This window comes from Leuresthes tenuis, unplaced genomic scaffold (assembly GCF_036924035.1).
Source record: "Leuresthes tenuis unplaced genomic scaffold, fLeuTen1.0.hap1 SCAF_8, whole genome shotgun sequence".
Classification (NCBI taxonomy): domain Eukaryota; kingdom Metazoa; phylum Chordata; class Actinopteri; order Atheriniformes; family Atherinopsidae; genus Leuresthes; species Leuresthes tenuis.
In genome coordinates, this window is record NW_027325362.1 from 11149787 (window position 1) to 12303219 (window position 1153433).

Consider the following 1153433-nt stretch of genomic DNA (forward strand, 5'->3'; position numbering starts at 1 on the left):
TACACATTTTCTTTCGCAATCTTGTATATTTACTCATCTGCGCGCGCGTGTGTGTGTGTGTGTCTAAAGGGCATTTTCATATCTTCAGTACTACAGAGGAGTGTTATGCCAGACACCCCTCAATCCTTTTATTATAGGCCTCAAAACATCAAAAGCCATATAAGCAACCAAGGTGGAGAGAAATTACTTTGTGTGATTTCTCTGCCTCAGACTCTGTCAGCTCTCCCCTTTATGTTCGTAATTGTGGGTGATTATTTTAACTGTGAAAAGGGTAGCAGGTAATAGAGGCTGATTAAATCCAATGGACAGCAGCCCAGACAACCCTTAAGACACAGCCGTGTAATAACAGGGAGAGCCAGCGACACCTACACAGCCTGTCCACTCACCTTATTTTCAGTGACATGAGGCCAGATGCAATTTAATGCATTTATTGTGGTGTTAGTCCCTATATTGACAGCTGTAAACAGTTGTGGTTAAATTGAATCTTGAAGCAGCCCTGCCATGGCTGTCTGTAGAAAAGCTTATGTTACAGTGACAAAATGTGCTGGTATATTCCAAAATGAAAGGAATGTGCGCGCACACACACACACACACACACAAGGCACACACACATATATATCTACAGGGAGATGATATTCTATCATTTGGCAACCACAGGCTGACACAACAGGGATTAGTGTCAGTGCCCAGGTCTTTCTTTCAGAAAAAAAAGAAAAAATCTAATATAAAAACTATCACTGCCAAGAAGTATGAACTCCTCATTTTTCATTTCCAAACAACACACCTTGTAATCTCAACTCAAGATATCCAGTTAAAAGGCTTGTTGAAACAGGTGAAGTACAGTTATAATACATAAGCAAGTAACACCCTTATGTGTGAATAATGATGTGCTAATTTGTTTATCTTATGCAGGGGTAACATTTATATGAAATATGACACAATGAAAAAAAAATTCTCACTTATCGTCACACATTGTCCATGTATAAAGATATAACAAAAATTTGACCTTTGCACACCATTTGTGAAGTGATACAGGCTATGTGGAACTTTTTCACAATATAAATAATGATAATAATAATGATAAATAAATAAATGTTGAAGATCTACAAAGATTTAACAAACATATATTAAACCTATAGCATTATTTTTAAAATGCAGCAAAAATAAACTTCTGTCTTCAGGGAATTTTGAAATGGCTCATACTCCATATGAGTAGTCAGTATCTTACCTGCAGTAGACACCAGTCAGAGCACTCTCGATTTGTAAAATCAGTAAAAGATCCTGGCTGAGCCAAGCTAAAAGTTCTTCAGAATAGGGTCATGAGTTTTACATTTCCTCATTCTTAAGCAACTCAGGCCACATAAATGTCATAACGGTTAGAAACAGTCATTGTTGTAACATGGTCCACAGTCCATTGCAACATGTTCTCGAGTGCCACTTCTTCTTGTAACATGGATCATGTTATAATATTATTGTTACATTATCTGTCTGATGGAGGAGACTTAATGTACATTTCTACAATGCATTGTGTGCTCAAACTGCTGTGAAATTTTCAAGGTTTAAGCTATTGAAGATGGCAAAAAAGTTGTTATTCCTATGGCCCCGTTTGTAGGAGCATCTACTTTTTGCTTGCCCGCAAGGAAACTTTCTCCTCAAAGAGATCACTCTGCCCGGTGTCTACTGCTGATAACACACTGACTTCTCATAAGCACTTTTATAAAACATAAAAAAAAGAAAATAGAAAAAAATTATCCCTTTAAAAAATTATGATAACAAAAAACTTCATGCAAAAGTACACAGCAAGCTTAGTAATGATTTAACAATTACCCTAACCCTAAATAAAAGTCACAAATTAAACAGAAATACATGAACAAAAATACAGACATCTGTTTGCCTTTAAGGCTTTTTAAACTAAAATTGTACATAATAGATATGCCTTGTCCACAGCAAATAACAACATGCAACAAGATGATATCTGTTACACTGATATTTTACATTTTTATGGGGAGTCTTCGAGTGCATAAGTTTTACATTAGGAGCAGAAACAATCCAGTAATTTTGCCCAAAGATACATCCAAAGCATGACTTGAATGTTGTCATGTTTTGGGTGAGAACTTATTCAGAAAAACTCTCCAGAAATCAAATCACCATCTACTGAGTTTGGAGTGAATTCCAAATGTGATCTTTATTGATGAACAGGCCATGAGCACAATGAAGTCAGTCTGTTGTTGGTGGTGCCCAGGCTGATATAAATCACATCTCCTCCATGCTATTAACTTTTCGAGCTTTAGGGAGGTTAGGAGCTTGGTTACTGAAGGAACATCCCCTACAGTGACCCTTGGTGGATGGGGAGTTTACACCCAAGTAAACAACTCTCCCTGCCCAGAGGGCAGCACCAACAATATTCCCATCCATTACAGAGAGTTGAGAAAGAAAGAGGGTGAGAACCAAGGAAGGGAAAGAAACAACAAACATTTATTTACTGTCACTGTTGTCATTTTTGCTGCCATTTTTTTTTTCATGATTTACGAGTGACTCAGACAGAGGCTTGAGGTGAATTGATTGGGTCAGGTGAATTTATGGAAGCAGCCCAGAACCTGCTTTTACGAGTAACAAAAATAAGCAAATGCATGACAGAGAGATAACTTGAGTCATAATGACAAAAATGGGAAACCACTTTGTCAGATGCATGTAGCACTAGAATGCAGTAAGCAAAACAAAAATAGGATATCCATGTTAATATTGCAGGTATTACCTTAAAGATATAGACTGTATCATCCATTCCTAACTTAGCATGCATAGCTAACAGTAACTGTAATTACAGTGTGGAAAAGCTGTCTTAGATTAAATATAAACGTCTCATTATTTAGCAAACAATCCCCCAAAGAATTCCTGAACCAACAAAAGCATTCTCACTGATGAAAGAGACAGAAGTGACAACAGCTCTTGTGGTTTATGAATTATATCTCTAAGGCTCCTGTGGGTTGTGCAATAATGACAAGGCGATTATTCAACTGCTCTCGTCCACCAAACACCTAACCTGAGAAGGATAAACTCAAATTCCAGAGATGTCTTCATATGTGCTACATCTTCTCCGAATAGCTTGAAAACCACGGTGAGGTTAAAATAATTTATTTCTTGGCTGGAATGTGTCAAGTAAAACAGTCTTATACAACAAAAATATTCATTATAAGATTTTAAGACAGTTTCTTCACTGCTGAATTCAAATGACTGGCATGATTTGTTCACCTCCCTGACAAGTATGAATAAAAAGATTTTATAACATTGTGTCTAATAGAACAGTACAAAGCATGTCTGGGAAGGAAGACACAAGATAATCCAATCTTCTAGCTATGAACTCACCTGGATAAAGTGACCTGATACAGGATGTATCGTCTTTGCCTTCAAATGCCATAGAGATTTATTTTTTTAACGGTTAAAATTAAGTCTGAGATTTGGTGTGAACCTTTGGGTTAAGCAGCATTTTTACACTGAAGCAACAACGAATTGTAGAGATGGTTAAGTTTTACTAGACAAAAAGTTTCTTAGTATATCAACACATTTATGTCGGTCTCTGGCTTTAATCAAAATATGGGGAGAGACAGTTTAGATTATACTGTTGGAATGCAAATGGTTTCTATTCTACATATGATGTGAGAATCGACTTAGATGACTGAATTAATACATTTAATGCAATGGTCACTTAAAGAAAATTAATACATGAAATGACAAGCCTTTATTAACACACTATGTGGAGGTGGCATGTTACGTGCTGAAATTACAAGCCTAAACCTCAGAAAATAACTAGCTTCTCCTGTATTGTCCTTGTTTCAATGGTGATAAATAGTGGGACATTTTATATATTTATAATTCTTATGACCATAAAAATGTAGGGTTTTTTTTTTACCAAAGAAATTTTTTCTTTGGCCAAATTGTCATCTCTTCTGAAAGTTCACAAAACCCAACCAAGAATTTGGTTAGGTTTAGGAAAGGAATGATAGTACCAAAAGAAAAAGAGAAATACTGTACAACAAAGCAACAACGTCTAGAAATAATGGACCCACACAGCTCACTGAAACAAGTCTGTTGTGTTAAATAACTGTATGACGCCCTCAAACATCTCCTACTCTCTCCAAACGGGAAGTTATGATTGTCATTGCATGGCCTCACCTGAACCAGAGATTTGTTCGCCAACCTCCTCTTAGCTGCAAACTGACTTTGTATTGTATTGTATTCCTTGTAAAGGGATGCATGTCCAAGGTTGCATTGTTTAAAGATAATAGTGTTAAGATGACATTCTAGGCTTTACTTCAAATTTTCTCTCCTTTTTGCGAATCGAGGACAGTTGACCTATGAGCAAAAGTTGCAATAAGAATTGGATAAATAAAAGGAAGAATGGCAGTTTGGAGAGAAGAAATGGAAGGAAGAGGTATAGCAAGTGATTATTGAGAAGACAAAGACTCCGCTGTCTTGGGCCTGACAGCACCCTCTACATCAGGTGCCCTCATCCCTCCCCCCATCCCTGAGCTCGCAGTCCAATTCCATTGAGACAAGGGAATTTCCTTTTCTGCACCACCCTCCCATCATCTATTTTTTTCCACCATTCATCTCTCTTTTCACCTACAAATGGAAATAATAACACAAAACAACACAACAACCAATGGTTTGCTTTCCATTCTTTCTTCAACCTCACATCCAAATCTCAGCTTCTCAGGATGACGGGTCTTTTGATCAGACCTCTTAATTCAGTCCCAGTGGGAGAAAGAGATACGTCTGAATCATGCAAAGAATGTAACTGGCAGATTCTGGTGTGGTCTAGTCATCCTGTCTGCCAGGGAATACCATGCAGGACAGGCCAACAGTCGAGACGCCTGTGCTGAAGCACGTATTTGGTGTCGCAGACAAAGCTGGTTTTACATTACATTAGATTATTCAGACACTTTGAGACAACTGGCCAACTTACAATAGAATTACAGATGAAGCACTTGCTTATAGAGGTTTACATTCTTCAGATAAGCAAGGACAGGAGTTGTTGACTGGGTGCCTAAAGATAGTCTGGGTTGGTTCCAAGGGACACGAGCTAGATGCCTGACTACTCTTACCTGTGGATTTCCCCATACCTTCAATCACAGCTCAGGCAGTTGTTACTAAACAAGCTATATGTGAAGCCTGTTCTGTTAGAGTGATTTCTGACTTACAAACACCAAGTATGGTCCAGCTCTACAAGAAATCTGCATTACATTTGTCCACATGTCCAAAACATTGAAAAAACAGGAAAACAAACTGTGAAATCATGACATATTTCAGTGCTTGTTGAAATCAACAAGACATATAGACAGAAGTGTGCATGGGGCACAAACCTTGTTGCCTGCATACAGACAGATGTATGCACCAAATGGAGTCTGATTTCTTCTGTTCTGGTCAGTTGAAAGACTTTACTTTAAGGCAACACAGTTTCTGTTGCTTATGTTAGAGTGCCATTTATCTGCCATTTGCTGGAATATAGTACAATGCGTTTTTTATTCTATTTCGGTTTCTTCATTTCTTTGTTCGTTTTACTGAATTGCCTTGCCCCATAAATGCCTCCTGATAAGATGGCCTTTAATATGTCATGTGGTTTCTTATTGCTTTGATAACGGGTACTATGTTAAACCACTTAAACAACTTAATAGACAAAGATGACAATATTCCATCTTCTTAGTCATGTCAAAACACAACAAATACTTTTGATACTGAAGTACATGGATATATAAGACATCAATCTTTAAAATTGAATCATGTTGGTCCATTATTTTTAATTGTAGCATAATTTAGAATTCTGCCATAAATCTGGAACCCTAGTCAAGATGAGGATAAAGGGTCAATCTATGAGGAATTATAGTTCTGATGACCATTATTGACGGAACAAAGTACTCACTTAAAATACCTCATAGCTAGGCAAAAATGAAGGTATTCAACACAAAAACACAAGTTTTATCAAGCTTAGTTCACACAAAAATGTTTATAAATAGGAACAATCTATTGCTGACAATAGGGGAGACATTCAGTGCAGCCAGAATTACCCTCTAAAGTCATACATTCAAGTGTATTGTATCCCAGCTACAGGTGTTATCCGAGTAAAATAAAGAGTTAACAAAAAGTCACATTCCAATAGCTAGTGGATTGAGACCCTCAGGGTGCAGACATTGAACAAAAGAGTTTTACTTCACACTTGTGACCTAGTGAGCTATGTGCCCTATGGCTTGAAACACAAAGGGAGCAACACAGGTGATTCTACACATGCTCCTGTCCTGCTTTTTCAACACTTGTACTCTCACTCCCCGTCACCTTGTGCTACTTAGTGACATCAACCTTTGGCACTCTGACAGCCTTGTCCAGGTTTCAGTTTACTGACTGACAGTGAGTAACCACGAGATCCTCTTTCTGTAGTTTGTCATCCATAAATTGTGATTTACATTTACTGTAAGTATTTACTCCATGACATTGCCATATGTGGTGTAGGGATAAGTTATGAATGGAAAGATGTTTCATAACTACTTTTTCATTCTCTGAATTTAGTTTCTGTTGTACCGCTAGCCTATACAATGGTCTCTGGAGATTTGGTGATAAGAGGTCAGGACCTGAAACTGAAGCTATGTGCATAGAGTTTGAGACAGAGGTAATCTTCTTTTTAAAAATAATTTTCCTCCTCTACACCTGAACAAATTAATATTTTTCTTTTATAGTCATTGAATGCTGTTACCTTGATTTGATTGTCTAAAAAAGCTACCTAAAGGAAGAAAGAAAGGGTATTAATGAAAATTCAACTGACTGTTTAAATGGCATTGAGTAATGGCACATACTTTGTTCGTGCTGGGGATGTGTCATCACCTGCATGCTTGCCATTCAATCTGCACACCCTTTTCCTTGTTAATTTACACAATAGCTGAACATGAGCATGCATGGGTCTGCAGTTTTACCTGGAGCGAACAGTGCTGAGTTACAAGTGAACCTTGGATAGAGAGGTAAAGCTAAACTGGTATAGCCTGAGAAGAACTGGAGCTGAAGAAAGGAGATTTGGTCCTGCATATGGCAGTCTGTGTTTTAGAATACCTAAGGTATGTGGAATAATTATGTTGCAAATGAAAAGGTAGAGGGATGTTGCAGAAAATATTACACAGTTACACAGCAGTGACCAGAAATATGTATAATTGATCCACAATGCTTTATTATTATAATCTCATCATGTATGAAAGTTAACCGTATTATGGTACATGTTGTGAACACTGTGTTTTTTTTCCCCCTGCCTTTTGGCAGATTTTGGGAAAGACACCGTCTTAATTCAATCTGGGTTTGGGAATTCCCAGAGTATTTATGGCTATCATTACCGTCTGGGCTGCATTGTATGATGAGCTACCTGATGCAACCAGACAAACAGTATGCCTGCACTGACAGCATTAAGGGAAATGAATGAGGCACACACATGGGTGGGCTTTATGTGCATTTGCACACAAGCACACACAGACTTTGAAATTTTAGGCTCTATCACTTTTAGTCCACAGTCAACTGTGCAGTTTGGTCAAAAGCCATCCACTTCAACCAACACCTGCTCTGGAGCCTGACAAAAACCCCTCCATAAACATCTGTTTCCAGCAAGAGCCCCATTAGATGTGTAACGTGCTGTTTGGTGACATGCACCCTTCGGCTTAATCACCAGATTTGCAAAGTTACGACCTCAATCACCACTTGCAACTTTAAAATAGCTCTGCCTTCAGCCCGACTTGGCTAACAGGAAACCATTAAAGCACCAGCAATTACCATTCCCATCCATCCGCACGGTCCCTATTTTATTTTAATCTGTTTAAGAGCATTTTCTACGCAAGGTTAAAATATGAATCCCCACCACCCCCCTCTCTCCTCGATGAGGCAGGGTTTTTCTGGCTTACTTGAGAGCACAATTTACGACTGATTTAATTTAGCCTCCGCAAACATTTCTAATGACATTAGGCCCAGTGCATATACTGACTGCCTCTCCCTCTTATTCCATTAACTCCTAAATCAGGTTTAAAGACCATACTGATGCTGGATGCTATTATGGGTGATTATCAAAACAACAGACAATGGGGCAAAGTGTTTACTAACTGGTTTAGCCATAATTTTGCGTAACCAGGACAGATGGGAACACTACAAATTACAGATCAATCTTTTTAATAATGAAGGACCTTCCAGTGTGCTTGCTCAGTCGCGTCTGTTGTTACACACTGTAAAACAACACAATATGTACAGCTTTTACAAAACCATTTTTACCTGAAATCTTACCGACAAATGATACCCATCACAAAAAGAGAACTTGTTCCGAATTTGTATGGATAAGAACAAAATCACATACCCTGTGTGATGAAGATGCTCTCAAAACAAGCTAACTGCTGGGCCTTTCATGCAGAGCTTTTCTCAACAGTTATTCATGAGTAAAAACTGAAGTGCCCTCTTAGATCACGCTTATTCAGCTTGTTTGACAAGGACTAATGACGGCCGTCCATCTGCATACATGCTTACAGCTGTCTCCCATCCTTATCCAGGTAATGATTGTGTTATTAACCCCAAACCCTTTTTCAAATTGTTATTAAGTGCTGAGGGAGAGAATAGAACTCAAACTGTCTCCGCTCACCTGTCACCAAAGCACCACTGAGGATGGTTTGATCCCGACTGGCTATCAGTCACTGTCAAAGAAGGAGCTCAGATTTAGAGGGATTGCAACCCACAGATACTTATGAGTATGATAAAAATCATCATATAGCTGACTTATAAACAAATTTGGGACATCAAAAAATAATGTGGTAAAATCTGTGCAGTAAAGATCCATCTCCCTTCCTTCTCAATCTGATAAGATGACAACAATGGAGGCTTGTGAACCTCATTCAACAGCAAAAGAGATTAAACATTTAGTTTAATTAAATTAAGATAGTGAGAGCAGAATACAATGAAAATTCAATTTTAGAAATTGTAAACTGAGCCCATCACTGTTGCCTTGACAAGTTTTTTCAGATGCTTAAAAACTTTTGAAGGATTTACGTTAGTGACTCCCTCATTCCACCATTTTTGGTTTTCTTAAGAAAATGCTTCAAATTCTACTGTAGATTTATTTATGTTGACATAAAAAAAAGATCATAGACACAGGAAAATATGTTTAAAGTTTACGTTTGCATTTTGAGTCAAACAGCTTCCCTATTTGAATGACAAAGCATATTAACAGCTAGCACTGTTTCTTTAAGTAGAATAATAACAAAACCTAAATAAATAAGAGGCCGATTGGAATACTTGAACACAACACAAGTTCAACAAGCTAAAACATGTAGAGAAGCAATGTTTTTTACTGGTTCTATCCTCTACTGATACATTTAACAAATCCATAGCATAACTGTGAATGTAACATATACTGTTACTTTAACCTGACACCTTGAACCTCTGACAACTTTACTGTTTAACAGCCTTTAAAAGACTGATGAAGCCTTTAATGTTATTTATTCCTTGTCTGAAAAGTCAGCATCTCAGCGCAAAGCATTATGAGGACAGATTGAGACAAGGAGCTTTTACTATAAAATAGTTAATGAAATAAACAAAATAAAAAAACAGAAGTCCTATACGACATATCAAATCTTTCGATTGCTTCCTGGACCACTACTTGCAATTCCAATGACACCGAGTGCCAGGCATTAGTAAAAACTAAATGTGCATTTTTGTGCTTTTACCATAAGGCATCAGAGAAAGAGACAAAAAGAAAACACAAGCTGACAAAATGTTCTGTTGATCTGAGGGGTTAGAGGTGAGGTGTACAGCCGCAGGCAGGCCCCAGTGGCCTCTCCCAGTGATAGATATGCTAATACCCTCCATTCACTCCACTTCACTCCCTTTATTTCCCACAATTAAAGCAAATGTCAGTGAAACTGTAATTAAGCTGTGTCCAGGCAAAAGACGGCCTGCTGCTTTTAATGAAGCCCCATTGATTCTCCCTTTATTTGCTATTGGTCTCCCTATAACATCCACAGGCCTGAAATGAATGCAAGTTAAAAGTGCAGCTCTTCTCATCCAGGTTGTGTATTGTGCTGGACTGTTTAATTAAACTAAACGATTGCTCTAAGGACACACAGCGAAGGTAACAAGTGTGTAAGTTTGTGTCACTCATGCTCTTGTACGTAAGCATTTTGTTGCTTTGGATGTGTTTGGCTGCGATTGATGACCCAGCTGCTGTGCGTGCTAATGAGCAGAACTACTGTTTCCTCTCCATAAGTCTGAAAGGGTGAGAGCTTTACAAGTTTCCAAACAAAAGCAAAGTAGAGTCTCTTAGTTGTGAAACAGTGATGACCCCAAGTAATCAATAGCTCACAATTTAAAAAAGCACAGAAACCAATTAGCCAAATTGAGCTATTGCTAAAGGCAAAATTGGCCAGATTGGATGTCTAATGTGAGCACAATTAAAGATAAAAGGTTTGGTCAGGCAGAAGGGCAGAGTAAAACACTCAATTGGCGACAAATACAGCAAGAAGCATTCTGGGTTTTGTGGCATACTAACCGCATTACATACTTATATGTAAGTTCTGCAATTAGAATAAAAATTTGATTCCATGCAATTGCTATTGGGTATAGACTTCCTCCATCAAATATGACGTACTGAAGGACATCATATTTTCTTCTAGCCTTTGCACAGCAGGTATGTACTTGTGTCATCCTGACTTTAGAGTGAGACAGGTGTCAGAGTGAACTAGGGCTTAATTTTATTTTTGTACAAATTAAACAAGCTTTTCATGATATCATGTAATTGAATGTGTGGACCGATTTAAGGATTTTGCTCAAGTTCAGTTAAATCTGCAACCTTTTTAAAAGATATGACATTTTAAAACAAAAATGTGCACGATTGTTCATGTAAAGTACAGGGAAGATTAAAGCTTTCCAAACATTAAACATAAGTTGTCACTTGAAATTGGCAACAAAATGTGTTAAGCAGATGAAAGCCTGTTTATTAACTGTGAAACTCAGTGACGTTACAGTAATATTTACCTTTCTATAAGAAACAGCCCAAGCCCTGCTCTTTCAAACCTTTATCTCCTCCCTGCTTGCTTTGGCTGCAACTCTCTAAAGTGAAGCTGTATTCAGTGACTGACCGCACACAGCGCTCCAGCCAGTGATATGAATGAAATGTAGAAGTGCGAGCCATCATTCCCATTAAACACAAAATGATTCCAAATTGACCCTAAAAGTTGGTATGTATGGTTGTTTGTTTTGATTGTTATTGTGTTGGCCCTTAGATGGCATTTTGAAAAACTTCAAAATGCTTTTACTTATATTATGAGCCATCCATTCATTCATTTGTTTTCTGTACCTGCATAATCCACACAGACAAGTCTCCAGATGAGATTTGAACTAGAAATGCTCTTGCTGTGAGGCTACAGTGCTAACCACTACACCACCATGCAGTTCAGTTTGGTGAGCAGTTCTGTTTTCTTTCTGTGTAAATATTTGAATAGAGTACTTTGTTTGTATGCCATTCAAACTGTTCTTATCTGGTTTCATAATGGTAAAAACAGTTGTGCACTTTCAGTCGCTGTTACAATGTAAATATGCAAGCGCCACAACTGTATATAGCCTGTATATAACTCTCACTGGCAAAGCCTTCCTGCAGTTCACATTTGTATATTCAAACTGCTTGTCCCTATATGCAAATAGGAACCACATTTAGCTAGTTTTGTTTGATGAGTACATTTATATTACAGTGTTCATTTATTCATCTTATTCATGAGTGAGTACTGCTACAACCACTGTAAGACTGGACTTTATAGTTTCATGCCCCTGAAATTACACAGTTATATTCAAGTGACAATAATAATTGCTGTATATCAAAAGCAAAAGAGGAAGTAGTGTAATGCTGTCAAAGCCACAAATTTTGCAGAGGTAGTGTGCTTACTGTATGACTAAGATTTTTTTTCTCTTCTGTTATCGTTACCTTGCTGTTGTTATTGTAAATTACAGCCACACAAATCTGCACTCTGTTATGCTAATCAGTCTTGAGAGCATACAAACATATTTTGCTCCTTGATCTGGAAGACTTGTTGAAACGACCTAATTCTTTCACACCAAACGTGATTTAACTGCACAAATCTTCAGTGCAGAAAGACTCATTTGAAGCTTTCGTAATTACAGATCGTAGCAAAACCCCCTCTCAAATCAAAAGACCACCCTCGATTATTATTTCCTTTTCTCGGCTTGGACAAAAATAACAACATCTGAATATGAAAAGTACGCACATTCACATCCCACATCCAACATTTCCGTCTTCCCATTCAGTCAACTGGCATGTTAACAAGTCAAATATTAAAAACACATTTCCCAATATAACAACCTGTGTGCTGGATTGTAATGGGTATTACATCAGAATTGAAGGCCCATTAGTTTAAATGCAGTGCAAAAGCTTCTTGCTCATGTCTCCTATGGCTGCAATGAGCACTGAAATTACCCAAACGAATATCACCCTCTAATGGATTAAAATAGGGATTTGGTAAAAAAAAACCTTTTATAAAGAGTAAAGCAGGCACAAAGAAAGATCGGGGTGGTGAAAAAAATTAAACAGATTAGAACACGAGCTTTAATGGTTTTCCACCTGCTGGAACGAGTAATTCAAATACATATATTATGCTCTTGTTGTGAACATTTTGTGTCACTCAACAGAGAAAATGGCTCCAGAATTCTTGTTCTTTAAAGAAAGCACATAAAGGAACAGAAACATTTAAAAGCTCAGCTTCATGTCTACAAAACACATCATCGACCATTATAGAACAGTGCATTTCCCTTGCCCCTGGAGTCTGCTTTTAAAATTACAAGCACATGTAGTTAATGTATATGTTGACCCGTTATCTTTCTTTGCAAGAGTGAAAACCAGTTTGGGTGCTGGCCAATGTGATGAATGCCTCCGGTAAGTAAAATTAACAAGCTTAATCTAAAGGCAAACCTCTGGAGACGGATACGAATGCATCTTCCATAACAAGAGCCTTATTATGTACTTCTGTTTCTTTGCACCTCCCTCCTCTTCTTCCCCAGTTTTTCTTCTCCTAGCCCTTTTCACCCCCCCCAACAGATCTTCCGATAAATTAACTGCTTTTTAGTTTGCAGCTCCGGTCCCCATTAATCCATATGGGAAGAAGTGTAGTCAAGTTACACTAGAGAGAAGAGAACTGGTACATTTTAGCGATGCAATTAGGGCCCATTAGTCTTGGCTTTAATTAGAAGGCTGGAGCGTTGATATTTCAAGTGCTGGTTTGTGCTGGTGTTGTGTTTCTCTGCAGCATCGCTCGTCTCTGTCCTGGAGTGGGAGTCTGTCTGGCGCGAGTGCTGTTTTGTGCTTTTTTTTTTTAGTTCTGTGTCTTTTCTGAATCTGCTATATACTGTTAAGTTCTGATTTTTCAGCCGAGTGTTATTTTTAAAACATTGAGTGGTAACATGTCAAATAAAGGGGGAGAAGAAGAAAATGACTACAAGGGAAAGGCTGTTAAAGCACAGGGGCCATTTGAGGAAATTAGAAGTGTTAATGTGCCAAAGGGGAGAATAAAAAATGCAGTAGAGAGGAAAAGGGACAGAGAGTAATAGAGAAAAAAAACGAGTGGGATGAGTGAGGAGATAAAAGCTGAAGCCTCAAAGTCAAATTGATCTGCTTGAGGTGCCACATTTAATTGTTAGCCAACAGACAGACATGACATCTTAGCCCTGCCGCGCTCTCCCCAGCCACATTAGCCAACCGCACCGCTTCATGTTCACGGAGTGGAGGCAGACTGTCTGGAGGAGGAGCAACACTCACCATCCCTCCATCCTCCTTCCTGACTCATCACTTCTCCAACTCTCATCCCACAGCAGAGGGGACAGGAACAGGAAAGGTCACAGCAGACCGAAAAACAGTGAGAAGCTGACATTTTTGTCTTGATCAATAGGACAGATGGTCAGCGTCACATAAAAAAAAAGTCAATTTTTGGTTTTTTTTAAAGCAAAGCTTCCCTTCTACTAGAGGAAAGATCAGGCAGTGTTGAATGGAAACATTTTTACTGAGTCCTGTACCTCCCACCACTCCACTTCACTTTGCCAGGAATAGTTTATTAAAAACAACTGAGCTCATTACATCCAATTAAGTCATGATTCATCTGTTTAGATGGCATTAATATGGTAAGCAGTCTGTTTAGACCAAAACATGCATGAATATTAACTGAAACACACACACATACCAACATTTACATATTGTAGCTATGAATCACAAAAAAATATATATTCATGGGCATATTCTTTTAGCAATCAACATTTATACCTCTCATCATCATCATACTATTGGAATTTTAGTTGTAAAACAGTTTTCATAATCACTTTGAAATATGTTAAACTCTATGGGCCAAATATTCTCGAAATAATAAAGATAGTAAAGTTTGATCTTTTATCTGCAACTACAGACAAAATGAATATTCATATATTATAATATGGTTAGGCACATTACTTGTTCTAAGTGTAGCTCCTATAATTTACAAAAGAGGTGTCCTTAAATATAGTTAATTCAATAATTAATATTAATTAGGTTAATTAATATTAATTACCAGCAGCTAGCCTTCTTTTTTGTTACTAATTAACTGCAATATTAATCTCTTTTAAACTCTACTTATATGATGCTATTTTTTATCCTTGGGTTATTACTGGTAAATAATAAATTGAGCATACAAATCAGATCAAAACATGATGGAGTAATGCACAGCTTAATGTACTTAATGTAATAATTAAGCTCTTTTTTTTGACCATGTGATATATTTTATTATATTTCTGATAGATCATCATCAAAGCACCAAGCCACTTGCACAAAGTTTTAGTGTCTAAGTCATCTCATTCACACTGCAGAACCTGTTCGGTCCACATTGTCACAGCAAGTCTTTACTGTTTCCTTTTTGATTGGGCACTGACACTTCTTTATTGCCTCCTTGAAAGATAACAATTTTTTCCATAGTTGTTCTATATCTCATGTGTATAGGATGTCTGGATGTCATGATCGCATATTGACAAGTTAAGAAGATGCCCCAGGGCATGAGGGGACCCAAACAATAGTCTGAGCCTGTGTGTATGACTGTGAATATATCTTTTCAAAAGCAATGGTGTAAAACAACAGTCTTGTCCTCATGACTGAAAAGCTATCTGAACATTGCTGATAACTATAATACCCAACAGTTGGCTATGAATTTATTTCCTTCCTAACAATAAGTGTGCTAATAAAGTTTCCAATTACATCAACACTGTCCAAACTACTTCAATAGCCATCTTATATGGCAGTGAAGTGTAAAGAATGTGTCAGAGTCAGGAAGCTGACTGTGTCCATTTTTCAGGCAGTGAATCTTTGGCAGCTCGTAGCAAGGCTGAGACCAGAGCTCCTTCATGTCTCTGTCTGTTTACAGGGCAAGCAAATCAAAGATGCGTCTCATTTCAGAGGCTGTAAAAGTGCGCCTGGGGATGGATCAGGTGTCTCCAATACACCCAATCCTCCCTGAGCAGCCTCTACTTACAGGCTACCAATCCATGTATCCTCCAAATGAACACTGCGTACAAGCAGGGTAATTAAGTGTTCTCGGAATAAACCGTGTTATCTTTTCAAGCAATGTCAAAAATGCCTCCCCAGGCATTACAACTGGGTCTCTTCGTACTTGATAAAAGAATGCATTCTTGTCAAATTAAAATCAACTGAATCGACCTCACCATCAATCTTTATTGTGTCAACTTGCAATCCTGATTATCGCAAAATGATCTACAGCTGAACCAGGAAGATTTCCGGGTTTACCAGCTATGACATTTTAAACTTTCCACTGAAGCACAAACACAAACAGGGATATCAGTTTATCATACACAGCTCTATTAGTGCTTTTAGCTCATCTAGCTATGGGATTTTTTCATCTCAAAACAACAGGAAAAAAAAAAAATCAATGGAGGTTTTGTGTTGAGTTTTCTCTTGGAATATTTTGTTTCTTGCGGTGTATTTGTTTCCTGAGTGGTCACAAATAAAGCCCATCTCATTGAGACATCAATTTATTTTCAGAAAATGCTTTTCACCAAAAGAAAAAGGAACGGTTGAGAAAAGCACAACATTTTTACTGGACATTTCACAGATGATCATCATCTGTACGCTGCGTAAAACTGAAATGTGACTTTGTGTTTTTGATGCACTTTCAGTCATCAAAGTTGGTGTCTGTGGTGTTTGGTGAAAGACCTGTTGGCTTGTGTCTATGATTTAAAGTCGTACGTGTTGGCTGACTGGATGAGACAGACGCACTCCGGGCTGAGTGTCTGGGGCATTCATCTCCTGACATTTATCCCATCTCCCAAAGACAGCAGGGTGGGAAACAACAGCATACACGGGCCCATTACAGACAGCCAAACGGCTTCCATTTACAAATATTTTTTAGTAAATACTATATCATGTTCTTAACACAGCAGGTCCCCTGGGCCATGCAAAAAGCCCTGTGAGAGCATGGCTGGATGTCAGTCTTGGGGCCTGTATCGAACTGAGAGCATCTGGAGATAGGAGGTGTCTGTCCTATGTTCGTGAGTGGAGAGAGCCACCATGGATAACGTCCTGGGGGATCCTGCCTTCTGCTGCTCCAAGACATTAAGAGACACATGCAAGGCCTCATCGTTCAAGCATACACACCTGCTACCACATGGACGCATGCATATACACACATTGTACACACAACACGTGGTGGATCTCTTTCTCTCCATCCTTTCCTTCTCCTTCTCAATACACACACTCACACACACACATGTGCTCACTCCCCCTCCTGATTAGCTCATAATGGACGACTGATGTCCCCAAGACCCTCAGGACTTCCCTAGGGAACCCTCCAACTCTGACCCCTATCTCCACCCTTCACTCCACCTTCTTAAAACACACTAAATAATCCTTCATTTGACAGGAGCTTGAATGAAATTCAGCTTAGAGCCACATCATTTTCCCTGAACAATAGAATACTGATAAATGAGCCATGCTATTCTTTTTGTACATCTAGAGGGAAGGGCATGCAGGTTGTTCTGCACAGATCATGTTAACATTTCTGTCCACGATTTTGTTGCTGCAGCCTTGAGATTTAAGTCACATTTTGTCTGTTATTCTTATTATGTACTCACAAGTCATCAGCTGCTTACAACATGACCTGTCCATGCAAAAGAAAAAAAATAATACACATTTTCATTAAACTTGGTCAATGGAGCCTGTGCCACCATGGAGACAATATCCAGGAGATTCATCAGAGCCAGCAATTATTCACCACACTCTAAAATAAACAAAACAGGGATCCTAAACATGTACCTATTAAATCAGCAAGTGGGGCTGGATGGCTGCTTTTAGATGCAACATTTACATGTAATTATCTTCTTATATAATTAAGTGCAATCAGTTAACAAGCATCTTGCTAACGGACCACAATGCTTACCCAAACAGGCGGCAGGCAGCCGGAACGCTGAGTGAGTGAGTAATTAAAGCTCAGCATGCCAGCGTTAATGGAAGTGATCTAAAAAATCATCACTAAAGAGAGTGGGTGGAGGAGGAGGTGAAGGAGGAAGAGAAACAGTGAAGAAGGAGATCAGCATAGGTGATACAGAAAAGTAAACTTCAGGATTAAGGATATTGATTAAAAAGGGCAGAATGAAATGGTGAGTGAATGAATGGGTGTAGCCATTGGATTTTTAGCTTGACAACCCCAAATTTCAACACTGGAGAAATTGATATATATCAATGTGAAATGTCATTTGTGCAATTAAGCTGAGAAACTACGCTCCAACTACTTTAAAATGAGCAAAGAGACTGAACCTTAAAACTGAAAACTATACCAAATGTTTCCAACATATTCCGTTCCAACATGCAGTGGTGAAAATAAAGCAACTATAGATGAGGACACCACGTGATCATCTTCAGTTTGTTCTTGAATTGTAATATTGCTCAATAAAATAGTACATGGTGTTTTGAAAGTAGATTATTATTCACATAATCTGACATCTGTCACTCATGCTGTTTTTGCACCGCATGTTACAGCCTTACTTGAATAATCACTTTTTTAACTTTTTAACTTTTTTTTAATCACAAATGGCACTAAGGTGTGTGTGCTTTTTTTCTGTACAACCCCGATTGAGGTTCTAAGCAAACAAAGCCAAAACTTAAAGATGATGTGAAAACACTGTAGTCATGAACCGTTTTCTCCAGATGTGTCAATATATACTAAACTAAACTATCTATTCAATGACCAATTATTTTTTTCCAAGTGTCCTTGTTATCATTGTTCAAGTACTCTTTATTGCAGGATGACCTTTTGTGCTCTTTCTTATCTTCTGGTACATATATGACTATGTCAGATTATCATATCATACATGGCCACAGCTTCATATAATGAGGTAAAAGCACGTAGGTCAGACTTCAAATGAATCTGAAAACTCTTCACAGGGTCCTTACATGCACAACATGCCCATAACGTCAAACTTTGATTCTCTAGGTACATGTTTATGAAAACATTCTCACAAACCAGTCCAATTATAAATATAATAAAAATAATTAAAGTAAAAGTTATTATTGGAGATACCATGCAGTCACAAGACCAAAGTGACGTCATATTCTATTAAATGCATTACATTAAGTATTCTCTCGTAGAAGAAATTTTCCACTTCGGTCAGTATCCTAAAAAATATCCCACAGGCACACATATAGACCAAGTTATAGATAGAGACAATTCACTTCTCATGTATGGCTTGTTAATGAAAGACAAAATCAATTTGTGCCAAGATTATGCAGGGAAGGTGTTCAAGTTTTGCCAAACAGACACCTCCTGTTGTAATCTCTGATGCTGCAGATGTTCATGTTCTTAAATCTTATATACATATATATACAATCCCAGGATTGGATGGATGGATTATTTTCTGTGACTATAGAGGATTGCAAATGGACATGTATTGTAAATTTCTTCTTGGTAGCAAGCACAGCTTTTAATGTCACATATTTTAGTTAGAGGTCACTAGTGTTATTTCTCTAATCCTAATAAAAATCCTAAATTTTTATTTAGCTGAATTATATGCAAAATTAAATAAAGTGTATGAGAAAGTAGTCTTGATAAATACTGGTATCCCAGATCTCTCGCCACCCTTCCACCATCCTATTATGGATTTTGTAACTTCTTGAAAGTGGAAACACTCCTAGTGTAAATATACATAGAAAAAAAACAAAAAGGAAAAAAAAGTTATGTCCAAGAACACGAGCCACTAGATTACATTTCATGACAACTTTACAAACTACAGTGTGTATGTGTGTGTGTGTGTGTGTTGGGTTACTAGAATGTGTAAGGGATGTGTGAGAGAAAGGTGTGTTTTACATGACCTGCTACAGCGATACAGCCATTCAATAAACAATAGTGAGTGTGCTTCACTGATGTTAGCACTGACACAGTGACACCAAGGTCCACCCTTAGTTCAACCAAACACTTTCCTTTGATTCTGTACTGCACAGCCATGAGCTCATCCTGCCTGCGGCAGCAAGAGGACAACAGAGTGAACTTTGTCACACACTGCTCTGCAATATCACTTACTGTTCTGTCTGGGAGTCTAATAAACCACAATGTTTAATTCCAAGTGTATTCTTAAACAAAATCCTTACAATACCCACACATGCACAGTTAAGGAAATGACTAATTAACATGTCTTCCTGCCTTTTATTGTTTTTTAATTATAAAAGTAGCGTGTCCATTTATAAATGTGTGTATGTGTGTGTGTGGTTTTTTTTGGGGGGGGGTTCTTTGTTTTTCTTAACTTTTTTTTTCCCATTTGTTTGGTATTCAGATCTTTTAATTACATTACAGCACAAAAAGTGAAGAAAAACATCAGTTCTATTATATTCAAATATCAGTCCAGTGTAGACCACACTCAACTTGATTTTCTATAGACTCTCCTATTCTTAGCCTGCAGCTCCAAACTACAACAATAGTCAGCCTTCACATGTCATGTCAACCCACAATCCCTTCATTACTCACCCCACTCTGTCAACCTTGTCACAACTGCACCAGATAACCACCTAATTCTACACATGAAATCCCAAATACCCTCAAAGTCAACACCATTGTTTGGTTATTACTGGTCTTCAAGAGAACCCAGGTGAAACCCACAACAAAACTGGGCCAGCTCGGGTTCAAAGAGTCACACTGAATGGCTGCCAAAATTCTTCACAATGACTCGATCGCAACAGCTTGTGGTGAAATTATGATACAAACTATGCAGCAAGTGAGTAAGGAATATCAGGTCCCTTTGTCCCGACGCTTTCTATTGAGTTCAATAAACACTTATGCACTCTAAAGGACTCAAGCTCAAGAAGGGACAATGGCTCCCTTCAGAACTCGACACCAGACCTTTAACAATACAAAAATACTCTATCCTCCAAAGACTAATTGATGTTATTCGCCTTTTGATAAGTTGGAGGTAGGCAGACGTAATAGTAAAGAATATACACGGCGCTTTTGATGGCCTGTAACATAAGTAACTGGAGTACAATGAGAGAGAAACAACCAAAATACCATGTTTCTAGTTGCTTATTACCAAAGCCGTGATCATTTGTTTTCAGGGCAACAAGAGTGTAATTTGAATAGGGACAGACTTTAAAAAGAGGAAAATCGCTACTCTGTGCTTAAAGGACTTGGAATTGTCGGCCACTGGCCTATGAGCATATTGGTTATTGATATTCTCTCAGTGTGTCACACACTGCATCTGGCCCCTGAGCACAACGGCTGAAAAAGCCCTCGGAGCCAGGGTGAAACAAATACATCTGCACTTTTTTCTTTGGCAGCCGGATCTGGCAGGTGAAATTGGTGATTGTACAGCTGGACAATTTGGCTGCAGTGCCATCTACTGGTGACAGACACAGGGCTGAGAGAAGCGCACTTGGGAAGCATGAAGATTTTAAAGAAAGCAAAACTAGAAACAGCTAAAGAATAAATATGAAACAGAACAGGTTCAGACTCTGTAGCTTAATATACTTATCTGCTTTTCATCATGCATGCTTTTTCAACTTTAATAAAATGGTACCACTTGCTCATACATTTTCCACAGTTACATCTTAACTTTACTTTTTCTAAGTTGTACCATCTCTTACTCACACATCTATGTCCTGGATGTTTAATATTGCACATACCATTAGGGAGTACAAAAAAGGATTGTGGAGAAACAGGAGAATAACAAGTAGATATAAACTCTGAGTTGTTAGCTAAATCTCCAGGTAACCAGAAAAGTAAACTTCACCAGACCACAAGGCATGGAAACCTTCAACACAAAAGTAACACGTAAAATGGCCTTTCATCATAGATGACAAGTAAAGCTGAAGCATGTGATCCACCTGGGAATTAAAAAAAAAACAAAAAAAACACAGCCCTTTAGTCATTTCACAGCCTGTCAATCACAATTCATGTTCTGAGAATGCAAAATACAGCACATATTAACTAAGTAGCGCAGTGGACTTTTTTTTTTCAAGAAATTGATTCAAATACTTCTTAAAAAAATAGATTTTCACTTTAACTTGCTCACCATACTTTAGCATCTTTATCAGCATTCAGTGAAAAAGGCTCAAGTGTGTTTTACACAGTGTGCAAAGATCTGTAATACATCACCAGCCACCACAATGAAATGGGACATTAAGGCTGACATCATGACATCATGCAGCATGCCTCAAGGACAAATATAGATCATGTTTATCTTTAAGAGATGATTCATTTGTGACATAGTAAAGAGATCTCCACTGACTGTTGAATTCACTGATCTATTTAGATGACAGTCATTAGATCTACACCTCTGTTGCTGCTGTGGTAAGTTAAAAATCAAGTACAAAATTTACTTAAGTACACATTTAGTGGCAAGAACTATTTTATTTTCATCATCTGACTGAATATTTTAAATAGATGTTGGTCTAATGTTCTGTTCTGGGTTGTTGGCGTGCCAAAATGGCATATTGATTAACAATTAAAGAACCAAGCAGAGAAAAGACTATTATGAAACTTGAATAGACAAGGTACAGAAGCAAAAAGGGTATCATGCCATTTTTCTTACAGTTCAGTTTTTTTATTCCACATCTTGCCTTCCTCCTCATCCCCCGAACCCTTGGGAAGCAGCACTCCGAGCGCTTTCATTTGAGCTTGCATTATGCCCCTGTATCTCTGCTCATTTTTCATCCCCATTGCATTAAGTATTGATATTGATTTCTTGTAAATGGTGGCAAAATGGATGGCTCGCACTTTTTTGTGTTATTGTTCTGCAGCACTTGTACGTAATTTATTATGGCTGAGGGTCTGGTGAGGCCTCCCAGTTCTGTGTCCCTCTTGCTGATGGAACTTGCCTACCTGACTAAAATCAAACACGGCAAACTGAAAGGTCAGTCATGAGGAGAATGAGGCATGAAAAAAGTGTGCATGCACAGCAACACCAACATGCACATGCATGCGACACAGTGTCCCCCTCACTCTGAACATCACTGGATTTCATGAGCCAAGAATAAGGTCCCTTGGAAAACACAGTAATAAACTGGAAACGATAACTTTGCGGGCATTTCTCAATCTTATCACAAGAGTTTTGCAGTGCGCAACTAGTTTATTTCTCCTTTCCTCTTATTTTTGAATATTTTTCTTTTTAGTGCTGGCTGTAGAAGCACTTGTATTGAAATTCATTCCCAGTTTTGTGACAAAGCGTGGCCTTCTTGACAGACTGGAGTGGTTTACTTGCATTGTCATCCTGGCCAATTTCTTTTCCCTGCTGCTGCGGCCCCAGCAGTCTATTTGCATTTCAATAGCCTCTCTGTCTGCCTGTATATTGCTTGATATTATGTCTGCCTTGTATGAATTCAAATTCAATGTCTGCATCTGCTGTTGCACTCCCAAAGCAGTCCTCGTAAAAGGTGAACCATATGAAATAAGACTTGTAAATAAAACACATCGATGATGTGTGGTAATGTAAACCAGGACATTAAATGGAAGCTTGTGTAGGGATTTCCTTTTAAGAAAAAATATGTTCACATACATGTTTTCACATAAAACTGCAACAGAACAATCCTACTGAAAGTAATTGGAATTTTCAGCTATTATTACCCCTAGGCCTGACGATAATTTTTCACTATTTTAAGCTCTGTATTTGATAAAGTAGGCCCAATGCAAAGAATGTGCACACGATCTAGAGATCTGTTCTGATGTAACAAAAGGCGCTGTTGTAATACTGATATGTGTTGTTTACTGTCTTCATCACCACAGCACCAATACAGGGCCACAAAATCTGGATGGTGCCGCACTGTCGGACACTGTGGGTCACATGACCCACAGCAGCATCCCACAGAGGTCTCTCAGGTCTCCCAGAGTGCTGTCCTCCCTTGCTGACTCTCTCACTCACTTACAGGATGGAATATATGGGATTTCAGAAGGACACAGACAGTTACTATTAAGGCCAGGAGGATTTACTGGAATTTATGCTTTTAAAACATATAAACCATCAATAGCTGAATAAATTTTGTTCACTGGAAATTGGACAGAAGGTGCAAGAAGGTGCAGAAGGTGCCAGTTGAGCTTCACATAATGTGCTTCCTTTAACAGACTGAATTGCCAACAATACCACAAGATTGAGACTGCAAGACTTTGCTACTATTTTGATCAAACTTTTTATAAGACAAAAATGTTAAGTGCAAAAATGTGCCTGTGTTTCCCCTCTTTATACAAACATAAAGGCATGTTTCCACGCCTCCTCTTAATGTTAACCTCTGCCAAATGGAGCTTCTGTTCAGAAACAATTAATGCCAACCAGCGTTCGTGTGCGCAGGCAGGATAACAGCTGTGTTTGGGCCACTTGTTGTGCCTCCAGCACAGATAATTACAGCAATCCAAAAGCAGAGCAGCCGCTCTGGGAGTTTAATAATGTACAAGTAGTCGCTATCTCTTTATAGATCATGTTACTGCAGCACTCACTGACGTGTAATTCAGATCAATCAAAAAATATGGCAGGGCTATGAAACCAGTGCCTTTGATAATAGTTGGCAGGTAGTAGTCACCCCCTGTTGTCGAAGCATCTGATATAAAGGGCTTCATTCTGCCCTCCATCAAGGGGCCTGGTGCGCTAGGATGTGTAACCCAGGCAACAGATACATAAAGCATTATGGGACTTGATTTAATTTGAGTAAATGGGAGCTGGAGTATCTTGGTTCTCAGTTTGAATGTCCCTGTTAACCACCACTACAATGTAATGGGCCCCTCAACTTGGATTGTGTCCTGCTGGTGTAGAAGATTTTCAGCTATATGATGCATTCTGTTTTTGTTACTGCATGCATGTGTTGTACACATGCAGACAGCTTTGGTTACAAAAAGTCTTTACTTCAACAAATAACTGAACTTAAATCTCGGTCGAATCTTTAACTAGGGATCAGTAACCATAACAGTAGAGTGGAATAATGAATATGTCCTGAATGATATGTTAACAGTTCTTTGTTTCCTTGAAGTTCCCACCATCTACCTTTTAAATATTTTGGGGTCAGTAATTTAACTTCAGGCCAAAGCGTTATAAAGCATTATTTAGCTTTCAATGTACATAAAAGTTACGAAAGTCACCACAGGTCAAGCTTTGTTCAGAGGTATGAACTCCTTTGCTTGATTTGGCCCATTGTGTATTTTTATACATGAGATCCCTGTTTCAGCCCATTTGAAGAACTATATGAACCAAGACTATTTAGCCGATAATACCTGGGTATCATTTTCGGCCTTTCCATGGGACTCTCGTTGCCTCTGGCTTGTTTTAAACTATCGGAACAATTCAAGCAGCTTCCTCTACTTGTCCTACTTCTCACTTCCCTCCTTTTCTCTCATCCTGTGCTTTCAACCCATGGGTCTTTGTTTTAAATGGCAATTTATCCCATTCGTCCGCTCAGCCACGTTAAACATCAATTTCCTCACCGAGCACACATTACGACCCAATAGAAGAAATAAAATCTCAGCCATTTATTGTGCAACACCCCCTCCACCCATTTCGCGCACTGCTATCTACCACTGGAACCTTCATCAGAGCAGCACACATTCAACAACAAGAGAGCCGCTACACAACAATGCTGATGCCATTTGACTTCCTCTTAAGACGTTTTATACTTACTGCAAAACAGTAACGATTCCAAGGCCCTTTGAATTCCTCCAAGAGGCACTGGTTTTATAAAACATGCATGAGGTGTTCAGTAAACAATGCCCAATGGTCTTATTCCTTTTAAATAAAACTATTTCCATGAGATGTAAGAGAGGCTTTAATATTGCCTTAAATATTAAAAGAGAGAACTGAGCCTCATCAATTTTTCATTTATTGGGCCTGCGTGTAAGGAGTCATCAATCACAAAAGAAATTACTGACATTTTCATTTCAAATAAAAAAGGGTACACTTTATCCAGCGGTAATAGGGATTGCCACTCTAACACAGGGAGCATTAAATGGCTTCTGGAGTGCTGAAAATGAGAAAAATTTATTTTTTTGTTTCAGAACAGATTGTGGTTTTTAACCTTGTGATGCAAACATGCATGAAATTGTGAAATAAAATGCAACATATTACCCTGTTAAGACTCTAGCCTTTAAGGGAGATGAAAATCATTACAAATCAATAACAGTCTTAACTAAACAGGTGCATATTCCTTTCTCCAATGAGCCCCGACTCAAGGTGAGGTAATAACCACCTTGTTGTTTTGCTGGTCGTTGATATTGATATCCTGTGACTTAAATTCATTGTTTGAGTCCACTGCTGTTATGATATATTGTTATAAATGTCTCCATCATTACAGCACCTTGCCGCCTGTTTGCCTTTAGGCCTCAAGGTTTGTAATTACTGCACAATAAACAAATGGTTTGGGTAATGGGGAGAAAAGGTCTGGGGCCTACAGGCAGTGAGAGAGGATTACGGGGAAAGCAGCCCACTTTTCACACCCCCAAAACCTCTCAACCCTCACCACAGACCTGTCCCACATCACACCACAACTTCCCCTGTGGAATCACCCTCGCTGAATTATAAATCTCTGAGCTGTGTTGATATATCATCAACTGACTTCATACATCGCAGAGGTGGGGGGAATAAGGGTTACAGTAGGCCAGGATTTATAACAAAAGCTTGACATATGCTGCTAATTCACCTTGACAACACTGTCACTTCCTGCTCGATGAATAATTGCCCAACAGAAGAAGAGTTTGTATGCTGCCTCACTGCCAGACACTTCCCAGCACATGCAACTCCACTTATAATGGATGACTATTTGTTTATAATTTCTATACACAAGTCTAGCTGTCAGTCCCCCGCTCACCTCGTGTGTTGCTGTCTCATTTGCATAGGTAGATTGAGACGCCGCAAGCATAACGAGGTCAGCCTGCGTGTTAGTGATGGAGGACGCTGATTAATAAAGCTCTCTCCATATCATGGCACCTTTGTAAATGTTTGATTAGTTTTGAATGGATTACTGTTAGATTATCGGGTTTGGGGCCCAAACTGAGACATGGCTCTGCTGCTTGGAGACAGTCCCTTACGGGTGTCCTGTGACAAAATGGAGGCTGTGTGTTGACAAAGAGTGAGAGGGGAGGAAAGCAAAGGCCATGTTCATTTATGCTGAGTCGTCAAAACGCTTGGCAATGCCATCCTTCCCCAGTTTTCAAAATGTATTATTGTGAATAGCTGGGATTTAAAGATATTTTAAAAATTAGAGATATCTACTGAGATTTTAGTGGGCATTATAGAGACAGATAGTTCCAGAAAACCTGAAAGTTTTCATACAGAGATGTTCAGAAATAATTCTTACTTGGAATAAGCTTCAATAAACGTCTTCAGATTCCTGGAACCATGATTGTTCCATTGCTCTCATACCAGTTCGCCATTCTTTGGGTATTTAACGGTTTGGTGAGAATCTCATCCACACACAGTCATAAATTTCTTGGGATTGATGTGGGATGCTCTTATATTGCTCGTGTGGCAATCACACCGGTGATTATATGGGTAATGAAACATGTGCTTCCTCCTAGTGTCTGCCCCTTCCATTGCTTGTCTCTTTCTATTTCTTTCCCTAACTTTTCTCTCTCTGTGGTTAAAGGTGATAGATGGGGTGTAACTACAAGAGGAGCAGTAACCCATCAGTTCCGAGGCCTATTATGCATTGCTGGGTGCTGGGTAAAGGGGGTACGGCATCTTTAACAGCTACACAACAGCAGCCTGTTTCCCAGGTTAATGCTAACCCCACCGCCCACCCCTTATGCCCCCCGACTCCATCAGTTTGCTCGAAGAGCTGTCTTGCTTCTTGACAGCGCTGCCGCCTTTGTGCTCCCCCTCTTTCAATCTGTTTAGTTTCCTGTTGTGACCTTTCATACAGTCAAATATATTAGCGAGTGGTGCACTCTCATTAAAACAGTGCATTAACCAAAAGACTCTTTGAGTCTAAATGACAGCCGAAGGAACTGAAAGCTAATAGCCGTGGGCAGTTGGGGAAACTTAACTCATGAATCAGTGTGCTAATGCCAGAGCAGTGAGCCTGGAGCGCTGTAAGCGTACAGCACAATCTCCATCCCCCCATCACCCTCATCCTTTCTTTCTCCCTTTTCCTCCTTTGATCTCCAGTAACTCCTTTTTTTTCTCTCCCCTTTCTCCCCTCTTACTACTACTCTCACTATCACTGCTGTGTTCACCTTCCACTTCTCTCTGACACAATTATTCTTTTCTCTCACGCTTTCACCCAATCATCCTTCCTGTTATCTTACTTGTTCATTTCATTCTCTGTTCATCCCATTCTCTGTTCTCTAGCATTGCATTGTACTCGTCTGTCCCATCGTTTCTACTTTCTGCCTCTCTGCTCTTACATTTCTTTTCCTGCGCACTCTTTATCCACTCTTATTGTTTTCAAAAGGATTGAAAGGAAGAAGAGTATACAGCAAAAAGAAAGAGCCATAGAGTGATAAAGATGGAGAAAAAAGAAAGTGGAGACGAGTAAAAAAGAGGAGAGACTAAAAGCTCATTACTTTCCTCCTGATGGGAGAAAATGAGTGAGGGGGCAATAATAAAGCTTGAATTTTTCAATACTGTTAAAAATGGGGCTCTGACAGCTCACCGCCAGTGCAAGGGACAGGCGCCGACAACGCATGGTGAGCCACCGAATTAGCAATACCATACATCATAAAATCTAATTAAATCAAGGAGCAGAATCAAATTAGTTTTCTGTGACTCAAACTGGCCGCCAAAAGGGCTCTATTAAATGAACTGTAGAGAGAGGATTAAATAATTCACAGTGAGGGATTTTGCATTTATACAAAAATTGTGCACTTAATTGTCCGTGCTATATTACAGATTTGGCCTTATGTTAACAATGAGCCTAAAGCACACTTACTCGTGTGCACTGGGCACACATTAGGGCCTACATGGTCGACAAGGCTTCAAACTAAAGGGATATTAGACTAACCACAATCTCAATAGCAGTAGTATAGTGGAGCATAGCAGACTCAAGCAGGCAAACTAAAAGTACTCCGTCGAGCAACAGCATGCAGAATGAAAGGAAGCAATATTGGGGATAAGGTTAAAAAGTGATTTAGATGAGAACATTAGGAAAGGTATTACATTTGATGGCTCAGAAGTTCTATTTTGACGTGTAGTGTAATGTGGATTCTGGACTTATTGAGAAATCCACAGGTAGACCATCAAACCAAACATGTCTGATAAAGTTCTGTCATGAAAATGGAGCGCGTTTGTTACTGCATCGTGTGAGCATTCAACCATCTCAGCTATTCTCTTCATCTCTCACCCACATACACCCTTTCCCTCAATCTCTCCATCTCCCGAGCTTCCCTCCCTGGCATCAAAACAGCACAACTTTATTATAGTCGCTGTCAATACCATAATAATAAAAGAACGTGGAGGGGAGAGACTACCATATTACACTTTTAACGAGAATATAGCAGATGCACATTGAGTGAACATTGAGTTTTAAAACTTGTCGGCATGTGATTTGTGGCCTTGTCAGTACAAATATTTTTCAATGTCAGAGCAGCAAGCCGGGGCTGTCACTTCGGCGGTCAGCTGGGACGGGGGAAGGCAAAACACAATGATCTGGCCCTTAATGGAGAACCGCTGGGACTGGCATGGAGGTGATGAAGCACTGTTTAGTTTGCGGCTGCCATATTTCTGCTTGGGGACGCTATTATAAAACACAGTGTTATTTTGTCAGATTTCAATCACAAGCTAGGTTATTTGTCACCAGCTGTCACATTGTTGGGGCAAGTCTGGCTGACGGTGAAATATGACCTGTTCCAGTCCAACCCCCAGTTCTGGAGACAACCAGAGTTTTCTTTAGTCTACATGTACAACTAGAATCAACTGCATACATCTTTTGTTCCACTTTTTTGTCTGATCATACAAGTGTGGCTCTAAGAAGCTATCAAAGTCTAGTTTTAATTAATTCAATTCTAATTCATAACATGACGTTCATATTTCACCTCCCTTTATACTTGCGTATTTCACTGTCCAATCATGATTATCATTCATTTTCATGGCAGTTACACTGGTCAGTTACACTGGTGAGCTATCCTCTTAGGTAGTCACAGATCTCTGTATTTCTTTGTTTAGCAGGAATGACAGAATCAAGTACAGCCTTGGTGGAAGCAGCAGGAAGCTGCTCTTAGGTGGGATATATTCATATCTGCCCCTATTGTGCTTCCTTTTAGGTGAGGTATTACGATAATAATAGTGTCCTTTCATCGCATACACCACACACTGATAAGAAGAGGTTACAAATGGCCATTTGGACACAAGAACGTCCAGGTGGGATCAATTTCAAAAGCCTCTCCGTTCGTGAAACTTTACCTCAATTTTTGGGCGTGGAGAACATTCATTTTCTGCTAATCCTTTTGCAATATTAGATGATTCAATAACACCTTGCTAAAATTCTAAAGTAAAGATTTGAATGTTAGCTCAAGCAAGCAGTTCAGTGACATCTGATGGACAGTATATGCTCCTACACACTTACTTCTGACAGAAATCATGTAGAATATTTTGTATATTATTACTTAATTTTTAATTATTCCTTTTGAATGGTTACATCTACTATCATAATCTAGAGGAAAACAAGAACATGGCTCCTTCGTTTGCTTGCTGACATTGAAATCTACTTCTCGGTTCACTGTACATATCAGTGACCCAAACACCCCCGAACAACTTCATTTCCAGATAATTTCAGTTATATTTCCCTGTTGCCCTTTTGCTTGGGCGTCATTGGCATCTACACATATATTGAGAAGCTATACCCCCTTTTTTTAAAGCAGACATTTCCTTTTATTTATGCCAAAATAACTGTCTGCATGCACCATTACTTTAGACTGTTTATAGATGTTGCTGATACCAAGCTATAAGCCAGTGGAAAAAGTATGCAAATAGAATTTGATGACTTACAGAGCCTTCTGTTGGTTAAGTGACAGAGGTGACATTGTGTACCTTTGTCATCGTCCCAGGAACTGAATAAAAGCTGTGTTCTGAAAGCAGGTCTGCTCTCACTGAATGTTTCAGTACCAAACTGTTTTGTGAATCAACCAAAATATGTAAAGCAACACAAACTTTTTACTTGTTGCCTGCTTTTTATGTCTGCCTGTCCAGTCATTTCAATATCCATTCATTCATCGATGAGAGATTTGCGATCGAGTATATTCTGCTTTCACTGTCACATTCATGCAAAACAAACTATAAAAAACATCTACAACAGCTTGCACATGAGCAAAAACACACAACAACCATTAGCTTTGGCTGACATGATAACCATTAGCACACTGTTTCTAGTTGTGCACATTTCATTCCAAAAGAAGAATCATTTACATAATGTGTGTTTTCCCCAAACGGTGTGAACAACCGGTGCTCTGTGTAAATTTCCTGCTGGCAAATGTTTCAAACTGACCTCGGGAAACGGTCCAGCCACAAACGCTGCGCTGTTATATCCATAATGGGCCTTTTACTTGTTTTTGTGTATGCGTGTTTCTGCAAGCATCTGAAAGAGCATGTCTTTGCATATGCACACTTTTGCATGCATGTGTTTGTGTGTGTGTGTCCATCTGATGACTCTGTGCCAGTCAGACAGCTTTTACACATATTAATATTAATATGTGCCTGAGCTGTAGCTCATTGCATCCATGCCCCGTAGAGCAAAGTCTCCAAGGGGCCACCATTATCATCCTGTTCTGACTGTCAGTGAACCTGGAGAAAAAATAGGATAGACACGTTGACTATCGTTCTAGGGTCAAACAGTCTGGCTAATACAGCTCAAACCACCCGCAGTGGAGATCATTTTTCTAAAATATACTCTGATGACATGCATCTATTTGCACTGAAATTCCAATGAAATGCATCCCTTTATGGATGTGTGCTCAAAGCCTACATGACTCTCCTCAGCATACTACTAGATAAGAAGATATACAAAATGTATATGCGAATAACTGATAAAAATGCCTTCATACTGATGTTTATCAGGCTACTTTCCATGTACAGCATATACTGAGTACAGTTCTTATGTTGGTATCTTGGTTCTGAGGGTACTATTGACGATAATATGAACCACTACTCATAAAATCAATCAGTCAATGAGATATTAAATGTATATGTCTGCTATGCTGTCAGTGGGGTCCTCAAGGTAGAATCTCTAATAGAGTGTCTTTTATAGCCTGTTATGGGGAATGGACCAACATGCTGTTACTATGAAAATACTTCTGTACAGTATATCAAAGAGGCTGATAGACAAGAAGTGAATGCAACTAAACATTCTGCATCCTTTATTTTTTCCTCTCTCTTTCATGCACACAAGCAAAGCGACACACCACCCATGCACACCAAAATAGATGAATTTTGCTTCAACAAAGGCAGTATAGTAATTAAATGTAAGATAAGGCCTTTCAGAATGCTCAAGACTGTGCCAAGCAAATATCCTGATCAGCTTAAAATCAACCAAGTGGAGCAAAATAACAAAAATCCAAATTGGTTGGTCTAGATCAGATTGATAGGGCATTCAATATAATACACAACAATGGCCGAAATGAATAAGAATCAAATTACAAGAGCTGTGATATGGCACAAAACTGCATGTGGGAATTCAAGCACAATCACTTTTCAATGTGGCTTCCAATATTGCAGCCAATCCTCGCACGATTCATATCCGATCACAAATAATGTTTATCACCCTCATATCTCTCTCCCTAATGGAAAAGGCCTAGTGTTGGGGTTTAAGGAGTACATTCATTTTTAATGAGGTCTGGGCATTGGCCAGAATGAAATGAACAGGCAGAGTTTTGGGAAACAGACTAGGAGAGACTGGCAGTAAAAGGTCGATCCATTCTTTCTAATTTTACCAGGTTATCTTCCAGTTCTAGCCTGTTTATAACAACTGCTGTAATGTTACAGTATCTTTTAGAAATTAGATAGAGCACAGTTCCAAAAGCCATAAAAAAGGCAAAAAACCACAAGTACAAGTAAGTGGTGTTTTTGAGTGGTTTTAAATCCATATAAGCAGAGCCAACACCATTGGATGACCTTAGTGGTTGCTTGTTGTTTTACATTCATGGAGTCCTCCATGTCATATGTAATCTGCAATATAATCTGCAATTTAGATTCTGTAAATTCATCTGATATTGAACTGACTTAAAATTGTTGAAAATTATGAATTTATGGGCTAAAAAGGAAAGCAATATCCCTAGAACCGAGTAATTCTCTATAGTGTTTGTGAGTTCAGAAGTACCATCAACTTTTATGTAAAATAAGCTCTCATACTGGAGAAGACACCGATATTTTACATCTAATTCTGGAGGACAAGATGTATTTCCTGCCTCCCCAGGAAGCATGATTGGTGTGTGACTGTGTATGGTGATGAGATCACTTGCCGGGGCTGAGGATAAAATGTCGCTTAGGATAATGTGATTGCCCTTAAGGTACAAGGAGGTGAATTATATTCCCTGATTTATAATCTGAAAATTAAAGACTCACTCATTTTCTAATTTAATTCCACCTTCAATGGAACAATGTTCACTCTGAGCCAAATTGGCGAATAATGTTACTAATTCAGATGCAGATGTAATTTCTATTCGGGGGGCTGTGGCGCATGGTGATGAACGAGTCCCGGATGGATCGTTGCCACTCCTATCTTCCCGTCTCGACAATTCCGTAGCAGTTGTGATAATAACCTGAGCAATAAAGGAAGGATAGGCAGAGCTACCCCGTTCCACTGCTCACACCCCAAGTCATCTGATACTTCATCTAATAGTATTTCTGTCCTTTCCTGCTCCGTCGATATCTGGCATGGTGCTCTTTAGTACAAGAAAACAGAGCAGCGAATATTATAGATGTACAAAAGCATCAACATGAAGACTTCTAATAACCTGCATAATTACTGCTGCGTCCTGCAATACAAAAAAGTCATTGCAATAAATCTGCTGTTAAAAACTTGATTGAATGCAGGGTAAATGTCAAGGTAATTATGAAGCGGTGAGGGTTAAAAGCAACGTTAAATCCTCCCACAGAGTGGTGACATTCAAGCAAAAGAGGAAAAGACTGCAAGGAAGAATGGAGGAAAGGGACAGAGAGAGGGAAGAGTTTGTAAATGTATCAGGCAATACGTATCCACCAGCTTCTCAACCGTCACTGCCTTTTTATTTATGAATGTGAACCATTTGAGATATGACCTCTCTGTGACGGGTTTCTTCCTGCACACTAATGGTTCCATTAAGGACAGAATTCATCATTTGAAACATCATAATGACACAAACATGTTCAGCCTTCACATGTGAATTTTGAATTACTGCATCTTAAATTTGCCTTCTCCATTGTTAGTTCATTTGACCTGGCTGGGGAGGCTTCACCCTGAACATAAAACTCTTTCCAGTGTTGAAGAGGACAAAGTGGAGATGAAAAGTAATAGGTGCATCCACTTCTTCATCTTTTTCAGGGGTTTGGATAGGAAGTCTGCTGCATTGCTCTGTGCATCACAGCATCAAGTAGTCATATGGATGCTTGAATACTGGGACAGGCAGAAGCCCGTTCATTTACTCACTGTTAAGCCTTGGTGCAGAGTGGATGGGTCAGGTGGAAGGGTGGTGCCAAAGCTGAAAGGGTGCTGTGTCTCATGCTTCCTCTTCAATACCAAATGATCTGCAGAGCATAATGACCCAAGGATGACAGGGCCTCTACAGACCTTGACTAGGCCTCTCCTAGCTCCTACTCACACTCACTTCACTTGAGAAATAATGTCAAAGAAAAGATTTTTTTTCTTGCCGTTTTGTCCTCCCTGATCCCCCCCACCTTTCCCCGTGCTCCCCACCCCCCAAACACTGTACAAGCCCAGACTCGGTGACAAAAAGCCAATAGAGTTAGCTGCCAAGGCTTGGAGCTCTGAGAAGGATAACTAGCACAGAAGGTTAAAGCAACAATGTGCTCAGCCCATTGAGCCGCTCCTTCTGTGCTGATGGTGAATGTGAGTGCGAGTGTGTAAGTGTGTGTGCATATCTCAAAATAATCGTGTATGTAAAGGTGTCAAGGGTTGTTAAAATGTATATGCTGTGATATATCTAAAAGAACACCTGTTCACTTGTGTGCTCTACAGCTACCTAAATAAAGGGGGCCTCATTTGATTTCAATCAAACTGCTGTCATGACTTTTAGAGTTTCGAGCAAACTCAGTACAAGCACAAGCTTTGTAATTGCGTCAATAGAAATGCAAATAATTTGTTTCTTTTCTTTTAAAATGACGGTCATTTGACAGACTGAAGTAAAAACCAAATGTCTGAATTTTCAGATGACTTTCTCTCACTGAAATTTTACAATTTCAAGAACACTGTTTTTCTGCAGAAGAGATGCAGCTACAATGAAAGGTGTGATATCACCTCTCTGCAAACCATAATGGTGCCTTGTTGGAAAATGACAGGTGTACGAATGAGGCCCTCTCTTTTCCTAAGTACGGCAAACCGTGGTCATTCACTCTGCTTTGTTTTTTGCGTAATAGCCCCATTTACAAAATGTCGGCGAAATTAATATGGGACAAACGCGGCGGTAACTGAGCCAACTAATTTTTGCTCATTCAACTTGAATTATTAATAGGTGAGAAATATACCATATGCTTTCAGAAGAACGGCATACATTCATTTTATACAGAATTGCTGCTGTTTTGTGAAAAGTGTAAGTAGCTTAACTGCTCTTTTCAAAAGGGCTGACTTATATGGAGGCCTTAATGATGTATAAATCAGTCCATGTAATTACGCTTCCAGCTGCTGCTGTGGGCCTGGCTGAAACTACAGGCCCTCAACGCTGGAGCCTTCATCACCTGAATCCCTTTTAATCAGCCAGCATTAGTTTTTGCTTCTCAGATTACATTATTATGATTTATAGAGACGGGGCGAGGAAAAGACAGATGGGGGTGTGTTGTTACTCGCCTATATATTATTTTTAACATTATTGACACATAAGTAGTCAACTGCACTTTTTAGTTTTTTTTATGAAAATATAGAAAAGTAAATAAAATTATGAACAGCATCTACCAGTGTTGATAATGTGATATTTTGTCATCACTGCTGACAAGTACAGTTCTGCCATTATAGGTTTAGTGCATGATTTAGCATAAAAGTACTGGATTGTAGTTTTGTCTTGGTGAAGAGGTGGAGCACCACCTAGAGCATAGTCACTGCTACAACTTCTAACCACAATTTCTTAAATCAAACACTTTGTTAGTGATAAGATTTTTTACAGAACAATCCAAAGATCATCCTGTAGACCCAGGGCAGAATTTACAGTTTGGAACCAAATTTTTTTTTTTTTGTGAGCATTTGTCTTTCTGACAATTAAAGTTTTCCATGTCCCGGTTTCTGATAAAGCTGCTTAAGATTAGTGGGTGTAAATAATTGGATTTGTCACCAGTCCCCAAATTGACTCACATTCCCATCTGCCCCTCGAAAGAGAAAAAAAGTAAAAAGTAAAAGTTTCTTTAAAGACACGGGAGGGATGTCAGTTGTTTATGAAACTCTGTTCAAGAATCAGATTAGAAAAAAAAAATAGGTGCAGTGGAAGTGTTGAGGAACATCACTAGAGTCTCTGTCTCTGTCTTTGAAAAGCCATATGTTTTGCATATGCAAACATAATTTGTTTGACAGACCTAAGGATAATGCCAAGTACAGTGGACCTATTGATCTTGAAGGTTAATGGAAAACAATGAAGGACTTACTGTTGAAGTACAATAGCGTGTTTCAAAAGAATTTCTTTCCATAGAAAAGCAGTGGTTAGGTAAATTGTATTAAAATTCAAATGTGGATGATTATCAGCATCCTTTTGTTTTATCGTGTGCTCTAGCAGTTATCATTTACATGTGCACCTTATTATAAGGTGACTAATCTTTTTTTATGCAAATGAGTTTGCTATAACCTAACACACTGTATGAAGTCAATGTTTGAATAATTGAAAACAATTTTTATAGGTCTGTGAGTAAACATCAAGAACCTATGATCACCATACTTGTGCCGATCTAAGTAAAGGTATTCACATGATCATGCAGGCTGGTGTTTAAATTTTCCAATCTTGAGACAATAAAAGAAAAATGAATATTTTCAATGGTCATATGCTCAAAATATACCATAATGCAAACAAATAGTCTGTCCATTGGTTTTTCACTCGACAACATAACCTGGATATTTGAAACAAAGACAGGCATATTAATTGCGAGCAGAGTGAAACCACATTGGGATTAATGACCAAGCGACTCGTTGCTAATTGTCACATCAAACAAACAGGTCCTAATTGACCAAGGTTCTTGCTTGGTGCTAAGTGGACAGAGAGTGGGCGCTGCCTCTAGATTGGTCTCTTTGTCTGCTTTCATTAGTGGGTCGAGCCCCTACATTAAGAAGCCCACATTGGAGTTGTGTTTTCTTTGGTGGGTAATGAAACACACACCTGCTACTCTCAGGGAATGAATAGAAACTTGAATCTAATATCACTGTCATGTGGCTTCTATTAAGGTTTACTATGCCCATGTTTTGTGTTTGTGCTGCAGGGCGTAATGTTTGCGTATTGCATTTTTGCTGCAGTTTTGATACAAAGAGGACAGAAAAAATACTTTGAAAGAGAGAGAGAAAGGATCAGAATGAAAGAAGTGATGAAGGGAGAAAACTGAAATTCAAGCAGAGAAGTCAGTCCTGAATTTAACTTCTCTCATTTTGTGCAGTGCATCTATTCTGCCTGAGGGAGAGTACGGTAACATTTAAGATTTATTGACAGCTATGGGTTTTATTTTCAAGTCTTTTATATTTCATGACTGAAAACGATGCAATAATTTTTATGCAACAAAATATGTGGTCTGATCGTTGTATATAACTTGAGGGATGTGGCCCAGTGAAAACAAATTAAGAAAAAATAAACTTGCGTTGCCCTATGATTCTGTGAAATCGAGCGAAGTGGTGATAAAATTTGATTGTTTAAGTTTTCTTTGTCGGATTTATATACAAGCACACATATGCACACAAACAGGCTGCTCTATCTTGAAATGCTAATTTATGATTAGCATCATTATGCAGTAGTGTAATTTCACAAAAGCCTTCCCACAGTGGTGCACAAAAGGCTCATTCACCGCCAGAGCTGCTGTGTGGGGAAGAATTATGGCACGCCGATGAATCCATTCATGTGGGAGAGGATTTATTTGATAATTATAGACCTTCACAGTTTTAATGCCACTTAATGAGGAGCTCGCATAGTGCGATTCCTACTTGGCCTGAGGAATGGATGTTGGTTTTTATTCTGGGTTTTTTTTGTTTTGTGCCATACATCTGTTAGTCTTTCCATGCTGCAAACTAACTGGGGTAGTGCTTGTGGGTCCTCATTTTTCTCTCTATGTACTATAAGTAGGCTGTTAATTAATAGGCTGGTGGTCAGGTATGAATCAATGTTAATACAAATGCAAAATATCACTGCTAGCCTTATTTGAGCTGTAAACATAATAATGATCATTTCTGAGAAGACTGTTGACCTAATAAATGAGATCATTCAATAAAATGTAAAATATAACTGAATTTACTCTATAAAACATGCCTTGCTTACCTCTAAGCCTTTGACAGACATAGACTATTGCATCATCCAGTTGAAAGCTGTCATTCTCTGACAACAATGTTTACCATAATGTAAGTCTTAATGTCTCATACCCATGTTGCTGTGGAGAGGTAATTAAGTTGGCAAAGTTTAATTGCTCAATCATCAGCAGTTAACAAATAGGCGCCGCTGCTCCCCTATACTTTCAACGTACTATATTTATAATGGCTAACAATTACAGAGAGGGCCCTTTAGCTGGGATAGCACTACTTGCTGCCGGCACTAATGAAAAGCTGTAATCACTCTGCCCACACCAGTTATTAGTAGGAAATTATGGGTCAGTTGAAGGGCTAGCAGTTATATGCATTAGGATAAATAACACTACAGCTTGTGGCAAGAACAGCAAATGAATGAGAAGCATATGAACCTCTAATTCTACCCATAATCCACTATTAGGTTTATTCTAAAATTTTAAGTGTGACACTTTTCAACCAGATAAGCTTTTAATGCTCATGTGAGACATTTTGTTTAATGGTGTTACTAGTTCAACCTTAAGACAATCTTTTTGCGCACTTTGACTGATTTTAACAAAGAAATGCTGATCTATTTAAAAGCATATACCCTGTGAACACACATGCATGAATAAAGGATCAATATGCTCTCTACGTTCATCCATGCCCAGTTTTTAACAGTTTAAAATCAACTGATTGTCCATCTTACACTAAACCTTTTATTTAGCACTTTCCAATTCTTGTTGGCCTGGCTTCTAGATCACTGTAATCTTTTGCCATCTGAGGTATGCTTTGCACACTCTCTAACTGCAGTATCATTATGCTAAGTAGTGTATGATCCTTTTCTTCCCATCATCCCTGTTCCCTTTATATTCCTGTTTCTCCTCATATTTCTTTCAGTCCTTTTCTCCGTCCTGCTCCCTCATCTTGTCCGGTTGCTCAGCCAGGCCTTGTGGAATGCCATGTTTCTTTGATCAGGTATTCATTATCGGTGACTCTGTAATGCTTGACTGTTTGACGTTGAGGGGGCTCGCTAAGGGAAAAGCGTGGCTTCCATGTGGACGAGGCCTCTCCACACAAGACTGAACAATCGCCAGGCATCCTGCTTCCATTAATGAGAAGCATCACCATCCACTGCACTCCCGAAGCAGCCTCCACCAGGTGGAATGCTTGGCCCCTGTCACTCATAGCATTGCTGAGGGCAATTAGCAATTCATTAAGTTAGTGACTGTCTACCTAGCTGTATCAATTAGGGGATAGTTGATATGTCTGTTATTGTCAGCCTCAGAGATTGCACTGCTTTTTAATCAGACTGCTTTTGCTTTTGTGCTCAGGCAGAGCTGTAGCATTCATAGTTGGTGTGTTGGTGTGATCTTAACCTAAGGTTTACAATAACTCTCACATAATAAAGAGATAACCAATGATAACCCTAACCCTGCTAAAATATCAAAAACATACTGACAAACTTTCTGACCCTCTTGTTTTAGTCATATAAATACAAAATTCTTTCCTCAGACATACTTAAAAGGAAAACGGTTGCCATCTGGAGGTAAAATGAAGTACTGTTAGACTGTCATTTTATTTGTCATTCTCCTGCATGAAAGACTATTGAGTTAGTTTGTTGAGGTAAAAAGGTAAATTGGGCTTTCCAACTGACAGTCTTCTACCAGTAAAACAGTTAATTCATTTTTTCATAGGTTACAGGAACAAGAGGTAAACAGCACACATGCCCAAATCTAAAGTGATTACTGTTAATATTCTGAGTAGATGTAAGACAGAATACAACATTTGTTTAACAGCTAACATCCTTGTGGCCTTTCCTGGCTAATATGTAAAATACGCAAAAAGAGTTGACCATTGTTAAGAGCCAGCTGGGCAAATCTTAGGCAAATTTCTCTTGTTGTTCACAAACATGATTCCTCATCTCACTCTTTGGATTTAGATAACAGTGTACTTCTTTGCATGCATATCTGATCAGTGCCTTTGGAGATTCAAAGTGCATGGCATCCATCAACTTTGCTGCAAGGGGAGCTGATGAAAATTTTTTATAGAGTGTTGTTTGAAAGTAGCGCTGAACATTATTTAGTCACGTAGGCCTTATTTGCATTATGAACTGCAGTGACAGAGTCTAACTTAGAATTGGTGGTCACTTACTTTCTTTGTAACTGCCACTGCAAGCCCTCACTGCTGTTTCAATTTCACTGTCAAGCTGACAATGGCTTTGTCATTCTTAATTTCAGACAGTCTAAACAAATAAATGGGACAGTAAAAATTTTTATTTTCTTAACTAGGAAGATAGAAAATATCTCTTGTAATGTTTAGTAAGTATCCTTTAATGCATGGGGGCAAATGCTTTTGAAGTAATTATTTTTGGGTGTGATAATTATGTTTCTCAGTGTAAACATATAGTTTAGTTAACAACACTCAATTGTTTTGAATTGTTTTTTTAAGATGTTTTAAGATGCCATTCTTAAATGAATACAGACAAAACTTAAAACAGTCTACAGAGCGAAGATTCCCACAGTAAGTAGGTGACAGCAGGTCAAAACAAAAATAGAGGTCGACAGCACTCTGATTAAAATGATACATAAAAAAGCAACAAAAGGCCCACTGATAGTGATAATGCTAATTATCACATTTTGCTCAGGGGTCAGCAGCAAAACCATTAAACAAAGTCACCATTACCTGATAAATGGTTGAACAAAACTCTTTTCTCTCCTGCAAAATTATTTGCCGGCCATTAGCAATGCAGTGTAATGCCAATGATTGACGTTGTCGTCTACTTAGCAGTGACATGGGATGTCTGTGTAAGAGGAGGGGTCAGTACGCTGGGCAAGGGAATAGTGCATGGGGATTGATCGGGGTCTGCGTTGTTGCCAAACGGGGGAGAGGGTGTATTGGTGCGTAGACAATGAGCCCCGGCCAGTGCTGAAAGGCCCATTCTACGGATCCCTGTTCGCTGTCTATTATCCACGGTCTCCAGGGGGCTGCTAAATAGAGGGCATGTGTTAGGCAGACATTTATCATGTAATTACAGCACTAGGATCCGTTTCTGATGGTGTGTGATGATTACTAATAATTACTGTGCATTTCACGCCTCCAAAGGGCCCAGATGGGGTCCCAGGGCGTCAATACAAAGGACGGGAGGGAGGAGTTTACAAAAAAAGAAATGGGATGAGGGAGGAAAATGTGAGGAAATGGAAAGACAGATGACGAAAAAGAGAGTAGGGTTAGTGTCTTGCCTTAGATGCTTAGTAGCTAAATTGATTAAACATATATGTCTGATTCCTAATTTAGGAAAGGAAAGGAAAGGAAAGGAAAGGAAAGGAAAGGAAAGGAAAGGAAAGGAAAGGAAAGGAAAGGAAAGGAAAGGAAAGGAAAGGAAAGGAAAGGAAAGGAAAGGAAAGGAAAGGAAAGGAAAGGAAAAAATAACTGATGGAAAGACATAAGCGGTATTTCTGTATATGTATACATATTCACACTGCACAAAAACAATGCAAAGTTTCCTGTGGCTTGATTTGTATTGTCTTGACTGATATATAATCATGCTCAAAAGGTTTCATATCTGTAGTGAGCACAAAATGAACAGGCTGAGACAAGGTTTTAAATAAAAAAGAAAAACACCCTCTTGTGAGAGCAACCATCTTGCCTCTGTCAAAGTCTGGGAATGGGTCTGTGTGCTACTGAAACTATGACGGTGAAATACAGTGGTTCGCGGTTGTATTTCTGCCCTCTACAGGAATCAGGATAAATCAAAAAGGTCAAGCTGCTACTGATATAATGCAGGAAGGAAGCATAAGGATCGGTTGCACTGCAGCGTGCACAGTATGCGTGTGTGGATAAGGGTTGAACTGAAAGGGCAAATGTAGTAGTACAACTTTTGGCTGAATGCTGAAGTCAAGTTTTCATTCTCCCCCAGCTTTTAGTGTTCATTATACCTGAAGCCCCATGTGTCCCTATAAATTCTCACATTAACCCAAGCAACAAAACGACGGAGTCCTCTTTGCCCTTTTTAGGGGGCCCTAGTGAAGACTACAAAGTCCCCACCTGGTCAAGGTGAGCTCAAATGAAACCCTCTGACTGGCAGTGTTTTACCTGCAGCACAAAAAGCCATCTGAATCAATATAGGAGAGCAGGGAGGAGGGGGGTGTAGAATGGAGAAGATGAGGACTGTCCTGTTTAATAGAAACAAATTGCTCTCCACTTCCCAGTGACACAGATAGCAGACCATTTGTGCCTGCTGGCCTTTGTTGGGAACAACAGAAAGGAAATGTACTCATCCTGGCCAAGGATAAAGTTCGGGGCTTTCTGTTACACACCAGTTACCTTAGCCTCTGTGCCCACCCCCTTGAACAAGCACAGCGGTTAAGTAGTTCAGGTGCCTGCTACATTCTGTTAGATTAAAGGTCCCTGCTTTTGGCCCGAGTTGAATTGCCTCAGCTGCAGATGAAGGGAGCAGAAAGAGGGAGGAAGGGGGGGGAGTAGCAAAGTTGTAGGGCCATGGGGCATGAATGGACATCTTGTGCATGCTCACAGAGGCGAAACGCTCTGGGACTGCCGACCGGCCTCTCTCTACACCAAGAGTCTCAAAGAAAGTCTGCAGGGTTGGTTAGTGTGTAAGGGATGTGGGCAGAATAACCCAGCCCCTCCTTAAACTCTGTCTGCTGCTCACTTTATATCCTCACCCACATATTCCCCAGGTTGGTGAAAAGTTGCGTATGTTTGCAACAGGGACTAGGACAGGTGGGCAGAAGGAGGGAGGATCTTTTTGAAACATAGAGACACACATACTGTTGCCTCTATGGAACGTGGACCAAAAGAAAATGGAGACAATGCACACAGAACATGAGCGGACTGTGTAACTGTGCGCCAATGTGCACCTGTGCTACCCACCAGAGTGGCAGTAAATTCAGGGTCTGAGGAGGAGTGGCCCCTAAGGAAATAGAATAGCCTACATGACACATAGTAGGATAAATGTATGAATCCTTACTGACTGCCAGTTGTGGCTTGGATCCATAGCTATCTACACAGATTAATTAGGCTAAATCTCTTACTTTCAGGAAATGTTACATGCTTTCAGGGATTGAGTGTAGCACGTGTCTCAGTCACAAAATGTTCTCATTACTTTTTCCCTCTGACTGGGTTTCCCACATGATCCTGATTTTGGTCAAGCAATGATGCGCACAAAGTCTGAGCATGTCTGACTTCCACAAACTCATTGACAAGGTACGGGGTCAAGTACACAAGTCAAAGGTGAAATCAGCCACAGGATTGAATTCCGGTCCATGGGGAAATACTGAAAAAAAAATGTTTTGAATGTGCATGGGTAGGAAGGGTAGGGTCTTTTTGTGATCCCAGAAGTGACAGTTAGTGATTACTCCTAATTCCCTGTTTAGATGCTCTCAGCCATAATAGTATAAGAATAACTCATTGGATAATTATATCACATAAAAGGATCAAAAAGGTCAGGGTGCCGTATCACTTTATAGAACAAACCAAGGGAGTCAGTCTGTGTGACATGAAGTAAATGTTCAGTAATCCTCATCTTAATCTTGTGCCGCACTCAGTGCAGCTTAAAGAAACTGATACTCCTGTGACTTCTTTAACGGCTGATTGTGTTACCTTTACAATTCGGTTTCCCCTCCTTCCTGTTTTGTGCCCTTGGAATCCTCGATAAAAGTATCCCCACTGCGGATTTCCACCTGTGGAAGAGAGGATATGGCAGTGGTCTGGGGTCAGAAATAAGACTCAGCCCCATGGGCAAAAAAAGATGGGGTAGTTTCTGAAACAGGAGTTAAAAGGTTAGGACAATCAACTGATTAGTTTGCTTTGTTAGAAAGGCCAGATTTCTCTTTTGCTGCAGATGCACATATTTTAATTAAACATGTGCTCTCCTAACTGAAATTGTGCCTTTCAAAATAATATTTCTATGGCATAATTTTATATAAACATACCTGAAACAGAGGAGTTTTTAAACATATAATTTCTTTCTTAGACAGCATATTAGGTGGCTGCATTTCTGTTTTTTTTGTTTATAAAATCTACAATAAGGACGGCCATGAATGACAATCACAAAATATCTCATTTGAACATTCTAAATAGTTTCTAGTTTGTTTTGTATTGTTCAGGACTTTTTTCGCATCAAGAAAATTAAATCTAATTTGTCCATCTAATCTGTCATTCTTCTCCAGGCTTTTGTATACTGAGTGTATTTGTATGTTTCTATTTGTTATGCACCCAGATCAACTGGCATATCATATAAAACAAAAAATTTTCAAAAACATTTTTCAGTGCACCAAAAATCTATGTGAATAAATTGCACCAAGTCATATCATAGCCTACTTGATAAAGTCTTCCTACAAAAGAAGTAATGGTTGTTTTATTTTCAAATGTTTCATATAGAGAGACAGGAACAGTCAGAGAAAGGCAGACAATCTCAGGGAAGTTTACTGATCTTTTATCAGTGTTACGAAATAGGAAGCCCTTTCATATTTAGAATTGTAAAAATGTAAAGACAACAGTGTCAGTGTTGTGTAGATTTGTGTGTTTGGAGGTTCGGAGTCTGGAACCTCATGTTTGTTATAAGAAATACACTGTTCAGATTCTGTGGGAGAGGTGGAAGAGTCAGACTCAGAAAGAAAAAATGAGAACTCAAATGACAGCACAGGAGACAGCAGTACACTGAGAGATGATTAAAACTATTGAAGCAGCAGTATGCCCCCTCAACAACTGATCATGACGGTTTATTGTAGCTCCCAGCATTAAAATGGAATGTCTGTCCATAGTATGAGCTGCAGGTCTGTTCTTGTGATGATAGAGTTGAAAACCAGTACACACACACAGAGAAGTTAGAATGAAGGATGTGCTTTCGCTGAGTCCCCATGCTTTCCATAAACCCACACTGACTTTAACCAGCCTATGGGAGGGCTACACATTCCTGGGGCATAAATAGATATGATAAAACACTGGTCCATCAACAGGAGCAAGTGGCTCCTTCGGCAGCCTCAGTACAGGTTATTCCAAGACGGTTGTCCACCATCACCTGGGCCGCTTGTTTCCCGCCAATCTGCCAATAATGTGGCAATGAATGCAAAAAAATTTAACAAAGCCACTGTCAACACCAACCACTGGTTTGTGAACAGCTGTTACAATTTAAAGCAAACATATCTGATTATTACACTTGAAACTTTTGAACCTACATGTTCACAGACAATAGTCACAAAAAGATATGCCCTTAAAACTGAATGAATGTATCAACTAGTAAACATACCTGCATTTGTCTATGGTGATGAAGCAATCTTTACATCTCTCCTTCTATGGTTGTCATGAGAACATCCCCTTGTGTCACTGTTTACGTTCATGTGCACAGCACCATTGCAGCTTACATTTCAAGCCACTGACTCTGCACACTATTCAGCAAATTCTCACATGATGTAAGGCTGCTCAGTCACACAACCTTAACTTCCTTTCTTGTCTTTATTTGTTTCTTTTTGGATTAATTTCTTTCATATTAATTTTTCTTTCCAATTCGTGTACACATGTAATATCTGACCATCCATTAAAGTTCAGCTTCATTCTGAAACTATGAGCATTATTAGATTTATTTTTCATGGGAGCCAAAAGATCAGTTATCACAGATTGAAAGATGTGTTCACCTAAATTACAAAATGTCCTTTTAAAGTGTATTAAAAAAATCCTTATCCATTTTTGACACTACTAAATAATTTCAGATTACTTTGAAAATGATAGAAAAGTTCCAAAAAAAAGAATGAATTATTCATATAATTTTGAATGCTGCGATGCTTATTACACATTTTGTTTTATTGTCTAAAAAGAGCAAGACATTATATACAAAGAATATGTTTATGCTTGTCAGCAGACAGTAACATATTTCTTTTCTTCCTCTAAATTCTGTTTCATTTTGTGCAGGGGGAGGCAATTTATCTGTCATGGCTTCTAAAGAAGTAGCTCACTTTGCCCCCCTCCACCCCATTATACTGACAGCAGCCTTATTAGCCACAAGGGAAACCAGCCGCCACATGAATTTGGCCACTGTTCACCTATGGGGCCAGGGCAAGCCTCCTTTTTCAATAGCGCCAATGATGCTGAGATTTTCTTTTCAGTTATTATTTGATAAATATATTAATTATGACCTGGGGATGACAGTCCAATCAGATTATAAGGCACCCAGTCGTGGGCCCCCACCCCCCACTTTGGTGATAAGTTCTCTCAGGTTTCTAGAGCTGTCATCCAGAGGGCTTGGACTCCTTATCAGCACTGCACCCATTCTAGGGATAATTTCCTGTGTGTCGTAATTAAATGGTGGCTCTCTGATGGTGAGCGACTCCTCTTTTAATGCAGGAACCTATTGATGTTTGTTTCTGTGGGGATGAATTAAGGTGGTGCAGAGCCTTAATGAGGGTAAAGATGATGAAATTGTAAATGCGACCTCCTCAATGTTGGTATTTCTCTTAAAAAAGATGTTTCTTTGTTTTCCAGTTTAATACATACAGGCATGCGCAGGAAGGAACTTAGATTTTTGTTTTTAAACTTGATAAGATGATTAGATGAAAGCTTTTGCTACTTTTTCTGTTAGATATGATCTCAACTGTTTTTGAAAAATGCATAAAAAACAAGTCCTTTGCTGAGGGAAGCTGAGTGAGGTAGAGAAGACGTTTGAGTGGAGTGTTGCACAATCACACACACTGTTTTCCTCACACATCATGGAGCAGGGTTAAAGAGGCACAACATATTTTTGGCTACTGCTTAAAAGTGAACCCTACACACTGAAAGAGAGTGTTAGGATGCTCCAAAGAATCTCTAGTTAGAATATTGCAATAACTAATGATCGGTTTTGAAGGCAGCGGTCATGGATCCTGGAGTTAAGTTTGACAAGACAAAAGGGACATTTGCTCGTTCAGAGAGAAACTTAACATATCCAGATTTACTGAACACGGGCTGCATTCAGGTCCATTCAAAATACAGGCTTTGTGGGGTCTGTATTAAACCCAGTCATACTGTAACCACATCAGAAATAAGATATCAAAATCAAAAGTAGGCACAAACTAGTAAGGAAATTTGTCATTGTATTATAAGGGAAAATTTCTGGATGACTAAAGAGCGAATGATGCAATGTACTAAAAACACTTTCAAACTGCTGGAAAATAAACAAGAGGATGAGGTTGGAATACATGTCAGTCAAAATAAACATCAATAAGAAATATTTATTATACGAACTGGAAAAAAAAGGTGGTCATATATAACATTTAATCAACGGATACACCAGTTGGCATCATTGTTGTCCAAAAATCACATATGCTCAACGAGTATTCTGAAAAATTCAATCCAGTGTGAATTGTTCTTGATACCTAAGAGGTATTGAATGCAGTGCAGTTTTCATGGAAAAGTAGATGTGACACAGTGTATCCCCTGTAAAGTAGCCTGCCACTGCAAAACATCGAATCAGCCTCCATGGCCTTGTCTGACAGCCATCTGGACTTTAGAAACGAGTGATAACTTAATTTCTACTCATGTCAACACTACTGCAGGGGCCAAGAGGAAACTGTGGGTCTATTGTGTGTCTGTCATATCATCCTGCATTTTGTGGCCCCAAGAATGAAAAATATTTAAGTGGCTTTGATGTCCCGGATCTTGTTGAACTGCTCTGATGGTCTGAAAGCATTTGAGTTTCGATGCTCGTCATCGCTCATATCCATCCTTATTATCTTTAGCGTAAAAGCTATCAAATTTTGTTTGTGAGCCCATGTACTCCCTGGTTGTTGTATTTGAAGGTTTAGCTATGTGTAGGGTTACTTGCACACAGCCAGCAATAGTGCCACATACCCTATTTGAACCAGACACAAGTGCAAGGCTTACGCTGGAACAACCCTGAGTTGAGGGCGTTGACAGCAGCTTCTATCTGCCAATCTCCCTGTGGATATTGTTGCAGTACTGGCAGACAGACAGCCAGGGCTTGTGGGTCGACAGATCCTCTCTGTCAGCAGGTTATCATTTCCAATTAAACCCTTTCATCCTAACGTACAGTCAGCTCGTTGGCCAAGAAAAGAAAGACCTGAATAAGACATTATTAGTTGATTTCAACGGGTCCCCATTTTTTCCCTCAAACTCGGCCCTGTAAATGGAGGGGTTGGGCAATCTTTTAAAGCATTACAGTTCAAGATTCTTCAGGTATCTTGATCCATATAGCTCAGAACTTCAGCCGTCTACGGTGGTCACGTTCTGTTTGGAGATAAACTTTCAATATTGTATCAGATTGACACACCGGCATGTCCTCTCTAACATGTGTCCCAGCACAAGGGCCTTTTTGTTTTGCTATGTTCTGGCATGACCCACTGTGGACAGCACTGTTTCTATCCAGTATGCAGGAGACAAGAAGGAATGCGTGCAGAGCTCAGTAACTGTCTGTTGAAAAAGCCCTCGCAAGGTCTCATTTCCTTTAATAAGATGGCCTCAAAGGCATCCGGATGAACCAACTAAATACAGATTAACCCTCAGTATCATCAGCAACCACTCAATCATCATGACTCAACCACTCATGCGCAGGTGTGTGCAAGCGTACTTATACACACAATTTGCACTTATTGGTAATGAATACTGATGTTTTCAAGGGAAAACATTTGGTATTGAAATATAAATGTGTTGGACTTTTCCAAGTGATTGCTGAACACCACATTTTAAGAAATGAACAGCAAGTTGAAGTGCAAATAATCCTTTGAGGCTATATCATTCTTCATATAAAATCAACCGTTATCAACCACTTTAAAAGACAGGTAATCTGTATACAGTAGTTACCCTAATGGTTCGATTCAGGATGCAGCTGTTACAAAATTATGATTACAGTTTATAGAAACAAAATAAATGTCACGGTCTGTGATAGTAGATAATTAACTTCTAGCTTGAAAGCATTGCATGCCCTCCAAGTGCTGTCCAAAACCAACACTCACCATGGGTCAAACACAAGTGGATTTAGAATTTGCCAAAGAACTATATCTGGGTAACAGGCTAGGTGGATGGTAAAGAATTAGATATTACAGCTGTTCCAGCGCTAGTTCAGGGCAGGTGCTATGGTCAGTTCTAACTTGTTTAGGAACCAGCAAAAGAACTGACAGAAACCAGAGAGCCTTTATTTATTATCAAAGGCTCAATAAGGTCCAATATATGACTTTAGAAAACCTCCAGATGTCACTCTAGAGCAGCAGAATTTTAGTCCAAAAGAGAACCAAAACAGAAAGGGAAACCAGACTTTGGGTCTTTGAAGCAACTTGTAGAGCTTATTGTTTGGGAAAACAAAAGCAATGTGGACTAGTTTCCTTTCTTTTTTTTCATGAGAAGCATATTCTTAAGGAAGAACATTGTATTTCAAAACACTTGAATAGCCCTTTCTTGACCTTGCTTTCCAAAATTGTTTTTCTCATTTACCCATTCACACACACAAGCCCTATGATCATACATCATATGTTGCACTCTCTGTAAACATTGCACATTTCTCTTTACAGTCACACAGCAATGAGATATCGGGACAATGTGGGACTGAGTGAATTGCCTGTGTCTGAGTAATTTTGGCCAAAGCCTGTCAGAGACAGTAATAACTCAGAAATCATCAGCTTATGTAAAAAGGACATAAAAAGTCTCATTTAAATAACGTCAAACATAATTTTGTTACCAGCTAGAAATAAATTGAGAAAAAATCTCTATTTTCCTATCACTGACAAAATGAGCTAAAAGGTTAATTTTGGACCTTGCTATACAATACAATTCCATAACTAGCAAATTCATCACAATTTCATGAGATGCAATTTTGCAAAAGAACCCAACTGATTTTCTGTTGAATTAAGCAAGCTGAATCATGCTCCAACAGCTCAGCTTCTGGGCAAAACAAGCTGCAATGCAGCTTGGCAACAACCTTTAAACCTATCTGTAGCTCCTAGCCAACTGTTCTGGCATGTGAGTTTGCTGTGTGCTTCGTCTAGTTTTACAAAGAGGGGTTTTAAGTGCAATTCAATTCACAATTTCCTCTCTAAAGTAAGATACACTCTCTGAAATGTATCCGCTTTAACCCATACCTACTTCCCGCTCCAAAAGAAAAAATGCACACAAGGACAGCTGTCGAAAAAAAGTTAGGTGCAGTCTTAAACCCAATTTCAGATAGATTCTCTTTCCATCAACTTACTATGGCTTAATTGCACAGTAATGCTTAATTTTTTTCAAAGACGACAGACATGTTTAAATTCATGGGTTGGAAAGGCTTCAAAAAATGAACAGTTCACAGAACTGCAGAAGATGAAACTTGGGGAGAAAGATACAAAATGATTTGACATAGAGAGATATATAGAGAGAAACCCAAACAGGGAATGAGAAAGAAGTAGGAGGAGTGTTATTAGGGAACTGGCACGTGAGGTAAAGGTACACCGTCAGAAATACTAGGATAATCCTCTTGGTTTTAATGGTTTTTGAAATACTATGAAAGATTAAGTAAACAGTGCATTTGACTAATGGGAAAAGAAGTCAATTGGCCATGGAGCGTGAAGCAGCCCACAATGCTCCTTTCATATCCTGGTGCTGCTAAGAGCAGAGACTACCACAAGGATGTCCTGGCACAGAAAACACTTTGTACATACCACCACAGGAGAGAGTGCGGTCTCACACTTTTAAAGATTTTGAAACTTAAGTGAGCATGAAGAATTATGTGCACCTGTACAAACACACACACAGAAAAGTTCAAGTAAAAGCATGCAGGAAACTGAGATTTGGATGATATATTCCATTTCTGATGATCTGTTTTTATGCCAAGCTAAATGCTTCATTTACTCATCTCTTAAATTTTCCAAAACACTTCACAAAACAAATCTCTGTAACCACCCCTTCTTTTCCCTCTGCATATCCTCTCTTTAGGTAAAGGTCAGCTAGTCCAGGTGCTTGCCCTCCACTTGACTCCTTTCCAACAGACGGCGGCTAAAGCAGATTCTGCAGTGACCCATTCCAAGTCAATGTCATCTATGCACGATCAAATACCTCCAAAACAGCTTAGCTGAGTAAAGCCAAGAACTCAGCTCTATGGCATTAGTCATATGACAATTGAGGTAGGGGAGTACCTTATGAGACATGTGAAAGGTTTTCTTTATTTATGAGAAAAAAACGCCTTGTAAATGACACCTCAAAGAAGCCAATACAAGCCGCTAAAGCTCACTTTACTTAAAAAAAAAACAGGTAAACCTTCAGTCATGATTCATAGTATGAAATGTTATAAAGGTTAGAATCACATCATGTTTAGAATTAATAAGCATCCTGAGGTGTGAAAGAAAATCAAATGTGCCAGACACCCAACCATGACTCCAATCTTCCAACCCTGGGTCTGCACCTTGTAACGTGAAGGACAGATTACTAAACATTACTGGATTGTGGACGGTTACTCCCTATAGCTTCAGTACAACTCTATAGAGGTTCAAGACTGGCCATAGGCCTTCCATCTGCACCTGCACACCTCCGCATGTTTACAAGACATGTTTTACAATCACATACATTCCTTATTCCTGTCTAAACAACTCCTGACCAACAATTGGGTATTTCCCACCACCTCCACTGATGCATCAAGGCATTACTTTTCAATCTTTAATAGTCTATATTTGTCGGTACTTTACAACTGTATCTTATAATCGTGCAGGCTTAGTGTTTATTGAAAGATTAATGGAAGTTATAGTTATCACTTATATGTAAATGAATCCAAATGGTTTTAAGAAACAGAAAATGATTGTTAGTTTATTCAAAAAAATCATTTAAAAAATAGACATTTTTTATTATTACAAGATTATTGACTAATAAAAAAAATACTGAATAATCTATTATAAAACATAATCATTAGCTGCAGCCTTAACCCTGTCCTCTGTTTGCTCTTTGAAGTGTGTGCTGGCTTTCACTCTGGGCTGTTCTGCTTTTTGATGCATTCTCATCTCTGTAATCTGACTCATCCAGAAGTAGCAGCAACACCCGAAAGTTTTCAATTTTGTGGCACTTTGACGCACTTTAGGAAGCAGACTTTAGTGACCCTCAAGTAATTGCTGTTTTTGGCGTCATTGGCTATATTTCTTAGCCCTGGGGGTTACTGTTTGTTAATATGCACAAATTCATTCACTTCCTTAAGGTCACTTTTAGACATTTCAATGCCTGTTTGAGAATGTATTTGATTAGACAGGAGGTTAACTGCTGAACACAGTAAACAATACAGTAAACAGGATGATTTGTTTGGTTTGTTGGGACTCTTGACCTCAACCAACAGCACATTCTTGACTGACTCCACAGGATCTGAAGCATTTGTTAACCACCAGTGTTGAATAAACCACACCCTGAACTTGCCAGCAGATACTCAGGATTTTCCTAAAAATCACATAACCTCAAACAAGATAATATTACCAAACAACTTCTTTATTGCATATGTGTAAGAGGTAGGTTGATTTTTAAATATACATTTCAAAATACCAAAAATCAAACTAATATGATTCAACATGCTTCAGGATACTAGGGTCCATAGTGGCTGCTAATCCCCTATCCATAGCCAGAGGCAGCAGAAGGCAGCATAAGCTCTCCTGTCCGCTTTGCTATCACCTGCCTATTTACTGCCATGTCATCCCCACGGCGCTTTCAGCCACTCTCTCTCTCCTTCTTTCTCCCTCCTTCCATCCTTTAATCCTCTTTGAGGACATTACCTGCTAATATATCCAGTCAGAAGGCATAAAAGCCCAGCTATCTCTTTACTGCCATCGGCAGTACGCTAAATAGGCCAATAATGGAGGGAGGCAAATGGGGGGGTATCGTGGTTTTGACCCCAAATACCATTCAGATCTAGGTCTATCCAAGTGTATGTCTGAGGTTTTGCATATGTTGGGCCTCAAGGAGCTGATGGAGAGTAAGGAGAGGGCAGGTAAAGTGCTAAAATGTGGCTGGCCTCTATTTAAACTTTTTAAAAGATCAAATACTTTCAGAGTCATTTGCCATTTTCAGTTTGTCAGAACTCAGATGATGCCAAGTTTTAGAAAACAGGAAATTAAGAACTTATATTGGCTTAATGCTGATATGTAAAATTAATTATATACTTGATTTTTTTTTACATATCATCCTTGATAACAAATCAATATAAAGCAACTTCATACACTGGTGTCCCTGTGTGGCAGAAAAAAGCCTTTTTTTAAAGTAATTACATATAGAAAACACATAAGTGCATATGAATCAGCACCACATGGTGCCCAAGGCCCCACTGAAAAATAACTTGATTAACAAAATATCTATTTCAGAAGTGAGCTCGTCATACACTTTAGATCCCGTGTGCATATACTTGTAAGTATATAGCACATATTTAACTTGCAACATCATAATTAGAGACATCTTGAATCAAGGGTCAGTAGCTACAGTGTCTATGGGTTAAACAAACATGCAAGAGCATCACTTTGTCCAAATTGAACAAATTTCACTTTCATAAGATTTTTAACCGACATAAACCTGGGCTTTTTTGGTTCTAGTCCAAGATCATAGCATACAGTTTGACAAAAAAAAATTTGAATAAAAAACAGTGTAACGCACAGTTAGAGAAAATCAAAAACAAAAACCTGGTCATTCTCTGCTTCTACCTTGAACAGGTTAACCGGCGGGCCGCACTGACCAACAAAGTTCACTTGTTGACTTGGCCTCGAGGGAGGGCAGCTGTTCATTTTACTGCTAATGGAGTGCCACTGACATCACTTTAATGAGACAACTCTAATGAGTGCTGACAGCTCAGACAGCACTCCGCTAAAATCAGCTCACCTCCTCCAGATTCAGCATCCATGGTGTGTACAGAGAGCAGACAGTGCCCTCCTGTGGTTAAAATAGAGGTAGACCACTACTGCCAGTGGTGCTTCAGTAAATATTTCCCCCCTCAACTTTCTCTTCTCTGCTGCTTACTAATACAAAAAGTTAAAGGAAATAGTAATTAATTTTTTATTGTATAAAAATCACCCATTCACCCATTTTCTCCCACTTAACCAAGGTTGGGTCATGGAGGCAATAGATTCAGCAGGTAAATCCAGACATCCCTCTCCCAAGTGGCACTCTCCATATCCTCCTGGGGTATCCCAGAGAATTGAATATCCCTTCTAGCCTGTTGTGCACAAAAACCTTCAAAGGAAAACAACCAGGAGTCATCAGATGTCTGAACTACCTCAGCTGACTCATTTCAATGTGGAGGAGCCAAACACACATCCTTATCCACTAGAGGGAAGCACTGTATCACAGATGATATAACAGAAGTACTGAGTGCCTCACAATGCTTCATAACAGGTTGGGTGATTTCCTATAGAATTCCAGCATGTTTTACATGTGCTACTTCCAAAAACTTTGCAAACAAAATCTCTTGCTCCAAATTTTATTGTCATGGAAACTCCAAGCATAAGCAGGATGGTCAATAACTTTTTTTTTTAATCTTTCTCTCTCTCTTTTTCCTGTTTCATAGCAGATATTATTAGTTCTGCTGGAGACTACTTCCTGTTAACAGGGGGTTCTCTTCTCCACTATTGGCTGCTGGCCCATGCATGTTCAGAATGTGGGATTGAATTGAAGTGAAGATTTGATACCCTTTGTGGATTTTGATGATTTTGATTGAAAAGGATTACATTGCATGTAAATTAATTGGATTCTAATTTGATTTATTTGGACTTGTTCACAATCGGATCATCAAATTGATATTCAAAGTTAAAAGCTTTAATTTGAAGAGCTAAATCATTCTCCTTGCGTCACATTTTTTTAAAAACCCATCTACTCTTTTATACATAATTTTGTACATGGCTATTGGTATAATAAGCTATCCAATGAAGTTACAACATAAAGTGTGGAATATATTTTATACACACAACAAATAAGCCTTATCTTGCAGCTGAGTAGTAGTTTGGGATAATGTTTTGAAGATTCATGAATATCAGCAACACTCTCATCAGTAAGAATAACACCATTGTGAAAAAGTGCATTTGTGTCACTGAAGATCTAGAAAATATTTGATTATTGATGACTTATTCAAAGTCGCCATCTCACTAATTCTCAGAATCGCAAAGTCTGTATTGAGATTTTAGAAAGCTCTTGTCCCCTAATCCAATAGTTTGTAATCAGACAACTGTACTTGATTGTTGTGAATTGGGACAGCATCAGTCTTGACTGTCAGGGAGGGGAAGTGTACTAACTGATCAGCACATCCATCCACCCACACCTCAGATGGGGTGGGTGTAGTGATGCAGTGCCACTGCTCTGTAACAACAGAAGCTTTTTTATCACTGTGGTAGATGAAAAAAGAAACCAGTCTCACTATCCTCATCCCCCACTGAGGTGCACAGTTGCCTCCTAAACCCAACATCACTTTGAAGTGACTAACAGTGCTTTTAATTCTACTGTGAGAGTGAACCAGCAGCCTTGAACCATTTAAACTTCCCCTCACTGCTCTTTAGAAAAGCCTGTATAGCCACTGAGTTGTACAGGCAATCTGAACATTCAGCACCGAAACATCAATGTTTCCTGTTATTAATTTGTTAATCAATTCATCTCATAATTTATTAATTTTAGTTTTTTGTTCCGGACAACTGGTACATGTTTCTTCCATAGTACCAGTTGTCTGGATGAAGATGAGACAAAGGTGTTGGGGCACACCACTTAAATTTGTCACTTCTGATGCTGTGAACACCTGAAATTGTCCTCTCATCAGCAAAGTGCAAAAAAGTCATTAAAACTGTACACCAAAGCCACAAAAGAGCTAAAACACAGAATACTTTCACAAGATTCTGTGTTTTAGGTTATATAATGGAGAAAGAGTTTAAATATAGCAAACAGCTAATTTCTACAAGTCAAGTCTTTATCTCACAGCCTAGGGATTTTTCTGACAACTTAAAGTGAATGAATCATGTCAGCTGCAACACCTTTTAATCAGAGCTCTCACATCTTGTTAGGAGGGCAGCCAGCTTAACCGGGAGTGAAGAGGTTTTTTTCTGAATTTGAAAACCTTCATGCCGACAATGGTTCAAAGGTGTCAGAGTACACAGGATATTGCAGCTTGCTTTGTATTGGTCTTCAGTAAAAGCATCAATGTTGACCTGAAAGCAGGTTGCTTATTCTGATTAATCACGTTTTCTTTTACATCACTTACATGTGCTGTTTTGTACCTGAGGAAGAGATGACAGCAGGATGTAAATTGGAAAGAAAGGAAGCCAGTTGAGGCAAGTGTGACAATCTGGGTACAGCTCTGATGGAAAACCTTGGCTCTTGGCATATATGTGGATGTTATTTTTGCACACCACCTTCCTGATCATTTTTGCCATCTATGTACACCTCTCTATGGCAATGATAATCCCTGATGGCAGTGTGGCAGGCAGTGTGACAGGGTGCAAGATAATGCAACCTGTCACACTGCAAAATAGCTGAGGAACATTACAAATAGTTCAAGTCACAACTTATATCACTTGAAGAATCTGCTATATCTCGATGCCTGATAAAACAGGACCTATTCATAGGTTTATGGACTCCATGCCACCACTGGTCTGATCTGTTTCTATGGCATGAGGGGATTATACAGTTATAGGCAAGCATCTTTTAATAGTGGATGATTGGCGCACATTCTATAGTCATGACTAGAAAATGCTAGCCCTGGATTTAAATGTTTTAAAAAGGTCAAATAGAATTAATCTGACTAATCGATGCAGAGAAGTGTGTAGTGCTGCAAGTACTTGACCTTCTTGGGCTTTATATTTACAACAAAACACACCTCTGACTCACCTAAGCAATGTACCAAAGTATGAATCATAAGCAGTTCAGCTGTGGATTTAGACATGAAGCCTTTTCTACAGAAGTGAGACTTTAGTCCAAGCACAAATAGAAAAGACTAATGTGAAAAGACAGCCTCTGAAATTGTGCAGGAGCCAGTTGGGGCTTCAGCCAGGCATGTACTTATTGTGCTACAGGCATGAGCTATCTAGCTCTGCTCTTCGTCATGCATATACTTTCTAGTATTTGATCACCAAGTTCACAGACATTTCAGTATATATTCCATTCCTTATTAAAGTAGTCCGGTGTCTTCAAAATCTTTCTAAGATTTTTATCCTTGTAGAAACTTCTAATTTCTACAAGAATTCAGTTGGACGCACACATACAAACACACAACCAGCAGCTGCCAGATGATGAATTAAGTCAAACCACATGCACCCAGAGTATGAGGGTTCTGACATGCACCATCATGATCTCTCATTAGGAATCACACTCAGAGCTTCATTTAAAAAACTACTGGGAGCTGCATACGGTCACGGCTGTGTACAGCGATGCTACGCTCATTACCAGAGAAAGGACATCAAAGCAGATGGGCAAGCATAACAGAGCCTGGAATGGTGGCAACAAATTATGTGCAGCCAAGATAAAACCAGACAATTGAGGTTCTGCCAAAAGAAAAAACAGAGAGTAAATTCAAGATAAAAGCAGTGAGATATCTGTCAAAGGGAGCATACTAAGAAATGCATTAAGTTCTGTTTCACAGGTGTACAAAAGCAAGACTGTCAGAGGAAGGAAAAGCCAAGAGACAAAATAACCAATTGTAAGATCCTTATCCAAAAGCCCTGTGCGAAATTTACATTGACGATGACCGATGGGAACATTCTGTTTCAGTGCTAAAATACTTAGTATTGTCAAGTTTCTCTGCAGCCATAACATAATAAGTTTGATGAAGTAGTAATTTTGCAAATGGACAAAGGTAATATCCAGTTAAGCAGACAAATAAATGGCAATAAGTTTGACTACATGAAATAACTATGTCTGTAGAGATCCTGGAACTGACAACATTTGATAATGAGATCCGAATCATGAGATCTCTCATGTGGCAGTAAGCTTGTTGTTGCTGGATACTGACACTTTGTCAATCTAAAACCAATATTCTGAACATGAACCATTCTTTAATGTCATTAAGTCGAACATCTCTTCAAAGTACTGTTTTTTTTTCATTGCACAGCTGAAATGTGCAATGTCTATGTACACAAACACATGCTGATCTTCTATTTTCCTAAGGGATTAACTGGGATGCATGAGACAACAGAAAATCCCCAAAACAACTTCAAACTAATAAGGAGTGGAAGCGACAAAAACAAGTGAGTAAAAAAAAGAAAAAAGGAATGAATTATCATTTAATTTGATTAACCTAAAGCTGATTTAATTAAAACCATCATGTTTAATGAAGACATTGTCGTGTTTTATCATTTTGAGTGTTGCATTCATCATTCACAACACAAGGGCTACCATTTATCTTTTCAAAAAAGTACCCTAAACGATGGAAGTAACAAAAAGAACAACAATTTTACTAACAAAAGAAAAGATTAAATGTATGTGAAATAAAGAAATGGAGTCTGTTTTTTGCAATTGCTTTAAAAAACTTGATAGATTATATTTGAAACGTTGTACTGATGAACGGCTGAATGCAGAGTATGCAGAATTCCCTTCCTTCCCCATTCAAGAAGTAATTTTTGTTTTTAAAGAATTATAAGAATATGAGTTCATGGTCACGTTGGCAGAAAATGTCTGCACAGTAGGTGATTTGTCTGTCTCCTTGGTGATGGTGAGGATGTAGCTGACCTTTGAAACGGTCAGTTTCAGCCAACACCGCAATCAAGTCTCTAACCAAATTGTTTTGACAACTTAAGCCAACCAAGCCACAACTGAAAACGCAAAGGAAGAAAAAATAAATGCACTCAAATGGGGTCCCAGTGCCTTAGGTTAAATATGTCCAATCTGTCCACCACCCTGAAATGCAGATTCATGAGCAAAAGGTTTTATTTTGTTTTGTTTTACATTTTTCAAAATTATTTTTACTATGTACGCATTTATTGATTTATATTTTTACATAATCATCATTGCATCTCTAAAATTATTCTGAAATGAGTCTACCTATTGTTTGAAGGCCATTGTTTTATTTCAGTACTTCATTATAATCAAGTCTTTTGTTAAGCACACCCCTGAATGAGGCCAAAAAGATATTCAAAAATCATAAATGTATACGGTTGAAAGGGTCAGAGGGAGACACGGTCTGTTCTGAATAGGTGAACATATTACATTTTTAACCTACTGTCTGAGCCGTATGTACCATTTTGCAGCTGTTCCCTAAGCTGAAAACATACTTGCTCCATTTAGTATAAAATGATGTGCAATGTGCTTCAAATTTTTTTTTTTAAGAAGCATGATCAATAGGTTACACCAAACTATCACTGCACTTTCTAAACTGAAACTGGTAAATTACTGTTTATGCCCCAAACTACTCATGGTCCAAGTCTGTTATCTCATATATCAAAACATAGAAGCATATTTATTATATAGACCTATACAGTATATGACAATAATAATCTTATAAGGAGATATTTCTTACAGAATAAATGTATCTAATTAAATCACATTGACAACAAAAAGCCATGTATACTGTCACAGAATTTGGGACACACTTCTGATGTATGAAAAGAAGAAAACTAAGAGCATTACTTTAACTTTTCTGTCTCCTGCTTTAGATTTGCAGTTTTTCAGTCTGTAAGGTAGAGCACAATTTAAGAATATTTTTCCACAGGACATAATATTGTGGTTATTAACTTGTGCAGATATCCTTTGAATGGCGTTATGGTGTTTTTCCCCCCTCTTTTCCCTCTTTTCTGTCTTCTCAAACCCCAGCTGGTCGAGGCGGATGGCCACCCTTCCTGAGTCTGGTTCTGCCAGAGGTTTCTTCCTGTTAAAAGGGAGTCGTTCCTTTCCACAGTCGCCACAGGCACGCTCAGGATGGGAGATTGGACTGAAGACCAATTTCGGTGCAATCTGTTGGTTTCCTTAGCTAGGATATTAATTTTTTGAATTGGCTCTATATGAATTAATTGGTTTATGATTACAATGAATTGAATTCCAATTGGCTTGAATTGGACTATATTACTTAAGTGCCTTGAGATGACAATTGTTGTAATCTGGCGCTATATAAATAAAATTGAATTGAATTGAATAACAAAGGTCTAATTACCTCTGGTGTCTTCCAAGTGTCTGCAGAGACTTTGGGCAGAAATTTGAGGCCGTAACCCTTTCACCTCATTAACTCCAAGTCTGCAAGCAAATGACGTTGAACTTTAGGAGAATACCACAGAGAATTAACGTTGAGTTAAAGAAATATTTATTAATAGAATGTAGTTTCACCATCTGTTCCTTGACTTCATGGAAAAGGCAGAAGTAAGAAACATCTCTCAGTGGAACTAATTAAAAAAATCTCTGCAGCCACTATTGGCAATTTGTCATTACTTATAAGTAATAGGATGGCTAGACAGCTGCACATATGACCACACTTATAACAAATAGACCTGTTTCTTGAATCATGTAACCGGACATTGGGGAAATCTCTTTGAATTTAATGCCATAGATCACATCCCTGCCTTTAATTTTGGTCATGGAACTCATCTGAGTTAAATGAATTTTTGCAAATTAGTAATTTTAACTTCCACCCTCAGTGGAGAAATCTCAACGAAGAAATTAATTGAAATGTTCAAAGAGCTCACATGTATGGTGCTCTGTGACAGTGGTAAATGGGTCTATTCTATATTCAAAGAATGTGTGGAAATAGAAACTACTGTGTGACTAATACGGTCACATATCACAGTCATCACATGAGAAGGCTCATTAGGCAAGTTAATTGTGTAAGTTTGGTTTTGTGTACAAAAATAATGAACAAAACTGTTGTTTTTGTTACAGAAATTATATTAGGAACCATTAATGTCATGTCAGATCAGCACATTTGATTTGCTGCTTCCTTTGTTTCACACAAGATCCAAATTGGATTTAAGATTGTCTTAATCAACTGAAGAACTACATCTGTCAAAAAACATGACATGTGGCACAATACACAAAAATATAGAACAAAATGCTCACTTGCCAATGTCTGAACATGGGAGTAATTGTACACATTCAAAATAAAATATATAATTTTTTTGTCTTTTAAATATGTCTATTTCATATTTAATGTAAATACATTTGATTTTGAAGTATACTGTACATCAGATCTCCCTCCCAGGTCTTCACTGCTTTGTGTGTCACGTGTCGATGATGGAGGCGAGGAAGGAGGACCCAGGTGCTGACAAGACCGAGAGCCAGGAGGCAAAAATGACACAAGGAACTAAAAAGAGCACGAGAGGGGGTGATGGTGAGGATCTGGCAAATGCTGTGAAACAACAGGGAGACTAAATACTGTGGGAAGAGTGATTGGTGAATGAGTGCAGCTGAGGATAAATCAACACAGGTGAAGGGAGTGGAGCTGTTGACTGGCCTGGAGAGAGACTGAGGAAGTGAACAGAACTCATATTCAAAGACAACAGAACAGAAATACTCAACACTAAAAAAACACCAAAACACAGATCATGACATAGTGCACTTATTAGTGATCAATCCTAAAAAGTAGGCAAAATATAAATGAAAATTTTCTTCTTTAAATAAATTCAGGCTCTGAGAAGACAGTAAAGTGCGCTGATCTTGTTTCTGTTTGTTTCTTTACATTGTAGAGTTCTAACTTGCATTTGTGGTTGTGCCAGGTAACTTTGTCATGTTTTGGAACTATTCCTGATCTCATGCAATTGTTTCACGTCTACATTATTGCCACTCAGTGTGGGCTTTCTCCCTTATCGTACACATACCAATATGTCTAAAGTTTCTCTGAATCTTTTTAATGAAATCATGGACAGTAGATGATGAAATCCCCAAATTATTTATAGTTTCTACATTGTAAACCATTATCCTTCAGTTGTTTAACTTTTTATTAGTCTTTCATTTTGTTAACTTGCTGTTTACCCATTTTAAGTCTGAAAAAATAAGCCTCTCCTTTCATATTACTGAGTCATTGCAACTTAGCCTAAATTTTTATGAGATTGTCAACATGGTGTTATTATTTATTTTTAGCAATATGCAACTTTTCGAGTCTTTTGAGACCCCTGTCCTAACTTTTTGATTGTGTCAGGTGTCTCATTTTCAATGTTTGATATGCTACCTTTGTAACATTTTCAGTTCAACATAGGATTCAGACTCTAAGCAAATAATTCCATTGTGTTTTTATATTAATTTCATCCAGAGTCGCAGCTCAGTACATGTTTTGTTATCATCCGTGTTGGAATGTAACCAAATATGTGTATGGAGGATAATTTCGATTATTTTTTTCTTATTATTTCTAACTGACAACATTATTGAGGTTGTATTTAAAACAATTTAATGGCTATAGATACAAATTATCTTGACATAACTCCATAAACCACAGAGTAAAAGTTTTGGTTTTTATGTTGGTCTTACTTCCCAAGATGTATTTTAAAACATTAAAACGCTTCCAAGACAATAATGTAATAGTAGTAGTCAATGATTAATATGACATGTGATAAAAACATTCACATGGGCCATTCTTTTCTGCATAGGAACTTTAAATTCGAATCTTCATTGCTTACACTTTTCTTCATACAATTTTGAGAACATCCAAAACCTTCCAGTGATGGTTATTAGTATAGTCTCCTGATCTGTTGCGTGAAATGGTGGTGATTTTGTGTTTATGGTCAGTCCTTCCTCAGCTCACATTCCACTAAAACACAATCTCTGTGAATCTTGGTGAGGATGCTCATTAATATAATCAGTTCAAAGCTGTTTAACCTACCTCAAACTTAATCCCTACATTTAAAAATATAAAAATATAAATTTTTTGCGAAATTTCCCAACAATCATATTGACAATCCAAAGTTAGTTACGTGCTAACTGGTAAACGTGCACACACATACATAACGATAAACATGTATTTAGGTCATAGACCACTAAAAAACACCGCATTCCTTACAGTGGGATTTCCCTTGAAGAGCTGGAGGCTGCATGCACCCCGTTGAACACAGGAGGCGGGAATACTGCTGCACTGTCACTGATACAATGATGTGTGTAGTCCTGCTGCACTGCGTCCATTTAAAGTGTCACTTAAGATTCTGAACACCGCAATAAGAGTTATCCCTGTTTTTGCAATGATATGAGCTCTGGAGTAAAACTCAAACTTAAGTAAAACAGAAACTTAAAATGCGTATGTTTGCATCAAAATAGGGTTCAACGTGACGCTTATGACATCAGCCTAAACAGTCGCGTCATAGTGTGTCGTGGTTCTATTTTTACATGGAAAAGCTATTTTTGAGCAGGGGTACACCGACATGTGTTAGACTGACAGGGAACACACTCGCGTTTAAATAGTGAGACATACTGCACTCCAAATGTGGCTTGCTTTTATGCTTTTTCGAAGCTGTCCATCATTGTGCGCAATTGCGCAGCCCTGGGCTGTGAGACCAGTGTCATGACCGGGAAAAAAACTACCGCAGCGCCTCAAGAAAACAAGCCTTCTACTGTGGCCTCATTCCTTGGAAGCAGACTTCAAAATTCCCTCACATAATCAGACGAGCACCCTGTCAGTTTACAACGATTTTATCGTCAACGCTGTTGGAGGAATCGGTTCGTTTATTGTAAAGAGTCCTGGAGAGGGTAAGCATGATTTGGACTCATAACTCGTTGTGACTGCAACTCACGATGGCAGTTTGCAACAGGGCTGTGGATGCTGTCGCTACTTGTCTGGATATTTAAGAGGAGGCACCATGGACGCAGCGAACATAATCGCTTCGGTGTTGATTTTGGGGATTATTGTCGTTTCGCTGTTGTCCAACGTCGTGGTGCTGATCTGTTTTCTGTACAACCCGGAGATCCGCAAACAGGTACCCGGTCTTTTTATTCTCAACCTGACGTTTTGCAACCTGTTGCTAAGCGTTTCCAATATGCCACTAACTCTGGTCGGGCTCATCACTTCTGGGCACCCCGGAGGCAGCGGCCTCTGTCAAACTGTGGCTTTCCTCGACACTTTTCTCACCACAAACTCTATGCTCAGCATGGCAGCCCTCAGTATCGATAGATGGGTGGCTGTGGTGTTCCCGCTGAGCTACCACTCAAGAATAAGGCATCGGGATGCGGTTTTGTCGCTCGGATGCACGTGGATACACTCGCTTTGCTTCTCCACGGTGGCCACCTGCCGCTCCTGGGTCGGCTACCACCACCTTTACGCATCGTGTACCCTCTGCAACGGGAGGGCGGAGGCAGCTGGGACGCAGTTCATCATTTTCACCGTGGCTTTGCACTCTCTCACATTCCTGCTCACACTGATTGTGATGTGTGTAACGTATCTGAAAGTGCTAAAAGTTGCAAGATTTCACTGTAAACGCATCGACGTGATCACTATGCAGACGTTGGTGCTGCTGGTGGATATTCACCCCAGGTAAACAACCATCAGCCATTTGTCAGTCTAATTAATTTGTCCAGTTAGTTCTTGTGTCTATCAGTGAAATGGCTCCATCTGTTCTCTTTTAGTTTGTTCACCGTAAAACATTTTAGAGGGATCATTTTGTATCCTGTTGTGAAAACTACAACAAAAGCCTGTATACACTGTTTATAGATAATCAATAGGAGTTTCTCTTTTTCCCTTGCAAAGTGCACTGAATGTGTCCATCATTAGTTGGTGGACACAAAAAGGATCTTTGCAGGCATCAAGTTGCTCCTGCTTGAATAATTCTGGGTTACAAATGTTACAGATAATGCTCAAAAGATCAACATTTTCCTCATATTTATCAGTATCTTCAACATAAGCTACTTTGATGACACTTTGACAATTTGAATTTCTTTCAGTCTCTGCAGTGTGAGAGTTCTCCTTTGTAACTATCAGAGATTATAGCGCACAGTTCACTGCTTCCTTCGTGTATGTCCCACATGTTTTCTCTTTGGATTCCTTCATCACGTCTGCGTGTCTCTGATCATGCCTCTGGGAGGATAATGGTACCTGTGTGCTTTGGCAGTGTACGCCAGAAATGCTTAGATGAGCAGAAGCGGAGGAGGCAGAGGGCCACCAAGAAGATCAGTACGTTCATTGGCACATTTGTGGTGTGTTTCACGCCTTATGTCATTACAAGGTGAGCTGAGATCTATAATGTTGTATATGGGTTTTTGTGTGGGTGAGTGTGAAAATCTGTCTGCGTGGTGTTTGTCACATGCACAATATAATTTAAACGTAACAGTTTTCTTTCTTTTTCTTTATCTTTTGAAGCACAAGATTTTTTTAAAAATTCTTAAAACACAGCTTCAATGACAATTACGAATAAAATACAGTTAAAGAACATATAAAGAAAAAAGTGTATTTCAATATATTTCTCTTGTTCTGCCCTCAAGACTCTTATCATTTTAAAGGAATGATTCTCAGTTGTTATTTACCCTGTGGAATGTTGTCAGTGCTTTGTTGTTATCCGGTAACATTGTAAAAATTCAAAGTCATCATGTCATAGAAGATGATGATTACACATCTTTATTATCCTTTTTACAAAGATTTTATCAACAAAGCACTGCTTTTGTCGGGTTATACTTAGTCTTTGCCTTTACTTTGACTTAAAAGGACAGCTAATACTGCTGATTTTAATCAGCAAGACATCCAGAATCTGAAAAAAATTACATATATCAGTTTACATTCACACAATCACAGTGATGAAATTTCAATGGAGTGAAATGATGACATTTTCACAGTATTACAGCAATGAGGGAGGTTCCTCTCATGCTTTAAATATCTTCCACTCCAGTTACACTGATTCAAAAAATAGCCTCGTCTGCTATACTTTTCCTTTCACATTACGTGTGACTTTTCTTCCTATTTCTGCTTTATTTGAGGTAGAATCATCGAGCTTTTCTCTCCAGGGCCCATAAGCCCTCATTGGGGTGTCCTGTCCAAATGTTTGGCCTACAGCAAGGCAGCAAGTGACCCATTTGTCTACTCACTCCTGCGTCACCAGTACAGGAAGACCTGCAGCCTTCTGGCCAACAAAGTCCTCAAGAGAAGTCCACTCAACTCCTCCTCTCTCGGGAGAGAGAACAATGCAGGGAGGAGCGTGACCAGCTCCAACATAATCAACAACACCCAATCACCAACCAACAAACCGCTCAGCCAATGAGGGCCATCATGTTCAGAGACAATTAGTATATTTTAGATGTGTCACAGACTGACCACTCTGTGATGGTGTAGCTTATATGCATATATGAGTGGTCACTTAATTACCTTTTGAAGGATAAGGCTGACAAGATTCTGTCATTTTCATTGTCAGCAAAGTCCTTGAAAACGGGGGGTATAATTTTTGAAAACAGGTCACCAATAAACACTTAAATAGTCTCAAACAGCTGCATTTTGCACTTTTTGCAAATTGTTCTTAAATATAGAAATGCAGTCAAGACTGGCTAATTTCAGCAGCGAGACAGGGTTGAAATAAATGACAGAGATTGTGCTCATGGGAACAAAGGAGTGTGTCACCCAGTGCTGCATGTCATGTTTTTAATGCTTTTTTATTGATTGAAAAATACTGAATATTGATAGATTTGTCCTTGAAAGAAGAGTAAGCACTCCACCTTTGTTGGTTATATGTACATTTTTTAATGGCATTGAGATGGTTTTGTGGCATACTGGTAAATGTATGACAAATACAATGTGTAACTTGCAAAGCTATGGTTACTAATTTGTTCATTGTGTCATTAAATGTGCAAACTGAAGGACAGATTTGTGATCCTCTCTTAAAGAAAATCCCAATACATAGATCAACTGTGCAGTATTTTGATACCTCAAACTGTTATATTTATGGTTATATGGTCTAAAGAGAAGACACAGATTAGTCCTTTAAATGTGATAGGCATTATTTTGTACCCAAACTGAATGACTGCATTTCCTCATGAGCATATCTCTGATCTCAGTGACATTTATTAATCTGGGTAAAGTACTGTACATGTACGTAGAATTGTCTGAAATAAAATAATTTTGACACTGCAGTAGTAGTATTGTGCACCAAACTGACAATTATATTGAAATAATGGTACCGTATGTTGTAATTGTAATTCCTTACTTCTAAAGTGCCTTTTCAACTATGGAATCTAAGATTTAATGAAAACAAAACAGCGGAAACGGTTCATTTTTATGTATGCAGTATTGTGTGTGATGGTTAAGTGTGATGATAAAGCCAGTTTGTTTAGTAATATTTTTTATAAATTTCTGCCACCTCATTGTGTTATTGTGTCAGGCAATAGGTTGTAATGTTATTTGAATGTGGTAGCGACTTTTCTGTAATGTGTATGAACATTCCAGCTCACGTCACATGAGGGGTGGTGTGACATATGCTTTGTAAAATGAATCATTGTGACAAATCTGGCAAACAAGGATATTGTGATTTTATTTTACTGTGACAGTATGAAGCCTTTAAAAAGGCACAAAATCTATTTATTTTTGTCTAACTGTCTGTTTTTTGCTAAATACGATTGTGATAGTAATGCAATAAATGCTGTGCATTTTGACATTTTAAAACCTCACAGTGTTTCTTCTTGCACATTCACTAGTATCTGTATTCATTTCTGCATGACGTAAAATTATGCAGAGAAATTTTCTTATTAGAACAATGCTTCACTAATACACAAGTCTGACAAAACCTGTGATCTCCCACGCTGCTTTAGTTTTAGTGAGAAAAATAATGAAATAACAGCTGCTTTTAATGTGGAGGCAGAACAAAGACATTTTAAAAAAAGATTCAAAGTTAAAGGCTTTTTAATTGCAGAGCAGCAAAAGGGAGTGAGATAGGAATAAATGGAGCTGATAAAAAGAGACAAAAGTTCACATCAGTTCACACAGGTATGGAAATATTATATCAGTAACACTCATTCTCTTGATCCTCATCGTAAACCAAATTACATCAAATCAAACTGTGTGACAATCAGAATTTATGAAAAGTCATAGCTTCCTCCAATCTTTTTCGTCATTCACTAAAGAGAGTGAAATATTTGCTATTTCACTGTAACGCTCATGAACCAAGAGCAATTAGCAGAAGGTATACAGAAAGTTTGGAAGAATTCTCAGCCTGGGAATGCATATACCACATCTCCCCCTGAGACCCAGTGAGTGGGTGAGAGGTAGACACAAATCTGCCACACTCAAAACACTGTGCACAGACCTTGTGATTAAGCTAGGGTGCGTAGGAAGTACAAGAAAGCTGAGGAGGAAGGGAGCAATGATGAGTGCAGCAGTTGACTTCATGCCACCCCAATATACTGTCAATCTCCAAAAGTAAAAGCACAATGGCATCTAAGGCTCACTGTGAGATTTAAATACAGCAAATTATAGTAATTATTATTTCATTATGGGGATTCCATCAAACATTATAAACCATACACTCACCCAGTCAAAGTGTCTCTCCATCCTGATCTGACTTAAATGAGCAAGCTGTTACAATTAGTTAAATCAAATACAAAAAAACCCGACATACATTTTGTTTAAATGTGGCATGAAGGGCACAGCTGAGTGAAGCATGAAGCACAGCCTCAGTAAAACAACCCAGCTAAATTCTTAAATACCCCCCCAATAGACTCAAATTTCACACAGCTGCATTTCTGTCAGGAAAAATTAGGAAGTACAGTAGACAAATTAATACAAGACATAAAATAAATGGATGCTGGTTGATGTCTACTCTTATATGACTGTAGTAAAATAAATTGGCTGTCAAACCTCCCGAGTAATTGGGGTCACCCATTTGAAGCGACCTTCTTTAATCAGTGGCAGCAACACTGAATTGGATATGTTATGAAATTTCCAAAGCACACTGAGAAATTTAACAAGTTGATCTTTTACCATTTATTTCCTTTAACAAAAGAGCAAACAGCATGTTTCACTCAACACTCCCTCAGGTTTGCTCATTAATCACAGACATACAGTACATATCAGAGGCTACACATCAGTAGATGTTTGAACATCACAAATCACTTGATCATTGCAGACAAATATGTAGTCATCATTAATTCTGTATGCCTCTCTGTTATACAATATCTCACTTAGTCTACAGTTTTGGTTTGCCCCTCAACCTCTGAGTTTTCCTTCAATATCCACATATGTACCAGTGCAGTTAATGGGCCGAGTACTATCGTACTATCGTATTATAATTTGAACCATGGGAATGTTGAATTCAAATGTCATAGTTCTCCCCATGCCCTCAAGTAAACAGCCTGCACTGCTTACAGAACTAATAAAAAAAGACCATCTATTTCTGTCCAGGAATGCTGTATTTGTTTTTGCTGTTGGCAGTAATATGCTATTCTTTCTCTTGTCTGAAAGGCATTTGTAGAAATGTTCAAAGGCTATCAATGGCTAGAAGAGAAATCCTCACACACAGTAATCCTTATTCTATAGTGATTAAGATAACAAAAAAAAAGTAATGATTTTAGCCTTGTGGACAGACCCGTTTCTTGTATTTTTAAAATGCCTCATTATTATCCTGCTAATTCAAAGAGCTGGTGAGTGGCTCTGGTTTGTTGTTTTGATATCAAGTGTAATATAGCATAAGGACAAAGTCTCAACCACATATCAATGCCTGGAGCAAAAATGTCAAGCAAATATTACACTGAAATCATTACAAGCGTGTTACGCTCCAGCCATCTGCTCAGCTAGTAAACACTGCTTGTCAGCTTGTGTGAGCAACTGTTTGAGACTATTTGGCACAAACTGCAGTTGAACAAAGCATTATATCAACACTTTGTCTTATTTTATGAATTACATTTTTATGACTGGTTTGATTTCACACAAACTCCAATTGGGGTTTCTCTTGGCAGCACGCACAACAAGCACTACAGTCTTGTAAGATCTAAAGCAGTGATGCAGTTATTAACTTCACAGAGTTTGGGCTTTATGTGATTTCATTAGACAACTTTTCAGCTATAGTATGAGAACCACCTTTCCAGCAGAAGCTTTGGAAAAATCATCCTTTGCATATGGCTCTCACATCACTGCCTGCAGATATCAGGTTGTGTATATGTACGAGACATAAAGATCTTCCCATTGCTTCTGTTTTGACTGCATAGAATTTAGAGGAAATTGTGATTTAGCGTGGGAGAGCAAATTAGAAAATAATACACATGCAGGATAAAGAAAAGATTAGGCTATTTACAGACACAAAAAACAAACATCGAATCCCTTCTCCTGCAGCGTCTTTGTGTCTGAGTCACACCCACAACTGAGTAATGATACCCTGAATCACAAAGAAAACTCCCGATGAGGGAATTCAGAGGAAGCTCATGTCAAGCACTCTGATGAGGAAGAGCAGATCCTGTAAGTTGCGAAAAAGAGTTTATGTCAAGTTAATGTTAGTTTCTCAAAATAACTATAATATAATGACAAAATCTATTTTAAATGATTTAGTATCTTGAATTATACTAATCAGTCTCAAAATAATGAGAACCATTCCCAAAAGTATGGCCTAATATCTCAAAATTATGAGATTTGTCCTTTCTGGTCCACTAAGTTTAGGTTTATCTTATCCATTTGCTTTATTTTGATACTATTGAATAATTCATTGATAATGAACCATCTGCCGTTGCTTTGACATAGTAAGTCATTATTTTGAGACGATTTCTCATTATTTTGAGATACCAAGTCAGAATTATGAGATACAATCTTTTTTTAATGGTATTTTGGGACTCGAAGTTATTATTCTTGATAGTGTTATTTTTATCTATCTTTCTTTCTACAATGAAAGGACTTACGTAGAAAATCTCTACTCGTAATGCTTGAAACTACATTTAAAAAGTTGATTGTATTTTTTAAGCCTAATCAAAAAACAAGGCAACAAATAATGAGTGAATTTATTTGAATGCAGATATTGGTTGGACCACTTGTTGCAAATGCATGTCAATGGTATCATGAGTGTTTTTTAAAGAATACTCCCAGGTACTCAGTGATGTCTTGCATGGCCACTTTCTACAGACATGGGAAAATGGGAAAAATTTTAATGTTTTGGTGACTTTCACTGTGCCAGCTGCTCTGAGAGCTCTGCTGCTGACAGTTAACGAGGGGATGATGTGTGTGTGTCTTCACTCTCCAGAGTGAGTCATTTCCAACCATCTACTTAATGATCAGGAGATACAATAACTTGGGAAAGTTTGGGTGAGTATGTAATTTGGATGTATAACAGATGGTTTCTGGTGCAACTAAAACTAGTGACAAATTATTCAAACCTTATGAAACTTTTTTTACTTGTTTACTTGTTATTTCTCTTGAAATTTTAGAATATCTACAGAAATGAGTTACAATTTAATAAAGACTTAAACCACAGACTAAGATATAAATGACACAATATTTAATAAAAGTATTTGTGAAATAGATAGAAATAGATGTACATTTCATTTATCTAAGGCAGAGTATGTGTAGGCAGCAGAAAGAAAAAAAAGAAAAATGCAATATAGATTGTTATGCAGTTTTCTGAGATGATTTTCCACACTAAAACAAAATCACTTTGGACTATTTCAACAACTGGTGCATTAAATCTTAAATGGCTTAAATGCTGCAGCACATTACTTTTAAGATTGCTGCATGATGAAGCATGATTTGAACAAATGTATACCATGGTCACAGTGGCAAAGACTGTCTAGGCACTTTGCTTCTTCTCTGGCTTTCATGGCTTCAGTTAGCATGCTGTCCATGTTTACCAGTCCTGCCAAGTGTACAAGGCATATATTCAGGCTTCCTGCCTCCCACTGCACTCATGGTGCTCTGCATGCAGACACCAAACATGCTAAAACCCATTACTCAATAGACTGTTGAATTAAATGGTACCTACTGATTTGGTGACAAATTAATTGGACATTTCAAAGCCCTTGTTTCTCATATGCTATAAGTGAGGTGATTAGTCCCATGGTGGCACTTGAATGATGCAATTATTTTTAGCAAATATGTTGCTTTCACTCACAGATCCCTCTACAGCAACTTAAGTTCCATCCATCCATCCATTTTCTATACCCAGTTAATCCATTGTTTGGGTCATCGGACGAGAGGCGGGTTACACCAATGACAGATTAACAGACCTACTGCATCACTGCTTTTTTGTCATTTTGCTGTACAGCAAATCCCTCAGATAAACCTCAGGCCTCAAGTTGATGCTATAAAATGCATCTGACAGGAATTTCTTACTTTTTCATTACCTTGCTGTCAACTGCAGTGAAGATTGTATGTGATAATATTGTATCAGAGAGACCCCATCTGACATGAGGTACTATTAAAAAGCCTATCAAATAATAATTGAGACCAAGGGGAGGCACTTCCACAGTGACACAGGTAGAGCATATTGTACTTAAGGTAGTTTATGCTCACAGATAAGGGTTACAGCAGAAGTGGAAGATAACACACCTCTCATGGTTTTATTATATTTTCACAGATATGATTCATGCCCTGATAGAAAGAAAAAAAATATCACATCCTGAAGGAGAGAGTGACATTCACATGCAACAGGATATGACAGTAGCTCACAGACCATATATGTCCCTTTCCAGCCTTGTTTCACTCAGTCAATACTTTCACCCATCAATGAGAAATGTAAGGAGAATGCCATTAGAAGGAAGAGAATAAACCCTGTGGGGGGGATTGGGAATCTATCAGAAGCACAGAGAACAAAACCAATCTGTGCAATTATTGTTTCAGCCAGCTAAGAGCCCATGGCTTAGGGAAAATCCATCAAGTCATTTCATTAGGAGAGACCTTGGCAGTGAAAAGATGTGGAGACAATGGGGCCACTTTCTGGATAACTGTGGTTACACATGAATGAGCCTCTCTCTCAGGTCAAATGAACATGCAAGCAATGAAAAGGAGAATTTCTGTCAAGTGAAAATTCTTGATAACAATGACCGAGTGAGTCCTGAAATTGTTTTCAAGACCTTCTTGTTTTTTCCCTGGTACCAAAGCAACGGTGAAGACAAGAAAAATAAGGATGATCTCATGAGAAATGCAAAGGTATTCACAATCCTTGAATGGATGGTATTTGGGATGTTTTTCTTTTAATCACTGTTTCCAAGAAATCATGAAAGACAGGTGTGTCGTTCTATATTAGCTGAAGTCACTCCATGAATAGAAGATAGTAGTTTCATCCACTGGCCAGTAGGTTTTTCCTGTGTGCTCCACTTTACTCCAGTTTTCCAAACACATGCAGATGACGTGAACTGGAGACCATAGGTGTAACTTTTTGTCTGTCTCTTTGTGTAATCCTTTTGACAGACTTTTAACCTACCAAGGTATGCCTTTGGTAGTGGGCACTTTAAGGTTATGGAGCTTTAATAGACACATATGTGAGTATTGATCTATTTGATGCCAACTGCTTTGGCTCTCCTTAATTGCCTGTCGAGATCTTGTGCAAAGCAGCCACATTTTGAGACCTTTACTCAATTAAGCAATATTAACACAGGAACGAACATCCATTAGCATACATGTGAGAATGTGTATGCATTTATGTGTGAAAGTGTGAAGAGGGGGAACTGAAAAGAAAAGAGACTAACTGCTGGCATCACTTTAGTCTAACAGAGAGGAAACGTCAACATCTGAATTATGAAGGCTTCCTAACTTCTTCCACTGTTTTATTGGTCATATTTCCCAACGATAAGTCGAGAGAAGAATTATCGTGTGTGTTACATTTGTGTGTTGGGAGACTCAGCATGAAGTTTACCCACTGAGCGTGTGTGGAAGATTTTATTTCAAACGAGGGACGGGATCTTAGAGGCCGTTTACAGAGTTTTCACATATGCTCAGATTTGATTGTTCTTCATTTATTATCCTTGACATAAGATAATGTGTGTGTCTATTAAATGCAGTAATAACAAGGATTCTTAATTCACAGAAATCTGAAAAATGTACATTATGCATAACCGCATCTCGTAATTATCTGTGTCAAATTAGATGAGTGAGTCAGAGGTAAAGCAGCACAGCAGCTCAGATGGCAGCTGCAGATTGTGACAGGTACTGAGACGTCTTCTAACACAATTGAAACACTGTGATTTATGGCAGATCGAATCGTGAAAGTCACTGAATAAAACAAATGGAAAACCATGCTTGACTAAACAAAGACTCTCACTGGATGACTTTAAACATAAATGTGTTCTCTTTGCATATTTATCATTCTGAATGCTGTGTGTTGCATTTCTGTCACGTCGCTGTCACACATGTTGTATCTTCCTTGATTAAATCTTTCATCAGCTCACTGCAGCATCAGTGCAGATGTGTATCTGAAGAGAGAAATTTGACAAAAGAATGCAAATATAAGAAGAAATAAACATCAACTTGCACAGAGCACTGGAGTAAGCTCACAGCTGCCTGGAAAACTCATCACAAAACTGCCATCAGGGCTGTAAGAACAGCTAAAGTCCATGATCCAGGTAATCTCAAAATAACAATCTGGACACAGGGGACAGCTGTTTGGTTTATTGTTTCTAATCAAATGTAAGCAGTGTTTTTGAAAGCAATTATTCCACAATAAAGTCCTCTTAATCATAACAGAGCTGAATTTTAACCAAAACTCTTGTTCCGTAATGATCCTCCCCATGATCTCTTCTGTTGATAAAAATGGAGATTTTAAAGTCAAAACAAACAGCATGGCAAAAAAGCAAGCGCAATAATTTCCCCTTAATCATTCAATTTTAAGAGAAAAATTTTTAACCATTTACGTATAGAAAATAAACCTCAAGAGCTATGTACAAAACTCCTTTCCGGGTGCAAACACAACTTGTTATATGATGGAAACTATTTGTCAAATCTTTAAAGCCCTTTTATTCTCATTACAGTCCTGATATTGAAGTTTCATGATTTTCCTTTGGTTCAAAAGTAAAGCAGTAAAACAACATTATTTTTTACTTTTCATGCAATATAAACACTATGTAGTTTTAATGGAATTTAGAGGATGAAGAATACAAATGCAGTGATCTTAACTGAAGAAAGAGTCTCTTCCAACAAGTCCACTAACTTAAATTTTCTTATATGTTGTTTGCTCTTTCCGTTAGATACAACCCATGAAGGTGTCTTGTAAAGTCCCAGGAGGATATGACTCGTGAGCATTTTCACATCAGAGCAAATGTCGTTCTCAATGATTTAATTTAAGAAGGCCCATAATCTCCATAATGAGAAAAGAATGTGAGTTCATGCATTCATGACATGTTTTCAAGACTGACATTTTACAACATGGTTTTCATCTTGATTACCACCTTACACCTTACTGAAACACTCTTGTCCCTATCTGGTTGGGTTTGAATGATAACATTTGATGTTTAGGATTAGAAAATCATGATTAAGGCTAAATTATTTTCATTTTTCTTACATTTTTCTTACTAACTTAATGTGTGCTCTTCAGAAATAACATTGTTACCCAGCTGCATTTTGTTAAAGATCACGTGGACAAGACAGACTAAATTTTAAAAAAATTGAAGATATGACACCCAAACAGGCTGCACGGTGGTGTGGTGGTTAGCATTGTCGCCTCAGGTTCCAGGTTCAACTCCCGGCTGGGGCCTTTCTGTATGGAGTTTGCATGTTCTCCCTGTGTATGCGTGGGCTTTCTCCGGGTTCTCCGGCTTCCTACCACCGTCCAAAAAAACATGCATGTTAATTGGCAACTCTAAATTGTCCTTAGGAGTGAGTGTGAGCATCTGTGGTTTTTTGTCTCGTTTGTCTCTGTGTGGCCCTGCGATGGACTGGTGACCTGTCCAGGGTGTACCTCGCCTCTCGCCCGATGACTGCTGGGATAGGCTCCAGCCCACCCCCCGTGACCCGACCGACGGATTAAGCAGGTATAGAAAATGGATGGATGGAGACCCAAACATATTTAAAGCCTTAAGTTTGAAGTAACTAGAACCCCGCATTCTAGCATTAGAACCTCATCAGTTCTGTGAAACATGGAGGTGGTAGTATCATGGTTTGGATATGTTTTGCTGCATCTGAGCCAGAACATTTAGTTATCATAACAGTAAAGTCATCATTAAGAGAGCAGGACATCTGTTTCAATTCAGTTGTTTCTGCACAACTAGGACATAGTGTCTAATGAAATAAAATGTTCACATACTTTTTCCACTTCCGACAAATGTGTATGATATTGTTCATATGTATTCATCTGATTTATCTCTTCTGTTTTCTAGGACGTGTGTGTTAAAATTGGCACAAAATATTGAAAAATTCCAAAGGTTTCACAAACTTTCAGCCACCACATATTAGACACCATCTATTAGAATAAACATAAAGGGAGTTATCTGGATTACCTGTGCTTCCGTACACAAGACTCCATTTAAAAGAAAAATGTTGTGTTATTGTTTTTCTCCTCATGTTTGTTTGCTGCATTCAGTATAACCAGTAGCATATCTGTGTATATGTTTTGTCCATATTGTCATTCATACAGTGTAGTGTGTATATTCTTTCTGCAACATCGACAAGGGAAATCACTCAAACACTCAATCACAAAAACGTTGCATTTTCCATTTCACAAGAAAGGAAAAAGAGTCCTAGCAGAGGGCTTCTCTATTGTGCAATCAAATGAGATAGTGATGTGAATTTCCACTTGCTGAAATTGAAGTCATAGCGCAGTTCAACCATGACTCATTGCCTTTGCTCAGGACCTGTAGTACACAGAGATTTATCTCTATCATTCCTTTACTGTCTCTGCAAGCGGAAAATGAGACATACTACTGTTCAGTGAGGTCATCTCTTGTTACTGCTGATGGGCCTTCATGAGGAAACAGATCCAATACACACATAGGCAGGACAGACAGGGGCGTGATAAATGAAAAGGAATACCTGAACCCTTGACCTAATGTGTCAATAGATCCAGTGCCCTGGTGGTGTTTTCCTGGTCTACTTGTCCCCTTAGAGGGAAGATGTGCGCAAATCCATGCACAGTTGTTGGAGGGGATCACCTTGGTCCCATGATGAAAGAGTTCAATCTTGATGGGATTGATTTCTTCTAGGATTTCTTCATTCACTCGGTGGTCACTGAATGGTTTGATGAAAGTGATGTGAATCATAGGGCTTTCATAATCACCAGCTTTCAGACCACAGCTGCTAATCTATCAGGGATTTCTGTGGTAGAATCTGCATGTTAACAAACTTTTTTCATAAATTGAGTTTTATTTTGTAAACAGAAATCTATATGTATGTTTTTACAGTAGTGAACCAAAAATCATAAAATGAGAAACCCTGGTCTTGTTTAATGTGTGGATCAACACAGTCTAACTTCTACTCTGCATTAGCTTTTTTTAGCTTAGTAATTATGGTAAGTAATTATGTGTTTAAATTTAACATTTTTTCAAGACATTTTGACATATTTAAAATAGAAAATGAATAAACCTTTGAGTAGGCATTCATTTGTAATGACCCACTGAGTTAAACAAAAATTCTATGAACTAAACGCACCCTCTTTAATATCATATTAGCTTATGCCCAGTTCTTTAGAAAATTATCTTATATGATATCATCAAAGCAAATCAATGGATTAGTATGTATAAATGCTGTTTTGAAATGTCTTCTTCCACCTTTGTCCTGCTCAGTCCTATTTACAGGATGTTACTGGGTCAATGGTGGGGTTGTCTGAAAAACAAACTACTCAAGTGTAGAGATTTATAGAAGTGTCTCCTCACATCTTGTAATGGCTTCTAAGCAGTCATTTATTTTACTTTTTCAAAAGTAGTGGAACAACTTCAGATTACACCTTCTTTGCCATCAACTTCAGAATGTAGCTTCTCACGAAGTTTTAACAAGTGAGAGAAGTTTCCCCTTGTAGGTGTTTAGTTTATTCGCAGTCCTATGTATTTCGACACAAACACGTGAAACAAAGATGTCACATTTACATTTTTACTCATAAGGACACAGAAATGTTCATTTTAACACTTCTGTTACAGTTCATGGCCGGAGGAGAAAGTCAAGTTGGAACCTAACAGACGAGAGACGGGCAGGTACAGAAAAGTGAACAAAAAGCACTGCCAAGGCAAGAATAAGTAAGACCTAAAATCAAAACCAACAAGAAATGTCTGACTGACAGTTGGAGCAATGATGCGTAACGAGCACAGTTGGCAACACGATTAATTAACAAGGAAACTGAGGACATCTGGCCAGAAGGAGAACAAACAAAAATTTACAGAATACCCAAGAAATTAGACTTCACAAAATAAAACAAGAAACTAAAGTATAAACAAGATAAGACAAATTACACATAAGAACCAAATGACACAACAGAACCAGAGCTCCTATCGAAGCAAGAATCCAAGAAACCAAAATAAAAATCCTCTCCACAGTGTCTTTTAATCATTTTTATGTAATGACAGAGGACATCTTGTCTTAATACATCAGAATTAAAAAAGTCCACTCAAATCTCTGTATTATGTGAGTGATTCAGCATGTCTAATCAGGCTGATGAATAGTCAGATGCTTGGATTAATTGGTCTGAATTACTCATAGTACCACTTGTTTGCTGCGTTCAGAGCTGATGCTGATGACACAACTAAATCAAAGTCCCATGATACAGGAGATTAATGTGTTTACCTCAAACTACTTACAACTACTTATTATCATACTGCCATCACCAAGTTACCAGATACATAAGTGTTTAGCTAAGGACACATGACAAAATGACATAAACTCAAGTTGTAAAAGTAAGGTTCCTTTCATTTGGCAGCACTTAAAAGTTACTTGTTATCCCTCCACTCATATCCTTAATGCAGACTGCAGTTGCTACTGTAGTTTTTAAACCCACTGTCCACCATGAAAGTGGAATCCTTTTTAATAAGTTTTTTTTTATCATTATCTTTCTTTTTTATAGGTGTTTTATAGGTGTTCCTCAAAGTACAGATGGTTCAATGTACAGTCTTTGTGGACATTTCAGGGAAAAAAATGTAATACTATACTTTTGTCACTCAGTTGTAGTGAGGGGCCAAAAAGGAACCAAAAAAAATCCTAAAAAAGTAATAAGTGAGACAGTAACAGAGCAAGCCTTGGCACAGAGAACAACTACAACAATCTGCTAATGACTAAAGGACACCTCAAGGTACTTAAGGGAGGTGAGGACAAAGAGCGACTGTGTGGCAAACGGTAACTCAAGCCTGATGTGAAACAAGAGCAAAAAGAAGAACTACCTGGACTGAACAATAAAAGCAAGATCTGCTAAATGAAATAGGAAGTTTAGCAAACTAATACAATTAAGAAAAACAGTACTGACAATAAACAAGAAAAGGGACTAACTATAATATGGAAAACATTCTGTACTGCAATGCAAAGCACCTTTTTAATCTTGTTCATGCTTTAAAAAGTGCTTTACAATGTGTCTCTTATTTGCACATTTACACCAACTCTTGTGTAAAGCTTCTTAAATGTTATATGGATCAGTGGAAATCTAAATGACAAGGATTGCATTAAAACAGCAAAATAAAGAACAAAACAGTTGTGTAAGACATACTTTGACTGTAACAGTCAAAAGTTCTTATTTCTACAGTAATTTGTTGGTAGTTGAGGCACAAGATATGAATTGTTGGTCAACTTTCAGCCAAGACCACAATATTTCACAAATCTCAGCCATGCTTGAACACAAATGGGACACAAACTCTGGAGCAAAATAAGTTGTGTGTGGATATATATTGAGTATTGATTATCATTCCTTTAGAACTGTTGTTCAAACACTTTAACTGTTAGATAAGGTTTAGTAGTAACTGATGAAATAACATTTCAAAAATATTTCTATTACAGACATTTGTATTCAGGGTATTATTGTGGGTAACATTACTTGTTCTAAAAATATTCTTTGGCTGTTCATTCTATTCCCTTATTTCCATTTCACCTCTGTCTCCTTCAGCAGCTCTGAGCCTTGGTTTAAGTTAATGATCTTTATCTATTGCATTCTCAATTGATTCACTAATCAGTGAGCTGAGGATGCTTCAAAGTCTCGATTGCCTTTTTCCCTTCCAGCATGTTAATTTAGCTCAAGTCATTATAGACATGCTGTGTAGAAGCATCAAACAAATCGAGAGGAGAGCAGGAGTTCAGGTGTGTGGATCAGCATTAACTAGGAAATTGAAAGTGTTCGTTGCATGAATATCTTCTCACAACACTATCACTCTTGGCAAAAACAGTCTGAAAAAGTGCAGATATCATGGATTGCTAGACTGACAGATTTGTCACACATTACCATTGAATACATGAACAGAGTGAAAGATTGCTGAAAAATAATGAGCAGAATTGTAGAAAAATAACAGGACACTGAAACTGAAGCATCATTAATTCTGTTACTGTGTTTTTCTTACTGTCAAAATGTCACAATGCCTGTTGTGATAAAAGGATTCAAGGATTTACAGCACAGTATCTTATTTGACGATGCAATATAACACCAACAGGGTTTTTGTCACTGGACTGCATTGATTAAAACATTTGTAGCTTCAGCTGAAGGTTGTAAAGCATTTCTTTTTCATTTGATAGACATAGCTCAACATGTCCTTGAGCAAGGCAACTGTGCATCAAATTGCAGTGCAGAAAACCCTCAGTCATGGTGATGATGATGATGTCGCTCCAAACAGGTGTGAATGAGCAGAAAGTGTGAAAATGGGCATGGCGAGGAATGATGTAAAATAAATAAAATAAATTTACAGTTCGCTCTAACGTCATCCTGCCTCTTTAACTACAGCGACACGGTTTTGACAAAATGGAGGAACTTAAAAAATTACCCTTTCAGTTTTTCTGTGTATGGAAATCATGCAAGACGCATCATATGTTCAAAGGACTCAACAAATGTGGCCTTCCACAGGTTTTTATCAATGTCTGACCTGATGATTTTCTTTGCTCAATAATAGCATGTTGACAATGTCAGTAATAAAATGTCTTCCATAATTTAGGACCCATCGACTCAGACAAATTTAATTTAAACTATGATTGGTTCAAAACTGGTGGTTAGCACCGTCGCCTCACAGCAAGAGGGTCCCAGGTGCAACTCCCGGCTGTGGCCTTTCTGTGTGGAGTTTGCATGTTCTCCCTGTGTATGCGTGGGTTCTCTCCGGGTACTCTGGCTTCCTCCCACCGTCTAAAAATATGCATGTTAGGTTAATTGACAACTCTAAATTGTTCTTAGGAGTGAGTATGAACGTGTGTGTGGTCGTTTGTCTCGTTTGTCTCTGTGTGGCCCTGTGATGGACTGGTGACCTGTCCAGGGTGTACCCCGCCTCTCGCCCAATGACCACTGGGATAGGCTCCAGCCCCCCCACGACCCAACCCATGGATTAAGAGGGTATAGAAAATGGATGGATGGATGGATGGATGGATAATTCAACACAATAACTGAGAAGTGTTTGCAAGATTGTCACAAACATGAGTGCCATTTGTGTGAAAATTTGTCAATCCACTGGCAATTTACAATTTATATTTCACACATCCACAATGCTAAATAATGAGACAGTAATTGTACTATAACTGAAGGCATATTAGTCTTAAAGAAAACAAACATCGAAAACGTTTTGATGACGTCAAATGTCAGAAACATGAGTGTTGCTAAAAAGTTTTATATAATTTTCCTTTAACACAAAATGTAACAGTAAGCTATTTGAATTAAACTACATGCTGTCAAAAACATCGAATTATGAATAAATTAGACTTATGTTTATAGTTTCAAAATATTTAATCACACAAACTTTGTTCAATTCATTAAGACATTTCAACAAATTGTACGATTCTCTATTGTTCCTAAGTAGGAGGAGGCTGTTTTACAACTTGTCCACTTTCCTAAATATAACATGGAGACTTGTCACAGGAAGACCAGTTGGTTTATAATTTGTGTGTATGAGGAAGTTCCATCTGTATTTTAGTGACCTCTAGTGACCAATCACTGAAAGTGAAAAAGAAGTCTAACTGCCACCACTTAATTAAACATTTTGTATATTTCAACAACACACCCATGATTTATTTTCAATTTTAAACATAGGGAAATAATTCAGATTACTCCACACATTATTTTAAGCACATCAGAATCTAGCATGGCCTGAAAACTACATTTTTCAAATTATCAACTAATATTTGAGCCAAGTGAACCATGGTAAAATCTTTCCCAAGACCTGCATAAGCTAACCTAATTAAAAAAAACACATCAACATAACAAGCAAATGCATCCCCATTATTTCATTTGATGGAACAATATATAACATTATAATGACATCATAATCATCTTATAAACTTCAGCTTAGCAACCAAAAGCAATAATTAATTCTATATAAAAGCAGACAAGCAAAAGGTACAAAAGTTTCACTTTTGCAAACCTTTTCTGAGTTTAAATTTAGCTTTTTTAGCACATTACTAATATGTAACACTACAAATGTTACATGACACTGTTGTCCTTTATACAATGTATTTGAACTTACAAATATGAATACAAATGTTTAACCTCAAAACAGCTTTTACCGTGTACTTTGGTCTTTTTTTTTTTTTCCGAAACACACCACAATGTAACTGAGATATAAAAAGATTACAGTAAAACATTAAGAAAATTTCAGCATTAGGTGACACTAACCCAAAAAGAGAAACATTTTCACATTGTCATTCATTTAATATTTGGTTCCCCTTTAAACCATTCAGTTTGAGGTATGCAAAGAGTAAAGACAATAAAAAAAATCTGACATTTGAACAAAAATTCCCTACAGAGTGTTACTTTGTCTCATCTAAATTTCTCTGAACAAGCAAACTAAACTTTTCCATTATAGTAGGCTGTATTGGGACAGTGTTTTTCAAGACTTGGTAAAGGTTGGCTAAAATAATTACATTTAGCTCAATTAGAAAAAAAAACGAAAAAGAGAAAATCCCAACTATCCTAAATGACATTATAGGCTGCATCCCATTTCAGTGTACCTAAATAGTGGGCCTGCTCCCTGCTTGGAGATCTTCCTTAGCAAAATTCCCCTTTTCGTAACACTAATTCACAAAGACTCTCTGAAATCTATTAATAGTATTAATTAATATATATTATAAAGATTTCTTTAATATAATTTTAGCAACATGTAGGGGAAATGAACCATGAAAAAGTGATTTATGTTAAAGTCGAGTTCACATATTCACATGTTCACAATCTCATGATATTCTGTTTAATATTCAGAGTCTCAGAGTCAGAAACACAGATTGTTATGTATCATCTTAACTTGCTGCACCACTCAAAGTCTTTCAGAATCAAACAAATATCACAGTTTTTCCATTTTAGATCATTTTTTTATGACAGCACTTTAGCTGTAGCTGCTGCTCTGATCATTCACTTCTCTTCTAATTTCGTCTGTGCTCATTCCCCTTCAGCTGTTACTCCAGAGGAAGGCCTTGCTGTTTAACACTCTGGCCAGTTCATGGTTGAAGGGCTGGTAAAATTTGCTGAGGAGGTTTCTCGTGACTGGAAGCATTGGACCAAGTTTTGTGTCTTTAGTCCGCCGGGTATTAGACATGGATTGTTTGGTCAGCGCTGTCTCCAAATCCTTTGACAGAGGACCTGCAATGAAAGTAAGAAACGGTAGAGTCGAGTTCAATACACAAGCAAATAGGAGCAAGCTTTTCCCGAAAAATGCAATATGATATATTTTTGTAGCTTTTTGGATACATACCTACACTCAAAAAATCAAAAATTTTCTTCATTCCCACTTTAAGGTCGGTTCCATAATTCTCCAGTTGAACAACTAGAATCTGCTCCCTGTGGAAAACTGTTAGCCAGTCCCGAATGTAGACAAAGTACATACCCAGGTTTAGTCTTACCTGTGGGGAAAAAAATCAACATAAATAAACAAGATAAATATTTCATGATTAGCTGGTTCTGTCAAAGACAATAGAGAAAACACACACATCAATCAGCCAAAAGTGTGCGACATGAGTGTTCTTACTCATTTTGCGTTAGCCCCTCACTGGCCATCTTACTGCTGCATCTATTACATAAAAATGTAATTAAATAATATTTGCTAAAAAAAAAGCATTAATTCAAGAAATTATGAAGAAAGTATTTACTTTTGAATGTTTAAATGATACATTAAAAGAATGGGATTGAACCTAGATGCCAAAGAAGCATAAACTAATCAAACACATAGTTAATTTTTTGCGCTTTGTCATGAATTGTACTTTGAGTAAGTAAAATGTTCATTCTGAATTTGTCAACTATATTCCCCACTGAAACAAGTTGAGTTAAGTTCCAAAATTCATGATGACATGAAAAAACAATCAGGTGCTCAAAAGAGACGGCAAGTGTTGGTTACCTCAATCAACACAAAGAATGTTACCAACTCTTTTTTTGTTCAATGTGCTCTAATGAACAAATGCCAGGACCAAAATGAAAAGTGTCACCCTGAGTCCTCCAGAGGGCACCACAACGCAACACCAAGCAGTGGCACAAACTCACTCAAAGTCACTCATGACTCTCCCAAAATAAAAATAAAAAACTGTATAGATCAAAGTTTTAATCACCAGAGTCTATAATACATAAATGCTGGTACACAGAATTAAAGATGTTCAGATTTTAATATGGGATTTGTTTATTTTTCAAGGTTTACATTGCTTATTTTCTTTCAAACACTCATTCTACACATTTTCATTTTGTTTAACATTAGCAGACAATCTTAGATGCTACACGTGCTCATAAATATAACGTACAAAATAAGTTTCTTTTTATGGCAATTTTAGTGAAAAAATAATCTCTACTTAATGGTCAAATATTGTTGTACAGTTGTAACAGTAATAATGAAAATAAACTCGACTCTGACGACTCTGACAATGCATCTGCGCAATATGATAGCCCATGATTACCGAAAATATACTGATATCAGCACAAGAAGGCAATTAAACACAAAAGGCGTGTATCTGATTGATGCTGCTATTGTTGCAGGCGGGTGTGCCTTCAGTTATAAAACTAATACATGATTATTAGACAAAAATATTGAAGTATGTTTAATACGATATTAATGGCCTATAATATTGAAATATTACTGTTTTTAGATGATATGCCATGTTTGTAGTTGAGCTGTTAAATGCAAACTGTGTTTTGCAAATTTTGCGTTCAACTTTTTTCCCGCCGTTTATTTTGGTAAAATTCTGTCACACTGCTGATGTCTTTGATATGGACTTTACAGCCCTAGACTGTTAACAGTAAGTAACCGTAGTTACCCTGACGTCCTCCATTGATTTGTGAACAGCCATTTAAAAGCCTCAAATTAGGCTTTTAGTGATTGCCATTTTGGTGTGATTGATTTAAGTGTGAAGCTGTGATACTTGATGCTGAGTGATACTTGAAAACAACTGGACAAAAATGTGTACATCTAAGGACTGATTTCTATTTCATAATCTCATGACATTAAGGAGGATGTTTTGGAACTGACCCCTGGTGACTGATAGTAGAATTACACTTTAAAGTACTTCCTTATTGACTTTTCATTTCTAAACTTGATTACATTCCTCTTTTAAATACACCCCATGGTCAAATATGGTAGAGATGGACACACAGTGATACTAATAAACAAACAGAAACTTATAGAGTTTCTTAAGACTTAACAGAGTCTTTTGGACTGGACTGCATTATACTGCATTTGAGCATACCAATAGATATACCACCCAACCTCTGGTTAAGACAGATGGTTATTATGTAATGAAAATTCACCAAGCAAAGTCATTCATACGATTAATTGTAGACGGTTAAAAATTAGACAATACATTGCACTAACCGGCATGCTATTGATGAGGCTGGCACTGTAGACACAGAAACGGAGTGACCTCTCAGAGAGACAGGACTGAAACAACTGAACTGACTCTGTGACCTTCTGATGGAAGTCCTCTACTGACTTGTGGGCTGTGGTGAAGTACAAGTAGTCGGAGTAAAGCCTAGAAGCAGAGGAAGGCAGAGTTTCAATCCAGTTAAAAGTAAGAAACGACAACTTTCTGGATGTACAGCAAATACGGTATGCTCTGCAGCAACAGTAAGCTGCATGAAAGCCCTTAGAAGCAAATGAAACGGTGTAACCATGGAAGGTCAGAGCTCTGTCTACATAAGCAAAAGTAGGAATGGAGTCCTTTGTACCTTTCGACTGGATCCCTGAGCATGATGATGATTCTGGCATCAGGTTGGACCGCGTGGATAAAGTCCTGGACCAGGAAAGGAGGCTCAGTCTCCACCCTGTCTCTATGGATATAGCTCCAGGCTTGGTTGTCCCACATAGTAGATGGACTGGCTTCACCTGTGAATAACAACAGTCTCAGTATCAGATTGTTTGAAAAGTTTAGTTAAAAGTCATTCAAAATGCTTCAGCCAGAATACTGGCAAACAACAGGAAACGAGAATTACTTGAATTCTTAAACCCTAACAAGTGCTTACAGTTGAAAATATAATTTAATCTAAGGCCTTTCCAGCTGTCTATACGTGAACTGTCTGGGCCCAAAATATATCAGCAGTACTTTAAATTCGCACAAGCAGGGAAAGTTTCTCAAATCTGCTGGAGCTGGTTGGCAAGAAGTTCAACCCAAACAACGTAAAATGACTTTTAGCTATTATACTGCTGTCTGCTCGAACTAGCTCCTCTTGTAACTTAGGTTTTTCTCAAAACGTAGCCATTAAAAAAGAAAAGAAAAAGAAAGAAGTACAAGTAAGCTGCAGCCCACAGACTTATTTACAGTGCTTTTAATCAAGATGCCAGCTTCACTTAATTAATAAATTGTGCTTGCCCACTTGCCCACGCTTTTAGCAGACATACCGAAGCTTTTCTGTGTTTTTTTGGACACATTTTTCCTCTGCTCTTGCAATTTGATTTTAACATTGCTTTTATGGAAATCACTCTAACTCATTATGTATTGGTTTTATTTGTCTTAACTCATTTTTAGTTCTATGATTCTATGGTTCTATGGTATTTTTTCCCAGATCAAATACATGCTTTGAATTGCCTTAATGTAAAAACTTGCCATACTGTGTTTTACCTGACTGCAATTTAAATCATTGTCAGGACCCAGTGGTTCAAAGTCCTTCCCAACATACATTATAAAAACTATAAAACTAAAGAGATTTTTCCATATGACACACACAAATATACACACTTCCACATGGTTTCACCTGTTATGACATGCTGTGCACGGTGGTCTTCAGATGTATTTCTACTGACTGCTTCTTGGATGTTGTGGGCTGCCAAGTCAAACAGATCCAGGTAATGTTCCACGGGAATATTTCTCTTGAAGCCGTCTTTAAAACTGATGTAACCTGCACACCAAAGTTCATCAAAATAACACTTATATAACAATTATAAACTCATTTATGGACTGCTTTGACATATAATTAATTCAGAAATCAAACAATCTTCACTAAAATTGCCATTCACAACTCTTCTGGAGAGTAACCCGTAATGTTTTTGGTCACCAGTATGAACATAAAAATAATTAGACCCCAGTTCACACTGTAGTTGCTTAAACAAAATGAAGTTTTCTAAAGAATAATTCTATGGTTTTATGCATTAGGGCAAAGTAAAGAAAAAACATCTGTTGACCTCCAAACCATCAACCTCAGATGAACAACGACACATGCCTTATTACATCATGTGATTATTAAACAAAAGCTAAGGCAAAATGAAAAAGCAGTGTGTTAAATCCACCCTTACTGCTTCCATATGTTTAAGCAGCTGTGTGCTTATAATCAAATGCATTTTTTAAAATGATCGTCAGCAACTTTGAACACCTCTATAAAAGCATATGTTTGGTAATTTTCCTGGTCTGGAGCATTGAGGTGTGTGTTAGCACAATGCCAGGAAGATGTGACACAAGTGATTATCTTAGAGAATCGATCGTTGCTGCCCATCAATCAGGCAAGAGGCTATTTCCAAACTATTTTAGAATCCATCATTCAAAAGTGAGAACGATTATTCATCAGTAGAAAACATTCAAGACAGCTTACAATCTTCCCACAAGTGGACATCTCTGGAAGTTCATCAGGTCAAACTCTGCAGTGTTCAGAGAAAAAGCAAAATAATCAACAGCTACATCTCAGACTCCACAGGCCTCAGTTAGCATGTGAAACTTTTAAGTTCATAACAGTATAGTTAGAAAAAGACTGAACAAGAATGGCTTGTTTGGAAAGGTTGTCAGGAGAAAACGTCTTCTCCCAGAAAGGAACAAGGCAGCACAGCATAGGTTTGCAATAAAAAAGAACAACAAAAGACTTCTGGAACAATGTCCTTTAGACAGACAACACCAAAGCAGAGATGTTAACTCATAATGCACTGTGCCACATTGGAGAAAACACAGTAGAGCAGACACCTCAGACTAACTGTCAAGCACACTGGTTGAGAGGGGTGATGATTTGGGCCTGTGATCTCAAACACAAATTATCTCAAACACAGAAACAAATCTGAAACACAAAGACTGAAAAGCAAAGAATCAAGATGCTGCAGTGGTCCAGTCAAAGTCCAGACCTCAACCTGATGTTATGGTGGACTCCTAAGAGAGCTGTGCATAAACAAATGGTGTGAACCTAAACAAAATTGAAGTAACATTTTAAAACAGAGAAGGCCAAAATTCGCCCACCACAATATGAGAGTGAGTGAACTTAATTATTCTTATGGTGGTTCTTACACTGCTTCTGCATTTTGGTTACGTTTTTGTGGAATAAATTATGTCACGCTGTAATATGTCATGTGTTGTTGAGGTTATACTTAGCTAATTTCAAAAGCTGATAAGGACCAGATTATTATTCTTTTTTTATTGTTTGTTTTGTGTTCTGACATGTGAAACCTGAGAAAGGGTGAAGTCTCTTTTTCATATAACTGTACATGCAGTTAACAAACATAGATATTTCATATAAACACCCAGTACATTAGTTATAGCTAAATTTCATAAAACCATTAGAACACTGTAATGCATTTATTGTGTATAACTGACTGAAGTTACTCCAGTCATCTTTATATGCTGTTAATACACTGCATTTTCTGCCAGGGGCTCACTGTAAAAAGCTCTCCAGGGAAGAGGATTAATGAAGTCTTTAATTGGGAAACAGCTGCAGAAGGTCTTGTATTAAAGTCAGTGGTGGTTTTCCATTGCAATTCATTTTTAAACTTGAAACATTTCTCATACTGTTGCTGCCAGAATTAATTTCTTTAATTTCATCCATCCGTTTTCTAGATCCACTCAATCCAATTCAGGGTCGCAGAGGACGGGGGTTGAAATTTTCCCAACTCCCACCGAGCGAGAGGCAGGGTACGCCCTGGACGGGTTGCCTCTCCATCACAGGACCACACAGAGACAAACAACACCACACGCATGCGTACTTTTAATTTAGAATCACCAGTTAACCCAGTGTTTCTCAATTCCAGTCCTCATGACCCAATGCCCTGCAAGTTTTCGATGTTTCCCTCCTCCACCACACCTGATTCAAATGAGTGGCTCTTTATCAGGCCACTGCAGAGCTTGATGACGAGCTGATCATTTGAATCAGGTGTGGTGGAGGAAGGAAACATCGAAAACATTCAGAGCAGTGGGTCATGAGGACCAGAATTGAGAAACACTGATTTAACCTAGCATGCATGTTTTTGGACAGTGGGACAGAGCTGGACATTTCCTAAAATTTTGATCTTGAATTCTGAAATACAGTTTATGTTTGTTGTGTTTTCAATTTGTACAATGCTTAGTATGCTTGCAGCAGGTTTCTGGAAAAAATGACAATAGAATTATAAATCAAACAAAGAAAACAAACGGAATATCAATCTTAAAATGATTAAAAGTTCAAGTAGGATATGAACAGTTGGAATAATAAAACCTTGAAACAGAGTTCATCTCATAATATGCAATTAGCACATCTTTGCATCTGATTTGATCTCGCCCAACGAGAGCTGGGATAGGCTCCCCCATATGTAATAATTTTATTCCCTTTCCCGTTTGGAGTTCAGTGATTAGATTGATACCTCTAACACATCTAACAGGTGAAAACAGCTTGCAATTTATCTAATTTATCATTCACAAAACCAGTTTTCTGTTAATGTTTTGTTACCGTCAAATGTGACTTTTCTCATTCTTCTGACTTTAAATTAAAAGGCACATTAACACAGTTCAGCAACATTTTTATCATTTAAAACTTTTAATAAATACAGACAAAACCAAAGTCATGTTTTTTTTAAATGCTAAGGACAAAAAATAGAACCTGCCTTCAATTGTCACTTCCCAGGGTTCACAGATTGAATCTGTATCGTGTTATAGATATTTAGGTATTTTAGTTAATAAATCTTTCTTTTACCCCACATGTTCATCAGCTTGTAATTCAGCTGGTAATCAGCTACAGACATTGAAGCTGGATTTTTTATTTCGTTCATATTCTTTCATTCTTTCATATGAATGCAAAAAGAGGTTGGTTGCTGCAACCTTTCTGTCGATTTTGGATTATGGTGTTTTGTACATGTGTGCCTCAACTCAATGTCTACGTGTTCTTGATACTCTATATCACGAGGCTCTGAAGTTCCTCACTAATTTTACATCTCTCATCCATCACTGTTTATTATACCAACTTGTTGGATGGAGCTACTTGTCAATACATAGCCTAATACATTGGCATATTCTTGTTTACAAGGCTACTTACCTCTCGAACTTTCTCCATCTGAAGAGTTCAGGGCCTTATAGCCTTCGTTCACAGGATTTTTTATTATTTTCAGTTCCAAGGGTACGAACTGAGATGGGGAAAAAAAGCTTTTATGTATGCTCCTATCTTTGGCTGGAATGAACTGCAAAAAGACTTGAAACTTCATGTCATGGTCCAATTGGAGGTATTTTTAAAAAAAAGCTGGATGATGAGGCTGATACATCTGTTTGTAGATGTTCTGCCTGATTTCCGGATTCAAATTGTATACATCAGTCAGTTTGTATGTGTGTTGATATGTCTGTCTGTAAATGTTTATCTATGTGCTGCTGTCTTGGCTAGGACACTCTTGAAAAAAAGATTTTTTTTATCTCGGTGGGGCTTTTCCTGGTTAAATAAAGGTTGAATAAAATTTAAAAAAAACACTGTTACCATGGATATGTTTGTTGGATCAGTTCTTAGTCATAATCGGTGACTTCCTGCTGTTTCAGTTGGTTACCTAGCAACATCACAGTGACCTTATGGTTTCAGGAAGGTATTTTCCACAGCCAAGAAATTACCCAGAACACAACTCCTTATCAGATTATCATTTCCTCTCTGCAAGAAACCAAATAGGCTATTTCATATAGCCTCAACATATTTACATGCTCTATTCCTGGAAGTTTCCATTACAGTAAAAATTTTGATTTTTTTTTTTAAAACTAGTATATCACTTTCTGCCTTACCAAACCGTTTCCTTGTCCACCAGTGCGGCTCCTTCATCGTGTTAAATTTGACTTCTGGATGCAACAGCAGTCTGTTAAACAAGTCTGTGGTGCCACACTTTGGTTGACCAATGATGTAAAAGTATGGCAAGCAGCGTAGACGGTAGTGCTTGCCATCTCTTTGGGTTAGGTGCAGATGGAAATTGGCTCTCAGGTTGTGACACACGTTGCTGAATCTACTTGAGAACATGAAGTGATTCTTCATGTACGGGTCAGTGATACGTTTACCAGAGACTTTACCCGAGAACTCTTCATACCAGCATGGACTCTTGATGCCAGGCAAAAACTGTCGAGGCAATACTGAGAACAGCTGCAGAGAAAAAGTAAAAAAAGAAGATTAAGCAATGCAGACTGTATTCAAAATGTATTTACTGTGTCAAATCAAGTTGTGGAGAATGATGTTGTTGTCTGTTATAATTGTCAAGTACATCATTTGTAATTTTTAAGCCATCGACATGTGATGCTGTTTAAACTGCATCAAAACATCCATCATTTAGGCAACAAGATTTTTGCAGCTTTGCAACTGGTGCTTTGTTTGGCCTCTTCGTATGACTGTTATTCAGTTACATACATGTCTGGCACGCACCACTAATTGGTATTCAACTAAATGACTCCCTTATGTTGCAACATATGCCATTGTGATTAAGAGCATAAGTACCTCAGCTGCTGATGCTTTTTCCATACACACTGCAAAATTATGGAGTGTATGTGGAAAACTATGATGAGAACATATATTAAAGACAGTTGAAGTGTACTTGCAGATCAAATCAGTGGCTGGTAAGCTTTTTGCAACAGTTAACTGTTGTTAACAGTTAAAAAACTGGTCATTTTGAGCTTCGTCAAACAGGTATTTACTGCAGTCTCGGATATTAGGTGCTTTATCTGCGCAAACACTGCAGTCTACATCATTAACAATAACATCTTTTTTATTGTTTTAGTTGGCTAATGTATGGCAAAAAGTAGTTAGATAATAGTTCCACTGACTTACGTGAGTATCTGTGGCAATGACGTCTTTTTCATCAGGCACCTTCCTGGATGTGTACTCCTGAATGGAACTGATAATCTTCTCCAGCAGTTTCACATCAATTAAACTCCTTTCAAAAGAAACTCTAGTTGTGTTTATGCTGGCCAGGGTGCCCACAGGTCTGAGCTCATAGGGTATAGTTGTGAATAAAGGGACATTCTTGTCCAACATCAGGATATACGAAGCCATGACAATGAACGTCACTGCTGAACCCAGGAGGAAGCTAAGCACTTTGACTTTCGAGACACAGCTAAGGTTTTTTAAAAACAACTGGGGGATGCACTTAACGTCCAATTTTTTAGGCTCATTTGTATGACTGAAGTCAAAAAATGTTCTAACTGATTTTCTCCCATAGATTTCAAACAAAGGCAAGCTGTGAAGGCTGAGACTCTGGTCAGCTTGTGTGTTGCTTCTGCTGTTGCAGTCTGACGGTGACATTGTGATACAGAAGCAGAGCCAGCATGTAGAAAGCGAGAAGAGAGTATTCTTTAAAAGTCAGGTTTATCTTCAAGAACTTGTGATAATCTGATGGTTATCACTGGTCTTCATTTCATTTTGCACCCCACTCTTCAACAGGATCTCCTGTAAAACAGAAACAGGCGTTATAAAACAACATTTTCACCCAAAAAGCAGTAGTTAACTTTCCTTTGAGGTATTTCAATCACCTTCCCTAATGCCCAAAGAGGTGTGGTGAATATTTTTAATATCAAGGTATTTGAAGGAGCTTTATTCCCACTGTATGAATTCCAAACCATACATTTCTAAAACAGTAGTCCCCTCTAAAATGTTTGAGGTCAGCTGTAAGAGTGTGTGTGGTCTGCTGAATGATGATCACTTGCTATATGGAGAGGCCTATACAGCACATGCAAAGACTGGCTTTACTGAGAGACTTCCAAGGTTGGAATAATAGGTTCTCTATAATTCAAAACTAAAAACACACTGTAATTTTCAGTGAGCTAAAAGCCCACTGACAGCTTTATTTTGTTAACCTGGAAATGCTGTTTCCGTGATCAAGGTTTTTCACACAGAGGGCCAACGAGGTATTGATACAGGTGGCATTGGGCAAGTGCACATATTATGTTTTAATTTCTCACCACAAGAATAAAAACAGAGTAGACATTATTATTTCAGGGGTGGTATGCTAAGATATTCTTAACACTGAGTAGTAGAACGCTTTTAAAACAAGTTTCCCTACTCTTTTTTTCAGAGTTTTGGTCCAGGAAGTGAAGCCATGAACTTTTTGATTTTCTAACTGCACAGCAGCTATTTTGAAGTGCAGCCATTAAAACATGTTGCTTAACCATTTCACACTTACATCAGTTAAGTATATTGAAAGGTGCTTGAACATCAGTGTTTCGTTTGACATCATTCAAATAATTACACCACCAAAATAAAGGAAATAAAAAAACTATAGCATTCTATGTAAATGAGAAACTCGAACAAGCTTAGAACTATTTAATTATTGCACAACTTGGCAGTTCTGGCTGCAACCTGAAGGATTTTTTCATCCATCATCCAGCCTCTTCTTTAGCTTGCTTTATCTGTAAAAGATACAGAAATCCACAGGCCATGCTGTTAACTCATAGATTTATGCCTGAAAAGTTTATTTTAAAGGTAATGAGGCAAAACGGTCCAACTCAAATGTTATCAGTCTTTGTTATTTTGTTGATTATGCTCTTTTTATCGTGTATAGCTGGATATTGCCAGTGGAATCTCTTTTTATTTTTAGATTCAAGTGCCCTTATCAGATGCAAAACAAAAATGCATTGTTTAGTATTTGAATGGATGTCAGGGCAACGGAAGTTGTGTCACAGCAATGAATGATTTGCAGAGATGGATGTAGCATGACTCGTTGCTATTTTTCCCTAAAAAAATTGTTGAAACCAAAAATAATTTGACTTATGTATAGCTAAAATATTTGGAAGTATATGAAAAGCAATTTTTTTTGTAAATAGACTATGAGGATTGGAGGACTAGCTTGCTAACTGACTTTTACTTTTTGAACCAACTACAATAATGGACAGAGTGACAGTGTCATAACTTTGCTTGAACTAAGGATAAAGGATAAAGTAAATCAGAAATATTGCCTCTTTTCTGTCATGTCACATTTTGAGTTTTGTTTTTGTCTTGTCTTGTTTCCAGGTTTTAGGTTTATTTCTTGTCATGTTTTTCTACCTGTCACATTAGGTTCACTCAAGTCACCTGTTTTTGTTTCACAGCTGCACCCCATCACCAATCACCTCCCCACAGTATTTAGTTTCCAGGTTTCCCTCAGTGCTATGCAGAAACCTCACCTCTCATGATTCAAGTTCACAGTTGATCAGGTTTTGTCAGGTCAGGTTTTTGCCTTTTGTTCCACAGTCATAGTCTTGTCTTGTTTATCTAGTTTATAGTTTAAGAATTCTTGTTATCTGGCGCAGCCACACTTTTTGTTTGTGTTTGTTAAATAAATCACGTTTGCTCTAAGTTCTGCATCTGGGTCCTCCCTCCACACCACGTCTCTGACACTTTCATCTTTTCCTAAGATCCTCTCCTTGACCACATGGGAAAACATCATGAGGTTAAGTAAAGATGGCAGGAGAAATTTGAAAGGAAAAGACACCCATTCTGCAACAGCATGGATTTCAATTTGACACCTACCTAAACATTTCTCCAGACCAATCACCCTCCACAGCCTTGTACACTCCAGGACACCTTCAGGTGTTCTTTGACCACACATTGACTGGCCAGAGCACTTTTGGCAGGATGAGGATAGCACACTATATAAGGCAGGTGGTCATAAAGTTATGGCTGACTGGTGTACATATAAACATTACTTTATTAAATTAAAACAGGGGAAAGAAGATGGCACAAATGTGTGTAAAAATATAATCAAAAGTCGCTTTCAATGTTGCTGCTGCAAAGAATTGTGGGAGGGAAAAATCTATTTTCTTTCATAAACAATATTCCAGGGTTCCCAATGCTAAAGGAGATAATCAGGGATCCACTGAAGGTCTTTGCTGTTTTGTGAATTCAAATAGGTCTTTCTTTCCACTTCTAAGACTCTATCTTTTTTTTTTTATTATTAACAAACTTTATTGAATACAGTTAACAATGCAATATTCTTTAAGGGGAAGACTCAGTTGGTATTGAGTATATTTCTACTTTTAAAAATCCATTTGAATTAAAATAATTTAGACTTTTTGGAAGTGCAAAACTAAACAGCTGGAATACCTCTTCAAGACATGAGAAATCAAATTACTGATACTTGATTAATACACAGTGCTTTAGTATAATGTCTGTGAATGGAAACGTGTTAATTATTTCCTCCATTTAGCCATTTAATTGTGGAACAATGTATTAGATTGTAGGTTACTCAAGCAAGGTCTGCATCTGCAGAGATTTGATGAATAGGTCCACATATGGCCTCAGACGTCAAACAAAAAGCTCTTGCACACTTGCAGATTTAAAATGAGACAAATCTGAGCCATTGGAGACTTATCAAGAATGCATGCCGATATCCACAAGCCTGCATGGATATAGCTGATTTTGAGAGAAGTATTTATATTTAATCCATCCAGAAGTATTAAGGGCCTAATTTAAAGAAATATCTACAGTAAGTGAAATTCTCTTTAAAATGCCAGAGACAGCAACTCGCATAGTGGAACAGATGAAGTTATTAGTAAGAGGTGCAGCCTCTGAAGCTAATCTTATTTCATACAGTCATGTGTTTTCATATTCTGAAAAGCTTAACTCTTTTTAATGATGTGTAACATCACTAAATAGTATCATCTTGATGCCTAGTCTCATTTTCTTTTATGACTCTGTGTATCTTTATCTACAAACCCATGTAATTGTTATCCTCTCTGTTCCCTGTACCTATTAATATACTATCTCTGTTAAAGATTAATGTCTGGTTAGAGCAAAATTTCAAAGTGTAGGAGAAGAGAGAGATTTAGATATGTTATGGAGCATAAAGAGAACTTTGAGAGTCAAGGGTAAAGCACAGCAAAGTGGAGATAAGCAGTAGAGATGAGAAAAACAGGATTAGCAGGAAAGACAGTCTTTAGACATATATAGTTGAAGTAATGATATATTGCTGGAAGAAAAAACCAGATGAGGTGAAATCCCATCTTCAAAATCTGGGGTCAAAACAAAACTTTGCCTTCATCATTGCATTAGATTCTTTTGTAGTCCTAAGTGCAAACAATGTCAAGACTGATCTGGCGTCATGAATGGGATGTAACTAATATTCTGTGCACAAAATGTTATTATTCACACAGTAACTTTATCGGGTTCTATAAGTCTTAGAAGATCCAGAGCTAGTTTCCCCAAAATATAAAACATAAACTGAATTATAACAGTTTTGGCTGGCTTTGCATGACATGTAAGTGTCAATGACAACTTAAGTGGGTATAATTAATGGTAGAAGAAATTAGATTAAATGAAAAACTAATTAATTTATCCCAAAGGGAAATCATAACAGAGCAGGATTTTTTCTTTCATCAAATATTATAATCAGAATAAATTTATACACAATATAAAATGTAATACACAAGAAGAGATGGAAATACGAGTTTTCTGTAAATGCTATAGGTAAAATAATTTATCCTGAGTGATAAGCATTTATTTTTAGTGCTCCAACCATCCTGTCATCACTGAAGAGTAAGTGTTACAGCAATTTCCTGTGCCCATTCTGTAATGTAATTACCTATGGGTTCAAAATAATTAAATTTTGTCGTTCTACTAGAACAGGTTTATATGTTTTCATGTTTTACCTTCTGATAAAGTAAATATTCTTTAAGAGGAAGACTCAGACGGTATGGAGCATATGTTTACCATGTTCAACCTAGTTTAGTGAATTGGCCTGTTAATATTTTCTAATTAGAGTAACAGCAAGACAAATTAAGCCTATATCTGCTGCTGTAAGTAAACGCAAAATTAGACGTATTTAACTTCTGACACAATGGAGCTGAGTCAAGGCCAGTTTAACTGTATTACAGTTCATGTTTCGCTGAATGTAAATGTGTACACACAATCCTAATGTAATCCAGCTAATACTCGGTTCAAGGTATTTCAGTCTGAATCAACATGGTCAAACAGACCAACATTACCATTAATACTGTTCCATACAGGTATGCTTTTCCTTCCACATTCCAGTGACGACAAATCTTGGCACAGTAAATGTCCGCTCATTCTCTGGAGCAAGTCAGTATATTACCTAATCCGCTGGTTAGATTTCTGTGAGCAAACCCAAGAGCATCAAAGATGGTGTTTTCATTTAGTTCCTGACCTCTGGTAAGATTTTCCTGTTTTTTAAGAGAAGAATAAATGGATGGTTTGCCATGGAATGGCAATGGAATCCCAGAACAAAAAATGCTTACAAGAAGAGCTTTTTTCCAGTTTGGACACTATTCAACTATTCAGATTTGGACAAGATATCTCCTGATAAAAACTCAATGAGTCAACTAGAAAAAAAGCTGTTCCTGCGAAACAGCTGTGAGAATGCATTTTAAGTTGAATGGATTAGTTGAACATGCTCAAATAGCTGAATCTAGTGGAAATTTATCAGAAATCAAGTGAATAACAGTTAAAATGGCTTCAGTGTAATATACAGCAGGGAGTGGAAGAGTGATGTCATCAGTGATAGCAATGTTTGTCAACAGCTGCAGCTTAACGAGCTCTCTCCCTGTATAACCTGCAGAAATGGCATTTTTGGATACTATGACCTCCTGTGAGAAAACCGGAAGAGCAAGGAAAATAATTTGAAGACCGTAAGAAGCAGAAGGCTTGGAGGAACGCAGCAATGTAGATTTTATTTCAATGGAGTGAAAAAAATTTAAACGGCAGCAGGTTGAACACAGTTGAACCTGTCTCTGGCGTTCCACCAAATTTACATTGGAGTTAGTGAGAGAAATTGAAAGGTTTCTCTGGCTTCAAGGCTCATAGCTGAAATTCTGTAAATGTGAGCTATTTAGTAGTTACATCAGCTGAAAGAGGACAAGTGTACCCACATTTTAAGGTATAATTTGTTTGTCTGAGTTGAACAGTATGAAAGTTAGAGGAATTTGTTTGAATATGAGAAAAAGTTAAAATGATCAGTCTGCCACTCTAATCTTCTCATGCATAAAGATCAAGAAGGAGCAAAAATGTTCATGTTTTTTAAACTGTCATATTTCAGAATTGGCTTAATATTTGAAAAAGCTGAAACATTTGGTAATAGCTGAATGTCTTGTGAACATTTTAAAGTTTGAATGGTGTCTCTAGCTGAACGTATGCTCAACTAGTTAGGTTGGAAAGAGGAGGAACTTTTTGAAGAGTTGAAAGAAATTGCCATTCATTTGAATGAGGAGGAAATTTGAATAAAAGTTAAATAGTTTAAAAAGTATAAAAGTTATAAACACCAAAAGTCATAGCCAAAATCTCCTGAAGGAGCTGAACGTTTTGATACCAAAATGGTTGAAATCGGTTAAAGTATGCAGGAGTAGTTCAACGGCAAAAAACGTACGGAAAATATAATAACTAGAAAAAAGCTGTTCCTGCGAAACAGCTGTGAGAATGCATTTAAAGTTGAATGGGATTAGTTGAACATGCTCAAAAAGCTGAATCTAGTGGAAATTTATCAGAAATCAAGTGAATAATAGTAAAAATGGCTTCAGTGTAATATACAGCAGGGAGTGGAAGAGTGATGTCATCAGTGATAGCAATGTTTGTCAACAGCTGCAGCTCTCTCCCTGTATAACCTGCAGAACTTGCATTTTGGATACTATGACCTCCTGTGAGAAAACCGGAAGAGCGAGGAAAATTATTTGAAGACCGTGAGAAGCAGAAGGCTTGGAGGAACGCAGCAATGTAGTTTTTATTTCAATGGAGTGAAAAAATTTTAAACGGCAGCAGGTTGAACACAGTTGAACCTGTCTCTGGCGTTCAACCAAATTTCCATTGGAGTTAGTGAGAGAAATTAAAAGGTTTCTCTCGCTTCAAGGCTCATAGCTGAAATTCTGTAAATGTGAGCTATTTAGTAGTTACATCAGCTGAAAGAGGACAAGTGTACCTACATTTTAAGGTATAATTTGTTTGTCTGAGTTTGTTATTGTGAGAATGCCTTACAGCATTCTCACAATAATAAAGAGAAACAGGAAAACAATAGTGAGAATGCCATGCATTCTCACAATTATATTTCATTGACTCATTGCTTTTTTCTCCACCTAGCTCTTTCCACCATTACTGATATAAACATCCAAGGAGACTTGTGAGAGATTGATAACTGAAAGTTACATTATTTGTATAATTCATATAATTTAACTATAAAAAATGTTTAATTTATAAGCTCCACTGTCAAATCGTAACTATGACTTTTTGTTCTCCCAACACAAAAAAATCTGTCTGAACATCACATCTTGTGCTATATTCTATCTCTCCAGGAACCAACAGAGCCTTATTTATGTACTTTCATTGTTATATGTATTTTCACGTATGTATAAATGATCAATTTACAACATAAGTTAGTGTTACAGATGTATTATTTTCCGAATGCGTCTTAACAGCCTGTAAGTGGGCTCCAAATTATCTGTGAATTAAAAGATTTAAAAAACACAAAATGAACAATTAGTCAAGTTGTTATTACAAAACAAAGATACTTGGGTAAGGTTACAGAAATAATTATGGTTAGTGCTAAAAACATTTAATGTCCTTCATATGCAGTTTCTCTCACAACAACTAGAAGCTGCAGATTCTTTGAACGCAGTCTGTATCTGCCTGTATAAACAATGGTCAGGTGTATGTTTTGGGGAGGAATGCAGTCTCAATACACACACACAGCAAAAAGAAATACCTTTTATCTTCTTTCACTTTTGTGATGGATTCATGTAGCCAAGTATGCAATATTATCAATTGCTAGCTTTAGTTTTATCATGGGTAAAAGTTTTATCACAAAACAGATGGGGGGAAAAAATAGAGGGTATTTCTGCAACTGAAATTTTTTCTCCTGTAACAGTACTATATTATGCAATTTTTTCTGCAGTCTCATTAGTCTTTTCAATGTTTTCTCCACAGCTAAGCTAAACAAGTCGCAGCATTTACTGTCTCCAGGCAGATGATAATCTAAACCCACTATTGATGATGAAATTTGTTTCCGAATCTTAGAATATTAAACTCGTATCACTTCAGTTGGTTATTGCAGCCTGAGAATAAATCTCTTTTGGAACCATACGTGTTTGTGTGATCTTTTGTGCTAACCCCTGGAGTCATGACAGTGAAATTTGTTTGTTTACTTTAGAGATGATAGCCTTCTCAACCTCAGAAAGGCTGCAAACTAATACTTGTTTTCTTTTACTAATTAGTAATGGTAACATGCTCTGGTGGCCTACCTTATCTGGAGCTTGTGGCTTTAAAAAAGGACAGATGATTAAGCTCATCATTTTTAATCAGCACCAGCTGTACAGACTCTGCAGCTTTGTGTCAAATATGGAATTCAGCCACTTATGTTGGTTTTGAACAATTATAACTGACAAGCTATAAGCATATGCTGTTTTCCTTTTCTGCCCCTTCTAAGTACTACATATAAAATTAAAGGTGATGGTAGAAGCAAAGGGGACACTGATATTTCAGAGACCAGATAAGATTTTACCCACCTGCTTGATTTCTTCTCTAATTGTTTGTTGTAGTTTTTGTATGTGTGTGTGTTGAATTAAGTGCAGGTTACGACACTAAATTAAACGTACATGTTTACAACATGAACACGATAGCAACCTAAAAGGCTAAACTCACTGACTCTGACACTGACACTCTACCTTGCACCCAAGGCAGCATGATGCCAAACACATCTCTCTCTGTGATGCAAAAACACCAACTGAGCAGCAGCTGGTAATATGCATCCTAAAGAGCTCCTTCACAGACAAAAACACTGCATGTTAGATGCAGATGTACAGTTTAGTTTACTATCAGCATTGTGATTCTGTGGAATTAAGGTGCTCTGAATGCGAAGAATGCCTAAAGAGTTAAAGAGAGGAGACAGCACGCAGCACTCACATATTCTCACCTCTTTTGAAACATGTTTTAATCATGTCTTCATGTTTATAACTGTGTAAGCACACCCTGACCCTTAACAGCACACTCTGTGACTGCGACTTGGCTAAATCCCAGCACTGGAAAAAGGGGGGCACAAGAAAAATCTGATGCCGCAAAAGGAAATAAAACAGCCTCCCTGTTAACAGGGAAGACAAGTAAGGACAGATGGGATACCAAATTAAGGTAATAATAAAACCTCTACATGGACGAAAAGGAAATCAGAAGTCAAAGTAATATGTAGGACTGAAAATAACCATTCTTTTTGCTGGGAGGTACACAACATCACATTTCTTTCTTTCTGTTCTTTTCACAGTTTGATTGTGAAAGAAATCTTCACAGGAAGTCTAACAGTGCCCTGAGAGCACAAACAGCACAGAAAACTGACTTAATCTACATCATTGTCCCGGACTATTCATCCCTTTCCTTTTCACTTCCCACTGAAAGAAAAGATGGTTTTCTGTCAGGGGAAAATGACTATTGAACAAGCAGGCTATAGAAGCAAAAAGGTAGTCTAAACAAAAGAGACACAGGCTTTAAAAAACTCTATTCTGAGCCTCGTTTCACCGCAGTTCACACTCACATCTGGAGTGCAGATAGAGTCTTTAGTTAGATTTTGTGTTGATGCATATCAGTGTATACATCTTCATGCTTTCATTTTTCTGAATGGCACCAATAGTATGCTTGAGCAGAACTTTTAAACCAAAAAGTTATCAACAGAAACAGAAGATCTGAAATATTACCTGCTAAAATCATTGCAAGGAACCAAAGAGGAGTGGGAAGGGCTGAAGACACAAGGTGGATGTGGGGTCAACTTGGCTGGGTGGTGCACCCTGATGCACTTACGGGGTAATTCCTGTCTATTCAGTTCAGGTCACTGCACTTTAACAGATTTGCCACTTTATCTGAAGCATTTCTCATTGGAAATTGCTGTAGGTCAAAATACGGTAGAATCTGAATGTCAGCCTCTGAAGTACATGAACGTGGAATAATTTGGGCAATGTCTCACAGTCCAGTGATTTAAAAAAAAAAAAAATAGAGATGCTCACTAAAAAAGTACAGAAACAGAAGTTATATTCAGGATTTCACATCCTCCAGGTCATGGCACTGTATTATACCACCCACTTTGGACCAGTTATTTTTCCAATGACAATTACAGTATGTAAGAGGCCAGTTATCACTAGTAATTTCTCTGTTATCATTATTGTTAAACATGTCCTGGTAAACTGTAGAATTAAGTCTGTATCTGTGAGTTGTGCGGGTTGTTTTACTGATGAAAAGAATTCTAAAAAGCCTGCATTTGTAGCTGAACTATAATCTTTTCCTAAACTTAACTAAGCAGTTTGCCTGCCTAACATAGCAATAGTCGTGCCCCACGGCATACTTTGGTGCCTAAATCAAAGTAATCAGAAAGTGAGAACTAAGCATAAAAACATTCTCATTGGGGCTTACAGAGAACTGGAACAACACAAAACAAAGTGAAAAATGGAATGGACAAACATTAGTCTCTCGATGAAACTCCAGCAGCTCCCCATATTTCCTCACAACCCTGTGTACCACATAATGTCAGTTTTTGTGAGTTGCTCATCTGGAAATATTTGGTCTAAGGCACAAATAAAGAGGCAGGTGTAGAACAAAAGTCTAACAAAACTCTAATAACTTATGAACAGAGCAAAACTCAGACTGTTGCAGAACAGGTATTAAAAAAAAAAACAAGGACTCCAAAAAAGGAACCCGAAAATGACCACACAACAGCATAGGGTGGGAACAAAATGGGTGCTGAGACAAAGAAAACAAGGTTATCTCGTTTGTTCAAATCCAACAGCTTTTACAATTCTACAATTTGTCTTGAATAAAACAGTTGTCTCTTGTTGAACTGTGACCTTGTCTTTAGCAGCGTACTGTACTGAGGGCAGAACTTGTCCTTCTCTGATTGTCAGTGAAGACATTCTTTGATTATTGGTGCACGGAAAGGGTTTACAGAACTGAATGTTTAAAATGCTGCTAGTCTTCTAGCAGCATTCTTCTAGCAGCATTCCTGTGATTATTAGCTCACGTAACTCTCAAAGTATCTAAATCTTTATCATTAGACTGTGATTCGTATGTGCAGTGAACCTAATTAATGTTTAGAATGGCTACTGTTTCACAATTGTCACAATTGTCTGAGTTAGAGCCAGAGTGGGACTGATTTCCAGTGAGGGATTTTCATGTGCAAGACAAGGCCCATTATTTTTAATGTGGAGGATAAATTAAACAGTTCAGTTCATACTATTATCTTGTAGTTTTTATTTTGCATTTAGATAAGCTCTACTAATTCATAGCAGTGTCAAAGTTTCTGCAACATTTTTTATCATAGTTGCATTAAACTGACTGGACCTCCCAGGCCTGAAACTATCCTAGAGCAAAAAAAACAACCAAGACAAAAAACTAAATAAACCCAGAATGGCAGCTGCAGCGAAGACACCCAAGACAACGCTATTTAAGGAAGTGAGGAAAAATATAAAGTGTATGAGCAAGAGATTTATGCAGAATTAGCCTTGGTTCTCCTGAACTTGTGAGCTCTACAACTTTACTCACAGAGTGCCGGTTTGTAATCGTGAAAAGATAACAAATATTTCTCCCTCTGCTCTGCTTAGGTTGTGAATCAGAGAGGTGAAAGCTATGGTTGATTCTTATAATAAAACTATTGAAACATGTTTATAAGCTCCAGACATTTACAACAGCAGCGTGTTTGTCCCTGTATTGTTGTTTATCAGAGACCTCTGCCTCACAGATGAGGCCAAAGTCAGCCACCTCAGTTCCATTTCAGACTCGCTTGCAAATAAATTCTTCTCTGAAAAATGTTAGGTAATTTTTCACACGAAAGACTGAAAATGTCCTTGCTATCCGCAATACATGGCACTGTAATATATACAAATACGTTGTACGTCTATTAAAAATGTCTTTGCAGGCTCCCTCAGCATGACGATACATACATGGTATGGCTATGCATGTGCAAAACTCAGACAAGGATTTGTTTTTGCATAAGAGTTGTTACACCACATACCTGTAAGAGAAGCCAAGGAGCAGGAAATCGTCAGATTATCTACTGTTACTTTACTAAATGCTTTATTTTACTGATCATGCTCTTTTCTTTTTCTTCTTTGAATTATATTTTACATCATCTTTGACCACTTGATATAAAACAATAATTACCAATAATTATAATAATTCAAAAGACGTTGTAAAGCCAGCCCGTGTGCTTTCAGCCACCTTGAAAGGGGAGTTAGCATTCATCTGATCTAAGCAATTCTGACAGAGTGTAGTCATAAATTTAATAAATAAAATGTGTACAAGCTGAGCAGATTAAAAATGATAGTCAAAGTAGGGTTTTTATTATGAGCAGAGCACCTCGTCAGCTGTTAAGCAGCCCACAGGGAATGCTACCGATCTCAGGATTGGCCACTCTGGCGGCTATTGTCACAGTGCTCATATCATGCACTGGTATACAATGATCAGCTATGAAATTAAAACCAGGTCAAGTAAATTATTTTGATTATGTTATTTATATGCTGGGAAACCTTGGATCAAAATGTTACTTTGACTTTTGCATTAAATCTAAACACTGCCACAGACCAAGCAAACACCCACACGCCAGCAACAGGCCTGGACCTGAATTGCTCATCCACAGGATGCACTGGAACAAGACAGATCCAAAGAGGCCACATTAAATGACTAACAGAACCTAAGCCATCAACATCTAAACAGCGCTCTCGTGTTCTAGCGTACACCTGGGTAGGTCAGAGCTGCTTTGTTACATATGAGGGTCCTACACAAAATTAGGCAGGTGGTTTTATTGATATGGTTGACTGGCATACATATAGCCATATTCATTGATTGCATTGACATACATTTAATTCAGTAATAATATAATCTGTTCCAAATATTGCTGTGTTTAACATCCAAATCCAACCAAACAACTTCAATTTTAAAGAAAAAAAGGAATAACTGAGTACTTTTGAAAAATGACATGCACAAAAGTGAAAATTCTTTTGGTGCAACTGTGGAGAAGTGATGTTCAAAGATGTCATCAGATAAGAAAAAAAGCAAACAAAGAAAAGTCTAAGTGAAAAATATCCATCAGGAAAATGACTGAACAGCAAGAGCATAACAACAGCCCAATGACAGGTGAATCATAATTTCTAAAGCTGTTTTCATGTCAGAAAAATACAGAGCCAGTCTTGCATTACTGAATCTTGTTGTCATCTTGGGTTAAAAATGACCAACTCTTCAAATAGAAGCTCTGAGATGCTGTATGTCTGTATCTGTGAGTTGTGCGGGTTGTTTTACTGATGAAAAGAATTCTAAAAAGCCTGCATTTGTAGCTGAACTATAATCTTTTCCTAAACTTAACTAAGCAGTTTGCCTGCCTAACATAGCAATAGTCGTGCCCCACGGCATACTTTGGTGCCTAAATCAAAGTAATCAGAAAGTGAGAACTAAGCATAAAAACATTCTCATTGGGGCTTACAGAGAACTGGAACAACACAAAACAAAGTGAAAAATGGAATGGACAAACATTAGTCTCTCGATGAAACTCCAGCAGCTCCCCATATTTCCTCACAACCCTGTGTACCACATAATGTCAGTTTTTGTGAGTTGCTCATCTGGAAATATTTGGTCTAAGGCACAAATAAAGAGGCAGGTGTAGAACAAAAGTCTAACAAAACTCTAATAACTTATGAACAGAGCAAAACTCAGACTGTTGCAGAACAGGTATTCAAAAAAAAACAAGGACTCCAAAAAAGGAACCCGAAAATGACCACACAACAGCATAGGGTGGGAACAAAATGGGTGCTGAGACAAAGAAAACAAGGTTATCTCGTTTGTTCAAATCCAACAGCTTTTACAATTCTACAATTTGTCTTGAATAAAACAGTTGTCTCTTGTTGAACTGTGACCTTGTCTTTAGCAGCGTACTGTACTGAGGGCAGAACTTGTCCTTCTCTGATTGTCAGTGAAGACATTCTTTGATTATTGGTGCACGGAAAGGGTTTACAGAACTGAATGTTTAAAATGCTGCTAGTCTTCTAGCAGCATTCTTCTAGCAGCATTCCTGTGATTATTAGCTCACGTAACTCTCAAAGTATCTAAATCTTTATCATTAGACTGTGATTCGTATGTGCAGTGAACCTAATTAATGTTTAGAATGGCTACTGTTTCACAATTGTCACAATTGTCTGAGTTAGAGCCAGAGTGGGACTGATTTCCAGTGAGGGGTTTTCATGTGCAAGACAAGGCCCATTATTTTTAATGTGGAGGATAAATTAAACAGTTCAGTTCATACTATTATCTTGTAGTTTTTATTTTGCATTTAGATAAGCTCTACTAATTCATAGCAGTGTCAAAGTTTCTGCAACATTTTTTATCATAGTTGCATTAAACTGACTGGACCTCCCAGGCCTGAAACTATCCTAGAGCAAAAAAAACAACCAAGACAAAAAACTAAATAAACCCAGAATGGCAGCTGCAGCGAAGACACCCAAGACAACGCTATTTAAGGAAGTGAGGAAAAATATAAAGTGTATGAGCAAGAGATTTATGCAGAATTAGCCTTGGTTCTCCTGAACTTGTGAGCTCTACAACTTTACTCACAGAGTGCCGGTTTGTAATCGTGAAAAGATAACAAATATTTCTCCCTCTGCTCTGCTTAGGTTGTGAATCAGAGAGGTGAAAGCTATGGTTGATTCTTATAATAAAACTATTGAAACATGTTTATAAGCTCCAGACATTTACAACAGCAGCGTGTTTGTCCCTGTATTGTTGTTTATCAGAGACCTCTGCCTCACAGATGAGGCCAAAGTCAGCCACCTCAGTTCCATTTCAGACTCGCTTGCAAATAAATTCTTCTCTGAAAAATGTTAGGTAATTTTTCACACGAAAGACTGAAAATGTCCTTGCTATCCGCAATACATGGCACTGTAATATATACAAATACGTTGTACGTCTATTAAAAATGTCTTTGCAGGCTCCCTCAGCATGACGATACATACATGGTATGGCTATGCATGTGCAAAACTCAGACAAGGATTTGTTTTTGCATAAGAGTTGTTACACCACATACCTGTAAGAGAAGCCAAGGAGCAGGAAATCGTCAGATTATCTACTGTTACTTTACTAAATGCTTTATTTTACTGATCATGCTCTTTTCTTTTTCTTCTTTGAATTATATTTTACATCATCTTTGACCACTTGATATAAAACAATAATTACCAATAATTATAATAATTCAAAAGACGTTGTAAAGCCAGCCCGTGTGCTTTCAGCCACCTTGAAAGGGGAGTTAGCATTCATCTGATCTAAGCAATTCTGACAGAGTGTAGTCATAAATTTAATAAATAAAATGTGTACAAGCTGAGCAGATTAAAAATGATAGTCAAAGTAGGGTTTTTATTATGAGCAGAGCACCTCGTCAGCTGTTAAGCAGCCCACAGGGAATGCTACCGATCTCAGGATTGGCCACTCTGGCGGCTATTGTCACAGTGCTCATATCATGCACTGGTATACAATGATCAGCTATGAAATTAAAACCAGGTCAAGTAAATTATTTTGATTATGTTATTTATATGCTGGGAAACCTTGGATCAAAATGTTACTTTGACTTTTGCATTAAATCTAAACACTGCCACAGACCAAGCAAACACCCACACGCCAGCAACAGGCCTGGACCTGAATTGCTCATCCACAGGATGCACTGGAACAAGACAGATCCAAAGAGGCCACATTAAATGACTAACAGAACCTAAGCCATCAACATCTAAACAGCGCTCTCGTGTTCTAGCGTACACCTGGGTAGGTCAGAGCTGCTTTGTTACATATGAGGGTCCTACACAAAATTAGGCAGGTGGTTTTATTGATATGGTTGACTGGCATACATATAGCCATATTCATTGATTGCATTGACATACATTTAATTCAGTAATAATATAATCTGTTCCAAATATTGCTGTGTTTAACATCCAAATCCAACCAAACAACTTCAATTTTAAAGAAAAAAAGGAATAACTGAGTACTTTTGAAAAATGACATGCACAAAAGTGAAAATTCTTTTGGTGCAACTGTGGAGAAGTGATGTTCAAAGATGTCATCAGATAAGAAAAAAAGCAAACAAAGAAAAGTCTAAGTGAAAAATATCCATCAGGAAAATGACTGAACAGCAAGAGCATAACAACAGCCCAATGACAGGTGAATCATAATTTCTAAAGCTGTTTTCATGTCAGAAAAATACAGAGCCAGTCTTGCATTACTGAATCTTGTTGTCATCTTGGGTTAAAAATGACCAACTCTTCAAATAGAAGCTCTGAGATGCTGTATGTCTGTATCTGTGAGTTGTGCGGGTTGTTTTACTGATGAAAAGAATTCTAAAAAGCCTGCATTTGTAGCTGAACTATAATCTTTTCCTAAACTTAACTAAGCAGTTTGCCTGCCTAACATAGCAATAGTCGTGCCCCACGGCATACTTTGGTGCCTAAATCAAAGTAATCAGAAAGTGAGAACTAAGCATAAAAACATTCTCATTGGGGCTTACAGAGAACTGGAACAACACAAAACAAAGTGAAAAATGGAATGGACAAACATTAGTCTCTCGATGAAACTCCAGCAGCTCCCCATATTTCCTCACAACCCTGTGTACCACATAATGTCAGTTTTTGTGAGTTGCTCATCTGGAAATATTTGGTCTAAGGCACAAATAAAGAGGCAGGTGTAGAACAAAAGTCTAACAAAACTCTAATAACTTATGAACAGAGCAAAACTCAGACTGTTGCAGAACAGGTATTCAAAAAAAAACAAGGACTCCAAAAAAGGAACCCGAAAATGACCACACAACAGCATAGGGTGGGAACAAAATGGGTGCTGAGACAAAGAAAACAAGGTTATCTCGTTTGTTCAAATCCAACAGCTTTTACAATTCTACAATTTGTCTTGAATAAAACAGTTGTCTCTTGTTGAACTGTGACCTTGTCTTTAGCAGCGTACTGTACTGAGGGCAGAACTTGTCCTTCTCTGATTGTCAGTGAAGACATTCTTTGATTATTGGTGCACGGAAAGGGTTTACAGAACTGAATGTTTAAAATGCTGCTAGTCTTCTAGCAGCATTCTTCTAGCAGCATTCCTGTGATTATTAGCTCACGTAACTCTCAAAGTATCTAAATCTTTATCATTAGACTGTGATTCGTATGTGCAGTGAACCTAATTAATGTTTAGAATGGCTACTGTTTCACAATTGTCACAATTGTCTGAGTTAGAGCCAGAGTGGGACTGATTTCCAGTGAGGGGTTTTCATGTGCAAGACAAGGCCCATTATTTTTAATGTGGAGGATAAATTAAACAGTTCAGTTCATACTATTATCTTGTAGTTTTTATTTTGCATTTAGATAAGCTCTACTAATTCATAGCAGTGTCAAAGTTTCTGCAACATTTTTTATCATAGTTGCATTAAACTGACTGGACCTCCCAGGCCTGAAACTATCCTAGAGCAAAAAAAACAACCAAGACAAAAAACTAAATAAACCCAGAATGGCAGCTGCAGCGAAGACACCCAAGACAACGCTATTTAAGGAAGTGAGGAAAAATATAAAGTGTATGAGCAAGAGATTTATGCAGAATTAGCCTTGGTTCTCCTGAACTTGTGAGCTCTACAACTTTACTCACAGAGTGCCGGTTTGTAATCGTGAAAAGATAACAAATATTTCTCCCTCTGCTCTGCTTAGGTTGTGAATCAGAGAGGTGAAAGCTATGGTTGATTCTTATAATAAAACTATTGAAACATGTTTATAAGCTCCAGACATTTACAACAGCAGCGTGTTTGTCCCTGTATTGTTGTTTATCAGAGACCTCTGCCTCACAGATGAGGCCAAAGTCAGCCACCTCAGTTCCATTTCAGACTCGCTTGCAAATAAATTCTTCTCTGAAAAATGTTAGGTAATTTTTCACACGAAAGACTGAAAATGTCCTTGCTATCCGCAATACATGGCACTGTAATATATACAAATACGTTGTACGTCTATTAAAAATGTCTTTGCAGGCTCCCTCAGCATGACGATACATACATGGTATGGCTATGCATGTGCAAAACTCAGACAAGGATTTGTTTTTGCATAAGAGTTGTTACACCACATACCTGTAAGAGAAGCCAAGGAGCAGGAAATCGTCAGATTATCTACTGTTACTTTACTAAATGCTTTATTTTACTGATCATGCTCTTTTCTTTTTCTTCTTTGAATTATATTTTACATCATCTTTGACCACTTGATATAAAACAATAATTACCAATAATTATAATAATTCAAAAGACGTTGTAAAGCCAGCCCGTGTGCTTTCAGCCACCTTGAAAGGGGAGTTAGCATTCATCTGATCTAAGCAATTCTGACAGAGTGTAGTCATAAATTTAATAAATAAAATGTGTACAAGCTGAGCAGATTAAAAATGATAGTCAAAGTAGGGTTTTTATTATGAGCAGAGCACCTCGTCAGCTGTTAAGCAGCCCACAGGGAATGCTACCGATCTCAGGATTGGCCACTCTGGCGGCTATTGTCACAGTGCTCATATCATGCACTGGTATACAATGATCAGCTATGAAATTAAAACCAGGTCAAGTAAATTATTTTGATTATGTTATTTATATGCTGGGAAACCTTGGATCAAAATGTTACTTTGACTTTTGCATTAAATCTAAACACTGCCACAGACCAAGCAAACACCCACACGCCAGCAACAGGCCTGGACCTGAATTGCTCATCCACAGGATGCACTGGAACAAGACAGATCCAAAGAGGCCACATTAAATGACTAACAGAACCTAAGCCATCAACATCTAAACAGCGCTCTCGTGTTCTAGCGTACACCTGGGTAGGTCAGAGCTGCTTTGTTACATATGAGGGTCCTACACAAAATTAGGCAGGTGGTTTTATTGATATGGTTGACTGGCATACATATAGCCATATTCATTGATTGCATTGACATACATTTAATTCAGTAATAATATAACCTGTTCCAAATATTGCTGTGTTTAACATCCAAATCCAACCAAACAACTTCAATTTTAAAGAAAAAAAGGAATAACTGAGTACTTTTGAAAAATGACATGCACAAAAGTGAAAATTCTTTTGGTGCAACTGTGGAGAAGTGATGTTCAAAGATGTCATCAGATAAGAAAAAAAGCAAACAAAGAAAAGTCTAAGTGAAAAATATCCATCAGGAAAATGACTGAACAGCAAGAGCATAACAACAGCCCAATGACAGGTGAATCATAATTTCTAAAGCTGTTTTCATGTCAGAAAAATACAGAGCCAGTCTTGCATTACTGAATCTTGTTGTCATCTTGGGTTAAAAATGACCAACTCTTCAAATAGAAGCTCTGAGATGCTGCCAAAATATTTCAGTATTGTGCAGTCCTCCCACAAACCTACACTCTAAATCATCAAATCTTGTTCTTCCATTTGTGGTGGACTCTTAGAGACCAGTCTAAACATTCAGATGTTTTACAACTCAATCCCCCTCCCCTCTCATACTTCTGCCATTACTCAAGCCTACAAAAACTGGAAATCCTGAAATTTTTCCACAAATTCGGTGGTCAACCTAAAACCTCCCTGTCCAGTAGGCCAAACGGGCTGCACGGCTGGGTGCAGCAGCCGTAGTGAAGTTTAGCTAGGGTGTGTGCAGACTTATGAAGTGTGATGAGGTGTTGCAACTTTCAACATCACGTCTACCTCCTCTGTCTCTTTACACTAAGCTCAAACTACATCCTTTTCCAACTTACAATAAAAAAAATAAAAAAAACATAAGTGATTTAGAGGCTGCATTGAAAGTCCAGAGAGACAGGTTTGTCCAAAGGTCACCTGTCTACATGACAGGACCTTAGCACAGCTTTCTGCACAGAGCTGCAGACCATTTAACAAACTGGAAATGGGAGAAAACTGACACAAATATGAAGCAGAAATAGCACATTCACAAGACTGTCATGCAACAGATCCCTCTCCAGATTTCGTACCCCTGTGAAAAGGTGGTAAGAGATCAGACAAGATGGCTTGTTTGCTGGGATGTATGTCAAAAAAAGTATGATAAGAGGAATCTACAAAGACTCCAATAGTCAGATGTTAAAGTTACATTAACCTGGATAATAACTACAGGATAAGCACATGATTTTGGGAACATGCATGCAAGTGTCTACAAATGATCTTTGCCTCATATTAAAGTGCTGTTTCTTTATCATTCTCGGGTAAATCAGTTCTCCACAGTGATGTCACAGGGACATCCTGCAGCTGTTCAGTGCAGGAGAAAATTCAGCATTACATGGTCTCCTGAGGGACATTTATGTGCATTTTGGATAATAAAAGAATCAGATAATAATGTTTTGATGATGCGATTATCTTGGCTGAGGTTAGCTGCGACTTCATTGGAACTGTTATTCCATAGGGAAAATATTCTGCTGTCAAATTAATCCTTAACGAATCGCTCATTTAAAATGAATTAAGTTTCAAACGGTTAAAATGTTTATAATAAAAATGTAAAAATAATTTAAAAAACATTCTTAGTATCTGGATTGGGATCTTTAAGCCCGAAGAATTACCTAAAAGCACACAAACACAATCATTTTACATCACTCTTCGTAAAGAAATAAATAAATTGTTACTCACTCTGAAGTTGTGCCTATTTCACGCGCTCTTGTGCAGCTCGTCACGAACAAACAGCAATTGAGGGAATCAAACCCTTTTGGCAGGTCGTTTTAACCTAACTGTACATGCTTACAAATGCCGATAACGTTGGTCGTGGAGAGGTCCTTATCAGGCTCTAAGCGCTCCTGTGTGCTACAGAGAGGGGAGGAGGGAAAGGGGGTGGTGCGCGTGTTGAGTTGCGCAAAGAGCCACCAGCAGCAGAGACAACCTTAATTTACACTCTAGCTTCAAAATGCTTCAATTGAGTTGTTGTTGTTTTGCCGTTGTGATGAATGCTACCACTACAATCTCAAATGAATAGATTAGAGCTACTTCTGGCAACTTTAATTGACATTTTCTTCGCTATTTGGAGGGTGGCAACCTGAATGAAAAGGAGTTGACCTACCTTGGTAAAAAAAAAAAAAAACTTTGCTTTGTTAGGGACACACTTAATGGAACTCTAGAACAGAAAAAGTACAACAATGTCAACATCTGACAAAAATTACATTTTTGAAATCATTATATCATATGTATTTGTGAAGCCAGGACACTCATGAACATGCTTCAGACACCATATAGAACAATAATTGAAGGAGATCATTTCGTGGCTCATCTCCAAACGTCTGACATAGCTGCACCCCAGCCTTAATATCATCCATGTTATTATTTAATCTGTGTTTGGGCATTGTATAGATATTGAACCATAACAGCAGGCGATTTGATTTGGAGAACAGGTCTCTTTTAAGGTGAGCTTAAAAAATGTAACTTTCACAAGCTTTTATTATAGATCATGTTTTAAATCACATCTCAGACATCATTCATTACGAGAGTCTGTTCTGATAGGGGACTGACAAATACTGATGAATATTTTGCAATTGGTTCATAGTTGTGTAATATCGTTATGTTGTTGTAACTGAAACAGCTGTCATGCATGAAAAATGATTACCTCAGGTCTTTAAATAAGGACCTGTGGATCAGAGGGGCTGCTGTTCTTTTTACAAGGCATTTTTGTTTGTTTTGTTTTGTTTTCATTTTAGATACAGAACAAATTTTGTATATTTTCCAGGTCACACTTATACTGCCATCAGTAGAGTCTGTGGTATATATCACATTTTCACTTTTTGTCTCTCCACAGTATTTGTATAATTGTGTTGCTGTAACTCTCCCACAACCTGTTTACAGCTTCCCACTGTGTTTTGTATTTCCCAGAAATCAGAGTGTTTTAAGATGTAAGATGAACACATGTGCCATGTAAAGTTGCTGCAAGCCTGGCCACATTTGATGCCTCAAAAGAGACAACACAGAACAGTATTTTGTCCAAACACGCAAAGCTCCAGTTAGTTTTAACATCATGTGTTTTAGAATGTGGAAAAAACTCTCACGATAAAATGAAAACCTTTGAGTGCACATCATATGAGGCAGAGACCTTTCAAGTCACTGACTTCTTTCTTCTTCTTTACAGGAAGGAAATTAATTCTCTTGTCAAGACTCGAGTCCCTCACCATTCGTAATGACATCTGTTTCTTACAGGAAACATAAAGAGAGAGGTGAAATGAAATGTTGAGGGCTGCGATGATGTTCATCCTTGGAATGCTCACCGGTTGCAACTTGAAAGAGGCAAAATGGTTTATTTCTGACAAGTGAAAGCGCTTGCTCTGGGAAACTAACGCTGCTAAACGAAGATAAAGTCACATTTGAATAAACTGCCTCCCTTAGAGCACATCCATATGCATGAGAGCGCAACTTTTATGGTTGTTAATTTCTCTTAAATTGATTGTGATTGTTCATATCACATGGAGATGCACAAGCTGTGCTGATGAATGGTATTTGGCAGTAAGATTTCCTGCAGTCAGTTTTGATCAGTTTGAATGAATCACTGATGTTATGGGTCTTGACAAATATAGATAATCTGAAGTACTTTAAGCAACATTGTGCTGCAGTGGTCCAGAGTGCTTAGTTGTACTTTGAAAAACACACAAGTCAAAGTGGGCAAAGACTTGCTCTACAATGGAGTGGATCTAAGGGTTAACATACTTCAGATTATCTAGTGCAGCTGCTGTTTGTGTTTTTTCCTTCATTGCTTTGCTTTCTTACTCATAATTTTTGGCGCTTTGTCCTTTCTGTGATGAGCTCTGTTGTTGTTGGCCTGTCCTGGCTTGAGCTACAGAGCCTTGCAAAAGTAGGCAACAAAACTAAAAATGCCAAGGGAGGGGGCATTTTTAGTTTTGTTGCCTCACAACCTTGAATTGAAATTAATTGTTTGAGAGTTTGCACCATTTTATTTACAGAACATGCCTACAACATGCCTACAACTTTGAAGATGTATTCAAAAAACAAATAGGACAAAATAACAGAAAACTACAGTGTGCATAACTCTTCACCCCTCTAAAGTCAGTACCTACAGCTGCAAGTACCTTTGGATAAGTCTCTATGAGCTTGCCACATCTTGCCAGTGGGATTTTTGCCCATTCCTCAAGGCAAAACTGCTCCAGTTCCTTCATGTTGGATGATTTCGCTTGTGAACAGCAATCTTCAAGTCTAGCCACAGATTTTCAGTTGGATTGAGGTCTGGACTTTGACTAGGCCATTCCAACACATTTAAATGTTTCCCTTTAAACCACTCGGGTGTTGCTTTAGCAGTATGCTTCAGGTCATTGTCCTACTGGAAGGTGAACTTCCATCCCAGTCTCAAATCACAGGCAGACTGACACAGGTTTTGCTCAGGAATATCCCTGTATTTAGCACCATCTATCTTTCCCTCCACTCAGACCAGTCCCTGCAGCTGAAAAACATCCCCACAGCATGATGCTGCCACCACCATGTTTCACTTTGGGGGTGGTGTTCTTGGGGTGATGGGATGTGTTGGGTTTGCGGCAGACATGGCGTTTTCCTTAAACTAAGTTCAATTTCAGTCTCATCTGACCAGAACACCTTCCTCCATACATTTGGGGAGTCGCCCACGTGCTTTTTGGCAAACTCTAAATGTGCCTTCTTCTTTTTAACACTAAGTAATGGCTTTTTTTTTTTGGCCACTTTACCATAAAGCCCAGCTTTATGGAGCGTGCAGATTTATTGTGCACCTATGGACAGATACTCCAGTCTCTTCTGTAGCTCTCATCAACTCCTTTAGGGTTACCTTTAGTTTCTGTGCTACCTCTGAATAATGCCCTCCTTGCCCGGATGTGAGTTTTGGTAGGCGGCCCTCTCTTGGCAGGTTTGTTGTGGTACCATGTTCTTTCCATTGAAGATGATGGAATTGATTGCACTGTGGTGGATCATCAAAGATTTGGATATTTTTCTATAACCCAACCCTGACTTGTAATTCTCAACAACTTCATGCTTGACTTGTTTGGAGCGCTCCTTGGTCTTCATGGTGTGATACATCTTCTTTAGTGGTGTTGCAGCCTCTAGGGCCTTTCAGAGAAGGTGTGTTTATACTGACAGGTCATGTGACACTTAGACTGCACACAGGTGGACTTCATTTCACTAATTATGTGACTTTTGAAGGTAATTGGTTGCACCAGAACTTTTTAGGGGCTTCATAGCAAAGGCCTGATGCGCTGGATACATATCCATCCATCCATTTTCTATACCATCAATCTGTCGGTCGGGTCGCGGGGGGGCTGGAGTCTATCCCAGCAGTCATCGGGTGAAAGGCGGGGTACACCCTGGACAGGTCGCCAGTCCATCACAGGGCCACATAGAGACAAACAACCACACACACTCCTAAGGACAATTTAGAGTCACCAATTAACCTAACATGCATGTTTTTTTGGACGGTAGGAGGAAGCCGGAGTACCCACGGAGAGAACCCACGCATACACAGGGAGAATATGCAAACTCCACACAGAAAGGCCCCAGGTGGGGATCGAATCAGGAGCCCTCTCGCTGTGAGGCGACGGTGCTAACCACCACAGCCCGGGACACATATACACATGCCAATTTTCATTTTTTTCTTTTTTTAAAATCTTTTTTTGATATTTTTCTCATTTCATTTCACCAGCTTACACTATTTTGTGCAGATCCATCACATGATATAAGATTTAAAAACATTAAAATTACAGGTTGGAATGTAAGGAAATAGGTAAAAAGGGGAAGAATACTTTTGTAAGGCAGTGTATATCGCACCAACTTACCTCACATGAGACGGTAATATTTTAGAGTCATACACAATAGATCTTTAAAACTCAAAGCTGATAGCTTCTAGCTTGCACCTCTAACATAATGGCAGACTTGTTGCCACAGATAAATACCTGTATTTAAGTGTGAGAGGATTTGTTCGCTGAATGTGTTTCACAAACATGACTCCAAACATTGTCCAGAAAAGTTTGGTAACAAGTGGCTTTGTCCCACTTTACTTTTCTCAAAAAGCAGCCCCCAATAAGAATGTATTTATAGTTCTGTATTACTGATATGTGAAAGACTTTATGATTCTGTTTTACAAAGTCTATATTATTGACACTTACTTACTTTATATCCTTCTCTAATATTCAGATCTACCCTTAAACTGTTAAAAGAAGTGCACCTGATGATAGGTACTCAAATATTATGGAATTGACTAAACTACACTACAAACAGACCACACAGACCTGAAAGCTTTCTCTGTCATCTCTGCAAAGCTGACACTTTCTTGAAAGGACTTTAAAAGTACTCCACAAAGTAAGAAAGTGTTTTCGTACAGTTACAGGAGATCCTTGAAAGGAAGCAAAGCTCATTAAGCTGACTTTTTCATCTCTGCAGACAGCTTTCCTCCAGTATTTGGTTTATGCGGCAAATATATATGTAAGTTCACGTTTGAGGTTTTATTATCCAGCACATAGCCACTCAGATTTCATCAATAAACCAAGGATTCTGACTGAGAAATGGTGGTTTGTGTAATCTTTTTAGCAGACACGTATTTTCCAAATATACCAGCAGAATACCATGTGTTCACTAATTAGCTGATGCAGTGTATTGTCCTATAATGATGATGTTGGAGTTGTATGTGCTTGAGTATAATTGTGTTTGTTTGTGAGAGAGATGAGAGGCTCTCTTCTAGCAGGTCTCTGACTCTGAGACAGACTGTAATTAATAACACTCTTTCCTACTTGAATGCATCAGTTGGGTGAAACAGCACACCTGTTAAAGCTGCAGAGGAAGCAATGAGAATATTAAACAGAAGGAGTCAGTAAGAGGACTGCTGGGATAGGCTCCAGCCCCCCTGCAACCCGACCGACAGATTAAGTGGGTATAGAAAATGGATGGATGGTTGGAGTCAGTAAGAGGAAGTTCAGAGAATTATTGATAGAATAGTTGTTGCTCTCTCTTGACTAAAGGGTCAAGGGTCAGTATTAGTCTCCAACTTCCATTTTTCTCATTTCAGTCTCACTTAAAATCAATTTATATGTCGTTAAACAAAATTTATCGCGAAACTGCTTGGGTTCAATGGGGCTAAAAGTTCAAGTTGATTCCAGGATTCCCCATCGTCAATCTCTCCCATAAGCCGCTTCTTTAGAAAATCTGTTTTCGTTTGCTGCTAAGCACCCAGCCCAGTGGTCATGTAATCAGCAGTGTGTCTATGATGGCCAAAGATGCAAAGATTAGAATGCATGCAGTCAAAAGATTTGTGAGGAAAGCATAAAGATGGACCGGATGAGCTTAAACGCCACAGCCTGCCAGAGTTTAACCGAAGACATTATTTACATGCTGGGCAAGCATTTACCACACTGTCTTGAACAACATCTAAACTGGGAAGTTGTCCAAGTGTTTCCCCATGCAGTGTGATTGCTACACTACTCAAGTCTCATTCTAAATCATATGTGGTCCTGCTTTAGTCCACTGGGCCCCATTAATTGTTTTGCTAGTTTGAGTGTTGTGCCTCTTACAGGAACATTTTCATCTATTCACAAAAATAGCTTAATCAAAACCATGTTGTTCATCGTAAAACAAACAAATCAATAGATTAGGGGCAAAGCCAAAGTAAATAAGAGATAACATTACATTTCTCACACTCAACTCCCTCAAGACAAAAACAGTCAAAACAGAATTTGCTGCAACAACTGGAACACAGGAAAGATAGTTGATGATTTAATTTCAATAGCCTTTTTTTCCTAATGGTAACAACCGGAGAAGACATCTGAAATTATGACAGACAGAGCCTGATAAGGACCTTGCCATAGAAAGTAGAAGGGAGTATTTGGACTATCTCGTTTGGCAGTCTCTTAACTCTCATACATAGTAGCTGTGTGAAGTGTGGGATATTTGTGTTCGAGATTCAATGATTCAGAGCAAGTTAACCAGCTGGTATTTCACTTATAATGTAAATATTCTGTAGGCCATGGAAGAAAAAAATTGCAATGTTAAGCAATTTTTTATGTTTGTCACTGAACTGATCAGGAGATGATGTGGGCCAGTGTCACTCTCCAGTAGTACTATTTCATAACAGAGTTTGTGTTCTAACTGGTGTGTCTAAATTCTAGACTTGACACTTAAGTACTACACCTTCCTCCTGCAATCAAAAATCATACATGTTAGTTTAATAGGTGATTCTGAATTGATCCTACGAGTGAGTCTGAGTTTGCATGGTTGTTTGTCTTGTTTGTCTCTGTGTGGCCCTGTGATGGACTTGGGATCATGTACCCTGCATCTCTCCCAAAGGAAGTTGGAATGTGTCCCATACCCCCATGATAATCAATAGGATCAAATGCATATGAACATTGGATGGGTAGATGGATGTTCTAGTCTTGCAGGAGTTTTTAAAAGAAGAGATCATGCTCAACAGGGAAATATCCCTTTCCAACCTTTTTAAAAATATGCTGCTTGCAACAAATTCAAGATGAGCATAAACTGTTTCAGCATTTGTTTATCCCTATAAAATCAAATATGATGGCTCAATGATGATGTTTTTATGAGCTCAGTAGCTGCTCTAATCCACATAATTTCAGAAAGCACTTGTTAACAGGAAAAAAGATGTTAACTCTCTTTCAACACTTGGAGATTTCCTTTCATTATTTTCTGCTTATGTTACAAGTGATGCATTAGCAACATTATCAGGAAGTCTTTTTTTGTATCTCTGCCAAAAGCTTGCTGTGTCATAAATCGTAAATTATTAAGGAAAATCAAAAGGGGAATCAAAACCCATTGTTTTCCTCTGTGTTCTTCCCTTAAATCTGCACCATCTTCACCTCTAACCTGTAAACCTGGGCGGAGGGGATTCCAGTCCCTGCAGACCACCACAGCTGAAGATAGTGTGCACACAAACACATACCAGGAAATCCTCTGCTCCTTTTTATTTATTCAAGCCTCCCACTTATTTCTCTGCAAAGGATAAGTGCAGAGAGCAGTGCTGTAGATGGAATTTTCTTCCCATGCCACCATATGTGTGCACACAGACGCATACATGTACACAGAGGCATTATAGCACTATTACTGACCTTGTCCCAGCACAGTCTCCACAACATGAATTTTAAACAAGCGCCCTCTTTGCCCAGACCTAAATGACCCCCTCAAATGCCTTGCAAAATTATTCATCACATTGTAACAGTTGCCTGAAGCCAAAATATGGGATGGTTTCCTTGTGTTACATTTCCCAGTATGTTGATCAAAACTGTGAAATTCTTTAGGTGCATGCCAAGGATTGAGTGCATGAAAAAAGTCAGAACAAAGAAACATGAAGGAGAAATATTATTTTTTTTAATGTGGTTGTTGTGTGTGCATGTGGGAGGGAAAAAGAGAAAGAAAGAAATGCAGCTCAACTCTCACCAGTACCTCACTGGCAGGCTGATGTTGTCCATGTTTTGACAGAACTGAGAAGACTCCATCTAATTCAAGAGTGATTGTCGGCCTTCTAACCATCATGCTGGTGTCAGGAGAAAATTGCCAACCAGCCGTAGTTGTCTCTTCTCCCAGCAGCACACTCACCATCTGCAGATATGGACTGCAGCTCCTTACTCTACCACTGTATTGTGGATCAAAGAAGTGAAAATTCAACACACTCTTAAAAGATGACAGTTGATGACACTGGCTGACAGCAGGTTTGAAGCTCTTTGCCCTCTGCTGATGGACTGCACTGATCCTGGCTACCTAAAGCTGCTGTATCAAAGTTTTCTTTTGCTTTTATGGTCTGCTGGTTTCTCTCCAGTGAGTGGGTGATTCATTACACTAGTCGAGTGTGCATGTACAGAGAGAGAAACAGACTGATGGAGTGGTGTAATCTCAGTTATCAGTGTGCTTAATTAGCAAGAGGTCTAAAATCAACTCTCGAATTTCTCTTTGTAAAAGTGTTATAACATATGCCATAACATACTCTATATATTATGACTATTCTCAAGACTAGCACAGGAAGACATCCATATATTATCCTTTCTCCCTCATAAGCTGTGTTTTATTCATTTAGCGTTACCAATGCAGGAAGGAACTAATATCTCATATAGGACAGGAAATCACTGAGGTGAAATACACACAGATAAAGTAGAACTGATAACAACAAATAAGATATACAGTAACAGGAATGACAATTACAGGTATTTATTACAGGGAGATTATTCAGTTTGTAGGTCATCTAACAGATAAATGAATTGTAAAGCATAGATTTTTCTGCTCCTCATAAGCAGACTAAACGCTATGTTCCTGTAAGCGGAGTTGTTTCTGCAGTGTCTGCATACAAAAAAAATTATGGAAAATTCTAGCAAAGAAATGGCGACACTGAGTGGTTGTATGGTGTAAGTGAAAGTTAGAAATCACCACTGTTGAAGGACATTGATTGACTTGTTTTATTTTGTAAGTAATAGCAATAACAATAACTGTAATCAATGAGAAATATTTAGAATCAAGTGATGTTTGTGTTTTCTAATTCTGTTAAGTTCATCCATTCATAACCTCTGGATGAACCAAGAGGTTCTTCCACCTCCACTGTAACAAAAAGGAGAGACCACAACCATTTTAGATATAAATCAAACTTTTCATTATGCATTGAAACAAACCAATGACTCACATATATGAACCAGCTTTGCAGGTAATAATTATTTTGTTGGCAGATTAAAGACAGAGTCACGTGACTGCAGTAGTTGAGGATGTCTTCTTACACCTGTTTTTGTTGTCATGTGTAGCCCTTTTAGTGTTTATAGGAGGTTATGTTAATAGTGAAACTAGATTATGACATATTCATAAAGTGCTGCAAGATTTATCTACTTCAAGCTTGTGACCAACAGTGATGTCAACAGTCTCACCCCAGAAAGTATAATAGTTATGCCAGTACACAGCACACAGAGACGTGGCAGTTTTATGTTTTCAAGGCTCAGGAATTGTAAAATTACTACACTTTTCTGGGCTACAAAATCATTATATGCTTACATCTAAATTGAAACATACCTGAGTTCCTGAGCATTATGTGCATGTTCAAAAGTTGTGAAATCCTTTGCAAATTATAGTTTATATTTTACATTTTATGAAACTGTCAAAAATGTGATCTTGACTAATAATAACATGTCCAAAAATGCCTATCATAAGGTCAGAGGGAGTGGGCCTTGGTACTAAATCACAGATTGTACTATCCTTGCAAAAAGAAGGTTACACGGAGTGTCACACAGATTGTCATCCAAGAAAACCAAGTTCGAGTTCCATCCATTCCAATAATTTTCATAGATTTTTCACTTTTCAACTTTGCTGTCAATCGTGCTTGGATAGTTAGCTGGATAGGAGTTCAGCATAAGAAATGGTGCGATTTAGATACGCTATTCATTAAAACATAGCTGGATTGGGAATAAAAACCATACGGTTAAGTTTAAATATTACAGGTTGCAGGTTTGCATCATGTCTCTTAAATGTTCCTTTATAGAAGTAAAACAACTGCCAGTGAAGACCATTGTTATCTCACAATTTCTGTGCCTTTATTATAACCCTAATATGTTTTGGACATTTGGACAAAAACCTGTGGCATGTTCCCAGTAATAATAGAATAGATAACCTATTCTTAAACACACTTGGTATAAAATGTCACTTTTTTATTATTTGTTCCCACATCATTTGTAATGACAGAACACTCAGAAGTTAGACAATACCTACAGTCCAGTCCATGTGTAAAATTTCCAGACTATTCCCCCTTTGTTCCCTTTCCACCACATAGTGTTACCTCACTCCCACAAATAGCCATTTGATTACTGTATTAGCACACCTCTTATACTGCAAATTTGAATCATTTCCACAAAGCTGAAATAATAAGTGTTTCCAAGGTATTTAAGTACAGGTTTTGCAATAAAGTGTTTATGTTGAGTTCAAATTCATTATTGGCGCCGCATTAAGTGATTATATTCCATGCAAGTAATAAACGACCTCCAGGCTGTAAAATGATTTAAAGTGTATTTATTAATCTTCAGATCACTTACAAGCCGCTGATAAGGACAACTTCTGTGCTGCCAGGCTACGAACAATCCTCCTCAAGAACCTTTAATTAATATGTAATTTCTCACATTCATTTATTTATGAAAAGCTTCAGTTAAAACGTCACAAATATCCATTGTGAATATGTGAATCAAATCTAATTATTTACTAGAAGACTTGTTAAAGTTATTAGGTTATTATACAGTACTTTACTTTACTTTTTGCCCTGACCATCACGGCATTGTGTGATTTGCAGCGAGCCCTTTAACAAGGACAACTGCTTCACAAATCACTTGTGTCACTTCAGCAGAATTAAAGTTAGACATCCAGCAGTTGAGATGTTCTTACTTTGTAAAACACAAGACACGGGACACACACGTTTGACGTTGTTTTAATAAAGTTACACAGGTTATGTTTTTATGGCAACAGATGTAGGATGTGTGAGCCTGTCAGAGGTGGAGACAGGGCTGAGAAATGCCACAGTTTTAAGACAAAACACTGACACAGAAAACGAGACTGTATGAGCAATCAAATACACACTGATGTATGAAGTGTGCAGCACAAACAGCAACTGAGCTGAGGAAAGTTATTGCTTCCAATAGACTCATCTATATCTGACCTATAGTGTTATCGTGACGTACTGCAAAAAGAAAAATTAAATTCCTAGTATTAAAAACAGTCAAAAGTGTTCTTGGGCTTTAGTAATGTTTAAACTCATGCCATGGTAAACCATTTGGGCAATAATGTAACATGAAAAGTCAGTGAAATAAGAATAATTGTTCTGGGTTTTAAAAGCTAAGATGTAAATTTGTCCCAAAGTATAAAAGAATGCATCTAGTATTACTCTTGGCATATTCTATAGATGTGGATTAAAATATGTCGGTTGGACGAATCCACTGGCCATGAAGGGATGCAGGAGCCCTCCAGTGGAAGAAAGCGGAACACCACCAGCCGTGTGGAAAATCACACTGCCAGAGCTGTAGTTGGAGAAGGTTTGGTGGAAGCTGCCGGAGTTTGAGCCACAGGTTGCCTGGTTGGGACTGACGCTGACCAGGGAATTGGAGCCGGGTTGAAGTGTGCTGTCCGCCCCGGGGTTCTGCTTTTTCCACTTGGTCCTCCTGTTCTGAAACCAGATTTTCACCTGGGTTTCGGTCAGACTTAAGGACAGGGCCAGATTTAGTCTCTCGCACACGGACAAGTACCGTGTTGCGCGGAACTTGTTTTCAAGAGCCACTAGTTGTTCGTAGGTGAACGCTGTTCTGGCGCGCCGTGGTTTGGCGTAGGCCTGATCCGGACGCCGCCGCTTGTGCGGTGATGAATCCTGCGAGGGGGCCGCTGGCTCCCTGTCTCCGTGGTCCTCTTCGCCAGTGAGACTGGGCTCTGTTTGAGCCAGTGGGGAAAGGGGATCAGCCACAACTGGATTCCTGAAGAGTGCGCAGTCTTCATCTTCGGTTTCTTCTCCTGCAAACAAAAAGAAAAAGAGTCTCAACTTACATCCTGAAGTTCTGTTGCGAAATAACGGGCCACGCAATTACTCAGTTTGTGTTTTTTCGTTTTTTTCTTTGGTAAGTCAAAGTGAAACAGTCTGGTATTCATAACCAGGTAGTGTTGAATCGTCAAAATATTGGAATATATTTAACAGGCGCTTTTCCACCGGTGGTTCTCACTTAGATAAATGTTCTTATTTTCTAAAAAATATTTTTCTAAGAAGAAGACAAAAACATTGTTTTGGCCTGCAGCAAATAAAAAATATTTTTATTTTTTTAATAATGGGACGAACACCCAAGAAGCGTGCTAACTGTGCCGTGGTCCTGAAGGACAGCTCCTAACAAGACCGAGATGCCTCAAAGTTGCACACCTGATTGACCTGAAAGATATATCGCCATTATATAGTGATGTTGCTCATTGTTCACTTCACTTCATACTCAAGAACAACATAAACACTAAACTCACAGGGCCTAAAGTTGACTTATGTGAAGTGTTTGATTAGGACCCTGAGGTCGATGGAGAGGAAAGAAGCATTCAGACGAGGGGAGGACTTGGTCACTAATCCCTAAATAATTTATAAACCGCGCACCGCTTCAAATGTCATGTTGCGGAAAGAAATCCCGTCTAAATCCAGCCTCGCCACCTCAACCGTGACGTGCTAATGGAGTTTCATATTTGCGGGCGGATCGATAAATGTCATCTATTTAAAGGGAAGTTTTAATCGAATGATATTTAGGATCAGACATGGATGGGGTGTGAGGGTTGTACCTGCAAGGTGCTGGAGGGAGATATGCAGGAAGCAGTAATGGGATATCGATCAAAGCGCGCAGAAGCATCCTCAATGGGACGATTTAAACAATTATCTAGCCTGTCTGTCCCGGTGCCAATCACACGCTGGGGCTCTGGGAGCAAGCCTTTGTGGTTTCCTTCAAAGGAAACGCAGCCTTGGAAATTAAGGGAAGGTCATACGAAGATGACTTAAAATCTAATAGATAGCGCTTCAGTGGTATTTTGGGACCTTTGTCGTGGGGGTGGGATACTTCTTATTATGAATTCTAATTCGTATATTAATTCATTAGCCTTTGGTTGGTGTTTTTTTTCAAGTTTTTACATCCACGCACTTAGACATTTAGATATGAAAAACCTCGATGTTTTTTGTTGTTGTTTTTTTAAGTTAAAGCGTGAGGAACGAAGTAAAATTATGTATTACACAAACGTTTGAACTGGCTGTATATGTAATAATAAGCTAGCAAAATGATAAGCAATCTCTACCTGCATCTGCGCGCTCATCTCTGAAGTGTCCAGCCGCTGTGCTGTCCCACTCCAAACTTGTACCCTCTGCATTTTGTGCTTGAAACTTTTCCTGGACGGTGGAAAGTTCGTTTACCCTTCTGCTGTTGAATTTGTTCGGATCCAGTATGTCAATTATAGAAAAAGAAATCTTGTGACTGGACGTCATGATTACTCCTTAAGTTCCAGCATCCTCCAGCATGACCCGCGAAGACAGAAACGAGAGGGGTGTGCGTAATTACGCGTGCAGAGATGAATTTGTCATTGTTCAGCCTGCTTCGTGTCTTCAAGCTTCATCAGACTGGACTCGTGGTGATACTTCCTGGGAATTTGGACTTCGCCTCTCTGCCTCTGTCAGTGAGTCTCGCAGTGTAAATAAAATGACCGGAGCACAATCTTTAAAGCGTCTGCCCTCCCACCCACCCCCTATCTGAGTCAGCCACGTGACACAAACACTATTAGTGTTTCACACGACCGCCTAATGGTCTCAAAGCGTTCGCCGATAATCACCCATATCATTAAATTCAGTAATTGACGAGCTGAAAATAAATTGGACACAGATGGCACTTGATTCATCAGAGGTCCTCCCTTCTCTGCAAATTGGACTTTGGTAAAGGCTTCATTGTTGGAATGGGGATCTTTTAGTCCTTAGTGCAACAAAAAAAAAAATATATATATATATATTAATAGAAACCAATCAATTACCTGTTTATAAAATATGGCAGCATCTCAGCTGTATATTAACTGCCAATAAAGTGGAGCGTTTGTAAATGATAGGCACTGATGAAGAAGATGTGCAGCAACTTTATAAGAAAGTCACACCCTTTTGTAACTTATAGATACAAGGAATGTAGCCTAGACAATGTCATTTGTTAGACACCTCATGTTTCTTTCAGCTACATGACACGAAAAAGCTTCCTTCTTTCCTTTTCTCACATCTTTAATGGTTAAGCACAAACTTGTCTCTATCCTAGTTTGAAAACACTGTGACGCAGAGATTTGAACATTGTTGTACATATTCTGGGAGTGTATCGACCAAAATGGTTCGTTTTAGGGGAAAACCTTGCCCTGAGCATGGTATCATTCGTTAAACCAGGTTGCCTCTTTTTGATAGTTCTGAAGCAGAATTGTCCTGTAAAATCCTATTTCATCAATTCAAATTTTCTTTATGTGCAGCCATTTTTGCAGGATCCACACATTACAACACATTGAAAGTCTTTAATTTAACAGAAATGACTGGAAGAGATTTGTTCTTTTTTTTATTTTTAGAGGAATGAATATTCATATGCTTTCACTTCAATATCTACTATGCTATTAAAGTAAACTAAATAACTATGAGCGTTATGGGAAGACTAAAAGGATATATGAGCACTCATCAACTTATATGCTTCTTTTCAAAACCGAGAGTAGATGCAGCTGATTGTTTTCTTAACAAAAATAATCGATTTATATTCAAAATCAATCGGCTCCCGATGATTAATGTTAAGTATCCAATATAAAGTGGCATGGGGTTATTTAAAGCTTAATGCCTGGCATTGGTTAAAATTGTGAAACCAGTACAGGATCAATATTCTCAGCAGGTGTCCAATACAGATAAAGCCTGATGACTACCGACAGTCATTTTGGACACTGGGAGGCTAAACCAGTGACTGCAACACCACAGAAAGGCTTATTTGAAGCTTTCTTTAGACCTTGAATTATTTTCAGTTTATCCTTATTAGCGAAGGGATTGCTTTTAAATTAGGACTTTGCCTTTTTTGTAGAATTTGAAGGTTTGCTTTTGTAGCATCACATTTTATGTGGTCTGTGAGGTCTACATTTTGTATGAATGAGGAATAAGGCAGAAGAAACGTTCCTTTGATTGTAGTTCTGTAAAACAATGGTGACATGGGGGATCTAATTATGTTTACACATTGTTAAAGGCCTCCGACACAATTTCCTGTGTTACTTACACAGTTCAAGGTGATTACTCTGCTTGTGGTGGACTGGCATGGTCTGTGTTCACATAGTCAAACATTTGCTAAAGCCACCACTACAGGGTGTCTCCATGTAACCATTTGCATATGTATAACACTTGCCCAGACATTATTGTAGGTTTTCCGTAAGAATAGAGCCCACTGCACGCTGGAGGTTTACTACTTCCTACAAGAAAGCCCAGTGGCTGGACATCTGTTTGTGTGGGACAGTGGGACAAAAGGATAAGACCCGAGGACAAAGAGGGCTTCAGGTAGACTTCTGAGAGCAGGAACAGCAGCTGGCTCAGTTGAGTCTATTCAGACAAGAGCGAGACTTCAGAGAGGAGTCTTGGTTGTTCAACACCATAGGGGACCAAAGAGACACACTTCCATCCAAGACCTCCCTCCAAGGTCAATAAAGTCATCACTTCACAGGGAGGCTGCCCCAAGTCTGCCAAACATCTGATAATTTGTGTCATGCCTGGAGCTGCATTTTGAGTTGCAGTTCTACTTACAGATAGTAGCACCCATTGTTTCATTCTAAACTCCATCACTGTCTCTGCAACCCTTCTGTTAAAGTGTCCCAAGGAGGGACATGCATCCATAAAGTTGTACATGTGCATTCTAGTCCAGCTTGAATGTTTGTTTGTTTTCGGGGTTTTTTGTCATTGTTTTTAAGATTTAAGATTGAACAGCTCTGAGAAAACAGGAAATGAGTTGTAAAAAGCAGTAGACAATAACAGTTCCATGTAATGAAGCCTCCTGATTCTAGCGACTGTTCCTCTGAGTTTCCACTTTTGATTTAAATAGCACTTTGGTTTATAAATAAACATCTGCAACCCTAACAATAGTCCCATTGGCCTTATCTGTACCTTATGTTAAACTAATAAAGAAAAAAATGTTAGCATCCCGTTAGAGGGGAGAGTCTGCCACACAGAGAGTGATGAACAGAAAACTATTATGTTCAATTTGTCAATAATGATGATTGACACAACCAAAAAACACATCAAGCCAATGAGGTTGTTGCGCTCTCACATCAACTCAGCAAGCATTTTTCAGTTGAAGATGATTTGCTGTGCTCAGCCGATTAAAGATGTTCAGAACTGCTTCAAAAGTGAATATAGCTCATATTTGACCAGGACAGGCATTAAGGTAAATAACTGTTCAACTAAGATTCTGCTTACACTGCTAAGCGTGTCCGTGTCCGCTGATGCACAAGGTATGTGGAATGTAAATTTCTTCATCCTCACTTGTCTGTGAGACTCCCCCTAGACATTTTGCAGCTGTCCCTGTACTGCCCAAATATTTGTAACTGCACGCTGACTATGTCTGCACCTATGTCAATCTCCAAAATACCATTATCTTAATCTCAACAGGTAATCATTGACATACTCATGTACATGTAGCTTCGGCATAAAAAGGGGCCGATTTCTTTCCAGCTTGCTTCTTATAATCATGCAGTCTGTGCATGACAAAAAATACTGTTGCTAAAAAGAAAAAGGACAGTTGAAAAGACTGCAAACTAATGCTTAACCAAATGAAGTTAACTGGGCCCTGTAACACTCCATGGGAGAAGGCCAAGCTAAATCTGTTACCCAGTGTCACACAACTTAGTTTAGAATTTGTTGTTAAAATTCATCCACTTCTACTGCTGAAGATATATCAAGATCTGCATTTTCAGTTTATGCCAGTAATTCACACAGTTGTACAGTAGTTTATCTTTGCAATCTGACGACGGTTGCAGCATTGAGTTCTGCTACTAACTGCATCTCTGCTATGTCTTCATTCACACACAATTGGTACTGATGGGTGAGATTTAAGATAAATGCAGTACCTTCTTTAAAAGGCAGAATGCTTCACTCTTTTGGCCAGTTCTCCTGTCTGCACTGCATAACTATAGCCAGTCCTTCTTTCCGTGGGACCTCTGTGTTTGTTTGACTCTCTCTGACAACAAGGTCAGTGGCATTGCCCAGTAATTGTCCTAACGGCCTGTGTACCTGTTGGGTGGAGGCGAGTAATGAGAGTTTTTCATTACAGGCGGGACGGGTGAGTGCGCCTGGCAGATGCTGACAGGCAGCAGATGTGTAAAGTTGGGGGTGATTTGTAAAGGGGTCAACTGCATCATAGAGGAGATGGAGGGCAATGCGAGGTGGGTGGAAATTATGCTGAGGGACACTGTCAGTCATAGTGAACCCCTGTCACAGCAAGGTAAAGGTCAGTTCAAATACTGGTATTGTTCGCTAACATCCCGAGTAGTTCAGCAATGTGGGAAAAGTATGCAAACTCTTTCCACTTTTCCCATGGTCATAACTGCTTGTCTAATATATACATTAAATGCAAAAAGAAAGAAACTGGTGGTGCTTAGCATTGTCACCCCACTGCAATGTTCCTGGTTTTGAATCCCTGATTGGACCTTTCTGTGTTGAGAAAGAAGTGCATGCATGGGCTCTCTTCAGGTTCTGCAGTTTCCTCCCATCATTCAAAACCTTGCATGTTAGGTTGATTGGTGTTTCTAAACTCACCCTAGGAGTAAGTCTAAGTGTGCATGGTTATTTGTCTGTTTGTGGCCATGGTGCACCCTGCCTCTTGTCTAATAACAACTGGGATAGGCTCCAGCTCCCCGGGACCCTAAACTGGATTAGGTGGGCTATAAGTTCTATAAGTTCTATAAGTGGGTACAGAACTGGTTTCTGACTTTAATAGCAATGGTCCCAAAATGTCCGGAGAAAATTAAGTACAGATTTATAACAAAAAAAAAGCACTCATGATACCATAATATTCAATCATTAGTTCCATAAGGGGTTTTCTTTAATTCTGTAAAAGCCTAAATTAACAGAATCTTCTTTTCTCTTCACAAACCAAAATTATTTATCTGCTTTACTAACTAATGTACAGGAGCCCTTGTTGTTGTTTGCTAATGTCTAAGGTAAGATTAGGGTTAAAACCCTACTATTTGTTTTATATAGTTAAGGGCATTTGGGGGTTTCATAAGTTTGGCATTATGCTGAAGGTGCAAGAAAAAAAAGCAATGAAATAGCATGCTCTATTGTGAACTATTGTTTCATTAACACTTTTCTTTCTTTGCAGCAGAGCTATATAAAATAACTATAAGGTTTAGCCATATGAGCATACAGCAATGTACACCAAGCTCCAAAATATGCAAATATCATACATTTGTACTGGCACAGCACTTTCTTTACCTCCAGTTCTCTTAATTAAAGTTCTTTATAACCACAATCAGCACAACCCTTGTTTAATAATCCATTTTCTCCATCAATATTTACAAGAGACTTTTAGCAGTTAGGAGAAGTTGGCAGGTTCGTTGATACACAATATTAACACTTGAGGTTTATTTTTGCTTCATCTTACTGTAAAACAACCAGAGAACTGAAGCCGCTATAATTCTGCTTCTACTCTCTTCAAAGCAACCACACATGGGCAAAAACTGTTATAGTTTACATTCATTAAACTACAGCTGCCTTTATCACTTAGGTTCTTAGAGTCTTATTGTGTGACTTTAGTTAGTTTGGCTTTTAGATACAAACACAATTCTTTAAAGCACCAAAGTTGCAATCCAGAGAGCAAAGACTTCTGGGAGTATAATTATGTCTCCTCACATGGCCATTCTGGGTTCTTGAAACCCTTCTGAAAAGTTCATAAGCACTAGCCTAATGAACCTGCAACAAAGCAGCAAAACTTCATTGGAATGCATGTGATGACATTTATCTGTCTAACAGTGCAATCCATGGTGGTGACATGTGTTTAGTTACAGTGCTGGTGCATCAGGAGCAGTAAATTGGAGGTTTTGTTGCTGTAGATACAAATTCCTTCACTCAACTGAAAGACTATGAAAACCAACATAAATCCCCTTCTCAAGGCAGGATAGAAGAGCGGTGCAACAAATAAATATTTTGAACCAAATGTCCTTGAAGTTATTAGACCTCTATTTTGTTTTTATGGTACTAGGCATGTCTTTTTTATGCAATGCATATCAAATAATTTAGCCTCATGGCTATTTAAAGATATATGACTTTAGAGAGTCAGTGGGTGTAGCACTAGAACAACAGCTCATAGATTTCTATACCTAAGACTTTTTTGCTGATGAAGACTGGTTATTCAGCAGAGGGAAAGTCGAGGCTGTTCGAGTAGCTTTCAAATTTAAGCTTCTGAGCAGAGGTCACGCTCATCTAAAGTGTTTCTCTGAGACCAGCCTAAAACTAATCCATAAATTATTTGTACATTTCATTACACTATCACTGCTATTTGAGTTTGCATTGTGGATAACTTCAGCAAAGTTGAGGGCTCAGCGTGAGTTTAGTGTAAGAAAAAGAATAGTTACTTGTTTTTGGAAACAAGTTTTTTTAATCGTAAAAATATTGTTAAATGTTGCATGTCTTGAGATATTGGTAGTTGATAAACTCATAGAAAAACAGAAAGCAACCTTTCCAATAGTTATGCAATTGGAAAACACTGAGCTGAAGTGTTGTCTATTCATTGTCTTACTTACAGATATTAGCAGATATACTAAGACTCAGAAATCAATAAAAATCTTTACCTTCAGTTATGAGACAGCTAAGGGTGATGCACCAAAGATCAGTGTTCTTGATCAGATTTCCAATTCTTAAGCTCAGGCCCAGTTTAACCGCGTCCCATCCGAAAATAAGAATGTGACATAAAGATGAATCACTCGAACATTAACTTCGAATAGTAAGAATTACTCTTGAAAAATACTAAAATAATCAGAAAACAACAGCAGCAGTGCAGACAGACCGTGATCAGACCAGGGATACCTAGTATCTAACATCCTGGCAACACTGTAGAATATCTAGTCTGGAAATTAGGAAAGTGGTAGGCCAAATATTTTGGCCAATTCTTGTCCACATAAAAAGTGCAATTAGAGTCACAGGAAAGTGAGCGTTGGTGTGAGTGGAGGAGAGTGTGCACAATTAAAAACGACCAAAGCAGACAGTCATAAAGAGCTTCAGCTGAATGTTATCCACAGAGCTGAGGCTTGCTAGTAATGGCTCTGGCATCTGTACAGAGCACACTGTCACTCAACCTGAGCATTGATTAGCCATTGTTCTGAGAAGGTCACATCATAATTCATTTACAATAATTAGTCCTGCAGAGCCACCTGCACTCCTTCTCTCGTTTGCCCCATTAAATTACGAGAAACCATCACGGTTCACGCGTGGAACAATGAAGATGTATCCGCAACGTAAAGGCAAGAGCTATTAGTTACATTATTTAAATGGACCCGTTTAAACCTGGGGAGCTGTCTTTATGAAGGGCAATTAGGCACTAACCATAATTGATAATTCATGCTAATTACAATTAGGAAATATAAATAGTGGGTGTAGGATTAATCATCATTGTGGTTGAGCAGGCAGAAGCCATGGTGCAGGATGGGTAGCTGCAATGGAAGGCAATGGATTATGCTCCATTCATCTCCATCTAGTGCATAAACAGATTGTCTTTGTCCCTTTATATTTTTCCATTGACCGTTATCTCTGTTTTGTTTGTGTGCCCTTGCTTAATAGCCTTGGAGGTTGTGAAACTGTGAAGCTGTTAGTGAACTGTGTGAGCACAGTGTCCCCGCAAAGGTGGGTGTTACTGGGTGGTCTGATGTCTTTTCATTCATGCCCAGTTTAAAATCATAGCATTAAAACCCATCAAATGTGCAATAGAAAAGGTTATTTCAGAGGACAAAACAGTTGGAAGCTTCAATATATAACATGTAGGGAAATGTATTGGCAAAAATACATGTTATTCAGAGCTTTGTTCTTTTTGGATGTAGAGTTCTGTGAAAATATGTTTTCATCTCCTTAGAATGATCATTTTGTGTCCAAAGAAGTTGAAATACACTTATCCTATCTCTATGCCATTTTCCACCTCCATGTTTCTACAGTGGCCATCAAGGGACAATTCATATAATGGCCCAAATGCAGGCATTCCACATTTTATCTTTGCAATTTGGACTGATATCAATAGTACACTTTGACTGTATAAGGACAGATTTTGTGCTGTTGTTTTTTTAATAGATGCTTTTTCCTCACAGTTTTGTTTATTACAGTGAACCATTGATCTTCACAGTCTAAATTGTATTAGATGTTTTGCTGGGTGTCAAATAGTCAACATAGCCAAAAATAAATAACTATTTTTAACTTGCAATTGAGAAACCTGCATGATTAAATAACCAGTTGCTTATTTCATATTTGCGTTTAGTTCAGTATTTTTCTAATTATTCTTTGCATAACACTAAAATCTAGGTCATATATGAGGTGAAATTTTGATCCCTCACTGCTGAGTAGATGAAGGTTTCCCAACTCATCTGACCTTTGTCCTCTCAGTTGCAGAAATGAATACTGAAGCGGTAATTCAGCACATTCACTTGCTTTTCAGTGCTAAGTCATGTGACACAATTACATGTAACCTGTTTCCTCTCACAAAGACATTCAAGCTCTTTTATTGTTGACATGCAGCAATAACATTAAGAATTTGCCACAGAAGATGCTTCCGAGCCACCCATGGAAGTGTCTGTACTCTTAACAACTTCGCTTTGTCTTTGGTCTGAGAGGAGACAACTGTCAGATTTAAATAAAAATACCAAGCTGTCTTAGCTGAGCAAACAAGTGAACAACAACTGAGCTCTCTGGTGGGTATGTTTACTCAAATGCGGCCCTGTTAGAATTTATTGCTTCATTCACAGGGATTTGAATTAATCATTGGCACTTGTCTGTCTGAGAAGAGAAGAGAGTAAAAAAAGGGTTTATTTATGCACATTGATTGCAGATCCAAGCATGTTGTGATTCGTTCACATGGAACAAATAAGGATGGGGGTTAAAGAAATTAACAGAAAAAAAACAATTCACAACAATAGGGGACATTCTCTTGGTGGTAATTATTTGTTATCCTTATGCAACATGACGGGAAATAACACAATACTGTGTCCTTATTTTTGCTACTACTCTTTCTAAATTACTCCCAAATTATCAAAAAATAATGTGGTTGTGGTTCAGGTTGACAAAGGGTACTGTTTATGCTTCACTTTGTGGGGAAATTTAATTTGACATTTGGTGCAGGCCACAAAGGCTTCCTCAGTTTCTGTCTCGAACATCATGATTTTCAGAAGGGCCCCTGCATTGGGAGGCCCCAACTATTGCTGGCAGCCAGTCGTAATTGCTACAATGAGAGCTGGATCAGTGGAGTTGCTCTAATCAATAAAGTCTTCATCAACCATTTCCCTTGACAATTCTCCCTCATTTCTCCCTTAATTGTTCTTTTTCATCAAACAAGCTCTTTGCAGTGAGCATGTGTGTGTGTCTTTGTATGTTTGCGTGCTCCCAAGAGCTTGTGCTTCGGTCCTCCCTCTCAATGGACTACGGCTAACAGATTACTAATGGAAGTTGGGCCGCAGACAGCAGAAGAAACCTTTGCCTCTTATAACTAGAGTGTGACCTCAATGGGAGCAGGATTACTGTTGATCCAGGCTCACGCTTCCCCGGAGCAGTTTCAGTCCTGCATCCCTGCTGCCTTGAATAAAGATCTGAAAATTCTTATGAAGCAGGACAGCTGCGTTGTTCTTTAACCGTAAAAACTAAATGGGAGGCTGGTGTCAGACTTGATGAAAGAGATCCAACTTGTTCTATCTCTGTGCATGAATTGTCCCTCTAGAAAATCATATGTTTTTTTTTTGTTAATTTGTGAAAACAAAGAAGCAGTTTTAACAGGTGATAAGAGGAAAAATACGGACAAACATATGTATTAATGATAATGCCACTCATCTATCTTTTAAACAGCAAATTTGAATTTAATTTAATTCAAATTGAACTTAATTGTTTTGTGTCATTTTTCTGGTCCAAATATGTCCTAAAAGAGTTTTAACAAACGTGTCTGTGAATTAGTTTTTTAGTGTAACATCTCTTGAACACGTTCGGCAGCTTTTCATAGCGGTCCTGTAACCTTCATCTTCAGACCATTTTGGCCCCTGACACCCAAAGAATCGGAAATGATTGCGGTATAATTGTTCTCCTAAAGAGCTTATTGCCCTTCTGAGCTAGTAAAACGGTTTGGGTCCTCTCCTTCCCCCAGAGGGCGGGGTTGGTGGCTTTCATAAGACGTCCCCCCCTTCTTCGTCTGGCTCTGCAGGCACTACTGCCCATGTGGAGCATCCAACCATCAATGGACTGACAGTGATGCACGGACGGGGGAGGGGGTGTGATATTTAGATAAAATGGCACATGTAAGTGAGTAAAGTTCTGTGTATAGACAAATTGTTCATGTATATTAACTTAAAGATTCAAGCGTTCATTGATTTTCAGAAGTCACGGCCTATTATGAAGTCTTCCTTAAATACTCTAATTCTAATTCCTCACTAAAGCCATCTTGTGAATCACCAATAAATCTGAGAAGTTGAGCTGAGAATCATCTGCCTGAGGTTAGTCAGTTATTGCTGTAGATATGATTACACAGCTCCTGAAATAAATCAAGCTGCCATCACATTATTGATTGCATGCCTGCAACATAGAATAAGAATGAAGATACAAAACAATACACAGTAAACATCTCTTTTATGTTACTTCTCATGTTTTTGTGAGTATACATGATGTATGAGTGTCATCAGCATCATGTTTCTGTTTTTTTTACATGCTCACGCTGTACACGCGAGCCAACCACAGAGCGAGAGGGACGGTGTAATTATAATTGATGCTAGTGTGAAAATATATCCTTAAGTCATCAAGTTCACCAATGCTTTCCTCTTTTAGACATCAAAATCTAATTGTTTGCAGTACAGTTTTCAAACCGTGAAGCTTTAAGTAACAGCAGATCTGTGGCTGCTCATTTTGCATTCATGGTCTTTGAAGTGAAATGGCTAATTTTGCCATTAGAGCACACGTTGTGGTTGAATTAATGCTGCAGTGGTGGTCCACCATAGCAATAAATATGTTCTTGATGAATCTGTCCCATATTAAGATTTATGAAACCTTTAGGGTTGTTGACTTACAGGGCTTTATTGAGAAAATTAGATCTCTGCTGCCTAACAGCCGGGCCACTCATCTCCTCAGTAAACTGCCATAGATTGTGCCGCTGTGGATTTTATCGACATATCCCATTTCTGAAGTCTTCACCTTTTATGACCATTTCCATAAATTCTGTCTGGGACAATCTCCGCTCTCTGTGGGGCTTATGGGGAGATCATCTCGGGGTTGTAGTTTGATGCTTCAGCACCTTCCCTAAGCACATTCAAACACAAGCACGTAAACACACACACATCCATGCATGTATACTACGAGCTGTGTCACTCACTCTCTTCCCTCACGATCAGAGATGCCCCCTGCTCAGCGATGGAGATGATTCAGACTCTCCCAGATGTCAACAAAGAGGACGCAGAGTGTTGAATGAGTTCACAGATGATGAGAGTCTTACTTGAGGTCAGTCTGTATTTACAGCTCAATCACTTAACAGAGTAGGCCTCTCTATTAGACCTCGATCTATCTGGCTGGGTGGCAGTCAGCAGCAAATGGAGCAGTATAAGGGACAGTTAAGGTAACTGATAAGACCTCTGGGAATCAGAGAGCACTCTCAGGGGAAGTAACTCAATTTTCCTCCTATCTTCACTTCACTATTTATGGCAAAGATTAACATAAAATTACTCATTTAGTTTAGGCCACACTCTTAATTAAATCTAATAGTATAGTGAGGTTAAATTGTCTTCTAAAAAAAAAAAGTACCATATCTAACTCCTGCTTGGTGGAGTTTGTCTCAGTCACCAACACAGTAGAATGCTGAATCATAGACATCTGATGTTTAACAGATTTGAGCCCCATTAAAAACATAAGAATATAAAGAAATACACTCAAAATATGTTAAACATTTTCCAGAATTTTCGTGAAGAGAATAAATAAATAACATCACAAGTATGTTGTTAATACTGGGCACAGGAGAACCACAGGTTCTTTACATCTTGGGTGCCAAAGGGGTGAAAACAGCAAGATGGAAGCATTGTTTCATCCACAGCTGGCTACTTTCCACCTGCTTCCTCCTTTCTCGCTAACACACCTTTTTTAACTCATCTGTGTCCCTAAAAGCATTATTCCTCTCATCTTCTCCAACACAGCAGCAACTCTTTGTCATGGTGTTTTTCTCCTCTTTTTCTTTGCCCTGCCTGCTGAGTATTTTAATGTGGTTTGTTTTGTATTTCCATTTGAACTGTTTCTGGATTCCCTGCCCTGCAGTGTTTTTGGTTTGTTTCTTTTTAACAAATCCTTTGTTCATCAGCAACAAGGCTGCTTTTGGGTCGATCCGTAAAAATCAAGCCTGACACAAGGAGAATGATGTCTCATCCTCTCTGTTACAGCATCTGAAATGTACATTTTCAGACTATGTGATTGTTTTAACTCAATGGTTTTCCAGTTAATTCTGGTGTTTCTCCATATTTTGAAATATGTTAAGACGTTGACTTAATTAATTACTGATTGTTGTAAAAATTGCACAGAAATTCAAACTTCTCTCACAGAGGAGAGAGCTGCTCTTTGTGGTGTTTTCTGTCAGAAGAGGGAGCTGTGACCTTAATGATCTCACCAACACTTCTCACAATGTTAATTTATGGTTTTCTTTTCTGCAGAAGTTAAAACCAAAGATGCGACCAACAAAAATACTGTTGGTGTTGATTAATTAATAATTACAAAAAAAAGCCAAATAAATTAAGTCTGCCTCTCTACAATAATGAGCACTGCTGACATGATGTAAAAAAAACATTACAGACTGTTAAAAGGTGTTTCGACATTTCGAAGAACAATGACTGGGAAACATTATGAAACAAAAACAGGCTCTTGAGGATGGTATGAATGATAAAGCTTTCATAAGTGACATAAATCTGCATTTCTGCATTTGAAAATGTGGTTTATTTGAACAAGATCCATTTGATCTGCATTTGTGAGATGTCTGGTGCTTCTATTGAGACGTGCATGCATTTTTTCAAATTACTAAATGACATTATAGGTCATTGAGTAATAACAAAAGTAATCAATATAGACTAAGGCACTAAGCGTATCGTGTTTTTGATATTTCTCTAAGCTTAAATGACCTTTTTAAGTTAGGTTGCAGAAATTTCCAACAAATTTCTAACACTTAAAAGTGCAGCTTAAAAGTGTAGCAGAGTAGTTTGTGTGTAAATCTGGATTTTGAGCCTTGACAACAAATCCACCACTTTTGTATGTTCAAAAGTAAAATGGTGCCATCTACTGGCTCTATGCAGTAATGAGGTCCTGTAGACTTTGATGATATTATTTTCCTCTAAATTATACAATTTTCATGGTGGATTTTTTTTTTCACTTTGATCTCTAGATTTAATCTTTAAATGCTCAGTGTCAATAGCTGTAATAAAACTCTCAAAGTCCAAATATTGTTAAAACAGGTGGTGCCTTAAGTGCAAGGCTGTGAGAGTGAGTTTTGTGTAATCGTGTGGATGTGTGGGTGCTGGCTGTCTTAAGTATGAGCATCACTGGCAGCACAGTTTGTTCCTTGGAGAGAATGGAGGTGTTGTGCAACTGTCTGTGAAATGATTTGTGATCCTAACAAGAACCATTAGAAGATGAGCCGGGTCGGGATAAGGTTATCAAAAGCTATAAACACACACATACACACGTATATACTCTGTCACCTGTGTTTGTTAAACATTAGCAGTCTTATTCTGGGTCATTTCTATTGGCAGATGCACGAAGGTTAACTGCTATATTGTTGCCTTGGCTGTACACACACACACACACAGTCACAGTAACACTTATATAGCCAACGTTCTGAAGAATCAGCGTAGCTCTCCGCCCAACTTCAGCTATCTAAAGCCACTAAGACTCTGCTCAGGTTCAAAGCCATGGGGACTTTTTTGACTACATTTCCTTGACAGCTGTCTCTCGCTCAGGGTGTTGAATAATCATCACTGGCCTTATTGGTTTGGTTATGGCCTCTCAAATTTCCTGTCCTTCTGCCAGATTGGTATCTAGATGTTTTTTTCTATTTTCCTGGAACACAGTCAAACAGAATGTCATTTCAGGACAGGGATTACATTATCTTTAAATACATTGTGTTTCAGTTTAAATTAACTTTCCATGCAATTTGTGCATGTGCCTTTTGGTTAATGACCGGACGCAAGAGTTTACAAGCTGCCCACACTGCTATACATACATGCTAATACAGCATAAGGTCTAATTATTACACCAAGACATCACTTTTTATTCTTGTCCTCAATACATGTAGAAGTTATTCACCTTTATTCGCACTCTGAGAACCGTTTTCCATCCATCTGTTGGTATCTTGACAGTTTAGCTATTTTGGTCCATTCTGTATACATATATCAACATAAAAAAACGAATCCTTGCCAGACTGAAGAATCTCTGGTAGCCAGCTGATAATAGTAGCCAGATTTTGTCAGGTTTTTGGAGTTAGGATTTGAGACAGTTAGGGATAAGAATTTGTAAAATTGCAGCATTCTTAACTACTATGAAAACAGGTATGGTGACTCCAGTCTGGACAAAATATAGACCTGGTTCAGTCTTAGGACCTGGAGTTCACCCAGTTCAGGCATTCTTGGGGAAATTCTTAGGCATCATTCATATCATACTTTGGCTGAACTATTTATCCTATTCTGCCAGATTTGAGCATTTATAGGGCCAAACCAGGAGAGGGATTCCTCCTCTGTTTTTTCTCTCTGGATTACTTGTATTTTTCTCCCCATTGACAGTTTTTCACAGAGTTCAGTCTTATCTAATTTTTGGGTCTAAGGCAAAGTTGTAATTCATCATAATGTGAATAAGATGAGATGAAGGACTGGCTGGATTGCAGAAGGAACTGACATTCACCAGTTCGAAATCAAAAACTGAACCACATGGATCATGACTTGGCTTAAAGTCCAGATTTGCAACTCTGTGTCAATCTTTTATTGATTTAGATATTAAAAAAGTTGAACACAACAAAGCAGTTCAAAACTTTTTGGTTTATCCTATTTCAATCTCACAATTTTTTTAAATTTGGATGACGTTTGGATTTCTTTTTAGGTGCTGAAGAAGACATCCAGGTGGAATCAGGGTCACAACAGAAGAGGTTACTGAACAATCTCCTAAACTTTATCGCTAACACATGAAATAACATGCTGTCTACAGTGTGCAACAGTTAAGTCAACTTTCATGGCTAATACCTGTATGATTTATGGCCAAACTAATGATGATTGCTTAACTTTTGTTTTATTATTTTTTAGTGTAACCTGGAACCAACACAGTGATGAACAACAGAAAGGAGATACAAAATTATTAACTACCAAGCAGAATTAAGTTTCTGCTTTTACACATTGTTGAACCCTTGTCCCTGAGCCTTATCAGCTCTATCTATCAGAAAAAACTATCAACATTTTACAGGGAAATTTACAGGGAAGATTTCTTTTAAATCAGACGTTCATAATCTTTTCTCTGCTTCAGCAGTTGAGATCCATGGAAAGCACACAGATTGAGACCAAACTTGGTGTAAGAACCCCAATTCCAGCAAGGTAAATTACAAAACTGGTGGTTGTTTGGAGTATCTTTGCTGTCTGCTGTATATTTTTCATTTTCGTTATGTTGTCACAGTTCATGAGTTTTTGTCTTTTGGCTCCTTGGTCTTCCAGTGTTGTAGTTTTCCTTTTTGCCATCAGTTTACTTCTCGCTCTTTAGCTATCTTACCTCCTGTTTTATTTTCTCTCACATGTATTCTGGTATTTTGACTTCCTGTATGACACCTGGTTTTCAGTTACAGACTCCTTGTTTGAATTCACCTCCCTCGGTGTATATCTTCCAGGTTTTCCTTTGTTCAGTGTCAGTTTGTTGTCTACCATCCATGGATCATAACAAATGTGTCTCTGCAGGTGTTTTGCATTTCCTGGAGGTTGTTTTGACTCCTGTAAAAATTGTCTTAACTAGTAAAATTCTTCCAAAAAACAACTAATTGTCTCTTTACCAAATCTCACATTTATAAACTGTTCTATATTATCTCCTGTGATACATAATTAAGAAAATAATCAAATATTTATTCACTGAGCCTTCCCTGAAACTGCTCCCTCTCTGCTCTAGATGATACACATCAACAAAGCCCCATGCATGTCATCATCAGGAAAACAATGAAATCATTGAACAACAGTCAGTGTAAAGGCTAAAAATCCTCTAACTGTTACACCCCCACACTCACTGCTTTGTTCTCAGTTTCTCATGTGCTATCCTCTCCTCCACAAAATTCCTCCTGATTTATAGTTGACAAAAGATTCTCCTCAGTTCAGATACATTTCATGAGAAATTCTGTGTTCTTTTTGACTTGTTTTCTGTGTCCTCCTCTGCGTTCCTTCCAGATAAATGCTAGCTTCCTGTATTGTTGTGCCAGTATCCCAAGCAAGCAGCCGCAGGGTCCCTAACCGCTCTGCTCATTAGACTGCACACACGCAACCAAAAAAAGGGAATGTATGAACATTTCCTCCCTGTTTCTGTCACAGTGAACATCCTCACAAAAAGTTTTAAATTTACAAATTAGGCCCCAATGTAGGTACACAAACTATAACACAAAAAAGGGAAGTTCTGTGTACCTTCATTGAATGAACAAGTCAATATGTGTCAATTGAACTTGATGCTTTTTGTGGCTGCATATAGAATGAGTCATGTCTGAATCATTTTTTGTTTTTGTTGACAGTGTCATGTGCTGTTCACATCAGAAACCTTATGGCAATAAAAAGAACAACTTGGCCTATGCCTTCTGTCATCAGTTGAGTATTATGAACAGGGTGTATTGTTAGTTTTAATGACAGGCCCGTGGCTATAGTACACACAGACAGACAGACAGTGGCAAGACTAGATTCTGGAATAACGTTTTTTTATGTCAGTCCTGGGAGTCTGCCAAAAAAAAGGAGCATGTGTACACAACCTCCATGAAAAACAGTCATGGAGTCATACAAACTGTAAATGATAACAGGATCTTAGAAATTTTACTTCTTCTGTCACAACACAAGATATTCTCACAGCAAACATTCACAAAGACAGAAAGTTTCTCATGCACATGCAGGGATAGTTGTCTTCTGCACATAAATAAAAAAAAAGGAACACAGTGGTTCACATGCCACATGCCTCTTCTGTCAGTATTTGGTTTTGCACCAGGAGAAGCTGAGGTAACCCTGAGAGACACTGCCAGCACTTGAGTTCACTTTAAGTGTCTGCTGCTGTCAAAGCATTAAAAGGAGAATTTGCTTCTCTCACCAGTTTGCTTCAGTTAAAAGATTACATCAGTGCCAAGCTTGAATGTCTTCATTCCTTAAAACACTTAATCTTTGGTAGGGTTAAACAGAAGTGGCACCTATTGTATCATCTTGCTCTCATAGCGTAACTCATACCTTTGACCTCTCCTACTCTGAACCATAAACATCCATTTTCTCTTCCTGTGACCCCTCTTTCTGTGGCAGGCCTTGACTCATGCACTCCAGGAGCCACCAAATGTGAAAAAGCAGACACCCCACCCCTACGTCTACTTGCCCATGACCCCCCCAAAGACCACAACAGGAACCACATTCTTTCCTTTGTGGCCAGTCTTTCATCCTTCTTCACTGCCAGAGCACCAGAAATAACCTGCAAAGAGTATTGTGTGGCAAAATGGGGCCTTTTGTTCAGGCTGTGCCATGACGTGCTAATAAAGTAAGCACACCACCTTTCTCACTTATATCAAGACAATGTCATTTAAGTAATAATGTGCTGTGTTCATAGGCATGAGTAAGCTCAGGGAGTGTCAGTTAGTGCATCTTTCTGCTATGTGTACGATTCCCTAGAAACTGAGATAATTGCACTTATACCGAACACACCTAATATCATGTTCTTTTCTTCTTTATGTTCTTTACATTTGCGCTTAGATTTCCCTCTGAGAGTGCTGCAACAGATTTTATGCTTGTGATGCAATAGAATCTACGCCTTGCAGCAGTTTAAAAAGTCGGAATCATGCAGCTGCTGCTGGTTGACCCAGAGGCTGCAGCAGTCAGGCATAGTGAGACAGGATCTGACAGGACAAGACAGTGTGAGGTGTGGTGTGTTTATACTTCACGAAGGCTTCCTTCATTACACACGCACTTCCTGCATCACAGATAACCCTTTGGAAACGTGGTAAACATCACCCTATTTTTGTGTTGTGTACTCATCTGCATGGATAAGGATGTGCTCTTTTATATATGTGCCTGTTTGCATAGAAGGAAATAGTTGGCCATTTTGAAAATGTATTTCTGCCAGATGAGAAGTTTGTCTTCTTAAGTTTGTCTTTTACAGGCTAGCATTTTACAGGCTAGCATAATTTACCATAGTGACCAGAAACTGGGATGAGCACCTCACTAATCTCAGTTTTTCTATCGCCTCTAAAGGTAACCTGTTAACAAGTTATGTCTCATGTGCCTAATCTCTTGTAAAAAATAGACATTTCCCCCTTTTAGGAGGGCTATGGGAAAACAACAAAGTCTCCTCTGGTTGCCTACTAAGGTCCTTGTCGGGGAAATGTTTGACACTTAAAATGAACATGGGATTGAAAGCTAAAAGAGTTGTATTTGTGTCCATGAACAGGTGTTTTGTATGTTTGTCAAGCCGCCTATTTCAGTGGGATATCTGGTTCTGGTGTTCAACACTTTCTGTGTGTGAAGTGGGCTGGATTCAGCAGCCAGTAATGCAGAAAAAGGATATTTTGATGTGATATGTTATGACAGTGTTTTCCTCACCTTTACCTCTGAATTTTTAATGTGTAATAACAATTTTTTCAGTTGTCGGTGAAGCTCTGTCTTCCATCCCCTCAAGCCTGCAGATATGGACTTTTTGCCCCTTGAATGCGATATGCACCAGTCATTGTGTGACTAGCTCACAAACACTTACACTGTGTGTCTCGATGGAGTTATGAGTGCCTGTGGACACAAATCATCAGATTGATTTTTTTTTTTATTCTCTCATTTTGCTGTGAGAGTGAACCGGTTGTCCAGTGTTGCTCAAAGGTTGGCTGGTCCCTTGACTAAGAAATCACGATATTTTGAATTAAGTCACCAGAAACCCATGCTTCTGCTATAAATGCATCTAAATGTTTTCTGAAACTTCTGATCAGTTCAGCATAGAGGCTTGGAATAACTTTAATTCATTACTTCTGTGGGACAATTTCTCACTTCAACTTTCAAACTAGCCATGACAAAACATTAACTTTCTTCCTCTTCATTATTTGGTGCTCACATTCATCTTGCTGCATTTCTCTTTTTTGTTTGTTTTAGGATTCAGTTCGCAGATAAATGTCCTGGCATTTTCCCTTTTGCTTCACTGGTATAATTTTCCTTCAGTGATGGCATGCTTCTCTGGCCCAGATGCAGAAGATGGAAAACATTCTTCTCAAACTGGGATGCAGTGTTTTTTTCCCCTCAGAAGATAAAGATCCTCATTCAAACTAAAAAGTTTTATTTTTATCTCAACTGTCCTGAAAACTTCTGTCCAACAGCCTTCTTCGTGATAACGGAAAAAAAAATAGCGTAAGCTCCCTTGTCACCTCACAGACCATTACACACCTTGGTCTTGAAATAACTTCCATAGGTACACAGTGTCTATGTGTATTTGAAGGACATATGTGAGAGTGATATCAGTCTTTTCAACTTTCCCCTAGAAGCAGCTATGGGTATTTCCCCGTTAATGGAGAGGGATGGTGACTTTATTGAATTGAAGAAGCAACGCTGCACCGAGAAAAAGACCAAAAATGAACTGAAGTTACAAGACTTAGACATGGATGTCACATGATCACTATGTTTGTAAGCATTGTAAACAAATCATCATAACAGCATAATCCAAAATTAAACAAACCATTAAAAAACATTTGGAAAAAATAAATGGAGAATGAGGATGCCAAACGTTGGTAATACTCATCAGAGAAAGTCAGACATCTTAACTGTGTTTCTCATCATGAAGTATTAGTTTAACTGAGTTATTCTAACAGAGTTATAATGTTTGCTGTGTCAAACCAGGTTGTTTGGGTGTGTGACGTAGAAAGACCTCTCTGTGCTGGTTGATTTTTATTGAACCCAACCATTAGTGAAGAAAAAAAGCTTAGGAGGGTGGGGGAGACATGTAAGCGAGCAGATGGAAGGCAGAAACCTTACACCAGTCTGTGGTTGAGGAGGGCAGGACTGGTCTGAATCATTAACAGAAGAAGAACTAGTCCGGTAGAAAGCGGTTCAGCCTGTTTACATTCATGCCTTCATCATCAGCCCCGCAGAATGATAAATTCAGGATTGCCTTGATATGACAGTTTCCCTATTTGGTACGTCACCCTTCAGGATTTCACAAAAAAAAAGGAAGAGAGATGTTTGCTTTGCATCTCTGATCACTCCTACTCATAAACCCACAATTTCCATGTCAATGCTGAGTGCTTTTCCCACTTTGACATCCTCTGATGAACAGACACCTTAGGTAATCCAAAAGACTTCATGCCAGTAACAAGGCTGACATTCAGGTTATTGCAAGCAAAATGTGCAATGCTGTGTTTTTAGCAATAGAAACACTTGTGTATGTACAAAAACACACTGTGCCACTAACCTGGAGTCCATCCATTCCACAACAAATCACTGAATCTATCATTATTGCTATTCACCAACAGATTTACTGTAGAAAGATTTAATGCCACACAAATCTATATTTCTTACAATATCACTCAGATCATTATTCTCAATGTGAGAGACGACAGTTGTAATGACGAGTGCATTGAAGATCAGCCCTGGGTTCTGCCAATGGCCTGAACTCTATTAAACATATTTTATCCAGTTCAGGCTAACTCCTCTCATAAACCTTGTTTCCACATGTAACATGCAGATGTCATCGGTAAAAGAAAAGGAAGAGAAAATTAGGAGAAAATGTTTACACTACCTTCCTTGCCTAAAATAGAAGACAGAAAAAGTCAGTGCGATGTGTATGAACATAACGGAACTATATCAGCTAAAGAGGAAAATATTTCATGCTGATGTCACACTATGTCTGTTGGATGTGTAAATAGACGTCTAAATGTTCCCTGAACAATGTGAAAAGGTGATAATGTGTCAGAGCTGTGTTTACAGCTTCTTGGGCTGCCAGAAAATCAACTATTGCAAGTTTAAAGTTGCTTGCATTCCTTCCTTAAATTAGATACACATGAAGAGTCGAGACACATAATATCACCAGGAAGAGCTGTGGTTAGTCTCCATGCCTGTATATCAATGTAACATATATATGCAGATTAAAATCCTCACATCTTCATGGGATTACCTGCCATAACAGCCACCTCGATCATTGGCCTCCCTCCAAAACTTGATGTGTGGCAGGGATGTTCACCTCATATCCTGGACATCAAATCTTCTGAATTGGAGGAAGCTTTCAGTAAATATATATACATGTACATTTCAGATATGGAAAGATCCAAAGGAAGATCAAGATTGTTTATGTGTCAGTGTTTACACACTGTTGTCAAATATCTAGTGTGCTCTGCCTTCCTGACACCCTGGCCACAGTTTTTAAAGCGGTGAGGCCATGGGGAGAGCAAAGCAGAGACAGGATATATGACACAGATTTAAAAGCACTTTGTGGTTGGTTTTGGCAGCTGGAAACACCACTATAGCTTCTATGGTATGTACCAAGGGAGGATGAAATGGAGTGAAGAAAATGAAAGAAGGAAATTACTTTAAATGAAACTCCCTTCTCTTTAGCAGAGAACTTCTTTCAAAGTCTGTTCAGAGCTGTCAAAGGCTCACTGCCGAGTAGATTTCTGAATACGCTTGCTATCCTTCCCCAATGAATAATATTAGAGAAAATATGATATCACTCCACAGAGACCAATAACATGTGTAAATGTTGCATATTTGGTTAACATTCACAACTTCCTTGTGATGCTGACGTTGTACTTTTAAGGTATTTAGTAAGTGACCCATACATCACGAGAAATATGACATGTTTGTGAGAAACAGATAAGAGGTATAAGTGACTAATGCTGAAAAAGAAACTGGAGCTCAAAGCTCGTAAAGCTCCTTCCTCTTTTTCTCCTGACACCAAATCAATCTGTCCCAGCATCCTGTTCTCTGCTCAGTTCCACCCATGAACACGTATCTTAATATGGTACCATTTTCTTCTGCCCCGATTACATAACCCTTTGTTGTGACACCGGGCCCAGGTTTCAGAGGCTGACAGTAACTTTCATTGTTAACAGTGTACTGACGTCACTGTGATTTGAAGTTAGCATCGGTTCATTTTATAATTGCTCAGTAAGATTTATCTTTGCAGACATCCACAGTTGGCTCTGGTTATACATATTACTGCGCAAAAATCTTAAGCCACCCCCAATTTCTCTATATATTGCCAGGAAAATAGGAAATAGGTGCACTAATTTATTGCAAACAGAATTTGAAATACAGTATATAAGGCAAAAATAGAATTTGTACAAAGATTGAAAGTTAATATTTGGTATGAGCACCTTTATTATTCAACATAGCCTGAACACTCTAAAGACAAGCTTTCTTGTCATTTCTGTTAGTAGTCTTTAGGAATAGTTCTCCAGTCTTCTTGAAGGACATTTCAAAGCTCTTCTTTGAATGTTGGCCTCCTTTTGTTTCATTATCTATCAAGATGATCCATCCCACCCTGCTTCCATGGTGTTGAGGTCCAGGTTCTGGGGAAGATTCATCCCTCCAAAAGACCTGTTGCACTGATTTTCAGTCTAATTCTTGTGTGATTTGGCATACCTCAGCCTTTTCTCTCTGTTCCCCTGCCTTACGAATGGCTTCTTTAGAGCCACCCTTCCATGGAGACTATCTATGTGACGTCCTTTAATCCTCCTCTAATAACGTTATAAATGCGAACTTTCTTACATGTCAGACCAACGTCTGATGTATAATTTTCACTCTTGTTGATTATTTACCTCGGTAAGTTGTATCCATTTGTTTTACACCGAATTACCATGGATATAAAGGAAATGTAATATTTCTATAGTGTTAATAATACACAGATGATACTATTTGGTTATTAAAATCATTATTGAGTTGAGGGTTCTTGGTTGAAGGAGGGTGAGGTGTACAGTTTTTGCAGTTAAGATTACATAGATACAGTCTCAACCTCCAGCTTTAATTGGAATAAATCTACCAAAAGACACAGTCAAAATACTCAAAAAAAGCAAGAGGAATTTGTCTGACAGCAATTTTTTCAGTTGTTGATACTGTGATAATATTGCTATTGGGAATGCTTTCGCCTGCAAAAATCAAGTAGTTAAAATGTGATTTGGTGACAGCCTTAGTCATGGTTTTATTTCTGATTTTGTTTCCTGTTTAACTTTTTGCTTACCTTTTGTGTCACTATTATTGTAGCTTCCTCCTTTTGTGTGTGTTCCTTCCTTAATTATTACCTGTCCCACCCATGGTAGTTTAACTTGTGTACATTTAGTTTATTAGTCACTGTGTGTTTATAGTCCAATGCTGCCCCTTGTCAAGTTCATTTGTGTTCATCCCACATGTCCCTTGCTTTTCCTCGTCACGCCATGCGCATTTGCTAGATTTTTTCAACTCTTGTTGGTCTGCCTTATTCATGAATATGAATCTTTTCAATTAAGGTTCATGATTTATACTTTAAAGCTGCTCTCTGAAACCTACATTAAGAATAAGTACAAGAAAATAATCATGAACTGCTAAAATAAAAAAGAAGCAACATTGTATTTAACCATGAGAAGATAGCTATTATAACTATGTATAAATCTGTTCTTTTTAAAGCACTTCAAGGTAATCTTTGATTCTAGTTTAGGTTATATATGTGGGTGTAAACAAACAAATTCTTTAGTTTAAATTGATGTCTGTCATAGAAACTCCAGTCTGTGCCAGTATGTGTGGAGCTTTTGTTGCCTGCATGTGTTTTTTGTCTCAGTGTCTGGCAGTGGCACCATTAAATGAGCTGGTGACTTGTATCTCACGCATCTTGCCAAGACATGTTTTTCCTCTGGACTTTTTCATTTCTCCTGCTTTTGCCCCAACTAATTTTTTCAAAGCATTTTCTTTTCTTCTCTCTGTCCATGTTTTCTTCTTTCATGTCCTTGTTTGTTTACATTCACAAGGGATGGAAATCACAGACTCAGGAAGATACAGCCAGGAATGAGTCCATTCTCTCCTTCTCTTTGTCCCTTCCTTCCCCTTCTTTCCATGCTGAAATGCAGGCAGCGTGCTTGGGGTTTCCAAACTAGCATCTGTGTTGGGGGTCCCTGGAGAGCAACCCCGCCATAATAGTCGGGTGGAGTGGGCAGGCGAGCGCAGAGGAGGGAAAATGAATAGCATGCTATGGGGCTTTCCAAAGCCTAACTCCTTACAAGCCTTTTGTAGCCTACACTGAGCTGCTTTTTTGCCTGTATTTACCTCAGCAGACAAACCATCCTGCATGTGATGAGAGAAAAAGGTTGAAAAATGTTCTGTGGTCTGAGTGGCTTTCTCACACTCACGTGTGGTAAAAAAATAGCAATCCACTTGTAACAATGTAATTTTGTAGAGAAGAAGCTGTTTAAACTGTTTGGGTTATTGCTGCATTCTTGGTTCTGCATGCAACTCTGCCCTATATTTCACAACTCATTCTCTCCCTGTTTCCTCTTTTTTCTGAGAGAGACGTGCACTCAGAGTGTTCTCTTGGACAGTGAGTATATGCCGATCTGATGGGCTGGCTTTGGTATGCATGTCACTGCATGTGCATCTGGGATACAACTGTAAATCTTAATGGGAAGCTGATAAATTGGAGAACCAGTGACAGCTCCACTTCCTCCTCTGAGAATGGACTCTGCTTCCCTAACCTTGGGAAAGAACAGCCCCATGCTCCTGAGAAGTGGGATCACAGAACTCATTGATGGAGTGCAAAGAAGGAAAAAAAAGAAGAAAGACACCCTCCTATCACTTCTCTCTCCTTCAACTACCCCCATCCTTTCATCTCACTGATTATGAGTGTATGTCAAAGGGAGGAGCGAGTGAAAAGAGCTAAAACAAGAGGGAAACATCCAGATCTCAAATGGGCGTGAAGCACATCAACTGACTCCCTCCGCGCACTACACAAACAGCAACTGACTCCTACACAGGCGACCGCATTCTTTAATCACTAAGAGGCATACACAGGCTGTACACAAACAGTACAGAAGCAGGGCGCACACTTGGAAAGCACTCACTGTGCAAACATGGGAAGAGGCCTTTCTCTTTTGTCACGGACATGCAAACCTATAGAGAGGCAGAAAAAACAGACACCAGCCACATCTGTGGTTACCCATAGAGCTCCATTGTCCTTTCTCTCTTATAATTTACTCATGTCTCTACGATGGCACATGTGCATTTTAAAGACTCTGGCTGTTTGCACTCAGTTGCCTTGTAGTTTGAACATAATGGCCAATTTAGTTTGTGTTTGTCTGTATGACACTAGGATTGAAGATGTAAGGGGAAGTGAAAACATATCGTCTTTAAAAAGAAAGTTAAGGCCCAAAGAGAGGGTGCAGACAGATGATTCATAATGTAATCCTCCCTTTGTTACCTCCTGCGTCAGTTACTGGTATAACCATCTCCTCTCTACAAAGTGCAGCAAATTCTTTTTAATCTTTGCTCGGATGAGACTAAAAAAACTAAAGGTACAGTGAGTGCGACACACGATGTACTACCTCTGCTGGGATAATAGCAAGCTTCTGATGTTTTACCAAGGGTTTTCCAATCACTCTAATTTTCTCTACCCCAAGCTAGATCAAACATAACTATCTGTGTCTATATGTCTGACAGAGACCCACACCAAAGCAGCAACACTGGCTCACACAGATTAGTAATCTATCAGTGATTGGTGGGAACCTGAAACACTGAAGCCAGCAGCATCAAGAGTATCCTCTCCCACAGGGTACACTAGAGCATTCCATAATCCTGTTTTTTTGCCCCCTCCCCACGGCCCTCAGATAGTGAAACAAAATTAAAACATTCATAAAAATAATCCATTTATCATGCAGATGGAGCCACTAAATTAGTTCTTTGCTGAATAAGATATAGCTGCTGTAAAGTAAAATGAAAAGGGTGGATCTTGAAAAAGCTTATTTTCTGATTTTCTGATCATCCTTATTAGGATGTTGTTCTTAAGTCTTATAGTACAATGCTTTGTACCCTAACTTGTGTTTAAAAGTTTGCAATTTATTTTGAGGTCTTCAGAAATAGCTTTCCATGCTATAAAAACACACACACAGATACAAACACTATTTTTCTCATAGCGTACATTCCTGTGCAATCTTCATGTTAGTAACTGTCTCTTTAAGGTTCCTCTCCAAATTTCCAGTCTGTTTTGTTTGGCCAGCCTGTTGGTTAAAAATAGCAGGACAGTAGGGTACCTGATCACTCTTAGAGTCCGGCTGTATAGCCGAAAAAGTTATCTCCTTAAAAGAAATATTTTTAATTACTTAAGAAGTTAAATATCATGGGCTGCTCAAACACACCTTTCAATTCTTAATTATGAATTACATTTAGTACACCTGGATGAAAATCTTGAGCGTCGATATGAACGCTGCGATACATTGTACCCTAAAGGAAGCGTTACAACTCCTTTCCTTAGCATTTGGAGAATTCTAACAGGTCTGATCACTACTGCAACTTCTTCTGGATCATTACACTCAGTTAGGAAGGTTCCTGAGCAAAACATACGAGAGATTCTCTTTTCATGCCATATTTACCTACTTCGTTTTTTTTCCTTTGGACACTTAAGAATGCCACTTTACGACAAGGTCAAGTGTCAGATGGCCCTAAAATATCTGGTGTCTCCCTTCAGACTCAGTTTAAGTCCCGCATAAGTCTTGTCTTCTACTCTTGTCAAAGGTTAGGATTTAAAATGCTGACTCATGGTTAGGGATAACAACATGGTTTGACATTCATACACAACTTACATTTCCTCTGCTGTCCTCATAAACCATCATTATGTCAGATGGTGCCAGATGCACAAGGCTCTTTTTGCTGAGAGATGTACTTATTTAATTTTAGTTTCTAGAGATAGAAAATGGCATCTTCTTTTCTTGGCAACTGTTTTTTGTTTGAGGTAGGTTAAAACAGCTCAACTAATCAGTAAGATGAATGGATGGGAGGAGATAGGATGAGAGACTCCTGAACTTCTAACAAGATGTATCAGGCACTTGATAAGCAATGTCCTCTGTGGGACATCATGACTTTCTTTGGTGTGGACCAAACAGAATGCAGAATTTTACATGCACAAGCTGCTTGACATACTGAAAATAAGCGGAGGTCCAAAAAGCATAATATGAGCTCTGTATTTGGTACAGTACATAGACAAAACAAAAAACCATTTGCACACTAAAAGAATCCACCCCAACCTTGTCAGGCAAGCAAGGGGATACAAGTTTTACAGAATCACTGTGTCCAGATGTTAACATTTGCAATAAAAGGAAAATACAAGAACATTTCACTTTTAAGATAAGACGAACATCTATAGACTTGCTGAAAAATAATTCCTAATAAGATGTTGGATGAAACTATCAGTACAAATCATGACCCCAGGCTTACGTTGTTTCTACAGCAACAAAATCTGTCTGCAAACGTCCTGTGTTTGTTTTTGTTGATTAGCCAGAAACCCACCAATCAGTTTATCCAGGGACTTAATTTGAGCCTAATTAGCATTTTCATGTTCATTTGTTGTCTGCCCTCTAGTTAATGTCTTCAGTGATAACATCGCTGACTGCTGCCTTCTCGTCTGCTCATGTTTACAGATGTGAGAGCTTGGCAGGCGCCTTTCCTGGACGCACCCAAAGGACCCAGGGTGGTAGAGTAGATCTGATGGATATCAGACTTATTATTCCCACTCTGTATAATCTACACATAAGAATTAAACAAAGCCAAAATCCATAGTCCCTGATTTCAAGTCATGTAAACAAAATTCTGGTCAAGACCATGTAAAACAATAATTTGGTCAATTTTTTTTTTTTTACTTGATTCAGTCTCTGTGTTCCAAATGTGATCATGTGCTTTGTCACAAAATAGCATCTGATTCCAACATTTACATTAAACTGAAAAATTCTATTAATTCAAACCTTTGTCTCACCTCTAACATTCACAACAGTTTGCAAAGATTTTTAAGTTGCTTCTCATTTTTATTCAACAAATTTGAAAAGGCAGCCTGGTTGCAGATCTCCAAATTGCTGCCCACATGAATGATTTGTTCAGAAATTTGAGCAGGTTTCAATTCAACTCATGGAACTAGTTGGAGAAATAACTGAAATTTATAGGTTTTGTAGATGGGAGCGAAACTCGAGAACACTCATGAAGAATAACAGCAGATTTACACTGCTTGCTTCATCTCTTGTTGCAAAACAAACCAGTCATGAGCATATCTCAATGCTGATATTGGCAAGACAAGTATGTAACTTTCCTCTTACTAACCGTAGCAAAAATTTTAAAAGAGAGAAAAATATCTCTTATGAACACATTGACAAGTTGTATGACTGAGGAGACAAAAAGAAAATGCAGTGAGGAGACACTTGGAAATCCATTTGGCTGTTGTAGGAAATTGCATAACACTATCTACCGCCCTCCAGGTCAGCTTATCAGCTGAAGTAAGTATGCTGACATATCTGTGAGAGAAAAAGAGATTGATATGTGCTTGTAACAGTTGCCAGCATCCCTGTGTGGCACGCCAGGCATAAAAAGTAGTATCCAATTACAACCCCAATTCCAAAAGGGCTCCCAACGTATGCTCCCAATCCAGACAATAGCTTTTTCAGAGCAGGCCTTGCATATTTCAGGAAGATAACGTTGAACTGCATCTATTACACCAGCTTGGCCTGTTGTAGAAAAGTTCTGGTGCTGGACCTACCTGCCTGCAGTGAAGATCTTTCACCAACTGAAAACATTTTGTGTCTCATAAAACACAAAATACAACAAAGAAGACCCAGGTGTTGCTACCATCCAGTTAAGGGTGAACTCATATTTATCATCAAGAGGTAAAATATCACATTTTTAACATGTGCTTTCTACGTTCTGTTGTGAATAAAATCTTGGTTCATGATATTTGTAAATCATTGCATTTTGTTATTATTTACACACCATCCCAACCTTTTTGGAACCTACATATTCAGAAAAGTTTGTAGTTTTTTTTCTTGAAATGCAACAAAGACTGAAATCTGTATTTATTCATTTTTTTATTAGTTTGACCCTTTGTGTAAGACAAAACTATAAAAGAAGTGAATTCATGTAAATTGCCTCACACTCTTTCAAATAGCACCTTCAAAAAGGTACATTTTATGTCAATACAATATGATGTCTGTTGCTGTGGTTTAACAATTAATGTAAAACTGAATAATGTTGTTAAAGTTAATGTTATTTTACAGCCACTAGCATACTAAGTTGCAGTGCCACTCAACCTTACTCAACCGTAATCTAGCAATCAACACACACCAACCTCCCTTCATGCCAAAGGTCAAAGGTAAGCAGGCAGGCTGCAGCTGTGTTAGCTGTTTTCCCAACCCTGAGGCAATTTCTGGTTGTCACCCACAAATAATCGCTGATTTCAGTTTGATTACACCTCAAGTGTCCTGAGCCAACCTTCTCTGCTTTGGTCACTTGCATAGCAAGCTGGAGCCTGAAAACAAACAGCAACGAGTCAAACTGACAGGGCAGTGGCCTCTCAGGACTTAAAGCCAGATTATAAATCAAGACTGTTACACAGGAATTATATAAATCTGTTTACTCTGCTTTTGCATGATCCAGGGATTCAACTCTGTGCACACTGTGTGTTGCAGTTTCATGGAAAGGCTTACTTGAGTTGCCACATACAAACAGAACTGTTGTGTAAGGACAAAAAAACTATTTACTGTTGACAGACAAACCAATGCCATATATGTCACAGAGCAGCTTAGGTAATGTGTTTCATGTCATTTTTTTTTCTCTCTGGCACTGGTTATCATTTTCAGCAGATGTTCATAGACTTGAATTTCCATCACGCAGCTGATATTTTGTCTTGATTCATGAGCCATCCTGGGTTTAGACCAGAAGAGAGGCCATACAGGCAGCATTGGTTGACCCAGATGTAATTGGTGTGATGTATGGATGAGGAGCAGCCACTGCAAAAACATGTCTATTTCAGTCTTCCATTGTTTCTCATTCAGTCATCACTGTGTATGTAGCAAGTCAACAGCCAGTCTCCTGTGTATACTACCCTTTCGCTTAAAAAAAGGAGCATATGTTTCCTCTCTCTCAACACGCGTCCTTCTATTGAGTAAAAGGCCTTTCATCTTTTCCATATTCTATAAAGAATGCACAACGTTGCAGCACGCACAGAGTGAGAAAAGTTCGGACGGCATGGCAACACATTTCCAAAACGGAATAAGTGTTTGGCAGTGCATCTGTTGACTAAGTCTCTTGTCAGTCTGTGGCCCTTTGGCTTTCCTTTTTCTTGCAACAGAAGAGCTGGCAGCATTAGTCCTTAGAGAAACACTTGATTTGAATGAGTTGCTGTGAATACTACAGAACACATCAATACCCAACACTGTAACCATCTGCTTCCCATAGAGTCAGCAAGATTTATGAGTGGTGCTACAGAATCAAATATGGGTTTTCCAGGGTTTATCTCGGTCAAATACAGCACTGAGTACTGTTCAGGTTATGCTGTCTATCTGTATGCCTTTCACTTACCTTCTAATAAACCATTTAAAAGTGTAATAACAATTACAACTAATGAAAATAAAATATGTTCTTGTTTTTTTTTTAAATAAAACCAAGAAACATCTGTTGTTCTGTTGGTGTAGAGCGTACAGAAGCATGAGCACCAGTAATGCCAACAAAAAGGTAAATATACAGACCTGCACTACAGGGATTACCAATTGCACTAGGCATGCAACAAAACCAGTCATTACAGAGGATTATGGAGATGTAAACCACACAGGGATATAGAAATACAGGGGAAGGTATAGCTTTCAGAAGAACCATGGTGACAAAGTGTTTGAACTCTGTCACCTCAGAGAGGAGAACTAGTCAATCAGTGACATGTGACACTATCGGCCACCTGTCTAACTTGGTGTCTGCCAACGCATGTATGCACTCACAAGCCCACATCTGAACAAAGACAAACACACCTGTCCGGGCCTGGAAAAATCATTCGCCCCACCTTCAGAAGAAAATCTGCCATCTTAAACATAAACGAGTGGTTCTCAGCAGTTTTCTGCCATTGAAAACAGAGGGGCAATGCTTCCATGAGAATCACTTTCACATCATCCTTCATTTATTCAACATACAATTTAGCCAAGAGTACATATTCACCAAGATGACAATTGGCTGTTGGACATATGGAATTTTGGTGGACAGCCGTGTCTTTTGTAATTTTGGTGTACAAAGCACCGTGACAACCAATAAAGAAAGAACTCAGGGACAGTGTAAGGCAGTTAAAGAAAATAGATTTATTTACAATATTTAATTAAATCAGTAAACAACAAATGTAGGTTTGAAAAAGGTTGGGGGGGGTGAACTGTGTGGGTTGTGCCAAACAAAATGAGCAAAGTACAATAAAACAGGGCCTGGCTCAACACTGTGTGGAAAGGACAAAGAAAACAAAAGGCCAGACTATCTTATCTATAAAAGTGTCAAAAGGAAATAGAAATACATTGGTGGCAACAACCCATAACCTATTGGAGTAACAATCATCTGTGTGTGTGTAAATGTACAGGGTACCCCAGCCTTACCTCAGTACCACTTCACCACCACAAACCTTAATGGACAAAGTCAGAGAGAGAGCCAGAGCAAAAAGAGAGAGAGAGAGACTTTAAATAGCGTCCTCCATCTCTGATTGGCTGAAATGGCTGGAGTGTGAGCCAGTTCATAAGATGCCCTGGAGGCAGGGCCAGCCAATCCTCCACCTCTCACCTGCAGGACAAAGGGAGGAGACATCTAGAGAGAGAGACACACCTGCATACATCTCTCTACATGTAACAATGTCTTCTTGTGCAGGTGAGGATTGTAGTTCCCTGGTGGCACTTTAAAGTCGTGTTGACATATGTTCAGATGCAGCTTTGTGTGCCCGTACACTGGCAATACGACAAGACAGAGCAGAGTGGTCTACCATCTTTGCTGGTTGCTAATATCTGTTTGTTGCACATGAGCCCTAAAGTCTCAGTTATACTAGTTAGAGACCAGTCAATGATACATTGGTAAAATATCAGACAACCAGTTGCCAGGTGAAATCACACCTCTTTGCATTCAGTTTGGTTGCTAGCAGGTTGCAGGCTGTCCTGTAGTTTACTAGGAGGGTCTCACTTGTTTGCAAAAACTTACCAACAAATAAATTTGTCTCCAACTGGTTGTCTACCGCTTACCCATCTTTAGCAGAAGTGTGCCATTTCTTAACCAAGTCTAGTAACTACTTGCGAAAGCAGTCAGCAGCTTATAGTAGACTAATTGCTAACTTTATTCTGCATCTCTGCAACAAACACAAGGTGCCAGGTTGCAGATTCTTTTTTTATTCAAAGAGGTTGTAAAATCTGTCAACAAGTCCCAATCACCCGTTGAAAGAAAATTTACATTTCAGTCACTTCTTGATTGCTAAGGCTGGCTGGGGGTTGCCCATAGATTTGAGGGTCAGTGTGAGGCCTAACAGAGTACACTCATAGCCTAAAAGTCTCACATACACCACAGAATTTTATCCAATTCCAAACAGTGGTAAGGCCATTATTATTGATGTTAAAACAGGCACTAATGGGATTTTCCTGATGCACCATATTTAGATTTATTTAGAGAAGTGAATAGATTTTTAACATGCTACTTGTAAATACATTCATTACAGCCTAATTTGCAAACACTTTGATAGGCATTTCCTCACAATATCCTCTGAAAATTCTTTACTCTCGTGCAAATTAAAATGTAAATAGAATTGATGACTAAAATAAAATAATGAAAAAATATCAAACAAACAAGGAAGCAAGAATTATAATCAGTGAAACCAGAAATGATCTCAACTGTCTGGTTTGTATGCATTATTATGTTTTAATGCCTTTGTTTGTTCTGGTTTCCTGTTCACTCTGAGTTTCACAGTGTCTGACTTTCATGTTTGCTCAGTATTTGCTATTTTTAACAAGCCACATGTACCACAGTGTACCACAGAATTGAGTAAATCAAAGTTGCAGAATTTCTTAAAAATGGTTGAACATTTCAGCAACATTACAGGAACTGCAATACCTCAGAGTTATTCTGGATGGCAGAAAAGTTGTGTGTTTGTTTCTGATTACAGACACAATTCTCCGCAGTGGATGATGGACAGTCTAACAAAATTTTCAAAGAAAACTTTTGCTATCCTTCAAAAACAATGTCTTCAGATGCCCATTTTCTCCTTCACCTGTCTCCAAAAAAGTCTGATGGCATATTTGGAAAAGTCACAGTTTTCACTTCTTACTTTTCATAAACTCTTTTTGACACTGTGCTATGTATCATTAACATGCTGGAATATTTTCCCTCCGCCAAGCTGCTAGATACCCAAAGTAATCTTGTCAACCACTTTTAGTGTGGACCTTTATATTCACATTGCATCAATCAATGTGACCTTCCCAACATCCTTTGCTCTCATGCAGCCCCATACCGTCAGTGCTTTCCTGTTAGGACCAAGTGTTCACTGTGGTCTTTTCCAAGCCGTAAATGCAGCAGATATACTAGATGTGAACAGAGCTGAACAGAATTGATCTAAGTCTGTTTTTTTTCTTATGGAGAAACTGTGCAGACCTACACACTGTGAACTGTCACAGTAGTTTAGATTTGCACTGATAAACAATGAGCTAAGTCTGAAGGTCATCGGTTTTTCAGAGTTAGACTGTGCAAGCAGTGCACCATCAGTGGAAGGTGTGCTGCTGCAGCTGTGTTTCGACAGGATTTTAAGCTCGTCACAGATCTTTTTGCAGACATGTTGACAGTCACGGCTCATAGGTCCAAGGTTAACTTTATAACCATGTTTATGTAATTAGTCCAACTTGAAATCCCAAGTGCAAAAAGCTTTGTTTGATTGAAAACAGGTTTTCTAACTTAACTGTCCGTGATCATAGACATACTTACCTCAGTTGATTGCACTGACGTCCTCAACTGGGGTTGTCTTTTACAGTCTCTGGAGTATTTGTTTTCTGTCGTTCACAGGAGAAAATTGTATACTTCACTTTGAAGAAATATTGTGATCACTGAGAGGTGATCCAGATCCAATTATTTGACATTTAAGTGACATTGCATACTTCTGTTGTGTACTGCATGTCAGTTATCCCAGAACTACAAGGATTAGCTTCCACATAAAACAGACATACGCTGTCAAACGCACCACTGTTTTAAAAGAGGACAAGAAAACATTCTTCTCAAGCTAAGATGCAAGGATGATTTCCAGTCAGCTGGATGTAAACACGATTAGACGTTAAAAGGCTGATGAAAACGTCGTGTCATTATTCTAACCTCCTCTGATGTCGTCAAAACAGAATTTAAGCCATTTTGCTGACACAGCCAAGTTTTTTTTTTTCCCCTCAAAATGCAGCCAATGTTTTCTCACGTGTAATCGAGGTTGAGCAGTCCAGGGCGCTGTAAATTTGTCTAACGTGGCCTTTCCTGTCTCCCTCACTCCAGTGTCTACATCTGCCAGCTAAAACTACAATGCTCCCTATTTATAGTGCTTTTACCTCAGATATTAACTCCCCCGCTTTGCCTGCCACTTCCTGTGAGAGAGAGGAAATGTGTGTTTGAGTTTTTGTGTGGTATACTGACCTTTGGGAGCAGCAAGCAACGAGACTACTGTTGATAGCAACAGAATTTTATGCTTCCAGCCTCGTCTGTCAAGTTAAAGAAGTGGGGTATGAACTGATCTCTGAGCCTCTCATACATTACATGCCCATTTTCATTTTCCATCCTCTAAATTTCATCCTTCTTTGCTTCTTCTCATCAACTAATCCTTACTTTTGTAACATTTGTTATATGAAGTAGACAGGCAAACCAACTGAGAATGAAAAATAAGGATAAGTGAGTGCTAGAGCAGTTTTCTTGGGCAGGTTTTCTGTGTATGCAAGCATAGCACGCTCAGTATCCATTTCTGGGTCTTTAAAAGTGTTCGTGTTGTACGTGTTTGGGTGTGTGTTTGTGTAAGCCAAAACCCGAGTATCGAGATGTTGGAATTCACCTTCCTTCAAGGCCCTGATAGAAGGAAAAGCTGCAAGTGGCTGTAACATCCTGTTTTGAACATAAACACTGTTTTGCTGCCAGTACTTTACTCCCTCTGTTGGAAAAACAAGCTGTTCTATCACTTTATTTCAGCTGTCTGCCTCCCTGGTGGCCAATAATAACGATGAGATAACAACGTCTACTGCTGCTTGTGGAGATACAAATCTATGGAGGTAAGTCTTGTAAAGGTGGCAGGTGCTAAGCTTTGTCTCAGCAGCTTGGACAGACATCACAGACATGATAGGAAATCCCATGGAGGGACAACCTTGTCCAGTTGACGTGTCTGTCTGTCTGTCTGCCTGCTTTGCAGGTCCAGAGATATTTACTCCTGACATCATTTCCCGTGGTCACTGCAGGGTTACTGGCCAGGAATACTCAAAGGCTAGGCTTCCTGCCATTTTATTTAGGACTTGTGGACAACATGGGGGCAGAACACTGTTGATTTGCATTAAACATAGTCCAATCACCTGAGTAAAATGTTAGCACTTTACACTTTCAATCAAACTATCATCTCGAGGTATTTGAAACTATGACTCACTTCTGACTCATCACTCTCAGATATTACTATTTTTTGTGTGAGTGCATAATTACAGTGAAATAACTTAATAGTAGAGGCAGGCAGGGACCCACACATGTATAAAATATATACATATATAGGTTTAAATAAATAGTGACTGAATCAATGTTAGTTTAAGTGTGTCACTCTCGTGTTCTCCAAGGATGTCTTTTATTTGCATGTATGACATGCATAGATTAGATAGATAGCTGTATATTCCCCTCCAACAAGACGTCAGATAATGTGTGCAGATTTATGGGTGGAACGTGATGTCATTTTAGGTGAAAGAATACTGACACTGTCAGCAACATGCAGAGTTGCGATAGCCAAACCAGGATTTTTTACTAAGACTTTACTAAGCTCTTTTGGCACCTAAGCTCAACCACTTTTGGTGCCTGAACCAAATGATAAACGAGAGCCAACCTGGAGAATATATATATCTATCTATCTTACAGAGAACATTCTACAGGACAGTCCTGCAACTTTCTCCACCTCCACCATGTGGAGGATATCATGCCTGACCAGTTGATGTTGTTTGCACCACAGCACAGACGCTTAAAGAACTTCTTGTTTTTCTTCACGATGCTGACAAATGTAGAGATAACGGTTTCATGGTTTACAGTATAGAACAACGAAACGTTTCTCTAGCTGGGTTTATTGATAAAGAGCTACAAACAGCTGAGGTTGCCATTGTGAAGAGATTTATCTGTGTACTTAACAGATGACATAAATGCAACTATGCACATTTAGAATAGAGAAGAGTGACAGAATTCTGAAATGTGATGCAGGAAGTGACTGTGGGGGTGCAGGTGCAGCTTCTAAAGACCATCTGGAAACTTTGCTGCTCGTTCAGACTTTTGATCTGCCAAAGTGAAATCTGTTATCTACAGAAATGGAAAAAACAAAACAAAAATCAAGCAGAAAGTCTTGATAAACTGAAAGTAAACCAGACACAAGTGCAGGATGTGTATTTATTTCATGTCCATTCCGTTAAAAGAAAGGCCTTGTAATCTTGCTCCTTCACAAACAGCTTATAAAGAAACTGTTACGTAGAAAAATACATGCTGCTGTTAGAACTCAAAATTCAAAGATTCAGTGTTTAATTCAAATATATAATTTGCATATGAATGTCAGAAAAGGTGGCTTTGAGTGAGAAAAGTTTTTTGAAAAGAACTACAAGAGCAAGAATCCAAAAGAAGGCACTTCTTAGTTTCTGAACTCTTCATAAAGCTTATCGAGCCTACATTCAAAAAGATTTACATGTGTGCACAAAAGATGAAGATGAAAGGCAAAGGTAAGTCTCTGAGAAGATACTTCCTCCTTTTCTTTGTACCCCCCTCTTTCACCCCTTCCTCCAGTTTATTTGAAAAGCAAACTGAAGCTACATACGGAAGATCCCAGCTACTGCTACAGTACAACAAACCTAAGGTGAGCCCACTTTGGAAAGGTCACCGGGTTGCAAAGCCAGTGAGGGTAGGGAGATTTATTTAAGACTAACCCTCACTTTCCCACTCCTGAGTTAAACCAAATACCCAAACAAAAAATAGAAAGAACCACGGGCAATGCTTTTTGATTCAAACAGTAAGAATGTTCAAGGCAAATAAGTCATTGAGAAGCCAGAAATCAGAAACATACCAAATGCTTTTTCATCTATCACTTTCCAAGTTCTTCAAAAATGTTTCCCTTTCAAAATGGACCACAATTCATCTTGCAGAACATATTAACAGTCACTTCTTTGTATATCAAACAGAACTTTCTATTACAGTTCCAACACATTCTTTTGAAATCTTCAAAAAATGTTCAGTTTCTTTCAATCTGGTCAATGTCAAGCTCACCCCCAAGCTGGAAAATGTCCCTCTGAGTCCCACAATCACCCTTCCAGAGGGTGCGTTTACTGTCCACAATGTGCACAGGAGACCCGGATCGCGAGTCGACGCTACAAGCAGAGTCGCTATCCAGCTCCTCGTAGGATGAATCCTCTTCCTCGTCATCTATCACATCCTGGCGCGACTCTAGTCCCAGCTCAGATACAGCTGTGAAGTCTGACTCGGACTGGATGGCAGTCTCAAAGGAGGGTGGGGGCAGGCTTGATTGGCAGTTGTCGGAGGCTGAGAATCCAGGACAGCTTAAGCTCTGGAAGGTCTGAAGTTTCTGTAAAGAAAAGGCAAGAGAAAAATTAACGTTTGTGTGCATCTCCCTGTCGCACAAGTTCACATTCTGGCTTCACTCTGTTGAGAATGTAACAGTTCAAGGGTTTGACAGAGGGAATTCAAACTCAGGGTTTTCCAGAAAGTCGGGTTTAGAGTGGGTTTCAGTTTGGCCAGTCAAAAGCTGGCTTTCCCTTTCATCGAATGCATGTGAACATGTAAACATGAGTATACACACAAGCCACTGAAGAAAATACACAGAACTCGGGGTCGTGTGAGGAAAAACTGAGACAAATTGCAAACCACAGACAAAGTGTGCTCTGGGCTTATTCCTCACTGGAAGCCACTGAAATACATACCCAACGCAACCCTGTGTGATAAGGAACGTTTCTTATTTAAGCCATGGCTCTGATGTTTTTTTAGCACTTTACAGGGAGTTTCAGGTAGAATCTGTATGCAAACAACAGACCACGTTTTTACTCTGTCTTTAAAGAGATTACATTTTCTAAAAAGTTGTCTCCTGCTGTGGTTTCATGCCCTTTTTTCACCCCGACTTCCTCTCTGCAACAAAGAAAGGCAGCCATGCAGTGCAGTGAAGGGGTTAATGATCTCTGGAGTGCCCCCAGCAGCAGATGTTGGAGGCATGGAGGTGAATAGAGATGAGGTTTTCCTCTATAGAGCCTCGGCTTACATGACAGACACCTCTAATGTTCCCTAGCATTTGTTCAGACATTGCCTTTGCTGCTACAATGAGCTGGGAGTCTCCCTCTCTTAAGTCTCATTTTAGTGGGCTCACGCATGGTCTAAAGGAAAATCGTAATGCAGGATTTGGGCTGTCTGGGTTTTAGGCTTGCTCATTCTGGCTGGATTAACTTCACTTTTACGATGCTTCATCTGCAAACGCTTGAGGTGATCATGTGAAGAGTGGGAGGCCTCTGCTGTAGTTACCCCACTGGAGTGGAAAAGGGGATTTCTAAGCCCTGGATCTCTGTTCAACCTCTAGTATTACCCCACTACTAATTATCACAGCAGAGGAGGAGATGAAATCAAGAGAGAAAGGAGGGGGAGAGGCAGCTTCTATACAATATGCTTTCTATAAAGTCTGTGGTGGCTGACTGGGCTTTATGTGGGTGTGGTGGTGGGTTGGAGGAGCCGGGTAAAAATTCTATGACATAGCTTTACCAGATGAAGTACATCCATGCATACACTCTAATCAAAGCTACCTCACACATGGACTCTCGACCTTAATGCTGTCCCCGTCTAAAATAACACACCAGCTTTGCTTGAGACCATTTTTTGTGTTTTTTTTTTAATAGACATATTGTTATCTTAGGTTCCTTGTAATGAAACTAAACTAAGGAAACCTTGCTCCTTTTCAAAACTTCTCAAAGCTAGAAATAAAAAACATTGCACTGACCACTAGGGGCAGCAAGCACACAAGAAATTCAGATGAAGAAGAGCAACTCTTGTATCCGTTTATAGTATCGTCAAAAAAATTGTGAAATGAGAGGAATTGAAACGGCCCTTTAAAATTTCACAAAAAGGAAATTCAAATTGCAAACTGTCCAGTTTTCTGGTTTGGGGGGGGGGGGGATGATAAGCCGGTCTGTCTGATGTCATAAAATGGTGGCTCTACAAGCAACTTTCGCAAAGGCTGTAATAAGCAGAGTGAAAGGTACAACGTTGTAAACTGGAAACAAAACTGATTACAAGAAACTTAAACTGAAAAAAAAAATCTAAACTAAATCTAGTTTTTCTTAACAATATTTTCACTAGTGAAAATAATGACGTGTTTGCTGTTTGTTGAGAGGTCAGAGAGGAAAATTCATGCAAAACCTGACTTTGATCAAGTCGTTTTGCATTTTAGTCACTTGGAGCGACCAGAGTAGTTTCTCACACACTTTTGCAAGGAGACGGTGAGTCTGTGGGCAAACTTTGCAGCTACATGTCACTGCATCTTATGCACTGCTCCATCAAAGTCTGCAGAAAATCTAATTTGAAGTTTTGAAGTATCGTTCTAGGTACTATTTGTCGCCTATGCACCATTATCTGGCCCACCAATGACAAAAAGAGTTTTTGATTGCGCTCTTGCATAAATTTTACGTCCCCACTTACGCATCACATTCACTAAGTTGAGCTTGATTTCCAAGGAGACTTAGACTAATGAACTGAATCTTGACTGGGAAAAGAAAGGCTGCTAGTAACATGAAACTGATATTCTGATAGGCATTACTACAAAGCATGAGCTATACAACCACAACCTCCAATGTAAAGATGTTATCTGCAATATGGGATTAAGAGGCAGCTGCTGTGGTAAAAGTACATGCTAAGAGGTCAGGCAGACGTGTTCCTGATCATTTGGGCAAATAACTCCCTGCTTATGCGTGATAAAAAGGTCATGCTGTGAACCTGGCTGAGGCCATGCACACACAAATAATCAAACATATAGCATACTGGACAGGGCAGACACTTTGTGCGCAGCAGAAAAGCATATTGCTTTTTGCTTTAGCTCTGTGCTGAGATGAGATCAATCAGGTGACATCCAAAGAAAGACAAATAGTCCTCCAACTGAGAAACAAAAAAGAAAGCAGAGGAGCAAAGATTTAACTCATTCCTCACAGTTAAATTACATATCTGCACACCTCTGCTGTGTTGCTGTCTGTGAGAGTGTGTCGGCTTTGTTCTGAAAGTTTGCCTGGAACTCTTCAGCACAAAGACGATGAAAGAGAGATGTTAAGATGAAAACATAAATATCTTTTGTTTGGAGGTGCTGAAAAGGGCTTGATAGTATGTATGACTAACCACTGGTGGTTTATAATGCACGTTTACCGTATGACAAGTCACAACATGTCATTATACGTAGTGAGAAAATGCACCTCGAGACACCAGCCTAGGTGTTCCCACATGCCTGCAGACGCTCAGCTATGATCACCATGTCTGCCATCCCAGGAATGGACAGAGATGTAGTGAGAGGACGGAAAGAGAGGAGCAGCACAAACTCAGGCCAGCGAGTTGATATTAATAGAGCGGGTTGAGGAGGAGTTTATGTGCCAGTTTCCCTGTTGAAATAATACTCCCCTTCTTAATCCTGCTATTTCTCTCCTTAGTGCACAGGCATCCGCACACACACATTCAAGCACTTGCTCAACACGTTCCCCCTTTTATCACCTGCACTGCTAACACGGCCAAAGACAATTTCTAATTGTTTTTCAGAATGTACAATAACTCAGCTGAAGATATCGAACGACCGGGGCTGACCTCACACAAGCCGTTTCCTGAAAAGCAAAGCGTACGCTGCGTCAACAATCAGTCAGCGAGTGACCTACAATCAAGACAACATTCCCCATCTGACAGCTCACTACGCCCATGATTCTGAGGAAAAAACAATGCTGCGCCAACACGGAAGGACAGCCAGGGATAAAAATGAGATGGAGGACAGGGGAGTGAACTGAAATAAACTGCCGACAGAGGGGATACTCAAGGAATTTTGGGGGGTGGCAACAGGCAAATCCCTGCAGTAGTCGAGCTATAGCCAATTAGCATGTCATGCATCCCCAGAATTCACACCCATCTTCATTGACGTGGACAAGGAATCATGGGGGGGGCAAATTACACCGCGTTCCACTGACAAAACACACTTCACTTGTCACGATCCCCCAGCCCTTTAAGCGCTAAAGTGAAGTCAAACTCATTTCTAGTCTTTCTAGTACAAAGTGTGCTGCGCCAAATATGCATCTACTTTTGTTTTCTGTTCCTAGACTTTAGACTGGGTTTATTACCCACAACCATTAAGATTGAGCAAGTGTTAGATGTGAGAAAGAAAAAAAAAAAAAGAAGACTTTTAATAAACAGCCTGAGGCAGAGGCACGCAGAGCACCATTTCAGCACGACAGTTTGGTATGATACACGCCCATTCCTCACCCAAGAAATAGCAACTAATACTAATAGCTGCCATATAAACATTGTATTTGGGCTTTCACTGTAATGAAAACCAGGGTTTTCCTTTCAAATAGAAGTTTTTACATTCATGAAAACCTTTTACGAGTTCAACACGAGCAATGGATCCTTTTCTCTGATAAATATCTGCAACGCTGCTGAAAAGATGCTTTAACATTTCTTAGGCAACGGCAACACATTCAAAAACTTTAACATTACAACCCCAAACAACCTTGAATAACACAATACAAGACATTCAAAGAGAAACAGACATATGTCAATATCAATGTCAACAGAAAGTCTTTTAAACACCAAAGTTATACCGTAAAATACAAGAAATTCAGTGTGATCATCACATCTATAACTACAGGTCAAAACCCCTTAACAAGAAAATACAAACACTTCTATCAGTGGTAGTTCTCATCAGTTCCCAAACGCTGGCATCCATTTTTATGTTCTTTCATCACTAGAGGAAACTCACAGGTTCTAATCAGTCCTGCGTTTCCACATTAGCGCTTCCTTTTCCAAACTGCTTGCCAGCTTAAAGCTGGTCTTTTCGATCTTTAGCTCTTGTTGCGACTAAACACTTTGGTGACCTAACAAAATTATCAGAACTTCTAATGGGTGCTTCTAGGACTTCTGGATTCTCAGTTTTATAGTGACAAACTACAACCGAAACACAAACTAATTATGAAATGGACTAGTTATTGATAAACACCCTTCAAATGTCCATATGACCAGTACTGAATAAATAGAATTTAAAAGATACTTCTGGGTTACTTTCCTTTACTCCAGGCGGGTATGAGGGTGAGAAAGGAAACGCTGTTGCAACAGACATGAAATGACCCATCTAACCTGTGCTACCTGACTCCTTTCAACAATGCTGGCAGCAATCTTGCCAGTCGAGGACAATGATTGGGAAAAAAAAAGTTTTTAAAATAAAACAGTATAAAAGTATTTTTATATATATAAAAAAATAAAAAATCCGTCTCATAAAAAAATAGTTCCTCTACTATAACCTGCAGCTGACATAAGTAACGAAAGCAGAGGTAAAACTGACTCCGTGTGCATTTGTGTTTGTGCATACATGATTTTCCCCTCTTAGCAGCTGGCAGGACAAGAGGAAACATGCCTGCTGGGCTCCATTATCCAGGCCTAGTTGATCCAGCCCTGGCTAAGTCCTAAGGGTGACTGGCTGGGAACACAACTGTTTTTGGAAAAGGAAGGGAGGGTAGATGGATAAACTGATGATACTTTCTAATAAGGGAACAGGAAAAGGACATCTTCCCCTGACAGGAGATTTTAGAGGATCATAAACATTGTGTTAGGACAAAAAAAAATAAAAAATAACTTCAATCACATTCAGCCTCTGAGTCACTACAGCATGTCCAAATACAGTTTGGCTTTAATGCTACGGATTCTATGCAGAATTTAAGCTAAATAATAATCTGAATGCAATGGGCCAGACACAGTAAAAACATCAGAGCACTGCCAAGCATTAAAACGGTACATGTCATTAAAATACTTGTACTGTTCTATTTTGGGCTTGGGTTTGTCCAGAGGTCATTCATACTCTGGCTGTTCCACTGCTTCCTCCGACCTTACAAAATAACAAGCAAACTCTTGACATGGGGAAGGCAACGCAGAGTTTGGTGCATCCAAATATCCCCACAATTAATCATCTTTTACCACAAGAAAGAGACGAAGAACTGCAGCGAATGGAAGATGGATGGTGGGAGTTCCAGGGAGGACACAAATGAACACAAGAAGCCCAACCTTTGGATGGCTGTTTACCCAACAGAGTTAATGACATGATAAACCGGAGCCGGAGCTTGCTACAGCGATGAATAGTGTGACCGAACATGAGGAATGCTCTTTTGGTGAGCATCATTCCATGAGCTGAAGGGAAGGGAAGCCTGAGATCACTTAGCCCTGAAGCTTTGGACTGACGACCCAGAAAACTTCAATCAGTTTGATTTAATCCAGTCGTTAATCAGACTAAAAGAGAAGATGTCCTAGTTACTTTTGAGGATCTCTAGTGTAAGAACAAGGAGACATTTGTCTGTGAAGTAATTACATTTGATCAAGGACTCGCCTAAATGAAAAAAGAGAATATTTGGAAGCACTAAATCAAGATTGGAAATAAGTTAATGACGATTTACGTCTAATTATGAAAAAAAAACTCAGAAACTAGTCAAACGACCATCACATGCATTTAAAGGAATGTGCGCTTGTATCAGCCTGTGTGTGTTCCAACATTTCCAGCTAACCTGAGTCATCTTTGCCAGGTCCAGGGAGGGTCGCTGCTCCTGGGCATCCTCTGGCCTCCTACGCTTCATAGCAATCTTTTTGTCGTTCAGCACGCAGGGTTGGGACTTGCTACGAGACAGACACCCTTTCCCCCCACCTTTCTTTCCAGCTCGCCTCCCCAACTCAGGGGTGGAGTCTGGAGAGCTGCTTTCAGATGCCTCTTCTCTCTGGAGCTCTGTCAGGCTGATCTGCTCATGGGAAAGGGAGAGAGGCCTGAGGAAGATGTGATTGTGGGAGTGGTGGTGATGATGTGAGGAAGGAGAGGTAGGGGAGACTGGAGAGGCAGTGAACTGAGGGTGAAGAGGAAGTCGCTGGTTGAAGAATGGCAGGTCAAGGGTTCCATCTTTGGGGATGCTGGAGCGTGAGGGCAAGCTGAAGCTGGAGCTACGCTGCATGGTGGGAAAATGGCTCCCTCCTGCTCTGACACTTCCTCCACTGTGGCACCTGCGCTTCTCCACCGTTGTCCACACTCGTGAGCCTTGGGGCTTCCAAGACGAGCGGAAGCCACTGAATTCATCAGAGAACGACAGGGAGCGGCACTGACGTTTGCTCGGGGGTGCTGTAGGAGCTTGGCTGGTGGCTGTAGTAGTGTAATGTGCAGTGGTGGATGTCACATGGGTGCTGATCGTGCTACTATTGCCCAGACTCAGATCTCTAATCAGACTGGTGATAGCTGTGGCGTTGCCCGGTTCCTTGGCCCAGTGCCGGCTCCCAGACTCAGGCATCGTATCCCACAAGTTCTCCAGACTGGACTTGGTCTGACATGGAGCTTTCTGCTGGATGCCGCAGCTTCGCCCCAAGTCCAGCCATCTATCTGCCTCTGAAAAAGTCAAAACAGATAGGCTCAGAGAAACTAATCCAGGCAGGTGTGCATCTACACATGTAACAAGTAAGAAGACAAAAAAAAAAACATGCATTACAGTAATCGTAGCAGCAGTTCCCAACCTATTCTCCTGGAAGACCCCCCCCCAAAGGTATCATACACAGCTGAGGCATTCTGTGTCCTCCCAGCTGGAAATGTAAAAAAGTCATGACTCCTTATGATACCTTGGAAATGTGCACACCAGTACATGTAAAATGGGACTTTATTTCCACCCGAGGTATGTTCGTATGTTAAGTAAAATGGTGCGCAAATCAGCGTCCAGAGAACCATCAGACTACTTCACTTGCATTGCAAAACTTTTCACATGACGAACATCTTGCGCTGGATATTTGATTCAAGATCCTCCATCCACTCGATTTCATTGTAGAGGGGGAAAACCTTGTGCACCCTATGTAATCTCTGCATCTCTCTTAGGGGGTTGGGAACATTAGTTAGAGCCTTTTGTAGCTTATAGTATAGAATTATCTATATCTATCTAGATGGATAAAAGCTGAGGGCAAGAAGAAATGGTTGCTGTAAGAACAAGCTATTTGGAAGAATTACTGTTAACTGCAGAGGAAACTACAAAGAAACATGTAGCCATGCATAAAATTAATTGGAAATTCCTTTGAACTTTGGATTTGAAGTAAATAACATCAGTCATTTGTCTGAAGATGAATGACAGTAACATCTTCAGGGGAAATGACAATACAGCTGAACCGTTCAAACCAGTGTTGCTCACGTGTGACAGTACTGAAAAACAAGCCCAGCAAAAAACTGGCATTTAATTGTCAGCACATTTAAAGTAAGCTATGTTTAGTAAGTTTGCAAACAACTCTGGTCGTTGTAGCAACTTAAAGTAAGAATCACAAAGGTATGCCAAACACAGTGTGTCATGCTGGATTATTTTCCACATAAGAAGGTAGAATGATGCAGAGAAACCTCTGGAGCGAGTTGGAACGCAATCAAACTTTTTAGAACTAGAAACATGTTTCTGTCTCCATTGCTAATACCAGTGCTAATGATTAACGATTACATAGAAAATCCTAAAGTCGTCTATGTTATTATTCTTAATAATAACCCTTAATGGGTTGGTAAAACATTTGTGAGAAAACCAGCAGACAACAAAAGCAACATTCCTGATTATCTAAAACTTGGGCTCGTATGAATGCTCAAACTAAAACACAAAATAAACAAAAGGGCGAGCAAGTGTGTCAACTGACAGCAATATTCTCTGAAAAGCAGTAGGGCATGCCAGATATCTCACCATCAGCCCAAAGCTCTAGCATTCAGTTGGAGGAGATAATACACCGGCATTTATGTGCCAAAGTGGTTGAGAAGTTGAGAATCTACTCCCTCCCGATCAAGAGCCCATCCTCTTGGATGCCTATCTCTAAGTTTGGCATTCTGTCTCGCAGACTGGTGGACTGAGATTGCGGTTTGGGCGGACAAACAATGTACGGGGGCCGCAGTGACGACCTGCCAGGAATGTCAGGAAAACAACTTGACAAAAGGAGAATGGGATGAACTTCAAAAGGCCTCCCTTTGAAAGCACGAGACAAACTACTGGCTGAGCTAACAAGACGTGCTAAACAATGTTAATGTCGTGATTAACAGTGGAAAGAGTTTGCTATACTCCACCCGGTGACGTCACCACATGTCTCCGCAAAAGAAAAAGAGGACAGCGAGTGGTAATGGCATATTGTACTTACAGTAGCCCGTCTTTCAACACAGGGGGTAATTACTGCAACTCCAAAAGAGCTAAAGGGAAATTGTTGACATAGGCAACAGCATATTCAATTACAGTTTACTCCCGTGAGAATGCTGTGCAACGTTGTGTGGAGGCAGGTGCACCCTTATCATTAGAGGGGGATGAATGACAGATGGAGAAAGGGAGAAGTGAGAGAATGAACGAGTCAGTGGGGATAAACAACAAGACGGTTATAGCGCGGGGGGGTATCACTGACCTTGATGGATGAACTTATAAAGCAATTCATTATGAGAGGTCAGAATGATTGAAATTAAAATGTGGAACAGGAAGCAAAGATGGGAAAACGTAGAGAAGGTGATAAAGAGAATAACTCACCCACAGTTCCACAGGATAAGAGGGTGGTCCCTCTGCTCATGATGTGGAACTCAGTCTGTAGTGCAGAAGCAAACAGTCAGTCAGATTACAAAATAAATTCAAATGTAGCTCAGAAAATAAGAAGCTTGAACCCATGAATTATTTAGAACCCATGTAAATTAGTAAAAATACCCAGAGTATTATTCAACATCATGCTGACTTATTTTCAGTCACTGCTTTGGTTCACTGTTATTGTTTCCATCGTGTTTATTTTCAGAGGCAGGCAGATGTTTTCAGAGATCATGGTCTGAAAATCCCACCGTATGCCAACTGCTCAGAGCCAAAAAAGCATAAGAAGCTGAGTAGCAAACAGTCAGACCACTCGCTGGAGACCAGTGGCGTTTTTAACAGCTTGTAAGCCTTTAAGAACGTCCCTCTCATGAGTTAGAGGAGAAAAAAGCAGAATAAAAAAAAATTAAAAACTTCACAGAGTTAACTCAAACCAGGCAACACTTTAAAGTGACCCAGATGGCCAAAATAGTTTGGCTCCAATAACCCAAATCTGGCAAGTGTGAGGAAAAAGCTCAAGATACAGTATAAATGATGACCAAGAACTGACCAGAGAACAGTGGATGAGTCTGGCTAATGAAACTGAACAAGGCATCTTCACCAAACATGGTCCACTGCGTACCTGAATGCGGCTACGTGTCATTTATCAACTAAAGCAGGCTCAGAGTCCAAAATGAAGCCAAATTAGACAACAATTACTTAACCAAAGTCTTATGCACTTACACTTCCAATTTTGAGTGCGTTGTTGGGTTCACGCTGCTATGGATGACTATGGAAGGTGACACATGAGTTCTTACATTACTTTACTTGTAGTCACCATCTTAGCTATGTGGCAGCCAATTTCAGCCAATAGGAGGAGGACACGTCATCAGTATCAATAGTGATGCTAACACTAGCTAGCTAGCTAAAAAGAGCATTTTTTTCCTCTTTTTTTTTCTTCTAAAATTTACCAACATGTCTTCACACACTACTCAGAAAAAATTAAATAATAACAACAACTGTGCATGCTTCACATGAAAGTGTACTAACAATTCAATACAACAAAAGAGATATTGTAATGACGTATTCAAGTGTAGCTGAGAACTTGGAAATCCAAAATCTGTAAAAAGTCACAACCCACTCAATAACTTATTTTTCCCAGGGTTTTTGCTGCAGTCTTTTTTTCCCCCATCATTCCCCATTACAGCAACTAACACAACAAATACAAAATCGTTACTTTGCTTTTCTTATGCTATACATATTAGAGAAAGTACATTTAGCACATTTTTTGCTCTTTTCTGTTCCAAGTAAAGTGAACTACATCTATTTACAAGAATTTATCACTCACTGAAAAAAACAAACCTGGGGGCAGACAGTTTTCTCCACTTAGTCCATTTATAAATAAAAGGTTTAAAAGTGCATATTTTGGGGTTCTAAGGTATGCCAAATGCAGCATTATTCTCAATCAATAATCGAGTTATTTTTCTTGCTGGATTCTCAGGCCAGCTGCATGCTGGTTTTTAATTATTTGAACATTATGAATTCCAATTTCTATTCTAGTCACTGATTCCAATTTGAATGGATCCCAATTTTTGATTACAAAATGACTGTATATACAAAAAATAGCCGTCTAATGTTTACGAAACAAAACATCACCATTCTTAAAACATTCAAACTCAAAAGGAAATCACTGGATTTTTGTGTAGCTATTAACACTGATGTACAGCAAAATTGTGCAGGCAGGTCTAATGTAATAAATACACAGGTTCTGACAGAGAGGTGTCCATTAGCAAAATTACAGCCCAATCTCATAGGGCATCTAGAACTCACATAGTTCTATTACAGGGCCTTTGTGCTGGCATTGATAAGAAGAATAGATAATTATTACTTTCTGTGGGTATGGGTTACAAGTTATTTTCTTAATGATTCCTGTTTGCTTGAAAGCTTGACATTTCCTTAAAGGGATTAAAATGATCTGAGCTGCACAATAATATTCTTATACAGATTAATTCATTCACAAAATTCACACCAAACCTTTTACTTACCTTTATAGTCTATTTTCTATAATTACCAAAAGTTATTTGGATTGCATAAAACGTTTGTCCTGCCTTACTTATTCATCACTGTCACACCTATCCTCTCTCAGAGTTCACTTAAGAAAGGGTGGCGATGGCTCATTGCACAAAAGGGCAAAGTCAGATGCCACATTACAGTTCAATGCTTTGACCTACCTTCAGTTATTACATAACACACATAACGTGTTTTCTAAGATACAAGACAAGTTACCTAAAACAGGCTATTGTGTTGTAGAGGATGATTAAATGACAGACGGGCTTTTAACAAGTGGGAGGGACAAGGATGGTAGCCAAAACTACGTCAGTCCAACAGGCTTTTTAAATTCACAAGTTTGAGCTGTTGCAGAGATCAACAACAGTATATAATAGAGATTGTCACCTAAGTGGCTTGCAAAGGTAAAACAAATTAGAATAAATAGTCATGAGAACCCATAAACACAGTTTAAAGTCCTGGATGCATGAAAAAAAATTGGCTCAAGTTCCCGGATTTTTCACAACAAAGACACATTGATGTTAATCCAAAGAATGTTTGTGGTACAGGCCCATCTGGGTGTTTAGATTTTTGCAGATTGTTGAAGGTTCAAATTTTTACAGGGGCAGCAAGATCGCAGCAGGAGAAGTGAAAGCTACAGTTGTGTGCAACATGAATGGAGTAGTAAGATAAAAATAAAATGTAAATGCCCGGTACCTTCCTTTCAGAACTGAAACCAAACTGTTGGTTAAAAAAAAAAAAAAAAAAAAAAAAGCTTTAAAAAGTTCTCAGGAGTGGTCTCCCAAAAAATGCAGCACTCTACTATGTTGTTTCATGTCAGTAAAGGTTGTGCTTTGTTGCATGTAAGGGCATGGGGTCAAATAAAAAGCAACATTTTGATGGGGTTTTCAAAAATGTCATAACTCCTACTGAATCTATTTCAATTTCAATGTTTTTCGGCACATTCCTTTTATGTTTCTTGAAACAGTCTGTCGGCCTGGCGTATGCTTAGCCTGGATTAACACAAAAATGAGCTTAGAACATTTTGGCTAACATGCCTTCGAAGTGCTCCCGTTAAATGTTTAATATACTGTGTTTTTAAGACTGTCATAGCTGGAATCCGCACTGCACAAGATTCTGGTAAGGCATGCTCATTCTGGTAAGGCATGCATTGTGCGAGCATGTGACGATCTCTGCGACTGCGTATGTAACAACAGTTAATGACCAGTTTATGTTGTGTAAACCTGAAAAGGTAAAGTTTAACTCACCGGCCGTCTCTCAATGCTTTTGGACGTTACATCATTGACACCCTTCTTCTTTTCCAGTGTTTTTGAGAAAATGATCACCATGGTAACAAGCAGCTCTGCTCCAGGGTTTTAAGGTGCAGAAAAAGGCCACAGGCAGCCATCTCATATAAGGGCGGAAGGCAGACAGTGCATTTGGGTAAAGCAGATGAGCATTTGGTGATGTCCCATCTGAAGAGCAGGGCTGATGAAGGCGGAGGAGGTAGGAGGGTTTCTCTTAGAATTCAAGCTGATCCCTGTGTAGATGAAAAGAGATGTAGAAAGAGGAACATAAATACTAATTTAAATAATGAAAAAAGCCACACTGCTTCCAAAATTATCAAAGTTTGTGGTTTTTGTCTTGCTGACAGACTAAGTCTGGCCTGAACACAGTACTGTTGCTTCAAGCACCTGTAGGCAAATAAGAGACTTGTGAGCCAAATGCAGCTCTTTGGGCTGTTTGAGTAGTGTAGGAAAGAGGAATACGACCAGATAAATATTACATATGGATCTGAGAGGTGAAATGATAGATTGAGCATATATATATATATATATATATATTAATCTTTTTTGCTAAATAAGTACAAATAATCTGCCGTTAACTTACACTTACCTTGTGCTAAAATGAATCTCACAAATTCAGAACAAAACCAAACAGAATATATAAATTTAATTCCTTCATGAATACAGAGACAAACATAGAGAAAACCCACATGTCTGCTTTTGCAGAGCTGACCTGGAGTTTCATATGACTTCTAACCCCTGACCAAGAGAAACTATACCCAGAGGAATCATTTAAACGAAAAAGAGGGCTAACATATATATTTTTAGTTAACCATTTAACACTCTGACATTTAATGTAACTTAACAACCCAGCTATCAGTATAGCTACACTTCAATAAAGCTAATGTCTTGGTAAACAAGACATGCTGCAAATGTGCGTAATTGCCTAAATCATCCTTGTGAATAATGGAACACTTGGCTTGTTAACATAATGCCCTGAACATATGGAAAGCTAAGCATGGTGAAACAGAAGGCAAAGTTTAGCTAATCCAAGGAAAAACTTTACTCCCGTCACGTAACTACAGATGTGGCTCACAAACATGAACAAAAGAGGAACATGCATGGAGCTGCGGTTGCCTGCACCTGCATTTGGTAAAGCACAACTGTTATAAACATGTGAGGGAGTTACATGTTTGGCAGATGGTGCTCCGTTTTGCTTTTCTGCCATTGCTATATGAACGTGAGAAAATGATGGGGAAATGATGGGCAGGTTGAGTTTTGCTTTCTTTGTGGGAAGAGAAGCTTCACTGCCTCTGGAACTAAGCTTCTTTCCTTTATCGATGAGCCATTAAACACACTCACAGCATGCAAAAAGAGATTCAGATTCTCTAATCAACTGGTGGCCAATGACAGCTTTCTACTGTGGAGCAACACATGAGGCTAATGGATGCCACAGGCCTGCCATGTAACATGTGGTTTCAAGTTAAGTAAGGGTTGTTGCACTTGACATACAAGGGTGTGCGATGGGTATTAAATTAGCTTTGTGGAACAGTAACTTGTGCAGAGAAAAATCATAAAAGAAAACATACAGGGGGACTGTTCACACAAGACTTTGATAAAACAATTTTACCACTGTGGTCATGTCATGTAACTTCACAATGTCATCTCTGTCCCTTACCTCATCCTTAGCCTCATGACTACATTAAGAGCAGAAGTGTTTCATGTAAGCCTGCTCCAGACCAACTGCTAGCATATGACTCCCATTATCTCCATTTATCCCCGAGAATCAGTGGAGCACAACTGGGCCTCCGCAGGAAAGAGAAGCTGGTACTGGTGGTGGGAGCTGGAGGAGAAGGGAATGTTTTCCATGATCTGCAGACTGCTTTACTGATTAGGACTGACACCGAGGTTTGGGTGCGGCAACATAGCAGGGTTTGTGCATATGTGTGCATTAATCAGTATGGGGCCAGAGAAGCATGGTTGCTATGTGTTAAAGTTGTTACACTGTGCGGTTTAAACGCCTCAAGGAAGGGTAGCAAGTTTCATCTGGGCCGAAACAGCACCTTGTAATCGTGCATGTGTGTCTGTACATGTTGTCCGTTTATGCTAACCTGCACTGTGTGGTGACTGGCAAGTGGGGTCATGGGAGAGGGCAGAAAGAGTGTGAATTCAACCCTGGAGCCATGCTTACCTAATGAGCCGGACTTTTTAAGGAAATAAGAGCTTAATGGACAGAAAACAGTTGGGCACGGGGGCTCTGTAGGGCACTTCAGGTTTGATTAGTCACCCTTACACTTAACTGCTCTCATGTGAGATAAATATGGTTTCATAAAGGCAATCTAAATTTTACCACTTCAATTAGACATCATTTGCTGATAACAGGGAGAGGCTTAATTTATTTTTTGTCTGGCCGTTTACATTTACAATAGTACACAAGGTTTTGTAGATGGAAAATGATGCATGTTACTGCTCTCTCTCTTCAGATTAGTGTGACAGCATCGGGAGTCAGGGATCTGGGTGAAGTCAATTTGTCACTCATAATAAGCATCATTTGAGAATAAAAATACTTTGTTTTCTTGCATTTAAATTTGACCCTCTAGTGGGTTCAAATCTAATGGTACCTCTTGTCAGACTTGTGTATGCTGGGTTGCAGACAGCAGCTCTTGGCTCACAATAGTCAGTGACTCAGGAGGGCACAAGAAAGGGCAGCTAAAATAATATGGCCCTTTGCCCAGGCTGTGATTTGTAAAGGCAGATGAATAGAAGCCCATTTGAGCCCCCCTAAAGTTCTGTGACGGGGTGTTTGGTGTCCATTACCAATTGGCTCTGGTTACTGCATACTTGTGCGGAGTGCGTCTGGTGTCAAGACTTTGATCAGTGGCTATAGCTGGAAAAGTATTCATTTCACACAAATGAAATGATGAAGAGCAAACAAACAAACTGCTGCATGGGCGGCAAACCTTGTGCTTCTCAAATTCAAGTCCAATTAAAATCTCCCCAGTTTTTTTTTTTCCCCCAAAAAGACTGAGTGAGATTACACATTTCATGGAGCAAGTGGCTGGGTGCCGCATATTTCATAGTAGCATTCGTTTGTGAATGTCTGCAGTGTTACTTCAGGGTGAACACACAGCCACTCCTCTCTCAGATAATGCGCTTGAGGTTGTAAAAATGGTCCTAGGGAGGTCAAGACATACCACTGACTACTTTGGTCATCACCCTAGTACCCACTGGCCAAAAACAGCATACCAACACACCATTACATGCTCACCAGTGCATAAACAATGAAGTGTTCATTGAGTCAAACTTTCTGGATTGTCGGTAGCAAAGTTCTGGTCTCCTTTGCAGATTCCTTTACATGTTTCTATAACTACAGCCACCATTAACCTCTGCAGAAGTACAGATAGTGAAAGTGGTTAATCTGCGACAACAGATCTACAATAAATACCTAACGCAATCCTCATACACTCTTAAGAACCACCATGTCTGGAGAGTTGAACTACGAGTCCAGTTAACACTAATCTAAAGTTATTCATCTCACTGCTTAGTTTGCATGAAGACACACTAGCATAAGTTGCACACGTAGGCACACTTCCCTTTGCAGTGTATGGGTTCTACTTCCCTTGTGGTCTCATGCTGCTGCTGAACTGGGTGTGGAGCACGTTGACTTCATTACTAAATATATGAAAAGAAAATTAAAAGAAAACAAAACAAAAAAAAAACACCATGTGCTAGCCACACAGCATTGTGACAACTTAATTTCACATGATGCATGAGTAGCCACTTTAGCTTTTAAGAATTCAATAAACCAGTACAGTGAATATTACATCCCCGCTTTCAAATAACAAACATTTCTAATGTATGTGACTTGCCTCACCCTCACAGAGTGCGACAACAATAGATTTACATTCAGTGTGCAACATATCTAAAATTGTCCATCTACACTACAATGCATTAAAGAGATTATTGTGATGAAAAACAAGTACGATTTAAATAAATCTTTAAAAGAAATATATTCAAACCCGACAACAAGTGAAAGATGCTTCCTAAATTTAACTTTAATGCTGACCAACCTTTTTTAAAAGCTGGAACAGAGGCATGCTCACCAGACTGTTACATCACCTCAACTTTAGACTAAACTCTGTAAGAATTCAGGAACTCAGGAAACCAACTGCTGTAGTTTCAAAAGCCAAATGTTTTTCCATTCTTGCCTGATAAAGGATCAGAAACTACTCAACAGTTCCGGGCTTTTTCTATTGTATTTTCTAATAATTATGAGCAAACTAAATTAAGCGGCTTGAGGGTCTGTACAGCAGACGATTATACTGGCAGCATGTGGTTTGGCATTGTCTTGCCTAAATAAGCAATGTCTTTCTCTTAAAAGGCATCTTGGATGGCAGCATATGTTGCTGTCCAACCTTTCATCTTGCATCAGTAATAATTATTTTGCAGTAGTTAGTCGCTCCTACCATGTGCACTACTGAACCAACCACACTATAACATACACCAGTGCGTGTACCTTGTGCTGAAAAAAGATGGATCATCCCTCTAATATTCAACCCAGAAAAGGATTGGGGGAAAAAAAGCAACACATTGGGGTTTTTTTTTTTTTAAGACCACAGTATTGTCTTCCTCTTTGCTTCAACTATTGTTAAATTAGCTCATGCAGTTACAATGCCGATAAAATAGCATCAGTTTGTTAATCCAAAAGTTAATGAACTCAGTCTTGCCTTATTGTCTTGTTCCATTCAGAGATTTCTCCAAATTCTTTCAAATCTTTTTTGACAATTAAATCCCCAAATTCTGTGCTTTCTTATGAGAGTAATCTTATCAAACTATTTGCCCACACATTCTCATCTCCCTGATCCTGTATTAAAATATGCTTTCGAGATTCTTTGGGCACATAACCTTGCTGAACCTGACCAACTGCAGCAACCCCAGATCACCGGCTTGAACGGTAAGCCCTAGATACGATGGTGGTCTCTTCATCCGCCTCTCTTCTTCCCCTTATGCACCTCTCACTCTGGAACAGGGTAAATCTGGACTCATCACACCACATGACCTTCTCCCATTGTTTCAGAGTCCAATCTTTATGCTCCCTAGGAAATTGAAGCCTTTTTTTACAATTAGCCTCACTGATAAGGGAAGATAGTTTCTTTCCAACTGCTGTCAGAGCCACAAATGCCTCCTCACAGTGAAGTGCAATATACTGTTTTTCTGGTGACAAGTGCAATATATTGTTTTTAATACATAGTCATATTGTTCTATATTGATTTTTATTCAGTCATACTGTCCTTTATAGTTATATTGTTTAAGAACTGTTATATGTCTGCACTGAAAGGCCTGCACCTTACTTTTTGTTGTACTCGTTGCAATGACAATAAAGAAAATCTGAATTCTTAAGGATACACAGCTGATTAGTCCCAATCCCTTGAGTGTGGAAATGTTCACTGTTAAACATAGCTGTGAGTTCTACTGTTCTACTGTGACCATTCAAGAATCTTTTTCCAATCCACAGTTGTTCCTCCACGATGATGGGTCCCCACTATCCTTCCAGTTTTCAACAATGCATTGGACAGCTCTTAGCCCAATTTTAGTAGTTTCAGACATCTCCTTAGATTTTTTCTTTGCTTGATGCATGCCAATGATGTGACCCTTCTGAAACAGATTAACATCTGTTCCACAACCACAGGATGCGTCTTCCGACATGGTTGTTCAAGAAATGAGAAGCTACTCACTGCATCAGTTAGGGTTAAATGACTTGTTGCCAGATGAAACATAATCATTCATGCAGTAAGCATCCAATGGTAGGCTCTTTGCCATTTGCTTAGTTAAATCCAGGTGGTGACAGGCAGTGTAGACATATATAGATATAAAGAAGGAAAGAGAAAGAAAGAAAAAAGCAAAAAAAAATTGATCTCTCAGATAAAGATTTGACATGTTGTCATTGCATGCTTTTCGAAAATCCCATGCAATGACAACATGTCAAATGTTTATCTGAAAGTTCTATTTCTTTTGCTTTTCTCTAAATGATTGAGTTATTTGCAAATCATTGCACTCTTAATATAGTTAGGATCAGCCATGGTTGTTCTTCATCAAAGATTTGCTTAGTAGTACACAGTTTCCTGAGACTGAGTAGGAAGCCATAGCAACCAAGCACAAACAGTCAACAGTGACAACTGGTGATCTGAAAAAGGCAGACGTCACCAATCTAGTAAAGACTGATGTCTGGACAGCTCATCATTTCCTTATCTGCAAGTGTGTTTGTTGTAGGAAGCTGGACCATTGAGCAAGGCCAGTTTACTAAACTCAGGCTCAGTGACATGCAACATGCAAACATGGGCCAATTTTTCTTCTTGGAGGCAGTCTGAAATGCATCCAGGGTCGGCCCCTGTGTTTCAGGCCAGGAATTAGTTAAATTAAATCTTTAGAAGCTTGACAGGAGTAGGATCAGGTGTTTTAGTTTGAGCAAAGGAAAAGTAAGGGGCCTCTTGCCCCCTGCACTAACCCTCACATACCTCAACTCTCCATACATCAGGTAACTCAGTAATTACACTGCCCCACATTATTCAGAAGTGCCTGCTCTGTCTTTTGCACACTAACCAGAGGCCTAATCCACCAGGGATACATTACATGGGAGCCTCCCGAGCTGCTGGCAATCTCTTACAATAGCTCAGCTCAATATTTGGTGGCACCTCTCCATTGTTACACAAGAAAGTGATGTTACACAGTCACTAAAACCAACCAATCAACCAATAAATAATTATTTTGGCGTTCCATAACACCATGCTTGCATTGGGAGCTGTGGGTAAGTTGTGAGTGTGTAAGGATGGGAGAATGTCAGAATGAAAACTGTAGCATTCCATCTGTGCATTCATTCATTCATGACGGGTTTAGCTAACCATATTGGTTATTTGGTGAAATTAGCTAAAAATTACATGGGTGTGCCAGGTTGGGTGTTAAAAAAAGCTTAAAAATAGTGTAAAATGACTAATTCTAAGTTGCAAGTTCTCTATTCTTCAAAGCTAAATTTATCCTTAAATGTAAGCTTGGTTTATATTTATCACTGATAATTGAGTTTTTCTGCTGAGAGTGACTTAGAGTAAATTAATCAAGTAATACCAAATTAAATGATGGAGATGAAGTGGGATTTTGCTAAAAGACTTGAGCTGGTCGAACTATTTTCAGTTTTATATCCAGACTTTTATAAGGTCGAATGCATGGGCAACAAATAAAAGAAGCAATGTATTACTTTCCCATCTTGCAAGTTGAAATAGGTGTTTTTCCCCCCAACAGTAACACGGAGATTAACTTTAGCATCATTTCAATAGTTCTGATAGAGCTCCATCAGTACAGTTCTAAATGTGCTTCTTGACATTCTTCACTAAGTAAACTGATCTGCTGCCAGCAAGCCAATGGGCTGCAAATCTTGTTACTTGTCTGTGTTTTGCTGTTGTTTGGAAGGACCCACAGGTGCATGAAAAATGTGTTTGTAAAACTCTGCAGACTCAATATACTGCAGAGGCTCACAGATGGCAGTTCTTGCACATGTCGCCACGGAAATCGGTCCTCTTTCTGCAAGCAGGATTGTCAAGTCACACTGGCTCTGTTATCAAGCCCAAGCTTGCACATAAAAAGCTACTTTTGGAGAATGTATTGTCATGAACCCGTTGAACAAAAAAAAAAACAAGTTTAAGTAGTACACTTGAGGTTTAATTTCTGCATAGCTGAAGGTTACATAGAAACCCTTCAATTAGTCATGATTAAACTATAATTTGCATGCAGACTTAACCCATACAATAAGAGTTTGCTTGCTCTTATTGTATGTGTTGATTTTTAGTCACAATATCTGATGCGTTTAACCGTCTGACAAAAGAAACTGAAAAAATGTGAATGAGAATATTTGGTCATATACATTTAAGCTTTAATGTTTGTTGAAAAAGATGCAAAAAGAGGGATCTGTGGAGCATGTGCAGAGCACCTCGGCCTATTTGAGTCTAGTTAAGCATACATATGTAGGAGGATTAAATCTCCAACTGATTTATGTAAATGTGTTAGTTTGGAGAACTTTTGGATTTTGCACAATTTCAGTTAGACTATTATATTTACATGCATTTTAGTTTTGGTCAAAATAATACAATAATTCAGTGGTTTCTGGTGTCATGTAAAGTGCTTATTTAGGGAACTTATGGACACTTGAGATGCTATTTTTCAATGCAATGGATCCATTTTATCACTTCGCATGGCAGGTAAGAGCTAACTCTCTGTTCCTCTGTTATCAAAGGTTCTCTCTCAAAAATTCATACCCATCGGAAACAGTAGCCCAGTGCAGCTTGTTGGATAGCTAAATGCCATTCCACGCTGTTGAAGAAGTCTCTAGGATCGTTTAAGCGAGCCATAATTAGAATGTACAGTAACTGTGTGTAACAAAATGAGCGTAACCGCACAGTGTTTGGCAAGGCTTAGGGAGTCAATCACCTTCTTTTAGTCGCTGTACTCCTGTTTGAATGACACTCATATGTGCATATTATGCAGACATTCCAAAATATTCAAGGGGAACATTTTAAGGAAACCTTCAGAAACAGACTTGAGGATCTTTTTGAACAACAATGTTACTTGGGTGTATATAGAAAAGTATGTTTTGTCCAACAAGCCAAGAGATTCTATGAGAAAAAGACAGATTCTGTTAACTGTAAAAGTCTTTGGGTGCTTAGTTTTTGTCACAAGAGTGGAAAACACTCTAAAAATTGTCCTTACTAAGGCCGTCCGTGCGCCAAACACCAACCAAAAGTTTCAGTTCCTTTTTTTTTTTTTTTTATAAATAAAGGGATGCAATTAGGACACGGTCTCATCAGTATGAGTCGACAGGGTTCCACACTAAATGATTCTGACAGGAGTTATGCAAGGCAATGGCAAGATTTTTGAGGAAAAGCAAATCCAAAGCAGCTCAGGATGACAAACAAAAGAATGCAATGTCTGGTGATTCACAAGAGGGGTTTTATGAAAATACAAGAAAACAAAAGACAAAATATTAGCTCACCTGGACTATGGGGTTTTCCCCCATAGTCTCAGACAATGGATATGCAAACAACCTACAAAAAAAAATAAAAAATGAAGCCCAGAGGGTACAGTTATACTAATTTGAGAGTCAAACAAAGTATATATATATATATATATATATATATATATACACACACACACACACACACATATATTGTTTTGTTTCTTCACTCAACATGATTGTTCAGTATCACCACCTAGAAATACAATAGCTGGTTGTGTGGATGGGAGAATTTCTGTTGCATCCCTTCTGTGAGGAGGTCTTGGGGGGTGGGGGGGGGAGAATGCCTCTTTTCTTTTCAGCGGCAGGTCTATGGCTCTGTGGGCGACGAGACGCCAGACTTTCAAATTTATCATGTCAGTGAGGAAGCAATATACAAAATAATGATGGTACATTGAAACAGATATGCTGTTTACTTTTTAAAGCCAAGATGTACGAGTTTCAGTACGTCTGGAGCAGCAGCAGTTAGGACTGCTGGTCACAGAGAAGAAAGAGAAGCTTCTGAAATGAATAGAGTACCATGGAGGCACAGACAGCCATGGCTAACAATCCTGTTCTGGTAGCTTTGCATAATGCCACGGGCCAGAGGACTAGAGAGAGAAAGAGAACCACAGCATAATGGGAACAGGCAAATAAGAGTGTAAAACAGGCAAAAAAAAAGAAGACTGAAAGATACAGAAAGGCATAAAGAAAGAAACTGAGTGGGGTGAAAGTGGCAGCATGTGCGTCAGCGTGTGGACTGAGTGAGAGTTGTACACACAGACGCTGAATGGACCAGTGGCTTGCTCAGCACGCAGGCACACAGCTGCCCACTGACAGAATGGAGCTCTAATAGGGCCTTTTGCCTGCAACACAAAGGCATTGCAAATGTGTGCGTCTTAAGCACACACTGCAGCGCAGAGCGATCCCCTAAAACCCCAACAGCCTTAATTGCTCCCATAAATTAGGCCTCTAGCATGTCCAAAACAAGCCTACAGACTAATAGTGCCAGAACTGTTGTTGAGTACAAGTGCAGCACATCAAGTTGTACTTCATAAAAACAATTGCCAGCAACTGCAGACAGGGATACTGGGGGGTACTGAACCACTTTTGAGTGATGGCCTAATGCTTCCACAACACAGGATATATATATATATATATATATATATAAACATTTAATGGTTGAGTGCATTTTCCTCACTGAATAAGTAATCAGACATAAGATTTAAATACAAATGTGATAATTTTGGACTTTTACTTCGGCTAAAAACACCGGGTATGGAACACAAATGCTCGATTCTATCAAATCTTTCTATAAATGTATACCTTGCTTTTATAATCTCAGGTACTGGCAACAGTATAGAAACATTTTCAGCTGAGGTGTGGGGAGATGCAACCACTGGTGTAAGCAAACAACAGGTCTGTAGGTTCACATGACAGAATTTAATGGATCTATTATGCTTGTTCACACCAAGTTGTGGCATTCCTGCAGTGGTTTATTTTGGAAATCAAAGTGAGGTGCAGTCGTCATAATCTTCACAAAAGGGGAGCAGTACATATGAAATGCAAGTTTCCTTCAAAGCCAAACCAGTACTTGTGAGGCACCCCTATCGACACCTTCTATGTAATCAGACACATGTGATTAAATCTTTGCTCAACTCTAGGTTTCACATCCAACCTGAGCTTTTAGGAACGTTTTGTTTTTGTGGGAGTTTTCTCTAAGCTGGCTTCTTCAAACGTCAAGTGACATTTCCTGTTTTGTTGACCATATCAGCCAGTGTTCCTTGCAGGTCAAGGACATCCGCCGCTACGGTGGCATCAAGAAACATTTCCAGGTATTTTCACTTTGGGTAACGTGGTACAAAACCTGTTCTCTGTGGTATTGTGTTTGTGGTGTCAACACAGATCACCCAACTATTGTGTAATATTGAGCGAGCCAAAACACGAGCACTGACACTTACTTCCTAACATAAAAGAGAAAGGAAACACTGATAAATAAATAAGCAGTTTTTATGCTCCGTTGTCTTGTTGCTCTATATTCTGAGATCCTTAGGTTTGATTGTGAACTAAGACTGCAATAAAGAGGTTGCAAAATGAGGCTGGTGTGGACGGCCTCATCTGTATATCAGTAGAGAATCTACTGTACAAATGCTGTTGTCAATTTGTTTGTGGTTGCAGTTTTAGTTTCATGAGTAATAACATAAATGGATTTGACATGAGAACAGAGCAACACATTGTATATTTTGACTGGACTCCAAGAATGTAAAAAATATATATCTTTGCTGATAAAACTGAAAAATAACAGAAAGAACCAAGTGGCTAAGCCATGGCCAAAAATAACCCCTGCTCCAATTAATCATGTTCAAAAGTGTAACATAATTAGAAGTCATATCTATATCTGAAGAGAGAGCAAAAAGCCTAACTGATTGGTGCAGATTGGTGGGAGATATGAAACCGAATCTTTTGAATCAACGCACTCGAGACTCAGACAATCTCTTTTCACAAGCTGTGGTGAGGAGCTCTGTGTCAATACATGCTGCAAAGCAGCCACACTGCTCCTCCACATCCAGGTACCCTATCTGCCGCTGAGAGTTCATTACACTGGCTGTTAGATGAAAGGGAGCTTACTGCCTCAAAGAGCTTGTGTGCACCATTTCCACACTTCGTAAGCGAGTTATTTAGCAGGAACTTTTGAAACAACAACAGGTTGATCAAGCAGACAAGTCAATGAACTGGAGTCAATAATTAGACTTCTACTAGGACAGCTACACCCCATAAAGTGTCTTTGCTTTTCTTTTTTTTCTATCCCGAATTTATCATCAGAATTCAACAGAATGATAAACCTTTGTCGGACTTGTTCCCCAAATAGCCTTACATGGTTTTAAGGGGAAATCCAGCACGAACAACTTAGTAAGAGAAGAGAAGAAACATATTGATGCATGCCTGAGCAGGTTTAACAATCACGATACTTTACAAATACTACCTGGTAAGCTTTTTCCGAATTCAATTCATCTTCAGCAAAAGTAAAATTAAATTAAAAAAAAAAGGACTCACAAAAGTTTCTTGCAGTTGCAGTCGCCAGTTCGGCGTCCTCAGCGCAGGACTGAGAAGGACTGCGAGCAGCTGAGAGCAAAGCTGCTGGCTTGAGCTTTCAGCATTGATTGTAACAATATCCGTGTACACAAGAACCGGGACGACGGGGAGAGCCAAAGGACAACCGAGCGCCTAGCAAACTTATGCTATAAGGACTCTAACAAATTGAAGGACACTTAACTTTTAAATGTGTGTTTATTAATTAAAAATAACCAAATTCGTGTGTGTGTATTCACACAAAGGCCAAAATTGTATTTACAACAAGCCTATGCCCCCCATCCTTTTTTGAGTTGGTACGTTCCGCTTCGGTACTCCTCCCTCAGGCATTTACTCATGTGCCACTTTATTACTATGTATTTCATTGATGTTAAAGGGGCAAGTAAGCGCAACAAAGTGCAACAAACAGTACAACAAAAACGATAAAATACTTCCCAAACAGTTGTTTCTCCTCTCATCGACCCCCTTTCAGCCCCTTTCATATGTTTCTTAAAACAATGATGTGGACAAAGTGAATCGCTTAAAAAGTACAGTAAAGTAAAGTTTTTAGCAGTTAGTCAGAAGACAGTGTGAAAATGCCTTACCGCCTTCCACTTCCTGCCATGGAAAAGTTCACTGCTATACTGGGACAATTCGATTCAATACACAAAGATCTTATTAGGAGACCTTCAAACGTGTTTCCACGGAGAAAACACAAATATTTGCAGAATCACACTTGCGAGGTTAAAATGAAAGAATGGCATTCGAGCCGGGAGGCCAGCCAGTGGGCTGTGGCATCGAGTCGAAAACCTTATAGGTTAACATTACGAGTGGAATAAAAGTGTAGCTTCAAACATGTGCCAACCCCAAAAGCCATAAAAGTGCTGACGACGGTGAATGTAAAGTACAGCTCAGTTCAACCCAGCGAGAGCATCAGTTTTACTTTTAATTGTGAATCGGAGCAAAAACGATTCAGAAAAGAATTAATCAAATGGCCATAGCTTAGACAGCTTTAACTTTCTGACTGAGCTTAGATCACACGTGCGTATTTCAAACATGTCGTTTCAAAAATCAAATGGAGATGCATATGTTAGAATATTCACTAAGACGACACTGAAATGGTTCTTGCATATGTATATCTGCTGCATTACATCATTGGGACTTCCTAGGTTTCCTCACAACTTTCAACTTTCAACTTTCTTAGAAAAATAATTATGAGGTGATTACTGTTCATTATCCATTATAAAGACTGGCAAAACATTATGTGTTAAAGTCTTATAGCATAGTCAAAAACACCATGAGTTCCCTAATATAATGTGTACAATACAATGGGTCTGAATGTAGAGTGAGGCAAAGACCAGACAGAACATTCAACTGAGCAGAGGCTCAATAGAGGACAATTCCCTTCATGGGAAAATCACGTAGAGTTGTAAATGTGGGCATAGCATGCACATCCAGGCAGGATATCCAGAGCCTTGTAAATTTCCAGGCAGTAAGTCTTGTAAAGCTCACACGTGTTTACTCAACAGTGTGCCTCAACATGGACGGCTCCCATTGGGCCATGGGTCCATGCAGCTTGCAATTAGGATCCAGAGTTTGACAGTTATTAATGATGCCATTGAGAAAGGAAAAGGCAGACGAGCGTCTCTCCCACACAAGTCACGGCCTCCTGTTTATTCATTATGTCAGAAGTTCTTAATCATGGTCCTCGGGACCCTGAGCGCTGCTGGTTTCCAGTTTAGCCAATTATGCCGGAGCTATTCTTCGCATGGTCAAGAAGATGAATGTAATTTACTACCTTTCAAGGAAGAACACTGGTTTTCTGTGGGCTAGGGCTCTTAACAGGGTCATTGCAAAGTAATTTAGGGGCTACTTAATGATTTATGGAACGAGGAAAAATATTTAGGACAAATTACTGCATTGACAGGGTTTTTTAGTCTGAGAACTCTGATTACATTTCTGCCCACTGACCTTATGATCACAAATCAAATCAACAACAATTATTGTCTTACTGACTTACTGCTGCAGCCTCGGGAAAGATATACCACATCCATTTAAGGTTACAATGGGTACCCATATGGTTTAAGAGATCGCATATGAAGTGCTTTTGATACCAGAGGGTGTTGAACAAAAAGGGTTCATATTTATTCATTCAAATCCAAACTTACGCTGTATATTGGCAACAATGTTGAAACCTAACATAACTAATTACATTCCAATATGAAGTATGAAACTATGAAGCTGCAAATGAAAAGATTCACCTGCACTGAGAGCAATAAAAACTGATTTATTTCAAGAACATGCCCCACTCAGATGTTGTGTGTGTGTTTCCTTACACAGTTTTTAAAAACAAATGTTACATAATCAGACCTTGTGTAAATGTCTGAGAGCAAAAGAGAGCTGCAGAATATCCAAAATAATAATAATAATTAAAAAAAGGCAAAGACAAACACTGCTGGTAACACGTCCGTCAGTGTACTCTCGTGAAGATGAGTGCTGTCACACTGTTGCCCGTCTTGCCACCAAACTGAAAACTGGGTGTAGGCAACTCCTGTACAAACTCAAATCCTGTGAGGCAACACAGAGAAAATGTGCAGGTTAAGAAATGTGCAACCGAGCAAACTAGTCGAAAGTCAACGCAGATGCCAAGAATCTTTTTCACATGGACTGTGGCTCAGTAGCTAAAAAAAAACAAAAAACGTTTAGGAGCAGAGCTGTGAGTAAACGGCTATCCATCCACCATCTGTGCTGCTTCCTGGGGCCTTGTAAAGACAGGCTGTCAATGTGAAAGATGACATCTTAAGGCTCTTTGGCCCCCTGCAGGCTCTCCAGAGTGACTGCAGTGAGACGAGTGACGGCAAATGGAAGCCTGCCGAAATTCTGACTTTACAGGCTGTTGTTGCCTGCAGCTTAACAACCTGCCAGGTAACTGTTGCTGCTGTGGAACAATCTGTGTTTTGACAGAGGGTCAGACAGGCAAAACACTCAGATGAAGCTACAGACCTGCCGTTACATGCCCCCACCCCCAATAAAGGTCAACTGTGGAGTATTCTTTCCTTAAAAAAGTATTTTAAATCTAGCTCTTTAGATCCAAGTTTACTGGCTACTGATCTAATTGATCTAAAACATACCACCAGACATGCAATAATTGGTTTCCTCTCACCTTCATTGAATCTCTCCAGCAGCTGCTCTTTTGTCCAGTTACAAGAAGTAATAGCAAAGAAGCCCTTGTCTTTAAGAGCATCTTTTAGAGCCTGGACATACAGTTTTTTTCCCTGCTTTGTGTCATCAGGGTTTAGGCTAATTGCGTCAAATGTTCCTTTGTCGATGCAGACATCAAACTCCTTTAGCTCCCCTCCAACGTTTAAGAAATCCATCACCTAAAATAAAGAAAACGTCAGATATTACCATTTATTGATAAACCTTTTAGCAAATATGTCAGCTTATGTTCACCATAACTTCTTAAATGCAGGGTAAAGTCGAAAGCTTCTAGAGGAAATCATACGGCATCAACCAAGAGGAAATGTGTTATACTTCACTGGTTTAGTTTTAATTTTATGCATTAAATTCCAACGGCTGACATGACAGTAGCCAATTCTGTGGAAGTTTCTAACCTGCCATGTCACCAGTGAAAGGAACCCTTCATCTGGAGAGAGGGCAGAACACCAGACCTCCAGTGAATTCTCCGGCTACATACTCATAAATCATGGGTCACAATATTACGAGATACGTGCAGGAGAATCAAAAGTACTTCACTGCAGACATATTTTTGCAACTGACCTTAGTGTGAGCAGAAGTTTTCGATGCAGAGCATGACTAATGTAAATGAAAGGGCTTGACATAGGTTCAAAACTATAGATGACCTATGAAAGACAAGCACACTCAATAGTCTTTTGGCAGTTTCCTGCACTGTAAAAAATGACCATGTCAACATTCCTCTCTCTCTCTCTGTGCTCCCCGTCCAGCAAAGGTCAATATTGACTTTAATTGCAGCCCTTCTGCCCAAGCAAAGCACACCCCTTCATAGGTGTGTATGTATACCCGAAGAGGCAAACATACTCATCCCATGTGTTATAGACCAGCATTTATACATGTATATGTTAACCTCTGCCAGTTTATGGGTTCGAGGGGGCATCCAAGGCCCTTTCCTCCCATCCAGCTCTCCCTCGTGGTAAACACAGGAAAGTTTTCTCTAACCTTCCCAGGGCCCATTTCACTGCATAATGAAAGCTTTACTGTGTTAGTTGCATTTAATATTGAAGGAAATACATTTTGCATCGAGGCATGATGCACACATAATATTACACTGAAAACGTCAGTGGAAAAAGAAAGCTGCATATGCACTTCACATCTCCCGACACATATCCTTGAAGCAGCAATCAATTAAAAGATTAAAGGCCATTATCGTCTGTACAGCGCTATTCATTTTTGATCAGAGAACATTCCTACACACACAGTTGCTCCCGATCCTTCAGATTCCGAGGCCGACACTCGTAGACTCTCCTCTTCTGCTAATCCCACAGATCTTTTTAATAGGGTTTTGGTCTGGGGACTGTAATGACCTGGAAAGAGCCTGTGGCTGATGAATGATTTATGTGTTAAGTTTTGAGTTGAGCTTCTGACTTTTGTCCTCCTGGGAGGTCCAACCACACTGGTATGTGATGAAGTCTGTTATGTCATGCATCCCAACAGCTTTTGCAGAAAAAAAAACAGCCCCACAACATTAAAGATCAACCACTACACTTCACTGTGGGGCTTAGGTGATTTTCATGGATAGCTGTTTTGTTTTTTTTGCGTCTACCAAACACACCAAGGATGTTTGCTGCCAAAAAGCTCAATTTTGGTCTCATCTAAGCCATTGAAAGTCCCAGTAAAGTTATGCAAACCATAGGTGCTCAGAGTTATGAGAGGTTTATGCTTTTATGTATTCATTACACGCTCCATAATTTGGCCACCTGAGAGAGTTTTGTAATTCACGGTCTCAGTTTTATCAGGATTTTCCCACAAGAGTAAAATCTGCGTCATCTCATACGTAAAACCTAGAGAAACAGGACATCATGGCTGGCCACTTTAGAGTAACTCCGATAATTGTATGTAAATGTTGACTGGATACATACTTCATTCAGTCACTTCAATCACTGGATTTTCTCGGTGCAACAAGGATAGGGCAGACGATTTGGAGACGTTAGCATTATGCTCTCCTATCAGTAGGTTTTACTGAAAAGAAGGGGTCCAATTTTTGTGAATACTTTGAGAAAAAGGCCAGGATGAATATATATTGCATTTGCTGCAAAATCTCACTTGGAAAGTATGTCTAATTTCGCGGTAAAGTTTCACGGTCGTTTGTCAAACACGTGAACTTGAACACAACTTCATCCCTTAAGTGGCTCAGAGTTTATTTATACAAGTGCAGGTCTGTGGTTGGAAGACAAACACAAGCCCACCTTTACAGTGACATCAGTAAAGCCCTCTGCCTCCAGGACATTTCTTGCCAGTTTTACAGATGCAGGAGAATAATCTATCCCACTCAGATTCTTGTACCCGTGTTTAGCCTGGACATAAAAAAAAACAAAAAAAACACACAAAGCAAACAAAGAACAATGGTTATCAACAGCGACAGAAATGTTTGTGGAATGTCAGTTTTACTGCATTCTGCTGCGATTTTGTCGAACGTCCCTTTTAAGAGGACTCAAACGAAGTGCACTCAAAATAAACTTTGATTTTCACTTGCTTTCCCACCAGTTCGACTAAAAAGGCTCCATTTCCAGTGCCAATATCGAGAATGGCAGCGTTTTCAGGGATTCTAGCTTTGTCCATCCATCGCAGCACACGGCTCATGCTTTCCTCTCCAAACCTGACCAGAGGACAAAAAAAAGAAAGCAGATCTTAGCTGACAGAGCAAGCACACAAGCATGATTTCTGCTTGTCAGAAGCAAGCCAGCTCACACACATGCTTCAAAATTCATGCACCAATTCAGATACTAAGCTTCCACTAAAGTTTGGTGACATTGATCCAGTAAAAGGCAACAAAGTAACTCTGCAGTTGCTGAGTATACTAATCAGGTTACCTATTTTGGTGTTACCAGTTTTTTTCTGCCCTCACCATATCTCGCCAACATCTCCGATGTCCTTAAATGTCTCAAGTTCTCTCTGATATGCCTCCTCCCAGCTGCAGAGATGAACAACCATTGAAACCAGTGTCGTTAGTATTATTGCACGCAATACAAACTGCAGTTTGTGGAGCAAAACCGTACGCAGGGTAGTGCAAACAAATAAGCAAGGACATATGTGAAGTAGACATTGCACAATTACAATATGACGAATAAAGCCAGTGCTTTTTACACAAGCTCCCATGACAAGCTGCCTGTGGGAGGATGCAAACTTTCCTTCGGTTTCAATCACAATTAAAAAAGGCTAAATTCATTGCCACACGGTTTTCAACGCTAACAGCTAATGTCGACAGTTCAGCTTTCCTCTGGCTCTTAAAAACCACACGCTTTAACGGTCAAACATAAGCTGTGTGATTAATGTCTTACTGCAGAATATGCCTAAGTGTGAAGGCTCCCCAACAGGAATAAAATGGGTTTACAGAATAAAATGCGCTAGCTTTCGCACAGACCCTGGTGGCAACTTAGCCTGACACTGGTAAATTTCCATCATAAGTTAACATTATCAACACTTACTACTCTTTCGTTCCGAGTTTTGAAGTCCCAAAATCATTGTCTGAGCATCCGCTTTGCTCTGAGCCCGAGGTATTTTCACAACCATGTGAGCCCTCCGTGGCGTCTTCCATGCTGCAGTGTTGACTCTGTCAAGTAATGGCCTACATTTCCCACAAGATGTTGCGTCCGAGGAGACTACCTGCAACCGCAGGGGGCACTGGGATTGATAGGGATGTTTCCATCATGGCGGCATCCATTTCAGGTTATACTTTTAGTTCTGTGTGTTATCACAGCGCCAACAGCAACTCAGATCACGTAAGTGTGCAGAATTTTTTTTACTAGCTGCTATGGAGTGGTTGCTAAAGCATGTGCAGTCTGGTGATACATCTGATGGTTCATTATTTCCATTAGTCTATGTTGTTTTTTTTTTTAAGTGTCATCATCCTGTTGCTGGCTAGCTAGTATTGGTTCCGTCTATCTACTGGCATGTATGATCCAACCAGACTATGTAGTTGCAGAAATACAAAGATCGATCTTAATACGATCTCGTGTGTTACAATTGCAAGCGTTAGATAGCTATGTGTACTAGTTACTGCCAAGAGCTGCATATATTAACACATGAAACAGTTATACATGCAATGCCATTGAGAAAGTTGGAATTCCAGGAAATACCCCTAGTGTTGGCTACATAGCATCTTAGCAAAGCTAACAAGTCAAGTAACTTCCGTGTATTAGTGCAGTAAATATCTGCAGCCTCTTGAATCTGCAATATTTACGAATTTAGCGTGTTATCAAAAATAACCCAACATAGTTAAATGCCACATTATTTTATGAAATAATCGAATGTCAAACTACTTTAACTTTATTAGTTTCGTAATGCTACATTAGCTTGCTAGCCACCTTGCTAATGTTAGTTGCATCAAGTCTGTGTGATTTAGAAAGCAATGCCCTGCTTTCTTGTACCTTATAATTATATTAGGCTTGTTCCTTATTCAAACCCAATGGAGAAAAATCATTTTTGATTAGTTTTGAAGGAAACGTTGCGCATAAGCAGTATAGCATGGTCGGCTAACGCTGTTTGCATTCGTTTCCTTGTTGTGGAGACTTTTAAAAAGCCGGCCTGGGCGAGTGTTAGTACCTACTAGGCTTGGTACAAGTTTACCTGCATTCCTGGCAAAAGTACAAATAGATGGTCGCTTATACTGCTGTTATCTTTCAACCGTGGTGGAAGAAATGCTTGTGAATTGCCTAAGTTCAGGCAGCACAACCACGTTTTAAAAGACTCAGGAGATCTACTCTCCAAACATGACGTGATTTAGAATTTTAAAACGTTTTCCAGAAAATCCTAAAACGTAAAAGTCAGTCCATTCTTTACCCTCAAAAGGAGCTCTATCAATGTTTTTGTTTGAAATATTTCTGGGTCCCTGTTACAGATGCATCAGCCTGCAGGCAGCAAGTATCAAAGCCCCCTTTATTTGAAGTGATGTTCAATTTCCTTATTTTTATTCCATCAGGTGGTGTAATGAGCTGAATATAAGTAACTTGTATGTTTTCAGTATTCATTGGACAATGAGTAGAGCTGCCACTATCCTAAAAGCTGGATTGGCAATTCAGTTTCAGACAAATATTGCCGTTGTGTAATTTTACCTGCTACTATAAACTTAATATTGATGAAATTGTTAACAACTTATTTCAAAGCTGACCATGTATTAGGACCAAAAACAAGAACTATAGGTAAAAATTACATGGCTTTAAAAAAAAAAAGAAGAAACCAGTTGCTCATTGCATGTATAACATGAATAATAACTTGGAGCTGTAGCTGCGCCTATCTTTCCTGGTTTGATTAATTTGGATTAGTATTGTAATGGACTGCCATCTTGTCCCGTGAATCTGATGAATCAACTTTTCGGGTCAGCTGTGGCGGGATGTTTTGCTTTGCCTCTAAAGCCACGAATACAGTGTCATTAGATGCTCAACAAAATTCAAGACAAACAGTTTTGAGCACTTTTTTTTTTTGCTTTAAACTAATTCTTTATTAACAAATTGTCCCAGCTCAATGTTTGCGTGTTAATCCCAGGTTTGTCAAAATGTCTTTATGCAGGAGGGCTTCCTATTAGGAGACGTAAGGCAAGAAGAGACTGTCAGCATCAGTGACACACAGATCAGCAGTGCAGAATTGGTGCAGGTTTTAGGTAAGGACTGGAACAGGCAACACGCAGCGTTTTGTGACATAATTCTGAAAAGAGCAACATTGTATTACCCTTCAGTACTCTAAGAATGTGACTGATATTTTTTTGTTAATGACAGTAAAAGTCCAATGTAACTCCAACCTGCAACAGCAGTGGCCATTTAGCAGCTATTTGTTGGTCGACGCTTTGGTTTACGTTTGCCTTTGGAACGTCATATATGATCGTGTTTAAACCAAACATCTTTCACTGTTCTTTCATTGTTCACTGTCCAGAAATCCACAACCACGATCCTTGTGCACAGTTATTTAGGTAAGTTTTTTTGTTTGTTTTTTTACACTCTTACATGGCCATTGTTGTTGTCTGTGTGCACGGTGTTACGTGCCAGTTTCAGGAGATGGAAATCTCCTGAAAACTCCCACCGTTTTGCATGAAGAACAATACATGGCAGCTTGATTGGGAGCATTTCAAAGAAAAGGTTGTCATGTGTTACATGAGTTGTAATATTGTTCTATAGTTTAACTTCATTTCTAGATTTAGGTTACTGGAAATGTAAAGGCAAATTTAACGGCCATATCAGTTACGTTTTCCATTTTAACTCGGGCAGAAAAAAAATTGACATTGGACAGTAGATGGCTCCATCTGACAAGACTAGGGCAGGGCTATAGCTGAGGAGGAGTTGGATAATGGTGAATGGGTTTTAACTTACTTGCCCCCCCCCTCTCTTTCTCTCCAGCTTTTATGACTACGCTGGTAAAGTCAGTGAAGAAAATCTCAACAGCATTCTAAAAGAAAGGCGGAAAGTGAGTTGTACTTTTTATTTACAGTCAACAGACAGTGGACTCGTGTCCTGTTACACATCAGCTGACCTTTCTTCTTTGTACAAAGGCTATGCTGAAATAAAAAAAGACAATATTCTTTTTTTTTTTCAATGCGATTAATTTATGTTTTACTGTCAAGTAATTATTGATTACAAACTGAAGTGACAAAAAGGATTGCCGTTCCTCAAAATGTAGATAGCGTTGAGCTGTTTGTACAAAGGCTTGTTTCTTTGGCTTTGTAGAATGTCATTGGTTGGTACCGGTTCCGGAGGAACACGCAGCAGCAGATGTCGTTCAGGGAGCAGATCATCCACAAACAGCTGACTCAGCTGCTTGGCGTGCCGGACCTCGTCTTCCTTCTTTTCAGCTTCATCTCTACGGCCAACAGCTCCACACATGCACTGGAATATGTGCTCTTCAGACCTAACCGCAGGTAGTAACAGCGTGTTCCCCAGCACCGTTCACAGATGCACGCACGATCATTTTCAAATTGTTGTGATCGTTACATTCTTTATCCACACTTGAGCCATAATACATGTGTAGGTGTATAGTGCTGGCTTTAATCAGGAGCTAGTTTTCAGTTTGAGGACAGGATTCCTTGTTTACAAGCTCCAACACTGCGCTGGCCTCACTCTTAAGACCGTGCCTGCTCCAGTTCACCACTCACTGTCTCCCCTCTGATTTACTGCTGCTTACGTAAATGTCCTTTGCTCCACTTTGTTCTCCTTTCTCTGCACTCGACCTTCGTCACACTGGTCGCAAAACTTCTGCTATTCGAATTTAGCTTTTTTGCTTTTGTATTGATTTTCACACGGCCGTAGAATGAATGGTAGGATGTTGAACAGGGAGAGCCGCACTGCCTTCTTGCAGGTGAGCTCGTTTTACTTCACAGTGAGCACCCCCTCTGGATGATGAGCTTTTGATTAGTTCCAACATATTATGGTCTGGATCAGGAATTGGCTTGGCTGATCTTAGCTCGAATGGCGCATCCTTTCCTAAGACTGCTGAAGAAAATTTAGCCTGTCCTTCTCAAGCGGGAGCATTGATTGTTCACTAACTGGAAGTTTTGTTGTCTGATCCCAGGCACTGATTTCATCATTATGAAAAAAAAACCTGTAGAAGACATAAAGATTTAAGAAAAGAAGGTGCTAACTGGCTATCTCTACTCAGTAGGTACAACCAGAGGATTACGCTCAGTATTCCAAACCTCGGCAACACAAGCCAGCAGGAATACAAAGTCTCCTCAGTACCCAACACCTCACTCAACTACGCCAAGGTCATCAAAGAACACGGGTAAGTTTTGGGCTCCTGTTTTTGCACCGCAAACAAGGCAGTCACATGTACCTACTAGATGTGGCCTTGCAGCAGCCACCTGTTTTCATGTGGTGAAATAATACAGGTTCACCTTCAGGTCATAAGGCACACGTCTGCCACCCAGGACGCTCATGCCTCAACTTATCAGTGAGAGCTTTTCAACACGTTTCTGTTTGATCCTCTGTTGACTGGGGCTCTCTGGGTCTGGCTCTCTCTGGTATGTGCAAACCTAGTACTCGGAGTACTGTGTTTGTGTGTATGAGAGAGTTGTGGTTTATATTTGACACAGTGTAGGTAGTATCAGCAAACATTTGCTGGTGGCTGACTGCAATGGAAGGCCGGCATGTGACGGTCCATACATGCATTGGCTTGTATTTCTGTGTCTTTGTGTCTAAACTTAGACCCCTGTTTCTGCTGCAGAGAGCCAACTATACTGTAGGGGTTCTAGTGAGGCCTGTCCATCCAATATCACCCAGTTTTTAGCTCAACTCATTCAGTTGTTTTTTTTTATTTGTTTTGTTTTTATGACAGCCAGTGAAATATATTTGATTTAGTTTTAATATAGATAACAGCTACAATTTAACAACTATACACTCTTTAAATGTGTAAACTTGATTAAAAAACTGGTAAATATGTCTCCAGGGCTGAGTTCTTTGACAAAGATGGTGTGATGAAGGATATCCGGACAATATACCAAGTTTACAATGCACTACAAGAAAAGGTCCAGGTGAGTCAGTGGCGTATTTGGTGTTTTGTCTTTCCTAAAACCTGAAGTGAAATGCTTCTGCCACTAGATGTTTTTCACCTGCTTTTCTTCATTGTAGGCTGTGTGTGGGGAGGTAGAACAAAGTGAACGTGTGAAAGAGAAAATTCAAGAGGATGTCAACAAACTCAAACAGCAAATAGCTCTCAGGAAGCACAAGGCTGCAGAAGAGGAGCGAAGTACGTACACCTTGGATTCTATAAACTAAAACTTTAAGTTTCAAATATGTGCTGCTTTAGATATTTGAAGCATAAACTGGTTTAGGACCAACCGCAATAGGTAAACCAGGAAATGATAAGCTCAGATCTGTGATCACTTTCTCTCAGACCTCATCAGTCTTTAATTCTGTGCAAACACTTTCTCTTAACTTAAAAAAGGTTTTTCCCCCACAAAATGGATCTCACTTACTAGCAACACCTTTCCCTTTTTTTGGACAGGGCTCCGTGATGCTCAAAATGCAGACTCCCATTCCGCTCCAGAAGAGAACACAGAACCTTCTAAGGCATCCCTTCTGTCCAGGATAACCTTCCACACACCCTCTGCCCCAGAGCGGCCCAGTACCTCACCAAACCCACCATCTTACACTGACCTCTTGTCCCAAGATGACAATCTACTCTCCTCCTCTTCCCCACCCACCAGTGCTGCTCTGTTGCCCCGTCCTCAAGCTGTGGGCTCTCCAGGACACCCTACCCCTGTCCCACTAGGACCAGGCCTGGGTCTAGGCCTCGGGCTGGGCCTGGGCGCCAGTTCAAATCCTGTTAGCACTCCCAGCACCCCATACCTTGGAAATGGTGATGGATCAAGCTCTGACTCATTAGACAGACAAGCTGCAGGGCAGGAAGATGATGACGATGAAGATGAAGATGAGGAGGACGAGGACAGTAGTGAATATGAGAACTTAGTGAGCGAAGGTGCTCATCTGCCAATGGTCTCCACCAGCGTTTTAGCTCAAGGCCGACCAGCTGCCCTCAGCCCCGATGGAGACGCTCGTGGCTCACAGACCACATAGAAACAGGCCACAGGAAGTTTGAGGGACACAAATAAGTGACACACCGTGAAAGGTGGGCATCTTAAGCAATCAAAGATAAGCAAATGTAGACAAAAGAAGTGCCAGTCCTGAAAGTGAAAGGCATGCGCAAGTGGTGTCCCACTGTGAGTAAATCTTCTTGTCGTAGTCCGATCTCCATTTTAAGGGGAAACCTTGCTCGGGTCTGCAGGTGCATCTCAGTGTGGGAAAACTTGCCCGTTTTCCTATTTTCTTTGGAATGAGGTCGTTCAAGGTACATAAGTGTGGATCTGTCTGGTTTCTGGGTCAGAGATGGGTTCTATAATGTAATTTATTGCCAGCTGGTTGGCAAACTGGCTCCCTGAGACAGACTCACACTTTGCGTATGTTCTATGTCTGCATCATTTTGTCTTACATTTGCATCACCAACTTTAAGCACCCTTTCTTGCATTACCTCTTTGCACTATGTTATTTTTATTGTCTTTTTTTTCCCTTCTTCTTTTAAACTATCCCTCCCAGAAAGCAAAGAGAGAATATTATGCGATCCTCCAACAATTTTAAACAATATAGGCAAGTGGATGTTTCGTTTTTGATTTTTTTGATTTGAAGAGTTTTCATATAGAGTGTGTAATATGATTTCTTTATCATGCACACTTCTAATTTAATTTTGGACTCCCAAGTTCCACAGTCTTTAATTAATCTTCCAGTTGCCTGTTTAAATGATGGATAGATTACAAGCTAAATTTACTCTGCCACTTCTATGATGGGTGCTTTATATATACACATAATATATATTTTTCCTCAGATTACTAGTTAATTTAATTTGATTGACTATGGTGTCAATGTTATGTTCTTTTTGGGTAACACTGAAATTGTGTGTGCTTTGCTGCACTTAACAAAATTTCCTTATCCTTGTGCTATACCAATGCTGACTTGTTGTGCCACTTGACTAGCCCTCTTTGACCAGCCTGAGCCAAGCTCGGCTCAGCTTTTGTGCATTTTACAGGGTTCACAGGGCAAACACAGTGTACTGTAGCTTTACTAACCAGATGCTTAAAGTTCCCTTCTGCTGCTGCAACACAGAGAGCTACTATTAAAAACTGCATTTGTCTGTTCTTCTTTATATGAAAACCTGGCTGCTACTTCCATTTTACCACGCTGGTTGTCTCAGTACTACTGACCATGCTCATATAATCCCTCCAAGCGCACGTATCTCTGACTTGTTCCCAATTAAAGTCATAATGGAAGGCAGATTCCCTCTGTGGTGTGTGAATTCTAACCTTGGAAACAGAGACTCGCTGCTCGCCATTCTGTCTTTATTAAGTTGACTGCGGCAGTCGTGTATTCTTACCTGCTTGAGCGTTGCGTGGACGGACTCGGATAATGTGATGCAACCGTCATGACTCTGCTTCAGTATACAGTGCCTTCCACTCAGGGCAGTTTCTATCTGCACACAGGACACATTCACAGATACCTGTTAGGGGTTGAAATCTGAACAACCTGTTTTGTGATTGCAATAAGCAGCTTCCAGCTTTTTCAGAAATTTAATTTCTATTATTTATTTTTTTCATTTAAAGTCCTGCAGCTCTTTGCCTCCCTTTCCAAAAATGTTGTGCTTTTCGCTACCTGCAACAGTCCACACTGCTTCTGTAGCTCTTTTCCCTGTTACCCTCACTGGCTGCTTCAAAGTGTATCTCGTGGCTGCAATTGTGGCTTTGCTTTCTGATTTAAAAAAAAAAAAAAATGAAATGGCAGTTAAGTCTGGGTAACTGAACAGCCTGCAAGGGGAAGTTGGTGATGGGAATGACTGACACTGCTTTTAAACATCTGGTTCATTTGCAGACAACAAGCGGTGGGGATCGATTGCACGAACTGGTAAATTCTAGACACTGTTAAAACTTAGCATGGATAAATGTTTGCACTGCACACGATACATTGTGGTGGGAGACACTTTGCCTTGTGAACAAGCTCTGCTTTATTTCCACAGCCCGTTTGTATGTCATGTTTTTTGCCTTAGGGCCATTTCAGTTGCCCTCATGTGTAATGCCAATGCATCACTGACCAGGAACTGGCACTTAAAATGTTGCTTAATAATCACCCAGAATAACACAATCGCACTATGAAAAAAAAAAGAAAAAGAAATTACAGAATCATTTTGTTAGGAGTGTGGTTTTCTTTGAGTACTGGAATATAATGTGGAAATGAGTAATGAATGTATAGTAGACAATGGGGTTGGGGGTAGCATTTAAACAGCACTTACTGTACAAGCTTATCTCAGTTGAGTATTGTGGTGGTATAGAGCAGCAGTTCTCAATGCTAGTCCTCACTCTTTATCCTGGTCTTCAGCCCCTAAATAATGATGTCTTTCTTTGTGACCTTCTCTGGTGTAACCTCAAACTCACGGCCAGAAATAAAACCAAGCAGGCCCCGGCACAGAAGACCACTGGTATAAAGCACGAGAGGATTAAAATTGTTAGAATCTGATATCTTTTCAAGTTCCAACATAACGCAAATATACACTTATGTACTCTTACTGTATGAGGTGACCCTTTGCTTCTCTCATGGAGTGGGCCATTGTAACATTAACATCTCCTTAAAGCACAAAGTCAAGTGCACACATTAGATCTTCTTGGCTTTTATCTGGATTTGTGTACGATGAAAGTTGACCAAGGACTTGCTTGGATGAGCACCGCGGACAAGATGCTTAAACTGGGGGTTAATAAATGAGACATCCATATGTGATATAATGTTCCCTTGTTTTCTTATTACGTCAAATGAAGTACCATTTTAAATATGCAAGTTTCTTTGTTTTTATATCATTTCCTTTTTTCAAACGTCTTTTTCTGCATTTTAGCTGCATACATTTCTTAGCTACGGCCAAATACTTTTCCAAAAGCACAACTTAAAAACGTTTCTGCAATTTATTACTGTGTCCGTTATTTCTGCATGTTTATTTGTGTCCGTACCGATATGACCTCACTCTCTGGAGCGGGCTTTTACCTTTTTATTCTGTTATCTTTTAGGAAAAGACAAGGGGGGGGGGTCGCTAATGAACAATGATGCAAATTAGATTTCATCCTCACAGAATGTAGGTTCCCATTAATAATAACAATTCCGCGCTGTGAACTGTTGCACAAGCTGTCAAGCATTACTGCAGACTGCTTGCTGCAGTATTTTTACGATGACATCATCCCCTCATTTTTGAGGGGATACCACGTGGTTCTTGGCCGTGGACGCGGTACATTATAGTGCACAAATTGAAAACAAACAGATTTTGCGGTAACTAACGAAACCCATTCTTTAAAAGAAAAATAGTACTTTCAAGCTCTCTCGTCGCTATAGTTGTCACAGTTTGTTTTGCATCCGCTGAGCCTTTTAATAGTTGGAATGAGAGACGTAGAATCTGATTGGTTAGTTTTTGTGTATCCCTTGCATTGACCAATCAGCTAAGTTGGCAGATTCAGGTGCTAAATCCTGATCCAGCCTCTGACTGTAACACGGCTCCGAGTCCTCTGCTTTCCCCTGTAGTGTGTTTTTCAGCCCTGCTCTGGTTGCTTCCCTCCCCCTGTGCCGCCATTAAAGTCCGTGAGCCTGGTATTTGGGAAAAGGATTAAAAATGTTTTAAAGCATCGAGACCAACGGTCGAGGGACGGGTCTGGGGGGGGTTCTTGCTCGGTGGTATGTATGGATCTTCCACTGCCAGTAAAACGGCGCCCCAAAGTAGTAAATATGCGGCTGGTGTCGTCCAAGTGAGAGAAGCCTGAGTTCGGACTGGAGTGGGTTTCTCCTATCAGGGGGGAGCTCCATTTGTTTTGGCTGCGGCGGGGGACTGAGGAGTGTAAACACAGCAAAGCAAAGGTGAGGTTACACCACCTTCTTATACAGTTGGAAGGGGCCTCTCAGATGGCTATGAGTAAAACATAATCCCGTAATGTAGCGAGCAGCGTGCTAGCTTGGCTAAAATTTCTGTCTGACAACCGAACAAACGGTTGGTTGTCAGGTAATACAACTACCAGCTAGCTCCCTCCGTGGGTCTAGTAACAAATATTACGACGTCAGACCGTAGTTTGTTGGTTAACTATTGTTAGCTAAAAAAAAATACACCTGTCGACCACTCATTTAAATCAAACTTCCTTAATTGTTTATCGGAACCGAAGGGATTAACCAAATGTTAGTTGCTACTAAATTGGTTGAGCGTGACTCCTGCAGTCGCTGGAGTCACACGTTGATTTTTGTTAGCTTTGTTTACAGAACATTCAGCTCTGATTGCTATCTCAAATTTGTAGAATTTCACACAGGGTTAGTTCTATTTAGAGGCGTGGTGTAAACACAGCAGTGCTACTCCCCTCAGAGCTGCGAGCTAACTTTCTGTTAACGGCTTGTCTCTTATTGATAATGGTCAAGATTCTTCAGGTTCATATGTAGGTGATAATAGACTTTGGGAAGAATTCACTTTAGGTCATGGTTAGATTATTGAAAGGGCATGGTAGGCACGAGTGCAGGACCCCAAAGAGTCAGGGCCCTGTGCTTTACCAAGAAATTAGAAAGTTAGTTCTTGCTAAAAAGAGGGACTGGTAACTGGGGAAGGAAAAAAAAAGACTTGATAGAGATAAAGAAACTCAGAAAAGATGACTTAAAAGATGTAACACTAATGGAAAAAAAATAGCTGATAGTTGAAATATTCATTGGCTGCATAGAGACCAAAAATATCCTATAATGTAAACAACAAATTCATGATTACAAATAATACATCTAAATATAATAACAGCAAAGACATTAATTACACAGTTAAAGAGGGATGCAAATCAGCTACAAAATCAAAAAACAAGATCGGGGCAAAAGACAGATGCAATTTCTAATACAGGGATGTAACAATGCAGGCACAGAATTACTTCAGCGTTATTTAGCATCTGTTTTAGTCTGGGTATTTGGCTTTTCTGTGTAAGGATGTGGGGCATCTACCTGTCTGAGCTTGGGGCCTGATGTCTCATAATCCATCCATAATTTCAGTGCTTCAGCAGGTGTCTTAACCAGTCACACGCCTCCCTGCTGAGTGTCGGGTTTCATCCGTCCTTGTTTCCTGTAACCCAGCTCGGTTGTAGGGCACAGTTGCCTGCCATGTAAATATAACTTACTGTATGTGTTTAAAGTCAGTGTCAGATCTGAATTAATATGTTGAGGATCGGTGCTGCACTCGAGGCTTCAGCTCCACGCCTGCGCTCTGCTTTGTACCTTCTCAACAAGTTAGTGTCGGGTCAATAGCTGACAGCATTGAATTATTTGAGGAATTATTTGAGTGCTACATCATTTTTATCTCAATATTTTTTTATGTAGTCAATTCAAGTTTAATGTATTATTTGGTGTAGCATTGATGGATTTAGCTAAAATGTTTTTTTTTTTATCTCCCCCCAAGTGTACTGCTTACTGTGTGATCTCCGTGAGAGTGGACCTGCCGAGCTGACAGTCCCTCTGAACGGCAGGAATCCTCCCTCAGTGGTGGTGCGACGATGAGCGAGCTGGTTGCCAAGTGGGCCTGTGAATACTGCACATACGAGAACTGGCCGTCAGCCATCAAGTGCACCATGTGCCGCGCTCAGAGGCCCAGTGGCGGTGCCATCATTACTGAGGAGCCCTTTAAGAGCAGCCCTGCCCTGGATGCCAGTCTGCATCAGTGGGACCCCGCAGGCCTCAGCAACAGTCCAACTCAAGGGGGATCCAGCTTACTCATTTGTCCAGACTCCAGCGCCCGACCGCGCGTTCGTATATCCGACGTACCCGAGACTAGTAGCAAGTGGTCGTGCCACATGTGTACCTACTTGAACTGGCCTCGTGCTATCCGTTGCACCCAGTGCTTGTGCCAGAGGCAACAGGCTCAACAACAACAACAACAACAGCAGCACGGGCAGCATGTAACCCACCAAGGACATCATACCCAGCAGCCACGAAGCCCCATAGAATCACCGCAAACCTCAGGCTCTGGATGCCGCCCTGCTCCTCCGGTCACTACTACAGACCCTTGTGAGGAATATAATGATCGCAACAGGATCAACACTAATGCACAGCACTGGACTTGCACCGCTTGCACTTATGAGAACTGGGCCAAAGCAGTCAAGTGTGTTGTGTGTGATCATCCCAGGCCCACTAGTTTGCTAGCCGAATCCATCGAACTGGCATCAGAGCCAGAGAGCCAACAGCCATCCTCAAAACTTAACCAACAGGACAGGGACAACAGGAGAGGTGTGGGGGGTGTGGTAAGTGTTGTTGGGGGCTGTAGCAGCAGCCAGAGGAGGTCACCCCCAACTGCAAAGCGGGAGTCTGAGGTCAACATGGACTTTCAGAGGATTGAACTAGCATCAGGGGCTGGGATTGGGAGCAAAGAGGAGCTTGAGGTGGATTTCAAAAAACTGAAGCAGATTAAGAACAGAATGAGAAGGACAGATTGGCTGTTCCTCAATGCGTGCGTTGGTAAGTTTTGAAAATATATGATTTGTGCTGAAATTTAATCAACTTGCCCTTTCTCTCTATAATCTGCAAAATAATTAGTTAGAATCCAGATTATGTAGATATTTCCAGATGATTCTGATCAACATCCTAATGATGCCGACATTCTGTTTAGGATTAGAACTCCTCTACGTGTAGCCAGTAAAAACTTCCTCACTCGAACACATGTACTGTAGACTGGTTGGAGCAGTAAGATAAAGAGAAGGTGAGCAGTTTAAAAGCAACTAGTGTTTGCTTTATTTCCATAGTCACACCGCTGTCTCAGTCTGTCTCCTGCTTTTTGCACAAGGATATAAAGTTTTTAACTTCCCGGCCTTTTCCCCCTTTTCTCTCTTTGAAAAACAAGTTTAACGGCCACAAATGTATTTCATAACCCACAGGAGCTTAAGTTAAACATTTATTTAACCTAAACCAAAGACATCTTTAGGTCTAAATGTGAAAGAAAAACATCACTGCAGTAAGTTTGTAAGGTTGTTTCTGGTGCCATGCTGGGTCTCTTATGACGTGTTGTAGTCACTCGTGTTTGTTTGGCTCATTCCTGCCGAGTCTCGTCTGGTCAGAATATTTAATGACCGCGAGTGTCCAGTAAAGGAAATGAAATCCAAGTCCAGTCAAATATCACAATTTGCTGGTCGCCATGTGTCCAGAGATTGCAAATTTATTCATGGAGATGGGAGTTCCCACGCTCGGCATGCTGTTCTCATTGAATATCTCATTCTGTAATGCAAAATCTGTTTTCTCTCGTGAAATTACCCACTACTGATTACCCCAGAGCAAATAGATAAAAAAAGATAAGAATTTAATGTACAAAAGGCTTTAGAATGATGCACAGTGATGACACTTTTCTCTCTTCTTGTTCACACTGACACAGCTATCTTGTTTGTATAGATTTAGTCTTGGGACGTGGCTACATTCAGCAAGACAGATCAAAACATATTCAGTTAACAGACCAAGCAGGCTAACCCTGGCACCATGCTTTGATTTAAAAGGGAAAAAAAAAGAAAGAAGCCAATGCGCAGTCAGTTTGTTTCAGGTGCGCGGTGATGCAAACCCTGACGTCACTACATATTATGTGAAAGCAAAGAACAGCATTTGTCAAAAGAGGCCACTGCGAACACAAAGGAAAGGAAAACGCCAAACAAACCCATGTCCTCATTTTTTCTAAGGGGACATCACTAACCAGGGATGAGTTTTCAAAGTCCGAAAAAACTACACCTGAAATGTAATAATAGAATTGATAGAAATGAATCCAGGCAAGTTCAAAGCGACTCAGAAAGGGCAATAAACACGAACTTGAATAATATAGCTGTTTAAGAAAATGATATGCACGAGCCTCTGTAAGCACGTGTTTAGCTGCCATGAAATAAATGAATTCAACAATGAGCATTCGTCTCATCTCCCGGTGCCTTGACTGCAGAAATAAATAGAAGTACGAAATCTTTCAAGCGGCCAAGAATTACGGCCATTGACTTTGAATAACCTAAAAAATGCTTGGCACTTTGAGACAGTCACTCAGTTATCTCGCTCACATCTGTGAAATTGGCTGATATGTGTGTAACGGTATTAGAGTAGCAGATGTTAAAACTCTGACGGGTAATGGCTTTACTTTTGTTGTGAAACATTTTGCATTATGTTTTTGACCGACTGAAATCAGAATTCAGACTGAACCGATCGCAGTGTCTTACTTTACACCTGTTATTTATGATTATTTCGTCTTGGGAAAGCACACTTGTAATTGAGAGCATTATTATGAATCAACGCAAGTAGTGTTGAAACTTCCATTTATTTCAGTGTTATTACAGAAACTTCGAGATTGTTTTTTCTTTTCTTGACCCATTCATTTGGGTTTCCCTTCTGTTGAAGAATCCCTCAGAATTTGCACATATTTTTGTGTTAAAGTTCCCAGATAAATGTTGGTAATTTGCAGAGATTTTAACATCCATCTAAGCAGCTACTACTTTTTCAAACTTGGCCGTGTGCCCTTAATCTCTTCATGGGTCCTTGAGTTAGGCATTCGCGGCTATTTGACGCAGGTGTGCTTGTTTCAGCAAGTTGCTGCATACAAGTGTCCCACATTTAGATGCTGGTGAAGTGTACGGTGTTATTTGTTCATCATGTTGTTTGGTTTCAGGAACAAATGATTTGATGCGGTATGCAACGATGCACTCTGATGGACATGTTTGCTTTTATTCACTTGTTCTGCTACAGTATGCATGTGAGTAAATATGTATGTGAGCCATGGCGTTGCATCATCCTCAGGAAGTGGCTGGTTTAACAGGCTGAGCACACTTTAAAGGACCAACATTCGTGTCATCACTGTTGTTAATGTTTCTGTTAATGAATCGAACACTATTCCGATCATTTGGAAGTGTTCTGTGTGGAGGAGAAAGTCCAGAATCCCATAGTTTCATCCACTCTGGCTTATTAGTCTTCAATCTTTAAGTGTACATCTTTTTGTGTATGAGCGCCTTTTTTGTTCAGAATTGCTGACTTACAGTATTTACGGAGTATTTAGTGGAAAGTGGCTACGATCCTTCTCTATCACACTGCGCTGCTATTGTGTAGCTCCTCTCCTCGTCTATCTCTGCGCCAGCCAGCTCCACATGGCACAGCGGGTCTTTCCACCCACTCCATGTCTCTAGCTTTCACTCACACACACACACACACACACACACACACACACACACACACACAGATCATGCAGCTGAAACATTGTGTGTGGTCCTTTGACGTGAGAACAAAAGCGCAACAGTGTTTGATGCTGTCAAATGTACGAGAGGGTACCACATGGGCAAATACTGTATGTGCTGGAAATGAGAAGAGCATGTTTGTATAGCTGTGAGGTATTGAGAGTAGTTTCTGCTTTCATGTGCGATTTCTTTTGTCATGATGATGATGATAATAATAATACACTTCTCCAAGCAGTTTATTCTCCTGCAACTGTTGATAACTCACTCTGTCCCACTGTGGTCGCAGTTCTTGAGACTCGCATTGGGTCGAGACTTTACATTTTTCTGCTTGAGCTGATCACGCAGCAGTTGTTATTTAGCTGTAAGGCGAGTTTTAACAGTGTGTACTGCTGCTTTGTGTTAGGAGTTGGACTGAAAATGTCCCCATCATGCAGGCTCTCAGGATAATTCAGTATTGCGCATGCACTACATATAAACCGCCTACCTCTTTCTCTCTGTGTCTCACAATTACAGAACTGAGCAATAAACGCTGTGTGTGTTTATGCGGTTTATGTTTAGTGATTGTTCCATCACCCGTTTAAAAGCAGTTGGTGCGCCTTTGTGTACTTGAGTCGCTACAGGTAGTTTGTGTCTAAAGAAAGTACAGAAAAGCGAACACAACGCTCAGCCCTCATGCTAAGAAATGAGGGGCGAAAAACAACTGACAGATTACATTGTAGCCCCCTATTGTGCCCCCCCCCCCCGACTTCAAAGTCAAGTCTCAAAGCTGTTACAGCTGCTGCAGAGATAAAGAACATTCTGATCTCCGGTATTTCGTATATTTTGTGAGAGCACACGGTGTCCTCTACACAAGGTGTTCTCAAATCTTTTTTTATATCCACTGTGCAGTTCAGGAGGAGAATGTCCATCTATGCCCACAAGGTTCAGTCATGTAGGCTTCAGACAAATGGTTTTAAATAAAAGAAAAGGGATGTATGAACTGCTTTATGTAACGTATCAGCTCAGTTTTTAAGGGAAAACTTTTTTTAAGAGATTCTCAAAAATCTAACGGCTTAAATATGTGAATTTGATGCTTTAAGGTTAAATATCGTCTGTGTAACGATATCCACAAAGGAGCTTTCACTTTAAAATGATGTCCACGATGGCCCTTTATTAAAATGATGTGACCTTTTCCTTCCCCCTCTTTGTCTGAAAGGTGTTGTAGAAGGCGACCTGGCAGCGGTGGAAGCTTACAAGTCATCTGGAGGTGACATAGCGCGACAACTGACATCAGACGAGGTCCGCCTGTTAAATCGTTCCTCGGCCTTCGACGACGGCTTCACGTTGGTTCACTTGGCCATCCGCTTCCAGAGGCAGGACATGCTGGCGGTGTTGCTCACGGAGGTCAGCGGAGACAAACAAAACGTTTTTAACCCTTTGGGAAACCACCTGCCCTCGAGTTTTCTATGCCCCAGTTTCTTTCCCACTGGGGTCAGTGAGGGACCGTTGGATCATGTCCCTAAAATGTTTTAAAGCCGACAACTGCCTGACCACGTAACTCTTCTCGTTCTTGTGGTAATTTAGATTTGACAGATGAAAGAAAACATTAAATGGAAGAAGAACAATCAACTTGTATTGCTGAATTGCTGTTTTTCAATAGTCTGTCTGTAGAAACACACCCAGAAATTCTCCAGGTTCTTTTAGAACAGCAAAGCAAGTGTCTTTAGTCATAGTTTTGCATCATTCCTTTATAATTTCTCTTTAGGCTGAAAACCCCAGTATACTTTCTCTTTTAGAAACCTTTTCTAAGCTTCATAAATGCTTGTCTTGTCCAGCAAAAAACATTATTTTCTTCACAAGTATCCTTCCTGATCTCTTTTATCCTAAAACCTTTTGCTCTGACTTCAGTTGCTGACCTTTTCAAAGTCACACGCGACCGATTCCAGGCCGCCGAAGCTGATGATTGGGTTTTATTCCTCTTCTATCTCTTTTTGGATTTCGTTTGACTTCAGCTATAGCTTGAAATGTTTTTGCTGTGTCTTTTATACTCTTTCTGGATACTCTCTCCATCCCTTTGTCCTTTCGTCTCTGCAGGTGTCCCAGCAGGCAGCCAAATGTATTCCAGCTATGGTTTGTCCTGAGCTGACAGAGCAGATCCGTCGCGAGGTAGCGGCCTCTCTTCACCAGCGCAAAGGAGACTTCACCTGCTACTTCCTCACTGACCTGGTCACCTTCACCCTGCCTGCTGGTGAGCACCTCGTCGGCAAACATGTTTGAGTAAAAATATGAGCTCCTTCTACCAAACAACTGGATACTAACAATATGTGGTGTGGGCGCATTCATGAATATAATTACATGAATTCCAGAGGCTGACAAAATTTCCTGCCAGAACAGGGGGGGGGGGGTTATGACACTGTAGCAGAAGAAACACATTATATTGCCATTTTCTCTGGCTTTCAAAGTGTGTATTAGAATGCCTGTAGTGTTTACTTGTGGTGTAGGAGATTGCTTGTTGTGCATGCTTAAGGGACATAATGCCACGGCTTTCCATTTCCAACTACCAGAACATGGAGGCTACCTCTGGCTCAGTTTTGTTCTTCTATGCTGAATACACTAGCCTGCCAACTGTGCATTTTTCCTACTTACAACAAAGCCATATTTAGTATTATTGCCAGCGACTTTGAATGACATTGCTTTGGGTCGTTGTTATTTCTGGTGATGTGTTGTGTGGCTATTACGGCTCAGTTTGTTGGTATAGCTAAGTTATGGATGTTTGTTTGGCCGTATGTTCAGGACAGTGGACCATGGCGTCTTGCCACTGTTGAATCCCATTCTGCTCAGTTCCACAAAGTCAATGCATTCATTTATTTCAGCTAAAGAATAAGCTTCTGTGTTCATGAGAGCTCAGTGCTTGCAGTGAAAGCCGTGGACTGTTGTGGAGAGAACAAAACATGGTGGCTTGATTAGAAATGAGCCAAGACTGTCTGCCATTTCAGTTACATGTCTCAGGTTATTACAGATTAATTCACATAACAGATAATATCTAAATGATCTCAGCTCTCTTTCTCATTACTGTCTCTCCTCCTCTTTGTTTTTTTGTTTCAGATATTGAGGATTTGCCTCCAGCAGTTCAGGAAAAGTTGTTTGATGAGGTGCTGGACCGAGACGTACAAAAAGGTGAATTGTTTACTCCTTCAGCTTTATGCCTTATTGTTGCAGTATCCCCTATCTCCCTCTGAGCTTAAGTGTTAGTGCGGCAGCTCTCAGTCTGTGTGAGAGAAACCAGACCTCCCAACAGTTCGGCTGCTTGGCAAACAGAGGGAGCCCCTTCTCAACCAGTGTGCTGTTACAGAGAGGCTGCCCAGTGCTGGCAGTGTTGTATGACTTTTATTTCCCTTCTTGCCAACACAGTTTTTACTGTCCCACTTGTCAATCTGCCAGGCAGTCTCTCTTCATTGTGTGCACTAGTTGAATTATTGACCTCTATGCATCCCAGACACATAAATGTAAATGCACAGAAAAGGGCACAGGCTTCGTTATTCTTTAGTTTCCTATTTCTTTTTGTGTTATAAGTCGTCTTTGACATTCCCCTTACTGTCATTAAACATCATTGTACATCTCGCAGAAATAAAAAAATCCTCTGTACCACCTTCGCCACCAGTGCATTTCCTGCTACATTATATTCCCTTTGTGGTTAAATAATCAATACCACCATAGGTTTTGCTGGCGTACCGCACTTAACCTTTCCTTCCCTCTTGATCAGAGCTGGAAGAGGAGTCTCCGATCATCAACTGGTCCCTAGAGCTCGGGACAAGGTTGGACAGTCGACTGTATGCACTGTGGAACCGCACAGCTGGCGACTGCCTTCTCGACTCTGTGCTGCAGGCTACATGGGGCATCTATGACAAGGACTCTGTGCTCCGTAAGACCCTTCACGACAGTTTGCACGACTGCTCCCACTGGTGAGGCCTGCAGCCGGAGCACTAGTAGTACATATTAGTGCCCTTTAAAACACAAACTTTGGACTTGTGGGATTGATTTGCATCCAGTCTTGGGCATATTCAAATTGTGTTCTGCAGACTGAACGATATAATGTACCACGCTTCAGCTGTGGAGTGGTGCTTAGTCTGAAAAAAAAAAACCATTGTTATTTCTCTCGAAGTTGAAAATTGAAGCTTTAGATTCCATTGATGACGCATCCATACGTCATTCATATTTACGTTTCTTTTTTTTCAGGTTTTAGCTGATAATTTCTACCAGAAATTAACGTTCTCTCAACTCAACATTCCCATGTTCATGTCTCAAGTCGTTGTTCTTTAACATTGCAGAGACGTGGTTGAGAGGTGGGGTCCACACCCAATATTGGGGGGTGTAACAGTACTCAAAGGTTCACACTTCCTTATGTACATGAGTATAGGAGTCACCATTTGTTTCAGTTTTGGTGCAGGAAACTGCATATATAAATACAAAAACAACGTGTATATATATATATTTTTCATTTCCAACACAGAAAAAATAGAAAGTACGTAGTGCAAACGTACCCAAAGTCAGTCCATCGATATGGTGATTATCAGTGAAGTTAATCATTCCAGAACAACTCCTCTTTGCTTATTTGTACAGAGCAGGCACAGAAGACACATTAAATGAACAAGTGCAGACACCCTGTAACTTCATGTGTTGACAGTTGGGACAAACACACGTATCATTACACTCCCGAGTCCAAAGTTTGCTTCACTTGCTCGTACAGAGGCGTGAACGCCTGATGTAGAAATGTGAGGATTTTCTGAGGGTTTGAGACAACACATGAGACGCATGTTTGAGGAGAAAAATGCTATTTTTCTACATGGACATTTAATTATGTTGTCAAAATTACTCATTGAGAAGTCAAGAATACATTAAAAACACATGTTCCTTATTTTAAAATGATGTGCAGGGGAGGCTTTCATTTTCCACTTACATCAAATTTGCATACTGGAGCACCGTTGGCGTCAAGATTGTTGTGAAGGGCAGATGAATATTAAAACGACCCTTTCTAATGTCAAACTCTGCGATGGAGCTCAAAACTCCAACTGAGGGAAGAAGAAAAACCCGTGGAAGGGGAGACTGAGATTGATTCTACATGAATAAACCAGCCCAGTGTGACTCCTGCCTATTTGTAAGAAACTGTGTGGTTTTCAGAGAGAAAAAGACCAATTTGGATATGAGCTGTTACCATCCAACAGAGGAAGGAGGAATGTAGTCAATAGGAGTCGCACGCCTTTCTGCACCCAGGTCAGATAATGTCATGGGCTAAGCAGTGTGCGTGTGTGTTCCTGCAGGTTTTACACACGCTGGAAGGAGTGGGAGTCATGGTATTCCCAAAGCTTCGGCCTGCACTTCTCCCTCCGTGAGGAGCAGTGGCAGGAAGACTGGGCTTTTATCCTGTCCCTCGCCAGCCAGGTACACATGCATGAAAGCAGACACTCACATTAAGGCCACGGACAGGGATTCTGGTGGTTTAACGTCACGCGCTAACGATGCATAAATTATGCAGGAAGCTGCTTTTGTCATGGTATATGTGGCCTAATGCTCTGGGAAAGTGCATCCTGTCTGTCATCAGCACTTTTCTGTCCGACCTCACTTCCTAAGTATTTGGGCGGATTGTTCATAAATCTGGGTGGGAAAGCTCCATAATTGTGTGTTTCCCATGTTTTAACACTTAGGCGTGTGCTTGAGTAACCTGGCAGCTTTCAGGAATCCTCAGCAGCTCCAACCTCTGTAACATGTCTTTTCTGACACTTTTTGTCCCTTTTTGACTCTACAGCCGGGATCCAGCTTGGAGCAGACCCACATTTTCGTCCTTGCACACATACTTCGTCGGCCCATTATCGTCTACGGAGTGAAGTATTACAAAAGTTTCCGTGGCGAAACACTCGGGTACACCCGTTTTCAAGGTGAGCAATTATCCGAGCATTTGAGCCGACATTGTTTCGGACTAATATTGATCATGTTTGAGTGCTGCTCCGTTCAAGTGGGTGCAGAGGAACTAGACTTCCTTTGTGAGAAGGCTGCAGCCCACAAGTGTCTGCATAGCTTGCATAGCTCTCATAACTGTCCCTCTGATGCCTCACTTATTGCTATTCACAACTTTAACAAGTCTTGTGCATTTAAATGTATTTTTTCATTGTGAGAGTCAAAATAAATGAACATATCAAAGTGTTGCCGTCATAGGAGCACATTCAGAGTGGAATTGTAATGCTGGGAAATGTCCCACACATGCAAATACAACTGAGAACAGGTAAACAATCAAAATCACAAGGCAAACAGCCCTGTTAGTGTGCAGAGCGGGGTCCACCTTCATGTCTAGCAGTAAAAACAGTCTGGATTCAATTTGCCTGCTGAGTGATGCTGTGCAGGGGATGATGAAAGTGCTCTTTGAGGGCCAACTGCTTGTGGTAAAGCTTGCTTGATGGATCAGTGGTTTACTGTTGCCAGGACTCATTGGCCTATAGGAAAAGGGGGGTAAAGGGGGGGGTGTCCAGTTAAAGAGCTGACCAAATGAGCCCGGTAAAAACGCAGCGGTCACGAGATGAGTTGCTTTAAGTTGAGGTCATGTCAGCGCCTAAGCTGTGCTGCCATGTTCCTTTTTTAGAGGGAGGAGGCTTTCTCCTGCAGCCCTTCTAAACTGTGCCGTGATGAACTTGAACACTGCGGCCTGTGGAGTCTGAGGTGGAGCTTTTGCACGATCCGAGCTGTGAGAGCACTCCTGGGACTCCTGGCAGCTGTCTTTAATATGTTCTCATTGTTGAATGGTTGACTTTGAATAGTTTGGAAATGGTTAACACACCGATGAGCAGCAACAACAATCATTGCTGGTGTCCTTCCTTGTTGGCATTGTGTTGAAAAACACCAGAACCTCTGCTTTTATAGAGGTGCCCATACTTTACTGATGATCAGTTTAAAAAGTCTGTTTGATTAGCAGTTCCTGGTTGCTAATTACCATTTTAATTCCTATAGGAAATATTTTCCCCTTTAGCATTGCTCCAACATTTCAGCTGGAAACGTATGCACAGACTCACACACACCTACTGATAATGAAGCAGTTTCACCCGAGCCTGATAAGAGTTTCTCCTGGCGGCTGCATTATTCCTGCATGAAACTTCAGAGGGAGTCGCAAAGGGCTAAATGACTCCCGACACACAATTTCAACTATTGATTTATTTGTGTTTTCTGTCAGATTTAATCTTGTGGAACTATCCTTACATCTGTGACATAAAGTGTTCATGAAACCTCATGAATGTCCCATACTGCAGTTACTTCTTATTATGAGATCATTATAATTATTTTCAAAGCTTTTTGGACAAACTAAATACTCGGGTGAGATGTGAAAAGTCAGCAGCAGCTTGCTTTTTATTAAAACACAGCTGTGTGTGTGTTCCTCTCCCGCTGCAGGTGTGTACTTGCCCCTGTTGTGGGAGCAGAGTTTCTGCTGGAAGAGCCCCATCGCTCTGGGCTACACGCGGGGACACTTCTCAGCGCTGGTGGCCATGGAGAACGACGGCTTCGACAATCGCGGCGCGGGCGCCAACCTCAACACGGACGATGATGTCACGGTCACGTTCCTGCCACTGGTCGACAGCGATAGGAAGCTGCTTCACATACACTTCCTCTCTGCACAGGAGGTAAGAGGATCCCCTGCTGCAGCTGCAGCCGTCTTGTTTTTCGGCATTTTGCCGTGCAGCCACGAGGTTTCTCTTCTGCGTCAGCGCTGCTTTATGATATGGCGCATGATGCTTTCCCTCTTTGTTTCAGATGGGTAATGAAGAGCAACAGGAGAAGCTGCTGCGGGAGTGGCTGGACTGCTGCGTGACGGAGGGCGGCGTACTGGTGGCCCTACAGAAAAGTTCCCGTCGCCGCAACCACCCCCTTGTCACCCAGATGGTGGAGAAGTGGCTGGACGGCTACCGGCAGATCCGGCCCTGCGCCTCTTTGTCTGACGGCGAAGAGGAGGAAGACGATGACGACGAGTGACAAAACTGAAGCGGGGGGGAGGCAGTCTGCAGGGGGCAGGACTCCTCCCTCTTCGCTTTCTCAGTTTTTCATTGGTTTCTTTTTTCTTTTCTTTTTTTTTTTTGTTTATTTTCCTTTCCTGACACGGACAAACTGTGAAAGCCTTCAACAGAGGACAGGGAACCACAAGCCCCGCCCCCCCATCCACACACACAGACACACACACACACGTCTGCTCTTCTGGCACTCGGACGTACTCTTACAAAGACATTCAACACTTGACTCAGATCGACGGAGATTTAGGGAGAGAATAAAGGTTTACAAACGCAAACGACCCTTTGATTTGTTTTGAGTTTCAAGTGTAAAGGAAAAATCCGAATCTTTATCCGTAGATGTAAATGCATGTGGTTGTTCAAATAAGAGTTAAAGGAAATATACCAGCATTGATTCAGATCAACACTTTCTATCTGTCCAGTGTGAGCACTGACAAAAGCACACTTCCAAATTGATCTTTTTTTTGACGTTTCTCCGGCTGCGTAAGCGTTGGCTTGTTTTGTGTATTTTGTTTTTGAACAGGCAGGGACAAAGCCAATAAATATTATCTTCATAAAAACCAGAGATTGTGTAATAATAAAACAACTTTAATCCTTATTACTAAGCACTGCACATTTATTAAAACATTTATATACAAATACAGTACCATTGCTTGAATTAAGATCCTATATGAAGCTCTTTAAAAGGGAGATTTTGCCCTTCACAAAGTCACTAAGGTTTATCACACTAACATTCATGTTGGAGAGTTGGTTTACTTTTTCTTTTTTCTCCACACTGATTGAACTGAGAAGTTGTGTGTGTGTGTTGTGTTGGTTTTTTTTTTTCTCTGAACTTATTCTACATATTTATTGTTTGGAAACTTATTTGAGCTAATAAGAGCTTTTTCTGTATATTTTTCACCTTTTTGTGGGTTCTCTTAATTATCCTTTCAACCCTGTAATGAAGACACGTCACACAGTGTTGCTGGGAGGAAGGAACCAATCATAACCATCAGTGGAAAGTTTACTGAACTCGTTGCATGGGATTTTAGTACCTCATCTGGATGCTTACAAACCTGGTGCTTTTCTTTCTGGGCGGGGGACGAGTGCGGCAGTGAGACGCATTCAGCATAAAACCCACTTGTCAAATCTCCGTCTTCTATTTCGTGTCTGTCCTGACGTTCTTTGAAGCATTTGCTCTCGAGCTCATCCTCATGGTCAATTCAGCCTAAAGCCTGTTTGTTGTGTCAACCCATCTTTTTACCTAGAGTCATTGTGAGAGATTACAGCATATAAAACCAAAGCTGACAGGAAAAAAAAAACTAGTTGTTGCCCTTTTTTTTTTTTTTAAAGTCATTCTTTTTATTGCCGTGAATGTTTGCATTTTCTTTTTTCTTGCCATTGCGTACTGTAACCTCTCCTGTTTCATTCATGTCCTTCGTGTTTTAGGCGTCACCTGTATGTTGCTTTGTATTTATGCAATAGTTGCAGTTGTGACTATGATGGTTTGTGGATTTAGGCCTGACTTCACTAAGCAGAGTGTAATGCAAAGAGCAGGCAAAACATGGAAAAAAAAATAAAGGAAAACCTTTTTGAATGTCCAAATGAAACCGTTTCCTGGCTGTTCTTCAGTTCAGAAATCAACATGTGCTAATTCAAGCATCATGCCGTCGTCATGTCGACGGATATATTTCTATGTGGTTTTAACTTTCACGACAGGGGAATAATTCAGAATTCTTTGAAGCTCATTTGAGGCATGTTTCCGTGATTCTTTCCTCATAGTGTTTGGGTTGCAGCCCCCTCTAGTGGATTTAAAATGCATTACAACATAATGTCATATATATATATATATTTTTTTCTATGTCAATGACTTCTTCCACGAAGAATCTCTGACATATAAAAACAGTTGATTGACAAGCTAATATTTTCTGACAGGTGACTGAATATGTTTATAGGCATGTACAACTTATACACTGATTTTTTTTTTTAGATTTGTTTGAGATTCATTGTTAACTTACCTCTTGCTTTTAAAGAAGCAAGTAGATGATGATTTTCCCATTAATTGGTTCACAAATAATGAAAATGCCAGTCACATTTTCACAGAGGACAAGTCGGTGAGTTTGAAAATGCTTGTTATGTCAAACAAATCTAATCTAATTAGATTTTAGCACAATTTTCCACAAAACTGTCAAAATATTTCTGCTGTATCTACTTATTCCTTGAGCTCATCTTGGGTACATTTCTTTTGAGGCTGTGAAATTCATCTCACTTCAGCGGATGGAATAATCTGACTTGTCATGGAGAGGAGAGAGACTGTTCTTACAATAAATACCACATTAAATACATAGATATACATAAGTGTGCTATATATTTTGATTACTTGCTGGTTTTAGGCCATAGATGATAAAAACTGATAAATGCATGGATAAGCACATCTTGAAAACCTCTGTCAGATCACTAAGGGGCATATTTATATATTTATGGAGTTGAATTTCGTCGCATTTTTTGTACCACACAAAAAGGATGGTGTGCATAGAAAATGAAAAGACACTAATAAGTTATTTTAAGATCCTTATTAAAGATTTTTAATATGGATCTTCTTGGTAAATTCAATAAACGTAAGGATCACAGTAATGCAATAATAACAATATTGAGACTTAGGTTATAGACAGTCAAATGCTTAATTATATATTTAAGATTTAATAATCAATGTGCTTGCAAATCAGATTATGAAAATAAGCATAGTCTCATTAATATAGAACAATGTTAATGAGAACCTTATAAGAACCTAGAAGTACCTTATTAACTTTTGAATATTTGAAACTAAATATAAAGCATTGCTAATTTATGCTTCCTACAAATGCAAATGAGCGCTAAATAAAGCGAAATATAGATTCTATTAAACCTATTTTACTTTGTACAATATATAATGTCCTTATACCCTAATAATTCCTTTCATCTTACATATTCTTTTAATGTGTATACATGTGAAATTCCATGAGTTGAACACTTTAAACAGCCTTTGATTTTGGCTATTTTTGGTCTGAGTTTACTGCTGGTGTGGTGCAAAACCCAGTGATATTCTTATGCAGCCGAAATAGATCTGATTACCAAAACTGTGTCGAAGTTCTCGTTGATCTAAATCTGAATGCACAGACACACTCAGCGTGCCTAAAACATCGCAGGGACACCGTGATGTTCGACCTCCATCATGATTAAATCTGTAAACCTGCCTGTAACGTTACCTCTCAGGAACTTGCCTGACAGCCAGCACGCTTTTAAGTTCTCTCCACTTTTTAAAAAGCTAGAAAAAATAGGCTCACGGTGCATTTAACTGAAACAGGAAGGCGTTCTGGTTTCATTTGCATCTTGGGAAATGCAGTTTTCAAAGCTTGACCATGAACATCTGGACAATGGTGGCACAGTTATGGAGGTTAAAAAAGAGGATTTAAGTATCTTTTGAATTAATTTGGCCCAATTGAAAAAAAAAAAAAAAAAAAAAACCCACGGCATTTTACCAATCATCAATCAGAACAGTAAGTTTTATTTATTGGTTCCAGCTGCACTGTATGCTATATGTTCACCTTGTACAAGAAACAAATACAAATACTCACACTAAAAACCAAACAATCTGCAAGCAGCCGCCTCTTACCAACGTCACGGCGCTGACGGGATGGATATGGCTGCTGTTTGTTCACACAGCTGGCTCTCATTAGAGCTGAGAAACCAAGAAGAAACTATGAGAGGGAGAGGGCGGGGTGGGTCACGTAAGACTACGGTTATATGAACATTTAACAAGGCAATACAAATCTAACAGGAGTGAAAACCTTGAACATCAAAAAATGTACATTTGATATATAAAAAAATACCACAATGGAGAAAGACATGAAAAGCATTAATCCAGAACTGTCGATTTTTTTTTTCTTGTTTGTTTTCTGTCCAGATTTGATGTTCGTTTTTTTCCTGAGTCAGTAAGAGATTTCCTGTTTTTATGCATCCAGACACTTTCATACCCCGTGAGCGTTTTGCTGCCATGTAATCTAGGCCCTCTGAATGACAATGAATGACACAGAAAATATTCTGCTCATGACTGCAACCAGATATCACCTGTGCCTCGGTTAAGCAGAGCCGGAAATGTTACAACAGCTAACTGCAATCGAGGCGTCGCAACACAAACGTACAATGTCTGACCGTGAGGAGCAGTTGTTTCTTTTTGAAGGAGTCTAGATTTCTGAAGCTGCTGTTGTCGCCAGCTGACTTTTCTCGTCCGATAAACGGAACTGTAAATCCACTCATGTTCACACACCGAAGAACAGAATAACAGATATTCACTCAAACAGAAACACAGAATAAAGTTTAAACAGGAAAACGTCAAAAAGAAAAAAAAAAGAAAAGAAAAAAAAAACTAACACAAGACATGTTTGTGCAGAACAGGGCGAAACTGAGAGGAAAAGGAGGCTTGATGGGTTGTCATCTAATCCAGGGCGGGCGGGTCCGGTTTCCATCCTGCAAATGGTTCCTGACAAGATGCCTTAGAAGTCAGGAGGAATTTCCCTAACATATATGCACTAATATAGATAAAAAGAAAAGCATCACTTAGCTCAGTGAAGAACGAAAAAACGGAAATGGAGGGAGACATATTTCAGAGCTTTTGCGCATGAGTTTGACGGTCAGTCCCATCTCAGTGTGGCAGCTCAGGTGTGTACTTATGTTCACTGTCCTCACTTGGGCTTAGTGGTTTCATACAAAAAGAAAAAGTGTGAAACGTTGCCCGGCAGGCAGTCTGCTGGTAAGTCTGGATGGCTGAAGTCAAGCATACGGCTGGATGGGTTGACTTGGTAGGTTCTTTAGTTTACACTGATTTTACGCCCCTGCTCTGCCACAGCAGCAGTCCGACTACGGCTCAGTCATGTGCTCTCTCATGGGGTCGCCATGTTTGGAGGGTTGGTTTGGGGAGGTGGCCTGTGACGGATGGGTGCCTGGGGGCAGTGTGTGGGCGATGGGCACTCCCCCGGGCACCAACCCTTCCATAGGTCCGGGAATCCCACCGGGGGCGACACCCATCATGCCAGGAGGGAATCTGGAGAGGGACATGAGGTGAGCCAGTTCAGTGAGGAGAAAACCACAGCAAAGTTTGCAATGAAGCACATGTTGAAGAACATAGCTGCTGCTCAGTTAAAAGAAAATTCTGTCTAATGTGGCATTTTAAAACACAGCAATTGTAAATTAAATTACACAAAAAAAAAATCATAACAGTGGGTGAGCCTGTTTTCTGTCAAAGAGTGCTGGAAGGTCAAATGTGTGGAGGGAAACTAGAAGAACTTCCATATCTCAGGTGGTTTGCATGGAGTTACATTTGTTTCCTCATCGTACAATTAAAGAGAACAAATATGCACTCAAAAAACACATCTGAGAGTAAAACCACAGACACTGCACTAAGTGTAAGAATGGATGTAAAGCAAAAAAAGCTAGTAAGAAACGATGAAAGGGATTTGATTCATTTCAAGCTCATTTTAACTGAAGCAGTGACGATAAGATGAAAGCCCCATTTCATTTAATGCCCCGTTTCACAATTATTCATTACTCTGAATTCCCATTATCTTTCAGGGTGAAAATGTGTACAAAACTGAACAACGGCAGTAAAGAAATGTACGGGCTTCCAGTATCATGACAAAGCCTGGAAAAGGCTTTAGAAATAGTCATTTTCCAGACCCGTAAAAGTAATTCAATTAAGTAAAATTGTTGTATGTTTTTCATCAAATATTTTATTAGGTCCGTAAAAGCGCAAAATTAACCAATTTACAAAATATTTCTACAAATATTGTACAAAGATCTACATCCCACTCTCCACCTGGCGACTGTCTGTGTCAGTTTTTCTCTTCTCGTAGTGACACGACTCTAAGACCACACATGCCGAAGAAAGAAAGGATAAAGGCAACTTATTCTACCCTTGATGTCCAATGTGTCTTATCTGTCAACTAGTAATCCGTGACCATATCATTAAAAAATGTACAACTTTAGGCTGATCCTGTGCGCTGTGTTTCATTTACGGGGGGGGGGGGGGGGGGGGGGACGGGGGACTGATGAGATGCTGGGTAGAGTGGGTACAGTTAAGGGACGTGGAAGTTAGAGAGTGAAAAGGAAAAAGGCTACAGAACTCAGTGGGGTTTGGTTTTTATTAAGGATGTCATTAATTTACCCTGGCCTGCTGGCCAGCAGTGGTAGCATTCATTTACCTGGTTGAGAATTAGGTATATAATTTGTCCTGCATTCCCCCCGTTGCTATGGCCTGTACCATGGTTTGGTTCACTCGGCTGTGTGAGAGAAGCAGTTCAGTCTGGTTGAGACAATATGAAGACTGAGAAAGGAAGAACCTAAACTTAACATGGGATAAACTCATTTGGGCCAAGCTCTACGTTTAATTTCTCCCCCAAAAAAAACTAGATCCAAAATTACAAACATACATATAAACACATGAGATTACTCCTCCCCCGTGTGCTAAGTCTCACTACTGCAGGTGTTGAGATGACGCGAGATCCCTGCGCGATGCAGGGTCCAGATAATTCTCCTACCTGTAGGCGGCACCGTTGATTTCAGGGTGAATTTGAGGCTGCTGCTGCTCCATCATCCCCCAGGGTGCCGTGGTGACAAAGAACTCTTTATTGACGCAGTTTCGCAGGCTGTCAGGAATACGGCCTGTGTCGGGGGATATTTCGAACTTTAGTGCGTCAGGAAGTCAAAATGTGCCTGGGAAAAGTTTAAAGACGTGTCCATACCAGTGATGGCTCGGCGAATTTCCGTGGCCGCGGCCTCTCTCATCTCCAGCGACGCCTGCTCGCTGTACCAGGCAGTGTGGGGGGTGCAGATCAAGTTTGGGGCGTCTTTCAGGGGACCTTGGGAAAAACTGTTCAGCGGCAAATGAGAGAAGTAAAAAAAGAAAGGGGTTCAGAGCTGGAACGAAAAAAGCAGACACCGAGTTCGCCTGATGCTGTTGATTCTGGAAGCTGAGAGCACCTGAAAGGCTCTGACTCGTGGACATCCAGGGCGGCGCCGCGTATCCTGCCTTCCTTTAGGGCCTGAGCCAAGGCTTTCTCATCCACTAGACCTCCCCGTGCGGAGTTGACGAGGAAAGCACCTTGACGCATCTACAAAGATAGATAACAGAACAGCAAAGTGCTATTGTGAGCTCAATGCTGTAGAAAACAATGACAGCTTTTACAAATATTTAAAAAGATTAATACTTGAGGAACAAAAGGAAAAAATGAAAGACAAAAAAAACAATCAAGATCTGTATTATCTTTAACACTAATGGATCATATTTTCACAATCTGTGCATCCCTAATAAACTTTATTTTTCAACAGACCACACAGTTCTCAAGCAGCTGCCAATTTCCTAAAAGTCATCAACCATTGCAGTCCAGTTTATGTCCTCCAGGGGGCAGCAGCGACCAGGAAAGGACTGAGAAGACGTGCAATCACATTTCCAATCATAAAGATCAACATTTGTGTACACAGTTACATTAGGGGGAAATATCTGCTGTGTAGAGGAAAAAGTGGCATCAACAATCACATTTTGGGGTTAAAGTGCATGACATGGATAGCTTAGCAACTGTTTCGTTAGAGCTTGCACATCTGGCCTTGCAGCCCACTTGGCTGGCAGCTGTGACTTGGCTGGTCAGTAGCATTCCTCCGCTTGTAACTGACTGCTTGTTGGCAGCTTCCAGTAGGTGTGGCGCAGTTCTCAGAGTGTGTAAGTGAACAAACATGTTGACAAAGCGTTGTGTGGGATTACAGTGCAGGAAAATGTTCCTAAAAGCTGACAAAAGCATTTAATTCTCTTATGTCATAACATAAGAAAGTCAAATCACGTTAGACCCATAGTTTTGCAAATTAAGAATCTCTTTACTTGGATCATTTTCAGTGAGGAGCATGCAGGAGAACAATTTAACTGTATGATCCTACACCCACACTCTGGCAATGTCTGGGTCACACTGACCTGAAAGTTATAAAAGGACAGGAACAATGTACTATTATACACCCCCGCGTGTACTAAACACATGCCTTTTTTGCATTTGCTTGTTCCAAACATCCTACCGCTTATTAAAGGTTATTTAAAGAGCCTGTAATTGCAAGTTGCCAACAAAGGAGCACTGACGGCAAAGATGTTGCTAGATCACTCTGCTGCCAGCTTCATGGAATCATCAGTCACCCTCATGCCATGTGTTTCAAGTGAGATTGTCTTTATAGTCTGAGGCTCATGTGAGACAGATGATCTCTCCAGCTTCGTCTGCACTAAAGATGCCCCACCTGTTTGATGGTGAAGTCGTTGATGAGGTGGTGGTTGTGTTCGTTCAGGTTGCAGTGCAGGGAGACGCAGTCGCTCTGGTAGAGCAGGTCCTGCAATGTGTAGACCCTCTGAACTCCGAGGGAGCGCTCCAAGCCGTCCTGGAGGTAGGGGTCGTAGAAGATCACGTTGAAACCAAACGCCTTGGCCCGCATGGCCACCGCCTGGCCTGACCGGCCTGAGAGGCGAGGGTGGAAAGAGAGAGAGAGCACATCATGAAACGGCTGTTGTAAATGTATTGCTTTGTCTTTTCAACAAACATTCAAACTTTTGTTTTCATGTCATGTTTGGTAGTGCTACTTTTGAAATAACTTGGTTAAGTCTGCTGAACCTCATCGTGAGCTTGTACAGCTCTCCATTAGAGTGGCTGTAACTTGAAAACAGTAAGAATACAATAAAAGGAAAGGAAAAACAATCAGAACTTACATCTGGTGTCAAAAAAAAAACAGTTGCCTTGTTCAAGTACATTTTATTTTAAACATAAAAAGAAGCAAGTAGATTCATAATAATACACTGACATGGTTCTCTGGTTGATCTGGTTTTAAAGTCTAAGACAGACTCTCAGCCTCTCCGCTGATAAAGCTTGGAGAAAATGACACAACATTCCAGATTTCTGCTTAATTTAGCCAAATTCATGGATGCCAATTAAAACATGATTTTGTTATTCAGTCTCATACACACTATGCAAAGTGAGCCAAGATGAACACGCATCACTGATGGACACTATCAAGACAAGGCAAAATGAATTAACTGCCTGACCTAAGGTATCAGCTTCTATCTTTGGGAAAACAGTCCATCAGCACGAATGTGTCTGAGCTATTCAATGATATCATCATTATTTAAGTTATTCTTCTGATAACTAACTTGATGTGTTCTAATCTCCATGCACTGAGTCTGCCTTGCAAGTGTTTGGAGCCCTCCTGAGGACGCTGGCTTCATTCTCTGAAAATTTTTGCTTCAGTAAATAATTAATGAAAAATATTAATAAAAACCTTTGTTTATTTACACTGTGGCGCAGCAAAGTGTCAGCTCAATAATGCACGGTGACCGTGTTCAGTTAAAAAGGCGCCATTAAAACTATTCATTTTGTGTTTGTATCAATGAGTCCATGAATTCATTTTGTTTGACAGGAGTCAGAAAACGCCAGCGCTTACACTATTAAGAGACCAACAGGGGAACAAGCATTTTAATTCTTAAAGACGGGTATGCAGTATTTTTCTTCATGGCTTTGAAAGTTTCCTTGGATTTGGATACAATCAGAATGAATTAAAACAGTATTAGATTGAGGAAAGATAATTTTTAACATCCAGACCCATTTACAAACAATGAGATGTGTGTTCCCACTTCTCACGTTATGTTTCACAATATCATCGATCTGAGTTGTTGACAAAAGCTTGCTCAGCAATATTTCTATCTAACAGCAAAGTGGGGGATGTGTGTTCCCCTCAATATCCAGCACACACACGAAGATAAAAAACTGACTGCAGAGCAAAATTTGTCACCTGGTGTTGGAATTTTGTCTTGTTTCCTTTATTGGAACAAAAGCATTAACTTGGTGCAATACAATTTTCATCAAAATGAAGGAAATTAAATGTCTAAACTCAAATGTCTTGTTAAAAGGCATCCAGTACACACACACACACACAGAAGACGTAAACACGTTTATAGCAACTGGACGTTTTCTCCTCAGTGCATGAATGTAACTTCAACCCATTGTTCCTCTAAACCTTCTCTGGCACAGAAGCTGTCCTTACTGTAAGCGCTTTTCTGAGAGAACCTGCTAAGAGGTAGTTAGAGTAGAATTAAATCCATTTGGTCGTAGATACTGAACATCCTTGCTCTGAGCACCACTATCCTCAGTTGACATTCGCTGTTAAAATCCATCAAAAATATTCTCACCAAATCCTATGAGGCCGAGCGTCTCTCCTCGGATCCTGGCTGCCCCGGACGCAACCTCCCGGATCTGCTCCACGCTCTGAACTCTCGTGCCCTCCCGGAGAGCCTGGTAAAGCCAGGTGTTTCGCCGGTACAGGTTAAGGATGTGACAAAGGGTTGAATCTGCTGTTTCTTCCACAGCCGCTGAAGGAATATTACACACTGCAATGCCTGGAGAACAAAAGATTGAGGGGGGGTGGAGAAAATAAAGCAGCAGAAATTACAGTACAAACAACTACTTTTGTAAGAGCCTTTAGTTTTTTTTTCTACCATCATGTATGAAATCACATGAAATCCAGCTCTAATGCCAAACATATGTTGAAGGGGGCCAAATGGGATTCAGAAGGAGAATTTCATATAAGCTGGAGCATCTGCTCTGAATGTAATATCATTTCCATTACGGTTTACAGTTAATGAATAATTCCTGCTACATATGTTGTTTATGTTATGCCAATACAGAGAGCAGAGTTTGGTTTGGCCCTGAAGAAAAGATGCACTCTCCTTATCCATAATACACCATTTCTCTTCTTGTTTATTTATCATTTTTGTCTTCTCACAGTTGAGCCATATGGCAAAATACGACTCTTCCTTGTCATTATTCTTGGCAGTCTGTTTCTGAGCGACCTCCCTCTCTGTATCTATGATCCAACCCTATCGTCTGTGTTTGTCCCTCAGCCTCACCGAGATCCCCGGCAGCCTTGATGTCGATGTTGTCGTAGCCACTGCCGATGCGTATGATGATGCGCAGCGCCTTGAACTTCTCTAAATCCTCTCTGGTCAGGGTTATAGTGTGGTACATCATGGCCCCTACGGCTTCATTCAGCACCTGAGGGACATCAGAGAAGACTTCACTGTCAGTGTTTCCCCCGGCGGCCATTAGTTATGTCAGAGACAGACAGAAACATTTCGGTTTTAAAAACACATGATTGTTACATATTGTCACACCTATATTCAGCAGCACGTAGGAGCAACTTGTTGCAGCCACCACTGAATGCTTTCACCACCTTCCATCTTCCTGAAGCTAAGTTTGCGTTTGCTATTCTTCATCTAAATGCAAATGGATTGTTTATGTGTGCTCTAAAATACGAGTGACTGTCTTTGCATTTACTGTACAATGAGTGCTTGCTAGAGCTGTTTTTTGTCACAATCCATTAATTCACACTGTATGCAAACAGGGTTACAGGGGGTGCACGCAGGACAATAAAGCAGACTGACAGCTGCTGAGAAAGCCAGAGAGCATAAACAAGTGGTTGTTGTGAGCCAAGGCCGTTAAATAACCAGTTTGAATTCACAACCCGCCAAGAGAATTAACCTACCCGAGCCAGATTAGCATAGCCATGAATTTCCAGACAGCATTTTTATTGGAGTTAGATGCAGCGGGAGCTGGATGCTAAACTCAAGGTTAAAGCTCTCCGCGTGCATTAATGTCATTACTTGAACGAAGCAGGCCGGCTGCAGGCTTGGCTGCAGACGCTGCTGAAAAAAGAACAGCGAATCGCTGCACAGCAGGAATATACACTGAGAGCAAGTTTACAAGAAGTGAAAAAACTCAGCAAATAGATTTTGTGTTAATTAGCAGTGGTGTTAAAAGTCCTCTGCTGTAATTAGAGTTGGCATGCCGTGGTGCATCTGCTGCGTTGTTTTTACCTACGGTGGTGATTGCTGCAGAGGACATAGAGCAAGTCTGAGTTCAGATTAAACATACAATTTATTAATCAGTGAGTTTGAAAGGCACCATTTTTAAGCTCTCAAGTGGGGCCAGTTATCTGTATTTATGTACATTTAGTCCTACTGATGAGCTAAGCAAAGCAGATCATTTATCTGCTCGAGCTCAGAGATGCAGCTTGTTCATTTGTGAGCTTCCAGGGCTATTTTATTAGCCATCATCTGAGCCAGGCTATGCTCCATAATGCTAAGTTAATCACCTGCTGGTGCCAAACTCATGCAGACATGAGAGTAGCGTCACTATTTTCAAGGTTATGCTCAAATGCTGAAACAAAAGGCGGTTCGAGGAATTACTTGATCAGATGTTCATTTTGCACTTCTCATCATAAGTCCAGGTTGTTTTGGAGGAAATTTCTGAAGGTGGGAGTTGCGGTTTATAATAAATCTCTGGTCTCTGAATCACAGGTTTACTGTCTATCAGAAGTTTCTACGAAGGTTTAGGTGAAGAAGGCCAATTTCGGAAGCCTGCAATGGTTGAGGATTTGCATTAATGAACCCCAGTAATCATAATTTCATGCAAATGCAATTTTCATTACTCATACCTTTTAGGACTAATTGAAACAGGGCACATTTTAGTATAGTTAAGGTGCACACTGCATGATCACAAGTGGCAGGTGCTGTTCTCAAACGGTAGGCCAAGAAAGAGCTGCTTGATTGTTTGGCCAGTCATAACTATGACTTTGCTAGCTAAAGATTATGCAAATATAGGCCTCTGCAAGCACAAATGGAGAAGGTGTGAGTGAATGAAACAATTATGAAATTATTCGGCTACTTCATGTTAATTAGCTACTTGATTTTGAAAAGTCTGATTGTGAAGTATCTCCATATGTGCTTGTCAGTGGAGCAGGTGAACGTAGTTAAGTGAGCCTCACATAAGACAACCGCAGTGGAAAGTGGCTTCTCCTGTTGAAAACTGGTTACGGCTGTTAAGTGGTGTCAGGGAGCAGGACCTGACAGATGTGGAACAGGCATGTAACTTTGAACTAGAGCTGCAAGTTTAGCTGATCTATGGTGAATATCTATCCACATTTCCTTCTGTCTATGACCATGACTGATAACTATCAAACCAGAAATTACGAACCAGAAATGATAGAACAAATTAAAGCATTTGTTCTGTAATTCTCTTTTTTTCAACCAAAACTTTGCTAAGCACGAGTGCTTTCTCGTCATTTCTTTTTACTCAGCAGGAGCCACAAAAAACTCTTGAAGGCCACCTTGGGCTCTCGGACTATCTATTTATTGCCACAGGAGTGTGGAGCCAGGAATGACTAGTCAGACGCTGCACTTTCGATATCAAGAAGGCAACAAGAAAAAAACCTGACACATTGAATGAGATGGGCAACATTAGCATAATGAATCAGATAAGAGTAAGGGGAAAACAAATGGGGCAAAAATCAAAAGTAGAAATGATGATGATAATTCATCAATTTAACGATATAAGATATAATAAATAAAACAGTATAAGAAACAAATATTCAAATAAATATGTAATAAATTAATAGTGAAAATTAAATAGGAAAGTTAATGAATGTGGAGATTAAAACAAAACTGCCATGCAATCATTAAACACTGAATCTTTTAATACTATTTTTGGTCATATTGATGGATCTATTGTGTCATCTATTCATTCATTTTCTTTGTTTTGGTCTACTCCATGAAACAATGTGTGGTTTTACACAGATTCCTTTCAGAGATGACTCCTTCACCGCTGCGTCTGCTCACTTCCAGGAAGCTCACACAGAGAGACAGCAGCGAGATCGTGTTTTCTCACAGTGAGTTTCTGATGTTCTCGTGTGTGAACAGTACTTCACTACTGGGATTTGGAGTGAATGTGCGTCTGTGTGTGTGTGTGTGTGGCCCCTCTGTATCCTCTGCCGTGTGGTTACAGTTGTGGGATTGCTGCCAACATCTATGCTTCCAGATGGGCCCCCAGTTTGTGTGACATATTCACACTCAGAACATCCTACCAAAACAGAGACTACTCGTTTGTACATGGTGAGGGAAAAGCCCAAATAGCGACTATTTCTGTTTGGCATTTTCTCCATCTAACCTGTAAATTTGCATATCTAGGTTGGCATTAAAGTAAAACTGACTTCTTCTTAGCATTAAACCAACCACACATAAGATATGTTGGGGATTTGTAGAAGGCAGCATTTTCTCTGAAACTGATACAACTCCAATTGGAGGTCTTCCTTTTCTCTTTGAGTGTGAAACCACAAACCCTCCAGCTTGGATTGTAAAATTGCTGCTTCCTGCCTCCAGAGTATAGACAGTTAAATAAGACAAATGTTTCACCCACTCTGACTGAGAACAATTATACTGCATTTCTATTACCAGCCCCCTCCTCCTCCTCCTCCTTATTTAACAAAGCCGCACTTCAGCACCCAGTGGGATTAGCGTCAGTTATGAAACCATTATAGTCGTACTGGGAGAGTGGAACGAGCCAGTGGGCTGAAATATCATTTAAGCATTACAGAGGAGGAGGAACAGAAAGAGGATGGAGATGATTCCTCAGCACTGAGCAGAAAGCAAACAATAATTAAAAAAAAAACACTCATACTTTTCAAACTGTTTCCTGTCACATTTAAAAACTGGACACAGTTGTATACAGTAAGTACATGAGGAGGGGTGTTGCAGTGCATCAGTATTACATGAAAAGAGTGAAATATTTGTATGATGTAAATAATAATACACCTAAGACATCATCACGATTTCATCTCAGCCAACAAAAAGAAAACCTTACAGAGAGAAGATTGTTTTTTGTGCCATTAAAATTCAAAAAGACAAAGATGAAACAGAAATGTTTCAGTCCTCCACTGATATCACGATAATACTATCATCCCAAATTATTTTGGCCACGATAATCATGTAGTAAAAATCAGATATGGTGGCTGGAAATGAGGATCGCTATTTCTATCATTTCAATGTTTTATTTAATTCGGGAAAAAAGAAAAATGTGGTGCATGTGTATTTTGACACCTTTTTCTTGACTGAGTTGTGAGCAGTTTGAAATATATCTACGATGCAAAGCAATAATCATACTATGAGCAAAGGCTCCTTGAATAAGTCCAGAAATAAAAAGCCACCCTTTATGAGAGGTTAGACAGTGAGCTGTAAGAGAGAAACAAATCCATCTGCTTTTCTACGTGTAAGAGGCATAGCTGCTGAATTTACTAAGACTGACAGATACAAATACATTTCTGATATCTGACTCCATACCTTTTCGTGTATTTCCTGGGTTGACTGAGCATCGCAGAAAGCTACTGTGGCCAGATCCTTGAGGATGGGCATCTCAACGGTGCAGTCGCGCCCATCCAGTAGCGCCACCAGAGGGCGTGGGTGCATAGGCCCGTTCATAATCTGGGGCCGAATACCTGCAGAGATCCAGAAAAAAAGAGCCGCTCAATTATTTATATGAGGCAACACAGACAAGTGAGCGGCGGAAGGAGCAGGAAAACGTAGGAACTGCATTCCAGAGAGGGAAGTGTGTACTGCAGCTGTGTGGTTTTGGCTGTGTGGAAGTCAGTGTCATGCACACACCTGATCGATACCCCTCAGTCTGACTGAAGCACTCCCCTCTTTAAACTACTGTCATCATCTCCCTCACCTGACAACATGGGTCGATATAACACACACACACACACACACATGCAAACTCACAGTGCCAATGATATGACTACCCCCTTCACTTGCTGTTATCCACACTGTTACCAGGCAACAGGTCCTTTCACCCCATGAGGTCATCACCTCCATTATCCTATCACCACGCAGGAGCCGGCAGGCCTTTCGTTACTGTAATTGTGAGGGTGTGTGTCTGTGCCGTTTCTACACTGCAGATTCTTTGCACACTTGCTCTGACAGAACTCAAACAGCAATCAAATCAAACCTCGGGATTTTTCTGTTTAGGCACAGTAACCCAACAGGGACCAAAGTGGCAAAATTCCTCAAAAGCTGTGATGCCTTATGGTGTACTTTGAGTGTCATGTTAAACTTACCCCTTGCAAAATAAACTTTTCTATGATTGATGACAAAAAAAAAATAAAAAATCAGTCTGCTGTTGAGGAAAAACATTCAAACGGTGTGGTCCCAAATTCAGATAAAAAAGAGGGAAAAAGAAGAAAAATAAAACAGAGAAGGGAGGTGGGGGGTCCATGCACCACCAGTCTCTGGCTCCCTGCTGCCTGTTGTCATGGTGATTAGAGGATTTGGGCAGGATTATGAAATATTTTATTTAGTGGCATCTGCGCTGCTGGAGAGGACATGCAATTCTGCTCGCTCTGTGACTGTGTCTCTAACTCCTCCAGTTTCAGGAAGCGAGCACAGTGTCTGTGGCTGCCACAACTACAACATGCCAGCATAAGCGCAACAATCAGATAACGTTCAAAACACGACAAGAGGAGACTCTAAACTGTACATGTAGCAATGCTTCAAAATCTGCAGGAGTGGACTTGTTTTCTATTGTAGATGGTTATTCTCAACTCAAAAATCTGGTTATGGTTCTGACGAACAATTTAAAGGACATGATAACATATTTCCCCGGTCGCTGGTCACAATGCATCAAAGGATTCCTATATGAACACAAATAACGCTGCATTAGTTTAAGCATGTTGTACGTGACTCAGGAGTGGGCGGACTAATTTGGAAATAAAAGGACAGATCGCATTTCAGGCGGTTTTCTGAATCTAATTTCGAAACATGTATATAATAAGACATATTCATGATATTATATATATATATATATATATATATATATATATATATATATATATATATATATATATATATATATATATATAATGTATTATGAATATAAATTTAACACACAACATGGATTTCTTTGAAGTTGTAAAAAAGTGAAAAATAAGCCCAATCCAGGAAATCTCAGACATTTTTTCACTTTTTTCTGCACACATTATTGGCCCATCGTCACAAAGTATGCACTGGTAAGCCTGTACTTACAGCATTTGCCTGAGTTTGATGTCATTGAAAGGTAAAGCTGCAAATGGAAACACAGACAATGCACCACGAGGAGCAACAGTCCACCTGCTCTCAGCCCACAGAGAGAAACAGAATTAGGATGGAGGATTAATTTCTGAAAGAAGCTTTGCAGGTTGTCATTAATATCACTGATCTGACAAATGACCTGCAATATCATTGGGTTCATTCATTTAATGACAAGAGGGGAAGGTGAAACCAATCTATACAAGCAGAGGTGACAAGTAGGAAAGCAGTTCACCAGCAAGCTAATTAAAGATGAAAAATACAAAAGGAGTGAAGCTGTGAGAAATAGGAGGAAGCGGGAAGGCGGATGTTCTTGGTGATGGCTGAAAAAAACAAAGAAAAAACAAAGAGTGTGTTGATCAATTTACCTGTAACATGACAAATAGAATTGCCTGCTTTGAGGAATGATTTTAAACATGCTGATGATCACTTTTAAGACACTGGATGGGCCTTTAAAGGGGCTCTGTGCTAATTTCACACAACAGTTTTCTTGCCACGAGGAGGGACAACTCAGCCTGAGAAAACAGCTGCACAAAATCCTCTGACACTCTAAAGCGAGACAATGCATGACATCTGTCAGAGAAAGCCTGAGACACAAACTGTGGGAGTGACAAATGAAAGAAGCAGGCAGTTAGCAGGCAATAAAACAAGCCGCGGAGGAGCATAATGGGACATTAACTACTGTTGCCTTTGCTGCTATATTTTTGATAATTCTTTGCATCATCTGTCTCTTATGAGCAGTACAGTACACTAAAGCCTCCAGTGCAGGTCGTAAATGAGCAAACAGATTGTGATCTGTTCACAACTGCTTAAAACTCTGTTTGGTTTCAAATAAATGGAAATCTGCTCGTTATTACGGACCTTATTTTTCCTTGACTGCTTTCAGGTTCTGCTTGTGCTTCTCTTTGCTGATTTACTTAGATTTTTGCAACAGACACAAGAGCCATTTTTTTTGTGAAATCATTATCCAGAATAAAAGATGATATAGTTTGTATTCTATCATATGACAGCCACTAACAGCTATTGCTATGGTGGTGTCGTTTACAAATGTAGAAGAATGTTAGATTTGTTTGTTACAATCAAGGAGGCTTTCTGACCAAATCTGCAGAAACTCTTCAAAACGAGAAGATAACAAAAGGGAGAATACATTATTCAAAATAAGAGATAGATACCTGATAACAGCTTGTTATCAGGTATCGTTAGAAAATTTAATTTGCCAAGATTTTTTTTAAAATACATTTTCTAGCCTCAGAGACAACCAGGATATCTTGAAAGTGACCAGACAACAAACGAATACATTTCTCCTGTTTCAACGAAGATACTGTATCTAAGAATTATTTTCACTTTCGTCTGTCAAAGTTCATCAAAAAGCTTTTCAATGTTAGTGTTTCAAGCATTAAATTACTTCGGATCAAAGTGCAGAGTCCCTGATGCAAATGCTCACGAAAGAAGACATCCAGCAGAGGATGATCATTTCACACAAAAATCAAGCACGTATTGACTTGATGTATAAAAAAAGTCAATCTGACTTAGATTTCAGTATTTGGTTCTTGTTCTTGTGTGCGCACCGGTTCCATTTGGGGTCCTCAGAAACAATTGCCCTGTAATAAACCATTTCAGCCGTAGCACCAAATCCAGGTTGTGCATGCATTTTGCTTATCCATGTAGAGCTTATGAGCTTCTGCTGAAATGAAGCAGCTCTCCTTACTGACAGTAAAAGTTCATTTTCTTCAGATAATCCCTACAACCTACTTCTTCTCCATTGTGTTGGTGTTTGCCTTCACAGCTTTGATACACACCCACCAATGCAGCTGATGTTGCCATCATTCCCATCCTTTGATCGGGTTCTCACTGCGAATGCCAGAAACTTTTTCTGCCAATGAAAACCCCATCAGCTCAGCATATTCAGAGATCTGTCTATAGCTCAGAGTTTTCTCCCCTCGTCGTAGCTTTGCAGGCTCATACATTTCATCCTGCAGCACAGCTGAGCATCTATACAGCCTTCGATGTACCAAGTGGTCGAAGCACAAATTGATTGAAACTGTGACTTTGCTGGGCTATAGAGGCTGGATACACGGCTTCCATCTCAGCATGTGGAAACTAACTGGGACTCTGCTACACATGCAGTCCTATACTTACAACCTGTTAGATCAGCAGCGCCGTGTGGAATGCTTTTAAAGCAACACCAGTGAGGTTTGTGAATCTTAAAATTGTGTGCTTCTGATTCATTCTGAAGTGCTTTAAGCATTGTTGTGCACCTGCAGGCGGTGTGCCCAGGAGCTGAGATACAGCAGTTCATGACATTGGTTTTCAGCCCTACACGACACCGTTTTGCTTCATGCTTTTCAAACACGACAACAAATTCATGTGTATGGCTGCACATTTGTCTTTATGACAGCGTCACAACTACAGTTGTAGTGGGAACCCAAAGAGAAAAAACAAAATGTGTTTTTTTTTTACAGACATATTAGATATAAATGAAAGAATAGAAAAAATAATGCCTGTTAGGGGCAACTTACAGCATAGGCTAGGTGGCTGGAAGTGTTAAATACAACATGGTTGAAAATACCATCAGCAGCTGAGTCCCTTGCTTGATCCATGGACTTTTATTGTCTGTCATTCCTCTGCTTCTCCGTCCTCAAATTATTTTTTTACTCTCACTGCCTGTCACTTGCTAGTAAATATAAAAAAAACACTGTGGAAAAAAAGCCAGTAAAAAATCAGAGCTTTGTAACAGATGAAAAAATGTGGCAGAAGTAACCTTAGTCTCTCTAGTATAAGCTAAAAGAACACAGCATTCTTGCTGGGTAGGCTCATTTTGCCTGTCTGTGTGTGTGTGTGTGTGGTTGATGCATGTTTGTGAGGCAGCTGTGGAGGGAAGACTGCTCGCCAAACACACCTGTGGCTCCACATCTCCCCCTGCGTCTACTCATCATACCCCTGCAGAGTTCATTATCCGACTGGAAAATACTTCCATCATCTAACAGCGCCACACAAGGACACCCACAGTCACGCTCGCACACACCGAAGCGTTGCAAACACACACTTTATGAGCAACCCATTCAGTCTATTCATCTCAATGTCCTAACAACAAGCAGTCGGCGGAAAAAGCAGAGTCACTTGAAGGAAGTAGGTTAAAAAGCTGTTGACTAATTATTTCCTGTTGGCTAATTGCCTGCCTTCAACCTAATAAGGCAGAACGCAGCACTGAATTTAACACATGAGGGATCTGCAGATAATTAACACTCAAGGTTGTTAATGTGGGTCTTAATGACTCCAATACCTGACCGGTGATTAGAAGGAGATCTCAAGCAATGGACAAAAAGGACTGAGTCTTCCTTTGAGACAAGAAAATGACGGCGTATTCATGTTTCATAAACAACTGTGTATTTTGTAAACTGCAATTAAAAGATAGCTGAACCAGTGCTTAGCAAAGTTCACACTATAGTATATTTAATATTGGCAATATTAAATATATTGCAATTCTTCCTGCACATGCTCTCAATAGTCTGAGAGGACAATGTTTTAAAGTCAGAAGCCGTTTTTATGCATACTTTTAGAAAATAATAAATGACACAAAAAGCGTTCAGTGATATTGTTGGAGTCACTGTCTCAATGCTAAATAGTAAGAAGTGTTTTTTTTTTAACACATACACCATGGATACAGTATAAAGAACAAGATGCCCTCAGGCTTAGACTACTGTAGCAAGTTTATCGCTCTCATATCAGTTCTACTATCACGCCACTTCAATTCAATTAAAGAACCTTATCCTCATCTCTAACAATGATCGTCCTCCTGAGAATATCAGTGACCCCGTAATACCTCATGTGCTTGCCTCTCAGGTGTTCTTTGCAAAGCTTGTTCGTTGAACCTCTCTGAAGGCTGAGAGAAAGTGTTTTCATGCTTGAATTGTTGAGTACACTAGTCTGCTTTGTTATGTCACTCTATTTTAGAATTCTCTATCTTGACATTTTGAAATAAGCACGAGCAGTACAACTTATTCCCAGAAAAACGTCAATCAGCCAGCGCATGAAAAAATAAGTAGGAGAGAACAGAGTAAAAGAAAAACAAACCCTTAACGATACATTGCACGTTTTTTTTGTTTTTTTCAAGGAATCTTTAAAAATACTTGAAAGATTTCTGCGGTGCACTTATAACGTGCAGAGTTACCATCCGTTAATGCAGCACATTTTCTGGAAACCTATGCTTCAATTCGCTCCATTTCCAAGGAGGTGGCAGCGTGGATACTTTTGTGGAAGTGCGTCCATTATTACACCAAAAATATTCAACGTTAGCACACTGCAATGTGCAGAGCAGCACTGCACCCTCAGACACAGAGCTTCTCTTTGCGACGTCCTGAGCTGCTTTACATTACGGCACGTCTCTCGCTGTCTTGTTTTTTTTACCCACATTTTGCTTTTTATGCAGGCACATTGAAACAAAGGTTGTTTTATAAGTTAAATTTTCTTTTCGTGGGTTACTAATATGTTCTCCCACTGTCTTTTAACATTGTGTGCAACACTAAACCTCCAGTGACTCATTCTAGAATGTATAAAATTTGGGACGTTTTGCAAAGCGGGCTGATCTCATTGTGAGTTAATAAACTTTAATATTCAACTTTTTCCCAGTCATATCACATCCTGTAAAAGCCAGTCAGTAAAGAGGTCCAAATCCACTTTTTTAATGTATATATGTAGTATAGTAAGACATTTAACATCATCGTCCTGTTAACATAACATCAGTTCTGATGGCAATGTTCCTTTACTGTAAGCTCAGTTTGGTCCTTACACTTCTATGAGCCACCTGCTGATAACAAGGAAAAGGTTGAGTTTTTTATAAGAAAAACTTAATCAGCTTGTACGTAGTGTGTGGAGACAACTGTAGCATAATGTTTGCTTATTTAATTAGAGACATTTTTCTAATAATTACTAGCTGACAGCTGTTGTTATGTTGAGGTTATGAATCAATTATTTTGTAAGTATGAGGAAAAACACCCTTCGAAAATCCCATCTGCATGTAGAGGATATTTTGTCGGGAAAAAAGCCGAAAAGTGAGAGATAAAGGGAGCATAAACAAGTTTCATCTGAGTGGTTTCATATTAGTTAGCTCTTGATCTCAGTTCAGCTATTTCATTGTTTTTTTGCCTGGCTCATTGTTGGATGAACACTGAGACAGCAAGACTGAGAACTTGAACCTTTATAGGAAACACAGAAGTCTCTCTGTCCAAACATAAAGATTCACCCGATAACAGACTCACCCCTCAGCAGGAAAAAAAAAAAGCACCACAGAGCCATTATTCAAGTTCCTATTAGCTGTTACATAAACTTCTGTGAGCAGGAGAAACAACATGATTAAAGACGGTTTATGTTAGGCTGTAAGATATTTTGGCTGGTAGTCTGTGGGATAGAAAGGCTAACTACTTGTGCCAATGTCCTGTTATTGTACCCAAAGTATTTATCACAGCACAACAGCCAGCATTGTCTGTCAGTAATAAAGAAACCAGCAGAGATGCCAGCAGCTTGAGTAACTAAATCTAAACCATGCTCAGTGAGACAACAGATAGTCTAATCCAGTGGACGTCATGTGTTGATACATCCCTCGAGGATTGCTTGAATTGACTAAAGTTGTTATCATCCTAACGCTAACGCTAATCACAAACTGGATGATTTATCAGGAAGTATGAAAACCTTCGGCAGAGCTGGCAAGAGCGCACTCTCAACCATAAATGGATTACAGATGTCCCAAACGAAAAAGCCTTTTTGGATTCTGACAACAGAAATAGACGTTTTGAAAGTAAGGAAAAGAAAACCAGAACTCGCTCCTTTGTGAATACGATCTGGTGTCTAATTCTCTTGTTTGGACGGGCTGATCTTGGAAAAGCAGCTCAGGGAGCTCCACTGCCAGACGCTGTGACTCAGAGTTTTCAGAGGGAGGAGGATCATTTTCTAAATAGAGCACAAACAATCGATGAAAGAAAATAAACCCTTATTCAGACCTGTTTTCTCCCCCTGGGTTTAGAAACCAGTTTTAAAATTGGTATTTAATAACATGACACCACATCAGTAATCTTTATCTCTGGAGTTATATTTTCTGACAAATCGAGCACTCTGGTTTTGTGGTTTCATGGATCTCCAACAAGCCTCGATTGGTTTAAACAGGCGATTTTATTTGGAAGTTAATGTGCTCTCCACAGATTTATCTGTGGCTTGTTTTGAGAGGTTGACATACACTTCGAATGTAAATTTTCCACTTGAGAACAGCATAGTTGTATTGACTTACCTGCACTATTGTGGTTTCCTGAATAATTTCACTGTGTGCCTGCCATCTCAAATCTCTGTTAATAGCCCTCTGAGGCAGTTTATCATCCACACTTGCAGATGGTGTCACACACTCTCAGGCCTTCTCTTATATCCTCACATCAGTTTTTACTGTAAATCAGAGGTGACTTTTTTCCTTTTTTGAATCTAAGCCTCGCCACCCACTAGACCCATTCTTTTCACTTTCTTTCTGCCCTTCCTGGCTCTGCTTCCCATCCCCTTCCCTAACAGTTGAACGGTGATGAAACACTCCTAAAGTGCTCAGACCTGCGTGATAAATGCCAGGGATGCACTCACACCGGTCCCTGTATCAGTGGAACAATAAAACTGCAAAAACAAAAGGAAGTGAGGAAGATTTTCCATGGCACGATGATGTCAGTGACACAGCGGCGCTTGCAGAGTTCACAGCAAGCTTTCAGGGAAAAAAACACTCCGCTGTTGACGCAGAACCAGAACAGGCTTAGCGGGCTAAGGGACCAACAGCTGGTTCTGGTTACCTAGCAACTCCCAAGCTGGGGGGCCTCAGAGATGGGATAGTCCAAGAGCGAGTGAACGGAGGGGAGGGCTGATAACCCCATGGGCTTTCTTTGTGGCAAGTGTAATAGGAAGAAAGGTAAAAGCTTGATTTTAATGATATTAAATCATTCCCCTGCAGGCCTCCCAACTTGGCAACCCAAACACACAGAGTGAGCTTTAGAGAAAACGAGTGCCACAATCAATGTTTTCCTCTGCCGCATTTTCCAGGGAGCCATCGGGAACTCAAAGCCCTTCATTTGGCCGCACTAACTTTCATACATCCCCACAGATGACAGTGCTAATGATCAATGATTGTCAGGGAAGCCATGGATCTTAAGTGAAATAAACACCAATCACATTTCTTACTGCTCACTTCTCTTCCATTTCTTTTCATGTTTTCCCATCTGTCCACTTTCATGCTACACGAAGGAAAAAACAGCAGCGTTACACTCTCTGGTGTGCATACATGTTAGCAAAAATCCGGCGCCTGCATTCTTGGGAGTGTCTGCTTTCTTGAGTGTGTTTATGATCCCCTGGCATCTGTAGAAAAAATAGGGGAGGTGTAAGCTTTTCTTTGGCAGACTTGCCTGCTGCAGGCCCCCACCGGACCCTTTCAGAGCCCGGCTGTGCTGCCGCCACCCCAGCCTGTCTCTTGTTCCACTATGTAGCCACACAAAGACATTGTTTGTCCTTCCCTACAACCAGTGCCCCCACACCCACCACCCACCCTCTCCAAAGTTATCACCACCCAAAAGCTCAGCCAAAGAGGTGAGGGAGGGAAGAGACAGGGAAACAAGAGAGAATATAGAAGTGTAGGAAAGAGTAAAGGAAGGAAGGGGACAACATATGCCAACACAAAGATATCACAGCTGGTGTCAGTGCTCACTGACAGCAATGCAAAGTGAGAAAGTAGACGGGCCTCCATCCTCTTTAAAAGCGCTCAGCATGGCCGGGGTCCGAAACAAAGGCAGCTGTCGGTGCTGATGAACAGCAGACAGTGCACTCCAGCTTTACTTCACACGTACTCATAGAAACGAGTGTGTTCAGGTTGGGAGCATGTGCACACAAAGGCACACAAGTCTATGAGGGATAGGAAGGAATCAAAGATCTGTTACATCCAAAGAAGCAAAAAAGTCTGATTATTGAAGGGAATACTTTAACTTATTAAAATACAGAATAACCGTCCAAAAGGAAATTCACTGCAGCAACTTTTATCCCATGCAGTTAAGGGTTGTGTCAATTGCAATGTAAAAACACCTCAGCTGCAACATGGAAATTGACTTAAAAAAGGTGCTGTAAATCTTTCTTTTGATTGTTTTTATCTGAATAGCACAGATTGCTTCAATTCTCTTTACACCTATCTTTGAGCTCCAAAATAAGCAGCAAAAAATGATACGTCACGAATACCAAATAAACGTTTTTAAGATGGGGGGAAAAAAATGTGTGTCTGACACTATTAACCCTCACACAAGGAGAGCCACTCATATGCCCGATCCTCGGTGACCCGTGACCCTACATATGACAGGCCATCTAATCTTACCCTCCTCACGCTGCTGTGCAGAGCTCTGCGGCTGCAAACCCAGGAAATACTGACACACTCGCAGGGGTGCTTGCCCTCATGCACACACACTGTTTTCATGACACACTTCATTGCAAAAACATAAGAGGCTCATTAGCCTTAAAGCCAACTCCCTCCTCCCATCTCGCACCATTACCAGTGCGCACACACAAACACACCACAGATTTTTATTATTATGCCTGGTGAGTGCATGCACACACATACACAAACACATGCATGACGTGAAACATGCTCCTTGCCTGGGAAATGCTGTCTCCACATTCTCCAAATCAGGTGCTGCACATGGCAGGGGAAATGTTGAGGTCAGGGACAAAAAAAAAAAAAAGAAAAAGAAAAAGAAGAAGAAGAAGAAGTGGGCGTTGGTGTATTCTCACACTGTATGCCCTGGGGTTATCCTCTCCTCTTCCTCCAGCCTTCCTCCCCCTCCGTCTAACCTCCTTCACTGTCTTCTTTTGCTCTCCTGCTGCTTGTTTCCAAATCTGTCCTCCTTTGTCACCTCACCCCCAGAAGTTCCATTGCTCAGACGACTGTTAGTCTTGAAGGAAAAAAAAAATGGACGGTGGCACAGGAGGGCAGTGGGTGAGGGGGGAGGACAGGGGAGCGACGATGGTCACTCCTCCCACCCGTGCAGTTAAATCGGTGCCTTCAACTCCTTTAATCTCCAGAGAGGGGGAGGAAAAAAGAAGGGATCTCTTTTCCTCTCCAGCCAGCGATCGGCACTTGTCTGCGCTCTCCCCTTTCCGCCTCTTCAGCCGGATCACTTGTATCTTTTCTCCCCAGCCTCCTCTCTTACCCTGCTCCGGCTCCCTCTTCTCTCCCTTCACAGCAGGTTTGGGCTGTTCATTCAGACGTCAGGCTCACTCCGTCAGCCTTTTGTTGGAAGTCACAGAGAAACGAAGGGAGGGAGAGGAAGGGGTGGGGGAGAAAAATAAGGGGGGGGAAAAAACGACAGAGAAAACAATCCAACACCGCAGATATGCAGGAGAAGAGGGAAAAAAGGAGGTAAATAACAGAGACGAAAGAAAAGCACCAGTCACAGCGAGAGGTGCGGCACTCCTGGCACACGTACGACTCTCTCTTCCATTCTCCGACCTTCCCCTTCGCATAACATATTTTCCTTCGCTCTTTTTTCCTCCCCTCCCTCCCTCCCTCCTTCCTTCCCTCCCTCCCTCCCTCTCTGTTTTATTATTTGTGATCTGGGCTCCACAGTCCTTTAGGAGTGCCAGCCCTTTCCCCCCGTTCCCAAGTCTCACTCCCTCTTACCAACAAACTCTACTTCACAATCTGACACTGCATTTTTTTTTCATGTCACTCGCTCCACGCCGTTTGAAATGGGCACAACTGGTTTTGCATTTCAAAGAGCCATTAAGTGTCTTTTCTTTTGGCTTCAGCAAAAATATTTGTCATGCTTGCATGGACGTAAAGTTGAGTTTCATACAAAGGGCAAAGATGCAAACTTGTTTCCAAGAATGCTGGGAACCTGTTTGTAGTCAAAGTGCAAAAAGGAAGAAACTATTTGGAACGCATTTAAACTATATAAGATTGAAACTAGCATACAAACAATATATTAAGTCTGGAAATTTTCATTTTTCACCTCTTCTTTTAATAATACTGGAACGTTTGGGAGCTGAAAAGGAGAACTGCTGTGTGTTCATGCAGGCATATACAACCAACAATGGAGTTCAAATGAATTTGTGACCTCCAATAGTTGTGCGGAAAATTTCATATCAAAGACAGTACGGCGAGTACGAGTTGTACAAAGAACATTTCTAGCCTTAACCATGATTGTGTTCTGACCCAATCCAAGTAGTTTTGATTTCTTACTCTAACCAAGTGAAATAAAGTCTTTTGTAATCCTTCCCCACCAGGAGGTCTTTGTTACTTTTAAAGGAATGGAAAGAACTGCTTTGGAAGAAAGGTCATGGAGTCTGAGGTGACCACCGATATGTTTATGCTGAATACATGTGAGATGTGCTTAATTCACTTCATTCAGTACTCCACAAACATTCCCTTTAAAGACAAAAATCCGCCAGTTTAAAAATGAATTCTCACAGGTAAAAATATCTACACATCTGCAGCTGAGCTCTGAGGGTGAAGTCTGTTTCTCTTTCACATGCAGACTTACTGTTGGTAACGCTAACTGTATGAAAATCCTTCCTGGAGTCAAACTGATCCCACGATTTACAACTAAGCACAGGAGTAAAGATGAGTGTGTTTATTACTACACCTGTCTGAGAGGGCGGCCCGACACACAAAGCCACTTTTGCCTGGAGGGATTTCAGTGATGACAGTTAAGACCGTGCTCCCAGGTCACCAAACACTACTTTACAGAAGGAACACACATCACCCAAACAGCCCAGTTGTAAAATTATTTAAAAGCAAGAGCCTGTTATTTGATTTGTCAATCAATGGAAAACCTCTGAAGGTTCAATTTTGTTATATGCAAAGATGTGCTTTCAAATGAACTATTAATTAATCATGAAAACAATTCATCCATAGGTAGCAGTAGTTCTAAAATTTTAAAAGACCCAACGATAGATATATCATTGCTTTTATTATTATATAATACGGGATTATCATGGATACAGTTTGATGCTGTAAATCTGCTAAATTATTGTTTGATTGACGGCGATGGAAAACCTTTGGTAGAACACGTTACATGAAGCCTAATGGATTGGATGAGCTACATCCATCATTTCTTCCATCCCCTTTTACAAGCATTTCTGGCCAGTTCAACACTACAGACATGGAAAGTGAATGTCATCAAGTAGGAACACATATGGAGACATGCAAGCAACACACTTGCAACACAATCATTCCAATAAAATTCTGTTTGCACATGAAAAACTGCTGAAATTTGCACGAGTGATGAGGCAAAACGCATTTTGCGTTTTTGTTACATGTACGATGTTAAAACTTTTAAAATCGACGTGATTCAACGAGAGCTGAGAATGAGCTATAAGACATTTATATATAAAATACAGACGAAGTACATATATATATATGTACACATATATATATATATATATATATGTATATATATAAAAAACCTTAAAGTTAAAAAGTTATCTATTTTACTTGTAACGCATGTGTTCACACACTATTTATCATTAATTCAAAATAACCACAGTTATGAATATCCCACCGTTTTATCTGTTTTTCATATAGAACAAGTAGACCTGTGAGGGCGAGTCATGAAGCCAACATCAAAGTGACAAAAACTGCGGTTTTGAGAATGAAACTGGCTCCCAGAGCAAATCAATCCCCACAGACCACCACTATTTTAGATGCAGTTGCTTATTAATCTCGCCATGAGGTTAATTGTCACATGAATTAATAATATCACAACTTGAAATTGTGCATTCTTCGGTGTGGGTGAGTTTGAGTTTCCTCGTGTACACGCATAACGTGCTTGAGCTCCTGCTCAGTTATATCTTTTATGGCTGGAAAGAAAAAAGGCTCAATGCTGAACTTCGAGCCTTATGCCACCCTTTTTATTTTTTTATATAAAGCCAATAGAATATGGGCTTGTTTTCATTTTTTAAATCAGAATTTACCATCATAATATAAGTTACAACATACATGATATTATACCTGCTTTAATTCCTACGAAGCACTACTGTATATCCATTCCGTATGTGAACACACGGCTTCTTTCATAATTCATACATGAAGATGGTAATCACTCAGACGTAAGTTAGGCACGTGTTAGACGTGTGAGGATTTTCAATTTTACATCACAAAAAAAGTCCAAGTTTTGGACTGTGTGTTGACTTTTATATGAATAAATGAATGAATAAATGAATAAATCATGACGTAAACTGTATAGATTTCACACACTGTGGTGCACTGCATAAATCAGCAGTAGGGCTTCATAGAGGAGGTTTGGTTCAAACACGTAACCAGAGCTCATAAACCAGACCTGCGGTTTAAAGAGAAAAAAAAGGAGGCTTCATTCATAAAAAGAGAACTCCAGAGAAAGAGCCTTCTGTATAATTTGACCTCTAAAATTCACCATCCCATCTGCCTCCTGTGATCTACATGTGGATCTGCTGCCAAATGACTGAGGCACAAATGAGTTTCTGGGGAGAAGAGCAGGAGGAAAAGAGATGGCACAGCTGCAGGTGGACAACAGATGTTGAGGTTGTTTTTTTTATGTCCTCTCTTATTGAAACTATGTCTGTGCATTGCTTCAACTCTCCAACACCATCATTCTCTCTCTCAACCTTTTTCTTCTCTGTGACTTGAGCCAACTGGCCTGATTACAAGCAGAAAGATATGTGAGGATGATGGGAGCAAACAAGTGTGTGTAATGATGGAGGATGAATGGGGGACTGTGTTGCTTATTACATCCTTCAAGCAAGCTTAGACCAATGGAGAGTGAACAGGCAGCAATGAAAAATAAAACAGCGCATATACAGCAAATATGCTCAAATCTGACTTTACTGCAAGACACCAACTCATCCCTCCATCAGATGCCTTACTTTCCACATGTTAAATAATGTGTCCTCTTGCAAACATATCTCAAGCACACAATCTTTCAGGATCCAAAATGCATTGAAAACATACAAACAAACACATATCCTTGGGTCTGTGTAAAACTAGAAACACTGTGAAACACTACCCCATTTGCAGCCCACGGTGATTGTGAACGCGCCTGACATCCCTCCTGACAAATGCATAATATTTTCCTTGGGTGCAAATGAGATTCATCGGCACCTCTAAACATATCTCCCCTCTGCTTTTGTTAAAACACAGTCAAGCAAAGCGTCAAGTAGAGCAACGCTCGGTTGCACACGTATGCACGCACACGTGAGCATGGTCAGCTCTGCGTCCTCTTTACTTGGCCAATAAAGATTTCATTTTCTCAAAATTAATCATTCAGGGTGACTCCCTAGGAAAAGGGAGGAAAAAAACAGGAGGAAGAGATGAAAAAAGGGAGGAAATTAGAAGGACGAATAAGAAAGAACGAGGTGGGAGCGAAAGTATCAGGTTATTTAATGCAGAAAGTAGGAGTGAGAAGCTTTCAACTACTCATTTCATTGCTTTCTTTATTCATATTCTCTTTGAGCTGCATTTGTCTCACCTTCTCTGCCTGTCCTCACTTTGCTTCTGTACCCAACAGCCAGCTGTTAATGTCAATATAGAACAAAAAAAAAAAAAGGAAGAGAAAAAAAAAAGCCAAAAGGTCAGACTATGCCTTTCCAGATCCAATTTCTTTTGATGGCACCTGCTCTGTATATTATCTGCAAGCTCTTTGCTAATACATCTGCTACCAAGCAGACACCCAGCAGGTGTTATCCGCTCTCAGAGGATTTCAGATTTCTTTATGATGTTTATACAGTAAAGAGATAAGATGGCAGGATTGTATCTGACCTGTGCAGCTTTAGTTATAAAACAAGGCTCCAGATAATTTAGCAACTGTCACTAATCAAGAATAAATAATGAACATTTGCCATGTCAAGCATCTTCATATTCTGTCTGTTTGTCTATTTTTGAGAATTTTTGATTGTGAGCTTTAAGTTTGCTAAAACAATTACTTTGAAGATAACACATTAAGCTTTGGGAAGCAAATTGTGCTCTCCTATACACTCTATTATTCATCAGATCCTGAAATAAAAACAAACTGCTTCGATACAAAATAAAAATAATGCAGTGGTGGTTTGATTTATGTTAATGCATATCTACAAAAATAGAAACTAACCCTAACCCCATATTAGCACCGCGACCCCATGTGGATTAAGCGGTTAAGAAAATGGATGAATAGAGAAACAAAACAATTTATGATACACGTGGGTAATTAGCATCGGCCCAGAGTGTTGAATAAAGCCATGTCCTTATAATTAATTGAAAATTAACAACTGTTTTTCGCTTTGTTTTTCTTTCGACAAAATCTGTTGTGCATCTGTGAGGCTGAGAAGTCCTTAAGCCTTCCTCCCATCCTTTTTGCTCCGAGATAGCATGACAGAATTTTGATATATAGTATATGTATAAAACCTCCCACTTGCACTCCTCCAAAAATCTCAGAGACTATCACTGCCTCTCAAATCAAACCCTAGTCAGTATTTCTTTGACTAATTTACAGCCTCGTCTGCATTTTTGTTGCTCAGTCGTCTTCTCTGTCCTGCCACTTTTGCTTGGGTTCATTCACTTCCCAATAACAAATCACCAAATTCCCTCATTTTTTCCTATAGACAGGCTCTTTAAACCACAACCACAGTCATGAATGAATGTGCTGAGCTTAGAATGACGATCCTTTAGAAACATGTTTCTCCCATTATCTTGTCTAACTTTTTTTTTTTTTGCTAAATGGAAAAAAAAGAGAAATCGGGTTCATTGTAAACACAGATACAAAACAAATGGATAGAAGGCACAAAGACCAAAATGATAACTTGAGGTTTCTATTTAAATAATTCTGGAAATAAAAGAAAAAGACTCACTAAAACGAAAAAAGGAAAAGCCAAAACAAAGCCTCGCTGACATATATGTGATGTTTTTACTTTAAATTCAATTTGTGTGTATGGACGCATTATGTATTTAGAGAACAGTTTATAACTGTATTTACAACTTGACTTCTCTTGTCATTTACGCAACTACAAACATATAGTGACAGGTCACAAAGTGACAACAAATTCTCATTTTGTTTCGCTCTAAGCTGCTGTAGTTATAATATAAATCATCATCGCACATGAACAGTTGAGTTGTGATTTTACCCTCAGGCCTTGCAAATCGCTGGACGTGTTTGATGTGTATCCAGCTGTTCTACGTTATTTTAATTGCAGTTAGGAGTTGGATAATGAATTAAATTAATTAAATTGAATTTAAATGAAGAAATGTTTTATTTATCCCAAAAGAAAGATAATATTGCAGAGATCCCCCCCTTTTTTAAAATCAATCATTAAAAGCTGTCATTGTGTATGGTTCTCGCAACTGGCAGAAATGAACTCCTAAAAATGAAATAGGAGAGGGCAGATATTCAGAGGAACACAATAAATTGTCTTTATGCACTGAAATCTCTTTGATCCACTGAATCATCACTCAAGGTCATGGCACTAGGCTAAAAAAAAGAGAAATCATGATGTGAAAAGTACAGTGACCAGCAATACAACCTTTAACTGTCGATCCAGATTAGGGTTGGTGTTTGACCCTCTATGTAAATGTGAGACCTGCCAGCTGACCTCGTCTCCATGGAGACTCTAAAGTTGACTGACAGCTGTCACCACCCTTTTTCCCCTCCCCACCACACAGCCAGCAATCTGTCACTCCATTTCCTCCTTCCTTAATCCCTCACTCAGACCAACAACTGCCTGTGGCTTTAACCTGGACCCTGCATATGTATAATCTGCTATCTCCAGAACTAATATCCCATAACCTTACCATGCCATCACGCTAGGCCAAAGAAAGGAATAAAACTGTGGCTACTGTGTCACGTGGAGCAGGGCTGACCTTAAATCCCATGAGAGGAGTCGCTCAGCCCCACGCTCAGCCCCCTCAACTAAGAATGTCATTTGAATGAATGTCAGCTCGTGTGTATATGTGCACCTGTAACATCACTGGATATTAGATGTCAAGATAGGCACGATACATACATACAATTCAAACTATTTTCTATATAAAATTTCGTAGAAAAGTTAAACAAAAAATACTAAAGAGGAGACAGACTTGACAAACAAACACAACGGTAATGAACTGCTGTTTTCCAGTTGTCTATGTAGCATAAGAGACCAGACCCAGAGACATGAAGAGGTGCGTCCCTGCAGCCCTCTACAACTTCCTCCCTACTAAAACAGGACACTAAAAAAAGCTCTGCATCCCTGCTGTGAACCACAAAAGAGCCTCAAACCAAAGGAAAGGAGCAATAAAGGCAGTGTTTTTAATGAAAGAGACAGAGCCTTCCTGTTAAGTGTTTGCTGAAACCAAATCTAGAGCCTTAAATAGACAGAATAAAAAAAGTCTTCAGAGTAAAACTCACTATCATTCACTAAAACACTATCATTTATTTTTTAACTGTGAATTAAGCAACACTCCCGTACAGAAATCTCCGCAATTATTCTCAAGTGACTTATTATTTCCACATGATATATGCATTGCTTTTTTTTCCCCCCAGTATTACGCTGCCTTGTCCCACATTGTCATATTATGGTGGAGAGGGGAGGGGTGGTCTTAGTTAGTCCTGCTCAGGGGTACTACTCTGAGCATCATATACTAAGGTGGGTGGGGGCAGGCAATTTGTGTTTGCACATGGCTTATTAATTTAAAAGGGAAATGCTGTCCCTGATGAATTATATGAGATTATCTGAACATCAGGAGGCACCACCAGCTATTGTGATAAGATTTAACAAATGCAAAACATGTTACTGTTGCAGCTTATTCAACTGAGAACAAATCACATCAAAATAGACAGCAAAGTCCAAAATTTGTATATTGCATATGATGTGAATGAATATAATGAAGCCATACTTGTGAGCGTATAAACAAAAGACAAAAGTAAGGAGTACATCTAGTGTTTTCTGTTAATGGACAGATGCTTTAACCAGAAGCAAATCTGCCTACGATTACCACCAAAACTCACGTTGCCTAGCAACATACAATTTAGGAATATGCTCTCAGAACAGCTTTGCCGACATGTCCATTAAGAGATGAAATTACTAAAGCAACAAATGTCAGCCACATGCAAATGTGCTGACTGAGTGTGTGCTAACAATGTGATGTGGCAGAATTGAAGAAATATGTTTCCAAAGAGTGAGTCCATGTGTGCCAAGAACAACAGTGTGTTTTGACATTGCCAAGCAATGGGGATAGCAATGGGGCCTGAGGGTCTCAGAGATGATAGCCTAAGTAAAATCATTTTGTTCCCAACCTGCCATGGACATTACAAGTCTGTTTAAACCTGTTGGCTATCTATATTACAGCGGTTGAGTCTGGACTGAGCAGAATGAGAGTATCTATGGATTTGCGTAGCCATGAAATCAGAGGATCTGAAGGATTAAGCCTCCCTCTCTTTTCTCATTGCAACCTACACTGACAAAATGACACAATCACACATCAGCCATCGGGGAAGTTAATTCGATTTTTTCTGTCTGGTGACGCTTCCAGTGAGCTTCCAGTGTGCTGATGTTAATGGCAACATCAACAAAAAATGTCGGAAATCCACTTTTATCAGGATGTGGGACTGAAAAGAACATATTTTGGGTAGCAGCTTTTGAATTGAGTAGTGAATCCAAAAGAATCTGAGATACTACCCAAAAGGGATGCACTAATTGAATGCATTTGATTTTATCCAATTTCTTTTCTCCACTTAATTTACACAGCTCAAAGAAAATCAAGACAAGAGGAATATGGTCAAAAAGAAGAAATATAGTTGTTATTGTGCAGGGTGGTGGCACACCTTGACTGCAGGAGGACTGAGGTAAGGTTGTGTGGTCCGAGTGGCAATAAAGCTTTTTGATGGTACTCTGAGGCATTCTTATTATCATTATGAAATAAGACATTTGAGTTTAGTACAACAGGGGCTTGGGGGACTGAGCAGGAATGAATTTATCAAGAACAAGTGCAGTTACAATGACACCACAGCTGAAGGGCTACAGACAGCTAATGTTGCAATCACCATTACACAACCTTCCTGAATCCTAGGGAGGGGAAGCAAATACAATCTCACATACTGTACACAGATGACTGTTGCAACAGATGTATACCCCCTGTTCCCACACAGTTAACACATCTGCACACATTATCTGACTTTTACAGTTACTGAAGTCTTAATGTGAACATACATGAATGCAACTGAAAGCCTGTAACATGAACGTGGAGCACAGTTGTTGATATTTAAAATGTAGCAGAAAGGATGCGGACAGCTGTTTGTTAAAATCCTCTACACTGCACCCTATTTAGGCCACTGTGTTGTATTTTAATGTGGTGCTTATCATTCAGTTTCTCTTTCTGAATTGAGGGAAGTATAACATCACTGAAATAATAAAGGCTTCACGGAAAGGGGAAAAAAAATCAGATAAATCTGGCTCTCACAGAGATAAACTGATGAGAGAACATTTTAGGATCATGACAAATATGAAAAAAAGTAAGGCATGGGAAGGACTGTGTTTAAAGCAAAAGTTATGATTAACTTGTTTTAATCCTGACAAATGATATTGGAGAAGATACAAGCAGCAACATTAAGCTCTCCACTTGCCTAGAGAAGAGGAAAAGGCACATCCTCTCTAATGCTGATGAAGTCAGCGTCAACAGAGGACAACTGACTAGAAAGATTAAAGGATACAAAAAATCCTGTATTAACATTTTGATTGTGTTTGGATTTTAAGGTCAAGTGTCATGCATCATATACCAGTAACCATGCTTAGCTAAATACATTTCACACGCACATGTTCTGAAAGCAACATGCAAGAATACTTGGTGGACAGAAATGTATTCACTTAGAAATGATTCAAGTTGGTGAATGAAAATAGATTTAAACAAACGGCTGTGACCTAATACTCATTAGTTTTTGTCAGCGTACTGACTTGCTCCTAGGAAAGATTAACAATGCAGCAACACCGGAGATACTGCGCAATAAGATGAAAAATGCAAAAGCTCATGCACAAATAGGTTATTTTGTATTTTAAACCAGTGAAATAGCTAAATAAAGCAAAACCAAACCTATTAAAAATCAAACAAAGAAAGCCATGAAAAGGAGAATAAGAAGTATTTACTTGAGTCTGGAGATGCCATTGTGGAAACGATGACTGGCGGACCTGTGCGTCGACTTAGCTTCTGGTTGGCAACCAGGACACCTTGGCCTTGAACAGGTGCTCCCACAGGGACAAGGGCACTGTCTGATGGTCCCCCACCCTTGCGTATCAGCTGAGGACTAGGGTGAGGGCTGTGCATGGGTGATAACGGCACTAAATTCCTGTCCCTCTTCATCAGCTCCATGGGTACTGTGTAATTGGTAGAGTATGCTTTCGGCACCTGTTGTGGTGGCTGCTGTAAAGCTGGCAGAGATATGGGCATTTGCTGTGGCATACCTGGGATGGGATGAATAGATCCCGGTATAGCAGGCATTGATCCAGTGATCTGCTGTGGCATTATTTGCATACCCTGCATATGCATCCCGGAGGAGTAGGCCGACATCGGTCTTGATTGAACAGGCATAATGGTTCCAGCATATGGCCCCGGGGAACGAGGTTGTTGGCCTGGGTAGCCTGCGGAGGCTTCAAGGAGGTGTTGAGAGGGGGCACTGCTGGGCCTCCTACCTATTACTTCTCCCATTCTTGGGGAAATTGTTTGCATAGCCCCAGGAGTCTGTGAGGACATTAGCTGGGGATCCATGGCTAAAGCCTGTGGAGGGTGTTGTAAATGGTGGTGCTGCTGCTGCTGATAAACATCTGAGCGATGACTAAAGCTATTAGAGCGTCCTCGCATGGGTGTCTGAGGTCGTGAGGGTGCTGGAGTAGCCTCAACTGGCTTTTTGTAGTTGTGGACAAAGCGAGAGAGTACACGAGCCTGGCCAAGGTTGGGGGCGACTGTGCGGACATCATTCTCCTCCATAACAGCTAGCATGCTTGTGGAGTCAAACCCTTGCTGAATGAGTGAGGAGATGGTACTCTCTGAGAGACCCTCATTTCGCAGTAAAGAAAGGAATTCTGGATCAACTGTCTTCTTGGGGTCCACAGGCAAAGGTGACAGCGGGGCAGCTGGGGGAGGAGCAGGAAGTGGAGTGGCAGGGGGAGGAGGGGCCGGAACTAAGGCAGACTGCACAGGGGCAGGTGAAGATGGAAGAGCTGTTACAGTTTGCAGGGGAGCAGGTGGAGCAGGAAGAGGAGCTGGCATAGCAAGGTTTGGGTCAGATACTGGCATGGCAGGTGGAGGTGGAAGCGGCTGTTGCTGTTGCAGATGCTGCTGCAGATGCTGCTGCACCTGTTCTTGGTGAAGCTGTTGCTGTTGAATATGTTGCTGCTGTAACTGCTGCTGCTGAAGCTGCTGTTGTTGTATCTGTTGTTGCTGAAGTTGATGTTGCTGTAATTGCTGCTGTTGGAGTTGCTGTTGCTGTAACTGCTGCTGTTGTAATTGTTGCTGCTGGAGTTGCTGCTGTTGCAATTGTTGCTGTTGAAGTTGATGTTGATGGATTTGCTGCTGTTGTAATTGTTGTTGCTGTTGGACAGTATAAGGTGAAGCTGCCTCTTGCCTCATAACCATACCTTGACTAGCAGGATCTACCACCAGACAGGTAGCAGCCTGCTGCTGTGGATCCAGTGGGCGACCATCAACATCGGAATAGACTGACTGGCCAGACAGAGGTGGAGGCTCACTGGCATACCGAGGGGATGCATGCTCAAAACCATAGTGAGCAGGAGATGGCTCCCGGGAGGGTAAGCGCTGTTGGCCATCTTGTATCATCTTGGCAGCAGTTACAGCACCAGGTTCCCTATAAATTCGATTCAACTCATGGGCGGCTGGAGGAGGGGGAGGAGGAGGTAGAGGTGATGTAGGTGCTTGAGGTGGCCCTCTCCCTGACTGACCTTGATCCCACACAGCTCGAGTACCAGGTGCCATTCCAAAATGTGAGCCTGACCTGCTGAGTGGATGAGGATGAGGTGGCGGAGGCTGGTGCTCTGGCCGGTAAAGGCTCTCAGGTGGCCGTGGAGTCATAGCTGGGTCGTGAGAATAGTAATCCTGATGTGAAATGGATCCTCGGTGAGCCATGGGTGCCCGTTCGTAGTGGTTCAGATCCGGCACAGAGCCCTTCCTAAGCCCCCGTGGGTCGTGACGTTCTGCGTAAACCTGTCCGTAGGGAGTGTCTTGATAGGAACACGAAGCACGTTTCAAATCCAGGTCAGGAGGACGTACCCCTGGTGGAGCCTCGTACCACCCTCCTCCCTCCCCGTATGACAGGGAGTTACGTCGACCTGTTACTCTTGCTTGCTGCTCGTATGCACTGTCACACTGCTTCTCCCACTGACCCTCATTCCCCCCTAATGTATCCCAACTGTGGGAGCGTCCAAGACCTAACTGTTTGTTCGCGACGAGCATTGGCAAAAAAGGTAAAAGCTGAAAAAAAGTTAAAAGACACAAAAAATGCACAAAATCGAAGAAGTAGGCTTCTGGAAGTATGTTTGAAAGAGCAAGTCTTCATACACAGCTTAAGAGAATAAAACATAAGGAGGAGGTAGAGTAGGGAGAGCAAGTTAACAGAGAAGGCGCACCGTTTCACCTGATATGAGGTTGTAATATTGTAAGTCCGAGCTATCGGGTGACTCCCCCTTCAGCTGGCAGTCCTTGAATAATTAATCTCTGGTCATACTGGTTTGATGTGCGAGAGGAAAAAGGACACCGCACACAAAAATATCCCCATCACACGAAACAACACAAAATTCCGTGGAAGACCCAGTAACGGGGTGCAGGCTTGAGATAGTCACAAAACTGTTGCTAGTAGAACAAAATACAAAAGAGTATAGGTTGGGTTATAGGTTGGGATGGGTAGGGGCTTTTACTAATCCAGTACAGTTTATCTCTCCCCTCTCTGGGACATTTTACTCGCTCTGACGATTGCTATGAGGGATTACATCTAAATAAAGCCTGTTTAATTCCACTTCCTTCTGTGACGTCACGTGATCCAGATACCGGTGAATCTGGTGATGCCAATGATTTTGATTCCACCCCAAAAAACCCTCGCTCTCTTCTTAGAAGACACCTACCTGAAGCTGCTACTGATGTGCTGTCGTCAACAGGTTTCAGATCAGCTAGATTCACAGAGCGGGGAGGGGAAGCCAAGCAAGGTGCACTGCTTCATTGAAACAAATGAAATACAGTACTCTTAGCTAAGTCCTGTGTGCTGTCAGTAAACATCAAATCCACTGTGATTGGACACTAATCCCCGGGCCCCATGCCTGCAGCAGAGCCACCACGCAACTGCTGCCCAGCTTGCTCTGAAATGTCCTTGATGGATCTGTGGTGCTTACTGTTTGTGCCTAACCCTGCTTGATTTGGGATCAGTCGGACACAGTTTCTATGTTTAAAGTGCAGGACACCGAAAATGACAATGCACTGAGATTGCAGAAGGAATAATAAAATGCACCTTCGGAGCTTGTCCTGTTTGACTTCCACTGTCAATAGGACTGTCTGTTCTGTCAAGGAAAATGATAAATATCTGAAACCCATTAGTTGTATCTGATATTGTTTTATTTGGCCATTAATTAACATTTCTACATATATTAAAACAATATGCATCAAACTGTCTAGAAAATAGAGCACCTTCCCCCTCTTTCACAAATCTCCTCTGATCTTCACTTAGAGAGGATCTGTAATCTGTATTTGCCTCCTTGCAGCGAAAACTAAAACATGGGGTGGGGGGGTGGGGGGTGTATAGTGCGTGTGCATCATTGTGTGTGTTTCTGTGGTTTGTGGAGGGGGGAGGGTTATTTTGTAGCAGCAGTTAATCCACAACACCTAAAACCTTTGCCTTCAAAAGAAACATGGGTGGTGACAAGCGCAACGGAAAAGGAGCTTTCCCCCTTTCACTGAATTTTGCCACATTATGAACTGCTATTATTTCACATAATGTCCTTAGCCACAAGGTGCACGTCAAAATTATGTCAAAAGAGAAACATTTACTGCTTTGTTTAACCATGGTAATGGTACCTTATTTCCTGTCTGAAAGCAGATCCCTGGTGAAACCCTGTTTATTAATGCATGAAAACATATGTAAGGTGAGGAAGTGTCCATTTTCATCCATATCTAGTCACAGACGTAACCATAGCAAAGCAAAGTCACTGATACTTTAGATCAGGAAAATAGTCTCAGCATTATGAAGGAAATTTTCATTATACGTTGCAGAAGGCCTGTCGCAGATATCTTGTTTAGTCACAGTTGTGTAATCAGAGTGAGAAGCAGAGTTTTCAGCAGATTTTAACAAGACAAAAGGAAAAAGCTGATGGCACTTGCTTTAAAAACAACCACACAGACAACAGAGAACTTTCAAAGTTTCAAAAGTTGAAAGAGGGATTTAGAAAGGGACAAGCAGCAAGATTGAGCCATCACAGATATCTAAACAAACTGGAGTAGAGAGTAGTAATTCTCAAAAACAACTTTTAAACAGGTTGGATTTTATTGTCATTTTTCATGCAAAAGCCCAGTGTTTCCCAGGTTTCAAACTGATCTTTCTGCTGTCAAAATTGGAAATTTCTTATGAAAGTCCAAATTCATTCAATAACTTTGTGCTGAAAATGCTGTCTACAAATATATAACAGCACGATTAACAATTTGACTGACAATTAAACATAACAGACTGAAGTTAGGAGAAAAATGTTTCCAGCTGTCTGATACATCCACACATGCATACACATCTAAATCCGGGCCAAAAGCCCCCCCCCCCCCCCCCCCCCCAATTCTCTTCTACTCGTCTCATTACTTCATCTAGCGTGGTTCTCCAGAGACTCTCAGTACAGCAGAGTGGGTCACACATCCCCACGCAGACAACTTCGACATGGAGACGAGGACAGAGGTATGTTCTCTGGGTTTGCTGATCTATTCCTGACAGAGAAGTAAATCACTTGGTTGTGTTTGTCCCAGACGAGACAATGTTTCATATTCGAATTCTGATGTTTCTCAACTTGCTGTATACTGTACACGCAATGCCAGAGTCATTGTAACAGAAGGATTTAGGAATTTAGCTGGGGTATTTAGCGCAAATATACCACTGCCACAGCCAAGCTTATAAAGACTTTGGCTCGACTGCTGAAACGTATAGAAAACACAAGTGAAGGTGAAATTCAGGGTTCGTTTACAACCCCAATACCAAAAATGTTGGTACACAGTGTAAACTGTAAATGCCAAGAGAATGCAATGATTTGCAAATTTCAAAAACCAATATAGTCACAGTAAAACACTAAAAATGAATTAACACTCATTAAAAATATTAGCTCAACATGATCAACATGTTTCAAAAAGATTGGGACGAGGGCAACAAAAGGCTGAAAAAGTATTTGGTACCAAAAAGAAACAGATTAAAAATATTTGTATGAGCTCTGCAAATCACCACATTCTGTTTTTATTTTCCCTCGTGTCCCAAATTTTTTTTTTATTTTGGTTTTAACTGTTACAGTAACAGGAAAATACTGCTTTATTTCCACTTGTCTCACAGTTTAAAAAAAACTGCATTAAGCAGCAAGGGACAAGCCTCACATGATGCACAACATACACATCTTCAGCTTATCTCTCATACGATACATGCCGGACTCTACATCCTCCCATCACTCAAGCTAAACCAGCAGGAGAACCAGAGCTGGATCACTTTATGTGTGTGTGAGCATGAATGCCGGCCTGCAGCTTTTCACCAACTGAAAACATTTGGCCTATCATGAAATGAAAAATACAACAAAGAAGACCCAGGACTCTAGAGCAGCTAGAATCCTATATCGGAAAAGAAGGGGCCAAAATTCCCCTCCCGAAGGTCCAGCATGCGGGTAAATGCTTTTACCATGTATTATGTGTGCGTACTCTTATCAGATGTTGGAGTCTGGGGGTTAACATGCAATGAGCTGATTTAGAAATTTCCCATCACCACTCCAGCCACAGAGCCACACACTTGCTCTGCATCCTTTTGACCTCGCTCTGCTCGTTTGCTGACGTGAAAGAGACCGCAATGGCTGCGGCACTTCATTTATGTCCCTTTTTATTCACACGTGTAATCCCCCACCAAAGCCTTGGCCTTGGTCCGATGTGCATACATGAATAGGAATCACACACTAACTGAAAGGGAAAACTGCTTCCAAACAGAAATAAAAACAACTGTCTCCTATAGTGTGACACATCACGTACCAAAAGGCATGATTTGAATGTTAAACACACTGACTTATGCATGAGCGTGTGGCAGGAGGCACTAAGTGAAAATGAGATTACATTGCCAATACTGCTGCAAAGAGTAATTCTGTCAGATGAATTGCAATGCACATTTAACAGACAATATGTACATAGCTGCTGTGAATGTGATCCAGTTGGATTATTTGTCTCTAAAAGCATCTCCATATGGACTAAATAGACATGTAAATGCATGTCAGCAGCACTGAAGATAGTACTTATCTAAATGGCTATAATGTATGTGGTGCTGGTGTAATATTCTGAAGTGGTACACATTTTTTTTCCATTGTTCTAGCACACACACCCACACGCAAATGCGGTCGTCTACTAAATTTCCTCTATGTCAGCTATGTTACGCAGAGTTCCCTCCACCCATAATCCATCTCCTTTGGGCACATCCGAGCAAACCTTCATCCAGTCTGCTTTCTGATCCAAGGAAGCCACGGGTCATTTTAATACTTCACAGATGAGGAGTTCATTTTTAAATCACAGTGTTCCAGGAGCTCATTTCCAACTTTATACAACTGCTAAACTGTATGCCAGCTCAAACAAAGGCAAACAGACAGTAGACATAAGGAAATGAATATGAAAAGTCACACTCAAATTATAATAATAATAACACACTCGAATGTGCTGGATTTTTGCTTCCAAAAATAACACTTTTGCCATTTTTCAATCTGCACTCTGTTCCTACTGACTTTGTTCTCCTCCCTGCATCTCCTCAAAGCCTATAAAGGGGTCATGGTTTTGAGGAGGCGCATATAACAAGCCCGAAGGTAGGGTGAGTTGTGTCAAGAGCAGGGGGTGTAGTTGGACACTACTTCCATAACTTCATACCAGAGCCTTGGGGAAAAAAAAGAGAGGGAAAGAAGCAAAGAAATGCAATAAAGTCCTACTACAAAGCTCAGGATATGTACCCCACCCCACTACCCTTTAGAGGAGGATGACATCAGAACTCCTGGGTGCATTTTTCCCTCATTCACCACCAAGGTTAAACTGTTCAGCATGTAGCATTTGTCAGGTCTGTTAAATGTGATAATATGAATACGGACAAGTGAAACACTTTGAGTCATCATGACAAATTCCACTACCCCACCTTGTGGTGTTTGCATCCAATCACAGATGCACAACTTGTACGAGTAAATCAGCATTCAGGAATGAGCTGTCCCTAATACGGCGACCTACTTCACATCGCAGCACCTCTCACATCCCATCTCTGCCTGGATGAGTCAGTTAGCTCTGGCTAAACGGCTATGGCAACGACTTTGTGCTGCACACCGAGCCAATGCATGCTGGGAACACAGATGGAGCAGACAGAAGGAGAAACAGGCAGACAGAGAGTTAGAGAAAAAGGGGGAAGGATAGAGTATGGGAACTGATGCTCACAACAGATGTTTGTCACAGTTCCCTTATTGCGTTTACACTCTTCTTGGCAGTAAATTAAACCCACAACAGAAGGAACATTTGTACCGTATACATTTTGGATGCTGATATCTAAACTAAACATTGCTTTTGTAGGCTTATTAGAGAAATAACTGTAGTAATTTGGATAATTAAGAGGTAACTGATGAACGTTTTTTAACAGGGTTGTGCCACTTCTTCATATTGTCTTGTGAAGCCGCAACTAATTATAATTTTCATTTCTATTTAAGGGCGAAAAAATTCCGAATTTTTTTTTTTAAGAGCTGACAAAACTTCCTGTCGTCCTAATGAAATATCTGACATGTTTTGGTCAAAATAACACAGCGAGACACAACACCAGCTCCTTTTCTTCCATTAATTTCCACCTCTATTCATGCAGATCATTTTAGGAGGTGGAGTGACCCTCTCGACTCCACCCTGCCCCTCTCTCTTGCAGGGTCAGCCTCTTTTGAGATGTGTAGTGCTTAATATCCTTTAGGTAGAGTATTATTAGCTCGTTCATTTATTCACTTCAGTGACCTATATAACTAATTATAAAATTTAATGAAGAGTAAATGAAAAAGCAAGAGAAAAAGAGCTTCAACTTCCCACTCCAGATAATGCAGCATCACAAGGAGTCGAAGCAAAGGCGGAGATACAGAGGATGGAGGCTGTATGACCTCATAACTTTACCCTGCAAATGTGATGGACAGTCACATTTTCAGATACAGGGTGGCCAAAAAAAGAAGAAAGGGGTGCTAGGGTTGTGTTTTTTGAGTTGATAGTGATTTCTGGCACTCAAATATGATCTCTTAAGCACAAATATACCCACAAGATTTCCCCATAATATAGCCACTCCAATCTGCTGATATTTCATCAATTTTTTTCTACCAAAAGAAAACTTCCTGGAAATGTTCTGGTTTTTTTTTTTTCCTTAAAAAATAGCATAACAGTTGCCAATATATTATATAGCTCATATTTTTTATGAACTGAATCACTTTTTGGCTATAACAGCAGAGGTGCAGTTACGTGCAGCAATACGGATATCAAACAAACAGCTGTTGTCTGGCTGTCGTCTGCTCACTAAACTGATCCCAGTTTCATTGTTTCCTTGGTAAACCCCCAATTGAATTATTAATTGTCACTGACAAAAGTATTTTTCCAAGTCAAACACTCAGCTTGCAGCTTTCCAAATGTGAGCATTTGATGCTTGACTCTATTTCATATGATTGTAATCTGAGTAAGCCTTTTGGACTTGGCTGCATGAGACCAAAGTGAATTACAGATAAATGATAAATCATCCACTGTTCCAGTAAAATCTACATTCCAGCACCATGACTACTTTTCATGGTGGTAAACAGCCACACTCCATCAGCCATTTTGAATGCGATTTGGGCCACAGGCACGGCTCAGTTAGCCACTCCTCACAATGAGTAAAGATGTAATCAATGCACTCTGCTGTGAAACAAGTATTAGATTGACACAGTTATCCTCACAAGATAAATGGAGATTAGGGAGGCTGCTCTCGCTGTCTCTGCAAGTGCATCCCGTGACGGCATCACAATCGCTCCATCATGTTCTTATTTTCGTCAATACACGTGATATGAACTATGATTTCCATTTCACGCCTCTGTCCTAACACTCTGTTTATAGACAGTGGTGGGTGGCTTTAACATTACGATGCAGAACACCCCATGTCTCTGGTTTTAAAATACCCTTTTTTATATGGTTGAGTAGATTTAATACTACCGTGAAAATGGCGTGATTCAGTACCCGCTGATCTTTCAACTTCCCCGATGGGAATCAGCCTCCTCTACACACTTTTTAAGAGCAGCCATGGTGACTAAGATCCCCCTTCATCTCTAGCAGAGTGACTTCATCGTTGATAAGATATGGGGACGTTGCAGGAGATGTCAGATGCAGCTCAGAAAATAATTGTTGTTTGATTTTTTTTATTCCTCCTGTGTGAAAAGAAAATGAAAATAATGAAAAGCCTAAAATATTGGTGGAAATGTGTTTCCAATTGGAGAAGGGGTTGGTGGTTTGGAAAGTTTTGAGATGCCACATGTGGCTCTCATTCTGAGGGTGGAAACAGCAGCATCATTGCTGCATTTAGGAATCTATAAAATTGTGCTCCTGATTCTCTGCTGGATTTTCCTCAGAAATGAACAAAGGGGATCACTGTTTATTCGATTCGATGGCATGTCAATGTAAAGCGTGTGAATCTTTCCAGCAACAAAAAAACCTCTCGGTTTCTCTCAAGTCAAAATCATCTACCAAAATTGTGAAATTGAAAATCAGTACAAATTTTAATACAACATAACCTTGCTTTAATCAGTTTTATGGAAGGGAATCGCATGACTGACCAGCTGCGAAAAAAGCAGTCAAAAAGATGATGTATGAAAAACATCTGGGCACGTTCATACCATTAACAATGGAGAACACAATATAGGTGCAAGTCCACATAATATCCGTGATTACTTACTGTTAAGTTTCTTTTTTTTTTAGCTTCATCGTTGGAGATGCAAATTGGGTATCGTGTACAGACAAAAAATGGTAATTGGCCAGTATGTTCAAGCAGAAATCTGACTATAGTATAATGTTCAAAAGTCTGAGCTCTTACAAAGAGGTTCTCTGTTAAAGCACTTTGTAAATCAGAAAATATTGTCATCGATTTACAAATCAAGTATGATATAATTGGGCTCTGAATAAGTAACTGCAAATGAAGCTGATTTGTGACTCAAGATAATAAATAAATAAATAAATACCAACAATTTCAGAAAACAACTTTGAAAGATTTACATCATAAGCTTTAATGGGATACGCTATTCACGGTTCATTATTTAAACCAACGCATGTAACCCTTATCAAGATAGTTATTACAAATCTTAAGATTTGCTTGATGCACAAAAAGAGTCTTGCAAATTAAGCATGGTTTCTCTACAGTCAAAGTGTAAAATAAACAATGTCTTCATGTGTGTTTTGGACATGGTGGGGGAACCTCTTGGAGTGAAAAATCCTAGAAATGAAACCTCAAGGTCTGCAGTGGCTTACCGAAGAGTCGAGGCACGATGCAGGTGAAAGCCAATATGAATCAATTCTTCAAATAGCATCAAATCCTCACGTTTGCCAACAGATAAAATTAATGAAACTAACCATTTTGGTCCGAAATAAATAATATGGTTGTGTATTGAACAGTCGAGGGTTGAGATTAAGATGAGAAACCGTAAATGAGAGTGTGTAATAGATGTTTGAGCCACACTAAATGAACCCAGATTGCGAAAGGAAATCACGAAAAGAGGACAGCATGCGAGTTTGGACACATACAGACACTAAAAAATACACTCAGACGTTCAGTGGCTCCTGTCAATGGTTAAGTAAATTAACAAGTGAGGTAAAATGAAGGGACCGTGTCTTGCTTTGTGCTCCTCTCCATCTTAAACACACAGATATGTTCATGCACAAACGCACACAAATCAATCCCACAACCCTCTATAATCAATCCAAGGGCTCAGAGGAGTGCTTCACTTTATTACAAACTCCCGTCTTCATCTCTTGAGCAATCTGGAAACATCGAACTTAGTCTCATTCGGCCATCAGCCAGGCCTCCTGTACCCCTCACAGATACAGACGCACACACACACACACTCTTACCCTCTGCAAGACATCCTTCAAAGATTAAGTTTGAGGCCTCAGCTGGTCTAAAGGCTCAGCAGTGGAGAAAAATGGACTCAACATTACGTGTGCACACACAGAGAGATAAGCGTTTTTTGCCACTCACCCTCACAGATCTTGTCCAGTCGCTGTCGTTTCACTTTATGTTTGTCCACCAGGGCCATGCTGTCACAGCTCCAAATGTGTCCTCCTCTCTTGATTTTTGAGTCCCCCCCCCCGTCTCTGCTCGTTTCAGGCTCAATTCCTCAAGAAGTCAGTTTGTTGACGGTCTACACCTGAAATTCAAGAAAACAAAGGTTTCCTTTATATCAATTTTCTTTTACTCTTTTGGGAGGGAACAAACACGCTGCAATCTGTAGCAAAAGTGCTAACATTTGATGTTCTGTAGCAGTTTTATCCTAGAAGTAATTTACATCTGCTGTGCCCTCAGGAGGCCACAATCAAAATACACTGTACTCACAGCGACTTACAGCGACACATAATTTTGAATTATGCAAAGCAAAACATCACTTACTCTACATGAAAAATGTATGCTGTGCAGAATTAAAGACACAGGAATGTGCATGCAAAGCAAAAGTGAATGAAAATGCAGAGTCAGTGGTTACAGAGTTGAGTAAATTTTAGCAAAATCTTTTTATTTGGGTCACTTATTAGTAATGATTTCCAGGCTTCCTGGAAGTACATTACGAGAATTGGAAGCTAAGCAGTTTTGCGCAGTTGCTTCCATCTCCTAGGCTTGGCAGTATCACTAAACTGCATTTTAAAAAGAAAAGAAGAAATCTGATTTACTTTTCAGAGACTCTCCACTAGAGGGAGCCTCACCCCGGAGAGCACTATTTGTTGAAATTAGATTAAGAAATGTCACTTCGGCAACCAGAGCTCCTCGAGTGAAGTAGAACAGAGCTCAAGCTGACAAAAACAGACAGCGTAAAGGAGGAATTTAACAAATCACGATGCTCATTGCTGGTGCCACTCTGAAGAACTGGCTCCTAGTGAAGCCTGAGGGAAAGCTGCATCTTTATTTATTTATTTCTATTTTTTTGGGAGGAGGAGGGGAAAGCAGGCAAAGACGGACAGAGGTTGGCTCAAGAATGCACTTGCACACACACACAAAATTGAGAAGAAAAAAAAAAACAGCAAGCAGAAATGTGGGCTTACACACACACACACACACACACGAGCAAAGGGCAATGAGTTACACAGAGGAATGTGGGTCAGTTAGTCAGCAGACAGGAGGAGGTTGTATCAGCAGAATAAAGACATAAAAGGGGCCTGGTGGGAGGGAGAGGAAAGTACTAGAAAAACATCATCTAACAGGATGAGTACAGTGTGACACCATCCTCCTACGTTTTAACTCTACTGTAGGTCTGTCAGCACTTTCGTTCCATATTTGTCCTTGGGCACAATCCTAAAAGTGCTGCACTTTCACAAAGGCTCTCACTTGACTATTTATATGATGATACTTTTGATTGATATTTGTGCTCTAAATCACAGCTGTTATGTTTTAGTGGGGTGCATGGCAGGTGAAACAATGAGGCTGAATGATGAATTGATGTTTTATTTTTACATGTCCAGCTCGAGAGGCAAGAGGGTGAGGTGATGCACTGCAGCTAAAGTGACTTTTGAAAAGAAACACCAGTGTAGGTGCTAAACCCAAACACATTTCAGCCTGCAACGCCAGTCAAGCTGTGCCTCAGCTTCCCTCCTCCACAAGGTATGCCTTCGTGCCAAAGAGCCAAAGACCCGCATGTGGGAGTCAGAGGAGAAGTGATTGAGCAAGAGGGAAAGCAGGAAACAGTCACTCCGAGGCAGCTTGTCTATGAATAGACTGGAGGAGATATGAATGGGCATCTCTGACTCTCTGCTGCATGAGCTGCAACTCTAGAGGTCACAAGTGAATATGGCCGCATAGCTAAACTCTAATGGCTTCCTACCCTACCCGAACAGAGAAACAAAGACTGCTCGAATGATGTAGCAAATTATTTACAATAAGATGTGGTGGCAATGCAGTATGAGAGTGGGTACACCATACAAGCTCTTTTAAGTCATCACTTTTTGAAGAAACTGCAAGTAAGATGAGAGCATTAAGCGGAATCTGTGGCTATAAAAACTTTATTCTAAAGTTAAATTAATTGTATGTATATATATATATAAAGAATAGTGGAAAATATTGAGATTGCGAGGAGACAGATGGAGAGATAGTGTTTCATTTAGTTTCAGTGCAATGTTATACACAGGAATCTTTAATCTTGACAACCATAAATGTTACTTTGACACGTACCACCCACCGAAACATTTAAGCAGGAATCCAGACTCCCCAGAAGCCAATTCGATCCAGCCTCTGCAAGATGTGCCAAATTCACGGAGGCCCCACTTTGCAGACCACAACCCCCAATAGAACCACGAGCATTAACCCCCTACACTGTTTAAGATTGACCATTTTTATATTGTGAAACTGAGGACATACGTCCCTGAAACGTCAACCATCATAAACCCTTAAAAAGCCTTTCAAACATGAGAGTTCTGTCCTAGTGTCTCAAATGACAGGAGGGAAAACCACACAGGCTGTGAAGAATGGCCTGCTCAGCAGTGGTGGACATACTTGACTTCATTTCCATAAATTAATTCCAGAGATTTGACTCATCTAAGAACAAGATGCTCTCCAATTCCAGAGGAGAAATAGAAAGTCAACTCCTCTAAGTGGGTTGAAAAGTCAACAACAACTTTAAGCAGAGCTCTCAGTCAGAGCAGTGCCAGAGAGGAAGTACAGTTATCCTGCGGCCTTTAGCACCGTTGCTGCTCAATTGTTGCTTGACTAAGTGCCGTTATGTAACTTAACAATAAGGGGATTGACCTGAGAGAAAATATGTGCACAGAGTTAGAGGAGAGGAAGAGAAGGAATGGAGAAAGTCTCTCTCTCTCTCTCTCTCTCTCTGACACACACACACACACAAACGGCGGAAATACACAACTCCTGGGACTGTCTGGCTCAGTATGGGGAGGACTCACTCCGTTAGTTGTGGCTGGTTAGTCATATTCACAGGTTCCATGACAAGTCTGTGAATGATACCAAGTTAGATCGTGACAACAAGAACAGTTGGCTGATCTGAAGAGTGATGCAACACTCACTGTACTTTTGTGTTCATTTTTCTCCTTTTTTCTCCCCTTTGGCAAAGGATTTTAAAAAAAAGATGGCTGGGAAAGGCTATTTCTTTTTTTTCAACAATACATGGAAAACAGCTGTGTGTGTTCTATTTATGACACTGCTTTAATGACATCATAAAAATGACTAATGTGGTGAGCTGCATCTGTTGAGAAGAAGGCTTTTGCTGTCATAGCATCAACACCGAAACACTGAGAAAACAAGTCTCAATGAAACACTGCCGTAACAACTGTCCTTCCCTGCAGCAAATCAGCGTCAGCCAGCTGCAAACCAAAGCAGGGAGGAGTCAGAGATGATAATGAAATTCAACACTGCTTATAGTATAGCCAAAGGAAAGATGCCTCTTACTAAATTCAAGTATCCTCGGCCAATGCAGATGTCACAGGACAAACTGAAAAGGCCGGCTCATTTCTTCATGGAATTCATTGAATTAGTTCCACTTAACATTCTTTTTTTTTTTTTTTTTTTACTTGTAGACTTTAGTTCATTTATCTGTTTTGCCTGAAAATGACTTATCTTTGTGTATAGAAAGATCAGGAAATCAGTGAATGATGCTGTGAAAAGAAATCTAGGTGCAAACAATGCAAAACGTTTGTCTGGAACCCTGAATACTAGCACCTATACACACACCGTATGCTCCTTTCCATTACTCTGCTGTTCTGGCACCACATACAAAGTGCCAACGGGGTTCGTTACTTCTTGGATGAGCCAAATTTGGCACGAGTGTGTCGGAAACGATCGTTAAACCTTAACACACTTTTCCTTTGGAAGCTTCTAGTCGCTCTTGGTAGAAAACAATCAAGCTGAACAAGCTTGGGTTTGGAGTGTCAGTGCAGAGTAAGTGCCTTGCAGGGAGTTGCACCGCATTGTTGCAGCTGTTGCATCACTCCATGAGGTTACAATTTATAAAGTGCTTCCCAATCTGAAAGAAATTTCACAAGCGGCAGCGATAGTAAGAACCCTTCTTACATTAAAAACAAATCTTTTACAACAAAAAACATCTATTTTTATACTGCTTCTGAGAGGAAAAGCACAAAAAAGGAGATCGTATTGAGGTTTAGTTACAGCCCTGAAAACACAGCAGGAGGGGGGTGTCTTTCTGACTGAGGCCTTCTCTGAGGGAAACCCTTTCCCCAGATTAAAAGATATATGTGGTTACGGTTGCAGATGAAGAGACAGAGATTTAAGTGAAGCTGTTCTTCTTATCTTGAAAAACAAAAAAGAAAAAAAGAATAAACCCAAACCGACTCAGCTGTGAGTTTATAGTCAAACATTCATCTGAGCTCAAAGATAACCCAATGACCTTTGAGTACGTTTTTTAAAAAAGCCATTTCACCTTATAAAGAAAACAGATCACATCTGTCCTCGGGCAATATAAGAAAATGTCTTCTTTTCAATCTCTTTCTGTTTTAATGTCTTTTTCAAGCAGCCTCATCTGCACATGTACCAGCCAGATACTCTTCTAAAGGAAGTCAACGACTTTTGGGAAATACGCTTATGCAATTCCATCCCATTTGTAGTAGAATGGATGTGGTTTAGACAGCAGGACTAACAGAGATGCCATTTCTGGACACTGTTTCAACTTCAATAATGTAGCACCTTAATGGACAGTTAACATTTAGAGGAAGAGTGGTGTAAAAACTGCCTTAACTGACTACTTAGGTGTCTATGATTTATATCCCTAAAGGTGCAAGGTAGCAGAAAAAGATGAAGCAGAGAGGGGAGGGTGGTTAAGGTTTCTCTTCTCTCATTAATCCAATAGTTGGGGCTCTGAGGGGCACGTAAAGCTGTCACTCAGACCGCTGATTTACACCTTCCTCCTCCCTGTCAGCCTCTTTCTTTCACCCTGACTAAATACACCAGCCACTGACAATTACACGTTTTTATACCTCTCCATCACAATTTCAATCCCTTAAGTCTCTCCATCCATCTGGGCCTCCTCCGTTTACCTGATTTTGCATGTCCTGTCAGCTTATGGCAAACAGCGTTCATCTCATTCCCCATTTTTCCTTCACACTGCCTTTTTTTCTGAAGCATTTCTTCCTCCCCTCCTCCTCCCAGCTCTAAATAAAATGAGACTGCAGCAGTACTAACTGCTGACTTGAGCTAATGCACAATTTTGTTATAATGCCTATTCGTTTAAGTCACCCAGGAAATGTATAATGGTGACATTACTGTGCACGGTAGCCTGTTTGCCAAGCTCTGTGAGCCCCCTCCCCCTCTCTCCAGCTCCTTACATCTAATGAACTAAAACAAAGTCTCGCATAAAATCTCCACTGTCAGAATTAATTTATTTCTTACCTAAAAGGCTAGATACTGAAAACATATTTACAGAGGTAAATGCACCAACACAATTCATGTTAAAATATGCACACACACACACACACACACACACACAAGCACAAGCAATCACATCTAAACCTCTAGTACTTAAACTGACGTGTGAAAGGTTGTTTCTAAGATGCTTTGATTGTGACAGTAAATCTGTCTCTTCTACTTTCCTGTTGACACTCAACGTAATGACAGTGATCTCAGGCCTGCTTCTGGGAGGGACAAAGATCAATGCTCGGAGTTAAGCTACACATGAATACACAGGCACTATTCTTCAAGCTCATTCTGGATAAACCAAAGGTTCTGACTACTTATGACGCAGCGAGCAAACATGAGGCTGCACCCAACTGTCTTACCCTCCTGCGAATCTGACTGAATCTCCAAAATGTATTGGTCGATTGGTCATAAAGGGACTAAAGAATTGGACCAGCCCCAACTGAGTCCAAAGTCGATATAAAGTCCTTGATTGGGTTTGAGAACTGAATCAAAGATGAGATGGGTGATTTAAACAAACAATTCAAAAGGTTAACTACAATAATCGATTGGAAGTACTGTATACTTTAATGTGCTCTCTGAAGCTCCAAACCGACTCTACCGAGTCTCTGTTTGAATTACAGCACAAACACGCAGGCTAACACGTTTAAGCTCCGTCAACAGAACATTCACATAAAGTCGGCCGACAAGCTCCGAGGTGTGAGTGTGTTGGTTTATACCAACCACAGTGAAACAGTCGGGTAATTATGTTTTATTTCTCCTGTTTACTCAATCTCTCTTCAGTTGACTATAGTTCCCACTTACTCAAATTGAAAAAGCTTTACAATCTGAGCAGAACAAGGCAAGAGGCCATATTTACAACATAGAAACCATTTAATAAGCCTTTATATATTTATATTTATATATAATGAGGTCATATATATATATATATATACATATATATATATATATTTTTTTTTTTTACCTAAACTTATAGTCATTCAATAGCTCCACATGCCATCTACATGGTTTGAAATCATCCTAAACCATGAACTACTCTCACATAGAATCATCTGTTTAACACTGCACAAAGTCATTTACTTTGCAAATAATTGAATAAATAAACAGAAGTTTTTGCCCTCTATTTACAAGCGTCCCGATCGAGTCTCCTCATTTACACCAGATGATTTAAGATGTGGTTCATTTGGTTCATTATTACCCTCTCAGATTTTCTCTTTCAGCATAATAATTCACACTTTCACTTTTTGGGCTGTGGCTTCCACGACTAAAAATAAGCTTCAGCTTGACGAATGCTTCCGCCTTCTCCTGCACTTGCTCTGCTCCGGCTTTTCTGACATTACTGCAGCTGGAGCCAAAATGTTAGACTGATCCAACACAACAATGTCCACTTCAGGTTTTTTTTTCTGAAGAGAAGAAGAGAGTCTGTTCCGATAGATACGTTTTTGCTTTGTTTTTTTTTTCTCAATCTGATTACTAATTCTTGCTACATTTTTCAGTAGAATAAGTTTTTGGAAGGCTTCTATAAACATTCTGTGCAAATTTCAACCCAGCTATTGAGGGTGAGAAGTGACTAAAAGGATTAACTTTATCTCTGAGGGCCAAACGTAAGAGTTATAGGAGGAAATGTCCAAGAGTTTTCTAAGGTTTTGTAACTATTTCAAAAGAAGTCTAGAACTATCAGGCCTGGGTGAGTAGGCATAAATGACCTATATGCGACAAGATCTTAACTGATTTTAAAAAAAGCAGAGTCTCTGGGAACAGCAACACGACCTCCTCCAAACAGTACAAATCCATTTCTTTCAGGGGACAGTTTGTGCTCACTTTTGTGTCCAAGTTAAACTATAAATACTGATTACTGCAGTCCGCCTCCAACAACCAGTAAAGCTGAATTTGACATCGACGTTTCCAGTTTGCACGGTGATGGGAGTTGCTTTTCATTCGAGTCGAGGCTCTGCAGATGGCTCAGGGTGTTTCAGGGTGTAAAGACTTTTCCCTTCGGGGCTAACAGAGGGATAAAGACACTAAACTGATTTGGCTCGACTGAGTTCCTCCTTGTTGTTCTTGTTGTGCTGAATGTCTGCTGTTTCAGCGTGTGGTTTCAGTCAAATCTCCCTTGAATGTGTTTACAAGCTCGACCAAAAGGATGCACCAAAACAAATCTTGCCAGAGATGCATTGTAGTCAACAGACTGTGGGAAACCGTTATCAGATGGTGTCTTTGCCATCTCACCTTGTCCTTCTCAGCTGTTAAGCACATTTCCATTTCTCAGATAACACATCGTTAACACAAAGCCAGAGAAAAAGCATTTTTGTCATCACGCACAAGCTTTAACAATTCTGTTCCATAACACTGAAAATATCTAACCTTATACTCCCATTTCTTACACATATCTGAGTGAAATGGTAAAATCCTCCAGCTTTAACATGATAGAAACCCTGCAGACTGAACAAAGATGAGCAACACGAAGGCAATTATATTACAGTGCGATGAAATAATTGTTAATCAGGGAAATTGACCTTTAAACACTTCCTCTGAAAAAAAGGAAGAAATGAAAGAAAGGAATGATGAAACATGACCAATCGCTTCAACCAGAGGCCGATTGAGGAAAATAGAAGGCTGTGTCCCTTTCCGAAGGTCAATTCAGGACTATCAAGGAAACAACAAGCATGACTAATGAGGACAGACTCTAAAAACAACTGCTTCTGGGTCTTGAGAGCAAAGTAAGGATTCATGAAGGCAGTCACATGAGAACACTGACAGATAACCATGTGCTTTACTGTTACTGTGATTTCAACACTATTGGGAAAACATATTCTCTTTTTATCAATACATTACTTTAAATCCTATATTCCATCACAATACATATGTTTTTTTCGCCAATTTTAATCAGTGAACTCGGTAATCTGTCCCTTCGAATGAATTAAACACCGAGCACCTGATGCATATGCAGCAACTGTAAAAAGCAATTAAACTGCAAATGAACTGCAGAGATGAGCTCATAATGAGAGTTGTTTTCATTTACAAATCCCTATTTCAGGGGAAAGGAAGTCATGATACAGAAATGTAATCCTCATTGTAAGGTGACTTTCCTGATCCCTTTGTTCACGTGAAGAGCCTGTAATTAATCAAACTCTTGGAATAACACACTTCAAAACAAAAGAAAAAATCATTTTTAGATGTGTTTTACACAGCACTAAAGCTTTTTAGACTAATTCAATCATGTGAACTAAGTAATAGACATGGGTTGAATTTGTTTAATGGAATAAATGATTATTTAAACGATTTTGCAGTTAACATAATGACCCTCAGCTTTTTTGAAACAGTGGCTTACTTTTAAAGCGCAGCTAACCTCCAACATTAAATACCTCTGATGAAATGTTACATAATATGCACAAAGGGAAGACGGCTTTGAAGTGTCAACATTGCATTATCTATTTCATATTTGAATATTTGCAGATTCCTAAGTATAATGAAGGCTTCAAAAGAACAAAGTGCACCGGTTTACGTAACAATGAATGTCATATTTCCATTCCTGGGAGCACATCTGGGGAGGGAGGAGTCCTCGTATTTGTTGGAAAATTGATACAATAGTTTCCCTTCTGCTTTATGAAGTGGGTGACCTGAAACATTTATCTATTTCTGCCAACCTGGCACAATAAAATTGAACTTGACACAAACTGTTATTTCATTTTTGGAGCTGCAGATTCAGCGCTTGGAATCACGCTCCCGCTTAGAAGCAGGGACTGACACAGGCACCTTTTCCGAGATCTCTCTGGGCTTTTAACCCGCCGTCCCATCATTTTATTCATGCTTGAGATGTGCACTCATGCTTGTTCCTTATAAAAAATGAAACACCTAAAAACTGATTATGTCTCTATCCTCAAAAAAGCCTCAACCTCAGACTGTTGCAACCAGCACTGACGCTAAGGGTCAAGGTGCCACGATACTTTGATTTCACAGCAGTGATATGTTGATCGGTCCACAGTAAAGTCTTGTGGAGATTGATTCATTGATCAGCCAATTATCGGGATGGTCGTTTCTCAAACTGTCAAGCAGCCAGAATTTTGTTGACAAGCAGTAAATGTCCATGTAATTGGACTGGGTCTACATCCGTTGACAACAATCTAAAGGTGTCTTGTTTCATTACTGTTTTCATTTCCAAAAGTTTTTCAACATTTTTTCTACTTTGTACCACTTTATTTTTAGGGGCTTTCCAGTGATAGAGAGAGGCCTATAGCCTGGTGCAGTTTTGGAGGAAATCTAAAACTTATTAATGCTCTGTGTTGTTTTGATCGTTTAATGTAGCATTTTAGTTTGTTGGGAAAAAAAATGGAATCAGTACGAAATCTGAATCAGCAGGTCAGACCCTTTAAAAAACAAAATCTGAATTCACCACGGAAACTGCAGACTGTGAACCTCTAATGTTGTGAGATTAATTACAACGGTAAACTACATGCAAGGTATCTAGACTATAAATTGGAGTAAATAGGGTGTAAACGGGGTTAAGGAAAAGCCAAGTTTGCCCCAGAGGCCGACATGCCATGAGCTGAACACCACTGACCTAGATTAATACCAATCACAGCAGCACCAGGACTGTTAAACACACCCCGGTTTCCTGTATCCTGCTTTTCTGTCTGTGTGTGAAATGATTCCATCTGTCAGTCTCAGCTGGGCTGTGAGAACACCGCTGAATGCTACTGCCCACACACACACATTTATACAGACAGACACCAAAAAACACAGACGTGTTGACTGGGAACTGGGGCCAAGGTGGGTGTCTGGCTGCATCCTGCCTCCAGGGAGGCGAGAAGGGAGTCTGTTCAGCATGAAAGGCTTGAAGATGGGGAGCGAGACATGAGATAGTGACTTTACGAGGCTTTTATCATTTCTGTGATGACCACTAACTACAGAGAGCATGTGGTTTTGGAGCAACCTGAAAAAGATTTATTTTCAGTGACAATTTTGTCTCAGCAGGTTTAGTCTCTATTCATTTAACTTCTAAAAGTTTATGGTAATAAACTTTCAGTCAGCATGCTTAATTAATGGCTGCATGCATGCGTGTGTATGTTTTTGGTCTATCTTTGTCTGACTGTTTTCGCCTGCTGTTAGAGGTGCACATTTATCGGAAAGGCTTGACACAAGATCCAAGGACAGAAACTGGAATTTAATACATAACAAAACTGAAGAAATACAGTCAGTCAACAGGGAAGAGCCAGCACACCCCTCAGCTACCTGTGACTGAACGCATGGAAACAAAAAAAGATAAGTTAAGAGAGATGTGACTGATATTCATAGTAAAATAAGCAAAAAATAGTTTACCAGTGCAGAAAATTGAAGGATAAACTAGTAAACAGAGAATGGTCAGGGGTCAAGTTCAAGTCTGGGGAGAAAAGAGAGAGAAACAAACTGTTTCTTTGAGCTATTTGAAGTATTTCTGAAGTGTAAACTTCCCTTGAGACTGAGGGGATGTGAAATTAAGAATAAAGAATTCAGGTTCATCATCACTTAAGGTGTTGCTGTGTGCAGCGAAATGAAACACTTTTCTCATGGCGCCATCACCATGGAGAGAAAAATTGTTTGGAAAATGTAATAAAATTTGATATATCGACAACATTAGGATTAACAAATATCTGAAACTCTTTACTCTGTGCATTTCCCAGAGAACAACAAAGTAGGGTTTTCTATCACAGGGTTATGTCTCGGCCATTAGTTGAAAGTTTCTTTGAAACCCAAGCAGCAGCTATACTCAACCTCACCTAGAGTCCCCAGGAGAGCATCTCAGTGGGCTGAGGAGGAGGGCCAAAGATAACCCACACCAAATTCTTCTTGTTCCGGATCAAGAGTCTATAATCTCTAGATATGTGAAAATCAAACACCTCTTTGTGTGAACAAGCCGGTGAGTTGAAAAACCACCCATCCCACCGAGTTTCTCAGCAGCAGAGAATCAAAGAATTAGCCTCAGGCTAATATAGGAGAGATAGCAACGGTGATAAAACGCCATCATTCAGCTCAGACACGTTGTCAACACTTCCGCAACTGCAAGAAATTAGTTGATAATATGCTGCCTTTCACAACAGATGATTGATGAGAAGCAGGATGACGGCAATCCCGGTGTAGCTCACAATCCAGTAACAGTTAAATAGCTGCTTTTGTGTGCAACGGGTAAACATTTGCGAGTCTATTTTACTGATGATATACTGCAGTAGCAACCATGCTGACGTCCACTACTCATTTAAGTCGTGGAAAAGTGCAGCTACTCACTTAACAGTGTGGTTTGGGAGTCAAATGGTTTCATGGACATCTGCCAGATCTTTCCTTTTTGGACTTGTGCCAGTATTTATGCAAGCAAAGAGGCTGTTAGATGAATGAAAGTGTGGTATGTGAGCAGTTTTCAGTTTCTTCGGAGGGATAAGCTGACAGCATTAAAAGACTAAAAGTTGACTTATTCTATAGGCTTAAGAGCCCAATCACACCAGCATTAACAACAGCCATAATTTTATATCAAATTCAATTCATGGCAGCTGCCACCAGACGGTCCATTCTTTGAGTCAAGATGGTTGAAGTAAATACTACAAGCCAACACTTTGGCTTTTATTCAACTTTGCCAATTCTTCATTTACTAAAGGAGCCAAAAGGTGGAGAGTCCAAATAAAGGACAAAATGTCTAACGAAGAGACAGATGTCGATCACTTGTTTGACTGACAAATTCGGGTTTATTATACTCAATCTCTAGTGGCCGAGAGAGCAACTGCACGTTGAAGTAAGAATTTGGCCAACTTGTTGCTCTTTGACCGCCCGTGCAGTCGTGTGATGTGGCACACCACAGTCATAAAAACAAATCTCCGTGTAAGCCCTGCAGATGCACAGCCTTACACGTGAATTTGTTGTCATGTGACAGAGGTCGCAAGATGCCATCAAAAGCCCACGAAAATTTCAAGCAACTATGAAGCAAAAGGGCGAGGTGCTGGGCTGGGCTTGAAACCAAAGTTCTGAGGCGTACCTCAGCCCGCATTTACTGAAAGGTAGTCTCAGGCCCCAAAATGTGCGTAACAAAAGTTGGTGTCCTTCAAAAGGAGCCAAAAGCACATAGTTTTAAGGTTCACAAACTAATGTAATCATTTCTAATGGAAATGGCGTCCTTGAAGGCTTACTCAAGAACATATATTAGTATTAACCATGATTGTTTCCTAACCCTCACCAAGAAGTGTTTTAGTAAAGAAACCGAATGTAACTCAGAAGTGAAAAAGACGTCATCATATATTGGTCATGAACACCTCCCTCTAACCTCTTCAGGAGCATTTTGCGGCTTCTTAAGTGAAACACTTGAGAATGAAGTCTGTGGAGGAGTGGAAGTGTGCTCCTGCTGCTTGTAGGTGTGCTGCTTCCCAGCATGCTGTGGGAGTATTAATAAAACAACCTAAACGATGATCAGGTCGACCGAAAAACTCGTTGAAATCTCCAATCCCCTAAGGGAAATGACATTGCTGCTGTATAAATGAGAATTGTTAGAGGTTAATAGGAAAATACAATAAAACAAAAATCAGCTGACAAACATTTCGACAGATATTCCTTCTCAGTAACATGTCCAGAATTAAGCTACCTGTTGTTGCACTGTAATCCCTGCTCCTTCACTGCTACACCTCTGTCTGCAGTCTCTGTCTGCCCATATAGTCTTAAAGTTGACTGGAGATGTGTTAGGGTTCAGTGTTCAGAAACCAACATTTTTTTGCCAGGAGTCCTCTATCTTTTTTATTAACAGAACCTGCGTTTTTTTCTCTATGTCATTATTTTCTAAGCACTCTTCACACCTCACCATTCATACAACTTGCTCTTCTTATAAACGGAGTGCAGTAAATTGAGTATTTTATGTAGAAAAAACAGTAAAAACAGACTTGTCATGTGAGTGCGCACAGATTCTGAAAGGGAAGTCTAAGTTAGCAAAGAAACACCTTTATCATGGTCGTACTACCTGTCGTCTCTGAGTGGAGATTTAGCTTTTGTCGAGCTAACTAAGCCTGGCTGTGCTGAACTTTTTTCGCAGTACACCCCTTAGGTAAACCTATGGCACTAACATACAAAGAACCGGCTGCCTCAATACAGAGCGGCCAAGCCAGAACCCCAGGGGGCCCAGTCTTAGGACGAGTGCGAGCTATACGCAGCCGCACCAGCAAAGCAAGCTGTTCTGCATCATAACTGTCGTGATGATACACCACAGATGCATGATGTTCAGAAAAAGAGTTCCAAAAAAGGGCTTTTTGTAACAGGTATGAGCCTTTTCTGTGGACTTATGAATAAAGATAATCTCCTTGCTACAATGGAGAAATGTTGTGATCCACTACAGAAGAAGGGAAATAAAATGACTCCACATAATCAGTTAATAAAATGAGCTGATGCATCTTCCACCGCTATTAGAAGTAGCACTCAGACAGTTTGCATGCACGCTAAAAGTGTATACAGCACTACTCCAGATTGAAACATCCTATTAACAAACACATTCACAGTGCCATTAGCATTTAAATATGGAGGAGCTGTGCCCCTTTCAAAATGCCATTTTTACTCTGCTGCAAGGAGAGTTCTTCAGTTGTCATAAACAACTTTCTTCCTTTTTTTTTTCTTTTTATTCAAGGACCTTTTCAAATGTCAGGGCCAATCAAACACAACAAGACAGGTCTCTTGGTGGAAAAAAGAAATACAGCTCAGAGGGCAGAGAAGAAAAACAGACTTATCATGCATATTCATGTGGCTGGAAGGTTCAATGACTGCTGTCTTTGAAAATTATGGCCAGCGGCAAAACAGTTTGTGTGGTAAGAGACGGCTGAAAAAAAGGACGCTTTTAACTCTTTTCTCCCCCACCATCATGGCCAAATGTCAATGTCACTGAACCACAATGGCCACAGCTTTGTGTGCCCACGAGTGACTCCAAAATCCCCAACTCCATCTCTCTCTTTTTTTTCTTTTTTTTACCCATTTCTCTCCATCAGTAAATTTGGGCAAAAAAAGTTATCTCTGTGAAGTGGTGCTCAGCAGAATGGCAGACAAGAAGAGCCCTCTCGCCACTGTCCAGAGCCCACTTCAGCACTTTCGACATCTCTTTCAGTTTACAGCTTGCCTAACATCAGCAGGATGGATCCTCCTGACACAAGTCTATGTCAGCTGGACTGGAATAGGGTCTCTGCCGAGACACAAAGGAAGCCCCCCCCCCTCCTCCTACTCCTCTTCATGCCACCTCCCTCTTGAGACTGGAGCGAGCAACTATGAGTTAAGCAACAAAAAGAGGAAATAAAGCACAATGCACGTGTGTGTGTGTGTGTAATCATCTTCAGAGAACTTCACAAGCTCAAACGGAGAGACGGAGCTGCAACCGTCCCACTGGTATCCTCTCCTCTATCCGTTTCCATCTTCCTCTTCTCTCCCCTTCCTGCCTCTCTTCATTAGTCTCTGTCTTTTCTCTTTGGCTCCAGCAAGGCACAGCCATCCAGGAGGACATTATTAGCCGTCAGCATTAACGGCCAGTGAAACAGCAGCATCAGAGTCGGTTTCATAACAACGCTCAGAGGAAGCTTCCTCTCTGCCCCGGCGAGTGGAGTAAGCAGTCGGGACGGCCTGCTGTGTGCAGATGGTGCTTTGTGTCTGCGAGTTCCTGCAAAAGTGACACACAGTCACAAACACGAGCACCCGTGTAGTTGGAAGACGGTGCCACTATTCATCGCTAATCCTCTGTGGTTTGCATGAAAGTTAATGGCAGGTGTTTCAAGCTCGAGCTATGCCAAGTGAAGGAGAGGAGGTTAGTGCAAGAAGATCAACCCTTCTTTTTTCCTGCTGGCACACACATGCTTCTCCGTGTTGCAAAGACAATTAGATCTCCAAACTGCCCCCCCTTCATCCAACCTTATCCTCCCCCTGCTCGCGCTATCCATCTCTGGAAGAGTCCATGCATGCAGATGAGAGCAATTAGGACTTCTATGAAGGGAAATAGACAGTCATTAAGAAAGAGGAACCCACAGTGGGATGCTTCACACCAGGTGGAGGGAGCAAACTCCCATGATCATAAATATAGAGAACAGCAAACATCCTCAGCTGTTACCCCACAGCTTCCAGGGGCTTTCCTACAATCATATAATGAGTCATTTAGAGAAATGCTTATTTATGCACTCACAACACAATGAGCCCACGCTCACTTTGCTTTCCCCCTTCATTTTTCAATAGTTTCTACAAAAAAAAAAGGAACTGATAGATCAAAAATGAAAGTATCAACATACTGTCATGATGCAAAAATGGGAGTGAAAAATCAAACATTTGCTACACCAGCTGCACGATTCCTTTTAAAGAGCCCGGAGTCTCAGAGCTTACACACAGTAATGGCGATCCAATGAAAGTAAATATGCAACATGCCTATTAAATCATTTCAGAGTTTATATGCAATATCTGACAATGTGCGCAGATATGATTCTGCAGTTTTATGTTTGATTGTCTCAATTAAAAACCTTTCAGATACAGCAGAGTGCAATAACTTGTTTGTTCTCTGGCTGCTGCTGGAGCTCCACCGCGAGATAAATTCATCATTTAGAACTGGCAAAGCTTACAAACAAGCTCGTAGGATGCCAAAGTGGCAGGACGAAAACAGCCGGGAGAGGATGAAAAATGATTTGGCTGCACTTTGCAGCAAACAACTGAGGACCTATTTATTTCTCGTGACTGTATATATCATATCGGCGGCGGCAGACGAGAGTGAAAGCACCTCCGTACACAAACGCAGAGAATCCGAGCACCCGGTCTCTTTTCCAGCACGCTGGGCAAACAAGTCTTATCACCGGGAAGAATCAGACACCTGCTGCGGCCGTGTGTCGCAGCACACACTCACTCTCAGAAAAAATATCCCTGATAATCGCAAACAAAGATACTCGGGAGCATCTGAGACACAACAGAGCATGTTGCGACGTGGAACGGGTGCCGAACATTTAGGAGCGTGCATTAATTAAACTAGGATTTATTTACAAAATCTGTTCTTTGAGACAAAACTATCAACAGTTGTTTAAAGGCGAAACGAACGCGGCTCACCATTGTGCTGCTTCTGAAGCACGCATTCCTCAATTTGCAAGTGTACGACATCACAGCGCTATTTGTTTTCAAGATTGAAGGCCTAAGCGCCATCTGGGTATTAAGATGTCAAAAGATTCGGGTAACAGGAGGGTGCACATTCAGAATTTCTAGGAAATATGTGACTGTTCGTGGGCAGTGTTTCGAAGCAAAACTCAAGGCAAAGCAATAGCTCAGAATCACTCAATGAAAGACTGATGTCCGCGTGACATCAAGCCGTTTATTTTCAGCCACTCGCAGACTGCACAGTTCAATTTCACACCCATTACCTCCTCAGCACAATGCATAGCACAATCACATGACAATACAATCCTCTCAAACCAACCTATGGGAACTTTTAGAAGCCGTGGCCATTATGGGAATTCTCACAAGAGTTCACAAGAGCTATTTCAGTAGCATCCAAATGACTGTGTTAAATGGAGTATTAGGCTCTGAGAATATGATTAACCAATTGTAATTGCTTCTGTGACTTCAAAACAGGCAGCCAATGCATGATTCAGATTTTTTTTTTTCTCCTGTTGCCATGCTTCTCTTTCTTCCGTTTTTTTTTTTTTTTTTTTCACAAAGTTATCAACAGAAGGGACCATGGGCCCCAAATCAAGACAGCATCCTCTGTCCACAAAACCGAATGCCGAGCAGGCAAAAGTGAGGGGCAGCACGCTGATTATGAAATCCATCCACCTCTTCCTGGTTTGGGGCACTTGTTCTGAAGCTTACCTCTAAGCTACCCGGGATGCTTTAATACAGGAGCGAGGCACAAATGAGTCCCTACACAAGCATGCCGCGCTGCAGATCAGCCATGTACGACGGTGCTCGCTACAAGCACAAATCATGTTCATAATCACAGTACGCTGACTCCACCAGCCTCTAGGGAATATCTGTTGAGGCAAATGAGACTCCCGATTTCCAATACAAACACGGGCAGACAAACACACACAAGAATCTACTGTGATAGCTAACACCAAGCACAAGCTGTGTGTATATCATAAATATTAAAGCCCTGATTTTGCATTTCCCTCCTCGGCAATAAATCAAAAGGCCTGATAAGACCTGCTGTGTATGTTGCAATGCTGCCTCTGATTCTTTTGCCTTGACAGGCCATATATATATATATCTGAACACATGCGGGCCGTGAACACAGGAAAGAAAGTTCGACCCCGGCGGAGTTGAGGTGGATGAGGGGAGGGACAGGGAGAGGCGCACAGGTTGAGAGAAAAAGGACAACTCAATGTCTGTATCTGTTTCAAAATCAGCACATTTTATTATTTGAAGGGGGGTATATACACTCCTTAATCTCAAACTGAAAGCAGACCACTTGAGATGATTAAATGTTTTAATAATGTAGCATTTCAAATGCAAACACTGGGATCTGGAAGGGTGCAGGACAAGGCCTGCACATCATTAACAAAGGCCTTTTCTCTGCGGGCAGGCTCCACACCAAGTTCCCCTGCCTGTTGTGACAATGCCCAGGGGGGTAGAGCAGATGTCCGTTGCCAGCAGCACATCTGCATACAGCCTCTATCCCCACCCCTCCCCTCGCCAGACAATGGAGCCCCCCCCACACCCCTCCTTTCTTCCTCCACTTGAGGCTTTCTTCCGACTAGAGCCTCCAACTGCAGTAAGAAGAAAAAAAAAAAAGAGGAGTGGAAGAGGAGTGAGTTGCCTTTTGAGAAGCGGTGCCCCTCTCTGCCTGTCAAAACTGTTCAATAGAAGGGTGGTCATCCATCTTTAAAACATGCAGGTACTCCTGTGGACATCTGATTGGGTCACTAATTAATTAATATGCAGAAGATGACAAGAGGGGGTCCAAAGTGGGTTTATTTGGGTGCACACATGCTTGAAAGGACTGCTTCAAAACGCATTACTGACAAACTTTTCATCTAACTCTGATATACACGTCAGTATCCTTCATGTTCTCAGATTCATTTTTAAAGAGTCTATCAATATCTAAATTTATATTTAGATATATATGTATAATTGATCTGAATTGGATCTTTAATATATGTTCATCATTACTTTATGATAGTTCAGCTCATTAGGAACTTAATAAAGCCTCCTCTCACATCACTATGAAGTGGAGTATCGGCTAATGTCTACTCCCACCCTCCCTTGTACCTCCTTGCTGATGGCGCAGGGACACATGGACAAACGATGCGAGTATAGCTTTCAAAACTATACCCCGGTGGAGCACACACGGAAATATTTCACACCACCTTTGCAATAATCTTGAATCCTACCTCGACTGGATGTTTACTGAGAGTTCAAACGTCGGCTTTTGGGGCTCCAAAAATAGCATCGCAGGCTACGCATTTCAAATTCGCTTGTTATCTCGGATTTAGATAATGATCCACCTTTAGATGACATAAAAACTTAATCCTGCACCCGACGGGACAATCTCCGGCGCTTGGAAGCGGTGGCTGATGTCGGTTTTAACGTGGGCAAGTAGGCTCGGCTCACGGTGTGCCTGGTTATCCTGCTGTTTACTTATACGCTTCATAAACACTCCTATTCTTTTCCTCCTGCCAGAATTGAGAGGTGTGTATCAGTTTGCTTTTCCTTTTTTTCCTCTCGCTCTTAGAGTGAGGCGGAGCCTTTGCCCACTTCTCCCTCAGTCACACACACATACGCACACGCGCGAGCGCGCGCGCTCGCATACACACTCCGCAGATAACACGGTCTTCTGGCAGTTGATGGAGATGGGACAGTGGGAATTTTCAAAGGAAATTGAAATTGAGATATTAGTATATTTAAAACATGTACCCTGAACTTATTGACTTATAATCAACAATATGAGGCCTCTTTAGACCTTTCAAGTGATCTAGCTCAAAGGTGCACTTTTTAAACGTCACCAAAACAGCCCCCGTTTAAGCAACATAATATGCTAATATAACAGCTGAACTTAACTCTAAATGTTTTAAACATGTAGACATTTCTTTTGTTTTTGTTTATGTTCACCGTGAAACAAACACTCATGGGAGCAGTGTTGCTAGCTAGAATCACATTAGCTGTTAGCGGGCACTAGCTCGATTGCTAACATTACTTTGTTTTAAAACATTAGAATTAAAAGTTTAAAATTTTTTGACTCAAACATGCTTTTGGGTGTATCAACACATATAAGGCCAAGCTGACATCATGCCATGTTTGATGTTAGGTAGTGGTTTGTCTGTACATCATCTTGTAAGGATCCCGCTAACCTTGAAGTTTACTTTTGTAGGCTATGTAATTCCCTGCATACCAACCTCTTTCAGGATCATATTTTTTTGCATTCTACAGCTTCTAAGATTATCTCTTAGTTCATTTCTCTTTGACATAACAGATTTATAAACCCATTTGTTCATTGCATGTTAAAGAAAAATGCATTTTTAGATTGATTTGACATAAAAGCGAATCTTTAACAGTAGGCTATAACACCTATCATAAGATAATAGCTGAATGTATATGAATGTTATATCATTTATTTACTTTATTAAGTGGGTCAAAAAGAACAGGTTGGATTTAGCAAAAAACAAGATTTCAACACAACACTGGTTTTGCCAGCTTCCTATTTGTAAACCCAGACACAGTGCATCTGTTAAAAAAAAGAGAAGGTAGTGTATCAGCTCAGTAATTCACATATTTGTGAGTTGATTTCTCACTTTCACCGCCAAATTTAACCTTTTGTGACCGACTTTTTGCCAGTGTAAACCAAAGCTAATGATGCAAGAGTGACAGCAGGGGAAGTTAAAGGATAGCATGACTCATAAAACTCCAATATCACCATGCAATCAATCTTGACATACCTTCACATTGTATTTGAAAGTGTGACAGAAAAAGAAAAGGCAGACTAATTTTGCACATTAATATATGCTTTAGGTACATGGCACACAACTAAGCTTCTAGATTGCTGAAGACTGATACTAGCCGCACTGATGTTTTTCTATTTTACTTGTTCAAATAAATAAATAAATAAGAAAAATTAAATAATTCTAACAAGATAGATAGATAAACTATGACTCACTTTCCTGCATAGTTTTTAATCATAACCACCAAATTGTCATTTTTAACGGAGCATTGTGTAACAAAAAATACCTCAAGATTTGCATGCACATTCATAAGTGCAGTGCTCTCAGTTGATCCAACATGTCACTGAACCTCAAATCTGAAGGCATTATAAGGTTTTGTCCTCTTAATCAGGATATATGTGTATACAACAAATAGGCAACTATATAACAAAATGGTTATGTATACTCAAATGTAAGATAAGAGGAGCAGCTAATTGAAACATTTATCTTCAAAAACGTTGGATCTAAACTGGCTCAAACTTATGTCTTTTGGTACCAGTTCACCCAACAGGCCTTACAATCATAGATAGTTTGATAGTTTGTCAGTTTTTACTAAAGCAGAAACAAGTCTCCCTATTGCTGTCAAAAATATGCGTTGTCTCCCCTCAGTGTAAATCTCATGTTTGAAATGGCTTAATTAAAGATCGATAACATTACTTACTTATTATTAACTGTGCAATTCATTGTACTCTGTGATATGTGTCTTGCAGTGTTGTAGATTCTGTACCATGTACCTTGTGTGTTAGTGTGTGTGGTCCCTGGCCTGGGGGCTCTTGGCCCTGTTCTGACAGCATCTTTTCCTCTGGTCATTTTGTCCTCAGTACAGTGTAACTACTGGGCATAAGCCCAAACACTCCAAAGACCAACACCAGCCAACAAGGAACACCAATGGAAACATATGTTCTCAGAGGCACAAGAGGGGCTGGTGAGGAGGAGGAGGAACAGACAGACGACACAATTTGAGTCACAGCTGTGAGGCTGCATCTGTGACTCAAAATGTAATTTAGATTCTCAAAATAGATAGGACTACACAAAACCCATTAAAATATTATCAAACCAATCAAATTCTAATGAAGAGTGACCAGGATACTGATGGTAGACATTATTTCATGAAACCGAATGACATGCATAATAAAGTGTATAACTGTGGCAGCATTGTCTCTAGGTCATTTTCATATCAAAGTTTGATATATAAGTTGCTTTATTGTCATAGATTATATCCAAAAAAGATTGTGTTGTATTATATATAGGGTTATACTTTGTCGTCTTTACCGTAGGTCCCTTTATAAAATACATTATTGGAGAAACATTACAAGATTTAAAAACAACAGCCATGTAATAGGACTTAGAGTAAGTCCTATTTACAGAAAATCTATTTAAAAAATGCTGCTTTGAAGATTAGCTAAATATTCGCCTCATTCATGTTTGCTATTACGATTTACTTTTGTTAGTACACTAGTTGTTGCATGATGTCTGTTGAAACACACTCCTAATCTGTTCAATATAAATATTTCAGAGGATCAGCAGTCTGCAACTGCATATTTCTGCAAAGAGACATTTCTTTCCTCAGTTCCTCCTGGCAGAGATCTGAGTGTTTGACCTTTTTAAAATGCAAAGCGATTCTTCTACTCCAGAGAGTGAACGGGAGGCTCATGATTGTGCTACTAAAATTGAGGGACTTAATGCAGTAAATCACAGAGAGGGAGAGCTGTTCTGCACCTGCTAAAGTCTTGACTTGGTTATAGGGATACAATAACACCTCCAAGGGTTATGTTAATCTTTAAAGGTGGGTTATTCTTATGCTGCTCCACTCGTTACTTCATTTGAATGAATATTTCACTGCAACCTTGAATCAATTTCTTGTGCTCAAATTACCTTATTGCACAGCCTTCCTTTAACATGCAGCTGTGTGTGCACTATATACTTAGATCTTGATTTACAATCTTTTATGTGAAAATAAACTGATGAGTCATATTCACTCAGTCCACACATTTATCTATTCATCAAACAGTCTTTTACTATTCAAAATAACTTTGTATAAACCACCGTGGATAACCCAGTTATCTCCATAGTGACCTCGTGTATGATTTTGAATTAACATTTCACATCTTTGGCCCTTCATGAGCAAAGGAAGTGCAGCTAATTTAACTTCAGCTCCATGAGCAGATAACTTGTGATTCTCCTCAGCTAAAAAGTGCAGATCATGTTAAATCAAGAACTTAACAGCCAGCGCACATTCTGCATGGGATATTGTAATCAGCACTATATGGAAGAGTAATTCATGTTTGATGATTGATAGTTAATAGTGTGTCACTGTACGTATGTACCTCTTCCATTAAGTGTATATACTGAGCATCCGCAGAATGTCTTCTGCTTTTAAAATGGCACGGTATGTTTCAACAAAGCCTCCGTGACCACACTCACATCTAATTATATTCCACAACATTAAAGCTTCTATCACACTCTAAGCTGCCTTTAAGAGATATAGGGATGCCTTTATATTTGTGTCTCGAAGAGAATGCAAATGAGGCAGGTTTCCCCATCTGACTGGAACATAAGTGTGAAAGTAGTTTATTGGACTTGTTGTGATGTCTCTTGTTGTTTTTGCTTCCTCCTACAGCAGGAAACTAAATGCCATCAATGTTTATGTGAGATGTTCAATCAGTTTCCATAGCTGACTATTTAAACTGCAGATATGGTTTGCAATGGAGCTGAAAGCAGGAAGTTATACAGTCATATCCAAAAATAACAGCAGTCACCACACTGGGCTGTTTACTGCTGGCGCAAAATACCATCTGAAGGAAACAAAATTTAAGACAAATGTAATTTTGTTTCAGCTGCACTTGTCTCATACAATTAGAGGACTGTGTCAAAGGGGATTAGCTTCACTTGTTGACATATTTCTAATCAGATTTCCTGAATTAATGACCTTCTCTTGTTCGAGTATGAGAGAGAGCATAAAGAAGCTCTGAGGGCTGTGTGGTTTGGCTCCTGATTGGAACAGAGTTATGCGTGTTACCTAATGAGATTAAATTGCTGGGCTGTTGTGGTTATGATGGAGCAGTGTTGATGGAACAAAGAGGTGGAGCTTCTGAAGTACTGATGAAACACTTTGTAATAATGTACACATGTGGCAATCCAGACTAAGCTACAGATTTAGCTAAAAGAAATGTATCTCTGAGCAGAGGATATCTGTTGTTGGCCCTTTGTGTCACATTGTTTCGTCTTATTCTTATCCCATTAAGAACCAAGGCACCATTTAAAAACACTTTTTAAAACCTTAGCATTGTTTGGAAGCAGCCTCTATGTATTCCTGAAAGAGTTTGCAGAATTCCCAATGACCACTAAAACCTTTGTTTCCCAATCTCTCAGGAAGCTTTGAAAATTTGATAAAAACCCATTTGATGGGTTAAAGCTTAGGCTTTTACCATAGATTAGTGTCTTTGCCCCTTGTGTTTATCATTTGAACAAAAATTGTTTCAGCATGTTGAACATTATGACAAGACTTGACGGGTAGAAGCATGCAAACCTTTGAAAAAACAGCCTTAATTTATTATTAAGTAACAAAAAAAAAGATCAGAAAACTAAGAGAGGAATTATGTTGGAAATATAATCAGTTATTGAAGACTAAAGGCAAAGGGCTTACATGTAACTTACCATTTCTACTTTATATATTTAATCATCAGTAAAAGAGCAAACCATTTCATATAAATGATGGATAATCAATAAATCAGTCCTTGTGTAAACTATTATCTCTCTGGTGGGATACTTGAACAGTCTGTGCTTGCATGTCTTTGTTCACAACCAGCCTAATGTAATTGTTCTCACCACCTACACGCAAATTAGCATGCAAACTGCATCTAAGGTTTGAAAAATACAGGGAGGAACATTATTTTGTGCTAGTGTAGGTCTGATCTTCTGATGCAGCCTCGACAGCGGAGACAGGACAGCAGCTAACACACACCAAAGTACTTGTACAGTGAAAAGACTGAGATACACATGCACAGAGCCTCCTCGCTGGGCTTTAGCAGGGGAACTCTTATCTTCACTGAACAAACTCCTCGAGTGATGGGAATGTTCTCAGGATGTAATCTAGTCCTCTGTGGAAATGAGATAGCCAGCCACCTTTATCACTTCGCTCAGACTCTAGAGGGCCCCTGACCATTACTGCAACGAGGACCACTCGGCTGCCAGGGGACACCAACCGACAGGCTGCCAGAAATATAAGAGTCTGCCAGAGAATTGGAAGAACTACACGTGGAATGACTGACAGGAGATTGGAAAGAGTCCTATCGTTTGGGTATAGTTCAACCAGCCTCCGGAGTCAACTGGAAGACCATTTTGGACTGTATGAAATGTTAGACATAAATAAAAATTTCACTGAGCCCTCTACATCTTATTAAAAAATACATAAGAACAGAGGGAAATCAAGGAGGCTTGAAATTAGTTATACTTGGCAAAAAGATAGACAGAAAGAAAATTCTTTGAGATCTGTGATTTAACCACAGTATCTCCATAGCAACTCTCTTTGAAGTTATATCTTTAATAAATGGGTAATGGACAAAATGCAAAATGCACAACCTCATAATGTCGGAGCAGATGTCAAAGCTGACAAGAGAAGGAAAAAAAAAAGGATTTAATTCGACAAAAAGTGATTTTGCTCCACACAACAGAATATGTCATAACAGCACAGCAGCCTTTTTGAAAAGAAAACACGCACACAATGTACCATGGCAACACAAATCTTCCTTCTGTTGCTGTTATTTTGACTGTCTGGCAAATCCACCTCTTGTTTTCAAAGCATTTTTTTCCCCCCCTCCAACAGGTGCAAAACCTCTCAACTCAACACATCAAAGAGGCGCATGCACCTGCGAATAAATCACTGCAAATGGTAAGAATCCAGACTAGAAACCTCCAAACACCAAAGAGGTAGTATTCAAAGTGTCTGATTTAATATTCATGAGGTGCAAGGCTTTGGTGGATGAATGCTTGTTTACTGAGATGCGTCTTTTGTCCTTGGAAAAAGGTTTGATACTCCACCAGGCAACAGTATTTACATGTACTTGCGGTCTTGCCTCTACACAATATTACACAAACACATCTTGCTGAACATGTCACAGACTGAATATTATTGACACACTATTTCAGCACGCTCTCTCTCTCTCTCTAGAGAGCCCTTACTCCCCTGTGAAGTATTAAAAGCCTTGCTGCTATTCAGACAGGTCGAGAGAGTTTCTGATTCTGAAGTGTTGTTGGTTTCCGTGCGGTGCAGTTGTTCAAGTAATGGCAAATCCATAATGCTAAACTGAGGCGAATTTTGCCCCTGTTGTTAGCGCTGTTGTTGTTCTTTTGATCAATTTAGTGACCACTTAGGCTGTGTGGTGGTTAGCAGTGCCATCTCACAGCATAAGGTGGCCAGCTCAAATCCTGGCTTTGGTCCTCACTGTGTGGAGTTTGCATGTTTTTCTTTGTGCACGCGTTGGTTCTCTCTGGGAACTCCAGCTTCCTCCCACAGTCCAAACGCATGTTATGTTAATTGCCGATTCAAAATTGGTCTTATGAGTGAGTGTGACCGTCCATGGTTGTTTGTCTCTGTGTTGGCGCTGTGATTGACAAGGTACAAGTCAAGAATCTATCCTGCTTTTTGCAGTAGTAGCTGGGAATGAGCTCCAGTCCCCCCTGCCCCCCGCTCTTCGACCCTGAACTGACTAAAATGGCTGTAGAAAATTGTTGCATGGACGGATAGTTTACACTTGTTGACCAAAAATAGGCAAAACTAGGGTTAAAACAGAGCTGTGGATGGCCATTACAGTCCTCTCAGTCTGCAGCTCCTTTTTCAGCTGTGCACCTGCATCAAAGGATTAGTTTTTTTTTTGGCAGTGATAAGTGAGATAATCTCAAATCACAAAAGGCCCCAGTCCTTTGCAGATGCGAACAAAAGGAAGGAGGTTGTAAGATGTACTTCTTTTTTAAAAAAGTGAAACAAACTTGTACAAGGTCAATGCTGTATATGAATGAGCAAATTACAACAGCTGAAAGAAAGCTTGTGAGAAAAACACATCTCCCCGGTGAGTACTTAGAGATAGAAAGCAGCTGGTCAGAGCGTACTCTGGAGAAATCATCAGTTATTGGAGAGAGTGGTCTGGTATACTCTTCTCTTAAGTGTTTTTTTTTCTTTTTCTGAGCAGTCTTCTCTGTCACACGCTCCCACGCTTCCTTCTCTCATTTGGGCTCCACACACAAACATATCCTTGCCTTTCATCCCCAGGGTTTAAACAAACCCATCCATCCTGACAAAAATAAAGCTTATTTAATTTAACAAACTTAATTCCAGTGTTTTCGTTTTGATATACACTAATAAAAAATTACTGGATTCTTCTTAAAACTGTTTTCCACACATTAATATTGTTGAGCAAACACATAGCGCAGGAGTTTTTGGTTGGAGTTTTGGCTGCTATGACATCTCATGTAGTTGTTGGCCTTTTAACAACTCGTACAACAACTCGCAATGTAAGTCTGCTGCCCCCTGCTGGAAAAAAATGTGAACTACCAACAATCTACAGAGGGCCCATGCAGTAGTGACAATTCAATCTTCTTAGGTACCTGTATACGTGATTATTTTAACCATTATTATCAACATTATGCAATTTACCTTTTAGATAAATAAATTCTTAAAATCAAATTCAATTTAACCTTTCATGTCTCCCCCACACACTCAGATAAAATACTAAATACTTTGCTTTTTAATGCAATAAAACTGCTTAATGCAGTGTCTGCACAATTAGTAAAACTTCCTAACTTAAACTGCTAGAAATAAATAGCAAACAAGGCCAACTGATCGTGAGGCACCAATAATGGAAGGTGTTTGTGTGCCAAGGGAACATACTGCATGTGTGAAAACATCTTGGGAAGGATCTTAACAGCCCGATAACTGGCATGAATTTGAAAGAAGTGAGTCTAACAGACTCTTCATCTTTGCCCCAGGCTACAGTCACCAAACTGTGAGTAACAAAATTGCATTGTGGGTAACTCAGCCACCAGGTCAGCATGTGTGGAATAAAACAATGACTTAAATCAACAATATAATTTCATATACTGCTGTCAAGAGTCTGACAATGTTATAGATATAAAAGCTAAATTAGTGTACTTCCACATCCAACAGGTTTATGCCACCCAGATATTGCGTTTAATGATGGCACTTTGTTCGTCTGGCCCTTTTTGACAGGTATGAGTTACAAGGAAGCCAGTGCAGCTGCAAAAGCTGGCTCAAATATAAATCTAACAAACCAGGACCGGCCCTTCTGTAATCACACAGTGTAGTCAACCATTGCTGTATGTGCTAATACATCTTTGAAAATTAAAAATATCAGCAATATGTTCCATGAAGGAAACTATCGTCATAATGTACAAGAAATTCCGTTGCGGTACAATAAAGTTGATAAATTTTTGCATATGAGGGTATTTATAAATGGCATCTAACAAAAGTTTCTACTGTTTTGCATTATGGAAAATGTGGAATGCAGAGTTTTTTCAAGCTTTACCTAAACTAGCAAAGCAACAAGCAGATAATTTTGGTTTCTGCTCTTTTGTCACCGGAGGGCCTCGTCAAGTATGTTATGAAGATAACAGAAAAGTCATTTCACTGCAGTCACGTTAAATTTCAATCACATCTAAATGATGTGCTTCGAAGTACATTTAAATACCATTAAAGGAAACTTAGTGTTTATGAACAGCATCATAAAGTGCATTTATTGTGGTTAAGTATGCGATTAAATGCACAATTACACAATATTAGCACATTTAGTGGATTGTTCCTGCCCAACTTTCAGTTAATGATCCCTTCTTTGTCCTCCTTCTTTAGAGTACAGCTAAAATTCAAGAGTCCTGAAAATAAGGGAATCTTATCCTAATGTGTCTAATTTAGCCCTTTATTTGAGCCTCTCTGAACTGTCTCTGTTCTGTGTCCTCTCAACAATGCCCTGAATGTACTGATATCTTAGGGTTTGGAAGTTGGTGAGCAGTTGGCAGCTGCCAACACTTCCAGGTTCTCTGAGATGTCTGAGTTATCTCGTCCAAACCACATGAACTGCTCCCCTGCTCGTGCCGAAGCTGCCTCTGCAGACCTCAGCTTGTGGTTGTGGGGGAACAGCCTGGTTCTGTTTGGAACATTGATGCCCGCCATCACTGTGAAGTCAGTTTGGTAGGTGGTAAGGTTGCGCTTGGTCTCTTCGGTGCTGCTTTCGGCTTCAACCTGACACAGGCAGAAGTGGGAGCTGTTCTGTCTGCGATCATCAGGACATTTCCTCCGTCCCACACCCTGAGGTATACCAACATGAAAAAGATGCAGTTAATGTGTTGATGGATATATATATATATATATATAAGTTAGTGATGTCCTGAAATTTTTACACTACATACTCACTTGAGAGAAGACCGACATGTTGTCTTTTAAGGCAAACTTGTTGTCATGACAAGAGAGAGGATACTCTCTGGATTTCTAGAAGCAGAAAGGACAGAACCACAAAAAAATGAAAACCACTAAATACACTGAGATGATATAACTACAAGGAAATCTTTTAAGGCCTTTGGCAATGACTATAAAGTGAAAAGCAGCCAAGCCAAGCATTGTGTTGGGGACATACACACCTGCTGAGATTTCCATTTAGGATAGCGCTCAAAGTTCAAAGCCTGAGGCAACGCTGTTTTGACTTGAGTCCACATAGTCCCAGTGCTTGTACAAGTATCACGAGATCTTGTCTCACTTTCTGGCAGTACTGGATGAGCAAACTTAGAGCAAAATGACAGAGAAGCTAACTACGCATGCATTTTCTTAATGTTATGACTATTTTGGTGACAAAATGAAGAATCTCTTACCCATTTGCAATCATTGCTCTTCAAAGAATATCGTTTTCCACCTTTTACCATTCTGACACGGTTTGAGACGTTGAGCCGACCGATTGGTTTTACCAGCACACAACACACTTTCTGTCCAACTTGACAACTAATGAACTGGTGGCTATGGAAACATGCAGCAAACAAACATCCTGAAATCTGAGCCTAGATCACCATGGTGATGGGGATCTGGAATTCTGACAGAAACTGGGGGAAAAAAACTTTTTGAATATCTAGGATTTATTTTACAAATTAAACAGATACATTTATGGCAGCATGTGTACTGAACACTCAAATATCTGATATTCAAAATACACCACTTTAAATGTATCATGTTTGATTTTCAAATATTGAGAAACTATTTCCCCCACTGAGGGTTGAATCAAGTATTTTTCTATTCTATTTCTACTACCCAGAGAGTCATTGTTCAGTTCAGGGGGTAAGGAAGGGTAAAAAAAACAACAAATACGAGCTCATTTTGAACTCGATGCTGCTAACATGTTTCAAAGTTGGAGACAGGCGTGTTCACCATTCTGCTCCATCATTTCTTCTTCACTGTGGCAACTGAGCAGATCAAATGCTGTAGTTTATAAGTTCAATTGTTTTCCAGTTCTTGCTCGATAAAGGGTGAAGAACAGCTGAAGACTCCTGATCTTAGTTTCAGTCTGATAATAAAGCTAATGTTTTCATTGGGTGACAGGTCCGGACTGGAAGTTTACTCAGACTCTTGCTGTAGAGCTTCGCACATAATTTTCCCTCAAATAATCTTGACTTTGTACACTGATCCATTCTCATAGCAGTCATGGCTATGTGCTGATAACAAGACAGATGGTCCTTCTCAGGTTTCTAAAAAGAATTTTAAATGTTTATTGGCCAGACCACAGGACGATTCACTTAAACTCAAAACATCTCAAATGAGATTTGGCCCCGAGGAGGCGGAAATATTTCTGTTTTTTTCCCTCAGCAGAGTTGTTTTTTTTTTTAGAAATTAAATTGTTCAAGGTCAGCTTCAGTCAATAAATGTCTCTAGATAGAAGAACATGACAGAGAAAAGCCATATTGAACAGACGTATTTGGCACTTATGTTTCTTTATTTCTTTGAAAATTAAAAAAGAAAAACATTTAAATACAGAAGCAAACTTTATTCTGGGACTGGGCTCCATTTTTCTGTTTTAATAAGACATTTTGCATCAGCAGCTTTTTTAAAATATATTTAAAAATAATAATAATAATAAACACCCAGGTTATTCATTTATAAAACTGAAAATGATATGAGCCAGATGAGCAGAGGTTGCCCGACTGTAGAACTTTACAGAATTCTTTAAAAATCGGTGTCCTCAGGACAAAGTCCACATGTGTTGAGTTTACTGAAACTTCTCTGATGTCTCTTGGAGAAGGGTAACGTTGGTGATGTCGTGAAATTTAAGTACTCAGTTAAATTAAACCCAAAAAATTAGAAACTAGAGTGAATATTTACATAAATAAAAACAAAAGAAAAACATAGATAAACCATTTGTCCTTAAATTTACACTTACTGATTATCATTCTGTCATGATTTTTTTTTCCCGGTCTACACGAACATTGAGGAAGACGGGTAACGATGTTTGACTAAACTTTTGTTGCAGCTGAGGCCCGGCTGTAGTCCGAGTGTCCTTTGTACAGATCCATTTTATTATGGACTCCTGAGGATAAGATGTCAAAAGGTACAAATGACATAATCTGACTAAATACTAAGTTGAAACTATTGAAAGGAATCATAAAATGTTCAGTTAGCAAGAAAAACAGTAAAAAAAAGAAAAAAATAGAGAAATTGCACCACATAATCTGCATTTAGAAAATGACCAATGTCCAAACATGTTTAAAACCCTTAAACGTATGTATCCTGTTGGAAACCATGTCAAAAACTAAGCTCTTAATTTTTTTCCCCATTGACCCAAAATAATTCAAATCTTTGAATACCAAGACTGAAAATACTTGAATCAAATATAAAAAAAAGACCATGTGAGAAGGTTGGTTTTAATGAAAAGCCCTGCTGAAGCAGCACTGAGTTGAAGTAGTATCAAATTAGGAAGCACATTCGTTGTTTCAAATGCATCGTGTACTAATATTTGGGTGAGAATTCTTACTCTGAAAGACTGATGGAGTCGTTTCTTTTCCTCGAGTCGATGAGCTTGCTGTTGTGGGACCACACTCTTTTCCCCTCTCCCTCTGGAGGTGCCTCTTCAGCTGTTTGGCCAGATGTTGCCACCTGGTGAAGTGCAGCAATGCGAGACAAACTAAAATCTCCGAAATGTGACCATTGTCATTCCACTTGTCCAAATTGTTGTCTTTGAGTCTTGTTAGTGACACAGATCGAACACGCGTCCCCTTACCGTTCCTGTGTGTCATTGTATCGATTCAGCCTGTCTGCTTCCTCCCTCTTCTCTTCAATCCATCGCTGCAACAGTTGTTCTTTGTCTCTATGAGCCTGCGCCAGTGCCTCCTTCAGTCCTTTCTGCTCCAAACCCAGGACTGCTAACTGTTTGGCCTGACTTTCTATGGTGAACTCAAATTCTGAGAGGGTCGCCTTCATGTTGTTACTCCCTTTAGCCAGAGTAAGTGCCTCTTGACGGTATTGGGACACACTGAAAGCACAATTTTGATTTATTGATTGCTTCGTAGTACTATCATTTCACACTTCTAAGCTAGATTTTAGGTCATGAGTTCAGTGACCAATACAGAAAAACAACAAGCTGCTTGTGCTGTAGATTTATGCTTCTCAAGCTGGTTCAGCGGTTCCACCACTTTGCCACCAGAGCTGATTTGTGGTTAAGCTTTAGATTTTTCAACCTGCTTGTATGTGGAAACTGCTAGATTCTAGAGGAAGGCCGAGTCTTTCAAGCGATTTGAACCATTTTTGAAGGAGTAGCTGCAGATTAATAAATGCTCGTCATTTTCGACGCATGTTTATTTGTCTCTTTTGCAGACTTTAGACCTATACTACGTTGGCCATGTGAAATGACAGACTGCAAAATACCGTGACTGCCAGTATTGTAGCTCAGCCTCTTTCAGATACAGGACAGCTGTCAGGTCAGAGACGGTTTGAGACAGCTGGGGAGACAAACAAAGTATGCACTGATTAAGTAATGGGAGGACATCACCAGTTCAAAGGTCAATGTCTGCATATACCAGACAGAGACACAAATAATCTCCCTGTTCTGACCTGATTTTCTTGACAATAATCAATTTACTGGGCTAAAAGGCACCAAAACCTACCAAATATTTTTAGAATATCACATGCATACCTAATGCCCATTAGAAATATGAGCAAACTGATGATGCTTAATTTGTCAGAATGCTAAACCTATGGCGTTTATAACTGTATTAGTCATTTAACGCACCTTGTCTGCCAGGTGCTCACTCTCTCTCAGCTGAAGTTGAAGGAGTCTGGTGTTTCTCCCAACTTCAACTCCACCTCCACCTCGTTCAAAACTATAAATGAAATACAGCATCAAAAATACAAAAAATAAATAAATAAATAATGGTTTCAATAGTCAAAGCAGCTAAATGGTTTTCATTTATGCATTTCTAACCTCTTACACTGGACGTCATCCAAAATATGTTTGCGAATTTCAAAACGTTCCTCCAGCTGAGACACTGAAGGGAAACAGACAGATACACGTTGGCTAAGACAATGACCATCAGGAACAAAAAAGAAAAATAGAATACACGAAACTTACAGGTTGTGAAAACTCCAACAAATGGAAGTTTTTCTTTGTGATCTCTCTGCTGAATTCGCGCACGCACGTGATTTTTCCAGCTTCCCATCGTAGAAACAAAGCGACGGTTCACGTTTAGTCACAGTTCCTGAAGATGCCGAGGAGCAGATCACAGGTGAATTTGATTTCCGAGAAGTCGAAGACAGAGACGTCTACTCGAAGCCATCTGCCAAACAATTTACGTCTAGCAGCAAAGTTTCACAGCTCCTCCCTGTTTAGTCAGCAGCGTGACATTCCTCTGCTGGATACAATTCCTGGCCATATCCATAATATAATATAATATAATATAATATAATATAATATAATATAATATAATATAATATAATATAATATAATATAATATAATATAATATAATATAATATAATATAATATAATATAATATAATATAATATAATATAATATGTGGTGGTTTGCAAGATTTATTTAAAAAAATTGGAAACGCTTTAAGCATTTTGATTTTTATGTTAAACCTCAATAGCTTTATACATTTTTGAACCAATGTTATGAATGTGTTACCTATTTTACGCACGTATCCACTACATTTGTCACCGATAAGGCCCTCATATAATATAATATAATATAATATAATATAATATAATATAATATAATATAATATTATGCATTTTGTCACTTTTTCACATCTGAATATTTGTACGTTTTATACATTTCGTTGCAAATACAAAATATATGTTTGCCAGACTGTTAAAGATATATAAATAGCAAATATCCACATAACCAGAGCACTAAAAGAAAATGCAGAACTTTCTCAACTTTTCTAGAAGGTACTTCTAAAAGTACTTCCGGGTTAAACACTTTTTTTCCAATAAATCGTTCCATGTGAAATATTCACCTTGACGATGATTATTTTTTTTACGTTCAAACATCTTCATTGATTTTTTAAAAATTCTTATTTATAAGAAAAACTGAACGTATTTTCACAGTGAAAATGAGTTATAAGATGATTTTTGCAGGTCGTCTTACCCTGAAACAGGAAGTTGTTATTTGCCTACCGCTAACGTCTGATCCGTACGCAGGCTGGCTGATGATGTAGAGTAGAGAGACTGAGGAGGCATGCGAGACTTGTAGAAAATACTGGTGTGGGTCACAAAACAACAACAAACTGTCATATAAGTGTCTAGGTGTAGTTTCATAGCCGGGTTGTTTAACTGCGCTCATATTTTTACAACTGTATTTATTAGCATCGCTCTTTCTGTGAGCTAGCTTGAGAAGCTGTTGAACTTTCTCGCTAAAATTCACTTAACAGACACGTTACTGAACTAATGTATTGTTGTTTAATGGGTTAGACAAGCCATGGATATGCTGTCTGACTGTTAAGAAGTTGATTATCAGGAGTTTGCAGTCATTTGTCCGGTATGAGCTCATCGGTTGGGGACAGAGAGCCTGGGATCCCCTTGGATAATGTCAAGGAAGACATTGGTGGTCCTATCTGCACTGGGGATTATAACAAACATGTAAGTAACTTGGTGAGAGGAACAATACGGTAATACTGTTTGTTGCTGCATAATATGATTTATTTACCGTTTGAAAACATGCTTAAACTGTCTTTATTTAGACTCAACAAACTACAGGTACGACCTTTTATTCAACTACTGTCACTTGTAGTATCATACAGTACTCAGTTAGAAATAACAGGCATGGATAGCAAGAGCTAAATTACTCATCATTAAACAAGTACAACTCCAAACTTTTTGGTTATTCTCACAAACTAATTGTGTGATATGCAACTTTCTTATTTTATAGGAGTCTGCAATATGCTCAGGCAACAGCGAAGTAAAGAGCCGTGCTGTGGTCAAATACTCAGCTGCCCCACCTCCAGCCACTTACTCTCTCCTGCAGGAGAAGACAGACCTGAAGCTGCCACCCGCCAACTGGCTGAGAGAGAACCCCCAGCTGGGAAGTGCTGGCACGACTGTATTAGGCTCCAGCAGCAAAAGCAAGCCTTTTTCCAGGTAAAACCTGTCGTTAACACTGATTATTGTTGTTTTTTTTTTGTTGTTTTTTTTTTAAATCGCTTGAGCATTGGCTGGTCATGTTAATTACATAGGTCCTGGCAGACTAAGTTAGTTACAGATTAAATAACTACCTTTCCATTTTGGGGCTACATTAAGTGACATAAGGGGCAGTATGTGTGGTTACAGTTTGGAGACATTAAGATACAAGACAAGTTTTATTCAGAAGCTTCTCTATACTCTCTTTTTTCTTGTGAAATCGCTGCTCAGAAGGTTCCTACTGTTGATCTGAATTATTTATGAAGACTGATCAGAACTAGCTGGTGTGCCCACATTAGCACAGTGCGTACAAAGCTATAGCTTAAACCAGCGGAAACAAGAAGCACAGCATCACTGAAAGTTCAAATGACAGTCTTTCAGTGGGCAAATTGTTGACAGATTACTTAGCAGAAGCTTGTTGGCACCAATCAGTCAGTCAGCTTTTGATCAGTCTATTGACTTAGTTCCTTTTCATCTTGGCAGTTTTGGGATAGCCTACGACTTCATTGACTGCATCGGAGATGATGTGGATGTGGTGTCAGACTCGGAGGTTTGTGGAGCTGTTCCAAAGCTGTTTCTTTGCGTTTTTCATGTACAGACGCACGGCTGATGCTAACACTTGTTTTCCTTCATCTTCAGAACATCAAGAAGCTTTTGAAAATTCCCTACAGCAAGTCCCATGTTAGTATGGCAGTTCACCGCGTAGGGAGGACGTTGCTTTTGGACGAGCTGGACATTCAAGAGCTCTTCAGGAGATCATCTCAGGTACAGTTGGAACATTTTTCATTTTCTTTGATTTTGTAAAAGCAATTTCTACGACAGTAACTTTTGAGTATGATTTTTTTCGTTGTTGTTGCAGACAGGGGATTGGACGTGGCTAAAAGAATTTTACCAACGGCTGATAGATCAGAAATGGCAGAGGAAAAAGAAAAGCAAAGAGCACTGGTATCAGAAGGCCATCCTATCAAAGTTCCTCTACTACAGGTGAGTATTTTGCGTTGCTTGAATGAGCTTGGTTTAACAGTAAGGTTACACCTACTTTTAAGATGCATCGCCTTCAGTCTTCTACCATTACAACCTGTCTTTCCTGCAGTATAAACGGTGATGGGGCTGCAGAGCCTGTATCGCACGACACAAATGATGCCAGTGAGGAGATTGGAGCAGAGGAGTACAGCTCCTCATGGCCCACCACTTTCACCAGCTCAGCGTCTGATGCAGAAGAATCAGATACTCCTAAACAGGTGATGTAGCTATAACACCGTCAATTAGAATTCTTTGGTGGGAAAGTCAGATTTGAGATGGATCCCATGGTCTAAATTTTGTTAATCACATTCACAGGTTTTTGTCTTGAGTTCGATTTGTTGGAAAAAATAAAACATTGTTTCTTTTAAATGTGCAGGAAAGTGTTTCTATGGACAGCAAGTTTGCTCTAGATCAGGTGACATCAGTACCCAAGGAGCAAAACCTTCCTACTCTCTTCAACGAAGGGGAGAACAGTCAGGTAAGAGTTTACTTTTCATTTCTGCTGCGCTGCGACAGCTGGTGTCTCATGTGTAATATAGAAGTAAACACATTGTTACGTGCTTTTCTATGTCACTTGTTTTACAGGGTTTAAGGAACGATTTTGTGCGAAACATCATGTGGACGTTTGAGGATATCCACATGCTGGTTGGGTCCAACATGCCTATTTTTGGAGGCGGTCGTTATCCTGCTGTCAGTCTGAGACTCAGGTTGGACTTTTAATCTATTTGCTCCCATTAGATTAACATTAATTCAGCAGCAAAACAATAACCTATGTATGTGTTTTCATTGTTTTGCACTTTCTGATTCTGTGTCACACATGATTGAATAAAACATCGATAGGTGATGTATAATATTTCTGTGGAATACACACTGATTGCAGCAGGTAAAAATTCCTCTGCGTAGCTTAGTATTTTTTAATTTTCGTTTTGCCGACCGTATGTGGAGAACCAAAAATGTCACTTTCTATGCAACAGCCTCCTGAGAATCCCACAAACTGTTCCTGCTCAGTGTGATGTTTAACTCCGTGTCTGCTTTCAGGGACAACAATAAACCAATCAACATTTTGACAGGCATCGACTACTGGCTCGACAATCTGATGTGCAACGTCCCAGAACTCGTCATGTGTTTTCACGTCAATGGCATTGTTCAGGTAAATTATCGTTGACCCGAAAACCTTTTCAAACGTCATTTTTGTATTTGAACGAACAAGAGAGCCGACTTAAAGTCTTGAGGTCTGGTCATATGGTGTTTTTCCTAGAGAATGTATAGAATTATTTAGGTGATAGCCTTGATAACAGCTGGTCCAATACTCTTAAATGCTCTGTTAGCATCTGAAAAGTAATACCTGATATACATAATACTTCATGTACTTTTTGTAGAATATTTTCTTACAATGATCTTGTCAGATTTGTGTTGCAGTTGTAGTTTAAACTGTATTGAACAATCCAGCGACCCATTGCGTATTGTGGGTCAGATTTACCATTTTAACTTTCATAAAGGATGCTCCAGTGTTTCCTGCTCTTGAGAAGATGATCTATAGCATTTAGAGAATTTGACCGGCTCTTATTATGATTTCCACGTACATACTTTCAGCTAATTTTACTCTTAGCTAAGCAAAAAATAAAAAACAAAAGTCTGCCCTGCCCTGCTTTTCTGCTCCTTATTTTTAACCGAAGACCTATTAAAGATGCTTTCACATAGGATGCGATGTGTTGTGCGTTTAACAAGGGCACAGAGGAGGGGGGAAGGAGTTTGGTTTGGTGCCAGATGATCCAGGAAGTAGCTAGTTTTGTTATAGGATGCATCCACAAGATGTCAGAAGAAACCCCTGGCATTACTTTAACTGATGAGGACGAGGAGACGAGCAGCAGGACGCTTGAATTGAATTTCCCTCATTCTTTTTTGTCCTGATGCTTTTCCTTTCAGAAATATGAGATGATAAAAACAGAGGACATCCCTCATCTGGAGAACTCGACTTTCTCTACGAGAGTAGTGAAAGACATCGCCCAAAATATCCTCTCCTTCCTAAAGTCCAACTGCACTAAAGAGGGCCACACCTACTGGCTTTTCAAAGGTGGGAATAAATGTCTCTGTGTTGGTGCATGTTGAGCTGTGCGCTGTGTGGTTATCTCACATGTTTTATGGGCATCTCTTGAATTTACAGCGAGTGGCAGTGACATTGTGAAGCTTTATGATCTTACTACTCTGTGTGAAGAAGCTGAGGAAGAAAAATGCCAGAATCCGTTCACTCTGCCTGTAGCTGTGTTGCTATACAAGTGAGTATCTGTGGATCATTTTGATAAATTTGATTCAGGAGTTGACAAGTTTGTGGAAAAATTCTCCCTTAAAAAAACAACTTTTTTTATCATTCTTTTTTTTTCTGAGTTATGTGCACAAGATTGTTAAGGAATACTTCAAAGTCAAAATTTTAACAAGTTTCTGTCCTTCTTTGACTTTGGTGCAGAGTTGCCAGCAACTTGATGCTGAAGGCGATGCAAAACAGAAAGCACTATGGCACAGTCAGAACTTTGCTCCTAAACTGCGTCAAGCTTCTTGACCAGGAGAGGCATCCTCAGGTAGGTGTGGAGTTATGAAGATACTTCCACTGTCAAAGTTGGAATTAGAGGCAGGAAACAGGTAGTCAACCCACTTGTTATAGAGTCTTCATTGTATATTTTGATTCTTTTAAGCCTTTATTATTCGTCAGTTAATCGTTCAATCCATTCTTTTACTGTCAAAGGAAGCTCAAGGTGAAACAAGTGACCAACTGTTCAAATGCGATAGCTTTTGATGAGATTGAACGTGACTCCAGCGTTGTCTTTGTGCCCAGATCATTGCCTCGGCTCACTACATGCTGTCAGAGCTGTTCCAGCTTGATGAGCCTCCCGAAGAAGACGGAGGGGAGTCGCTGCGGGCCGGTGGCTCAGAAGACAGCTACAGTGATGAAGACCGGGAAGAGGAGGATGAGGATCTGACAGAAGACAGCGATGAGAGCGACTCCTACAGTAACTGCTGCAGGCCTCAGGATGACAGTAAAGCGGTGGCTGTTATCCGCTCTGTCGGGGAGCTGTCGGTCCCGGAGAAATACAAATCGACTCACCAAATCAGAGTAAGTGATTGGATGCATCCCAAGTTAAGGAGAGGGATTCACACAGAATAATAATCTATTATTTATTTTTTTTTATTTTCTGCAGCCAAGTTGTGCTTTCCCTGTTTCTCAAGACAAAGAGGAGCGATGCAGACACGTCCTGAGCTACGTAATGAAGGCAAGTTTCTGTGTAATAATGTTTAGGGCGAGAAGGGCCTCCCCAGGGAAAAGTCAAGGGAAGGCACTATGAACGGAGGTTTGGAAATATTATACCAGTTTTCAAGAGAATAACTTTATTGTTTGTGATGTCGTTGAGGAGTTTGGACACATTAGTCTATGGGGAGCTTGACTGTTTTTCATAGATGCCTTAGCACAAATTTATGCCATTTAGGCATGTTAAACAGCTACATGTTATCCTGGCTTGATGTGAATATGCATGGGATCAAACAACAGGATCATGGTCCGTCCAACATGCTTGAATTAAGCAAAGCTACGATAAAATGTGATGCGAGTGTGGTGCTCAGATGTCTCAGATTGGGAAATGCTCTACTTTAGAGTATATGCAAGGCTACAAATCTGTATAATAAATGGAAAATGTTCCATCTTCTTATCAAACCCTGCTTACATGTCAATTATTGTACTATATTTGTAAAAATGAAATTGTATAGTTTCTTGTTATTCTTTAAAGCTGCCTAGTGTCTGTTCTTTTGAAATGATAAAACTCAAGAATCCGCAATACGAGATCGCTTCAAGCACAACGCCTGAACTTTTAGTGAACTGCAGGCAGTGAAGATGCATTGTGACTGCATTGCTAAATCGGAGGAGTTCTCTTTGAATGAATGGCTGTAAATTTATCCACAGGGGTTGAAGGCAGTGGATGGCACCATCAAGAAGGAGAGCGACCTCCCTGCTGCAGATCCTAACACACCCATTCCCCTCAAATATGAGGATGGAGGCACCTCTGCTTCTGAGAAAGGCATATCGCTTCTAATTGAAAGAGGTCAGTCTACAGTCCTTTTTTCCTAAATGATGTAATAACAAGGAAGACCTAAAGTGAACCTTTTCTGATCTTTCCACATGTGTTTAAGCAGTGGGGCCTATGCAGGGGGACCAGAAGCATCCCACCCGCTCGGGGATGATCCCTGGCTCCTGGCAGCACCGTATGAAGCTGCAGCTTTTCCTCAAAGCCTCCAAGGCCTACTACGTCCTGTCGGACACAGCCACAAACCTGCTGAAGTATGGGCGAGCGTTACGTTACATCAAGTTATCTCTGCAGTGTTATGGTGAGGTCATTTGAATGTGTTTTGGTAATGTATTATTGTACAATTATTAATGCATATTGAAATCCTTTAAATTCACAATATATTTCTGTACAGACGAACCAAATCTTGATTGTGTTTACAAGAATGACTTTCATTCTTCTTTTTAAAGCAGTACAATGACTCAGTTCTTTTATGTCCTCTCCTCCGTTCACCGTTTCGGTTGTTTCTCCCAGATACTTACTGCTCAGTGAGTGGAATGCTGCACCCACAGGTGCTGCAGTTTCACAGCCAGTGCCTTTCTCTGTGTGGCGACATCCAGCTGATGTTGGCCCAGAATGCCAGCAACAGAGCAGCTTACCTGGAGGAATACAGCTATCAGACCAAAGAGGACCAGGAGATCCTGCACAGCCTGCACAGAGAGAGCAGCTGCCAGGGTCAGTCACTCAACAGAGATGAATGACCTCTAAGCTTTTTGAGATGTTTGTTTTTTTTTGTTTTTTTTTTAATCATTCCAAATGTAAATTATTGTATTTTCTACCAAATAGCCTTCAGTATGGCCACAGACCTGGCCATGGACCCTGAGTACCAGCTGTTTGTTAGCAGTAAATGCTACGAGGCAGCGTATGAGCTGCTCATCTCCGAGGCCTTGAAAGGTCATACTACAGATCAGCTGTCTCAGGTCCTCAAAAGGCTTGGAAACATCCGCAACGAGATGGGAGTGTTTTACATGAACCAGGCTGCAGCCATGCAGACAGAGAAAGAAGGTGTGTTGTCAGCCCTTTTTTTGTGTGCGTGTGTATTTGTTATTTGTTTCACACTCTCAGAATGTCTTATCTTGTCTCGGTTATTAAAAAAAAAATTTTTTCTTCCCCCCTAGTGAAAAAGTCGGTGTCCGCAGCAGAGCAGGAGCTGTGGAAAAAGAGTTTTGCCTTCTTCGAGAAAGGAATGAAGGACTTTGAAGCCATCAGGGACAGCACCAACACTGCCTTGCTGCTGTGTAATACAGGCAGGCTGATGAGAATCTGTGCTCAGGCCCACTGCTCCATTACTGCCAACGAGAGCAGAGGGGAGTTCTCACCTGAAGAGGCTCTTTACTACAACAAGGTACCACGCCAACACTCCTCTCAGTTGTTTTTGCCGATCTTACTACTTCAAAAGTCTTCCTCTAATGTTGTGAAATTTCAAACCCCAGGCCATAGACTATTACTTACGAGCTATGAAGTCCCTGGGAAGCAGAGAGAGCCACTCAGCTGTATGGGACAGCGTAAACTGGGAGTTGTCCACTACATATTTCACCCTGGCTACACTTCTGCAGGACTACGCCCCTTTATCCAGAAAGGCCCAGGAGCAGGTGGGTTTACACAGTACAGAGCTTTTCAACTCACTGGAATAGTTCTGCCTTTTTGCAGTTGACATGACCCTTGAAATCATCTGCTCTGGTTTGCGTCTTCCCAGATTGAGCGGGAGGTGACCGAGGCGATGATGAAGTCCCTCAAATACTGCGACCTGCAGACTGAGTCGGCTCGTCAGCCACTTTACCAGTACAGAGCTGCTACCATCCACCACCGCCTGGCCTCCATGTACCACAGCTGCTTTCGCAACCAGGTGGGAAACAGTCTTTTAGATTATATAAGATTTTTGTTTTTCTAAATAATCTTATATCCAAACAGCTTCATTCTCCTATAAATCCTATCTTGCCTCAATCTGGATTTTTTTTTCCATGCGTGCCATGAATTAAAGATACTTTTCTCTGGAATAACAATAAAACGGGATGTGTGTACCCCATCTATACAGCAGCAGGTTATTGCCGGGGAGACTTGTGATTTTCTGGCTGTAATTGTGTGACAGGTGGGAGACGAACACTTGAGGAAGCAGCATCGCAGCCTGGCAGAGCTCCACTACAGCAAGGCTGTCTCTTTATTCCTCAGCCTCAAAGATGCACCCTGTGAGCTGCTCCGCACATTGCTGGAGAGGGTGGCTTTTGCTGAGTTTACTATGGCAGGTGAGCACCTTTTCATCATGATGAATAGTATTGCGCTGGCATCAATGTTTGGTTCTTGTTGTGATGGAAAGGACTGAATCTGAGAACACAATAACATTGTTTTCCAAAGCTTCTTACAGTTATGTGGCGTATTGTGTTTCCAAAGGTCAGAGCAGCAGCGTTGCTAAGCTGAAGAGCTTGACGGGAGCATTGGATATCATGACAGAAACTCGCCATGCTTTCCAGCTCATCTGTAAAGAGCTTCTGGAAGAGCAGGAAGAAGTGAGTTTCAGAGGGGAATATATGTCATTTTCTTATTAGTTGCAAAGCTTTGCTCTTTTACTCATCCTTGATTGTCACTTACTTTTTTACTTCTTGTCCTGTAGTCAGGTGATCTACCTGCTGTTGAGTCAGCAGCCTCTCCCGATGTTACCAGTGGCTCCACATCTGGACTGGATCTCCATGAAGTGATGAAGTTAATTGGCGTATTTGAGCCAAGTTTTTCCTTCCTGCTGCTGCAAGTGATCAAACTGATGACGACAATGAAACGGAAAGCAAGGTGAGCAACAGTCTTCCATTTAGCTGAAATGCTTTCCACCTCCACAATCATCCCTCCTTACCAGCTCATCTGTGTTTATTCCAGCAATAAGGACGAGGAGATGCTAAAAATCTACAAGAACGTGTACTCGAAGCTGCTGCGCGCTGAGAAAAATGCACCTCTCCTCGGCCGTGTTGAGCTCTACTTTGAGCTTCTGCAGCAGCTGAGCACGGAAACAGGACGTGATGAGGCAGGAGCACATAGAGTGTGAAAAAGGAGAAACCACCTGTGTGTTTGGGTCAAGGCTTTGCTCTTTGACGTGGACTTCGTCAGAGGTGTGACGGATGACAAGAATGTACAGTGACTGGTTTTAACACACACAAACTCAGGCTTTCGAAGCAAATTCACCTCCTGCGCCTTTAAAATTCATTCAGCATTTGCTTCCCAGGTTTTCAAACTGTACAATTTTTGTGAAGAGTTCAAACTTCAGAAAATGAATTTTCTAACTGCTCGAACAGTAATGTGAGGTCACACGTGAGGATCCCATGTGAAGTTTTTTTAATCATACCAAATAAATATGACCGGGATTTTGTAATCGTTCTGCAAACAAAAGCATAGACCATGGAACATTTGAAGGCTTGTATTATCACTTGTAAATTCTATACATAGGGGTGTAAATGGAGATGCATAATTTAGGACAAGCCACGATTAAATAAACTACTATTGGTGTTTTTGATATTTGGTTAAACTGTGAATGTAATAAGTTGAAGTGTGACTGAAAGGTTAGGTTAACTGCATCATTTGCTTTCAGAACAACAGCGTGCAATATTTAAGCAGCATTCAATGCAAACTCACAACGCGAGGGTGTCCGCATTGCGGTGTCTATAAATGTGAATTCAGATCAGCTTGGTTTGCTGTGAGAAATTAAAGGATTTGAAAATCCTATACACTGAATTTCTGTTTTATCTCTGTGAAACAGCACAGGTGCTCCCTAGCAAATGGAGCACTTTCGATGAACCATGGTGGAGGGAGAGCTTTTTTCTAACAAATATGCAATATGATCACAAATATATCACAAGATTTTGTAACAGTTGGTGCTGTGGCCCGTCTTTTTTGGCAGTGGTCCTTGCACCGAAGGACATGGTGTTTTCGCTGTGGTGTCGGTGAACTGGGTCACCCAACTGCTAATGAAGTGGACGCACAGCAGATGGAACTGAAGGCATCCAAATGCACCTCATTAATCTGACGTAGCCCTCTGCACTGTGGGGAACTGATTGTTGGACAGTTATAATGCAACACACTCATTAAGATTCAATAGAAACCGACTAAACTGCAAACCTTATTAGAGAAGTACTCAAACTGATAAAAAGTGACATAAGAACTTTAATATATTATTTTACTTTACGTCGACACTCGAAGACAAAAGCAGAACAAGATATTGTGATTTAAAAAAAAAAGAGGGATGGAGGGCACAAATAAAGTGAAGCAACGCTCAAGCAATCTATTAAATTCTGTGATGACTACTGGGTTATCCAGATGGTGTGTTGCTGTACACTAAGTCCAGATTATTGAATCACCACTGAGAAGAGTGTGTCTGTCACTCATTGTATAACACAGCGTTCAGAAGTCTGATTCTCTTGGGGTTCCTCTTGCACTTTGTGTTTCTCCTTTCGATACTGAGAAGCTCTGTGGCTCAAGATGTTTTGGAGGATGTCTTTGCTCTCACTGGATGGTAAGTTGCAGAAAAAGTACTGCGGTGTCATCTGAATGAACCTACAAGTGGACAGAAAACCGGGTTAAGTGCATTACAAAAATGTTTCAGGTACATTTTTCTTTGTGCTGAACTGAACTGATTTATAATTCATTTCAAATTGAAAATATTATTGGTTAGATTATGAGTGACACCCATTTCTGTTAAGGATGGAAAAAAAACGTTAAAGGGACGGTGGCCACAGAGCATTCACTTTGTCTATTAAGCTGCAGCTCCATATTCCCACAGATCCGTGCAATCCATAATCCCCTCTCCAGCTAGCAGATACTAGAGAACAGGGTTGTAATTCCTCACTTCACAGCCAGCACAGCTAGTCTCTGCTGAACTGGGGCATTACATGGTTCAAAAGGAACGGGGAATGTGTCTGTCTGATTACGTTTAAGCCTCTTCAAAATGCTACAATACAAGGGTTTTCTAATCAGTACTTTTACAAGAGACTGCAGTCTGGTTAGTGAAACTGCTCAATATCCAGTTATAAAAATGCTAGGCTTACTCCTCTGGTGTTATCTGGGTAACAGTGCGGAGACAGTTGTCCTCTGAGAAGGTGTGCTCATGGAAGAGCACCCACTCCGGCAGGCCCAGCTTGGGGCCCTTGGCCCCGTAGCCAGACAGAGGATGGATCTGTGCCACATGCTTATGAGTCAGGATGAAGTAGTTCCCTGATCCATCCACATCCCGTGCCACCTGAGGGAAGATCAGAGCCAAAACAAAGGTCAAAAAGACGACAGCTTAGTTAACAAGAAATGGCTAAATCCTTTCCAATTATTACTAAAGGAGTGGCAGTCAAAGACACAAGACAACATCAGGCCCTGTAGCTAAAAACTGAGACTGAAGTTTTTGATTGAGTGAAAATCCTGAAATGAAATATTGCCGATATGTGGGAGGAGTTATTGGGGAATTTCCAAACAACTTGAAGTCCATCCATCTACGCTTTATTTTAGTAAAGTAATTCAAGATAGTTGACAATCTTTCAGTTCAATTCAGTTTTATTTATATAGCACTAAATGACAACAATTGTCATCTCAAGACACTTGAATAATAATTCCAAGAAATATACATCCAACAGTGTTCACCACCAGGTGATGCTCAGGGAATCTGCAAAAAACCTGAGTGCTGCATATCCAACTCTATGGACCTTAGCTAGCATTACGTTAGTGTTTGAATGTTAAAGCTCAGGACAGTAAAGTTAGAAAAAAAAAAAGGGCCAGATGATTTTTTTTACTGTTATATCCTGATGCATAAAGTCTTAGAATTGAAATAGGCTGTTCCTTCTCTTTCACATGACTTTAAGTGTGTACGGAAAGAGCGAAACTGTCCTCTGAAGAATTAGAAATGGAAGTGGTTGAAATGTTTGTTGGCTTTGACAGCAACTTTATGTCAGTTGAAGCAAGAGGTTTTAAAAGTACTTCAGTAATATTGAATGGGTGAATTTAAAGAGACTTAGTCAAATTCAGGATCCTGCTGCACTAAAAGTACAAGGCAGCAAGGCACTGCAATTACAATGAGAAGAATGTATGATTTTAACTGTGAATATTAGTTACCAAAATGGAAATGATTCAGTATCTCTTAATCACCTCCATTCTAAATGAGAAAAAACACATTCACATTGCCTATAATCTGTGAACATTGTTTGGGGACTTGCTTGGTGAGAGTTTTCTCGAATGATATCTAACCTGCATGAAGAAACCTGCGAGGAGGGCTCTCTTAATGTTGATGGTGTTGCTTCGGGAGCCGAAGGCGGGCACAGAGATGGGCAACTCGATCCTCTTCAGAGTGTCAGTGAGCTCGGCACAAAGCGCATCAACCATCTGCAGAGCGGTGTGGTTTAGGAAGAAATCCTGACACCACTTCTCCTCATTACAGTCTGACAGAGAAGGAGGAGAGAGCCAAAAAGTGAAGCCAGAATCAATGAGAACATTGTCTAACTGTTTACTGAAAATGGACCCATAGATAATGTTTTCTAAACTCACATGGATCCTGCTGGCACTGCTTGAAGGCCTTGTAGATGTTTATAAGGGTGAAGTGGTCTCCGTCCGGGTGCTGGAACTTCAGGTGACACTGGGTCGCCTCTGGTTTTAGCTCCACAGGAGGAACCATGAGGCATGTTGGTGCTAAAAAAAAAGAAATGTGATGATAACTGACTTTATGACAAATGTACACAGTCTTTTAGATTGTGTTGAAATGTTACCTGTTAGCATGGCAGCAATGATGACCACCTCGCTGACGCAGTCAAACTCACAGGAGGCCAGCAGAGTTTTGGCCATCTGTGGCTCCAGGGGGAACTCAGACATGATGATGCCCATCTCAGACAGGTTACCATCATTATCCAGAGCTGCCAGGTAGTCTAGTTCCTCCAAAGCCTGCATGAGACCTCCAGGGTCTGGGTAGGAGAGATTCTTGGATTATAAACCTTCAAATAAAACTGGTAAAAAGGTGAAACATGTGGTGTTCATTACAGTATTTACCAGTATTTAAACTGAGAAAATGATTAATTCTGTAAAATAAATAAATACTTTTGACTATCCAAAGTGGTGACCCAGTGGTACAATCCCCCACATTTACTGTCACCCTGGTAGATATGCTCGGAGTGAATGGACAGCAGCAGAGTAGGGATCTGTAATCCTAACCAACATCTATCTGCAATACACCACGATGTATAAAAGCAAAAAGTCTTTCTATGGATAAAGTTTTCCTGAAACAAACATGTTTTTCAGCAAACATCTTGGAGAAACTCTGACATGGATTGAGGGAACCAGGAAGAAAAATATTCTACCCGCTATCATCTGTTCTCCCATACACCAGCATGTCAGCGCTCTAATCAACTAATGGCAGGCTCAGTGTGTGTGTGTGTGTGTGTGTGCGTGCGCGGGTTTGCGTGAGTGGGGGTTTATAAATCTGCCAGAACAAGGGCACATGGAAGCAGGTCAGCTTTGAAAGGATGCTCACAGAACAGGAGCTGTCGGTTCAGCTGAAGCATGGCTCACTGCCTTCCAATAAAAAGAATTTAAAAAAAAGTCCCTGTCTGTTGGACCAAAAGGGAACAAACTAACTGAACCCCAAAAAATCATATCATCAGGGAACAACAGGGGCTTAGCTGATGCAACCCACCAAAAACTTATTTTCTTTTTGTTTTGTCATTCGATGTAACTCTCACCTGGCCTGTCGATGAAATCGCAGTGGCCCAATCCAGCGATCTCCATCCTCTTCAAGAAGAGCACAGTGGAGGTGATGTCAGACTCCACAATACGTGGGCAAATCCCCGTAGGAAGCTGTCTCTCCTTTGGGTACAGACAAAAACATTTCCCTACAGGACAGAAAGATTCTTTTCAGACTGGACAGCATACTACAGATTTAAATCAGAAGTGTTGGTAACAGGTTATATAACTCTCTCACCTGTTGGGCCTGCCAGCTGTTTACGGCACTCAGTTTGACCCGTGCTGATTGGCTGAATGATAACTGAGTTTGTTCTGATCCGGGGATTGTAGACCTGCAACAGAACCACAATGAGTTCATCTTGTTTATAAATAGGTCCAGTACATTAACTTAAGTTAACTAACTAATTAAGTAACTATATCATTAAGAGGCAAACATTCTTCTGCTCTACAGTACTTTTTTTTTACCACAAAAACAAGTCATCATGGAGGTGAAAAGGACAAACTTACATGTCTCCTCTCAAGTCCAGCATCAATAACAAAGCTTATTGAACTAACAGCCCAAAAGAAGTCCTCATTTGGGCTGGATGTGAGAAACACTCTGCGTGTCCGGCCTGTCTCCTCCTCTCTCAGGATTGGTAGGTTTGCATGCTGGCCAGGGTGCACAGTAACTGGCAGCAGCTCCCCCAGAGTAGCCGGTAAATTCTGCCCCTCATGACACAGGATGCCATGAGCTAGATCTATTTCCTGGTTGAGGATGAACAAAGAGGAAAATATGAGACAAATGGTTTTCAGACCTCAGATTTCATCAATGATGGACTGCTGCTTTTTACCTGCGTTGTCACTAGAAACACAACCACATCTCCCTGTGCCTCAGAGTGATGGATCTCCAGCACGAGACGGAGAGCAGAGCAGAAGTAGTTGTCACCCGTGCTGCTGTACACCACCTCCCCTGCGCCCAGGGTGTCCAGGTGGATCACCGGCACTGCTGATCCAGTGAAGTGGGCCAGCTGCTTGGGGTCGGGTTCAATGGCCGACAGGAAGACCACACGGAGCTCTGGCCTCTGTAGGGTGATGTCCTTCAGCAGACCCTGGAGCACATCGGTGGCTACAGTCCTCTGGTGGGCCTGGTCCACGACCACCACACCATAACGCTCAAGCAAAGGGTCTGACATCATCTCCCTCAGGAGCATATCGTCTGTGCAGTACCTGCGGTGTTTAATAAAATCGGTGGTTGATATCAGGAGGTAAATAACATAGATGTACTTCTGATTCATAATAGCCTGAAATGAATCATCAAGTTTCTGTGAGTGGACGCATGCACGCTGAAATAGTTGATTCAGTATACCTTAGGAGTGGCATCTTAATTAAAAGAATAATTACTGTCTACATTTCATTTTGCTTGTGTTATTTAATGAGATTTCAGAGTGGATCCCTTTTGTACTTTCCAGCTGCCTGTTTGTCTATCTTCCCTCTCTCAATGTGCTGAGTTTCTTTGTTCCCCAGCTAACTTATTATGGGACCCACATGGTGAGTGTGACATATGGGTCGACAGGGGGCTGGGCAGCTGTGGCGGAGCCCCTGAAAAGAGTCAGTCAACCCTTTTGTTCTCCCTTTCTCTTGAGAATAAGAAAAGGAAGGGTGATTTAGCAGTGTGTGTCATGACCAAGCATTACTGCGATAGGAGAGATTCAGACATAGAGATGCTGGATACATCTGTACGTGAGAGTAGAAAGCTTTTCCACACCTGAGGACTGTCTCATGGGTGCAGCATGTTTCCAAAGGAATGTTGTACCCAACTTCATGGCCGATATTAACATCCATCTCATCAGCCACTCTTAGGGAGAGATCTACAGCCTGTTGGGAATGAATCTGGGTACAAACCACCATGCCATGCTGGAACTGGACTGACAGGCAGAATTCTGCACACCACTGAGGAATCTGTTAAAACATATGAGCGTTTTAATTAAAGATGCTTCCCCACTGAGGAAGGGGTTGAATAGTTTCCTAAATATATTTACATGCATAAAAATCTCAAATATGCCACAGTACTCACTTGAGAGCTCCTTCCAGTTTTGGCAAAGCCACTGACAACAACAAACTGTCCTTTGGCTAACATGTCCATGAATTCACATTTTGATCTCCACACAGGAAGCTCCTTTCTCTCTTTCAGCAAAGAGTAAAACCTAGAGGAGTAAGGCAGTCCATCAAACTGATTAAGCTCCAAGATGTCATCATATTCTTTGTCTCCTTGACTCAAAGCTTCTGAGTCTAAACAACAGGGGGGGTTTCCCTCAAAATAGTCCTCTCCATTTAAACTGCAAACGTCGTGCGCCATCACAGCTGAGCTCCCAGTCGATTTGCTTTCGACTTCATTTACAGATCCACACAAATTAAGTTCGGAAATCTCCAGCTCTTAGTAAACTATCAGACAGCACAAAGACCGCCTCTGCGAGTGAAGCCAAATGAAAGGCTCGCTGGGCGCCCAGCCCAGTGTTGTCATGTGGCCACTAATCCCACAGAAGTAGTGCCGTTATCAACAGTGGAGACACACACACACGCACGCACACACACACACACACATACTGATGTGGGACAGAGCAGACTGGCAGAGACTTAGGGGTCTGGTGTTTATACTGAAAACAAGCTGACAAACAACCACAATCTGGACATAATGTAGAATGTTTTTCTTTATTAACTGTGGTGAAGTTTCAAAATTGCTTATCTCAGTGACTGCTGATAGATTCATGAAAATGAAGATATGTAGAGGTTCTAGCCTGCCTGAAAGACAAACTCTACAGTGTTTACCGCTGTACTAAAATAATGATTTCACTTGAGCTGGCGTCACTTCTATTTGTCTCATTTTGATTCCCATTCTCTCCCTGAATCCCTGATTTCTGTTAGTCTGCTGCTTGTGTTTAAAGAGGTATTGATGATGTAGGTATAAAATGGATGCACTTTCCACTGTGTCAACAAAAATGTTCCTTTATGATTTGCTCCTAATTTCCCTTTGCTACAAAAATAATTTAGACAAGAAGTCTCTTCCCTACACACACACAAGACAATTAAAAGATCCAAAATGACATTCATTTAGTTGCTTTCAAAGTTGCACGTGACTGTGAATTACAAGAGTATTGAGCTAAGTGGGAAGGTGTTTTTATCTACAAACTCTAGCCACAAAAGACTATTTTTTTACAAACCCTAACATTATTTATGCTATTCTTTGTAGTTTTTTGTCACTGGATGTCAAACAACACATAGCATAGAGATTATCTTGTTTTGCAATTTTTTTCTGTATATTGTGTGGTGGATCTGGTGGATATTAATTCACACTCAAAGGCTATTTCAGTTAGTACTTGGAGCACATCATGGCAGGAAAAACTGGCGTTTCACTTGTGGTACTGACCGCAGTCGCCCAACAGGTGGCAGTGTTGAATAAGTATGATCAGCTGCAGCAGTAAAGTTGGATTCAACTGCCTTTTCCCCATTACTCCAGCTCACACATGTGGATGAATCAGATAATTAAGGCACCATTTGTTATAGCAGGATCTATGAGATGAGTTTGAACGTTTCCAAACAATCAGTCTTCACTGAGGTGACTTTTCAGGAGTTTTGCTGTGGTGTGACGCAAAAATCAAAGTGAATTTAATTCAAACAGCTTCTTTCAAACAATCATAAAGGAACTTTTATTGGGCTCTGACTTCACTTGTTAATGAAGTAATTCAAAAACCTTTAAGTCTGGCCTTCAAGTTATACTGTTAGCTGGAAGTGTTAAAAATGATCTTTTCACTGACCAGCGTAAATTGGGCACAAACATAACAGTTCTTACATTTCTGTGCTTTTAAAAAAATAACAAAAAAAAATTAAAAATCACACATCACATTGACATTAGACGTGTTACACACACGCACACGCACAAAAAAACATCAAATGAACATAGTATAGATCTTACAAATGACACAGATGTGACAAATATTTTCCAGCGGAGAGTCATCACTTTTGACTGTTTAACACATCCGAGCACTTTCTGCACAAAAAGAAGTGTTACTGCTATGCTTTTCCACACAAACAGAATTCAGGGCAATACTGACTTTGATCATTCTGCAGTGCACTTTTGGATATGCTGCAACATCAAGGAAAGTGCCAAAGAGTGCAACACAAAGCTCTGAATGTAACGAACAATACTGTGAATGCTTGGACAAACAGCAAAGAAATACAAAATCAAAAAGGAATGTTTTGAAAAAAAAAAAGAAAAGAAATACAGGACAGACACAGCATAACATTTTGTTAGACATGGCAGAGGAAGATCTTGGAGACCTCACAGCGATGAGGTCATCCAGCTTGGCTCACTCATTCAAGGACAAAGTGAGCGTGAATGTTAAACAAACACCAGCGTTATACTGAATTATTTGGTGCTGGTGTAATTCTCTGGAACACAATCAGTCTGTCAAATCTGTTGACACTCTGCAGCACTCACAAGCATCAAGAGAACATGTCGAGCTTCCAACACATGCCCAGAGCCGTACGTCAGAGCCAGTCTGACGCGTGTGAAAGTGAACTTATAAGGAAACAAAGAGCCTCACAGACCGTAAAATGAGACAGCTGGATTAATCCGACTACATAAAGTAAAAATCAAAGGTAGGCGTTCTGCTTTCATAACCAGCTTTGATATGATTCATCTTGAAAATGTCTCTATTCTTCATGTGTAGATTTCCTGCACCATGTTAGGAAATGTAATGATATGGACAGTGTGTTTGGGATTGAAGACATAGTAAAACATGAAAAACTGAATAAATAACACTCCACAGTGAGCCAATAGTTACACACTGAGTTGTGCTCCATTTCCCTTTAGCCTCAAAAAAGTCCAACCTTTTTTATCTCTTTCATTCAAGCAACTTCATTGGTTATTACAAAAAAAGATCATGTATTTCAGCATTTAATTTGAGAAAAAAGTATAAAAATCACTGAATGTAAAAGAAATACTCAAAATGACACCACATTTCCTTCTTTTTCTTCATCTCCATGTGGAAAATCATTTGTCATCAGCGTGCTCTGTGCACAAACTGTTAATATTGATGTTAAATAGATAAATAGTTCATTGGTACCTGAGCGAGGTCAACAAAGCACCATTTAGAGGCGGAGCACTGAGGTGTGCTGTTAGCCCCTTTTTCACTTGAAACTCTGTCACACTCCCTGCTGTCCGAAAGGTCTAACAGAGTCTCAGCAATTAGTGCAAAACAAGAAAGTCTATTTTTCTTTTGAGGAAATCTGTACGAAGCCAAGAGCTCAGCAGTCCTTATGGGTCTTTGGTGGTCTGTAGGGCAACACCGGCAGAGGTCTGAAACAGAAATGCAAACATTCAATCAACGATACAATCATGGATTTTGTGCATGTTCACATTTAGAAAGATTCTTTGCCCACATGTGTGAGCTCCCCTTTACTTCTGACAGACTTCACCACAATGTTCTTTTCATGATCAGCAATTACTTTTGAGATGTTTCACCAAGCGTTTTGTTGCATTACACAACTCTCCCAGTCTTGTTGCCTCTGACCAAGTTTTTCTGAACAATGTTACTGGCATCAAATTCAAAATGAGAATTTCGCCCCGCCCCTCAAAAGATTCAACATTTAACATGTTGTCTTGTATTTCTTTTCAGTTATATATAGCATTTCAATTATTTGTAAATGTTTGCAATCTGTATGGTTGTTTTTACATGTCACACAGCCTCCAAGCATTACTGTAAAACAAAATCTCCCCCGGCAGACATGCACCTCATCATTTTAATCTGATGGCAGTTTAATATGTTGGTCACGTGTCGGACTAAGACCAAGTCACGTTCATTTTAACATCAAGTTGATAATCTTCCTAGGTCAGATGTACTGTGACAGCAGAATGATGTTAAATAGGGATATTAGGTGCGACTCATATTTACTTTATGAAGAGCAGATTAAAAAAATCCATCGGGTTATGCTTTGTGGTTGAATTAAAGGAAAAAAGCCCTGTTGATGAACAGATTGTTTTGCAGCCACAAACTGATTTAAAACGTAAAAAAAAAACAAAAAAAAACACAATCAAAAAATAAATAAATAAATCGCAGCCCAACACTGCCAATAAATGGCTGATATTAGGGACATCCAGAACACGGGGCTCCTGTTCTGCTTCACAGACCTGTTGGGTAAAGAGATGCTGGGTGGAGGCCTGGGTACTGTGGGGATTGGTACAGGAAGGGCTCCGTTCCCAGGGATGTGGACTCCTGCTGCTGTGGCGCTGTGACCCTTCCGAGTGAGCCTCCCCAGTGGATCTGCAGGAAGTGGCTTCTGTGGTGGACTGGGCTTCTCAAAGTCCTGAGGAGGAAGAAAATTTCCATCCATAATCAATATCTGAATATTTTGTTGGCATTTATCCTAAAGACAGATTAATCTTATGATCTAATTGAATAAGATGACATGTCAATACTTGTAGTATGGATTAACTGTGTAGCATCCACCTGTCTACGAAAGCTGGGGTTATGTTCCACTAGAGGGCACTGTGTTATCAGCATCACTGAAACCCACAGTAAACATGAAAGGAATCCCAAACCTCCTCTTTCTTTGCTTCACCACCTCCGTGGTGGTGCTATGTAAGTGTAGAATGTTCTGGATGAGGTGCCATCGTGTGTTACTAATCTACACAAGGAGGCGAGATGGTGCTAAACATCTGCTACAAGCTGCCTGGTGAATATCATACACATATGCACAAAATCTCTCAACACCTATGCTATAAAACAGACACACACACATAGGACTACATGAACACACCTGAAAAGATCTGCACAGAGAGAAAAAAATAATCCACATCATGCTGGGATAAGGATTACGAAAGGTTTTAAACATTCATGAACATGACTGCGTTTGCCATCAAAGAGAGTTAGAAACCTGTGGGTGACCCAGAAGACGCCATTACGGCCATGTTTCATGTCAGCAGAACTTTGCATTAAGTAGCTCACACATTCACAACTTACCCTCTAAGTGATTACTTAAATATATTTACTTTATATATGTAAGGTATTTTCAACACATATTATCAGGGTCTGTTACATATAACAGGACGGTGCCTCTGCCATGGCAGAAGCAAAGAGAAGGTCCATTTCTGTTTCAATTGGAAAATATCCCCAGTGGACACATGAGGTCCATGTAGAAATAACTTTCAGAGTTTTTCATAAAAGAAAAAAAAAAACACAGGCCCTCACCCCATCTGCCACCACTGTGATTTGATGGAAACTCAAGCAGCGAGCCAGACCTTATGAGTGAGCATTTGAGACCAAGTGGGTGGAGATTCCGTCAGGAACAATTTGGCCACGGAAGGTACGCCAGCTCAATTTTTTGCTTAGAAGACTCCTATACAAGAAAACAACATGAAGAACCACTGGTGTCTAGAGGATCCCTGCTGGGTCTCCTGTGTGTGTGAGTCTGTGTAGGTGGGCAAAAAAAACATTTGGACTAAAAATGGTCTAAATTTACAATTTACCCTGAGGTATTCATAGTCTGTTGAAATCACTGTTGAAATCATATCTAGTGCTTGCAGGCTGTGTTGTTGCTAAATTATGAAACAATCTTTATTTAAAACACTGAAATAAGTAAAATTTTGATACCCAGAATGTCGGAAAATAAGCCAAATTCTTCTTTTTCTTAAGACATGCACTTAGCTGTCACAGAGAATTAAAGACACCGTAAAATGTAGATATCTGAGGGACATGAACAACAAGTTATTGTTACATTTTGCTTTCTTAAAAACTTTTAGTAGCTGTAATTTGCTCAAACAAAGCAAATAATTTATTCATATAAACAAAAAAAAAGCACTGGCTCAGGTGCCACATGACAGCCTCTTAAACGAGAGCAAAAACCTTTTTACAAACTCAAAACGGGCTGATTCAGTTACAAACAAGAGCTGCAAGTCAGATTTGTTTTCCTCTAAATCTGCATCACAGTTGGAGTGTGGGGGTAAAAAAGGTAAACCCCGAGGCAATTCTGTAATCCCATTACAAAAATCTGTGTGACCATGAACTGAAACAAACACTCCGCACTGAGAGAACTTCCAGTCCTGACAAAACCATACAAATCTCTCAAAAAGACCTAACTCTTCCAGTAAAAAAAATAAAAATAAAATAAAATGATAATGCACAGATGCCTCCACTTAAATACAATAATAACCCTGGACTTGTGCTTTCTAACACCATACTTGAGAGAAAACCTCACAGTGTAACGGCAGTCTTGGTGTTGTTCACATATCTTAATTCAAAATGACATACATCTAAAATGTCTTCTAGATGTATGTGCCTGAGGCTTACAAGCACCTTTCAAAACCCACTGGAGGGCTGAAAAATGTGCGGTCGTCTGGCCAAAAACAATTTTTCTAAATTCTTGAAAAGATGACATTTTGCAAAGGCATGTTTGCACTCCTCAAGCTGCAGAGCATTTTTCTCAACAGTACAGGTATCTGATATTTCTTGTCCTTCAGCCAAATAACATGATAATAAACAGGTTTGCTTATGAAAATTCTCTGCCCCTTACAGACTTGCCCCTTTCCCACTATTTGTAAGACAAACTTTATTCCCCTCCATATTAATGGGGTTCACTCAGTGTGAAGACATTTAAAACAAGGCATTTTGGCACTGACAGCAGGGAGCTTCAAGTATTATAATGAGCTTCCAAATATAATTCCTCTTTAAGGATTGATGTCCTGTATGTCCTTGTTGGCCTTCTGTTAAATACCAGCAGAATCCCCTCTTGTGTTCCTGACCTACAAATGCTGTCTCCGCTCTCTGAGTCTGTTCCACTGCAGTGAAAAGGGCTAGTAGATATTAGCAGGTAGGAGGGTTTCATTGTTTTGGCAGGCAGTGAGCAGTCAATTTATAGAGCAAACAGTGGCCTTTCAGCTGAAGTACATCTTCAGTTGGCACACGTTCATTGCAGTCAGGAGAGATATGCTGCAATCCTCGATATAGACAACACAAAAACATCCAGAAGTGGATATGATGCTAGCTGTTTCTGCTTAGTAGTGTAGGGCTTACTCTGATCTTTTACTTGAACAATGACGCAATAATCTGAAAACATCTGTTGTGAATGTATCTGAATCTATATGTAGTTTAGGTATCATAACTAAAACTACAAAAAAAGTATTTTAGCTTTGGAAATGTTACAAATGAAATAATTAATGGTAGCATTGGTACATTTCAGAGACAAGACATGTGACAAGATTTTTGGAAAATCCTTGTACTAATTAAATGTATCACTATTTTTTCACTATACCTCGATTTATGAAAGTACAACGCCTACGGATCCATTAAAAAAAAAGAGCACTTCAAAACAATCAATTGTCATGTCATGTTTTCAGGTTTTAGGTTTATTTCTTGTCATGTTTTTCCCTGTCTTTGTTTCACAGCTGCACCCCATCACCAATCACCTCCCCACAGTATTTAGTTTCCAGGCTTCCCTCAGTTCATTGCAAAATCCTCACCTCACTTCATGCTACGAGTTCACTGTCTTCAGGTTTGGTCAGGTCAGGTTTGGCCTTAGTTTCCATAGTCTTGTTTTGTTTTGTTCCACGGTGTATTGTTATTGATATCAGGCTCAGCCATACTTTTTGTTCGTGTCTTTGTTTAAATAAATCAAGTTTTTGCTTTGAAGTTCTGCATCTGGGTCAATCATGTCAAAAAACACATTTTGCTGTTAGTTAAGAACATAGATACTTGTCAAACAAAAGAATTGGGACATGAGAAACAAAAGACTTAAAAACTTGTAAAATGCAAGTAAAATAAGTCAATTTTGTCCTTGCTTGAGATGTTTTTTTGTTAGTTTGTTCTTCAACCAGGAGCCAATGCATTTAATATTGACTGAGACAAAGAGGAAAACTGTCCTTAAGGTAGTTGAATAAAAACCTGAAAATCTCTGGAAACTGCAGACGTTATGTCCTCTGGGCTGAGGAGGAGAGAGTCCAACTGGCTTGGTATCAGCACAAAGTTCAAAAGCCAGTCTCCATGCAAGTATGGGGATATTTCACATCACATTTTTTGGAATTGGGACTGCAAAACATTAATCTGGTAATTAAGAAGAGTACTTGGTTGGTTGCCACTATAGTTACTGCTCATATGAATAATTATGCTTTGAGATACAATACAGACACCGAATCCCCTTAAGCTGGTCTCTCAGTGCCTCATGCTCTGGCTCCACATCTGCAATCACGTTTTGTGCTTCCTCAAACACAGAAATAGTGTCAAATCACAAAGCTTATGTCTTCCTCTTATTTCTTTTTGCTTTATAGCTGAACACAGTTTCCTGTGCACCCTGCTGTAGCTCAGCTGTGCTGACATCCAGTACAACTGTCCATGCTGTGTTGATACAGGAATGGGTCAGGATCTGGATCCACCACCAGAGCAGACAGATGAATTTATTATCTCCACTTCCTCCAATATCGATGGCTCAGCGGAAAGCAGAGCTTTACTTGGAAGTTGGGTCAGGAGGGGAGACAGATTGAATTTTGCTGTCGATATGTGGGAAAGCAAAACAGCTGCCATATAGAAATGCACTGAGCTCCGTGATCCAACACTTTGCTTTAAAAATGACCACACAGGTGGTATGTTTTAGATCATTAACTACATTATGCATACATTTTACATTACTGCCAACCACTTAAAAAGAGTGCCCAGGTTCTCAGATTGATTTCCACCTTCCAATCCAGTGATTTTGGTTCCTTTCAGGGTATGTGAGCCTTTTTATACTTTATCTAAAGTTAAAATTGATTTTCTGGCACGTGATGACTCTTAATTTGTGTGTTCAGAGAAACTGTGGCAACAGTTTATTGTTTTAGATGTTTATGAGTTTATTCTGCCTTGAATATTTCAAGCTTTGTTCTAGGATGCTGGGGTAGAATTAAGGATTTTAAGGACTTCTAGTCCAATCAGTGGTTGTTTCCATTGACATAAACGACATTTTAGTCTCCATTTTAAGCAGACAAGGACAAGGTTGGCTTTGAATATGTAGCTTTGAATAATGGGAATTGTGAACATCTATAACTCCATAAATAATAACCCAACTTCCTCTGCTGAGGATGATTACTTCTTTTTTTGCAGCTGAATCAAATCTGAGACGCCAAGGATCCACAGAGAATGCAACTTAATTGAAAAAAGGAACATACTCAGTGGGTCTTGTGTCAAGGCTTGAAATAAGATCCACTGAGCATGTTTCTTTATATATATATATATATATATATAAGTTATATAAGTTATATTCACACTTTAGAATGAAATGAAATTGATGGCTGCCATGATGGTCTCAGTCAAGGGTAACATGGTTATGTCATATGTAATCCATTATATAAGAAAACAAAAAAAAAAGATAATTTTAAACTCTCGTCTGCATCTGGAGTCAAGATGCAGATGAGCTCTAAGAAGTCATATCACTGTATGAACTGTAGCGTACATCAAAACTTTTTCTCAAACAAACCTGGTCCACTCTGTACGATGACTGTTGGCGTGGCAGACTGAGAAAAGATGGCACTGGAGGTGGTGAAGCAGACATGTGGGTGGGCAGGACCCGGTGGTGGTGAGAGGGCAGAGGAGGCAGGGTGGGCTGGCCCACGTTCAGGGACACGGGCATGGGCTGGCTGATGTGCAGAGGCTGGTAAAAGGGCATTCTGCGCAGGCTGTGAGAGTGGAAGTTGTGCGGAGGGAGAAGAGGCTCTGTGCTCAGGAGAGATGGCTAAAAAGAGGATGAGAGATGTTATTTTCAGAAATTGCATAAGTTATACTGAGTCACAAAAATAAAGATAGCATATGCACAAGTATGAAACTAAAACTGAAACTGATTTTCCACCTGGGTTTTGCTAATGTTGACACCCTCCACTCTCACCTCAGATAACTTACTGTTAAAAAAGTTTTGTAAAAAGCAAAGTTAGCTATTTCTTGGCCTCACATCTACTTTATATAACTGTTGATTAAATATGAGGCACCAATTTTACGTACTTCAGTGCAGGTGTTTTTGAAGCTGGCCACCAATCTAAGTCAATGTGTAGCTCTATCCCCAATTGGATCGACTAATGCCACTCTATTTTATCAAACACTGACATGTTTGAGTCATCCACGCTTTGGATCAGGTCCTGCCATTCTGTATTCTTTTCAGACTGATACTAGATCTCTTCTGGAACAGGCCTCTGTTAAATCATAATGTTTTGTCACCCTGAACTACAGAACATGAAAAAGTTAAGTTCGTCCAGTGTAGCAGTTTCACCAAAAATACTTCAATATGGTAGAACTACTGTGATTTTCTTTTCTTTGTTCCCTACATAGATGTAGCTTAAGCTGTAGAATTACCGGCACACTGCTGTTCAACTTGATGTCCTCTGCTGTCAATATCTCACTAGCGTTGATTTGGCTGCAAATGCTTATGAGGACGAAGGGCAGCATGTTGGAATGCACTAACTTCTGGAGCTTAATGCAAGAGATTGTTACTGTAAGACTCATCCTGTTTTCCACAGTCCTTTGCTATTTCTACTTCAATACCACTCCTGGTTCCTTACTTTTCACTGCACACTTACCCCTTAGGAGTCTTTATTGACTTTTCAGCAATTGAATGATGTATATAAATAATTTTTACATTAATTTACATAGTTATTTTATGTGTAAAAGACGTCTGTCATGTATGTGGTGGGTTTTGAGATTCACCAAACTTATAATCAGTCAGCAAAGGCAGCATGTACTGCCTCCTCGGACATTTATATCACAGACTCCTAAGGGTTACCTGCAGATGGTTAGGGTTAAAATGATTGTACATCATTAGATTTAAAAAAAAAAACACCTCAAGCTTAGGGATTACAACAATCAGTCATATTAAACTCCCCCCAGAGTGAAAAGGAGTAAAACTGATTATCTCATAACAATGAAATGCTCTTCTGGGAAATCCTGCATCCTAGTACTGTTGATGTCATTTAGGCACTTGCTTGCTACCTACCTGAACAGTCTTGCAAAACAAGCAACATCACACCCCTACAGCAACAGCCTTTCCTGACAGGACAATAGTGGTTTCTGCCACAACGTCTTAGGACCACCCAAAAAATGTCGAGGGAACAAACCAATTTACAAAGACCCCATCCCACAACAATATTAGCCATATGATTGTTATGTTATGGCTGATTGGTATGCACTATTTACACATCACAGGTTGAGGTTTCCGTCATGGTATGTGAAAGCTGCCCCACATAATACGACGGCCTAGGGATGTGTTACCTTCTTGCAATTTACAACCATGGATTGGAACACATCCAGGTTAAGGACATGTGTACAAATGTACCAGTTATTACTATAAGTATATTATCAAATAGTCTGCACATTAAATGGTTTTGATAAGAAAGTCACTGGTTTCAGCTCTACTGAAACGTATTAAGGTGCGACAGAGACATTAAAAGGAAAATTCGACTTTGGTCATGAAGTTCTTACGAGTGTGAAAATGCTGATGTCAGAGTTAGTCATAAAACTGGAGAGCAGCATTATTACATATGACGCTCTGAAATTGTAAAAGCCAGAGTAAGACCACATGTTCTGACCAGCTGTTACTCCCAAACAAACTAATAATACCTCAAATGGTCAGAAAGGATTTGGCTGCTGGACAAGAACAAACGCAAATGCACGCGCACGTGCACACGCACGCGCACAAACACACTCACTCGCACACACAATGCAGCAATGCAGATGGATTCAAAGAGCTCTGCTGACATCTGCGACTGCATGAAGAAGTCACAATAATGGGAACGAACAGGCTGTTTCACAGAGTCTCTGGTGGACAGAATGCTATAAAAGATAAAATGGATGAACTTCCACACTCAATTATGACATTAGATAAAACTTTTATACAAAGTTGTTGCTGTCAGAGCCGAGTGCAAACACACATCAGATCCACACTCAGTCATGCATAGAAATGTCTCCTTCTTTATTCTGTCACACAAACGCAACGAAAGGTAATCTTCTTCCATGCTTATCGCTTCCAACAAACAAATCAAAAGCTATTTTCCTCCTGTGCCTGAATCAATCAACTCCACACCCCCCCAGAAAAGAAAAGAAAAAAAATCACAAACATTAAAGGCACTCAAATAACAACATCCTGAATCTCATTTAAATGGCGCAATCTCTCAATTACACTTCTGCTGCGTCCCGTCAACATCAGCACTGTAATGAATATTTCCTCCTTAGTGAGATATAGTGAGACTGAATCAATCACCTGACTTGCCCTCATCTTAGTTTTGTCAACAATCCTAGAAGCGTGACGACTCTAAGATGAGGTTTGGCTGCAGGTTACTGAAGTGCTCACAGAAAAAGTCATTACAAAAGAAACAAATGGCCTGTAACGGAAATGAGCACTCTGATAGGCTAAATATATGGGTGTATGTGAACGTACAGAGTGAGTAACTCACCTTATAAATGTTGACTGGAGAGGGTTTGGGTGGAGGCTTGCGGCGTGGTGTGGGCTTGTACCTGGATTCAGTCCTGATGGGGCTGGTTGGCCTGTTTGCCTCCAAAGATCTATGAGCAAAACAAATGTACTTAAAGGTGCTCTTTGTAGAAGAAATATGTTTAAAGCATCAAAAATTCAACTACAACAATAAACAGAACTGGAGAGACAACAGTTATGTCTTCATATAAAAACGTTCAAACATTCAAGCGTATGTACCTTTATGCATTTTTCACTATGAGCAGACATAGACAGCTGAGATAATTTGAGAACGAGCCATGTTTTACTGCAATTGTACTTTGTATCACAAGATGGGGCATGAGTCACCGACAACTTTTATGCAATGAAGGACTGAAATCTGATGGAGATATTTTCTTCGAGTGGTTGGAAAAAGCTTGTATTGTTAATGTTGTGGAGCAAGCTTATGTTGTAGCTACAACTGTTGTCACAATAGTAAAGGTACTTGTGCAGGTGATTTGAGCTTCAGTTGCAGCAACAAGACACTCTGCTGCTTCCAACTTACTCTGTGGGAGATCATCAAACACATAAGTGTAGCCAAAGTCACTGCAAAGAAGTTGTCTTTAAGTCATTTGAACAGTGACTTTGTCAGATGATATTGTGGTTACAAAATCAAGATTTTATTAGAGCAGAGTGACTGTCTGAAAATGCTTTAAAAATGCTGCAAGTTGACAGGTAGTCTTAACAGTCACAATTTTAAAAGCATTTAACCCTCTCACAAACCCAACAAAAACATGCCTTAACATGATTTAATTTAACTTGTTGTTAACTTGTTTTTCCTATGTTCTGGTTTTTGTTTTCTCCTTGTCAGATCCATTGTATGTAGTTGTTTTTCCCTGTGGTTTTCTGTCAGTCTCTCAGCCAGTCAGTCAGTTGATTCGTTTGTCTATCTGTCAGTCAGTCTTACTTGTTTTTTCTTAGTTCTGTGGTTCGTTCTATTCAGTTGCTTTTGAGTTGTGCTTGTCCTGCCTCAGCAGTGCCTTGATATCTTTTATTAAAAAAAACCACCATCAACTCCAACATCTGCTGTTTTACTGTTTTTACAAAAAGACGCATGTTTTGCCTGTCGTTATTCTTTGTTATTGCCAGCTTATTTTTCTTCATGTGTGTACTGGACAGGAACTCTTAAGCATGTGTGAAAAACTCTTTTTATTTTGAATGATTTCAGTCAAAGTAACAAATTTAGATGCACTGCAACTGTCTAGCTTTGGTTGGATTAACACAATAATCAGTCAACAAGGACAGTCAACATCCAATTCATTACTGTTTCCCACTTCTTCCACCATATTTTGAAATCAAATTAAGTTGGAACTTAAAAACTACGGAAACATATTTTTAGTTTGCTTATTTATGTTAAACGGCAACTCTCAATAAAAAATGACTATACATTGCTAAAATATGTCATTTTCAAGCAGAGGAATAATTCCAATACCCAAATAATGTAACACCATTTTAACTTGAAATGTTGCTAATTCAAGCAGTTGTGATGCAATGATGAATTATTTGGAGTTTGTATCCACCTGCTGAATATCAGTCGTTATTGACTCTGCTTTTGGGCTCTACCAACTCTTGAAGAAAAACTACCTGGCTTCTTAACAGCTCAATATTCCACTATGTTTGCCAGCTTGTCACCAGTTTGGTGATGCATGCTTGCAGTTTGGTGATGAATGTATGCTGCTCCAAAAAAACAGTCATGTTTTATGCTCAAACTTGTTGGTCTCACATGCATTTAACATTGGGTTATTCACTGAGGGATGTAAGTTCTCACAGCAGGAAACATCACAGAGAGGTGTCTGGATAAAGCAAGTTTAGCAAATGTAAAGCAGCACACAGGTCAACAGCATAGACTAAGTAACTTCAACCAACGTGCTCGCATTTACAGTTAAATAATCCAGAACATAAACTCTTGCAATCACACATTGTCTCACTTTGATCTAATTGGGATATTACTGAGTAGCTGAAGAATCTCTGCAAGTCATTTAGTGTAAATGTTGTTTTTCACATGCCACTCCTCTAGAACAATTTCAGAGCTTCAGTTTGTGTATGAAAAGGGATTATAAGAGTTATGAGAGTGGACCAAAATGGTAAAGTTGTGGGCAAAGACATCAAAGCAATGAGTTGCAACTTGTCATAAAGCTCTAAATATGATGTTTAGTTATGTTTTTTTATGCTTAATTTTACACAGAAGTCTGAACCTGCAAGCCCACAATCATCTATGTTAAAGAGGCTATTTTTAGATCATAAAGTTTGTTGTCTTAGAACAGGTTAACAGGTTAATTTCTCTTACTGTCTCCAGAAACCTGCAAAACAGCTCTTTTTCACATTAAACAATTACAGCAAATTGTTGTCTGGATCATTTGGATCACATTTACTGTCAGCTTGCACGATTGCTGTCATGCCTGTTTGGGAGGATCCATATCTGAACATAAAGGAAGGCATAAATGAGAAGTTTTGTTGCCGCATTTGTGTTATTACAGCAGACAATATAATCTTTAATTAGGCAAAGATGAGCAGTTGATCAACTCCCACTTTTTTGCTTCAGTCAGCAGCTACACTATTATCACAATGAAATTAGCTTTGTTATCTTGAACAAATGTGATAATTAACTTGTGATCTCGTGGCAACATTTGATACACTAGATTTTGAAATATATTAATAATTTCCAAGGGCATTTTACCAGAGAGAACTATGCCATTTGGTACTAATTATAACAATTATTTACCAATTCATTGGGATTCATTGGAATGACTCACAGCACTTATATAACAAAAGAAAACCAATTTCAGATCAGTGAATTTACTTGTTTTTTCATGTTAGGATTAAGCGGATGTGGTTGTACTCTGAAGGGACACGCTACCTGAGTTTCTCCAACGTGCTCTTCTTATTGGTAAAGAGGAGGCGCAGCAGAGTCTTCCTCTTCAGAAAGATGATTACGGTGGCCACCAAAAGGCTGACCAGGGTGACCAGGATTGCCACAGTAATGAGCACACTGTCGGCTGATGCCATATACGACAACACGCACATTAATACACACGCACGCACATCTACAGCACAGAACAATGACAGGACATAAGACTGTTATAGCTAGGCCACAATCAGCATAACATTTCATTGGTCTTTTTCTTTTTTGAAAAAAAACAAAACAAAGAGAATTACAGTCTGTACAGTGTAATGTATCACTGGGTGTGAGGGGAGTCATGTTGTTCTAGGAAAGTCAGACTGCAGTCCAAACCGCACATCAATCCAGAACTGACTCTATTGCAGCTGGTGGAGCTTTATGTTGCTCTTTTTCTGAGTTAGTGTTGTTGTGTCTGTCTAGATGAGTGAGCATAGAGATTAAATTGTTCCAACTACCTGCCAGTCTCATTGGCCCGCTGTCAATACTCCCACCAAAACCCACTTTCTCACAGAATGGGGGGGCCCAGTGTGCTTCACAGTGGCAGTTCTTCTTGTTGTTGCACACCTATGAGCAAAGAAGATACCGTACATGTTAGATGGTGCACTGTTGTTTTTTCTCCTGCATCAAATAGGAAATTTGTTTCCACGAACTTCTCTCACTTAGTTTTGCTTTTCAGTAATGAGGCGAATGTACGCACGTGTACAATAAAACCTATAATAGATAAAACATGTGCAAAGAATAGTCCATTCAGCGAAGCCTCAGGTTTCCAGGAAAAATGTTCGATCCAGGAGGATTCCCCTGTGAGGTAGCAAAATCCAGTTGTCAGCTGGAAGAGGATGGAGCTGAGCAGCTGTCAGAGATTTATGTTTAGCACAGACACACAGCCTGAGTGCCTTCCCTGTCTCAGGGCCATTGACACTTTTTGCACTGAATGACAAGGTTAAGATGCATTAGGGGAAACTCAGAGGATGATATGATTTGATGTAGTTTTACTTTATGTTTGTGTGTGAAGGGGAAATGACACAAAATACAATGTGATCATGTAGAACCACCTTTAGAAAGAGGGTGTACTCCTTTTTCATATGACGGCAGAGTTTAGAATAATGTTTTAATTACTTATGTAATATCAACATACACACTCACAGCAGACATACAGGGACATTAAATCCACTGGAAGCTTATGTGTAAAAGCAATCAATTATTCACGCCGTTTAGGGACATCTCATATCTTTGATATGGCAATAAGATAGAGCCACTAATCAATCACTGAAAGCCGTAGTCTTGCACTTATAATAACCTGGCTCTATGCTCAGTATGTATCTAACGTATCAGAAAATGTCCTATTTCAAGTTGATTAAGTTGATTTAAATCAAAGACGTGTAATTGATCTGGATTTATAAGACACAGCAAAAATGTCCTTTTCACCTGAAACAAAATCTAATCCTTCTAAATGCCTTTCAAGATTAAAATGAGTTGATATGCAGGCAAACAGACTTCATAAGCTGTTGCAATAAAATCTAGAGAATCCCTTCTTTACTATTCAGGTCTCGCACTCTGTGAGGTGTTCGACAAAATTAAAAACAATTTGTTTTGGCAGCTACTTCTGCAGAAGGATAACGCTCGGCACAGATCGTGGGAATATTCCAGCGAAGCAATTTTCGACATGATAATTGTTTTGTTTCTGTGAGCCAATCAACAGGAATCTGTGTTCTTTTCTTTTTTTTAATTAATTGACAGTTGTATATATCTCAGGGTCAGGGAAGTTTAATTAAATCAATTGACATTGAAAAGCACTATTTACTGTAGGTCAATTTAGCCTCAGGTGAATGTCGGATTATTAAAGCTAAACAACATTAAATAAAACATAAAATCATTCTTTGTTTAATTATTTATAAAAGAAGCTATGAGAGAAAGGTGATTATTTTGGGCCAGGAAAGAAATATACTGCAACAGCATTACCATCCTGTTTTCCCTTTTATTTGACTCTCTGTGTAGTCAAAGGATGACGGACAAAATTTAAAGTAGACCCTAAACAAAGCTTAAATGGAATTAAATGGGATTGATTTAACCTCGGTGTAACAATGATGATTGATTGTACAGAGAAGGAGCACAAGCTATAACTCACAGGTTGCATTGTAAATACAATGTTGCACTGTTATTGCTTGCAATTACAGGGCAGACAGCTACTTGAGCATTTAACTGTCCTAAATGTGAGTGAATGGATAAATACAGAGTCATCACAGGCTTCTAACAGTGTTTCACAAGCTGCGGTGCATAATTCAACACTAAATACTGGGCTGAAATGTATTTTGCACTCACCCCACGTCCATTGCACTTCCCTGAGCACTCAAGCACGCCAAAGACACTGACGTTCTGGCACTGCCGGTTCAGGCACACCTATAAAGAGAAAAGCATCATTAAATATTTTCAGAGGCACTGAACTGGAAAGTGAATGGAGATAAACACGGAATCTGAGCCTGAAGAAGAAGAAATGTTTTCATTTCAGTGGCCCATTTCTGTCATAAGAGTGTACAGCATCAAAAAGTTGCATGACTGAGACTTATGCCTGTTGCTATTTTATTGTAAAAAAAAAAGAAAGGTCATTAACAATCTCCAATGGAAAGAAATGACACGAATGGTATAAATAATGGTATAAATATTTTGAATTCTATGCATAATTTTTAGGATTGACATAATGCTTGGATGACATATTTACCAAACTGTGTCTCACAGGTAGGACCACTCTAAAGAACCTAAATACAGTGCAGGAGGTGATGACACAAAAAGTTGCATGTGTATTGGCTGTGCATCCTTAAGAACTAACAGAAATGTCAGACTGGACAAAGGAATAGTTAGCTGCTTTTATGTCAATAATAACACCTGAGGTGAGCAGTTTGATGCTCTCATCATCCTGAAATTGCCACTGCTTTCTGGGCCATGTACTGCCCCTTTAAAGCCCTGATTGGGAAACGCAAAACATTTTTGAGACAAACCCATGACAAACACACTCCCCTGGACCATTACAAATCTCCAGATAATGAGTTGCAGAAACTTGTGACCTGGCAGACTGTAGCCATTAGACTTCAGTCATTTTGTGCACAAAGCTCAAAAATAGAACAGCTGCTCGTTCAATATAGAGTGCGATCATGAGGACTATGAAAATTGACTACAATATTGTCTGCTTGGAAGATAGCTGAACAGCTCTGTTTGTTAACCTTGTGATTACTGACACCTTAAATGCATCTAAACACATCCACATGTTCCAGTTTTCTGTCTGATAATATTATGTGACATCTTAATATCTAAACTGGCTTTCCTTACAAAGTCGTAATTTTCTATCATAACCTTGCACTCAAACTTTCATCCAAGTTTCAACCACAGAGAGGAAGGAAGTGTTAATATCTGTAGAGGATTCAGTGTGGACAGGTTTTACAGGTATGTGTAAAACATTCAATACAAAAAAAGTTTAGAATTCTCTGTGTCCTGCATGGTCTTGGTTGTCATGGTGAGCCAGAAGGTTTAGTTTAGTATTAACTGCTTTGCTGTAGACCAGGGATACCCACATCTGGTCTTCTAGGGCCACAAGTTTTAGATGTTTCCCTGCTTCAACACACCTGATTCAGATGAAATGAATCTCTTCAAAAGATTGTTAAGTTCTGCACAAGCCTGGTAATGATGCATCTGAATCAGGTGTGTTGAAGCAGGGAAACATCTAAAACCTCCAGAACAGCGGCCCCCGAGGACCGGATGTGGGTATCCCTGCTGTAGAGTCACCTAAACATTTCACCTTAAAATATTACAAGAGTAGAGTAAAGTTGACACTGAATATTAGGTTGAAATATCCATAAGTAGAGAGTCTTATGCACAAAGTCTGCAGTGGTATAACAGAGATGCTTTCAAAATTAAAGTTAGTGTCACTGCTGATATAATCACTGTATCATATGCTCTCATGGAGCCTGAGATCAGATCATGCAACATGTTCTGGAGTTGCAATTCAGAAAGAAAGTGATAGATCCCAAGGCCTGGGCACAAAAGAAGAAAAGCTGAGAGGCAGAGCTGATCAATCAAATGTTTTTTCTATGTTTCTCTTGACGTCTCTATGATTACAAATGAATCACTGGACTCACTCATCATTAAAGAAATGTTATTTTCTTCAGTAGGTAGATCTCTCTGCTTCATCTGCTCAGTGCCCAAAGGGATACAACAGCAGGATCATACAGTTGTCCGCCTTTTATAAGAGGCTTATACATTTCAGACGTTTCACTACAAACACTCCACTATTCATAAATGAGACATCACGATGAAGCGCAACATTAAGCCTTAAGGAATACAGTGATGACTCACCATGTTTTCTCCACATTTTGTTCCAGCGAGAACGAGTCCAGGGTCCGGCATGTCATCTCCCAGATAAACATGTGTCCCTCGACACAAGATTCGTCCTCCTTCTTGTAGTGGGATATTGGTTTCAATAGACACAGCATTTGTTCCAATTACTGGTCTGTTGGCTCCACCCTGGCACTGAATTTTACCGCACTTTGCATCCCTGCATGCAAGACACACACACATGCTTGCACATTTAAAATCACACAGCACAACTTCGGCTTGTCAATCATAGATGAAAATGAGTAACTGAAAAATTACATCAATAAACAGAGAACTTTATTACACAATTTCATCCAAAAGATTAGACAACAAGGCAGCATAACACAATTCATGAAAAGCCTCTCAGTGATTAGCTGCAATCTTTCTCAGATTACATTTTTCAAGCTTGAAAAGTTTCAAGCACATTTCAGCTTCCACAACACAATGACGGTGGCAGAAGATGCTACTTAAAGCTAATCAGTTGTGTTTCGCACAGGTATTTCGCTATACTTCCACTACATCAGTGCAGCAGCAGTGTTACCTTGCATCACATTTGGCAAAGGAGCCCTTGGAGTCCTTCCCACAGTTCCCATAGGGGTCACCTGCGGAGTTGACTCTCTCAAAGCAGATCCCAGGAGCAGGCTTGGCTCCTGCACACAAAGACAAACAAAGAAAATACAGTGATGAAAATGGAGAGAATGACTATTTTATAAAAGGGAAAATAACGGAAACATTTACCCGCTCCCCACAGGGTGATGCACTGTTGCTCATGAGTCTGGCAGATGCCGTTGTAGCAGTAGCCTTCAACATTGTGGCAGGCGTGTCCGTCATGTAGATAAACATTGGCTGGGCAGTGAGGGCTGGCTCCAGAACAAAACTCTGGCAGGTCACATGAGTTACTGGATTCTCGGCACAGAGTGCCAGCTGGTTTGAGCTGTAAACATGTACAGTTCAGTAAGCCACTGTACAGGTTCCCAATTACAAACACTGTTGACTTCATCTATCTCTACTTGGCTTAAGGGCTTTGAAAAGGGTTGTTCCATTATGTCTCCATTCAAACTTAACTGGAATGTAACAAACAGAGAAGCGCTGGTTGGGATGATGTTTAGCATCTACTATGTGAATGACAGTATGTCAGTGAATGTTGGTGCATAATTCTTCTCTACCACCTCTTATGATCCACTAGAAGTGTGTAATGATTTTGAGTCTCTCTTCTGACCAACTTCATTGAACTTAAAAGAAATCCTACATTTGAAACCAGAAACATAATAATGGAAAAGTTAACTGAAGTAAAGCTGTTCTGGACAATTCTACAATCAGCAGGTTAAGTGGTGACAGATGAGTCAAGACTGAGTACAAAAGAAGCATCCACCAAATGCTAGGTCGTGAGTCAAATTCGATCAGAGAATCATCAACAAGTCAAAAAAAAAAAAATTGTCCATTGCAAGATTGCAAAAAAAACTGATGGTCCAATGGTCTTCCAATATCTATTGTGCATAATATTGAGAAAATATTCAGGGAGTCTGGGGAAATCTCAGTGTGTAAAGGTCAAGGAGTGAAAGCACTGTTGGGTGAACGTGACTTTCGAGCTCTCAGGTGGCACTTCATGAAAAACTGTCATGCTGACACCATCAATATAGCCACATGGGTTTAGGAGTACTTTAGAAAACCAATTTCACTGAACACAGTCCACTGGTGAAACCCGAAACTGCATTATGCAGGGAGGAAGCGATGTATGAACTCTGTGCAGTCCATGTTGCAGTTGCTTTTTTAGAAAAAGGAAAGGTTGGATTCTACATGCCAAAAAACAAACAAACAACAGCAACAAAAAACAGTCCAAGCGCAAAATATGTGTGTTGCTGGCATCAAATTTCAAACTTGTTTATATCTTTTAAATATGCAAAAGTTAGTCAGAAGATGTTGGAAATCATTCCCTTTGTATTTATATCTGTTAAAAAAGATTAGAGTGCAATAGAGGAGTGGAGAGCAGCAACCAGCGAGATAGAAATCCTAATCCATAAAAAATAGAAAACAGAATATTGTCAAAAAAAATCATGCCTCCAGGAAAGCTGATCTCTTATTAAGATGAGTCATGCTCCCTTTGATGCACACCTTGACTCAAAGACTTTTTTTCTTAAAAAATGTATGAAGTCATTAAAAAAGACAGCACATAGTAACAAACTGTATCTTATTTGTACAAAATAGCATTGAATAAACTAATGGTAGTAATAGCAGTAAAAGGTAGATTTTTTTCTTTGTATGGCCTTTCCTGAGCTTCATAATACTATAATCAGAAGTATGTATGGATGCTAAAAATGTGAGATAATCTATGTGACTTTTTTTTCCGACCTCACACCACAGATCCATAAAAGCTCATTTCTAAAATTTGAACCTCCTTAAACATATACAACTAATTGACATATAGCATTTTGTGGGTCTTTAATTTTCTTTGTGCAAAAAAAAAAGGTGTTTACCATTTATTTTATACCTAATTGATAGAGTAAAACTTCTACCAGCACATGAGTCTGAATCTTGAACCTGAAAATTAAAACTTCAAGGACATTTTCATGAATAAAATAGTGTATTCCAATGGAAAAGAATGCCCACAATGTCCAGCTGCAGCTAAGGCAGAACACTGTGCAAAAGAGGTCAAACATGCTCTTTGTACTAGTAAAAAAAGAACATATGAAAGGGTTTAGTCATACTCTAGGTCAGTGGTCTTTTACAAAGCAAGGATACACATCAGGTATATTAAAATGGGATTTTATGTCAAATAATAAATTCTAATAATTAAATGGGAGAAAATCCAATCAGAGCTTGCCATCCATTGAAACCTGCCTATTGAGGTAAATACAGAGTTGAAGTTAACTCACCCGAGATATTAAATTATAGACGCTCACACACTATTATGAACCTCTTAACAACCTTCAGTGAATTAACTGAGTTTCAGAAAGTTTGAAAATACAATTTCAGAACTTTTTGAGCTATCAGGATGGGGTGAAATAAATACATTGTTGTGCAGAAGTCTCGTCACCCTTTGTATCGTAAAGATGCCAAACTGTCTCAAAATGTTTTAGAGAGGTCTTAGGCAATAGTTCTTCAGGCTTTCTGAAGGTCTTTTTAAAAGTTTATCTTGAAAGATGAGTAACTAATCCTCCCCACGGCCTGAACCACCACATTATTGAAGCAGTGCGGGATCATCTTGATAGAGAACAGAACAAAAAGCAGCCAACATCTAAAGAAGAGCTTTGGAATGTCCTTCAAGAATTCCTGTAGTTTACTTCAAGAAATTACAAGAAAGTTCGTCTAAGAGGGTTCAGACAGTATGAAGAATAAAAGTCCTCATATCAAAAATGAACTCTGCTTTTGTGTATTTTTTCTCTTTCTATTTGTATATGTTTCAATAAATTGCTGCATCTATTTCCCACTTTCCAGGCTATACTTTATGTAAAGACATGAGGGGTCTCTCAACACTGTAAGCACAGAGAGGATCCTGTGTGAGAGAGACTTTCGCCTGTATGAAAACTCTTACCTTGCAGTCTTCGCAGCACTGTCCATGAGCACACACAGCATCTCCCTTTAGGGAGCATGTGCTGGCGTTGCAGCAGGGGTTCATGCATTCCTGAAACACAGGAAAGAAAACAATGCAGGTTACAGCATGTGGACCTGATCACTACTCTGAAGATCCCCAGTCAGCTGGTCCCTCTCAGAAGAAGACCTTCAGGTCAGGGGAGCACACTTCCTGTCCGGAGATTCCTGCCCTGACCTGGGGACCTTTGAGGAGGCTGTAACTGAAGCTAATGTGTTTTAGATTTAGGAATTCTCAAGGAGTTTGGATTTGTAAAGAGGAGTGTGTTGATGCGATGACCCCAAAAATGAGGGTTGAAGAGTAAAAGATGAAAATCAGGTTTCCAGTGAGACTTGGTAGATGGATGTAATAGGAAGCAAAGTAAACTGCTGTTTATGTGTGGGGCTCCGAGCAGAGATGTGTTGAGGGCTGGAAACTGGATTGCTGGACATCTAATTTTCAGTTCTATGAGTCTGGTTGTTTTCATTTGGTTCTAATGTCAGCCCATTGTTTGAAGAAGAAAGAAAAGCCTGCTCTCATCCCTACATCTAAGAGAGCTGCCAGATCAAACAAGCTGTGTGGTGAAATCATAGATGTGTGGGCACATTGGCAGAGGTGGAGTTGGCAAATGTGAACTATACAGTTAGGTTGTTGATCACAAAGGCTCCACTAAAATACCACCTACTGCCATCTAAATGATTGAATGCTATGTTGTAACTCTGCCTACCTAAACACATACTCAGTCTCAGTTCAGACAAATTCCCACTAATTCAGTCTTCGAGGGAAATAAACATCCCTTTACAAAAGTAAGAAGATTGCTTGATGTTTTGTACTTCAATAAGACCAACAGAACAAATGTTCATCTCAAGATAAAGTGATCACATCATATTCTCAGGAAAATCTCTGTTATACTTTCAGACTTATATCAATATTTAAAAGCCTTTTTTCTTTTTAGCCCAACAGCAAAACATTAGAATCTGTATCTTAAATCTGTCAGATACACATTTAATCAGCACTTCATATCCTCTGAAAGGTTACAGCTACAAACGGTAAATAGAAATTAGACTGCTATAATCTCCAGTGTGTCTGCTTTCTCAGCCTACAAAAGACAAGGACTGCTCTCAATCTTTGAGCTGGACTCGTTTATGACTTCAGTTTCCTGAAAATGTCAAATCTCAAACTTACACAGATATTCAATAAGGAGTGAGAGGATCATAATCAAATATACGAATAGCAATGTGTATCGGAAGCAGTCGTTAATACTTTGACCACCTATTATTCTCCAGTAAGAGATTCCGAGTCATGTTTTCATCTTGTGACACATGCAGCTGTCTTGGCTGACGCTGAGCAATTGCTGCTTCCCACGCGTGAATCTAAGTCACATCCCTGGGTGTTCTGCGGAATGCATGAATGAGAAACAAAAAGAGGGAGCCCATTTGTTACAATCGCACAGCCAAGGAAAGCTCATTTTAGCTTTGACCCCATTACACTTTTTTTTGCTTACTTTGTCTCACAGTTGGACTGTGATTTGAATGGTGGGCCTTCAAGAAGAATATGACATCACTGAGGCAGGATGACGAAACAAGGTGTGATGTAAATAAATACAACTCTTATATTGGAAATCTCGAATGGCTGGCAGATTTTCCTTTTTTATTTTTTCTGGCACAGCATCTTTCAGTGCTTTTAAGTCACAATAACAATGTCACCGTTAAGAGAAGTTTGACTTGAAGTTTGTGTAGTTTGGTAGCGGGGTTCTTGGGGAGCTGTTGAGACTCATTTGTTCTGGTTGATTGCTTAAGGACAGAATCCAGTGTTTTGTCAGGGAAAAGGCACACAGAGAGGATTTTTTTCTGTGCCTCTTTCATTTCTACCCATTTGTGTCTCACTTTTTGGTAAAAACATAATTATTTTAGACGATGTTTTGCTGATAAAACGGGAGACTTGAGATCATCCTCTAAAATTTCTGAACTTCATTCAGTAAAAATTTCAAACGGATTTTTGTCAAGAAACAATTGAGAGATATATTCTTTTTTAAACACACAGTTGCACATTTAGTTGCACAGAGCTGCCTAGTATGATCACAATGGTAGAGACAGATCCACTCCACTGGAGCAAGTAAGGATGACAACCTCTGCTGCTGATTATACCTCCGGCTCCCCGCAGTCGCACTCTTCTCCCTCCTCCACGTAGCCATTGCCACACTTCTGTCCTCCATAGAGCACCTTGACCTCTGGCATGTTGTACAGACACATACCCACGCCTTTCTCCAGACTGGCAGCAAGGTCCTTCTTGCTGCATGTGCTAAACACTGTTGGGAATGGATATCTACAAGAAGAGAGGATCAACAAAATAGGAATAATGAAGAGAGATAACATCCCGAACCCAAAAGAATGAAAAAAAAACAACTTTTAGACACATCTTTCTCTGAAATCATTTTTTGATCTTTTCATTCAGGGGGTCTTTTCACACAAATTTAATGGTCTACCATTGCTGCACGAGCTCCAGTTCAGTGCATTTTCTTTCCTTTACAAAACATGAATGACCCCTCAAAAGTCCAAAGAAACATTTTTGGCAGCTACATTTTCAAGAGGCATATCCTGGCTGAAGATGGGCAATTTAAGCAACTGACTAGAGGTAAGAGTGTTATTTTGGATGAAGGTGACTTGAGTGTGAAGATGTGAATCCTTTCTAAAATAGCGATCCCAAAACCATGTAATTTCTACAGCTTTAATTTAATTCCTAGGTATCACTGATGTGAAGTGCTGACTAACGTCTAATTTGAGAGGAAATTGAATTTCTTCCTTTAAAAAAAAGTGTTGCTTTAAAGATGAAACTGTGCGAAATGTGGATAACAGCAGAGACGGTTGAGTGAATGACCCTCCTGTTTGAGAATAACCACAAATACGTGAGGATAAAAAGGATAGAGGGAAAAACAAAAGAACAATTTGCTGAAAAGTGGAAAGGACATAAAGTCTAAAGCATACAAAACATCTACGGAGATAGAAATTAAGGGCCGGAATCATGGACCTGACTGACTTTTCATACAAAACGTAGGCAAATAACCACCTCACTCTGGACTGGCAAGACCCCCGGGAAGCGAATGAACTGCTACAAGCATCTGATAAGCTGACCTGGTGTTACAGCATTCAAGCTCAGAGTAAAAAAAAAAAGCCAGACGATGAGAGTTTTACCACCTGAAACTACTGAAGCAATTCAAGGTCTCTCCAGAGAGTCTGAAATATTTCTGTGCTGGGAGCACAGGAAGCTCAGAGCATCTCTGTGAAGTTTGGTAGCTGTTCTGCTCAGGAATGAAAAGCTCCGCAAAATGGAGGGTGCTTAGCCAGAGCGGTTTTGCTTTGTTTCATTTCCTTGCAGTGTACACATGGCTGTGAATCTGGTATCAAATAAATTCATAATGAGTTTAATGACATACGTCTGCCTATTCCTGATATGGGAAAAATAATTAGATAACTAAAATAACTAAATTAATAGAAAGCAGCACACAAAATGACTACAAAAAGCCCACAAAATCACAAAATGACAATAACGGCAAACAGAAAAAAAAATATTCAGGAAAATTAAAAAGACAAAATGAGAAAAGCATCATTTCTAATGGTTTTGATCTCTTTCGGTCTATGTAAGGCAAGATGGGTGCACTATTAGTAGTATGTGGCTCATTATAGTACAGCATGTCAGCTAATTACTCATATAATATTTGGAAAATGCAGCTCATAGTGTACTTTTACATCTTTACTAGTTTAACAATATGCCCCCTGTAACACTGTGCTGCAGTTTGGGCACCCCATTTAAATTCTGATACAAAGAAACAAAACAAACAAAAAAAAAACACTGTCGGTATCAAACACATGCAACAAGACAACTGATACTACAACCCAGTGTATAATAGCTATGTAACCAATTCTAATCCTTCATACCAGCCAACATGAACAGCATCACAAAATGATAGAGAAAAGAGCGCTTGAAGTGTAAAATAGTCCTTGATGGACATGGTGTCACCTCAAAAAGAGGATGTGGAGGATGTGGGGTGGCAGGGAACAACAGCTAGCAGAGAGGACAGGCAGAAATGGCAGAGAGAGAGGGAGCTGGCACTGGATGCTTAAAAGACTTGACTTCAGACACAAACACATACTTATGCAGTGATAGACCGGCGGAAGTCTTCAAAGGCATCGGGGCGAGGAGACTGCAAAGCTTGAGGCTTGACAGGGCAGATTTGTGAAAATTCAAGATGATACAAAATATGTTTGTGGAGCATGCCATTGGATATAAGCAGGAGAAGCAATGTATGATGTTTTAGCCTTTGCCGTAGGGGGATTTGGCTCTGGATATTTCACTGCTGTTTGCTGACTATAGCGAGGCTCCTCCTGAGGGGTCTGGAGATTAGGATGGAGGCATTCAATGGAAAATGAAATCAGCTGATTTTTTTTTTCCCAAAAGGAAAACAAATTTCCAAAGAACAAAGAAAAACATCCTCTCCTAACAGCCACCCTTGGGTGAAAGGGCTGCCTCCATTTCGCTCACACCGTCCACCTTTGAATATCGGCTGCTTTCATCTTTCACTGACCAGACGTCAAACTACCTGTCTCTCTCCACTTGCATGATCCACTCAAAAAACACTGTTGGCTTGTTCAACAAAATCAAGGACAGCCTATGCAGAATAAGCTATTGCACAGACCAAGGCCATTGTAGATAGCACAGAACACAAACATGTTTTAGGAAAGTAGGTGGAATGTCCATGAAAGAGAACAGAGTCTGTTCTTAATAAAGTTGCACTAATGGTAAAAGCTAGACCATGGAGGAAAACCAGCTTACTTTGCATCATATTAGACTTATATGGAAAGAATTAATGAGATAAAATGCATAAAAGTAAAAGACAGCATGTGTCATGAGATTTAACTTTTGAAGACTACGGACTTATTTTCGACATAGTATGAATCAAGAACACGTTTTATCATGTGCTGCCTGTTCAGAGGGTGACCTTGTTAAAGCATGTGTTCACAATCATCACTACAATGTACCACACAGCACTCCCACATGTTCTTTCATAAGAGGACATTTAAAAAAAAAAAGACACACTGAAGTCTTACTGATAGTCAACTTATATTAAAGCCAGTTGAAAAACATCACTGAACAGGAACTTTTATGCTTGCACCTAATGTGGCCACGGTGATACCGAAGATATCGCCTTTGAACGATGTGCCTTCAACTGATGTCTGCTGTGGTCAGTGATTGTGTATCAGCAGGACTTTGATAATTGAGGTGCACCACTAATCTGCAGCTGACATTCATCCAGGTAACAGCTGCCCACACAATCCTGGTAACAGATGCAGTGTCAGCCTGACTGGGTGCCAAGGGAAGCTGTGGGGATATCTCTGTCACCCACTACCTACTGCAGCTCTTCATGACAATGAGGTGATATACTGAACGGAAATCCTGTCCAGACACAGATGAGCACAAATCAAGGAGTCCTGTGATGCTTTTCAAGTATTTTTGTGCCATCGACTGAATGTCAGCGACTGTTGGCAGGAGAGTACAAATTAATGTCAACAGAAGAAGACAAAATCAAATTATTGTTCAATATTATGAACGACCTGACTATAATTATAGTGAATGAGTGCAGCAGCCTTTTTGTGATCTAATAGAATGTATCCAAACTCAAAATTGTAGCTTTGAGTCCAGGTTATTTTCTCTCTCAATCAAAAGATTAAATAGGGAACAGGGTTAGGAGTTTAAAGCTAAAAACATCTTTTAGGATCCCTTTCCTTCAAGTAAGTAAACCGCACTCAGTCACCCAGTTTTCTATAAATCTACTGTCAGGAATAGCTCCAATGAGCAGATCTAAACGTTGTGTATTATCACAGCTGAAGCCACACAGCTGCTCTGCTGTCCAGGAAATTAGCCAAGCAAAAAGAGTAGGTTTCCCTGGATAATATTGGTTTAGTGCCCTACACCCTCTCCAGGTGTACACTGCTGAGGTGGAACTAATTTAGCTGTGCTCAACAGTTACACAAAATCTAATTACTGCTGCCTGTCATTACTATTTGAAAGGCAAATTTGTCAGTTGTACTGTGAATAACACACACTTTTACAGATCTTTTACCCTCTGACTGACGAGCTGTTGACTGAAGAAGTGTGGATGCCATATCACAAAGAGAAAAGATGAAAGACCGCTGTGAAGTTTTAATGGATATGTCTAGACCAACAAAGAATTTTATTGCCATTTTCACTCATTTATGTTAGGAATGGGGAAAAAAAAAAACATTACCACGATGACAATGTTGTAGGAGACTCATGGTTTGTTTAACTCTCCACCCATATATGCTAAACTTGGTTTAAACGAGTGTTGTCTGAGCAGCAGTCATAAGTAAACAAAGTAAACAAAACAATGCAATATTGTTATCATAAATGGTTTGTATTTTAACTCTTCAATTCAGTCATCCCTGCTTATCTAAGGAAAGGTATGGTATAACGTCACATCGACTGAAAAAAAGCATGTTTCAGGTAACTTTGTCACATCTACACACACTGTATATGTGGCAAAAATGAATACACCAGCATCCAGAGCAGAAGATTTTTAACTCTTCCCTCCAATGCTTGACAGTGATTAGTCAGTTGGTTATTAAATAACCTAATGATGTACATGATCCCTACATGATGTGCCATTTGAACAATGTGACAGACAGACCCACTCATCGGCTGAAACACTGGACTCAAATTCATAAGGTGAAGGTGTGACGCTATGATTTAGTATTGCGTTTCCATAACATTGGAGGATTAAGTATATAAGTATATAAGGATTAATCTTTACAATGTGAGTTTTTCAGTCATGACAGAAATATGTTCAAATCTGTGACTTTCAGCCCATAATAGCGATTTGATGACAAAGTACAGCAGGAAGTAGAATTCAAACAGGTCACACAAAACGACCTGAAATGAAAAGTTACATTCACTAACTAATAACAGACAAGGATAACCAGTACAGAAAAAAAATCATACCTGCTATGCTCTGAATGAAGTTTAAGGTAAAACGATGTCTTAAAACACAAAAAGGCGGAGAAATGAAAAAAGGAATATGTCGTGAAAATGTGGCTGTCAAAAAAAGTGTTAAATGACTCTAGCACAACAAATCTAACGAGCCTCAAACTGACAGTACAGTCTGTAAAGATCTTGACTAAGATTTTGTGAGACCATTATGATGTGACATGCCATAAACTTTAACAACTGGAACTGAGGCAGGGTCTAAGTGTGCTTTTTAAAGGGTCTAACTGTAGAAATGAATAAAAACTGAAGCAGCAATTTTTGTAACAAGTGATGTTCAAACTCCAAAAATGCTACATCCTCGATTGCCCTATGATGAAACTCAAAAACAACAAGATTGGCTTATTTGAGATGATGCAGTTGTGTGGGTACAAAGACGCATGTTTTACATTACGATGCATTAAGAATCGAGGTTAGAATTGAGATTGTCACAGATTCTTCATAAAGACTGTCTTAATATATTACTGACTCAGAATAAAGACCATCACTGTGCACAAGCTGAAAGATTGCCCTGATAATAATTGAATAAATCAGAATCAGCCATATGAGTGTTTTTGTGACTTCCAGTACAAACTGTGTAGACCCTCCCGATTGCTGCTTTTTGTCCCTGCCACTGCTGCAGCCTTTTCTTATCTAGTTCACAGGCAGCGAAATGATCAGTGAAATGGGAAAAAAAGGAAGTCACACCATTTAAATGGAAAGGGAAGACGAGGAAACTTTTTCATTTCATTTCACTTTTATGTACAGAGTCCAGACACCAATAATCTTATCTACTGTCACATATTCAGTGCAGGTCATCATTTTAGACCAGTGGGTTGAAAAGATGCGGAAATATCAGTCTGCATGAAGAATGAAAAAGGTCTGTGGACATTACAGACACTGGCTACACGAGGTCTGTAAAGAGCTCTTCTTTTTGAAGGCCCTCCAACCAACATCAGACTTGTCTCCGTTGCTCTCTGAGATGCTGCAGGGACTGACATGCATTTAGTCCAGACTAAGCAGGAGAGACATGTTTGACCTTTCAGCAAATGTCAGGCCGCAACACAGCCAGGCGCCTATAGTGATTAAACATAAGAAAAAAAAAAAACTGAAGCTAAATTTACTGCAAATATTTACCCACCAACCAGATACCCTTCTCTCCTCTGCTGACAATACAGATGATAACATTTTGCACCATCTCACCTCAATTGCACTCTGTCATTTTCACAAGAAAAAAGCTCCCTCATATCCTCTTGACAAAGTAGCCATAGAGTCCAGAGGCTGCCCTTCATCTTTCTACCCAGTTACACGAACATACACAGAAACAGACCGAGGAGAGTGCTTTTGTGTTTGCTTGCTTGTTTTTAATGATGCAACTCTTAGCTCAACTTGAAAACATCCATACAGACTGTTCTTCTCCACTGTCACTCAGATATTCACCTGTTGAGTCACAAATCTCACATGAGCAGTCTTTGTGGTTCAGACACCTGTCGGAATTTTCCAGAAATAATTCCACCATAGTCGCGTTTTGACTGTTTATCTTACTCTTTGTGTCTCTCTTCTTGTGCTACCACAAGGGGAAAAAAAGACTAGCAAAACCACTGCATCCACACTCTGCCTGTCTATCGAGGCATAAAGCACCTCTCTGCGGATCTCTCTCAATGGGCTCTGGCCTTGATTGCAGCTGGCAGCGTCACTGATAATCACATCATTTAGATGCAGCCTGTCCTCTCCTCCATTAGCAAGTCTAAGCTCAGAGTATCCAAGACACACAGTCAAACGAGCTACGCTGCTTTTCAACTATGTGTTTAACATTCTGAAAACATTTGGGGTTTGGGTCGAAGGAGGCTGCTGATTTCAAATAAATAAATAAACGTGTAAAAAAAGAAGCAAAAAAAGAAGACCGGATATGTGGTGGGTTGAATGAGTTCTAGATGGATTTGTAGAAATACTGGTTTTGTCAACAGGAAACTGTGAATTCAGGCTGATAGTTCAGGAAATTGAATTTGAGAGATAACCGGATAAATCAAGCTTGAACTTAGGTAAGTTCATACTTTTCATTTCTGATGCTGGTTCAGAAAAAATAACAAACGCCAGACTAAGAGCTCCGTGGCTTGAAGTCACAACGCTGCAAAACTGATAGGATCAAGACAAAAACACTGTCTAGACAACAGAGTGGAACTCTGTCAGCTTTGAGCTAAGTAATAATAAAAAAAATGAATAAAATCTTTGGAATAAAATGTCAACTCAACAGTGATAGTGAAAAAAGACAGAAATTTACCAGGAGTTGGGCTGGATGCATATTCAGTGTAATATTCATCAGGACTCTCTGCTTCCTGACATGTGCACATGCAACATCAGGCTTTTTGATGGTTAAAACATTCCATTGTCTTTGTGTTGCATGTTTAAAAACAGACTTAATGTGAATCTGCAGACCACAAACTCAAGACAGAAAGCTGAAACATAAGCACAAGGTGAAGGTAAGCGCTCAGCCAGATGATAATTCCTTGTAATGATCATTACACATCCTCTCTGTTATGATTATTTTACCCTTTTTAAATCAATAATCTCTCATATTGCATTTCCCTTTCTTTATTTTGATTCTAATTACACTTAATTAACAGTTATGTCTCATACAGGACTTAGCCTTGTTGGGATACAAACAGGCAGTTATGTGGGTTTGTCACTAAGAACAACTGCGTTTACATTACAAATTTGACTCCTTGCTAAGAGATATCTAATTATCTCTTAGCAACACTCATATCTAATTATGAAGCTGGAAGAAGTAGCTGAACGTACAGACTAGAAATATAATAGCCAAACTACTAGTTCATTACAAAAATACAGATGAGTGCAGCTTTAAACATTGCTTCATTGTGAATGAAGAGATGGGATCAGAGACAATAAATGTATTGGAGTGTGTGGTATTATACAGGTGCACATATACTCCTCATCATTTTTCTCTCCTTACTGCATGACTGAGCATCACCGAAAATCAATGATCATCTACAGTGTCTGCAAACATACAGGCTGGAGAAAACAATGTCTCAAATGAGATTAGAATGCTAATAAATAAACTATCGATATTTCGTGTCAGTGTATCAACACACAACTGCCACACAAAGTGTTGGTGCGTCATGGTGCACGCATTCATCTCAGGTCATTTACTAAGAAACAGTGGTCGTGGGTTCCACAAAAAAGAGCATCAAATTACCTCTCTCAACTACTGTCGTGGCAAATCTCATCATTTTGATGCAGAGACACGTTAAAAAGCAAAACTAAAACAACAAAGCCTCATCATCCTTTTCTGTTAGAAAGAATTCAATAACAGGGTGGCCAATTAAGAAAGAACTGTCAGTTTTCCACTCTCTCTTTTATTAGATTTGGATAGTTAAGAGCTAAAGCAAAGTCATCATGGCACAATGCTGTTCAACAACTACATCTCATGAATTCAGTGGTTCTAGTGTTCAAAATATTTTACTTAATATCTCTCTCTATTTTGCTTGAATTAAATTTTCTTCATGAGACAAACAGCAGCTGCACAACAGTCCCAAACCCTCCTTTCTATACATAGTTACAGTACATACTTGTATAAATTGTATGTCCATTAACTGATTTCAAAGCAGTTAAAGGACGCTCTCAAGAGATGGTCTTGGTTTGTCTCAGCTGATTCATGAGGGTAATTGAAAACAGCTTTTAGCTGCTTTTAGTATTAGTGTGTAATTAGTCTTCCATAGACAAACTGACCTCCACAGTGCTTTAAAGCTGGAAAATGCTTTGGCTGTAACCATTACCACTTCAGATATACAGCATATACAGCAAGTTGAAAAAAAAGGCATTATGTGCTTTTTTCTTTTCTTACCCTAGTATCTTTATATCAATCACATCTGTCTTTAGCTGCATTAAACCTAGGATATAACAGCAGAGTCCCTGAAAAACAACGCTGATGGGATTTGTTCTGAAAGAAACGGTGAGCAAACATGCAGGAACGTCTCTAAGAGACAGAACATGTTGTTATGATTTCTTTAAACAACGTTACAACCATTCACAGACAGAGCAATGCACACCTGTCTGAATGATCCAAACCTTTGGATTTCACATTTTTAGCGTGGGTTGCTTGTATGAAACATTAAAATAACCGCTGAGACTTCACTCACTGGTTTGTCTTTTGAAGAGTCAAGTTCAGCATTGCGGACCGCACCACCTTGGTGAGAAGTGTGGGTTAAATCTGAATTAGAGCAATTATTTTTTGTCATACTTGTCTGCAACCGGACCACTAACTGGAAGTCCCCCCCAAACCCGCTGATTAAAATACATAGACAACGACAGCCTTACACAAACAACCAACATCTGATGAGTCAGCCTCAGTTACTGCCAGTAAAATCACACAAGCACAATGACTCATCACGCATATTAATGTATCAACCAGCTGCTCTGAACTCACTTGTCACATGCTGGCATACAGTTGTTAATGTACTCTAAATATAGAATGCTGCACTGCAAACAAAACATTTCTCTTCATGAAGTCACCTGTTTATCATCCACATTTACACTTTCCTCTCTTTCATTATTGTGCCTTTAATTCTTCTTTCCAAAGCTGCTTTTTTCTTTAGTCATTCCCACTATTTGTGTTGGCCCTTAAAAGATCCTTTCCGAATGTGCGTTCAGTGAGTTATTTGGGACTAAATCTATATCCCCTTCTCGATATATAAAGCAGAGTTAAGCTTGATCTAATTTAAGGCTACAGCAGCATATGTGAAAAGAATAGGGTGGGGAAACCCTTCCTTCTATATTCTAAAACTGAACACTTCTCCAGTTGTGAGCATACTGTGTGGATGATTTAACTCGCACAGAGATGAGATTGATGTGTGGCACAAATGTCGGCTGGGGCTGCGTTTAACTGTGTCTTTCAGTTCTTTTGTCTTCTCACAGTGTTCTCACAGTGTTTTGTAATTCATCTTGACCACATTTATCAGTTTGTTCTCATTCATCAGCTTGCGGGACTCACCATCAGGCAAACACCAGACCAGGGGTGAAATCTGGTACTGCGCTTTGGGTTCTCCTTATCTGCTAGCTGTTTACAAACAGTCACAGAGTCCATCACTTGCAGCAGCTCTCTTATCTCAGCGAGCCAGGCGACACGAGTAGAATACGACAGCAGCTGCTTTAGTCTCAGGCCAAAGAGTGTCCTTCTGTGTATGAGTGTGTTTTTGAGATCTCTCTCATACGTCAATATATAAACAATGTAAAGATATCTATGATCCAACTGAAGCAACTAATACAGCTTGCTTTATCTTTTTTTTTATTTTCACCTTTACAGATGCAAAAGAAGACATCTGAAATTTCAGAGAACATTTCAGATTTTAAACCTTTGCTTGACCTACTGTTTTTATCAGCTTTGTTTGCATTTTTCTTTGGAATGGCCCATAAACTCAGAACTGATATAGAGAAAAAAATAGACAAATCTGCCTAAAACAACAATATAAATACAAACTCCCTTTACAGAAGAGTTGAGAAGTTTTAATAATTGAATTTAACAAAAGAATCTGGACTTTTGTTATTTTTAGTTAACACAAAGGAAATGATCTATATCAGACTCCAACTCCAACACCACCACAGAAGCTCGCCCTTGCACCTTTCTTTCACTTAAAACAGCCTGCATGGTCTTCCTCATCGTTCACACACAAAAACAGGTATCCATTTTCCAGAAAAGCAGTTGAATTTCGGATTCATCTGCCTGGAATGAGCTCATGCCCAGACAATTTGGCGACATTTCAGCACATATATGGCTTATTCCTTATTTAATGCAGGTTGAACTTACAGTTCTGGATGAAGCAGCTTACTGTTTTGAGTGAGAATGGTGATCGCAAGTCCATGTCGCCATTTGACCACGGTGAAGGTTTCTTATGTAGTGTTTCGAGAGGGTTCAAAGATCATGCAGTTAGTCAGTGAAAATAATTTCCTTTGCACTCTTCCCTAAAGGGTTGAAAATAACAAATTACAGTTTGAAGTTATTGTTGCTTTCGAAAAAAAAATGTCGACCAGTATTAATACTGAAGCATTGGACAGCAGTATATTCCCCAAAACCCTGAATTGCAGCACAAGTTAAATGCCAAAAACATCTAACAAAATCAACCAGTCCACATGTATAAACATTGGTATCACAATATTTTGAACATTTATGTTATGGCCATCATTCAGTGGATATAAGATGCAAAGCAAAGCAACAAAACCAAAAGAAAAAGCAACATTTTTAAAAACTTATAACACTGAAGGAAAATTCACCTTTTTTTTTTTATTTCTGTTGTTTGCGTTTTTTACATTGTGTTTTCTGAAAAGTCATGTTTCTGCTTTTGTTGTATTTTTTGTTTATGTCTTTGTGGCTTTAGAAATGTAATGATTTTTTTTGTCATTTTGTTGAATTTTCTGAACTCATGGGCCTTCTCTTTTAATCTTCTGTTGTAGATTATAAAACGTTGTTGTGTTTTCTGAAATATCGTGTTATCATCATCAGAATCTCACCCTGTGGAGGGGGTCATGATGCAACCTCCACGATCAACAGTCATCCTGCAGCCACATCCACGTTCAGGGGTGTCGTGATTCATGCCAAAGTTATGTCCCAACTCATGTGCTAAAGTCACGGCTGCACCCAATGGGTTCTCAGAGTGATCCTAGGATGGACAAAAAGGGTATCCAACATGTTAATTGGGCACAATCAAACACATGTACCTTGTGAATGTACCTTTAGAAATTAAATCAAATGCAAACATCAACTAATAACATTTCTAAGCAGTGGCTCAGTAACCTCCCCCATCTTTCTTCTATATTTCTCTTCGTGGAGGCCTGAATTCATCTGGCATTCCACCTTCCCCTGCAGACCCAATCATACTGACTGCCAGTGGAGACAGCTACTGCAGAAAGCTGCATAAACCTATCACTGTATGACAGCACTGATAAGCAAGACAACTGCCCTTCACCTGGCAGACAGAATAATGACGACAGAGGGGTGGGAAGCAGGGAGGCTCAGAAAACTCAGAAATTAAATCAGAGTTGTGCATGTGTGCCAAGGTGACACTGGAAATGAGGTAAAATCTGTAGAACCAGTTCAAGATGCTGACATCAGCTTTGACATTCTGATAGTTATCACTCTGACAAATATATAACCTTGATCATTACTTAAAGAAAGCATTAGATTAAAACAATTAGACAACTTTCATGTGTACATATCTCTTGTATGCAAGCATCTTACATATGAACTAATGAACATATGAACAAAAAACAACATTTTGTGGTGCTGGGCAGAGCGTTTCACAAGCTATTTGTATGATTTCACGTCTGCCACTGTTGAGGTTTGAAAGAAAATTTAGACTAAACAAAATGTCTTGTGCACCCAAGTGAAGCATGTTTCCACCTTGCTGATATATCCTACATATGACCTGATGGAGTGGCAACATGATTTGCATCAAAATTCTAATCCCGCAAACCACAAGAAAAAGACCACCTATATACTACTGTATATATTACTGTACTGTGGTTCTTTGCAAGGTTCATGAGAAAATCACATGCTTCCATTGAAAGCAAGGTCATCAGTCAAAGTTGAGGACAAGCTTATCCACTTCCTGCACTGATTAAAGAGCAGCGTCATGGGAGCTGCACCCTAGCTTTTAACAGGAAGGATGGGAAAAATCTTTGCTGCTTCTCCCATGTTTAGCGGAGTTGCTTCTGTGTGTAATTCTTAACGAATGTAGCTCTTGAAAGCCGCAGTCATTACTTCGAAGCAGCTACAAGCCACTGCTGTGATGGCGAGAAATTGATGTTTTGGTTACAAATGAGAAATGCTTTGAAAGTCTTCCTGATACCATTTACATCCATGTGAAAAAAAGTACCAAGTCAAGTCAAGAAATATTCACAAGCAGACCCACGTCGAAAGAATAAATAACCAAATACAAGATCTGTGGCAGAACACATGGTTGAATATGGTTTGAGAAATAGATCAGCCCCTCTGACCGCCCTCTGACTGTTTATGTGGCCCTTTAATCTTGATCCAAACCATCTGCTCTATGCAAGTAATGGAAAAGACAAACATCTGGAGAAGCCTCATCACAGCAATGGCTTGCAGAAAACACATGTATTAATGGAAGACACATCTGAGCTGAGGCATAATGGCATTGGGCTGATAGCCACTTTGTGATTTGGCATGGGTGTCAAGTGCTATAAAAGGCAGCTAATTTACGATGAGAAGTAATTCTGTACTGGGGATGATCCACAGTAGTGTATAAAAAGGCATTCTGCCTCAAATGTGTGCTCTGTAAGAGCCGGAATAAACAATTCATCACATCTCATAAAAATGTAAATGTGGTTGTGTTCAAAAGCCATGGCCTTTGATTTACCAAGTGTCCCATCAACCCTTCTGCACCACCCTCAGACAGCAGATCTGCATCCAGTGTAACACCAGCAATTTCTGCTTCTCACAGCAGGACTGCAAACTGTTTACATGGCCTTGGAACAGAGTGCATGTCTGTATATATTGTTTTGTACATGCGTGTGCATTTGGTAATGTTGAGAGAGTGCCAACACAAATATCATTATGTTATTATGCATGACTTCCTGGTAGACCTGTTCATAAGTGCCCTTCCAGCAAGCACCGAACACCTTCACTGCGTAAATCATGCCTGGATTGTGTTAGCCTGCTGAATCTGGACAATATCCACAATGATACAATCCGAGCTACACAGAGGAAAAGGAGGGTGGAGGCATGGTAGGAGCTGTGAGAGGGTTTCAAACTCACCATGACAATGCCTCCGGACTGCTCCACTGTGCACATGCTCATAATGGGCGCCATTCCAATGGTGGTGCCCTGGAAGTAAACCCCGCTGTACAGGACAGAAATATGGGAAAAAAATGCTAACAGAGAAAAGCGATGATCATAAATTTAAACTTTCTCTTTGCAATATATGTCTTCATCATCACTACGCCGTTGCAAAAACATCACAGCTTTAACTCCCAACCAGGTTAACACAACTGCCATGGTATCTTTTTTTCTGGAGTAGAGAAAATAGCAGCTGCTCCATGAAAACATGTAAATGATTTGAAAATAATTAGGCAACACAAAACAGGTGACGACTCTCCTGAGGTTGATATATAGAATAAACAGACTGTGTATCTTTCATCAAGCTCAAGGCTGTTTAGCTCAGTCATATAATCGAAGAGCTAATATTGACTGAATCAAAGGAAATGTTTTAGTTTGTGTCCACAGTTTCCTGTGTTTAAGTCCACCTTATGAGCTGAGCGTTGTCGTGGGGTTTCTGGGGCAGCAGTTTCACTTTCCTCCAGTCCAGGAACTCGTGCAGGGTGTTGAAAGGATCTTGAGTGATGGGACATTTATCAGAGTCACTCCACACCTCCAGACCCACCAGAGCCACCCGAATGTTAAGGGCCCTGTAGAACTGAAGGGGAGCATGTTGACAAGCAGACAGAGTAAGTGTGGAGAAAGATTTACAGATTTACAAATGAGCAGGACACTCCAACAGGAGTTTACCTTTAAATACGCAATTCCCTATTTTGTATCATCTTTCAATTTTCTAAATGATCAAGGCCTGTCTTTTCTTATTCATAACCATGCTTCCTTAAAGTGAATCCATCTGTCCACTCTCTTCAAGCTATAGATAAATGGCTTTGGGTAAGAGCTAATGTAGCTGTTTTAGAATAAAATGAATACATCCCACATCTATCCCATTAGTCTCTACTGCCAACAATATTTCTATTTTAAAAAGGTGATTTATCCCGCCTTTGCAGAGCAGAGAAGACATTTTACCTTGTCCACATAATTGGCTATTTCTGCCAGTCGCTGTTTCACTTTCTCCAAGTCCCTCCCCTGTTTCTGAAACTGAAAACAAAAAGGTATTACCAGTAGAAGAAATGGGAATTTATCTCAATGAGTACCAGGTGTGTCACGATGACACAAACATCATCTTCTGAGCTAAAAACTGTAAAACACCACAGCGCACACAGAGAGGCAGTATTTTTTATTTTTTATGAATGGCTGCTTAAACTGCTCATAGGCAATATGTTTTTTTTCTGCGTGTTAGGCAAGCTGTCAAGCTGTGGCCATCTGTATCAGGAAAAATCTCCCGGTGTTACAAAGACGAATGTCTGGCCTGCAGGGAGCAGGTGTATTGGTAGATACGGCATGCTGCAAAGCTTTGAATCCAAACTGTAGAGAAGGCAGACTGTGTACTTTCACCATGCTGTGTATCCTTTGGCATTGGTGCAGAACTTCAGATCTGAACCCAACCATATACTTAAGCCTTTACTCTTTTCTTTTTCTTAGTAATTTAATTCAATTTTGTCTTTTGCATTCAGGTCTGTGGCATAGCAGAGAGCTGTCAGGAAAAAGCCCCACAGTGAGCTTGTCAGAGCTTTCGGGAGACTCTTCTGTATCCACATGGTTTTTTCCTGTTTCCTGTCTGCTCCGCGGGGGAACTGAAAACAGAACTTCCTGTCAGAAAAAAGCTGCTGCCGCAGGACCACAGCGCTTTTTGCAAAAAACTCCCCTCATTCTGCAGCTCCATAGGTATCCACTTAACTCGGGATCTGCTGCTACTTTTCCCTGCTTTTTTTTTCTGTGTACACCATGACATGTTTATATATGTGGGGCTGCTGCTTTTTCAGTTCATTGTGTGTATTTTTAAAAATTGGAAAAAAAGAAGGTACATTACCTCTCTGTTGTCTGCAACAATGATCAGCTCAACATATTTGGTTGTCTTCTGAGTATGCCTTTTATGCTGAGGTTCAAAAAAGAAACACAAATGTTTCAAAGTTAGAAAAGGACAGAGGGCATCTAGACACTGAATCATCTTGCCAAGACGTAGCGGAGAAGACTGTTATATGTCTCATGTCTTTATAATAAATATAAAGTTAGGGAGCTGGTTACAGGAGCTGAGGATAAACACTAGAAATTGATGCTGGGTCCCAAATCATGTAATTCCACATGAACTGTTGCTATTTTGAGTACATATGAACGTTCGACTGAATACAGTGAACTGCGAGTACCCAGATAATGTGCTAATAATAGCCAAAAGCGCAGCAAACTGGATACTTCTCACCTCAACGTTCATCATCTTTAACGTTCAACCATAAATTGGTAATATCGTTGTCAAGTTTCACTTTGTCTGATCAGTTTACTGGTGGTCTTTTTAAACTTAATACGAAGTAAAAAAGGTATTAGGTCTTAAAAAATATCTATTTTTGGCCAAATATAGTCTGGCTCCATAAAGACAAACATGATGACTGGCGAATGTCAAACCTGTCATTTAAATCAAGGGTTGACATTACTCCAGCTATGTCCAACTCTTACATGACATTTATGGGAGGAACCACAAACTAATTATCAACAAGTGTGAAGAGGATACTTCATTAGCACAGATAACGATGCTAGCTCTCATCCAATTTTAAGTTTTCATGCTTAACTAATAAACAATTGGCCTTAGACTTTTATCAAAAGTGAAAATGAGAGGCAACATCTCATCTAACTCTTGGCAAGATAATGAAAAAGCATTTTTCTAAAATGTTTTTTTTTTCTCTTTAAATCAAAGGTGCCACTGAGCCACACATTTTACAAGAGGACAGTATCCAGGACATTACACAAAAGTATCCAAGTCTTTAAGTCATATTCAGTGCTTTAAGACCCAAAATATACTAAAATGGAACGAAGTCTCTTCTACACTACTAATGCCTTAATGCTCAGGTGGTCATTAAACCCTACATGTGAGCTTCCGGACTAAGATAGAGTTGTTAATGTTTTTGAAATAGGGGCAGATGGATTCTGCACCTGCTTCATTCAAATCATCAGCCAAATTCTCTGCATGGGCCCTCGACTCAGGGCTCTTAATACATATAAAATGAGTGTCAAACCTAAAGCAGCATCCCAAGGGAACCTTTCCAAATCTTGTGTTCTTGCCAATATCATTAGTTGAATGTTAGACTTTTTAGAAATATTTGGTGATGAATCACATGCTCAATTTGAATGTGACCATCAATGGCTGTTATGGAATAAAAACAACACTGTAATCTTACCCGTGTGTGGAAAGACTGGAAGGGGCTTTTGATGTGGCTTTCAGGGGCAATGGATGACAAGTTGAAGCCATGGCCACAGGCTCCAGGGGCCAGCCTGAGCTCTTCCACTCGGTAGATGAAGTGGGCCCCAGTGTCATGACCAGACACAGGCTCAATGATAAATGTCTTGCTCTCAACTGCGATGAAGCCTCTGCAGAGACAGCAGCTCAAGTAGGAAAACACAGCTTCAAAGCACGAGCAGTGCAGAGCTTGATTAAATGTAGCTCACTCTAATGGAATATAAGACAACTGAGGTAGCTCTTTAACACTAGCCCACTTTTTCTGAGGACTAATGACACTATGAAACATCTTTTCTATCATGCCTCAGATCATTGTGATTAAAGTTCCTCATGGCTTTATGGATAAAAGCTCTTCCATACTCATAAATCAGCAAATAGAAATCTTTCAGTTTAAGAATAGGTCCCACAGATAATTTAAATGTTCTGTCATAGGCAGGTGCTGTGTTGATGAAAGCTAAGTGCTTAGCACATGGGAAACTAAGTGCTATCTGCTTCCCTGCAGATTTATAAACAGGATATAAGATTGGAAAACGTTCAAGTTGGCTAAAGGCCACTTCAAGAAACTTAAATTGCAGTTGGGCATTAGCAACAGCCAGATGCCAATTACAGACAAAAATGAAAGCAGATTATCACATGAATCCTCTATGAATCCTCTTGTTCTTGTGAGCCACACTGACTAACTGACTAACTGACAGCACCCTTATGGGGCTAAAGAAACTATGGTTCATTGTGGTGAGTGACTTAAGTAAATACACAACTCTGCTGTGGTAAATAGCACTGAAAGGGCAGCTTTGAATGCTAAATGATTCTTGTGTTTCTCACCGAAGCCCCGAGCAGAGACTGACGGTAACGTCAGAGTTTGGATGCTCCTGCACTTCCCCGTGGTAGTAACAGTTATTCTAAAAAAGAACATGAGAAAATAAATAGAGTTTCAAAAAAGCCGTAACATGTTGGAAACGAAAACACTTTACAAAACGACAGCTTCATCCGGTGACCGTAAAAAATGCACTATATTAAAAAAGCAAAAGCTGCTTGTCAAATTTCCTGTGGCGGTACTGCAGCTCCAACCTGACTTCAAAACAGCAAAAAAGGACAAGACACACTGGAACTATGCTGATGCTGCCCAACGCATGTTCATTTTAATTAGCATGCTCCATAGAGCAGTTTCTCCTCCCTTTCCTCTCCTCACAAACAACCCGTTTGAAATTAATTCAGCCTGCACAGCTGAGGGGAGAAGCAGGAAAGCTAACATGCATCCAAGGTGACAGTAATATGGTAATGGTTTACCCTTCATCTTTCCATCAGAGCGGTGTGGTAGAGGAAAAAGAGGGCATATAAGGCTCCTCAGAAACAATATAAAGACTAATGTCTGAGCATAAGGACAGCAGAGGAAATTACCATCATGCAGGGGAAACACAGACCACCATTCACTGTCCACCAGCAGCTCTCCAGGCCTCTCAAATTAATTGCTGCTAGCAAGCATGCTGACCATTTCTCATCTGAAATACTGAGTGCCAGGAGGAAACACTTCCGTTTGACAACTTACGTGCAGGTTAGTGAGCCAGGTGGTAATGGAGCTCAGATTCATTATTATAAAAATAGAACAAGAACAAAGGCTCTGCTTAGTTTGACCTAGATTGGTTCATCTTTCTCAACAAAAATCCTCAAGCAATGGTGATGATTGTCTTTCAAGGAAAGGGAACTCGAATTCTGGCTTTAGAATATCAGGCCAATGACAAGAGTGTTATGCCAGTTCTAGGTCCTTTTTTGACTGGATCAGCTCAGTATGAAGAGCAACAAAGTCCCTGAGAGGGGCAGGATGTGGTGGATGAATGGGTTAGAATGCTTTCTAACATCCAAAGGAGCGTGGTTTAAATCCCACCAACAGCTGTCTATTTTTAGTGGATATGAAATAAATGCATGTCCCCATGCTTGTCTGCTGGGAGGGAGGGAAGAAAGAGTAGGAGAAGGCAGCAGCTGAAGGAGGAGGGCTGGATTATTTTTTCAAACTCCCTTTTCTGTCCTCAACTTTATAAAATTTCATCCTAGCTTTAAGAATTTTATTCATTTCATAATTGTTGAATACAGTTGATTTAGTTACAGTTTCTACTTTTCCACTGATCCCTGATTACCACACGGCAGATTGCCAAGCTCAGTGACAGCAGGTAATAAAAGTGAGCAGCTGCATGAGGCTTATCTAAGACAATACAGCCTGTCTGTTTGACAGCCTAATGTTTGCAACATCCTCTCACACAAAATTAAAGGTGAGAAAGACAGTGTATGGAGAGGTGTTTGCACAGCTTTGTGAGAAACTGATTTGTCAGTCACTGCCAAATTACAAACTGCTCCCCCAAGCTGTGAGGAACCTGTCAAATTGTCTGCACATCTGTTCAGTTAAACATCATGATTTCAGCCCACGTGAGCTGTAGAAGAGCACAAGACAATCAGCTGCTGTTAAAAAGGAAAACTTTTTTTAACCCTGACAACACCAGAGGAATGTTTGTCTGAGCGCTTTGCTGTTGGCGGCTTACAAACACAGAACAAAACAAGCACTAGGAGCTAAAAGGGATTTAATGACAAATCCTGATGGCAATGCTGGGCTAAAAAGGAAACAAGCAACTACAACAACAACTACAACAACTACAAAAAAAGAATAAAACACAGCTTATCTTCAAGTAGGCCACAGGATTGATGTCCTGTACAGCAACAGCCAGAGGCTTTCAAATGCACATTGGGTCACACAGAGGCAATCGCATGCTACTCTATTTTCAACGATAATTGATTTTAAACAGATGTCCAAAATACTGTCTATAGCTAAATTCAAAATCCAGATTCTCTCCAACAACAACATGCGTCTTCTTGAACATTTTTGTACAGTGTGACAGCAGAGCGCCACTGTATGTCAACTTGACGTGACCACTAGTATTCGAGTGGCACCGTACCGTGAAGTTGTGAGCACCAGTGACCGCACTTCCATCCTCCCTGTAATGTGTCTCAGTGTAGTGGCTTGCAAAGAGACCTCTGCGAAGAGAACAAAGAGAGCAGACACAATCAAAACCCCAACATTTTCTTTTTCACCACAGCAAATATGCATAAATTAGCAAAAAGAGCATTACTGTACTTTTCATGTAGCATTGCTGGTAAGCACTTGTGGGATAATGAGGATGAAACATTTGATTTCTGTAAATCTATTGGGTGATTTGTATGTGTCCTTTAATCCCCTGGCATTCAGGTTAAATTGAATCCCCGCTGAGGCAATAATCTTTAGCATATGAGTGTGTGTGGCTATATTTATATTAAACTGGGAACAGATGGACACTGAGAGTCCCACCCATTGCACTGGCAAAGGAGCAAGAGGAACACCCATCTTTTGCAGCTGCATAAGCTGACTGACATCAGGCAGGATGATCTCAGGATGAGAGGGAACGTCTTCCAAAACAGTGTGGACTTGTTTCCAAAGGTGATTATGATGCATAATGGTCACTTAAAGTTTGTCACCTGAGCCCTGAACAAAACCCATATAAAGAAAGAAGCTAGGATGCAGTGGGGGAACATAGGGAATCACACATAACGTTAGTTATATATGTAAAACAATCTCAGGCCCATCTCAGATGTCCTACGTATACCAAAACCTTGAACCAAAATCAGATGAAACTGGGTTATTCATCACATTCTCGTACTTCTGAAACATTTAATAGCTTCTCTGTGTATCTAAAGTTAATCTTTTATGACCTGTTTAAAAAAGGATCAGTTGTCTGTGCTCTGAGCTTTAACACATTTAGCTTAATTAAACATTTATTATCGCTTTAATGTGCCTTATCATACCATTAGCAACCTCTAAACCAATCTGATAAGCCAAGCGGCCAACAATCACTGTCGCTTGGTATGTCTCATTAAAAATGGATGACACATCAGATGGTGATATGCTTATTGGGAAAATCACAGAATATGTATACAATCATACTGAGGTTGCACAGGCAGTGTTTTGAAAGTGGCCCTGATGAACAGAGAAGATGCAGAAATAACAGTCTGATATTTTAGTTGAAATGAAATCTAATTCCAAATAGTTGGGATTTGTGTCATGTGAGTGGTAATTCCAAGCAAATGCTCTTGTGCCGCATTTTTGGGAACATGTTGGGAAAACCAGCTTTTGGCAGTCTGGCCACTGGCACCAAACTACATAGTGTAGAAAAGCTGCAGAATTAACATGTTGGAATCTCCCTGTAATCAACTCCTTGGCAAGAGCACACAGAGTTTATGAGGACATGGATGTTTACAGTGTGTTTGCAAAGAGTTTCCTCTGCCCCCATTGGTCATCTTTCATCTATTCAGTGTAGAACTGTAAATCTTAGTCATTTTTAAAATGACTCCACTGAGGATCAGATGCTTACTGTATCACCATCTAAAAGGAGATATTATATACACTTTTTATGTCTGTTGTCTGTTACATGCTTTGGTCAAAACAACACAGACTCCACACCAGCTCATTTTTTATCTGTTAATTTCCACCTCTATTCACGTGGATACTTTTAGGGAATGAAGTGACCCACTCCACTCCACTCCACCCTTCACTTCCTCCTGGGTCTGCCTCTTTTTAGATCTGTAGTACTTAAAGACTATAACATCGACAGTTAATAACACCACTGATAACTCACATTGTTATCCCTCCATCTCGTATTGGCTCCATAAACTCTGGACTTCACTTACACTAAAAACTGTTGGTAATATAGGCAACATTTAACCAATACATGTTTATGTAACAGCTATTACAGGTGATGCACTGATGGTTTATTCAATGGCAACAAGGAAATCAGATTTTCAAACATCCAGCTGGTAAAATAAATTAAAGAATGCCAAATAGAAGTCAAATTTCCTTGTTAGGATACAAGACAATAAATTGAATAATGGTAAAACATTATCTAATGTATTTCTTTAGTTTATTGGCCTATAGAACTAATGACGAGACTTTCAAGCAAGAGCATAAAGGTTTCAGCTTTCAAGTAAATTTGAACATATTACTCCACTCTGTCTGGCTTCCTGTTCGGGTGAGAGCAGACTGTTGGTCCTCACATACAAAATAGTAAATGGCATTGCAGCATCATATCTATCTGCCCTGGTAGAATCGTATATACCTGAAGGTACATTGCCCTCCCATGGTTCTGGTCTTTGTCTGTCCCAAAAGTCCATAAAAAGACAGTTGGTAAGAGGGCCTTTTCTTTTCGTGCACCGGTACTCTGGAACCGGTCTACTTCTTGGCATCAGGCAGGCATGTTCTGTTGACGTATTTAAAGCAAAACTAAAGATCCACCTGTTTACCATTACATATGAGCTTTGAGTTGTGTTGTTTAGTTTTATTATGCCACTGTTTTAACCAGTTCTATCTTGTTTTAATTGATTTTATTTTACAGCTTCTATTTTCTGCTGATTTGTTTAATGTGCGTTGTTTACTTTTTGTTTTACAGCACTTTGATTTAAAGCGCTTTATAAATTATTATTATTATTATTCCAAGGTACAGTGAATGCAGCATCATATGAAACTGAAATGTGACACTGCAAAGTTGAATGACTCACTAAATGACTTGTTTTCAGATGTGGTTTTTTTTGTTCGTGTTTACATCAGACACCCAAATATATAGAATATATCTGTATATATATATATATATATATATATATATAAAACTTAGATTTTGTTTTTTTGTTGTTGGCCAGATAATCCTTTAAAAACAGATAACCTTTCTTTCTTTTATGCAGATGTTGAAAAGAGTTAGATATTAAAAGAAAAGAAAATCTGAGTCATCCTCAATTTTCAACCATTTTCTCAATCTCTAAATCCCACCAAAATAGTACAAGGCAGAAAATAAGCAGGCTCCCTCAGAAAATGTGAACATTTCCATGGAAAAACATCTTATTTCGTTGTAATGACCTACGTCTGTTTTCTAATTTCTGTCGAGAGCAACACGCAGCACTTACTTACAACTCAGGCTGAGGTTATTGTATGAAAAGTGGTGAAAACCGACTGAACTTGCAGTGGAAACCTCGTGTGAACTCTCTAAATTGTGCTTTGCATTTTACAGAGACAGGTGATGGAATTTATTAACTGAACAAAAAGGCTGAGCTTGTGATGGATGTGCAAATGTTGTTTCTTTTTTTTAACATGTCTTCATTCCACGTGAAGAAAATTATAGTTTCAGCTTCAATCAATCAACTTACACCACAGCTGTAAATGTTAAATTGATTCTTTCATGTTTCATGAAGTGCCTCAAGACATAATAATATCTGTGCCAATGTAGCGTTTGTTCTTGTATAATCTGTGCATAAAGTACAACTCATCTGCAAACTAAATCTTTCCAGTTACTGTCCTATTTCATTGCACTACTTGTGAAAATGCAAATGTATATTGACACGACTTTCTTCTTTGACGGCTAACGTTGTTTGTCATATTGTTGCACAATGCAATGTAAGCAAATCAAAGCATTGTCTCGTTCCAGTGTTCAACATTTTTAAGGAGAGTTGAAAGAAAGAAATGGCTTAAAAAGAAATATATGTTTTGGAAACCTTAATCACATTTCAATAGCTTATGCTCAATAAATTTTAAACAATTTATTTATCAAGTTAATCATTCGATTCAGGATAGATTCGTTAGTTAGGATGAATCAATTTATTTACATTTGCAAACATTTCAGTAAATCATTGCACCAATTTCCTGTTCTCCCAGTAATATATAAATTAAGAGGGGAGCCTAAAGCCTTCTGCATGGTACTGTACATAATCCATACAGAAATATAACAACATAAGTTTCAACTTATCTGGTGAGCTTTGAAGCACTTTTTGTTGTTTTAGTACATTTAAAATATTTTTACCTTGTTAGCTAACAAAAATGCCCACAGCTGGCACACGCTTTTCTGCAGATCTTCCTCTTTTTCTCAAAAGTTCCACCACATTGCAAACATCAAGAGCTGCACGACCAGGTAAAAGATACAAAACCGCCTGCTGCTTCACATACTGTGATGGCACTTTTGGCTCATTCACAAGACTACTAACGGTAACCATAAACATAGCTTTATGACTGGTCTTCATGGTCAGTTGTTTACTTCCATGACTTCGAAAATATAATATACGTCTCCTTGAATTGCTTAGTTTAATGACTATGAATTTACTGCTTCTGAGCAAGTGTTGTGCTCATTAGACATAGTGTAATATCTAATTAACAGTGCACTAATAGTCGCCTAGGTTAACAGTGATAAATGGCAGGCTCATTAACAACACCTCTGGGAGGCAGTAAATACTATTATTCGCCTTAAATGAACAAAACAATCTCTTCTCTTTTAATCCACATCTTACAAACAGCTCCTCAGAGCTGACATTTTTTTAATTAATTTACTGCATGGCTTATTGATTGTTTCTAAAAAAAAAACAAAAAAACAGATTAATAACTTGTCCCACATGGTTTTTGAGCCTAGTATGCTGCTCATGCTTATATTCTTTGAATATAATTAGGAGTGTGGTTAAATATTTGGAAAGGGCCTACAAGTAAATTGAAATCAAATCTCCCACATGTTTTGCAGCAACACTTATTTAGTGGCTGCGAAAGCTGATGTAAAACCTTCAACCTGTGATCCTTGAGAGCTTATATCAACACCCTCTCTGTGTTCCCGTTCCCCTTCAGTCTGACACAAGTGGATTGCTAACATAAAGTGCATCCTGCACAAAAAGCAATGAATGTGTGCCAAATATATGACAATGCAAGGACCACACAGACAAGGAATCTATGATTCTATCTGCTGAGATTATAGCACATAGAACACGCTTTGATGAGTTTTATTAGAAAAAGAACAAATCTCGCTACAACACCATAATGAATCTTTTTGTCTCTTGCTTGTAACATGTGAATTTCCTCCATTGCGGTACAATAAAGGAAATCTAATCTAATCTAATCTAATCTGAATGAAGTTGAAACGAGACAGGCAACTTTCTATTTACACAAATCAATATTTATTTCATATCATCTCTGGTTTCCAGAGAGTTCAATGCCGTGTGCAAATGTAAAGTGTGAGACTTATTTACATATTTGCTACTCTATGCCTCATGTAGTAATTCGTCGTTCCACAAATCCCCTTGAGCATGAAACCATTTGAGAGGAATCCTCTTGCAGTCTCTCTGCTTCCTTTGAAGACTGCTAACTTCAGTGATTTCTTTTAATCCTCTCTCCCCCACAAATCTAACCCAAAGCCTCCCTATAGCTGCTACTTATGGTAGCCAAAAAAAGAAAGAAAGGAGCTCACTTCTACAGAAGGAGAGTGAGATGAAGAGGAGTATCTAAAGAGGTGTGGCTGACAAGACTAATTCTATTTCCACATATGGCTATGTTCCAAATTGATTTACATACAGCTCAGTGTCCCTTCAGCTTATGCTTGGCTAAGGTGGGTGCACTAGGGTGTACAAAGCTGGCAATACCATAGAAAAGTGAAGAGAAAAAGAAGTGATGGTGGGAAAAGTGAGGGAAGACAATCATGAAAAAATCCTCTGAACTACAAATTCTGTACGCTGGACCTAAACTATTTGTACCAACTTTGATGACCAATTACATTGACCTTTTAGTCTTGTTTTTTTTTTTTTTTTGCAAAAATATGACCTTGGACATCATCAAATTTTCACACAAGTTAAGTTATGAAAAATACAAATACTGAATGAAATATACTAATTCCTAGATTTACTTTGATGTTTATTTGATTGCTGTTTTGTTCATCACATTTCTGCATTTCAGGTTTTCAAGACATTTAAAATACATTTCAGCAATTTAAGGCAAACAATATGAATTTAAGGCTAGTAATGAGATAGAAAAGAAAATGTTATGCCATTTCAAATAGCTGAAGTCAAGAGTCGATGATTGTAATCATGATTTGATACAAAAGCAGTTTTAATGAAAGGCTGAGTCTGCTGAGGAGCAGAGATGAGATGGGGATCTACAATTTGACTTCAAATGTTTGAGAAAATCCATCCATCCATTTTCTATACCGACAGTCCGTTAATCGGGTAGCGGGTGGGCTGGAGCCTATCCCAGCAGACATTGGGCGAAAGGCAGGGTACACCCTGGACAGGTCGCCAGTCCATCGCAGGGCCACATAGAGACAAACGAGACAAACAACCATGCACGCTCACACTCACTCCTACGGACAATTTGGAGTCACCAATTAACCTGACATGCATGTTTTTTGGATGGTGGGAGGAAGCCAGAGTACCTGGAGAGAACCCACGCATACACGGGGAGAACATGCAAACTCCACACAGAAAGGCCCCAGGCAGGGATTGAACCTGGAACCCTCTTGCTGTGAGGTGACGGTGCTAACCACCACACCACCGTGCAGCCCGTTTGAGAAAATCATTTTTTTAAAATGCTATTTAAAGTAAGATTGGAAGGAATCTGCATGTTTCTCGAACCATCATTCATCAGTATCTGATATAACCACATGGGCAGAGGATGACTGCTAGAAGTCTTTCTCAAGCATGTCAATATGGTGTTACATTCAGAAAAGTCACTCAAAATCTTAATGTATAAAAAAAAGAAACCCTATGCTCATCTTTTCCAGTCAGCATCAGCTGCTTTGGGCTCTGATTCATCTGGAATGGACCATCACACAGAGAAAACATTTACTGTGCTCTCACACATCAGTATTCAAGATCTTTTTTGGAAGAAATGTACACCCTGTTTTTTTACAACATAGACAAAAAGGTGTCCAAAATCCAGGTTCTGTGATGGTATGGGATTGTATCGGTGCTCTTGACGAAGCTCATTTACACTTCTGTTATGGCAGCTTTAATGCAGAAAGATTTGGACTCCACCAATACACATTCAAGCAGGATGTGTACAAATGGATGAAATTGTAGTCTATTGCTACACTCCCAAGAACCGAGCAACAAATAATTGCAAGAGCAAGGTAAGTAAAAGTCCACAAGGCCACAAAGTAACCTAAAGAAACTCTCACAATGGATAATGTTCATGTTCATGTTCATGAGGCCGTCACCAGGAGAAGTCGAAACAATAGTGGTGTGCCTGGCAGGACTGCAGGGATGAAGCAAATGTTCTCCAAATATAACATTTCTTCAGCACCTGTATGCTATACACTAAAGGTCATCTCAAGAGTTATATTTCTAAGGTCAAATAAAGGTTAAATAATAATAAATAAGATGGACAAGAAGGCTGTTGGACATTCTGAGGACATATGAGAGTCAAAGAGAACTTCTTGGTTGAAATGAGAATTGTTTTCAGAGAAAAGAAAACAGTGCATTTAGCTTGAAGACCCTCATCTAAGAAATGGGGGGTTAATAATGGTTTGGCCTGTTTGGATTAATCTGGGTCAGAACGGCTTTTCATCATGACAAACTGTATCTCAGCTGAAAGAGTTTTGTGCAGCATTACAAAGACCCTTCACGAATCCTACGGTCAGGAGCAGCTCTAATCAGTAGTTACCAGAAACATTTAGTTGCAGTTACTGCTGGAAGTGAACATACAACATATTGAATTTTTTTTCTTCTTTTTCTTCCATCTATGTATAGGATCTGTAATAAAATCAGGATATTTAAAGTCGTATCTGTTCACAAATTCTAAAGGTTTCCAGCATCTATTCGCCTGGGGACCAAATTGCCTGCAGATCCATTCAATACATGCTAAAGCTCTGTTGAAAGTGTTGACCAGATTGGATGTCCAGCCGAACAAGTGAGCAAGTGCCTTCGTCCCACCATTGGCAAGGCTAAAATGTCACATTAATGAGGCAAAAAAAAAAGGCATTTTTAGTAAAATTCTAGTATTCCAGTACAAACCCACCGGCAGGCAACGATGAATATCCAACAAGCAGACTGTTGGGACGAGCCTATTTAAATACTAACCAAAGAAAAGTTTCTGTGGCTCCTTAATGAATCTAGATCTCTCTTTGCTTAGTTGAAAGTCACAGAGAAGGGAGCTCACAAAATTCCAGATCATGATGCTTGTCCTGAAATGACGTTCAGATAACAGGGAAAGAAAAAAAAAAATAAGAGAAAGAAACTCAGATCCAGACACATTCTACCAAGTTTGCTTTAAGAGATTGAATGACAAAGAAAGTCCCAACAGATAGAGATGTATCTGGTCAGCTACACAACATAAAAGGTGAATGACAAAAAGCAGAGTTCTAACTTGTCTTCACAATCCAAATGAAAGCCTCTCACAATCACTGTATGGTTACAGACTTCATCAAACATCTCTCTTTGTCTGCATCCCTCACCTCAGGCTTCACAGCTCTTCTGTGTGATGTTGTGCCTGAAGTGGGTGAAGTCAGTGCATCAGTAAAACAAACCGCAGAGGGAGTACGAATGTTAGAAAGTGAGTGATGAATCATGCTTCAGTGAAGCCATTAGTGGAGGCTGTCCAAGCTCAAAAACGCAAAAAAATAAGAACCTCAAAAAAGAAACATATATCTGATAATAAACTGCAGCTGTAAAAGATAATATGTATACTTTGACAGAAAGGACTAAAACAAAATAACAGATGACAGTGATGTGATAGGATTTTTCTTGTAGGGGGATTTGGGTTAGCGAGCGGGCAGGGACTGATGGAAGATGTACTGCAGATATCCTTACTCGACTGTACCTGTCACCAGATCTCTTTACAGCATGGATCCTCAAAGTGCAGCCAGTGACCTGCGTTCATGACATGAAATAAATGCACCTCTACATATCAAAATCCCCCACAGCTCATTTCAATCAACATACAACATTCATGTGGTGCAAAAAAACATTTTTGTCGGCATGAGGAAAAGATGCGTGCCACGCCCAAGTAAATGCCATGACTCAACACTGATCACTCGTCAAAAGTAACAAAAAAAAAAAAACTTGGCCTGGAAATAGTTAAGACAGAGCTGATATAAACCAGCCAACTCATTATGATTGCTTAAAAAAGTAATTTGAAGTTAAAGATTGCATAAACATGGTGGGTTTAGCATTAGCAAGGATTCAGCATTAGTTCTGTGGATTTTTGCACTCGATTAATCATTTAGATACTACTTTTACTTTTTCAGTTGTAGGTTGAACATGAAATGACACTGATCAGAGGAAAGATTTCTCCTGAGATATTTTAGTCCCGCAGGCCAAATGAGGCCTACATAAAGATTTAATTTGATTGCGATTAATGTTTCATACAACGTGTTATAAATGAAGATTTCTACAAGCTCTGTGCTTAAGCAAGAAGCTTCCAGGATATCTTCTGTGACGTCTGTGTGTAAGTAAAAAAAAACCTTCTGCCTTTCCAATAATAGCAGTGTATTTAGGAGTTTTCATAAAGTTACAAGCAGTCTCACATGAATCTTATTTTCTCCATCGATAAACTGGGGTAACTAGAACTGGGTTTGACAAAGGCTTTCAGGTTGCAGGGATTTTTTTGGAATGGTAACTTCTCATAGACGTAATAGGGAATTATACTCCAGACTCGACTGTCTACAACTGCGCCACCCAGACAAGTGACTGTGAGAACACAAATGATGATTTTCAAAAAGCTAATGGTTGCATAGCAACTACTGGTCTTGTGAGGGTTGTGGGGACTCAATTAATATTTGCTTTATTGGCATGAATGTCACAACAACGTGTCACACAAATGATGACCTGTCACTACTACAAAAGATCCGCAAGAGATGTAAAAGCCACAAAAATTGTTGGTTAAGTAGATAAAGACATTTTAGGAAAAATAGATAAAGTTCCCAGTCTATCAGATGTCGAGGGACAGATAAAGTGCCTTTTGTGCAAACAGATGAATCAACATCTTTATAGGAGTAAGAAATCCTAAAACATGTTCATGAGTAAAGAGCAAAAACTCACTTAACAAGACTATTTTTTTTTGCCAGCAGCATCACAGGAAAGCTATGTTATTGCTCATGTTATTGTCCGTGACGGAGGATTGTTTGATGAGTGCAGTTCCTGTACCATCAAATGCTGGTTCCCTAGATTGTCATCAACACTTTAAGAATTTCTGCTTTACACCCTCTGAATAAAAGATAATTGAATTACAGTGCAGTGTGAGAGAATTTTATGCAAATTACTGTAGTCAGTAAATTCCTCTGAATAAGCTTTCTCTGACTGACATACAACAATTAAACCATCCACATCGGATATGTCAAATGTATAGGTATTAAAGTTTCCCCAAGGCTGTCAGAACTTCTCCACATCAACTATACTCCCCTGTAAAAAAAAAGGTTAGAGGATGAGCTCACACACTGGTCCAACTTTCCACTCTCACTCATGGGTTGAATTGCTACAGTTAAAATGAAAACCCTGCCACGAAGCATCTATTTGATATAAAAGCCTCCAGTCATACCCAGAGAAAAATGGTTGAAATCACTTTATTTAGTAATTTCTCGAGTCTTTCTGAGAAATAAGACACAGAAGGTATCCTTTTTAAATCTCAGTTTGATCTAGAATCTCCAAACATTTAATACTATTTCAACTACAATATTCAGTCAAATGATACATTAGAATTACCATAATGACTCATGGATAGATGGAGAACAAAATCTAGGTAAAAATACTTCAATGTCAGTGGGGAGCAAACGTAATTATGTCAGTAATTAATCTAGGAAGTAAATTATTAAATCAATAACATCAATGTTAGTTTAACCCTCCAAAGACTTTGTTTTCTTTTATATCCCAGTGAAAGGAATCTTATCTTCATGCTACCAGATGCTTCTCGTTTCTATTCCCTATTATGTTTTGCTACCATAGAGTCCGAAAAAGTCTAAGTAGAAGTCTTAGGAACTGATAACAGAAATTTGATAAAAACAAAATGCAGTAGGTGCAACGCAAGGCTTACAAATGCTGTGGTGTCAGGCTCCTGACTTTTTTATGCTTCAAATAAAATCACACTGCAGTTTGGGCTGCAGCTACATCACTTTTATTAATTTCCTCGGTTCTGAACAGAACGGTAACCACCACAGCAGAGAGGCACAGCTGTTAAAGAATGAAATGTTTCATAGCTGCTGGCCTACATGTCCGGAATATTTAACATCATCAAATGATTCCCACACTAAACATATTTTTCCTCATAACTGTAAAAAGAGCATGATGTCATATTCCCCAGCTCCCTTTGAAGGGAGTACTTTGTCAAATCAGTGTGAGTGCCTTTGCACTCATATGAAGTGCAGTTAGAGTGAGCTCAGTGCATGTATTTGAGCCAGTCTTTGCATAATGTCAGCTGCGATAACGCTGGCTCAACCTGCCCATCTTGTGCAAAGTTAGCCTCAGGCGTTTGTGTTCTCTACACATACTACACCATTGAGGCTGCTTGTTCTAATTAATGATCCAAGCTTAACAGTGCAAAAAAAAAAAGTGAAGCGTGTGGCCAAGGAAGAGATGCACAAATTCTTTATTACCAAAACAACAGACTTTTGCTTTTCACCAAATAATAATGATGCAGACTCAATATGCCTGGATGCAACATCGCTTCCATTAACAAGCACTGAACCATAAAATTTGTAATACTGAAATCTGTTAGTGTAATATGGTGTTGATAGTAGTTATGAACACATGTTTGATCAATGCCTTACCCAACAGAAACACTATCTTAAATCCCTCAGTTACATCCATACATTTCATGAGGTGGGTCCCCTTCTGCAATTACAATAACTTAACTTGCTCAGCTTCCACAGATCATTTTAGGAACTTGACTTTAAAAGGCAGTTATTAATGAATCAGTTAATCAAAATGAAATTCCCTCATGCCCTAATATAACTTAGATGTCACTTTAAACATTCACCTATTTAAAACGTTTGGATACATGCTTTTATGCTTGAAATGAATCAAATTGTAAACGTAAACTGTTGAATCTGGTGAATGGCAGATATGTCATACACGGCTGACCCAGCAAAGGACAAACAACAACAGATACAGCAGTGCTATGGTGCTTCTGCCCGGCAACTTATTTTCTTCTTGCACCAGCCTCAAGATAAGCAGGTTTTCTGTTAGTTTGAGGTTGGGTCAGCATTCACATTGGGCCTGAGTTTGACAGCTATGAGTGCCAACATAACAAATCCTTGCAATTCTGTTTGGGGCCTCCTCGGTTTGAGAATATGTAATTCAGGGAGAGATTCAGATTTGTAACCAACTAAGACATCTCAGCCAGTGCTTAAGTTAGAATTCTTCAGCTTCCCCATCTTTATCCCCACACACAACTTATGATGCTACATTTGCAGAGAAATTTCCCAGTCTGCAAAGAAATTTCCCAGTTTGGGATGAATAAAGTACTCCTATTCTATTCTTTGGTAGTTGGAAGTCAGAGCTTGGAATCAAGTCATTTTCAACCTTTGTAGGTTAAATGTACATAGAAATATAGGTTTCTCCGGGGTTGCTATATTGCTCAGTTATCAATAACAGTTTATTGTTAGCAGTTATAGTTTACTTAAGAAAACAACAAATAAAGCACTAACAGTATGTTGTCCAATGTTTTATTAGATCTTGATGAACAAAAATCTCAATTTACTTGGCAAGCTATCTTTCTGTGGAATCAAATCAAATGTAAATGTAAGGTTTAAAACCCCAATTCTGGTAGACTTTGATTTTTAGAGTAATGTGCCAGTAATATTCCACCAATGATTCGCAAAATCCTGACAGCCAAAAAAGTTTTGGTTTGATTTTCGTAACAACCTGGGTCAATTCAAAGCATGACTTGCAATGCAATTGGGCCTAAAAGAAGAATCAGAACCATCTATCCATGGCCAAATACAAGTATTCAATACATATAATGACTAGTCAGGCATTTTTCAATCAATTTTCAATGTGGTAGTCAGCGCTTGGTTACATGTGTGTGCTAGTGTGAGGTTTTACTCTATGTACTGTATAAGTTCTCATATAACATACCATGCTTTAAGCTTAATTTGTCATTTTATTCCAATTCTTTGTTTTCATGCTGGCTTAAAGTTACTCAAAAGAGACTTTAAAACAGGCTGCTCTGAACAAGGCTGTAAAGACCGGGTGAAGACGGGTGTTGTGGTAATTATTCTGTGTTTTTTTTTACCAAAACATGTCACAGACAACTTCAAAAAAAGGCCCAATATGTCTAGTTTAAAGTCAGTCTGCAAGCTAAAAATATTGATACAACTTATGTGAAGAAGAACAAATGCTTTCTAAAATTTCTGAGAATACAATTATTCCTAGACACCTTGGGAAATTGTTTTTTATATGCCAGCACAGTAGTGAAATGATTTTTGCTTTTTCTGCTGTAATATTCCTATCCATAACAAGCCACACACCGGAACTAATGAGGGACTAGGGATCTTCAAGGGAGGTGGCCTATTATTATTCATTGAAAAAGAGTAAACAAATGCATAAATGTTAATGTCAGAGGGTTGCTATCTGTCCAATTAATCTATGGTGATTCCCTTGGGCAGCCTCATTGTTAAACCATAGTTTTTGTCTTCAGGGGAAATATGCAATTAAGAGCTGAGTAGAGAAGACATTAAACTCGTCTTTTATTTTTCTTCCCTTCGCTTTTATTTTTGTCTTCCTCTGTTACTGCTGTCTTTCTTAAGAAAGGAAAGGAAAACAAATTAACCAGTGCATATCGAACTGAATCAGCTTCCTCCTGCTCTCCCACAATCACATCCATTCATTTAACACTTTTTCTGTTTTGTTATTTTAAATACACACTGCTACAATATAGATTTGCAATTGCAATATAGTGGCACAGGCCATCATTTCTATACTTCCAGACAGCATGAGGCACTATAGCTGTCCTTTTAAAAAATGTCTCATGTCATTAAACACACTCTTTCATGGATGCTGCATTGATTCTCAGATAAGATAATAGCACACAATCTGTCATTCTGCAGCCCATTACCCTGCAAATATGCTAGAGATGGAATATTTCACTTTGCACTGATGTATCAGTTTAACATATGGATCAGGGTGAGCAATCTGTCACTGAAGCTGACACAGTGTAACTTAAGTCATGACTACTGGGTATCGAGCAGGAGATGCCAATTTTTGGACAGTCTACGGGGTGGAAAACAACAAAGTGCTTTTAACTTAATCAGGGCTTTGATTTTAGCTTTAATGTTTGACTGTCTGGAGCATATCATGCGCTACACTTATTCATTGCCTGACCAAAGGATACAAACGTGATAGAGCCAGCAGTCGCTCAGTTATGTCACTCATTCTCTGGAGTTCTGTAGCATCTCAAACCAGTGAAGGAGTGATAGGATATCTAAGGTTACCACAGTTGGTTCTATTTATCTAGGTTTATTACTCCTCTCTGTCAGTTATCAGAATTCTTAAGTGATGAGTTAATTGCTGAGACTGATGAAGCAGCATAATTCAGAAATTTAGCAGATCCAGCCACAAATATAAATTACCTTTATTAATTTCTAACTTTATAAAGTTAGATTCACTTTAATGTTGAGTCTTTATTGTTGAGCTTAGTTTATACAGAAACATGATCGGTATGTTAGAGGACTTCCCACCATGCTGTATTTGAGAAACTGAACTTTCTTTGAGTTATATAATATAATAGCCATATAAATTACACATAATGGAAAGTTGTTGTATGTTTTCTATACATGTTGTTTTTGTGATTCACAATATGTTTCATTCTGTGAATCTCTATTTTTCATGCAATAAGAATTTAGTTTAAATTAAAAGAATTTTATTCAACTTGTTCTTTCACTTAATTAGTTCAGAATTTTTTTAAAGAAATTATTCAGTGTGGCAACAGGGGAGCTTTTATTTATAAGAGGAGATTATCAAACATGTTCACGTAAGTTAAAACAACAAAATTCAAGGCCTGATTTGTAATTCATTGGAATAATCTGAAGGATCTTTTACTCTTTATTCATAGGTCATAAGTCACAGGTATGTCATTTGCAAATCTGCAGTGATTAAAGCTGCAGATTTGCAGTGATTAAAGCTGTCGCCTCAAACTTAAAATTCAACTTGCATCCCCTACAGAATGATACAGGTTGCTTCTCATGTGTGTAAACAGCTAGCTTGAAATCAAATTGAGTCCTGCAGTGAAGTGATGATTAAAATAAATTAAAATAAAGGATATTGTTAATTTTCTGACCTTCAAATGAAGATCAAATGGTTCTTACATGCATGTAAATACATGGAATGTCCTCACATGTAATAGACACACAAGCTAGCGAGTGTGTGTGTACGTGTGTGTGATATATGACTCCAGGCCCCATGTACTGACTACTGCTGGCCATCCATTCACTGACAGTTGTTTGTCATGTTGTGCTTAAATTGGCAGACGTGCATACGTGATTGTAGGAGATATGTGTGTTATGCTTAGTTGACACACACTGCTTGTAATTTTACAAAGGTAGACTATTACTGGAGAGGATCTGCAACATGCTTGATGACTCCAATCTAAAATGCTGCAGATCTTTAGCTTCAGATCAGCGGCATCAGCAGAAATGTTCATATTACCGATTATCCTGCATCTTATATCACCTGCGCAGAACGATAACATGGGGAGTGCTAAAGCTGGCATCGACAAAGCAGTCTGAGGCGGAGAAAATCCTTCTTCCTCATGGGTCCACAACAACTGACCTGGTCTTTGGTGGATCTGTGGTGGTTATGGATCACACACAGAGTGATTTCTTAAAGGATGTCTCATTAAAACCATTACCACATGGTTTTCACAACTAAAGATCCAAAGAGGTTACGTGTAAAACCTCAGGATGACTCACTGGTCGAGCAAGTGCAATCTGATGACAGACCATACACTAATGGCTGTATTTTGTCATAGCCAAATGTATGGAAGTATATCATAACATGCAGATCACACATGCTTTGTATTATCTTGAGGAAACGATCAATGTGCACCAAAGTAAGATAATTATTCTCACGCTCTCCAGGACATGCTTCCTGCTGATGCAGATAAATGATGACCAGAATGGATCCAGCTATTATGCATCATCAACATTTGTAGCTCCACTCCAACAAGTCAAAAACTCCAACACAAATAATAGATTTTCTATTCACCTATACCATGGCAATAGTTCATTTCACTGATGCCACACTGAGTATTTCAGAGGCGAATTTCAAAGAGCAGCAGTCTTTTTCAGGAATGTGTGAACAAGGCTGCAAATGCATCTCCTCTGTACACTCATTCAGAGGCTCTAACTCTCTGCAAAGTGCTCAAAAACAAAAAAAAAAGAAAGTCAATTGCTCATGCTCACAAGTTCCTAAGTGTTCTCTAAGCTTGGACCCATGACGGGTGAGCTAGAAAACAGTATATTTAGGTTAGAAGGTTAAAAACTAGATACAAAGCACAACCCAACCATACTGGTTAAGTGCTGTACTAGCACCCTTACCATCTGCTCTTATGCTGCAGATCCCTAAATTTAGCAGGGAACAAACAGATGATGCCATGTGTTGACGTACTGCATTAGTGTATCAGTTCATTTAACTGTTTTACTTACAGCAGTATTACAGCAAATAAGTGGAAGACATGCAATTTTGGCCATTTATTTCCCAACATATTCAACGTCAGTAATACTGTGACAAAAATAAAATAAAAACAAGTTTATTCAATGACGTAGTCACACTATGTATGTGCATGTTCAGTCAAAGATAAACAGTCTTCTTAACAGACTAATTGAAGACAACACTAATCTCCTCAAGCCACACCTGAGACAACTTGCCCTTTTTTTCTTATGCAGTCCTTCAGGGCTGCTGGGCAGCTTTCCCCAAGGGCACTCGGCATTATCCTCAAAACTCCTCAGGCAACAAATTAAAGATGGTAGAAGACAAAATGCGATTACCACTCAGCTTAACGAAACAACATCAACAGTAAAACAGGTGGCATTCACATTTTAATCAATAATCAGAGAAATGGGACATGTTTCTGGATTGTAGTCTCAGTACGCATAGTGTGAAAGGAGGGAATGTGACCGGCAAAGTATTCTGTTCCTCAGCCTGACATATTTCGAGAGAACCATGTGATGTGGTTTCCTGTCTCAAGTCTCTGTAATATAAGCTAAGTTAAATCATTTTCGAGTTACTGACCACAGTTTTCAGATACACACTCCTTTCCACTAATCTGACAGCAGGAGACATTGTCGCGTTTATGTTTGACCAGCACCCTGGTCGATCTTACATTTCAAGTCAAAAGAAGTAGTAATAATAACAATAATAACAACAACAATAATAATGATAATAATGGTGATGCAAACAGGCATTACAAACTCCCAGTAGGCCGTTATAATAATGCATGAATTGATTGTGACAGGCACAACAAAATATCTTGGCATCCCACAAAAAAAATCATGCTGAAACTTGGCACCAAAGTCCAAGTACACATGTGCTGGCACCAAATAGCAGCCTGAGATCCAACTTTCCTCCCGGGTGGCTTTGACAGGGTCTCTGATTGTGTGGTGACAAAAGAGCTGCAGAGTCCAAAAACAAGCCTCTGTGAGTAGAGCGGGGGAGGTGGTTCTAAGAAGGGAAATATAATAAGAGAAAGGGGGCAGAAAAGCTAAAGACACAGTGAGAAATGTGACATAAAGAAAGCATCCCAACAACATCTTAACAGATGTGTAGGAAGCTGTACAAAAACAGAGGAAGTGGGAGTGATGGAAGTGTCAGTGTGACAGAAAAAGAGGACTGACTGCTTTTAAAGTTTGCTGCTCGACAGCTGGCATCCACCTAGTTTCTGACCCCAATCAGGTTATCAGGCAAGCACATCTTTATGTAGACTGCATGGAAACCCATTAATATTGACGAGCTACTCATACAAACTTCTCTTTACACGCTTGATTTAGCATCAAAGATGACGTCCAAACAACGAGCAGCCAGTTCTTTTCGACTTGAACAATGCACCTGAGAGACAGAGCCACATCCTTTTGTAATTCTACTTGTCTCATGATTTTACAATATCCAATTAAAGTGCATCAGAAACCTAAGGTCATTCTTAGTATGGTTAAAGACTCCTCATTGAATAAACTGCTTAATGATATTCTCTGTGTAACACACACTGAGGAACATGTTGGAATTGTCAGCTTTGTTATTGAAATGGGGTGCATCTTTTTTTTCCATGGATCACACTGAGGATGTTGCTATGGGGATTTTCTTTTGTCAAAAACATAATGATGCTGTTTAGATGTGGCTGTGGGTTTCAAAAGGGCTCTTTCCTCTTTTCTTTCCTGCCACAAAAGAATGAAAGGAAATGTTCTCACTGGGAAATGCATGGTCATATGTAGAGGGCCAGCTAGAGCATGAACATATTAGCTTATTGTGTTCTAAGGAGAAAAGAGGTGTTTCACTTTATGCCTACCTCAATAGAGCTGAAATTAATCATAATAGTAGTAATACATACTGTATATTTCGAGTAAACTGCAGCAATATAGAGAAATTAAAAGATGCATATCATTAAGCATTTAAGTGCTTATTTTCACATAAACTGTGATACAGTGCACTTCAGAATATGTGACAATTTAATGTCACTGAATTTACTGGAAACCTGGATCGATTCAGAAAGTCAACCCTCAACACTTTCTGGTACTCACCAAAATGCAGCTAAAATGTGGAGTACTAAAGTGGTCAAGTACCTAAATACTCAACTTATTTTTCCTCCTGTTCTGAGTCCCAGACTTTAACCAGAATGATGGCACACAGTTTCTAAAAAGGTGCAACTGTAAGATTTTTGGCATTAAACTGTTTAAAACATTAATAGATTTATGACATTTATTAACATAATTACGTGACATAACTGCTATGCATCATACTGCAGTGAAATTTATTGAGATTGCTGTAAAATGTTTTGGTGAGCAGAGCAGATTATGTTTTTTTCAGGATTTTGTTATTTCTCCACAGAAACTGCCTCAGAATAAACATTTCAGATACTTTAAAAGCCTCACTTTCCCTATCTTTAGTCAACAAAATTATACCGGCTCAGGTCATTTCATGTTCTTTTACCCCTCTCTCATATCCTGTCTATTAGATCATAATGACTATTAGACTGCTAAATATGTATGTTGAGTTTTGCAAAAACATTTGCAAACCTTCTTTCTTGACTGTTGTGACTGTAGCTGACTGTATGTCACACAGTCTATGTGTACAACTGGTGGAGATGGACTTAAATACCAGGTGCAAACTGATAAACTTGGAGCTGTCCACTTGTGGTCATTATGCCCAAAATACAGCTTAAATGGTACATAAAATACTGCCAGATACAGTTACAACAAAGGAACGGTGCTGCTAACCATCTGCATGCTTTTTCAATCTCGGCTTAGTTCAAGGATCATGACTGATTTCCTTGGTGTTGTCGGATGCTGGTTGCCAGGGGACAGGATGTTATAAGTAGGCAAGGAAGTGGAAGCTTGGCAAGAAAGTGGTGGTTCATGCTACACTTGACTGCCAGCTCAACTCACGGCCTTCCGGCCTTCTGACAGTTCAACCATTTTTGTGTTTACTGTTTCATTCTTTAACTCTCTACCTTTCAGCACGACTGACGAGAAACTGAAATCATAGAAATGGCACTAAAAGGGGCTTCTCCACTTTCTAGGAAGTTCCACTGTTCTGTTCATCTCATGCTAGATTGAGATTGAAAATACTTCAAATAACATATTTTCCCAACAAATGACAAATTACAACAATAAGATATGGAACAAAAAGTTGTTCAATCCAATACACCAAATGTTATATCAATATAATAAAGGCTAAAGTATTTACGGTACGGCTTTTATTTCTTAACTTGTTAGGCTTATATATACACAAACAAAAAAATTCCAATACTTTAGCTTATGCATTTACTCAGTGCATAAAATATGCAATCTCTTTAAATAAAAAACGGACATCACATCAGCTCTAAACAATTTTAAATAATCCCAGGCCTTAGAAACCAGAAAGGATTATACTTACTGTACAATACTTCACTAAGTGGGTCCAGCTGTATATCCTTGCTACTTCTTTCTCTCTTTTTCCTCACACACACATAGACAAGCTTCTTGGTCCCCCAGACAACATTATTGAAGTCTTTAATCAAGACTAATGTGGAATGTCCCATACGACCACCATTAATCATTTGAACCTAGACAACTGTGCCATTGATCAATGCTATACTTCAAAGCTGCAGCTGCTGGCACAAGTCTGCATGTCTGTCCAGCTCCGTTTGCACTGTACAACACGTCAAGCCTTAAATATTAAATATGACATGGCCATTTCCATTGCTCTTATAAAACATTTTCTGCCACTTTTGAAAACAGGCCAGTTTTCAGCCAGAAAACACACGGGGGAAAAGGTTAATATGTAGTGGCATAAAGTATTTGCTGATCTAAGTATCTCCCTGGTATGCTGCTTGGAAACAGGGCTGGCAAAGGGCTAAATCAGAGCTAACAGAGTTAAAAGTACAAACATTTACTTTGAAATAACCTCTCTCGCTCCAACATTCACAAACCTGAGTGATGCAGAGCTCTTCTTTTGAAAGCTGTCATCAACGTTTAGCGGTGAAGAGATACAAACGCTCTAAAATTCAGAGGCAGCTTGCTAACCTAAAACACATTTATTTTACTCAGACAGTTTGCTCCCAGAAGCTGGCAGGAACACAGAAGAGATGGCCTCTACCATCGAGGGAAATCAGCTTCAGTTAAAGCTCAGCCGTATGTGCAATAAACCTAAATTTAAAAAGTCTGCAAAAACTGAAACCGTTTAGGTTGTGAGTATGCCACCAAACACACACACAGCAGACCCTGACTGATGGTTCTTCTCCACAGAAATGCACTTGCCTTATTTTGACCAAGTTTTCCTGTTACAGTGCTTTGGGGACTGACAAACAACAGTTTATTAATTGGCTCTGGTAGTGTGTTTATATTCGTGAGGAGCGAGATAATTTCACACTGGCCTTGGAACAGTTGTGCTCTGCAGCGGTGCCAAATGAACAAACTGAATGTGCTCAGCAGATTAAAACAAAACACAGGACAAAGAGGCATTGCTAGGTTATTCTCTGCATTCAGATGTATTCTCCTCTAGAACACCAACACGTACAGGGAAGGTTAGTTGTTTTGTCTCGTTTTTGTCCCCATGACTGAGCCACATTTGCAGCTGAAAGTCAGAGCCTTATCCTGTACAAACCAATTAATTCTCTTGAAGTATCCAATTAAAGTGAAGGAGAAATGTACAATATTTTTTAGTAGGGTTGAAGACTTCTCATGCCACAGACAGGTTGATCATTTTCTTTTCTGCATAACACACACTGAGAGACAGACCTTTAGTCATATGATAAAGTTAAGTCCGTGTTGCATGGAGTATTTTAAGAAAAACATTACATACACTGACTCAAATATTTTAACATTAGCTACTACTTTTTAATATCAAAGAAAAAGATTAGAGGTGCAATTGACATGATTTTTGATGATGGTCCATGGACATTTTTGATCAGAATTGTCATAATCAAGAAACAGAAATGTATAACGTTCCTTTAAAATTATTCAGACAAACCCTCGTCACTCCTAACATATTCTGTCATATACCCTCATCTTGCCCCAGACTAAACGGATGCACCCTCACCACAACAGACACGCAGAGGTCAGAGACCACCGGCTCTGTGTTGGCTGAACTGGTAAAGTATCAGAGGACACATCTGGCCTGACAGTGAACAGGCCGGATGGGAACGGCAGAATGCTCCCGGGCAGGTGACAGCCAGTGACTTATCACTCACAGCTGATGCTGCGATCACTGCAGGTCACATGGAGAACAAGGAGTGGAAGGGTTAGTCTGGACAGTGTTTTTCTAAGGAGAATATTTTGGTGTCTTTTGCAAGTACTTTGAAATGTTTGATTGAGTCTTTGGAAGAGTATGTTCAGTTGTTCATTCAAAAAATATTTCTAATAGGTTTTGATTCGTGACATTTCAGATTTGTCAGATGTCAGACTTAATGCAAATAGTATGTCTAGTGTCACCAGCGAGTCTGATCAGCTGTGGACCAAGTCCATCAATTCAAGGGTCAATATCTGCATGCCCGAGCAGCCAGGGAAAATATTATGTCTCCACTTCTTCTGAATTTGAAACACGGGCAAAAACGAGACCTGAATCAGTAATGCAATCATTCCTGTAAGACTAGACATTTTCCACAGACATTTGAGCTGCTTTTTGTCATTAATCTTTCTCATACACCGTACGTGCATGAGTATGTACGTTTTTGTACATATTTGTGAACTCCACATGATCCCCACTCCTTGTTTCAGAGTTCACTGGGTTATTTTCCATAGTATGGAAGTGAAAGAAGTAATGAGAGGCAAGGGAATGCAAAGAAGTCCTCAGAGCTCTCTTCAGCCTTTTTCTTTATCAGCTTTCATCTCTCGGCCCTTCAGAGAGAATGAACAATAAAAGATCCCAATCACTAGGGGACATATTATTTCTCCCTCCTTGAATATACTATATCATGTGCCAGACCCATACAACTCCTCCTTCATGTGCATACATAATTCACATCATTCATAATCAGGAGCGTAGGTCTATCTTTTGGCTCGGTGTGTGATTAACATAACAAATATCAAGTTTCTTCTGTCCCAGTGCTCATGATGAGTGTGGATAGAGAATTACAGTGATGCATAGGAGAACTCACTCATTTTTCTTCAGCAACAGGATCAGCTGTTCACCCTCCGCAAGTACCAACAGCTGGAGTGACGCAGGATAAATCTGTAACACAAAAAGGAATCACGAGTGATGAGGTGGTGTCCCGATCTCAGCCATCCTGCCTAAGATAAGCATTTGTGTGAAGCTTCACCTTTCTTTCAAACACAGACTGAGCACTAGGAAGGACGCAAGGCACAATCGTACAGGAGATAAAGACCTTCCACATACTACACATCCCTGTGCATGACTAAGAGGGTAAACTGAACCAAGCTTGTGTTTTTATCCACACTGTCATGAAAAGATAATCCCAAAGATGTTTGCAAAATCCTATCTCCTGGAATGAATTCTGTCTATATACTAGTCCCTGGAGGGATTTACATCAATATATATATATATATATATTTATTTTTTTAAATATTCATACATAGCTAAGCTCAAACTAATTCATACTACACATTATATTAAAATCAATTTAGAATCAATCTAGTAACATTTGTAAGAAATTTCATGCACAAGTGACAATTATTAGAATTGTTAATTATCAATGCATTATTTGAAATAAAATACAATGTCAAACCATTCATACCCTACTTCAGTAATCAATAGCAAAACAGCTCTTTAATTACAATCAAGCTTTCTGTGTCTCGATTGGAATTTTTGGAACATTCTTTTTTGCCATCACTCTGGTCTTTAGTTCCTCCAACAGATTCTCAGTGGACTCAGGTAGAGCTATGCCAGTTTTCTGGTTTGGCTTTTGAATAATTAGCTATGTGTACATGCACAGCAAAATTATAGTGACCTTCCTCTTACAGAGACAGTGTTCCAATGATGTGTTTATATGCGTTGTATGTAGGATATTCAATCTCTATTCCTCTTTTCACCTGCAGCCTCTCTGTTCTGCACTGACTGGGAGAGCCAAGGACCTGCCTTATATAGCAGCAGGATTTGTATCTCAGTGCTGAGGAAACACAAGTAGGATAGTAGTACTACAATAGTGTGATTAAGATCTGCAACCAAGATCAGCATATTCCACAAAGCTTCATTTCATTATTGCTTGCTCCAAATAACTTTACTTTACTTGAGATATTATTTGTGTTAAAATTATTAGAAAAAGCTGTTAACATGGCAGTGTTTTATCTAACTGGTTTTAATAGGTTTAAGATCGAAATAGTCGTGTTTGAAAACAAATTATAGTGAAGGGCCAACTACTTGAGATGTGTCATCTCGTTTTCAAAGGGCTCCTTGTTTGAAGGTCTGTGTTTTCCAAGGTCAACTTTTCCGGTCATTTTCCTCCAGAATCTTTATGTAATCTACTCCCAAGGATATTGTCACAAATTGAAGTAAGTCATGACAATAGCCTCCCAAGGCAGACTCCCCTGCATACACTCAACAAGGCTGGTCTCAACAGGGATGACTCAAATCTTCAATATACACACAACTGCTCTTCTGGACAAAGAAAAGAGCTTCTGGCGCTCAATTCTATGGTTTCTTCAATTTTGGGAAAGAAAGGATAAGCACTGGGCCCAGGAGCACCAGCCTTGAGTTCAAACATTTTGATGGTCATACCATGCTTTGGGAATGTATTTCAGCTAATGAGACAAACAACCTTGTCATAATAGAAAAACTATCATGAAAAAAGATTCCGACATTGTGATTCTCGAGTGCAGCAGCAGTAAACCTGCAGAAAAACCTGGCATTTGGCATCAATGCACCTTCTAATAAGAAAACCGTTCTGAAATATAAACCAAAGTGGTAAAGTTTCATCAAGAATATTAAGGGAACTAAAAACAAAAATGATGACTTTCAAACCTGAAATGGTTGGAAACAAGATGTGCAAAAAGCAGATACAAAAGCCATTTGATTGCTGTGAAGGCAGAAAAAGCCTTTTGCATGGCAGGTTAATTGGTGAATCTAAATTGTGGATGGTTGTTTTTCTTGTTTGTGTCTATGTGGCACTGTGATGGACTGATGACCTGTCCAGGGTATACCCTGCCTCATGCCCAGTGACAGCTGTGATAGGCCCTGAAGCCCTGAGTTGGATTAAGTGGGTTTAGAAAATGGATGGATGGATGTTACAACCTTAACACAACATGGCCTTTACTATGGAGATGCAATGGGAAAGGCAATGCATTTGCCAACACCATTAGCAGATGGTTCAAATATGATTTGCATGTTTATAAATTAGCATTTTTAATCATTGCAAATGGGTAATTGAAGAAGAAAGAACAGCCACAGTAAGCTCTTAGCTGAAGGGTGTCAAGAAGACAGATGCCACACCTGCATCTCCACTGCGAGTTGACCAAATTTACAGCCATGCTGTTATGGGAATAATTACTTGCTAATGGAATTTTGAAAAATCCACCAATTTCTTTGTCAAAAAATGTGTGATTATTTGGTCACACTGTGAACAGATGTACCAGTTGGTTTCTGTTCCCACAGTTACTACATTGTAAAATGACCAGAGACAAAAGCTTTAAAATTGCTTTTTTTTTGTTAAGAATAACTTGTGCACAGGAGGTTAATACCTGCAAAAATTACCCTTTATTCAGACCTAACATGGAAATTGAATTCAGCTTAAGCAGCATCTTTGGCAGAAAAACTGTATTTCAGTGCAGGAAGAACTGTGATGACAACAGGATGCACCCGATTTATGGCTCCATGAACTCAGGAAGTGACAGTGATTCAGGGGATTTTGCTCACAATGTCAAAATGTCATTTTGAGATCTTATCCTCTATCAAATTTCGAAACAGCCATTTCTCATCAAATAGACATAATATGGCTTCATGCTTTACAGAAAATAGTTTTTATCAGAGAGGCTAGAGTCCGTTTAGAAGGACAGAAGCAACATATACAGAGACCCAAGGATTCAAGAGACAAAAGAGAAACAGAAAAATCATGCCAGCAGAGAGACTGAAATAGTCATATTTGTGCGTAGGGGGAATGGATGTAGATTCACATACAATCCGTTGACATTTCAAATGCATCCTACTGTGTACTCTTTCACAGAGATATTTTTTTACACTCCTGACAAATGTTTTCAAGCCTCTGGACCGTCTGCAGCTCTTTCTGAGAGCTCTGTGTTTCTGAGCACAGGGGGCTGCAAGAGTGTATTTGTGTGTAAGTCTGGAGAGTCCAAATCATGTCACCCATCCAGCAAAGACAGCAAGTCATGATTCTATAATACTTTATGATTTCTTGATAACCTATGGCACAAGAACAGTATAAATCTTTTATCCAGGGAAGTTTACTTCAGTTTCCAGTAGGACAATCACCACCTGACCTTGTGGTCAGTTTAATTTAGGAGGGTCAATTTCTAGATCGTATACTATAAAACTTAACAAAAAAATACCTAATGTCAGCAGTAGCTGATAGGAAAGGTGTGGTGGAATGTGGTGGAAAACGGATGCATAATTAAATCCATAAAGCTCACTTATATTTCCATCTTGCCTACGTGACATGTTTGTGATGTTCATGTAATTAACACCACTGGTCTTCTTCTGACTGACTTTGAGAAAGAAGAATACGGCTGGAAACAAACAGCTCACTCAAATGGTGACTTCTCTCACCAGGAAAAATGATTGCGCTGGGAGTTCTTGACACCTACGCATTTCTATCCTCTGGAAAAGTTTTAGTGAGAGTTTCAAACATTTCCTTTATAAGCTACAGCAGGCAGGACCAATTCTTCACTGCCAGAGAACACAAATCCAGACATTCAGAGAGGGATGATTTAACTTCATGTATGCATCTTTTAATCTTATTTATATTGTGTTCCAGTATATAAATTATACAAACAGAAAGATGTTACAAAGAGGCCTCAAAACCTCAAATCTTTCTCAAAGACTTTGTTGTTTCAGGAATAATTTCAGAATGTGTTTCCCATCCAGGGTAAGCTCATATTGGACAAACAAAACGGGACAAAGGAGAGGGTGTGAGGGCGAAAAAAACCCACAAGAGGGAACATAACAAAAATGATAAACATAGCAAAAAAGAAGGGACTTTCTGAAGAACCCAAGCAAGAGGGTAAGTAGGCAACAGAGGAGGGAATCATACACTGTGTACAAAGCCAGGCATCTGTACTTGGCCGAGTTCTTGGAAGTACACTGATGTGAGCTTAGTCTCCATCTGAGCCAGCTTATTACCAATGAGCTATTGCTGCTAAGTGGTCTTGTGAGTATTTACCCCAGATGTTAGCAGGCTGAGAGGTCTGCGCTCTTTGCCCTTCAGCATCATAGGTACGGTGGTCTCATAACGTTGTGGTTTCGTTGCACCCCCTCGTTGCTCAGCCTCATCTGGACTACTTCCTGTGAAAAGACCATTAGATTAACATGGATGACGAAATTTAGCGTCTCATTGCAAATAGCATGCAGACAAAGTCTAGAGCAGTAATATGGGTCGGAGCTGCTCTGTGATATCCTCAATGATTAAAGGACACAATAAGTGCAACAAAGGCAGTCAAGTGTGACACATGGCACAGCACTATTAAAAATTATTTGTGGATAGTGCTTCTGGGAAAGAATGAAAGCTCACTTTTGTTCCTGTGAGTAGATGTGCTGCGCCCCAAAGGACCTCTGCCACAGGCAGGGCATCAATAATGGATGCTCACACACAGTTCATGACTTACTCAGCCTCTGCAATGTCTCCAGACAGAAATGCTGATAAAAAAAGCTAGCAAGATAAAGTTGACCTTCCCACTTCTTATACTTCTTATATTTGTTCTTCTTGAACTTCATATATAGTAGGTCAGAAAGGGATTCTGGCAGTAATCTCCATCTCTGTTTCTCACTTCCTTCCACTTTTCTTAAAACATAGAATTTTTCTTCTCTTCTGAACTTTTACTCTTAAATTTGGAAAAGTTATAAGTCAGTCATGATAATTAAGAGTGCTCACCTGGGAGGCAAACGGTAAAGATAGATGAGGTATAATAAACTGAATCAGAGCTTGGAGTAGAATGTGGGAATCACAGTCAGAATTCCCCCATCTCTCTCAGTGGTTCTCTTAACTTTTGTCTCCCACAGACAACTGAGGCTGCTCTTAATGCTCCCGTAGCCTCACTGAACATGTCTGTATTATAGTAGGCCCAGCAGGTTTGTGAAGCCCAATAAATGATACAAACCCCTAGATGAGCTGCAGAGACTGAGTTCAAATGGAGAGTAGAGCATGTGTTGAGAGTTGGGGGGGGGGGTTTACACTCCTGCTATGACCAAAGTTACACTGAAAGATTGTATTGCATCTCTATTTACTGTGCATCTCTTCATCTTTCGTACCAAATCCCAGGAGAAATGCAGATGCAGCATCTGTGTTTCTACATACATGTATGATGTCATTGATGGTAGAAGAAGAGTTCAGTAGTACACTGTGGAGCGCAAGTATGAGATATTTTATTATCTCCTCTCCAATCCTGGAGGTGTCTTTAAGTTTAACTCATTCAGGGACATGACTTTCTTTTTAATAAAACAGCTAAAACCTGAGGTTTTTATTTAGAACTTGAAAATGTCCATAATTTTTTTTTATTTCTCAGCCTTTAAAGAAGTAAGAAACATTATATAAAAACCATATGAGAGACTAAATCTTCACCTTTTATTGTAAGTCATTGATTCTTCACTTGTGTGTCTCGAAAGTGGTGATGTGATGCAGACTTGAAAGGTGGCAACGCACAAACAGTGTATCAGGTCTGAATGGGTTAAGGCAGTTTGTCTTGAAAGTTTGATGCTCCAGGTCTTTGATGATAAAATTATGTTGTAGCACAACTACATTTCTTACATAAAGTGGTCAAACAACGGCTGCTCTGTGCTCTCAGTTATTCACAAACTCCATTGATTCACTGTGGATAACGAGTTAACAAGGGCATAAAAGGACCTCCTGCATTTTAATGGGATATCTGAACATGTGCCGATGGTAGTTTGTTAGATTTAGCCTTGCATAAAAACCACGTTAGACAGACGGACCAGACCACAGGCAGTGGTTTGAGCTCCGTTAAAGAAAGAGCTATAAAAGGAAAGTCAGGCAGACGTCCAACAGAGTCTCTCACAATTTATACAAATTTCTCAGATGCTAAACAAGTTTAAGTTCATTAAACAATAGCGGTTCAGACAGGAGACTGGAAGCCGGGGTGGGATAAACAAACTAGTTTGTGGCATGTGCTTTCACACCACATCTAAGGATAAATGGGTTTATAGTTGTTCTGAAAATCTGCTGCCACAGAGAGCTCTTGTAAGTCTCGTCTCTGAAGGCATTCATCCCGCTACCGTAGTTTCAACACACAAAACATAAATTTGAGCGAACTATGTCTGGAAAAGTTTGACAGCAAAGTTGATATCAGGTCTGCTCTCTGTTCCCTGCACACCTGGCCAGCCACCGAGTGAGGTAAGTGTGCTTGTTCAATGTTTGACGCCATCTCAATAATTCTGGGGTTTCAAATGCTGTTTGGTGTTCTGGCAAGCACTTCGTGTGAAACACACAATTAATAAGCATACTGTGTGTTTGTTTTGTGTGCACTATAGGCCTGAATATGCAACATCTGTCACTGCCACCTAATAAAAAAAGTGCTCAATTCAAACAGCAAAGACGTCTAACATTCATGATCATTCATATGGGCTTCATCCACTTTGGGAAGCTTTTAAATTCAAACTAAAACTGGGTTAATACCCTATGGTTTCTGGGGAGTTTAGTGATTGCTAAGCCAACCACAGTTGTATCCCCATATTGGACACAAGGGAGACTCAGCTGAGGGTCATACATCTAAAAAACACAAGTTCTGCATGGCAGCCACAACATCTTTCCCCCATGTTCTTTCTTTAAAGAGCCTCACAAACTGAAAACTGATAATCCAACAAAGGTATGTGTCAGGTAAGTGATGCAGTCAGCAAATTAACAAAAAAAAAAAATAGCCAAATTTAACTTAGAAAATCCGTCTCACTATGCACTCATTATGTTTTACTTCAAGAATAATAGATTACTTCAAAACATACTGATCTTTATTTCTTTTTGATGCTTTTATTGTCGGGACGATTTAAGCAGAGCGGCTATCTATGCTACGATAACACGTTAAAAAAAATACGTACGCGTGATATTATCTGCATTCCCCTAAATCTAAAGTAGAAACAAAGTATGCTGCTTTTCATTCACACCTCATAATTCATGGGCTTTATCAGGAGTGTTATCACTGGATCCCTCTCTTGAGATGAACAAAAGAATTTATGCAAGGTCAAAGTATGTGGATGCAGGATGGAGTAATCTAAAGCAAATGTTTTCAGGGAGAAAAAGAAAGTATAAACGTCACAGTGGGACTTCAGAGACCTCCTGCAATCAGACCAGCCTTGAGCAACATTTGCATACTAACTATATAAAATGGAAAAGACAAATTATCACAATTAACGTCATAATGTGAAGTATATGAATTAAATTGGCACAGTGATTGAGCATTTGGCCTATATCATCATTAGAAAATAGTGGAAAAATATCCAGAGCTCACAGCCTAAGCTGATATTCAAACATTTTGATTTATTCCATTAACTGTTCACAATTTAAAGCCTAGTGAGTTTACTGTTAAAATGGGCCCAAAACCCCCCTTTAGAAATTCATGCATGAAAAAAATGGGAGCAGATTATTCCATTTGATCAAAACCTTTCATTACTTATCGATATGATGGTGATGACAATGCGAATATTGCGCCATATTTATTTTGGGTAAGACAAAATGCTTTCTCAATATTTGTCATCATTATATGAAGGGATGGAGAAAGATTAAGGCAAGAGAAGAAACGGTCAAGCTGGCTTAGTACTGTGAAGATAATCTATTCAGCAAAATGCCAAACAACCATTTTCTTAGCTGCTCTATACATTCTAATGCCCCACTGAGGAGATGGTAATGGGGAAAAACTCATTTTCATTCTTTTGGGCAATAACAATAGGAATCCAATGGTTGAGTCTCTTCATGGTGGACCAATCAGATTTACTAAAGGTCTACAATACTTTGAACAACTGTTCACAATAATTGTGAATCAAAATGTGCTCTTCCAAAACCCCACCTGATCTCAGCAGCTTTCGACTGAGGTCTAAACTAAAAGACATTAAGACCTGACTTTTGCTAATGCACCACAAAGAGAAAAGACCCTGGATACCAGAAGGTCAAAGGATAAAAACTCTGATTATGTCTGGGATAATGTTGATCAATGGTGGTCAATTAAGGGTCATGCACCCCTGTGATATATCTGTCATTGCCCTAAAAGAGCTGATTCTCAGCGAACTGCGAATCACTGAAAAGCCTCTTTGGGCAAAGAAATAAAAAAGGAAGGTAAAATGAAAATACACATGAGCACTGGACTTTAAAACCAGGCCTTGTGCCAAAACGCTGATAAGCACCACACAGCAGAGGTGTTCAGCTGTTGCAATTGGATTCACTGGAAGTCTGGATCGAACCCACAACTATCTCTGACAGTGCTTAACGTATTGATCATCTATATTGATCACAAAATGGCAACGTATTGAGCCAAGCTAAAACCCCTGCGTGGATGTAAGGGGAGGTGTTTTCATTGGAGTGGGCAGGTTTTTCTTTAAAAGTTCTCCTTGTTTGTTCAAAAAGCAAATGGAAAATAGATCCCAAGGATCTCTCTGCTACCAAAGATTCAGAAGAATTCTCAATTTTCAAAATCTAGTTTTAGTTATCTTCTAAAGAATCGGGAGGTTACTAAGACCTTTTGAACTAGGAAAATGTTTGACTGTTTGATGGAAGCTTTCCTAAAGAAATTATAATATTTGCCATACAGCTTAAAGGGGGAGTTAGGCAATTAGTCATCGGGGATTTTTAGATTTGAAATATCAATAAGAAAAATAACAGTAGCTGTAATTCCAAAAGAGTACCATTTATTCATCTCCACATATCACAAAGTCACAGGAGCTCCACATGGAATGAGCCCATGAAACAGAGTAGGAATTAGAGAAGAGTAAATAAGTATATGTGCTCAAGTGCTCGGATTCGAGGACGATCTTTGCAGTTCTCTTAATTCTGCCTCAGATGATCCAGGTTTAAATCTGAGGATTAAATGTGCTTAAATGCTTTCATAAAACTAATAACACCTTAGTCAATTTCTCATCCAATTGCTGATTCTGTGTGAAAACCACTGACGTAACTATGGCAGCAGACACACTTACATTGTGCTGGCATGAATTAAGAGCCGTTTACAAAGTGACTGCAAATGAGATCACTTTGACTAAGGTCAGCCTCTGAACTCAGAACTGTTACTCAAAGTAAAATCTAACATGAACTACACAGGGACATCAATTGGTAGGATGCCAGAGCTGCTCAAAGAAATGGTAATAGAAAGTTGGAATATAAAGATTATATTCCAACTGTCACCAATATTATAGGATGTAACAGTGAGTGAAACGCTGCACTACAGCTTGGTTTTTGTATCAGAACAAATACTTTTCCTGTCAGTACATCAAAAGGAGTATTTTACAGCTCCTCCTCTTGAGCGGATCCTGACGATTCCTTTCAATTTAAAAGTACAAAAAGCTCTGCTGCTGAGACAGTTTGTTCAGTATGACGTCCCTTGACTAATAAGACATTCAAAAGCAGTAATAGTTTAAAAAGGACTAGAGCTGTAGCCCTCGGAAGTTTTCACTACTCTGCAGCTTATGAATTAATGTTTGCTGCAAGAAATAACTTCAAAGTATTGACTTTCAACTGACAATAAGTCTACAGGTGAACATAAGTACAGGTTTTCCTCCTCATTGTGACTAAATGTATGAATGTATTTCTTAATTTAGAGCACACCTGCTTTCACAACCTATTCCTATTTACTGCTAGATTGATAAATACTGCTGTGCTGTTAAGGCCTGCGGTATCTATGAGTCAAGCCAGAGGTGACCTTTGACATCATCTATGCTAATTCTAATATCGCTGCATCGATATTAGAAGCAACAAACATTCTGAACAGGTGACTTATGGACAAGCAACCACAACAAGGTCTTGATAAGACAACTGGAGGCGAGGTGGAGAAATTTTTAAAACACTTAGAAACGATTCTTTTTTTAAATTTTTACCCTTTAATCCACTGTGTTTACTTTCAGTTTTACTCACTGTTTACACATGTTGTAAATGCTACTCAATGACAGCGTTCAGACACTCCAAATTACATCTTTAAACAGCTAAAAAATTAAATGAAAGGAAGAATGACCTGTAGTTGAAAATGTTGAAGTTAACTTTTCAGATGCTGGTCCTAGGATCAGCCAGAAAAAAAACCAATATACTGTATTAACAATAGATAACAATTTCAGCAAGAAACTGCCTTGGTTGAAAAGGGGGATAACGTGAAAAAGCATTTTCAACAAGACACTGACCCAAGCCGTAATTTTCCAGCACTTGAGGACACTGAAAGCACTCTTCAACAAATTTTTGAAGTCTAATAGAGTTATGCCTCACTCTGTGTTTGACAGACATTTTTGCTGTGCAGAGACATTTCTAAAGCTTTACAGCTTTCTAAGCTTCAAATCAGTTTTCTCATTGTGCAATGCATTGCTGGGGAACAGTGTTAGTGTACATCGCTCTCTAAATCAAACGTACTTTAAAAAATACTTTGTCATTTTAATCAGCACGCAGCGTGGATTTGAGACTCAGCATTTATAGCATTTGCATGCTAGTATTTGCTGTTTTCTAAGTACTATAAAGGAGACAAAATAAAAATTCTATCAGTGTTGCCTTTCTCTACTCCTGACTTTTCCTTTAACTCCTTAGCACATGTCACCAGGGGATACAAGCACAAGATCTTTTGGACAATCTATTTAGTCAATAGTTGTTGATGTAAATGTTGATTCATCAAGTAACTTAATTGGTAAAACCTTAATCTGTTAGTGGACCTGCAAGAAAAGTAATGGTTTTATTGATGTTGTTGGAATTCATGCTAAGCACAGTCTGGGCCACATGTCATGGTAATCAATTAAACTGCTTTACAGAATATTTGACATAAAACCAAAAATGTTAAGCTCATGGTGGCTTTGCAGAAAAAGTCAAAGTACCTCCTGAATTAGTACGATTTTGTTCACATTCATCGCATTTCAAACTTCACAGGCTCAAGGTTCATCAAATGGGAATAATTTTAATATGATAACATACTAGAAAAAAAACCCCACATACACAGAATCATTACAGAAAGCAGCTTTATGATGAATCATTGAGTCAGAAAATAACATTAAACATAAGCTTTCTTATAAAAAATACAAAATCACTCAACAAACATGTCAGCATTATTAGAAAGTAGTCTGTGTAAGCCTGCTTTATCTGTAGTTTGACCACATTCGTGGAGAATTGTGTTGCGTCAATGAGCTCTGAACAGAGACACCTTACATGCAGACGCACAAAGCATGTGTAAGAGAGCGGTTAATTGTGCATCCAACATGGAGCACTGGGAAAGTGTTCAAGACATTTGACCTTATTACAGAGGCGAAGGATATTATAACACTATTTTAAATCAGAAATTTTCAGACATTTGTCTTATTTGATAAAAAAAAAATCAAGACAACACTCTTCTTGGCCATATGTTTGATATCACGTTCTACACCGCGCAGGGGAAAAAACAATTGTAAGGTGCTGCTAGAGAAATCCCTCCTCAGATTAAAGACCATCTAGACAAATAGTACGTAACTTTTCCATAAGAGTAAACTCTATCCTGCCCGAACTTTCCACTTGACTTTTTCGATTTATCTTTTTAATTAAAAGAAACTGTTTTTTTTTCATCCCTGTCATGTATCTCCATCCATTGCTTAAAAAAACAGCAGGGCTGTTATTCAAAAATGAGAAAAAAAAACAAAAACATTAAAGCTTTTTATCCATAGTGAGAAAAAGGGGCTGAAAGACACAGAAAAACAAAAACAAAGAGCCCCTCTGCATTTCAAAGGTTTGAGAATTCAAGTACCCTTTTGTTGCTTCATTTTAGCCGTCCCTCCCTCCACCAGTTCCCACATCGCTCACTTTCCCTATGATGACACACTGCAGTAATTAGTGCGGAAGTTGAGAAGGTGATAATCCTGGATAAGAGACCTCCCAGATCTATTCCAAACAGAACAGCCCATTATTGACCTGACAGAGCAATCATCGGCTCACAAGTGAAATAATGGTAACACGAGACTTCTCAGGGTGAGCTGGTGAGATTTACTTGTGTGTCCTATACCCATCCTGTGGGAGCAACTGTGGAAAAGCCAATTCTAGTCTTGTCCGGCGCAGATTTGGGCATTATGTTTCAGAGCTATGGGGATTTGAGCTTGGAGGATTTGGGGATTAACAGGAACTTATCACACATGCCACCTAACTGAAATATGTGGGGGAGATGGGGTTCAATGAAATGGATATCAGACATGCTAGTAAAATAGTTTAATTCGATCAGCTGGTCAGTACTTCATTCAACCAGTTTGATCCTATCCCTAGTATTAATGGAAGGATTGTCATGACATTTTTGTACACACATGTAGGGCTCCCAGATGATGATTCTTACTGACTTTAAAGATCAACATTATTAATAGAGCTGCTGGCATACCTTTGCTTTATTCATAACATTTACTTACCCACAAGTCACCGTATCCTACTGCCACGACTGTTAGAATCTAATTTCCTAACTGTAATGTCAACAGGCAGCATATTTCACCATTTTCAATAATCCAGTTCAGGGTCACAGGGGGGCTGGAGTCTATCCGAGCTGCCACTGGGCAAGAGGCAGGGCACACCCTGGATGGGTCATCAGTCCATCAAAGGGCCACACAGACATAAAAGAGACAATGACAACTAATGACGTCCTCACTTACACCTGGGGTCAATTGTAGAATCACCAATTAACTTCACATGTTTTTGGATGGTGGCAGGAATCATGAATTGATCTAGTGGATAATTGTTACAGCACAAGTAGTGTCAGTAGCTGGGTTTCCACTCACGACAGAGGAAATTGGAAGCTGACTAGGCTGAAGCGAATAAACTAGGCTGTGTAGTGTAACAAGAGGGTGGCACTATAGATTACAGACTGCATTATTCCATAGAAGTAGGTAAATGGTAACTGCTAAATGGACTGCATTTATATAGCGCTTCTCTGTTCAAGCTGACCACTCAAAGTGCTCTTACACTACAAGCCATAAGCTGAGAAATGTGAGTGTAAGTGCTTCGTTTATTACTGAAAGTAATTAAATCCATAGCTATAAATTGACAGAAATTGTTTATATCTATATTGTGGGTTTGTGACTTTACTGATTTAGTTTGCCTAGTTAGTACATTTAATTTAAACTGGTTTGAGCTGTCATTCAGCAATGCTGAGCATTAAATACTGCTTTTTGTGTTATAATCTTAAAACCTAATTTCTAGTTGCATTTGGACACATTTTAATTGGTGTAGCCAACTCAGAGCATTAATATACACAATGATACTTTACATGGATAGTGTGAGAGCACTCCAACACTACAGGAGAGGATCGAGAGGTCAAACCTACTCTAGTTCACTCTTTCAAAGAATGTTCATCTTGTAAAATATCATTTCGAAACAGCCTCTATCTCCTCCATCCAGTTTCAACAATATAAGGCTGATGTTTGAAGAGCAGGGCTGGATCCAGTAAACAACATCTTGGAGTAAACACACAGACAAAGATGTGTGTGACCTTTCTGTTGAGAAATTACTGATGTTGTGCAACCTGGTGTTTCAGCCTGCTGTGAGACTGTGAGTCTCGCACCCAAATCATGATGTTGCATCTGCCCACTTTCGTGTTTTGTCCTCTCTCTCATCCAAACTAACCTAATATTTTTTTGAGAAGGAGGGTCTGTCGGAAGAAAAGAAACGAACAAGCAGCTGCTTACCTGAAGAATTCTTATGTTCTCCAGCATGGGAGTATATGAATGTAAGTGAAAGCACACGTTTTATTATGCTACACCTACAGCCACACATTCATTTAAAATGGGAGAATTGATAATTGCATGTTTGCTCTCCTCTCAAATCCACAATCTGCTGTCACTCTGTATTACAGAATAAACATCTACAGCTTGCCTTTAAAAGATAAGCTGTGACAGGAGTGAGTTTATGTTCTTTTCTGCTTGACATCTATTCATTATTCCTTTCTTCCTCCCTTTGCTTTAAAGTTTTTTTTTTCTTCTCATCGCACATGAAATTGTCCACCAAAGTACACACAATTCACAGGAGGTATGACACATTCAGTCACTGCGGTAAAGGTAGGGGGCTGCTCTCACATCTGGCTCTGTGTCAGCCTGATGCAGATTGAGAGGGAATGCATCCACCCTCATCCATCACACACGTGACTGACAGACTGCTGTTTATCAGGACTCTGCAGGTGGTGGACCTCAGCAGTTTTACCATACATCTCGAACAATTTCACTTTCTTGTCCACCTGTCCTTTTTCTTCACTTCCTCACTAATGACATGTGGAATTCCTCAGGGCACTATTCCGTGTGAGGCCGTTAGTTTTTATCATCCCGAGTTGCCGCTGGTTTTATATTGTGTTATGTTGCCATCTCATAACATCATCTAATCTGTTATATCTGCAATACTGTCATCCATAGGCGGAGCAAGAGAAAGCTAAATCATACTAATGGCTGTAATGACCAATGATGCTTATCAGAGGGAGGCGTTTCAAACTGTGCTCTTCCTTCCCTCATGGCCAACAAATCAATGCCGGCCTGTCCTCAAAATGCCAAGCAACAGCCACCCCAAGGCTTGGAAAGATAAACCAGGGAGAGGTTATTTTCTGAATGGATTGAGCAGAAAGTTTTTTTTTATCTCTTTTTTAAACTTATATGGCAGTCACATGTCAGCCTTCCACCACATACTGGACAATGGGTTTGAGTTACTTCTTAGGAAAGTGTGCTGAAAGCTGTGCAATACTCTTCAGAGACTGAAGGGAAAATGCTTGAATTTCTCTGTGTTTAAGGGCTCTCAGGGCAGGCTTTGTTTTCCGTTCCACCAGTTTGTTTAGACAACAAAGACATTCTAATCTTTCTAATTAATTCTGTGTGATGGTGCAGCCTGACCAGCTGATATCCTCAAATCTAATCCAGGTCATTTGGCTCTGTCTCTAATCATTTATTGAGTTTCCTACACCCAGAAAAAAAAAAAAAAGATCAAATCCCCAGAAAACCGGTTGATAGGCAAAGGAGAAACAAAGAATAGAGACTGAGAGCCATAGACAGACTTTTAAACATAGATGGCTTGATTCTTGTCCTTGTGGGATTCCATTTATAGTTGCAACTGAGTTCTAAAAAGTAAATAACTCTTCAGATACGAACACAAAAACATTTTTCTCAAAGGTGCTGAATTCTCATTAAGCAACTACTCTGAAAGCTATTGAGAAGGCAGCTGCCAAGATTACTAATCACATCACTTTTCATTTGTAGAATTTTTTCATTGACTGCTGTTCGAAAATTCAGGTACACCAATATATATAAAGAGATATTCTGTCAAGAAACAAAAATCACTTTGCGATTCATCCTGATGTTAAAATAACAGATGTTTAAACAAAACCGACCTTTGGGAAGATGAACAGCACAACCCAAATTTATCGAAACCATGTCTGAATACTACATTGGCATAAATCCTCAAAATATTCCCCTTTTCTCTGTGCTAGTAGACAACAACTGAGTCTAACCATTTCTGAGGCATTGTACTTTTTTAAAGCACTTTCAATTGCAGAATATTTTCTCTCAAAAATACGCTGTAGTGTACCATGGCTTCAAGGGCAGGACATACTTAAAAGGACATCTTCTAAATGCTTCCAGAGGAAGTCCTTTTTTTCTGATGCATCACTTAATTCAGTAACTGCTAACACAACAGTTTTTGAAGACTGGCCATGTAGCTGATTGCAGCTGAAGTGCTGGCACACACAGACATAATCTGGCACCAAAGGATTGAAAGCAAGTCAGCTTTGGTCCATCTAAGGCTGACAGTTTTGGCAGTAGAAGTAGCAGTGGCAGAGTTTTGGGTGATGCAGAGTTTGGATGAGAATCGATTTCAGTCAGCAGGACTCAGGCTAGCTCTGGGATGGAGTCAACTCATGGCTCCCGTCCAAGTCTGGCTCAATCTGGCAAGACACCCATCACAAATCTGGCTTAGGTTAAGTTACCATTTGCGTGGGATTTAGGTCACTGTTAAGCCAAACCATTATGGCTAAATATTTATTTATGGAAGGAGTATTCTGCTCAGCGAATGTGTAAAAACATCTTTCACCAAAACCTCTTCATTTGATATATTTTAGCTATGCAACACGGCACTCAAGATGTAAAATGAAGAATCCATTTTGAATTTCAAGAAAGGTCTTTTCAGACATGATTAAGCAGCTTTTCTTCCCTCTCATGTATCTCAGATGTTTTGAAGAAACTCTAGAGTAAGAAACTTTGGATAACTTTGTTATTCACAAACCAAATGCAATCTGTCCGATTCCTCTAAAAAACAGATTATAAACCAAATTAATCCACCTCTACCTGTGCATTCCTTCACAAAACCGCAGCGGACATAAGTCACATTAAGAGTGATATTTAGGTCATCCAAATAACATCAACAATTTTAACTAAAAAAACTAGTTATTCAATCTGATTATTTTGATTGTAGATACCCAAGTATATTTGTGTACGCCACAAGCTATTTTTAACGTACCACAGAGAATTTAATCAGAATTAAACTTTTCTGACATGCAAATAGTGGGTCTGCGGACTAAATTGCAGAGAAAATAAGAGGAAAAAATGCTGTTTTCCCAAATTTATTGATCACATTCTATTCATTCTGCAGATAAAAGATGGGCAAGAGGATGAGATTACATTAAATGCTTCCATGTAAATGCAAGGAGTGACAAAATAGAATTACAGCTCATATCCCTCTGGGCTGAGTAGACAGAGGTAGACAAGGAGTAAGTGAGAGGTAGGCTGAGGGGTCACCCCTTCTGCATGTGTTATTTTCATGTTATCCAGATGAAAATGAGAGGCGCTGACTAAAAATACAGCAGAAAATGTCCACTAAAAAACATCTGTGTTAGTGTGGAAATGACCTTGAAAATGGTCCATATAAACAAGGCTATTGTTTTCACGGAAGATTGATGAGGGTTCTTATTCAGACACACAGGCAGTCAGATTAACGGGAAGGAGTGCATGACTTAAGGAGGTTAGAGACACTGTAAATGTTTTCTGATCTGATCTAACTGTGGGATGATAACCAAAGCCACAACACCTCAGTGTTCAACGAATGAGTTTCCTCTCTGACACTGCTGAAGTTACAATTGAGTTAGGCCTTGATAAAAGAACAACAGACAAACAAAAATAACTAACTGGTTTAAAGCGAGGGAGTGACTGGTTTGGTTAAAATATGTCAATGTGATTGTCAGGCAGCAGTATTTCATGTCAAAGTACTACACTTTGTGAAGACCATGCAGTAACTCCAACCTTCTTCTCCTTCTGACTTTATCTGAAGACTATTTCGTCATTGACTATTTCATCATATTTCTGCTGTGTCTCACTAATCTCAGTAAGTGGACTACTGCTGGGAGTACTGTGCAAGCTAACAGCTCTGAGTCAGTTTGGCTGCTGGAGCTAGAAGCATCTGAAGTACCATTATAATACCATTATGATATTTCCATATGCATACGACCTTGTATAATTCCTTCAGCTTTCTTGAGAATCGCTCTTTGGTTAAAAGATGTGGGATTTTTTTCATGCTGTGCTTTCTTGGGCATAAATACAGAATGCATTGTATATGTAAATGTATGGCTAATTGCACCCAAATGAATTGATCACTGCTCAACAGAGGCAGGAGAGACAGGTGTCAGCTCAAAGTGGATGAAGTTGTGGGAGGGGCCAGATTAGCACATTCATGGTTTTGCATTCACTGAATGAGAAGGTAGAAGTAGAGTCATATCCCAAACACTTTTGAAGAGATGAGAGAAAATTTAAACATTTTAGATGGACAATTTGAGGGTTCACAGATTAATTATATAGGGTTCATAACTACCTCAGTGGCACTTTAAGATAATGGAGATAATGATGCCAGCTATGGAGAGAAGAACACAATGAGGTGCAACTAGTAACTGGAACAGTATTTACTATAAATTAAACTAAATTATACATAATTGAATTTTATATATATATATATAATAAAATCTCTCTGCATTAACTCACAGGCCATGGACGCTAGCTTACAGCACGTAGCATGATCTAGACATTGTAGGGTGGAGCAAAGCTGTAATAAACATTTCAGATAGAGACAGGAGTCAATATGATGCTGACATCAAAGAGACTGCCCTATTTCAACATTCACACTACCCCTTAAAACTATTTTGACTCCCTTTATGTATATATGCGCTAACCCTGAGAGAGAAAGCTTTAATGACCCCTACACTGAGCTGATGTGCACAGAAACATCTCCTGAGCTGCATCTGTGGGTAATTTGTAGGGATGATTGATCAGAATTTGCATATTATGATTAATCATATATCGACTGCATTGTTTTTATTAGTACCAAGTATGTAACAATAAACAGAATGTGCCTTTAGCAAAAAATAAGTAGCTGTAGGGCTTTGTTGTATTTGACATTTGCAGGGTGAAATTACACTACTTCAATTTTCTTACAATGAAATTAAGAGATATTTGGTAGGTGGTTGACCTTATCTGTCATCAAAGCTGCCTGTATTACCACTAAAGATTGAACATCATCTTGTCCTTTGCAAAGCCTATTTATCCAGCCTTTTCTTGTTTTATCTTTGACATTTTGCCTTGCTACAACAGCAACATAAAACATTGCATTGTTTGGCTGTCTCTTGCACACAGTTATTGCGGTCTTATCCACTTAGCAGATTAAATTTAGCAGCCGAATAAAAAACAAGATCCTGTTGTTGGTTCGTGTTTACAACCTAGAGATGAAGCTGTATCCTCCTGGATGTTAAACTCATCTGTACATCCGACAGCAGCCTCATTTCCTTTTATTGTTCTATCTGAGCAGAAAATCTAAAAAAAAACAAAAAAAACCCACAAACTCTTATTTCCCTTCTACCTATTTTTGGTGTGCACCGCACAGCATGACAATGAGCTTATGCACATTATAGCACCACATATATCCTAAAGAAACATATTTTAAATCAAGCATAAGCGCTCTACATATTACGCTCAGATGACCGGCTTGTGGCTCCCCATCTGCAGCACCACATGAAGATCAAGATGTCAAAGAAGAGACATTTTCACAGTTATGTTGCATACTCACCCTCGTCACCAGCGTGTTGTAAAGCTGTGGACAGGCACCATACGCGGAGAGTCAAGATCAGAAAGGCAAAGTTCCTCCGCCGCCTCCAGCTCATCTTGCCCGGGCTCGTTGGGGTGAAACGGGGCAAAACGCTCCGGTCAGACAGCGTTATTAATGCAGCGCCGCCAGATACTTCCCACGGGATGAAGACACGGGTCAAAGAGGTTCACGGAAAATTAAAGGGGGGGGGGGGGGACGAAAATAAAACGGCTTCACCACCCTGAATCGACAACGAAATGCAGCAGACTGTCACTCCCAAGAAAGAAGCTGTCAAAAAACTTTTCCTTCGACCAATCAACATATAGCAGCAATGTGTGTGGGGGGGGCATCCAGAGGCATGTATTAGCTCAGTGTTTTTTTTTTTTTTTTTTGTGCGTGTGTTTTTTTGTTGCGTGGATGTGTTGCTCATGTGAGGATTAAATTAGACAGCATCAGCAAAGGCTGAGCAGGAGGATGTTGGAGAGTGGAGTCAAACAGCGGACTTGCCACCCCTCAAGTAACAGAGCAGAAACACTTTGCCATGTGCGCTTTGGACTCTGCTGGGCCCTAAAGCCCGTATGAGTGGAAAAATCAGTATTTTAAATTTAAATTAAGCACAAGGGCGATAGAAACACAATACCAACCGAATTTACTATCAATATATAAACAGGATCTAGCTTTCAAAGATCTACGTTGCCTCACATTTATTGATTATGTGCAATGATGTGAGCACGTTCACATGACACTAGTCATGTTCACAGTCCAAACAGAACTGGACTTTATGTGAACATACTAGTCCCACCGAAACTGTACAAAATTGAGTTTGCGATTAGGGACTGAATCACTTCTTCTTCAGGTTTCCATCTTCTATTCTTTACAGCTAAACTTTAGTCTGAATCTGAGTTGCATGGAGCATGACAAAACAAGGATAAAGTAATTAGCATGATATGAATTTCTTACAGTATATTACGGCAGCATATCCACCAATATGGTTCTGCTTAATCACTGTGGATGGCGGTAAATCAGTGCAAAGACTTAAAGTAAAGACATAGTATGAAGACCTAAAGTAAGAGTTTAATTATTTTTTGTTCTAGATATAGCCTAACTATAATTTGTCATACCCATAATATCGTTAATAAACATTGGGCTAGTTTGTTTTGTCTCTGTCTTTCTTTCTGTGGTGTTTTTTTTAATTATTTTTTTATCAAATAGATCCACAGCGCATTAAGTACACTGACTCTTTCCTTAACTTACTCTTTCTGATATATCATGGATGCAACCTCAGGCATACAACAAAGTATAATACAAATGCAGCTTTGAAAAGGATAGGGCCCAAGGGGTGTCAGTAAGTTTAACCACGCCATTCCCATTGAATCCTGAGCTCCATTTTCCAATTTTGTTTGGGATTTTTTCTCACTAAGATTTCATTTAAAAAATACAATGCATTTACGTTGAACTTCACTGTAAAACCTGCATTTCTAATGAGGGAGGCCAAAAATAAGATATTGATTGAACTAAGAGGATTTGATTTTCATGAAAACTCCACGTTAAGTTTAAACATCCCTGGGATGAAATTGTCTCCTCTCTATCTTTGTGTACAGACACACACAAACTGTCATTACTTTGGTCCCATCTGTGTTTTGTGCTAGCTACCTGGTATGGTTTAGCCTAATCTGTTTAGTGTGTTTGCTGCAGGCAAAAACTCACAGATGTCTCTGTGCAGCCTTTATTTTACCCCACATTTCCACAGAGGCTACAAACTGTAAAAGGAAAATCTGCAGGGCTTTGGCTGAATTGACTTATGTCTGAACTGCATCCTTTAAATCCTACAGTTTGCCTTTAGGTTCAATTTCTTTCTGAAGAGATTTATTACACCATTTTCATTGTTGTTTAACTATATCTGTTGAGCTGAGTATCTTTTGTCTTTTTGAAAGACCACCTGGCCTTCTATGTTAATGAATTCAAGGCCTTAATACTTGTAAATATTGTAGATTTTAGTTAAGGAGACTGTTTTTATCTGTTACTGACAACACAATTGCACAGAGCCACAACAACAAAAAATGACGGAAGAGGCTCAATGTTCAGATATTTCTGACAGTAAAATGTCTAAGGACTTGCGATCACTGGCCCTACAAGGATGTACAAAAGTACATAGTCTTTTCCTTTCTAAGCCACTATATCAACATAACCTCAGGGCAGTTGAGTCAGTCTAGCCAGTGGAAGAGCCTCAGAGCACAAAGTCCATATAGCATATAGAGATAGCAATGTGACACGCAGACACATGATGTCTCAGAGAGAGGGAGGCTGACTTCAAGAGCCTGTCTCCTTCTATATAGCTCCTGTCAGTCAGCGCCGATCATCTGAAACCTGCCTGCACTGAATGAGAACAGGTTTCCCATGCTTAGTAACCTTTAGATCTTTGTTGGTAACACACACTTGATATCAACACTGTTTACTACACTCATGGGCCGAAATCTATTATTTACCTTCTGTTGCAACTGACAGATTGCTTTCATTACAGAGGAGAATGAAATACAGAGATGAGTACAATTAAGAGTTTTATAATCATTCAATCATTAAATGCTGTGTACATTTACACCAAAGCAACCCCCACACAAAAACTGTGCAACCAAAGTTTTGGATGCTCAGAGTGTGTCTTGCTGAGACCTTGCTGCTCATACCCTTCCCCTGCTCTCTCCTCATCCTAGCAGGCTCTGTTTGAATGCTATACTTGTCAGTCACCTTTACACGCTATATATGGACTGAGGTCCCAGTCTGTACTCAGGACGCTCTTTCTACAATGTCATTTATGGTTTGGAGCTCTGTGACAAAGGCCTCTTTCAGAGGCGCTATGTGTCTCCTGAGTTCGATTAGCTTGAAATTCCACTTTTCCAGATGGGAGGTTCCAGCTCGAGGCAGACATGAATCCACTGATGAAACGTAGTCTCACTCTTATATAGAATTTATATAATACTTTACCAATGACAGAGTCAAGGTGATCTGCTCAAAGCACCCAGGCTATTTTTCCAGGAAAATGACCGTGCTTCCACACATCATTTCCTTGGGATGCTTTTTTCTAACTGTACTTACACTTCACTCGAGATATTACATTGCTAATAAGAACCGAAATATTTGGAAATAAATTAGTTAAATGACATGGTTAATTGGTTTGCATTTAATCACTTGGAATTTATTTGAGCAAAGAAATAACATTCATACTTCTACTCACAAGCTCATCTGATTTTTTAATTATGAGCATGCTGGTGGTAAGTGATGAAAAGGGACTCCTCAGTTCCTTCATGCAACAACAATTATTAACATTCATTCTTCAAATCATATGCACAGAATAATTTTCCTGCAAGAATGTGATCCCCTAACTCGCTTTGTCATTGTGAGAAAAACAGGAATTTAAAGACATCTTTGGTACATAAATACAGATCACAGCTAAATTAACCCAAATGCATCCTAACAGAATAAAGACTTGGTGATGATGACAAACAGATCAAATATTTGTAAAGAGTTTCCATGTTTGTATGGATGAAAAGTGCAAAGATACAGCCATATATTCAACAGAAACCAACCCTCCAATCAATTGCTTACATATACATACATGGATTTTAGCAGGAGAATATAGGAGATTAATTGGATTAGATACACAGCCGTTTGTGCTTTTAAATATATGAAGAAAGCTGAAGAAACAGAAAAAAAATTAACCCTATTGGCTTGTCAGTGTCTTGTTTATCTTTGCAGGATCTGGTCTAGAAGCCGCTGCAAGAGAAGAAAAAACATCAATGATACTGATAAGTCCCCAAGAAAAATGGTCAATATTCAATATAATATACAGCACATCTATCAGCAATCAGATTTCCCTTTCTCCGGCCTGTAAGGATCACCTTAGCTAATCCTTAAATCCTTTCTAAATTGGCTTTCACACCTATCAACTTCACACCTGTGGTAGCCAAGCTCAGGTGAGGGGAAGAATCCTGGCTTGCTATGTAGCTGCTATGCAATCACCCTCTGTACTACCTGACAGCTGGGATCTAATTTCAGGCAGCATTCAACACCAGCCACCATCTACCTCGCATTATCAGACTCCCGCTGCGAGTCGTTGCTGGTCTCCCCCTTAGTGTTGCATAAAAATGAAACCCACAAACCACACAGTGCTTCCTTTTCTCCCTTTTCTCTCAATCTCTGGTTGGGCCCAGTTAATGGCTTAATTTGAGAGGTGGCAAGGTCACAATGGCTTTATAACCTCTCAATTTCATTAAAAAAATATTATATTTTCTTACAGCGCTATCAGTCGCTGAGTGAGCCAATAAACCACAACTCTGATTAGCTATATCCATTGTTCTTGAAAAAGAGAGCTCAGGTAAAATCCTTCCTGCATTACCTATGCAGCGACATCGGCCAATCATTTTCCATTATCTTGATTAAGATAATGGAAAGAAAGACATCTATACTTACTCACGCATGTTTTTTGAGCCTACAATGACTGTGTGGTTATCTGGAAGAGATTGGAGATATCTCTTCACATTTTTCGCATCTCACCTGACTGACAGCAAATTCATTGTTCTGGTGATGGTGTGATGGGAGAATAAGAGACGTTTCACCAACAGGTGAAAGCAAGTGGATCTATCTGACAATGCTTATTCTAAAGACTTCATTAATTTGCTATATTCCCTCACTGTTGATGAATATCGATATTGGTTATTAAAACAGTTCCTGTGGATCATGTTGCCTAATACTTCAGCACGATAACTAACAGGACCAGGTGGCATTAGCAGTCCAACAGTGGCCTCTGCTGGATAATGATCTAAACACGTTTGATTTCAAACTTTGGAGTACTGTATTTTTAATCAATTAAAAACATCAACACATTTATAGAGTGGGATTTGGAACTTTGGGAAAGTCCAGAGTATTGAAGCCTATTGACACGTTGAAAGTGTGTTCCTTCTTGAACGAACATTTCTTCAACAGTGGTACTTGAACATTTCCCGTGTTTATTCAGCCAACTTGCTGCATAGATGTGACCTAAAACATCATCAGATATCCACATGAGCCTAAAGTGCATGAAGAGCACCAGACTTAAGTAATGTTTAGGAACTATAAATACTTGTTAATTGCCAATTAAGGAAAATAGTCCAGAATTGCAAATGTGAGAAACCAATCCCCATCATAGAATTGAAGCTGTTCTCAGTTACCAGAAAACTTTCTGCTGTTATTGCTGCTCAAAAGGCTCATGTCAGATACTGAAATTAAAGGTTCATGGGTTTTGCCTCTTTCAGATATGAGACATTGGATAATTTTCATCCATTCATAAATCATGGAATATATTTTTTACTTATTTGTCAAGCTAGGTTTCAACTTTCACGACTTCTGTTATAAACTGATGATGATTTGGATCTTGTTCATGAGGGAACAGGGATGAAGAACAATATAGTTCAGTAGAAAGTAATGTAAATAATAAAGTAAAGTAAAAAGAGAAGTTAAAAAGTCTTTAAAGCACCACTGTATGTCCATAAGTACAACTTGTCAAATCCCATTAATATACTGTATTGACAGATAAGATGTGGATGTTACTATAAAATATTAATTTCTGACATTTATTTGAAAGCTTGCTACCTAGACAAGATATTTCTAAATGACTATCCTTCCCTTAATTTAGTACTGCTGAAAATGGGGAAGTAAAAAGAAAAACTGTCCACCTACTGGGCCATAAATGCTTTGCAAAAAGCCCTTTGAATTGAAAATGAGAACCTGCATGATGTGACAGTAAACAGCATGAGATATTGACTTGTTGGAGGCCTTGCTTTTATTTTCTTTCAGTTCAACTTTGCATTGTCTGTTCTATCCAATTCAAATTCCAATCTGAGAATTTACAGGAACCTGAGGTAATTTTTGTACCAGGCTCATTGAAACGCTACCTTTTTGAAAACCTCTGCTCGTAATCTGTTGGTTTGTGATACAGCCCTCTTTCTCTCCTCCTCCTTCTTCTTTGTCACCTCTGGCAGCTTGTTGTAAATCCTACAGACACAAAAATGGAAAATTCACACAGGGTAAGGGAATGTGGACTCCGGAGTCTGAGGGTGGCTGAGCCCTGCCAACAGATTGGCAAACTAGAGACAAGGTTTTATCAGGCGAGACCACAGCCTGGCAAAAACCTGGATCCACTGATAAACAGGTTGCACATGTACTCCTTTTTTCATTCGCTCAACTACAGCCAGTGTATTAAGAGATCCTCCAAGTCAGATAGTGCTGCTTTTGAAAAACAATTACAAAGGCCACCGTCATCTTATCAGGTGTGTCAGTCCCGATAAGAACAGAAAAAAAAGAGAAAAGCTACACAGAAGGTACCTCGTATCTTTTGCCCCGACATTTGGGCATCGCATACCTATTGTACCCACAAAGTATGTGGATCTGTTAATATGCATTGTGAGTATGTATGCTAGATATAAAAGGCAAGTCTGATGAGTTATGCTGCATGGAAAAACATGAAAAAAAAAGAAGAGTGAAAAAAACATCCTTTGACAGAGGGTTTGGTCTGGAGAACTCACCGTCTGGACCTCAGCTGCATCTCTTTGCCTGATATAGACCTCTCTCTCGGCTTGAAAAGGTTATCTAGGATACACACATTGACACATAGGCACAAACACATAGAAGTAACAAATATGAATTATTATGTAAATTAATCTTGTATATGTAAATGAACACTAAGGGCTGATCTTTTTTCATTCTACTACACCTTTCAGTATTGAGACAGGTCGCCACAAACAAACACACATAGTCAGACTTGAAAGCATGCGCACACACTATGTTTAGACATGTATTTGTATAAAGTCCATCTCTCACAGACTGAATTGATATGAATAGCATAATGACCCTTTGTTCATTATTGCTGTTCAAGTATCCCATTTTCATTACTTCTTCAGCATCTTTCCTTAACTAAACTGTACTTCTTCCATACTTTTATAATGTTTTACTGAAGGATAAAGTCAGGTGTTCAGCACTGTTAAAGAAGCAAGTTAAAGAAAAAAAATCTGATTTTTTCTAAAGCATAGAGGGGAGAATTACTCAGTTTCAGATGCTGAGAAAGACGTTTTCACTGAAAAGATTACACCACTTCCTGTCCAGAAATCCCCCTACACCTTTATCAACATTAAACAATACCACAACATTTGGACATTTCCTTTGTAGGGTGTTTTATTTTGATTAATAAGGCATGTCTTTGTCAATGAAAAATTAACTTAATTGAATTAAGAATTGTGGATTTCTATATTCTGCTGAAAAACATTTTCATATCTCATATTTTAAGCTGTGATAGATAGATAAAAATGTGTTTTTTGACCGCATGCCTCCATTTTAAATCACATCTTGGACACAATTCTGTTCTTTAGACATGTAACATTTTTTTTCTTTCTTTTTCTTTTTCTTTTTACACGCTCTCATTTTAGCAGTAGTTATTGACTGATATTTATGTTTCCTCTTTTTACTGTGCATCAACACTTTTACCAGTAAGTTTTAGCTTGTTTGGGCAAAATAAAGAAAGGAAAGGTTTTCAAAAGACCATTGTATCTCAGATGCTTTTGATTTGAACTTGTGTGTACAAACACAAATGGATGGTAAAATTTTGCAGCTAATCTACAATACTGCATAGTGGCCAGCAGAGAGCAAAGTTGGTTAAATGCTTCATACTGTGAGGGGAATAACATGTAAAATTCCCTTTGTTTCCCTTCCAGCCCATCAAAGACTATTAAACATAAAGGAATTATTTGTGAAACAGCCTATAGTTCCTTTAAATGCCCGAATAATTTAATATGACGTGGTCACAGGCTCCTTACTTATTCATATCCCACTATATATGAAGGCTACAGTATCTGCTTGTCTCCAGCAAACTGCACCCACTGGAGGAACTCTTGTCCTAGCAGTCCAGAAGTTTGATGAATGTGTATCTGTATCTGCAGAAGTGACATAACAAGCGATGGGGAAACATAGTAAAAGATGGATGTAGAGGATGAGAGACCATCTGCTCTGATTGTGCTAGTTAGAAAACTGTTCGCCACGGGTGATGCCACACTTGTATTTCCAAGTCCCAAGTTCGTTTGTCATAAAACCCAAAGCTGTTCGTATGCCATTGTCATCACTGAGGGTCTGTCAAGTAAAACTAAAACAATTAAATGTGTTGCCTAGGGACAGTGCTGTTGTAATTGAACTCTTCTTAATGGATTACTTCTGCTTTTTAGGCTGATTTACCCAGCTATACTTACTGCTAAGTGGATCCGGTGTGGTACAGTTCCTCTTTTGCTTGCCTCGATCTTCCCTTAGGCCCTGCACCAGGTCTGGATTTGAGTCCTGCAGTGCTTTTCTTCTCTTAGCTCTCTGCTCTAGTCTCCTCACCCGACCCTGAGATCGGCTGATGAAGTCTGGCCTAAAGAGCTCTAAAGCCTCCTGGTGTAGATATGAGGATACATACAGTAAGCTGCTTGTTTGTGGGAAGAATAGAGTACGACTCACAGACACTAATCCAGTGGAAAGAGAAAAAAAATCTTCATAGGATTATAATCTTTTTCTGAAAATATCCTTAATCTATTCCTCAACCTCAGAGAATCCCCTTCACAGCCTTGTAATAGTGATGAGGTGTGGGCAACATGGAAATACTGTGGTCAGCTTTTGTATGGATAAAAGCAGTGATGTGATGTGATTTAATAGGATTCCATCAAATCTAATACAATCTGATACAGTTCTTAACCTTTCTTTAACATAGTTTTTTTCCCCATTCTAAATGTCTATGAGTAATTTTCAATAGATAAGGCTTTGAATAGCAACCCTCAAAAAGATGTACTCAACTAAAGTACATCTTTGTGTGCTTCACTGTGTCATCCACCCCCTTTCTGACTTCTGAAACAAAAGACTTGAAAATTACATCTGTCTTCATCTGGAAACAATTGTATGTGTTGTATTTCCTTTCTGCCACTTGTAGGTGTTGTACTTAAATGGATGTATTCATGAGCAGTATTAAAGGGTATTTCAGTTGTCATTAGGTGTAAATATTTTAGGGAACTGGATACAGCACTGTTACTTAGTCTTGCTATCAATTTGTTCCTGTGGTCATTAATGTCCTGTGGACATTCTAAGTCAACAAATTCTGTCAAGTCACAATGCTATCATTAGCTAAACATATTACCTTTAGTCAATGTACTGATTGTTTTTATTCATTGTTAAAGTGGAAGGTACTCTATGTATTTCAACTTTAAAAAAACAATTCTTTCGAAAACATTAGGGAAATATGATTCATACTTTGAGGCTGAGAGTCTTGTGTGGGCCACCCACAGAATCCTTCTTCAGTCGCGAGTGGTAATGACAGGTCTCATCCAGATTGGCAAGAGTTTGAGGTGCTGTGGCTCTGCCACCTTTTTGCTCTCCATCTGTCTTCTTACTTCTTACTTCCTTGCACCATGTTTCCAATTCTACTTGATAGAGAAAGAAAAAAATTAAGTTCCATCATTTAAACTAAACTGGATTGCAAAAAAAAACAAGGATTTTCACAATGAAACACAAGCAGATTTAATTACAGGTCTGTATTTGTTTTGAAGTTTATTTCTTTATTTTTACTGTTTCTTCTCATGTTCTAGACTTCAGTCTAAGCTTTTATCATCTGGAGAAGGCTGAAAATGAACAGACCTCAAACTGAACCCAACACATCTCAATACATACACACACCATCCCAACAACTCATACAGAGGATAAAAAGAACCCAGAGGGAACATGAGTATGGCCGATGAATAATGTAAGAGATGGCAGAACATCCATTCTGCTCTTGTAACCCTACTCCTCTACTCTTTGTAGAAAATATATCTTCACTGTATAACCTGCAATAAACATGTGGCTTGTATTTAGTAGAGTATCACTTTCACCGTTCAATACAGGGGATTTTTGCCCTTTTGGTATCAGAATATTTTTCCAGTGAAAATGATTATGAAAGTGTACTGCTTCTCACTTAATGTAAGGCACAGAAGAGAAAGCTTATGATATCTGATATTGACTACAGCAATTTAGTTGGTTTGTTGAACTACAACAGTGTGAATCTGTTTGCTAAAATTAACACAAAGTTGGGAAGAAAGAAACAATCTATAGGAACACTTTCAGTCTTTCAGGGATATTATATTCTTTCAAAATTGTACACCTTTTATATCTCATAAAACCATTAGGTTGTGCAATTTTTGTATTTTCAGCTCATGCGAACTCTACACACAGAAAGGCCCCAGCCGAGACTTGAAAGTGAGAGCTCTCACTGTGGAGCAACATTTTACTATCAAACTAAAATGTGTACATCACAGAATATGTTAAACACAGCACAGTTACACTTCCCATCAAAAGTTTTGACACATCTGCATATTACACACACACCCATTCATTTTAGATGAGTGGGTGTGGCCAAAGATCTTCAGCAAAGACAGAGAACATCAAAAATATCAAATAAGTCCTATTTCACCTAATTTTATTTCCCAATAGAATAAAATCTTAATACCTGTCAGTTTTTAATTGAAAATGTTATTTCTAAGCTGTGTTTCACAGTCAAGATGCATTTCCTTAATACTGGCTGTTAATTAAATGTTTAGATGTTTCTACTTTTCTAGTGACACGTTTCATCTCTTTGCTTCTATCGTTAATTTGCTTTGGCTTCCAGATTTTAGATGTAACTTTTTCTCACTCAAGCTTTACATTTCTGTTTCCAAATTGTATACGTCTTAAAAATACTCAGCTTTTTTCAGCAATGTTTGGCAACAGAAAGCCTGTACACTGCATTTTCAGCATGAAATGCATTTCCCATTATTTCTTTATTTAGATTCCATATAACCTTGATCTTGGCAAAGAGATTGGAATAAAATGCTTTTAAAGTAATAACTATGAGTCTCTTCTTAAATGTCGCAACACATTTATGCTGTTGCCTTTTTTAACTTTATTTCTTATATGCAAGTGGTATTTAGTGGACAATAACGACTTTATTTCAATCAGCATTTGAACTAACAGTGTGTTTTTTTTTTATTTGGGAGCAAACAAGTTGGGAAAAAGTCTGGTGGGGTGTTTGTTTTCTTCAGCAATGCATGAACTATAACTCAAAAAGTGAGACGTAGAGTACAAAAAAAAGATTTTCCATACTCTAAGACCAGTTTTGCCCCACATTCAGTTTCCTTTTACACCTTTGAGTGTGATCTGATCTACAATAGCTTCTGAATATGCAAGCCAGTTAAATGAATATATAGATCAGTTGGCATGGGTATTTTAGATTTTCACTTCTGAATCAAAGTGATGAAATTCATACCTTGGCCAAGATTGAAAGTGTGCTGCCTGTGCCTGAAATTGCTCCGAGCAGAGAAGGCTGCCTCATCTGCATTCCCCTTCTGCCTGCCAGCCTTTACGTTTGAGGTGGTTGGCCCTTTGAATGACAATAATTCAAAAGAAGCTCTGTGGCGCTGAGTATGTGAGTCATCAGTCTTACTGTTAACACCATGAGTGGGTGGTGTTTGCACGTCCTTATGACCCTGATGCTTTGATAAAGGGCCTCTACCATGACCCAAACCATCTTCTTGGGCATTACGTTCAATGCTGGCCAACATGGGTACTCTGGCCCGCCTATAATCCTTACTTGTGTTGGTTGTTTTATTATGTGTAGTGGACGTGCAGTGGGATGAGACACCAAGGCAACATGACAGGACAGACTTATACAAAGTAGGTTGGCCTGCTCTTCTTTCCTCTAGTTCTACAAGAGAAATACAAAGTGACTTGTCCAAAAACATAACAGAGGTAATAGACCTCAGAGGCACCTCATGATGGATACATGATCTGTAGGAAGGCTTTGAGGACGACAGCTTTATAACTGAGCCACCTTCCTGCTTTCTGTCTTTTTGTGTGTGGCTCAGTTTACAATGGACAAGTTGTACTTTCCTCTTTTCTGGATCCCTTGCTGCCAGTTCATCAGCTGGTGAGTGGGCCTGTCTGAACTCATTTGACATGAAGATGGTAGGGTTCCGTTTGCACATGTCTGGTTGGGAGCTGGAGACTCTCATTGTGAGTATGGATAAGATTCAGCTATTACAGGTCTCATGTGGTTCTGTCGGAGATGTAACTTCACAGGCTATGTTTGATGCAAAGATTCCTGTAAAATGGAAAGTGACTGTAGGACCCTCCGAGCTGTGACAGAGATGTAAGAGAATGCTGTCAGTTGTGTCTGTCCTCCCACATCTGGCACACGTGCAGTCCTGAGGAGATGGGAAATGCCTCCAAAGAATCCACTATTTGAGAGTAGGCAGGTTATTGCCCTAAGAGACACATTTTACTTCGCCTCCTGCCCCCACCAGACATCGCAGGAGAGGACATTCCTGTGCAGTGAAGCAGTGATGTCCTTACTTGAGGGAAAGACAGAGAAAAGAAAAAGTTTAATATCAGAGCTGTGCTCCGAGTGAGCAGCAGATCTCTCTGCAAACTGAAATTTTGTCATACTTAAATTAAACTAAGACACACAAATAGAAAGCCATTTGTTGCTGTACAGTGATTGTGGAGATCTACCTGCTCTTGTGTTCAACCTTTTTCTTTATCTACTGGTGTTACAATAGAAATGGGCAGCAAGTGGGTACAAATTATCCAAGACATTTAAAATGAAAAATCTTGTCATATGAAAAGCAAAAAAACAGTATTTGCTCTATTCCTATTTCTCACTTCAGTTAACAACAATCGAACTCTGAACAGGTCCCTCACTTGGGTTATGCCCATTCTGTTGCTGCCTTTGTAATGCTATCTTGCCTTTCTTTCTCTGTGTGTTTGCAGGGTAAACAACAAAAACATCTTCTTCAAACAGCTTGTGCTAACTCAAATGTGAGCAGATATATGCAAATAAAATTGCCTTAATTAATAAGTTATCCTTTGCTTGAGCTGAGCAATGAAAATTTGAATATATTGTCTAACAAGATTAGAAATCCAATATTATGTTGTTACATAATAGAGACACAGATTTTTGTTGAATGTGTGTTTTTACTTGACAGACAATGCGTACGTTTACACATACATTTGTTGATTGTGTGAGTGTCCATGCAGTATTTGCAAAAATAATGTTTAAGAACTTTCTGTCATAAGAGCTTGAGTAAATAGATGAATTTGCCCTTACTGATAAAAGGTATCAGTAAGCTTGGGTATCATCAACTGTGGAAACCCACCAACATCCACCAGCTACCTTTTAAATTGTCATTTGTCAGTTCATAGTCCATAAATAAAAAAAAAGTGGTGCAGCTTCTGCTTTATAAAGGCTGCGCACACCACACATGACATAAAGAGGGGTCCACATCAAAGTGATGTTCCTCATGATAAAACACAATTTCAGATTTACCTACTCATCAAAAAACCCACTCCTTTCTTGCGACAAAAAGAACATTTCTGCCAACACTTTCTGATTATTCCCTCCACCTTATCATTCTGTCACTTAGTCCATGTTTGACTTCATTCCCACCAGCACTCAAAAGAAAAGGCTCCCTTTCTCAGGCTTTCTGCTGCTCAGCTCAGCCGATTACTCTCCTATCTGCCGGGCTTGCCTGGCACATTTTTTATAATTCCAGTGGCTTAAATGTTTAGGGCTATTGTTTCAGAAGGCAAAGAAATTGGTCAATTGACTAATTTTATTTAGCAATGAGAATAATAAACTGTTTTATTCATACATTAAGTACACTGCTCTCAATTATGCCTGTTCAAAGCCAATAGTAGTTATAAAAGACAATAAAACTGAGATTATAACAAATGCAAGCATAATTGTCTCTTTAAGTAAACTTGTCAAACATATAGCTCATTGATTTGAGGTTAGAGTCTTGCAGTGGATTACTGGACTGTTAAGATGTTTGCATAAAGGTTACAGTGCATATAATGTAATAAAAGAGGAATTATGTTTACCCCGCATGCTCAGCTTTAATGTAAATCAAATTGGACAGGACTGCAAGCTTGAACAACTCTGAAATAGAAATTTATGTATTCATAACTTCCACCAATTCTCACTTAGTATTTTTTAACCCTTCCTCTGCAGGCATCTAGCACAAGTTGCATCCATACATTAATAGTGGATGCAAGGTTGTCTTTCTGTGAGAAAGGCTGTGAGCAAATACACTGACCGACACTTGTCTTAAAATTATGAATGAATCAAACATCTGCCGTAAAACTAACACTGACGAATACAAGAATTCAGACTCTACTGATATGATTAACAGACATGTAAACATCTTTGGTTAAGACTATTTTCACCAAAGATTGACATGCCATCAAACAAGAAAAAATGAAGGAGGTGCACTGAATAAAAGAAGAACATTGCCATATGGTTTATGTATTGCATATACTGCATATACATTACATACAACATACTTCTGTAGCAGGAGCATTGTGCCTGGTGCATCCACAAATGTGAGATAGACATTCTCACTCTTAACTCTTAACATACTGATGCTTTGTCAGGATCCCGCTGGGTCTGTTTTAAATGCAGGTGGTTGAGAAGTCCCTTTTGGGTGCACTGAGTTTTCTGAGCTGTAGCGGGACGCATTGCCATAACTTTGTGGAAAATGTCGGTCAGGCTTCTTTGCAATAAAATTATTCTGTGTATTTCATGTCACAGTCCAATACGTGAGGAGGAGGACCCAAACACAGGACCAAACAGGTGTGAGTCAGATTGCTGTCAGAACTAAAAATCTTAATTTCGAACAAACCAAAAGTGCTGCCACGACAGGAAATCCAAGAAACTGTACACAAAACAATCAAGAAGCGGAGTTGAAAACAAAAGATCGGCTTATATAAGGGAGCTTTGACAAGGATTTGGTAAAGAACTATTAAAAAACCAAGAAGCTTCTACACTGACAGAAGTAACAACTAATACAGAGCATGTGAGGCAGTCAGTGACCAAGACCACATATGACACAAAAGTAGAAAGCAAAACTGACAGCACTGAACAAAAACAAAAAGCATGTACTAGAAACAGAAAGTAAAATGAACCACAATAAAGAACAGAGCAAAAACTAACTGAACACATAAGTAATACAAAAGCAATCAACATAATAAAACCAAACCTAATCCAGCTAGAGGATATTAAGACAACATTAGATGAAGAAAAATCTAAATAACAACTATACCAAAACACAACAAAACTCGCAGATACTGACTTGATGTTTTGATAACAAAGATTTTCATTGCTCAGCCTTAAAAATGTTCTTAAAATTTACATCCATGTCTTGCAGAGAAATATATTCTCATGACCAACTCTTCAGACACTGACAGCTGGTAAAGACCCTTTTGTGTCAGTTTTCAATGCAGAAAACACCTTACCATCACTTTCTGATGCACAAAGAAGTGTACTACAGCTGCATATTGACAATTATTCTTCTGAAAAGGTAAGTGATGCACCAGGTCTGGCAATAGTAAATGATGCTAGGAAATAATAGGAAAACAGCGTTTTATAATGCTAACTTGTTTACAAGTAACATGGATATCTTTAGGAGGTCAGAAGGGTGGAGGAAGCTAAACATCTGACTCCCAAGCAAGGGGTTAGTGATCAATTCCAACCTAAAGTCTACTTTTTTTCCCCCACTAATTATTTTTCTACTGATTGTCTTTATTTTGATTTCCTTTGCTCTACTGCACCACTTTGTCATACATTGAATGTAACTGGTTAAGTTTAAGCATAGAAAGTACTAACTATTTTGAAAACGCCCCTACTTAAAAAGTAAATTTAGTTAATACATTTGATTGATTATTAACATAACATAATTAAACAAACTATGAAATTATAGGTAGTTTCAGTCGATATGCACAAATGCTTCATGGGGTGGAATTTTGAGGGAGAAGAATCTCATGCTAGCAAATATCTGCAGGAGCTGGAAAGTGTGCTAACAGAATTGTTAGTCAGGTAACTTATTCTAGATTCAGCTCTAAATAGAAAAAAGTAGAATCTTATTGGATTAATTCTTAAACAATAGCGTTAATATCTGTCATGGACAATGACAGACATCACCCCATATAGCCAACATGTGCTTTGTTGATAAGGCCACAATGAGTCTCTGATATATGTACAGTAGTTTCAGTTCTCCTTGGCACAGATTCAGCAAAGCTGTAGAAGATGTTGCTTAATAATAGGGCATTATGATGACAAACACAGCATATGATTTCTATATTTGGTTGCAGATGCACACGCAGATGGAGTGATAGTTATCCCTATTATATTGTTCACACGGTGGACCATGTTCCAGGGAATTCAAGTATATCATGCACCAAATGTACAGTATAGACATGTTACCATACTCTCTGTTGTGAATGTCTTTCCTTTGCTGTTAATTTTTCATTTCCAGATGCTACATTAGGTTAGATGAAATATTGAGAAACAAATCATTTGTTCACATCAAAGGACTTGACATAAATCTTGAAGAGGTGGTGGAGACTGAAAAATAATATGCAATATTTGTTTGTGAGGCAAATAGAGCCTGAATGTGTGTACGTGAGAATCAGAGTGACGGCACAAACACAGCAAACAGTGTATGTACTTGGCAGATGTGACTACATGCTTATTGTCGCAGTCATGGAAACCAATGATTGAGCAAACCTTTGTGCTCCTGACAGTCACAAGAACTTTGAGGAAGCTGTAGGAAACAGACAGGCCATGCAGAGCTGCATAAACACATCAGCCAGCCAGTGTTGAAAAGGCTGCTGAGTGAGGGATCTCTTAGACAAAATACAAAAAAAGTGCTCAAATGTGTCATACAGTATGTGACAATGTTATTTTTGTCACAGATTGGTGTCATTGGTATCATTTCCTTTCCCTGTGCACCTTCTTATGAAAACTACTTAACAATTGGCCTTTGAAAGAGAAATATTTGCCCCTATGTTCTTTCTCAAATATGCTCTGAGGTTAAATAACTTAAATTCACTATTGATCGGTGAATGCTGGATTATAAGGGTGACCAGTGTACCACATAGGTGCACACTCCTTGTTATGAGCTGTGGCAATTACACAAGGGTTTTTCTATTATAGCAATTTGTCCAGCCCTGTCAGAAATGCTATATTGGTCCTGACTGTTGGTCACTGGAATGTGGTCACATGGACCATAATCTGTTTGAATTCACAGTAGAAATTCACAATTGGCTCATAAATTATTTTATTACTTCAAACACCTATCAACTAAAGTAGCAGCTATGACTTTTTACCACTTCGTAACACAATAAAGCCTGCTTAGTTTAAGTAGAAAATACCGGCATTGCTTGCAAACAAGACATTTTACAAATCATTTATTCCTCTTTATTGTTTTCTCCATTGAATAGTTAACATTGCTGTTAAAAACAGGTCTAATCATTGCATATAATAATAATAATCTGTCTGACCTCTATCATTTAGCCATTACTGTATATCCAGTGGAGCCTTCTTACCTGATAAAGTGGAGTATCAAAGCAAAGGCAGCAACTGTTGTTTTTCTCTTTGGAACCACTTGTATCAGCAGAGGCCACAGTGTGAGCTGTCCTGCTCTCAGCTAGGAGCATAACAGATCATCAGGCAGTGAGGCAGCTCTGTGGTCATTCCTCAAGCCCCTGTGGAAAGTCCTCATAGCTGACAGGGGCTCGATGAGGAAAGCAAAACGAATCAGCTAAGTCAATACATTTATTCGAATTACCCTGCGAGCTTAAGTCAGCTGCCTGGGAGTTAGGAGCTGAGTATACTCTACAAATTAAAGAGAAATCCTTGGTAGAAGTTTAACGGTGATGGCTCTTGTGGACACACTTCGGTGAATCTTGATATTTTTCAGTTAATTAATTCCCCACTCATGCCTCTGGTTAAGTTGTGCTGGTTAAAAAACACCCTTCAGGGATTTTTTCATGAGCTCGCAGCACTACCTCAAGCCTCCCCATACGAGTGGAGTCATCTAGACGGGCAGTTCGGTGCACCGAGGCTGTCCTTCCTCCTTCCCTTAGGGCCCAAGCTCAGGTAGCAGAACAGCTGACTAGCTCTCAAGTTTCAGGACATGCATAATATGTCCCCGCCGCACAAGTTATTAATGGAGTCTCAAAAACTCCTGTGGCTGCCTCTCTGATGTCTCAAAAAAAAAAATCTATATTTAAAGATAGAAAAAGTACAGTTGTTTGCACCCACTTTTACTCTTTCCAGTACTTACTCAAACCAATAGTTTCTGAAGGTGTTTTCTCAAAGCTTCTTTGAAACGTCACATACATCTTGTTGGAACAGGCGGACCTGGATTGTGGGGAAAAGCACAGAGAGCGTAAAGGCAAAACTATAAATAAATGTCAAGGTTTGGTACAACAAATAAAGTGCTGAACGTTCAGCTTATTGCTTGTGCCCTTCGACGAAACTCAGCCAAAGTAGGTTATGCTTAAAATCTGAAACAGTAAGTTTACACTTTTTCAATGATGAATTACCCCATTACTCAAGTAAAACAGCAAAAACATGAGATATATTTCACTCTAGTCATAACTCATGACCCAGTGGTTATGCTGACGTGACTGTTGAATGAAGCGAGGTGATGATCTATGGCTTTTATCTCCAGCGATTAATCTGAGGTGTACACTGCAACGCTATTAAATAGTGGTAAATATGGGTATGCACAATGACCATTTTCAAGCCAAGCAGCGTAGATAAGATAATTTTCTGTTGGATGTTATACCTGGCTCAAGACGGGCAACAAAAAAGAATTCAACAATGGATTCAAGTACAGAAAATCATTTATTAACCACAAAATAATTAGAAATGATAACACCTTACAACAAAGTACACAAGATTTTGCTCAGATATCAGGGAACAAATAAGAAACAACTGTGCTAACTGATTGTTAACTAATATTTAATAATTTTATATTTTTACTAGAAAAGTATGATCAGTTAATAGTTTGTAAATTGAGTAATCGAGTAATTTGGAGTAACTACATAGTTGAATACCTTTGTGATAATCAATAAATAGGGTTATACAGTAGAAATTGAGGAGTTACAGTCTGGAATAACAGTTACAAGTGAATCATTTGGTAATTATCAGTCAAATAATATATTTTACTTGATCATACTTAGTTACTTTCTTCACAAGAGTTAAGTATTAACTCTTAACCAGCTGCTGAACAACGACAACAAAAAATATATGCAACTGTATAACATGGGTAAGTACTGCAGGGAAAATGTAAATAAAGGATGATGGTACGGTGTATTTGTGTCTCCTGCAGACAAAGCAGGAAAGGTGGAGATGACCCAGAATACCAGGTTCTGTCCAGGTGCTGTAGGATGGAGTAACTAAGCCTCCTAACTATTTTATTTAATTCAGATCAGTGTTGACCTCTTTAGATTTGTAAAGGTAAAACATGCTTATTCAGCAATTCTTTCCTGTGAAAATTACTGGAAAGCCTCTTGCATCGTCATCCATCAGTTTGGAACATCGAGCTGAGCCAAGACTTTTAAGTCGTCAGTGTTCCCCTTCTGATCTCAACTTGTCAAATACCTTTTTTACTCACGCTCATGAAATTATCTCAGAAAGCTGCTGTTTCAGTCAAATATTCCAGGCTGCTACTTGGACTGCTGGTAGGAGACTGAGAAAAAAACTGTGCCCACATATGTGTCGGGGAGCGTTCTGAGCTAATCCTATTAAAATTCTCATGTTGCATAATATGTCCACACTAAGTCTTACAGCAAGGGCACATATCTTGTGATTGCCACAGTTTCACATCGCATGGGGTTTGTGCAATCAATCCTGGGTCTTAATGCCATTCTATGTTCATTAAACACAATCTGTGCAAGTTCTCCTTTCTGTTATCCTATTATACCCTACAGACACATAATAAGGAACAAAAGGTCTTCTCCATCCATGTCATTTGGGTTTTTCACAAAGGTAATGTGGAATTTGTATTTAAATAGTTGCTTAGGTTAAAGGCTCTTGCTTGGAAGAGGACCAATGCATATACAGATCATAAATTACATACAAAAAACACTCAGCTGTGTCAAATCATCAGCTTTCTAATAACTGTAATGTTGCCAATTTTCTTGACTTCAGTCTTCCGATTCAAAATGAACGCATCTCAGTTGCCAGAAGGAAATATTAGCATTTCATGTTCCAAACCTATGATATCATCTTGCTTTCAGAAACAAAAGAGCAAGGTCTCATCACTTTAAAGACAGTCATCCCATGTAAAACTAACAATGTACATGGCGACACTAAAATTAAATGGAAGAATAATTATCTCACGCTATACTAAAACCTGTGTATCAGTCCAACCAGTCAAGGTAGATGGCTTAATTGAAAATGACCACACTGCACACTTTACACACTTTTTTTTTTTTTTTACAGCTGAACTCTTACCTTCACAGGTGATGGTACATGCAATTGCAACAGCATGACCACTAGAGGCTGCAGAAAACTATTTTCTTTCCTCAAGGAGCCAAGGCTTTATTTACTACAACTGCTTTGGGTATCAGGCCTTTATTACAGGGAAGCCATTATCACTATCTTTCATTGTTAGGTGTTGACTCGAAACAAATTCTGGAACAGTGCACATACACGCTTCGTTTCGACATATTTTTGTGTAAATATGTGAGCTATCATTAAATCATTTCATTCTCTTACAGAAACTACTTTGAGTGTGCTGAAAAAGTTCAACTTTTGTGGTGGATTGTGGAGAAAGACTGCACCGTGTGCCAGACCATGAAAGAAATGAAGTCACAAAGAGGATAACAAAGTAGTAGCTTCACAAGCTATGGTCACACACTATTTGAATATAAATAGCCCTGTGCTTAACAGGAATTTTAAAGTAAAATATGGGCATCCATATCGTACTCAACATTCAACCAAAAGTATATGAAATGGTTTAAGATTAAGGAAATAAACTTTGACAAATGCATCCAGTAATAAATAAATCCACAGCAACATGTTTAAAACATCTACAAATAAGCACGGTCATTTCATATGGATGGGAATTTTTGGTCTTTGGTACGCACAGTACAATGACATGTATAGGTTACTTAATCTGTTGGCTTTTTTTTTCCTCTCTCTCTCCCTCCCTGCCCGCCCCAGCGGCCACTGTTTGTGTCAGCTCTATGCCACCATAAGAAGTCCGGTTTTTCATTGAATTCAAATCTATATTTGAGGAAATAATGTAATTATAGGTAATTATAGAAAATTAAGGATTCAGTTTGTACCCAAAGGTACAGATCATAGGAAAAGTACCCTGCAAAGAGTTATAAATACACATTTATCACCCTTCATGTACAGGCGAGTAGATGGGCTAAACTCTCCATAGACAAGAGAAGGCTGCATGGGGGTGTGGTGGTTTGCAATGTTCCTGGTTTAAATATTGTCTCTAGCCATAATTCGTAGCATACTTAAAATTCAAAGTGTGTCCTACATTTTCTGCTGTCATGTTTGAGTTCTATATTGTCTGGTAATATGAAAATAAAGAGGTACACGCAGTTTTACAATTATTATTGCAGGGCTGTCCTTCAGAGGTTTTCAAAGCATTTTCCTCTCGCAGAGGGCTGGAGCAGATGTAGCTTTCTCCAGTGTCTGTATCACTTCTAAACCCTACACAAATATGGCTCTTATTAAAAGTTGCCTCTGAACACAATCCAAGCGGAGATTATGTTTGCCAATGGCTTACCTTGGAAAATAACTTTGTGTAATTTCTAGTTGAATGAGATGTGACGACTGAGAAGGAAGTGACTTCAGTTTGCAAAACAAGTCCTCCAGAATGTCTCCATGTATTCAGATCATGTGGGAGTAATACACTAATGACTAATAAGAATATTTTGCCTAAAGTTGATAAATACCAATCAGCAGAAGGGAGGAAGAAGTTAACTGTCTCTCCTGGTCTTTTGAGTTGATTTTCTGATGAAACTGAAGAGGAAGCAGCTGGATTTTAAACTTGATTTCACAAATTTGCATAGCTACTGGCAGTAACTAAGAAGATGTTGGCGGAACCTGCTCGAATGAAGAGTCCTAGATCACAACTTTTTACAAAAGTTTTAGCATCTGCCGACATGATGAAAATAGTCTTTTCAATAATACTTGGATAGATGAAAAGAAAAAAGATGTGTTATGTTCCCAGAACCTTTTCTAAATTTGTCTCTTGTCACTAAAGTTTTACGTTAATATCCAACAAGTGGAATTTGAGTGGCTTTTTGTAGTTGTCACACTGCTTGTCAACCTGCTGTATGTCAGAAGCTAATAACAGTACCACAAATGTTATTCTATGAAGATGGACAACAGACAAAATGCAGCTTGTTTGCCAGCAGGAGATTTAGACATATTTCTTGTTCCATAACTAATCTGTTTCATAATTCATTTGTCACTACTTGGATAATCACCGTGGGAAGGTGTTGATGAGATAGGAGAGGAGCAGCTGAACTGAATTCCATATGAGGAGACCCGCTCCAGCTGGTCGTTTAGATTTGTTGATCAGCACGATCATTATCAAGATCCACAGCAGAGGTGCCACAAATCACATTACAAGTTTAATTTGGAACTTAAATACTTTAGCGCTTCTGTTGAAGTTTTGGAAGTTGCAGCCAAAGACAGCTTTCAAATGACAAAAGCTGTGTGACAAAAGCTGTTTAATTCAAATCCCTCGTTTGAATTTATTCGTTGCAACAAGCTGGTTTTCTTTTTTTGGGGGAAAATCTTAGCTATAAACACAAAAAATAGCAGCTGAAAATTACGTTTACATTACACTTCATCCACCGCAAATGAAAAAAAGACTATTTTTGAGAGCAACATATTATAGATAGGCCGCTTATGACATATTGGCTGGTTATATAGGCAGGCTATTTTCTGCTCCTTAATAAGACACTGTTTTCAATGTAACTATTTGTGTTAAAACGAGATCATCATCCATGGTATCAGGCTTGTCAGGAAGCACTGCTTTAACTGGTATTTCCTCTCAAAAGCATAAACATGTGACGTGGTGGGTTATAAGTACGCATGCAACAGAGTTCAGCCAAGGGTCAGAGGTTATAAATGCGTTCAATACTCCAACATACCAGTATAGCATCAGAGGCGCTAACTGCTGTTTTACCCTCTTTTAGTTTTTGAAGATTTCCTTGCTGACCAATTGAATAGACCTTTTTCTTTCTTGATTTTTTATTTTTATTTATGGTGGTAGTTTAGCCTGTTATTTATTTCTCTGTCACAGCCTCCATGTTAATGCAGATAGTCTCCCTTTGTTAGTTTGTTTTTGTGTGGTCCATGTCTTTGTTGGTCTAGTGACATAAAGAGCTCTAAACATATTTTAATGGAAATATTGCTCTCCTCCTCTTTGTGATAACCAGCATTTACACTACCAATTTTTCCTTTTAAATCATTTTATTCCATTGTTAAGAAAATGTATATTTTTTGAGTATAGTCGTATCTTGTTCCAGTTTATTGTGATTTTTCAACGTTTAATATAAAAAATGTGATTATTGTAAATTACAGTGAAATACTAACTGTTGTAAATCTACAATTCATTGCAGCATGACAAAAATGTAACTTGTCATGATGTGATCTAATGCTGTAGACAAGTCTAAATATTTTATAAATCAAATCATCATCAGGGAAAGATTAACATAAATGTCAAAGGAAAGTACTACACAGTACTTTTAAAATGTCATTGAGTGTGGAAGAGAGAAGCCTAAGATCAGCAGCAAACAATTCTTTGCTCTGAAGCTAATTAGCTTTGTCAGCAACATGGCTGGGGAAAGTGCTTACATAATAGACGAATTAACAAAAAATGGATAGAAATTGATTTAGAGTATTCTGCCTTTGTTTTTCATATTTTTTTTAGAATGAGATTTTCACCATTGTGCAAAAATATTCAATAGCTAATGGAAAGAAAGTGTGTTGAGCTCAATTAGAAGCTTTTAGAAGTTTATGCGGGATCAAGAGCCAATTAACTTGGCGCAGTAATTACACCTGATGATATCACGAGTTTGACATCCTTTTCATAAAGTGTAAACAGTCTTGACAGATACGTGTTATTAGGCATGTAAGAAACTGGATAGACACTGCATTATGAATGTGGTAATGTTGTAAAAAAAAAAAACGTCCCTAACAAAATGTGCTGGAAAGCCAGCGTAGACATGGTGTAACCACTTGCAGCCCAATGCACAGCTGTTTATGCCAGTGTTTACTTGCTGGCATGGTTCAAGATTTCAACATGCATTTCCCAACTTTAGCCTCCTGATGTTAGCGACATTGTTTCCTATGACCTGTAATTCTTTATAGTTGCAGTAGTTATTCTACAACTACTTAGCATTTGGTTATACGTCATATCATCAAATACTACGTACGCAATTCAAACTTTAGTCGCTAACCTTTCTTTTTTATTTCTTATTCTTAATTTGCAAAACTATTTCTTCCTGTCATGCGTGTCTGGCAATAGTAGTTCATGCGTGTGCAAACACACATTAATATGAAGGAGAGAGAAAACTATGGTCATGAGCAGCATTCACTTGCCAGTTTACACTGGATAATTGTTTGAATTCAATTACTTAAAATTGTGAAGACACCTTGGGGTAGTCAGTCAGATTATAGGGTGTCTTCTCCCCCTCCAGGCTATCCCTTTGTCCATGCCCTTGATTGGCACAAAGCATTATGTACCTGTGTTGGTCAAACCTCCGCTGACAATAAACTCTGCCACTTGAAGCACAATTTGCTTTAAACGTGCAGTTTTCCACGAGATAATATAAGGGCTCTTTATATATTGAACAACTTTTTTATAGAGTATTTAGTATTTGTAGTATTTTATAGAGAAACCACTATGTACAGTTATGTTTGACTAATTATCGTAGAGGAAACACCCTTCAACGCTGACAGGATTTGCTGCATGTGGCCCATTGTTATGGTCAGACACAATCAGAAATAAAGCTCTGAGCACAAAATAAAAATGTGACATAAAGAGCTCTTGATGGTTAGGGGAACATAATAAATGGTTGTCCCTGATAAAGTTCGGACAGATTATTTCATTTATGTACTGCAACACAATATTTAGCCGGTAATAAAGGTCATCGTCACACACAGCGCAGGGAGATTCAATTATGTAAAATGGCCTCTATGATGTATATATACTTTCCTCACAATATTATCACAACATTTGAAAGTCTGTACTGAAAGTCATTTAATATTTTAAAACGTCTTTGACATCGAATATAATCACTGCACACATAATTTGAAAATTATATTATTCTCAAACCCATGATTAGAACATTACCTTTTCAAATAAGTATCATTTAATCTTATGAACTTTTAGATACTTTAATCAGACCAAAGGGCTGTAATAGGACTTGCTTGGAGTGTTCACTTGATGCCCCAAACAAGTCTGTGATTCACAAATAAATGATAAAATGTTTACAGAATCCATGGCCATTCAGATAACCATTTATCCCTAATGAGGTATTTTAAAAATACCTCATTAGGGAAACTGTAGCAAAACATTTCATTGATTTGTGCTCAATAAAGTTGATAGCCCCCACTTATTTTCAAATGTAAGTGGACACAAAAACTGTTACATATGGGTGGACAGTTTCAATACTTCTTGTGAAATTGTCATGGAAAGAGTATTTACTACATTGAAAAGTTTATATTTAGAGTCTGAAGGCTGTAATGTTGGAGTAACACATAACTGTCATACAGTCAAGACCTGAGCTTTTCTTCTATTTGATCCAGTATTGTCTACAGAATAGAAGTGTGGCAACATTGCAAACTGCCCTTTTGTTTTCATTTCCCATTCATTTGCCATTACCGCCCTTACCCACTTACTTAGATTGAGACATTAAAAATTAATTGGTTAAGATTTGTGATTAGTCTTGGGGAACTTCAACCAAGAGACTATAGTTAATGTTTTGATTTGACAAAAACAAAACAAATGAACAAACAAAATAAAAAATTGCTTAACTTCAGAGATTAAATATGGGTTAGGAAAAAGCAATTCTTTTGTGCACCCTGATGTTACTTGGACAAAAAAATACTACATTTCTGCTTTCCTGCTGAATGAAAGAATTTTAAAGCTGGTACACTCACCAGTTTATAGGGAGGGGTTTTCACCCTGTCGACCAAGCAGGATGGTCTGACAGAAAATCTGACATAAGCACTTTATATGTCTTACTGGGGGAAGCTTGTTCTGCTCCTTCAATGATGGCATATAATTTTAGCATGGGTTTATTCTGAGACTTGATGCATTTTATAAATATTTCAGAAGTTCTTTTGGGTGCTAGTGGTCTTTATTTGAAGGTAGGTAGACAGGAAAGGGCACAGAGAGAATGGGGGCAGACATGCAGCAAAGGGCCTCAGGCCAGGACTTGAACCTATGCAGGCTGCTTTGGGGAACTGTACCTTCTATACATGAGGATATACACCAGCATATCCAGTTGAGCTACACAGAGCCCTGTCCTGATGCATTATAGAACGTACCTAGTACCTAGTTTGAAAGAAATTTGATACACCCAGTTTTTAAATCTGAACTATGGAAAAGACATAAGACATAAATGGTGCCGGTTGGTGAGAAAATTAAGTGCTGGTGCAATCGTTGACTGCAAGAGACAATAAAGCCTCAAAATTTTTTTTTTACAATTGCCGCAATATGTCTAAGGTCTCTGATATGGGTTGCAAAGGTTATGAAGAATACTTGCTACGAAGACGACATGCTAAGCTTACACATTCTCAAACTGTTCCCAGCTTTCATACAAAACTTGACGTGTGGAAACCATAGTAAATACGATTAATTTGCTCTCCATTGCATAACATTCTTGACAAAACAGAAGAAGTACTTAATGGCAGAGCACAGAGAAGTTGGCAAGATGCTACACTGACCTGACAATCATGATCACAGGGAAGCCAGCAGTAATGTAATTGCTCTTTGCTCTTGGCTCCTAGAAGAGTAAACATAATTGAAACACATTAAATCTCATTATCTATCTATCAATAATATATCTGCACTTATAACTGAAATTTCCTGTCTGTGCAGTTCAGCAGAGTTTGTGTTATATAAGTCCTCTGTTCTATTCTATTCTATTCGATTCTACTCTGTTCTGTTCTGTACAAGAAAAGATTTTCTTGTGATACACTAATTGCTTTAACTTTGCAGATTACACATGGCGCTCTTCCTATTCTCTACAGTAAAGTTGTGCATGTGTTGTTAACACAGATAAGAAGCATGACACTGTGAGCAGCTGACAGGACGTGCTGTCATGCCGGTTCAAATCACAGAGCATATGCAAGTATGCAAGTGTGCTTGTGCGTGTGCATGTGTGTGTCTGAGCTGGCTTGACGGGGGCTGCTTGTTACACTTCTCACCTGTGACGGTCGTGCCTACAGCATGTGGGAGTGAGACTAGAGTTATGCACTCAGACACATGCACATTAACTCACCTCAACACAATAACATTTTATAAACCATGGTCACCATCAGACTAAGGAAAAATACAATTAGCTTTTCAAGTACTGATATGTAGAATCTTAGTATTAAGAGAATTCCAACCTATGGTTTGGTTATAGTGTTATGAGATATTTAATGTTTCTCACATTTGTATTGATGGGAAAGATAGGAGGCAGTATAGATTGAGATTTTGAAACTTTAGGCTGAGTCCTACTTTCCATCCCTCCATTTTGGTTTTGTGACCAGCAGGGAATCTACAATTTTGAAATGCTAATTTATCATATCAACCCAAATTATTTAAATGAATGAGAATAGGTGCCTTATTTAAATTATTGAGTTGTTCTTCCTTTCACTGTCAACCAGTCACAGGTCTGAATACTGTGTGTCTGTAATACGCCTCTATAACACTTAGGCATGCTAATATGGTCTTCGGTTGTGATATTGTAATATGCAACTTTGAGGTGAAGTGGAAATGATGATCAAGTTTTGGTCAGTAAATATAGATCTCTATTGCAGGCAGCTTTTGCTTTAAGATAGTTTGTTTTGCTTTAAGATAGTTTATTGGTGACCTCTGACTTACAAGGTTTTTATGTGGACTCTGAGCTGTTGTAATTGATTTGAATGATCAATAGACTGCAGACATTATGCTTAACCAGCACTAAGCTGCAATACTTGCAATACAATAAGAGTAACTACTAGTGTTATGCACTGGGAAGCTCTCCAACACGAAGTCAAACAGCAAAGTGGGAACACTCAAAAGATTTGAAATAAATGAAATGTTGGAGATTCATTTCTTTTCTTTTTTTTTTACATTATGTGCAGCAGTCAGTGCCAGGCCACCAGCTCTCCCCAAAATATCCCAATACAAGAAAGCGAGTATGTGCATACCACAGCCAAAACCGCTTGGTGCTCGAGAGTTGTTTTTGTCACAACAAAAAGCCTGCAATGATTGATTCAAGCCGAAAATGGCCCAAAACGTCTGTGTCTGAGAATAATTTTCTGAAATTTACAGAAATTCACATCAAAACTAATCACCCATATTCTCAGGCGCCAAGACCAAGTAAATTTCATTGACATCTCATCCGACATATTTTTAATTCCCTGCCAAGTAGTGAAATGAGGAGCAATAGGGACGATAAACATAACCTCAATGGCAGAAGTAATTATACTGAAGGTATAAGGCAGGAAAGCTCACAATCAGTTCGTCAGCTTTAATAAGATCTTACTCCCACTGAGAGGAAGTAATCTACTGGAAATTGATGTGACTGATGAACCTCCAAATAAACCACCAAGCCAATGAAATCATGATATAAGACCGAGTACCATTTTTAAGATCACCAAGGTTACAGTTAGTGATAAAATGGCCAGTTTATTGAAGTGAAGACATTAAACTGCATGTTATGTATTACGTTGTATTATCCAGTGGTGAAATCTGTGGTCTGTTGCAGTTTAAACTTAATCCAACTAAATTAATTTAAATGCAACAAATGCAAGTCAGAATTTTTAATTAAAATCAAAATCCTTTTTTATTAAGTAATACTTGGTAATAATTGGCTGTAATACTTATCAAAAACTCACATCCTCCAAATGTCAGTTGAAAAAGACACTATATAATTCTTGTTCTTAATCTCTTGTTTTTTATAGCATATAACACCAACTAGGCCAGCCTTTACCGAAAAGGTCGAAGATGGACATTGGTGGGTCTAGACATTGTGAAATTCAGAACAGCATGACAGTAATGCCTCATCCGCTCTCCCCTTTATTACTTAAAGCATTGAAAAAGCACTCACTGTACATTGTGGCTTATGATGGGAATCTGCTAATCATGATTGCTTAAACGATAATGTAGAGCACACTGGGAGAGGTTTCACAAATTAAAAGATAGCTGAATGTGCAGTGTAACATGACAAACATGCAGTAAAGGGACCATCTGGCCATATGGCTTGCAATTACATTACAGCTGCAGCTCTAAAATGGTGATCGAGAGGTGGAGAGGAATAGAATGATATACTATTCATGGAAGGTAAATTTCCCCGGTGGTCAGTATGTTTTTATCAAATGGTCTTATAAACCGAAAGCTGTGCTTTTTTTTATGACAAAGACACAGGTTTTAAGTTCTGCGAGTCTTGTTTGTAAGTCGTCATATGAACAACAGTCTGTTGGTTGGCATGGAGAATGTAATGCTTTCTGTGCAAAAGTGTGGAAAACCTCCATAGTGTATGGACAACTCAGCAGACCTTTCTTCAGAAGGGCCTGTGTTCCGACTGAACGGGACTTGTTACAGTGAGCATGTCATGTGACAAATTGTGACAATAATTCACAGGGAACACTTGCCCCTGTTCTGGCACTGTTAGACAGAACAGCCATCTGCAGCCCACGAGTCAGAGAGCAGGAGCCAACACGGTGGCAGATAATGGGTGGAGGAAGAGGGCTGAAAAAAAGAGCTGCGGTTTAAACCTACTGAAATCAATTTGCAAGAGCTGGAACAACAAAGCAGTCTCATTTGTGTGCACACACCCACAAATGCAGAGTATGTGAGCAAAACATAATTTATACATCCTGCCATGTATTCTACAGCATAGGGGCGACCCTTTAGATTGAAGGTCTCTTGAGTTATTCATGACCTGGGGGGACTATCATTCTCATACATTTCACTGCAGCATCTGCTTTCATTAAACATCCGTCATATGATGAAAGAAGTCCTCATGTAGAAAGAAACATGGCACCTCTATAGCAGGCCTGTTCATTCACTCAGTCTTTACATTTTTAGCTAAACTCTGTATGCTTGCATTTGCATTCAAGTAATCATTTGCATCATAAATCATAAACCATTGATATGAATAAAAGACTACCTATGCTGTGTTAAAATGGACTCATGCCTTTTGCATATTAAAGTTTGAAGGAGTAATCAGTTTGCTGGTTGACATTTTTTAAACACGGCACATTTGTTTTGAGCAGTATTATTCCAAAGCATCCAGAAACAAACAGGTCCAGACAAATGGGACTATATACACCAGAAACTATGATAAACTGAATGACGGACTGTCTGTCAAAGCTTGCATATGTCTCATTTGTTTGGGAATTAAAACAAGGAGACAGATGAGAAATCTCAGGCAGCAATCTATTCCTCAGACAATATGCTTTCACCACTTGTACGAGCCAAATTATTATTTACAGCCTGCTGTCTGCGCAGAATGTATGAATAAATTCATGTGCTTTGGACTGCATGAGCTGCAACATTCCACTACAACATCGTCCTCGCATGATTTGAGTGTTGATTGACAGATGAGAATTGTGGTCTGTAATTACATCTTTCGCTGATCCAAAGGCAATTGAAAATTCAAATTGTATACTTATTATTTATGGTAGTTCTTTTATATTTAAAACTGGAAGTATTCATTTTTGTGTGAAAAAAAAGACAAATAACTGTAATTTTTTGCATTGAAAATGTATTAAAAAATTGTATTCTTTACAAAATCTTTACACTTGTACAAATTGTGCAGTTTTTTTCTTCACTTTCACTAACCACCAGTGTTGCTTAATGAAATCTCTTTGGCAGCGCTGGCATCCATATAATAAAAAGAAAGACAGGGTAAGGTCCAATGAATCCCTTGCAAGCATCTTGTCAGAGTTGTCAGCGCTCACTTCTGTTCCAGAGGGACTGAACAACAAGCTGTCATCATGGCACAGTTCAGGGCTGTTTCCTCAAAAGACAGACTAAACACCAGTGTGCACATTAAACAATGTCTACACGTCAATACTAAATAATACAATAATAAAAAAAACAATATCAAAACATGAATACTGAGTGTGCTGTTTATTTTCATTTTTTTCCCTATACACTTTAAACTGAACTACTTCCTACTGCATCTGAAAACACAATAAGAACCCTCCCTCCCTCCCGATAAATGCTGCTCATTGCTGACTTTGCAGTATGCCAAACAGGAAGCCTTTTAATCTTTGACTGAGATTAAGTCAACAGTGATTTTTACATTTTATGGCAAAGTTTTGTTTTATCTGTCAGGAGATAAACAGTGCAGTTCATTAGAAATTCATTAATTCTTTATTAAAGTCAAACCTTATATTAAGTCTGGGGATTACCGTGTGTGTCTAAATTTGGAAATACAAAAAACTGTAATCAGATATAATCCTTTGCTTTGCCAAACACTTCAGACCAAACTGCATGGCCAAAGTGTATTACAATGTGTGGAATTGTGTGGAATTATTCATTGTATATTTGGGTGCATTTTTCCTCCGTGCATGCTGGTGGTAGAATTTTGAAAAGCAGACAAAAATCTTGTTTTGTGATGTTTGCATTATAACAACTATCTGGAAAAGTTTAGAAACATGTGGAAAGAACAGAAAATTCATATTTTCTGAGACAACGATCAGCATAACAGTGAGTTCTGGGTGCAAATTAAGCTAAAATGTGTTCATAAACACCCTTGGCAAAGTTACAAAATTTCTGAATTTTGTAAAAAAAATATGTTAAATGTTATTGTACTTTCCGAATGTTGGACAAATTGACAAATTTTCTGTCACTGTGAAAAAAAAAAGAAAACTTCCTCCATTATTATATCTAGGTATGACGACTCATGCTGGACATATCACTTTCTGAGGAACCAATCCAGACAAACACTTAGATTTTACTAAAAATTGCAGGCTTTCCTTTCCAATCCAATTATAAAAGCTGAGGGTTCTTAGTCTAGTCACAGTCAAGTGGTGCTACAAGAAAGTTTCGTACTGATGAGGCAAAGGTCAATGGGTAAATGCTTTATGCAGCATAAGCATTCAAGGAAAAATGCACTAGCACTGCTAATGGGACTGTCGGGAGCAATGTATAGAATAACACACTTAACCTTTTCACTGGGTCCTACCTCAGTGCTTGCCTGAACAATGTTATGCCTATTATCCATTTAAAAATGTGTAGTTGTGAACCAAGATGGTGTAAATGAACAAAGATACGAGGAGGATTTATACAACATAAAGTTAGCCCCTTGAAATAGTTTCCTTTACTGAATGTTTTAGTCAGGAACATAAGGGATCATCTGTAGGCTACATGACTGAGTCCCTGATCCCATATGAGTCTGAGTGCAGTACAGAATTCTCCTGCGGGTCCTTGTTAACATTATCCGAGGTTGAAGCTAAGAAACAATGACCACTGGACTTTTGCAATGAAATTCTCCTCACTCTGGAATAAGACACTATAACATTTGTTGAACTTGAGAAATTGTATTATTATTATTTTTTAAATATGTGCTCCTTTTAAATCTAATACAAATAATACATTTCCAAAAAGCTGTGCCGGAGCAACAAAACAATGGAAACGCTGATCACCTGGTGATAATTCTCAAAATGAATTAGATTAATTGAAAGATTGTGTATAAAAAAAGAACACCGTCCAGTCTTTTAAAAATAAAGAAGGGTAGGTTTAGCACTGATAAAGACTGTGTAGGCAAATATAAATATATGTTATCATGGTATGAAAAAAATAATTTGGAATTCTTGTATTGTAATAGTAGTCTAGAAATATAGTTTAGAGCAGCATAGTGGCCATCAAGATGATATCTTCTCCAGGGAAAGCCTTATGATTTCAGCAAAACAATGCCAAACCACATCCTGTATGAATCACACACAAATTGGTCTCCTCAGTTCCTAAAGTTCCGTACACATCTTTTCAACAAACAATGAAAGGTTTTTTTTAACTTTTTATTTTTCTTATACATACTATTAGGAATTAAAGACGTGATTTAATTGATTTCCATCAAAATGTCACATTTAACAAATGATAAAGTGCTGTGTGGAATAGAATATATTCTACACAAAGTGAATGTGATAAGCAAGAAGCCAACAAATAAAGATTTGACAGTGTATTGAGCTGCAAATTCAACTGCAAACCTCCCCCAGAGATTCTCTGGTTTGCTATCACCCTTACAAGAATGATCAGGTATTCATTTCAAATCTCAGTTGTCAGTCCCTAATGTAATTGTACAGTCAGCAAGATATCTTTACGTCACAGTTTGATACCAGATCATGTGAGTCATTACTCAGTGGTTTCTTGCCATCCCAGTGTTGTGGAAGCAGCATGTCTCTGAAGCTGCTTTGAGTTGTGCCCTCAGCTCTGGGTTAGCTGACAGTTCAGTTGAAATATGGATAGAGCTCCAGAGGGACAAAAAAAAGGGGATGCATGCTCAGTCTATCCCAACATCAGGTCAGTACTAGCACAAGTACGAGACATAAGGGCATCCTGCTGTAGCTCTCCCAGTTCATGCTGTAGCACTGACTAATGACCCACCTCTTGCCTCATCTGTTTGGATGGCTGCAGCGTGTGGATGTGACAGTAACAGAGAGCCTGGTTTAGTGGGGGTTAAGTTTCCTTTTGCATGCAAGTATGTTGAAATGTGGACATCAAACTTACAAAGACAGATGACAAGAACTGCAGTTGGTCATGGATTTTATCTGTAATGCATAGTCTTTGTTTTTACTCTGCTGACATTTCCCATATGTTAGCAACATGGCCGGGAGAAGAATTAATTTTTCTGTCTCTTTTATATGACATCTTTTAGTGAGATATACCAGGCCCAGTGGATTAAAGGGAGACTGATAAATTGGCTGTCATAATTTTCCATGCCTCTCATTGTTTAAAAGATACATACTGTAGTTTTCAAAGCTCCTATTGCCTGATAACCTATGTATAATACTAGTATTTTAAAAGGTTATTTAACAAATAGCCTTGGCTGTGTGATTTTACAGTAATATATCTTAGTATATAATGAGTGTTGTGCCTTAAGTTTATACAACTGTGCAAAACATGGTGAGCATTAATCTGTGCATTTGTATCTTTATCACTTGAATGGGTTTGTTTCCTTTTGGTCTTTTTCTTCTTCCAGATTGCCTTCGCTCTTCTCTGTCAGATATTTGACCTTTTTCCCCCCTTGCATCCTGCTTAAAGTTAAGGCCCCTGAGCTATTTCTTGACTTCATCTTGTTTGTATAAGTTATCCTGCTCAAGGTTCAAACTGATGGAACCTAAAGTGATTACCTATCCTCAACTTTCTTTTTATTCCCTCTCAACTGTTAATGGCACTGTTGTGTGTCGTTAACTTTCTTATCTCCCCTGTAGTTAATGCTCTTCCACTCTATCCTTTTTGTTCTTGTATTTCTTTGCAGATATCTCTGGTTCTCCAGCTGTAGTTACTGATCTGACTAACTTTCTCAGAGATTATTGTTTGATGTTTTCTCACCACTCATCTTTTGTTTCCTGTCACAACAGGGTTGAGCAGATGGATATCCTTCCTGAGTTTAGTTCTGGTTCCATTGTTTTATTCATATTTGTTTTCCTTGTACAAAAAGGATGCTCTCCTGTCACCAAGCACTACTGCAAGGAAAATATCATAAGCTCTCCATGGAAACTGCCCTCAGATGAATCATCTTTTTGTTGCAACACAAACAGCTCTGAACTAAACTGAACCACTTGAATTGATAGCGCAACTAAAACAAAGATTTATTTAATTATAGACATAAAAGTGTCTTGAATTTAGTTAAACTGTGAAGTACTTTGTATGAACAAACCGGAACCCCTTATTTGATCCGGCTCTACTGAAATTAATTGTTCTTTACAGAAAAAAACTCCCAACACAGCTCTATGTTTTACTCAAAGTTCTCTTATGTTTTTTGCAATACAAAGCTCTTGAAGAATTTGTGGATTATTACAGAAAAAGCATTTTCAGTTTGACGTGTAACAGAAAAGCTAATATACTTAACAAAACATCATCCAGGATTTTGCAAATGAGTGCAGGGCAATATACACGCTAACATAGTTACAGCAAATGGAAGTAGCATAAGTGATTTTCTGCAAAATTGACTTATTATTGCAGCAGTGGCTGCTGAGTAATTAAAGTTCCCTTGAGGAAAGTACTGTCAGACTTCGACAAGCTTATGTTTGATACTTGGATTGTGCATCATCGCACACATTTTCTTGTTGAACATTAAAACATATTTCTTATCATATAACTTAATCCGTATAACTTCCATGGACCTGGTACAACTCAAGAGTGTTACTCAAAATGAATTACAAATAAGGCAATTTGCAAAACTTACTATACGAGATGACAAAGCCAATGACCTAGTAGATCTTTTTTTAAATTAACATGAAACAGAATTCTGTGCTTTACATTCTAAACAAATTGTTACTTTTATTGCATTGTTTAGAAGGTTTAGCTTTTGCTCAAAGCATTGGCTCAGTGTTTGATTTAAACAAAATGTTATTTAACAACTCTGTAAAGCCACTCAAAATATGCACAAATCACATTACAGGATGAGTCACAGACTCATATATTGCACGTGTGTATGTATGGTTGGGGATTTTTCCATGGTTGGGATATAAATACTTTCACCAAGTTGACAGTCTTGATAATACTCAAAAGAAAACGAAAGCATTTCTCTGAGTGATTTTCTTTCCATCAGTGGATGTGCCAGTTGGACACTGTTCTTTTGTCTTTCGACAATGTGGATGTGGGTGAGAAAAGAATACAACTGAGGAGTGTCAGTCACTGAGCAGAGTATAAGAAATGGAATACTGCTGCAAAAGGGATTTGTGACTCAAGTCTAGTTCAAATAGATAAACCGTCACTGTTCTTGATACCATCATTCTTCACACCAAGAAGTATAACATCACACAAATCCTGATTTCAAGCCCTTTTATGCAATTTATTCACTTCTTTCTCTGCCTAAGTAAATTTACTGTCCCTTTGTTCCTCCTTTGTCTGATGACTTGGTAAGTGGTTTTGAAATTAATTTGGGCACCGCACCTTTCATCCCTCCTGCTCTTTTTCCACACCTGCTGGTTTTCACAGCCGTTTTGGAGGGTTAAACGGTTTGAGAGATTGCTGGCAGTTGCAGTTAAGCATGCTGACAATGGGAGCCCGAAAGTGAGGGCTTGCATGCTATAGGAAGAGAATATTGCTCTGTCTGCAATGCAGTTGTGCAGCCATTTGACAAAGCAGCTTAGATATGGGTCTAAACTCCAGACCTGATCAAATCCCAGAGAAATTACCCAGCATACCCTGCTGACAGAAGACAATGTGACCTTCACAAGTAGTCAAATGCATGAAACTAGTTTATAAACAGGGGGAAGAAAAGAGGAAAAAGAAGAAGAAGAGAAGGTAGGTTTCAACTCATGTATCATGCATAATGGATTATGATATAATTCTAATCATGCCTTTTATCCACAGGTAAGATCAGACACACAGTATGCACAATATATACATATATATATATATATATATATATGATTATTAGCCTTAAATTAACCCATTCCACTCCTTAATCCAAAAATGGATAGATTATAGCAAATGAAATTGAGCTGACAAGAAAAGAAAATATGAAATATCCTGGATTCATAGATTCATGGATTTTTTTCAAGATTTGCATGCCATTCAAAATTTTCATTTGTAGTATTCTTGACCTTGAGTATCACATATTTGTCTGAGCGCATGTAATACGCACATTTTAAAATGTAACTGGGACTGATTTATAAGACCTACATCTAAAAAACTAAATATTGATTTCTCTACTTTCATTGATCGTAAACTTATGGCAGAAGTTAGGACGATTCTTTTATAAATGAGCTGCGGTGGATAATAATCAGATTATGGAAAAGCCAAAGTTTTTAAAGAAATTCTGCATATTCCCTCTTAGTATACATGAATGTTTCCAGTGCTACCCTGAGGAAGTCAGCGGAGTCAAGTGTGTGCTGTTTAGAATTTGATGCAAGCATTTCTTGAAAGTAAATCAAATCCCAACATAGTATCAAACTATGTAATTACAATAATATGTTTTTACTTAAATTATTGTATTTAAGTATGTAGCTTGCAAGCATCACTACATATAAAATCATTATAGCTTAGTGATATCAATCCCAATCAAATATTAACTTTTTTTAAGTTTATCTTTATTAGTATCACAGTTTATTGTATACGATGATGTATTAAGTGTTTCTTTTCTTTGCCTGACTCATGCTGTCGGCACCATACATTTGCATTCATGTAAGCTTTTTTGCCTTTTAACTTGGGATAAGACCTGACCTTGTTCGACACCCAAACTGTCAGCCTCTGTTGTGTCAGCTGTCAACCGTTCCAGCAGAGTAGCCATTTGTTATCTTAGAATGAGCTTTAAAATGTGGTTTAATTTCAGCATGATGGTAGAATGAAAATACTAATTTTAGAGCTGAACAAAACAGTCAGTACAGAGTCCAAAATTGTATTAAAGTGAACTGTATCCACTTTACAACTTTTGGCATTAAACATGAAGGATAGTTTTTTTTTCTTTTTATCTATCAGAAATAAAAGTTCAGTGCTTAAGCATAACAATGGTAAGGTGGCATAGTTTAGGACAATCGCCTCATAAAAAATGAAAAGCGTAACTCTAAACATCTGTTTTTGAGTAATAACTTGGTGGGAACTTATGAGGTATCATGATTGGCACACTGTGGCACAATCAGATTGATAGACATTATATTTTGTATCATGTTTAATTGGTGCTGCCAAAAATAGCATCCCATCAGTCCGTTCTGACTCGTTTTGCTTGGATTATGTCATCACCCATCTGTCTGGATGAACACTAGGAAGCGATGTATTCAAAACCCAACAAGAACCTCTGCCTGAATTCAACATTTTGGTTTATAAACCTACCCAAGTAGTTTTAGTTCCTAAATTAAAACTACTAAACCAAATAGCTGTGACGTCTCAACACAACCAAACAGGAAACATGACAGGATGAAATGGAAACAGTAAATGAATGAGAAAAAGGAAGTAAAAGAAGAACCATTCCAAAAAGTGGACACAAACTTCAGTGTTATGTTTCTAAGTTTAGTGACTTTCCCCCACCACTCCCTCCCCACCTAAGGTCCTTATACTTGTTCATAAGTTAACAGTCCAGAACAAATTTCTGGGTTTTATGGATGGATGTGACTTAACAGAACTAATTGGTAAATGGTCCACATTAGGACTATTTTTCTAAAAAAAAAATCAAGATTGACCAAATTTTAAACAAATTTGCAATTTCTTGAAAGTACTTGAATGGCAACCTCTCCACCCCACCCTATCCATATCCCATCCCCTTCAGACTCATTGTCATTGTAGAGTAAGTAACCTACTTTGAATAAAGTTGTCGACTCGTCTTATATTTATTTACTTCTGCTTCTTGTATTATTTGGTCTTTGCTCACTTTTCTCCATTTTCATTGCAATGCAACAAACATAACAGCATATTTAAAGAAAGGTTGCTAAGGCACGGATTAGGTCAAGCTGATACAAGAGCACCTTCTGCTGGATCCCAATGCAAACCACTACTAATGGTCTGACGCATATCCATGTATACAGCCTATGGACTGATGTACTTAAATATGGTATTTTTTTTTAATTCAAGTGTGATATTGTTGTTTAAATTTTCCCCAAGTAATGTTGAAGAAAAAAAAGTGACCTAGGGTTAGGGTTAGTCCACCCTAGTCCACATTTATAGAACATTTAACCCTATCTTGCTGCTACAAGGCACTTCTCATCCATTCACTATACTATACTTCTCTTTTTCTTATACAGAATTTGGACTATATTTATGCAATGTTCATAAATATGTTGTTAAATTTACTTAATTGTCTTTCCTAACCACTACCTGATTTCTTTTGTAATGACATCCTTCTGAGAGAATCATTCAACACCTTCATCCACAAAGACCCTTTTCTTTAATATTATATGACACATTTCAGGGTCAAACTACTTTTTCAATAATTGTTTGTTGGACTTAATACTGTGTGCCTGTAACTGACTGCAATGTGTGTATTATTAGGCAGTGGCGCATAAAGTGGGTATGCACTATATGCGGCGCATAGGGGCACCGCACTAGCAGGGGTGCCAGAGCGATAGCGGAAAAATGATTTTGAGTAGGCATTTTCTTTATTTAACACCTTTTCTGCATGTGTAACTGATATGATCAAGCCGATTACAGTAATCTGTGTAATCTGATTACTGTAATATAAGTAATCTGATTACTGTAATTTGATTACTGTAACCATATTACAGTAATTTGATTACTCTCACCTCATTACTGTAATCTGATTACCGTAACCTTATTTTTGAATTGTTATGAATGGGGGGCGCCAGTCATGTGTCTGCATACCCCTCAGAAAGTAGGTAGTTGTACCCCTGTTATTAGGTCTTATTATATGTCTCAATGACTCACCATCATGATTATTGCAAAGATTGGGTCATTTATACATGATTTTGTCATTCAATACTTTGCAGCTGGTGTTGTTTTCATTTTTTTGTTCATATGCTGCCACAAAATGGGAAGGTATTCTGAAAAAATTTACATAACAGGGAGGTTCTCCTTTGCTCAACTAACTCCTGACATTGCTGTTCAAGAAATCTGATTGGCTCTTTGCAGTTGAGAGTGCAATAAAAAGGGATGTGACAAAGGTAGTGGGGGAAAGCTCAGAACAAGTTTAACAATTGATATCTCTGAGTGAGACGGCACAGATTGATTTTTCTCTCAAAGCCAAGCTATCACAATGGAGTACAGAGTAGAGCATATGGAGACAAACTGCAGAGAAACACTACAGGCAGACTTTGATGCATTTGATATTTCTGAAGAGCTTGGATTTATCCTTGAAGAGCCACTGGTAGGTTTGGTGGTCATTCTTTTTTCATACAATAGATATTTTCCTGATTTCTGTGAATACCAATACTGACCACACTGCACAGGAAAGTGGTTTAGTTTACCCTCGAGCCTATTTTCTCTTATATTGCTTTTGCCTAAGTGTTTGGTCAGCAGCATCTGCAGTCCCTTTGGGCTGAAACAGATAAGTACGGCTGTTTTTGTGTAATGTTATAGAGGGTTATTGATCTTCTGGAAACCTGTCTCTTCAAGTTGAGTCTTTCACATGACTGGGTCTGCCCACTCTCCAGCATTGTGTATAAAAGAGTTCTGTAAATTCAAAATGCAAGAAAGGAATTGTAAAATAAAGGGTTCAAATTTAAGTAGCTAATGGGAAGTATATATTTTTAAGGGACTTAAAAAGTTAAAACAGGGGAACTAATTATATCACTCTTTTGGTCAAAGACTCAACATTTGGCATTTAGTACAGGCCACTTTTACGTTTATATAGTTCATATTCTCCATCTTCAACGTTTGTTTGATTGCCCCCAGTCATTAAAGTTTTTTTTGCCACTTATATTAACTTGCTTTGCATCTCTGATTGATAGCACCAATCATTCCCCGACATGTGGGTCAGGCACCATGGCAACCATGAGCTGATAATATCCCTGATTACACTACAGGAAAATATCTCAACACACACTCAAAAGAAAATCAATGAGAAAGTAATTGCATCCTTATTATCTTCCAGACTCGCCTCCCCGATTACTACCGGGTGTGGCTGGACCTGGCAAATAATCTCATGCATTTGATAGAGTCACGGAAACTACGGGATCTGGTTCATAAGGTAAGAGTAAGTAGAGTCCCCCTTGCTCAAATATCACATGTAATCAGAAATAGGACAGTTAAATTTACAATTTACAATTTTCTGGAAGCTTTAAATGTTGAAATATCGTCTCGATTCAGATGCCAGTCTTGAGCCCCCATCTTTTGAGTAGCCATCGTGAGTTCAGGCTGGCTCACCTGGCACTGGGATTCATCAGCATGGGATATGTGTGGCAGGAAGGACAGCACGCACCTGCTCAGGTAAAACACCACGGTAATAGAATGAAAGATAGAAAAATAAATATATTTCAGTCATTGATACCTTAGCAGTGTGAGTAACTTCCATATACTGTATTTACAGCCCTGTTGGCAGCTCTCGGTTGCTTTAAGATAAATGTTAAAATCAAAGTGTTTAATTGCTGAGGCTACATTATTGACCACATTCTATTCGAGTTATCAGATTACTAAGTTACCACTTAATGTTTTTAGAAACAGATAGCACACTGGAAGTTCCCATTTACATGAGCATATGATCAGCTCAGTGTTATTAACCAGCAAACAGGTTTGTATGTGAATGTTAGATGGGGGAAGTTGTAAAATCACACTGCCTTTGTCCTTAGAACTAAAACTATTCTTTGCCTTCAACATTGTGGTTTTAGTTTTTTGTGTGACCACTGTGGGTAAGTATGGGCTGCATGCTCATCATCTTAACTTAAATGATCTATATGCCAAGGTTAGTTAGTTTGCACAAATCTAAAGCCATGTTAACACATAAAGTAGCACACAGGGACTAAACTTTATTTTGATCTGATGATGGTTCCATAGAGGAGGTTAGAAAAATCAGGTAGAGTGAATACAATTCATGCTAAAGGAGCCGTGTCATGCACTCATTGGGGTAAACTATCTCAAAGTCAAAGTTTAAGACATGTTGAAGTGTAGTTGGTGTGATATTTCAAAGTTAGTTCATTCTTATCAAGGAAAAACAAGGGAGTCACGAGAGTCAGATTGGTCTGCTAGGAATGTGATTTCATGCTGTTGAGTCTGGATGATAATGGTAAACCAGCCAACAGGCTCTAATTGAGATCCTGAGAGATATGCAACTATTATTATTATTTTGAGACTTAAATTTTCCCATAATGGTTGTTTGACAGACTCTCCCAAAAGCCCTGGCCTGGCCTTACTGGCGGATATCTCGCAGGCTCGGCCTGCCACCCATCTTGACTTATGCAGATTCAGTTTTAGCCAACTGGAAGTTAAAGGATCCCACAGGGTGAGTATTAACTTTTCTTTCCATTATTTGCCTTTTTACAATACATTTGTAATTGTAATAGCACAGTGAATTATCATGGTAAATCCTTTTTTCACGTAAATAAACTCCTGCACTGTTTCTCATTTTTGATTTAGGGATATGGAAATTGGGTAAGTAAACAGAAATAAGTTCTTCTCTTTTTTCCCTCTGCAATATCATGGGGTAGGAGGAGTACAATTGTCTCATATGATTCTTTACTTGTACATTTTCAAAAAAATAGGAACATGGAGTTGATATTTTCCTTTCCTGGTGGTGAGAGTTGCAGGGGATTTTTTATGGTTTCATTGCTGGTGGAGATGGCTGCCAGTTCAGGCATAACGGTTAGTATTGTCAGCTGTTTGTCTTCCTCTTTCTTATATATGAACGCTGTATAAACTGCACTCTGCTACTGTCTATTCAACTTTCGCTTCTCTTTCTAGTGTCCCATTTACACGCTTTGTGTGTTTTTGCCCCTTTGTATCTTAACAATGGATTCTAAACTTTCAACTTTGACCAGGGGGCCTTGGAGGTGATGCACGCCATGAAAATCTCTGACCTCATCGGTATACAGAAAGGTCTAATCAAAGTAACCCAGTCTTTGAAGAAGATGAAGGAAACATTTCAACTCATGCACAGTAATTTTGAGTTAAAACTACTTCAACATCAATTTAATCAATTTACATGCTGTGCCTTTTATGAAGGCTGGGATATTCAAGGTAATTAAAATAACTGAATTTATCCTCTATCCAGATCATGTGGAGCCAACTGTATTTCATGGAACATTAAGAATTTTTGTCTCAGGGTAAGTTTTTTTTTTTTGATGTTCCAACGTCCCACATACTGAAGTTATTTATGCTTTTGATATTTTTCTCATCTGGTGCAGATTTATCACATGAGACATTAAAGTTTTCTCCTGCTTCTCCCCCCCAATTCTGTTAATCTCTAACAGAAGTGCATTAACAATTCTGTTAATGCACTGTATGTTTTACTGGATAACATCTATTTTTATTTGCTTGTTCATTTGTAAGATAAGAGATCAATAGAACTTGTCTAAATTGTTTCAGATGGCGGGATAACCCCATGCTTCCAAGGGGGCTGCTGTATGAAGGTGTGAGCAATGAGCCAATTTCACTGTCAGGTGGAAGCGCAGCCCAGAGTTCAGCCATTCAATGTTTTGATGCTTTGCTGTGCATTCAACATGAGGGCGAGACAGGTAAAGATACATTTCCTTTAACCTTTAACTCCCTTAAATGCTTTTCATGAATAAATCATGCTGTTTGTGCAGTCAGTTGATTGTTCTGACAGAAGATGTATCTTTTAAAGTATTTTCATTCTTAGTCTCCTCTTTGTTGTCTTCATTGATTCACCTTATCTAGGAGCCTTTCTGACACGCATGAGAGATTACATGCCTCCTGGCCACCGTCAGCTGATAGAAACTCTGACTGTCTGTCCTTCACTGCGAGACTTCATCATGACTTGCTCTAGCTCTGACCTCTGCCAGACCTACAACTCCTGCGTCTCTGCACTGGTGGATTTACGCAATTATCACCTCAACACCGTCACTAGATATGTCATTGTGCCTGGTAACCACGCCCGATCCATGGGTTGCCCTCTGAGGGGGGTGGGCACTGCTCTTAACTGCACTGGGACTGGCGGATCTAGCCTTATGGTTTTCCTCAAGAGCGCTCGTAACACCACCAAAAAAGCACTGATCTTAGAGAGACCAATAACGTCAAGAGAAAGTGAAATGTAGTTTTTAGTTTATAATGTCATATGGACACCATCAAAAATATCTTATGCACTATGCTCATAAGGTTGTATTTATGAAAGATTTACACAAATTAGTATTTACACTTGTTGCCATAATGACTGAAATCAACCACTGTACTTGGTATTGTTAGCCTTAGTAAATTACCATGCACTGCAATGCGTGACCTCAATATGTACTACACTGTAAATGTTATAGTGAGCATTAACAACAGTGTGAGGTTACAGAGAAAGAACCAAATAACAGCTTCTCGTATGGCTGCAGTGACACAGTAAGGATACATGAAGGGCCAGGTCATTGCACCATGACGTGACAGTTATTGTGGTTGGGGTTAGTAGTCAAACTCTGCTTAATATTTATGCTTTAACAGTAGCTATTGTCATACTTTACAAGCCTAATTTGTGTGTGTGTGTGTGTGTGTGTGGGGGGGGGTCTCATTGGAGAGTGTGAGTGATGTAGTAAAGTAACAGGGCTGTATATAACATTGTGAGGGATGGGTGTTGAACTAAGTGTACAGCAGGTTAGCACCTTTCCTCAGCTAACTTCCTCCTTATAAGAATTTATGGCCATATCAAAAGTATTGAAAACACATAGCTGAACATTGAAAGTTGACATGATGAAATACTTAGTAAGACGTGGAGTGTGAAGCTCATTATGTAGCTAGATGTATGAAGATGTTGAATGTCAAGGTGATGACCCATCAGGATTTAATCTGCATCCTTAGGAAACTGAGAAAAGACATACAATTTATATTATACAATTGTATAACTATTTATAGTTATGCAATTATAGTTATCTAATTAGTTATATAGTTATATAATTATAATTATAGTTTCTCAGTTTCTCAGCTTTTAATGTAAACCTGTCAAATTTAGCAAAATGGATCAAAGTAGTTATTACATGTTCTGTCATTATGTTTGGTTGATAAGTGAGAATATGAATAAGAAATCAGTATAAAGTTCTGAAACACTTTACTGATAATTGCTAATTGCTGTGATACTAAATGAAAAAGGCAACAAAGTAATTTTTGCTCACTATTCTGAACAAAAGTGCCTTCAATGGATCTCAATAATTTATCTGCACTTTACTTGGATTACTTAAAGGTATAACCATTTTGAATCTTAATATTATTGTTGAAATAAATTATTTCAATGACATCTTGAAAATCTATATTGTATATGTAATCTTTTTACAGTTTTTTTTTTCAATCTGGAAACTAGTACATTATACATTGAGTGTGCTGTACATAATGCAAAAAGATGGTGGAAATTCAAACAAAGATAGAAACGAATTGAAGAGGGAAAACTCTAGAATCAATTTCTCTTAAAATAAAAGGAAAAAACATCAACTGAGGGGAGTGAAAGAGACAGACAAAATAGCAGTGATAAGGATATGGGATCAGGTCACTAAGTTTGATGGACTGGAACTGCCCCCACCCCTCCATGACTTGAGGGTTGTCTCTCTTCTTTCTGTTGAAGACTAATCACATATGAAGAGAGCACACAGGGAGCACTGCTGAGCCTTCGTCATAATCCAACTCTGATTCTCTAAAGCACAGAAGGCTGAAAATGAGTTCACAGCCCTGGTTCCATTACTACACTCAAAAATGGTGCAGTGATCTGCTGTGGAGAGGGTATTCCTGTTTTTTATTTCAGTGAAATCCTCTATTCCACGGAAACACAGGACTCTTCCTAGTTATATGGTTTTGTGATACACAGTTCTGGCACATAGGCTCAGTACATTTGTATCTGAGCACCTCAACTGATATCATCCTGCGAACCCAGTTAAGGTTACAGTGCTCAAAGGCCAAAATTGACGAAGTGAGAGTAAATTGATTGTAAATTCTTTGCTTCTGAATGTCAGCAATGGCTCACAGAATTGTTAGATCAGCCTTTGGATTTTTGTTTTCTCTAAGCTGCACTGTGAGAGTCTGAGTTCATTTTTCCACAAAAGTTTTCATGCACACGAACTGCCACCTGCGGTTTTTCTAACTTGTTATCATAAGAGGTCAAATACTGCCATTTTGCGCCTCTAAGATATGCATAAAGTGTCCTTTGGTGTCAACACCATGACACACCTTCGGTGGCAATATGTGACACTCGGAGCAAATGCTGTCAAATGAACAATCGACCGAGTCTTTACAAGTAGGACAGGTGGTAGTGGAATACTGTAAGTCACGTGTCTTTTGTCCTTGAGGTAGTTTGACTTTCACACGAGGCTGTTTTCTTCTTTTAGTTTTGCCTTGCAGACTATGGTTTTAGTGTCTTGTGTGAGGCAGCAGTTTACCAGTATCAAAGACATCCCATGTTTGATTAGGATTTGGCACCAAAGTCGTTTTAATACTGATGAAAAGATCATGGTTTAGCTTTCTTAACACCAACAAATTACAACCAGAACACTGAACATGAGATGCAGAAGAGTACCAGATACATTAAAATGTAAAGCTGAAGGTGCCTGAAGCAGAGGCAGAATGTGGAAGGGAGACATTGCGTTTACAAAAGAAATCAACGATGAACAATTTTCAATGATCTTGTGAGCTGTGACAGAAGGAAGTGTTTTTAACCTTCCTCTGAAGAGGCTTCCTCTGTTTTAATGGACTGATGAGGGATTCCAGGTATTTAAGCTATTGTGGGGTTACTAGAACCTTGAAAGTAGTGATGCATCTTCTCATTGTGTGACTTGTTATGGTCACTGTCAATTGTAGATTATTTATGACATGAGGTGTTGGAATCAAATGAATTAATGTGTAGATGGTGAAATCGCTTGAAGGGGGAGTTCAAGACAACCTCATTAATCTGTTTACTGATGGTCAGGACAGTATAAGCCTTATTTTACTCCTTTTTTCCACAATGTGTAAAGGATTATCTTTAAAGTAGATTCCCTTGGCCTGGAGATGCAGCTGAAGTGCTGAGGATTTACCTGAGGATATGCCTTTATTGTGTTGTACTGTGTGTTTGTGGAGCACTCGGTTACTTTCTCCTATTCAAACATTTATGCACTTTTTGCTGCCGTGGACTGAATATACATTACCCAGCTTGTGTTTGGGTCTTTTCTCCTCAGGGGGGAACCTGTTTTTGTCTATGATCACTCTAAATCTCTGAAGATCCTCATCAGACAGCTATAACGGAGTAATAATCTTTTTTACCATGACTTGAATGACTGAGAATCTTCATCAACATACAATTTGGATAATTAAGAACCTACATGGACACTACATGTGAACTTTTCCCAAAATACCTTGTTGCACTTTGCAGCTCTATTATTCACCAGACATAGAAGCACACTGGATCAATTTCAATTGAAAATGATTTAATTGTGATATAGAAACAGTAGAAAAATGCATAATATTGCACATAATCACTAAATTGCACTTTCTCAAGGTACAGCTCTTTGCATGGGCATTGATGACCTGAATAATGCCATCTACTGTGATATCTAATGATGGGAGCCCGGTATTTGTTTTCCTGACATTTCTTGTACAATTAACAATAAATACTTAAGAGCTACAGTTATAAAATTACTGTAAGAATTCATTAAATATCTGCTTTGTATCAAGTTTCAAGTCATTGCTACATCATATGAGTTTCGCTCCTTTGTTTTTTTTTCCTACCTCACCAGAGCTGGTGGCTACAAGTCTTTTCTGCTGAGTGTTTACTGTCATCCTGCAACAGCTCTGTAGCTGTGTAGCCCTTCTGCTCTTCAGTTCAGCGCACATTTTTTTTCGTGTGGGTTTCATGCGCTCTGAAAAAAGAAAAAGTAGCTAAATAGAGTGTGCAGTGGAATGGTGAAATAAATCAATTATACAAAACACCTATGGAAGAGCACACTGGACATGAAACGTGGTACTAAGAAATAGATTTGTTTCAAAACTTCTGATCTTCACACTGTATGAAAGAAAGTCAAGACAAACTCTTAGTGGAGAAATGTCAGAATAGCCTTTACCCTTTGAGGAACATTCAAATAAAAAAAAAAAATAGGTTATTGTGGAAAATTTCACTGTAATCAAAACATTGTATATGTTTAAAACAATTTAATCAAACCAGGAATACTTGTTTAATATTTCTAAATATTGTATCTGCTTCAAGAGGAGGACCCTAACATGTAGGTTTTCTTAAAAGATAAATATATTCTAAGATGTAGATTCTGAACATTATTTGTTAGATTTTGGGAACAGTGAACAACAGGCTTAATGAGGCCAAGTTCACTGTCTAATTGACTGCTCAGTGAGTTAAAATAAAGAGATAAAGGGACAGAGTTTGATAGTCTTGAAAGTCGTAAAGGACAGCAGACATTCAGTCAGACAGACAAACAGCAGCATGTTAGCAAAAATGGAGGGCGAGGAGAGGATAGTACTTGTCTATGAGAACAGTGCTGGTATACTGTCACATAATGTACTGTGATTCAGTCTTTTACACATGTTCCTCTCAATGCTCAAATGTTTGTGCTTTGCTGGAGGTGTGGCTGATGTCCATTCAAAGATATAGCTTCAGTCATACAAGACCCTCCACAGGGTGCCTCCTCTTGTTGCCAAGCAATATGCTCTAAGGGGAAAAGACCAAAAGTGCATTGCATTCATTGGGATATGCAACAGAGATGCTTAAATATAAAGGTTACCCGGTTCATTAATAAGTCCATCTTTACACAGATTAAAAAAATAATATACAAAAATGTATGTCAGATCTCACCTAGTTTTTGCAGGTATGTGTTGATCCCGTCCAGCAAACATGCCAGAAAAAAAAAACTGAATTTAAAACGTTTTATGTCTCTGCTGACCCCCAGCTGACCTGACAGTCTCAGCTCGGAGCCCTAAATCAACTGGCTTCTGTCATTCATTCACATGGGTTGATTACCTCCATCTGAATAATCCTTCAACCACTTAGAGAATAACCGGGGTGTTAATGCGCCCAATACAATGGCCATTTCCCAGGCCTTCATGTTTTATTCAGAGAAACCAGAGTTTCCAACGAGCATGCTTCTTGGACTCTGTCTTGGATTTGCGTTTTGGGGTGGATGTGAACACTTCATTGGAGTAAGGCAGAGCAGGGCATTGTTGGCTGTCCGTGGGGCAAAGTCTCTTCATCAGGGGATGGAGTTTATCTTCTTGTTGTTTAAAGTCAAGCTCAACACTGCAAAACAAGTATAAGAGGTATGTCACAACATTTAGATTATTCAGTTCATAATTTTGCTTTTTCAAGACACTAATATCAGAAACATTCATTTGGTGGGTTAAAAAGTTACTTATTTGTCCATACGTTAACCCTAATATTCATGACAGAGTTATTTGACAATAATCCATTGATGTCCAGATGATGACTGGGATGGAGGCAAATGCACAGACAGACAGGCAACCTGACAACGCACATTAGTTTCAGCATGTATCCATATTTCAGAGACTACTCAAAGGACTAGAATTTCCTTGAATCCTGTCTGCCTTTTCCATGCCTGCTGTAAAAAGCTTTTTTTCTGTATAGATTATATTTGTCTTAAAAAAAAAAGAGCCTGAGTGTGGGTTGCTCCCAGCAATCAACCTCCACAGAGAGTAATCCCAGGCTGGTCATCTTGTGATTTTGTTCTGCCACCGTGGCTGATCTCCCTTTCCGATAAAATCGCTTAGGCCCGAGAGAAATGTGGGACTTAATCCCATCCAAATTAAACCATTGAGAGGCAGACCCAGATTAACTATCTGTATTCAAGCAAAGGATAATTGTATACTATCTCCTCTCACTTTACTGCTATTGATTTATAGTTCTCTGTTAGGGTTAGCAATGAAAGTGAACAACAAACAAACAAAATGAGACACAAACATGTCAATAGATTTGGTAATACACTTTTTCAAAGGAGTATGTTTTCAGATTTGTGGATGAGTGAGTCTCAGCATTTCATACCCAAATTGGGAGTTGGTCACACAGGTAAGGAGCCTTGCCCAAAAGCCTGTTTTATTCATTAATTTTCCAACTCACTTCATCCTACTCAGGGTCACAGGGGGGCTGAAGACTGTCCCAGCTGCCATCAGGTGATAGGCAGCTTCATCGTGGACAGGTCGCCAGCCCACCATAGAGCCAACACAGGAACCTTCTAGCTGCGAAGTGACCATTACACCACAGTGCAGCCCCCTCGTCCTTTAATCTTACAAACTCTGGGAAACACAAGCAGACCAGCAATCTTGAAAGGATGAGTTCTTGTGGGTTGATATGGAACTATAATATATTTACTGCAAAACAAAGCTTGTTCAATAGATAAATATTTTGACAAATACGTTTTTGCTCTTTGGTTTTGGGCATTTTGACTTATTGCCATTATCATTTTCTAATTTCTTTTTTCTATCTATACTGACGTAACTACTTTGACTTATGGAGCTCATTCCTGTCATTCAGAGGATTAAAAGAAGAACTAAAGCTGCAAAGAGAGATGACACCTGACGAGACAAGGTCAAACATGTAGTCCTCTCCATGTCTGCAGGCAGACAAATGGACATTAAGGTACTAAGCTTGCCTCAATAGGGTAACTGCTTTGATGGGCAGTGTAATTAGTTCACTAAAGGATATGCTCGAATCAAAGGAATATAATGAAACTGGAAACAGTCCTCACCCCTCTGGTCAGTGTCAGTTAAAAGCAGAGCTCTTTTAAAACCTTCTCCCCTGGAGGTGTGGACTGGGGTTTGGCAGGTTTAAGCTTCCAGTAAATCGGTGTGTTTAATAACAAAATAAAGAAAATCGGCTTTGTTGTTGCTCAAAATTCAGCACAATTCTTTTATACTAAGGAATTTTTTCTGTTCCAATGTTTCTTTATACCCGTATGTGGACTTTTCCTTATTCCCACTTCAAATGAAAGCTGATACCAGCAGGCCTTCTGAATATTGAATCCAGAACAATGAGAAACTCTGTTTTTAGACTAGAATGGAAGCCTTTTTTCAGAACGGCTGTTTGTCGCAGTATGCGCTGAACATTTCTTATTTATATTATCCATTGTTCCGTTTCATCTTGCTTCTATCACTGTTTGTATCTTTTGTTTTTTATATCTAAAACTTTATATATTTTACATCCTCTGTTCAAATCATGTTGACTTAACAGAAAGCGGAGAAGACTGACAGGAGCAGAGTGCAGCACGGAATAACAATTCTCAGCAATTATTAAACAATTAATCACTTGGCAGATCACCACGATTGCTGCATACTGTGGACAAATGCCTTGGTGGGAAGCTAGAGGCAGCACTTGATGATTCTGATAGCACAGGGGAGCAGGTGCTTCAACAAACAAAAGCCCTATATCTAAGATTATCTGTGTGCACAAACAGATTGAAACGGTTGGAAACAGGAATGCTATTCCAGGGCATTCAGTAAAGCAGATTAATCATCCCTTTAGCTATGCAGAGTGTATAGCTGTTGCTGTGATCATTGGCGAGCTGTTTGTTTGTCTGTGGTCGTGGTGTGCTAAGCACCATTCAATAATTGTTGCTCCTGGGAGGGATTTTGCTCCTGTGAGAAGTCTTTGTAGCACGGCAAGCTCTATTTATTCAGCCGCTCTTCTGTGCTTTTTTTGCTGCTGGCTTCTTTCATTGCCAAACCTTTTCCCCACCCATGATTTCCCCTTCGCCATTTACCTTTCAAATGCCACACTTGACAAAAACCGGTAGTTCAGGCCTAGTATAGTGTCATGTCTTCATAAATACATGAACGGGTATCATAGATTTAATCACTGGAGAATGACAGTCATTTCCTCCATTGACAGGCAACAGCTGAAGTAGAAACTTCCCTCTGCTTGTGTAAATTAGGTGCAGAATTTCTCCCCCTGTCATGCAGCGTGAATCCGATATGAAAGCCGCTGCTGTTGTCTGTTACATTGATTTCTACTTCACAGATACACAGAGAAAAACACAATCTCATTAATGAGAACACAATAGAATAGGCACTCTTGACAATTGTGCAACAAAACAACCACAGCTCTGGCATCCCAGCATGAGACAAAAGTGCTAATTAGATCCTTACATCTGATCATGTTGAAATGCACTTGCCTTTCCCTGAACTTTACTGTTTTTCAAAGTCATTGTTAGCTCCAAATTGGAAATGCTGCATTGTCTAGTTTGATTCAAATGCTGGCTCTTAGTCAACACAGCACGACAGGAATAGAAGCCCTTAATGCTTTGATCTGAGCATGGTTTTAATATGGGCTTCTGCTGTAGTCTAGGCTTGCTCAGAGGTAGTCCTTGTATCTTTTGAAACTGATGCGTTGGTAAATGCATGCAGATAGGGAAATCAAAGGAGTAGAATGTGGACACAACCCACATCTATGAATTGTGTGGTTCAGGCATTTCAGTTGCTTCATTTTGAATTATAAGGACACTAATAATAGCCTAGCAGTAATTTCCAATCTTTGCTTTAGTTGCATCTAGCCCTGCAGATTATTTTTAAGTCTACTGTGATATACAGTAAGCCAGCCAGCCAGCAGAACACTACCACTATAGTTACTTATTTCCCAGAACCTATTTATATTTGCTCTGTACTGTATCAGTTGTTCTCAGGATTATACATCACTGCCTTCACTGGGGGAAAAAAGCTATCTCGGCCAACAAACCTGCTAACTGCCAGTAGCTATAATACAACACAGCTAATAGGCTGCAACAGCGTCCTCCATTGTGGACCTTCTGGAAACATGCCATCACTGAGACACTTAATACTGTAATTAGCATAAATGAAAATAGAAAATGTAAAGATTGATATCTCTAAAAATGTTGACAGACAAACTCTCTGCATTGCACAATAAAATTAGGAGAGAAACTATATTTGTAACATGGGACATATTTTTTGAGGGACTCCTGTTTCCTCTGCAGTGATGGACAATGTAGTCATAGTTATTCCTGTAATTTATCGTCTATAAACTGCCAATCTATCCTTATTTTACTTGCCAAATGTATGCCCTATTTGTTGTGGTGATGTATGAGATACTGCAGAATACCAAGGGGTGGGAGGAGACTGTCAGGGGAGAGCCAAAGCCCGGATACGACTCACAGATCGACTACCGGAGCTCAGCAGCTGCTGGAGTTCTGAATTTATTTTAGCATTCTGGATATGCAGGATCTCTCTTAAATTGAGCGCCGATATTTCAGGGGCTGACAATCCTGGTTACAGTTACTGTCCAACTTAGGGGGGTAATACTGGGGTAATACTGTATGTTCCAACTTGCTGTTTTTGGCTAGTTTTAATTTACCTCACTGTACTCAGCCCCCCTTATCAATGTGTCCCAGAGTAGTTTGTCCAGCCATGTGATTGCTACCGCCCTATCAGCAGTTTAAGGCACTGGATAAACCTAACTTTAATAACAGGAAAGCTGGTGACAGGATCACACGGCAGTTTGAATAATGAGGTAGTATATGTGACAGAATAAAGTGAAGAAAAACTGCAGAGATAAACAATAGAGAAGTGTCTTTTTTTCCACTTAGAGCACCATTCAGTCTCAGAAAGTTTTTGCAGCTGGGTTGTTCTCAAGAATACTAAACAGCACTATTTGGAGAATTTTAAGATTCTTCTGACAAATGCTTTGGCAGAGATAGATAGGGCTGTGATATATTACCACCTGCTTGCCAAATGCAGTGTCTTTTCTTTCGGAGACTGTTGAAAATCAGTCGGATGAACTTAAATAAACAACTTTCTAACGATGAAGAGCACAGACAAAAAGATAATCCCCTATTTTATTCATACTCTGCAAAGTGCTTCCTCATTGTCATTTTATTACCATATGCCACATGCTTTAGTTTAATGACAATAGAGAGAGGGCTTTTTCTTTTTTGCCACCAAAAACTGTCCAGAGTTTGTTTAATTTAACTAAGTTGCTGACAGTCTTATCAGGATATGATCGGTGAAATGAAAAACAGAAACTCAGCCAGAAGCCTTACTGAAGATTGTTCTTCTATGTAGTGAGATTCAGTCTAACATAATACAATGTGTGCAGCTCTAATGTTTCACTCTTAGCTCCATGGAACCTACATGTCCCTGATTATTTAACTGTCTGTACCCGCAGGAAGAGACAATCAACATGTCTTAACGAAATCCTGTGACACAGATAATACATTTCACATGCTCATAATCAGGTTTGAATATTGTCCATTGTTCTTAAGAGCAACCAGAATCTTATAGTCACTCTACTTAAATCTCAGTTTTTGAAAGCTTCAATACTGGCTAAACCCCTCCAAAAAAAAAAAAAAATAATCAATCAATAAACAGGCCTGTCTGATCAGTAAATACACAAATTCCACAGACTGCAGTAAGGAAACAAACTGACACATGCTGATTCCGTGTCAGATTGCACATCTCAATGAAGTCGAATTCTGTAGAATTATTTGTACATGAATCATTTCTATATTCATTGCACAAGTCGTGTAAATAAATACATGACAAAGACTCTGACTTTTCAGACAATATGAATTATTCATCAGTCACTTTTGATGCCTGTGATACACTGCACTGGTTTTCAGGTTTTCAGGAAGGATTTATAAAGTCCCATGGCCTGAGGAGAGGAAGGACTTTGATTACTGTGCTACTAACAAGGAGGACATGCTCACTACTTTGTCAACAATATATCCTAATCCTTGCGGTGCCACTTAATCTTGCTTTCTAAAAAAAAGGGACATTCAAACAAGAGTAATCATTGCATGTTTACTTGGTATTACAGTAGGCAAGACAAGCCATAATAGTAGTGCATATATTGACATGACAAGAGAAATGATGACATTGGCTTTCTCATTCTGTGTGATGAAAGGAGACTTTTATAATGTTCATACAAATTAGGATCTTTTTACTTCGAGCTCAAGCCATTACCGATTCTATTTCCTCGTCTAACTTTAAATCATTTGAATTGAATCTTTGGGAGCATCACCAAAAATGCTGACTTTTGCCGATGTCGCCAAGGATATGTATTGACCTTGTGAGTCAAAAACTACATAAAAGCAATCACCCTGTGCTGTATAAAATGCAGCAATGACATGAAGAATAAAGAAATATAAAGAAAAGAACATAACAGATTTTGCTGATATAACAATCAATTCTGATGTTCTTTACAGCTTGAGGCAGAGCTGTCCATAAGGGGAGCTGTCTCAGTTTCTTCTCTTATTTTCTTGTTTGAGGGTTAAAGTGGAGTTTGAGTAGGAAGAGGAGGAGGGTTGACAAAGTGCTTGGGAGAACACAGACGCTCTTCACTTGTCACCCACCTTGACCTTGTTTACTTCGACTTTAGGAGAGGGGGTAAACAGCTGGATGGATGAGTGCCATACGCTAAAGGTGAACGGCTTAGTGTCGGATCTATTTGGGGGACATCCATCTGTTTAAAAGCTTTATCTCGTTCCACATGGACAATAGCCTATGAGCTGAGAAGGAGGATAAGGTTGAAATGTTCAATACTGGTCAGACACAAGGTTAACATGTCAGTGACAGGAGGATTAGATTTAGATGCAATAATTTGGTATTGCTATAAACTGGTAGCCTATGTTATGGTTTAGCAGAGACTCAGTCACAGGCGGAGAAAGGCCTGTCTTTTGCTTTATTGTCCATGGCTATTGAACTCATTCTTTGATGGTGACTTCTGTTGATGGTTCAGTCAGTTTCAAGTTTTATTGACCACAGTCCAGCTGTTTGTTTTGCACTGGTGTGAAGGAGTCTGAGTGGTTGTCACTCTGCAGCACTTTAACTGCACTATGCCCCTGAGACATCAGTGGGAGACAGCAATTTGTTCCTAGTTTTGCTCATACCTACCAACTTCATATTTGTTTTTCTGCACATGAGTAAAACATCAAATAGTTTTTAGTCTTTCTCCTAAGCGAGACTTTCTTCAATCTTCTAAGCGGTAATGTGATGACTACTAGCTGTTCAAGAATAAGTGCACTTTCATTGTGTGCATAAGCATAAGTCTGAAGATAATGAAATAACAAATTTTGTGACAATGTTCAGAGTGACTGGTATGTCATCGAAGTGGACTCACACAAACAGAAATCAAAAACAAACGTGTTAGCACCAGAGAATGTCTTCCATGTGATCGAGGAGTTTTCCCCTGTTCAGTAACCTTCATTAAATCCTGTAGCTGGGATGTGAGGCATTTTATGTTTTTACCGCTTCAGCTTTTATTTCATGTTTGTGCTGATTTAGGCATGTTGTAGTAATTATTATAGCCATGGAATAATCCTGAAATGTTTCTTATGCTTTTGAGTTACCGTAAATATTTTTATACAATTTTTTTTACAAATGAATTATTAATGTACAAATTAGTTACATCAAATCTTATTTAATTTTATATTTTTCCAAAATAATTCAAATGAGCAGCAGAGTAGAATTGGACAGCCAAAATATTTTGTTACCCAGAGCCTATTGTCTAAAGAAGGTAGCATAAAGCAGAAGTTGGAAAGCATGTTTCAGGTTTTGCATCTTTTAAGCTACTTTCACTTTGAGCTGTCCAACTGTACAAAGGATATTCTTATTCGCTGGGCTTGAGCGTATTTTCCAAACAGTTTCACATTTCCTGTTTCAGAGAGAAGCAAACGGGAAGGTTTAACAGTTGAGGCTTTTAGACAGAGAAAACCCAGTCACTACCTGAATGGATTTTCCGCCTGCCTCTGTGCTGTTCCTTTCCCTCAGTATATATCAGAAAACTCACACCATTATAATAACTATTGTGTGTTTTGCCCAAAAAAACGTATTCTAAAAATTAAAGGAATGAATGCAGTGCTGCAGTGGAACTCTGAAGAGCACACAAAGTTAAGTCTATGTGTAACTATTTTAAATGTTTTATGGGGTTTGACAAAATTGTCTTCTTCGTATACTTTGTGTTTGGGTCACAGCATTTCATACTTCACACCCAGCTCACTTTCCACTGCTTTGTATTATTACTTCTCCCATCACATTCAGGTCATACATTCCCCAGAAACCTTTGAAAATTATACTGGAGCCATTATTCATCCCATCATCTGCTGCAGTAAAACTTTGTTTGCCAGTGAAAGAGCTGATATGTGCTTCTTTGATTTATTCTTTCCATATCGCTACAGATGATTATTTTGGATTAAATTATGTGTTGCCATTGTTAAATAAATGTATGTAATCAGGCTTTTCTTCATCTGTCAGACTTACATTTACTTTAACACTTACTAACCCTACCAGTTGACATCATGGAAATATATTAAACTTCTATCAAATTCACACGATTTTTCAAAACACCAAAGCATCAAATTTTCAAATGTGGCCTTTTAAAGCCATATATATGTATTTGCTTTAATTTTTAAGCCTTACCAATCACTAATTGTTCACTGGACTGGGTTGAAAATTTCACTGATTTCTATTGGGCATCCATTCATCCATCCATCCATCCATCCTGCCAGCCAACTTTTCGACTGTCATTGGGTCAGAGGCAGTGTACACTCATTTCATGGATGCCTCAGACAGATACAACCAAATGGCCAATCTATCTTCATATATCAAACATACATGCTTTTGGACTGTGAGGGGAAACCCAAGTACCCACAGAAATCCCTCACAGATAATGGGAAAGCATTCAATTCAACACAGACAGGCCCCAGCAACACACAAGCTACCTCTGTCAGACAGCAATGAAAAACCCCTGCACCACTGTACAGCCCATATTAATAACAAAATATGACAATAGAAAGACATTTCTGACATATCATTTCTAAGGATTCAAATCTACACAATTCTATCATATTTCTAGGTAATTTAGTCATGTTTATGTCTGACACAGATATTGCTCACTATAACACAAGTTTTTTAGATGAAAGTTAAACCTAAATTTTTATTCAATTTGACCAAATCATTTAGTACCAAATCAAGTAGTATGCAAACGTCTTGGTCTACCGTTTATTTTTCAAAATTTTTCTGCCAAGGTTCCAGATTACTTTGTAATCTTTTAAAGTCGTCTTGAGCATTAGTTCTCTCGGCTGTCAGAGGGTCTGTGTCTTTCTTTGTACATTTTCACCCAATTTCCATGTTGTCCTTGTACCTGACCATTTTCCGAGGAACTTTTTTCATCAAGCCACTTCCACTTTAATACTGACCTATGAATCATCTAAGCATTAAAAAAGGTACCGACAAGGGGATTATCATAGAACTATCAGCTGGAAACTTGACAAAACTCAGCATGGTGTGCTGTATGTCCTTAAAATTGAGGAAACTGGACAAGTGGAGGGCAAAAGAAGAAGTGGCACGTCTAAAACACTATCTACAGCAGATGAACAGTATCTGAATGTGGCGTCCTAAAGAAATAGGAGAAAATCCAGCAAAGACCTGGCACAGGACCCGAGAGAAGCATCCCTTCAATTGAGCCATCTACTTTTCACTGAAGCCTGATCAGAAATGGTCTTTATAGAAGGGTGGCTGTCAAGAGGCTATTCTTAAGGAAGGGAAACAGGAAAAAAGAACTCAACTGAATTTCAGCGGCAACAGGACTTATGGAGGGATGAATCCTCCCCAGAACCTGGAGCATGGCATTTTTGAAGTAGGGTCGGATCATCTTAATAGAGAATGGAACAAAAGGCAGCCGGTATCCAAAGAAGAGCTTTGGAATGTCCTTCACTGAGCCTGGAGAACTATTCCTGAAGACTAGAAAAGAAAGGAAATTGTGGGATAGCTTTTCTGAGAGCGTTCAGGGTGTGTTGAAGATAAAGGTGCTCATAACCAATGCTGACTTGCTTCTTAACATGGTACAAACTCTGTTTTTGCCTTTTATAATGTATTTCCATGTTTCAATAAATTGCTGAACCTGCTGCACCCATCTGTCATTTTTGAGAGATGAATAAAGATCTTTGCACGGTACTGATCTAAAATTCCTTGAAACTTCTGTTATGAGAAGCTCTTACCATTCATTATGAAAATAGAAATAATATTTGAATCCATTTTTAACTTACTTACTACTTACATCATACTTTACACTTGTTGCTTTGCCTTAACACTGCAAGTACTTATGCTATCCTTCCTATCTCTGTGTGATACCTACACTTACCTGCCAACTTATCAGGCACTGCACGCTTCCAATGAAATCAAATACGACAAGTCTGTTATAAGTTGCACTTTACAACTGTTGTACTACTACATTTTCTACACCGTGATACCTTTTTGAACCTGTTTTTAATTGAGCTCAGGAAATTTCTGTACAGCTTGTGATGTCCTGGTTTGTTATATTGTAGGTAATGTTATCTTCCTCTGCATGTCTCAGCAAAATATTCAGCTTTGTACAGTGGCTCTAAACATATGCTGTTTTTCAAATTTAGACTTCTCTGTATGAATTTATGTCATTCTGAACAAGTAGAATTACAGAGAAGTTCAGCTAATCTAATACCAAATAAAGCAAATAGACACGAACATACCCAGAAATTTAAATCACAACTAATTTAATTATTCCACTGTCTGAAGTACTATTGAGATCATGGAGCTCTCCTATACATTAAAGAAGCCAACAGTCTACTCTAGTTATTGACTCTATGACTGTAATTAGTGTTATTTCATACAAATAACTTCCAGATATGGTAGAATTGCTATTATCCCAAACCCAAATTTTGCTGCAATACGATGAACATTAGTGGATGAAAGAGTTTTTGGAAATTGGATATATTTAATTTGAGTGGAAAAAATTATCTCATATTTCGTAGGGTCCGATTAACACAACAGTTCTAAGTACATCTGTGGTATGAAGAGTCAGGGAGGGTTAGCTGAGTTGGCATGAAAAATCCCAAAACATCCCTACACCAAATAGATCTTGTAAGAATCCCCTTTCTCACGTTGAAAACAGCATTTGATGTTGCATTAATCAAATGCAGAAGACCTACCTGTAAATAATGCAGGCGCTGTTTCGACATGTATCACAATTCTTTGTGTCTTGTCCCGTTCTGTAGGAAAGCCTGTGAAAGGAGAAGAGAAACGGAAAGATATACATGATCTGAAGTGACAGGATTTATCTTAAAATTTCAACACATGTGGGCTTCAGCTATCAGATTTATTTAGTGTTTTTTTCACCCAGCACAGATTCCAGCAGAAAAAAAAAACATCCTGTAGATCTCCTTGGTTGGGTAATTAAGTGTGTTGACTTACTGATTTTAATTAATGGGATTACCTTGCTTTGCCATCACAGAGTGTGATATCTCTTTTCTATCTTTATTCTACAGGCAAAGGCAAGTAGCAACCAACTGCTGCATGACTTGTGTAGTGAGAAATCAATTTAGTTTTTCTAGGCTACACTGTACATCTTCATGACATATCCAGCTCAGTTTGCTGCAGACAGCTATTCTCAAGAAAGTCATTAACATATCTTGCTTTTTCCTATGGGTCTTATGTCTATATATGGAAAATAACTTTAATGCTGAAAGTCCTTTGTTAAGCACCAAATGAAAGACAGGTGGCAGATGGTGCTAATATGTGCACAAGCTAAAATGGAAATACTAAATATCCAATGACTGTTATCACTCTAACTGCGTCTGTCTTTCATGTTGCAATTATACCTTATCCTTCCTTTATATAAGCAGGGGTGCATATTCTTAAGTGCACTATATGTCACTGCATGCACTGGTAGGCTGCGGATATATGGGGAAGATATGGGAGGAGCTGTGTTAGAGCCACACATGTAATTGCTTGCTGTCGTGGTAGCCCTTTATCCTGATGGATGGCATGTGGAGAGGTTGAACCTCAACTGTTCATAGTGATGACATGAGAGGTGACCTCACCACAGGAAAACAGAACGGCCTCTGCGTGGATCGAAAATGCTGATGAGAGCTCAAGGGCAACAAGTTCATCCATCCTGCCCACTTCTCACAAAGTCTCCTCAAACAGCTGTGAGCAAGGACAGTAACTCACCGCTCAGACAAGGTCTACTCTACTGCTGTGCGGCTGCCTGGATTTGCATGTAGATTCTTGTCATTTAAAGAGCTTCTCTCAAACAATTACAATACATTAGCCTAAATTCAAAATCACTGCATGTCCTCAGCGTAACTTTCTCTATTTAGGGTAAAATGTTCATGAGCCATTCTAGTGGCACTGTAATGAGGCACAGAAAGTCATTTTCAAAGATTCTTCATGGAAAAAAGAAGAGCACTTCTGAAAGACGTCCCTTAAAGCAAACTGTTAGAACAGACAAGTCAGCTGTCCCGGGATATGTCCTGCCCTCATCATTTCTCTTTTACTATCCACACCTCCTGCCTTGTGCCTGCTGCTCTGCCTCCCTGAGCAGTGCGTAATGTGTGAATAAAATGAATGGTCAGGTCACTGTTTCAGACGGCATTAAATGTTTTTATCCATGATAGGATGCATTGCACATTATCTTGCGTTTTAGATCCAGTTTTTTTTCTTTTGGAATAAACACACAGCAGCAAAATAATATTTACTGAATGAATGAGAAAAGAAGAAGACAATCTTTGATATGCACCAGACACCAAAAATATATAAAGGCATGGACTGTTATTGTTATGTAATATGATGCATTACTGATACACGTTAGTTGTGTACAACCAACATAAGATAAAAGCTTGAATATTGGTTTTGCTAATGCATGAAGACATGATAAAATATAACAACTGTAACAATTTAATTTAGAACAGGTAGCCATTTATAGGGACTTGATAAGATTCAGCACTATCATTGACGTTTGAAAAACCTTAAAAGTTAAACATATAATGATAAAAACAGATTGTTTCTTTCTCCTTTTTTCAGAATTCCATTAAAAAGTCACAAAGAAAAACAAAAAAATATTGACATCATCAAATATAAGGCAACCAGAATCAGAGAGTAAACAAATAAAACAATAAAAAGGGTTCCAGGTGGACTGTATACATTTTTTTCATGTTGTAACTGTCTCATAGATTGATGAGAGAAAATAAGTTAATTTCCCTAAAAGGGGAATCTGCAGTGTAAAGAGAGGGATACCTACATTTAACAAGCTAATGGTCAAACCAATACAAAGTTAAAAAAAAAAGGTGTTAGACCACAGTATGGTGTTAAACCAGTTTTCTACAAGTCTACAAACACTTCAAAAGATATCTCCTCAGTCCGTGTTTTGATGGTGGTGGTGGACTCTGTCTTGATTCTGATGACTGTGAAGGACAAAGCTTGTGATACACATAATTTCCATCCTCATCAGACCATTCGGTGACCTCACATGCCCAATGGATGGGAACACTGTCATCCTGAAAGAGACTGTTCCCATCATTATACCCCAAAGGTGAACACTCTGCTCAGCTTCACATTGTTTTTCAGTGACCCTTTCCTCTGAGGGGTCATATTGCCCCCTCCAGCATATCAGAGCTGATATGTTTTTTCACAGCGGGGTCAAGGGTTCAGGCCTGTGCCCTTTTCTTTGCGTACACCAAACAGGTGTTGAGATTATGGTGAAGCATGACTGATTTAATCATGTACATTTTTTCCACATCTCAGTGGACCAGGGCCACTTTTTTTTGCACCAGTGAATGTGCATTCATCTTTGTAATGAGGGATTTTAATTACTGTGACTTTACTATAGAATTTCTTCATATACATATATATATATATATGTACCATCAAACACATTAAGTCCAATGTTGTCTCCACCTCCCACATCTTTTCAACTTCCTTCTTTAGCTCTTGGTATTTGAGCCTCTTGTGTTATTTGCTACATCAGTCACAGTGGGGTAGGCCCTGGGTTGTATGACTCTTTTGCTCAGGGCCTGTTGAAGCCTCCATTCTGTCTCTCAGACCATTCTTCACTAGCCAATAATATCTTCTCTCGTGGCTGATCATATCTTCTCAATATTAGCCATTTCTTTAATCTGTGGGCGGTACATGCCATGCACAGACTTATCCTCCCATCATGGTTTCTTGTCTTGCTCTTCAGTTTCAGCTGTCTGGAATATTCACTTAGCATTTCATTACTGGGGTACTGGGGTCCCTGGTGTTTTCTGAGATCTTTGTTGTTTCGTCATGAATTGCAGGCCTGACGCTCATTTGTCCCCAGCTTCCCTGCTTCCTCTAATTGTACAGTCCATCCCCATATTGTTTAGTTTTTTTCTGGTATAATTTTGAGAACTTCAATGCATACATGCCTGATGCAAAGGTAATGATCAATCATGTAAAATAATCTTGATTTAGTTATTGACAAAAATATTTTTTTTGCCATAACCAAGTAGCAGTAGCTCCTGTCATCTGTACACCAGCTATGAATCGTCTTTCAAAGTAATTTATATCATTTATACTTTCCATTTTGATACAAAGTCAGAATCAGCTGCGTCAGCCACATGCAGAGCATAAATTACTTTCAATCATTTCTTTGTGCTTCTCTACGCATTTATGTCAGGTTTTTGTCTTTAAATTTCTACCTTGAGATAAATTATATCTGTAAAAACTCTTCCAAATGACATGTGTAGAAGTTATTCCATGCAATGACAATGATGATTAGCTCCGACCTCGATCGCTACTTCCCACCAAGAGCTCAAACATACCAGTTCACCTTTGACTTTCCTCAATCACTGTAAAACAACTCTACACTGCACAGTAACAGGATGTGATATTAAAGTTATTCAACCATGAATATTTACTGGCAACAGAATCTGAAAAATAAGAGGAAGAATCTGTATAGGGCCGTCTAGCCGTCAACGCATTAAAATAGTAACATATTTTTTATGCATTAGTCCCTGCAAGGAAAGACCAAATTGACAACATACTGCCCAGTCTCACTCCAGTGCTTTTAGTAGCTACATTTGTCCACTGTACAAAAACAGCAGTGTCAAAATGAAGGCTAAAATGGGAGATTGAAATGTTTTATGCTGTCTTTTGGGCAAAATTCACTTCACTTTATAGCAAACGCCAGCAATGTACTTTTTAATTTCTTACTCTAAGCATGTATTTTTAATAACTAAACCTTACCACTAGCAAGTGACAGCCAGGTAGAAATTGTAGCCTCTTCATAATTTTTATAATTTATCATGAAAAACCTTATTTTTTCTGCTACAGACCAATGCTGTGATTATTAATCTCCTCCAAAAAATCTTATTTCTGCGGGATAAATTGTTATGTTATGAAAGTTATATAAAATGTAATGAATAGTGTTATGAATAGATAGAAAAATTATTAAGATTGAAAGTCATTTGACAAACTTTTGGAAAGTTGAAGTGTAGCAAAGAGAGAGAAGTGGTTGAAATCTGCAGAGATAAACTATGAATAAATTGTGTGGTTGTTTTGTAGCTTGGCAACAACTTAGCTGATTATGTCACACACATCCAGTGGCAAATTACAAAGCACTGTGTCTTCACAGAAGTCCTCAAAAAATGTTTGCACTCCAGTTACTCCAGTTGCTGTGTTAAGTATATGAAAGGTCATAATTATGTAAAGCAACTATACAATTAGTCTGATCATCATAACACTAAACCTACCTTGCATCATCTTCTCAAAAATTGCAGTTATCCTCGCATTGAAGGCAAATAATGAATTCACAATATCTATAACCTGAGTGTATTAATAGCCCGCTGAAAATAGTTTCCCACATTTGACATGCCTTCTCTCTTTGGCATAAGCACAAAAACTGGACAGTGCTTTCTGTTCAGGAACATGCAGCATTATGTCAGGGTTTGCACAGTTACTGAGGAGCAGAGACATAAATGACAGGAGGCAAGGCGCACAGATCCATTTCTCTAAAGAGGGAAGCCCCCTGACAAATGCAGCTACTATACAGCATCTGGTAGGCTCAGCCTTGGCATGTATCTTTAACCAGTTACTTCAAAGAATAGCTTATGTTTCATTCCTATGTAACTCACTGTGAATGTATTTAATGGGCTAGTATTAATAATTACATTCTGTGAGTCCTGACCAGGAGGAGCTGACCAGTTTATCAGCCCTCAACAGTGGGAGTCGGGATACGGCGGGTCATTGCAGGTGCACACAATCAACTTCCATGGAGATGCAGGGTGCACTCTGATGGTCCCTTTCTTTGTCCTCATTTCTCTGGGTCTGCTTGAGTAGGATGTAATGATTGGGTCTCTCCTAGGTACCAGACTCCCTACTTTACCCTTTACAATTCATGACGATTATCATTACATTGTGTTACTGTGTTAAGCCTTTTTACTGTGTGTAAATTAGATTTTTTTACGTGTAAAACAAAATTGAAATAGAAGTCACCCTCCTTTCATGTGCATGAGCATCTGTGCATCTCTCTGTACTGGCTGCAATGCCTGCAAAGATGATATACTGTATCTCTTCAGTACTCTCTGCATGTTAGCTTACTGATCTGATACATAAACAGCATATGTTTTCTGGCTCCTGCCTCTGTAAACAGCACTTGTGCATGTGCAGTCAATTTCACATTCGCTGGGATTGATAAAGGAGATATGCATGGGATCAGGTATGAGCATAGTTTGGTAGATGGGAATTTTTCATGGCATACTTGAGACGATGCCTTCTTTTAGTGTAAAAGCTGTGCAGTCTTTCACACATAAGTCCCTGCTGTTCCCCACCCTCAGTGTTGACTGGACTGGTTCCAGCTTTTGGAATCTTTTCAGAATCACGGTTCAATTTTAATAAGGAAATACTTAGCCATGGCTGACTGATGCAATGAGCATGAGTTAGCCCAAAACACACAGACAAAACTATGAGTGGAACCTAAGGTGCAGCCTTTCAAAAAGCACATAAATCTCTCCAGCTTGGACAAAACTGTCCAATTTGGGATCAGAACATATCCTATTCTTTGTGTGAGTATTAGTAACCAAAGAAGGTATATTATATAGTGGAGTAAAAACCAAAACTTGATACAACTGAGATACAAGTGTATATTAACTCATGTGCCAGATTATAGAGTATAAATGGAGAAAAAAAATATCAGGAACATGGGGGGATAGAGTCTATATGCTCTGGTAAGAACATCAATACACCTTTATAACTGTATCTTCACATAGCAAGTAACTGTCTACTGCTGATAAAAAATTATGTCGATATTTGCAAATTGTAAATACTGATATTATGAAAAAACACGTAAAAAAAAAAAATTCTCTGACATTGGACTTTTTTGAATAAAAGTAAATCGATGGACATACTACTCTAAAAAAGAAAGTTGCTGCCAAGAATTTCTGAACAGTCAGCAATGCATCAGTGGAGGTTGTGTTGACAGAGTGTGGTCTCCAGGAGCAAAGACTCACTTAGAGTCCAGGTGAGAAGTAGAAGACAGGAAGAGACCTGCAGCCAGCAATGCTGCTTGATCGGGTGTGGCCAAGCAGCTAACAACCATTACTGATCCTCTGCCAGGTTCACATATAGGAAAAAAACCTGAAGAGAACCTAAAGAGTCTGATTCATATTGGCTTAAGCTGAACTTAGTTCGTCATAAGATGATGAAGAACAAATTTGGATGTTTGGATAGTGGCAAGAGAGCAAAGCTATGATGAGGAGTTGGATACTAGTTTTCTACCATAGAATACAATCTATTCTGTGTTTATTCTTTATTGATTCTTGCTGTTGATTGTTTTTTCTCACTTTACAGCAAGCCCAAATCAAAACTGAAAATGAAATAAAATTAAGCACCCAACCCCACATGATGTGCTCAAACATATTAAACCCCCCACATGGACATATTAACAAGGTTGAAAAGGGATTTTCATTGGAGGGACTCTGTAATTTGTCACTGATCCATTTTTGCTGTGGAAAAAATGTCTTCTGGCAATGTTGTGGATATTTTCTTAAAAATCAGATGACTTTTTACCCTTTTGGGATTGCATTGTTGCTAAAAGCATATATCTAATGCATGGCTTATAAACTAGTGGACATGATGTATGCTTACATAAGAGATGCTTCAAGTTACCTTTTGGCTCCACTCGTGGTATCATTTTAAAAAGGCCATTTTACTGCCCAGCAGTGATACAGGAAAGAGTATTTGGGAATGCACTATAGAAAGCAGCCTTTCTGTTCTAAAATTGCACTTCTCTAATAACACTGGCACACAATGCTGGAACACAGCATTGTGGAGGCACTACAGCAAGCACAGTTTTCTGGAGATGAAAGGCAAAGGGTTATGAGGCTGCACTAATTGGGCCTTTAAAACCAAGTTCCACAGAGCTACACTGAGGTGCTATGGGTTTTAGAGATGGAGTATGTTGATTCTTGGAATTGTGCTGCTGTGAGAGTCTGACTGAGGACATTGCTTAAGGATTTTTCTTTAAAGATTGCTGTATTTTCCATTCAAAAATTGCACTAAACTCACAGTACTAGCACACTGAATGGGGTGTATTTGAAAAGTCTCATTAAGACTCAATAGTTTAATATAATATAACACAAGTAATAAATGTATTTTTTCTTTTAAAAAGTTGTGATATACTGAGGCTGACTTTGGTGAGGAAATACATGGTCCTTGGGGGATGAAAGTCAAAAACACTGATCTGACCTGACTTTTCATCAATTTCATAACTTCACTAACACTTTTAGTACAATTTGTGCACAAGGTACTTATTTATCAAATATATACTTTGACAGGGTAAGTTTGTCATAAATTCTCAAAGGCAAATGAGGCACCTACAAAAATGCTGATCACAACAGCTGTGATTGTCAAGGTAATTGGTAACTGCAAATATTTACAACTTGTTAAACCTCTGACAACACATTTAGCAAGGCTGTTGTGGTGTATTGGGGATGGTCGCCTTCAAACAGCCTGTGTGTAGATGATGCAGGAAGAACTCTTCTGACACAGACTTGGTCGAACACAGAAATCTTTATTGTCAACCAGGTCCGTATCAGAATTACAGAATGATGCATCAAGTCTGGAGAGATGTGTCACGGCCGGATTCCCCAAAATCTCTCACTTACTGAGGGTGCGGTCTTCGTTAAGTAGAATCTGCCTGTTCCTAGTGACCTTGAAGATGTTGCATGTTCCCATCACTAAGCACAAAGCCCGGACATGGTGTGTGCGTAATTTTGAGCCTATTCTTGGACAAACTTACTGGGGAGTATGTTATTCTCAAAATGTCCTGATTTATACCAATAACTCCCTTACACAGATGGCAATTAACAGACTTCTTATCATTTTCCCAAGGTAACTTTGCACAGGTGGTAAACATCAGACACTACACTGTCTTCCTCAAAACATGCACATGAGGTGTTTGTTTATGCAGGCAGGCATGATCAATAATTACATTCAAAGAATATGTGACCTCTAGTGGTCATGACAGCAGCTGCATGTTAGGGGTAAAAATCCCTGTCCCTGATGATATTGTCATGTTGTCAAATCAATATTTACCCCAAATCCTGAATTTTTTAACCCAACCCAAGTTGTTTTGATTTCTAAGCCTTAACAAGTGATGCCATTTTCCAAAGCCAACCAGAGAGAAACAATGTCCCATCGTTAAGTGTTGTGTCTACATGAGGTCCAGCAGGGCAATGGTTGTGCTGTATTTTATATTTAATTTTGTTGTTATCGTTGTCCAATCCTAACCTGGTAATGTTGCTCCCTAAGCTCAACCAGAGGGTGACAAAAAGTGCTGAGTGAGTGTTGAGTAACTGAGAACATATGTTGGTTTCAATCACAAATCTCACAAAAACACCCATGATTAAAAGCACAGTGCTTTACCGATCTGTCCAATCTTCTCTCCTCATTAGAACTTGTGGTTTCTTAAACGAAAGACTTGACAATGACGTCTACTCAATGACGTGGAAATGCTCTTGTGATTTGTATTTCCCCTCTGCTGAATATAAGGGACAGTACTTTACAGGATGCTGGCTTGAGACAAATTAAGGGGTAAAAAACGTTATTTAAGGTTCACCCAGAGCTCCTCTACATATCCTGTACTGCAAACATAAATTAACCTTGCTGGTTACCACAGATGTCTCTAAACTAAACAATGATTTTTTTTGTTGACTATATTTCAGTAGTATATGATTCAGTAAGCTACACTTAGCAGACCACTTGTGTAGTAAAGTGTTTTTTTCTGTGCATACACAGCTCACATCAGGTGCTAACAGTATCTTACTTCTACTAGTTTAAAGTTGTTTGTGGTCCCTTGCATTTCTGTAAAGACCGTGCACATTATTATACCTGTTGGTCTGAACAAATAGTGGTCTTGTTCAAGAATAAATTCTTTCTTTCACAACTTATCATCATATCATCGTGATTACCCAAGTTAGTTTAAAAAAATCAGATTCCCTGCTTGAAATCAGTCTTTTTGTATTTGTGCACAGTGAGATGAGGTTTGCTGCTGTCACTGTTTCTTGTTCTCCAAACAGAGCAGTTTAAATAACCTGTCAAAACTGTAGACGTCTTACAACCAGTTAAACTGTCTGCTTGTGTGTCTTGCCTTGTCGAAGTGTTATTGTTGTGCTGATATTTCTGTATTTCCAGATAAAGTACTTTGGTGAGTGAATTTTCATGACCAGTAGACATCATGGCCAATGATATGAAAATGAGACTAAAGTTTAGATAAATTAGTATTTCCCTTCATTGTACCCTCTCTCTGGAATGAATATAAAATGTGCATGCACAGTGTGTATTGAGTCTGTTTGGCTGCATGTGTACAAATTAGCACTGTAAAATAAACTCTACTCACCCCTCTCTCTGTGCTTCACCTTTCTCTAGCTCCTGAATAACTCCAAGGAGGACCTTGATGGTCTCTTGGCTTGAGTTGATGAGGCTTTCCATGGCCTGCAGCTGTGCTTTGATATCCTTGTCTCCAGATAAGGGTATTATCTGCTGGCTGCTCCCAATGCCTGGGGCTCCTGTGTCTCCTGGTGGAAATCCCTCATCTCCCTCAACTGTTCGCTGGAGTTTAGAAGAGGCTGACACATGCCTTGTCCGACATTGCCCTTGTGACTGCACAGAACATTTAGCACTATGGGGAAATGTCTGCGACTGCTGTTCATTTAGCTGCGTACCCTTTTTCCGTTTACAGCTCACAGAGGGGCTTCCTATTGAATCCACCTGTGTCAAAGAATTCCATGCAACAGGACCTGTGCTCTTTCGCTTGTCCTGTGAAAACTCAGAGTCAGCCAGCTGGCGCTTTGAGGAAGTGATAGCGTCCATGTCTTCTTTGGATAATCCTTTGTGTTTGGTCCACTTCCCACAAACCTGGTACTCTGTTTCACTTTTAGAAGGACAACTACTTGGTTGGCCCTCTTCCGAAAAATGCGAGGAGTCGGGACATGAGGGTCCATCCAAACAGTTGGCACTGGAAAGCAAATCCTCTATGTCGCTGTTGTCATCAGTGTGGTGAAGCAGGGCTTTAGTTTGCCCCACAATCTTACCCTTGTATTTAGAAGATTCTCCAGTAGGTTGTCCATCCTCTCCACCTGTCTTTATATCACTCAAAAACCCATTTTTTTGTCCCCTGTAATCTTCCACCAAAGCAGTATGTTTAAATGTGTGTCCTTTTTTCCTCTCAAAAGGGAAAGTCTTGTATCGCTTAGTGAGGTCTGGAGAGGTCTGGACACCAGTGCTCTTGGTCACATTTGGAATAGAGCGTCTGGCAGGCATGGTCATGTACTTTCTGTGTGTTACTTTGCAGGATATGGACCTTGAGTGTCTTCCGCGATGGTCCTTCTGAGCCTCGCAGATATCCTTGAAACGTACTTGTAAGGCCTTGTTTCTTTTCTTCACCTGCTGCTTGCCTGATTCTGATCCGGACAGTGCAGTGTGTGATGGGGCTGTTTCTGAGTCTGATTCATCTGAATTTGAGAGAACAACACATTTGATGTCCTCTTTACTCACCATATTTCCTGAAAAAGACAAAAAAAAAATGATAATAATAAAAATAAAGATACAGCAAATAGAGTTTGAGTGTTACTCTGTTACCCCATTGGAAGAAATTTGATCTGTGATCACTTGGCCAAATTTTGTTCTACTGATAGGAAAACGTTTAAAGGGATCCAACTGCAAATATCCAAATATGAGATCCAAAACTTAAATCATTTATCAACACAGTGAAATGTTTAAAAAGCAAAGCATTAAAACACACAACACATCAAATATATATCCCAGGTCTGTTTTCTGATTTGAAATGGTTCTATTGAATAATAATTTTGATGGATAATAAGCATTTTGAATAATGCAAGTTTTCCAAAAGCATTTTTGTCTTTCAGAAATGTCACATATTGTCTTTTAGTTTAGTAATTACATTACCAAAGAGCCTTGCCACAGATACCATGGGAAATAGGCCAGTCACAAGGGAATGTAAACTACATTTATTTAAGCTGCCATATCATTTTTAGCATACACCTGCATTCAGTGGTACAAATAACCGAGATGAATGATTAAGACTTTCTTCTGGAATTTATTCATGTTATATCATTGCTTCCTCTGCCCAGCTCAACTCTCCAGGCACTTACAACTGTTGTTTATGAACAGTTGCATCTTGAAAGCCAGCTTTCCTGCCAGCTGTTTGTTGATTTGCTTCAGGACACCCTTTGTAGAATAATAATTGTGTTCACGCTGCCATCCTTGCTTCTTCTGCCATTATTCAAATACTGTACATTGACTCCTCCCGATATCAGTTGTCAGCCTCAAACACTTAACTGAATTTAGAAACAGTTTTCGTTTGAGTATTATTACCATATCATTTTGTAGGTTAGCTAACATGTAATGTGAGTATCTGTTGTTGTTGTGTTTGTAAGACCAGCTTGACAAAATCATTAGGATTGCTAAAAGTGGCTGACATTATGTTTCTCTTTGCTCATAAATGCAGTATGACGCTTTCTGTCTTTTAAATGATTTTTACAAGGGTGAAGAAGCAATACATGTATGTTTCAAGCACTACTGGCTTTGTGGCTTACATCCCCCTTGGTTGAAGTAACTTTTGTGGTTCCTGAGTCTATCCCAGCAAACTTGGACACTCTAGTGTAATAAAATACATTAGCTTTAGTGAATTAAAAACATGCTGGTCATTTGAAATACTTTTGTTGCACATAGAAATTACATTAGGGAATGCATTAGGGAAGCATTCTAACTCAAACAAATCGGCTTTTGAGATGTTTCACTTTGCTGTTCCTCATATCGTAATCACATCTAAACTACTTCTCACCTCTGCTCTGATATGCTCAGCTGCACCTATTGCTAACTTTATATCCATCCACATTCTTATCAATGCTATTAATCATTTGATAAGATATGTTAGATGCTGTGTTGAGATTGCTTGATATCCCCCACACGAAGTGGAGTTGTTCTATCAAGAAATGACCCCAGGGTGTTTGGTACTTAACTCTGCAACTAAAGGTGCTTACTATGTAATATATTCCCATTGTTGTCTGAGGTTCTCAGCAAAGACTACCAGCCTCACAGCAGCTGTGGCCCACACATGCTTGATTCTGCAGTACATAATAACTGATGTTAAGCCCCTCCATCTGTATCCACCTGTAGGCTCTGTAACACCCAGAGAAGAATTTATTATCATCACTCCTAGATCTCAGCTGTCTTGATTGAAGTGGCGAGGTCAAAAACTAGACAGCAATGATCTACTGTCAAGTTATAAATCTGTTCCAAGTGAGCTGGCTAAATAAGCTAACCCTAAATTAGAATATATATACATATATAAATGCAAAATAATATCAATAAATGATCAGAACTGATTTTATAAAGTTTAAGAATGTTTTAACATTGTGGGAGAATATTTGCAAAGGAGACATAATGAAGTGATACTGTTTCAAACTCCAAAAGTGCTATGTTTGTACAACAGTTTGACAACTGAAACTACATTCGAGCACTCAAACCATATGTCATGATCTTATCATAAGTTTATGACCAGAAAAACATTAACTGGTCTTCGGTAAAGTTAATACTGCAACTGTCTGTCATTGTAGCCCCATAATAAACTTGCATTTTTATCATTTTTATATACCATATGCAAATGACAGTTTCATTCACTATTCACTGATATAATTGATTAAGTCTTTCTTTGATTTTTTTTATATTTTCAAAGTTATCTCAACTGATGTTGATAAATCAGAAACAGATATAATCACACAAAGTATCAAAAACTGACTTTAAAACTACAAAAACTGACAGTGTCTTTGTAATTTTCCAATCAACATGCATATGATCAAATGATGGAGAAAATAAAATTACATTTGCTGTCACATCTGTGATGAAACGCATTTCATAGCAAGTGCATGAAATATATCAAGCAGCACAAGGAAATTAAATGATGTCTGATATGGTTGAAAGTAAACATCAAAAAGGGCTGGTTAATCATTTTCATATGACAAGATACCACGCGATAAATAAACTCCAATGAATCCTTTGTTACCACACAAAAGCAAGCTATTCACGGTGTTGCAGCTCCTCTGAAAGTAATTATGTTTTATCATTCAGAGACATTGTAAATCCATCAATGTGATTGTTCTGGTGGGAAATTTACACTGAAGAGACACTTCCTTACTGTAAGTTTTAGTGCCTCCTTTCACCACTTGGTGAAAGAACAAAATAAATGGAGGAGAATGACGTTAATTTCTGATGTGCACTTTATCTTCATCAACAGTACATGTAGAGTTACACTGACATAGCAGCTTAACAAGAGGTTACAAGAAATGATTAACTGAGGGAGATTGAACAGGATGCAGACTTACTAATGTTGTCAAAACGGTCTTTGTTCTTTGTGACTCTGCATTGTTTTCATGTGCATGCATTCACTTGGATACCTGCATATACAACTATATATGTGACGCTGTATAAGATGTAAATAAAAGTCTAATCAATCAACATTCTGTTCACAATAAAACATAGAAAATGGACGTTTGAAGTGAAATATTTATTATTACCTTCCTATATACATTACTATTTCATGAATAATATTAGCTCATGTTGTGGTCATGTTGTGGTTAATTGGTGCAACTAATTAGGTCAATTGGCAACAGGTCAGCAACAATGTTGTATTTAAAAAGAGCACCTTAAAGAGACAGAGTCTCACAGAAGTAAAGATGTATAGGGTCAGCAATCTGCATCTACAATTTGTCAAGCTATTTTAGACTAAAACTCGACAATGCAAAACTATGAATACTTTGACTATGCCATGATCTACGGTACATAATATCATCAAAAGATTCAGAGGATTCAGAGAAAAGATTCTAAAGACATCTCTGTGCACAAGGAACAGTACTGAAGATCAGTATTGAATGCCTGTGATCTTAAGAGGCCTCGGGTGTCACTGCATTGAAAACAGACATGATTCTGTCATGGAAATCACTGTATAGGCTCCGGAACACAATCAGAAACCATTCTCAAAAGAGAACAAGCCATATGTGAACATGATACAGAAATGCTGCTGTATTTTTTAAAAGTACCAAGACAAAGTGGAAAACGATTCTGTGGTAGGACAAATAAAATGTTTTTAGCTATTTACGGAAATCATGGACACTATGCCTCTGAACAAAAGGGTTGCTCAGTGCTCGGTTCAAAAGTCTGCTCTAATGGTATTGGGGGGTGCATTAGTGCCTATGGAACTCTCCACTTGTACATCCGGAAAGGGACCATCAATGCTGAAACAACTAAAATCCTAACTCAGAAAAAGATGGAGCAAGACTCCTCTTCCAAAGGTCTAGCAAATTGTGTCTATAGTTCACAGATGTATATGGACTGTTGCAAAAAATGTTCACAATGGTGAACAAAGCCGAATATTTATTTCTGAGCTTTGCAAATTACGGCATTTTATTTAAATTTTACACAGCTTCCTAATATGTTGAAATTGGGATTATGTCAGTTTGTATCTGTGTGTGTGTATGTTCCCTGGTATGTGATTGGTATAAGACAGAAAAAGAGTAGATTATTAAAAAAAGAGTATTAGGGTTTGTCAGCCTGTATTCACCTTTCCAACGAGACATATCTGCTTGTATATTACAGAGAGTATGCACATACAGACACAAAGAGACACAAAAGCAGAAAGAACAGATAACAATAGCACGTTATATTTTTCAGGATTCCTGCCATGTGTTTCACCTTGCAGTCTGTCCGTGGTAACCTACCCCTCAGCTCTTACTGTAGAGGAAATTACATATATTTAGATACAACTGTCAGTTTTGGAAAACAACTCGGGCCAAAAGCTGCTAGTGTCAATTCACTCACTGCAATGTTTCAGAGCCAGATGGTAAAGAAAGGCAAAAAGGCACAAAAAGGAGACAAGCACTATGTCATTATGCAAGAACAATATGGTATGCTGCGTCATGAATTTACACACAGTTGTTGTGGAATAGCAAGTGGATGAATTTTATTGGGATGCTGCTATGTGTTCTGGAACATAGCTTAGTATGCATTTTGATTTATCGAGTTGTTTGTTGAAGCAGTTCCACGGATAAAAGAATTTGTTCGAAGCTGATTCGCATGATATCATACTATTTCACACTCAGAAACACCAATCTCACACCAGTGAAAAGGTAATCACATCTGCAGGAAGTCTCCTTTAAAGCGCATGCAGTCATGTAACGCATGTAAAACAGCTAAATGGTAATTCACAAAAAAGGGAATCAAGAAAAGCTCCTCAATGACTTATTATTGTTGGAAGTTAGATGCACAAAGAGAGTGAGAGCTGACTGAGTGAGAGATTGTTGTGACACATAGATGTGTTCATGGATAGTCGAAAAAGATTCTCCTTTTTTCTCAATGTCTTTCTCCTCCTCCAAACCCTCCTCCTCACAGCATGCTATCTCTGCTAATGACCTGAGGTCCTTCCCTGATTTGGCCTCAGCTATCCAAAGGATTATGAATAATGCATTGACTCTAAAATTGCAAAAGTAATCCTCTTAAATCTCCTTATGTACCCTGGCAGACCACGTTGTCTGTACCAATTGCCCTTCAGTTCTTCAAACTGAAATGCTGCATGTGTGAAAAAGAAAAAAACATCTTTAGCAACAGTATCGTGATTGATTATCATCACCACAATGTTGTAGAAACATGACTGTTTATAAAGGATTTCAATGGGGGTTTGATTTTACTGTCCATGCAATAGTGGGTCTGCAACACTGCTGACTCATGATTTATTCCCTGTTGAAAAGCAGAGCAAAAGAGACAGCTTTGCTTGGATTGCTAAGTATCTATGTCAACTCGCATCATGACAATAATTACTGAATTGTATTTGTAGGATATTTACATAAGATAAAACAGTCTAGCCATTCTTGATTAATGGTTAGGTGACTGTCATGGCCCAAAACTCTTCAAAGATCAATAAACACTGAATATTTCAGAAACATGAGAAATTCTTCACTATTTCAGTTCACTGTGATAAAACATCTGTGCACTGAAATATAAATGCATCCTCAATATATACCATGTTGCTGCTGTGCTTATCCCTCCATGCATTCTACTGTGCACTGTATCCACTTTGTATGAATAATTTTTACTCACTATTTGCATTAATTACTGAGCGTGACATTGCACCAACTTTGCTCCCATAAGCACAATTAAAAGGATGCACAGTACATCCCACAGTACATTGTATGCCTATGTCCTGTCTATGAGACTGTGTCCTTGGCCCTATGTATTGCTACAGAACTGGACATGTGTAGAGGACAGGTTTTGTCTTTTTACTCTTCATATTGCAGCAATATCTTTGTCAATACTCCTCAATACCTGTATATTGAGAGCGATGCCAGGTGGTTTAAGAACTCCACAGTCAAAAAGACACACATGCCGTATGTATCCCAGCTGTCGCAGAGAACCATGTGTATCCTAGCTGCAGGCTACACCTGTGAAAGTTTGTTTCATGACTTTATTAGTTCTAAACATTTATCACTGAGCAGCAATTTCTGCCATAAAGGAGTGGTGGGAGTTTTAAAGAAACTTCCATCTCAGTATCTATTGGCCGAGAATGCTGGCTGTGAAATGGTTCCTCGGGAGTAGAAAGTTTGGAGAGGTTGATAGGAAAAAGGCCATTTTGTACGTGTTGTGTGGTGTGTGTGCGTGTGTTGTTTTTTTTTTTTCTCAAAAAGTCTCTTTCTATATAAAATACTGAATAAAGTAAACCTTTTATCACTGATACATCTGACATCTATAGTGCTTAACGCTAAGAAGCTTATTGATTAATAAGGGGTTGAGCTATTGGCATACGTGTGTACTCAGTTGATTAACTCATATGGCATGTCAATAAGAATTTAACAAGTGAAACAGATGCTTCAATGGAATATCCAACTATGTGAGTGGCACCTTAAAAGTACATGCCATCTTTGTTTCCCATAAAATTAGTAGGAAATGAATGCGTGGAAAAGAAAGTGTCAGAGAGAGACAGAGGGGGTTGGGGGTAGGGGCGTGTGTGTGTGGCTGTGACCAAATACAAGTGCAGCTCTGTATGTGATGCAGTACCCCAGAGCCCTCTTGATCAAACATGTCATTACTCATTATAAGACTGAATCCACCTTTAATCAAATTTGGCCTTGGGGAGCGCATGGCATCTTGCATATCATATAGTTTACAGTACTTAATACAATGGGTGTTTTCCTACTGAGGAAGAGCATTCTGGTAGTGTAAAACAGTGAAATATGTAATAGTCTATCAGTGAGCACTCATCAATATTCTTCTCTATCTAGCTCAGATAATTCTCAACAAGCAGTCTTGATAATAAGCCTCGGCCTCACTGGGTAAATATTGCATGTCTGTCAAAGGCAGCAAAGATGCACATCATGAAAGGAGATATTAATCAAAGTCAGATGACATCACCACTCATCTTCATTTTGCAAATGTGAAGAAAAATATTCAACTTGTTTTCCTGGTTACTCTTTACATCTTCAAATGGCTGGATGCAGATATGCTCCCTCCCTAATCTAACCATTACTAATGAATGCAGGGTTCATATACATGCATTCAACATAAAGACTTTGACACTAATTGCTCTATCAGAATCGATGCTTTTGATATTTACTTTCATTCAATTATCATTTTAGGAAGCTATTGTCAAATCAACCCCCCACTCTTCGTGCAATACCTGTGTGCAACTCCAAAAATGAATGAAAAGAAGTCCAAGTCTTACCTTGAGAAACAGATCAGAGGTGCAATGGACAAGAAAGCACAGATCCCCTGTCGATCCAGTGTTCATCCATGTATTCAGTGGGTGCCAGGGTACCGTCCAGTCTCTGGAGCAGCTCTCACAAGCTGCGGGAGTATTGAGAGACAGGCAGCCAGTGCAGTGACAGCTGGAGTAGTTGTGGTACATCCGGCAAAGATTCAGGTTATCAGGATAGGAGAGGAAAAAAGCAGACAGACATCGTCTCAAAACCTCATGAGGTCCTCACTGATATCCCTCTTCTTCCTCTCACTTCATTCTCTCCCCCACTTCTCCCTTATACATCTCATTCAAGCATCACTGACACTCATTCGCTCTTGTCCCTGCACTCACCGGGAACAGGCACTTACACACGCAGCGGAGATCTCCATCTCGCGGTGCTGCTGCTGTTGCTGCAATCCCTGTGCATTCGTGATTGAGTGTGCGTGCGTATATGTGTGTGAGAAAGGCAGGGAGAGTGTGGGCTGGTGGGTGGACGGAAGGAGGAGGAGGAGTGAGGGGTAGTACGCATCTGCTGGGGAAAGTCCAGAGTTGGTGAGCTGCATCGTCGGCAGAGACCCCCTTAACTTGCCCTCCACAGGCTTGCTCCCTTGACACTGAGCTGTTATATAATCTGAAGGGCTTCGGGAGACGGTAGAGAGGGGGAGCTGTGAAATAATAATGCATTGTGCTTTTAATTGGATGCCTCTTGCGCTCCTTTTACTTTCGTACATCTGACACATTGTTTATTAGAAGCAGTGAAGGGGTGGTGAATGGAGCAAAGAGAAAAAGAAGTGGCTCCATGGTTTCACCAAGGGGGAACAGGGGGAGACGAAAAGCCAACAGGGCAGCAGTGTTAATGACAACATGAGACAGGAGAAAAAAATTTGATGACGAGAGGGAGTAATTGAGACAGCGAAACAGAGAAAAATACACAGAGGTAAATGTTCTTCACCGGAAAAGGGGGAATATTGATTTAACAGGAGTCTTACATTTCTTATTTTTCTTCACATTTCTAAAAAGCTAGTGTGTCAATGGCTCAAATACTGCCAGATCAAAGACAAGGGACTCCAGGGTTTATGAGGGAGAATTCTGTGTATTTGCAGTGATGCAATAACAGGCTTCCTTGTAAAACACACACATACACACATGCACGCACAAAAATATCTACAATAATATAAAAGCTTAAGTTGTGGCTGGTTATTGTCCAATAAATAATTGTCTTGCAAAACCAGATTTGCCCTGCATCTGAGCTGAATTTCTACATTACTTTGCAAATGTTTCAGGTATGTAGACTGTGTGAGAGGGATTTTGCAGCCCAATAAGCCCAATATATTCGGTGGTTATAAAATCAGGTTCCAGTACCAAATGACCCTTTCCTGCAATCACCTGCAACACCCATCCCTAGCCCTACTCCTGGTCAACCATGTCTGACAGCTGTGAAATGCCCACTGACATATGCAGAGCCTTGACTTCAACATCATTGAAAAATTCTGGAAATACTTGACGAGACAACTCAATGTGGACAGAAATTTAACATGAAAAAAAGAGAAAAGTCATCATGGAGCACAGAGAGCTTGATGCTCAAGGGCAAGAAAAACAGTCCACAATTGATAGCTCCTCCCTCTAGCATGTGAGTTATGAAAATGGACCTTGACGCACTGAACAAAAAATAGTGTACGGTCCAATGAGTTCTGTTTTCTTTCAAAACACATGGAAAGCTGAGAATGTCGGTTCTATTTATTTGTTGAAGTGAAAGCATCATGCAGACTTCAGTGCAGGAGGAAGATAATCCGATGGAATGAACCTCAACTAATCTGATAAATAGCTGCTAGCAATGGTGCAAGTTGGTTTAGCTAAGTCTTCCTGAAGCGAGTCAGGACAAGAGCAAAAAATAAATAGATAAATAATATAAAGTAAATAGATCTTTTCAATTGACAAAACAGCTCTTGTTTTGACAAAGAAGAACTCTTCAATTTCTGAAATAACTAATGCTTTCATAAATGGGATGGGTGCACAGTGGATGCCTCATTAGACCATGCTCAGTATAGGATTCTACATATCTTCAAACATTCCTTCTAGCATTTTCACCCGTTAACTGTATGGTACCCGTTAACTTCCATCTATTTTATTTTAGGAATGGATGTCATAGCAGCAGACACATTGGTCATCTTTTGTCTGGGACAGCAAAAAAGGATTGCTTGAAGCCGGGCAAGATGGATTCAAAGGTGTTACCCTCGCTACCACATTTCCAAGATGTCAGTCTGATCGAGCGTCTGTGGCTTGTGCCAATCGCTGGTGGCTGCAGCTCATAAATATTAGCACTTAGACATCAGCTGCAAAGATCTTGAGCCAAATGCAGGACACCTTTTAGAGTGTAATAAGCAGTTTTTTGTCTGTTTTGTTATTATTCACAACTGCTGTGTAAATGGATTTCTTTAACTCGTCTTTGATTAACTTTCATTTATCAGAATTAGAGACAAACATGTAAGATAGAGATGTCATATGATGATTCCTACACAGAACCAAAGCTTTATCTCTTTGTCTGATGTACACAACCTGAGGCTGAAATGAAACAAATACTTTTTCTCTCCCTTCTAAAAGGGTTAGCAAGAGTGGCAGCCAGTGTGCTGATCTGCTGACTGCTGTCTTATTGATTTAATTGTTTGTATTCCTCCCACTTCCGCAGGTTCATAGACCTATGACGAGCTACTGACTGTGCCCACAGCATGCATGGAAATTCACCCTGCCCCAAACCACAACCCCCTTCAGCCCCAACACCAGGTTAATCTCACTGTGCTTAATGACTGGAACAACACAGAGTTGACAAGTACGAAAAGCCCTCTCTCAACCACTTTCCACAATCCCCTCTCTACTCCTATCTCTATTGACCTGCCGATGGCTGTAAGGGGAATGTCCAGATTTATGCAAAAGAGCCCTCACTACTTGGTGATGACTGTCAGCTTAGTCATTTATTACAGTCAGATCCATTACGACAACTTGAGCTTTTCGGCCACAGTAGAGATTCTAAAGTGGTTATAATCAATTGATGTGAACGGCATGGGGGAAGTGAAAATATGTGAATGGGAAAACAGAGAATGTTGCATAAAAGATTGAGGTTTAGACACAAACACTTTCCTATTTTTTCCTGATAATTTCCTGATCTTCAATCTCTACTGAATTCCTGTAAATCTCAAAGGTGATGAAAGTGTGCTCTGTCAAATGTTTTTCTCACAATCACAGAAGATCCCTTGGTGAAAGAAACATGATGTATTAGCATATAGAACAGTCAAAGTAGTAAATATAAATTTTATCTTTTATTTAAATTATTCATGAGGATTTTCCTACTGTATGCAGTAAACAAATGGGAATCAGAGCAAGTACTGTCTCTGGATATCGGCACAAATATAAATAGAAAGACTTTATCACATCCTCACAGTATCTCCTGAAAAAAAACTACTTTTTGGTGGAGTGTGTGCGGAGCCTGCAGAAAGCTGAAAAGCCTAAACAAATTTGCTTTAAAGATATGGTACAAATTGATTATATCTGATGACATTACAACAGATGGTATTCTTTTTAGTCATGCTAGTAGGGTGGCTGAAGGAATGGGGATATCTCACAGTTGGACCTCCATTTTGGTGTGTTGTTAAATATATGCAACTGTTGGGTGAATTGCCGTGACAGTGTGTAAAGACATGCCCTAAGGATAAGTCCTACAGACTCACAACACCAGCACCACAGGCTGCCTGACATTATCTTTAGTTTTGTCAAGTATTTCAGTTTGGTGATTTGGAACAGCTATCTACTGTTTCTTGATATTTCACAACATTATTATGCAAAATGTATCCACATCTACACCATGGAGAGGTACATGCATGGTTACCAGATCTTCAAAAGACTTGTGTTACCTACAACCACAAGATTACTTTGCAGTTTTCTAGTGAAATGTTTGCACCATTGTTGAATAGTTTCATATTTGGTACGGAAATATCAGTATTATAGTCTGATCCATTTTAGTAATAGAACTACTTTTCATCTCACTTAACTCTAAAGCGTCATCTGTACTTTGAATTAAGGGCTATTCAGGACATTTTAACCAAAAAAAAAAAGCTAAATTAGGAAGTTAAACAAGAAATAAAAGCTGCTTTAAAATAGGTAAAAATCAATAAAATTAATAAATTCAATTAATCTTTTACATATTACCAAATTCAACTTTATCAAGGATGATAGAGATACAGCGAATCTCCAATGCGCTCCACCATTCATCACATTAAATATATTTTTAACCCAATAATAGGTTTTCCTGAATGAAAGAATAAAATAAAGAATGATTAGATAAATAAACCAAAATATATCCATACCAAACTTGATTTCCTTTCACTGACATTTATCTATCTTTATGTAAATATGTAATAAAATCTCAAAAAAGCCTAACCAGGACCACAGAAACTTCTTTTGTCGTATTGGACTAAGATTCCCATGAGGAATACTGGTCCAGAGAAGGTTGATATTAATACCAGAAAAGCCGTAAAGAGGTGACAAAAGCGATTGCAAAGACACACACAGACACTCTCAAGAACTGCGTGCCTCGTTGAACACAGATGGTGGTCATTCTCCTGTCATGTTAAATGATAGTGTCCTTGTTATGGTGATAGTAGATCTTAATGTAGTGACTTCAGTTCTATTTTGAAACTCTTTTGACTAAACTGCCCTCAATTGCATCCCTACAAATAGTATTAATAACACAGCCCCATAAATCACTATTAATGTCTCTGGAAAATTGGCCTAACCATCTGTACAAACTCCCACAGAGAAGCCAACGTTTATGCTGTTTAATTTGTTTCCATTACACAACGCTGGTATGTAAACACAATCGATTAATATAGACTTTTTTTCATAATTCATTATTTCCTTGTTGGCTGCAGATAATTATTGGGAAACGATTCACCATTGTGTTTAAACACACTGACAAATCAGTGGTTTCAGTCTCTCCTAGCCCACTGCAGTGATTTGACTCAGTTGTAACTATAAAGGAAGAAGTGTCTGTGCCTGTGTTATTGTGCCTATTCTCCAATTTTTATGACAACCGTTCATTCTATCTTATTCACACTTGGCAGATGCATTGCGGGGAACCCAAAGACACACTGCGTTGAGTGTGAAGTTTTCTGTTTCGACAAAAAGCCTCCGAGGCATAATCGGCCCATTCCACACAAGCGCATAACCAAAAACTTTACAATAAATAAAAGCTCTTCCCACTGAAACTCAGACCTCCTTGTTCTCTGTATGTTCTCCATTGCTTGTGACAAATCTCTCCTTTTGTGGTCCCTATTTGTTTGAAGAGTTTGTAATTTAGTTGCAGTCGTATTCAAATGTATTTGCATCTGCACTCTGTCCAGCCCTTCTGAGACCACATTCAAATGCAGCACAGCTGGCTTGGGAACATACAACAACATGCTTTTGCTGGATCAAAAAACAACAGGCAATATAAATTAGAATGCATTTTCTAAAAAGAGGGACATTTTAAATATGTAAGCTTATACATAAGTTTTTTCTTTATAATTCCCTCAGAAGATGTTATTGTTGAGTTTGCATGTTCTCCCTGTGTGGGTTCTCCACCTTCCTCGCGCCATCCAAAAACATGCATGTGAGGTTAATTGGTGATAAATCGACCCTGGAGTGAATGTCAGCATGAATGGTTCTTTGTCTCTGTGTGGCCCTGTGAGGGACTGGCAATTCGTCCAGGTTGTACCCCGCCTCTCGCCCAATGACAACTGGGATAGGCTCCAGACCCCTGTAAACCTGAATTGGGTGAAGCATGTATAGAAAATGGATGGATTTATGTTATTGTCTGCACATCACTATAAATTTATATAATTCTAAGACGGATTTGTTGACATTTTTTTTCCTTGAAAACTTGATTTATTTATTTTTTGTAATATTTCTAATAAATAAACTTGCCAATCTGGTTAAATTTCTTGCATTACCACTTTGTCACTATAACTATAATAAAACACCGTTGTTTTTTTTCTTTTACATTTTTTAAATTACCATTATTTGAAACAAAGTGATGTGGAATATGTGGAATTTGCATATTTGCATATTTTCCACTTGTGGCAGAACTCCTTTCAACATAGTTCAGTCTCATCAGAAAATCTTTATAAGGGTTATTTATCCACATCTTCAAAATGTAGAATAGTCACATTGCATGGTTAAACGTTGTGAGATAGCAACATATCCCTAACCTGTTGCTTTGTGTAGGGTAGTGCACAAGTGAAATGACAGGAACTGTGCACCAAGAGAAGTAATTTGTTACGCATAGCAGACACATGCCTCCATCTAGCCCTCCCCCCTCTTTAGAGGCATTTCTTGCCAAACCAACTGTACTGAATGTGTACATTGTCATGTAATGAGACATCACCATTAAATTTGTGATGGATATAGCAAGACATCTAATTTCAAGATGTTTCATGTAGTGAAACATGAGCCGTATCTCTGTATTTTAAAAGGCAAAGAAGATAGGAAAACAATCATTGGGCACATTAAGCCTTTATCATAAAACTGCAGCATTTTGTGCTGTGAACAAGAGGAGCTATAACTAGTTATGTCAGGACTGGACTGCAACACATTACATGCATGCGGTTTGACAACTTTAAAATAGATAATTAAACAAAGCTTCAAGCTCAAGATATCAGTACGCAGAAAAAACTGGTCAGGAAGTATGCCTTCCTCTATACTTTAAACAAAATCCCATAAGCTCATCAGCACGTGCTTAACCCTCTCATTACAGTTTAACACAAGCTTGCTCAACAGTGTGATGAGCAACAGAATGTGGAGCTAAATTAACAACACTTGATTAACAGAAATGTAACCTGAAATTCACTGGAAAGACAGGAGTCAAAATAAGGTAATCACAGCAAGGTAGACTTAACAAAAAGGGATTGGCAAAGGAAGAAACCAGGAGCAAAGCAGTTGTCAAGGATACAGGAGCAAACAACACTCACGGAGGCTAGAGGCAAAAAGGCACAAGGCAAAAAGGAAATTCTTTGGTCATACACTTACTGTTGATAACACGAGGAAGCAAAGCTGGGAAGCTAATTACCAGAAACACAGACACTCCTGGGAGTTTATACACCAGGGTGGTAATGGCTGATTGCAAACAAGTGTGTGTATAGTGGAAGAGAGCAGTGTAGTCAGCCGAACACAAAACAGTAGTGAAAGCTAACACAGGCCAAAAGGAACAGAAAGGAGCAAGGTCAAAATATATTTTAAAAATGCATTAAAGCTGTCTAAAATGAGAGAAAATAGAAAAAAGTAGAACAAAATTGAAAACATGACAGGCTGACTTTTAAGACTTTTAAGGAGGGGATATTTTCTGATATCTCTTCTCTTTGACTGATTATTGCTGTCAAATTTAGTTTAACATCACTCTAAGCATCATCAATAAAAGTCTTTTCCGTCGACCATCAATTTAATTTAATTTAAAGGAGACTAATAACACTGACATCAGTTTTAATTACAGTAATTATATCATAGCAATATGATATAAGGTATGCTATAACTTATAGTTCTATGTATCAAAGGTTGTGTAGGTACTATTACCACAGTTTTGCCACTACACAGCATTTGGGACTGATCTCAAACCAACTACATGCAACCGTCATGTAATGCATTTCTGAAGAAGTTCTTGTTATTTCGCGCATTTATGTGAAATTAGGTTGCCTCTTAGATTATGAGTACTTACCCACAAATAATCTCAGTGATACAAATAACACAAAACCAAGAGAAAAGAAAAAAAGAAAAAGAAAATCCAAAGTGTTAAAGATTAATTAACCAGTCCCCAGCTTTACTAATAACAGTTATACTGCATTGCTGCGACTTAGGCCTGTGGTATTGTTAAATTACTTTTAAGTCTCTGCATTAGTGCTGACAGCCTGCTGTCCACATATCCTAGAGAGTAACAGTTGTGGTCTCTTGGGTACTTCCTCTTCCATCATTAAATACATAATGGCCCAGATTTTGTTTGCACCCAGTCTGTGTCAACACCAACTGCAGGCTGTGGTCGACAGCACACTTCAAAGTGAGAAATGATCTCTGTGCCTCAGTGATGCGGATGTGCTCGGTTTCTTGTCTCTTTGCATTCAAGACTTCAAACCGGAAGATGTTTGTTTCCGAGGCAGCCCATCTAGTTGCAATTGATAAGATATTTTGAGACATGCACTAGTTTTGCAGCAGTTTTATTTTATCAAAAAATGATGTCGCACAGAAGAACAGAATGTATTATGTGGAATTAGTGAGAGGAAATGTTCTGTGAAAGGGATGAGCATCTAACTAAATTTAATAGGCTAGATGAGAAAAATATTTATCATACTTGCAGTTGGAACTTTGATTTAGCTATGTTAATATATGAATTCCACAAAACGACACTGAACTGCCCATAGCTTGTGACTCATCAGATATGGCTTAGAAATGTTCTTATGTGTGAAAATGTCATCTATGCTCATCCAAATCATATCATTATTACTCATCAGCTCCTCCATCTAAACTCATTTGCTATATTTCCAGTGGTAACTATCTCCATTATCCATTTAGTAAACTAGGCATAATCACATGGCTGTAGATTGTTGGTACAATATGCCAAGGGCTTAACCTTTGGTAAAGTACAAGCTCAGAGAAGCTGTGTGAAAGAGAGCAATATCTAATTATCCTCACATAGCTTTCTGTGTCTTTAGCCTCCCAGGTCACATCATGGTTTTGAAACTATATTTCATATTATTCAAGACAACGCTTGCATTTTCCATTCACTGTTTGGAGAGCTGTACCTCATTTTAATGTAATATGTTTCAGAAATGAGGTGTTGACACCTCAAGTTCTACCTGATTTTCTTTTGAACAGCTCAGAAAAAAAGGTAAACCTTTCATAAAAAAAACTCTATTTGAATGTCTTCACAGACTTTTAAAATAGATTGGATGTTTTACAAATAAAGTGAATAAAATCACTTTATTTGTATTTGTAGCGTGACATGCTTCCAGCTGCACTTCATATATTTCAGCTGAAACAGCATTGACAACACGTCTTAATGATATGCTTATGTTTTATACTATTTATCGTGAACCTGCATGCTACTGAGACATTCTGTGGAGCTCTAGTAAATACGATGACGGTTTTAGAGACATTTCATTTGTTTTGTTTAAGAAGGGTAATTAGGGCCTTGTTATAAGTTATGAAATGGATAACAGCTAAATCCAGAAGTTAATTCAAGTTGTCGTTTCACCTGAATGCCAAAAATATGTATCTATTTAACACAGAGAATGTATAGGATATGTAAATACAATATGAAATATAATCCTAAATCAAGATCTCGTGTGACCACCTTTTGCCTCGAATACAGCACCATTTTTGTGAAGTTCACATTCACAAAACAGTTCAAGGAACTGTTCTGTGCATTTAGGCTGTCACAGTTTCATCCATCTCTTCATATTGTCCCAGGCTAACAAGATGAAGGAGCTATACCATCTGTTCTTGCTCTTGTTGTCACTGAGGATAGTTATTTATGACTGAAGGTTGCATGTGTATAATCCAGTTGTTGTATAGCAAAAAATAAATAAATAAAGGCACACAAAAGCATTTTTTAAATGCTTGAGTTGCTGTCATCTGGAATTAAATTGACGGAAAGTGTTGTGTGACATTTTGCCAACATTCTAATTTTTCTGTGAATGAAGAGAAGAAACTTGTGTCATGTCGCCATTGAAATAATGCAATATTCAAACACCATATGGCAGCTTGTTTCATGTAAATGCTTAATTTGATACGTGATTACCTGTAGCTAGCTAGATATTAAGACATGGTTAGCATCAGACACACACACTCACACCAATGCACACCTTCATGTTGTATTTTTTTTTTTTCTCAACAGTGGATAGGCCTAGAATGATGCAGAGGACACATCGGGAATATTGTTGGTGCAAAAGTATGTGTTTGACAAGGATATAGCTGCAGTGGCCTAACATAAGCCCAGACCTGAACCCGATTGAAATTTCATGTTAACAGCTAATTTTTCAATGCACTTGGTAGTTATTTCACCATTTAAAATACCTATTCCCCACTGGTTGTCAGGGACTAACCTACATCTCCTTCTACTTGTGAAGGGAACTACATCTGTATCAATGCGCCCCTTCTGCAGACAAACAGACGCATGGTGGTTAGTTTAATGGTACGAGAATGAGCTGAGCAAAAGCGTAGTCATGTGTGGAGCTTTTTAAATCTGAAAAAAAAAACGACACCACATGTGACGTAGGGTTAGAGTCCATCTCGACTTTCTACAGGTCAGTTGCCACAATTTAAAATTATATGCAGGATAATTTTGTTTTAATTTCTCCTATCATCATTTCTTATCTTTATTAAACTGAAAATGCTCTATAAATAAAGAATAAGAAAGATCACTTGAGTTTTGAAACACTCAATTTTTAGAATTCCCTTCTTTTAAGACATTAAGCTTTAGTAAAAAAAGTGTCGGTATCAATGTCAGTATCAACAAAATTACCTTTGGTTTTACTTGGTATTGGATAGGAATGAAATTAGTGGTATCACATCACTACCGTAGAGCTTTAAGAGAGCTCTGCAAAAAGAGAGTTACTGTATGATGTCATATCGAAAACAACTGCTTCAAGTTAGTTTTTCACAGACTGCTTTGGCGTTATGACTGCTGAACTGTTGCCTCCGAGTTTTCTGTCCATGTTGTTGACTAAGAGCGTTCAGCTGTGTTATCTGTCATCAACTCAGTTTTTATAAATCTACAAACAAAACATCTCAGTGCATTCATGGCAATCGCTGAAGATTCCAATCATGTCTCATTCTCTGCTGCACTTCCAACTTTTTATTAGTTTACCAACTCACTCATTCATTTTCCATATTTGCTTTATACAGTTTTGGGGCATGGAGGATTTGGAGCCTATCCCAGGTGCCATTGGGAAAAAGGCCAGGCACAGTCCAAACAGGTCCATTTCAGAGCCAATACAGAGACACACAGAAAACCACCGTTCATGTTCACACCTACTTCTGTGGTCCATTTAGAATTACCAATCGATCCCTCACCAAAATCATAAAGCTGTCATCTGTATATTCACATATTAGGCTTGTTCTTTTTCAGATGCATTTTTCTGTGGCTTTAAGTGTGCCAACTACCTGCTTGAGTTAATGCATAATTAGGAATATAAACTTATCATACAATATAACCTCAGCAGTTCTAAATGTCATACATTTTTTAACTGAATTAGACAATGAGTAACACTGAAGTCCTTTTTATGATCTATCTTTGGCTGTTGAACATGCAATATTAAAGCAAAGATTGATCAGCATATTCAAACATTTAGTGGAATAACTGAAAATTTGCCAAGGTTCAAATATCACCATATGAAGGTAGAGGGTATTACTGGATCTCTGGATTCTAGAGATGTCATGTGCATGCATATTTGCAATGATCAACTATTCTCTGTTTTGACTTGCAATGACCGATGATTATTTATTTAGATATTTTATATCTCTTTAGTTTTCAACTTTATAAAAATCTTTATTTAAAAAAAAATAAATCGTTTAGGTTTTTTGTGTGTCTATCTCGCTGTATGAACCCACACACTCGGCCGAGTTGAAAGTGGCCACTCTAAACAATAGTAATGTTTCCATCGGACACACTGGGGCATTCCAGATGTGTCCCAAAATCGGTTTAGAGCTCCACTCCTCTAAAATTAGCTGCTTTGTTTTTGATGAGAACTGCTTTAACAAGCACAGAGTTACAGCCAGGAATCTACTAATCTAATTAAAGATTTTAATCTCTGAAATCGTACCTTCTGAAATGCTAACATGAAAGATGAATTAACTCAATTTTCTTGGTTCTGGTTTAGGTTGTCTAACCTTGCAACTGACTTTTTAATTCCTGTTTTTTCATTGGCCTTGCCTTTGTCTCAACTAGTCAGTTTATTCATGATGGTTTAGATTGTCTTCACTTCAACACAAACACACCTATGGACACACTTACATCAACATTAATGCAAGCAGCTGTGTATACTATGTGTATCACACCCACACAGACTTCCAAACACAAATGACCTATAACTTTGTGTTTAGTCCAGCAGAAGCAGAAAATGAATGAGCATCATAGTAATTCATGAATTTATCAACTGCTTCAGGGTTGAACCCCTCGTCAGTCATGTCACACTTTCATTTTTGCTTAGAAATGGCATTTGGATGGCTGCATCTTCTGGAATACTTTGTCATAGAAACACTGATCAAGGAAGCCTCGTCCAATTGCAGCATATTGCATTGAGGACTTAATAATGGCAGTACGGAATCACTCCTCAAATAATCTGTCTCAATTCCAACACCCTTGAGATGAAGCTGCAGCTTTGTACTACTGGAGGGAAGCTGTCAGATCTGTCAGGTGCAATAGTGGAAGTGCTTACTCATCACTGGGTTTACACAATGTACTCTTGTGCAGCCACCAGTGATTTCTACAGACTGGACAAATACTGCTTGTTGAATGTTTCAGACTTTCATTGGATTCCGATAACTTATTTTTGCCAAAGCAGGGACATTTTGGGCAAGCCAAATGTATATACCAAATGTATATATCTAATTTTGTTTGTTGTTACAAACAAAATTAGATATATGTTTCAAATAAAGGTACATAAGAGAAGCTACTTGCTGTATCTTGAGACAAGATAAAATAAATAAACCCCTTTTTTTCTATTTTCCTTCAGCTACCATGACTCAGCAGAATCTTCAAATCTTTTTTTTTGGGAGGGGTAGGCAGGGACATTGATTTAATGGAAAGCTAAACCCTGAATCCAAAAGGGAATCATTTTTGTTAACATAGATTTAAAATACTGGCTGTAGGCTAAGCTAAAGACCTGTCTCTAATTGAATGGAGGTTATTGTAGCTGTGTGACACGTCGTCTGTAAATTAGGTATTCTGTGGCACAAGAGACCGGAGGTTCCCAAATTATATAAACACAAAAGCAGTATGTGTCCTAGTGTCTGACGTGTTACTTATACACATGGTGTATTCATAATCAAATACTGTTTTCATAGCATTAGATGATGTGTTAGAGAGTATGACTCAAACAAGAGAAAGAGCACAGTAAAGAGTCTTCGGAGGTTTAAGGTTTCCGAGACTTTCATGAGTTTAAAGAAGCGCTGACATTGTAGATCAGAGTATTGCTAAAAGAGGCTCACATAAACACAACACAGTAGAGATTTTAAAGAAGCTTGAGAAATGCATCTTCTACCTCCTAACATTACCTGAAGGTGTCAGAGAGGCCATTTCATCTGTTAAAGTGATACTTTAGCAATGATAGATTACTTAGAGAAAGTTCTATATTTGAACAGCAGACAATTCATGATTGTAAAATTTCAACCCCTCAGGTGTAAAACTGTATAAAACTGTCAGACTCTTTGACTCAAGGATGTGAGTCTGCAACAGGTGTGTGTAAGTATAGCTTTAAACTAAAGATAAATACTGATTTGCTTCCAGTTTAAACAGAACACTTTTAAATGTGCTTATTGCAGTTGGTAATGACACCACAAGGGATGATGGGAATTGAGGGGTTAAAAATAAACATTAATTAAAAATGTTTGCATCTCAATTGAAAACTGGTGTGGCATTCATCATATAGACTGACATATAGGCTATTGTCAAAAATGTTTCTTATCTGGAAGGATAAACTAATTCAAATTACAGATCCAGATCATTTTCCATGCACTGGAAATTCCATGCCTCTGCAAAATGCTGCTTTTGTCTTCGCTAAAAATCCATCCATCCATTTTTTATACCCACCTTATCTAACTCAGGTTCGAACAACCATCCACGTTCACACTCACTGATTAGGACAATTTAGTCACCAATTAATCTGAGATGCATATTTTTGGAGGAGAACTCACACATACAATATGCTAAATATATGTCAAGTTAAACAGCCATAAAACAAAACAGTCAATAACACCTGACAGATTATTAAAAATATGCACAATCACCATTTAAAAGAACAGCAACCATGCAGTCTTTTTTTGAAAGGCAGTGGATGAGGACTTCTGCGACCGTGCTTTATCTGTATCAGATATAGTACAGCAAACAATAGTGATTTGAATTAAAATATTTGCATGCATACAATAGATAATTTGATAAGGACCACGAAAAGCTGGTCATCAGAGAAGGGGGAGGGGCGGCGTAGAGTTTGAATATTGAGCACATTCTTAGTCTCTCCTGGCTGATACTCATAATGTTGTTCCTGGTTGTTTGAATTAAAAGGACTGTAACAGCTGTGTGCAACAAAGAATGGAGACAGAAGCTCTGACTCTGGCTGCTATACCCACAGCTGACAAATCACAACAGGAAGCAGAAGTGAATGTTTGTTTCACAATATTATAAAAATGTTTTATCACAGATCTTTCTTTTAATCCTTCTTTGAAATGTTGGTTCTGGGCTTTGAACTTATTTAATCATTAGACAGCAGTTCTGACAGAGTAAACTGGTTTATTTAGAGGCAAAGGTAGAAGTAAAACTTTGCTTAACGAAGACTAGCACATAGGCACAACAAGAATATTCTGAGCTGAAGCTAAAGTCAACGTGTATGTGTCACAATTGCTTTAATTGCATTGAAGTTCACCAGAGTGACCAATGAGTATATGGATATATGCATCAAAAACTGCACTTCAGCTGAAAAATTGAGTGATTGCACTTAAAACCCCAAATATCTCCTCTCAACATCCCTGAAGTAGCTAGTGTTACTATGTAGCTAGTACCCTTGGGATCTGAATTAACTAAATGTTGCGCCACAACTTCCAATAAATGTTAAACTAAACTGAAAATGTGAAAAACTGTCACTTGTTGTATGTGTTTGAGAAAATTTAAGAGGATCAGACAGTTAAGAGGATGCAGCCAACCCAACTAACCTACTTTTTACCCTCTGGACCACTATACTTTTCTCCAGACTGAAAAATGTCAGCCAAGTGGGTCAACCAACCAATAGACAGCTCCATGCCTAGATTTACATTTTCTGTTGCATGAAATTGTGTCCTCTGCATTTATTTTATAGCTAACTTTTCCTTCCCTTGCATTTCAAAGTGACAGGGTTAGTTGGAAAAATGACGGGCAGAAAATGCCATTGTCACCGGTGCCAAGAGCAGGCATTTATGTTTGTACATCAACTTTGTTGTCAAAGGAGATTCATTTCCCTGTGAGGGACAGAATTATACGGTGAAAGTATGGTATACTGCAATCCAGGGGAACTACTGAGGTCTCACTGTTGTATGCTCATAACATCATACCATCAATATTTAATTCATAACATGATGTTTAAGCCAAAAGTTTCCACATAAAGGCTCACTGATTAACACATTTGTTTAATATGTGTTCTATGGTGAACTATTTCTTGGCTTGGCACAATGACTTCTTGGCACTTTTGGTGGTTGCTTGCAATTTTATATGACAATAAGATTTTTTTTTTTCCTGCATGTAACTATTCTTCTGTGCTTCATACCACGTTGCTGACATTTTCTAAAGGTGTTTATTCAAACACGAGGGTGGCTGAAATATAATTTTCTGAGATCAGAAAAAAATTTAGAAAGGCAACTTGGGTCTTATCTTTCTTGTGGGATGAAATTAGACAGATTTTCAAGAAAAATCCGTCGAGGGCGGCAGTGATCAAAATCTTTGAGGGAACATGAGAGTGGGGAGATGGTGCTTTTGCAAAGCAGGTAATAATAGTCCACAATCCTGCAGCAGTAGGTAGGAGGGGGATTAAACAAAAACAGTTCGTTAAGACCTCGATCTCCTCTAGTCCTGTAAGACTAAAATGAATGCGTACACAGGCTCCCGATCAGTGCTTTCTACATACTTTGTAAGCAGAAGTTGTCTCAGTGATGATCAGTATGCTTCTCTTACAAGCTATTCAGCAAGCAAACACACAAACAGTACAGACATCTTTCTCTTCCCACTCTGATCAGTTGTCAACATATTTGTACTTTTTGGAGATCTATTAATTTATTCAGCAGATGTGAGGATGAGAGCTGCTGGAAAATCCCTTGTCGCAGCATTCGCATGTGACCCATCAGGCCAGCCCAGAAATGCTGCAGCTGCTCTAATTGCCTCTCACCATGATTTCCCGTTTGCAGAATTCCATATACCTACACCCACTCATAGGGAATTAAATGCTTACAGAATATAATAAATATATAAGAATATAATAAAAAGAATATAATAAGAAATATTTGATGTGAATATAGAATCATTTTGTAGCATGAATATCTGCCCATCTTTTTTTTCACTTTAAAGGCTGTATCATAACTCTTATTGGTTTACATTCATATATAAAGCCTATGTTTTTTTCTAAATGATAGGGTCTAGTCTTAGCCAAAAATGCTATCTTAAATCATAGAGAATATAAATGTAAATAGCTAATCTAACTTTAAACGGGCTCTTTACTTGGAAACACAGTGTCCATTTTCTGCTGCACTTCCTACTCCCACAGCTGCCCTGGAGTGAATGAAAGACAACATTTTCATTTTGTGTGTGTTGAGTAATAGCTGACTGAGCATGCCATCCTAATTGTTCCTGTCAGGCTTGTAAATCATTAAACTCTTCCCTCCTCTCCATCGCAGGCAACCTCTTCGTGCATAATTCTATTAGCTGCAACACTATCAAACAGAAAGGAGCAATAACACATTCAGGGGGCCGAACATATTTTCTCAGTTTGCAGAGAACCCTAAAGGATAGCCTGCTAAAATGTATCAATTGTGCTTGTATAAGTAACTTTGTATAAAATAAAACCGCTTTTATAAAAATTTCTAATCAAAATGACCCTATATTTTTGTTTGTACATACTCTCAAACGCTGTTCCATGGCAGGAACGAATTACAACTCACATGTTGTTTTCTATATCAGAACAGACATAGTTCTTTAGTGTTTCCTTTAACAAGCCACAAAATCCAACATGTGACAACTGTTTTTCACTTATGTTTTATAGTCTGTCGGCTACACAGTAACATTTTACTAAAACTTTTTTTTAATCTCTTCCTGGTTGGGTTCAGGAAATGATATCACTTCGTTGGGGTTTGAAAATGATCATAAGTAAAATTAAAACGTATTACTTTTAAAGCTTTACTGTTACCGCCATGGATGCCATTTATACTATTCACATGCAGTTACTCTTTGGACTGAAAGCCTGTAAGTATTTGTCAACTGTAATTATTGTTAGTTTTTGCATGTGAACTGAGCTATGAAGATCCCCAACCTATGGGGTAGAATTTAGGAGGTGGACAGTCTGTGTTTATTTGGCTCAAATATGTGCCTCTATCCCTTTACTTCTTACTTGTCCAGTTTTTTATGTTTTTACTGCAAAAAACACGATCGTGCAACTTTGATGAGTTATTGGATATCGAATATTCGACTGTGGAGGTGGATTCATGAATGAAGGAATGATAAAGTCAAGTGGTTGGAAGAGATTTTTTTTGTTTTGGCATGAAGACTACAGTGCCAGTAGTGAGTCCCATGCTGTTTTTTCAGTTTTACTCTTGATAGATTTCTTGCCAGGTTTAGGTACCAAAAATGGTTTGGTTATGAAGAGAAATCATTAGGTCTAAGCAACAAAACAACTTTTTAAATTGTGTCACCACTGTGCTTGATTAGGGTTATACAAATCTAATTGTTTAGCTTATTAAACCTTAAATCAAACCCTAATGTTAACCCTACTGAAGACCTACTCAGGCAACAATATATGAGCATGCGACTAAGAAACTTAACAAACTGAAGCAAAAAGCCTGGATTTGAGTGGGGGATTGCTCTTGTGTCTATAGATCGGTTCTCTCAGACTTGACACAATTATTACACTGCCTATAAAAAGATCTGAATATTTGAGTTTATGGGGGGGTTTCACAATGTCATGATCCTTCTCCGGCTCCAGATATTTGCTATTCTCAACCTACAATGTGATCAGTTGATGCAATCTCATTCTGATCAGCAGTCAGGAAATTAAGCTAAAGTCTGGGCTGCCTCAGACTGTTTAGGTCAGTTTTTCTCCTGTTAAGAGCTCTAAACACTTAAGCAATTAACTTTTTTTTTCATTTGGACAACCAGGATGGATGTTAATCTTCTCATTACAGCTTTCCTTTTCTAATTTTTTATAGTTGTGGCAAGACTGTATCTACTTTATAGCATTATACTGAATGGGAGACAGACTTAAAAAGCTCCTCTTGCCATCTCCTGGAGACAGACTTGTATAGCAAAAGAACAAAATGACTCAATTTCAAGTCCATTTGAAACAAATGTAGAGAAAGATATTGGATACTTGGGCTGATGTTCTTGAAATGGGTAAGTGTTGTAGTTGCTGGCCTAAAACTCATGGTGATCTTCAGACTTACAAGAAAGGTTACTGGCAAATACTACATAAGCTCAGAGTCTGAGTTGTTTGTTCCACATAGTTAAAGCATAAACACTTTTTTTTTTTGCATTAACATAGAGCCGAGGCCTCCTGAGAGGAATAGAGAAAGAATTATACTCCTTTCATAATCTACTAAATTGTTTTAACATACTTTTGACACAGATTAATACTAATATAATCTATTGTAGTTACAAAGGCCCTAGGTAACAACAGAATGAAATCCCATTTTTTAGATGACAAGCTAAACCGGAAACAACCACTTCCCTATCAACTAATATGAATAACTTCCCTCAAAAAGCAAAGCAATTCATAATGTTATGTATTGTTGGATTTGTCTCTATGCTACCTGCCCTAAAATGGCACTACATAAGTAAAATTAGACTATGTTGAATTTGAGAATTATGATCGTTATAAAATATGTCGCCTCTGCCAGAAAAATTGCTCACAGTATGTAGATTGATTTTGACTTTTGAAGGTAACGTCATTTTTTTTGTTGGTCTTTCAGTTTGTTTCAAACTCTTTGTTGCTGTCACAGTTCATGTTTTGACATTTATGTTTTCAGTTTCTTTGTTAGGTGTTCAGGTTCTTGTCACGTTAGGATCACTCACGTCACCTGTTTCATTGTTCACAGCTGCACCTCATTCACTAATCACTCCCTCCACAGCATTTAGTCTCCTGGTTTCCTTTCACTCATTGAAGATTCCTCACCAACCCTTCAAGTCTTGTTTCCTGCCTCATAGTAAATATTCATAGTCTTGTTCCTTTATTTGTTCATAGTTGTTCATAGTCTTGTCTCGTTCTTCATAGTCTTGTTTACTATTTAATTCACAGTTTAAGCATTTTTTGAATCTGGCTCTGCCGCGCCCTCTGTTTTGCCTTGCTCCCTGTTTTTGTGGTGGGGTTAGGGTTAGGGTTAGGGTTAGGGTTAACCCTAACCCCTTTTTGAAATAAACCCTTTTTGAACTGAAAGAACTGCATCTGGGTCCAACCTCCTCCATCGATCCTGACAGTTGCACATGTTTGAATACTTTAATATGACAGTGATCATTCTTGCATCTCATATTGCAGAATGATACAGCATTAGTTTGAGAACATTCCCTTTGCTACCTCATCATCACTTATATAAAGACAAGGCTACATCAGTCATTTAAAAATGTTAAATTCAAACACAATGTTATGTACAGTAATCATTTTTTTAAAGTTACTCGTGAGCAATTAGTCAAAATATTGAAGACATGTTAACTGAGTTCATAATCTTGGATGATTATTCCTTGATAATAGAAGCGATGTTCACTTTGCCTCTATCAGTTTCCACTAGGTTTATTTGCCTCATGTTATGCAAAACGCAATTATATTGGTCAATGAGTATGCTGATGAACTGACTGTTTGTATGTGGTTTGCAGTGTCTGCCGTGTAAGGCACCAGATGTTGCATTTTGCCATGAAAGAGAATGTAGCCACTCAAAAATGTTTCCTGGCATCAAAATGCTAATGCAGAATTGATGATTGCCATATTGTTTTAGACTGCACCCAAGCGTGCTTGCAAGGACAATGAATCTATAGGGACTTGAGCTAAACGTCTGCATGTGGGCAATGATGGATGAGAGTGTGTGGAAAAGGACTCCTTGAATAATAATTTATATCTGCTGCCATAAGAAAACATCACTCAGTTGATTGAACTACAACTAAAAAAACACATGTAAAAAGTGAGAAAAAACACAAATTCAGCAGTGTTCATCAATACCAAATGACTCCGTATTGTTTTTTGAGCAAACATACAGGCAATATAGGACATGTCAAGCTGTACTCATATGACAAAACTCCAATAAATCACTCACTGAGGATTTCTCTCTTGCTTAATTGGTCTTTTCCTGATGACTTTCTAGTCTACAGCGAGAAGGATTAATAACTAAGCAGTGGGAAAACATCTTCCTTGGTCTAATTCTCAATAACTCTATCATGAAGTGAGTTTTACAGTGAGGGTTAATTATGTTTGTGCCTATTCTTTTGTTTTGTTTATTTTTAATCCACTAATGAAATCTGGGTGTAACACTTTGGTGGAATCATCTTTTACTTGCACTGAAGGATAAGAAGCACATAACATGATTTTTGTAGTGACTGTTTTTTCTTCAGGTTTCAGATGGGATTTATTTTGTAGTGAGTTAAATAGGTTAATTTGGTCCACGACGATAGTTGGAATTTTAACCTCGCATCAAAGCTGAGGAAAAAAATAACAAATCTAGTTTGACCAGTTGTGATACAGTTGTCTTCACGTCCTTTCTACATCTCTACAGATATTCTCATTTAAAGTGATTAAACTATCTAAGCACCTGCAAATCATGTTTAGTCTTCCTTCCGATGCTATTTGAAACATCCCACAGATTTTATGTCCCTTTGAGTGTAGTAACTTCTCATAATAGGCCTTGCTTTCACAGGAGAGATTTTGGCAGTTGGAAATATGTGGACAGAAAAAAATTAATAAGCACTAAATATGTCCCAGTCTGAACTATATAGCATGAGAGATGAAGGTGAATAGCTAGAGAATTGATGTGGATGTAGTGGTTTCTCTGTCCAGAGCAAAGTGGGACCTGATTTTTGATTCGGTATGATCAGACAAATCTGAATGTTTCAAAGTATATCTTTATATGAGCAAATGCTTCCTCAATCTGATTAGGATCATCCTGATTAGACATTTCAACTTGCATGTTTCCATGAACACTAAAGAAAGAGATCTGAAAAGTTAAGTGTTTACTTGCTGCAAAGCATTCACTCAGAATTAAACTCTTATGTGTGAAAATGTGCCTGGCTGCTATTGTTCAGAAAACTAACAAAAGAAGAGAAATTTTCTCAACCTTATCTCTCAGCTTTATGTCATATAAGCTGATCTCCCCTACTGTCTTTAAACAAGCAGTGAGTAGAAATTGACCTTCACAGCCCAGTTCACTCTGTCCCTGTCTTACTGGATTCACTGCCCAGGAATGGTGCACTGTAAAAACATTTAGTCAAGATGTTTAACAAACCATAACTCTTCTAAGATCGCCAACAAAGAAAAATGTCCATGACAGACTAGTCCAACTTTACCACTACCAAATTTATTTCCATGTGGTTTGAACCTGCAGAAACAACATATCTGTTAAAAATCAGAGAGAAATGATCAAAGTAAGTGTTTACATGGTCAAATGTTACAGATGATCAGATAAAAGGTTTATAACACCCCTCTGGATCTGATTAAAAAAATTAATTCTGATTGAGTCTGATTGGATTAGTTTGATCTGCTTGAGGTGTTTACACAAGTCATTTTTATTCTGATTGGACAGTTAATCTGATTAAAAGTGGATTGTGTGAACACAGCTAATGTGGTTTGAGCGGGTACAGTTCTAATAATCTAATCTGTAAATCTGTTTTTCACACTTGAGTAGAGCACAAAGTCTTGAAATTGGTTCCAGGATTTACTTTGTAATCAGAAGTGAGAAATGTGAGAGTAGCAAAGGGCTGTGGTTGAAGAGTGAAAGGTGGCTCAGCCAGGCAGCAAGAACACCTGCAGGTTATCAGGTTGATTAGCAGCCTGATAAATAAGTTCTATCTCAGCTGAGACTGGAGGTGCACATATACAGCCACTGGCAGAAAGGACAAAATGAAGCTGAACACTTATGTTCATGTTGACTTCTTGTGTGAACAAAGTGAAGTCTGTTCTATACACCCTCTGTTTTTTATACTGTGGCAGCCCAGAATAAATGACTTTCCAAGCTGTTGCATGCCCAATAACAGAAAGAAGCACCCACGGGAAGGCAGGTTGAGCCAAACAGGCCTGCTTCCTGACAGATTCAGATGAATAGAAAACAAAGTAAAAAAACATTTGATTAATATTAAAAGCTGTATCAACAAAATTGTAGTAGTATATTGGGGTAAAAACTTCAAATATTGATTTTTATGTTTTTAATTTTGGTTTGTAATTTTTTGTCATGGTTTTTGGTTTGCATATTCATTAAAACTGGACTTGGTTTTTGGTTTTGAGGTGTTCTATATGTATTTACATCCTATTTCATCGTGACACGTTGTGCCTTTCAGCAGCTTTAGTTAGTTTTTACTTTATGCCTTTAGTTCTCACCTGTTGTATATTGCCTGATTACTCCACACTTGTGTTTCATCTCCTCATTATCCTTCTCCCTGGCCTCCTCCACTACAATGCAAAGGAATGGGTAGTTTTTTACACAGATGCTGATGACAGCAGCAGGCTTTAAACAAAGTTGTAGAAATTCAGTGAAGTTGACATGGTGACAGTCTTTTTTCCAACTTAAATTCAGGAAGTTTATAACCTTGCACACCTCATTTGCAGAACAAATTTCAAAGTTTAAGACTGTTGGAGAACTCTGAAGGTGAATAAATTATGTGCAAAATACATTTGAATATAATGTAATTTATAGTACAAATACATTCAACCAAAGCAATTTAGTAGCCAACAGTTGACTTGTGGTCGAAGGGAAGTTCCATAAGTTTATGCAGTTGCTTGATTATGCTGTAACTTTCTAACTGCAGCTACCTCTGGTCACATTTAGTGGTGTAATTATTGATCAGGCAATGTTTTAGCTTCTATATTAGTTGATATTAATAGTGTAGTGTTGTTTTTCTGAAAAGTCTACTCAGAAAGGACTTTTCTTTTGTACCGTAAAACGGAAACAAATGTTTCAACCAACTCTAATTTGCTTTGGTGTAAATGTCAGCTACATTCTATAATTGTTTTTTCACTTGCAAATTAATATTTTCTCACTCAAAGAGACTAGTTTCATCATGGGCAAATTATATTTTGAACAAAATTGGCAGCCTTTGAAGAGAATAATCTCTGTAAGACTTTCTTGTCTTCAGCCAGTGTCATTTTTTGTTTCCATAACACTGACACTACATTTTGTCTAACAGTCTGTTCTGCCTTTTCATGTTCCTTAAAGGGAAACAGAAAAGTTTTAAAGGGGCTTTGATAGGGAAACTAAAAACCAAACCAAAACCCTGAACCCTTCCTCACTCAACAGTTCCCTGTACAGTCTTTGTTGACCATAAGACAGTCAATCCTTCATCTTCTAAATGAGTTATTACATTGCAAAGTCAAAACATGAAGACAAAAAGAAACACAAATCCACGCTAAACCATTAAAGATAGTTTAGTGAGTGGTTTTGTAGGTGTAAACAATGTGAATTGATAGCGACTTTAATCTTTAAGATTCTTGGCTGTATCCCAGATGCATTCTCAAATGTCAAACAAAACACTTTCATTATTTTTGACAGAAGCTACAATGTTAACCGTAAAAGCCCATTTTTGGCATGTCCCACACTTGTTTCACTTGAAGGCAGACTTTACCAGGAACATCGGTTTTGTTTCTAGAAAAGTGTGTGACTGCAGCAGCAAGTCAGAAGCATGACCTCCAGTTATCACTTGAAATTGCATCTAATGAAGCATCCTGAGGTATGCACTACACCCCCAGGCAAAATGGTTAAAGCAGGCCCTGTCCATGAAAACATCTTAATGTAGTGCTGCTCTTCCCACCCATGAGGATTTTGATACTCAGTTATAATCATATGGAAGTGAAAGTGTTGTGAGCACATTTGTTATTTGCTTTGCTATCTCTGCTATAGATGACATTCTATCCACTTTGTCAAAATACTGGGGCAAAGAACCAGCCTCTGGGTTCAGGCAGTATCGTTGGACAGTTGAATGTCTTAAATTGAAAGTTGGCCTTGCTGGAACATTTGTTCTTACATTTAATCAAGCTCATCTTTTTAACTCCAGTGTGGAGTGGCACAATGACAAACATTGAAAAGTTGTCATTGCATTTTAAATTATTGCAGTTTTAGTTTTGCATAGCTCTGTGGAATGAGACCTTGCTTTGATATCAGAGGTCTGAATGAACAAAAGCAAAAGAGAGAGTAACAAGACTGATGCTGGTGTGAGTTATTATAGTCGATAGCTGTTGCATGTCCAGTGCTGTTTGGTATGTCTTAGAAAGTAGAGGACTCTTATCATTCAACGCAACCAGAGACATTTAATTTTCACAGACTAGATGAGAGAAGAAAAGCAAAGTGTCCTACTATTTTATGGTAACTGAAAAAGATTCAGTTTCTGAATCATTTACTCTAAACTACTCAGCGAGATCACACCACAGGACTCCGTGGTTGTGATAATCTGTGTTTTGAATTTGTAACAGAATATTTATTTCCTCTACTAGCTCTAACAAATCTGTGCTCCACTAGCTGATTGTTACAAGATATTCTTTTAAATGTAAATACTAATGTTCACTGCATTTATTTAATGTCCTCTGCATCCCTGGTTCACGTTTAGTTAATTTCTTTTCTTTTTTTGATTCAGTAGACTCAAAACTGAAACTTGGTGTTTTCTTCTACTTTTCTTGAACCGTCAGCCATGTTATTTGTCTTAAGGAAGACAATTCATAATTGGGATGGTTTTGAATTGGTCAGTTTGTTTGGTTTATTTTAAGTATGCACTGTTCTCAGTGTTTAGCTAATTGAAACTTCGCAAGAAGTTCAAAGTTTTGTTCACAAAGATTAAGATTGACCCAATTCATACATATAACTCACAATTTGAAATTCTGCACTCAGTTCACAAACCCAAAAAGAACCAATTCACATTAATTTCTCTTTTTTATGATCTTCTCTGAATTATATCTCTAACGCTTCATCTTCTTGCATCTTTTTGTAAAAACAGTAAAGCGTATGTTTATATTAATACAGCGAAATTCCAAAAAGAAAGTTGCTTTCATTCACATGTTTTTTGTTACGTCAGACAGCTAAATGCATCAGAAATTCTGATTCAAAACATGCTCATTGAGACTATGAGTCAACCTGTGGTAGACTGTAACTTGGCTCGAATGAATTCTGGTTTTTAGAACTGCAGTGTCATCTGACAAAATCAGGATGCAAGTGACTTACTTTGATCAATAACTCAATTCTTCTCGAGTGCATGCATACTGGGGCGAACTATAACCATGGCCCCGCTCAACTGTGCATTTTACAGAGAGCAACGAAATTACAGAGTAACAAAGAAGCAACTACACAGCTTCTGTTGACTGCAAAATGTCTCAATCCCTCATACAGCATGCAGCAGATGCACATGTACAAACATACACCCACACTCAGTGAACACTTAATCCGAGAAACTAATTGTCAGAAACTGACAGATTCTGTATTTGTCCTGATATCTGTCCAATATCTCAACATAGATAAAACATGTGGATTCAATGCCATAGAAGATTAATCAGACAGAAGATATAGAACATTTGTTAAAGTAAAACCTTCTGTATGATTTGTTGATTTGCTTATTTTCCTCCTTACAACAAGAGCTGTGCTGTGTACCCGATTGATAAGCACTGGGGATGGTTTTGTTTGTCACTTCTTCACTCTACAACATCGGTACTGTATGAAATATCTTAATACTCGAATAGTTTGCTATATTGTATGTGTAACTCTCATAACTGCATCCATTAATTTTGTCTGCTGCAGCCATTAAGTTGACCTTTGTAGTTTTATGTGAACCATTTGATAGATTCCAGTATACAATGAAAATGATATGTTACTCCTATGAACTGTAATAGCTTTTGTTATTCCTTTATGACATGTCATAAAGAGAATTTTCTTACTTCAACTGCTTAGGGTTCCAGGATTTTATCAGAAGCAGTCTCTAGTCTAGCTCGACTTTTATAAGCAAGACTTATCATAATTTGTTCATATTGCCTTATTTAGATGCCTTTGAATTGAATCTGGAACAGTGCACATATACACTTACCACATGGAATTAATTAATTCCAATGTGAATATATTTGAAAGTCCTGCCTTCCATGTATTCCCCTTATGGAATTTACTTAGAATAATTTATAATTTCTCTCTTTTGTGGTTGATCTTTCAGCCAGAAAATAGAATAAATACGATACTGAACAGGCAAACAAACTACAAGCTTGGCAAGCTCTTCCTATACACCTAAAGATTCCTGTAGAGTATCAAATTAAAACTCCCCTCTAAATCTAATTGGAGAGAACCCCGCCCCCCCCCCCCCCCCCCCCCCCCATTATAAACAGATTTTGATTGTGATACAAAGTAGTTCAGTGGGTCCACAAGCCATAGAGTAACTATATCAATGAGACAAATCTTAATCCAGCACAACAAAATGTTAAAAACAGCATGCTTGTTCACTACATCATACGATAAATGAGATAATGGTAAAATTATAAAGGTCTTATAAAGGCTCTGCTTTTAATTGAATCCTGATTTTGATTTGAGGAAATTAAGGTAAGTTAACATACCGATGCTACAGATGGAGTGATATCAGCATCTAATACATAAATGTCAAAAAGAGTTCCTCCGGACCTTCTGGGAACTGACCTCTATTGCCCCAGACCTTATTATTACTGCTCTTTCCGAGAACATTAGAAATAAACCAATTACATTCAAATGTAATGATTTCTTGAAGTTCAAATCAATTCCTATTCTGTTGAAACTCCAAAGAGAAGATAGGGGCTCTTCGTCAAGCACAAGCCTTGAAATATAATAGGGGTTGAACAAGATGTCATGATATATAAACTCCCTCACTTAGGGCAGCAACTTGCCATTGTCCCCAAAGGAATAATCAAGTTTCTAATCCCAGTTTATATTGTAAAATCTTTGATGCCTGACAAATCCCACCCAGACATAATTGAGCAAGGACAATAGAATAATGAGTTAATTAGTGAATGTTGTGATCAGGTAATTATGTCGTGAACATATTAATTAATTCTACTCCTCTTCCTTGTCACGCTTCCTTTGTTTTCTTATAGCTTGTATCGTGTTTCATAAGTTGATATGAAAAAATTATACTTGAAATGTGAAGGTAAGAGGGATGTCAAGAAAAAGGACAATTCCAAACTGACCGTGAAACAGAAAACGATCTGGGCCTCAGGTCAAACAGACCAAAGAGGTCCAGATGGCAGACTGTATGGAGGTTGCAAAAGTCAGAACCAGGAGTTTAAAAAGGTCCCTGAGCTCCTTCCCATCCTGAATCTATCAGTTCCCATTTAGACGGCACCTATGGTGTCTACACTTCTTGCTGCTATGAAGTGCAGCTTTCATCGCACCTTTTATCGATCTACGCTGACTCATACTTCCAGCAGTGGCTGCAAGGTCAAAGAGTAGAAGCTCAAGCAGAAGTCATAAAGAAACGATAAAAAGTGGCAGGGAGCTGCTGTTCGGTTTCAGCTGGTGAGAAATGTCCTTGAAATTACAGTCTAAAGTGGAGCAAAAGAGAACATCAAAGACAAAGATAGCACATTTAGAGGGGCATAGAATAATGATGTATGAAAACTAAATGTGAAGCAAAGGTTAGGTGTGTGTTTGCTTCTGTTGCAGTGTCATGTCCATCTAAGATCCTGTGAATATCATCTATTCTAATAGATGATGAATATGAAAACTTTTATCTTTAAATTTGAAAGTGAGATTAAAGGTAAACTTTAAAATTATTTATTTTTAAATAATAATTATTCAACTTAAGTTTAATAATGCATTTCTAAATGTTGGATATCTCTGACAGCAAATGACTTGCTCTGAAAGGGCAAGTGGCCTGTAACTATTCACAGCTGCAATGTTGAATGAATGAATGACTTTGGATGTTTCAAGTAGCAAACAAATCTTTCTATATCATTTAAGTGTGCTATTGACATTGGCTAGTATGATTCAAAAGAAGAAGAAAAGTGCGGAAGACGGGTTTGCAGCCACCTTTGATTCACTTAAAGAAAATGGGCAAGTAAATCATGGCGCATGCTGAGGGCTTTTCAGATACCTTGTGTACCTGGCTGTTCTTTTTTCCAAGATGATTAGTTATGCTTCAAAAATTTTCCTCAAGTTTAAAATGGAACCTCAGATGTAGCTTCTACTCTGGTGTCCAGTGAGGGTGGTTTACTTTAAACCATGGGGAATTTGGCCCACAATTGCTTGCAGTAAAAAAAACAAAGAAACAATATATAGTGGTTGAGAGTTTGTGGAACCTTGGAATTTTCTATATTTCTGGAAAAAATGACCAGAATTCACCACACTCAACCAAATTACTTTACATATAAAGGGATTCATATCAACTGACAGGACAAACAAACTTGGTCATATCCAGAACGTCTGGATGAAAATGATTAATTCATCATTATCTATCTTATTGTTTATGAGTGGCAAACGTTGAGCTAGAATTCTGAAGACAGAGCAGCACTCATTATTACTGACCCACAGATCCAGAAGAGAGCCCAGTGAACAGATTATTTTAGGGCAAAATTCCAGACACAATAAGCAAAATCCTGTGAGCATCAACCACATTTTATCGGTCTATTTTACCAACCCAGGCCAGTTGAAAGCATAACTTGCAACAAGGTAAGAATTTGAGTAATGATGCTTCTGGGAGGTTCTTTGGCCATTAGCAAATGTTAGCACTATAGCATGTTAGTTGAAAATGTAATTTGGTATACTTGTGTACTCAGTTTTATCTCTGCAGGGTCCCCCTACAGTGGTGGGATGTCACTCCACTGCTGTGAAAACAAACCTACTTCTGCACCCTGTACATGCACAACTATACACCTGAATTTGCTGCCATACTGAAGAGACTAACACCTTCAGAGGCCACCAACAATTTAACATGACATGGTGTAATGGCACCAAAGATAACAAAAATAAGACTTGTATACAGTAATAAATGTGATGAGCAAACATGCACACAAAAAGACAAAACAATAGAATAAAATGGGTCAGTATTATTTTACATACATACAGTTTAATTTTTGTGCTAGAAATTTTTTCAAGAATTTGAATGTACATTATGTGTGAAGTCAGTATTAATGAAATGTAAACTTACCAGTCATTTTATCATGTACTGTCACTCTTGAGTGTCTCCTGAGTCTTTCCTTGTGAGTTGCGAGTTTGTTGCTGATTTCATCCTTGGTTTTCAGCCTTTGTGCCTATTTGTTTTGATTCTGGATTTTTGTTCTCTTGGAGTGTTTTTTTTTAAATGGAGTTTCCTGTCTGGAAGCACTTTTCTTTTGTAATTAAAATAAAGACTTTGGTGAACATGAGTTCTGTTTCCGGCTGGCAAACCTCTTGTCTTCAACCATGGGCATCAACGTGGATTTCCTTTTCCATGCCACACTAACTGAGTATCAGTTTCAAATTCAGTTGAATTGGGCTTCTTCTTTAGTGTTACTGTCAGTGTCATTTCTATTTATTCATGGTTCAAATTATGCTATATATATTGCTGACCATGTCCATCCCTTTATGACCACAGTGTAGCCATCTTCTGATGGCTACTTCCAGCAGGATAATGCACCATTTCACAAAGCTCATATCATTTCGAACTGGTTTCTTGAACATGACAATGAGTTCACTGTTCTCCAATAACCTCCAGAGTCACCAGATATCAATCCAATAGAGCACCTTTGGGATGTTGTGGAATTCGCATCATAGATATGCAGCCGACACATCTGCAGCAACTGCGTGATGGTATCATGTCAATATGGACCAAAATCTCTGAGGAATGTTTCCAACACCTTGTTGAAATATGGTACAAAGAATTAAGGTAGTTCTGAAGGAAAAAGACGGTCCAACCTTTTACTTTTACTATACAAATATTTAGTAAGGGAAGTTTCTACAGCAATTCAGGTCAAAAGTTGGGAGTGAAATTAGGGCTTGTGCATACAGTTTCAAAATAATTGAGCTCTATAGAAGAGAAACAGAAGTATGCAGAACTGTTTAAATGTTATGGATCAGGCCCCTGGTCTTGGTCATGACTCTGTATGGGTGGGCTTAACGACAACATTACTGAGCAAAAGTTAACATACACTTGTCACTTATTGATAATTTTTTTATCCAATAACTTTAAATATTGCATAATATTTTTGACATCCATATAATAGGGTCCTCTTTATAAAAAAAATATTTTTCCTGTGTAAAAATATGATGTTTCAGGTCATAGTAATGTAAAAAAAAGTCTAAATAAAGGATATTCAAAGGGTTTCATGAACAATATAGCACCATACATTTAACACTTTAAAATATCAGCTTGATGCTAGGGCTGCTTCAGATATGAGACTCTGTAAGCCCTCTCACATCACAGCAAAAACATGCTGAAAAAAGATGCAAATGAAATTATGCAATATCGTTACAAAGCAGTGGTAATTTTCTCTCAGTAATCAAGTAAAGTGGGAAACACTGGAATGTTCATTCTGGTTTAATTAAACTTAAATTTACATTTGACAAGCACAGCCAAACAACGGTGTCAGGGGAGACTGCACAACCCATGCACTGCAAACTCTACATAACCACTGAAATCACTCATGACTTTCCCAGAATAATGATCAAATGTTGCATTTCTTGTTAACAACAAAACACCAGGAAAGCTTGATGTTGACTCCATTTAAAAAAACTGCTTTTTCTATCGTGTATTATAATATGATTTGAATATGAAAATGGCAGATGCAATCTTCCAAGTGTAAAGACTAAGCTACAAAAAAGATCTATTAGCAAATCAACAAAATTGTCTTTCCAAAGCAAACAATGCATGGATCACTGAAGAGTATGTTCTAAACATAAAGATTATTTTTCTAATTTGGATAAATAACTTGCTACATCCTATAAATTGATTCAACCAAGAATGACATGTTTCATGGTTAGTAAGGGGGGGAAAAAATACACAGAAATAGAACTCACTCAGGGGTGTAGAGACAAGCAATGCATGAGGTCAATACACAATACAGTCCCTGTGGAAATGCACAGTGCTAGATCTTTGCAGCTCATAGTCAGGCCTTATTAAAAACCAGGGCCAGACAAGTCTCTGTTGAATATCACAACCCTTTATCTTTTAATGTGCCAGCTGAGCGATATACTACATTTAGCCAGTCCAGCCAAAATGCTGTCACTTGGTGTATAATTTTAACGAGCTATTGCATTTATTTATTCTTTATTCAGGGAAGGCTTATCACTTTGAAACACAGGACTGCTGAATACTTGCATCAAAGCCGTTTCATTCGTTTAAACAATGTAGCTCATGATGAGAATTGTAACGGGCAAACAAACTAATATTCATATTCAGACATTTCCTGTGTTTTTGAAAGGATTTCCTGAGTGTAGAAGAGAAGTCAATTCATTGTAATAGCTGGATGTTATAATTAATACAATTTAATAGATCCAAAAATATGCTCAAACAACAACTGAAACTGAAACTGAAACAACTCTGAAACTTAGAAAATGTCGCAATTAACAACGGGGACATTGTGAACTGCAGATACAGTGAATTTTATATAAATAATCGTGACTGATCAGCATACAAGTTGAAACGAGCTACATCATCAATCAATAAGCAAATGTATTTTATTGTAGTGTAAGTACTTGAGTCTTACTTTTCTCCATAAAAGCAATGTTTCCACTATGAATATATATATATATATATATATATATATATATCCTCATAATTTCTAATTTGTATTCAGCTCCAATATTATCTTAAAAGAAAAACCAATAGGTTTTTTAACCCATTAGGCATCAAAGAGTGGAATTAATTGTCACCTACTTGATTCAAATGACACAAAACTCCTTTAAAGTGTCTCAGTGCTTTCAACTTTTAGAACGACTTAGAAAACCTTTTGGCACGCCTGTGTCATTAACGTCTTTAAACTGCCGTCAGAGAGCCCACTTCATTATAAACAACATCTCTCTCTAGCCTTTGTAACAAAGAGACCATTTGGAGAGCTGCCATGTGACAAACACCACATAAGCCTTTAGTGACTGTGGTGAATCTAATGTTAGTTATTTGAATTTCATAGATATGGAAATCACTTTTATCTACATTAATTATGAATTAGCAAAATCTGGGCTGAACTTCCACAAAGTCTCATTTACCGATTTACACATGCAACTTGAGGCAAAGGAAAGAAGAGAGAGAAAAAAAAGCTTTAAAAAGAGAATCCTCCACTCCCCCCTCTCACTACTGTATGTAAAATGTAATGCAGCATTTTGTGAACAAAAAAAACTTGATTCTCTCTAAGAAACCAATTTATAAGAGACCCAATGCTCTCTCAACTTAGTTTGCAACTTTTATATATTTTTTGTCAAATTATGTTTTGCTAAGGTTTTGGTATTAAAATGACTTGGCTAGGGTTACAAAAAAGTAATGGATTGCACCAGAAAAGACACTCTTATGGTTATGTTTATACTTTTGGCATACATTTTGTCCAAAGCAACTCTTTTCTGATTCTGTCTCCTTTTTCTGGCTTATTGGCTGATGAGCCTGGTTCACTCTGCAAAAAAAGAAAATGTGCTGGATGGATAATCTTCTCCCACTGAAGTACATTACCTTGGGAAACCAAACCAAAAATAAGCATATAACAAAAAATGTCTTCATCAAGATTAATGCAAAAATTTGAGTTTGATCACTATTTCATATTTTGTAGAGAGACTTAGTTATATATAGCTCAATTTGCATACTGTTACATTACAATATAAGCTTCTTTCTGACATTATTGTCCACTTCTAGAGCAGCTATCAGCTGTCATGAAAGCATCTGATTCTCCTAACTCAGCATCTAGTACATCAGGTAGACAACTCATAACTTCACACAACCACTATATCTTAAAGAAGAATCTCTCTCAGGCATATCAGATCTTATTGTCTACAGTTGTCTAAAGTTATATACATTGTTGCCCTCTCTTTGAAAACCTAAAATGTTCCATCTTCAAAGTTTTACTTTAATTTTGGTGCTAGATTGGCTTGAATTACTGTATAAACCAATCATCTCCTACAAAGAACCGATATAAATATTAAAATGGAGACACTGAACAGTGGGTTAAGTCTTTTAAGTCTCTTTTCTTTTTTCCATTAATTGTCAGTATGTACTTGATTACATCAAGACAAATTTCATTCAAGCATATTTGACTTAGTATCTCCCCAATTAAAAACATTTAAAGTTCCCAAATCTCATCAACTCATCAGTTACACTTTTCCATTTGTATCTTTTAGTGAACAACGCAACTTCACTTTCATGTTTGTCATCTTTTAGTTTCAAGCCAGTTTCATGTTTGGTATTGACAAGCCCACTCACCATTGTGGATTCTCTGGGCAGTTTCCTGATTTACTCCCTCATGAGCTCATTTGGATATTACATGAACTTTAGACCCAGGAGCTAACCATTTACTCTCCAGTTTGAGTGATATTAACATTTATGTTTTCACATACTGTTACTGTTATCTTTTGAAATGTTCAGGGCTGCAGGAAATATATGAAAAAGGCTTAACTTTTAACTGTTCTTTATAAATGTGCCATCCATCCTAACCCCCTTCTCATGAATTCCAGTAATACATAAATAGCTAACCTCCTGCTTTACCAAAGTTGCAGCAGATAATCATAATCCAGACTTATGTTTCCTCAAAAATATAATAAGAGAAATGAATTACCATAGAAACTATATCTTAGAGACGAGTGTGGTGTCCTACTTTAATGCCTGAAAATTACAACAATGAAACCCTTAACATTTACTATTAAATTGCATTAATGAACAGTGTTTCGCATCATTTCTTGCTGAGCAGAGATATTTGTTTGTCCTTTTTTTTTTTTTTTCTTGCACCAATTGCTCTGTATTTGTGATAGCCATTATTTTGCCAAATAAAAATATTGTTGAGGATAAAAATGACTAACCATGTGTGTATAATCTCTGAATTCTGAATAAGAACTTCAAAAGGAAATTCATTCATTACTGTCTTGGATACAGTGAATGCAAATAGTAAAGCCCTGTCAGCTGTACAGGGGTTGAAAGTCTCAATACCTGGCAAGACTCACTAATAGAGAATAATCCCTGTACAACTTCCTTAATCCCCTGTAAATACAAATATTTGAGTTTTTTTTTTGTTGTACTTAATTGAAAAGGAAAAAGCGTCTTTATTCTGTTTCTGATTGCACAGTGTGTGTCCGTGTATCTCTGTGTTTTTTCTGCTGCATGTCTGCTGGAAGAAGCTCATTTCCAGCTGTAATGCAAGTTAGCGTTGAACCAGGAAACTGTAGCTTTTACCATCACCCCAAATAACATAAAACACACGTGACATTCTCTCAGCTCTGCTGTTCTCTCTGTTGGAGGAAGTGTGTCTGACATTGTGGCTGCATTACTGCCCATTGATTCAAGCAGGTCCATGCAGGGTAGAGACAATTCATCTATATATAAATCAAAGGTAAAGCAGGCCACCCATTTTTTTTTAAATCACTATTTTGAGCTTCTTTTCATTTTGCCGGAATGTAAAATGTGCCTCCAGCAACATTTGAGGTAGAATATCATTTGTTCTGCCTTATCAGCTTTGTTGTAAAAGACATAGCTACCACAAAAAACAGTTGTCTTAAAGGAAATGCACTTTATGTATAATAAAGAGGCAATGTTGCACATGGACCAAACTAAAATTAATAAAAATGAATTCCATTACACAAGAATTTTTGTCAATGGAGCATAACTTTAATTTCAAAAGGAAAACACACTGTTGACGTAAGAATCAATGACTTTTCCTCCTTTTCATTCTCAGGCTGCACCCCTTTCCTCTGCGCCTCATGATGAAGAATGGAAACAGAGGGCATGTGTAATGGTGCTCTCCACTGTCATAGACAATCACTCATGGAGTATGAGAGTCCATTAACCGAAAGGTTTGTAGTGCATTTGAGACCCTCATTTTGTCTTATGATTCTCCTCACCATTTCACCGAAGTTACACTGATAACAAACAGAGGATTTAATCTTTTTTTTTTTATATTTGATAATAGATTTCTACCTTCTCCATTTTGGCATACTACGTGCCTTACTATATGGGGGGGTTGGGAGGGGGCTAAAGTCCGTTTATTTGACAAGTAGGTGGACATGAAATGGATGGGGCCACCCCTAACCCTATTACACCTCACCTGTTACAGTGAAATCTGGTCTAAAGATGTAACATCATAAAGATGAATGATAGATTTTTGCAATTACCCTTACTGTGTAAAAAATATTTCACCATAAAACAGATCCTTGTGATATAATACGATGAAATCTAATTATGACTTAGTGTGTTTTTAAAGTGTGTGTAGGCCTTGGGTATGTTGGTGCTTTCCATGTTAATCATGTGTTTTACCGTATAACGAAATAGTGTAACGTTTCATTGAGATTACAATAAATGCACTGCTTAAAGGTAGTTACAGAAACAAAGTATTACTTCTTAGAATCATACTTACACTTTACAGCCTTTACAATATGTGTTATCTCATTTCCAGCGTGAAAATATATCTGGCTGGGGAGCTGACTGTTCTGTCAGAGACAAGAGACTTGTAATAGCTTCAAGATTCAAGATTTTACTGTTTTATTTCCTTTAAACAAGAACCCCCGATATAAAATTAATGAGAAGAGAAAAGCAATAGTGCAACTGTGATAAAATTATTAATAAACATGATCAATGATGCATCCATTTCCTTTGAAAAAAAGAGTAACCTACGACTGCCATTGTTTATGTGACTGAACATTACAAATACTAAAATAATCTTAACTCACTGTTATTTACCTGATTTTATCAACCTTGTGCATGTGAAAGATAAATACAGATCCGGTTTAGCCTTAGCTCAGTAGCATAGAAGTTACACATCTTCTTCCATCTTTTTCAATTCCATTAACATTTTAGTACATTTCAAAAAAGTATTGCACAAATATTTGCACAATGAGAGATATCTGGCCCTTGGAGAAACTTTAGAAGAAACAATCATGGGCTGAACAATGGGGGATAATTGACCCCTGGGGGAATCGCTCAAACCCGTTAAAACCCCAGTAAAACACTTGTTTTGTTTCACCATGCAATCTGGACAATTAAGATTCCTCCCTTCCTTTCTGCTTTGTATCTACTTTCTTTCTTTTGAGAAGCTGGACTGATAGCAGTGCTAATACAACATTTTTGATATTCAGCATGGGTCCTGCGGTCATTCTCCTTTGATTAGTGCTGTAACTGTGATGCATGGACAACGGCAGCTGAGTTTAAAACAAAATAGTTGCGGTTGATTAAGCTGAGGAATTGATAGAAATGAGCCCAGTTTGCCTATAATAATACATACAGTGCAGCTCTTGTAGAAAGTCACACAAATGGGAGACAGGACCCTGGTTGCCCCTGTCAGTCATAATTTCAGCTGACCTCTGTGTGAGTGTCAGGGCTTTTTGCTCTTCCACTCCATTGTTGTGAGCTTGTGTGAGAAAGCTGTGAGGAAAACTAACTTGCTCGCTGACATTTTAACATGATGCACACAGCTATAATTCTTTTACATTTTGCACATCTTTGCACGTCTACAACTGCACATGAACATGCATAACATTGTGATGTGTGGTTATGATTTTGTTGGGTTTTTTTGGGCCGACAAAGAGGAGCGCTGCTGGTATTTGCAAAATAAGCCCTACACATTGTGATATCCCATTATGCAGGTAAAATGGCCACTTGTATTCAGAAACAAAAATGTTATGCATAATGTGATTACGGTCTCAGCAGAGATGGAATTGAAAACATATCTTATGTTATTATTAGACTAATCAAAACTCCAAGCCAGAATAGTTTTTTTCACTACATAACAAAGTGTTTTTTTTTTTTTCTTCTCAATACTTCCATGCTGCTGAAGAGCCCTCGTGGGAACAGCAGGTGGATCTTGATTCCAGCATTTCTACTACTGCTCCTCTTGGTGCTGCCTGTCAGAATGTCTTTTACCTCTGCACCTTGTTCTCTTTACTACAGTCTGTTTCCCTGACACCAAACTAATAAAGCATCCCCATTGTATTTTCACACCTGCTCATAGTATGCATTAAGCAGCTGTGCTTGAATTAGGACCGTGTATTTGCTCTGTGACATGTTCACAGATGAATAAAATGAATTGGCCTTGAGTCAAATTCATAAAATCACAATTCAGACATGTTCAATAAATCCTTCTCCTGAAGTTATAATAGAAAAAAATAACAAATGCATTCAAGGTGTCTTTTGTCAAACCTCTATCAAAACTTCCACGCACACTGACAGTGGCCATTTGGGTACTTAAGATACAGTCACTGGCCTGTTGCCAAAGTGGTCACCATCAGTACCTGAATTTGAAAGTGTAATTTAAGACAGCCAAAAAAAACAAACACTTGAATTAATCATTGACATTGAATCAGTTATTGGTTGGTTTCGCACTACTGGCTTCTGATAACCACTGATGGCCAGCTTTACATTTATCAAAGTCACATGAACTTTCCATTTAATAGTCATAAGCTTTGGAAAATGCATTCTTATATGGACAACAAATAATTTACCAACACTGTGAATAGTGAAAGACTGATTTTCTTTGTGAAAGCTTTAGAGTTTAATTTTCTTCCTTTAGGCTTTAGTTGCTGTTTGATTAGGCTTTAGCACACTGATTTCACTTTCAACACATAATGTGCCTCCACTATGTGAAGTGATCAAGTCATGCTGACTTCACAACAAAAGAAACACCACAACAGGCCAGACTTGTCTGATGTGCTGACTCTCTATGTGCTTTATATTTCATATGCACCAAAAAAAGAAAAATCATTAGAACAAATTGTATAATGCACAGCAGAAACCTGATGTGAAAATGCAATTCTGTCAACATCAAGGTTAAGTGTTAGTAATCTGTTAGCTCTCATGAATGAACACACTTATTTTCATGAGCTGACGACAGCTGCATCATGCAGACTGAAAAATATTTTTTATTTTTATTTTCTATTTCCCTTCTCGAGAGACTACTCTTACTTGAACTGTGGTAAAACGGCCCTGGAAATCCCTGCTATGCTGATGAGGGATAAGAGAGGAATAGCTCATATAATGGGGATGATCCTGGGTGACTTATCCAAATCCCTCAGTCATTTTCTTTTATTGCAGTTCACTTTGTCCCCATGGGCCAATCCACACATGGTGCAATGCTGGAGAGATCCTGAGTTCTGTCGTTTAATTTGATCTGTTGAGTTCAACTTTTGTAATGACCAAAATTTGATTAATCAAGATATCCTATAAAGTTATGTAAAAGCAAATAAAAGGCCTCCATTGATATTTAGACTCACTGTGTCAGTACGTGGTGCGAGAAGGGAGGACACAGATGCAGACTTTCAAAAATAAACAAATAAAATAACAAAAAAAGGCACAAGGCTGAACAAAAGACGCGACTGAGCCGGATTATCAAAAATACCAAATGTTAACAAAATGACTATCAAAACAAGACAATGATTAAACAAGACTATGAAACAAACAAAGCAAGACAAAAACAAGACAAGATTGTGAGAACGAAGACGATGATTTATAATTAATAAAACTGTGACCAACAAGACTAAGGAGGCAGAACCTGACCACAAACATTGTTGCAAACAGGGCCTGTGTGAACTAACAGACATTCTGACGATAGCAGTTCTGTCACATGTTTGTGGGTTTCTGTTCTTTAGTATTGCTTTGGTTTTTTATTCTGCCCATATTCTGTAGTCTAGCTTTATCTATTGTGTCATTTCTTGTTTTTGTTTCATCTGAGATCAGTTACTGATGTCACATCTGTCTCGTGTTAGTCATCACCTCCCTGATTATATATATTACCAGGTTTCCTTTGTTCATTTCCAGATTGTCATTGCTGTTTTCTAACTTGCCTTATGATGTGATTTTCCATTTTTGTTTGTACTCCCTGCAACTGCAGTGGCTTTTGTTTTGTTATTTAGAAGTAAAAGTTTATTCAAATCTCACTGACCTTCTGCCCACCTCTGAATTTTGCTTATATTGCTATTTCTAACTAACATTCACTTTTCATTACATTTCATGTAATTCACAAAAGTGCTTTCATTACTTGAAAGATTCACAAGATACTTTTCTGGAGGTGTAGGTCGTCAAATGGGTAAGAAACAATCTGTATACCTACAACCCTTGTAACATGATATATTCTTTCATTTCCTTACAAAAAAAGGTGCAACAACATTGAACTTTGGAGTATTTACATTACACCTGAGCCCTTTTGTCTTGTTGAGTGTATACATACAGGGTATATCGAGCTACAGCCACACTGTCTTAGTTGGTTAGTCCACTTTGAAAAAGCTGGAATTCAGATGACTTTGGTCGAACTAACCTGTTTACATGCATTTCAAAACAATGTTTTTGGACAAACTAAGATCATAATGTGATTCATTTTAGCGTCATGTAAACATGCTTACTCTGACGATGCAGTTCAGTTATTATATCTTCATTTGTAAGTTGCTTTGGATAAAAGCGTCTGCTAAATGCATAAACATAATTTCTGCTGCTTAACCGTCTTCGGTTTTGACAAATTACAGTAGAACTATCAGTAATGGCAAACGAACTGATTTCCTTCATTTCATTGTGTTGTTTTCTTTTTGGATGTCAGATCAGACAAAGTTATGAGCCTTCATTGTTATGTGTGTGTAATTACACTTTCAAAGACATTTATCTGGATAAGGCGGTGTCTCTGTACTTCATTATATGCTACAATAAATCATTTTTGGAAAATATCTGGCTGATCCAATTACTGTGTTGTTCACATTACCAACTTTACATTTGTCACAATGGCATATCTCTTACTTAACTTTTATATCAGGCTTTGGTAACGATTCCATGGCAAAGGATAAGGTGACTGCTTTCTCTCCATAGGATACATTTGATTTCTCTGACTACATCCTATTTAAACAAAAAGTGTTTCATTTTTTCAAATGAAACACAGAGAAGAAAAGATGGGGTTCAGTAAGTGTAAGAAACATTTGTTTTTCAAAGATGTTTCAATCAGTTTAGTCTCAAAGGGGTTTATAAAGGAGTTCAAATGGTCTGTGTGACAAAGTGACCATTTGGTAAACCCTAATCAGGATTTTTTAATCTGTTTGAAATAACAGTTTATTATCTTAAGATTTGGAGTAGATTTTTACTTATATGCAGCATTTGCAAGGTGGACTTTTGATTAGTTAATCAATTAATACACTTTTTATATATCTATTTCAGGGAAAGACTACATGGTGCTTTATTGATCCAGTTATTTGGCAGCCAGTTTGTATTGACTTCTGTTCTGCTCCTGTCATTGTATGCCACCAATCCATAAAGCATTGCGTTTCAGGTTGACCATGTTGACCTCAGAATGCAGCATTATAGGAATAGTAATCAAAGACGTTGTACATTATCTAAAGCAAGCTCTTTTCATTTCAGAAAAGTTAGAAAAACACTCAGACAAAGATGAGAAAATTTGGTTAATTTCCTCTGAATGGTTTGCATTCATTACAGCAGTGTTATGTCAGGTTTTAGCAGTTGGGGAAAATGGGGCCTTTCATCATTCTAATTCAATCCGAAATTTTAGAGTTGTGTAAGTCAAGTATCATCTTCATCAAACAACAAAAAGAGAAAACTTAAACAAAGAAATAACTAGAACTGAGAGCTGACCTTTCTGTTTGGAGGATTACATCAGACTATAGATACTGTTACTTAATGACCGCTCCACAACCTTGAATATATTCACTGGGGCTTGCATGTCGAACAACTTTATATCTAGCTCTGAATAAATGCAAATATTACCAACGTCTAGAGGGTTATATCCCTCAGAGGAAAATCTAACTTTGAACGTTAACCTTAACCAGTTAGTGTAATTAATTCATCTTTCCACCGCACTGTAAAGATATCAAAGGACTTTTTTGCCCTAGCATGCGTGTGTGTTTGTCTGTGTGTGAACTTTTGTGTATGTCTGGGCATTCAAATGGCAGCGCGTGTGTGTCGGAGCCGTTTGTCTGAATTTGTTGCCTCATAAAATTGGCCTTTATTTATCAGTGTGTTAACTGAGCTGCAGGGAAGATGACCATGCATGTCTACTGTGAGAGATGCTTGTGTGTAAATAAATCAATATAGGTCATAAACTTCTCCACTCCAGCATCACATTAGAGCCAGTCTTGAACTCCTGGGTCTCTTGAGTGCTGGGGTAGAGTGCGTCTGGCTCCAACTGCCACCTGTTTCCCACAGCTTAGTGGCAACAAACCAAGGAGGGAAAATCTAAGTGGAAGGCAGATTCAATGGAGTGATCTCATGCTGTTTACTGTTCCTCGTTCTGCACAATGGCCGGCCCAGAGTGATGCAAAGATACGCTGTGCTGTTAGGGCTCTGCTGACACAACCTGTGTATGTATGAACGATACATTGCCTCATGGTTACTTTGTGGAGCTGAGTGTGTGCTCTGCTGTTATTAGATGCGGAGTCTTTTTAATATTTAAAACCAGCTGACTGGGATTAGGCTGACAGATATGTTTGTGATGAATAATTTAAACTGACCAATTTAAAAAGACCAGCCACAACCGAGGTTGTGATGCTGTCTTTTTTTTTTCCTTTATGGCAGCCCAAATAAATTAAATAAGAGAAGAGGCAGGCTGTTGTGCACAACTTTCGAAATCTCTGGTTACATATGCTTCTGTGCAAGATGAACATCTTATATGGGGGGATGCATTGTAAAAGGCCTGAGGGTATTTGTTAGCTTGCCGCAAAGGCAATTTCATAATGTGCCTGTATTACACAACAGTGATATAGCGTTTTGCTTCTGAATACATATTAATGAAAGCTGAAAGCAAGATACTGCTTTGTTGTCCAGATACACGTTTCATTTCACTTTTTGCATTTTTAATGAACTGAAATTATAAGGCAGTGATGATGCAGCAAAACAATTTTCTTCTTGAAATGACTATTTTAAAGTGTTGTTTTTCAAACAGGAAGAAGCTCTGCCAGACCGACAGTGCAAACTGCTATAATCTACATTATATTTATCTCATCACTAGCCGAGATGTCTTGCTTGTAAAAGCTTACTGTAAAATTATTCTGAACGATGTTGGGAGTCATGAGCCAGTCGATTTTATTAGAGGCAGACAGAGATGAAGTGAGAGGGAGAGAAGAACAGGGTGGGGAAAAAATATCTCCTTCTATGCCATTGATTTATTCACACAAGGAAATGGGTGCAAAACAGTATTTCATTAGAGTGATTAAAACTCAATAGAATGATTGAGCCCTTGCATCTTTGCCTTTGCATATTCATTTTGCCTCACGTTTAAGAATAATTGCACATTGATTGATTCAAAGAATCAATCGTTACTTTGTGAGAGGTGAAACAGCATCTCTTAAAGCCCACCAAAGTCTACATACCCCATTTATGTCCTTATCAGAGGAACGATGGCTTGTGATGTATTACATGTTGAACGTAGAAATGATAATCAATAAATTTCCTCTTTGATAATTCTTATGCTCACATTCAAAGGGGCTTACTGTACTGTAGCATTTGTAAGTCATATGTAGGAAATAAAAGTGAATAAAACACAATTGTTTATGTAAAATCATAAAGCAGTTTTAGTATTTTTAATAGTCTGGACATGCATTTCATCATAGGTGAGGTGAGCCATGCTGCAATAGAAACAGTATACTGGTACAAAATGCAAAGTTCTGACACTGGTCACACTTCAGGCACTTGCAATTAAAAAGTTGTTTATCGCAGCTCCCAGTCATTGTATTGAAAGCAATGAGCTGCAGCACTGTAATCAGACTTAGACGTCCTAAGAATTAAACTACAACATTTGGGTGAAAGATGATAGCCACTGCTGCTTTTAACCATTAGCTTTACGACACACATTGAGCTCCACTGAATAAATTAAAGGTTTAGGAATTGTTGTGCATTTCATTCAACCTGCATGCAACAGATTTAACTGATTTTGTTATTCAGCTACCTGGCAAGGCAGATTGATTCTCGCTACCTTGGGAGAAAGGAAAAAATTACCACCATGTACTGGCAGCAACTGGCAGGTTGTAAATGGGACAACAGCCAACACGGGCTGGTCTTAAAGATGTGAGATATGAGCGACATGCCTGCAGCATCAGCAATCTCGACACTGATGTTTTAGCTCTTCTTTAGAAGAGTTTAATTTGCTAATTGGCTTCTCCCCATGGATCTGACTGATTGTGACTAGCCCTTTTTTTTCTCATTGCCTGTCCTTTTCCAAACACTTTCCAGAGAAGACTTCTCAGATTGTTCGGAGGAACTGTGTCTAACTATTTTTCAGGTTGAACTCATGTATTTATGTTTATTCCTTGGGACTCATATATAAAAGACTGCACAGCTTTCATACTGAAAAATCTAAAGGAAAATATATGCAAAAAAATATGCACATGTACTATAAAACCATACACATGCCTAGTTCCGTGCAGATTTGTTTAATAGTTCTCAATGAATATTCCAATTAATTGAAAACGCACACATTGTCCACATTGGCTCCTTCCAAAGATGACTATGCAAAGTACAATAGCAAACCCTACCTGTCAATGATTGTCCAATTTGCAAGTACATATCCTGCTGCAATGAATGAGTATGAGATTGAAAGACAGATCACAGAGGCAGTGCAGGAAAGCCAGGGTTAACGGCACACAAAGATAGGGTGGGTGTAATATTATGACTGAATCATGTGAAAAAAAATTGAATTTTGCACAGTAAACAGTTTGGACACAGTCACACAATTCAATAGAAATGATTGTCATAGACTATGAAGTTGGAACTAGGGAATGTGATTCTTAATTATCTGCTTCATATTCTAACAATGCTGTATAACAACTCCCTTGGTCAGGGAGATGTTTGTGTTTCTGGAGAAATGGATCTGTATGTCTCCTGTAATTGATGCTACTGTGCCTCACTGTACACTCCCTGTTTCGATATGTCTAAGAACAGAGAAAGCTGTCCAGTTTACTGGCTGTTGTGGTTGTGGAAAAGTGGGAAAGCATGTCAGCTGTGTGAAGATATTTTGAACTCAATAAGGCAAGTAATGGATTTGAATGAATGAAACAGCACTGGCCGTCAGTACTGGGGCATCTGTACTTTAGGAAAAGATTATGCCAGGTCAACATCCTTATAGATTATCAGTTCAACTGTGTTACTGCTTACATAGTTCTTTCTCATTTCTTTAAAAATTTTGAAATGAACTGAACTTTGAACTAGTTCGAAATTGAAATGGTGAACTTTGAATCTAAACTATTTATTATTAACCTGTAGAAACTGAACTTGAACTAGTTCATGAACTTTCACAACACTGGTGCACATTTATACACGAGGCCCCAGATCCTCTGACTTACTGCACACTCAGTTGCCCTCAGCTTTATCAAGGACACATATCCCATCTGATGTGTGTTTGTGTGTGCATATTAGAGGAAACAGCTTTTGGCTTCTTCCATTTGAGGATTCTTATCCTTTTATTTTTTTTATTCTTATTTTTAACCTCTTTGTCATGACACTCAGCAGGGTTTTCTCTCAGCCAGTATTTTTCATTTCTCCACCCCCCCCTGCTGCTTTCCCCTCCAGTTATATATTTGTCTTCTTACCTAGCTTGCCCTGTTTCCTTCACTCCATCCCACACAGACATCTCACTTGCACCCCTTTACGCCTCAACAGGATGACTTTATACATCAACAGAATGTATAAAGTCATTTGCAGCTTTCAAGTTGATGCAAACAAGACGTTATTGCATGACTCTCATTAAAGTTGAACAACATATTAGCCTGTAAAATTTTGGGCTTGAGTGGGTGTGTCATTAATGCAAAAGTGAAACTTTAGAGTTAATTGTTACTATGACTTGAGGTTTCCATTTCCAGTGTATCCCAGCAGCAAGAGTTTATGTATATGGTCGCATTTCATGCTTTTAAACATGTAATAAAAATGCTGTTGCACTTTTGTCATGTTAGCATGATAAGCTAGACAATTTCAGTGTTTGGTAAGCATGTTCAGCAAGTTATATTAATAACAGCAACCAGTAATGTGGCACACAACTGTTATTTGAAAATATCAAATAAATGCATTTTGCGTGAAGCAACAGGATACCTGTTTACTTTAGAAAGAAGTATACCCCAAAAATGTCTCCTCTGCTTTACATCTAGCAGAGTGTTTTACTCCCAAACTCAACATCGGCATGTTGAGGGGAGGAGGGACAGTCTCATTTAGAACGTAATGATCAGTTTCATTGTCAAGTTTGCAGTTTGGACTTCATGCCTGGAGGTTTGACAGTCTCTCTCTCAGAAGTTCAAAATGCCCAAAATGGGGTAAAGCCACAGGTAGACTTTGACACACCTGCGGATATAACAGGGTTCCCATTAGAATGAATAGATTCTCGCTTTATTTTCATTCAAACACAGTGGAATTTAGGTATAAAGACAAAACGCAACATTCTGACGGTGAGTAACAGTCACGCATTTTTAGAGTAAATTTCCAAACAGTTCCTGTGCACATTTGTAAAATCTCAGAAGCTGAAAGAACTTCCGTATGAACAAGTTTCTTCACACAGGCCCACTCACAGTGTTACTCGTGTAATGGGTTTAGACCATGTGGTGACAAGTTAGCTGATGGATGAGGTGATTATTTTCCCCTTTCGCTTCACTCGAGGACAGTGCCCAGCTCCTAATTGGTAAGAGAGCAGACGACGAGGGAAGGGACATCTTCCTCTTTTTCTTCTTTCCCCTTTACTACTTCCCCAGTTCCCAGCCATTTAACTAATCTTGTTTTATCCCCTTGTCGACAGGCGCAGGACTGTGGCGGTAAAAGTGAGTGCGGTGGAGATAACTTGCGTGGCAGGGCCACAGTAATTTAATGGGAACAGATGTTTCCCCTGCTAGAGTGACAGGAGATCCTTCTCCAGCTCCCTGAAGGGAGGAGTGGACACATTACAGATGGCTGTTGTGCCTTTGGTCATCATTACTCAGGTCCAGGTTTAGAATGGGCTCCAGTTCAGTTGAAGATATGATAACAGTGATGTACAGAAGAGTCCCTGGACAGAATGATGTAAAAGACCCTTGGCTTAGACCTTGAAGTTCAATCAGTTGTGTACACCTATGAAATCCAGAAGAAGCCAGATCAAGGTGTGTAAATGCAGTATGTGGTGTGGTGTGGGATTTTGGGTGTCCTTGTCTCCTCACAGACATTTTTTTCCATTTATACTGTATTGTATCTGTGGGTTGTCCTTTATGTATGTACAAGAGTACACGTGGGCATCGGAGAGACAGTCTACTACACTACAGATGGTCCTCATAGACAGTGAAGCAGCAGATGATGTTCAACCTGGGCTCTGCACGACAAAAAAAGGCAGCAATACAAAGCATTAACACTCCCACAAAAAGAGAAATAAGCATCTGAAATGTATTCCTCTGTGGATTTTTTTCTCTGCTATCTTCTCAAAAAGAATTATTCCTTCTTGTGTCATGATGAATGAGAAAACCACACATGAAGTCTTTGCTTTGATGTCATGCTTGTAATTTGACATGGCAGTGCATTATAGGACAACTTTACACTACTTTTTATCTGGCTATAATAAATGATAAGCTTTGAAAAACTATTTTTACAGAATTGGATGATTTTTACTTCCCCTGTGATGGGGATCCCTACACTAAAAATGCCAATAGAAGCAATCCATCATTTGGCAAGACTACAAGCTACAAGCTAAGACTACAAGCTTTGCTAATGCAAAATATGTATTCAGGAATTCTGAAGTAACATTCACAATATGGCTCTCACAGTGTTATCAATTTCAGAAAGGTTACAAAAGTAGACTTGCACTGGAGAACAGAGCTTATGGTAGCACAAATCCAACAACTTTTACTGGCAACTCTGTGGCTCCCATGGAAGCCATTTTCACAGCAAATATCTACTTCTTATTGAAACGTTGCATTTTGATAGCTCAGCCAGTTTATTCTGCACAGATATTTCTCTGTGATTGCACATCCGAGCAGTTCCACTGAAAGGTAATCCATTCAAGCAAACAATGATTTTGGCAATCACTCCCCGTCTTTCTATTCCCAACCCCTCAGCAGAAATGCATTTTACAATACAATCTAACCGCACTGCACAAACGGAGATTGGGGATTTTGTTGGTATGGACTGTAAAAGCTCTGTTGTGCCTTGAATCTCTCGTGTGTGTTTTGTCATCATTTCCTATATATATTACAATAAAGAATAAAGACAGCTATACATGAACAGTTTTGCTTTTCTTCATCTTGTTGCAATGACATATCATATATTAATGCAAAAAAACAACAACATATCTGCCATCCACTAAAGCAGTCTCACTTCAGAATGTGTAACGGTTATGTTGGTCAATAGCACAAAATGTAGCAGTTTCATAATAGAAGTTCATAACTTGTTACGTTACTATATTTCCAAGGCACCAAAACCATTTCATGCTTACGGTTACCTTTGCAAACAGTAACATGCATGCATTTTTAAATATGTGAAACTTTAACAAATGCACAATTATTGTAAGTTCAAGAATATTTGTACGGAGGCTAACCACAGAACTGAGTTTGAGCCCCATGTGATCCAATAATGTCCAACAACTTCCTACTTTCTTAATTTATTGTCAGTTGTGGTTAGCAAGGTTAAGGCATAGACAATACATGGTTGGCTTGAATGTTCATTGGCTTGAACTATTCCCTGTCTAAAACAGAAAATAATAGAAAAAAATATATATTAATATCTTTATCTATACTGTGAAACACTACTACCACATTTTGTATTTTAGTATTGTGGACAAATGTACCTAGAACTTATTGTGAGACTGGGCTGCATCCACAGAAACTTAAGCGTACATCCCTGTGCCATGTTCTATCTGTGCATGCATAGGTTCTCTCCGGGTCGTCCAGCCTCCTCTCACAGTCCGAAAGTATGCTTATTAGGTTAGTTGGTGATTCTAAGTTGAGCCTTTGGAGTGAGTGAGATGGTTGCTTGTCTCAGTGTTGGACCTGTGATGGACTGAAGATCGGTGCAGTGTGTATCCTGCCTCTCACCAGACGACTCCTGGGATAGGCTCTAGCAACCTGGTGACCCTGAATAGGATAGAGCAGGTATGGAAAATGAGGTAAGAACACAGAACACTTGTTTTTCTGACTTTAATGTATATTGACACTGTATCCCTGTGGATGATAGTTATAAATAGTATTTTTTATCTGAGCTCATATGAACCTTGAAAATCAATAGCAGAGGACTACCCTATATTTCCATTAATACTTAAGGATTCATATCACTGAAATTGTAAAAAAACTCAATCTCTATGTGCCTGGAACTGGGGAATGGAAGAGCCTCCACAGTATGAAACTCTGAAAACACATATTTCAGTGGGAAATAGAAAGTAGGCACAGACTGTAATGATGTAAGAAACTAAGCCAGTTTTAAAATGCATCAGACAGTTTTGGTTTTTGGAGGATTTTGTAAAATGAAAAGCAGTTTATTTCTGTATAAGACATTTCATACAAAAGGCAATCCAGAAATACTTTAATTAGTAGTTTAGACGCTAAACAGAAATTTGAAAATAAACAGAATGAAAAAGGAGAAAACATGCATAAAACCTTTTAAAAACAAATGAATAGTTTAAAGAGTTTAAAGAATAAAAATGCAAGAATGCAAGAGCTGCCCATGTAGTTACACCCACTGCCACTGAAATAAAGTCCATGGATACATTCAGGATTTGAAAATATCATGTCTTAGATAAAATCTTTGATACAAGATAATAAAAACTAAATCAATTTGAATCCTTAAAATTGTCATTGTAATCCAATAATGGCTCCCCACAGGGTAAAATCTATAACCAAGTAACTTACGTGAACTTTTTTGAGCTTTCAGAATTGGAATTTCATTACACTAGTCTTTCCCAGCTTGATCAGTTTTATTTGTTGTATGTTACTCTAATTTTGGTCCATGTCTAAAACTAACAAAAGTTCTGCTTTTCTTTCTCCACAGTACAAACTTAAAACCACTTCACAAGGAACTACTGTAAAATGTAATGCAATTTATCAACAGATCTGCCTTTAAACTCTACTTTAACAAATTGTCTATGATGATCTCCACTTACCTCAGGTAACTCCAATTATTGGGGTCATGGTGGGTGCTTTTAGGGATACGGGAATGCATCACATTTAAATGTGTTCATTGTATTTCCTCCAGCTAATGAAGGAAACAAAATACTAAACATCATATGTGGCACAACTGTTGAATTTATTCATGAGTTGACAATATGACCCTCTGTGTGAACACAGTAAGTGACTTCCATTTAATTCTAGTTAAGTGTTATTGCAACATTAATTAAAACAAATCCCACCAGGTATACTTGCAAAAAAGATATTCATTTTTTTAAGTTTAAAAATCTTTTGAAAAAAGAAAACTTGCATTTCAAGTATTTACCTTAAACATTATCAAAACCGGTGCAAAAGGGAGAGCTGGGGAGTCACTGGTAAACAGCTTTCAAATTTCCTTTCAGTCAGGTCGTGTAAAAAAGCTAAACATTGTTGTGCAGTATCAAAAGGTTTGATACTCCATGAAAGTGGTTTTGGTGGACGTTTTTCTTTTTTCCTTTTGTTATATTGTTTGTGCGTGGGTACTTAACTGAGAGATTTTTCTTCACACATAAATCGATTGATCTATGTTGAAAGAGGGACTTTGTCTTGTTAGCACAGCTCTTGTTTGAAAATACTGGGCACTTATAGAATTTCCTCACTAATTAATGGAGCATGCATACATACCTGCCTCAGCTCATTAGTAATTTCCTTTAAAGATGTCACAAGCCTCTACAGATGGTCATTTAGTCCACTTAAGACATCAGTATGATGAAGACAGCTTAACCTCAGGCAGGGCTGGGTTTGGACATTTAATTCTCTTTTTCATAGTGTATAGAGTTTTGTTTTCCCTTCACACCAATACATAACTGAATCCAATAAGACATACTATTCTATATGGAGCACACTTACTCTCTGAACAATCTTTCTGAAAGATCATGCTAATATTTATTGACAACACTGTACTTTACATTAATTCACATTTGAGCCCATGCAGACTTATCATGAAATCATTTGCAAGAAGAAATGTAGGATGGAGCAGAAAGGCAAGGACAATGAGACCACAACAGACACATCCAATGTACAGTATGTTCCAGTTCTTGGCTCCCCAATAGGTGAAAATGCAATTTATGTGCATAATAAATGTAGGATCACTCCAGGATTCACGAAAGAAAAGCTGTCATATTCGTAAGAGGATGTGCCAATTGGAAAGGTCACAACTGTCTATAGAGAACAAATGAGGCCGGTAATCGTTTTTCCTGCCAGCCTTCTACAGGCACATAAAAGACCAGGTGCTTGTCTGAATCTTGATGATCCCCCTCTAAGTGAAATCACTGACGCACATCCAGCTCAATTAAGCAGCTACGATAGCAAGCAAGGAATGATCACATTCTGTAGTAGACAGTGAAAAATCTCCCACTGATCGATGAGCATCATGAGGTTAAGTTAAATTACTGGTTATGATTGGTTGTAATATGACAGATGGCTCCGCAAGGGATTGTAGTATTAAGAAAATACTTTTATAACTCATTCACCTGAGTAACCTGATATTAACTATACGTCGTGAGCTTTTAAAATAGTGTGCACTGTTCCACCCCAAGGTCATGTGTGGCAGTGGGTGAGGAGAATTACTGGGCCTAATAGACAGTGCTCAAGTTTAATGAAGAGCCCTGATGAGGAGGCAGATTGGTCCCCACCGACAGATCAGCTGCTGCCATTTCCATTTCCATGGGCACTCAGATGCTTCACAAGGGGAATGTCACAGTTGGGTGCAGCTCCCTGTGGGCTAAATTTGCTTTTGTACATATAGCACATGTGTCTGTTTGTGTTTTACACCATGTCAGCCAAGACCGATCCATTTCAGATCCAGTGGTGAGTTCTTTGATCCTGAGCCAGGATTCACACTCTTACATGTCTGGAATTCATATCATGCGGCACATTCAGAAAACACAATGTACTGTAAATGGATTTCAGGCTGTGAGTCAGGCAGCTTTACACTCATACAGGGCTTGTTTAAAGAGTGATCAAAAAGCTCTTAGAGCTTCCATTTTGGGAGAAAAAAAAGCTTCAAATGCAACATTTATTTATTTTTTTTCAAAGCCTGCAGAGCAGCTGGGAACGTGAACTGGATCGAGCTTCAGTCCATGATACTTAATCATTTTCTTATCAGCGGTTGCTGTCAGAGCCCAGCAAAAGTATAACCCCAAAAGAAAAAGAGAAATGAAGGACAGAGGGCGCCTCATGTTAGCCTGTCATCTTCTTTGACACGCTTTCACCGACACACCTGTCTATTGACACTGCGGCTTTATTCCACCTGAACACCCGATGCCCACTCCATGAAGGTTAATGGGAGATAAAGCATTTTGTCATAAAGCTCACAGCAGCACCTTTCCTCTTGTGCTGGCAAGGGAGCCAACAGACAGGACAGAGTGAAAAAAATGACATCACTGCCAGCGGTCACTTGTGAACAACTTGTCATCATGACCTATTTCAGAACAATATACCCACTAGTGCCAATCTGTGGATGCTTTGAGTACAAGGGCACAGCTTAAGATGCGTAGTGTGGGACTGTTGTAGCTCTCTTCTGTTTTAAACATTGATGAATCAAATCAGTGTACAACAGATAAGCAACGTAAAAGAAAACCATGGAAACTGTGGTATCAAAGCAAACACATGATGTGAAGGATTCCCTCTCTATGTTGGAATGAAATGAGGTGATGAAGGTCAAATTGGGATGGATTTCAGGGCAGAAGTGTATTTGACTTGCAGGTGGCAAAACATTTTCTTCCCCAAAGGTCTCCAGAGCCTTGAAGAACTTAATGTACTTCCAACATATTGCCTCACTCTCCATCCATAACGTGACCTTCACTGAAAGGCACAGTGCTGTTTTACTTGCAAATGATAAAATAGTACAATAAAAAAGCAAACAAGAGCAAAACAAAGCCACCATCAAATACATTTATTACATTACACCAATGGATCTGGTCTAACTTGTGTTTCCTCTGTAAACTAATGTTAGATGAGCAACCCACATTATTCAGAGATGCAGTTTGGATAATTACAACCATGTATGACAATTGGATTGTTTTTGATATTAATATAGAGTGAAACTAAAATATTTCAATTACATGATAAAAACAATTAGACAAGTGATTGGGTCATTGCTGCATACACACATGCATCTTTATGCATCACTAAGCTGTGCTCAGTACTGGTAAAGGTTAATGGTGCATTTGTAGAGCAACACTGCCCCCACCTGATGTGTACTATCTGCTACTGGTAGCACAAGGTTAATGTATTTCATACAGAAAGTAGTGAACACAAAAGCAAATTTTTAACTTGTATCACACAGATATAATGCTCAAGTCAAAGGATTTTCAGCTCATTATACACAAACAACAAAGTCATAAATAAACAAATAAGTAAGGTAAAGAATAGGCAGCAAAACAACATTTTTGCTTTATGTTTGCAGCTTTTGAAGAGACATAAGATACCTTAAATATTGCATGTTCTAACTTATTCTATTTTGTTATCTATGACTCTTTAGTTTTAGATTTACTTCATTACATGGGAAACATCAGCTGACTCTGAATTGTGTGTTTAGGAACCACAAAATCCTCTGCTGTCTTTTACAAAACAATAGAAAGTAATCTGACATTAATATCAAATGACCTCTCTTCTTGCCATCTGGACTCATTCATACACGTGACATCAGTCATTTCCTTCAATGTACATGAAGTATGTTTGCAATCTATGATCTTAGTTCTGGAAAACATTTTGTGATGACTCGGACTTTGTTACTGTACAAACACAGTACCAAATGACAATTTGTGGTAATAGTTTACAACACTATTTCCACTTTGAGGAGTAGATGAATGCTCCAGAGCTAGATGGTTAGGTAAAGTCAATAAAATGCCTGGTTAGGATTAAGAAAAAAGAAAAAAACAAAGGTTTATAGCATAGTGTGCATAGTGAATCATGAGGTTTTTTGGCTGATGAATATACATATTAACTGTAGTGTCTCTAAACGTATAATGGTGACATAATTCTCAGGAGACTGGACTAATTGAATTCTTGTCTCTGATGGAATAGTTAAAAAGAACTACAGTATCTATCCCATCACTGGAGATCTGGTAGTTGATTGAGGAAATGAGCTGTTCACATTGTTTCAAAAATTCTAATGCGAGTTGTTTTTAATGGTACAGAAATGAAGCCTCTATTCAAAATGTCTTTGAGGACAAGTTGGATGCTTGCCCAATAATTGCTTTTAAATCAGTCTGGCTGCTTTTCAACCATAGCGAAAGCAACTGGGAATCTTGTTATGAAGAACATTTTTGATTAAAAAATAAATAGGTTTGGAGTCTAAAATCTTGTTTCTCAGAAGAATCCGGTTCCAGTCGGATCAGAAAAAGAAATCATGAACTTGTGTGTAAATGGTCCACACTTTGCATTTGGGCTCTACAACGTGCTAAATAATATGTTTCTGATTTATCCATTTACACAAACCAGACATCTCATTGTACATTTACACTTTACATGCGCTTTATTCTCTACTGTGACACAATAACAATCATACCACTCTTGTGGGAGCAGTGTGGGGGTTCAGTGTCTTGCCCAAGGACACAACATGTGAAGGGGGTGTTTGATCGCATACCGTTCTTCCAATTTGAAGCTGCACACTCTACTATCTGAGCTGTGGCTCCTCCACAAAGCTACAACCTCGGGTTTACTCAACCTGTGAATCAACCCACCTGACAGCAGTGTGGTTCTGGTGCTGCTGTTGAAATGGTTTGGTTTGCCTATGACTGGCCAGTTCTGTGGTTCCTGAGTAGAAGTGGTATGCATACTAGAACTTAACAGTTCTCAGCTGCTCAGATCGCAACTTCTGAAGCACCAATTTTCAGTTTAGACTTATTCACACATGAATCGCAGCAGCAAAGATTAACAAACAACATAATCCTTTATGAATTTGCCTCACTTTATATTTTTGGCAGTATTTGTTAGGCAACAGGGTAGGCTTTTCCCCCATTTCCACTGACAATTTCATTCATTTTGTTGCTTCCTAAAGTTTAAAAAAAATCAGTGTATTCATGCTACAATTATTTTCATAACAAATTATTGTGTTTTCATGTCATGAAGCCACATGGGATTATGCTGTATACTCTACAAAGAACACATTTGTCTGTCACTTACACTAACAAGTAGACACTATTCATCACCCTCTACAGACTTAAGATTGGCCCTGTGGCCCTAACGGCCACACACACCGCAAAGAGAGAAGCTTTTCCACAGATGCCCTTTAGCAAAATTGCCAAGGAGTTTTCCCTGGGAGCTCATATTTCAAACTGTGAATCACAGGCAAAAGTGCTGCAGTTGGTTAATGTGCTCAAAATATTATTGCAAACATCATCCGAGCAGCCGCAGAATGAGGACACACAGAAGCACACTGGGGTATGAAAATTCAGCAAGTGTGTTAATCCCATGGAAAACACACACACAGGGCTGCTAATGTTTTTTTTTTTTTGTCGTCAGTTTTTGGAAATAACATACAGGTTCATCACTACCAGTAGGGGGCTCAGTTTAAGCTCTACAAATAGTAAACTGGACCATTTGACTTTTTCCATTGAGTACCAGGAAATTGGTCACATTGATTGTGAAATACACAAAAATAAGCCACTAAACGTGAACATGTACTGCATCAAATAACACATCTTTTAAGGTCAATCAGTCCCCTGAGCAACACTACAGGAATGTTACAGCTTGAAGCCTTTCTTTGTATTGAACAAACATCATGCTAAAATACCAACTGTAAAAACTACCACAGGGAGGAAAACTAAGAACAGGCTGAACCCTTGTATGCCAGGCCTTTATCGTTCAGTGATGCAGGAATGCGAAGGATGCTGAGTGTCCACCTGATACGGCTGTGCGCCCGGGGGAGGGTCTCTCCAGTCTCCACTCTGCCGTAACACGGCCCAGCTCTGGCAAGCAGGCAGGCAGGCGGGCAGGAGGGGGAAGCGCATCCTCTGAGAGATCTGCTGGATATATGATCGTCGGGGGACTGTAGACGCATTCCTCAGCTCCGGTCAGACGATTCGACAGCTTCATGTGTTATTCTCGAAAGGAGATAAGAGAAGAGACAGGCGTCGGGTCCGTGCACGGACGATACAAGCCGACATCATCAGCCGCTGCGACGCGAGAGACTAGGTCTTCGCAGTGCTACGGTAAGATGTAGGAAAAAAATAAAGCGCTGAAATCAGCCAGGGCTACTTTTCCGTGTGTATTTATGTGCTATTTCCCCTCATGTATTCACCAGTGTAGATTTTTTTTTTAAACCGCTCCCCGGCGTCCAGTGAAGCTTTGATGCATCAGGCTTTTCGCATCTCTTTTAATTAAACCATCACTGCGTTATTTTAAAAGCAGAAATGCATTTGCAACGCCAATTCGCCACAGAGGGAGATACAGGTCATGGAGGCAGGACATATTTTCCCCTTTAAGCTGTCATTCCTGAACATGGTAAACGTGGACTATGGTAAATATGGGTTAGTGGAGCAAATCTACGCGCCCTGCGACTATCAGGATGCCATGTGTGATTTACATTTGACATTTAATAGGATGTACTCAGATATAACAATCTGATTGTGTGTGTGTGTGAGTGTGTCATGTTCAAATTCCAATTGCACTTGAACAGTGAAAAAAATCAGAACTGTTGTTGACAGAAAACGCAAAGGGGGCGAGTGCATAGTATATGGTAGTAGGCCTTTGGGCTCGTTTGTAGTGGATGCTGTAGCTTACTCACTATGGGCTATTTACTGATGATACAAGAGAGTGTAGTACTGCTTTAGTTCATGTGTTTTTATATGGTAAGATAGTTTGTGAAAACCTTACAAACGTTTTTTCCATAATTCTTGTAAATTGTATGGTGGCATAAGTAGTAAAGGCAAATTAGTCTGTTTCCACAGTAACACACATTTAACTGTCATAACTGTTACAGTACTCTAAATGGTCAAAATACCACATGATTGAACTTGAATTGTAAACGATCCTCATTCACCATAACCTCATTTACAATAACTTAACTTTCAGTTGCATCCTTGATGAAATGACCTAGTAAAAGCTGATGCTAATTTTGGAATTACCTCAGAATACTGGGCCAGTTAGCCCACATCTTTGACACCCTGGGAATTCACAAGCCATAGTTGGGCACTTGTTAATACAAAGATTAATTTCTTGATGATGACTTTTCAATATTCTGAGGTGAGAATTGTAAATGCATGCAGCAATAATCCAAACGTATTACATAGCGATGCACATAAGTAATAAAATAAATCAGATCTTTCAGGCAGTTCATGGGCATTGTCTTCTGTGAACGTTTATACCATCATTTTAAGTCATGTGTTTACATTCCAGCTGTCCCACTCAAGAACAGTGCCATTGTTGATGTAACACAGTTCATTGAGTATTGCTCAAGTTGCAAACACCGTAAAGTATTAGCATTTATTGTAGGGAATCAGGATATTGGACATTGTTATTGATGGGCTGACTGACATGCATTGGGGCTCACTCCAGTGGATGTGATATTGGCATTCAATAGACAGTGTTGGAACTGCAGTTGCATGTATACCCTTGTGCGGTAGATTTAGTTGTGCATGTTGTGTTTACTATTTTTGTACCATTGACTATAGCTGCATAAGCTATCCTCTAGTGGAGTCAGTTTTTTTTTTATCTTGTTGCTACAGTAGCTACTCTGACCTGACAACGATCCCGTCACAGCATTGCCTAAAATGACATAAGTTTACATAAGGCCGTTTAAATTAGTGTAACTTATTCTGAACTGACCCCTTGCACTGTGTATGTGGGTAATTCTCTAATCTGAGCGGTCTGACTTCTTTGTCTGTCTGCTGTCTGTCAACATCTGTATGATATAAGAGGATGATGAGGATTATGTGTATGGGCTGCATGTGGGCACTTACTTTAGCAGTGTGGGTTGTGTGTTGGGATAAATAGATGAGAGCAGCCTCATAACCTCATGAAACACTTAAATGGTCAGCACTTTGCAGTTTTGCAATTTTGATTATGGCAGATGTGTTAGCTGATGATATCAGCAATTCATTTTTTGGGAACATACGGTACAGGAAGCCACACATGTACATATACTTTCTGGATTTTATCAAGACCATATTTAGATACACGCTTTCTGAGTGTGCTTTTATTGGATTCCAAGCTATTTCCAGTTTATCATATCTCATATTCATACACAGGGTCAATTCCAAGCTTGGCTGCTTGTTATACTACATCAAAGTTTTGTATGTAGATTTACATTGATGTAGATTGACTTTGTATGACGAGGAAGTGCTTCTGTTATTGTCTATCAAGAAAATAAAGCAAGTATTCATTTTAGTGGGAGCTACTGAACTTAAATACTATGGGCTGTTTTAGGCAGCGCTCATTGCGAAAGACTCGGAGATTGTAGAAAGCAAAATTTGGCAGGGCTATTTTAGCTTGAACAGTACTTTTTTTGGGTCAGAATGATGTTAAGTAACTGTTTAAAATATTGCATCTAACAACATGTTCCTCAAGAAAAATGTTAATGTGAACTTAAGTGGCTGGTTTCATAGTTTTCACACTCTATGCCAGTGATCGTAGATCCCATTAAAAAAAAAAAAAGCTTACTTGTTAGCTGAGCTGCAGAATGAGTGGTGAAGCTGTAATTGCAATGATCATCATCTCGTGTCCCTGGTTTCATGTATTTTATGTTCCAGAAGTGTCATTTCCAGAGTCCTCAAACTGGAGGCCAGAGATTACTCAGCTCAACCTGCCATATATAAAAATAATATTTTTCAGCTATTTCCCATGGCAGCAGCTGCTCATTTTAGAGAACAGGCATTTGAGGCCTCAGTGGACCATTCAGTTAGGGTTAAGAATTTGTGTGGGCGGAAAGTTGTATGAAGTCTTATATTTTTGTAAGAGTCAATTGTTTCATCCGCTCGGTCTGAAATGTCTTTCTTTCATGCTGTAAAAAGCAGTCAGCAGTTTCTCAGCAGGGGGGCCTCACTTAGTGGGGGGCCATAATCTAAACCTGTATTCAAATGTGAAACATAATCTTTCAGTAGCACTGGTGAAATAAAATCTACATTTGCTCTTTACATTAAGCACCATCAGTCCAGGTTACTAAATGCATGTTCTCCCATGGATACATCAGGAAGCTACATGGCCTTAGTATTGGATTTTTGTGTTAGACTGGCAACATGAATTGAACTCATCGGATTTGTGCAGGAATTACTAATATTTTGGTCAAGCAAATCATTATTAGAATGATTAGAAAAAAAAGGAACAGACTGAGTATTTACATTATAGGTGCTGAGCTACAGTATTCAGTTTTGCCTGTTTTTGTATGAATTAATGATTGAACCACAGAGTGCTTGGTGATGACTGCACTCGCATAAAACTTTAATGAACTCCACGTTTCCCCCCCGTTAGTCAGTGGGCAGAGTGGCACAGAAAGGAAATCGTTGTGCCTGTAATAATTGAATGCTATGAGCAGGCCTCAGATTTCATTGGACCTGAGTTCAAAGAAGAGTAAGGTTTTATGCAGAACTGAAAGTACCAAGTCCAAGTGCCGTACGAGCCAATAAAAAACAAAATAAGACACAATAGAATAAGCAGGAAGTTACAAATACAAATCAGTAAAAAAGTTTTTTAACTGTAGTAAGTAGTGTGCATAATAAGAATCAGACAAATTAGAGCCACAAGCACCGATGTCATCATCAGCTTACTTGGAACTGGGTGGACTAAATGATCTAATGTGAGAATATTTTCTTTAGTACCTCTAAATCCAAAAGGTTAAGTTTTTTTAAAGTCTGGTATGTTTTCTAAGACTGCATTCTTGAGTCATTTTCATTTGGATCTACAGTTTGAAGAAATGGGTGTTAACCAGGCAGGAGCTCATTAATTACATCATAAAAAGTGCATCGAGTCAATTTTCTCCCATTACCTCATACCAGGATTTGAAAGGCTAGATAACTTTGCTTTCGCTTCATTTATTTGGAGGCTTGTATACTGGATAACATGTGTGTTTTTAGTGCAAGTTAAAGCCACTGCAATTATAACTTGAAATGAAACACCCATCTGGCAGTGCAGACTTTCTTCCATAATGCCTCTGCAGTTGTTAGTTTCAAATGCTTTCAAACATATCGTTTTTCTAAATGACAATGTTGAGAAAAAAAGGACAACCTGACACATTTTTAGTTTAATCCCTGTGAATGGATTATCCTATATAGGGGCCAAAACCTGTAAAAAAAGGGATAAAAGTTTAGTCTTTGGCGATGACTATATTATCCAAAAGAACAATTTCAGATACTCTGACCACAAATGGGATAATGTCCCATATTTGACCCCCATAATTGAAAAATGATGTGTTCGACAGTAAGCAGGATAGTCCCATTTTATGTTTGTGTTTAACCTTTGACCCAGCGTTTTTCCCCTCCTGTAAAATAAAGTTTTTTCGTGTGATAATTCCAATTTTGGAAGTTGCTCTGTCAGTGTTTTACTTTAGTCACATCACACTGAAATTTGATCCAATCTAAACATGAGAAGGCCTTTGAAACTTTAAAAAGCTGTTCTGTGTTAAGTGTCAGACTGACTCACAATGATGTCAGCGAAAGCTAAAAACCCACAACATAAAATGTTACCAAAAATTGTTTTTTGAAATGTGAGTAGAGGTAGTTAAATCCATCCCAAAGTTGAAAATACACCAATTAATTTGGGTAGGTTAGCGAGTTCATGAGCTGAAAATAGTGACAAACCTATCACCCTAAAATTGTAACTACAGACATAGACTATCTTTCCAGTTTAGTACGCTATGCATATTTTTGGTGCTTGACCAATATGTTTTTCCTCAGCAGCCAGTGACATGTTGTTGTTTGTTAAAATGTTCAGATGATAAATTGTGATAAAATGAGACACAAAAGTCCAAATTAATTTTTATCAAAGCAATAACATCTTCATTTTCTCTTCTGAAGTTCTGCTAATTCTATATTTATTATCTGTTTGTTGTTTATTTCTAAAAAGAAAAAAAAAGAAGCTTAACGCTTATAAATAAATGTCCAAACTGCCTGAAACTGCAGACTTACCAGCAAGTGAAATTTTAGGAATATCTATAAATGACTATCTCATTGATTTGTGTATAAGTAGGATCTTATCAACAAAGCCTTTGTTTTAAACAACAGAGAAAAGCTGGAACATGTGTCTTGAAATGTGCCAAAAGTTTAGAGGTTCAGTGTTAAACCTTAAGAGCTTATTCACAAAGAGTGACCCGAGCAGTTTTATAGTTCTCATGCTTTTAATGGAAATACTGTATTACTATGCCAGCAGCTTTGAAACATTTGGAAAAGTTGAGCTCAACTCAGAACTGGGCAAAAGAGGTGCTTTCCATACCTTGTTCAATCATTTTTCCTCAGTTCAGACTGTTGGGATCATCCAGCTGGATTTGGTGACTACTTCACCTCCTCTACTTTCTACAGCATGAATTTGTGTCTCATATCTGTCGGCGGAAAATCGGTAAAAGCGACAATGTTTTTTTTTCCTCAAACTCTGGCAAGACAATAGAATCCCAATGTCACTGCCCAAATAGAGACTAATTAGTTTCCGTTTACTCGTCACGCGGAGGTGTTTTTGTGTCGTGTAAGCGCATTAAAGGACAGATTCAGGATAGCGTGTGGTGAAAACTTTGATTAGACAAAACTGTTTGTGAACACTGCTGTCATGTTTAGTGCTTAGAATTGAGACAAATAGCTTATTAGTGCTTTTTTTCTGCAACATTTGATTTTATAAATTGCAACAGAGGTCGGTGCTGAGGAGAGCACTAAACTGAAAACAGATATTGGACATGCACGAAACACATCCACTCCCACTCACCCAGCTGATTAAATGCAGTGCAGTCAGAGTGACTCATAGCAAGCATGCATGCCCCTACTGATTCCACTTTGTCATGCATTTATGCATTTTAAGATTTTTCTTTTGCTTTAAAATCACCCTCAAATAGTGAGTTGAAAATAAACTGCCTGTGCTGTTGCTTAACAATATCATAGATATCATAGCATTTGTGTTTGATTGACACATTTCTGACAAACTGCTTGCTCTTGATTTTCTAGGCTTCTATGATCTTCTGTGCCTTTATGCCAATCTGAGGCCGTGACAAACCTCAATGAACCTGAGGCAGCACTTTCCACCCGTGTCACCTCTTCAAACAGTTCATACCTAATCTCGATGTCCCAGAGGATGTAAACAGGCGAAGGACAGAGGGTAGGAAACCCGGATAAATACAAACAAGAGAGGAACTGGAGTCTCACTGTTGGTATGGACTGACGGGTCAACTGATAGCAGATCACGGTGGCTTTGCTTGAAAGTGTAAGTCTTTTATAACAAGCTCATTCTCTTTCAGGGAATCAACTGAAATTCAGTCTATTAACTGGAAATAATCTAATCTAATAATGACAGTGTTTCCTTTCTTGATGCAACTAATTGGATTTCAGAGTAATCTAAACATGGTTAAAAGGGGGAGATAAAGGGGGAGATAAGGAAACATCATTCCCTTTGTTAGGTATCTTTTGTGTAAAAGATGTTGCAATATGATGTTTCCCTAATACTTTTATAGATGTTTTTTTGAAAGGCAGGCTTGATGCTTAGCCTCCTCTATAATACAAAAAAGATGCATTTGAGGAGACAGCTGTGCAGACAGACAGTGAAGCATCATTCTTTTCAGTACTATTGTGTACCAAGGATGTCTTCCATTAGGGTTGTTATCTCTGAACTGAGAATCTAGACATTGATCTCCTGCAGCTCCTCTCCTATCCCTTCTGTTGTCATCTCTTGTCTCATCTTTCCCCACACCACTCTGCTGCCACAATTCACTGACATGTATTTGTGCTCTCTTCCCATTCTTTTCCTTGGCACTTGACAGTGCAAGTGGTGGCTGTGTTGTCTGGTATTTCTTTTCTTTTTCTTTCCCACAATGCCTTTGTTCCTCTGTTCCCTGGAAGCAAAATAATCTTTTATCTTTTTGTGTACAAGACATGCCATATATTCACAAAGTGTGAGTCTTTGAAGCCGTAGCGAGCTGTGAGGAAACCGTAACTGTTTGAGAATATTCTTTACTTTTCCCATTACTGTCCGGAAGAACAAATGCTTTTCACTGATATTTAGAAAGTTCTTCAGCGCTGGTTCCGTTGCTTACAGAAGTGTTACTGATGGACCTTGCGTATATATTTTTTTAAACATGTGCAGTTTTCAGATATGCGGTGGTTTAATTTGCAGTAGAGGCTGGTCAGTGAAGATGCTATTTGTTTAAAAACCATAAATTATACAATGATGATTAATTAGTCTTCATATAATGGAAGTCTGTGGTGTGAATTAGTGTATATTTTGGTTAAATGTTCATAAGTTATTGCTGATATCCTTATTGATAAATATAATAAATACTGAAAATCTCTACTGGATTTGAATATAAATCTATTCATTGATTTTTTTCCCTTTTTTTCATGTCATCCAGTTAGTAAATCCACAGACTTTTCTATCTGGTGCCCCCCATGACATATTTATATTTTGGGTGACATCCTTAATTAACTATTGGTTAACTATTTGAACATGTCAAACATAACATGAAAATGAAGCATTAGCCCCTTAAATACTTTCTGATTTGCATGTTTGTTATACAAATGTCTTATGTGTGTATTTTAGACATTTTCTCTCCACTTTCTGAAAGAACACATATTATGGAATTTAAGTAGCCGATCAACTCAAATTGTGGGGAAAAAAGTGTTTAACCTGCACCGTTTTGCCTTACATCTAATTAAGTCACTTCTTTATTACCATTTTGGCTAAATTAATGACATTTCCTTACTTATTTTGTTTTAGTGTTAAACTGGTGGCTGATGTTATCAGGTTGATGTTAGTGCTTTAACTAGGACTAGTATTAAATCATCCATTATTGGCAGTTTTTTTTTCTGTTTTATATATATTCTCTTTTACATAATAATGCTAACAATAGAAGACATAATAAATGCCAGTTGGTTCCCGTTGGCACCTCGCTGCATGACTCTAGGGAGGTAACATTTAGATGCTGCTTTTTCCATGTTCGAAAGCCCTTCGAGGAAAAGATATGAGGGACTGCTGAGGGAGATGCATATTGACATTTCTAGTTGAAATTATCAACATGTATAAAACTACATTTCATTGTGTTGTACTGTATTAAACCATCACCTTGTATGTGGAAAAAGCTTGAATGTAAAATGTATTGGGAGACCCCTGAGAATGAAGAAACATAAAGATCCTGTATGACAGGTCCACTTTTACTTTGTTTTCAAATTCACTGCTTCAATAAGACGCTGAACTGTTTAACAAGGTGAATGTATTTGTCACATTTGTTACATTTATTAAAAAAAACAAGTTTTCCCAAAATGATGCAACAAATTACCAACCACTACAATAGTTTTAACATCCTTTCCCCTGTGAGATTATATCATATGACAGTTAAGCTATAAACTATGTAAAACTGCAGATTTTGCCTCAGTTTTGAGGTTAAAATGCAATGCCCAGTGTCATAATTCTTTGTAGTGGCTTCACATTGTGAAAACAGCATTGTAATCGTATCTGTGGAGGAGTTGACTAAAAGTCTGTATTGAGTCCTCGTGATATAAATTGCACTTTGGAGCAGGTCAGCAGAAATTAAATATGGTACAAATCATGTTGCAGTTACTCTAGTTGCCAGTAAGATTTAATAACTGAAATATTTTTAGATCTAAGAGCTCTGAAATTGATTTAAAGCTTCTGCACAATTGTTATTATTCAAAACACTATTTTTTTACTTCTAAGCTTTCAAAGAATTAATGAAAAACTATTCTATCACTTGCACATCACCATTTATAGTTCTCAGTAAAATGTGCACGTAATTGATTTTCTATGAGGTGTTTAGCCAAGGTCGAGGTATGATGGATGCTTTAGATTATTCTAACTTCAGCCAGCATTAGCTTTAACACTCACAGGGCTATGATTGCGTGGTCTGGTATGAGTAATACGTTATTGAAGAGGATGCTGTCAGGTCACATCTATTAATTTAAATTTAAAGAGACAGTCGTTTAAAGAACTGCATAGGAAACTACTCTCACCTGGGTTGGCCACATGTTTATGTTTATGTATGGAAGTGGTTGATACATTACTTTTTCCTGTGTAGCTTGAATTAATGATGAAGACGAGTGAACAGGCTGACTGCAGGTCTGCACAAGGAAAAAAAAAAACACATTTATGTGGTTGATGTTCCCATGCTTCATGTCAGATTGTTTCCAGCTTCGTGAGAGAAAAGAGATGATGGCGATGTTGAGGTTAGCCTAACAGACCTTTTAGGATGCAATGAGTCTTTTGATTTGACAGAGTTGCAGTATAGATAATGAGTTGGCTACAGCAGGATATGTTTCTGAGGCTGCAAACATTTGAAACTCTCACACAAGGTCTCATCTGTGTTCTCAGAGCAAACCGCATAAGTGTAAAATAATCTATAACCCTCCAGGTTCAGTGAGAAAGCTATGCATCCTGAATCTTGGCATTAAATCATACATGGATGGTTTATCTACAGCATCTAAACTGGTGTCTTTGTCAAGATGGTGATAGTTGAGGAAATCACAGAGTTGTAAGTATTCATTTTAGAGAAAATAAAGCAGGCTAGGAAAGAATGATGCACTACCTTCTTGGATCAGAAAGATTAGTTACTTGAAAATGGGTCTCTCCGGCAAATACTCTTTCATCTGAGTGTCAGAAGGCATCGTCTGCTAGTTAATATAAATGATCTCTGAAATAAACCCTGAACACAAGCCATGCCCTTCTCAGGTCCACTATAAGTTGCTGCCACCAAGAAGCTCTGACAGTTTAAAGTCCACTGAGGCTGAGCTGATGATGTAAAGATAGCTTTTAAAAATGAGTGCGACGTGATAACGACTTTGTTCCAGTGTACGAAAGGTTGCAGTTTCACAATAATGGCTCAAACATTTTCCAATATCTATATTATACAGAAAGTCGACGTTCCACAGCTTGCTTGTGTTTACTTGAGACTGTCCCCCACACAAATATGTCCCCTATGGGGTGCTTGCATGCCAAAAACGGATTAAAATGACTGTTTTTGCACTATGCAACCTCTAGTGGTTGTAATAGCAATTGCCTGTGTGGTGATTCAACGTTATGCATTTTAACCACAATCTTTCTCTAAACCTAACCAATCAATGTCATCATTTAAACCCAACCAGGAAATGACAGTGTTTGAAGTGAAAAACCTGTTTTCATTTGTTGTTTTGAACTTGTGTCATGAATACATAAATCATCCCTCTAAACGTCTTTAATGGTGTAAACAAAAAACCTTTATGATCACATTATTTTGAGGACTTGTTGGTTTACTTGGCCCTGAACATTATTATGGAGATTGGAGGGTGTTGTGACAGAATATGCTAATCCACAAATGTTAGTGATGCTCTGACCTAATTCATGAAAGAGATCACAACCCAGACAATATTTTAAACTGTCATTTTGCTTTTCTACTTCCCTTCCCATGCTGAAGCTTTCTATTGCGTTTGCACTGTTCAAGCATTAGGGTTAGTAGTTAAAAGTACATGGTTAGGATTTAAATTTATCTACATGGTTAGGGGTACATATTAGGTCTTGCTTTTGCTGTTGTAAAGCACTCTGGGTAACAATTGTGTTTCAAAGGCACTATATAAATAAAGCTGAGTTGAGTTCAGGTTCCAAAATTTATTTTGCGACAAAAATCTAGATGATTACAGTTTACAGTTTTTTATGTTTTTATTTTTTTAACATTTATCTGTTGTGGTTATAGTACAGTCTTCTTCCCTCAGTGCAAAAAATATATCTAATGTTACTTCCTCATCCGGTAAACACATTATCTGAGTCAAGAATTTCCTCTGTTGATCAGAGGCTTCACATTGCAGGATTGACACTTAAAACTCTTTTTATAGTTTTCACCACTTCCTCTGTCTCTTTAAATGCACAAATGGGCATTCAGGGTACATCTGACTGACCATTTAAAAAGTATTAAACATATTGTTGCTGTTAACTTCCCTTTACCCATTTCCTAGCTAACTTCTGTATATACATTAGCTGCCAGAAGATGACAGATATGCATTGGCCTGTGCAGTGACCCATATGTGCAGCATGCCCAGCAGCATTGAGCTGTACAGTGGGATGGGGGGTGTGCGTGGATATGACTTGCTCAGTGGGGGTGACTGGGAAACAGGTGCTGGCACTGTCAGCTTGTTAACACTGGAGAGAGAACTGGCTCCTCCAACAGAACGCGGCACATATGCAACACATAGCCTGTGGCTGTGTGACATACTGTATGTGCAAGAATGTGTACATGTGATGTGAGATAAGCAGTGTGCTCATTGTGTATTTGCAAGCAGTAATGATTATGCGATGCTGTTTTTGGTTGAAAAATGAGACTGGCTTTAGGCTGGCTTGTGTTTCTGGCCTCCTCTGATTACTCCTTGTGTGTAGATGTGTGCCTGCACGAGTGTCAGCATCCTCTGTGTTACCCTATGTTTTACTACAAACTGCATAATTTGAGAAACACTGAGCCCCTAATTTGTTGTCCAATAATGCTTTCTAAGTTTTTACATAAATTTTGTTTTGAGCACATTGTTAGAGCATTATCATGTAGCTCAGTTTTCTACAAATGCTTTGGGAGCTATTTTTATGTGAAACCCCTTAGGGTTGTGAGGAAGAAATTCTCTCAAACATCACAAATTAGGCCCCTAGATGACCCATTTCTAGAAGAAGTAAATTGACACAATGAATTATTCCATCCTTTCTTTTGGCCTCTATAACAAGAAGGGGACTTGGAGAAGCAGATAAATTGGGACACAGTTCTTGTGACTCACATTTATTCCATCAAAGCCATTTAGGCGGATTTGACCTGTTTGGCCAATTTATTCTGTGATTACTTATCCTCTTATTTGGAGGATGGGGAGGCAAAAAAAGGAAATGGATGTGAGTTTTGGAAAATTGTCTGCTTCACTTTGGAGACACAAAAAAACACCAGTATTATGTGTCAGAATCCATTTAATTTAGGCATAGTTGTAAAAAAAACAAACTTGTGGCTCTTTGCCCCAAATACATCACAAATAGCTTCTGGCAATACAGTACAAGGATGAAGGAGGGAAAAAAGCAGTTTAGAATAAATTATGGTTCAGAGTAAAAGGAGGGAAAGAGAAAATTAAAGAGGCTACAGCAAAAGAGGAAACTGCCCCCCTTCAAAAAGTCAACATATGATATCCTTTTTTATTTGCACAACATTCTCAGCCTGTTCATCGGCATCATAATTCCCTTTAAAAAAGGCCATTGGAATTAGTTTTTAAATATTTTAAAGTACTCACTATGTTGTCTTTGTGTAACCATACAGGTTGCTTTGGCATGCTGCACGGCGCTGCACATCAAAGACAACACAGCAAAATGAGATGGCTTCTAACAAATACTGCTTGAGCTAAACTCCACGGGGTCCACCGGGGATATGGTTACTGTCACCTGTGGGTTAAAGCCTCTTCTCTGGTTTGATGTCTGAATTTTAGGTTATTTGATGCTGCTCTTTCATGTCAGCCTGACAGGACACGGCTGCAAGCAGATTTCCCATAAGGACTTAAACTGCTCTGCAGAGAGTCTCGCAGACATCACTCTCAAACAACATCAAAGCGGAGCTTCCATCTCTGCCTTTTGTATACTGTACCCAGTTACAGATGGATTACCTAATGGTTTGGTGCCGTCTTGTGGAACTTATGTAGAATTACATGGTTTAAAATCTTTGCGTAAATGTGATTTTTTTATTTTTTTCCACAGTGACAATGGTGTTGTTTCTGATGGGAATCTCTGTGGCTGTGAATTATTCATCTCATGAGAACCAAACGGCAGGTAATTGCTGAAAATACTGAGAGTTTATGTTATAAAAAAATTGATTTTTTTTTTTTAACTGAGCCGAGTTAAACTGAAATAAATGTCCTAAAGTTCTGGAAATATATTGTAAATGTATTTCCTCACTAATTTGTTTGATATACAACCCCTTTCTTTAAAAAGTTTAGATAATGTGTGAAATTATAAAGCAATAATTTACAAATTATGCAAACCCTGTATTTAAAAAAGTTTAGATAATACATGTTTTGAAATTGAGAGGATTTATATTTGATGTCATAATGGTCTCTAAAAGGTTGTTACATGTTCAACAAAATGATTTTTTTACAATTGGAAGAAAGAAAGAAGGAAATAAACTACATGTTTCTTCCTATGTATGTATGTATGTATGTATGTATGTAACAGTTTTGTGTATTTAATCATTAAGGAACAAGACTGAAAAGCAGTATGAAATGACTATAATCTTTAGGCCCTTTGGCAGCATGGCAGTCTGATTCTGTATGAACAGATCTACAAGAAAAAGAAAAAAACAGGAATACAAGGAATGACTGAAGCCAAGTAGAAACAGTCCTTTGGTCTGACCAATCAAATTCTGAAATGACTTCATGGACTCTGCATCCTCCAGGCTACAGATGAGAGGAACCATCCGGCTTGTTAAATCAAAGAGTTGAATGATACTTATATAAAGGTTTGAAGCAAATTATGCTGTTATAAAGATGAGATTTTTCTAAATTAATTTCAGCAAGATACTGCTGAAAATCTTTGGTGCACTTTATTTTGAAACTGAAGTGGATGGTCTCCTCAGTTGCCAACAGTGTATCGAGTGTCTCTGTCAGACATGGATCATGCAACACAGTGGTATATATTGTTTACTGTAGTTTACTTTTTTTAAAACATAGTGCTTGCATGTCAAATAAATGTGGGGTTTAAATGATTTATAAGTAAATCCACTGTTATTATTCACACAGCATCCAGACTTGTTTAACAATGCATTTGCTTGTGTGGTTTCTATTTCTGTCAAAACTAATATGTTTTTTATGTAGATAACCCCACTCACCAGGGAGCTCATGTGCTTCCCTCAACACTGGTCTTATCCCTGCTTCTTATCATCGTTGTCCTGCTGACAATCTACTGTCTGAGGTGAGTATGCCTACACATACACACTTAGTCTTTAGCATGTGCTTGGGCATGGGAGTAATGTGTCGAGGCAACAGAGTGGGGGTGGTCTTTTCAACAGGCGGTGAGCAGGGGCTTATGGGTAAACAGCTGCACCCCAAGTAAGACACCAAAGAAAAACAGCTAGGTCAGATCAGGCCACAGACACTCCCTCGCTGACAGGCCGGCAAACACCAGGGCAGGATGAGACGGAACAGCTTCACCTCACTGAGATGGTTGATATTGGTTTTGGCATTTGTAATTTAACTAATTTAGTATAATTTAGTTTAATAGCTCTGTCTTTGTGATAGGGATCAGCTCATTTTGACTTCCTTTAATCAATGGTTTCGCTCTTTTCACTTTTGTCATTATCGTAGGTTCAAAAACCACAGGAAAGCTCTGGTTACATCTGTGGATAAAAAGATTCCAAATGGCTTCTTGGAGGAACAAGGTACTCTTGTGCTATACTCAAAACAATCACCAGAGCATGAAATTGTTAACCAGCCTTTTGCCATTTTTTATTTGATTTGTAAATTTACACTCTTCATGAACAAGGATCATAATTTGAATGCCAGCTGGAAAGGTTTAGGGAAGCCTCATAGATTTCATAGCACATATGGAGCTGCATTAACTTTTTCTTCCAGTGAAAAATAAATTAACGGAAAGGCCAAATTCTGAGCTGAGGTAATTTTGCGCAGGAACACCAAGTTTATGAGTCAAGAAATCATTAATGTCATGTACCCACAGAGGTACGAAATCTAAATTGTCACCAGACTTGTTTTTGCAGGTGCTGTGCAAACTTGTAATGCTCTCTATTGGGAGACGTTAACTGTCTGACCGCTATATATTCCTTTAAACACAGGAGAGCAGACAGTGGTCCTCCTTCCCAGATCTCCCTCGCCATCCAAGAGGTATTTCCCCATCCCTCTTGACTCGCTGGAGGAGGAGTACAGGATACGGTCTGCTGACGATGGCAAGCTCTTCAGAGAAGAGTTCAATGTAAGTATATGTGGTGTGATGAAGATGTTTGTCCAGCAAGTGCACAACAAGTATAGAAAACAGCAATAAAATGTTTTGTTTGTAGGCTTTGTACCTGTGGCTTTATTTTCATCTCATGAGGATTGGATTTTCTCTTTATAGTCACTGCCATGTTACTACCACCACGGGTCCTTTGAGGAGGCGAGCAGAGAGCACAACAGAGAGAAAAACCGATACCCAAACATTTTACCATGTGAGTGAGGATCTTCATTGTATTCTGCCACAGGTTCATTAGGAAAGGCTATACAGCCTGAAATAAAACACTGCTACTTTTACTTTTTACTTTTTTCCCTCTCTGTTCCAGATGATCATTCAAGGGTGGTGCTATGTCATCTTGATGGACATCTGTGCTCAGACTATATAAATGCATCTTACATAGATGTGAGTGTTCACCCCAGTTGAGCTTTTAACAAAGATGTTTTTTTTTTTTGAGCATTCACAAGACATGTATTTTTTTTGTCACAGGGATTTAAAGAAAAGAACAAATTCATTGCAGCTCAAGGTGAATACAGAAAGAACACAATTTCACACAAGCAAAGAAATTTAGCTCCACAGTTTTTAAGATATTTTTCTTGATTCCGTTTCAGGCCCCAAGCTTGAGACTGTGGCCGACTTCTGGCGGATGATTTGGGAACAGAAAACTGCAACCATAGTAATGCTGACAAATCTAAAAGAAAGGAAGGAGGTATTTTCCACTTGCACTGCATTCTTCTGATGCTTCAGACTAAACCTAGTGATTCTTTATGGCTCTAATGCACAATGGGTGAAAACGCTTTTGGATTCTTGTGACCCAATGTCATGTGCATAATTTATTTGACCCCCTTCCTAACTGAGAATCCATGCAAAGTGTAACCCAGCAGATTACTTAGCATTGCATTAAATTCAGCCGCAAAGGGATAATTGAGTGCTCAACAGCAGGTTTGATGGGGCAGAATAGAGGCAATGTGGATCAATGATGAAATAATTGTTGATAAGATCCTAAGAGGCTTCATGATAATTAGATAATCTAGTTAATGGGTTGAAATGTCACTGTGAAGACCTTATTGACTGTTGGAGTCGGAGAAAGTCACTGTGATTGCCTTTGAATTGGATTGTGAGATACACACGTCAAATATGAAATTGTCTATACACACACACAGAGAATAGATGCAGCTGTATAACCTCAATGGTATAAATAGAATTTGTACAATATAGAGGCAAGAAAGATAATCTCCTCATTGCTGCGATTTCCTCAACAGGAGAAATGTTTTCAGTACTGGCCAGAAAAAGGCTGCTGGATGTACGGAAATGTAAGAGTGGCACTGGAGGATATCACTGTACTGGTGGACTACACCATCAGAAAATTCTGTGTCCAATACGTAAGTGAAACCTAAGTGTTTGCATATTAAAATGATAAAATGTAGAAATGATATGTGTGTTTTTAAGCTCATTATGAGCAGTCAGTAAATGTTTAAAATGAGGGTATGAACACACATCCATACCTTCTTACTTACTTAGCCATCTTCACAGCAAAAAGACATGTAGAAATGTAATTATTTATCTGGAAAAAAGGTAACAACAATAAAAAACATTAAATAAATCTTAAATCTTTTAGTCAAACTTTCAATTAGGATATGAAATGGAAGCTCCTTTTTTTATGTTCCTCTTTGTTCGTAATTGTTTTCAGAAATAAAAATGTACCCTCAAAATAGATAGATACGATTTAGCAAATAAAAGACTAAATACATTTCCATTGAAATTGTGTAGATTTTAGTAAAATGAAATCTGATCAGATGAATGAATTAAAACCGGTCTGAAAACCCATTAGAAAATATTAAAGGATGCAGATAACAGACACAACATAATTTATCAGCAGGCAGGTGTAATGTAACTTATGATAAGCACCATGTAACGTTCTGAGTTTATTGTTATTTGATCCTTGGAAATTCATGCTCAGACAGTGTTGTTTCTTTCCCTGTCTTTTTGATTGCCAAGTTGGATGTCAGCTCAGTGTACTGCGAAGCCCTCAGATTTCAAAATTCACTTTGTTCCTTCTCCATCTGAAGCCAGACAAGCGCAGATATCCTCCCTGACTCAAAAACTGTGACTGCGCTGTAGCTTTTCTGTACAAACTGACAGACTGGCTGCTTTTACATGTAGCTCTCTGAACACGGAGCAACCAAGTGTTCAAGAGAGTGAAATTATGCTCTCTTGAGTACGAGGCAACAGCAACCCACTGTTTGATAATTACACTCTGTCCCGAAAAGCACAATGACTTAAAATAAAAAAAGACAATAATTCAAGGTTCCTTTCATTAGGTGACTATTCTTCACTGTATTATTTATGCTCTGCTGTAAACCTAATAGCAAGGCAGCGATGGACCCCGACCCCCTCGGCTGGTCACCCAGCTCCACTTCACCAGCTGGCCAGACTTCGGGGTGCCATTCACACCCATCGGCATGCTGAAATTCCTCAAGAAGGTCAAGGCTGTCAATCCATCCTATGCTGGATCGATTGTTGTGCACTGCAGGTAAAATGTATAGCATGAAGAAAGCTAGGCTAAGGCATCTAAGTACAGTCGTATAAGAGGCATCAACATTTATTCAAATCATTAATGAGGAGGAGAAAATACTTTTGGAAAGGTCATTACAAAAAAAACCATTTAGAACTAAATGTAAATATTGGTATAACGTATAAAGCCTTAAGTTAGGCTGAATCTAAATTCTCTAATAGAATATTTGTTTGACTAATGAGAGCAGCGCCTCACCAAAGAAATCTGCTGTTGCCTGTACCAACTGCTGCAACAGGTGCTCAGGGAGAGGGATTGTTGTTTTTGAGTGGGGCCCACAGATGAAGCTCAACACCCCACTGTGGAATCCAGGCTCTCTGCTCCCAAACGTGTAGTCTGCTGAAATGACCCTTGTAAATCTATTAGGGGCGTGTTTGGGCTTAAGAAGTGAAGCACTTTTACATATGCTCACAGCAGTTCACAATTGACTCCTTTGTTGGAAGTAGAGAATATTATGACTGTAGAAGAGCATTAAAAAAGTATGTCATTTAAACATGTCTCATTTTTGTTATATAACAAATAAAGATCGCACATTATAGTCCATCTACATTACTGTAAAAGCTTTAGCACTTACTGTATAAATATATGTGTGTGGGATTGTGTTGTACTGAGTTCTTTTGGTCATTGTGTTCAGTGGTCAGTGTTTCCTAGCTACATTTGGCTGTTTGTTACAGAGAAGGCGTTCCTGTTGTTTGTTTCCACAGTGCCGGAGTCGGGAGGACTGGGACATTCATTGTCATTGACAGCATGATCGACATGATGCACATGGAGCAGAGAGTGGATGTCTTTGGCTTTGTGAGCAGAATACGAGAACAGCGCTGTCAACTTATCCAGACAGATGTAAGAATTGACCCCTTCCGACCTGTTGTACCTTGAACTGACAGCTCAACTCGCTGCTCTCCTCACAACATAAACAAGCGAGAACTTGGAAACCATGTCTGTGATGCAAAAAAATTGAAGGAAATAGTTTGGCAAACTAAAGTACTACTTCTAAGTTTTCCCCACCTTGTCATCCCCTTTCTTCCTCCTCAGATGCAGTACTCCTTCATCTACCAGGCTCTGTTGGAGTATTATCTGTATGGAGACACAGAGCTAGATGTGTGCTCTCTGGAGGGCCATCTGCAGAGGCTTCACAACACCAGGGCTCCCCACGACAGGCTGGGCCTGGAGGAGGAGTTCAGGGTATGAAGGAAGAAGCTCCCTCTTAAACATTTTAGTCTAGAATGAATCGTCCCCATCACCCTGAGCCCTGCACCATTATCATGGAAAGCTAGCCCTGGGTGCTGCTCCTGGCTGTAGTTACATAACTAACAATTCCCTGGATCAATTACAACTTTATAAGGCACCACCATCTGCCACCTAGATTTTACTTATTGTGAAAATATACCATTTTTCCAATATGGTTTTTTCATGTTTCCAAACATACTGAATGGAATCTTCTTCCCTTCCTAAAGGAAATGCATTTGTCCAACCTCTATGTTTCTCCTTGTTAAGGTCACAAACAAAGATTTTGATCATATTAACACGCTCCTGTTTTCTATAATCAGAAGCTGACCAACGTCCGTATAATGAAGGAGAACATGAGAACCGGGAACCTGCCTGCCAACATGAAGAAGAACCGTGTGCTTCAGATCATTCCATGTAAGAACTACTCTGATATTCCGAACAGTTTCATAATACATCACATCCAAGTAACATCAAAGTATCACGCTGCTGGTGATTTTATAGACGCTGTACACTGTTTTATGTCTAATCAGTTCATGTCTGTGCGATCAGTGACATTTAAAAAGGGAATTCATTTTTATTTTAAGTTGTGAATAGGGTGGGAAGAGACAGGCTGTCTACAACTTTTACACTGAAATTCGATATAGACTGTGGTGTGTTTGGCTTCAGTAACTATGCATAAATTTTAATTGCCTGCTTTTTTTCCTATCAGCTCTTTCAAACTTTTATTTTATTAGGAATGACTTGCGGAAAGTTTCTTTTTCTTTTCTCTTTTTGCAGATGATTTCAACCGTGTAATACTCTCTGTGAAAAGAGGACAGGAGTTCACAGACTACATCAATGCCTCCTTTATTGATGTAAGCACACCCTCATGACCTTCTATATAGATTTTCCATAGAAGTATAAATAAAGCTCATTGTTTCCGTTACAAACAATGCAAAATATTATGTTTGCTGCACTCTAAAGTGTTGTTTACTGGATGATATGCCCTCCAGGGCTACAGGCAGAAGGACTATTTTATCGCAACCCAGGGCCCTTTGTCTCACACGGTGGAGGACTTCTGGAGGATGGTGTGGGAGTGGAGGTGTCATTCAATCGTTATGCTCACCGAACTTAAAGAGAGGGAGCAGGTACAGTATGGTGTTCATACATGAGTAGGGGCTAAGAAGCAAAGTAATTTCAGTGATCTTCTTTATTCTCTTCTTTTAGTCTCTTAACATTTCCGGACAGTTTGTGCATGCATTCCTTTGTTTGAATAGCTTTTCAGTCTGAAAAATTCTAAACAAAAATGGTATGAATTAGTCAAATGTAGCCTAAGTGTATTTCCATCTGACCTTTTCAACTAGGAAAAGTGTTTCCAGTATTGGCCATCAGAGGGCAGTGTAACATTTGGAGATTACACAGTGGAGCTCACTGGAGATACACAGTGTGAAACCTTCACTCGCAGAGACATGATTCTCACCTACAAACCAGTACGTAATTTCATGTTTTAATTAAATTATATCATTTTAGTGTAGCGGAGATTTCAAAGTGACACATTGCACGCCCTTTTTTTTTTTCTTTGAGGTGTCTTTATCTACATGAAGCAGTTTAAAGTTAAGACATTTTTATTATATCTGCTGCTCTAAGGTGAATGAAAAAACCTGTGCAATTTGCCCATCTCACCAGGAAAAGCAGTCACAACATGTCCGCCACTTCCACTTCCACGGATGGCCTGAGATTGGAATACCAGCCGAGGGAAGGGGGATGATTGACATTATCGCTGCTGTGCAGAGGCAGCAGCAGCAGTCTGGAAACCGTCCCATAATTGTACACTGCAGGTGAGGAACTTCAGTTTGACAATTCTACAGCATGATGAGCATCATCAGATGAAAATTTTGTCTATACTAAACTATATTATACGTCAGTCCACTCACATTTTTTTTAAAACGGACCCTTTCATTTTCTTTGAGCTTTTGTTAACCGATTAGTTGAATCTTTGAGGAATTCCAATTTTATGGATACATTTTTTTTCATTCTTACAAATGTCTGTTACAATAAATTGTACGTATTTCCTCAGAAGACCTGGTGTTCTATGCCTAAACCACTTATGTGATCCCTTATAAAGACTTAGCTGTGAAAGCTTTGATCAGAACCTAGCTTCAGGTGAAGTGATTCTAAAGAAGCATGCCCCGATGGGATTGATCCAATCCACTGATTCACAGTCAATTAAAACCTCTCAAAGTGAAATCTCCTCTGACTCCCACTATGATTAATCTGATAAGATGAGCTAACGACAGGAAATGGTGTCATCACTCTCTTCTATTCCTTCATCACCACTTGTCTAAGAGGGGCTTTTTAAAGCTTTTTCTCAGTCCCAGGGGAGTGGGGCTAACCCGCTGCAATCCCTAACGTCTCTCTACACTTTTCTCTTCCGAATCGCGCATCGCTCTCGCACTCACTCTCTGTTTCTCTCTCTCCCCATCCCACCATCATTGTAAACATTGACTCAGTCAAACACTGAGCTTCCAAACTGATTAGTGTTAGCGTTTGGATTAGCCTCTCTTTAAGTGAGGATAATTACTAGCACCATTACACAAAGGTCACCTTTTCTCTTGCAAACTTTTCAAGTTAAATAGAAAACAGATGTGCAGAGATTACAAGAGTTGCATTGCAATTTTGCCATTCAATTTAAATAAATGGAAATAGAAACGCAATCCTAACTGTTACCAGCTCATTCGCAGTTGTACTTCTTTAAGAGACCTCAGATTTATAATAACCAGTGTCTGAAATTTGTAATGTAGATGCTGATAATTCCGTACTTAATGTCCTCAGTGCTGGTGCGGGGCGGACAGGCACCTTCATTGCTCTCAGCAACATTCTAGAGAGAGTGAAAGCTGAAGGGCTCCTGGACGTTTTTCAGACGGTCAAGAGTTTACGTATGCAGAGGCCACACATGGTTCAGACCGTGGTGAGTGGGAATCAAGATCATTTCAAACCTGTGGTGCAGAATCTGACATCTTATTCACAGTTTTGTTGTTTGAAACAGTTCCTCTCTTGTATGCATGGTGACGCTTCTCCTGCTTGTCTTTCCTTTCAGGAGCAATACGACTTCTGCTACGGAGTAGTCCAGGATTTTATTGACATTTTCTCAGACTACGCCAATTTTAAATGATACAGAAATCCATGTGAAGTCATTTTCTGTAAGCATCTGTCAAAGTAACATTTGCAGTATTTTGCTGAATGTTGTTTTCTAAGGCTTTTTACATTTTGCACTCAGTAACAGAGCTATGAAAATGTTGTAACATACTGTAATATAACTGAACACGTCTCTTACACAGGAGAGCTTGTCTTTTTCACAAATGTTTGATCAGAAAGTACCCAAATGTAAATTTAAAAAAAATAAAGTGGTGACTCAATTGCTTATTTGTGTAAATTAGCAATGCATCGTTTGTATTGCAAAGTTTCTTTTATTTGTTGCACAGAGATACTTTCATTTTCTGCTTTATTTTTACCACAATGCCTTTTAGTTTAAATTAGTGTTGTATTTGATGTTGCCCAGGCAATACTGTCAGACTGCTGTAGAGAATTAATTGTGTTCGATAGATAGGATAAATTGTTCAAGACTTGTTAATGAAAGAATTTTTTGTTTAATTTGTACATATAAGGACCTATATTTAGCCCAAACAGAAACATAAAATTCCATTCACATTCATTTCTGTTAAATGCTGTAAATTACCTCAATTCTGTCTGGGAATAACTTAACAGCTGCTGCCTGTTGCAATTTTATTCAACCTCACCAACTTTCTTTTTTAGCCTGTGGCAATATCACTTAGTGGATTGCCTGACTTGGCAAAATGCAATTAGCCCACATTGGAAAAGGCAAAAAATAGCGTGTTATTTCATAAATTCAGATGTGTCATGACAGCCAAGCATCACATTCTGCTTGAAAAAAATCATTTTTATACACTTCAACAAGCCAACTTTACACTTACATGTTTGCATAAAGTAGTGCCATATTGATTAGACAGAGTTCTAATCAAGACAAACTTGTCACAACGTGACACAATTTTAATAACAAGCCAGACTTTTACGTATGTTTGATTTAGATATAGCAGATACATTTTTAAAAGTGAATTCTTTTCAAATAGTTGTTTCTTATGTAGATCATCAATTAACTGCTTGTACAAAGTGTTTTTTTAAGAATATAATATAGATACAAACTGCACCCTGAATGTAGTTATTGAAATGAAGAAAAAAGGCTGATAATTGATGCTGTTGAACTGTCCCCTATTATAGAAAATAGAGATGGAAAACATCAGGGACAATGAAAAGCACTGATTTCAAAATCCAGTGCTTGGCCAACTGATGAAACATGCACAGACAAGATATATAGCTACAGAATTAATTCATTATAAACCTCAATGTTGCAGCAAAAACACAAACATTTTTGCAAGGTTTCTGGTTATCTCATATATTAAGGACAGAAATTTAAAGCTTGAGTGAATAACTTTCTACTGTGTTTCTACCTCCATTACATTTGTAAGACTGGTTTATACGCATTGCTCATATTGTTCATTTTATCTACATAGATTTCCACTGTGGTCATTTATCATCACTAACTGCATTATTAACTTGGATATATTCTTATGTTGAAGGAATAACAAGGGTTATATCAGTAAGGCCTTCCAGTTGATGTTACAAATGCACAAGCATCTTGTTTCAATGATGTTTCTGCCTTTTGTATCTGTGCAGATGTGAACATCTATTTGTTTGCTGAAAGCAAAATCCAATAAATTATTGATGGAGATAAATGTCGGAGTTCATCCAAATATGGTCTTTTTTTTACTATTTATGCAAGAATGCATTCAGTATATAACAAAGATGTTTTAATTAAATATATCAAATGTTACTTGAACCCTCATGGTGATGTCAGCATATCTGAGCACTTAGCCAGCTCCATTAATAGTATTTTGTGTCCCATTAGTCAGTAAATGTGTCACACCTGCAGAGAGGGGATTATAATCCTGGCTGCAGCCTTGTACGACACCTATAAAATCCTTCTCTGGCTAATGCACCATATGCTAACAAGACAAATACAGAGGTGGGTTAGTCTTCACTCGATTTTATTCAGTGTTCATTAAGTTAGAATTACTCTTCTTGCTGTATCAATTACTGTTTAAAATGTTTATTAGCACTGGCTGATGCTTTACTGTGGAACCCCTGATCTGTTGGCTGTGGAGCTGTGGGCGGGGAGGCTGTGACATTATTGTTTTTATTACATATTTAGCTTCCCCTGCAGTTGTAATGGAGGCGAGCAGCAGAGTTATGGTGCAGGTGTTGTTGTTGGCGTTGGTGGTTCAGGTCAGTCTGTGCCAGCACTGGTCTTATGGATGGCTACCAGGTGGAAAGAGAAGTGTGGGAGAGCTCGAGGCAACCATCAGGGTGAGTGATTATTTTATGTGGAGTTACAGTTTCAGGAAATGTGGTAACTTTATTGAATTAAAGGCAAATTTGAACAAAAGTAGCTTCATGGAATTGGTCTATTAAGCTTTACTCCGGTGTCTTCTTTCCTTTTCTAAAGCTACAAATGTTAAGTTGAGGTCCAGGTTTCATCTTGTAACATCAGTTTTGTTGTACTCAGATGATGGGCACAGGAGGAGTGGTGTCTCTTCCTGAAGAGGCAAGTGCCCAAATCCAAGAGAGATTTAGGCCATACAGTGTAGTAAGTGCTTATTATACATAATTTATCACCAATTTCTTCTTCAGTTGTATTATATTAATGTACACCACACCGCTCCGTTCCAAAGTGGCAATGACAATTTACAAACTGCTCAGTGACTGCTTTCATTTTGTCACTTTTGCGTAACTCAATACATCCATGATTAATTCTTTTTTTTTTTTTTTTTTCTTTAGAGATGGCAGCTTTAATGCAGAGTTTTCTCAGACTTGTTATTCAAATATCTGATCTATATGTACCATACATAGAATAGAATTTGAATATCTGGTAGTTAAACTGATTTTCATCTCTTCAGATTAATGATGATTCCAGTCACTTCAGCAGAAAAAAGAAGGTCCTCCAATAAATGAGGAACAACAATAAACGGAAGACAAAGACTGACTGTATCGTAGTCAACACCAGTGATGGATCACCCAAGATGACTTGAAACTTTATCATTTACTACACATATAACAGTTAATGTCTTTAATGTTTGAATTCACTTGAAATTGGAATAAACTTTTGAATCCTTACCTGCTTGTGTTTTATTTAATTTGATTTGTAAAATATGCACCTTGTAGATTTGTTATTGCAACTGAAATTGTACGAAAAATGCTTTTTTTGCAGCCTTTGAATAGACTCAATTGCCTTTGTAAAGCAGCCACGACCGACAAGCATGACAAACTTGTGACACAACAATCTCAGCATGACAACAGCTGTTGATTAAGCCAATTTATTAGAAATCAATGACTTAATTGAATTTGTTACACTTCTGGTAATTCCATTTTCTACCACGCCACTCATATGCATTTGCAGTGACACAAGCTGATTTCTCTGCTCATTTACCTCACTGTTGGTTAGCTCCACTAACAAAATGCGCTCACCGACATATTTTCTGCTTGCGATGTCCGGAACAGCTTTTTCCTAATTTAGGGTAACTCCAGTCATCCAAAACAAGACGGAGTGCATAACTTTAATTTTTCTCCCTCTCTGTACAGGAAATTGGTGTTCATTATAAAAATTGGAATTTCATATCAGGAAAGGAAAAGAATCAGCAGGGGGCATATGTTTTAAAGAGAACTCATTTTCTGGCAAAGCCCCACAGACGGAGCACCATACTAATCGCCTGGTGCATAAGGGGCTAGGATTCATGAACTGTGCTGACACCGGGGAGGCCCTGCATTGTTAGAGCATGGTTGTAATGCACACCAATGAACCCAAACCCGCTGGCACAACTGGGAAAAGGTGAACATTATAAAAGCACATAGAATTACAGAGAAATTAAACCACATTCCATTGCACCTCCAGAACAATGCTTGTTCATTTGTGATACTTCACCTCATCGGTTTAATATTCATGCTAGTAATTTGCATAATACAATCATTTCCTTTGATGAGGAAAGACTTAGCATTTTTTTCAAAAGTGTTTTATTCTACTTTACCTTCTTTGACTAAGTTGGAGAGGAAATTGTTGTCCTGGGCATTTTCCCGAAAGTCACAATGAGTTTACACTTATCTTCATGGAGAACTCAATAATTTTATAACATCCTCATAAAAGATAATTATGCTTTTACAACATTTTGTAAAATATGGTTTTAATTCAATTTTGTATACTTTTGTGAGAATAATTAATGTTTACAGATAACGCATAAATTCCCTTTAAATAATCCCCAAGCATTTGGTGTTGAAGCCAACTTTCTCTCTCCCAATGTCCTCATCAAGGACCTGCCTAATTGCACGCATATCAGGACAACAAAACCTGCTGGTATCTATGTTTCCAAATTTGATTTAACCTCACTTTCTCCTTCTCAGACCCCCTGGTGGATATTCACTTTGTTTACCTCAAATTAAACTTCATATTGTTTACAGCCTCTCGGTCCCTGAACATTTTATAGCCTTTTAGAATTATTTCTTTATTTATTTTTTGTAATGATTGTAGAGTTGGGATTCATTTGAATGTTTCCCTCATCTGCATGAAAATTATATAATTAACTTTTGATTAACCAGCTCAGTTGAGTTGGTTCCCCCATGCACACTGGTGAATAGTACCAACCGCATTTTAATGACTGTTTTCCAATTGAGTGGCGACCTTTTCATCAAAGAGCCACAACTGGGGCTAAACAACGAATAGAAAATAATCACGGAGAAGACAATAGTAGAGACCGACAGGCTAGGATGTCACCCTTAAATATAACAACAAAGATGAAAGCAACCTCCCAGCATACATGTAGTGGCTGTGGAGAGAAGCCAAGTGCTTATGCTGGTTGGTGCCCCATTGTTAAAGCTGTAGAGGTCATGTCCATTGGCATAGAGAGGGAAAGGACAGGAAGCTGAGAATGGCCCATTGTTACATGTCCTTGCTCAGAGGGAATTCCATTATGAGGGGCAATGCATTTTTGATACTTTGATTTTTATGCCATTCATTTGCTTGAAAAACAGAACATATTTGGATAATGGCTTCAGGAAAAAGAGGTCTCAGAGCACCTCCATCCAAGGCTACAGCACAGCATTAACGCACCTGCCAATCAAGCACATCCGTGCAGATGTGCATCCTTACACAACCTAGTATCAAATAGGCACTCTATCACGTGAATAATATAGTTTTCATTTCATCACTGTTCCTTGCACTGTGTGTGTTTCCAGTGGGTCAGAGAAAACTTCATTGAGGCCTATGGTATAATAAAGTCATTTTTCCAGGTGCTTGTTGTGGCTCTTATTATGAACAGAATGATAATTTCCCCTAGAGGAAACTGGCACTGCATATCAATTGAAGTTTAGTGTGGGTCTTACTATGTTCCCGCAGGCAATAGTAGAAGGCAAAGTCATCTTCAGAGAGAGTCTAAATGTCAGGGAGGTCTTCAAACAGTTTCTTTCTCCCTGAGCCTTGCTGAAAGGGGTCTTTGGAAGTGCAGTGTCTTGGAATTTATATGGTAGACGTGCGCTAAAGAGAAAGGCTGAAGACTTTACATAGCACAGTTGACATTAAATTTAACTGATTAGAAAGTATATATATAAAAAGAATAAGTTAATGAGATGAAAATATTACCCCTCTTCTGGAGTTGTGTGTTTCTCAGGTAAAGCAGTTCTGCAGACAGCTAATCAGTTACACTTTTGTCATATCCACTCATCTCCACATGGTGACACTCTTGAGCTGTGTGTTTTGGATACTCTGGCTGTCGGTCTCACAGCAATTCCATCACTTAAGTTACTAAAACTGTTATTCCTTTAAGTCTAACAAAGACTTCAATCAATGTGATTGAAGCCTAAAAAATTGCTAATTCTTTTGCAGTGTGACTGACAGAATTTATGTTAATAACAAATTATTTTGCACAATTTTTCAGCAGAACTTTACACAGCCTGGAAGTAAGCTGACTGTAAAAAGTGAAAATTCGCATTTCATCTGCAGAAACTCATGAATTTCTCAAGCGCTCTTTGTTTTGCACTGGCAAGGCATCAATTTATTTCATTTTATTCAATTTTCTTTTAAGTGAAAGGTTGAAGTACAGCTAACTATATTGTAGCTTGTACAATAGTATATTGGCCTTCCTTCTTCTTCTTGGCTGGCAGGGAACCTTCCTGTTGTGATCCGACTTCTCTCCTTTGATCAAAGAACAGTGTTAAAGCACTGGGAGAAGGAGGCGGTATGAAATATGAATGAATACAGCTGTGTTTTGATGGATATGTCTCAAAGTATCCCAGTAAGAGACTGCTAAAGGCCAGGAAATCTGTTTGTGTTGTGGAAATAGGCTCTTCCTCACTTGTTTCTTTACCAGCTTCATCTTGGGTAGCTTTTCACTTCATATTTTAGAGATCCTTTGTTAGGAAAGAGATCAGCCCCTTATCCATGCATTTAAAGGAAACTGCTGTAAGAGGCCCTAGTTCATAATACATATCATTAATGACACCATTTCCTTTGTTTAGTCTTGAAAACACCTTTTGAAAAAATTGAGCGACTGCCACGAGAGGAGGATATTTATTATTTTTCTGGGGTAGACCCAAAGTTCTCACAGATGGAATGAGATCTTATATGAGGTGATGGAGGCTTTGTCACTAGTTATGTCTGTGATTCCATTTCCTTTTCTAAAACCCCACTGGGGAACTGTGACTCATGTTGAAGTTGGAAGTTGATACTGTGGTGTAAAACTAACATTCCCATCTGAATTAGAATACCATCAGAGCTCACACAAATTTCAAAATGTTCAGAGTTAGATTAACTCGTATTTCAATTTGCACTTCTTTAATAAACAATGTTAATCAAAAAAACGTTATAAAAGAGTAAATGATTAGGAAGGGCTGCAAAATGACACTAGCCAGCCTTATCATCACAGCTCAACCAGACTATTAGAAATCATTTAAAGGCTTTCTTTAGTCAGTCTAGACTATGTTAACTATGCTCCAGCGCTGGACCTGTGGCAGGACAATGTCTCTGGGCCACTGCAGGTTCAACACTTTCTGCTTGGGCTTTATTAGCCTCACTAATAGCTGGGTTCCCCAAATGCCAGGGTCCACCTCTGCTGGGAGCAAGGGCTCAGATCTTGTCAGAGAGGGGTCACACTAACCAACTGTAATCTTTAGGGTACTCCACTCCCGCTGACCTACATCTAAAGCCGGTTCCATCCCCCCCTGCTTACCCCCAGCCGCTATCTTTCCCTCCCCAATCTGCTCTACCCATCCCACGTCAGTTACGCCACCCTTTGCTCTCCCTCCCACATCTCACCACCCTTGTGTGATAGCATCCCTCCACCCAACCCACCCCATGCTTGTTCCAGCCTTGTCCGGCTGGCCACAGCGAGGAGCTCGCCTTATCCTGTGGTATCGGCAATTAGTAGAGTAAAGCAAGCTGTGGAGAAGACTGGATCCCTGTGCACATTTCAACCCCAGATCACGAGTCTCCAGCACGACTTCAAGGCAAACCATGCAATTAGCTACAATAATGATAATGTGTTGTAGGGGAACAAAGAGAGGGTAAAACAGACTGCTGGTGTGAGGGAAAGTGGGGTGCTAATAGTAGGGGGGTTATTTGAATGCCCTGGTGCAGATAGGAGACCAAATCAAACTGATTATCAAACGTATGATGAATTACATTTTTCCTCTAATTATCTGTGCCTTTTATGTGTAAACCAACTGAGTGAATTTTGCATTCTAGACATCTACGGTCAGTGGTCTTTGGGCATCACACTGGGGTTACATCTTTTATTTCCTCCAAGAAACATACAAGGAGTTCCTTGTGTGGCTGGGAAGAGGGGGGAGATGCACTGACAGTTTTCTTAGTTGACTTAATTAGATATTTTTAAAAATGCTTGGCAGCGATACAGAAATGGAAAGAGGGGAACAGTATGTAGTTTGATGTTTGACTATCGCAGATGTGTTGACACAGAGTCAAAACATGCTGGAAACAAACCACAAAACCCAGACCACAAATAACAACATTTCAAGTCAAAGTTGTGAGTAGATACAGTTGAGAAGCAGACTTGCTGCCTTGGTTGGAACACAAAAGTGCAGCGCCTATTCTCTCCGCTGTGAGCAGAGACCATTCCTACAGTCTTACATCCAGAGGTTTATAGAGGATATTTTGCTGGGTGTTGTGCAAAACGAACCGTGTCCCCAGAGCAGCAGCAACTTCACCTTGGCGGAGTAATGCTGTGATATTCTGTTTATTCTTCACTCACTTCATTTTACTCAGAGGAAATCCTCTGGAGATGGCTTATCTTGGAGCTGGAACAGGTGCACTCTAATTTACTCCTATTGCTTGGGGAGCCCAGGGGCCCCTGTAGAGAAGAAAGTAGCGATGTAGCACACTCCACTGTAAAGCACAAACAGCCAGAGAAAGAGCATTTAATCGAAAGAGAAGAAAACTGTGAGCTTTGACTGCAGCCATATCATTTGGATGCAGAAATTCTTTCCCCCTTTTTCTTAGTTTTATCGAGGAAAAAAAGAGTCTGTCATTTCATTTAACGTTCATTTCTTCAGCTCTGTTTACTTTGCTCGAAACTGTCATGTTGCACTTGGTAAAGCACCACATGACATGGGGGACCTGTTGTGTTACCCCCACATAATAAAACATCTCCTCACCAGCTATTCCTCCAACATCTGCCACACTAAAGGCTTAAAATGGTCTCTGATATGAGCCACTTAGGTTAAAGTATACTTAAATGTACATTCTATGGCCTATTTGCTTTAATAATGCCTCACATTCTCAGTCGGAAAAAAAGTTTGTTTCATCTTTCACCCCCATCCCTGCGTTCACTACGAAAGAGCTAAGCTTTCAACTTTGAATTTACTCTCCAATTCCTTTTCTTTAGAGAACTATGGTTTTGAAGAGTGGGGCTGGTATGTTATTTGTTCGGTATATTATAAGTCTGAATTCAGTCAGTATTTTTGTTTTGTGTTGTTCATCTCTTGGGAATTATGCAATCAAAGCAGATGCCTCAAGCAGTCTAGAAAGCGCCCCTTGTGAATAAGAGAAAATCTTGTACACAGCATTTTTTGTATGTGTGTATAGAGAGGGGGGGCATGACAACAAAGCAAATATATGGCATTGTTCTCAGTATACGATACTAGTATGCTGCACCTTTTTAAAAAAGACAATGACTACCGCACCTGTGTTCATTTTTTTTTTTTTCAGAAAATATCTGACCATTTGACTCTGCTCAAATGACAGCTACGCCACTGATGATGTGCATAACTACAGTGTATGCACCACTTGGAATGATGCAACGAAGATTCAACCATCAATGCACTGAATCTCTTCTGTATGACGGTTTGAAGACAGTGTTGCTAGTAGACTTTCACAGTGCATAAACAGACATTTCTCACTCAGGAAAACTGAAAACACACATGCACACTACATAGACAAAAGCTTTGGCAGAATAAAAGGGTAAACAAAAAGAAGAGAAAGAGCAATACAAGGACAACAAGAGAGATATTATATACACTTTTAATGAGTGTGTCTGCCCCAAGCTTCTGTTTTTAATCACCTTTCCATGTGACATAATTTGCTGCAAGATTGTATATGCTTGAGGGACTTTCAGTTCTTGTCAACTCAAGAGCATTTGAACCAATCAATACCTGTCTATCCTGTGGCACACTCATAGTTGGCCATTAGGAAAGAGCTGCTTAAAGTAAGCTCAGCCAATACCATTAGCCCTAGCCTAAGGGCAGTTCCATGCCTTAGTCAGGGTAGGCACCTGCCCCCGTCACCCCCACCTCACCCCCTTAACCCCCCTCCACCCCTCCCCCTACCATTAAGAACCTCCCCTGAGACATCATTTGGACACATCGGCCAAAGAGCACTTCTTTATTCCCTCTCTTTTCTTTCCCCGGCTGCTCCAAAAATCAATACATCTCCCCTTTTTCTTATTTTCACAATTTTGCCTCAATATTATTCTCCTTTCTGCCAGAAACCAATGGGCTCTCCTTTTTTCTGTCTTTTTATCTACAGTTTCCTGTGACTAACGTTTCTACACCTCATGTTTCAAGGGAACGAATTGGAAAATAATTAAATCATCTCGTCATGGTGATTTCAAACATTGGGCTCACGATGTGCTGAATCGTTCTAAAAAAACACTGTGGTCATTTAGTTGCTCCAATTCAGACCAGATGGATTTCTATTTTTCTGTATATCTTAATAAGGTTCCTTGGTTATTAGAGTTACTTTGCAAAATCAGGAATCGTGTAAATGCTTAACCTGAATCATTTTATTTCTGACACTCTGTAAGAGAGACATCAGAGCTCATATATCTTTGAAGTAATGAGGGAACTTCTTCTGTGTCAGTGTTTTTCTGCATCAACCACTAAACCCTAGAGAACAGAGCCACAAACACGGTAATGCTTCCTGACTGCCTCTAATTTTACACTAAGGCAATCACTCAGCACAGTGCAAAGTTTTAGAACAAGCGATCCCATATAATGTCCTTAGGAAGGCCTCGGCCACTCAGTTACTGCCCCTCCTCTATTTCAAGTTGAAACAGAAAAAGTAAGGTACTGCCCTAAATCTTGGCCAATGCTGTTTACAATAATAACTCTGAAGAGTGATAGCCAGTTCCGCTGCACTGGCGATTTCTGTGTCCGTCTATATCGATCGGGGGTCCTAATGAGCAGCAGCGGAGCTGTGGCTAATGGTGTTGTGTCTGGTGTCCGTGGTAAACGCCCACATTGAGATTATCATTCCCAGGGGGGACTGAGAAAGGTTTTGCCAGCCCAAGCCCTCAGGGTGTGAGCGACACACTTCAGAGGTCAAGGTAAACTATCAAATGAACAGCCAGGCCTTTCCTTTCTTTACTTTAAGGCCTATACCATACTATACTCCCACGGACACACTTCCAAATCCATATAAAGTGATGCCAAGTCACACACACTGATATTTCAGTGCATACACAAGAGGAGACCATAATCCCAACACCCTGTTGCAACCATACTTTATCACTTCAGTTCTTTGTCTCATTTCACTACAGCAGTTGTAAAAACCAATTACCGGTGCATTGATAGAGACCCCACCAAACTGCCTAACTGTTATTAAGAGACTTCAAATGAGACCTGGCTTGACAGACTGAAAATGGCTTATTTGACTTCAGAGATCGCCTTGGCGCAAACACTCCAGCCCCTTCACATGCCCATGGCGGTCATTGTCCTTTGCTATGCACAGCCATTCTGGCATTCTTGAGTGACATCCAACAAGTTCAGCAGATTCAGATCATAAGTGCACACCAGACAGTATGTAGTGTCTTCAAAGAAGGAGCTGAAACAATGTAATGAAGGGAGTTGTTGCTCCCTTCATAAACCCAGCGTGGAAATGAAACCTGCTGTCAACTCACATGTGGGAAGGGAAACTCTTTATATGTGGACAATGCTATGTGGGCAATTAAGTTTCGTTAAAAGCACAGCAAAAATGCATCTTTAGTACAGCAACCTGTTTCTCTGATTTAACAGGCAATTCCTCCACAAATTAGGTTTGATGGTATTCAGCTGAGAGTGCATGCTGAGCATTAGTAGGGTGCATTCTAATGAAGTCAAACCAATGCACAGCACCTCTCGGAGTCATGCCCTGTTTGGAGTCACACTTCCATGTCCTGGCAAATGCTGAGCATGTAAAACAGAACTGTCAATTATTCAACATGAACAGGAGGATGTATGGAGTGACATGGGGGGTGGACAGGGGCCGACTAAGCCTCGGGCAGATAGGGGATACCACTTTGATGTGAGTGTGTGGGCCTGCAGAGTTGCGCAAGGTGCATTGGGTAATCTGCTTGAGACACCCCCACCGCACATCGAACCTCTCTCATTTTTCCTTCCCCTCCCTTACTATGCTGATGCTTCTCAGCACCCTTTATGTCCTGCTCCATTTTCTTTCTGACACGCACTCCTTCACACACAACATCTCTGCTCTGAACATACCGAAGCAAACCCACACGCAGATGCACACATACTACAAGCAGTACACACACATGTGCATACACACACAAGTGACATGAGAGCAAGCTTCCTTTGTTCATTAACCAAACAAGAGCAGGCAGCACTTGTTACAGATAATAAAGTTGTGAATGGCTGATTTTGGTGAAATAGCATTGTTGCTGTGTCACAGGAATGGCATTACTCATTTATACGATGAATAGTAAAAGTTCCACTCTCTAGAGTCCTCTCTCGTAGTCATACAATAGCAAGCTTAATTACATTAAGTTCTGAGAAGAGAGAAGTTAATGGATGACATTTTGCTACACCATGAGTGCTCCTTCCAATAACAATAGAAACCCAAATAAGACCTAATTAATATGCATAGCAGAGCCAATGAACTTAATTGTCAAGTTGCTTTTATCAACCTGTCAAAGGATTGACAATTAAAACAGCCTCTGTTAAAACTTTAATGAGAAGCAAGTAGGATAGAGGGATGATGAGGGAACAAAAAGACGCAAGCTTCATCCGTCATGAAAGACGGTACAAGACAACGACCCATTATTATTTCCTATCAGGATAAAACTATGCAAATCATATTATGCATTTTTAAATAATGAGTCTATGAGTAATATTTAATTTATTACCTATACTCTTAGAATTAATATTTAATGTTGTTTTTAAGTTGATGAATTCATGAGATAATGTAGAGTTGAGCTGTTACAGGAAGTTCCTTTTTTTTCTATTTTTTTTTCTTTGCAAATCACAGTGCCCTTCAGTGTCTGTCCTGAAACCCAGAATAAGTATGTGTCCGTTTTCGAGTTCAACAAGTAAACTTCCAAAAGTCTCTTAAGGAGGCCATAGTGCCTCATCACTTTGGAAGGAGCCTGAGCAGAGTTACGGTCTGCACTTGGACCTGAACTGAGAGAAAGACAGCATTGACTTGGGTTTTTATCCCAACATTGACTCCAGCATGTCTATGTTCCAGAGGGGAGTGAAAATTGCTGACTCACTCCCAGTGTGCTGGTTGTTGTTCTCCCTTACAGATGTGACCGTTAATAGGCCTGCATCCATAATCATTAGTGTGTCTCAGTGCACAGGTACCCGATGGGCCCCGTGCGTCTGCCATTTGGTCTCGGTTCACTGTGCTTGCCTGCAGATGTGAGCGATTCACACACCTGCTCAGGGGCTCTCAAACAGACCGCCGCCATCCGTCACAGCTCACGCTACACTCGCTCTGTCGGAACAAGGCCTTGGTTCCGGTCCAATGGCCCTCAGACTGTAGGTCAGCGGCCGTCTCTCGTGATGGACCCACCCTACCATGAATCATATTCTCTTGTCCCTTTATACTCACTCCACTCCATCCAGCCCTCGTCCTCCCTGTCCATGGGTTGCTCTTTCATCAAACAAGCACTCAAGCACACCGAGTTAGCTCAGGTGAGCCAGGTAAAGACTGCATCTTAAAGAGAGACATAAACTAATGATCATGTTCCCCCACATCACATGCTCCATCCGCCTAAAAGCCACAATACACTCAATAAGAAAGAGAAAATGAAGAAAAAAACAAAACCTCCGTGTGGGTCTTTCACGGGCATCAGGCCATGCTTCACACTACATTTGTTGATGTGTGCATGCATGTGCACGTCTCATGCCAGCCCGCCTCCCATCAAGTCCTAATGAGGCCAGCTGGCTCTGCGCTCGGACCAAACCAAACTGGAGACGGCACAGTCCTGGCTCTCTCCGCCTAGTACACCCCTCCTCCCTGAAGCCTCCCGCCCACCCTCCCTCTCCTCCAGATATCTTGGAGAACCATGGACGGCTGAGCACACAAGGCAGATTTGGAAATGGTCTGGGTGTTTGTTAAAATCTTCGATGTCTCCCAGATCCCATGGCCAGGGCCTGAATTAGAAAGTCCACGGCTGCAACTCCAGACCTGTCTCCCTGGTTGCTCACTGCTACATTGTTTTCTGCATCTACAACAGGAGTGATGATGCTGAGGTCTGCTGTAGAACAGCGGAAAGGAGGAGATACCCTGAGGCACAGTCAAGGGAATATTGTACCTGACTGTGGAAACAGAAACACAGCCAGTGTTACTTACTGTATACCTACAGTAACTACAATAACAACTGAGACAGATAAAACAGATCCTATCCAACATGTCATAATGTATGAAATGAAAATAAGAATCAGAAGCTACAGACTTCATTTAAACTTTAGTGTCCATTGTCTCTGAGCAGCTGCCTTTTTAAATTTTGTTATTAGGAAGATAATTTCTTACTAGCCGGCAGTAGTTAATTTCACCCGCAGACTAATTAGAGCCATTTCACATTACTAACAAGCATTATTGTTGATAAGGGCCAAAGAGGTCTGTAGAGAGAGTTGTATTGTCCAGGCTGTTTCCTGGCATTCACTTATGTCCATGTGGGTGAGTAATTCCAGCTCCCTTGCAATGTCTCCTTGACAACTAACAATTATACACTGTTGCTGCTCTTAGAAGCACAAAAAGAAATCACACTACATTTGTACATGCACACTTAGAGAACATTCCCATCTGTATGCATTAGCACATACTTGCACACACACATACGGTTATGCTCACACATACATAATCTCTCCTTACATGCATAAGCATGTATCTGTATGCAACCATTTGAATACAAATATACATATACATGAAAATACACAAACACACTTCTTGTCCACTTTGTGTAATCAGTCAATGGATATTTTTCACTAAGTGAAAGTGAGGGGTTTTCTTTCTTTTTTTTCTTTTTTCTTTGCCCAGGAAGAGAGACCGGACCAGAGGGAACACCTTAACAGGTAGCCCTGGGGTGCTTGCCAGAGTTCGGTCAGCCGGGGGGAGAGAGTGGCTCTGGGAAGCCATACCACCACAATCCGCTCTGTCCACTGATTATGAAGCAGGTCCCAGACGGGTGCCTTTAGGACCCCCCCAGGCTACTCACAGCCTCCTTCTCCTCTGTTACAGGATCTGTCGCTGGGGGATTTGACTGAAGTGTGAAGAGGGGTGTATGTGGGAAACATGCTGAGAATTCTAAATAGGTACATGCCGATTTCATTTGTTGCCTCTCTGTTAAGTTCTGTTCTCCTTAATGATTTGTCAAAATAGATAAAATAAAATAAATAAATAAACTATTTATCATCTGTGTGGGATTATTTTAGATAATATCAGTTTAACTTCATTCTCCAGATAATTCAGCATGTCTCAGTTGTTGAAAATCTCAAAACCATAAATGTCCTGCTTTGTATGTGCTACAAGAGCTGAGAGGAAAAGGTCTCAACACTTGGGCCTAAGTATAACCCTGTCTTGAGTTATGATGACATCCCAAGTTTACAAAAGCCCTCTGGCTTCAACTATCTCTGACATGGTGTGCGTGTGTGCGTTTGCATGTACAAACTCTTTGCAAAGTCCAAAAAAAGAAAGAAAAAAATCATAACTAATGAGCCCATTTAGCGCCCAGCACCTGACTTTGGCCCGTGATCTCCGGGAGACATTAGAGGCAATTTGCCATCGACTTCAGGGCTCTTGTCCCAAACGTTATCAATGAGCTTGTCAGGTAGAGAACTAACCTCCCTTTGTTTCCTCCTGCACCCCCCTCTCTGCTCCAGTCCCCCAGCCTGCTCCCTGGGCCCCTGAAGAGGAACCAGCGGCATGATGTCACACACCTGTTTGGCTGGAGGCTGCGGCCCGGCGATGCTCACAGCCGTGGGTGTCGCGTTGGCACCCCTCGCTCCCCCCTTGTCGCTGCCTGCTACGCCCCGTGGATGTGTCAAAATGGCAGATGATGGTTGGGGTGTGTGCAGCTGCTTGGGAAGAGGAGTGCCAAGGGCGCTCATTTCCTGCGGTGAGTTTTAATTTGCTCTACCCGCATCTTCTGAAGAACCCTACCCCCAACACACACACACATGCACATTAATCTATTTCTTTAAACTTACCTCAGCATACACACACTTGCAATAAACACACATACTGTATACAAATCTGTCATCACCCTAGGGGGCAAAAGCCCCACATGCCCAAATGGAGGTGAATGCAGGGGAGGGGGGTAACAGGATGGTGTCAGATTTTAGTTTTGGAAGCACACTTTTCTTGAAACTTGCTCAGATGATCTAACTGGTGCATGTACAAATCACTTCTCAGAGGCATTCAGCTGGGTAAAAAGAGACAAGTCACAAAAACTGATGATAGAATATGCGGCTAGCATTGCTACATTATGTGAGGGGTCTATGTCTCTTGACATCTGCTATGCTGTTGTCACTGGCAACTTAAATCCCCATTGATCAGACAGCTAGAGTGAATTTGTGTTGATGTTTTTTTTCTAACTCCCACTTTGCGAACAAACCCATTTTCACACGGGGCACACGCATATACCTGACAGTTACACCCAAACAAGCCTTGCTGTTTACTCGAGAACAAACACATAGACGCCAACCAGCAAATCTATTCTCAATACACACATCACCCTAGACGTAAAGAGATTCAATTTTCGCCTACCGGGAGTGTTTCCATTTTTTTACGCAACATTTTTTTCTGTCTCTCCTGTGTCAAGACAGCTGCCTTTGATGTTAGCATCTAATATACAGGGCTAAAAAACTATAGTTTGCTGTGAGCTGACAGATAAAACAGTGCAAGACGCCATTACCCTGCAAAGCGGAATAATGAGGAGACCTGAACACACAGAAGACAGGAGCCCAGTTGAATTACCGTGGTCTCTCATCCAAGGTGGGAGCTTTTTGACAGCTTTCCAGGCAGCACAACACATTACCATACTGACGCTGCTCTGTAGTGCCAAAGAAAAGCTTTGATGAAAACATAACTGGGAAACTGGGAAATCTTTAAATGTGTGCAAGTGCATTTGTGTGTGTATGTGAAAGCGCATGCATGCTTGCATGTGTTTGCCACTATATGAGTTTGTGTGTGCGCATGCATGTTCTGTTGCGTGCATGTTTATGCATTGGTGTTACTGTCCTTACTGAATGCAGTTTTACATTTCTCTAAATGTGTGTGTGACAACAAAGACAATACAACAATGGGAAACCAAGCAGTGTCAAGCTGCAACTTTATGTTCTCTAATTACTAAGTGGATACTGTATTCTTGAATGTGCTCCTATTGGCTGAGATACAAGGGGTTCTTTTTTGATTTATATTCTTGTTGATGATTCAGTTGAATTATCAAAGTATCAAACCCATCTGACAATATGTCTAATAGAAATTCTTCAAGTGGAGAGTGATGCTGCCAGATTTATTCTGCAGTTTCATTAATGTGGTTTGCTAGTTAGTTATCCATATTCTAACAGAGTAGGCTTGATGTTAGATCTTTGGCAAGGACACCCTGTACTGAGTTTTGGCACGGTACTGTGCCGCAGTATGCTGCTGACTCTAGGTCTTAACGACAGGCTAAACGAAGCGGGCGTTACGGCCCCCTGGATAGGTCATTACTCGTCCGTGGCCAAGAGCTAAACTGGAGCAGGGCTTTTTAAAGAGGGGAGCAGGTGTGTTTCACCATAGGGGCTGGAGCCGGCCCAAGACCAAACAGCCTTAACGGTCTTTATCTCCTTCATAATGAGGCCACGCTCTCCACACACCCGAACTCTGCCCACATGGGCTAATGCTGGAGGTATGGAGACCCAGCCCTCCCCCTGGTTAAATGGTGACACTTTCAAAATGACCCATGCCCTAAGCAATGGAGGAACAGTGGCATGTCATGAATGTCTATAGACCCAAAATGATAGGGCACTACACCATTTAATGTGAGTTCCTGAAGAATTTAACCCAGTTAATTATCAAAAACTCCCTCCATAATGGAAGAAAATACCTTTGAGTATACAAGTGATGTATTAACCTTTTCTTATTTAAAAGTGAAACGTTTGAATAACTGTACACTGATGTATGTGGTTGTGTGTGTGTGTGTGGTTGGGGATCTGTTTTTATGTGTGAGTGGCTACGTATGCGAGTATGTCTGAGTGGTATTGTCCCTCTCCTCTTTCACCTGTCTGAGTAGGTTCTCTAGTATGGTCCCTGTGCTCCCCACAGTCTTCTCAGCGCTGTCAGCCGAGTTGAACTTGATCAACATCAAACAGCATAGCATTCAAAAGTATTAGTGTTCTCTGTTGATGGGCCCTCTTGCTATCACAAATCAGTCCCCGAGCTACTTCATTATTTATCTCTAATTCATCAGTGTTGTCTCCTCGCACATGGGCAGTAATGCACACACATATAGCAAGAGTGAGCACACACAGAGGACAAACAGTGCACATCCGCACATTAATCTCTGCTTACATTCAACAGCTTCTTTTTTTTTTATATTACCCTGTTATCGCAGTTTTGCTTGAAAACAAGGTTGTTTTTTTTGTTCTTATTGTTTTTCTTCTACCTTTTCCCCGGGTCAGTGCAAAGCAAAAATATTCCTGAGGAGTGATTAGGCTCATGCTTGTACTTTCAAAATGCTGATTATTGCATGGACCCGACAGGCCTTGTGTTTTTCTCCAAGCATTCTAGGGATGTGAGTCCGAAAGTAGCCCCATGGTGCTACGACCCCTGACCTAGCGTGGGCGATCCCACCAGATGTGGAGTGTGTGCTGGGACAGTGGCGAGGGGCAGCTCGGTCTCACGCGGGGAGGCCCTGTCTCCCCAAACTGCCACAGAGAGCATGGCCAGAGGGGTTCTGTCAGCACCGTTATCAATCATACTCTCTCCCTGTCTCTTTCTCTCTTTCTCTCCCACTTTTTCTTTCTCTCACTCACTCTTTTACACCATTTCCTTTTTGCACTGTCTCTCACTTTATCTCTTTCACTGTATTTCCCTGTTCTCCTCTCTGCTTTTGTTTTTCTCTCACTTTTTTCTTTTAGCTTGTCAGACAGTCCACTTTGGTTACCAGCTCTTTTTAGTCACATACGCACCTTCAGCCCCCCCCTCCCTCATGTATACACGCTTTAACCTTCCCAGTGTGTGACTTTTTTTCTTTTATCTGTTTCACCCCTGCCTTGTCTGATTCTTTGCACAAGCACTTTAAGTCTAAAAATGTTTTTACTTTTCCTTTAAATGGACAAAGCAGATGCCGTATAAGGATGTGATGTTTTCTTTCAACTCCAAAAGGAATACAGGGTCTGCAATTGATCAAACTCAATGAATCTGACTGAGATGAATAAGGAATAAGGAATGAAGAAGTGGGATAAAAGATGGGTAAAAATTAAAAATCAGCAAAAAAAAAAGATAGAGGACAATTTTCAAGATTAAGTTTGAAATTAACTTAATTTTTTAGAATAGGAATGCGGTGTAATGAGAAATGGAAGCAGGGTCGTGGTTTGAGGAATAGATGCCAGTTGTCCCTGCCATCCGGTGTGAGGTGTTTTCTGACACATGGCACTTTGAAGGCCCCCAGTTCCTCGTATCGCTGCAATCCTTTACATCTGCAATCAGGGCAAATGGGTTACAGCCAGCACAACACACAACAACTAAATAAACAACATACCTGGGGTGGATCCCCTCCAATTCCGGACTGCCAGTCTGGCTTTGGTGCATTTTTAAAACATCACTAGGTAATTGAACTCGAACGTTCACACTGACACATTTGCATGGAGTAAAAGGGGGGTTGTTGTAAGCAATGGAGCAGCTGGTACGCACCAGTACGACTCCGGCTCAACCAGTCCTTCTGACTTCATATGTAGCACTTAATTGGTTCCCAAGGCAAGAATGAAATATTTAGCTCGCACGTCCTTTAAAATGCGATTGATTTTGATCTGACAGCTGTGCCTGTCCCGCGCGAGGGAGTGAGAGAGAGAAAGAGAGGAGAGAGTGAGGGCTGTCTGGGCTCGTTGCCTGAGAGTAGCGCGACAACACCCACTCACCCGCACACAAACACCACTATATGGCCACAGAATGTAAAGGATCACTCATGGATGCCATATGCTTTCAACTAAAGCCTCTTTTTATACCTCCCTATTTAACCTCTAAGATAGAACAAGCTTTGAGCTTTGGACGATCATGAGTGAAAGCTGTTTTTTTTTTTTGTTTCTTTGTCAATCTGTTCAAGTTCAAAGCACAAATGCACAGAATATAGAATGCAGATAAATGCGGTCTCAGAAATCACTGAAAACATTTTTCTTGATAACATTTTTGAGACTGAATAGTTATGCATATAAGGGAAAATTGCTAGCTTAAAAAAAGCAAGAAAAGAAAATATATATATATATATTTACAAATAATTTTATTAGATATAAATTTTAAATAGCACTTCAACAGACTTGATCACCCCAGTAACCATATCTACACTGGTACACATTGTACTTAGAAGTAATACTCCAACCAAAGTGAGGCAGATACCCAATCAAATTGGATTATTGTCACTAATTATATGACAGAGCAGAGCGATGCAAGGCAGTGGTGTGGTCACGCCATAACATGATAGAAATGCATTAAAAGGAGACCTGTACGGGATCCATGGCTGGGAACCTCCCCCCTGTCAAATTGACTAAGCTGCAAATTACATACAAACGGATATATCCTTTATATAACAGCAGTGATTTTCTCCACTTTATCCTACCTGTCAAGCTCAGAACATCACAGGCTAATTCTTTATTAAGTGAAAGGGCATCAGGGACCAGATGATCCAATTTAAGTACATTGGGCAGAATAGAAGACTAATTAAAACCCATATTTTTACATTATTAATTTTGGAACTTCACTTTTAATGAATGTGAAATGACAGGCCTTCCATTTATACACACATACTCTTTGGGCTGCTCAACAAGGGAATAAGAGTTACGGGTATACTGCAGGGGCTAAGAGGAATTTTTAAGCATCCACGACAGACTTAATATCAAAGTTAGACAAAGGTGTGCACAGCTAACTTCTACATCATAAACACAGGTATGAATTTACAGTACAGGTTTAAAGTCTTTAATTTATTAGGAGCTGCTGTGAGGCTTGAGACAAAAAAGTAATCAGGACGTCTGTTGCCGGGGGTGCAACCTTGTCATTTAGCCCTCATTCTTCCACTCAGCACCTGGAGAAAGAAGGAGAATGAGGCACCTACATGTCGTTTAATGATGTGCCCCATTTCCAGTCACCTCTGCTCAAAAGCAATCCACTTTTTTAGCAAACTCACCCTTAATTGTCCATCATGCCCTCTAATCAGACCATGACCCCGTTTAATGCTAACTTTAATTATCTTAGTGACTAGCAATGAAAAATCTGCCTCCAACTGACGGGTACTTCCTGTAAATCATCATAAAAAAGATTTGCAAAGCATTTAGAAGTTGAAAAACTAAAACAAATGATAAACTACTGTTGAAAAAAATGTTTGAAAATATGGAACATGGGTCTTGTGTTTACCCTTTGCGAAAAGCGGTTCTTTCTATTCTCTTTTCATTCCCCAAAGGCTAGCACATCCTCACTTCCACAAATAGGCACAAGTCAAAGGGCAGTGAGTTTGTAAAATTGAGTCAAATATACAAAACAGCGATATTTAATGGCGTTTCTTTTTTCACATCAAGTGACCCCTGCATGGAAACCGATCTTTTCTTTTTTTTTTTCCTCCGGTTTCAGGAAACTCTTGGAAGGCAAAAGCAACATCCTGAGTTGGTGAGGAGACAGGAGAGGTGCTGACATGCCGACAGGCAGGGGATCCTGGGAAAAGCCACAGACAGGAAGAGCCTGACTGACTTTGACCCCTGAGGTCAAGGCTGGGGGCTCGGCAACTGAAAGATGTTTCCAAGCCACACTCTGACTATCACAGAGTTTTACAGGAAATAGCGTGGAAATACTGTATGCTGTGAAATGTGGGAGATCTTTTATTGCTCGCTCCTTTGTTTTGCTCTCTGTGACAAAAAATGCATTTTAGCCCTGAGCTATATTTGACTTATTTGTTTGAGGGTTACTGTATGTAATTGAGTTGAGCACAAGCCCATTTCTCATCTTTATAATGTTTAAAACAATATCTTTTTTTTTTTCCACTCCGCAGATATACCATGACTGGTAAAATTATAAATGATGCAAAATGTGGAGATTTGATTTGTGTGACAGACATTAGATTGTGATAAAATCACAGTGTTTCTACAGTGTACCAGTTCCTGACACGCGCTTTGAATAGAGAGAAGTTTCTCTACTTTTTAGACTTTGTGTGGTAGGTCTCCAAAGACCCTTTACAGTTAAATCAAATTGGGTGAGAGGAGATTGTCCTTTCCCCAGTCTTGCAGAAGGTCCCATAAATCAAGGCATTCATCGTTTGTCACATCTCTGTCTCCCAGCTCATGCTCAGGCCCGCTGCTTTCCAACTCTGAGTTTTTACGGCACAAATGTATCCATCAACCCCACCGAGTGGCTGCCGGCCGCCAAGCCGCCTCAGCGATCGATGGGTGCGATGTACCCTCCCTCTCGGCCTGTGCGCTGTTCTCTCTGCGTGGGAAGGAGTAAGAGGAACCTCATTTTAGCTGGTTTTAGCCTCGGGCCACTACTGTGATTTTACCCCATGCTCCTGGCCTGACGTCATTAAAGATGCATGATGATGGATACCATGAAGTCAACCTCTCCGAAGGGGGTTTTGAGGTGAAAAAAAAACCTTGCTTGTTTTTCAGATCACACTAAGAATAAATCAAGACTGTTTAAATGTAGAGGTTGCAACTGGATGCATGTGACTAATCTTTCAATGCACATCAGAGGGGAGAGAAGTCAGGTATTTAGTGGTGAGGCATGTTTTGACCAGTTGGTGGTGCTCCTGTCACAGTGAATTCACAAGCTCGGATCTCTCTATGATTCACATAAATACACTCTTTGCTGTTGCCAAACCAACCGAGCTGAAAACACAGAAGACAATGATGCAAATGTAAATTTCAGAGCAAGACGTGAAAAACTGTTTCTTTTTCTTTTCTTTTGCAATAGGAACTTGTCTTTTCTGTTACTAAATTTAAATACTTTTACTCCCACTATTCATAATCTGATCCTCATCTTCTCCTCCTTATACATGCACATGTTTATAAGATGATGGAACAGATTCAAAAGGCCCTGCTACACCAAATTCTGAAAATTTAAGAGAAAAATGAATAAATGCATTTGCATTTATTCTAATCTTTGAATGTCAGAACAAAATTCAAACATCATTTAAGTTTTTCATAGTTACCGCAAATGTTTTGAATTTGCAGTGGAGGTAAGTGAGCATCTTAGTTTAATGCAACAAATGTAGTGAGTGTGCATGTGTGTGTGTGCATTCGTTGTCACAGAGTGTGTTTGGGATTTCTTGTGAAGAATCAGTGAATCTCCAAAGGGAATGACAGTGGAGACGAGACATTTGACAGCTGTGCTCCACAGGTTCAAAGGTCATGTCAAGTCCTGGATGAGCTCAAGGTAAAATGCTTCACAGGGCCCGTACCGGTCAATGGGTATCGTTTGCCTTCGTAATAATCTGGGTTGGCGGTAATGGGACCTCAGTCATGTGTCAACGCCTGGAAGAAAAGTCAAATGCCATGAGGCCATGTTTATAGCATCCAAAAGCAAAAGAGAAAGTGAGAAGATGAAACTTTTAAACTCCCCAATTTATAGCTTAAAGGTGTTCTGTGTCTGTGGTAAGCTCTCCAAGTAGCATTGATTATCAATCAACACCTCTCTATTTCACTCACCCTGTCCTCTCAGTCTCTTCCTCTTTCACCTTTGTTTCAGTTAGTGTTTTGGTTCTAACTGCAGTTTCTAGCATCTGCTTAAACCAGCGCGGACCATGCTGTCCCTGCTGGGGAGTAGAATCCAGCCCCTCACTGGAAGACCCTGAAATAAGGCCTTTATCAGCCAACCCCACACAGTATCAGGGGGCCCCCTGTTCCTCCAGCAGCCTCTGATGTGAAGGGGAGATGGACAGAGCTCTGTGGTCCTCTGGTCGAGCACCAGAACAGGATTCAGCCCATTGTACCATTCAAATTAAGCAGGCATCAAAAGGGAAGAGGAAGCTGTTGTTGATGTATTGTCTCGTGTTATTTTAACCGGCTTAACTCAAGCCTCTTCATGGTGGAGTGTTGTGGCACTGGATGCCGATGATGATAAGTGGTGGATTCTCTGTTAAGACTGCTAAGCTGCTGTGCTGGCTGAACGGGAGGCTCTGGCTCCATTGGCTGTTGTAGCTGATTTTGGCTGTGGTTGAACCATTTCAATAGGTTACCATGGATTTATCCACTCAAAACCGCTGACTTGGCGGTTCATGTACAGCCTCTTCATGTTACCAGTGGGACCCCTCTTTATTTCATAATGCTGACATTTTTTGAGGAGATTTCATGAAAAAAAAATCAAAGTTTAAAACAAAACACAACGAGAAACTTTTTAGTTAGTTACACAGTTGTAAAGCTGTCCAGTTTATAAACATCTTGATCCTATAATTCCCTTTGTCTCTCTTTTAAATTTGTTTAAAGCTATTTAAGTATTTACTGTAAATGTCTATATGATTTATAAGCAACCATTTTTCCGGGCCTTCGATATCAGAACAAATACAGGCCTCTTTTTCATAATGACACCAATAACATCTAAATAAGTGCTATAAACATACACAAGCGAGAAAATATGTTTTCTGTTGACCTAAATTGCTGCATTTTATTTACTGGCCAGGTGAATAATCACCCTGTAAAGATAGTTCAGTCAGCTTTGAGTACTTGTGAATAGCACTCTCCATTCTCTGCTGAAAGCTGTCTATTTAATTTCTCTCTTCTGTCCTCAGAGTAGTAGCTATTAAGTGCCTTCATATGTCAAGCCAGTGACACCTCCTCCATTCTCTTCAGCTTGTTTAAGCGTGCCTCTGTATTGTTGCCCGCCGTGCTTGACGTGTTAATAGCTTAATAACGTAATCTGGCAAATAATGACGCCTCATCACAAAGACCAAGGCCAAATGTTTACAAGAGAAGCTATAATGTATGATGACAGTAATCTGAATAAAAATGAATTTACCGGCATCATCTCATTTGCAGTAAATTTTCACTTCTTCCATGCACAACTGATGCTCCGCGGACACCTTGCTTTGCTCTCTAGCTGTCTCATTACCCTGCCTTTCAAGTGGTGGGAGAGAGGGGGAGATGGGAGAAAGAGATAGACAAGGGGTGAGAGTATGTGAGAGAGAGTAAGAGGGAGGGGGGGAAAGGGGTAAAGAAAGAAAGGCAGAGAGGGCAAGGAGGAGAAAGCCACTGATAGAACCTGTTATTTTCAAAGCTATTTCACTCTTTATTGTTTACCGTGGAGCAGAGAAAAGAAAAAAGAAGAAGTTCACACTGATTTCAAAAAGTCTCACTTCCTTTTTGACAGATGTGGTGTCAGCTTTGCTGTTTAATTAAAAGGAAATGGAGGTGATGATTGCAACACAGACGTGATCTGATATGATAATGTATTTACAATCATCAAGATGATCGTCATTAAGGATGTGTCAAGGACGAATTCATTGTGGGATTTGGGGTCCTGAGCTGTCAAGTGTATTTTTCTGAGGCAGTTGCATGATTGTCAGGAGGATGCTGGGACTATGACAGTCACAATTAATAATTTGCTAAAAGAATGTGATTGAGTTTTATGCACAGTTTTGTCATGGCGATTTCTGAAGCCCAGAACATTTATGCCAGCAGCATGAGGGAGGGGGGGAACAAAAGCTCAGGCAGGACTGAGACGAGAGACAAAAATACCCATGATACATATGCTATATGGAATTCTATTATTAAATAACTTTGAATTATTTTATGCATGCCTGCTTGAATTTTTCACAAGAGGTGCATATGGAAGGTTCATCAAAACAAATTGTTTGATTTTGACAATTACTACAACAATCACACCCTTATTTCATTGCACCTGTTTGAAAATGAATAATTTGAACTCATTTTAATTGCTTATGTGACAGCTAATCATCAAGGCATTAATTTATTTATTGAGCTTCATTTGAACTTCCTCCTTAGTGATAACATATCCAGCCTGACTCTCTAGAGTAACAAGATACTGATTAAACTGTAGCAACCTCCTACAGTATTATGCAGATGCTGAGGATTGAGCCCAGAGTGTCTGTAATAATAAAATGCATGATCCACACTAAGTCAAGATTAACTATGTATTGGTCACAGGAATGTAATGCAGAAACTTGTTAAACCTCTCCTAATTTTTTTAACAAAATGTAACATTTTTTTTTAAGTTTAGAAAGGCTCTCTACATAATTGAAAATATCTCTGATACAAATGTTTCAAGTGTTCTTTTAATCAGGTTGCTTTTTTTATCAAGTGAGCAAGGGGACAGAATCTGTGAATGCAGGAATACACCCTGAATAAAAAGACAAACTTCAAAGTGTTGAGTGATGTGCTGAAACACAAAAAAGTGAGGAACATCTGCCCCAAACTCTCAGAGAAGCGGAGCATTAGCCTGAATGTTTCTAGCTGCTGGTGGCTCATCTGCAGTTGGTGGTGTGCCGGGATTGGTGCGATGGCAATAGGGAAATCAGCCACTGTTCTCTCTCTCTGGGTCCCAAGCATGGCCATTAACTGACTGCCAGCAGCTCTGGGAAGAAGAACAACAGATGCCAGCAACTGAAAAGCCTCCAGCTCTTCAGCTAAACCAATCCCAACTGAGTCGGGACGGGCCTCTGTAGATTTTTGGACATACAGCGAACAAATGTGGACATGAAAGGGGGAAGAGGAGGGCTGTTCTGGAGGTAAAGATTTGTTAACCCTCTTGAACTTGACAAGAGACGGCACCGAGGCACAGATTAGCCCTCTCAAAGCTGGCTTTTGCAAAAGGTTGCTCTGTGAATATGTGAATGCTGGTGTGAAGTGATGTGTGTGTGTGTGTGGATATGCACCTACAGTATGTTTGTGTGCTTACGTGCTCTTGTGTGTTTGTGTTTAAACAAGTTTGCCTGTTTGCACAGTCTATATGCGGACACATATAATCGCACTGACAGCAGCACATTAAACAGTATGTAATTACAGCAATGAAACCATTTAATTATGTTGTAATTACATTTTACTTCTCTGCCATTACCACATGTGTTCAACAGCAAAGATTTCATTGTAACCATTTGGCACAGCTACAACACAGCTTAACTTTTATTTCTTCCCTAAAAGAAGGAAACGGCATCAACCTAAAAAAAAAAAAAAGTCCACACATGTTTAAATAGTTCAAATACGTGCCAATGCTACCTTCATGTGCAGAGGTTGTGAGCTTTAACGCTATATTAGTCTTAAACAAAGATAAATGAGTTAAAATGATTTTGGCCCCGCAAAGCATCAGAGCAACGCGGGAATGAGGAAATGATGGGACAGTGATAGTAGGAAGAGGAGGTGGAGAGTGGGTTGGGGGTGCAAGAAAACACAAAGCCTGGGTAAACACAGCTAGGTCTGCATCTGGAACCAACTAAAAAGATGCTTAATAATGCAGAGCCGTGCAGGCGGGCCCTGTGCAGCTGTTGTGTGCGCAGGACCATGAAAGACTCTCCATCTGACAGCTGGCTCCATCTAGCTGGCTCCATCACCCTCTCCCTCTCTGTCTCCCTCTCTCCTCTGTGGTCCAGAATGGCAAGGAGACAGCAGATTAGGGATTAGCCAATCCCTGCCATCCTCATCTGTCCCATCTGCCTGCCAGAAAGCCAGGCTCCTGATTCCAGGGAGAGTTGGGACATTACAGGGAGAAGGGGGAGAAGGGGATGTGAGACAAAAGAGGAGACAACGCAGGACTGGCTAGTGGGAGAGAAATGGGGTAAAACACTGGAGGATGGAGCTGGAGTGGGAGCTGGGCACCAGGAATGAATGAATGGGCATCAGAAACAAGACAGAACAGCAAGGCTTGAGTGGGATAGACAGAGACACGTGCTGTACAGTTTGGGGAATAAAAGATTAGAGGCCGCACCCTTTCTATGAACTTCAGGCTACTTTAACAATTTAAGTCAATGCCATGATACATGCCACAATTCCATAATCTCATAAAATATTCAAAGAACCTGCCACTCTGAATATTCACCAACTTCTCAATGTATCACTGCTTCTTAATCTGTGACTTTTTCTTGCTGCAAGCAGCACACTAACACGCATTACTCTCTGTTTCTGAGATTTCACCTGAACAAAGCTGGCAACCCTCTACAGCTGTTAAAAATACACCCTTGTATTTTGTCTCAGTATCAAAGAGACCACTTGTCTTTTTAATAATCTGCCAGCTCACATTTGGCAGAGACCAGAAAGCGCACTCGGAGAAATAATTGCTGTTATCTGTTAGAGTCAATAAAATCTCTACAATTGCACTATTTGAGATAAGAGTGTGTTCCTCGCCATGTGTTCCCCCTAAACGAAATTCCGCTAAATGATTTAGATATACACTCTCTAAGTATCTACTTATACATTATGAGTGTAATAAGCTCCAGGCCATTGCAGCTATTGGAAGCATTAGTCACCGAAGTCAATTGCAAGGATGCAGATGCACATGCAAATGGGACCACAAAATAATTTAGATGTCAATATTTTTGTTGCTTTTAATTTTCTGAATATTTCGCAGCCTTTTACATATTTATCTTTTGCAACAAGTTAAATACTTTAAATGTATATACTCCAAGAGCTAAGAGAACAATATCAGATAGCGACAAGTTATACAGCATTTGTTTCATCTTATAAAAATGATTCAAACTTAAGGGAGCAAGTTCTGTTCGGCAACAGGGGAATTAAAAAGAAGAAAAAAAAAAGTTTGCTCCTTTTTCTCTAGAAAGGCACCCGGTAGCTTAAGAGGCCCTCAGCTCCAGTACCTGGTTCCCTCTGTGCACACCTTTAAATCACACCCAGGATAGTTGCCTTGTCAAAGCTCTCTCAGTAAGCCAGGCATCTGAGAAACATTAAAACACTTCCTCATGCAAGCCTGAGCCTCCCACAGGGCAACGAACAGGAGCGGAGCCTTTCTCTCAGGCCCAGCATCCGGGGAGGATACTGCTCAGTACCGCTTGGAAAGTCCCAGCTCGGACAGCGGTGGTTAATATTTTAATAGCCTACGGCTGAGGCAGTTATCATCCAAGTGTATTCTTGTTGGTGGATTTAAAAAACCCACTCTCGCTCCCTCTCTCTCTCTCATTCTCACAGTTAAGAACCCGATTTGAGTTTTTAATTATTCTTTTTTGAATTCCCCAACCAGCTCTCCTCTGTTCTTTTTCATTTGTGCTGTGCAGTTTCTCCAAGACTTCCACCCAGGGAATCCCTGACAGTGTCCTACTTAACTTTTCACTTTCTTTACTGTGATTTGTTCTTTTTTTCAGTTTGAGGGAGGTATTACTGATCAATCCGTCACTTTTCTCCAAACACCTGTATTTACATTGATCACTCATCTATTTCCTTTCCTTGCAAAATAAAGTGAAGACTTGTAGGCAAAAATGATCAGATACCCTCATGAAGTAACAGCTCCGCACTGACTTGGGAACAATGTTTACCTGCAAGCGCAAAGTGGAATTAAATGGGCACCGAACCAATTTCCGCCACTGGTCTCTCAACACAACTTTGCAATGATTTTTGTTGTTTGTGTAAAACTCCCTCTCATCTGAAATAAAAGAAGTGGGCAATCAGTGGAATAGAAATGCTTTGTATATAACATATATATATATTGAAAGAGTGATATATATATATATAGAAAGAGATGTGTGTGTGTGTGTGTGCTTATGTGTAAGGGCTGGCATGTGTGTGTACATGAGTGTATTTGCATATGTTTGCATGTGAACATTTGTGTCCATGCAAATGCAGGTCCACAGGTCTTTTTTTTTATCTATCTGTGTCTGTGTGTGTGAGTGTGTGAGTGTGTGTGTGGCTGCTCTGAGCCAGCCGTCAGCACAGCCTGCAGGGAAGGGGCCAGGGTTACGGCATCAGCTGCAAGCAGGAATGAGAATGGCTGAGAGTCAGACAGACACTGCCGTGGGTTATTATGTTTGAGTCAGACCAAGCACTCCTGGGAGCCCCGAAAATATTGCTGTTACAGTTGTAACATTACCACAACAGAATAAATAATAGCGGACCTGGGACACCCATGGAAAGATTTTAAAAAAAGAATATGCATGGGCCAAAACAGAGCTGGAATAATTAATTAAATAAATCTCATGACGGCACTCCTCTGCAATCTTAATTGAAGTGCGCTAAAAGCGCCGAGTGCTTTCAAAATTGAGAGGATGGGTCAATCCGAACCTCTGCACCTCTATAATGAAAGAGAAAAAGGAAGATAATAGCACACATAACCTCAAGCAATTAAAGGGCTCTAGAATGTGGTGAACAAGCTTTGCCCTCTTGGACACTGTTGACCCATGGTGCCCAACAAGCCCCCCTGGGAAATAAGTGCTTATTAAAAATGGAGGAACAGCCACAATCCCAGTGAGGCTGTAATATACTATAGAGTAATTTAATTCTACTTACATGTATCACTTCAGTTTCTCTGCAGAGTATGAGGCAATTCAGCATTTCATTTGACAAAATATGACCTGTCAAGAGGCTGAATAATAACACCGTTAGATCAGATGTGTGGACATATTGTGTAAGGTTCCAGAAAAAAGTCCTGTGGTTCATGAAGATAGTATCTCAACATAATTGCCATTTCCTCTGCTATCTTGAAACAAGCTCCATCTTACAATGAAAAGCATTACACAAAAAAAATTCTCATCTACTTAAGGGATTATTTTGAAAGTCTCTCTTTACCCTCCAACAGAGTGATGAAACACACCTCCATGCTTGATTTGATCATCCTTCATAAAGAAGGGGAAAAAAGGGATTCAGTGGAATCACAAGTCCTGGGATGGGTTTGGGATTATTGGTTGTACCCTTCTCAAGAGTCAGGAAAATCCCTTGATATGGTTGCTTTTTCTTTGTGCCGTGTAGCTTCATCGCAAATAAACATACTGTCTGTTATTGTTTTCCCATAAGAACTTCAGAGCTAAAAAGTGTATTTTTTTTCTTTTGCTCTTCAAAATGAAATACAGGTCAGTGTCCTACATAAGTTTTTGGCAGTTTTGAAACATTTGCGCAGCATATTTAAAGAGTCTGTTTTTTTGCAAAATTTCCAAATGAACTATTTCAAATTTCCAGTGCTTTTTTTTTTCTCAAATGTGTAAAAACTGTGTAATAAATCCTTCCTGTTTAATCTAAAAAAACAAAACAAATCATTATTATAGATTTGAGTTTGAGGGCTGGGGGAAAAGATATCAAATGCAACCATGAATAAAACAACTGCTGTAGGGGAACAATTTGGGATGTCTGATTTTCTCTGTGGGTGTTGAGATGAATAAAAAAGGCCCTTCTTGAGCATGCATGTGTGGTTGTCTTTGGGAGAGCGGCCATGCCCTGTGGACAGATAAAGGAGTGATAGGACACCGGGGGATAGGGCAAGGACACGTGGCGGCCCGCCCCTGGTCATTGGTGACAAGAGCAGGGGGACGTTAAACACACACACTGGGCTGACTCTACACTTTGATTTAGCGTTTTTGCCTAATGTTACAAAGGGGGGTTACAGAGGCCCATTGGAGATGGAATCAGCAGATCTCACCGACTGTTGTCATAAAGAGGCCTGTGGAGGGCTAAAACCTCAACGCTCATCTGATGCACGAGCCAAGCTAACTTGCGTGTGAGTGAGAGAAAATGGGAAAAAAAAGAGGGGTGGTCCACAGACCATGGAGAACAATACACAAAGGGCATTTAATGATTCCATATTGATGCTCTGTAAATGGCTTAATTTGTCTGAAGACACACAGCAAAGGCTGCACTGTGGTGAAAACTGTATTGACTCAAAACACATGATTTAATACATATTAATATTAGATGAATAACTCATTAATGGATGCATCAGACAAACCATAATACTGTGTCATAAATAGATTGAGGGCGTTTAAGAATTTATGGAATATTAGATTATTTTTCTGAACATTACAATGTTACACATCCAACTTTTGGCTGTGAGTCTAATGCTGTAGATGCAGGTAAATAATCTCTCCTTTTTTCCAGCTAGTTACTCTCACTGTGGGCTGGGAGCTGATCTCTGCTCTAGACACTTTCAAGTCTACTTAATGTAGCCTACATGGGCTTCACAGGCTGTTTCATGCTCTTATGGAAAACAGGCCTTTGAAATCCCACAGCAGCCCAATCTTAATCTCATTTGTGAATATGAGCCGAGCCACGACAGGACCAGGAACATCCTCGTCTTCCTAAAGCACCGTTTCATTTGTCAGGAGATTTGGGGCGGTTGACACTAGAGGAGTGATTTAATTGATTTTAATCACACACCTGAGATAGGAAGAGCGAGGGGGCTGCCCTTAACAATTATTCAGAGGGCCCATCCCGGTCTGTATCGCTGCTTTCAGCCCTCTGTTTGTTTTGATACATCAGCATTTTGATGGATAGGACTTAGATTATGAACTTACAAAAAGCAGTCTGGAATTTCAAACATGACCTTGACTTAATATGCCAATCGGAGGAATAAAACCATTGTTTGTCAGAGAAAAGCACAGCAAAATCCTGCCCACTTTGGTGAGAAAGCTTTTCCCAAGAAGCAGCATACAATATGGATTTACTATTATCAAATGTTGCTGTCAGCTTCCTGACAACTCTGACTTATTATCTGCAGTTGACTGTGTACTCAGTGTTTAACGGACACACACTGTGAAAATGTTCCACTGGCAATGCTAAACTTTGTACCACTTAAAGATGAATTTTTCCCTTTTGCCTCCTCAGGAAGTTGGAGCCTTTCTCGCTTCCCCTGGCGTACCACAGTAATTTGTTATGAAAATCTAGACCAAAAGCAGAGGGGGAAAGTCGGGCCACGTTGTTGCAAGCCATTAGTTGAGAAAAAGCTGTTTGGTGAACATTATGATGCAAACCAACAGAAGAAAAAAAATGTAAGACAGCCTGGGGAGAGAGATTTAAATATGTAATAAACTAATATTTCATTTATTTTCCTCACATGGGAACCTGACCATTTAGCTACAGCATATTCAGATCAGAACCCCTCTCCTTTAATGAGTGAGTCCAGCAATTATAATCATCTTGGAAAATATTTGTAAAAAGATCTGAAGTAAAAAAAAGATATTTCAATACACAAGTTGTTTTTAATGTCATATTTAGTTTATTCATCTGATTTTCTGCATTTCTGTTGTAATTTATTTTAGCAAGATCCTTAATCGTGCTTTGTCTTTAAAACAGATGCTAAAATTGGAAGTGAAATAAAAGTTATGAGGTTGTATTTTCTGATTTTCTTTTGCCCTCATTCTTTCATTCACAGCATTCGCTTCTCCTTGTTAGAGACTCACTGTTGGAAGCTTGTGTTGTATTATGTGATTTCTGCCCTGTCTTTTCTGCTCTACGTAGAATACAATGGCATTCATTCTTGATGAGGCTGCTGTCACTTTTAATTTCTGTTAGTTCGGGTAAAATGAATGACAGTCAGCCTTGTAATAAATATAACATGCGCTGCATTAATTTTTCAAGGAACAAGAATGGGAGGCTCCCGTTACTAATTCCTTTTCAAATGTTTAGATTTATGGCTTTTTCAATGAGTGCATCTTTTTCAAACTTTGTGGCATACATATATTTCCATCTCATTAATGAGCAATTAAGAAAAAAGGGGAGTACACAAGCAGAAACTCCATACTAGAGGACACGTGTTTGATGAATTTCCATGGCAATGTGTGTCTTCACGGCAGTTTGTGTGTGTGTATGTGCATCAGTGCCTCAGTTTACAAATTTTGTACATATATGAAGAATTGGACACATATAAAAGAAGTGAGAATATCAGCAATGTTTGTACACATGAGCCCACAAAGATGTGTGTTTGCGTGTGTATATCAGCTCCCACCTCCCCAGATAGATTCTAATTACTGTTGACTCTTATCCCTGAGTTTGCACTGTTCCTGCTGTCTGTATATCATCACTGACAGGTCCACTCAACTAACCCTCCAACAGTAGGGGAAAGCCTCAGCATCACCTGAGCTTGTAGCAACATCAGCAAAAAATTCCGGACATAATAGCGCTTTCAACCCAAAGTGAGAGTAATGATGGTTCTCTAATAAGCCCTTTATTAGCCAACTTTGTACTTTGTTAAACAGGAAATTCACTCTAGCAGTTTTATCACCCTGAATTAGTTTGTGTTGAGTCCCCACTTTGTGGCGAAAATAGATTAAAAAAAAAAAAATGAGAGAGATGAAAACGTTTGGATATGCTCAAAAGAAGTCCTCTCTCAAAGGCAGTGCATCCTCAAAGAAGTTGGGGATATCTGATATTCCTTTTAATGTCTGGAAAGCTGTTGAAGACATGAGATACTGTATGTCCTTGTAGTGGCTCCACCATGATGATGTATACAATGGTCCTGGTAGGTCACCAGCTAACCCTAAATGTCAAATAAAAGTGACATATTGGAGATTTAAAGGCTCATTGCCATTGTTTAAAAGAACTATACATGAAAACAAGTTTGGTTTCCACCTTGTTTTCAATAAAGATGCAGCAGAATGTGATTTGTATTTTCATAAATATTTTTATTTCCTTTTAATAAAGAATAAATTGGCCTTGACACTGAATGTGAGGAGCACACTGAGATAATGTAAACCTACAATATGTAGATCATGTTGCAGATATGCTGCTATATGAATGTCTCATTCCATCTGCAGCAATTATGGCTTCAGGCTATGCAGTATGCAGGAATGGTGGCAATTTTGATACTTTACTTATAAGTTGGCAATGACCTCAATAATTTCAGGAATCTGCTTGCAATTCATTGACATTAATTTTGGTTCTAATGGCTGTAAAAATGCATTAAGCATAATTTAGAGACAGGGGAAACTAATAAGAAGGACTAAAGCAGCAGCAATCCCATTTCCATCCAGGATCTTCATGGACCAAATGTCATTCATATTTTAGCCCTTATTAGGGAATGTCTGCTTCTGAGTCTGTGAATTATATTTTCAGGATTTCCACTCATCTTGAAAGACAGAATCATTTGAATTCCAAAGATGGCAGACATTGACAGAGGAGAGACTGAAAATATATATAAATCCAGAGATCCTTTTTCTTCTGGGCTTTTTTAATGAGCTAAAATCCCCACTTCTTGCCATTTCCCTGCCTTAATTGATGATTATGTTGTTACACAGTAGAAGCGCTTCCCTCTCTCCTCCCAGTCATTATGATATGGACAGGCAGCTCTTGAAGCTTCAAAGGCAGAATGGAGTGATTTAAGCTCAATTCAGCTATTGCCTGGCCCACAGGTAAAAACCCTTGTAAACAGTGAATGCTAATCGCTAATTAGCCCTGTGGCTGAAACACACATTTTCTGTTGAGTTGACCGCTGTTACGGTCCTGCTTAAGGGCATGTTGTATCCCTTTTGACGGCCCAATTAGAAATTCAGCCGAAGAACCATAAGGCAACCTCATCATGAATATTTGAAAAGACTGCCACAGATGAGCATGAAGGGGGCACTGAACCACATGTCATGGAGGGAATATTCGGCAAGTAACCACAATCAATAGTCTCTTGATGTTCTCTGTATTAATGTGATTATTGCTGTTTTTCTTGGGACTGTAATAGAGAAAGACTACAGGTCAGGGTGATGAGGGGTCGAAAGAAAGAAGGGATCAGGTTCACACCAATAAATTTTAAAGTTAAATCTCCGATGGACATGATCTTATCCGTCTCAAAACATAGCAGACACTCAGGAATCAAACTCTGGCCTCGGTGGTTCAGTTCAATCTGAAGGGACTGGCAGGTCTGTGCCACTGCCAGGGAATAATTAGGCTACTGTCCTTCACAATATGTCAAGCTAACTGACTGAGGAAACGCTCAGGAAACTCTCACTGCACTTTCATTCCAGCACGTTATGGTGAAGACAGAATATAGCGGCAGCTGATGTGCTGAGTCAGTATTGTTCAGGATATTGTGGAACATATAGCGTGTCAAATGCAGACATGGGCAATAAGGGCAATAAAGCTGTTCCACAATCATTGCTGCAAAGGTAGAGAGTTCTGCACCCCATATTGGCAGGTGTGATGTCAGTCTGCTACTTTTGTGTGTTTTGTCAACTTGAATTTTTTTTTCACAGATTCTTTGTGATAATTTATTTCTGCATGCATAGGGCATTTAACTCTTAAGACAGAATGTGTATTAGGAATTAATGGGTTCCTGTTTCCTGTTTGGGCAATGATTACAATACAAGTGTCAGGTAGAGGTTGGGTGTTATGTGGTTAATTGGTGATTTAATGCACTATCTGCAACACCTAAAATTGATTCTTCATTTTCAATGACACTGTAAAGCAGCATGCTACCTTGCTTGATTATTTCAGTGAATATGAAAAGTGTTTGTTCAAACTTTAATTCAACCTCACCTTTTCTTCAGCAACCAGAGCTGTGAAATAGCATCCAGAACAACACAGGAATTCTGGCAGTGCATTAGCAGGATTGTGTTGCTCGTCACTGAATTACAGAGGTTTTAAACACCTTTCTCAAGCAACTGAAGTAAACCTACTCATTGAGCTTTGGGGCGATTGATTAAATTTTTACTTTTCATCATTTTGTTATCATGGAATTCTGCTTTTCAGATGTGCACATTGAGAAAGACAGTATTACTTACAGATTAAAGCACAACACATGTATCCTGTCCACATGGCCACAGATAAAATTGCGTTTCTGCTTTGAGTACATGACCATCATTTAGGTGAGTACAAAACAAGCGTAAACCTCTCACCCTCCACTCACTTACCCCATATCACTCCAGGCAAATTGTTTTTACTCTGGACCACACGATAGCAACTAAAGACTCACCTGCTCATCCAATAACAGCAAATCAAATCACATAGGCTTCTCTTTCTTGGTTTCAAAGGGACATTCTCTTAGTTGATTCTTTTCATTTAATTCCTGCAAAGGGATAAAGCCCCCCAACCCTTCACACTCGCCCTTTATCTGCTCGTGAGAGTGGGGGAAGAAACAGAGGATTATCGATTTGCACTCAAACAGTGGGCCAACCTAAAAAGCCCCAATGAATTGTCACTCATTATTGAAATTATCAGGCACTAATTAAACTGGCAACCCTAAGCCCCCTGGGCTGTGCTCATCTCCAACTGAATTTCAGCTCCTCAGACAGTAATAGGGAGGCAGCATTAGCCGCTACTGGATGCTAATGAGACCTGGAAGCTGTCTCTCCCTCTTAGGGTTTCACAGAAGCAACTGCTGAATGTGAACCACAACTACAGTGCAGCTCTGTTTGTGAGCACTTGACTAGCAGAATAAGAGGGAGGGAGACAGCGTGTGATTGAGGCTAGCGACTGTACCAAACTGGATGGTCCTCTGAGTACATCGTCAACACTTACATTCAGCAAAAATTTTAGTACATGGATTTGAAAGATTTGAGGCTTCAGCACATAATACCGGCTCCCCCTCAGTTGTTGCTCTGCATATTTCCACCCAGCTCTATATCTCTTACAGCTGCTGCATTGAAGTTGTTGACTTACTCCTCATGCGTTCTCTGCCTCTCCTCTATACGAATCAACAGACATGGTACCAGTGAGAGTCTGACTGACTTTATCACATGGTACACAGCTTGTTAATAACTTCCTCTGACAATTCCTCCTCATCTCTGCTGATGACCAGAGGGACAGCCGTGATTGTCATGTTTGTAGGGAAGAAAGAATCTAAACAATGATGTCACGTCAGCCTCTCTATTAAAAGACTTCATATTTTGAGCGGCATAATTAATACTCTTGGGCACGTCGCTTCCAAGTTGGCACTCCAGGCAAAGGGCTGCCACTCACCTGATAATTATTTTTGGAAATGGAGCCCAAATTACAGTGATTGACAAATGCAACAAAGCAGAGACAGCCTCAAGCATTCATGGAGAAATAAATGAGAAAATAGTTAAGTGGTTATACACTTTCACAGTGGATTTAAAGTTAGAATCACATGTCCTTTCATGTCTCTGATGGAACTTTGACTTGGGTCAAACTATTTAGCCTCCGTATTCTCTTAAAGGAACACACTAAAAGGCCTCTGCAGGAGTAATTAAGGCTTGTATTTTTTTTCTGCAGGTAACTGTAGCAAAAGCGTAATTTTTATTTTAATAGACGTCTTGTGCAGAGCAATATTCAGTACAGCATTAAGCAACTGTTATGTGTCAGAGAGCTCTTCACAAATCAAAGTCAGCAGTTCGTATGAATCCAAGTGTGTCCTTACTTCACAGTTCTCTGAAAAAAGGCAAACAGTTGTTAGCCCATCGGGTTGCATCCATTAGATAGTAGAGAGAGAAAAGCAGCATGCCTCTATGCTTTTTACACCTCTTGCCATGCGTAAATCAGCCACTCTGTCATTCTACTCGGAAGAGTGGGGAGGAATTATGTCAAGTTATTTGTTTTGTACCAAAATGAAATATTTATCGGGAGTGAACACCTACCAGGAACAGACGATAGGCCAGGGTGCTTCATCTTCTCAGACTCATATTTGGCTTCCACCTCCGCAAAGGCCAAAGCACGTCCTGAGGGTTTTCAGTGATTCAGGGAAGTCCGCTAGCTTTGAATCCCCATTTCAAAGCCTGTGTTGAACTGAAGGACTGTGCTGGAACTGGAGGGAGACATGTGTACACACACTCTCGCCAATTATGTGATGATCTCCTCGATTTCTCTTTGTGTTTGATGGGAACAAGATACATAACTTCATGCCTCTTTATTTTTCCATGTTTTCATATTGGCTCTGAAACACAATTTAACATTTCTATGATGAAATTTAGAGGACAGGGTGGCTGATTTATGCCTTTGTGGTTAGGAAGTTTTCCACTTAAACATTAGGCTGTGAGGGAGATGTTAAATTACAGTACAATCATCGGGGGTTGTTTTGTTTTCCTTCACAACACACAGAACACACATCATTTGCCATAATTTAGGCTTGAAATACTTGTTTCAGGGATAAAAACAGAGAGATTGATGGAAAGAAAAAAAAACATGAAGGTGGAAACCTTAAATCCTCCAAGTAAAATCAAATTTTAGGTTTATTTAACAGAAACAAACTCTGACAGGAAAACCATGACACGGCGGAGCGGTTTTTCAGAACGACCACTAAAATTCCTTGGAGCATCGGACCTCAGTGGAGAAAATACTTCTCACAGTGAGAGGCAGCAGTGTAGTAGAAAAGGAAGTATTATATGCCTATACTCCAAGTGGACCACTTAAACAGTTATATTATTGATGGTGGCAATAATGTGGACCTCTGCTCTACGTCCTTCGGTTCGTCGTTAAACGCGCTTCAACAACAGCTTCCACTCTCCCTCTTCACTGGGAAATCCATTACAGACGCAGAATGCTAAATGCATTAACAGAAAAAGGTTGAAAAGCAAAAAGAGAGAATCGTTGTACCTTTGTCCAAACCCATTACAACACTGACCCCTCTGACTTCAAAGTAACAGTGATTGAGTTGGTGTCATCACAAGCCCAGACTTCCCTGCCAGTAGGCCTACCTGGAAAACTCCTTTCCTGAGAGCGCTCTCATTTGATCATGCATGCGGGCGACGCATGTCAAGCCGGGTTATTCCCACAGTTAATATTCTTTCATAACCTGCCATGCGGGCTGAACTTGATTATTTTGGCACCTGGGCAAACAGCTACAGCTTTCAGATGGTGCATACAGTATCAGAGACCCTGGTCACAAGGGTGATCTATTCGCTGAAAAGGCAGGGTTCTGGCAAAAGACTCAGCACCTCGGAGTAATGAAGCCAACCCCTATTCTGTGAGCATGGGCAGAACAGGTTACATTAGAAATGCATGAAGGCCAATAGGTGGTTACCTTAGGTTTGCTCCAACCCATTTATATTCCATCAACTGATATCAAAGCAGGAAAATGTTTTTGGAGAGGAGGTAAAGCGTTGAGTGGGGAGGTATATTGAAATGTCTCTAGATCAACAAAACATGCAAAAAATGGCTGTCAAATAGCACTGGGCTTGCAAAAATGTGCACCAGTGTCCAATTTGGTTACCACAGAAGGCAAGAGGCGTTTCTTTGGAAGCTTTGACTATGGCTTGGATAAAGGCTGGCTTGGATAATGTATCTTTCCTTTTGCAACACTCAAAAAAGTACCATGATTTTTGCTTTGCTGTCTCATTACCAGTGTCCACTTGGCAGAAGATGGAGACCGTGCTGCCTAGAATTAAGGCCTGAACCTGGGCAACTTTCCTGCTGTCCACCCACCCTCTTTGCTTTTGCTTTCTCTCTCAGAGACTTGGTGCTTACTTAATCATGATTAATCGCTGCCTGGATAATCAGATACAACATCAAAAGGTTGGAGATGACAGTCCAAGGACGCTTGGGAGGAAACAAGGTACACCAGGCATTCATTAGCTTTGGCATGGCAGTCATACATTAGCCCATAACCCTTTATTGTCCTAATTAGGCTGGAGAGGGGCCGCTTGCATTAACATTACCAATATTATAAATATACATACACCAATAATTCTCCTTAAGTTTTGGCCACATAGTGTAAAGCACACATAAAAGAACCTTTATGTCCTGCTCACTAATATTTTTTTATTTCCCCCCGTTTTCTGCCCAGGTGGCAGTTTGTCCATACACTGTATTATGTTAGCTCACATCAGCCACTAAGCTGGGCAGTGTTTTTGATTTACAATCACTTGCTCAGGACAAACATAAGACAGGCTTCCCTTCCTCCATTATTTTACTCATCTCACTTCACACTGTGAGGTGCAACCCATACTGTATATTTCATTTCTCTTTTTTTCCCCTCCCTCCCCTGTTTTAAGTCTCCCTGGATAGAGCCTGGCTTGCAGTGCACCATTTTCCCAGCTACAGTAGCAGTAGTGCTGGGCCCTGTTCAACCCCATTATTTCTGGGAGCCAAATTCCCATGGTCCCAGGAACAGGCGTGCCAGCTCTGCCTTCTTGGCTCTCTTCCCTGGTATTGTTTCCTTTGTTACATCCAGAGCTGCATTTCAGCCCGTTAATGTTTGCGCTGGGAGGTCCAAATTCCCAGTGTTCAGCTTTAGAAAAGGTAACTTGAAGTTCAGAATGCAACCACTTTTTTCCCTCCACAAATTATGTCTGTTTTTCTTTTATTTCTTACGTTTTTATTCTTCGTTGAAATATTTTAATAGGTTTTACTGTTGTAACAACACTGTAAACTTGATGCAGTTATTCTGTGCGGAATATCTTATTTTAAATTATTTTTACACTATTTGAAATATGATTATAACTTTCAACTATTCATTAATATGAATATGTAGTTTGTACAGTATCTTACAGTTAAACCTCTTCCCTAACTATCTGTGAAACATAACCAACTTTTACCTCTAACAACATGACACTATCTCCAAATTTTACAAGGATGATCACCACTATTATTAACGTTTCTGAGCATGACTTACTATTCAAGCATGATGGCATTTCCCCATCTGTAATCCATTTTATCACCCATCATTCCAGCCTTAGCACCTTAACTCCTTTTCTCTGATGTCAACTCATGTAGCCATGATGGCAGCTCACACATGGGATTAAATGCAGGGTTTGTTGGCTCAGCGCAGCATGGAGGGAGCATTTCCGACTGATGTTGGCTGTTCCACTCCGAGCCACAGCACTTGTCTCCCAGAGCGCAGACACGACAGTGTCAGGTAATTCTCAGAGGAAGAGCCACACGCCCCTGCAGAGAGCAGTGGGGGAGCCTGTATCACATCTCAGGAGTTGTAATAGCAGCTTTGAAGACTTCAGTCCACTAATCCCACATCATGTGATCATGTGTCTAATAGACCGCTTCCTAATTCACAGCATTGTGGGGGATTTTTAGCTGTCACTTGCGCCGGCAGAGGTTTACAGTGGGAGAGTGGTATGTTTTGTGAAAATAAATGTAAGAGACTCCTGCACACAGCCATACAGCTTGGACATGCATACACTCAGTCACACAAATGTGCACACACAGACACACACAGACAAACTTATGAATAAAGAATTGTAAAAGTACAAGCAGACATTTAGTTAAATTTGCAGTAGCAGAAATAGGGAAAGAACTCATTTTATGTGTCTAAAGTCATCAGAATAATGGTCCACTGTGAAATAAAATGATCAACAAAGAATACTCTTTGTGCAACACTAAAGCTCTTCCTTAATAAACAGTTAACAGAATTTATATTAGGTCGGCCTATGATCAATAATTGTATCTCTGGTGGCTCTGCAGACAGTCTGATCATACATCACAGGCGATATTTCTTGCAAGAAATTTGAATCAAATACCTTGAAGACTAGTCTCATACAGTAGAAATTGTCTGCTCCATAGTCATAAGCTGTCAAATCATGGAAAAGAGAAAAATGCAACAAGACCCTCTGAGTATAGTGTGTGATCATTGCAGAGGCTCAGGTCTGCTGAGGTTTGTGTGACATTTTTAAGTCCTTCTTTTTGAATGATTATCTAGGAGGTACTGTGCACATTAAATGGCTGAGTTAACCTTAACACATGTAAAACCATTATGCCTATTGACGACAGCAGTGTGTAATCCTGCTTTGCAGTTTGATATTGACACTCATGATCAAATGCTAAGCTCTGCTAGCAGATAGGTTGTCTCTCTCTGGGGGACTGAGAGACAGGCAAATGAAGCAGCACCAGATTGATGAGAAATGAGTGCTCTGTAAATTATGTGTATGTGTGTGTGTGTGTGTGTGTGTGTGTGCGTGGGTGGGTGGTTGGGTGTAATGGATGTGTGTGTGGGTGTGTGTGTGTGTGTGCGTGTGTATACTCTTCTCCTGTAAGGGATACTTGCAAAGCCAATCAATTAATACTTAAAGTGGAACCAATTCTTGTTTCACTTGGGAACTTACTGAGGGCTTTGCCCCTTCATTTTAATACTGAGGTCTGCATTCCTAATTATGAACAGTGCAAATGGATGTTAAGCCATGCCAAATTAAATCTTAGTTCATTAGATATAAGCTCTTTAAAGATTGAAAGAAAATATTTGAATTTTTAAAAAGTTTCAATGTGCAGTGTCCCATTTTTAATGAGGGCGTTGCAATGTGAAGGAGGAAAAAGGGAAATGTCTTTGTGTGGATGAATAATCTAACCAGTATGAAATATTAAGTCTCTGTTTTACCCGGTGTTTCTCCTCAGGCTGCAGTGTTAGGCTGGATAATAGAAGGTTTTCTTTTGGTGAGGTTCTCCTTTGAATGAAATACAGAGGTGCATGAAGGGGAAAGCTCAACTGTCTAGAGGCAACCGGAGTTCTGAATTTTACTGTAAATATATTCATTATTCCTCGAAAAATAAAAAGCATTGTTGACAGACGTCAGTTTCATCATTAGAAGTGTTCCAAGATGAGCAGTAAATAACTGAATTCCTTTTACTTTCTGCAGGAAGATACATGAAACTTTGCTTTTTCAATTTTTAACAATGTTTGCTGTCTGGATGAAGCTTGTTAATATAATGTTGGCTTAATCCATATTGAATGTGCAAGCGTACAGCGTTCCCGGCTTTGCCGAGGAGCACTGCTGTAATGCTTACCTGTAGCTCTTAATGTGCTCTCCGGCTGAGCTTGTAATGGAGAGAGCAGATGTTCAGCGTGGCAGCACCTACTTGCTGCAGCCTTAACTCCACTTTCTCACACCATATGAGGAGACAAATGAAAATCTATAGAAAGTTTCACACCAGCGCTATTAAGGGAATGTTTCCTCACAGTCACTGCCTCCTGATTACATCATCAAAAGAACACAATGTAACACACTGTTTGCATTATAGATTAGGGTGCCACCAATTACACTGTCTTATTCTTTTCTTTACTGTGATATGTTGTTTTGTTATTTGTCTGTCACTGACTGTCTTACAGAGACAGATCTGGTTCTAAAATGGAAAGCTCTGAGGCCCCGGTGTCGTAAGAGGTTTACACAGTGTCCATTGTGTAACAGCTGTAAAACACAGACCAAATTATTATTAACTCCGCATGCTGCTCTGCTTCTGCCTCTGATAAAGTAGAATCCCAGAACAACCTTTGGATTTTGGCCAATAACCTTGGAGGAAGATGGTGATTGAAAACAGAATGAATCCAGGTCAGTCATTATGTCTACAGCTGAGATAAAGATACAAGACTAAGTCGAGGTGTAAGAAATACATTAAAGACAAAAAAAGAAAAAGTGAAATGAAACGACAATCTAATTACCAATGAAATTTTAAAGATAGAGTGTTGCCACTTATAAGCCTGGTGGATTCTTTTTAAGGAAAACTCCCGTCTCTACAATTTCACAATCCCTTGCTTTGTTGATTCTCACTTTACCTGTTGGGACAGACGAAAATGTCGAATTTGCTCTTGCATCTTTCAGCTATGATATGACACCCAAAACCCAGAAGTGACGGTGTCTCTTTCCCCGCAGGAGAAACAAGGAAGATGATTTGTTGAGGGGCCCCAGGGAACGCCTGAGCCTTTAAAACAGGTGGCGCAACATCACACTGCAGCATGCCTTCAGGGAATATTTGTAGATATTCAGGAAATGCACAAAAACAAAACATTTCCCTCCAACAGAAACAAACGCCACCTACAGTAAAACACAGACTGTAGAGGTGATTAAGTTTGCTCCCGACATTCTTTCCCTAATGTCGTTTTTTCAGACGGGAAAGATTTTCTTTTGAGAGTTTTTCAACTAGACGAATGCTTGTTATGACTTTAGCTCTCATTTATTCAACATGAGCCACAGTAATCATGAGCAATACGTCATTCGTCTTGTCAACTCTCACCAACAGAGTCACTCACAGCTGAGCGAGATAGGTCAGCGAGAACAATTTCTTCATTTTGACAAATCACTCCAAAATGTATTAGCAGAGAGGCCAACTGTCAATCCAGCTGCCCAAAGGTCCTTACAGGGCCTTTTGGTGTATCTGAAAAATGATGTAATCAGCCTGTCCTTCCTTCTTACCAGAGCTCCATCCATCCTCTCTAAAGGCCCGGTCCCCTTGGCCTCGCTCTGGATCAAGTCCCCATAAGGCCCCCTGACCCCGTTAGAGGCACATGATGGGCGGCCCTGTCACTTCAAATGGCTGCCCAGGTCCGGTCCGACAGTAACCCCTCACTGTGAGTAAACCTAGACGTTATTTCTGTTTTATAGGCTACGGGTGGATAACTGTGTGGAATGGATGTGGACAACTTAGTTATTGTCACTCAGGGCAAGGGAGTGAATGTCCGTACTGAGTTGCGAATGGGAGTTGATTGAAAGGTATGAAAAGTTATGTTGTGTACTTATACAGAATGAGAAAAGTAAGGCACGATTCTTACACTGGATAATGGGGAGTCTGGCTGCCACTGAAGTGTCTTAGATGAATGCTATACATTGCAGCACATGTGGAATTACATATTTGGCCACAACTTACCAAAGACATTGTTCAAAGGAGTTATTTAAATTTCAAGGAGGACGAATTACTCATATATGATGTGTATTTTCACTTCTGGAGATCTGTGCCTTTGATGGCGAGAAGGGAAGACGTGGGTTTGTTATTGAAGTAAAGAATAATAATGCCACTGCATGTTGGCCGACTCTCCCTGTACAAAGACCTTGATATGAATCCAATGCACTATGTATGCCCCTTAGAACAAGCAGGGATACAGGAAAGCATGTGGCTTTTGATCCTTCTTTCCTTCTGTTGTCTTTCATCTGACCCATCCTCCAAAATTGTCGCTAGAAACTCATGTAGAAGATAGAGCAGAGATCTGCTAATGTAACCCTCAGGGGCCGCACTGTTTTTCTTGCTCACTTCCAGTTTTGGAATGCTCCTGGACATTTTTAGTCATTAACTTGCAGAAGACAGAGCCTGAAGTCTTGAAAACCTTCCATTCTGTACATTGTGGACCAAGCAGTACTAGTGAAGCCGAAAACACAATTCCAGTTTTTTTAGTCTAACATTTGTGTTACCTTTAAAAGAAAAAGAAAAAACCTTTCCATGAGTAAACTGTGTTGAATGTTTGAAGAGGTGCCAGGTTAGCTACAGTATCAGCTCAGTATCGTTTCCCTCAGAGGTAGAGCAAGTTCTCCAAAGTCTCTGCATGGTGAAGATGTCAGCAGATTACACACTGTGAACAACTGATTGAGGCTATGAAGAGGAGGGCATACCAACAGATTATATGTTTGTTTTGGAGCCGATCCGCTGAACATACATTTTTCTCCCACATAAATTTTCTCGGTCCGCCCTCCACAGCAAAGTCCCCACCACCCCCAACACAGTAGTAGTTGACTTTATTTATCTGAATTCAGCATTTCAACTTTATAAGTGTTATCCATTCCACCTAAGGGTAGCATTTATAATAAGGAGCATGAGTTTATGTGTACAGTAAATGATGCATTTGAAACTTTTAGTGTTTCCATACCACGAGCCCGTGGTAGCTGTGTGAGTTAGGGAGTCAGGATCCCTAGGACAGTTATGGCCAAGGACAGAGGCTTGGATTCTATGTGGTAGCAGGGATGAGCCTGTGAAACAAACCATGACATATGGAAGATTGAAAAACAATAAAAAAAATGAATTGTTACTGTGAAACTGAATGCAGAAGTATTCAAAAGTTTTCTTCAAAACTTCTCAATTAGTGCATCAGATTCTACGTGGATGTTTGTTTTGTCCATCAGAACAACAGCTCAGGGCAGAATTCCCAGTGATTTGTCTTATGCACATAAACAGGAGCTTTCATTTTCAAATGCAGCAACCTAGAAAGGCTATTATGCCAGTCTTCCACATCGATTTTAAGGTAACCTTACCATTTCTGAGGTAACAACAAGAAATTCATATGATAATAATCATAATATGTCAAGTATCTCCAGCCATCAGAGATGCTAGTCTCAGTTTAATGATTCTGGGAAATTGAGGATTACCCAGGATATGAGAGCAAGCCTACAGTTTTCATATAGTGTGGGAGGTTGCAGGGCTCTGTATTAGTAATCACAGGGGAGAGCCGAGAGGTGGGAGAGAAAATCTGCTTCTTCTCTTCTCTCATTCATCATAGCAGTCCTCTGGTGAGGAAACATGGCAAATGGCCAAATGAATGCACTTCATAAAGCGCAAATGTCTCCTCTGATGTGCCTCTCACTGAGGATCTGGAGAGAGGGGGAAAGATTTCCACAGATATATTATTGTCAAACTCTGCTGCCCCCGCTTCCAAGTGTTATTATGATATTGTAGGAGATTTTACAATAAGATTTGGTGACTTCACTCAAGCAGTTACCATAACAATGTTACAATGATGGCAGCAGTTTTCAATACCCGCCTAAACGAAATGAAGCATATTGTCAGACTGGATGATAAGTTTTCTAAAAGAAGCACTCTTTTTTAATGTTTTATGATGCTGTAATTTAATAGGGTAATCTTTAGATGGCAAGAAAATTCTCACGAGGTACATAAGGGGGACTATAAGTAGAAGAGATGTAAGATAAGATATTGAAAGTGGAATCAGTTCACATCACATAGAATAAGATGGTCAGTGCCACAGGGAGGTGCTATGGATCTGTATCCCTATTACAACCAGCACACTTTAGTAATATAATTTTGAAAGTAAATTGAAAATATTTCAGCAGCATCTGAAATACATTTTTAAGTCAGATGTTTTGTATTACTTATTTAGCAAGTCAAATGATAATACTGTATATAAGAAATTAATTTAAAACTGGATAAAAAAAAAAGATAAAGCTTCTAAGTCTGTTTGGAAAATTTCATCAAAGGATTTTGGAGAAGGAAACCAGACAAATGGGCATTATCTTTATGACAAAAAAGAATTTGAATAATCCAAACATTATTAATAACAACAGATTTCTTTGTGTGCCTACACTTTTACTTTATTTAGCTTAAGTGAAAAGTAAACATAAACAGGTTTTGAGCTATCTCCAGATCTTTCTTTCATTGTCATAATTTTGTGTATTTTGTGCAAGCGACAGTTTTGAAATACTTAGAATAGCTTTGTAATGCATTAAACTAATAAGCAACTGACTCAGTGACCCAGACATCATCTTACATAAACAAAACACAATTATTATAATACATGTATATATTTGTATACATACATACACTATATATATAAAACTATCAATGACAAAATATGAAAGAAAAATTTAGTGACACGAGTGCAAATGTTCTAAATACACTCGTGAGTTACCTGGAAGACTCCACACCTCTTATACATCTGTTTAGTGTCTCGATGAGATTAGACCAATTATGCCTTTTTCACACAGTTCCTTCGTATCACCATATTAATTACAGTATTGATTCAGCCTAACACCTAATGCCCAAAAAAACATAAATCATTTTTTCCTCTTAGTTTTGCGTTTGAACTAATTAAAAAGCAGAGCTGAGGCTGTTGTCTTTGAAAAATAATTATTTATGTAGCATTGTTATTTATTATTTATTCCCTGGGCTGTCACAGTGCAATACAAATGATACTAAATTGTTTGTACATCTGCTTATATATTTAAATGTTTAATTTATGAAAACAGCTATAGTGCTCTATTGTTTACGTAATTAGGTAAATTTATCCTCTTTTCATCCGAATAAAGTGCACAAAGCTCTTCAGTAGGATATCATGTGTGTGAATGTTTTTAAAAATGGATGCCTCCCCAAATTAGGTCTTCATTTTACAATTGGCCATTCCTAACAATACTGTACCGTTGCCAATCATGGCATACGTACAGTATTGTACTGCAGTTTTGCTTCATTCATCATGCCAACTTACAGTTACATTTGGACATCTAAAGTGAGACTGTAAGGAAACGAGTAACAAGAGAGGGCAAAGGAGGCGAGAGAAAGGGATCCAAGAAGGCTTGGCTTGTATAATTACACTCTCAAGATGGCATATTTACCGTCTCTGCCAGCGAGGTCATGCCTTCTGTCGTAGTAAACGTACTGGAGTATGAAAGAGCCAATTACAGCACACTGGGTGACCTTTTAACAACTATTACCACATCCCATCAACACATTATCATGATGGAGATTGTGATTCCACCAGAATTACAACATTATCCTGTCACATCGAGACCAAGACGGGCTTGTTGTGTGATGGTGGTGACAGCGCAGCTTTGAAGAATCAGCACAATAAAGGAAGACAAGTGAAATAAAAAGAGAGAGGGAGACAGAGAGAGATATGGAGGAAGGATGAGAGGGGGATTGGAACAATAGCCGTGTACAGTACATTTGCTGTGGATGTCAAGCACCCGAGTCATTTCCAATGAAAAGCACAACAAATAAGACGTTGGCCTGTTTGTATTCATTATCAGTCAGCACATGCCCCGGCTCCTGCATTAAACATTAGACAGCCTCTGATGTCTGCTTAACAGTTTAATTCCCTCCCCGCCGCTCAGCCTGTCATAATAAACCCAGCGAAGCACACACAAAGTCAAATAAGAGTGTGAGGGGGCCTCTTTTGTGTGTATGTATTTGTATGGCTGTTTGTGTGTGTGGGTTTGTGGTTGAGTGACATACAGATCATTCATAATAGCCCATGCCCTCTATTGCCAGGCTTGCCTTTATTGTAGTTTATCTGATCACAAATTAAGTAGATCGTAGAGTAGCAGCCCTGTTTGCCCGTGATCTGTGTGTATTTCTGAGAGTATTTATATCTGTGCATACATTGATTTTACAGTTGCATTTGTGAGAATTTGTGTGTATTGTTGTTTAGTTATGTGCTTGCATTTCTGTCACTGTTTTTCTTTTTCTAGTGTTTTCTTTTTTTTTCCTCTGCTTTCCCTATCTCCCTGCCGCAGCCAGAGGTTGGCATGAACACCACATGGTCATAACAGTCTCCTTGAGAAGGAGACCAGCCTCTTAGGCTGGCAGCCTGGCAGCCTGGCACAAAGACGCCAATCTCAGTCAAAAAGGAGGACACCAATGGGCACAGAAATCCCCCATTCAAAAGAGATGATTGGATTAATTAGATAAATCCACTGTATCCAATGCAATTGTGTGTTGTCCAGAAATATGTTCATGTTATTGGTAAAGGTATGGCCTCTGACTTGAGCGTTCACACAGTAACACTGGCATAAGGGTGACCATCTGCTCCCTAATCTGACAGCACTGGAAATATGAAGTCCTTCACTTCCAATAAACATTTAAATGATTAGATTCATTCCACTTTGATAATTCAATCCACTTACGAATTTGTTCACTGTAGCTGCCTGTGCTAATCACTTGCTGTGGAAACAGTGCAACAAAAGCTGTCTTCTAATATTAATAAATCACAAGCAGTGGTGCTCTGTAAATATGTTTCTGCAACATTATCAAAGAAGGGGAGGGTTTCTCTTATTTCTCTCACTCTGGGAAAATGCTGTAATTACCCCTTGGTGTTGTGCGGGAGCAAAACAGTTTGAGGTTTTACTTTTTCATTTAATTTGTAAAAAGATATAAAATTTGAAAGAAAAAACATTGTAAATCAGTGTTGTCTGTTTTTCATATGCAAATGTGTACTTCCTGAAAAGGGTGAACACATTATTATTATATTTGGGCAATTTTTTTTCCTGCTGGAGAGCTTTTATTTGTCAAGTAAATTAGAGAAGAGTAACACAATGCATGTATGTCTTTTAAAAGGCGTGTTTAGCCAGCAGAATGTTAACTAAGGTAAGCAGTGTTGTTTTAGCCCCTCAGTAACCACGCCAATTATCTGTAAACTTATTTTTTTCGACTTCCATGCATACTTAATGCATCCCCTGTTTCCTTCTCGCCATCTGCCCCCCCTTCCATTGCACCCCCACGCCCTCCCTCCTTCCCTCCCTCACCCAACCCTTCCACCCCCCCGCCCCTCTCCAACACTCTGGAATTTTTATGAGATAGGACAAAAATGGGCACTTCCCTTATTAACATCTCACAGTGGAAATCAAATATGCAAGGAAAGTAGTGTATCTACTAATTAGTGCTGAATTCATAATTACTGTGCTCATTGATGGAGATACATTTGAATACGTTCATTTCCTTTGGGAGAGAGGCAGGCTGTCCGGGATAGACTAAGAGAGAAAAAAATTCCCCTTCAGCCCCCCTCCCTCCCTTTTCTTTTGGAAATTAGGGATCCGTGGCACATGGCGATACTACCAGACTAAGATCCGAAGTGCCCGCAATTTTCTTCAGATATAATTAATCAAGTGAAGCATGTAACCTAATGAATGTGTTTGATATCCGCTCCTATTCAAATATGGGCTTTATCGCTATGTGTGCCGGAATTGCTTAGAGCTATGCACAGACAGTGACATCGCTTGGAAATGTTCTTCAACAGTTTCTCATTGCGTGTAAACAATATCCATGCTTGTCAAGGCATGAAAAAAAAAACAGACAGAGAGACACATTTTAATTGCGGTAAATTAATAACAATTAAGCCGCAGGATGCTGGGTATCTTGACAGTGCTTTGTTGTTACCCTGGAGATAATTTCTCTCAGTGCCTTGCAAGTTTGACAAGCAGGTGAAAACGCAGAAATGGGAAAAGAATGGATATTTTTACTGATAGGACTATAACAAGAAAACAAGAGTGACCTGACTGTTTCACAGTAGATTACAGAAAGACAGGTTTAGTTAACCAAAACATTGACTTTGGAAGTTGGTGAAATATTTCAAGCCTTTGATCATAAAAGTTGATAAATGAGCTCAACGTTCAATCGAAGAACTGTCCAACAAGCACACCAAAAATTGAAAAATGTGAAAGGCAGAACTGTGCAAGTTGACAGATAGACAAACGGAGGAAGAAGTTGCAGGAGGAAGATCCATAAGTCCTTACTGTGACCTCAGAGTGTCAGACCAGGAGAGTCACGTGACGGACAAAAGCTCTCTAATTAACAGAGAGGACTCTGGAAAGCCGCTCTGTAATGAGGCACCATGCTGGACGGGCCTCCAGTGAGGCACACGGCCCATATGCAAGGCCAGCATTGCAGGAATTTACATACTGCAGGTCAATTGAACATATGCACACTCAAAACTGACTAATGACTTCCACTAGTGCTCTGATTCTATTTCACAGCCTGCACTCAGGATGAGCATAGTATAGAACACTAATGAGGATAACTCTGGGAGGCGTATGACTGCAAACATTAATATATATAGTGAGACATGGGCTCAATATTAAACTTGGTTGCTGGGGAAATGGGTACAACAACAACATTTCAATGGGCACAACTTCAAGCTGCATGACTTCACCCCTCATACAAAGGAAGTGTTTCATGGTGTGGCTGATCAGCAGGGAGCAAAAGCCAATGTCCAGTAAAGTGCCCATCCTTGTCTTTTTGCCGCACATTTACTCTCAGACAGCTGATGCCTGGTACCTGTAAGGCCACCCATTCACTATTAAAGTCTTCCCCGAGTACCCCACAGTTTGGACAGTTTGGGGGCTCTGCAGGGGTGTGCGTGTCCATCTGTGTGTGGCTGCATGCTCGCGTGCTTGACTGCACGTGTGCGCCTGCATGCATGTGTATGTGCATGTGCATGAGAGAGAAGGTTTATGTTTAGGGGGTAGCGGCGAGGGGTTGGAAGGTGTTAAAAGTAGGAGTGCTGGTGGTGGTGGGGGGTGGCTCTTATTTGGCTGGGTGTAAAAAAATGCCCCCAGGTCTCCTGATGGAAGAGACAGGTATTAGCTCTGAGACCTCCATAGTCCCAGCTTGCCATTAGTTTCCTCTCCAGCTGCACCAGGATCCGGACTATGAATCTGCCATGGCTGGTCATTCATCAGTTTCACAGTCCGCACCAGCACACACACACATTCCAATAACAACACAGTGAAATAGTGACTGAGTGAGTAAGAGACACAAAGAGGGAGAGTAAAAGTGTGAGAAAAAGATCTTGTCATACAGAGACTTTTACTTCAGCAAGTGTATGGTCACTACATACTGTACCCATGACTCAAATGAGGGGTACATTGCCAGTCCAGCATGAGTGTATGTGTGTCACAGGCATGACCAAAAAAACTTGTGCTCACATGTTAGCCTGTCTGAATGCGTACATGTGTGAGTGCAGCCTTGCACAAAAAGGTGATGAGACATGATATAAATTAACTCAGGGTTCTGCGTGCTGCCGTTTCGCACAGTTGAGCATTAGCCCAGGTCCCACAGAGTGATGTGGAACTTCCTGTCAAACAGGAAGCATTTAAATGTTGGCTAGAGAGTTATGGAATTGCCTGTGGAAACATATCGGGGGGAGGTCAAACACAGAGGTCAGCACTCCAAGACTTTCCATGTCAAGGTCCTCTCTCATCAGAGTTCTTCAAGTTTTTCTAACACTGGTGGTTTGTTTTAATTGTGATGTTCTGTGATTGGAAATCAAGCTGTGTGAAAATATTAATATGTTCGCTGACGCCATCTCTCCCAAGTGAAATATTGAAACCCAAATAAGTTCCTGTTGACATGTTACTGTATGTGTTTTTCATCTGAAAGCAAAACAGTGAAAGTTCACAAAAACAAAACAAATCAATCAAAGCATTCTGTTTCATCCAGATGACCTGCCATACCAAAAGAACCTTCTCTCTCTTTTGCTGCCCCGAGTGAGTGAAGGCCACAAGCTCTGTCATGTAGTGTATATGCTAACTCAAAAGGAAGGACAGGTCCTAGCGATTCGGTCGCTTGGGTTGATGTGACCAGGACATGGCCATGGCAGCAGTGAAAGCCCGGTTGAGCCATAGTGACACGTCGTCTCCATCCATCTTCAGTCTGAAACATTTTACGCTAACTGACAGAGCGTGGCGCTTGCTTACCCACCTCCCAGAGGAAATAGTCCAGACTGGTGTCTTCTTGACATGCACTAAAGAGTGAGCAGTCCAGAGGTCCAGAGGGGCATTGTGTATTCAGTCCAAGAAGAAAGGTTAGATCCTCTGAAAAGAAAGAGTAGTTCAGTATATATTGTTGAAAGTGACAATGACTCTTTTTTTTTGGTGTGTTATTCAAGCAAATAAACTATTCAGTCTATTTTTTTTTCCCTGTTGTGGTTTTGCAGAGCTGCTGTGTGTGGGTACCATGTGAATGTGTATGTTAAGGTAGATTTATTCTATCACGGCTTCATGTGGAATAGAGATTAAGTTTATAGAGGTAAACCCCTTTTTGAACGAGTAAAATCTACTTTTTGAAATCTAAGTGAAGGGAAAATATTTCAACATATATGGACGTTTCATTGGCACAAATCTAAAAAAGTGTTAATAGATATTATTCTTCAATTGATTTCCATTTATGTTTTAGTAATTTAAAGAAGATTTTTTTAGATTTAAAAAGTACAAAAAAAAAATCCCAACAACGACGTAACCCGCTCACTGACAGACAGAATTTTGTCTACACTCCTGTTCATATCCTGTATCTCGGTCAGGTACCAAAAGAAGGGGGAGGTAGAAAAGGAGAATTGAGCAGTGGCTGTAGTAATAAATCACAGGATCGCTGGTGACATTCATACAATACGGATACAGTGTTAACTCAATGAGTCGGACAGCCCTAGCCTGTTCCTCCATCCTGACCTTGCCTCCCTGTCGTAATCAATCATGTTGGCACGGCACACACGCTCCTTATTTATTATTACTGTGGACCCGCATGTACAGTAAACAATGAGTAGAATACATTCGAAAGACTGAGGGAGAGGGGTGCTATTATAAGAGAGGAGGTAAAGGTCCAGTAGAATAACCGGGGGGCATATGTGTCCAGCTGGCTGGTTAAAAGACTATAGAAAAGGACAGTGAACAACCACTATGGCCAATAGTTGACTGTAATGTGCAGAAAAGACTAATACTAAGTGTCCATTGCTCCAAAAAGGTCACCTTATTGTTACTAGTTAAAATTTACAAGTGCTGCTGCTGTTGATGTTGTGAAAGTTCACAGTGTCATGTTCGTGCACAGTCTTTATTTTTTCTACAGCAAGTGACTACACACTTCGATAAGTGGACTCTATTTAAAGGAAGGTGGTGTCAAAGCTGTTTTCAGGTTTGTGCTTAACTCAAGAATACATTAAGAAACTGTCAGACAGATGTCATTTCATTCTGTGGCTTTTGACTGTTTCTCTTTAAGATATATTAGAATTTCAGTTCTGTTATTCTCAGGTAGCAGGTGTATATCCTGAGTGACAAACCATTTTCTTTGTAAAACTAATGGCTTACAAAGTCAGTGTAAATTAACAATGACCCAACGTGAAGCCTTTATAACACCACCATAACAATTCATGAAAGCCAGCCAAGCCCATCATCATACACTCCCATATGCAGCCTATGCAGGGGGCCTGTCTTGGCAACAAAACAGGGCCCCCATACAGCACAGGGCCCCTGAACTCTTCATGAAGGATGGCTGGCTACGAGGAGGGCCGAGGGGGAGTCAGTTTAAAACACATACCATATGCAGTTAGGAAGAGCCTCATTTATCAGCTCCTGAAATTCCTTGGTTTTTACACCTCAGACCCCCCAGCACTTTCTCCCTTCCCCAAGGGGTTAGCCACCTCCTGACTGTACTCCATAGATGACAGGTCGCTGAGACCTGGCTTTAACTGCAGACCGCAACTCTGATTTGTTTCTTCATTTGAAATAACATGGAAGTAGTTGTGTAAGTAGTCTAGTGACCTGCTGTTCAACAGTAAATATCAGATTAATTTGCCATGCACCTGAAGTTACTGTCATTTCTCTCAGCTATATCTAGTATCTTTTATGTGTTTTTTTTCAAAGTTCAGATTTTTCTTTATAGGTTTTTTAGTTTTTTTTATAAAGTCCATCAACCTCCCCTGTCTTTTTTGCCCTTCTCCTGCCCTTCCTGTCCGAGCTCTTCTTCGCAGTTGGACGTCATCTGGCCCGTGAATGGCACATTGTTATGCTCGCTCCTCAGCGGCCGTGTGAGCAGATGCCATGAGCAGCCGCAGCACTGGTCCCTGCACAAGGTTGGTAGCTTGCATTCAGCACAAGGCTGTAAATTACATCCCGCGAACACACAAACACTCTGCGCTCAACTGAGTTTCAGTAGTTTAGAGCACCATTGAAGGAGCATAGCATATCCTGATTTTGTTTGAGTGAAGACCAGTTTCAGGCAGCGGGGGAAGTGGCCCCTGTGGTGCACGACCATGGCCTATACGAAGAGATCATGCACGGACAGCTGGGCTTTGAACTTCTTACCCCGGCATTCCTGGGGTCAACAGCTTGGTGGCCGCAGGGGTCAACCAGCAGTAAGAGGCCACCTTCTAGTGAACTGCTGGAGTTATTTTGACTGTGTCCCAGTGGCACGATTACCCCATAGTGACTGGAGGTGATACTCCACAGAAGGATCAGGTGAAGCAAAGTTTAGAAGTAACATTTGGATTTTTTTCAGTTTCTGAGTATAAGACAATGGAAAATGCTACAAATGTCTTCTTAATTTGCAGCTTCTTCAGTATAAGACTGAAACAATTACCAAAGACCTTCCAACAATGTGAAGATTTATCTGAACAAAACTTCAAACAAATTTAAGGAGTTAAGCTGGATGGCAGTACTATCAATAACACTATAGATACGAGATGAGACATAATAAAGAGTGATTTGTAATGATCCTGGGAAAAAACATGGCTTCAAATCCAATCAAGATACCACTAAAGTGTATTTGAGGAAGAATAATCCTTGTTGCGCTTTGCCACTGACAATATTTACACACTCAAATCCCATGTCTAGTCAACGGATGCACGGTGGCTCACTAAGATATTTGGGTTACTTTATTCATAGCACTTCAATTACAAAATCATGTATTGGGGGAAGAATAAATTAATAATAAAACCCCCTATCTGAACTTCTAATATTTTGCTTGGCGAAGGGAAACGAATTACCCTTTTCAGAACTGATGATGTATTACTAGCGTTTGATCCTTGGAGGTTTCACCATGCTCACATTCATTACTTTCAAGTGCTGAGGTGTATCTGCAATTAGAAGCACCTTGCAGTGGATTTCTGACACTCCCGCAGACTTGAAACACCAGATCATAGAATCATCACAGCATTATACGGCAGGAGAGGGGACGGTGTCTCCTTCGAATGGAGGTAACTGTGGATCGGGGGTGGCGGGGTAGGAGGGGTTGGTGCGACTGCTTAATTTAACCATGTGCCCGTAAGTGAGGGGAGCCGGTAAGCAAATGAGGACCTTTCATTAAATCAAAGGTGATTTTTGTTCTGCTAATGGGTGCCCCAAAAATCTAGTGCAGCAGCGAAACATGTGATCAGTCTCTGTGGAGCCTGCTATACTGCTACAGACCGGTCAGGGCTATTCTTATTACAGTATGCATAATGTAATGAGCGTGCTTGTTTAATTTAATCACACTGAGTGGACTGTGTTAGTATTTCTTTGAAACGACCAAGCCATATAAGTAGGTGGTTTGATTTAAAAGAAAGAAAGAAATATTTAAATATATCTTACCCGACCTGTACAGTAAATGCTCTTGCTCCTTCACAAATGGCAGCTGTATACATTGTACAGTATAGTGAGTTCACAGAATGGAGCCGTCAAGTTGATTTCGGCAGTGTTTCTCTACCCACCATAGTGTTAGGTTTATACATTTGAATGCCCAACTCTCTAAAGTCTTTACAAAGAATGTCCTTAAGAATCGCTGTCATCCTCAAGTCCTCTACTGATTGGTCATGACAGGGCCAAAATGGCCACTGTGGTGAAACACCTCAGAGAAGCGAAGGAAGTTTAGCCAAAAAACACGCTGAGCCATTATGTTAAAGTAAACGACAGCACTTCCTAATGTCATTTGGCAGTGCTAGCACTCAGCAATTAGGGCCTCTCTTAATGCGACGCTGGGAGCATTTCTCCTCAAGGTTAGCGCCTCATTTCCCCACGATGGGTCTGCAGGGCCGCACCAGATGCATTGTGGGAGCTGGGGGGCTAGAGTTAGGACAGGTGTCCGCCACCTTGGATATCTCCCCTCGCAGCTGGCACCAGCTGGCACCCCCAGTGCCCCATCCGGACGGTCTGCTCTCTCTTCTCCATGGAGAAGAAGGCGGAGGAGGGGTAAGGGGGGGGGGGGAGCATGTCAAGGGCAGACCTGGTACAAGCTCACTCACAGGGCACCCATGCCATGACATGACCTGGCCACTAGGGGACCTGCCAGCAGTGAGTGGTAGGAGTAATGTGGTGCAGCCGTGCCTGTTTGGAGATCCACTCCAGCATCCCTAATGGACCGGCAATGATGAGGCCCAGCAGTGCCAGAGGGTCAGAGGCAGCTTCTGTGGAGGACGCTGCCCTTCCCACCAGAGAGCGGAGGATGTCATGTCTGAAGGTGGTCTCTCTGGACGCACAGCAGCCATTTTGCCGATAGGTAGATAGGACAATAATCTTTGAATTACTGGGTACTGTATATTTTGAATGCACAAATACATCCTTTTTAAAAACAGAAAAGGGTTGATCGTGATGCAAATTATGAACTCTCTAAAACATTAATGAACAAACAACATTTATGATTTCTTACAAATGTTATATTTGACAGCACTCATACTTCAGCTCTTTGCTTTGTATATAAATATTCTGTGTGCGTGTCTTTTGTAACATCTCTGTTCTAACTGTTCTACAGTGAGGGTGGTAACTTTAACATAAAAAACAATACTATATTCGATAAAACTTTTGTATATTTGGCAAAACACAGAGCTACAGTTTTAAAAAAAATGTTAACTATTAAAATACATTATACTAATGCTTCAGATATCATAATCATGCATTTTCTTCATTGTTATAATTAAGAAACTGTTTTTTCTTTATATCGAGGAAAAGAGCAGCTTGAAGCAAATTATTATGAACGTAAACTGGCTGACTTGTCTCCAGTCAGGAGAAATCACTTCACATTATAAGCACATTATGTTCCAGGCAATACCACACAGTGGTTCCCCACTCATGATGTGAGTTAATTCACTTAATATGTCTTTAATGGGGAGAGGCTTTTCTTAGTATAAAATGGTTTCTACACTGACCATTATCTGAAATCAAGCCTAATGATGGCTTCTGTTTATGATAATGACCATTATCACACGGACCACCATCACGTCTGCCAAATGATCAAATGATCTTGGATTTCTTGCTTGCCGTCTGAATTTGTTAGTCATGTAAATTTAGGTCCTTGATGAAGCTTATCCCCCAATTTTTTTTTCACACCCTCCTGTATAATATTAGACATCTGATGCTTTTGCGGCTGTTGTTCAGACCCCATATTGAACTTAGCCAGCTTTTGAAGTTCTTAACAGCATATAGCATATCATCTTTGCCCTCATCAGCCTGTAATGGGCAAAAAGAAACATGTAGGCATCTCATCATCTCCTTAGTTAACATACTCATCAGCTCCAGTATATAAAGGTAACTCTGAGGCAATAATAATAATAATTTGTAATAACACACACTGGCTCTTGGATGTCTGATGCCACATGATTCCTTTGAAGTGCAGACTGTTGATTACTGTAAATGAGAGCTGTTTCAGGGTGGATTGTGGGTAATTATATGCAGTGCACCCCGGGGAGCAGTGCTAGGACCCAGGGGACAGCAGTTCCACAGGAGAGTGAAGCACAGACAGAGCAACACATGCTGGGCCACCGATTCCCAGCATGAAGCAAGTCAACAGGCCTGTCTTTTAATTCTAATGTCTGTGATTTACATGAAAGAACCTCTGTCACCCAACCGCAACAGAGTGTTGTATGCCGCAGTTTGAGTGACAGGATTTCATATTCCACATGTCCCTGCACCCCCTACTCCCTCCCCGAACAACTTGATGATGATTGTAGCATTATAACATAAAACATATTGCCAGTTTGGCTGCTGTGAAATGTAACTGCTCTTTATATAACTTGTGATGCAGATGGTAATTTTTTTTATGTGTTTCAATGTGACAAATGCAAAATATGAATTATAAAGTGCAGGTTTAAATTAATGATAAGCCTAATAATAAGATAAGAGGAATAATCATATTTTAATTATACACAAAGAGGAATAGAATTATAATAAAAGAAAACAGCTATGAGGATGTGCAGGATATGAGCATTTAATAAATTGACACTAAAAAGGAGTTTTGAGCAAATGTAATGATATTAATTTAAATTATTTATGTAAAATATTTGTCAACAAATAAATCCTTTATAATAACATATTCTAAATGATTAAAAATACATTAACAATGTCTTCATTCATTATATGTTAATACCAATATTATCTTGTGGATGCCTACTTACGGTTATTGTTATATGCTATAGTTGGGAGCAGTGTTTTATTGACTGGTTCATGATTTACTATAATGTAATTGAATGCCAATGGAAGTGTTTCGTAAAACTAAATGTCCTTCTGTGCAAGCAAGTAATAATATTATTATGTATAACACACCTATACCCAGAAACAAAGTATGAATGCATATGTTAAGTTTTAGTTGTTGGCAAATTGTACAAAAATATATATTTAAAATGTATCTTCTGTCTCCTTACAGTTTGAATACAGTAACAAGAATATTTAATAAATGTTTATATAGTGCTTGCAAATTCTAAATGGGGCAGTTAAAGTCCGCATTTTTTTTAAAGTACACATTATCTAATTGTCATTTATCTATCAAACACATATTGAAAATTGAATTCAAATTAGGGTGCAATGTGAGCCAAAGTTTCCAATCATGCTGGGAGCCCCGCAATCTCTTTCTCTTCACTTGAGCTCATTTCTCCGCTAATGACTTTGCCCTCTGATGCAAGCCAAGGGATCATCAAAGGTCCTTGAAACAAAAAGGGAAATATAGCAATTACTGGGACTTTCATCGGCAAGAAAGAGATTAAAAACCCCGTGGTTGTATAAGCACCAGAGAAGCAAACCGAGATCTGTTTCACTAGTAAATGTATATTCAAGCACTTCACCGCAGATGTTATTCATCAACATGTTCTTACTTTTTCACCTCCTTCATTCATTTTTTTTCCCCATGCATGATAATAGAATCAAATGTATTATGTATTACTAATCACACGATAAAAGCCTGTGGTGCTAGTAATGCATGTAGATTCCAAAATGCTGTGCATGTACAAGAAAAGTCATTGCCTTTTTAACAGTGGCCTGGGGGAACAGAGTTGTCCCTTAGCCTCCATAACCATTGACACAAAAGGTCCCCAAACAATTTCAAATTACTGCTTTATTTCTCTCTCTTATATAATCCACCCACATTATTAAATCTACCACCTTCTGGGACTTTACTGATACAATAATATTACAGTGCTAAGATGTTTACATTCGAGACCACTAGCTTTTCTTGTTATAAACATGTATACCCTTAGGACTTGTGCAATACGTATGCATACTACTTGGCCTAAATGAGGCATAGGTCATTTTGTTTTTAAGAGGGGTCAATATTACCGCAAGCAAGGGGGCCAAGGCCAACAGTAGAACCTGACTGAGCAGAAAATGACTCCTGATACTCACAGATGAGATCTATTATACATTAAACATGCTTGTAAATATTCACTAGTCAGACCATTCAAATGGAAAATATGGTTTAGGTCAAAGGTCTATGAAAATGTTGTCTCCAGAGGAAGTCCCCGTAGAGTAGAGGCAATGATGATAACAGGGAGAAACACCCATAGGGGACCAGGGAGAACATTAAGAGTTGTTTTACATGTTTGACTGTGGTAAAGCGATGATACCAGGGAGATAAATGATGGGCACTTATTAGACTGGACTGACCTGGATTTATGTATCATGTTTAATGGAATGTAACACTCCCATCAATTATACAGCCAAGCTCAATTACGATGAATTAACGTCCACTAAAGTTATGTTTAGTTCAAGCGTTTTATTATCATAACAGAAAAAATTGAAATAAAAGAAATGTAATACATTTGAAAAAGAACTTCTGCAAATATTAATTACAATGTTAGAGCATGTAGGCTTTTTGAACAAAACAATACTTATTCAGATCTATGGATGGTAAAGCACTAAAGGTACAGAATAATATGTGAGCATCAGTTTTATTAGTGGTTTGCTTCAGTGACAGGATCACATGGCTTGAAAATTATTTCATCATGTTCAAGTCCAACTGTGGGACTACAGTGTTATCTTCTATTTTTGTCTCTCTCGGCCGTATATTTCAGAGGCCAGGAACAATGTAGTCTGACAGACATATTCTTTATGAGGGGCTCGTGGTCTCTCTAATTTGACACAGTTGTCAGAGATAAAGCTCCTTAGAGAGTGTGGCCATGCTCTGGGTAAGAATGGGGATTAAATTAACACCCCCACCTTCACATCCTCTGACCCCAATACCGGAGAATAAAACATACATGGTGACTCACTTCAACACCCTGCATCTGCCTTCCAACTTCATCCCTGAAACTAGTTTGATTTTATTGCCAAATGAAATAATAATACTCATCTCAACTTCTCGTGACAAAGAATGTAGGGTCAGTGGGTTCGTAACTATACAGAAATAATTAGGAGCAAAATCACACTTTTGTATGAAGTTACAGGGCTGTTTATGAAGAGGCATTGTGGCAATAAATGTGGTCAGTGAGAGGAAACAGCTCACAGAGTGTAACAATACACTCCCTCTCCTTGGTAGCCTTCTATCAAATGACCCAAGCACGTAAAATCAAATCAACACTGGAATGGATCATATCAAATTCTAATGAAAACATAATATGCTCTTAAAATGTGTGTTGGCCCGGCAGCCAGTCATCCAGAGAGTCTCCCCCAGATGACGTGATGAATAGGGAACACCGATGGAATATGCATCAAAGTCGAGCTCATGATTTATGTAATAGCAGTCACTTGGACACTGATTAGCTGCTCTGTCAAGCGTGTAATACGAGAGGCACAACCCCTGGTTTATCAGTCATTTATCTGAAGTGCGTCCTGATATTATCACTGGATCCTAATGTCATCATTATGCCGCACAGCATGTGCGGGCCAGTGTGTCATGGTGCCGGCGACAGTGCCTGTCAGGAGTTCAAGCCTCTTCATTTGCAAAATGCTCAGACATTCATAGCACTGTGTCAACAGTAAAATAGAGAAGCCACATCATAGCAGGGATGGAGGGACAGAAGCACACAGGCACACTAAATAAGTGGGCACTTGAGGGTACAGAGAAATTCTGTCACATTTCTGTGGTCGTGGAGATGGTTACATGATGATCAGGCGAACTCTTTAGAGGGAAGTAGAATTACAAATAGTCAAAGTAAAAAAGAACAAAATAACTGGTTGCTGTTTTCATGCCTGGGTTAAGGTTTGATTTAGAGGAACAGACATAACATCTACTGTACTCTGGAAATACACAATGAGAACCCCCAGACCTCTTCAATGCGCAATGTGAGGCCCACAGAGCCATTTTTCTGATTAAAATGCATACTCACACGCACCCCTGTGTGAGAGGATAGTGGCTGTTCAGTCTGTCAGGACGTTTCTGCTCTCCAAGAGAATATCTGATATCATAAATGACTTTAACTCCTCCCACGCCAACACAAGAGTGAGATTGCGAACACAGGAAAAGAGAGCAAGAGGCATGTAGGCTGTATATGATTGAGCTATGACAATCATACATTACCGGATGGACAAAACTGCTAATAAACAATTTATGTCATTATGACAAAAAAGGTTAGGGTTGTTATTCTCACAAACATCTGGTGTCGTACACCAAAAGGAAGCTGTGAAACATATAAGTCTATCAACACCTCACACAAACAAAAATAGTGAGGGAAACTGAGCAGGAAAAGGAGCTCTTTGAGTCCGAAACAAAAGATATCAGTCCGGCTGCCAGCGCAGACAGGGCACCACACCTTGGCAATGATACCACTCACAATCAAAGGAACAGTCGTCATCAATGGAGCCGTGTTTTTAAAGGATATCTTAAAAAGATTGAAAATATGTGTCATTATGGAAAACAATTGTGCCTTGAGCCTTTAGTATTCAAAGTTATATATCACTCACACGCACTTTAGGTTGTTTGCTTCAACACATAATGGCTCAAATATTTCCTGTTTTTAAATATGTAACTTGCACAGTTTAGAATAGATATATGACTTCAAAAATACAATGTAAAATGTGGAAGTCAGCCTTGATAATTAAAACTAAAATATATTTTTTTAAATAAATTGCAAAAAGAAGCTATATTTGTCCTTTTATGAATATGCACTTAAACATTTCATTGGCATTTTTTTAAATTAAATGCAATAAAACCAATACAATGCATCCACGTGTGACACATTCATATGATGGTCTGGCTACTGAATGCAGAATTAAAATGATTTCAAACAGTATGGCTCAGAAGATCCAGCAGAGGGGGCTGCTTACTGCAATCATATGCTGATTAATTGAGCTTGATTCTCCCCATGCTGCGAACATAAGTTGTCCCACACTGTAGGCTACATGTTGGTATGTGGGTAAAGGTTACAAGGCTTTATCTAAGTCACCTTTTACCACAGGTAGCCCTTCACATCATTTGTGATGAATGTTAAGAAAACAGTGATTTCCTGATTATCCCTCATCAAGCCTATATCAAACTAGGTTATGTTCATTTTTATTAATAGTGCATGTTGCTCTCTAATTAGCTAATGAGAGACAAAAAGCAGGTTTAGAGCAGAAAATGCAAATGACTCTTAGAAAATAGCACAAAAAAGTAAATGGCAAGGCTGAGAATCATCCTTCATTGAAATGTCAGAGATAAATGGCTCAAATGTCACATCAATTAAAACGGGGGACAGTTAGTAGTTCATTAAAGAGAGAGCCATATTGCACCGTCGGGTACCGTTGCCAACCCTTACTATCTGGGGCAGACTGGCAGTGGGTCCAGATGGCACGGAAATCCTCACAGATTTCAAAATGGTCTCTGCAGGGGTGGCGTTTTCTCCCCCCGCTCCCACCCTCACCGCTGAGATGGGGTGTGGGCCACAGGCCCATGCTGGCCTACACATTCCAAACGGAGGCGTGCAGAGAGCTGAGGGCTCCACAGAAAATAAAAAAAAAATAAACCTGCAGAGGACAACAGACACTTTAAAAAAAATACATGACTGATGCCACACACTTTGTTATAATGACTGAAATATATGCTTCAGATTAATCTAAGACTGCTCCAGGCAACATAAGGCAACTCCCTCTCCTTTTGACAACATAAAACTCTAATAAAAGGATTGAGAGGTGCCCCATGTGTTGTTCATAATAACATGCTGACTTTATTAGTTGGTAATACATAAGATATTATTGGTTGTTGCAGTCACATAGGTGTCTTTTATCAGCAAACATTATGCCCGGGACCCTGAAGACCTTACTGAGAAGCTGTCACTTGAGATACAAAACTGGATAAATGTCTCAGCTATATAAGTGAAAAAATAACAGTGTTTGAAATTAATGTTCAAAACATGGATTATTATATTTTTCCTGCTGTAAAAACATCAAGCAAATCAAATATCTAAATTACTTGCAATTCAAGTCTTCGGTGTACTGGGGACCCCCTAAAGGACCCCAAATCCCAACTTGAAGCCTATTAGAGAACTCTTCTATTATGTCGATCCCTGGTAAGGGGGAGGAGTGGAGACTTTCTATTGGCCAATTATAGAGCGAGAGCGGACTTTTGCCGATCGTAATTGGACGACTCAACCACGCTGCCCGGAGAAACAGGAAGAGTCATTTGTTTTGTAGAGGAAAGAAGATTGGGCATTGCATTGACACTGAGGGGATGGAAAAGGCTTTATCTGTAAGCTACAACACTAATTAAGAGCGTTAAACTTACTCCAGGAAAGCTTCACTGTAATTACAGCCTCAAAACATCAACGCATTCTAAAGCTTTCGAGGGCTATCTGTAAATTTAGCAAGTGTCGGTCCTCGTGCAACCCTATAATCATATTTTCGACATTTTAATTGCGCACTTCACATTAAAGGTGTGTTTGAGAAGTTTCAGGGGAAATTGCCATTGCATGGGTAGCAGCAAACTGTCCTCAGTATTTCGGCATGAATTTCCTGAATATAAAAGAGCACATGTTGCATTTTCACACCTGCGCAGTCACTGAGCGCTTTCTACTCAATTAATCACGCAGGTTTGACCGGGAACTAGTCTAATGAGAAACGAGTCAAATGATTGACGAGCTAGAGAATGCTGCCAGCGATTTTTAACAACACAAGCTGCTTATTGTTTGTTGTTCCTCACCGTGAAGAGCCGGGTAAACATCAAACATTCAAGCATCTACTAAGTACACTAGTGCACTGCGCCGAAAACGAAACAGAATAAACATGATAGCATTATTTTTAATCAGCGCAGGCCATTAGCTAAGGCCATCATTGCCAAAGTCCATTATTCTATCTATGAGTCTATTACCAGCTTGCTAAATGGCAGACAGTGTGTTCAACGCTTATCCAAAGTGCACTGTACCATTGTTTGGCTCAGAAATTTCTCGCCTTTATTGTCAGTTCAGGCAAACCCCTGATGAATACAGTGAGAGCTGCAAGAGTAGAAACAAGAAAGTTGAAGCACACGCATTTGTGATCACATACCATGACAGATGTGGTGGTGTGCGTTTGTGATGGGGTGGAGGGGGATAATGGGTAATCTAAAAATAAAATGTATTCGGTATAAGAGTTTTTTTTTATTTTGTTTGGTTTTGGGCTGCACCTAGTGATTTTCTCTTAAAAAAATTAAGGACTGGTATCAGGAATTGGTTGAAAGTATCCATCAAAATGTTTTGAGTGAAAAAACTGACATCTCCCAATTGTTTATTGTTTTTTTACTGTATGACTAACAGTGCATAGCTCCCCAAAATTCCGTATACTATCTCTTAAGACAAAGAAAAACAAAGAAAGCAATCAAATTTTTAGTAGGTGGAACCAGGGATTGACAATCTGTCAAGAAAATAAAGTTTTAATTTTCGCAGTTGTTGTTAGTTGCAGGTCAAAGATGAATTTCTCTGTTGTTTGAGTGATGATGGCGGATTAGAAAGCTAGTCCAGAAGACTGCAGTGCTAAAAGTTTGGTTGCTGAGAAACAGAAAACCAACATATGAAAACTTTTTTAAATTTTCTATTATAGGATGTCTGTATACTTTTAATTTACTACTCACTGATATTTATTTTGAGTCACTTTGGCAAGCCTCCATTCATTAAACAGCTTTTTACAAATTTGTGATGTAAAAAGAGCTTAATGAAATTATTAGAAGCAAAAATAATGTCTTGTTGCATCTCTACAAAAGTCACAATTAGGATGGGAATATTTAAGGATATTCGTGAATGTGAATAATATGTATTAGAAGATTTAAAATGTGTTTTGTGTTGCAGTTTTACCCTTTATTCTTTTTAGATCAAGGTTCCGTGAAGTAAAGGTTTCCTTGGTTGAAACTCTTACAATCAATGTGACCTTTATTTATTATAACCCCCATCTCTCAAAAACTCACATATAACATAGTCAATCATCTCTCCTTCCCTCAAAGTAAAAATAAAAAAGGAACTGCTGTCTGGTTATTGCCAGTATCCATCTCAGTCGTCAGAAAAGCTGCACGTTTTTGCTGTTGTTAAGGGCTGGAAACCAGAATCCCATCGGAGCAGCACCCTAAGGAACAAATTTAATGCTAGAAAAACATCCCGGCCATCAACCAAAAATGACGGATTGAAAATAATGTCGAGCTATCTTGGGAATCCCCCACCAGACACGGGAACAGACTGCATTGTTTTTCTCATTTATGTGATATATAGAACAGAAAGAGGGGAAAAAATGGGCGATTTATTGGTTAGATAGGCGTATTCTTTCCCATGCACAAAAGAAATATTTGAGAGTAATGTAGGGATCAAGTCACATCATGACATTGTTTGGAGGCTAGGTGTTCAAATATGTAAGTCATCTTCTGTTGGTGGTACACTTGGTTTTCAATAGATCATTCAATGCAAATATGTGTGGGAAATAGTGAAAGTTGCCACATGAATATGTCAGTGAACAGTGTAATTTGTACTTCCTCAGCAGCGCAGCAAGATGAAGAAGCAGAGGGAGAGTCAGTGCACTCAGAAGACCATCTCATTGCTGAGCCCCCTGGGGACGATCCAAGTCAGTGGATGTGAGAATGGTGTGCACACCATCCAGATCCTAATGGATGTCGCACCTGCTGAAAGGTACTGTACAACAGCCGGGCTGGTGACGTGATAAACAAAGGTGTGAAATTTACAGGCAGACAGAATCCACTCCTGTGATGGAGTGCCACCATTCCTCATCGGAAGCAGGGCATTTTTGTAGATCCCACAAGAAATATCCTGGAGAAAGTTGGGCAAATATGAGCAGGCACTAGAAATATGAGGGGCACTAGAATACAGTTGGGCTTGAAATTAGATTTCTGATGGCATGTGGTTGCGATTCTTCCTGCAGTATATTTGAAATTTCAGAAAAATAACTTGTTTATTACCCTCAAGGGAGTTGATTAGAAGTGATGTCTAGGAGGTCAGCTAAGGCCACAGGGAGCATGAGACTGTTCTCTCTTGTTTCTTTATGTTTTCTTCAAGTTGTATGCAGTAGTTCAGAGTGTCAACTGACACTCAGAAATGTAATATGTGGTTGCATTGCATGGCCTGCCCATCCCTCAAAATTGTCAGAATGTAGATAGTCTTAGTGAAGCGATTTGAAATTGATTAAAGGCAGTGTTAATAAGTACTTATTCCTTAGTTTTAAAGGTTCAGATCCTACATCTCAGATTAGTTTTGATTAGATTGAAATTAAAAGTCCATGTATCGCAGATTCGCATTTGATAAACTTGAATGATTTGGGAAATTAAACCATTTCAAATGCAGTCGGATAAGAAGTTATCCTTTTCAAAATGTATGTTTAAATTCTAATTTATGGAAACCCATTAATGACCTTATATATTATACCTCAACACGTGTTTCCTTCTTGACTGTCTGCTATTTCCTAAAATTCATCAAGCAGGAAAAACATTCCACTTGTTGTTAATGAGTTGAAGTGAGAAAATTAATAATATGGAATTTTGATTATGGAAGATGTCCTGTAACCATGCGCAAGCACCTTTCTCCCATCTCATCGCGAACAGGGTTTAATTTGTATGTTCAGGTTCAGTAGGAATATGCAAATGAATTTAATGATTCGCATCACTAGATCATTTCTCAGTTTAATATCATTTGCTATGTTGGTCATAAGTGGAGCTTCGATCACATCCCTTTCTGTATGTTCTCCAAGGTGTGAACAAGAAATCATTAGGAGAATGTTTAGATTTTATCTCGATCAGTTGAATATGCTTGTTATTGTGACAGGACGCGGGAACTAGAGCCACCTCCGATATGTGGAGTAACTCAGAGTAAACAGGCATTAAGGGAGGCGAGATAAAGTGACAAAATAGAGGCTTATCTTTCCAACGGGCTTTACATGTAGATCTCACAAAAGCCTGCCTGTAGCAGTAATAGTTCAGATCAGGCATTTTCATTGATTTATTTATGACATACTAAACAAGGCTCTTTCCAGCTTTGGATGTGGTGTGGTGCAGGCTTAAGAAGTCAGTGTGATAAATGATCTCTAAGAGCATATTTTGGATAAGAGAAGTAGATAATGTCCATACATTAAAAAAAAAAAGGGAGACCTACAGCAGATATTTGTGTGGCAGCCACAGCTTTAGGCTTAAATGACCTTTTATGTTTGCTTTCAGAGTTTTTTGGGTTTTTTTCATTTTAGATTCACTATTGGTTGGTGTTGAGCAGCTTGAGCAGCAACAAAAAGCATTTGTGGCATTGATAGATAGTTATTGATAAATGCCATTATAGCTACATAAACGCCCTTGAAGTATTGCTTACACACCATGACCGTCAGCTCTTTCTAATAGAAACGTCTCAAGCCCCTTTTGCTTCCTAACTGATCTTAGAAACATTTCCTGAAATCAACCTCCTCTGCCAGTCTAACGACAGCCCTGAAGGCACCATCAGATGAACAAATTCATTACATCTCAACAACCCCTGTTGGGGCCTTATGCACCAGCCTCCCTGTTAACCATTTTTTTCTGTTTTTTTTCCCCCTCTTTAGTTTTAGTATTGCCTCAGCGTTCACAGAAAAAATGATATGCATTTTGTTTGTAGGAGATTACTGTTATCTGAAATATGACGGTTCTTGCCTCTTTCACACAGAGCACAGACACATAATACAGAGGAAATCATAGAGCACTTTTTTATTAGGGTGAAAAATGAAAAAAAGGGCCGGACTCCTGCCCCGAGACATTTTGTGAGCATATTATTTTACAATGCTTTGATCAATTTGTCTGTCAAGCTGGCTGAGATGTGGGGGAGAGGGAAAAAAGCAATTTAGCTTGTGAGGTCCTCAATAGAAATGTACTGCTGGAGCCTGTGTATGACATGTTGCATTAGAACCTGAGTAGCCTTTATTGCCTGATAATGTCGCCAGGCAATGCTGATATCAATCACCCTTTAACAGCCAGTATGATGTGTTTTTATGAGAAGAAAAGAAAAATAATGCATGAAGCATTTCTTGGAAAATAATTAATTGAATTCTTGGCTGAGGGAGTTCTACTTTTAACGGCATAAAAAATGTTGTGTTTGAAAAACAGGCACAAAATGTGTCAGAGTCTAAAAATTGTTGCGAAAAAGCGCTTTGCATACGCTTCTATAGAAAATTGTAATTAATTTTACACGGATAAACACTCTGTCTCATTTGCATATAGATATAAACAATATATTTGTGCATCTGAATTCCCAGCACACCCAGGTCATGTGATCTGCCTAAAATCCTAAGTGGCTAAAACCAAAATTATCATTATACTTCCCAGGCCATAAATCCCCCTTTTTTTCTCTGACACAAAGCCTTTTAAATCTGTGTCTGATTTTTCACATTGCACATTGTTTTTAGTTAATGATTTTCATCTGTTTGTTGTTGCTGTGATAGCGGGGAAATGTACCATATGCTCCGGCAAAAGACAAATGATTAGCAAATGAAATTCTGGACAGCTGTCTGACTGAAAGCGTTTGGTTGATAGCATTCTGCTACCATAATTAGCTTAAGCTTTGGGTTAATTAACTTTCTACCTGGATATGCATAATAATAGCATTCTACAGAAAGCCAAGGAGCTTCCAGTATATCAGCTGCAAAGGCTGGCTTTTTATTTTGCATTTCGGCAGCATATTTCAATTTCAAGAGGCGATTTAGCTCGGCTGCATCGTCAAATATTGTAGATTTTACTCCCCAAGCCAGATAATTCTGAAACAATAGGGGCGTATTATGTGGCAGAAATGCCATTTCTGAATGTAATTAAAACGGATGAAAGCAATCACCAATTTTTAAATGCTTTTGTCTAGCATGAGGCCTACTTGTAAAAAAAAAGGAAAAAAAAAATACCCATCAAGAAGAGAAAAGAGGCAAGAAAACCCCCAAGTCCTTATATAAGAGGCCTTTGAGACTGAAGTGAAGTACAACAGTAATTAGTCTTTTGTATGAATTTGCCGGCCATGGTCATGATTAGTTAAGCATATGAGAGGACCGCAGGTCTGCACTGCTCTTAAGGAGGAGGGTGTTAAAGTCTGTTTATCACCAGTTATCCTCACAGCTTTCCATTATCACTGACGAAACTGGATGGGGCCTGAGAACAGCCTAATTGTTCTGAGGTGGAGTGTTTTTGTGTCAAACCCGTCACCCTCGTCACATTGGCATTCATAAGCAGCCAGACATTTTCCATCTATCTAGCCCTAATACCCAAGCTGTCACAACAGCTTTTACACACTACCAATGCTAGTGTGAAATATCTGAGGTGATGCATTTATCGTTTTTCTCACACTCATGTAGTGTTGTGAATCAATGTCCTGGTTCACACTGAATAGCAGTATGGTAAATGCGCTCCCTTGTCGTGCCTGTTTACATGATGTGCTCACACGCCGGGAACGATGACAACAACTTCTTTTCCGTCGTAGTTTTTCACTCCCGTTCCTCGTCTGTTCTCTCTCTCTGGATCTCTTATCTTTATTTCAGTTTTTATTCATTAAGATTGCGTTTTTGTCAGATATAAATATATCTCAGGACACGTGTGTGTGCTAAAAAAACTGCTTACATTAGTAGCTAAAATGCTTCGTCATTCAAACAGTTATCTGCTGAGATATTGAAGGAAATCATCAATAAAGCAAAGGGGAGACTATTTGACGTACTCCCTTTAGAAATGGCATGAATAATTCATTGTGTAATGATATTCAGATGATTTTTGTTCTATTTTTTACTACTGCTTTGGAATATTGTTTTGCATGTTGTGAAGTGTAGTACTCAGCTGCGTATTCATTAAGGTGCTGCTCCCACTGGCCCTTGGACCCATCTGTGCTCTATGTTTATGCCTCTGTCTCTCGGGACCGTCCCAATCAGGCTGCATGTGCCATTTCCTGTGTAAACCAACACCTGTGTAACTCACTACCTGTAAACCGCCCCACGCAGACGAGACACTGACATACACTCAGATGAAAATCTGCAAATGTCGTGGTTTCTAAAGCAGAACCTCCAGGGTGAGGCTGGAAGCCAAATGAGAGTTGCCTCTCGTTGTGGAGATGCAGCTAAAAGCAGCTCCTGCAAAAATTTTTTTTCTTTCCCTGCTGTCGACTCGGAAGTTTTTCTGGCATGAGGGCTGTGCTAGTTTGTTTTAGAACTTGATTGGATTCTATATCTGCAACATGCAGAAGTGTACAGTGTGCGACATACTAAGGCAATATGCAGAGAGATGATTCGACTCTGACATCTTGGAGAGGAGTACGAGTCAATTATGCCCAAGTGTTGTTCTTGCTTATCTTCCTGCGGCACCAAACAAGGATTTAGTCAAGGATTTAGGGGTGAGGGGGTGGTGGTGGGGATCATGGTAAGCGGTTCACAACAAAACACTCAAAACTCTTGGGAGTGGGCACTGATTTAAAAATAAATTACAGAAGACGAAGCGCTAACACTCAAGGGCCCTCAGCAGTGCTGGCGTACACAGGTGAAGATTAGCCTCCTCGCTAATCAGAGGAACAAGGCAGTAATTTGCTCTGAACACAGACAGTAATTAGGACTTGGTGACACTGGATTCCCATAATGCCTTTGTGCTTGACGTGGTCAAATTTTGACAGAGGCTATCCATGCAGGGTCACTGTCCCCTCAGTCTCTTGGCCCTCTTCAGTTGAGGCTCTAAAAGGTCCCTGCAGTTACAGGGGATCCCTAATGTACTTTGTGCCTCCCTCACTGGCTCCTTACCATTCGGGTAATTGGAATCTCTTACTGTGGCACTTGAGAATAGAGGCTAAAAACGCTATTTAAAACTGCTCAGTAGTCTATTGTAGATAAACATTGCAGCGTTGACTTAGGGTGTGGATACACTACATAATGGAGTAAGAGTAAAGGCTTTAGTAATACATGCCTTCACTGACTCCTGTGGCTAGCCAGTTGGGAGAAGACCTAATTGTTGTGTGCTTTGTTGTCTACTCTGCAGTATTTTACCACTACCTTTATGTATTGGATTGAGCGCCGCAGCCTCTTTGGTGGACATTTGCTAATAAGAGCTGCTGAATATCTGGAGAGCAGTTTATCCGCTCCAGTTGTTTTTATTTTGAAACAGCGGAGCACAAAACCTGCACCCTCACAGCCGAACAGGAAGCATTCCTTACAGCTTATCACTCCAAAAGCTCTTGACTTTAGTGCTGCAGTGGATAGATACGCATCTGAATGATGTTCAAATGGTTGAACGCGCTGCATTGAGCAAGTGGCTTACAATTGTATCACAGCCTTTTGCTCAGAGACCATCAGGATCTTGACATTCATAGAGACATGCTGTATTTTTTTCCCTTTTTAGACAGTCATTTTAGGCTTTTTTCATGCTCTCTTGAGTCTTTGACGTCTCCGAGTTAAGTATCTGCAGCTATAAGGCTGAGGAAAATATTGGACTGCTCTTGGCCTTTTCTATTTCATTCTCTGACCCGCCATGTTACCCATGATCGGTGAAGGAGAACTCTGGCAGGCTGTGTCAAAAGTGACAGCCGATCGAGTCAGGATGAGCGCCATCACGCTTCACAGGATGGAGGCTTGAGTTCTGAGTTTTTCCCCTTTTTGTGCAATATACCATTACACCCTTCGCCAGATTCCTTTCAATTAGATCCAGTGGTTAACCTGTTTCATTCTTACGTCTGCAGCTGATAGAAAAAGTCTTACTGAAGTCTTGTGCAACTAGAGATACCAAATGCTCTAAAGGAAATTGTCAAATTTGATACTTTTCTTTTTTTTGCCTTTGTCTCCTTTGATTGTTTCTTCCAGGATGAATGAAATAACCTCCAACATTATATAAATTCTCAATTCATTCTTTATATTAGAGTTGGAAAATAGGTAGAACTCCAAATGACTCCCACTTTACGCAACAATGATTTATGGTAATTGGAAATTGATTGTGACAGGAGCACAGTATTAGAAATTTTCTCAAATCACTATCTTGCATCAGGGGAAATATTCTTTTAAGTGCAGCAGATCCTTGGCTAGTTTGGAATTAGTTTCTTATTTCCTTACCTGTGATGAAATAGTAAATGGCTGAAGGACATTGAAACTGTATGATTTATGCACTCACAAGGTAATAAAAGAATGATTCTGCTTTAACCTAGTTTGATTTGTTTATTCAAACTAAAACATACTTATTGAAGTACTCTTTATAATCACTACTAATTATGATTCTTGATTTTCATACAGGGCATGGCAGTTACTTTAGGACAATGTATAGATTGCTCCTCCTTTGAGGGTATCTTTGTAATTAGTCCGACATTTATTGCACATTTCTAATCTCTCAATTGAAGGGCAAGCTTTCAAATGTGCCAGGCTGGACTCTTTAAAGAACATATGACGCTGCTGGATTTCTGACTCACTGAAGCGACTGGAAATGTTGCAGGAACTACATCTCCACTGCCCGCATGCTCTTTAAAAACGATCCCCCATTGCACCAAGAGGTGACAGACTTCAGCTCCTCTTATGTTGTTCCCCTTTTATTTATTTATTTCTTTGCTGTTGTTTACCAGCCATAACATGTACTGCATTGCATTGACTTTTCCTACTGTCAATGTTGAATCACTCAAACACCTTTTAAAGCCGGCTCATCCGCCGACAAAGGGGTGAGGAAAATTAGCCGCGGTGACAAGTCTGAAGTGCGAGCGGGAGGTCAAAGGTGCCGAGCCTTAAGCAAAGGTGCACTAGCCTTTGTCCGGTAGATTGTAAGGGCCTGCGGGTCCAACAGGAACATTTCCACACACAATATCCCCGAGCTGTCAGTGTGCAGCGGCTGGAACATCCTCTCAGAGAGAAAGAGGGGGTGTGAAGGGGTAGAGGTGGTGGGAGGATGCGAGTTGGGAGTGGGGTGGGGGGTAGAACGGGAACAGTGGCCTGAAGATCCTTGCTGAGAGAAAGAGAGGCCGGGTGGGGGGGTGGTGGGAGGTGGTGGGTAGGTGTCGGGGTGTAGGTGGTGGTGAGCCAAAAGAGCTGGAGTGGGAGGATAGAGAAATAGAGAGGAGGAAATGAGCAGGGAGAGCTGGGGGGAGGGGAGGGGAGGGAGGGATGGAGAGGAGAGACAATGACAAGTAGGGGCTGGCTGGGCACTCACCCATGCCGACAGAGATTGCCATGAGCCATGGCCATTGTTTGAGCGGGTCTCAGCACAGAGCCCGCTGGTGGGTTTCCGAGTTTTCACCACTCAAGTATAAACTGCTGTGTGGTTTATTTAGAAATGAGAGTATTTACACCTTTTACTGTATTTACACCCACTGTTAAACAGCACCCAGGAGATTTTCATCACACAGCCACAAACTAGCAGACAGAGCGGTTCTCTGAAAACTGACCTGCTCAGTCATAACACTCCAGTAAACCTCAGCTTCACATGTCCAATATAAAACGTTGCTCAAACTGTGACCTGCAGAAGTGTAAAAACACTTTAGGGCCATGTTGTTACGGCAGCCAACAGAGACAGTCTGTGTGTTTAACAAAGTAAATGTCTATTATTAATATCATACAGGATAAGCCAATTTTGAAAAAAGGGGCACTTAAATGGTGATATTATTTATTTATAAGTCCTGTACACCAGTTAATGGAATTGGCGGCCTGCTTTAGAATCCACAACACAGCTTGAGGTCCACTTTGGAGTAATGCACATGCTAAGAGAGGACCTTCCCAGTAGGGTCTTTAGGTGTCAAATATGGGTCAGCCTACTTGCATTGACCTGGGGGGTGGTCAGCAGCAGAGAGAAACTCAGCTGTTAAGTGATGCCAACTCAACCATCGGCAAATTCCTCCAAGCATCTACTCATGCTAAGATGTACGTCCAAGAGCAGTGCTTTGCTGGCCAGCACTGCTCTGGCCCAAAAAATCCATTTGTTCTTGTCATGAACTCTAAACTAAGCCCAAGCAAAGTTGAAACTGTTGTAAAAGGCTGTTCTCTCAACTTTTTTTCTGTATACTTCTGAAAGCTCTGTTTTTTTCTCTTTTTTTAAAGAAGAAAATGGTTTTGCCGTCTCATTAGCATAGTTACCTATAGTCGAACAGTGTTTTTGCATGCTTCATATACATCTGCTGTGTATCTACTTCCCATATTTTCTTGATTTGAGGTCTCTGATATTTGTTCCGGCCAAATGGCAGAAGCAACCTCGACTTGTATAACTTTAGATTTTAAACACGTCTCGATTAACAGCTTAAGTTACACTCTGCAAATGATCTCATCTTGCATCTGTGTCACATATTATTACACTCTTGTGACATATTTTAGCACTGTTCAACCAAGAAGTGGATATTATGATTGCTCCTCTGATCCCCATCTTACCTCCCCATCCCGCCTTACATCCCTCACAGGAGCAGCGAGGCCCCCCTGAGCTGTGTGGTCAACGATAGCCCGGCAGAAACGAGCCCCGAGTTGCAGTGCTGCGTTGAATGGCTCCAGGCGTACTTCAGTGAGCCGCAGACCGCTGGGAGTCTCCCGCTCCCTGCCTTTCACCACCCCGCCCTGCAAGGAGGTCTGTCATGGATAAATATTTGCAGAGCCATGACTGGGATCAGACTTTCACTCTTAATTGTCAGTTACATCACTTACACTCACTGGCTCACTGTGTTATAATGAAGTATTTTATGGCTGAGAGGGAGAGTGGAGGAAAAGTGGGTGGTGTGTGAGCGGCGGAGAGAGAACAGAACACAGAGCTGTAACTTGGTTCAGTAATCTGTGGCAGCTCTTACCACGCGTGTTAGTCTTGGCAAGCTTTTCCATGATTCTTGGCACATTCTTTGAAACTGATCGAATTCCACTCTTGACATTTTGAGACAGGAAGCTTTCTTTTTTCTTTTCTTTTTTCTAATGAGAACATGTGAATGGTTGTAAAGTTTGAATGGGCTTATTGTTGACTTGACCAGTCACTTAGGGTGAGTAAAGTGAAAGCACCCCAAAAATGGACAATTAGTGTCTTTTCAACTGGTAGTTGTGCTTGCAGAGTGAATGATTGGGGGTGCTGAGGAAAAAGCAGAGAGGAATTAATTCTCCCTCGTGTTTTGTTTTGAGGAAGCACTACAATACAGTAGCCTGACAACTCATTTTTTAAATCACAGACATAAATCTGGGCCGTTTTCAAAACAATTACAGACAATTTCTTTATCACACTGAGATGCTCATTGCATTTTAACTTAAGGATGTTCAGATGAGCTCATTTAGACCCACAAGCCAACCTACACAGAAAAAAATAACTCTAATATATGCATTTAACAATTGTGCCTCCCTTCCCCTGCAATCAGGCCTTAGTTGCTCTCTAATTTCATGCAGATCTGCAGTGCTTGAGTGATGGCATTTTCAATGAGCAGGTACTCCATCGAGACCCTGTATACAGCTATGAGTCCCACGCTCCCGCAAAGGCAATGCAGAAATACATCAGGACCAATTACGATATCAACTTTCAGTGTGATTCCCTTCGCCACCAAGTGCTTGTGTACCAGCCCCAGGCTCTTTCAAATCGCATCTCATCTGAAGTCTTTGGGGTTTTAATTAAATTTCAGGATAGATGGAATTCTTCATTAGTACCTGATCTGAATAGGTGATTGTGCTGTGTTCCACCTCTTTCCCTCGCCTGTTGTTTTGGGGCTCCGTAAATACAGGGTTTAGGCTTGGATTGCTCTCAGTAGTCAGAACCACAGGCCAAGCCAGTATAAAAATGTTAAATGTGAGCATCAGGAGTATTTATCCTTTGAGGAGGATAGTTTTTGTTTGTTTGGGTGGTTTTTCTTTTTTTTTAGGCTCATTGATTCACAAATATGACTGATTAGATTTCGCCTTACCGCTGTACAAATTTCTCCACAATCGAGTCGTGCAGTCGCTGCCTGTCTGGGAGAAAAATACAAGTCTAATCAGGTCATTACAATCTGTGACAACCAACTTTTGTTTGCTCAGTTATCTTTGGGGACAACCTGAACGCGACAGCGCTCTCGCAGCACTTGTCATGTAATATTGAGTTGTGACCTTCACTTGAAGTGTTGCCATGTTTATTTACACATTTCTGACAAAACAAGCCACTTTTCATATTAGCTGTCACGACATACCTGGGAAACAGAGGTGACATGAAAGGAGAAGCGAGGCGCATTTTTCTGTTGTGTCTGACTGTCATGCACAACATCACACGCAAGTTTGGTCAACAGGGGTAAAGTAATGGTGAGAGCAGGCAGGTTTTATGCTCAGTTAGCTTGTGTCTGTTTGTGTGTGTGTGTGTGTGTGTGTGTGTGTGTGTGTGTGTGTGCACTCGTATTTGCTCCCTCAAAAACACAGACGCCAACGTGGGTTCTTAAAACGATGCATATTCTTCTCTCATTAATTATACATCCATATGTAACAGACGAGAGGATCTTAGTCTCGGTAAGCGGCGCAGGGAATGTGCGGGGAGGGGGCTGGGCAAAGGGGGGGAAGGGCGCTCTTCAAAGCCCAAATGACTGTGTTCCTGCAGGAGCCTGAACCTCCCCCTGTGCACAGCGCAGGGCGAGATGAGACACTCACCAGGACTCGCCCCTGTGATGTGGAGAGGAATTAGGGAAATGAACGTTTTCAGAATATCGAATAATCAGAGAATCATCAGCACCCCGTCAGCCTTCAAAAGTATGGATCCCTTAAGACTCAAGAGACACTTTGACTGGGAGTCAAAGTCTTCCCCCCCATTAGGCACAAAGGATAATGAGGTAGCTGCATTTCCACTATTGTCTTTTTATTCTCACAATCATGTAAGAGGTGGCTGTCAGCTGGAGGTCGTCTCTCCAAATCTGTCATTAGTAAGGCTGATGGACATCAGTTTATTGTTTTCTTTATTTGTCTTTGAAATTGCTTTCATAGACAAAATTATGAGCAAATCAATCATATATGTCAATATCCTCGCAATCACTAGATTTGTTCGATTTTTCTTTGGGGTAAATCTATTTCAGCCTCTACAGCAGCCCTCTCACCTGGCCTCATGGCAGGTAATGACCTGTGACATAATTATGGGATGTCTGTAAACATGTAAGTGGTTCCCCTCAAGTTTTATTTAAACAATTGACATCTTTGCACCCCTATCTAAAGAGGGTCCTGACCCCAGACACACCGTATTAGGCTCTTTATGAAGTATGGGGCTAGGGGACTGCTCTCCAAATCATTGCTGGTCACCTTGAGCGACCCGCATGAAGTCTCTGTCACAGACACTGATGAGGGCAAAGTCCTTTAACCTCTATACTGGCACTTGAAAGCGCAGACACTTGTTTTTTCTTTTTTCTTTTCTTTTTTTTTCCTTTTGTTAATCCAGAACTGCTGGAGATGTGAAAGCATTTGGGAGAAACAGCTGCCTGAGATTTGGAAGAGATGTAAACAGCGCTGTAGCTTGTTGCTCAGTCTGTTGGCGGGACACCGACTTTGGTTGCTCGTCAATAACATTTGCATCAACGGGGAATTTTCACCTCAGCGTGGGCAGGTTGTCGTCTATAGGCCTGTGACAAATCTATATCAAAATGCACCACGCACATCATGAGGCCAAAACTTAGCTTTAGGATGAAGTGTAATTCCTAAAAGAAATTTTGGGGGTGTACCTTATCTCCTCATAACATTAAGGCTGTCTGCGTAAGAGCCCGTCATCTCGTTGACAGCGTGATTATTACCTGAAAAATTATTAAACAGTACCTACGGGCCTTGTTCAAGACAAAGAACTCACATGGGTGTGCATCAATCAAATCTATCCCCTTTAGGTTTTACACTTATTCCCCCCAGTTTAGGCAAATTGCCTTGTTCGCGTGGCTTTGTGTAGCAGAGAGTGACTATAAGGTAGCGAGGGAGCCTGGGGAGCAAAGGATGTTCAGTCTGTAGAAGAGAGACAGGGGTGTGACATGTTTTCACACAATGCCAATTTAGAGGGATTTCACATAGATCACTTGTCATGTGCTCTCTTAGACCATATAAATGAGAGAGAATGGGAGATCACTAATTGAATTTTCATGACTGAGTACATGTATATACTAGAAGAATTTCACCCCCTTCTTGATAACGAGACTATTGTTCCCCGTCTTGTCCTCTGTGCAGAAAAAAAAGTGTTTTTTTCGCTCGCTACACAAGCTCAGTGCATCGGTGTCTCAAGGTTTCGAGATGCTTCAAATACTTTTCTCTTCTCTTCTCTCCAGCAATCAGAGCTTAGACAAACATGCCTCTCAGTCACTGCCTGGTAATCCAGAAAAAAGATAATGCTACTGCTAAAGTGCTAATGAAATCAAAGCTGTTAATGTGGTCGGTTAAGCTGCGGATGATTTGAAGAATTCCGCCATTTAAGTGAAGATGATATAATGAATCTACTCTGAATAGAAAGCAATTAAAAGGACAAATTGGTCTGATTAACCTCAAAGTCATCCCACTGCCACAAATGGTATGCAACATTCAAATTATTATTATTAAAAATCTGGAGCAGATTTGCAGTCTTTTTGGCCTCTCCTAATCCTTTTAAATGAAGGAGCGAACTTTTTTAATTTTAGCTCTGACCTTTCCAAAGCATAACCTAGATTTTTCTGCCATAGGAATAATTTTCTCACATCACCCTTTGTAGCATGTTAATACTGGTTCTAAGGTCAAATTGGGGGACTTCTTTGTATTTAGCTGTTTAATGAGTGTTGTAAAGAAAAGGAAAAAGAAAAGGGGGGAGAGTAGGGATGGACATTAAATCATATGCACAACATGCATCACGGTAAGTGTAGTGAAGACTGTTTCAAACTTTTGAAAACACTAGAAAATTAGTACAACTGACGTCTGATGCGTCATCGAGCTCCCTGTCGGCCGTCTGAGTTTGATTGATTAAATCTCTTTGTTGTTTTTCTTTATGTCCTCTGCTCTGCAACGAAGATGCGTTCACCAGCCGCGTGTTGCAGGTACTTCTGAGGGATGTGAAGTATGGAGAGACGGTCTCATACAAGCGCCTTGCTGAAATGGCGGGAAACCCCAAGGCAGCGCGGGCGGTGGGAGGGGCTATGAGGAGGAACCCGGTGAGTGTGGCTGACATTGATTGACAGGCGTCTGTCTTTACTTACTTTATTTCATCAGATACGGAGTAATTGTTTTTATAGCGACGCTGCCTGTAGTCGAAAGATAATTGTGATTTTTTTTTTTTCAATGGCTAACGAACTGTTTCATAAGCAGTTTTCTTTTTTTAGACGCTGTTACGTAACATATAGTGTTACGTGTAGAGTTGCAGTGAATAGTTAATTGCTCAGTAATCACTGGACAGAAAAACTGATTTGCACCAATTTAGGAACTATTGATCTATTGAGTTTATTGTTTTTTTGACTATTGGTTGGAAAAATGAAGGTAAAAGTGCTGCTTCAGATGGATGTTTCTCTGTGATTGTATGAGAGAGTTATCAGCAAATTAACTGAGAATTGATAATTAACTGATAATTAAGTAATGGTATTAGTCTGATAGATTTAGAATAGAGTTAGATATGTTTAGTCATAATTTCATCATGTAGAATAAATTAAAAGGACTTTAGTCCTTATTTTTTATCAAATTTAAACAAATGTGGTCCTTTATAACTGAAAATATAGACTGAAACAATCACTCTTGGTAGTTTATTTCAGTTTTTTTTGTTTGTTTGTTTAGAATATAAAATGCGATGATAAATAACTGATTTTAAGCCCTATTTTGTTTTTCAGTTGTTGTTTTTTTTTTTTTTTTTTAAAGTAGCATTACCTGCAGAAAGCCAGCTGTGTATACCACCAGTTTTCTAATGAAATACATTTTATAGGCATTTTCCGCATTGCAGGATATGTAATCTTAGCTGTAGGTGTGTTCCAACATGCGCTTGGTGAAATCAACGCTTCCCTCGGAGAACAGCCGAGGAGTAAAATTCTACCTCCATCAAGATTTTAAGCCCACACTTTTTGTGCCTGTTCTCTTATGTCTTTACTGTAGACGTTCGCAGCAAATCTCAGGTTCTTGTAGGAAACCTGATCCGCATCATTTTGCCCATGAATCCACTGTGTACAAAATGGAGGGCTAGAGGGCAAGTGGTGTGTCTCCTTTTGATCAAACTCTTTGATCAAAGCCTGTTTAACTCTGCCCATGTAGTGCTGTGGGCACCACCGGTGTGCTCAGCAAAGGCAGAGAGCACTTCTCGTACAGAGGTGCAGCCTGTGAGAAAATCTTCCTCATATGCGTTATAAAATAGCATGTATACATTCTCATCTTAGTGCCTTTTTCCTCTGATGCTGTTTTGTGATTCAACTTACAAGAAAAAGTCATTTATAATGAAAGTAATTAATTTAGGTCAGGAAAAACACACAAATAAACCATGGCAATTGAATTTCTGGCATTTTTATTCAATGCACTTTATTCTCTGTATGCTTGATACATTGCATTAGCCACTGGCAATGCTACTAGATGGCTGTATAATACTGCTCAGTCTCATGTTTTACAGACATTTCTTTCCTTTCGTCAGGGAGCCTGGGAGCCTGAGCCCTCAGCTCCTGATTCAGATCCAGAGTCAGATTGTCAGTGTCAATTACTTGTCAGTAGCACTGCTCCACTCAGGCTTCAGCTGTGAAAAGCTCAGTGTGCTCAATCGATCCTCGCCTCTCTGTGGCACTTCTTCTTCACCAGGATTTGAGTATTGATAAGCCTGGTGTAGTGCTCTTTTCCCCCCCAAGTGAAGAGGCAGATCCGAAGGCCTTGAGGGTACCCTGCTCTCCCTCCAAACCCGGGGAACAGTATTGATCCAAATACATGAGCAGTATTTCTCTGTCTGCAAGGTTAATCTGGGGCTCGGAAAGTTTTATTGCTGTTGATATGGGAGCGGGTTTAATGATGGATTTGAAACTGAAACACGCTGCTTGTCCAACTTTAATATGAAAGGCTGGAGGAGCTACCATCAATTCACTGTACATCTCAGTTAGATTGGAGGGATACAGTCGGCAATGGCTGCGATGTTTTCTGTTCAGCGTGAGAAGAACAAAGTGAGGGCGACATCAAGAATATTTTAAAAGAATTAATTGTTGTGTTTCTCTCCAACCATTGCCACTCTTCTTGTTCTGAATTCACAATGATCGAAGTGTTTTGGGCTTGCTTGTTTAATCTTTCTCCAGCCATTTAGTTTACAAAGAACTCAGGACCCCCCTGGCAGTCGTCTGCAACAAGAGTAAACGCTCCACCGACTTCCTCTTTTTAATGATCACAGGGTTATCAGATCTTAATGTTGACACCCTCTCGATTGAATATTCATCCTGCTGGTGTTTTTGCCCATTAATTTTTGATTGCTTCTTTGCTTTTCACTATTAAAGAGTAAAAAACATTTATACCAAAAGACTGAGCCATCACCCTGAATGTGGATTTGTGCAGGATCAAACCAGACACTTCTGGTGTGGCACTTTGTTTTCATGCAGTTCATGAAAATGAAAAGTGCAAAAATTAAAAAGAAAATAAATAAAAAATAGCCGTAGATTTTTTTTTTTGTGCCTGTTGGTTACTTTTAAGTCACATTGTTTGTGAGGTGAATACGAGATTCTTTCATACATAATTCATACATACTTTCGGTATCTTCCCACTGCTGTGTTGCTGTGACAATAAATGTTAACCTGAGAGTAAGAAAAGTTCTAATCTGCGTTTAAAACTTGCAGAGCTGAAATATGATGTAGCCTACTGTCTACATTTGTAAACGGAGTCTTTAAATGTATGTCAATTTAAAGAAAAATTGGAGCCGATTTTTAAAAGTTTGTTTGCATGTAAAAGTGTTTGCGTGTTATTTGCAGAAATTGCATGTGTGCTTCCTCAGATTGTCATCCCTCTCTCTGTCCGCCCGTGCCAGGTTCCTCTCCTCATTCCTTGTCACCGAGTAATTTCCAGCAGTGGACAGAGTGGGCCGTACATGAGCGGCAAGGGCGACCATCTCAAACAATGGCTGCTCACCCATGAGAGGCAGGGAGGGGAAGGCTAAAGCATGACAGAGCCCAACTGTCCTTCATTCAGTACACACACACACACACACACACACACACAAGGCCAGGATTTTTTATTTTTTTTTCGCTTTTAGTTAAGGAACATAAAACAGGGCCATAAAGTTAGGCATTCTGGAACAACTGGAGTTATTTGTAAATATTCAATTTAGTGCTTTCTTAAAATCTAAGAATAGAGATTGAGCATAGTTAATGGAAAACAGAGTTGTTGCAGAATTAGAACGTACAAAAATAACTTAAACAGAGAACAGTAGGAATTACAAACATACGCTCCCGTGGGTCTCCGTTGTGTTTGCCAGATAGTGCTGGAATGGTTTTTCTAAAGAATTGTTATTCCCTTAAAAATATGTCTTGTGCATTGTTGTTGTTGTTTTTTTCCTAAGCAGAATTAGTCTTTGTACCTCTCGTTGGTTTTTTAATTTCCTGCCAAGTGAATGCTTTGTTCAACATCCAGTGATAAAGGCTCTGAATTTTATGGCTACAAAGCTTTGTAGTGAAGCATTTGTTTTGTCTTCATTTAGATCTCATTGTTTGCACTTGCCTTATCATCCACCTAGAGTGGAGATGTCTTATGTATAATATACTGTTCTCTTGTTACGCTAGACATGTTTAAATAAATCTCAAAATGACAAATCCTGGCTTTTCATCAATTTTACTGTTTGATTTAGACACTGATTTCACATAAAATCCACTCAGTTCAGCTCATAATTAATTATGCTGTGTGTCTTCTCTCCTTGCTGCAGCTCTGTATGAAAAAAAGCTTCTTTTCTCTCCGAGTGGTGTTTTCCATTAGAGGGCAGTACAGAACGGGAAACAGAAATCAGCATTTCAACCTTGAATTCATTGTGCACATTTGATCTGTAATTTAAATGTTTGTTATTTTATTGTCATGACAATTCTGTTTCATCCCTTTGGGATAATTTATTTTGTCTTAAAAAGACCATATGGCAACGGCAGCAGTGTTTGTGTGGGTTTAGAAATATTCAGTTGCTTTTACTGGATAAGTCCGAAACTTTTTTTCTTCTTTCTTTTTTTTCTCTCACAGTGGTCTGTTGTTACGGTGACAGTGTAGCTCTTTATTTTCTAAATCCTTCAATTCTTGATTCTCTTCACTGTTTTCTGCTGCTCTGGAGTGACCCATGCTTGCCCACAGTTATCCCTCTTCTTTTTTAACCCAGGTAGCCTAATTATCCACTCTCCAAAAATAACCTCAGCTTTAACCTTTACAGAACCAGTTCAAGGGGCCTGCTCGCTGAATACATTTGAACTTTGCTGTATTCTTGAATTTCTTATTTGAGCAGCTCTGTGTGGCTGTCTTGCTGCGCTGCTGGACTCAGTTACTCTGCCATTGGAGCAGCATCGCAGCGTAAATGTTGAGGCAGCAGACAGGCAGATGAAGAATGAGACTCAGTCTGTGGTTTCACAGAGGGCTAATGATGCCTGTGGTGACTACAGGCTACAGTCAGCCCCCTAACGAAGGGAGCTGTGACACAGCCACAAGGGGTCCCATTTAAGCCAGGCGCACTCTGAAGTGCACTGTAAGCACCCTCCTTTTTTGCTTGTGGCCAAGTAAATTCTATGGAATGCAATGAATTTAGCAACCAGAGATTGCGATGTCTTTAGAGTTGTGCGGTTGATGTTAAAAAACAAGTCCAGCATCAAAGCATCAGACAGGCTGCCTGTAATTGGCTGTGTAATCTGCATAGGTACCGAAAGAGCCCCTTAAAAAAGAAAGTTAAAATCACTCATTTAATTTCCCATTTTTTTTCTAATGTTCACAATATTTTAGTAGTAATTGCCATTAGTGGAAGTGTTGTCAATATTTCTGCATTATTTTGTTGTCTTTTCACTACGCAGACCACCTTTATATCATGCTGGCTCCGAGATAAAAAGGAATTAGATTAAAAGAGGCTGAGACGATCTCATCATCCGCACTGTTAATCTCTGCGAAACCTTTAATTTTGGCCTAATATCTGCCTCCATTTCACAGAGAGACTACACGAGTGCGTGTGCGTGCATGCGTGTGTGTTTGTGCATGTGAGGGCGTGAGCACGCGGGCCATGCATGCTGGTGTGCGCACATGTGTATGTCCATATGTGTGTGGGTGAAGTGGATGATATTGAGTCTGACTTCATAAATCACCCAGACACTGATAAACTCCCCATGCACCCACACACCGCTAATGGGCAACCCTTAAGGAGTGTGAGTGTCTCGTGCGGCGTTTGATTCAACATTTATTAACCCCCTCACACACGCTCTCTCTCACACACACGACACACACTCGTTTGAGCCACAGAAAGAGCGGGGATACGGTTGGTGGCATCCGTAGCATTAGTGTGGGGTTTTGACCTGGCCGGGCTGTATTAATCATGGCCGATAGTGGTAAGATACATTTTAGCTTATACAGCCACAGCAACAACAGCCTCTGCATTCCCAAACATTAGTTTCCTTCTCATAACTTATATCCTGTCTCCAACTCCCTACTTCCCATCTCATATCCTGGCACCCGTCCTCATTATGGAACAATTTTCTGCCCCCACATCAAACACAAACACAAACTTACTCTGTGCTTCCATCTCCTTCTCTTCATACATGTCGCCTCATAATTCTACTGTTATCACAACCTGCAACCCTCGGTACAAGTCGCAAGCTTAGTGAGTTCTGCAGAACTTATTCCCATAGCTACATCACTGATTCATAAATAGCTGTTTTTTATTCTTCCAGAGAAGTTTGTGTGCTTAAAATAAATAAAAGTACAACTTTTTGGAACATATTAACACAGCTGAAAGTGGTACATTGTAGAAGGGAGCCAAAGGAGTATCCAGCATGTAGATAAGCGACGTCCAACAGTCAGTCAGACAGATAGACACAGGGATAGATAGCTGGATATACAGACATTAGACTGGGGCTTGGCAGCGGTATCAGGTTTCCTCCCCCTCTGTCTGTCTGCCGGGACAGGCTGGCCTCAGAGGCCCTGACACCGAGGCACCACGCAGCCAGCCACGACAGCTGCCACAGCAGCATCTAATACCAACACACTCCATGCTTCGCCACAACTACAAAGAGAACTATCATTTCAAACATGGCATACTTTGATGCTCTTGTAATGATCTTTGTGTTTTGAGAGAGAAATCAGGAGGACAGAGGATTCGTACGGTGCCCCTTTTTTAAGGTTTGTTTCTTTAGAACAAAGAGACTCTTCTCGAAATGAGCAAGATTAAGATGGTGATGATGAGATAGAGCAGGATTAAATTAGAGAAAAGCACCAGTGTGCGCCCGTATGTGTGTGCGTGTGTAACCTTGTATCAGCATGTCATTGTAACCCCATGAACTCAAGCATTGGTCTGGGGGTCTCTAATTAAGAACGGCTGATGAACGGTCATACATTACGTGAGAGCGGCTGCTTGTGAGTGTGTATCCCTGCATGTATCAATCTGGGACTATGCAGTGCGGTTGTCAGCGTGGTAAGGAGAGTGTCTCAGCCTGGAGAAAGTGCAGGTCTAGCCTTGGTCATGTTGATGGAGGGGCGGCACTTCAGAGGCTCCAGGACCCCATGGCACCAGTCTCCCCAGTCCCCCAGACAGACTGGGAGCATCTGGGCTCTGTCAGCGCCTCTGGCCCCTGCAGACTCCGATCTATATGACGGGAGAGAGGAGTGCATTGGATCAGGGCGAGGGAAAATATGAGCCAGATTCCTCAGCTTTGTGCAAAATGCATGCTTTGCCAGTTAGCATGTAACATGTGTATGTGTAAGCCCTGATAGCAGGTCATGGTGATTAATTTCACATGACATGAGATGGGGTTATTGATTAGTGCCTAATGCTTGAAAAGTCCTTTTTATACAAACTTTCCAATTAGGAATTAATTAAAAGTGTGCTGCTAAAAATATGCAAAGCTGGTACTGAGCAAAAACATCAAGACATGACTGATAGATATCCTTCCAGAGTTTCCTTATGAAAGTGAGCAATGATTTGATCAAGTGGGTATAATTCCAAAGCTCTGCCACATGGAAACCAATACACACACTTGCCAAGACTAATTAATCCATACACTAAATTAGGAATATAAATTGTGGTCCCAATTTAACAAGGTCAGTATTAACTTCTCCCTTTACACTTTATTTAACTGTGTAGGAGAAGAAGGAAAAAAATAACCCCTATCAATGTGCTTTGCTTATTATGATTGACGATTGATGATTAAGTCCTCCAGCTGACACACACCACCAAAGCCGGTGAGTTGGAATTGGATGTGACACATACACAGTTCTGCGTGTTAGGTAATTCGTTGACGAGGGGCCAAATTCATTTATGGAACAGCGGTATTGGCAGGCGTGGACACTCTCTGCAAAAACAACGATAATCACAGAGGTTTGGCGCGGCGTGACAAGGACTCTTCAGGGAAGGGCCCTTACACGCTGCTTTGTTGGCCGTTCCTCACTAAGATGGAGGGTAACATCCGCCACTGTTCTTAAGATCGCTCAGAGCAGGCAGACAGAGGTTTATGTAAGGTGTCGGTGATGTTTTGATTAAGTGGAATTGCTTGCAAAATATATCTGGAATGTGTGGAATTTTACAAATGTAGAATTTGCATTTGAGGAAGTGCAATGCTTTTTCTCTATTTTGAAAAAAAAAAAAATTGATTGAATAAAGGCTATGATAAATCCACCATAATGAAACATAAGGGGGACCCTGTCGCAAACCATTTAATCTCTTTTCGCATTCTCCATTTTTTCTGCTAATGAGCCTTATTGACAATCAAACAGAAGCTGTCATCCCCCAGGATGCAACACTCCCAGCCCCTGCGTGTTTGTCATAGTGTCCTGGCAATCAGAGCTGCCGGCAAGACCAGGCTGGCAGTTAGTGGTTCTCACAGCAGCGCTGCCTGAAAATGGCACACTTCCTGTAGAGTTGCAGCTGCCACCTCTGCTACTTCCATTACTTTCTATAGCATGCAGATGTTGTATCAACATTCCCTGCCAAGGGGACTGCAATAACTGTGAGATTCATGCCATGTTTCAGAGGCACGTCAATTTCTCAAGTGGCACAATTAAAGAGGGAAACACAGTACCAGGTTTTTCACAGGCGCTGAAATCGGAAAAGGGCTTTTTCACATTTATTTTTTATTTTTTCCAAAGGGGGGCTGTTTCATAAGGGTTCAGAAATCCACCCGATTTTTACTGCCCTTTTCCTGAGTTGAGCTGTTCTGTGAGCCTTTGTGCGGCAGACCTGTTGTGACCCACAGCGGATATGGAAATGGGGCTAAGGTTTTATGGGCCAAACGGATTGGACACAGTCAAGCTCAGGGGGCATGAATATTGGATGTTATTTCTGCTCCCTTTTTATGTAATCCATTGCCAATACATTATTAATAGATGATATCATATCCAGAACTACTGGACAAAGCACTACAGAGGAGTACTATGAAAGGAGCTCTATGTGGTGGAGACTGTGGCCGAAAATATAGTTCAAGTGATATTATTTTATCACTGTAGTTCAGCACTGTCTGTCCAGGCAGTCCTCACACTGTAAATTTAGGCTAAGTGAAGTTTGCATTGAAGAAAAATATTCTACCAGAGGTAAATCCTGCACTTCTGGGTTCGAAATGCATTTAAACATTGATGAAGTATCAAATGACACCCAAATACAAGTTTAATGGATGCTGAAGCACTGGGATACTTTGCTCATCCTTCTTGACTGTGAGTGAAGTGGAAATCTTTGCAAGGATGTGGAGTTTTTCTTGCAAAGCTGTTTCCTAGTGTAGAGTGGCAGGGGAGCCGTATCTTATGTGATGTATAGATTCACTGACAGGAGGCTGCGCTAATGTGATCTGTTTAAAAAAAAAGAAAAAAGAAAGGGGGTCAGGTTCATTGTTTTGATTCAAATGCAGAATTGTTCAAAACGGTCAGACTGCTTATTTTGCTTCATCTCAAAGTTAAGAGCAGTTATACTTGTTTAGTTTTTTATGTGTCACAGACGCAGTATCTTTCTCATGTATACACTTCAGGACAGTTTCAGCCACTTTTTTTCTGTGCTCAGCAGTTACACAAATCCTGTCTTTCCAAGAGGAAATCCTTAAAAAGTACTTCTCAGCACTGCCCAATGAGCACAGAAGACAAACTGTCGTCCAGCTCTTTTTTTACGGCCTGCCTTGATACTGTACAACATTCGATAATGGCATTAAAAGTGAATGTATTAGCCTCTCAATAAGGTTTACATAGGGAGAAGATGTGTAAGGTAATATTCCCTTTTTAAGGTCAGTTCGAATTGTTTTTTCTCATGGGAAACGGCAGATTGATAAAGAGCAAACAAAACCTCTTTTCTGAATGCTTGTCCTCCACGGCCTCAATGAAGGTTTCATTCCTTTATATCATCCAGCCCAATTCCCAGCATGCACGGCCATTGTGGCTCTTTCAACTGGAGCTCTCCATTGACTGGCTCATTGTCCAGCTGCTCTTTTGTGTGCTCTATCACTGGAGCACAATCTTTCACCTGAACAGCACAGGAACGCAGCGTGGATGTGCTCACGTTGGAAAAAAAAAAAAGAAAGAAAAAAAGGAGCGAGTCACCCATATCGATGCCAAGCTGCAAAATTAACCCAACACTGATTAAGAACTGTTTAGAGCTTTCAGTGATGCTTCTCAATAACGCTGTTATTACTCACGCTCAGGCTGCCTATGTCACACAGAGCTGTTCAGTATTACGGCTCAGGCTTATATTATTGAGAGGCGTTTTTTTGAAATATAACAATGCATGAGCAGATGTTTGAAGAGTGGCCCTCGGCAGCACAAGGCTAGTTAAGATCGATATTGCTTTCAATATTTCTTTCCTTTGACAGATAACTAGTACTGAGGAAAGTCTTGATAAGAGTGGCAACATATGGATGTGGTGAGCCTTGCTCTCTTTTGATTGTGTGACCCGCTGACCCTTGCCTGAGTTTGAGAGCGAGGCAGCCACATGGTACGGTGGGGGTTTGTCAGGCTCTGGTTATGGGGCATTATTGACCCAGGATTTATAAATATTTAATGCACACATTAAGATCATGGTGGAGGGTGGCCATTAGAGTTCTCCAATAAAAGAGGCTCTCACAATGATTGAATGGTGTGGCAGAGCTAGTGGCTGTTTGTTGGGTACAGAGTAACCTGCTGAGACTATATACTGTACCTTGAGCCTGCCTGCCAGGCTTCTGGGCTCTTAAAACTCAAACAACGGAGCAAAATTCAACTTTTTCCTCGAGATTGTTTCTTCCTTACTCTATGACAGTTTTTGCTGTTTTTATTTGTTTGTTTTTTTCTTATTGAGAAACATATAGTTTGTGCGACGTTTCCTTTTAAATGATAGAGACAGCAGCAGGCAAGGCGATAGATTCGAACTTCTGTATCCGAAAGAGATAATGCAACGTCAGGAAGCAGATGTGTGCCCATTGTTATCAGACACACTGGATTATCAAGGGAATGATTTGAAGCACAAGGCAGCTGAAAATTAAATAGCTCTTTTCAGTGTATCTGTCCTTTGCGCTATCAGCAGCTCCTGGACTATCTCCTGCGCCGTGAGATCTGTGCATGCCGGCTGACATAATAAGCTGTGATATGCTGATTGCTACTCAGGTTGCTGCCATTTAATTGTGCATTAAAGGCAGAGGTGGCCTCGGACAATGTTGCCTTGATGAGAAATTGACATTTTGTGACCCGCGCTTCACGAGCACTCAAGATGCCAGATAAGACGTTCAGTTGTTTTTAAGGAGAACCACTGTTCTTCCCTCAAACACTTTTATCCTTCTGTTTGACCCACTTGATGAGTATAGATTTCACAGTGGCCCCCCTTTCAGCACTCAAACTATGAGAGGTTCAAAACGATACAAGCCCTTATAGACAAAGGATAACCTTGCTCTTTCAATGTATTGATTCTTTATTAACTAGGTGGCTTAATGCAATGAAATGAGGGATTTGAATGAGCCCCATTTGGGGTGCTTTGAATAAAAAGCTCGCACTGTTTATGAATGACTACAATGAACCTTTGAAGCATCACAGATGCAGCATGTGCTCATACAAAGACCAGTAGGAATGTGTCACAATGTCAGAGTGCTTTGCTGAAAGAATATAAGTAAAGAGCAGTTTTCATCTTTTATGGATGTTACACTTTTCCACAGGTTTCAAACAGTTATCTCCATAGCAATTTCTAAACACTATATCTTACAGACGAATCACAGGTTTCTCCTCAGACATGTCTACTGTCTTTTTCTAGTTCCTGATTGTCAGTTTGTCTGCCAGCCAAACTGTGCTTAAAACTGAAAAAGTCCACAGTTAAGGAGCTATTGTGTTTTTACTGAAAATTTTAATAAAACATCACTTATTCATTTCTGTTTCCATTCCAAATGTTGACATTTTTTAAATTTTCTTCCCTGTAAACACATGTAAGCTATGTGGCAGAGTCATAAGTGGTGAGTAAAAATGACTTCTATACATTCTACAAAACAGAAAAAATACAACCACGAATGGAGTGTTTTTTTTTATCTCCAGGGTTGTCCCTCATGCACATTAGTCTCTATTGGATCTTAACAACTATCATATGGGTCACAAACAATTTATTTGACAATACAACCAACAAAGTTTTCTCCAAAATGGTCTGTATAGATAATTTAAAATCAATATAAAAATAAACAATGAAGTTTGACTTCCCCTTTAAAAAATGGACAGAGAGTCTTGACGGAGTAACACAAATTTTGAGGATACACGTGAAATATATGCACATTGCATTTCATCAAATACAAAAAGAAAAACAAATGAAGGCAACAGTTCTTGGCTGAATTATCTGTGCTGCATCACTATATTAAGGGCATGACGATTAATACATACATAATGAAAAGCAATATACAAAATTTCAGAGATAAATACATTATTTATAGTTGATATGTTACAAAATTTCCCTCAGTGAGCGCAAGTGTGTATTTGAACAGAAATATGACTATGAACTACTATACGCCTACATTCTCAATGGATTTTAATTTTGTTTTTTTTTTTAAATGTTTTTTGTTGATCTAAAAGAACATGAAAAAGACAGATGTATAAATATTTAGCACAAGTTTGGCAATATCACAATAGTCTACAATTTTTAACCACATATAAAACACGTAAGGGAATTGGAGCTAGAAGGGGGAGACTGCTCCTCATCAACAAGAAACAGACTTCACAGTAGCCTAGGAATGCATTAATATACAGTGCTAGCAAAAAAGTTGAAAAACATGGCAAAACACACTTGCTTAAAAGGAAGCTCTAGACGTGGAAGTACATCATATTCATCAACAGAGCAGTGTTTTTGTACACATCAGTGTGCTTGTTGAATCAAAGAGATTTTTTTTTTTTTTAACTTTTGAAGATGATTTCTAGCTACAATAAATTACAAAATTTAAGTTAAAATGCAGGAATGAAACATGACACAACATTGCCCGCCCAGCCCCACCCAGTTTTACTCGTATTTGTTGTACTTTTATGATCGATTTTTCTACATTATATATCTCATATATTTTCCAGTTGAAATTCAAACTGTCTTGGCCCCTGTGTATTTTTCTCACACATAAAAATACAAAAAGTCACATTATAAAGACGCACAACTGTTGTGAATCTATTAAAAGAGAATTGGAACGGGAAAAAAGAACAATTTCTGAGGCAAACAAGTTCGTTGGCAAAATGTACTGTACATCCGTGTTTTTACTTTACAACCAGATAGTGAGTCCACAGAGTCCCTTCCAGTACTGAGCATGTGGTTGATTGGACATGTCCGAGGCCGAAGCGCAACCCGACAGGTATAGAAAATAAACCCTTCATCATCCTGTGTCCTCTTCGGGGTGATAGAATGTGGGGAAAAAGAAAATTCTAAAGAAAAAAATCCCACGGAAAAACTATTGTTCCTTGTGGAATCCTTTTTTTTTTCTGAAGGTTGTGAGTCATCGAAAAGAAAAAAAAAATTGTCCTTTGTTTTTTTCTTTGTCTTTAAAAACAGAACAAGCGGTTGACTATACATTACACCAGCGTTTTTGCAGTGTGCTGAGAGGGGTGTCCAAGTGGTAGTGTGTCGACTGGTGCTTGAGATGACAAAAAGTGCATTTACATTGGTGGGACAACCAGGCCGGACATGGCTGGGAGATAAAAAAGAGACAGAGAGAAAGCTGAGGTTAGTTTAGTAGGCTAAAACAGGTTTGGATATAAATATGAAAAATTAAGAAAATTGTAATTTAGTACATGCATGTGTGTATGTGTGTGCCAGTGCATGCTCGTGTGTGTCCAGCCATCTGATAGTGCACAAATGCGTGAATGTATTCCTTTAATGTGCCTGTTTGCGTAAGTGCCTGTGAGTGTTTGCCATGTCCGTCAGCCTGCTGCTGCACGTTCTCCTAAAGGAGGAGAGTTTGAAAACCTCTCTCCTGCTCTGACATTTCAGCCCCCAGCACGCCAGTCCTGCTATGTGTGATATTTCTCCTGGCGTTGGGGTAATGGCAAACAGTGGCCCAGACTCCCAGGAGACGCGGCCGTGGTGACGGCAAAGCAACAACACGGTCACTTCCCACAATGCCACAATGCTACACTACTAGACACTCCTCAGACCAGACTCCCCTTAGATTCATTCCTGCCACTTCCTTTCCTCCCCTCATCTCTTTATCCTCGACTCTCCAATGCTGAGCAGCACATTAGTCCCCTATTTCCACATTCCCTAAGTTGTGCCTTTGCGTCATTATCCAAGAGAGATTAGACAAGATCAAAGGTAGCCTCCGTTATTTCACCAAGACCATCTGCTTAGGATATCATTAGCAACTGTACCTCACCCTGAGAGTTTATATATTCAGTATTTTCACACGTTTTAACAATTAGGCAACTAGTGAAGTGCTCGGATGATATATTATTATATTGCTCTGAGTATATTTGTAGAGTCATGGTTGAAATGCTTTTAAGTTTGCCAGCGCAGATGATGGCAAGGCATTGCTCATTAATTTCTGCACAACATGTATTAATAAGTATGAACGTGTAGCAAGATGAACTTTAATTTCCCACTTCATTAAGCCCAATGTTATTAATCTTGGGGCACACACTACGGCTAAGCTTGTTTTCAAAGCAATCATGTTGGTCATGACACATGCACAAAACCTAATAAACATAATTACTAAAACAATTCTGGGAAGGTCTCTTCCTGCGACATCAGAGCGGATCATTTGTATGAAAGGGCAACAAGGATGTATGTTTGCATGAATGTTTGCACAGACAGTTGTGATCCTACACTTGTGTGCGTGTTGTGCGTGAGGGCATGCTTTGTAAGAGTGTGTAAATTTGAATGTAAACTGAAAGGTGTAAATTAGCCTGTCAAAATGCATATATTTGTAATGATTAATCCCTCACCAAACCGGACAGAGGCCTGAGCAGCGGTATCTGACCAGTAGTCCGTAGGGAAGGGATGAGGGGGTGAGGGGGGCTCACCTTGCAGTCCGTTGCCGTTGGCGCTGGTGCAGGAGGGGGGTGGGGAGGCCTGGGGTCGGACCACAGGGGCGAAGGCGCTCTTTTGTTTAACTGTGGAGACGATAGGGAGGGAGAGGGAAGGTAGGGAGGGAGGGAGAGAGTGAGAGCGTGCTGTGAGTAGTGCTCGAGAGGGAGATGGCAGTTAAGGTAAGGCAGGGATAGTATTACTGCCAGGGGGACACACGATCAGTACTCACAGGCCTCTACCATCAACATCTTGTCCGGTTGAACAAATACAGGTGGCATACAATGAAATACACATAATATTTCTACAAAGTCTGAGCCACATGCGTGTTCTCCGAAGTACTCAAACTAAACAAATCCTCGTGAATGAACAGTAATATATTATCACCATCAATAATATTCTCACCCCGTCAGAAATGATTCATAGAAGTGAAAACGAATGCGAGAGCTGGAATTAAATCAGCAGCAGCTTAGTGCTACTACAGCGTGCAAGAGTGGCAAGATACTCACTTCCATATGGGGAGTTGGCAGAGGATCCATTGAGGAACCCAGGGGAGCTTGGCACTCCCAGGTTCATACCGGCATTGCCGTAGCCATTCATGCTGTTGCTGACGGTGTTGTAGCTCGACTGCTGTGGGGTGCTGCTGGAGATGTAGCCCCGGGGGGAGACGCTGCTGGTGTTTCGGCTGTAGCCCACTGAATAACATGGGTGGAAGATGAAAAAGATTGTTCATTCATTTCTTTCCTTCTGTAGTATTCATAAGTAAAATGTTCACTGATTATAGTAAATGACAATGGAAATTTAGTGGTGCAATCAAACATTTTTATATCAGCACATACTGGAGGGGCTGCTTTTATAAGAAAGGAAGATGGTACTTAATTGGACCCTTTAACTGCCTTACGGGGGCAGGGGCAGTGAATCTAGTGTTTAAAAACACAATTTCTATGAATATTCTTATTTAAATAATAAAAAAAGGAGGGTATGTTTGTCATCTTCTTGCAAATCCCCCAGAAACCCTCTAAGGACCACCTGTAATGCTCCTGCACCCCACTTTTGAGAACCTTTGAGTTATGGAGCATCCCTGAAATCCCATACCTTGGTCATTCCCTTGTGACTCAGACACATTGACTGCTAGTTGGCTGCTGAAGGAGTTGACTCCCATCATGCCGTGGGAGGCTGTGTTAGCGAGAGAGGGGATCTGGTTGTGGTTGCGGGGAACGCTGTACAGGGCCTCTGCAATGTCGGCTGCCCGCTTCAGAATGATCTCCTGAGAAGAAAACGTAGAAGTTTGGTTATTTTTTTTTAATATATATATACTTTTCATGGCTGTAAAGTTAACTCACAATGCATGAAGTCTACATTGTTCCAATTATAGTGGTGAAAATATCCTTTGGTTATATTATCAGTAGTTTTTTTTTTTATTTAGCTGGGATACAAGCGTGCTGAAAGCTGCAGCGTGGATACAGACCTGGTTGTTGTGGGGCATTCCATACAGGGCTTCAACAAGATCTGCCGCCCTCTTCAGTAACACCTCCTGATGAGGAAAACAGGGAGCATGAATGTTAAGACCCAAACAGATTATGTGTTTTACCCCAGCGGTACGTACAGGAACAAACAATACCAAGAGTGGCATTGCACAAGAGGGTTTCAGAGCGCTTTAGAAATGTTTACATAAATAAAAGCCACCTGATTTAAGAAGCACCAGAGCTGCATTTACACAGCAATACCATTTTGCTCCTTCCAACCATGCAGAGCAGTGAATAATGTTCCCTATCTTAATTAAACTGGCATAGTCCTTTAAAAACAACACCTCACCCGTGATTCTGGGCTTCACGTTTGCTCCGGAGTTCAGTGCCGAGTCCCCTCTCCTCAGAACAATAAAGTGAATTAGCTCTGGGTTAATCTAGTTCTGTTGTAATGACATTAAGGAATTTTTCAATTAACCTCTTTGACTGGCTGTTGCAAAGGACTTCACAAATGACTTCCCATCCAAGCAAGAGCTGGGTGCTTTTGCCTTGGGGACACGGATGCTCAGGATGTGGTCTTATCCATGTCTGCATGCTTGCCCCCGCTTGACAATGCGGATTAGCTGTGTTGCTTTGGCTCTTAACACTGAAAATGAGTTGGCCCTGAATCTTGTTCCCCCCACTCTGTTTTGGGCTTTCAGCTAGGTGGGGTTTGGCCCGTCTGTGTGTCTTTATCAGCTCTTTGAATTCAGCACTTACAATTAAATCCCTCTCAAGAAACCAGACTGCTCTCTTTGTTTTTTTATAATACAGAAGGCTGTGTTCTGCTCTATGAAAACCCTCTCCTCTTCTTAGAGTACATTTAATCTGACAAAAGCAAGTTGCAGACATGGCTGTTGCGTGTCTTTTTTTTTATATGCTCTCTTGTTGTCACCTGCTGTAGAGCAGCGATTTGTCGACTGTGCTGTTAGAACCCTGGTTAAAAGCAATGCAAATCTGTCACCAGAAACATCTCAGATGGTGCTTGTTTTCTTCCCACATTCGCTGTGTTTTCTTTTGCAGGCCTCAGTAATTTGTCTGAAGTGTTCCATCACTTGGCAATAGCAGTGTGGGATTAAGACGGCAGCTGCCGTAAATGAATGTAAACACAGTCTTCGCGCCTTCAAACAGCGGCCTCCAAGACTTGGCCTGCATTTCCAAGGCACAGCGTATGTAGCGTGTACTGAGTGTGTGTATGGGCCCTTTCATCCTGAGGAGCATATCTAGCACAGTCCTTGATTTATCAAGATGAATCACTGTAGAAGCCACTTGCAGCGTATGCCATGCTCTCTTATAGAAACATATCGCTTAATCCACCCCAAGTTACCGGATGGGTGGCTCTTAGAATGGGCATTTACCTCTGAAATTGGTGTGTATGCTCAACGTTGCATGCATCTAGTTTGCATACAAATAAAGAATTATGGTTGTCGTGAGGCAGGTAGACTAAATGAGAGGACCAGCTGTCTTGATGTGTTCTCATCAGGCAGAACAGATTTCTCTCTCTCTTGCTGAGTGAGATAAAGTGGTTTTCTTTCTTTTTGTCTGCAGTTAATAATTACCAATAATCTATTCTATCATATTTCAAGATCTCCTACATGGCTCTCAATTTTAAACAACAATTAAAGCAATTAAGACTGTCGCGTTTGCAAGCCATGTTTCATTCTCTGTAAAACGTCCTCTCCCTCCTTGTCCATATGGTACTTTGCAGCAGTGACATAAGGACAGCTTGGAAAAAGGAGGAGAGAAAACGATATTGCCTCTCATCCTTAATCTGTCGTTTACCGCGTGGTGTCTTAACTAACCAAGCTGACTCGCAGGGCTATGCTTAAGTGGCAACCTAGTCATATCCGAGGATGATGAGAAGTGCTGCACCCAATCAAGGAAGAAGTTTGTTTTCTTCTGACGAGACGCTTCCATGCGCATCAGCTCACGCTGTGAATACGATTAGCACGGAATAGCGTTCTGAGGGCATTTCCATGTAAATCTCAATACTGCTCCAGCATAAGTGTAATTGGCTTTCTTGTCATGGACACATATCAGAACACACCATGTTAAATTGAAACAATTAAAGGCTTCAAATGATTTCTGTTGTGCTGTGACAAATGCGTGACTGATTTAAACTATTGTTCGCAAGGCTTTGCATAAAAGTCTTGTGCTCCACAGCTGTTTGAATGGAGCGGCTCAGATGACAGATCACCTAAGATTTAGAAGCTGCTTTATGTTATTGCAGTGGAAAGAAAAAAAAATGAGAGGGAGCTATAACAAATTATGTGTTATAAAAAATATCTAACAATAAGGAGATGTGGCCCAAATGTGATTTTTCAAGCACTAGATTAACATGAATGTTGTATTTATATTATCACAGTTAATAAAAGAGGGCCTAGGTTATGTAGCTTGGAGTGCTAATGCCATTATAAAACTGTAAGGCAATTACTCTGTTAGCTCTAGCCTGAGGTAATGAATGCATTTAGAAGCATAGGGGCATTAGATGAAGGTACTTCAAAGAGCACAGGAAGAGAGATTCATTTAAATACATGGGTAATTGCTTGACATGAACACATTTGTAATATTTTCTCCTTGTGGATTACACAAAGAATTGGAAAAGAATGGGCTTATGCTCATTTTGGGGGGAAAGAAAAGAATCCAAAGCAATCAGCTTAATAATAAAACAATATTGAGTTTCCACTTTTAATTTCATAATGAATCTAATTTGTTACAGAAGAGAGAAATTGAGTGTGATATAATGTGATATCCAGTCTATTTGTCCATTACTGCCAGAGGGCACAAAATGGTATTATAAATTGTCTTTTTTATATTATGAATAGAAAATTGTTTTATAACAAGATCTTAAAAAGGAGGGTGAATTCCAAAGTCTCTCTTCACTTAACGCGATGCCCGCAAACCAATCTCCTTTCTCATCACTTGACTGCTCACACTTATTACTTTCATATTCACCCTGGACTTTGCATTGAATTTTTATATCTCCACTCCTCCCACAGGGTCAGACTGTCATCTACGATGTTGTCTTAGAATTACGAGGTAAACTTCAATCAGAGGCAGCTTCCCCCCTTTTTTTCTCTGTGTAGCAACAATATTAGCGTGCATCCCTTGCTATCCATGAGCACTCCCATATTGGCTTTCTGTCTCCTTACAATTACCACGTGTCTTACTGGTCCCAGGGAGAAGGCTGGTGGAAATCAATAGCGCAGTAATATTATCAACTGGAGGGTGAAGTCATGGGTGGGAGGGGGGATAGAGGCGGTGAGTGGGCTTGGTGTCGATTTGCCTTTCTGCTAATGCACACCGCGCGTCCTCCAGCTTTATCTTCTTTTTATAGAGTCTCCCTACCTCACCTGCACCCTGTAATGGCTGTTCTCTATATGCTGTTTCTGTTCTCATTTCAAATGTACATGCCAGCCTCAGCTCGCCGCAGGCTGTTTTATTGGGAATGTGCTTTTGACCCCGAGAGCTGACCCTCAGATGGCAAGCTTAACAATGACGAATCACTTGGTGGGATCATTTACATGCCCCCTGAACCCCATATTTGGGTCCATTAGAGAGCAAATCAAATATTTATGTTGTTTATTGGAAGTGCAGGGTTTCATCTCACTCTGTGATTGTTTCATGCAAAGGCTGGGAGACCGTGCTATATTAAGTACACGCTCACCCAGGAAACTAATCTTGGGCTCAGTGTCAAAACCTGTCTCACAACCTGCATTGCTTTATATTCAAGGAAAGAGGTAAGCTTTCTTTGTAATAATGCTGTGTTAACATCGTGTCTCTCTTTGTAGAAAAGATGTGGATTTTGTTGAGATGTTGTGTGACTGTAAAAAGGAAAACAGTGTAGCTAGACTGATGAGGCCTGCAGAGATAGAGAAAGTCTTGTGGATATTGAAGGTAAGTGTACTTTTCCTTTTGGTCAACGTTTACACCTGAAATTAGAGTAACATTTCATGTCTAGGTATAGCCTCTTGTCTCCGCAGGGACCGGGTCTAATTGAAACACTTCATATACTGAACCCGGGACTAGCTGTGATGTTCCATTTCTAAACGTTTCCTTGGTCAAACATCTACAGCTACCACACAGTCTGTTCTTTATTAAATTGTCCGTTGGACATTAATGATATTGCTGTGTTGCATGCTGGGATTTAATAGATATGGTCTTTAAAGGTTTTACAGTATTATTAAAACTCTGAGGTGGCCTTCACTTTACTACATGCTGAGGGGTTTTCAATTGACTAATCAGTCATATTATTACACTTGACACATCTGGAACATCAGTCATCAAAATGGTTACTGGCAGGGTGGCAATTAGTGGAAACACACAAATAGATTTTATCAATAGGAAATAGAATGAGTGAGAAAATCAAAGGGGAGCAAAAGAATAAAAGAATCAAAGAGATTTTTTTCTGGGAGGAGGGGGTTAAAAACAAAGAAATGTATGCACTTTAGTTTTGATGTGCAGGTCTTTCAATATAGAAGCCTATTTATGTGCCATGCCAGTGTGTCTGAAAACTGATGTGGCTTTCAACTCCTTCACCCGGGTTCAAAAGAAAACAATAAGAAAGCCAAAGCATAATAACATGCAGTCTTTGTCTATTAGCTGCAGTAAGACTAGGGGGTTTACGGCACAGGGTTCTGTAAACAAAAGATTAAACCAAATCGAGCCGCAGAAAATGAAAGGAAAACATGAGTGGGGTAATGAGGGTGCAGGCGTCGTTTCTGACCAGATTACCATCTCCACAGACTACTGGAGAGGAAAACGCCTGATTGAGCTATTTTACCACACAGAGAGTTTACGCCTCTCTCCACACACAAAACCAATACCATTACCACTCTGGTTAGTGGGTAAGCCACATATGTGAAGCAAAGCTGTTAGTGCTTAGGGTCGCACTGTTCTGCGTTGATGGTAATGTTGTTTTGTTTATTTGCCACATTCAGAGTATTAAGACATTTAAATCCAGACAGCTCTGTGTCATTTCTGTGTTCTCCACAGCAGAGACACTTTACTGACCTTTGGTAACCTCTCAGGATCGCCTGGGTGTCTGGGGATGACCTTCTGCAGCCTCTGGAAACCATAGTCGATGGTGGGCTCATTCAGGGCTGGAAGATAGTGAGGTAAGATGGAAAATTAAAACCATTTCAGGGCTAATTTTGCCACTGATAGGAAGAAACTAATTGAGGAATCTGTTCGAGTTTACAGTACAAAAGTCATTTCAGAATGCCTAATTTCGAGGAATCCTCATGGGTGATACAATGTTTTATGAAACATCAGCGGCTCGGGAGGGGAGGGGGAGCAAGCGATAGAAAATGATACAGGTTTCTCTGACACTTGTGTCACCAAGTACTATTCCATTAACAGCCATGATGACCTACATCAGTCTAAGGATCCTTCAGAGAGACCCTCCCCCTTTTTATATCTGCTTGAGAATATTGACTACAGCAAACTACATAGCGGGGGTCTTTTAATCTAACAGAGCTTTAATAATCTGTGAAAGGGTGTCCACACATTGATCTAGTGTAAGTTGCTGTCATTTCACCCTTCTGCACCAACTGTACTGCAACACTGGGCCTGTGAAATACGGCAGCAGATCCCATGGAGCCATTAATCTCTCCCACCCCTCAAATAGTAATCTGGGGCATGAGCCATATTGGGCGATGAATCAGAGGCACAAAGTAAATGAATCATAACCCAGACTTTGGTGAGAGCCAGGCGTTTTATGTCTGACAGTCCTAATGGGTAATTGAAGGTTTCCTTACAGCTCCGCCTGATTCTAAACAATCATGTGTACACTCGTAGAGAGAGGGTGAGGCAAGGGAGGGCAGAGGAGAGAAGGAGGGGAGGAGGGGAAGAAAAGAAGGAGAGTGGTGTAAAAGGGGAAGGAACGACTTAATAGAGAACATCACTTCTCAATGTAGATATCATTTTCAGGAGAGTAACTCCGCCGAGCAAGGCGCTTCATAAATCAATGACTTTCTATGGAGACTAATAAGAGCTGCCTGCTTCTATTCATTGTTCAGCCTGTAATTTGGCCCATCACTCATTACTCAGCATGTAATTTCAGCATTAACACCGCACAGCTCACTGAACCTGCTGAACACCAGAGAATGTGAAAGCAAGCGATTGCAACCCCCCGCAATCACAAACACACGCAGACTCACTCGCAAGCGGGTCACTGAGGCACAAGCCAAGTAAGGGCAAGAAAAGGAAAATGTATGTTTCTTGTTGTTTTGTTTGTCCCATCTCATCTAAATGTATGTGCATTCCTAAAACACAACCCACTGACAGACGTGAATACTGTACTTACTCACACTTGTACGTACAATCAAACATGATGCACCACTGGTGGTAAAACCTGAATACAGTAATTGCCAGCTCGGCCGTGATCAAATGGAGCAATTATGTGTTCAAGCATGGACAATGCAGGATGCTAATCGATAGCAAAGGATCTACCTCACAGATACAGTCAATCCTATACACCAGACACACCTGAATAAACCCATGCCACAACGACATTCACTGCTGGAAATCTGATTTGACATGTCATGTGTCCTGAAACGACAAAGGTCTTCTTTGGAATCTGGAGGTAGCCATCTTCCCCTTAATAAAGGATTGATTTGCCATATTGATCGTACATGACAAGTCTGTAGCGAGGAATTTGCCCCCTTTTCTTTTGTTATTTCCACTCCCCTTTTTATCTATGCACTGTGGCAGTCCCATACATGTGTATATATCTATATGTGAGTGTGTATGAGTGCACGGGCCTGGCTGGATGAGTGTATGTGCACGGCAGCCCTGCCAGACCCCGCTGCTCAGTGTGATGTAAATTGTGTATGTGTAAAAAGCACTCCATAATCAGGCCATCCATCATCAGAGGCTGTCAGTGGGCTCTCTCAGGGTGATACATCACGCTCTCCTGTCCTCTGCCTCAGCTGGGGCCTACACAACCCGCCAGGCATGCTGGGAACACAGCCGGAAAGACGTACAGTATGGGACAAAGCATAAGTTGGGAAAGGTGTGCTGTTTGACACGCCTCTCCAATGATAATGATGCCCTACTGTAAATGCAGACCTAAGAATTATCATGAATGTGATTTGAAGGATAGAGTATCCGCAATCGTTGAAGCACACTTTAAACAGTGTTTTATTGACAGCTTAGATACATTGTTCAATTCCACGATAGGCAGAACTTGAAAGATGTCAGACGAAGCAAAAATGTGCATTTAAACCGGACTTTAAAGTTTCAAACTTTTGCGGTGTGTGTTTTGCAGTCGTAGTCCGAGCATCAGGCATGATCTCCACATGTCTTCATGTCGCCATCTCATCTATCATGGAGATGATCTTTGTAACAACTCGGCGTAATGAAATTGGTGACACAGACTGCCATCTGCTATTGATTTCATGCAAATGCTTTTGACAGCTGATGGAGACTTGCATTAGCGCTAAACGGTCCTGTCAGTTGATGAGTTGACAGTTTTGTAGTCATAGCATGTACACTGCTGCAGACAGACACAGACAATGTCAATAATCCTGTAAGAGCTGCTGATGATATATACTGAGCACTTATATTCAATCTAGGCAGTAAGTATGTTATGTGTGTAGTCATTGCACTGCTCCACACATTTTTTTCTCCTGTGCAAAGATTTTCTTTCATCTGCTGAGCTTCTACAAGAATCATTGGGACTACTCTTCTTACTTTTTCCTGCAGCGCACACATTGACAGCAGCCTTTTCACACTTTTACCCCCTTCACCTTGAGGTCTTTTTTTAATCCTTGACACATCATTATGTTCCAAACTCTCACTCGTAAACTTTACTCTCTCATAAAGAGCAAATCTTGCGCTGTTTTGCTCTCGCTTGACACCACACATGCCAAAATTTGTTTGCTCCTCCTTGTCCTTCCAACACAGTATTGAAAGAGAGTGGACAGGGTTGAAGGTGTGGATAAAGCGTGTTTCTCCCCTCCTGTAAGGCTTTTCAGTCACTGCAAGGAAACATGAAACCTTCCACAGACATCCCATAAATCCTGCACTGGGTGGGGAGTCTAGGCGAGGGGAGGAGGGACCGAGCAAACTGGTGTAGGTATGATAAGGGTGGGTGTGGGTGGAGGGGGTTTCGCTGGCACGTTCCAGTCACGCCCGCTTCCCGGCCCGCGGCCAATCAATACCACTTTCCTGTTTTAGAGGCGGGTAATTATGAGGTGGAGAGATTGTGTGACCTCTCACCCCTGCTGCATTACTCGCCTGATATTAAGATAAATTGCCTGATTTTGGGTAAACATATGCTGCAATTCAAACTGTCAGCACTGGTTTGCTCAGGGATAATTTGTATTGATCTCCTGGCTTCTTCCCCATTTTGCTTACTGACCTCATGGATAATTAGAGAAAAAGAGACACGGGGAGGTAAGGCAGGGCTTACATTTGAATACTTTGCAGGCGAGATGAAGAGCACATGGAAGGGGGGCAGAGGGAACATTAGACACTAATAGAATTTTCATTTTCTCTCATTTTCTGCTCAGATTTAGACAGGTTACATGTTTTGTTCAATTATATCACTTATATCTTCTTTCCCTGCTTGAGTTAGAGATGCTTCATGGCTTAATTTCTGAGATGATGTAAATTTTTCAAACACAGTGTGACAGCAAATATGTCTCAAATTAAACAACTGATAACTAAAAGAATTATTGCCACATGCGAGTAAAAATTAACATGATAAGTGGCAAAAGCCCGGACTTGCTGTGGCGCGTGCTTCTCCTTTGTGAGTGTTTAGAAGAACATTTTTATGAATATTTCAGTAATTCTCTCCAGAGAGTGAATGATCATGTTTCAGAATATGAGGAAATGGAATGCATGACGCGGTGTGCAGCTGTGACCGTATCATTTCCTTTTTTTTTGTATATCCCGCATGCGCACAGGCATCCATGGCAGGCCTTCAGTTGAATTCCTCTGGCTAGAATGTTCACTTCCCAATCTTATTTTGATCTGACGCCTCAATCTGCCATCCTTTCATGCTGCTAACACATTTTCTGAGAGCTCCTTTAGGTGCCTCAGTCCTGTCACTTTACTTAAAATGTAGAGTGGATGGAGTGTACATGGCACCTGAGTGGGGTCTGCTGCTCCTTCTCCATGTTCTCTAGAAATAGGACATGAGTAACCGCTCTGCAGAAGCAGTGTAACATGGCCGATGCTGGCAGCCAAAAGTGCTTACATGGCAATACAGAAGTGTGTGCCCTCGGTCTATATGAAAGTGGATTGAACACATGTATTGACTTACAGTATCGGGGTATAAACATAGGGAAATGTTTGAGCAAAGCAGTAAATTCAAGGGAAATTGTTCCTTGTTAAGTCCATGAGCCTGAATGGGAGCTTGCACAGAGTACTAGCATTCCTGCCAGCCATTACAGCTTATTACGATAACTCTATCTTTCCAGGAGATAAAAACCTAGCCTTGTTGCCATTTGCCAGCTATTACTTTCGCTAATTATACTTAACTGCTTCGAGCTTATCTCCACTCCTCCTACACCATTGAGCAGTTATTTTTTTCTTTCCCCTTAACACAAATTAGAGGGGGAGTGGGAGTTGGAAAAGGGGGAGACAGATAAACAACACAGGCAGAAGTTCATTTGTGTTATTGCATTTGTGACTTGTCAGACAGTCTAACTGAAGCCTTCTAGGCACCTGCGCCTGATCTCCTCGTCTGATATTCTGTGTACAGGAGTCTATTGGAGATGTAGAAACAGTGAATATCTTGTCAGTCTTACTGTAAGGAGTTAAAACTCAGACTAGATATGTTTCATTGTTGAAAGAGTACAAACATGCATGCAGATGTACAGACCTTCTTATAAACCAACCCAAACCAAACCAAGGCAAATTTGAATTTTCACAGCAAACCCACGCAAGGCAAACCTCATCTGTTTTAACACTGACCATATCATCTCCATCCACTGTAGCCAGTTATCACTCAGTGATTCCATCTTCAGCAGTCTCAAGATGAACAGGAAATTAAAATTTCAAAGATCTGCAGTTAAGATAAATCAATGGAGACAGATCAATGTTCATTGAAATTTCATGAACTTTGAGCCAATACAGATGAAAAAAAGCTAGACAGTTACAGTCTCCAGCAGATATTGCTCCTGCAACAGATAAAATGTAATTAACGCGGTTAAAAGGGAGCAATGTTACAGATTGCACATCCATAATTTCTGGCTCCCTTCATATCGGTTGTATTATTAGAAAGGACCAGAGACACCTGTTCAATCCTCTTAGATGACATCTAAAGTATGTGTGCCACTTCTCTAAGGACATCAGCGGACTTTCACACATTACTGGCCTACAGAAATCAAATGGGTTCCCTTCACAGCTGATTGCAAGCGCAAATTAATATTGTAAAATGAAGATCAATACATGGACGGGGCACAGATCGATGACGGCTAAATTACGGCCGCATTTTCCCCCTCATTCAAGATGAGTTGTGTTTTCCTCTCAAAGTCAATACCGCGCTGCCTCCCTCATTCATTTCTCAATAAACTCGCCGATGAATTTCAATCAAAATGCGGCACTGGAGGGGGTTGGGGACTGGAGTTCTTTTAAAGCCCGTTGGGTGTGGATCATACTGAAAATGGGACAAGAAGAGGAGGTAGAAAACAGGGGAGGAGGGGAAAGATCCTCGTCTATCAAGAGCCCCCCTCCTCTGTCTTTCTTTGCTGTGGTACAGAACTGATGCTGTGACTTAGTGAGGACAATCCATTTTAAGAGCCATTACAAAACAAACCCCTAACGATACAGTGGGACAAAAAAGTGGGTCCAATTAAAATGAAATCAATGAATACTTTCCTTACTGGGAGTAAAGAAAAACACTTACCCATAGTTTCATTTTTCTCTTGAAAGATAACCACAATACATTTCACAGAGAGATGTAATGGGGAAAATGCATGCTCAACTGCAAGTGCTTATTTCAATCAATTTCCTGGAGCTGGATTTCACAGGTCACTAGCTGATAACACGCTGTGGAATAATGCCACAGTGTGCTTCTCAAAGCCTACCTGACAAGCTGCCTGACAGTGGGGGAGTGCGAGCACGTGTCACGTCAGCCCTCTAATTGGACACAAGGACCTTCCTCTGTGGAACCTTGTCGCGATGCACACAAGCTCACAAGGCCTTCAAACCAGGCCCATCTAACTTGGCAAAGAGTGTCTTCTCCGCTCCTGTGGAGCTAGTGCTAAATACCAGTGTTGTAATGAGACAGGCAGGAATGGGGATATGGCTGGTGGATAACATGCTTTGACACATGCTAAAACTGTTGTGCCAACTGGTTACAGCCCACTTGACTGTGGCGATGACATTTATAAATGCCTGTGTCATCCTTCCTTGTTGCTGTATTTTTAACAATGCAGGGGGGAATTTTTGAAAATCAGCTTTTCCAAAAGAATCCAAAATGCTGTGCAGAGTGGATTTAAAGATTGTAAACTCTTGTATGAAGTATTTGGTGTATGTGTAAGTCCTCTTCAGAAGCTGATCTGTTTACATACTTTCTTGAATGCCTTTGATTATGGCATATCTTTGCTGTAGGCCACACCCCATCACTGACCAGCAACCAGAAAAGAACCAAACCCAACCCTGCAGGACAGGAAATGAAAAGGAAGCTCTCCATCTGATCAGCTTGTAAGTCTGGAACTTCAAAGTGACGGCAGGGCGGAGAGGAGACGCAAGGATAGGCTCAATTCACCATTTGGACAGCACAGGGCAGTATCTGATGTGCTCCGATAAAGACGTCTCTGGTTGTTTATTTAATTTTTGGAGGGAGAGGAGGATCCAAGATTACGTTACATTTTGTTCTCAGACTGGAGCAGGAAGAGTGTTTAGTTTTGGATTTGAGAACTGGATATTGCTATTTGTGCCACTGACAAAAAGGTTTGCCTGTAAAGTTTGTGTGTACATTCTTTGTGTTTGTATTAAGACTTTTTTCACCCTCATAAAGTTATAACTTAAAGTTGTAGTATATCTATAGGAAGACTTTACTTCTGCACTATCAACATCTTCTTTTTCCATCCCTTACAGGGTTGACATTTCTTGATCTCCACCAGTATTGAGTGAAGCACACATGACCCCTTTGTCCTTATGTTGATGAATGACTGCCTCATACCCATTTTGTCAGATTTTGGTGCAGTGGAGTCGATAGCGTCACCTTGACGAGGAAACTTTGTGATCCATCAGCCCTCAAGGCTGTCTGGCCACAACTAAAGCCTGGCAAGAACAGCTCTCTGTATGGGGCATCTGCTTCATCCAAAATCCTTCACCCAGTGTGCTGCAGTCTTGTGAGGTCGAACGAATGGCTCTTATTACTGCCACTTTACAGTGAGGAGAAAAAAAGGAAAAAAAAAACACTTGACTTGTACTAATAGCTGAGAAGCCATGCTGGTCACCAAAGGTCTGAAGACGAAGCACCCTGTCAGTGCCCAGCTTGGGAAATTAGCAAATAATGTTCCCTTCCCCCTGACAAATGTGTGACAGCTCGCCTTCGCCAATCATTCTCTCCTAACGTTATGATGCATGTCCTGGATCCCCACTGGAGGATACAGGCGAAGTTTACTGACCCTCAATTTACCCATGACAAATGGGGTCCCGGTAAATGTGCGTTTTCTGGGGCGCGGAAGGGGTTCATTTTAAGCAATCCTGGTTATGTGGATGTCACTGATTAGGATAAATAGTGGCTGAGTGTGTTAGGACTGCTTGCAGAACCATATTACCAGGGGCCTGCATCGTTGCCCCTGGAGGGGAGCTCTCATGGAAACTTGGCCAAGATAGAAAACCAAAAGCTATGATGCAATTAGGAGCCTAAATTGGATGAATTGTACGGTCAAGTTTTTATTTATGATTTACTCTTTCATACTGCTCTGTAACTATGCAGTAAAAAGGTTAGGAGGCGGCAAATGAGGCTGACAATTGAGACTTTCTGTTGAAGATATTTGATTAAACCAGCGTGTGCTATTTTCAGAGCTTAATAAAGTGTAAAGTATAATAAAGTATCGACTCAGGTACAACCACGACTTTCTCCTTTTGATTTTCTACAACCTTGCTGACAGCTGGTCCTACCACTCTTGTCCAGACCAATGGATAACCAATACATGGATTAGACAGAGGACAAGTATGCTCCAAGGGACAATGCTATGTTAGAAGGTAAAACTGTGAAATAGCAAAAATAGACAACTTATTACTTCTTTAAAGATGTGCTTTATTAATGAACATTTGTAAGCTCCCTGAAGCAGTCTGTCAGCTGAAGCCTTCTAAAGTTTTATATAGTCTGTCTGTTTGTCTCATTAGTGTTTTAAACATTCAATAGTCAATGCCAACAGGATTATTTGACATCTACTACAGGGTGCTCTCTTTCTGAGAATGGATTGTGAGTTTTGGAGCCATTCCAGGGTGCTAACCCGAGTCAGTACGTGTCTCTCTGCTGCTCGAATTGACTGCAGTCTCCTCTGCGTTGACTCTTGGTAATTTGTGATAATTTCTTAAATTGACCAAGTTAAATCTCAACAATTAGGGTGGAAGTACAAGAAGAGTCAACATAAAAAAAAGAAGTCCAAAAAGTCACTCCTCTCAAGCCATGCTCTATGGTCACACTTGAAGCCATATGCCTTGATAACGAGACCTTAATATGCACGCAGTGCTCTACAATATGACACAAGAAGATTATGTGCCTTTTTGACAGCACAGTGTCACTTCATGCCCTTTTAAGCTCATATAATGTGCTATTGCAACTCCAGGTCATTTGAAGTCTATTTCTGTGTGTCGGGCCATTTGTTCAAGTGCTGTAACAGGGGAAGAAAAGTTATGGTTTAAAATGAGCTCTTTCATTTTTAAATACATGATCCACTCTCCTGCACTTAATGCTTCAGCCAGTTCACATTTTAATGTCTTAGAGAAATAGCTAAGATATTTTCACCTAGCAATTACTGTACATATGGAATCAGTGATACCTAATTCTGGCATTATGCATTCTGCTCTGTTTAACAGTTTTATTCTCTCAAGCATCACCCCTCGTACAATCAGGGTGAGCCACACAGGGAATAGCAGAGCAGAGGAGCTGGACCTGTCTATTGGTGACTTTCTCTTTTAATTCACCACACTAATCAATTGTACCACCATTGCCTCCAGGGGTAATTGTATCTTTATACTAACTGGAAGTGAGAAGGAACCAGTGAAGACAGAGAGGAAGAATGGGGGAGAAAAATCAACAAGGATAGAGAGAACGGGACACGTTTCCCCAGTAAAACCTGATGGTAATCATCCCAATCCGCTTAGCCTCTGTGACTAATGGGGTCTGTTCTTAAGGGACCTGGCACTTTCACTAGGGTGCTATAGAAGCCATTAATGTCTTAACTTATACACCTTCTCGCGGCTGTGCAGTAACACATGGACACACTCTCTCACTCTCACACAAACAGACACGCATACACTTACGCAGCCACACTACACTCCTGTTACATTATCCCTGTGCCTTGTTGGCCTCTGTTCTGCTCCTACTAGGGAGGTTAAATGCAGGAGAGTTGGGCCAGACTGCATGGTTGGCGGAGAACAGGACGGATGGCGGGGGGTGGTAGTAGTGAAGGTTTTGGGAGTTGGAGAGGGGGGACTTGATGAGAAACAGCTGCACCAGGATGGAGGGGTCTGGATGGGGATTTTGGGTTGGGGGTGCTCCTCCAGCACAGCCCTGGCCTTGAGTACAGCAAGACCAGGGCTGTGCTGGAGGCCTTGGAGTGCTGGGGGGGAGTAAGGGTGCTTTGACGCGCCCCTATTTCATTCTGCCCATCAGAGTTGGAACAGACATAGGCTTCCAGGTCAGACAGGCTCTGACCCTCACAACCTCTGTCTACTCACGAATGATGACAGATAAGGCCACCACTTCCTTCTGTTAGCCAAGATAATCAGATCTTTTTACTCAGAGTGTGACATACACACTCCCTTTCTCTCTCACACGCTCATGTCTCTCATCTCTTTCCACACTTTCTCTTATTATTAATCTTATAAGATAACTCTTATTAATTCATGCTGCTCACACATGAGAATAGCTTTGTACAGACAAAAAAAAAAGAAACCACCATTTGACTTTTAATGTCAGCAAATTAACTGAAAGCATCATCTGTTACACTAAAGGACAGATGATAAGAATTAGTTATCTTGACAGCATGGGTTGAACAGAGTTTGGCATGACACACGTTTCAATGACTATGTAGATCTTACACATTTAACATTCGGCAAGCCTGTTCAATTCCTTATTAGAAATTGGACTCAACACTAAGGGCTCCATTCAGGGAGAAGGAGAAAAAGTAGAGCAGTAGAAGCCTGTACAAAGAGAAAGAGAGACAGGAAGAGAAGGTTTTGACTCACCAGTATAGACAAATCTCCCAGGGGCACCTTTGCAGAACTGCTTGGACTTGTAGGACAGCGTAACTTCCACAACACCAGGGATATGCCGAGGTGGAGTCTGGACGCGGATGGCATGGGGTGTTATCAGCTGGATTACAGAGAAAAGGAAAATAAATAATGAGCCCTCAGCAAAAACACATACAGACAAGTTAGATTTAAAATACTTGAAAATGCTCTGTAAACTAATAATTCAACTGAATTTAAGTCACATATAAGGAGATGTAAAATCATACCTCACTCCATACGAGCATAGTGCCGAACACAACTTGTAAGCCATCAAAGAAGTTGTCTCCAATGATGATGACAGTGGCTCCTCCAGTGGTCCATCCCTCACTTGGGCTGATAGCCTTGATGCATGGGGTGGCTGCTTATCCAAGACAAAGAGAAGAGCAAATTCAGCACCTTGGCAATAACACTCGAGCACGTCTCCTTCCACTCAAACATATTTCTGCATCACCTCTATGTTCAGCGCCTACATGTCTCTTTCACAAAGACGCAGCATGGAAATTGCCCCCGGAAAGGGAAAAAAAATGATGGATTTGTCCTTTAAGGCATGAGAATCAAAATCATTTATCAGCGCGCTGGAGTGGTGTAGTTAAGCAGACCCTTCAAATGGTCCACTTCACAAAGGCTAAACGCCAGGCTCACCAGGAATGTGATTTGATGGAGCAAATTATGTGTCAGGGCAAATGTAGCTATCAGAATTGATTAAGCATGCATCAGCATGTACAGTAGAATTTCAAAGTTGAACACATCTTAAATGAGTCAAGAATACAGGCTGTTAAAGTGGAAATGACAAGCTAAAGCTTTGCTGCTTCATGTTATTTCATTACCTTTGTTCTGCAATACAGTGCAGGCACACTGAGTGGAGTTTCAGGTTTCATAACATGAAATGCACTCATGAATTATTCAGATTGAGTTTTTTTTTTTTCTTCTTTTTGTGATCGATTCAATCCATTTCATATTGTTTATTACAATGCTTTTCATCTGGCATGACTTCTGCTATGTAGCTACGCCATTCATCAACAGTCTGGGTTGTTATTATAATCTAATTTGAGTGATTTTGTGCCTCACGTTCACTGTCACTTGATGCATTACCTTAATATGGTGTTCAGCACAACACCGTGTTTACAACAGAAATAGCATGACAGCCAGCCATAAAATAGCAATATCAAATTTAATCTATTTCCATCAATATCTTCTAATACACTATGAATTGTTAGGGTTTTTCCTACTCCTCAAAATGTGTGCAACTATTGCAGCAATTTTTTTTTTTTTTTTTTTTTTTTACAAGCTCACTTCTAAACCTCCTTTATCCTTTCCATCCAGTAAGTAAATCACAGTCAGCCATTGTTGTATGGATCACCTCAGACAAGACATCTCCCTTTGTTTGCCTTGCTGTTGGGTCTGTTCGGGTCATGTTTGCTCTCTCTCCCTGCCCATAAAGTGCACACACACACACGTTGGTACTACAGGGAATCTGACTTTAACAGGCGCTGTTGACTTCATGCTAATCACCTTGTACAGATTTTCATTTGTGAGGCCTGGAGGAGTGACATTTGCTTTCCTTAATTGCGAAGCAGAGCGTCTGAAAGAGGACCAACCCTCTATGGGCATGCTGGGCCCCCTCTAAGGGCCTGACCTTCATCAGTGCGGACGATTACAGCAAATAATTCACCCTTCAAAATTACTGTAAACAAATTGACTTTGGGGATGAGAGAGAACAGAGGGAGGGGGCAAGAAGGAGGAGGAGGAGGCAACAAGAGGGCCTGATGGTGACGGCGACTGTTGGGGGGCAGCTGCAGCCTCAAACCTATGACAGGCATACACAATCACGCAAACACGCACACAAACACAGACACAGCCACCTCGGAAATCCCAGTGCCCACTCCCACACACAGAAGGACGCATGGAGAGGCAGCGACTGAGGCCCTAAGCCGTCCACCCTTCTGCCTAAAAATTTGCATATGTCTCAATGCACAGACAGAGCGGGGAGCATGTGCTGAATGGGGACCGTGGAGAAGTGGATTACACAGTCAGCACAGGCGATCTGATGACAGACACGCACAATGCCCCCTCAGCAGATGATAGGCATCATGAGGAGTGGACGGATGAGGATGCAAAGAGCCGTTCTGCCAGTCTGGCTGTTGCATCACTAAGTCTTTGCAAACTTTGGGCTACAATGGAGGAAAATAACACAATTTGACTTAAGATGTCCTGACATGTTTTGTTTTAAATTTTGCGTGCTTGAATTTATTTCATGATCCTCTGTGCTGTCAAATGGCTGCATGCTTCCAGCCTGTGAACGGTTTTAATCTTTTACTTCTCTGTTTAGGGTGAGCTGTAGAGGACGTCAAAACTGATCTAAGATCTGAGCGGAGGAGGTCTTAGCTCTAGTATTGTGACACTCAAACAGGTCTGATGTGGCCCCATGAAGCCGTCCTTTGTTCTGCCTGCTGAAATGTGTTGTAATTGTGCTGTGGGATGTCCAGATGGTCGGTTGATAGTGCAGCTGATGGGATTATACCTTTTACCTCTCCCTGGGCCATCTGTTCCCTTTGACTCTCTCTGTCTCTCTCTCTCTCTGTCTCTCTGTCTCACTCTCAACCTCTCTCACTCATACTCTCTCCTTCTCTTTCTCCTTTCCTCCTATCCTTTCCCCCCTTCTTTTCTCTCTCTCTTTCTTCCTCTTAGGCCCAGCAGTCTGGATTCACTTGTCTTTATTGCATAAACCCTAACAGCATTACAGCCACTTGGCATGCAAATGAGGCAGGCGCTGCAGGCTCTATGCTGAGTCTCCTATATTGTCTGGGGCTCTATAATGGTGGAACTGAGCTAAGGAACGTGCGCACGTGTGTGTGTGTGTGGTGGTGGTGGCGGTGTGTGTGTGTGCGTGGGGGGGGTCTGTATTTCTGGGGGGTGATACAGTGTATGAAAGACTAAGCTATTTGTGAGCATGTTTATGCACCTTTGAGCCTGAATCTATACATGTTTGAGTGACAGGCAGCCTCAAAGCACGTTCGTGTCTGAATGCATAATATGTTTGTTGTGTGACAGTACACACAAGTGAACAAAATGTCACATGGTGAGATTCAGTCTGTCATCCACAGGCTATCCTCCCTCTGTGCCAACAGGGGGCAGCACTTCTTGATCAATGTGCAAGTGTAGAGTGAGCTTGGAGAAAGGATGAAGCCAGCCACATATCTGAGACTTCTCGCCCTGTGAACTCCAGAGGAAGAATGTGTTGCTAATTTAAAGCACGCTGCCTGTCTGCCGGCTCGTTGTCAGAGCACTGTGGAGCACATGGCTGGAATTGCATTTTATGACTGAGTCTCCTTTTCTCATGTGTCACATCTCTGTTTGTTAAAGGTGACTCAAACAAAGTGAGCCATCGCTGTTGGTGCATGATAAATTAGTTTGTTGTGCAGCTCAGATCTCAACTTGTGAGAGCAGTTAAGCGGAGGGAAGGTGTGTTAAACTTATTAGACAAAGACATGTTCAACTGGGCGGTTGACAATAGCTTCTTTTCTTGCTTTACAGGGCGTCACTCTGCTGCTTTGAAGAGTGTGGTGAAGAGAAGAATAAAAGGATGTGTTGGGGTAACCTGTAAAGAACACAAGCACACGCACACACAAATAGACAAACACACACAACACACAGGGGGGTCCCATGGGAGTGGGGGAACATGGAGGCAAGGGCTCAACCTCTTTAATTGCTCTCCTCATTAAGAAACTGGTTGCTAGGCGATCCACACCTATCGTGTCATAAACGTGAAACACACAAACAGAACGTCAGCGAACATAATGACTTTGGTGCTCCGGGCAGGACTTTAATTATTTGATTTTGTTCTCCAGTAGAGGAGTCATTAATAAAGACAAAAACAAATAGATTAGCTTTTTTCCCCACTAGGACTGGAGAGCACTGAGATATATTAATTGTCTGCCTTTTTTTTTCTTTTCTTTTTTTTGTATTAGTCGTTGTTGTATTAAATATTACATTTGCTTTTGGTGATAGAACCATTAATGTCCATTAATGTGTAGAGAAGCTTGTTTTAGTCAGTGGTGTATATAAACTGTTTGCCCAGCCGTAATGGGCTCTTGAAATTTGAAGATAAGCAATTTGCACAATTGGCCCAAGTCAGTTCACTTCTCTTTTTTTCATTTTTAACAGTCTCTCAGCTATGTGTGCTTCCATCTGCAAGTGGAGGCCACGAGGGTCAAAAGGTTATGTTTAGTGCATTTCACTTTTTGGATTTCCCATGGTTTGGTGGTCCTTCTTTTCTCTCTTTTGGCCGAGAAGGCAATCAGTCTATCATATGGAATCAGTTGGAAGAAAAACAGTAAGTTCTGTTTTTCTCATAGGCCACCCCACCCCACCCCTCCACACACACACACACACACACCATCAACCCAGCCTTACACCCCCTCTCCCTTCTTTCTGTCTTTCTCCTTCCTGCCCCTGTTTCAGCTCTCTCACAGTTAAATCTGCAGAACCCAATGGCAGGAAATTGACCTCACAGCCAAATTCTTCAGCAATTTGATCATGTTTCACATGGGCTTTTAGGACAAATGTAGGTGCATTAGGAGACTGGAAGTAGTATAACATTTTAGAATTCGTCTAAGTGTCATCATCGTTGTTTTTACTGATACTGGAATGATAAACACGCTGCATAATGCATACTACTTCCATGCTATATGCATAACAGCAGGTATGAGTGAGGCAAAAAAAGCAACTTAAAAAGTAAAAATGAAGGTGATGGAGGAACAAAAGGTTCCAAGGAACTAGAAGCAGCTAGACGTGTGATCTGAAAAATGGGAGAATGACTGAGAGGAACTAAGAGAAAAAGGAGCGTAGCAAATTATAAGATGTAAAAATGTGCCTACCATTCTCCAGATAAGGAGGCGTACCTTCTGAAGGGTCGAGTCTGCGAGCCCTTCGCCCATGCTTGGAATTGTTGTGTACGAACATGTTGTCAGAGACAGCCAAGACATGGCCATCCACATTGACAGTCGTTGATACGACAACCTGCAGGAGGGGAAGTAAAAGTAAACACATGATTCCGCCAAAAATCTAACCTATATTATTCAGTTATAGTTCAGAGGTATGTATACATGATACACAAACGATACCTGATTGTTTTAGAAATTATTCTTTGTCAAGGAGCATGCCTTTCGTGCTATTGATTACTATTGTCAAACCTCTTGAAGTAATTGTACTCTTTGAACATATCGCATTACGGCTACCTTGCTTCTCATCCAGTTTGTGTTTGCTTTCCAGTGTCCTGCATTTGTGTACAGCTAATTGATTTTTCAATCACTAAAATACCATTTCTGTTTCCGCATACTGCCAACTGTCATCACAGACGAAGCTTGAAATTATTGATCAGCTTGTGTACCTTTTTGGGGATGGAAGGCCTCCCTTTTAAAATATTACTGGACTCATTAGCAACCGAGCCATACTCCATCCCATCACTCAACAAACATTTTACTAGGATCAAATTCCAAACCACACTCCATATTTCATAATGCTTATTTTTGTTGTTGTTTCTTTTGCTACCACATTCCAAAAAGTGAGCCGCGTGTGAATGGCCAAAGTGTTTCTGAGCCGGAAACAGAGAGCCCCTCTCAGGTTTGCTTCGCCGGTAAGTGACCTCGGTGTAGCGGTGGAATTTAGGGGGGTACTTTTTTTGGTTGGTTTGAGAAGGGTGGGGGTATAGGGGGAAAGGGGGGAAGAGGGGAGAGAAGGGGAAGTGAAAGAGCTCCATTCTTGTGAGCAGGTTCAGAGCTGGGCCAAGCTGAGGATGATGGATTGGGCCCTTTCTGGCCTCCAGCTGGTTTTGGGGGGTAATAAGGAGAGTGGAAGGCATGTAGAATACACAACTTTGGCTAGAGAAACACCTATGGTGGAGCATCTGGAAAATCTATTCGGGGGAAATGCATACTGACTGTTAAACAGAGAATGACGAACAATCAACTACAATAGAAAAATAAAATCTATGTTGGATACTGAGAGAACAATGCGAAAACTTTGTTCTCGCATTCCTTCTGACACAGAGAAGTAAGAGGTGAAAGCCCATGGTGGCTGTCATGCATCAGTCCACATTCACCCTCGGGGAAGATTTGAGGAGGCAGGGGTGTTCTGATGGTGGTGACATCAGGAGGGGACACCCTGACTTGTCCGTTTCATGTCTGGGCTTCCTCCTGGAGGATGCCGGCTTATGTGTCTATCACAGAATAGTGCTGCCAGTGATGGACGTCCTCCTGCAGTTTGTCGCTACCCTGATGGGACATATCACACTAAACTCTCACTGTCTCACCTTGACCTAGTGGGCTGCTTGTGGTGAAAGTAGCTGCATAGGATGGATGGATGGTTTGATAAATGGATCAGCAGGGGGTCAGTCGTGTTAAGACCTGACTTCTTGACACATTAGATTGCAGCTATTTGATAAGAATGTAAAAAATAAAAAACAAAACACTGAAAGTACTCAGTGTTCATGTCGTTTTACTGTAAAGCACAGCATATCTCAAATGACTTAAAATGGTTATACAGAGAATTGCATATGTGAGGCATTAAGTGCATGCATATCTGGCTAAGAATGAGAAGGATATAGAGAAAGCAAACATAAGCGCTCCTAGCATTTGTGAAAACATTCATATGTGTGTGTGCTTTTGTGTGCATGCTTGCACATATGTGTGTACAAGAAGGTATGCGTTTCCTCTGCCAGACAGATCCTGAGTTAACACTGTTGTTACATGTGGTTGGATCGTCCTCCCCTCTGCGCTGAAGCTCAGAAAGCTGTCAGGAACACAATTGATGGCACTCTTAAATCCTGTATCCTTATTTGTGTCAGATGGTATTCTCTAATAAATATTCTGTCCAGAGCTCACAGGAAACAAAATCCCTCACTCTCTCTTTTCCTGGTTTTTGCCTCCTTCAGTGCCAATAATAAAAACGTGCTCATATGTGAATCTGTGTCAGTGTGAGTTAGAATACTATGGCAGCTGTAGCTGTGAATTTCTACACTTGTGCGTATGTGCGTGTGTGTCTAAAATAAAGAGACAGACAGCGAGAGACAGAGGCAGAAATAGAGCGTATGTGTGAAATAGGTTTCAGTCACCTGGAATCTGCGCATGTCCCTTGGATTCCCTGCATTCTTCAGACAGTTCTGATTGCACTTGAGAAAGAACTTAAGGAAGAATCTGAAAGAGAGCACAAGAGAAAACAGAAAACTATTAGCTCTATTCTTGAAGCTGAAATGTTAAAAAATGATAATAAAAATGCAAGAATATTCCCTCCACATACATTCATTCAGGCATCGCACTAGTTCAGTTTGGGAAGTCACGCGCTTTTCTTTTTTTTTTGTCTTTTTCAAAATCAAGAGCATCAGTCTCCTTGTGATCTCATCTTCTCACCTGAGTTCACAGGTCTTCCCCAACACCCATATGCCACTAACATACAGGAAGTCACTTGATATTCCATCCACCTCTTTAATCCCAGGACACCCCCTGTGCAATTAAAGTTCTGCTGTTCAATAGGGAAGCAAATGAGGCCCACCTGTGACCAGGTCTTGTTTGAAGAGCATCAGGGATAAAGGACCTAACAAGGTGAGAGCGTGCCACAAAACTTATAGTCCTGTCAGGCAATTAGGCGGACACTCTTGGGACTGCTGTATGCCACACACACACAGACACACACGCAAAATGCATACACACACCCATGTACTTGTGGGTGGGTGAGGCAATTATGCCACAAATTACAACCTGGCTAATCGTCTCTGAACAAATGTCACGTCTGAGTGAGATCTGGGCTTGGTTAGTTTGTAAGCTGCCTTCTTCTCTCCCTTTCTCTTGGGTCTTGCTGAATTTATTGATAAGGCCTCGAATTGAGAATTAGAGTTGGATATCAGATGTGGCCTTGCTGACATAAAATAGTTAAAGAGGAAAATTTCTAAGTGAGAGAAAATCGAGAGAAATTATCTCCGAGGTAACCTGTTGTTTAAAATCTTGCATGACCACAAAGTATAAAGAAATGAAATCGACTTGTTGTTTTTGCAAATTCTCCCCACAGAATCACGACTGATTGCATCTTTGCTTTGTCTGATTCATTATAAATACAATGCAGTTTTATTTATTTTTAATCACATTGCACTAGTATCACAATATGCAATACCATGGTTTCCAATGTAATACTAACTTGGCTCACAGAATTACAGCGGCTCATTGGATTACCATAGATTGCACCACAGATTGCTTGGCCATTTCATTCAGCTAAATTCAGTGGCTTGTGTGGCCTGTGAGGACGCTTTCACAACACTTAAGACTTCTCGTTCACCCAGTGGGATCCTGGCCAGGCCATAAATCAGAGTCTGAAATGACCCTCCTAACCCTGGCCACATTAACACATGCACTGGTCATTTAGAAGCGTTCTTCGATAGACTCCCATACCTTGTGCTTTACTGAGAGCCCAGGAGGGAGAGGAGAGGTGAGAAAATATTTTCACTCCACATCCAAGGAGCTTTGGCTTGGACATCAATAAAAGACGTTTTAACCCATGCCAGAATGCTGATTGCCTGTCGGTGTGTGGCGAGGCCATAAAAAACCTGACTTGTCATTAGTGCATTTCGCTTGATTGTGTTCACTGTGTTTTCAGGTTGCATCTGTTGGCTGATCATCAAAATGACCATTATGTACTCTAATTCCCTGACCCTGTTTTTATTTCCCCAAAGAGTCATAATGTAGAGCAGCAGACATCTGCGGAAAGCAGACCTGAAATACGACTTTTATTTGTCTGTCGCCTCTAATACGGATTGGATAAGACCGGTGGTGTGTATTTATGTTTGCGTCTGTGGTGTGGTTGTGTGAGCGTGTGCATACACATGCATCCCCTTTTGAGAGACAATTTATGTCAGGGCAAGTGATAGAATATATTTCCCAAGTAATACATTCACTTCATAAAAGAAACACATTACCTTCAGAGTTTGTTTTGTCTCTTTCTTGGATACTTTCCTGCTTTTACATACTGTCTACTTACTACAGCAAAACCAAAAGTTGAGAAACAATAAACACAAGAAATTGAGTGCCCACGCAATCATAAAGTAGCTCCTTTATGTTTACTGTTATGAAGGCAATTAAGCACAATTCCTCTCCTAAAAAGATAAGCTTAATTTTCATAGTTCACAGAAGTGGCAGTGCTATAGCATCCATTACATTTGAGTTGGTTAAGATTCTCCATGAGCACAGTGCAAATTGGTCCTTGGTGAAAAGGAGAGCAATTAAGAAAAGGCCCCTCTCTCTCCTTTACTTCTTAAATATCTACAGAAGTTTGTGCTGGTGTTTTGGCACGCACAGAGACAAAAGGAGGTTGTTTAATTGTTTTTTAATGGGATATCAAGTCGTCGCTGCCATTAGATGTTGGCAATGGAGGGCAAAGGGGGATAGAGAGAAAGAATGAACTGCAATTAGGTTTGATTAAAGCTATCCTTCTCAATAATCAGCTGTTCTGACAGGACAGGGGGACCCTGGTGGCCGCTGAGATGGAGGAAGGTGTTGAGTGATATTAAGGCCAATGAAGGGGATATTAACATGGCTAATTAAAGCTCTTCCAAAGCCGGGAGTGGAGGCTCTCAGTGGACCGCACTGGATGAAATAATCGGCCAAGGCAGCTATCAGTTGGAGGAGAGAGAGAAAAGGAGTGCGGGAAGGGGTGGGGTGTAGTCCATCTGAGGGAAGTGGGGAGTAGAGGGAGGGATAGTGGGAGGCGTAAAGGAAAACTATGAAGTGTGAAGAAAGACAAAGAGGAAGACATCGACAGACATGTAGAGAAAGACTTCCAGAGCAGCCACAGAAGCTCATTTTGACATCAAGCCTCTCTGTCTGCATGCCCGAAGTCTGCCAGTATAACTAAGACCTGACATGGGCTTTTATCTCCGACAGCTAGTCATACAGGTCCACAAATCAACGTTAAAACAATCCTGCTCATGCCTTGGTCTAAGGCAATTAATACGGTTCTCCTGTAGTACCTCCATGCTCGCCCACTGCCGAAGCTACTAATCATGCCATAATGATTTCTCTCCCTCTGGTCAAAGGGGAAATAGATTGTCTCTTTAGTAATGCAGCAGGCTCTGCGCCTTCCACTCCCTGGCTTCACAGACCCGGTAATTGAGGAGAAAAAGGCCGACTTTGGCACTTTGACTGATTTGAGGGCTGCTAGACCCTCTTATCTTTACTCTGATCATTTTAGGCTGACACTCAAAGGAAGACCCATCGCCCTAATTCGAGCTCACCCTCTACCATCATCAAACGGAGGGGGAATAGAAAGAGAAGAGAGAGGGGGAAAAAAACAAACATGCGAGGTGAGGAAGGCTTTCTCTCATTTAAATGGCCAACTTAATTGCTGGGTTGATGTCACTCATGCATAAATGTCCGTCCTTTTGATTTGACTGAAGAGGGCAAATAAGGATAATGTTGTATTATTAAGAAGGCTCTATTGATAGCAAAGGCTTACTGCACTGTAGATTTGATCATTTTCTTTATCCATTCATCTTTCAGAGTTTTATGATTTTCAATTACTTCTAAAAGATTTAACTATGTTTGAGCTATTCAGATCTTATTTTTCACATTTCTTCAATTCCAATATTTCTGTTTTTTTTTCAATTAGTTAACAAGGAGCATATTTTTTTCATCGATAGTACACCTTGTTCTTATTGTTCAAAAGAGCTTGCCCATATTTACTTAGGCCGTTACACAATACACTGACAGATGGCCACAGTATTTGTAAGAGGCAGGTATTGACAACTCTAAGCTCCTGATTGGTGCCCCGGCACTAATGACTAGCATGCAGTGTCCACAGCCGGCAGCCATGACAGTGAGGTCATCCGTTGCAAGGCGGTGAGTATCGATCACCACCCAGCTCCAGCCCATCAGGCCCCAGCTGCCTCCCAGACTCAATGGGCCCCTGTTACAAGAGCCCTGTAAGAAACGGCTCCCAACACCAGACTACAATCTGCTGACACCAGATCTCTACACTGAGATAGTAGTACACGGGTCAATAGCATATCGGATTTCCAAAACGCCAGGGTCTTAATGTCAAGCCTCCTGCCTTGCCTACCTACTGCTCCAGTTATTAGGCACTTCAGTGAACTGCATTCAGATCCCTGTTGTGACAAGGCGGAGCAGGTAAAACGAGAAATAGAGACACTTATAGATCTTAATCTTCCCGAACACTTATTTATGCAGCTGAGTGGGCTCGGATATATATGCCAGTTAAGTCCCTGGGAGGCCGAACTGAGCTGCTTGGCCATTTCTGTCGTATTCTGGTTTGCCACTGTCTTCTCTCGTCAAGCAGAGCTGTTTTTCTCGCCTTAGCTGAAGTAAACCACAGCACATTAACAATATTTGCTCTACCCCTGTACAAGCGCCAAGGGACCAGACCCACAGATCCTATCACTTCTTTATCAGGGAACAAGTGCCTCACTATCCAACCTTATTGGGTTTGGAAGATTAACCCCTTCCACTCATGGGCTCTGCCCGCCTCCTCTGAGAGCAGCAAGGCAGATGTCACTGTGATTATTATTGTTCAACATCAAATATCCCAACTACATGTCTCTGAGAATTTATTGGGTATTTCCAAGGCCTTTTCTGTTTTTATTTCTTTTTTCTTCAGCTGCTATTGTCAGTTCATTTCGTTGTTTCATATTTTTGTTGGAGGTATGTGTGTTGCGAGGGTGTCACAAATAATTTATGTGCTTCCTCTGCAACGTAAGATGTAGCTGCGTCCCTCCATTCATCCCTCTTTACCCTCTCCTCCACCATCCCCCTTTCTCTCTAATGGGCAGAGTGGCATTGACATTATTTCACTTGAGGATCCCTCACTCTGTCAATCCCTCTTCATTTACTCCATGGCTACAGGACTCATTATGGTATCTCTTCCTCCTTCACTCTCCCTCACACTCTCACTCATTCTCCTCACCTCTTGTCTCGCTTGCTCTCCAGCTATCTTTCTCTCGCTCTCTACACTGTTAGTTTCTTACTTAAGAGAATCGCTCGTCTTCACAAATGGTTTCACGTCAAGCCCACTCTCAGCTAGCCCCCACTTATTCCCTTCAGGTTTTGGCACAGGTTTACTGTAACAGATTAGACTTGGAGCTCCTGCTAACTATCCATCACTTGCTAACGGTGGACTAAGGCTGTGTGCTTTATGCAGCTTTTAGCTCCAGCCCGTCACATACTGCATGTTTAGCCCCAAGCTTTCTCTCTGCCTCTTCCATCCCCTCACATCAACATACTGCTAAGACTGTGTACTGTTGCACACTGTTCTTTGTTTTACACTGAGTACGGCTTTAGTCTACCAGGACTTTGAACACAATATAATAAGACACAAAACATAAATAATTCTGCATTGTTTTGTCTTGCGCTGTCCTGTTGTAAAAACAGAGCAGACACTGGTTGCTGCTATAGTGCAAGCATCATCTGCATCCAAAGTGAAATTCCTCAATATTACTGAATCATCATCTGCACCAGAAAAGTGATGATTATTACTGATAACGACTCTGGTAGTCTCGACAATGTTAGGCATGAGGTTGCTGACATCATAAAAATAATGATGTGCATAAACAAAACAGCCCTCAGGAACATTTACTCTGCTCACCAGCTAGACACTGTAGAGGTGTCTTCAGGTTATTTTTGCACATGAGGAGAAATGTGCTGCTTTGATTACTGGTCAGTACTGGAGCTCGGGGCCTTGAGGAAATACCAGTCAGCACCTCCCTGCACTAGTGAGATGGAAGATAAGCATATGTTGGATTGACTGGCTTGGGTGAATAGTTGTATTTAGGGGTGTTGGACGTGGTGTTCTGGAAGGCCCCAGAGTCTGTTTACAATGAAAGCCATACAGCACCGGCGCTCTCCTGTGGCACCTTGGAGTGATCAGACCCAGGCATAACGCTGAGGAGCACAGTTGTACAGCAAAGGCCAGCAGGGGGGCTGTGACCGTTTACTGTACAGACAGCCTTGCTGGACTCAGCATGCCAGCGGGGGCTGATTTGCATGTGTGTGTGTGTGTGTGTTACATTTAGGTCAGTGAGCCAGTGTTTTTGCTGTGTGTCCATGCATGCTTGAATTTATGCGAGTGTATTTCTACATCATATTATTACTAATGTATAATACATACATCCAAAGTGGCTGTCAGGGCTGGTCAGCCATCATGAAACATGAGGCAGCCACTCTGACATCGCCACCACATTAACGCATTCTCAGAAGAGTTTAAAAAAAAAACACCCACTGTGGACTGTCATGTAGGTAGGGGGGGATAGAGACAGAAAGACAGAGAGCAGGTCGGTGCTTAAAGCTAACAGGTAACCTTTCTGTGCACCTAGGACAAAGGCAGGGGGAAAAAGAAAATGTCAAATTAAGAGAGGCCAGGCAGAGAGACGTGGCTGCCATATTTGTGTGAAAGCCCAGTGCTGTTGGCAGCAGAGATGGCTGCTTTCTGATTCATCTGGGGCCGTATGGCAAAGCTTTGTCAGTCTGTGCGAGGTATAAATAATTCAGGGTGAGAGATGGCAATTACAGGGCCCTGCACAACCAAAATGAATATTTTATAAGGACTAAAACTGCCCTGGAATGAATCACACACATGGAGTCACACACACACACATGCACACCCAAGTATAAGTGAATGTGTGCACTCATACACATGCAACCAAACACGCACACACACAAAGGTAGTACTATGGACCCTTAGTATAGTTGTATTGTTGACAGTAGAACTATTACATTATATAAACCCTTGCTTTTGTGGGTTAATAATTTTAAAAATTCTTGTGAGCATGTGTGATTTCTCATATTTAGTTTAGGTTGTTGTTTTCCTTTTCATTTATTATGTGATGAAATATATATATATATATATATATATATATCACCACAAATATACCTAGATATGCTTTTAGTAAACCACTCAGTAACCCATATGGGATATATTCTGAAACAAAAACTAAAAAAAAATTTTTAAAAACAGTAAAAAGTGTTGCAAATATGAAGTAAAGATCTATGGTCTCCAGAGATTCAGAGCCTTTACTTTTGACCCTGTAAATATGGCCTTTGTGTGTGAGCAAAGCCAGGAGGAGGGGGCGAAATGCTAATGGGAAAAGATTAAACCCAAAAGCCGCCTGGAGCATTTACCTCTAAAAGGTTTTGTCTGTCAGGTTTCCTGCAAAACTCTGTCTTTATAATTCTGAGACAAAAAATAACATTGTTCCTAAGTCCTGAGGAGCGCAGTGGCTTGGTTGAATGGCCATTGTGTGGGCCTAGCTAATGATACCTTAGCTTTTGTGAGAGGGAGGCCAGGTAGGTCTGTGACATCAGCGCCACACAAGTGCTTCTCTGTCCGGATGTTTAGGGAAGGATTTCGCCCATGGTGGGAAAAGGGTATAGAGAATAAACAAGTCCTGCTTTTGTACCAGCATTGTGAAACCCCACATCCTCAGAGAGGGGTATCATGTAAAAAAAAAAAAAAAAAAAAAAGCACTTAACTTAAATATATTTGAACCATTACTTTTATCTCATCATGAGGATAAAATATTAGAGCTTCAGTTTCTGGAAGAACTGCCTCAGTAGAGAATGATGTAATTCCAGGAATGTCTCTTTTTTTCCCCTTTCCTTTTTTATATCAGTGGGAGTGTGGGCGTTTTGTCAGTCCAAAGGGAAGATGGCAACCCTCTGAGGGAGGAGACCCCAAGCATGAAGACACAGAACGCATGTGTTGGAAAAAGTGACAGCGAGGCAAATGCTAAGAGAAAGCTGCTTCCTTACAGAACCGCACACTGTTAGCGATACAGCTAGCTGTTGTGAAGGCAGCTGACAAACCCATAGCGTGGCATGTCTCGCCCCGTTTGTGAATTTTCAAAGAGTGTGATTTGCAAATAACATGAGTCTCTGGGCATAGACTGGGCATGTAAGTACGGTGAATAAAGCCCCCCTGCTCTGCTGAGGGGAACCCTTACTTGTCAACTCAGTTCTTTGTCAGGAATCTGACAGATAAATAGACAGTGTTTTGCCGCTCACTCCTCCTGCCTTATGTACACAGAGGCGTGTGTCTGCTTCCCCATACAGGTTGACTTGCTTTAGGGGAGGAATTTGTTGAAAGACACCCTACCGCTTCTCAGGGCAATGACTGAAAATATTGTGGGCCACTTCAGACAGCCTCAAACAACAAACAATGGGGGATGATGTGTAACCAGATAAAACACAGATCGGATAGCTGGGTCTAAGCATCACTACAGGGCTTATTTTTCATGCAAATTACTACTAATGAGCTTCCTGAAATCTGACTAATTATATCAAAGTGATTTCTTTAATTAGTTTGTAATAAGTCCTCACATAAACATCATAGTAAACAGATTAAGCTATATAAAAATATCAATTTGTCACACTTGTATAAGATGCTGTGCATTTGAGGCTAATCTAGCTTTTCCAAATGCCAGAGCAAACATTTATTAAAGAATTAAATATGTACTTAGAGAATGTTTGGTAACATTAAGGAGGCACATCTTTTGCATATTTGTCATGGTTACTACACAATGATTTCGGTAACATAAATGAAAGAAGCCTTGCAAGATTACCATAATAGTAACTGTAATGACGTTAACATATATAAGTGGTGAAAAAGACTAGTTAATAATTCAAGACTGCAATATAAAATTCTGCAATTAAAAGTCATGAAATATTTTAACTATCTGGCTCAAACACAGCCAGTCTTATTTTAAGCCGACATCAGAGATTACACCTGTGAGTGACTGGAAATACTGCCTGTCAAATCCAAACACCTATTTGAAAAATAACAGATGACTTCAGAAAAGATAAGGAATTGAATTTATCTACCACTTTGCACCTCTTGTTAATCCAACAACCTAACTCAAACCCCTAAAGAGTAAAACATATCTAATATAGTAGCAGTCACAAGAGAACTGCAAAGACTACCGATCTTTCTGATACCCTCAATCTGCACTGAGATGGATTAAACATTCAATTTGTTATTCGCCAGACCACCACCTAGGTTCACCACTTACCATACAAATGGAAAACACGCTAGTAATCTATTAGCCTGCCTGGCCTGACACTGTATTATGTTGTATTTGTATTATATTTACTTCAGGGAAATTACGATTCAAGTCATATTTATCTTCATGTGGAAATGTGTGTCTAAATGGAAATCACCTATAGTGCGAGGGTGGATGCAGAGCAATACTAATGTGATCCATGAACCGTGCGATTTAGTCACCCTCTATGGATGCACTATGGGCTGATTCTACATATCAAACATGCTCTCCCCCTGTTAAAGCCCATACCCAGAGCCCCCGATGCTGTTTGATAATTATTACGCTTACATTACAACACAAGACCTTGCCTGTGGAGCTGGAAGAGCCAACCCCCTTTCTGATAAACACACACACATACACGCATGCACACGCACGCACTCTTTGTCATATACAGTAGTAAACAGCTTCCCAGTAAGCTGTTTGCACTTCACTGCCCGCTTTAGGAAATAAAAACAAAGAGCAAATTGGGGGTTTTGCGTCTCAGTGAATAAATAAGGTTGTTTTACTCACAGAATTCATTACCTTTTAAAACATGTGCCTAATGCGTTGAGCCTTTTCATTCTACAAACAAAGCCTAAATTAAGAATTAAATACATTCGTATTTAGATAACGGCATTAGCTTTCTGACATCAATGTAAAAAAGTTGGACGCCATCCATATCATTCCCATGCCTCCATTGTTACGTTAAATTGCAATATTAATCCTGGCTAAAACCAAGGTACTGCAGCTTTTATGCAGTACACTTGAATTATGCTATTGAAGTAATTGATAGTGATTCAGTCATTGAGGGTACTAATCCCATGATTCAGTTCATCTCTCTCAGTGCCATTTACCTCCAGATGTTTAGAGTTTGGGGTAATCAATAAAGAGGGAATAAAGATTGGCATTCACAATACTCCCCTTGACAAGCTCCAGCCGAATGTTTGTCAAGCAAATTAAACACACTTAGACTTTTCACCTGCTCCTACAACGACACCACATATGGCCGTGAAGTTAAAAATAAGAAACTGTGCATACATTACCATGCATAATGCACAACTCCCTCCATTTAATATGCAAATTTTGTAAAATATTACTGAATACCTTCTGTTCGGAATGAATAAATTTGAATTGCAATTAGAATAATCTTGTATAATTAATGAAAACTGTCAATTTTGGTTCCGAAGTAATTTGATTAGCATGTTGATAGGACACTTATCAAGTTCAGTAAACTGTTAGATTAAGAAGATGAAAAAAAAAGATTCTAAGGATATTTTTCTCAACGGCTCTGACATTTTCCCTTGGCATTGTAAACAAAGACAGTTGCTGGCAAACTTCCTGAATCGAGAGGCGAAAGAGGGAGGGTGCAACAGAGAAAGAGAAATAGAGACGAGGACAGAGATAGAGAGCCTCTTGAGATAATCTGTGAATCTCAGTCCACAGATGAAAAGGAGTCTATCGTCAAGGCTCCTGAGTGAGCTACTCATCTCTGCCCTCTGCTCTCCAGCTAAGCCCAAGTTTATGGGATTTATCTCATGATCCATTTGTAGTTTTCACATCACATGATGAGTTAAAAACAGCATACAGTTTTTCTAAATGTTTCCAGGCTATAAATGTAGAGTTCTCAGCTAAAATCCACAGACAACTGATCCTAGTCTGCAATTCTTCTGAGAGTAGCTATCTATTAGCGATCAACAAATTGATGCACGCCATTGTTGTATTGTATAAAACAGAACCATCTGTACTGTCTACAGATGAACAGAGCTAGTGACCTCCTTTTCCCCTCTCTTTCTCTGCTCATTAGCTATCCTGAACCTCTTTCTCTCCTGCCTTTAGTTTTCAAACCCCCAAATGAGACTTAAATTGCTTGCAATACAGGTTAGCTCGAGGAGGGGGGGGGCAAACATCTGTCGCACTAGGTACCCGCATGCAGCTCGGGGTATCTCCTGCGAGGAACTTTGGGGATGTTTAATTCATAAACGCTGTCATCCATGTAAACCTCCTGATTTCATAATGACTAACTCTTGGTGGTTTAATTAATTTAATAATGCCTTTCAGAAGCCATAAATGAAAGGGTCTCTGAAGTGGTGCATTAATTAGCCAGCACCGATGCTACCCCTGTCAGACTGGTGGCTGTCAAAAGCAGGGCAAAGCAGAGGATGGGCACAGCTGACGTCCCGAGTTCAGAGGTCATGCCAATCATGCTCTTCACCACACTTAATGAGTCATAATTTGTATCTAGTATACACATGTATTAGGGTCAACCTGTGGTCATGTCCATAATTCTCTCCCCTTGCTTGGCTACATGAAAATAACTGGCAGGACGACAAGGTAGTTACATTCTCAGTAATAAGCTGTGGCATGGCCACATTATGTTTCTACTTGTATTTACATGGTAACCCCCTCTGAAACTACAATCCGTCAGAGCTTTGCCTTAACTTTATATGAGGTTGATGTTGGGACTTCTTTGGCTTTAATTACAACATTATGGCTTTCTTGCTTACAAGGTCACACCATGGAATAAATCAAACTTCATTAAAAGTCTCAGTAACTCAACGCATGAGCGCACAAAATCATCACGGAACCAGCCAGATTATATTCCAAACTAACTCCTTGCATCTCATAAGGAGGTTGTTTTCCTTTTTCATATTTCATAAATATGAACCAGGGTGGTTTGTGTCTGTGCCTGTCCATTTATTACCATAAAAATCAGCTGACTGAAGTATCTCACTATCTGTGGAGGCAATTAACTGTTTTGAGAGAATGCGTAATACGGGACTTTGTAATGGTATCATTTGGAGTCAAGGCACAGATGCGCCGTGCAGAGCCATACTGTAATTAGAGAGAAACGCTGTACAGGTTTTCCACTAATTAGCAAATTATGCTGAAAATAGCATCAAGCTAATTAACAGTTATTATGGCATTTTTGAAAGTATGACTTTAATTAGCAAAGTCCTGACGCAGGCAATTTCAAACTCGTCTCTGAGAAGATGAGGAGGAAAGACAAGAAAAATTAAAAAAAAAAAAAAAAAAAAAACATGGGGCATGATCAAGAAGATACCCAGATTATTATGATGCTGTCAAAAACTAAAGGAAGGGGCGAAAAAAAACGGAGGGGAAAGAGAGACTGAGTGAGTGAGTGAGCGAGGGGGTGGGGGGGGGCTAAAGCTTTTGTGTGTTGTGTCTGAATCTCCATCCAAATGAGGGGACATGTGTGCTGTGCCACGTTGCCAAGAGGAGCCCTGAGCCGTGTGCCCAGTGTCAGGTGGCAGCGGCTCACCCCTCAGCTACCAGGCGAAGACGAGAGTGAGCTCAGCTGGTGCCCACAGCCACTCACTTATTCTACTCCGCTGCACATTAAAGGAGCCCTCGAGTGGAGCCAGGCAACGCCAGCCAGCCAACCTGACAACAACACTCCACCTCCTCCTCATTTCCAACAGTTCCTCTCAGCACTTCCATGGACCTACCTTGGAGCTAATGATGGCAATAGATAAACCTGGATCCTCTTAGCGTAAGAATAGGAAATATTTCCTTTGTTGTTTTGGAAATGCTGTGTGGAATTATTTCTGTTTTTGGTGATACCAAGGACAAGTATTTGGAAAATGTATTGTTAAAGGCACCTGTGTTGTTAAAGGCACCTGTTCAGAACCTTTTGAAGGGAGGAAGTGTCACCAATGGAAGTGTGGAAACCAGTAAAAGAGGAGTGGAAGAGATGGAGGAAGAGAGGAGAGAAGGAGAGGGGTGGACTGAAGGGTCTTTGAAGGCCCAGTGTGTGAGAGAGAACAGAAGTGTGCCTAGCCCCAGGCAGCCTACAGCTCAGGCCCATTAGCTAGACTGACCTTGCCCGCGCCTTTGTCTTTGTGCTCTACTCCCGCTGCTTCCCCTTCTCAAGCATTCCCTTTTTGTTGTCTCCGAGTGAGATTGGGAAGGGGGCCATATCTTTCAGCTTTTTAAACCTCCCAACCCCTCCCCATGGTACCCCTCCAGCCCCCCCAACACGTACACCCCCCTACATCTAGCCTGGAGCTTGTGCCCCAGAGGGTTTAGTACAGTGACACGCCTAGACGGTGGCCACCTCTGCCCCGACAAGAACTTGGCTGGAGCGGTCAGCGCCCCGGAGACCCCCGAGAAAATACTACATATCTGGGGGCCCAAATCATGGAGCTGCAGGCCTTGCATACATGCATCCACTCTGGGCAGCCTGCCTCTTTATTGCCTGCCTCTCATTTGAGAGGATGGAGACTGGCTGCCAAGTTTTGACACCGCCACATATGGCCTCCTCCATCAATCGGACTAATCAAGCATCAAGGGGAGGCAGGACCAGCTTAATTGCCAGCCAGATATAGCTGCTCTCACTTGACGTGCAACCTGAAATAGAAACAGGTCTAAGGAGACATGACAGAAGATAAATGAATGCGGTCATTGTTCTAATAATTGTATAAAAATGCATTTCTTTACACTGCAATTCTTCATCTTAGCTCCACAAAAATAACAGCTAATGCAATAGATGCTGTTATTTCGTCAAGACAAATCAACACTATTGCAAATATTGCCTTAATATAGCATCATCCACTCATTAGAATGTGGATTATGATCACATTTGTAATGTTTGATACCTCAGGTTAGAGAAGTGTACTGTGAGTTGTCAGGGAGTTTTTTTTCCCATGCAGGCTGCAGTGCTCTGCTCCTCCAGAGTCCTTGAGGCATTCTGTCTGCCTCTGCCTGCTTCTCTCAACTTCCTGTTTCCCTACACCCCCCACTGGGTTAGCAGCCACGGAATAACTTAGCACATGGAATGAGGAGGCGAGATCAACAGCAGTGATCCATTCATCTCGAGTTTCTCCTGTCACTCTCTCTTTCCGTTTGTAAACACTGAGGGTCTGTGGTCAGAATGGCCTTTTGTCCACTGTGTTTTTCTGCATCCCTCTCTTATTCACTTCAAAGGTAACAAGTGACAGATGTCTGTCTTCTCTGTGGTCTTAAACACTGAGGCTCTGCGATAGCATCTGGGCTGAATGTCAAACTGTGAATCTACCCTGAGAACGCACTGTGGTTATGCCAAACTCATTGTTATTAATGTCAGGGACACTGCCTACAGAAGTATTTAAGATACTCCCTGTAGTTCACAGCATGGTGTGTAAGGTGGGGGCATGTACATAGAAATGATGGACAAAGATTATTAGAAAAATCTTAAAATAGATCAATTACAACAAAGGGCACAGAGAATAGATGAATGGCATAATTAGATCTTTATCAAGATTTCCTGGTGGGCGTACAACTTCCCGAAGAATATGACTCTCTGTAAGTCAATTTAGCGATCAGATGGCGATAATAAAACAACAACAAAATGAAAATATATAACATGCTAAAACAGCAGTTTAGCTGAATTAAAAGTGTTCCTTGGAATCACAGGAGCTGAAATAAGTGGCAAAGGTGGCAGTGTTCTGAGCCTGTAATCACAGCACGGTACTGTGTTTACTTAACTTTCTCTTCTCGATTGCTGCCTGCTTTTGGTATTTACATGTTTAATTGAGAAGTGTGCTGCCGGTTTCTTCTGCCCATCTGCCGAGTCCCTTCCTCTTATCAGGCTCATTCCTCAAACTGACAGCTCTTCCTTTCTACATATCTCTCTTTCACTCCTCTGCCACTACACTCCTAACTCCTGTCTCTCCCTTCCCCTCTACCCCTTCAATTTGTGCAGGCTGGATATGAGTAATGACAATGCATTTTCTCTCAAATCAAACCAATAAGTAGCAACATGCGCAAGCAAACTCAACAAAATTCTGCATCAAGGGCCTCACATTATGCAAGTCTCGTGCAGTTGTGTGGTCCAGTTTTTACTCTTTTTTTAATTTAAACCCTATGTCTAAATCACGCGGCTGTCAGGCGTAACATGTGTGTCATTGTATCCCCATCAACGTGTTTCATTGTACACACTACCACCTCTGAAGAGCTGCCTCTTATCAGTGGAGTGTCAGAAAGCCCCCAGCACCACCACCTCCTCCCCGCTGCCTTTCTAAATGCTTTTCTATTAAGAGCAGCGTTGTGTCCCTCTGATAGCTGCAGCTTCTCCACTTCATCATTCATAATCCCAATGGGCATCAATGGACTCTATAGTATCCCCACACCAAAGGCTTTGTCATTCAGTGCAAATGAAAACAACCAAAATGAAAGTAAGAATCGAAGGAATCAGCTCAAAGAGAAAAGGAAATGGGCCAATGGGCCAAAAACACTTCAGTCATGAATAGACCACTCCAGAGCAAGGCACTGGTGGCATCTCACATGTTTGGAGTGGGCTATTATCCTTCCTGGAAGACAGGAAACATGTGGAGGGCATTGCAGAAGTGTAAAATGATGCTACTTATGTGCCCTGTCTTTTAATGCAATTCTATTTTAGATACATGCAGGTAAATGCATGGCATGACAGAAACATGAATTCTCAGAGGGAGACAAGTGCTCTGCAAATCAAGTCATGAGAGCCAGATAAAAAAAAAACAACATGGAAAAATATCCCCAACATTACATTATAACGACGGTACATAGGCTAACTTTTACTAGATAAAAAAAGTCCAAACTGATGTTCCCGCCCTTCTCAGCATGCAGAAGTCCCGCTGGGGGCCTCAATGTGATCAGCAGCATCCCCACTACGTCTCCTCATTATTGAGTAAATAGGTTTGGGCATGTCCTCAGTAAACAAAGCCAAGACTGACAGTTAAGGGAGTGAGAGGAGTGGGAGGCAGCCTCGTTCCCAATTAGAGTCGCCTCAGGCAAAACTTTAAAGAGGAGATCAATCCTACAGATCGCTAAACTGATCCTGTCACAGGCTGGGGATATTTAAACCGTGGTGCTGAGCAGAGCGATGCAGGGCAGTTCTCAGTACAGTTTGACTGTGTGTGCTAATGACTTGGGGGTAGGCTCTCTCACCAGGACACACACCCCACAGCGAGGCGGCCGTGATTGACGGGTGAAATCGGACCTCAGCTGCAGTTCTCGGCACAGTAGGGGCCAGATGGGGAAATAGTGATTTGCGTTTTTTAGTATGCAGCTCTTGCACTTACAGATATTCCCTAATTGTCTCCCTTACTTACCTGTGAGGCCGTTTCCCATCACAGATGCAGAGTACATTTCAAATTAACCCAGGATGTTTTGATTTTTTTTTTTTTTTTTCTCACCCAACACCTTTGAAGCAGACTTATTAAAATGTGCCAGTGGGGCTCATCCCTGTCCATCTAGTGTAGGTAAAAAGCTTGACAAAATAAAGGGACTAACATGAGGTGAATGAGGCTGGTGAGGTGGAGATTGCATTGTCAGTTCATGACATCCAGCTAAAGCAGCAGATACCAAATCTTTGACTCCAAGTGAGAAGCTGGCATAGTCCAAAATGCAGCCATACATGGGTAATGTGTAATGAGCTACCAAGCTCTCTGCAACTGCAGAGGAACTGAACATTTAAATGAGCGAATTATGCATTATGTATATCACTGAGGTTCCTGTGCAGGAATTAATCATGATCATAAAAGCCAGAGACAAAACAACATACTCAAGCCATTCCTAAATTGTTGTGATCCAATGCAAAACAAATTCATTTTTCATGCCATTAGAGATAAAGAAAATCTTAAAAGGTTTGGTTTTGCTTGTCTGCGTTTCGTGTTGAGAGTCATTCACTTTCAACTTTATTTGCGGATTATTGCAAATCCCCGGTACAAATCATATCATGAAATCATGTAGCTGGGACATTGGATGTGTTCTGCTAATGCTCAAGGAAGATCCCCTGAGGGAGTCATTGAGTGGAGGAAAAGGAAAAGAAAGACAAGGAAAGGAAAGGAGAGAAACAGATAGAGGGAGAGAAAGCAAGAGAAAAGTGGAGGAGCAGGTTACTGGATGAGGAAGAGGGAGAAGGGCGGGAAAGAACGAAAGAGAGGAGGGGAGGGTGGCGGCAGTGAAGCTGCACTTTATCCTGACAGATCTCCTTTACACACTAATTTCCTTGTTAAAGAAGAGAAAATGGCACTCAATCCGGAGAAATCCTTTTCTCCTGGAGCAGGCCTGTCAGCTGAGGGATGAGTGGATACAAGCAGAGCTTTCCTCCTCAGGCAAGCTCCCCCTGGCACACAGCAGCTATGTTACCACTCACAGCACAGCTCTCTATCTATAGCCATAATTAATACGCCATTGGAATATAATGAACCATACCATGATACATGAATTTTAGTGGGTGCTGTTGACAACAGTCATTTAACCGCTTGTTGGAAATCAAATGTGAAGTGAATTGATTTTTTGATCACGTCATCTCCATCACAAATGGCCAACAAATGGTGTGTAAACATTTCATGCTCAGTTGCTGTTTATAAACATTCCCCATGACAAAATATTAAGCCCCCCCTTGCATTCACAGTTATTAGCAAAGACAGTAAAATCCAACCAGGGCACATCTTTCACTAGAACATATTTATCACTGAATTTGTAATTTGCCAAAGTGTATTAGCTTGGATTTGAAAAGTGGAGAGAAGAAAATCCTCTTTTATTTTAAGTCAGGGGTGTTAGCTGTTCAGTCTGGATGTTCTCATCTCCCAAGATTACTATTCGGTGGGGGGGGGTGTGTCAAGACTACTTTTCAGAAATCTCGGTAACAATTCAGATGCGATCGATAAGGAGTGACAGTTTATTCTAAGGCTTAGCACAGGCCAAGAAAAGAATGACTGAAGCATCAAGTTTAGAGGAATGAATTTGTTTTGTATTTGATTTTTCCATTAAATTTATCACCACTTTTCCCCTTCTCCTTCTCACTCCTTCCCTCTCACTTTCCCCCTCACTTTGTCACTCACATCGACAACAAGGCTGTAAACGGCTGTCATTTTCTCATCTGTGATTCCCATGTCTTCATTTTCATCCATTTTTGATTGCTTCACACCCTATATCTATGATGCTTTTAGTGCTCGTCTGTGACCTTGTGAGATGATGGAGAAAATTATAAAATAAATTTTCAGTGGCAGACTGAGGCTGCCCTTTATAACACTTCATCATATCTGCTGCAGACGGAAAATAGTTGCGAAACATTTTCTTGCAAAACGGCCTAATGCTGGTTTGGCACAAAATCATATGGTAAATCTATTACCACTTTGTCAAGCAAAACCACTTGAGGTTTCCCACAGTGTAGCAGCAGTGAAAGTGGGAAATTGTAACCCTGAAAGGGCTGTCCAGATTCTCTTGTTAAAGTGTTTTCAAAATCTTCTCCCTTCTTAGATTTAAGGGTCATTGAGAAAGCCAATCAGAGGGACAGGCCAGTCAGAAAGCCAGCAGCGTGAACAGGACAGGAACCAGCTGATGAAATTCATCCATACTTCTCACTTATGATGACATGATTGATTTTCCCTCAGAGTGCTCAAATGTAGGATTGTCTTCCTACCCCCATCTCCTCCTCCATCCCGCCTCAATCTGCCCACCCACCCACCACGCCAACAGCTAATGGATAAAGCCTCTGTCTGTCTCAGGCATGGCGGAGAGTTGACGAGTGGAAGAACAACTGCAACGAATGAAGGGTGAAATCTGAGAGTGCAATTTTCCGTCTGTCAATCTCCCTTCAAGAGAACAAGTTGACCACCAATCAGGGGAGTCGATTCGGAGCTGGCGGTTGATGGGAGCGCTCTGAGTGACAGCATCATGTCACTACATTAACACAGCAATGAAAGACATAAAAAAGGAATTTTTTGAAAGGCCAAGCCAGTTATTCCATTTCTAGATGTGATTTGGAAGGTTTGGGTCTCAGTGTTCTACCTTAACAAATGAACAAACTGGCAGGTTAATGCATAACATATCTGTCTATAATTTATGATTCTGAATTTGGGAGACTTCTATCATCCACTAGGTGCTTCAAAATACAACCAATTAAACTTTACTTAATTATTAAAGGTAAAAAGTGAGAGAGAAACATGCCTTAAAAACTCTTGCTTGCAGTCAATTATGATAAAACTTTAATGAGTCTGGATAGAGAGCCATAAAAACTGATAGCCCCTCTGTCATGAATTATATATCTATATCGATTTTGTTTCTTTGCCATAAGAATTGCAGGTAATCGTATGTTACCACATGTAAAGTGCACTTCCCCAGCGAGGATAAATATTAACCATCAAATATATATGAGGTGTGTGTGCATTTATGACCAAGCTCATGTAGAAAATGAAGAGCAGAGATGTCGAGGCAAGGGCCATTGGGAATGGATGAAGGGTGCCACTTCTGACAGTAAGAGAGACCCTTAGCGTTCCTGCCTTGATATGTTACCTAGTTAGCGTCACAAAGAGAGGAATAAATAGTTCTTTATTATTTGTGGTTGCCATCATGTCTCTGCTAATAGACAGGCTATACTGAGTTTAAACCACATTATCCTCTGCGAGACCATCGCAATTACTCTTGAGAGCTTGGTCTGATGTGTGGATCAGGCAGGTCGCCCATGTCTTAATGAACACAAACAATGTGAAATGGAGAAGGAAGCAATGGGGGGAAAGATAATGGCAGGGGAGGGCTTGCTTTAATAGAGACAGCACTAAGTTGTTTGCTATGATCTATGCAAAGTCTGAGAATGTTGAAACCCCCCAATGTTAGTTTGTTGTGATCTTTTTTCATGATCCTATTAACCAATCAATCTGCACCCTTTTCTCTGCATTATGGCAACTAACAGAAGGCAGAAATCCTGTTTAGTGGATCTCCGGCTGGAGACTTGTGTGTCTTGTTGTCATTGTCGTAGACTCCTCGCCTGCTGGACAGTCAAGGAGGTTAAAGGGCACCAAACTGGATCACTGTGACACCCAGCATGTGTGTTATCCCCAGCACAAATGGCTCAGAGCTGGATTAATTGATAAACTGCCGCTTCACTTCATTAGTCAGACAGACCGGGCTTAACGAACGAACACAGAGAGAGTGTCACTCTGAATATGTTAATCATGACTAGCCATTATGGTGCGCTCCCCTTTACCTCCTTGTCTCACTCTCTGGTAAACTACAAAGACCACACACTCACTTCAAACTCTGTATGTGCTTGTGTCCAGCAAGGCTATTTATTGGTGACAATAAAAAAATAATAATGGGAGACAGACAGACTCAAGAGTGCGCCTAGTGTTATTGAATATAAATATATAATAACTGTGTAAAAAATGCATCATTTGGCCTTTTCACAAAGGCAGTTGTAATATAGCACTAGGTGAGCACTGTACTTGACGTACACACTGGAGGTGAGGGTGTCAAGGGAGAGCTCGCCAGAGAGAGAGGAGGTTTTATTGTTGCCCAGCCCTTCCGCTTAAGTGCACATGGCTGGGAGGAAGCCGGGACCTCCAGCTCTGACCTCTGCGCATGTATATTTAATAGGCCATCAGTTGGCCGGGGCAGCGCTCTGATCAGGATTCAGAGAGGGGCTTTGAACACCCCTGTGTATTCCTGAGCGTGCAGCCTCAAGCTGCTCTCCCCAGCTGTGTCAATCCGACAGCACTGTTACAGGCACCCAGACAAGGCGCTGGGCACTTCACTGCTACCGCCTAATGACTACAGAGGAAGAAAAAAAAAAGAAAAAAAAAAACAAAAACAAAAACATAAAACAATAACATTTGGCATATGGAGCTCTGCTACCATCTAATGAGTGGTTTTAAAAACTGAAATTTTACACCAGCTGATACATTACAGAGTGTGTGGGATGAGTTTGGATTACATCAGTAATGCTATACAATGCTATGTTCCCCTTAATAATAACAAAAAGGCAATCTCACGGTGACTGCTCTACACACGCTTGTAACGACTGCAGAAACAAGACGGCAAACAGAGAAGTGCCACTCGTGTGTCTCCTCTTCTAACAAGGTATCACTACTCTTTGAATCAAATCGGCTTTCTGTGCACATGTGTGTGTCAGCGTATGAATGTCACAGTGCGTGCACGTTTGTGTGTGTGTGTGTGTGAGGGCAGCTTAACGAGGGTGGTTCATTTGACAGGCAATTAGTTTGCGGAGCTGCTATTGACAGCCCCTGTGCTTGTGTTTGTTCAACAGCTCTGGGTGAGTTCCACGCTCCCTGGGCTACGTGACAAAGCACCTCCGACAGGGAGCTCCTGATCTCCACCGAGGCTCGGAGGCTCGCACTGTGAGGGGGGTGGATATGTGACAGCCTAGCAGAGAGAAGAGAGGAGAGAGAAAGGAGAGCGACACAAAACCCACAAGGGTCTATTAGGGGGTTGTTGCAAGTTAATGTAGCTACAACACACTTTTTGTGTCGTATTTTGAAAGGCCTGAGCAATGATGTTGTCATTTGTTGTTTGATTGCAGGGATAGCGGAGGGTAATCTTAGGAGATGTGCTGGCTCTCACACTACATGCACACACATAAAAATGCAGAAAGAGAGGAGACAAGGAGGTGGGGGAAAGCTGGAGGGAGATGGAGGAGAGCAAAAATATAACAAGATCCAAACACTCTTTTATCCTTGAAAATCCCATATTCTAATGCAAGGGCCCATCCCTCTTTTAGTTGCAACCGTTTCGTTTGTAGAGCCAAGCTCCAATCAATATCATTATTTTCACAGAGGATCGAAGTGCCTTCACCGAGTTAATGGGGGATTGAGGTGGTAAACGTTTACCCTCTCACTGTCAGCAGAGCAGTGGTCCATAGTGGGCCCAGATGACAGCACTGGCCCCACTGTGGACACACTATGTGGAGATGTCCTGTGGGTAGACAGGCTGCATGGACTGTCAACCGCCTGCCATGCCCTAGATGGCCTAACATATCAGCCACTTGAGGTAGAACAGCAGCACGGGTTTTGACTTCTGCAAGAGCGAACAGAAACAAAATGACCAGTGCTGGCAGCTGCACTGCTTTAGATTGTTATTGTTGATAGAAGAAAAACTGGACGGAAGAAAACAAGATTATTCTAAGTAATGCAGATGCATTTAACAACAATATCAAATAACACGATACGTTAACATGTCTTTCACTATGTATGAGCTGCTCTGTCTGATTTTCGTGAAATGGAGACTAATCTGCAGCTGGCAAAAGCAAAGCAAAGTCTCTTGTATAGCAGCATATGCTAAATAGCTTTTCAAGCGCGCAGATGCATTGCTGTAAAATACTTCTCATGTCTGCGTATCTGCATCTCCCAGATGGGTCGCAAGCTGTGCCAAACTGCATCTCATCAACTGCTATGAACTATGGCATCACATGACCAAAGGAGATATGTGGGGTCCTATTCTGTCTTGCCTTGGCAAAAAACAGTCAAGCGATACATCATCAGGAAACCACCACTTTGTCAAAATGGAGGTAAGTAGAAGAAGCAAAGGAAACTGCACCTTTTTTTGCTCGAAGTGTTGAAAGTTTTCTTCAATAAACAGGAGAAAAGAACAAGCTTTTTTTTTTTTTTTTCACTTTGGAAAAAAGACTAATCAGCGGAGCTCCAGTTGATCTGGGTTTGCATGAGGGTGTGACAGAGCAGTGAAAGATTTCATGGGACGTTGCCACATGATTCATTGAGTTATTGGTTTCCGCCCTGTTTTAATCGCTGGCGAGCCTGAGCCAAAAAATCTCGGAGGATTCCGGAGTGTTCTTTTCTCCACCATTCAACAGAATGGAATTTGGTCTGCAAGTGCCTCACGTCATTCGAGGCGTCCTTCACAGTTTCGGGGGCCCTAATTCAAACCACATGGAGGCCAGCGTCCGGTTACGGACCTCTACAGAAAAAAAAAAAACTCAAAAAAAGGACACATTCCCATTGGCTGCTATGGGACAGGAAATGGGATGTCTTGATAGAGAAAGATAACAAACACATCTAAGTAAGAGTCAAAACATAGCCAAAACTCACACACATACACATCCATAAATATACATACACATGTACATACACGGGGACATGTACAAATATACATGCTTATACACAAATATACACACAGACTGTGAAACATACACTTATGGGCCTGCAAAAGCTGTTTGCTTGACATGATGGAAGAATGAGCAGCAAGCTCTGTAATATTGCTCCTATTCTTCATTGACAAGCATATATATTTTTTGCTGTTCCCAACTGACTTTGCAGCGCTGAACTCCATTTATGAATTATCTGACATATTTCCTGCTATTTTTTTGACAGGAGTACTCAGAGGAAATTTCAAGGCACCTTTCTCCTGACAAGTAGAAATATCAATATTTGAATAAATTGCAGATTTGGATCTCCTCACATGGATGCTCTCCAGCAAGAGTGTGTGCGTGTATTTGTGTGCGTGTGTTTTTGCTTGTGTGAGAGTGAAGGGAATGGGAAGAGGTTTGTTTCATTCTGTTACCACAGTCTTATCCCCTCGAGCCCGCAGGCAGAAATCTGTATGCAGCATTTCATTAGGAGAGAGCTCGACTGAGTGACATGTGAAGCACACCTCGCCGTCGACCTGATGAAGTTTACTTCTCTCAAACGACAAAAAGCCACTTTGTAGACTAGCCCTTTTTTCCACTGAGGAAGAGAGGGGGTGATGGCATAGCACCAATAAAAGAATCATGAATGTTGTTTCACAGAATGACAGGTCTATCTGTACACAAATATTTCACTTTGAGAAAAAATGTAAGCTTCTGAGCTCTTTTTCCTCTTCTTTTAAAAGTTGATTTGACTTGATAGAACTGACAGTGTTGGAAATATGATCACCTAAATTCTAAGCCTTGCAGAAAACAGCTGACAAGAGGCACAAAAGGGAGAACAGAAACAGATTGTTCTCATCTTACAGAAGTGGCAAGTTTTATGTCAGGAAAGTAGCATTTCACCCAGTGAACTAAATAATTTACAAACAAATACGCTATTGTCCCACAGCCTTGATAAATACACCATCTGTGCATCAGAGGTCAATGTCAAGCATCCATAACACTCAGCGCTGTCCTCTTAAAGCTGCTGGTGTTACGTATGAGAGACTTCTGCCTATCTGTCTCACTCTGTTTAGCTGCAGTAGCTGCCATGCTGTCTGCATGTCGGCTGCTGCCGCTGATAGATCACTCTCCTGCCCACCCCTTCAACCTACCCCCTCCTTTTGCACCCCACCATCATTTCAGGGAGGCTGAGAAATGGCTTAGCTATGTGAGGTTACTCAGGTACCAAAAAGGCTGTGACCCCTTGACCCCCTGAGGTGACCTTCCTGACCGGAACGTCATACTTTCTCCCTCTCCAACGGAAAACAAAAACAAATCTTATCAATCGCCTCCGCCAGCTCCAAGAGAAAAAAAAAAACAGAAAGCGCTTTGACAATCATCTATCCACATGACCTGTGATTTCTCCGACAGGGTCTGCTTGACACTCGGAACAGAGAGGTGACGGCACGCAGGTTGTCCATCTCTCGCCTCGCCTGCCCTTATCTCCTCTCCTCTCCATCTCTCTTGTCCCTCCGCCTTGTGTGCACAACTTAATAAGCAAGCAAGGGGTAGATTCCCATTATGGAAACCCTGGAAAATGGCCCGGACATTTTCCCCCATATCTGGGATCTCCATCTGGAGAGCGCACCCTCGCTCTCACTGCCCCCCTTGTCCAATCTCAGTGTGTGTTCTGGTGAGCCAATGCTGCCGAGATGGCTTTCACTCTCCACTGGCTACAATGAGATTGGCCCACCAGGTTGACTCTATTCGAATCGACAACCCATTTCAATAACATAACAAAACAGAACAGAGTGGCAATACTGAATAAAACATTTTTGAAGAGTGCCTTGGGGGGCAAGATGGGATTATAAATGATCTAAAGTAGTTAGATTTTTAGCTCATTTCAGTTTAAACATTAATTTTTCAAGACATCACATAAAATAGTTTTCATACTTAGTGAGTCAATAATGGTGTGTGGTTTTGTTAGTTTCCCACTAACCTGAAGTCTGTTTGTATAAGTGCTTCCACCTCAGGTAAGACCTTCATAACTAGACTATGTGGTTAACAGACTAATAAAGATTACACTGAGGTCAGCAAGTCACTAATCCCTAGCATTATTAGTAAAAACAAAGCCTACAGCTTAAGCCATGCACTTCATCACATCTGAGTGCCTATGCACGTGCATAAGGTTCGAACATAATATGGTGTGACTTAAACTATACAATGAGAAGAGAAAATAAATATGCTAAGAGCAGCAGGGGTGGACCAGGCCAGGCCTCTACGGACCTATGTCATCACTCCCTCTGGTCTTGGCTGTGCTCCCCACCCGAGCGAAAGGCTCAATGATTACGGAGGCTCAACTTCCCTCTAAGAAAGCAAACCAGAGCTGCAGTCCAAACAAGGACGAGCCAGCAGCAAGGGAGAGCAGCTACACCAGGCAGCTCAGGTTTAGCGTCGCCTCCGACCTGGCTGGCCCCCGGGTTTGCATTAGTCCCCCAGCCCTGCCTCTCTAGGACAAACAAACAACCGCCACTTACACAGTCAGGGACGAGCAGTGAGGCAGGGAGAGCTGGTGCCACCAGCACTGTGCAGAGGGGAACTTGACCCAATTGGATTTGCTTTATCACCCCATATAATGACTCCCAGACTGGCCTGTTCCAGTGGTCGAAAATAAAGATTACAAAAAATATCTGCTTGCCTGCCATTCTGAGTTTGGCCCAAAATGGGCAGCTCCCCCAAAACAGATGGGGAGGCATCTCAAAAATGTTCTCTGCCTCTGGGGACATGTGGTTTCCCCCATCATTATATAACTGTAAACTCCTGGATGTCAGAGATTGGGGATAATAACTTTCAGATGTTGGCAGCCCGGGCCAATGCTAGGACCTGCTGGATGGGAACAGTTATTTGGCAGAGGAGAGGAAGTCCAAAAGATTAGGACTAAGATGTGACAGGGAGGAAAGTGGATCTGGCTGAAGCTCAATGGGTCGTCTTGGTCTTGCTCAGCATGTTCAGTATTGTACCGAGTCCTAATGATGACTGTGTGGGAGGCAGGCCCAAGCGTTGTGTGTGTGTGTGTGTGTGTGTGTGCGTGTGCGTGTGTCTGTGTGTGTGGGTGGAGTAAAAAATGACAAATGAATTAATACCAAAACCACAGGAAATCATGTCATTGTGTTAACACGCTAAAATCAAGCTAAAGTGATCCACCACTTTTATCACTCCATTTCAATTCTCTGCTAGATTTGATATGACGGCTTTAGCTCTCCCGATTGTAATGTAGATGTGCCACTAATTCAGAAACAGACACACCTTTTCAATAAACGAGCCCTTACAGAAGTGTCATCCTGTTAAACCATTTTTATTGGTTTGTCTCACATGGCAGGAGAGGACCATGGTTGCCGGTTACTGGTGTGGTCAAGCTTTGGTCACTTAAATTCTTGCTCCTCAAATGAAATGAAATGAAACATCTCCTCACATTTTTATGTATTCCAGCTGGACCCTGCATGGTAAAAAAGCACAGTCCTGTTTTTCTTCTTTTTGAATTTTTTTTTTCCCCTTTGCTTTAAAGTATCGATTGCAGTGCTGAACAAGCAGAGGAGTGTTTTTTATTGTAAATCAATACTGATCGATCTGCAGCCTGGGTGTTGAATATGGATCAATATCACACCAGGCTGTGGAGGAGATCTGATTTCAATTGGCAAGAGAAGCCCGCAGCAGGTTTCCATCAAGCGGTAATTCAAGACATGGGAACATAAGTCAGATGGATTGATATAGACTAGCCAGGACCTTTCTTGCCACTGAACCAGCACAAGGAAATTTCTGTCATATATCATTAACGCAGTTGGGGCAGGCAGTAAAAAAAGAGGGGGAGCGGAGTACCTCAGTGACCCTAAATGAAGAGCTTTGGTCAAACATTGAATAAACGCTCCATTATTAACGCGAATGTCGGGATTTTTTTTTACATAGAATAAAAAAGTAACCAAGTCAAATATTACAAGCTGAATCTCAAATCCCTGTGCACACACACACACAACACAATGTGGTCATGTTCTGTGGAACTTCTGGTACTGATTATGCAGAGGTCAGCCTGAGATTCATACTGTAAGCTGTTATTAATTTACTGAACAAATGTCCAGGAAAAAAACTGATGAATGGTGAAATATTTTTGCTACACTTATCATATGGCCAATCTTTATCAAACCTGCACATTTGTTTAATTTAACACAGCAACAAGATACATAATAAGATTTAACGCACATGTGTTGCTAAAGTGCATCGAGCATGTGTATATGTTAAAAAAGCTGGTCACCTGGTTCATTCATCACTTGTTTGTGATGCTTGAACAGAGGGGCACTGTTCCAAATGACAGCATTGTAAAACAATAAAAACAGAGCCATAGTTAGAAATAACTTGTCACTTTTAATAAATGACACTGGTTCAGGGCTCTTTCTCTGGGGCTTCTCCTCCGATACATCCCAGGCACCCCTGGGGCCACAGAGCAGCCAGCAGACCATCTCGTTTCCCCGAGGTAACTGATGACCCTATCCCTGAATTCCCTCATCTTTGTCCTGTGACCTCACACCAGCGGGAGCAGGACCATGTCCGATGAAATCTTCAGACTGCTTCCCATCCTAATCTCGCCCGTGTCACACTACAAATTGCTACATTCAGAAAATGGAAATAGATTGAGGTAGAGGTGGAGGGAGGGACTGACAGAGGTAGGGGGAAAAGGGAAGGAAGGGCAGGGAGGGGTAACGGAGGAGTATGCATCGACAACCAGTCCCCTAAGAAAAATACTTGAGGAACGAACGACTCGGGAGATCCCAACATGGAATCACATCTCAGCGAACATATTGATCTGATTTACAAAACCTCCACTCTAATGCGAAACAAATGGCGTGGGCGTGAACTGGTACTTAACCATAAAACCCCAGCATTACTCCGTCTCCGATGAAATACCACATATATCCCTCACCAGGGCCTAATGTGCTGTTTTACGGCCAGATACGACTGAGGTTGACCCAACAGTTTGTTTGACAATTAGGGGAAACCTAATAAGGATTGAATGGGAGTGAGAACATGCCAAGAGAAAGAAAAGGGACATTTTTTAAAAGAAAAAAATGGGGAAAAAAAACATTGGTTTGAGTGACATAAATGGGATTTACAGAATCAAGAGTTGTTTGACAAAGCTCTTGCATCATTTCACTATCGCTATAAGAAACCAAACATCTTTAAAACAGCTACAAAGTTTAATTATAAAAGAGTGCTGCTAAATATTTGAAAAGGTGTGGCATGTTTAATTTACTTCAGATTTAATTTCAATAATGTAAGCTTTTCACTACGGTGGCTTACTGCAACACTGTGTCGGGGAAATAGGAATATATTTTAATAGATTGTTTTCTTTCGTACTATCAAAATAGATTACTTACATTGCTCCACAGCTGGATTTAAGATACACGAATACAGCAGTAAACCAAGTCAGCGAATGCAACTAAAGACATTAAACTTTAATAACTTATAAAACATACACAAAAAATACATCTCTGATAACCTTTTCTTCCTTATCCTCAGCTTGTGTGTATGTGTGTGACTGTGTGTATACAAGGTCCAGTGTTACTCTTGGCCCAGCATTCATCCCATCACCCCAGCTCTGGCCTTGTTTCTGTCAGCAGTGAACCAGGGGAGTAAAGAGTAGGAGGGGGGAGCAGGAGAAGGAGAAGGAGAGGAAGAGAAGGAAAGAGGGAAAGAGAAGGGGGTGGTGAAGGGGGGAGGGGTTGTCTCCATGGACAGATGGACTGCTCTTTCTCAACACATGTGGAACCATGTTTCGTCTTTCACTGCCGTCAAGCTGGAGCCGAATCCGTCGCTCTGTTGGCCCGCGCCACTCTTTCGTACTGCACACCTCTCTCTTTAGCGCAGCACACACACAGAAACACACACACAGAGCTCACAAACATCTCCGTCTTTCTCTCTGCACACATGTTAAAGTCATCACCCCTGCTCAGCGCTAGTAAAACACAACACCCCCGGCTTCTCTGCTGTTGTCAAGTCTTGCCATTAGCTGATGCCACTGGGGAATCCTACCCTAGTGAGGTGGGTGTCCCTCGGGAACATCAGGCACCACGTTACATTCAGCCGCCACTCATGTGAACCCAAACATGTGAGCATAATTTGGAAAATATCATTTATACTGTGCGTCTTTGTACGTGTCTTGACATTTACAAACTGCGATAAAACCGACATGAGGGAGGAGGGAATAAAAAACAGGGCGAGAATAATTTGAGGTAATGTTTTGCTTAGTGAACAGTATTACCCAATCCTGGATGTTGGAGCACTGGGAAGGAGGTTCTGGCTCTGGGCTGCAGAGAGGGTCTGGGTTTCATTTTTCGGCAAGTGCAAGCCAAAGGAGAGCTGCCAAGTACAGCTTTCGCTCTCAACACTTCCTGCTCTTCCTACTTTGGCTCAGGAGGAGACAGGCTTCACTCAAACATCACGTCGACTTAGGCAGGGGTGGCCAGTTTATTTTCGCATTTCTCAACGGACGTCAAACTCACATCTGTCTCATGAATTATCACGAACACCTCCATAAATACAACACCAAGATGGATGTATTATGAAGCCGCAAGTTATTAGGTGTTAGCAGGTGTTTGCATGCATGTGTAAATATAATAAGAAGTAATTTCCTATACAAGTTAACAGGTTTAAATGATTCACTGTAAAGCGTATTAAACCCTGCAGACTAAACCCCGCAACTTAATGGTATAATGCAAAAACGCAACAACAACAAAAAAAAAAGAAACACCTGCCGCAGTCAACTGAATCACAACAGTGACCCAATCTACATTACTGTATTCATTAAAGATAGGGGGAGCGCAAAGCTAGATTAACACTACCTACTGAGTGCCATCTTAATTGCCCCTCTGTAGATGCAGTGAAAACATGTCATTTAGGTACTTCATAAACAGACTTCTCTTTGCAGGTTATCAAGACAGCCGCTCAGTGAAAACACACCCCCTTTTCCAAAGCTGATGTGCAATTAAAATGGTTTTAGAAATCCTCTTTGACAGTCCAGGGCTTAGCCAAAAATGTAAATGACATTAAAGGAGACAATGAATTTAATTTTGTTTAATGTCCCCTTTCGCTGATTCTCATTTACATCACATTTCCACATAAAGGGCTGACCTTATAAATACTGGCATTTGTTCAGCTTTTGGAGGTAATCACGGTTTTGCAAAAACCAGATGGGAGCACGCAAATTTTCCGATTTGTTTCTTAGAAGGCCGAGGGAACCGGATGTGAGGCGTTCTAAGGCTCTGGTCTTTTGTTTCTGGTAAACAACTTGACAACAAGTCAAGTGCACTCTGGGAAATGACCTCGTAGGTGTTCCACAAATGAACGATAACGCAAAGTCATTTGGAAAATACAGGCACGCTAATGAGGGACATAACAGAAAGCTAAGCAAAATTTACATTAGGCCAAATTTTAATTGCATTAACACACGAACAGGTGCGGCGAGCCCTTTATAAATGAGCTAAATGAATAAAAGCCTCCCACAGCACAACCGTGTGTGCTCACCAAAAGAAGGAGACAAGGGGAAAAAAATATGGGGAAAAACAAGTCAATGTCATGAATTATTCAGTGGCTGGGCTGCACTCCAAAGGTCAGTGCTCTTTGACCTTTGTGACAGGAAGCGAAAGGGAGTGCCGTGGCCACTAGAATAAATGAAGCTGACATGTTTAGGTCTACTTCACAAACTATTTGTGAATGGTGGCATAAATTGAAACATGATGTTAAACTCTATGAACATGTATTAAAATCAGAATTCTCATACGCACAAACATCACGTCTGTCTATCTCAGGTCTACGTGTTCAAATTGCCCAATCTTCTCAGTAAAATGTGACCTCTGAACCCCAACAGGCAGAATGAGTCATTTTCACTCGTCTTTCAACAACATGTGCTGTCTTATTACAAAATCCATGTGTAAGCCTGAGCAATGCATCTAATCTTTCACACAAGAGAAGACAAAGTCAATATGCAGAAGAGTGAATACTAGACCAGGATAGTCATCGTAAATTGAGTTATGTTTGGATATACACTCTGTGTTCTGTAAATGGGAAAACTATCTAATCAGATATTGGGTGCCTCATCACTGTAACTCTAAAGAGTCAAATTACTGACTTAATAAACCTATACACCCACTTACTTTAAAGCACCATTAACTTATAAAAGTAACATCTGTAGCACTCTTGGATTTATTCAAACTGCAAACCGATGCGGTCATGGCAACAAGGCTACAATTAGTCTGACAGTTAATTTACTTTTTCTTTCATTTGATGTGTACACCACTGATTTTTTGTTGTTGTTGTTTTTAGATGAAAAAATAGAGGAAAGAATGCCATTATCATTATCGACAGACAACAGATTTTTGTCTTTGAGTAAAACGTGTACTTACTTTTTCAAAGTTATTAAAACTTGAGTCAAAAGCGCATATAAAGCCACTGTAATGCAACAAAACTAGGGCCTTTCTTCATCCAAAAATGACTATGAATAATGCAAGGGCATCAAATGTAATGTGCTGAAATATTTAAAGACCAAGCAGAGCTGAAACTTTGTGACAGCTGTTGGGCCTATATGTAACCGACTTTTTTTTTCTTCTTCTTCTTTTTAAGAGAATCCTTCCTCTTCAAAAATCTCAGTGAAAATCTGTATCAAAACTCAGAGAGAAAATAGGGTAAACAGATGTCTGGCTTGACCGCAGGAAAATAGGACACATTTGGAATGATAAGTTTCCCAAACTCCGTTGGATATGCCAGATCCATGGGAACGCCAGTTAATGTCTTGCTAGATGCCAGCTAGCTGTGTGTGCTTTCCCCTCTTACCATCTGGGAAAATGTTACAGAGAATGAACGCCATCAATGATTCACTCCAAATCTGTTTCTTAAGGTTCGCTCATGCTACTGTTTCTCTAGAAAAATGTGGCAGTACTAGCTGGTTTTCATGCTGTAATTGTAGACAGATGAAACGTGCCTGATTCAACAATCAAACCTCTCCTCTAAGTTTATGTCACTCAACTATGTTCTACTCAATTGGAAATAATCAGTTTCTGCCAGCAGCGACCACGGCACAGGTGTCTCTAATGATGTGCATGAGAAAATGACAGATGTAACAGAAATGGCTGTAAAACATGGAAGCTTGAAGTGAAAGCTTAACCATATGCACTGCAGGAAGAGTCAAGTAATTGCACTAAATAATCTTAAAGTAAGTAAGCCTACAGTGTGCTCTGGCCATGACCGTAACTCTTGCTAAACCCTGCAACCTTTCACAAGCACCCCTCTCTGCAAGCCTCCCTCAGTCACTGGGAACCTGTGTGGGTCTGTTAGGGTGAGCTGACGGGCTCATAGTTACGACATGGAGACAATGGGAGGGTCTAATGAGGAACATATGCTTTTGTGTTTCAACAGAGCTGCTCATTGTGCAAGGAAAGGGATACTCTACTCCTATTCAAACTCGTCACAATGAAAATCCGAGCCCTCCCTGAGCCAGTTGAGCTTACAATATCTATCCGCTTCTTTTTTCACCGTTCTTTTTTTCCCACCCCTTCTTCTTGACTTTAATTCTACATGCATTCATTTTGCTTATTGTACTTAAGTTACATGTTTTGTTCAGCAGATTGAAGAACAATGGTGTGCAAAACTCTAAAGAGTAAAAAGGCAGCAGAGCAACACAAAGCAAACATGAAAGTAGCGGAAATCCGACAGAGAAGACGTCTCAAGTTCTATGTTTATATCTGCAGTATCGCCCCGTCATTAATAAATGCACCTGACTGATAAATTTAAAAAATCATTGTGGTACCTTCTCTCTTTAGACTGCACTGAGACCGCTATAAAGAATAGAAACATTTAACCACAGAAACAGCATAAACAACATATACAAGGCATACATGCATATGTGTGTGGAGGTGTCTGTCTGTCTGCGTTTGTGTCCTCATCTGAGTGTGTGTCTGCGTTTATCTTCATGTGTGTCTGTGTGATTTGAGTTCAGACAGCAGTAGCTCTGGTAATCCATCCAGGCTCCCAGGGCAGCCAGCTCCTACTTCCTGATGCATGAGAAGCCGCTGGAGTGGAGTGGCAGCAACAACTGCTCAGCCCTATTTGATTACTAATAAGAGAGTTGTCCCCTCTGTCAGATACCAGGCATTCTCCGCTAAGCAAACAGTGATTCCGGCTAGTCAAACATTAGCATTGCTGCTTCTCCTACTACGTGGTGAGAGTAACATTGAGATCGAAGCTCAAACTACACCCCCTACCTCACCTCTATATCCACCACACTCACACACAAACATGCACACATGCATCCTCATCTCCCTGCCGAAACATATTCACACAGACCAGCACCTAAAGTTCTGGTTGCTGTGAATAAAAAAAAAATGTCAATGTCTGAGAGAAGGCTATTTATTGTCCCTCTTTAGAAAGTAGTGAAGGTAACATAAATGTGGCAGCTGTAACTTCCCTTTAGCTGAAGAACAAAACAGCAGACATAAAATGTTTATTCCTTCTAAAACAAAACTTTAATGGCATCAAGCTCACAGCTTACTCGAAAAAAGGAAGCAGTCAGTGAAAAACAGCTATCGACAGTGAGAGCATCACTGTCATAAACAAAGACAGGAAGCCAGCCAAATAAATGCAAAGTTGCCTAAGCTAATTAGATGTATTCCCAGCATGATCCTCTGGTGATTGAACCACCTGTGATTGAACAAACCCTATCCAGGTGGTGACCGCCCCTCAGTGCACAGGTACCTGGGAAAGACGCCCCTCAGCCGCTCACACAGAGTCACCCACAGTTCCCACACTGTGAGCTGTAAGATGCAAGTCAGCCCAAGTGGGCTGTCTGGTACACGGGGAGGGATCTAATTTGTTCACTATCTCATCCATGCGCCTGCTCATCCACTCAGTCACTCATCCGTTTAGTCAGCGTGATACTCACTCATTCACTTACTCATTGCCTGTTCACACACATACTCAGAGGATGCGGCGCACAGCCTACCTGTCAATGATCACCGGGTCTGACGGAGTCTCGTTCCTGTTTCCACAGCTTTTCTTGTCACAGCATCGGCTGCAGAGAGAGGGGGGGAAAAGTATTTTTAAAAGCAAGAAATACTATGCTAAAAAGAAGTGAAATTACATTTACTAAGTGCATCTGAGTGGTTTTGATATTTAAGGGGAGAAAAAAAATTGCCATGAGACTTCCTTCAATCTATCCAATTCCATTGATGCTGATGGCTGATAAAAATGGTGAAAACAACATGTTGTGTTGTTTGGCTTAGTGTTGGAGGGGAGGGGTGTGGGGATTGGGCCAGGAGGCAGGGGAGTCACTTTTCACAGCTTCAGCTTTTGTTTACCTCTAATTGCCAAGCTGCTATTTCTGAGGGAGATGCAAGGTGCCACCCTCAACCAATATTTCTGCGGGGCATTTATCAATTATGGCCTCAAAAGCACTAATCTATCTTCCAGCACATGTTTCAACCATCTCCACCCTAAGCTTATAGCTAGCTGCCTCTCACTTCTTTGATTGGGACTTAAATCAAAACTGCAAAAATAAATAAATACATCATCCCAGCTTCCATTTGAAATGAAAACATAAAAACATATGTGAATAAGATTGATTTATGCCATATGGTGCAGAGAGAAAAACAAAGATTCTATGCAAAGCTACTGTCAGTCAACCACATGCTATCTGAATACCCCTTGTTACAAGAGGCAATAAAAAAGATGTGCTTTATAACAGAAGAGTATCCAAAGAAAATATGGAATTAAAAAGTAGTGCATTCCAAGCCTGAAAAAAAAAACGGAATTAGACTACATATATAAAAAGTGTTTATTTTTGTGTATGTGTGTGGTAATAAGCTGCAGTTCTTATAGTTATTTTATTCCACAGCAAAATGCACTTCCTCTTGACAAAGAAAAGAGAAAAAAAATTACCTCGCGAGCACAACCATATTCTGGGTGTCGCAAATAAGTGATGGATGCATGTATAAATTGAGCGTGAGTGATGAGTTTATGCATGAAAAAAGACAAATCATTCTCAGCTCTCATGCTGCTCTTGCTCTCAAGCAGTAACTTGAACAATGCACCGGTGCAACAAAGCAGAGGTTAACCGACAGTATCCAAATTCAATGTTCACAAAGCTCATGCTGAGCTCAACAATAACAACAAAAGGCGTTTTTCCTTTTAGTATCAATGACACCGATGAATAGCAGCGCAATATGAGCAGTTGAGATTTATGTGGTTAAATAACACTAAAAGGCTCGCTGATCAGTGTTGACAGGTGGGATCAACCGAGAAATGACTCTGTGCAAAAAAAAAAAAAAAAAAAAAATCAGACATAGCATGCAGTGTTTGTGCATAACAGAAAACACATTGTCTCTGGCAGGCTTGAATACTGGCATGCAGCTCGTTTTTACACGAAAATAAACAAAATAAACACACACAAAAAAAGACTGACTTATGTGCTTTGTCACTGCCTGTTTATTATACATTCAATTTCCCTTCAGTGACAAAGACAGTCAGTTCATTTTCACTGTCACATTCCTATCAAAGTTGAATCACATCATATCAAAGTTGAAAATGACAGCAGCTTTGTGTGTGTGTGTGTGTGTGTGTGTGTGTGTGTGTGTGGCTGCTGTAAGACCACAAGACAGTTTGGACTGGTGAGTGTCAAAAGTTATTGCGAGAGGGGCGGGGGGGGGGTGGGGGGGGGGGTACTTTTTGCATTGGTCTGCAAAATGGACAGGGCAAAAAAGAAAAGAAAGAAATAATAGTAAGAAATGAAAAAAAAAAGATTACAATGAATAGTGCTTACCTGCACATAATTTCATGAGTGAGAAGAACTCTGCACATTTCCGGATTCTTGTCTTGACCTTCATAAACTATGGCCTTTTGAACAAAATAAGATGGAAACACAGTCATCTCTTAAACACATATGCATTTGAGTGAATGACAGATAAGTGGACTAACACAGGTTCTGCTTTTGCACTTAGTAAAATAAATCAGGACATGAATACACATGATGGTGGGACATATTAGATGAGAGCAAAGGCTGAGTAAGAGACAAGATTAATATTATCCCAGGACAATTATGGAAGATGTGAAATGATATAAACACTAATACAACACACTATCATTTAAAAAAAACAATTGCCAAAAATATGAAAAGATATGTTGTATTATACAGTACAAGACAACATTTATTGGAGACATCAGTTGTGAAGAAATCCGATTGTGAGATTAATCGTTTCATTATATAAATAATAAGAAATAACATTAAACAGTATTTTCTTTTATTAATCTCGATAATATCCTGTAGCTCCCACAGACAGACACAGAGATTTTCATAAGGAGAGATCCAATAGAAGTGTCATCAATATGCTTATAATCTGGGGATATTTGGGGGAAAGTGTTAATGGGCAATCTGTTGTTTATTTTGAGCCGCTAACAATGATCTTTCTGTGGATAAAAAGCGGTGTCTGGCGGTACGGTTGAGTAATTTTTGAGCATTGGCTGAAACAGATGGCGTGGAGCTATCAGTTCTGCCGCTCTTCTCTCCCTCCCTCGATCCCTCCCTCCTTCCTCCATTTCTAAGGATAGACACTTTACTCCCTCATACTGAACCGGCACCAAGTGGAAATGCGAGCAAAGCGCCGCGTTATTGACTAAATTCAGCACATCATAAAAAGAAAATAAAAACACCTCAAATAATGACGGAGATGTTTAATGTTTGTGTTTTTTGAGGGGGGCTTTTTTTGTTTGTTTTTATTAATATATATTTTTTTGTTCTGTTGCCATTAATACATTTTTTATATTTTTTTATTATTTTTTTTACCCCTATTTTATTTTCCCAAGTCGCTTCAGGCCAGCAGGAGAAAATGACTTTGAAAAAGTGACATATCTGAACCAGGTCGCATCACTCTCTTATTTTTAAAAGCTGTCTTTTTTGACCTGCTGATTTTTTTCCCTTCGTCTACTTTGTATCTCTTTTCTTTCATTTTTTTTTTCCTTTTTTATGGAAACGGGGCGATTATCTATATTGGTTTGATTTATGTCGCTATTTGCAGCTGTAGCAACAGAAATCCATAAATTGCTTGTTCTGCGTCATTGACTCGGATCAGTCACACAGGAATGTTGTCTGTGACCAGTGGTCCAGGCTTCACGGCTCTATTCCAAAGGTTCTACCTAAACCCTCTCTTTAATACCCCCCCCAAAAAAATATGAATGGAAAATCAAGACGTGTGTTTTAATTTCTATCATCATAATATTTACTAATTATAATTTGCGTTTGATTAAACTGGATCCTGGACTAGAAGTCACCCAAATGTTTTGGTTTTTTTTAAGAAGATGACTGAAACGCACCTCTGCAAAGCCATCTATGTTCAATTACGCAAAATGTAAAATTCCATGCAGATTTTTAAGACACATTTAGAGCGTGACCTCTGACACTTCGCAAGAAAAGACAAACCAGATCGCATGGAGCAGAGGTAGTGTTTAAACTTTAATGCTGGACAAACAGCCCACAAAGGAGTCCAACTCGGAGTGAAATTGACTTTAGAGTCTTGCAATATGATAGGGTCAAACGTAAACAGTCAAAATGGAGGCTGTCTCTCCTTATTACTCCTGTAATTTGATTTTATTCTGTGCCACAAGCTGCAGATTTCGCAGGCAGATTTAGAGTGGTGTGTGGACCTCAGGGGTGGCGATTTGCACGGCGCGTAAAGGTTTTACACCAGTGGATGTGTGCAAGGTTGGAAACAAGTGTAACAGCAGCTTACCTGCTTCGTCATGGAATCGATTAGCCGTATGTAAAGATCCTGTTCTGTTCTGACGCCTGGGGAGAAAAAAAAAAAAAGGGGGGAGCAATTGTGAATTTTGAGGAATTGTTGGCAATGAATGGAAGAAGAAAATCCAAAAAGTTCCATAGTGTATATAAAGAATTCAAACAGTGATAAAAATTCATTTAAAAACAGCGTAGACTGCTCTGTTATTATAATTATCATTATTATTATAATCATTATTATTATTATGAGTGCTTTTATGCACACAGCCCAACTATGGTTAGAAAACCATGGTTTTGCACGTGTTTGCAAAATATTAATGACAGTTTCACTCACCATTACTGTACAATAACTGTAGTTTGTAATGTATCCCATTGTTAGTTTTTTCACTGGTTGGTTCCTGCAGAAAACAACAGTTTGTGAAAATCAGCATCAATAAAACAACTGCCCGCCACAGCCACCGGTCTGTGTCTCGGGCAAACGTATCTATGTGTGCATTTTCTACGCTAAAGAAGAGAAACGGCTTCAGTCTTTAAAACGACTCGCTGTCATCAGCGAATTGAGTTTTGTCTTTTAAAAAAAAAATCAATATTGCACGTGACTTCCCTTAGTAACCCATTGCCATTTCAAAGAACATAATTTCGATACATGTGCTGATTATGTGCAGGGTTGCATTTTATTTCGAAAACGCAGCGCTTACTTTTTCTTTCTCCACAAAGTCCACAAAAGCTGTCCTTTCGATCTCCACGGGCTGACCCTGTCTGTCATACAGCGCCAGGACGAAATGGAAAAAATTGGATTTTCTGAGGTTGGAAGGGGGCTGCTTTTCATAATGTGCCCGTGCCAAGCCGACACCGCTGCGGGGAGAAAACAAGAGACCATCTCGGTTAAGCAGCGGACACCGGGGATACTAGATGATGGAGAAGCTGATGGAAACATTGGAGATGCAGAAGCACGCTTGGGTACGGGGGAGATTTCTTGATTTGTCACAATAATGGGTAATCTGATGTAATGAAAGAAGGGAAAGCCGAAGGGGGGGCATTTATTGGGAGACCGTAATTGATACAGAGTATTCAGGGGATTGAGAGGTCGATATGATGAGGAGGGAATGCGTGAGAAAAATCAGATGCTTTTGGCATGCGTACCTTTGGGCGGCTGTGTTTGCATCCACCACCCCAGCTGTGTGCATCCAGGAGCGGACCGAGTTCAGTCCACCCAGCGGTTCCTCCTTCATCGTCGTCCCACCCCGCGGTATAGTTTCCTGAATCCCAAACATTTAGGACAATCTGCGTGAAAAAGAGCCTCCTGCGAAATTAAGGAAATAAACGTCCAAGCGTGTTATCCTTCAGGGTTTCTTCTCGGGATAAGTAGCGAGAGCCGATTCAGACTTGCAAGGGAAAACCCGGTCCACAGGTCTTGCCTCCCTCTTCAGTCCGTCCGATGTGAACAATTCTCAAAGTGCTGTACTTAGTTAGAGCGGTATCCACAGACTGGAAAAGTGAATTGTTCAATAGACAAGATTTTTTGTGTTGCTATTGTTCCTCTGTTTTTTTTCTTTTTTTCTTTCTGTTTTTTTTTTTGTGCTATTCACAGAAAAATCGATGGCAGTTGTTTGTGTTTGTGGGTGATGCTGCTCTCAAAGTGCCCACATCCCTGAAGCACCGCATCCAAAACCTTCAGGACTTCTTGTAGAATAAAAAACCCACTCCTGAAAAAGGTGCTGCTGCTTCTCCACAAGACAAACACAGGCAAAGGCTGATCACCAGTGGAGGTGTTCCTTGTACACAGGAGAGGTGGATAAGGGGCCCTTTCGCGTCGTGCAGGATGGATGGGAACATGCAAAACTAAGCCCTCTTTCCCCGAGGACTGAAATCTTTCCCGGGAGCCAAAACTCTAGACCCACGGGAGAGGCGCTGTCAGAATATGACGCTGAAGGGGCGGGGTTTTGACCATATATGGAGCTCTGACTGTTCCTGTCAGGCAGCGGCGCTCCACTGTACGGGTACAGCCCTATAGTGCAGCAGCCTGAGAACACTCATTCGCTCCACTTTTCCTCTTGCTTAGGCCCTATATGTGGTGAGTTTGATTTTTTTTAATGATATGGAAAATTCAACCGGTTGTAACCATCACACATAATGAGGAGAAAAATAATAAAAGAAATTGCATAATAATAACTCGGGATCAGGATTCATTGCTTATTGTTTTCTAGCTGGCCTAATGATCACAATTTCCGTGATCAGTTTTATTGTGCGGGAAGAAAATGAATAGATTTTGATATATTTATTCGTTTAGGCTTGCTTGCATTATTCCAAACGGACTTGATGAGATTGTTTGTTCACTGGTGTATCGAAAGCATCTCAGTATCTGTGAGAATGCAGGCCATAAATCATGTATCAGTAAATAGCAACTGATGTTTCTTAATATAATTGACAAAAGTGTTTCTTTTTGTACACTTTAACCTTACGCTGGGCGGTATTTTATTGTAGGTGATATGTCATTGTAACACTCATTTCAGAGGATCACGTGTGATTAGGAATCTATTCATTTCCATTAAATTGTCATTGATAATTTTCAGACAGCTGATAATTGACTTTCAGTTGTTTTTACTGTGCGTGGCAAAGAGACTTCTTTAACTTCCCGCGCCAGAAATAAAACACGAACAAAGTTTGGAAATGACTCGTGAGTTATAGCTTTTTACGCTGAGATAAAGCAGCCTTTCTTTAGTGGAGATGAAGTCAGGTCCTCTGACCTCTTTTGAGGACCAGAAATCTGAGTCAATGGTGTCTCACAGCATTAAACAAACTTCGGGGAGCCCGTTGTTGTGTGTCCTCCTCATTTCACGCACGTCCCGTAAAATCGGTAATCATCAGAAACATCTTAATCATTTTTAAAGAGCCAACTGCCTCCATGTCCGACTCTGTCCGAGAGGGACAACCAGGCAATCCGGTTCATTAGTGGTGAAAAGGGGGAGAGATTGGAGGGCGAGAGGGGAGGGTGCGAGGAAGAGAGATGTGTGCTATATCCTGAGCAATCTATCTAGCTGGTGCTGAGGGTTAATAGCTGCTGCCAAAGATAAGTGAATTATAAGCTGTTGCTTTCACCTCTACAAAATCTATTGCCAAATTTCACAGTCACAAAATGAAGGTGTGTTTCTTTTATTGTTGTTTACTTTTTTTGGTGGTGGTTGGGGGTGGGGTGGTGGGGTATTAAGTCTAAAAAGAGGAAGACAAGTTACAATTTGTAAAAACGAAATCCAAATCTCATGGACATTTCAAAGGGTGCTCTTTGATAATTCTGATGGCGCGTGTTGTCAGTGTTTTGTCTGTTCCACCGACATTGCAAATATATATTTCTTGCACATAACTCACGGTGCTTTTTGCACAGTTTCAAGTCGCTTATTAGAACTTAACCCCTGATTACACGCACCAAGGCGATTTAAATCTGATTATCAAATTAGGCGACTTTGAGACAAATCCTCTTAGATCTGATACTGTTGACTGGAGAGGGAAAATGGATCTCCACACCCGTCACGTAGGTAACGATGCTGTCCTGAAAGGGAGTTTTAAACCGTATTTGACAACAAATGCAGCTGTCCCGCTATTTCAGAAGATATTAAAGGAAAATGAATGCAAATCTGTGTGCAGGAGCCATCTGGACGTGGAGAGAGGGAGTCAGCTGCTGCACACACTGAGGCGCGGAGCCTGAATCCGTCTCAGCTCATTCTGTGGGATCATCTGCGTGGAGGGCTTACACCGTGGAAAATGCGCTCTCCATCATTAGGTGAAATGTTAGCATCAAAATAAAAGAAGTGTTGATCCCCGTTTGTTTTGATGTTTGCATGCTTGAAAACTTTGCACCGGCGCCGATATTTCAGGATCTTAGTCATTTTCTTATCGCTCAACCCGAAAAAGAAATAAATAATAAAAATCCTGTTTCTCAACAGCATGCTGGGGGTAAGTGATGGGTAACAAGAGAGGAAACAAGTGCAAACTGTCTCTCATATCTTGCATCTTCGCGCTGAGCCAGGCTGAATGCTCGTTTAAATGACCGGCTGATGACACGGGGGCCCGTAATCTCTCTCTCTTCTATTCAGTGACCACAATGAATGAACCCCCAAAGATTTGAGCCCGAACACTGATATCAAAACCAAACTCCTCGGGACGCGTGCTCTCCAATAAAAATGTACGGGGTGACTTGGAAGACCTCCCGTCTCGACGGGACGAGCCTCCTCCGTATTGCGGGTGACGTCTTCTTTTTTGTGTGAATTTACGGGGTGAGGCCCTCATGATCTCCTTAAATTTGCATGTAAATGGCGACATCAGCCTATACGCGTGCCAGGGGCCAGCGGGCCTCCCAGATGTCAAGGCAAAGTCAATCAGCCGGCCGCTGCCCAGCTGTCCATCGATGCACTTTATTGGTACAACACTTTCATTATACTCACCTGCATTGTTTCCTAATGGATTGATTGGCAAAAAGAGGAGGGTGAAGGAAATCTTATTAGCACCCACGAAGCAAGCAAGCTCGCTCACGGCTTTATCACGCAGGTTGTTTTAAAGTGATCTTCTTTTCGATTAAATATTAATCAAATCCGCCTACAGTTACGCATCGTTCCAAATGAAACAAATGTGTGCCCACTTACTGTTTACAGCAACTCAACAAACATTTTTAGGTGTACTTTATTTAGCTCGAAATGCACTAACTGCGATATTTATCTATTCACGTCTTTATTTACACGTTAGGTGCAAGTTACGGCGCACAAGAAAATCCATATATGAAGGCTAGAACCTGCACCCTTTATTTTAATCTTCTGTTCGTGGCTTGTGGTTTAGTCATCAGAGCTCAAGCTTAATTCTGGGATTTTACATTTTCTCACACGTGGCAAAAATGGGGCATTTAACTGCTTGTTTTTTGTTTGTTGTTGTTTTTTTGTTTGTTATTTCTTAAATTATTTTAGTAACAAAAAAAGAAGAAGGTTAATTCTGCTTTGGAACAAAAAGCCTCGCTGAAAACTCCAGCAGCGAAAAGACAGGCCTGATAAATGCGCGTCCGCAATTCGATTTGGCATATTCAAATATCATATTAAAATACAGTTTGCCCGTTATTTTTAATTATAGCGGTAAAACACAAATGGGCACGAGTGATGAGATCAATCATTGCAGGGCTATCCGTGTCAAGTTGTAATGGCTGATAGACGGACAGCGCCCCTCGTTGGTTACACTTGAGATTATTGTGTCGATTCGAGGCAGCTGTGTTCTGAAGTGACAAGATGGCTAAATCTCAGCGTAGGATTAACCATCACCATCAGGTCCTGCTCCTGCAGCCCCCCCAAATACAACAAAATGCCATCTGAAAGCAGGACAAACAGCCGCAATTGTGAAAAAAATAGATTTTTTTCCAAGAGATTTCATGCTAAAAATGCTGACAAAAGGAAAATAGTGTACATTTATTTATTCTTTTCATAGATTTCAAAATATAATCGTGCAGAGCTAAAAAAAAAATAATAATAATGAGAAGAAAGACGTCATGAAATATTATCATTATCACCATGACCATTAATATTATTATTATTATAGAGTTTACTTCTGTGATTTTTGTTGTGTTATTGTCTCTAACAAATACAAGCACATTTTCTGACTCAGTGCTGGTGTGACCTCACATTTCGTCACCAACTTCTGTCAGAGTGCTCATGTTAATTGTGTGCAGTGGTGAGTTCTGTCAAGGGCATTGCCCGTGCGCACAATTTGCATTTCCATTCTGCTGTGGAAATGATGAGAGAGTTTCTGCGCGGTTTAGAGCCTCGCGGCGCAGTCTGTGGGCGAATTACATTTAAAGAAGGCGAGAGAAATTAAATAAGAAACCGAGACCACTTCAGGGCTATTAACATCTAAAATATCCCCTGGAAATTTAGACCAAAATACACATGACCAAATACCCTGGGTACCTTCGCTCTTATGCAGCCCCGTCTCGATTGTGTCCATCACTGTTTTGTGGGCCTATCTAAAATTCCTTATTTAAAAAAGTCCATGCCGTCTCACATTTCTCGCTGGCGTTGATGGAAGTGAGGCAAATTTGATTATTCAGCCTTAAATGGGACCATATTTGCTCATAATGCGAGTGCCCTGCTGCCAGATAGAAAAATAGGTGAAAAATAAACCTGACTTTGAAAGCCCTTTAAAATTCTCATAAGTAGATGTGTTATGGGCACATGTTGCACCTGGCCTTTTAAACGGGAAGCATCAGCTTTAACCTGGTTGTTTTCTTTAATTTTTGTGAGCACCTGTGCTTTCCCAAACAGGTAGCAGCCTTTCCCTCAGCACTCTGGAGAACTTTAATTCACCAGCTGACCCCTGTTATGGAGGTGTTGCCAAGTTACAGTCATACTAACCCACCTGCAAGAGTCCAACAATTCTCAAGTTACTCCCATCAAAATGTATATTTGCAACGTGTTGCATCAGTGCTTCCAATTCATTTCTACAGGGACTCCCATCCTTTGATAGCGACGGGAAGCAAAGCAGCACAATTCATCACCACTATGCAACTGATTTTGATTTTAGTCGGAGATCCTTATTAATATTGAACTGTGCTACTATTAACAGAAATGTTAATTATGATGTCAAGACAGAGTCAAGGTGAAAGCTGCATAGCAATAGCTAAAAATAATCCATGCCAGCCAGAGTACAGTATGAACCTGCAGAGGAGTGTTACTGGCAAGGGACCTTTTTGCTGCAACAAAGAGGTGGAAAAGAGGAAGTAAATGAATTAGAGTACAAGCCAGATTTCGTCTTTGTTTCATCCACACTTGTCCTGTCCCTATTTTCCAACCTCTCCCATTTTCCTTGCAGTTGGAAGTGCTGCAAATTGTATAATGCTGCTCTTTGTTCTACCGAGTCGAGCCACATGAATAGCCGTCCTGAGCACACACAAAAACACACTGACAAACTGATCATCTTAAAAAAGCAACGCCCTGGTGCTCACTTGGCCTACTTTCCACGGCAGCACTGGGACGTGGGAAGAGGAATAGAATTCAGGGGAGGATGTTCTTGCACTCTGGGAAACATTCAGTATAGCAAGTGTGATGCACATAAACATAGCCCTTGCATTGTCAACCTTAGACCGCATTTGCCCCAGATAACTAGTCCCCATGTGCTAGACTATTCTCTTTGACTTTGCAATTGAAATCCTGAGGAGATTATGCCAAAGCTAAAAGAGGCAAACTCCAGGGTGGGATTTCAATTGTCAATTCTTGTTGGATTTTATAGCATTATGACATATAGTACACCATCTGTTATGCTTCCTGTGAGTATAGGTCTACATCTGCACAAGTTGAGTCTATCAGTGTGAACATCAGTAGAAGTAAAATCTGCTTTGGGGTGGATAGCAATTTTCAGTCTAAAATTTTTCTCATATACTCTTTCTGACACAGATGTATGGTTAAGCACACAAGTCTCTAGGTAACAAAACACCAGAGTAAATTAATAAGGTGCAGCAAAGTAACCACTCCTAACTTCAGCTAAACAGACTTCCTGAAGCGCTAGATAATCTGGGGCTTCTATGTACACCGCCTAACCAAATGTCGACATCTGTGAGGGTGTGCATGAAGAAAAGCTCCTCTGAGATATGGGGGATAATAATCTTAGTTCCCCTCACCTTCAGCTTGCCCATAGGGGTTTAAATAGGAAGATGAAGAAATCCTATGTAAACATGCCAAGTCAAATTTTCACTTGAAATGTGACATAAAGGGCAACCTTGGCGCATCATTAATGTGATTCCACATATGAGTGTTCAGTGCCCCTGGATGTAAACAATTGATGAATTCAGTACATGGTTGGAACACTGACTCACTGTGCACACTTAGTATATGTTTGACCATCTTTTTATCCATGACTAAATGTTTAGTGCACGCAGGTGACGAGCCCAAAGAAGTCAACACAAGGCTTGTACACAATCAGAGACTCTGTACTCAATAGCTCCATGAAAGTGAGTTTTGCTCTCTTGAGAAACATACAAAGTTTGAGCATCTGTTCCATCATGTAGTCTTTGTTGAGAAATTAAATATTGAACTGATCTGGTGTACCATGAATGTTTCACTCACATAGTGATTAGACAAACTGGAGAGGCAAAACATCGCAGCACTTTACACTCTGCTTCAATATACTATATTTGTTGGTCTTGCCTTTAAGTGTTTTATACACCAGATTGTGTTGTTGTTCGAGAGAAGGGTTTTTAATGTTGCGTCCATTATGTCTAACATGCATGTATAACTTGACACAGAAACAAATTTATATGCATGTCAAGTATGTGCACAAAAACAATCAACAGCATGCAAGCTCATCTGTATTGTCTTGCTGATATACTGCAAATAAACATAATTAAAAAAAAAAAAAGTTTTTGTGTTTTATGATTAAATTATAAACTTGCTGGCATCTGTTTTTATGCTCTCATGTTATTTTGCATAAAAGCACTGATTTGAATTGTTTTCATGCTGCATCTCAGAATAAAATATGTCTCTCTCTCTCTCTCTTTTTTTTTTTTTTTTTACTCCCTCACCCCTTCCTTCCCAATCAAAAATTGTCTCAAGGGAGAACCCCTAATGATGTTTTTTGACATAACATTGTAGATTGAAATGGGCAGACAGAGGTAACATGCGAGCGGGAGAAGGAAACGGTATCATCACAGAGATCATAAAATGGTGTCGTGAGTAGTCTTTTGTCCAGGACCATAGGAGAGTTCTGTTGCTAAAGGGAAGGACAAAAGCAGAAGGCGCCACGGGTATAAGGTTCCCCTGAGCAACAATACTGAAAGTTTCAACTTGCAGCACATGGGTGTAACTTTAACTGGAATACTGTGGATCAAAGACTCACAAACAAAGTGGGTGGAAATGCTGGAGGAGTGTCTGTGCTCAAGTAAAGGACAGGTTCACTAGAGAGAAAGCGGGAGTGACAATTTATCAAACATAGACCAGGCAATCAAGGCTAATTACCGAGACTGTGTGTTTGTGAACTCAGAGGGCAGCAGGATTCAGCTGACAAAATCGACGTGTATTGTAATTTAGAAAAGCAAAATTACCTGCACAGAATTGTGCCAAAACAAGCTTATCAGATATAAAACAACGAAATCAAATTACATGTTCAACCCCGCGTTTCCCATTTGTCACGTTCAACGGAGAAGCCTGCGCAGTAGATGTTCCTGCTGGATCTCAAACATTTATTCCACACTCATGCCTGCGCCTGTCATCTTCCAGAGAGTGGGAGAATTATTCAGTTCTGCTTCTTTAAATAAGAAACACAACCTTGAAATTTGTGAGGCTTAAGGCAATTCATCAAGTTAGATCAGTACAATGTGGATGTGTAACCTTTACACTGCAATGGAACCTGCACATACAAGTGTTATGAAAGGTCCCTGTGGCACCCTGCTCCTCTGACATGGATTTGAAGACTTGCCACTTTATTAGCTGCTAAGCCCCCACTACTTGTTCTATATAGTGGAGGCCTATGTTATGAGCTGGGATCTCATTGTCTACCGTTATTAGAGGAAGAGTCTGCAGCACTCTCTTGTCCCCCCGGAGAGAATCAGCTTGACTGTTTGAGGGGAAGCTACAAGTGCAATTTAACCCATCTTATTTACAATATGATCTCTTACAAGGACATCATCACTGCAAGGATTCACATCTAATACATCCCTACAATGAAATTCTTTTCTATTTTCATTGATTCAGGAGAGTGTGTTCTGTTTGATGTGCAGCTGAGCCTTTAAAAAAAATACCTGTCAAGGTAGAGCAGACTTGGAGTTCAGATGAAAACTTTAATGATCAACACAAGTCCAGCTCAGTATTCTAATCCATATTTCATATGAAACTTCGGCACTTGAAATTATAACAGTTGCCTTGAGCTTATAGGTCAACTGTTGATTAATTAATATGAGTTGGTATGGAGTTCTTTATGAAACTACCATCATCAGTTTAGGGAAAACAGGCTGTTTGTAACCACAATTTGTGTCAGTAAAACACATATACACATTCATTTTTCCTCCAAAATGGAAATGATCTACTGGCACAGAATAATAAGTACCATAGTGCCATCTAGTGCACAAATTTGCACACTGAAGAATGACAGTCTATGTCCGGGAAGTGAACTGTATAAAAGATACTGGAGCTCACACAGGAAGGCACAAGAGCTGTACCAGTGATAAAGAAATAAAGAAACTAAGGGACAGTTTGCTCTGACCACTTGTGCACTTCCATGTGTGGCTTAACTATATCCAATGACCACACTTAAAAATGTCCAACTCATGGAGGGTTTTAAACATGAGACAAAGGTCTGCTTGACAAACCAGGTCTTTGACAGCCCTCAGTTATGGAGAGCCGCAAAAATAATCTCCCGCAGACAATGAGACAATGTTGAAGGGTGTGTATGCAAATTACACTTTGCTATCTAAATTACAAAGACATTTACAGACCTCAAGTCATGAGGCCTCACATGACCTCCTGGCTGTTAGGTTGCCAGAAGATGCCACAGAAGCAACAGAATAAACCAAAATAATAAGAAAAAACACATGAGCCAAAACAAGACTCTTGAATAATTGATTGTGTTTGACTTTACTGTTTGAGTGTGTACGTGTGAGTGTGTGTGTAAAGACTGAGGGTCTGGACAGAGCTAATGCCCCTGAGCAGAGTAGACACATCCACTGGCCAATGGTTTGTGTTAAAAACTGTCTGATGGACCACATGTGGGGGAGGGGATGTGTTTGTTTGTGTGTGTTGGCTGTAAATGAAAGTGTATGGGTATTTACTGTAATGTGTCTCAAAAAGGTGTTCAGTAAACCAAAACAGATGAGTACAGTGGCTGGGGTTGGTTAGTCTTTAGACTTAAGAATCGTGTTAAAATCTCGAGCCCCTTTTGTGTTCAGCCACACAATACGATGAAGTAAAGATTTCTAGGAAAAACAACCGCTTGTTGTTAAACGGCCCAGGAATAGGTGTGTTGTAAGATGTTAAAAAGTCAATATACCTTCATTTTGTCTGTGCTGGTAATGAGCCATATTTTCTGGGGAAAATGGCTGCTTCTCCGGAGGCACCATGTCTACTGAATGTGGCCCTGATCCTGGATAAAACAGAAGGCTCACCAATCAATCTCTCCAGGTTGCCCACAGCCAGAGAAAGCAGCTGCACCACATGTTTGCCTTGCGCGATAGCGACAAGTTAACATACGGGCAGCACAGTAACCATCCACAAGCAGCCTCTAGCTGTCTTATAATGAATTCCCACGGGGATGGGGAACTATCAGAGTCAGTGGTGTTACTGGAGGCTCGGAATAAAGTCAACACCTCTCCTTATACCTGATGAAGCTACGGCGCTGCAATACACACACATCGTCACAACCAAAACACTGAACCTGTGAAATTGTGAAGAATCTAATGTACACAACAATTAAGCTGTGCAGTTTATTAAAACACAAATCAGGCTTAATTCCACAGTTTTACCTTTACACGCTGATGGGGAAAAGAAAGCATTTCTTTTTTTTTTAAAGTATGTAGTGCAAGTTCAGGCTGCAATTTGATACACTTTGATTTGTAACATGTTGTGACGACAAACACAGGCCTAATCAAATGAATGTGAGGGGGAAAAAAACACTTTTGGAGTAAATTCTTAGAATAAAAACTCTCTATTTTAATTTGATCATTAGTTGAATATCTATAACCCACCCACACACCTATTGCTTTCAAATCAAGACGTCTTTGTTCTCTATTCAGCAAGTGACGACAGACAGCTGCGCAGTGCTCCATTTAACCAGAAGTTGAAGCCAGCAAAGTACAAATGCTTTTGGTGCACAGAAAAGTCAAAGGTGTTTTAGAGGGTAGAGTTCTTAAAGTAATAGCTGTTCAACACAACTCTGTTGGGCCATCTGCTGATGATCTAAAACTTATCTCCCCCTATCCAGTGCAGTTTCACTCCACAATGTGCAATGGCTACTTTGGCCCACGGTGCCAAATGTTTCACACTAAGGGCTCAAAATTCATTTTTCACCCATGCTCAGAAGTTTTAAAGTTATGACATTTCCAAGGCTCCAGGTCTATCTATCTATCTATCTATCTATCTATCTATCTATCTATCTATCTATCTATCTATCTATCTATCTATCTATCTATCTATCTATCTATCTATCTATCTATCTATCTATCTATCTATCTATCTATCTATCTATCTATCTATCTATCTATCTATCTATCTATCTATCTATCCATCCATCCATCCATCCATCCATCCATCCATCCATCCATCCATCTATCTATCTATCTATCTATCTATCCATCCATCCATCTATCTATCTATCTATCTATCTATCTATCTATCTATCGCTAGTGGCTATGGGAAAAGTTTGGGTTGAGATTTGGGAGAGGCTGAACACAGTGAATGGAAGTCAACGCCATGTCCAAATAAGGATAGCTGTGTACATGAATGTGTGTGTTTATGTGTGCCTAACCTCGAGGCCTCTGCTCTGCTTCTTCCCATGGGATATACTGTGTGATTGATGAGAAAGATGTGTAGCTCGGGAGATACTGGAAAGAAGGTTTTGGTCAGGTTTGGTGCAGGTCTTCTGGAGTGCACTCTTATTTATTGTCTTGACACCTCTATGACTATCTGCAGATACAGAAAACATAACAAAAACATGTTGGCACAATACAGTATCATCTCTATGTAACACTTCTTGCACAAGATCACAGTTTGCCTTAATTGACAGATAGCTTATAAAACAAGATAAAAGACCTTTTTTGAAACAAATTCTTTGTTAATGATCCTTCTTCATAAGCCACAACGCTATTGTCTGATGCAGAGTGAAAATCGAGCATTAGGCAAACAGAGGACCTTATCTTCAGCTAAATGAAAATATTAGTATGCACATAAATGGTGTGTTTCTATCAACTGGTGCACTCAAAGGAACAAATGTGCTTATTCTATTTTATCTGCTCCAAATGCGGCCCAGATATCACACATTCTCACGCTCCATGAGCTTTTTTTCCCATATTTTTTGGAATGAGACTTTTTTATAGCAAATTCAACCCCAATGGGCAATCATTTTATTCCCAATTCACAACAACACCCATCCTACAGAGAGTGCTTCTCCCAGAGAAATAAGTATGAAACTAAAAATGACCACCACACCTCTAACATCTATTTTCGTGTTTGTTTATACATTTGTTGTGTGTCGTTGCCCCCCCCCCCTCCTTTTTTTTTTTTTTTCACTTTTGCACCACTGTGCTGAGGGATACACACAAAAGAAATGTCCAAAATAAACATACAGGACACATTTAGGCTGATTTTTGACATAGCTTAAAAATGTTGTTCATCCATGAAAAATACACTCCTTGTGAAATGAAAATGCTTAGTTGGCAGACTGAATACTATTGAAGAATCCCAAACAGACAAACATCCCACGTATGACATCATACGACATTAAATAGTTGAATGAATTAAAGGTGAGTGGAACATGGCGTCAAATGGGAGATAATAAAAGCAATATTCCCATTCCTCGTGTTACTAATGAACATAAAAACTTGTTTTTTCTGGCACTTGTAGTATCACATAATAAAACTGCATGCCCTCATTATTGTGATTTTACATAGCGGCAGATTGATGGGACCTCCATTAAATCAGGAAATGTAGCCCACAGCTAATTGCATAAGGTCTAGAATATGATACAAGCTTGGGTTGTTTTTATTCATAAAGTCTTATCATAGCGTCTCTGCTGGATAAGTGTTTGATGGCAACATTCATATGATTTACTTCTGCAACAACAGTGCAAAATGTGTTACTGTCACTTTTCTTTTTTTTTTGAACGATGCCGTTTTTAAATTGTCACATCAACAAAAACTTGGTTGGTGTTGATTGGAAACCATTATATTGGGTGATTTGGACAGAGTTAAAAAGGTTTAATAAGGTTGGAAATTGTCATTATCAATCTCAAGAGTTCTTATGTACTGGCTGCGCATTGACAGGTTTTTTCCTATAGCTGACAAATAAAGAAATTAATATTTCCCCTAACCCTTTAACCAACCCTGATATTAGGCTTACCCTTGACCTCCTCACACAACCTAACAGGTCTTATTTAATTTAATGTGAAAGAGGATTTGAGATGTGTAAGGGACAGAGTAAGGGAAGAACACGCAACAGTAAGGGGAAAAAAACCCTAACTCTAAATGTTTAGTGAAGGCAGGATGAAGGGAGGCGCTGGGAAATGTAGGGACATGATCTATGCTGGAAACACACCCACATGCATGTTTTCAGACAGGGTCTGGAATGTTCCTAAATCAACTGCAAAAGACTGTGAGCTGTAAGCCAAATCCTGTGAGTATGTCCATCAAAATACGATGCAGTAAATGTGCTCGGTCTAGTCCCGAGTGAGGTCCGAATCTACAAAATGAAAAGTGTTTGGGTCCGTTTGCACACACTTAGAATGTTTTTTTTCATCAGACTATGCAAAACATTTTCTCTACAGAAATCTAGCATATGTCTGGTCATTTATTCATGACAAGAAAGCCTACTTGAGGTAAAGATTCAAGAACTGCTGCAATCCCTCTTAACTCCGGTATAGGTGGCAACTATGTGGCAGGATGATAAGTCATATCCTTACCCTTACTCCCAATGGTTTATTTCCACTGAAATGAACACTGACTTGTTTGACCTCTCAGATTTTACAAGGCATTATGACGTAAAATGAAATGCCTTGAAGTTGAACAGGCATTTAATTGAAGGCACAACAGACCCAGGAAAACTGAACTGGATTGTCTGCATTTAGCCACTAGATGTCACTAAGTGACCATCCAATAAAAGCAGGGGGTACCTCATTCTGTCTAATATTTTTAAGTGACATTGCTCTCAAAAATGACTTGACAATTAACAAACAATATTGAAAAAAAATACCTTGTTCTACTTATCATAAATTGTGTCATCTGAAAGTAGACATGTGTTATGCATTGACATATTAGTTGCTGTGAAAATTACACCAGTGAAATATATCTGCTCTTTGAGCACATGGTAAAAAAAATGACCAGGTTTGCTATTCATTTAAATTTGATTTCGTTTGCTTTGGATTTAATCGGTAGGGCTGTACAGCGTTGGAAAAACATTTGTTTCATTCATCAGAAAAAGGCTACGTTGGTTTCAAAATGATACAATACGGTGGTATGACGATGTATTCCAGGGAAATAAAGTGGAGTCTGTGGAAGATGCACACGAAATGCACATGTAAGAAAGTGATGCACAGGAGGAGGATGGATGGAGCCAGGATGTGGCATGTGTGCATGACGTCATTTCTCCATGTACTTTGCGCCATTTTGGAAGAAAAAAAAAATCACGGATAATTTCCGTGGTCTTGACAGATCTGGAGCCGAGTCTTCACACTGATTGTGGATGCTATCTATTTCCCCGAGCAAGCCGCGTTGGTTGATTAGGTATTGGAAGCTGTGTACAACAAGAGCTGCTAAATGAAGCAATGGCGGGTAAGCTACTTTTGAAGGGAGGAAAAGGATCCACCTCTCTTGGTGTGTGTGATGGCCTGAATCTGCAAGTTGGCTAACCAACGGTAGCCCTGGCAAGCTAAGTTGTCAAACTGTGTCACTGTCAGGTCATCTTATCGCCAAGAGAAAAATGAACCAGATCCAAACTAACGCTATGTTCTTTTTACAGGAGTTGCAGGAGGAAATGATTTTCAGTGGTGTTTCTCTCAAGTGAAAGGAGCCATAGATGAAGATGTTGCGGAAGGTATGTAGCTAACGTTAGCTCGGTGGCTAGGCTAAAACGGTTGTCAGCTAGCTGGATGGACTGATGATGGTGCTCTGTGGGCTTCCCATGAAGATGCACTCTGGCTACCGAGAAATTGACACAGAGGTTGTAGTGAAATGCGGCTGTCGTGATTGGTGTAAGTCTGTTTGTGGATCAATTGCGCAAACGCCCTTACCCTATAAATTGCTGAATGCCGCTAACTAGCTGTATGCTAGGTGGCAGCTAAACTATTAAAGGGGAGCGACCGTGTCCATGACGTCAATGTGCTGCGTCCATAAATTGTGGAGTGACATCATGGCTTGTTTTCATTCATACCTGGATGGATGTACACTGCGTGTGTATTTCGCTGTTGGTGTGCCTAAATTATAGCCCTTCCTGTATTTAGTAACTAACTCGGGTATGTGATGCATGCACCTGTAATGCAATTCTATCTTGTCAATAATCACATTTCAGATATCCACAGTTTCACTAGTTCTGGGCAATAATTGCCCCATTTTTCATTTATATGTACTCGGTTTCAAGTGCGTCTGTGCAAATTATTACTGATCTTGGAAACGTTGATCCCAGGAGCCTAAAAGGGGGACCCTTTTGGCTGTTGGAGATGTTCAAAAGCAGCCAGAAGTGATTAAATTTGCTATTTCTGATGTCTGGAAGTTAATTAGAACCTGTTGTAGATTAAAGTTCCAGCTATGTCCAGCAGAATTGTGACTGGTCTTAATTCCACCTGAATATGTCTATTTTTTTCTCAGCTCAGAAAATCTACATCCTGAAATTTCAAGTGTCTTAAGTCAACGTTTTTTGTCAGAATAATCCTATAGTTGTTTTCAAGGACATTTATGCGATATCGCATTGATTCTTACAGTCTAACCTTTAGCTTTTAATAATACACGGGTGTTTCGAATATGAGTCGAGACTCGGCAAAATGACACGACAGATATCTGCTGTCAGACGATAGGTGATTGTCGCATGGCCATTTCAAACTATACGTCTCCTCATTGCTTCTGCCAGTGCTGTTCAAAGGCTCTGCTGGGACAATATGGCGTGGGAAGTCTTTCATTAGCAATGTAACCCAAAACCGCTTGGACAAGTCTCAGTAAAGTTTCAGACATGTGTAGTTATTATTCTGACAAGTTCAGATAAATCCCAAATATCTCTACTTGTTTTGAGTTGCCAGAATGATGCTACGGATATCTTCCAAATTTATTTTAAGCTATCAGAACTAGACCAAATGACACTGGTCTCAGTAATGTCAGTTCCATTTAGTCAAACGTGGCTATTGATTGTTAAAATCATTAGGTTAGTTGACTGCTGCTAATCAGGATTCACTCTCATTCATGTCTTTTTTTTTTCCAGCTGACATAATCTCAACGGTTGAGTTCAACTATTCTGGAGAATTACTTGCAACTGGAGACAAAGGAGGCCGAGTAGTGATATTTCAACATGAACAGGAGGTAAGATCCATTTAGAGAAGTGTTTTGCCAGAGGTGATTTACTGGCCCCACGTTGCATTAAATGTGTGTATGCCTGGTGACTCATGTATTCTGTATTCCTATCTCCTTTTTCTTCCAGTCTAAGAATCGTCCGCACCTGCGTGGGGAGTACAACGTCTATAGCACTTTTCAGAGTCATGAGCCAGAATTTGACTATTTGAAAAGTTTAGAAATCGAAGAAAAAATTAATAAAATAAGATGGCTACCCCAACAAAACGCTGCTCACTTTCTACTTTCAACAAATGGTAAGAGTTTTCGACCTGCACGGATTGATTGTCCATTTATGAATGTGAAACGGTGACTTAACGCTCCCTTTTCATTGGAATTTCTGTCAGATAAAACTATCAAATTGTGGAAAATAAGTGAACGAGATAAACGAGCGGAAGGTTACAACCTGAAAGATGAAGACGGACGACTCAGAGACCCCTTTAGAATCACCTCTTTACGGGTATGTGCACCTCAGACCTGCCTCATACACACATATACATGTGAAGAGTGATGATATTTGTAAAATAGCTTTTAAGAGCATGCCTTGTACGTTTCAGGTACCAGTACTGATGCCAATGGATCTTATGGTAGAAGCAAGCCCCCGGAGGATCTTTGCAAATGCGCACACCTATCACATTAATTCCATTTCTGTAAATAGTGATCACGAAACTTACCTCTCGGCAGATGACCTAAGAATAAATCTATGGCACTTGGAAATCACAGACAGAAGTTTTAGTATCCTTTTTCATCATCGGAAAGCAGATGTTGCAAATGTGGCTTAAGATGACGCGCTCTGTTGTCATAATGAAACGTACGACCGCTTGATCCTTAACGGCGCGTCCCCCAGATATTGTAGACATCAAGCCCGCCAACATGGAGGAACTGACAGAAGTAATCACAGCTGCTGAGTGCCATCCACACCAATGCAACGTATTTGTGTACAGCAGTAGCAAAGGCACCATCCGCCTGTGTGACATGCGAGCAGCGGCTCTCTGCGATAGGCACACAAAGTGTAAGTACCCCCGCTGGAGTTCTGCAGTGTTTTGCGAGTTCATCGAAAACATTTTTTTGCAGAGTGCCGGTTTTTCTTTAGGCACGGATGAACGTGTGACTCTGAGACTGGCTGCGAAGAGATGTAAGGACTTTTTTTGTGTGTGTGTGTGTTTTTAGTCTTTGAGGAACCTGAGGACCCAAGCAGCCGGTCCTTTTTCTCTGAGATCATCTCCTCCATCTCAGACGTGAAGTTTAGTCACAGCGGACGCTACATGATGACACGTGACTACCTCTCCGTCAAAGTTTGGGACCTCAACATGGAGAACAGGCCAGTGGAAACGTATCAGGTGCGTACGGATTACTGAGGTCTTGAGTACAAAAAAAAAAAGCTCACTAATTCAAGACATCTTTTTGGGGGGCTTGTGTTAAAAGAGTTATTATAGTTGGATGCATTGAATAGTTCCTCTTTGACCATGGCTTCTAACCTCGATGTAGAACTCAGTCAGTTTGTATTCCCATTTTCAGGTTTTGGTTCATTTTGTATGTTGTGTATTTGGATCTTCTGAATGAAAACTATTCCTTAAATCCAGCAAAGCTGTTGTGTAGAAGTTCAAAATCATTTAAAAAAAAAAAAAGAAGAGGGGGGGGGGTTGGGACGCAAGCTCCTTGTGACTCTGGGAAAAAAAACTGCTGCCTCAAAGGTGTTTGTGAGCCATGTAATGTGAGGGCACTTTCATTAGAAAAACAAATGTCACTATTCACTGAGATTTAAGGGGGAAAAAAGCATGAGTTGATGGGCAGAAGACCAAGTATTGTGTAAACTAAGCACTCTTTGATACTTAGATGATATCCAAACAGATGAAGAGATTTTTCTAGTGGATATTTAGCTTTCGTGATGTGTTGTTTCAGGTCCATGAATACCTTCGCAGTAAACTCTGCTCGTTGTATGAGAACGACTGCATCTTTGACAAGTTTGAGTGCTGCTGGAATGGCAGTGACAGGTAAGCATTTCACAGGCGACATCTTTAGGATCTTTAGGAATTCTTGTCACTTTGCTACTCTTGGTTTTACCCTTTGCAAGCCAGTTAACGCGATCTTTTTTTTTTTCCTTCTCCTTCCTTTAGTGCCATCATGACCGGCTCCTACAACAACTTCTTCCGAATGTTTGACCGCAACACCAGGCGGGATATCACACTGGAGGCTTCCCGGGAGAGCAGCAAACCGCGGGCTACGCTCAAGCCACGTAAAGTGTCCACCGGCGGCAAGAGGAAGAAGGATGAGATCAGCGTGGACAGCCTGGACTTCAACAAGAAGATCCTCCACACTGCCTGGCACCCCAAAGATAACGTGATAGCTGTGGCAGCCACCAACAACTTGTACATTTTCCAGGACAAAATCAACTAGAAGATATGGGTCTCCAGAGGATAGGGCTTTTACCGTACCTGTGTAGTTAAGCCTACTACTTGTCTATCTGTATAAGAAGAAACAGCCTTGTTGTCCTCCTGGTGAAGAATTCGAAAGCACGTGTCTACTTTTTTTGCCACAGGAGGTTGATCCATAGGCCTGTTTTATTTTGAGTATGAGCTTAGGTTGTTTTTTGCCTTTGGCACCAGGGCAATCAACATGCCCCATGACCCAGAAAGCCCATTTTGGGTCTAATTGACGGAATGGCACTCCCTAGAGGTCAAACTCTTGAACGTTGGTGTTTGTGTTGACATTTTAAGCCTTCATTTCACAATTTAACGACAGAACTCTTGGAAGTCCGTAAAATGACGTCTTGTCAAGGTTGTGTCCACCTTTCAAAGATTTTGGGCCCTCTGAAGCACGGATTAATGGCCAATAAGCCTAACTGTAACATTCCCCCGTTGGCCGTGTATTCAGGCCAAACTACTGGTGGAAAAGGCCATGAATTTGGAAAGTGGACTTGTTTCTTTTCCTCCCTTCCCTTCTCTTATTTTACCCCGGTCAATACGGTGACATAATTTCACTGACTGTATCTACTCAAGTACACCTTGTCATCCACATAATAAAAGAAACTAAAACTACAGATGTGTTTTTAAATTTAGAAGTATGTATTAAAACATGTTTATTGCTTTGCATGTTTTTATGTTGTAGAGAGGTGGAAAAATGTCCAGTCACACCACTGTCTTTTGAGCAGATCTCAAGCAATCTTGTCAAGGAGATACTATTTGGGGCTATCAGTTTTAGAACCACTGTTGGGAACAGCTGATCATGTGTTTGTGTCAAGAGATTAAGTTATGGTTTTCGACAATGTCTTAGGATGCAGGCTGAAAACTGAATGGCACAAGATGGGGTCCAGGACAAAGGGAATCTGCAGCCTTAATACCTACTTCTATCAGTGACAGCTACAAGTTATGTCCCCCAACGTTTTACAAACCTCATGTGCATTATTTGTAAATCCTATTTTATAGAGTTATGTCCTCATATACTGCTGCTATATGTGGCTGTCTATGAAAACACAAAAGGAGGAAAATTGCACACCATACAGTTTATGTAATAGAGTGCCTCCGAGTCATGTAATAAGTAGGAAATAAAGACAGGCCTCATACATGTGCCCTTACTCATTTATTAGGGATGTCACCCAAATTTGAACCGCATATTTGCAAATGTGGATCTTATCTCAGTAGTTGTGAATGCATAAGATGAAGGTTGACTACACAAAACATATATTGATGACGTTAAAACACACATAATAATGCATTGTCTTTGTCCATTGATTCCTAACATGGTGGCAATGTATTCACTTATTATTTTGACCAAAGTTCAATAAAATTTTAATTGTGTTCAGCAGCACGCTTTGTTTTCCTTTGTTAAATGGTCTACTTTATGATTTCACTGGTTCGTAAATCCATCTGGGTCACACATGCCGTGTCCCATATGAATAGACATGTCCGCTTACCGAGCTGACGTTTGATTTTCTTAAGTCACATTTCAGATGTGCAGAAGTGTGCTAAAAGTAATGCATGAGCTCAAACTCTTAAGCTAATGATCCCTTGGACATGTGCCCTCGAAAGAAAATATTAACCGTGAGACCATTCCCTTGTTCAATCAATCACTGATCTAAAAAAAAGTCTGACAGCAAAATATTTTTAAACATAACTGCAATCAAAAAAAAAAGGCAATAAGGAGAAAACATGCAGAATTAAAGAGCACTAAGCAGCAAAACAGTCATTTCCAGGACAGGGACAGCGGCAAGGAGCTGTGGACTGGTCACTGTCGTATTCATAGGAAACCGTCTCTCCATACTGCTTTGGTGCACTCAGTCAAAACCGAACCACGTCACATGGCCACATCTCCCTTGATCTTCAGCGGGTCCCATCTTAAGGCATGGTCGTGTGAAGGTGTCGCAACACACCACACCTACTAATTAGTAGGCGTTATGGGAGGTTAGACGCTTCCCGATATATATCCTGAAAAAAAAAAAGAGTAACAGTTTAAGTATGTCAGCTGGTGGTAAACATCTTTCACCCACCATGAACATGGATCAAGAAAAAACGGTTGAAATGATGAGGCATTTATGATTAACTAGATCTCTACGAGCGAATTTCTTTTGATGCCTTAGATTCAACATAGAGCTTCTTGTTTTTCTGTGTTTTTAGGACAAACTACTTGAGACACAGTAATAAAAAGCCCTAAGCCCTAGTTTACTTGTCAAATTTGACATACTAAACACAAGTAAGACATAAGCTGTCAAAAGCTGCTTATTAAGTCATGCTATGACAGTGTTTTTGTTTGTTTATTAACTGTTTTGCTCCTTTAGTACTGTTCTTCCCTTTTCTACAAATGTCACAGCCTAAAACAGCTGAAACATCAATACATTTAAAAAAAAAACACTGAAATTAATTCCTCTCAAATAAACAGGAAACAAGCACTTGATTATTTATGTAGTATTGAAGCGACTAACTTTGTAACTACCTGATTAATTAAGCCAAATAGGGCTAAAATGTCCCTTTTTTGTGTGTGGTCATTAAAAAAGATCCACATTTTTCATCTGTTTGGCAAAGTACTTCGTGTAAAAATATCGTAGCTATATGCAGCCTAAAATTAGCATTCCCAGAATTAGATGTTAGATCGTGTTGCTTACCCGAAACCAACAGCAAGTATGTGGGAAATGATTAATGAGGGAAGGAAAAGCTTCAGAAAGTCAGCAGACAGAATGCCTCCCTTCTTCATGACACTGGTGTTCCTTATGCTGAGAGTAGCTGAGCGCTTTGGGTGCTTCAGCAGGAACTCCCTGCAGAGGAACACATTAATTTTTCATTCTCAAGAGATTAAAAACCAGTGACTTCCATTTTAATGTCACCCCTCTGCTCAAACAGATGCTACACTAGTATACAAATCACAAATACAGATCATGACATGAAGCACCAGAGTCCTATTTGCTTCCTCTGTGGTATTCACAGTCATATTTCTTGTTGTCATTATGCCTTTATGCCTGAAGATTTCTGACTTTAATCTTGAAATGATTATGTTAACAAAAGACAACTCTTTACTTTGGTGGGTTGTTTTCAGGTCGACTGGACCAGTCCCAGATCCAGTCAGCATTTTTCTTCATCAGGTTTTCTACTTCCCGTCTCCTTTCTTGGAAGTCTTCATCAGACTGAAAACACAATTTTGGATGAGCAAGTGCCATTGAAAACAACATCAATGATGTGTTAAAAACAACATTAGGCTCCAAAACACAGTGTAAATAACCTATAATAACCTTTTCTTTAGGCACAGTTTCATGTGTCACAGCAGTAGAAGTGAGGCTTGCATTAAAAATATTAATGATGGTGGTATTGCACAACCCTGCACACACAAAAGCAGGAAACTCCCTTCAGAGGTATGCAGCAGTTATTTTACACCTGTTCCTTTCCTGTTATAGCATGTCAACATACCTGTTGTGAAAGAGGTATCTATTCTTAAAACAACAATAAGATGATAATCATATGATTTAGATAAGGGTTGATAGTTCTGAAATATGTACCTGTGAGCTGTTTCCTTCTGAGCCCCTCCACAGAAGAAGTGGGGTCTGTGATCTAAGGGGACTGTTGTTGAAAAGACAACAAATAAGATAGGCAAAGTACTCCTTCTGTAACTTCTTGAATAGTAAGTATTACACAACAAATATCCTTCCCCTTTTCACACAAACCTGTTGCACTGAGAGCTTCCTCTGGAGCTACTTCTGCCTGACTCATGTTGTGCTTCGAGCAGCAATTTCTCCAAGTCGCCCTCTAAGCTGGACGTGGGGATTTGCTCCTGGCTTCCTCGATGGCTTGTACCTTGAGAGCCAGTCCCACTGAAATGCAGCTCAACCCAGGAACCTTAAGATAAATATTCATGCTTCAAATATGACTAGGTGACCAGTGAGATATTGTTAGTGTCGTATATCGGCTAGAACTGCCACGCAGGCTAAGCAAACAGTAGAGCAATAAACAAATGGGGGTAGCGGGGGTGGGGGGGCATCCCTGACTTTGACTTTGTTTTGATTTTTTTACAATAGGGAGAAAAAAAGCTTAATACCTATAACTACGACGAAAGTGACCTCTTACAGTTCTGGTTAATACATTAATGAAGTAACATAAGCTTTAATCGAAGGAAACAGCTTCAACTGTAGCGCTTTAAACGGGGTTACGCTAGATTAGTTAACGTTAGTTTTAGTGTTTTCATGACTAAGCTTTCTGATACTTAATACTTTACCTTGTAAACTCTCGTCAGACGAAATGTCCTTTTGAAGCGACATTGTAGTGTATTTAATTCTGTAGTTTCACAGTTTTACAGGCCTGAGTGTTGGCGAAATGTCCGTAAACTGTTGGAGCCCCAACTATCACAATAACAATGACGCAATGCTGTGTTTATCTAAAATGGGATTGGCTCAGAAAGGAGAGCACGCATATCACGCAGACTGACCTCGCGTCTGACGTCGGACGTGCCTACACACACTAACTTGCTTGTTGAAAATGTTCATAAAGCTAGATCGTGACATATTAGTTAAATTAATATTTTAAGGAATTATGACAACATTTTGTTTATGTCTGCTCATTTTACATTCAGGTTCAACCTTGTAGAATTGGTGCAGTTTCACAAAATTGTCCGCAGATGGCAGCCACGGGTTATTGCGCTCTGATGCTTCTGAGAGTCCACAAATTTTTTTTTAAACGTCTACTTTTATCGGGTTTGATATTTTCACCCGAGTCAGCATAAAATACATTATTGAAACAGCATTTAAAAATGTGCAAAGTTTTTGTGACTATTTATACCAACAAAATAATAATAATAAAATGCTGCAAAATGCTTTCATAATCTTGCCTTTTTCCATATCTTAATGGCCAGAATTGTCTAATGTTGGTTATTGCATGCCCAATTTGAATTATTTTGCTTTTTTTTTTTTCTGTTCATTTGTCCCAGTTTTGGTTGTTTTGCATCTTAACTATTTTTGTTTGTTTTATGGTCATCATTGAGCTCTTTTTTTTTTTTTTTGGTAATGGTTTTTTAATTTGGCTAATTTTGCATCGCTTTGTCGCCATTTTATGTCTCTTAGTGGACATTTTATATCTCTTTGTGGTTGTTTTTTTGTCTCAAGTTGAATTGTTTGCCTCTCTTTCTTTCTATCATGTGTCTTAGTGGTGTTTTACATCTTGCTTTTTTGCATCTCATTTTGAGTTTGTGCTTTTCTAATTCACTGGTTTAGTGACTCTATGCACACCCATGTCAAGTACTCCCAGGAGGCCTCCCATGAGCTATGAATTCTGGCTTGTGAAGAAAGATTAATTTCCGTTACTTGAATCTTGTCATGGTAAATGTGTACTCTATATTAAAAATATCAGTTAACTATTTTGATTTTTGTTATTCTTCTTATCCTGGTCCTACTGATCAGAGTCCAAAAGATCCTGGTGATGATTAAAGGAATTTCTTCTAGTTTATTCTGACTTCTTTAAAATAATGTTTGACAAGTCACAATATGATATTTTCTGACAAGGTAAAACACTCATATTCATTCAATGCTGGCAAATCAATATCTGAGTCTGGAAAACTTAATACGTTTTTGCTGCTATGGTAATTGATGTGACTAATTGCTCTTGTAAATTCATCTCTGCAATAGAGGGAGCTTATTATTCAGGGTGTGTTCTCTTTCCAGGCAGGAAATGTATTATGTGGAAAATCGAGAGCTCATTACATAATTTCAAAGCAAAAAATAAATAAATATATATATGTACCTATATACATATATATTTGTATGTATGTAGAGAAGTACAGAGGTAGTTGTACCTGCAGCCACGTCTCAGTAAACAACAACAATTCTGCCTTTCTAATATTCCTGCAGATAAGAAATGGCTTAAACTTCATCCTTCTTTCTCCCCGTTTTGTTCCTACTCTGCATCTCGTCCTCAGCTCATCTAGATTTTGAAATTTCGTGTCTTATATTATGCATTATTTGGGCTCAATCAGCTGGTCCAACATGTTAGTAACCAGGGTATGCATTATAATAGAAACACTCCCATACACTCAGATTCTGGCAGAAATCGCAGCATTCAAACCATCGTGGAAAATGTTTTTTAAAAAAAATTAAAATCACAGAAAAAAGCTCATTATAGAATCTTTTGGTCAACCCTATATTAATTTAAATTAACTAGATTAATTAAAAAAAGAGCTGTTGCCTACCCCCTTGGCAACATAGTTCAATGCCAAATTTAACCTCAAATATAATTCCAACCTATCTGCTTGCTGTATAATGAAATATTATTATGATCCAATGCCTGTAGTCATTATAGTTTGCCTTGTTATATTAGAGCTTTTTGATTTGTGGTAAAAAAAAAAAAAATGGTGACACATTGATTGTAGATGTCAGAGCCTGTAGATACATCACTGTACAGCTTGTTCTGTCTGTGTGTAGGTGTGTAACTGCCAACAGCACTTCTAGCAATGAATTGTTGTCCACTGCTGATAAAGTACACTGATAGTAAAGAGAGTTTGGTGTTTGGTTTATGTCTTTGTGTGGAATGCTTAGATCACTCAAGGGACTTATAGCTGGTATGAGGGAAGCTGTGTGCAAAAGAGGGGGAAGACCAGGCTGGAACTGGATGCCATCAATAGTACTGATGGGGGTAAAAATGGCTAAGAAGGAATGATGGTGCCTTGACCAGAAAATGTGCCTGATGAATGGTCTTCGTGGGAACAGAGACAGAAAAATGTTGTGGCCTGACAAATGTGGGAAATATTTCACAATTCTTGCTGCGTTTTAAGCTCTATATGTCCGTTTTTAAAATTGTCAAAGCTTGATTAATGTTGGGTTTTTAATACAGATCTTCACAGGCAGAAGATAAAGGGCTTCTTTAGCTTGTTTCTTTCTGGTATTTTTTCTGTAGTAGTTAGAGGTTGTGATTTGACATTTGACATGAAGATTGTGGGTTCCACTACTTTATTGGACATTGGTGACTTCAGTGCCATCTCAGGAGAGGGTGCCAATATGAAAGAAGAGGTAGTCCAACCACAACCACACCTACCCCAATTTGACAAGAATATAATTCAATTGTCTCTAGTTTATGAGCAGCCTTTAATGCTTGGCATGTAGGGCTGGCTTTTGTTCCTTTACTTAGCAACATCATCATAAAACATATTTGCATAATGCTTGCCCAGTGGCTAGTTTGGCATGCCTGAAACAGAGAATGAGCAGTTGTCTGTGCTCACCACATTCTGGACTATTGCTCAGAGAACACATCCTCTGTCAAGTTGCAGTATTTAGCAGTTTTGAAATTTTGCATCTTGATCTGCTCCAAAAATGAATAGATTTTTCATTTGCCTTTATTCTCTAGCTTACCACCAAGTTTAATGAAATTTGGCAGGTTAGTTCCTGTAAATTCTGCCAACAAACAGACAAGAGGACAAATAAAGTGTACCAATCACATAACCTCCTTGGTGGAGGTTAAAAGAGCAGAAAGGGTCTTGTCAGAAAGAAAGCTTTATGGAGGTCTGAGCTCAACTGAAGTGGTTCAGACAAAGATGAAAAGAAGTACTGCAGTTACACCCATCCCTACAATTTCTATACCTGCTCAGTCCAACTGAATGTCATGGGTGGCTGGAGCCTATGCCAGCTGCCATTGAGAGGAATCAGGGTACATCCTGGACAGGTCCCCAGTCCATCACAGGGCCAACACACTCAAGCATGTTTTTGGATATTGGGAGAAAGCTGGAGTCCCTGGAGTGGAGAGAACCCAAGCATGTGCTGGAAGAACAATACGAACTCCACACAAAAAGGCCTTGGCTGAGATTCGAGCCAGAAACCATTTTGCTACAAGGCAACAGCGCTAACCACCACACCACTTGCGGCCTTTTTTTAAGAAAACATGTAAATGTGTAAATCTATTATATTCACCCCCCTAAGATAGAATTATGAGCCTCAATGATTGCATTCTGCTTTCTTTAGAATATTGATACAAATTAAATGTTTTTGTTTATTCCACATCATCCATGCACTTTGACTCTCTTAATTCACTGTGAGGTCCTCTTTTGCCTCAGGTCTTTCCTCTGAAACTCAAGAAAGGCCTCCAATCAAAGCAGGCAAAAAAAAATTGGCTGCCAATTCCTTGAACCACAATCAATTAGAAAATATTTATTGATTCTTGCTGAGAAGCTGTTTTGTAACAGGTGCTCAATATTGTGGAAGATCTACAATTACACAGGAGTGCAAGAAATATATGAAAGCACTGGGGTACACTGTCTGGAGTCTCCAATGGACTTATTAGAGGTTATTTTCCATGTCCAAAAGAGGACCCGCGGCAAAAGAGGACTTCAATGGGAAAGGAGAGAGCCAAAGTGCATGGAAAATGTGGAAATGACTAAATATTGATAACATCTCAATACATTAATGTTCATTCTTTGGGACAGTCAGATCCATATTTCTACTTTTTTGTACAGACATACTTAGTTATTTCAAAATTCTTGCAAAACATTATCATCTTCCACAGGAAATTGTTGGAAAAAATTATTAAAGTACAGTAAAACTTTATCATAGATGCAATGGGTTTCACTCGGAGTGCAGAAAGTAACAGGGATCATGAAGTCATTTAAACAGGACCCCACTTTTGTTGACATCCCTCACAGTCTAATTTGATTATCTAATAGCCTTATCAAGGCAAGATTGAGGGACTATAATATGTCTCAGTATTCATGATGTATTATGGTATTATGGTTATTACAGCATGAATGACCCAGCTTTCATAATAAATAAATGGGGTATAATATAAATGGATGGATGGATGGATGGATGGATGGATGGATGGATGGATGGATGGATGGATGGATGGATGGATGGATGGATGGATGGATGGATGGATAGTGGGGTCCCGGTGCTTCTGTATGACTCTCTGTTATAATGTTTAAACGATTTGTGTTATTGGGATGCATTTTGTTGTAATGAGTATCTAATTGTCTTTAAGTTCACGTACCCCCTTGAGATACATGACAAGCAGCAGGTGGTGGAAATCAGCATAGAATAAAAAGGACTGACTGGGGAACTGTGTGAAAGTTGTGCAAACTACTGCCAGAAGCAGCTTTTAACAGATAGTTTTATAAGCTCTGGTGTCACAAGCATAAATCGTGATACTTTGTGGCCTTTATGGAGAGAAGTAAATCATAATCTTTTCAGGCTGTGACTCGTGTTCATTCACCAAGGTTAGCAAGTGTAGCTACATGTTGATAATTTGTAGCCAACAGTAATTCACGATGAAGTGGACTGATTAAATCCATATGTCAGTATTTTTGTGGTTTACAATGAACAAGCTAATCATATCATCTTGCCAAGTCCATTCTTCCTCCTTTTTTATGATTTCCGCTGTTTCATTAATTTTTTTTAGGGCAAGCAATGTAATGGCCTTTTCGGCATTTAATCTTTTTAATACTTCGTGTGAATGCTCTTTAAAAGTGTAATTTATGCAGACTCCAGGAGAGTTGTCATTTTAATTAAAGCATGCATGCAGATAGCAATCACTGCAGTTTAATTTCTCCAGACACACTGATATGCAATATATCAGAGCCAGATAGAGGTATTTGTCTTGCTTCATGATAGTAAGGTTTTCATATTGTTTATTATTCAGTATTAATACAAGCAGACACCTCTTTTCTGTTTGAGTGTTGTACAGCGAGATATTCTGTTATCTGTCAACACCACAGAATGATTGCAGTGTAGTATAAATAGATTTTTGATGCACAAATTTGCATTACCACAAAATTTCCAATGCTATCTTTTTTATTAATTGTGTCAGATTGTCATTGTGGTGAGCAATATTGTATTTTAAGACTTTGAGAAATGGTGGAACCACAGGAATCCCAGAGTCCCAGAGAGAGTCATGGGAATCACTCTGTGTTTGTTTTTTTTTTCCATTTCATTTTATTTAAGGTTTACACAGAGATTTACAGACTGAGACCTGAAAGTATTTGTAATAAAGGTTAAACTAAATAAAGGTTTTAGTGGTGTGAAAAGTGTGATAAAATAGAGAAGAGAGGGGGAATGCTGATAACAGTCTAGGAGGACAAAACACTGATAAGCTTGTGGATATTAACCTCACAGTGTAATCTGCAACAGCCACTCATATTTCAATCACTCAATGACTCCTGTTTGACTCCAGGGGTGGATTTAATGATATCCTGAAATGAGGGGCTATAATTCATGATAAACTGTGTTCAGTATTGTTGTGCTACTCGTACCTTCCAGGCACAATTTTCTTTTCATATAATTGTCTTGTTCTTGCACTTGGTATGAGAGAGTGGGATAGTTGGTGGGGTGGGCATGACATCCTTTTTTTTAGTGGAGATTGCTTTCATGGGATCATGCTATTGTTTGAACAACTCTGCAGAGATTCATTTACAAATTTCAAATCTTTTAGAGAGAGATGCTGAGCTGCACAGTTATCACAATCATGACTTTTTTGTTGACATACTTAACACATACACAAATACTTGCAATCAACAATTAGTCTTTTCTGTTCATTTAATACCAATTGCTGTAGTTGACAGTATGCCACATCATTAACAATGAACATACATATTGAGAACAAGAGGAAGAGCCATTGGCATTGAACATTGGAGAAAATTATTATGGGCAGACAGGCCATACACTATTATGCACAACCATTGAAAATTCAGCGACTAAAGAAAATTGCAGTCTTTTTGGAAATTAGAAGTGGAGCAACATGGTAGAACAGTCGGTGGCGCTAATTAAATCATTAAATCGAACCAGAAGGAGGAGGCAACTTGGAATTATTCAGCAAATAGTAGTGCAACAATGGCACTTCTACTAATTGCATACAGGTTACAAGAAATTAGCCAATAATTAAGCAAAATGATCAACAAATCCGACTCCAACTGAAATGATAAAAGTAATTTGTTCATACACTTCAATACGAACCACAACATCGCCCTGGAAAGTAATGCCCCAATAAACAACAGGAGGGTAACATGACTCATATTAGTATTTCCACATCAGAGCAGTAATCAGAAATTTATTTGTCTTTAATTAGCCACAAAATTCACTTAAACCATTTTTTCTCACTTCCTGCGAGACTGTCCTAATTACATCAGAAGAATGTATGAGCTCGGGTGGACATGAGAGCAGCTGTGAACGATTGAAATTGGTTGCATTGTAAAAAAGAATGCCTTTTTGCTTATTATTATGTTTTTTTCTTTTTTCAACCCTAAGCCTGTATTTTGATTTCTAACTCAAACCAAGTGCTGTTATTTTCAAAACCCAATATTGTAATATGTTACGTGTAACTACGGTAACCAGCATATTGGGTTCCATGAGGGTGACAGTTGTAAAAATAATATATTTTAGACCCAAATATGATTATTTTCTAACCTTAACAAAGGTTGCCTAAACCCAATTTCTTGTAGATGGAGATTCATGTTTTTGACAGGCCCAGCTTATTTTATAAATATTGTGCATCATTTTGACATTTAACTTCCATTCTGCAAGGATTGCAGCTGTGAACACATAATTCAATTTTCAGTCATAATCATATCATTGGCCATGTTTATTTACAAGTCTTTGACATTTAAGGGAATTTACATTTATGTAACATATAGCAGTGGTTCTCAACCTTTTTTGTATTCAACAACAGCCCCCTTCCATCTGGGGGTCCTGATCTCCAGCTTGAGAATCACTGAGATATTGCACCATTAACACAAGTAAACATTTTCTTTCATTGCATGATGAAGTGCGCATCTGATGCAGCCATGACAGTTTAAATGTTGTAAGGTTGGCTGAGGCTCTGCTTTCCATTTACAACATGATTCAGACAGCTACCTTTCTACTGCACGCTTTTGAAAATGCATGAAATCAACTGATATATCCAACGGTCAACTGACTGTGATAGTTACAAAACCAACACAGATTTGAAGAAATGTTTCATTCATGATCTCCTAATTGTAAAATATCAACATCCAAACTCAGATTGTGACAGTGTAATACTTGCTGTAAACATTATTTTTTGCATGATTTAATATGACGATGCATTTGTATTGTCATGTCATTACAGGTTTATTTACTGATGCCTCGATGTTGATGTGAAATACACGTGTAGTGGAGTTATTTACAAACTTCCTCTGTTTCTTTTGCAAAGGATCTTCTTAAAAGATTCCCTGAAGTCTGTATTGAATATGGTGTATATAACAGGATTTAGTGAGCTGTTACAGTAACCAAACCAGAAAAACATTTTGAACAATGTCTCTGGGACGCAGCAGGTGTCACACACAGCAGTAAGCGTATATGTGAAGAAAAAGGGGAACCAGCAGAGAACAAACACACCCATGACTACAGCTAGGACAAATGTGAACCGCCTCTCTTTATGCTGCCTTCCTTTCCACCTTCTCGCTGTCACAGAGGACCTCATCATTTTGGTCATTTTGGTTGTTCTCACACTCCTCTTCTTCCTCAAGGAACACAGGAGGGTTTCATTCCCATCAGATGAAGAGGGATCCTCCTCCACATCAAGCTCATTGACCTCTTTACTGTCCACATCTTTCAACTCATCCACTGGTTCGTCGTTTCTTTTCTGGTTTTCCAAAGCAAACTTCATGTCTTCTGAGTTGCCATTCTCTCTTTGCATCTGTCCTAGTGGGGCTCTTGTTCTTTTCTTGGCAATCAGATATATTCTAACATACATCATAATCATAATGATACAGGGTGCAAAGAAAGAGGCAGTGCTAGAGAATATGATATACCACTTATCCTTATTAATTTTACACACTGGGAAATCCTTTTTCCCTTCATCCTTTTTCATTGTTAGAAGTGGTGGGAATGAAATCATGGCTGCCAGTACCCAAACTAAACAGACCGTGCATTTAATCCTGCGTGGTGTCCTTCTCAAATTGTACTCAATTGCTTTACTTACAGACCAGTATCTGTCCAGGCTTATTGCACACAGGTGGACAATGGATGAGGTGCAGAAGAGCACATCCAAAGCCAGGTGAATTTCACACCACACTTTACCAAAGTACCAGTAACCCATCAGTTCATTTGCTAAAGAGAATGGCATCACTAAGGTGGCAACCAGGATGTCTGCACATGCCAAAGACACCAAAAACAAATTCTGTGGTGCTTTCAGAGCTCGGCTTGTGATCACAGCAATTACTACCATGACATTGCCAAACACAGTTAGCAGGATGAGCATACCCACCAGGATCGTGAGTGGCACAGGGATCTGCACAGTATTAGGGTGCTTCCCCACCAAAGTGTCATTTCCACTTGTTAGGTTGAGACAGCCCATCAGGACGAGCTGTGATGTCAACAATAAAGTCTGAAGAGTTTTCTGTCGGGGTTTGGGAGCTGCGCTTTCCAGCACTCTATTAATTGAATCCATTCAGGAACCTGGCATCAGAGAGTTGAGTCTTTTCATTTTGCTCACTGGAAGCGCTAGTTGAAGAAAACTATGGTTCTTCCTTCCTTAAGAATGAGAAAATAGAGACCACCTGAGAAAGAATTGCAAGAAAATAAACACAAAAAAATCCTTCGAATAATAAAAAAGGGAAAGAAGTAAAGGGAACTATGATTGTTTTTCCCCCCAGTTTGTCACGTCACATAGTTTTAAAATGTAATTTTCACAAAGGACAATAGTATTGTGATTCACCAACCTTTAAGAATAAAAAATGTAAATCCCAATGATAAAAATTAAATCCCAGAGAAGATGTTTTCTGAAACAGGTAGTGCTGGCTCAGGCAGGTTTGTCATCTGTTGTAGCTGAAGTGGAGTGGGTCTTTTATATGGGCTTGATCTGACACTGGGGATCTGTGATGCTGTCTCCACTTCAGTGGGAACATGAATGGGTGGAGTTTATCTCGTGGAGGTTTTTAAAAGAGATTGGATGTTGCATCTAGACACTGAAACCACAGGGTGATTACGAGCTTAATCATCATGATGATTTGTTGATGTAATATCTCTGAACTATCAAATTACAGTGGTATAAGTATACAATTTGTAAGGCTTTGCAGTTCTATTTCATGAACAATATATATATTGTATGTATATATATATGTAATAAAAAATGAATTGATAAACAAATGTGAACCATAAAAGTTCAATAAAAAATTCTATGAAGTTATGGTTGACTATGGTTGGGTACTATGCATTAAAATGTGCTCCTGTATTTATTTTTGTAAGCAAGGTTTGAGTGATTTATAACTCAATTAAAGGATACACTGATGCCATGAGTTCTACTACATGTCTAAAGAGTGAAAAAAAAACATATTATCTAGTTTTAGCAAACATTATCATTATTTCTTTTCTTCTTTTTTATCTTGAGAACTCTAACATTTTCCATTTGCTTTACATCATTTTTATAGTGCCTACATATGCACTTCTATATTCAAAGTTAACTTCTCTGGATGATGTGCATTAGTTAAAAATAATCTTAATATATCTAGCTCTATGCAACACCAATGCGAGTCCCATACTTTTTCTTGTGATTAATTCTAAGACTGTTATGCAGTTTTGCTCATCACTCTGTGCTTACCACTCGATTTTATAAATAATGAGCGAATCGTTTGAGCGCTGTTTCCTATAGATGCAGAGGCTGCAGGGGTTTAGAGAGTAGAATGCGTGGGACAAAGGGTTCTAAACTACCCGCAGTCTACATATATTTTTGCTAACCGATGGGGGCGCTGGTGAGCCTTTTAGGTCTTGGTGATAGAATCTGTTGTGAGTTATCGCGAGAAAATAGTCGAGAGGTTTCCGGTTGACTTCTCGGGTTCAGGAGAAAAAGGCATACTTTCTTTAAAGACGTCGTTTTGGAGAATTGACAATTTGAGCTTTTTAATAGTAAAATTTTGGGGTCAACAGTATTCATACCAAGGTAAGATCACAGTCAGACTTCTTGTTTTTGTGACTTTCACCCAGTATGCCTTAGCTAGCGTCAGCTTTCATTCGCTAAATTTACACCGACGAAAAGGCCATGGGTCCTTGCTAACCCTTTTAGCGTAATGCTAAGATTATTGTTATGGTTGACACACGGTATATGGTTTTATGGTTCTTTTTTTTAATTAAAAAGATACGATTATCAATACAATTGACGCTGTTTCTTTGCAGTTAGTTAATTTCTAATCTTAGCCAGTGCCAGCTGTATAGGCTGACGTACCGACGATATAAGCTAATAGTTAGCCATTTGATTTTGGATACTATTTTTGTGTTTGGCTAGCGGACAGATGTCAGAAGAACTGGTGAAACAGTTGAGCAGCTACAAAGCCCAGCTGCAACAAGTAGAAGTTGCCTTATCGACTGACCCCGACAATGAAGATCTTCTCAAACTCCAGAAGGACTTACAGGTTTGTGTGTCTAATTCACTTGCATATCGAAAATCACACAGTTAAAGCCTCATAGCAGCAACGTTTTGTTGGATTCACCTAGCATTTCTCTGAAAACTTTATTGCTCAGTTCATGTGGTCAAAATTACAAAAATGTTTTGTTGATCATTTCAAATTTGCTACATGATACGCTTTTTAAATAGTTATGTATTTCCTTGAGAACCAAAAGACTCAAGAGCTTATTGTGTGTCTCTGATGGCACAGATGTGCAGATAACCCGGATCGAGGTTGTTTTTAAAAAAAAAAAAAAAAAAACTTTGAAATTGTATTTATGCTGTTGGTGGAGGTCAGGACCACACCGAGCTGTACAGACTATATGTGACATTTATTAATTTGTCTCTGTCACTGGTAACATAAGCACTTGTTCTTCTTCAGTGCACAATCACATATTGTACTCGTAAGAAATTTGAGATCGCAGTGACACTCATGTGTCGTAATTAAGTTTATTAATAATACTTTGTGTCATCAACACTAAAGAAAGATTACAGCTTTCCCAAATGGGTCCGGTCCTACTTTATAAAGACACTCACATCACCTCTCTCCTCTAATAATCACACTATGCCTTACACACACCGTAATAGATAAATAATCCTTTTGTTATGCTGACTCTGAAAATGATTGCACTTTGTACCCTTGAAAATTTTGTAATGTTGATTTTTTTTTTTTTTTTTTGTTGTTTTGGTTATAGAAAAAATCCCTGAGCTCACCATGAACTTCTAACTCTTGTGCTTGTTTGCAGGAAGTCATTGATCTGACTAAAGATCTACTGACCTCACAGCCCGCTGATGGGGCCTCCAGCACAAGTGGTTCAGAAACGGTCCCCGTGAAGCACACCTGGAAAGTGGGAGACAGGTGTATGGCTGTGTGGAATCAGGATGGACAGTGAGTGTCACCAGCACCAATGCATGGCTACACTACAACTTGAGTTATTTTGTTCATTTTTACAGAAATTGTTTTATGAATTAGTTCTGTACTCATGTATAACACCATTTGCGGAATAAAATAAAACACATTGAGAACATTATTGCATTTATACTTTTTAGCTGAAGCTTGCTCTTTACCAGAAATTCCAAACCAGATTAAGACATTTTAATGCATTCTTTACCCATTCTACAATACCCATCACTATACTCGCTAAATTACTAAATGAAACATACAGGCATCGTATAGAACATGTGTATTCAATTTAAATTAAGTTGTTGCACGTTTATGAAAATGTTGACGATGTAAATTCTGTCAACTTTTACACGAGCTCACTGGCTGATATACACTCCTTGCTTCTGCTCACAAAGTTTGTAGCAGTTATCTGTAAGGAATATCCTTATCCAGCAGAGACATGGTGTGAGGGAGAACACAGCTTTGGCTTTATTTGGCAAAACTAACAGCTGAGATTGGCATGGTGGAGGGGTTTTTATCTGAGGATTTTAAAATGGATGTTTAGAGTTGAATAGTAGTATTGAGCTTTGCTTATTAATTAGAGCTTGAGTCTTTGGCTCATACTCACCTGCTTACAGACGTGATTTTTTGACAGGGTGTATGAGGCTGAGATTGAGGAGATAGACCGGGAGAATGGCACTGCAGCTGTTACCTTTAGTGAATACGGGAATGCTGAAGTGATTCCTCTCCAGAACCTCAAAGTGGCAGAGGAGGGGAAACGTTCTGAAGAGGATGGGAGTCTAAAGCCAAAATCAAGGTACGGACTAAGTCATTTGTAACTCACTTATTATTTTTAGACAGAAATATATGCAATAGGTTGGATTAAACTTGTATCGGCTGCTGCATCTACATCGGCAGAATCAGTTGCTCCTTTATTGAGAGTGAACCTGTATTTTGAACTTTACTGTATATGCATAAACACAAGGCTCCGTGTCAGCAGAAGGAAGCCTCAGCTGGGTAGAATGACTTCCATAGAAAGTCATCAAGGTTTGTACAAAACAACAACCTGTTATCCTGCTGAGCAACAACAGCATCTATCTGTGTTTAAAGCGATGTTTTCACCATGCCAGCTGTTCCCTATGTACATGTACAGAGGTGCACCAACATTAATCCTCCAAACCACTTCTTTACCTTCTAAACAGAGCAACGAGGAGCATCAGGACCTTTTAATGGTAGTGGTGGAGGTGTTAAAGTTTTTTTTGTTTGTTTTTGTCTTTCAAGGAAAGAGCAGATAGCAGAGCAGCGTGAATATAAGAAGAAGAAAGCCCAGAAAAAGGTACAGAGGATGAAGGAGTTGGAGCAAGAGAGGGAGGAGCAGAAGTCAAAGTGGCAACAGTTCAACAACAAAGCTTATTCAAAGAACAAAAAAGGACAGGTGGGTGTTTTTTGTTTTTTTTTTAATTTTTAGAGACCTTAAGTTATCTACGTTTTCTGTTTCTAACCTCCTGTTGTGTTTGTTGTTCTTGTAGGTAAAGAGGAGCATATTTGCATCTCCAGAAAGTGTAAATGGGAAGGTGGGAGTGGGAACATGTGGCATTGCAGACAAACCTATGACCCAGTACAATGACACATCCAAATACAATGTCAGACATCTAATGCCACAATGATATTATATATTCTGTACATAATAATGCACTGTATACTAGCTGTATCAGTGATTTCCATTGTGTTTATACATGATTTAAGTTTCTCAAGTAAAAGAAAGCTTTCAAAGGAATTTTGCTTCTACACCAGTGTTTGACATATTGTTGTAGTCTTCTTACATATTATGTAGATACAACAAAAATCCTTTCCTGCTCTTGAACAAGATTACCTGTTGAATATAGACAGGAAGTTTTAGAAAAACATTGTCTTTTTGTCCCCATATTTGACTGTGGCAAAATTTGGGGATGCACATTTCAGTCAAATTTCTTCTTTTTTTTTCTTTTTTTTTTTAACTCGAAGTTAAAGTAGGGACATTTGAACATTGATAATGGTGTTGATTTGAAATGACTGGATTTACATTTTAATTTCTGTACATACATAACAGTGAAATAAACATTTTGTTGTCTGTTTTTAAAGATATTGCTTCTGACGTTTTGAATTTTTACACATTACATTCTTGCCCCGTTGGCTCCTGCAGGTGGCAGCAGACACTTTATCCTGTGTGAGACTTCTCACACGACACATTATAGCCTAAATGTTTCTTTTCTTTAGTTCGTGAATCCTGACTGTGCGGCGTTTATTTCACGTGCAATAACTGTATTCTCTTTGAGCGAACCCTAGATTTAGCGTGAAATACAGTTTTGTCAGTCTAATGCAAGTTGCTGTTAATTGTAGGAGCATAGAATATTATCTGAGCAATAACTGCTGAAAAAAAGACATCATTGGCACATGTTTGTATGTAGAGTTTTATTTCGATTCCAGGAATAGTTTTCAGGAGCTGTAACAAAGTATTAGCAGGGGACCAGCAGCACATATTTTGCACAAAAGTCACCTTGGAAGGCTGATTAAGCACAAGAAAGACATTCTGAGGTGTGCCTTAACATGTTGGGTTTTTTTTTTTGTTTGTTTTTTTTATTGTTTTATAGTTCTCCAAATGCATTTTCAGGGGGGTGGTTAAGGACTTCTAACAAGGAACTTTGTGCAAGAGTTAATCCTCATGTTAAGACACAATTTGGTGGTGATCTACTAAAGAAGATAAATGGTCATTATGTTGTATTTGGTTTTATTTGGTTTCGTGGAGCTAAACAGGTCATCAGTGCAACTCTTATTTTAAATATGCTTTGAATTATAGGTGAGAAGTCTCCAAATTTAAATCATTTGAACCTGTTCTTTTTTTTCTGCATCAGTACAAAACAATGGGTTACAATGACATATAAAAATGAAACCGTATTGTGTAGTTTGCTGTTCATGCTACCAACATTATTGTTAGACTCATTGATCCAAAGCATGTTAAATATGATTAGAAAGGCTACATTCAAGACACATGCAACATAGCAAGTTCACGTATAATTTTGTGTCGGATGGACGAAATAATGTACTAAATCTGGTCAACTTTACTGATATGCTCAAACTAGGGACATTATTGCTTGGACTTTGTGCTTGGACAAGTGTGGGAAAGCTTTTAACTGTCTAAACGAATTGCAATATGCACAGTGTGAAAGCATTCCACTAAATATCTCAGAAAAAGACATACAGCACTCAACGTGCTTTAATAGGGATCTATATCAAGTAAGTTTGGTTGACATTTAAAAACAAAGTGGTTTTTGTAGGGGTGTCCCACCCCCCCCATTTCCCTGTGGACCACGATGTAGCCACAGTACAATTAAATATATGAAAAATAAATAGAATTATATGCTAAATAAATTAGAACAACAAAGGTGGTCTACACCATCTGTTTTGATAGCACAAGAAGAGAAGCACCACTGATGGTTGTGGGTCCTAAAGCAGATGTTGTGTAAGTGTGTAATATATTTTGGAATGCTGACATTATAGCCCTTGGCGGCTTGTCATTGACAAGAAGTGCTGTGTGGATATATTATCCAATGAAAAAGGGCATTATTTTACAAGGCAAATGGAGCAAACGTTCCCAATGGTGAGCTTCTAGCTGGTATTGTTTGTGTGTGTGTGTGTGTGTTTTGCTGGTTTCTGAGGATCAACTTGATTAAATGCAGAGTCTGTCCTTCAGCGTTCGACACCGCTGCGGTAATAGGTCCTTTACAGGATCAATAATTAAAGCAGGTATGGTTGATCCGAGCTGGCAACAGGTAAAGGGATTTTTGGGTGATTGGTTAAGCCAACTTTGAAAGTGAAGAACTGCATTTTGCCAAAGATTAAAGGTTAATGTAGAAATTTGCCAGAGATGTAAAGAAGCTTGTCGTTTTTTGGAGGAAGACCATTTGAATTTTTAGTCTGGACTGGACTTAAGGCTGGTTCTTGGGTTGAGTAGAGGTGGATTTCATTTGTCTGGCGGGAGACTGGCTCTTCTGAAAACGATTGGCCTTAACTGTTAAGGAGAATGGAGCTATAGGCTGGTATTTTAAAAGGTGAAAGCCATAAAAGACTGCAGCTGAAGTGAACGTATAGACCAGTGCTTTAAGCTGAGAAGGCCAGTTTTAAACTGCAAGTGGAGTAGCCCTCATCACTGGCTAAGCTCTGCCGGCTGCTGTGGTCGTCCAGATCACTTGCACCACTGGTGCTAACACTGTCCATTTCTCCATGGGAGAACTCAGTGCTTTCCACGTCGACTTCAATTTCCTCTGTTCAAACACATAAGCAACACACAAACACAGATTAAACCTCTGAATACTGAGTATAGATGTGAAAAATTAGAAGAAGAAGAAGCTGTAATTAGACAGACTCACCTCTGTCAGACTCTGAGCGATCAGAGTCTATACGGGAGCCCAGGCTGTCTGTGCGAACCCTCTCCCGCTCTCCATGAGTCTGCAACAGAGCCAGCTGCCTCTGCAGGTGCCTCTGTTCCCTCTCTAAGGTCTCCAGTTGGTGCTGACTTTTTCGGTCCATCTCTTCAAGTTTCTGAAAAGAGAGACGTGTATCCAAATTGAATCTCTCGTAGTTCTCCAGAAATACGAGGAAAAGAGCTCGCGAGTGTGAATCCAATCTATCAGCAGTGGTTAACAAAAAGTAGTGCTTGTGAGGAAGGTGAACCTTTCCCACACACAGTAATGTATGATGTGGTTGTTGCTGTCAGATGGACCACCCCTGTGCCCTCCAATAAATTATTCAATGCACAAGTAGGACGGCAAGTAGCTGGAGTCTATAAGAGGTGGATATAGGTGAAATATGACTGGATGGAACAGTGAAATGTACATAGAAGACATCCTGCCCAGCTTTTGGCTGCTTTTGGATTACTTAACTTTAATTTCTATCTTTAAATTATCTTATAATGGACTCTCATTATGGACAGTATATGCTTATTTTTTTATAAATAAATGATCTTACCAAATAAGAAATTCAAATTAAATGGCCATAGTTCAACCACTCACTAAAAATATTTCTGTTTAAGCCAACAAATAACAAACGCCAATCCCTCTTATGTTAATTATGTCTTATTTTCTAATAAATATTTAAAGCCAGTGATAAGTAAAAGACTTACAGCTGTGCATATCACAACTGCTGCTATATGTTAAAACACAAAGAGAAAGAGTTTCTCACGATGAGATTTGTTGTATATTGGTTCATTCAAACTAATTGCCCCCAACATATTATGAAATTGTTGTACAATAAGGGGGGAGATGAGTAGGATGTGCCTGAGTTATCACACCAATATCAAAGTTGAGTCTTAAAACTATTTGTTGCCTGTTCTGAATAATGTTTGAGGAGGCTTGTGTGCATATTAAGTAAAATAAAGTAAAATAATGTTTTTTTTTTTCTTTTGTACCATTTTGCCTTGAAGTGAGTCGAAGTAGCTTTTGTCATTGCTTTTCCTGTATCACTAAACAGTTGTTTATCTTTGTTTGCTTTGTTTTTTTTTTTCTAACTTCCTGTAGCCTCAAGCCTTAAGCCTTAAGCCGGCTGCACCTGCTCCATTGTTTTACTGTGCAACCTCTGGTTCTAAAAAAACAATATAGTAGCATTGAACAGCATCACTTCATGGGCCACAAACACACAAGTCCAAAGTCAACAGCTGAAATCACAGATACTTAACTCAGGACCACTCCCACAGACTGTTGCCAGGATTGCTTTCATATTTCAGCCCTCAGTCACACCTCAGCTGTTACTACAACTGTATAACCAAAGTTTATCTGACTTTAATTGCAGCTATGAGAGGACCCAAAGCGTTGAACGTTGGATACTTTTCCACCACTTAGTCTTGTGATCCTATTGTCGGTCTTAAGTACCTCTGATAAAATGATCCCCTCAGCCGGGCAGCATTAACAGGACAGGTGCTTTTAAGACCAGCGGTTGGGGTTTATGACATGAGATCCAAAAGACTAACCAAGATCCAAAATCCTGCAGAGGATGGCCTACAACAGCCCCAGATTAAGAGAGACTGAAAAGAAAACAAGAACTGCAATAGCAAGTCATCAACCATAATGTTCTGACAGTAAGGCCAAAGTGCCTTAAGTTGCAGTTATCTGATTACAGTGGAACTATACAGAGGTGCCTCAGAAATCCCCTTTTTGCCGTAAACTGTCAATATATTTGTAGTTAATACACTGCTAGTGTAAAGCAATGAATTTTGACCAAAATGGCGTATGTATTTCCATATATGAGTACATCCAGACTGTTCTTTTGATTTCTAGCAGTTTACTTCATGTCAGCTGCGGGTGATCACAAAGCAAACATTTTGCTGTCAGCAAATACCTTTTGAACAAGTGTCGAACTAAAACAGACCATCAGAATCAAAAGAATTTCAAACGGGCTTCCGGCCTAATTCAGCTTTTTGTGCAGAAAGTGAAGCGGCATGGTGATCATGCCTGATGGACAGTGAAGCATCATGACAGCACAGCAGTTTGCACCTCAAGAAAACAAACACTTGGCTCCCAAAAGCGAGGGCTAGAGAGTTGAAATAGTTTTGTTGTAAAAATGAAAAAAAACAGGATCAGTGAGAGCCTAGTGACGCTTACATTTTGTAACATGTCGCTAAAGGAGTCTCACAGATGGATTCAAATAGAGACTAGTACTTTTCCTTGAGTGTCAAAGCTGTTCCCTGTAGAGCTACAGATCAGTAAAAACACCACACAGTAGCTATATCTGTATTCTTCCAACTATTTCAAGACAAAATGGCTGCAGTGAAAGGGGCCATTTTTACTTTCATGACAAGCAGCGACGTTACCACAACATTCCCCAACCGACATCAGCCAAACCATTAATTCATGGCTTGTCGTGAATAAGAAGCAGCGTGTGCATATGATTACATTATTACTTTTGACGACAAAAAGGAACCAGCAGCAACCCGGAGTCCCATGATAGCAACATACTGCTTAGACAACCACACCTTGATGTGTGCTTTGGCCTTGTTGAGCAGTCCCAGTGTGGTGTGCCGACTGCAGTCTGGTCCCAGAGGGATGAGCGACTTCAACCTCTCCAAACACAAGCGGAGATGTGCTCGCCTGTGGGAGGAGACACAGTCAGGATAATTTCTCTTTAGAGTTTCTCATATGTATGAATTCTTTACCTTTACACTTATCTTGACTCTGTCAGATTATATCAACTAATTGGTTCTGAGCGATTAGGTATCAAGATGTAACGAGGAATTCACTGTCAGGTTCTGGAACTTTTGTGATTGCATATAAATCTATTTGGCCTCGGATTTGAAAGCTGCTGGGGTCAGGGTGACATTGTGTTTATGATACACCAAAGTCCCTGGGTTCTGTAGTCTGAATGAATGCAGGTACTGCACAGGGCCCTCACTGTGCTTTAAAGTAATGGTGTAAAATGTAGGTCAAATCATGATGTCATCTCTGCATTGGCCACATTTTTCGAAATGAATAATAAATAAATAAATAAGTAGATAACAGAAGAATAAATATTTGCCCACTATGAGGCATCCTCTTGGAGGAGCCCACTCTCTCGTTATTTATGTGTGAAAGCAAGATTCTCACACACAGATATGGCTGGACATTTGTTTCCTGCTTACAGCACAAGCTGCCTCATCCTGCATTAGCAAAAGCTAGCTGCTGTTAAATTTGCAGCTGTGGATCTCTCAGGAAGGAGCCCTGTTGTCTGGAAACAGACGGTTCCCATTTGCTGACTGGGGAAATGTCTGCATGTCCACGAGGAACAGAGCTGCTACTGAGGCTGGGTTTTATTTGCCTTGCAAAAGGCCCACTATGCATGCTGTCATATCTGTTCATTTACAAGTTCTTGATAATAATAATAATAAAAAGAAATGTAAAAAGCCTTTCCAACCAGGGATGATAAGAAGATGATTTATTGGCCCGCAGTAAAATCTTGTTTTAAAATAACAGCATAGGACCAAGATATACAAATGAGGCACAGTGGAGAGAGCAGCCAGAAGCTCCATTTTGCGTCAAGAAGATGAATTCTTGTCACAGCGTTTAAAAGACAGTGAAGTCTTTCTCCCTCTTTTATACGTATCTTCGCATTAACATTATCTTTTCAAGCATGTGAACCTTACGTTGTTTACATGAAGGTGTAAACACATTTTTCATCTTCCTCTGTTTTTACTTTGCAGAGCCCACTGATTTTGTCACAAACATGCATCGAAATGACCTCTTCAGTCTTTCTTCACTCACCTGTTCTTTTCCAGTTCATTGTGTGCTGACCTGTCGAAATGACAAATATATCAACGGAAGTGTCACACATTAACTCATGAATGCAAAACACCACATAGCATAACATCTATGTGCAAATCCAGATTAATCCTGAACAATAACAAAATGTTGCTCACGTGTTTTGCAGGTTATTCAAAATTTGCATCAGCTATATATTCAGCTTGTGAGTTGTTTTTCTCTTTTCTTTTTCCAAAGTTCTTTACTTACCTGTTGTGAATGTTGTCCATTTTTCTGTTCTTTAATTTACGCTGCTTCTGTTGATGTGCAATCTGTGTTGCAGGATATGTTGAAGCATACCCATGCTCACATTCTGGTGAAGAGAAAGAGAAAGAGGAATAAATGTGTTGTGTAGTATTAACTAAAGCTACAAGCACAAATAAAGCAAGTTTTGCCTGATGGAGTGACCTTGTTTGACATATAAGAACCAGATTATGTCCTCAAATGTGGTACCATAGACATGGAATTAAATCTAAACTTGGTTAAACTGAATTAAGACATATATTACACTTTTGACGATGATGAACTAATATGCATCATAATTAACTACATGACAACAAATACATCACAACAGGAAAAGAAAACTTCGCATGTTAGAATATTTTGACAAAGAAGTCTCCAGCCATACAACATTCTCGGGGCTGCTATTTAAAGCCTACAGTTCCCATGAACCCTCCTTCTCGGTAACATAAGACGTCACAAGTAAACCTGTGTGTGATTGGTTATTTGCAGTGACTCTGACGCGAGGAATATGTGTCCCGACCAATGAAAACTTCACAATTTGTTCCATGTGGAAACCATGTGAACAACACATACAAGGAAGCACTGGCTACCCGAGAAAACCATAGCAGGAACTCAGATTAGGAAACTTTAGAGGGGATAAAATCTCAACCAGAGTCCTAATCAGCGATAAGGACCGCAAATGCAATGTTTAATGTGTGGGTTTTATGTTTTAGGGGAATAATTTGGGAATGAGCAACGATAAATCGAGGGAGAAGGTTAAACTAGAAATGGACTGTCTCAAATATCATGAATGTAGGCATATGAACCTAAAAATGCACATATGGAATTGAAACATGGTTCAAAGGAGAATGTTTTAAATCGTGATCACGGTAAAGCAGCTGCGTTTCCTGCAGTCTGCAAAAGACTAAATGGCAGCGAGTAGCTGCAAGGCTATTGTTGCAGGAAAATGAAGTCTCTCTGACGAGGCTGATTTCCAAATTCAGGCAATTGTTCAACTTATTTTTAAACGGTCACATTTTGTTAAGAGACTGGCTGATTAGATGACAGTTTTGTCGCAGCAGGTGTAACATCACTGGCTGCTGTTGAGCCAGTTCATCTGTCCGCTGCGCGTCTTTTGTCGCCCTCGCCTCTATTGTTGTCTGCTCGGCGCATTAATATCCCCTGCAGTCCGTATTTACTTACTTCCGTTGTTCTTCTCAATATTTTCAATGTAATTGGCTGCGTCGAGCAGGACTTGCACGTTCCTCATAAAAGTGCCGATGTGGTCCATTGCCGAACATTTGGAATATAAAACGTCGCTGAAAGAATAGTCGGACATCTCTCCGAAATCCTGCTGGTCCATGGACGCGTCAGACTCCGACAGGACCTCTTCGGATTTCAGCTCACTGTGCTGTCGCATGTACTTCACCATTATTATTAGTATTAGTATTATTATTATTGTTATTTTACTTAAAGGCTTTTCTTTTGGGGAGCGCTCTGACAAATACGCAACCCTGGAATTGCTCCTCTTGTTCTGTGTGTGCACTGAGCGGATGACTGAAATGAACTAGGCTGGATGGAATTGCAGTCCTTAGCCTCAGCCACTTGCCCTACTTGGTGGATAATCCCTCCCACTAACGCATGCACATTGCATTCATTGTCAGCTGTGCCACATTATAAATCCACGTTATCAATACTGCAGGAGAGTTACCAATAACACACTTTGTCAAGGAACATTATTAGATAATTAGTGCAGTATTTTTTTCTATAAAGTGTCTTTTTTTTTCAGCGGTTATGATTATGACAGACACTCTGCCGTGCACACTGGTATCCCTTAATGTTTGTGTGTGGCAGTGGACAGTATCAAACCTAATCATCAGTTCAGCCTGGATATCAGCTGCCAGCAACGGCCCCAGTAATAAATATGTAATCACCTGAGGCTTTTGTATTGCTGAAGGGCCTCGTGGAAATGCTTAAATGCTGGAAGAGAACATTATTCCCATGCTCTTCAGTTGTTATCATCATCTCATCAAATTTGGACACATCCAAGGAACATTTTAGAATGACGCATGTGTTCCTTTCATCTGTGGCAATAACTTGAAATATACCTGTGTGTTTTGAAAGCTAATTGAATATGCAACAAAATGGTGCATTCAGATGTCTGATGTGGTAATTTAAGGTAATTTTCTTTGTCAGAAATGCATGCACGTTCAGTGTTGTGGAGAGGGGGTTCTGTTGGATATGAATCCAATAGATTCATGGGACAGTTTGTCATGATTTGTATTTAGCAGCCCTACTTTTTTCCTGTCCAAATGTTGCCATAAGTAAAAGTAGTGTGAACTTGCACTGAGATAATAAAGTAATAAACCAATAAAATTATGTTTAATGTCACAGTGAGCAAAGTCTGTCCCACCAGGGCATGTTTCAGTTCAAAGGACACAGCATTTTCATGACAGTGAAAATGGCCTCACTAATGTTTCAAGTTAACAACTATTTGGCAAAACTAACCTTGAAATTTTATTTTTCTTCTCTCTGGATGGTCCACCTCCATTGTCCTTTTTCGAAGATTAAGAAGTCATATCCCCCCACACTGTGAGGGCTGGAGGAGAACAGAGGGGAAAGGGACTGCCTTTATGAGGCCAGCCATGCGTGCAGGGCTGTGTTGTGCCTCCGAGACAATGGGTGCAGATGGCCGGCCCGCTGCAGATGTGGTCGGGCCTGTAACAGACGCTTGTAAGAGCGAACACCCTCCCATGAAGTTTGTATCAGCCGCCTGGCAAGGCCTGACTCACTGACAGATCTTGTCTGGATGCTAAGATGGAGACACACAGTTGCACGCAATCTTAACAACTGCTTAAAAATACATGTGTTTAAAAACACGTGTATTGTAAAAATTTTCTCATTTTTCCAGGATTTTCCATTTAAGTAAGTTTCAGCCACATCCCTGAAACAATATTAATGTAAACTCAGACCTCAGACCCAGCAGAGCTGCCTGTATGCTCAGTCAGCTCAACATGAACAGATAGTTCAGTGGGGGAGGGAAACTGACAGCGTTTCATCAGGAAAAGTCTCATCTGTGCTCTGAGACTTGTGTGCAGACTGACTGACTGCGCGTGCTGCACACTGATAGCGACGGAGTGGTAAGCTGACCCGCTGTAGGTTGGTGTAGAATGTGACCCCAACCAGAGTAATCTGAAAAGCCTGAGGATTACACCAGTGGCTCGGCTGTCACATTGGAGGTGAAGTCACACGGTGCTGGAGTGTGTAACAGAGTGTTTGTTAAAGAATGTGTCAAACACTCTACTGTGGTCTTACACTTCAGTGTTAAAGACATTTAGATGTTGTTGAGAGGGAAAATGCATGTACAGCAACACCATAGCTCCATTGCATAAAGATCTATCTATCTATCTGGTGTTTTTGTTTAGATCAGGGCCTCAGACGATGCATTGTGCAGAAGCAGTCTCCTGTTGTTTTAAGACAATAGCTGCACTTAACCCTGAGGTCACAGCACATGTGTCACCTGCTCTTTACTCTCTTTAGGACTGTCAGTACAGGGAAGACCTTTGACCTTTGTCAGCCCCACACGTAAATGTGTCAGGCACAAAAAACAAAAGGCTTGGGCCCTGACACTGGTTGTTGAGGAAAGTTGAGAAAGTTTCTTTCATGAGCACCTTGTCCATAGGGTAAAAAGATAATTTTTTAATGATTCTTACTGACTTACCAATGATTTGTTGATATAAAACTGTCCGCTGTCATACCTTGTCCTCCTCTGCATATCACTCATCAGGGCAGAGGTGTGTGTGTGTGGTTTGGGGATGGTGAAGGTACAGATCCTGCCACTCCCCCAACATGAACACCTGTTGGAGACACCAAATCCCTTCTTTGTCTCCAGAGCCCCCTTACACACCAGAGCCCCCTTCAGTGTATCACCATGACAACTACCATTCATATCATGGCCAAAGACTGATTATGCAGCTTCACACGGTCAATTATCACAGAACAGAGTGAGTGTATTGTTTTTTTTTGGAGGAGCAGACAGGGAACACTGTTCTTAGGAAAGCTTTTTGATTTGATATTGGAGTTGTTGTCTTGTCTGGTAGAGCTGGAAATTAAGCTTTTTCCACACATCAATACATTCAAGTCAAGTTTCACCTTTGAAATATATGTAAAAGTTCCTAAGAAGTTAAGAAACTAAGAAAGATAAGAAGCGATGGATTTAACCGGTTTATATGCAAGAAAGCAACAGAACAATTATGGAAGATATGCCAGCTTTTTATTACATCAGGTGGAAGGCAGATTTAAAGGACTGACACTGAGGCAGGGTGGCTGTGATGTAAAGCACCATGAAAAAAAAAACTCAGGCGATACAAATAGTAATGTAAACAACAGGGGGATACAAGCACTAGGCACAGAAATGACAAAAGTTATGCAATCTGTAAACACATGATTCTGTCCATGTTCAGTAAATATGGAACTTAATTATAAAGTAAAACTTAATCATACAAAAGCATGGTGTAAGGAGTGTTAGAATATTGTTATTAGATTGTACTGTCACATGTGTTTCATTAAGATTTGGTTTAACAAATAAAAAAAAAAGAAAAGAAAAACTTCACAAAAACAAAACTATTTACAAAAAGTTCACTCCCTTTGGGTTCAGACAACTCATTCACATTATTGACTGGGATGTAAATATATGATCATCTAGTATACTTCATGTCAAACTCTTTACACTGGCTAAGGAAAAAAAAGCTTTCCACAACATGTTGCCTTCACCGACAGTTTGGACAAAACTGCTCAAAACATCTATCCATTTAAGTTTTCTGTGATTCAGACTTGCCACTTTCATTGTCAACATCCAAAGATGTGGTGATTAAGAACAGTCAAACATCGTCAATCCTAAACATTACACAATGATCGTCACTTCACTGAACCCTCTCTGTTAGCCACAGTCAATTCCTTGACACAATTATAGTAAAGCAGCAACCATGGAAACAGCATACACATGTAACAACAACATGATTTATGACTGTATTATTAATCACAGCATGTTTAGTTTAAGACAAGTTACGCACTGTAAATGTGTCAAAACTATCAAATCCTTTAAGTAACTTTCAAACACTATGGTGGTATGTCTGTAATATAAACCCACATATATTATTACAAGAAACTATAACTATGATTATGTTTGGATAAAACTCGTACTTCTTACAAGGATAAACATTATGAAATCTAGCTATCTTCACCCACGATTACACTACTGTTATGACTGCAAAAATGAAAAGAAATTGTCAGTTTACATTCAATAATGTGTGCAAAAAAATTAAAAAAAATGATCCCCTCCAATCTGATGTAACTTTGTATGAACTACTAAGCTTTGTTCCTGTAAAACCCACTTTTAAACCCCATTGAAAATATGGGTAATAACCACAGAAATGCAGTTTTGCATTCACTTTTGATCTCTCTTTTTTAAAACTATTGAGCTCTCAGTGGTCAATCAAAAACACCCAGGAAAAATACTTGTTCATTGGCACATGTTGAAGGAACTTGGAATAATAGCTGTGGATAAAACAACCAAAATCATGAAGGATAACCAAGATGTTTTCCCCATAAAACAACTCATTTCTTTTAAAGAAAATGCATTTAGGCTTCTGTTTTTTCTTTCTTCTTGCTCTTCTTCAGGAATGAAGGAGTGCGGAACTTGTTCTTCTTTTTCTTTGGGGACTTAGTTTGGCTCTCTGGGGTCTGAGCACCTTCCGTCTTCTCCTTTGTTGTTATAGAGATTTCCACCGTTTCGGAAGTGCTCAAGCTCAGCTTGGATACCTCGACGCTCAGATCCTCCTCCACCTCCATCTCTGCCAAGTGGTCGTTCCCATTGGGTATGGTGTCTGTCAACAAATGAAACCAAGTCAGTGAAGAGGCCAATGAATAAGACAGCAGGTGCAATCACACAGACGCAGTTGTAATACTGAATTAAAGTATCCATTTCATTTGAGGGATATTGTGCCCTTTAACACAAAGTGAAATACCAGTTGACTTGCTAATTACCTTGTTTAGCTGGCGTCATTATGGGAGAGAGGGAGAGGGAAATAGTAGAGCCATCAAAAGTGATCATCTCATCAGCATCAGTGGCATCATCATCCTCTGTAAAAGGATTTAAGTCATAAAGGTCAGTAATCCATCAAAGGCGTCATCCTCCCTGCCTCATTAATGTCTGCACTCATTTTCATGGCACACTATCCAAAAGGTGTTGAGATACTGATACAGTCTGGACCAAAGCCATCCCTACACACATGCTTTTAGAATGGCAAACACTTCACTAACAAAAAAAACACTTGTTTCTCTCCTGTGCACTTCATCCTCATCTACAATTCATAACTAAGTCATGCAGTTTGACAAGACCGACGTCTTTGCAGCTCATCTCTCGTCATCCTGCGAGCAGACTTCATAGTGCAGAGGTAGAAAAAAAACGTGAACTCACAGCTTCAGCACTGCCTTATTTAGGGAAACGTCTTGTTTCTTTCCAACGTTTGCTCCAGGCAGGAAGCAAAGACTCTGGCTGGACTAATGAGCTACCTTGACTACAACTTAATCACTCACTTGTAATGTGGCTGCAATAAGAGCAAAGAGAAGACACAATCTTCCTAATACATGAAAGACGAGGATTAGTACCTTCTTGGCCTTGCTGCTTTCTTTCTACCAGGTTTTTGTATTCTTGTAGCACATTCTCTGTAAGTTCATTGAAAGGGTTGGGTGGAAGCGAGCGAGTCTGCTCCTCATCTTCAACGATGAAAGCCTGATAAAAGGGAGAATATACATTGTTATCATGGCCCCCTGATGTAACTGCTCATATGAACGAGTGAAGATAGTTAAAGCTTGTATATTTACAGTTTCATTGGCACAATCGTCAAATTAAAAATAACATTCTCTGAAAATTCAGTAAGAATTGATATTCTATTTTCTAACCTGAATTAAGATTTGTAAGGTTTTCAGCACGCTTTCTTAATTTAATGTTTTTCACGCTGAAAATAACAAAGCAAAAAGTGTGTGCATGTTTTCCCAAGCATAATAATGAAACAGAAACCGACACAAAGTCTCTTTAGCTTTTGATAAAGCACACCTTTGCTCCTTGGCCTGTCCTATTTCAAGCAAGACTGAAGAAATATGTCACTTTGGTTTTTAATATTTGACACAAGTTGAACGTCTTAATTTGAACGATGGCTTTGTGCAGGACTCTATGTTGCCATGGTGATTGCTCTGAATGTTTTTATATGTACAACAGTGTTTCAGACCATGTACATAAGAAATTTAGAGTAACTATGGTAACATGTACATGCATCATGAAATGTAACTGCACCTGTAACTTTATACAAATCATATATGTACTTACTGGTCCTGGTATGGTGTCCACAACAATGCCTGCTAGTAACTGAGATTTTGGTCCTGGAGTCATCTGGTCGCCTCTGTGCTGTTCTTTTATCTGAGCAAACGCATTTCAAACAATATATCATACTTGGTTCTAGAATTTGTTACATTATAAGGAGCATTTATGTAGCACGCTACATTTGCTAAAATTAGGTTTATTAGACATAGTGTCATTACGAACACTCAAAAAATGGCAGTACGATACATCCATCAGCTTTAAAAGCTCCTCTCCTATGTGAGTTACATAACTTTTATGGTTTCATCAATCTGTGGAAGAAATGTCCCTCAGACAATGGTGACTTTTGAGATAATGGCTTTTATGTTTGTGCTCTGTGTGAGTCAGACAAAGATGAAAGGCTGCAGATCAGAGCATTTAGTGTTGTTATACCTCATGATGCAAGCGAAAAAGACAGAGTAGGAAAGATTCTTCATTTGAAAGGTTAGATATTTTCAACCTCAAAATAGCAGCCAACTACCGTTTGCTAAGTAATGTTGGAGCAGCGTAATAACGGTGTGTGTCGTAATCTGAGCGGCTCTGTTGTGCACATATACGCTAATGAGTGTGATTTTCTACTGGTTAGTGCAGAGTAAGCAAACGTCCAGATTCTATTCCACAGAACAAACCCTGTTCCCTGGCTAAGAAAGCCTTGAGAAAAAAAGAGGTCAGACCACCGTGGTCTTGTGTTCTTGGAACAGACAGATCTATGAACTGCTGAACAGGCTACATGTTAGACTTCACTTTAAGTTCTGTTAAGCTTTTAGATTCTGCGGTCTAGTGTGACACTCTGCAAAAGTTTGTCAATTGCAACTTTAATGAGGCAATCTGTATGAATCATCATGAAAGCAGATATAATGAGAAATTAAAACTAGAGGTAGAACAATTAATCAGTCAGATATTTTGTCATTGATTGACAATCAGAAAGCTCAACCAAGTTGTATTTCATTAGATGCAAAAACAACAAACCAAATAACATGATACTGGCATTACGCACAGACAATCATCAGTTCCTCTCTTTCACCACCTGTCAAGATCCATGTTTACTTTTGAGCTTCTATCTGAAACCATAAGGTAAATGTATGCAGTTTGGACTTCCGTGCTAAAATGGTAAGAATCGTTGTCAGGTCAAAGCTATGAAGTCGCAGTTTCTACAGAAAGTGAGCATCAGGTTCATTCAAACTACTATCACACGTGCTACAGGCGCGCTTGTGATTTGATAGATTAATTAATCAGCCCTTTTTTATTTATTTTTTTGTTATTGCTATCCAAATATTGCATATTTTACAAGTTCCAGTCGTTCAGAGGCTTCTCTTTATCATTTTTCAAAGGGAAACTAATTATTTTGACCTTATGTTGTGTACTGAATTTTCACTGTTATTCTGTAGACAAAATGATCGATATATTGACAATAATTATCTGATTTAATTGATGATGAAGACAATCGCCTCCAAATCTACAAGTCAGAACATTATAGTTGCTCTTTATGGTTTACAAACAGTAAAGCACCTGAATATATAATGAGAAAATTCAACATGAAGACAAAAAGAACAAAGTCTGTAACATGTGGAGGTAATGCAGTGAAGTAAAGTTTTCCACTGACCCGGTTCCTCTTATCCAAAACCTCACTTGGATTAGTGTTTAGTGGGACAAACTGGTTAGGATCCTCGATCTTTATTGGGGTCCCAACGCTGTTTCCTGGCTGGGAGGACTTCATCCACTAAGAGAAAAAAAAGTTTGAAGAAGAAAAAAAGATTAATAACAAACACTAAAACCTTTTAAAGAAGCTTTCACCAAACATACCACAAGAGGGCAGAATAATACAAAGGAATGGCGGCTCCTCTGCCAGTTCAGGAGAGGAGTACAGTTAATTAAATAAATGTCCATATACCATGGTTTTTGTCCTGGGGCTGACATCCCCGCTGGGTGACTGTTCAGGAACATTGACCTTCAAGTAACTGTTGGGTGAGTTGAGCCACCGGGTCCTTTCTCTCTGCTGTTTCTGCGCCATAAATTTGAAGGGGCTGCGCAGACCGAGCTCACCGTCCTCCGGCGGCACAGCTGACACCGTGGCAGGGATTTCCACGTCGTTCTTAGAGCGGGGTTTCTCACGGACGACGGGGTGCCGGTAAGAGTAGCCTGTTCTGTATCCCTAATAGGTCACCCAGAAAGGAAACATAATTGTAAGATGCAAACTGGACCACTGTCCTTTGCCAGAAGGGAAACTAACATTTCTCATTGCTCTTCAGTATTCAAGAAACAGATCAAATTGGAGATGAGAAAAATACAAAAAAACCCCATAAAAATGCAAACAATTTACAGGCCACCCAACATCCATTTACAAACTGCTTTTAAGTCCGTAAACAACACAATATATACAAAGAGTGCTTTTACAGATTTCAAAGGGGTAAAAAATGCTTTTTTTTCTGGTTTGTGAACAATGCATCAGAAACCGAGAGAAACTACTGATGGGATCTCGCAGTCAGTACAAAGTGTACTCAGTGCAGTAGCACAATCAAAAAATAATAAAGACTGGAACTTCTGCACAGACAATATGTCAAGTTTGCCACAATAACAAAACCTTGCATCAGGCTTTGATGGCCACAGCGCGAGTTCTTTATCTTCACAGGAATGTTCACTGGAGCCTTAACCACCAAACAGTTTAAATGTGACTGAAACAGTGAACATACATAAAATACTGAATACAGCAGTTGAAGCTTTTGTATACTTTTCTGCAAAGACTACAAGTTCACAAGAACTACCACGAGTTTATTTCTGTGGGACTGCTGACTTCATTAACGGTGGAACAGATTTCTTTTTGAATATAATGAACGGCTGGAGGATTTTGGCTGGATTCACATGTCAGGGTTTCGAGCGCCTCGCTTCTCATTTACTTTGACAGCGGTGATGTCTCGCGCTGCCGACTTGATTTCTGGGTCCATTGCTTCGCTTTGCTGGCGTAGTTTGCAGTGGAAAGTTGAGAACGGTTCAGATTTTTCAAGTGGCAGAGGAGGCGCTAGCCAATCAAATAATGTGAAGAATTGTGAGTCCGATCTTGGGACTGACGTGGAATCATTTCTGACTCATCCCAACTAACAAACTCCAGCTTTCTCGCTGGGAAGGTCAGACCTTCAGTTAGAGCAGCTGAACTCGCACCTGCACCAAAAAAAGTCTCGGAGAAAACGCCAAATCCAAATTGAGTGTACTACGATCCTTCCACTAAGTGAATTTGTGGTCTGTGTGGCTTTAACCGCCTTCAGCATGCCTCACCATCTGGAAGCTATGATTGAGGGGATGGCTACGAGCACACAGAGTTAACACAGCTGCAGCCTGCTAGAGCCACAGTTGTTAGCGAGTAGCACTCAGACAGTCTGACATCTTCTCAGTCCACGGAACGTGCCGGGACCAGGCCATTATCAGCGTGGTTAAAATAGCTTGGTGCACAGATATCTTTGCTGTTGGAATAAGATAAGCCGACAGCAGCCTGTTCGCCTCAAAGCACAGTTCACTAGACTCAACACGCTCTCACAGTAATTACAATAACATCTATATTGTAGTGAGAGATAGTACTCCTGGAGACGGCAAAACTCACGCGATATGACTCAACTTTTGAAAAAGATTAACAAACACACATCTACTGTCATTGTGTTCTCTAATCAGGCACTTCCTGAGGCAGCACCAGAGACAGGAAACAGAAGACAACATGAGTAAAGGACACAGGTCAGGGTTTGCTCACCAGGTTGTCCAGCATCCTCATGAAGGACTCGAACTCAGCCTCACCCACTCTCCACTTGACCTCATTGTCCATCACCACCCCGGCAGCAATCACTGCCTGCGTCAGGGGTTTAAACTTCTCCCTGTCCAGGAGCACAAGGTTGTCCAAGCTGCCTGAGCACCTCAAAGCATTCACCTAAGCAAAGGCATTTGATTATTAATTATTGAGCTGCTGGTACAGTGTCTACATCGGGTCATAATTATTCTGTTCAAACAGATCAACATACAATAGGTGCAGATGTTTTACGAGCAATGTATGCAGTGAACGTTCATTCTAAAAAAGTGAATGTAAATGCTTCTTTCATTTCAAAAGAGTTCAAATGTAATATGTAAAACAAGTACAGTCCAAGAACAATGATGTCTCATGTACATTTTATCTATAATGTCCAAACATCCTGCATGCTCATTAGCAGCTGTGTCCTCCATCTCAGACACTGCCTTTGTCGTTAAAATTATGACAAAGTTTTACTAACAGACACACAGCATTTCTCCAGGTGAATGATGGGAAAAATAAACATCACTGATTCACACAAATAAAGCTAAAGAGTGTTAAGTTTGTCAAGCGTGGCCAGACTCAAATTGCTTTGACTCAAATGGTTGATTTACAATTCTTTACCCTGCAGCAGGTAGAGCAAAGACGACATGTCACGTTTTTATACCTGGATTTCACAGGCTTGTTGTGAGTGGTACACATAGTGAAAAGCTTCCTCTACTGTTTCTCCTAAAGCGAGCAGCCCGTGGTTCCTCAGAATCATCACCTGAAAGCACACGGAGCATTCGTATTAATTATTCAATGCACTGAAGAAATCCATTCAAATCAGTGCTCATTCACACAACCAGACACACGGCGTTATGGAAGATGTTCCCTCATCATCATGCTTCTCTTGGGATGACACACGTGTGGAATCTTAAAGCAAAAGCACACCGGAAAACAAGATGCACTGCTTGTTGTGCTGACCGGACATGTGCGCCTGTGTAATCAGTTTCTATTAAGACAAACGTAGAGATCTGACAATATTATAACATTGATGATTTTATGTTGGTCTTTAATCTTTATTTCAGAGAAAAAGAGGTAGTAAATGGACAATATTCTATTATAACCCTTTATATTGTTATTCAAATGGTCTGACAGTGAACTACACTGAGAGAGTCCTCCTCTTCGGTTGGTTTTCAGGCTTGAGAAAGAAAACAAAGACTTGTTCCTACTGGCATTCTTTTTGATTTCTCACCAAATGCAGAAGTCCATGCATGCCTTAAGATGATGGACAATGATGCAAAGTGGCTATTTTTGTGTTGCTACAGTACTGCAAAGCAACACACACACAAAAAAAAAAAAAACTCCACAAGTCTTTCTTTGATTTCCCCCTACTGCTGATAAACCAAATAAATCACTGGTTGTGCAACAATTAGGACAATTAAGACAACACTCATTAGTCCTACGACATTACAACAGAACACAGTCAAGCAGACTAGGAAGCAATGGCCACAACTTTGACAAAAAATCCTAACTAAAATAGGAGTTCGGACCCATTTGTGGTGCATGTACTGTATGTTTTGTGTTGGAGGTCTGCAAACACACACCAACGAAATCATGTAATGTACATATTCATTTTTTGCTGACGTTTGCAGCAGTTTCTTTAATTCTTGTGTTGGTGCTGTTGTTGGCTTTTTGGTGGTATAAAACTAAAGGGTTGAAAAAGCTGATTTAGTTACTGTAGGAGAAAGCCAGGCCTGTTGTTTTTCCAGCTTAGCTAACGAGCTGTTGGCTTCAATATACGGATCAGAGTAAAGCACTGTTCTTACTAATTTAAGCTTTGGTCAAGTTAGGAAGTGGGTATCCATCTGCTCCTATCTCACCCAACACAGATGCTATCCTCCAAAAAGCTAACAGTGCAAAGCCCTGAGAGATGACTCAACATGACAGATGACTCGAATGTTTACTGGTTCAACACCAGCTTTAACTGGAGGGGGCGGGGGGGTGATCTAAGAGGATGAAATGAGAAAAACAACGAAGACTGATGGAGCATGGGTGAAGAGCTCAGACAACAGCTTCATTAGATATCGTCAAACCTCACAAGTAACTATTTACTGTATATCCAATTTATATTACTGAAGTATACAACTAAGTGTAGAACTCACAAATTTCACAAATTATCTTGGGGATCGATAAAGTATTTATTTAATATCTGTCAATCTCAGTTTGTTTTATAGGGAGTAATAATTTCAGAGGATATCTTTTTGACTGAGATCAGTGATGTCCTGGAGTCTGCTTGTTGTTCACCACAATCATGACAGAACCCAAGAAAGTCTGAATCCAGCTACAAAGTACAAAACATGTAAAAACCCCTAGTCTGACATTTCAACAAAATTAGACCAAATCCGACACAGGTCGGACACTTCGAAGATCATTTGTGTACGATACAATAAGCCAAACCCGTGCCATGTGAAGCCCGCAACTAAGGTACTAACAGTACCTTGGCAGTCGGGCCCAGAGCCTTCTGAAACTCCACCTTCTCCTCTTTATTATCCAGGCTGCCATGGTAACCAAAGGAGCTCACTTCTCCCAGAAGCAAAGCCTCCTGGGTAATGGGCAGGATTCCACATTTCATCGAGGACACCTGTTAACGTGGGATAAAAACAACTGAGACTGTGACGCACCAGCATCTCCACAGAGGTACAGCCTTTGCTTTCAGGCTTAATAAAAACACAGTTATAAAGCAACGTGCGCTGTGCATTTTACAGCCACGCTTCAAAGAAGATGGTAAAAATGCATTTTGGCGCGTCTGCATCTAAAATAATGAGGCATGCATGAGGCTGCCCTTAAATCGGCTGTCGTCCTCTGGTGCAGAATAAGCTTTTAACAGCAGCTTTAATGCTGTGATTAAAATTTGGCTCATTTAACATTTGCCTGAGGCATACTTACGGCAGCTGTAGCTGGGGTATGTATATGGATGATGCATCTCACATCAGGGCGCATTGAGTAAATGGCAGCATGAGGAGCAAATCCAAAATGGTCGATGCCCAATTCAGTAGAACCCTGGTCCACAACGTCACCAATTATATTTACTTTCACCTGCACATGACAGAAAAAAACCCCCAGCAAAGTTAAAAGTGTGATGAATGACTATTTTACTGCACATACACATACCACGAGGCCTATAAAGATGAATGCATTTTTCTCCACATGGAACATTTGTCAGATCTTTTTTGAGGCATTATTTTGGATATATGCCAACCATGTGTGCAAACCTTCTCGTGGACAATCTAATTCTTCTCCAGCTTGTTGTGGCGGTCTACATCATGTCACCCACATATGTTCGAGCTTGTGTGCAACATGTAAAAACACTAACTCTCAGGCCGCAGAGCTTTCCATAAGTGCCAGCTGGAATTGTCATCTGAAGCAATGCAAATGTGATGATATAAAAATGTTAATACCAGGAACACAACACAATTCTATTTTCTGCACAGACAGCGAATGTTTCTATTAACTACTTCTTGCGGAGACAATTGGAGGCGGCAACTTTACGACCGCACAGTAAGCATTAAAAAGTTCACTGAAGGCACAGCGCTTTCTATAAACGCCACTCAAGACATTTATGGGCTTAATGAATCAACAAATTAATGAATGATCGGTATTTACATGGCACCTTTATGGCAGGGCCATCTATAAGAAGAACTGCAAACACACACAAAAAAAAAGAGACGAGGAGCAGAATGCAAAAAACATGGAGCAGCTCAGCAGGGTGCAGATTTGCATGGACTCTGATTATAGTCAAGAAGGAAAAGAAATGACTAAAGGTTGTATCTTTCCATGATTTCACTCAAGTGATACATGTTTTGATATTTTATAGATAATTTTAGCTTAGACTAATCAAAAACATATTTTCTCATTTTAAAAAAAAGCTTTGCATGCCATGATGATAATTCACTATGTTAGAGTCTGGTAAGAAAACTGGAAAATTGGAAAAATATCATCTTTAGGATATTTAGCATATTTATGATCAATTTTTGTGGCGTTAGAATCTGACAGACATCACAGAATTTGGGCTTTTGCAACTCTTAAGGGGGGGCAGAGCTCAATCAGTGCCCACTTTTGCCGATAAGGCGACTATGCCTGGAAACACCCAGCATTATAAATGGTGGTTCTCATTCACGAAAAGCGCTTCTCACTATGTGAATTCACTCTATGTGCTCAGCAATTTTTCTTTCAATCATTCAATGATAAGCATATCAGGTATTTTAGGATTCATGGTCATGTCAAAGTCTTGTCAAGCAGGGGTGAGGCCAGACAGGAAGGGGCCTCTGCTAAAATCTGGCTGGCCCCTGAAATGCCCCTGTCCAATCACTGGTGGATTTCCTCTATAAACACTTCTGACACCTACAGTTAAGCTGTGTTTCTATCCCGTGGGAAATATGACAAAAAAAAATCAATAAAGGAAAGAAAATCCAACTTGGATCTTGATAAAAGAGGGTTGATAAGGAGAAACAGCAATTCTGGATGGACGGGAAGGCAGAATGACGTCATCTTCCATTTGAAATTGGTAGCTATTGAAAAAATACCTTTTCTAAAAATCTACCTGTTATTAGTATAATTTCAAGCTTGAACAAAGAGTTAGCAAATTGAAAAGAACAGCAGGTCAAATGCATAAACACCTTTACTGACTGGATGCTGGGCATAGCCCCTTCTTTTTTAAATGTTGTCCCATATGTGGCCCCTGGAAAAATTTGAGATCCACCATGGAGTAGAAGATGACCACTCTAGCGCCCGAGCCACGGCTTCCCCTGATTCTAATACTCAATCTTTGCATAGTACTGCGCAATTACTCCCTTTTTTTAATTACAATTTTAGTTAACAATTTTAACAATTTAGATAATAATAAAACCCAAAGAACTTCATCTTGCGACGACGCTCTAATTTGTTTCTCTGCTGCTATAAATCCAGTGCATCCCTTTCATTCAGTGCAGTGCGCGTTTGTCCTTGTTTAGTTCAGCTCCAACCAAGATATTGGTAAGAGAACCTTCAAAGGCCAATTATACATGGCAAAAGCGCTGACGCAAGCAGCTCTGGCCCCCCCGCAGTAACACAAGTGATCCTGTTATATGGAGAAATGTGTCCCTGTAGACCAGCACCTACTGAGCGAGGTATAGACCACATGCGCACAACAAATGTAGCCCGTGGACAAGTCCGTGTGGTCTCTCAAATTGCTGAGTGCACAGATGCATGCGCACACACTCTCTGATGACGGCATTTACATGCACATCCCACTGAAGCCTCCAGCCGTAGCGGATGCATACAGTGTAAGAGCCCTGTTAGTCAACATGTTGGTTCAAGAGTACGATGAGGAACAACAAATACAAGTATTTTACTTTGCCATTTAGCCAGACCACTGTTCATATCCTAGTATACATGCATGTGAGTGGAACTGAGTTATTCATGCTGTCGTACGTGTGAAAAAACATTCAAGACATTCTGCTTCTTCTAATGTTCTCTATGGAAAATCAGTGTACTCGCAAGTTTAGCAGAATTCACCGTAGAGACGTCGTCTTTAAGTTATTTGAATGGTGACTTTGTCAGATAATGCTGCGGTTATGAAATCAACATTTTATTAAAGCAGAGGGACTGCCTGGAAATGCTTTAAGTGAACACACGTGTAGTCCTAACTGTCTGTTCTCAGTCACAATGTCTGACGCATCTGACAAAAGAAACGGAAAAAGATGTGAATAAGGGCAGCTTCAGTGGGATTTCTTTCTGTGTTTATAGACTTGATTGATCAGTCCAACATACTAACATGTATTTTTTTGTCTAATTAACTTGATAATTTGACTTTTTCTAGCATCATATAAAGATGCTTACAGCCAGACTGATTTGAACATGCGTGTGAAACAGATCAAGAATATGTCCAGATGAGGTGTGTATGAACACAGACAGTATTAACATAAAGTGTGATTGATAATAGAACAGCCAAAACGGCCATTGTTCTCACCAAATTTGCTGCTGTCACTTCGGCGAAAGACAGCCCTCGTGGACTGATAAGAATATGGTCCTGCTCCTTGCTGACTCGTACCTGAGACAAAATGGACACATTAGTAAACTCGCTTATCAAGGCAACAATACAATGAACTGCAAGAGAAAATTCCAACATTTGTAAACGTTCAGCAGGAAATTAATTAACAGTCAAACAGCAGTGCTGCCATGGGAGATTAACGATGTACACTTAAATAAAGGTTAGCAGCTACTAAGGGAAACTGGAAAAAAAATAAAACCAGCGGGCTTGATGGATATGATTTAAGAGGCTTTGTCTTTGAGGAAAATCTGCGCTTCGTATCTTGATATCTCAGCTGTTAATGAAATATTTCACTGTGACTTTCTTTCTTTTGGAAGTGTTTCTCATTCACATAACTTATATTTCTATACCATAAATAATGAATACTTTCAGAAAATAAAGAAGCATTCCTCCTTAAGTCCTTTAGGAGCTGGAGAACATGAGGCTCACATAAAGAAACAAATCTTGTGCTGCATAAATAAGCAGGTGTGCACTGGAGCGTGACAATGAAGCTGTACTCACGGTAATGTAGGAGCTTGTAAAACGAGCCCAGCTGAAGAGGTCAACCAGCCTGTAGAGGCTAGAAAGCCTGCAACGACTCTGTTTCTCCCCTTTGGCAAAGGAGGGAGACTCTGTGCCGTACAAATCATTGACTGGAGCCACCATCCCAAAGCCTGCCACAAGACATAACATCATCAGTATATTACATTACATATTATATCTGGATTCAAAACATTTGTAAGGATGTTTACGATTTGCTTCCACTGTATATAGAGTTAAACATCCAGGGAACTTGAGTCTCTACAGCTGATGGTTAAAAAGGGCCTGTCTGAGAAATACTCCACATGAAAACGACGGGTATTTTTGGACTCTAATGCCTTATAAGGACATTAGTGATACTGAAACTGATCTTTTACAGCCACTTTGGCTTTTTAAAAGAGCTGTTCATCTCAACAACTTCTCAGTCATAGTTTGCCTGTGAAAAACACAAGGCAAACAGGTCACACAAACATGGTTACCACTGCAAACTGCAATAATTCATTAGTATGGCTGGTCATGAGGGCTGCTTAACGAGAACACTGACAACAGAGAATGCAGTCAACAACTTTCTGCTTTTTCTGCAGTTTCAGGGTAGCTGAGAGTCACAAGAGTCTGAGAGTTCAGTCAAACAATGAGGATTATCACCCTGCATAATGCACACAGGCAGATGGTACACATTGAGTGACAATCGGGCCCAAAGATATATCTGCACAAACACTGCCACTCACTAATGGGCGAAGTCAAAGGGCCAGCCCCTCCCACTGTACTGGCCATGACCAGGTCAGCAATCTGTCTCAGTGCCAGAAGACCTGATGGGTTGTTGCCCTTCGTCAGCTGGTCCTGAATCATGCCTTCCAGCTCATCCTTAAATACCTGTAAACAAAGAAGATAGAAGGAAAAAAACTCCATCGTAAAGTTCCAATATCCTAGCAACTAATATATACATAACCTCAAGCTCATTCCAGCACCTCCTGAGGATGTGTCAGGGAGCCCAGTGTGCTGTCAGACACTCTTTATAACAACTGTACACAAATCACCAAAGGCAACACAAAAAGCTCTTTGTGTGTGTAAGAAAAGGGGGCTTCATTAAAAGCAGGGAGCCGCATTAAACCTGACCATCAATTTTTGTACCAAGATTGGCATGTGAATCTTGAAACAGGACTATTTTCATGCGAGCTGCAGTTAAGCTCTGGCATTCTGCTTCATCTGTCCACGGTTCCCATGGTGATGAGATGAGTTCCACTTGTTGGGTCTGTTATGCAATCGCAGATGAGTGTGGGCTCGTCTTATTTCCATGCACTGGCATGTGTGCATTACACCTTCCTGTACTTCATCTAACAACACTGCACTGCCTCTATTGTTTTGTCGTCTGTCTGTCACAGGTCAATAAATTATAACTAAATCTCTGCAGTCGTTACACAGCATCACAAATTGCATGCATCCTTTAAAAGGCAGGACTAACTTGAATGCCTCGGCATAGGTTGCACATCGAAAAGAAGTGCAACAAAGGATTGTGTCCTAAAATTTTTGGTTTTGACCCGATCATTAGTTCAAAACCCAAAGAAGCTCGACATAATATGGAGAAAAAAGAGTGGATATTAAATTCTGATTGGCCCCAATGAGAGAATGCTTGTCATTTTCACTTGAAAAACATCTTGATGATCGTGTGTGTGTGTGTGTGTGTAGTGATTAAATTACCTGCCTCTACAGTAACAGATTTACACTGTGTTTATAATAGATTTCTTAGAAAATGCAGCCTGGCTACCTTTAGAAATAACTTAACAATGCATTCAAACAGATCATAGTTAAACACAACAGGAACACACTGATGGAAGCTTGTGTGTGACTCTTGCACCTTTTATTTCCAGCTCTATCTACGCATTAATATTATACTTGCTCTAAAGCTGGAACAATTACACTGATTCAAACTTTCATAGAAAAATCACAGTAAAAATCTATCTAAGTGCAGCAGCATATTTGAAAAAAAAAATACCTTACATAAACAGGAAAAAAAGCAATGCATTTCAGTGCCTCTCTGGTTTCAGGCATTACTCATGCACAGAAAGCTTCTGTGTAGGAGGGCACTCATACAGAGCTGCGGGCTACATACTGGACTCTGCAGGATCTGGGTGACCCGCTTCTTCTGCTCCATCATGTTGAAATCCTGCCTCAGGTCCGGCGACATGTTCCTGCTCCGAAGGTACTCTGGGTCACTCTCGTCCACACGGTCAAAGTAGCGCTCCTTGGAGTCGTTGCTGGACAGGGACAGGGTCAGAGACCCCGCAGTATGTCTCACATCCACCAAACTCATGTCCTCACTGTAAGGCCTCCTACGCTGCCTCTGGAAGAGAGGAGAAAGCAGCACAGTTCACCTCAAACTCAGACTGTCAAGGCAGAGGATGTCGGTTCAGCTGAAAATACTGTATGGGTGCAACGCTGCTGTGACTCATGTAATTACACAGATAAAGACAAAAGAGAGAGAACGTTGTTGTGTGATTGATGCTGCTTTTGAGTGCATAGCTGTTGATGTGCAAAAATTATGAGTTAGTCACAGCTGCTTTGAACGTGATGCAGGGATTTCTCCTCGGAATAAGTACAGTATAATAACACAACATGCATGTGTACATGTTACCTCTTAAGCACTCACAACAACCAGCAACTCCGTCTCACGTGCATTAATTATGCAGCACTTTCAGAAACAAAGTTCAAAAACTAGTTCCTTGCACAGATGGAGGGCATCTCACATTGTGAGAGATGAGAGTAGCTTCCCAATTCTCATTGGTAAAGAAAACGCTGAAAAGCATGGTCGTCGGTAAACAAAGGTAGGCCTCATGCAAATGAGCTCCTCTGAAAGGCAGTTAGCACCTTTAGTGCACAGTAACCTCTGGATGTGGGGGTGGAGGGACAAGCAGGGGACACAGCCTGGGCTGCGTTACATTAGGCCTGGACATGAAGTTGTTCCACTTTATTAAACCAAAGTAACGCTCCCAGTGCAGGTTTAGCAGCACTTTGTTACTATATCACTCGATGCAAGGCATCACATTACAACCGTAAACCATTTGCAAATAAAAGTCACGCACAAGAGAGTAGATCGACTGAAGCTACAATGCTGAGTAAAAAAACAAGCGAGGACTTGAACTTTCGCATCCATCTGATAGTATAAATTCAAAATTACCTGAAACAAAGTGCCCTTAACTGCCTCTGGACGACGTGATGTTGAATTTCTCTCGACAGAAACGTGGATAAATGTGAACCGCACGGATGTTATTCCCAACTCGGATACATTGTGAGGAAATAGCTTGCAAAGCGCAAGTTGTGCAGCTACAGTTTCCAGACGGAGCAGACTGCCCGCAGCGGGTAAGTAGTGAGTTGAAGAGTGAAGAGTGGCTGCATGGAGGAGGACGTGGGTGTGTTTGTGTGGGAAAAGGGAAAACCGACCATGTGACTTCACTTATCCACCCACTAGGCCTTGTGTATTCAGTGGGACAAAAGCGCGGCCGCGCAGGACCAGTTCTTTACAACTCTGCAGGAGCTCTCCTGTAATATTCCAGGGTGAGCTTGCAGGTTGTCGGTCTGTCTCGCGGATCCCGAAATATGCCCAAATTAACTTGTTGCAGAATTGCAACGTTTTTGGTTTTCTTATATTTATACGCTTCTCTCTTTCACCGTCTCTATATTCGTGATTAATTAACTCCTGCTACTTCATTTTTTTGCAAAGAACCCAGGCTCTTTAAATTAGCAGCTCCGGTAGGTTTCTTCTAAGCCCGGAAGCCCAGCCATATCAACGCAAAGTGCTTCAAAGCAAGAACAAGCACTTCGCTCCAAAAGTTTCCCTCCATACAGGATGTTGTACACGGAGATCAATGGATCACAGATGTTGTGCAAAGAGCAAAGACGTACTTATATCTGATCATTTGCACTACTAGAAGCACTGATTGTTTGGCATGTGCCAAACATACATCACTCTATCAAACATAATCTGCATTGCTTCTTCACTTCTTGTACTTTCACAGGTAATATGACCGTCATTAGTTGTGTGGACTTTGTTTTCATGGAAATCAAAACTATCAATCGAATATTAAAATAGTGATAATAAGACCAGTTCCTGGAGCCTCTTGTGTTCGTAAACCTCTTGCATGGTGCTTTCCTTCAAGTTTGTTCTCTCTCCCTTAACAGGAAACAAGACCAAGATAAAGAGCATGTGAAGCTGTACAGATTTATCTTGAAAAGAACAGAGATCCAGTTTTTTCCTGCCACCTCTCCCCTCTTTTCTGTCATGCAGGTCAGTCTCTGCAGAGAGCTTTGTAGTTCTATTCAAATGCGCTCCATATTAAGTGACCGCAACTCTGGAATCTTTCACTTTCTCAACACACTGCCCTTGTACCATGCAGAGTCATAACCCCTTTAATCACACACAATCAGACTCACTCAGACCTATATCTAGATTTGGGGAGTAAGGGGTACAAGGATTGGATCACTGACTGACATAACAATTCCAGGAAACAGAGTCTGGGAGGTGGGGCCGAGATGTGGACATATGGGTTGATGTAATGAAAAGCAGAGCTTTCTCACTCTGGAGCAGTGTGACCCCTCAAACCCAAAAGAAAAAAAGAATCGCCTCCCCGTTTCTGGCAGATTTCCCAAATAAACCACATGCAAGCTTAGATCCCTGTGCACTACTTCCTCCCACCTTCCAGCCCCCACATTCTTTCTGACTATTTGAACTTTTCAGTGAAGGGAGTCTATCTGGAAAGCGCTGTGCAAATGTCAGGTGGTATAAGTCAACACCTTGTTCATGCAGATGACTGTAGGATAATGATGTCCACAAATAAAAGCACACCCTTGGTTGTGTCACAAGCCCCTTCACCCCCAGATGCAGACACACAATTGTTTTCCGGAATAATCAAATGATCTGCAGACCCATGAAAAGTACAATAAAACTTTGGAATTGGCAAGGAATGCTCCATCATATAATACCGGAGGGGTTTTTACGCAGGAGTAAAAAAAAAGAATTATTAATGCAGTTCCTGAAATGCTGCTCTTAGAAATAATTACCTTTGTGTCATAGTTATAGTCAGACTCTCTCCTGAGACAGGGTGAATTGAATTTAATTCTTCAGAAATCCCACCGCGATGAGTTTAATGCCTTGAAATTCTATTATTTTCTTCAGGTTACTTATACAATGAGACAAAGTGGATTCTCATTAGATTTAAACAGTAAAAGTTGGCTTATAAACTGCAGCTACGTGACTGATCCTTAAAAACACGGGAACTGTGAGCAGTGGACCCAAGAAACTGCAAAGTGTGGTAATAGAAAGGTTTAAAGGATTTTCATTACCTGAGCGAAAGCGAAAGCTGTCAGCGTGTCATGCCAGATGAGGAACAAGCCAAAGTGGGAGACATCAGCACAAAGAATGGAGATCAGTGTCATGTCATGGTTGAACTTTAGTAGAGATTGAGAATGAAGTCTCGCAGGCAGAGCACATTGTACTGGGAAAGTAGGATGCATGAGTCCACCTTTTGACTTGTGGATTGTCACTCTCACAGTAGTTTGATCTTATCTTCCTTCCTGATGGGTTTGAGGGGGGTTATTTATGAGGCTGATGCTGAATCTGGTTTCTCTGAACAAGAAAAGTTGAGAGAGACATCCTTGTTTTTAAACAGGGATGTAATGCTGCCCATAGATTGTTCAGCACTGGGAGAATTTACGGTTAAGTGAAAGTTATTCAACAACTCACTTAAAATGGTTTATACAGGGTTTCAAAGAATGAATCAGAATGGGTTCATGTCCTTTAAAGTAGAGCAAGAGGAGTGTTATAAATGAAAGACAAGATCATGAGTGTCTTTCTGTGACATTTCATTGATTATTTTACTCGGAACCATTAGTTTTGTTATGAATATTTATCAAAATACAGTCATTTTTGTTTGGTAGGAATTTAAAGTTCATGGACGTATGAGAAACTTATCGAGTTTAAGTAAAGATGTCTTGACTTTCAATCCTGAATGTGAGTCAGGCTACGCAAACACTAAATTAAACATTTCAATCATAATGTGGAGCATTTGTAAGTTTGGAATCTCTGTCAGCGTTTCAATAGTTTTAAAAATTGCTTATTCATGTCATTTGAAAAGTACTGTACTTAAACAACAATAATCAAAAAGAACATACATTTCTCTCATACTGTCAGTGCAAGCATACTCTCATTTCTGCAGTTTTTAAAACACCTAGTTTTACCCGCTGTCTTCTTAAGGCCCCCCATGCATTCAATGTATTATTACTGTCATAAAGTAGCTGTTGATGTTTGGATTGCTGGATGTTGTACCTGTTGAAATCTTGGTCAATAAAAAGAAAAGTTTACCTCAATAGAACCTGTTTTTCTGTTGAGACAGTCAGGAGGAAGACTGCTGCCTACACTCACGCTGTATACCATTAGTAAGCATAAGAAAAGAATACAGCTAATGCTCATGAATTGTTGGTAGCACTTAAAAACAGGGTGTTAGTTAAATACATCTTGTTAAAGTCATCATGGGGGTTGTTTCCTATCATTCAGAAAAGGCTGACATTCACAGCTGAACAATTTTTGTGATGATTAATTTAGAGCGGTTTGGGGGGGGGTGAGGGGGACGGATGACAAGTTTCTCTCTTGTCAGTGCGAGCATAGTCGCCATGGTAACCATTGCTTATGCCTTCTGAGACAAAATTAGCAGGACAAGAGTGAATAGGAGCCATAAAGCATGCACTTTTCCAGACAAGAGGGTGCTTTTTGAGCATTAAAGAGAAAATGGAATAGCTCCATTACAGAACTACCATTTAATTTGAAATACACCTATGAGAAATGTTTCATCTCACAATGCTGATTGTGGGCCAATGCTGATTTTCCTGCCTTCTTGACTCACTGTCTCTCCCTTGTAATGTGAGCACAAGGTAAAGGGGTTTTGTATTTCCTTGTTAACCGAAGCCATTATGCCTTGAGGGTTGAAATCACAACTGTTTCCCCTCAAACCTCTGACGCATTTGACTGATTGTCATAACCCTTCTCAGCCACTCACTCCCCTCCCAGATATCCATTTCCACCAGGCACCTTTTTATCATCTTAATCAGCCTTAACCCAGAGGGCAAGCTTAATGATACCAGCTGTTTACAGGGTTTTGACAGCATAGCAATCTGGGAAGTTTCATTTTTGTTGCCATTTCACAACCCCAGTTTCAAACAAAGTTGGGATGCTGTGTAATTTGTAAATAAAAACAGATTGCAATAATTTGCAAATATCACAAACCAACTTTTTATTCACAATAGAATATATAAAACATATTTGTGAAAGTGAGAGTTTGCTTTTTCAAGAAGAATATTGTCTTGATTTTGATGGCAGCAGCACATCTAAAAAAAGTTGTGACTTGGCCATGTTTGCTACAGTAAATGTCTGTAATAGTCTGTAAACATCTGGGAACTGAAGACACCTGTGGCTGGACATTTGGGGGGTGAATGTTCTTTCATTCTTGTCTGATATCAATTCTAGATGCTAAACAGTCCTGGGTCTTTTTTTAGTTTTGGGTTTCATGATGTTTTCAGTTGTTGAAAGGTCTGGACTGCAGGCAGACCAGTCCCAGTATTCTCTGTGAAGCCACACTGTCGTAATACATGCAGTATGCAGTTCACATTGTCTTGCTGAAATGTGCAAGGCCTTTCCTGAAAAACACATTTGGATGGGAGCATATGTTGCTCTCAAACCTGTATAGACCTTTCAGCATGGATGGTCCTAATTAAGCTCCCATACCATCAGAGATGCAGCCTTTAGAACTGAGCACTGATAACAAACCAGTTGGCCCTACTCCTCTTTTGTCATGAGGGCAAGGCATTAATGATTTCCTATTTCTGTTTTCCTATTCATATGACCACAGAACAGTTCCCCACTTTGAATCCATTTTAGATGAGAAGTGGGGTCAGCAGTGATTCTGGATTATGTTTGTTTAGTAGCTTTGTATTGTATGCATTATTCGGCATTTGTGGATGGCACGATGACCTTTGTTCACAATGATCTCTGGAGGTGTTCATGAGCTCGTGCAGTGATTATCTTTGACAGACTCATACCTGTACTTTATGCAGTGCCTTCTGGAGGCCTGAAGATCACGGGCATCCAATATAGATTTTCAGCTGTGTCCCTTTGGACACAGAGATGTCTCTGGATTATCCAGATTTCTTACATCTCTAGAATTTTGATCATTTCATGTACTGTAGATTATTTAATATCCACCACAGAGGATCATTACCTAGTAATTTTCTGCAGTTTGGAGTCGTAGTTTTTTGCAGATTGCTGAACCTCTGCCCATTTTTACTTCTGAGAAACTGTCTTTCTAAGATGCTCTCTTTATACCCAATCATGTTTCTGACCTGATGCCAATGAACCCAGTTAGTTGCAATATGTTCCTCCAGCTGTTTGTTTTTAGTATCACTTACTTTTCCAGCTTTATGTTGCCCCTGTAACAACTTTTTTGAGAAGCGTTGCTTCCATCAAATTCACATAAACTAATATTTTTCATAAAATAGTAAAATGCCTCACTTTTTTTTATTTAAAAATAATTTATATGCTGTTATGTGAATAAAATATTGGTTCATGTTATTTGCAACTTGCTGCACTCCATTTCTGTTGACATTTTACAGCATCACAACTTTTTTTTGGAATTGGGAGGTTATGTGTTTATAGATGAAGCTGAAGCTAAAACCTGAATTTGATCAGTCTGACTTGGCTTAACATCACTTTAAACAAGCTAAATGTTGGATCTCAATCTTGTTTTATTACTAGACTTTAATTTAATTTAACTTCTTTCTTCATGTGTACAATTTGAACGACTTGTCAGTTAGTGATGTACCTTCCCAAACCCATAAACACTACAAATATTCTTTTTCTGAAATAAAAAAATAAGGTTAAAGTGAGCGCAAAGGTCAAACTCCATTTTCCAAACTCAAAAATAAAACTTTCCCAGTGTATAGTATGTAGTCCTTTAAATAACACACTGACTCTCAGCCAAAACTTGCTCAAAGGGGATTTGGAGAAGGGAGGGAACAACCGAGAACACTTTTTTGTCATTGTCATTGTTACAATTGGACTGGTGCCTTTCGTGGCGTATGGGCGTAGAACTTTGTCAGCTAACACATGCTTGTAATCACACGGGCGCGCGCGCACACACACACACACACACACACACAGACCCTGTAGCCGTGTGGAAAGAGACAGACTTGTTTACTGAAGTGGAGGAGCTGGCTGAAGTCCCAACTGTGGTTGTCTTTGGATGGCCTCCATGTTAAGATCCAGTGGTTAGCGTGTGGTTCACTTTAATTTCAGGCTGAGGTGGTGGTCTGGCGAGGAGATCCCTTGTATGTTGTCACATTTAAATCAAACTTTCAAAAAGGAAGTTGATTAAAAGCGGACATTTCCTACAAGTTCAAAATATACAAATGTAAAATGGTTTATGAATGTAATTTATTATGAAAGGAATTTAGCAATGAGCTGGTGACAGCTTTATCAAACGTAAAAATTCATAAAATGCAAACCATGTAAAGATTTAAACTATCAGAGGAATAATCGATTGCATGGGTGAAAGAGTTTGGGTCATGACCTGCCTGTTTGGTTTTATGACATCCTATAACTCACATCACCAGACACACATATTATGAAACCCTGTGCTCCCCCAGCTCCACATCTAAAGTCAACAAATGCTTGTTCAGAGTAATGTTTCTAAAGTGTGACGTTAATTGAAAACAGCTGTTTGAAACCTCTACAACCGGAGTTGACAGTGCAGCTGCAGGCAGGCCAGTTTAAGCAGTGGAGATTTGCTACAAGCCTATAATATGGGAAATGCAGTAGAATATGACAAGTCTGACAGCATGAAGAAAAAACTCAGATCCCTTTGATGTTTTATAGGCTGTGTAGAAAGGAAATCATTTCACAAAAATCATGTCTGGATATTTGTTGAAAAGGAATTCTAAAAAATGTCACTGAATTTAAATTAGCCCCATACACTCCACAAGCATTTAACCTCGATTCTCACAAAGTGCTGCCATGCTGTGCATTTGCTGCTTGCAATGATAAAATGATTACAACTTTCTGAGCTGGTTGTTTTCACGCTTATCCTGCGAGAGGATTCTTCACGTTTTATTTCAAACTCCCACGGTTCCTGCCGTTGCTAGATAGCTGTTTACATTATCACTTTGAGGAGGGTCATCTGGTTTCCCAGAAAACAGGCAATTTCTGCTTTGCCTCTGATCTCCTGAACTCTTAGCTCCTCTATGACGGTGGCTGCGTATTCTCATAGGAACACAAGAAAACCAGACAGAGGAGGTTGTGGAGACAAAGCTTTCTGATGGGACTGGACTGAAGGGGAAAAATGGGAAACACAACCCTCCACCCAAAGCATATATCTATGTATGTATATATATATTATATGTGTGTGTGATGTTGGTTTATTTCCCTCTGATAGATGTGATTGACCTCATTTGCTTTTTAAAGATAGTACCAGGGTTTTTATTAATCAGGAATTATTTGCTACACACATGTCTGACAATAAATGGAGGAAAACTGCAGCTATCTCCTCTTAGGGCATATTTCTCCTTTGCATATTGAGTGTACCTCATGTTCTAAATTTTGCTCTCGGGGAGGGCATTGAACACAGTGAATGCTTGCCTGCTTTCACCTCCTCCCACAGACTCTCTTTACAGTGAATGAGTAGGATGAGCTGCTCTCCCTCTTCAATGCGCCACCTGAAAACAACAGACATCTGATGAATGTGGGTTATTGCTATAGAGAAGGTAGAAATTCAAGGTAATTACATGCTGCAGAGTTTGGCGTATGTAGTAGCAGCAAGGTCACCATGATGAAAAGTGATCAAACATTGTATATGGGAGACAGGAAACCATACATGCCTGTGATTTTAGGGTCTGTGTAGTTCTCAAAATGATACAAATCCACCAAGGAACACCAACAGTGTGAAATGTGCTAACTTCAAGCGCAGATTATAGCTTATACTATGTCAACAAGCCTGCTTTAATAGCTAGAATATTGCATCTGCGATATTTACGCTCACAGTAAACATAGATATGATCTGTCCAATGAAATGTCAGATATTTTGGAAGTGAAACCAACAGGAAGCTGTCCACTGATGGTTTTATTTGACTTGGCCTCAGCTGATGAGTTAAATTTAGACATTTCTCTCTATTCCCACCCACTACTCTGCTGTTGTTGTTGTCTTTGCGCAGGCTGATAAAACATTCATTTCCTGAGCTTTCTTCAATCACTGTTACCACACCCACAGGACGGCCCCTGTCAAAGAGCAAACCCAATGAGGTCAGAAGTCAAAGTGAGCTGAAGGCAAGTTCTTAAAATAAACATCCATGTGTTGAAGTTCAGAAACCACTTTTTTCTTATACCTGCAAGTCCACACAAGGAAAGAACGGAAGAAAGCCTGAGAAAGCTTTTCATAATGATGCTGTGTGGTGAAACTTGTTGAGCAACATTCCTACACTACACTGCCATCTAGTGAGCACTTTGCAAACACAAAGACAATAAAATGAGCTGCCTCTCCTTCAGTGTGTCATGCACTCAGTGTTTTGTTGAGGTTCAACCACACGTCACAAGGTTTGTGCTTCAGCCTCGAGGTTGTTCCAGTAGGTCTTAATCCCACACTGCTGGCATCCCTTTGACAGTAGAATTACAACTGCAAGTGTTACATTTTTTAAAATTTAAATGATTGAAATAAATGGCTCATGAGAACTGTAAAATTAATAGCTGGAACTCAGTTAAAATGTTTCATTGTTTGAACTTCTTACATTTATTTGTGTATCAAAGATGCAAAAGTGACAAAAGATCTAATTAGTTTAAATTTTTTTTTTAAATAAATTCAGTAGCTTTTGTTCTTTTTCCAGCAAACTCTAAAATTTCAGCAAAATCAAGTCTTTGATATATATAAAGGATCTTCTACCTGTCACCGAGAAAAGTGGTGACATGATCACAAAAATTGTCTACAAAAGGACATAGCAGCACAGCAGGGGACATGACAGGGATGCTGTCATAAGGGATATGATAAAAGCAACAGATATAACTAGTTTGTATCTGGCAATGACTGTTATGGGAGCTTGAAAGCTTGAACAAAATTTAACATTATCAGGGATGAGCTACACTTATCAAGAGTTGTATATATTCATTCAAATGTAGGTCTGAAGCAGAATAACACAAAGAAAATGTATGAATAAAGTAATAAAAAAAGATAATCCCTCTTCAGAGGTTACTACATTAGTGTTCCAATGTGACATTGTTTCTGACCAAATATAATTGAATGTGCTGTAATTATAAGTGAAAAGGAGCCAAGGGAGCGTTGTGAGTCAAAATTTAACAGAGGTAACCCTTTTTACTACTGACTGCCTGTCAGAAACTTTGCCATCAAACCTGAGCCTCACTTCAAAACACTTAAGCTATCACACATACCTTTGGCTGATATGTATGCCTCATCACTTTAATGTAGCTGTGGAAGGGTGATCATCTAACGGCAGTGGCAGAGACAGTCTGAGACAAACAAGCGGCTTCGTGTCACAGTGGAGACGTGAGTTCTTGCTCTTTTTGAGCTGCTTTCATTTTTGCAACAACATGAGGAGGTAAGGCCAGTGTTTGGATCTGCTGCTGCCACTTAACACAGAGTCCAATGATTGTAAATAAACCAAAGCCTCTCTCCTGGGGCTGCATGTTCGGTCTTTGTAATTATGAGTCTTTGCAGCGTACCATTTTCGTGTTGTGCTCTTGGCATTTGAGCATTCGCCAAGTCATTTGCTTTGGTCACTTAGATCACCAGCTCCATCACTGGAAACACAGAGACACTGTAGGGTGAAAATCTACAGCAGACTCCTTTCATTTTCCTGGCTGGACTGCTCTCAACTCCCTGCAACCCTGAACCGAAGCTCAGTGTCAGAGTCACTCAGCGCTGAGAAAAGAGGAATGGCTCTGATCTAGAAGGCAAAGTGTTGACAGGGGTTCACTTCATGTTGGAATTGGATGGGGTGCTTTCATTCCTGATTCCCAAGAACACAAAAAAGCTGTTGCAGGCTCAAAGCAATTAACTGATGTGGTGGTTAGGATGGAGCCAATAGGGATGTGTTGTTTCCTTAATTATACAATGATAGATTTTGCCCTTCCTAGATATTATCATGTGGCACAATTCTTAGTCTTTTTTTTTAATATAAGGTTATTATTCTCTAAGTACAGTACACAGGGATAAATACGTTCCCTTTTATTCACTACTTCAGGTGAATAAACTTTACCTTTGCATACATTTTTTCACAACAGGTAGAGCTACTTCATTGGGATCATTGAATGCCATCTTAACAAACTTTTATTGAAAGTTTAACATGTAAGTTTCTGTTACGTTCATGGGACCTTGCAAAACTTAAAGCCCAACACACTTATTTAGCTGTGAATTTGCTAATCTGTTTGTCTTCCCATTGCCAAATGCTTGCTTGGACGGGGTTCGTCCCATTTTACCTGCCTTGTTTATCACAGTGAATTTTGATCAAATGGCCCAGTTGATCGTAAGCCTCTTCGTGATCTTGATCGTGGGCCAATTATATTTCTGTTCCTTTGCATCCCCAAGTAGATTCTAAATGATAGAAGCATAACAATAATTCACTCAAAATTTGGTTTTGAGAAGGGGAAATTAATTTTTGAAAATTAAAAATTCTTTTTTCGTAGGATATTCAGTCATTTACTGTTTTGATAACATTAGGGGCTGCACAGTGGTGTGGTGGTTAGCACCGTCGCCTCACAGCGGGTTCCTGATTCAAATCCCGGCCGGGGCTTTTCTGTGTTCAGTTTACACATTCTCCTGCGTGTATGCATGGTTTCTCTGGCTTCCTCCCACCACCCAAAAACACACATGTTTGCTTAATTGGTGGCTCTAAATTGACCCGAGGAGTGAGTGTGAGCGTGGATGGGTGTTTGTGTGGCCCTGTGATGGACTAGTGATCTGTCCAGGGTGTACCCCGCCTCTCACCCGATGACAGCTGGGATAGGCTCCAGCCCCCTCCCCGCAACCCTGAGGTGGATTAAACAGGTGTAGAAAATGGATGGCTGGATGATAACATTACTGTAAAACATTCCTCAGCTAATTGTTCCAAATGTTGTCCAAGATACTGAATAATGATTTCCAACCCAATCTGGTGAAGAGCTTCATGATTTTGTAAGGTCCCATGAGTTTAACAAAAAAAAACAAAATTAAAGTTAAAGAGTTTTAGGGGACTTGACAAGGACCCAAATGCAACTTCCCTCTGTAGCACCATAGTAAAGACAAAAGTGGACAGTAAATAAGGTGATGGAGATGTCCAGCTAAGCACTTTTAGTGGTCAATATACCAATTAGTTTAGACCTTGCAGTCCAAACTTTGAACAATTATTCTTCATTCATCCTAAATAACACCAATGGACTCAGACAGATTAATCAAGGAGGATGTGAAGCACTCTGGCTTTGCCTGTCATTGAGCTCTGTAAAATGCTCATTACATCAGGACTGCCCTCACACTCTACTTAGGTAGTTGGTGAGTTTACCTTTTAAAAATGTGCACGCAATGTGTTACAAAAAGAACAAAAGAAAAAAAAACCCTCATACACAGATTAATCCCCATGCTGTGCCACAGATTGCAAAAGCCAGCTAGTTTGAGGAGCTACGATAGCTATATCCTGAGGTGATACCAAAGCTTAATTACCCCTGTGGTGGAGGGATAGACAGATATCTGAGACAGCATCTCAATGAGTGTGGCACTGCCTCAGAATCCCTGTAAGGCAATTATTACTACTGCAAGGAATCAGGAGGCAGCAGTAAAGAAAGTAAAACAAACTTAATTGGAGTAAAATGTATTCAAATGCATCTCCAGTTCTGCGGTAATTTCTATATTAGATTAATTTTAATATTTTGTTTTATTTTTACATTAAACTTAAAAGTGTCAAACTAGGGACAACCTATTAATAAAGACTCGTCATTCCTCTCATGCTAATCATGGATTAATTTTATTCCTCCACCCTGCAATCATGCCCCCAGGATTTGGAATAGAGCCTCTGTCTGACTTCATAGTTATGAATTACAAACAATAACTGTCTAATAGTGGCAGTCCCAGACCTGGAGCACTACCAAAATATAATCAATTGTTCTTTGGCTCAAACCCTACCTGTCCAGCTAATATCATGTAAATCAATTTGTACAGTTTGAGAATTCTGGTAGAACAGAATGATTTGAAGCAAAAATATAACCATGTTAATGCAAGAAATGAGATAATTGATTCAAGATACATATCTAAGCCTGGGAAATGCAGAAAAACATGCTTTCTGAAATATTTGGTTCAGAGGATAGTATTGTTGCCTTTTTTCATTCTAGACAAACAAGAGAATATGTTTTCAAGTTACTTTAACTGACTTTTAATGATGATGTGGATCATCACTCTTGTGAGAGCTGGCAGTTACATGTAGGGGTGATATAATAAGTTTCTATACTATGACAAGAAGATATTTAAAATTCAGATGTGAGAAGTTGTAATTTCTTATCTTTTTAATGTCCCCAGAGTATGCAGTTATTTAATTGATCTACGTGAGCTTTTTCAAACAAACAACCCAAAAAACAGTATAGTGATATTATTCCACTCCACTGTTTTGCCCACACAACAAAACACCCGGTCATTGTATTTACATCTGAGAAATCAAAAGCTGTTTTCAACAAGGTTGAGATGGATAGAAAAAGAAGCACAAAGAATTTACAACATTTAAATAAACACATGTATTTTTCGTATATTAGGTATTCCTGCAGAAGAACGGAGAAAATGAAATAGAGAGAAAAACTAGAGAAATTGTCTTGTGGCAATTTTGTCTCGAAATCCTTGAGCACAGACTGTTCTGATACAAACATGCTCTTTCAGTGCATTCAGAATTTGTGCCTGAACTTGTTCCCTGGGTGGCCCTTGATGTGATTGGCATAGAATATTCTCGGCTTTTCACTGTGCAAGAAGAAAACAGGAGCAGCACCATCACCGTCAGCTGAAGTTTGCATTAAGGAAAGGGTAGACGTATATAGCTTATCTAGGTTTAATTTAATGCTGTGCTTCGTGGTCCCTCATCAGACAGGCACTATTCAAGGAGCCACGATTACTGCAGCATTTTCCATTGCTGAGTGTCAAATGGGGACTTTAAGTAAGGACATCTGTTTATGATTTAACAAGCTTAAGTGTCTATATCCACACTAACAACTCTGTGATGCTGGTGTGATCAAAAAAGTAAGTCAAAGTACCAACAAAGCTATATAAAAATACTCCACTACTATTCCGCTATGAATAATACTTGAGCAAGAACAACAAAAACAAAAATTATCATTAGGATCTAAATGTTCTTGATTATGACAGTAAAGCCCTGTTTGGTCCTGTGGATTTGGTCCCTCCAACAGCTGCATTATTTAATCAACACATATTTGATACTGAAGTGTCAACATCGCTTGTTTTTACTAGTTTCTACAGACTTACCGTCAGCAGATAAATGTTAGATTAGGGGGCAAATACATTTTTTTTTTGGAATCTTTCTCTAATCTCCTGTTTTTGTGAGATTATTGTATCAGTTGTGCATTTTGATTTAAATAAAAACACAAAGAATTGATTTTGGTGGAGCCATTAACAACCTGTACACATCGACAGTCTGACCCCAGCTTTTAGAAGACCAGAAATGGTGATCCCTATGCAAACTGAGAATGTGGTTAGGGACAACACTTGACTGCTTAGGAGAGCCCTGCTGTATACCTCGTATGGCTTATTTATAAATTGGTGAAGACTGGAAGGTAAGCCAGGGTAAAAATACATGAATGGCTTGTAGGTGTAGAGAGTCAAGAATCACAGAATTATCCAAAGTCATTAAGCAAGTCATGCTTAAATCAAAACAGAAAGTCATGAGAAAGACAAGAAACAATAGGGAAAAGGGGACGGAAGCAAGAGGTTTGGGGGGAAATACTACCAAACCTAACAAACAACAGTTTTAAAACTGAAATAGAAGTATTAGCAGATGAGTCAAAAAGCAGGTAACTCGAATCTGCATTTAGATGCAATTGTATTTGTATTTATCATTATTCATTCTTTATTTTTCTTCATTATTGTTGTGTTCTTAAGCATTCATTTTTGTCTTCAGGACAGCAAAAGCTCTTGCTGGAGAGATGGTGCTTACAAGTCTCTATAATCAAATTCAGACTGACTGATTTTGTTTATGCAACTTTAACAATAGAAGTCTAAAGGGAGTCACATACTTTTTAGGCTAGAGTGTTAGACCATGAATGCAGAATGCTGCAGACACAGTCCCCTGAGTTCAAACTTCACTTAACTTTGTCTGCAGCTGACAGTTTAGATTCCCAGATACAATTCATCCATTCTCTGGCAGCACACTTGAGTGCAAATGAGAGAAAAGGTTTAAAGATTTTTCTTCTCAGTGTTGAAAAGCTAGTTAAACCAAACGTGAAACTCCTGAACATCAGAACGCTGGATTTTCATTATTCACAAAGCAGCGTCTGATACAAAAGCGGTGCTTTTTTTGTTTTTTTTTCACCGAAGATAAAGAATGGGACATGGGGTAATTTTTTACCAAGGCAAAGGTATTTTTCACCGCACAAAAATAATGCACTAAAGCTAGTGAATAGCATTTTTTTTTAGAGAAATCTATCTGTCGACTCGAACATCAGTTGTATATAATGGTTTTAGATAATGTATTACGACAGTAAAATCATTGTTCAACATGTCAGTGTAATAATGAAATCCTTTTGCAGCTATCTTGCGATGCTGGTCACGCTGTGCATAATGTCTACAAATTTACTGTTTATTCTAGATTTGACTTAAGGATGTGCAGTATGCACACATTCAACAAAAGTAGATGGACACTGGACAAGGTCTCAAAAAATAGCAGGTTATTCATATTGCTGCTGCCAGGGTCTCACAAGACAAAACATCACAAGAAAGAAAAAAACATCTGGTTTTATAAAGAAATAGTTTAAAGTTAAAAATGAAAAAAAATCACATGGTATGTATTGTATGTGACTACCAGCTTCCCCAGATCGCATGTCGAAGCATCCTTGGGAAAGACACTGAACTCCAGGGTGCCTACAGATGCTTCAGTGTGTGAAGTAAGCATGTAGAAGAAAGCACTGGGTAGCCTATATGTATGTGTGTGTGAGTGAATGGCTTTGAGTGGTCAGCTAGATGAGGAAGGTACAGTACAAGTACAATCGATTTACCATTCATAGCAAGAAGACTCCTGTTTTGAACCAAAATTAGCCATGTACAAGTGCACGAGAATCTGTCTTCTTCTCAAATTCGGTCCCATGATTTATATGGTCATGCAGGCCAAAACAATCTATAATAGCTTTTGAAGAGTAACTGAGTATGCAGAATAAAAATTACTTCCATGGCAGTTGAGTCGTAAAAAGGATGTATTTTTTATTTTAAGCCTGGCCATGACCGTTTTCTAAACCTTACCATGAAATTTTGATTTCTAACCCTAACCAGGTGACATTATTCCCTAAACTCAACCAGGAAGTGACAATATTTTGTTGTAACATGTTTTTGTTTATATGTAACCAAGACAAATAACAAATTGGCATCCACGAAGGTGACATCACATTGTAAAAAGAAGGTATTTTAGCCATAACCATGATGATTTTCAAGGAGCAGTAAATTAGACGACACCCCTGGGGGTCTAATTTGTAACGATAATATATAAAAAACTATTTAACGAACTAACGGTAATGAACGAAATACATATTAGGTCATTTTAAGTGGAAGACTTGCCAGGATCTTCCCTGCCTCCACCAGTGTCAGTTGGGATGGCTCCCAGCCCCCCTACCACCCAGACTGAGATGAAGAAGATAAATGAATGGATGAATGGATGGTATTTTAAGGTCTTTCCACAGCTCCTGTTTTTGTCATTATGAAACACTAGGAGGCAACATTGTTTTCTGTGAGTCACTTACCAGTGTAAGCTTTCAGAAAACTGTACTAATAAATTACGACTTATTCTTGTCTGCTACTGCTTTCAGATTTTCTTCAGATTTTCTTTCTTTTCATTTCTTTAAATTTTTTTGTATTCATTTTTTAATTAATACATTAAAAGTATTTTATGAAAAAGTGCACCACATATGAACTCTTATACTGAACCTGGAAATAAAAAAATATATTAATCTTAAAAGTTGACTATCTGTCTCTGACAAATCAGTAATTTGTTTTGGGCAGCCTTTATCCAGTAAATACTTGCATTCAGTTGTAAGTTTGTAATTTTGTACAAACTAACAGGTAATAAAGTACTTTATATTGCAGGTCAGTTAAAGCTGAAGTTGAAGAAACTTAAAAGACCAAGGGCAAGCCAGCCTATTGATTTTGGATTGGTCAGTAGAGTAAATGGCTTCAATCGACATTTGAAAACCTGCTTTTATAGACTTGCCTTTCATTGGCATTGTGTCCATTTCTGCATGTAGTGTGTCTGTATATTTATCTGTATCTATATTTACATCACCTTTCTCCCTGTTTCCCACTACACCATCATTTCCTTTGCACCAGAAGAAGGAAAGATGAAACCTGAAGGCATTCTTTACCTATAATCCACGATAATGAATGTAATAAATGTAAATGTAAGCCCTTTTGGGCCATGAATTATAGCCCCAGATTACATGTCATTTGAGATCAGATAAGGTGCTTTTGCTTGTCATTGTCATTATTAAAGAGGAGCACTGTTGAATAAAAGAATTAAGGTCATGACTTAAGTGTTTTGGCTCTGATTCATGTTAGCCTGCTGTCCTGGGATTTGAACTGTAGCTCTTTCAAGACCAACCTCAATCATTTTAATGAGTTCAACATATCATCTCTGACTAAGATCTTGCTCATGCCATTGCCAGGTCCACACTAAATATATTCCATTGTTGTAATCATTGATTTTCCTCCCCTGATACACTTATTTTTAACGAGGCTGGTCTCCTCCTTGCTTATCAGAGGCAATCAACAAACGACTCAAAGGAACCCATTGATACTCACACAACTACACAGGTGGAGAAAAAATACTCAGTATGTGAGGAGGCACTCTGGTTTTACCACAGCAATACCATGTTCCTGATGAAGAAAATGATCTTATAAGGTATCATAAGAAATCATCACAGTCAATAAACCAGTGAAAACGAAGTCTTCCAGATATTACATTTACATACTGTACAACTTCTTTTTTTCTGACTTGTATATTTTATTGGAGAAGTTATAGCCACACAGATTATGTTCACAGGTCACCGATCCTCCATTGAAGGAAGGAGGTGACTCCAGAGGGAAGGTTTGAACACATATTCAAGCAACTAAGGTTGAAGGTGGTCAAAAATAATAGCTTTCATCTTAACCTTCTGTTTCAAGTCACTGTCAACCAATTCAACAATTTCAAGGCCAAATGGTTGGAAGCATTCAGTCAGATGTGGTATCTATGAGGTGATGTGAAACCTCTGATCAAAATCATAGATATGGATAATTAAAAGCTGGAGTGAAAAAACAGCTGTAGTTGTAAAGAAACTTTCAGAATAGATTAGACAATTATAGTGTCTCAGTTGTTCTCATAAAAATGGACAGTGTTCAAATTCAGTGATCAAACTTGCCCTGATTTTTCTGCCATTACAAATAAATCACAGCCTCTGGATGTCAAATTGTCTGTTTCTGAAATGTACAAAATGTTAGCGAAGAAAGGGGGTATCCAAAGCCATTCAACCATCTGACAGTTATGACAGAGCCTACTGTCCCTTCAAGAGCCATTGTAGCAGCTCTGTGAGGATGTTCTAAGGCCCAGTGGTACTTTGAACAAAGGTTGGGTGCACGGTTTATGTATCTGCATGCACAAACCAACTGAGATTATTCAGATGTGAATGCAGTCCTATACACACCACTTTTCATGTCAGCTGTGTTAAAGCTTCCCATTCATAGATGTATGTTCTTCTAGAGTACATTGTACAGATGTGCATACGGCAGTTCTCCTGTAAAATCTCTCGTAAAAACAAGCATCCATGTTGTTCTGCTGCTGCTTGTCTTTGGCTTCTTTGGATGTTTTTTTTTAATTAATTCTTGTATTAATGGCGCTTAAACCAGGTGCATTCCTAGGTAGTACACAGTTACAAATATTTGAGAGTTGAATGCAGATAGTTGGAGATAAATGCAGGTGGCAAAATTGAACTCACACAGACCTTGTGTATGAGTGTACATGAAAACAGTGAATTGGCTTTTGGGAGAAATAAAGTTAACATGCTAACATATGGATGTTTACCACTTACATGTTTGCAACTATGATGGAACATTTTATCATACTTAAACACAAAGTGCACCTGAGTCACCAGAGTAACACCTAAGATAGCACAATGAAACTTCTCTACTTATTACACTAAAGCAATTATTTTTGTGTAACACGGTTTTATGAAATTTTAGGTTGTTATTACTTTTGACTGGACTGTGGATATCAGCATCACCCAGCATGACATAAAAAAAGCTTAAGCATCAGAGTGAAATGATTGTATGAGTTATTCATTTATCCTGATGAAGAACAAAGTGTTGCAGACGCTTATCTTCAGTAAAATAGGTTAAGATATTTAGTTTAGTTTAGATTACCTTTCTGTTTTATACATTAATCCGTGAAGGGACTCAGAGGGTGCCTAGTGTGATGACAGATTAAAAATAAATGAATGTATGAATGAGTAAATGAATAAATACATAGATACATTGATCAGTCTCATCTATTTTTGTTCATGAGCTGTTGCAGTCCATTTTAAAGCCTCCATGTTAGACGTTACAGTCAGTAGATGTGCATTTCTTTGAGGAGATTGTGAGCTGTGCCCATTTTTGTTGTCCCGACTAATGTGCATCTGGGTTCTTTGTTCCCTCTGATGCTGAGCTGGAGCTGATTAAAACCTACATCTTCTTCAAGGTCATTCAACATGAGACTGAATGCCAATTAAGCACTTTTGTATTGCACTCAAAAGCAAGATGTTAGCTGGTGTTTGTTTGTTTTTTTAACAGTGTAAAAAGACCTTTAATGAATGCAGCATTAATACTAAGAACACAGCACTGGAATTAAAATTTTAAAAGTCAAAATTAGGTGAAATAAGTTATTAAAATTAGATTGTAAAATGTTATACAAAACACAGAGGAGTGGGTGGACAGTGAAGCTCTGAGTTTATGGAAAGGTATATGTGATGGAGTGATTAAAATGGGATATTTGTTTAGTCTATAACCCCTCAGCAGGCCATTATGTTTCTTCAGCTTTCTTACCTGTGGTGCAATGTTTTAAAACATAACTTCTGATGAGATTGTCCCTACAAGAGGAATCAGTACAAACTGCCTGTGGTTGAATTACAGAGGAGGAAAATACTGGTATTTGAGAAAATGTCAGTCAAGTATATTTTTGTCAAATTAGAGAGTGAATTTGGTTTGCTGTCTGTGCTAGTGTTAGTTCTCAGTCTCTGTACTGTATACTCTTTAATGCAGAAATAATGTGCAGAAATATGTTTGCATGGTCACTAAAACCTGTACTAATCATCTCAAAAGAACCACTGCCTCTGAAAAAACTGCCTCACTCCACCCACTAAAACGGTCCACTCTAAACCGAGATGTAAAGACAGGGCTGGGGGAGGAGCTGTTGTACCACATGTCTGTGGTTTTGTAATCCGTGTCACAATTTATCCACTCAAGGAATTTTGAAAAAAAGGGCATGACATGTTTTCTCTAAAAGTCATAGCTATCACATCCAGTTAATTATTTACGTTAATAAAATGACACATTTTTTTCAGTGATATTGTTTTGTCATCTTCACATGAATATGGGTTGATTTGCATAAGTGTCAAACGAATATCTAAAGAAAATGTAGTTACAGGTGTGGTAAAATAATTGTGCATCTTGAAATGTGCTCTTTTCTCCCATCAGCCTCAATTTGAGTTAATAAATCCCTCATGCTCCTCTCACAAGCATGATACAGAGGCCTTTTCTTTATTTTTTATGTAATTAAACAGACCAGTTACTATCAGATGGGAATGGGATGTGAAACACCCTTGTTGATATTACCCATGGATACCCTACATGTAAATGTAAACTCAAATACATTGATTGTAACTTTGTCTTTACACTTATTTGCATTTGGTCTTTACGTCATGACAATACACTGACAGATGAAAGGAGACAATGACTCTGTTTGAATTGTTGGTTTGTCTATTTTTTTCTTTCTCAAGAATCTGTTTGAAATCATTGTAGAACAACCCAGACAGAATTTCTTTCTGTTTCTTAAGCACACCCAAGTGAACGTCATATTTTATTTACGAAGTCAGAAAAGTGTGCCACAGAGAAGGCTCGGCTCCTTACGTCAGGTTTCAAAAAAACTGGATGGCGCTCATAAAAGTTTCAGCTCCTTTCAGAGCACGAAGTTCAGACATGTCTTTAATTATTTCATTTCACAGTGAAAGTCTGAACACATTCACTGTGTGTCCAAAAATGGGAAAGTTTCTTAGTGCATTGTGGGGGCAGCCCTTACAGAACCTTCCATTATATTCATAAATCATATTACAGTTGTGGCAATTTTCCAGAAACCATATCTGATTGGCTTTTTTTTCTACAGAAATATTTTTTTAATGCAAGTGCAAATGGCTGCTTATAAGTCAATATGGATTTTGTTTTTTTAGATTTAGTAAATAAATATGTATTTTTTTTGTATATATGTCATATGGGCTTCTTTGCCATGTAACTGCCTGTACCTATTTAGCTTTATGATAAAACAATAACAGGAATATGAATCAGAAGGAAGAGTTTGCCCCAAAATCTGTTGCTTTGATTCCAGCAATATTTCCAATGCTGTCACATCAAAAATGTTCTGAGCTGCTACTGAACTCTGATGGTCTCCCATGTGAGATGCTTGTACCTAATTTGTGTTTCTTATTTCAGGCTTTCACAACATAGCTGGAAGCTGGATAATGATGAGGTCATACAGGTAAAAAAAGGATCAGTATCATCACCTTAACACCGAATACTAATGCATCCATAAATAGAGTTGATTAACGTCATAGTGCAATGCTTCACGCACAGTAATGTGAAGGTTTGTGAATTCATTTCAGATGGCCTTGACAACTCTGTCTTCTCACACCGCTGATACAACTCGAATGAGGATTCTGCAAGTCTTTGTGTGTGCTTTTCACTGAGACAAATCTCAGAGGAGCTGTGGTATGTTATGCTATGACAGTCGAGCCTGAGATGTCGAGTCTTGCATTTTTCGTCTTTTCCTTTTTTTCTTCTTTCTTTGTTACTGAGAATAGGCTGTGTCTTCCCAATTAGCAGAGTTCTGAGAAGGTGTTGTCACACTCTGGGAATACAATTTACAGTTGTTAAGCTTATCTAAAGTCACTGTGAGAATCTAACAAAGATAATATTATGCTCGATAATAATTAAAAAACTACATCAGGTAATGTATTATGAAACTGGACTATATGTCCAAGCTGACAGGTTGGCCTACATTATCTGCCAGATAATGTGTATGCTTTATCTGCCAGATAATGTAGGCTCAAATCACAACTGCCAAATTACAATTTTGTAAACTGGGGAGAGACCTGCACAGCTTTGTCGAAAGCGGGAAAGAAAAGAAATATGAGATTATTGCTGACGTTTGCTATAAGTACTGTGACTTAATTTATTATTATCTGACAGGAGACAGTGAGCAAAGTGTGGATGAAAAATCTGAAAGAAGTTGTTTCACTGATCCAACAGACATCTCGTATGGAATTTCTTCCTCTAAAAAGGTGTTGATCCTAGTTATCCGACTGAAAAAAGCAGCTCTATCCACCTTATTCTTTGCCCTATACCTTTAGTAGACCAGATGCTCTTTCCATAGGTAATTATTTATCAGTCAGCTTCTATATCAACAAAACAATAATACACCTCATCTCAATATGTAAAACATTTAGAGAACATATGAATATGTAAACAAAAACACACACAAAAAAAGAATTACAGCATTTTAATGGGTAGAACATTTGGAAATGTCTTAAAAATTGTATTTCAATTTTGAATCTGAAACATAATCTGTAGATGTGTTTGCCATTTTGTAGAAACAGAGAAAACAAAGCTCTGCAAGTACACGCCAAGTTTGCTGTCACACATCTATCGGTACTTCACAGACCTAGAGAAAAAACAAAAAACAAACCATTTGTCCCATCTTAGATGCATCCTCCTGTGGAGCCAGTGGGAATGCTGAGATAATTTGTAATTTCTTTATCCAATTAAGATCATCACTGCTATCAAATAATGGTATACATGGTAAAATAGTCGTCACCTATATGGTGCCTTTTTAACCCTTTTCTTCACATTAACACACGCTCAACACCCCTTACTGCCAATTTTGCATAAGCTACAACCACACGCTGATCAGCATTTCAGGGGCAATATGAGGTTCAGTGTCATGCCAAAGCATTCTTTAGATGACTTCTTTACTTTCTAGCCAGGGCATCCCAATGGAACCAGGATGGCATGCCATCTTTGCCAACTGTCTGTAGCTACAACCAAACTATTTGCTCTCTCAGATCATTATATCATTGTAAGCTGGGTGAAAAAATGTTGTTGTTATCTGGAAATTAAATAATGTCTTCCTGTTAGGTTATTGTCAGTGTTTTATGCTAATATTGGCTCTGTGTTTGACACTTAACTTGAACCCCCTACAATGATCGTATGCGAGTGATGACCCACAGGCTAGATGAACAAGCTGTTAGCAAGCACACAATTGCAGAGAGGTACCATACTTCAAGGTAATATCAAGTATATTCTCAAAATAAGAGTTAAAATGTAATAGATGTCCTCTCTTGATCCTAGATGATATAAAAGACATGGAGAGACCCTAACACCCTTTAACCTTTTAACACAATTGATGTCAGTTAAATTAAAATACACATAAACCACCAATAAGTATATGTTCTGATATTGTGATAATACAGAAAAGGGTCATTAACCATCCAGCCAAACAATAATGAGAAGCGAGGGGGTGTGTAAAAACTAGACAAACAGAACTAAGTATCTCGTTAATCTGATCAATCACCTCAGTGTGAAAGCACAAACACACTCAGAGGAAACAAATTATTTTCACCACTTTAAAGCTTTATACACTTTGAATTAATAAATTAATTTTCTTTAATTAAATACACAAGGATGAAGGCTGAAGTATTTTCGACCATGTTCAACTGTAATAGTGGTTTATCCGTCAATCCCAGGTGTATCTGATAAAGATCTGTAAAACTACCAGGTCAAAAATATTCACTATCTATCTATCTATCTATGCAATTTTCTATAACTGAATTCTATAACTATTTCAAATAGTTTTCACACACTCTCCAAATATGTTAATATTTCAATTATCTTGGAATATCTGTTTTAGCCTAATATGTGCAATATTCTTTGCACAACACATCAAAACCAACACAAAAGTAACATTTGGATTTTGTTAGCTTTTGCCCCCGAGCTGTTTACAGTCTTTTTGTTAAGCTAAATTACCGAACCCCTGTTGACAATTGCATCCCTCAGTGTACGTAGATCTATAAACTGTGCACATGTATTTCTGACAGATGTCTTTCCACAGAGAAAAGCTAAGTTTACCAGTGTGTGCAGGATGTCAGAGTTTCTGCAGAGATGGTGCTGCACCCACAGGTCTGACCAATCAGCGGTCGGAAGTGTTTTCACTTCAAGGCTCACGATGCTGGGTGGTAGTAGAAGTAGTACTATAAAAAGTATAAGATTGTACCCAGGCTATCACCGATATCTGAATAATGATAAATAAAACAGAATAAAAAAGTATGTAACAGTGCAGTGTCAGACAGTAGTAACAAAGGGAAAGTAACGCGTTACTATGCAGCCTTATGGCTTGGCTCAATATCCAAACTTGTAGTCAATCTCCTTTTATTAAATGTCTCTTACTTTTTTCTATAAGCCTCTGAGCCCTTCAGATTGTTTATTGTTTCACTGTCGGAAGCAACAGAATCAATAACGTGGAGCTTGCCAAGTAAGCTACTGTACGTAATTTGAAAACTCTCAAGGCATCTCCCCATCTTTGAGTCATAGACAGTTGTGCCATTGCATTATAGTGTTTGAGGTCTAGCCTGCTGTTTTCTTTTATTTTATCCGCCTCCGTCTCCATAAATAAGGAAGAGAAAAGTGAAACACAAGAGGGAGTTTCACATGATTTGACGTTGCACTCATAATTGATGAGTCTTGTTTGATGAAGTCTTGTTTATCGTGATGCAGGAACAAGGTGGGTAATATTGATATTTTCTGTCATTGGTGGTGATCTCATTGTAGCTCCTTGGCCACACTGTGCAACTGCCTCTATACTGTCTTATGAGTCCCGTCGGAAACAAAAAGTATTGATTTTTAACGGTGGTTTTTATCGTAAATGACAGCTCTCTGTGAGTGCCATTATCTGAAAGCTGCTGCAACAGACTCCATTGATCAATTTAGTCTTTTGAAATGGCAGCCATGGGTCCAGTAAGAAAAATGTTTTTACCCTGATATGGAAGTCAATATGTGGCCTGTTGCTTTGTTTTTTTTAGTCAACTTCTTTCTTCTCTCAAAGCTCAGTGAGTCTTGGAAATTGTGTTGTCAGATAAAATAAGCTTGTCAATAGAATGTACTCTGACATGCCCTTAATAGAGGTATCCCGTCTCTCTTTAACAGATTTAAGTGTTATTCATCAGAATCCTCTGTGTGCTGCTGACTTTCTGCTGTAGAATCCTGAATACTGGGGTTAAGATAAAAGCAGACACAGTTGTAGCTTTAGAGCAGAGTACACCATGTTGCAGTGTGGACCAGCTTGTACCATTGAAAATGGGGAAAACACTGTAGTCACTCACTTAAATAAGCTTTACTTTTAGACACTCTAAATGGCTAAATTCCCACTTCCGTATGTGGAGATTGACAGCTCAGTTGCCTTCTATGTTTGGGGAGTCTAGGAGATGTGCTGCAAAGTGTTACGCCAGACTCCCTGAGCTCAAGAGCAGGGTCATTTCTGGATGTGGCCATCTGAATTCAGTGTAAAATGGCCAGTAAATCCCAAGCAATACTGGACAGGGCTTGTTGAGGTGTGTGTCAGAGTGTGTGTCGTCTTTTGTATTTTAGTGCCGTTCATCCTCAGAGCTCTGCATGATGAGCCAGGAGATTATGTGCATTCAGGCATCAGGGTACCCTTTGTGCTCTGGTAAGTATTTATGTTTGCTTTAATGCCAGCATTTGCATGCGCATGTGTGTGTTTCAGTGGGTACACACGGGTCACCCTGAAGCTGCCAGACCAGATGTGCAGGAGTCTGGATTCTGCGGAGTGATGACGAGCTCACTCGCTGACTCTGCAGACTTGGAACAATGCACACAGGTCTCTCCAGCTAATGAGCTCTCTATACAGAGAGCACACACACAGAGAACTCCACTCTCCCTACAGTTTCAATCAGGGTCCTCCATATCTGGCGGGCAGAGAATTTTATGCTTGTGCTGGCGCTGGACCAAAGAACTTGATACAAAATGCAAATCAGCATCCACTACCTGAGGTGGTTCCACTTTGTTTTTGTTGCAAGGTGTATAGTGACAGGTTCTCTGTATAAAGATGGAGTAGGCTTAGGAATGCAGAGGCACAAGGCTATTTTTGTTTTGTTAAGATTTTTTTGTGTGTGCTTTTTTTTTTTTTTTTTTTTAGATCATAGACATCCCCCAGATTCTGCTACGAAGCACTTTATGTATCTGGGACTGCAACCAAAAAACATAAAAATACACTTCAGCTGACATTGGGGGTATATTGTCTTGACAAACACATTGTATCACATTCACACATCGTAGCACCGGGCTAACTATGAATAATCTGTTTGACTGCCTTTTTGTATTGGAAAGTTCTTCTCCCTCATGGGCTGTAAAAATGGACTCACACTACGATAGGATACAAGGGCTTACAGAATGATGAAGCCCCGTCTTGGGGCAAGTGTCCATAGTTCTTATTGAAAATGATTCTACATTATTCATTTCACCTCTAATGTCTTTGTTTCACAACAATGCTGAAAGCAGGACCACGACCTCGACTCTGGATTACCCAACTACAAGTGGGACGTTGTCTAATAAGGGAAATAAGTTAACTCAGTGCATAAAATCATCCAAAATTAAAAAGTGTCTTACTTAAGCTCCCACAAGGAGAGGACATGTTTTGAAAAAAAAAAAAATCATCAACACGAGTAGCAGCAGAAGAAAAAGAGGCTAAAGCAGAAATCTTGCTTTACCTAAAAGTGACTCCAATAAGTCATGGAACTTTTAACGTAGGATACATACAGTATTTTCACCTGCCTTGTGGTTTTAAACGTCAGGTGAGAAAAACAGAAGCCTCAGAACGCTTGTTTTTTAACTAAATACATTAAGACATATCTAAGGAAAGGTCATATATGATTATTTAAAAAAAATATAAAAATTTTCTGCACAACAGGCAAATTCAGAATGCTAATCTACATTTAAGCTACATATCATAGCCTGGTAGCAATGTCATAAAATATTCATTTTCACAGGAACCATGTTCTGTTGTGGTGCAAAATCCTCTGTCTCTAATGGAGGAGTACAAAGATAGCTTTACATAGCCTACAGTGTTCGTCTGCCATATCGTGTACCTGTCAGGGAAATTACAAAGACTCGTGAGCTCAGAGTCAGATTTCAACACCTAACCTTTCTGTTTTAGGTTTGTGTTTCTCTGGGAGCAATAACTATATGCGATGCCCTGTAGTATCTTACAAGCTTGCTGTTTTGATCTGTGTGGTTGAGATATAAGCTTTGGTTAATAATTGATATCTGGAAAGATGTCTCTCCGCAACTACTTCACATGACTCAAAAACGACATTCCTGAAAATAAGAGGGGTCCTCTGCAGGATGAAATATTTCACTTTGTGAATAACTGATGCACTGTGTGGGAGTTCCCACCCCTTCTGCTTGTCTTATTATGGTGCAGAGTTCAATGTTTTTATGTTTGCCGTGGCCTTTAGAGTGATAAGAAAAGGCTGTGATGACCTCATTACTGGATACTTGTGAAGTGTATTCTTTAGGTTCTCAATGTGTCGTAAACAGCAAAAAAACCTTCTATTCCTATCTTATGTGTCTATCCACAACTAATTAAATCAGGGGAATGGAGACCAAAAAACATTTGTTTTGCAAGGTGAAACATGAAAACAGCATGTTTCTTCTGAGGAAACTCTTGCTAAAATACAGAATGTAGGCTCAGTTAAGAAGAATAACGCAGTGTTTTGGGGAATAGGGAGCAGCAAGAACATAAAGATACATGAGAAGATTGTTTCCACCATTATTTTGCACTAATAGGCTGCTACAGCCAGCACTCTACCACTGGTTGCCTTACATTTTCCTAGATAAATCTTTAAACATTTTATTCCCAAAGTGTTTTATCTGCTCTGCTTACGAGGGGCCAAGTTGTAGGGCTAAGGAAAGGAATAGATATTCCGCCTTTGTGCCACTAGATGCAATTGTGACACTGGATGAAAATGTCAGTCTGAATGTGTGAAATCTATGATCACTGTGTAAACAAACCACGCTCTGGAAGAAAACAGACGCTTGTTCTGCTGTATCTGGGCTTGAAGACATCTGATCAGTCACCCCGCTGTCAGGGCCACAACACTACTATAATCAAACTCGCCTGCATTTGTCAGATCAGAGTTCTCTGACAGTGACTGAACATTTTCAGTCTCAGCTGCAGCAAAACACTCATCCCATCCTCTTTAGAGCGTGGTTAATTTCTGACAATGAAGTGGGATTTCACGCATCCAGACACTGAGATTCTTATATGGTGTGTATGTCTAAAGCCCTCGACACAGCATGACAGGAAGAAGAAGGACACCTCCCAGACAGATCATATATACTTGATATATTTCATGGACATGTTTACAAGTGGCATTTCCGATCTTTTTGAATGATCAAAAGTGGACAGCTTTAAGTGCATCAGTTTAAACCTGGCATTGATCGTGCATCCACGTGTCTCCAGAAATCACTTGTGATTGGATCTTATCTTGTCACTATATGTAAATAAATACATAGCTACTCCACACCCAATGAGCCATGTTGGCCAAAAAACAGGACAACAGTACATCTGATAATAGTAACATTATTAGCTGTATTTTTTTAAACAAATAATAATTCTGATAAGAGAGAGATAATAAAGAAAACTGCATTAATTTTTTTTATCATATTGGAGAGCTCTGTGTTAGCACTTAGCATTTAAACCATAAACTTGAGGCCTTTAAACCCTCTGGAGATTATGGACATTTCTATGAAGAAAAATAAATAAATATAAGATAAATATAGTAACTCCACTGGGCCTAATTCATTAGTTAACTGTGTGTGTCTTTGTATAATAACATATCCCCTGGTCTCGCTCCATGTTAAGTTCTAATGTTGCATTAGATACTAGTTTGAAGGCTCAGTCAAATGTGGGATGGGACACCGGCATTTGGTTTAGCTGTCTGCTTCACATGAGACAATCAGACAGTCAGCATCTTTTATTTGTTAACCAATAGTACCATATTGTACTGTATTTTTTTGACAAGTAATTTGCAGATAAAGGAAACAGTTTGAATAGCTACATCTATAATTAATAATTACAAATCTGTGCCTCACGGTTGTGGTTCTGCGGCTGGAGGCTAATGAAGAGCAGATATTAGCTTTAAATCCTACTGTGAAGAAAATTGTTTGATTTATCCGGTTTAAAATTGAGGATTGGTTTTATCCTGCTCATCCCTAAAATATGCCCGAAGAACATTGTACAATGTTTATCCAGTTCATTTCTAATATTTATACAGCATGCTAGAGTATTACTTAAGAGTTTACTCTTAATGATCTCCTAAGTAAGCGGGTCAAAGAAACAGACAATGAGACAATATTTTCAGATGTTCAGCAGGGTGCCTAGACTTCTGTCATTACCATACAGTGTTTAAGTGGACACGAGGGACTTATTTAAGTTTTAATTAGAAGCAAGATCAGGAAATCTTTTAGACCTGCTGTGCCACCATTTCAATATTTCTCTCAGATCTTTACGTTTGCAGCCATAGTGTCCTCAACTAAAGGTCCACGTTTATTTTACTTTTCAAACTTTCTCTGCTTCCTCTGGAATCACATTTGTTAATATAATTATTGGATGAATCATCTAGCCATCTTTTCCCGGAGGAGTCATTTTTTTTACAGAGAACATAGCACCATTGTCAGAAAACTTGTTCAGATTTCTCATCCTAAAATGACTTCACCTAGAGTCTAGAGGGTTCTCTTCAGAAATGACTTCCTCTCGGCTCTTTTATCTTGGGCACCACATAAAAATTACATTTTGTTGAAGGATAGACACTCGAGCATCAAAAGCTGTTAGTGCTAACATTTACTCTAACTCTGACATACTTTTCAAGTCCATGAAAAACTCAACTTTCAGAAGTATTCATTTCCGAGTACTGGTGTATGTCCTATTGAGACAGATTTTTTTTTAGGATGGGTCATATAATAATGTTTGGTTTAGTGTATGTGAAAAGACAACATAATAAGTTTTACGTAAACACCAGAATTTTGTCTGTAATGTAGAACTTTGTAGAACATCATGGTTGCAATAGTAAATTGACCTTTTTGGTTAAAAACATCTCCTTGAGTGCTATACATGCAGCCAGCTTAGGGTATTTCCACTTTTTCAAACTCTTCATTGCAGGCAGCATATGAATTACAATAGAACTTGAGAGTGTGGGTCTGCAGCATAATAATATAACTTAGTCAAAAATAGCTCTTGGTGGTTGGTTGATCTGGCAGACACAAATGTAAACACATTTTCAGTATGCGAGTATTAATGCAGGAAATAATGAATACCTTCGGTATGAGATAATCACAGCTATATTAGTAATGAGATTCTACAGTGTACATTCACTGTAGTATTAGCACCTGTGTAGTTTCTTATATCAACTAGTTGTTTATTGTAAATTTATATATATTGTGAAAACCTTTATATATACCTTTAGATATTCTTCTATAATATATTTACACGCACACCCACACAAATATATAGAGGAAAACATGTAATTATGCTATTTACTGCTTGTCTATAACTGAAGAGGTACCTTTAGCAACTAATTTTGTTCTTTATACCCAAACTAGTTTCCCAGCAAACTGTGAAATTGTCATGACAACTTGATGTATTTATGTGTCCACAGAAACAGCTTTACTGATTTTTGTGCCATTGCACACAAAAATAACTCTATCGAGAAAGACATTGTTACAGTATTTTGAGAGTCACAAAATGACTGTTTAAATTACATTTAAGTGGCCAAAAAGTCCCCTTTCGAACTAACTGTCAAGGCAAAAAACAAGTCCCAACCACTCATGTTTTGAAATCTACTTTGAAATGTCATTTTAGGATTGATTTTCTATTTCTTTGCACTTTCACCTGCAGTTTTGTTGCTGTTTTACAAATAAAAATCTATTTGTCTAAGGTTAGGCATTAAAACAGAATTGAGTTCTGCACCCTCCATGAAACAAATAATATTTAGTGGACCCATGAACCAGATCTTGCTACTGTATCTCATTGCTGAACACAGCCATATATATATATATATATATATATATAGCGATTGTTTATAAATAGTCAAACACAAGTAATACTAGTATGTATAAGGAACATTCCACCTGCACTTTTTATTTATTTATGAACCATCTACCCTCCATCATGGATAATACATTCAATCCTCTCAATGACACTCTACTCGCTGTCTATCTCTGTTTATTTCTTTATGGTTTATATACTTATTATTTGTTTCTGCCATGTCCATAGAAACTGGGGTGCAGGCTATGGGTGTACTGGGGGATCCTCAGAACTTGATGACACAATGAAGGCATCCTTCCTTTCAGCCATTTCACATTTCACAGTTAGAAGAGTGCTCATGATAAACAGACTTAATTTCCAGGGTTTGGAAGTTGCTTTGGAAGGGATTGTGTAATTAACCAGCTCTCCTCTGTTAGTTCTGCAGACAGCTTCGTACATAAAACTGTTTCAACAACCGAAATAAATGCTAAATAGAGGAAATGCTCAGTGAAACCTGGCTGACTTTACCCTGACGAGCCTCCTGATGATGACCTCTATGTCTTTACATAACAGAAAATCTGCGTTATCATTTTTTGTCATTGTTATTGTCATTATTATCCATCCATTTTCTATACTTGCTTAATCCAATTCAGGATTGCAGGGGGGCTGGAGTCTATCCCAGCTGCCATCGGGCAAAAGGTGGTGTACAACCTTGACAGGTTACCAGTCCATTTCTGGGCTAACACAGTGACAAAGGAAAGGAGGATGCCGTTAGAGACTATTATTGTATATGGAATGTATATGTATAAACCTACTCAACACTACATACACACCCATATATAAAACCTGCTGTATATGCTGTTGGTGTTTATATCCCATATTTGTGTTAACCCCTCTTGTTATCCTGTAATGTTTTAGAAGATTCTGATTCCTGTCCTCAAATTTATCTTTGTCCTATGTTTTGAAAACTAAGCACTTTCTTTAAGAGTGTGAAGAATGAACTTCAAAATGTGGATTAATGAAGGTTTGTGATAACATTAGCCTGCTGTTGTTGTCATGGGCTGCGCCAAGGCAAAGTCTGTTCACTGAAGGTTGAGCCAAATATTAGGAAGAATGAAGATTGATGTGAGGCTGACAAAGTACTTCAGTGGGGAAATCCACCCCAATAATTTCTAAATCTGTGCTGAATAAATGTTTTGAAATACTTATACAAGTGCTCAAAGTCAGTTAATTAGAGCTGCAACAAAATATTCATGATAAGAGTAAATCTAAGTTCGGTTTTATGGTAGTCTTAACTGTACACATTGTACCTGTCTGTTACTTAGACATGAACACGCATGTGCACTGATCTGTTTGTGACATATTTTAACTTCCCTGACACCACAGGAGACATATCACATATTTGTTTGAGCAGCAGCGGGTTTTGTGGTATTGCAGCCTGCAGCTTGTCGCTGCGGTCTGAGCACTTAGCCTGCTGCCTGTATTGAATTTCACTGTATCTCTCTATAATTTAATTGAAATCATTATTTGAGAGGGCGATTTCCTCGCCTTGTGCCCCAGAGATCTGTTCAGTATTAATTGAAGTGGATGTTGCAGGTGTCCATTATTAATGTGAGCTATACGCTATTGCCACCTCGACACCCTCTAACACAGCACGAGATGCTCTGTTTCACATCTGCACAGGTGTTGCACTTTCCTCCTTCTGATTTCAAGTCGAAGATTAAAGGTGCAGAATCACTGGAGGCAGAAAAGAGAGGACGCTTTTATGGCAGCTGTGTATGACTTTTGTCATTTACACATACTCAGTTCTAAACAGCTTTGAGGGCAGATGTTTGTTTTTTAGTTGGAGCGAAAGGCTGAGACAATGTACTGTGAATCACTAATGACCTAACTGCCTAACTGTGTTTTTTTTTTTCATGTTTTGAGGATCAGAGTAATCAGGACAGTTATGAAAGTGAACCAGACATCAGAGTGGAAGACTAATTTCAGAGATGGCCTTTGCAGTGCTCTTTTCTTATTCTGCTGAATTCTATTTTAATTAAAAATACAGAACAATCTAACAACATAGATAGCTGATGCCTTGTTCCTTTGTGTGCTTTTCACACTGCGTGCTCACAAGTTCCCATCATATGAGTAGAAGCTCAGGGAGCGTAACAGGGAGTTTGTATTCAGTCAGTGTGACAGGCGGCAAAGCAGCAGATATGTCTGTCGAAAGACAATGATTCCACTCAGCTGCCATGTTGTGCACACAAATGTGCCGTACACGACATCAGTCCTGAAATCTGTCAGCTCTCACAGTAAACTGCAAAGTCTGTGAACATATCACATTCATCCTCCACAACTTTTGATTTGTAAACCACATTCTACATTATATTGCACCCTTACACACCAAGTTGGCTTGTGCTCTCTTCTTCCTATAGGTTTTAATGCAAAATATTATTTCTGAAGCCACATATTTTGAAACACAAATTTCCCCCACTCTGACTTCAAAGAGGAATCTAAATGATCAATACTAGCACAACTTACATCACAAGTTTACATGCTTAGTCAACAACAAGTCAGTCAACATAGGATTTAATTGGTTCCCTGTTAGCATTTTTCAGTTGAGAAGCTGCACATTTGAAAAGAGACGTGATTAGAAAATAAACCTTTTTAACAATCATTTGAAAATGATTTTCAATGTTAACATTTTAACTGGGATTTACAATGAAGAAAATTATGTATGGACTACCTTCTTAGTGAGCCTGTGTTCAATTAGTTAAATGAAAAACCCTGCTTATAAGACCCTTTCTTTACTAATTGAGTTACACAACCTATTTGCTGCTCTTTGGAACACCACAGGCTTGAATTGCTGATATTGACAAAGGGATGATCTGTATTTAGAGTTCTCAAAGCAATAAATCCTTAAGTATTCACACATGCATGCAACTCTTACGGGTATATACATATACATATGTATATGTATATATGGACCACATTTTGCTTACCATTGCACAGTGGTACTTTATAACTTTATCAGGTCCCATTCTTAATCAAGACCTGAGCTTATCATGTATATAAATATATATATTTTTTGTGAAATACAGCTGATACAACTGCATTTTAAAGAGGGTGAAAAGATATCCTAGAAGTGTGGAGAACTAAATTTAGATTTTAGCGAAAAAACAACTTTGAAATACTGATTAGTGCTGAAAATGTCACCTTTCTCCCTGCATGTCAATATTCACTAATCACTTATTTGAACAATTAATAGGTGTTTTGACAAAGTAATCAGGATATTTTGAAAAAAGTTTTGACAGCAATTATCAACACACGCATCTTTTATTTTATTCATGGAAGAAATTATAATCATAATAATAACAATGATAAAGATCACAACTAGCCAAGCAACTTAACACATCCAACCATGAATATCTATCCACCTATCGACCCATTATTGTCACTGTGGGTCAGCCCATAAGAATGTCCCAGTTAGTTAAAAATGTGAATAGGTGTCTCACACTTACAGAGTCATTACAGTCCTTAAGAGGTGATCTGCATTGTGATATTGAGGATGTGCTATAGGTTTGCATTACAGTCAAGACTTGAGCTTTTTAGCCAATGTTCTCAATGATTGAAATTCTAAGTCAGCCATCAATCTGCATTATAGACTGGTTTCCCCTTGTCTAGTGGGGGCTAACTGAAACAGATTGAGACAGCTCCTGCTCACTGCATCACTAATGGCTGGCAATGAAAGACATCTCTGTGCGGTTGACCCGTATGTGGAACAGGATCACGTCGCAGCTCAGAGTGATGGGGAGAACACAGCTCAATACAGGGAGTCTCTTCGGCATCAGTCACCAGTCAACAACATTCTCATCTTATTGACAAAATGTTGCCCAGAAATAGAATCTAATCACAGGGTTTGGACAGGCTCTAGTTCTCCTAATGGTTTACCATTAGCTGACTGGAACAAAGCCCAAAGTATAGGGAAATATAACAATATATTCTGAGGGTCTGCACTGCATGGCAATAATGGGCTCTCAATTACTGCCATGGCACTTGAATACTTGCAGAGATCAGAGGCGGTTTGCAGCGAAAGTGATTATTTCCTCACCTCTGCTTTGAATCCTCCTCATTATTTTATGTCACACTAGTCTTCATTAACCTGTTAAGGCCCTGAAAAACAGAAGCTAAAATCTGCGAAATACACGTTCTCCCTGTCCAGCTGTTTTAAAGGAATGATGCAGGGTACCAGCCTACAATGAAAAACAATTTCTAAGCCATTTTGCAGGCAGGCCACAACAGAGCCATTACCTATGGCATAATTGACAGTGAACACAAGCAATCTTGTTAATTGATTACCCAGAGTTGTGGTAATGGAAAATGCAAAGCTTCATTGTATCAGCAGCACCTGTCCCCAACATTTCTGCACAGAGACAAGCAAACGGAGACAACCTAATTTTTCTGGACTTTTCCCCTCAGACCCCATTATGTTGGGACCTCTCAAGCAGTTTTAACACTGACTAAAATACTTCATAGAGTGACATAATCTCTGGCACATTGCTGATCAAAAACAGAGTTTAGACCCAGGGGAGAGTACGTGCTTTTATAGGAAAAATAACTTCCGTAAGGTTACGACCATCTGTCTTTTTTTCCCCCCAAATTGAGATGAGGATGCGGGTGTAAGGCCCCCACTCCCCTCTCGTGCAGGATTCAGCCTCCAGCTCCTCCTCTGATGCATCGTTTGCATCAGTACTTGGGAACACTTGTCCGCGCGCTGCTGCACCTCCCTACAGTGCATTCACGGACTCCTCTTTACCAGGTGATGACAGAAAAAAAAAGTCTCCTGACTAAAAATAATGTGATTTTAACACGTCAAAGGTCGAAATCAGTGTAGAATGGAGACGCGTCTCAGTCATTGCCTTTTTATCATTTTCTCCGACTGGATTTGGCTTTTCATTATAACTTCCATCCTGGGCGGAACAAAAGCAGAGGTAAGGTGCATCCCCTCGTGCCAGCAGCCGGTAATCGAAGCATTATCCCGGGAAACGTCGGCGCTGGATTTGACAAAATTTGGCGCGGCACCTGCAGAGGATTTTCTTGTATTTCTTGATGGGTTCTCCAGTGCCGACGGGGACGAAAAGCACAATGCTGCGGAATTAACCGAGAGCGAAGAAAGTTCGTTCAAAGTGCATGCACGGTCAGAGGAGACTAACGCAAGTGGTCCGCAGAGGGACGCCTTAAATGGCTATAAAAAACTTTCACACCCCTCTCCAAGTGCTCCACGCGCTTTTGCACCTTTCCCCAGTAACGTAACCGAGAATAGCACTGGAGATGGGAGAAATGACAGTTTATTTGTTGAAAACGATGATATGACGGCCACCGGAGACAAAAATGTGGCCAGTTGGAGACGATCTCGAAGTGCGAGGAGCGCAGAGACTTGGTCCGGATTCAAAACTGAGGGCGTGGACGATGCTTCGGTTTGGGACCAGGTGGAGTTTCATCTCACAAGTTCGACATTTGCACTCACCGGGGACACGGCTCACAACCAGGCGATGGTGCACTGGTCTGGACAAAACAGTAGCGTAAGTAACCTACTCTGAGTGCTCCAGATTTACGCACGGACATCTTTTGACGCAGTGTGGTCAGTGTTCATTCACACATCTTGTGTGGCATATGAGTCATTTGAAGGTTTTGTTCTGACCGTCAGGAGTGTGACACAGATGCAAACAGAGACTGCTAACTGCTTGCAGAGTTTAAGGGTGTCAGTCTTGTGTGTCCACGCCACCCCCTTTATATCTCAGGCACACACAATCTATCCATGTCATCATAAATTAATTTGCTGTTTGGTAGGCAATTTAGAATCTGAAGGAAGAAATAAAATTGTATTCTAAATATAATGATTTTTGGTCAGAGTTGAAAGGGAACAACACCCTCTCCCTCTTTGGTTAATGTGTCAGTCAGGTACACAAAAGCTCATCCTGCTGGGTTTATACTCCTTTGGGCAATTCCCGATTTGACCAGCTGCCTATAGGCTTCTATTTTGAGTGTAAACCAAAGCAATAAACCCACTTGCCTCTTTTTGGAATATAGCCTTCATCTGTCTTGTGCAAAAGCAAAGGTTTTGTCAGGAAGTTTGAATATCAATAATAATCTTGCCTGATAATGATAATGAACTTCATGTTGTGCTCTTTGAATGCAGACATTAAATGCTTTTCAACATAGACAAACGTGCATAAAAACAAGAATAAAAATATCCCAACAACATGAATACAGCCTAACATTGCAAGTTAAATAATGAATATGTTACCTAAAATACTCAAGTTTTTCTGTGTTGCATGTAGTCTTGAACGTCAAACATCCCTCAGTTGAGGTTGTGAGTCAACTCTGAATGCACTTAAAACACTAGGGAGTCTTGCATTTGTAACATGGTCTCTCACAATTTTCATCTCAATATTTAAGCAAATAAATATCAGTTTCTATTTTAAAAGATTTGTGGAACCATGTCACATTCAACTAAAACAACAATAACTCTTGGTCAACAGGAACAATTTGAAATATTTGTCATCCCTGGACAGAATTTACAGTGAGCCCAGCAAACATGCAGTTGTCATGCATTTTGTTCTTGAAATGGCTTCACTGCTGTATTAAAATAATAGTCATTTAGAGGTGCAATTTCATTTCAATTTAAGAAATTAAATCTACTAGCTCTGTTATATAAAACTGAGCAGAAGATTTTTGGATATCTAATCTTTTTTTCTGCCTTGGTGCTTATTATTGGCATCAGGACAAATATAACTCATCAATCACATGATGAAGTGCATGCAGCATATGAGTGGGTGCACAGATTTGTTCATCAATCAGCCATAACAGTATGACCACATGAGTAAGATTAAATTAATCCTCCTCATGGCCATGAAGTACATGGATAAAGAAGTTTCCTAAAGTGTTTGATACAGGGACATTATCAAAAGATTCTTTGGGCCCTGTGTGTTCTAAAGTGGGGTCTTTGTGCATTGGCATGGTTTTATACAAATGCCATTTGACTGGTATCTGATGAATTTGGAGTTGAGTGAACGCCGACTCTTTGACGTGTTCTTTGAGCCCTTCCTGATCAGTTTGTGCAGGACCGACTGTTTTCCTGCTGGGGAAGGGGGAGGGGCTGTTGCAATGTGGAGGGTGTGTCTGGTCTGCAAAAATGTTTAGGTTGGTGGCAAGTATCAATGTAACATCAAAATGAATGCCAGGATGCAGGTTTTCCCAGAAGAATATTGCATTTTAACAAGATGCACACTTTTACTCCCTTTTATCTGTCATTGTTTTTAATATTGTGGCTGATAGGTATACAGTTTTGTGCTGTGAAAATTCACATTAGAAGACACTATCTGAGGGTTGAAAGCATAATTCTGCTTCATCGTAAGAGGCGTTACATTGCTGAGTTATAGACGTGAAAAAAAAGAACAGATCAACAAACAACGCAAGTCAAGTTTATTGCATAAGTATTGCCTTTGAGTAATAGTTGGACTATTGGCTTATTTTCCGACATGTTGAGTTTTATCTTAAATTTGATGATAAGTAATTTTATGATAGTCTAAGACTGGAAGCAAGGGGAAAAAATGGCTTTCTTTATCCAATAGGTCACATCTACCTGCTTAACTGTAACATTGTATTCCTAATATGTTATGTCTTGTGTACTTTTAATTTGTAACAATCAACATGCATGAGATAGTTGCAGTCCTCAACCTAGCATTAAATATTTAAGCCAGATTCAAATCATTGTCATCAGGATGTGGCAAAATCATTGTTACAGTTATTGTTACTTATCTCTCCTCTCAAACCTGTGATGTAATTTGTTTGTGGCACAAAGCCACACCCTCTCTCCTTGTGCAGGGCAGGCGATCACCAATAAAGCAGATTTTCCAGCTAGTGTTCTTAGTTCTAAAATAAGTCATTTATTTCAAAATCATCCAAGTTCCCAATTAAGCATATTGGTTTTATTTGTTATTCCAGTCATTTAATCATCTTCCTTGGCTAGATGACATTTAGAGGCAGTCACACATCAGTAAGCAACCTTATCTTGCTGTGTTAATGATAGGAGAGAGGGAAGTTTGAGATGCTGCTAGATGCTTTGACCTACACATAAAAAGAGAAGAGATCTTAGGGGCTTATATAATAATATATCTCATGTACATGAACATTTAACATTTCCTCTGGGCATAGTTACCATACATACAACCACATTTTAAGGTGATCATCAACTGAAAAAAAAGAAAATATCATACTATCATTATCCACAGTTTCTGATACATGTTGCCTGTGCTTCTTATTGAGTTGTCTTGATTTTTATTAGATTTTCTTTTGTCTAGCTTCATATTACCTTCAGCCAGTCAATTGCTGCTGAAGCCTTGTTGATGTGTTCTATCCTTGTTGTGTTTATTATTTGTCAAGGCTCTGCAATTCACTTGAAAACTGTGTAAGATGTAAGGTGATGTGCTGTACTGTACACGTTTTCTATAACGTTTCATTGCCAATAATTCAGTCAATGGAATAAAACAAATTCAGCTGAAGCAATCAATTGACATACTTCAAGGATTAAATTAAGATAACATAAACTGTCATTTTTATGATTGAGATATTTGCTTGAAGAGAATTCAAATGCATTTTTTATGTAGCATTCATGCTAACTTAGATTTGAGACGTTTTCCTGCAGGCAGTGTGGTAAATACATATTTTCATTAAACTCTAGCTCATGAAAGATTCCCTGGTCATTTATGGATGGCCAAGGCTGACACATGTTCAATAGTTATTGGAAATTAAGGGATTAATAACAAAAGACCTTTAGTGTGAAGCAGAGCATATTTTATTTTGTTCAGATGTGTACGATTTGTCGCTTATTTTTTTATATTTGAAGTCAATGATCTGGTTAGTTCTGGAAATCACTGTTAGTCATTTTAGGGTTGTCACTTCAAGGGTAATATTAAGCAGGTTGCATGAAGTATAATTCTTACAATAGGTGTGTTTACTCTGAGCTTTATTAGAGAGATTGATAGGCCTAGATATGTATGGTTTTTATGCAGGTGCTCTAGTTTCCTCTGACAGACTTCCAAGGTGATTCAGAAAGTTTAAGTTGCCTGCAGGTGGGAATGTGTCATTCTGTTTGCCCTGTGAGACTGTCAAACTGCCCTCAGTCTTTCCCAGTGTGTGCTGGGACAGGCCTTAGCCCCCAAAGTCTTTGTACAAATCTGTCCTATTTTATCTTCACTCTGCTTTAAAATAACTGTATTATTATAAAACCATTGCATTATTTATCTCACTAAGAAAAATATGTTTCAGTCATAGCTGTCTTCAAAAGTATGCTGTCAGGGGTTGATTGCACCAAAAATATTTTTTGGTGCAATCAACAACAGCTTGTATTCAGCAGTGCTGGGAAGTAATGGTATATGTTTCCATATTTTCAAAATGATACCAATATATCAAATAATTTCAGTAGTTTAATATATCCTGTCTACATCTTATTTTCCTGGCCTTGAGATTGAGCTTGCGCTTCAGTTGCTGGGGTATTTAGTAAGAAATATCTTTTCTCCATGGCTCTCTTGTTTGTTGGAAAATCTCCCACTGTGACATTCTTTTTGCCTTTAGCTGAATGGCATGCTCAATGGTACTCAACGTCTGTAATAATTCTTGTATTTCTCATCAGCTTCACGCTCGTGGAAATATAATCTTTACTCTGATTTGAGTAACTCAGCCATCCTAACTTTTGAAAATCAATATTTTGTTGTGCATAGCTCCAGATTACAACTATATAGGCACATTTGGCAGTCATTCTTATAGATAGTGTGACTAGATTTGCAAACTGTCTCTCTAAGTGTAGCAGGTAATATGTCCCTCATTAGTTTGTAATGTGTTTTAAATCTATAGCATATATTTACTGTGACAGCATGTTGTAAAAAGGCAAAAACGTGAGTAGATCACATGTGAGTGACAGAGAATACTTTGCTAATATGAGGCTGTCGTCATCACCGCAGCACAGGGTTCAGAGCTCCTATCTCTTTTGATTGCTTTAGAGCTGTCAGTTATTTTTTCAAAAGATCACAAACACCCCTCAAACCCCACCTGTTTCTGATTAGAATAGGATGAATATGCTGTTTGGAAAAAGACAGCGTTCCCTCCTTTCACTATGAAATGCTCAGTTTATTAGTTAAGCTATTGCAAATGAAGTAACACCATTTAAGCATTAGGCTCTCAGAAGACAATTGGCATGACATGGGTGATATATTCGTAGGTGCACCGAACTGCAATGTGCCAGCTTGCAGCATTGCAAATAAGGAATTTAGGCTACTGAAATTTGGGGCTAATTTAGGCAGAAAACACACTGAAATGATGACTATAATTCAAAACATCCTACCACAGTGTGATGGAAGATCTGCTTTCACTGACTTCATTGGTCACACTAAGGCTGAGTTGTTCACACACACTTAGTTTATGTAAGTCTGACTAACAGAAAGGACACAACATGTGTTTTGTCAGGGACACATGAACCAACCTATCAACTTTAGATAACATGTAATGCAATACAATTTAAAAGCAAATTCATAATTTACAGACAAAAAACAAACTTCAGTTTTATTGTTGATATTTTTTCTTTTTCATTTGAATTTGCTTGGCTGTCTTTAAATTGTGTCCTCAGAAAGCCAGTCAAGATGGGGAAAAAAACATAAAAGTGTTGAAGTCAATTCAAATGGTGCTTCAAAAAATTCAGGTAAGAGCACCGGTGCTGCTGGAGAATTTCACCGTTCTGCTTTTTTTTGATTTTTGCTGAATTAACTTATCTTTTTATGGAAATCTGAGGTAGGTCAGGTCAGTTATTGCATTCAAAATTTCCCTTGCCTTTGGTGAGGGTTTGTTTTTTTTATCAGCAGAGGACAGTTGGTGCATTTTGATCAAAAGAGACGTTGGTTACAAAGTCAAATCTTGGTTTCCAGCCACAACTAAATGTCGGTCAAAACCGGATAAGAGTCGAGATGACATTGTTGGTATCAGTTGGCATAATAAACTAATAATAAAAAAACAGCACATCCGACTGAGGTTTTGAAATGAAGATGTGAGCGAAATGTATTGGTTTTCTATGGAGCAATTGATTTATTGATTCCTGAACAGAACTGGTGTATGAACAAGAACGGGACCAGTTTTCTGTAGATCCAAATACAGTGAATTGGTTTACTGACTGAAATGAGGATAAATTGTTTTATTCTCAGGCAGCAAACAGTTTCACTTGATGATCTCAACCAATATTCTTGAGAAACCATTGTCTGCATTGGTTTACTCTCTGTGAACTTTTACAGTCTTGAGGTTGTTCTTAATGTCTTGTATAGCTCAAACTCTAAGTTTGATGATAATATCCTGCCTCAAGATGTTCATGACACTTTTTCAGTGTTCCCAGATAGAAAAATGAGTTGGGATCAAAAGGGTTTGATTTGAAGTGTCTCTCAAGTGGTTATTGTTGCTTGGTTTCAAAAAGCATAATGACTGACAACCACAATAAGTCTCTTATTATTCACAGTGTTGATATTGCAGGTCTTTCTGAAATTTGATTGGTCATTAAAAAAAAAAAAAATAGAAGAAAGCAATGAGCTTGCCTGTATTTAAAATCCGGAATGTTCTTCAACTAAAAACATTGTTTAGGCTGTGGTTTATTAAATGGTGAGGGTGAGGACATAGAGCGCTGTTGATGCTGCACATCGCAGATTTATATGTGAAAAAGATGCTGTCAGAGCAAAACAGCTACCTGTGGAAACAGACCCCTCATTAATCACCATTGTATTAACAGAAGTGAGAAGCTGATGTGCATGCTTGAAAAGGAAAAAACAACAGCTAGTGCTACTTAGACTGATTAAATTTTGTTAAAACCATAATTACCCACACACATTTATGTCCGTCAGCGGTGAGTTAAACGGTAAAGGATGAATTAAAGATTGGGTGGAGCTATAGCTATTTCAGAATAGAAGAAAAAAAATCATCATGAGGTTTCAGTCATTTGCCTCAACTCTGTCAATGCGTATGCCGGCATTGGAAATACCATTCAAATTATATTTGTATATAATGTTGGTAAGTGATGAAAAACTTCAGTGAGTCAGGGCAGTTTAAGTTGAATTTAAACTTAAGTATTTGGAGACCCTCTGCTTTAATGGATGGTGATATTTTCAAATGGTCACAACATTAATAAAGTGGGGAAAAGTGATATGAATTGGATAGGGAATTAGATATTAAGCAGTGGCCACGACTTTGTTGTGAGATCAAACAGCCTGATAAAACTGTGAGGTGGCTCCCCATTTTTTTGTTGCAATGAATAATGATCATACTTTGATATGGCTTTAATTATATATTCCTGGTTGGGTTGATTTTCAAACAATATGTGGGCTTTAAGGGTTCATCAAAGAGAAGCTGAAGAAACCAGGCAGACCACAATGCTACAGGTGAATGCAAATTACATACCTGAAGAACAGAATTGGTGCAAAAACAGAAAGGCAAAAAAGGAAATAAAGAAGTTATTCTTTAGACTTTTATTATACAGTCACCTTTAGCTTTGTAGTCTGCCAGGTCCTTTCAGCCTCTACCTGATGGAAGTGATTTTGTGAGTGTCAGTTTATTGTTTCTCTTTTTTTTTAATCTGTACATTTTAGCAGCCTATTTTAATGCAAAACAGCAACTACAGGATATTGTCATAATTCATGACAAAATTAAAACAAAATAGAATTTAATTAAATTTATCAAAACAAATCTCAATTGTCATTATGCTCAATAAAATGTTATAGATCATCCCAAGCATCATAGTTACTGACTTTCTTGCACTAATACTGTTTCTGCCAGAGATACCAGAGTCAAGGACCTGAGACGAGAATATTGTATTTTATGTACAAAGCTGGACTCATTCAAAGATACATGTTAACTTAGTATGAATGATGGAAAATATGAAATACAAAATGTAATTACATTTGTAGGAAAAATGTGTTGCACATATGTAAAGGATGGGAGTGGTTGGCAAGAAAGTCAGTATTTCTGAAATATTAAACTATTCCTTTTCAAGGAAAAGAGGTCTTGTTTTGAAGAGCTTTTAAACCTATAAGTTTTTCATACTTGACCTGCTCTCTTTTGCTCAGTGATTCAGAGAGATGGAGCGGCTGCACTTCAGAAAGTAACTGTAAAAGAAAGGCTCTATCTTCCTCATAAAAAAAAGGAAATTAATCAAAGAAATACACTGCGTGCACAATTACTTGGCAAGTGAGTATGTTGACCATATAATCATTTCTCCAGGCTGTATAAACTTGAATGCTTAATGGATTTAACCATAGCAGGTGATGTGTATCTGTGTAATGAGGGAGGGTGTGGTCTAAGGAGGTCAACACCCTATATCAAGGTGTGGATAATTATTAGGCAGCTTCTTTTCCTCTGGCAAAATGGGCCACAACAGAGATTTAACGGACTCTGAAAAGTCAAAAATGACAAGAAGTCTCTCAGAGGGATGCAGCACTCTTGAAATTGCTAAGATATTAGGGCGTGATCACAGAACCATCAAACGTTTTGTTGCAAATAGTCAAGAGGGTCGCAAGAAACGTATTTAGAAAAAAAGCAAACGCAAAATAACTCCCAAGGATTTGGAAAGAACCCATTAGCCTCCTGTTCTGTCATATTCCATAACTACAATCTAACTGGAGTATCTAAGAAGTACAAGATGTACAGTGCTCAGAGACATGGCCATGCTAAGGAAAGCAGAAACCCAACACCACTAAACAAGACACATAAGCTGAAACGTCAAGAGTGGGCCAAGAAATATCTGAAGATAGATTTTTCAAAGGTTTTATGGACTGATGAAATGAGAGCGACTCTTGACGGACCAGAGGGATGGGCCCGTGGCTGGATCTGTAACGGACTCAGAGCTCCACTTCGAGTCAGATGCCAGCAATGTGGAGGTGGGGTACTGGTATGAGCTGGTATTATTAAACATGAGCTGGTTGGACAAGATGGACTCAAAATCAACTCCCAAACCTACTGCTAGTTTTTCGAAGACACTTTCTTCAAGCAGTGGTACAGGAAGAAGAACAATGCTCCAAGTACTCCACTGTGTGGCGAGCCAGTAAAGGCCTTAAAGATGAAAAAATATGACATGGCCCCCTTCCTCATCTGACCTGAACCCAATAGAGAACTTGTGGGCAGTTCTTAAATGGGAGAGAAGGAAAAGAGTACACCTCTCTGAACAGTGTCTGGGAGGCTGTGCTTGCTGCTGCACAAAAAAATGACTGTCAACAGAACAAGAAATAGACAGACTGCATGAATGGATGGTTTCTCACTGTTATTGAAAAGAATGGTGGCTATATTGGTCACTGATTTATTTAAAATCAGTTTATTTTTTAAAAATATTTTTTTAATTTATTTTTTCAAATGTCAGAAATATTTGTTTAAACAGTTTGTTTATAATTCTCACTTAAACAGATGAAAGTGAGATGGGAAAATGTGTGTTTGTCACTTAGTTGCATAATAATTATGTACATATAGATATTCTCCTAAGAAAGCCAAAACCTCACTTTCTTGAATATTTATTAACATGTTGGATTGACAGAGAGCATTATAGTTGTTCAATAATACAAATAATTCTCAAAAATATGACTTGCCTTATAATTGTGCACACACTATATAGCTATATTTATCATTTGTTTCACAGCAGCACAAATCAAATAACACAGTTTCACACCTCCAACTATTTCCCCAATGCCTTGCAGGAAGGTGCTGCATTGCCTGATTTTATGTGGAAATTTAGTTGCAGTGCATGAATGTAAATTTGAGATGGAGATTCATCCTAAGGTACTTGGTGTTTGTTTGGCAACGTTCACACAATGTGACGGAAGTCACAACCCATGAATAATTAAATTTGTAAGCCTTGACAGTGTGGATTATTGTAATACTCTGTAACCTTGTATTTTGTATAATTTAGAGGAACAATGCACATTTAACTCCCAACCTTGATCCCTTGCAGGTGAGAGCCCAGTGGAAAAGTAAACAGTTGTGAGTGGGCAGGAAAGTAGAAGAGTGCAAGGACTGTTGAAAACATTGTCCAGGACCGTGGATTGCCGTTTTTCACCATCCCTTGCTTCTTCCTTTTATAGCCAAATAAAAGTCAACATGCTGACAAATTGAAATTTGAGGCTGCAACGTTTTGTCCTGTGGGCCAGCATAGCTATTTAAGTTGAGAGATAAGAGATCAGGTTGGAATATTCCGGTTCAACCAAGTAAAACTGAATGTAGCGCACTGTTCACATGCACAGCGCTGGAAGCAGACAAGGACTTAAAGGGATCAATATTTTGTACAATTATACAACTAACATTTCTGTTAGTGTCATTTCTATACATTCACTGGTGAAAGTTTGCCCTAAAAGATTTTAAAAACAGAGAAATAGTCAGTAGAGGGCTTTGTAGGCAGAGAAATACACAGCTGCAAAACTCTGGTGGGGTAGAGAATGTGATTTGGCGTGATTACTTGATTTTTTTTTATATCAGACTTTCTTTTTTGTTCTTTTTTTTAAACATTGTTCTAAGTTTATCTTTAACAAGGCCTCAAAGACAAGCAAAAATGTGAAGTTGAACAGGTCAGATGTTGTTATAGCTTTAGGCTGGAAAAGAGGACTTATTGTGATAAATAGTAAAATCCAGTTAAGATAACCCTGCACTGCCATGACCAATACAAACTTTACCTTACTGGCCCTTTCTGGACACATGTAGTTTAATCCATAAAGCTTGTTGACATGCTCAGACAACCAGTTGCTGATGCTTTCAGAACGGACCTCCCCTGACTTTCTTCTGTCCTGAGAGGCTGTGATGGACAGCATTGGTTCAGAAAGTGAACATCACACACGTAAAGCAACTCAAGAAAAACATAATAATGAGTAAAAGCATGACTCAACCTAACACAACCAAAAAAGTTTATTTTTTGACAAGTTTGTGCCTTGGTTGCCTTTGCTGCATGGACAAAAAGAAGGACTGCTTGTTAATGCTCAGTACTGCATAGAAACTACTGCTAGGCCGAGTTCATTTCTGTCAAGCCACCAAGCCTTCCTGCGGTGAGGTTCTTCGACGCCTTGAGATCCTGCTGACTGTGTTTTTTACCGGCAAGCTGTGCTTCCCTCACAGGTTTTCTTTCTTCTTTAGTGACTGCAGAGCAGAAATTCCAAATCCAAGTCAGGTAAAAATATTCTTGAACAGGATAATGTTAATTTGCAGGAAACAATGCATAATACTATCTCACCTCTTCTTTTTTTCTTGTCAGAGACACATCTTCGTGTTTGCTAGTCTTTGTGGTGGCTTAAATTAGCCTTATGCCAAGTGCTCTGCCTGTTTCCTCTGTGACTCACTGTTGTTTCGTGAACAGGTTCAGGATAAAGCAAAATGTTTCTGAATATTTGCAGTAGCAGCTGGTAAGCCACGTATCAGCTTGCTGACATACAGTTGAAATTATATTTTTATATGGGAATTTACCATTCAAATACATAAAATATCTCTGAAATGCTTTTTCAGTTCTCAGTATCTCAGTGCCACTTATATGAATCATAAATTCCCTCCCATTTGGCTGCTGTTGTCAGTATTCTTTTGTTGGCCATTGCTCAGTTTGGGCCTCGTTTTGTTCCTCAGAACACTTTCATTTTACATTCGCCACCTGCAATTCTAGTCTAAATGAGTTACACCATCTGGCTGCTCCAAGAAAAGCCTTACATTCAGAACCATAACTTTGATTCACTTACTTAAGTTCTTCATATCAGATTTATTGTGATGCGCTATTGGCAAACAGAACGTCTCAAACACGGTCGGTGAGACTAATGGGACAAGTGGGTGAGATAAATCCTTCCCCAGCATATTTATCTAATCTGCTGTTTTACTTGATTTATATCAGGGGAAATGTACTGTATTTAACGGTCTAGAGAGCTTTTAGTTTGTCAACAAACTAGTGACTAATTTTTTACCAACTCCCTCAGCACTTCCACATTTCAGACTGAGTGCTAAAGCTTTAAAAGGGATTTTGGAAAAAAAAAGAGAGCTCCCTGCCCAGCGGGCACAAGTTTTTGGTTGTTTTAAAAAACCAACCCACTTACCGTCTAATCTTGCCTGCATTGATCAGACCCCCTCCTCATGCACGCTGAAGCTTCCAAGCCCAGTGGGCTGCAATGGCCAAGCTGCTGAACTCGCATGGGCTTTCAATTATGACGAAGAAGGAATTCATGCGAGTTTCTAAGCCCAAAGTAGATGGCAGTCGTTTCAGATGGTCAATAAATTGAGCTTCTACTTTGACACAGTGCCCTCCTCCCTGCATGAGGAGTCCAATAAAGTCGGACACTTGCTGTTCTGCCTGAAAGCCAGAGTTGTAACATGAAGAATGTGCACCGTTCCCATTTAACATACCTCTTGATGCTCACAGATCAGTGATTTTACTGTCTGCAAAGTTAACAGATTGCCATCAGTCGCATCACAGCTGAAAAATAGTTTTATTTTCTCTAAGGACTCAAAATGTTTTATTTACAAAACTTGAGCACATTTATTCACTTTGATTAACTCCCCCTTGAATGTATATGTGAGTTTTATGAGGACACAGATACTTTATGTTGTGCAAAGTGATATTGTGAAGTTGCTTTATAATTCATGATTGCAGTGACCTGCTATCCATGGGAGAGCAAACAGCTCTGACTTCAAACAACCCAGCTACAGCACGACATCTGGTCTACAAGGAAATGTTGCCTTTGTTAATGAAGTGATGTAAATTGATGTGACAGACAAAAGCTTCTGTACATTATGTGTCTCACTCAGGTGGTATTGAAGTACGACTATGTTCCCCTCTGCAGGCTGATGTTGCTGCTGAATGACTTGCAGGGCAATAAACAATGAGATAGAAATACACTGTTCGTTTGTTATTGAAGGTGTTAAATGATGCTGTTTAATGTGGAGATTTTATCAACTAAAGTTTCATATTTAGTGTGATTCCAGCTCCTGTGGGCATATACGCTTGCTTGCTGAGTGGTGTTTTTTAAGTCTGGTTAAGGCATCTGCTGCCATATTACCACTTGTGTGCTGCTTACCTCTTTTATGTAGATGTTCTGGCCTCTCTTCTCCAAATTAGTTAGCCTTCGTTGGGACATTCAGTGACACACATCCGCATATTATCGATATCTTCATGTCATATAAAGATATGAAATGCAAATCATCATGATTAAAGTTGCTGTTATGATTCATGTGAGATTATGTCATGTGTATGTGCTTTTTTTTCTAGTTCAGGGTCAAAGCCTATCCCAGCATGCACTGGGAAAAAGCCTCAAAGTTTTTGATCTGCAATATTTGCCTTTAAAATTAGCATTCCAGTCAGTAGCTCCTGTAACAAATGCTTTTATGGAGTCATCCATCTGTTTAATTGCTGTTTCTAAATGCGATGACAGTTTTATTGATGAGGCAACTTAATTCCAACAGTTGATAAGGCTGGATCAACGGATTGGTGAGAGTGGGAATGAATTGTAATGTGCACTCTTGTGTTTCTTTCTTCGATGACAGAATTTCTTTTCTGCTGTCTGAATAGCTCTACCCCACACATTATTTCACACCAGTAATCTTCTCACCATAAGCCCTGCACGTCACCATTATGCTCCCATTCATTCGGACATAATGACCAAATTTATCCCAGTCCATTTACCCCAAAGGTTTAAGATTTACTGAGGATTAGAGTTGAAAAATCAATTTGCTTGCTCTTGGATGTCAGTTAATCCAGTCTAAAGATCTGTTGGCACTACAGCAGTCTAATATGCTTGGTTCTTTACGGCGCCTTTGAAATTCAAAAAGAGCAAAATATCTGGCATTATTATTTAAATACAGATTTTAAGATGCCAACATCAGATCGGTTGTCTGATCATTAAAAGAGGATCCCTCACCCAGTTATATCTGAATAGCAACTTGATGGCCTGCATGACATGCTGCGTTTTACACACCTGTCTGACACAGCTACAAAGTGAATATTGTATAACTGTTGATGCGTTGACTGCAACCATGAGGCACCCTTCAGAACAAAGGAAATGTTTTCGGTCTGCAAGGTTTTTGGCACATTACATCTCACTGAAATCCTGGATTCTTCCCAAGGAAATGCATAAAATAAATTGCCTCACAGAAGAATAGGCTAATGTGTAATTTGTACTAGTTTTCAGACGGCTGAAAGTTGTTTTATTTGGAATGACTGTGTCTGTGTGGGTATAACTTTTGGAAGGTATAGAGGCCATTTTATTGGTAGACTATAAATCTCTGCAGCCTGACCTGGATACTCTGTATCAAAGCTGTGATAGATTATTGCCAAAAGAAGTGTTTTATAAAGAATTTCATACATTCAGCACGAGGCAGGGCAGAGTCAGATGTGTCTTACATCAGCTGTAAATTTTAGAAGCCAGTTTCTTGTACTGTTGTATATGACTCATAGTACATACTCACTTTGTATAAAGGGTAAAGATATAAACACGAGCAGTCTTGGAAACCTTGTGTCATTGTCAAAAAAGGGAGAAGAGAGACAGACTGAATCATATCTAAATTAATCCTGACTTTTCTAGAAAAAATAGATTACATTTTGGAGTGTAACTAGAATATGATTCAGGTGACTCAGGGAAACTATGATAACCATCTTCCACTTTCAAATGCTTAATTGTCCAAACTGAGGAAAGCTTTGTTCATATAGTAGTATAGAGTAAAAAGTTAGAAAGCTTTAAATAACAAGGACTTCTCTATGTATGAGTAAAACACGAGAGGATTTTATTATATTTTTAAGTGTTACAAATAGTGTATTCTATCAAGATAATTCTAATTCGAACTTCATGTATGTCTGAAGTAGTTGGTTTTAGAAGTCGGATACCTTTGTGAAAAATAAAACGTCAAGACTGACTTGTTTGATATGATCCTACCTTTGAAAATCTCCCATCGTCGACAAGCTGGGGTTCAATTTGGAAGATGAAAAAAAAAAATCCCTGTTTACATGATGGAATTCTTTCTTGTTACAGAGAACGTCACCCCAAACACTCATATCACTTGATCATTAGGAAACACTGTAGCTCTGAAAAACTGAACAAGATGCCTAGAAAGGCTCACCCCAGAGAGCTGCATGATGTGCAGACTTTATGATTGCACTGTGGAGGCAGGAAAGTGCTTCAGCAGTTCATTTGTATAAAGATAAAGCAGCTGCTTTTTATAAATGACTTATAGTTTTAGTTTTATTCTTAAAACTACAGTCTCTTGATGAGATGTTACTTTACTCAAAGAAGTAACTATGTTTCCCTCTTTTCTTTAATCACAGGTGATAAAGAAATCTTCTAAATGATTGATATTCATGTAAATTGTAAACCACAAGAAACTACAACACTGACACTTATCTATTCTCTTAGCTTATCAGTGATATAATTTTCTGCTTGTCTGTTGGGTCTTAAAAAGCTTCACAATATACTTATATTCGTAGATCGAATATTTATTCGTAGAGAATGTGTGCACAATTTTATCATTCGCGGAGTGACAAGCCGTGACAGCTTTTCATGAAATAAAGCAATGTCTTGCAGATGCCCATGAAAGCTTTCAATTACACCATGTGGAACATCGTTGCTGCTGTTCAATACTCACAAAACACTCCTTTAAAGCTGTAATCTGTTTAATCTGTTTTGTAGGTGATTCTCATGCTGACAAAATACTACGACCTCAACTCTGGCAGAGTAACAGAGAGTTCTTTATGGAGGTAAGATTTCTCTGCTATTGTATATGTCTATATACATTTAAATGGTAGATTTTTTTCCACTTGTTTTATTATTAGAGCATGTACGTTTTTTGTCATCTTCTTCACATATGATAGTTTAAGTACACACAAACAAAAAGTATTTTGTTTGCTCAAATTTTATTATGCATTTGTGTCAATTATCCGCATGACAAATGCCATTTTGGATACTTAAAGCAAACTTTTTGGGAAATGAGGATTTTCACTGACTCTGGACTGAAACATTTATGTGTGGACTGGAAAACAGGAGTATTTGGCTTGCAACGTAAGAGTGTGTGCCATTTTGCTTAAGGTCAGAATATGCACCAGTCTCTCTTTTGTTGCCATAGAAATAGTGGACCTGGCCAAGATAGCACTGGAGCTAACCTTGATAATTGGACTTTTTTTCATGTGTGCACATAAATGTATGTGAGGCATAAGAACGCATTAGATAACACAAGATAACACTCAACGACACAGGACCATGATTTTCACTGAAGAAGAGCGAGGGAATTTTCTTATTTCCAGAGCATCGCTGTTGCATTTGACGAAGCCGCGTCACCCATTCACTGAAGGCATCCAATCTGTACAACTTAGCTTAAACTATGTCTGTGCGTTTTATACAGATGTTTTTGTAAACAAATCGTATTTAGAGTAGAGGAAAAACTTCCTTTACCTGTTTTTGAAAAACAGCCTTGCTTGTGTGGACTTTGTCTACTTTGTAACTTGCAACCTTTTACTTGAAATATTATTTTTTTTTATGGAGTCTTTATTTTTCAATTCTTAATCATTTATAGATCATTTATCGCTTCATAAATTGATGCTATTTGCTTTGTGGAGCCAGTGCTACTGGCACTGAAGTTTAAAGTACAGCAGCAAAACCAAAAACACAACAAAAGTTTAGAAAACAGAAAAAATTAAAAACACAAGACAAGAATATAACAGAAAGCACCGCAGCAAAGTAAATCATATAAGCAGTGAATGTGAATGGATTTGAAATTGAATATTTTTTATTGTCATTATACATGAGTACAACGAAATTTGTATTTGTTTGTATGTGTTCTACAAATATGAATATCTGGCAAAACAAGAATAGAGTTCACAGTTTAGTGAATGGGATTTTAGTACTAGTCATTATCCATCACATACGTTTTGTAATGATATGTAAGCACTCAAAGTAAACTGCAAATAATCATTGAACACATAATGATAAATGCTTTTAAAAAGACAGTTAAATACAGTAAAATATATACACATGAACAATAGGTGTATGGTTATATTTGTAAAAAAAAAAAGAAAGAAAAAGTCCCGTCATTGTTGAGCTTTTAGACAAATCTCCTTTCCAATCCTAATCAAATAAAAAAAGTCAGAGCAGGAGATATAAGATCATGGAGAACTGAAGATGTAATAGGTGCTTTTTTTTAATGAGACGTCACCAAGCAACTAAGACCAATATATTCGCTGGTACACAATGAATTATGTTCAAAATGACATTTTTTGATAAATAAATAGATTGATATATAAATAGTTTAGTAAATGAATAAATACTTTGGGGCACTTTCAAAAAGAAATAAAAATATTTCAGTGACAAGCTTTCGGACAATTCTGCTGTCCGAATCTCCATTTATCTAAACAGTCCTTATAAACGCATCAGTATCTCAACTGTTGCCTTTGCCACACAGAATCTTTCTTTCTTTTTTTTATTATTAAAAAAGTATCCATTCTTTTCAGAAATTGCTGCAGGCCTTCTGCTGTCGCAATTTTCTGCTTGCCTGACATCCCTAATTATACTATCAGCATCTTAATTAGCAGGAGTTCCCCTGTTCCCTTTTACTCTCCATTAAAACCTATTTACTTTACCCTGTAATTGAATTTTAGGTCAACTGATTATGGGACCACATATGAAAAGCTTAATGAGAAAGTCGGGACCAAAACCATACTGAGCTACTTATATGTGAGTCCAAACAACAAAAGGAAGGTAAGTTTCAGTTTGTATAGCATTCAAGAGAAATCTCTCTTGAATTGAATAAATCTTTCAGCATATTATCATTTTGACTACATAGCAGCCCTGCAGGAGCCTGCAATATGTGCCTATTGCAAGCTGTGCATTGAACAAGCACACTTAAGCCCTGTGGAATGGATGTTGTCAAAGTGGGCCACTGAATCCCCCATCTCTTTTTCTTGTCTCAGATAATGTTACTGACAGACCCAGAGGTGGAGAGCAGCCTGCTCATTAGTCTTGACGAGGGGGCGTCCTATCAGAAACACAGCTTAGCCTTTGATATCCTCAGTCTGCTTTTTCACCCTGAGCAGGAGGACTGGATCCTGGCTTACAGCCACGACCAAAAGGTAATGTGTAGGTTTCATATGGCATGGAAAAACTGAAAAAAAAAACCTGAAACGTGAAAGAACATTCTTATGAGAGCATAAGGGCTGATATGTATGCATATCACCGTAGGGGTAATATGTATGCTGCTTACTTATGCTTTTGTTCGCTTTCTTTTGATGCTCTGGTTGATTGTAGTCACTGAGCTCAAAGACAGACCCTCTTTGTAGAATTATACAAATATTATGTGCTGTCACAGTCCAAAGCATTAATTTTGATGAGAGCAGCTAACTTTGAGGACATGTGTGCAGACATCTGCCACTAAAGCCAAGGCAGAAGCACTGGATCACCTGCGCCCCTGAGCAAGCCATAAGGTCTGAATACAGACAGCTTTGAATGGATGTGTCCTAGAAAGCACAGGAGAAAGTTAACAAGGGAGACACACCTCAGACAACCCACAAGTTCACACACCCCCGCACACACATGCACCACTGTGAGCAAAAACACACATCCTCTGTTACCATGTGTGAAAACCTTGCTGTCTGCTTTACTCAACAGCTCAGAGATCAGACTCAGGCCTTTTCAGCCTCTTTATATTGGATGACTTGATTTTTTTTTATAGGAAGAAACAGTCAAGGTCTGAGGAGTAAAATAAATGGTACAGCCTCGAACATGAAAGCCAAGTTGAGAACCATCAATGGGCCAAAATAAAGATGCCTCAGTGAAGTTTGTCTGCCTGTCATTCTGTATGTCTTTGTATTTCAGCTGTTTTTCCTTTTATCGCTGCCAAAAAGAACTAAATAAATCTGAGCTTGGTTTCAGTTTAATTTATTGATTGTCTGTCATGTCCTTTAAAAGTTGAGAGTACTGAGATGAGTCAAAACGATGGTGCTGATCCTTGTAAAGCCGCTTGTAGAGCTTAAGATGCTTGCTGATCGATAAATGACAGAAGATGACAGGCCTTCAGAGTGTGCGGACACCAGTAGAATTACTTTATGGAGAAAAATGACACCAATGGTAAATGAAGAGTTTTATAATGTCTGTTAAAAATCCTGCTCAGTTATTGGAAGAACAAAGGTCTTTTATACAACATTCACAAACGATTAGGTTAGTTATTGTATGTTCAACTTTTTATTCAAAAAATCTGGGTTCAAATTATTACAACACTTGTGAAGCACAACACAGAGCTGAGGTTTTCTTCTGGCTGATGCATTTTTACAGAAGCCATGTACTCATGCCGATGTCACAAACTCCACAGACATAACAGCTCATTATAACAGTTGGGGACACATCTGGAAGTAATTCACTTGGATTTTGTGGTTTGGAAAAATTAATATTTTTACTGTACTTCATACTTGACTTGTTTGATTAATGCATTCTCATTCTTCAGCTCTATGTCTCCGTTGAGTTTGGGAGAAGATGGCAGCTTGTGCATGACAACGTCGTCCCCAACAGATTCTACTGGTGAGATCAATAGTCGGTCATACGGTAGAGAAATTGTGTTATATTTTTTATGAAATACAGTATGTAGATTAGGTTGTGTGTATTTTTGGCATTCTGCTCAGAATAGAAGAAGGCAAACGATCAGCCAGCAGCTCATTTAAAGTACAATGATTTGAACCCATTAACAGCTCTTATGTGTACTTTTAAGAAATGTTATCAGTTTATTATTCCTGTCAGGGTAAAAGGAATTAGTTACAGTTTACATTTTTTCCTCTTCTTATGATGCAAGTTTTCTTTTCTTTTTTCACACATGGCACTGAAAGATGCTTAAACCAATGCTTGATGTTTGCAGTTTCCTTATGAAATAATGTTGACACAGTGATGAGATATCACAGTGTGCAACAAATTGAGTCATATCCAAACATTATCAGTTTTTTTCATTACTTTTCTATGTAGCTTGATGTATAATACTCTGAATGAGGACTGAGGACATGGCAAAAAGCTTTCTGGTGTCTCCTTTGGGTGTTTTAGAGTTATTAGCTCACTGGAGTTCATGCAGGGATTATGGCCCAAGATAAATGTTAGATTTATAATAGGTTTTTATAGTTCTTGGCTACAAAATGCTTTTTTTATTTTACACTTTTCTTCTCCATATATATGACAAATAAAACCATGGATTGATCAAGAGTACTGGATTGACCTCCTGTAGAGCAGTGCAGGTGTTTTTGAAGTTTAGTCCTTGGAATACAATTATTAACGTAGAAATAATCTTTAGTAAGGGGAATGACTAAATACATTTGAGGTAAAAAAAAACAGACATGATGTTGTCTTTTTTTAATCAGTTGTTATATTGTATTATAATGGGAAATCTAGACACAGACTGAATGGTATACAGGAACTAAAGTAAAATTCTATGTTATAGATAGATAGATAGATAGATAGATAGATAGATAGATAGATAGATAGATAGATAGATAGATAGATAGATAGATAGATAGATAGATAGATAGATAGATAGATAGATAGATAGATAGATAGATAGATAGATAGATAGATATAACTTTCATCCCATCATGCACTGCTCAATTTGTTTTTAAAAAATACATAACAAACAAGATTTACAAAAACATGTTAACAGCCCCCCTCTCTGTGCTGACATACAGCAGCAGTATGTGTTAGTTATAGAGGAACACGCTGTAACATTGTGGGGCTTTATTTAAGAGCAAGGGCTGCAGTTCACTGATAGAATTGGATGAAGTATTTGACAGAAAGTCCATTAAAAGAGATGGAGCTGTGAGGCAATTACAGAGTGCTGAGGGTAGCAGGATGGGAGCTTTTTATATTATAGTTCAGACACAGTATGGAAAATGAGAAGAAACCCATCTTCTGTCACAACAGCTGCTATTAATACAACAAGTGGTCACTTCCATTGCTCAGCACTTAACAGCTGCCATGAAGAATCTCTGGTTCAAGTGAATGAAATGGCTAAGTGCATCTCACACAGAACGAGCAGTAAAGATCAGAAGACCTTCAGGACAGTGTCTATAGATTAGGTCATTGTATCATTACCCCAGGAGGAACAGTAAAGACCTCAGCAGCATCACTTCTTGTCACAAGAGCACAGAAAATTCTTAGCTTTTTTTGTGATAAATTGTACTCAGCTTCAGTGCATTGAAAAATGTTTAAAGACAGTGCTTACAGATAAACAGTCTATGGTTCCTATTGTAACTTGATCAAAACTTAGCTTTCTTAGATAAGTCTGATGCATTGCAAGATGATTATATGAAAGATAAAGAACCATATTCTGCTACACAAAAACAATCACTCTATTCTATTGTACTGTATGTCCTCGTCACTACCCGGTGTGAGTCGTTCGTGTCCACATAAATGGTCTATGGAATATTGGCTTTAGCTGTGAATTAAGATGCCTTTTATGGCTCTAATTGTGTTGTTAAGTGTTTTGGGGGTGGAGCTCAGCTATATTTATCTGCCTGCAATGCTTCACTGCACAATTATAGTAAGAGAAAGTGAGAAGGATTGCTGTTGGAGGGCTACAGTTGGAGGGCGACTGTTCAACTACAGACTAAACTGAAAGTGCAACACAAAGTCTGTCTACTTAGTTTATTGATTTTGTGTATTTAATTAACACATTGTGTACTCTTGTAATTTATATTTGGTGATGTATATGAACTGCTGCCACAGTGCAGCTTTAATTAAATTATGAATAAAGACAGAGATTATTCTTAGTGTTCCCTTGTGGGGCATCACCAGACTGTGAGTAGGTATGCTGCGCTTTTATTTGATCAGCGCAGATGACAGACCATCCTGCCATGAGCTGTTTCGGCTTGCAAGACTCACATCAGGCTGTAAAACACAGTTGGTCTTAATAGTTCTTAAACTCTTAATAGACTACTTTAAAAAGTGTTTGGCGCTATAGTTGAAATAAAGAATTCTTTCACATTCATTTAATTTAGTTTTCTGGTTTGATGGTGGCAGTGTACTTTTGTGGACTCATTCAACTTGAAAATTAAACTTTTTCCTTGGATAAGTTTAATTAATTTTCTTGTCACCAATTCATTTAAGCTGGTTCTGTTTTTTTTAATGTATTAGCTATTTTGAACTCAGCCTGGACTCACTGAAGACTAAAAATACTGCCAAATGTAACATCAACATTAAGACCGACGATGAAGTGTTGCAGTTGTGTCACTCCTCCACTGTCCCCCACTCCTACAAATGTGGATTTTTGTTGGTAACCAGTTGGGTGTTTTTTTTTCACCAAGACATTGAATTTATTCCATGGTCCTGATGTAGGTTCTAGTTTGGCACATAAGTTTAACCCATTATCTTTCACCTCGTAATGTGATGTTCAGATTGTTGTCATTTCACATATCTCTCAGAGCAGTGATTTTCTAAAACCCCATGATCCCTAAAATATGAAGTAAAGTATCATAAAGTTGCTACATTGTTATGGGACAAATCTTGTATAAGCCAATGTCCTAATAATTTATGATAATGAATATATGTAATTTAATAAAAAAAGAGAGATACTGTATGTGTTTCACGGTTTGCAATTTTTATTCAATATAATGACACATTTTACCCCCTTCTTTCTGACCCTAATTAGCTTGTCATTTAGCTTAAACACGGCATGTTTTATTTTTAAATGTGTTGCATTTTCAAATTCCTTCAATCTTACAAGCTGAGCATCCTAAAGCATATTTTACGTGACTCAAAAGCTAACTATATTTTGTTTTCTTTTGGTGCTCAGTCAACATGGCTTAGTAACACTTAAACCTAATGATATTGTTACTGGGAGTTAGTTTTATTAACAAGCTAACCGACGATGAGCAAATAAACAATTTAAGAACAATATGAAGAATAAAACTGTCCAGAAGAAACTATTTTTTGAGTGGGCTGTATTGGATAGTCATAACTCTGTTTCCTTATTAAGGGGTCAAAAGCCAGACTTGTTTTAAACCTTTGAATATGGTGTAATAATGATTATGATAATAACAATAAAGACTGAATGTGACATGATGGATGATAGGAAAGACCCCGGAGTCTAGACACTTGTGATGGGCTTCTTTTGAGGCTCCATCTTGTACAAGTGGAGAGGGTAGAGTTGTGGAGGAGGTGGTGTTCGCAAGGTGTGGTCTAGAAGGAGAATAACAGCAGAAATTAGATTTTAAAAGAATGGAAAAGAGATTGATTGGCTGAATGAGAGAAGAAACAGGAAGGCCATTATATCAAAGCAGTGGAATCAAAGTCAAAGGTCTGACATCATGAGAAAGACAGGAGTGGCAGAGAAGCGGTGGAAAAGCCCAATTGGGAAGAAAGTGTGGTTGAAACGGATCAGATCTTCCTTATTGGACTTTCGCCAAAGTTTCAATGATAATGATATACAACAGACTCTGGTGTTTAAGTGTAAATCTGATGTTCCTTAGATGTCTGTGATGATGTTTCAGGTCCAGACTGGGTTTGGACAAAGAACAAGGAATGATTCACCTGGAGATCAGTGTCTCGGATGGACGTGAGTTATCACATCATGTTACTCTATATAGTTGAGATCACACATCAAAAAAGTAATATTTGTTATAATCTGTTAACTTTAATATGATGGTGAGAAATTATTATCCATATAAAACTCTCCTCCCCACTTCAATAGGCTGTTTGGAGATTTATAATATGATTAAGTTAATTCATTTTTTGAGGCCTGAGATGTAATTTGGCTTTTTTTCTTGGCCAACATGAGGAAAGAGGGGGACTTCCATATGGTCTTGTGTGCCCCATCCCTGAAGAGACTGCTTCATTTGGCTGATGCTAACACACTGGGACAGCTCCCTCTACTTTATCTATTAGTGAGAATAGAGATGGGCCTCCAAAATCTTGCCTCTGTCTCACTTAATACCATGAGCATAAGCAGTGTGAAACCTTGATTGTAGACTACAGAGGGCTGTTTGTTTCTGTCTTTGTTGTATTCTTTATATATTTATTTCTTGCTTACCCACAGGGTCTCAGTACATAACTTGCAAGCTTCAGAATTGCTCTGATGGAAACAAAAGCAAGCCGTTCCCTGGATTTATCATCCCTAATTCCCTCGTGGTTCAGGATGAATACGTTTTCATCCAGGTGGGTTTTTATTGCAAAGCATGGCTTCATTAAAAGACAATTAAAAGCTGTAAAATCAATGTGTTCAGCTACATCTTAATGTACAGTCATGTTTTTCATTAACTAAAAAGGGCCATTATGCCAAGGAAGGAGGGGTGGAAATTAAATCACTGTTTTTATTACTACAACTGTACTCTGGCATAATATACAGCATCCTGATTAAAGGCAAACCCAGAGTATTGATGATGGTTTGAATTATTTCAACAAAATTTTCCTGGAATCCCTGTATTCAATAATGTTCATGAATTTTTACCTGAAATGTCATGTGTTTGGAATTGTCCTACATTTCTGTTGAAGGTGCCAGTAGGTGGCCAGTCTGTCCATTATGTCTCCTATAAAAGAAATGCTTTTTACCCAATGAAGCTTCCCAAATACACCATCCCTAAGGTAAGATAACTGTTAAACAAGCATTTTTTTTGTGGGATTTATCACAAGCACAGCAGGGTGACTTAGTAGTTTGAGAGTCAGTGTCATAACAGCAGGAGCGCTTTTGTGCCCGCAGAGTTATTTCGATAAATCTGTCAACGTGTCCATCCATCCATCCAGCCGTGTATATTGTGGAAATCTCCTTGAAAAGGACACATATCGCCTACCATGCTTCACTGTGAATAAAAGATTCAGTAAAATTAAATGAAGCCTGTCTTCATTTTTAGTGCTTAGCATGAAGCGCCTGAGGTCTAATTGCCTTGAATTCCAATTAAGTAATATTAGAAGTGACCAATCCCTAACTCATGTGTGTGGCTACTGTGTGATCACCACTATGAGAATCCACAATTTATTGTTTCATTCTTTAAATCTACTGTCAGAAACATAGTGGCTGATGAAATGATGAAATGACTAATCCACACAGGAGCATTCACTCATGAAATTCAAATATTTAGGACTTGCAGATAATCAGCACAGACGATAGCCAGGTGGTGGCAGCAATTCAGGACTGGAACCAGAATGATTCCTACAACCTGTACATGTCTGAGTCCAGAGGGCTGTTCCTCACACTGATTCTGGAGGATGTTGTGAGCAGTGGAGGTCCAGAGGACAATATCATGATAGACCTTTATGAGGTAGGCAGCAACTGTGCTGAGGGGGTTGGGCTGTCACATGATTAGATGTTTTACATGACTGATGTCTGTTGAGTGGAACCACCTCAAATCACTAACATGGTTTTACAACTGCAGCAACCTTTACGACAGTGTTCATGAATATTTACTGTCAATTCTCATCAGACTTGCTTATTGGAAGAAATGGAGCAAATCATTTGAGCACTGATCAGTCCAGTTGCACATGCTAGATTGTTTTCTATGATGCAGTTGTAATTTAGTATATTTTCACAGGAGCCTTGAAATTAGTCAGTTCGTTGTTAATATCCTGGCAGAAAACCTCGAGCTTCAATTTTGTCAACTAAGTAATCATTTTCATTTTTCATTAAGCAGACATGCTGAATATTTACCATCTCTGGTTTTCTAAATGAATTGCTTAGATTTGGCTGTCTTTTAAAATCCAAACAGTGTGATTTTCACCACTGTTGTTATTACTTTTGTCGTCCTTACTACCGTTCTCCACAAATCTTTTTATACATATGCACAAATTTATCTGTAGAAAAAATGGGTAATTTGCTGCAATATTCCAAACACAAAATTCAGTCGCATTTGTGAAGCTGACTGATCATTGCTTTAGTGTGCTGGCTTGATAATTGAAAATAGTCCCAGAATAGTATCCTCTTTAACTGAGCTACAGGTTTGTGTTCTTAAGATTCTATTTAGAATTTTCACATTTTTAGATAAATATTTCAGATTTATCAAACATGAAAACTATACTTACAGTACATTCAAATGTCTCATGCATTATGTCAACAGTTTATGAACATTTCTAATCACCTTAGCAGCGCATTTACTATAAGTCAGGACGCTAAAAGTAACATGCGGGTAGCGTGCAAACTATGAGTAGCACCATGCAAATGTAAATTCCTATTTTGTAAGTAACCTTGAGCAACTGAAAGCTGTTTTCTCCTGTGTTTTCCTTAAGAGTACCCTGTGCTCAGATGTTTTGAAAGTCTTCTCCATAATGGAACAGATGTTGACCCATTACATTCATGTTGCAGCATCTGAGTGTCTTTCTCTCTTAAGGGTTGCTTTTATTCTCTTTTTCATGTGGCATCTTTGTTGCACTTGAAAACATTTGGTCAGTTCAGTCTTCAGATAACGTACCTTACACATATAGTCACAATGCATGATAAACAGCAGATTTAACTTGTGTTTCCTGAACATATATCTGTGTTGACAGATCTACTATGAGGTTGCAAGGGCTGTACACGTAAACTTCACTCTGGATTATCCTCATCCTCAGCCGGGAGTGGAAGTATCATGTTGTTACAAACACATACCTAAGATAGCCACCAGCAGTGGCTGAGATGACCCCTGCACACCTTTGTGGTTTTAAAATGGTATTTTTTCTTTTGTCAAATGGAGGAGATTTGTCAAAATGGAGGCGAAATGGGAACTCAAGCGATAGCTATATGCAAGACTGAATGTCTGAACACAAGTACAAAGAAGAAGAAATATCTCAGGGCTGTGCCATATGTTGTTTTTTAGTCTGTGGAGTCCTACAGATGGTCTAAAATAGTGCTCCATGTCAGAAAAGCTATCACACTCAGACATCTCTTACTCTCTAAACTAGGGCCCCAGCTTTACTTGACTTTGAATAATTTACTTTTTTTTTTCCTCCCTTTTTTGTTTATTTGCCGTACCGCTCCCTGTCTCTCATGCTCGCAGGTTGCTGGGATTAAAGGGGTGTTCCTGTCAAATAAAGTTGTTGAGAACCAAGTGAAAACTTACATCACGTACAACAAGGGGAGAGACTGGCGTCTTCTTCAGGCTCCAGCAACTGATCTCCAGGGAAACCAGGTCTATTGTGAACAAGTAAGTGGGCCACTCACAAGCGATAGATGGGTTTTTTTGGATTTCCATTATCAGCTCTCAAAAATACTGCACTGAATGACACCATACTGTACCATGGTCAAAGACAGTGAATTCATCTGTTTCATAGCAACACAGTTCTGAATATGTCACTAACTTGCAGTTATGTTACCATTTAGTGAGAAGAAAGATGATATTCTAAATCATTTAAATTGTTCCTGACTTTTTAAGCCCTTTTCTATTCTAAAGTGAAACTTTTGTGAATTGCAGCAAGAAAAACTTTTAGAAATAAATACATATAAATAGCAAACCAGAAGTGCCAGATTTAGTCAGCAATTAAATTAAATTAACACGAAGCTCTTCTTATACAAGAAAATCTTAACCATCAGTGTTATGTAAACAAGCAATTTATTTCTACCTCAGAACAGGAAAGGTGCTAGGAAAATATCTCATAATTTAAACTGCCTTTTAATCTACCGCACACACACACATTCACAAGATGTCATCTCTACCATTGCATCTACAAAGTCTTTTAAGTCTGGTGCTTTAGCAATGCTCCACTGCCTCAAATTAATTCTGGAAGCTGTAGTAAAACCAACCATTAACTGAAATCCCATATTATGGCATATTTCAGTATGTGAAGTATATGTCAGGAAAGAAACCCAAGCAAAAGTTTTAATTCAGTTGAAACTTCAAGGTTGAAACTAATCACATTTCTTTTTCCATTTTACCCCTGTTGGTATGCTTCGTTTAGCTATTATTTTGCAAATATTATTAATTTATGTACACTCATCGGCTGCTTTATTTCAAAGCTAATGTGAAAGCTAATGCGATAGTTCTAGATAGTTCAATAGTTCTAGAAAATCAACCTTTTCACTGATGTTGTCAAACAAGTGATAATTCTTCAGTGTGTTTTTTACATCAAGCTCAGACAGTATTTCATTCCAAATTGTGATGCATGTGATGCTGGCTTTTGTGTGAAAACTTCAGACTTCAAAACCCAAGTTCTTTTAAAACAAATCAGTTATTTTTTTATTGCCACCGAACACCTTATACCTTTACCACAAATTATCTGCCAGTTTCCATGTTCCTCATACACATTTCTTTATCATAACTGTTTTAGTACTCCATGTCATAAAAGCTATCTCTCTCATACATCTCTACCTCTACCAACCAGGCCTTGGGCATACTTAAGTTTGAATAATTTACCGATTCCTCCATCATAACAGTTTTACTACTTCATATCAGAAAGGCTATCGCCGTCAGACATTCCTTCCTTGTGCAGATTTTTTCATCATGTTTTGAAATTCATTTCTGTTCTCAACATGAATTAGTTCCATAACCAGCTTTTATTTTTACATATTGGCTCCCACATCTAATCTCCTTGTTTTCTTGCAGCCACACTGTTCATTGCATTTACACCTTCATGTTTCGGAGAATCCATATGCCTCCGGAAACATTGTCAGCAAAGATTCAGCTCCAGGAATCATAGTAGCATCAGGTGAGATTTGATTTGCACTCACATCGACACATGTGTACAGTTGCTTACGTTTTTGCCTTAATTCTGGTCTTTGATCTATTCCCTTGGCGTTCTCATTTAGTTCTTTAGCTCAGTGACCAGCACTGTACTATACTTTTTGCAGCTTTTAACAATGTCACAAAGTGACATCTATCTCTCCTGCACTTCTGTTCCATGTCACCTCAGTGGAAAGAGTGACAACAACACTTTCTGTCTATAAATACAAAACTGATTTGGTAACTATTAAAGTGACACACTTGAAACAATTAAGAATACGGTTGAATTAGTTCTTTTCTACATTGCTTTGTATTCAGGTGTGGTTGGACCCGAGTTGACCAACACTAATGTCAGTATCTTCATCACATCTGATGCTGGAAACACCTGGAGAGAGGTAATGTAAAAAATGCTGGGCTTTGCTTGGGGATTCATTTTGTGATATGTTTTCTAATTTACAATTCAGACATCTCAAAGCCAGTACATTTGGAATGCATTTCTTTTTCTGAGTACATTTGTGTTTTCTTTAAAATCCTTTTATTCATTCAACAAAATAGATAGCTTCTGTGATAAATGCTGTCATTACCTTGAACTCATTCAATTTTATACAGACAAAATCTTGAATGTATCATTTTAGTCAGGCTTTATTTGAATAAGAAACAAGAGAACACAACTAGTATTCATTGCATATACTGTCGGCTTTCATTCCTCCCTTTTCAGTTGTGGCTGCCGCAGTCACATTTGCAAAGAAATAAAGCTGTGAGGTTTGACAGTCAGCCTCGTGCATTCTGATCTTTAAAACAAACAAAGCAAAGAGAGCATACAGATTTTTGCTTATGGCTTAAGGCTCCAGAAATCAGCAAAGAGAGCAATACTTGCTTGACACTTATGTTTCTTCACACAGCTGAGACTCTTCTGAATACAATAGTACTTGATTTATTGTTAGGTGAAAGCGTGCACGGTCCCTATATTATCACCATTGTGTGCTTTATGTAGACTTACGTTCTCCATGCTGTGCTAAAGCAAAGCTGGTTGTGTGTGCAGATTTTTCAGGAGGAATACAGTGTGTTTTTCCTGAATCAAGGAGGATCTCTCGTGGCCATCCGACACACACCTTTGCCAATTAGGCACATTTGGTAAGGCTCTCTAAGGATGTCCTGCATCTTTTTAGAGACTGTACTCAATCTTAATAACAAGCAGTCAGACTGCTCACCAGCGGAGACTTTTCTTACTGACTTTAACTCCATTTGTGGTGGGTCTATCTCCCCTAGGCTGAGTTTTGATGAGGGCAGAAACTGGGACAAATATAGCTTCACCTCCTCTCCACTCTATGTTGATGGAGTACTTGGGGAGCCTGGAGAGGACATCCTCATAATGACGTAAGATATGAAAGCATCATGAAAATATGATGTGTTTCCAGAGTGTTAGTTGCTGCGCTGTCTAAATATATATTACCCCAATGAAGATTCTGCCCCATATACTGCCTTGCTTCCCTGTTTTGTTTGTGCAGGATATTTGGCCATTTCAGTCATCGATCTGAGTGGCAACTTGTCAAGATTGACTTCCGCTCCATTTTCCAAGAATGGTGCACTCCTGAAGACTATCTGACATGGCAGTTACACAATGAGGTATTGAAATATTTGCATTATGTCAGTGTAAGAGTACATCTGTTGGTAGTAGCACGCTGATTCCAGAATATTTCACATGGCATTCTACTCTGCTTCTGCGTTGCTAAATCCCCTTAGCTTATAGGAAACAACATACACTAATATAGCAAGTTAGAAACTAAAAACAAAAGGTTTTTTGAAGATTTTAGTGATTTACGAAGGCGAGTCTGCTTGGTTCTTCCAGTGAATGGTTGTAAACATATATAAAGAATACCTTTGCTTCATTGTGGGCCTGCTTAAGCACACTAAATATCTTTGTAATTTAGGCACAGATCTAAGCCACAGTGCGAATTTTGCAACTGGCCGTGTTGCTTATGTATTTTTGAGAGATTCTAATATTATATAGATATATATAGATAGGCAGATAGGGTAAGGCGGTCTTGCCTAAGGACTCCTACTGGAGGTAATACCTTTCATGCAGGGGATTTGAACACAGGTCTCCCACACAGAATGTGGCAATCATACCACTACACTATCCACTATATTTGATACAATACAATTAGGAATGGAAATACTTGGAAATTAATACTTGAATAAATCCTATAATGTTATTACTGCTCTGCTTGAGAGTCATTGCCACCAGAGTTAAATGTATCAGGATCTTGTTTATGAGTGATGATGGGATGGAGCAAGAGATGGACTAATTAGGGGATTCATCAGCAGTAATGAAGGTGCTGCACTGGTCTGCTGTTGTGAAGAAGCTAAACTGACAGGCAAAGCTTTCAAATTACTGGTCCATCTTTGTTCCAATTAAATTGTTTCACTAGATTTGGGTAGTGACCAAGAGAAAGAGATTGCAGACATAAACTGCTGAAAGGAGTTTCCCTCAGAGAGTGGCTGGCCTTAAAGGTAAGTCAAGGAGCTTGGCCATCCGGAGGGAGCTTGGAGTAGAGCTGCTGCTCCTCCGCATCTATAGTTAGCTGAGGTGGTCCGGGCATCTGATTAAGATGCTTCCTGCTCACCTCTCTTTGGAGGTTTTATGGGTGTGTCTAACTGGGAGGAAACCCTGGGGTAACCCAGAACTAGGTGGGGAGATTATATATCCCTTCTGAACTAAGAACCTGGGGATTCCCTAGTAGAAGCAAGAGAGCATTGCTGTAGATAGCAATGTCTGACCTCAAATAAGTGGAAAAAATGGATGGATTGAAGTAAATGTAGTAGCTGCAGCATGGATCATGCACTATGGGAGCAAGCCATATGCCATAAAAGAGTGCAAACATTCTTCATTCCTGTTTATTTGTCATATATATCAAAAGAAGATGTTGGCTGAGAATATCAGTTGTCATAATATTTTGTATGTAATTATTTGCTAAAAGAACATTTAGATGCCCTGGGACCCAAAACTCCATTAATAGTCTGTTTGTTAGATTTAATTTATTTACAATTTTATTTACCATATTAGCGACAAATCCTGAAAAGGCAGATAACATGATAATATGCGCACAAAGGAAGGAGAAGGAGTCACACAACTCCTCCCTTATCAGAACCTGCAAGCCTGTCATTTTTCTTCAAGTTCTTTTATGCTTTGGCTTCTTTTATTGAGAAGTCTTTAATGACGGATATATACATTTACTTTTCAATTAGAACAACGCAGTTCACTACAAATATTTTTAGCAACTTAACAAGTGACAAGCACAGTGACTTAATGGATAGATAATTTTATTTTTGACATGTTTGCAAGGCAGGCATCATTTCACTTATTGCATGTGGTTATCAACAGTCTTTTTTATTTGTGACTCCATGTTAAATTGTACTACTACTGGGAGATTGTGGTAATTATCATTATATAGCTTTGTATCTGTTTACAAATCAGTTTATTGCTAGTCGACAGTTTTGAAAAGTGTAAGCTTCCATCTATGATTGTCCTTGCTTTCTAATAAAGATTTCTAGGATGCTTTCCAACTGATGCAGGGGCATCGCAGCTGCATCTCAGGGTTAGAGCCACCCAAAATGATTGTGATTGGTTTATAGTAGCATGAAGCATTTTGAATGTCTTTTGTTGTATACAAGAATGGAAATTGGTGCAAATAAAACCATTCTCCAGTGCTAACAGAGCTCTATGGAGTTACTTGCTCTGAGACTTGCTACTAGACTATAAAAGACATCAAGATTCAGTCATTGATTAATCTCAAAAAGAATCTGTTTGATTTGGTTTTACAATGAAATCAAGTTGGTAAAAAGCTAAGGAAAAGAACATCTGACATGTTTATTTTGTATTATTCATCACAGGGAGAAGTGTGCATCATGGGAATGAAGAGAATCTTCCAAAAACTGCGAGCAAACGTTCGATGTGTCAAGGCCAGAGATCAGTATATTTCCCAGATGTCAGACTCCTGCCCATGCACAGAGGCAGATTTTGTGTGGTGAGTTCCCTTCTCTGCAGCTATACTCTTTCTACTTCATTAAATCAAATGCACAACCCTTTAACAGTCTCCAGTGGCAGAGTCTATGAGCCAAACCGGAGGCACAACAAGAAGAATGTTTGAAGTCCTCTATTTTGTAATTCACAACTTTCTGTTGGATCTCTATGAGTTTAGCTTAATAAGTTAAAAAAAAAGCCAATACCACGAGTTATTTTAACTTATAAAGAAGAAATATTTCCCAGGTTATTCATGTTCCAGTAGATTGTGTTTCTGTGCATATAAAGCTTAAACTGTGTGAAACAAAAATGTTTAGTTATCAGTTGTCTTGGAATCGGTTATTAGAAGTCATCATTTTCTAAACAGCTTTACACATTGTGAAGAGATCTGTTCTATTTTACAGGTGTTACACAAAACGTTTCTAACTAACCTTTAGTTTGTAACATCGTGATGATTAATTTCACGTTACTAACTGAAGGTTACAGAAAAGATTTGTGCCAAGCTTTCTCAGGCAAATCTGTGACCCATTCACACAATGATTAACTGTGATGATTTACCACAGCTTTGACTAAGTACCACTTTCATATTTGTACACAACTTAATTTAGTCTCACTTTCTTTTATCTTATGTCTTCGGTGCTTATTGAAAAGCTCTAAAATATTACACGCTTAACCCCAGTTTACTTCTAAGAGTTCTCTTAGCACCTGAGGTTGTGCCTCCGTGATTTTGATGAAAGAAATAAAAGACAAATCTCAGTTGTTGGGGTATAATTATAATACCTGTAAACAAAAGTAATGTTTTTTGTTTTGCTTTTGAAGTTTGATACATAAAACATCAAAGCTCAAATGAAAGCTCAAATACATGTTGTGTGAGAACTTGTCTGACCCACAATGTTTCTGTCTCTGCATTTATTGATTCTCTCTGAAGTTGGTATTTCTGTTTAAAGTTGAAAAAGAAATGATATCTTATCTTGATAATGTCTCAGTATGTCCACTCCCCCCCAAAATAGTGACTATGGGTTTGAGAGGCAGAGCGATGGGAGCTGCACTCCAGCTTTCTGGTATGTTCCTTCAGCAACATCTCGAGACTGTGTTACAGGGGACAGCTTCCTCAACACAACAGGGTATGTCTGATTATACTATTATGCTGATACTGTACTTTTTTGTATCGACTCAAAGCAAGAAGTTAATGCCACTTTTCTGTGTTAAATAGGAGTTTGTGTACTGTGTGTTTTCCATAAGAGCAATTCAAAAAAATTAATACACATTTTCTTCAAATCTGTATGACACTGATTCTTTGCTAGTCGTACCTTGTACTTTTACATATTACTACAGTCACTGGCCATAAAAAGATTTTTGACAAGCTTATCTAATTGAAAAACAGAAATTCTGATTTGGTCAAAATGTAAAATGTTCACAATTTGAGCAGGAAAAAAAAGAGCAAATATTATTACAAATTGGTGAAGGACTGATCATGAAATAAATTCAATGCAGGCCTCATGCTGCTGTGTCCTGAGAGTCACACCCTGCATCTGTAGAGTTTATAAAAAAGATGGCCACAGTTACTGGTTATTTACTCACTGGTTCATGGACAACCGTTTTCAATCCTCAAGTTTGTCATGGAGCCAGTGCAGTCTTTGGTTTCATCTGCTTTTTTTTAAATCTGCGTTTTGTCTGCTTTTAAAACAATTTAAAAGGGTGTTTTAAATTGAAATTCACCTCCTGCACATTTAATATGAAAGAGAAATTGATTATAGTGTAAAAATCCACTCTTTACACGTGCCATGTCTTCTGTGAAGTGGATCTTTTTGAGATAGCCTGACTATTTGAGGACCTACAGCCACCCTGCAAGAGTGCAGCTTGCACAAATAGTTGATAGCTGTGTTCTCTGTGAAAAATTAAAAGATAAATGTCTTATAAAATAAATACTGAATTGTATTTTACTCAAAAAATGGAGCTTTGGAACAGGAAAGACAAAAGATTAGCAAATCACTGCTATATATCTTATGACTGTCTTCCTCTAAGTAAGAATGTTGTATGTGTCTCTTTTAGGCAGAGTTCTTATTTGTCTTTTATTGATTCAACTCTAGATATCGCAAGGCTTTGTCAAACAACTGCACTAAGGGAAGTCTGTTTAAGTATAGCCCCAGGCAACAGAAGTGTCCCAGTCAGGCTCCCAGGGGTCTCCAGCTTCTTACCAGTGAGGGAACACTGATGGCAACACTGGAGAGAAATGTCACCTTCTTAGTCTTTCTGGAAGAGGTGCTTATTTAATTTAAACAAGGAAATAATTGTGTGTAATGGGGTGGCTCATTCGTTAAAGCAGAGGAAGCAGTGCTTACAAAAATGACAAGTATTGAAAATAAGGATGTGTTGACTGAATATGTCCTGTGTACATACTGTGTGCTTATCCAATTATTAAAGTGAGCTGTTCAGAATGACTTGAACCACATTAACTCTTTGATAACCTGCGCTATTGTACTTTCATGCCGTACTTTGTTTCAACCACCAACCTCAACTGTATGCTTTATATGCTTCATGTTTTACTTTAAAGGGGGAGTTCATTTTTTTTAAAACTGCACCTTATCTCTGGCGTGAACTACTTTCATCTACTCAGCGATAACAGTTTGGTGAAAGTCGGCCCTCTTTCGGATGCTATTTAGATTTCCCGAGATCTGCGTATATCCATATAACGGGAGTGAACAGGGCATTGACAATACAGCCTCTAAATAAGGCATTGTCTGTCTATCTGCTGCAGCAGCGTGTGTTGTGTAGAAAGCCCCCATAAGCCCCCCGAAACCCCCCAATAACATGGGAGCTCTGAACAAACAGTGCAATAGTATGCATTTATTCATTCATTCATCTTAAAATATTGGTGAAATAAAGACAGATAATGCCTAATTTAGAGGCTGTATTGTCAATGCCCTCTTCACTCCCGTTATGTGGATATACGCAGATCTCGAGAAATCCAAACAGTGTCCAAAGGAGGCCAACTTTCACCAAACTGTTGTCAGTGAGTAGATGAACATATTTTATGCTAGAGATAAGGTCCAGGTTTAAAAAAAACGAACTTCCCCTTTAATGTACTTCATATCAAGATACTGTCAGAAGTCAAGCACAGAGACTGAAGAACCAGCATATCAAATTGTTATGCGCAGACATGATTTACAGCATGACCTTGTTCTTGTAGCCGTCTCTGAAAGTGCACTCTGTTACGAGTCAGGAAGGACTGTGAGAAACAACTGAGGTTACTTTGTAAGTGACAGTATTTTCTTTTCTCTTGCAAGGGCCTTGGCTCCATGACAAGTATAACAGTGGACTTTGGCGATGGAACCGCTATATCATATGTTAACATAAGCTCCATCGATGACGGGATCAAGCATATCTACAGCAAAGTTGGCATCTATCAAGTTTCAGCCACAGCAACCAACAGTCTGGGTTTTGACAGAGTCATACTTTACCTGCATGTCTCTTGTGAGTCCAGTAAAGTTCACTTTGCCTGATGAGTGCTTTGTCTGTTTGGCTAATATGATAAAATTACTACACAATGTGCTAATCTTCACCCTTGTCACAGCGGATCAAACACTGTAAAATCCACTAGCCTTCATATTGTTTAAACCACTTAACTTGTTATCCTTTAGAAAGAAGACATTAATACAAAACACTCAGGGTGCTTCTACAGCTTTAAAATGACTCATTAAAGTGGGTCTCAATTCCAAATCATAATCCAACAATGTGAGTGCCACTCAACCGAGATATAGACAAAGAAAGCCATTTTTAGACCCCTCACTTCCATAAAACTACCACTGGACAGCTTTAATTCAACTAATTATATTGGTGACCATTATATGGCTGGAATACCCATAAACAAATCTATCCGGGCTCTTGACAAACCACTACTGCAGTGCAAACAGCTTCCACACTGCCCATCACTGTGTTCCATGTGTTCAACGTAGTCAGCTGTTCTGCCAAAATATTATCCCAAACATGGCCTCTGTTGAAATTTTGAGCACAAGCTTTATAATTAGCCAAGTTGTAATAAAAAGCGTGAGTTTGCTGTTCATGTGTTTTCTCTCTAAAGGTCAGCTTGAGCAGGTGCAGCTCTCAGCTCCTTTGGTGGTTGTCAAGGACAAGGCAGTAAATTTCACAACGGCGCTTCGTCCCATTGACGTGGGAACTGTCACTTATTTCTGGTGGTTTGATAACAAGACAGAGGTAAGGCCTACATTCTATGTCATTCTCTTATTCTATTTATTAATCTATTCATTTTCCCATCTACTATCTTCTGCCTTTTAGCCTGTTGTGACCCTTGATGGAGCGATCTCCTTCACTTTCTCCAAGGAGGGAAGTCATAGTGTAACTGTTCAGGCCTCAGCTGGTAATACTTTCCATCAGGACCAAATGAGGGTGGCAGTTTACGGTATTTATTTAATTTGATCTTTATTATGTACAGAGTGCATTTTAACAACTTCTTAACTGAGACCATTTTAAAATTGTTTTTGTAATTATGAAACTGGGGTTGATTTTATACATTTTGTTGAGACGTCCTCACATCTGGTGAAGAAAACAAAGGTTCTCAAGCTTGGTTTTTGATCAGCTTTCAGCAACATCTTACTGTTGAAATATCTAAAAGATTAATCAATAAAAAGATCTGATCTGAACATCTTATAATGCCCACTTTGTTGAACATTGTTCTGCCTCCACCGACGTCAATTAGTTGTATTGGAATGAGAAATAGTTCACTATTCCAAATAATAGAAAGACCCTTTGCAATGTGAGATCTTTCCAGTCTACTCAGATCATAGAACCATTTAGCTTACAGCAATGAGCTTGAAAGCTAAGATTAAGATAGCATTTTTTAAGCCAGTACAGAATGTGAAGGTACACTACGCCGTGTTGCATCTTTGGCAGGGAACGTCATCTTCTGAGGAACACTCTCATGTTATCTTCATGCATGGTTAAAATTTGGTTTGCTTTGGCTAAACACTGGTACTTAAATTTAGTGAATCAATAGAGATGGGAAAATGGGGAGAAGATGGATTTTACCAATAACTGCACTGCCAAAAAGATCCATGGGCTGGACTGGATTACTGACCCTCACACAGCCTTTCCTACCTGCTGTACTGTGTGTGAGATACTGAAAAGTTTTACATTGACTACATCTAAAATCAGCTAATCAATAGTCCAGTGCTGTACAAAAGTATGATCTCCTTCAAAATATGACACAACCCCCCCCCCCCCCCCCCCCCCCGAGAAAAATATGGACTTGAATTTTTTTAGAGGCTAGTCTTAGAGTATGTGCATAAAAACATGTACCTGAAGGTCAGCATGGAGGTCCCTGCATACAAAAGACATCCTCACTGTATGGCACAGAAACAAACCCAATTGCCAAATATTTCATGTGACATCAAGTTACTATTCTCGGTAATATTTCATATAGTTGACAAACAATATGAATAATTTGATGATATATTATTTGACAGTATGTTTTATATTATTGTTGTTATTATGTAGTTAATAAGTAATATCAATCTCCCCATAACAAGATTTTCCCCAATGATAGACCATGTACAGTCAGCTGAAGCCTGGAGTAGTGAACTGAATAGGAAATGGAGTGTGGGGTGATGTGGATGAAACTTCAGTAGGAAACGCTTTCTCCATGTGTGCGACAGTTGCCACCCAGTGGTGGTCAGAGGAGAGGCACTCAAGGTTGTTCATAAAATATTAAAATTTTTTTCCCATTTATCTTTATGGTGAGGTGCCTGAAGCCATCTGATCCCAAAAATTAAAGCTTCAATTAAGAATGTTGATGGGTCTACTCTGTGGTATAGCTAAAACATTTTGGTCTAGTTAGGGCTCCTCTCTCTGAGGAAGGTAATTAAATATGACTGAAAGCACCAGAAAAAGCATATAAATTATCCTTTTTTTAAAAGTTTAAAATTTTTAAAAGGTTTAGGAAAACCTCTCTCCAATTCCGCATATATCTGTCTTTTTTTTTCAAATAATCCACCCACATTTGAACCCGCAAGCCTTCTTCAAAAACAGAAATATGATTTGAGACTTTCTTTCTACCTTTTAATCTGTATTTTATAACCAGCAGCTCATGGCAACCATAGATGTTGAAAGTTTTTCTTTTATGAAATGGGTTAGGAATTAAAAACAAAGCTCAACTTTTTTGAGCTTCTGCCATCAGATAATAATTTTCTTGCCAGTAACAATAACGTTAAGAGTTTTATGGATTGGTGACCTGTCCAGGGTGTTTACTGCCTCTTGCCCTGTGGCAGCTTGGAGAGGCGTCAGCCACATGTATAAAATGACATGTTTTTCTTTTGGTTTAATTGGCTCCCAGGTCGCTAAATGCTTCTAAGAATTAAAGTGCACATACAAAAATGCCACATTCTGTGAAATAATTGGGCATTCCTTAGAAGCTGATGATGGAGCTAGCATTACAGCAGGTTTTCTGTGAGCACTAGTTCATTTCCTTTATGCCTACAAAGATCAGTGTACTTTATCTCATGGCAATTCCTGACCGTCTTGTCTAGTGATACCTGAAAAAGATGGGAATATAGCAATTGATAATGTTTGATGTGCAGGGATAAATAATAGATTTACAAATTTAATATAGAAGATCACAGAGACAAACTAAAAAAAACAAGCAAAGAAGCGGAACTTTCATCTTTTTCAATTTCAGTTTATCAGTCATATTGCAATTCCAGCTGGCCTCACAAACTATTTGAAGTAAGTTATTGTTATATCGTGACTTTCTGTATTATGAAGTAAGAAAGAAGATTTCTGCTTGTATTTCAGATTATTTCCAGTCACATGCTTTGGCCTTTTCCTCTAATCTGGATGAGCTGAACCCCGGGGTGTCTGAGTGGAGAGAGGACATCAGCAGAGTTGTGAAGAGCTACATTGTTCAGGTCAGCTCTGTAGCTGCTGCTGTTATAAATGCCATCTCGTAATAAAATCAGCACTGAACTAAATCGAAAAAGGTCTCATTTAGATTCTGGACATCAGCAGCTTTTCTTGTGTAGAACAAGAAACCCTTTATTTAGTGAGCGAGTTCTTTTCTTTGTTATGCTGTATCTAATGCATGCATGTGATTTTAACAGATATTTCCTTCCAATAGATGCAAAATCACTATTTGCAGCACAAGATTTCAAATGACCAAGTCAAATAACTGCAGGCCAGTGAAAGTGCTGCTTTGACCGTTTCCGTTTGCTTTGTAAAGAGATGAAATGCTGGTGAGAGAACACAAAAACCTGAAGTAAAAGGAGACCAACTGTGGCTAAGAGTGTCTGGTTTTCTCCTCCAGACACTGTGCAGCGGGTTATGTAAATGACCTGGATAGTCTGCTCTCTCTCGCTCTCTCTCTATATATATATATATATATATATCTCAGTAGCCCTCAGTATGAAACATTCACTTTGACCTTCTGTCTTGTCAGATTTTACCACGGTTACACCACGATACTGACAGCAGACCTCTGGCATAAATACACTAAAAGCCTTGGCCTTTACCAAAGACTACTCAACATGCATGTTCCATTTGATCCAGACATTATGTCTTGACAGAGATTATTTATGCAAATGATATATGGAGCAGAAAGTATTTAATCATTAAAACAAACACTATCTAAATATTGTATTTTGGGACTGAAACGTAGACTACCACCTAAAACTGTTTCAATTAAAAAGTCTTTCTCATGAGAGTTTGCTGTTATTAAAGGTCACAGCAATCAGCGAGGATCAACTCCTGGTCACAGTGCTCCCGGGTTTACCAACCACAGCTGAAGTTTTTATTGTACCTGAGAGGAGGTCAAGAGAGGGAGCCATGGATGAAAAGTGGGCACACGTGGATCAGGTACTGTCTCCTCAGATCATTTAGAGGCCCCTGGCAGTGTTCAGTGTTGTTTTCTATGATCCTCACAAAAGAGACTTCTGTGGAGAAAACTTCCCTAAAGAATACATCAGGTGACAATGTGACATATCACTTTAATCTCTATTGCTTTATTCAAAAGAAAACAGATATTTAGGCTCCTTCTCTCAGCCGATAGAAACATGCCGTTGTGCAACTTTACTTCTGTAGATATTACCCAGTGAAATGAGTGAGTGAGAAGATTTATATGGAGAAACAGCTTAATAGGTTGTGCATGATTATCACATATGCAGCAAATATTTCATGTTTTCTAATATTTTCTTTGATGTTAATATCTACCCTTAATTTAAAGAATAACCCTTTTTTCCTATGATGCTATTTGCATAAATGTGACATTTCATGCATTAGAACAACTCCAATTTCAGGTCAACATGGACAGTCAAGCTGTTTTTGGCTTTTGTCATTCGCTGGTCAGCCACAACATTACAATCCTATGCCTAGTGTAGTGTAGGTGTCTCCTGTACTACCACATCAGCCATAGGCTTTTGGATCATGGACATGTTAAACACAGGGACGAGGGCAGATGATTCTTCGGATCGTGTGGGTTGTGGGATGAAGCTCGGATCGGATTCTGGAGCATCCATGTAATTCTTGATCGGATTTGCTTAGGGATAACATGAAAGGAAGGTCAATTCTTTGGGCTATTTTTTTCGTGTAAGCATTCCTGGGCATTTTTCACTGTGCAGCAGGGTCCACTGTCCTGCTGGGGAAAACAGATTTGTCAGTGGTACTGTTGCTATGGTAATGTGTTCTCTTTTTTTTTTTTGCTTCAATGTTTAGGTGGGTGATATGTATGATAATCATATCCTCAGGAAAGCCTGAATCCAAGGTTTCCCAGAACAGTAAATTATAATGTGACAGTGAAGGTTTCCACTTCACCTGTCAGCGATTTTGATACTGTGGCTCAGGATCAGAGATGTGTGATCAGTGTGTTTTAAAAGAGAGGTTACAATCGAACTAAACTGTTTCTTTGTCAGTACTCTCTTGGAGATTTGAAACTTATTTTAGTGTAGCAATACATCACAATGAGAATCATGTCTGTATTTATTTTTATCAATTACATCATCGTTGCATAGTAACACAATTTTTTTGTGCAGCTTGAGGAGAATCTGCACCCCGTTGTCACACAACAGTGAGGCTAACTTTGACAAAAATAAATGCAGACTTGATGTTCATTGTAATAGATCACCTAAGGTAGCCAAGTTTAAAGTTTCTGCAATTTGTGTTTTCATAACAAAGTTAGAATAAATGGATGCCACTGACTGTATAGTGGATATGAGCAACTTTGTGTTATGCCTTGATAAAGGTCAGCAGTAATGAGGACTGTACATTTTTTGAGATAATTGGGCCAAAACATGCTCACACTCTGGTGTGGTAAATTAAATAATCACACAAGAGCAATGTGTTTTGATAGGCTCATTGTTCTAAGCATGGAGGAACATCCATCTCATCTCATAAAGCTCCGTACTTTCAATAGCAGGCCAATTCATTCTCCTTGTGTAGTTTCCAGACCTCTTCAGAGTCACCTGCAAGACCTGCTTCTCAATGTTTCTTTTTTCATAGTTTTATGATTCATCCATGCAGCATAAACTTAGATAGCTAATTTGGATGTTTTTTCTTCTTGATTGCTTCTTTCTTTTTACAGAAGTGTCGATTAAAATGTTTCATTTATGGTGCTGAAGTGCCAAATGATTTATTGGCGTAACACATCTTCCTTATATTTCAATCCTTTCTAAATAGTAATACTTTAAGTCAACACTAGAGGGCAATGTTGTCTCATGGAAAAGCTAGAGCTCTGAAAGGACACTCACAATCATGCCAGAATTTGTCAAAGACCGCTGCATTTTAAAAGTTTCGACTTACACAAACCTTTAAATAATAAGAACAGCATTATTTCACAGCATCGTGCCTCACTGTAATTATTACTTTCTTTCTTCAAATTAAGATTTTTTTTTTTAGATTGATCTCTTCCTATGTTCTTTAAGGATTATAAAACAGAGTTGTTTCTAAAGCACAGTGTAGACCAGCTCATTTATTCATCACAAATAAACATGATTTTGTCGGCTCACAGTCAGTCTTGAACTAAGTTAATAGGTATTTAATTACATTGATGCATCATATAATTGGCACCATGGAGAAGGGAGACAAACTGGGGCAGGCTGCTGGGATTGGGAATTAAAGAGATGTATTTATCTAAAGCCTGTCTGATTACCTGGCAGAACCTCACAGACAATAGGGTAATAAATCTTCAGTTCACTGTTCTCATCTCCAGTGAATGACTTGCAGTATGGAGGCATTAAATGAACGTGTGCCCACGCTTACACATGTGTGCGTTGAGTGTATGAGTGGAGCGGCTTATTAAAATGTGTAATAGATTTACTGACCCTGATATGCCACTAGAACAAAAAGTAATTATTCATGCTGTGTAGAGCAGTCTAATTTTAACCAGTAGAAAGATTTTAGAAAGAGCGAGATGGAATTAGTGAGGCATGGCTAAGGACTCAAATGGGCACTGGGAAGGCATTTGGGTCCCTTGTTAAATGACTGCTTCATCAAGGTGTGAAAAAAACTACAGAACTTTGAGCACGTTAGGAATAAAAAATTGAAACGACAATTTTTTATGATATTAGAAAATGCTTTGATTTCCTATAACGTTGACTCGTTGAACTTTTCAATGGGTAATTCGCATTCTCTTTAGAGTAGTTATGCCAATGAAATATAACGGAAAAAGCCCCTCTGTGACAGAAATAGCAAAAGATTATTATTTCTTTAAATGTCACTGCTGCACTACAAGCAGAACGCCCTTTTACCTGAACATGTTTTCTTCCCCTTTAAAGTCTGCAAAGTTTCTGAGTAGCAGTGTTGCATGTGTCATATCAACATTTACTCGTGTTTAGGAGGGAAAAAAATTCTGATTCATAATTCAGGCGTTTGGATGAAATGACTGGTTGAAATATTGATGACAGAATGTTGCTGTACAGCTGCAGCGAAAAGTCTTTACTGTATCCCTTCTCCCAGCTTTCCAAAGTTCTTCTAAGTGCTCTGAACCAGGACCTCATCCAGTTCACTCTCAAACCGGGGGTACAGGTGAACGTGTACGCCACACGGCAGTCTCCTGGTAAGTCTACTATTGATGTCTTCAGCATGACTTAGTGCAGTTCTTCCAGTTTTGAGTTTGAAGATGAAGTTAAAATGTTGTCTGGGAAAGAACAATGGTATGAGATTGAATAGACAGTTTTGTTTTGTTTGGTTTATGTTAGTTTAGATAAGTTTTAGTAAGTTGTAGTAGCTCTTTAAGTCATTTAATTGATGTTTAATATATGGTATTGTGCGGAAGTCTTTACTCATCCTTTATTTGTCCATATACTGTATTGAGGCAGGAAAGCAGAAAATAAGTTTGGCAATTTATTTAAACGTGCAAACATAAAAGAAAATACAATATATAAAGCAAAAACAAAGTTTGTACAATTCCAACATGTTCGAAAGTCAACATTTCGTATCAGCCCATTTATTCTTCAACACAGCCTGAATCCTCTCAGACAAGGATTCTTTGTAATTTCTTCAAGAATAGTTCTCCAGGCTTGTTGAATGACATTCCAAAGCTCTTCTTTGAATGTTGGCTGCCTTTTGTTCTGTTCTCTCTCAAGATGATCCCATACCGCTTCAATAATGTTAAGGTCTGGGACTCGGGGAGGATTCATCAGTCCATAAGACCTGTTGCCACTGATTTTCAGTTCAATACTTATGTCGTTGGGCATACCTCATCCTTTTGTTCCTATTTTCTTTCCTAAAGAATGACTTCTTGACAGTCACCCTTCTGTGGAGACCATTTCTTATGCTTCAGTGAACAGTAGATGGATCAACTAAAGGGGCAGGTGCATGTCTCAGGTCCTGCGTCAGCTCTTTGATGTTTGTTTTTTTCTATTTCTGAGGGAAATACTTTCAGACACTGTTAATCTGCTGTAAATAGTTTAGGCCTGACACTTCTTATTTTTTCCTTTACTTGATCAATTTCCTGAAATGTTGTAAGGACAAACTACGCATCATGCTAAGAAATGCCAAGTTTTTGGCAAATAGCTCTTTGGGCACAGATGCACCAATCCACTTTTTGGGTTCTTATTTGCTTCAGATACCTAAATTTGTATATTCAGCTACACCGATACATTCTGATACCGGAACTTATTTATTTATACTTTAATAGTAAAATAAGATCTTCCTTTTATTAGACAGAATATTGAGAAATTGCCATGTTATAGCAGCAAGGGGATAGCAAAGCAGAATTAAAAAGTCACTACTTTTCACTACTAGTCAAACTGGAAGAACAAGATCAGAATGAATAATAGGACTCAAGCAAGAGCTATTGCAAAATGTTATTAGAAATAATAGTGGTCTCAGAAAGTAAACACTACGATTTGGTTCAAAATTGCTGTATTTTTATGATTTATTTTCTATTTTCATCACATGATTACATTAGAAATGACATGTATGTGTAAACTCAGAGTAATAATGAACTAATTCTGTCTCACCATTTTAGCTGAAAGCTTAAACTTTCATTATAACTTACATTGGCCTATGGAGTCTGGATTCAGTCGTGAACAAGGACATGGATCTGTCCACTACCCCATCTGTATCAGAGCACATACCGATATTGGCTCAGACTGGTCCAAACTCTATCTTTGAGAATCACCTTGTTGGTGCAAAAATACTATTTTATGTCTATCAAAATGTGTTGATAGACACAACACAAATGTGTCTTTGGAATTTTTCATAGATGCGACTACAAACAATTATGTGTCTTTGCAACAGGCTGCTAATAACAAAGTGCCTGGAGATACAATTTAAAGTTGATTCTTTGATAAGAGGTCTGTTACGTCTAGACTCAAATAAAATGGTTTGAGTTAGGTGCCTTTTTGTTTTTAGGGACTTAATGGTCAGATAAGGTTTAAGTGTTAAGGCTTATAGGTCAGTGCTAAGGCTGAACAACCAAAAAACACTTTCAAAGAGCCTGGAGAAATTGTTGCTCAAGACCTCTTTAAAGATTACAAGAAAGTGGAAGCAAAATTTAAAGAAATGAGTGGTGGCTTGAGACTTTTGCTAAGTACTGTATATATAATTTATATTCGTGTAGGATTTCTTTGTACATTTGACCTCAAAGTGTGCTCACTCTCTCAATCTTCCTCCTTTAAAGCTCCTCTTGTGGACGGCAGTGACAGTGTACATAGCAGCACTGCAGTCATCATGCTCGTGTCCGTGGTACTGATGGGCTTGGCCGTCTTTGTAATATACAAATTTAAAAGGTACTGTATAGTAAATACAGTAAATATACTGAGAAGAGATTTTCAGACACACTGATACAATTATCTATGAAATGATCTGCTTTATTTGCTGTGTATGTCTATGTGTGTGGTTGTTGTTTGCACTGCCTTAGAATTGGCGTCATTATCTCTGAGCACCGCCGCACTGCTGAACTCTCTAAAACTTTACCCAAGTATTCAGACTCCATATATCTCAGAGCTACAGCCACAACACAATAATAGCTGGAAGAATAAGACAATTCCCCTCTGTCTCAATCTGTGGAATATTACTGGGAATGACAGTCTAATCAATTCTCCCAGAGTGCTGAATGGGTGTCAGAGTCCTGCAGTTATCAATATTCATCTATCTGACAATGTGAGGGTTGACCTTTCAGTAATGCTAAACACAGCCATTCAAGGTGAGGCATCCTTTGCAGAATGGCAGGAAAGGTTGAGAAGATAAGTCCTGAGACAACATATATTATACAGTGAGGGACATACAGTAAATAGCATCTTCTGCTGCAGGTAATCCCATGCCAATCATGGCAGAATGGTTTAGTTCCTCTGCAATGTCACTCATTATAAAGTAAAAAAATTACCTGACTCCAACTTTCTGGATTGTAATTGCAACATTAAGACATCAACTTTGAGTTTCCTAAGCTTTACAAAATGTCACTGCACTAGGGTGGGGGAAATCTGATATTAGAAATGCAAGAATTTAGTTTTAAGCAGAATTGGGAATGCATCTGAAGGAATAAAAAATTGATTGAAAACTGAGGTGAACAATATAAGAGTGAGAGAGCAATGCCCAGTGGAATGCAATATGCCCTAGTTTCAAGCTTTCAAGCAATCCTCTGCCATTTTTAACGGTTAAAAATAATGTGTGACACATTATGCTTAGTGAAAGCATTAGTGAAACAGACCTTATGGCAGTTTTCCATCAACTTGTCCTTTATCAACTTTTTTAACCCCCTCCTCTGCGTGACCTGCAGGAAGATCCTGGGCATGAACACATACACAGCAGAGCAGCCTGATAAAGAACAAGAGGTCATCCCAACAGTGACCTCCATCGCTGTCCCAAACCCTGAGGGGGAAAAGCTGACCTCACTGGATCATGTGGATGTACAGCTGGATTCAAAAAGCAGAGGTATGAATGCACCTATTTCCTGGTTAAAGTTACAGGTTTGTTCAGTCTAGACTTTTTTTTTAGCTTTTGTCAGACAGAGAGGATCAACTTCTCATTCCGTGCTCTATTCTGTCACTGTTTGCCATGTGACTTGATGTTGGTGTACTTAAATCATTAGAACTGAGTGGTTACTTGACTGACATAATGAAGGTAAGTTGATATTCAATTGTAGCAAAAGAAGGAAATTGCTCTCTCCTTTAAGGTTTTCATCAAAATGAAACGGCTCATAACCACACAGTGGACAATAATGTCTGTAAAGAAGCAAAAAAGACTCATTGCTACACTTTCATCCCTTCATATCCACCAAACCCAAACTGTGTACATGACAAATTTAAGTTATAACCATGATGTGTTCAGTGTTTTAGTTTCTGTCTGTCCTTTCTTTGCTACTTTTGCATAGCATGCTCTTTGCATAGTGACATGCTGTTCGCTGTAGCACGTTCAAGCGTAGGCATTTTTTTTGTTTGTTTTATGTATTTTTTACACAAAGCTTGTCTTACTGTTTAATATACAGACAGGTGACAACTTAAAGAGAACAGCTGAATGCACAAAAAATTGACAGTGTATGTCTCCTTAGGGACAACAAATCCAGACAGCTTTGTTCTGAGTCATCCCTTTCATATCATGATGTTAACAAAAAAAAGAAAAGAATAAACACCTCCATACACAGGGCCTGAGGTGTCACCAAAGGGTTTAATGGGTATGAAAATGGTGTGAATCACCAGATCTCAACCTGTTGGTACAGTTATTGGACGTTTTGAACAATGCTGTCCACTATCATCATCAAAACTCTAAATGGGGAAACATCTTTGAGGAGCTGTGTTCCATCCATCAAATAGACTTCCAGAGACTTTTCCAGTCACACTTGAGCTGTTTCTGTCACCTCACTTAGACACTTTATGTTGATTTCTAATTTAATTTTTCTGTACAATTGTGTCTTCTTGTATGTCAAGTAAGCTAACGTATTTAGCATGACACGCGAGTTAAACCAACTATGAATGCAACAGTTAACAGAAAGCTAAATTACTTTGTCTTAACCAGGACACGATTTCTGGAAATGCATAAATAAAAACATCTTATTAATCACCTTGTTGTTTGGGGTTGTGACAAAAATCATAAATGCATATGTAACCACCTCAGCATATAAAGCCAAAACGTTCTGCTCATTGTGGCAGTAGGTTTTTGTAAATAACCTTTTAGCACAGAATAAGATGTCACAACAGTGAGGAACTGTGGCCACAAGTTGAAGCTCACTGACAGTGAAGATACACTCACTTAATGTTAAGTGCTGATGCCATTTTTCCTCCTGCTGTATTGTCATGCAAGTTGCCAAGATGCAGCTATTATTATGTGCCGTATATTTATGCATTTGCCATCCTGAGTTAGTCATAGTGAGGTATTAGTATACACAGGTAAGTGAAGCACAATCAGGTGCCAGCTAAAGTGATGAGAATGTCCGGGGTGAATTATTTGATCCAATAAAATAATTAGCTCTCCGCGAAAGCTGCAGAGTCGTGAAAGCATTTTCATCAAGAAATATCTATGAAGTTCCCGTTGATTTACCTCTTCCCATACCTACAGTAAACAATCGACCCATCCAAGATAAATGTGTTTGCCTGAAAAAATACACCCTTATGCAAATGGAAACATACAATTCCTCCTCTGTCTCTTCCCTTTCTTCTCCCTTGCCAGGCTACCTGCCATCTCACACAGACATCAAGCTCTCTGATGAAGCGCCCCATGTGTTTTAATGTTTGGAGTCTATGACCGACTCGAAAGCAATACATCTTCTTTGGCAGTTACTTCCAGCAAGCTAGGAAACCGCGGTCACAATGACTGGTCTCGAGTGTTTTGCTACCCATGCATGGATGGACCAGTTCACACTGTGCTGCCTAAATCCCTCTGAGGAGACTGTACAGATTTATACTTGCCTCTTGAAAAGGAACACTTTTTGACTGAAATACTTGTATTTTTGCAAGGACATTGATCTTTTTATGTAAATAATGTACATCCATAATGGAAGGAGTAAAAGTTATATGTCTCAGCTGGTTACAGCAGCGTTGTCTCAAACATGGAAACGTATAATAACTGCACGAGAGGGATGTGTAAAAATATTTAAAAAGATTTTCTCCTAAACCTGTTTTTGGGCTTGTGTTTGTGAAGTTTACTTTATGCAGCTATGTGGAACTAGCTTATCTGAGTAAGACATTGAGGGAGGCAGATTCATTAAGCTCTTTGCAATCAGTAAATCTTATCACCAGATTCTCATCAAATGAAAGCTTGCAATATCCAGGAGATGATGGAGGGCTCCCTGTCTCAGATCTGTGTATTCCATCAAGCCTGTCTCTCTGTTGCTCAAAATTTTATATATGTCATAGCAAAAAAAGAATAGAAGATTATAGCAGATAAGTATAAAGAGAAGATGAGAGTCCAAGCAGTCCTGCTTGTACTGGAGAAACAAACAAGTCATTTTAGTAACAGTGAAACATCATAAAATGACTCTGGCTGATTTAAATCATTCATATGATTTGGTATTGCAGCAGCAATCTCATGTTTGATTGTCCTATGGTCATTTTGACTGCACACTAGTGTTCCATATTAATATGTTGCCTGGGCAATTTCCTTAACATGCCGGTTTTTACAATGAACACAAAATGGAAATTTACTGAATAAGTCATGTGTAAACAAGTGTATAGTTACAGTGCAGCAAGTAATCGCTGTAATGCAGTTTAAAATGTGATACAGTGCCACATTCTTTTAAAAAATTTGCATCAGGTCAAGGGTTATTTGCTTTAATGCTACAACGTTAAAAGATTCCTTGACACATTTACAAAATATTTATTTTCTTTTAACTAATCTCACTGTGAAGGTTGTGGTTCCTCCTCAACACATTTTTTTTTCTTATTTTGCACTATAAGCCCTTTTATTTATTCCGGATTGTTTAGACACCAGCATGATACTAGCATCTACATGCAGTGTTTCCCAAGTTTCCAGTCATGCAGAGGAGCCTGCAGTCTTCTAGGTTTGCCCCCAAGGACTCAGCGGACAAAAGGCTGCAGATTTGTTCATCTCCTTCGCTGCGAGGGACACTGAGATAGAGAAGACGTATCTCCTGTCAGCATGGCTCAGCCTACGCACACCGCTTTGGTCAGCTGCTCTCTCTTTGGGATAAGTACTGAAGTTCTTCTTCATCAAACTTTTCTTCTTAAGTGTTGTCAGCATCGTATGTCAGCAAGACAAATCGACTAGAAGCTTCTCCATACCTCTTCCCTGCAATCCTCTGATTGAGCCAGAAGCATAAATAAACTCAAATGAACTCTCCATGCAGTCATGAGAAGATTTTTTATTTTTTTTGTGCTTGTTATTTATTTTTCCTAAATTATCTTCATGTCCCAATAATTAACCTGTGAATATAATTGTGAACATATTTGCATGATGTTTTTTTTTTCTTTCAATTACCTGAAATATATCTTAAGTAGGAAAAAAAAAAAATATGTTAAAAATGTGAACTGGAGTATTTTCTGTTTCTCAACATGCTAAACAACTCATTCATTACAAGTGAAGTGATTATTCGGTGGGTTGTTACTGTGTTTTTCATTTGATCTAGAAGTAACCATGGCTGCAGAATAAAGCAGAAACACAACAGTAATGCAGTGTGAATTAATTCTTAGAAGAAGGATTAGTTTATTCTTGCTTGTAACTATGTAATTTAAGACAAAGTTGACAACCATTGCTTCTCAATCAGCACACTTCATGTCTTCACCTCGACAGTGTTTTTTTGTGCTTAGCCTCTTATTAAGTGTCCCTTAGCATGCTCAAAATTTCACTGCAGCCATTTGCTTGATACAATAGGTGGGAGTGGGAGGACACTGAAAAACACCTTGTAGCCTGGAGTGATTCTAATGGGTTGGTTCCCTGACTCTCCCATCGTGCAACAAATTAATTATCCCCTCTCCAGGATATCAACACACACACAATCAACAAAGAAGATTTTCCCTGTCTGGGTAGCACCTTGAATGAAAAATGTCCCACAACAATAACCCACAGCAATATTGTGTTAGCCACAGTGTGAAATTGATGAGCATGTTTCCTTTCATTGAGTGCTACATTACAGTGTCTGGGTGCAGCGAATCATCCATTAGTGATTGTCACCGTTCAATTTGATTGTGTGCCGCCGAACATCCCAGGGCGGTTAGAGAGAGGCCTTGGTGTTAATTCAGACTGAAAGCAGGAGCGAGAATAAGACTCTGAGGGCGTTGATGGCTGCTGAAGTGATGGAGATTAGTGTGCGATACAAAGCTCTTGAACTGGCAAACAAAATGCAAAGCAGAGACTGGGCCTGTTTGCTGCAGCTTTGAGCTTGAAGAGTTTTGTCTTCCAACCTGGCTGTTTGACATTTTAATGTGGAATGTGTTTTCTTTGCATCACAGCAAAGATTCTGAGTCAGAGAAATGCTCATAGTTCTTGCCAACCCAATAGTCTATTTTTCATCACTCCATTCAAAGGCTCAGTAATTGTACTCATTAACCAAAAAACATCTGTAACAGCAACCTGAACGATGGAGGTTAAATGAAGCTCATGTTAAATGTCAGATGGGAATCTTCACATGGGTGTTATCACACCTCTGCCCATTAAAGCTGACTTCAGAGTCTCTGTGGGATCATTAAGAGTGGTAAGCTGAGGCTGATACAGTGCTGCTACAAGAAACCTGTGTTTTAGATGAGTCTGCGGAAATGTAAAATGTGGCTTCTTGAATCCATTTGTTTTCAGGATTATGTCAAGACATCACAAACAGTGTAAGCCATGTAATCTGACATACTCCAATTTAACATATACTGAGAATGCACAATAGAAAAAAACATAATTCCATATAAAAATACATTTATTTTGAACAATTTCAAAATGGTAATTCGTTCACAGTAAGAAATGTGATTTCAAACAAGATGACTTTTATATAATTGACAAAAAGGAACATCATAGATCATATCATGCACAACTTTTGAGCAACTGCACAACTAACTGACCATAAGACAAGATGTTTAACCATTTGTTTAATGTGTGAAGTAAACTTCAAAATCACCATTTTATATAAATAGATATATATTTACCTAGATATATATATATATATCTACATACATATATATAGATATATCTATATATATATATATCTATATATATATAGATATATATATTTGCATATATACACTACTCACAAAAAGTCTTTCGGGTGAAATTTCAGCGTGAACCTAAAATGCATCATAACCTTTACAGGTGAACTTAATGTGACTTTCTGTAAACTTCTGAATGCACATGTCCAACTGTTCAATGTCCAACTGTTCAATGTTTCAGTACTTTTTCCACAAGTTGCTGTTCTTTAACAAGGAGCTTAACAGTAAAATTCACAACCGGTGTTTGAGCCATGAATCGACCAATACATTCCCTGGTTCAATTAGAATTGGTATTTAAACAGTATTCCTCATCATGCAGTTCACATTTTGACATCATGAGACCAAGACGACACCTAACAGTTGATCAACAGTACCTTGCCATTGCGAGGCTTCAAACAGGATGTTCTCCGACGGATGTGGCCACTGCGCTCAGAGTGTCATTAACAGGTTGCAACAGAGATACAGAGAGACTGGAAGAGTCACAGAAAGGCATAGAAGGGGATGTCCTTTGGCCACATCCCACATTGATGACCGCTTCATTGTGTACAGTGCCCTGCAGAACCAGATGATGAATGCCACTCAACTCCAGGCACATTTAAGGGAGGTGAGAGGCACCCAAATGTCACATCAGACCATTACACTGCCCTACACTTTGTGAATGGTACAATGACAAGCCCATACTAGTTGAAGAACATCGTTAATCCAGTCAATGTGCCCTTGCATGAACAACACGGGCCTAATTTTATCTTCATGGACGACAATGCTCCAACTCATAGAGGTCACATCATAAGGGAATGGCTGCTGGAGACTGGGGTACCTCAAGTGAAGTAGCCTACACTTTCCCCAGACCTGAATCCCATAGAAAACCTATGAGATCAGCTGAGTCGCCGTGTAGAGGCTCGTAACTCTGTACCCCAGAACCTCAATGACCTGAGGGCAACCGTTCAAGAAGAGTGGGATGCCATGCCTCAGCAGACAATAGGTCGACTCGTGAACAGCATGAGACGTCGTTTTCAAGCTGTAATTGATGCTCAAGGGGACATGAGAAGTTATTGAGACATTGACATTTTTGTTGTGTTGTACCCACCACTGTTGTTTGCTTTTTGAGATGAGGAAATCACCGGTGCATGCTTCTACTTAAATGCCCTACTTTCATGATATAATATCACTGTAGCGTGACCTTTTTACGTTTTCCATAAATTTCACCCGAAAGCCAAATCTCCCTAACCTTTTGTGAGTAGTGCATATATCTATATCTATAGATATAGATATATACAGGACTCACTCACCCCAGTATAATCTTGATCACAGATAATTAGGGCATGCTATTGGAAAATCAATGAGGACATTCAGCTTTTAGTGGGACTTAAAGTCATGGAAACACACAGTGGGCTCACTTTACAGCAAAAGTAGGATGAAGCTACTGTAACCCCTCTATGTACAAGTTAATGCCATTCCTATCTTTAAGGCCAGACTTCCATCATCTTCCAATAGTCATAGAAAGCACCATGTTACAGAGCAAAACCATCACATATTTCTGTCCTTCAAGCATTAACAACAATCAGATTCTGACACGTGTGTTAGAATAACAACACAAAGACTTCTAGTGTTGGAGCAGGAGAAACATTTTTAGACTCTGGGATGGCAAAATTTCACAAATGAATTCCGTCTCTATGTCATGGAAGCAGACTTGGATATGTTCTGCTTTTGTTGTAAGATCCATACGGGATGGAAAAAAAAACAAAACAAACACAATTAAAACTAAATAAAAAGGTTAAACTTTACATATTTTACAGCCCCTTTCAGTTTCTGTGATAGACAAACATATTCATAAAGAAAGAACACATTGTCAACAAACCCTGTAAGATAGAAAACATTACGTTTTTCATGTCAAGTCCAGTGCCATATTATATTTCTTGGGGACCAGATATCCTACATCATCTTATACTACATGATACAATGAAGCCTATAGTCTTTCACTTGTACTAAACTGTAAGTTTATGCTACTTTTCTTATTTTCATTACAAAGATGTTTTCTCTGCCTGTTATCTTTATATATTCCTGTTGAGGAACCACACAGATGTGTCAGAGCAAGTAAAAAGTTTTCAAATTTTCACAATATCATTTAAATGTTCATAAAATATTAGCCATGTGCAATCACGGCAGTGGTAATAACAATATCAGCTTCTTTCAGCAGTTTACCGTCCTCAAACTGGAGGCTGTTGGCTCACTGCAATGATCGTACTCTAATTCCGTAAACTACTTACTTTATACATGTGAGCTGAAAACATGACTGTGAACAATAGCAGCTATCAGCATAAAATAAATAAAGGAATAAACAATGCCAACAAAGCAAACTATTTCAGCACAATTGAAAACACAACAAGCTGTACTTACTCAGATACAGAGCACGTGTTAGACATTAGTACAGTTTGGAAATTCTCTTGTGACAATTTTCTCCATATTCCTTCCAAATCCTCCTGAAAACAATCAAACAAATAACAAAACGTATAAATTCAGAGGCAGTCAGCTGGTTTGACATCACATACACATCACAAAACCATTGCGATCTCTTATTTTTGCTTTATCATCAGGACACTCGGGTGACAATTTAGCAGTGATTGCTTTTAACGTCAACCTAACAAGTCATTTCAAATCTTTTTCTTCAACATCAAATGGCTTGTACAAGCTTTTACACTAAATTACATATTCATCAATCAGTGAAGCATTCTGCTTGAAAAGCCGCCTATTGTCACACCAAATGAACATGGCTTGTCTGAGCAGGACTGAGGTGATGTTGAAGCGTTGATAAGATAGGATCATTGTGACAGAAGGCAATGTATGATTGTGCATATGCTGACTTATACAGAGCGGTACAGAGGTACTTCAGCGTCTCAGATGCGTCTGTAGCTTATATTCAGTCATCTGTGTAGAGCCACGTGAGGCAAATTTCACCCATGTGAGTAATAACAGTGCAGTAACTTCATCAAGGTAAAGATCTGCTTGTCTGGTTGGATTTGCAAGAAGAAAAATTAAGATTTATGAGATTAAACTGCTTTTAAAAGTGGAATGTTTTACAGCTACAGTAAGCTGGCTGCAGCACTGTTCCAATTTGTAAGGCATGTCGAAGGTAAGAATTAAAAAATATTTTGCAAGAAATATTTAACACACCAAGTCAGACAGGACTCAAAGCGCTGTGTGTCTGAGAGGAAAGAACCCAGGAAAAAAGTGAACTCCTTCACATTTGCCTCTACTAACAAGTGTAACGATGCAAACTGTTTTTCAATATTTTGTCACAACACAGTGTGGATCTTAGATTACATAAAAAGCTGTGTTCACATTGAATGAGCACAGTTTCTTTCTCGTTTCTTTCTTTGGTTGATTTAAGTTTTACATATAATCAAAAATATTTTACTGTTCATTTCACAAGTTGCAGTTACAGAGCAGCATTATTGCAGCATGGATATGTCTAGATGATAACCGTTAGCCCAGCAATCAACATTTTTCAGCTATGATTTTGGTCTCTGGTTTAAACTTTGTCAACCTGCTGTTTGGGACTGAGCAGTTAAGTGTGTTTTTTTTCTTTTAGATAACTTTTTCCAGAGGAAATCTGCCATCTGTGTCTAGAAACAATGCTGTGAAAGCAGTGAGAATAGACCCCAACACAGGAGATGCTGAGTGAACCGCTCCAAAATGAGCTGGAGTCCACTGTAAATTCTTTTTAGAATATATATTCTGGCCATTTAAAGAAATCCAAGTTATTGCACAAAACTGTTCCTGCTTTAAAATTAGGATAAATTGTGAGTTTTTAAAGCGAAACATGATTGATCAGATGTAGATAAATCCTTGACTGTGAGTGGCCATATGTGATTCATCTTGTAAACAAATGAGAGCTGCTCGAAGTATTATATTACCACTGCTTGACTGATGATAGTTGAAAACATTTCATCCTCCAAAATTATCTCTATGGTTAAATCAAATGAATATGCCTAGCGGTCTGACAGATATCGGCCCTCTCTCACCTGGATTACATAAAAAAAATCTGTCTTTAAAACTTGATTAGCTCTTCCTCACAATGAGTGGACACAGTGTGGAACTGTTTTCTACACTCTAAACTTTCTGCCTTTTCTTGATGACACTGGAATCTCTATTATACCTGAATTAATCCTTATTTCAACAGTTGTTCTTCAGAATTGTAATTTTCATAATCTGGGATCAATATAAATCAAATTAAGATGTTTTACCAAACTCACTTTACATTTTTAGTCGTATTCTGTCCAGTTCTAATTTACGAGTTCAAAACTTTAACCTCTCTGAATTCTGACTACAATTTAACTTAACAGCCCAAGCAGCGCTGTGTCAACCATCAACAAGCAGAATATTTTCCTCTCTGGGCTGGTTCATGATTTCCCTTGGGTAGCTATGCATTTGTTCCTGTAGTTCAAACCGAAGCTGACAGTAAATTTCTGTATCATATAAAACATATTAAAGCCATATTCTAAATAGAGGATTAGCAACATTTTAGTCTATTAGGCTGGACATTGACCTGCTCTATTATATTATTATTTTATTATATTCTTCTAACATGACTGGAAATACAGATTCAGTCGTATGGAAGCATTTATATCTCAGCCAAAACCAGGATCCATGAAACTGAAGCTAATTAGTATAAATGAAACCCTTTAAACAACAGGCTAATTTAATCTATCTGACCCTGGATCAAAAGATTTCTTGCTTCTTTCCCCTTTAGTAAATAAACACTTTCGAAAGCAACCATAACAGAGTTAATTTGTTTCAGATAAGCAAGGACTTGAAACGATAGAAACAGCTGAGAAATGAAGAACAGCCAAAGTGCTGAGTGACCAGAAAAAGGCTTGCAGCCTACATGTGTGTGTCAGGAGCACTGCAATGCTACTTTTGTCAAACAGTCCACACTGTGTACACGGGGTGAATACTTCTCATCTAATAAACATCACAGTGGATGTCATGCAGAGCAATCAAAAAGTTAAATTGTCTTGGTGTTATCTGGCTCGTGTGCAGATGCTGCAGCTGTGTGCTTCATTTCACAAAAATATGACACACAGCAGTGATAAAGATGTTCCAGATCCTCAGACGTGTGCTGCATGTCAATATATTGCACGCCGGCCACACTCAACGAAACAATGCTGCCATGTTACTTTGCACCAAAATGCATAGAAGATGGATGCTAAGCGCTCTATTTCTGGGGCTATAAAATGTTACACAGCATCAGTCTCTTACAGTGACAGTCATCCCTTAAATCCTGTTTTGATGGATTAATGGATGACAGTATTTCAGAGATATTAATAGACTGTAATCAATTTTGCCATGATAAAAAAAAATCTGAATCACTGAACAAGAGCCATCCTACTAGTTTCTCTGAGATTTCTACATCCTGTATCCATCCATTCCAAAAAAAAAGAGAAAAATATTCAATTGTGGTTGTGTATTAAGTACTTTTACTTTCATATTTAAAAAGATTTTAAATTGTGGCAAAGCTACTGTTTAACATAAGGAAAATATATCTTTTTATATCTTCATAATTCCTCTGTTGCTTGAATACAGTACGACACATAATGACTGTAAAGGTGGTGAGCTGTAAATGATTACCTCTGCTCCTGCCATCGAGCTCCTTTTCCATAAGTTCTTTCTGAGATGGGAACTCGCTGAGCTTGACCTTGGACATGGCGTCATTCTGACCCACTGTACTTATCACCTCCGGCTCCTTCTCGTGGCTGTCCTCAGTCTGCACATGGATCCACGGGATTTTCCTAAAGGAGACAACACAATAACAAAGATGATTAGTTTTGAATTGAAAAGAGAATCAAACACAAATTATTCTATTCTTTGAGAGGACTCGGGCTGCACGGTGGTTAGCACAGTCGCCTCACAGCATGACTTCCTGGTTCAAATCCTGGCTGAGGCCTTTCTGTGTGGAGTTTGCATGTTCTCCCCATGCATGAATGGGTTCTCTCTGGATACTCCGGCTTCCTCCCACCATTCAAAAATATGCATGTTAGGTTAATTGGTGATTCTAAATTATCCCGAAGAGTTGGTGTACATTGTTTTTTGCCTCTGTGTGGCCCTGTGATAGACTGTCCAGGGTGTACCCCACTTCTTGACCAGGGGCAGTGCGACCCTGAATTGGATTAAGTGGGTATAGAAAATAGATGGATGTGAGTAGACTCACCTTTTAAACTTGTAGATAAAGAATGCAACAAAACCAACACATATCACACTGAGCAGCATCAGCATGGCTGGTCCACTATGGATGGAGCTTGAATCCACAAGTGGAGCTGAAACACAAGCATGTATTGATTAGGACACATGTATTAAGCCCTTTTTTCCTTTCCCTTTGCTACAGTATGTCTTATTCCAAGGAGATGGCTTTCATTACCCCATGTCATGCACCAACTGCAGCAGCTGTTTGAATTGCTGCACTCTGCATGATATCCCCTCGGGGGATTAAAAGGAACATTTAGGAGGTCCACTGCTTCTCCCTTGGGTCCTTCATAAGATGGCAGCATATGCATAGTCCTGGCTTTTTAAACGCTGAGATGCAATATTCAAAGTTTTCCCCTGGTTTCCCATCTTTCTCTCCTTCAGAGAGAAGCCTATGAAGTGTGTGACCTTTCTAGATCATTTTAAAAGGCAACCCAGACCTTTGTGTGCAGACACAAATGAAGACAGATCCATTGGTGGATGAAAAGGGTAAAGCCATGCAGGGTTGATCGACACGTTTTTGCAATATGCTAATAATCTGGTGACCCTGCCGATTTCCTTGCTGCATACCAAATGTGTTCTTTGTCAATCTCTTCATTGATCAGTTGACTTCCAGCAGAGCTTCTGTCCCAAAGCTTCAGGTACAATTCTGGCAGTGTGATGTAGATTTAAATCCTGTGACATATTGCATTTTCTTAATTTTTCAGCATTAGTTAAAACCTTGTGTCAAACCATTTCAAATGATACTTATCCTTTACAGACTAGCAAGGAGACACATATACTGTCAATGTGAAGACATACAAAAATGTACTAACCTGCTGTAAATTAAAACTAAAGCCTGTCTAAATGTTTTGTTAAATGCACTTGCAAAAGGGATATAAACCCACCAGCAGCACTTGCGGGTACAAATATTGAGCTGTAAGGTTAAAGAAAACTTACCCAAGGTTTGCTGAGTCATGTACAAAATAATGCGAACATCAGGTTTCAGCTCAAACTGGATCAGGCCTTGGTTCAGAGCAGTGGCAAAAATATCTGATATCTGTTTTAGACAGATGACACACAAAAACAGAAAATGTTACAAGGCATCAATATTTCTAAGAGGCTATACTAGCTGAGAATCATCGTTTGATGGCTATGTTGATAGTTGACATTAAAATGAAAGTTCAGAAACACAGCTATAATAAGAGTAAATTTAGTGTGTATAATACAGCAAAAGAGTGAGGACATGCACAGGTCTAAACAAAGTCAGTGATTCCAAAATATTATTAAATCTTCTTTTGTCTATGTTCCAACTTTCCACTATGATTAATACAATTCTTTTTGGTAGCTGGTTTGACAGTGATCATGTTTCAGTTATTAGTTTTAAAGTGGAGGACTGCATTGGGATTGGGACCCCATGTGTCCCACTTGACCCAAAGCAAAATCTTGTGGGAGCAGGTATTTTAAACAGTGCTGGAGGGACTCATGGGTGGCCAGAAAATAAAGGTCAGGCCCCACAGTGACGACAGCTCCACCACTTAGTTAGCTTTAGCCACGGCTGGAATTAACAAATGAAGCTGACAGGAAGATTAAAACAGGTCTTTATAGTACTGATTACCATTATAGCACATGTATGTGATTTAGCAGGTTAACAAAACTTACATTGTTTTCTAACTGTGGCTTCACGCCAGTACTGTATGAGACTTAACTGTGTAAATGCCAATAGTTTGGTGCCTTTGTTCAGCACTGTTGCATTTTGTTGCTATGAATAGTAGTGTGTTTGTAGATGATTCATTCTAGAAGGATGCATCAAGATTTGGAATCATGTCCTGTGCAACCTGACATGGGACCTGGGTCATGAGAGAGGGCAGTAAAGATAGAGCCAGTGAGAAATTGAGAAAACAGCTCTGCATGGGGCAACTATATATTCAAGCTTTATCTCACACTCATTTAACACAAATAACAAATATATTAAGTCTAACTAGTCCTCCGATTGTCTTTTTGTTTGCTGGCTCCTTTATTCTGCAAATAGTATGAAAACAGACATAAAGACACGTCCCATCTGCAGTTAAATGAGCCATGTCTAGGACTTAGTGTCAACAAATAGTTCATTTTCAGATTGCAATCAGCTGAATAACCCTCACCTTACCCTTCCTTTCCAAGAGTGTAGGAGAAAAAAAGTCATTTCTGGAAACAGATCCACATAAATGTTACACAGTGGAATTATAATATAAATCCTGCCCATTTTGGTATTACAGAACCAAATCAGACTAAATTTAGGAAACTTCTCATTACGTCATCTTATATAAAATCTCTTTAGAAAATCCTGTACACCGAATATAAAATCATTTAGGAACTTCTGTAACCTAACACATTTAGAACCTTAGACTGTGGTGAGTTCTTCCCAGGAAAACCTTCAAATGAAACACTTCAACATTGGGACTTTAAACATATAGGAATGCAATATATTGAGATTGTCTTATATTAGGTAGTTTTCTTTGAAAATTTCCCTTGAAAAGGGCATTTTTATGTGCCTAACAGTGGGTGTATGAAATTAAAACTTTTCAACGACTGACAGTTTTTCATTGATAGAATAAAATAAAAGACCATAGATACAGTTAAAAAGTTATCTCATATGGTAGTTAAGTGAATGTTTTATGTAAAGTTACAAGAGTAGACGTAGAATGGAAACATTAAATGAGGAAATGCTTTTCTGTATTGGCCTAAATCTGCAAGTTAAAAACTTATGTCCACAGTTCATTAATCATATAGACCTTTTTAATGGCTAATAAACTGTTATTTTCTCAAGTAACGTGATGACCATCTCTACTTATTATGGCTATTACCGTCCGTAGCGCATGCTCGCTCCTTCTCTTGTGCTCCCTTGATGTATGCTCGTCCGGCAGGATAAAGAGCTCTGCTGTTGTTGGAAGTCCCGGATACACAGACACCAGCAGCTGATCTTCAGGCACCCCAGACACCTGCAGCAGATGGATAACACAACCAGCAAGTGTAACTCCACTATGAAGGTTAAAGTTTGAGCTGTTAATTTAACTTTGAAGCCCAGATAATGGAATCCAATGCAGTTCCCATGGCTAACATTTTGACATCAGCTTAAATTGAAAATCATACTACTTAACTGTCATCAGAGATAAGCTCAGAAAAGGGACCGCAGAGCATCATGACTGCTGTGTTATTACTAGTCACTGGTATAAAACAGTAATGACCCCGAAAGCCACTGGAATCCGATGTTGACTCCAGGAAATATCTTTTGGGACTTGATGTACCTGTGACAGAGCTGTCCGCACCACACGCCCTATGTCCTCCCTCCAGTCGGAGATGTCAGGATTGTGCTCATCAAGAGCTGGTGAAAACGACAACAGCAGTGACCTGAAGAACTCTGGAAAAAAATGGTGAAGTCATGTCTGTTAGAATATGAATGCTACTTCTGGTTTAGCTTTTGATTAATCTGATGTGCAGTTTTGTCTTTTTTCATTTGGCAACATACGCCTTGAAGTTAATTGCTCCTCCAGATTTCATGTTCGCATACCGTGACATTTTACTCATTAGATAGGTCTACATTGACATCAACAAGGCACAGCTTGCAGCACTGACCGAGAGGGATCACACTTTACCCAAGATAGCATATTGCATATTCATGTAACTCCAAATAAAGTGCTTGGAAGTTTGCCTCTCCTACTCACCTTTAACCGTTATAACTTTTGAGTCCTGCATTACAGTGCCTCCACAAGCAACCTGGACCGTGACCTTGTTTTTCCCTTCTCTGTGAAACGTGTGAGAGACGCTTCCTTCTAGTGTTATAATTGGCTGGATTTCAAAAGAAAAAACACAGAGAATTCAGCAGTGAACCCACTGAATATTGAAAACCACAAACATGCAGCTCTTGACACAATGTATAATGAGTGCTGCATTTAACTCAATCAACGTCATAAATATGACAACTCATCTGAGCTAGATCATTCATAGGGAAGTCACCTGTAATCACACTTAATATGATTTACAATGGGAAAGCTTTGCAGATTTATACTCTTAAATTGTAAACAACCGCACAAGAACATTGTGGGAAGAGTGGGAGAATGAAAAAGATGGCAGTCTTTCTGAAAAACAACAGTAGAAGGGGAAGCTTCTCACCTCGGAGCTGTTGTCAAACCACCAGAAAAAGGTCAGAATTCTAGTGTGACTTGGCCAAACCACCGCTGTCAGATTAGCTGCCTTCCCACTGATGGCTACAATAGGAGCGGAGAGATATACGTGCTCCACTGGACCTGAGGCAGTAGAACATACACCGACACATATCCATACATGCATCATATAAATGCATACAGAAAAGTATTATTGTTAACACAGCTAATGTACATTACGCAGCAGAGGTGCGTTCGCGTATTCGAAAGCTGAAATGCATAAAAGTAATACGACCATGACTGACGCGGAATTCAGCAGCATGAGGACATGAGTTTTCATGAAAGAGAGGAGGTTCATGCTATGTGCACTGCTGCAGGAATGAGTAATGATGTTACTTATTCACATACTGGTGATGTGTAAAAACAGCGTGCTGCTGTCAGATCCCTGGCTGTTTTCTGCAAAAGCTGTCACTCGGTAAATCCCAGTCGTTCTGTAGATGTGCTTGATGCCATCATCGGTCCTGCTCAGGTTAGAGTATGTGATCTTGATGCCATCCCCAAAGTCTAACTGGATGCTGGTACTCAGCGAGTCTCCCTGTGGACACATGGTATGACACAGAATCTGTCATCATAGCTTAGGTCAGGACACTTTAGTTTGGCCATATACAACAGGAGATTGCTCTGCCTGCTGCTTAAGTGCTTGGGCTGAGATGTCCTTTAGGCTGTGTCAGTAACATATTGTTAGTGAATGTGAATGGGAGGAGACAGAAAACCAACAGAGAAAACACGAGGAGAAGTGAAAAGGGGGCCAAAAAGGTCGACAAGTGTCAAAAACTAAGAAAGGTGAGTTTATAAACTGCTGCCATTTGGTTTAGTTCAAAACAATTCCATTGCTGTTTTACACCCGAAATACTATCTATTTTGTATTTTTCAGACTATGTTTTATCTGTAGTGAGAAATTTCTGCCTCAACATCAATGCAAGAGGTTAAGAGAGTTCAACTGTGCTCTTTGAAAAAGACTCTCTTTGGGAGTAAAACTCCCAATTAAATCTGATAATAGTTAGATCTGAGGGTTATCCAGGATAATGATACTGTTTGTGATCCCATGAATTTTTCTATATTGTCGTTATGAACTATTCATGGTGAAACCAAACACTTAGAATTTTAGTTATATTCACTTTTAATGTTTCTGCTAGATAAGTATTTGTCCTTTCAGATTCTCAAAAAACAGCAGTTTTGTGCATTTTGAAGTGTTGATTTTTACCTATGCTTGCCTTTAAAAATCTTCAAACTTTGATAGATCAATTGAAATTTTCATGAAATTCATGTTTACCTTTTTTAAACTCCACAACAAGTTGCAAAGATAAGGTATGAGGGGATTAATGGGGAGTTGTTAACCCACAGAAAGTTATGTAAAAGACCAGATTATGGGCCCTACATATAAAAAAAAAAAATCTGAATTTCTTTCACTTTTCAGTTGAAGTCTTATTTGTTCTCTACAGTTTTTTATACATTAAAATTATGTTTTAACAGGATAGTTAATATACAACTTCTGATCTGCCATCATAAGCAACATGATAGGTATTCAACCTTTTTTGATTTCTCCATCATATTGATGTTTCCACACCTTTACTCCATTTAAAAAAAAATAAAATCCCAAACTGAAATGATAAATTCCTCCCGTTGTTTCCAGTTAGAAAATGTTAATATACCAATGTGCTCACTTAGCATTCAGAGCAGAACGGAAGCATTGGTCTGGTTCAAAGTTGATAACACAAATCCTTAACAACACTTACTAAATACTACACCATCTGTCTCTTTGAATGCTAAAGTGATTTATCACTCACATCAGCAAGGTAGATTGTGAAAGTAACATTGCTTCCAATGACAGCATTGAGTTCTGTGTGACTGGTGGACAGTCGGAGGCCTCGGGGTGCTCTCAGCTTACACGCTTCTCTCTTGGGCGAGTACACGTTCCTTCCTCCCTCCTTACAGTTATTGGACAAAACCTTCCGATACCTTTCAAGTACAATGTAAAAATAGGCATAATTTAACAAGTGTTTCTAGTATATAAAAAATTAACCTGTGCAGCTGAACATTGGTCGAATACATTAGATAGATTCAGTATGCATACATTGAAAATATGTACTTTTGTCACGCTGCTTGTCCAATATCTGCTCTGTATTATTGCTTTTAAAGGAACTGAGACACAATGTAATTTGTATTTTCAGCTTCCCAAGCCTGTTTTTCAACTCAAAATTGCAGTAAAACAAAATTCCATGCTTTTATTCGAGGCAATACATCAAACAAGGCGGAATGGAATAATATTGTTGTGATGGACTGAACATTGGGGCCCACTTACCCTGTGCTGTTGAGAAAACTTTGGCTGTTGCTGCAGCTCTTAGCTGCACCATTTGGATTAAACCAAAAAGCAGGAGAGCACTTCCCATCTGCCTGGCGTTCCCACCCATAATCACTGCCAAAGGAAATAAAAAGGAGCAAAACACAACACTTCATGAAATGAAAAACTTGCAACTCAAAATAATCTACAAGCTTTTGTAGTGGGGCAAATGCTCTGCAGTTAGAACTCCATGGAATAATTTAGGATGGTAACTAGAGACATGATTGTCAGACAAGTAGGATCAAACAGAATTTAAGATGGAGGGATAAAAGATATTTAAAATTCATTTAACAATTCATTATTAATTGAATTCTAATAAGTCACTTGACATTATGTAAATCACAGTACCGTGATGAAAAGTTCTCAGCTCCCATCTACATTTTTCAAACTATAATTAGAATCACATTTTGATAAATATGCAATGTACGATGGATATTAAGACAAGTGAGGTTTTCCAAACTGATACTTGAGTTTTTTTTTTAATTACAAATGCAGACAAGCAGCCTGAATTACATACATACAAGTAAATTAAATGCACAAAGCGCATCCACTGCTTGATAAATATGTTATGAAAGAAGGGTGCCTTGGGATTAAAGTATCAGTTAGACAACAGTTTTGTCTGGAAACAATAACAGAGGAAGCCATTACCATTCAAAGTCATAGGATGTGCAAAGGCATGGCTCAGAGGAGTAGATCCTGGAATAGTCTTGGGTCAGCATGCAGCGGGTGCCGGGCCTGCGCTTCATATATATTTGCTTCTCACCCATCACACACAGCTCACCCTATCAAACAAAGAAAGAAAAGGGTGTTATAGTTCTTCACAAGTATGGCACAAACACTGTAAATAAACAACAGAAAATTTGTTTAAGCATTAAGTGAGTATACAAGTGTGCTCTTCTTGATGTTGGTATTACATCCAAAAACTTTAATATTCCTCTTACCTTGTTGTGCAGGTACCATGTCTGATAATCTCCATCCATGCATCTTCTATTAAAAAGGCCCTTGTAGTCAATCTTGATCAGCTGCCACTCTGACCGATGGCTGAAGTGTCCAAAGAAACTGAAAGTGTCAGGCACAACAGTCTAAGTGAATAGCATTGATCATCTTGTGACAATACAATAATCTGTCAGAAAAGCTTTGGTCCCGGTATTCATATGGGTGTTACATTGACAAGTAGCAGTCACCTTGTTGCAGACAAGGAAAACTCCAACTCTGCACTGTCCCATTATGAACAGCTCAAAGAACATGACAAAGAGCCCAAGTGACCTGTCTCCAAACTATCAGAGCCCAATCTGATCAAGCGACCTATAGGATGTGCCCCACCCCACAACTTGTAGGAGCTAAAGGTCAGAGCTTTTGTGGCAGCTAAGAGGGGGCCTATACAATATTAATCAAGTGATTTCAATGTTATGGCTGATTAGTTTATGTTGACAGACAAGACAGCATTTCTAGTCTTTGTAGAAAAACTGTTGAACCCTTTCTTCATTTACATCGACTGAAAAGGTAATTCCCGTTGCCTGATATCCTTCAGGGTTGTAACCATGTGTCTCTGCTTACGTGATAATGTGATTGTCAGACTCTGGCTCCATTAAAACTCCATCCACATACAGAGGCGCCAAAGAGAAACTGTGGCGATCCCATTTCTTTCCTTCGTCTAGACTGATCCTGCATAAGAAAGACAAAAGTTGTCAATGCAGGAATATCAATGTTTATGTGTCCGTAGATAGTGGATAAATAGATTATTTTCACTGTGTATGCAACATTAAACATCTCAAGTACACCGATTGAACAATGGAAAACATTTAAAGAAATCCGATGAAAGATTTTAGCTTTTGCCATGTTTGAAAAATGGAGCACGTTGGAATCTGTTTGATGTGAAAAATTATCTTGACAATAGACTGAACAATAGAGCAAATGTACCATGGCTCAGGTAAGTTTTTGAGGATGGCAAAACATCAGAAAGAGAGATATGACTCAGGTGCTAACATCAGAAAAAAAAATTCTGGGGGGGGTTCAAATCACCTTTCTCAGAGCTTAATCGCTTTTGATAGTATTGCAGTGTGCAGGGACATCAAAGTAGATATTGTTACAGAGCTCTAACAATGTGATGGACTTATGAGGGCATTTTGACTCTCATATTTCCACCATTCTCACTTCTCATTTACATAAAAGCACTCAAACCTTCATATCCAACCAAGAGTACAAAGCTGTAACACGCTCTTCTCTGTTGGAAATGACAGTTCTGAAGCCACAGTGCTGATACAATAATCCCACAAACTTGGCCCATCAGCATTTCATAACATTAAATGTAATCATATGTCGCGCCACCAACCCCCAGAAAGAAAATTACACTTTGGTAATTTTCCATTATAACTCCTACAGTTCCTACCCCCGGGATGCTTTTCCGAGGACAAACTACACCTACCACAGGTGTCGAATCGGTGTCACTGCATGCTGAACTGCCAGCAAAGCCCCTCCATTGTCAAGAAACCAAATGTTGAACTCTTCATCAAAAATCTGCATCAATACACAGAAAAGAAAAAATACATTTGCACATTTCATTAAAGCACATTTTAAAACACATGCAGTGTGTAGATGGGTCATACCTGTCTCCAGCTATTCCCTGCATCAGATGTTATAAACATTCCAAGGTTGGTGGAGGACAGCTCTGTTCCAATATTCCCTGAGTTCAATAGCATGAATAATTTCAGTCAGTGTCTATTTACAAAGACAGCCCATAACACATCTTCTGTGTACACAATCTACCGATAAAAACGCTATTTACAAGCCTGTCCTCGTTTTCTACAAGAGGACAATTTTATGATTTACTGCAACCTAATCATCTCTCTCAAAATATGAGGTTTAGGAGCTGAAGTTTCCTTATTTGATTTCTTTGACAGAAAAAGAAATCTGTACGATTTATTTTGTGTTCTTGGACTGCAGCCACATCTTTTAAATAATTGTACCTGTTGCCACAATGATTCCTGGTACAGACTTTTTGCTGGTGATGGGTCCAGATGTGTAGGGATTCTCTGACATCTCCAGATGAAGATGCAGGGAACAAAATGGCTGTTGACGATATGATACAACACAATAGCAAGTTGAGACAAAATGTATCTGAGATCTAAAGAGAGACAATGTAATTAGCTTTCCTTTCATGTTATTCTTCCTATTGAGAGAAAAGTGCTAACATTATCAGATACCATTTATGAAAACAAAGATACTTTCTTCCTCTCATCTCCTCTGCCAGAAAAAAAGAAACAAGAAAATGGTTGAGAGGACATAGGGGACATTTGAATTGTTCCATTCCACAGCAAACAAGGCATGTAATTAAAATTCCCCAAGATGCACTGATAAAACCGGCAAAATTGATTCACATCATTTCACTCATTTCCCTGACTGAAGCAAACTGAAAACATCAATAAGCTTTTTCAAAGAGTTGAGATTGGGGGGTTGAAAGCAGACAAGAGCAGAGTGGTCATTTGTACACCACACCGCATGACTGTAACCTGCTATTAACTGAATGATATACATTTTCAATATCTGAAGGACATACTGACTGGATTAGTTTCTATCATAGCTGGCTGAATAACAACACAGCTCCATAATGTAATTCAGTATAATCTAACATTCATTAGTCCAGCGTGACTACAGGTAGTAAATTGTAATCACAGAGGTTAATGGAAAGTCAGGACCCCTGAAACTAAATACGATGACACTGCGCCTTACACTGATAATAAGAATATTCCAGGCAAGCATCTCCTTGGCCATTTATTAAACTAAAAAGGCTAGTTGATGCTGAAGCTGGCACACGGCTGTGCGCAAAACTATGGCTCAGAGTCAAAAAACATCCAAAGTAGAGGCGATGAGGTTGAAACATTTGATGAATGACATATGTCATAAACTAAATTTCGCATGAATGGAAGCATCCATACACTTTCGCCCAAAGGCTCAAGCTCACCAGAATGCAGTGGAGGTTGTTTCCAGCAACATCAGTGGTAGGAGCTGGCAGCAGCGCCCATGTTTGTCCCTTGTTGTATGTGATGAAAGTCTTAATGTGATCATCCACCAGTTTGTTGGCAAGATACATGCCATTAATCCCCTCAACCTATAAAGAAAGATAGCTACAGTTGATATAAACAGCACTGCAGTACAAAAATACATGAAAATAGTCTACTCAAATAAAAAAATCTAAATGAACTTATTATCAATATATGGTGCTCAAAATACACATTCTCTGTCTACTGTGTTACTAATAAGTTGGTCTATCTTAAAGCTTTGATGGTGTTAGTCAGTAATATTAGTGCATCATCATGTTCAAAGTGATCTTATATATTTTACGCAAATCTTAATGTTAAAAATGGAATATACTTGGTGGAGTTAAAAACGACATTGTTTCAAACTGGCTTTGGATATTAGACTATTTGAATATATCACACATAAAAAGGTGTTAAAACTACAAATAAATGCGGTTGTATTTAACCGCAGCCTCATAAATTTTTTTAGATGTTTTCCATGACTGTTTTATAACTGAAGAGGGAAATAACGGTGGAGAATCAGCAGTAGTCCTTGAATACATACCTTGTAAAAGTCGACCAGTAGGTTACCAGCGGGTCCTCTGCTGGTTCTCAGATTCTCTAATGAAAGGATGAAGTAAACCCCAGGGGAGTCTGAGATGTACAAGCTGTAAGTGTTGTTCTGATTCCACTCCTGGACAGCAGCAAATACCTGCTTCTCATCTGTGCTGATAATATGCATATCCTGTAGCATGAGAAAGACAGACAGATGGAGAGAATGACAGGGGCAGGCGAGCGAACACAAAAGAGACTCAAAACACGGTGACACTTCTTCACAAATGAGCTGTGTGGCTTGTCCTCTACAAGAGTAGGGAAAACACGGGATTCAAAACAAAAATACTTTTTCTTGCGACAACTTGAAGTCTTTGTTACTCACCTTAGGCAGACAATATTTTGGTAATTGCATCTGCTTGAAGGATTCTCTCATGTAGGAGACAAAATAGCTGGCTCGTCCTGACTTGGTCACCTTTGTAACAAATTTAAAGAAATCATGTCATTCTCTATTCAGTTTAGGCTAGCTCCTAAATTAACATTTAAAAAAAAAATATCCCAGTAGATCAATGATTTTTTACTGATGGCAATAATAGGTCAGTAAACTCAAAAATATTTGTTGAACCTTTTTACACCTTTTTGTATTTTCAGTCTTTCTAATGTGTTCAAATAAAGTTTTCTTTCATGTATTTATTTTTTTCTCATTTATGCAATTAATAGCAAAATCTACAATTTGAAGGAACACAGATTTATATCTGCTGGATTGGGACTCTAAGGAAGTTTGTGCACTGATGCATCTTGCGTTTTCTTTTGACCAACAGAGAACCAGTTCATTTGGATACCAATTCTGACTAGGTACCACAGAGCCCTTTTTTTTTTTGAGGGCTTTGTTGTACTAAGTATAGTACACGTCAACTCATGAAGACACCATTATTCCCAGTTTCCTTCAAATTTTGTTCTCATTGGGAGCCAAAATGTCTTTTTTGTTCAAATCTCCATAATGTTTATGAACCCCAAATTTTCTCCACTGGTCAAAAAAAGAAAAGAAAAGAAAAACTTGCCACGTCTTATGGGTCTTCATGCTGCAAAATGAATTCATGATCTTAAGCCTCCTGACAGAATAGATGAGTTGTGACTAAACGTTTGCACAGGAAATTATGGGAATTATCTCAGATTTAACCCTGTTGTAAAATGAGAGTATGAAGCTAAAACATCTCAATAAGGAGACAAATGAATTGAAACACAACGCCTGACTGACTTGATAAAAGACTTGCAGTTGTGTCCTGTTTTCAAGATGTTGAAGGCTGAATGAAATTACAAGCACAACAGAAATTAATATCACTACCTTAATTAGTGTAAAGCCAAGAGGCACCCAAATTGTGTTGGCTCTATCTACAGAGTATCTTGCAGATCTTAATGCACTACTACCATCCCATGCACTTACAAGTGGGGTAACAGTACTTGATTGCTTATTTTCTAATCAACTAGAAGGATGGTGTTTGTCCCCCAACACACTACATTAGGGCTCTAATGGAATAATCTATCGAAAATCAATGAGCTGCATTTTCCCAGGCCACATTTTTGAGGATGTTGCACTTGGCTGTTCCTTCTCTCCCAAGAGACTTTAGAGGTGTTGAAGACTGCTTATTTCGTTGTAGCCCAATCGATAACCTCATTACTCTTTGTCAAGTTAAATCCAACTGCCCCAAGCAATGAAAGTCACAAGAAAGTCATCTATGCCACCACAGCTCCACTCAAACACTGTGTGTGAGTGTGTGTGTGTGTGTCCAGTTATATTCACCAACATCTTCCTTATGTCTGCCTCAGCCTTGACGGTCAATCTCATCTCTGCTAAATGTAATTTGGGCATTTTATTGAATCACCATTTTGGTGGTGATATATATATATATATATATATATTTTTCATACATTTTCATTCTGAAATGGTAACCGTTCCAATCAAGTGTGTGGATTAAGTGTGCTGAAAGTGAAACTAGGTCAGTACTGAAGTATTGCTTCTGCAACATCATACCATTTTTCAAGATAAAATCTGTGGATAACTAAATCAAAAATGAATAGCAAATATTTTGGGTTATTTACTCGAAATGAAAATGTGCAAGCACTGAAAAGCTCCCTCATTTGATTTTTTACTTTCCTGAAACTTAGCTGGAGTCAAACAAGGATGACCAAAAGCATCGAGCCTGACCAACAGATAGAAAATTACTTAGCAGAGGATGGAAATCAATGACAGTGGAGGGCATTTGGAAATTAAATTTCTGATAATGACCCTGACTGCGGTTCTCTAATTGGAGTCAAAGTCAGAGTGAATTGTAATAAGGACATCAACCTGCCTTTGTACCTTTGCCATGTGCTTACAGTGAAGAAACACATTTTTCAGGGACTGGAGTATGTCTGTGTGGAAACTATGATGCTGAGCGTTTCCACACAGAACGAGACAAATAATAATCGAAACGCATGGACACAGAGGGGAACAGATGGGCTAGGAAAAAAAACATTACGTGAGTTTTGATGGAAAAGCATGAATTGGGAAACACAAGCAAGCAAAATGGAACAAAAAAATAGAAGGAAATAAAACAAAAAACCTTGCCCAACCCTTTAAATGAGAAGATGAAGACAACTAGTTTACTTTGAACAAGAAAATAATTCTAATACTTTCCAAACCTGTGTGAAAACATATTCATCCTGTACTACTAATGAGTTAGTGTCTACATGTCCAGGGAAAAGGTTCTGTCTGTTGCCTTCCGTGCATCTTTGGGCTCTGCACTTCACATACTGAGCACCTGTAAAGAGGCAAAAGGAAATCAATCAGAAGTAAATTACAACTAGTTACAACTATGTATATCTAATTCAAGTTCACTGTTCTGAAACAATATCAAAGATTGTGTAAATGCTCAACCAGTAAAAGAGAAGTCTGTTGGGCCTTTATAAGTCAAAGTTAGGATTATATAAAGTATAAAGTACAGAATATAACCCCCCCCAGCCCCCTCCTTCCAGAGTTCTCTGCAGTAACACCACCTGATACAAATTTTAAATCTGTAAATAAAAAGAACCAGGTGTACAAAGCACAAAGCACAATAGGAGTTATTTTCTGGCACGCTACTTTGAAACTGAATTATGGATTATGAACCTAAAAAGTTCAAAGAAAAGAGTAGCTCTTACATAGAACTGTCTTAAAAAGCACATATCCAAAGGCTAAAAGGCAATTGCCACCACTCTTGAGTTTGGAAGGATAGGAGTGCCATAAAAAGAACAGCAAATATAATGGCAAAAATGAAAATATTTAATTTAGTTTCAATTGTATGGTTCATTCAATCACATATTTTCTCATATTTTTATGTCCCTAATAATTTGTATTTTTTAATTTATTTTTTTTTAACTATTTTTACTATTATTTTACTGCATTGTTATATCTAGTTAATCATTGTCATTTCATCCATCAGGCTCACTCAGTTTTAAGACACTGTCAAACTTCGCTAAGTCCCCATGTCTGTTAAGCCAATGAGACTTCAGCATGAATTGTTTGCCTCCCCTTTGCTGTTGTACCTTCATCTATCACCTATTTCACCTTTATTGTATATCAAAATATTTTCTGAACAGATTTTGACCTTATCTTCACTTATACTCAATGATATTCAAAGATTGTTGCGACTTGTGTAAGACAGGTTTTACAACTGAACTTCCAGTTTGAATCACTGAGTTTGCTGTTACATTGGAAGATAGGTGGAACTTTCATCCATACAGCCATTCCTCCATACATCCACCCATTTTCTAAACCTGCTTAATCTAATTCAGGGTGGGGACTGGAGACTATCCCAGCACCCTGGACTGTTGTCAGTTCAATACAGAACCAACAAATGAGACAAACAACCATGCAAGCTCACAGTCACCCCTAGGACCAATTTAGGATCACCAATTACCCTGACATGGATTTTTTTAGGCTGTGGAAGGAAGCTGGAGTACCCAGAGAGAACCAATCATACACAGGGAGGACATGCAAACTCCACACAGAAAGGCCCCAGCTGGGATTCAAACAGGGAACATTCTTGGTTCTCCAAAGCACCTTGCAGCCATAGGTAAAATGTAAACTACTTATTTCTGAGCCTTTAAAGAGTAATATTCAGTCATATCGCACGAATAAGGTCTACATTACAAATTTATGTCAACATGTGTAAGAGACAGGCTAAAACTGAAAAAGAGATAATGCAACCTTGAAGTCACACATTTGTTGGGACAGCATTTGCTCTGAGACTGTCTTTTGCATGCACAGACTTCAGAAGAATTCAGACTTCAGGATAGTGTTTCTCTGTTGAAAATGTGAAGATATGTCGTAACACGTTGTCTATAGAGAATGTGAAGACATTAGCACCATTTTCCTCTATTTATCACCATCATTGCCTGGTTAGATTTTGAACTGTGTGACTACAAAACATCAAATGTATCAGAGGAGATAATAAGATAAGAATTAAGTTTTTTTTTTTTTTTACTGGGAATAGCTTAATTCAAAGATCCACTAATTAACAAGACAATATTGTGCCATTACATTTTTTTTTTAATTTTTGTTTAACATTTGGTTAAGGGAATTAGCAATGGATGGAGTTATGAATTTAGATCCTACAGTTTGAGCATAGAAATACTATCCTCAAGTTAAAATTCAGGGTCTGCATATTAAAAAGACCACCTGAGAGCAAGCAAGGAAACAATATGACATTCAAATAAACTGACGTGGCATCAGGAAGGAGACAAGCCCCACTGATTTCTGACTGGCTCAGAGAACTTGGGGGTGGAGTCTGACTGTGGCTGTAACCTGATTTGCTCTAAACAAAATTCAGAAGAAATGACAATGACTATCTAGATATAACAATGCAGTAAAATTAAACATAAAAATAAGCAGAAAGATAGAAATAAGCCAATGACATAACAAGAAATTAATAGAAATTAAACTGACATGATGGAATACCTGGTGACAGCTTTACAGTTATCTTTGGTCAATTAATATCACAAATATGAGCTCTTGAAAGAGTTTCATCTAACATTGTTTGTGTATTTGTAGGTAATTTGATTTATATTTTAATTGCATTTTATCATATTCACCTTTTTTCCCACACACTGCGTTTTCCCCTTCTACCAAATTCGTTTTAGTACTGAATTATCAGTGTTTCCATCCAACAGTATTTCATATTCAAAGAGAAATGATTGAAGAAAAAAAAAAAAAAAGAAAGTTCAGCCAATAAATATTAATGAGCGGGGTGTGTAATTGTACTTTTTTTCCTTATTCTAACAAACTTGGCCCTAAAACTAGACTATCCTGATTACAGAAAACTGGGAAATTTCTATTTCTGAAGAACGTCTGAATTACACACTTGAAAATCGGGTGTGCCAAGAATTTTGACCGTGACTGTACAGTCTCAGGGTAAGTCATAAAACAACTATTTTTTTTTGGATGCAAGTGTGTGAGATATGAAGAGTTTTGTGTGCCACTTCAGATACAGACTTTCTCCTCACAGGGGTATGCATATTTTCTTCCAGGCAGGAATACTCTATAATCGGCTTGACAAAATAAGCAACACCGTTTAAAAAGGGAGGATGGGGGGCTAAGATTTGTCCATGAAACACAGGGGATAGATTAAGAAGAAGAAACATCCATCAGCCCACTAAAACTCTGTTTTAGCCAGAAGACACCTATTCTGCTTTACTAGGCTTCAGGGACCAATCTGTGCAGCAGAACAGGTCTCATCTTGTCCATGACCTCGCTCTAAATGAGAAGCAAGGGGTCCTGTGGGTCTTGCTACGGCAGCGAACTGGAGTGCAGCACTCACGGCCTTTTGTGATGCGTGTTTCAATGTGGACCACATCTGATTCTCTGTCCAGCCCCATTACCGCCCTTGAAAGAATGGCAGGAGGAGAAGATAGAGGGGGTGCAGGAATAAGGTTGGTGGATAAGAAAAGGATAAAATAGAATTAGAGGAAAAATGGGAAGGATAGATTGAGTACAGCAGCTATAGATGGACAACCCTAGTCTGAGAATCCCCAAGAAAATAAGCATATAATTCCTGTAAATCAGTCATTGTAGAATCTGTGCTACCAGCTACAATTAATCTCAATTCACCAAGGCCTCAACAAAGGCAACAAAAAGAAACAGGGTGTGACAAAACATCCACTGTTCCCATAAATATCTATCATAGCAAATGTCTACCCTCAGAAAATTGCGGGTGGTTGCAAAAGCGTTTTGATAAATAACTTTTTGACACAATCTGTATGAAAGAACAGTATTCACACAAATAATAGATTGTTTAGGGTGCCTCTATACTGCTGTGCTCTTCTAATTTATGAAAAATCCGACTGTTCACGCGTGTGGAGAAGATGTCCTCCAACCAGTGTCCTTTCTTTACCGGCTAAAAAGAAAACACTTGGTTGGACACATACAATAACAAACAGGGTAAATAGGCTCACATCAATATTCACTGCCTTGTGCTCATGCAGTCAAGATTACTAAATGACTGCGACAACAAAAACAGCATGTTGTGTTTGTCTTGCAGAAAAAGGCACAATATTATTTAAAGTCTACGTGACATGGATTTAATCGGTTTTGTGCTTCACTGCCATGGGACGGATCTGTTTTTGACAAGAGGTCTTTTTCAAAGTTCAGCCACGGAAATCATCATTATGCAAATTACAATCAATCACTGCACAAAACACTGCAGAAATTGGGTCCACATAATCATACCAGTAGAATCTGCCTGGCATCACGTTGTCATGAACAAGCTGCCATTTCCTCCCAAAGTCCATTGAACTGTACAGCTGCAAGACAAAATTACACCCATCTTAATCACACTTTAGGAGAAGAAGGATATTGTTAATGAGTACCACAACTAACCAACAGATAGAGAATCAAAATAAAAATCTATTCTGCATCATTTATGATTACATTTCAACATAAAAATTTACTAAGAAACTACCTTGTTGTCATGACTGTAAGCCAGTATCCAGTTCTCTTGTGCAGGGTGAAAGAGGAGGCTAAGGATGTTGAAGTTAATGGGATACTTCTCAAAGCTTGCCCCTTCATCTGAGCTGATGAGAACAGCACTCTCTACCTCAGGGTCGCTAAGCACCATTATCTAAAGTACAGAGGGCCGGACGAGTGATACAGCAGGAGAGAAGGGACAGAGAAACAGAGTCACCTTTATTTGGTGGTAATCTTAAGAAACTGTAATTTAATGTCAGGACTGAGCTTGTACAAGAACAAACAGAGATAAAAGCCACAGAGAAATGCTGACCTTCTGTTTGTTGGTTGGGCAGACATACAGGTAGCTTAAAACAGTCCTTGAACCCACTTTGTCATTGAGTTTAGTGTAGGTGCTGCCGTAATCAGTGGATCTAGACACAGACAAACAACATTGTATTTCTGATGAAAAAAATCCATTAGAGCACCATGGAGGAACTTTGGCATGTTTTAGCTCACTGACTGCAAATCGCTTCTTCTTCAGAAGACTTTCTCTTCAGAGCATTCCATACATATAAAGATTTTTTTTGTTCAACCATTCAACAAAGCTTTTGCTTTAAGGAACACAAAAAAAGCTGCAGAGAGTACTGTAGTTTCATAGTCTTCTATTTTTGTTGTTCCTGTTAAGTATTGCTTATCAATCCTTCAGTCAAACCATTGTATATGCTCAAATAATGAGGGATCATATATGTATATAAAAAAAAAAAGAAGCAGGGATTGGCAGCTGAATGAAAAGCAGACCTGAAAAGTAGTGGTGCAAAGCCACTTGTATGGTCTACCTTTAACATTAGTTGTAGCTGATAACGTCGACGTGAAATAATTCAGTTGAGGATATTACTTGTGTTGTTTGAATTAAAAATAAAAATAAATTTAAAAAAAGTTGATAACAAATTCCCAAAAAAGGGGGAATTGCTTGCAAACCAGAAATGTCTGGCTGATGATTGCAACTGCACATCCAACAAGAACTTCTTGATGTGCACCTGTATCACACATTATATTTCCAAACTGTCCCTCTGCTATGGGATACATTGTAGGCTACAGCTATGCAAGTGATATGAGCTAGTGTGATGTTTTATTTAAATCAAGCTGTAGAAAAAAAAGAATGCCGTACAGTAAGATGCAGTAAAAGATGACACCGACTGGTGAAGGTGAAGCAGCAGGTGAAAAGAAAATGACAACATCCCAGTATTGTATTCAAGAAAAATCAGGAAGTTGTGTCAGGAACTCACAAAGAAACAGTAAATGCAAGAATTACATAAAAGACAACGTCAGCATGAAGGTAAACATTCCTTAAGACATTTGCATAGAACTGGCATTGCAAATATTTATTTGTGCTTTACGCTATATAAGCCTCAAGAGCCTGCACATTAACTTTTGGTGAGAAAATCCCAGAATACTGAAATTCTTCAGGGTATTTCTAGCACTTGGTAAAATTTGGGAATAAGGGTATCAACAGAGGGCAGAGAACTCTCAAGCTTGCTGCTGCATTAGTAGAATCTTAAACTCTCATACTCCTTGACAGCCAACATGAAAACATGGACGTGAAGAGGAGCATGATGAGTTCAACAGGTTTGGTAGATTACAACATTTAAAAAATTGCTATACTGATTAGGCATCATAATGTCACGGAAAAAACACTACATGTTGACTTGATATTTGTTCTTTATGTGGCAAGGAAGTCTCTGCAATGTAATTTTTATGCTTTAATGACATACAATGGAACCAGAACCTCCAGGAGGTAATCTACTCACACAGTTAAGGTATGCTCAGGAAAATGCTCAGAGGTGATTTAATTACATTTAAAAGGAGAAAACATTTAGTATATTTGCAGCACCTGAATACAGCATCACTCTAAGGAAAGAACATTTTCATACAGGTAGACGTTAGTACATTGACGGCCCTGATGAGAAGATTTTTAAGACATTCCTACACACAAATGTAAGAAATCATTTTACATTTAATTTTTTTAATGTATTTATAATTTAATTAAAGCCAGAATAGTTTTTTGTTTATTCCCCTTTCATCTCATTTAGATATTGAATTAAATTCTCTTTTAATTAGTTTTTTTTCAGGAGGGAGGTATTCAGAGCCACAAATTAGCAAAATAAATGTGATATACAGCATACAGGTTTAACCTGAAACATGCTATAAAGATTTTAAAAAAGAAAAAAAAAGAAAAGGAAAACAAATTAGATTAAATGACCCAGTTCTTGGCCATATTAATAAAAGGCCTATGTTCACATAAAATATCATCTGCTGCTGCAAGTGAAGATACTTACACTTTACAAAGCTGCATTCAATGACAAGGACAGATGTGTTTGTCATCCCAGTCTTCATATTTCTTCTCGGCCCAAACTCTCAGTTCTACCTGGGTGCCTCCAAATGTAATTTCACTTCATAATTGGATGGGCACCCAAAGCCTGCTATCAGTGTCTGTGCATTAACTTGAATTGTCCCATTTGCTGTTGACATTGTTTTCATGGACTTACTCCTAAACACATTTGTATTTGAGCTTAAGTACTCTTCTCAGTTTGCATAGCTATCTGTGATTGTGGAGGTGGAAGAAGGCCTCCTGAAATATGTTATTAGGTTGTGAAATTTCATCTCAAAACACAAAGCGATTCAAAGCGTGTTTAGATATCTCATGCGTGTCAACCATTGATCTGTACCATGCATTTAGCCACCAACAGAGGCCTGCAGCTGTAGACGTAAATTATTTATTGTGTTATCACAAAAATCCTTCACTTCTTTTCATAACATTCAGATCGCTACGTTTCTAATACCCATACTAAGAGCCTTCGTGGAACCCCTGAGCTACTCTAATTTACTCGTAGGCTATTGTTAAGCAGACACCTTGATGATGGAATGCCTCCTGTACACAATATGGGATTTCAAAGTGAGTCAAGTCAGGTGTAAATCTTAGTGGTGCCTCTGGAGAAACAGATATTAATTTGAAACTCGATGTTTGGCAGACTGATGGTCTCTTTTTCACGTGTATTTCAGAATGAAATGAGTTCTCTGTAGGCTATTGGAGAGGTGAGAGAAGGCATATCAGAGGGTGGATTGAACTCTGTGGTATAATCCTTAATGAATTCTATTCTTATTTATGACCTGACAGGGCACTGTAACTCACTCCTCAATACATATTGAATGAAATTACTATGGCTATATAGTGGCGATTGCATGTCAATTGCTTCTGAAACAAAAGGTTACAGATGACAATCATTCAAAAACTCCATCAGAAAGTTTCTAGGTCAAAGGAAAAGCAACACAGATCCAAACAAAGAAGCCCCCACATCAGTCATCCGGTTTATCTTTCAAAAATAGCCTTTCAAAAGTTTCTTTGTTGATGATGGACAGAAGGCAGATTCCTTTCTAAAAGATTGCTGTGGTGATACTTGTGTTATTTATGGGGGTGCAGGAACTAGAGACGGGGATAGTTCAATCTGAACTACTTCAGAACACTTTATTAAAACATACTTCATAGGGGCTCCTAGTGAAACTGGATTGTTCATATCCCAGCAAGGGAGAACACTATAAATCATACTTACAGTACACGACACTCTCTATGAATATATTATTCTTATTGTTTTTAGAATGATGCCCTAACCTTTATATTTAGACGGAAAAGGAAAACAGACGTGATTAAAACAGTAAAACTTACCTCCAGAGTGAGCTCTCAGTAACAGCTCCCAAGTTGAAGTCATACAGCTTAGTCAAGATCAGGATCACCTACAACATAACAGCAATAGACAGATTTAATTACATGCCAAACCCTGCATTAGAAGAATGTTGCGCAAGTGCCTAACCAGTGCACATTATCTGTCTACATGTAATGACTTGGAATGAATAAAACATGTCTGCTACATTTCTTTAAATATCAGCCTCATACGTTGTTATGCCAATGACAAGTAATCTTCATGTTGTCAGAAACTGTCTGTCTAATGGTAGCAAGATCCCAAAAAAAAGAAAAAATTTGATTAGTTGTCAAGACTCGTGTCTGTATCTCATGTGGAATGATGTCTACATGACAGCAAAATCTGAACATAATTGTTCATTGAACAATGGATAACATTGCTCCACCTGCATTTCTTTCATTATCCCTTTAAAGTTTGCGTATACCCTGCGCGGATATCAACAAATGTCGATCTCAAATGCTGATGGTACATGTTATGTCACTTGTTTCACTCATTGCCAAGTTTGGCCTAAACACTTTTTGCATGTTCTCTGAGGATTATTAGACTTTTTGTATTTCTGAGGAAACAAAAGACGAGCTTAAAAGCCTGCCAAGACAGGGAGTGCAGAGTGAAATGGTGTGCATACGCATTATTGTCACTTCTGTGGCATTATAAATGACTTCCCTTTGGGATGCACATAATTCAGGATAGTAAGATGGGTAGGACAGAGTCTTTGGGGCAGAGCAGGAAGGGGGGATGAAGGGTGATTGATAATAACAATCAAGGGGAAAAAACATGACATAATATGATGAATTCTTTTTTAAAGAAAACCCTGAAAGATAGGTCAAAAGCTCAATTACAGTGAGTTTAAACACATTAACCTCATGGGACCCGTAGAATGAGTTATTAAACCGCGAAAAGCCACACAAGACTTGGAGGAACAAAGACATGCCGCTAAGTCTGCTTTGAGAATGTTAAAAACCCAATTGACCCACAATTTAGCCATCAAACGGCCACTGTGCATAGCTGGGACTATCCGCGTTACAGGTTAATTAACCAATCACACAGAGAGATAAGCATTTGCATAACTAAATGCACTATGTCTGCAAGGTCCAATGCTGGAGTCTGAATCAATTTAGTGTACAGACTTAGTTAAATGACTGTGATGCTGAGCCTAATTGCCTGCTTTGAAATATAGATACAAGAGAAAAACTCTGCCAAACTGTTGATTGGTTGTCTCCACAGCTCTCTTTTACCAACAATGGTGACTCCTCGACACTGGATGGTATAAATACCGCAAGTTAAATTGAATCTGGAATTAATTCTAATGGTGTCAAACAAGATGCATTTTCTTTTCACAAAAGCAAACCAAATGCACAGCATGGTTTGCTAAGAGTCTACAATAAAAAGAAGTTTGAAGTTTTACAGTTTTCAGCCCTTTCTGCTGTTTTGTCGATCAGATTTTATCAAATGCTCAAAAATTAAAAAACAAAATAGAATGATGGAAAAAAGTATACCATTTTGAGTATTGTTTTGACCAAATATAACAACAAAAGATCCACTCGCATAATTTGTTTTCTAAATAACTGAGTTTTATTTTTTTCTTGTTGTGCCTTTTGTTGTAATTATTTTTGTTTACTTTTTTTTTTGTGTTTTTTTCCCCATTGTGGTTTTGACTTTGTTGTTTTGGGTTGCACATCAGGGCCACTGCACCCATGTGACAAAACATGATGACAAAACTCCTCTCGGCACCCAGGACGTAACTGCCATTGAGCGCTCCTCCTTAAGTGTTGTCAACACGTTTGTGTATTTGGCTCATTAACAAATGCTGACCCAATGAAACGGGTCAGTGAAGATACACCTCAGAGACCAAAACAGACGAGTGAGACAGGTGATTATTTGGACGATTTCTCCCTTAGTGGTTCCATCAAGAGTACATCACCAGAGACTGCGTTTCCATGTCTTCAACATTATTGATAGGCTGTGCATCCGTGGCTCAAGTCAACAAGGAGTAACTCCAATAGATGCTGAGACCAGTTAGAACAGCCCATGACCTGCCTGCCAGTATAAGTGACTACAGGGTTCCAGAAAAAGAAAAAAAAGCTGCATTTAACACTAAATTCCAAGAGTTTATGTAGCAGCCTTGCTTTTATGTAAATGCTGGCAACAAACAAACACAGAATGTCTTCCAGAATTATTTTGAGCCTTCAAGGTAAATACAATTCTCCATGCATATCATCGCTCACTTGCATTCATGAAATTAAGTAAGAACCCTGGAAGGCCAAAAGTGGTGCATTTATTCATGTTTATGTTTTATTGATGCGAGCAAAGAGAGCTTTGCCTGGAGAAAGTCAACCAATCATTTTTCAGATTGGCTCTCACCCTCCAAGGAGATGGGTTTAGTCATTCTGTTATCCCAACATTCTACTCTTGTTTCTCTTTTTGCCGTGTTTGCTTCCCCTCTTCTGTCTCACGTTCATTCTTTCAAACTCTTGTCCATTTTTCTTTTTTTGAACTTTAGAGCAGGCTCTCTCGGTGCTTTCATTTTGCTGTGATATATTTTTTTTAAACATGAGAAGGTATATCAGAGTCAGCGTTGTTTGGGCAAGCAAAGATTTTAAATCTCTCAAATAGCTGACTGGACAGCCTCCATAGCAACAAAGGTGTCACCGCTATAATATCAGTGTGATATACTGTGTCAGCTCAAAGTGAGTGTCTCATCTTCATGGAGACCCACACATTCTCGTCGCAGAAGTGTTGAGGCATGCAGCATATACATTCACACTGTTGGACCAGATCACGTCTTCACAAATTCCATATAAATCCTTTTTTTCTTTGAATGGAAATGCTCAAATACAAAGGTGCTTCAGTGGGATGTGAGAGGCATGTTGTTGAGAAGGCAAAGGATTTTCAAGGCATCTCTGTACTCTATTGCAATATAGATACTAATAATATAGACTGTTGCTGTAATTTGGTGCATTTCAGTACTGAGTTTCAAATGAGACCTGTTGCCTTTTCAGCCCTCAGTAAAACACAATTAAAACGCTACCATCAAATATTGTTTCTGTCTGACTGGGTAGTCAAGGGAAGAAAAGAAACCCTTAAACTAAACATCACACCTCCAGATTGCCGTTTCTTTCTGCTCAAGAGTAACACATCACGGGAGGTAGGAAAAATGTTCAGAAATATTAAGAATGCAGCTACTTTGATGTAGATCTAGCGCTGTTTTTGAAAATAACCAGAGGGGACTACTGAAGCAACTAAATTAATTTCCAAGGGACTGCCAAAGTTGGTGGCAGAGAATGGTGTAAGGCTCCTCATAATAATAACAGTTATTGGCCGATTCTCAGAAAAAGGACTGACACATACTGCATCTCTCTTTTACTTACCTTTAGCCTTTGAGAAATTCATTGCTACAGTGATACATATTTACATGCTCATGAATACACATAGGTTTCAAATTTTTGTGTAAACACATCCCATGGGAGTAACCCCATCTATTCTGCTAATGTGCTCTAACCACAAAATCAGAACGTCTGATAACAAGCTTAAATACATCAACACTAATTATATCTGAGAGCTTCCATCCAGTGGTTCGTACAAAACAATGCCATCTTTCTCTGAAAACTGTTTTCACTGTGTTTGAGGAGGAGATTTGAAGTCTTAAATATTGCTGTTTTATTTACTTGGGACAGGAGTACATGATCAAAGAAAACTCAGTTAACTGTGCTATAAGGCCCTCTGCGGAAAGCTGCTTGTTAGGGGAGTGGTGTTGCCATACCGCATGGCTGTGGTGATTTTTTGTATCTATGTTGTTGTATCGATGTTTAGGTAGGTGTCAAAGTGAGGTCCCAGTGAGTCCCAGGATGCAGTGCATCAATCTGCACTGGATCAATCTGAGAAGTGTTACCCATTTTACTTGTCATTGGTAATAATGTTATGGCTGATCACTGTATCTTGGTTACAACTTTCACCAGCAATTGCAAATGTTTTTATAACAGAGCTACATGGTGGTTTATAGCAAGTTTAAGCTCTTACAGCCCTTAAAAAAAAGAAAGACTACAAGACCCACTAATCACAAACTAGTTGCTCAGTAGCCAACACTTATGAAAATCAAATAATAACCAGAGAACCAGGACCTGACTCATTATGGACTTTTACTCTTCACACATGCACTGGATTCCAAGAGAGATTTTCACAAATGGAAATGAGCTGCAGTGGTGTCTTGGTATTCACACAGGAGGTACCACATATAGCAAAATCTAAACTGCAAAAATTGCAGTGTTTTGTTTATCTCATATAATCAGATAAGACTCAATACTTATTTGTAATGTAATGGTTTTGTGCACTAAGTGTATACTGAATGTATTTGCACTACCTACAAATGATCTACATCCGCTTGTTGTAGATATAATATAGTATGTTGTGTTATTCACAAAGCATATACATAACATTTTTTGCAAAAAACATGTTTGAAAAGGTACTTAATGTATTTCATGTGATGTAAATGCAGAAATTCAGAGAAAGAGTAACCGTTCTGAACGGTGCTTCAAAAATGCTTTTGTTGCACCAACTTGTCACTTTATGTAAAATAAAGTGGGGGTTGGTTTCTGCATCAACACTTTGTACAGTATTAGTCATAGTGAGGTTTTTCCAAGTGAAAGTTTATTTTTTTCGACTTTCATCACTGTGAGTATTTATTTTTTTTAAATGCAGGTACACAGATTCAAACCTTTGAGATACCAAATCCGCTCCACAGTTTTCCTGTCTTAAGGGAGCTAGCTTTCCTGCCGACATGACCTTTAACAGGGTTTCTCTGATGCAGATGTAGCAACAAAGGTGACCAGTGCTCTTTTTAGACAGGAGAATTATGTACCTGGTCATTTCATGGAGTTTCAGAAGCCAGTACTATGTAAGAAAGACAGCAGATAGCGGGTCAGTCCTTGTAGCAGCTTTCACTACGCGTCTCCAACAGCATCAGGCTTCAAAAACACAGGTATACCTTCAAGTCCAAGGGACTGACAATAGCAAAACACTCAGATAAAACCTGAGAATTCAACTTTGCACTCCAATTATTAAGACTCTGTCTTGATTTACCCCCCCTTTCTTGTTTTGACATCTCTTACATTGTAAAACGTAGCTTTGCTTTGTTTTGTATATGTGACAAATAGCCTACCAGTCAATCCTTGGGCATTAGATTCAGTTTGGTGTCTTGTTTAATGCTCCAGTATTACAATTCAGCCTCCGGTTTTGTTATATATATTTCTGATGGTTAAACTTGTCCAAGCTTAGGTGCTCTCTCTGGCTCTACATACAGATATAAAATATCAAATGATAATAATAATATTTTGAAAAATAACTGGAACAAAAGTAAATACTCCTGCATGAATAATCTTGCATACGTATACATATTGACAGCAAAAAGCAGTATTATGAAGTATGAAGCAATCTTGTATGAGCAACAATACACTCATGGAGCTGCCAGAAATTAAACGGTTTGATCAACTCTATAATGCCTCATTTCAATATCATCAATATCTAGGAAAGCTAGGATGACAAGCTTTATTGTATTGCAAATTTTGTTGCATTATCCTTTGTGAAAGATTTTTGTTCAATGAATAACTAGAGGTGTCAAATAAATACAATTGACAAAAGAGTATAGTATTCCTATCTGAAATGTAGATTAAAAGTATGAAAACACATTAAATGGAAGTACTTAGATCACATATAAATACCTAAGATTTCTTTACAGATACAGTGCCATTATAAATGTTCAACTATCTTCCAACATACTGACTTATAAAAATCAGAATCAGTGGAGCTTTATCAAAGACTAATTGAGCTTTACTGTAACATAATAGATGCTGAGACCAGTTAGATATTATCAACTCTATAAATACAATATAATGACCAAGTAATGCCCAATAAATTAATACATAAAGAAGTCCCCTGAAAAAAAAAAAGGAAATGGGACCGCAAATGGAGTCTTTAATCAGAATAGTTCGGGTGATGTTGAGCTTTTACATAATCATTTTCATCATTTACACAATTTTATACCTGTCACAGTGCAGATTACCCAAAAATTTACTCCCCACCATTATTTTAATTCGGTAGGAAGCAGCATTGGTTTGAAGGAGGAAGTGGGCTTAAAAACAAAGAACACAGAGTGAAGAACCAAGTCTACCCAATAATGTCGGTCCTTAGAGACCCCCTAATGTACCTTGGCCATTATGAGACACCAAAAGATAACAATAATAATATGAAAGGAGCAAGCTGGACACCTTTGTTCACCTCTTTTCTACACTGAATTTAACTAGCATGATCACAAAAAACAAAACCTGGTTCATTTGTTTCTCTTTTTACCTACTCCGTTAAATAATAAAACACTGAGGATTCTTGAAGTCCCTTAATTGCTGTAGATCTACGACTCACACTGAGCAACCATCACCTTTATTTTTCATGTTTTTAGCCATCGAACAAAAGGATTCCCATTCAAGCAGATAAAAAGTATTACATTGTATGTTTTGTTGAGCCATATGGGATTTAAAGCTGTATAAATATGTAGAGATATCTATATCAAAATGAGCTCAATTCTTAAGTGTATCAAGTACGGAACTCATAGAATATTATTCATTTTTTTAAGATTAGCATATTCAAGCATCCATTAGAATTTTCTGATGCAAGCACCTGCAGAGAAAGGAAATATGGCATTGGTTGCAAATTTGCATACATTTCTTTATGAATTGACAGCAGCAGGGGCAAAATCAAGATACAGTGCAAGTGGTTGGAGGGAGGGAAAGCTAGAGATCTTGATTGTGGCACTGTGAGCATGTCTTCAAAGCACAGCACAGCACTTAGCAGAGACAAATATATTTTAAGAGAAATGACCTAGTTGAAGGCAGGTCTTAGTCAGTCTTCATCTCATCTGTGGACCAAATTGATTGTTTGTACTTTTGTGGGTGAAAACAAACTCCAAGGGATGCTGCTTTCATCAAGTAAACCCCAACAAAATATCTCCTGTGTATTAATCTGCTGTCTGTATGTTTGCTTATCCACCTAACTCCTGAGCTTTGGTCATATAAGGAAAATGCTTCAAGCTTGAGAGGTTTCACCAATCAATTCAGTCCATTATGGGGGGAAAATTAATGAAATGGGTTGAGTATAAAAGGGTTTCACCGCTCTGTTGTGGAGACATTTTATGGGCATGTTGAGACTTCTCCTTCAAACAGCAATAGACAATAAACTGCTTTTTGCTCATAGTGGGGTAAAAGATTGCGATTGGTCTGCTTCTCCATTTTTTTCAAAGAAAGCGAGAGATAAAAAGTCTAAGAAAATATGTTTAATGGACTAGCGACTGAAACACAAAGAGCACTTATTTCTCCTGCTCCTGTGCTCTGCGACTGTCATGGCACAATGAACTATGGTTTGCACTTTAAAAGGTGGAAAACAAAGAACATGGCACTCAGGGACAAATTTGATGGCAATTTTAGAAGTCATTTGAATGTTTTCTACACATTTGACAAAGTTTTAGTCTGTGCAATCTATAATTAATTTGATGCATTGTAAGCTGGATGGATACATTAGCATTTTTATCCTTAACAGTTTCTTTCATGCCGTGTCTCTTTTGATGTTCATATGTAGAGTTCAGAGGCTGAAAGAAGCATGATTACATTTACTCATCTTGGTGTGTTATCCTGTTTTTTTTGGTTTTTTTTATAAAGCCTTGGGCAACAACCAAGATTGTAATTTTAGCAGGGTAAAATAAAAAAATCCTTAAATGTATCTCACATAAAATGAGGAGGTTTTATGATAGAAAATATCTTCACATTTCAGAGAATTTTGTGCAATCTCGTGCCATTTAAACATTTTTTCAAGTCTCTATGTTCCCTCACAGCTTTGGCTTTTAATGGCTCAGCTTCTGCCTGGGGAAGGGAGGGTATGTGCTGGTGCCAAAGGCAGTAGTGAGTCCAAAGTGAGGTTTTGGAAGATAAGTCTTTCACCTAAAATGACCCATTTCACTGTCAAAACTGTTGTGAGACTCATGAGCTAAATGTGTCCCACATATCTTTGTTTGGTCTGTCTTTCTCCAGTTCTTAACCTCACATATAATTTACATTTATATTAAACACATTTTTTATGCCAGATTCAGATTTTGAAAGAAGCATAAGAACCAAAATGCTATGTTCTTGTACTAAACTAAAGGGGTAAGTTGACAGTGGTTTTCCCCACAAGTGCTAACTTATAATTTTGGCGACCATTTGTGTCATGTGTGTTGGTTCCCTGACAAAAACATGAGAATCTCCTAGAAGCCATCAAATCCATCTTTTCTGCGGTCTTTATTTAAATCACCAACAAATTTCAGTTAATGACAATGTGAAGAAACAATTGAATAAAATTCATGACAGGAGCCTTAAAAAAAGCCTACATCTGTTTGTGTTAGAGATGACCTTTAATGTAATGGTCTTATAATTTTCTTAATTCATATTTATTTATCTAATTGTTTGTTTAGGAGAAGTGTATTAATAGTGTAACAAGAGGTTATTGTGAACACCTTGAGACTATTAGGGACAGATTTTTACTGTGATGTGTAGCTATGTAGCAGTCAAAGTAATTTCTTTGTTTACTATTACTTTTGACACCAATCAAAATGTGGATACCACTTTTCACATATTCATTTCAGTGACTGGGTTATCTTTACAAATAGCTACAATGGGAGACTGACCCTGTGCAGAACATTTCTACATCAGAAACAAACTGGTGTGGGGGATGGGAGGCAAAAGAAAAAATAAATATTACGATAATAATGGAGTTACCGACTGCCACACACATCAAAGAAAAAAAAAAGAAATATAATGATAAAAAACCCTTCATATTGCACAAGATCTTTTCAAAAATAAATACAAACAAACAAAAAATGAAGGTAGCAGAACACGTTACAAAAAATAATAAATAAATAAAATGTTTAAAAAACCCACTAAAGATTATTCATAGAAGCAATAATACCTCCAACAGGGCCACTGGATCTTTATTTCTTCCCAAAGTATATGAATTATGAGCTCATACGACCACTGAATCGTTTGTGGAAAACATAATTAATTATCCCCACCACACACACACACACAGCTGTGATTACACAGCAGTGGCTGACCATGGATCCTCCAGCTCATCCAATCTTACACCATCCCACCCAGAAGGGAGGAGGTCTGATACTTTTTGATTTTCACTTAAATTCTTTTAATCTGTTTTTTTCCTTCTAACTAATCTTAGATGGAAATGATGCCTTTGATCATAATGACCTAAATATGTTGTATTTTTGCCTGACATAAACAAACACATAATTCCTAAAAACAATCTCAAACACAAATGGGAAAATGATTTAATGTCCAGAGTTTAAAGATTAGCTAAATTTCTGCTGACAATCACACAAGCTATTAAAGTCAAGACGTTAATCATAAAGAACTAATTAATTTATGAATGACTTGGGGCAGTTGTAGCTCAGAAGGTTGAGTGGTAAGATATTGAAGCCCACAATGCACTCAATGTCTTCCCGACTTCTTAAATTGCCCTGGAAAAAGTGCAAAATTTAATGAGGATACTACCTCAAACTAAAGACACAAAAAGAGGAAAGAAGAGCAAATTATATATGTTGATTCAGCAGGGTTAATATTACATGAGAAAAGTTCATCTGCAGGAGAATAAATATCTGAAAACAATACAGAACACATTAGATGGCTTTACTGCAATATATTCCATAATATGTTTAATTAAAGCCAGATGCCTGAATTTTCACATTTTCACAATAAATTGATGCAGGAAGGGCACAAAGTGGCACCTACAAACTCACCACAAAGCAAATAATCAAGTGTTTGAAAGTCAAACTTTCCTGTTTAAGGACCGGTACTTAATGCATTCCCTCATGGTTAGAAAAAAATAAACTATGCCCATATACTAGAGTATGTTAAGTGGAAAATTACAGCGTGAAATCAGGAATTATACACCATTTGTGTCACCTGAAGAGGATGTGTGAAAGTGCTACCATAATAAGCCAAGAATATAATCTTATCTTATGTATTTGATTTATAGCTTTATAACATTCAGAATGAGGACACTTTGCATGTGTGCCAATACAATCATTTACTAAATTATATGTAGGTTCTTCAAAGTATCACCAAAGTATCAACTGCTTATTCAAATGGCCTTTGATTATGATAAAAGCTCAATTATTTTTCAAAGCAAAAGCAAACACTCATTCTTAAGTATTTGTTCCAGGACACGCGTTGAGTGAGTTTTCCGTTTTGTAAATGCGCCATTTCGTGTTTGAAGGTTTTCCATCATCTCCATTGATTGCACAGTGCGTGCTTTGCGTCTTTGAGTATTTGTAACTCGCTAGATAGGAAAAGTAATTTTCCCCCTGAACTAATACATTCTCGTCACTGTAAACTGCCAAGTCAAACCATTATTTAAGCTGACTGCCACCTGAGCAATCCCAGTCATCTTTAAACATGATAGTAGCTGCTGTGTTGCTTTAGGCAAGAGACTGCTTCAAGGACCAGTGATTCTAAAAACACGTTGTTACCAAACTGAGCTCACTTGTTTGACCGATATTAGGAAAGGAAATCTAATTCAACCATGACCTTTAGCTTCAAAATCTTCTTTCTGGAGGTGGTACAGTGCTTCTATGATAATTAATAAAGTTGTCTCTTAATTTGAATTTTATGATTTTCCCAATCAGAAGATGCATAAATTTGTTTCCATAAACTAATCACAGCTTTACTATGCGTCTACCTCACTGTGAGAGTTATTAAACTAATTAATCACATGCAAAACTGTCAAATTTGATTCTGTACCCGCTTTGTCTATTTGATTAAATGTGAAAGATAAAAGTGTGTGCATGTGTGAGTGTATTAAAAAGAGACTGATGGAGAGGCAGACCAAAATCAAGCAATGTCAGTGTGCTTGAATATAAAACTGATGGCAAGTCTGTAGTTGCTGCTTAAAATGCACTTTGTGAGGCAAAACTAAATTCTAAGTGCCGAGGAAGTGCTGAGAGGATATGTTGACGTGATGCATTATGGTCCCCAAGCACAAATGATTCATGAAAAAAGGGCACACATGCATGTCATTTGAAGAGTAAGAACTGGGATTTCACTGAATTATTACTACAGAAAGGAAGACGCTTGCATCTAGTGTAGCATAGAATAATACTGAAGAAAAATTGAAATAACCAATAAAATAACCATGGGAAATTTAGCCTTTTTTGACAAATATATACAAGTGTGTATGTGTAGGTTTCTTTTTCCTATAGCAGCTTTGAACCTCCATTTCTAGCTGCAAATGGATGAACCCCATCTGTAACTACAGTGTTAGCTGACTGCAACTTGCCAGTGGTTATGGGAACAGCTTAGCGTGTATGACGTGTCAACTAAATGATTAATTTATTTTATCTCAATTTTATGTAAAGAGCTGTTTCTCATTAACATAGCTGTGTAAAACTAGTCTCTTTGCCATTATAGGCTAAGAATGATATAAACTCATGAATAATCAAGTGACAATGAGTAGATCACCGTCATTGACAGTTGTTTTAGTATGTCTCAATATCGAAATTACAATGTCATGATACCAAGTGCTAATCATTCAAACCAACATCACAAAAAAATGTGTAAAATTTACTCGGGTATGGGGGAATGTGCTTTTTGCTTTTTTTCTGTTTTGCTTTTTGTGTTACAATTGTATGAAAAGGGCCCATAAAAGTTAAACCAGGTAAAAGACTTTTTCTAGAAACCATAAGAAAAGAGGGCTTTCATCCAGGAGATTAGGGTTAGGTCTGTCTGTGTTATTATTGACTGCAGTTTCACTTTTGCTTTACACTGCATTTCAGTTACAGTTTAGTTAGGTTAAACCAGCAAAATGTCTTACTTAGGTTTAGGTATCAAAAGCACTTTTTAGGAGAAGACCATGGTTTTAGATTCAAATAGATCCTGGTAGAGCTCATAGGAATGTCTTTTTTGCCCCCCCAAAATATTTTCATCTTATTGATTCAATAAACTTTTAAAATGAAAGATGTGATTCGTTTGAAAAATGCTACATAGATTTAGTTTAATTGATTTGTTTGATTATGGAATCTGATTTTGAAAAAAATCCAACATTACAGTCAGATTTGACAACTTCAAAACCTCCCTGACAGTTTCTAAGGGTGGACAGACAGGTCTACAATTGTGTACTTACTTGTTTGAAAAACACACTGGTAGATATTATTACTAGGAAAGGCAAGACAAATGTATTTGTATATCACAATTCAATAACTAGGCAATTCAAAGTGCTTTACATAGAAGATAAAAGCATTAAAGCATTACAAAACAATTTGGCAGTTTTTCGCTCTTTGGCTCCTCTTACAGTTAAGGTATGTAGCATAATTGTCATAAAAAGACACTCATCTGATCCCTGAACATCTGTACACACACAGCAATACTCATTCATTTCTTGAAATGCTCTAGAGGCAGCAAAAAAGCCACCTAAGAAGTCAAGAGACAAAGTAGGCTAATGTTACAGGACCTAACAAGAATAAGACTACAGATTTGATGTTTGCACGGTGGTCTGGTGGTTAGAATTGTCCCACATCAAGAGGTTTCTTTGTTTAAATCCCGGCTGTGGCCTTTCTGTTTGGAGTTTCTATGGTCTCTCCGTGCATGTATGAGCTCTCTCTGGGTACTCTGGCAAAGAAATTATTTCTAGGTTAACTAGCGTCTCTAAATTGACCCTTGGAATGATTGTGAGTGTACACAGTTGTATGTCTCACTCGTCTTTGTGCTATGATGGACCGGTGACCCATCCAGGGTGTACCCCACCTTTCGCCCAATGGGAGCTGGGATAGGCTTTGGCAAACCTGTGATTCTGAATGGAATTAAGCAGGTGTAGAAAATGGAGAGATGGAACAAATTTTTGCGAACGAGTCTGAAATGGGACCAAGGTGCCTAACCAAGGCTTCATCTATGAGGCAGAGACAATAATGATTAAGTTGGAAATTACAACATCCTTTTGTAATTTTTTGTATTTCCAGTTAATCATAATACAGTACACTAATGTAAATGTATGGAGTATATGAACATGCTTCAACAGCTTTAATTTTAGGAATCAACCACAGATTCAATCCCCTCTGATTTGCAACCTACGCAAAGCACAGTGAGAAACGATTGTATTCCTTTCAGGATTTTAATCCCATATGAAAGCAACTTTTCTGACAGAGCCAAGCAAAACAAACAGGAAGCAGCTCTAAGCAAAAAAGCTAATCAGTTATTACTTACCAATAGCAACAAAATCACTTCAGCAGCAGTAGCATCCTGTTTTTCTGAGCCCTCTGTAGCAGTTCCAATTTGATATTTATTCCATTATTGCATCTTACTCTAAACTTGAATTTTCACGTTCCTCAATAGAGTTGTCTTCGGTCTCTTTATTACATCTGTCACAGTGTCACACTTCTTTTTTTCCAATGAAGAGCCTTAAAATGGTCAATGTATTTAAAACTGAGTCAGAAGCACAATTAAATGAGCATAATAGCACAGCCATAACAAAACCTATTATAAGTAACTGTGGCATTACTTGTAGATCTTTTATTTTAAGAGAGAAATAAGTGTGACTTTGGGTCATTTGCTTGCCTTTAGTAGTTATATGTATACAGTAGATGCGTAAACAACTTTCATGGAACCAGAGGACCCTGTGCGGCCCAAGTTAACACATAACAGCTTTGCATGATAATAACAGTCACAGCTGTTCCAGCCATTGCTACAAAATGGACATAACTGCTACAAAAGGCACATCCACCTTTGCTGTGCTAACAACATTATAGCTGTAGTTTATATCAGCATCTTACAGTCACTTCAGTGGACAGTGCATGTCTAAAGGCTTAAAAGGGGTGGGACTTATGAAGAGGCGTAGAGGTGTGAGAATGGCTGATAGAAAAAAAAATAAAAAGGAAAAAAAAATTTGTTCTACTTCAATGGCTTAAGCTTTAATATGACTATTTAGTAAAAAATAAGTTTCAAATCAAACTGGTTACAGGTTAAAAAGATAATTTAAAAGAATTGTAGAAATGTAAGGGCTGTATGATATCATAATACAAAGCATTCCATAGGGAGGGATCATTTGTACTCCAGTGAAACAATATAAACCTTTTTTGATTTTCATCAAGAAGAGTATGAATGAAAAACGACTTAGCTAGGGTATGAAGATGGTAAAAACATTTGTGAATAGGAGGCAGTAGAATGTCACCTATCAAAAACAATGGCTTTTTTAAAAAACTTTTTTTCCTTTGAAACATTTTAATCTTGATTTTAGGCAGCAAAACCTCAATAAAATGCACTTTTGCCATAGAATATGAAAGGCAAATTTGAGATTTAATCAGAATATTAAAAGAATGTTGACACTTTTCCTTTTGTCCTATCTGAATACCTTAACAGTGGCAGCTTTGTAATATACTTTTCATTACCCCGTAACAGAACTAAATTCTGGTGAAACATCTCTGTGAATAGGGAACCCATTCCATTTGATTTTATGGATCAAGGAGTTTCTGTGCACTAGCTCTGGCATGTTAAATGGAATGGTTGTCTATCTAATGAACCAGTTTTAAACACAGGTGTCCCCCAGGGCCGTGTCATTTCCTCTTTTTCGTATTGTCTATTTATACCTTTGAGATTATGTGCAACAATAATGGCCCCAGTCTCATTAAGCCTGCTGACAACGCCACCCAGGAGGCCTGTCTGATTCCCAGTCAGTCGCAGCAAAACGACAATGTTACATAGATGACAGACTGGCATGACTCTTGCCACCTCATAAGAAAGTAACAAAAAAATAAAGATTTACTAAATAGCCAAAGAAAGCTAATAACAGGCCAATAAAGATGATTAGATCAGGGTCTTCATCCCATGTTATGAGAACATTATTTACAAAGACATAATGAAGAAGAATCTCAAGGGATGTGAAGTCAATAAAGATGTTCATTACAGTCCTTGGTTTCGACACAGTGTCCTGGTATGGTCAGTTTTCAGCGAGGAGCCTTGCTAAAGGAGTCTAAAATCATTTGGCTGCCAATAACTCCCTGATCACCAGCTGGCTTGCTCACTAAGACTTCTGCCTCTAAGGGGGAGGGCTATGCATCCCCTGAGAGTAGGGTATTCTGCCATGATTACCAACAAAGTCATATCACAGCTCAAGCACTCACATGAGGCAAAATAATAAAACAGCAATTTGCCATATACAACCATGCACAGTCATCGATATTCTTAAATAGTTTATTTTCTGCTTTTTTTTTTTTTACTATGTATAATGTATACATAATTACAAATCATGAATTGAATTAATCATGAATATCACCATCCCCATTCACATTCAGGACAGATTTAAGCAGTGAGAGACATGCACAGTGAATCAATACGACATGTAGTTAAGAAGCATGAATTTAAAAGGGAATTTGTGGTGTGTATGTTTTATTCCCATGGTCGAGCCAGATCAATGTTATCTCTTTTAAAGTCAGAGACCAGGGAGCTCCAGGCTTTGATCTCTAAGACAATCCCAGAAATCGAATGATAGTTGGAAGACTGACGTGGATAGATTTGAGGTTTTATACAATGAAATTCTTTATCAAATCTGAACTCAGAGGATCCCCTGCTGGCGCTTTCACTATCACCTTTGACATCTTTCTCATTTTACTCCCGGAGGGATTTGACATCTTGGCAAAATCACAGGCAATGTCTTCAAGTGAAAATTTGATAGACCTACCCTAGATCACAGGAATGAAGTAATTTTCCTTCAAATGTCCCTTTAAAGATTGAATTTATTATCAGTCATTTACATCTAATATAGTCTCCGCTCTAACATCTAGTCGTAAAATCCCATCAATTTGAGCTCTGCAGTTTCACTTGTACTTTCGGGACCACAGACTGGAGTTCAGACTATATAAATCTTAAATGTTGACTGGTTGCAGTGACAAGACCATCAGAGATGATCCAGTGAACAGTGTTCTGCATTACAAAAGGCCATAGATGGTTAAAGTATCTTAAACCAATCATAGAATTCACCATAAATTCCACAAAGCAGATTCTATGATGTGCATATCTGGCCTATTTTCAGTGTTGCATCAACATAACCCAGTCTTTTGACATCTCTTTGACATGTGCACCACAAAACAGAAAATGTACCAGATAAGAAAAGCAATTAGTTGAAATATATGAATATTTGCTGTTTCATTGGGCCACATAAAATCCCAATTCAACACACACACTCTTTTCCCCAGTAAACTAAGGTGATCTACATTACCTGAAGTAAAATATGCAAAGCAGCTCATTTTCTATGTACGGGGCTGTTTGTAGTTTGAAGATCTTTGTGCCTGATAAAAAAACTGGTGCTTGCAATGTTTGCATGCTGTATATAAAGTGAGAGATACAATCTCATTGGTTTAATCTGTGCGATGGTAAAATGGTGTGCAACAATATGTGTATGCAGCTGTGATGAGGGTATACATGTCTGTTGAGGGGTGGGGAGTTTATAGTGGATGAATAAGGCAATGTGTTGTCATTTAAGTTGTGCCTTTTCCACAGAGCTGCTCAAAGTGCAAAGCTTGGAATCTTTTTTAGCATCAAACATACAGCAAGTGCATTTGCCAAACAACTATCAACTACAGCAAACGTCAATAACAAAGGTGCGTTTAAATTGCCAAAAGGTCAGAAAGTCTCATCAGCTCCACTTTAGGGACCAGATTGTAAAAGTTCTTCTAACTGTAGCTACTACACCTTCCTGGGAGGCATTACCTACTTGATTATTTTATAAATAATTAATGTGTTGTGATTGCTGCCAAAATGCCTGCACCCTCCCACAGCTCAGTGTCAGCGAGGTTAACTGTTAATCTAAAGTTTATGTGACAGACACGGCATAAATTACCCGACTCTCTGTAAATGCACAGTTATATCCACCAAGTGACCACGTAAGACGCGTAATGCACATACAACCATCCCTAAGTCCGTTCTTGATTATAACAGAAAACGTGATCATGGATGTGCTGCTCACTGCAATACCATATAATTTTTTTTTTTTAATGGAACGAATTCCCCTCCTGCGCGTTGTACCGTCCGTGCGTTAAGAATGTGGTAATGTCGTAGAAACACATGAAATACCTCCATTTCGAGTAACAAAAAATGTGCAAAATGATTAAGAAAGAGTTTCGTGTTATTTTACTACTTAAGGATATGACAAAGTGTTTTGTTTTTTTATTGAAAACTCACACTGCTGTTGTGTCCGGACCAATGTACCATCGCCTGGTTGTGTGCAGAGTCTCCCGACAAAGCAAAAGTAGAAGTGTCCAGGTGAGGCTCACTTTGCCTCGGGTTTGACCCTTTGGGTTCCTCCCCATTGCGCCGATACTCAGCTCTGGAGTTGGAAACACCTCGCACAGTCTCTCTTAATTGTGTTTCTCCGCTTGCACTCCTATCCACGTTTCCATTGTATGATAGCCCCAGACTCCTTTTCACCTTTTTTCTCCCGACAGAAAATGTGCGCTCAGACATTATATTCGCTGCACTTCGCTCCTCAGATATGTTACCATACTTTTCATCAGATATCTTAAGACCACTGTGATAGTCGGCTGTGGTGGGTATCTCGTTTCCACCCTGTGTTCGTTTCTTTACTTGCTGCTCATTACTCGGTTTAAAAGCTGCGACGGCTTCATTTTCGAATCTGCTTAAAACTTCAGAGGTTCCGTCGAATTTTGATTCGACTTTGATCCCCATCAATTGTCTGATTACATGTGCCTCCGGTGGGGTGCCCTCCAGACGACAAAATCTTTCAACTGATTTAGTGGAACTTATCTCCGCTTCAGCCCCAAACTTGGCAAAAATAGGGAAGAGCAACACGCAAGCCAAAACGAAAAAACTCCAAAATGACCTAAGTACCATTGTGCTCTACCAATCTGCCAGTCCACCAGTGGAGAGAAAATGTTGTATGGTAGAGCTGTTAAACTTTTGAAATATTCAGAGGATCATCTTTACGAGCAAGAAACCATACAGTAGAACCGCTCACGTCCAGGAATTTGTCAAAGTGTGGGACCAGTTGGGGAGGCGCTGCGCATCAGGCAGCGCGCCGACGGAGAGTAACTGCAGGAACGGTTAGACACAGCCCCTGAGGATGTCTGAAAGAGGGGGGGTTAAAACGCTGGAGTCATTTTGGAATTATTCCACGATCTTATTTTTGTTTGTAACGGAGGGGTTTTTATTCAATAACATCTATGGTTGTTTATGTGAACCTGTAAAAAAGTTATGCAGAACTGAGCTTGATGGATTCACAGTCGTTTACGGCGAAAGTCGTTTCTGCCTTGCATAACAGTATTCACTCTGTAAAATTTTGCCTCTGAAGCGATAGGGAAAAACATAATTTGCGGGCATCAATCATAATGCATTCATCTGTCAAACGTACACAAGTGTGCGCATGTGTGAGAGCAGGGTTAATTTGCAAGAAATACACTTGGACACCTGCTAGAGATCCAGATTTACCCGTACATATCTAAGCCGCAGTGCTGCAGATGTGGAGGATTTTCTATACTTCTGCTGACCTATAGTTTGTTATTTTAAGCCACTAATACAATGCACCTCAGGCCATCTGTGCAGCAGCCCAGAAAACAAAAGCAACCTTTAAGTAATACTATGATATGTGTGTCTGGCATCATCTTCAAGATTTGTTGCCAATGAGTTCCTCAGCCTCCAACAACTCTCTTTTAATCTAGACACATCCATACATTTTGCATCATTCATTCATTTTCACAGTGCACATTTGAAAAATGGAGTACCCTCCAAATCAATATGCTATTTGAAAGGTATTAGTTTCAATTAGTGGAGCCAAATGAATTCTGAAAGGCAATTCATACTTCCTGCTGACAGAGCTTTCACTCAGGAAAAAAAAAGAAACTTATTTTATATTACTTCTAAAACTATGTCTGGTAATTATGAGCTAAAACATACATTTGGTATGTTTATATCAGCTGCCAGATAGATGCCCAAGGGAGAACCATAAGGAGAGGATTCCTTCCACAAGGACAAGAACATCACAAAAGCAGAACAAAGAACTGTTTTGATACGTTATTGTGTTACATTTTGTTTAAAAAAAATGTTCCAACCTCCACCCGGAACCTGAAGATTCTCAATGATATCCACAAAAACTGTTTAGGTTTATTTTTTTTACCGTTACTCTTTAAATACTAAAGCTAACGATTTCAAGAAGAAGTAAAAACTGTTCGACACTTTCTGAACTCATATCTAGGACTGCAGCTTGTCACCGTCTTTTGGTTCAACTCTCAGCATCAAAATCAGACATAAACAGTGTATGTTAGTGGGTGGATAGGAAAATTCACAGCCTTTGACAGCTGCAAAGCAGAAACAAGCAAAAAACAGTCCACTGGCAGGACTGACATTGACACGAGTCCATTGCTGTAAAAAAAAAAAGGCACTTTTAGATCTTACAGCCATTCACTGACAGTGCAGTGAAAACAGCAATCAGAGGCCCAGCCAGCGGTGTCCTCCTCCTCAGAGGCCTCACTTCTTGGTCACCATTTTCCGCCACGGCTGTACAAACAAATTGAGATTCATACAAGTGAGGGCTCTGGGCAGCAGGTGCTACTGTTGCAACTCTGCCGCGTGCCAGACAGCTAACTCTCATTCCCGCCAGAACGCCTCTGCAATGAAGGGGTAATTGGACTGATCACACTCTGTTTACCCATTATGCTGCTAAAATGAAGTGGGTTGCTCCCAAACGCGGTGTGACAGTCAGGGGAGGAAGGAGGAGCCTCTTCCATCAATGACACATCTTTTAATCTGTACCAACCTTGGGGTGGGAGCACTGTGCAGCTTCAGTATTTACTTCTTAGTGTGCGTGTGAGAGAGACAGAAACAGAGAAAGAAAGAAAAGAAGTGTTGAACATTTATGTTTACATGAAGAAGTATCCGGGGACAGAGCTTTAATGTGTGTGTGTGTGTGTGCGCACGCAAGTATGTCCCACATCCTCTGTATGCTTAAACTATGACAAGGAATATTGCATATCTTCCTGGGTGGAGAACATCTCAGATCTCTGCATAACTCTAAGCTAAGGTGAAAGGGAATGAGAGAAAAAGGGAGATGAAAGGACAAGACTGAAAACTGTGCATATCATTGTAGCTCATTCAACTTTATGTGCTCTCCTCCCCAGTGTAGATCATTAGCAAGATTATCAGATGTAATCATCTCATTTCTGTTGGTGCATAGCTCTGACAGTCTACAAACCACACCATCCTCGCTCCTGGTCCCACAGAAGACAGGGAGCAAACGCTAAAGCTTTCAGGACAAAATCCCATTTGTGCATCCGCTGTCTGCATCCGTGGCTTGTTAGTTCCAACACTTCAGTGATCCCGGTGGAGCAGACGCACATGCAGTAGTAGGAACCATAATGGCCATCAACCAGACAGCTTGCTCTCGCGTGCAGGAGATGAACAGCTAGGTGCGCTCCCAACTCGCCTATACCCAAGCCATTAAAAAGAGTGAGATTTTCTTTTATTGCAGATGGCAAAACACTTATTTTGTACCCTCTTCTTCATCAAGATGAAGGTAAGGCATTTTAAAATCACAGTGGGAGAAGTAGTTTAGAACAGTTTGCTACGGCAATACACTGGCCCTGTCAGTGAAAATATAATTTTTCTTATTTGTGAGTCACGATCTCTTTGAGGTCTTTCTTTGTGATGAACGCAGGAACAAGACTGTCAAGATATCAACACAATTCACTCCACCTCCAAAAGATGTAGTTCACACACATCTGTTGTGTTTCCGTGAGCAGGCATGTGATGGATCAGTTAGGGTTTGCGTTCCTTCATCCATTTCCATTACCTTATCTAGTTATTGGAGGGATATTTCCAGCTGATTATAACTTGGAATGTTATAGGTTGGTCATGGTGTCTGCCTGCAATGGGGTTAGAGAGACAGGTGAGAAGCTCAAAAGTCAGAGGAGCAGACAGGCTGTGAGCCAACAATCATATTATCACTATATATATATATATTTTTTTTTTCAAATATGGTACAAAGTGTTTCTTATTAATTTGACATGTACTGTGTGTGCAACAAATCAACACAAACTGGATCCAGGATTGTTTTACTTTTCTGCCATAACGAAAAAAGTGAACGCATACGCAAAGTAGCAAAAATGTTGCTCAAAGTTACATCAAATTCAAGAGTATGATCATTTGATGAAATAAACCTCTGCTGAATCATGGTACCATTTATGAAAGAACCGTTCTTTCTTCTCAGGAATTAAATCAATGGCTATGTATTCATGCAATTAAGCCAATTTAAAGAAATCTTTTGAAATGGTTTCTCAACAAAATTGAGCATAAGGGCACATTTTCATTACCTGGTTTGCAAGAAAATAAACTAAGCTGTCTAGTATCATTAGAAGGTGGCAATAGACGTACAGAGTTGTGTCCTTGAGTGTCATCTGTGGACGCTGGCGTTCTTGATCATTTAGCTGTGACCACCCTGACTTATAGAGTGCTTGCATGCAGATCCTCTTACAGTAGACGCCCATAGTACTGGTTGTGTATGGAACCTAGTCTTAAAGGCGAACTTTGTGGGTCTGTTGTGCAGAGAAAAAGTATCTTAATGTAGGTGTGACAGAGTAATTGTTCAAGGTGGAGGACTTTTCCCTCCAGCATTCCCTACGGTGTATATTAGTGTGGCGAAGGAACACAGATGGAGATGTTGGCTCAAGCTGCAGCATTGCTCAAAGTTGGAACTGTGGGAGCTGTGGCAAGAGCAGTTTTTGTGGAGTAATGAAACAATGGTATCAGAGGAAATAAGAATCTTGTGGTGCTTCTGCTGCTATCAAAAGTGCATACAGTGATGTTAAAACTGATCTTCAGTTCATTTCAGCTTTATTTACATAATAATACCTAATCACAACAAATGTCATCTTAAGGCACTTGAAAGATAAATTCACATTTCAGCCAATTATAATCAAATTCACTGTATTACAATTACAACTGAATAAAGTCAAATTCATTAAAATACAGTTTATCAAAAATCACAGTGCTGATTCAGAAAAAGTAGCCTCACCAAAGAAACCAACAGATTGCATTGAATATTCTCGTAAATTTTATCCCATGACCTGAAGATGACGGAGGTAAAAAAAAAAAAAAAAACTCCCTTTTGGGTTTTACTGAATTTGATTTTATTGGCTGGATTATACTTAATTGGATCATAATTGTCTTGAATTTGACTACTATAAGAGCCTTGATATGTTGTGTGTGTGTGTGTGCGTGTGTGTGTGTGTGTGCGTGTGTGTGTGTGAGACTTGGAGCTAAATAAACAAAACTGAATTGAGCTGCATCAAAGTCAAGTGTTTTCAGTGCTCAGGAACATTTAGCGAAACACAAGATATGCCACTACAGTTATATTCATCAAATACTAGAGCTAAATAGCAACTTTTCTTTTAGAGAAAAAGTGAAATTACAGAATATGACAATCAAACCAGACTCCAGTACTTTGGATACCAAGTCAGTACCAACATTTGCAGTGACAGAAAAATATTTTTTCAGTAATAATTTGTTTAACTTGAAAAACTGCTTGATCAACTGCTGAAAGATGCAATGGACAACTCAATCCTTTGATTTAATTTTCTCTAAAATGGTTTTGGAATAGCTATTGGAATAAGTTGATAACCTTCAAGATAACGGAAAAGAAAGTTTTCATAAAGAATAAATGTTACCGTTACTTGATGATCAAAATAAACAAAGTCATTCAAGTTAACCTAGGACCCCGAACCAGTTACTGATTAAAGTAACAATATATATACTTAACGTTTTAAAAAAGTACATAAGTTAAATTAGCGTAACCAAAATGATCTAACTTAAACTGCATTTTGCTTAATCATTTACTTAAACAGTCATGGAAAAGCAAAACCTCAACACATCATCCACAGTCAAACTTTTTCTGTCCTACCAGTTGTGTCTTCTGATTGATCAGGAGCTGTGCTCATGCTTTGATTCCAATGGCAGGAGAGAGGGTCTAACTGAGCTCCATCCAAACATTTCAGAGGGTGCGCAGGTGAAAATGGTCCCTCTAAGAGCACTTACTGAAAGTTTGGGTTCCACCACCTTCCTTTGTGTGGTCGCCCTCTGCAGGTTTGGAGTGCATCAGAGTGCCTCCTGAATGTGCTCTTGTGAATGAATTGGGATTTGACACAACAATGGCAAACTAATAAAAAAAAAGCTTGTGATACAGAGGGATACTTCTCCTCTTGTTTGCGATCAGTGACCATTGGTCAGTGAAGAAGTTAAGTACGTCTGCCATCACCCAGAAGTCCTTCCTATGATGTGTCGTGCATTACTATAGCACTATTTTGCCAGGGAACAAAATCAAGACAGTTATGTTTCTTCCCAAATAATACTTGCAAAAATGTATTATGACCTTACACAAATAATTTCTGGATGGTGTGGCTAATCATGGCACAGGAAAACACATCAATAAGCCTGGGCGATCATTTTACTCGCCTTCTAATGTCTCATCTAATGTTAATGTTGCTGTCATCATTGGGATCTATAGCAAATAAATAAATTGATGAATAAATTAATAATTAAATAAATACATTAATAATTAAATGAATTAGGGATCATAATTAGGAATTATTCATGCAGGATTTCTCCGATACAGTTTGTATACAGAAGTAAGTTTTCATGTTTCAGAACTTCTTCCACATTCAAGTCGAGTGAAATTCTTCCTTAAAAGTGACATTTCTGGCTAGGAGTTTATATGGCTGTCTGTCAGCTATGTGTAGACTAAAAACCTTCCCAACTTGTGCCAAACTAACAGTGGAAAAAGCAATGAACCACGCAATAGGGATAATGTGAAAGAGAAAGTGGTTGAATCATTTCTTTCTTTCTTGAAAGCACTTTTTAGAGAAAATATATATATGCAAACATGGCTCCTAGCATGTTTTTGAATCTTTTCTGCTTGAATATGTCACCACAACGTGCACAGCAATTATCACCAACAGATATAATCACACATTCATAAAGCTGGTCTGTGCGTTCTTACCGAACATGTTTGTTTATTGCCACTGGAGAGCAAACACCATCTGCTATCATCAAAAATTACTTGACCTACTTTGAAAATACCTAATCTGCCTTGTAAAGGGAAATATCAGCAATTCTATGCAGAAAGCCAATTTTATTTGCATGAATGAATATCTAGAAGAACTGTCTAGAAGCTTTGGAGCAATTGTGAGCATGTGCTTGTAACCGTATGCTAATACATTCTTATTTCACCTGACCAATGGAACCCATTATTATTGTCATACAGAAACATAATTAGAGAAGCAGTTTTTTTACTGTATGTATACACAGTTTGGCTTATCTATATTGAAGCCTTGCATTAGCATTGAAGCCAGTGAAGTATAATAGCGTTACAACATGTGAAACTGAAGTAAGGATGCTTCTTCTAAGAAGATGCATGTTAAGATGCAGTGTAGTGTGTTGGAGCAATTTTACTCTTAAAAAGAAAAGAAAAAGATTTAAAACCATACTGTGGGAGTAAAATACGCTTGCATAGATGTAAAAGATGTGGTATTCCTTGTGATTTTAACTCCAGTATAAATGGATGGCAAGCAAAAATAAAAATAGATTAGATGAGTAAGGTGACAAAAACTAGCTTGAGTTAATCCAAATCCCCCTCTTCTCCACTGTTAGTGATAGTATGATGTTGGGGCAGATTTATAGCAATATAACATGGCAAATTAAAAGGGACCTGTACGTGTTTGGAATGAGAACTGAAAAATAAAAAAAAAGCATTCTTCCTACCCTCCCATTTCCAGCATCATAAACAAGTAATATCAGTTTACTGGCCTGTTATATTTCATGCTGACGAGATAGAAGCCAGAGGAAAGAAGTGTTTCCATTTTGGATTTTGTCCCACTTTTACACGTAAGCTGTATGGACAAACTTGGATTTTCAGCAGGTTTTCTTTAGGCTTTCCTCATAGTTTGAAAACAACATCAGTGCAGCTTAAAACACTCCACAACCTTTTCTGAGATTTTTTAAATTAGTGCTTTTGAGCTTGTTCAAAGGTTATGTATTCTTTGCTCCCTTATTTTTTGCCCATCTATTGGCAGGCAATTGCTTACCACCAGCAGCCTCCTTTCTCCCATCACACAAGCACACACACATTATTCCTTTTTGTCTCCCTGTCTGTCCTAGTCTCTGTCTTCCTTTCAAGTACATTCCCACCCCTCACTCACCCCATCCCTTCCTCACTCTATCTGTATGTCTCCACTTGCACTTCCTCACTTACTTCTTTCACATCTCGACGCTTTTGAAGTCAGAGACAGCTCAAAATCCAATGTGGTTCTTTTTTGGACAGCCAAGGGGAAATGGCTCAGAAAGAAAGGCTCAAGTTCGATTACAGCTGTTAATCAAAAATCTACACTGCCCAGCATGGCGTGATGTGAGAAATGATTTTGGTTTCGATCTGTCAGAGCCGCTATGTGTGACATGCACTGACCTACTGTATATGAAGATGTATTGCACATCCACACCCAAAGAAAAAATCAGCTAGGACTATACAAAATTCACAACCGTGAAGATATGCAAGAGAGGACAAATGAAAGTGAAAACCGAATTGTCTGTGGCTCAGTGCAATTCGTTCCCCTCATATGAAACACAACTTTTCAAACCCAGGTTGCTGCACCACTCCTGTTATTGTTATGTTATTAAGTAAATGTTTGATTGTAATATCTTATAGATTATTCTAATTGCATGTTTTTGTGTCTTAATCAATTATACAATTGTTGCAGCAACATGCAATCGACCACATATCATCATTACATATATCAAATAATGTGTGAATGCTGATGCACGTTTTCTAATTTGACAAATGCAGGCAAGGCATATGGTTCTCGTCTTGTTGTTACATTTTCTGTCCACCATTCCAGTCAGCAGTAATTATACGTGTTATTTGAAAAATGTCCCATAAGAAAAGTAATCACACAACATTTCTTAACAGCAAAAGTATTTAGTAATATCACTGGTTTCACTTTCTTCTTCCAGCAACTCTGTCATTAACTTCAACACCTCGAAATACTTCTAACGCCTGCAGAAACAGTAAAGAAGACGTTGTGCTTTAATGAGCAGCAAGATATCAATGGGAGGCATTGACTAACGTCTCCTAGGACTTCCATAGTCCCACACACAAATCCTCCAATTGTGCACAAGCTGTAATCTCTCACATCACACAAAACACAACTTCACCAAAAATGCGTTTATGTGTTAGGAAACACTGGCAAACAAATCTGTCTCCCAAACTATAAAATCTTTCTCAAAACATGGTGACATGAACATAAAAATTTACTGATATTAGTCTCCTTCTTGACCCATACTTTGAAACTTCTGCAGAAAATTTAACAAATTTTCCAATGGAAAAAAAGAAGATTTAGAAAGACTTTGAAACCATTACCAGAAGCTGCTGTGAAAACAGTATGATAAAGCAAATTAAACAAGAATGCACACTCCTGAGATTGAGCACGGAGATTGCTCCAAGCTGGTTCTAGCTTGTGTGGCGCCCCAGGCAAGATAGCTCCATCGGCATCATATTTGAATTAGTGACATTCACATACAGCAGGTTAGTATATTGAGCAGATTGACTGGTTAGGTGTTTTTGAATAAAAAATGTTCTTGTATTTCAGATTTAATTTGTTTAAACTATAATGTGATGGATCTGTTAATTTATAACCTGTGCCATTACAACTATGAAAATTCAGTGCCTGACTGAAACAATGACAAGGCCTATTTAAAAAGCTCTCCACTGCACTGTATATTGGTGTCGACCGGGAAGCCCCAAATCCACAGTCTCATTTCTCAGTAATAATGAATTGTGTAAGATTGAGAAAATAGTAGAAATGATAAATCTGTATCTATTTTGAAAGATAGTGATACCTGCAAGAAAAACAAACAAACAAAAAAGATAAAGAAAACTATTGCATCCATCTAACCTCACAAGAAAATGTTTTTTTTAAGAATGTTTGTCTACTTGTCTAAATGGTAGTAGTGTCACAATCAATGGTTATGAATTGTGAAATGGTAATGCATGTAAGGAAAATTCTCAACTGACATTCAGTTTTACTCCTCTTAGTTTTGAAAAGGTTGCTAAATAGTTCACTTCCAATACAGTTGCCTGACGACTAATTTCTTGCCATGTAATGACAGCAGTGTTGCCATGATCTCTGACAACAGCCGTGACTTTGACAACCACAGTGTCAATGAAAGCATTAGAAATGATGTCCACAATTACCGGGAGGACACAATCTTGTGAAACAATAAAACTGTTTGCACTGACCTTCGGTGTTGAAGGCCCATTTTAATTATCCACCAGCCTCTTTCTCTGCCATTTTATCAGTACATTTATGTCTGAACTACAATGCATGGGGTTTATGGCACCTAGCAAATACGTAGAGAACAAAAGTACACCTCAGCTTGTGAATTGACACTGTGGACTTTGCATGTTTCTGTGCATGCCTGTGGTGTTCTTTTGTAATTCTGGTTTCCTCCCACAGTCCAAAGACATAAACGTTGCGTTAGCCCGGTCATGGACTGTTGTACCCTGCCTCAGCTGTACCCTCCACCAACAGCAGCTGAGATAAGCTCTTGGCCCCTCACAGCCCCATATTTGATAAGAGAGGTAAAAATAATCGATCAGTGGATTCATTTGAGAAGCCAGCTTTCATTGACAAGCTACCAGCTTTCCTTGCTGACAGGAAATTTTACTGTGCGAATACAAACTGTACCTAAAACCCCAGCAGAGCAGGCAGCTAATTATAAAGCCAGGGCTAATCCAGGCTGATATGACAAATGAATAAATGAAATGGAATTAGGATGAGAGAGCTTGGAGGACTAACACTACACACTACAATCACAAAAGAAATACTGGAACCCATCTTACTTCATGCTGACTGTTGAATAGATTTACCTGTGTGAGTATGAAACATAATATCAGTACATTAAAAAATATTCTATTATTAAATGCTTTATGACTAAAGTTATGTGGGTATACTCATGTATAAGTGTATCTATTTTTGTGGGGCTCTTTAATTGATTTGCCCAAGGCCCCTTTAATCCAATAAAGAGCAATTTAAATTCTACAAAATACGAGGTTGTTGAAGAAAATATTATTCTCTTCACTTAAGGATCCCCATTATATAATTTTTTCAAAAGATGACATAGCCACCATGCAGACAGCAAATGATACCTTTTCTGAGTTTAGTATGGAAGAACTTGACTGACCCATATTTTCCTCTGATCTTGAACCCATCCATCACCTTTGGGGTGAACTAGCCTGCTGACTGGTGTCCGATTTTATTACCCGACAGCACTACCCAACCTCATTCATACTCTTGTTGATTGAATACAGGAAGGCACTGATCCCTGCAGCCAGGGTGCACAATCTAATGGAAAGTCTTTCCAGAGATGTCAAGGCTGTTATTGTTGTATGTTAATTGTTTCTAGATTTAATAAAAATTACATGTAAGTGTAATGATCTGGAACTTCTGTGTTTTGTGCTTTTTAGGTCTGGGAAAATGTAGCACTTGCCTCAATTGTGCTCACTGGTAATTTCTAATCAGAAAAAGAAGTGCTGTGTAGCTGCTGGAAGGGATCAGGATGAACAGATGCTAAACAAAGCAAAGGACTTTATTTGTGAACAGTAGGATGTATGTTGAAGGAGCTAACTCTTGTTTCAAGTCACTATTGTTGTCCTTGTCAATATAAAGCAGGATGGCAAAAAGGAGAAATAAAATCTTGATTTTCACACCTTAGCTTCCATGAATAAATATATATTGCATGAGTATACTTAAAGTAAAACAACACAGAAGTTATCATTCAACATTGGAAGAACAAACTTTTCCAGATATTGGCAGCATCAATATCGTCAAAACTGTTGCAGATTTGTGCAATATAAACTTTGAAAAAAACTATTGCTAGTTCAGGAAATATTTATACCTTCATTTATTTTAGATAAAAGTGTTTTGGAATGGTGCATTGTGGGCAATTTTCACTTGTAAAATCATGATAACTGACAGGCTAACTGACAGGTAAATATTTTGTATAGACTGGAAGAAGTGAGAGCTTCAACATAGAGGTCATTTTAATGATTAACAATGATAGCAGTCTCAGGTCGTTACCATTAAATGTAGTTCCTTCTAACTTAATCATTGAGATGAGCTGTGGTTAGCAGCTCAACAGTACCAATTAACTGGACCATCGTCTTGGCCGTAAAAAGATGCAAGGGAGTAGAATCAAATCATTGACTGAAGTATGTCCGATGCCGCTATTCTGCAGACTATGAGAAAACATTCCAGACATTCTGCCACTTCAGTCTCTTTCTGCTGGAGATGATTGTTCATGTAAAAATACTCAAATTTACTATACAGATGACATATCTAAGTTAGTTGAATGGTATTTTTGTCAGCTGAAGCTGCAGTTTACAAAGAGAAAAACATGTGGATGAAAGCAGCTTTGATATAAATTTGGCTGTATTAATATATACTACACTTGTGTTGTACTGTTTTACCAAAAGATGCAAAAATATTAAACTTTGGAGGTCCTAGGCCCATTTGAGTCTTGCTGAGGATATACTTGTAGAAACTATTCAATTCTCAAAGACATTATCTGGGTGTGTTTGCCCGTACAGTTTCAGTTGGACCAGCATGTTTTCATGCATTCTAAAAGTCCAGCTTCAATTAGATCAATTGTCTAATGTCATGTACATTTTATTGTTTTGATTAATTTTACATGGACAAATGCAACATGCATCAGTGTTTGGTGTATTTGATGTCATTAAGATACACTACGGTTAACTGATTCATTGATGAGTTAATCTTCCAGCGCAACGGAATTAGAGTTAAAGATGTTTAAAGGAATATTTTTCTTTGTAGGTCAAATCATAATGGGACATGTATTGTCCACGGTGGCAAAAATGTAATTAACCTTCCCAGTTTAGACCCCTTTAATTTATTGAGCACTTTTACCATATTTTATCTCAATCTTGTTTTTGTTTTGTCCCTTTTTAAGTGATCTCACTGCTGTCACAGGCTAAAGATATTTTCAGTGACACAACTCTAACTCCTCTTCACCTTTTCGGAACCCCAAAAGTTGCGAGCCTTAAGGAGGGGCATTTTTGTAATTTGTAGTCTGGAATTAATCTCAGAAAGTCATAGGTTATGTAGATGACTTTTGGCTTTCAGTCGTTAGATCAGTCTTTACTTAAATAATACTTTTACATCCTCTTTATTTACTGGATAAATCTAAAACTATCCTAGAAATTCTTAAATTACTTGCCTTCTATTTATTTGCCTGAGGCATCTAAGTGGACTTCATAATGGACCTATTTGAATGCACATCTTTAAAGAGATCAAATCATTTATTTTGGGGGGGGGGGGCGTTCTTCCTATCTTCAAGTGAAAATAGGAAGAATCATGAAGTTTTTTGCTCATGACTCTGCAGTAAGCCCCCAAAATTAAAACATGGATTTACAGGGAAGTAAATTATAACCTCTGTGAAAGGCTAATGTGCAATACAATACCATAAACTTCATCTCCATAAAATAGAATTCAGTATTCATGTGTAGCTATATGACCAGCCTTTCAAAATAAAAAGTCTAACCATCTATATCCGCCAGAACATAGAGGGAAAAAAACAGTTGAGGAGTTCAGTTTATTCCCTGAGACTCTCCTAAAGCTATTTGGAGACCTTCTCTAGAGGACCGCATCAGACCATCACCTTGAAAGTTTAACTGTAGCAACTATTGCTAATATTAATAGCAAGCGATCTTAATGGAAGAGGTCAGAAAATATTTTCCAAATATCTACAATAACAACAAAACAACTATGTAGCTTTTCACTCAAGGGCATTTGAGAATGTGTATCTTCCATGTGCGTACTTCAAGTGGTAGATCAGGAAAACAAAAGCACAGAGGGAACATTCAAAGTCTTGTGTCGGATGCAAATCCAAACATGGGAGGAAGATTTGATGATGCTGTACTAAGGATCAAGTCTGTATGAAGCACAGGGGCATAAACCCTCCTGCTGGTGTCCCAGGTGGGCTGAACAAAAGCTGCACAGAGGTCAAGTCAAGACACAGTTGGTTAAGAGGGATTTATTAAGAATAAGACTTTAGATCTATTGGCATGTACAGGGAAATACATGAAACTTTTCTTCTGCATTTAATCCATCCAGGTTAAACCTGTTGAACACACACATGTACAGGGTCACACACACACACACACACACACACACACAAACACACTCATGACAGATGCACATACACTGGAGCGGTGGGCAGCCATTCACAGTGCTCGGGGAGCATGAGGGTACCTTGCTCAAGGGTACCTCGGCCATGGCAAGGAGGTGGCCTGCCACCCCTCAGTTCAATCTTTGAGTGGCAATCAAACCACCAACCCTCCGGTTACTGGTTGATCCACTCTAATCACTGCCCTTGTATGGCTCTGACGTGGCATGCAGAGGACACCAAGTGTTACCAAGCAGACGAGAGGCAAGGCTATGTAACATAGGCTAATGAGTCACATATGCAATAAAAGCTTGCTAAAGGCCAGTGAGTGCAGATTTAAATGAAACACCTTCATGGTGCAAGGTCAAGCTTGCACATTATGCGAGTCCACTGTATTGATTTTCATCCACGTTACGTTGGTCTGGGTTTGTGTAATGCAATTCAACCATGAGGTGAAGGAAACATTTAGAGGTAGGATTTAAAGCAGAAGTATTCAGTTTGCCCTTCAAAAGCAAAGTCAGCCTCAGTGGGTGTGGTGAAGACTCAAATCCTCTATGAAGTGAAGACAAACTTTGAGGTCAAGTATTTTGATGCCAGCGGTCAACAATACACAGACACTCACATTTTATTGGCAAGTTTATTTTGTCTGAGTTCAGCCACATGTTGGATAAGCACAATCTGACTTTTACAGTTTTGTTGGTTTGATTGGAAACATTAGTTGATGCTGCATCTTACTCTTTGTTGTAAACAATTTCAGGGTTTCCCTCTTTGCCTTGTCAACTGCTGCTACATGGGGTTTTCCTTCTAAAGGTGCGCCATCGTTTGCTGTGGTAAAACATTACATGCTTGCTTGAATCAGCTTCTGCTAAACTTGTTCTCATGCACCAGGTTCAAAATCTGCAGGCCAGAGCAGCAGTGGCACAAGAGCTGCAGGTAATTTTGGCTCTTACCAGGAAGCAGCCGCTGGTCGCCGGGTGACCGTGCCCTACAGTACTTCTAGTGGCATTTATGTGGCGATGCGCTAGCCTCTAGTTTAAGTCATTCTGTTCTCAAGTTGTAAATATACATGGTTTACTGAGTAAACATAATCTTTCATTTCCTAGTCTGCTCACTTGCTGAGCAAATTATTGCTAGAACTACTGTTTGTTTCCCAGAACCCAGCTCCTCATTTAGCTTTCAAATTTCTAGCCAGCAGTCTTTGCTCATAAGCGATCCAGGAATGATCTCAGAGCAACTTAAAATTGTTTTGAAGACGGTTTTTATTAAAATATAAAAACCTTTTGAATATTTGATAAGCCTCAATTTATTCCATAGATTTCTCAATTGGCTTATTTGACTTGTTTTAATGTGCTCTTTTCCTATCGTGTACACTATCTGTAAATGGCTTTTATTAGTGTGGTCATTTTACAATTTTTGTATGTTTTACCTTCATGAAGTGAAATCTTCATGTTCCCGAGCAAACTGAAGCCTTTTTTTTCCGATTAGCCTCACTGATAAGTGGCTTTCTTCAGGCTCCACAGCTATCTAGTCCCAATCCCTTGAGTTCCCTTAGCATTGTGTGTGGAAACACTCCAACTTTCACTATTAATTATAGCAGTGAGTTCTGCTGTTGCTTTTTTTAAAGATCTGATTTCACCAAACGTTTAAGTGATCGCCGATCACGATCATTCAAGATTTTTATTCCAACAACATTTCTTCCTTGAAGATGATGGTTCCCCACTATCCTTCTGGTTTTCAGTAATGTGTTGCACAGTTCTTAACCCAATTTTAGTAGTTTCAAAAATCTCCTTAGATTTTTTTCTTCCTTGATGCATGCCGATGATTTGACCTGAAACAGATTAACATCTGTTCCACGACCACAGGATGTGTCTTCTGACATAATTGTTTGAGAAATGAGAAGCTATTCACTGCATCAGTTTGGGTTAAATAACTTGTTGCCAGCTGAAATATAATCATCCATGCAGTAATTATCCAAGGGGAGGCTCTCACCTATTTGCTTAGTTAAAAATTAATTTTTTTGGACAGCAGTGTCTGTATATGCATATGTATTTATATATATATAAAACATTGAATTTTTCAAACAAATTATACAACAAAAACAAAGGCTGGTGGCACATTTTCATAATAAACATCCCCATGCTCCCAGGGTGTTGGCACAGGCCTCCCAAGACATGGCACACAAAAATGAAAGTGAAACAGAAGGAGAAAAAACAAACCAAAAAGTCTTCCTTCACATGTGAAAGTGGGGTTCTAAATCTGCAGCAGTAGCAAATACAGGCACTTTGGTTCATCCATGGCTCCTGGTCACCCAAAGAGTCTTGGGTATTAATTTGATTCCAAGAGAGATCCCGAGGGGTGATTCCTCCTTCTAACCTGCCTTGTAGTTAACCGAGCATGCATTCATAACATCTGAGTCTCAACGACTGCCTTTAATGAGTATTTTAAGTCAAGAGATGTATCTATATTTCCATGTCTCAAACTAATTCTAGTAGCTGTAATCAATCTAACTGAAAATTGACATTTTAATACAGCTGGTATTGGGATTTATCCCTTAACAAGCATACATCAGAAGTCAAGAGAATTATTCAATGACCTGCACAACTTTAACTATGCATGGTTTTACATAAGGTACATTCTTATGTAAAATGAAAGAAAGGTTTCACACTTCCAACAGAAATGTCCCCTCATCAGCTTCATTCTTCATTCTACTAGTTCTGATGGTGTGGGGTGAATAACATTTTGACTAGTTATACCAATTACTAGAATAGTAATTTAAACTTTATGTAATGAGACAATCTTGTCAACCAGATTAAAAAAAATGCAAAAATGTGATAAAAAGAGTAATAAGTAGAGGTGTTGGATGATTAAATACATCTGCCTCTGTGATTCAATGGAGTGGGCAGATAAAGTTAGGAAATACTCAGAAAAGTACAAGCATGTTAAATTTGTTTTGCATTCATATAACTCACAACACTATGAATAAATGAAGGCTCCTGTTTAATCTGGTGTTTAAAAAAGTGTCAGCATTGTTATTGCAAACTACTGGAGCAAAAAGAATGGGTGATGCAAAGCTTCTCAAGCTGAGAAAGTAAACACAGTATAAGAATCTGGTGGGCATTCATAATTCCAAAGTTGAAACTATCTCTTGTGGTGCCAAAGGCTTACCATGGAGTGACATGACTTTTACTTTTGGGGTCCCTGACTGCTGCACATTTCTTTAATCTGTTTTGTGAGAAAAACGCACCAGTTACGCCACACGATGCTTACATGGCAAGGATGCTAGCAACAAGGGTTTATGTTCATACCCATTACACAATCACTTCACATCACAGCAGATCTGATGGAGGCACTGTGATGGAGGTGAGCAATGTGAGAGGGTAATGTACAGCTGCAGTGCTTCACGCAGCGTTTTGCCTTCTTTGTTGGATGGAAACTAAAATCTTTCTTCTGAGACTAAATTATAGCACCCCCCCCCCGTGCCTCGGTTCTTCGGTGCTCCTCTCCCTCTCAGTTGGGCGGCTTTCACCACAATGAGATAGAAATGTGGCACAGTTAGGTGGGACTCCTGCTTAGGCCTGCAAAGCAGATTGGGAGTGTGTATGACACATTTCCAGCATCTCCTAGCTGTTCTGGGAACAGCTGCAGAGGACTGTTATGACAGCTTTCCACAGAGAGCACAGGAATTTGTCTTCACTCAACAACACTCTATTCCAATTCAGTCACTCTCATTTTTTTATTTTTCCACAGTTTCTGCAATGCTGCCATTCAAGTGGCCTTGATTGGCTTTTGGAAGAGTAAAAACTGGTGGAAAACATTACATCTTATAATAACATTTGGCAGGTGTTAAGCACAGATCCTGAATCAGCACACTAGTTAATTTCATATATCAGAAGGACACTCTTTGATATTGCATTGCCTCTAACCATCCTTTCATGAGATTTTTGAATGCTTCATCATAGCCTTCAGACAAATCTGGGATAAGAATGGTCACGAGAAAGACAAAACACAGCTCTTAAACAATATTTGATCTAACATGCACTGTAAAAATAAATACACGCTGAAGTCTTCAGAAAGGTGGAGAAGTGAACTGTTGAGTTCTAAATGGTTAATCTAAAATGATTAATCTCAAAAACTGGCACCTGTTTGTTCAGGCTTTGCTTTGCATTACCAGCAGGACACCAGGAGGAAATATGCTTTCTGAACAGCAGCTTATGCATAAATCTTTGCTGCAAGACACAAATCTTAAACAAAACTTAAAATCCTTAAAAATAAATAAAGAAATAAAATTCCAAAAAACAAAAGAAAGGGATTTTGCCTATTTGCTGTGAGTCACTCAAAGGGTGCAAGGCAAATTTCTTTTTCTTTTAATAATCTCTCTGAAACAGATGACATTCATGTTCCACTGATATTGTCTAGCTGTGGGTTAGAGGCTGAAATATTCATGGGGTATTGCATACATATGAGCACAGATTAGTGAAAAAGTAGGCAGCAAAATAATCAACCACAGGGCACTTAGTCAGGCAGGCTCGCTAGGAAGAGTGGGGGTTTGTTTTTATCATCTGAAGGCACTTGACTGGGACATTTGACCTGTAACTAACAGTACACACATGATAATGTGCGATGGTCAAATATAAGTCACATCCAGGGGTATAGTAGGATAGGTGATTACACAGATCCATAAAATTGAAAGGATTCCCAATAACCCTGAATCGAAAATAAAAGTAGAAGTTCTTCACCTGGATACTGTGAAGTTTGAAGGAAAAATAGCTTTAAAAAGTCAAATCAAGCTCACAAAAGTGTACAGGAAGACTAACAAAAAGCATGAAACCAAAGATATAGGTCTGTTACATCTTTAACAAAAATCTTTGACTCATAGTTTATATAAAGAAACTTTTTCAAGTGAATCTTATTTAGTTTTCTGGTTTGGTGGTGGTAGTTTACTTTTGTGAATTCAATCTACATGAAAAATTACACTTTGTCCTTTTTTATTAACTTAATTCCTTTGCTTGTTGTCAAATGAGACATTTAATTAAAGTAGGTTATTTTACACAGCGTTGCTTTACATTTCTTAACCATTTTCTTAACCTTACAATAGATAGCGTACAATAAAAAGTATCAGTCTCTAAAGTTGTTTGACTTCAATTTTACAATAACAGTTGAAAACTAATCCCTCGAAACTCTGAATGGGTACACAATATATAAGTCCTTCCCGTGGACACTGAGAAAACCAGTGAAAACAATTTTATCATAATAACATATATGGACGTTTTTCCATGAAAATATTTACTCATGCCTCAAAAATGCTTAAGTTGTATTTAAACCAAAAGCAGTCATCAAGGGATTTCATCACAAAAATAGGTTTTATGTAGTTGGGCTTCTGTGTAATTTTAAATCAAGCTGAGAGCTTCTCACTCACACAGCTCTTCCTGAGCTGAGATAAAACACATAATACGAGCATTCAAACTGACTATGTTATCAAACAGCTAATACTGGGGTTGCTCAATGATAGGAAAACTAGGTTCCATGCTACTATTTTAAAGGATTAATCCCTTTGGTTTGTTTACGAATGAAATCCTGGTTGAATCAGTCTGTGTTTTTGAGACCACGCAGTTCTGTTGACATCATCAGCTGTGGAGTTGACTGTTTTACAGACTGCCTGCCCCACATGGACATGTTAACAAGGTTAAAAAGACGTGGACTTTAAGTCCTAGTCTTTTTTATTAAACGGATAAACAACCATAAAACCATAAAAAAAACATAAAATATTAATATAGCCACCATGATGTCATTCATTCGTTAGTAGACCTCCATTCTAAAGCCTTGGGTGTGACGTGCAAGGGATGCATTCAACTGATAATCAGCGGACCACACACAACATCCACTGGTTAATTAATCTGTTCACAGCAGCCTTGACCATCATAATGTACAACTCTAAGTCTTAATGTGATTTAGAGAAACAGGTTGTATAAAGTTACATATACAAAAGGTTACATAAAGAGTTATGTATTCATATTCACACCCACACAACTGTCATGAAGGGAGATAAAGACATAAAGACCAAAACCACCCATTGTTTCTGGATGCACATGTTTCGTTTAGCTTTTTCTGTTTGTTTTTTTCAGTTTTTTCATTGATTCGCTTTTGGATCCTACCTCAAAAGGAAACTCAGTCTCACCACAGAAAGGGAAATAGCGACATTGCTGAACAGCATGCAGAGAGGGACCAAAACGAGGCTTTTTTTCAAAACTTTTCTTCAACAGTCAGTGTACTTGTCTGCATCTGTCCAACTCACAATTCCTTTCTTTTCTATAGCACTTTCACTCACAAATAGTTGGGGTTAGAAGATAAAAGTATAAAGTAAATGTTATAACTGATGAACACGGTCTATGTTTTACAAAAAACATGGTAAGGCTTTTACAGAAATCAACATGGTTAAAGCACAATTTCAGTCATATCACATGAATGCTGCAACAGCAGACCACGGATACACTACCAGCTCACAATTTATGACCATGGACTGTGACACTGAAACATTCTGAAGAAATGAATAAAAATATGTATTTCATATTTTCTGGTGAGACTCAGACACAAGTGGCCATTTGAGGAACTGCAGTATTGAGCACATTTCTCAGCCCAAATGGTTGGCATTGATAAGGCTATTTTATGTTTTGCTTTGTTCTTTTTTAGGCACAGGCCTCAGTAATAGTCAGAGTCTTATCTGCAGAAGACAGCATCCAGAACACTCTTATTTTGGATTAATAGACAATATATATGAGCTAAATCTGAACGCTACCTAGAACAGTATGACCGAAAGAGCCCTTTTATCACCATATAAAAAACTCAAATAAAAAAAATGCCATAGTAGTCTAAACGTAGCAATGTAGTAGCTATATTGTGCAATTTCAAACTTCTGCATCTGCATAAGACAGTTACATGGACTGGGTCCACATAACATGGCCCGCGTTAGTACACAGACGTTCTGTAGCAGAGAAAGGGAAGTGACAAAGTAAAATTCTGCCTGGTGCAGAGGTGACATGGCGTAAAAAATCTACAATCTAGATTATTTTCATTGTAGTCAAATATATTTAAATCTCAAGGTGAAAATTTGACAGTTTTAAGATACAGATGCCTGTGTTTACTTTTTGTCTTATCCCAGTCACTTGTACTTACTTTAATGCATGTATAAAAAATGTGAAGCATTATGTATGGAGCCCAGATTTATGTGCTACACCACTTATTACATTCACTGACTGCAATCTATAAATCCCAGTTAAATACAGATGGCAGGGGCTGTGACTGCTGATTGTGGTACAACATTTTCTTCCCGCTGTATATTTTCATCAGTTACAATGTACTCTGCCTTTTAATGGCTCCGGCTCAAGGATGAGCGGTTAAAATGAACAAATGGGTGTATGGATATGTTGCAATGTTCTGAATTCAGCAGGACGAAGAGAAGCCTGTTCTTAGATGAAGAAATGTAAAGATTATACTGGAGAGCAATACATTACGTGGCCTCAAGAGAACTGAATTATAAGTTGGTTTTGGGTGACCTTGTAGACAAGTGAGTATGAGGCAATACTTGGGTAGTTGATTCTAAATACATCTCAAGCAGGGGCAGATCAAACTCTGTCTAAAGCCTTTCTAAGCTCCACATTCTCAAATCACCTCTTCTCAACCAGCAGACTACAGTTCCTGGCCTCTCTGGCTCGTCTCGGCTTATGTGTATGCATTTCTGCCACTTTGTTCTCAGCCTTTATGCCTCACACCATTAGCAAACCACCTCTCTCCACGTCGTCCTTTCTCACCCTCTCCCTCTGTTTCCTGCAAACGCCAGCAGGATTTAGATACCCTATGTATTATGGATGGGAAAAATAAACAGAACGCGCCAGCCATTTATATGACACACTTGTGAGATCACAGGACAGGAGCGATTAGAGTGGTCAAATAAAGCTGGAGACAGGGTGGAAAAAAGAAGAAACTGAAATAGAGCAAGTCTTATAAATCTGCTGCATTTTTTGTGATGCCTCCCTCTGCATGTCATCTTGTAACCAATTACATTAAGCCACCACTTCCACTCTTGCTAGAGTCTATTAAAGTGGGTCCTAATCTAATAGAAGGCTTATATATGTGTTGTTGTGATAATTATTCCTCTCATTGAAGATGATAGCACCTTCATCAAGCAGTGGCTGGCTCCAGAGGACCTCCCTGTGCACAAGTAAATTAAAATACCAACTATGCAACGCTGTCATAGACTGCAGCATTTTTCTTACCAGAATCATCACAACCAACTTTAAGAAGAGCACCTTTTCTATCTATTGCTTTTCAGTTTTATGGCTCAGACACTCCTCTAAGATATCTGAAAATCTTCATATCATTGCAGAAAATGACTGTCCACACTATTCAGCTTGAAAAAAAGTCATGAGTTTAAGCTCGAATCAGCAGAAACAGGTTAACTACAGAAACAGCGGCTTGTTTTAAAAGAGCGAGAAAAAGGAACTAAATTTAGAGTCTGGCCTGCATTACAAGGTTATTTTGTTAAGAAAACCTGTGGCATATTCCTCTTTTAAAGTTTTCGGATTTAAATATATGATGATATGTCATTAACATCATATAGAAATTATTTAAAATGACCCCCCCCCAAAAAAAAAAAGCTGGACTGGACTCATAACACCCATGCACTTTACAAGAAAGGTCAGAGCAGACTCTACCTGCTGCGGAAACTCAGGTCCTTTGGAGTGCAGGGAGCGCTCCTCAGGACCTTCTTTGACACTGTTGTGGCATCAGCCATCTTCTCCGCAGTGGTCTGCTGGAGCAGCAGCATCTCCACAACTGACAGGAAGAGACTTGAAAAACTGATCAAGAAGGCCAGCTCTGTCTTGAGTTTCCCCCTGGACTCAGTGCAGGTGGTGGGGTAGGGGAGGATGATCACAAAGCTATCATCAATGATGGCCAATATCTCCCACCCCATGCAGGACACCATCAGTGCACTGAGCAGCTCCTTCAGTGACAGACTCCTTCACCCCAAGTGTGTGAAGGAGAGATATTGCAGGTCCTTCCTTCCTGCTGTTGTCAGACTGTTTAACAACCAGGTTAATCTAATCTAATCTAATCTAATCTGATCTACATTTACCAACTTCCCACATATAGATATTGTTCACATTAACATAACAACATTTTGGAAAGTTATTTCAAATATGAATATACAGACATTTTTCTGATAGCTCCTATACATGAAATAAATTTCTAGAGACATCGGCCTGTTGTCAGACTCTGGCCATCACTTTGGGTTGAAAAGTAAATAGTGTGGACAAGTCCCTGGCGCAAAATCAGCACATATGAAGGTAGTTAATTACTGACATTTGACAGATAGAACAAGAGCAGAATTAGAGACAAATAGAGACAAAGCCTAAGTCTCTAATGGTATGTTGATATTTAATCTCTTCATATATCTGCCTACATATTGACATCCACACTCCAGGTCTCACTATATACATCACTGCATCCATTTTCCTCTACTCATGCTTGCTTAAGTGTTTCACATAGTCCCGTCATTTGACTTTTTCTACTTCCTTCTCACCTCAAGACAGCTGAAGTGACTAATAAGGGAGTGGCAGCACCACAAGAAGACTGGCAGCTGCCATCTTGAGTTGTTCAATGACATGAATCCTCGGAAGTTTTTAAACACCACCACATTTATTTCCCCTGTTACTTTCTCTCACACATGGAGACCGTACTCCTACCCAAAACATGCTCATGGGTTGTATGGTCTGTATGTTATGTTGTGTGTTATGACCTATATCTATATTCAAGACTATGGTAACTCTTGTGGTTGTGAGAACAAATTCATGTGAAGCGTAAGGATGTCTATGAGGTTTGTGGTTGCTTTAAAAAAAGGGCCATTAGAATTTTCAAAAAGACATTTTTGGGAAATGGACAAGATTCATATAGAGAGATTTGTATTTCTAATCTGGCTGACCACTCAAAGCCTTTCAAACAACAAATTACATTCATCAGAGTGTCAGAGTCACATTGTTGCCAGCAGAATAAAAACTCATCAAACAACATTGCTTTGTTTCTTACAATTTTCAAGAGTTAACAGAGATTACGTCAGTAAGGATAAACTGATTGTAGTGCTTTAATATTTCTAAGTTTAAGCAAAAGTACATAAAATAAAATCATGCAATATAACACCAAATTTTAGGGAAATAACTTCTTGTGACACAACAAGCAAAAACTGCTGAAAAGTCCTAAGACTACACAGCTTACCTGTTTGAGTAGCACACAAAACTACCTTTCATATTAAGTACGAAAGCTCATAATATCAAAGAGCACTGGCTGATGATAAGATATTCAGGAAATGTGAAGGCCTGCAAAGAAAATGACACATATCCCAACAGTAATATCTCTGCCAAATGAAAGTGAAAAGTGTGTAACCTAGGTGGAAACTAAAGCTATAAATATATCCGTGTATTACTGTGCAATTTTTCTGATTGTCCAAGTGGATCTAAAGCTTATGCCTCCTGCATTATTGATATGTATAGAAACAGGCATGTATGACCTCAGTTTCCTAAATATAGATACAGTGTGATGGATCAGACAAGCCTAAGACAAAAAAAAAACAATCTGTAAGATGCCACTGCGCCTGGAAATCCTTTCTTGCGAGTGTGTTGTTTGTCATTTTCTCAGTAGACACTTCATCTGGTATTGTAGACTCTGTTGTCACTTTGGTGCTTTGCAGAAAAGAAAATTCAACTGCTGTTACATAAACTATCACACAGGAGACATTGTGTTCCATTGTTGTTTTGTCTTGCTGCTCTGTGTTGTGTTGAGTTAGGTGGAAGAAAATACTGACTTTAGAGAAGCCATACCAGGTGGTTTGTTGCCAATATGCAGAGAATGTGGCACTTTTTTTAAAAGCAGCATTTTCTCATGCACCTACTTCACATTGCATAGGAAAATAGTTAAAGGCAAACTGGACAAAAAATTTCCCCCCTCAGTGTCTTACCTTTTTATGTCCATTGAAGGTGAGGAAGATCATGATCATGTTAAACAGTGCTGCGCAAAACATTTCATTTAGGCATAAAAAATTTTTTACAAGCACCGATTGCAGTGTTTCCTGTCAGCTGCATGACAAATAACTCTCAGGGGTCTACAAATGCACTAACTTTCCGAAGTTGGATAAAGATGAATTCAAGTTCTCATATATGCATAATTCATTATCATTATTCTTTCTATCCTGTCAGTCGGCTATGTGTTTGAGTTCAAGGGCAAAGATGAAATGAGTGTACAAAGGGGCTGGATAACTCACAATGGTAAAATGGCATTATATCTCTTCCTTAATGTTTAATCAACGCTGTCACTGAGCCCACACAAGGTTCAGTCAGACTACTCAATTTCAATGACTCCACTCTTTGTATGTGTGTGTTGGCATCAGTGTGCGTGACTGTGTATGTGACCAGCTCAGAAGCTATCATACTTTCTGAAATGCCCTAGAAACTTTCAGAGCATTTTCCGTGCAGAATGAGAGCTGAAAATCCCCAATTAAAATGTCAATGCCAAAACCAGCAGTCAGAACAATGACATACTTTCATCACAAAGATGCAGTGTATTCCACATACATTTTTTGATAATTGCTTTGCTAGTTATACAGTTTAATTAATACATTTTTTTTTCATTTCATCCAAAGCAGCTGCAGCTAAATGTGGTCATATAATTTATACGCATATTTCAAGAAAAACTAGAGCAATGAAAATTTTGATTTTTGCAAACAGCTTAAAATACCATGTACTTTTTAAGATAAATGTAATACTCCTGGCCTTAGATTAATGAATTCAATTTAAATTATAGTTTAATAATCACACACACAGGCACTAACTAATCGTGAACTAAAAGTTTGTAGCAAAATCTGGATTTCAGTTATTTCTTTGACCCCCCCCACCCAAAAAAAAAGTTTAAATTAATGACTGCAATTAAAACATGGAAATGCATCACATAAAATTTGGTTGAATTTCCTTTTTGTAAGTTGCACGTTTACTTTTGGTGGAAATGAAGAGCTTCTAGCAGAATTCTTGTTGAGTACATGATTATTACCTGTGGCACAGTTTGCTAAATTCAATGTAACTTGCTTTTCTTTTTTCGATAGGTTTTAGTTCAGAACTTTGGGAAAGCTATTCGAAAAGCTTACTGTTAGCCTGGTTTATGAAATCAACAGCCAGCTATGATGTGTGTGTAGATTCAGCATCCTGGTGATACACTAGTTGTGTCCAAGGTTCCACTGACTAGCTGATGTTTTGACATTACATTGAAGAGTTATAAGGAAGTTCTTCTTCAACAATACAGTCACCAAACAGCCCCAGAGAATTATGCTACTTAATCCATGCTAGTTAATCAATATTGTTAGACTCAAAGTTATATGTTTTTAGCAAAAAAGTTCATACCAATCGGTGCTCTACAATTTAATGGCCACCACAATAAAGTTTTGATTATTGAGAAGATGAAGCTACTCAGTCTAACAAAACTTGATAGAGTACAACTTTTCTTTTCAGATTTTTACCTTCTGAAATATCCAATAATTAATACTGTAAGTGACAATTTTTTGGTTTTCAAGCCTCCATGTTCTTTTGGTCAACCATCTTCTTTTCACATCTTCAGTCTCACAATGTAAAATTCCCATATACATTTTACATATGTTAGTCTGTCAAAAAAAAACTGTCAAACTCTTTGACTATTTGTTGCATTTTTTGTTAATTTCCTGTAATCTTTGCAGATCACCAGTATTCTGCAGCAATATATAACATCTCATTATAACTAAATGACACATAATCCAGCTGATTCAAACAAATGGCTTTGAATACAAAATATTTACAGGCATTGGAATTGATCCTACATTGATAAAGCTGTGGTCTCAATTTCACATCCCATTTCCAAGTTTATGTAATTTATGGCCACACAGTATTGTTGTTTTTTTCCCAGTGCCACCAAGGAGGCTATCTGCCATTATATTCAACAAAATGTTTCTGAAATGGGAAAGTGAAGCTCCCAAAAGTCATTTTGCAACTCATTAGCTTGAAGAGTTTTAATTTATTTCACCATGAAAAAAAAATCGCAGACAAGACTCTTTGTCTGGAATTAGCCAAATGGAAAAAAAGAGAAAAACAAGAAATGCTTTTACTTGCGTTCATACAGCAACATGCTAGACTGTCACGCTTTCACAGCAAAAGGGTGAAATATCAGTAATGCCAGTGCTGTGTGGAAGACAGAACTTTACAACCACAACAAAGGCTCCACAGCACACTCTCCATGTACTAATAGGCAGTGAGCTGTGCCCTGACTGTAGGTACACAGGACCCCTGTGACACCATACACAAACATAAAAGGAACACCACTGCAGAACACTGTATCGACTTCACATTAAATTTACATCTCAGAGATCTGTCTATCTGCAAAATAATGCACAACAAGAATTTGTGTGTCTTGTACAACTATAGAATGAAATGGCATCGTATGAGTATATCACTATGAGCATCACATAAGAATCCCATTAAGACTTAAAATGATCATTTTGTTCTTTGGTGATCTACTAGAATTGAAAACATTTGCTGGTGTATTGATTAACTGATGTGTTTTATTTGGTTTGAAGAAAGAGTCAAAAGTGTATCGATGAAACAATTATCACCCAATTCTGCTATTTGTTTTTTTTTTTACTTCACAGCCCCACAACTACACAGCTTTGGTTCATAGTCACTGTTCTCATCAGCTTTTTTTTTTACCAACACCTGTTGCCAGATCTTGTCAGCAAATATTTTGATAATCTCGGTATGCACTACCTGTGTACTGCTGACAAACAAGGTTGGCCTCTTGTTGCTGGAGCATTAAGCAGCTGAAGAGCCAGATATGTCCCCCTGGTGTTGCTGGAGAGGAGAGCTGAACTATTGGCAAAGTAAAAATTGGACTAACTGTCCTAATATAATGCCAAATGGGGGTCGATGTCACCCTGTATCTATTGTATCTATTTGGATCAATTTTGCTTGTCCCTTTACTGCTAAGTAACCAAACAATTCACATAATATGAAGGTTTAAGATACAAGTAAAAACTAACTCAACTTAGATATAATACTAAAGATTTAGTCTAGAAGCCAAAATAATGAACATTGAGAAATTGGCATAATTCCTTGGCACAAGTAAATTACTGAAATATCATGCCAAAATCATGTCCAGAAATATCGTCTATTCACACAAACACAAGCTCCAATTGTAATAACAGTTTTGTTGATAGAAAATGGCTCTTTGCACTCCCTCCAGGTGCACACTAATGAGAGATGTCTCACTGGTCTTGGTGGATATTTATTAGGTTGTTTGAGATCCTGCATTTTACTCAAGTAACGGCCAGCAGAATCTGAATAGCTGTTTTATTTTCAAAACGAAATTACTGGAGAAGTTGTCTGATCTTAAATGACCAGACATATTTCCAAGGATCTGGGGTGAATAACTGCAAGTCTTCTTGTGACACAATGTAAAAACCATGTTAACAAATTCATTTTAAGTTCTACAGAGAAATAATTTGCTTTTGTACATTTCTGAGAGGCTCTTTAAATAGGTGAGTAAATCCTCCAAATATCAACCTGACAATTTATCAACAATGTTATATCTTCTGGATATCATAAAAAAGTTGGTGTAGATTGGTGTTTCCCATAGAAATTGATTCCTCTTGTGGCAGTGGCTGAACAGCAGCCTCTCCACAGTGTTCTTGTTCCATGGGACAGGGTCCAACACTAATGTGTTGGTCTGCAACTGGAAACAGTTGTCAGTTCTCTGATTATGGGCATACTTTCATTCATTTATCAGTTTTCCAAACCACTTAATCTATTTGGAGGGTTCTGTTAGAAACAACAGAGCAGAGCCCAGGCCTCACTGTCTCCAGCAACTGCGTCCAGCTTCTCCTGGCGCATTTTCAGTTCAGCTGTCAGATATCTCCAGAAAGTTCTGGATCGACCCCAGGGCCTCCGTCCAGCTGGCTATGCCCAGTAAACCTCCAAAGGGAGGTGCACTTTATGGCTTTATGTTATGCTCTGTAGCCTCTGCGAAGATGAGCACGATCCATGAGAATAAGAGTAGCAGATTGCACAAAGACCACAAGAAAGACCAAGGACGTCAGCTGCAGTTGGAAATGAAAGATTAGGCAACTGATAGACATTTGCAGTGTTTTGTATGCTTGTTTCCCGTATGCATGTTACTGCTTTTAAAACAAAAGCATCTTGGCCACATAGTGTCATCAGACGGTGACATGTGAACTTCATTACACGGAGCAAAACAGAGATGTAGAAGTCGCTGACATCAATAAAATCTCAAAGACGACAAAGAAACCGCTAAAACCAGTTGCCTTGGCACAATGGAAAAAAAGAGATTTAATTTTTCATTTGGGCATCCTCTGTTTTCTCCTTCACATCTGCTCCTTTTGGCCACATCTTCAGTAGGAGTAAACACAGCGAATCCCATATCTGAGATTAATGTTTACTACTTATAACTTGTTTGTAAAAGATGTTTCAAACTCACTTCAAGTGTTTAAATTCTTTTTTCCAAAAAAGCAAACTTTTGTCAAATGAAGGAATCTCCATAAACATATTTTCAATGCACCTTAAAAATGTGCCTAAAACTGCTAATAAAAGCATAGGTATGGTCCTCCTACGGGTATAGAAATATAAAACAGTGAGAGAAAACGTGCTGGAACCTGCTGCTTAGTGGCAGCTAAACTTTTCAAAATAGAACACTATGATGGGAATCATTCTCTGGGACAGGTAAAAAAAAAAAAAGAGTAAATGTACTTTAAGTTGATAGACATGAGCAGCCTGCCTAAATCAAATATATGGATATGTATCTGAAGTTGTTGATCTATACGTAACCGTGAACGTTTTAGTGTGCTGTATGATTCAAGATAATAAAAACAATGCAGGTCAGGAGCTTATTCAGATGCACAATGTCCCTCTGTTGCAGACTATTAAGATTTCCCAGTACGAGGTCATTACATTTGACGAGGAATCATCACCTCTATATAATTTCCCCTTCAGAACAGTTCCTTGAATGCAAAACAAACACGCCAGGGCATCACAATACACCAGGCATCATGGGAAGGGAAGATTAGGATATCTTGACAAGACCAATTTAGGTGTGTGCACTGGAACACATTAGGCGTTTTATTTACTCCCTCTCAAGGCATTAACACCACTTTGAGGCACAGATTGCCTGCCTGGTCTGTGCTGTGCTGATGCATGTTTTAAGATTCAACACTGGGTTCAATTTTCATTTCAAATGACATGATTGTCAATTTGAGAATACATGTGTCAACAGCATTATCTTTGTTTTTTTGTTTTTTAGAGCATGTGACCATTAATTACACATCATATCTGCGGTAAATAAAAATCAAATTAGGAGATTTACAAGATTAATCGTGTATGAAACTCCCACACTCCTCAAAACGGAGGGAGACGGGGGGAGGGGTTTTTAGCAGGCAGATCTCATATTGGCTCTGTTTAATGTCATGTAAAGTACATCCATCTGAGTGCAAGCAAATAATCTACTACTACAAGAAGTGCCTGTGGCAGCAAACCACTCTCTTGGTAACAGACAACACTGGGGTGTTCAATCAGCAGTCAGAAGAGTAACAAGAGTAGAATCCTTTCATGTGGTGTCTAATAGCATAAGACCCACAATCACCAACATGGGCAGGAGTCTGGGGCAAAGGTGAGTCTGCCTCCTGTGTTATCAGAACCACAGTGACTGATCCACAGCAGATGCGTGCGAAGAATACAGAAATAGCCTGGATTTAATGACTGTGGCAAAGTTCCAAAAATGTGTCCCTTTCTGTGTCTATGAACTGCAAAAGTTATCTGACTGGGCAAGAGAAGTCTCTCCTGCACCCCCTAGTCAATTTGTGTCTCAAGTCAGGGCCTTTACAGATCAAACTGTTTGATCCGGCCCCGTTGGCTCTGCCGCCTGCTCCTGAGCAGCTCTGGCCTATTGACCGAGGCAGCTGTGTCACCAGCATCAGCAGATGCCGCAGAATTTCCATTTGGTTCATTTCAGAGTTTGGGAAAAAGCCTCAGCTCAGGAAATAGGAAGATGTCAACACTGATTCATGTCAAGAAAAAACTATTGTGTTCCTGTCCCTGATGAGCTTGTGAGGCTGTGAGACAACAGTGTGTGTTTCTGTCTGTGAAGGCGGTAAACTCTCCTTCATGTTGATATCTAATTCTGGGTTTTGTTTTTGCAATAGTAGAAAAAACATTATACTTATCACCTTTGTCTAAAATCACCTTAGATTTCCTGTAATTTCACATAATGCCTCAGATTTACACAATTTCCAAAGCATTAAGCAATAATGAAAAGTAGACTGTGTTATATTTGGAATTGTTTTGCGGTTACTTGAGAACGATGTTATTCTTCTTTCTATTTTCTCTCTTCTACTTTGTAGAGTAGAAGGTACTTCTTACTTGATTTATCTAATAGATACGCTCTCGTTTGCCAGTTAATTACATATGCTTAGCTAGAACTAATGTGATCTATAATTTAACAGTCCTGTTATGAAACCTCCTTGGCGGTTGATTAAATTTGATTATTATTTTTTTTTGTAGGATGTAGTATGTGGTGCAGTTGAAGTGCACAGCATTATCCTGACAACAGATATTGATTTTAGCTATTTTAAAACTTCAATATTTTTTATGAAACAACAGCTTTTACAGCCAACAAATTGCACTGAAGTAAAATGCGCAATTATCTTAATTGCGGAAAAAACGATTAATCTCGTTCATCTGCTCAGATGAGACATTTTTAGATACATTTTCAATTTACTTAAGTTGCTTTTGATACCACGCAAAATGGAGAAAAAATACCTAACCTCTCCCTTACACACACTTCCTAAATTTAGAAGTTAAATGAACAGAATAACTGAAATCTTGCTGTTCCAAACTGATGCACAGTGACTGCCAGCCAAGTAAATGCTGGTAACAGTTTAAAAGTCTGACAGTGTTTGAAAAGGGATAATAAGAGATTTGAGTGTGATGTGTTTGGAGCGCTGAATATGACACTATTCAAATATTAAAATGGATTTGATTTTAAACAAGGAATCTGCAGACATCTGACATGTTTAATTAGTCTAGATACTTACAGATGTGTGGAGTCCAGTGTGAAGTTGTTTGGTAGAAAGATTTTTTTTTTCTGCTGAGCTTCACCAACGAGGGTTTTGACAGTGTCTGTTTAAAGAGCCAATCTGAATCACTAAACTCAATGAATGACTAAACTCTAACAGGCTTTGGTGATGTCATCTGTTGCTACAGTGCTTGAGTGTATGACATGATGAAATGGGATAAAAACAGAGAGGTGAGACACTTGTTATGCACTTTAGGAAAAATGCATTGCAAAAGAGAGAGTCACACCGCCATCAGAATCATAAAACTCGAATACATATACAAACAAGTTGTCAAACTGCAATACAATACCATAACCACCAGTCAAAACATCCAGGTGATGTCACTAATTGATAACCATCCTATAAGGATGTCCTCTAAACTACTGTCCCTACAGGTCGCAGGAGGGAAATATGAGGGTCTCAAGTGTTTCCTTTAACAAGCCACAACATGCTTTTAATGAAGCAGGAGGTGGGGTGGTGAGTGATTACATTCAGGTCTTTCAACCTTTCAACCTTTCAACCGTGGGAAGTGACTCAAACATTCAGATATGACTAGTATTTTTTCACTTCTGGGTTACATTCAGTTAAAGACACAACAACATAATACCGTTTCCTGATTGCATTTAGGTAATAACATGACTTGTTGAGGGTCAAAAACAAACAAGCCGAAGGCTAAAACAGGGGCTAAAGTAAATCCTTTTTTCAACGCCACTGTAAACTGAATGGGCGGCACTTTTCTGGTTGGTTCGGTGGCAAACCAACACAACAACATATTAGGACAAAACTTTGTCATCTTCTGGTTGGGTTTAGGCAGTGACAGCACTTGCTCTTAGTTAAAAATCCAAACTACTTGGTTAGGATTCAGAAATGATGACGCTCAGGACTAAATTGTATTTGTTGTATTATATTGCCTGGATGCCATATGCATGCAGTTGCTGTCACGGTCACTAGTTGTTCCTTATTCTTTAAACATACTTTAAGGTTCCTTACTGCCTGCCTGAACACAGGACCTATGGAGTCATGTTTTTTAAGAATAAGACAGTTCACATTTCCACATAACTAGTTTTGCTATGAACTATGAGTAATTCCCACATAAAAGTCCTGCTGTATTCAGTCAATTATTAATTAATCACCATATTGTTTATATTTGAATACATATAAATATATATTTGCATTTTAGTAAAACAATATATATTTTAGACTAGCCTAATGTTGCTCCACACAGAAAGGAATGTTCCCATTCTCGTCAACATAGTGCCTCATACAGTGTCGTAATTTATTTTCTTTTGTGGAAAAGCTGCCGCTCGACCCATTTTGAACAGGTACTACAACGATACAATCACACACTTCATTCAGTTCCCAGAAAAGGCTATAAGCCATCAAAAGGATTTCTCTTATTATGAAAAAATGGAACGTATATCTGAGTGTATGTTATTTCCTTCAATGTTGCATGTAATAAAATCTCCTGGTTCATTTTCCTGCTAAGAGTCTAGACTTTGCTTCAGATTGTTGGCTTTACATTATTGTTATTCATGCAGGCCTTTTTTACAGACCCTTTCCACGGTGGGACTTCTGACCTGTCACAGTGAATAAAACAATGGATAGAGTTAATGATAGCTCAGTTGCATTAAGTAAATACGCACAATACCAGGACCTTATTTAACAGGAATGTAGCTTCAGGAATGTGCAATCCAAATGGAAAATAGTCACATAAATCTACTCTATTGATTTGGGTCCACAGACATTATTTTTGCTCGTTTTTCATGTTACTGAGAACAAAGATAACTCTTTCGAATAACATTGCCACAGTATGTCAATAAATAGTCCATTTTTGACCGTTACATCTTTTTTGACATGATGGCACTACACAGCCAACAGCAAAGTAGGTGAGTGTGGACGAGTCCTGTCTTGAGCATCAGTTCCTTCAAATAACCTGATTTGAAAACATCATTTTTGCATTCACACTGTGTTTCCTTGCGCTTTCACACTTAATCACATTCACTGACAGATTACAACCTACTTGATTAAGGTTTGGTATTAGAAATAAGGTGGTTAAGGTTTGGAAAACACATGGGACTATATCCTTAATCACACATTGCACCGAAATACATGCGAGGTCTTTCTGGATGGCATAAAAAATACATTTCCTCCTCATTGAGACAAATGCATAGTTTTATGTAACGTGAGCATTTTGTGGATTCCATGAGACTAGGTTCAAATGCACCTGTGCTTTTCTTTTGGTATGACAAGTGAAAACATTTTATGATAAAGGACATGTCAGTGACTTTGGAAGCAGCGGGTGGCATAACATTTTGGCTTTTGCTGTATCTAAAGGTTTTTGTATCACACAAGCCATCCATTTTCCATACCTACTTTATCCATTTCAGGGTTCCAGGGGAGGGCTTTCCTAGCTACCACTGGACTAGAGTCAGGGTACATCCTGAACAGGTTGCCAGTCCATCACAGAGTCAGGTTAGAATTTCAGTTAAAGTGATGGCCTCCAGTGGCATTAAAAAGTTTTTGTATTTCTGATTGCCATTTATCTCCTTTGCAGTATTACACGGTGTTGACCTCCAAAAGGCATGTCAGGACAAAATGTATTTTATACATTTCAGGTAAGATTTTAATTGACATTTTTGGTTTTCTGTTGTTTTGTTAGAGTAAAACCAAAAAAAAAGGAAGAAGGCGCAATGCACAGCACATCTCAGAGGGTTTGAGCTTGATCAGAACCATCTTCTTAAGAAAAAGCTATACGTAGGTTATGTGAATCTAAAAGCTTGATTAACATTCCTTAAAACCATGCTCCAACAATCAGCTGCTATGTACTCCTCTAGGACGCTGCCTCGCACTCAGCACATGCAAACTGGAATAACTGAGGTTCATAAAGCAGGAGAAAACTATGAGAGGATAAAAAAAAGCATTCTGATAGCCATTTCATCAGTTTGTGAAAGACGTAGCAGTTAATGTGAGTGGTGGGGCTCACGCTGAAGCATGAAAAAGTAAGAAAACAGCTTGTAGGAGATTATAAGAGAAGCCAAAAAAAAACTAAGTGGTGCACTGTCCCACTGTGCAGTGAAATACACACAAATATGACCATCAGCAGCAACTATTAGGATAAAATCCTCTACTTAATTCTCAAAATTTGACACCTTTTTTTTAATCCTATATAAGAGAAAAGACATGGTTGGAGAAAAAAACAATGGATTTAACAAAAAGCACAGCTTTCTGTGATAATACTAAAGCTGGAAAAAGGATATCTTCTTTAACAGAATCAAGATCTGAAGCACATCTCTAAATTCACAATGGGTTACTTTAAGAAATGCAAGCTGAAGGTTTGCCACATGAATAGAGATCCACATCTGGAACAGTCCAATAATCTTACAGAACAAGAAGTCCTTTTTTTTTTTTGGACAAATGAGTGAAAATTCCCAAACAAGACTTAAAATACTCTTAGTCAGCTACGAAAAGCACTTACAAACAGTGAGACTTGCCAAAAGAGCTGTTAGTGAATAATTTCTTTTTCTTTTTTTCGCTCTAGCAAAGTTTTGTTTTATCATCTTATAACAATAAAACCCGGAATGTAACACTGCTGAAATGATTAAAGAATGGGTTGTCTTTCACCTTCGGTCATTCTGACATATGAAATTATGTTCAGACAACCTTTTGTATGTCTCAGAGGTTGTTTTTTTTTTTTTTTGGCACTTCAGTCTCACTGTCCATCAGTGAAATGCACAAACAAATTCTCTAAAGCATCTCTAAATGAGATGTGCGTATACTGATGTTTGTCATGCTAATTACCTTTGTAACAATGTAATGTGTTCCAGCGGGTGCTACAACACAATGTCAAGACAACAAGTGGTAACAAATGCAAGTGCCGTAGTTGACTTTCAGACCCAGAAAGAGCATCACCAAAATAGGCATTGAGTGAAATGAGCTTCAGTAGGTTTGAATCATTGGAACACCGAGGAGAGAAAGAAAGGAGAGCAGGAGAGGATAACAGAAAAAGTTTGTCTATGTTTTTGTTTTTGTGAGATGCATCACAGGAGGCCTTGGCATACATTGAACATTAAATTAATTCAAGATGATGAAAAGGATGAATGCTGAAATGATTGCTTCTGTGTTTCCATAAATCACAGTCTTTCCAATAAATTAACATATTCTTTAGTATGCCTGTGCTTTGAATTAGAAATGACCTGATAAATATATTGTGATGCTATTCGTGATTTTGTCTGTCAGCACTCTTCGACTCTCTTTATCATGAAGGGTCACAACAGAAGACAGTTATCTTCTGGTTACTTTGATATGCAATGTTTTGGATTACGTATTTCTCATTGTATATAACATATTCAGAGAAAATCCCTAGGATATCCTATCTTACAATCAAAGAGAGCTCCCTTTACGTCATAAAATAAATCCTTAATGACAAATGTGCCTTCATCTTAAATTAGTTTAATCCAAACCATCTGTTAGTGATACGGTTTGTTTTTGTACCAACCTAAACTACAGAGGCATAAGATCAAACAGCATGTCACTCAAGAGAGTGTAAAATGACAATTTGTTGTATAAAAAGGAGGACTTGATAATATAAATATACTTTCTCTAAGTGGGTATAAGCTTACTGCATTTAAATCTTTAACAGATAAGGAAATCTGAAGGTGAATAACTGAAGTGACTCCAGTGTTTTATTCTCTTTCAATTGTAAAATACACCCATTCAAAATGTATGGGTAGGTGTGTCCAAACATTGAATTGGTACTATATCATAGTCACAAGTATCTTATGATCAAATGTATTAAATGTGTGGGTCAAAAAAAGGGAGAAAGAGGTTTAGACCACAACAGTTTTTTTTCAGCAGCGAAAGACTGATATCTCCATTGGTCTTAATGGTCCAGACTCTTGAAATGATTTTAATAACTTCTTCTGACATCCATCCTGCCAAGACTGTTGCGATAAAACATTTGAATTAACAACTGTAAAGATTTCTGCTTTCACTCTGGTATATTGAAGACCCTGTAAGGTTATGTGTATCAGTTATATCATAAAAATGAGAAAAAACAAAAAAAGAAAAAAAATCCTGATCCTGCTTCAACTGTTCAATCATTTAACTGTGAAGAAAGTGTTTTACTTTGGAAGATTCATGTGGTCGACTTTTCTCATTTGAAATGTAATTTTTGATCTCTTGAGCCCAGCAGGTGGAAACTTAGTATCTGGTTGAATAGTCAAAATAATTACCTCCTATAATCTTTTCCTAAGCACTTTGCTTGATCTTGCCGGAAAATATCACAAGGTCAAGGAAAGAAGGCAGGAAGAATATATAGGGAGAAAGACACCCATCCTGTAATCAGAATCCAACCACTCTTACATTATAGTGTGATGTCATTCTGCAGGGAAAAAACAAATGAACAAATTTATTAGGGACTACTTTATCTTCTTATTTCACAGAGACTACATTATATGTTACATTTATTTAGATAATAGATAAAGTATAACTTCATTATTAGGAGTGCTCATCCAAAAAGTAACTTTTTTTGCACTGTTTACACAGCAACATGATTTCCAGTCCTTTCCTTCATCCGCAAAAGTCAGCATCCAAAGGTGGCAAATACACATCAGAACAAGCTTGATGTATTCTGCGTTTTGTCCAATGAGAAAAAATGTCTTTGCAGAATAACGAGTAAATGCCAATAAAAAGCACATCAGGAAAAAAAGTTTACTAAAAAGTTACTTCTTGTTGCTTCCACAGTCACCCTCCTGCCCTCGTATTTATTTACATAAAACGTAGAACTGGGCAGAAATAAATGAGCTTTGTTTTTAGTGTTGCAGTCGTGCGGAATTGTGGGAGATTGAAGGAGAATATAAAGTAAGCATTCAAGCTCCTATCATAGCTGCTACTTACGACATTCCCAGGTCATTTAATTCAGTTAGGCACCTTCCTAAGAAAATCTACTATGTCACCAAACCCTAAGTAAGGTAGGTAGTGAGGTAATATGATCATAACATTATGACCTAATACTGAGTGGGTCCTTCTCATAATGCCAAAAGGTGCACTGACAAGTCAGGGCATGGACTAAAAACCTTTGAAGGTGACCTGGAGACTCTGGTATGGGGACATCAGCAATAGATTTTTGGGGCCGTGGGGTTGTGAGGTGTGGTCTTTGTGGACAAAGGTTGTTTTTTCCTGGAGATGGTACCAGATCCTATCGTATTGATATTTGGAGAGTTTTGTAGCGGTGATCACCTCAGGCTTCGTTTTGTGTGTGTGTGTGTTTTTGAACCTTTCCTTAACACTATTAAGTATAGGTATAATACTCTCCAAAAATGTTTAGGTAGGTGGCAAGTGTCAAAGTAGCATCCACAAGAGTGCTAGAATGCCGTTTTTTTTTTTTCCAGCAGAAAGTAGTTCTGCAATCCTGGGTGCGTTAGTTCTCCATGACATCACTACTGAGTGTGTTTTTTGACTAAAGACATGACAGCATGATTTCAACTGTAGTCTAGTTTTAACAGATTCACAATTTGACTTTCAGAAATTGCAATTGTTTCTTAAAACTATTAATAGTCTGGTGCCTGTACTATGTGTACGCTGATGCAGATTTTGCTTGCTGTACTCCTTTTGTTCATGAAGGCAATGATGAGAATGGAAATACATATGACATGATACAATTCAACATCTGAGAGATCTTAAACAAGTGAAGAAATCTAAGCTACCTGTAGCTTTGAAGGGATGTCAAATTGTAAGAATTTCGATTAAAACTGTTTAATGTCACTCAGCCATTTATCCAAGGAAATGAATATGCCCTTATTCACAGTAATATTACATTTAGTTGCCCAACTATTCAAATTCTCCACATCCAACGGAGCCAAGTCATGCTACAGAAAAGTAGACCTACTGTAGGTCACCCTGGGAGTAGATATGAAAAGAATGAAAATGTGTAAGAAAATAGAGGCAATTCTCATCTGCCTTGGAATTGCAGGGCAGAGTGACATTTTGATTTCTTTGCTGCAAGTTTGATGTTAATGATTTGGATTTGGATGGGGGACCTTCATAAAGTCTGAGCCATATGAGTGCAATTTCCGTCCTCGGGATGAAAGCACATCGATTGCCCTCTGATGGTTTTTTAGGAGGGAGTTGGGTGGGGGCTACTTTCATCCAGACTGAGACATTATTGAACTGTGCTCACCATTAATGCTGGGCTGATTCTGCGTAACAATATCAACAGGAGTCCAGCAAACTTTCAATATTCTATACTTGTCATGTTGCTTCCATACCACCGCAGAAGGGGTTTTGAGCGAATATGCAAGTATCAAAATGAAGGGGGATAATTCTATTTTCTTACAATGAAGCAAAAACCACATATGACACAGTGAATAAAACCTGCAGGAAGTCACTTCGTCAGCCACCCATGGTAGGCATAAAAATAAGCCTTTTATTCTCTGTAATTGATTAATATTGCAATTAGACTTTGCAGACAGCAAACCCTTCGGCATTTGCATTTGGGAATTTCATCCCTGCTGCACACCAGCAGGGAGGATGCTGTTGGAAGCCTTCTGTCTTTATGAATCCCTCTCTCAGTGTCTGGTTGGATTAAAGAATCATCCACAGCTGCCTCTACAAGGCTGATGGGGTTTATGCTTGGGTTAAATGCTGAAATGTACTCAAGTGATTCCTTTAAAGTCAAAACCTTAGTGGACTGACCCACACAGACACTGAGGACTGAGCATTTCTAAATGAATACATCTAGACAGAAGGTGATTGCGAACCCATTACACACTTACAATTGTCTGTGTTTGGTTTGTGTTGTCAGAGCAGCCACTCAGTTTCAAGGTTTTCTTTCTTTTTTTTTATCTTGAAAATTCAAATATTCAAATATATTAGAATTTAAAATTCAAGTCATGATATTTAAGATGACAGGAAAAAGACTTTTTTCCTGTTTTGATCTATTTGCACAAGTAACAGTTTTAGAGCATCGCAATCTGAATCTGTGCCTCTCGAAGTGTGAACAAACATTCAATCTATTTAATCAATTTCACTGCTTGGCTGCAGTGAATGGTTGAGTAATCACTAATCCAATTAATAACCTTTTGTGTAAACTGAGATTCCACATAACGGTTAAACCAGTAATAGAGACACTGGTGATATTTAGTACCCAACACAAGACTGCAGAATCTGCATATTTACCCAGAAAGGGGACACTGACCTATGCACTTTTTACTTAATTTACTGACAAATTATAAATATGGAACATAGAGGACTGACCTTTGTACTCTTTCTTGGCACTGCACAGGGTGTGCTAAAGTGCAGGGGTTATTTTAGCAGTCAGATGAATAACTGTGCTGTAAACATAAACCTATGTGGATGTCAAGAGGTCCATTTAGGTGCTTCATTATTATATGTCCCTGCATGCAAAGCGAAGTGTGGCTCAGCTCGATATAATGGCAAGAAATCAGATGTCAATACTGCCTGCAAACAGAACAGTCTATTATTCCCTGTACTTTTTTCCCTTGTTGATCTAAGATCTGCTTATCCCCTCTCTCTCTTACCTAATGGTCAAGAGTTAAAGAAGCAAATCCGATTGTTGGTCCACCCTAAACAACAAGTTACACAAAATCCACGTAGCACACACTCACAAGATACTTGCATCTCATCCAATTTGCAGTTTTGTTGCTTAGCCTCTTCCCTCCTCTCCTTTTCTTTTACTTTCTCAACTAAGAACCACAATCCCCTCACATCTCAAGAGGCTTAATCAGTGTCTGTGTCAGACTACTTCACGGCAGCCTTTGGCCACAGCGGATATTATCCATCTTTTCCTTCGAACAAATCTGTCAATCCACTCAACGGGAAATGAAACTTCTCCTTTTTGCAGACAAGGAGAGACAGCAGAACAACATGAATTCAACATTAAATACACAACATGGTGATGTGAAAGTGGCACAGGCTCCAAGGAAACGAATATCAGGAATAAAATATTGGTTTCAAATTCGCATTGTATGCAAAGGGGTAACCAACCAGGGGAAAGCTTGCTTTGATTTGCCTTGATTTGCATAAACCCTCCCAACTATGCTTTTAATAAGTGATCCTCACCCAGGGAGTTGCCAGTGCATAGCAGATTAGCATATTCCAGACAACATAACCACCAGTTGGTTTAAGAAAAAAAAAAGAAAAGAAAAAGATAGAAAGGAGAAAGAGAAGCAGGGGGGAAGTGGTATGAGGGCAAATTGGCAGAATAGCAGGGGAGAATAAGGGAGAAGTGCACCAAACAGACCTGTTTGTTTTGGTTTTACCTTTTCTGTAACACAGCAATAAGCAGCTACTGCTGGAGAAATAACCCCACTTATGACTCCCCTGCTAATTTACTAATGGCTTTGTTGATTCATAGTGCCCCCTAGTGGTTTAATAAGAGTCTGTATCTCTTGTGCAGGAGCAGGAGGAAGGAGGAACGTGTTCAGTCAAGTCAGGCCAGCAGAGTCTACTTGCTGGAGGTGGAAATCAGCTGGGAAAGGGTGAAAAAATAAGAATGTGTTTTCAGGATGAAAACCAGCTTTATAATTTATAGTTTAAATTAACTTCAGATTGTTTAAAGCTCCTTTCAAATTGTGCAATGTTTAAACATTTCCCTGAAATGGTGAGTAACATGTATGATGTATGAGAGATTTGTCTAACGAGGACCTTTGAGGCAGGAGTTTCCTATATAATCATTTCTTTACACACTAGAGGGGGCTAGTACATTGAGCGGAAGGTATGTTTTATATGATAGCAGAGTGCTATGGTCATGGGTTTTCACCACATTTCTACATCTGCAGTAAGAACCCGATGAGCTTACACAGAACAGATAAACATCTACATCTGTGTTAGCTGAATCAGATATTATTAGTTGGGTCAAGTTAATCCCCTTCCTTTCATATTACCCTTGAGAATGAACTGACATTGACTGCAGGGTGAAATAATGAAAAAAATAAAGATATTGCTAAGTAGGTCTACACTTCAGCGCTCTGGATAAGCTGGAAATCCAGTTAATTGGCCGCAACTTTAATTTGCATGTATTTGAAAAGACAGAAACTAATTGGTATTTGATAATTTAGTGTTGATAGAGGAGAACTGTCTTTAATTTTGGCAGCAGTGGCAACAAAGGGATCACTGTTTAATTGGCTTTGAGGGAGCAAAATCTCATTAATTAACATGACAAAATTTGAGTTGAAATATCATCAAAAAAAGGTTCAATGTTGTGGCTTAATTCTACATTTTAAATGTGCATTTTACAATAGTTTCAATTCACTTTCATTATAATAAGCTGTAACCATGCTCATAGTGATGTGTTTTCTCAGCTCACATTATTATGTGTTGCAGTTTCTTCCACAAACCCAAGACCGTGAAGATACACACTGATGCACACACACCGATCATGAATTATTCTACACCCAACACGCTCCAAGCAATATCTTATCCCTAAAGTGTTTTAATGTGAGTAATATTATAGCAGTCACAGTTTTTACTTGCATGACAATTTATACAATTTATAAACACTGTTTTTCTTCTGTGTAACAGATCATCAACATTTATGAAGACCAAAAAAAAAAACAGCTGTTGTAAGAATCTGTGGCTAAAGTAAAAAACAATTGGCATATGTTAATGTAAGTGTTTATTGTTTTTTATTGATTATTTTTTGTAATTCCAATCACATCCTCTGAAAAGAAGAAAATTATATTTGTTATCATTTGTTACTAAATTTGTAATGTATTCAATAATTAATAGAATGCATTTTTCTCTTGCCTGCAGTTTTCACAGTACAACGTTTGCAGTGATAACAAACAGGTGGAAAAATGAAACATCATCCATGATTTAAAAAAGAAACCTCTAGATACAGCAGAGTTTATAGATTTTGCCTCTTAAGGTTTCCTTTTACTGCATGTATGTGATGGTCAGCAGTTTCCTTGACAACAGAGTGCAATGTCTCATCCATTTTTTTTAATCTGTGTCCTTGGTGATCAAGCCGGAACCCTCATTAGCGTGATTTGTATGAAAAAAAGACTAAAAATTGGTTTTATTCATTTGCTTTTTAGCTGAAAGACAAAGACAAGAGAGTGTTTACTTTATTTCCACAGACCTTCGCTGTGCCTGCCTTGGGGCCTCATCCTGTCAGTTGTTTTAAACACATGCCTGTTGTTGATTTTGTTTTGTTTACCCTTCTTCACATCCTCCTGTTCTAGAAGTGTCCACAGCCAAGAGAAATGGGGGTGGAATGGGATGAAGGTGAAGGCGTGGGTGTACCGAGGGTTGCAGGCGTGCAGATGATGTCACCATTACAGAGTGAGTAAAGACAGAAGTGTTGTACACCGTGTTATGAGTACAGACACAGTCAAGACAACTGCTGCTCTGCTGCACAGGAGATTACCCATCTTGCTTTTACACATTAGTTATTTCAAACAGAGGTCAGACTGATTGTGAAGGGTTTCAGTCACATCTTGTCATTAATGCTGGTGTCAAATGAAAGTGAAATAATATGTTTTTTGCACACGTTTTCATATATTAACATGATAACACAAGAAGAAATGATAAACAAAAAAAGCACTGAAATCCTCTGGAATGTTCCATGAATTTGGAATAAAGGTAAAATTGTGTCTAATAGTTTTTTGGGGTTTTTTTTGTACTTTTACTTATATACTGTAATTGCACACAGTTGTGTTTCAGTATGAATTAGCAGGTGGACAGTGGCCCTGGTGGGTCGCTCTGCCCACAAAACAGTAAAAACCAAATAATTATCTAAATATTTCTAGTGTGGATCCAAACATTTCCAGAAATAAAACAACTTACAAAAAAGAAAGGAAAGAAACTATGTGTTCAAGGTTAATGCCTGTGAGCAAAAGTTACATAATGTCACTCTGAAACACTCAAGCTACACATATAAACAGGGAATGTGTGCATCTGCCCTAACAGCCTAACATTAGCAGTCCAGTATGTAAACAGTAGATTAATAAAATGGTCTTTAAAACTGTTAGGAGCCACAGTTGAAGACACCGTATGAGGTTAAAAAAGTTCATGGTATTCTCCAAATAATGGAAAGACTTGTTGTGAACAAAGTAACTTCAGGGCCTGTTGTTGCATAAGGGATCCAGGATAAACTGGCTGATACAGGAGCTTGGTTGCACCAATATGATTTGTTTGAGACGTCAAAACTGGTTTCAGTCATTGAAGGTGACTAACAGGAGTATGTAGACTGATACTATAGACTGTGATCCGCAAAACTGGAGGAACAACGAAAAACTAGAAAGCATATTTCATCTTAAAGAAGTTTGAATTTGAGGTCTCAGACTCTGAACTCAAATATCTAAATTTGAAGAAATTCTGCAAAATATGCAAAAGCAAGACAGAAGGGAGGTAAAAACAAAATAAAATGGATCATTTCTCCTGTCTGGATTTTCCATTTTCTTTCGCAGACATTACTGAAAGCATTAATTTATGCATGTATTAATTATATTAGACCATTTATTTGTGTTTTTGTTTGTTTCATCTATGTGGACTTTATCTGATAATATTTGTGTTTTTTTATATTTTTGAGATCCTCTGTATTTCAGTATGTTCTGTCTCTTAGTTTTATTTAAACAGGCTTTGGGAATTCCTGCATTTCTCGTTTCTTTTGAAATAAGATTTCTTTTTACTCTTTTGCTAGATTTCTTTACTGTTTTATTTTGTGCAACTCTGTTTAGTTCATTCCTGTTGACTTTGCACTCCAATGATTGTCATCACCTGTTGTTCATTTGTAATTACTTTCCTCAGAGTTTATTTCCTTTGGTTTCCTTTGTTCACTGCAAGATGTTTATTGTTGTCACCTGTTGTGTGCCTGTGGATGTTCTGTCTTTGCTTCCAGCGCGTCACCTGTGTTGTCATTTAGCTGTCATTTTTAGTAATATAGTAATATAGTAATAATATAATAATATAATAATATATGTCCAGGATGTACCCTGCATCTCGCCCGATGACCGCTGGGATAGGCTCCAGCCCCCCGCGACCCAATCGACGGATAAAGCGGGTATGTAAAATGAATGGATGGATAGTTTTTCTTCCACCTGCCTGCTGAACTCTGCATTTTAGACCTCATCCAGCTTCACATGTGACAAAAGTTCTTCAGAGGTTCAAAGCTGAGGACCACGTTAAAAGTACTAACAGTATTTTCCTCCATAGAACACATTGTTTCTAAGCTGTCTGTAATGTGCTCCAGATTTTTCTTCTCTCTAACTGACTATTGAAATCTTTTTAAATCTTAACTTAAAGTTGCCAGCTCAGAGGAGACTTGGCCTTTTGGGGCGTCACCTTAAAGTGACAGATGCTCAAACACAGCTTCTTTTGGAAAGAGAGTGACACAAAGTGCTGCAGCAACATGTTCTTTCTATGGGTTTCTTCTTAGTTGGGAGAGAGAACTTGAAGGATGTGACCCTCTACGTGGACCAGTAGACTCTTTCAAATTTGTATAGTTTTACTGAGCACAGATCATGTTATTGGGACTTCCAAGATGACACATTGATGCTCCACGATATAGTCTTCTTTGTGAAAGCCAAACAGCCCACACAAGCACACATATTTAATGCAGTTTTTGTCCTGTCTTGTTCCGATATGGGCATTGATAAAGTCTACCCAAATATTAGTTACAGCCCAAAAAAGAAGAGTATCAAGATAGCTTGATGAAAGAAACATTTCAAAAATATAGCCAAGGGAAAGAGGAGACTAAATTTGGAAGTCATGAGGTTAATGATTTTCTGTCATGTCACTTTTTAGGTGAACTCTAGATACGAATAAACAAACGTGAACTGGCAGGCTGAATTTACGAAAAGCTTTCAAAAAAAGAGATGCCCTAAAATATGCAGAAGATAAGCTCACTGGCACATGTTCACTAGCTAGACAGTGCCAACACGTTGCATGCAGCCGTGAAAGTTATCATGGTAAATGACAGCTTATACATTGGGTGTCTTTGAATGGGGGACATGAAATGGTAATGTATAACTCCCATTGCTCAGCCATGTATAAAGAGATTTGATGGAGCATCTCTTTGGAAAGCATTGACACAACGAGGGCAACAAGAGTAGAAACCTGGACCAGACAGCCTGCAAATTGTCATGTGGCTTCAAATGATAACACATAATAGACACAACAATGGAAAATCCGTCTAAAAAAAAAGAGAATTTCCTGTATCAAAATTAATGCATCATGTGATAGATTAATGTCCCCTCTTAATAAATCTGAAATGATTACTTACATTAGAATAATTAGCAAAATAATTGCTGCATGTGTGCATGTGTACATGCACTGTGAAAGGCAGTGGAGGAGGGTAAAGACATGTGAAGTCATTTTTATCTAGAAGAGCCAAACTGTCATTCAGTGGTAACATGGCCTTCACCTTGTTGTCAGCCTAATATGATTGTAAGTCACAGCAGTGACAGAGCATCTGCTCGTGGCGCAGAGGAATCAATACTCTGGAGTGAAGTGTCATCTATCTTGTTACGCACTGACTTTGAGAAAATGAGCACCGGTTCATCATGAACATGGGGAAAAGTTCAATTATATAAAGTTGTGCGCTTGGATGTTAGCTTGAAGAGTTGAAGGAATAGTAAATTATATGGTAATTCTATTATCAACAATAAGTTGTATTTTAGACATTTAGACATTTTAGACATATAGAAGCTACAATCTGAAATTAAACCATCTAATTTTTGAATATGGAGTAAAAAACACGGTGACTGACAGAGCTTGACACACAGTAGCTCAACAAAACAAATGCCAACAGTCAGTTCAGAAAACTATCAATTTGATTACATGTTTCTAGGCTAAAATACACAGAAATTGGGGGAACGTGTATTGATTTAGTATATTTTGTGAAATTAATTGTCTTGCATAATAATACCTAAAAAAACAGAAAGTGGTTCAACACTAAAGGTGTTGCAGTGATGTTGAAGATAAATGTAAAAATGTCTACACATCTAGGTGCTGCACTTTACGTCTTACAGCTCATTTACTCATGTGCTCATTAAATATGGAGAGCTTATGTCACTGCAAAGACAAAACAATGGGCATATTGGAGGCAATGTTGATGTTCAGTGTCTTTTCCAGGGACACTTTGAAAAGTGGAAGCTCTGTGGATCAAGTCAGAGATCTTCTGATTGGAAGATGACGCTCCAAAATGTTAAAACCAGTCACTCAGGCAACTTTGAGCCACCCTGATAATTATGATCTTTGAAAAGTCAAAATCCACATCATGTCACAAATTCATACACAATAATATTGTAAATTAAATGACTATGTCAATCAACCCACTTCCTTCCCCCCAAATTATTCCCCTCAGTATTTATTCACTTATCTATGTCTAGTCCGTCAAGTTTAGCTTTGTTTCTCGAGAAATTCTTCTTTACAAATTTTCTGCTTCAACTGTTTGGTTTCAATTAAGTTATTTTATGTCTACATTTGTCTGCTTCTGTAAGCTTTGTCAAAGCTTTTAATGTCTATTTCTGACATATATAGTTAATGGCACCATCATCATCGGGTTTTGTGCTGAGTTTCCTTGGCCACAATGTTAAAAACTCAGATCTCACTTGACAGTAAAAGCATAAAGTACTATGAAATGGTAATACTGAAGCAACACTCAGGTAGTTTCCACCACTGTTGAGTTGTTTTGTCTGATCTTGATCCTGGTCAAGAAGCCCAAGAAGTGCACATAAAACAACAGAGAAAACTGTATTTGCAGCCAAAGCCAGAACAATTGGCAATGAGCTTGAGAGCTTGAGTTAAAAAAGCTTGAGTTCAGATAGTCATAGAGAAACAAATGGACCTGTTCATTAAAATATTTTGGTAGTTTACAGTAAGATTGTATATTTGGTGGAAATATGTGAGTAAAAAAACAAAGTCATGATAATTCTCTTCTTTGGACAATATGGAAATCTTTCTTCTGCTGTACAGGCAACAGGGACAAGAAGATTTTCCAGAAATACTGGGCCATTTACAAAAGACACATTTCTATGTTCAGTGTAACCTCTGCCCCAACAATAGCTATTCTTTTCTTATTGATATAGTTTCCAGTCGGTTATCCAGGTGTGTTTGCCAGTAAATTCCACATCGTGAATGGAGAAAAGTTTAAACCTTGTATATCAAATGCTTTGGAAACCTGTCTGAGAACTGACACGGTTGTGCTCCATTAGACTCTCCATCATGACTCTCCCTCCTTGCTCTGTCATACAGTGATTTATGTCAGAGTAGAAACACTGCACTGTTGCAATAGGTGTCCTTTCTCTGTTTGTCACTTGAGTGGTTCCACTATCTAAACCGTCTGTGAAATAAGATGCTAATGGCTGAGATCTGTAAGACAACCGAGTTTGATTCATGTTGTAAATGGAGTGAACTGCATAAAAGCCTCCCCACAAGAGTCTGTCACACACACAACACTATTATTTTGGGTTATGTAAGCTTAAAAAAAACAGTACATGAAACAAAGAAATTCCTTTTTTATGAACTTCCTTCATGCTGTAAGTTAAAATAACTCGTGGGGATTTGACTGAGCATTTCTTGCTTTTGTATCTTTAACAAATTGCTGAAGCTGAATTTATTAAATTCCTACAGATCAGCTTAAAAAAAACTAGTACAACCTTCGATGTCTGTTAAATGATGTCATATAATGCATTTAGATCTAATTGCATCCCTGTGAAGCCTAAGTTGTAACAGCCGTCCTGACTTACATGATTTAGTTGACTTTACTCGGTTATCAGTACATCTGCCCATTACTACCTTTCCTAAGTTATAGTTCTTTGCATTTGTCAGTACAATATACAGTTGTTATTCCTCTTGTCTTAGTTTTTTAGGGCATTCAGCATGCATGCTTTTTCTGGCTAAGATTGTCTAATTCCATTTTCTTTTTATATAATCTAATTTAGATTTTATGCTATTCTACAAAACAAACCAATACATAACTGAAAAGGGAAGATCAAAAATTGTGTTTTTCATGGCTTTGAATCAATGATTTACAATGGAAATCTATTGATCAAATGGAAAGACCTATCGGGTAAATTATATAAACTTCAGTGCAGACTTGTAAGCCTCCCAGGTTTGTTAAGATTGCCCTTGGAAGTTCCAAACAACTTTTACAGAAACTTTTGGCAGAATTTGCTGAAGCTTTTTATTTCATGTTGGTTTCAAAAGATAAACACAACACTACAACGCAAGAATCTCACTCTGTTTGTCAAACATAGTGGTGGTAGTATCCTGATGTGCATCTAATTTGCTTAAACCAGGTCAAAACAGCCTGCCATCATTGATGCATGAATAAATGATGACATAATATTTTTGCATCATTTGTTTAAATGGCTTCTCTTTGTCTTCGGTTTGGAAGGTTTTACAAATTCACCAGCACCCCTGGAAGATAAATATTCAGTGGCACTATATCGAGAGGTGAATGTATGTCATTTAAAATATGTAAACCTTAAATCCTAGATCTCTGCTTAGTATTGTCAAAGAGAAGAAGATCCATCCTTGTCTAAACTTGCCTTCACCTGCAAGTCATTTGACATTTTGAAAAAAATCTATAAACACCATCAGAACCCAGGCAAGATCAAACAGGCCTCTTAAGTGTGAAACTAGACCTTGTCTTAGTACTTTAACAGTTACCGGTGACAATTTCAGCCCATCTGGTTGGGGCTGTTTGTTTTACGATGAACAGACTTCTCTGTGAAGGTATGATTGTATAACCTCAGAAACAGAAAAATGACTGAGAAAATAAATATGGAAACTCTTTTGAAATTTTGGAATTGCTATGGTGAATTAATTGTTTGACTCTATGACAAAGGAATCTTGCATACACGATAAGTATATTTAATTTGTGTAACCAACCTCCATGCCTTCCTCAATGATTGTTGTTGTTTGTTTAACCTTTCAACATACATTATTCATTGGAGGACATGCTAGAACCAAACGGGCCAAAACAGGCATTCGCAACTGTTCTAGCATCAAACAAAAAGATTAAGAGGCGGAATCATGAAAGAATGAAATGGCAGAATGAGAGAGCTCACTCTGGTGAGAGTATCAATATACAGCTATAGCTTAAGAGAGCAAGCTGTTCTTGCCTGTTATTGAGGTTTTAATTATTGGAAATCTGAACTTTAAAAAACAGGCCTATTCAAAGACTAGAAATGAGAAGAGGTTTTTTTATTTGATTTAGAAACTCTCCAATAAGTAAGAACATTTCAGGCACATTTTAAATTCAGGGAACTACACCTAGTTTTCTTTTCAAAGTAGCTTCTCAGGGAGATCTTCTGAAGTCTGTAATTTCTTAATGTACTTAGAGTCGGACAGAGGACCAAGCACATACAAACAGGATTGTGTATTGCATTCCTCTTCTCCAGAGGATGATTATGAATATTATGACAAATATATCTTCTACAACTACCATTGTGTTACAGTATTCCTTCATATGCTGTAGAAGAAATATAATCACTGTAATGGGGTATGTTTCAATATGTAATCAGGAGTCTATTCTTTTGATTTGACAGTTAGGAATCTCTTTCTGATCCCCCAAAAACTCTGCCCTCACACTAAACAGATTCTTGCTTGCAAATCTGCTCTGTGCTTGGAAAACTTCTTCCCAATTTCTATGTGCCGATCATTTCTCTGGATTTGCTAAGTGCAAATATAAGAACAAATAAGAAAATACATATTTCTGTCATCTGCCTTTCTGATGACCATACTACATTTTAGATAAATGTACCATGATTTATCAGAAATTAAATTAATATGTTTGGATTCTCTTTAAATCCATCTTGGAAATATTGCGAAATAAGATGCCGCCATCAAGTAGTCAGCAATCCAGACACAGACATTTACTTCATAGATTAACTTGTAAATAGCACCCTTCTGATAATCTATCTACTAAGTGATCAGCTAAAATCAGCTTAAAAGTAAAACAAGCGTACCCACAAGGAGGCAGTAACTGTCAACATCATATCTGGCACTCTGTTGGAAGGGTACTATTGAAGAGGTTGTTTCTATAGACCATAAAAAGATTAACAAAGTCTCCTACAGCTGGCTGTGAAGCTGATTCCAAAGTGCCTTTGAGTGCAATTCTACCGATGCCTTCAAGGTACTGGCTACAAGAAAACTTAAGCTCCTACAGACTCTTACAAAAAGCATCAACTTCTGTCATCAAATGCTAAGTCAGTACAGTCATTATGGTGTCATTATGGTGTCATTAGCTGGACTCATTTCCTCTGACAAGTATTTTGAAAGTAATTTCATAATTCAATAGACATAAGTCCTCAGCTGAACTTTTGTCCGAATTAGTTTTCAGATATCACTCTCCAGCTCCGCCTTCATTATCACTTTTGGGCCCAAAAAGACAAGGACTGAGGCAGTCAAATACCAAACCTGAGGCTTCGAAATGGTAGTTTAAAAACCAATGGGTGACATCACAACTGCTGCATCCATCGCTTATTTACAGTCTATGGTTTTTTTCATAGCAAGCTGAGAGTAAAAACCAATATATACAGTATGAGTGAAGAGGTTTCCTTAAAACACAGTGATGCTTAAGTGCAAAGAGTCGGCCTAAAACTGATATGTAGCTCAGCACAGATACACAGCTTTGATAAGAAGTACGTATATTTGAACACAAGAAGAGTTGTGAGGGGGGGCAGTTCAATATTTAAGTTTCAATAATTTTAGAGGATTTGTTTTTAGATTTGAGAGCCCTGTTCAGACAGTAATATACCTGGCCTATAATGATGGGACAATGTTTTTGTCTGGAACACCATCGTATCATATAAAGAAACGGTTTCACCAATTTCATATGTTCTCTACACACATGCACACAGTCTTGAGTAGTGTGACTGACAGTGAGCAAAGTAAACAAAGTTCTTGCATGTTTCACTGCAACACACCCTGGGAAAGAGTAAAAAGATCAATAATATTACACCTCATGAGCAAAGAGACAGAGAGTGTTGACATTGCGTCCATTACTGTCATTGCATCATTATGAATTTATTTGAACTGCTTTAATTGTGCACTAGGCCAAAGCTGGAGAGACAAGTATAAATATTTATTGATTGTAGATGTCATATTTCATTATAAACTTGCTTTATTCATTGCTGGTTTACTTATTGTGTCAGTTACTATTCCAGTATGTTTGCAGTCACGGTCTGCTTCCACAATGCTTTACATGCTTTATATTAGGTTTAAACAGTTTACATTACAGTGCTAACAATAGTAGAAAGACTGTAAACAGCTGCCCTGCACAGCCCTGCATAGCATTTTCTCCCTACTGCAGAAGGACGAATATGTTCTGTTTTTTAATGTCATGTGAACAACATGCTCTCTCAGATTTAAGTATTTTCTGCTCAAGTTTGTTTTGCTTTTTCATAGCAGTTACATCGAACTATTATGAGGCAATCAGACAATAACAGCTGACTGAAACTGTGTGCTTTGACAGTTGGCCTTAAATTATTAACCCATTTTGTTAAATCCTTCACAGTTGATATATTCAGAGGCTGTTTTAAAAGAAAATTATTCATGTCTTAATGTATTTGGTTTGATTTGTTACATGAAAAGACGCATAGAATGAGCAGATGAGAAATCTGAAGAATAGATAGAAGAATAGATGTGTTCTCTGAGGAATAGATGTGACTCCAGCTACAGCAGAGATCCTGTGTGTAGGGGGGGCGGGGGGGACGTACCCAGAAATATAAATGACTAATTAGTTAATGTTCTGATCTTCCGCAGACACACCAAGCCATGCTAAATTGCACAATGGACATGTGAAAAAAATCACACTGGGCATAGTTTGAGCCGTAGTGATCCTGGTTGTGTAATTATGAGGACTTTTTCTCTCTGCGGCTTGGATTTTATCCTCCCTGGAGCAGGATCAATTGTAATCATCTGAACGCTCTACATCAATAAAAGTGATGAAGGGCCCGCTCTTTGGTGCCATCCTCACAAGTTTCAATAAATGCTTCGAAAACTATCATACCTGGTTACTGACAATCAAATGATAGCAAATATGCACTGTCTTAAAAAATGTACAGTAATTCTGAGACTCATCATCTTCAGTTACCACAACACTGCAGGGATCACATTCAGTTTGTGTATTGACCACCAGAATAATCCGTACATGAGTGTTTGTCTTCAAAGCCAATGATATAAGTATTCTATCTTTAGATTAAGTGTGTGTGACTGTAAAATGCACTCAATATAAACAGAAAATATTACAAACATGCGGCTGCACGGTGTTGTGGTGGTGCATGGTTGTTTGTCACAGTGTTGACTCTGTAATGGACTGGCGACTGGGATGCACCCTGCCTCTCACCTGATAGCAGTTTCTGAAGTATGGTAGAAAGCAAGCAGTCTCACCAAATTTTGACATATAAAAGCTTTTCAATGCATAATACTTATTCGTATTATATCACGATCGGTAGCTAATTTCCTTTTTGGTCAGTTTTACCTTGCTGTAACCAAAATCTGACATCAACCTTTTAATTTTTGAGGCTCAGTCTGAAGATCCTTTGTGCCAATTTTTGTAAAGAATGGCAAGACCAGTGGCCTGAGGAAACATCTTTAAACCATTAAATTGATCTAATATGGTGATTACATCAATTGGCCTGACCAGTTGAGATGTCTTGGCTTTACTTTGGAGAAAATTTGTGCACATGAAAAAGTGTTTTTTCCTACATTTTTGTGAAGTTATACACACAAAAGCACCTTTAGCTTTGTACCCACATTTGCTGCTAGTCTGCTCAAGGAACAGACATGAAAGTAAGTGAAAATAATCAGTGGACTGTCCCCAGTAAGTCTCCCAAGTGTTAAAACTTGTTCACATATGTTCCAAAAGGAAGAAACACGTGATGCAAGTAGACCTTTGATGCTTGGACAGAACCATTTTTAAATTTATAAAATCCATGTGCAGCTATACATCGACATGAACATAAAATGAAATAGTATTTATATATGTACAATGTCGAAAAAAAGAATCTGAAAGGTACTAAAAACAGTTCTTCAAGACCTGTTTCTGAGACATCTACTACACTTGGATTTTGCAAAGGTTTTGGGTGAATGTAAAGTCTGTGCTGTAAAGACTACTAAAATGATCAATTATCAGAATAATAAGGCATAAAACTGAGGTGTTACACTGTGTGTATCTGCTTAAAAGTAGTCCAATGACAAGCTTGGGCAGCAAGAAAAAAGCTCCCAGGTTCATTGTGTCTGCACTACTGATCACTGTCTTTAGCCATGAGCAGTTGAATAGTTGAATAGTTTTCCTTTCTAATCAACAACTTATCAGCAAAATGTACGTGATCAACAAGGCAATACCTGCCTGCTATGTTGTTTGCATATACTCATCAGCCACATCTGGTATATCAGTGAAATCTCATTCAATCCCATGCAACAGCTCTAAAATGGATTCATACCAAACAAAAATGTACAATACAGTTCTATCAGTACAAGGATTATAGCTAAAACAATTTAATGATATTTACCAGCAGAGCACCACAGACTTACTCATAATCTATTTATTTTAAGTACAATAAGCCTAATAAACTAATATGCCAGTGGAAAAAAAGTGTGCACTAAAGAGCTCTTTTTCCAGTGTATTCACTCTGGAAGTTTTCAGACCACTACCGACTTCTACCCTGAGGACAAGCCTCTCAGTGAAATGGAAAATATTTGTTCTGACCCAGGAGTTAAAAATGTGCCTTAAGGCATTTTTTTTTTTTTTACCTTCGATGATATGCCAGCAGCAATAAACCCAAAAGGATGTCCTGCTTACATAATTGTTAATCACAGAATTTGTGCAAGACAAGACTATAAATTACTTAAAAAGTGCATATAAGCAGCAGGTTTATCATAAGTAATGAATGATCAAAAAGCTTCAGAAATGTTGCACTCCTTTATTTAACAGGATGTACTAAGATGTTTGCCTTTTTGTTAACGTATCTATAGTCCCACAGGTTTCTAATTTGTATTATAGTCACAGTGAAGATCCCTCAGTTCCAGTCTCTGGATCACTGCTTGACCCTAAGCGCCAGGCAAAATATTTCCTAAACCATGATCATAAGTCGTTATATTCTTGATCTTGTGATCTTGATGATCCTGATCTTGTTAGCTCTACAAATCTTTTTTTCAAAAACAGCTAAAGGTTCTAGACAACCATGTGGAAAAGGAAAGTAGGATAAATGTGATATGAAAAACTCATAGATAACACACAGATAACAAACAATAGAACTAGAAGCTAGGTATTTTTTGTTCTTATTTGCTTTATAACAGCTGAATAGTTGTGTTTATCTGCACATTTTGGCACTGTATCTAGATTCACTGACAGTTCCAACAACTGTGGTTGTAATTCTAATAAATCTCACTGCACGCATACTTTGCCAATAAATAAACTGGATTCAGGTCATACTAGATCAAAGTGTTCAGTCCTTTGGAAATACTCTTTAGTTGAAGACAATTCATTGATAAATACATAACTCTTCTGCATCTTTTATGTCACTGACACTTTGCAATATCACTATGTGACAACTTGTTTTTATCTCAGATACATGCCTGCTGGGTGGGGTTCCATTTTTGCTGATACCCCCCCGGCTGAGGATCATATGATGCTCTTGTGTTGCTTTGTAATGTTTTGCATATGGCTCCTGGGCGAGGATCCAAACTTGGAGTTGAATGGTGTTTTTGTTCAACATGGATCATCCCAGAAGAGAACAAGAGTGCACACGGCTGCCTAAAACAAGGCTGTCAAGATGTCCATGGAGGCCCCACGCCAGCACACCCCACCAGGCAGCTGCTGACTGCCAGGCGCCCATCGACTAATATTCTACAGTGGGAGGTGGTATCGCATGACGAACAACATGGTGGCTTTTGAATTTAATCAATTTAACCAAATTTTGTACCTGAAGGCTATAGTTCAGCTTCTATTTGAGCACTGAGCTGGAAATCCGGAAGTCAAGGGGCTTTAATTTCCTTTTGTCATCAAAGACTACAAAGCAACCACAAAAACAACAACAATAGAACACATTTACAATAAGGCACAAAATAACCACAAAGTAATTCAAACTACAAAGAGATGCAACTAAGTACAACTACAAAAACAGATTAAAAGGGGGCAACAAAGTGGTGAAACACAGCTTCAAAAGATGCAAAGAGATGATAAAAAGATTTTAAGAAATTACAAAGGATACACATTTATTACAATTAGATGGAAAGCAACATAAAATATATACAAATTACTGCAAAGATATGTAAATAAAATGACAACAAAGGAACAATTCAAACAAGAGAAACAGTGATAAACAGAGAAATGCAAAAAAAAGAGATGCAGAGACAAAAAAGAGATGAAAAATTACACAAAGACTTCAATTATGCACCCAAATACAAGACATACAAATAGACATACAAACTAGAAAGTAATGCAACACAAAACAACCACAAAAAACAAAACAACAAAGATGAAAATGCTCTACCCAAAAATACCAAAAAAAGATACATAAACCTATCTTTGCCTCTATCAGTCATGTAAATGGCTGTAAATTTATGCTTAAGTTTGACCATACATGGGCATGTTTATGCAAATTCAAGCAAAGTTATGTAGCATTATATGTTCTTTTTTTCACAGTTGCAAGATATTTTAACAACTTGCCTTGGAACATGATACACTCCATACAGCTTTATTGTGACTGTAGGACACAATGCATCATGTTTTATCATTTCACAGAGAACTACACTTCTTCCTCTATTACAGAACAGCCAATCAGATTTTTTGACAGTCCAGTGATCAGGTGGCATGTCATACTCCATTAAGCCCGACTATGATAGCCACAGGCTTCGCGCTATAAATTCTTAAAAGGTCAGTTCACACTTTCTCCATTGGTATTTTTTCTTCATCTTCACATCTTGTGGCAAATTAAACTACATAGACCACTTTTCATAGAAAATCCCTAAATAAAATGCTGCACAAAACAAAATTTAAAAAACAGTCATATGGCTTTATCCTATTTGTAAATTGCTTCCAGGCTGCCGAGTTAACCGCAATCAGTTTGTATAAACATCACAAGAATATGGCTCATTCTATCGAGCCAATACAGTGTCTCACAGGCCTGGCTGCCAATACAAGTTATATAAACGCTAAGACGACAAGGCAGATCGTGAGAGTTGCCCACTGAGATGTAGGACCATAATGCCAACTCTGAACCGTTGAACCCAGACACCTCAGAAGAACATCTGTCTTTAAGGTAAAATTTTAAACACTTGTGCCAAGAGGTTCTGTATTTCGATTTAATTGCATGGATGAGGTGATTTTGGACTTTTAACTTTAGAAATGGTACACTCTGTAAGATAATAGCTCTGGCTAGGAGCTGCTTATAAGTATGTAATGCCAATTTTACACATTTGAAGTCACTATTAAGAATGGAAAATGCACCACAAACCCCAAAGACCAACATTCAGCCTTTATTCAATTAAACCAAAGTTAATTTATGACATGGCATTGTTGATTCCACTGTACCAGTGCCACATTAAGTCTGAGGCAAGTGGTGACTCTGCTTGGTCACTGTGGCAACTCTGCCGCCAAGGACTGTCACGGAGTGTCAGTATACATCATCAAACAAGCTGTCAAATAAATCCTGAAACACTGCAATACTTTGTAAAGATGCTGGCATTAGATGGTCATAAACAAACAAACCATCTAACCTGTGGCTGGACAAAGCTGTGTGACTTCCTTGTTTTATTTCATGTGCTTACTCCTGGAGGGTCCTGTACTGGATTTCCAGTGCCAAGACAGCTATAAAATCTGACACAGCTGTTGGAACATTTTTCCTTCCTGCATTTGTGTTTTTCCACCGAGTGACTAAAGAGAACAACTTCAAATAAATAGAAATGGTCTGTGAAAAAAAAAGAGAGATTAAAGGGTAAAATAAGGGGCAACACGCAGGTTACTCAACAGGTGGAGATGAAAACTTAACATGTGTTGAAATACTAATAACTATTGAAGAACTGTCTTTGGTGTGTACAGCGTTAATAGTCCTGAGAAGCTCCACCTCCACTACCACCTTTTATGTTAATTTCAGCGGGATCTGTTCACGAAGAGTGAGCCACTGTGCGTTTAATATGTGGGTTGCTGCCGTCTGCATATCATCGACAAGGCTTTAGACGCACACAGCACTGTCGCGGAAGCTCTGTTAGGACTGTTTGTGCGTGCGTGTGTATGTGTGTAAACGACGTCTCTCTGTAAAATGTCGCGGCTGAGGACGCGCAGCTGAATGTGAGGACTGTGGATTCAGGTCGCAGTTAGAGGAGGTGAACGCACCTTGCATGCAGCCATGGGAGGTCAGATCACCAGAAACACCTTGTACGGTAAGGACATCTGACATCAGGGCGCATGAGACCCTGTATATATATCAATCATGCATACTGTGATATTTAAACAGAAGGCGATATAATCGAGTTGTGTGCGTGCTTGTGTAACCTCAAGTCAGTGCTCATGGAAACTGTACTGTCAGCCTAAAATAAAAGAGAAGTAAAAGTAGTAAGTTTAAGCAACGTTTGTAAGTCACGACTTGTTAATATTATCTTTTTTTTCTCCATTCTGTGTGTACATATATGTAACATTTAAGATACTTAAGTTGGTCTTACTTCTTTGTTTTTAGGAAGTTTAAAACAGCCAAACAGGACAAACTCAACTCAACAACTTGTTTGTTTTTCAAGCCTTTGGGTGAAAGTCAAACACCTGTAGTCTTCACAAATGTGAGCAAAATATTAAATTTTATATTCATTTTTCTAGTCATTGCTTTGAATTGATAATACAGCTCAACGGATTAAAGTTAACAGGTGCGTAACAGTGTTTTAGATGAAAGTTTCAGCTTACCAACGTTTTCTGCTCAAGAAGATATCATTTAATGTATGATTTGTTAAGAGTTAATTTGTTAAGAGTTAATACTTACGTATCTGTTGTAGAGCTGCAACAGGTAGTGAATCTGTTGATGAGTCCATTACCAGAAACAGCAATATGTACTGATTTTCTGTGATTTATGTCTTCAAACTGACCAACTTGACATGTTGAAGTGTAAGTGTAATAGATGGGAAATTTTGTTGGGCAGTTTCCAATACTTAAACGAAAGCTTAATAACACAAAAAAGGTGTCTTGATGAAAGAAGATTAAGCTAATTATTACTGTCTTGATAACATTAAGTTGCATCTTGACTTGAATGCATTTCAACATTTCTTTAAGTATTGTCGCAGGGTGTGGTGATTTGTGGTCCGCCTTCAGTTGCTTTGAGCAAAAATATGCTAGATGACTGACTGCAATGGTGTGATCTGATATACATTATATGAGCATTGGCCAGTTCATGTAGTCAATTTTCCAATTTCACTGGTGTGAAATGACAATACAGGTGCAGACAGGGATACTGTTAAAAAAAAAGAAGTTGGCTCCCTTACAAGGGTTCAGTTAGGACCTTGAAAATGTAAATATCTATAATCCCTGTCATGTTTCAGGGCCCCCATCTTGCACACACTCATGAACAGCTCAGCTCTCACTTCTCCCCGTTTGGTAAAGCAACATGGTTGTATTACTTATGTTTAGGCATTACAGTGTGACGATGGCAAAGTGATGAGTGTGACTGTCTAGAACAATGTTTTTTGGACTCTTGGTGGATCAAATGTGATATTTGAAGATGCTACCTTGGGCTCTCAACCCAGCGCAAACTTTGTATTACATTACATGTCAATACACTGTATAAAGACTCAGCAGTAGTTTGGGCAGACAGAATAGTCTCAGCTTTACATTCCTTGTGTGAAACAAATTGTTCTGTGACTCTTGCTTTTCTCTGGAGGCCGAAAACGTCCTCACACGTTTAAATCTTTAGGTAAAAGAACAAATCTGACAATGAAGATACAGCTAACTGGAGAGTCTTTCTTGCCTAGCACATAGCATTTTCTCCTGTGGGACTGTGAGAATCACATTTATTTTTCAGCTTGTTGAAAGTCCACAAGTTGTGACATATTTGCAAAAGGTGAAGACATATAGATGCCCTTTGGCTTTTTGCATACCTTCCAGTGTCTGTTTTGTAAGTCTTGATGCTAACGTCATACCATGTTAGGGCTTCTGTTGAGTCTTCTTAAAGAGCCCAGGCATTTGGATAAAACGCAGTGCGTAGGAGGCCAGGTGACACAAGCGAGGGCTGCTCATTGTCTCTGTACTGTCCTCTCCAGTTAATGACTGTGACATTGTCTACGGTGGTGCATGAAGCAACATTATGCATCCCTAAGTTGCTCATCGGATGTTTGCCATGACACCACTTTTTTATTTTGCCAGCGCTGTTGTCATTGTTTTACCCTGATGTCTCTGCCAGGTTAAATGACTTTTTTTTTTAACACACTTCAACAGTCACTGTGTCATTGGCCAATTTGGCTTTAACCAGCTGTCATTTACTGTAAATCAAAAGTGGAATTTTTATTCAGCCCTTTTATTTACTTATTTGACTTTCATATGACATGTATGTCCTCTTAAATATGTCTGGCATAAGAATAAAGCTTTCCATTTAACATGGTGTGGAATTTTAATTGCACAGTAGCAGGAATAGAATTTACATAGTAACAGTGTAAGAATACATTGATTTCTCTAGTTTGATGACGAAGACTTAGACACTGTCCATGTGGATTGTGAGGTCCTGTGTCTGTTTTCAGATCTCACTGGAAATATTCTATACAGTTAGGCCTGGTTGTCCAAAGAGTATAATACAGTCTTTTTGTGTTTTCCTGAAGACATCATGTCTGGCGTGACATCATGGATGCAATATGCTTGAAGGATTTGTTATGACTTCATTTAAGACCACTGTTGTGCATAGAGCACAATTCAACATTGTTCTGCAATGACAAAAGTCTGCAAAGAACTTAACAAATACACTGTTCTGAGCCCAGAACACTTGGCAAAGTTTCACCAATTGTGATTGGAAGGGAAAGACTTTCTAGAAATATCACACAAAGCTGCTTGGTTTTCTCAACAACTTCATGTCTTCACCCACCTCTATCAATGCCTTAAGATGGGAGCAGCATCGATGTTATGACAAACCTGGATTTACACGTCACATGATCACATGATCACAGACAGGCTTAATTGGTTTCTCTCCAGGGTGCATTATAAATCTTCTGACCTTTCAAAGTCAACTGAAGGAAAGTAAAATTAGCTGCTGTAGCTCATATTTCTTTCACAAATACAAACAGCTCCTACACAGGCTTTCAAGCTTAGGTGTGAAAATATAACCCTTGCTCAAGTATAAAGAAGTGTTAATTAGGCTTAAATTATTCATTTCCAGTCTTGGCAGATTGACCAGATTTTCTAATACTTTAGAACCTTTAAATGTGACACTACATACCATGAAATAATTGTAGTACAAAACTATATCAAATCATAAAATGAGATCAGATACTTAGTCACGTTTGTCATCAAATCAAAAATAGTTCTGCCTCATGGTCAATGAGAGCCCACAGTCTGTGAGAAAACACCTCCTCCACTCAACCACAGTGACCTTGGTGTTGCGTTTTAAAGAGGAATGTGGAAAAAAGAATGGAGAGAGTTGATCCAAATGAAGGGAAGTCGATGTCTTTGAGCAAATCCTTTATCTTTGTAAAGCCCCCATAATATAGAAGTCTGTCTCCATTATGAGATACTGTAAGCTGGAAGAGGCAGTCACATTTTCACATGGGAAAAAAACTGAAACTTCTGGCCCATACTGTGACTCACTACCAGTGGGTCTTTTTTTTTGCAACTTCCTGTTTGTTGGTTAACAAACCACATTGCTCTTAGCAACAGCGATTTATTTACTTTTTTATTACTCCGATTAGTCAAATAGCGCATGTATGACTCTCTAACGACTGATATGTGCTCCTTATAACATAACCCAAAAATATTGTGCTAACAGTCATGCCTCACTACTACTAAAGGCTCTTTATATTGTATCAGCCAGTTGATACTTCCATGAGATCCCAAAGGTCATTTTCTGCTGGGCTAATTGTGGTCTTGTTCGCTTTTTGTCTTTTATCCTCCCCCTCCTGCTTCCTTTGTGGCAACCTACTTTACACTGTACAATTTTGTTCCACATAAAGAAGAGAGAAAGAAACAAAATGAACACAAATCAGTTTTGGCAAGATTAAGAAAAACAAAAAGTGACTGGTGCTACCGGAAATGACTGAAATTAGACTGTTTTATGTGAAATTCTCACAGCTGCATTGTTCTTCGTAATTGCTTTTGGAACAGTTCAGTCTTTGTCATGTGTTATTTTTTTCTCCCTTCCAAGGACATTTTGCATGTAATTGACCTTGCACATAGTTCACATATAAGTTAGGTGGTTTTACCTGCTACCTTGATGAGCTAGAGACAAAGTATTGAATTATTTAAAGCCTTAGCACCAGATTGGATCTTGCAGGACCAGGGCAGATATATGAGAAAATGACATGTGACAGCAGGCCACAACCTCCCCCTGTCAGTTATTATTAGTCATCTGCGGTACAGACAGTCTAATTCAATATTCTAATCTAATCAAAAATTTGAGTAATTTGCCTGAAACTGAGCCGCAGAAAAATTTGCTGCTCCACACCTGTTGACCAAACTTTCTTGTCAACACAGATTCCCTGAACAGCCCTTTCCCTGCAACGTCACACCGATGCCAGCATAAGCCCAAGCGCTGTCTGCCCATCCAGCCATGTGGAAATTTGCCCTCCTTCCCTCTGCTCTTCCACCCCAGCACCAAAGGCTCACAGATCGTCATGGACTTGTCACAGAGGACAGTCAAGAGACAGGCCAGCTTCTGTAATGCCATCACCTTCAGCAACAGGCCCATTGCTGTCTATGAGCAAGTTCGACTGAAGGTAAATGTAGCAAATTTTGTTCATGTGAATGCACCTTGATTCAAACAATACATCACACTTATTTCTCGTTAACTCGTGCCTCCATCATGTAGCATCAATTTTAGCACCAAAAACAGTCATTTAAGTATGCTCAGTCAAGTGGTAAGAACACAATAATTCGTGACTGTGATGAAAAATAGTCCCTTGTTTCTCCCACTCATTCTGCCAGTTTGTTTTCATTGTTCTTCTCCCTCCCTGACTCCTTCAGTTCATCTCCCATCTTTCTCCCCCTGCTTTGATTTTCTCACTTCTCTCTCTGCTCTTGTGTGGGCCAAAGAAACAGCGGCTTAGAACAAGTTTCCACTTCACCTATCGGGCCATCTATGTCTCAAAAGTGAGAGAGCAGGGCAAGCACTGCCATGTGAGGAACACTGTTATCTTGCACAGTAAATACAGGTTCGAAAATAAGACAAAAATTGTTTGCAGGTGATAAACATACCAAGGTAACTGGTTTTAATGAAACAGATATGTTGTTTTGAGTCCAGCTTGTGGCTTGGCACTCAAGATGGGAATGTTAGTCTTTATGTTGGTCTAGACAAAAATATCGCCGTGTATAGTACAGACACCAAAGTTTTCATGATGTGATCATTTTGGTAAATCTTTCACCCGGTGCCATTAATCAGGTCAAAATTTGGATATATCAAACACATTTGATGCCATCAGAGTTTAAACAGGCTGGTGATAATCAGGTAGATAAATCAGATGGCCTTTAACAGAATTTTAACATGTTTTCGTGAATAAGATTAGCAAAAATGTTTTGAATTTACTTTGCTTTCACACTAAAGTCAAATTGATGATCTGGTACAAAAACTCAGACACAAAGGTTTTTGAATAGACAGAAAAAAATGCACTCCATCTAACTAAAACTACATATACATGACTCTAAGAAGGAAATCAACGTGGGATTGAGGCTATAAATATAGCTGGAGGTGGAGAATTATATACATACTCGGGCTGAGCGATTTTATCGATACCACGATATATATATATATATATATATATATATTGTTTCCTGATAAAGTGTCGATTTTTTTGTTAGCAAACTTTGTTGAAAAGTCAGACGTTACAATTAAGGAAAACACAGAACATTAACATAATATAAAACAATACCAGGGGGTCACATTATACAAAACACTGACAAAATTGGTTCATAAAAATGTTATATAAAGTGCATAGCTCAGTGGTTTTGATGGCTTTTCTGTTTATAGAATGTAGGATTGTTGTAATGTATTGTTTGAGCTCCTTCTCAAAAATGAAAAAAGATGGTTTGTGATTAGAGAATTTGGATTTGTGCATATGGTATTTAGCAAATAAAAGAAGCAGGTAATGATTTAATATTCACAACATAAACATGAGTCTGCGTGTGCTGAGGACTTATTTGTGACATGTTTGATTGTTTCTGTTAGTCTGGCGGTGTTGTCCAAAGGACGGACCACCAGTCCAATCATCGATGATTCATATCAAATCAAAATCTTTCAGAAAATGATGTGTATTAGATTGTGTCGAATCGAATCGTATAAAAAATTGTATCGAATTGTTGGCTGAATGCTGTGTATTGTATCGTATCGTGAGATTAGTGTATCACTACAGCCCTAATACATACTATAGCTGGGTAGGATAAACTAATCACTAGTAAAGTAGACACACACACACTTATTTGCTTTTGTTCATGGAACAAATATGAAATGTAAATTTCCATCTTAATTAACGTATCTTTATTAATTCAAAATGTGTATTCTCCAGATCACTAAAAAGCAGAGCTGCTGGAGCGGTGCACTGCGTATTGGTTTTACCTCCAAAGACCCATCAAGGATCAATCCTGACTACTTGCCCAAGTACGCCTGTCCCGACCTGGTCTCCCAAAGTGGCTTTTGGGCTAAAGCATTGCCAGAGAACCTCTCCAATGAGGGAAACGTAATCTCCTTCTGGGTGAATAAGAAGGGTCGAGTATTCTACCGAATCAATGACTCCACCCCCAAGCTGTTCTTTAGTGGAGTGCATGTTATTGGACCTCTGTGGGCTCTCATAGATGTCTATGGTCTAACCAGGGGAATCCAGCTGCTAGGTGAGTCAAGCATTCACGAAGAAGTCCTTTTGTGGATTTTTTTTTTCGGCCATGCAACTAATGTTGTTGCCATGGGGACTAAATGTCAGCATAATTGTTCACCGCTCACAGAAATATGTCTACAACCATTTGATATGTTATGAAATTTGGTGCTGTCTGTCATCATTCACACACAATCAATCCTATTAACTTTGTTAATTTCCTTGACTTTTCCCTTACAGCTTAAGTTCGTCAAAATGAATGTAAAACCATGGAAGTCTTAGTTTCATTACCAAATACCTGATGCCAGGCACATCCTCCTCAGTTACAGCTATGCTTTCAACTGAGTTTAGGGTTAAAAATAGTACCCTAAACAACGTAAACATGATACTGCTAAACATTAGCAGGAGTTTAGCTTGCAGCACCGCACTGTCTAAGTACAGCCTCACGGTGCTGATAGCATGGCTGTAAACTCTGTCTTGTTACTGTAAAGCTTTAGCCCTGGAAACCATTCTGCATCTGATGTTTTTTTTTCAGTCTGAGTGATTAAAAGGTGATGTTTCATAAAGCTGCACAGGTTTTCCCACACTAGCAAAATAGCTCAGTGGAAAAAGATGGTGGGAGATAAGGTAGACTGTTTTGTTACCACGGTTGTTGTTATCAAAGAAATTTGCCTAAAGGAGGAATTTCAGAATGTTTAAAATCCATTCTAACAAGTGCCGTTTAAAGGGTCATTACATAAAAGAAATTAGAGGTAAACAGGTCCTTCCCAATTATTAACAGCAGTATTTCAGCTAACTAAAGCATGTTTTAGATCCTAGATTTATGAAACACATTGAGCCTTGTAAGCTGTCTCCAATTTTTCTAAACAAAACTATGCAAAAAAGAATAACAGAAATCCTTATGAATGCCTCAGTACTTATTTATAACCATTTCCAAGAATGGCACTGCCTCTCTCCAAAGAATAGAGTCTGTCAGCACCGTTAATAAAAATAGAAGAGGCTCCCATATTGAGGAGATAGTGCCATTTAACCTCATTTCTTGTGGTGTGGTTGACAGCGAGAAGCGTGCTATCTCGTGATGGGCTGTTTGGTATCCAGCGCCAGAGTGCGACTATCTGGGGTTCACTGGCCTCATGGTGCTGCCCAGCACATAGCTCTTGTTGAAGAACAAGAGCAGTGTGTTGGTCCTCCCAAGGGGACAGACAAGAGGAGGGATGATGTCAGGTAATGACATGTCTGCGATGTTTTTCCAAGACTATCAGACTGCTGGAATGTCTCACTCTTTGGATCCAAGTCTCAATACAACTTCATGTGATATGTAATCACTAACTCGCATTCATGTGTATAATGTCCACCGAAATCTGATTAGAGAATTATTCGTTTTTTACAATTAAGCTAAGGGTTTCTGAAAAAAAAAGGCTGCTTTTTATGCAATCTTTGTCTGTGAATAAGGCCAGCAGCCTAAAACCCACTGTTTCAACTCTGGTTTTCCCACATCGATCACTTTTATCCCCTCTTTGGCGGCTTAAACTGAAAAGCCTTGGTCCTCAGTCAGCTGAAGGATCACTTGGCTATCAGCTTTCCTCTATAGTCTGAGAGCGTCACTACTCTAGAGCATGGTATATCTCAAAGGCCCAGTATTGTCTCAGGAGTTGGCTGCTGTTCAGCAAACACTTATCCTCTGAAATATGGGTGGACACATCAAAGTCTAGTGTTGCAAACTGGCACATATTTTCCTTTAACTGAGGGTGCTTTTTGATTCTTAATGATGCTTATACTAACTACAGCAGCGGATAAATCGAGCCAGATTTCACCTGTTGTTGGCTCATTATCACATAATATACCCAGGTGGGAATTATAGATCTCTCAGTTTTTCATACTTCCTTTCTGTTTAGTTTTTTTGTACATGGAGGGAAATGGAGCATGGAGCTGTAAATGGGCTCCGTGGAGTGTGGAGAATGGCTTGCTTTGGTGACCTTGATTTGGCTTTTGAGATAAAGGTGCAAGACAGTAAACTAAGACAGATGAAGTTGTGACAAACTCATTGACTTTGGCTATTTGTATTTCTGAGATAGTAAGATAATGCATTTCAAGAGCTTTTTGTTTATTAAAGGGGCACTTCACCCATTTTGCCCAGGCAGATCAGTGCACTTATCACAGAGAGTCCTCTGTTGATCCAGTGGGAGCTTTTTATAAGAGTACTCCACCGAATTAGCACAGATAGACAGCTGGGGCCCACACAGTTATCCCAGTAGTGACTAACTTAGTCTCACACAGTTAGCTTCCAGCTCTTTCTAACCCCTACTTTTTTTTTTTTTTTTTACATTTTTAAAGTCAAGTGAGAGTTCAGACCCCACAACAATTATTGCAGTCACACCTCTTTAGGCAGTTTATCAGATTTCACACAATACCTTCCAAGCCACAAAAAGTTTCATTAACCTTTCTGACATACTCTCCAAAGTATGCACAGCCTTTTGTGTAGAATTGTGGAAGTTTCCCCTTAAAAGCTACATTACAAACTAGAGAATTGTGGTTTTGACAGATAAGAGTATTAGCCAGGAAGTAAGGTTTTTTTTTTTTACTGTTTTGAACTCATGCTGAGAAAATACTGCATGAGTTGTGATTAAAAAAAGAAAAGACTTATAAAAAATTCCCCTTCCCCGAAACATTTAACGGATGTTCCTGGAAGCTGAACCATTCATGTGTTATGACCTTATTCTTCAGCTGAAACAGCCAACCAGTTGGTCAAACTAGCCTTTGCTCCTCTTTATTTTAAGTCACATGGTCAACGCATAACTATATCTCACCCTTTAAGTGAATGTGTCCTCAACTTTAATAATTCATTAAGAAGGTGGACCCAAATGCAGACAGCAGGCAGGAGCAAGGCAGATGTAGTACTGAAAATATGTTGATTAAAATAAAACAAATGTTCTGCCGAAGCAGCATAAATGTACAACAATAGAAACAAAATTACAAGAAGGAAACTAAAGACAAAATCAATGATATAGCAGCAGTGACTTACGAGGATACAGTCACATGTTTGTTGTTTTTTTTAGCCTGTGGATTATCCGCATCAAACACATGCTCTAGAGGATTCTCATACCGGTGTGTCTCTTTGATCCCTTCTAAACTTACATGCTGTAATAAACTGACTCATTACAGCTGATATCCATCATTGCCTTTTCACCTTTCTCAATGCAGCCTTCTACCAAAAAAAAAATTGTGCTATCAGGTCCTGATGTTTAAGGATCTTTTCAAGTATGTTGCTGTTTTTTTTCTCTTAGCTCTTATCAAGGGACTGCAGTTCAGTAGCTAGCCACCCATGCAAGGAGTCAAAGGTGACTCTGACATCAGTGAGACTGCTAGAAAGCTTAGATTGTGTTGCATAAGAGAGGAAGCTAAATGAATCTGCTGAAATCAAACTGAGCCTCAGGGTTTGTCCTGACCAACAATGCTGCCCATGTAATCTAAGGAAGATCCGTTACATCACCACACTTGCCCTACTCATGCAGATATCAATGCAGACATGAGTGCTTTTCTTATGTTTTGTACAGAACTGACTGTGTTGTTAAAGATGTGTGGCACCACACTGAGGCACATTAGTCCTTAGAGGGACTAACACAAGATTTCCCTGAATGTGTCAGTCTCAAGCAACAAAATTTTCTTTCAATAATGAATTTGTTTCACAGATGTCTTGGTTTACATTGTCCCTCTAAGCAGGACTGCAAACAGTGTGGCTTTAGGTACAACCAGGTTTGCAAGGTTACTTTGATTTTCTCAGTTGTTGTTCCAGCATGAGCGATTTGTTCCTTGGCACAGGCCTAAGTGTGCATGTTTATGGGACATACCACCAGAGACCACACAGCATCCTGCATTTGCTACAGGTATGAATGATTTCTTCAAAGTTGGATATGCCCAGAAAGTCAAAGACATCTTTTGATGGATGTAAGATGCTGCACTGAGGGTTTATTTACCAGAGCTAGATGAGTCACTTCATCACTGACAGAGATGTAGCGATCCATGAGACCGGCGTCAGCTAACATCATCTGCAACCTGTCTCTCCCATCATTAGAGGAGAATCCAAAATGGCTGCCAGAGTGTCAAGAGGCTGTGCATCTCTCAAGTGATTAAGAGAAGAGCGGTGGCATCAATCATTGCTGTACACCCTGTATAAAGCCTGTGGGGAGATCCTCCTGCTTTTTATGCACACGAACATAACATAAGAAGCATAACTAAATCTAAAACCTCAAGGGATGGAGGGAATATATTTTTAAAATAGAATTTGCATTTAGTAGACTCTTATTGATTTTAGTGGAAGGCTCTATGTATGGTTGTGTCTTTCTTTTGGCTCATTGAATGCATTGCCATGATGTTTTGTAGAGCTTTTGTCTGGAACGACCGAGTCAAAGATCACAGTTCCAAGATTGTATTTTTGCTGATAATCTGTCTTTCTCTAAAGAGACATTATGTGGTTTTGTGTGAAATTCTATATCTAGTGGATACAATTTTGGAATGAAAGAAAAACTTTTTTTTCTGGTTCCTAATTTCATGATGGTGAAAGTAATTTTATGCACAAGCTTGATCAAAGAAAAAAGAAAATAAGAGCTGGAAGAGAATGTTTAAGAAAAAAGAACATCAAACAGCAACTAAAATTTAAGTAAGAAAGGCAGGTTCAATTTTCATGAGAGACAAGCTTAAAGGCCAAGTAACCTCTGAAATGACAGAGGAAATGGAGAATGAGGAAACATATCAAAAGATATAGGGGGCTGCCTGCTGGTTACAGGTGCCAGGCCAAGCAGTGCCTTGTATTTATATATTAGAACGTTTAAATCAATTCTGAACTTTAATGGAAAATAACTAAAAGAGCATTAGCAAAAATACAAGATATCTGTGGTCTCTAGAAACATACAGTGCTGATGGCAAGGTTTTACTCTGCTGGCCGTATTACCGTAAATGCCCCAGAGTTTCACAGAATCACTGACATGGCTGCTGAGGCTCTTGTCAGATGAATCCATGCACATGTCAACATTCCATTTGAATTCATCATGCAGTCTTGTTATCATGTGAAACTCATCTGACTCAAATTGAAACTAAGAATCCTTGCCAGTAAAGGATCAGTTTACCCTTGTCTCATACCTGTTATGTCCATAGATGGAGAGGGTGTGGAAATGATGAGAAGCACAGTGCAGGGCAAATATGTTGGGTTGCCTGAACCTGACTGTGCAGTACTTTCCTTTCTTTGTGTCTATTTTAGTCTGTTCGCTCACTGTGTCAAACACACAAGCCTACTTGCTACAGATCTCACTTATTGTTTCACTTGTCAGCGTAGTTTCACAGAGTTTGATTTGTGGATTTAAAGGTTTTTGCTATAGAAACAGATCCGTGATCAGGTGCAGAGGCCAGATACAGTCAAAAAAGCCTTGGGTCAGAATTGTAACAAAGAAAAATGGCTCTGTTTTATAGTATAACTCTAATCATGTTGAACATATTACACTGCGTAGTTGTGGTCTCTGCCTGCTTCTCGGGGGATTCACAAAGGAACTAAACTAAACTTTTTTGTTAATTTTGATTGATGAAGACATGCGACAGACCCAAGGGGTGGGCTTACCCTGAAGTACAGAAAATGAATGCTGTAGTAATACATTTGATTTCTGGTCTGCTGCTTACAGCCAAATCCTCCAAAAACAATAAATTGGAAACTCAGCAAGGTAATAACAATATGCATAGTCATCTGTCAAAACTCTGTTTCGAGCCAAAGACAAACAGCAGACATTAAGAAGGAGAAGCAAAGAGAAATCCTGAATGGCTCCATACTATAAACATTTAGTAATTTCCTTGAGCTGCATTCTTTTTTAACAGAATTAGACTAAAATCATGAATCATACTGCATCCTGTCATTCTTGTCTCTAATTTTTTCTCTCTTTTCTTCAACCTTTTCCTCTCTGCTTAGCGATAAATCCCATGAAAAATGATCCCTTTTCATGAGACTTGAGATTTAAATGTGATTGCAGTCACAATGTGATTTTGAAAGACTGTGGTCCTTGTCCCAAGTTCTCCTCTTATGGAAATGACTGCAGACTGTTACTTCTGTTCAGGTCCAGAGGATGACTTAGGGCCATGTTGATGCCTTTTTGGGTAAAAATCAAAAATCTAGAGATGACTGTGGTAAGGCTGAGTCCGTTTCTAAGAGGATACATTGTCCTTTTTGCCTAAACATCTTACCTAACATGTTTGATTCCTGAGCTGCAGCTCAGCATTCAGCTAAGTTCCTAGTATAATCCCAAGCAGAGCATTTATATGATTTATTTCTGAGAAAATTCTAACCATCTTTCTATTTGAAATACCTCTATAAAAAGTTACAATAAAGTGTTATGACAAAGTCACAACTCTTTTCTTCAATAATGCAGAATTTAAATTTAATTGCTGGTAGTAGTTTTGTCTGGCTTATGCAGCTGAACACTTGCAAATACAGCTTGAGAACACAGACATTATAATTATTGCAAATTAGTCTTCTTTTCACATCTCTTAATAACCATATCTCTTAATCTTCACATAAAATAATTTTATGGGTGTCAACGTAAATACAACATAGAGACAGAACTTCAGCTTTGAGCCTAAGAAGGGCTGTGGACATTCATGCATGCCATGAAATTCTAAATCTGAAATACTTTGGCTATAATTAGCATAGAGGATAAAATGTGAATGTAACCATGGTAACAGTGTCTAAGGCTTGCTGTTGTGGGAAATCATGAGAAAAAACGATATTGTAGGTATTTGCAACTGTTAAAATGTACTAGTCCTGTGATAAAGCAATCAACCCACAATATAGTTATTCAGTATTTCACAAAAATTGCCCCACAAGATGATGGCGTCAACAATTACCACCATTTTTTTTTTTACTAAAAACTTTTACTAGTTTCTTTTCAACAAATTTTCATGGAATATATTGAAATGGTAAACAGTTCTAACCACAACCAACAGCTACAGTGAGTCACAGTCTTTTTTATTCTTTATTTCCTGTAATTTTACCCTTTTTATTACTGTATTTATCACGTGTGGTTCTTCTTGATGTGTTTCCACATCACCTAATTACCCTTCAGTGTGTAAGTTGTCTGTGGCTGTGTTCAGACTGGCATTCGTTTATCACTATGAAGTGATTGCTCACTCAGTCACTACATAGTGTTTACTGTACAGAAGACTCTCTACAAGATAGGGACAGACAGCTGGCAATGCATTTCAGAGACTGCTTGAATGCATAATGCTTGAATGCTCAATTGTGCATCATATATTCACAGTTTCGTAGCATATAAACTATAAATGCTGGTCGGATAGGAAAACAACAAGAACAACAAGCACTCTGTCTTTGCTTGCAATGCATCCACCTGCACACACCTGTACTGCATCTGTATGATATTCATCAATATACGAAGTATGAATTTATATTACCCACAAAAAGCTAAATAACTGTTAATAAATGGGGAAATTGTAGCTTGCTTTCAAGTACTTCAAAAATGAGATACATTACAAGGTATCCCTAATGCGTTTATCATTTAGACCAAACAAAGTTTCAAAGATGATTCTGGTTTGTGTTTTCCTAAGAATTTCGCAAACCCTCCAGTTCAGATGGGAAAGGAGTAAAGGAGGGCCAGTTTACTATTGAGAGGACTGAGGAGTATTATTGTGATCAGGCACCCTTTAACAGAGGAGAAAATTATTATAATGAGCCATGGGCATCAGAACTACCATTCTTCTGACTTTATGGCTCCTGGGTCCTGGCCACAATGCATGAAGGTTTAAGTTAACTGATGTCAGTATACAGCTACAGACACAACTTTTGGCGTACAATGTGAGGGGTTCATAGTGCACTGTAGAGTGACTGAAACGTTTCAGTTGAAATCTTGAACAGCGCCACAAAATGGCTGACTCACAATATGTTGTACTATATAGTGAACAAGTGGACATTTCAAACACAGCCTGTGTTTTTCCTCAGCTTTGATCAGGGTGTGTCTGTCTGCACAACCAGTTTGTGACTGTTCTCATTTATTCCCAGAGTCTACGTTTACACGTGTCTCTGTTTGGCTTTAGATTTGTATGATTGCCTGATTATCACTTTTCTTAGGCTTTATTTGGATTGGCCTGTTAATTTCGCGAGTCTCATATACTCTTTGTTGTTTCTTTACCAGTCTAAGTGTTATTCAAGTATGTTATTGTTCTTTCAACCTGTTTGTCTGAGTCTTGGAGATGGTTCCTCCTCACAACTCAATTGAGACCTCGTGGAAAGTAATCTTTCTTCAAAGTTATTGCAGTATTTGTTGCTTTTGTTGCCCAGTGCTCCAACATGTTTCAACATTATGCCAGTTTTAAAGAATAAATAAATGTCTCTATTTCACATGCAAAAATGTCCCTTTGATGTGAAAATGTTCATTTATCGGACGATGATTAAAAGACTATGTTGTCAGTTGGAGAAGAAAATGTCAGTTGGAAAAGAAAATGTCAGTTGGAAAATTTGCATTGTGCGTATGAGGACCTTTGGTTTCAAGCCAACATGCAAAGTGCACAAGCAGTTGCAGGAGATTTGCTTGATTACAGTTATGCTGAGCCTGAAGAGCCGTAAAAGTTGGGACGATGGAGCCTGGGGTCAAAACAGAAACAGACAGGCTCAATCTTCAAGACACATACTCAGTCCACAGCCTTAAAGAGACAGACTAACAGATTAGTATCTTAGTAGGAAGTGTGCTTGTGGATTTCATTAGGCCCTAATTTGCTTCTCCACTGGAGTTATCACTCCAGGTAAGTGTGTTATGAGTTTAGGCCAACAGTCAGACACAACTTTGAACAATGAGCCATTTTAAAGCATTTTTTCCCTGATTTAACTGAATAAAACAGATTCTGTCAGACAGTTGGATGCAATGAAATGAGAATCAATGGATGAGATAAAATATTAGAGGACTGTCCTTTGACCATACATCTGCCAGCGTGTACACATCAGGAAAAGTCTGTGTAATTATGAGAGTTCTGTTTCTGGTGATCTTAAGGCTTGGAATTTATTTGATTTGTGGAATCAAAATAAAAGCGTCTGGTCAAGCTGTTGCGCCTCAGCTGGGATTTAATTGACCCAGATGGAATTGAACAGATTTGCAGGAAATCAAAATATAAAAAGTCGTAATGGAGCCTGTCAGGTTTGGATCCTGGGATGGGCTGCACGGGGGGAAGCCTTCGGAGAGGAGGCTAATCACTTTCAGATGAACACTATTCCCAGTGAAGAGGAGAATGTGCTCTTTTCTTCGTGTGTAAGTGAGCAAATGTGTCCATCTCTGAAGTTTTTACCAAAACACAGAGATGAATTTATAATTTGAGAAATGTGTTTCAAATTGAGATCAGATTTAGACACTTCATCAACCAGTGGGCACATGCGCACTGCATGAAAGCTCATGCAGAGACAGTAAAGTTAGAAGGCGGGTTGGCCAAGAAGAAACTGTGTCCTCAAAGAGTTGAGCATCACTTTCTTTCTGACATTTATCACATTCACGTGTCCTCTTTTCTAACCATATTCATAAATTCTGAAATATGTGGCATGAAACCAGAAAGTTGACTAGTCAGTAACGCCACATGGATCTTGTTGCATGGCATCTAATATACTCAAACTGTTCATCTTCTTGTCATATCATGCCATAGCTTCATTTTGGCCTATTTACTGCACATTCATATACATTATTCTGGAGCTCGTTCTTTTTTCATTATTAATGTTTAATAAACAAAAGTCAATCATTGTCTTTTTTGGGACAGATTCATAACCCCCATAGCTGCCTTTCTCATGACAGATGACTTCACTCACTCGTTGCAGACACAACCCTAGGCTGTCCCTTTTCTTATCGTTACCAATAGCAAATCCCCAGACATACACATATAGTATGCACATGCTCACAATCCTTGCAGGTGACCTTGAGCAGAGTTTGCAGCACCATTTAAACCCCCAAATGCCTCTTAATACTGTTCTGCTGGGGCCAAGGAATAAACAGAAATCCTTTGTCTCTTTGGTACCACGGCATTGTCTGACTGAGAGCTGTTCAGCATCAAAAAAGGCTTTGGCTCGAATGAAAACAACAATAATACACATAGATCTCTGGAAGATGTGTTTCAAGAAAGGTGCAGCCAGGCTAGGTTTTTAGGAAGTTTAATATAATAAACATTTTTTTACTACACTCATTATTCTTGGCATGTCCTCACTTTAAAAAAGGTTTCCAGCTTTCAGTTGGCGTACTCCCTTTGCCAGTAACACTTTTGCTTTTTTCCGAAACTGTTTTTTCCAGACTAGGTGAAGAGTTACAGTCTTTATAGGGTGGAACTTGTTTTAATGCAGGTAGATGGATATTTATCTCTGTACTTCCTGCAGGTGTATTTTCTGGTATGGATGTGTTCTTTCTTCATTAAAGCCAAGAAATTCCCCCATAGTGTCCAGCAAGAGTCTGATTACAGCCTTTCTTTCACAGCAACAATGGTAATATAAAGAGCTAAAGCCAATAGGTCAGGCTTTGACCTTGTAATGTCAGTCTGGTATGTGTTCCTCTGTGTAATTATTTTTCTCCTGAGACTGAGGAGCTGGAGCTATTTAAAGGTCACTTTATGTTAGTAGGGCAATTTCAGCCATGCACTTAATTACAATAGTATTGTTTTAATTCCTGAAAAAAAGTGACTCAGACCTGCTGTCCAGGACATGAACGTCAAAACTTCAAAAATGTAGAAAATGATTCCCGTTATGTTCAGTAAATGAAGTTTTGAAAAACAAATACTGGAGCATTTCCAAATGTCAAAAAGTGTGTGATGTTCAGCAGGGGTGAATTACCACAGGAACCATAATTTTTTACATACAGAGATCAAAAACTGTGACTGCATCTGTGAGTATGTGGCGTTGAGTGACATTTTAATTGGAAAGCAATTACAGTTGGCTTGTTATCAAATGTAATAACAAAAACCGTTGACATATGGCTACAAAAATACTGCATGTTGTTCATTATTCGTGAGTGCAGAAATATACAGACAGGCGAGGGGGTCAACTTTTACTCTAGAGGTTCTGTGAACTTAAAGGCATACTAAGCAGAATATTCCAGTAAAAATAGAATATATATATATATATATATACTATACCCCTTACAGCCTGTTTACACTGCTTCAGTACTCTCAAAAAACAGAAAACTGTGAAGTGTCAGAAGCCTTAACAGCAAGAATAGAAATTATCCCTTGTATCCCAAAGTCAGCTAACATTAACTTGAAGATGATAAGACTGCTAATAATAAGAGCCGGTTGTAGCTGTTTGTGTACACTCTTGACTGAGGAAGTAATTAAGTTCAAGCATTTTATCAGTTGCTGGCTGGAGACGTGGTGTCTTTGTGTGATAAAGAGGAGCTGGTGAGGTATGCCATTTCTCTCAAGTGTCCACCCAATGCTATTTATCATCAAATCTTCCCCCTGACGCACTCTTATTCCCCATCTACTTCACATAGGGGAAGCCTAAAGCAGGCCAAGTCTGAGAGCCTTCATGTCACTCATCCCTCAGCCTCCCCCTCCCCACTCTCCTCAGATGTCCAATCAGGCTAATTTTAGCTTGTTTTAAATTTGGCAGCGAGTGCCTAAGCGTGCCACGATGCAGATCTGTTTGTACTGACTGTGTGTATGGAAAGTCTGTTCTCTTTTGTTTTCTTTTTTGGCGCTGATCTTCCCATGTGGCTCCTATTTTACAGTAAGGGGGATTAGCATAGGAAGGACAATTTGTAAGAGGGCTGCACAACATGAAGAAGCATGTGAGGCACTTTTTGGAATGCCTTTCCTTTTCAACAGTCGGAAAAAAGCTGACTTTAGCTTACGGGCACATAGCTGAAAATCTTAACATTGCACAGAGATACATGAAGTCACTGCTGCTGAGACAGTTTGTTATGTAAACACCTAGGAATTGTGGCAGCTCACTTCAGCTATTTGAAACTCACAGTACTGTGTATATATACACAGTGTACACAGTTCTAGCCCTTGACAAAGGCTGAATGTAAACTGGCCTTATTCAAGGGTGGCCTTTTAAGAAATACCATCTAATCTTAGGGAATAGTAATAATGTGATACTACTACTGATCAGAAAAGGAAAATGTGGCTCATTATTACAGGACCTCGAGGTAAAAACAACAAAGTGGGCTCAAGCACAGAATATTACATAAAGCTGTTACGTCTTTTTTTCCATTGTGTTGTCGACACTGACCTGAAGCTACAGTGAGCCCTCACTTAAAGGCCTGATATGTTTCAAAGCATGTACACATTGAGGCATTTGTTCGTCTTGTTAGATTGCAATTCTTAGCACAGAGAGTTCCTCATAATGAATGTTATAAAGCAGAGAAGCTGGAAGCCACCTCTTGTTTACAGTGGCAGGTATGATGAATGAGCAGTGTACATGGGGAGAATATAAAATAAAGCAGTTTATTACATTGGAATATGCAGAATACTAAACTGTAACATAAATTAAATTTGGTCCTCTAGACTATTTTTCCCACTTCACAAAATGAAATTCATATTTTATGAAGCTGTGTTTGCCAAAATTCAAATAAAGCTATGAAGTTGTCCAAATGAAATTCTAGAACAAATAAAGGCGGTGTGTGATGATTCAGATTAAAATGTTCTCTTCAAAACAGCACAAGCAAATGATTACATAACACTGCTTTGTGTGTGTGTGTGTTTTTCCACAGACAGTGAGATGGTCGCCCCGGACTGTCCGCGTCCTCATTCCTTTGCTGCTGTCCACCGGGCCTCGATTCAGCGGAACAGCCATGACCCTCGCCTCTCCATCAGTCTTTGTGATCTGAGCCAGCAGCAGCAGGACATGCATCTGGAGGAGGATGATGAGGAAGAAGAACAGCTACAGCCTTTAAGTGCCACCTCCTGCCATGTCCCCCAGAATTCTCAGAACTCGCAGCAGTGCTCACTGCTGCCCAGTCACTTGGACACTGATCTGCATTTTCACACGGTACATGGCGTCCATGTTACTGTGCTGGATAAGCAAACAGTTGCGCGGTTGGACCACCGTAGCGACGAGAGGACCCTGGTGTTCACCAGCCGGCCGATGCACTGTTCAGAGACTGTGTTCGTGAAGGTGAAAGCAGGGGTCGCTCGGGCATTGTCTCTTTCTTTCGGTGTGACGTCATGTGACCCAGCCACCTTGAGGCCCAGTGATCTCCCATCCAACCCAGAGTCTCTGGTTGACCGCAAGGAATTCTGGGCCGTGTGCAGGGTGGCAGTGCCACTCAACAGTGGAGACATTTTAGGTTTTGTGGTGAATGCAGACGGAGAACTTATGATGAGCCATAATGGGAACAGTGCGGGGCTGCAGCTGTGTGTTGATAACTCCAGGCCTCTGTGGATGTTCTACGGTCTGCACAGTCCCATCACACAACTCAGGATTTTAGGTACATTCTCTCTCCCTTTCTTGATCTTTCTTCGGCTTTCAATTATATGTCTGGTGCCCTTGAACAGATTCATACAGTAAAAAAAAAAAATAATCTGACAGAAAAGCTTAATTTTCACAGTAATGGACTCAATCACTATTATTACTCTCACAGGAAACAACAAGTTCTCAAACAGACTTGCCTACTTAGACTTACCTCTAGTGCCTTTATATCCTACACAGATTCAGTTGTGATGTTCAGCATTTTCTCCCAATATGGAACAAAAGAGCCAAACTAAGATTTTAACCTGTGAGGTAATATTAATTTATATGTCATCCAGAAAGATTTCAATAGAAAAGGAAAATTTATCACTAGTTTTAGTTCAGTCATTTAATTTTTATTAAATCATAATCCTGACCATTTAAATCCCTAAAGGATGTCATTTTCAACTTTCCATTCAGACGTTAATGCAGTGTTTGATACTTAAATGACCTTTAGAAACTTAATTCCCACTGTGTCAAGTCATGGAATTGTTGCCCCTTCGTCAGTGTCTCTGCACTCTGACTTTTTATCTACTCATATATCACTTTGCAATTTGCATTATACGGCCACAATTTGCCTATAAAAGTCAAATTTGTACGTTCAGTTAAACAGAATTTCTGCCTTTGTGGTTTTGTTCCTTTAGATTTCACACAATGATATTGCTGCTTTGTCTGCAGTCCAGTGAAAGAGAAAGCACACTTTCCTACAGCACTAAGGCTTTACATATTAGGACATGTTGAAAAAATGTTTTGTCCTTACCAGGTCTTAAAATGAGGTAAATACAACCTCATATAAAGCATAACATGTGACATATTACACTGCATCATTATTTATTTCCCTAAGCCAAAATACTGAAGCAGTGTGGGAAATCCACCTTTGATGAAAGGAAGAGGGATTAAAAGGGCAACAAGCAGCCAGATGCTGCTAATCAAATGCATTTGATTAAATGATCATCAGCAAGTGTGAGCACCACTTTAAATGCAGAGCCTTTGGCAGTTTGCTAGTCTGGAGCCTTTAGGTATTTGTTAACAAAATGCCAACAAAGAAAGACAACAGTAATGATCTTAGAGAAGCAATTGTTGCTGCTTATTAATCCTAGAAGGGCAATTTCCAAGCAATTCCTTTCATTCTACAGTGAGAAAGATTATGTACAAGTTGAAAACATTCAATACCGTTAGCAATCTTCCCAGGAGTGCACGTCCCAGCAAGTTCACCACAAGGTCAGATTGTGCAATGCTCAGAGAAACCCCAAACAAAAAAAAACAAGAGCTACATCTCAGACTCTAAAAGCCTTGATCACCATGTAAAACATTGTGACAGTACAGTCAGAAAAAGTATGGCTTGTTTGTGAGAGTTGCCAGAAGAAATCCTCCTCTGTCTAATAAGAACATGACTCCGTAGCTTATGTTTGCAAAGTTGCACCTAAACAAACCTCCAGATTTCTGGAACAATGTCCTTTGGACATTTGAGACCAAAATGGAATTGTTTGGCAAAATCCAAACACAGCATATCGTGCGGTGGTAGAGGTATGATAATTAGGGCTTATTTTGCAAATGATTTCAAACTCCTCCATATAACAAAGTATTCTAGAGTCAAATGTGAGGCCTTCTGTCCAACAGCTATAGCTTGACTGAAACTGGGTCATACAACAGTACAATGATCCCGGCACAGCTGCAAACCTACAACAGAATGTCTGAAAAAGAAAAGAATCCAAGTGTTGCAATGGTCCAGTCAACGTCCAGACCTCAAGCTGATTGAAATGCTGTGATGAAACATTAAAAAAACTGCACGTATATGGTTGCCCACAAACCTCAATGAACTGAAGCAACATTGTAAAGAAAAGTGGGCCAAAATTCCTCCTCGACAACATGAGAGACTGATCTCTTATACAGAAAACAATTACTTCAAGTTATTGCTGCTAAAGATTGCTCTATAGGTAACTGAATCATGTAGTTTCCACCCACTGCCTCCGCATTTTGGTTTACTCTTTGTTAAATAAATAATCACAGTGTAATATGTTATGTGTTGTTGTTCATCTGTTGTTGTTCCATACTGTGTATTATGTCCCGATACATAAAACCATAGACTTTAAAAAGGATGCGCTGCACTTTTTTTTATCACATGCCTGTAAGTTCATGTGGTAGTGTTGAGATTCTGGCCTTGTGGACGTAGGACTGTGTGTTAGACCACAAAATGTTTAGAGATTGTTGGATGAATTTCCTCCTACTTTATTTCGAATGTGACATTGAAACCCTATACTGTATGTTATATCTTCTAAAAATGCAGTCCAAGCTTAAATACCAACATGCTGAACATGTTTCTCTTTCCCTTCTCTTTTCTAATGAGGACAGTAGAAACAAGTTTTGGTTTGACGCAAAGAGGATTTGTTTGCTTCAAGGCCCTGTCCAAGCTCTTCAGATCACTTTATTGTTTAACTGTTCCAGACATTTTCTTTGTGTATGTTTTGCACTTTGGAGACTATCAAGTGCCAGTTTAGATGGAAAAAATGAAGTGTCTGATGTCACTAAAAATCCATTTTCTAGAACATTTGATGTTCAACACATGCTTCCCTTTTTGAGTGGGTCCAATTCAAGTTTGAAATATTTAGTATGCCTTGCTTGATGTTCAGAGTCGTGCACTTAAAAGATTTTCAAATTCTTTATTTTTCATAAGGTAGAACTGTTGAAGAGGACTTGGACTTACAGTATTTTGATGTGACTGAGTCAAACATGCACAAACTTCAGTGCTTTTTGATTTGTTTACTGTCAACGCAGATTAAGACGGTCATCTTAATTCCTTGAAAACAATCTTCCTCCAACCCACGGTTGTTTGCTTGCTAAGCTATTATTGAAAGCTTCCCTGCAGGACAGAAATCTTTTCACAGGAAATCTATAATTTTAGATGAGGGTTAAAATGCATTTAGAATTTGTCAATTCTCCTAATTTTCTTTTGTAAATCATGTCTGGATGCTCCGATTTCCTCTCTTTTTCATATAGTCAGTCGGGCCAGAAAGTGAGGAGGTTATTTCTATCTTGCGTGGGCTCCCAGAAGCCAGCATTATGTTTCAGGAGAGAGCCTGTGATAGCTCCTTATGATGCCCTCCTGATGTATTATTAAAGTACAATTGCATGGAGATTTGAGATGCGAGGTTTTCCACCCACAGAAAGTTCCCATACCGCTTGTCCTCTGATGGTCTCTGTACTTCCTCTTTCTCCTCTGCATTTTCTTCTTTGTTTCCCCACATCTTGATTCTTTGGGGTATGAGCGTTCCTCGAGTCATTACCCACTCCAGCTGTGGGGAGTGCATTGGTGACGTCTCCGCTCACCCACTCACTGCAGCTGAGCGCCATAAGTTGCCATGGAGACATCTAGCCAGTGAGCCAAGTGACAGTTTGCCGTGGCTGGGTGTTGTCAAGCCTGTGAAGTGGAACAGATGGGAGTCTGTTGCTGTCAAATGGTCATTTTGTCCATGTTATATAAGAAACCATGATTCTATAATTTCATTTATGATATTTAGATTTGTAGTCATGTATTTTTTAACCTGTTGATCTAAAATTGGTTCCTTCTGTGTGTCCTTCACTCATATCTCAAAGCTGTTATGATATATATTTAAAAATCAACACCTGACTGTGTATAAATGTGTAAAAGGAAGCCTTCATAATTCCCAGCCGACAGAGAAGTATCACTTGACTCTGCACAGATTTCTGTGTCTTTGAAAATGCTGGTTTGGTACTGCTCACATCCTAATCTTCTGTGCTTACTTTAGAAACCAATGACTCAAGTAAATAATAAGCTGAAATAAAGCCCCTTTAAATCACTTTAAAATCATTTTTACTTACGCTTTAAGATAAATGGCACTTTCTAGTCTTGAAGTTAGTTGGCAGGTCTTGGTTGCAGAAAGCACAAAAATCCCATCCAGAAAGGTGGTGCAGCATATTTCTAGCCCGCAAGTCAAAACCCAGGGCTTAACTGGGTGCACAGCAATGACTGATGGCAGCAATATGTTTATGTTTATGCATTTGGCAGAAGCTTTCAAAGCGACTTACAAGTAGGCATGTAGGGTAAGGGGGTCATGCCTAAGGACCCCTACTGGAGTCGTGCAGGGGATTTGAACTCAGGTCCCCCAGATGGAAGGTGGCAATTATACCACTACACTATCAGTGACTATGAAAGGGTTCTACATACAGATTACTGTATGCACTGCTTTAGACTGCTGATACAACAGGCTTCCCAGAATAATGTTCTCTTTTGGGGAATTAATTCTGACACATGGTTTCTCTTAAAAGACCTTCGTCGTCCACTGAGAGTCAAGATAAACCCGTATTTCCAGTTGTTCCGCATACCTTTAGTGGCTACAGACAGCTACAACATGTAGAGATGAGGCCACATAGCTCTGCTATAGTACCAGCTGCTTAGGTAGCATCAGTCCCCAACCCTTCCACCATGTAGATTACACTCTTGTTTCATCCATCAAACAGCAGACAGACAAAGGAAGCAGGTAGCTAATGACTAAAGAGTACCTCAGGTAGCTGCAAGTAAGCAAGATATTTCCCCCAGGAGTTGGCGTAGGGGAAAACAGATCAAATAAGGGAGGTGAATGTCAGATCTGCATTAGTCTGATGAATGCAACTGCTGGATGCATAGATAAATAACTGTTTGCTGAATAAACTTAAAGGGTGATATTTCTCTATTTGATAAACAACAGTTCAAAGCCACTGTGAACACAGCTCAACCACAAATAAGTCTCCTGCACCTCCAGCATAGCTAAAGACACTTATGGTCACACAGCCAACAGTAAATTCTTACAAGAGAAGATGAAAGGTACCCCTGATGAAAGTGTACATGAATAGGCATGAATCATCCATTCTGCCTTATTAGAGTCCACCACAACATTTACTCACAGCCAGGCTGCCACAAAGGTCAGTTTAAGAAGTTAATGGAAGGCTGTTTTAATGCTACTGTACAGTGTTGGTCATCTTACTTTTAAAAAGTGATTAGTTACAAATGACTTCTCCCAAAAAGCAACTGAATTAGTGACTCAGTTACCTCATTGTAAGAGTAATTAGTTCCACAGCAAAGTAACTGTGACGTTATTTTTCATTCTATAACATCTTTTACTCAAAGATGTTTATAACTGATTGAAGAACAAAAAAACTATATACAGTATTTTAGAACATTTGGTATTTATTTGAACTCAATAGATTGCAGCCTGCCATATGAGATGCATAGAAATAAAAATATATTAAAAATAAATATTGAAAATAGAATTCAAGTGCAAAATTAAGAAACACGTGTAAACTTGGGTAAAACGAAACAAAGGAAAATCTGGTCATTAAGTAGCGCAAATCTCTGTAACTGTATTTTAGGCCGACTGCACAATAAACAGAGCACTATATTATATATTTGGGCTTGGGGTTTGGTTAGCAGCAGCAACAAGTGTCATGTTAGCATGTGTCGATGTGAGGTGCTTCATAAGATTCGAGTTGCTTGAGGCAGACATGGATAAAGTCTTTTTTCCTGGGCATAGCGTGCAAGTTACATAAACATTATTGCCTTTAATTAAAATTAGTGAGAAGTAGTACCGGTACTTCCAGTTTGAGGACACTACCTTTGAATTTCCCTGGCTCGTCGCCATCGTCGCTGTCTTGCTGTGTTTGGCAGTCAGAGCGTGCAGTGAGACAGCCTGAGCTGGGCATGATCTGCCCACCCAGCCAATCATCATTTGCAACGGTGTCATCATCCCACCCCTGCTCTCTCCAGGCAGCTGATGTGTGGCCAAAACCTGACAATTTGCACTTCATTCAACCAAATTGTAGTAACGTGCCACTTCACATCATCAGTAATGGCAACGGCATTGCAACATGGGAAAAGTAATTAATTAGATTACTCGTTAGTGAAAAAAATAATGCCGTTAGTAACACTGTAATACTCTAAGCCTTTATTACCAAAACTGCTACTGTATAAATGTCTTCCCCTCTATATATACCAGAATATGATACGATACAAAGATGAACTTGTAAAGGTGTGTTTCTGCAAAGTAATATGATCACCAGTCCCAGCACCAACCTTAAATACAAATATTTCACTGAAAGATTTAAGTCCTGTGTTCATGTAGACATTATGCGCTGACTTTTTTTTTTAGCAGCAAACTGTTGCATGACTACTAGAATTTGTTTATGTAGGCTGAAACTGAGATGTTAGTGGTTGAAGTGGTCCAAAGAAAAGGCATGAGAGTTCAGAGTAATGGATCAGAGCATGAAGCGAGTGTTAAGCAACAAACCATATACATTTTTGTGCTAACAACAAGCCACATTCTCTTTCTTTTTAGGTTTACAGTGTTTTTTCAGCAATTTCTCCCCATCTGTGGTTGGTCTTTTAGCTGTCTGTCAACTCCACACTGTCATTGTATGTCACATTGGATAAGCAAATTGTGGCCAAGGATGTAAAACACAAATCCGATTATTTGACAAGTGGAGGTGGTGCCAACCAAATAAACGATCAGACAAACTGTGTAGCAGTATCTCGATTTATAGACAACATTACCACTTGCCTCCAGGCAGACTAGATCAGAATTTGTCTGTGGAATCAGGTTGGTATTCTCACGTGTGTGGAGCAAAGAGCTGCCAATACCCAAACTGATGCCAATGCCGGTGGTTATGGGCTACAGAGGGGGATGGATCATCTGGGACAGACAACAGATAGTCTGTGGAAGTGTTTTGTACCTTACCCAGAGGGATCATTGGTTCATGAAGGAGGAAGGAAGGGAGGGGGCCTCATAAGCTCATGACTCACTCTGTTACACCCACACATATAAACATACACTGTGGACTCCCAAGTCATCTGCTTTGTGATAGAGCTGATTTAATGTGTGAGAAAGAGAAAGGAGAGCAGTCTGAAATAGTTAGTGCAACAAGACATCCACATTTGCTTATCTTCAGCTCTGAAAATATTTGGGTCTTCAAAACTGTTTCCATTTAGATAGACTATATGGATATTGGTGGTAACTTAGATGTCTACTCTTTATCCACAGGCACATCTTTGCACCCAGACCTTCGAGGCCTATCGGCGCCCAGCTCCCCATCGTGTACACCAAACCCCCCCACAATGCTCTGCGGTGGCAACTCCGAGTCCAACCTCAACACTTCATTGAATATCAACCTCAATTCAAGCCTCAACTCCAACTACCACACACTATTTTCCTCCTCTGCAGGTTTGTCCAAACTGTCAAAAACCACAAATTATTTAGTTAATCTTTACCTCTACAGTGGCTTATAAAAATGTATGTTACTTTGAATGATTAGCAATGAATAAAAAAAGCATGTAAAAGATGATCCATCTTTTCAACAATTTACACAAGATTGGAAAATTAGTTTTATGCTTTTATTCATTGCACATTTCTAAAGTGAAAAAAATAGAATGAAGTACTATGCTTAAGCTCTCGGGTAATCTTTACCATAGTTTCATACCTTAATTAACTTGACTTGGCTATAGCTTATTGAAAGTCACCAGACCAAAGGCTTAATGATATTCAGCGTGTTATAAACAAACTCTACTGTCTAGCTCTCTGAATTAAAAAAAGTAACGCTAATATGGAAGGAGAATGCAATTACAAGATAGCAAACTTGGTAGGGGACTCAGATGGCTGTTTCCAAATTTTGTAATGTAAATTTTAAAAAATGGTAGTGAAACTTGGAGGGTGGAAGCCAAATTTAGGTTTATAAGACTGGAGGAATTCTTCAACTAAAATGCTTGTAGTACTGCAATAAAGGCAAACTGAAATGGCAGTATTATTGTAAAAGGCTCAGTGGACTTTCGAGTGATGGTCCACTGCTCTACTGTTCAACTGTTCTGCTGTTTAACATCTGCACAAATATAACCTTTTAATGGGACCAAAGGTGCCCAAAGTTTTGCATGCCTCTTTATTTTTTAACAATTAGGAGTCTCTCACAATTTCCTCATGGAATCAAGAAAAATGCATGTATCAATGACTAAACAGCACCGAGACATCATTCACAGTAGGTATGTTAGGACATGAAGCAAATATTTACCTTGGAGATGTGAAGCAGCAATTCCTGACATCCCTGCAGTTTTTGCAGAGTGCAAAATGAAGCTTCATCAGAAGAGATACATACAAAACAGAGTACTGATGGCTTGAATAAAATTCCTTTTAGATGTTGCAGAGTATGAGTGTGCAAGAGCTATTTGCCCGGGCTACCTGGAAGCTTTCTTACATTTTTACATCTTTGCTCTCATCACTTCAGGAACAACCCCGAGCTCTCCATTTTCCAGCCATCCAGAGTCCCCTACCTTTGCACCCTGCTCTGGCTCGTGGAGTGACGAATGCAGCATTTGTTACGAGAATGTGGTGGACACTGTCCTCTACGCCTGTGGGCACATGTGTCTCTGCTACGCCTGCGGCCTGAAGCTCAAGATGGCCAATGCGTGTTGCCCCATCTGCAGGAGGATAATCAAAGATATCATCAAGACCTACCGGAGCACGTAGGCTTGTGTCAGACAATGTCAGGTTCAACGTTGTGAATGCCATGCAACACTTTGTAAAGACACAGCACAAATGAGAGACCTTCCTCTAGGTCTGTGTGTAATCTGCCTCAGGTACTCTACAGCAGGATGTTAAAACTTCATCATTAAAAGGTTTTAAATATTTACGTATAATAGTCATCTGAAGCCAATGTAAATATATATATATAAATTTGCTATATATTGGGGGGTTCATTTTGAGCAGATCTGAATATTGGGGGGAATGCCAATGCCCTTCCCCATGGTAATTTCGGCCTTGTCTGAAGCTCTCTCTGCCTCAAGCAAGATTCATCAGACCATCAGAAATTACAGCATGGTCACCAGGACAAAATCATGCTTCTGTAACAACTTTTTTTTTTCTGAAGAGACAGTTATCTGGACAGGCATCTGTTCTACTTCCTTTAGAGTAACCCTTCGTTCTGCTAGTGATAGCATCCTCAAGAAAAGTAAGATTGTCCAGAGCTGTTGAAAATGACAAAAAGAATCAGTCTGTGGTTCCACCAGCTGCTCCGTCACTGCTTGTCAGAAAGCACTAAGGTAGTTATTTCAGAGTAAAAAAGCAATTCTCTACTAAATCTGAAAGAAAATCTAGACAAGATAGCTTTATTTGAGATTTCCAGAAGGCATCCAGATACCAGCGAAGAATGATGAAAAACCATGAAAGACGTGTTGTGGTGAAAATGCTCCTCCAGCAATGACACCCAGTAAAACCTAAACCATGATTAAAGGAACTTTTGATGAATATCTCACCACCTGCCATCTTCTTTGGTGTTCAGGAAGGGTGAGACTGCGCAAAGGGTAAAAAAGTGTGAACGTTGTCATTACAGAAGGTCACGCTTGTTGTGGCGATTGAGGATGTGAATAAGTGAAGATGGAGCTCACGAGAAAGGATGATGTTGTACATTTCATGCAGAGACAGGGTAGGAGGAGGAAGAGGCATCTTTGCTATGTGCCTGTTGTGGTGTAAAGAAAGTGTTGCTCACTCAGATGTCTAAATGCATGTCCTGCTTCTTGGCAGCTGTGCCCACCATCTCTGGCTATATTCAATAAGCCAGCGGGATGCATTGCATAAATTGCATAAAAAGTCATCCAAATAAACAATGGTAGGCAGTGAGGTGTTTTTAAAATGCTGAAAAAGCACATTAAGATGATGAGACAACTACTTTGTCTCTGCAAAAATCTCCTGAAAGCCCATGGATGTGCTGACTTTAGGTCCAGCACTTATCTTTTGTATGTATATGAAATTAAAATAGGAATATTTGAGTTAATGATGGCGTGTTTATGTACGATGAGTCCTGAGGTCAAGAAAAGTTTGCTGTTAGTGACAAAGATCTAACATGTTATTGTGAGAACTTATTTTGCATATGATTTTCTGAGTGCTGCTTTCTGTCTGTAAGTGCAAACTTCAGTGATATTCTCACTTGTTTTGTTTTTTTATTATTGTTTTAAAGATTAAAGGTATTTTAAAGGTGGTATTTTGACCTCACTGAAAAATTTCATTCGTCATTTAAATCAGTAGATGTTGATTTGTTTTTAATGTTGAGGCCTCTCATCTCATCCCTGTGGACGGAAGATTAACAGTTGTCTAACATTGTAATGAAGTTTTTGAGTGTGCCATTCAAAAATGGAAATCTAGACAAAGTTAAAGCTGTTAGGCTCCTCAATGGGAAAACCAGGAGGAAGACTGGGGTTCTTTTTCATCTTAAAGACTCTCTTTCGTGGCTATGGTGTCTCTGAGCAAGTTTAACCTCACGTAAGAGAACACAGAGATGTCTTATTTGGCGTGGAAACAAATGCATGGATGTGTTTGATATCATAGTTTCACATGAAATCTCTGCTAAACTGAAATGTTTGAAATATCGCCGTGGCCCACTCTGTCACTACATTGCTCAGTACTGGAATTTTGTTGTGAATGTGGAGAGATGCTCAGCTTTTACGTTTGTACCTGATTTAGTTTTTCCTCTTGACCAAATATGACTTAGAGGATATGATACATTGTGGATAATTTTCAATAGAAATGGTAGGAGAGTAATCTTGGCTGTACATTACGAGTTTTATTTATTTTCCAATGCTGTTAAATATAATTATCACAGTTTGTTTCTTTTGTGGGTCTAATGTGTCCAAAACCAGTGAATACTGTTTATGTTATGGTTCCATAGTCAAAGACTATAGAAAACTTTATTCCCCCAAAGGATCTGTGGTTGCGTGTCAGCTGATTTTCAATTAAATAGTTCCATATTTAGGGAAATGTTTATCCATTTTGTGGTGGAGAGTTAAAGTATATGAGAGGATCAATGCAAGTCTCCCATGGTTGCATACAAACAAAGCTTTAAGTCAAGTGCTAACTACATTTTAACTACATTTTACTTTACCTGAGTTTTTCCAAGTCATCCATCAACAGTTTGGGAGAAATATTAAACTACCAATGTTGTTCTCTCATGTGTTGTTAGTTCCTTTGCAAAATAAGATTTGCCACATAAAGCACAATTAATATGACACGTTACCACAGCATCATTTTCACAAAATGAGGGTGCTGTGTTAAAAAAGAAAAAGGAAACAGAACACAATGGCATGTAAATCAATGGAACTTTTTTATTTACATGAAAAAGTTGAGAATAGTAAAACAAAAGAATAGAAAGACTGTGCAACACCTGCCGTACATTGCTTACCTCTTTAGGATAATTGACAGCAAGCTTGGAACAAGATTAGGTATAAAGTGAGTGTCCCAGAGAAGTATAGTTTTCAGAAGTGAAAAAGGAGAAGCTTTTTTTTTTTTATGTCTCTGTAGTTTAAATAGTTCAAGAATTTTAGTACATTTATACATTTCTTATGCAAAGAATTTGGAAATGTTATTATCCATGGTACATAACAGCATTAAAAGATTCTTAGAATCCAGGGAAAGGTCTGGCTGAAATCCACAACTGACCCTGCATCAGAAACATGACTGTGTAACAGAAATCATTGCTTAGGAACGGTTTTTAAGAAGTGAAATCATTGCTGTCTGTAAGTTAAAACTCTACCATGCAAAGAAAGAAAGAGATCCAGAAACACTGCTCCGTTATGTGACACCTGGATCTGACTAATCAAAAATTGGACTTTGAGTTTTGAAATAATGGATGTTGCATCCCTCAAGAATAAAGAGAAGATGAACATTCTGGTTTGATATCTGCACATAGTTCAGAAAACACCATCCAGTAATGATTATCAGGGTGAAAAGCTTAAGATGTAGTTTTTCAACCTCTGCATTGATCCTTTGTCAAGTCATGTATATATGTTATAGCATTCTTCTGCCACTTGGGGGCAATCTCAAAAATATGAGATGTAATCATGAAGAGCCCTTATTTCACATGGTACAAAGACCACAGTAATGCAGAACATATTAGTTTTTGAGCAAAGTGCTGCTGAAATCCAGACAACGTTGTAGGAGAAGCTTTTTTGCTTCTTCAGCCAAACAATGCCATGCCACATTCTGTGCGAAATATAACAACATATCTGGGTGCGAAACTGTTCTTTCTCTCGTCAAATGGAAGCATGAAAAAAAGTGTCACTGAAGATATGTTTTTTTTGTTTTTGCAGATTAAAACATCTCCATTTCAAAACAAGTCGCCTGGGCTCCCAAACACTTGGAGATCTGTTAAAAGAGGTGATGCTACACAGTGATAGATATTCTCTTGTTTAAAAAATGTAGCCGGCAATTCAACATGAGAAGATTTTTACATTTGAGACAAATGTTTTGGGAACAAAAAAAACAAAAAAACAAATAAAAACAGAAAAAAAGAAGGTCAAAACGAGCACACCTTTGAATATGTCACAGATTTGAAATTAAAGTTTGGTATATACTGGATTTTCCTTAATCAGTTGGGGAGAAAAATCAAAGTCAAAGTTACCCACACCAAGTTAAAACTTTCACCCTGCAGCCAGCTAAGAAACATTCGTTCAAATGCTGGCGGAGTGACACAGCGTGTCCTTTCAAATCCACCTGCTGTCGGTTGCCTGGCAACAGGTCCCTTCCAAAACATTGTCCAAAACTGTCTGGCTTATTACCACTGATAGAATGGTCCATTGTCATTATGTCCACTTAGATTTTATACACGCACGATACAGCGACATAATTAGCTAGCTTCAGCTAATTCAGCTTCAGCTTCCATCTTGAAGATGGATGTTGGAGCCTTTCTACAAGGCCAGGTTAGCTGTATCTTGTCTGTCTTGTTTGTGGACATAAATCATATTAAATTTACATGCCATGGGACCGCGCTGTTTTGAAGCCAACAGGCTTCTAGCTGTGTCACTTCCGGTCATATGCGAGTGGTATTACTTTTAATCAATTTCCCAAAACGCCAAAAAGGTAGATTTAAGGCCCAATGCTGAAAATATGGTATTAAAAGTGCATTTTTACCTTAATTAAGTATAAGTGAATGTTTCTTTAAGAGAGCCTCTTCTTTCCAAATGTGACCAAACACTTTCAGTCCAACACACCACAAACCAATAAGTTATGGAGGGTTTTGTACGCTGAACAATAAAATTGGCTCATAACATGGATGTGCTGGGCTTTTCATATCTATTAGTTGTTAAAACATTATTAATTGTATCTGAATTTAATGATAATGATGTTTGGTTAATAAAATTCATGTCTGTAACGCTGGCTTGATCTTGTGTTTGCTATTAATGATTTTCTTATTGATCAAATAGAAAAGCAAACTAGAGGCATGTATAGCTCTTTTCTTCAGGTAAAGGAAAGTCGTCTCTTACTTAGGTCTAGATACGGGGGAATCTGACCATATTTTCTGTATACTTACAGGACATCTGATGGGAAATTACATGCATGGTATTATTACGTTATCGGATGACACTTTTAGGGCTAATGCAAGAAATCTCAAATTGGGCAACAGCTAGAAAACAGAGAACAACTCTGCACAATCACACCTCTCAGTAGTATGCTTGACCAATATTGCACCATATACTATGTAAATAACAAAGGCAAGGGCTTTTAGTAAACAGTCATAACTCACAGAGAAACTGTTTACAGTAGTGTTATGTAGTCCTAGCCAAAGTGAACATAATCTGTTATTTACTACCTTGCTGGCGTGGCTCTACTGCAGCACTGTCGTGCGCTCCACTCCAAAATCCCCATTACAGCCCATGACGTCCAGACATGAAACAGGCAGTGGTGGCTGCCGCTCATGACCAAGAGGTGTAAGGGATATACGCAATCACGGCTTGAGAAAGTGACAAGAATACAGTGTATCTTGCTGGTGTCTGCGTACACACAGACTTTCCACTAAGACCTCTCAGTGAACCATACTCCAGGCCTCCCGAAGGCTTGAGAGCTTGAGCAGGGTTGTGATATCTCTACCAGACAGACGCTTGGTCATACACACACTCACAGCACATATTGAGCTATCAAATTTGTATTCCAAAAAAACAGGATGTTATAGATTTTGAATTTTAACTAGGCATCAGACGGTCTGAGCTGTTGCTCTGTTAAGCTTCTGGAGCTCAGTGGGAAGTAAAATCTTTTCCTCATTTAGATTTGCAGTGTTGAGGGACAGACTACGAGAAGTGCAACTATGTCAAGAAGAACAACTTTGCTCATTATCTAAAATATCAATTGAGTGTTTCCGCCCTTACACTATTTAATCACTGAGTTGATCAAGTAACACGTGAAAATTGCCCTGAAGTGGTCTCTGGTGTTTGCTAAGATGTTGAGTGATGCTGCCCTCCAGTGGCCAGAAAAATGTGCAGCACCTTGAGTATCTGAAAGAAAATCATGAACACAGTTATGTGTAATCAGGTAAAAAATATATATTTTCATCTATTAAGCCTGTTGATTTTCCAAAAATTTCTTCGAATTGTGAATATCTCCAGGCTAGTAAAAGGTTCAAAATTGAACCTTTTTACATTTATGTTAAAGCCAAAATATTCAATAATTGACTTATTTTATGATTTTACTATGAAAATATCCATAAATTTGACCAAAGCTCAACGTCACCAGAACTTTTTACAAGTTTAATTATTAATTAAATATTCAATTGTGATTTTTTCAACACAATGTTTTTCACAAAATAAAGAACATGTCCTCCTTAGATCAGAAGGTATCATACTCATTGTGTCATAATCTCACCTGCAAATCTTTCATTTCATTCCTCCTTTTCCTTACCCAGAAGAGTAGCCTTTGTATATGAATATGGGAGTGGGGGGAAGGGGGGGGGGGGGGGGGGGGGCATCTAACGTGGTCATGTTTTACATTAAATTCCTCTTGGCAGTAAATATGATTATGTTTCAGGCATAAAATCCAATACTCAAGTAATATGTAGCATATGACACTGGATCGGCGTTTTGATATATGCAGTTTCTCTGATTTTAGCTGAATGTGACAGTTTCATATACTGCAGTATCATAGAGTCCAAACTAGTAACTTTAACGTTGCTTTGTCAGTTGATGCTAAATCAAACAGCCAAGAATCACAAAGTGAGAGCCATGGAAACCAAAGTCAGATGCGCAGGTCTGCTCGAGGATGGCTTAAAGTCATAGATGAGAAATGAAGGTAACGTAGTATGACGTAAATCTATTTATATTTCTGGCATCCGGTCAAACACTTCAGTCGAATTGCTCCATATATGCTCCATATACACTTTCAACACAGAACAAGGTACTTAGTCAATAGCAAAAAAATAAGTGAGAGGATTGACACTTCCAATGATTAAGGCTTGTGATAAGCTGTCATTATATTATTTATTACACGGCACATTAATTTGCAATTAAGTCAGATAATGACTGCCTTTGCACATCATTTTAACACTGAATGGAGGTGAAGCCTTTAAATACGCTGGCAAAGCTGAAGAGATTAGGCTAAATTTGTTTCCTTTTGCTAAATGTGTACAGTGAGAAGCACAAGGCACTCAATTTATCTCTAGTTCCAACTTTTCTGCCACCAAAGGGAACCTTTTTTGAGGTAATTTTAAGGTGAATCAAAATACTGAACCAATGTTGTTTGACATAATATTGTTACATAACATCTGGTGTCTCCATTCATAGACATGAGGAAAACAGCAGGAGGTGTTCATAAACTTGGATTGTTTTGCAGACCAGTAACTAGAATAATAAACCTCAATAGTGAACAAACATCAATTATAATGGATCATCCTTTTCAGAAAAAGAAATGACTCACAATTGTTCAAAAGTGCATTTATTAAAGTCATTATTTTGGCACTTCAGTTATCATAACTGGTCAAATAGTTGACATAAAACAAGAGTGAGCATCTAAGAAAAAAGAGAATTATGTAAATTTACTGCCCAGCAGAAATTCAAATGCTATCATGTTTAACAGAGCAGTTCTATTTAGAAGAGTAAGTTTTCATATGACTTTAAAGAAATGAATAAATATCATTTTCACTGACATAAGGGAAATTTGAATTTTGTGAAGAAAAAAAAATCTGGTTTAAAAAGTAGTAATAAAAGAGCTCAACACAAATGCTTTTCACTTTAAGGGTAATACTGATAATCAGAGATGCTCACACTTGGTTTCATTAGGACAATATTACAAAATTAGATGGATAAAAATTCATAAAGATGACATACAATATAAAGATCCATATAAAACATGCAGCACCAAAATGAGACTAACACAAAGCAGCTTTGGCAAAAACAGTTTTGTTTCTTTCAGAAAAGGAGGAGAAAAAGGTTAATTTCAACAGCTCAAGGCATCGTCGATATAATGAATCACTTCGGACATGCAGTAAGCTTAAAATTCTTAAAAAGTGTTCAAAAATTACATTATAAACAAATAGAAAAGGGTTCAAGGAGTAGACACATGAGGACAACTTTCAAGTTAAAGGTTACTGATGGAGAAAATCATTCAGTCATTCTTCTGCACTCTTGTGCTCTCTTTGGCTTTGTTTCCAAGTCTCAACATGTTAATGCAAAGTCTCAAGATCTTCATCATGTAGACTCATTTTACTAGATGCCTTGTTTAGTTTCTTAGTCACATTTGATCTGGCTGCTTGCTTTGGTGAAGGTACCAGGTTAGCCTTATTCACAAAATAAAAGCATCGGTTAGAGTAGTCTTTACATGCATGTTCAGAGTACTGCCAGCTCCAAACATGAGTGCTAGTGCTTTTTCTCGAGGTAATTTGAGGGCACCCATCCTTTCCTTGGTCTACCATTGTCCAGAACCTTGCAGTACCACCAGCCATTGGGGTTTTTTTCAAGAACCTCCAGATTTGTCCCCTCGGGAAATCCCATGGTCTCCTCATCACCATGATAATCTGCGATGGACACGTACACCTCTTTGAGGTTATTATGGATGATGTGGGGCTTGGGTTTCACTGTGGATACAGGGGGGGAATTCTTCTGAGAGCTGAGGCCCAGCGATTCAGAGCTACCGGTACCAGATCTATTCCTGTTTGGCAGTGCTATGTTGTTTGGTGCCAGGCTGCGAGGGACAGTGCCAAAAGAGGCATTGCGTCGCACTGTGGGGCTTGCGCGAGGATGGTCCGTTGAGTTGAGCGACTCGTTTCTCCTGAGAGATCCAATGGGGCTGGGACCATCTCTGATTGGGGCTGAGATGAAGACGGATTGAGGTCTGACAACCTGCTGCTGTTTGGTGCTGTTCTGCTTCAATGAGCTGAACAAGCTGGTAGGTTTGGAGAGTCCACCTGGAGGCTTGGAGGGGATGGGTGGCATGACCTTCTTTAGGTTCTGGTTGATGTTGTTTAAGACGCGCACCCTTTGTTCATTCTTCTCCAGGCTGTTAGACTTGCTGAGGCTTCCAGGTTTAGTCGGGGTGCCATCAGATTCGGACTCAGCCATGTCCTCTTGTTGCCGCACAGCCTCCAGGTAGTAAGTTGGAGCCCAACCCTCCGCATCTCCCCAGCGAATGTACCACCAACCACTTTCCTGCTTCTCCAGCACTTCCACCTCCACTCCAGCAGGGAAGCTGAGCTCAGATTCTTGGACTTTCTCATATGCATCTGTAGTGCGATATAGGTTACAGCCTTCCAGGTCAGAGTCACCCCGGCTGCCTTTGGAGTAGATAGAGGAGAGATCAGATGTGCTCTGAGATGAGAAGGAGTCCTCAGAGGAAATTACTGAAGCTGTCTCTGAGTCCTCGCCTTTAGATTTGGTTCCATTCTTTAGCTGACCTGTTGGCCGCAGCTGTCTTCTCAATGTGCTAATATCCATCTTCTCTGCACTGGATGCCTTGGCTAGCTGTGGTTTGGGCCTCACCACTGGCCTTTGCTTGGAGGAAGACTTGGTGGAACATGATGCCTTGCCCTCCTCTTGGTCTTTCTTAAGTCTTGACAGATCTGGGGTGGAGTCAGAGGAGGCAGATTTGGGACTGGATGCCTCCTCAGCTTTGCCTGAAAACGGGGTCCCGTTCAAGTCTATCTTAAGCCTGTTACCTGCAGGTCTCCATCCACTTGATGTTGGGTTTGCAGTCTTGCCAGTTTCTGACGAGACACTTGTCTTGGAGGAGTTTGAGTCCTTGCTGTACTGCCTCTCTGGGGGCTCCCTGAAGGGACGGAAGCCATCATTCTCATAGATACACTCTTCTTCTCCCTCTGCGTCCACCTCTGCCTCATGGCAATCCTCAAATGACTCACCGACCTTAAAGGAGGCACTGTGAAGTGATGAAGCTGGAGAAGGCTTGGGGGACAAATGAGACCCCCTCTCAGTGGAAGTGTCCTCATTTTTTGCATCAACCAGGGAAACCTCTCCCCTAAGGAACTCAAACTCAGACTCCAGGTCCAAATCGCCAATGGCAGGAACATCATACTCTGGCTCTTCATACACAGGCCTCCCAGGAGACACAGGAGACTCAGGGGCCTCTGATCCAGGACTGCTGGGAGGAGCAGTCTCCACTGAGTCTTGTTTTTTGACAGGAGGAGCTGGAGGGGGAACTTTTGGGCGGCATAGAGTGCTTGTTCTTCGATTTAAGTTGGGCTTTTTACGTTTATCAATATAGGAGCAGGGAGCCCAGCCCTCCTTCTCTCCAATATGGACATACCACCATCCACCAGAATTCTTCTCAATGACCTGAAGTACACAAATTATAAATCAGCTTAGGTCTTTAGTATAACCATTTTTATTTATACATACATATATACATATATGTATATAAGGTTATGATTAACAGCTTACCTCTGCTTTCTGTCCTCCATTGAAACTGATGCCATCAGATATACAGGACTGGAAATCTGCAATAGTGTAATACTCTGCTTCAACTGCAGGGGGCTCTGGAGGGGAGGGCAGCTGAAATCCCTGAGTGAAAATGAGAGGACATAAACACAGGTAAGTATCAAAGATAAAACAAATTCCAACTTTTTTTGATCTGTGAGAAAGTTGTGTCCCTTCTTTATCACTTTATTTATCAGCTGAGGATTTCTTTTGGTTCTTATAGATAGTCAATAAAAGTAGTTTAAATTAGATGCACTATTAAAATGAGCTAAAATGGCACTCACAAGTTGACAAAACCGTATCTTAAAAAATATTTTGCCGAAATTAGTACTTTAGTCTTTGTTACATTTATAGTTTCTTCCAGCATAGTAATTAAAAATGGAACAGATTTGTATGAATTGGTATATTTACTAAAGTAAGGGGGGGGGGGGGGGGGGGGGTTGGTTATTATTTTGCTTTTAATGTCCTTGTATTTGCTTGTAGTTTGCTTCTCAACCATGAACTAACACAGAGCTCTTTCATTTCTCCACAAACTGTTAAAATGATCTAAAGCAACCAATAAAAACAATTAAGTGGATGAATTATGTGAGGGAAGGAAAGATGGCTGAAATGTATAACACTCTTACCAGGGTTGCATCTCTCCGAGGAGGGGGTTTTTGCCTGAGGACAGGAGAGCCTGTTGTACATAGAGGATATTTATAAGAAATATAAAATAATCTCTCCACGCAGACATATATTGAAGTTATTACTCAAGAAAATAAAACCTTGACAAAGTCACGACTCACCAATTTCCACCCGATGTGGGGCTATGCGGGCTACAGCCGGTGAAGAAGGCTCTGGTTTGCTTTTTCCATCTTGCAGGACATTAACTGGACTGGAGTCAGTGCAGGGGATTGGCAGGCTGATCTCTCTCCTGGTGACCTGGGGACTCTCTGGGACACCTTCAGTCTGGACATCCTTCTCACTTAAGGCCTTCTTGTTCAGCAGGTTGCTGATCTCCATGATGTTTCCGATGATCTCCACTGGGCCCGTTACAGTCTTCTTACGAGGGGAAAAGTCATCCTTCGCCTTCTTGAGGTAAGAGGCTGGAGCCCACCCTTCCTTATCCTGGTATCTGCGAGACATGACAGAATGTTAAAATCAACAACTTTTTTGTGAGGAAAGCAGCAATAAATATCCAAAGCAAGCAAACAGAGGCATACCTGATAAACCACCAGCCTTCTAGGTTCTTTTGAATCACTTCCACAATTACCCCTTTCTCAAAAGCAATTTCATCTTTGCCCTGGCTGGAGTAAGGCTGCACTGTTACGTACTTCTCTTCTGCCAGAGGAGAGAAAGATAGCAAAAACTTATCTTCGGAAAAAAACAACATAAAGATAAAATGGTGAATGTACTATGTGATCACACTGCAGTATTTTGCTCCACTTTCATGATATAATACAAGAGAAGAGGTCTATCTCTCTTTAACTGGATCTGCCTTCTGGCATTTGATTCAGCTGCCAGATGTGCAAGTAGGTGTGCTGTGTGCATGTGTTCAAATGTTTTTTGGCTTATGGGATTTGACTGTAATTTTTTTATGAAGCCAAGAAAACTTTATATTGCAGTGAATGGCTAGCTAGACATCATTAATACTTGCCTTTAAAAATATATCTTCTGCCATCCAGGCAGAATAAATTTTTCTGACATTACACAGATGGGATGTAATTTATATTTGGTAATTGTTTGGCAATGTATTGCATAACAAAAAAAACAAAAAACATTACGATTGGCAATGCATTGTAACTGCACTGTATTCTGAGCTCCAATCTGACTTCCAACACAAATAAAGAGCACTAGGCGTGCGCTGGTGATGGAAGGAAAACCATAGAATTTGTAACAAGTTTGACCTAAAATAAAAGACATTTGCACATTTCTACATTCAAAGTACTGCTGTTTGTGCCTATCAGCCAATGAGATATTTCAATGGGAGTGAGGAGGGGGCAAAAAATTCAAATAAAGTTAAAAAAAATTGGAAACACAAAACAGATATCCTCTTTCTTCTTTTCATTATGATCCACCACAGCTTGGTAAGGACACACTGTGTGTGTAAAAAATTTGGGACACCAAAAAATTCTCATATCAGCTAAAGTTGAACCTAACACATGTTGCATAAAGGGAAGATTTTGCACACTCAACATAAATTCAACATACATACATACCTGTCAGCAAAACTGTACATAAGGGTATGTGGAGTATTTTTTTCTATAATTCTTATTATCTTCTCATTCTCTCCACTTATTTCTTGTCACCTTTATCCAATCAGCTATCCAACAGAATACAACTACACATTCCTCAAAATGTAATAAATTACTCAGCCATATTATCAGTGACTCTAACATAACTTGATTGATACTAAGGATATTATGGAAAGTGAAGCACATGGGATATGCTAACAGTGTCCTTGGCCTTGTGACAGGGACCATCTCCTAAATCGGCACATAAAAGTGAGCAGGGGCACCATGCTGATTTATGAATTCCCATGAGGTCAAGGGGCAGAGCAAAATCATTGTTTCCTGTCATTATGGCAATTCCTAAGAGCAAAGGGAGAGGAGGAATGTTCAAAAAGGGGAAGAGCACATAAAAAAAGTGCTGTTCTGTAGCAACACTGTGGCAGCTTATTCCAAATTTCCTTTTCTCCACCCATTTCCATGGTTGTATACAAGCTGAATGATTGTGGGATAGTAAGTTGCCTCACATGCATAAACTCTATGGGTACGTGATATTTCTGTAAGCTTTTATTATCCTTTTGCCCGGGTCTTCCGGGCTCTTTGTGTCAAGGTTGGCAGATCGTTTTCCTCTCACCAGCCTTTTCCAAACAACATCCAGTAGTGGGATGAAGGGAAATTCTGAATCAGATGTCATGTTAACCGCAACATGCATCGCCTGAAACAGTGTTATAAATCGAACATGTGGAGTCAGCAAAATAGAAATCCTTTTTTTTTTTTCTCAACACAAAGGAGAATTTCTGTCACAGGATGGAAACAGCACTGTCTCTACTCCAGAGAGCACTTCGCACTGCCAAGCACAAAGTTTGGCCTATCCTCACTTCTCTGTCAATAATCCAAATGCATCTGCTGTTAAAAAAAAACAAAAAACCCTGTGCCCTCAGAAGGAAAACGTGTTCAAGTTAGTGAATGGGATTTTTCTTGCTAGCTGAGCGAACAAAGCTCTTTGTTTATCAGTCAGTATTGGTTGCTATCTGCACCACAGCAGGATAAATGTCTGTTTCTGCTAAAACACATACTCATTAGAAATCTACATACACGCTTCATTTCCTCATAAAATGTAAAATATGGCTCTAAAATGCAGCCTAAGGCATTCCAAAGTCTATTACGCAACTACTTACAGATGAATGGGTAGTGATTTTCTTTCTTTTTTTTTTTTTTCTTTTTGTGATTCTGAGAATACTGGTTTTGGATCACACTCTACAACTATAAAGGAAACACTTACATTGGGCTCTTTTGTAACATAATTTTAGGTTATCATCAATAATTGACGTATATAAATTTGACCTTTATTTTTATTATTTTTCATTTAGGCTCTTTTTATATTAACATCAGTTAGTGGTTAGTTAAATGAGCTTGGTGAAAGACAACATGGGATGCAAGAGGGTACAAACATGTGCATGTGGAGAGGGACAAACTGAGTGATATGATCGGAGAGGATAAATGAGATGGTGTGAGGAGAAAACCAACACACAAAAGATGAGTGGGGAAAGAAAGTGAGGCATCATTTATCTCAGTTCACCTCGGCTCTGCTGTCGGCTGATGACACCTCCCAGCGTCCATCTCCGGTCCAGCCTCTTCAGATGAGCCTTATGTCGCTTAGTAACTGACACACACACACACGAACACACACACATGGGGACCATATGACAACAAACAAACAAACATGGAGGCATGAGGAGCAAGCATAAATGTTAAACAAACACACAGCACACAAATGACATGGATCCAACCAACAAAGCCCCATTATTAGCTACATGAAGGACATAAAAACAAGACCACAGAACAAAACATGGTGGACAGTTAGAGTGGATGGATCGAGGTTACAGAGGTTGTGTTAAACCAAGACATCTTCTCTGGGGCTTGTAATTAGGATGTCGTTAGCATGGTTTTCTCATCCTGTTATGTTTGAGCATCTGGGACACACATTGCTGCTGCAGGAATGCTATCCAATTAACAGAGCAGCTGAGAGCACCACCTGTTGGTGTTGTGCACCTCAGAGGACCCATATTTCTCGTTCTGTTGATAAAACGGGGGAAATGGAAATCAGTTATGCCACCTGGGAGAACTTGTTTTCTGCCACCTGGTTGATGAGCTCCTCTTCTTGATTTTTAATGACAGAAATCCCAAACAGAATCGGAAACTCTGATTAAAATTAATTACTCTAAGTAATTGTTTATGGGATTAAAACTGAAAAGAAGGTCACCCCTTAGATATTACAAAGTACTGGAAATTCAAGGGAATAGTCATTTGTGAATGGCTTCCTGCTTAGCGGAGAATATCTTATGAATAGCAAATAACAGTGAGCACCCAGTGATCTTAGTTTTGTAAAAAACCCAAGTAGGCATATCACTTCAGAGCAACTTAACTAATGTAACCAGCCACTCGTACTAGTGACATGCTTATCGTATACTTATATAGACATATGTCCCTGCCAGGAAGCAAACAAGCACATTTTCCACAAACTGTACAACTATTGTACATACAATAGCAACAAAACAAGGATGAGAAGAAGCTGTCAGAGTTTTTGACATGTCTCTGTTTTGTTTTAGCTTTCTGAAAGAAAAAATTCCAGTTTTCTCAGAAATCTGTCCTTTTTTTTTCAGTGACAATGCAATGCCACAAACTGCTGAAGAACTGACAAAGGGATGCTGTATGAGATTCATGCCATTCCCATGACTGACGAGACACATAAACACTAATTACACTGACAGATTGTCTCTCCCAAAAACCCCAGGCAGTTAACTCAGCTAACAAACTCTAGCTATCTCCAACAGAATAGAGGAGATAGGTGTATTGGGCGTAGACCTTGGGCAAGTGTGTTTGTGTGCAGTTATTCATTGGTGGTATGTAAACTTTTGATATATTTTGTTGATAAAAATGCATTCAATGAGTCCTAACAGGGAAAATTGGACATTTCGACATCCCAGAAAACGGTATCACTGTTTATCCTCACCTATTGTCTCATCCTTCAGTCATAAGATATACGACAACAAAGGAATCTCTGGTTCCATAGTTACGGAGCACACCAACTGAACAGCAAAAGATGTTTGGCCTCCAGTTTCTAGGCCTTTCATTAACACAACGCTGATTAGATCTCAACAAAAATGCTGCACAGTCAAAATGCACAGACTGATTGTCTCACACGAGCTGAGCTTTGTTGGTTTCAGATTGAAGTATTTTATGCACTAACATTGAAAAGGAGATGAGGCTTGGTAACTGCATCTGACATCAAGATAATTGGATGCCGTCTTTAGCTTTACACGACAGTTTTATATTCTGGCAAACCAAAGTCTGGATAGTGTGTTTGCTATCAGGGTTTGCGATTCCCTTCTGACCCCAGCCAGCTCACAAAACTTAACATCAACACTTATCAATCTGCACTTAGTATCAATCTGCAATTATATGAAGACATCGCATGAAACATTATAACTCCCATCAGACCTTGCTTTCTTTAACTATATCTGTAATTCAAACAGCATGAAATATTCTGTTTTATTCAACACTGCCAAGATGAAAACACATGCCTCTTTCATGAGCTCACTCCATGGTGGTCATATCACCACACAGTCCCCTGTAACTTTCCTGTACACTGCATTACTGTACAGCACATCACTTCAGACATTGTGGTTTGGTCTCTCCTGGAACTCTTAGCTGTTTACTCAGGTCTGAATCTATACTCTGTGAAAGCATGCTTATAATGGCAGGCAGACAGAGAGAGGTGTTCACAGCGGCTGGACCTCAGCTGTCAGCGTAGGCCGGCTGTGGTGAGCCAGGGCTGAGTTTTCCCCATTTTGTCACAGATCAAAGGCTTAGTATTGAGGGAAGAGGTGGTATCTGTGTGGGTATATAACAGAGTGTGTGAGGTCGTGTTTTTGGGTGTGCAGGGGTGTGGATGGGTAGACACAGGAGAGTTTGAAGTGGCTTACCTTCCCCCACTTTGGAGGCCCCAAGCTCCAAGTCATCCCGTGTGCCACTGTGGGAGTTGAGATAAGTAGCGGGGACCCAACCCTGCTCCTCTGCTGTGCTGACAAACCACCAACCTGTGGAAGCATACAATAACTTTAAGTTTCAGGAATAAAATGTCTTCTCCAGTCAAAGTCAGATGAAAAATTAAGACAGATGACATACATTGATATGAGCCTAGATCTTCATGTCTTGCTTATACCACAATTAAATAATCTTTGTTTTAGTAATTGAGATCTTATTTGATAAAACATCTCAAATCACAAGAATAAGCTCAAAATGAACACGAACATCAGAAACCTCCTCAAACTGCCATCAGGATGTATAACCACATTCAGGGTGATGAAGTCTTGTTTAAATCTGCATTTCATCAGGGCAATGAACAAATTTCAGTGGGCAGGACACTGCGGAAGTGCTTTAACTGGCCAAAATTTCCATTTGAAGTGTTCAAGATAGTTTGACCTGGTCTCTCTTAGTAAGACAACTTTCCTCTAACAGCTTTAAAACAAAAGTGTCAGCTGGAGAGGAAAACAGTAATGTTAAGATCTTAGCTCTGTGCCAAACGGACACCTTATCTCAGCATTATCAACTAAAGCTAGGTATTCACAGTGAAACTTTGAGCAGTCCACGCCAGAAGAGTAATGACAAAAGTGGCAATATCTTTTGATATGTCCAAAAATTGTTGTCCCACATGTCGTCTTAGGGAATCAAAGATGAACATTAAGACTGTCTTGTGCCAAAAAATTGACACAATTCTGGCTTAGTCAGAAATCTAAGATATCTGTCATCTGTTAATCTGACTGAGACCACAACTAAAGTCTGGTAATCGACCAAAAGGAATGTGGCCGCATCAAAGAGGACAAAGCATAACAATAAATAACTGAGGGACAGCAGCCATGCAGTAAACAGTCTACTCCAGCGTACTGCAAATGTGAATTAGAACCTGCATGTTCAATACACTAGTTCGGAAAAAAAAAAAAAACATGGCCGCCTTCAGATATTTGTCAATACTATTATGTTAAATTAAGGAAATAAAGCCATTTAAAAGGCCCAAAATATGTTCCCAAAAACATTTTTAGCTTAAGAATAGCAATGAAAAGCTTCTTCAGACTCTTCTGGAAATTACAATAAAAGTGGATGTTGGGGTTGTAAAAAAAAAAAAATCTTATTGTCAATCTAACTAAATATTTAACTATAATTCACAAAATGAGTATTATCTGAAATTAAAGAAAATGCCAAATGACTGATTTATACCATAAACTTATTGCAACCAAGGAATTAAGTGAGAAGTTGAGTAACTTTCTCATAAACTTCAGCGCAAGCTATTTTGTCACCCCCTGTGTACGATTACAAGCAATGAATGTTTAAAACACACCGCCTTCACCTTTTAGACCACGTCCATTCTTTGTTTAAACTCAATGAGCATACACAGATCAAACATATTGCAAGTTTAGATTGTGCCATGGTGATTTCTGAAATCTCACCATCTGCAGGCATGGTAAATTTAAGCTGTGTCAGCTCTCTGCAGGAGACCTCAGAGACAAAGCTGGCAAAAAAAAACTGTTCTATATGTCATATGCCACAAAAACACTATTTGTTGTGGTAACAGGAATATAATATGGCAGACAGCTGTGTGGGCAACCAATAAAGAGAACAGGGTTATTCCATAACAGTTCCACAGCTGGTCCAAACCTCCAGTATCCACTTTTCAATGAGAGTGCGGTGTTATGAGGCAGTGTGGTTGCACACAGCTGATAGAAAAAAGAAAAAAAATTACGATAAGAACAGATTGAAGGACGATGTATTCACTTCAATTTATTGAAATAAAGGTATGATTTGGAGGTTGGTCAGTTTTTCTCACATAGTTTCATGTAGTTATGGTAACAAAAACTGTTTGGTTTTAGCAATTTCAAGCTCAAATGAGTTACATAACTGACTTGGATTGACTTCACGGCTATTTTTGTGTGCCTGTCCACCAAATTAAAATGAGATTTTGAAGAACCACTGAAATCCTGTTGACAGACTAATGCATGTCTTTCTTATTGGGAGCAATAACAAAGAACATATTTCCAGACCTCTCTGTAGCTTTCACATAGTCTGTGTGATTCATGTGAAGTGTTATTTATTTAACTGATGAACTCGTTGAGCTACAGAACATAAAAAACATAATCAGTTGTACAAGTTGGGCTAGTTAGCATAGAGTTAGGGTGGGTCCAGATAGGACAATGTTGCTTGGCTCTGAGCAGCGCTGGCTAACACTCAGAGATGTAACAAGCCATGTAATGTGCTCAGTCTTTGAACCAAAGCTCTGGCTTGAACAAAAGCTCCATGCTCATAAATCAGACTCAGACTGTAAGCCCCAAGACACAAAACATTGTCCACAACACTCAGAACAAAAGAACTTAAAATACTAATTCTCTCTGCAGTGCAGTTGAAACATTCTGAGGGGACGAGCACTAATCTTTAATTTGATTTTAATTAGAGTGACATCCTAATTTTAAATCATATTAAACTTAATGGCATCAAAATTGTGCAATTGCTCATTAGGTCAATGAAACATTTAATTAAATCTGATGTGTTTCATGGCTAATGGAGGGCAACATCAGCTCTGTTCAGGGTACATCGAATTAAATCGACCATTTCAGAGAAAGATAAGCTTGAAAGGATTAAAAAGTGTAGAGTCAATTTGGTGCAAAGCGGTACTTACACACTGACATTCCAACTGGAGGGAAATGTCACATTCTCTTAAGCAAATTGACACTGGATAGAAATGTAAGCAAATACAAGAATAAGGTGAAGGAGTGTGTTTAATTGAGAGCACTTGGCTGAAAGTCTGGATATACATACAAAACAAAGACATGCGGTCACCTAAAAAGGCCTGAGCAAATATATGATGTTACTAATGGCAGGGGAGGTTTCACCTATATTTTTCAACCATCCCTCCACATGGCAAGTGCTTAGACTGAGTTCACTGTACCTCAAAAGAAGCAATAAAAGTACCTTAAAAATGCATGCATATTACACAAGTGCTGATTTCCTGAGCACTGTAGGTTTATATCAGACAGATTGCAGTTGCATGAAGTATAGAGAAAGAAAACACTGCTTCCTGTCTTTCATCGTGTGCATTCACGCACAGAATGACTGCTCCACAGTCAGCAAAAAAATAAATAAATCAGCAAAATACGGCTTTCAGAAACCATGTGGTGGACAGGAGCTCGATCAGGTTATAGGTTCATTTTAAAGCTTTACAATAAAAATGAAGCGCACCTTATATTGCCATATGCTATGCTTGATATTACAATAAAACTTTTGGAATATTTCTCCATAAGAGCTAAGAGGAGCGTGTTTTTCTTAACTTTTGCGTGGCGACATCATTTGAGAGGGTTAATATTTGGACATTCTTTATAGACACAAACCCTCAACTGAGGTCATCACAAAAGCAACAGCTGTTTTGTGGGTCTCCCGAAGCCAAGACAGCAATTTTTGCTGAATTACACAACCCTGACTTATTGATGAAATCACACTGGCAAGTCTGCGTGGATCTCTGGATTTTGTTAACCCTCACATTACAGTCGTATGTTTGGCCCATATGGCTTCGGTATCGACGTCTCACACTCCAGAGAATTTATTACTCACCAGATTTTAAGTCTGCAGTCTTTACTATCAGACAAGGACTGTATAGTATATAACACCGCAAATACATCAAATGAGCTCACACTAATAAAAACCAACTGAGAATAAGTTAATGTGAGTTTTGTGAGCAAAGTGGTGGATTCAGCTGCTGAGAGGTGAAACGGCAGATAATGGAAATTAGATTAGGAGAGTGATGTGCTGTCCGTTCCTTCCTTCTAATTATCTGTACAGATGTGGGGGAAAACGGAAGTGTACATAATGTCTGGAAACGCAGTATGTGTGAGAGGGTTTGAAAGACTACATCTATCAACGCAATTGTCTGATTGTGATCCACCAACGGTTTTGGTTCCCACAGCAGAGAAAACATTCATGCATTTCAAAGTTCTCAGAAAGTTACAACTGCAACTTTATCTGTGCTTCTGTCATTGATTTTTTTTCCATTTAATTTTAAATGGATCGTTTCTCCATGTACCCGTGTCTTGCGACAAAAATCCTTCAGAAGTCTTGGGAAGCTGCTACAGTTTCAATCAACAGACAAAAAAAAAAGAACATACCGGTATCTAAATGCTGCTGGCATAACACTTTGTTAATCATTATTCTGTCGTACAGTTACCGCTACTTATTCAACATCCTGACCAAATCAAGAAGCGCTAAAAGCATTTGAACACAATCTAACTTTGTATCCCTTATCGTTTTGGGGTCAGAGTTTACAGAAGACAATAGCTAAACCCAGAAAACCCTCAAATAAAAATCATGACCGAAGACATTAAACTCAAATATTACAGCCTCTGAAAAGAGGAAAGCAAATGGTTTGTCTTTACAACGGGGTGGCACTGCTCTACAAGAACAACAAGAACAACTGGATGTTTAAAGGATAGGTCAAGTTACAATTAAGCTTATACTCCAGCTGCCTGCTGTGGGGTGCGAAACTTTGCTCAAATTACAACTTACATCGATGTTTGAGCCCAATTATTTCCCAACTTTGAAAGAAGAAAAAAAAGGACAGCGTCAGCCTAATTCAGGACAAGAAACAAGCAAATCAAAATGCTTACATTGGACATTTGTGAAGTTGTCAATACAAATCTCATCTCTATCTATATCTAACATACCTCCAAACAGCATCTACACTGAAAAGGTTTAAACTTAAAGCAAACTATTAGTTAAAGATGAATTATTCGTTTACATCACCTTGAAAAGCTTAGATCATAAACCGTAAGACAGAATGCTTCATGATGTATTTCAAGTGTGCCTCCTAAACTCAGAAATTAATATCTGGCACCAACAAACAACTCTTCAAAAAATGCTTATTTATCTCATAAAATTCTAAGTCAATACATTTGAAATCATTATGTTGCTATTAGTTGGATTCACTCCAACTGATCAGTGTGCCGGTGGTCCTGTTAAAAGAATTCAATAATCAGATAGGTATTAGGCCTCAAGATAAATATTTTTGTCTAAAGGTTTCAAATATCGCTCACCAGCGCCACCCTTTTGTTCAAATATGAACTCTGCTGCCTCCAAGACAGTAACAGCTCGAGCCTTCAACTGGTTAAAAAGAATATGGTAACAATGAGGTGCTGATAACTGGAAACATTCAAAATGTTTCAGTGCGGAACTTTTTAATAATAACATCAAAGCAATGTAAAAGCTGAGATGTTTGGACTTATTTCTACAGCTGAAATTACATTTCTAGCAATTACAGAGAGAGTGAAGTGCTACAAGAGGGTGCAGGCTTTATTCTGATTAGACAGATAAATAATTGTTGTGTCCCCACCAGAAGGCTAATTATCACAATAATAAAAACAGTTTTTTACGTAACTTTGATCAAATCAGCTTCAAAATTGCGTAGAAAAGAAAAACAGTTCTACCGTAAGTTTATTTGTTTAGAAAATATTGGGGACTTCTTATTCCAACTCTGCAAACACAGATATTGAGAGCAGACAATATTTTTAAGACCTACCGTAGTTGTCTCTCATACAGTATCTGCCATCTGGAAACTTTGTCAGCTTTAAGACCCATGCTTCATTTTTACTGTAATCAGCAACAGATTGTCAGCTGCAACAAAGTAACTGGATTTATGCAACTTTGGGTTTTTTCCTAAGTTGAGTGGAAAACCTATAAAACAAAAGTGCAACTTACTAATATAATCAATCACGTCTGATACCCACACAATGGTATGCATGACGGAGTGTGACACCATCATGTCCTCTAACGTTCCTCTCAACTAACTTTGACACAATTAGACTTGAAACTGTAATGGAATTACTCGTCCATCCACTATCACTATGAGAATCCCAGATTCAGCATATGAAGTTTTCTTTTTTCATGACCTGAAATGATGAGGAATGCAGAGGCTCAGCAGTACTGCAGATATCCGACACCACTGTTGAGTAGAGCAGGAGAAAACCTTATTCATTTCCAGCTCCTGTATTTATTAACAGTAGATCTTGTATCAAAGCACAAGGGGCAAGGCATACAGCCTTCAGTTTTCATAACGCACTGGGGTTCAATTACCTGGGTGGCTCTGGTAAGGGGAACGGTGGGGGTCAAAAACGGCACAAAACAACTTTTAAGAGCTAATGTTGACCCAAGGAACAACCTTCACTCCCTCCCAGCCTCTGAAAGGATCCCCTCATGGTCTTAACGACGCCGCAGCCCACGGCTCATGTCTCTAAGCTCCACTGATTTGGAGACACAGCAGTCCTTGAGTGTCTGACAGCCCACCCCTTAAAATGCGGGTTCAACTCAATGGTCAATTCTTATGTGAGACAGAAGTGTCTTTTTGACTCCACTGACTGATTTCTGCAGACTATTATTACCACTTTTACCACTAGTTAAATCCTCTTTTCGCTCCTTTAATCATCTCCCATGCCTCTAAATAATGCAGTGTAACTTAACAGTGGACACTTATGTTGAAATGCCTCTTTGGAATCTCGCATTTGTTTTTACATGTCTAAAATATAAAAGATAAGGTTAATTTCTTGAGATGGTCATCCGTGCTTCCTATGTTAGGCTGAAAGAATGTGAAGGATGGGGATTACTCTGAGTGGATAATGTGTCTTCCATCTGCTGCTGTAACGTCTGCTAAAAAAGAAAAAAAAGACATTTAACGCTTGGCAAGCTTTCCGTATAATGTCTTCGGTGGTTCGTTGAAAAGAATTATAGGGTTTTTCCTCTATTATACAAGGAAACATGTTCTTGCTGAAACTGCACATACCAAACTGGTAAACTGAAGGTTCAAGCAAAAGCAGCACTTGAAGCATAACGTTGACACTGCCTTTTATTCTCCTCCGCATAGGACACAGAAAAAGTGTGGTATACAGAGTTATTTTGTGCTTTAAAGAGAGCATATATTGGAAAAATCTTTTTTGGTGTGTGCTATCAACTAAAGAAATAAGCAAAATTACTAAATTTGGTTTCGGGCCCCCTAAAACAGAAAATGTGTCATTTAGAAAGATGTTCAGATTTGTCACTCTAGGTTCAAGGTTATTCAGTCCCTACCCTCTTTATCGCCACCTGAATTCAATTTAAGATTATGCTGCATCTGCTGTATCTTGTAAGTGGGACGGTTAAACTCTTTTGCTCTAGCTTTTAGCTTAGTTATCATCATCAAGTCTCATCAACTCAACTTAATATAAATGAGCACATGATGCCCTACCAGTACTTTATTTAATGTTTTGTATCCCAACAAGAATATCTGACTTCTTATTGGCATTCTTTAAATTTTTTACCAGTCGGAAGGTGTAAATTTTAATTTCCCATTTGTCTGGGAATGCACCATCTGCATAGCATCAGTAGCAGCTTTTTTTAAAAACAAAGATCAGTGAAATATCGTCCAAACACACAACAGTTCTATCGTTAGCCGCTAACAACTTAAAACAGCGGCAGTGAAGTCCAGAGTTTATGGAGCCGATATGTGATTATGATGATATAGGGATTATTATGCAAGTAGTTACGTTCTGCGGTGTGTTTGAACAACTTGAGCTGTTTAACATTTGACTGGTGTTGACAGACTATGCCTAAAAGAGGGTTTGATAGCTTACCGGCTGCCCTACCGACTGAAGACGGGGGAAATTTCAGTATTTGAGACTGTTTATTCTATTTCAGTTTGGTGTGTGGCCTGAGCTTTCAGGCTATTTACTGTATATTCTCTCATACCATAATAATGTGGACCAAGGGTCATTAAATACGATAGGTCTCAAACAAGGCAGACCCTGAGAAAAAAGGGCAGAATAAAGTCAGATTCGTCACTTCACATCCTAAAATTATCTATATGAAAAGAGTAGTGTCTCTCTGTTATTTTGACCAGAGCATGTCACAGACATTTTATGAGGATATAAAGGGAATTGTGTCACCTCGTGTAAAAGGGCATTACATGTCTCCTTTAAATTATCACTGGACTTAAAATGTGCCCCGTATTAAAGCATCACAACACAACATTTGGTCCTTCAGAAAGAAGTAATTTATCATTCTAATAAGCTGAGCAGGTTGAATGTGAAGCCATATGAGTGCATCCCAGAGGAGGCAATAAATACTATAGACTGCTAGCTTAAAAGACTGGAAGGAGAAACACACGTCTCTTTACTGAGGTCATGTTCATCCTGTTTGTTTTTAAAAGCCATGATATCTACAGCGCATCATTTTGAGCTAAATGGTAGCACCCGAAATGCAAACAGTGTCACAATAACTTGTATGCTGTAATTTAGCAAATATAATACTTTGTTCACCATTGTGTGTACATGCCAACGTTTAGCATGTCAACATGTCAGCATTCATTAATGTAAAATAAACAGCACTAAAGCTGTAGTTTTGTAGGTATTCTGTAATTTTAAAAAAATCGATTGGCTCATGAAAGCGATAGATGAATAAATACATGAGTTAACTGAACAGGAAGTTTGTACCAAAGTGCATGGCAACCTATCACATACTAAGACCAAAACACATCAACAGATCAGATTTTGGAGAGTATGGATATTTGACAAATATTGTATTTATTTCGTAATTGATTACATTTTGTTCCAAATCCACAGCACAGCCTCAATGCAGTAATGTAATCTAATGTTTCCAGGTTTATGAAGCGCTATCACAAGCCTTGAGAAGTGACTGTGAAATAAGTATAGAATATGAACTGGTTTAAACCGGGATAGGTTTAATGTCTTTTTGCATATTCATTTTTTCTTTTCTTTTTTTAATCTTAGATTTAGGCACCAAATTAATTAGATTTGGGTTTTTTTTAAATAAATACATAAATACAACCTAACCCTAGTAAAATGTCCTTCAAATGTTCAAAAGCAGAAGGTTAGGGAGACAAATCAGATACACAGGCGTGAAAGAACATGTGCTGCAGCACTGTGCCACAGTCTTGAGCCATCCCTGATTTTTTTAATATTTTGCTTTCAATGAGCCAAACTTTCCTGTAATCTTTTACAGCAGTCTTGAGCAATAGTTCTCCAGGATTCCTGAAGGTCTCTCAAAGTGTTTCTTTGCGCACTGGCTGCTTTTTTACTCCTTTTCTGTTCAGTCCTTGTACCTGACTATTTTCAGCGACTAAGTTTTCTTCTTTTTTTTTTTAAACACTTACCAAATAATCATTCAAGCATAAAAAGAGAACCTATCTCAAGAAAAAAAACAAGTGTTGCATCTACACATAACAGACTGCCCAGCAGAGAACAAATTTTATCTTCAGGAACTTTGTTACAACCAGCCTAAGACACATAATTTGTTCCCATTTCTTTAGTTGCATCAATGAGAAATGTCAAAGATAACACAGTTTGACAGACATAAAACAGTGTTTGGCACCAAGGTGAACCCCGAAGAGCTATTAGCTGAAAACATATCAAGTGGCATACAAAAGAAGAAATGGCTGGTTTAAAAAAAACTACCTACAGCAGATTAACAGTGTCTGGAAATTACGTCCTTAAGAAAGAGAACAAAATCCTTCAAAGACCTAACACAGGACCTGAGAGATGCATCTGGACCTTCAGTTGATCCATCTACTGTTCACTGAAGCTTCATCACAAATGGTCTCCATGAAAGGGTGGCTGTCAACAAGCTGTTCTTATGGAAGGGAAACAGGGAGAATAAGCTGAGGTGTGCCAAATGACACAATAACTGGACTGAAAATCAGTGGCAACAGGTCTTATGGAGGGACAAATACTCTCTGGACCTCAACATGACTGAAGCTGTGTGGGGTCATCTTGACAGAGAACAGAACAAAAGGCAGCCAACATCCAAAGAAGAGCTTTGGACTGTCCCTTAAGAAGCCTGGACAACTATTCTTGAAGACTATTTAAAGAAATTACAACAAAGGTTGTCTAAGAGAGTTTAGGCTGTGTTGAAGAATAAAGGTTGTTCAAGCAAATATTGACTTTAAAGCTCATTGGAATAGTACAATTAGAACTCTGTTTTTGCTTAACGTACTGTAGTTCCATATATGTTTGCACTTTTCAATAAATGGGTGCACCTCTCATCTGTTGTCCTGGTAATATCTAAAAAATTGGGGTGACTGACGACTTCTGCACGGTATGATACATGTATAGCATACATTACGCCCTGTGATCATTTGATGCAAGACCAGAATATGATCATAGCAGAGGACTAACAGACCAATTTTGCATTAGAGCCACATTTACTTGCTAGTATAAAAATAGCACAAACTGACTGAAATTAACTATTTATCAAGATCTGGATCATTCTTGCTATTGTACAAAAATACAATTTTATTTATTTATTGTAAAATTTTACTGGGATAATATTTTTGAGATTAACATTGGGTCTGTGAACTTTATAAGATAAATAATCACTCATGCTAAGCTTAGCCTTAAAGACATCTTGCTTCCACTCTGGAAAAAAAAATATATATTTATAAAGATTATATATCATTTATTTATAAAATTAATTAATGGACGCATTATCTTAGTGGTACATTTATTTCATGAGAAGGTAAAGTGCTCATCCTGCACGTTCATCAGGGCATGTTGACAGCCACAATTGTTTAATCTGCCATTAGTTCCTGTTGACTTCAGCAAGGTAGTAAAAGAAAAAAAGATCTGAAGAACATCCCTGTTACCTGCTGGCTTCTCTCAGAAGCTTGGTCAAAATGTGAATCATTACTGCTTGCGAAACTAAAAGGCAAATTCTGGTGAGAGAGGGTTGAGGCTGTTCCTTAAATCTCACTCACTCTCCACCCAGTTTACATAAGCTGGGTGGAGTGGTGGAGATACAAACATACTGTAAATACCGCACTGTACGTGATGCCAGGACATTTTGGGGGAGAGGAAGGGAATGACAGTGTGAGCTGACCTAACAAAGACAGACAGAGACAAACAGGCATTTCTGAAGTGCATTTGGCAAATTCTAATTTGTATGGGCTGATCTTGCCTTAGAACAGATATTAACACTTGATTGTGTCAACACAGAAAAACTTCAACAAAAGGTTTAGGACAAAATGCCAAACACTGACCTTGAGATGTAGAAAAAATTACTGCAATTACAGCATTATTTCAACAAGTATGTGCAAATCATTTTTTCCTTTCCGGCATACTCAATTAAGGGGCAAAGTTGAAACCACTGAATATAAAGCATCTGAAATGACTGAGAAAGATTCTAGCTTGATTTTACATAGCATCCTTCCAATACAGTGTAAACTGAGGAGGCATCCTGGAGGATCTATTAAGCCATTATAATGAACCAACCTCTCTGAACCACTAACTTTGGCAGGAAATTGCTTTTTCCATTTTCTCCCTGAGTTTCTTCATGCACGACCTGACTCCTGAGCCAGCATCTCCCCCTGGCAAACGCTCGTAAAACAGACAGATGATAAAGCTGCAGAAGGAGTGGGGACAAATTTAATAATTAAAAAAAGAATATTAAACTGCAGTACATTATTTTATAGGGTAAACATTGTCATACCACTCCATTAGATTAAGCCTTTATTTGTCATTGATGTCGGTTACATAGTAGCACCAGTGTTTTAGGAGTATCATTTCACAGAAACTGAAGACTGCAGCAGATCATCCAGCTTTCCCTGGTCTACCGTGTTGATATACCACAACCGCACCTACTTTAAACCCAACAAACCATCGAGCTGTATAAACTACTGAAACAAAGACCACAACACAAACTGTATCTTCAAGCCAGTGCAACGGAAAATACTTGCTTGGCTCGGGAGTGCAGACTGGAAAAGTGGAGAAAGCCGAGCTCGCTTATAGCGCTGACCTAGATTTGCTGATCTGTCAAAGGCATATATTATCTGATCCAAGGTAAGGGAAAGTTGATAACTGCACTGGGCAGCGGTCACAGTCAATGTCTGTGGTACAGTAGCTTTTACAGCAGGACTTCTGTTGAAGGCCTTGGGTCATGGCAAAAATAATGCAGAGCTTTAGTTTTCCATTTCTAGATCTGTCACTGTTATACCCCTCATACTTTTACACCTCTGTGCAAAAAGCTTAGATAAACACATGGTTCTTAACACAAAATCAAATGACAGAATACAGCAATTTTCCACTCAGTACATCCAAATATTATGCAGGGAGACCCATGGTGGTTTAAATCTGCACAGCCTGAAAATCCATACAGCCCTTTTATCAAATGAGGTAGACACTTTTAGTGCGTCTACTTCAGCATATGCACCATGCGACTGTGTAATACACAGATCAATCTGTCAGAAACCATTAAAAGGTTTGTACTTATCCTGCAAGGGAATGGATGCTAAATCAAATAAATTTTGAAATCCTCTTAGCACACACCTGGACTTGTTAGTATTGGCAGTGAGATATAGAGGGATGTCACCCAGCCAAATGGAGCAGTTTCTTCAGACTTCCATTGCAGGATGTCTGAGATTTCAGCTAAATGCTAGCAGTGCTGCTGGACACAATATTAACAAAATGTGTGGAAAGGGGTTGTATTTTTTTTCTGCTAATGTGTCAGTGTGTAATAAAACTGTCAAATAGCTTCAGGATGCATTATTAAAACCTTGCAATCTAATGTTTTGCTTTCTAGAAACTCACAAGAAACCAAGCCAAATCATAGATGAATGAGCTTAGCAATAACAACATGAAGGAAATCATAAATCTGCAAAGAGATCCATGCAGATCAACTGCTACAACTTTGCACAGTGGTCAGCCGAAACACATAATTGAAGGGGCCTCTTCTTAAAATCACAGAGCCGTGCAGTTCAAATTCATGGAGGACAGAACTCATATAAGGCCCCAGATAAAAAGGACTTCAAGGTGTTGGAAAATCCGCCTCACTGTGGCTCCCCATTGGGCTGAAATTCTACTGGAGCAGGATGGAAAAACAAATACATGAACCCTCGGGCAGGGCGCGTGACACTTCAAAGCGTTCCGTCTCTGTGGACCCTCTTCCTTTAGGCCAGTGTGGCACTCACACCCATCAAGAAACCCAAGTCAAACTGCCTTCCTGGTCATCATTTCCTCCTCCCTCTCTATTTCCCCTTCCTCCCCCTGAAGAACACATGAGTCCCATTACCGTTTTACTGTCTCAGCACACCATTAAAGCTAAAATGTCAGACCTTGTTACTGGATTATACCTCCCCAGTCACTCTTGCGGCTCCATATGATGAATTTATTTTAAGAAAACGGACTCAGACAGGTGCTTAGATCTGAATGTTGGTGCTTTTAGAGAATATTAGGTTTTCATCTTTCCAACATATTAAATGTAGATTTTATATATTATATTTTATTTTTTAAATATTCCATTCAGTGTCCATATGTGTAGACTTGTGTGCATGTGTACAACTTATTTCCTAAAAAACATGAAGTTATGTGTTATATGCAGGTGACAAAAACATTCAAAATTGTCCAACTGAATCACATATAGCCTTAAAATCTGTTTGGCCCTGTCTGCAAACTGTTTCCAGAGGTCAAACAGCTGACTAAGGACTCTCTGCAGCTGGCATTTGTAAACCCCGGCGTGTCCTGTTGGCTTTCCATTAAAGTGAGGTGGAATAATTAATACAAGTCTGGAAGACATTCCTCTTGCTGGAGGCAACATTCTGGCCCCCAGCCTAAACCAACAGTTGGAAAAAACAGGGCTGACTGGAGGCCAAAGCGAGCCTCCAGATGGGGCTGAGTAACAACTACCAAGCCTTGTACAAAAGAGGTGAAAGGGTTGAGTTTGGGGAAAGGGCAAAACTGTTTAAGGAGGACTGAATCATGAGTGAGGCTGTATGTGCCTCACATATGTATGTAGCATGCATGCTGCTTATTGTTTTGATTACTCACCACTCTCGCTCTTTTCAATGACGTCAACAACCTCGCCTGCTTGGAGACTGATTTCTGCAGGCTCTTGTTTCTCGTAATTGGCCACCACCACATACTGTTCCAGGAGCATGGGGTCCGAAGCATCCAGACCTGGAGTTGATGGAAAAAAACATGCTGTCAGCCAGCTGCCAGCCATAGGTCCACGAGAACGACTGTTGGGCACTCGTTGTGCCATAGGCCACTTTGTCTGTAGGGCTCAGCCAATCACAATAATCACAGGGATCAGTGCATCTTCCCCAGAGTCTAGCCATAGAACTGCATCCCTCTCCAGCCCAACATCAAGGGCAATGGAGATGCTGAAAATCTTAAATTAAAAAAAAAACAGACTTTCCTTCCAAAGAGTGAAGGATCAAGCTCTCAAGTGCAGAAAATCCATTCTATTTTACTAAAGTGACCTCATCCTTATTGTCAAACAAAGTCATGTTCAGGTAAACAAGTAAACAGTTTGAAGACGAGCAGCAAGGAGCGAGCAGAAGACAGAAGGATGAACGGCAGCTTGCTGAGGACCGGACAGTAAAGTCGAAGAAAGAAAAAGTTTCCCTGGAAAATAAACCATCTGCTAAAAAGCCTCCTTCTCCTCAGTTGGGGCTGGAGCTGGAGGAAGAGTAGGGGGTTGTATACGCCAATCAAAAGAGCCGGGACTCTGGGCCTTAAATAGAACCAGATGAAGGGGCTGGAGCTGTGCTCAGAGGGATGGCCCTGTGTCTATGAAACACTAGAGCTCTGACTACAGCGTGCAGTCCAGCCAATGGAACTCTTCCTCTCTGTACTTCACTAAGTTAACCATTTAAGCACCAGCAGTGACTTAGTTTTTTCACTTGGTTTGTGCAGGCATTGCTAACTGGGTCAATACCCATCCCCTTACCAGGTTTCAGATCACAAATAAACAACAGGAGTGACCTCTTAAGAAAGAAACGTGTTTTTTATTTGTTAAGGCATCTAAAGAACGTTCCGTGTCCAGTTTATTGCATCCACAACACTTTTCTCCCCTCCTCAAGAGTCAGGCTTTATCAACTGAGGCTGGCTGAAGCCTTAATCATGCAAAATCCTTCAAATAAGCATAGCTGAATGAACTGAAGCAGATCTAACAAGTGTCAGCTGGAATCCAGACACAAATCAGCTGACGCCAAGTTCACACATTAACAAGAGCTTCTGCTAACCATTGAGTTCAAAGCTGTTTGCACACTTTAGATTCTCTCTGTGTACCTTGATACCACTGCTACAGCTAATATGTACCTTTATGTAAAGTTTAAATAACAAGCAAAGATCTACAAACATAGTTGAGATCTCAATCTCAGTCATGGCCAAAGAGAGGCAAAATGTTTTCAGTCACTGCTAACAATTTACTACAAGGCTAGGTTCAACATGTGAGCTTTTTAGTCGTAATCAGCAAATATTTCCAGCAAAAAGAAGAAAAAGCTTTCCCAGCCTCTGGGAAAAAGTAATTGTTTTATTCTGGGAAAGGAAAGTGAGATCAGTTTAGCCCAATAAATTTGGGGATTTAGGCAGGAATAAAAAATGACTGAGAAGGTTTGATTCGGCTGTCATTTCTTCAAAGAGATGACCCGGAGACAGTCCCCCAGACAAGAGATTTCTCTAAATCTAGATAATATTTTGCCTTCAATTGGGGAACAATATCTGAAGTGTCAAACAGCTAATAACTCAAAAAGTTGAATTCCACACCAGCTTCATCTCATATGCTATAATTGCCAAACAGACTGGATTACTGTGGTTGGGCTGTGGTTTTATCAGGCCTTATCTATGCAAGATGTTTTGTCAAACCACAAAATTGGGTGCAGAAATGTCAGAAAGAACATTATTTACACACTGCCTTCTTGTTCTTGTAATAAATTACATGATAGCAACGACTTTATCTGAAGTGAAAATTATATTAATAGATGTGCATGGTTGAATGGCTTATTGAAAAACACTGATGAATTAACCCTTAATAGGTACACAAGATGAGTGACTCAGTCCCTGTTAAGCTGTTTTTATTCATACATGCAGTATGAATGAAGTATTTTTGAGTATTTACCCATTTCAGGTCAGTGAACACATAAGTCAGCAAGCATTATCTCATAAAGGTACGACCTCTGTCAAATGACGTAAATGCAGCTTTCTAAAACATATAATTAACAACTACTGCGACTGTGCCGTAAACACGAGACCCGAGGGGAGTGAATAAAGAGTTTGTCAGCAAAGTCAATAGGCCTGAAAAACAAAAGCTAACATTTCAGTTTCATTCAGGAAATGAAATGTTTTCCAACAGCAGGAAGACGGAGCCTGAACAAGGAGAGCACGTGTGAGAAAAACGAGGTGAACCAGAATGCAAGTCTAATTTCAAACAAGAGCCGAGTACAGAATGAGCAATACAAAAAAACCACACAAATCAAGATGTCAACAAACGTAATATTTTGGGAAAAGTTTTAGGACTTTGTTTAGTCACTACCTGAAAAAAACTTGAGATTCCTGAGCAAACACGTGGAAAAATAACCAAGTATTATGAATGAAATACCATAATTAAACATCCAGCTTCCACTCTGACAGAGTGCAAACTCGCTGAGCTAGAAAAAGACATTCAAAAGCTTTACTAACTCTTGGTGTCAGTAAAGGAGTACTACAGTTTATCTTTCAGGGTAGTGGGCTACTTCTGAGGATATGAGTCGAGAAGCACGTGTATGTCAACGTGAAGAGTATTAGTGTTGAAATGCATTTCGTATTGATGTCCATCACATTAGTGCTATTAGCCACTTTCTGTGTTTCTCTCCCTTCGTTCAGATTTGTACATGTGCTTCCAGCTCTCAGATATCCGAACCCCATTCAGCCCCCATCCCCTCCCGCACTCACCCATCATCAGCTCCTTCCAGAGACGATGACAGTTGGGAACCTTGCAATAACTCATCAGTAAGAGGTGGAAACCTGCAAGTCCAGTCGACTCACTTATACCAAGACTTTCTTTCTATTGTTAAATGTTTTGCAGTTGTTCTGCTGGACAGCAAATACTGTAACTGGCAATATCCTTTATATCTTAGTGTTACATTTTAAGCCCTGGAGTGACTTCATGAGAGCAGAACTTGGCTGAGAGGAGTAAAATTTGGCAAAGCGCAACGCCTTTATTTGGCTTGCTGCAGCAGATGTGCAGCTGGATTAGAAGGGATGCAGAATGGTTCTTCAATGTAGTACAGATGTAGTCATGTCACTGAATCACTATGTGGCCCTGAGGGGGAGAAGAGTCAGACCAAAAAGTAAATACCACCAAATTCAGCTTACTGTAAGATTTCATTTTACTAGGTTGATGAATGTGTTCAATATCCTCATTAAATCTGCCGATTATCTCACATTGAAGATCTGTAACAATGTGTCTATAATGTGTAATAATGGAACTTGAAAGCCAGCGAAAAGCAACTTGGACTCTTAGCCTGCCCTTCTGTGTTGATGTGACAATAACACAATTCTCTCTGACCTCTGGACTTTTCCACTTGCATACTGTCAACATCTACCCTCTACTGCACATATTGTTTAATTACTGCACATATTGTACATACATTGTATCAATATTTCCAATCCAGTTCTATACTTTATTTCATATCATCTTTCTTAATCTGTCTGTCTAATATTGTCTTGCACTATAGCACTAAGACAAAGTCTTTGAATGTGTTCACTTACTTGACAACTTACTTGATTCTGCTTCTGACTGTGTGCATACATAATAGAAACAAAACTGGGACTTCTTGAAAGAGTACAGAGTACCTTCAACGTCAGCAGATACCAGTTAGTATGTGAATGAAAAGGAACGCTACACATCCCCTGAGTTTAATGAAACAGAAGCACAAATAACAAAACACTATCTGTTCTAAACACTGTTTTGAGCAGGAACCTTAAGCTCTGCCTCCAGAGTGGGAGTCCACTGTGACAAATGGTCACTTATAAGAAACAGCAGCCTGTACTGGGTCTGCTCTGTGCGGCAGAGGGGTGGAGCTTCCACACAACCAGACTTCAGTGGTAACTTGAAGGGGGGACCTCTACATTGACTGTAGCTGACATGCAATTTAACTTTTAGGCAACATTTCATCACAACATTCATTTGTGGGTTTGTGCTAACTCACATTTTAATAAAGAAGCTGCTGAAACAGTGTTTGATTGTTAGAGAGCTGATTTGCCTTAATGATTTCCAATGCCAGTTTAAAATCTTATCCATCTGGAAACCCAAACAACCACACAGACCTCTTGACCCACCCACCATTTAACTCATTAGCAGATTACCCCCCCCCCTGCCCACAACAAAGATGCATAACCACATACAGTACACACACTGTACTGAACATGCTGCTGGCCCCCAAGAGACCTGCAGCTCAAATAAAGACAGCCAGTCTGCACACTTTGACACACTCCCTCGATCTGTGCACTGACATGGTTTCCACTTGCCACGTAAACCTCCTCCTCTCCAGCTGCTTTTCACATGCACTACACCCCCGAGCGCTGCATTTCTTTTTCTCTCCTACCCAAAAGTCTTCTGCTCATCTGGCTTTCTATTTGAATACAGATAAGAGGCAATGGTTTGAAGTTGATAAGAAGCTCCTGAAGCTAATCCTATTTACTTTTGAGATTGTTATGACAGCACGTCTTTTCATCAGTCACTGTCATCTGAAAGTGATTTACACTAATAAGCTAAGTATCAGCAGTCAATCATGACAGCTCCCGTCCATGTTCGAGAGGAGATAGCCCGCCTATCTATGAACCATAAGTAGATAGTGCCTTGGCTGTGATGCACAGTGAATTATAGCCTGCTTCAACTATATGGGGCTCAAGTTTGGGTCACAAACAATAAATGAGACACAGTTCTGAATTTTATCTAAAAAGTTTAAAAAGCCACAGTTCAGGAACACAGCACCCTTTTAAAACAGCTCTCACACTTCTTAAACATTTTTTTTTATCTGTTCTTCTTCAGAAAGAAAGACAAATCACCACAACAAGCGGGATGACGGCGGTGAACAAAGGCAACAACCAAACCAAAAGCAAGTGATCAGCTGTGAGTGACCCTGTAATGTTCCTCTACTTGCCAGGTAAACATCGTCAAACCTCTAACCAAACCGCTTTTGTGGTGACAGGCTACATTCTCCGTTTTGGGGCAGGGCCTCAGCAAACTCTTATGGGGGACCCGAACCATGTAATTATGGAACCCATAAGCTGCAACTACAGCATAAATTCACCACAGACTCACTGCACTTTATCTGCTGTCCTGCTTTAAAAGTGAAATACCAGCCTTTAACCACTAATGTCCATCATGGGGACTATGGTGAAGGTTTCTAGATCAAGTACGGGGATCTTGTTCAGAAAGAGCTAAATGTTAACATTAAATTATCAAGAGTACTAGGCATAACTATTAAAACCTTTCCTGTAATATCCAAACTCAGAATCAAACTGCAAGAACTATGCATGAAAATGACAATATTACAAAATGCCCATGCATTTTAATAATAATAAAATGATTAATAATAATTAATCAAGTGGGAGCAAGTCTAATTTCTTGTACTGACTGAATGTAGGCTACTCAACGAGTGGACACACACACACACACAGCTGAAATAAGGCAATTTTTCCATTTCACTATGTGGCTGGAATTTTCTGTTACATAAAGCCTCAATACCATGGAACACATTACTTTGGAGTCTTATTTCTTTTGGTGACAACCCCTGCACAGCTTCTTCCCAGAGCAGATCACCCAAAGGAAATTTACTTACAGATCTATTTACTGATACTTTCAGAACCCAGCTTTGAAGAACACGATTGTGGCAGATTGCAGGAAGGATGGCCACAGCGACTCATCATCTGATTGCAGGACAAGTGTGTAATTTAGTAATGCATATGGGTATTCTAAGACTGCATGCACGCAAGTGCACACACATATAAATACAGAAAAAACTGCACAGCTGTTCACTAAACCCCTCTCATACTTTTCCGGTTGCCTCCTACGCTCATATCCCCCATACTCAGCTGAGTCACTCGGTCTCTTTTGCACTCTAACACACACATATAAACACATCAACATTAACCCAAAAGCCAACGCTGGCAGTGTAAATGCGGAGGCCCAAACAGGTGTTCCTGTAACCCTAACACTGTTTTCTTAACAATTTCATAATAATGCCTAAGTGTTTGGGAAGGATGTGTGAAAATGTACCTATGACATCATGATGGAGTTCACTTTAAAAAAAAAGGAAAACAAAATCATTGCTGTAGATATATTTCTGTAGGATAATCATCTTCCACCTTAATGTATCTACCGCTTATTTTGTGGTGAGCTATTTGTTTTTTTCATAAAAAGGGAGGCAGTGACTACTTATGACTCGCTTTGTCCAAACAAGAGTCAAAAACTGAACATGTTTGTGAGATATGTAATAATGAAAGGCTGGCAATCTCCTCATGTGAGAAGCTGAAACCAAAGAATATTTTGTTTAAAGTTTTGTGTTTAAAGGAATGACAGAAATCATGAACAGATTATCACAAGAGTTACAGCATTCCTTTTTTTGTTCATTGAATCATTAAATAACTGACAAACATTGTAGCTTGATTGCAGATATTCCTTTTCCTTCCCAAAAACAGAGGGTTATTGTTCATACCAAGAAAGATACTCTCTTTTCTATTTTTAAACTTTTAGTCTTCAGCCCCAGCCAATACTGCCATCTTATCCTTATGCAGACACTTTGATAAGCAAAACTGGTGGAGCTTTCTTTTGGGTCTCATTAGTTTTGTGCAACTGTTTGAAAAATGATAGAATTAGTCATTTTCACTGTTTGGAGCGACCCTAGAAATCACATTCTCATTCAAGTAAAAAGTAAAAACAATGAAGATACAGTACTACAAGTGTGTCAAACTGAAGTGCTGAATGAAGTTAAAGGATTTTCTTACCTGATTTACGTTTACCAGAGCCCCCACAGTCTCTGCAAAAGAAACAACACCAGAGCAACATGGTCAGTGCAGGTGTTTGTGCAAGCAAGGTCAGAGCATTGATATGACTTGATCAATCTGGTAGCTGGGTAAGGCTGAATCCCTGAGACCATCCAAGTGCAGTTGGCACACGACTACCAGCCAAACCCTCACTGAGAATGCATGCAGAACTTGACCCACGACCAGAGGGAGGGGGACGGGGTGGGACACATACGGGCCAGTGCCACAGCAAGCATGTCAAGAACAGTAATAAAGCAAACCATCAGCTCTTTTGACTAATATACTGTCATGTGTGTAAATATCCGTTCAAATGGTGGATATAAGGGTGATGAAGCTGCCTCTGTTTAACAGAACGGCATCTATTGACATGACAACAGTATCATATCTCCCTGTTAAGTCTCATTCATGTGTAGATGTGAAAGGCCTCTTTCTTAAGCTCGGACTTTCGCAAAATGCTGACAGAGAGATCGTTCGTGTCAAAGAACTTTGACGCTCATTAAAATGCAGAGCAGCAGCTTCCCATTCGCTGCGCTCACATTTGCTGTACACATCTGCATGTGGCTCAAAGCACTGACCTTCATCAGCAGTACATGGATATTGAGACAAATGGACATTTCAGAAAATGCATACAGACAGACAAAGCAAACAAACCAGGAAAACAGACACAGCATTTAGAACAATACAGAAAACACAACCTAATACTTACTAAAAACAGCAAAAACTGCATTGAGGATGCTACTCAATAAATTGTGTTCTAGACTGGCTCGTGACTCTTAAGATACTGTGTGTTGCACTATCAGGGCCACTGTATGCTGACCGCAAGCACATTATTTGTATAATTTAACATTTAGAATGGAGCTCCATTGAGCAATTGCAAATTGACTCAAACTTGCCAAAAAAAAAAATTAATACATGATAAATAAATCTACAATGCAAGTGTGTCAATGGGAAGACTCAAGCTTAAGGGCCTTTTAGCAAGTGTGGGCTGTTTGCTTGTCCTCGTTCAGTTAACTGAGCAGCAAACAGAGACAACTGAGAAGCTCAGGTTTGACACAGATTGGAACAGACCCCTGGCTCTCTGGGGAGGCCAGCAGCAGGAGTGGAGACATGATGAGTCATGGATATGACCACATGGTTGGATAAATCGTGTTCGAGGGTCGCCAGCTTACAGTCATCAACTTCAGTTCACAAAAAAAAAAGAAAATAAATAATAATATTTTACCATTTCTAATAGAGATTATTTCACCCTGTGGTACAAACACATTTTTTGCTATTTGATTTGTTTTTAGAAGACTATAACAAAAATCTAAACATGACTAGGTTTATATGCACAGGTCTTAATCAATACTAACCCGATAAAGACTACTATGATGAGATACTGTCATGTAAAGAGCATTTTGTGGTTAACCTAACCCCAATAAGGACATATTTAGGTTAAGGTAAACAGTAATCACAATTAGCTATGTGGAGTGTGCTGATCCATCCTGTATGCATCAACATCACTGTTTTATCAAAACACGCACCCTGAGAGGTAAAGCACTCAACATGGCTGCCGTCGAGAGTCTGACTAAAAAAATGTTTATGTCTATGCATTTGGTAGATGCTTTTATCCAAAGCGACTTACAGGCCTTGCCTTATTATTTTATGTTTATATGCATCTTATTCGTATGCTTGGAAAACTCAGGAAATTCACAAAGCCTGAAAGTATACAAAAGCCTTGATGTCTGGACATATTTCAAAGCAGGATTTGTCAGTGAATGACCAACATTTAAACTCATTCATACAGCAGACCTAAGAGAGAGCCGCTGCACACATTTTCCACCAATTGCAACAACATTGCAGTTGCATATATTACAACTGGGAGATGCTAAATAGCTTACCTAAGTTTATCAAAATATTTCACACTCACACCTAGTGATAATCCACGTTTGTGAGCAGAGATTGCAAGTGTCTCTATTAATTACAGTTATCCAATTGGCTCTTTTCTCTTTAATTTTGGTAAGTTTGTAAAAATAAAAACCTGCTTCTTTCTAAATCTGTTTAGATCGTCTCCATTTTAGACGTGTTTTTGAGCAGTAGGATGGCAGCGGTCAAAAACAGGACATCATTTTTGGGTGTGTTTTGATGGATATAGACATAACCAAGGCTTTCGATGGGCACAAATCATTCAATGGCGCACACGAATGAAACATGAACATGACTCATTCATCAACAAAGCTCTGGAACATGTACATGGGAATATGAATGGAATATCCAATGTACAGTTCATTGAAACACTTCAGCTGGAATACTGTCTTTTTTTAAATAAGGTCAGTACTTCTGCATGTACACAAAGCCAGTGACACTGAAGAGAAATAAAGAGGCATGATAGTAATGTGAACATATCAAGCTAAATAACAATTATTGCTTAAAGATGCAGAGTGCAGAATAAAGTGACATCTAGGGGCTTAAATAGCTGATTACACCAAGCCCCCCGGTCTTAAAGAAAGGACAACAGTGGCCTCAAAAAGTCCCACTCCAGAACCAGTGTCTGGTTTGCCCCTTCTGGGCTACCGTAATAAACTGGCAGTGTAACAAGATGGAGTAGAAGGCCCAGCACTTTTTGGTTTTTTTTTTTTAATAAAAACTGCTCCTCGTAAAGTGATGAACAGGCAACAATTCTTATTTTCATGTATGTCTACACTTATCAAAACAGAGTAATGAATACTTTATTGCACGTCTACCAAGACGAACATTAAGCAAAACATTTTCATAAATAAATGTGATCCTCTGTTACTTAAGATTAATCAGATTTTGGCGCAGCACTTTTCTGTTTCCAGATGTGCGAGCGAATACGAGACAGCTGCATGCATTAGAAGCAATGATACTCTTAATTTATTGTAGAAATAAAACAACGGTGAATACATTATTAAATTAGACAGCGGCAAAGTAGGAACAATGTTGATATTGGATGTTCAAGCAAAATTCATACGGTATAAAAATAATTGAAACCCAGCATCAATTTGAATTTCATAAAGTCCTTTGTAATATAATGGTCAGAAAACAAATTAGGGCCAACTTTGAACTGATTTAAGACCAGAGCTTTAGGTAAACAAATCAAGTATGTAATGGGTTTCAAAAAGAAAAATTTGCACATCGTGGCAAGCACCTCAAACATATTACACTGTTTATGGTGTACTGTTTACCATTTGCAATGTGAGATATTATTTACAATGTGTTCGTTGGGGCAAAATATGTGGGTCGAAGATGAAAATGAGGTTTTGGAAGAAGTGACAAAGACAAAGTAGATGCTTGACCTGCTCTGCTTGCTCATGACCCTCAGCACAGAGGTGGAGTTATATTCCTCCCAAGAGGAGACTGAGGACACAGCTCTGGTTCAGTGGGCTTACCTCCTATCACCAGTAAAATCTTGAAGTTAAAAAGAAGATGTAAAACATATCTCTTTGGGGGGTAAATCTTAACCCTAAATTGACGATAGACACTAAGAGAAGTTCTTTAAAATACATAGTTTGGTTTCCTCGTGTCCATGGCAGAAGATGTATATACCATACTGTACACAAGCACAACAACTGAACACATCATTAAAAATCCAAACCCATGAGAATTCATCTTGAGCCTGACCTGAGCGTAACCATCTGTTTGCACATAACTAGAGCTCACCCTTTGTAGGTGGGCTTGTTAGAAGAGGAATGTGTGAGATATTAGTCCTTCTCTCACATTTTTCAGTCAAGTCAGAGGACTTCAGTATCTGCCCTACTCCGTGTCTCCATTACACAGACACTGCATGACCTGCAATTTAACTCTGCAGGGTAACCTCTAAATCTGCGGTCAACAGGTCAGCATCATTGAGCAGCAAATCATTATGATAAAGCAGTTTTGCGTGAAAGGTAACGGTGCTGCTACAAGAGCACACATAACCCCAGTAAACTCATGCATACTAGGCCAAATCTCCTGTAAAACTTGGCCATGATTACACACTGATGTCAGCGTAAAAGAATGTTTGTTTGACCACGTATCAACCACTAATAACTTCTCTTGTGCTGAAACACAGATGTCAAATTAAGCTTTAGGCTGAAAAGAAAAGACTTTCAGACAAATAAAGTGCCAATCATACAACTTAGAATGCATTAATGTGTAGAAGTGTTAATCACATGGTGTTAACGCATTCACAATAAGGGGACTCATTCCTCATTTTAGGACAAAAAGCAGGTTCCCACATTAAACATTAAGCATAATACTTGGGTTTCAGTAGACATCAAAATAGGGTCAGACATGTAACCATGGTAATTAAGGTTAAAATAGATCTCCTATGAAGGTAAGGCAGTGCAAAATCATGTGTGCATGCATGAGTTTTATGCACATGGCGGGAATCTTGCACCAACAGCAGGATTATATGGTTTGGATGGGAGCTTCAAAGGGTAGACTGCACTTTTAACCAGATTAATTTAATTGAATTCTGAGGAAAAATGCATCTTGCAATGATTAAATGTCCCACATAGTCTGCTATGTGAATCTGACAAAGGAAAAGAAAGTCAAACTCAAAGAGCGAGTGTTTTAAACTGTTGAATGAACATAGACACTGTGGCGGTCTTCAGCTGCAGAGCCTTAATATCAACATTATGATCCTCTTTCAAATTGCTGCTTGTGTTGCAGACTTGTTGTACAAGTCATGTGCAGATAATCTGAACAAATTTGAGGATGACATTTACTTTTGTCTGTACATTGAGTAATTTACTTTTATCCAAAGCGACTTACAAATGAGAAAACAACATTCAAGCTTCAGTGCAGTAAGAAACCCTGGTCTACACACTGAGTGCTTAATTAGTTTAAACCTATCTGGATGACAGAGTGTAAATAGAACAGAATTGCAAGTAAGAGCAGATTAGGTGTACGAGGAGAGGAGGAGTTCTCTGGAGAGATGTCTTCAAAATATTCTTGAAGGTAGAGAAGGACGCCCTGTTCTCTGATAACTTGGTAGCCATTAAAACCACTAATGAGAACAGTCTGGATTGAGACTGCTGTATGTGCAGGGATGGCTGTACCAGAGGAGGAATGGGGTAGCTGGGTGCAGACCCAGATCACATATGACACAGAGGCTGACTAAAATAAATAGCTGAGACAAACTTAAAGCAAAAGACCATCGCCCTCCTGGCTTGCCAGTTTACTTTTCCTTTTTTCAATCTAATCTTACTGGCATATTACAGCAGCTTAATCAGTTTGGACTGTACAACATCACTGCTGCAGCTGTAATATTGTTAAATCCAGTATTATTGCTACTCTCATGTCTTCTTGTCCCTCTCTTGGATAAATCAAGGACCGCTTTGTTTGAGAAAGACTGTTTCTAACATTTAGTATCTAAATTTACTTTCAATAATTATGTCTTTATCACCAAATGCGATGATTTCTAACAGAAGAACTTGAAATTCACAGTCAATTCTTTCTCTTTCTTTTTTTTTTTTTAATGCTATGGGTTAGTATACAGTTCATATACTACACTGCCAACAGCTATTGAATACTCAAATAAAATGAGATATGTTATATGTTATGAGATAATGTTAATAGAAATGTATTGATTGACATGAAATATGAACAAGGAAAAAAAGAAAACACAGGGCAAAAAATTATAAACTGATATGATAAGCTGAAAAATGGAGAAGATGGACATTATGCTCATGTTAACTGGATTTAATAATTCTCTTTTCCATCGCCCCATGCACTGGCCTCAAAACCAGAGATGGTTTCCAGGCTGAACACTGTTGCTCAATAGTTTGTTAATTAAATGTAAAAAATGTAGGGGACATTTCTCCATTTTTGGATGAACAAAGCTTTTTATTAGTGTTAACACTATAAAAACATTTTATGAAACAAACTTAAAAAAAAAAAAAAGAAAAAAAAAAATCACACTGCAGATTTGGCAGCATAATATGTTTTTCATTAAACAAGGATAAACACACGGGTTGGCACTGAATGTATGTCTAATCTGTGCCAAACACCCTGAAGGCAACTGATGTCAAAATGATGGGCCAAATCCCTGCACTGCAAAGAAAACAAATATAAAGCTCCAGCACTGCTTTATGACCAAACTACAAAAGCAGAGTTACACGAATCATTGATGACTAAAACTTTGTTTTCAACTTCCACATGCCGTCATGATCATCTATTTACTTATACCAAAGTTCCTCTGATGGCTGTAGGGCTTTGGAAACTAAAATCGCTTTGAATAAACTGTTTAAAAACTGTGCAAATGCAAACAGTGGCTAAACATAAGAATTAGTTTTGCTTAACACTCTCCCTGCAGCAATGGTCTTTGAATCATTTGTGTAAATTCAGCTGTTGACTTCAATCAGAGACCCCAAAATGTATCATAGATACTCTGGTCAACACTTTGTTAAAGTTATCTAAAAACAATTCCTCTAGCCCTAATGATTAACTATCCAAAAGGTAAAAAGGTACAATTTCATACACAGAGTCCATCCCAAAGCCACATTGAACTTTTTTTCCTTTACTCATCTGTTTGTTGTCAAAGTAACTCTAAAATCTTAAAAGAAGAGCAAGTTGTGTTTTTTTTTTCCAGTTTGTGTTTCTGCTCACACTCTGAGCAGTTTTGTTTGCACGATAAGAGCACAGAAGCTCTGCCTCATACCAAAGGCATGTTATGTTTAATTTCCAAAAAATTAGGAAAAACATCCTGTTTTTAAAATCCTGTTGCAAGGCTCCCTCTTGTGGCGGAGCAGCATTAGATCAATCTATTTTTATTTCCTTTCAAATCTATATAGTGACGTCTGTTGAACATTAGATGGCAGTGTTACACGAGGACTCTGACAACAACAGTGCTGAACCAACACGGATTGAATAATGACGTGAGCTTACATTTCACGTGAGACGTGAGTTTACATACATGTCACCTGTTAGTTTGACTGGATAAAAGTTCAACTTCTTTTACAACATGTTGTCACAATTTCAAAACCTGAACATTGAGAATAAAAAAAATTGTTTTCTGTTATATTTCTAAAATTCCCACTTTTTAAGAGTTAACACATTGATTAGACAAATCAATTTACTGTAGTTCACTCACTCGGCTTAATAGAAACACAGGAACACGTTTGCTGTGATTGTGAGAACTTACAACATAAAAAAAAAGTCCAGCTGAAGTGGCCCAGATCCAAAAGGCAGTGTGTGGGTGGGATGGCTTTTAGACTTCAACATCTCACTTTAAGCTGCACGGGACCATCTCTGAGACAGCAGGAGACTCTCTCTTTGAAGAGGGATTAACATGCATGGGTACTGAAGGTTAGAGGTGCCCGCTCAACACTATTTTCTACTTCGGAGTGTGCAAACAAGACACAGCTTTTAAAGAGTAGAAACAGAAAAGATAAAAAAAGAGTAAGCTCGGCCAGCCAGTACTGTAATTACTCCCACTCTGACTTTGAACTGAATATGACAAATGGCTGGAGTGAGGATCTTATCTGCCCTGAGACTTGAACTCCCTGCATCTCATGACACCACTGATCCTTCCTCATTTGTTCTGGCATCAGATGTCACCTCCTTGAAATCTTTATTAATAAAACACAGTGCTTCTCAACCAGTATCAATCAATCATCTCAGACACAGCTAAGCCTGCAGATCAGGGCGGGTCAGCAGCACAAATGAAAGGTCCCAGCTGCTGAACCACACAAACACACACAGTGTTTACAACCCACCAGAGGGCAATGTTTGATATCTCACAGCTCATATGACAGAGGGGATGCTAATGCTCAATAACAGCTTATGTTTTCCAGAACATAGCTCCAGTTACTCACTCTGTGGGAGGGTTGAGGTCCTCTGAGTTGGTTTCAAAGAACTTAAGGACCTCCTCACTTTGGGAAATGTGGGAGGGAAGCTTCATCAGAGCCTGTTGGCGACAAGGGAGGGAGAAAGCTACTGGCTGCAGCATAAACACATTCAACAGATTGCATTTATGTTTAGAAACATTTGAATTATACTTGTAGAGGAGTAACGGCTTTGTAAAAGTTTGTGCAGTGAGATCAGAGGACCAGGCGGAGATGTAAAGGGTGTGGAGGGGAAGGAAGAAGACTCTGGGCTCAGGGAGAGGGTTAAAACAAAGGAAAACAAACAGGGGCGATATAGTGAGAGAACCAGCTTGAGTCCACTGCGGGAGATTCTGAAAAGAAACTCACAGAAACAATATATAAAAGAAAGCTTCACAACAAATCCTGACTAAATGAAAACTGCTGCTTCACATGGCAACCCACCTGCCCAACATTCCCTTCTCTTCCCCGGTGAATGTAAGAGGGGCAGGTCTGCGCTTACTACTACACTTTACTGTAAATCTGCTGATTCATTCTTAGCCCTGCATGCCCCAGTTCCTTTGTTTCCTTTACAGGCTGCCTATTTAGGTTGGTGACAGGAAATGACCAGGGCAGATAGAGCAGTTCCTTTCCTGTTGAGGCTGGTGTTGGGAGATAAATCCTGAAGCCTGCCTTGAAAATACTGCAGCAAATATTCAAGGCGCATAAAGTGCTCTTCCAATCAAGAAGAATATAAGAGTGACCTAAAAGGGCTGTACACAAACTGAAAAAAGAAAGAACATTTGTGAGGACTTTTTAAGACATTCAGAGTTTTGGCTTACTTTGCAGTAATTATCCAGGTGCTTCAGTCTTCTGACAGCAACATCTCGGATGTGACTGCGGCGAAACAAGACTTTACCTTAAGAGAAACAGAGCAAGGACAGCAGACTCAACCTCAAAAAAAGGAAACATTATAGTGTTAGCTTATTAAATTTACTGCTGATGGGATGTAGATGCATTACCAATAAATCGAAACGTCTGCTTTGTGTAGGACTGTACAGCTTTTTTCAACTGCTTTTTTTAATTTTAAAGTCTATTAAAAAACGTTGGCCTTTATTCAACTGCTATATATCAAGCAGGGATGGTTAAGTAGACATAGATGTTCTGTGTGATGCCAGTCAAACTGCATAAATATTGGTGCAGGTTACCACATCAAGGTATTTGCTGCCCAACTATGCCAAAGAAGGGAAATTTGGAAAGATTACAACGTAAAATATAGAATTACATATATTTCACAGGAGGACATGTTGGAACATGATGCGACATTGTACATGCGAGTCCTCCATAAAATGTGTGACTCATTCAAAAAGAATCCTACCGATCTAAATACTGCCTCGAACTGAAGTCTATAGATGACTGCCTGACAGTGTTGGTAATAACGGTGTAAGAGTATAATGGCGTTACTAACAGCGTTATGTTTTTCAGTAACGAGTAATCTAATTAATTACTTTTCCCACCATTGCAACGCCGTTGCCATTACTGAGGATGTGAAGTGGCTCGTTGCTACAATTTGGTTGAATGAAGCGCAAAGTACTGATTTTGGCCACACATCAGCTGCCTGAAGAGAGCAGGGGTGGGGATGATGACGCCGTTGCAAATGATGATTGGCTGGGTGGGCAGATCATGCCCTGCTCACGCCGCCAAATACAACAAGACAGCGACAATGCCGACGAGCCAGGGAAATTCGAAGGTAGTGTCCGCTAATTTTAATTAAAGGCAATAATGTTTATGTAAGTTGCACGCTATGCCCAGGAAAAAAGACTTTATCCATGTCTGCCTCAAGCAACTCGAATCTTATGAAGCACCTCACATCAACACATGCTAACATGACATTTGTTGCTGCTCCTTCTAATGAATTCAAATTAATACCAAATGTTCTAAAATACTGTACATAGTGATTTTATTCTTCAATCAGTTAATATAAACATCTTTAAAGTTAAAGATGTTATAGAACGTAATAGCGTATAGAACATAAAAAATAGCGTCACAGTTACTTTGCTGAATAACTAATTACTCTTACAACGAGGAAACTGAGTTACTAACTCAGTTACGTTTTGGGAGAAGTAATTGGTAACTGTAACTAATTACTTTTTAAAAGTAAGATGACCAACACTGCTGCCTGACAGTCATGATAACATCATCCAATTCAGCTGACTGTGCTACAAAGCTAGCGCAAGTTTTTTTTCCAGAACTGCAAGGGCTTAAAATATAAAAAAGTAAATAAATCATACAAAAACAGCAGCCTCAGTTACAGATTTGCTGGTGCCCACCTATGATACAACTCCAAAGTGACAAAAATTCATTCCATTTTTTTGGTGCCTTCAGATGGTTGCCATCATGACACTATTAAAACTTTCCCACTATTTCTTAATTACTAGACATAAGTGTTGTGTTTTAATATCAATCTATATGACATGAGGATAGAAGTAAGTCATCTGCTTCCACACCCCAACACCTTACTACTTTTCAGTTAAAAGGAGTCTCTGTGATGTTAAAAGCCTAACCTATAATGTCCGCAGTCTATTGAGTGTGTTCATTCCTTTTACGTTTTACAAAATCTCTCCCACATAAACAAACCATTTGTAGTCAACCACATTTGGTTAGTTGGATGTGCTCAGCCTAAGTGAGAATTTTTTATTAAGGGACACATTAATGGGAACAAAGAGGAACCCCTCCCCTAATTGCGCTTCCCTTAAACATTACTTTCAGACTCACCAAGGACTGACCTCTAACAGCATCTAATAGCATGAATCCCACTAAACAGCTCTCTTTTATGAAGTTTGCTGCGTCTAACGGAATACAACTCACTCCATGTTTGGCTTAAAGAGAGATCAAATTAGACCCGAGTAGCTCTGCTTGTCTAACAAAGGATCTTTTCACTACTCTCCTCTGCTCTGGTCCACAATGATTTTATCAGATTAGACAAATCTCCCACTGCAAAACCTCCTACTGACATGACTGGCCACAAATTGATTTGGCCAGAGTGGAATATGGAAGCTGATAAAACAATGCAACGTGGTAGGCCGTGCTATGGGATGTGTAGGAGTACCAACAAATAGCAGTTGTGCATGAAAATGTCTTGTAGGGTTCCTCAGCAGTGAAGTCGTTTGAATTATTCTAAAACAGATGGTGATACTGACAATGGTACCATAGAGTATAGTGTGTTTAGTAGTTATCACCTGGCAAAAAAGGAATGATTCTCTTTTTGGGATCCTTCTGTCCTCCCTCAATTGGGAATTTGTCGAGGATTCGCATCTATAAACGCCACGGAGAGAGAAAAGAGAGTGTTAGAATCATCAGTTGTGAAGTGAAACTCAAAAACTTCCTTTTTAGAACCCCAAAAATGTACATTCCACTATAATAAGCCTTAACTGTCTTTTATCTTGTGTTTATAAGGCAGAGCCAACAGAAAAAGACAAACAGAATCCATTATGAACTTTCAATTGACCTCATTGTTACAGTGCATGAATTCAACAGAGTGTAATTAAACGTCATCTGAAAAGTCCCACAGCTACAAACAGTCTCACTTTGATCACTGGAGCAGCAGACAGGGCTACATCCCCCACACTTATCTGAAAAAAAGCCCTTAAAAGAAAGCCATTTAAGGAGCTCTAAAAGCATTTGGGATAAATAATGGATAATCAGCACTTTGATGTTAACACTTGATACATCTGTCCATTTACTGGATCGATCTACTGGCACGAGGCTGGACAGCGAAAAAGAAACAGCATGCAGTGTAAAGTCATTAATGTTGCCAGCATGTATCCGCTCAGACATGTATGTGTCCATCCTTTGTGTAAGAGCACCATATGCTTCACATTATGAATGATGTATGAGCATCTTTTGGTGAGTTCTGAAAAAAAAATTGCAAATGTATCAAGTATGCATCTGTATCACAGACAAGTTTCTAGTTTCCTCTTTCAATAAATTACACCCATATCATGAATGCACACGAGAGCATCCTACAGTGTCAGTGGGCTTGAAATCCAGATGTTGCCCCTCCTTGATCGTTTAGCCTTGCCTTGTTCCAGATGTGCTCTGTCAAACGGCGAAGAGTGCAAGCATCAAGCTTATGCTCACTCAGCTGGGAGGAGGGGCCCAGGACACAAGTCTCCATCTAAGTTGAGCCAAAAAAGAACCAGGCGGACAAACAGAATCCAGTTTGGTGGGTGACGTTGGATCCAGTCTGTCTGGACCTGTAGGAGTTGTTTGTAGGACTTCTGAAGTAAGGGGTGTTTTTGTTTCCCATCCTGTGGTTCTTTTTTTCTGATTGCATCTGCTGCCTTTGCTAAATCTCAAATTTTCTCTAAGAGCATGGCATTTCCCTCTCCTCTGAACTATGAACAGCTTGCAAGAAGTGGTTTTCTTTAGAAAAAAAACAGTCATCTTTATTGTGTTTTAAAGGGAAGGCAAAGGGCTGAGTGCAAAAAAATGGTCTTAGTAAACCAAAGATGCACAGTGGGTTTTAGTAGTAAGAAATCTGATCTTACCAAGATTAGAGTCTTGTTCTCTTAAAACTGAGAGGGCAAGAAATGAAATATGTAAACAAACCAGACTGTTTTTCTTTAGGATATGTTGACAATAACACAGTTTTATAGCAAGGGCTGCAATTTCCAAAAAAAAATCACAGTTGTTATAACAGTACATTGGCAACTGTATTGTTTATATGACACACCAAAGTGCACATTCAGCTTGCAAGCTGAGTGTAGCCGGACACTCCCTCCAAAATGGGAAAGTTCACTCGGTGCTGACAGTGAGGCTTCTTCTCCAGAAGTGAGGATGACATCACCCCACAGGACCTGCCTGCAAGTGTTCACAGCCCCACAGGACAGGTGTAAAAGCTATTTCCATGGCAACAGCCAAACAACTTGGAACTAAACTCAGCAAGAAAACATTTCTCACATTACGCGCATCTTTCATTCTGAGAATTCAGGGGCCAGGGAAGCCGTAATTAATCCATATTTCTCGCTTAGACTCAGTCCAGGAAACCTCAGTGTATAAAGCTGCAGGCTGCCCACGGGAAAATAAACATGTTCAAGCAGAAACAGGTTCTAAGATGTAATCACATCCCTCCTTCTGCACTAAAGTATTTCTGATTCTGCTCCAAGCAGTTGATAAGAACTGTTTTGAATAAATTCCTGAAGATGGAAACAACATAAATTAAGGATAAATGGAAAAATAAAAACAGCTTCTGTAACAGTAGTGATGATCAGTTGAAGCTTTCTTACTTAACTGCACTCACATGAGAAAGGAGGGAGGAGCAGACGACAATAGACCACACTGTGAAGCAGACACAGATACTGTTCTGTGTGGAATCTCAGACATGGGGAAGTTAGGAGGAATGTTCAAGTGGGAAAACAATCTGATTGTTTTGACACCTCCTTCATGGTTGTTTACTGCAGATAGATTGTGGCGCAACAATCCTTCAGAAACCATTTATTTGGGATCCAGATGAATAGTAAAAAAAATGTACCTCCTGTAGTTTTTTGTGAAAGGCTGTCACAGGCTGCCAACACTTACCCTCTTGTCATCAAATTTATTAACATGAATTCCAGTATATAGGCTGGTATAAAAATAATCTAGCAATCCATTGAAAGTTGCAGGTGCAAGGAATTGTGGGACAGAATTATTTTCTTTTCCCTCAGGATAGTCCAGCTCTGGCCAGTGCTAAAGGAGAAAACAAAGGGAGCACTGAAGCTCCTTTCTTTCAAATTTGAAGAATTCCAGCAGCTCTTATCATGATTGAAACTTAGATACTTCCCTCATCCTTCTCGGAATGCACCCTTGGAGAGAATCCCCTTGTAAGTGCAAAGGGGATCTATGGGCTTATTATTCCACAACTCAGGTATTCTTATAAAGGTTTCATCAACAATTTTGCGCAAAGGTATTTACAGATCTACTGTGTGCTGAATAAGACCTTTTGGAGCTCAAGAAGAAGCAGCATGCAGTGGGATATACTGCATTAAAAGTGATCACTTCAGTCAGTGGCGGTTTGAAACGATGACTGCATGTTTGGAGATGGAAAAAATGTGTGGAGTTAGAAATAGAGCAGAGCATCCCACCTCTGAAGCATTTTACTAAACTATGCTTGAGACATGCAACTTGAGACTACATAAGCATATATGACCATAACACATACAAATTTCTGTCTAAAATCTCAGGGATTGAAAGGCTTGTGGACAATTTATCTCTGATTCTGCTGCATCAACTTTTATGGGTTTTGCAAAATACTATTTGTCGAGATTAAAGGTTAAAGGGAGTAATAATGTTTTAATTCACAATATATTTTAGCCATTAGTCTATCTTCCCTCGTATGCCAGCCCATGTATAATGACTGTTTTTTTTTTCTGATATATATATATTTTTTTAAAGTCCCGACATGTGTGGGCAAATTATAATGCAGACAGAGTAAAGCACAATCCTAAAACAAGCCAGGCCAGCTTGCACGCTCCACAATCCTCCCTGGAATGCTGTGACCCGGGTGCTCTGTCCGCCGTGGTTGATGAGTGTGTAAAGTGGGGGGGGGGGACTCTCTTGATATACTGACCATTTCTGCTTATGTCAGACATGTTCAGGTCAAACATTTCCTTTTGACACCACAAAGAGGCTAAGCACTACTATACTGCGAAAACAAAAGTCGAAACAAGAAGAAATCAGTGTACTTAACTCTGTGTGCACGTTACAAAGAGTTCAATTCATTTAGGTCAGCAGAAAAGAAAAAGAGCCAAGGAATTGAAGATACAATAAAAAGTATATGAGATAACTGATGACAATTAAGTCTAAGAGAAGCTGTTATGAATTATGGTAAGAGCAATGGAGAAGTTTGCAATAGACAAACAACAAAGCTGCCTACTGTTGGATCTTGCTCCTTGACAGGTCTGAATTAATGTTCTAAATGTATTTATTTCTCTGCTTCCTGTAAACAAACTTAAAACATGTTCCTGTACTGCAAACAGACAAAGAGCAAAGGGATAGAAGAAAATGGTAGGTGTCAGTTGGCAGACATATAAACAAAAGCTTAGTGTGCCTTAGGAGGACACAAGTCTTAGATTACAGGCATTAGAAAAGTGAGCCCAGAGGTTGGCTGTAATAGTTCATTATTACTGAAATTATTTGAAGGCATGATGCTATTAAATAAAGTAGCTGTAGTTGTCTTTTCCGAACCTCAAATTTCTTTGTTTAAATCTATGGCTCCAAAATTGTTCATTTCCCAAAAACCTTGACCTTTCTTGTGCTCAAACTTTGTCTTTACTTGTCTTTGCGTGATTTCAACTACATTGTTCTATAAAAAGAAAATCTCCTCTACTTAATTGTACAATTAAGTTTTGTCAACCATCAGTGAGAAGCTGCTTATTGAAGTCTTCCTTTGACGGCAGCTAAATGAAACATGAATCTTGAATTTTCTTGCTGGCTTGCTTCACTGTAGACATATAAATGCCTACGTTCATTTCAGGACAAATAAAACATTTTATCCCCTTCACTATTTTGTATGGACAGCTGCAGAGTGTTGTTCTTCACAGATTATCATGGCCAGACAAACACACCTGGGCAGGAGGGATCTATGGATAAGACTAATGTTTATAAAGACAGGAGAGAAGCTCTGTTTCAATCAAACAGACCAGGGCTGAATTTTCCTGGCTATTAGCAAGAGACTAGAGAACAAAGGGTTTCCTGCAACCAGCCCACCGGAGCCACAGGGCTGTAGAGAGCAGTCTGGCTGAGAGGGATATCACACAAGAGCCAGAGACAACCTTTTGCAAGGAAACTACGTGATAAACTGTCCATTTATTTAGGTTTAAATGTCTTTTAAGACTATGTTAAAGTTTAGATTTGCTTTCTTGACAACAAAAAGCTGCACACTGGAGTCATTGTTTTAAAAAAATGCAGATATTTCACTCAATGTTTTAGGATTAAAAGTTCCTAGAGTCTTTGCTCCGTGCTGCATTCTACATTCTGGCTGAGGTCATGTTTTTCCTTGCCTCTGCAAAGGACTGGATTTCCCCCATTTCCCTATTTACAAGCTGTCATCTTAAATGAGACCTTTCATGAAACGCACTGCTTGCAGCAGCTGAGCAGATACAAGTGACCAAAAGGTCAGACTGACCTCATAGGATATAATGTGACAGTATGATGAAGACATATGAAGGCGATTCCTGAAAGAAAATGTAAAACTTTATGGCTTTTGAGCAACTTCCTGTGCTGCTATAAATTAAACTTATAAAAGCATTGTGTTACTTTGCCTGTATACCATACCTGCAAATCAAAGAACTTGCTGTATCTCCGGTAGACGACATGGGAAGTGGAGTCTGAGTAAGTGACGTTGATCAGGTACACCTAATGTGGAAAGCACAGACAAAAAAAGATGGTTTGAAACAAAGTATCTTTGTCAAAGACACCACAGTACCGCTTTAACCCTTATTACTTAACTTCAAAGGTCCACAGAGGTCAAACAAACTCATTAGGTTCCTCTGTTTCAGTCACACATTGGAAAGCTATCAGTGGGTCAATGAGGGGGTGAATAGATTTCACGTGTTAGGTCATTAAAGCCATTCTTGATGAATTACATCACATTTGAGCTTGAGTGCATTTAACTAGGGGTAGTGTATACTTATTCCCCTCCATTCATCTATCCATTTTCATCCACCTCCTCAAGCTCTTCTGAGGGGACACAGTCATTTCCAAGCTAACTGAGTTACAGTCTTTCTGGTAGGTCCCAGGTCTGCCCCAATGCCTCTTCACGGGAGAACAAGTCACCAGGGTAGATGTCCAGAAGATCCTGACCAGATGCCCTCACCACCTCAACTGGCTCCTTTTGATGTGGAGGAGCAGTGACCAGGGTCGGTCACAACCCACAGCTCTTTACCATAGATGAGAGCCGGAAAGTAGCCAAGACAGACATCCGCAGCACTGCAAACAATGCCCTGCCGTGCCCACTTCTTTCTACCCTCATTTGTGAACAAGAACTCAAAATACTTGAACTCCTCCACTTAAGGCAGTGAGCTGCCTCACACTCAGCTGAAAACTGCCCCCATGCCTGCTGGAGATCTCCTCTTGACGAAGCCAACAGGACCACATTGTCTGCAAAAAGCAAAAATCCAAAGCCGACTGAATAAGAAACCCTCTGACCCTGGGCCTTGCACCTAGAAATTCTGTCTATAAATGTTATGAACAGAATCAGTGACAAAGGGCAGCCCTGACTAAGTAAAAAAAATGCAATGAAATGCATTTAACTTACTGCTATGCACACCAAGCTTTCATTCCTGTTGTACAGGGACCAAATGGCCCGTAACAAGAGGCCTGATACCCCATACTCCTGCAGCACCTCCCACAGGACACCACGAACGACACAGTCAGAAGCCCTCTCCAAAACCACAAAACACATGAAGACTTATTGGGCAAACTCACATGCACCCTCCAATATCCTTGATAAGGTAAAAAGCTGGTCCAATGTTCAAAGACCAGGACAAAAACCACATTGAACCACATCTCTCCAGCACAGATTTTCTAGCCAGGCTGAAAAGTGTGATCCCCCTGTAGTTCAAACACACCCTTCGGTTCCCCTTTTTAAAGAGAGGGACCACCACCACGGTCTGCCAGTTCTGAGGCACCGTCCAAGACCTCCATGCAATGTTGCACAGGAGTGCCAAACAATACAGCCCAACAACAGGGTAGGTCTCGTTTGTAGAAACTCTGCCCACCACAACAACACTTTTGCAGGGAAAACTGCCTACACAAGCTGAAACTGAAATGGGACCAACATTTCCAGAGTCATTGCCATTTACCAAATCCAACATAACTGCTTTTCCCAAAATAAAGCTTTAATCTACCTCAACAAACAACCAAGCATGCCCAGAGGTTCATAAACTGACAGCTGAACCTAATAGTCCTTGGACATGTTTGGCACCAAGTGTTTACGAAAGTAGCTCTTACACATATGGTAGCAAGCTGCAAGGAGATCAGGTTTGCAATGCAATGCAATATTTTGTTCTGCAAACACTTTACTGTAAAATAAGCATGCAGTGAGGCAAACAAGTTCTCCATCGGCTTGCTAATGAGACACAGACAGCCTCATCAAACGTTCTGAATTTAGGCAATTCCTGTGAAGATAAATCCCTGAGGAACCATGAACCATGTTTATTTTTTTGTGACCATATAACATGAGCTTCACAGATAGTCTACTAATCATTCTGAAGTAATATCTTGATAACAGGGGGAAGTGATTGAGGGGGTTGCAGTGAACATGCCTGATACACCAGAGGCTTTAAAACTTTTATGTAAAAGAATTACACTTTTTACTCGGGATTCAAAACAACTAAGCACAACAAACACATGCACATTTGTGACTGTGTAGGAAGATCTGCATTAAATTACGATGACTGTTAGTCAAAAGTCTGCCGGCAAATTTGTATATATATGGGAGGTAAGTCTGTAGAAGGAAGCGACAGTTGACCAGTGGAAACAGAGGACAAAGGGCTGCTTCTTTCCTCTCCCAAACAGGACACGCATTTCCACTTGCTTAGCTCATAGATAATTACATTTTATTTTTTTCTTCCTATTCTTCCTTCTTGGGGACTTCCATGTGGAACCTCACATCCGGCTTTAATCCCAAGAGAAAAAGTCTGTGCCCTGAATTTAGAGGCCTTGGGGAGTCTCCGTCAGGAGGAGATGGACGATGCAATTGATCTTAACTCTCAGGTTAATTATTTCAATTGAAGCTGATGGACTAATTGATTTTTGCAGTCCCGCTGAGACATGTCTCATGGTTCACTGCATCTGAACACTCAAAATCAGTAAGGTGACACCATAGCAGGACAAAGGAATAAAACTAGTTTGGGGCCATACAATTAGTTGTAGCCACAGTAGTGCTTTATGCTCAAGGCAATTTTTAGAATGCCAACATGTGCACAGTGACAACATTAACATGATGCTTAGAGTAATCGTAAAAGTAACAAGTTAGCTTGATGGAATTTTTAATTGGTATTAAACACAAAATTTAATTTAGATCAATTTGGTCGTACACCGAAATGGTGGACAAACAAGTTATGCCACTATCATCAAATTACTGTCTATTGCTAGCAGTTGTCACCAAATGTTCCTCCATCCATCCTTTTCTATACCCACTTAATCCAACTTAGAGTTGCAGGGGGGGCTGGAGCCTATCCAAGCTGTCACTGGGCGAGAGGCAGGGTACACTCTGGACGTCACACGGCCACATAGAGACAAATGAAGCAAACAACCATCCATGCTCACACTCACTCCTAGGGTCTATTTACAGTCACCAATTCACCTAACATGCATGTTTTTTAGTGGGGGGTGGGGCGTACCCAGAGAGAACCCACGCATAAACGGAGAACGAGAACATGCAAACTCCACACAGCCGGGAAGGTGGTAACCACTACACCACCGTGAAGCCCATCAACATATGTATCATTGTGAATTATTTTTGTGATTACAAAAGATATTTTGAAAACCTAAATTACACTTTTGTTCATTTATAGTGATGCTCAAATATCATACCATTCACAATGACATTAGAAAATCAACAAAGAGTCAGTCTTGCTGACTGCATAATTCATCTGACCTTTCCAAAAATCTTGGTTTTCTTATGTTAAGTGCTCACAGGAAAAACAGGATTGTTGATGTTTCTTTGAAAAATTACAGTGATGGACCCTGAGATGGATGGGTGACCTGTCCAGGGAATACAAAGCCCGTCGCTAAGTGACAGTTGAGATTACACCAAACACAAACTATGTATGAGCTGTTTAACAAATGCACTGTAGTTAATGTAATGATAGCTAAAGGATGTTTCTTACTTGTGATCTTAGACATTTTGCTTACCTATTTGCTCTGATTACCACCTTGTATCTCAATCTGTATTTTTTGCTTTTATGTCACGGTACATTTAACTGAAAAAAAGCATACTTGATTGTATGTTGAGTCTCAATAGATGAACTTACATAGAAAAGTGTACCAATTTTGTTTATTTTGCTTAGTTTAGACCCAATCGAAGTGTAACACAGAAGGGTGAATTAGGAACTGTTCTTCTTGTTAGCAAAATAAGAACAACAGGAAATTCAGTAGTAAAAAAAAATCTGCTTTATATATGTTGTAGGAGCCATATATTGTTTTGCTCATCATTATTTGGGGTTTTTATTTGTTTGGTCTGGTTGGCACAGTGATATGTGTCATAGGTTATAATAGGGGCTGAATCACCTGCACTAGAGAGGAGAGAGGCGAGTTAGGTAGCCGTAAGTTTGGTTGACCGCTTTTAGTTTAGTTGTATTGTTTTGATACATACGCAAAAGTGTACAAGTTAATCCATCTAATATTGCGCATTTAAATCAGGCCACTCGTACTCTTTTGTGTTTATTATTAAATACTCTAAACTTACCTGGACCCACCGTGTTTAACTGAGCATCAGCATGTCAGACAAAACATACAGGACCTATTCTATTCTCATCCTCTCAAGCGGCTATACAGGGATTGGAAAGCCGCAACATATATAATGTATATATATATATATACACACTATGGCATTGCCGTTAGGAAATAAATAAATCCTCCCGATACAAAGTTTAATTTCATATATTCAAAGATTAATTTCCTGAACATCATGCCATAATACACACACATATATATATATATATATATATATATATATATACACATACATAATATATGGCATTGGATATTTCCACTCGTGCTACTTTGAAACATTAATAGTTGAACTCGTCATAAATGGTATGGTGTACAGGTCATCACTGCTATCACAACTGATACAAGAAGGAAACTGGTTCTTCACAAATCAACTTGCCTGTTTCCCGTTCTACCAGATTTTCTCTACATTATCTATGCCAAATCTAAATAAAGCAAATGCTGTTGCGTTATTTGGGCACAAAGCACAGGTGCTGCCCGAGTGACTAAACTCCACGCGCCGCAGCCATCTTTCCTGGAACCTCACAGTTAATCAAAGTGAGATCCACAAGATGCTCATTTGAACTGTCAACATGATCAGGTAATTATTGAAGAATATCTTCTATTATTTATGTGAGTTTTCATTGGTCTAAAACCTGGACATTAATATATTCTTCCTGCCTTATCCTTCGTGTTAGCTCTATTCATTGTCTTCAGATAAGCTCCCCAACTACATTTAGATTACTTGTGCATTTTTCAACCCTTTTTTTTGTTTCTTGTAGTTTTTGCTTGTTTAATATATACATTTTGGTGTAAAAAATTAAACATGCCATCCAGGCTGATGTTAACTTTAACACTTTTTAAAAATGGCCAAATGCATATTAACTAGTTTCTTTCATGAAGTGCAGGGAGCAAAACCCTTGATCCTAAAAATGACATTCATTCATTCTTTTTTTTTTATGAAAACAATGTCAGGGACAATCTCTAATTATGTATCTTATTTCCACTTAAATAGCCAGTATTGACGTTTAATATTTCGCCTGTATTTAGTGAATGGTTTGATTTGTAATGATTTGAATGAACGATTTAATGAATGAAAATTGGACTAAGAAAGAAACATTTTACTGTTTATTTACATTCTGACTGGGATCAGTTTTGGAACCTACGTAGTGTTTACCTAACTAGTTTTCACTTTATTACAACACATTATGCCGACTGAATTATCTGATTTGAACAACAGTTTAATTTTTCTCACTGCAGATTTTCAAGAGTGATAAACATCGGCGCCGCAACATTCTTGCTGTTGGGAGCCCTTTGCGCCGTTTTGAATTACAGTAGTGACAACACTGAGATAAAATACTCTCTCGTCGGTTCCCAAGAAGACGTAGGATTTGAAGGAGAGAATGACAGGTCCTCACATGATGTGTCCTCACTGCCAAGATGCCAACAAAACATGAATGCTGCCAACATTTTAGGCTTCAGCTTTCTTTCTCGTGAGATTCAAGATTTTCTCTACTATCGCCACTGTCGCCATTTCCCCATGATACTGGACCTCCCTGACAAATGCGGATCATCCGATGAGCCAGAAGACATCTTCCTTTTGATCGTCATTAAAAGCTCACCGAAGAACTATGAGCGCAGAGAAGTGGTGCGCAAAACATGGGCGAAAGAGAGGCTGCACAGGGGGGCGTTGATCCGAAGGGTCTTCATCTCAGGAACATCAGGTACTGGTTTTGAGAGAGAGAGAAATAACAAGATCCTTGCACTCGAACATCGGGAGCACAACGACATCCTCCAGTGGGACTTCAATGAATCGTTTTTCAACCTCACTCTGAAGCAGATGCTCTTTCTCGAATGGATGGAAAGACGCTGTCTGCATGCTCGTTTCCTGCTAAATGGTGACGATGACGTGTTTGCCCACACAGACAACATGGTTGAGTATCTCCAAAGCCTCAGGCACAACAACACAAGCAAGCATCTCTTTACGGGCCATTTGATCACAGATTCGAATCCCGTTCGATGGCCACGAAGCAAGTATTTCGTTCCAGTTCAGGTGCATGAGTCAGACAGTTACCCACCCTACTGCGGTGGTGCAGGCTACCTTTTATCTAGCTACACAGCTTTAGTCATTCATATAAAGTCCATGTCCATTCCCATTCTTCCTATTGATGACGTGTACATGGGAATGTGTTTGGAAGCCGCGCAACTTGTACCCGAATCACATCCAGGTGTGATAACATTCGATCACATGATTCCCTCCAAACAAGAAGATAAATTTGATCCTTGTTATCTTAAACAACAGCTCCTGATCCACAAATTCTCTCCCATCGACATGTATGTTACATGGCATAAACTGCATAGCCCCAGACTGCAGTGTAATGTCACAGTTTAAAGGTGGTGAAATGGCTCGTGAAAAGGCTTTTAACTGTTTTCCTGCCACTTCTCATTAGTTATCAATGCTGTTTGGTCTTTTTTTCACCTCCCTTTTAATGTTGTGTCATCTTTGTGGCTGAACAGTCAGCCAGAAACACAGTGATAGTGTGTTTCTTATGGCAGCAGCAGCTGGATGTAACAGAAACATGTGACATGGGAAATACTTCCATACAGGATATGATAAAGATACGGTCACTGGGTAGTAAAGTCAGTCTTGTGTGTTATATATTTGTCTAACCACGTTCACGCTGTGTTGCAGAGTATACTCAACTGACACCAACTCTCTTAAAACCTTTGTTACCATAAACTGCGTCTTTTGTTTGTTTATTTCTTTAGTCTTGTGAAGCATTTAATCACATCAGCAGTCAGACATGAGTTACACACTTCAGACGACAGCTCACTCTCATCTCTCTTTGTTATTGTGCTCACAAACATGAATAAAATGCCCTTCATGTGAGCTTGATGTACAGACAGTAAATCAAATACTTGCTGGAGAAAAAGGCAGCAGGCCCACGTCATATAGCCAATACGAAGACTTAATAGTAAATAAACATGTCTGCAAATGCCACTTTTGTCTTCCCAGATGCTGGTTAAGTCTTCAAAATTACTGGTGGCTTGCAAGCAACAACCTAAGTGTCCACTTTTCCTCCCACTGTCAGGACCCAGACAACTGTGTGTTCATCTGAAACTACAGGGAGCACTTCAGACATTTACAAAAACATGTCTCATTCCTTTTAAAACTAATGGAAACCTGCTGACAGTTTTGTTTTTCTTTTTATTCAAAACTCTTTGAGGATTCTTACGTTTTATGCTGAGTACAATCAGAATACTGCCTAAAACAATGGAAATATGAATGTGTAACAGGTCACATATGTTATGGTCACATACCAACAGCCTCAGTTGCTTCTGAAGGAAACATTAGGTTTTAAAGAGTGTGTTAAATAATTAGCATATGAGAAAATGTATCTCGGATTATATTTTCAATGCAATCTAGTTGACACATTGTTCTCTCCGGTAAATACATGTTTTCAATATATATATATATATATATATATATATATATATTCAGGTTGATTGACTTGCTTTTATTTTCTTGTTGAAAACTATTTGTGAATGTAACCTAAAGTAAACACTGACATTTTAGATGCCACTTATCCACTTAGAGCCACCGCTAACTTTCGGGGCGGTTTAAGAGGAAAATCTCATCTAAGTTGATCCAAGAACACAGCACAAAGACAGCAAGAGTAAGCGACTTACATAGTGTTTGGAGGGATTCCTCCTCTTTTGCACGTCCACAACATTAACGTCAAGGACAGTGCGGAACTGCATCTTGACGGACCGAATAGAGTTTGCACCAAAAAAAAAAAAAAAAAAGGCTACAACAAATTATGTTTACCCATGAAAATCTAAGCGTAAAAGAGACGCAAAAGCATTGACTCGTGCGCACACCGAAAACCGAAAAGTTAAGCGGATGAGGCAGGGGGGTGGGAGAGAATCCTCCGCAATCAGACACTGGGAGCATCCATGAATTGATTGTGTCAAAATGGTTTCTCGGAGCTTCTGAACTCTTTTTGAGACATGACAACGCAAAAGTACTGCCGTTTACTCAGACTTCTCCTCCCTGGTGAGGGGCTGCGCCGCTGCAGCTCAGAGCAGAGGGGCAGGCGGTCGCGCGCGGGGCGGTCCCTCCTCAGCACAGGACACACTTCACTGGACCCTTCAAGAAGCGGTGAAGTCAGACAGTTTTGGTGCGGGATCACTTTTATTAACGTGGAACCGAATGTGGATTAAGATGACCACCCCTAAAACAGGCCCCTGGAAGCATTTCTCTTTTAAAGCAGGACCAACATGTTCCAACAGAATTGCCACAGGATTCTTCTCAAATATGCACATTCTTAACTTTAACCGGACATTTGCCAAAGGACTCTGCTGCTCTCTAGTGGAAGAGGTGAAAGCACGAGGTTAAGCACAACACTGACGTTGAGCTCGGCTACTTTCCCCCCATATGGTGGCGTTACACACCATTTTGGAACATTGTGCAGAGTGAGAAGGGGGTTTATGTGCGTTTATGGCTGTACAGTACTTCAATATTTAAGTATTTCATTTGATGTCACGATGGCACAAAGTTTTTAGGAATGCAGGAGATAAAATCGACGGAACTGGGGTCAAATACAAACTTCAAAACTCATAAACCCCTAGATTTGAATTTGGTGAATTATATTTTTTATCTCAAGATAGTATTTCAACTGTGAGGGGGGGAAAAGGACCACATTGGACAACGTGTCTTAGGGGCAATAAACGCAGCACATTTAAAAACCGCACTAATGTAGTGTTCATGTCTAAATAGAATAAAGCCCTCAACAATGCCATTGATAACAACTGCCATGGGGACCATTGTTGAACCTTGTGAAAATAGGCACACATTTATTTTTTCGTAATAATTTTGAAATGTGCTTTTGTTTTTAAATCTTTTAGCTACAATAATCAAGTAGTGGATTTGAAGGTATTTCATGCCAGAAATAAGGTCTAGGTTTAAAATACCAGAGTTCCCCTTTAAGCACACTCAGCTGGGAGGAGGGGCCCAGGACACAAGTCTCCATCGAAGCTGAGCCAAAAAAGAACCAGGTGGACAAACAGAATCCAGTTTGGTGAGTGATGTTTGATCCAGTCTGTCTGGACCTGTAGGAGTTGTTTGTAGGACTTCTGAAGTAAGGAGTGGTTTTGTTTCCCATCCTGTGGTTCTTTTTTTCTGATTGCATCTGCTGCCTTTGCTAAATCTCAAATTTTCTCAGAGCATGGCATTTCCCTCTCCTCTGAACTATGAAGAGCTTGCAAGCTGAGTGTAGCCGGACACTCCCTCCAAGATGGGAAAGTTCACTCGGTGCTGACAGTGAGGCTTCTCCTCCAGAAGTGAGGATGACATCACCCCACAGGACCTGCCTGCGAGTGTTCACAGCCCCACAGGACAGGTGTAAAAGCTATTTCTATGGCAACAGCCAAACAACTTGGAACTAAACCCAGCAAGAAAACATTTCTCACATTACGCGCATCTTTCATTCTGAGAATTCAGGGGCCAGGGAAGCTGTAATTAATCCATATTTCTCTCTTAGACTCAGTCCAGGAAACCTCGGTGTATAAAGCTGCAGGCTGCCCACAGGGAAAATAAACATGTTCAAGCAGAAACGGTCACGGTTCGGAGAGGTAGGACCCAGATGCAGTTCTTTCAAACGGAACAAGGTTTATTAACAAAAAGGGGACAAGGAGCAAGAACAAAAAACGCAGCTGAGTCGGATTATCAAAAACACCAAACTATGAAATAACAAAACCATGAAAAACAAGACTGAGAATGGCAAAATGAGACTTATCTGAGTGGCAAGGCATGAAGTGAGGTAAGGATTCTGCTGTGACTGAAAGGAAACCAGAAGACTAAATACTGTGGAGGGAGTGATCAGTGAATGAGGTGCAGCTGTGAACAATGAGCCAGGTGACATGGCAGGGGAAAAACATGACTAGAACCCAACTGAAACCATGATTAAACATAAACTGTGACCGATAAAACATAGACTGTGACAGAAACAGGTTCTAAGATGTAATCACATCCCTCCTTCTGCACTAAAGTATTTCTGATTCTGCTCCAAGCAGTTGATAATAACTGTTTTGAATAAATTCCTGAAGATAGAAACGACATAAATTAAGGATAAATGGAAAAATAAAAACAGCTTCTGTGACAGTAGTGATGATCAGTTGAAGCTTTCTTACTTAACTGCACTCACATGAGAAAGGAGGGAGGAGCAGACGACAAGAGACCACACTGTGAAGCAGGCACAGATACTGTTCTGTGTGGAATCTCAGACATGGGGAAGTTAGGAGGAATGTTCAAGTGGGAAAACAATCTACTTCCATTGCGGGGTTGTGTTTTGACACCTCCTTGATGGTTGTTTACTGCAGATAGATTGTGGTGCAACAATCCTTCAGAAACCATTTATTTGGGATCCAGATGAATAATAAAAAAATGTACCTCCTGTAGTTTTTTGTGAAAGGCTGTCACAGGCTGCCTACACTTACCCTCTTGTCATCAAATGTATTAACATGAATTCCAGTATATAGGCTGGTATGAAAATAATCTAGCAATCCATTGAAAGTTGCAGGTGCAAGGAATTGTCTCATTTTCCTTTGGAGGAAAAGGAGATAAGAAGTGAGAAGCTGCTTATTGAAGTCTTTCTTTGACGGCGGCTAAATGAAACATGAATCCTGAATTTTCTTGCTGGCTTGCTTCACTGTAGACATATAAATGCCTACGTTCATTTCAGGACAAATAAAACATTTTATCCCCTTAACGATTTTGTATGGACAGCTGCAGAGTGCTGTTCTTCGCAGATTATCATGGCCAGACAAACACACCTAGGCAGGAGGGATCTATGGATAAGACTAATGTTTATAAAGACAGGAGAGAAGCTCTGTTTCAATCAAACAGACCAGGGCTGAATTTTCCTGGCGATTAGCAAGAGACTAGAGAACAAAGGGTTTCCTGCAACCAGCCCACCGGAGCCACAGGGCTGTAGAGAGCAGTCTGGCTGAGAGGGATATCACACAAGAGCCAGAGACAACCTTTTGCAAGGAAACTACGTGATAAACTGTCCATTCATTTAGGTTTAAATGTCTTTTAAGACTATGTTAAAGTTTAGATTTGCTTTCTTGCCAACAAAAAAGCTGTACACTGGAGTCATTGTTTTAAAAAAATGCAGATATTTCACTCAATGTTTTAGGATTAAAAGTTCCTAGAGACTTTGCTCCATGCTGCATTCTATATCCTGGCTGAGGTCATGTTTTTCCTTGCCTCAGCAAAGGACTGGATTTCCCCCATTTCCCTATTTACAAGCTGTCATCTTAAATGAGACCTTTCATGAAACGCACTGCTTGCAGCAGCTGAGCAGATACAAGTGACCAAAAGGTCAGACTGACCTCATAGGATATAATGTGACAGTATGATGAAGGCATATTAAGGCGATTCCTGAAAGAAAATGTCAAACTTTATGGCTTTTGAGCAACTTCCTGTGCTGCTATAAATTAAACTTATAAAAGCATTGTGTTACTTTGCCTGTATACCATACCTGCAAATCAAAGAACTTGCTGTATCTCCGGTAGACGACATGGGAAGTGGAGTCTGAGTAAGTGACGTTGATCAGGTACACCTAATGTGGAAAGCACAGACAAAAAAACATGGTTTGAAACAAAGTATCTTTGTCAAAGACACCACAGTACCGCTTTAACCCTTATTACTTAACTTCAAAGGTCCACAGAGGTCAAACACACTCATTAGGTTCCTCTGTTTCAGTCACACATTGGAAAGCTATCAGGGGATCAATGAGGGGGTGAATAGATTTCACGTATTAGGTCATTAAAGCCATACTTGATGAATTACATCACATTTGAGCTTGAGTGCATTTAACTAGGGGTAGTTTATACTTATTCCCCTCCATTCATCTATCCATTTTCATCCACCTCCTCCAGCTCTTCTGAGGGGACACTGAGTCATTTCCAAGCTAACTGAGTTACAGTCTTTCTGGTAGGTCCCAGGTCTGCCCCAATGCCTCTTCACGCTAGGACAAGTCACCAGGGTAGATGACCAGATGCCCTCACCACCTCAACTGGCTCCTTTTGATGTGGAGGAGCAGTGACCAGGGATGGACTGGCACCAAAAAGCAGCCTTGGACTTTCCCCCCCAAATAGACCGACTATTTGTAGCCCCCCAAACAACATTTGTAGCCTATTCCACAGACACTGCACCACTCACCATGGAAGAGAAGACAAAGATAAATAGTGCCAAGATGGAAAACACTTCTCCCCCTCAAACTTTTGGTTCTCTTGAACAAAAAGAGCCTAATCTGCATGAATTATGCAGAGATAAATTTGAACTCGCGGGCATTTGTGCTTGCCAATCTATTTATTATTGGCATGCTTGTTAGTTACATGTTTGTTTTGACAGCAATAAACCACATATTTCTCATCATCACACCGCAAATCCAACCGGTACCTCCTCCTCCGGTGAAATTCCCTCAGCTGCCTGCCCCTCATCATGACTACCATCAGCATGTGGTTGGTCAGGTTGGATGTCCACCTGGTTTTCAGATAAAGCTAATTTCCACCACTTGTATTTGGGATCTCATTCTTTCTGTCACAACCCACAACCCTCCTCCACTTAAGGCAGTGAGCTGCCTCACACTCAGCTGAAAACTGCCCCCGTACCTGCTGGAGATCTCCACTTGACGAAGCCAACAGGATCACATCATCTGTAAAAAGCAAAAATCCTAACTCGACTGAACAAGAAACCCTCTGACCCTGGGCCTTGAACCTAGAAATTCTGTCTATAAATGTTATGAACAGAATCAGTGACAAAGGGCAGCCCTGACTAAGTAAAAAAATGCAATGAAATGCAAGTGTTTTAAGCGCTTTAGTGCATTAGGACCATGAGCACAAACCTCACTAGTTTTCTATTAGCCTGATGATGCAACTCTGTTTCAAATTTCAACAACCCTCTCCTCAAAAAAAGGTTACCGTATTTTTTGGACCATAAGGTGCACTTAAAATTCTCTAATTTTCTCAAAATCAGTGCGCCTTAAAATGCGGTGCGCCTAATGTATGAATTCATTCTGGTTGTGCTTTCTGACCTAGAACCGATTTTATGTGGCACGCGACGCTCAAAAATCTGTCAAAGTGTTTTAGCACGGCCTTGGTTAGCTACGAAGTTGCACTGCTTAATGGATTGAGCATTACGGCCACTGTAGTCATGAGCCTCGCGGAGTAATATGATCTGTGCTTCAACATTAAGGTGTTTTCATTCATTCATTCATTCATTTTCTATACCCGGTGCCCTAAAAATGTCTCCTCTTAAGAGACATGCTTACAAAGCAGATTTCAAACTCAACACTATCAGTCACACAGTACAACAAGTGAGTTGAATAAAGTTTGACTTATCTGAGTTTTGTTTCATTTAATGCGCCTTATAACCCGGTACACTTTATGTATGAAAATAGACCCGTTAGCCGTCAATCGTTGATATTGCGGCTTATTACCCGGGGGTCTTTATAGCCCCCCGGTAATCAAAAAGTGGACTTTGAAACCAGGTTTAACTCACTTGGGGGGACAGAGTTACTGTTGTAAAGCACAAAGCTCCGTCTTCTGTGTGGAAACAGTGTGGCTTTGTTATAAGATACGTGAGAAGACACTTTGAAACAAAGCATCAAAGATTCCAGCATCTGTACATGTTACAAAAGCTCAAAAAGTAAGAGTGAAGAAGAGGTCTGGTGTTACAGCAGCGATGATCTCAGAAGCCACATCATAGAGCCAGGCTGCTGCCAAGGCCAGTTGTACTGTTGCTGCAGAGGTGGCAAAACATCAGCATTGAGCATTTTTTCCTCAAGGGAGATCTTTGTTTTTTTAAACTGTAAGAAAAAGTCTGTAAGGCCGTGTGTCAAGGGGAAAAAAAAGCTTGTTGGACTGCAAACCAAAGGAGCATCGCAGTGAGATCATAAGAGTGGATGGGTGGGAAGGAACTAGGAGAAGAGGCAGGAAGAAAATGTGGCAGGTCAGCTGGCTTCTGATCACTGCATCATATACCAGGAGTTGCTCTGTTGCAAAGCCTCAAAAATTAATTGTGATGAGCAGCAGAACACAAGCAGTCAACTTTGCCAAAGCAGATGATATAAATCATTGACATTTCAGCTCATTTTTGTGGAGGAAATTTACCACACAGGGGTGTGTCTGCTGAACGTGGAAAAAGAACATTTAATTAGCCTGCCCTGACCCTCGACTTGTTAAAGTTTTTTGCATTTTTAAAAATGTTGGCCGACTGAGTATTTGAGTTTGACACCCCTGGTCCAAATAAAGGTTTTCAGTCTGTACCAGATGACCACGTCTCTCCTGCCTTCAACTTGTAGCTATTAAATAGATAAAACAAATACTGAAGCTGAGTATAACATGAAACCTTGTATGCAACTGTAACAACAGTGACAGTTTGTGCCCAGGATACATATTGTCATTATAGAGGAAAACATTTTCTCTCATCCTTGATTACATCAATATGACTAAAGTACAAGCTACAAAAATCATGTAGTCTGTCAAACTGATTTGGAATACATAATCATTAGGCAAATAAGTTGAAAAAGTTAAGACATTTAAAAGTAAGTAGTCAGTTCAACCATCATAAATGTGGATTTGGGATGCACAAAAATATTTAGATTAAACAGTCAGTCATTTTATTTGAGCTTATAAAAGACTCCAATAATACGAATTTTGCGAGATCTCGCAAAACTTTCTCGCGAAGTTTCGCGAGATCATATGAGATCGACAATTATCCGGTTTAGTTGGGCCCATGGAAATACATACAAACATGGAGTTTATTGAATTTTATTTTGAAATGGGCCTAAAATACAGTGAGATAAAAACGATGCTCAGTAGTAGTCACGGCTTTGAAATTAGGGAGAGACACCTCAAAAGATTCCTGAGCGAGAGAGAACTTTCTCGACGCAAAGACTATTCGGATCTTGCTGTCTTGGTGGATTTAATTCAAAACCAACTGCAACACTCCGGGCTGTTACATGGGTATCGCTGGATGTATGCCAAGTGCAGAGAATCTGGACTACTGGTGAGAAAATAGAATGTGAGGTTGGCACTTAAGGAACTGGATCCGAGGTGAGTCGCATTGAGATTGAGAAAAGCAGGAAGCCCAAGAAGACTACTTCTCACTTCTCAAAAGGGACGAACTTCATCTGGCACATGGACTCGTATGATAAACTGAAGTCATATGGCTTCTGCATCAATGGAAGCATTGATGGTTTCTCTCGAAAAATAATGTGGCGTAATGCGTACACGACAAACAGTGACCCGAAGCTGGCCGGAGGCTATTGCACTGAAGCAGTGTGACGTTTTGGGGGGGCTGCCCCAGAATTGTTAGGGACGATCTTGGCACTGAAAATGGTCGTGTGAATGACTTCCAGAGGTTCCTCGTCCCCATTCCTCCAGACCCGCTGACAGTTACTTGGAGGGACTCTATGTGACCACAGACTTCCTTTCCCCTGTTGAAGATGAGGCTAGATGAACATCTTCAGCTGTGCAAAGATGAATGTGTATTTCGCCAATACCATGTGATCCAGATGTATATGAACTGTGCCATATTTTTATGGCCGAGTCTCATCTGACTCCAGCCATCACTGCAACTCTGTAAGTCAGTGATGAGCCTCACATCCACCACCAAGAGAGTGTCTGTGTGCTCTTAAACCGACAACTGCTGGAGAAAACTAACAATATTTGATCAATGTGTCCTTCTTTTGTAAAATATGATTCATCACAAAAAAAACATAAGGTCTATTACTTCCACAACAAACATTAAGTGACACGTAACTGACAAACTGACATTGAACACTGTAATGTCAGAGTTGAGTAGAAAACAGCACAAACGCTTGGTATTTTTGAGAAAATGTTTTATTAATGGTTGTTTTCTTTTTCCTGTGGCAAATCCTGGACTGCAACCCTGAATAAATTGTAATTATGCCTCATCTGTGCAGTTTGTTAATTCAGACCAACTTTAATGTGGTAAAATGCACACACATTCTATAAAAAATACCTGAGATGGCATCAAGTTATTATGTGGTGACAGTAAATTAGAGTAATATAACTGAAATATTTCATAATCATTCTGAAGGCCCATTAAGCATAGTATGAGTTAGAAGCTGGTCTTTTCAGGTCCACATTTCATACAAGCAAAATCCACTCGCAGATTAGGTAAACATGAACACTCAACATTATAACTGATATAATAATAATACTGATTTGGCAGTTTAACCTTAAACACTTAAACAGTTCTTCCAGTGATGGACAACTCTGTAACATTCTTGAAAACAAGTTTAGCCTTTAAAGTGGGTTAGGCTCAAAATTGTGGAAATGAAAGCTGCGGCCATTTTCAAAGTATCATTTAAAAAAAATAATAAATCCAGTGAAGCTATTGTGGTGTACTATTGCACCAACAGAAAATAAAATTGCAGACTGCTCACCACACAGTTCAGTCCAGTTCAGATCATCAACCATACAATGTTACCATTAGGCCCAATCAAGACTGCTCTCAAGTTTAAAGAAGAGCAGTCTTAGTCCATTTCTAAGTAGTTGCTGGAGAGAATGTTGTCATATTCAGGGTAAGAGCTGTACATACTTGGTAGTTCAAGTGTTGCTCCACAGCTGTGACCAACAGGCCTTCTGCTAAGCCCAGTTTCAACATTAAAGCGAATCATGATTTTGTCAACACATATGACAGAAGACCCAGTGCAAAAGCTTAGGATTTTCTCAGGCTTAGTCTGGTCAGCATTTTTCACATAACGCTGGAGATGGTTAAAGGTTGTCTGCTCTCTCTGAGACAGCACCACCTTCGTTGCTTCAAACAGTTGTGACACTCTTTTGCCTGTGGCCTTTTTCGACTCATAAACAAACAACAGACTTTCCTTGTCCACCAGTTTCGGTTTTACCTGTGACACGGGTGTGGTGAAGCAATCAACTATACATTTTGGCTCTTGCAGAATGGCTTTGTGAGCCATTGTTTCTATGGCAGCCTTCATGCCGCCCTTTGGAGGTAGGAAATGGGAACCCATCCTGGTAAAAGGTTCAAGCAAGTCCTCCTCATCATCTTCCTCCATTGTGCCCTGGAGAGCCTTCTCCACAGCTGAGGGAGGTAAGTAGTTGAGAAATGATGCCATCAAGATGTCTACATCAACACTGCCAAGTCCATGAATGCAGGCAAAAATGAAAGCCACTGATAGCCTCACTGGCACGACACCATGATCTACCAATCCCTTCACCCAGATACACCCACCTGCTGCTGCCATTTGGCCTCAGTTGTGGAACTCGCTCTGTTTCCCCCTCACATTGTTCCAGAAATTGCTCCCAGAATGCTGTGTAAACTTCCCTTGACACTCCTGCATCATCTACAGCTTTTTCATTTACAAATTCCATCTTTAAAGTCAAATTCGTTATACTGCTGTCCATGAATAAAGCCAAAAGATCTTGAATAAGCTTTATCCTGCAAACTGAAGCACACAGTGTGCTCTGTGGATTTCCTGGGTTGTTGGCTGAGGCTGATGGGGAAAGCTGGCTGCTTGAATTAGACTTTGTAAAACCGTCTCCTTCTCTGTGCTGCACTCAGCGGTCTCTGTTTGTTTACAAAATTAAAGGACAGCTATCCGGTCACCGTAGGATGTGACATATTTGGCCATCTGGTCATCACCTGTAAAACTGTCTTGTCAATCTGCAAACATAAAATATGAAAAGACATATTTGAGATGCTTGCTTTGAACATGAATGATAAACACACACACACACACAGACTCAAAGCCATAACTCTCCCCTTTCAAAACAGTGTCACTGCAGTGTTTCAATGCAACTGAACATAGCTGGCATTACAGTAAGAACAGAAAGAGATACACAGAGATACTTGTATTTATTCTGCTGCAGAAATGTGTTGATGTATGTTTTGGTTTTGTTTAGGTCTGACAAACACTCGGTTATTAATTTTTAAAAAAGCTACAGTAAAAGTATGTTATGCTAAGCTTATTTATCACTAGGACAAGCAAGATGAAAACCTAGCTGTTTCAGACACTTGTACCACAAAATGTGACACACGACATGCATTCTTTTCTTTTTCGTATTCATATTCAAGTGATGGTGGTCAGTTTTGTTGTATTTCATTGTACCAGCCTCTGCAGTACACACAACTAGCCATGGCGTCCATAGTTGCTATGGCTACAGTAGCCTACACACACGTAGCTCTACATAAAGCATAAAGCAAGTCAAATGAAACGCATAACGACACAACGTTATGCTCACTTAAACACTAGCCCTAGTTTTTACCCTGTCACTGACTCGGGGTCTGCGTTGCTACATCGACTAATGAATTTTTAATGAATATGAATGAATTATTATATAATATTAGCCTATTATTATGCCCACCTTGTCTCTCTTCATTCGATTTATGTCCTCTTTTGGGACCTCTCTTAAATTCCAGAAGCTCTCCAAGTCGTCCTTCATTGCTCCTCTCCTTTCCTCAACGAAACAACTTTCTCGGGATCTCGCCAAAGTTTTGCGAGATCTCGCAAAAGTCCGTCCTTTTTTCTTTTTTTTTTTCATCCATCATTTTCCCCCCGTGTCCTCTGCGGGGCTCCGTACTTCCTTAAGCACTGATACAGTCACTTAAATGGTCACTGTACCTCTTCTTGAGATTTTCTGCTGAGCTATTTTGTGTCAAAACACTGATTTCTGAGACATTTTCTTTGCTAATTTGGTTGCTGTGCTTCTGGGATTATTTCTGATGGGGATTCTGGCAATTATTTACATCTGTTATGATGCATAACCATAGAGGAAGTTGTTAACCTGTTAGAGCAGCTAACTGAGCTTAGTCGAGCAATGCCTGGAATAAGACTCCAGGTGGGGTTGAAGAGGAGACGTCTAGGATGCAGAGCATGAACAAAATGGAGAAAAGGTGGAAAGAGGGTTAAACCATTTCATTTTTTTGATCATCATGTAAGTGTGAAATCGCTTGGACCCCTGATGAGGACACAGCAGGACTATTAGGAAGACAATGTTAGTATTTAATCGAAACATGGCTGCAGGAACAACTCGAACATTTCTTGACTCAGCTTTAAGACTATATATAGAGAGAGATGTTGAATTGTTCGCTGTGAATTCCTGTTCACTTGGTCTCCTGAGAGAGTTCACCTGTTTTACCTGCCAGTGCTGCACGTGTACCCAGTATCAGTAGCTAAGTTGTAGCTAAGCTACAAAAAAATACCCCAACATACTGATGGAATTGGCTCGTTTTAAGATGCCAGAAGCCAAAGTGGCTGAAGATCACTGGAATCATTGGATTTTTTCTTTGCTGTGTTTGTGTTGTAATTTAAAAAGCTGGGTACATCATTCATTGTAAACATTGTAACATTGTGATAATAATGTTTTCATTATATTGATTATTATGAAAGGGGCATTTCTAAAACCAGGGGAGTTAAGTGCTGTAACATAACACTTAATCAATAAAGTAACGTCAAATGAATGTTAAACACAACGGGTGAAATTAGTAACAGTGATTTAATAAGGTTGATTCTTTGATAATGGCAGATCTTGTATAAATAAGTTGCAGATTGAAAGCATGCACTGCTAAGGGACGATGACCTGTAATCCTTGAAATCTGATTATATATACCAGATTGCATATAATATTTAATTGTTGGTCTTGGATTATTTTATTGACTTGGAAACTTGCTGGAAATGTGAAAATAAAACGAAAACTAAACTCAGATATATCCATCGCTGCGTCATCTGAGCCCTGTTAATTACTGTAAATCAGACGGTTTGATCACTGACACGGTAACAGGAGTGGAAAACGGGGTGAAACACGAAAAAAGAATGATCAATTTTCTATTCACTCCTCCTCATTACGACATTTAAAAAGTAGCATGCGTGATAGAGACGAAGGAGCTGAGCACGTCCTTCTGAGGACTGAGATCCAGGAAACAGACGCAGCTAACCGACTGCGTCAAGCCAGCAAGTAAAAGAGCAACGTTAGCGGAAACAAACCCTATTCTCCAATATAATGACACCCAGTCTCTTGTTTCGTCACAGCAACACTAATATAATCTAGTAATGCATATTTGAATTTTAAGAATTTAACGGCAACAAATTGCGAATAAGAACGACGTGTAAACGTGTAAATATTCTTGATAAAGTTTCTTCTCCCCAACAATTAATCCTCAAATATCTCTCTTAGTCTCTTCTAACACTTTCCCGAGACTGAAAACTTAAAGCTGATATCACGCAGTCACTTTATTTCCGTTGAATGTAAGATTCGTTTGTTCACTGACGTTCAAAACTGAATTGAAAGTTGCTTAAAAGGTGATTAAAATCGTCTCATGTGGCCGTTGGGGTTTATTCTGAAATGCCAACGGAAATTGATATGTCCGCGCGCGTTAGCTTGACGCTATTCCGCTAACTTCTGTGTGATCAGTCAACGAAACATAGGTCTGTTTTGTTGTTCTAGTAACGTTTGAAGATAAAAATGTCGTTTCGGGTGCGATGACATAGTCAGTATTTTCCGTTTAAAATTATTTCCGTTTGTATTAAACGGAAACGCTAGCTTGTGCGAACAGCGAACTCCTCTCCTCACCTCCTCCGCCTGCGTCCAATGAAGGCTGCTAGCTATGATGTGACTGTGAATAACTGCCGTCGAGGGAAGTTATAATTGACATTATCGCAGCTGAATGGCTACAATATCGGCCTGCCAGCATTCATTTAACGCCTGCATGGTCTTATTCCGATAGACGTTTGAGCTCCGTGAGCGGGTGAAACCGCTATATTCTCTTGGCGGAAATAACCGAGGAGACCGCATCCACAGCACTGTTGTTCATCTCTGAAAAAAAGGATGTCATTTTTCAATTTTCGGAAGATATTCAAGTTTGGGCCCGATAAAAAGAAGAAGCAATATGAGCATGTACACAGAGATGTAAATCCAGAGGACATATGGGACATTATAGGGGAGCTGGGAGATGGAGCTTTTGGGAAAGTGTACAAGGTAAGTTAATGTGTTACGTTATATCCGCCCTCTAGTTTTCTAACCCATTTCTTAAGACACTCGCTTCCATTGTGTTGCATGTTGTTGCACAGAGGTCATGAGATGTAACGTGGACATGACAGCAGCGATGGCACGGCTCGTGTCCAGGCCACAGTCTTTAGCCAAGGCCAGCAACTTAGATTTTCCTTGGCAAATAATGCTGCGACAGTTCGCTGCTATACGATTCCTACAAATCTCGTCCCGTTGAGTACGTGTAAAGAACATTGATCAGAGAAAAGCAGCCTAAACTTGCCAAGGAAGTGCGTCAGGGGCGTTTCTCATTTTGGAGGTTTAAAACAGGCCCTCTTACCTACTTAGGTTGCCAGGTTTGAAACATAATGTCATCCAGTTGCTCATGTCGTTAGTAAAACTGTTGAAAGTGTGGTTCATTGCCACAGAATAAACAAATCATCGAAAATGTTGAAAGTGCATTGTTAAAGTTGGATCTCAGGGATCAGAGGACACACAACAGTTGGAAAACAGTACAGGTGTTCATAGAAGTCACTCCCCGAGAAAAAAGCTATAGGCTTTGTTTAGGAATTAGTTAGTTGAAACCATACACTGTTGCAGATGTATGGGTGTGTGTGCAAATGTCGTGCTTTGGTCACAGCTGGCTTTCAGTGTCTTAGTTTTACTAACACACAGGCTTTTTATTTTTATTTTACCAGAACCACGAAGAGGCTCTTTAAACATTTTTCTACTCATTTGACTGTAGTATGTGTGTTTTTGTTAGATATCCATGTAAAACCACCTGTGATCTCTGCTAACTTACTTTTCCAGGGTCTCTTTTTCTTCCTCTCAGAGAGCACACTTTGAATAGGTCATTGTTAAAGTTGTTGTTCCTCTGGCAGAGATTGAATGTAATTTCTCTCTTACATTTTTTTGAGACCATATCTTTGGATGAGCTCTTAGAAAAGATGTGAGGGGTACAGCACAGTATATGACCTTCTTTGGAGTTGGGGGAATTTGTTTACAGTAACCTAAACACAAAGGTCCATGTTCTCATGTCTTGAATCATTTTGTGTTGTGAACCCATGTTAAACAGTTTCCCTCTGTGTGCACAGTTCCTTCCTGTCTGGAACTCCTGTGATCGAATAATACCGTTAATGGCCTGTGTAAATCTTCATTTGCCTTCATTGGTTTCCCATTTGTTTGATCGTCTTGTTAGCTGGTTTGCTAACTGAGGGAAATGGGATGACCTTCTTGTTTTCTCTGTTTAAGCTGTAAAGTAAACCAATGTGCAAAACACCTGACACTGTACGGATTCTCTGTTCCCACATGTAGACAGATGTGCAGAGGAAATGCCTTCTTGAGGTCACATTGCTATGAACTCACACCACAATCCATGCAGTTATTTCACATGGTTTTGATGGCTCCGTCCTTTCGGTGCGGTGGTAAAGTGTGAAGCTGTTAAAAGTGAGGCAAGGAGAGAGAAAAGAGACCATAGGCTGTGTTGTACCTTTAAATACTGAGGAAATGTGTCATTTAGGACCTAACACATACTACTCTGATAACTCTGTTTACACAGTGAGTCATTTCACATACCGGTACTTGTAATATTGTGCTTGTGCTGTTCTATGAGGAATAAGTGCTGTGACCATGATGACCAAAGGCCACTGGATTTTCACTGACAGACAAATCATGGCATCATGAAACTAACAGTTGTATGTATTAGGGATGGTCTGTGACATGGACATCAGCCAGTACAAAGGGAAAGAGAAAGAGAGTGTGTCAGGTCAGTGTGTAAATATAGGATCTGACACAGCAGTTAGTGTTAACACTCCCTCCTGTTTCTTTTTCCCCAACTCCCTGACATTGTGTCTGTATCCATAAACATTAAGTCCACAACTAGCCCTTAAATAACTTCACACCTACTCGTTTCATGATGTCTCTGTCATCTTAGTATCTTCACTCCACCCTAAGTTTGTTTGGAGGATTTGGTGGTAAGAGTATATGTGACAGATCGTATAAATTGTTGGATATTTAGTAGAATCTCCTCATTCGTGACCGTACTGTAGGTGTAACAAAGTTGGAGGAAAGAGAAGACATGAAAGGGGGGGAAACAAGAGGAGGAAGTGAGCAAGTTTCACGAGATGAGCTTTTGATAGAGTAGGTAGGAAGATGATTGGGCGTTTTTAAAAATGTTGTGACTTAAACGGATATTCTTACCCCCTCAAACAATGTAAGCAGGGGTTGCTGGTCTGTGGCCCCTCAAGCAATGTCAGACATATATTTTCCAACATATCTTGTTGATACAATCTCAATTTTATTTGTGTTGCTTTCAGGCCCAGAACAAGCAAAATGGGACTCTCGCAGCTGCTAAGGTCATCGACACAAAAACAGAAGATGAATTGGAGGACTATATGGTCGAGATTGACATTTTGGCCTCATGCAACCACCATCACATCGTCAAGCTGCTGGATGCCTTCTTTTATGAAGGCAAACTTTGGGTAAGTAAAATAGTGCCTGACTGAAGTGACTAGTGTTGCAATGAAACAAATAGGCAGGGGACCAGAGACACATGGAGACTAACAAATTCATCACAAGCTTTAGTGTGATAATAGTCCCCATTTTCACCTTAAACTATGATATAAATCATTAATGATAAACACAATTCTCTGACCCCACTCCAACCTCTGTGTACTCATCCAGCTGTCTGGAGACTTGGTCAGTAGATCTCATTGTGTGCACTTAGAGGCTCCAGAGCAATTAGGTCCAGGCAGGTGGTGTCATGTGACCGCCCCTTGTGGACCGGCCACAACTGTAGGAAGATAATGGAGTGGTTTTGGTGGCTGGAGAAAGTGTCTGTGAATAATTCAGAGCTCCATGCAGGTCATACCTTTGGCCCCTGTCGTTAAGTGACATGATGAATGAGTACCTGCCTCTGCTTTGCATGCGTCAGGAGTTAATGTATGTTCTCTGCCCTATTTTTTTTTTTCTACAAAGGAAACTATTTAGCAAACAAAGCAAATATTTTGTTTACATGCTTGCAGCAGATTATGAATTATGCACAGTTATCAGAATTAGCAAGAAGCTGTTGAGAGCTACTATCCAGAACAGGCATAACCACTTTGTTGCTTCTCATTGTTTGAATCCTTAAATAGAGGACAGTGCTCAACCGTACCTTGTATTTATTTATTTATTTGTTTATTCAAATAATCTAAGCTGTCATTTATACAATTGGAAAAAAAAGAGCTCTCATAATTGTAGCCAGATGCTATCCTATTTTATATCTTAGTAACAGTTGTAGAAAATCTTATGTTCATTTAATGCACCCTTTTTTTGGAAATAGGTGAATATGTGATCCTTTAAGAAAATTAATCTGGTTTTAGCATGTCAGAATGTCTTCAGTGTTGCTCATACCACTGCCGTGTACTGGATCAACATATAATCACGGCATTTAGTTTAAGTGATAGATTATGGTAAAAAATAACACTGTGAGGGGACTGCTAGCATATCTCTCAAGGTATTTCCCGTCATGTGTTCATTTGATATAAATACAGTGCTTTTCAGGTAGTGTATGAGTTTATAAAGCAGTTGTTTCTCAGCCTTCCAGGAAAGAAATAAAAAAAAAAATACCTGGCTTTGTCTTATTATTCTATTGTAATGCAAAATGAAGACATATTTTTTTCATTAGAAAGTCAAACATCTAAGATTTGTACAAAATGTACAAAAAAAAAACGTTTTCTCTCTTAAGAAAAAAAAAATCAGTTCCTGTAACTCTGCTGACCATCACAGCAAGTATTTAGTCTGCAGCAGGAACCGATGCCAATGTTTCAGTGTAACGACGGCTGGAATAAAGGACGGGAAACGTGTCTGTGAAGTACACCCAGTGGGGCTGTTTAGTGCCTGATTGATTGTCTCCCTGGAATGTCTCCAAAGTGCAATCATTATCATAGAAAGGGTTGCTTATGTCTTTTCAATAAAGGCCTTGTTGTTTACCTACCTTGGATAACACAAGTTATTCCACTAAGCAAATAATGTGCTCTGGCAGTCCTCATTTGTCATTTTACATATTGCCTTTTTTTATTTCTCAGATTCTGATCGAGTTCTGTGCCGGTGGTGCGGTGGACGCCATCATGCTGGGTAAGTCCCTCGTTCACTGAACAGAACAGGAAAAACTACATAAAGTACATTTTTTTTGTGCCAATTCTTTTTGTTCCATCCCAGAGCCTCCATTGCGGGATTTTTCTTTTTCCTTTTCCTCTGTTTGAGGGGCCATTCCAACTGTATAATTATTGTATCTCAGGTTTCAAGGAGTGGTTGGGCCACTTCTGTGGCCTGCATTTTCCTCTTGTTTTGAAAGTCTAAAGAAACACCTCTTACATGTAAATAACACTGATTTAAAAAAAAAAAAAAAAAAGTAAAAAATACCACAATTCATTGTTAAATGTAGGTGCGTTGCACTCTGTGCTCTGACTCAGTGAGATTTGTAGAGTCGTATATACTAGATGACGTAAGGGTGAAGTGTGTCCAGCAGTTGCTATTGGTTACCATTAAGAAATCACATTTGATGTTAATCTGTCCAGATGGCCATGTCTCAGTTTACTGTGTGCGTTGTTATTAACAGAACTGGAGAGACCCCTGACTGAGCCCCAGATCCGGGTGGTGTGTAAGCAGACCTTGGAGGCTTTGATTTACCTCCACGAGATCAAAGTCATCCACAGAGATTTAAAAGCTGGGAACATTCTCCTCTCCTTGGAAGGAGATGTAAAATTAGGTAAAAATCTTCTTCTTTTTTTTTTTTTTTCCCCTTCTTTCAGTTCATTCTCTTCACAACCCAACTGCGCTGTTGAGAAGTGTACAGCTTGGAGCTTATTTACCGCGAAACTGCATGAAGTTTGAAAAGCTTCGCTTGCGCTGTACGAAACATGCTTTTTAAACACCACTTACCTTCTGGAGTCAATGATACATTGGATTGGTTACATCATTATCCACAAGTAAAGTGTGCATGTTGCTGTAGCATCCATAGCTGCCGGCTCCCTGATGATTCATGGCCAGTAGGCAGAGGGTCATGATGGAGCCTGGCAAACAATAATTATCAAGACATTCACCGGTGACGTTGATGGATTTCTTTCTCCCTCTAAGATGTAGATACTTTAAGGAAGAAAAAAAACAAAACAAAACACTTGGCTGAAATAGCTGCACAGCTTACAGATTTGCTGGTTTGTGATGGTCCCCGAGAGTTTCATGAAAGGGGGAAAAAATGAGGCTTTTCTGCTCACTTTTAAGGTTTACATTTCAAAGCTTAAAGTTGGTTCGGTAATTAGTGTGTTGGTTGCTTGTGTTGTTTATGTTGATTTCACTATTTAAATCTGTGCCAATTTTAAGCTTAGCAGGATTAGGCGATGCAAAGAATCACTATTCATTTCTACTTTCAGCTGACTTTGGGGTGTCTGCTAAAAATACCACGACGATACAGCGAAGAGACTCTTTCATAGGCACTCCATATTGGTGAGTCACACAGCCTGATTGTAAGAAGGTATTCAGTCTGATAATAGTCTTGGCGCCTCCTGCAGCAGCACCAAAGGTGGGATAACGGAAAAGGTCTCATTCAGCTTTTTGGATGCACTTGGGTATCGGATGACTGAAAACGAACTGAATAAGCTTCCTATCTGTAATTTTCATTATTATGTTTAACTTTTTTTGAGCCTTGAAAACAGAGCTTTTATTCAAAATGCACATTCACTTGGAGCCCAATATCCACATTATGCATTTACAAACCCGCTGACCGAGTGAATTTTGCAGGATGGCTCCTGAGGTGGTGATGTGCGAAACGTCCAAAGACCGTCCATACGACTACAAGGCCGACATCTGGTCCCTGGGGGTAACCCTCATAGAGCTGGCACAGATTGAACCACCAAACCACGAGATGAATCCTATGAGAGTGCTACTGAAAATAGCCAAGTCCGAACCACCCACTCTCATGCATCCCTCGCGCTGGTGAGATAGTGCGCTACTGATAACTTGAGAGGTTATAGACTGGAGATAAGGTTATGTGGAGTGTTTAATGTGGGGGAGCATGATGAATTGTTAGTGGCTGCAGGGGGAAGAAAGTCTTTATTTCAATTCCAAAATCCCAGGCCCAGAGATTTTAATGTTTGTATGGCTAACAAACGGATTTGTGAATTTGTTTTTGAAAGGTCACCGGAATTCAATGATTTTTTGCGGAAGGCACTTGATAAGAATGTGGACAACAGGTATAACGCAGCGCAGCTTCTACAGGTGAGCTGTCCCACTTCGCTTACCCACTGGTGTCACAGTCCAAAGCCACCTGAGCATTCTTCACTGTAGTCAAGTAAAACAATGTTATTTATTTGAAAAACTCTTTTCCTTATTGTTTTTTTTTTTTTTTTTTTTTTTTTTTTTTTTAAGACTTATTTCAGAAAGATAAAGATTGCTATTGTGTGCTGATGCGCATGTCTTCTTCTGTGCATGTAGCATCCTTTTGTTACATCGGTAACTGATAGCAAACCTCTCAGAGAGCTCATAGCTGAGGCCAAAGCTGAAGTCTACGAGGAGATTGAAGATAGCAAAGAAGAAGAGGATGAAGAAGAGCCCGACACTCCTGTGGTGAGTAGTTTTATTGTCGTATGCGTGCATCAGGTATCTAAAGTTCCAGTGTGTCGCATAACAATAACAATGCTCTCTTTTGTGTAGAACCATGTTTAAAAAGAATACCTTAGTATTAGCCATAATTTATATCTGCAGAAGGTGTAAGTCCAGACTCCAGAATGTAGGCCTGAAACAAACCAGATGCTGGCCATAGTGAGGGACTTTTCCACTGTTCTTGTTCTTGGCTGCTTTGCTGCTCAGCATAACTAGATCATAGACACTACTTCATTTAAGGGAATAGCTGGGGATGATTTTTTAAAAATCATTGTTGTGAACTTTTCTGTCACTTTCTGTTGGTTCAGGCGGCTCCTGGGCACAAGCGTGCACCATCAGATGTCAGTGTGGCCAGCTCAGAGGATGACAAAGTCCCGCCAACCCCCTCCACACTTGAATCTGTTTCAGAAAAGACAGAAGCCGAGCCTGCTGAGGACCGGATCAGTGACAAACTGTCTGATGAGGGACTTGGAACAAGCGAAGTCGATAAGACTGAGGAGGAGAAACTCAATGAGGTGTCTGATGCCAGTAATGAGGGCCTGGCTTCTGGACTAATGGAGACTAGTAAGGACTTTATCTCAGAAGATTTTACCCAGTCTAAACCAGAAGGAAATCAAGCAGAAAATGCTCCTGCAGAGTCTGTAGTACCAGAGCCAGTAGAACCTGTAGATACAGGTGAATCCCAAGAACTTATCACAGGTCATACAGAAAAAGAGAAACAGGAGAAGGAAATGGGAGATGAAGTTACTCAAGCGATAGAAGAAGAAAAAGAGCCAGAGGAGGTGAAGCAAGATGAAGAAGTATGTGCAGAAGAATCTATTAAATCACAAGAAAAAGAAGAGGATACACCAGTAACCACAGAACCTCCATCAAAAGAAGTTCCACAGTTAGAGGAAGAAAGCAAAGAAGCAGAAGAGGAGATGTCCCAACACAAAGTGACAGAGGACAGATCAGAAGACATGGCAAATGGCATAGATGAAAACATAGATGCAGAGAAATTAGAATCAACTGTAATGGACACAAATGGAGACACAGACACAAAGTCAAGCGTGGATGAGTCCTCTGCTGAGGTTCTTTTAGAAAACATGACCATAGAAAGTCAGTCAGAGGAGACGCCAAAGGATGAAGCTTCTGAAGAGCCAGAGCAGCCTCAACAAGAGAATCGGTCCATAGAGGAGGTTGAACGGCAAGAACAAACACCAGCTGAATCCAATGGAGTCAGTGATGAAGTCAAAGACACATCTGAGGTTTTAGAACAAATGGCTGCATCTAACGATGTCCCCGTGAAGGAAGATCAGGAGAAAGCAGCTCCTACAGATGAGAGCATCTCCCAAGACACTATCTCTGTCCAAGAGAGTGAAACAGATTCCGATACTAAGACGGAGCACGGAAGCCCTGCTGTGATCAAGTCAGACGTGGAGAAGGATTCCGACTCTGGGAGCAGCTCTGCTGCCGATAGCAACAGCCTTGACCTCAATCTGTCCATCTCAAGCTTCCTGTCCAAAAGCAAAGAAGGGGGCTCTATGTCTGTGCAGGTAAACCAGTCTGTTCCAAGACTGCATCTCCTATTGATGAATAAAGGGCACTACTGTCACACTCCCGGTCTCTAAAACACCCGTATTATTTTGGCAGGAGTCAAAAGTTCAGAAGAAGACTCTGAAGAAGACTCGCAAGTTCATGGTTGATGGTGTGGAGGTCAGTGTGACGACGTCGAAGATAGTGACTGACAACGAAATCAAGAACGAGGAGATGAGGTTTCTGAGGTACGCCTGTGTCCAATCTGCTTGACATACTCTTTGTCTAAATATGGGAGCTGACCCATTTAACACGCCTGCCTTAAATAGTTCATGTTCATTTCACATCTCCCACTGCCTTTTGCAAATGCCAAATGGGTTATCTGCCATGATTAAAGCTGCATTATGTGACTGTCATCTTCCATGTTGCCTTTTAAAGACATGAGACATGCTGCCCTGACTCTTCACGCTTGTGTTGTTTGAATACTTTTTGGTTCATGACCTTTAGTTTAACAATCAATTATTCAAATAGATGGAGACTAGAATATTCAACGCAGGAAAAGAAAATCCTGATCATTTCTTTATGAAGTATTACATTTTGGTTTAGTTAATACTGTGGTACCTTGACAACACTGCCGGTGCGGTTTCTTTAGGCGGCAGGAGTTGCGAGAGCTGCGCCTTCTTCAAAAAGAGGAGCAAAGGGCCCAGCAGCAGCTGAGCAACAAGCTGCAGCAGCAGAGAGAGCAGATCTACCGGCGCTTTGAACAGGAAACGACTGTGAGTCATTCTGTACCACCCAGTGGTGTGATGGGTGTGGGTTGTTGTTTTTTTTTTTTTGATAACTCCTTGAAAATGAGCTCTCTCAGCTCTAAGTCTATCTAAGTCTAATCGAGGACATTTAACGTGAAACATTTAGCTGGACAGTTTTCCCATATCATTTAGCGTTTCTACAGTGAAATACAAATGTCTTTAATTCTCTCATTCAGTCTCTCATACAGCCTACGGGTTGAATAACAGCATATCTCAGCACCTTGCCGACCCTAAGATACGAAACACTCGCAGCCACCTTCTGTCTCTCGATTTTTACAGGCCAAGAAGCGTCAATATGACCAAGAAGTGGAGAATCTGGAGAAGAAGCAGAAACAGACCATTGAGCGACTGGAACAGGATCACACCAGTCGACTCCGAGACGAAGCCAAACGCATCAAAGCCGATCAAGACAAGGAGCTCTCTAAGTTCCAGAACATGCTGAAGAACAGGAAGAAAGAGGTATGTTCCTGCATGACTGTTTCTGAATGGCTGTGCCCTCAGTTGACCGTGTCTTTGGGAGCATCTGCATGTTATTTACAAGCTGTTTAACAGTGCATGCGTTCAACAGCTTACTGCCTTTCCTCTGTTAAACTGAATCTATGTACTGCTGCGCCCTGCTGCTCTGCCTTGTACTGTGCAAATGATGGCAACAGATAGGCTGTATTATCTTTCTCCTCAATTCTGTTCGCTATATGTTGTGGTATCAATCATTCATCTGCTCTAAGGCCTCTGGTTCCCTCCAAAGAACTACTTTGATGCCAGAATCGATTTGTTACTTTAGAGAAGTATTTAATAAAAGTTCAATCTTAGGCTGAGCAAACTCTAACTCGTTGCACATTCCTGCTCTGTCTTCTTTAGCCTTTTCTCTGCTCCTTGGCCACTTTTAAAAGCTTTGCTTGGGGGCTTTAGGTATGCTTCTAACTGTTAGTGTTTCTGTATGCAGCTGTTTTTGAAGGCAGTTGAGCTGATTGGCTTTTGTTGTGCATAATGGGTGCTTGGTTGTTGTTGTGGTGCTCTCCCTTTGATTTCTGAGCCAGTTATTTATCTTATAATATGGTACAAAAACACAGCTTTGTATTGTAATTTGCTTTTAAGCCTCAGCTATGCATTTTGTTGCTCTAAAGATGCAAAAATAAGAAATTTTCCTTCTGATGATAATGTGTCTTTCTTTTTTTTTTTTTCGTCTGTAAACTAAAGTAATCACTGTTGAAAATGTATTCAGACTGTGTATTGAACTAACCGTGTCTCTTGTATGAGTGTGTGAGGTGGCTTTGGTCATGGGATGGCCAACTTTGTATGATTTGATTCTGAGAGGTGTTTGGCTGGGGGAGGTTCTTTGGGTCAAATAATACAGGCCTTGCATCAGAGTAACTGAAATGGAAATGTGTCTGAGGAAGTAGTGCAACAATTAGATGATGAGAGGAAATGAATGAACAGATGTTTTCAATATTTGTAATATGCAAAATCTTTTCTTCTTTTAAACAGTTGAGGTCAAGCGCCGAATCAGTTAATGGAGAAAATAATCAAATGAATCCTTAATGAAAGTAAATTAGTTTTAAATCCAGCCCTTGATAAGTCGAGAATTCTATTTATTTTTGTTTACCTGCTTTAAGTCGATGTGTATTTGAAATAAAAACTCAGGTCAGCCAAACCATTCCAACTCAGTTACTCTGCTTTTTTCTTTCTTTTTTCTTTTTAAACTTATTATTATTCATCTTAAAAGTCCAAATAATCCTGTTCATGGCTGTGGGACCTATTTGAATCTAAAGCAGTGAAGGGGAAGCTGCTTTTAAGACTAACCTTTCCTGCCGTGCACCGATCGAATCCCTCTTCTAACACAGATCTAACTCGTGCAGTCCGAACTGACGGCTCCGATGTCCTCTGAAAAAATTTCGACTTTTTTGAAGGAACGTAGCATAGCGGGCCCTGGAAATGGAGCATGCTGACGTTGAGTCTGTTGGTGGCTGGGTGCTGTCTCTTTCCTCTCAGTGGGTGTTGCATGTCTCCCACTGTTGTTGGCTGGCTTTGTTAGGTTTTCAGAAAGTACAGCACCAACCGGTCTCTGCATACTCACACACTATAGGCCAAACAGGAAGTTGGACAGTCACCCAAACACATGAGAAAAGAGCTCATGAAACGTTTAAAGGAGGACCTGTCGCTCCTCAAGTCTGCAGAGGTAAAGTGTTACCTTTTCTTTCTGTGAAAGTCCCAGGTATGACTTTCTCTGTCCCTATCTCTCTTTTCCCTCTGCCTTCGACTTGCTTCAGATGAACACAAAAAACGCAGTGAACATCTGTGCCTATATCTGCCCCCTATGCGCTGCCTACCAAGTTGTATTCACGGCATCAGTTATCTTAGATTTTCAATTGGTTGTGGAGAAAGATGCACCGAACTGAGCAGAATGGCTTTATGGCCACATTGGATTCACAGAATAGTGTCATTAATAGATAGCTGGTGGTGTATTCATGAGATTCAGTTAAAAGAATTGTGAATTTCTTCAGTTATATCCATGTAAATACAAGGCTTTGGCCAACTCCTGAACATACTAAGCCAGACGGATGTATAAACGGTAAAAGAAGCTTGTGAGCGCCTCCAGTAGATCAGACTGCCATCCAGACCCCAGTGGATGGAGATGTCGAGCAGCATAGACTTAACTCTCACAGGGTAGATTGATTCTTTGTTTAAGTCAATATTTTAAGTACAGTTGGACCAAATTAAATGTCTGCAACTCTCCTCAGATTGGAATATTTGCAGTTTATCCAAGTCCTCCATGATGGTAAACAAACAACTTTAAGTTTAAACGTGCTCATTACCCAGTGCATGATATCATTTTAGAAGCATTGTATAGTGTGTTGGAGATGGTGACTCATCAGCGTCCGCTCTCAGTCCCGCAGATAACTCGGAGCACACTATAATGTTAGGGAGTTATTCCAGATAGAACTTCTGTCTCTACAGTAGACCTCCATACTGAGAGTCCTCTACCGAGCTTTTTCCTCTTGTACCTCTTTTCTATGAATAAGACAGAAACCATGTCAACAAATCCGTTGCTTTCTTCAAAAGCAACTTTTAGCATTATTAACACTCTGAGCCAGTAGCATGAGGGGAAAAAAATGCTCTTTTACATGCTGGATTAAAGTGAAATGTAACTATGAGCTGCTTTCAAGCATGTCTTGACGATCTGAGTATTAATAACTAATTTGATGGCTTTCCCCGTAACATTTAGCCAGAACTGTGCTGTGCGCCCTAAACTCACTGACATTCCCAAAGAGGGAAACCCGTTTGTTACGTGACTGAGGCAGAATAAGGTGTGAGTGTGGGTGTGCTTTGTTTTTGTGGGTGTGTGAGAGCTCCTCAGCCTGCTGTGTGCTGTCTGTCCCTGATCAGGATGAGTGCGCTGTGTGCTCTCCTCCGCAGGCAGTGGCCCAGGTTATGATACAGTCTTTTCAGTTATCCTCATGCGCACTCTTCAACGCTCAGATGCAGGATGTAAGTGCCCCCCCTCCTCCTCCACTCACCCCGTTTCTCTTCGTCTCTGGCCCATACTTAAATGTGTGTTGAGTTGAGTGACAGGTTCGTTTGTAGTGGTTCACTTTTACTTTAAGAACTGCACATGTAAGCATGGGCAGCGTTGGGCCTTTTTTTTTTGTATCACTTTGAGTGTTCTCATTGTATTTGTGGAGTGGTCCTTTCTTCCTCTCCTCAGTATTTTTCCTCCATCTGCTCTGTGTATTTTCTATGGTATATATTTTGTCTGCATAACACTAAGATCGACTCTGGGATGTTCTGTTGTCGTCAAGCTGTTGATTCACCTCTGTCCGGATCAGTGTTTGTACCTAAGGTCCAGGTATATACAGACTGCCTTAGAACAATGGCTGAAAGTCACTTGCATTGTCCACAAATGTGGTATGGTGTCGCACTTAAACCATCTTCATTTGGATTCTGCAGTGAGACAGAAAGTGTAAATGAGGCTGGATGTATTGGAAATTCAGCTGTAATAAAACAGTGTATACGTGCATAGAGAATAGCGAACAAGCAAATGATGGTAAGTGCTGGCAGTAGGAAGAATATGCGCATAATAAAGATACTATCCTAATTATTAGAAGATTTTTAGAATTACTAAGTTGTGAATTCAGTGCCATAAAATCCAGCCTTGCTGAGTAATTATAAGATCAGTTGTTATTCTCTACTTATTTCCATTCCGATCAGAGACAGTGGTTGTTTGAATTAAGTTTAAAAATGGGAACACCCACAGTAATTAGTCATGCGTGATGTAGGCTGGGCTTCGAACAATGGGAATGTTTGCATAGATTACTGTCTTAAATAACAGTGAATCTGAATCTTTCTCAAACTTTTCCTTCTTTCTTCACTTCCATTGTGGATGGTTGTCCTTCATGGTGTCAGAGTGTCTCCTCTTCTGAGCCCCGTCAGTGGCGTGACGCCTCGTGCTCTGTGTCGTGCTGAGTTTGAAGTGGATGACTAAATGACATCGTTTTACCTCGGGCAGTTTTGCTATGCGTTTGTGCGGTGACATTTTATTGTGCTTTTCGTTGTTGGCTCCTTGCTGTCCCTCTTCACAATGTGTAACGTTTCACCAGGCCGCTCCTCACGCTGCTCCTCTTCTCTCTGGCTCCTCAGGAGCAGGAGTTCCTACAGAAGCAGCAGCAGGAGCTGGACGGAGCTCTGAAGAAAATCATCCAGCAGCACAAACTGGAGATAGCCACCATTGAAAGAGACTGCCTCAACCACAAACAGCAGCTAATGAGAGGTAGGAGATGGCGAGAGAACTCCTGGGACAAATCAAATCCAGGCCACAGCTTTTTCTAGCTGTATTATTGACATGCAGTTCATCACAGAGGATATGATATAGTTATAGTCTTTTTATTTGCGGGGTTATCCTTGAATAAGAAAGATGGAAAAAGCAAAACAAGGTGATGTCTTTACATCACAGCTGAAAGCATCTCATCTTTTGTCAGCTCAGTCTCTGTTTCTGGGAAAAAAAACTGTTCCCTTTCACTCTTGATTCTCTGTAAGTATTGACTCTGACCTTCATCCTGAGAATACAGTCGTTCCGATTCAGCGGACACGTTACAGCCTGTCCAACTTGCTGTCAGTGTTTTTGTTTTCATCGCTATACGGCTCACCAGCTAACGTGCATGTACATGTCTGCTAACCAACACATCTGGTGACTTGTGTGATTTCTTTTTTTGTGTGTGTGCCTTCACATGTGTTTTGTAGCTCGAGAGGCAGCCATGTGGGAGTTGGAGGAGCGCCACCTGCAGGAGAAGCACCAGCTGCTGAAGCAGCAGCTGAAAGACCAGTACTTCATGCAGAGGCACCAACTGCTGAAGAGACACGATAAAGTAAGCGTTACTAGAGACATTTGTATGGCGCGATTTCAGTAACCCACGCTGAACGCAAAGCTCCTGTGTTTTTTTTTTTTTATAGGAGATGGAGCAGATGCAGCGCTACAATCAGCGTTTGATAGAGGAGCTGAAGAACAAACAGACTCAAGAGAGGGTTCGCCTGCCCAAGATCCAACGCAGTGATGCCAAGACTCGCATGGCCATGTTCAAGAAGAGCCTCCGCATCACCGCCACTGCAGCTGTCACCCCAGAGCAGGAGCGAGATCGAATAAAACAGGTGCAGACACCGTGGGCTAACGTCGTTTTATCGTTGAGTCTTGTCACTTAAAGGAGAAGTGACATGTTTCACGTTCGCTTAGCAACTGTCACATTGGCTTCCAGTCACACCTACTGTTGGATCGGCCCACTGCAAATAGTTCTCTTAATTAATCCAGTCTGTCTGGATCTCAGGCCAGTAACTTTCCAGTCACCGTTTTACAAGCTTCGTTGGTTTTATTAACCTCGAAAGGTTATTTCAGGTCAGTTTTCCTCAGAGAGGACTTATTAAACATCATAAAAAGCAGCAAGAAGTGTTCTACAATACTTCAATCAGAAAACAGATGTGTGACACAGAGATAGTGAAAAGTGTGAGCATGTTGTGTTGACAGGCAGCGTGCTGTTCCTGCGCAGCCGGGTCTCTCAGTATTACTTTTGCTTGGCATGATCAGACCACCTATCAAAATACAGCTCTTTTGTGAAAACAACGAGTCACTTCACGTCTTTGTTTGCCGTGGTATTGCGGAGGAACTGCTGTCACAGCTGTTTGTTGTGGTTTGTCTGTGTGGTCCAGTTTGCTGCACAGGAGGAAAAGAGGCAGAAGAATGAGCGACTCCATCAACACCAGAAACATGAGAACCAGATGAGGGATCTGCAGCTGCACTGTGACTCAAACGTCAGGGAGCTGCAGCAGCTGCAGGTGGGGCTGGAACATCATATAACGTAACATCATTCGCTCTGTACTCTTTCGTATCGATGTGCCATGATAAGTATTGAATTAGGAGATGATAAGGTGTCAGCAGCAGATTTATTATGAGGCAACATGTGCATAATACCACTCCAACTACAGCAACCTCGGTGCCCGATTGATCAAAGCGCTTTTACTGGTACTAATAAGTTTTATAATGTTTAGTTGGAATTATATGAAGTTGTTAAACCCCAGTTTGTTTTCAGAAAATACTATTTCATCTTTGAGGTTGGCTGATGTTGATCTCTATGTAACTCTTGAGTCACCCAGTTTGACAGCATGCATTAAAAAAAGAACAATACTATACTTTACTGAGTAAATGCAGCATGCTGTCTGAAGCGTGTCACATTAACTGTATCTTGTGTTGTGTGTAATGTTCAAGCTGAGCTGATGTAAACGTGGCATAACGGCGTTTTAATGAATGAACTTGCTTTAATGAAGTCTTGCTGATGTTGCAAATGTTAAAACTCAGCCACATTGTTCCTCAGAACAGCCATATTGACTGCTTACATCAGCTGACCTTAGAGCAGTGCACACTCACAAGCTGTCCGTTCAAGCTCAGTAGCATTTTCAGCCTCATTAAGCCTGGCATTAAGCTTCAGCGGCCCATTTACAGCCGTTTCAGTATGACCTGAGGAGTGCTGCTGCTCCTGCTAACAGGAGCTAAAGTTGGTAGTGGCTGATTCGAAATGGATGCAACGTGCCCAGTTTTCTAGATGATAACGAGAAGGGAGTGACCTTTAGAAGCTCGCTAGAAGAAAATGGGGAGAAAATAAAAGATGTAAGACGTTTTTTTTTTGTATGTCACAGTGCAGGAGTGCATGATTCATGAATCCCGATGGCGCTGTTTACCTACCTTTTCTTTCAGAACGAGAAATGCCACCTTTTAATCGAGCATGAGACACAAAAGCTGAAGGAGCTGGATGAGGAACACAGCCAGGAGATAAAGGAGTGGAGAGAGAAGCTCAGACCCAGGAAGAAGGTTTTTTTTTTCTGTCCATTTCCTTTTTTACTTAAGAAGTCGTGTTTTTTTTTTACAAATGGTTTTCAACATAATCTGAACTTTGTGGTCAACCTGAAGCGTGTGGCTCAGTCGTTTGTATCTTCTGCCCCCTGCAGGCTTTAGAGGAGGAGTTCACGCGGAAGCTCCAGGAGCAGGAGGTCTTCTTCAAGATGAGCGGTGAATCTGAATGCCTTAACCCCACCACCCAGAGCAGAGTATCCAAATTTTACCCCATCCCAAATCTGCACAACTCTGGTTTATAGCCTGGTGTGTGTGTGCGTGTGTGTGTGTGTGTGTGTGTGCGTGCTACAAAATGGACTCCTGTCAAACATGTCTGTGTTCACTGACTCCATCTGGTGGAGTCACATAATCTTTTTCTTTTCAATGTTACTGCTAAACATGAAAATGTCTGCTTTGCTTTGATTTCCACCATCAGTGACACACCTGTAACTCGATGACTCGAGTCTGATGTAATTTGCACTTTTTTGAGCATGATCAGAGTTCAAAAGTCTGCAGTTGGTGGCTGAGGTCAGTCACGCTTGTCTGATTATTGTTAGCACCGTATAAATGATCTCCAGTGCCTCGTATGTTCATTTTTTTTCAGCATTTAAGACTCTTTCCTGTGGTTTTTGTGCAGCTTGCAGTTCACACGGAGCCTCCGGACTGTTTTGCACTCAAATAACAGGTTGTGATTTCTGCTTATAATCACAAGATATTCAGAGATTTTTGTTTGTTTTTGTTTAATTTTACATAAGCTGGCGATTAAGTCGTCACTGAGAATCAGTTTGTCTGCATGTGAAGTAGGTCTTAAAGAAGAGTCAAAAGAAAACAGACTGTTGTTGTCAGACTGTGTCGTCCTCTGTGCGCCGTGTCTTATGTCGTCATGGGAGTCAAAAACAGCATCGTAGGGCCATGTACTCAAACTAAATGGAATATCCTGTGTAGTGTGCTCCGTACATATGAAGTTTAATCAAATACTGTGCTTACCACAAGAGTTTTACCATCTTTAGCGACAGATGAACAATAATATATGTATTTATTTAGCACATAATGTCATTTCAATGCTGTAACCCCCCCCCCCCACCTGTTCAGATAAACATAGAGGGGACGTTTTGGAGAATCATTTCAGTGCTTAAAACAAATGACTTTGCTTCATGAATAACTTTGAGCGGCACTCTCGCGGACCCAATGACTCGTTTAAAGCATGAATTCTACAGGAATGTAAAGCTTGTTGATTTGCACTGTTTTTTGCCACGAGCTAAAGAGAAGAATATGCAGTAGTGAACCATGGAGAACGAAAAACTCATGGAGCTGTTTCAGCATTTTGGCCTGCTTCGTTTGTTTTGTTTTTTTTTCCACAAATGATTCGAACATTTTCAATGAAGCCTTTACTATTTCACAAGCGCACCTGGTTTCCAAGGCCTTTATCCCTCTCATATGCTGTGATTGCTCGTCATGGGAAACTCGAGTTCTTGTTGTATACATTTCAGTGTCTTAGGAGGGGGAAGCGTTCAGCTGTATTTCACAACGTTGGTTTATTTTGCCACCGATTGTTACCAGAGCAAGTTGTAGTTTCCGTATGTGGCCATTAACATTGACAAGAATTTTGTCATGAATGCTGGATTTTTTTATTAGAGCTCTCAGCATCCTCGTCGTGTGGGTGACATCATCTGATTAATGCATTTTTTTATTTTTATTTCAACAGGTCATCCTACCATCATGAACAATCTTGTTATATGCATTTTTGATGTCAGGTCAAATGTATTTAATGCATCTTTATAAATTGATTTTTTTTTCTTTCTTGTAAATAAAATATTGACTGTTTGTTCGACGTCTTGTGTGACGCTGTTCTGAGATCAAATTAGTCATGAAATGGTCAAAACCCGAGTGTCTAAAAAATAGCTTTATTTTAATACGATGATCAAACATCGAGTTCAATCGTGTAAAACAGAATCTGGGAACATCTTTTTATAATTAAATCTTTTTCCAACACTTAAAGTCATACAGAAAATATCAAATTCAGTGCTCTTTTACATCAAAAAATGTACAATTAAATCAGTCATGTCTAACGATCATCTGAGTCACTGTCTCTCAATCACACAAACAGACCTTATGTTTTTATATCAACAAACCTTTTCAGTAAATCTTAACTCCACCCACTCACTGTTTACATTTAGGGATTCAAAGACTTAATTGTTGTGTAATTTGTATGGGATGAATGCGTAATGGACACTTTTAAGACTTATCTAGTCCTCAAAACAATGTAATCCTCAAAATAACAGCAAATATAATACACCAGAAGGTCAATTAAAAAAATATGCAATGGAAAATAAAAGCTCTGACTACTTATTGCTTGAATATTCTCTTGATCAAAGCTGCCCCCCCCCCCCAGAAAGATGAAAGCAAGCCTCTAACTCGGCAAAGTAAACATTTTACACCCCCCCCACGTGTCAAAAGATCAAGTCTGTGTCACAAAAACACTGACCAGCAGCTCCACTTCTTCTTTTGTAAAGAGACTAATGTGTTTTTTTTTTTTTTATTATTTTCTTTTGCTGATTTTTGTCTACAAAAGGCAATAAAGAGCATTTCTGACCACTTGCGTTGGTACAGTTACACACGATTTGAAAGAGAGAAAAGGAAAAAAAAAAAAAAAAAAGTGAAGCTGAAATGAAATCCACGGACACGATCCAGTGGTACGTTAGCCCCTCAGCCACCGTTGGCCTGATGGCGATGTTGCTGACCATGACGTGCCACTTTCTCTGCTGCGGATGAAAAGAATGATCCAGTTATATTTATTTTATTTTTTCTTTTTTTTTTTCTGACTTAATTTAACTGAGCTTACCTGCTTCCCTCTCCAGCCGAGTCTGGACAATTAATGAGCCCGGTGCTCCAGGTAAACCTGTCCGTCCTGGCTCACCTGTAATCACACAAATCTCTTAGCTCGTGATCCATTAAAACATACTGAAAAATGCAGTGTGGTGTCCGCTCATTTGAAACATACCCTTTTCTCCTCTGGGTCCTGGGTAACCTCTCTCTCCCTTTGGTCCCGGGCCTCCTGGAGGGCCGGGAATGGTGCCGTAAGCTGTGTGAGAGCAAAACCAGTCAGCCGAGGTCGAGCAACATTTTCCAGCCACAGAAGTGCGAAGGAATATGTTTCAATTGTTGATGCAGTGTGTGGGGAAAACTATAATGATGTGTCCTTACTCCTAAAGAACTCCATGAGGTCAGCTGTGACATTGCCGTAGGACCCGATGACGCGGCTGTAACCGGGTGGCCCGGGAGGCCCAGGTGGACCAGGAGGGCCTTGAACCGCTCGCACGTTCATCCTCAAAGGACTGTCAACCAGATACTCCTGCAGCAGGCCCTGATCTGCAGGATGGTTCGCAGAAAACACGCATGTGGTCGTATCAAAGAAATTCACAAATCATAGACATGCCGACTTTCATCGGTTTTGGACAGAGGAGGAAGTTCTCTGATCTTTAACATGATTCCTTTCATAGCTTCATCAAAACACATGCTAGTTTCCTGCACAGCAAAGTCACAGAGTCAATACAAGACTCTAATCTCTACATTCGGCAGCTGTGATCTACTCACTCTTGATGTAGTCTGTAACTTTCATGGCAACGTTGGAGTAGTCGATTGTTTCAGCGAGCTTGCTGAGATTAATATCTATCTGCTGAGAGCTGTAGCGGGAGCTCTGGCCCTGCTGAGAGGAGCCCTGGCCCTGCTGAGAGGAGCTCTGGCCCTGCTGAGAGGAGCCCTGGCCCTGCTGAGAGGAGCCCTGGCCCTGCTGAGAGTAGCTCAGGCTCTGCGTGTAGCCCTGGACGTAACCTGGCTCTCCGCGTTCTCCCTTCTCACCCCTTGGACCCGGAGGTCCTTGAGGGCCCACAATGGTCCGTCGAATACTGTCACCTGAGGGATACAATTAGCTCGTAATGTTTCCATTGCATTTGAACTTTTAACATTTATCACAGATACTGATCCTATGTCTGTGTGTGGGCAGTTAGGGTCTTACTGGTCAGATACTCTTTAATTTCTGCACGAATACTCTCCCGAGGGAAGTTTCCGCTGTAGGAGACTGATCCAGTGTAAGTGCCCGGTGGACCCTGTGGTCCCTGTGGACCTGGAGGACCAGGAAGACCTCTGAACCTAGAACCTGAAAGAGTGCAGACCAACATGAGCAGACTTTGTGGAACCCAAGTTGCGCTAATGCAAGTAAGTAGCAGTAATTATGAAGAAGACAAAGATGGCCCCTGAAAAATCATGCTTTTTGCCAACTGGAACAAGAGGCGAACAGCACAAATGTTAAGGATCACAAGAAGCTCTTTACTTCCTGTCAATGACTTCAAGCAAACACAAGCGAAAGGCAGTTTAATTGCTGCTGGACTATGTCTGCGAGGAATTTACATCTGGTTCGCTTTATATATTTCTACATTATAAGGGAAAACATTTCTTGTTTCACTGAGATTTGTCCCACTGTGGGTGGAATTACTGGGATCTGTGGTCTATGAATGATAAGCTTCTCCTGCGTTAGACTCACTCTGCAGGTATTGCTGTATATCCTCAAAGCTGTAGCCACGACCTCCCGCCCCAAGCACGGTGGCAGTGGAAACTCCCGGTGGCCCCTGAGGGCCAGGAGGGCCAGGTAGGCCTGGGACACCTGGAGAACCAGGGGGGCCATGATGTACAGCAGAGCTGATCCATGTGCGGAAGTCTGGGTCTACGCAGATGAAGAGATCAGGGAGGTCATGAGTTAGTAGGCTTTGACAAAGTGGTTCACAGCAGGAGAAACAAGGTTTGTGTCTATTGATGAGAAAACTGAATGAGCTCACTTCTGATCAACGCAGAATAGTCTATCGAGGTCACAACACCAGAGCCTCCTGTACCAGGAAGCCCCGGTGGCCCAGAGGGACCTTGTGGCCCAGGTGGACCTCTGGCAAGCCCTCTCTCTGAAATTCACAGTAAATCGATTGATTGGCGCCACTTTCAGGAACCACTTCCGCGGTTAGTGTCTTTTCATCGTGACCTGTATTTACCATTCAGGAAATTGATGACAACCGTGGCGACCTCCTCTATTCTATAACTGCCTGAAAATCCTCCTGATGTCCCTGGTGGTCCCCGGGGTCCTTGTGGCCCTGGCGGTCCCGACAAATACCTCCTCACATCGTCTCCTAGACAGATCACAGCAGAGGCACACATTTTAGGCCGGTTCACAATGAAAGACACTTTCATACTTTAAACACAGAGAGCTAAAAACTCACTCTGAAGCATGGCGATGAGAGCATTGACTGTCAAGGATCCAGAGGCGGGTCCGGGAGGACCAGGTGGTCCCGGAAGGCCCTGAACGCCAAAGCTTAGGCCTGAATCTGAACCTGAAATTACACACAAACACAATTAAAGGTGGCTACAGTCTACTTAATGCCCCATAGGTGTGTACTAATCCCGCTCATTTAATCGTGTAAATCCTTACGTCGCAGATATGCAATGATACGAGCAGAGATGTCCTCTATAGAGCCTGAGAAGCTTCCAGGGAGGCCTGGAGGCCCAGGTGGACCTGGAGGGCCTTGAAAGGCACTCTGTCTGAATCTACCTGCACAGCACAAATAAAAACATGTTAAGAACCTGCCCCCCCCCCCCCGAAAATCCATAACCCTCCTTCAGAAAGACTCTTACTCAGATAGTCTGACATGTACTGCTGCATTTCCCTGGAAGAAGAGAAGGAGCCTGGAGCTCCAGGAGGACCAGGAGGACCTGCGGGACCAGGAGGGCCTGAGGTGACGGAGACTGCGCCTGTGAAAAAATGTGACAGTTAGGACCCTGAGGAGGACAGTCGACCTGTTTACAGCCACTGCACACTTACACACTTGACTTTGTGAGTGTTTGAGGTTGATTGTTATGGCTTTCTTTACCTCTTGAAATGCCTGGAATCCCAGGAGTTCCAGTGTCCCCTTAAACATGAAATACAACAGTGAAGTATGACCATCACATGAGACATGCAGGCAGTTACAGTTAACAGGAATCCTAGTTTTCAGTGCATTTGCAGGTTCACCTTTGGCCCCCGGCAGTCCTGGAGGCCCTGGTGGACCTGGTGGTCCGGCGATCCCACTTCCTCCATAACTCTGCACTGTAAGAATGAACAAATGAACGCGTAAACTTGAAGGTATCTCACGTGTGTCTCTGTAAGGTAACTGCAATGTGATGGTTTGCGTTTGGTTCAAATGAAGGTCTGACCTCTCTCAGAGCTTCCTGGTCTTCCTGGAGTTCCTGGTGTGCCTGGTGGGCCCTGTAGGCCTGAGATATATAAAGAAGTTATTTATTCAGGCAATGAAGGAGATTCTCAACCATCTGTCCAACCTCAATACTTTCAATAGACACAAATGAAAGAAACGTACCTTGGTATCCACGTGGTCCAGGAGAACCTAAAATAAGGATTGAGATGTCATGATCATGATAAAACCAAACGAGGAATGCAGAGTGAGAGTTTTACACCATTCCATCACCTGTTGATCCTTTAGCCCCAGGCAGTCCGGGGGGTCCTGGTGGTCCCGAATAAAATGTTCCTGTAAGTGGAGCGGTGCTCATCGTAATCGTGTTAACATATTCTACAAATCAGCTACTCATAACATGTCGAACCCAAACAAAAAAAAAAAGCTTAGATCATACCACCGCTCGCTGCAAAGCCAGAGTCTCCTTTGTCTCCTTTAGGCCCTGGTCTTCCATAGCCTGAAGAGCAAAAAGACAATCGATGACTTTGATAGAATAACAACAAAAACACTGTGTGATCCAGTCGCCTCTGAATAAATGCTTGAAATAGATACTAGCCTGGCTGGCCTGGAGGTCCGGGCGGTCCTGGAGGTCCTTGTCTTGAATCACCTATGATGAAAGCATTTTCACAACAGTCAGAATCACCTTTTTTTTTTCTTTTTTTTAGATCATCAGACTCTGTAGAGGGCAATTCACAGATGTTGTCAAATGATCCTGAATTAATGTGTTGACGGATCACACTACAACAGAGTAGGATGTGTCATATTCACCTGGACGACCGGGAGGCCCCGGAGGGCCGGGTGGGCCGGGCCGTGCTGAGGCTCCATGTTCACTAAACTGACCTAAAACAGAAACAAATACGTTTACCATTTAGCAATGAACTCTTTGTGTTGAAACAGCCAAACGATGGGCCACTTTTCTTGTGTGCGTAAGTGACTCTATGGGCTGTTAAGCTAACAGAGACGCAGTTTAGCTTTTGCTCTTGAAGTGCGTTTCGGGCATCTGTAACCCATAGTGTTGGTTTCCAGACAGAACAAAATGTCAGGTGGATCCAAACCATAATCATGCCACAAGTGTTAAATCCAAGATGATGAGGACACGCAGACAAAGAGAAGGCGTAGCTTAAAGTTAACTAACTACTGTGCTTGAGCCAGTTAGACAGCAAAACATGCTCAAATGGCCGACCACACCTAAAACTGTAACTATAACCACAGCGATGTAGTTGGAGCCGTCTGTCTTTCAGCAACATGGGGGAGAGGATTTGATAACGAATGAATTTTGATTGGCTGCAAAAAAAACAACAAAAAACAAAAAAAAAACTTCAAAGTGGTCTCATTCATACTGTTGATGCCATCATCCACTTGAATTGGGTTTTCTATTATTTCAGTTATTGCTCTTTGAGTAGACGACCCTTGAAGCTCCAGCATTGGCTACCGAGAGGTCACACCAGATCATCAAAAATCATCGGAAGCACTCACTCTCTGCTGTGGACGAGCTTATCCTCTCGCTGGTTCTGACAGTTATTCCAGGTTCTCCCTGGTCTCCCTTATATCCTCTGTCACCTTTAGGACCTGAGACAAATAAAGCACAATGTCTGTCGGCCTCTGTGGGTTATGGAGTCAATCTAAAAGCCACAATTTGGGAGGAATAAAAGCACAGGGACCCACCAGTTGAGCCAGGCAGGCCAGCAGGGCCGATTGGACCTGAGGAGGTATGTCAATAAAATAACAGTTTGAGGTTGGCGTAAATATTCAGAGTTCATTTGTATGATGTGCTCAATGCCTTCCACTTGACAAGAAAATTTATCAGGAGTCAGACCTGATGATCCTGGAGGTCCTGCGGGGCCGGGAGGACCAGCAGGCCCAGGTGGTCCTGGGATGCCAACTGAAGTGGAGCCAGCTGGAAATGAAAAGAAATCTTTAACTGTCATCTCAGTAAAGGTTAGTTAAAACGCAAATTTTAAGCATCGTATTCCCTTACCTGCGTTGATGATTCTTCCTGCTTGACCGGGCTCACCTTAAAGCCACAAATGCACGACAGAGATTGAGATTAATTATCGGCAACAAAATAGAAAATGTTGCCTTCTAAAAACAAGGCCCATAAGTCACTGTACCTTTAGCTCCAGGTTGACCTGGATTCCCTGCAATCCCTGACAACAAGGAGAAGACGCATTGTCAGTGTGGAGAGCGTTGAACACGGAGAACTAAAATAAAAGTATGACAACAGCATTTTGAATGCATCAATAGCAGAATCCTACCTGGTGGTCCTTGAAGCCCAGGAATTCCTACACAGGGAGAGACATCACGAATATGTTTATGAATTCAATGGATTGAATGACAGAAAAGGTTGGTTTCTAGTATGACTGTCACATATTTTTGAATGCTGTAATAATAGTATTTTTTTAAAGCATCTGCTTAACATTGAATTGTTTACCTCTTGATCCTTTCGCACCTTCTTGTCCTGAAAAAGCAGAAAGTTCATTGTAGTGAAAATAAATCCACAAGATACCGACAGCCAATAGAGGCTTTACACTCAGACTCAGCTCTGCAGCACCATGATGGAGGATGTCATTTTATACAGTCAGGCTTTATATTATCACTTAATATGAACTAATCCAGAAAAAGTATTAAGAAAGCCAAAATGACAAAAAATAAACAACACTATGTCTTAAGCATAGTTACAACTATGCTTAAGACATTATAAAAATGGTTATACACAGTTTTCAGTGATAATCTTTTTTTCAAAAGTTGGGTGAAACATTTAGTTTCAATCCCGCTCATCGCTGTAATCACACTCAGATCATATTAAGGACATTTGGAACAGTTTCTAGGCAACAGTATAGAGTCTGGCACAAAGAGACTGAGAATCAATTCATTTGACCATCTACAACAGATTATGAGACTCACCCATGGATCCTCTGGAGCCTTTCTCTCCAGCTGACCCTGGCAGACCTTGAAGACCAGGGTCACCTAAGAAAAGGAAGATCTGATTAAGAAACCGAGACAGACTGCACGGTTTTACAGCAAGCCAGTTTGACCAATACAAAAGCAGCTTAATTCACCTTGTAGACCCCTGGCACCCTTTTCACCAGGTTCTCCTACAATAAACAGTTAATAAAGGTGGTTAAAAACATTCACTGATCCCACGAGTCCCGTGAAAACCTGATTGCATTGCAGCAAACCTTTGAGTCCTTGGAATCCAGCAAGCCCCTTGTCGCCTGCAGAGTGAGGGGAGTGACTGTCATCAATTCAATCTGAGAAATTAACAGAAATTTTCTTTGTATTAAGCAAGTTAACAAAGTCTGTGTAAAACCCACCTTTAGCCCCGGGTAGTCCTGCCTCGCCCTGGAAACCCCGAGGACCTGGTTGACCTAGCAAAACAAAGATTGAAGGCAAAGAACCGCTTATAGAAGTTTCAGCTGGTGCCGCAAACTTTGAAATAGATCTAGAAATAGAATGCTTCTACGTGAAATAGAGGAACGAACCTGGCGGTCCGAGAAGCCCAGGAAGTCCTTGTGCACCTACAAGCAACAACAACAACAACAGAGAAATGATCAGTCACAGCAACATCTGGGCTGTTCTGGAAGAATCTACAATGAGCAGATTAAGTGGTGACAGGTGAGAGTGTCAGGAAAATAGTTTTTTTCCTCCTTACAGAGAGGTGAACTCTTTAAGAGCAAAAAGGCTTGTTTTTACAAAGTTAGACTGTTCTCTGTGGATAAAGGCCAAGGAATGGAAAGTCCTTTTGGATGTTCGGGATCTTCAAGGCAGAAATGAATGAAAAACCATCAAGCCACCAGATTCAGTGCAGCTAGATGAGCTCGAGAGCACCTTGGAAAACAATTTTGACTTTACGCAGTCTGTCACCCAAATTCTCTGAGTACAAGCTGATCTCAGATGGACAAAAGGACAGAGGACATGTGTTCTGTGGTCAGATGAGTCCATGCTTCTGCACAGCTGTGTAGACACGGGCCTGCCTGCAGTTCATGGTTTGTGTCCAATGCTGAAAATGTTTGGTGCAACACGAAGAGGTAAAATCAGACGACAACACCTGTGGACTGCTGAGCAGCTGACATGTTGTATTCAGTAAGAACGGACAGAGTCCTCAGCAATTAGTATCCTCAGTTTCCAAAATAATTAAAAAGTGGAACTAGGAAGTAGAGTAACACTTAACAAAACCTTCAACATGCCTCGGCCCCAACTGGTGCTGCCATCAAATTTAAAATTTATTCATATTTTCAAAATATAAGATTGCTTGACAAATTGCAGCTTTACGCTTTCAAGAAATTTTAGAACATTCCTCAACCTTTCTGGAAATAAGGTTTGTAGATGGAAAAAAAAAGGTTTACACAAAAGCAAATTCTACGTTGTAATTGGAATAGACAGTGATGTCTCATTATCCTGAAAGGTTAATGAAATAAGGGGAAGTAGAAGAAGCGTCTTTTTTTTTCACTCAGGCTGTATTCACAAACCGACTCTATGCTGCCACCTGGTGCTTTTTTGGGCGATGCACCACGCAGTCAAAGAATTCCAGTTTTTAACCCTCTCAGATCTGACGCTTCATTCAAAAACAGCCTCTAAAACCTCAGGTTTTCGGTGGAAGCTTAACGCTTACAATTTCTCCACCTTTGAATTAACACTAAATCAATCTGAAAGGTCAAACCTTCAGCATGTACTGTACATCACTGAGTTGGACCTCACATTTCTAGTTTTCCAAAAATGAACCAAGTGTGTCTTGAAGATGTCGATGCCACATGTGCAACATTCCTGGCTTGAAAAGTAAAACGATGTATATGTGGTTCCAGGTCACAATGGGTTAAATATGTGACGTGTCGTCACTGATCTCACCTTTCGGTCCAGCAGGGCCGGTAGGTCCCACAGATCCAGGAACCCCAGATTCTCCCATGGCACCTACACAAGCCAAGCAAAAGAAAGATCTTGCTGTGACATATTGTTTCTGAGTCGACATAAAAATGTTACTCGCATTGCTCAAAGCTCTGCCACATTTGCAAGGCTGAGATGTACCTTTGTCGCCTTTCAATCCAAAACCTGATGGTCCCGGCTCACCTCTGGGCCCAACTTGGCCCTCACGGCCTCTGACACCAGGTGCCCCCTCCATTCCATGTTCACCTAATCAGACATTTTACATACAGACTTACTCAGTCTACTCAACTGAAGTGTTGCATCACGTATTATGAACTGAGGCACCCTCTGTACCTTGACTTCCTTTCTGTCCTTTAGGACCCTCAGGGCCAGGATGTCCCATCCCACCTGGTGCACCTGCAGTCAAAGGTGACAGTCAGGAAAATGATTTCAATAGGTCATGAAACTGTACGAAGTAAAACATAAAGTACAGCTGATGATTCAAGGAAAATGGTTCCTCACCTGGACTCCCAGGGAAACCAGGATCTCCTGTGAAAGGTGACACAAAACAACACCCGATTACGATCAGAGCAGAATTCCAATTTCTGAACAAGACTTCAAAATGATCAGTTGTTTTGCTTCCTAACCTTTAAATCCAGGGTCCCCTGAAAAGGATACAAAATTGAACAAATGAAACACATTTCATCTTCATAAACGTAGAAATGATATGTGTTTAAATTCTAGTAAAAAAAGTATTACCTCTAGGTCCAGGCAGTCCCCTCTCTCCCTTCACTGAGGATTCTAGTACAGCTGAGAGAGAAAACGATTTGTTTGTGAAGATGAACATACTGTGTGTGTGTGTGCGTGTGTGTGTGTGTGTGTGTGTGTGTGTATACCTCTGAATTCCCGTGAATGCATTTCAGATTTTAACACCTGCCGAATGCTCATCTGAAGAACAGTATCATCTACGTATCTTCCACTCTCTGCGGTCCAGAAGGTGGTGCCGCCACCGAAGCCAGTTCCACCGACACCGTTGTTGAAACCGGTACCAGTGCTGCCAGTGCCACCACCGAAGTGTGTACCACTGGCACCGCCGCTGAAACCGGTACCAGTGCTGCCAGTGCCACCACCGAAGCGTGTACCACTGGCACCGCCACTGAAACCGGTACCAGTGCTGCCAGTGCCGCCACTGAAGCCTGTACCACCAGCACCACCGCTGGAACTGGTACCAGTGCTGCCAGCATTGCCGGCGCTGCCACCGAAGCCTATGCCTCCGGCACCACCGCTGGAACTGGTACCAGTGCTGCCAGCCGTTCCACCGCTGCTACTAAAGCTGGTGCCGGATCCCGTAGCACCACCTGCACCACCTGCACCTCCAGCACCATCAACGCTGCCCTTGCCATCAGTGGTGCTGCCAGCACCAGCAGCGATGCCGATTTGTGTTCCAGAGCTTGAGCCTCCTCCACCTCCCATGATGAGTGTGGTCTCTTTGCTGGTACCTCCGCCACCCACATAGGTGTTGATGTCATTAGAAGATCCTGGCCACTGACCGGTGTGAGCAGAGGCAATCGCGGCCGCAGACTCTAGGGTCGCGACCCTGTTCTTCAGCCTCCTCACATCTTCAGCTGGAAAAAAAAAAAAGGGTTTTAATCTGTATCTGGACAAACCAACACAACATTCTTCATCTCCTGCATATTGTTTTAGCATAAAATTATTTTTGTTGATGTAAAGCACTGTATTGTTGCGTTTATTCCTATCGTTAATACCGTATTATGTTCCCAAACAAGACTTTTTATAGATTTCCTTAGATAGATCTACAAAGATTAATACGTTTGTGTAGCTTAATCATTCTACAATTAATAGAATTTACTGCAGTATATAAATCCATGAAAAATATGGTACAGTAGTTATTTAAAACAAAATGAATATACAAGTGTATGTGATCACCAACATTATTTAATTCCTACAAGAATGGGTATGTATCAATGGTTAATAAATATGAACACTAATGATTTAAAGGGAAACTGAATTGTGAAAGAAAACAATCATGATTTTTGTCCCAGACTGAGCAGAACTCCTTCCTCAAGTAAGTTGAGAAGCTTTTTAAACGTGAAAATGTCCACAAAATACTACAGCTAACTGAACCACAGAGAAACTACAAACTGGTCAGCGATGGCAAGAAAATATGTCAGCCACACCACGATTGCAGCACATATGTGAGCCACATGTGACCACGGTTCATCGGGATCCACAGATTCCCTTTGTCCACCTGCAGAACAGATTTCACCTGCATCCACCGCAAATAAACTGCAGTCGTTGGAAAGCACAACAGGCCTGAAAATGGAAGAACTGTGAAGACTTGAGACTTTCTGATCTTTTAAGTGCTCTCCGTTTTATTTTTATAAATGCATGGAGTAGCAAATATTATCACTGTTTTCAGTTAACCACCAGTTGAAATAAAAATTGTTTTGTTACGACATGCGTTTCTTACTTTAAAATCCTCCCAAATAATTGGAATCGTGAATTGTTTTTACATCTAAATCAAGCAGAAAGACTCAGTCCATCCACTGATCCATCAGATTCTCACCAAACAACGAAAGTTACATAACTTGTCCCTTCTGATCCCTTCTGATCCCTTCTGCCTTGAGTGGAATACTTTGATATTTCTAAACATGTAGAAATGTAATAGCTCTGATGCATCAAATAGAACTACGAGCATGATCTTCATGGGGATATTTGGAGGTTTTCTCATGATGAAAAATGCCTGAAAACTTTAAGACCCACAAGCTCACAAACTGTTGACATTTATTTGATCATTTTCCTGTTCACTGTCACTAAAAAAGTCCAATAAAAAAACATAAAATATACAAACGTCAACCTACAGAAGACTGAGCATTAAATGCTGTCTGACTAAACTGATTGATCCTGGAGGTAAATGTACCGTGAAGAATCTGGAGTGTGAGTCTTGCCATATGTGTTTGTATCAGTTCTCATCTGCTGATCGATTTTGATACTTACACGCAAATGAAAATATACTTAAAATCAAAAATTTTATAAATCTATTTTCAAATTCTTGTTATCATGTTTTATGGTTAGAAATCCACTTCAACAACTCTCTTGCAGCGGGCAAAAGCTGATGTCATCAGGCAACAATTTCCAAAGCTGCTGCGAAGACAATGAATTCCAGACTTCATGAGACTCAGAGAGTCCACGAGATCAGATTTCAAGAGAGAGGAGTACATTTACTGTTTCACAACACTGTGAAACAACGCCCACTGCCAGCCTCTTCACTGCAAAGGTGCCGTGTTTTGGGAGATAATTGTTTTCACCATTATTGGAAATCTTCAAGTCAATCTTACCCAGTGCGATCAGGCCAAACAGGAGTCCCAGCAGAAGCAGGGAGAGGAGGAGTAGACCGAGCAGCCACTTCCACCAGGAGCAACAGGCATCAGAACAGCAGCAGAATCCTCCACCTCCGAAGACACCACTGTCCCTGCGAATCTCTGAAAACAGAGAAGGGAATTAAACTCTTACACTAAAACACTGAAAATTTCACCACCAAAACAAAGTTGTTGTTTTTTTTTTACATCAACTGATCTTCATATATCCTTTTCTCAAATTCTGACATATCAAAAAGTACAGAAACACTCCCACTGGAGCTTTGCAGAGCTGGCATTTATGACATTATGTCTTGTTTTGAAATTGTGAAATTAACTTTCACAAAGAAAATGGTTGCAGGTTAATATCTGTTTGATTGTTGATCATCTAATATGGGAACAAATCAGTTAAAAATACCTGCATAAGTGGATTTGTCTTTCATAACAACTCCAGATGATCCATCTGAGGGAAACACAAATCAGTGTCACTGATTTATAGTCATAATAAGTGGGATTTACAAAGGTGTTTTTGGTGGTCACTCACAGTAGGAGTTGCCAGTCCCTGACTTTATCTGGACCGTGTCAACGTAGCTGGAAATTAACTTCTCCTTCTTTAATGAGTCTCCCGACAGCGAACCTGTTAAATTAGATATGTTGTCACCATTACACATTTTTTTCTCTTGTGTTTAAGACCTGAAATTGAAAAAAAGAAGAACCCACAATGACATCCCCGGGGCACAGTGCCTGGTTACACAACAGAAACTTTGGTGTTTCTCCAGAAGGGGGCAGTGAGTTTGTCACTCACCTCCTCCGACATGAACGCCGCTGGTGGTGAACTGTTTCCCGCTGTCTTTAGCCAAAACGAGCGTTTCTGTGTCCCTCTTGGCTGGAGCATTCTCCTTTTCGGAGACCATGAACTTGTAATCTCTCTTATAGGCATCATCGCTTTGTGATCTAGTAGCTGACAGAAAAGACATCCAGGAAACACATGATAATTTATGTCATACATTTGCTTAACAACTTTTCAGCAGATTTGAGGAAAACAAAACTGTTCCAGACTTACCTGTAGAGACTCCAGAGCTGATGACACCAGTGCCATTTGACACATTCTTCTGAACACCATATCCTGTAAATACAAACACATTTTAAATAAACAGATAACTAAAGTAAATCTCTGGGAGAAAAATGCTGTTTCAATTTAATTCTGCTTGAGAAATATTTGAAACTGCCCTGACCTGCAGTCATACCTCCAAGGTTGGCATTTATGTTGGCGCCACTGGTAGTTAGCACGCCAGCAGAGGTGGGTGCCAGATTATTCTGAAAACCGTAAACTGTAAACAGAGAAAAATGTCTGACACAATGTTTGAACAAGAGCAAAAGTTTCTCAGCTATCCAACATTATTTCATTAACATTAATTATTACATCAACATTTAACAATATTTGAATAACTGAACCTGGAACTTTGTTTTTGTTTCCAAAGAGGTATCAGATAAAACATGTGGATTTTGTTCATTTAAACTGTTGGGTGTGTTTCATATAACTTGACACTAAAGATGTCAATCAAATGGAAAATATCTGTCAAAATTAATTATGCCCTTAACAAATATTTTCATTAGTTCACAGTAACTCAATAGTTTGACTACTCAGATTCAACAACATAGACCTCAGGATGTGTTTTATCACTCTAATGTGTTAGAAGTTGTGAAGCCTGTGTTCAGCCTAAAGATGTATCACTTGGCTTATAACATGCTGCGGAGGTTCGCTCATTTGCATGTTTATTTCTGTCAATCAGTGTGTTTGTGTATTCGCTGGACATACTTCAGCATTAACAAAGACAAAGTCTTCAGGTCATATTCAGAGACGTTTGGTCTCACCTGACAGGGATGAGGGCGAAGTGAGAGTAATCGGCGAGGAGCCTCCCGGCATGTTGTTGGTGCCGACCTGGCTGACCTGGTAGGTGTAGCTGCCGGTGTTGCCAGCGACGACCGTCGTGGAGGAGGAGGGCAGTGTGGTGGTGGACCAGGAGAAAGAGGGAAATGCGGAGTCCAGAGTATCATACTGGCCTGATCTCACGGTGGCGTCATACTGGCCTGATCTCACGGTGGCGTCATACTGGCCTGATCTCATGGTGGCGTCATACTGGCCTGATCTCACGGTGGTGTCATACTGGCCTGATCTCACAGTGGTGTCATACTGGCCTGACTTCAGGCCAGCATCGTATTGCCCTGATTTCAGACTTATATCATAGTGTCCTGATTTCAGACCAGTGTCATACTGACCTGATTTCAGACCAACATCATACTGGCTCGATTTGATACCAGTATCATATTGGCCTGAGTTTAGCATGACATCATATTGACCAGTTTGGACACCAGTATCACGCACCCCAGATATCCGATTTGTGTCATACAGGCCGGATATATCAATGGTGTTGAACCCAGTTGATCGCGCACCAGAGCCATATAGAATTGATGCTGCCAGGAATAAAAGACACAAAGATAAATATCAAGGAAATGTCTCTTGCTACATTTTTCACCAATAAAAGTTTACAGCAATAAAAGTGATAAAAGTTATATTTAAACATTCCAAAATCTATTTTTTTCTGAATGTACAATGCAGTGTACAACATTCGCTATCCTTTAAGAAGAGAACTTACACGGCTACATTTGTAACAACAAATTAGATGGTTGCAGCTTCTTTCAATAGTTTTTTCTTACTTTTTAACTTTTTTAGCTTATGTTAAGCAAACAGATATGTGGTGTCTTTTCACTTATTGTATTAAAAATGCCTTGAAATGTCTTAAATTTGCAACTTTTTAAAAAATGAAACACCAAGCATTTATATAACTACGGTAATCAAAATGTTTTTAGTCCTATGCTTAAAAAAAATCAATTCAAGCTTTTAACCAGATTCCACTTATATTGTGAGTGACATACTGGCAATAATAATTTTTTTCTTAAATTCCTTAAATGCCTTAAATGCCATCCTGTTCACGTTTTCTGGATTTCAGAGCCATGCTTAGCAATGTCAGTGCAGGACATGAGGATCATCTGAGACCACATTTCATAATTTGGGATGGAGACAAAGTGTCTATGAATGTACAGCATGCACATATGTGTGACTCTAGTAACCGAATATACCTGACTGAGTGGCCACTGAGATGGTCTTGGTCTCCACGCCGGTCTTTTTAGGGACCGGCAGGGTGATGGAGGCACTTGAGGAGCGAGTGGGGCTGACACTGCTGGAGCGTCCCTTCAGCAGCTTCTTCACGTCATCCAGCTCTGCCCCTGCCAAAGTCACACAAACAATCCTCACTAAAAACTCACGGATCTGAATCAGAACAGAAATCTGAAAAAAACAAACAAAATAAAGCATTGACAGCAGTATGTAAGGCACCGATCTCATGTTTGTTACACAGCAAACATGAGATCGGTGCCTTGAACTGCAAAGCTTTTTAGGAAAATTCAGTACCTAAGATCATTAAATTCTTGGTGTGTTCTTCTAACGGTTAGAAAATTAAAATAATCTGAGCTAGTTGTCTGTTATTATCCATATTCATAATGGCATCAGTATAATAATATAATTCAGTATCTAAAGACACTAAACTGGGATTCAGATAACCTGATATAAAGTAATACAGAGATAAAAGCTAAAATGACAGTGATGAAAAATCTGAAAAGCAGGAGTTTGTCTTTTTTAGTGTTCTGGGTATCTTTTGGTCATGTCTTTAAAATGACTCCTTTTTCTCTCTCTCTGCTAAATACAGAAATTAAGTGATACCAACTCATAAATGGTAGCTTGTTGAATATAAGTAGAAACAAAAGAACAAGGTGAAGCTTTCCTGTGGGGCCTTCCTACACACTGGATTTAGTTGAATAGTTAGCTGTAGACAAGAAAACAAAACTATAAGTGTTATAAATGATGAAAATACTGAGAAGATGAGCTTTAATAGGAACACTCACTAACATTTCTCTGATTCTTTTTTATGTTGCGTGTTGTTTGCTGCTCTCATGCTTACACCCTTCAGGGAAAACCATTCTTTCCACCAACACAAACAATATAACATCCAATTTTAGGAGAGGGTACAGAATAACTTGCATAATGTGAATTAAATAACAGTAGTTACTGACTTTAATCAACAGGGGGAGCAATGAGAATCTCTACAACTTTGACTCTCCCCTATTTTGCTTCAAAAGCTGGAGTGACTCATGTGTGCCGTTGCTGGCACAGCAAATGTGCTCTTTAACTTCTTCCACACATGGTCTCTGTGTAGTTAGGTGCATGGTCATCAGTGTTTGAACCGAACTCTTTCTGTCTTTGCTGATGTATATCTTCTGTTTTGGAAAAGTAGAGCACATGTGTTCCTAATTGAAATTTCAAGGAATGTGAGAGGTGGAATGTGACTTTGTCATATGCTAGGTTTTAAGCCAAAGCGTTTGACAGCAACATAATTCAAAAGACACATATCCTGCAGGAAAAATCTTCCATAATCCATGTGGCTCTTTGAATGAAAGCTCAAAAAACTTTGCTGCTTTGTGAGTTATTGCATAACGACAGCAAAAAGGATCAGTGTCTCCGGTGGTCTTACATCTTCCTGCACTGGGGGAGGCACTTTGTAATCTGGCTCTGATCTCACTCTCTGGAAACAAATCACAACACACACACAATAGACAAAGGAATCCTGGTTAAATAAAAAAGTAAGCCAGGACAATTCAGAGTCAGATGGTGCAGAAATAATGAAGGGAGGAGGGGAAGAATTATTCAATACCTCTGCTTTCGCTCCTCCCTCTTGAGGTGCTGGAGCCTGAAGGGAAGAAAAAAAAGAAAGGAAACATCAGTAGAGTAACTCTATAGATTAAAGTTTGAGAGTTAGTCTGCAGTGAGAAAGTATGTCATTCTATAAAGCCATCATGCCCACTCACAGTAGTTTCCATAATCTTTGCGTGTAAATTCTGGTGAGGAATTAGCACTGGAACTGCCTATAAGAAAACACAATAGCTGAGCAAACATATAAACAGCACCCTTAAGCTGTGCCAGTTTCCTTCACGTTTTCAAGCTTCTCTTTTAGGTACTTCTAATGCCAACTGCTATTTTTATTGCCAGGATCTCACCGTCATAACCTCCTGAGCGGCTGGATATGGTCTTTCTTTCCCGGAAAGCTGGCGACAGGCCTCCTGATGAGCCAGCAGTCTGCACTCTTCTGGTATTGCCCGATGAGCTGGACCGGACCTTTGACACAGAGCTCACGAGGTAACTGCTTCCACCTCTCCCTCCTCCTCCACTTCCATACCCCTCTCCATCTATGTAGCTTCCCCCTCCTTCGCCTCCTCCTGAGGAGTCTCCTCCCAGGTAGATTCCTGAGGAGGAGCTGTAGCTACCGGTGTTTACACCGACAGAGGCTGGAGGGACAATGTAAAAATCAATATATGTATATTTCGGTTAAATACAACTAGAATGCTTCAGCGTCACATGAAAGTTGGTAACTAAGTTATTTTATTCAGGTACAAACCTTTCCAACCTTTCCACAAAATTTCAGAGTTAAATACTACAGATTTTACTGGATAGCTGGAAGTGCATCAAACTGATGCACGGGTTCTCAAAATGTGTGTACCATCAATATTCATATTAATACCTACACTAAAGTAGTATAAAATACTCACATCTGACAAGATGAAAACATTCAAATATTGATATTTTTACATGAAAACTGACTTAAAGTATTTCAAATGCCTTAGTTACACATCTCAAATGAATGCAGACTTCTCCTGTAAGATGTTGTGGAGCAAAGGTATGTAGTGACATGAACAGATTGCTGCGTAAGGAAAGTATAAGTTTCCTTATTTTGTGCCCACATTTAGTCTCTGGCACTCATAAAATAGAATAAAATAGATCCATCTCAACTTGTAGCCACAGTAAATTGATACTTATGCATAGGAAAATCAAGAGTACAAAATGCCATCCACAGTATCTAACTTTACTTGTAATGGAGTATTTCTACATTTTGATACTTCCGTAAAATGCTTCCTTCGCAGATGCCTGCAAGTGTTTGAAAACTTCTCTGACGGACAAACCCAGAACTCTTTCTTTCTGCTGGGGGTTAAATATACAACATCCTCAAACTTTGTCCGAAGATAAACCCACAATTTCCCAATTTTGGCCCACGAGTGGAAAGTTGCCCTCACATGAAGAGAAGTAAGTTCCACTGCTGTTCTGGGTCAAGACATTCTTCTCCAAGCCCAGCCCTCCACCATTGCTGGACATATTCCTGTGACTTGATCCACTGGTTCCCTCTAGCAACGAGAAGACACACAGCAAAACAAGGAGAAGCCGTTACTCATCGGGTACTTCCTTTGAAAACTGGTCGGCTATAATTACAGCATTATGGTTTTAGTTTATACTGACAACAATTAGGATACGCTTGACTGGGAGGAAAGAGACTCACTTGGTGGGAGAGAAGTCACTCTGGTTGTGGAGCTTACGGTTTCTGTCACGACTGATAAAAGACAGACAATTATCACCCTGTGCTTCATGTTTATTTTCATTTATGCATCATCCTCCCTTCTATGGACATGCATCATGCTAATACCCCAGGGATGACTTTTACTTGTCCAGATGTGAGTTAATGTTACACAGTTTTCACCCCCTCAGTGCTGCAGCAGAAAGGTCAGAGCCGCTTACTGATAAAGATGTTTCATGCAGTAACTATGACGAGATCTGATTCAACACCATGTTATGGATCCTTTATAGGACACTATGACATGTTGGTATTTAATCTCCTCTACATAACTATTTAACCTCTTTCATGTCAGCTTCTCAATTATTTTTTACAAATTCATGACCTCATATCTATGTGAACAGAACACTTGTAACACAGCAATGAGTCAGTTTTGCAAGAGACTTTTTAAACAGTGAGAGGACTGTCTCAATAATGACTTAATAACATTACTATTTGCATACCTAAAGCCTGACGGTGTAAATTAGAAATGAGCTCATATCTTCTATTTATCAACTTCACTTGTGATTTCCATATTAACCCTAAAACTCTCAACTTTTCTATTATCAATACCTGAGGTTGCTGGCAATAAATTAATAACAACTACTAATACAACCATTAGTTCCAGCTTAGAACCCTTATTAGAACTCAACAATAAAGTAAGGTTAGAAGTACTGAATGCTGGGTTAAATGTGTCACTTTAGTGAGATCAAATCAAAATCAAATGGATCAAATCAGGTTAAAATCCTGTTAAAATTAAAAATAGCGCACAAAAAAACAAACATGTACAAAAATGATCAATCAAAACATCTGGAGTCTTTTCTGGGGAATGTGACTCTTTTTATTCTTACTGATGAAATAGGCCTCCTTCCATAATTAGCTGCCTCGGTTATCGTCATCATGAGGTATAAAGGTGGCGTGACAAGTGAACCACCATGATTCAGATTCAGAAAAGTTCAAGAGGATCTTCGTGCGAAAACTGCACTTAATTCTTTTTACTTATTCTTACGCAAGTTGAGGCTTTCTCTCCAAGCTGACATCTATCCCTTCAGATGGGTGGCGTCCTTGCCACATCTGAGAATGTGTGAATCCACTTCACGTAAAAGGCGTCATCAGAGATAGAACGATAAGCTCTGTGCAGATGTCCCTGTACTCAGCATTTTGCCATGACAGCGGGGAGATGATTTGTAGCACAGATGCACGAAATCTCACCTCCTGTAGATGCAGATGTGCCGCGCAAGTACTGAATGCGTCTTCCAAGAAGACTAAAAGGGGGCGCTATAACACACACACCCACATGTTTCTGATGAGCACAGTCTCATAACAAATATGGACTGAAAGATAATTCATTATCAGAAAAAGTTGGTGTAAAAGATGGATGCAGATAACTGATTCAAACACCCTTCTTGTCGCAGGACACATTTGGTTCTCCTGCTGTGGGCTGTTAAAATGTTACTGGCTTCAGTTATAGACAATGTACATTCCATTTCAATTTCATGCTGCCTCTTTGCTCCTGTCCACCTTCCTTTTAGGGATTTCTGTCTGTTTCACAATCAAGGCCAGACCTGATTGTGCTTCTGCTGTCAACTCTGGAAAAGCCTCCAAGGAACGCTCACTGCAATCAGTGAATAAGAAGAATCTCACAACTTTAAAACCATTTTTTTTTATGATCTTTAATTATCATGTCTGTCTCTTCTGGAGTATATTGTAACTACTGGTTTGAAAAGTGCCATATAAATTAGGTTTACTGGCTTCCGTTTAGAGGTGACAGATAAAAGAAGCAGAGAGACTGATTATATGTTTCTCACAGATAGCATCAAATGTATAATCAGGGTTGGATTGACCTCTTTGTCCATCCCTGCTACAGAAGTCTTGAGGGCTGGAAGAGCTGCACATTAACATAGCTACTGGAGAAAAACCCAGAGGCTGACTTGCGCACTGAGAGGTGGAAACTGATACCATTGAATGCATGCGTGTTAGTAAGGAAGCCCTAAAAAAGGCAAAAGCCATCACCAAGACGAAGGACTCCACTCATTATATAAAAACTATTTTCCATTTTACATAATAAAAAATGTTTCCATCTTCCATCGAGGTTGAGATGTTGTTTTTACTGAACATGTGTTTCTGCTGAGATTTTTCATGTCTATGTTGATGCGTTGCATTCCTAAACAAAATGATATTCACCGGTCATGTTTCAGTGGCGGCTATCTCTCAAGTAAAAGCTAACCTGTCCGCACGTGCACAGCTACAAACTTCAAACAGTGGGGGTTTTTGTGCAAGCAAACGCTTTGTAGCAGCTTTGTCTATCTGCAGATGAAAACTTGACAGTTAACTCAAGAAGTCTCACCCTTTTCTCCTGAGAACTCCATGTGCCTTGTTAACTCGTCCATCCCATCTTATCTGGTGAGATGATAATAAAAAAAAAAGAAGAAAAAAAGAAAAATCACCATGGTCATGCATGTTCTGTGCCAGTTATTTGTTCCTTAAGGGTGAAAAATGACATTTTAGTAACGGGGAACAAGCAAAGAGCTGTGTCTGAATGATTTGGTTAAAGACCAAGCTGCATGTTTACTACGCTGAATTGAGATTTTGTCCCACGCAACACAGAAAAATGTCAGAACATCAGTCACATGATCATATTCTAAAAGTCACAATCTAATGCTTTAGTGGATCTTTCCTCTAGTGACCTTTTTGGAGTTTTACTGCTACAGGCCCCTAAAACAGCTCCACCCTAACAAGTAGCTCTTGTGACACATTTTCCTCTCATGTGAAACGTGGATACCACAATAAAGTAATGAAGGATCATCTATATATTTCAGCAGGCTGTATGTTTACTTTTGCTTCTTTGGAGACCAAAATAACAAAGGAACAAAAGGAGGCACAGCTCTGAAAAGACCATCCTCCTACCACACCCTGTCCAACAAGTCCATTTTTATCAGCTTGTGCTTTATTTACAGCCCACTTTATCTGACATTTAAAAATAACTAAGCAGAGACATGTTGTTCTTGTTACACGTGATGCTCAAAACATAATTTCTTACCTGTAAATTTAAAAAAAAAGAACTAAAAATTGACCTCTTTTAAGCTTTGTGGAAACTAAAGGTTGAAATAAACACATGCCAACAAAAAAATTAACTCCTTCTTATCATCTAATGAACGCTTCCTCAAAGTTAGCCTTCCTTCTGCAGCATGTAACTGATCTGAACAGCAATTATCAAGGGTTGATTACAAATAAAGCCTGAAGAGTCCCGCAGTATATTTAGATGGATGTAAATAGCCCGGCAAAAGTAGCTGTAAAACTATCCTGAGATCCTTGTAGCAGAAAAATGATCCCAAAAAACCCCCTGCTGGATTTTACACACACAGGTCGAGAAGTAGTTACAGAAAATGACTGCAGACAGCTTTAAGCGATTGCAGCTTAAGAAACCAACATGAAAGCCCATCACCAAACCCCCTGGGTGCAGTTGTTAACCCAGAGATGCAGCAGCCAGGTGCGAGGAAACGTCCGCAACATCCAGCTTGAGCAACTTTCAAGCAAAACAAGCACACAAAAAAGGTCTCCAGGTGGTTCCAGAGCACTGGAGCTATACTATTAAAGTCCATACCTTCTGCCAATTAGAGCAAGTATGGATGAAAGTCCTCTCAGGATATGGAGCGACTGATCCACAACAGGAACAATGCGTAAATGTGAAGCTGACGCGCAGAACGTGCAGGGATGTTCTCAAACTCCTCGGTCCCTTTGTGCCTTTTCACTAAACTGTCCCAGGCGAGTCAAAACAGAGATTTAGGATCCGATCTCAGCCGCGCCCATCAGAGCCGCATTTTGGCAGGCAGGTGTGGCAGACAGAACGAAAAGTTTGATATAAAAGAAATCAGCGCCTGAGGGAACCAATTAAGTTGTCATTCTCGGCCCTGCAGACACAGATAGTCGAAAAGGAAACGAACTCCTCCTCTTGCTGCTACTGCTGCTCTCCGCTATAGTTACCACTTTTTGAAACGGGCAAAGTTTGGGGAGGAGGTGGAAAAGGAGTGATCTTGGAGGTGGGATCTCTTCTTAAACTTTATCCCTTTTGGACGGGACTGCAACCATTTCAGGTTCTGCTGCTCTATTGTGTGCTATAAATCCACGCTGATGCGGCTGGAACGCATCTGGTGCACATATTGGAAGGAGAAACACAACTTTTGATCTAAAAGCTATGGTTTGGGTCAGTATATCATTATATAACCAGTCAGTATTCCACAACATGAAGTCAAAAGAAGCAGTCACATCTCAGTATGCACGACAAAGTGACTTTAACTGACTGTAGGCTTGTTTGTGCAGATGTTGCAGGATCGGCGTCAGTGTTTTCTGTTTACTCCTCTGATCAGAAGTTCTTATTATTTTCATGTGACTCTTATATTCTTCAAAAGCTTCAGCATGAGCTGTTGTGCACCACATACACACTCCGAAATGAGAAGACATAAGAGCTGTATTTAACTCCGTGTTCATAATAAAAGCTCCCAATCCGTTAATTTACATATATGCAATTTTGGGCCAAATTAGATGCTTTATTCTTCCACTGGCAGCCGCAAGCGTCCGCAGGTTCCTTCACCCACCACACCCAGCGCAGACATCCACCCACCCAGCATGACTCACAGCCAGTATGACTCTAATCTGTTCAAATGATGGAAAGCAAATGGCCCCAAGGACAGAGAAACGGAGGAGGAGCCGCCCCGCTCACATCCATGTGCGAGCTTGAATAATGCCAGGACTTAACGGAAAGCAACAGATTCCAGGATGGTGAAAAAAAAAAGAAAAATCAAAACAGGAGCTGACCGGCTTGTGCAGCCTTTTGAAACACACTCATTCTTGTTCTGCAGACAAGAGCTTCTCCAGATAAAGTCTCATTATTTCTGAAGAACGAGAGGTCAGCAGTTTCCACAGTGTTTACGCTCAGTTCAGCATATTTAACTCTCGTTCATTACTCATAATAATGGGACTTGTACACGTGATTCATTATGAATCTCAACAGCAGAGTGTTACAAGCAAACCATCTGTTCTGTAAAACTGACACCACACTCATTCTGGTTTAATGACAGCTGATGGAGTAGATCCTGTTCTTAATTGTGGGTCCTGAAGGATTCTGCACTTTTAGCTGAAAGATGAAATATCTGCAGACATATCTTCTCTCTGGCTTGTTTCTAGTTAGCAAGAAAGCAAGAAAGACCCTTTCTAACAGGCTGGAATGGCTTTGAACAGGGATGTTGGACATTTCCATACAAATCTCATTTCCAGAAAAGTTAAAGGCAGAACTTTAAGGCTGTAATTTAGTCATTTGTTTGAACCTTTATCTAAAAGACACAAGTCCAAACAAATGATTTTCGGTGTCTTCACAGACCAACTTATTAAGATTATATACATATATTATACTACATATATTACATATCAACTATCCAGAAACACTGTAGACACAAGCTTGTCTCAGATGGACACACAGGTCAGACACAGCTGTTTTTGGGAAAACGGGTTTTGACTTCTGTATGCTAACAATAAGAAAGAACAGGTATCAAACTTTAGTTTTCTTCACATTTTCTAAATTAAATGGAATTGGTCAGTGAACACACTGAAAATTGTTTCCTTTTTATTTGTATCTGTTAAATAAAGGTTTGAACAAATTTACAAATTGCATATTCAAGTTTTCCTTTCTTTCTTTTATGAAGTTTCACATTTCAGGAAGTGGGGGTTGTATTTTTCAAAGACATAAAGCTTAGCTTAATCTTTCCAAGGATGTCATACTTTGTTGTAAGATACGCTGGCAAACATCTCTGCTAATATAAATACATTCCAGGAGGGCACCACTGTGGATCCTTGGCTGTGAGAAAGTGCGGGCAAGCCCTTGAGGGAGCATAACATTTCTTTTTATACCCAATTCTCAGTTGATTTTGTTCACAAAACAAGATAACTGATTTTATTTGTTGGTCATTATCAAGCAGAAAATAACCAAGAAAGAAAAAAAAGGATGTCTCCAACTTTGTTGTGATGGACCTTTGTTCCTCATGTTGTAGAACTTATGATTGACTCATTTAGAAAAAAAAACAGTATATAATTAAAAAAATCTGTTCCAGACTTACTAACAAGGAACACTGAGGCCACACTGGCACAAAGAGCTTCATCACAAAAAAACCACAACCGTTTGGCATTGTTTCGTTTGTTTGTTCTTCCTAAATTAAAAGAAATTATATTTGAGAAAGGACTGCAAGTTTTGATTGATGTTGTCAGCATAACTACTTACCTCCCTTACCATAACAGAAGACTCATGGGGGTGGGGGGGTTAAGAGATGTTCAGTGACCACGATTATCCAGCTGGCACAACAATCGTCAGGCAAGATGTCAAACTGTTATTTTGAAACCACTTTATTTTTAAGCCGCAATTTACAAGCTCTTATCCAAAGCCAACATTTTGCCATCTCACAGGAGAGAAGGACAAGTATAAGTCATACAGCTGAGCCCCACACAAAAAGAAGCTATAAGTTGCTACATTAGCAACACCTGTGCTTTTCCATCAGAGGCATGTCAACATGCCTGCTGTGGGAGGAAAAAGAACCACCCAAAAAACACAACAGACTCCATGTGGCCTTAAAAGCCCCGGGCCCACGGCATGCCTGTTGTCTTTACCCACGTGTTTGCATTTGTCAGGAATGCGTCCTCTTAAAAACATTATCATCTAAAGCAGGTGCTGCAGGCTATTATTAGTAATGTTATGGCTGTGTCTTGTAGACAGGTCTTATGATAAACTGCAGTTTATAGACCTTTATGTTGCTTATGTAAACTTGGAAGATAAAAAAAAAGAAGGTGTTAATAGATGAGTTGCAGGGCCACCACACCACAGCATGATGGTAGCAGGTATCTTATGGAAATCAAAATAACCTATTAGAGCAAAACGCAAACCACCTTTTCAGCCAAACAAAGACAAGAGGTTCCTTCGTTACTTGTTTCCTTCATTGTCTCTAATCCTCCAGTATGTTTCAAAACTATCCAAACTATCCAGATTTAATGAGGCTGAGCCAAGGGAGTATCTTAAAGAGAACAAGTAATCTGCACAAACATGGGATAAGAAGGTACACTCACGAATGCCAAACTGCTTTTTTTTTTAAGTTCTGGCACCCTTGCTGTCTCACATAGCCTCTAGATTCTATAAACCCCTATCAGTTCCTTCATAGATATTTCTGAGGAGAGAGCAAAGTGTTTAATGTGAAATTTTCATGGTTGGAAAAAAAAGAGAAAAGAAAAGAAAAGAAAAAAATGCACACCAAATGGCCTCCTGACTCACACATAGTAATTATATTCAACTCTGAGCTTCACAAGATTCAGCCACATAAAATGTAAAAAAAAACCCAGTTCCCTGGGGTGTGTAGCACCACACTGCCAAGTGCTGATGTTCAGGTCCAGGCAGGCAAGTCCAGAACCCCATTTCACATTTTTACACCTTTCTTTTCGTGGTTACAGAGACACACCAGTCAGTGACAAAATAGGGAGATATCACGCACAAGTGTGAAAAGAATCTTAAACTGTGGGTGTTATAAATAAGTCTCTTTAAGGAGATGAATCAGCTGATGAGAAGAGATGAATCACAGTATGACTCAACCCTAGTAACAAGGCCAACATGTAACACTAGACGTGTCCACACGCCCATAAAAGTACCACTTTTCCTTTTTTTTTTTTACTTCATGTCTCATTTGAGTAGTTAAGTTTCTCTATTCTGTCCAAAATTCATAAGAATTAAACATTTACTTGGGGTTTTTGTGTCTGTCCCAGCTTTTTATTTTTTTTAAATACAAATAAGGTAACATTTCTTTATCTCAATCAGTATCATCATACAACTTTCCCAATTAATCATTTATGTCCAAACAAAAACAAATTGGTGTTTTTGTGGTGTTTCATGCTTGAATATACAAATTAGGTAATATCTAGATCTATTTTATCAGCATACATTCAAAAAGCTCATTTTTGTGTTTTCAAAAATAAGATATTCTGTAAATCAGGCTATGAATGAGATATGAACAAATCTCTGTAAAACACCTTGGAATGTAAGAGCTGCTGAATAGACATAAGACATTTTTGACAAGAGAAGACAGCCTTCAAAGATTTATTCTGCACATTTTTTATTTATTTTTTACTTTCAGTTCCTTGTTTCTATTGTAGAAGAAAATATGATATGGAGGTTAAGAGGCTCAAAATCTCATCAGTTTTTAAAAAAATTGTTTTCACCTTTACTTTTGTTTACACCTTTAAATTTACTTATGTTTCATTTCAAGCGCCACTAAAGTGTTCATGCATATAACTTTACAAAGGCGTGAAGTGAGATATGTTGCAGCCGCGTAAATACAATGTGTGGTTGAGAAACAGCGCGACAGGAATAAACTTTTAAACTTCTGCTCCTGTCCTGGAATCAATCCTGGCAAAAACAACAGCTCCCGAGATGCAACTCGGTCAAACCTGATGAAATTCTGTCCAATCACTGACGTTGGAGGCTCGGAACCGCAAAAATACGGAAAAACAAAACCTTCAAACTTCGCCGTCAATTTTGTGGAAACTGTCGGCCACTCTTCAGCACCCACAGACAGTTTTATCAGTACTTTTTTGGTTAAACTTTTGTGTTTTTAATGTTTTCTTCTAGACATGTTGACTAGCTAATGTAACTGTAGGCTAATATTGCCTCTTAAACAGTTGTGTCTGCAGCAAAACAACAACTACATGAGACAGAGTCCCGCAGGTTTGACCGATGGAAATCACTCCCAAAGCAGCCAAAATTAAACCTGAGCATTCTTCACCTTGTGGTTCAGTCGAGTCAAGCCCGTCTGAGTTTAAAGTGGAAAAGGTAAGTTTTGTTTGCCTGAATCAAATATGTCAGTTACCGGGATTTAAACCGGAATATCAAATCAAAACTACAAACAGCTGATTTTATACACTCTCTAAGACTAATTGTGATCATTTGCTTCCTGTAATTGATTTCCCCTGTCGTTCCACAGCATCTTTCGAAGCTGAGCTCATCTCTGAGAGAGAGGCTTAAGAGAACCCGGCGCTCCTTCATCTCGCCCCTCTCTGTGGCCAAACGCCTTTGTGTGGATGATGTGGAGGAGGATGGTCAGCAAGTCTCGGGAGACTCCCATGAGACTACCAGGAATCATCCAGGCACCACACGCAGGGCTGATGCAAACAGAAATGATGTCAGATCAGGGAGTGACACGTTTTCTGGACATGTCCACGAACCAGAAGAGTTTTCACAACAGCTAAAGAAGGAGGTTAAGGAAAAAACAGAAATTCTCCGCAGACTCAAGATGGTCAAAATGTACAGAAGCAAGGTATCGACCACATCTAAACTGTAATAAGATTCACTTTTGATAAACTGGATTGAAAAAGGTAATGTGATATTTATGCCTCCCTAGAACGATTTAACTCGGCTTCAGACCTTGATCGACAAGTGGCGGAGTTGTGCTCAGGCTGCGATGTATGAGCTTCAGTCAGATGTCCCTATAGATGGACGAAAGGCCAACCTGTCCGAGCTGATTGACCTCTTTGGCCTGGATGACGAAATTCTGCACTTCGACCGCACAGAGGAGGATTTCACCGCGTCATAATAACTTTTGAAACGTGCAAAAGGAGTAAATCGCATCTCAAATATTTTGCATGAAGTATTTATTTTATTTGTTGTTGCCACTGTTCTTCTTCACAAAAGAGGTACATGTCATGTTCTGTTAAACTTAAGAAATCTAAATAAAATTGTGGTATATCTGTTGAGGGGCAGGTTTCACTCAGTTGTGTTTCAGCTGATCAAGTGAGGGGAAGTTCCTCACTGTCAGATGCCCCAGTTCTGTCCAGAGGGCATCGATGTTCTCCGACTGTGCTCGGGCAAAGTCTTCCAAGTCCCTCCTCTGAACGATCTCCTGGTAGCGCTCTCCTCTTTTAGCTGCCTCATTTTCCTCAGCAGCTAGACACCAAAAGAGCAGCATTATCAGCCAGAAGAGGAAGATAACTCCCCTCGCAGGGTGTAGTATATTTAGAGCTGAAATGACTGTTTTTTTCTACCTGCTGCCTCACAGATGTGTCTCAGCTCGGCCACAGTCACATGCATATCGGGAAGCTGCTCTCCTAAGGTAGCGTTCTTCTCAGCCTTCAAGGCCGCCTTCTTGTTGATCCTCTCAATCGTTTTCATGCGTTGCTGCATGCTCTTTTGATGAGTCTAAAATTGAGCAAACGTTTGTGAGCTGAGTATTCAGAGTATTACAGAACCCACTGATGAGATCACAATTTTCACTGTTCTGTCACCTTTTTCATCAAAGCTATACTTTTCTCCAAAAGGGCAACCTTCTCAGACATGCAGTTGTTTTGATCCGTCTTGCTGCGACACTGGAAGTAAAAGAAAACAATTGAAGAGACAACTGAGGGGGGGGGGGGGGAGGGGGGGGGGGCGGCAATATATTGAGCTAACAAGAGTTTTCTTTTTTTCAATAGTCTGATCTGCATTTTGTGATGACGGATCCCACAACAAACGTGGCAAAACCACCGTAATCATCATAAAAATGCTCTGGATCGCTCAGTGTTGGGTTTATTTATATTCAAAGCTCTTCTCGCTCAAGGTTTTTGGGGCTTAAACAATGCTAGGAAGCCTTGCCACAGCAGGGATACCTGAACCTTTTGCCAAAGGAAACTGGCATAATGCCCTCCAGAGAGAGCTAGCATACCAGCCTACAGCACAAACACACATCAACAGATGACTCGGGTGACCTGTATTTTATTTTCTCGACCCCTTCACCTTTATCTCATGAAACATTTTTTTTCATAAAGCTTTATATTTTGAGGAAATGAATGAACTGCAGCCAAATAAATCAGAAGCCATTTGTTTTTCTTTTAAATTTGACTGCTTAAACGTGACAAAAGATGTTCGAACGGAATCAATTAAACAGAGGCTTAGAGGCATAAATGTACAAAAGAAAAAAAGGGTGGAGAGGCAACACGAACAAGGTGTGACTCTCCTACAAAAGATTGTCTAATGTTCTTGTTGGCAAAACACTGACGCTGCCAAAACCAGAACACCCACCCTGATATCACACACAGAAGTTTGGCAAGACACGCTAGCAGGATGGACTTTTCGCTTCAAATGGAGAGATTTCACGTCGTTCAAAGCTGATGCAGAACTTTCTGAAAGTTCTCACAGATATTTTATCGTGTCAGAAATATTCACGGTGAGTAATTATCAAAAAGCCATAATATCTTAGAAACCCGATTACAGTCATATCCTGTTGATCCTCTGAGAGTCGTAACATCTTGATGCCCCTCATCTTGTCGTTGAAGTCCTCTATCTTGTTCTTCATCACCTTGTGCTCCCACTCCAGCTGGATTATGCTCTTACGAATTTCTTTGCGCCCCTCCATTGAGGCCACCTTCTCTCCTGCAAGACTCTGATCATATAGATGATTATTGCTTGAATTTGTGCTCATTGTGGCACTTTTATGAAGAAGAAAATCATCTTGTAATGCTGTTTTTACGTTTTGATTGAGAAGAATGAGGAGCATCTGTGTGTCTGGTCACAGGGACTTACCCTGATGATTCCTCTGAGCTTGTCCACCACACTCCTGTGGTAAAGGATGAAGTCGGTTTCTACGGTGTCAGCTGTCAGATCTATGGTGGACACCTCCACCTGTCCCTGTTTGAGTATGACCTGGACCATGGTGTTTTTCAGGTGACGGTTCTTCTTCTTATGCAGACTACGGTGGAAGAGACCGTTAAAAGTATCATTCCTTTATAGAGACATTTACAGGACAATTGCTGCACTTTTGTTTCACAATTAAAGATCTCATTCAGTGAGAATGTCACATTTCAGCTGTGGATTTCTATGTCAGTCTCTCGGATCATGATGCATTCACTGTGCATTCACTTTGGAAATTGGTTAAACCAAATTTTCTGTTGCTTTGTTATCAACAGTACTTTCAATCTTTTTTTTTTTTTTTGGTCATATATTTGAGAAAGAAGACTAGGAAATCTGGCCTTTCACAGGCGCTCTTTAATGTTTTGCCAGCCAGAAGTTGGACATTCTGATTTTCGAACTGTCATTAAAGTCTCCATCAGTGTTTCTGCCATGAGTAAAATAAACCTTTTAATTCTGGTGAAAAGTGGCCAATATCAGAAATATTTCAAACCTCTAAAATTTAAACAAAAGACAGAGGAAGGGACAGATGTAATCTTTGACTGGACTATAAACCTGCCTGTATTCTAACAACTAGGGCCTACTCAATGTATAATTGGCAACAGGATTGTGTCAACACCAGGGATCAGTACCAACTGTCCTGTGCAGATGAGATACGTTCAAGTATTTAAGAATATAATTACCAGCCAAATAACACTCTTTCAGACTGGTGTTGGGAGCTTGGGCTTGGGTGTGTTCTAGTGTGAGCTCTCAGGCTGTTTACTGTATAATTTGTCTTATGGTAATGCTTCAAAGGTTATTGGATTTTACCACCAACAAAGCAGCAGACAGAGTGAGTGAGTCACTCCACGCACAGAAAAAGGTCAATGTAAGTGGATGCGTACATTCATTGTGGAAAAGGGTGCTGTTGTATAGTCTTACTGTGATATTTTGACAAAATCAGGTCTAACACAATTCATTAAGACCGACAACTTTTGACAAAAGGCCATTATAAATCTCCTAAAGAATACATATATGAACTGTGGCTTTGCTTTTAATTATGAATGCTTGTATTCAGAGGGTTAATGAACAACGTTAGAGTCGTACCTCTCAAGTGCTTCAGAGATGTTTCTAATTTCTTGCTGGACAGCGTTATCTTCATCTCTCCTCCTCTGCAGGAATGCTTGCATCTCGGCAAGAGTCAAAGCTTTTGTTTTTAGCTGCAAAGGATATACCCAAAGCTAAGTGGAAAACTGTACAAACAGAACAAAATACATGCAAAACTATGACGATTCCTAAATCTGTTTAATAGCTGGGCTGCTGAGAATTACAGTCATCCTGTCCAATCAGAGGGGAATAGGATCTCTGTCATTTGTAATCTTTAACCTTTTTGTTTTCTTACCTTTTGTTCACTCTGTACTTTTGCTCTGCGTATGACACAGAATCTCTCCCAGACGGACGGATTCAGGACCTCTGGCATGTTCTCTGGAGCATCCAGCTCCTCCATGGCCTTGAGCATTTGGTTGATTGCATCTGGGGCCAGAGAGCTGCACAGACGATGCTCTCTCGACAAGTTGGTTACGTTGTTGGTCTGGGTCCTTATCTTTTGAACCCTGAGGCATAAAAGAACATATATATATATATCTTCTTCAAAAACTGCTGCGTGATGGAAAAACTTGTTGAATGATAAGAATGACAAACCTGGGTCTACGTTTGAACAACCTGTAGAGGTTATCAACCAGATGATTTGGTACATCAAAAAACTCCTTCCTGAAGTCTTTGTCAAGAACCTTGGGAAACACTGTTTATATCAAATCTTACGCACAATCATTACAGTCATGATTTTTTGCACTATTGTATCAGCTGGCCTACTTTGTCGTGAGTGACAATGCTGTCATACTCCTCGTGAAACCGTAGGACCTCGTCTTCGTGTCTCTTCACCTCCGCCCCAGTTTCACCCTGTGAGATAAATGAATGTCAATAAGATGACAGCGGTACTGGAAATAGGATCCGCCTATCTTGGAGCCTCGCAGGTATTTGCTCTGCACATTTTCACTCTCTGAAAACACGCCTGGGCAATGGGAACACGGTCAGAGTTATCGCAAACGCTGCCGTCGTTGCTCTTACATTCCGAGATTGGCAGTAATTGAGGCCAAGTTTTCTGACCTTGTATGTCAACGTCTTTTCAAGTTTGAGCCTGAGCTCCACCTCGTGATTTCTCATCTTCTCTTCTGTGATCACTGAATCAACAAGATAGGCAATCTTGAGCTCTTCCTGTAATTCAACCAAAAATAACATGAAACGGTATTTTCAATGAGAGAAGGCCCTTAGCGGAGTTAGCCGTGTGTGTGTGTGTGTGTGTACCTGGTATATAGCGACTGTACATTTAACTTTCTTCTCCAACAGCGTTGTCACTCTCTCATCAAACCTCTCGGTTGCATCTTTGGTGGATTCCTGCAGTCTTTTCATTTCAATTTCCAGTGACTGCAATATGGGAGGCATAAATAAGGGCTCAGAGATAATTTATACTGATCACCAAAATGATGTCATTAATAATAATGATGATGGTAAACTCAAATATCTTTGAATGCATCGTCTGTGATACCCTTTTGTATTGCTCCTTCTCCTCGTTGAGGTCTTTGGTTTTATTTTCATACTCTTTGAAGACCTTTTTCTCCTCTTCACTCCAGTGAATGTTAGGTTTGCTCAAAACAAACTCAGGCAGAGGTATTTCCTGCGGAGTAAATTCAATAGAAGCTAAGTCCTCGTCATGCTGACTTGTCTAATTTAGGCGACACAGCCGAGAAAAGAATTCAAATTAAAAAAGAGAAAAAAAAGGGGAGTGGGGGGGGACTTGACATCATTAGCTTAAAATAGAAGAAAAGTTTGAAGAATTAACACTATAAGTGGGTCATCAGTGCCATTTGTGTGCATCACATCTTTTCTACTGACACATGATGTGACTGATTGCATTATAGACGTACCTCAACCAAAATTTAAGAAAAAGTATTGGCACCGGGGTTCACATTAATGTGAGTTTTCATTTTCGATTAATCTTCAGTTTGTCTTCTCAGTGAACAGTTTAACAAATTCTATGAAATACCTAAGCACTGTGGGAAAAAGCAAAACAACAACGTTTAACTACAGCTTGGACAGAGGTGCTAAAGTGTAGTGATGTCCACATTAATATAATAGCACAGGATACTGAAACAAAAGATTGTTCGATATTGCCTCTGATGAATGGCATCATTAATTACCAAATTAATTATTTTTTGTTGACCGATCAATTAAATGATTTCTATGAGTACAACTCTATTTTACAGCGATTTATTTTTGCAGACCTTTTCAAGCCTTTTGACCTGGATATTCAAAGATCTAATAGCTATACCATCAATATCTGCAGTTCCACAATTATTATTATTATTACTACTTTAGATTAACCTATTACAACAATCAGGTGCTAATAGAGGAACGTCATTATCATTTTTTACCATTTTCAAGATGTCCACTTTTTTTACTTCAAGCTCTCCTTCCATCATGTCATCCAAAGCCCTTTCTCTGATGTCATCCCCCTGCAACAGAAAGACAAAAACCCATCAGTACAAAACACTGACCTACTTTTATTCACGCCTTCATGTGTAGAAGACATATTACATATAAGACATGTATTCTATTGCTTTTAACAGAGACTTTTGCTCTCTCACTGATGTCAGTGACAATCATAAAGATGCTACTTGTATTTGAAACTATTTGAAGAATTTACTAATGGTGACCGAGACTGAAAGAAAAGAAAAAGCAGTTATCATAGGAGCATACTTGGGCAGCAAGGCGACTCTGCTTCTCCAACTTCCTCCTCTCCTCCTCCTTTTGCTGCTCCGGGGTGAGGTACTTCTCTGCTTTAATCTAAAGTGGAACAAAGGCGATATCTCGGGATGATAATCACATACTGCCTCACATTTCAGTGCAAAAACAAACAAACAAGCAAACCGCAAAGTAGCTCAACATGCACACATGCTTTGTTTATTGAACTTTAGGTGAACTGGTTGGACGGGACATGAGCACAGTGACCTCAGAGTTGTCCACAGTGAGAAGCCTCTCTGGCCACTCGCCGTCGGTCAGGCTGGGTTCCCACAGCTCCTGATTCATGTCCAGATCCATCATGATCTCCCTGATGTGTTTGTTCCTGTCCCTGATGCGTCTGAGCTCCTGCACCTTTAACTGATGCAGGGCTTCAAACTCAGTATTGAAAGCCGTCTTGATGCGATAAATCACATCCTGCATTTGGGCATAAGCGAAAGACGCAATAATTATGATGGCATAACCGTGAATTATGGAGTCAGAACTCAGTTTTATTTTTACTTTCATTTAGTGTGTGTTTTGGGCCCTGGTTTAGAAAAGCACAGCAGATTCTAACTGCATCATAATTACACTTTTGGTTCTCACCTGTAGCAGAATTATCTGGGTGATCCTCTGCTCTGAGGTTTGAAGAATGAACTGATCATAGACATCAGGATTTGAATATCCTAACTGAGCTGAGAAGCTTCCTGTCAGTGTAGCACTCTCTGCCCCATGGCCTTCCTCCCCCTGCTCTTCCTTTTGCGTGCTTTTCTTCAGGCTGCTCAGCTGCAGGTTAAAGACAGGAGATTACAAGCGTGTTGACTAAAACACGAGCACTGAATCTATGGCTGGAAGATTCTAAACTTTATGAAAAGGACATTGTACTGAAGGAAAGTATTGCAGCAACTTACTTTAGCCACACAGCTATAAATCTTGAAAGGTTTCGACACTGCTGGACTGGCTTGTGTTCAAGCATTTCAAAAACTCACAGCAGTAAAAGGGCAGATGAAGAACTGAGCATCAAATTATTTTCCTGCAGTAAACTTGTTTTGACTTGAATGGTTTGCCATAAAATGTACTTCCAGATAGTGGAAAAAAGTGGCTGCATTGCCACAGCTTTCAGAAAACATTGCACTGCTGCATTTCTGTTTCTCATTCAAAACGGTAAACACAGGATTTAATTGCTATTAACTCCTCACATGTGCTGCGATTTGCTGTGTCAAGACCTAAACCAGCAGTTTTGCTTACGGTGCAGGCAGCCTTTTCAAAATTCCTTATATTCTGAACTCTGTGGAGGTCCTCCAGCTCTTTCTCTGTTCGCTCCTTCTGAGGGAAGTTCTGCACTGCCAGTTCAGAGTGAAAGGCCTGTGGTAGACAGCCACGAGTGATTCAGAGCCGATTAACAAACTAAGAAAATATTTCACTCATTTAGAACCAGCTTCTAAGCCATCTTACCTTGATGGCTCGGCCTTTGACCATAACAGAATCCCAGCATTCTCTCTTTAGGACATCATGGAGGTAGCATTTCTCCACAATTTCCTGTTCGATTTCTGCTCTCACCTGCGCAGAGAGAGAAGAAGAAGGGTCGCTTCGAGGCGCTATATAAGATTGATTGCATTCACGCCTGCATGTGTCTGCAGTACCTTCGCGACTTCCTGCTCCACCATGGCCTCAAATCTCTTCTGCTCCTCCACATCCAGATTGAAATGTTCTTCTGGGAGGTTCTCGTTTTCACGGAGCATCTTCTGGATCTGAAAGCGTGGGAACCAAATGTTTTAACGCCTCTCCCTGTGTTTTACACGACTCAAGTATAAATGCAACTTATTTGTTCAATTAAAGTTAAATGCCAATAGGTAAAACCAACTTAAGGCGGACTTTTATCTCTGTTACCTTACCGGTTACCTTTTCCTGCTCAAGAACCCAGGAGTGCCCCCATGTGAACGGGTTGAAATAATGAACAAATATCAGAAAATCCACTCACGGTGTCACGTAACTCTCTGACGGTTTCCTTCATGATTTTCTTTGTCTCGAAATATTGCTTGTTGTCTTCTTTTACAACCTGCTGACAATATACAAGTGGACAGTCTGAAAGTCTCATTTTTAGGAATCACAGCACCTTTGCCAAACTTCACTTATTAAAAATATATATAAAAAAAGAGCAAACAAACAGGGATCATAATTAATCTGCTATGAAAGGATTCATTCTGGTGGGAAAGCAGGCTGGATTATGTTCTTTTAGCATGGGTCAACACATACGGCAACATGTTTGCGTGATGTTGATCTTTATCAGACATTCTGACACATTTCTACAAATACTTGTGGCAATGCACAAATTGCTAATTGCTTCCTTATCTCACGCTGAATGTAAATAAATCAAGCATGAAGCCACCGCGTGCCAAAAACAACGCGTTTTTTTTTCAGAACTAGATTCCACACACAAGTAGAAAGGGAGCTTTCGCAGTCCTTATTCTGCAACATCACCGTGAAACAAGAGAAACGTCTATACGCAAATAACAACATCCCCGTCTCATGCCGCAGCCACAAATATCAAAGCTCATTACTGACCGCTTGTCGCCTGCATTCCAGCCATGTTGGGTGTGAGGGTGGGGCCCGCAGCAGGCTACTGTAACTCTCATCCTGCTCCGTCACATCCACACATGCTCCACCGCTGACCTACAGAGTGTTACGGACACATGGAAATAATTCCATAATAACAATAATTAAGGAATTCGTTGAGCTTTGAAGGTTTTTTTTTTTTTACTGTGTTTTTTTTCTCTCTATCATAGTAGCAGTGGGGTGTGACTAGACCTCAGAACAACTAATAGCACTGAAAGTACATTACAACGTACATAGATAATTCAGTTTTGGGCAGGTTTACTAAATTAAACGAGCATTTGCTATAGTTGAAGGATACTGTTAGGTATTTAAGAGCAGAAAAATAAATACAGCATTGTTTATGTGTTGTTATGTCATATTTATTTACAGAACGACAGAATGAGACAGCAGAGACTTTTTTTTACCTCACTTCCATCTGTTTTTTCACTGTCACCTGGAGACCCTTGGCCCCATGCAGGCAAATCAATGAGGAAGGGGTTTTCACTGTTGAATATGATCTTCAAGGAATGAGCCACAGACTGACTATACTGAGTAGGTGCATCAACCTTTTTAGCATCCGCACCTTTAATTCTATATAGAGAAAAGCAGACAAAATGTACAATAAATATGTGAAGGTACTTTTTCGTACTTGTCCGAATTAAGGGGCCAACAATAGCGATGCATGAAGGGAGTTTTTCTTTTCCCATCAGTAGCTCTCAGCTCCACGTTCATTTGTTCAAACAGAAATGTGGTAACGGGGAAATTTTCATGGAATTTATTGCTAAGATTCAAATAGTGCCTCACCAAATATATCATTTTAATTCACATAACACTGTAAACCAGTAGATTAGAAACACAGGAAACCAACAAAAAAACAAACAATTCCTGGAATTTTCTAAATAGCAGCGATGTCGGATTGGTTTTTAAAATGAACTTTTTTTAGCTTTAAAAACCTAAAACCTAAAGCCTAAAAGCCTGTGAGAGCAGGCGGGGAGGAGGCAGATGTGGAATGTGTGTGGGATGTTATTCAGAGGGAAGATGTGAATTTTATTAGATCTTTGTTTTCTTACACAATGCGGTCATGGTTCCCCTGGAACCTCAAAGTGCCACCCACTGGACTTTCAGTCGTATTTGTTTACCTTTGTTCCCCACGGCTTGTGAAAGTAGGGCGAAGACCAGTGTTCACTCTACATCAAACTGCAGGTGCAACACACTACTGTGAGCAACAGTTCCCTCTGCTGTTGACAGCTGTGTATTATGTAAGCATGATGGAGCGCTTTACCTGAGGTGACTGCACACAAGAGAGCCATCGCTGTAGCCAACAGTGAGAAGTGTGCGACCATCTGCAGAGAAGGACACACTCCGAACTCCACCGAGACGGCATGAGTGACACTGCAGCTCCGTGTACTGCTCCTGCAGAAGCAGAAACAGCATCGTGAATCACACCACAGGAAATTAGATGACTTTTCCTTTTCCATCTACTCTCTTGGAACTATGGCATGGGCATATTTAAGGGTGTGGTGATAAAGTGTGTGACACAGTGATTATGATGAACTGATTAAGATTGTTAACAAAAAAATTAAAAACAAAAAAAAGAACCAGAATAAGCATTCACCATGGAAGCAGTTTTTCTAATGCGCAGTAAGCCATCTCGGCCTACAGAGGCCAACCATAAGCAGTGAGGAGACAGAGAAAGAGAGACAGGGCCCAGCGGGTGACCCTTCACTTCCTGCTCTGGCTTTAACTGGAGCACCCTTTGACTCGAGACACTGTCTGTATCCTGAGAAGACAAAGCAAAGTGAGAGACAATGGTTTCCTAGTATGTTAATGATTGTGACTTTATACAAGAAGGAAGAGAATATAAAACCTTAGGCAGCTGAAATCGCTGAATCGTCTTATTTCTGTGGCAGTACGCAAAGACTTCATTGACTCCAAGAACGCAGGATGTGAGTGGACGAGGCACTTTGTATGTGAACACTTTGAGGACGTGAGCAGACAGACGGCCATGACGGTCTACAGAATCTGGACCTGCAGGACAGCAGAGGTACATGGTAACATCTGATGAGAAGCAGATGAACTGCCTCTCTAGAAGCTGATCTTGGCAAGTTTGTTTGGAGAATAAATGTTCTGGATCGTATTTTTCTATAAACGTTCAAATACACATGAATAATAATTATATGCATGATCACTGGTGTTTTTAAGCACTTATCAGCTTTGCTGCATGCTATGTTGACCTTAAAACACACTAGGGTTAATATTTCCTGTTGCCCAACTTCTGTGTGGTGTAATTCACTTTGGCACACCCTCACTTTTTGTGTTTGCACATACTTCAACAGACTTATCAGTTTTTAAAGATGCAGTTTAAAAAGGGAGTGTGTTCCTCCAAAGTGCCAAGTCATGCTAGTCATATTCTTTTTTATTCGTGATTCGTATGTAAACATAAAAAAAAAGATATTTTCTTTTCTTAAAAAGTGTCATTTTAAACAGCTTTAATCACTTAATCAAAGCTGTCACCAAGGCAGCTTTTTACCAATTCAGAACATCAACAGAATTAAAGGTTTTCTCTCCCAAAAAAACAGGAGAAACTCATCCATGCATTCATCTCCAGTAGACTCTGTAATGGTCTTTTAACTGGACTTCCCAAAAAGCATTAAACATCTGCAGCTCATCCAGAACGCTGCTGCTAGAGTTTTAACAAGGACTGAGAGATCTGAACACATCACACCGGTTTTAAAATCTTTACACTGGCTTCCAGTCAGTAACAGAATAGATTTTAAAAGCCTACTGATGGTTTACAAATCCCAGAACAGTTTAGGCCCAAAATACATCTGTGATATGTTCAGAGAATATAAACCCAGCAGAGCTCTTAGGTCCAAGGACACAGCTGGTTTAGTCCAGAGTCCAGACTAAACATGGAGAAGCAGCATTTAGCTGTTCTGCTGCAAACAAGTGGCACAAACTGCCAGTGGAGATTAAACTGTCACCAAATGTAGACATTTTTAAATCCAGGTTAAAAACATTTCTTTTCTCGTGTGTCTGTGCATGAATACTGCACGGTATCTTTTAATTTATCTAAACTGTTGCTTGTTTTTGATTATTTTAAATTAATTTTAATTCTTTTATTTCTTTGTTTTTATATTCTTTTACGTGTTTTTAATGCTTCTTCCACTCCCCGCTGCAATGCTTTTATTTCATGTAAAGCACTTTGAATTGTTTTGTACATGAAAAGTGCTATACAAATAAATTTGACTTGACTTGACTTGACTTAAACAAACATGAAGTCCACTGTAAAGACATTTCAACTGAAGTTGTAGAGGCCCAGTAAAATGCTAAAACTGTATTAAACACCACTACAGAATTATTTAACTCATGTAGAGGGTTTTCATTCATAAACATGAAAGAAAACTTTGAGTTAGCTTGAATTTGTTTAGTCATTCAAATGAATCAGCTTGCAAATCTTGTGCAAGTGCTTAGTCATTCCTCCTGTGTAGGCTGTGGACTAAATCTGCAAAGTCATGCCTCATGATTTTGTGACTAATGTGTTAGATTTGAGATCCTCATCTTGCCTCTTGGACATATTTCCAATTAGACTGTTGTGACACAGCAAAATATTAGCTTCTGTTCAACCAGTGCGGTTTAAAAAAAAAAAAAAAGCATTTTCAATTTAAAATTCCCTTTAACGATCTTGACAATAAATGGGGAATACATAGACTATCAGTGTTGTACCTGTAAGGCTTCTGGCAGGCAGGGAGAGCACTGTGAGCTGGCTACCATCCTCATTTTTCTTCTCATGATCAGCACATAATACAAGGACTTTCACCTCTTCGAGGTCCCTGAGACACTGAGTTGAAAGTGACAAAATGCGTCCAGGAACATCTGGAAAAGGAATCCACATGTCATAAGACTTTTATTTAATTGGTTGTCTTATTCTTTTATAAATCGAGTAACCATTGCTGACCTTTGTGTTAATATAAGTGGTGATTTAGTTTCTAACAAAGCACAGTAGCATATGAGTCGTTGAAACGAGTAAAAAAAGAATATTCACCTGTGTATCCTATGACTGAAAACCTCATAGATGGCTTTGCATTCAGTACAAAGACATGTAAATCTGAGCCACTGGTGAGAAGGTAGTGCCCCTCTTGATCAAAACTGTAAAAGGACACCTTCATTTACTATTCTGACCTGGAACAACAGTTTTCCTTTGTGCTGCTTGTTCATAAATGCATGATGAAATTTTGTCACGAGTCAGTGTTGAACTGAGACTCCATGGTGCTGCAGGGATGAGGGCTACTTGCACTAAGTGATCCACGGCAGTGTGGTAGAGATGAACCTGGTGCACCAGACGAGGCTGCTCCTCCTTGTTCAGGTCAATGAAGAAGACGTCTCCTGAAGCTGTTCCAACGGCTGCATAATGTGCCATAGGACAGCAGGCCAGACTTGTTACCTAAACAGACACATATTTATGTTTTTACACGGTTTAAGTTCACTTCTGCTCCAATAAATGTAAATGTTTAACTATCTTAAAGTAATTTCTCCTGTATAGAATATTTGCTCTATGTGTTGACAATCTGACCTCGGCTTGAAGACACAGGGACCCGAGACAGGTGCCATCTGAGGACCATAGTTGTAATTCTCCAGAGTCTCTCAGTGACTGCAACCAGTAAAAACCCAGACATTTTTGTTTGGTGACTTAAATAACACATGCAGTCACAGGACACTTTAATTCCGGAGCAATGCGAATACTTTACCACACATGTGTTCCTTTCAGTGTGCATTGGAGCAGCTGTCAAAAAGTTGCTACTTTGAACATCCAGGACCTTTTCAGTGCTGTCTGACAGGGTTGGGTTGAGTATGTAGATCTGCCCCTGAGGAACAAGAGGCACCTTAGATTTAGCTTTTTCTCACCAGTACCTTGTATTCAATGCAACACATTTAAATACTTACCGTATTGGAAGACAGAAGTAATGTTTCATTGTCAGGGGACTCCATCACAGTTATGACAGGCCTTTCTAACTTCCATGTTTGTGTGACGGTGATCTGAGTGCCTTTGATCTGCAGACAGTGTACGGCACTCTCCTGCAACACAACAGTATTTTAAAGCGCTTTTAACCGAGGATGCAAATGCCTGAAGCAGTGTGGTGGTGGCAGGTGCCTGGGAATGTACCTTTCCTACCACGAAGAGACCGTTTCTACTAAGGGTAAAAGCTTGAAAGTTGCACTGTCTGAGTTCAGGGTTGGCATCAGCAGCTGAACAGAAGTGAAACAAAAAGGACAACGTCTTCAACTGTCAAATATGATTAGACAATTGACATGTGGTAGAACATGAGTTTTCAGTGACTTTCATATCTCTGCCACTTCCTGGTGTCCTTGTTTACATGTAAGCTTACTTGTGGGGTTGAACAGGACAGCGACAGAGAGGCTCTCGGGATCAACGAGGAGCAGGAAGCCCTCTGCACAGCCCACATAGAGCTCTGATGTGGCCGTCCAACAGATGGCGGAAGGAGTCACAGTGGTTCTCGCGGAGAGTGTAGTCTCCACATGTAGAGTTGGGAAAGATTTACATTTTGTTTTTTAGATAAATCACCAGAACAAACGAATAATATATTGTTAAAGGGCCTTATTTGTTTACACATAATAATGAGACACTACCATAACGCCCGGAGCTGTTTCTCCTCTGAGCCCTGAGATTGCTGATGGAGGCACCCCTGGTACATAATAGGGCAGTTTGTTGCTGAGATTGTGAGGCGTGGGTGGACATCTCTCAACAAAGGAGCCATCAGTTGCTGGAAGCTGTATTACTCTACATGACAAATAAACAAACGAAAAATAACCTAATAACACATGATACACGTGGGGTCTACGTGCCCTGTCAATCACCAATGCATTTAGAGTTTATTGATTTTCCTTTTTTAGAAAGGAAACGATTTAATATTATAGAGTTCAAATTTCCACTAAAATTCCCAAAGAAGACATCATGTCCATATAATAATGTAGATTTTGTGTGCCCTTTACCTGGGTTTCAGGACATGAAAGCTGACACTCTTCTCAATATGCCAGACAGTGAGAGATGTTGTGCCTAAAGCACAAAGCTGGAGCCAGTTCAAAGGGTTGAACACCAGAGAAATGACATCCGTTCCAGCTTGTGGATGTGTACAAATTGGCTCCGCATTTTCCCAGTTCCTGCATCACACACTTAATTACACAAGCTGGCCTCCATGAATAAACATTGTGTAAGATACACTAGTGTATGGCTTTCAGTGGCTTACCACACTGTGATAGTGTAGTCGGGAAGAGAAGAGCAACAGCCCAAATAAGGACCACCATCACTTAATGCCAGAGATGTGTAGTCCAGTTGTGCTGTTCCTGCAAAAACATCATTAACGGTGACTACATGGAATATTTGTGAGAAAATCACATAATCATGACTGAAGCTTCCTACCTTTTAATTCGTTCTTTAACTGAAGCTCTGGGAAAATGTACACAAATATAGATGGGGACAGCTTTTGCTCAGAGAAAGCAAAAATCCCAATGTTGCCATTAGCTGTCAATGCACCAATGTCTCGGGCAGGAGCCCGAAACACACTTTGCGTTTTAGTTTCCAGGTTCAGGAAACAGATATGATTCCCGCAGGTGTAGCATACTGTTTTATTACCCACAAATTCGATTTTCTTGTTCGTAAAACCCTGGATCCATCTGGTAGGGAAAATAATATTGAACATCTATGGATTACTGCCTGTGTATAAGAGTTGTGCTGAAATCAAAATAATACACAAGAAATCGCTAACTTACTTGATTTCTAAACTTCCAATTTCCTCCATTTTGAGGTGTAAATGTAGCTAGATGCAGTTTACAGATATTTTTCAAGAACGCAACAGAAAAAAACGGACGGGCGAGTCTTTTCGTATCCATAGTAACCACAATACTCCCAAGAAACCTTCTGTTTAATCCATTGGCTGATACTTTGTGACACACCCACACCGGAAGTAGCATTTAGAATAAATTGTACGTCCAAATTTCCTTGTGCACTCCAACCTTCTAGGTTATTTCATCTCCGTTTGTGCCATAGTAGGTACTATCTGAAGCGTAAACATGTCCACTGAAAAGTGCTTCGCCAAAGGTAAGACTCGGCTAAATGAAAAACTGTCTAATTGGCTTTTTCCCTATCATTTCTTTTTACTACGATTATGCTACGATTAGCACAATGTATTTTCATTTCCGTAACATTTTCGTAAGCGAAGTTAATAATTGTGTACCATTAAAGTATGGCAAATAACTTGCAGAATGTTTTTAACTTCTCATGTATTTCTTCCGCCTTGGGTTATTACGACATGTAAGGACGAAAACAATGGTGTGGTTTTGCAACGTTATGGTTTTCAAGTATCTTCTTCGTACCACCCCATTAAGCTTTAAATTGAGACCACCAGAGCATTGCAAACAATATTGAACTCCTTTTCTAACATTAAGAACTTATCATTGGTGGAAAAGAAATAAGAAGCTTTGTGAAATTTTTAATACGCTGTATTAAATGGATAGAAACGTAATAAAAGCGCTGAGAATGTAGCACCACTTATGATAAGTAGGAAAGTATTTCATTCGAAAGACCGCTTATTGTATTATTACCATGTGTGGCATTTGTCATGCAACGAAAGTAGTATGTTCGATGGAATTGAGGCACAGTCATTACATATTAGTCAGTCTTTTGATGGTTATTTCATTTTTTTTTTGTTTGTTTGCTTATAAATATTTAGAAAAGGTGACGTGGTCAAAATATTTGCCAAAAGCCCATAAAATATTATCAGTTAAAATATTGAATAAGATGTTGGAGGGAAAAACATTTTACATTCAAACGGCAGGAACACAACTATTGGAGATACTCAAGTAGAGAACTTCTTGAACTACTTGGGTAAAGCGCTCCATTTTAATGCATGGTGCTGTCATGAGAAAGTGTTTGCAACCACTTTGATGGTATTATGAGTCACTCATTAAGTGAAAATCTTTGTGTCACTACAGGGAATGTTGTAACTAAACTGTGATTGTAAAAGCTTAAAGGGTTGAAAGGACATGTCGCTAGAAGTTGTGCTGTCAAACAGAACTGAACTGTTGCAGCAAAGTGATGCAACAAAGTCTTTATGATTAAGAATTATCTTATTACAATTGACTTGATTTGTTCCAACATATCATGAGTTCTTTTCAAGTAGAGTTGTAGAATAATTATAACTCTAATCATTCATCATATGAACAAAATATGTTTTGTAGAGGTTTTTTTTGTTTGTTTCTTTTTCAAGCCAACATGGTGTGTCATGAACAATTTGATGTATTTATCTTTCCAGGAAGTTCTCTGCCAGGTCCAGTCCCCAAGGACTGCATCAGGCTTTACAGCATGCGATTCTGCCCTTTTGCCCAGAGGACCAGATTGGTGCTTAACGCCAAAGGGATCAAGTAAAAAAAGCTTTTTATTTTGAACAAATTTAAACGTACCATCTCTGATACCAAAACTTGAAGCACCTGTAATCCTTGCGTAGAAAAATGACTGAACCAACCTTTGTGTTTCAGGCACGACATCATCAACATCAACCTGAAAGACAAACCTGAGTGGTTCCTTGAGAAAAACCCTCTTGGGCTTGTCCCAGCTCTGGAGACACCTGCTGGTGAAATCATATACGAGTCTCCCATCACCTGCGAGTACCTGGAGGAAGTGTACCCTGAGAAGAAGCTGCTTCCGTCCTCTCCTTTTGGCAAAGCTCAACAGAAAATGATGCTGGAGCACTTTTCCAAAGTATGTTGCATGAAAATTTGAATCTAGATCTTGTGGTTTTGTTTTGTTTTTGTCTTTCCGACCAAACAAAAATCACTCTTTTGTTGCAGTTGACGCCACACTACTACAAGATCATAGCAGGGAGGAGGAGTGGGGAGGATGTCTCCGGACCGGAAGCTGAGCTGAAAGAGAAGTTTGCCAAATTAAATGAGGCAGGTTGCAAAGTTTCTTTTAACAGACACCAGACATACAGTGTGATGTCTGGTAAAGCTGTATGTGTGGCTGTACCTGGAGTGTGTACAGTATTCTGATGATTTCATTGGGAATTTTTCAGGATCTGATTAAAAAGAAGACGAAGTTCTTTGCTGGTGATTCTGTCACGATGATCGACTACATGATGTGGCCATTTTTTGAGAGGCTTGAGCTCTTGGAGCTTAAAAAGTGAGTGATACTCTGAGGATATCAAGAAATAAATATGTTTTATTTCAGGAAGCAGTTCAATACACTTGAGGTCATTCAAGAAGAACAAACTATACAAATAAGAAGGTAGAAACAAGCAAGTCAAGAGCAGGGAACATCACCGGAACAGCTGCACTGTCATGACATCTGGAACAAGTCACTACAATCCAAGAAATAACCATTCCTCAAAAAATGAATCCACTAAGAGTGTCTCTGCTCTTGATTTGGAAATGTTCACTCATTCTTCCCTGTGCATCACTTCAAGTTCTGAGAAACTGGTACACTATTGTGCAAACAAGCAGTATCTGCTCGGGTTTTCTATCGTGTTCAATTCAAGGGACTGTGATGGCAACCACTTGAGCGTCAGCTTTTATTTTGGACGTGCATATGCACCCAATCCTAGTGACTGCTGGCAGACAATGCAGTGTTGACATTAAGTGTGTAAGAGGCCATGTCCCTTGACCTGCAATTTAAAAAAAAAAAAAAAAAAAAACTTTTGCAAATTGCTGGCTATGTTGATATCTGAATATTCCATAAAAAAGACACTTAAAAAAAAAAAGTCCACAATTCTCCATTTTTAACATCCAATAGGAATATGCTATCTCTGATCTATACTAATTTAGAGATATTGTCATATTTCAAATAATAGTAGGATATTACTTGCATGTGCACCTGGTCACTGTCTTGTTGTAGAACTGAAACTTTTTTGTAAATTTGATGTTTCTTTTTTATTCTCTGGAGCCTGTCCCTCTCATGCAGCTGGCTGCTACACGTTACCAAAGCTGAACATTTCCACCCCGAGGACGAATAATGGGCCGAACGGTCTTTAGCTACTTCTTTTTTGCCCTTCCATTTCTACATGATTGTGGCAGAAGAGTTAAGCCCCTGTGTCCACAGCACTTGTTTTCAAAATGACTGACTTTTCCAGAGGTTGCTTATAACATTTCAGACACTGACACTTTCCTTCAAGGAGTCCCGAGTCAGCTGCTTTCTGCAGGTCAGGTTGGGATTTCTTTTCCCCTTCGCTTTCTGCACCAAGATTTTTTTGTTTCGTTTTACCTGAAACTCTTTAATAAGATTGCAGATGGTGCACAATGGAAATTAGCTGACCATTGATAATTTTCCTTGTTGGAATCGGCCGTTTTCAGGTTCTCATTCGGTTGTTAGAAGTTGTCAGCTGGCTTGCAAGTTCCAATGACCAAATGAATGCCTAACAAGATGATGCATTTCTGAGAATTTACCCGTGGAAAGATACAAAAAGTCCTGACATGGTCTGCAACTGCTATATTCCCGATCTTGAGTAACACAAGTGTAATAACATTTGAGTAATTTTTTTGCTGTCAGCACCAGCAGTTTTCTTTACTTCTTTTCACTTGAGCAAAATATGCGATTTGTTCCATGAATTATTCTATTCCCTTTGTCATTTCAGCCCCTTAGACCACACACCTGAGCTGAAGAAGTGGACAGAGCGCATGCTGGAGGACCCGACTGTTAAAGCCACCATGTTCAGTGCAGACACCTACAAAGCCTTTTATAAGACTGTCGCTGATGGGAAGCCAGACTATGACTATGGCCTGTAGAAAATACTGACCAAATGCCCTCAACCATCCTAATTATATTCATGTTGAGTCAGATCTCTAAAATTCTGTAATGAAAATGGACATTTAGGGAAGAAAAAAAAAGTCTTTGTTTGATATGTAAGAGATATTTTTTATCTGTATCAGTGGAAAGTTTCAAATGTCAGAAACGGAATTAAATAAAATAATCCTTGAACTTGGTGTGTTTTCAGTTATCTTTGTCACATGATGGACTGTAGGGAAAAATAAAACTTATGTCTGGCCTGAACCTGAATTTCTGTTCGTGTTTAAAAACACATGAAAATGACACATTTCACCTGCAGAATACATAGGGCAGTCCAATTTAATGAACTGGAGTCGGCCATAGATCTAACAATAACAAAAAAGGTAAAGGAAAAGTTCTAACAAACGATTAAATCAACTTTCAATAGCTGCCGTCAGATTTTGAATGGAGAAACAACTGCTACTGTACTGTTTAGTGGTCCCCGTTTGGACCAGTTCAGTCCCAGAGGTATTAGTAAAAGCATCATCCCTCATGTACAAAAGAGTTGGATCCTTTTCTCAAATGGTAAAACTTGTTTGGCCAAAAATGAAGCGACTACAGCAAAACCACTGAAAGTCTAGATATCAGCCTAAACCGAAACAACAGCTGCTCCCTAATTATCATTTCTATGAACACTGATAAAAGAAGTAACTGACTCAGAGCGAAGCCAGCGCTCAGAGACTTTCATCCGGGCTGTGGCGTAAACCTCCATTTGATAAGTAAGGTGTGTATTCTTGTATGAGCACAGTAGCATTTCTCAACATCTCCTGGAAATGTCTTACTGTTGCTGCATAAAGCTCCCTCTGCAACACCAGCGGCCTGAACAGATTGATGGGCTCTGCTTTGCGAATTATCTCAGGAACTTGGACTTCCTCTGGCACTTTACAGTTCCCAATAAGAGCATGATGGAGTCTCTTCTCATAAAGGCTCCTCTGCAGGAAGCTGAGTACATCCTGAAGCCTGAGCTCCAAACTCTCGGCTCCCCATGCGCTGGTCCTTTTGCTCAGCAGCAAGTGCAATAGAGCAGTCTTTAAGTGGTAGCTCGTGAGGGCACTTTTTCCCGTCAGCCCAGACTGCTTTCTGTGTAGGAAAGTAACAATCTGGATGCAGTGTAAATGACAGGAATTTTGTGGTAGGCATTTGGCAAAATATTTAAGCAAATTCCTCTCATAGACGGCCAAGGAGAGATGCCAGTATGGGTCCGGGCAACTGTCACAATCGGATGGAAAGTGTGAGACAAAATAAGCGTCTGTATCGTCCAACTGAACCACCGGGATGATGTTCAGGACGATGACTTTCCCTGAGCGGAATCGGATCTTCAGAGCACCAGCAGCGTCAAGTTTACGGAAAGTGACCTCAAAGTCGTATTTGTGAGAGATGCATCCCCATGCTTTGGTTACGGAGATCTGAAACCACCTCATGACTTGATCTTTGGCCAAGAAGTGTGTGTTCTTGGAGCAGAGCAGTTCATCAGGAGTGTGGCTCACTTTGGTTGCATCATTCCTGCTGTGCAACAGACAAAGCATGTCCTCTCCCAGGTTAGCAGAGCCGCAGAGGCAGCCCTCTTCAGTCTCCCCAAACCTGGTCACCTTTATCTTGCCGCAGCCCTGCATGTCCGGAGGTAAATCACTGGAAGGGCTGCACCACAGATGATACTGAAAAGAGTGTGGATCTGGGGGAGAGAAAGGCACTATAAGGTCACACATGAGTGGCTTGCACACTGTCCAAGACTCAAACATGCTTCCAATCCCTACAAAGTCCCCGACTTCCATGTCTGCCTCCCTGTCACACATGCTCCGGAGCGACTCCAGCAAGTCATCAGCGAAACCCTCGACAAACTCCCTCACCCTCCAGTTTTCATGGCCTGAACTGTAGGTGCATTTATCACAGAAGTTCCTCAGGATATCCTTGTCTAGTGCCATCGTTCTGGGGCTGATGGATCCGCTCTCTGACATGACATCTTCCTCCTCAACTGGGCGGATTTCTGTATCAGCGGGATCAACCCTGCTCATCTCGATGGCGAAGAAGATCACAAAAGACACAGCGCTCCAAAAGTACCAACTATAACCTTCATCAGAGCCGGTTTCCTCCTGCTTGGAATCCAACTGCGAGAGCTCTTTCTCCAGCTTGGCTTGCTCCATTTCCAGCCTCTCCTCGTGCTCCCGCATGCGAGCCATTAGCTCCTCGTCCTGCTCCGGGAGTGTGGTGTTTTCTTGAGGGAAGAGCAAGGGATGGTTTAATATGGCAGCGGCCACCACCATGCACACCCGTGCAATGGCTCCCTGCATCCTCAGCTGGTTGCTAGCATACACGACCAAGAACCTCAAGACAGCTGCAGATCAGACCCTGAGACAAAAACAATGTTTACAATGTAAATATAAAATTCAGTTATTTAAAAAAAAAAAAAAAAAAAGTGCACCACCCACTGCAACAAGCACAGACTGTACCTCTAAATATAGAGGCAGTGTGCTGAGTGACGCACTTGTCCGCTATCAGAGTTTGCAGCACAGGAGGAAGGAAGATTGAACCCTGTAGCAGAGTATCGCCCACCTCTTACAACCTATTCAGTTACCGCACATTGTGCCTTCTAACATTCACATCCTGCTAGCATTTTATCCTACAGAACTTTGGTTTCTTCAAAAACAATGTTGAAAACACGCCGACTTATTATCGTCCTTCCTGGACGTCATCAGATAACCAAAAAGTAATGCAATATAGTGTGCAAAAGAGGAAATTACATCAGTCTCTTGCTTATGTTTCAAACCTAAACTTGAATTCAAACCCCGCGCTGGTGTCTCAGGTTGTGATGAAAAAATAGAGAACTGCTTGAAGCTAAATGCAAAAACCTAACAGGAATGTTCCGGAGAGGATGTGCTATAACACTCAAACTATCATCACTATAATGCTGAAAATAAAGTAATAAAATGCGCTAAACATGGGAGTTTCTTGGGCACACAAGAAAAGGGAAGAACGCCTGCATCTCATGAGCTCACAGTAACATCAGGAGATGATGAGCTGTTCTCTGTTAGACTAAGGCTTGAAAATGACAGCAGTAATGGAGGACGTGAGGCCAGAAAATCAGGGAAACTTCCCATGACTTACTCTCTGGGAAGCTTTCCAACACTTACATGGATCCCTCCGTCCAAACAAACAATGAATCAGACAAGAGGCCTGAGTTGGAGATTCTTAATTCCTTAAGATTTCATGTTGTCACAGAATAGTGAAACAAAAACTACTCTCCAAAAGATTTACCAAACATTTATATACATAAGGACCGACTTCCAAACTGGAGGGAGTCGTCAAACTCCCTACTCGAGCTGAACTGCCAATGAAATTGCACAACAATGTTACAGTACAGCTTTGAAATACCACATACATAGAAGTAAGCCCACACACACAAAGTATTTTCAACAAAACGTACTCTGTATGACAAATTCTGAAAGTTTTAAGAAAAACGCCAGGGTCAGCTGGGACATAAATCCCAAGAATCTGTTATAACATATCAAAGAATATCTTCTGCTGAAAATTACATCACTTTGACAGGACAAGTGGGGTTTTTTCTATAAAACGGAGTACATAAGCAGATAGCTTCGTTTAAAGTTTTTATTTAAGAATGAATATGTATTCCAGGGTGTTTGGGTTATCCCAATGTGACGTCGCTGTGTCCCGGTACAGTGACGTAGAGATGCCAAGGGCCAGCTCCTCTGTTGTCTTAGCAACAAAATATAGAGCCGCTCGTAACGAGGGGAATGTGGCGCGGCAGACAAACAGTTTTCCAGAGTAACGAGTCACCCGACAGCCTGGTAAAGCTAACAAACGGACCATTGTGTTGTCGGGTTCTGTGTGAAGCTTCACAACAACTGAGGGCAGCTCAGAAAGTGCCCACCGGAGAGACGTCTTACATAATTTAGGCGACATTACAGCATGTTTAGTAGCAGATGTTAGGCTACTGCCAGCCAGCCTACAAATTCAGAGATACAGGCTGCATCGTGAAGATAAAATAGATAACCTTACCTGTGCATAGTGTCGGTGAAAGTTCATGACGGTGAAGTTCATGTGGCGGGCCATCCGGTGAAAGCAGCCTGAACAACTCGGGGCCAGTTTCACACACACTGTGAAAAGCGCCTCTTCTCATCATTTCCTGACTGTGCGCTCCACCCATGTTGAGAAAAGACCGCCCAAAAAGCCTTCTTAGCTCACTAAAATAGGGACTTCTGAAACGTGAGGAGACATTTTCTCGTCAATTCCAATTCCAGTTTGCGCGATTGTCACACTTAGTTTGTTTCTGTGTAGGTTTTTGCATTAAACTACTATGACTCTTACAAGGAGAACACCTTGTGCATGTTTCACTAACTACAGTCACGTCAAGGGCTAAATGGGCTGAAATTAATGTGTTTACACTGCAGTATTCCCACTGTTGAAACTAAATATATATATATTTAGTTTAATATATATATTTAGTATTGAGGTACTAATCATGGCAGCTCAAGAACATTCCCTGAGCACAAGAGCAATAGAGGCTGGGGTCTACCACACCAGACAGGACTCCTGTTGTAGGCTGTGCAGAGAGGCCTCCGAGACAGTCCAACACATAGAAACGGGGTGTAGGATGCAGGCAGGTAACGGCGTGAAACGCCATAACCAAGTGGTGGAAATAGTGCACAGGAACATCTTTACTGAGTGTGGGTTGGAAGTCCCAAAGTCAAAGTGTGAGACACCTCCAAAGGTAGTAAAAAATGACAGAGCTAAGATCCTGTGAGACTTCCAGATACAGACTGATGAGACTGAACACGATAAGTACGAAATATGAATGAAGGAGGAAGGTGACTAGATGAGGGCAGCAGTGATGCTAGTGGCAATCGGAGCACTCAGGGCCGTGACCCCCAAATTATTCCATTTTGCATCCTTCTCATGGTCCTTCAGGTTTGAACAGCGTAGGACGGCAGGTCAGACATTTTGTTCAGACTGAATTCATTCTTCAGCAGGCTTAAATTCAGGTTAGAACTGCAGTAATAACCCCAACTCTGGGTTTAGGATGCAGAAACTAAAGAGCGCTGTGAGTTTTATTATTGCAGACATAACACACGTTAACATTGTTTTGGTTATCCAACACATACATATATGTGGGAAATCTCATCTGTATAATTAAATTAACACATTGGCGTTGCGTTAAGAGTGTAAAATTTGTAAAAAAAAAAAAAACAAAAAAAAAAACACTTGTTTCACAGTATCAACTATTTTCAATTGTAAAAAAAACAAAAAGGTTTCTGACATTTTCATTTACATTATAATTAAATGTTTACAATCTTAAATGTTTTCTGATATTCTGTTGTCTTGGAATTGAATCCGGAACATGTGATGATCAACAGCTTCAGGAAGGAAGTCAGAAAGATAAATTCTAAGAAACACTGGGAAGTAGATCTGCAGTATATATATATATTTTTTCCCAATCACCAGATGCTTCATATATATGAATATGTGGCGCAATGATGTCAGTTTTCAACAAGAATTTAAAGTGTTGGAACAGGCACATCCTTTCAAAGAGGTTACAGTCAAACTATGGCACATGCATAAAATGCTTTTGAATGTGTTTTATTATTAAGGCAATCTTTGTAGAGGGCAACAAAAATGAACCATTTGATAAAATTTGTATATTTAGTGCATTTGGCTAAAAAGATGAGTAAAAAAGACGAGACATTAGAAGATCGAAACGTCAGCACATGTTGCACATTGTCCAAAATTCCCAATACAACAAAGTCTTCGATTCATTTCAATCCATTACAACACACAAGACACATAAAAGCTTAAAAACATTCAATCTCACCATGTAAACATCAACCTGAATATCTAAATATATTTCATACACCAAACAACACTGCAAATACTTAAAAAGTGCTTGATTAGACACTTTTATGACTGACCAGAACTGTTGACTGACAATATTTCTATGACCTTCTCAGCTTTGGCCCTTTTGCCACTGCTTTCAAGCATCTGGATCAACTTCTGAGAGGCACCCTTGCCTTGCTTCTCCATCCACTCCCTCAGCAGCTGCATAGTCTGCTCTTGAACGTTACCCGGGTGGCTCAGTTGGCAATTTTCAATGAACACGTTTGTTATCCCACTACGCATAGCTATATCCCTCATGACTGGCCACCCGAGCGTTTCTATGATGTCAGGCAGGTGAGGCTCAAGTTCCACATTTGGAGCTGTTGTGGAAGGAAAGAAAACGCGTTAGGCACAAAAAAAAAAAAAAAAAATCGAAGTTAAAGCTCAGGTGCAGAGATCATCACTTCGGTTTTTCTTACCTGTAAGAGGCTGCATCTCCTGTGAAGTAGAAGCACACGGAATGTTAATTTTCGACCACACAGCTACAAAACAGTCAAGAGTTTGCAAAAGCTTTACGACACCACTGACACAGAGGCACAGTATTCACAAGGACACAGACGGTTTCAGAAAAACTGACCTGTCCCTCCCACAGAAAGGGGCAGCTTGGCAAAGGTTAGAGGAAAGACAGAAAGGTGTTGACATTTATGCTCATACATGTGTGTACATGTGTGTGTGTGCGTGTTTGGACAAATCAACGAAACAAAGGCTTAACATCTCCAACAGGCCTGACTTGGTCAAGCAAGGTAACTTACCACATCAAGTCCGCTGCCGTTCCCTCGGTTGACCTCATGTTTCTTCCCTTTATGAGAACGCAAACCATGATTTAAATCAAAACATGATTTGTGATTTAAACACGAACCTTAAACTGAACCGTCGTGGCGAGAAATGGCTTTAGTGAAAACTAAACCCGGATCTTGTCTCACGCGGTTAGTCCTACAGAAGTAGAAATACTTACCCTGTTTTCTTTTTTTCCAGAGCAGAACGACTACAGCAGCGGCAGCAGCAGCAGCGACAGAAACCAAGACTCCAACAACGATGCCGATAATTTTGCCGACTTCAGAAGCTTCAGAAAAAGAAGACGACCGTGACATTTTTATCATGAACACAGGGGATCTGTGTTATAAATATCGTTATGAGGTAAAGCTAAGCTTTATCATACTGGGACTTTCATCACTGCAGACGGTGTTGCTGGTAGCATTGCAGGCCTGTTTAATGCCCGCAGGATCGCACCTGGAAGCAAATGAAAAAAGAAAAAGAAGCACGGGTGAGAAAGAGCACGAACATCTGTCAGTTTTTAAAAGGATGCCGATACTTTTTGAGGACACGTCAGTACAGAAGCTGCACACAACTTATGAAGAAGTCCAGTATGTCAGTCTGAAAACGTGTTGGTGAAAGAGGAGGTCGGGGCAGAGCTGTGGCTGTATGCAGTACTTACGTCTTACACGGGTGGCAGAGTTTACAGTTTTCTGCGTCTCCACTGCAGTAGTGACCTTCCTTACATCGACACTTGGCGTCCGCGGCGCGGGTGCAAGGTTCAGCCACTTCTAAATTAGCTGAAAGGAGAGTGCCGTCACAGAGCTGTGAGGAGAGCTGAACTTTTCTCACTTTTCTCGAGAAAACAATGATTGTCATTTAGACACTGGAAACATTCACTGACATTTCGTTTGCGCTGCACTATCAAGATTAACTTCTTTTTGTTTTAAAAGAATGAGTGCAGAATTCTCTGTGATTGGTTACTGGTGCACTTGAACATAATGAAAGCATAATTAATGCCTTTAACAACATCATCAACAACTGTGCTGCTGTGGAAAAAGGATTTATCTTTGGGTTTTGTTAGTATTTTTTGTTAGTTGCAAATACCATTGGGGTGTGAGCAGGAAGTGCAGGGCTCGCAGGTGTCCCGTTTATTAGGATGACTGTTGTAAGTGCCGTCCTCACAGGGAACGCACTTTCTATCACCTGGAGTCGTGGTGCAGTGATCTACGAGCCGCTCACCTGGAGAGACACCAATCGGAGGCAGGAGAAAATCTGTTAACAGTGTGTGTGGGAACATGTTTTGAGTCGACTGGAAACAACAAACTGGGGGAAATGAGAGCCGCAGGAGCTCAGACCAGGTGAATTTGCTCAAAACAAAAGTGCCGATAGAAAAAACTAAGAGGAGGGGACCAGGAGACCTGAGAGAAACCCATCTACAAAGGACCCTGATGCAGGTCTCCTCACACGTCTGTACCATAGAGCCTCTTGCTGACCAAAAGCGTTACACATCACTAAACCACACAGATTAACTGGGTAACCAAGTTGGAACAATGTCTCTAAGACTTGCAAAAAAAACAGGAAATGGCACCTAAAACTGTTAGTGTACAACATCAGAACTTAACACTACATGTCCCCCAGATGTAATACAGGTCTTAAATAAAGTCTGATATATAGAGTAGAGAGAAGAGACCGACAATGCTCTTAACTTAATTCAACCCGTTTACTGACACTTACCTGCTCCACATAGGCAACAATTCCTGTTTCCGTGTTGGTATTCACCATCCACACACGTCTGTCTTCTGTTACGGGCTGTTTCTTTAACTGAAACCGTTCGGTTTCTCACTTCGGACTGGGAGATGGCCCTTAGAAAGAGAAAACGAAACAAAGTTATTCAGTAAGGCTGCCAAAAACGTCAAATGTCGACGAACGTTCATGTTGCCCCTTTTTTAACAGCTGCAATTGGGAAACTTCTCACCCACTAACTCCACCCGAGAGACAAAAAAATGGTTAGAACAGCAACAAAAAGCCAGCAACTCTTTACTTCTGTTGCGTTTAATCTGTGGACGTACCCTCTCTGTTACCATGCACGCATTGTTAGGTGTGTTTGCTTGTTGTGTCGGTTTGACGATGACATTGAGGTTGTAAATAGAAACCGAGCGCAACAGCTAGTTTTAGTTTCTTTGCGCAGATCGCTGGTGTTGTGCTTGGAAACGATCACCTTTTGGCACAACAACTGTCGAACGTCTCAACTTTCGCCACACGTCAAGCGCAAGACCCCAAACTCGTCCAAGCTGGAAAAAGTCATCTCTAATTAATTCAAGGAAATACTATCGAGGGTGAAAGGCAGCGCCTCAGAGGGGCGCAGCATGAGATAACCAAACGCCTTCTAAGCCCACAAACTTTACACTTGTCAATGACGCGGTTTTACTTACCATGACGCGTTGGTTACAAATAAGACAAAGAGGATAAACCATAGAGATTGCTTAAAATTAGCCTCCATCTTCGCTGTCACGGTGTAGACTACCATCCATTTGCGCGGTTACGGGGATTTACGGTGCGTTTTTTGTTTCGTTTTCGCTCATCTTGAACGTTTCCACCGCCCCCACAGAGCTGCGCACGCAGGCATATCTGCGTTTGCGCGACAGCGCGACCCGCGGATAATAAGTCGCATAGCACAGGCCAGTTTGCTTTGTGCTTTCTATCCAGGGGAAAGAAAACCTGTTGATTCTTTCTCAACAGATGACACGACTGATTTGTTTTGGGAAGTCCCGCAAAAACCTCTTTGCCACCGAGCGACCTGGAGCTCCTGTCAATGATCTACGGATCTGAGTCCTTTCGCGTTTCACCAGGTGAAAGTTGCAAAGCTAACAAAAAAAGTTTGTTTTTAAAAAAAGTAACAATGAAAACTAAACTCAAATGTTTCATAAATTAGAAAAGTAATAACTGAACACAGAATTAACTACATATAACACTTACTTCGAATCAAAGTATTTGAATTCTAGAAAGTGACTTTTGTGATATTGCGCACTCAGATGGTCCCGTAGCTTTAGCCAGAAGGCTAGATGAAAGGCTTGCCTGAAAACATATATAACAATTTCGGCCAACATTTGAAACACAAAGTCGATCAGAGGACTGTGAACAATACCATTTTTGTTTATCATTTAGGCTACATGACAGTGAATTCACCAAAGCAATCTATCCAAGAGGCCTTGGTGGTGTCTCCAAAAGTCTTGTTTTCTCCAAACAGCTGTGACATGTCTTTGAAGAGTAGAAACAAAAGCAGAACGTCGAAGTAATGGACTCAGGACCACTCATTCTCAAAATGTACTCAGTTTATTTGTAATTTTCACCTATAATTCACATAGATTTTAACAAACATATTGTCTTTGAAGTTAGAAACACGTACAAAACGCACCAATAGTGTTGGAACATGTCGTTTTTTGTCATTTGTTATGTAATCATATTGTTAATGATGAAATAACGTTTCTGAAGTTTTTGCAGATGCTTAGTTCAATGTGTGCCACTAGGTGGCGTTATTGCTCCTTTTGCCTTTTGTGATGGCTGCTCGTGAGGTAGTCAAATTACAGTTTAAATAATTCAGGTTAAAAGACCGTTTTACTACTTTTAATAGCATAGGTTGAAAGCCAGAATACCAGGAAAGGATTGGTAGAGTTGATTAAGAAACTCTATTATATGCGTACGTAATAATGGCAAACCCCTCTTCAAAGTGCATAAAAGACCTTTTTGGGTCGTGATCATTATCAAATACGTTCACAGCATCCATACGTTTTGGGTTTCAGACATGAGAAAAGTTGTGAAAGTGAAGCAAAGTCTAATGTAAGCCATGTGGGCATAATCAGTTACCTATTGGTTGTTATTCCCTGAACAGGAAATTGGACAAACAGAGCTGAGATGAGCAAAGCTTTGCAGAGCTGGAGAGAGATGAAACGTTGATATCATTCTAACAAAGGCGTACTCAGTCTTTGATCTATAAAAGCTCTTTAAGACTGAACTGATGAAGCTCTATGTGCTGCAATTCATTTTTACAGCATGGAAATCCGCTCTGAGTAGTGCTAAGGAATTCTCAATGTCAACCCATGTTGTCAAATAAAAAATATAATAAAAAAGAGACATGTCTGTTTGTTGAAGATATTTGAAAATTTATCTTTGAACAAAAGTGTGAAAAAAGTGTTTCCTCCGAGTAATGAGATTTAACCTGATGAGGAACTCTTGTGGGATTTGGGATCTTTTTGCTTGTGCATCAAATTTCAGCCCCTTGCAGTCCCTCTGAAATCCCAGTGTGAAATCCTTACCTCCTTACCAATCTGCTGACTGCTCAGTGGCCCGTTTACAGCACAAAATGAACACTCACCGGTGGTAAAAGACAGTTTTGATTTCTTACCAGGAATCCTGTCAGTCTTAGCTTAAGTCTTAGTCTTAACAT

At 39.4% G+C, this 1153433-nt stretch overlaps 39 protein-coding genes across 60 annotated transcripts; 16 read left to right on the plus strand and 23 right to left on the minus strand.

Moving 5' to 3' along the window:
- Nucleotides 1-63429: 63429 nt before the first annotated feature.
- LOC140312564 (G-protein coupled receptor 26-like) lies at nucleotides 63430-67490 on the plus strand. The gene is made up of 3 exons (XM_072390345.1): nucleotides 63430-64463; nucleotides 65038-65151; nucleotides 65901-67490. Exons 1-3 carry the CDS (start codon nucleotides 63793-63795, stop codon nucleotides 66175-66177), a joined length of 1062 nt encoding a protein of 353 aa, XP_072246446.1. The 5' UTR covers nucleotides 63430-63792; the 3' UTR covers nucleotides 66178-67490.
- Nucleotides 67491-81750: 14260 nt separating this feature from the next.
- LOC140312934 (carbohydrate sulfotransferase 15-like) lies at nucleotides 81751-113289 on the minus strand. Of its 2 annotated transcripts, none has more exons than XM_072390825.1 (8): nucleotides 113124-113289; nucleotides 92368-92985; nucleotides 91341-91689; nucleotides 87118-87261; nucleotides 86095-86251; nucleotides 85742-85898; nucleotides 83645-83792; nucleotides 81751-83532 (listed from the first exon to the last, which is right to left on the minus strand). In XM_072390825.1, exons 2-8 carry the CDS (start codon nucleotides 92839-92841, stop codon nucleotides 83342-83344), a joined length of 1620 nt encoding a protein of 539 aa, XP_072246926.1. In that variant the 5' UTR covers nucleotides 92842-92985; nucleotides 113124-113289; the 3' UTR covers nucleotides 81751-83341. The 2 variants fall into 2 exon arrangements, with proteins under 2 accessions (XP_072246926.1, XP_072246927.1); XM_072390826.1 differs by having other exon boundaries at nucleotides 83411-83532; nucleotides 83649-83792.
- A 10569-nt stretch (nucleotides 113290-123858) lies between these two features.
- On the minus strand, nucleotides 123859-126629 carry nkx1.2la (NK1 transcription factor related 2-like,a). The gene is made up of 2 exons (XM_072390346.1): nucleotides 126258-126629; nucleotides 123859-124958 (listed from the first exon to the last, which is right to left on the minus strand). The coding sequence occupies exons 1-2, from the start codon at nucleotides 126442-126444 to the stop codon at nucleotides 124354-124356; spliced, it is 792 nt and encodes a 263-aa protein (XP_072246447.1). The 5' UTR covers nucleotides 126445-126629; the 3' UTR covers nucleotides 123859-124353.
- A 36336-nt stretch (nucleotides 126630-162965) lies between these two features.
- LOC140312936 (protein FAM53B-like) lies at nucleotides 162966-188879 on the minus strand. Its single transcript, XM_072390827.1, has 5 exons — nucleotides 188804-188879; nucleotides 176695-176966; nucleotides 173354-173408; nucleotides 170366-171225; nucleotides 162966-164163 (listed from the first exon to the last, which is right to left on the minus strand). Exons 2-5 carry the CDS (start codon nucleotides 176773-176775, stop codon nucleotides 163813-163815), a joined length of 1347 nt encoding a protein of 448 aa, XP_072246928.1. The 5' UTR covers nucleotides 176776-176966; nucleotides 188804-188879; the 3' UTR covers nucleotides 162966-163812.
- Nucleotides 188880-191066: 2187 nt separating this feature from the next.
- eef1akmt2 (EEF1A lysine methyltransferase 2) lies at nucleotides 191067-195611 on the minus strand. Of its 2 annotated transcripts, XM_072390830.1 has the most exons (6): nucleotides 195502-195611; nucleotides 194922-194987; nucleotides 194558-194672; nucleotides 194263-194370; nucleotides 191982-192198; nucleotides 191067-191386 (listed from the first exon to the last, which is right to left on the minus strand). In XM_072390830.1, exons 1-6 carry the CDS (start codon nucleotides 195609-195611, stop codon nucleotides 191289-191291), a joined length of 714 nt encoding a protein of 237 aa, XP_072246931.1. In that variant the 3' UTR covers nucleotides 191067-191288. The 2 variants fall into 2 exon arrangements, with proteins under 2 accessions (XP_072246931.1, XP_072246932.1); XM_072390831.1 differs by lacking the exon at nucleotides 194922-194987 and having other exon boundaries at nucleotides 195502-195550.
- A 25-nt stretch (nucleotides 195612-195636) lies between these two features.
- Nucleotides 195637-204317, plus strand: abraxas2 (abraxas 2, BRISC complex subunit). Its single transcript, XM_072390829.1, has 9 exons — nucleotides 195637-195795; nucleotides 197582-197672; nucleotides 197942-197978; nucleotides 198403-198469; nucleotides 198730-198920; nucleotides 199658-199780; nucleotides 200444-200528; nucleotides 200626-200743; nucleotides 201002-204317. The coding sequence occupies exons 1-9, from the start codon at nucleotides 195637-195639 to the stop codon at nucleotides 201571-201573; spliced, it is 1443 nt and encodes a 480-aa protein (XP_072246930.1). The 3' UTR covers nucleotides 201574-204317.
- A 714-nt stretch (nucleotides 204318-205031) lies between these two features.
- zranb1b (zinc finger, RAN-binding domain containing 1b) lies at nucleotides 205032-220371 on the plus strand. The gene is made up of 10 exons (XM_072390828.1): nucleotides 205032-205428; nucleotides 206984-208035; nucleotides 211957-212144; nucleotides 212835-212988; nucleotides 213846-213917; nucleotides 214504-214702; nucleotides 216059-216179; nucleotides 216544-216673; nucleotides 218172-218401; nucleotides 218532-220371. The coding sequence occupies exons 2-10, from the start codon at nucleotides 207078-207080 to the stop codon at nucleotides 218748-218750; spliced, it is 2271 nt and encodes a 756-aa protein (XP_072246929.1). The 5' UTR covers nucleotides 205032-205428; nucleotides 206984-207077; the 3' UTR covers nucleotides 218751-220371.
- A 1914-nt stretch (nucleotides 220372-222285) lies between these two features.
- LOC140312940 (C-terminal-binding protein 2-like) lies at nucleotides 222286-285227 on the minus strand. 4 transcript variants are annotated; one of them, XM_072390834.1, is made up of 10 exons: nucleotides 284926-285227; nucleotides 266210-266378; nucleotides 233985-234139; nucleotides 229722-229866; nucleotides 229005-229211; nucleotides 227069-227283; nucleotides 225776-225906; nucleotides 225538-225665; nucleotides 225334-225457; nucleotides 222286-223841 (listed from the first exon to the last, which is right to left on the minus strand). In XM_072390834.1, the coding sequence occupies exons 2-10, from the start codon at nucleotides 266265-266267 to the stop codon at nucleotides 223658-223660; spliced, it is 1347 nt and encodes a 448-aa protein (XP_072246935.1). In that variant the 5' UTR covers nucleotides 266268-266378; nucleotides 284926-285227; the 3' UTR covers nucleotides 222286-223657. The 4 variants fall into 4 exon arrangements, with proteins under 4 accessions (XP_072246935.1, XP_072246934.1, XP_072246933.1 ...); XM_072390833.1 differs by lacking the exons at nucleotides 266210-266378; nucleotides 284926-285227 and adding exons at nucleotides 240762-240777; nucleotides 256366-257202; XM_072390832.1 differs by lacking the exons at nucleotides 266210-266378; nucleotides 284926-285227 and adding an exon at nucleotides 254883-257202.
- An 8998-nt stretch (nucleotides 285228-294225) lies between these two features.
- On the minus strand, nucleotides 294226-295571 carry tex36 (testis expressed 36). The gene is made up of 4 exons (XM_072390347.1): nucleotides 295384-295571; nucleotides 295156-295296; nucleotides 294932-295006; nucleotides 294226-294826 (listed from the first exon to the last, which is right to left on the minus strand). Exons 1-4 carry the CDS (start codon nucleotides 295432-295434, stop codon nucleotides 294506-294508), a joined length of 588 nt encoding a protein of 195 aa, XP_072246448.1. The 5' UTR covers nucleotides 295435-295571; the 3' UTR covers nucleotides 294226-294505.
- A 945-nt stretch (nucleotides 295572-296516) lies between these two features.
- LOC140312567 (autophagy-related protein 16) lies at nucleotides 296517-299404 on the minus strand. Its single transcript, XM_072390348.1, has 7 exons — nucleotides 299121-299404; nucleotides 298974-299037; nucleotides 298782-298872; nucleotides 298418-298491; nucleotides 297774-298025; nucleotides 297528-297649; nucleotides 296517-297083 (listed from the first exon to the last, which is right to left on the minus strand). The coding sequence occupies exons 1-7, from the start codon at nucleotides 299206-299208 to the stop codon at nucleotides 297010-297012; spliced, it is 765 nt and encodes a 254-aa protein (XP_072246449.1). The 5' UTR covers nucleotides 299209-299404; the 3' UTR covers nucleotides 296517-297009.
- A 719-nt stretch (nucleotides 299405-300123) lies between these two features.
- Nucleotides 300124-747162, plus strand: edrf1 (erythroid differentiation regulatory factor 1). Of its 3 annotated transcripts, XM_072390849.1 has the most exons (26): nucleotides 300124-300632; nucleotides 300922-301130; nucleotides 301653-301719; nucleotides 301809-301934; nucleotides 302029-302153; nucleotides 302263-302410; nucleotides 302569-302670; nucleotides 302778-302899; nucleotides 303231-303342; nucleotides 304119-304266; nucleotides 304357-304468; nucleotides 304657-304768; nucleotides 305023-305301; nucleotides 305387-305458; nucleotides 306142-306280; nucleotides 306369-306563; nucleotides 306776-306976; nucleotides 307088-307306; nucleotides 307420-307646; nucleotides 307735-307893; nucleotides 307998-308147; nucleotides 308391-308544; nucleotides 308690-308805; nucleotides 308910-309082; nucleotides 309167-309359; nucleotides 747153-747162. In XM_072390849.1, exons 1-25 carry the CDS (start codon nucleotides 300534-300536, stop codon nucleotides 309330-309332), a joined length of 3732 nt encoding a protein of 1243 aa, XP_072246950.1. In that variant the 5' UTR covers nucleotides 300124-300533; the 3' UTR covers nucleotides 309333-309359; nucleotides 747153-747162. The 3 variants fall into 3 exon arrangements, with proteins under 3 accessions (XP_072246950.1, XP_072246949.1, XP_072246951.1); XM_072390848.1 differs by lacking the exon at nucleotides 747153-747162 and having other exon boundaries at nucleotides 309167-310006; XM_072390850.1 differs by lacking the exon at nucleotides 747153-747162 and having other exon boundaries at nucleotides 300125-300632; nucleotides 306372-306563; nucleotides 309167-310006.
- Nucleotides 310521-316403, minus strand: dhx32b (DEAH (Asp-Glu-Ala-His) box polypeptide 32b). Its single transcript, XM_072390349.1, has 11 exons — nucleotides 316041-316403; nucleotides 315732-315925; nucleotides 314818-315193; nucleotides 314495-314731; nucleotides 314226-314319; nucleotides 313987-314136; nucleotides 313021-313212; nucleotides 312803-312943; nucleotides 312506-312696; nucleotides 311326-311516; nucleotides 310521-310834 (listed from the first exon to the last, which is right to left on the minus strand). The coding sequence occupies exons 1-11, from the start codon at nucleotides 316320-316322 to the stop codon at nucleotides 310663-310665; spliced, it is 2220 nt and encodes a 739-aa protein (XP_072246450.1). The 5' UTR covers nucleotides 316323-316403; the 3' UTR covers nucleotides 310521-310662.
- On the minus strand, nucleotides 317435-403725 carry adam12b (ADAM metallopeptidase domain 12b). The gene is made up of 23 exons (XM_072390836.1): nucleotides 403288-403725; nucleotides 388249-388370; nucleotides 384058-384131; nucleotides 361421-361499; nucleotides 359301-359377; nucleotides 358420-358609; nucleotides 357063-357128; nucleotides 356159-356230; nucleotides 355621-355790; nucleotides 355133-355217; nucleotides 352867-353015; nucleotides 341457-341634; nucleotides 339274-339363; nucleotides 336480-336675; nucleotides 336283-336391; nucleotides 335724-335922; nucleotides 333699-333776; nucleotides 331835-331943; nucleotides 331338-331524; nucleotides 328425-328533; nucleotides 325466-325720; nucleotides 320154-320329; nucleotides 317435-319322 (listed from the first exon to the last, which is right to left on the minus strand). The coding sequence occupies exons 1-23, from the start codon at nucleotides 403379-403381 to the stop codon at nucleotides 319271-319273; spliced, it is 2916 nt and encodes a 971-aa protein (XP_072246937.1). The 5' UTR covers nucleotides 403382-403725; the 3' UTR covers nucleotides 317435-319270.
- LOC140313481 (uncharacterized) lies at nucleotides 407044-414996 on the minus strand. Its single transcript, XM_072391584.1, has 6 exons — nucleotides 414626-414996; nucleotides 412600-412769; nucleotides 411570-411750; nucleotides 409860-409923; nucleotides 409230-409329; nucleotides 407044-407073 (listed from the first exon to the last, which is right to left on the minus strand). Exons 1-6 carry the CDS (start codon nucleotides 414918-414920, stop codon nucleotides 407044-407046), a joined length of 840 nt encoding a protein of 279 aa, XP_072247685.1. The 5' UTR covers nucleotides 414921-414996.
- On the plus strand, nucleotides 443189-447430 carry LOC140312570 (indoleamine 2,3-dioxygenase 2-like). The gene is made up of 10 exons (XM_072390350.1): nucleotides 443189-443376; nucleotides 444103-444198; nucleotides 444318-444437; nucleotides 445328-445446; nucleotides 445581-445595; nucleotides 445706-445805; nucleotides 445982-446099; nucleotides 446215-446266; nucleotides 446529-446677; nucleotides 446841-447430. The coding sequence occupies exons 1-10, from the start codon at nucleotides 443266-443268 to the stop codon at nucleotides 447215-447217; spliced, it is 1257 nt and encodes a 418-aa protein (XP_072246451.1). The 5' UTR covers nucleotides 443189-443265; the 3' UTR covers nucleotides 447218-447430.
- On the minus strand, nucleotides 451460-481247 carry insyn2ab (inhibitory synaptic factor 2Ab). Its single transcript, XM_072390351.1, has 4 exons — nucleotides 481141-481247; nucleotides 472750-473914; nucleotides 463043-463114; nucleotides 451460-452358 (listed from the first exon to the last, which is right to left on the minus strand). Exons 2-4 carry the CDS (start codon nucleotides 473907-473909, stop codon nucleotides 452175-452177), a joined length of 1416 nt encoding a protein of 471 aa, XP_072246452.1. The 5' UTR covers nucleotides 473910-473914; nucleotides 481141-481247; the 3' UTR covers nucleotides 451460-452174.
- Nucleotides 536401-560152, plus strand: LOC140312943 (receptor-type tyrosine-protein phosphatase epsilon-like). The gene is made up of 21 exons (XM_072390837.1): nucleotides 536401-536672; nucleotides 542601-542856; nucleotides 549337-549408; nucleotides 550449-550545; nucleotides 550938-551011; nucleotides 551423-551559; nucleotides 551701-551791; nucleotides 551903-551979; nucleotides 552064-552100; nucleotides 552186-552283; nucleotides 552837-552956; nucleotides 553944-554107; nucleotides 554851-554986; nucleotides 555179-555328; nucleotides 555694-555787; nucleotides 556151-556227; nucleotides 556366-556500; nucleotides 556717-556842; nucleotides 557039-557190; nucleotides 558185-558320; nucleotides 558450-560152. The coding sequence occupies exons 3-21, from the start codon at nucleotides 549342-549344 to the stop codon at nucleotides 558522-558524; spliced, it is 2043 nt and encodes a 680-aa protein (XP_072246938.1). The 5' UTR covers nucleotides 536401-536672; nucleotides 542601-542856; nucleotides 549337-549341; the 3' UTR covers nucleotides 558525-560152.
- gnrh3 (gonadotropin-releasing hormone 3) lies at nucleotides 560511-561513 on the plus strand. The gene is made up of 3 exons (XM_072390352.1): nucleotides 560511-560794; nucleotides 560994-561074; nucleotides 561385-561513. The coding sequence occupies exons 1-3, from the start codon at nucleotides 560657-560659 to the stop codon at nucleotides 561433-561435; spliced, it is 270 nt and encodes an 89-aa protein (XP_072246453.1). The 5' UTR covers nucleotides 560511-560656; the 3' UTR covers nucleotides 561436-561513.
- Nucleotides 623939-643361, plus strand: mgmt (O-6-methylguanine-DNA methyltransferase). 2 transcript variants are annotated; one of them, XM_072390851.1, is made up of 5 exons: nucleotides 623939-624004; nucleotides 626251-626399; nucleotides 635106-635266; nucleotides 639628-639767; nucleotides 642581-643361. In XM_072390851.1, the coding sequence occupies exons 1-5, from the start codon at nucleotides 623987-623989 to the stop codon at nucleotides 642707-642709; spliced, it is 597 nt and encodes a 198-aa protein (XP_072246952.1). In that variant the 5' UTR covers nucleotides 623939-623986; the 3' UTR covers nucleotides 642710-643361. The 2 variants fall into 2 exon arrangements, with proteins under 2 accessions (XP_072246952.1, XP_072246953.1); XM_072390852.1 differs by having other exon boundaries at nucleotides 623942-624004; nucleotides 626254-626399.
- ebf3b (EBF transcription factor 3b) lies at nucleotides 650836-717745 on the minus strand. Of its 8 annotated transcripts, none has more exons than XM_072390839.1 (16): nucleotides 717007-717745; nucleotides 716562-716718; nucleotides 716198-716261; nucleotides 715859-715914; nucleotides 713896-713969; nucleotides 712081-712149; nucleotides 678242-678323; nucleotides 676008-676149; nucleotides 671358-671488; nucleotides 671086-671212; nucleotides 660712-660800; nucleotides 655662-655727; nucleotides 655289-655460; nucleotides 654703-654888; nucleotides 654112-654279; nucleotides 650836-652859 (listed from the first exon to the last, which is right to left on the minus strand). In XM_072390839.1, exons 1-16 carry the CDS (start codon nucleotides 717135-717137, stop codon nucleotides 652828-652830), a joined length of 1746 nt encoding a protein of 581 aa, XP_072246940.1. In that variant the 5' UTR covers nucleotides 717138-717745; the 3' UTR covers nucleotides 650836-652827. The 8 variants fall into 8 exon arrangements, with proteins under 8 accessions (XP_072246940.1, XP_072246942.1, XP_072246941.1 ...); XM_072390841.1 differs by having other exon boundaries at nucleotides 676032-676149; nucleotides 717007-717744; XM_072390840.1 differs by having other exon boundaries at nucleotides 671358-671491; nucleotides 676032-676149; nucleotides 717007-717744.
- LOC140312946 (serine/threonine-protein phosphatase 2A 55 kDa regulatory subunit B delta isoform) lies at nucleotides 731178-736155 on the plus strand. Its single transcript, XM_072390846.1, has 10 exons — nucleotides 731178-731356; nucleotides 731544-731618; nucleotides 732993-733090; nucleotides 733209-733374; nucleotides 733465-733577; nucleotides 733675-733852; nucleotides 733965-734129; nucleotides 734288-734457; nucleotides 735020-735111; nucleotides 735235-736155. The coding sequence occupies exons 1-10, from the start codon at nucleotides 731350-731352 to the stop codon at nucleotides 735512-735514; spliced, it is 1344 nt and encodes a 447-aa protein (XP_072246947.1). The 5' UTR covers nucleotides 731178-731349; the 3' UTR covers nucleotides 735515-736155.
- Nucleotides 736684-739963, minus strand: bnip4 (BCL2 interacting protein 4). The gene is made up of 6 exons (XM_072390847.1): nucleotides 739814-739963; nucleotides 739266-739437; nucleotides 739101-739161; nucleotides 738625-738731; nucleotides 738216-738365; nucleotides 736684-737541 (listed from the first exon to the last, which is right to left on the minus strand). The coding sequence occupies exons 1-6, from the start codon at nucleotides 739854-739856 to the stop codon at nucleotides 737499-737501; spliced, it is 576 nt and encodes a 191-aa protein (XP_072246948.1). The 5' UTR covers nucleotides 739857-739963; the 3' UTR covers nucleotides 736684-737498.
- A 537-nt stretch (nucleotides 747163-747699) lies between the features above and the next one.
- On the minus strand, nucleotides 747700-748875 carry LOC140312573 (alpha-2A adrenergic receptor-like). Its single transcript, XM_072390353.1, has one exon. The coding sequence runs from the start codon at nucleotides 748873-748875 to the stop codon at nucleotides 747700-747702; it is 1176 nt and encodes a 391-aa protein (XP_072246454.1).
- Nucleotides 748876-750315: 1440 nt separating this feature from the next.
- On the plus strand, nucleotides 750316-753962 carry smndc1 (survival motor neuron domain containing 1). The gene is made up of 6 exons (XM_072390853.1): nucleotides 750316-750456; nucleotides 750799-750925; nucleotides 751704-751846; nucleotides 752496-752657; nucleotides 753122-753275; nucleotides 753370-753962. Exons 2-6 carry the CDS (start codon nucleotides 750806-750808, stop codon nucleotides 753505-753507), a joined length of 717 nt encoding a protein of 238 aa, XP_072246954.1. The 5' UTR covers nucleotides 750316-750456; nucleotides 750799-750805; the 3' UTR covers nucleotides 753508-753962.
- A 921-nt stretch (nucleotides 753963-754883) lies between these two features.
- LOC140312952 (max-interacting protein 1-like) lies at nucleotides 754884-761981 on the minus strand. Its single transcript, XM_072390854.1, has 6 exons — nucleotides 761566-761981; nucleotides 760351-760453; nucleotides 760105-760134; nucleotides 758844-758958; nucleotides 756247-756418; nucleotides 754884-756141 (listed from the first exon to the last, which is right to left on the minus strand). Exons 1-6 carry the CDS (start codon nucleotides 761792-761794, stop codon nucleotides 755978-755980), a joined length of 813 nt encoding a protein of 270 aa, XP_072246955.1. The 5' UTR covers nucleotides 761795-761981; the 3' UTR covers nucleotides 754884-755977.
- A 2638-nt stretch (nucleotides 761982-764619) lies between these two features.
- add3b (adducin 3 (gamma) b) lies at nucleotides 764620-781543 on the minus strand. Its single transcript, XM_072390855.1, has 15 exons — nucleotides 781313-781543; nucleotides 780248-780478; nucleotides 778866-779010; nucleotides 778120-778271; nucleotides 777538-777618; nucleotides 774477-774626; nucleotides 774028-774171; nucleotides 772213-772311; nucleotides 771516-771689; nucleotides 769671-769931; nucleotides 769383-769499; nucleotides 767750-767839; nucleotides 767032-767155; nucleotides 766408-766503; nucleotides 764620-766247 (listed from the first exon to the last, which is right to left on the minus strand). Exons 2-15 carry the CDS (start codon nucleotides 780446-780448, stop codon nucleotides 766003-766005), a joined length of 2079 nt encoding a protein of 692 aa, XP_072246956.1. The 5' UTR covers nucleotides 780449-780478; nucleotides 781313-781543; the 3' UTR covers nucleotides 764620-766002.
- Nucleotides 781544-816561: 35018 nt separating this feature from the next.
- On the plus strand, nucleotides 816562-867481 carry LOC140312954 (VPS10 domain-containing receptor SorCS1-like). The gene is made up of 27 exons (XM_072390856.1): nucleotides 816562-817346; nucleotides 832476-832543; nucleotides 834437-834536; nucleotides 834749-834907; nucleotides 836275-836348; nucleotides 840293-840357; nucleotides 840838-840956; nucleotides 841293-841382; nucleotides 841877-842056; nucleotides 843764-843910; nucleotides 845306-845408; nucleotides 845741-845817; nucleotides 846465-846556; nucleotides 846692-846799; nucleotides 846931-847048; nucleotides 849317-849450; nucleotides 850457-850570; nucleotides 851537-851708; nucleotides 852734-852920; nucleotides 853528-853661; nucleotides 853743-853866; nucleotides 856254-856366; nucleotides 857175-857309; nucleotides 860403-860502; nucleotides 862573-862681; nucleotides 863671-863825; nucleotides 865557-867481. The coding sequence occupies exons 1-27, from the start codon at nucleotides 816660-816662 to the stop codon at nucleotides 865613-865615; spliced, it is 3723 nt and encodes a 1240-aa protein (XP_072246957.1). The 5' UTR covers nucleotides 816562-816659; the 3' UTR covers nucleotides 865616-867481.
- A 3330-nt stretch (nucleotides 867482-870811) lies between these two features.
- Nucleotides 870812-915139, minus strand: sorcs3b (sortilin related VPS10 domain containing receptor 3b). Its single transcript, XM_072390857.1, has 27 exons — nucleotides 914331-915139; nucleotides 897048-897115; nucleotides 893658-893757; nucleotides 893340-893498; nucleotides 893108-893181; nucleotides 892200-892264; nucleotides 889045-889163; nucleotides 886748-886837; nucleotides 886376-886555; nucleotides 885756-885902; nucleotides 884761-884863; nucleotides 884401-884477; nucleotides 884220-884311; nucleotides 883352-883459; nucleotides 882736-882853; nucleotides 882443-882576; nucleotides 881756-881869; nucleotides 881241-881412; nucleotides 879802-879988; nucleotides 879404-879537; nucleotides 878956-879079; nucleotides 878539-878651; nucleotides 878098-878232; nucleotides 876212-876311; nucleotides 875241-875346; nucleotides 874661-874821; nucleotides 870812-871512 (listed from the first exon to the last, which is right to left on the minus strand). The coding sequence occupies exons 1-27, from the start codon at nucleotides 914997-914999 to the stop codon at nucleotides 871448-871450; spliced, it is 3714 nt and encodes a 1237-aa protein (XP_072246958.1). The 5' UTR covers nucleotides 915000-915139; the 3' UTR covers nucleotides 870812-871447.
- A 57510-nt stretch (nucleotides 915140-972649) lies between these two features.
- On the plus strand, nucleotides 972650-1006156 carry LOC140312957 (E3 ubiquitin-protein ligase NEURL1-like). Its single transcript, XM_072390858.1, has 6 exons — nucleotides 972650-972921; nucleotides 977192-977433; nucleotides 979216-979537; nucleotides 992244-992960; nucleotides 1000012-1000191; nucleotides 1001243-1006156. Exons 1-6 carry the CDS (start codon nucleotides 972888-972890, stop codon nucleotides 1001482-1001484), a joined length of 1737 nt encoding a protein of 578 aa, XP_072246959.1. The 5' UTR covers nucleotides 972650-972887; the 3' UTR covers nucleotides 1001485-1006156.
- A 2533-nt stretch (nucleotides 1006157-1008689) lies between these two features.
- On the minus strand, nucleotides 1008690-1047464 carry LOC140312960 (SH3 and PX domain-containing protein 2A-like). Of its 3 annotated transcripts, XM_072390866.1 has the most exons (10): nucleotides 1047416-1047464; nucleotides 1038748-1038779; nucleotides 1031803-1031931; nucleotides 1017889-1018002; nucleotides 1015482-1015565; nucleotides 1012898-1013015; nucleotides 1012481-1012809; nucleotides 1012322-1012371; nucleotides 1011660-1011779; nucleotides 1008690-1011554 (listed from the first exon to the last, which is right to left on the minus strand). In XM_072390866.1, exons 3-10 carry the CDS (start codon nucleotides 1031909-1031911, stop codon nucleotides 1009626-1009628), a joined length of 2853 nt encoding a protein of 950 aa, XP_072246967.1. In that variant the 5' UTR covers nucleotides 1031912-1031931; nucleotides 1038748-1038779; nucleotides 1047416-1047464; the 3' UTR covers nucleotides 1008690-1009625. The 3 variants fall into 3 exon arrangements, with proteins under 3 accessions (XP_072246967.1, XP_072246966.1, XP_072246968.1); XM_072390865.1 differs by lacking the exon at nucleotides 1047416-1047464 and having other exon boundaries at nucleotides 1038748-1038808; XM_072390867.1 differs by lacking the exons at nucleotides 1015482-1015565; nucleotides 1047416-1047464 and having other exon boundaries at nucleotides 1038748-1038808.
- On the minus strand, nucleotides 1046595-1062930 carry LOC140312962 (SH3 and PX domain-containing protein 2A-like). Its single transcript, XM_072390868.1, has 4 exons — nucleotides 1062738-1062930; nucleotides 1054887-1054967; nucleotides 1049813-1049888; nucleotides 1046595-1047492 (listed from the first exon to the last, which is right to left on the minus strand). The coding sequence occupies exons 1-4, from the start codon at nucleotides 1062807-1062809 to the stop codon at nucleotides 1047338-1047340; spliced, it is 384 nt and encodes a 127-aa protein (XP_072246969.1). The 5' UTR covers nucleotides 1062810-1062930; the 3' UTR covers nucleotides 1046595-1047337.
- LOC140312958 (N-acetyllactosaminide beta-1,3-N-acetylglucosaminyltransferase 3-like) lies at nucleotides 1059518-1061691 on the plus strand. Its single transcript, XM_072390859.1, has 2 exons — nucleotides 1059518-1059648; nucleotides 1060308-1061691. Exons 1-2 carry the CDS (start codon nucleotides 1059641-1059643, stop codon nucleotides 1061437-1061439), a joined length of 1140 nt encoding a protein of 379 aa, XP_072246960.1. The 5' UTR covers nucleotides 1059518-1059640; the 3' UTR covers nucleotides 1061440-1061691.
- Nucleotides 1062931-1075495: 12565 nt separating the features above from the next.
- On the plus strand, nucleotides 1075496-1094684 carry slka (STE20-like kinase a). Of its 5 annotated transcripts, XM_072390860.1 has the most exons (20): nucleotides 1075496-1076081; nucleotides 1078406-1078570; nucleotides 1080158-1080206; nucleotides 1080691-1080840; nucleotides 1081502-1081574; nucleotides 1081869-1082063; nucleotides 1082264-1082345; nucleotides 1082562-1082693; nucleotides 1083038-1084264; nucleotides 1084362-1084492; nucleotides 1084897-1085020; nucleotides 1085333-1085512; nucleotides 1087137-1087229; nucleotides 1088468-1088539; nucleotides 1089689-1089818; nucleotides 1090289-1090413; nucleotides 1090499-1090693; nucleotides 1091246-1091371; nucleotides 1092288-1092401; nucleotides 1092539-1094684. In XM_072390860.1, exons 1-20 carry the CDS (start codon nucleotides 1075932-1075934, stop codon nucleotides 1092683-1092685), a joined length of 3660 nt encoding a protein of 1219 aa, XP_072246961.1. In that variant the 5' UTR covers nucleotides 1075496-1075931; the 3' UTR covers nucleotides 1092686-1094684. The 5 variants fall into 5 exon arrangements, with proteins under 5 accessions (XP_072246961.1, XP_072246963.1, XP_072246962.1 ...); XM_072390862.1 differs by lacking the exon at nucleotides 1088468-1088539; XM_072390861.1 differs by lacking the exon at nucleotides 1087137-1087229 and having other exon boundaries at nucleotides 1088438-1088539.
- A 444-nt stretch (nucleotides 1094685-1095128) lies between these two features.
- On the minus strand, nucleotides 1095129-1117419 carry LOC140313487 (uncharacterized). Its single transcript, XM_072391591.1, has 55 exons — nucleotides 1117024-1117419; nucleotides 1115767-1115819; nucleotides 1113369-1113419; nucleotides 1113109-1113216; nucleotides 1112038-1112325; nucleotides 1111849-1111905; nucleotides 1111695-1111730; nucleotides 1111515-1111565; nucleotides 1110067-1110213; nucleotides 1108801-1109400; nucleotides 1108161-1108256; nucleotides 1107989-1108051; nucleotides 1107731-1107886; nucleotides 1107470-1107562; nucleotides 1107344-1107388; nucleotides 1106908-1107051; nucleotides 1104445-1105173; nucleotides 1104308-1104358; nucleotides 1104196-1104213; nucleotides 1104071-1104097; nucleotides 1103903-1103965; nucleotides 1103711-1103815; nucleotides 1103534-1103596; nucleotides 1102171-1102206; nucleotides 1102003-1102056; nucleotides 1101868-1101903; nucleotides 1101748-1101783; nucleotides 1101593-1101655; nucleotides 1101120-1101146; nucleotides 1100944-1100970; nucleotides 1100800-1100835; nucleotides 1100667-1100702; nucleotides 1100505-1100585; nucleotides 1100354-1100389; nucleotides 1100165-1100257; nucleotides 1099457-1099528; nucleotides 1099245-1099295; nucleotides 1099086-1099145; nucleotides 1098923-1098982; nucleotides 1098815-1098841; nucleotides 1098654-1098713; nucleotides 1098472-1098546; nucleotides 1098332-1098370; nucleotides 1098096-1098212; nucleotides 1097893-1098012; nucleotides 1097684-1097794; nucleotides 1097459-1097593; nucleotides 1097255-1097371; nucleotides 1096963-1097142; nucleotides 1096438-1096578; nucleotides 1096017-1096334; nucleotides 1095627-1095791; nucleotides 1095424-1095504; nucleotides 1095265-1095339; nucleotides 1095129-1095184 (listed from the first exon to the last, which is right to left on the minus strand). Exons 2-55 carry the CDS (start codon nucleotides 1115807-1115809, stop codon nucleotides 1095129-1095131), a joined length of 5655 nt encoding a protein of 1884 aa, XP_072247692.1. The 5' UTR covers nucleotides 1115810-1115819; nucleotides 1117024-1117419.
- Nucleotides 1117420-1121911: 4492 nt separating this feature from the next.
- On the plus strand, nucleotides 1121912-1123067 carry sfr1 (SWI5-dependent homologous recombination repair protein 1). The gene is made up of 3 exons (XM_072390869.1): nucleotides 1121912-1122276; nucleotides 1122428-1122760; nucleotides 1122845-1123067. The coding sequence occupies exons 1-3, from the start codon at nucleotides 1122181-1122183 to the stop codon at nucleotides 1123034-1123036; spliced, it is 621 nt and encodes a 206-aa protein (XP_072246970.1). The 5' UTR covers nucleotides 1121912-1122180; the 3' UTR covers nucleotides 1123037-1123067.
- cfap43 (cilia and flagella associated protein 43) lies at nucleotides 1123063-1138331 on the minus strand. The gene is made up of 38 exons (XM_072391593.1): nucleotides 1138303-1138331; nucleotides 1137953-1138206; nucleotides 1137780-1137876; nucleotides 1137526-1137693; nucleotides 1137163-1137313; nucleotides 1136901-1137045; nucleotides 1136678-1136760; nucleotides 1136458-1136589; nucleotides 1136262-1136378; nucleotides 1136087-1136164; nucleotides 1135809-1135957; nucleotides 1135559-1135662; nucleotides 1135240-1135389; nucleotides 1133381-1133541; nucleotides 1133129-1133293; nucleotides 1132796-1132926; nucleotides 1131939-1132104; nucleotides 1131484-1131591; nucleotides 1130900-1130977; nucleotides 1130562-1130669; nucleotides 1130374-1130478; nucleotides 1130167-1130283; nucleotides 1129525-1129704; nucleotides 1129150-1129356; nucleotides 1128898-1128984; nucleotides 1128573-1128653; nucleotides 1127687-1127815; nucleotides 1127446-1127565; nucleotides 1127248-1127355; nucleotides 1126954-1127040; nucleotides 1126783-1126871; nucleotides 1126484-1126694; nucleotides 1126189-1126301; nucleotides 1124998-1125163; nucleotides 1124687-1124857; nucleotides 1123725-1123805; nucleotides 1123485-1123638; nucleotides 1123063-1123386 (listed from the first exon to the last, which is right to left on the minus strand). The coding sequence occupies exons 1-38, from the start codon at nucleotides 1138329-1138331 to the stop codon at nucleotides 1123211-1123213; spliced, it is 4956 nt and encodes a 1651-aa protein (XP_072247694.1). The 3' UTR covers nucleotides 1123063-1123210.
- Nucleotides 1138332-1138484: 153 nt separating this feature from the next.
- Nucleotides 1138485-1142504, plus strand: LOC140312965 (glutathione S-transferase omega-1-like). The gene is made up of 6 exons (XM_072390871.1): nucleotides 1138485-1138630; nucleotides 1139844-1139952; nucleotides 1140067-1140289; nucleotides 1140379-1140480; nucleotides 1140603-1140709; nucleotides 1142157-1142504. Exons 1-6 carry the CDS (start codon nucleotides 1138603-1138605, stop codon nucleotides 1142305-1142307), a joined length of 720 nt encoding a protein of 239 aa, XP_072246972.1. The 5' UTR covers nucleotides 1138485-1138602; the 3' UTR covers nucleotides 1142308-1142504.
- itprip (inositol 1,4,5-trisphosphate receptor interacting protein) lies at nucleotides 1142413-1146563 on the minus strand. Its single transcript, XM_072390870.1, has 2 exons — nucleotides 1146362-1146563; nucleotides 1142413-1144693 (listed from the first exon to the last, which is right to left on the minus strand). The coding sequence occupies exon 2, from the start codon at nucleotides 1144633-1144635 to the stop codon at nucleotides 1143022-1143024; it is 1614 nt and encodes a 537-aa protein (XP_072246971.1). The 5' UTR covers nucleotides 1144636-1144693; nucleotides 1146362-1146563; the 3' UTR covers nucleotides 1142413-1143021.
- Nucleotides 1146564-1147947: 1384 nt separating this feature from the next.
- fas (Fas cell surface death receptor) lies at nucleotides 1147948-1151528 on the minus strand. The gene is made up of 9 exons (XM_072390354.1): nucleotides 1151422-1151528; nucleotides 1150724-1150851; nucleotides 1150094-1150228; nucleotides 1149669-1149786; nucleotides 1149393-1149463; nucleotides 1149189-1149296; nucleotides 1148986-1149032; nucleotides 1148653-1148671; nucleotides 1147948-1148553 (listed from the first exon to the last, which is right to left on the minus strand). The coding sequence occupies exons 1-9, from the start codon at nucleotides 1151514-1151516 to the stop codon at nucleotides 1148258-1148260; spliced, it is 1017 nt and encodes a 338-aa protein (XP_072246455.1). The 5' UTR covers nucleotides 1151517-1151528; the 3' UTR covers nucleotides 1147948-1148257.
- Nucleotides 1151529-1153433: the final 1905 nt, after the last annotated feature.

What these genes read in the sequence shown, in the direction of transcription:
- bnip4 (XM_072390847.1), bottom strand. Translation starts at nt 739,856, where the DNA reads ATGTCGCTTCAAAAGGACATTTCGTCTGACGAGAGTTTACAAG. An exon ending in CAGAAGGAAACAGCTCACAG is followed by an intron (nt 738,732 to 739,100) that starts GTACATATTTCA and finishes TTGTGTTTTCAG; the next exon opens with TCTGATGAAGACTTCCAAGA. An exon ending in ATACTTGCTGTTGGTTTCGG is followed by an intron (nt 737,542 to 738,215) that starts GTAAGCAACACG and finishes TTTTTTTTTCAG; the next exon opens with GATATATATCGGGAAGCGTC.
- mgmt (XM_072390851.1), top strand. An exon ending in GATGTCGCACCTGCTGAAAG is followed by an intron (nt 626,400 to 635,105) that starts GTACTGTACAAC and finishes CATCCCTCACAG; the next exon opens with GAGCAGCGAGGCCCCCCTGA. An exon ending in CCACCCCGCCCTGCAAGGAG is followed by an intron (nt 635,267 to 639,627) that starts GTCTGTCATGGA and finishes TCTGCAACGAAG; the next exon opens with ATGCGTTCACCAGCCGCGTG.
- LOC140312954 (XM_072390856.1), top strand. Translation starts at nt 816,660, where the DNA reads ATGGAGACGCGTCTCAGTCATTGCCTTTTTATCATTTTCTCCGACTGG. An exon ending in ATGAATACGTTTTCATCCAG is followed by an intron (nt 840,957 to 841,292) that starts GTGGGTTTTTAT and finishes TTTCTGTTGAAG; the next exon opens with GTGCCAGTAGGTGGCCAGTC. An exon ending in GCTGGATTCAAAAAGCAGAG is followed by an intron (nt 863,826 to 865,556) that starts GTATGAATGCAC and finishes CTCCCTTGCCAG; the next exon opens with GCTACCTGCCATCTCACACA.
- dhx32b (XM_072390349.1), bottom strand. Translation starts at nt 316,322, where the DNA reads ATGGCGCACGACGTTTGCAGTTTAAATGGAGAGGACTATTTTGAGGGA. An exon ending in AAACTGGAAGGAGCTCTCAA is followed by an intron (nt 315,926 to 316,040) that starts GTGAGTACTGTG and finishes ATGTTTTAACAG; the next exon opens with ATTCCTCAGTGGTGTGCAGA. An exon ending in CGATTTCATCGACAGGCCAG is followed by an intron (nt 313,213 to 313,986) that starts GTGAGAGTTACA and finishes TCTCCTACCCAG; the next exon opens with ACCCTGGAGGTCTCATGCAG.
- abraxas2 (XM_072390829.1), top strand. Translation starts at nt 195,637, where the DNA reads ATGGCCTACATTTCCCACAAGATGTTGCGTCCGAGGAGACTACCTGCA. An exon ending in CCAACAGCAACTCAGATCAC is followed by an intron (nt 195,796 to 197,581) that starts GTAAGTGTGCAG and finishes GTCTTTATGCAG; the next exon opens with GAGGGCTTCCTATTAGGAGA. An exon ending in TTCTAAAAGAAAGGCGGAAA is followed by an intron (nt 198,470 to 198,729) that starts GTGAGTTGTACT and finishes TTGGCTTTGTAG; the next exon opens with AATGTCATTGGTTGGTACCG.
- adam12b (XM_072390836.1), bottom strand. Translation starts at nt 403,381, where the DNA reads ATGAGCTGGAGGCGGCGGAGGAACTTTGCCTTTCTGATCTTGACTCTC. An exon ending in ATCATGACCCCCTCCACAGG is followed by an intron (nt 341,635 to 352,866) that starts GTGAGATTCTGA and finishes CTCTTCTTGTAG; the next exon opens with ATATCCATTCCCAACAGTGT. An exon ending in CGGGCCAATGAGACTGGCAG is followed by an intron (nt 331,525 to 331,834) that starts GTAGTTGGAACA and finishes TCTGTGCTGTAG; the next exon opens with ATGTGCGTGCGTGTGTATTA.
- edrf1 (XM_072390849.1), top strand. Translation starts at nt 300,534, where the DNA reads ATGAGCTCATCGGTTGGGGACAGAGAGCCTGGGATCCCCTTGGATAAT. An exon ending in GCTGTCAGTCTGAGACTCAG is followed by an intron (nt 302,900 to 303,230) that starts GTTGGACTTTTA and finishes GTCTGCTTTCAG; the next exon opens with GGACAACAATAAACCAATCA. An exon ending in AATCGACTCACCAAATCAGA is followed by an intron (nt 305,302 to 305,386) that starts GTAAGTGATTGG and finishes TATTTTCTGCAG; the next exon opens with CCAAGTTGTGCTTTCCCTGT.
- sfr1 (XM_072390869.1), top strand. Translation starts at nt 1,122,181, where the DNA reads ATGGAAATCACTCCCAAAGCAGCCAAAATTAAACCTGAGCATTCTTCA. An exon ending in CTGAGTTTAAAGTGGAAAAG is followed by an intron (nt 1,122,277 to 1,122,427) that starts GTAAGTTTTGTT and finishes GTCGTTCCACAG; the next exon opens with CATCTTTCGAAGCTGAGCTC. An exon ending in TCAAAATGTACAGAAGCAAG is followed by an intron (nt 1,122,761 to 1,122,844) that starts GTATCGACCACA and finishes ATGCCTCCCTAG; the next exon opens with AACGATTTAACTCGGCTTCA.
- ebf3b (XM_072390838.1), bottom strand. Translation starts at nt 717,137, where the DNA reads ATGTTTGGGATTCAGGAAACTATACCGCGGGGTGGGACGACGATGAAG. An exon ending in ACTTTGTGGAGAAAGAAAAA is followed by an intron (nt 716,262 to 716,561) that starts GTAAGCGCTGCG and finishes TGTTTTCTGCAG; the next exon opens with GAACCAACCAGTGAAAAAAC. An exon ending in ATCCTGAGAGGTTACCAAAG is followed by an intron (nt 655,728 to 660,711) that starts GTCAGTAAAGTG and finishes TTTCCTCATCAG; the next exon opens with GAGGTGTTACTGAAGAGGGC.
- eef1akmt2 (XM_072390830.1), bottom strand. Translation starts at nt 195,611, where the DNA reads ATGGAAGACGCCACGGAGGGCTCACATGGTTGTGAAAATACCTCGGGC. An exon ending in GGAGATGTTGGCGAGATATG is followed by an intron (nt 194,673 to 194,921) that starts GTGAGGGCAGAA and finishes TCCTCTGGTCAG; the next exon opens with GTTTGGAGAGGAAAGCATGA. An exon ending in GAGCCTTTTTAGTCGAACTG is followed by an intron (nt 194,371 to 194,557) that starts GTGGGAAAGCAA and finishes TTTTATGTCCAG; the next exon opens with GCTAAACACGGGTACAAGAA.
- add3b (XM_072390855.1), bottom strand. Translation starts at nt 780,448, where the DNA reads ATGAGTTTGGTGGATGTGAGACATACTGCGGGGTCTCTGACCCTGTCC. An exon ending in AAGTGACAGCAGCAAATTTG is followed by an intron (nt 774,627 to 777,537) that starts GTGAGAACAATG and finishes TGTCATGTGCAG; the next exon opens with GTGAAAGTAAATATAATTGG. An exon ending in AATGACGCCAGCTAAACAAG is followed by an intron (nt 766,248 to 766,407) that starts GTAATTAGCAAG and finishes ATTTGTTGACAG; the next exon opens with ACACCATACCCAATGGGAAC.
- LOC140312940 (XM_072390832.1), bottom strand. Translation starts at nt 257,202, where the DNA reads ATGCTCGTCGCGAACAAACAGTTAGGTCTTGGACGCTCCCACAGTTGG. An exon ending in GCTCGGCCTCATAGGATTTG is followed by an intron (nt 227,284 to 229,004) that starts GTGAGAATATTT and finishes CTCGCCTCTCAG; the next exon opens with GCCGGTCAGGCCAGGCGGTG. An exon ending in CACGAGTCAGAGCCTTTCAG is followed by an intron (nt 225,666 to 225,775) that starts GTGCTCTCAGCT and finishes GCCGCTGAACAG; the next exon opens with TTTTTCCCAAGGTCCCCTGA.
- LOC140312934 (XM_072390825.1), bottom strand. Translation starts at nt 92,841, where the DNA reads ATGTCACCGTCAGACTGCAACAGCAGAAGCAACACACAAGCTGACCAG. An exon ending in GTGGACAAGGAAACGGTTTG is followed by an intron (nt 87,262 to 91,340) that starts GTAAGGCAGAAA and finishes TTTGGTGTGCAG; the next exon opens with GTTACATCAGTTTTAAAGAC. An exon ending in TTTTGATTTTTTGAGTGTAG is followed by an intron (nt 83,533 to 83,644) that starts GTATGTATCCAA and finishes CTTTCATTGCAG; the next exon opens with GTCCTCTGTCAAAGGATTTG.
- LOC140312573 (XM_072390353.1), bottom strand. Translation starts at nt 748,875, where the DNA reads ATGGGCTGTCTCAACCTAACAAGTGGAAATGACACTTTGGTGGGGAAG.
- LOC140312567 (XM_072390348.1), bottom strand. Translation starts at nt 299,208, where the DNA reads ATGGGAAGCTGGAAAAATCACGTGCGTGCGCGAATTCAGCAGAGAGAT. An exon ending in GATGACGTCCAGTGTAAGAG is followed by an intron (nt 298,873 to 298,973) that starts GTTAGAAATGCA and finishes TTTCATTTATAG; the next exon opens with TTTTGAACGAGGTGGAGGTG. An exon ending in GACTCCATCAGTCTTTCAGA is followed by an intron (nt 297,084 to 297,527) that starts GTAAGAATTCTC and finishes TCTTATCCTCAG; the next exon opens with GAGTCCATAATAAAATGGAT.
- fas (XM_072390354.1), bottom strand. Translation starts at nt 1,151,516, where the DNA reads ATGGTAGTCTACACCGTGACAGCGAAGATGGAGGCTAATTTTAAGCAA. An exon ending in TTTGTAACCAACGCGTCATG is followed by an intron (nt 1,150,852 to 1,151,421) that starts GTAAGTAAAACC and finishes TCTCTTTCTAAG; the next exon opens with GGCCATCTCCCAGTCCGAAG. An exon ending in CTCTGCCACCCGTGTAAGAC is followed by an intron (nt 1,149,464 to 1,149,668) that starts GTAAGTACTGCA and finishes ATTTGCTTCCAG; the next exon opens with GTGCGATCCTGCGGGCATTA.
- LOC140312962 (XM_072390868.1), bottom strand. Translation starts at nt 1,062,809, where the DNA reads ATGCAGTTCCGCACTGTCCTTGACGTTAATGTTGTGGACGTGCAAAAG. An exon ending in GGAATCCCTCCAAACACTAT is followed by an intron (nt 1,054,968 to 1,062,737) that starts GTAAGTCGCTTA and finishes TTTCCACATTAG; the next exon opens with GTGTACCTGATCAACGTCAC. An exon ending in GCAAGTTCTTTGATTTGCAG is followed by an intron (nt 1,049,889 to 1,054,886) that starts GTATGGTATACA and finishes TGGCGTTTATAG; the next exon opens with ATGCGAATCCTCGACAAATT.
- tex36 (XM_072390347.1), bottom strand. Translation starts at nt 295,434, where the DNA reads ATGGTAAAAGGTGGAAAACGATATTCTTTGAAGAGCAATGATTGCAAA. An exon ending in AGAGCAATGATTGCAAATGG is followed by an intron (nt 295,297 to 295,383) that starts GTAAGAGATTCT and finishes TTTTGCTCTAAG; the next exon opens with TTTGCTCATCCAGTACTGCC. An exon ending in ACATGTCGGTCTTCTCTCAA is followed by an intron (nt 294,827 to 294,931) that starts GTGAGTATGTAG and finishes GGTATACCTCAG; the next exon opens with GGTGTGGGACGGAGGAAATG.
- LOC140313487 (XM_072391591.1), bottom strand. Translation starts at nt 1,115,809, where the DNA reads ATGGACGAGTTAACAAGGCACATGGAGTTCTCAGGAGAAAAGG. An exon ending in GCATTCACGGGAATTCAGAG is followed by an intron (nt 1,104,359 to 1,104,444) that starts GTATACACACAC and finishes TTTCTCTCTCAG; the next exon opens with CTGTACTAGAATCCTCAGTG. An exon ending in AGTTACAGACTACATCAAGA is followed by an intron (nt 1,095,792 to 1,096,016) that starts GTGAGTAGATCA and finishes ACCATCCTGCAG; the next exon opens with ATCAGGGCCTGCTGCAGGAG.
- LOC140312570 (XM_072390350.1), top strand. Translation starts at nt 443,266, where the DNA reads ATGGAGTACAGAGTAGAGCATATGGAGACAAACTGCAGAGAAACACTA. An exon ending in CTGCCAGTTCAGGCATAACG is followed by an intron (nt 445,806 to 445,981) that starts GTTAGTATTGTC and finishes AACTTTGACCAG; the next exon opens with GGGGCCTTGGAGGTGATGCA. An exon ending in TCAACATGAGGGCGAGACAG is followed by an intron (nt 446,678 to 446,840) that starts GTAAAGATACAT and finishes CACCTTATCTAG; the next exon opens with GAGCCTTTCTGACACGCATG.
- insyn2ab (XM_072390351.1), bottom strand. Translation starts at nt 473,909, where the DNA reads ATGGTGAGTAAAGAGGACATCAAATGTGTTGTTCTCTCAAATTCAGAT. An exon ending in GGTGAAGCACAGAGAGAGGG is followed by an intron (nt 463,115 to 472,749) that starts GTGAGTAGAGTT and finishes CTCCTTTCACAG; the next exon opens with GCTTTCCTACAGAACGGGAC. An exon ending in AGCGCCTGCATTATTTACAG is followed by an intron (nt 452,359 to 463,042) that starts GTAGGTCTTCTG and finishes CTTGTTTTGCAG; the next exon opens with TGTTGAGCTTGACTTTAAAC.
- LOC140312952 (XM_072390854.1), bottom strand. Translation starts at nt 761,794, where the DNA reads ATGGTGAAGTACATGCGACAGCACAGTGAGCTGAAATCCGAAGAGGTC. An exon ending in ATGGACAACATTCACAACAG is followed by an intron (nt 760,135 to 760,350) that starts GTAAGTAAAGAA and finishes TCATTTCGACAG; the next exon opens with GTCAGCACACAATGAACTGG. An exon ending in TCGCTCAGAGTCTGACAGAG is followed by an intron (nt 756,142 to 756,246) that starts GTGAGTCTGTCT and finishes GTGTTTGAACAG; the next exon opens with AGGAAATTGAAGTCGACGTG.
- LOC140312957 (XM_072390858.1), top strand. Translation starts at nt 972,888, where the DNA reads ATGGGAGGTCAGATCACCAGAAACACCTTGTACG. An exon ending in CACCAGAAACACCTTGTACG is followed by an intron (nt 972,922 to 977,191) that starts GTAAGGACATCT and finishes TTGTCAACACAG; the next exon opens with ATTCCCTGAACAGCCCTTTC. An exon ending in CACACAACTCAGGATTTTAG is followed by an intron (nt 992,961 to 1,000,011) that starts GTACATTCTCTC and finishes CTTTATCCACAG; the next exon opens with GCACATCTTTGCACCCAGAC.
- LOC140312946 (XM_072390846.1), top strand. An exon ending in CTTTCTACTTTCAACAAATG is followed by an intron (nt 733,375 to 733,464) that starts GTAAGAGTTTTC and finishes AATTTCTGTCAG; the next exon opens with ATAAAACTATCAAATTGTGG. An exon ending in CTGCGATAGGCACACAAAGT is followed by an intron (nt 734,130 to 734,287) that starts GTAAGTACCCCC and finishes GTGTGTTTTTAG; the next exon opens with TCTTTGAGGAACCTGAGGAC.
- sorcs3b (XM_072390857.1), bottom strand. Translation starts at nt 914,999, where the DNA reads ATGGTACTTAGGTCATTTTGGAGTTTTTTCGTTTTGGCTTGCGTGTTG. An exon ending in CAAAATATTGTCTGCCTAAG is followed by an intron (nt 886,556 to 886,747) that starts GTGAGTAACAAA and finishes CTCATGCTACAG; the next exon opens with GATATGCATATTATCAGCAC. An exon ending in CATGACTCAGCAAACCTTGG is followed by an intron (nt 875,347 to 876,211) that starts GTAAGTTTTCTT and finishes CTTGTGTTTCAG; the next exon opens with CTCCACTTGTGGATTCAAGC.
- LOC140312965 (XM_072390871.1), top strand. Translation starts at nt 1,138,603, where the DNA reads ATGTCCACTGAAAAGTGCTTCGCCAAAG. An exon ending in TGAAAAGTGCTTCGCCAAAG is followed by an intron (nt 1,138,631 to 1,139,843) that starts GTAAGACTCGGC and finishes TTATCTTTCCAG; the next exon opens with GAAGTTCTCTGCCAGGTCCA. An exon ending in TGCTGGAGCACTTTTCCAAA is followed by an intron (nt 1,140,290 to 1,140,378) that starts GTATGTTGCATG and finishes CTTTTGTTGCAG; the next exon opens with TTGACGCCACACTACTACAA.
- itprip (XM_072390870.1), bottom strand. Translation starts at nt 1,144,635, where the DNA reads ATGCAGGGAGCCATTGCACGGGTGTGCATGGTGGTGGCCGCTGCCATA.
- LOC140312564 (XM_072390345.1), top strand. Translation starts at nt 63,793, where the DNA reads ATGGACGCAGCGAACATAATCGCTTCGGTGTTGATTTTGGGGATTATT. An exon ending in CTGGTGGATATTCACCCCAG is followed by an intron (nt 64,464 to 65,037) that starts GTAAACAACCAT and finishes GTGCTTTGGCAG; the next exon opens with TGTACGCCAGAAATGCTTAG. An exon ending in ACGCCTTATGTCATTACAAG is followed by an intron (nt 65,152 to 65,900) that starts GTGAGCTGAGAT and finishes TATTTGAGGTAG; the next exon opens with AATCATCGAGCTTTTCTCTC.
- LOC140312936 (XM_072390827.1), bottom strand. Translation starts at nt 176,775, where the DNA reads ATGGTGATCATTTTCTCAAAAACACTGGAAAAGAAGAAGGGTGTCAAT. An exon ending in AAAGCATTGAGAGACGGCCG is followed by an intron (nt 173,409 to 176,694) that starts GTGAGTTAAACT and finishes TCTGCACTACAG; the next exon opens with ACTGAGTTCCACATCATGAG. An exon ending in CTTATCCTGTGGAACTGTGG is followed by an intron (nt 171,226 to 173,353) that starts GTGAGTTATTCT and finishes TGACTTTTTCAG; the next exon opens with AGGCAGATAGATGGCTGGAC.
- cfap43 (XM_072391593.1), bottom strand. Translation starts at nt 1,138,331, where the DNA reads ATGGAGGAAATTGGAAGTTTAGAAATCAA. An exon ending in AAACAGCTCCGGGCGTTATG is followed by an intron (nt 1,137,046 to 1,137,162) that starts GTAGTGTCTCAT and finishes CTACATGTGGAG; the next exon opens with ACTACACTCTCCGCGAGAAC. An exon ending in ACTGCCGTGGATCACTTAGT is followed by an intron (nt 1,135,663 to 1,135,808) that starts GCAAGTAGCCCT and finishes GTCCTTTTACAG; the next exon opens with TTTTGATCAAGAGGGGCACT.
- LOC140312960 (XM_072390865.1), bottom strand. Translation starts at nt 1,038,808, where the DNA reads ATGTTGCTCTGGTGTTGTTTCTTTTGCAGAGACTGTGGGGGCTCTGGT. An exon ending in CATTGAAAAGAGCGAGAGTG is followed by an intron (nt 1,018,003 to 1,031,802) that starts GTGAGTAATCAA and finishes ATGCTTCCACAG; the next exon opens with GTTGGTGGTTTGTCAGCACA. An exon ending in GAAGGCTGGTGGTTTATCAG is followed by an intron (nt 1,012,810 to 1,012,897) that starts GTATGCCTCTGT and finishes CATGTCTCGCAG; the next exon opens with ATACCAGGATAAGGAAGGGT.
- zranb1b (XM_072390828.1), top strand. Translation starts at nt 207,078, where the DNA reads ATGAGCGAGCTGGTTGCCAAGTGGGCCTGTGAATACTGCACATACGAG. An exon ending in TGGCGGTGTTGCTCACGGAG is followed by an intron (nt 212,145 to 212,834) that starts GTCAGCGGAGAC and finishes TCGTCTCTGCAG; the next exon opens with GTGTCCCAGCAGGCAGCCAA. An exon ending in CACCTTCACCCTGCCTGCTG is followed by an intron (nt 212,989 to 213,845) that starts GTGAGCACCTCG and finishes TTTTTGTTTCAG; the next exon opens with ATATTGAGGATTTGCCTCCA.
- smndc1 (XM_072390853.1), top strand. Translation starts at nt 750,806, where the DNA reads ATGTCAGAAGAACTGGTGAAACAGTTGAGCAGCTACAAAGCCCAGCTG. An exon ending in AACTCCAGAAGGACTTACAG is followed by an intron (nt 750,926 to 751,703) that starts GTTTGTGTGTCT and finishes GCTTGTTTGCAG; the next exon opens with GAAGTCATTGATCTGACTAA. An exon ending in GTGTGGAATCAGGATGGACA is followed by an intron (nt 751,847 to 752,495) that starts GTGAGTGTCACC and finishes ATTTTTTGACAG; the next exon opens with GGTGTATGAGGCTGAGATTG.
- gnrh3 (XM_072390352.1), top strand. Translation starts at nt 560,657, where the DNA reads ATGGAGGCGAGCAGCAGAGTTATGGTGCAGGTGTTGTTGTTGGCGTTG. An exon ending in AGCTCGAGGCAACCATCAGG is followed by an intron (nt 560,795 to 560,993) that starts GTGAGTGATTAT and finishes TGTTGTACTCAG; the next exon opens with ATGATGGGCACAGGAGGAGT. An exon ending in GATTTAGGCCATACAGTGTA is followed by an intron (nt 561,075 to 561,384) that starts GTAAGTGCTTAT and finishes TCATCTCTTCAG; the next exon opens with ATTAATGATGATTCCAGTCA.
- LOC140313481 (XM_072391584.1), bottom strand. Translation starts at nt 414,920, where the DNA reads ATGTTGGCCAGCATTGAACGTAATGCCCAAGAAGATGGTTTGGGTCAT. An exon ending in ACAAGACTCTCAGCCTCAAA is followed by an intron (nt 411,751 to 412,599) that starts GTATGAATCATA and finishes TATCTACACCAG; the next exon opens with GAGGCTTTAGAGCTCTTTAG. An exon ending in CACACCGGATCCACTTAGCA is followed by an intron (nt 409,924 to 411,569) that starts GTAAGTATAGCT and finishes TGTGTATCCTAG; the next exon opens with ATAACCTTTTCAAGCCGAGA.
- slka (XM_072390860.1), top strand. Translation starts at nt 1,075,932, where the DNA reads ATGTCATTTTTCAATTTTCGGAAGATATTCAAGTTTGGGCCCGATAAA. An exon ending in TTCATAGGCACTCCATATTG is followed by an intron (nt 1,081,575 to 1,081,868) that starts GTGAGTCACACA and finishes TGAATTTTGCAG; the next exon opens with GATGGCTCCTGAGGTGGTGA. An exon ending in ACGCAGCGCAGCTTCTACAG is followed by an intron (nt 1,082,346 to 1,082,561) that starts GTGAGCTGTCCC and finishes CTGTGCATGTAG; the next exon opens with CATCCTTTTGTTACATCGGT.
- nkx1.2la (XM_072390346.1), bottom strand. Translation starts at nt 126,444, where the DNA reads ATGACGTCCAGTCACAAGATTTCTTTTTCTATAATTGACATACTGGAT. An exon ending in AGATGAGCGCGCAGATGCAG is followed by an intron (nt 124,959 to 126,257) that starts GTAGAGATTGCT and finishes TTTTGTTTGCAG; the next exon opens with GAGAAGAAACCGAAGATGAA.
- LOC140312943 (XM_072390837.1), top strand. Translation starts at nt 549,342, where the DNA reads ATGGTGTTGTTTCTGATGGGAATCTCTGTGGCTGTGAATTATTCATCT. An exon ending in TCTTCAGAGAAGAGTTCAAT is followed by an intron (nt 551,560 to 551,700) that starts GTAAGTATATGT and finishes TTCTCTTTATAG; the next exon opens with TCACTGCCATGTTACTACCA. An exon ending in TCGATTGTTGTGCACTGCAG is followed by an intron (nt 554,108 to 554,850) that starts GTAAAATGTATA and finishes TTGTTTCCACAG; the next exon opens with TGCCGGAGTCGGGAGGACTG.